At 46.2% G+C, this 1,028,350-nt stretch overlaps 5 protein-coding genes and 1 pseudogene across 9 annotated transcripts in view; 2 read left to right on the top strand and 4 right to left on the bottom strand.

Moving 5' to 3' along the window:
* The first annotated feature begins 103,583 nt into the window (after positions 1-103,583).
* Positions 103,584-483,595, top strand: plpp4 (phospholipid phosphatase 4). Its single transcript, XM_038773401.1, has 7 exons — positions 103,584-104,031; positions 229,417-229,525; positions 299,478-299,568; positions 299,700-299,763; positions 349,322-349,446; positions 452,039-452,209; positions 482,791-483,595. Exons 1-7 carry the CDS (start codon positions 103,940-103,942, stop codon positions 482,988-482,990), a joined length of 852 nt encoding a protein of 283 aa, XP_038629329.1. The 5' UTR covers positions 103,584-103,939; the 3' UTR covers positions 482,991-483,595.
* A 13,073-nt stretch (positions 483,596-496,668) lies between these two features.
* On the bottom strand, positions 496,669-649,779 carry LOC119979296 (SEC23 interacting protein). 3 transcript variants are annotated; one of them, XR_005463696.1, is made up of 20 exons: positions 649,574-649,779; positions 635,733-636,271; positions 633,411-633,612; positions 627,553-627,746; positions 623,228-623,317; positions 618,647-618,767; positions 618,128-618,217; positions 612,990-613,131; positions 610,891-611,099; positions 605,612-605,730; positions 595,601-595,756; positions 594,526-594,621; positions 585,070-585,285; positions 583,699-583,854; positions 561,581-561,683; positions 548,135-548,320; positions 539,981-540,143; positions 513,424-513,543; positions 502,162-502,494; positions 496,669-496,846 (listed from the first exon to the last, which is right to left on the bottom strand). XR_005463696.1 is itself a non-coding variant. In XM_038821347.1 (19 exons), exons 1-18 carry the CDS (start codon positions 649,704-649,706, stop codon positions 513,462-513,464), a joined length of 2,997 nt encoding a protein of 998 aa, XP_038677275.1. In that variant the 5' UTR covers positions 649,707-649,779; the 3' UTR covers positions 496,669-496,846; positions 513,424-513,461. The 3 variants fall into 3 exon arrangements, 2 of the variants coding, with proteins under 2 accessions (XP_038677275.1, XP_038677274.1); XM_038821347.1 differs by lacking the exon at positions 502,162-502,494; XM_038821346.1 differs by lacking the exon at positions 496,669-496,846 and having other exon boundaries at positions 499,061-502,494.
* Positions 649,780-649,932: 153 nt separating this feature from the next.
* LOC119979395 (minichromosome maintenance complex binding protein) lies at positions 649,933-692,310 on the top strand. The gene is made up of 16 exons (XM_038821549.1): positions 649,933-650,086; positions 663,193-663,278; positions 664,906-665,046; positions 669,381-669,422; positions 671,782-671,883; positions 672,000-672,129; positions 672,697-672,845; positions 674,704-674,801; positions 675,414-675,592; positions 676,384-676,507; positions 677,823-677,940; positions 680,353-680,518; positions 683,106-683,239; positions 686,793-686,957; positions 687,051-687,139; positions 689,203-692,310. Exons 1-16 carry the CDS (start codon positions 650,029-650,031, stop codon positions 689,327-689,329), a joined length of 1,908 nt encoding a protein of 635 aa, XP_038677477.1. The 5' UTR covers positions 649,933-650,028; the 3' UTR covers positions 689,330-692,310.
* Positions 692,311-698,724: 6,414 nt separating this feature from the next.
* Positions 698,725-959,662, bottom strand: inpp5f (inositol polyphosphate-5-phosphatase F). 3 transcript variants are annotated; one of them, XM_038821338.1, is made up of 20 exons: positions 959,367-959,463; positions 864,654-864,734; positions 797,428-797,564; positions 774,935-775,063; positions 766,356-766,523; positions 765,207-765,263; positions 760,141-760,336; positions 745,464-745,643; positions 740,357-740,424; positions 735,553-735,677; positions 732,883-732,960; positions 730,218-730,338; positions 721,438-721,566; positions 718,132-718,249; positions 715,561-715,759; positions 713,647-713,718; positions 713,405-713,478; positions 710,536-710,664; positions 708,184-708,271; positions 698,725-701,015 (listed from the first exon to the last, which is right to left on the bottom strand). In XM_038821338.1, the coding sequence occupies exons 1-20, from the start codon at positions 959,461-959,463 to the stop codon at positions 699,845-699,847; spliced, it is 3,417 nt and encodes a 1,138-aa protein (XP_038677266.1). In that variant the 3' UTR covers positions 698,725-699,844. The 3 variants fall into 3 exon arrangements, with proteins under 3 accessions (XP_038677266.1, XP_038677267.1, XP_038677268.1); XM_038821339.1 differs by lacking the exon at positions 732,883-732,960 and having other exon boundaries at positions 959,367-959,662; XM_038821340.1 differs by lacking the exon at positions 797,428-797,564 and having other exon boundaries at positions 699,845-701,015; positions 959,367-959,661.
* Positions 727,986-730,171, bottom strand: LOC119979293 (annotated as a pseudogene).
* Positions 959,663-1,018,561: 58,899 nt separating the features above from the next.
* Positions 1,018,562-1,028,350, bottom strand: part of bag3 (BCL2 associated athanogene 3) — a 16,660-nt gene continuing 6,871 nt past the window's right edge. Inside the window, exons 2-4 of the mRNA XM_038773264.1 lie at positions 1,027,591-1,027,974; positions 1,025,889-1,026,413; positions 1,018,562-1,021,918 (exon numbers count right to left, since the gene is read on the bottom strand). Of these exons, the coding sequence (XP_038629192.1) occupies positions 1,021,229-1,021,918; positions 1,025,889-1,026,413; positions 1,027,591-1,027,974 (1,599 nt within the window). The 3' untranslated portion in view covers positions 1,018,562-1,021,228. The remainder of the gene's footprint in view (positions 1,021,919-1,025,888; positions 1,026,414-1,027,590; positions 1,027,975-1,028,350) is intronic.

Here is a 1,028,350-nt window from a genome sequence, read left to right as displayed (position 1 = left end):
TAACCGCCTCCCCGGTTTGCTGCAGTAAAACAGAGTGAGGATGGGGGGATGGGGGGATGGGGGGGGGGGGACATGATAAAAAGAAAACGACATGATACCGAGACCAAAAGCAAGTTAGTGCGGATGCTGGATTCTGAAACAAGAACAGAAAACACTGCACCATCTCAGCGGCTCCCACAGCCTCTGTGGGGCGAGAAGGGGGCCGACGTCTCCAGTTTGGATGAATCTTTGAAGTCATTAACTATTTGAAGAGTCATCCGAACTCGAAACTTTGGCTTCCCTTCTCTAGAGGCTGCCAGACCTGGGATGGTCCAGCGTTTTCTGTTTGTGGCACGCGAGAGGGCAGACGGCCATAAATATGTGGGTTCCAGAAACATACATAGACAAAGTCAATGGTGCAGGATGATACTTTGAATGCGCATTCAAAGTATCCATTGCATCATTTACTTTGTTGCGGAAGGAGCTGCGCTCCAAAAGCTACTGATTCGAAACAAACCTAATGCCTGCATCTCCACATCATGATAAACATGGTCAATGGGGTCTTGGGACAACAAAGGAGAAAAACAAGGTGAGTTTTCAGGAGACGTTCCAGATCTTGGCATATATGCAGCTGAAAGCTCAATCACTAACAGAGCAATCACAACCAGGGATGGCCAAGAGGCCACAAATGAAGGAACCCATAGCTCAGAAGGTTGTGGGGCTCGAGGAGATCGAGATAGGGAGAAGCCAAACAAGAACATGAATTTGAAAACTAAGGTGCTACCTAACAGGAAGCAATATAGGTCAATGAGCATAGCGGCAATAGGCGAATGGGAGTTGGTATGAGTTAGGAAATGGGCACCAGAGTTTGAAATGACTTTACGTTTAGGGAAGATGGTAAATGGGTGGTGCAGTGACTAGTGTATCATAACAGATATAATATTGTAATGACAGTGACCTATCACTTTATATCTGTTTAAGGTGCACTCCCTGATCTTTACTCTTTGAATTCAAATCAGTAATTAAATAATTGAAGCTAAAAATATAAATTTTTAAAAATTCATTTACTGGATGTGGACATCGCTGGTCAGGTAACACTACTCTTAAGAAATAACATAGCTTTAAGGAATTTATATTTGTATTGTAAACATTAGAAATAAGGGATGGTTTTAAGTGGGTTTAGTTTAATGTTTCTGTGCCTGGAAGGCTAAAACCTATAATTAGTTTCATGCATGTGTGGGGGTTGCTAAATTCATAATTGTGCTTAGAGAGGGCCGCGGCATGAAGGTTAATAGTAGTAGCAAAGGTGTTGCTTAGCAACAGGAGGCCAACTTTGTTCTTAGTTTTAACTGGAAGCCAGAACAGTTGGAGACAGGATCATGGGGATCCAGAAGAAAGACTGGACAGGATGGGAGCTGCAAAGAGGCAGGTTTCCTCAAGTACAAGTTGCAATCCCGATAACCAGAGAATTGGGACAGAAAAAATGTTTAAGACACCTGAAGTTAAGGGAACAACGACCAAGCTATCATTCAAAAAAATTCAAGGAAGAGTAAACAAAGGGGCCTCCCGCCCTAGGGGCCTCACGGTAGCATGGTGGTTAGCATCAATGCTTCACAGCTCCAGGGTCCCAGGTTCGATTCCCGGCTGGGTCACTGTCTGTGTGGAGTCTGCACGTCCTCCCCGTGTGTGCGTGGGTTTCCTCCGGGTGCTCCGGTTTCCTCCCACAGTCCAAAGATGTGCTGGTTAGGTGGATTGGCCATGCTAAATTGCCCGTAGTGTAAGGTTAATGGGGGGATTGTTGGGTTACGGGTTACATGGGTTTAAGTAGGGTGATCATTGCTCGGCACAACATCGAGGGCTGAAGGGCCTGTTCTGTGCTGTACTGTTCTATGTTCTAAGTGTTGTAAGTTAAAGAGACAATTGCAGTAACTAAATTTAAAGTGGGCCAGCAGATTTCAGAAGTAGATGAAATGTTTGATGTTATTTTAACAGTCTGGGAATTGAGAATTAAAGCAGTTGTGAACAGCTACAGCCATCGAGACAAAGAAATCACAACGGGGTTGGTGTCAAATCCTGGACAGGATTCACTATTAAATGTGGAGTGGGAGTTTTGTTTGAAAGTGTAATTTGTAAACCTGGATTGGATTTCAGAATGCAAACCACCAATGGAAAGCATTATTATTAGAGATAAATATACGTGAGTTTTTGGGAGTGGAGTTTTGAAAATCTCATGTGAAAATCATCTGGGAGATTCTGAGGAGAAAACTGTGGACACTAACTGGGGTTCAGAGCGAAATGTGCATTTGCCCACAGTCATCTTTTGTGCTTAAAAGGGATTTTGTGTTAATTAGACCATTGTAGCTTATGATATATTTTATAATCAGTGTTAACCCTAAAACCTGTGTGAAATTGTAATGCTAAGTGGGGGGGGGGGGGGGGGGGGAGGCTAAAGGAGCATTGTATAATAATCCATCTTTCAATATTTAATTTTTTTAAATTCCTTGTTAAAATTAATTAGTGGTCTGGTGACTCTGTTCCTCCATGTTTTTTTTTAAGTTACTGTCGGGGATATTCTCATTCAATTCCATTCTGGGATATTCTCATTCAATTATACCATCAACTGGGACCATAACAATCCTCCATTCCTGGTGTCCTATTATTGTATCAGCTGAGTTTCAGTTGGGTGAACTTTGCCTCTGAGTCAGAAGTTTGTGAATTTGAGCCCCACTCTAGGACTTGAATACAAAAATCAGAAGTGCATGAGATGTTAAACCATATCTGACGGGTGTAAAGGACCTCTTGGTATATTTGTGGAAGAAAAAAGCTGGTGAATTATCCCAGATGTCCTGGCCAATGTTTAGCCCTCAATCAACTTCACACAAGAAAACATGGTCATTATCATATTGCTCTTTGTGGGAACTTGCTGGATGCAAATTAATTGCTGAGTCTCCTACAATAATGATTATAGCTCCAAAGTATTTCATTGGCTGCAAAACACTTTGGGACTTCTGGTGGTTGTGAAAGCACATAAATGGAAGACTTTTATTTTCCTTTTCCTCCCAAAGCTCATTTCTGTGTGTGGGAACTTGCTGTGCAGTATTTGATGGCCATGTTTCCTATGTTACCATAGTGACTACTTTTCAAGAACTTCATTTTGTAAAATGCTTGGCATTGGCAGGGTGTTGGTTACAGAAAATGTCTCTTAAAGAAGTCTGCATACTGTTCAGTAGGTTACGTCTTTATTAACAAGTGGAACTATTTACAAATATACAGTAAAGGGTACAGGCTAGGAGTGTCTCCATGATTTGATTTTACCCATCTCTGCACAACATCACACTGACATCTAGGTCATGGGCCTTCTTACATCACTGTGTGGGCAGTACCATACTCCGTCCTGCATTAATGATGCATATGGCAGACCCTTATGCTACATCTCCCCTCAAGTCTTTATCCAATGTATATGGAGTTACACTAGTTTACGTCATGTCTTACATTGTTATCAGTCTCATGTATTTTCATTGTTGTTGCCACATTATTGCTATCACTGTATTAGCATTATTACTGCATTTCCACTACCCCATCACCCCCTCCCCCTTCAATTCCTTGAACTTACAGCTTCAGATGGTCTGGAGGCCTTATAACCATTCCATATTTTGTTGGCCATTCTGTCAGGAGTGGTAAGCGATGTTGGGTCTAGCTATTACTTTGGTTTGGAGGTTGGACTGGGATTCGGATATGCTTTCATTCTATCCTTCCATCCCACATGTTGAACCGCAGTTGGTAGGCTTGGTAGTTAATCGGAAGTTGCTGGTACTCCAAACCGTTTCTTGCAGGGTCGGCAAACATCGAGATTGTCTCTGTGACACTTTTTCTTTTCTTTTTCCCTTGTCCATGCTGGCTTTATTGCACTCGGTGGCTGAAGAAGTGGATTTCTGTGGAAAGTAGGTTTAGTGGTATGCGCACCTCTAATTTTTGTGGTCGGTAGGGAGGTTACTACCAGGTTCCAGAATCCCTTGTGCTTGTGGTATGCTGGCAGGAAACTGCAGTGTTTGCTGTGTTGACCATCATTGTAGTTGGACGTAGATTCTTCTGGAACTACTGATCACTCTCCTGTACCACTTCTACTGGAGGCCAGTGATGTAAGAAGGTTACCTGTTGCATGATAGGCTGCTCTGACAATGGGGGAGAGGGGAGGGGGAAGTGGCGGGGGGGCGGTTACTGGGACATCCACAAAGAAAGAAGAGAGTTCAAAACTGAAGTCCAAGTCTGAATACTCTTTAGTATTTGAGCACTCGGGACCGTGCAGTTCTGGTTGACTAACAACAGTGGCTGCCTGGACATCCTCTGCCATCTGGAGGAAATACAAGACTCTGAAAGCATCCCTGCTCAGGAGAAAGCCTGGATACCGATGATGCTCATCAGCTCAAAGATCAGTTTGCCATCTATCTCAGTGGTTTCAGGATCACGTCAATGACTGGAAGGTGGATTCTTCCTGTCTCATAAAGTGTTCACAGCCGGGCGTCTTTAAATCATATTTCCGTGTCCAACAGGGTTGTCACACTGGCACCTGAATCCAAATGTAAAAAAATGTATATGTACATTGACAAAGATGTCAGCAGTCCAAAATGAGGAAACACAATCCTTCACCTACCCAGGAAGAATGGCTGTGTGGCCTCTGGGATTTCGGTCTCAAACTCGTGGATTACCTTTTGTGCCTTCTGTGCATTTCTGGGATTTTGACTTGCACAGTTTCCCATAGAGCCCCATCTTGTTACAGTGGAAGCATTGGGCTGTACTCTCAGAATACTGACCTCTCCTGGGAGGGCACTTCACACCACAGCACTGGCGGTTCAGGAATTGCTTTCTAAACTTTGACTGTCCCTGTGTCTTTACGGCTGATAAACTGGATTGAGGGTTGGCTTCTGTGCCATCTTTTATTCTCTCCCTTTGAAATTATCCTGTGCTGCTGCCAGATTTCAGAGAGTATAACTATGGATTGCCTTCTCCAGGGTTGGTCTTAAGCTTGTAGGAAGGCAGAGAGTGCATCGTCTGTTCCACCCACCACTATTGGTGCTGATGAGCTGAGGCTTTAAAACCCCATATTCACACCCCTCTGTCTGTAGAGATTATTTACGAATGAATTGATACGTTTACCGAACAGCTGGACTCTCTAATTGAATTTAGGTCTCCAGTATTTTATTGCTAATTAAAATAAATGTGAAAACATTTTAAAACCTCCTCAAATTTAGTGGATAACTCATTGATATCCTTTCTTACAATGAAGTCATCTGAATTCGGACCTATAGATTAAAGCATTGTGTTCAGCTGCACTTCTTCTGACTTTTTATTGAAATGAGAAGTCATACTAGGCGTCATTTAATGGCTGCATTGCACTTAAGTGAGAGCACAACGATGCCATTGGACTGCAGGAGGTGCCAAAATCGAGAACTGTGCTGGGCGCAACAAAGCAAGAAAAAATGTGTACTGATCCTCGACGCTCCCAAAGCATCCCGCCCTCAGACCCAACAAACATTTCAGAGGAGAAACGTTCTTCAACAACCATCAAATGAACAGACAGAAAAAACAAGTATCTCCTCACACTTCCTCCAAACTTCAGTGTCCTCCTCCTCTCTTAAAAGTTCCATTGCCTTCTCTGGTGTTCCAAAATATTGTTCTCGGCGGTTAAAAGTCACCCAGAGGGCAGCCTTCACCCTATTGAACGCGGCCCTCCTCTTCACCAGGTCAACGCCCATGTCCTGGTACACGCGAAGGTCGTTCCCTGCCCAGGTGCATCTCCTCGTCTGCCTTTCCCATCTTAATATCTTTTCCTTATCCAGGAATCAATGGAGATGCACCATCATCACCCACGGCGGCTCATTCGCCTGCGGCTTCCTCATCAATGACCTGTGCGCTTGGTCAACCTCCAGGGGCCGGTGGAAGGCCCCTTCCCCCATCAACTTCTCCAGCACCTTGGCAACATACGTGTCGGCGTCCGCTCTCGCAATACCTTCAGGCATCTCCACAATTCGTAAATTCTGTCTCCTAGAGCGATTCTCCAGGTCCTCTACCTTCTTTAACTGCATCTGAGTCTCCCGCATCACACTTTATCGGCAGCCAACGAGGCAATCTGCTCCTTGTAGCCCCCCCCCCCCCCCCCCCCCCCCGATCCACTGTCTCCTCTGAATAGACTGGTCCTGAGACTCCAGCCTCTGTTCCACATGGTCAATTCCCACTTTTAATGTTTCCACTGCCTTGGCTACGTCTTCCTGAGCTTCCCTCCTCTGCCGGCTGAACTTCTCATTCAAGAAGTCCACCACTTGCTCCGTTGACTACTGGGCGGGCAGGAATGGCCCTTTACCCTCTGCCATCTTGATCTGTGGTGCAGAAAGATTCTCTTGCTCCAACTGCTTCCTTCTTTTTGCCCCACTTCTGGTCTGTGGATCCATCCATCTACCACACCAGTGGAGTCTCGCTTTCTTCAGTCACTTCTGCACCTTTTTTCAGCAAACAATCCACCCTACAAGGGAAGAAGATCCAAAAAAAACACCTTGAGTGGGAGCTGCCAAATGTGTGACCACTCACTCCATGGCCGCCACGGGAAGTTTTCTCTTACGTTTTATATATCAAAAAACACTTGCAATCTTCTTTTATATTACTAGCAAGCTTACACTTGTATGTCATCTTCTCCCCCCCCCCCCCCCCCCCCCTATCACTTTTTTAGTTGCCCCCTGCTTGCTTTTAAAGGCTTTCCAATCCTCTGGCTTCTCACTAATACTCACCACATAATAATAGTGATCTTTATTATTGTTACAAGTAGGCTTACATTAACACTGCAATGAAGTTACTGTGAAAAAACCCTAGTCGCCACATTCCAGCGCCTGTTCGGGTGCACAGAGGGAGAACTCAGAATATCCAAATTACCTAACAGCACGTCTTTTGACACTTGTGGGAAGGAACTGGAGCACCCAGAGGAAACATGCTTTTAAATGCCTTTGCTTTTATGCTGTCCTTGACTTCCCTTGTCAGCCATGGTTGCCTTGTCCTCCACTTAGCATGTTTCCTCCCCCTTGGAATGAATTTACATATAGATACATACATAGAATATACAGTGCAGAAGGAGGCCATTCGACCCATCGGGTCTGCACCGACCCACTTAAGCCCTGACTTCCACCCTATCCCCATAACCCAATAACCCCTCCTAACCTTTTTGGACACTAAGGGCAATTTAGCATGGCCAATCCACCTAACCAGCACGTTTTTGGACTGGGAGGAAACCAGAGCACCCGGAGGAAACCCACGCAGACACGGGGAGAACGTGCAGACTCCGCACAGACAGTAACCCAGTGGGGAATCGAACCTGGGACCCGGGCGCTGTGAACCACAGTGCTGGCGCTGTGAACCACAGTGCTAGCCACGTGTGCTACCGTGTTGCCCTAAAATTTCTGTTGTGTCTCCGAATAACCCCCATGAGCCCCTGCCATTACTGTTCAACTGCCTTCCCCTTCCAATGAACTCTAGCCAGCTCTTCCCTGTTTGTCTTAGTAGTTACATTTATTCAATTGTAAAATGATTACATCTGATTCCAGTTTCTCCCTCTCAAACTGCAGGGTGAATTCTATCATATTGTGGTCACTTCCCCATAAGGCTCCCTGCACTTTAAGTTCCCTAATGAGTCTGCCTCATTACACGTCTTCATATTCAGAGTCGGCTCTGACACAGCGCTCCAAAAAAAAATCTCAGTTATTCACAAATTTGTTTTCTTAGGATCCGCTACTAACCTGATTTTCCCAGTCCAACTGCATATTGAAGTCTCCCATGATTATTGTAATATTGCCTTTCTTATACGGACGAACAGATTCAAAAACAGCTTCATCCCCGCAGTTACCAGGCTCCTAAACGACCCTCTTAATAATACACTCCTGTATGCTTCACCTGATGCCGGTGTCTAGGTATTTACATTGTATACTAAGTGATCTGTTTGAGCTGCACGCAGAAAAATACTTTTCACTGTACTTTGGTACTCATGACAATAAACAAATCCAATCCAATCCAATCTCCTGATTTATTTTCTGCTCCACATCCTGAATACTGCTAGGGAACCTGTACATAACTCCCATCAGGGTCTTTTTTCCTTTGCAATTCCTCAACTCTACCCACAAAGATTCTATGCCTTCCGACCCCATATTACTTCTTGCTATCGATTTAAGTTAGTTTCTTACGAACTGCAACCTTGCCCCCATGCCCACTTGCTTGTCCTTTTGATACAACACATCTCCTTGGATATTTAAATCCCAGCCCTGAACCCCTTGCAGCCACGTCTGTGATGAAAGATCAGGGCACATCACACTTGCTGAGCTCAGAAGTATAATGTGATGTGGGTTCCATCCTCGAGCAGTGACCAGCATGGAGAAGATTCAACTTGGTGGAAAAGGGGAAGATGGAAGCAGCAGAAGGAGCTGAATGTATATTCTTACCTGAGTGTATATTCTTACCCGAGTGATGAATGAGTGCATGAGTTCCTTGCGCTTGTTGTTGGTGTTAAGCATGAACGGGGCAAGTGAGATGAGTTCAAGGAGTTGAATGATAGGGCAGGAAAAGGCCAGAAGTTATACTTGCACGTCGGGGTAATGCTACAGAAGTGGACGGTTTTGGCAGAGGAATATGGGACCTAAAAATCTTTGATGTGGTCCAGCCACATATGGTGATGGATGACTCAACCAGCCAAAAATGTGCAGGTTAGGTGGATTGGCCATGCTAAATTGCCCTTAGTGTCCAAAATTGCCCTTAGTGTTGGGTGGGGTTACTGGGTTATGGGGATAGGGTGAAGGTGTTGACCTTGGGTAGGATGCTCTTTCCAAGAGCCGGTGCAGACTCGATAGGCCGAATGGCCTCCTTCTGCACTGTAAATCTATGGAAAAATAAAAGGCTCAAATCTACATCTCTTAGACTAGAGGGAATGAAGGTGGGGACCACAGCAGGGGACAACTTAGATTGAAGAGAATTGGCGCGATTCTCCGCAACCACGATAGGTGGGAGAATAGCGGGAGGTCCGCTCCCGCGCCTCCCGCTATTCTCCCACCCATCCCCCAAAATGACGTGTCCGGTTTTATGACACGCCGCTCGGAGAAACGCGGGCCTCTTTTTCGACGGATTAGTGCCAAATTTCAGAGGCATGAAGGGTGCGGGAAAAGAATGCCACGGGTCTGCCTGCTTGATTTAGAGTGGCGGCAAGGGCGACGTCTGAAGTGTCGCTTTCTACTTGTAAGGGCAGTGTCTCATCTACTGCGTGCATCCCGGCCTTGGCTATATCGGCTCTGATACGTGCAAAGGCATGTTGTGCCTTGGCCGCGAGGGGAAATTGAGTGGACTGTATGAGTGGGTGGGCCTTGTCCACATTGTTTGGTACCCACTGGGCGTAGTACGAAAAGAACCCTAGGCAGCGTTTGAGGGCCTTGGGGCAGTGGGGGACGGGGGGCTCCATGAGGGGCGAATGTGGTCGGGATCGGGCCACAGAAGTCCGTTTTAGACTACATAGCCGAGGATGGCTAAGCGGGTCGTGGTGAACACACACTTCTCTTTATTATACGTAAGGTTGAGAAGAGTTGTGGTGCGGAGGAATTTAGCGAGGTTAACATCGTGGTCCTGCTGATCGTGGCCGCAGATGGGGACATTATCTAAGTACGAAACGTGGCCCTCAAACCATACCGGTCGACCATTCGGTCCATCTCCCTTTAGAAGACCGAGACCCCGTTAGTGACACCAAAGGGAACCCTAAGAAAATGATAGAGCCGACCGTCCGCCTCGAAGGCAGTGTATGGACGGTCCGATTTACGAATGGGGAGCAGGTGGTAGGCCGATTTCAGGTCAATTATTGAGAAGACCCGGTACTGCGTAATCTGATTGACCATATCAGATATGCGTGGGAGGGGGTACGCGTCGAGCTGCGTGTACCGGTTGATGGTCTGGCTGTAGTCCACAACCATGCTGTGTTTCTCCCACGTTTTTACTACTACCACTTGGGCTCTCCAGGGGCTATTGCTGGCCTCGATGATACCCTCCCGAAGCAGCCGCTGGACCTTGGACCTGATGAAGGCCTTGTCCTGTGTGCTGTACCGTCTGCTCCTGGTGGCGACGGGTTTGCAATCTGAAGTTAGATTGCCAAAGAGGGGGGGGGGGTCAACCTTGAGGGTCGCGAGGCCGCAAACGGTGAATGGAGGTAGGGGCCCGCTGAATTTGAGGGTGAGGCTCTGGAGATTGCACTGGAAATCCAGGCCCAGCAATAGTGCAGCACAGAGGTTGGCGAGGACTTAGAGACGGAAACTGCTGAATTCTATGCCCTGGACAGTGAGAGTGACCGTACAGAATCCTCGGATCAGGACAGAGTGGGATCCGGAGGCCAGGGAGATCCGTTGATTGGCGGGGTGAACCGCGAGGGAGCAGCGCCTTACCGTGTCTGGGTGTATGAAGCTTTCGGTGCTCCCAGAGTCCAGCAAGCAAGAGGTCACGTGGCCGTTGATTTTCACCGTTGTCGAAGCGGTGGCCAGGTTGTGTGGACGCGACTGGTCCAGCGTCATCGAGGCGAACTGCGGGTGGTAGTCAGAGGTTTCGGATGGAGAGCGTCGGCGACCCAGATCGTGGGATGTAGTTGGCCTTCCAGCCCCGTGGGGAAGACAAGATGGCGGCATCCGGAGGTCCTGTGGAGATCAAAATGGCGGTGCCCATGGGGCGCACATTGCGGGGGCAGGACAAGATGGCGGCGCACATGGGACGCTCGTTGGTGGCTCTGGGCAAGATGGCGGTGCCATGGGCCACACGTGGACTGAGGGGGAGAAGATGGCGGCACCCACTGGCCGCACGTGGCCCCGGGAGGAGAAGATGGCGGTGCCCATTATGCATTTGGCAGGGGGGAGGGGGTAATAGCGGCGACTGCACGGGCCTGGCACACTGCTGCGAAGTGGCCGTTTTTGCCACAGGACTTGCAAGTGGCGGTGAGGGCCGGGCAGCATTGGCAGGGGTGCTTCTGTTGATCGCAGAAGTAGCAGCAGGGACCCCCGGGGTGTGCTGATTGGCGTGCGGCACAGGCGTATTGGCTGGGCAGGGCTCCAGCTGGGGGGGGTCGTTTGCGGGGTCCATGAGGAGTAGGACGGGTGGGCCGCGCAGCGAGGGGGGGTAGGCCTGGACATTACGGGAAGCGACCGTCATGGAGAGTGCTGACGTTTTTGTCTCCACTAGATCGATTGTGGCCCCTTCCAGTAGTCATTGTCGGATGGGGTCCGACGCAATCCCCATTACGAACGCATTGCGCATGAGAAGATTAGAATGTTCGGTGGCCATAACGGCCTGACAGTCACGGTCCCGGACGAGTGGGATTAGAGCCCACCAGAAGTCTTCGATGGACTCACCAGGGAGTTGAGAGCGAGTGGCGAGTACGTGCCTGGGGAAGATCGTGTTCGCTTTCTGCGCATAGTTTTCTTTTAGGAGTGCCATCGCTTCCGTGTAACTCGGGTGGTCCTGGATCAATGGGAACACGCTGGAGCTCAACCTGGAATACAAGACCTGTATCTTCTGAGCCTCCGTCGGCGTGGGGGTCGCTGCATTGATGTAAGCCTCGAGACAAGCTAGCCAGTGATTAAAGTCCATTCTGCCGTCGGGCGAGTGTAGATCCAGCTGCAGGCGATCTGGTTTGATTCTGATATCCATTTAGTTGAAAATCTGACTGCAATAAATTGATGCACGATCAATTGCACAAAGACTCAGATTGGGTACAACTGTGGCTTTATTGCAGTCAGATGTGTGGCCTCCTACTGCAGCTGGTGAAATGGCAGATCAATGGAGTACACGCATATTTATACAGCTCCTAGTGGGCGGAGCCAGCCAGCAGGGGCTACCAGCGAACCTGTAGTACAGGTCCTACCTTACATCCCCTAATACAGGTGTACACAGTGGTTCGTCACAAAAAGGCAGAATGATTTGCCATTGCCTCTCGATTGAAGGCTGCAAAGATTGTTTTCCTGAGACACAAAGAGGAGGGTGAGCCACTGCCTGTTGATACGGCTATATGATTAAACAGACGTAGGTAATCCACCTCGGGTGTAATCTCATCTGTCTGGCATTTCTCCTCTTCTTTATTCTAAGGGCACAAAATTAATGGGAGTGCCATTAGACTGTCCATATGGGCCATTTATAGATAAGGCCACTAAAGCGCTGGTACAAAATGTAACAAATAACATTGAAAACAAAGCGGGGCAAAAAGACTTTGTATCTCAAATCTCCAATTAAAGTTTCAAATTGCAGCATTCAAATTTGCTGAGCAGTTTCCCTGCCAGAGCCAATTAGCCTGAGTGAGGCGAATGAACATTGTATTTCCAGTGAGAATTTCAATAGCAATTAACTACATTTCATTATCAATTATTTTAATAATATAATAGGTTCTAAACTGATTCAAACAGGCGTTTTGACTGCCTAACTTCTAAGTACATGTGCTGCCCATACTGGGGGAAGTGATTGAATTGTCTACTTGACATTCAGATATCTGTTCTATGCCACTCCAGTGCTGTTTAGATGTTAGTACTTCTACCCGTGAATGTTCAATGGGTACCAATGTGATGTCACGCCGGCATCATTTACAACATGTCTACAAAAGCGTGAACCTGCCAGCCTCACCTCCGTGGGGGATATCGGAGGTGAGCGTTGAGGGACCCATTATTCTCTTGGTTCTTCACTGCTCAAGGTGCACCAGAGAGGGCATAGGGGACACAATAAGTTCAACTCAGGGTTGGAGTTTGGGTTCAGTCTCTCAATCTTGGGTGGGGGTTTCTCGCAGGCCTTACTTTCCGTTTGCTTCGGAGCGCCCTTTGCTTTAAGGGGATCTGGAGGTCGGCAGGCAGGCATTAATTCCTGGATCCTCCTTGCTGGGCTTGTGGCCAAATCACTGCTGAAGGAGTGACTGTCCTTGTTGGGAGCTAGAAAGTGAACGGGAGGAGGTGAATACTGAGGATCAGCCCTGGGGGTGACTGTGAGGTTCCTGAGTGGGATCCCATGAGAGGCCAGACTGCAAGGGAAGAGTGCGGTTCTCAGCAAGGGTTGCATCCCTGCCTCATGAGGAATGAAGACCCTCTCACTTGGGGAAGCACAACTGAACAAGCCGAACTCCGCCTGTAGCCTCCGCTGTTCCGTTAAAAGCCCTGCCTCTGGGGTCTCCGCATACCTCCTATCGATCTGTAGTATCTCCTTAACCAGGCGGTCTGTCTCTGCCCTGACCACCTTCTCCCTATGGGCCCGTTTCGAGATCAGCTCCCCTCTGACCACCGCCTTCAGTGCTTACCAGACCATCGCTGCTGAAATTTCCCCCGTGTCGTTGACCTGCAGGTAGTTCTGAATACATTTCCTCAGCTGCTCGCGCACCCCTTCGCCAGCCAAAAGTCCCACATCTAACCTCCAGCACGGGCACTGGTTACTGTCTTTACTAACCTGCAGGTCAACCCAGTGCGGAGCATGGTCTGAGATTGTGATCGCCGAGTACCCCGTGTCCACCACCCCCGTCAGTAAGGCCCTGCTCAAAATGAAGAAATCGATCCGGGAGTACACTTTATGCACGTGTGAGTAGAAGGAGAACTCGTTCACCCTCAGCTGCCCAAATCTCCATGGATCCACCCCCTCCACCTGCTCCATGAACCCTTTTAGTTCCTGTGTCATTGCTGACACCCTGCCCATTTTCGAGCTTGACCGGTCCAAGCCAGGGTCAATAACTGTGTTGAAGTCCCCTCCCATGACCAAGCTGTGCAAGTCTAGGTCTGGTACGTTCCCCAGCATCGTCCAGTTTCCCACTGACCATAATGTACCGACCTCTCACATCCAAGCCTATCTACCTGCCTCAAACACCACCCGCTCATTGATCAAGATCGCGATCCCTCTAGTCTTTGAATCAGGTCCCGAGTGAAAGACCTGACTGACCCAGCCTTTCCTCAATCTAATCTGGTCAGTTACTCTAAGGTGCGTCTCCTGCAACACTACCACGTCCGCCTTCAATCCCCTGAGATGCGCGAACACACATGCCCTCTTGACCGGGCCATTTAACCCTCGAATATTCCAGGTGATCAGCCCAGTTCGGGGGCTCATTGCCCCCCCCCCCCTTCGCCGATCAGCCATCCCCTTTTTTGGGCCTGCCTCCGGCCCCATGCTCCACACCTCCACCGGCCTGCCCCCAGGTGGCCTCTGCCCCCAACCTTCTCTCTGTCCCTTGGCCCAAGTCACTCCCTTTCAGCAGAACATTTTCCACGCCTCCACCCACTAGTAATAACACTCTGTAACCCAACCCCTTTGATAAACCGAGCATATGCACACCCCCCCCCACTGTGCTTCCGTGAGCTAGCCCGCCCAGCTAACTTGGTGGCCTCCATCCCTGGCGCCGGATAGTCTCCCACCTATTGTTCCCTCCCCACCCTCCCCCCGCTCATACAAACATACTCCAACATCAAACAATCCCCACACAACTGCCCAACAGAAAAACACCAAAGTCTAATTAAGCACACCTCCATCCCCCAACAGTGCAAATGAAAACCTTAACTCACTCAGCTCTGCCACTGGTCCCAAATCAATACAGAAGGCATTACAAACAGCTTCCACAAACAAAATATGAGAAACTTTTTTTTCAAAGAACAGAGAAACAAAAAGAAAAAAACCATGAACGTTGAAGCAAAGTTCTCAGTCCACCACCAGTCCTTTCCTTTTCATGAAGTCCAGCACGTCCTCAGGCGACTCAAAATAAAAGTGCTGTTCCTCGTACGTGACCCAGAGACGGGCCGGATACAACAGTCCGAACTTCACCTTTTTCTTAAAAAGGATTGGCCTAATCTGGTTGAAACCTGCTCTTCTCCTGACCACCTCCACACTCAGGTCTTGATAGACCCGCAGGATACTATTTTCCCACTTACAGCTCCGTGTCTGCTTGACCCACTGTAGAATGCGCTCCTTATCCAAGTACCTGTGGAATCTCACCACCATTGACCTTGGGGGAGGGGGATGGTCTCCCGTTCGCGGCTTCCTCGCGAGTGCTCTGGGAGCCCTGTCCACCTCCAAGGGGCGGGAGAATGCCCCATCCCCCAGCAGCTTCTCAAACATGTCTGCGATGTATGCCCCAGCGTCCGCTCCTTCGGACCCCACCGGCAGCCCAACGATTCTCAAGTTCTGCCAGCGGGACCTATTCTCTAGGTCCTCCATCTTCTCCAGGAGCTTCTTCTGCTGGTCCCTCAGCATCCCCACCTCCAACTCCACCGCAGTTTGATGATCCTCCTGCTCAGCCAGCGCCTTCTCCACCTTCTGGATCGCCCGATCTTGGGCATCCAATCTAAGCTCCAGTCGCTCAATTGATTCATTTATTGAGTCCAAGCAGTCCCGTTTCTGCTTAGCAAAGCCTTCCTGAATAACTTGCATCAGCTGCTCCGTTGACGTCTGGGTCGACAAACCAGAAGTCCGGTCCTCTGCCATGCTGACTCCCGCTGCAGCTTCAGCCCAAGCCTTCTCTGTCTTTCTGTTTCTCCCTTTACGAGCACTTCTAGTCCTTCTCTCCATGCACCGATGTGGGAATTCAGTACACAATTGCCACTGTCATCAATTTTTCAATTCAAGTTTATTTGAAAATCGGGGGAAAATGTCCAAAAGTCCGACCTGAGCGGGAGCCACTAAATCTGTGACTTATTCCTTCATAGCCACCACCGGAATTCATTTTTTTAACGGCACTGCTGCCCCATCTTCTTCTGTAGTGAGCTGGCATTGACTGATGCCGTAATATGCTCCCAGGCAGGGTTGGTCACCTTGCTGGTGGGCTGCTTCCCGGAGTGCGGGTACAGGTCATCCCGCCTCTGCTGGACTCCATCCGGAGGGACCCTCGGAAAATCTTGGGGCAGGCTTCCTGCCATCTCAGCTGCAATGGATCTGGAACAAGTGCTGGGGAGGTGATTATATAATAATAATAATCTTCATTGTCACAAGTAGGCTTACATTAACACTGCAATGAAGGTACTGTGAAAAGCTCCGAGTCACCACATTCTGGCGCCTGTTCATGTACACGGAGGGAGAATTCAGAATGTCCAAATTACCTAACAGCATGTCTTTCAGGACTTGTGGGAGGAAACCGGAGCACCCGGAGAAAACCCACACACACAGGGAGAATGTGCAGACTCCGAACCGGCAGTGACCCAGCGGGGAATCGAACCTGGGATCCTGGTGCTGTGAAGCAACAGTGCTAACCATTGTGCTAGCGTGCTGGGCCTCTCCAGTGATTGTAGTGATGAAATTTCCCCGGGGCGAGTGAGTCAGTGGGAGGCCGCCAGGAGTACGGTTTGATTCAGATGGTGAGAAAAACATGGGCTGGATTCTCCAATTCGGAGACTATGTCCTGATGCTGGCGTGGGAACGGTGGCGTTTTGCAACCGCAAAAATGCGCAAAACGGCCACGGCTCCTCCATCTAGTAGGGGGCTAGGAGGCATGCAGGGTAGAGAACACAGCTCTAGTTGCGGATATGGCCGGAGAACTGCCGGGGCCCGTGGCCGAGCACGCAACATGGCGCCGACTGCGCGCGGACCCGGTCTGCCAAATAGTGCCCCACTTTGGCCAGGCTTGGTACCCCTGGACCACCCCCCCACCAGTGCCGCCAGCCCCCGCCAAAGCCTCCCCTGTCTGCGGATCAGCTCCCCCGCCGCCCCCAACTGTGGCGGGGAAGGACTTAGTTCCCAGCCACCACGCCGAGTTTTCAAAAATAAATAGGTCACGCGACAGAACTCGGCCCATCGGGGACGGAGCATTGGGGAGAGAATAAATGAAAATCGCTTATTGTCACAAGTAGGCTTCAAATGAAGTTACTGTGAAACGTTCCTAGTCGCCACATTCCGGCGCCTGTTTGAGGAGGCTGGTACGGGAATTGAATCCGCGCTGCTGGCTGTGTTCTGCATTAAACCAGCCACTGAATAATAATCACTTATTGTCACCAGTAGGCTTCAATTAAGTTACTGTGAAAAGCCCCTAGTCGCCACATTCCGGCGCCTGTTCAGGGAGGCTGGTACGGGAATTGAATCCGCGCTGCTGGCTGTGTTCTGCATTACAAGCCAGTGATTTAGCCCACTATGCTAAACCAGCACCCTCAGGTAACATCCTGAATTCGCCCCGACAGCGTGCGGCTTGGAGGGGGTGGAGTATCGCAAAAGCGGCATCGCGAAAGCGACACTGCCCCCCGCCCCCGATTTCGCTGCCAATGTGAATTCACCGGCTGATCGGCGAACCTGATTTTGACGTCGGAGAGTGGAGAATCCCACCTCCTTTGTTTAAGGGGCCCAAATTCTGAGAGAAATCATCGGCAGGATTCATACCGTTTCTCTCACCGGAATTGACACTATCCATTTTCATAAAATTCTGCCCTACGAGTTTAGGTCCCATTCTAGAACTTGAAAACAAAATACCAGGTTGACACTCCAATGCAATATTAAGAAACTGCAGCACTACCAGAGTGGCAATTTTTCTGATGAAATATTCAGCTTTGCCCTTCAAGATGGATGTAAAAATTCTCATGGCATTATTTTGAAAAAAAGAATAGGGAAATTATCCCCGGGGGCGGGATTCTCACATTCAGCGGCAGAGTGTCCTCGCCATCGGAAACGCCATCGCAGAGCCAGCATGGCGCTGGAGCGGTTCACGCCTCTCCAGCCTCCCACCCCAGCAGGAACTGTGCACCACGGGATCCGCGCATGCGCAGTGGCCTCCCTCAACGCACTGGCCCCGACTCAACATGGCGCAGGAGTTCAAGGGCCGGAGCGAAAGAAAGTAGGCCCGGGGAGCGAGAGGCCGGCCCGCCGATCGGTGGGCCCCGATCGCGGGCCAGGCCCCATCGGAGGACCTCACATCCCCACAGGCCGCCCCCCCCCGACCCTGAGCGCAGAATTCCCGCCAGCTGTGACCAGGTGTGCACGGCGCCGGCGGGATTCTGCCATTTTAGAGCGGCCACTCGGCCCATACGGGCCGGAGAATTGGCGGACTGGCTGCATACAGCGGCCCGCACAGGTGCCAATGGTGCCGATTCTCCGCTCTGCGGAGTGTAGCCACCTAGGGTGGCCACGTCCCGATTACAAAATGGACACTTTGCAAAGAATGCAGGGAAAAATGGACAATGCTGAGAAAGCAAACAGGTGCAAGGTTTGTCTGTTGATTGGAGCTGTAGCTCCCAGACAAGGCCGATACTGCAAAGCCATTACCATACTAATGGGGACAAAAGAGTAACATTTAGGTAAACGATACTAAAGAAGACACCCCAGCGCCAGAGGAGACTAGAACAAAGCAGGCCAATGGCCACCTAGGACACGCCCAGCAATCAGGGCACCCACCCCTTTGGATCAAGATACGGTCCAATTAATTGGGACCAAGTTCAAGGACTGCCCAAAAAACGCGCTAAGCCCCCTTTGGGTATAAGAAGAAGCCCCAAGAGAGAATTGCTCTTTTGGCCTTGGCTCTCAGCGAGGAGAGACCTGCTTAGCAGCTGCACCAGAACAAATAAGTCCAAAGTCAACGCACGCTATGAGACAGACGCTCCTAGCTATTATTCCGTACCAGCTCAACCCCAGCAGCCTCAGAACCGGACAATGGCCATTGTTCCTCTGACTGAGTGGGCGCCCGAAGCTAAGTATAGGCTTTAGTAGTAGTGATAGTTTAGTTGGTAGAGGTTTGTGCATGAGTATAATTGACTGTGTGTGTAAATAAATGAGCATTGATTTCGAACTTACTAGCTGGTGTATCGAGTCTTTGATCAGTATTCGGTTTTGAACCTTGTGGCGGTATCGAAAGATACCTGCCGACTCTTGAGCAAATGTAATTAGAATTAAGGAAGACGACCATATTAACCGCCATAAACAGAGCCAATTAAAGAGAGAACACAACGAGCAACAGGGGAATCGCGTGCCGGCGTCGGGGCGGTGTGGCCCGGTTGCGGGGATTCTCCTGCCCGGCCCCAGGCTGGGAGAATCCCGCCCCTGGTGTCCAGTGAATATTTATCGCTCAATCAACATCATGAAAACAGTGTCTCTGGTCATTAGATAGTTTGTGGAAGCTTGCTAAGCACAAGTAGGCTGTTATGTTTCCTATATTTCAGCAGGTACTTCATTAGCTGTAAAGCACTTTGAAACATCTGGTGATCTTGAAAAGCATTAAGCAAATGCAAAACATTTTTCTTAAAACCCACATTGCGTCCCGAGCCCACCCATTGTTAATAAAGTTACTTAAAACCAGAGCACATTTAATTGTTTTGTACTAAATTCAGAATCATTCCAGCAACTCAGGACAAGAAGTCACTCAAACGGGGGAAATTCGCAAAAGAATATGAAAAGAAAATGTGACAAAAAAAATCCTCTCTGCCTTCTATCTGTTCCCCAAAAGAGTATTGTTCCAGGGTAGACCAGCCACAAGATTCAAGTAAAAGCATATTGCCTGATCTCTTTTGAGTTAGGAATTTGTCCAATTCATTTTGAATGCTTCACTGAATATTGCACTTACTGTATTCAATCATAGTTATTCATTCTCAAATTGTGTTGCACCATTTTCTCAGCGTATCATTATGTCTCCTGGTTCTGTTCTATTAATTCTAAACAAATGCTAGTACATCGACTTTGACAGCTCCTTTCATTGTTTTAAATACTAGAATCATTCCTTCTCATTTTTCTTTCAATGACAGCGGGTTAAATACATTTGTGCCTCTCCTCGCAGTTCAGGTATAACCTGGGATCATGTTTGTTGCCTATTGTTTCCCTACTTCTATCTTGTCATTGCATGGTTTTATTGCGAGCCTTGCTTGACCTACCCTTGATGAAGATTTGGAAAACGGACTTGTACACTCTAACAATCACTGCTTGATCATCTTGTCCACTTTGAATTTTGTGAGGCTGGATGTCAGGGAAGGACTTCATTTAGCACTGTTAAGATCTGGCACAGAACGTGCAAATCTCTTTGTTTCTATTAACTTCCATATATCTTAAGTTTAGTTGATTCATGTGTACATGGACACCCAAATACATTCACTCCTTCACAACTCCTATTCTCAGCTTTAGGAAAATATTTTGCTTTCTTTTTCTCAGTTACAAAATGAATGACCTCACACTTGCACATATGTTGAATTCCACCTGGCATAGGTTTGGCCACTCACATTGTTTATGGTCATTTTATAACTTCCTGCTCCAATCTAGACAACATTTTGTACCTTCTAATTTAGTGTAATCTTCAAACTTGAATATCCAACTCTACTATTTTATCCATGTTATACCGTCAATTCACTGTGAGACCGTGAGAACGAGTGAACATTAGGCTTTATTATCCATGAACTCGCCTGCCAGAGTCGGCTGTACAAATGAGTGCCACCCACAGGTGGCCGATCTATATATGGCCCCGTTGAGGGCGGAGCCAGAGGCAGAACCCACCGGGGTACCAGTACAGTACCTGGAATAAGCCCGTATCATCACTTCCAGGTTATAGGTCACATCATTCTACAGGCAGTACAAACAGCTCATGCATTAGGTGAATACATTCACCACCTGGTAAAAAAAATCAAGTCCAGCGGGGGTGACGTGGGGTCATTAGATATTCAGTCTGTCTGGAGGCCAAATTGTTCTTTTAGACCTCCTCAGTTCTGGCGATGCAGCGGGCACAGTTGTTGCAGATGGTGACTCCGGGATCGTTGTGTCTGGAACTTGAGCCTCAGTCCGGCATGTCGGAGACGGTTGGGGGGGGGGGTAGGCAGGGGGGTGCTGGGTGGCGGCAGTGCAGGCACGGGACAATACAGGAGACCCAGGGGGGCGTAAGGGGTGCTGGGGGAGGTGGTAGGCAGCGGGGAGGGGAGCGCGTTGGCAGGGAACCAGCTGGCGCCAGGTCTTGTCGGGAGACCGTATCTTGCCGTCCGTCCTGGTGCGCGATGTAGGCGTACTGCGGGTTGGCGTGCAGCACCTGGACCCTCTTAACCAGGGGGTTGGTCTTATGGCTCCTCATATGCCTCCGGAAAAGGACAGGTCCCGGAGTTAGTAGCCAAGATGGAAGCGAGACCCGGAGATGGACTTCCTAGGGAAGACAAACAAACGGTTGTGAGGGGTCTCGTTCGTGGCTGTGCAGAGGAGTGATCTAATGGAGTGGAGGGCATCGGGGAGGATCTCCTGCCAGTGGGGGGGATCAGGAGACTTCTGGACCAGAGGGCCAGAAGGACGGCATTCCATACCGTTGCATTCTCCCTCTCCACCTGCCCATTTCCCTGCGGGTTATAGCTCGTAGTCCTGCTTAAGGCGATGCCTTTGCTGAGCAGGTACTGACGTAGTTCATCGCTCATGAACGATGTGTCCCGGTCGCTGTGGACGTAGACAGGGAAACCGAACAGTGTGAAGATGCTGTGCAGTACCTTCATCACAGTGGCCGAGGTCATATCGGGGCAGGGGACAGCAAAGGGGAAGAGGGAGTACTCATGACGATGGTTAGAAAGTATATATTACGGTTGGTGGAGGGGAGGGTCCCTTTGAAATCAATACTTAGGCGCTCAAACGGCCAGGAGGCCTTTACCGGGCGAGCCTTGGCTGGCCGGTAGAAGTGCGGTTTGCACTCCGCGCAGATCTGGCAGTCCCTGGTCATGGCCTTGACATCTTCTTTTAAATAAACAATTTTATTGAGGTAGTTTTTGGCTTTGTAAACAGTTACAGACATCAACAGAAAGAAAGCAAAAAAGGCAAAAATGTGCAAACATCCATGTACTTTCAATACTTCAATCGTAACATACTGCACAAGCCCGCTCCTCTCCCACCGGTACTACCCGCCATATTTTCTCTCCTACTCTACTCTACTCTACTCTCCCCCCCCCCCACCCCCTGCTGACGCTCACTCTCCCGCAAAGAAGTCAATAAATGGTTGCCACCTCCGGGCGAACCCCTGTAGAGATCCCCTCAAGGCGAACTTAATTTTTTCCATACCCAGGAAACTCGACATGTCCGCAAGCCACAACTCAGTCTTCGGGGGCTTTGAGTCCCTCCACGCCAATAGTATTCATCGCCGGGCTATCAGGGAAGCAAAGGCCAAAACATCGGCCTCTTTCTCCCCCTGGACTCCCGGGTCTTCCGAAACCCCAAAAATTGCCACCCCTGGACTCATCACCACCCTTGTTTTTAGCACCTGGGACATAACCCCTGCAAATCCCTCCCAGTACCCCCTCAGCTTAGGGCATGCCCAAAACATGTGAACGTTGTTCGCTGGTCCTCCCGCGCACCTAGCGCATTTGTCTTCTATCCCAAAGAATTTGCTCATCCGAGCCACTGTCATATGGGCCCGGTGAACGACCTTAAATTGAATCAGCCCGAGCCTAGCACATGTCGCGGTCGAATTTACCCTACTCAGGGCCTCCGCCCACAGCCCGTCCTCCATTTCCCCGCCTAGCTCCTCCTCCCATTTAAGTTTCAGTTCCTCTGTCTGGGGCCCTTCCTCCCTCATGAGCACCTTATAAATACCCGAGACTCTACCCTCCCCTTCTTCCCTCCTACAGTCTATTCTGTCTAGGATCCCCATTGGCGGGAGGCGTGGGAAAGATGGGACCTGTCTACGAACAAAGTCCTGCAACTGTAGGTACCTAAAATCATTTCCCCTTACCAACCCAAATTTCTCCTCCAAGCTCCTCAAACTCGCAAAGCTCCCTTCCAGGAACATATCACCCACCCTCCCCCCCCCCCCCCCCCCCCCCCACCCCCCCCGCCGCCATACTCGGAACCCCCCATCCATACTCCCGGGGGCAAACCGATGGTTGTCGCAGATTGGCGCCCAGACTGACGCCCCCATCTCCCCTACATGCCTCCTCCACTGGCCCCATATCCGCAGGGTCGCCACCACTACCGGGCTGGTGGTGTACTTGGCCGGCGGCAGCGGTAGAGGAGCCGTGACCAGGGCTGCCAAGCTGGAGCCCCTGCACAAAGCCGCCTTCACCCGCTCCCAAATAGACCCCGTACCCACCATCCACTTCCTTATCATAGCGATGTTGGCTGCCCAGTAATAATTAATCAGACTCGGCAAAGCCAGCCCTCCCTCGCTGCGGTTCCTCTCCAACATCGCCGCCTTCACCCGCGGGGATTTTCCCGCCCAGACAAAGCTCATGATCATCCTGTTAACTCTTTTGAAGAAGGACTGTGGGATAAAGATCGGGAGGCACTGAAAAATAAACAGAAATCTAGGGAGGATTGTCATCTTTACAGTCTGCACCCTCCCTGCCAGCGACAGCGGGAGTGCATCACATCTCCAAAACTCTCCCTTCATTTGCTCCACCACCCTGGCCAAATTTAACTTGTGCAGCCTGCCCCAGTCTCGTGCCACCTGGATTCCCAAATACCGGAAATTTTCCTCAACCAGCCTAAACGGTAGCCCTCTCAATCTGTTCTCCTGGCCCCTTGCCTGTACTGCAAACATTTCACTCTTGGCCATATTTAATTTGTATCCTGAGAACTGGCCGAACTTCCTCAGCATTCCCAGTATACTTCCCATCCCGGCCACTGGGTCCGACACGTACAGGAGCAGGTCGTCTGCGTAAAGAGAGACCCTATGTTCTACCCCGCACCTCACCATCCCCTTCCATCCCTCTGCGGCTCTCAGTGCAATCGCCAGCGGCTCTATGGCCAGCGCAAACAGCAGCGGGGAGAGCGGGCAGCCCTGTCTGGTCCCTCAGTACAGCCTAAAGTACTCCGACACTTCTCTGTTAGTCCTGACGCTGGCCCTCGGGGCCTGATATAATAATTTGATCCAATCCACCAATCCCTCCCCGAACCCAAACCGTCCGAGCACCTCCCATAGATAGTCCCACTCCACCCGGTCAAAGACCTTCTCAGCATCCATTGCCACCACTACCTCCACCTCCCTACCCGCCGGGGGCATCATTCTCACATTAAGTAATCTTCTCGGGTTGGCCGCCAGCTGTCTACCTTTCACGAACCCAGTTTGGTCCTCCCCAATCACCTCTGGTACGCAGTCCTCCATTCTAACCGCCAGTACCTTTGCCAGGAGCTTGGCGTCAACATTAATCAGGGAGATTGGCCTGTAGGACCCGCACGCCTCCGGGTCTTTACCCCGCTTCAATATCAGTGATATAGTGGCTTGCGACATTGTCGGCGGCAGGGTCCCTCTGTCCCTTGCCCCATTGAAAACCCTCACCAAGACCGGGCCCACCAGCTCAGAAAACTTCCTATAGAACTCTACTGGGTATCCATCCGGCCCCGGGGCTTTCCCCGACTGCATGGCCTTTAGGCCCCCCAATACCTCCTCCACTCTAATCGGGGCCCCCAGCTCATCCACTCGCCCCCCACCTACTGTTGGGAATGTTAACCCGTCCAGAAACCTTTTCATTTCCTCCGGTTCTTCCGGCGGCTCCGAAGTATACAGCTTGCGATAGAAGTCCAGGAATACCTTATTCAATCCTGCCGGGTCCTCCACTTTGCGCCCCCCCCCCCCCCCCATCCCTCACTCTACCTATTTCCCTGGCCGCCTCCCTCCTCCTGAGTTGCTGCGCTAACAGTCTGCTAGCCTTTTCCCCATGTTCGTACACCACTCCCCTCGCCTTCCTAAGCTGTTCCACGGCCCTACTCGTGGATAGTGCCCCCAGTTCCGCCTGTAGTCTCTGCCTCTCCCTGAGTAAAACCTCCCCGGGGATCCGCGTGCTCTTCATCTATCCGACCCATTTCCCTGACCAATCTATCCATCTCTGCCCTGTCTGCCTTGGCTCTGTGGGCCCCAATTGAAATCAGCTCCCCCATGGCCTTGACATCTTCGGTGGAGAAGGGCAGATTGCGAGTCTTAATAAAGTGGGTAAGCCGGGTGACCCCCCGGGTGACAGAGGTCATCGTGGATAGCCCGAAGTTGGTAATCTTGCACGCTGACGCATGTGCCACGGAACAGGACATCTGGGGGCTCATTGAGCATCCCAGGACGATACTTGATATCGTAATTGTAGGTGGAGAGTTCGATCCTCCACCTCAAGATTTTGTCATTTTTTATTTTGCCCAGTTGTGCGTTGTCAAACATGAAGGTGACCGACTGCTGGTCGGTGACGAGGCTGAACCTTCTACCGACTAGGTAGTGCCTCCAGTGCCGCACGGCCTCCACTATGACTTGTGCTTCCTTCTCGACCGAGGAGTGCATGGAGGGTTCTAGAGAAGAATGCTACTGGCCTGCCAGCCTGGTTGTGTGGCGGCCAGTGCGACGTCTGACGCATCGCTCTCTACCTGAAAGGGGACGGTCACGTCCACCGCGTGCATAGCGGCCTTGGTGATGTCGACCTTGATGCGGCTGAAGGCCGAGCGGGCCTCAGCCGTAAGAGCAAAAGTGGTGGTTTGGATAAGTGGGCGGGCGTTGTCAGCATAGTTGGGGACCCACTGGGCGTAGTAGGAGAACAGCCCCAGGCATCGTTTGAGGGCCTTGAGGCTGTGGGAGGGGGGAGTTCCATGAGGGGGCTCATACGGTCGAGGTCGGGCCCTAGGACTCCGTTCTCTACGACATAGTAGAGGATGGCCAGTCAGGTAGTGCGGAAAATGCACTTCTCTTTGTTATACGTGAGGTTGAGGGATTGGGCGGCCTGGAGGAACTTTGAAGGTTGGCGTCATGGTCCTGCTGATCATGGCCGCAGATGGTGACATTGTACAAGTACAGGTATGTAGCCTGCAAAACGTACTGGTCCACCATTGGGTCCATCGTTCTCTGAAAGACCGAGACCCTGTTAGTGACGCCAAAGGGGACCCTGAGGAAGTGGAAGAGTTAGCCGGCTGCTTAAAAGGCAGTGTAGTGGCGTTCTTCCGGGCGGATTGGGAGCTGGTGGGAGGCCGACTTCAGATCGAACGTTGAGAACACACGGTACTGTGCGATTTGGTTGACCATCTCCGCTATGCAGGGGAGGGGGTACGCATCCAGTTGTGTGAACCGGTTAATGGTCTGGATGTAGTCCACAACCATCCAATTCTGTTCCCCGGTCGGGATGACCACCACTTGCGCTCTCTAGGGGCTGTTGCTGGCCTCGATGATCCCTTCACTCTACAGTCGCTGGACCTCCTATTGATAAAAGCCATGTCTTGGGAACTGTACCGCCTACTCCTGGTGGCGATGGAGTGTAGTTTGCAAAGAGCGAAAGTGGGGGAGACCTTGAGGGTCGCGAGGCTGCATACCGTGAGGTTCCGTCGAACTGTAGGGTCAGGCTTTGGTGACTGCATTGGAAGTCTAATCCGAGCAGTAGGGGGGCGCAGAGGTGAGGGAGGACGTACAGTTTAAAACGAGCGCACTCTGCGCCCTGCATCACGAGATTAGCGATACAGTACCCCCATATCTGAACCAAATGGGAACCGGGAGCAAGGGAGATTGTTTGGGATGCGGGGTAGATGTGGAGGGAGCAGCGCCTTACCGTGTCAGGGTGGACGATGCTCTCCATGCTCCCGGAGTGTAAAAGACAGGGGGTCTCGTGCCCGTTGACCCGGACGACCATCATTGAGTTTTTCAGGTGCTTTGGCTGCAACTGGTCGAGGGTGACTGCGCCTAGCTGCGGGTAGCCGGCGTGGTTGGCGGTATCGGGGTCACAAAATGGAGGCCCCCATGAGTCGCACGTGTCGGGCTGGGTCGAAGATGGCAACCAAGATGGTGGCCCATGTGTCTCACGTGTCGGGCCGGGTCGAAGATGGCGACCAAGATGGCCGCCCCCATCTGTCGCACGTGTCGGTTGGTGCCGGAGCCGACGGCCAAGATGGCTACCTCCACGAGTCACACGAGGCTGATGACATGTCTGAAGGGGGCGTTCCAGGCAGGCACACAGCCACATTGCCGGGTCTGCGGGCCTGTGAGTCCATCAGTCGGGCCTGGTGAGTTTTCGAGTTCTGAGCTTTAGGTCAGCCCAGAAATCTGGTGAAGTGTCCCTTTTTCCCACAGGTGCTGCACGTCGCTGTGCGGGATGGGAAATGCTGCCGGGGGTGTTGATCCTGGCCGCATAAGTAGCACTGCGGTTCCCCGGGCTGGACTGGCTGCCGCGCGGCACAGGCCCGCGACGATGGTGTCCGCGAGGGGTTCGCCGGGTCCGCGGGGAACACACTGAGGCTCTGGTAGGCCACCTCTAACGAGGTAGCTAGCTTTACCGTGTCTCGCAGGTCAGAGGTCCCGTTTTCCAGCAAGCGCTGCCTGATGTAGTTCGATCGGACCCCAGCCACGTAGGTGTAGGTGTCCCGGATCTGTAGGTTCATGTGTTCCTCCGCCGTCACATCCCGATAGCTGCAGTTCCTCGCGAGTTACATCAGGGTTTCCAGGTACTCGTCTAGCGATTCCCCGACGCGTTGGTGGCGAGTAGTGAGAAGGTGTCAGGCATACACCTCATTTACGGGCTTCACGAAATGCGCCTTGAGGGTTGTGACCGCCGCCTCATACGTGGCTGCTTACTCAATTATCACGAAGATTCGATGGCTCACCCGAGCGTGGAGGACACGCAGCTTGAGGGTTTCAGTGGGAGGCGTTGTTGAGGAGTCGAGGTAGGCCTCGAAGCAGCGAATGTTGAAATGAAAATGAAATGAAAATCGCTTATTGTCACGAGTAGGCTTCAATGAAGTTACTGTGAAAAGCCCCTAGTCGCCACATTCCAGCACCTGTTCAGGGAGGCTGGTACGGGAATTGAACCGTGCTGCTGGCCTGCCTTGGTCTGCTTTAAAAGCCAGCAATTTAGCCCAGTGTGCTAAACCAGCCCCAGTCGAAGATCTCATTGGCTTCTGACGCACACGCATCGAGTTCGAGCTTATCTGGCTTTAGAGCAGCTTCCATGGTCCTGTTGATGGATAATAAATTGTTATACCGTCAATTCACTGTGAGACCGTGAGAACGAGTGAACATTAAGCTTTATTATCCATGAACTCGCCTGCCAGAGTCGGCTGTACAAATGAGTGCCACCCACAGGTGGCCGGTCTATATATGGCCCCGGTGTGGGCGGAGCCAGAGGCGGAGCCAACCGGGTTACCTGTACAGTACCTGGAAGTAGCCCGTATCACCACGTCCAGATTATAGGTCACTTCATTCTACAGACAGTACAGACAGCTCATGCATTAGGTGAATACATTCACCACAATCCAAGTCATCAATATATACTGTATAATGAAAAATTCAGACTCAAACACCGAGTGAGCATCAATTGTCGCATGTTGTCAGCGAGACTCCTCCCAACTAATCCAGGTCACAAAAAGTTTTCACTTTTGCTAATAATTTCCATGTCGAACCTTATCAAATCCTCTGGAAGTCCATATGGATAACATTCAGACCCTCACAAAGTACCTCAAGTACTTGAAGTAGGCGGGCCAGATATATCCTTTGCTCATCCATAACGACTTTTTGCTCAGCTCAGTCACCCTGTCTCCTGATATTGTACTGTAGTGATCTGGTTTCGCCCACCCTCCCTTCATGAGTAATGGAGTGACATTTGTTATTTTCTAACCGAAAGGCCAGCGGACTGAAAGATTTCTCCCTTCATGTTAAATTTTTGATATGTACATGAGACTCTCACTCTCCTGAATATAAGTAAGAGTTTGGAAATGTTCAGTCACACTGGGTGCCCTTTTGTCACATAGGTCCTCCCATGCATAATGTATTCATGAAAAAGGATGTATTGACATTTTAGCAAACATAAACCTATTTCCTTGTGGCAGCATTGCACTTGCATTGATATCTTTTGTGAATAACATACAAATCATTGGTCATATTGTAATGGCAACAATATGGCTCAACAAACCTACTTACTTGTGCCTCTGTCTGGATCAGCATGATGCCAACACTCTTTTCCTGTGACATGCTTTAGCACATCATAAATAAATGGCAATGATATTAATTTAAGTTTTCTGATGTAGTTACAGTCCCGGTCTGAGTACGGTCCGACAAAAAAAATCACAACACAGAGCATGATATCAATTAGCTGAATGTGTCTGCCCCCTCACCACGCCAACCCTTCTTAATTGACATAATTGGTGCTTTTTCGCTGCAACATTAATTGATTACTATTGTGTTAAACTTATGTTGCTATATTAATACCGTCCAGACGGTGGCACGGTCGCACAGTAGTTAGCACTGCTGCCTCATGGCACCGAGGACCCGATTTGAACCTGGCCCCAGGTCACTGTCCATGTGGAATTTGTACATTCTCCCCGTGTTTGAGTGGGTCCTCACCCCCAGAACCCAAGATGTGCAGAGTAAGTGGATTGTCCAAGCCAAATTGCCCCTTAATTGGAATTTTTAAAAAAAAATCCCAGGAAAATCTCAAAAAGAGTCCTCATCAAAAATACATATAGTATACGTTAATACTGCCGAAAACTATTTTGCAGTTCAATGCCCGGACATTGTATGAAAATTACTGACTTTTGGAATATTGTCCCATGATCACACAACCCAATCCACCCTCTGTATTCTCAGATTATTCACACACATTTACATCTGACTAATCAAACTCATTTGATTTAATGCTTTGACTGCTGATTCATTTTTTTTTTAATCGGAATTATTTCTTGCAGACTGGACTGCCTGGAAAGTTTTTCTACGATGTTCCCTTGTATCCTTCCCAGCTCCTCCATCATGGCTTGACAATCAAACACTGGGGATATCTTTGATATTATTTAATTATCTCTTTCTTTAGCTTATGATACAATATTAAATCTGATCATATTGCGCTGGCTAGTGCTCAAGTTCTCTCGAACCAAGAAAAGAAACTTTGGATTAGCGTGTTCCATTTCTCACATGGTCTCCTTATTTAATCCAAACAAATTTGATTTCAGCCTTTCACTGGTGGTAAACAATTCAAGAAAATTGGATTCCCCCCGTCACTTCGGCTCTTGCATATTTCATATCACTGTAGCTGTCATCTCAACAAGATTAATTTCTTTTAGCTAGCCATCACTTTCACCAGTAATTGTAGTAACTGATTTAGTTTCCTCTATTAGAAACCTGGCGTCGTGAAATGCAAATCCACCCTTAGGTATTATTTCACTCTTTCGTTTTGTGCAACCCTCCCTCTATCATCGGTACCTTTAACCTTTGCATAAGGTTCGCGCTTATTCTTACCAATTGCTCTGCAACCAGCTCTGGGGAGTTTCTATTTACATCTATTAATCTCTATCTACAACCTTCTCTTTGTCTAAAAACCTTCTGTTTAAAACAATCCTGATGATCAGGCTCTATTTGTGATCTTTATACCTTGACTACAAATTATCAAATTTTCTTATCCTTCTGGCTCTTTAGTCATCCCTTTTCTTCATGAGTTCTTCACGGAATGTCAATATAAATCATGCCCAGTCATAGAACAGGAGGTTTGGCAGTGCTAGGCCCCCTGAGCACCGCCCTCTCTGTGGAACGGTTTTGCCAACCCTCGGGTTATTTCCCGGCCACACCAAGGCCGAGATTAGTTTGTCTACCTTAGTGAAGAAGGATTTGTGGATGAAGATTGGGTAATCTAAATATGAAGAGGAACCTTGGCAGGACGTTTATCTTCATTGTCTGCACACTGCCCGCTAGGGAGAGCGGGAGTGAGTCCCACCTCCGCACATCCCCTTTCACCTTCTCCACCAGGCGTGAAAGGTTCCACTTGTGGAGCCGTGTCGAGTTGTGGGGTATCTGGATCCCCAGGGATCTGAACTTGGTTTGGGCCAGTTTGAACAGCAGCGACCCCAGTTCTGCTTCTTGCCCGTGGCGGCTCACCGGGAAGATTTTGCTCTTGCTGAGGTTAAGATTGTATCCCGAGAAGGCTCCAAACTCCCTCAGAAGTTCCATTGTCTTACCACATGCTAGCTAGCCGGTTCGAGATGTAGACAACAGGTCATCTGCATCGCGAGAGACTCTGTGGTCCCTGTCACCTCTCTGAATGCTTCTTCACCCCTCCACTGATCTGAGCATGGTAGCCCGTGGCTCAATTGCCGGAGCGAACAGCAGCAGGGACAATGGGCATCGCGGCCTCACGCCTCTGTACAGTCGGAAATAAGCTGAGCTGGTTGTTTTTGCCGGTACGCTTGACATGGGAGGGCTGTACAGCAGTTTCACCCACGAGGTGAATACTGGCCCAAACTAAAACCGTTCCAGCACCTCAACGAGGTACGCCCACTCCACCTGATCGCAGGCCCTCTCTCCATCCAGGGAGATGATCACTTCAGGTGTCTCTTCGCCAGGTGGGGCCATGACCACACTCTGATGCTCACTATCAATTGTCTGCCCTTGACAAACCCGGTCTGATCTTCCGCGATCATTTCCAGCGAGCAAGTCTCCAGTCATCTCACCAGAACTTTCGCCAGGACTTTAGCATCAGTGTTTAAGGAGTGAGATGGGCCTGTATGACCCACAATCTGCCTGGTCTTTCTTTGGGATCAGTGAGATTGAGGCCTGTGCCAGCATGGGCGGCAGGACCCCCCCCCCCCGGACAGTGAGTGATTGAACATTTCCCGCAGGTGCTGCCGCAAACATTTTGTACAAGTGTAAATTCTTATCTTGATCAAAATTTTATTTTAAAAGGCTATAAATTGTTACTGTGCTCGAAAGGAGCATTTTACATGACTTTGGACAATGACTTTCTGATGCCCACAATCATTCAAACCAGAATCTGAAAAGTACCAGCAATGTACAAAAGCCGAGAGCATAGGTCACCTTCACTGGTGGGAGCAGTACACAATTTATGGTAATATGACATCTGAGTGCACCTTTAATTTCCTGTAAGAGTTCGAAAGTATTTACTGATTCAATTTGAAAGAGGCACTGCATGTCATACCAATCTATCAGATATAATCTGCCTAACCGTCTGACGGATGATTGTCGTTCACACAACATAACTATGATGAAACTATCAATTCATGTTCACCATTGTCGCCTTTCATTTCGGAGAGATACTGCAGTTTTTCAGAAACCCCCTTTAAATGGTTTAAATGTCGTGAAAATATACCAATTTATGCTCCACAATGTCCCTTCATGTAATACACAGCAGTGTTTAATTTACATCAATGTAAAGACCGGCACACTGTGGAAGATAAGTTACAGCAATGCACACAGGAATAGAGAGGTCAAAGAATTGTCAATGAATCATAAATAATTACCTGTAGATCTGTTCTGCATCTTAATTCAACCTGATGATGTGTATGCAACCATTTTCTTAAAAGGTGGAAAACAACAAACAAAGAAAAGTACAGCACAGGGACAGGCCCTTTGGCCCTCCTGTGCTGACCATGCTGCCTGTCTAACCTAAAGCCTTCCACACTTCCAGGGTCCATATCCCTCTATTCCCATCCTATTCATGTATTTGTCAAGACTCCCCTTAAACGTCACTATCGTACCTGCTTCTACCACCTCCTCCGGCAGCTGGTTCCAGGCACCCACTACCCTCTGTTAAAAAGAATTCCCATGCACATCTCCTCTAAACAAGTGGATACAGATTAGAGGTTACTTTAGCCTCCTACTTTAATAATTCTATTGACATTGTGTACATTTTTGCAAGTTGCATTTAAATACTCCTTGACCATAGTAAAACATCTTCACAGGAGCATGATCAAACATAATTTGACACCAAGTCACATTATGAAATATTAGGACATTAAAGCTTCATCGAAGAGGTAGGTTTCAAGAAGCGACCAAAAGTCGGAAAGAGAGATAATGAGGCAAAGAAATTAAGGGAGGATGCTCCAGAGTTTAGGTCTTTGATCAAGGCACAGTCACTACTGGTTGGATGATTTTATATTAGGAATGCTCAAAGGCAGAAGTGGAGCAGTTCAGGTATCTCAGAGGATTGTAGGGCTGGCGGACATTACAGGGGTAGGGAGGGATGTGATCAAGGAAGGATTTGAAAACAAAGATGTGAATTTCAAACATAAAGCATCACTTACTGGGAGGTATATCGCCATTCCTTCACTTGCTGGGATTTGGAGGGAACCTCCAGGTGATGGGTTTATCTGCTGCTCTTGTCCTTCTGGATGGTAGTGGTCTTGGGTTTGGAAGATGTTATCTAAGGAACCTTGGTGAGTTACTGCGGTGCATCTTATGATAGTACAAATGCCTGCCACTGTTCGTTGGTGGTGGAGGCTTTGAATGTTTGTGGAAGTGGGAGCGATCAAGGTGGCTGCTTTGTCCTGGATGGTGTCGAACTTCCTGAGTGTTGTTGGAGCTGCACTCATCCAGGCAAGTGGAGAGTATTCCATTACACTCCTGACTTGTGTCTTGACAGGCTTTGGGGAGTCAGGAGGTGAGTTACTCGCCGTAGAGTTCCTAGTCTTTGACCTGCCCTGGAAGCCACATTAATGTCGCTAGTCCAGTTCAGTTTCTGATCGATGGTAACCCCTAGGATATTGATTGTGGGGGATTCAGCAAAGGAAATGCCATTGAATGTCAAGGGGCAGTGGTTAGACCCTATCTTGTAGGAGATGGTCATTGCCTGGCATTTCTGTGGCAAATGTTTTGTCAGCCCAAGCCTGGATATTCTCCAGATCTTGCTGCATTTGGACAGAGACTGCTTCATTATCTGAGGAGTCACAAATGGTGCTGAACATTATGGAGTCATCTGCAAACATCCCCACATCCTTATGATGGAAGGGAGGTCATTGATGAAGCAGCTGAAGATGGTTGGGCCTAGGATACTACTTAAGGAACTCCTGCAGAATGTCCTGGAGTTGAGATGATTGACCTCCAACCACCACAAACACCTTCCATTGTACCAGGTATGACTCCAACCAGTGGAGAATTTCCCCCTGATTCCCAAGACCCCATAGAATCAAATCATAGAATTTACAGTGCAGAAGGAGGCCATTCGGCCCATCGAGTCTGCACCGGCCCTTACAAAGAGCACCCTACTCAACGTATCTACCAGTTTAGCTAGGGCTCCTTAATGTCATACCATGTCAAATACTGCCTTGATATCAAGGGCAGATACTCTCACCTTACCTCTGGTATTCAGTTCTCTTGTCCATTTTTGAACCATGGTTGTAATGAGATTAGTAGCTGTACCCCAAACTGACAGTCCGTGAGCAGGTTATTGCTGAGTAAGTGCCACTTGATAGCACTGCTGATGAATCCTTCCATCACTTGCTGATGATGGAGAGTAGATTGGTAGGGCAGTAATTGGCTGGGTAGGATTTGCTGCATAAGATAGAGATGCATGGCATTAAGGGTAAAGTACTAGCATGGATAGAGGATTGGTTAATTAATAGAAAGCAAAGAGTGGGGATTAATGGGTGTTTCTCTGGTTGGCAATCAGTAGCTAGTGGTGTCCCTCAGGGATCCGTGTTGGGCCCACAATTGTTCACAATTTACATAGATGATTTGGAGTTGGGGACCAAGGGCAATGTGTCCAAGTTTGCAGACGACACTAAGATGAGTGGTAAAGCGAAAAGTGCAGAGGATACTGGAAGTCTGCAGAGGGATTTGGATAGGTTAAGTGAATGGGCTCGGGTCTGGCAGATGGAATACAATGTTGACAAATGTGAGGTTATCCATTTTGGTAGGAATAACAGCAAACGGGATTATTATTTAAACAATAAAATATTAAAACATGCTGCTGTGCAGAGAGACCTGGGTGAGATAGTGCATGAGTCGCAAAAAGTTGGTTTACAGGTGCAACAGGTGATTAAGAAGGCAAATGGAGTTTTTTTTTATTGCCAGAGGGATGGAGTTTAAGACGAGGGAGGTTATGCTGCAATTGTATAAGGTGTTAGTGAGGCCACACCTGGAGTATTGTGTTCAGTTTTGGTCTCCTTACTTGAGAAAGGACGTACTGGTGCTGGAGGGTGTGCAGAGGAGATTCACTAGGTTAATCCCAGAGCTGAAGGGGTTGGATTACGAGGAGAGGTTGAGTAGACTGGGGCTGTACTTGGAATTTAGAAGGTTAAGGGGGTTCTTATAGAAACATATAAAATTATGAAGGTGAATAGATGGGATAGATGCGGGCAGGTTGTTTCCCCTGGCGGGTGAAAGCAGAACTAGGGGACATTGCCTCAAAATAAGGGGAAGTAGATTTAGGACCGAGTTTAATACGAACTTCTTCACCCAAAGGGTTGTGAATCTATGGAATTCCTTGCCCAGTGAAGCAGTAGAGGCTCCTTCATTACATGTTTTTAAGATAAAGATAGATAGTTTTTTGAAGAATAAAGGGATTAAGGGTTATGGCAGGGGTGGGCAAACTACGGCCCGCGGGCCGCATGCGGCTCGTCAAAGGTTTTTATGCGGCCCGCCAATGAGGTGCCCGGAATCATAACCGGCATTTTTGAAAAGCCGCCGGGGAAAAGCCGCTGAAGTAAATGCGCTTATTGAATAAGCGCATTTACTTCAGCGGCTTTTCCCTGGCGGCTTTTCAAAAATGCCGGTTATGATTCCGGGCACCTCATTGGCGGGCCGCATAAAAACGCGCGTAGTGGGGTGGATGAGTGGGGCTGTCTCATTGGTCGGTTTAGTTGGGTGTGCGACCAATAGGAGTCCAGGTTACAAACAATAAGCCTTATTATTGTTTGTAACCTGGACTCCTATTGGTCGCACACCCAACTAAACCGACCAATAAGGCAGCCCCACTCATCCACCCCACTACGCGCATTTTTATCGTTGACTCGGCTAGGCTGTGCTTCTGTCAGTGTTAAGGATCAGCACAAGCAACTTGACACCTGATTTCAACAAACTGGTAAATGACTGCAGTCAGATGCATCATTCTCATTGACATTGTTCTGTTACTTACTGAGTTACTTTGTTTTTCAAATAAATGTGCTTTTTTTTCTTTAAAGACCTTTTATTTTGGCTATTTAAAATATTAATTATTTTACTTAATATACTATGCGGCCCTTTAAAATTGTGAATTTCTGAATGTGGCCCTTGCACGGAAAAGTTTGCCCACCCCTGGGTTATGGTGTTCAGGCTGGAAAGTGGAGCTGAGTCCACAAAAGATCAGCCATGATCTCATTGAATGGCAGAGCAGGCTCGAGGGGCCAGATGGCCTACTCCTGCTCCTAGTTCTTATGTTCTTATGTGATGCTGGGGATGTCCTGAGGATCATCCACTCGGCACTTCTGGCTGAAAATTGTTGTGAATGCCTGAGCCTTGTCTTTTGCACATACATGCTGGGCTTCTCCATCATTGATATTTGTGATAGGGATATTTGTGAAGCCTCCTTTTCTAGTGAGTTGTTTTGTTGTCCACCATCATTCATGGCTGGATGTGGCAGGTCTATAGAGCTTAGATCTGATGCGTTCATTGTGGAATCGCTTAGCTCTGTCTATTACATGCTGCTTTTGCTGTTTGGCACATAAGTAGTCCTGTGTTGTAGCTTCACCAGATCAACACCTAATTTTTCGGTATGCCTGGTGTTGCTCCTGGCATGCTCTCCTGCACTCTTCATTGACCCTGGGTTGATCCCCTGGCTTGGTGGTAATGGTAGAGTGGAGGATATGCCAGGCCATGAGGATGCAGATTGTGGTAGAAAACAATTCTGCTTCTACTGATGGTCCACAGCACCTCATGGATGCCCAGTCTTGAGTTGATAGATCTGTTCAAAATCTATCCCATTTAGCGCGGTGTTGATGCCACACAACACGATGGAGGGTATCCGCAATTTGATGATGGGACTTTGCCTCCACAAGACTGTGCGATGGTCACTTCTACCAATTCTGTCATGGACTGATTCATCGGTGTCATGATATGCAGACATGCACATAATGAGATACAGACAGGCAGCTAATGAACACAGAGAACAGGATATTAACAATCAGCAGGCAGAATACTTGGGGGCGGTTTCCCACTATAAAAGGCACGAGGCACTCACTCTGTCTCTTTCCACTGGTGAAATCTACAGTGTGAGTCGGGGTGTACACATCATATAACTCCTACAGCACATGGCTAAGAGTTAGTCTGGTTCAATGAGACAGAGTAATCACACTAGGTTAGCAGAGAGTCGAACTCACATAGAATTGTGCTAACTGTGTGATAGGTTCAATGCGGTAGAGAGAGAAAGCACGCGGTAAAGGCAGCAGGGTAGCATGGTGGTTAGCATAAATGCTTCACAGCTCCAGGGTCCCAGGTTCGATTCCCGGCTGGGTCACTGTCTGTGTGGAGTCTGCACGTCCTCCCCCTGTGTGCGTGGGTTTCCTCCGGGTGCTCCGGTTTCCTCCTACAGTCCAAAGATGTGCGGGTTAGGTGGATTGGCCATGCTAAATTGCCCGTAGCGTCCTAAAAAGTAATGTTAAGGGGGGTGGGGTTGTTGGGTTACGGGTATAGGGTGGATATGTGGGTTTGAGTAGGGTGATCATGGCTCGGCACAACATTGAGGGCCGAAGGGCCTGTTCTGTGCTGTACTGTTCTATGTTCTATGTTCTAAATCAAATTGAAATAACTTCAAGGTGTGGAGTATCTTTCAGGTAAAGCTGCATCCAGTTACAGCCCGTGTTATCTTAGTGTGCTTAACATGACATGATACCAGGAGACTGCGATCCCTAGGTGATTTACCTCAATCTGTTCCGGGACGACTATGTATCCTGGCACCATGGAGAAGATCCAGGCTCCTCAACAGTTGCGGACCGCCGGCAATCTCAGTGCCAACTGGTGGACTTTCAAACAAAGGTTTCTGCTGTAGATCGAAGCCTCAGACCACGAGGGTGTGTCTGATACAAGAAAGCTCTTCTCCTCTCAACTGCGGGGGATCAAGCCATCCAACTCTTCAACTCGTTTAACTTCACTGAAGGCCAGGACAAGGCAAAGTTTCAGACCGTCCTGGATAAGTTTGATAGTCATTGTGAAGTGGACACCAATGAAATCTTTGAGCGCTATATATTCAAACAACGCCTAAAAGGTAAAGATGAATCTTTCAACTCCTTCCTAACTAATCGCCGTCTACTAGCGCCGCCCTGCAACTTTGGTGATATTGCTGACTCCATGATCAGAGACCAGATCGTTTTTGGAGTTCACTCTGATCCTCTGAGAGAGCAGCTTTTAAAAATCAAGCACATGACCCTGTCAATCGCGATTGAAACATGTAGTGCAAAAATCCATATTCCCAATACAAATTGGCTGAAAAGGAGAAACCTGCTTCCCACGAGGCAGAGAGTGTGCAGGCCATCGCCCGGATGCAACGCCTCAGCATTAATGAAAGCGGCCATTTCGTGCGCTCTTCCCGGGGCCCCGCACACGCGCGATGCGATGATGCAGCCGATCACCACACTGCGCAGGTGTAAACATCTGCCGACCGCACTGCGCATGTGCGACGATGCACGGAGCGTAACGACGTCATGACGTGCCCGAACTGCGGCACCGCCCACTTAAAGAAACACTGCCCTGCCAGAGACAGGCGATGTTTAAATTGCGGAAAGCCTGGACACTATGCAGCCTTGTGCAGGTCTGCACCGCCAGTCAAGGGCCAACGCTCCCAATTCCAACGCAGATGCATTCGGAGTGTATAGCAAGGTTTATAGGATTCAACACACTGTTTGGCAGGTACTACTACAATCGTATGCCGTTTGGCATTGTCTCGGCCTCGGAGATCTTGCATGGAATCATGCAGCAGATGATGGACGGCATTGAAGGGGTTCGTGTGTATGTGGACGACGTTTTCATATGGTCCACGACCTCTGAAGAGCATATCTCTCGTCTCCAGCAGGTATTCCGCCGTGTCCATGCCAATGGCCTCAAGCTGAACTGGGCCAAGTGTTGCTTTGGCATATCGACACTTAAGTTCTTAGGTGACCAGATATCTCAGTAGGATGTGTGCCCAGACACAGACAAGTTCAAGGTCATCGAAGCCATGAAGACCCCTGAATACAAGAAGGCTGTACTGCGCTTCTTAGGCATGGTAAACTTCTTGGGCAAGTTTATCCCAAATCTGGCCTCACACACCACGGCCCTCAGACACCTGGTGAAAAGGTCTACTGCCTCTGAGTGGCAGGCAGCTCATCAAGCAGAGTGGTTGGAGCTGAAAGCCAAGGTCACCACTGCACCCGTATTGGCATTTTTTGACCCTGACTGGGAAACGAAAATCTCGACAGATGCGAGCCAGGACGGCATTGGCACGGTGTTGCTTCAGCGCGATGACACCTCATCCTGGGCACTGGGTGCCTACGCATCACGGACAATGACAGCCTCCTAGCAGCGGTACCCCCAAATTGAAAAGGAATGCCTGGGCCTTCTTACTGGAATTCTCAAGTTCCACGATTATGTCTACGGCCTGCCGACGTTCACCGTGGAGACGGACCACAGGCCTCTGGTCCACATTATCCACAAGGACCTGAAAGACATGACACCTCCTCAGACTCTGACGGTATGACTTTGAACTTGTGTACACGCCTGGCAAGGAGCTCATTATTGTAGATGCCTTGTCCCGCTCCATAACCTTGCCTGCTGACCCGCCGGTATTCATCCAACAGATTGAATCACAGGTGCAGCTGTGGGCCAGCAACCTCCCGGCATCGGATGAAAAGGTGATTCGCATTCGCGACAAGACAGCCAAAGACCCTCTTCTGCAGCGTGTTGTGCGCCACCTCGCCAATGGCTGGCAAAAAGGGCAGTGCCCTCAATTCTTCAATGCGAAGGACGACCTGACAGTGGTTGATGGCATCCTCCTGAAGCTGGACCGCATAGTCTTTCCACTCAGTCTCCAGAGCTTGGTGCTCTGGCAAATCCACACGGGACATCTGGGTGTCGAGAAGTGCAGGCGCAGAGCCAGGCAAGCTGTCTACTGGCCTGGGATTAGTCAGGACATCTCAAACATGGTCCTCAACTGTCCGACCTGTCAACGCTTCCAGCCAGCACAGAGCAAGGAGACGCTTCAGCAGCACGAAATCATAATCTGCCCATGGTCCAAGGTGGCCGTCGACCTCTTTCATGCCAATGGTCGTTATTATGTGTTAATCATTGATTATTTTTCTAACTACCCAGAAGTTGTGAAGCTCACGGACCTCACATCCAAGACCGTCATCAAGTCCTGTAAGGGACGTTCTCCAGGCATGGTATTCCACTCACTGTCATGAGTGACAGCGGTCCTTGCTTCAGCAGCCAAGAGTGGTCAAGGTTTGCCCAGTTATATCAGTTTCATCACGTCACTTCCAGCCCACATTACCCGCAGTCCACAGGAAGGTTGAGAAAGGGGTGCACATAGTGAAGCAGCTCATCTTCAAGGCCATGGATTCTGGTTCTGATGTCAACCTTGCGCTGCTTCTATTCAGGGAAACCCCTCTGTCTACTGGCACGTCACCGGCTCAACTCCTGATGAACAGGGACCTGCGGACAACTCTTCCACCATACACTTGCCTGACCTGGATCACCTCCCGGTTCTGCAGAAGGTGCAGAAACTCAGGGACGGGAAAAAGCAGGGCTATGATGTTCATGCCACTGATTTGCCTGTGCTATCCCCGGCGGATGCTGTTCGGACCAAGCTACCTGATGGAGGCTGGTCAGCTCCAGCTGTTGTTGTTCGATAGGCTGCTCCTCAATCGTATGTTGTGCGTATGGCTGATGGCTCTGTTGTGCGGCGCAACAGACAGGCACTGCGCCCAGTTGCCCATCCGCAAGCACACTCTTCATTGTTTCCATCTGTTATTGTGCCACCTCCTGATACCTCGAACCACGAGGCCACCAGTCAGGCTTCAATCCTGCCTATCAAGACGCCATCTTCCCCACCTCTCCGGCGGTCGACCAGGATCAGGCGCAAGCCCCAGACTTATGAACATTTGCTTTGTTTGCTATGTTCAGTTTTCGCACATTAGAAACCTGTTTTCACATGTACATATGCTCCCATCTGCTATTGTATGTAAATAAGTTAGTTCTTCGGCCTACACATGTAGGCTACAGAAAAACATTTCAAAAGGGGAGATGTCATGATGTGCAGACATGAACATAATGAGATACTGTCATGTGAGAGTATTTTTAAGAAATGGATGTTTAAGCAATGTACCTTTAAGAAATGGCACAGCTCATATTACTGAAGTGATGTCAGAGGGTGAGGGTAGCTGAGTTGAGCTCACTTCTGCTTTTAGTTTCAGTTTGAGAGAGCAGCTGAAAAGTACCTGGCTGGTTTGCTGAGAGCTGCATGAAGGAAAAGAGCTTGGGTGTGTCTGTGTTTGCAGTGAGTTGGATCTGCTGTGATCTCTGCCAGGAAAGACTATCTCTGAATCATTTGGGTGATTTAAACTCATAATAGTAATGTCTTTAACCTGATGTGTTTCTGTTTAAAGGTGTTACGTCTTTTGGAGGTTTGAAGGAACATTTTGAGGGATTATTTAGTGTTGTATTATTTTCGGGGTTATCTTTGAAGTAAGGAGTGGTAAGTGATCCAATGTTTATTTAAAAAGGTTAAGTTGAATTCATGGAATAAACATTGTTTTGTGTTTAAAAACCCACGTGTCCATAATTGTAATACCACGCCTGGAGACCAAGCCGTGTGCTTCAAAAGCAACAATACATTAAAGGGAGAGGTTGGTTGAACTCCATGATACATTTTGGGGTTCTGAAAACGCAGCTCCCATAACAATTGGGGGCTCATCCGGGATAAAAGTCTATCTATTTGATTGGCTTTTGTGAACTTAAAGACAGTGAAGGATTATTGCTTTTCTGGTGTGGTATTTTAGTTTAAGTGGGGAGAGTGTTGTGAACAATGGCTCTTTCAGAGGCTCAGAAGTTTTTGGGGGTGGAGAATGTCACACGCAGTACCTTACGACAGAGACGAAAAGCAGACTGTTAGATTTGGCAAAAACATTGCAGTTAACATTACCTGAGAAAATGCGAAAAGATGAGGTAGTTATGGCGGTGGTTATGCATTTAAAATTGCCTGAGATAGAGTCTGACTCATTGGAAATGGCAAAAATTCAGTTGCAAATTAAACAAATGGAACATGAGAAAGAATTAAAGCGGCTTGAATACGAAAGAGAGGAAAAAGAAAGAGAGCGAGAAAGAGAGGAAAAAGAAAGAGAGAGAGAGAGAGGAAAAAGAAAAGGAGAGAGAAGAAAGGAGAAAAGAAAGAATAGCCCCTGCAGAACAGAAATAAAAAGAAAGGGAGATACAGATCAGGGAAAAAGATAAAGAGAAGGAGTTTGAACTTCAGAAAATGGCCATGAAACATGAAAGTCAATTAAAATTGGCAGACATAAAGGGAAACGTACAGTTGAATGATAGTGATGAGGATAGTGAGAAAGAGCGTCATAGTTGAAGGCTTGGTGGAAATCTATTTAAATATGTCCAAGCATTCCCAAAGTTTGACGAGAAGGAAGTGGAAGCCTTTTTCATTTCATTTGAGAAGGTAGCTAAACAAATGAAATGGCCACAGGACATGTGGGTGTTACTGATTCAAACAAAGCTGGTAGGTAGAGCTATTGAAGTGTTTGCATCACTATCGGAGGAGCTATCTGAGACGTATGAGGAGGTGAAAAAATCCATCTTAGGTGCATATGAACTAGTGCCTGAAGCTTACAGACAAAGGTTTAGAAATTTAAGGAAAGAATTTGGTCAAATATACATGGAGTTTGAAAGGCTCAAACAGAGTAATTTACATAGGTGGATAAGGGCTTTGAAAATAGATCAAACGTATGAAGCTCTCAGAGAAATTATACTTTTGGAGGAGTTTAAAAATTCAATTCCTGATGTAGTGAGAAGTCATGTGGAAGAATAGAGGGTTAAAACTGCAAGATTAGCAGCAGAAATGGCAGATGATTATGAATTAGTTCATAAATCAAAGATTGGTTTCCGCCATCAGTTTCAGCCGGTGAGGGATAGAAACTGAGGGCATGAGAAATACTCAAGTGGTAAAGGTAAAGATGATCTGATGGGAGACAATAAAGAGAGTGTACCTCAGATTGAAAAAGAAATCCAGGAGGGTGGAAAAGAAATTAAAAGTTTCAAATGTTTTCACTGTAATACACTAAGCCATGTAAAGCCACAGTGTTGGTGGTTGAAGAAAAGCACTGGAAAGGCTGATGTGGTAAAACAGGATAAGACAGTGGGATTTGTTAGAGTGGTAAAGGAAAACCCAAGGGAAACGAAGGAGGTGCAAACGATTGTACAGCCTGTTCAAGAAGTAATTGTTAAGAAGGTGCCAGATGCCGTTAAAGAATTTACTTGTGTGGGTAAAGTTTACTCATGTGTATCAGGAGGAGCAGGTAAAGAAGTCACAATTTTAAGAGATACAGGGGCTAGTCAATCTTTAATGGTAAGAGATGAGGAATTATGTAGTTTCGGAAGAATGTTGCCAGAAAAGGTGGTGATATGAATTCAGGGTGAGAGGAGTAGCGTTCCATTATATAAGGTAAGGTTGGAAAGTCCAGTGAAGAGTGATGAAGTGGTAGTAGGAGTAATAGAGAAACTATCTTGTCCAGGAATACAGTTTATCTTGGGTAATGATATAGCTGGATCACAGGTGGGAGTGATGCCTACTGTGGTTGATGAGCCAGTGGAAAACCCGACAACTGAAGTGTTAAAGGACGAATATCGGGATTTTTCCAGATTGTGTAGTAACCCGGTCACAAAGTCACAGGTTAAGACAAGAGGAGAAATCAAAGAGTGAAGATGAAGTTGAAGTGCAATTATCAGAAACGATTTTTGATCAGATGGTTGAAAAAGAACAAGAACAGGTGGAGGATGAGGCGGATATTTTTAGTTCAGGAAAAGTGGCGGAGTTACAACAGAAAGATGTAGAAATAAAACGGATATATCAGAAAGCATATACAGAAGAGCAATCTGAGAGTATACCAGAGTGTTATTACCGTAAAAGTGATGTCTTGATGAGAAAATGGAGACCTGTACATATGCAAGCGGATGAAAAGTGGGCAGAAGTTCATCAAGCAGTATTGCCGGTAGGGTATAGAAAGGAGGTGTTGTGAGTAGCACATGAGGTACCAGTGGGAGGTCATTTGGGAATCAGGAAAACTCAAGCTAAAATCCATAAACATTTTTATTGGCCTGGACTACATAAAGATGTAATTAAATGTTGTCAATCATGCCACACATGTCAAGTGATCGGGAAACCTCAAGCAGTGATAAAACCAGCGCCCTTAATACCCATTCCAGCATTTGAGGAACCTTTTGCGAGGGTCCTAATTGATTGTGTAGGACCGCTTCCTAAAACAAAAAGTGGGAATCAATATCTTTTGACTATAATGGATGTGTCTACTAGGTTTCCAGAGGCCATTCCAGTACATAATATTACAGCTAAAAGGATTGTGGAGGAGTTACTTAAATTCTTTACTAGATATGGACTACCCACAGAAATTCAATCAGATCAAGGATCAAATTTTACTTCAAAGTTATTCAAAGAAGTTATGGATAGCTTCGGAATAAAACAATTTAAATCACTGTGTATCATCCAGAATCGCAGGGAGCATTAGAAAGGTGGCATCAGGCATTAAAGACAATGTTGAGGGCGTATTGTCAAGATTATCCAGAGGATTGGGATCAAGGAATTCCATTCGTATTGTTTGCAATTAGGGATGCACCTAATGAGTCTACCAAATTTAGTCCTTTTGAACTAATTTTTGGTCATGAGGTAAGAGGACCACTTAAATTGATTAAGGATAAATTGGTGGGTGAGAAATCAGAACTTACACTATTTGATTACATGTCAAATTTTAGGGAATGATTAAATAGAGCAGGTGAATTGGCTGGACAACATTTGACAGTTGCACAAAATGTGATGAAACGGGTAGCGGACAAGAAATCCAAAGTTCGTAGTTTTGTCGGTGGGGATAAAGTTTTAGTGTTGATACCAGTGGTAGGTGAGCCTTTACAAGCTCGGTTTTGTGGACCGTATCAGATTGAAAGGAAATTAAGTGAGGTGAATTATGTGGTAAAAACACCAGATAGAAGGAAGACTCACCGAGGGTGTCATGTGAATATGCTTAAAAGGTACTTTGAAAGGGAAGGAGAGAAAAAGGGTTTTAATGATTCTAACTCAAAGTGACGAACCAAATCCAGATGACTGTGAATTTGACATACCTCAAATTAAATTGGAAAATGAGGATGTTCTTAAAAATTGGGATGAATTGTTAAGTTACCGTCCAGAAGAAAAACAAACTGACCTGAAAGAGTTATTGATATCACATGGGCAAGTTTGTAGAGATTAATTGGGAAGTAATAAAATGGCTATAAATGATGTAGATGTGGGAAATGCTGTTCCTATCAAATAACATCCATGTAGACTTAATCCTTTAAAATTGGCACAGGTTAACAGAGATATTGAGAGTATGCTGAAAAATGGCATAATTGAAGTGGGTTGCAGCCAATGGAGCTCACCCATAGTGATGGTACCACAACCCAACGGTTGTGTGTGGACTATCAAAAGGTGAATGCAGTTACAAGAACGGACTCTTACTCTATCCCACGTTTGAAGGATTGCATTGAGATAGTAGGACAATCTGCTTTTATTTCCAACTTCCAGATGTGGAAAGAGCATTTAAAACATCGTATGGAGTTCTTCGATCGACTTCAGGAGGAGGGTTTGGTGATGAACCTAGCCGAAAGTGAATTTGGAGAAGCCCGAATCACTTTCCTTGAGGAGATTCCGATACCCTCAAGACGGAGGGGAATAATGCTATTTCTTAGCATGAATGGATTAGATCGAACTTTTGTGCAAAGGTTTTGTGGCGTGATTACTCCACTATGGACTTGCTAAAGAAACGTCAAAAATTTCAATGGACAGCGGACTTTCAACAGGCATGTGACTGCCTGAAAGCTGTGATAACCGATGCTCCAATATTGGAGAATTGCAAGGGACTTTGTGATCAGATTGAACTGAAGTATCCAACTTTAAAGAGAATTGCCGGGGCGTAGAGGAATGGATGGATCGTGCATTGACTTTCTTGTTCAAAGAGACTGTCAATCGAGAAGGATTTCGGTTGGAGGAAGAAGAACAGGAAAGATGGACTTTATTATTATGCCTGTTCGCGTGTGTTGTTTTTTTTTGTGAAATGGAAAAGTATTTATGCTGTGTACATTTCTTTTTTTAAAAATTTAGATTACCCAATTATTTTTTCCAATTAAGGGGCAATTTAGTGTGGCCAATCTACCTACTCTGCACATTTTTGGGTTGTGGGGGTGAAACCCACGCACACACGGGGAGAATGTGCAAACTCCACATGGACAGTGACCCTGAGCCAGGATCGACCTGGGACCTCAGTGCCGTGAGGCAGCTGTGCTAACCACTAGGCCACCGTGCTGCCCTTACTGTGTACATTTCTTAGTGGATGGTGCAAGAGTGAAAAATGAAACCATCTTGAAGTTGATGGTTTATTTTGTTTTCTTGGGAGGAGGTGTCATGTTTAATCCATGAAATGGATGTTTAAGCAATGTACCTTTAGGAAATGGCACAGCTCATATTACTGAAATGATGTCAGAGGGTGAGGGTAGCTGAGTTGAGCTCATTTCTGCTTTTAGTTTCAGTTTGAGAGAGCAGCTGAAAAGTGCCTGGCTGGTTTGCTGAGAGCTGCATGAAGAAAAAGAGCTTGGATGTGTCTGTGTTTGCAGTGAGCTGGATCTGCAGTGATCTCTGCCAGGAAAGACTATCTCTGAATCATTTGGGTGATTTAAACTCATAATAGTAATGTCTTTAACCTGATGTGTTTCTGTTTAAAAGTGTTAAGTTTTTTGGAGGTTTGAAGGAACATTTTGAGGGATTATTTAGTGTTGTATTATTTTCGGGGTTATCTTTGACATAAGGGGTGGTAAGTGATCCAATGTTTATTTAAAAAGGTTAAGTTGAATTCATGGAATAAACATTGTTTTGTGTTTAAAAACCCACATGTCCATAATTGTAATACCACACCTGGAGACCAAGCCATGTGCTTCAAAAGCAACAATACATTAAAGGGAGAGGTTGGTTGAACTCCATGATACATTTTGGGGTTCTGAAAATGCCGCTCCCATAACAATACACAGGCAGCTAATGAGCATAGAGAACAAGACATAACCAATCAGCAGGCAGAACACTTGGGGGTGGTTTCCCACTATAAAAGGCACAAGGCACTCACACTCTGTCTCTTTCCACTGGTGACATCTACAGTGTGAGTCAGGGTGTACATGTCATATGACTCCTACAGCACGTGGCTAAGAGCTAGTCTGGTTCAGTCAGACAGAGTAATCACACTCGGTTAGCAGAGAGTCGAACTCACATAGAATTGTGCTAACAGTGTGACAGGTTCAATAAATCAAATTGAAATAACTTCAAGATGTGGAGTATCTCTCAGGTAAAGCTGCATCCAGTTGCAGCCCGTGTTATCTTAGTGTGCTTAACACGACAATCGGCAGCAGGCAGATTGGTGAGGATGGAGTCAAGTATGTTTTTCCCTCTTGTTGGTTCCCTCACCACCTGCTACAGTCCCAGTTTAGCAGTTATGTCCTTTAGGACCCGGCCAGCTCAGTCTGCGGTGGTACTACCGAGCCAAGCCACTCTTGGTGATGGACATTGAAGGTTCCCACCCAGAGCATATTCTGCACCCTTGCCACCCTCAGTGCTTCCTCCAAGTGGTGTACAACATGGAGTACTGGTTCATCAGCTGATGGTGGCTGGTAGGTGGTAATCAGCAGGAGGTTTCCTTGCCCATGTTTAACCTGAAACCATGAGCATTCACCGGATCCAGAATCGATGTAGAGGACGCCAAAGCAACTCCTCCCGACTGTATACCATTGTGCCGCCACCTCTGCTGGGTCTGTGCTGCTAGTGAGACAGGACATACCCAGGAATGGTGATAGTGGTGTCTGGAACGTTATCTGTAAGGTATGATTCTGTGAGTATGACAATGTCAGGCTGCTGCTTAACTAGTCGGTGAGGCAGTCTTCCAACTTTGGCACAAGCCCCCAGATGTTGGTAAGAAGGGCAGATATTCTCGTACCTGCCTCTCCGGACAGGCGCCGGAATGTGGCGACTAGGGGCTTGTCACAGTAACTTCATTGAAGCCCTCTCGTGACAATAAGCGATTTTCATTTTCATTTCATTTTCATATGCCATAAAGTTCCTCTGAAGCGCCTTGGGACTTTTTATTATCTTAAATATAGATTGCTGCTATGTGTTCAGAAGGTCATCTTGGGATCAAATTTGAAGGTTGCTACTGGTTTAGTTCAGCCTCAAACATTTGCCTGGAATGAGAATATAGTTGGTGGCCAGAGAATGGAGTTTCCAGCGTGGGCTAAAAGCAATGGCATTAGTCTTCCCATTACTCAATTGCAGGGAATTTCTGTTCATGTATGTTGGATAAGTAGCCTTATCATTTAGATACACTGGGGGGGAGAGATGCGGAAGGTGGGTGTAAAATGGAGCTGGATGCAATTGGTGTAAAATTGGAACCTGATGTTCTGTTTTTGGATGATGTCGCCCGGGAGGGCTGCGTGAGAAATAGAAGAGAATGAGAGGTAATGGGAAGAGAAGCCATTGAAGATGATTGTTCGGTTATGATTGATTAGATAACAATGGAACCATGTGAGGCCTGTCTCATCTCTCTGGGCAACACAGGAACGATAATGGAGGAAGGTAGTTTGGCCAAGGATTTCAAAGGTTGCAGACTGGTCGAGAAGGATGAGACAAGACAGCATACCATGGTCACAGTCACATAGGATGGCAGTTATGACTTTGATAACAGCCATTTATAATGCATAATGAATACGCTTGCAAAAATATATAATCTTGGAAACAAATAGTTTCCTGATTTTTGTAGAAGACTATAATTCTACTATTGCACATGCCACTAAATATCCAATCAATCGGTATAAGACTGGTGCGTTGGGGGAAATAATATTAATTAGTACAGTTAAAATCCCCATAGAGGACAGGAACTTTAAAAAATATTCAAACTTCCACTTAATAGCTGGAAGGACAACATGATGAGTTCATGTTTTAAGACTTTAACTGTAACAAAATATTAAAATCACTTTTGGTTAAACACTGTGCGCGATTCTACTCCCCTGCGCACCTGTTCGGGCTGGGCACCGAACGATGCATGATGCACCCAGCCTGTGGCACCTAATACAATCTGGTTCATACACTCACTGGGCATGAACCAGATAAGCATATTTGAATGAATCTTTAAACTCAATTAAATATGCTCAGCCCATTCGAAGCCAGAGTCTCCCGGCTCCCGGGAGTCTTTGCCCCCATCGGTGCAGTCCGAAGTCTTTGGTAATTACTACTAGTCTCCATGAATGGAAATCAGATGTGATGAACTTGGAGACCATTGGAGCCCCCAGGTGGTCGGCAACAGGGCACGGCAGGCCAGGTTGGCACTGTCGGGTGACAAGGGGCAGTGTCAAAGAATGGGGCCTGAGAGGGGGCATGGTCATTAAAGGGGGTAATCCATGAAGGGGGGGCATGAATGGAGGCCTTCGGGGAGCCTAAAGTGGGGTGTTGGTTTCTTGGGGTGGAGGGTGGCAGCTGCTGGTACTAGTGATGGGGGAGGGCCTGATGCCTTTGAGTGTGGGTGGGTCTCTGCCCATGAGTCTGTCTGTGTGTGTGGGGGGGGGGGGGGGTGCGTTTGACCGCTGTATGGCTGTCTGGAGACCTTTAAAAATGGCACCACAATCTCAGAGGAGACAGACTTCCCAGTATCTTTAGGTCCCTACTCCGAAGAAAATTCTAAGTGAAATGAAAATGAAATGAAAATTGCTTATTGTCACAAGTAGGCTTCAAATGAAGTTACTGTGAAAAGCCGCTAGTCACCAGATTCCGGCACCTGTTCGGGGACGCTGGTACAGGAATTGAACCATGCTGCTGGTCTGCCTTGGTCTGCTTTAAAAGCCAGCTCTTTAGCCCTGTGCTAAACCAGCCCTAAGTGTGGGAGAATTCAGCGAAAATCTCCCCAAGCTTCAAACAAATGACTAATCAACAGTTCCGAAGCCCAGTACACTTCAAAGGGCTTGAACGCACTTGAGAGCCTTTGAAATACAAATCTTCCATTCAATTTCACACAGCAATATATTGCATTAGCCAGTGATTGACAGTTTTATTACTCCAGAGACAGCTGGTAGATTGTTTATTGATCTTTCTCTTCAGGCTTGAATACATCTCCATTACCCTGCTTTGATGCTAACCACAATGTTTATAAACACTCTTGGCTATGATTGACAGCCCTTACCACATCAAAGCCCCTCAACACATCAAAGCAGCTAAGTGCTTCTTGAAGTGAAAAAGTGGAAGTCTTTTTAGCTGCTTACCTTACAGCAGCAGTGGCAGAGGTGGAGCAGAGCGGCAGACCTGGGCAGAGGACCCAAGATAAAGCGGGGAGGATAAAAAGGCTGTGAAAAGGCAAGGCCTGTCTCACTTACCTTACAGCAGCAGCAGGACCATTGGAGCTACCAACAGCAACTTTTGGAAGTGACGTCACAGTTCAGAAAGTGGGCAGCACGGCAGCACAGTGAGAAGCACAGTGAGTAGCACTGTGGTTTCACAGCGCCAGGGTCCCAGGTTCGATTCCCCGCTGGGTCACTGTCTGTGTGGAGTTTGCACGTTCTCCCCGTGTCTGCGTGGGTTTCCTCCGGGTGCTCCGGTTTCCTCCCACAGTCTAAAGATGTGACGGTTAGGTGGATTGGCCATGATAAATTGCCAATCTAAACTCAATTAGCTATGGTTACTGTATTGGGTTACAGGGATAGGGTGGAAGTGAGGGTTTAAGTGGGTCGGTGAAGACTCGATGGGCCAAATGGCCTCCTTCTGCACTGTATGTTCTATATTATTTGTTCTATGTCCCAATGGAAACAGCCAGTTGGTAAATGTCGAAGAAATTCTAAGTCAGCACCGAGTTTTCGCCAAGGGTCCCTTAATTAAACAGAAAGTTTGTGGGGGGGGGGAGGGGGGAGGAGGTGGAGAGACCACAGTCATTCCAATTGTCCCCCCTTTACAGAGGTAAAGGCAGGCAATTTATATGATACAGTAAGCAATATCTAGGACAGAAGGCATTCTTTAGATTAGCAAAAATCAGAAAACCGAGCAGGCCGGAGTTAGATTTTAATAACAGGCCTTGGGTTCCTTGCCTGAGAAAAATAATAATTGTATGCTGTCAGCAAAACAATGTTCAGCTGTACGCTTGTTTACATTGTATGACCTTCTGACTGTTTCATACAGAACTTCTTGACTGAAATAAGACTAAATATCCATCGTGCTTTGCCAAGTGCCTATTTCCATGAAATATAGTCAAGCAGCTGGTTAAAATGAATACAGGATATTAAGGCAACTAATCCACCAACTAAAGTCCCTTCCACAGACAATGACCCAGCGGGGAATCGAACCTGGGACCCTGGCGCTCTGAAACCACAGTAAGTGAGACCTGCAGATCTTCTTACTGTTTTTAAAGTAAATATTGTTGGTGTAAATTTTCTGCTGAGACAGTGAACTTTGGACTAAGAATGACTCTAACAGATGTATCCTCCAAAGACAATGGGGGAACCAGTGCTCCACGGACTGCAGGAGCTGTTATTATGAGTTGTCATTCTAAACTGTTAAACAGAAGTATTTGAGATGATGGAATGGCCTTAGCTTAATTAAATTCTCTTAAAGGGAGTAAGTAGCTTAATCTGGATAGACGTCATGGCAGGAGACCTCAGATCCATGGTGTGCTCCTCTTGTGCAATGTGAGAAATAAGGGACACCTCCAGTGCTCCTGACGGCCACATGTGCAGGAAATGTGTCCAGCTGCAGGTAGTGGCTAACCCCATTCCAGGAGCTGTGGGTGGACTTATTGCAGAGCATCTACAAGGCTGAGAACATTTTGGATAGCATGTTCAGTAAGGTGGTCACATCACAGGTGAAGATTGCACAGGCACAAAGGGATTGGGTGACCATTAGACAAAGTAAAAGGCTCAGGAAATAAATACAGAAGTCCCCTGTGGTCATCCCCCACTCATCAGATTCCAAAATTCCCTGGAAGTGTTCCAGTGAATTGGAAAATTGTAATTTAATGATTATTCAAAGAGGGAGGGAGGCAGAAAGTAGGAAACTATAGACCAGTTAGTTTAACATCTGTCATTGGGAAATTGTTAGAATCCATTATTAAGGAAGTAATAACCGCACATTTAGAAAGTCAAAACGCAAACCATTAGAGTTAGCATGGTTTTATGAAGTGTAACACTTGTTTGACTAATTTTCTAGAGTTCTTCGAAGATGTAACAAGCCAAGTGGATAATGGGGATCCTGCAGATTTAGTATATCTGGACTTCCAGAAGGCATTTGATAAGGTGCCGCCACACATGGTAAGATCACATGGAGCTGGGGTAATTTATTAGCTTGGATAGAGGACTAGTTAACCAATAGAAGGCAGAGTCGGGATAGCATTTGATAAGGTCCCTCATGGCAGGCTGGTGCAAAAGATTAGATCACATAGGGTCAGGGGTGAACTAGCTGGATGGATCCTGAACTGGCTTGGTCATAGAAGACAGAGGGTAGCAATGGAGAGTGTATTTCCTAATGGAGGTCTGTAACTAGTGGTGTTCCGCAGGGATCAATACTGGGACCTCTGCTCTTTGTAATATATATAAATGACTTGGAAGAAAATGTAGCGGGTCTGATTAGCAAGTTTGCGGATTATACTAAGAATGCAGGAGTTGTGGATAGTGATGAAGATTGTCAGAGAATACAACAGGATATAGATAGGCTGCAAAATTGGGCAGATGGAATTTAACCCGGGGAAATGTGAAGTGATGCATTTTGGGAGATCCAATTCAGGTGGGAGCTACAAAATAAATGGCAAAATCATCAGGAGCATAGAGACACAGAGATCTGGGCGTACAGGTCCACAGATCCTTAAAAGTGGCAGCACAGATAGAAACAGCGGTAAAGAAAGCATATGGCATCGTTGTCTTCATAGGATGGGGTATCGAGTATAAGAGCTCGAAAATTATGTTACAATTATATAGAACATTGTTTCGGCCACATTTAGAATACTGTGTCCAATTCTAGTCACCGCATTATCAGAAGGATGTGGAGGCTTTGGAGAGAGTACAGAAAAGGTTTACCAGGATGTTGCCTGGTATGGAGGGTATTAGCTATGAGGAGAGATTGAATAAACTGGGATTGTTCTCCCCAGAGAGATAGAGGCTGAGAGGCGACCTGATAGAAGTTCATAAAATTATTAGGGGAATAGATAGGGTGAGCAGTTGGAGGCTTTTTCCCAGGGCGGAAATGACAATTACAAGGGGGCACAAGTTCAATCTGACGGGGGAAAGGTTCAGTGGAGATGTGCGGGGGAAGTTTTTTTACACAGAGGGTGGTGGTGGCCTGGAATGCACTGGCAAGTGAGGTGCTTGAGGCAGATACATTAGCGGCCTTTAAGACTTATCTGGATAGGCACATGAACAGATGGGGTAGAAGGATACAGGCGGTTGGTCTAGATAGGACATGTGATCGGCACAGACGTGGAGGGCCGAAGAGCCTGTTCCTGTGCTGTATTGTTCTTTGTTCTTGATAAATGGGTCTTTTTCTGGTTGGCAAGTTGTAACTAGTGGGGTGCCACAGGGTCTTTGGACCCCAACTATTTACAGTCTATGTTAATGATTTAGATGATGGTACTACAGCAAAATTTGTAGATGACAATAAAATAGGAGGGATAGTAAGTAGCAATGGGGAATTAAGAAATTTACTAATGGATATGGATAGGTTACGTGAGTGGACCAAAATTTGGCAGATAGAGTTTAACGTGAATAAGTGTGAGGTTATCCATCTTGGTCAGAAAAATGGAAAGGCAACTTAGTGTCTAAATGGGGAGAAACTTCAGAGTGCTTCGATGCAGAGGGATCTAGGTGTCCTCATGCAGAAAACTAGTATGCAAGTAATAAGGAAGGCAAATGGAATATTGGCCTTTATAGTTAAAGGAATAGAGTATAAAAGTAGGGAGGTGTTGCTGCAACTGTACAAGGCATTGATGAAACTGCACCTGGAGTTTCGATCCCCTTATTTGAGGAGGGATGTAGTTGCTTTAGAGGCAGTTCAGAGGAGGTTCGCTAGATTGATTCCGCTATGAGGAGTTTGCCTTATGAAGAGATATTGAGCAGTTTAGGCCGATACTCTCTCGAGTTTAGAAGAATGAGAGGAGATCTAATTGAGGAATATAAGATGATGCAAGATAGATGTGGAGTGGATGCTTTCTCTTGAGGGGCAATCTAGAAAGAGAGGTCATAATTTTAGGACAAGGCATAGCCGATTTAACACAGAGATGAGGAGGAATTACTTCTCTCAAAGGGTCTTGAATCTGTGGAATTCACTGTCGCAGAGTGCAGAGGATGCCGGGAAATTGAATAAACGTAAGGAGGTATTGGACAGATTTTTAATTAGAAATGGGTTGAAGGGTCTGAGGAAATGACAAGGACGATCAATGAGGGTAGTGCAGTGGATATTGTCTACATGGATATTACTAAGGCATTACAGGATGCCACATGGCAGACTGGTCAAAAACATAAAAGCCCATTGGATACAAGGTAACGTGGCAAATTGGATCCAAAATTGAGTAACAGGAAACAGAGGTCAATGGCTGCCCTTGCAAATGGAAAGTTGTTTCAAGTGGTGTTCCGCAGGGCTCAGTGTTAGGACCCCGTCTGTTTCCTTTATGTATTAACGATTTGGACTTGAACATTGGGGGCATGACTGGGAAATTTGCAGATGGCACAAAAATTGGCCGTGAAGTGGATAGGACAGAGGCTTTCTGCAAGCTCGAAAATTATATAAATGCATTGATGGAGTGGGTAGAAAAGTGGTAGGTGGAGTTCAACTCATATAAATGTGAGGTAATACATTTAGGGAGGTCAGACAGTACAAGGGAATACACAATAAACGGGAATTTACTGAGAAGGGGAGATGAAGTGAGAGATCTTGGTGTGCAAGTGCACAGGTCCCGAAACATAGCAATACAGATAGAGAGGGTGTAAAGAAGGCATGTGCAATGCCGTCCTTCATTGGCAGGGATACAGAATACAAAATTTTGGATATAATGATGGAACTGTAAAAGACAATGGTGAGGTCGCAACTGGAGTATTGTGCGTAGTTCTGGTCACCACATTACAGGGAGGTCATAATTGCTCTGGAGAGAGTGCAGAGAAGACTTATTAGAATGTTGCCATGGCTGGAGAAGTGTAGCTACGACGAGAGATTGGAAACATTGGGGTTGTTTTCCTTGGAACAGAGAAAGTTGAAAGGTGGCATTTTTGAGGCATATGAAATTGTAGAGATAGAGTAGACAGGAGGATCCTGTTTCCCTTTGCAAAGACTTCAAAAACCAGGGGTGGTCGATTCAAGTTAAGTGACAGAAGGATTAGAGGGGACATGAGGGGAAACCTCTTTACACAGAGGGTGGTGGGTGTCTGGAATTCACTGCCTGAGTTGATGGTGTAGGCTAAACTATTTTTAAAAGTACCTGGGCTTGCACCTTAAGTGTTGTAAGATGCAGGGCTATTAACCGTGTGCAGGAAGATGCGATTAGTAGGAGGGCACCAGGGCATCTTTGGGTTGGCCAGGGACAAGATGGGTTAAATGTCCCCCTTCTATGCTGCATATTTTCTATGGTTCTAAGATGATTCTCAGGTTTGGCAGGTTTACTTCTGTTCTTTTCCCTTCTCAGCTGAGACTTTTAATCTCAGAACTTCATTTCAGAGTGAGCTTTTTTTCTCCTCTGGAGATTCTTCCTCTAGTGCAAGCTGGGCAATTCTTCCAGCCGCATCTTAACTTTTCATGAATTCAATCTTTTTAATCTGAGAGAATGCGTGCTTGATGAACCACAGTGCCTTGCTGCCCTTCCACTGTATCCTGGCACACTAACCCCATTGGGTGAGTTTTCAATGATATCTTAAATCCTTTCCCTCTCAAAGTCCATTTCCATGGCAACGTGAATCACATAGGCCTTGAATCAGGTAGAAATACCTATTGGCTGTTCTTGAGAGCCCCCAGCTCTCTTATATCTTGGACGTAAAGGGAGAGTTTAGAGTAGAACTGTTAACAACATGATATTTGCAACACTTTTCTGGGACTTAGGAGACTCACAGTCTATCCAGGTTCGCACACGGGCTACTGCCAGTGTCTCCAAGTGTAAGCACACACACAATTTACAGTGCAGAAGGAGGCCATTCGGCCCATCGAGTCTGCACCGGCTCTTGGAAGGAGCACCCTACCCAAGGTCAACACCTCCACCCTATCCCCATAATCCAGTAACCCCACCCAACACCAAGGGCAATTTTGGACACTAAGGACAATTTATCATGGCCAATCCATCTAACCTGCACATCTTTGGACTGTGGGAGGAAACCGGAGCACCCGGAGGAAACCCACGCACACACGGGGAGGATATGCAGACTCCCCACAGACAGTGACCCAAGCCGGAATCGAACCTGGGACCCTGGAGTTGTGAAGCATTTGTGCTATCCACAATGCTACCGTGCTGCCCATTCACTTCAGACCCAGTAAAACAATCTTGGCCCATGTGAATATCTGACAATCAAACCATCAAGCCTTGCAGTCAGGCACATTGCAAAACAGGCCACATGACCATTTTCATTTACCTTAGTTTAAAGACACATTTCCCAAACATAACAATCTTATAACATAATTATAACAGTACATTGATTAGAAGGCTTTCTTTTTAGTTTTGTAAGAATTTGTAGTGATTGCTTTTCAATAAGACTGCTTTATTGCTTTTCACCTTTGTGCTACCAAACAACTTTCTGCTCTACTGCAATCAGGACCTGAAATTGATAGGTAGTTTGCCAAGCCTGAACTCCCTCCCTTGGATATTATTGGCTTCAGGTCAGCAGTGATTAACTGACATTGGAAATGGAATTAGGAAATAAATGAAAATTGATTGTGTTAGGCTGGTATTCTCCAGGTACTCTGAACGCTTGAAGTAGAATTGAGTTCTGCTAGTTAAATAAATAAGACATTTTTAAATATCGAGAATAAAATAAGAAGCGGTCAATGTTAGTGACGCCACTTATTGCAATACTTGCAGAACAATCTGTGTGCTGTACATTGCTGATAGAGGAAAAGAGCACACATCAAAATGATCCACAGCTATTAATTGAGGTCATAAATAACAGGTTTGAAAACAAATTCACAAAAAAATTAAGTCAGGAAAACAGATTGAGAAAAGATTGTTTCGCAACAACTAAAGACCTGAGGTAAATAAATAATTAGATTGTAACGCTCAGAGGACTAAAGTTGAAAAAGGCTTATCTTGATTCACATGAAAATAGAAGGGGGAAAGGAGGAGCAGTAATTTTAGAATTAGAATGGCTGACCTGATGCAACTGAAGCTGTTTAGATAAAATGCAGATAAGGGCATAGTTTATTGCAGAGGTCTGGTTCTATTTTATTTACTTCAAGCAAACATCATAAGACACATCCACAATTTATATGGCATTTGTGGTTAAAATTAAGAAGTTACACAATGAAATTGAAGCAATGTGGGAATATCAAATTAATTGTCAGTTTTGTGACAATGTACCTTTAACCTCAGGCAGGCAGAATTAATCGAAAAACCAAGAAGAGCCTGCTTCAAATGATGTTGACTGCCAGGAAACTAAAATGTTATTCCGACTAGATAAGGACACAAAAAGCTTTTAGAAGGAGAATAAGTAATGTAAGATGATCTTTAAAAAGTGTAACTTATTAAAATTCACTATGGAATGTGGGTGTCGCTGGCTGGCCAGCATTTATTGCCCATCCCTAGTTGCCCTTCAGGATGTAGTGGTGAGCAGCCTTCTTGATCCGCTGTAGTCCCTGACGTGTAGGCACACCCACAGTGCTGTTAGGGAGGGGATTTTAGGGTTTTGACCCAGCGACAGTGAAGGAACGGCGACATATTTCCAAGTCAGATGGTCAGTGATTTGAAGGGCAATCCCCAGGTGGAGGTGTTCCCCAGGATCTCTTGCTCGTGTCCTTCTAGATGGTAGTGGTTGTGGGTTGGAAGGTGCTGCTGAAGGAACATTGGTGAGTTCCTGCAGTGCAGCTTGGAGATGGTATACACGGCTGCCATGGTTTGTCAGTGGGAGTGAATATTTGTGGAAGGGATAGCCAGCAAGCGGGCTGCTTTGTCCTGGATGGTGTCATGTTTCATGAGTGTTGGAACTGCACTCATCCAGGCAAGGGGAGAGTATTCCATTTCCAGTAACCTGAGGAAGCTAATGGCAAGAGAACTAGGCCGGGATTCTCCATTGGCTGACGGCGAAATGGCAAAACGCGATTGGGCGGAAAATAGGTTTCGACTCCAAAATCACAGCAGGTGCCGATTTGACATCAAATCGCAATTCTCCGTCACCTCGACAGTGGTGTCAATGCGGTCTGGAACACTCATATAGTACACACCGTTTGCATGTCATTAACGGGCCTGACCGAGTATTGTCCGGGGCAATTCTCCACCTCCGATGGGTCGAGTTCCCGACGGTATGGCTCACTTGTGCTTTTAGAAATCGGCATCGTAGCTGCTGAGGGAGCGAGAGGGGGCGGGAAGTGTCCAACTTCGCCATAGTTTGCTGAGAGTTCTGCCGCTGGCCAGGGGGCTTCTACCAGGGCTGGGAGTAGTGGTGTGGGGTGGCCTGCATTTGGGCTGAGGGGTCAGGGGTGGAGGGGCATGGAACAATATTGCCGCAGCTGGAAAGGCAGTTATGCAGCTGTGCACACTGCTAACAGCCCATTGTGAACTTAGTGCCACAGGTTGTATAGGTGTCCCCCTCCCCCAGGCCACCCCCCTGGGTTCCCTCTGGCCCCAGCCAATCCATCAGCTGTATGAGCATGCTCCAGCACAACCAGTGCCACCTTGTTGGCTGGGATGAGAGTGTGTGGGGATTGTAATGTGTATGTGCGGCTGCAGTTGGTCAGCCTCCTGAGTGTCAATCACAGAAGCGTCGAATCCGGCTCCATTTTTCATTGGAATCGATTGTGTTCCAGGTGACACTGGTGCTAGCCCCTCCACAGTCATTGAATCGATCCACGTTCAGCGCCAGTTTTGCTGCTGTGAAAGTTCACGAATTCTGCCCTTGCGTCAATTCAGAAACGGAAAATACTGCCCCAGAGGTTTATTTAACCATATATAATATTCTGCTCAAGGCAGCAACTCGTTCCCGAGTCCTTTCTGAGCGAACGAACTACAACAGGCCCTGCTTTGGGCCGCCTTTTATATTCGTTCGTCACAAGCTCCAGTTGGGTAGCCTCCGCCCCCTAGCTAGGAAGGACATACTCTTGTTTTTATTATTCATTACGGATGTGGGCATCGCTGGTTGGGTCAGCATTTATTTCCCATCTCTCGTTGCCCTTCAGAAGGTGCTGGCGAGCTTACTTCTTGAATCACTGCAGTCCCTGGGGCGTGTGCACACCCAAAGTGCTGTTAGGGAGGGAGTTCCAGGATTTTGACCCAGTGACAGTGAAGGAACAGCGATATATTTCCAAGTCAGTGGTGAGTGAATTGGAGGGAAATGTCCAAGTTGTGGGGTTCCCAGATGACTGCTGCTCTTGTCATTCTAGATGGTAGTGGTCATGAGTTTGGAAGGTGCTGCCTAAGGAACCTTTATGAGGTACTGCAGTGCGTCTTGTAGATGGTACACACGGCTGCCACTGTTTGTCAATGGTAGAGGGTTTGAATGTTTATGGAAGGGGGAGCGATCAAGCAGGCTGCTTTGTCCTGGATTTTGTCGAGATTCTGGAATGTTGTTGGAGTTGCACGCATCCAGGCAAGTGGAAAATTTTCCATCAAACTCTTGACTTGAGCCTTGTAGATGTTGGACAGGTTTTGGGGGGTCGAGAGATGAATTACTGGCCGCAAGATTCCTAGCCTTTGGCCTACTCTTGTAGCCACAGTATTAATATAGCTTGTCCAGTTCAGTTTCTGATCAATGGTAACCCCAGATGCTGATTGACAGCATTCAGCGATAGTTATGCCATTGAATGTCAAGGGGCTATGGTTAAATCCACTCTTGTTGGGGATGATCATTGGCTGGTACTTGTGTGGCACAAATGTTACTTGCCACTTGTCAGCCCAAGCCTGAATATTGTCCAGGTCTTGCTGCATTTGGACATGGGCTGCTTCATTATCTGAGAAGTCGCAAATGGTGCTGAACATTATCCAGTCTTCAGATAACATCCCCACTTCTGACCTTATGATATAAAGGAGATCATTGATGAAGCAGCTGAAGATGGTTGGACTTAGGACACTACCTTGAGGAACTCCTGTAGTGATGCCCTGGAGCTGAGATGATTGACCTCCAATCACCGCAACCATCTTCCTTTGTTCCAGGTACAACTTCAACCAATGGAGGGTTTTCCCCCTGATTCCCATTAACTTCAGTTTTGCTGGGGTTCCTTGATGAAACACTCAGTCAAAGGCTGTCTTGATTTAATCACAGAATCTACAGTGCAGAAGGAGGCCATTCAGCCCATCTAGTCTGCACCAGCACTTGGAAAGAGCACCCTACTTAAGCCCTCACTTCCACCATATCCCCGTAACCCAGTAACCCCACCTGCAGAAGGAGGCCATTCAGCCCATCTAGTCTGCACCAGCACTTGGAAAGAGCACCCTACTTAAGCCCACACTTCCACCATATCCCCGTAACCCAGTAACCCCACCTAACCTTCTTTGGGCACTAGGGCACTAAGGCACTTTAGCATGGGCAATCCGTCTTTAGACTGTGGGAGGAAACCAAAGCTCCCGGAGGAAACCCATGCAGACAGTGACCCAAACTGGGTATCGACCCTGGGACCCTAGAGCTGTGAAGCAACTGTGCTAACCAGTGTACTACCGTTCTACCACGATTAAATGTCAGTTACTCTCACCTCACCTCTGGCATTCAGCTCTTTTGTCCATGTTTGAACCAAGGCTGTAATGAGGTCAGGAGCTGAGTGACTCTGGCAGAACACAAACTGAGCATACAAAGTTAGTATTCGCACTTAAGCAAAAGTGGTTCGCCATTTTGTACACAAGATCCCATAAGAAGGAAGGAGACAAAGACTAACTTCAATCTTTTTTAGTGTACTTCACAACGTTATATTGACCAACGCACTGGAAGAATTGCCTATCCTTTTGGAATGATGCCATGGAAACTTTAAGCAGCCAGCAGAACCACTAGCAAAGACTGAAAAGCTGCAACCTAAGGACAACATCTCTTTTCAGATTGTAGTGAACTTCAATAGCTTACACCTGCTTGTTGTGCTCTGTGTTCTTTGCCTTGCACTGAATCTAAGGAACTGCTGATGACTTAGCCAGAACTAGGATTTATTAATGGATACGTGGTAAAGTAACGATCGGATCCAGACCAAGTTATCATAGCATTACATTAGATTCTCCTGGACCTACCCTTACATGACTATCCTCATGGATGCCTTACAACATTCTGCTGGAAGCCGGAAGTCACCTGAATTATACCGGATGCCATCTGCTGGTGGGAGATCACCCTGCTGAGTACATGGCCACCTGCTGGTGGGAGGTCACACTGCTGAGTACATGGCCACCTGCTGGTGGGAGGTCACACTGCTGAGTACATGGCCACCTGCTGGTGGGAGGTCACACTGCTGAGTACATGGCCACCTGCTGGTGGGAGTAGGCACTGCTGAGTACATGGCCACCTGCTGGTGGGAGGTCACACTGCTGATTACGTGTAATATTATCTGCAGGCATTTCACCACACTGCTTTCTTGCTATTATAGTATCAAAGGGCAGAATACTACAAGGCAAAAATGGGTCTGTACCGCACCAATGCTGATGTAACATTATGCGCGATGACATTGTTTCGCGTTCCCAGTGTCATCATGCCCAAATGTGATAAAAGATATTGGGAGCTGATCCACCTTATTCAAATTCAAATAAGTTGCTTATTTAAGCTTGTTAATGTCCCAATTGACTGGAATAATAAGTGTTGGGAGCAATAAAACACTTAAGAGTCTGAATCACGCCAAGTGGGGATCTCAATTTCTTTTCACAGAAAGATTATAAAGTTGGGTTAAAAGTTACCAGCTGGTGCCACATTTTGACCTCAGCACTTCAGAGTTATGTAAACGCTGCCAGTATTTGATATTGAAAGCAGTGTTTCCAGGCGATACACTTACTACTGTTTGGAGGCATCATTTTTCTTGCAAAAAGGTGAATTTAGACCCCAAAATGAACCTCAGCTTACTTGGTAGTGTCTCATCCTCCAGTGAGGAGGGGAGGATAGGATGAGGAGATTGACAGAGAAATAAAGGAACATGGTGAGGTTCAGGATGTATGAGGCCGGCAGACCTGCAAGAAGCAAGAAGCTGATGCAGGCACAATGCAGCAGCAATGGAGGTGGGGGACAGAAGTATTTAAGCTGCCAATTGAGTGTATAAGAAGAGAATGAGATACATTTGGATGTCAGAGAGAGAGTGCTGGAGGACACTCTGGCTCTTTAGGGCTGCAGAGACTTCTCTCTGAGATGTTGGCAGGGGGGATACCTTCCAAATTTGTGGGTTGTCAGCCAATGCCAATGGTCGGAAAGGTGATTTTTTTTTTGCGCTGAATTTATTTGTGACTGGATTCTTTCAGGCTGCGTGTTAAGACCACAGTGGTATAATGCAGCCTGCTGCACAGCATTACATTAAAGGGCGGGATTTTCTCATTTTTGCCCAGGGGGTGCTGCCTGAGGTGAGCAAACCGACATGCAGCTCGCCGGCTGCACACTGGATTTTCTCACCAGATAATTCAGCTCTCGGCTCAAAATAAACCTGCAGGCGTGGCCCGCACTGTCACGCTGGCTGGGTAGGTCGGAAAAAGTCACCAATACTAGGAATCCTGAATTCTCGAATTAAAGGTCACCCCGACCTCCAATTAAAGAAGAACTATCCCCCTCCCCCCCCCAAGTACACAGAGAATTCCCCCCCCCCCCATGTCACAAGGGCAAACACCCCCAGACATGGGGAAAGGCCCCCCAAGGTAAGGGGACCTCCCCTCCCCTAGTGCAGCTCCTCAGAGTGATTCCCTGCCTCACTTACACCTAGCAATGGGGGCAGTGCCAGGGGGCAGTTTGTGGGAAGTGCCAGGGTACTGCTCGGGCGTGACCCTCTACCCCAGGGGTTATACCCCAGGGGCTGGTTTAGCACACTGGGCTAAATCGCTGGCTTTTAAAGCAGACCAAGCAGGCCTGCAGCACGGCTCGATTCCCGTACCAGCCTCCCCGGACAGGCGCCGGAATGTGGCGACTAGGGGCTTTTCACAGTAACTTCATTGAAGCCTACTTGTGACAATAAGCGATTTTCATTCATTTCATTATACTTACCTGTGCACCCCTGGCGGGTGCCCTTCACTTGCTTCCCATTTTTAAAACCTGTTATTAACCTCGCCGAAGGCATAAGGGAGATCCCAATATGGGGTTCGAAATGGCGGGGAAGTCCTTTAATGATACAATAATTTAAAATGAGGTTCCTGTTCTTTAACCTTGTTACGTCAATGGTGGGGGTGGAGACAATCATGCCATGAGATATTGCTGTCAAGCTTCTCATTTTGGAGGTCTCGCTGAACTTTGCGCCCGCGCTGCCATTTGCGACCATAGTGAACATGGGCACAAAATTCAGGACAAGAAAGCTGAACTCAAGAGGTGAGGGGAGAGTGACTGCCCTTGAAATCAAGGCAGCATTTGACTGCGTATGGCATCAAGGAGCTCCAGCAAAACGAGAGTCAATGGGAATCAGGGGGGGAAAACTCTCCACTGGTTGGACTCATACATGTCAATCATCTCAATTTGAGGACCTCACTGCAGGAGTTTCTCCGTGTAGTGTCCGAGGCCCAACCATCTTTTGCTGCTTCATCAATGACCTCCCTTCCATTATAAGGTCAGAAGTGGGGATGTTCGCTGATGACTACACAATGTTCAGCCCATTTGTGATTCCTCAGATACAGAAGCAGCCCATGTCCAAATATTGTGGCGGCAAGAGTAGGCCAGAGGCTAGGAATCCTGTGGCTAGTAACTCACCTCTTAAGTCCCCAAAACCTGTCCATCTGCAAGGCACAAGTCAAGAGTATGAAAGAAAACTCTCCACTTGCCTGGACGAGTGCATCTCCAACAACACAAAGAAGCTCGACACCATCCAGGACAAAGCAGCCTGCTTAATTCGCACCCCATCCGTGAACATACACTTTCTCCACCACTGATGCACAATGTACTTTAGGAATTCACCGAGGCTCCTTAGGCAGCAGATACCTGGGAGCACCCACCACATGGAAGTTTCCCTCCAAGTCACTCACCATCCTGACTTGGAAATCCATTGCTGTTCTTTCACATTCGCTGGGTCAAAATTCTGAAACTCTTCCCTGACAGCACTGTGGCTGTACCTACACCACATGGACTGCAGTGTTTCAAGAAGGCAGCTCACCACCACCTTCCCGATGTCAATTAAGGATAGACAATAAATGCTGGCATAGCCTGTGATGCCCATATTCCATGAATGAATGAAATTCAGAGAATTTGGACGCAATTGTCAGGGGTGGCAGGGCTATCAGAAGAACATAGAGAAAAGAGTATTCATTGCATTTCAGAGCCTTCATCAGATGTGCAAAGTCCCAACGTTCAACAACGTTACCAGAATGTGGATTAAGCGATATGACACTTTGTAATTATTAAAACAACTGTAGCAAACTCACAACATTTATACCAGGAGGTTTCCCTGCCTTTGAACTCATAAACTGTACATGTACTACTAATATATGCATCAGGCCTTAGTCACCCTCCTTCCAGCCCTCTTCCCCTCTGTTCCAGATCTGGCTTCAGCTGCTTGCAATCTCACCAGCCCCAAGCCTTCCTCCAATCTCGCCTCTGTGAATGGAGCTGGTCCACTATGTGACAGAATCTCCTCATGCAGCAGTGTGAGGATTACTATATCGGGCATGTCACCTTTGTTTCTTTCATGGACATTGTGAGCCTACCTTTCCTGAAATGCGGTGTAACAGTTCAATGATGATTACTCTCAGGTAACTTAATTTCATCACTCCTCAAAGGCATGCCCTGCACAATGGCTGGCAGTCAAGATGTTGTGTACCTTCCTCAACTCTAAGGCCTCGCTCTCCTCTACCACCCCCACCCTGGAACCACAGCTACACCTCCACAGAGGCATCAGGGCTACAATCTGTGATACTGATGCATAATGCTGCCTTGGCTCTCAGAGGTCTTCATATTTTGAGCCTTCCCTGTAGCTTTACTGCACAATAAGACACAAAGTGAGGACTTACCTTTGTTGATCACAAGCAGCCATTCAGCCTCTTCCTGCGTTGTCCCCAGTTTCGAGGAACTCCCCCCCCCCAAACCCGGTCCAACCCCCCCCCCCCCTCCCCACCCAGCCTGACCCCAACCCCGCTGCTAACCTCTAACCTCTGCAGCCACCTTTGTTCAGGCTGGTCAGGTTATAGAGAGAGGTCTCCTCTACATGTCTGCTGTAATAAGGAACTCACGCCTGATGGACATAGCCTGAGGAGGGCATGAAGGGAATCATCATCAAAACATGGGCAGTTTGGCCCTTCTTCCCTGCCGCGCCCCTCACGCCCTTGTCTCGGCTATCTGTGGAGGAACTAGAACTAAACAGCTGCTTAATTTTAGTATCTTATCATGTGCATGATCAGATTTCATGCCATCTGTGTTCATTGGCAACAATCAACTCAACGCCTCTGCAGAATTTAACACTCTATAGAATAATAACATTCACCTCAAACAATGCCTGATAATCTGGAAAATAAAGCACTTCCTTGCAACCTTTACCTTTACACATTTGCAGGGTTACCTGACACTGCCCCCTGTCAGATGGCCCTTTAATGAGGGACCGTGACCTCCTCCCGGGTTATAGTCAACGATTCTGCCATCTCGCCCTCCATCTTGGATTGGGCATGTGAACATGAATCCTCTGGCGTTGTGGGCCTACACCCCTCCCTGAAGCCAGCATTTGGCTAATTGCCATTTTATACAGCGTGCAGTGAAGGTGGCGGCGGGACTCAGGGACCCACCCAACATCTTGGTGTGGGTCCCACCCACCAGAATGCAATGTATTATTCAGCCCAAAGACTCACCCAATTATGAGAACTCAAGTCAATTTTCAAAATAACAAACGGCTGGCTATGTGCCACATCCCACCAATAATCTGCACAGACATCATGTGGGTCCATCAAAAGCATGTTAAAAAAATTGCTCAGAAGCCAAATGATGTGAACAAATTCAATTTGGAAAAGGGTTCATTAAACAGCCCTGGACCAGGAACAGCAGAAATCCCCACGCATACAGGCACTGAGTGGATTGAAACAGCTGCCCACATGGAATCCACTCTCCTCATTCTCACACAGAGAGGGAAGAAGAGCAACTTGCTGTTGCTGGGCTACAAGGCAGACAAGATGTTAGCCCATCCTCCTGAAAGGCACAGGATGGGTTCACTTGACCCCAACCGGCGTGAAAACCAACCGACATGACCAGTCTTGAAAGAAGACTTGTGACGCTTTTGAAAAAGGACGACCACAAAGGCTGATCTGGGTGCAGAGATAAGGAAAAATAAGGTTTACTGCCACTGTTTTGGTTACTTTTGATTGTTAAAGCAAAAGTTATAAAAATGAAATTCTGTCCGCTAATTTGATCATTGATGTTGCTCAGTAACTTCAGTTTTTTGGGTTTGTTGGCCTCTGTGGGATCATAACAGAATTGGGGGCTTGACTGGGATCAATCTGAATTAGGCAGCGAAATGGGTTCACTGGAACTTTCTAGAATTGAAAAAAAAAACAAGACGTCCTATTTACTTTTGCTGTATCCATTGGGGAATCAACATGATTATCTGTGAGGCTCAGGTCTTGTTGGTGAGTTAGGATTTATCTCCAAGTGCTTTGGAGCAATTGACAAAAGATAATTTGAACGCTGAAGCCGAGAAACTGGAGGTCAGCTTAATGTTAGGAGCTGAGAAGGCAGAGATTTTTGGAAAAAGTAGCTCAATGAATCACAAAAGAAAATAACGTTCCTGCTGGTACTCAACTGTAGAACTAGTCAAACGTCAATTCAAAAAAGAAAAGTAAAAATTTGAAATTGAAAAATTAGGAAGGGAGAAATTAGAATTGGAAAGAGATAAAGCTCAAAGTGCATTGGGGGAGGAAGGCAGAGAGTGACCTAGAGCAACCTCCTCATAGATTTGATTGGGTGAAGAATATTAATTTTGTGATGAGGGAGCGCTTTGCATCATTCCAGAACATTTCTATGAATGTGAATTGTCCTAACAAAGCTTCAGGGCAGCACGGTAGCATTGTGGATAGCACAATCGCTTCACAGCTCCAGGGTCCCAGGTTCGATTCCGGCTTGGGTCACTGTCTGTGCGGAGTCTGCACATCCTCCCCGTGTGTGCGTGGGTTTCCTCCGGGTGCTCCGGTTTCCTCCCACAGTCCAAAGATGTGCGGGTTAGGTGGATTGGCCATGCTAAATTGCCCTTAGTGTCCAAAATTGCCCTTAGTGTTGGGTGGGGTTAGAACATAGAACAGTACAGCACAGAACAGGCCCTTCAGTCCTCGATGTTGTGCCGAGCAATGATCACCCTACTCAAACCCACGTATCCACCCTATACCCGTAACCCAACAACCCCCCCTTAACCTTACTTTTTAGGACACTACGGGCACACGGGGAGGACATGCAGACTCCGCACAGACAGTGACCCAGCCGGGAAGGCACGGTGGCTTTGTGGTTAGCACTGCTGCCTACGGCGCTGAGGACCCAGGATCGATCCCGGCCCTGGGTCACTATCTGGGTGGAGTTCGCACATTTACCTCGTGTCTGCGCGGGTTTCACCTCCACAATCCAAAAATGTGCAGGGTAGATGGATTGGCCACACTAAATTGCCCTTTATTGGAAAAAAAATAATTGGGTGCTCTAAATCTATTTTTTTTTAAAAGAATTTTGGACGCCTCATGAATCGTGTCCCGGGGCCCAGACGTGACACCCTCCTTTGCCGATTTTGGAAGGCAGCTACAAAGTGGACAAGCAACAGCAAAGCTAAATGCTAGACCAAGAAGGTCTCAGTATGGACAAAGGAAGAGAAACAAGGAGGATTACTGAAAATATAACTGTAAATCTTGATATCCAGCTGGAGAAATCTGAGGAGGCATTAAAAGAATCTGAAAGGTAATATGAAGAATCCGAAACTGAAGAGCAAGCACAACTTAGAAAGCCCGAATAATTTGAACCTCAACTCAAACAAAAACTAGAACATTTATAGCTTGAGCTGCTGAATTTTAAACATCAAACAGAAACCAAATATGACTTAAAGGAAAACCTACGCCCCGGATATAAGCCATTTGAGGAACAATGCAAACAGCACGCATATAAATTTAATCAGGAAGGTTAGCAACTGGAGAAAAAGCCAGAGAAAATGTGTCGGCAGCTATAGCCCATTGTTCATGAAGACAAAACCAAACTACAACATGTGAAAGAATGAAATGAAAGAACCATGAAGGTTATGCAAAATGAAAAGTGCCAAAACTGAACGAAAAAGCAAATCAACCGGAAATAAAACAAATTCTTCTTTAAAAGAAAATTGTCAATCCAAGGATTTATGCAAATAGAATTCTAAATCCTAATTGTCACATTTGTTTTTTTTATTGATTTACTTCTTGTGATTTTGTACATGTGATTATGTATATTTGTGAAAGATGACAAAGGAAAAGATGCTATCCTAACAGTATGTAATGAGCTATTTGTTAAAGTGTTTGTGGTGCAAGCTCACTGTATTTCTGAAATGCTGTAAAGAAAACCTTACTACGGTAAAGCTTTCTTTTTCCTAAGGGGAACAGTGTGGAGAGAACCATGCTTTGCAGAGTCCACAGGAGACAATGGCAGCCAGACAGGAAGTAGACTGAGTGCAGGACAGACTGGGGGGTAGAACAAGCTAATACCCGCACTTACCAAGTGGAATGCAACAGCAAAATCCAAAGGATCCTCTTTGGGCATGAACCAGACTCTCATGAATGAGTATTTAAAACCTTTGGTGGCCCCACAGCAGGGTACCGGTCATTTGGGGGGTGGGCTGCTGTTACTAGTGATGGAGAGGGGGGGGGGGGGGGAGGGTGGAATTGATGTACCATCAATTGGACGCGAGGCACGATGAAGGTCCAAACTTAGGCTTTAATCAGCTAGTTGTTAGCCCGGTGGTCTTCACTACAGGGAAAGGCCGACCGCCGGGAACTCTGGGTACTTATACCCCGCCTCGGAGGCGGGATCTACTTGCCTCTCGACCAATTGGTGAGAGTCACATGACTAGTCCCAGCCAATCAGACAAGAGGCACATGACCAGCCAGAGCCAATAGGAAACCAATGCTCTGCACCAATGGCAGTGCTCCCATTCATATCACCACAGGAATCTCTATGAATGTGTGGAGGGTTTGTAGGGTTGTCTGGAGATCTGTTTGCCAAGGATCCAGCCTGGCTGGCATCATTAGGTCCTGCACTTCTCTTTCCCAATGCGAATCTCCCCAGACTCCAAAAAAAATGACTGTGTGCGTGGATTGAGATGGGAATCGCTCCTGAACAGATCGCAGGATTCTCACCGTGTTTTCATCTGGAAATGGCACTTAAGTCATTTTGGGGGGGAATTCTACCCAAGATTATTGCCACTGCCTCAGCTAATAAAGACACTGGCTGGGACTCTCTGTTCCCCACCACTAACATCAGTACTACCGATTCGCCGGCGAATCCCACATCGGGGCAGAATTGAGATATGTAGCGGACGGCAAACCAGTTGCAAGTCTCCTTGCCCCCCGCACCCCTGCAGTTAACCACAATTTCTTTCATAAGTATATGTCTTTGTTCTCAAGTGTTTCAGAGCACGTCGAGGTACAACTCCCACAGCTGCTCCATTGGAGAACAAAGAGGCAGACTCATAAAATTCTGATTGGAAAAACATCTGCTTCCTTGACTTAATGGATCCCTGCAGAGCTATAAAAATAAACAGTCTGATTCTACCCTTTGACGTTCCTGCGAGCAGTCAATCACAATGTTTTTAGCAGGCAATAGAATGTGAAATTTAATGCAAACAATCTAGTTCAAACCTTTCAGCTTCCTAGCCAAATACAAAAAAGCAATGAGATAGTCAAATTGACAGTGTGAAGACCACTTCAAAGGTTTCCACCACTTTAAAAGGATTACTTTTACCTTCATCTCACTGTCATGTGAGAGTACCTTTAAGAAATGGGTGTTTACAAATGGGTGTGTATATAAATATCTGTAGTGAGAGTACCTTTATGAAATGGGTGTTTACTATTGCAGTGATGTCAGAGATTGGTGGAGCTGGGCTGTCTGTCAGCTTTTTACTTTCATTTTAGGCTGTTTGGTGCAGGGTGTGTTTTAGTTTCGTTTTCAGTGTTGGAGCTGAAGCTCAGACAGAGCAGGTGTACTGCTGTTCTCTCTGCCATAAAAGACTATCTCTTGATCATTTGGTGAATTCAGAATTATAAATGTTTTCAGTAGTGAATGTAAACCTGATGTGCTTCTGTTAAAATGTGTCTCTTCCGTCTTCTGGATATTGTTTGGGAAGTTATTAAGGATTAATTAGTGTTGTATTCTTTGGGGATTGTATTTGAATTGATGGTTGCAAAGATGTTCACTGTATGTTTGAAAAAGGTTAACTTGAGTTCATAGAATAAACATTGTTTTACTCCCCACACCACAATCTATTAAAAGTTGTGGGTCAGGTGAACTCCATGATACACTTTGGGGTTCTCTAAACCCTGGCCCATAATATCACAGACCTTTAAATTAGCTTACTGACAGACTTTTTAAAAGGGTATATGGGTACACTTTCACTTTATTGTGAGAAAACAAATCTTAAATATTGACTTACTATTTAAAGGGTTCAGGGTGCAGGTAAGAATACTTTCACTTTATTATGAGGGGTGTGTATTGATGAGATAATGAGTGACAGGGTACAGATGAGAACATTTTCATTTTATTATGGCAAAACTTTAATTTTTACATACTGACTGGCTGTTTAATGGTTTTAAAGTTTACAGATAGGGAGAGCAGCCAAAGGAGCGCTATTCAAGGGAAGGCTCCCGATCTGAGCCCTTCCAGCCCAGCCCAAGCCCCCCCTGACTTCCACCTCCGAGGAAGCATCCTGGTGACTATTGTTGGGAGGGCTGAAAGGGGTTCCTGGGGATGAAGAGGGCTGAATGAGGAGCCTGGGGGGGAGGGGGGGGGGGGGGGGTATGGGCGCGGGGGAGGGGGGGGGGTCCGAGGGGGACTTTGCCACAGATTAGAGTGGGGTGACGTCTACGATCTGGGATGGGGGCTGCAGCAGCTAATTGAGATTGGAAAAGGGTGCTCCAAACTCAAAGGTGTGGGACCTGACCCAAAGATTAGGTCCTGCCCCACTCAGTTACAGCGTCGACCCCGGCGTTCCACAGAATAGCACAAAGCAGCCATACAGTGCACTGGACTATTACTGAGGGTTCAGATAAAGGTGATTCTAGGGAATTCCTGCCATCCTGTATGACCAGCGCTGAGGAGGTTCAGTAGACATGTGATATTGTGTTGAATATTGTGCCCAGGGAGCTGCTACTCGATGATTGCTGCTGCTGGATGAGAATTGATGTCTGCAGCCTCAAACAAAAAGGACCTGGCATTCCACCTGAGGAAGCTTAGAGCTTTTATAGCCTTTGCATCTGAAATTAATGCAGTATGTTCTGAGTAGCCTGCACATTAAATCTGTGAGATCGTTATTTTATCTTTTGTTTTACGTGCAATTAATAGTTTATATTGCCCGCAATTTGCCACATACAGTAAATGTTATGGGGAGGTAAATGAATAAGATTTACAGACACATCCAACTGTTCTCACAACAAGGAAAGAGATTGGGGAAAGGGTCATAGAAAGATAAATGAAGATAATACTCACTGCCTGTTTAAATGTAAAATTGAGTCCCCACGCCCGCAAAAGAAAGCGCAAATCACTCTGGACTTACCTTGAGTAGGTCCAGGGTAATTCTGCGATTTCCAAGGGGCTAGCAGGGCCCCAGAGTGCTCTGATACGGGACCCTGCACTTCCAGTCCGGGGTCCGCACATGCGCACGTTTGGCCACCCCTCGTGACATGGCCGACCTACACTGCAGACCGGCACCAACAACATAGGCCCCCCCACCCCCAGATCACGCGCTCCCACTGATCGGTGGCCCCTTGATCTAACCCTGGCCTTCCTGGAGGGCCCCCCGCCCCCAGGCGAAGGATCCCCTCATCCCCCCACCCGGGTGGAACCATGAGAGAACCACGCAGGCGGGAACTCGGTCAATTGACTTTGGAGAATCGCCGTGTGGACCTTTTTCAGTGGCCCCTGACTGGCGCCGCGTCAACCACGCACGCCTGATTCGCGACGATTCTGGCCGAGAATCGTGGGAGCAGTGGCGGACCCGATCGCGGGTTTGATGCCCATTCTCCACCCCCGCGCCAAGCGCGATTCCGGCGCGGAGGATCGGAGAATCCCAATGTCTTTGCCAAGTGATCTGCATTATATAAATGTTACTTGATTTTTCTAGTTGGGGGGAGTCATCCCTTAGATCCTCCTCCAAGGTTGTTCTCTCCCAACGTGTTGGTCAGTAAATGATGGTTCTGTACCTGAGTGTCCTCTGATTATTTATGTGGAAAAGAAAAACACCACAACAATAAACATGAATTATGTTGATTTGTTTCGGTTAATGATGTGAAAGTTATAAAAACCTTGTCCATTGGTTCTCTAGTTGGATGTTGTTAGATTTAAAATTAGATTTATTGTCATGTATACCGAGGTACAGTGAAAAATATTGTTCTGCTACAGTCCAGGCAGATCGCTCCATATATGAAAAACATAGGAGATAAGTTCGATGCCCAATGTAAATACATAGACATTGGGTGAAGATGCGTAGAAAGATCAGTTCAATCCATAAGAGGGTCAGTCAGGAGTCTGGTAACAGCGGGGAAGAAGCTGTTTTGAATATGTTGGTGCGTGTGGTCAAACTTTTGCATCTTCTGTCCGATGGAAGACGTTGAAACAGAGAATAATCCAGGTAGGAAGAGTCTTTGATTATGCTGCCCAAATTCCCACGGCAGCGGGAGGTTTAGACAGAGTCAATGGAGGAGAGGCAGTTTCACGTGATGGACTGGGCTATGTTCACGACTCTCTGTAGTTTCTTATGGCCTTGGGCCGAGCAGTTGCCATACCAGCTGTGAGGCAGCCAAATAGGATGCTTTCTATTGTACATCTATAAGTCATTCTGTACAGGCCAAATTTCCTTAATTTCCTGGGGAAGTAAAGGCGCTGTTGTGCTTTTGTAGTGTCAAAGTGGGTGGACCAGGACAGATTGTTGATGAAGTTTACCTCTAGGAATTTGAAGCTGTCAACCATCTCACCTTGGCACCATGTATACAGACAGGGGCGTGTACTATACTTTGCTTCCTTAACTCGATGACCAGCTCCTTAGTTCTGCTGACACTGAGGGAGAGACTGATGTCATTGCACTAAGTTCGCTATCTCCCTCCTGCACCCTGACTCATTGTTGTTTAAGATCCGACACACTATGGTCATGTCATCAGCAAACTTGTCGATGGAGTTGGAGCCGAATTTTGCCACACAGTCATGTGTTTATAAGGAGTATAGTAGGCGGCTAAGTACGCAGCCTTGTGCAGCCCCGGTATTGAGGACTATTGTGGCGGCGTCATTGTTTATCCTTACGGAATGCGGTCTGTGGGTCAGGCACTCCAGGATGTAGTTGCAGAGAGAGAAGCCGAGTCCTAGGTTTTGGAGTTTGGATATGAGCTTGGCTGGGATTATTGTGTTGAAGGCAGAGCTGTAGTCAATGAATCGGAGTCTGATGTAGGAGTCCTTGTTGTCAAGATGTTTTAGGGTTCAGTGTTGGGCCAGTTGATGTGTCTCATGATTAATCTCTTGAAGCACGTCATACTAATAGCTGTCAGAGCCACCGGTTGGTAGTTGTTGAGGCATGCTTCCTTGTTCTTCTTCAGCACCGGAATGATAGTCGTCTTCTTGAAGCAGGTGGGAACCTTAGAGCAGAGTAGGTAGAGGTTAAAGATGTCTGCGAACCCACTCGCCAGTCCATGCAAGATCTCAGTGCATGACTGGGGTCTCCGTCCAGATCAATTGCTTTCCGTGGGTTTACTTTTGAGAAGGTTATATTTTTAAATGTGTTGCCATGTTTTCAGTTATCTCAGCCTTCTTAGCCACGGTGGATAAGTCTACTTCCAACTTATCTGCCACTTCCATCAATCTAGTTTTAGGCACACAATTCAAACTTGCTTAGGTTTAGCTCAGTGCGCTAGACAGCTGGTTTGTAATGCAGAACAAAACCAGCAGCATGGGTTTGATTCTCACACCAGCTTACCCGAACAGGTGCCTGAATGTGGTGACTAGGGGCTTTTCATAGTAACTTCATACTTGTGATAATAAAAAAAAGATTAAATTAGATTAGGTTATATTGTCTCCTTCCAGAAAAGAGTGAGCTAGCTCAAAAGCCATTTTTGCAGACTGCTTATTTTAAATAATATGTTCTCACTTGGTTCCACTTGTTCCTCAATGTCATTATGTTTAAAAAGTCAGGCATCCCCTACACCCAAGAAATTAAGCTTTTTAAGAATCTCCAATTTTCTGTCATGAACCATGATCATGAACCATGATCTACAAGTCAGATCCAGTTTATAGTTACCACACAATTCAGGGCTGATAATCAAGCCTGGGAAACGTCTTTTCCTGGTCCAGTGTAGTATTTAAACTGCTTTTATGAAGGTTTCTGTATAGCCTTGGCTCTAAGTCTTAGATGTAAAGCTGCACCCCCCCCCCCCGTCCCCCCGTCCCCCCCTCCCCCAGGCTGTTGGATGTAAACCGACCAACCAGGCTGTTAAATGAAAAGTGACCGGTCTGCTTCTAAGGCTGTTAACAATTATGCCATATGTTGCCTTTGATTCTGCATATTTGGCTTTCTGCCTTTCTCAAATTCCTTGACTCTAGAGATTAACATCTGTATAGCTCCACTGATTTCTCAGTTTTCTAGGTAAGCTGTTTCTACCGATAGTGCTATATACACCTGATTCTGTCTGCCTGCTCATCTTGTTACTGGGAAAATCACATCTCATCCTGTCGTTTGAATGCTGGCTCCTGCTGTCGTTAGCCAGAATTCTACCTGTTGCTGGGCAGGTTGCATCCGATCATGCCTTGTTAAATTTGTTTTATTGCTGTTACTGGGCAGATCCATGACAATGTGTTGCTAGAGAACATAAGACAAGAATTTTCCTTTTAACTCTTCAATAGTGTTTGAAACTGTTTATTCACAATGATAAGCATAACCCACTTTTTAAAAATAGCTTCATAGATTTGTTGACAATCACTTTAATCAGGGGTTCATCAGGCAATACTATTCGTTGTTGGTCTCTGGTGACATTTTCCATTTTCCAATCTTGAACAGGCATTCTTTATTTTCGTACATTAATATAATGAGCAGTTCAATTGCATATTAAATTAAGCTTGTTGTGTGTTCCCCACTCTGTCGCTTTGTTCCGTTATATTTTTAGACTGACAGTGTGATTTTGCGTGAGATTTCCGTATCACTTTTTTAAACATATGGGCAATTATTGGCTGAAATATTGGGCTGGTAATCTGAATATGTATATGTTAGCTCAGTTTAAAACACAGCTGAGTCCCAATCTCCTGTTTCTCCCCCTAATTCCTGGTCACCAGCCCACTCTTGCACCTCTCCTTGCTCTCTCACTGGTTACCCATGAAGATTCAGAATACTGAGGAGGAGGGGGTGCTGCTGCAGCACACATTGTGGAAGGCACTGTTCCCTCAGGCTGTTAAAAGCAGTGCCCGGAGAACCATATACTATTCTGAAAGGTTTGCCAACTCTATGTTCAAGACACTGTGTGGAACGGATGATAATAACTGTAGCCGTGCGCTCAGATACCCCTCCTCTCACTGGCTGACCTGGCAACCCATTTTTCTCTGTGTCCTCAACTTTTTTTTTAGTAGTAAAGGATGGACATCAAATAAATAGGTAAAGAAATACTCACGTAACAAAGATCACTGATTAATAGCTTTCACAGCATAAGAGACAAATTCCCAAAAGACCTTGCAATAAAACAGAATTTGACTCAATCAGTCACAATAAATCATTGAGCCATTTGCTTTACTTAGACCTGCTAAAAATATATTAAAATCTTGGGCATGGTGCGCCATTGCTGCTCATAAATGAGGGAGCCCAGGACGGCAGGGTGGTGCAGTGATCAGCACTACCATCTCAGGACCTGGGTCACCGTCCATGTGGAGTTTGCACACTCTCCCCGTGCCTGCTTGGGTCTCAACCCAAAATGTGCAGAGTAGGTGGATTGGCCACACTAAATTGCCCCCAATAAAAAATAAATTAAAAAACAAATGAGGGAACCCTATGACAACGTTTTATATTAGGTTATACCCCAACCTCTCCACTTGCTGGCACATTCTGCTTCTATAGATATAGCACTTGGGGCGTACGGGAATCAAAGGATTTGGGGCGAAGGCGTGATGAGGCTATTGAATTGGATGATCAGCCATGATCACATTGAATGGCGGAGCAGGCTCGAAGTACCGAATGACCCCCTCCTGCTCCTATTTTCTATGTTTCAAGCTCAGCAAAGCTCTTTGTGAAGAAGTATATGGCATCATCACCTTGGATTTTTCAGAAATCTCTTAAAGCAGGACCTGGAATTTAAAAAATTTAACCATGGTCAGAAATCAAGACTTCCCAGTCAATTTCGATTGCTTCAAGCAAGAGAAAATCTAATCCTTGAGATGGTCATCCAGATTTCCAGGCAAACTAAAATCTGCTTGCAGCATAGATCCATTTTAAGGGAAGAAAACAAGTTGTGGTACAAAATAAACCCCACTGTCCAGTTAATGAAACAGCACAGAAACAGGGGCACTCCAGGCTAAGGGAAGTAATACCCTAATCGACCAATAGAGCGACCATGCCAGAGGTGTGGAACGAAGAGCCCCCACAGGCATGATTAAGGCCTGGCAATTTCAGCCCAATGCTTTCTATGTAACTGAATGAGACACTGTGCAAAGCCAAAATGCTAAAACGCATAGAGATCGCAAGAAAATGTATACGATTGAGACAGCACACCAAGAGGACACACATCCTTGCTTCACAGGTGAGGTCAAAGATTCTAGATTTTCATTCTGAATGCAGACATCTTACAAACCTAACGTTGGACACAGGTGCCAGTGTTGCAGTTCTATCGGACAAACAACCGTGGCTGAGATACCTCTGGCTACAAACACCACTTTATGGGCCTGAAGGAATCCAGCCTCCAGTCATAGACATGGGCCGGGATTCTTGCCTACCCGACGGGGCTGGGGGTCCCGGCGGGATGGAGTGGCGTGAACAACTCCGGCGTCGAGTCGCACCTTTAGGGGCCAAGCCCTACCCTTGAGGGGCTAGGCCCGCGCCGGAGTGGTTGGTGCCCCGCCGGCCGGCGGGAAAGGCCTTTGGCGCCACGCCAGCCGGGGCCGAAGGGACTTTGCCGGTCGGCGGAAGTCCGCGCATGCGCCGGAGTGTCAGCGGCTGCTGACGTCACCCCACGCATGCACAGGGGAGGGGGTCTCTTCTGTGTCCGCCATCGTGAAGGCTATGGCCAACGCGGAAGGAAAAGCGTGCCCCCACGGCACAGGCCCGCCGGCCGATCGGTGGGCCCCGATCGCGGGCCAGGCCACCGTAGGGGCACCCCCCGGGACCAGATTGCACCACGCCCCTCCCCCCAGGACCCCAGAGCCAGCCAGCTCCGCCAGTTCCACCGGTAAGGGAGGTGTTTTGATTCCCGCTGAAGGAACCGGCATGACAGCAGCGGGACTGCAGCCTATCGCGGGCAGGAGAATTGCCGGGGGGGGGGGGCCCGGCAACAGGCGCAGCGCGATTCCCGCCCCCGCCAAATCTCTGGTGCCGGAGACTTCGGGGGGCGGCGGGGGCGGGATTCACGCCACCCTCTGGCGATTCTCCGACCCGGCGGGAGGTCAGAGAATCCAGCCCCATGACTCCAGAACCATTAAGATATGGCAGCAAACAAATCTTTGAATTGATGTATATCATCCGTAACTCATCTTTTCCTTTTTTGATCAGAGATGCCTGTGTAGCCCTGAATCTCCTCAAAACAGCAGGAAATGTCAAGGCAACCACTATTATAAATTATAGAGAACTGCAAATCCGCAAGAGCTTCAACAAGAAAGTCCCTCGGCTGGGACTTGACCTTTGAATTGTCTTCTCTTTTTTGCAGAACTTGTTTGTTCACTTTTGTCACAATTGCCACATTGTTCAGACCAGGCAAACAGTCAAATGGTTACCACAACACCTCAAGTAGTTGACAGTAAACGATATCGCGAAATACAAAGTCTTCTCCACTGTGGACCTTAAGTCGGCTTATCACCAGCTCCCCCTCCGCGCGAGTGACCGCAAATGCACCGCGTTCGAGGCTGATGGGCGCCTCTACCACTTCCTTAGGGTTCCATTAGGTGTCACAAATGGGGTCTCGGTCTTCCAACGGGAGATGGACCGAATGGTCGACAAGTACGGATTACGGGCTACCTTCCCCTATCTCGATAATGTCACCATCGCGGCCATGACCAGCAGGACCATGACGCAAACCTCCGGAAATTTCTCCAAACTGCAAAACTCCTTAACCTCACATACAATAAGGATAAGTGCGTGTTTAGCACCGACCGTCTAGCCATCCTCGGCTACGTAGTGCGCAACGGAGTGATAGGCCCCGACCCCGAACGCATGCGCCCCCTGATGGAACTCCCTCTCCCCAATACCCTCAAATCCCTCAAACTTCGCTTACTACGCCCAATGGGTTCCCAATTACGCCGACAAGGCCCGTCCTGTCATTCAAACCACGACCTTCCTGCCGTCGGCAGAGGCCTGCCAGGCCTTTAGCCGCATCAAAGCGGACATCGCAAAGGCCACGATGCGTGCCATCGACGAGTCCCTACCCTTCCAGGTCGAGAGCGACGCATCAGAAGTAGCTCTGGCGGCCACCCTGAACCAAGCGGGCAGACCCGTGGCCTTCTTCTCCAGAACCCTCCAGGCTTCCGAACTCCACCACTCCTCTGTGGAAAAGGAAGCCCAGGCCATAGTCGAAGCTGTGCGACATTGGAGGCACTATTTGGCCGGCAGGCAGTTTACCCTCCGCACAGACCAACGGTCAGTAGCCTTCATGTTCGATAATGCACAGAGGGGCAAGATTAAGAATGACAAGATCTTACGGTGGCGGATCGAGTTGTTCACGTACAACTATGAGATCTTGTATCGTCCTGGGAAGCTCAATGAGCCTCCTGATGCCCTACCCCGCGGTACCTGCGCCAGCGCGCAGGTAGACTGCCTCCGCTCCCTCCACGCGGACCTCTGCCATCCAGGGGTGACCCGTTTCTACCATTTCATAAAGGCCCGCAACCTGCCTTTCTCCATCGAGGAAGTCAGTACTGTCACTAGGGACTGCCACATCTGCGCAGAGTGCAAACCGCACTTCTACCGCCCCGAGCGCGCACATCTGATCAAAGCATCCCGCCCCTTCGAACGTCTCAGCATTGACTTCAAGGGGCCCCTTCCCTCTAGCAACCGCAACATGTACTTCCTGGCGGTAATCGCCGAATACTCCCGCTTCCCCTTCGCCATTCCCTGCCCCGACATGACCACATCGACCGTCATTAAGGCCCTCCTCTCTATCTTCTCCCTGTTCGGCTACCCCGCTACATACATAGCGATCGGAGGTCCTCATTTATGAGCGACGAGCTGCGTCAATTCCTGCTCAACAGGGGCATTGCCTCTAGCAGGACGACAGCTATAACCCTCGGGGTAACGGACAGGTCGAGCGGGAGTATGGTACCATCTGGAAGACAATACTACTGGCCCTCCGGTCCAGAGATCTCCCTATTTCCCGATGGCAAGAGGTTATCCCTGATGCCCTACATTCTATCCGCTCACTCCTCTGTACCGCAACAAATCAGACACCTCATGAACGTCTTCTTGTTTTCCCCAGGAAGTCGTCCTCCGGATCCCCTCTCCCGACGTGGCTGGCCGTCCCCGGACCCATCTTGCTCCGGAAGCATGTGCGGGTGCACAACTCCGACCCTTTGGTGGAACAAGTCCACGCTAACCTGCAGTATGCGTATGTGGAGTACCCCGACGGTCGGCAGGACACAGTCTCCCTCCGGGACCTGGCACCCGCCGGCGTGCGGCCTCCCCCCCTTCACAACAGAACCCCCCCCTGTTTTTTTTCCCCCCAGCGCCCCACCCTGGCCACCCCTTCCCCATCCATGACGTCTCCACCACCAGCCCGGGTGACAGAGACTGTTCAAGGACCATCGCTCCCGGACTCCAGGACATCAGCGGAACCACCACCATCGGCTGAACCAACATCACCAACTCTACTGTGGCGGTCTGCCAGGACATTATGAGCCACGAAAAGACTGATCGAGTCTATTTAATTTTCAACAACTCCATGGACCTTGTATGGACAATATGTACTATTGTTAATTGTCTGGGCCAGTGGGAAGGCAAAAAAAAAATTTCCGTGGAGGTTAAACCGTTTAAGGAAGAAGTTCTCCTCCTTCTCCCAAGTTCTCAAAGTATCGACTTCTTTGTAGTGGGTAAATCGGTGCTTCCAGGGGTAGTAGGTAGTAGGGGTAGTAGGTAGTAGGGGCAGAATACTCCGAATAGTAATCTTGGACCATGCAATACGTGGATGTGGGGTTGGAAATGGAGCAGGCCCAAAGGCTCCCATGAAGTCTGGACACAGTCCTCCTCACTGACAAGGTCTCTATGAAAGAAGCCATTGACTGGTATGTAACCTGCAACCAAAATTGGGAGGTCTCACCCTCCACATTCTGGGACGCACTGAAGGTGGTGATAAGGGGGAAATAATAGGACACAGGGCACAAAGGGACAGGAAGGAAAGGACGGCTAGGCAATGGCTGATTGATTCCACATTGGAAGTTGATCAACAGTACTCCACAGCCCGAACGTGGAGCTGCTGGCGTATAGGAAGAAACTATGAATGGAATTTGTCCTGCTTTCCACCGGGAAAGCAGTGAACCAGTTCCGCCAAACGCAGGGAGCCTTTTATGAACCTGGAGACAAGGCCAGCCGCCTACTGCCACACCAGCTGAGAAGGTAGACAGCCATGAGCAGTGGCGTGCAGAGGTCTGGTGGTGCCCGGGGCAAATCTTGATTGTATGCCCCAAAGACTCAAGTATAAGGCCCAATATACTGAGAAATATTATGAGAAAGGGAAACATTTTGAATATAACTTCCCGTACCAGCCTCCTGAACAGGCGCCGGAATGTGGCGACTAGGGGCTTTTCACAGTAACTTCAGTGAAGCCTACTTGTGACAATAAGTGATTTTCATTTCAGTGTAGATGATGTTCTAAACCGCTGTGTGCAGAGAGCAGTGAATGGTCTCTCCCCAGTGTGAACTCGCTGGTGTCTCAGCAGTTGGGGTGAATGACTGAATCCCTTACCACACAGAGGGCAGGTCAATGGCTTCTCACCTGTATGAACTCACTGATGTCTCAGCAGGATGGATGGCTGAGTGAATCCCCTCCCACACACACTGCAGGTGAACGGCCTCTTCCCGGAGTGAACTCTCTGGTGTGTCAGCAGGTTGGTTAATTGAGAGAATCTCTTCCCACACACAGAGCAGATGAACAGCCTCTCCCCAGGGTGAACTCGCTGGTGTGTCAGCAGTTAGGATGAATGACTGAATCCCTAATCACACTCAGAACTGAGGGAGTGCTGCACTGTCAGAACAGCCTACTTTCAAATAAGTTGTTAAACTGAGGTTCTGTCTGTCCCTATTAGGTGGATGTTGAAGATCCCACAGCCAATATTTTGAAGAAGAGCAGGAGAGTTACCCCCGTGTCCTGGTCAATACTAGGGGCTTTTCACAGTAACTTCATTTGAAGCCTACTTATGAAATGAAAATCGCTTATTGTCACATTCCGCATTCGCCACATTCCAGCGCCTGTTTGGGGAGGCTGTTACAGGAATCGAATCATGCTGCTGGCTTGCCTTGGTCTGCTTTCAAAGCCAGCAATGTAGCCCTGTGCTAAACAGCCCCTGACAATAAGCGATTTTCATTTCATTTCATGTGTCAAACTGAGGGAGCAAAGGATGTCAATATTTTTAAGAGAGAGACCTGGGCCAAGCTTTCCAGAGTCTGAACCCTCCCTGGATTCACTTCCTTTCCCTTCAGTTGCTGCAAGTGACCAATTGATGGTCAGAATGAAAAAAGAAATGGAAAGAGGGAGAAAAGAAAGTGTTTTACTCATAGATGTTGGAGACAGGAGGAAGATTCCGTCGGTGTGAAAGCTCAATTATCACTCACACAAAGCCCGCGCTCTGATTGGCTGGAGAACCACAGTCCCTCCGGTCCTCAATCTTTTTTCATTGGTCAACATCTCAGCACGCAGATCAGGGGGCGGGGCCTTTCTCTGCATGTGAGGAGCTCCCCCTCACTTGGACATGCGCAGTCCCGGGCCGCCCGCCCGTGCGGCGGATAGAGCGGTTTCCCCACCGCGGGAGAGTCTGGGAGCGCAGTCACCTCACCCTGACACAAGGTACATGTCGGTAGTCACTGGATTTGATTGTGACGCCCCCCCCCCCCCCCCCCCCCCTAGCAAAACAATTTGTTAAATTCAGGTGGAAAAATTTAGGCATCTGGGTGACATTGGGGAGAGCAATAGCCTCTGATTGATGCCCCCATCCAATGGATGCCCGGGGCCAACGCACCGTCGGCCCCCCCCTCTGCATGCCACTGGCCATGAGGGAGATAGCGGAGGTGAAAGACAGGAACGGTAAGCTAGTCATAGTCAGATAAGATTAACAAGGCCTTTGCGACCTTCTAACGGGAGCTGTACACCTCCGAACCCTCGGAGGGAGACTCAAAGATTAAACGGTTTCTCAACGGGCTGGACATACCAACTGTGGGGGAGAAAAATAAAAAGGCACTGGGATCACCCCAAAAGACCATCAACTCCATGCATTTGGGGAAGACGGGTGCAGACGGATTCCCGGTGGACCTCTATAAAGGTTTGCGGCAACACTCAATGTTCAATGATTTGCTGTCAAGAGGGGCCCTGCCGCCCACGCTGGTGCAGACCTAGATCTCATTGATCTCAAAAAAAGATAAAGACCCGATGGAGTGAAGTTCATGCGGACCCAGTTCACTCCTGAACACTGTTGCCAAAGTCCTGGCGAAGGCCCTGGTGAGGAGACTGGGAAGATCCAGTCACAGAGAATCAGATTGGGTTTGCCAAGGGCAGATAGCTAACAGCGAACATCATACGCCTGCTGAACATGATAATGACCCCACCCGGGAGAATACACCAGAAGTGATCATCTCCTGAGATGCAGAGAAGGTCTTTGACAGAGTCGAATGGAGGTACCTTATTGGAACAGTGTGGGTTTGGATCAGGGTTCACTTCAAGCGTGAAGCTACTGTCTGGTGAGCGTACAGACAAACACCACCAGCTCCAAATACTTCCGGCTGCACACAGGCACAAGGCAGGGTTGCCCGCTGCTATTTGCCCTGGCAATTGAGCCACTGGCTATCACTGTCAGGTCAGCAAAGGGATGGAGAGGCATCCAGAGGGAAGAGAGGGAGCACACAGTCTCATTCTAATCGGGTGACCTGCTTCTCTATGTCTCAAAGCCCCAAGCCAGCAAGGGAGAAACAATGCAACTCCTCAGGGAGTTCGGAACCTTCTCAGGTTACAAACTCAACCTGAGCAAGAGCAAAATCTTCCCTATGTACCCAAGGAGGGAGAATCAGAGCTGGGGAAGTTGGCCCTAACCAAATTCCTGCACCTTGGGATCCAGATAGCCCACGACTGGACACAGATTCACCAGTGGAACTTATCAAGTCTGGTGGAGGAGGTAAAGAGAGATCTATGGAGATGGCATTCACTCCCGCTCTCCCTAGCGGAAAAAGTGCAGGCAATTAAAATGAACATGGTGCCAAGATTCCTCTTCCTATTCAGATCCCTCCCAATCTTCACCCCCAAGGCCTTCTTCACCAAAGTAGACAAACTAATCATGGTGTTTGTGTGTGTGGTGGGGGGGGGGGGAGGGGGGGGGGGGGGGGGGAGGAGAATGAATCCCAGGATCCACAACCTTTACAGTGCAGAAGGAGACCATTCGGTCCATCGAGTCTACACCGGCCCCTGAAAGAGCACGCTACCGAAGCCCTCGTCACCACCCAACCCCCATAACCTAGAAACCCCACCTAAACTTTTTTTAAACACTACAGGACAATTTAGCATGATCAATCCACCTAACCCGCACATCTTTGGACTGTGGGAGGACCACCGGAGCACCCGGAGGAAACCCACATAGACACAGGGAGAAGGTGCAAACTCTGCACAAACAATGACCCACGCTGGGAATCGAACTCAGGTCCCTGGCGATGTGTAGCAACAGTGTTAACCACTGTGCTACCATGCCGCTGGGATCTGTAAAAGCAGACTACAAAGCAGGAGGAATATGCGGAGCCTGGCCCTTCTATCACTGGGCGGCTAATGCAGAAAGGATACGATGGTGGATCAGGGAGCTGGAGGCAGAATGGGTGAGAACGGAGAAGACCACCTGCATGGATACATCCCTCCGAGCACTGGCCATGATTCCACTCCCATTTCCCAGCCAAATACTGAAGAAGCCCGGTGGTGGTAGCCATGCTAAAGGCTTGGAATCAGCTGAGGCACCATTTCAATCTAGATGCAGTGTCAGCTATGGCCCCCATCTGCAAAAATCATAAACCTCCTAAACACCATGGGCAGCATGGTAGTATAGTGGTTAGTATAGTTGCTCCATAGCTCCAGGGTTCTAGGTTCAATTCGCGACTTGGTTCACTGTCTGTGTGAAGTCTGCAAGCTCTCCCCGTGTCTGCGTGGGTTTCCCCCGGGTGCTCCGGTTTCCTCCCACAGTCCAAAGATGTGCAGGTTAGGTGGATTGGCTCTTCTAAATTGTCCTTAGTGTCCAAAAAAGGTTAGGTGGGGTTGCAAGGATAGGGTGGAGGGGTAAGGATAGGATGGAGGAATGGGCTAGGGCAGGGTGCTCTTTTCAAGGGCCGGTGCAGACTCGATGGGCCGAATGGCCTCCTTCTGCACTGTAAATTCTGTGATAAATTCTATGATTCTATAAATTCACCCTGACAACAATAGATGCCTCATTTAAAAGGAGGAGACAGGTCAAAGGGGTACTAACGGTAGGGAACCTGTATGTATGCAGCAAAGTAGCGACCCTCGGGGATGTAACGGACAGGCTCCAGCTCCTGAAAGGGAACAAGCTCTGATACATGCAACTAAGGAACTTCCTCTGCAGGGAGACCATAATCCTCCAGCTACCTGGACACACCCAACTGGTCGGACTTCTAACATTGACATGGAAGCAATTTACCAGGCTGTTCGAGGACCAGTTTGTGACCAGCAACCAATGATGGAGAGGGGGGGGGGGGGGGGGGGGGGGGGCAGTGCAGGTTGAGCAGGGAGGGGGGCATTGGAGAGGGGGAGGGGGTACTGAAACAGATAAAGGATAGGAAAAGAGGGGGAGGGAGAAGCATAGGGAAAAGAAGGAGGGGGAAAGGAGAAGGGGTGGCAGCATCCAGGGTGCAGGGGAAGTAGGTGTAGAGGAACCAAAAGGTACTGAGGGAAAGAAAACTATGGATGCGCGCAAACAACAGGTTGCACCTTTGTGGCCTCAAACACCACCCCTGGTAGGTTTTAATTCCTTGGGGAAACATCTAAATAGTTAACAGTGCGATTGTGGTAACTGATCACTGGGAACGCAATTGTAATATGCCTCGTATCTGTATATATGTTTCCTATGTGTTCATGCCTTTTATTTTTTCATTTTTGTTCTGTTCATTGTTGTTACAAGCACATACAAAAACCAATAAAAATTATTGAAAAAAAAAAGGTGGTGACACTTTGAAAGGATATTGTCACAATTAAGAGCATTATAAATCCCAGAGGGGTAATGGCTTGACAGTCCATCCACTATGGAAAAAAAAGAGTGCCTGAGGGAATGACACCAGGTTCACTTCTGGATTTATTATGTGGCCACTTGTCCCTGCTAGCATACATCAGCATAATGGTTTCTGTGCATCACCAGAAGTCACTTGTTTTCCGATTTTTCATATCTCAGCAATAGACAGAGCTAAGCGATCCCACAACCAATGAATCAGGTCAAAGGTCCGCAGTCCTGTCATATCCAGTCATCAATGGTAATGAACAATTCAGCAACCAACAGGAGAGCGATGCTCCCACAAACATCCCCATCCTCAATGATGGAGGAGCCCAGCACATCAGTGCAAAAGACAAGGCTAATGCATTTGCAACCATTTTCAAGGTGAAGTACCGAGAGGATGATCTATCTCAGCCTCCTGCTAAGGCTCTCAGCTTTATAGATGCCTGTCTTCAGCTAATTTGTTTCACTCCATGTGATGTCAAGAAACAACTGCTGAAGGCATTGGATACTGCAAAGGCTATGAACCTTGATGATATTCCAGCAGTGGCACGGAAGGCTCATGCTCCAGAACTATCTGTGTCCTTTACCAAGCTGTTCCAGAACACCTACAACACTGCAACATGGGAAGTTGCCCAGATAATGCCTGTCCACAAGAAGAAGGACAAGTCCAACCCAGCCAATTTGCGCCCCATTAGTTTATTCTCAATCATTAGCGAAGTGATGGAAGGTGACGTTGACAGTGCTATCAAGCAGAACTTGCACAGCAATGACCTGCTCACTGATGCACAGCTTGGGTTCCGCCAGGGGCAGTTGGCTCCTGACCTCATTACAGCGTTGATCCAGACATGGACAAAAAAGTTGAACCCAAGAGAGGAGGTGAGATTGACTGCCTTTGACATCAAGGCAGCATTTGACCGAGTGTGGTATCAAGGAACCCTTATGAAATTGGAGTCAATGAGAAACAGGGGCGGGGGGGGGGGGGGGGGGGGGGGGGGGGGGGGACTCTCCACTGGTTGATGTCATACCTGGCACAAAGCAAGATGAAGGGCAGTCCTGGGAATTCACTGCAGGAGTTCCTCAGGGTAGTGTCTCAGAGCCAACCATCCACAGCTGCTACATCAGTTACCTTACTTCCACAACACTGTCAGAATTGGGAATGTTTGCTGATAATTGCACAATGCTCAGCACCATTCATAACTTCTCAGATATTGCCAATATTTCGGGCAACATTTAGGCTTAGGCTGGTAAATGGCAAGTAACATATGTGCTGCACAAGTGCCAGGCAATGAGCATCTTAAACAAGAGATAAATTAGCAGTCTCCTCTCGACATTCAAGGGTATTACTATTGCTGCAACCCCACTATCAACATCCATCGATTTACATCGATTTACCATTGACCACGAACTGAACTGGACCAGCTATATAAATACAGTGGCTACAAGAGCAGGTCGGAGGCTGGGAATTCTGCAGAGAGTAACTCACCCCTGCTCCCCCCCCCCCCCCCCTCCCCCCGCCACCCCCAAAACCCTGTCTAAAAGAAACAAGGCGGGAGCATGAAGGAATACTCTCCACTTTTCTGGATGAGTGCGGCTCTAAGAACACTCAAGCAGCTCAACACCATTCAGAACAAAGCAGCTCCCTTGATCAGCACCCTATCCACCAGATCTTTCCACCAACCACGCACAGTGGCATCAGTGTGTAATATATACCAGATGCACTGCAGCAACTCAATAAGGTTCCTTTGACAGCACATTCCAAACCCACAACCCCTACCAACTAGAAGAATATGGGCAACTGACGCTTGGGAGCACCCATGTCACCTGCAGGTTTCATCCAAGCCACATATCATCCTGACTAGGAACTACTTTGCCTTTCATTCATTGTTGTGGAATCAAAATCCTGGAACCCCCTTTGCAGCAGCACTGTGAGTGCGCCTGCACCACATGGACTGCAGTTGGCCAACAAGGTGGCTTACCACCATCTTCTCAGGGGCAACTAGTGACGGGCAGCAATTGCTGGCATTGTCAGTGATGCACCTATTCCATGAAAGATTAAAAAATAAATTCCTATCTCTTTTAGGCTCTGCCCCTGAGACCTACAATCAATCACTGGCCAAGAGTGAGAATAGATTAGTACTACTGGTGTATGAAGTGTGCAGAAGCAATCTATGATAACTTACTCACTGATTTCCCATTCAAATCTGTGGGGCATCTCTTCTCCACGCTCGACAGCTCGGCAATAAAAGCTTAGCTGAACTAGGAACTGACTGTGTTGAGAAATTGTGAGCATAAATCTTTTCTCTACTTCTCCATTGTGCCCTCATTATGCACAGTTTCAAATATTTATATGGTCATACTCACCGCGATGAATCAACTCATTTAAAATACCAAGCTTGCGACCTAACACTCGTGAGGGAATTTGACACTCGCCTCATGGCTCATCAAGGAAAACCTTTTCCAATGAAACATCTTTGCAGGCTAATGCATAATGAGCTTGCATTATCAACTAGATTGGTTGAGAAAGTCTTTAGGTTACAAGACACTGTAGAGAAATAATTCTGCAACAACAGTCCCAGCGTGGGTGTCATAGAAACCAACCTATTTATATACTTTTTGTAGAATAGATCGCAAAGCAACCAAAACATAAAGACAACTGCACATTTACAGGCCATCCCGTCATTCGTAATGGTGCAGTTAGTATTCTTCATCTGGTTGAAACCTTGTTTATCTTCGATGATTCTTCCCCATTCATCAAAACAATAAGCTAAACATTCCACAAGTTTAAATGAAGTCAATGTGCTGTCAATCTCTAGATCCTATCTTTCTATATCCGCTTGCATCATTTCTTTGGTTGAGCATTGTACTATCCACACATTTCCCACCACAAGATCTTCATTGCCTTTTGCAACCTATTTGAATTCCTTAATTCACTGGCACCTCTTGTGTCATGACCGGCCCGCTCCTGCCACACAAAACTGTTGATAAAGATCAAGAGGCAGTGGTGTAGTGGTATTGTCGCTGGACTAGTAAGCCAGAGACCGAGGCTAATGCTCAGGGGTCCCGGGTCTGAATCCCACCATGGCAGAAGGTGGAATTAGAATTCAATAAAAATCTGGAATTAAACGTCGAATGATAACCATGAAACCAATGTTGACTGTTGTTAAAAAAAAAACTCATCTGGTTCACTTATGTCCTTTTGGGAAGGAAATCTGTCTTCCTTGCCTGGTCTGGCCTACATGTGTCTCCAGACCCCACAGCAATGGGATTGACTCTTCCATGCCCTTCGGGATGGTCAGTAAATGCTGGCCCAGTCAGTGACGGCCACATGAACGAATAAAGAAACAGAAAGATCCACGGTGAGCCCTTGAACACTGTCAGGAGCCTCCTCTCGGTGCGAGCAGGCATCGATGATGAAATCCAGCATCGACTCCAATGGAGTTTTCGGACGCCTCAGGAACAGAGTGTTCGAAGACTGAGACTTCAAATCTAGCACCAAGCTCACGGTCGACAGAGCAGCGTGGTCCCCACCCTCCTGTATGCATCAGAAACATGGACAATGTACAGTAGACACCTCAAATCAATGGAGAGATATTACCATTGTCTAACTTGGCCCAAAAAGGAGTGAGAGAGTAAAGTACTTTCTAAATGGAAAGAAGTTAGGTGCAGCAGCTGTCCAAAGAGACTTGGCGGTTCGGTGCATAGGTCCTTAAAATGCCACAAACAAGTGCAGAAAATAATCAAAAAGGTTTATATCTAGAGGATTGGAATATAAAGACATAGGGGTTATTCTGCAGCAATACAAAAACTTGATTAGACCCCACTTGGAGTGCTGTGAGCAGTTCTGGGCACCACACCTTAGTAAGAATATTTTGGCCTTAGAGGGAGCTCAACATAGGTTTACAAAAATAATACCTGGATTATAGGGGTTGAGTTACGAGGAGATATTACTCAAATTAGACCTGTTTTTGCTATAATTTAGAAGGCTAAGGTGTGATCTGATCGAAGTATTCAAGATATTAACAGGGAAAGACATGGTAGATAAGACATGGGCAGCACAGTAGCATAGTGATCAGCACAAATGCTTCACAGCTCCAGGGTCCCAGGTTTGATTCCCGGCTTGGGTCACTGTCTGTGCAGAATCTGCACCTTCTCCCCGTGTGTGCATAGGTTTCCTCCAGGTGCTCCGGTTTCCTCCCGCAGTCCAAAGATGTGCAGGTTAGGTGGATTGGCCATGCTAAATTGCCCTTAGTGTCCAAAATTGCCCTTAGTGTTGGGTGGGGTTACTGGGTTATGGGGATGGGGTGGAGGTGTGGGCTTGGGTAGGGTGCTGTTTCAAAGAGCCGATGCAGATTCAATGGGCCGAATGGCCTCCTTCTGCACTGTAAATTCTATGATTCTATGATAAAGGTAAACTATTTCCGCTGGTTGGAGAATTCATAGTATAAAAATTGATTAATTACAAAGGGAACTGTTCATGAGGTACATTGTTGAAGTAATGGAACCCTAATCTTTAGAGATGTTAGGAAGAACGTCTTCACACAAAAGCTGTGGTAGAGGTCTGCAACTCTCTCCCACAAACAGCAGATCAAGCTAGATGAGTTGGTGATTTTAAACCTGAGATAGATGGATTTTTGTTAATCAAAAATATTAAGGGATATGGCCAAAGGCGGGTATGTGGAGTTAGATCACAGATCAGCCATGATTGCATTGAATGGCAAGACAGGCTCGAAGGGCTGAATGGCCTGCTCCTTTTCCTATGTTCCTATTTTGCCAATATTGCCCTCACAAAATCCTGCAAATCCACAGGTGACAGGTTAGGCGAACCAATGTGAGAGTCCTGTCCTAGGCCAATATCCCCAGTTTCGAGGCACTGGTCATGCTCAACCAGCTGCAATGGATGGGCCACATTGCCTACATGCCCACAAGACTCCCGAAACAAGTGCTCTACTCCGAGCTGCGCAATGGCGAGCGATCACTAGGAGGGCAGAGGAAACGCTACCAGGACACTCTGAAAGCTTTCCTAAGTAAGTGCAACATCCCCATCGACACATGGGAATCGCTTGCTTTAGAACGCATAAACTGAAGAAGCATCCACGAAGGCGCCAATCACCTTGAGCGTCACAGAGTGGAGCATGTGGGGGACAAACTTAGACAGTGGAAAGAGGGCGCAGAATCCAGAGTGTCCCACCCATCCACTTCTTCATACACAACCTGCCAAACTTGTGTGAGAGTCTGCGGATCCAGGATTGGACTATTCAGCCACTGCAGGACCCACCTCCTGGAGTGGAAGCAAGTCATCCTCGACCCTGAGTGACTGCCCAAGACTCATTCTCTGCATTGAGCATTCGCTCATTTTACATGTCTTTGTGAAACGCTAAGGTCAATACATGGACAAGAATATTTGAAGACACCAGTCAAGTCTTTAATCCCTCACCTCAATTCCTCATCGAGATCACACCAGGGGATTACACCTTGTGTTGTGGCTAGGAGTTAATGATATCCAGATATGGTTTGCCAAACATTCTTACATCCACCTTATAGACTATTTTGAGCCAGAATTTGCTATGAAGCCAGTGACACTCGCTGTTATTTATGCTCAAATATTAATGTAATTTCAGGTATGGCCAGATGTTCGATTAAACACTGATATCCCACAGTTGTTGTCTGGGATGTACCATTCTGCTGTTAGCTTTGCTGGAGGTCATAATGTGGAATCTGAGGGGCTGTGGTGAAGTCATCCTTCTCAGCGACAGAAGGGAGAGGACAACCTCTCCAACCAGCAGGTGTGAATGGAACTGGCTGAGGAAATGCACACTGCAAACAGTGGACCAACAGGATCTAGGATCTCAGGAGGGCATGAGAGGTGAGTGGCATAATATTTTTCGGTTCCCAGTCCCAAACTTTGACTTTCCCATCATCCTCTGGTGTTGCATCCCTCAGAACAACATGCCATCCAGCTCCACTCATTCCTCTCTTCAGGTACCATCTAAAATCCTCATCTGAACAGTCAACACTCACACTCATCCTATTGTCCTCTCACACCCATGGCTTACAATCACTCTCCACAAGTTGTGTCCTTCCCTCCTCTCCACACAATCCATTACCAAGACTCAGAACTCTCTGTGTTTCCCCCTTAAAGAAGAGAGTACATAATCCTGAGGAGACGCAGAGACCAGGGGCTGACAGGGTGGTGGGGAGCGACCTTGCAGTGACAGGCAGTGTGCCCCCACCAGGCTCACAGGGAGGGAAGTCTTTTTACAAGAGGCTGAAGACGTCAGCAGCTACCTGTCATGAAACCTAAGCCTCCTGAGGCAAGGTATTCAGACAGGTCGAGGGCTGATCCCTGTGTTGGGGGCCTTGTCCCCTTGAAGAAGGATCTCTATTCTCTACCTCCTCTGTTCTCTGGGACAGCATATGGCTGAGGGGAAGTATGCTGGTGTTGCTCGTGGCGCTGCTGATGTTGTTACTCCTCTTGTCCGTCGTCAAAGATGCAAGATGGAGTTGTATATGTTGCTCCCAGGTTCCCAAAGCTGACAGCAGGGATGTTGAATTGAAGAGTGAAGCGCGGAAAACAAGTGAACAAGCACCATCTGACAAAGGGTTCTGTGAGTAGCAGCATCTCACCTGGCCATGGCTGTAGCTCTTCATTTTCATTGAACAATCTCTTCTATGTACACACCTCTATGATTCTGGAGATCTTTTAACAGCTTGGAATATGGGTCTGCTGGCTGGTAAAGCCAGAATCCTTGATTAAAACACTACCGAATGCGTTATTAAAACATTTAATTTCTGTTGGGTTTCTATGATTCTCTTTTCTTCTGACTCTTGATTATGCCACTCTTGTGAGATCAATCTCATGCCCCTAACCAGTTCAACGTTCATCTAAACTCACCTCACTACTTTCCTGTCTTTGAAGGCCTTATCACTACTTTCCCTTCTCATTTTTTTTTACTTTGTATTCAGTGTCCATAATAAGAAATTATTTTACGCAAGAAGTGTGAGGAAAATGGAAATATCATAACTGTAACCTAGCGACTGTAGCAGCACCTTCAGTTGTTCAGTGGCAGCAGCGAGAGCAGTAACCAGGTGTCTGTTGGGAAGGTAGGTTTCCCGCTTTAAAACCTTACCTTACAGGAGAAGCGGCCTTTGTTTTTTAACTAACTTTTTTTTCGGAGTTGGTTTTTTTTGTTTCAGAGCAGCAGGAAACCGGAAGTCGGCCGTGGGGATTTCTGGGAAGGTGTGTAATACCTGTATATAAGTTGGGCGGTTGCTAAACCCGAGACACTACACTTGTAGTGTCCCCCACCCTGCCACCTCCTCTAACCTAAGGGGTTGAGTAAATATCAGGTAAGCTCTTCCTCTCTTTTTCTTGTTTTATCTAGAGGGGATGGCAGGGATGGCAGTGCAATATTCCTCCTGCAGAATGTTTGAGGTGAGGGACGCCGTCAGTGTCCCTGCTGATTTCACCTGTGGGAAGTGCACCCATCTCCAGCTCATCAGAAACTGTGTTAGGGAACTGGAGCTGGAGTTGGATGAACTTCGGATCATTCGGGAGGCAGAGGTGGTCATAGATAGAAGCTTCAGGGATGTAGTTACTCCGAAGAATAAAGATAGATGGGTGACGGTGAGAGGGCTGGGAGGAAGCAGTCAGTACAGGGATCCCCTGTGGTCATTCCCCTTAGTAATAAGTATACGGCTTTGGATACTGGTGGGGGGGGGGGGACTTACCAGGGGTGAGCCATGGGGTAAAGGTCTCTGGCACAGAGTATGTCCCTGTTGCTCAGAAGGGAAGGTGGGAGAGGAGTAGAGCATTAGTCATTGGAGACTACATAGTTAGGGGGATAGATAGGAGATTCTGTGGGAATGAGAGAGACTCGCAGTTGGTGTGTTGCCTCCCAGGTGCCAGGGTCCGTGATGTCTCGGATCGTGTTTTTGAGATCCTTAAGGGGGAGGGGGAGCAGCCCCAAGTCGTGGTCCACATAGGCACCAACGACATAGGTAGGAAAAGGGATAGGGATGTAAGGCACGAATTCAGGGAGCTAGGGATGAAACTTAGAGCTAGAACAAACAGTTATTATCTCTGGGTTGTTACCCATGCCACGTGCTAGTGAGACGAGGAATAGGGAGAGAGAGCAGTTGAACACGTGGCTACAGGGATGGTGCAGGAGGGAGGGTTTCAGATACCTGGATAATTGGGGCTAATTCTGGGGTAGGTGGGTCCTCTACAAACGGGATGGTCTACACCTGGACCAGAGGGGTACCAATATCCTGGGGGGGAAATTTGCTAATGCTCTTCGGAAGGGTTTAACCTAATTCAGCAGGGTGTTGGGAACCTGAATTGTAGCTCCACTATACTGGAGGTTGAGAGTAGTGAGGTCATGAGTAAGGTTTCAAGGTTGCAGGAGACTACCGGCAGGCAGGAAGGTGGTTTAAAGTGTGTCTACTTCAACGCCAGGAGCATCCGGAATAAGGTGGGTGAACTTAGCAGCATGGGTTGGTACCTGGGACTTCGACGTTGTGGCCATTTCGTAGGCATGGCTAGAGCAGGGACAGGAATGGTTGTTGCAGGTTCCGGGGTTTAGATATTTCAGTAAGCTCAGGGAAGGTGGTGAAAAGGGGGGGGGGGGGGGGGGGGGGGGTGGCATTGTTAGTCAAGGACAGTATTATGGTGGCAGAAAGGATGTTTGATGAGGACTCGTCTACTGAGGTAGTATGGGCTGAGATTAGAAACAGAAAAGGAGGTCACCCTGTCAGGAGTTTTCTATAGGCCTTCGAAAAGTTCCAGAGATGTAGAGGAAAGGATTGCAAAGATGATTCTGGATAGGAGCGAAAGTAACAGGGTAGTTGTTATGGGGGACTTTAACTTTCCAAATATTGACTGGAAACGCTATAGATTGAGTACTTTAGATGGGTCCATTTTTGTCCAATGTGTGCAGGAGGGTTTCCTGACACAGTATGTACATAGGCCAACAAGAGGCGAGGCCACATTGGATTTGGTGCTGGGTAATGAACCAAAACAGGTGCTAGATTTGGAGGTAGGTGAGCACTTTGGTGATAACCTGCCTGCAACAGTAGTGGGCTCGCCAACATTAAGGGCATTTAAATGGTCATTGGATAAACATATGGATGATAAGGGAATAGTGTAGATGGGCTTTAGAGTGGTTTCACAGGTCAGCGCACCATCGAGGGCCGAAGGGCCTGTATTGCGCTGTAATGTTCTATGTTTTATGTTGGGGAAGATCCCTACTGGTCAGTAATTCAAAACTGGTTCAATGTCCTATAATGTAGTCAAAAAACATCGCCATTTCCTATGGCAAGCCTGCTTTCTATTTCTGTAGCTGTGGAAGGGGTGGATACTGATGTAAAGCCTCTGGAGGGATTATCATCACCCTGTGTATTGTACTGCAGGAGAGGTATCTCACCTGAGGGAACAATTGAAAACTAGAGCATAAACAAATTCATACCACCTTTGCACAAGACCCGAGGGTACATTTTCAACATCGCTGTCCAGGTATGAAACCGACTTTGCAAATCAGTCATCATTATAAAAACTCCCCGTTCAATTTAATTGAAAATCAGCAGGTTCTATAATGGCTGGCTGATTCACAATGTAATTTTATACCCAGGCAGCGAGTCGGAAATCTAAGCCATTTGCATGCAGGAATTGTGTGCAATAAGGAGGCAATATTTTTTAACTATATCATAGATAAGGGTGAAGAATAATGTACTTAAACTGGAATTTAAAATATATTATCCTGCTTAAGTGGGTTGAATATATTATGCCTGCCTATCTTCTCCATCCCCCACTTCAGTTACTGCACACACAATCACTTTGCCTTTCATACGCATTGACAATACCTACAATGCAGAATTCAGTTACTACACTCAGAAATCACAGTTCCAAAAATCAAATACAGCTATCTTACTTTTTCTTAAAAAGAAAAATAAATTGTGTTTACACCGTATAAACTGACAGATGGTAGATTTTGTGCTTATCTAGGTGAATAGTTTAAATCCCTGAGCCACAAACCAGGACTGTACTCTCATGAACCATGTGTTGTTCTAACATATTGTTTTTTACTGCCTTGGCAGGCAATAGATACTGTATCCAGTGACAGCTTTATACTCTTTTTTTTCCAAACAAATCACTGAACAGCTAAAGGAGTTGCACCCAGTGCTTTATTTAGCAGCTGAGCAATGTAAAGTACAATTATTACAGTTTCACAATTTATTCCAAGTATGTAAAACCCTGACGATAAGCACCTGAAAGAGAATCTCTGCTAACAGTAAGAAGTTTGTTTCTCTATTAACTCATGGCGAGTTGTGAACTAATCCCAATAGATAAAGAGGCCTTGTTAACATACTCTGGGTTGGAATAAACCTGGGATTTGGAAAACGTTTTGATCGGAACCAAATTAATCACAAATTGGAATTGCAATGTAACCATGAAACCTTTGTTACACAGAAGCCACAGATGAAGATGGTGTGAATCAGCATACTGCTGTAGCCAGATCAATGATTTATATCTTCTACTGATAACACCTCCCCATCTGCAGTTCTCAGACATTTTCAATGCAGTGGGCAAATCGAGGATCGGTCTATGCTGAATACAATGGTTCCCTTAGCGCAGTGCCTTTCTTTGGTTACCTTAGGAGTCTTCAGAACTGTGAAACTCATGAATTTTGTTGGCAGCATGTTTTTGTGTTGCTCATAGGGGACTTAAGAAGGAAAGCAATTATATTGTCCACTTGCAAAATAAAAAAGCTTGTCTAAAAGCATTGCCAATCTTAAAACATGAAAAAGATCTAATGTCGCCTGTGATATGACCATCACATTTTATTTTATTCATTTTTTTAATGGGATGTGGGCCTCGCTGGCTGGGCCAACATTGGGTGCCCATCCCTAATTGCGCTTGAGTGGTGATGATCTGCCTTCTTGAACTGAAGTCCATGTGGTGTAGATACACCTATTGTATTGTTAGGCATGGAGTTTCAGGATTTTGACCCAATGACAGTGAAGGAGCGACGATATATTTCCAAGTCAGGATGATGAGTGACTTGGAGAGGGACCTCCAGGTGGTGGTATTCCCATGTATCTTCTAGGTGATAGTGGTTCTGGGTTTGGAAGGTGTTTTCAGTTTAACATATTCTAATACTTTTGCTTAATTGGTTTAACTCAATTTATATCAGAACATTCTTGATCTTTAATTTTTTTAATTTTTAAAAAAACATAATTTTTATTGAAATTTTTACAAAATATAAACATCTCAACTATATTAACAAAACAACCGCGGTAACACCCCAAGAACAACACCCACCCATCTTCAAACGCAACTACAAACAAAAGAAAAAACAAAAGAACACCCACCCAACAAAAGGGAAAGAAATAAAACCCGCCACATTCCACAAACCCATGTACACAGTTCTCCCTCCCACCAAACCAGACCCCCCCCCCCCCCTCCCCCCCCCCCCCCCCCCCCCGAGTTGCTGCTGCTGCCGGCCTATTTCCCTACCGTTCTGCCAGGAAGTCCAGGAAAGGCTGTCACCACCTAAAGAACCCTTGTACTGAACCCCTCAGGGCAAATTTCACCTTCTCCAATTTAATGAACCCCGCCATATCATTGATCCAGGCCTCCACACTTGGGGGCCTCGCATCCTTCCACTGGAGCAAGATCCTCCGCCGGGCTACTAGGGACGCAAAGGCCAGAACACCAGCCTCTTTCGCCTCCTGCACTCCCGGCTCCACTGCAACCGCAAAAACTGCGAGTCCCCAGCCTGGCTTGACCCTGGATCCTACCACCCTCGACACCGTCCTTGCTACCCCCTTCCAAAATCCCCCCAGCGCTGGGCATGCCCAGAACATATGGGCATGGTTCGCTGGGCTCCCCGAGCACCTAGCACACCTGTCTTATCCCCCGAAAAACCTACTCATCCTCGTCCCAGTCATGTGGGCCCTGTGCAGCACCTTAAACTGTATGAGGCTGAGCATCGCACAGGAAGAGGAGGATTTCACTCTCTCCAGGGCGTCCGCCCACGTCCCCTCTTCAATCTCCTCACCGAGCTCCTCTTCCCATTTATCCTTCAGTTCCTCCACTGAGGCCTCGTCTACCTCCTGCATCACCCGGTATATGTCCGAAATCCTCCCTCCTCCAACCCACACCCCCGAGAGCAACCTGTCCTGTACCCCACGTGGGGGTAGCAAGGGGAACTCCTCACCTGCTGCCTGGCAAACGCCCTCACCTTTATGTACCTAAACATGTTCCCCGGGGGGAGCCCAAACTTCCCCTCTAACTCCCCCAAGCTCGCGAACCTCCCCTCCACAAACAGGTCCCTCAACCTCCTAACCCCTACCCTGTGCCAGCCCAGAAATCCGCCATCAATGCTCCCTGGGATAAACCGATGGTATTGGGGCCTCCATCGAGCCCCCACTTCTCCCCTATGCCGTCTCCATTGCCCCCAAATTTGAGGGTAGCCGCCACCACCGGGCTCGTGGTATAGCTCGTTGGAGGGAGCGGCAACGGCGCCATTACCAGTGCCTCCAGGCTCGTGCCCACACATGACGCACTTCCATCCTCTTCCATGCTGCCCCTTCCTCGTCCATTACCCACTTATGCACCATCGCTGCGTTGGCAGCCCAATAGTATCCACAGAGGTTGGGCAACGCCAGTTCCCCCCCTATCCCTGCCCCGTTCCAGGAACACTCTTCTCACCCTCGGAGTCCATTGCGGCCACACAAATCCCGTGATACTCCTGTTGACCCTCCTAAAAAAGGCCTTCGGGAGATCTTTCATTTTTTTAATCAACATTATTAGAACACTTTTTTTAAAAATACAAGAAGTGTAGCTATAGACGAACGCACAATCCAGCACTTATTTTCAGCACAAACTTATACGGATGCATACAACCTCATGAATGCTGGTGAATTATTTCAAATGACACATTGAACCTCTATAGTAAAGGTTTTGACCACTTCAGTATCACAAATAGCAATGTAATGATTATTGTTTCGTCAGTTTCAATATGTGATATTTATCTGAAATTGATAAGTAGGTCATTAAAAATTGTACTGCAACCAGCTGCACTACTGTCTGCCAGCATAAAGGGTGGCAAATAATTTCCCTCTGGCTTACTTATGAGAAAGTGGATAATACATTGTAACTTGAGGCATTAAATCACTTCAGGATTTTCCTTGGCTGTAGTTGCCTGCACCTCCTGGCCAGACAAATATGCTGCAAATTCCAATCAATCAGCAGTTAGCTACAATTATGCAAATATACCATCTCGATATAGGTACACCGTAGACAAATTAGAGTAGAGAATAAAACATGGACACACGCACCAAAATGCTCAGATAATTAAATAGATTTGTTTGAAAGACGTCAAAATTCCGTGATTGCTGCAAGATTATCAGGAATTAATTATTGCTCTCAAAGGAATGACAAAGAGGCAAGTAAAATAGAATGAATCTAAAAGAATGCAGAAAAGTCTTGAGTTGCTTTAAAAACGTGTATGATTCCCAAGCACATCCAGTCAACCATGGATATGAAAATCTTTCACCTTTGGCCAGATTTCCATTGTGGCTTCTCTAGAATGGATGACACCTTGCAGGAAGACCTGCAACAGCAGATTAGCAGATATGCCAGAACCAAAAGTGACTAAGAATAATCATACTACAGCCCCATTATCAACCCAGGGTCACTTCAGGTGGGTATTCATAGAATCTCGACAGTGCAGAAGGAGGCCATTCGACCCATTGAGGTGGCACCGACCCTTCAAATGAGCACTCTACCCATGTCCGCTCCCCATCCATCCCGCCCTATCCCCGTAACCCCATAACCTAACCTGCATAATCCTGAACATTAAGGGCAATTTAGCATGGCCAATCCACCTACCGCCCATGTTTGGACTGTGGGATTTGTCTGCTTCATCAGGTCAGTGACAGATTAAGTGCAGGCTCCTAACTTAAATCTATTATGCAAATATACATGTAATAATAACTTTACAATATGCCTTTGATCATGATGCACACATACAATACATTTAAATTAAGAGCATGGAGGTTATGGTGTATAAAACACTCGTTAGTCCACAGGTAGAGTACTGTGTGCAGTTCTGGTCACTGCACTATAGGCAGGAATATATTGCACTAGCAAGGGTGCAGATCAGATTCTCCAAGATGTTGCCTGGGGTGGAGCATTTTAGCTATGAAGAGAGGCTGGGATTGTTTTCCATAGAGCAGAGAAGGCTGAGGGGGGATCTGACTGAGGCGTACAAAATTATGTGGGATATAGGTTAGGTAGATAGGAAGAACGTTTTCCCCTGAGTAGAGCGTTCAGTAACCGGGCATTTGGGGGGGGGGGGGGGGCAAAGATTTAAGAATAGTAGGTGACGACTTAGAGGGATTTGAGGAAATCCTTTTTTTAAATGATCTTTATTGTCACTAGTAGGCTTACATTAACACTGCAATGAAGTTGCAAGGGCTGGTTTAGCACAGTGGGCTAAACAGCTGACTTGTAATGTAGAACAAGGCAGCAACGCGGGTTCAATTCCCGTACCGGCATTCCCGAACAGGCACCGGAATGTGGTGACCAGGGGCTTTTCACAGTAACGTCATTGAATCCTACTTGTACAATGTGCGATTATTATGATTAAGTTACTGTGAAATGCCCCTAGTCGCCCTATTCCGGTGCCTGAGGCGGGAACCCTCAACATTTAAGAAGCATTTAGATGAGCATTTGAAATATGCAAGGCTAAAGACCAATTGCTGGAAAATTGGAGTGGAATCGATAAGTCCTTGATGGCTGAATAATGTTACGACTCTATCTGTAAATTGAGAATAATTTACCAATAATGTAAAGTTGGTTTATTCTATATTTTTTTACAGCAAGCATTTCAGTGGAGAGACAATTCACTCTATTGGCGCACCACTTGCCCTCATCCAACAAAATGGGTGGGGGCCTATTCTCATAAATTAAATGTCTCTAAAGACATTTAAAAAACATTTCAAATGCATTAACACTGGTCTAGTTCTATGCATTAAAGTCTGATTTGCACTTAAAGTGTTTTGTACCCACAAAGTACTATGTAGACGTACAGGATTTGCAATGTGACTTAAATAATTGGGTACAAGCCTAATACTTGATTCTTTTTTAATTGAGCAGTGTACGTGATCTTGCTATTAAACCCATGTGGGCATTAATGAACTTATGAATGTCAAATAAGGCAGCATCGAATCCCCCAGTCCACCCCCCACATGCAGGCAGTGTAGATATTGTTGGGTTCACCCCATGAGAAATGCTGAGTCCAATGTGATACCGAACGTTGGCAATGGTTGGGGCGAATGTTCTACCTGATGGGAAGGCGATTTGTTGACTGCAGCTCGTGTGTCTTCAAATGTTTTTAAACACTGATTAAGTTTCCCCCAGTTTGATCAGGAGTGGGTACTTTCCTGTAAACGTGGCGCCGTCTGTGTTTCTGCCAAGCACTTGTGTACCTTATTCAGAACCATAAACTTTTCGGAAAAAAACGTAAGCTACATCGTCAAAAACGGAAGCTACCAAGGATTATCCTTCCACTCGCACATTCACTCCTAAAGCACCGAGCTGCGCCCGAACTCGGCAACTTGCCAGCGGACACATCAAAAAGAAAAAAAAATCTAAACGCCGATCAGAAAGAGGGGGCGAATGATTTTCTGCACGGATTTCAAACGGAATGTTCCCCTTGTTCTCTCTGGGCATTTTGCCTCGTCGCAAGAGAACCCACTCGCCCTCCGCAGAAGTCATTCACACAAATGACCCTGGATTAAAATAAATAATTTTTAAAAACACACATTCAGAATCGAGTGGGAGGCAGAAGATTTGTAGCCTGTTTGTGGGCAACTGATTGGGTAAAGGCGCCAATCGTTGGTGCTGAAAACGAGAGAAGCTTGGCAGACACAGCGCTGCCCCTTCTTCCCACCCCCACTCCTTCCCTCAACTCTGTTTTTCACTCCTTCCCTACCTCACCTCGTCTCTCAGCCTCCCTCTTTCCTCCCTCGCCGTTCCCTCCCTCACCCCTCCTTCCCTCACTCCACCTTCCCTCCCTCACCCCTCCTTCCCTCCTTCATCCCGTCTCTCACCCCCTCCCCTAACCCCCCTTCCCACCCCTAACCCCCTTCCCTCCCTCTCTCTTTCCCTCCCTCACCTCCTCCTTCCCTACCTCCCCCGTTCCCTCCCTTCCCCCGTTCCCTCCCCTCCCCTTCTTCATCCCCTCCCTCACCCACTCCTTCCCTCACCCACTCCTTCCCTCCTTCATCCCGTCTTTCACCCTCTTCCCTAACAACCCTTCTTCCCTCCATCTCTCTTTCCCTCCTTCCCTCCCCCTCCCTCCCTCCTTCTCTCTCCCCCTCCCTCCCTCCTTCTCTCTCCCCCTCCCTCCCTCCTTCTCTCTCCCCCTCCCTCCCTCCTTCTCTCTCCCCCTCCCTCCCTCCTTCTCTCTCCCTCACCTTCACTCTTCTCTCCCCCTCTCCCTCCCCTCCTCTCTCCCTCACCTTCACTCTTCCCTCCCTCCCTCCCTCCCTCCCCTCCCTCTCTCCCTCCCCCCTCCGTCTCTCCCTCCCCCCTCCGTCTCTCCCTCCCCCTCCCTCTCCCTCCCTCTCTCACTCCCTCCCACTCTCCCTCCCTCCCTCTCCCCTCCCACCCACTCTCCCTCCCTCACCCCCTCCCTCCCTCACCCCCTCCCTCCCTCCCTCCCTCACCCCCTCCCTCCCTCCCTCACCCCCTCCCTCCCTCCCTCACCCCCCTCCTTCCCTCCCTCCCTCCCTCACCCCCCTCCTTCCCTCCCTCCCTCCCTCACCCCCTCCTTCTCCCTCCCTCACCCCCCTCCTTCCCTCCCTCCCTCCCTCACCCCCTCCCTCCCTCCCTCCCTCCCTCCCTCACCCCCTCCCTCCCTCCCTCCCTCACCCCCTCCCTCCCTCCCTCACCCCCCTCCTTCCCTCCCTCCCTCCCTCACCCCCTCCTTCTCCCTCCCTCACCTTCCCTCCCCCCTCCCCTCTATCCCACGCCCAAACGCCCTGCCTTCAGTGAGCGGAGCCGCAGCCTCCTGAGATGTGCTAAGTCTCTCGGAGCTGGGCGCCTCCCCCCCAGCCCACAGTGTGTCCCGGGGAAGGTCAGAGTGAGACCGAGAATGGCATTCACCTGGACCTGCGAGTCTCCCCCCCCCCCCCCCCCACCACCACCCCTCACACACACACACACACAGATCTCCAAACTCCCCTCCCCTCACTCCCCCCACACACACACCCCTCCCCTCACACACACACATCCCTCCCCTTACACACACACCCTTCCCCTCACACAGCCCACACAAACCCCCCTCCCCTCCCCTCACACCCCCCTCACCTCACACACACCCTATCCTCACACACACCCCTCACACACACACCCCTCCCCAAACCCCCCTCCCCACACACACACCCCTCCCCTCACACACTCTCCTCACACACCCCTCCCCAAACCCCTCTCCCCTCACACACACACCCCTCCCCAAACCTCCTCCCATCACACACACACACCCTTGTCTCACACACACACCCTCCCCTCACACACACCCTCCCCAAACCCCCCTCCCCTCACACACCCCTCACACACACACCCCTCCCTAAACCCCCCTCCCATCACACACACACACACCCTAGTCTCACACACACACACACCCCTCTCACACACACCAAGCAAAGTACTTTCGGCCCCTCCTCCGCGGACTCACCTGATCGCTGGCGTACAATAACGTTGCCGGGGATGAGTTCGCCGAGGAGAGTGGGAGCAGGAATTGAGCGCTGGCTGCACGCGGGGTTTTCCGAGCCCGCTGCCTGGGGGCACTCACTCCTTGCCGAGCCCAGTGACATTTGGGGACAGCTTGTCAGCCCAGACAAACTACCACAACTCCTTCTCCACCCGAAACCCCTTCCTTCTTTTTAATTCGGGGAGATTATAGCCCAGTTACTTATATTTAAAAAACATCAGTAATCGTCAATTCAGCCATGCAGTTATCTCCTAAGGAAGGACAGAAAAAGAGCATGTGGAATCTGGCCATAGAGGTCGGCATGAGAGTTTTCCTCTTTGGAGTTTTTATGTAAGTGGATTTGTATTCTAACCAGATTAGTTCCCATTGTCGGCATTCCAATTCCAACCTGTGCTTTCCGTATTCCCTCCAATTGTGGACAATATTTTAGTTTGTCTTTTCTGGTCCATGTATTTATTGTTTCTTTCTATATTTCAGTGGTTGCGGCTGTTTCTACTTTATCTCTCTCTCCACCCCCCCCCCCCCCCCCATCCATCCATCCTCCTTCTATACATCATCTGGGGAGGGGGGGAGGGGTCCATTAACCACACGACCGGCTTTTTAAACACATTCTCAGCCTCGCTCATCTTTTACTTTCGCTGTGTCTTCATTTTAAGATCTTGATCTCCCACTGGAAGTGAGAGTCGGTGTCTACCACTTGGATGCCTCTCAGCCAACCCCCCCCCCCCCCCCCCCCCCCCAACCACCTCCCGTCTCTCCTTCCCGGGTTAAAAACTGGGCTGTTGTGTAGCAACTGCATTGTGCAAAGCGTGCAGAAGGAAGAGAACGCCGTCCTAACCTGCATCTCTTTCAGCTCCTGTAACATTGCAAGAAAGTGTATTTCGCTTTCTAAAAGAAAATAAGGAAAACCCTGTATCTTGCCTAAATTCCGGTGCTCTCTGACAAAGCACTAATTGACTTAATTGGTAACTATGACTGTTAATCTTTGCGCTGGGTTATCCCGACTGTTATTTTAAGCCACCATTTTTTACACAGGTGCTCGAGGAGATTTCCAGCAATATTTACTTGTGGGTTACTCGTAAATAAATACATTGTCGCCGTTTGTCTTGGGCATTGAGTAAGTTGCGGTGTGTAAGAATGTCAACAGCGAGGCTTTCCCCAGTGTGATTAATGTGTTCCATTGACAGGATTGTAACTGTGTGATATAATTTATCCTGCAGCAGCTTCCCAAGTCTGGTGTGTGTTGCAGCACATCTGTTGATCAGCAGCCAGAAATTCAATCAAAGTAAACACTTATTTAATAAAGGCAATTAGTCTCATTATTCATGTAAATTACCTGTAAAGTAAAATTGTGTTTTCGTTCTCATTTTTTGTTGTTGTTCTGCCTAAACCGTGGATTTAAACTAATTCCAAACTCTTCAATGGGGAATTGTTCGTCTAAATTATTTTTGCTCTTGATCCCTTTGCGTTCCAGCAAATTATTCGTCTAATGCGTTTAACGTTTAGCAGTGCTATTCCCTCATCAGGTTTAAAGTAGAATTCAATTAGTGAGGTAGCAGTTTGCAGATGTCGACCGTAGCACCCCACTGGAAAATAAGAGAGTGTACACTGCCCTGATTACAGAAGAAATGCGATCGTGTGTGTGTGTGAAAGATGAGGAAGATGTAATTTAGTGCTGGCGGTGACTCCTATTGGCCGTTTCCCGTTACTGGCAGAGGTTATTCCATGTAGAGAAATATGAAAGCGGATTTATTATCCCATTTGAGTCTTTAAGCATTTCACATTAGGTTTGGCAGCTTCGCCAGAGCATCCTATCAGACCTTCAACACACCACCTCACTCTTTCACCTTGGATGTAACTGTTTCAGCACACCCAGCACAGGCAGATTGCTACATCGCCCTTTCACACTGGCTTTGAGCACCTCACACACTGCACCACCTTCTCACATCAGCCTTGGGTGCTTGAACGTGTCATGCCCCCATCGCACGTTATGGAAGCATACCGTACTTGTTTTTTTTTAACATTGATTTCTTCGACACACATAGCACCTACATATTTTATTCTCTCTCATTTATTAACCATTTTGGTTCCAAATGCCCGCTGCAGCCTCAAAAATACTCCCGATTTCATCAATACTTAAACAGATTGGCAACGGTGAAAAAATTACATCATAATCACAGAGTCTTAATGACTTCGCCCACTCGCTGAAAGTCGAGAATCAATTCCGCTCCTGTGTTTTTTTTTTGGAAAAAAGCTTGAAAACTATTTTTTGGAGCCTCGCAAACAGCACAATTCTAAGAAGTCGAAACAGTTTCGTGCATGTTTTGAAATAACATTTCTACTTAGGAAATCGGCGGTACTTCCAATTAGGTTTGTCAGTTTCACAAGAGAAAATAAGGACGTATTTATATCAGACAGAGCTTTAAACATTTTGGGGAACTGTACTGTGAATGTTACAGATCACAACAAAGTGGTCTCAGCAGTAGAGAGGATTTATAATTCTACCTTACTGACATTATTGTGAGCTGCACAATGGTCTCATTAAGTTTGCTGGTCAATAACAGAAGCTTTAAAATAATTATACTTGTAAAATGACATGCTGTGACTGCATCTGTTTTATCTGCCGACTTTGAGATGAACCATTTCTCATTTGCGAAACTTTTACTCACAAGTGATAATATTATAGTCAATTTAGCTGATATACACACAAACTGTAATCCACCCAGATACATCTGATAAATGGAACTAGAGAAACTGAGAACTGCAAAACCAAAAGGATAAACAAAAAAAAAAGACTGATATTTAGTTTAATACCAAAATACGACTACACTGAGTACCTTAGAGGTTTTAAATGCCACCCCTGGCTCAATAATGTATTCTTACCTCTGAGTCAGAGGTTATCAGTTTAAGTTTAAACTACACTCCACACACTTGAACACATACTCGAGGCTGACACTTCAGTGCAATACAAAGGGAGTGTTACATTGTCAGAGGTGGCGTCTACTGTATGGTCTGTTAAACTGAGTATCCATTTGCAGTCTTGGGTGGATACGAAAGACCCTATGATATAATTTGAAGAAGCATGGAGGTGCTGTCCTGATGTCCTGCCAATAATCATCTCTCAACTATTATTTCTGTATTGCTAAAACAGTACAGGGCCAATTTTAACCCATTTGAAACCAATCTACTGAGTACGGTGGCACAGTGGCTAGCACTGCCATCTCATAGATCCAGGTTTGATTCCAGCCTTGAGTGACTGTCTGTGTGGAGTTTGCCCGTTCTCTCTGTGTCTACGTGGGTTTCCTCTGGGTGCTCCAGTATCCTCCCATAGTCCAAAGATGTGCAGGCTAGGTGGATTGGCTAAGCTAAATTGCCTTTTATTGTCCAAAGATGTGCAGGATTATATGGGGTTACGGTGATAGGGCGGGAGAGTGGGCCGAGGTAGGGTGTTCTTTCGGAGGGCCATTGCAGACTCAATGGGCCAAATGGCCTCCTGTACTGTAGGGATTCTCGGTTTTATGTTTAAAGTTAAAGGTGGGCCGTTTACAGGTAACTGATATTATCATATTGGTGTTTGTGGCACCTTATTGCGTCTAAATTAGCTGCCCATTTTCTTGCATTAAAACAGTTAATGCACATTCAAAATGGTTCATTGGCTATGAAAGGATTTGTGAAAGGCATTTTATAAATGCAAGTTTGGGGACAGAGTGTGTGGAGATTGCTCATGGAAATGGTATGAAAGTTTACCATTTCTTTGATAATTACTAATTTATAGTTATTTTATCGTTCTTGCTACATACGTTCAATTTGCTGTTCCTCTTAATGCATTGCAGTCCATTGAGATCTTAAGTGGAGGTGGAGTGCATTGGTTTCAGAACATTAGCCATCAACCCATGTTCTATCCAGCTGTGATATTACTGTCAAAATATGCTCAAGACTCAAGTTAAAAACAACTGGAAAAATAATTGCTTTTGACAGCTGTTAATATATTTTACTGGCTCTCTCCACCCCCCCCCCCCCCCCCCCCCCCTCTTATTTGGCTATATTGAAGCAGTCAAAGTCACAAAAATAAATCCAGAAAATTAAATGTTTTATGTTAAGATTCACATTTTTAACAGGAGAAAAAGAGTGATTATAACATTCAATGCTTGATTTTTACATTGGTAATCCTGACTTTATAATCAGGTTTCATATTTATGTTTTAATATTTCTGTTCCATTGTGGTAAATATTTTCTTAATTGTTTTGTATGAAATGGAACACAACAGAATAAGATGTTCCAACCTGGCTGATCCTTTCTTCAAGGAATCAGGTTAGGTTCCATATCATCCACACTTTATTTGGCCACAGCCCTTTCTCCGAAACATCAAATAGAGGGCAGAGAATGACAGCTGAGATGAATGAACCATCAAAGATTGAGGGCACGTTTCACACTTAATATTTAAAATAAAATGCAAGGAAGGTGCCACCAAAGTGATAGGTCAAAGATTTGCAAGGAACTTAAAATTCACGGTGATTTGCAAAAGGTGCCGGGATTCTCCGGCTGTTGGGATTCTCTGTTCCCGCCGGCAGTGGAATCCCACCCGCAGGTTTCCCGAAGGTGTGGGATGGCTTCAATGGGAAATCCTATTGACTGAAGTGGCTGAAGTAGAGAATCCCGGCAGCGAATGCGCACTGTTACGAAACACGCAGCTGGGGGACAAGAGCATTCAGCCCATGATGTTGACAATATTCGGTAGTACAGTGGTTAGCACTATTGCTTCACAGTGCCTGCATCCCAGGTTCGATTCCTGGCTTGCATCACTGTCTGTGCGGAGTCTGCACATTCGCCCTGTGTTTGCGTGGGTTTCCTCCGGGTGCTCCGGTTTCCTCCCACAGTCCAAAGATGTGCAGGTTAGGTGGATTGGCCATGCTAAATTGCCCTTACTGTCTAAAAAAGGTTGGGTGCTCTGGTTTCCTTCCACAAGTCCCGAAAGACATGCTTGTTACGTGAATTGGACATTCTAAATTCTTCCTCTGTGTACCCGAACCGCCGCCGGAGTGTGGCGACTAGGGGATTTTCACAGTAATGTCATTGCAGTGTTAATGTAAGCCTACCCACACAGACAGTGGCCCAAGCCGGCCCTTGGCACTGTGAAGCAACAGTGCTAACCATTGTACTACCGTGCCACTTTACCCTTCACCCTTCCATTTCCCCTTCCCCTCCCATCACCCACTGCATCTCTAATTCCTTTCTCCTCCCTCGAACCCACCGCACCATTTCCTAATATCTAACCCCTACCCCATGCCCCCCACCACCTTGTTGGACAGCAAGAAGTGTCTGTCCAAACACAAATCCTCACTCGTGCAATGAGACTAATATCATTCTCTCAAGAATGAGCATTCTGTTCCAGAACCCAAGCTAATTGCAAACTTTTCACTGAAAGAACCTCCCAAATAACCCACATTCAGTTAACTCCCCAGTTCCAGATGCTTGTCCCATTCTGCTTCTACTGAGCCTGGAGTCTACACCTGGCTTCATAACAGACAGCCGGGAAGTCTGGAAACTAAGGAATTGAATTAGAGGAATCAGGAAGGTCATCCTGGTTTTTGATCCAGGAGGGATGTCCTGCTGCTGTTGTAAGAAACAGACACAAGGGCAGTGTCGGTCCATTCGAGGGATTGACCTCCCACACATGAAGTGCTGGAGACTGGATTCTACATCAGTCAGTTGAGGCTTTCCAAAGCTATGGAGTTGTCATCAAAGTACTTCAGAGGGACAGGGCCTTGGCTCCCCCATCAGGCTCAGCATTAACTGCAATGGTGACTGAAGGGGACCAGGAGTTGTCCCTTGTGTCGCCATAGAAATCTAGGTGAGGTATAAGAGGAGAAAATGATCTCTACAAATGTACTCTGTGATTCAGCGTTAACCTGTGTCTGTACACTGGTTGGCTCTGGGAAGGGAATGTTATGATCAACTAAATTTCAACACATTGGGTATTAAGAACAAATGCTGAGATTGACTGTCAACCCAACTAATGGGGGCTGAGCCACTCCATAAACAGCAATGGGAAAGTGGGTCATATGAAAGTGGGAAGAGTTGATCATTTTATCCAGTTCAGGACACAGCACATTAGTGCTTCAATGTCCTAATTATTACAGATTGACACCTAGCTTGCTTTCTTTCTTTCCTTCAGGATCAAATTTCATCTCGTATCTATAATTCACATCTTTCCCACTGTTTCATACTCCTGTGCTAGTTCTCTTTGTGCTGTTTGCTTTCCAATTCCTTTGGGACAGGCCTCATGCATGGTCATCTGGATTGAGTGGAGATCCCCATTTTGTTTAGAATCCAGTTCCTCAAAGCCGTACATTTTCTGATCCTGTCCTTCATCATTTCTCACTTTAAGTGACTATTTGATCCAACAAACTTGTCGTGATCGCCATTGCTGGTGAAATCCGTCACTTCCCTATCTGAACAGCACAGCAAGAGGTTGTGGACAAGATGGATGCTGTGGACAAGATGGATGCTGTGTACATGTCCTACTTCTGTACTGACACTGGCCAGCACTGGGAATGAGCTGGCTGGAAACACACAACCTCTGTTGGGCTGTTTAAAGTTGGGCTGCCGTTATTGCCCAACTGACATTGACAGTCTTGTGCTTTCAGAGAGAATTCAAATGTACTTCAGTCACTGCTTTCTCAAAAGTGAGAAATAGCTTTTCTGAACTTCCACCTATTGGACCATTTTCCCAGAAAAGCTGAATGTTGCTTTGTCCTGGGAGTGTTTCAACCACTGTGTGGTGCCTGTCGCAGATCCAGACATGTCGGGTGAATAATGGGAAAGGCCAAAATCAAGATTTGCACCAGGTGCAAACCGTTTTGCGATTCAGCCGGCTTGTTCCCGATGACGAGTTCCGGATCCGTGGGCAGCACGGCAGCATAGTGGTTAGCACAGTTGCTTCACAGCTCTTGGGTCCCAGGTTTGGTTCCCGGCTTGGGTCACTGTCTGTGCGGAGTCTGCATGTTCTGCCCGTGTCTGCGTGGGTTTCCTCCGGGTGCTCCGATTTCCTCCCACAGTCCAAACATGTGCAGGTTAGGTGGATTGGCCGTGCTAAATTGCCCTTCGTGTCCAAAAAAGGTTGGGTGGGGTTCCGGGGATAGGGTGATGGTGTGGGTTTGGGTAGGGTGCTCTTTCCAAGGGCCGGTGCAGACTCGATTGGCCGAATGGCCTCCTTCTGCACTGTAAATTCTATGATATGATCTCACCCAAAAATAGCGGGAAGAAGTCTGATTTGCATTCATTTCAATCTCATTGGCGAGATTGAAGCAAAATGCAGCGTCCTCACAGGAATTACCTGACTTCCCCGCCCTGCCATCACACCGCCCCCCTCCTGACCACTCTGTTCCTCCCTCCAAGAGTTTGTGTAGCATCAGTCCAGGGTGATGGGCCTGTGCCGGCACTGTCAGTAGGTGACCGTACAAGGCAGAAGTGTTGCTAATTCGCTGTGAGGAAAGCTCTGGTGCTCCGCAGTTTCTACATAATTCTGACTCCTATCTTTCTGCTGACAACGAACACACACACATCCTTTGAATGGGGTCTGCATCGGGGTTTTTTGATCTTGGACCACTGTGCCCAGGGGGTGGGGGCAGCAGAGGGCAATAGGGGCTGGGGGTGCAGGCACGCCGGCTGTGAAGATTAACGTGACAGTGGCTTCACATGAATCAGATGTTACATGTTTTAATAGTAAACAGTTTACTGTGACCGATTTTCATTCCCCTTAGCTACAGATAGTGACCTCACCAGTGCCCATTCAGCTCTCCTCACTCTTCTTGATCTTTCGTGGTCTGGTGCTATGCCTAGGTATGTCCCCAGGATGCACATCAGAGGTGGAAGCAGCCTGCTGCTTTTGATGCCCTCGGTGGACATTCTCTGGAGGGCCTGGAGCTTGGGGAGGGGGTGTCCAACTTACCAGTGTCACTGGCATTGCCATGCCACCCTGTTTTGCTTGCTGCTCTTAAGATGCGGCAGTGTCGGGAGAAGATGATTCAGAAGAATTGGAGACTGCTGTTGACTCTTGGGTTAGCCTCCAGGACTTCCTCCTCGCTGACAGTGCCCCATGGATCCTGGGGTGCTCAACGGGATGGAGGGACAGCATGAGTGCCTTCCAGAAGCCTCTGAGTCACGTGGCGCTGCCAGTCCTTGCAGCTCCCCATTGCCTGCACCATGGCTTCGACGCCCTCAGCCATGGTCCTGTGTCTGGGACATGCTGTTCAGTGCCTCAGCAATGTCCACCTGCGTCTGGGCCATGTCCCTCAGTGACTGGAACGTGATGTCAAGGTCCTCCTGTCATGGTCGTTACAGACTGAGCAATGCCTTGGACACCACCTCTAAAGACGTGAACGTCATGCTCCGGGTTTTCTACTGCGGTCACCACTCCAGCAGTGTTGGCCTCAGTCCACGCATTGTCGGCACCAACTCCTTCGCCTGGAGGCTTTGGGACTGTAGCCATCTGGGATGGCCACTTACAACCAGGAACAGAGAAACTCTCAAAGCCTAGTGGGTAAAATGGACAAAGCAAGATTCAGACAGGCTCAGAGCCTGAAATGTTTATTTGCAAGCAAGGAGTCCAGACGATATCAAAACTCCGACCAATTAGCATTTTTATGGGCCGATTAGCATTTGATGGCCCACCTTCACCAAGACAAAGGACTGGTACTCGAGCGACCGGTACAGTCCCAGACATTTCGGCACTACTCCCTGTTCAAGGGAAGCGTAAACAACGGGGTCAGTGACCGCTTGGGACTCGCCCAGCCATCCAGGCCCCCGCCCATTTATTGGTTAGGAATCGAACAGAGTGATCAGGGATCACACAATTAGTGGGGTCCAAACTGAAGGACTGCCCAAAAGAGTGCGAAAACCCCAAAGTATAAGAAGAGAGTCCACCATATGTTCGTCCTCTGTTCGACCTGGTGCCCTGGCCATGACCATTTCCAAGTGCAGCAACACCAGAAGCAAGACCAAGTTCAACGCCCGCTACCAGGCGAATGAGCCTAGCTGAGCAGCGGTTACTTCTCCAGACTCGATAGATCCAGAATCGAACAACGGCCACTGTTCCTCTGACCTAAGCCGGGTGCCTGAAGTTAAGTACAGGTTGTCTTAGTCGATAGGTGTAGCTAACTAGTCATGTTTATGTTGCATGACTAATTGTGTGTAAATAAAGTACCCCTGACCTTGAACTAACTAACTGGTGTTTGGCTCTTTGATCAATAGCTGGTTGAACCTTGTGGCGGTATCACTTGATACCTGGCAACTCTGAGCATTAGAATATAGATATCAAAGAAAGAAGGGCAAACCCACTGATTGCCATAGTTAGAGCAGAGCCACCCAGGAAAAGAAAGGCAACAGGACTCCTCCAATCGGCCTTGCAGTTGCTGAAGTGTCGCTGATACTCCCTCCTGAATATCACGGCTGTGTCCTGTCATCTGCATCAGCTCTCGTCGAACCTTGTCCAGAGGCTTAGCATCTGGCTGGGACCCAGCTGAGTCCTGGGACCCAGCAGAGCACCGACTGCTGTCTCCCCTGGATGTTCCTGCCTCTACCTGATGTGCATCAGCAAATGTGTGGTGCTCACCAGATTGTGCCTCAGAAAACTGTCCACTAATGTTACCCACTGAGGTGTGTGTCTCTGCGCTGATGGAAGATGCAGGTGATAGCTGTGATGCCTCGATGGTGGCTTCCTCGGAGCTCTCCTCTGAGGTGGTCTCTTGGAACACAGGATGTGGGGAGAATGACACCGGATGGCCCGGCCTCATCAGAAGGAGAATCTGCAAGATGGTCATGTGGTCAGTGAGAGGGATGGATCATTTTGTCTAATATGCAACATAGTGGTTAGCACAGTTGCTTCACAGCTCCAGGGTCCCAGGTTCGATTCCCGGCTTGGGTCACTGTCTGTGTGGAGTCTGCACGTTCTCCCTGTGTGTGTGTGGGTTTCCTCCGGGTGCTCCTGCTTCCTCCCACAGTCCAAAGACGTGCAGGTTAGGTGGATTGGCCATGCTAAATTGCCCTTAGTGTCCAAAGAAAAGGTTAGGTGGGGTTACGGGGATAAAGGGGGATAGGGTGGAGGCGTGGGGCCTAAGTAGGGTGCTCTTTCCAAGGGCAGGTGCAGATTTGATGGGCTGAATGGCCTCCTTCTGCACTGTAAGTTCTATGATTCTATGAGATAAGTCATATGGGTGAAGGACAGTGGATCCTCACCTCTCTGGGCACAGGCCAACCTCATGTCAGTGACTGTTCTCTCCTCAGGCAACGCCACAATTTCCAGGGGACAGCGGACCCTTATCTCTCTGGGCACAGGCCAACCTCATGTCAGTAACTGTTCTCTCCTCAGGCAACGCCACAATTTCCAGGGCCCGTTCCTCACAGGGGGTGAGGATTCAAATCTCTGGGACTCAGCCCTTCGTGCGAGGCCCTTTCCAGTTTTTTGGGCTATCTTCTCCTGCGGGGACATAGAGAGGGCATTGTGAGCTGCACGTTTGATGGGTCAGGGGGGACTATAGCAGTTGGCATGTTTGGGCACCACAGCTGGACCTGAAGGGTCTATGTTAGTGGGTGCCAGGGGATGCTGAGGAACAAGCACGAAGATCGGATGTGAGGAGGGTGAAAGGTGGCGGGTGGAACTGATGCCAGGAGAGAAGTGGGAACTTACCCTTGCAGCTCATTGGAGGTCGTTTGTCTTCTTCCAATATTGGACGGTGGTCCTCCTGGTCGTGGTGCCTGCACTGACAGCCGCTGCCACTGAATCCCAGGCGGCATTGCTGACCCTGCTTCTGGTCCTCCCAACCCCCCTCGGGGGAACAGGATGGTTCACCTCCCAACCACAGCTTCAAGAAGGCTGGCCAGGTCAGCATCCCCAAAGTGAGGAGCAGGTCGTGCTTGACTGGGAACGAGTGGTGAGGGAGAGTTTAAAAGCAGATCCCCTTTGTGAGCAACGGGAAGCTGAGGCATGAGTCGGGCGAAACAGATAGAGAGGCAGCCAGTAATATTGAGAATCTCATGGGGGCTCTTTTTTGGCAGTAAGTGCCGTTCAGTACGGGCCGCGATCTCGCCAATGCAGCCGTTGTGAAACAGATTGGACATTTTTTTGTTGAATTGCGCCCTCTGTTCCCTGAGGCAAAGTAAAATGCCAATGCACCATCAAGGTGCAATGGCAATGTTTTAATGCTAAATGTGATCATACATAGTTGTATATTAAATAAAAATGAAACATTCATGTCAGAAGTTAAAGAAGAATTTCGAATTGAAAATGTGAAATTTCATACTTCTGTATTTCTCAATTTTTCGTACAGTATCTTATTGGTGAAAACCTGTGCAGTCTAATCCTACTAAGTCAAAGTCACAATTTTGCTCAGGAAAATGTAAATGATGAAGTAGTTTAAAGTAATTCTAAATAAACCTGTACATGATGTTTTTTTAAAAACACATTTTCACTTCAATTCAACGAGCAGTTCAAATTAAGCAACTTCAAATTCAGTTGTATTGAAGATAAGGAAAGGCTGTACAAGATGAAGAAACGCTATGAGCTGGATGTCGTGCAGGCAACTGTGCTTAACTGTGTCATCCACAACTTATTGTACTTAATTTTTTTTTTAAATAAACAATTTTATTGAGGTAGTTTTTGGTTTTGTAAACAGTTACAGACATCAACAGAAAGAAAGCAAAAAAGGCAAAAATGTGCAAACATCCATGTACTTTCAATACTTCAATCGTAACATACTGCACAAGCCCGCTCCTCTCCCACCGGTACTACCCACCATTTTATCCCTCCTACTCTACTCTACTCTACCCCTCCCCCCCACCCCCTGCTGACGCTCACTCTCCCGCAAAGAAGTCAATAAATGGTTGCCAACTCCGGGCGAACCCCTGCACAGATCCCCTCAAGGCGAACTTAATTTTTTCCATACCCAGGAAACTCGACATGTCCGCAAGCCACAACTCAGTCTTCGGGGGCTTTGAGTCCCTCCACGCCAATAGTATTCGTCGCCAGGCTATCAGGGAAGCAAAGGCCAAAACATCGGCCTCTTTCTCCCCCTGGACTCCCGGGTCTTCCGAAACCCCAAAAATTGCCACCCCTGGACCCATCGCCACCCTTGATTTTAGCACCCGGGACATGACGCCCGCAAATCCCTCCCAGTACCCCCTCAGCTTAGGGCATGCCCAAAACATGTGAACGTGGTTCGCTGGTCCTCCCGCGCACCTAGCGCATTTGTCTTCTATCCCAAAGAATTTGTTCATCCGAGCCACCGTCATATGGGCCCGGTGAACGACCTTAAATTGAATCAGCCCGAGCCTGGCACATGTCGCGGTCAAATTTACCCTACTCAGGGCCTCTGCCCACAGCCCGTCCTCCATTTCCCCGCCTAGCTCCTCCTCCCATTTAAGTTTCAGTTCCTCTGTCTGGGACCCCTCCTCCCTCATGAGCACCGTATAAATATAAATACCAGAGACTCTACCCTCCCCTTCTTTCCCCCCTAGAGACTATTCTGTCTAGGATCCCCATTGGCGGGAGGCGTGGGAAAGATGGGACCTGTCTACGAACAAAGTCCTGCAACTGTAGATACCTAAAATCATTTCCCCTTACCAGCCCAAATTTCTCCTCCAAGCTCCTCAAACACGCAAAGCTCCCTTCCAGGAACATATCGCCCACCCTTCCCACCCCCGCCCGCCGCCATACTCGAACCCCCCATCCATATTCCCGGGGGCAAACCGATGGTTGTCGCAGATTGGCGCCCAAACCGACGCCCCCGTCTCCCCTACATGCCTCCTCCACTGGCCCCATATCAGCAGGGTCGCCACCACTACTGGGCTGGTGGAGTACTTGGCCGGCGGCAGCGGTAGAGGAGCCGTGACCAGGGCTGCCAAGCTGGAGCCCCTGCACGAAGCCGCCTCCACCCGCTCCCAAATAGACCCCGTACCCACCATCCCTCCCCGAACCAAAACCGTCCGAGCACCTCCCATAGATAGTCCCACTCCACCCGGTCAAAGGCCTTCTCAACGTCCATCGCCACCACTACCTCCACCTCCCTGCCCTCCGGGGGCATCATTATCACATTAAGTAATCTTCTCAGGTTGGCCGCCAGCTGCCTACCTTTCACGAACCCAGTTTGGTCCACCCCAATCACCTCCGGTACGCAGTCCTCCATTCTAACCGCCAGTAGCTTTTCCAGGAGCTTGGCGTCAACATTAATCAGGGAGATTGGCCTGTAGGACCCGCACGCCTCCGGGTCTTTACCCCGCTTCAATATCAGTGATATAGTGGCTTGCGACATTGTCGGCGGCAGGGTCCCTCTGTCCCTTGCCTCATTGAAAACCCTCGCCAAGACCGGGCCCACCAGCTCAGAAAACTTCCTATAGAACTCTACTGGGTATCCATCCGGCCCCGGGGCTTTCCCCGACTGCATGGCCTTTAGGCCCCCCAATACCTCCTCCACTCTAATCGGGGCCCCCAGCTCATCCACTCGCCCCCCACCTACTGTTGGGAAGGTTAACCCGTCCAGAAACCTTTTCATCTCCTCCGGTTCTTCCGGCGGCTCCGAAGTATACAGCTTGCGATAGAAGTCCCGGAATACCTTATTCAATCCTGCCGGGTCCTCCACTTTGCGCCCCTCCCCATCCATCACTCTACCAATTTCCCTGGCCGCCTCCCTCCTCCTGAGTTGCTGCGCTAACAGTCTGCTAGCCTTTTCCCCATGCTCGTACACCACTCCCCTCGCCTTCCTAAGCTGTTCCACGGCCCTACTCGTGGATAGTGCCCCCAGTTCCGCCTGTAGTCTCTGCCTCTCCCCGAGTAAAACCTCCCCCGGGGACTCCGCGTGCTCTTCATCTATCCGACCAATTTCCCTGACCAATCTATCCATCTCTGCCCTGTCTGCCTTGGCTCTGTGGGCCCCAATTGAAATCAGCTCACCCCGCACTACTGCCTTTAGCGCCTCCCACAGGGTCGCCGCTGAGACCTCCCCTGTGTCATTCACCTGCAAGTAATTTTGCATACACCTCCGAAGCCTCTCACAGATCCCCTCCTCCGACAGCAGTCCCACGTCTAGCCTCCATTGCGGGCGTTGGTAGCTCGCTCCCCCGATCTGCAGGTCTACCCAATGCGGGGCATGGTTGTGATGATATGATCTGCATACTCGTCTGCCATTGGGCCAGAACGTCGGCTTACCATTGGCCCTGGTCGGTCATGTGCCTCTCGACCGATTGGCCGAGAGGCTGAGTTAACCACGCCTCTATCAACGAGGTATAAATGCTCAGAAGCCTGACGATCGTTCCTTTCCACTGTAGACGATCGCCAGGCTGTGTTCTAGTTAATTAAAGCCTGACATTGGTAAATCACTCGCCTCGCGTGCAATTGATGGTGCATCAATGGTCTGAGATAGTAATTGCCGAGTATTCCGTGTTCTTTACCTCCCCTATACAATCCCTGCTTAGTACGAAGAAATCTATCCTAGAATATACTTTATGGACGTGCGAGTAAAACGAGTAGCCCCTTCCTGTCGGCTGTCTATCTCTCCAGGGGTCCACTGCCCCCATTTGCTCCATAAACCCTTTCAGCTCCCTTGCCATTGCTGGGAGTCTACCCGTTCTGGGACACGACCGATCCAAAGCCGGGTCAAGGACCATGTTAAAGTCCCCTCCCATTATTAGCCTGCGAGAATCCAGGTCCGGGATCTTCCCCAGCACTCTTTTAATGAAGTCCACGTCATTCCAGTTCGGGGCATATATATTCACCAGCACCACTCTTCTCCCCTCCAGTCTGCCCCGTACCATCAGGTATCTGCCCCCCCTGTCTGCGGATATGCCCTCCGCCTCAAGTTGCACCCGCATGTTGATCATGATTGTCATCCCCCTGGACTTCGAGTCCAAGTCCGAGTGGAAGACCTGGCTAATCCAGCCCTTCCTTAGCCTGGTCTGGTCAGACACTTTCAGATGTGTCTCCTGCAACATAATTACGTCCGCCCTCAGAGCCCGCAAGTGCGCGAACACCCGCACCCTCTTAACCGGCCCATTCAGTCCCCTGACGTTCCAGGTGATCAGCCTGGTCGGGGGGCACAACCCCCCCCCCCCCCCCCCCCCCCCCCGCCCCCAACCACGCTGGTCAGCCATAGCCTTTCTCGGGCCGGCCCCCGTCCCGTGCGTCGCGCCATTCCTGGCCCGCCCGTTGGCTGCCTCCACCCTCGGCCTCCTTTCCAGTACCTATTTCAAGTCCCTCCCACGTCAGCAGAACAACCCCCCCCCCCAACCACATCCCCCGATACCCCCATCCCTGCCATCCACTGGCTGTGATCTCCTCCCCCCCCCCCCCCCCCCCCCACCTGACTCCCTTGACTAGCCAATCTGCTAGCCCAGTGACTCAACACTCCGGCGCCTTCCTGTCTCATTCCCATTGTTTCCCCGTCCTCCTCCCCACTCCCCGGCGCCCCATCCCCCTCTCCAACCCACTGGAGCAAACTCACTGGCACAGGAAGGCATGGACATCAACAAAACAAAAAAAACCAAAAAACCCCCAACCTACATCCTTGGCCCCCATTGCTGACCGGCCCCCCTTCGTTACCGTGCCGGCTCCAGTGTCCTCCGCGAGCTGCACAAAAATACAAATTCGCCCAAAAAGGAAAAAAGAGGAAAAAACAAAAACATAAGACAAAAAAAGAAACCCCAACCAATGTCCATGAACAAAGGAAAGAATCCCAAATGTTCCGCTTGGCACCTTTGGCCCAGCTAACCGTTGAACAGCAGTCCAGGCCCATTCGGCGTACCTTCCCACGGTAGTTCTCGGGCCCTAATTCGCGTCCGTGGGGCCTCTTTTCGGAACCAGCCCCTGATCCCTCGCAAAATCCATCGCTTCTTCAGGCTCGGAGAAGTAGTGGTGTTGACCCTGGTGCGTGACCCATAGGTGAGCCGGGAACAGCAGACCAAACTTCACGTGCTTCTTGAACAGCACCTCCTTGACATTCTTAAAGGCTGCTCGCCGCCGAGCCACCTCCTGGCTTAGGTCCTGGTAAATGCGGAGGACGCTGTTGTTCCACGTGCTGCTCCTGGCGCTCTTTGCCCACCGCAGCACCCGCTCCTTGTCCACGAACTTGTGGAACCTAATCACCATCGGGCAGGGGGGGGGCGCCCGGCCGCCCGGCCGCCCCTGCCTCGCCTGCACTCTGTGTGCCCCCTCCAGCTCCGGCGGTCGCGGAAAGGCTTCGGCCCCCATCAGCTGCTTCAACAGGTCTGCTACAAACGCTGCGGCATCAGCTCCCTCAGCCCCCTCCGGGAGGCCGACCATCCTCAGGTTGTTCCTGCGGGCTCTATTCTCCAGCTCCTCCACTCTGTCCAGCAGTCTTCTCTGCCGCTCCTTCAGCCCGTCAACTTCTAGCGCTGCAACCGTTTGCGCATCTGCCTGCTCCTCCACCGCCTCTCCCAGCTCCTTAACTTTAACATCTTGCGCATCCAGCCTCTTGTTCAGCTGATCCACCGCTTTCTGGATTGGGTCCAAGCTGTCCCGCTTCAGCGCTTCAAAACTGGACTTCATTACCTGGAGCATGTTATCCAGCGCCTGCTGGATTGCTGAGTCCAGGGTCCGTGTATCCGCCATCTTAGGTTCCAGGTAAGTTTCTTCAGGTCCTTGCCTCTGTCCCTTTTTCTCTTTTTTCTTCTGCCTCCTGGACTCCCGCTGTTCCATGTGCCGCAGCCCGCTCATCAGCACTTTCGCTGCCGCCTTCCTTCAGGTCCGTGGTCCCGCTATCGCGGGGAATCAGCCCCTAAACGACTGCCGGCTTGAGAGCCCGCCGAATGTGCGGCTCACTCGGGCATCGCCGCCACCGGAAGTCTTATTGTACTTAATTTAAAAGTCATTTCATGAATATCAAAGCTGCATATACATATTGTGCATATTTCTGATATCCAATCCAGATAACGTTCTCTGTTACTGTTTATTTAGCCACAAAATGCTTGACACTTTAAAGGGATCATTGTAGCATTTATGGGACTGGACAGGCTAGATGTAGGAAGAATGGTCTCGATGTTGGAGACGCCCAGAACTAGGGGTCACAGCCTAAGAATAAGGGATAGGCCATCCAGAACTGAGATGAGGAAGAATTTCTTCTCTCAGACAGTTGTGAACTTGTGGAATTCTCTACCACAAAAAGCTGATCCCCTTATTAGTCTCGCTACTTCACCATCGAAAGTTAAGAATAGAGAAGGAAGCAGTGGACAATGGGATAGAAAATGGGGAAAGTTTGAGTCAAAGTCAATACAGAAATAGAAATAATGACGGGGAAAGAAAGAGTGAGGATTAAGGAAGAGAAGTAAGCGATAGAAAGAAAAAATAGAACAACATTAAAATAAACAAGCAGAATAAGAAAGTAGTGTAACCCAGTTGTGTTGGTACTGGTTCTTGAGAAGTTAATGAGCGAATGGCAGGGTGGGTCCTTGAGAAGTTAATGAGCGAATGGCAGGGTGGGTCCTTGAGAAGTTAATGAGCGAATGGCAGGGTGGGTCCTTGAGAAGTTAATGAGCGAATGGCAGGGTGGGTCCTTGAGAAGTTAATGAGCGAATGGCAGGGTGGGTATGTGGAATGTGAAAACAGTCATGACCCATGAAGGATTGAACCACAGTTTGCCTATCATGGATAGTCGATCTACGTTCATACAGACATAAAGGAATTGCCAGATACACAAGATCCACCACATTCAGCTTCTATCCTTCTGGTAGCCTCATATAATATCACTGAAGCTGTTAATTAATTATAGCAATCAATCTCGCTCAGTCGGTTTACAGCAGATCCATAAATCATGAGGAAAATCTCTTGTGATGGAAAGCTTTGGGAACCATTCATCCAAAGGCACTATTTTCCTCCCATGCCCATTACACTTGGCACTCAAATTACATACATTCAGCATGTCAAAAGATTTAGCATTGCTGAGTGTCGATACAGCTTAGCATTCAAACACTGGTATGCGTGCGAATGGCAACATTGGCACAAAAATAGTGAATGGCAAGATTGGCACAAAAACCCAGTCAAGAAAGTTTTAAAAACTTATAGGAACAGTCCACAACTTGCTCAAATGAAACCAAAGTGCTACATTGTTGGCATTCTTGGTCTCTGAGGTTGAATGCCATGTCAGGACCATGCATCAAGTCATTAACAGAGTCTCCACGACATGTCTCACGACTCCTAAACTGCTGCAGCGAGATTTAATCACACGAACAGCGTTAACCCAACAATTTCAAGGCACATAATTGATTTCGACGGGGAGGAATTTCAATGGAGAGGCTGTCCGAGGTCACTACTTTTGCAGTTTTGTTGGCGGTAGCATTTAATCCTTCAGCAATTGGTGGAGAATTGGAACGCATGGCATATATCTTCATCAGAAATTGCTCAGTAATTAGAAACTAATTATGGTGTGTGATGTTAATTCACCACTTTTTTCCAGCAATTTCTGGCCTGGCATCTTTCAAAATATTCTTCAGTGGGGTGATGACTGCTTTTTGAGAGGTTGTGCTCACATAACGCCTTGCATGCAAATCGGATTTTCTTTGCTGATGTTCAGTGTTTTTGCTGCTGCAGTTACTTACTGCACCAGCTAATTGAATAAACTTTCTGGCATTTTATCAGTTAGGTGGCTGGATGACTGCTTCCAAAATAGAAAAAAGATCCTTATTGCAGGTCCTTCACAATTGGCTACAGTTCTTTGCAAATGCCAACAAAGTCTGACTGTCTTTTAATTAATGCTTCAGGTTGGTGAGAAAAGTAGAGGAGTAATCAAGCATTTTCTCGAAGAATTAAAAATTTATTTTATCCGTGCAGAGTTTTGCCTCGTTAGGAATCTCTGGTTACTCGGCTAATCTATTTTCATGATGTGTTTGTGATGCATGTTAAAGGCTGGTCATAACCACCCCTGCAGGGCAAACGGTTAAAATTGCCTCAGAGTACATGCTGCTAGGAAAGTGTGATAAAAAGAAAAAGCAAGGAATTCAGTAATTGGGAGTGTGTTCTGGTGATTGCATGCTTGAAGAAGAACAAACTATTTTAAAATAGAAATTGGAGTACAGACAGGTTGACTGGGTTGATGGAATTAGTGTTTTGATAAGCTGATTAGCCTCGCGACACTATAAACAAATGCTTACCTACGGCAATTTGGTTACAATGAATAGATTGTCAAAAATTAAAGAGGATAACAGTTCAAAAGAAGATGGGGTGAATTTTATGCTTAGATTCTAAGAGATGGACTCATGTAATAGTGACCTCTAGAGGGTTAGTTCAGATTAGGGAAGATCAAAAGTATATCATAGACAAGTTCATCCTACGCAAGATGGCTGTTTTTTAATACTGCAGTACAGACAGCAGGAGGTTGTGTCCACTCACCCTCTCGGCCTTTTGGCTAAGATCAAGCATAGCATTACGCGTGAGATTATGTGTAATGTCTGCTCTTGTCATCTTGGACCTAGCATGTCTCTTTTGTGAGGACAATGATTTGGATTAAATTTGAATTTGAATGAGCTTTTGGAGCAAGTAAGGAGATGGATTAAAGGCTTGCCCCATCCACTCTGCACGTTGGCTTTGTAACTCTGAGGAAGAAATAACATTTTTAAAATAAATTGTGTCCACTCCTAACAAGCTGTGCCTGGAGACAGTCTGTACGAGAAGCCAGTTGCGTCTGTCCTAAATCAGAAGCAACACCAAAAGATATAGGTGCCTGGTATGGTAACTCTTGCTGGATTTCACTTATAGCTGTAAAATCTATGGGATGTTGTTTGGGTAACTGTAGATGTGAGGTTAGGAAAATAGCAGAGTTTGGACTTGGGTAAATATCAAAATACTGGGCAGGATTCTCCGGATTCATCTGTGAATAGACCCGTTGCAAGAGAGTGCAGAAAATCTGGCGATCCTGCCAAAACTCCGGCACCAGATAATCTCAGCTGCGAAAGAGGATGGTAGATTTTGGCCACTGTGTATAGCCATTAATGTAGTTAAATATATTCCTAGTTGATTTTCTTGTGTGTATTCTATTTAATAAACATCTATTTTGTTTAAAATTGTCACAAAGATGCCTGAGACCTCCTTCACTGGTCTTCACATCTTTCCTCACATTATTCCAAATCACAAAATATAGTTGAGAGCAGGCACTTAATGTTTCTCTTCTGGGATTTGGAAATATCCGAGCATTTAACATCAGCTGTGTTCGTAACAGTGCTGGCTCATTCCTACTGTGTTGTCACCATCCGTTACTTTAACCTCACAGCCTTCTTATTCCAGTAAGGTGTTTATCAGAAAATTCACTAACTCATGCAAATTGTGCTCCGATCAGATTTTGGACACTACCATTCTCTGACTCCAATTTACATGCATTCTTGGAAGACCCCATTTTTCCATGTTGGGTGTCTGAACCAAAACTTGGCTGAACTGATCAGCCAGAGCCCCAGGAGGTGCCAATTAAAGAAGCACTCACTGTAGGTAATGGCACCTCTGGAACCTGTATGCCATTGCAATGCTTGGATTTCCTGTAAAGTTTTTCCAACTTTCAAATCGCTTATTTTGTTTAGAATGTTTTAATTTTATTTTCAGCTTATCATGGGTTCCATGAGAGTCACTTGATGTGGATCTGTCAGACCAAACTGATTTCCTAACTAATTTCTATACAAATAAAATACTATGCAATTATAGAGGCGAAAGTGTAGACACGATACGAAATAATGCATAGGAAGCACTAGAATCAGTCCACAAAAGTTTATACCTTTTTAGGAAAGAAAGAATGTTTATGTAACACCGTCCACAACTTCAGGACATCACATGGCGCTTTAGAACCAATGATCTGCATCTTCTGAGGGCCAGCAATCATCGTCACATTGTCACCCCAGTTGAACTTTTCCCTGACCTGACACTACTCTGGTGGGTCTTCCGAGCCCGGCTTCTCCAGAAAGTGGAGAGGAGCGGCCATCGGAGAACTCTTTCAAAGCACTGTGATGTCAGGGGCTGATGGGGGTGCTGACAGGGGGGGGGGGGGTGCAGTGGGGCAGAGGGAGGCGGGAAAAGCCTCCTTCCTCCAGCAGTGTCTGCAGTGTGGTAAGTTTAAAGATTCAGTGTGAATGTTAGTGAGCAGATGGGTGGATGAATGTTGGTGAGTGGGTAGGGTTAGTTGGTGTGTTGATTACTGTGTGGGTTGGGTGGCAGGTGAGTGGAGAGGTACGTGGCAGGTGGATCAGGGGAGTAGTCCGGTCATGCGGGTAATCAGATTTGGTTGGGGCAGTCGGGTCTGGGCTATAGCGGGAGTTCAGTAAGGAGAGTAGAGGAATGGTGTGGTGCTAGGGGTGTTAGAAGGATAGCGAGGGTGGGGTTGTCAGTTTGAATAATTGGGGGAATGCATTCTGTAACTATCTGGCAGTTAGACTCGGATTTCTCTGTCTATCATTTTCTGGGCAAGTCTCAAGTGTCATGGGAATGTCACTTTAAGAAATGTTTGCCTTCCCAAGTAGCTGCAGTGATGTCAGTTATGGGTGGAGCTGTGTTTTACTTTTGTTTTGAGCTGGAAACTGTTTTTGGCTCTGAGATTTAGTTTCGTTTTCAGTTGAAGAGCTGCATTCAAACCAAGAAGGTGTATTTTGGTCTCTCTCTGCATGCTAAAGAATGTCTCCAGATCACTTGATGATATCAAAGTAATATCTGTTTCTGTAAGGAATGCAAACCTACTGTCTTTGTTGAAAAGGGTCTTTGACTTATGGATGTTAGGCGTTTAGCTGCTGTTGTATAAAGAGTCAAAGGTACTGCTCCTTTCACAAACACCTTTATTTCACTTTAACAGACTCTGCACAGAACCTGACACAAAGGCCACCTGGAGCCTCTTTACATATCCGTGTCAACTATTGGATACTTAACATAAATGAGACAACTAATTGGAATGTCTCTTAACCCATTACTTAACAATGGATGTTGTTAGGAAAGTTACGAAGGGTTACCTATAGAGCATTGTATCTTTGGGGGGTTATCAGTGTTGGCAGTTGATAAGATGTTTACTGTGTGCTTATAAAATGTTAACTGGATTCATAGAATAAACATTGTTTTGTTTAAAAATACTTTAGATCTCTGTTGCATCACATCTGGAAAGTTGTGCTCCCCATAAGCAAAATCTATTAAACGTTGTGGGTTAGGTGAACTCCGTGATATACTTTTGGTGTTCTCTAAATCCTGGCCCATAATACAAGGAACTGTAGCTCTGAGTCTGAAACATTCAAAGAGGGTCCCCTGAAGGAGGGGAATTGTCTATTGGAAGTTTAAACTTCCATGCAGCCAATTTGTGAGCATCAACTGATGCTGAAGAGGAGAAAAGAGAGTGTATGAGGATAGATTAGCAGATAACATTCCTTTTCTTTTGGCATTCTTCTGTCTCACAGCTGACGGACTGTGCCTCGGGTGTGCTTCATTTCTGTATTGAGTATTGCCTGTTGGGGCTGTAGAGGCTGGTGTGTGACTGGCTGTCCCTCCGCAGCTGACACAGATGAATAGCATTGGCCCCAGTTTAGCTACTCTTTTCCACCATCTGGTCTCCTCTTTTGTCCTCAGTTTTGTCCGCACTCTTTCTTCCTGCTTGTCTTCAGGCATTCCAGTCGGCAGCAAGGACTTCCCGTGCATTGACTCTGATACAGTTGAACTTGAAATCTCACTTGGAGACATCCTGTATCGCAGACCTGGACGAACTGTTGGCCTCATGCCGATAGTGCAAAAACTCACCATCGATCATAGCCGGGAATCTCCTTTCCGGAGACTAAGTCCTTTAGCCGGCAGGAAAACCGGCGGCAACGACTCCGGCATCAACAGGCCCCTAAGGTGAGGAATTCTCCACTTACCTCCACTTTCTCTGGGGCTAGGTGGACGCCGGAGGGGTTGGTGCCGCTCCAGCCGGTGCCGAAGGGACTGCGCGAGTTTGCGCATGCGCCAAAGGGCTGGCGTGATCTCGCGCATGCGCGGAACCGCCGGCGTGTTTTGGCACACGCGCAGGGGTTCTCTTCGCTGCACCGGCCATGGCGGAGCCCTACAGGGGACGGCGCGGAAGAAAGGAGTGCCCCCACGGCACAGGTCCGCCCGCAGATCGGTGGGCCCCGATCGCGGGCCAGGCCACTATGGGGCCCCCCCCCCCCGTGCTTGGATCCTCTCCCCCCCCCCCGCCCGAGGAACGCCCCAGCCGACTTATCTGCCAGGTCCCACCGGTACGTGAGCTGCGTGATTCACACCGGTGGGACTGGCCAAAAATAGACGGTCACTCAGCCCATTGGGGCCCGGGGAATTGCTGGGGGGGGCCACTGCCAACGGCCCCCGACTGGCGTGGCGGTAATCCCGCCCCTGCCCAAAAAATGGCGGTAGAGAATATGGCAGCCGGCATTGGGGCGACGGGGCAGGATCGCGCCGCCCCCAGGGGATTCTCCGACCCGGCGGGGGGTTGGAGAATCTCGCTGCATGTCCTTGGAGATCGATTCGACCTACAATACTCAGCCAATACAGTCATTGCTGACTCAAGAGGGCAAACATGCTGGGATCCCTACACGCTGGTATGTTTCCATTTTGTTATAACCTGCCTGCTTACCACTGTCTGGGGACTAATGGCAATCCCACAATCCTTTGGGAGTGTGACCTTCCCCAATGAGATGGGGGCGGAGAAATCATTAGCAGGTTCCCTGCATAAATAAAGCTGGCCAGTTTGGAACCGGCTAGAGGAGAGAGAGCAGCAAGGGAAGTTGCTGCTGTTGTATATATATATGTTTTTGTAAATAAATGTTATTTCTTTCTATCCTTCAACTTGTGCTGGATTCTCCGTGGCCCTCATAAAACATTTTCTACACTCTGTCTTGACAGGAGATGCCTAATACTCATGTGAGGCACCAGAGGTGGAACTGTTCAGTCGCTTTTCTTGACTTGCATAAGTTGTCCGTGCTTTGCTACTCTAAAGGAGGGTGATGAGAACACAAGCCTGGCACGCAGAGCTTTGTATTTTCAGGTAGTTTGTCGTTGGTCCACCCACAGTTTCTCAACTTTGTCACTACAGCTGTGGCCCTGGCAATTCTGGTGCTGATTTTGGCATCAAGGAGCAGATTGCTGATAATGGTTAATCCAAGTTACGTGAAGTTGTCAACGACCTCCAGTGAAGTTGTCAATGTTGATGGAAGGTGGAGTCTCCATATCGTGGTTTGTAACTTTGGTCTCCCTGACGTTGATTTTCAATGCAAACTCCTTACAGGCCTGGGAGAAGCAATCTACAAGGTGTTGCAAGTGAACTTCAGTATGGGATGTCAGCCCCACATCATCAGCAAACAGCAACTCATGAGCTAGGACGTTATGCACTTCAATCTTGGCATGCAGTTTTGCCAAATTGAACAGCTTGTTGTTAGTTCTGGCATGCAGATAGACACCCTCATTTTGAGTTGCCAAAAACCGACAATAGCCACACGGAGAAAAATATGGCAATGCGAGTTGGTGCCAGGATGTAGCCCTGCTTTACCCTGCAGGAGGACCTTGAAATGCTTTAACGATACCCTATTGTATATATTGTATACAACAAAACTGTGCATGTTCTTGCAGCAAGAATGAATGGTGCCCAGGAATCCAGGTGGGTGGTCTATTTTCCACAGCAGTCTACACTAAAGAAGAAGGTGCTGCCTCTGTTGTAGCAAAGGAGCAGATAATTAAAAATTAGATATGGTAAAACTAGATATGATAAAAATAGACACAGTGAAGGTACATAAAATACTAGCAATAAAATACAAGTTGAACCACCTGGTTCATAAAGGGGAGTCTTGGTTGCTGAAGTAAGTAGCGGGGACGGGGGGGGGGGGGGGGGGGGGAATAACAAAGGCTCTAGCGGTCTTCTAATCCTCTTTGGATATGGGAGTGGCCAGAGAACTGGTGAATTACAAACGTTACAGTCCTGTTTAGAAAGGTGGGAGAGGGATTAACCGAGCAACTACGGAGTAGTCAGACTACTGTCAATGATGAGGAAACATTTGAGTCAAAATTAATTGTCACTTGGAAACATTTATGTTCATAAATACAGCATGTATTTGTTACATATAAATCATGTTTGATTAATTTGTTTTAAGTTCTTTGCTCAAGTAAGGGAGAAGATTGATGAAGGTAATGTAATGCGTTGACATGTGTACGGACTTTCAAAAGACACTTGGTAAAGTACCACATAATAAACCTGTCAAAATTGAAGTCCATGGCATTAAGGAGGCAGTGACAACACTGGCTATAGAGACTGTTTTGTTATGCTCTTGACGTAGCATAAGCTGCTTCCTTGATGTGCACTCTTGACAAAGGAAGGTTCAGACTAGGAGATAGCTTTAACACATTTATTATACTGTTAACGATTCTCCTACTTGGATTCGACTCTCCTGTTAATCCTGCTATAGCTACTCAGACTGACGTACCAGTCTGCTACAATCCACGTAGTGGGTATAATGTGTTCAATCAACCCTGTGTACTCACTAAGTGTCTCCACTGGAAAGAGACTGAGCATGTGTGCTGTGTCCTTTTATATGGGTTTGTGCAATGCCCTCCTGTGGCAGTGTCACCTCTGTGTGTGTCATGACTGCCCATTGGTCGTGTCCTATCTTACTGACCTATTGGTCGAATGTCTGTGTCAAGATGTCTCTAGTGCTTCGGCTAGTGTCTATCTAGTCTACGTGTATTTACATTAACCCCTTGTGTATTTACAGTGATGCATATCACCACATCCCCCCCTTTTTTGTGTTACATATTTTCTGCACATTGTTAAAGGAAATTGAACAAAAACAGGTAGATAAGTAATGCTATGTACAAGTTATGATGACTGTGATGACTATACAATAGTATGCAAGACCAAATAATAGCTGCAATGACTTTGAGGATAAGACAATACAAAATAAAAGTTATGAGTCCAATAGTTTATGAATTTATATGGTCTGGTATAGAAGTGTCAATGGTGACGTTGTCATTCCCTTGTGAACGCCGTCAGTGTCCTGGTGTTTGGTCATCAGGAGGTGTTCAAGTGTTCAAATCACTTCATTGACTGATTTGGAGTCTGTTTCTTTTTTTCCCTTTCGATGCTTATGGGAGCAATTCTGGATGGCATCTGTCCTGAAAACCAGATTGCCTGTTGGTAGTGTAGCAAACGTGAATTGGTCAGATGCATCGTCCTGCCATGGTCTGTCATTGTACTGAGCTGAGCAGTAACAGTGTCCCTCATTTGCAGAGTTGTACCATGTCGTAGTTCCATTGATGATGTTTTTGTCGCACTTGTTGTCGATGTTGTTGCCGTTGGTACACTTCTTGTTATTGTCTTTGATGTTGTTGTTATGTTGGTTGGTTTTGTTGTTGTGTTTGCCGCGCTCAAGGACCACACTCTGTGGATAATGCGAGTCCTTCACACAGTTACTCGTGTCAGCGTCCTGTGTGGCATCTGCTGTTTTCTTGAGCGTGCCGTCACTGAGTTCGCGGCACTCCCCGTCTGGAGCCATGTCCGGCTGACTTGAATCAGCTTTGGCTTGTCGGTGCTCCCTGTCAGGAGTCTGGTCTGTTTCACCTGAGCCAGTTTTGGTTTGTCGATGCTCCCCATCTGGAGCCCTTTCTGGTTCAACTGAATCAGCTTTTGGTTTCTTGATGCTCCCCGTCCGGAGTCATTGCAGGTTCACTTGAGTCAGTTGAGGTTTTTTGGTGCTCCCCTTCCGGAGTCAAAACATTCAGGAACTTGTGGAGAGGCTCGAGGGAATGAGGTTTGAAGTAAAGTGGTGTCACCGGAGTCACCAGTAGTCTCACTGTGATTGTCGAGTGCCTCTGTACACACTAGCTGAGGTCTGTCACGTTGCACATCTGGTATGGGAAGTGGGATGCCGTCGTCACTTGTCTCACATACAGTGGGTAGAGTCTCAGTGTCTTCTTCTCGTTCACTTGAGCTGGGTAGACTGTCAGAGTCTTTTCTGGTGGCTCAAACAATCTGGGTGGACTGTCATAGTCACTTTGTTGTTCACTGGAGCGTGGTAGACTGTCATTGTCTTCTTGTGGCTCAAAGAATCTGGGTGGACTGTCATAGTTGCATTGTTGTTCACTGGAGCGTGGTAGACTGTCATAGTCTTCTTGCTGTGCACTTGAGCATGGCAGACTGTCATAGTCTTTCTGTTATTCACTTGAGCATGGCAGACTTGCATCGTCTGCTGCTGGTTGCTCAGAGGAGGTTGCTAGACCCTCATGGTCTTTTTCATGCAAGGACTGCGCTCTCGAGTCTTGTGTTACTTCCATCGTGGAGTCTGTTCACGAGCTCGCTGTTTGAGATTGTGTCACTCCCTCTGTGGAATTTTGTAGCGTTCCCTGTGTGGAATTGTGCATTGGAGACTGTCATCACTTCTTGTTCATGCAAGGACTGCGCTCTGGAGTCTTGCGTTGCTTCTATCATGGAGGCTGTCCACGAGCTCGCTGTGGAGGCTTGTGTCATTGGAGTCACTTTCTGTGTGGAGAAGTGCCGTTGTCTCGCTGTGGAGTCTTTCATCGCTTCCTGTGTGGAGGCTGGGACTCTTCACAGTGCGTGGACCACTCTCTGTGTGGCAGCAGGCCGCTCTCTGTGGGCTTGTGCCGCTCTCTGTCTCTTGGCGTCAGGCCGCAGCATCATCCTGAACTCACGAGTCGGGATGTCATATATGCCGGGCTGAAGATTCCCCAATCCAAAGAACTCGTCGTCGGGGTGTTCAATGTACAACACCTCTAGTTGCGATTTGGATTTGGTACTGGGGTAGCCACCTCCCAAGATGAAATCTTCGTCTGAGTCGTTGTCTTCCAAGACCATATCATCTTCTAGGGCTCTGCTAACTGCTTGTTGCAGGGTTCTGCGGAGGTTACTTTCAGCTACTGGTCGAATTTCAGGCATTGTGCTGACGTTCCAGGTGAACAAATTGTGTTTAACGGCTTAAAAACTTTTTTTTCGTGCTTTGGGACATTTCCCCTTTAAGTCGGCATGGTCCAGGGCCTCTGACATCACAAAATGTGTGACGTAGGTTGTAGGAACCGATTGCGCATGCGCAAATCGCTGTTCCTTTACTTGGGGCCTTTTTCGCAATTGCGCATGCGCGAGAAGCCGCAAACGGAACTTCCCGTTCTGTGCGCTCTTCAACTGCGCATGTGCTGCAAATCAAAACTGTCGTTCGCTGCTCGCCCACCCCGGCCGCGTGTTTAGTATTGGCGTCTCTTTTACCGTTTTCTGTTGGTTTCTTTGTCTTTGCCTCGCATTTTGTTCGAACTTGTCCAGGACTGTCTGGACTTCACTCTTGTCTTGCCCTTTGGAGTATTTGAAGGTCTGGCAGATTTCAGCTGCTCCTGGACCTGTGATGGTAAGTAGATGCTTTATTTTCACTGCATCCGCCACGCCATCTAAGTCGGACGCTACCAGGTAGATCTCGAATCTCTGCCTGAACGCACGCCAGTTTGCACTGAGATTGCCTTGGTACCTGAGCTTCTGTTGGACCGGAATCTCGAACATCATCTTGCCTGGGTGCTGCTGCTGGTAGTCACTGTCTGCTGAGTTGTAACTATATGGATTTAAACAGGTCACACCTGGGTACCATGTTTTGTTATGCTCTTGATGTAGCATAAGCTGCTTCCTTCATGTGCACTCTGACAAAGGTAGGTTCAGACTTGGAGATAGCTTTCACACGTTTATTAAACTGTTAACGATTCTCCTACTTGGATTAGACTCTCCTGTTAATCCTACTATAGCTACTCAGACTGACGAACCCAGTCTGCTACAATCCACATGGTGGGTATGATGTGTTCAATCAACCCTGTGTACTCACTAAGTGTCTCCACTGGAAAGGGACTGAGCATGTGTGCTGTGTCCTTTTATATGGGTTTGTGCAATGCCCTCCTGTGGTAGTGTCACCTGTGTGTGTCGTGACTGCCCATTGGTCGTGTCCTATCTTACTGACCTATTGAATGTCTGTGTTATGATGTCTCTGGTGCTCCCTCTAGTGTCTATCTGGTCTACGTGTAATTACATTAACCCCTTGTGTATTTACAGTGATGCATATCACCACAGAGACGGAAACAGAAATAATGGTGAACAGTTGTTTTGTTTAATATCTCATTTGAGAGGCAGCAATTCAATGCTGCACTGAAGTGCCTGCCTTGATTATATTCTCGAGGTTCCAGGTTGGGGCATGAGACCATAACCTTCTGAGTCAGACACGAGACTGCCAACACTGGGCCAAGGCTGAAACATTTTAAAATTTATTAAAATAAGGCAGTTTTTATGACTAAATTAATCAAGTGCCTCAATATTTGACAAGAATCTGCAATTCTGAAGGGCATAGGCTGAGATTTCGATGTGGGATATATGAACCTTAAGTGCCCGTTGAACATGGTGTATTGCTTTGTACCTAAAGTGCTTTTTGTATGTTCTGTGTACTGAACTGCTAACTTCTAAAAATTGAACTGTCATAAACACCCTTTTGAGGAGAATGTTGTCAACTGTGTTATGACCAGATAAGGATGCTTTTAAAGAAAAACGACTCCCCCGATATACGGGGGAATGATATCAGGGCATGCAGAAAAAAGTCTTTGAAATGCGACAAAAAACATCTAATTCATGGTATTGGAGAGGTGCAATGACTCCTGTCTTTTACCACCCCTTGTTCGGTTGCAGCAGAGGTTTTGAATTTTAAAAGGATGCTGTGCTGCCAATTCAGTATACAGTTGTCAGTCTGCAGTTTGTAAGAAATAAGCCAAATAGGTATTCTCGAGTTAAAACACAGATAAAAATGTACAAGTACATCCCACCTCCCACTAACGTACGCAAGCACACACTCAAACCCCAACCGTCAGAAAAAAATACAACTTTACACAAATATCAGGTGTTAAAGCTTGGCCACGTTAAAGTGCAGATTTTTAAAAAAGGAAGTAAAGAAAGATTCACTGTGTCTGGACGCATTGGTTTCTTCAGCTGAAGCTGTTGGTTTAAAGTTGTGGCTGGCACGTTCCTTTTCTCCCAGATACACTGTTGACAAAATCCAATGGTTTTCCGTGGAGACGTTCTTTTGTAGGCCACAGACGAGACCGAATCGAGTAGATAAAAGAAATCTATGTTTATTGCAAATTTCCAAGGACCCAGCTCCCATCAGTGAGTTCAGCATAACAACCACATAGGCCGCCAGATCCGACCCCTCCAGCCCCTCCATGAGGCCCAGGATCCGCAAATTCTTCCGCCTCGACTGGTTGTCCAGCTCCTCGAAGCACGCCTGCCACCTTTTATGGAGCGCCTCGTGCATCTCCACCTTCCCCGCGACGGCCACGGCCTCATCCTCCCTTTCGGAGGCCTGCTGCTGCAGCTCCCGGATCGCAGCCCCCTGGGCTGTCTGGGTCTCCATCAGCTCTCTGGTGGTAGCCTTCAGCGACTCCAGCAGCTCCACCTTAAGCTCCTGGAAGCAGCGCAGCAGAGTCTCCTGCCGCTCCTGCGCCCACTGCCTCCACTCCTCCGGGCCTCCGCCGGCCGCCATTTTGTTTTTCTTCCCCCGCTTTTCCAGGGGTGCTTCCACCGTTTTTCTTCTTACCTCACTCCTGGTCCGGACCATAGGACTGTAGGGATCGACTCCAGTCCCCTTCCCACGTCGGGATTCGTCGACGAAGTTCTGTTGCGGGCCCTGAAAAGAGCCGTTATTTGCGGGAGCTGCCGAACGTGCGGCTTAGCTCCGCATTGCCGCCACCGGAAGTCGGATGATCATTAACTTACATGGTTATTTTGATGGGGGACACTCTGTGTGCTGCAATGCAGTTCAGCTGCATACACTCTTCCCCTGGCTGGTTCAGGTGGAAAGTGCAAGCCCTTGGTTGGCACCTGGGGCGCCAGGATTATTGGCTGACTTGTTGCTCCACACACCTGGGCTCTCCCTCTACAAACTCCGAGGAGGTATCCGGTCGGGATGTTTCAAACCTTACCAACGGATCTGGCCTCTACGGCAAAGAATCATCCAGACTCAAAATGTTAGCTCCCTTTTCTCTCCACAGATACAGTCAGGCCTGCTGCGATTGTCCAGTGTTTTCTGTTTTTGTTGGTATCTACGGTACTCAGTACAGGGCGAGATTTTGGTCTTGGGGGTGTTCGCCGGGAGGAGTGCATCTGAGGGCATTTACCTCCATCCGCTGAACCTCTTGCACCCCTCTCTCAGCGCTTTCGCGGGAATGTGAAATTTGCACAGCCTGCTGAAGGTCTAGGGACAACTTCCTTTGGTTAGCCGTAGACCATGCGGTCTCTCAGTATTTCAGAAAGAGAATCTCCGTATTCTCAACATTCGGCTAATGTTCGGAGCCTTGTCAGAAACTAGGTTACGGACTCCCCTGTGTTCCTCTCTGCCATGTTAAAATGGTATCTCTGCACTATAACAGGCGGTTTAGAGTTGAAGTCTTTGAGTCCGGGGCTGCGGGATATGTAAGGCTTTGTATCACTTCATAACTATGAGCTCCACAAGGGTGGCACGGTGGCGCAGTGGTTAGCACTGCTGCCTCAAGGCACTGAGGTTCCAGGTTCAATCCCGGCTCTGGGTCACTGTCCGTGTGGAGTTTGCAGATTCTCGCTGTGTTTGTGTGGGTCTCATCCCCACAACCCAAAGATGTGCAGGGTAAGCGGAATTGGTCATGCTAAATTGTCCCTTAATTAGAAATTTAAAAAAAAAAAGTATGAGCTCAATAGGTGGGGGAGGGATAGTTGAAGGGCCAGGGAAGTAGGTGAGGGGGCTGTCAGTTATATAATTTTTTATCTGCCTAATGTTTTCTGGGTAATACCCAGGTGAGTAAGCCTCTGACTCTATGTCGAATTGGAGACATTTACGGAGGTTTCCGAAAATAGGGAAATTGCCTCTGGAAGTTGAAGCTTCTTAGGAAATGCCGACACAAGAGTCTTTATGATAGAAGTTCCAAGGGTCCTGCAGAGTGTCTTCTGGGGTACATCCAGTCTATGACCATCTGGAGACTGGGAGATCTGGGCCAATATCAAGGGAGCACAGTGGTGGGGCGGCTCGGTAGCTCAGTGGTTAGCACTGTTGCTTCCCAGCCAGGGACCCAAGTTCGATTCCCAATCTGGGTCACTGTCTGTGCGGAGTCTGCACATTCTCCCTGTGTCTGCGTGGGTTTCCTCCGGGTGCTCCGACTTCCTCCCACAAGTCCCGAAAGACGTGCTTATTAGGTGAATTGCGCATTCAGAATTCTCCCTCAGTGTACTCGACCAGGCGCCGTAGTGTGGCGACTGGGGGATTGTCACAGTAACGTCGGTGTTAATGTAAGCCTTCTTCTGACAATAATATCGATTATTATTATTATTAAAAGGAAGCTGGTTACCCATGTCTGGGCTGATCTTTAGCCATTGTCACTTTTAACTGAGGTAATTATTTCTTAAGATCCCAGCAATTAACTTGTGAATGGCCCACCCACCAACTCAGTGAGGTAGGAAAGAGCTGCACACACCACCAGGGGTCCTGTTGCCTCTGTTAGAGCGTCTCTAAGGAATGGAACATGACCTCGATTTGAATTAGCTGCTAATTTGGTTATGGTTAACATACCACTGATTTGAAAATAATTACATGACATTAAGCAGATATTGTCTGACATTCAAACATTCTGCAACGATACATAAAGAATGGATCAAATCACCTTTATCTTCATTGATTTCCAATTAAAAGGAATTTCTCCCCTCTTGAGGCCTCACTGTCACCTATCTATTATTTTGCATCTAACAATGGAACCATCTTTCAATTCAAATGCCTCCTATTTGAAACTATATCAAATTAATGACAGAAATGTAAATTTTTGTCACAACAGAGACTACGTAAATGTCAGAAATTGAAGTGAGGAGGACTACTAATTGTGGGCAGTTTGGAAAACTGCAGGATGGGGAGACCTCGGTGATCAGATGGCAGGCACCAATTAAATCTCCTTTACCCCCCTCCATCCTCTTCCAAGTTGTAGACCCTTTACCCTGCACTTTCCCTGTTTTCTCCCAAGTCAAAGAGATTTCTCTCCTAACCTGTAACCTAGACTAATACTGAGGCGCAGTTTTGTACAGTTTCTGCCCAAGATTACCTTTCCCATACATTAAGAAGTCTTACAACACCAGGTTAAAGTCCAACAGGTTTGTTTCAAACACGAGCTTTCGGAGCACGGCTCCTTCTTCAGGTGAATGGAAAGGCTTGTTCCTGGAACAAGCCTTTCCATTCACCTGAAGAAGGAGCCGTGCTCCGAAAGCTCGTGTTTGAAACAAACCTGTTGGACTTTAACCTGGTGTTGTAAGACTTCTTACTGTGCTCACCCCAGTCCAACGCCGGCATCTCCACATCATGGTTCCCATACATGGCCACCCATTCCAGCACCCAGTCTTAGTTTGAACCTTCGACTTACTCTGCAATCATTGTCCAAATTTGCTGTAGGCACATAATGTTCCAACATATCCTGCATCCAAACCCACAACTAATGCTGCCTAGAAGCAACAAAAACAGGAAGGCATTATTATCTGAATGGCTGATGTACCGTCAATTACCACAAGGCGAGAATGGTGAAACAATCGAGGCTTTATTGCACAAGATGTTGTGCCTCCTGTAGCTGGAACCAGAATGGAGCGCAGGAGAGGATACACTTTTATACGCCACCTGCTGGGCGGAGCCAGTAGGCAGGGATTTACCGTCGTACCTGTAATATACGGGCAGTGCCGTAATACATACAATATATCACTAGTAGTGTTTACCACAATGGCCATAAATTAGGAGAGGGGAATGTGCAATGAGACCTGGGTGTCCTCGTACACCAGTCACTGAAAGTAAGCATGCAGGTGCAGAAGGCGATAAACAAGGTATACGTTGGCCTTCCTAGTGAGAGGATTGGAGTACAGGAGCAGGGATGTCTTGCTACAATTATACAGGGCCTTGGTGAGGCCACACCTGGAATACTGTGTACAGTTTTAGTTTCCTTATCTGAGGAAGAATGTTCTTGCTCTAGCGGGAGTGCAGCGAAGGTTTACCAGATTAATTCCTGGGATGGCAGGACGGATGTAAGAGGAGAGATTGAGTCGGTTAGGATTGTATTCGCTGGGGTTCTGAAGAATGAGGGGGGGGTCAGGGTAGGTGCAGGAAGGATGTTCCCGATGGTGGGAGTGACTAGACCCAGGGGTCACAGTCTCAGGATACAGGGTAGACCATTTAGGACAGAGATGAGGAGAAATTTCTTCACCCAGAGAGTTGTAAGCCTGTGGAATTTGTTACCACAGGAAGTACTTGAAGCCAAAACATTTTATGTTTTCAAGAAGCAGTTACCAACAACACGATGAGAGGGAAATGCCAAATAGCAGCCATTCCAGAGGACGTGTGGAAACTAGGAGTGGAAAAAGCCTGGAAAGACAAACAACAGAACCACCTGACGCATGAGGCGGCGAAACTCAGGCTTCGCCAGAGCAAGGGGGACCGGCCACAAGAAGCATCCCCCCCCCCCCCCCCCCACACCCACACCCACACACACACCAGGGGATGGGTGGAGGATGTTTCTCACAAGAGAATTGAGAGAACATCAGGAAGAGACAAAATCGGACATTCAAGCTGCAGTCAAGGGTACGGTCGGCGAACCATGACTCGGACAGTTACGGACCCAGGGGACGGTACGTTCTGGTCAGCGGTGTCCTGGACGGGGCACCACTGGTCCTGGTGAACGTGTGCGCTCCCAACTGGGACGATGCGGAGTTTATAAAGACCATGGCAGAAATCCATGACATAGATGCACACCGACTGATCATGGGGAGGGACTTCTAACTATGTACAGGACCCACAGACAGACAGGTCGAAACCCAAAACAGGGAAGAGCTCTAATATGGTGGAAGAACTCGGTGCACTCATGGAGCAGATGGGGGCAGTGGACCCAACGCAGTTCACCACTCAGGGGAGAAGGAGTTCTCCTTCTCCCAGGTGCACAAGGTATTTTCACAGGTTGGCTTCTTTGTAGTGGTGAAATCGGTACTTCCAGGGCTAGTAAGAGCGGAATACTCCGCGGTCGTAATCTCCAACCACGCTCCACATTATATGGATGTGAAGTTGGATACGGGCTGTGTCCAGTGCCCCACATCGAGGTTGGACATGGCCCTCCTGGCCGATGAGGCTTTCTGCGAGAAAATATCACAGGCTGTGATCAGGGATGAAATTAGTGTTACAAAGCACTGAGAGATAGGGAAGAGAGGGTGGCTAGGCAACAGCTAGTCGACTCCACACTGGAAGTAGACCGGCGATATTCCGAGGCCCCGACTGTAGAGCTCCTGGTGGAGTGGGCAAAAGTTACAAATGGGCGTTGTCCTACTCTCCACGTGGACAGCAGTGCACCAAGTCCAACAGGCACGGGAGGACCCTGTACGAGCACGGAGACAAGGCCAGCTGTCTGCTCTCCAGAAAGCAGGCAGCCATGAGGGAAATAGCCCAGCTTAGGAACAGCAATCACAACCTAGTAGTAGAGCCAGGAAAGGTCTCAAAGATTGTGGGCGAGATTCTCCGCAAATGCGGAGAATCGTAAAGGTTGCCGTGGGACAGGCCGTGACCCACAGCAGCCTTCACGCCCACTTCTGGGGCCGATTCTCCCCCCCGGGCGGGGCTAGGAGCGCGGCCCCATGCATCACGGCGGTGCGGCCTTGACGATGGTCGTCATCGCACGGCCCCCCTTGGCACGGCCATGGTACTGCCGTGCCAATCGGGCCCCCCGATGCCCCAAACGGGCATCTGCCGCCCGTTTCACGACGGCAGCGAGCAGGTGTGTTTGCTGCCATGTTGAAATGGACGTGAAGGCCCGGCCGCTCGGCCCATCGGCCTCGGAGAATCGGCGCTCGCCTTAAAAAACGGCGAGCGGCGATTCATGGCGTGGGTCGGTCGGACGGGGGGGGGGGGGGGGGGGGGGGGAGAATAGCGGGAGGGCGAGAAAAATGTCGGGAGTCCCTCCCGCTATTCTCCCACCCGGCATGGGGGGTGGAGAATCGCGCCCTTGAGATCTTCTACCGGGGCTGTACATCTCTGAACCCCCAACAGGGGACTTGAGGATGAAGCAGTTCCTCGGTGGACTGGACATTCAAATCATGGAGGAGGACAGAAAACGGGGGATGGAAGCACCATTAGAACTGGGAGAAGTAATGGAGAGTATCAACTCCATGTAGGTGGGCAAGGCACCAGGACCAGACGGATTCCTGGTGGACTTCTACAAAATACTTGCAACGGCACTGCACCTGCAGGAGATGTTCACAGACTAGCTGGCAAGGGACACCCTGCGGCCTACGCTAGCACAAGCCTCAATCTCGCTGATACCTAAAAAAAGACAAAGACCCAACAGAATGTGGATCCTACAGACCCATCTCGCTGCTAAACGCAGATGCAAAAAACTGGGTACCAGAAGTTGGTAGCAGAAGACCAGATGGGCTTTGTCAAGAGTAGACAGCTAACATTGAACATCAGGCACCTGCTGAACATGATCATGACCACATCTGAGGAGAGAACACCAGAGGTGATTGTCTCCCTGGACTCAGAAAAGGCCTTCGACAGTCAAATGGAAGTACGTCATAGAGGTACTAGTGCAGTTCAGGCTTGGAACAGGGTTCACTATCTGTGAAACTCCTGTACAGCAATCCCATGGCGAGCATGCGGACAAATAACACCAGCTCCATGTACTTCCAGCTGCACATAGGCACAAAGGATGCTCGTTGTCCCCGCTGCTGTTCACCATAGCGATCGAAACATTGGCAATCGTGCTTAGGGCGGCAAAGAATTGCAAGGTGATCCAGACAGGAGACAGAGGGCAGAGAGTCTTGCTCTATGTAAATGATCTGCTCCTCTACACCTCGGACCCGCAAAGCAGCATGGAAGGAATCATGGAAGCCGCTCCTGAAAGAATTCAGAGCCTTCTCGGGCTACAAACTTTAAAAAAAATTTTTTAGAGTACCCAATTCATTTTTTCCAATTAAGGGGAAATTTAGCGTGGCCAATCCACCAACCCTGCACATCTTTGGGTTGTGGGGGCGGAACGCATGCAAACACGGGGAGAATGTGCAAACTCCATGCAGACAGTGGCCTAGAGCCGGGATCGAACCTGGGACCTCGGCGCCGTGCGGCAGCAGGTTTAACCCATTGCGTCACCGTGCTGCCTTCGGGCTACAAACTTAATCTGAACAAAGCGAGATCCTCCTGATGAGCCTACAAGTGGGTGGGGTAGAGCTGGAGGGAATGCCATTTAAACAGGCCTGACACAAATTCCACTAGCTAGCGATCCAAATCGTCCAGGACTGGATCCACAAGTGGAACATCACCAGCCTGATGGAGGAATTAAGAAAGGACTTGCAGAGATGAAATACAATCCCACTCTTCCTAACGGGGAGAGTGCAGATGCTCCAGATGAATGTACTGCCCAGATTCCTCTTCCTGTTGAGATCCATCGCTATCTACATCCCCAAGGTCTTTTTCAACTCACTGTGTGTGTGTGCGTGTGTGTGCATGTGTGTGGGGAGGGTGAAGAAGGATCCAAAAGAGAGTACTGCAGAGAACGAGAGACATGGGGGGCCTAGCCCTCACAAATCTGCAATATTACCACTGGCGACAACCACATATCTGCAGACGGGCCTCCCTCTAGGCCCTAGACATGGCGGCACTCCCAAACCCACCAAATAATTATTCAACGAGCCCAGTGGTGGTAGCAACACTTCGGTCATGGAACCAACTAGGACAACACTGTGGGCTAACCAAAATGTCTGACAAGGCCTCCATTTGCAACAATCGCAGGTTCCTGGCAGCGACAATGGACACCTTCAAAAATGGAGACACCTGAGGGGGATGGGACGGGATGGGGGGGGGGGGGGGTGGATGGGAAACGTATCCACGACCACCACAACAATCACTGATAGAGGACCTACTGGACGCAAACATCCTAGGGAAAGGGAACTGTGGCGACATGTATAGGTGACTACCAAGGAAGGTTGACACACAACTGGACAAGGTGAAAGAGAAGTAGGAGGAGGCATTGGAGTTTGAAATAGGGTGGGGCTCCAGAGCGAAGCACTGCACAGGGTCACCTCCACATGCACAAGGCTCAGCCTCATGCAGTTAAAAGTGGTACACAGAGCTCACTTAACCAGAACCTGAATGAGCATGTTCTTCCCGGAGGTGGAGGACAAATGTGAACGGTGCTAAGGAGGCCTGGCCAACCACGCCCACATGTTCTGGTCTTGCCCCAGACTTGCTGGGTTTTGGACAGCCTTCTTTGATCCAATGTCCAAGGTGGTGGGGTTGAGGGTGGAGCCATGCCTGAGAGTGGCATTCTTCCGGGTCTCCGAACAGTCAGATCTTTTCATGGGAAGGTGGGCCAAGGCCTTTGCCTCCCTAATCGCTCGCCGGAGAATCTTGCTTGGCGAGCGGTCAGCAGCACCACACAAAGCTGCAGACTGGCTGTCCGACCTGTCGGAATTGCTCCAGATGGAAAAAATTAAATTCTCCATCCGAGGGTCTGAGGAGGACTTCCACAAAACGTGTCGTTCCAAGTCCTGTTGCAACAGCCAATAAGCCAAAGAACAGCAGGGGTAGTCACAATGCAGCAAGGGATGGGGGGGGGCGGGGGGGGGGGGGGGGGGGGCAGGGATCCAACTATGCCCAACAAAAAACACGAGACACTGCATCACGCCAACGTAACTGGAACAAGGTACAAGAACAGACGAGGGAAGAAGGCATGCTAGACAACCGAGGGTGGATCCATGAAGGAAAGTGGGAGGGGGAACAGGGGAACCAGCCAGAATCTCAAAACAACTGTTGAACGAAAAACAGGAAACAGTCACCATTACTGTAAATAACGTAAGGCGACTGATATAAATTATAGAAACAGACCGATGTGTAAATATTTTTCTTCATCTTTTGTCTCCCAATGTATGTCCACATTTATATTGTGGCTGGTTGAGCTCACTCAGCTAAACCACTAATCCAGGGGCTGGTTTAGCTCACTCGGCTAAACCAGGGGCTGGTTTAGCTCACTCAGCTAAATCGCTGGCTTTTAAAGCCGACCAAGCAGGTCAGCAGCACGGTTCGATTCCCGTACCAGCCCCCCCGGACAGGTGCCGGAATGTGGCGACTAGGGGCTTTTCACAGTAACTTCATTGAAGCCTACTCGTGACAATAAGCGATTTTCATTTCATTTCATTTTTTCATCCTTGTTTTGTACACTACAAAAATCTCAATAAAAACATTTAAAAAAAGAATTTGTGATGGCTGTTATCCCCCCATTAAATCCCGTTCCTCTGCGTACCACTCTGACTCCTTTCCAAGTAGGCCTTTCCATTCCTCCCGCAGAGATGCACCACTTGGGCTGATCTGAGTGCTTTGGCTCAGATCTTTCCTCTTTCAATGATACTTGGCTTTGACGTTGCAGCCCCCAGCCCTGCATCCCACTCCCTGGCTGCAAACTAAAGCATCCTGCCAGAAATATTCAATTCCACACTCCACCTGCCAGTACTGCTGGGACAAACCCCGGCTTCTACACTGCCATTGCTCAATCGGGGTCTCTAAATTTGGGACCGTTGCAATGTCACAACACAGTCACTGGATGATTTAAATGTAATTCATTTTTGAATAGACGTACAATCTGTTGGCATGGCCAGCATTCAAATATAATAAATGCAATGACTAATATGTTTAACAAAAAAAAATACTTCATTATGTATTTACATATGGGTGATAATTTGATTTAAACTAATGCCAACACTAATTTAGTGCAATTTAGCTTAATTTAAACAAATGTTAGACCGGAACTGCTCCACTAAATTAATTAGATTGATGTCTGTGAATCATTTCCATTGTTATCCCCAAATTATTGCCAATTTACAAAAGTGCTCTTGTAAACTAGGAGACATATTTGTTTGTAATTTATGCATTGATCAAGAATTTTGGCACAAGCTTCACATGGATTGAATGTTAAAAAGAGTGGCTTTAGAGAAACCGCCTTGTGTATTCTGGATCATTCTTTAATAGTTTTGCAAAGAAATCTTTCGTTGAAAGGCTCGTTTGTAAAAGTGTAAATGAAGCAACTGTCCTAACAATTTTGGGCAAAGGGACTTTCATGGAGTACAGCCACCTTTTGGTATTGGCACGCACATAGTTGGTCTATTTGGCTGGTTGGGAGACGTTTTTATTTAATATCATAAAAACAGAAAATGCTGGACTATCTCGGCAGGTCTGGCACCATCTGTGGAGAGAGAAACAGAGTTAATGTTTTGGATCTAAATGATCCTTCCACAGAACTGAAGAAAGGTAGAAATCTACAGGATTATATAGTTGGAAACGGGGGTGGAGGAGGTGGGGCAGTTTAGATGACCAGGGATAGGTCAGGGCAAAGGAGATATGGACAAATGCATCAAGGGCATAAAACAAAGGGGAGTATTAATAATTCCATGGTGGCAAAAGGTGAGATAGTAGATTGTGGTCATGGGTGCAATTGAAGAGCCCGGTTCAGATGGCCAATTGGGGGAGGGGTGGAGTTGTGTTGGTGCAGGCCAGGGAGCGGAAAAACAACGTACAACAAACTACATTTGTTGGGGTTAAGATGGAAGGGGAAGTGCTCTTTCACCTGAAAAGAATGTTTGGGTCCTTGGACAGTGAGATTGGGGGTGGTGTTGCACCTTATGCGACTTCACGGTGCGTTGCTTGAGGAATGAAGTGCAGGAGAAGGCTGGAGAAGACAAAAGATGTTTGGCTTGAATGTTTAAAGTCACTCGTCTTTCCTGTCCATATCAGACAATTAAAAGTCTTGCAGTACAGCATCCAACAGTAAGATGCTACACTCCTGCTGCTAGCCTCCCCTGCCACTTTCAGCCCCGTGTGCCTATTCCCTGTGTCACCACCTAAATCTTTCTTCCATCCACGGGGTCCATAACCTCCCTGCCCTTACAGCTCATACTAGAATGTCTAGGGATGCATCTGAGGGATATCAATTGCATTTGCACGTTGACCCTCCAGTTGTTGAGTTGTAGACTCCATTCTGGTACTTGTGGATTGCTTCCATTCAAATTCACATTGGGTCCCTTTCTAATAAGTCAGGTCGAAACCGATTACCATCAGCCCCTCCCACTGCAATTGGTTGGGAGAACTGAAATCAGATGCAAATGCCTTGGCTGAGTGTGGCCCCCCTTTTCCACTGTGAGCTGCATATTAATATTCAGTGTGTGTCATGTACTGTGTGTGTATCTTAGACCTATTTCTAGTTGATCTAGTGTGGAAATATGCAGATACAGGCACACACACACTGACAGCAATGATTCAGTTAGGCTCCATTCTGAAAGCTTAAATTTTATCTGTTTATTTCTGCAGCATGCAGCCAAGTAATTTTGCATTAACATGCACTTTACTCGACATAAATTCACAGATACTCAGAAATTTGTACTACTTCTCTAAAGTTTTCAGTAACAAGTGGATTATTTGAGTGCCAGAATACTTGGTTTGTACAGCTGCACTTATATTGCTGTGGAGCTGTTGTTTTATTGAGCTTTCTATAATTCGTTCTCCACTTTATTGAAGCATTAAAGGAAATGCAAGATATAAAACACATTGTTTTGCAATGGAAATGTAGTGGGGTTATAAAATATTCAAGAGGAATTTTACCATTTAGATTTGGTTCATAATACTTCAATTATGCAGATGTTAGAGGATGAGAGCTGGGATAATGAAGTGTTAATGTAAGAATTGCAGGTGTGACAGAAATTGTATTAAAATGACGAAGGCTAATGGGTGGTGACATTATTTAAGTTGAGGTCAGTTTTTATGAAATGAACAATAATGGTTTGCAGAGCTGCTGTTTTCAGGGAAAGTGTTTGGCAAACATTTTGATTTCTAAATACATAACTCAATTACGTCAATCTTTTACAAGCACTCTTCCGGGCAAGTGGAGAGTATTTCATCAACGCTTGTGTGTTGTAAGTGGTGAACAGTGCTCACTTTTTCAGGCAGGAATTCTTCCCCCCCCCCCCCCCCCCCCCCCCCCTCCCCCGGCCCCAATCAACAGATATTTCATCTGCCTCCAGTATTCTCCCTCCCTCCGGCCGCTTACCTGCTCTGATCTTTTCATTATGAACTGTTGGCGTGGTATCGACCATCTCAATTTCTCTGCTCCTCTCACTCACTCTAACCTGTGTCCTTCTGAACTTGCTGTACTCTGCTCTCTCAGGTCCATCCCTGACTTTGTCATCAAACTGCTGACTGGGGTAGGGTTGTTATTATCTGACATACTGACCTCTACCTCAAGGCAGAGCGCCAACTCTCAGACGCTTCCTCCTACCAACCCCTGGACTATGACCCAACTACCGAGCATCAAACCCTTGTTTCCGGGACTGTCACTGTCCACATCGCCTCTGGAAATCTTCCCCCCCACCGACAGCTTCCAACTTCTTGGTCTCCCAACCTCAGACATGTCCCTTCTGCGTCCTCCCCAAAATCCACAATCCATCCCGGTAGACCCATCATGTCAGCCTCACTGAACTCATTTATTTCTATCTTGACTCCATGCTCTCTCCTCTTGTCCAGTCGCTTCCCACCTACATCCGCGATTCCTGATGCCCTAAATCACATCAACAACTTCCAGTTCCCCGGCCCTAACCGCCTCTTTACCATAGATGTCCAATCCCTCGACACCTCATTCCCCACCAGGATGGTCTGAGGGCTCTCAGCTTCTTCCTCGAACAGAGATCTGAACAATCCCCATCCACCACCACTCCTGGCTGAACCTGCCCTCTGACTGAACAATTTCTCCTTTAACTTGTTGCCCTTCCTCCAAACCAAAGGTGTGGCTATGAGTACTCGCATTGATCCCAGTTTTACCTGTCTCCTTATGGGATATGTGGAACATTCCCTGTTCTAGTCCTACTCTGGCCCCATCCCACAACTCTTTTATTGGTACATCAACAACTGTTTTGGTGCCACTTCATGTTTCTGTCTGGACCTCAAGACATTTATCAAGTTTGCTTCCAATTCCCACCCCTCTATCACCTTCACATGGTCCATCTCTGACTCTTCCCTTCCCTTCCTTGACCTATCTATCTCCATTACAAACCTACGAACTCCCGCAGCTACCTCAATTACAGATTTTCACACCGCACATCCTGTAAAGAATCCGTCCCATTCTCCCAGTTCCTTCGCCGCTGTTGCATCTGTTCCAATGATGCTACTTCCCAAAATGCTACTTCTGACTGTATTCCTCCTTCCTTAATCGTGGTTTCCCACCCACTATGGTTGACGGGGCTCTCAACATTGTCTGACCCACCTCTGCTCTCACCCTTCCCCTCCCTCCCAGAACCAGGATAGAGACCCCTTGTCCTCACTATTCATCCCACCAGCATCCACATTCAAAGAATCATCCTCCGCCAGTTCCGCCAACTCCAGCATGGTGCCACCATCAAACATATCTTCCGCTCACTCCCCCTGCCAGCATTCTGCAGGAATATCCTGCCTCCATCACCCCCAACACCTCCCCTCTTTCTATGGCACCTTCCCATACAATAACCTGCCCATACAATCGCAGAAGGTGCAATACCTGCCCTTTTACCTCTTCCCTGATCACTATCCAAGAGCCTAAATACTCTTTTCAGGTGAGGCAGCGCTTCACGTGCACCTCCTTCAATCTGGTCTATTGCATTTGCTGTTCCCATGCGGTCTACTCTACATTGCAGAGACTAAACGCAGATTAGGTGACCACTTTTCAGAACACCTTCAGATCGTCCGCAAGCAGGACTCAGACCTTCCTTCTGCTTGCCATTTTAAATCGCCGTCCTGCTCACACATCCACATGTCCGTCCTTAGTCTGCTGTGATGTTCCAGTGAAGCCCAGTGCGAACTAGAAGAACAGCACCTCATCTTCCAATTAGCCACGTTACAACCTTCCGGATTTCACATTGAGCTCAATAACTTCAGACTGTGAATTATCTGTTTCAACTTCACCCAATTTGTATTTCTATCAATTTTTTTTCATTTCTTCCATCGATCCATTTTTCACTCACCATTGTACCCCCTCTCCCACTCCAACCCACTGGGCCATCTGTTTCCTATTCCAAGTTGTCCTTTGGCCCACTGCTTACTTTTGTTCTTTTCGTTAACAAGTTCTAATCTTGTAATGTGCCACTATCACCACCATTCTTAGCCTTGATCGCCCCCATTTACATTCCCTATGTTTTTATCTCCATGACATCTTTGCCACTTTTGTAATAACCAGTATGGGACATATTGTCTAGAGATGATTGTTTCCCCGTGTTCCTCAGGGAGTACAAGCTCCGCTGCTGGGGGCGGGGTAGCTTATCCATCCGTACCTGTATAAGAGGTTGACCAGTGTAGAATCGATCCCAGAGAGGTGAGTGTTTTGTTATTCTCTTGAAGTAGCATAAGCTGCTTCCTTGATGTGCACTCTGACAAACAGAGGTTCAGACTTGGAGATAGCTTTAACACATTTATTAATCTGTTAACGATTCTCCTACTTGGATTTGACTCTCCTGTTAATCCTGCTATAGCTACTCAGACTGACGAACCAGTCTGCTACAATCCACGTGGTGGGTATGATGTGTTCGATCAACCCTGTGTACACACTGAGTGTCTCCACTGGAAAGAGGAAGATCATGTGTGCTGTGTTCTTTTATATGGGTTGGTGTAATGCCATCCTGTGGTAGTGTCACCTCTGTGTGTGTCGTGAATACCCATTGGTCGTGTCCTATCTTACTGACCTATTGGTTGAATGTCTGTGTGTCATGTCTCTGGTGCTCCCTCTAGTGTCTGTCTAGTCTACGTGTATTTACATTAACCCCTTGTGTATTTACAGTGATGCATATCACCACAGTGAGAGGACCTGATGGAGGTTTAACCGGGCATCATGGACATACTGTTGCTCTAATAAATGTCTTTACTTAAACTCACTGTGGACTCCGCGCACTTTATTAAAAATCTCCACCTATCGCTGGTCCTCTATCCAGCCCACTGCTCCTCACCATCCCACACTTTTGTGTAAGTTTCCCCTGTAATCTTCATGCACAATCTTCCGTCACAAGCTCTTAAAACCGGGGATGCGTATTTTATATGAACATGATAAAATGGTGCCCATTCTGATTGGAATGCCAGTAAGACACATGAAAGAAATCAAACGTGTGCAATGTCTTAATCTCCTCGTCACCGTTGGCAACCAAGGAAATATCACCAGCTGCAATATCTCCCACCGACACAGGGAGGAGCCATTCAACATTAATATCATTAATTGATTCCACCATCACTTGTGCAAATTAAATTATAAAATATAATAATCAGCAACAGATGCAACAATTGACAATGACTTGAATATATCGGCACAGAGCCCTCTTCATGGTGCTTCACGAATTTGGCCAAACGGCTGACTCTCTGACCAATCGGCTTTCCCGATTTCGGGGTTGGCCAACGGAGAATCCGCCAAACTTTAACGATAAGTCTATCCTATTGATCTGAAAGGTATATGGATACTTTAAAATCTTTGCTTATTTACCCATTGCTTTCAAACCTTTTATCTGAAACGCACATTAAAAATTCAAACCCTTTATGAAGATAGCCACAGACATCTTGGGCTGGATTCTCCGATTCTGGGGCTATGTCCCCACGCTGGTGTGGGAACGGTGACGTTTTACGCCAGGAAAAAATGGCGCAAAACTGCCACCGATTTCCTGTTTTTCTGGGGGCTAGAACACCCAATACTAGCTGCCGATGCCCCCAATTGCTGGGACCGTGGCCCCGCATGCACAGGTCAGCAGCCTGCAACGACTGCGCCATGCTACATGGCGGAGACCGCTCGCGGACCCAGCCCGCGAAATAGTGCCCTTCCCCTTTGGTCGGCTCGCACGCCCTGGATCACCCCCCACGCCCTGGATCACCCCCCAACAGTGCTCCCAATAAAGTCCCACCCCCGCCGACGGATCGGCCCACCCCCGACTGTGGCGGTGCTGGACTGAGTCGGTAACCGCCACGGCGAGTTCCCGATGAGTGAGACCATGAGTGACCCACGTCGTCGGGAACTCGGCCGGTCGGGGGCGGACCATCGGCGGGTGGGCCTCAGGCAATGTCCTGAGGCGCCGCTTTGGACGGGGCGGAGCAGCGCGATTTGGTCAGAAACTTGGATTCTCCGGCAGATCGCCAAACGTGATTTTGGAGTCGGCGACCGGAGAATCTAGCCCCTTGTTTCTATCATGACTCAGAATGCATCCACCTATTGTTTACTATTTTCCCATTTCTTTCTCCAACCCCTTTAAGTAAGCATGAACCCATCTTTGAATTGTAATGTCTCTCAGCTTTGGTTGCCAGATTCCCAAGTCCAGTTTTTTTCCTCCCTCCCTTACATTTAGAAATTAAATTCCGAAAGCTAAAAGTTATGCATCCAAAACATATGAATCATAATATTACAAATTCATAACAAGATGACAGCAGCACATAACTTTTCATTGCTGAAGCTATAATGTGAACTGCCGCCTAGTTTTTCACAGGCTGGCACATATTTTAAAAATACTGTGATTTTGGTAGAGCGACATTTCACAGATCTCAATTCATCATAAATGGGAGGCGAACTTCGGCATAATCTACTGTTAATTCAACATTGGGATTTTTAGAACTTAAATTAAAATTAAACCCAGTAACTCAAATTAAGAATCTTTGAGCTTTCAGGAGCAAGTGGCACAATTGAATTTGATTTTTACTTTTTAATATATGGGCACAGTATTTCTCATGTTTGCTGATTGTACAAATGATTAGAAATCTCTACACCATATCCTACATTTTCTCATCAGCCCTGCCCAATTCCACTTAGCATAGTCGGCATAAATCATTTTTCCAACGGCTCTCTCGGTAATATTGACTTACAAATCATGCTGGAATCGTGCTGGGAAATAAATGATTGTATTTCTCTTGGTAACAATTTTGACCAATATATACAGTTTTATTTTGCCGACACATTCGTGTTCACAGATTGAGAGTGGTGTCCGTCAGAAGATTTGAGACTCCTATAGAATAAAACAAGTGCCCTTAGGTGTGATACATTAGGACATAGGAACATAGGAATAAGGAGCAGAAGTAGGCAATTCAGCCCTTCAAGCCTGCTCCGCCATTCAATCAGATCATGGCTGATCTTTTCCTGGTCTCAAAGCCACCTCCCTACCTGTTGTCCATATCCCTTTAACCCCATTGTTTACGGCACGCCACCCCTACCTATCGCATCCTCAAACATTCTCACCATCAACGGCGCCAGCTTGTCCTTGAACGTCTTATAAAATTCAACTGGGAACCCATCGGACCTGTCTGCATACTTCAAATCGTCTCCTTCACCTCCTGCTCCCCCACCGGCCCCTCTAACACTGCTCTATCCTCCTCTTCCAGCCTTGGACTCCAACCCATCCAGGAACTCCCTCATCCCTGCTCCTCCCCTGGTGGCTCTGACCTATACAGGTCTCTATAAAACTTGTCAAATACTTTATTAATCTGCTCCGGGGCCACCACCAGCATCCGGGTCCTATCCCGTACCCGAACTATCTCCCTTGGCGCTGCTTCCCTGCGCTGGAGCTAGTATATGTCTCCCCGTACCCGTAGACAGCCCCCTTCACCCTTCTCAACTGACACACCACTTTCCCTGTGGACAATTGGTTGAACCTCACCTGCAACTCCTTCCTCTTGGCCAGGGTCCCCTGCATATCTCCCATCCACCTCCAAAATACAAAGCACGGTAGCATGGTGGTTAGCATAAATGTTTCACAGCTCCAGGGTCCCAGGTTCAGTTCCCGGCTGGGTCACTGTCTGTGCGGAGTCTGCACGTCCTCCCCGTGTGTGCGTGGGTTTCCTCCGGGTGCTCCGGTTTCCTCCCACAGTCCAAAGATGTGCGGGTTAGGTGGATTGGCCATGCTAAATTGCCCTTAGTGTCATAAAAAGTAAGGTTAAGGGGGGGGGGGGGTTGTTGGGTTACGGGTATAGGGTGGCTACATGGGTTTGAGCAGGGTGATCATTGCTCGGCACAACATCGAGGGCCGAAGGGCCTGTTCTGTGCTGTACTGTTCTATCTATCTATCTATCTACTTGTAGGAGAAACTAGAACCAGAGGGCACCGTCTCAGACTAAAGGGACGATCCTTTAAAACAGAGATGAGGAGGAATTTCTTCAGCCAGAGAGTGGTGAATCTGTGGAACTCTTTGCGACAGAAGGTTGTGGAGGCCAAATCACTGAGTGTCTTTAAGAGAGGGATAGATAGGGTCTTGATTGATAAGGGAATCAGGGGTTATGGGGAGAAGGCAGGAGAATGGAAATGAGAAAATATCAGCCATCATTGAATGGCGGAGCAGACTCGATGGGCCGAGTGGTCTAATTCTGCTTCTATGTCTTATGGTCTTGTGGTCTTATTCTTGTCCACAGACAATGGCGAAATTAGTTCTGTCTTTTTTATACCTCGTATTTTCTTGCAGCGGCATGCATGAACTGTCAGGAATCCTGCTCATGAAATCCAGCAGAGTTGTTTGTGAATTTTATAAATGGTTAAAAATAAGTTTCATCTGTTCACTGTTGGGGCACTAGTTGAGATATACCAAATGGATAAAGTGGCTTTTCATCTATTGTTATTCTGGAAAAGTATACTTCTGAAAGGAAGAACTTGTGTTTATAAAATGCCTTTCATGTACCGAAATGCTTTGCATCTCATGAAGTATATTCAATTAAGAATAAAATTTTCCTTTCTTTCCGTGATCTGATTTCACATGAAGTTAATTTGATTTTGATTCCACAAGTTGAAACAGCAGAAACAAAGTAACCTGAGGATATTTTTGCGGTGCCATCGCTCAGTTTTAATGGATAATTTCCTTCCAGGATTAAGCTTCCTTCCTTTCAAGGCAGAGTGAAAAGCAAAAAGATTGCATCAGCATTGATTTCTATTTAACAAAAATTGAAAAGTGAAATGATCCAAGAAACGCTATCATATATCTCCATTTTCTTCAATCTCTTCACAGAATCAAAATCAAATAGGCATTTCAAATCTCGGTTTATGTGCTTGGGAGTGAGGTGCAGATTAAAATGGCATGTGCTACTTCACCCATCTGTAAATTAAATAGTAAGAAAATAGGTTGATATGTTCAGGGCTCTTGTTAAGTCGTATGCATTTATGGCTAACCAAAGGACAAATCAAACTCCAGGTTTTGAATTTCGGAGACTCGAGTCGAAGTAAACTGTGGTTTTAATCAGCTTACAACTATGCCTGCCTGCCTACTGAAGGCGGTCCCGCAGGTCAGCTGCTCTTATACTTCCTTTAAGGGGCGGAGCCATGGGCGGAGCCCGTACATGTTCCACAATTCCCCCTGTGGGTGAAGCCACACAGTGGCCCATAGATGGGGCCCACAGGGTTAATGGCATGGCATAATGCAACACAGTATACTGGTGAATTACTAGTCCTCATACATTCACCACATTCACCCCCATGTAAAAAAAATTAAGTCCGGCGGGGGTGATGGGTTCACAAATTCAGTTGGTCCGGCGCCCGGATCGTACGTTGTGACCGACGAAGCACTGGTGTCGCAGCCGTTTCGGGTGGCTGTGGAAGTGTGTTCGGTGCGGGCCCGGTGGTGGACTCCGGGCGCGGTTCTTCCTGAGCTTCGTTCCTGCGGACTGGTGTGCCGGGTGGAAGGGAGCGCGGAAACCAAATAGGTGCGGGGGCGCAGGAGACGGGGGGTTAGGCGGGGTATAGTGTGGGGGTTACATTAGTGGTAGTGGTGGAGGAGCCTGCGGGCACCAGGTCTCGGAGGGAGACGGTATCCTGCCAGCCGTCGGGGTGTTCTACGTATGCATAATGTGGGTTCGAGTGCAGGAGCTGGACACTCTCTACCAGGGGGGTCGGTCTCATGGATCCGAACGTGTTTCCGAAGGAGGACAGGGCCTGTTGTCCTCAGCCAGGGTGGAAGCAAGGCCCCTGTGGTAGTTCCCCTGGAGAAGATAAACAAGCGGTCATGAGGAGTCTGGTTTGTGGCCGTGCAAAGGAGGGACCTAATAGAGTGGAGCGCATCGGGGAGGACCTCCTGCCAGTGGGAAACTGGGAGATTCCTGGACTGTAGGGTCAGTAGGACGGTCTTCCAGACCGTCGCGTTCTCCCTCTCCACCTGCCCGTTACCCCTGGGGTTGTAACTGGTAGTCCTGCTCGAGGCGATGCACTTACTGAGCAGGTACTGATGCAGTTCGTCGCTCATGAAGGATGAGCCCCTGTCACTGTGGACATAATTGGGGAAACCAAACAGTGTGAAGATGCTGTGCAGGGCTCTGATTACGGTAGGGGTGGTCATGTCGGGGCATGGGATGGCAAACGGGAAATGGGAGAACTCGACTATAATGTTAAGGAAATAGGTATTGTGATTATTTGAGGGGAGGGGCCCTTTGAAATCAAAACTGAGGCGTTCAAAGGGCCAGGAAGCCTTTACCAGGTGGGCCTTATCTGGTCGATAGAAGTGCGGTTTACACTCCGCACAGATTTGGCAATTCCTGGTTACAGCTTTGACCTCCTCGGTGGAGAAGGGCAGGTTGCGGGCCTTGATGTAATGGGTGAGCCGGGTGACCCCCAGGTGGCAGAGGTCGTCGTCGATAGCCGGTAGTCAGTCGTTTTGCGCGCCGGCACATGTGCCGCGGGATCGGGCATCTGGGTGCTCCACGGGATCGGGCATCTGGGTGCTCGTTGAGCTTCCCGGAACGATATACTATATCGTAATTATAGGTGGAGAGTTTGATCCTCCACCTCAAGATCTTATCATTTTTGATCTTGCCCCGCTGCGAATGATCAAACATAAAGGCAACCAACCGATCTTTGGTCGGTGATGAGGGTAAACCTCCTGCCAGCGAGGCAGTGCCTCCAGTGCCGCACGGCTTCCACGTGCATGCTCGTACGTGCTCCACATCTCCCCCTGTGGGTGAAGCCACACAGTGGCCCATAGATGGAGCCCACAGGGTTAATGGCATGGCATAATGCAACACAGTATACTGGTAAATTACTAGTGCTTATACATTCACCACATACATATCTTGTCTTTGCTAGTCTTATTTAAAAGTAGAGGGGAAGAGTTTTCCATCTCTTCCCCCCTCCCCCCCCCACACCATCACCACCACCACCACCACTGCCAGCAGTGGAAATTATCGTGGGTGGGGGCACATCATTTGGCGGGAGGCAAAAAAAAAAATCAGTTTCCTGACCATGGAATCAATTGTTGGAATTCTGTTCGCCCGGTTTTCATGGCGGGTCGAGATTCCCAAACAGCAATGTCAGGCACCCCGCCGGCATGCATTCATGCTCAACAGAAGGCCACCCCGCTCCGTCATCAAATTAAATTCCCCGCCAGTGACAATTTAGAAGGTTCAGTTTTCAGCTGTGCATACAAATGGAGTGAAGCTGACAAGCTTCACCTTTTCCATGACCTTGAGGTCCGTAGATGTCGCTCTCTTACTTCCCCCACCCAGCCAGGGCAAGATCCAGATTGGGATTTCTCGCGAGACCTCGTTGGATCTCGCGAGGTGTTCCGAGCATCTCGAAGCGCGTGAAATTTAACAGCCTCATCGCATCATCGAGTCGGACGCAACGACACCATTCGACCATGACCAAATATCTGCCTGGTGCCCTTTAATTATGGCACCAAGGGCCTTCAATTGCATGGAGTGACAGCGAGGCGGGTGACCCCCTGCCTGCCCTGCCACACGATTCACTGACCTTTTCGCCGATGCAGAATTAAGGAGCGGGAGAGTGGAAGACCGCGTGTGTTCACCCACCCCGCCGCCCAGTGGGAATCCCGTCGACTTTCCTGCTCACCATCGGATTCTCCAGAATGGAAAATTCCAGCATAGATGTCAGTAAAATGGGGCACGGTTGATTAGAACAGAAAGAGGTCCTGTTCATTTGTGATCAGGCCTGACCTAAAATAGATCGAAACATCAGTGAAAAGTGAACAAGAAAAATCTAAAAATTTAGTGCAGCTGAGTGTGAAGGGGCTCATAACGTGAGGTGTATGATACAACACTGGATATTTATTAACCTGAAAATAAAATCTGGAAGAAAAGAATTCTGTGTACTTATATCATACAATGAAGAAAATAACACACCAGATTGCAGACATAAAGAAACTCATCTTATATTGCTGTAGGAATTTATTCATCCCAGAGGAATGGTGGCATAGTGCTTATATTGCTCGAGTAGAAATTCAGAGCCCTTGACTAATGATCCAGAAACATAAGCTGAAATCTCCACCACAGCATCCAGGAAATTTAAATTCAGCTAATTGAATAAATCCAGAATAAAAAGCTAATAAAAAGCTAAAAAGTAATAGTGGCCATCTAACTGATTTAGTAATGTCCTTGGGAGAAGACAATTTGCTGTCCTTGCCCAATCTGTCTTGTATGTGACTCCAGGCCTTCAGAAAAGTGGTTGACTGTGAACAGTGCTCTGAAATGGCCTGGCAAGCCACTCAAGTTGTTAATGAAGCCACTCACCATTATCTTCTCAATGGCAATTAGGGACAGGCAATGAATGCTGGCCCAGCCAATGATGCTCATATCCTGTGAATGAATACAAAATGATGGGCCAGATGGCAGCGACCATAGTGTAATGGTTACGATACAGTATCAGCAACCTGGAGGCTGTGTTTAAACCCTGCGGTAAGCTGTGAAAATGAAAGAAGTAACCATGAAGGCTGCTGAACTGATGTGAAATACAATTATTTATCGTGCATTGGAAACATGGATGAGACACCCGTGAATTTTGATATGCCATCAAACTCAACCGTTAATAAAGTCGGCGAAAAAAGTATCTTTATCAAAACTACAGGGCATGAAAAGACACATTTTACGGTTGTACTAACGTGTATGGCAGATGGGACGAAACTTCCTCCAATGGTCATCTTTAAACGGAAATTAATGCCCAAGCTAAAATTTCCAAGTGGTATCATTGTCCATGTCCATGAAAAAGGTTGGATGAACGATAATGGCTGCATTATTTGGCTGAAGAGAGTTTGGGAATCAAGAGCATGTGGTTTACTACGCCAAAAAAGTTTACTTGTTTGGGATATGTTTAGGTCACATCGAGTGGATGCCGTTGTGAAAGCTGTTCGCGAAGCGAACACCGATATAGCGATCGTTCCAGCTGGCTTGACTAGCGTCGTTCAGCCACTTGACGTATCCATCAATAAGCCATTTAAAGACAATCTAAGGAAGAAATGGAATGACTGGATGATGGAAGGAGAGAAATCATTTACGAAGGGAGGGAATATGAAGGCTCCGGATTTGGCTCTATTGTGTTTGTGGGTAAAAGAGGCATGGGCTGGGATAGATGGCGATTTGATCGTTAAAGCATTTTAAAAATGTGGAATAGCAAATGCTTTGGATGGAAGTGAAGATGATGCTTTATTCGAAGATGTAGGAGAAGAGGATGAAAATATTGAAGATCTGGAAGATGATCAGTATGACGACTGCCTCGATGAAGAAGAATTCCAAGCTTTATTTGACGATGACGATGACAATGAAAGCGAATTTGAAGGATTTTAGTTTACCTGCATTAGTTTGTTTTAATGATGTTTTTACATTTTAATAAATGTTAAATAACCAATGTTTTCCTGTTTCATATATCATTATGTTCAAAAATAAATACCTGTATAACAGTTTCATTGACTACTGGATGCTATTTGACTTATCTTGGCCAGCACTTCACACCCGCAATTTTTGTATCTCGCGTATCATGCGACCCCCGAAATTTAGGCTTCAAATTAGGTGCTCAAAAGTCGCATGTTACGCAAGTATATATGGTAGTTCGTTAATGTGCAAGAGGAAAGGTTAATTTGCCATCCCCATTTGGCCTGGCCGAAATGTGATCCCAGCTCCATAATGCATGAGTGACTCTTAAATCTCCTCTCTACAAACCATTCATTTGCCGTTAAACAATAACTTGGAACAAGGAGTAGGCATTGAAGTGACTCTTCAAAAAGCAACGTTTTGGGCTCTGCCAATCTTAAGAATAAATTAAATAATATGAATAATATTTGACACCTATGGTTAAAGGTAAATTGGCCCATTCCTCCCTGCGTCCACGGTTTATCAGTTTTTGATTGCTCCGTGTAAAATCTAACTAGAGACACAGGAACGCATGTTAGGGTAAAATGCACACACAACTAATACAAGTAACTCTTGTCGCCCCGAAGGATCACCCTTTAACTACAGTGAGGTTCCCCCTTGTTAGGGGATATCCCCATCCCGTTTTATCGGGGGAGTTCATACTCATGGTAGTTACGGGGAACAGGATGGTGCAAAGTCTGTGGCCTCTGAGGGGGTTGGAGCACCATGTACACTTATGTATTGTGTGCTCCAGTACCGCTGGATTTGGCAGACAAGGTTCAGGGAGAACAACAGTTTCCTGTGATTTCTGCACTTGCCTATCATTGTCTTGAGCCATCCATGGACAGACAGTCAGCGCAGATACAAAAATCTTTATCTACCAGGATCGATGCTAAGTATTCCACTGGCAGATCAGCAAGTGTGAAGATCTGTGCCAGTTACAATAGAATCCATAACTTTCCTGCATGGGAGGGCCATTGAGTGCACTAAAGGTAATCCAAAATCAGTGATGTCAACATAAGCAGTGAGGAAGCAGTTCCAGAAACGTCAGGTTGCTCGGCATTTATCCAAGATACGTTTAACTAAGTGCCCACATCTATCAAAGAAACTGCCTCAAACCATCTTCATCAACCCTGTGAGGCTGAGAAGTAAGAACCCTCTCCTTTAGACATTTTGACAGGAGCACTGTTTCCACTATAGCTGTGACTTTGTTGATTTGCAATTTGAAACAGTGCCACAGACAAGTCTAGAATTTGTCTGGGATCCACTGTGTCTGGATCCAGGCAAATTGTGGAGGAGTGCCGTGGGCCTGATAATGATAGGAGTGCACTGGAATCACCATGCAATTTCAGAGACTTGCTCGTGGCACTTAATTCTCATACTTTGCTTCAGTTGTATGACACCAAGCCAGCCACTCCTATTAAATCGAGATGAACAGGCTGCCGTGGTTCCTCTTCCAGAGAGAGAATTCAGAATATCCAATTCACCTTAAAGGCATGTTTGTTGGGACTTGTGGGAGGAAACCGGAGCATCCGGAGAAAACCCACGCAGACACGGGCAGATCATGCAGACTCCGCACAGACAATGACCCAAGCCGTGAATTGAACCTATGGTGGGGGTAGGGGGGGGGACCGGGGGAAAGAATCCAATGATCGCCAAAAGGGTCCTGAAAGAAGAAAAACAAGTATGGGGGGGGGCTGGCTATCCCAGACCTACAATACTACGACTGGATGGCCACAACAGAGACAGTGAGAGGATGGGTGAAGGAACCCGAAACAGAATGGGTGAGGATGGAGGAGAGTTCCTGCATAGGGATCTCTCTCTCAGCCCTCGCCACAACAGCACTCACATCCCCTCCAGCCAAACTCTCAACAAGACCAGTGATAATAGCCACACTCCGGATGTGGAACGAATTGAGACTATGTTTTGCTCTGACCGAAATGCCCACCATGGCCCCCATCTGTGGCAACCATAGGCTCCCACCAGTCACGATGGATGCCACCTTTAAGACATGGAGACAGGACGGACGGACACTGACAGTGATGAACCATCAATCGAACGTGAGATGAGTTGCTGTACAAAAGTTAGGCTTTAATAAGCTAGAAGTTAGCCCTGCGGTCGACTACAGTAAATGGACGACCGCCGGGCGTTCTGGGTATTTATACCTCGCTCTGAGGCGGGGTTAACAGCCTCTTGACCAATCGGGGAGCCGTCACATGACTGGTCTCAACCAATCGGTCGAGAGGCACATGACCGACCAGGGCCAATGGTAAGCCAGTGTTCTGCACCAATGGCAGACAGCTATGCAAATCATACCATCTCAGACAGTTAGGGATTTCTACACAGACGACAGACTAGCGACGTTAGACGAACTGATAGAATGGTTACAACTGCCCAAAGGGAACACGCTGCGACACTTACAAGTAAAAAACGTCCTCCGCAAGGACATCATACTCATGGACACCGAGGCACTCAATGTTAGAGGAACTATTGGACATGGGCAACCTGGGTGGTGGTGGGGGGGAACTGTGGGGTTTTGTATAGGCGACTGTTAGAAGGGCCACGGTCCCCGCTGGACTTGACATGGGAGAAATTGGAGGAAGAACTATGGCTAGAAATAAGATGGGGACTTTGCAGCGAAGCACTGAACAGGGCCAACTTTCCTCCACATGCACAAGGCTAATCCTGTTGCATCTGAAAGTTCTGCAGAGAGCACAACTAACTAGAACCCGAGTAAGCAGGTTCTTCTCGGAGGTGGAGAACATATGAGAACGGTGCCCGGGAGGCCCGGCCAATCACACCCCACACGTACTGGGCATGCCCCAGTCTTGCTGGCCTCTTGACAGCCTTCTTTGCAGCAATGTCCAAGGTTGTGGGCTGAAGGTGCTATGCGCAAAAGTGCCAGTCTTTGGGGTATGAGACCAGTCAGAACTAATGGGGAGAGGAGGGCTGACGCTCTTTCCTTTTCCTCCCTAATGCCCGCCGAAGAATCCTGCTCGGCTGGCGATCAGGAACGCAACCCAAAGCTGCAGGTGGCTGGCTGACCTGTTGGAATTTCTCCACCTGGAGAAAATCAAATAAGCCATCCAGGGGTCGGAAGAGGGTTTCCACAAGGCGTGGAAGCCATTCACCATCTTGTTCCAGGACCTGTCAGTAGCCAACAACCAATAGAGCAAGGAGGGTGGGAGGGGTCCTCGCAGAAGGGCCACTATAGCGCCAAAGAATAAGGAGAGGGAAGATGGAATGCAGGGTGAAGGGAGGGGGAGGGGGGGGGCGGCAACAGCCCGGGCAGACGGCAGGGGGCCGAGGGCAAGGTCACAGAGAAAGGACCCAACGGCAGGGTCAAAAGGTCCCAGGCCAGAATGGGGGAAAGCACAGGCTGTACTAATCTGTACTGGGAACGAGCTGAACCATTTCACATCCAAAATGAGGGACAGGGACGGAGCCGAGGTGCCCCACATGTCACGCCTCCATCTTCTTTGTTCAGGTCGACACATGTAAATAACTAAAACCTTGAAAATATGTAATATAGAATATGACGCCAATGAAATAACTAAATAGTTGAGAGGGATGAGATGGTGGCGGGGGTGTGTGGTTTAGTTGATATTGGTAAGGGGGTAGCGGGGGAGGGGGCTATTCCAGTTATATGTCAATATATGGTCTTTGTGTAAACTTTGTAAAAAAATCGTTAAAAGCCCAATAAAAATCTTTTGAAAAAGAAATTCTGCTGCAGCAGAACTGTTAGAGACTTTAGCTCAGTTCCAAGAAAATAAAACATACCACTGCTGTCTCTTTTATTTGCCCTATCTTTTCTGCGGTACCTTGTCTCCTCTCTTCATTGTGTTGTTATTAATGATCCTTCTGCAACCAAAATCATCATTCTGATAACACCCTGAGTCTTATAGTAATACCCTCCTACTATCTCATATATTACCTCCAGCAGTACTGCCAATTCTATGGCAGTGACAAAATTTGAAAGCGGTCTATGCATTTGCAAGACAAGTATTAATCAGTACATTAGCACAATATCTGGAGGCACTTTTCTCCCCCAACACTGGGTGATATTTTCTGTAATGACTTTCCTTGATAGCTTTTGATAGTGAAGATAAATCTGAATGCTGCAGTCCCACAGTGGCTGTCAGCCTTGGGTAATAATTTTGGAAGCGATGTAAGTTGGAATAAAAACCTGTCTGGTTTCCACCGTGCTTTTTCCAGTTGTCACTGTCATTGTCTTTGAGTGCCAAAGATATATCTCTGATGATATGGGTGAGATCACAACTAATATGTTTGCGGAATCCGAGAACAAATTATGATCTGAATAACTACATTCAAAGATTATCTCTTTGATATGGGAAGCTACTTTGAAGTGTGGAGCATATGGGATTGTTTAACAGTTTGTAACATAGATATCCTTTTGAGATCAAAATCCATCAAGTTAAAGTATAATAGTTATTAAACTGCTAAAGGAGGCAGACCTACGTGTTAAGTAATGATTACGGGTGCATAGATTGATTGTGTTGCAATCTAGTTTTCATTAATTATAATTTAAAAACTAAATTTTGTGCAACTAAATCACACTGCAATGAGTCCATTTCATGATGGATCAGGCGCGACCTACTGGCCAAGTCCTGCTGGAATTGGGGCAGGCCACAGTCGGTAGATCCTGGGAAAGGCCTCCCCCAGGATTCACAAAGGCAGTAATGCCTTGCGAGATCTAATGAGATCTCGCGAGACGTCACAATCTGGGTGCCGCCCACAATGGGCAGGGCCCAGTCTCACACGGTTAAGTGAGTTAAAAACCCCACTTAGCCATGCTGCTGCCGGATCGAACAGCCACCTGGCATCTATTGGCCTCGCCGAGGAGACCCCAGCCGAGCGGCAATTAGCACCGGTTCCCGCAAGCCGGAACTTGGTGTCTCCCAGGCAAATGGAGGCCCCTGGGTGGTTGACCTCTGGCCAGGCTGGCACACTGGTACTGCTGGTGCCACCTGTGCACCTTGGCACTACCAGGGTGCTCATGTGTCACTACCAGGCTGGCAGGGGCATTTCCAGGATGCCACGCTGGCAGTGCCAAGGTGCCAAGCTGGCATTTTGCCCACACCGGGGATCAGGCCCTGGGGGTGCCTGCCAGTGTGTGGTGGCATGCGGGAGGCTTGAGGACCCTCCAATAGTTGGTTGGGCATTGGGAACGCCCCTGGGGTCGCGTGGTGGGGCACCATTTAAAAATGGCATCCCAATCTCTTCCTACAGTGAGGAGCTCCTTAGTGCATGAAATGATGCTGAGTGTGGCCTCAGAGGGTCCTTCCCCCCTCCCACTCCTCCCCCTACCCCAAGGCCCAAAATAGCAACAGAGTGCTGTCAAATTGCAGGGTCATTCCGGTTCTACAGGTGCTGGGAATGATCCCGCTAATCCCACTCAGAACGGACTCTGATTTTTTTTTTGGGTGACATTGCGGCCATCATCTTTCATTACAATGCACTGGACAATGTCATGCTTATTGTAAAGCAAAATTGTGCAGAGTGCAGCAAACCAAAACCATTCTGGTCACTGGCTCTGGTCAATACCGCAGTATGCCCCACGTCTGTCAAAACACCTGATATGGCTCCTCAGCTCCTCAATCGCTGCCTCCATGAACTCTGGTGAGGGCATGGACTTCATTAAACTTGACCTCTGCCTCAGGTCTGTGCTGTTCAAAATGGTGTCATGACTCAGGGCAGCAGGGGTATGACTTGTCTCCAATTAGCCAGCCAGCAGGCTAATTGGACATGCTGATCCTGCATACATTGTAAGATGTGCGGATGGGTATAATCCACTACCTTAAAAATTAAGTAAGAAGTCTTACAACACCAGGTTAAAGTCCAACAGGTTTGTTTCAAACACGAGCTTTCGGAGCACGGCTCCTTCTTCAGGTGAATGGAAAGGCTTGTTCCAGAAATGTTTATATAGACACAGTCAGAGATGCCCCGGAATGCGAGCACCTGCAGGCAATCAAATCATCAAAGATGCAGAGAGAGAGGTAACTCCAGGTTAAAGAGGTGTGAATTGTCCCAAGCCAGTTCAGTCGGTAGGCCTCTGCAAGTCCAGGCTTGTTGGTGGGGGCCGAATGTAATGCGACATGAATCCCAGATCCCGGTTGAGTCCGCATTCATGCGTGCGGAACTTAGCTATAAGTTTTTGCTCAGCAATTTTGCGTTGTCGCGTCTCCTGAAGGCCTCCTTGTAGAATGCTGACCCGGAGATCAGAGGCTGAATGTCCTTGACTGCTGAAGTGTTCCCCAACTGGAAGGGAACAGTCCTGCCTGTTGATAGTCGCACGATGCCCGTTTATTCGTTGTCGCAGTGTCTGCATGGTCTCGCCAATGTACCACGCTTCGGGACATCCTTTCCTGCAGCGTATGAGGTAGACTACATTGGTCGAGTCGCACGAGTATGCGCCGCGTACCTGGTGGGTGGTGTTTCCACGTGTAATGGTGGTGTCCATGTCGATGATCTGGCATGTCTTGCAGAGATTACCCTGGCAGGGTTTTGTGGTGTTGTGGTTGCTGTTCTGAAGGCTGGGTAATTTGCTGCAAACAATGGTTTGTTTGAGGTTGCGCGGTTGTTTGAAGGCCAGTAGTGGGGGTGTGGGGATGACCTTGGCAAGATGTCCATCCTCGCTGATGATGTGTTGGAGGCTGCGAAGAAGATGTCGTAGTTTCTCCGCCCCAGGAAAGTACTGGACGACTGGTACTGGTCGAAAACAATACAGGGAAATCCATTGTCAACTTGTCAGACTACACCCTTCAACCAGACGAAATCGAAGTCCTCAGCAGAGGGCTCAATTTCTGCACCACCACCAAAATGGACCCCATCAGTCTCGCGGCAGATACGGAGGAATTCATCAGGCGAATGAGGCTCCGGGAATTCTTCCACAGACCCCAAGAGGCCGACAGCGAACCCAGGGACACGACCAATGAACTGGAACAGCAGACCGCGAGATCTGCAGTGCAGCAACCGAAAAGGAAAGAGTCAAATTGGACCCCTCCGGAAGGCCGCTGCCCTAGACTCGACATGTATGCTCAAGCCGTCAGAAGTCGTGTCAATGCCAGATTCATCACTCGCAATCACAAGGCAGCCTCAAACGTCACCCAAGCACAACGCAACGCCATCCGCACTCTCAAGACCAACCGCAACATCGTCATCAAACCAGCAGACAAAGGAGGGGCCACCGTCATACTGAACAGAACAGACTACTGCAAAGAAGTATACCGACAACTCGACAACCAGGAACACTACAGGCAGTTACCCGCAGATCCAACCAAGGAACACATCCGCCAACTCAGCAGACTGATCAAGACCTTAGATCCAGACCTTCAGAACACCCTACGTGCTCTCATCCCACGTAATCCCCGCATTGGAGATCTCTACTGCCTCCCGAAAATACACAAGGCCAACACACCAGGCCGTCCTATCGTTTCAGGCAATGGGACCCTGTGTGAGAACCTCTCTGGCCACATCGAGGGCATCTTGAAACCCATCGTACAAGGTACACCCAGCTTCTGTCGCGACACGACGGACTTCCTACAGAAACTCAGCACCCATGGACCAGTTGAACCAGGAACATTCCTCGTCACAATGGATGTCTCGGCACTCTACACCAGCATCCCCCATGACGACGGCATTGCTGCAACAGCCTCAGTCCTCAACACCGACAACTGCCAATCTCCAGACGCAATTCTGCAACTCATCCGTTTCATTCTAGACCACAACGTCTTCACCTTCGACAACAAATTCTTCATCCAGACGCACGGAACAGCCATGGGGACCAAATTTGCACCTCAATATGCCAACATCTTCATGCACAAGTTTGAACAGGACTTCCTCACCACACAGCACTTTCAACCGATGCTATACACCAGATACATCGATGACATTTTTTTCCTTTGGACCCACGGCGAGACATCACTGAAACGACTACACGATGACATCAATAAGTTCCATCCCACCATCAAACTCACCATGGACTATTCTCCAAATTCAGTTCCATTCTTGGACACACTCGTCTCCATCAAGGACGGTCACCTCAGCACCTCGCTTTACCGCAAGCCCACAGATAATCTCACGATGCTCCACTTCTCCAGCTTTCACCCGAAACACATTAAAGAAGCCATCCCCTATGGACAAGCCCTCCGTATACACAGGATCTGCTCAGACAAGGAGGAGCGCAACAGACACCTACAGATGCTGAAAGATGCCCTCGTACGAACGGGATATGGCGCTCGACTCATTGATCGACAGTTCCACCGCGCCACAGCAAAAAACCGCACCGACCTCCTCAGAAGACAAACACGGGACACCACTGACAGAGTACCCTTCGTCGTCCAGTACTTTCCTGGGGCGGAGAAACTACGACATCTTCTTCGCAGCCTCCAACACATCATCAGCGAGGATGGACATCTTGCCAAGGTCATCCCCACACCCCCACTACTGGCCTTCAAACAACCGCGCAACCTCAAACAAACCATTGTTTGCAGCAAATTACCCAGCCTTCAGAACAGCAACCACAACACCACAAAACCCTGCCAGGGTAATCTCTGCAAGACATGCCAGATCATCGACATGGACACCACCATTACACGTGGAAACACCACCCACCAGGTACGCGGCGCATACTCGTGCGACTCGACCAATGTAGTCTACCTCATACGCTGCAGGAAAGGATGTCCCGAAGCGTGGTACATTGGCGAGACCATGCAGACACTGCGACAACGAATAAACGGGCATCGTGCGACTATCAACAGGCAGGACTGTTCCCTTCCAGTTGGGGAACACTTCAGCAGTCAAGGACATTCAGCCTCTGATCTCCGGGTCAGCATTCTACAAGGAGGCCTTCAGGAGACGCGACAACGCAAAATTGCTGAGCAAAAACTTATAGCTAAGTTCCGCACGCATGAATGCGGACTCAACCGGGATCTGGGATTCATGTCGCATTACATTCGGCCCCCACCAACAAGCCTGGACTTGCAGAGGCCTACCGACTGAACTGGCTTGGGACAATTCACACCTCTTTAACCTGGAGTTACCTCTCTCTCTGCATCTTTGATGATTTGATTGCCTGCAGGTGCTCGCATTCCGGGGCATCTCTGACTGTGTCTATATAAACATTTCTGGAACAAGCCTTTCCATTCACCTGAAGAAGGAGCCGTGCTCCGAAAGCTCGTGTTTGAAACAAACCTGTTGGACTTTAACCTGGTGTTGTAAGACTTCTAACTGTGCTCACCCCAGTCCAACGCCGGCATCTCCACATCATTAAAAATTAAGGGAATGGAATCAAGATGTTCTGTGAATCTTCATAGATAAACACCAGTGCCACATGAGTCCCATCAATTACCCCAGCACCGTGGGGAAGCTGGCGATATGTTTAAAATTGAAGGGGCTTCTGCTGATGCTTTGCTAGTGCCATTTTGTCATGAGTCCAGGAGAACAGTCACCTGCTGGATGGTGGCATAGACAGAACGTGTCATGGAACAAGTTGCATCCACAAAAATCGAAAGTTGTTTTCACCTTAATTTCTAATGTGATGGCCATCCTTGTTACTCGTTAAGCTTAAGATTTTCCTGTGGTCAATCACAGATTGGCAGTATTTGTGGGGTTAGTGAAGCAGAGATGGTGCACAACCAGCAACGGCAATATCTCCTTCTAAATTAGGTTAAGTGTAAATGGTGTGAACGCTCCTCCTGTGTTGTGTCGCACATTGTGCTTTGGGTCTGTGGGCTTCAAGTCTTGGAAACGTCGCCAACCCCACCTCACCCCTCATCCGTTCTCTTCTCCTCCTCCAACATTACAAAGAGGAGTGGAAGAGCCATCAAATTTGACTTTTGTCAACTCGACATCTGAATTTAAACCAAGTGTAACCCAAAATAAATGGCCAAAGCGGAAACTGCAGACAATGATGATGTTCTGATGGATTAATTTAACTATTCTTATAATATAAATGAAGCATAATGTGATTACAATGGCTTAATTTAATTTAAGTACCTGCTGCTGTTGCAGTAATGATTTCTGGTCACAGTGACTATGGTGGCCTGGTGGTGCCCTTGTTCAAGGAGAACATAGTGCAATTCGGTGACCTTTTTGGATGGCTGCAATTCCATTCCAGTTTCCAGTTCAGGGCAAACAAGTTTTGCATGAGTGACCTTTGAACCAGATTGCAGAAAGTGTAAGCGTTGATTTGGGACATACCTCACTTATGTTCGAAATCCCCCTGTCTCATGCAGTGGTTCCACCATTTCCAACCGGATTGCGATGCCCTTGACTCGTGCAGATGAGCAGAAATTCTAAACTTAAATCTTTCTCTTGCTGATTGACACCTCCCCTCTGGGCGATCACAAGCTGGAAAGATCTGAGGTAACTTCTGAAGGAAAAGAAAAGAACAACTTGGCATTTATAGATTTATCTTTTAAGCAAACCCGAGCTTAGAGCAGCAGTCACTGGAGACTATGCAGAACTGTCCAAGTCACTTTCTTATTTGTTGTAGCATATTGATAATGAACTGGGAGGGAGACAGCTGATATTATGGTTACAGTCGAGAAATGCCCTACCTTAAGTTGACACAACGGATACTGAGTGCTAGAATTTAACAAAAATCACGCTGATTTGCTCAAATTTTATATCCGCTAAAAAGTAACCATTCAAAGAACCCAAAACACTTATTTCCCTGTATCGTCAAAAGCTCCCCTCAAAAAAATGGTGAACCAATCACATTTCTCACTTTTTAAACAGGGCAGTAAATATCATTTGAGTTGCCATATTAGATTTCCCACCCATCTAATTTATGTTGCTCCTAAAGGTAGTATTTTTAGTCCAATAAACGCATTCAGCTGGAATTTACATTCAGTGATAAAGCAATGTAGTTGGTTGTTACTTCGAAGGAAGCTGACGGGTAAGTGTCTATTGATCTCTGTGGCATGGATCCCCCTTTCCTAAGGACAGTTTTATTTTGGCGCCAAGTTAAGCGGATCTCCATGTATCCAGCAATAATTATGCCATCAAGTAGGGTAGGTAACCAATCGCATTGAGGTATTCACATAGATACCAAACCAGGAAGCAAAAACCAACTGAATCACTTCAGTTTAAAATTTTTCAAATAGCAAGAAAATTTATTGGGAGAATAACAGTGGATTAAAGTGGAAGCTAAAATATCAAACCAACGAAAAAAAAATTGGAACGGTGTAATTCCTCAACTGGAAATTTTAACTATCCACAAAGCAGCAATTTGATCTTCCACAAATATAATAATGACTTTTTCAAAGCCTATGAGGCTTTTCAACAATAATCGTGATCTCTAGCATCCCAAAAATACCTCATACTATAAGATGTAAATTTTAAAAAGTTTTATGCAGTGAGACTAAGAGCATAAAGGTTGAAGCTCTTATTTTTTTTATCGAATTCATACAGTGCAGAAGGAGGCCATTTGGCCCATAGAGCCTGCACCAACCCTCTGAAAGAGCACCATACCTGACCTATCCCCATAACCCAGCAACCCCACCTAACCGTTGGACACTAAGGGGCAATTTATCATGGCCAATCTACCTAACCTGCGCATCTTTGGACTCTGGGAGGAAACCAGGGCACCCGGAGGAAACTCACGCAGACACAGGGAGAATGTGCATACTCCACACCGAGTTCACCCAAGGCCAGAATCAAACCCGAGTGCTTGGCACGATGAGGCAGCCGTGCTAACTACTGTGCCGTATTTAATACTTTCTAATTGATTTCACCCCGAGCAGTCTTCAATAGTATCCACTCTGACGAAGTGGAGAATTGCTAATAGGATCGGGATTCTCCGGCCGTGCCCGCCCGGCGACCAAGCATTCCCGCCCGAGGTCAACGGACCTTTACATGGTCTGCGTCCTGCCCGTGGCGATCTTGCAGCGGACGCAGCCGAAGGATCCTGTCCTCGAACTTTAGATTTCTTTGTTTCATTGCAGGTGGGCTGACTCCAGATGTTTCCATTCATTTCAGAGTTGCAATGATTGAAAATGCGAACAGTTTCACCATCATCATTACCATAAAAGATGGGTCATTAAAACAGTCAGCGATTATAGAAAGTAAAACCACAGATCATGCCAATAAACTCTTGCATCCCATCCTCTTAAACCTAAGATAACTTTAATTGCATGGATCTCTGCCTCTCGGAGACTTGAGCTTGTATAATGCTATATTTGTGACCTGGGAAATGTTCTTAAATCTGGGACCTCCTACAAAGGTGTACACATGCATAAGACTATATCAACAGCTTTCACTGCTGCTGCATAGCTCTGGATGACTAGTCCCTCGATGTTGCTTTGCTCAGATGTAAATACCATTAGGCCACTTCTTCCTTTACAGCTGAGATGCTTTCAGAATATCCTCCCACAGTTCATTAACTCTCTCTCTGCTTTCCTGGTGGCTTCAGGTTTGTTTCCTGCCAACTGATGTGGATGCTGTCTCTGCCCAGCCACTCTGATTTTGCCATCTGCTCAACAATTTTAGATTGAGGCACTGTGTCGACTCAGATTTCTCAGAAAGGGAGCAGTTCAGACTGTTAGAACTCAACCACCTCCTCCTTGTCAGAAACTATGGGAGCCAAGTGGTTTCCAACTGCGTTATCAAATTGTACATCATTATACTGAAATACATCTGGCAACGTCCACATTTGCATCTGTCATGGATGCAGTCTTGGATTCAGTAGTGTCAGTGACTCCCATAAACTGGTCCCATTTGTAAGATTTGATTTACACTGTCCATTATGTATAATAGTAAGAGCCAGCAGTGTAGCAATAGCATTTCTGTGTCACTTGAATCATATGCACGTCTTTCACATGTATGTTCAATCACTCTGTATTCAGTCTCTGAAGGCAGAATGAGCAAACATTTGGAGAGATGAGCTTTCATACAACAGCAAACGTATCCCGCCATAAGATGAACAAATAGAACGGCAGCTATTATTGGCCACATTTAATTTAGCAGTACAACTTATCTTATACAAAATAAAGTACATTCTGTGCTAACTTTCAGACTGTCTGCTGTCCTGTGTCTCAATTTCTGGCTTCTGTTCATAACCGGATCAGTAAAGGGCTTTGCAACACATTGGGTGTTAAATATATTTTGATTACCGTGACAACATTCTGCATTGCATAGGCTCCAAGGAAAACTCACTTTAAATCTTCTGGTATGAAATAACCCGTTATGAATGGCTTCCCCTTTATGCAGTTATATTCACCTGACAGTAGAGTCATTCAGTAACATGATTTTGGTGAATATTATTGGTTTGCAAATATAATTCTCCAGCTACAAAATCTGTTCAAATTTTCTATGTCTTCCATTTTATGAATTCATATATACTTCCAACCTTGGCACTCTCTGATCATTTTCAATAACAGTTTAAGGAGTTTAAATGGAACAATTTGTAATTCATACAAAATGAATAGTTTGCAAGGTAATTTAGACAAGTTAGGGGGTGCACCCATGTGAAGCAGAAACCATTTGATGTGGAAGGTGCACTTTGTGTTAGGAAACTTCATCCATATTTATATTCTTCAGGCACATAATTAAAGGTATCAGAGTGAGAGACTGAATTAAGAGTAGTAGTTGCTGTTCATTAAAGTATTGTGAGATGGCTATAGAGAAAAATAAAAGGGTTTTTAAGTTGCATTTCTGGATAACTGAATAAAAACAAAGGTTACTATACTTGGCGCATATACTGGGCTGGACTCTCCACTGCCCAGCACTGGTGACAAGTGGCCTGATGTGGTGGAGAATCCAGCTCACTTCCTCCTTTTCTCTGTGGAAGACACTTAACTGTTTTTGATGTGGTCCAAGAGCCAACAATCATAGCTAGATGTTTCTAAGCATGGCAGTTAGTTTCACAGGTGGGTACTTCAGATCCATGCAAGCCTGAACAGAAATTAAATTAAATGGTTGTCTGCAAGCTGTCAATCAAAGCCTAGCAAAACCAATTTCCCATTGATGTGAATTAAAGTCTTGCAGAGCAAAGATCTGCGGGGGTTTAAACCAGCGGATGTGGTTTTTGCTTTCTATGAATTTGCAGGTGCTCCTTTCTCTGCCTTAGCCAGCATGTGTAGGGCACAGGTCAGTTTTAAAGCAGTGATTTTTGTTTTCACTGTCTCTGTCCAGACTGCTCTCTCGCTTCCAGGACAAGGTTCCTGTAATAGGAGGAGGAGGGGGGAGTCTGTAATAGGGGGTATATGATGAGGGATGCGTGTCACCCACGTACTGTGGACTGGAGGGGGATGCTCAAAATGACAGCCTGATAGCGGGATTCATGATGCAATCCCTCATAATTCCCCATGCATACATTTGCATGGCAAGGGATTATGAATCGCCTGTGGTGCTAACAATTGCACACAAAGACTCGAGACATGTACAATCGAGGCTTTATTGCTGTGTGATGCTATTCCTCCAGCGGCAGCTGTAGAATAGGATCTCAGTGACTCACACGCATATTTATACACAAGCTCCCTGTGGACGGAGCTAGCCAGCAGGGACTTACTGGAGGAGCCTGTATTACAGATACAGCCATACATCCCCCTACTGCAAGTACACATATCTACAGTGGTTATATAACCACATTCACCCCCTGTAAAAATGAGTCCGGCGGGGGTGATGTGTAACTATAATACAAAGGATGATCTATTTACAAAAGGGTTCAAACAAAGAAAACCAAGAGTCCATCCGGTTAGCAGGTTACCGGTTGAGCCGAATCAGTGGTCGAACGTTCCACTGTGATCGGCTTAGCTGTGGTGGCGACGTCGGCACATGCGGTGATGGCAACGATGGTGCAGGTGCTGGCGGTGTTGGTGCTGGCTGCTGGCGGGATGACTCCAAGAGCGAGCCAAAATCTTCCGTGTCCTCCAGTGTGGGCAGGGGGACGAGGGATGGACCTGGTGGGGACGAATACGGGGGCGCCGGGGAAAAGGAGGGTGGCGCGGGGGGGAAAAGGGGTGTGGGCATGGGATCGGCACCTGAGGGAGCCAGGTCCCGGAGCGAGACTGTGTCCTGGCGGCCGTCGGGGAACTCCACGTAGGCATACTGAGGGTTGGCGTGTAGGAGGCGTACTTTGTCCACCAGGGGTTCCGCCTTGTGGTGTCGGACATGCCTACGGAGAAGGACTGGGCCCGGAGTCATGAGCCAAGTCGGGAGCGCAACCCCGGATGTAGAATACCTAGGAAGGCAAAAACACGTTCATGGGGTGTACTGTTAGTTGCGGTACACAGTAGTGACCGAATGGAATGGAGCGCGTCAGGGAGGACCTGCTGCCAGTGAGCGGTGGGAGGTTCCTGGACCGTAGGGCCAGCTGGACGGCCCTCCATACCGTCCTGTTCTCCCTCTCTACCTGCCCGTTTCCCCGGGGGTTGTAACTGGTCGTCCTGCTGGAGGCGATACTCCTGCTGAACAGGAACTGACACAGCTCATCACTCATGAACGAGGATCTCCTGTCACTGTGGATGTAGTCGGGGAAACCGAACAGGGCGAAAATGGAATCCAGGGCCTTGATGACGGTGGCAGGCGTTATATCCGGGCATGGGATGGCGAAGGGGAACCTAGAAAATTAATTGACCACACTAAGGATGTAGGTGTTGCGATCGGTGGAGGGGAGGGGCCCTTTGAAATCCACGCTGAGGCGTTCAAAGGGGCAGGACGCTTTCACCAGGCACGCGCGATCTGGCCGGTAGAAGTGCGGCTTGCACTCGGCACAGACCTGGCAGTCTCTGGTGACTGTCCGTACTTCCTCGACGGAGTAGGGCAGATTGTGGGCTTTGATTAGATGGTACAAGCGAGTGACCCCCGGATGGCAAGGCACGGAGCTGGTTCACTTGTGCGCTGGCACATGTACCTTGGGAGAGGGCGTCTGGGGGCTCGTTGAGCTTGCCGGGGCGATACAAGATCTCGTAGTTAAAGGTGGAGAGCTCGATTCTCCACCGCAAGATTTTGTCATTCTTGATCTTGCCCCGCTGCGTGTTGTTGAACATGAAGGCTACCGACCGTTGGTCAGTGAGGAGAGTGAATCTCCTGCCGGCCAGGTAATGCCTCCAATGCCGCAGCGCTTCAACGATTGCCTGGGCCTCCTTTTCAACAGAGGAATGTCGAATTTCGGAGGCGTGGAGGGTGTGTGAAAAGAATGCCACGGGTCTGCCTGCCTGATTTAGCGTGGCGGCAAGGGCGACATCTGAAGTGTCGCTTTCTACTTGAAAAGGCAGTGTCTCATCTACTGCGTGCATTCCGGCCTTGGCTATGTCAGATCGAATGCAGGCGAAGGCCTGTTGTGCCTCGGCCGTGAGGGGAAAATGTGTGGACTGGATAAGTGGGCGGGCCTTGTCCGTGTATTGTGGGATCCACTGGGCGTAATAAGAAAAGAACCCCAGCAGCGTTTGAGGGCCTTGGGGCAGTGGAGGAGTGGAAGCTCCATGAGGGGTCGCATGCGGTCGGGGTCGGGCCCCAGTAGTCCGTTTTGGACTACGTAGCCGAGGATGGCTAAGCGGTCTGTGTGGAGATGCACTTCTCCTTGTTGTACATGAGATTAAGGAGAGATGCGGTGTGGAGGAATTTAGAAAGGTTGGCGTCATGGTCCTGCTGGCCATGGCCGCAGATGGTGACATTGTCGAGGTACGGGAAGGTGGCCTGCAGTCCGTACCGGTCAACCATTCGGTCCATTTCTCATTGAAATACCGAGACTCCATTCGTGACGCCGAAGGGAACCGTAAGAAATTGGTACAGACGACCGTCTGCTTCGAAGGCAGTGTAGGGACGGTCCGATTTACAGATGGGGAGCTGGTGGTAGGCGGATTTCAGGTCAATAGCAGAGAAGACCCGGTACTGTGCAATCTGATTGACCATATCAGATATGCGGGGGAGAGGGTACGCGTCGAGCTGCGTGTACCGGTTGATGGTCTGGCTGTAGTCCACGACCATCCTGTGCTTCTCCCCGGTTTTAACCACTACCACCTGGGCTCTCCAAGGACTGTTGCTGGCCTCGATGATACCCTCCCGAAGCAGCCGCTGGACTTTGGACCTGATGAAGGCCTTGTCCTGGGTGCTGTACCATCTGGTCCTGGTGGCGACGGGCTTGCAATATGCGGTCAGATTGGCAAAGAGGGAGGGAGGCTCGACCTTGAGGGTCGCGAGCCCGCAAACGGTGAGGGAAGGTAGGGGTCCGCCGAATTTGAGCGTGAGGCTCTGGAGATTGCATTGGAAATTCAGGCCTAGTAAGAGCGACGCGCAGAGGTTGTGGAGAATGTACAGACAGAAACGGTCGAATTCCACGCCCTGTACAGTAAGTTTAATCAGGCAGAAACCCCGGATCGGGACAGAGTGGGAACCGGAGGCGAGAGAGGTCTGCCGGTTGGCGGGATTGACCGCAAGGGAATAGCGCCTTACCGTGTCCGGGTGGACGAAGCTCTCAGTGCTCCCGGAGTCGATGAGGCAGGAGGTCACGTGGCCGTTGACCAGCACCGTTGTGGAAGAGGGTGCCAGGTTGCGAGGACGCAACTGGTCGAGCGTAACGGAGGCGAGTAGCGGGCGATCGGCAGTCGAGTCTGATGAGTCCGACGAGTAGCGGTAGCGACCCGTGTCCCCATCCCGGGAAGGACAAAATGGCGGCGTCTGGAGTACCTGTGTGGGAGAAGATGGCGGCGGACAAGATGGCGGCACCCATGGAGTGCACGTTGTGGGGTCGGGACAAGATGGCGGCGCCCATGGAATGCACATGGCGGTGGGGGATTATGATGGCGGCTCCCATGGAGCGCACGTGGCGGGGCGGCGAAAGATGGCGGCGCCCACTGATCGCACGTGGGGTCGGGGGAAGCGGATGGCAGGGCCCATTGTGCAATCGGCTGAGGCGAGGGGGGGGAAACGGGGCACGATAGCAGCAACCATCCGGGACTGACACACCGCTGCCAAGTGGCCTTTCTTGCCACAAGCTTTGCAGTGCGGGCCGGGCAGCGTTGGCAGGGGTGCTTCTGCTGACCGCAGAAGTAACAGCGGGGACCCCCAGGGAGCGCAGTGCGGCGAGCAACGCAGGCGTAGTGCGCTGGGGCGGCTGCTGGGGGGGGGGGGGGGGCGGTTGCGGGGTCCATGAGGGGTAGGGCGGGTGGGCCTGGGGGGCCGTTTGCGGGGTCCACGAGGGGTAGGACGGATGGGCCGAGTGGCTAGCAGAGTAAGATCACGCACTACGGGAGGCGGCCGTCATTGAAAGCACCAGAGTCTTTGTGGCCGCGAGGTCGAGGGCAGCCCCTTCCAGCAGTCGTTGCCGGATGGGGTCCGATGCAATGCCTGTAACAAAGGCATCGCGCATGAGTAAATCAGAGTGTTCTGTGGCTGTGAGAGGCCGGCAGTCGCAGTCTCGTACCAGAGGTATAAGGGCCCTCCAGAAGTCCTCAATCGACTCACCCGGCTGCTGGACGCGAGTAGAGAGTTGATGCCTCGCAAACAGGGTGTTCATCGACTGTGCATAGTTCTCCTTGAGCAGTTCCATAGCTCTGGCATAGTCAGGCGCATCTCAAATTAACGGAAAGACACTGGAGCTAAGTCTTGAGTACAGGAATTGTCTTTTTTGAGCCTCCATCGGGGGAGGGTCCGCTGAAGAGATGTAGGCCTCGAAGACTGAAAGCCAGTGAACAAAGTCTTTCCAGGCGTGAGGTGACTGCGGATCCAGCTGCAGACGGTCAGGCTTGATCCTGATGTTCATGGTGTAAGGGAAATCACACAGCAATAAATTGTGGCGCTAACAATTGCACACAAAGACTCGAGACATGTACAATCGAGGCTTTATTGCTGTGTGATGTTATTCCTCCGGCGGCAGCTGTAGAATAGGATCTCAGTGACTCACACGCATATTTATACACAAGCTCCCTGTGAGCGGAGCTAGCTGTCAGGGGCTTACCGGAGGAGCCTGTATTACAGGTACAGCCATACATCCCCCTACTGCAAGCACACATATCTACAGTGGTTATATCACCACATCGCCTCTGGATTCCTGCTCCCAGCATGAGTACAATTCAGAGGTGATTCATCTCTGATGGGAGAACATAGGGCTGGATTCTCCGATTTTGAGTCTGTGTCCGGAGGAAGTGTCTGGTATTGCAACGAAAAAATCGGCAAGGCCCCAACACCGATCCTCCGACCGGTGGGGGGCTAGTAGCCGCACCACGTAAAACACAAGGCCTTACCTATATAAACACCTGGAGAATTGCAGGGTCCGTGGACGCGCATGCGCACGCCGATGACCTGCAGCAGTCGTGCCGTACATCATGGTGCCGGCCACACACGAACCCGACCTGCCAGATAGTGTCCCCCTGGGCACCCCCTCGCCACTCCCCACCAGTCCCCCCAGCCCTCGCCGATTGTCCCCTCGGTCAGCAGCACGGTTCCCCTGAACCATGGCGTCGCTGGACGCAGTCCGCCATGCTGGGTTCACGAAAATTGAGAGCACACGTGTCCCGTGCCGTCAGGAACTCCGCCCATCGGGGGCGGAGCATCGGACGAGGGTCTTCAGGTAACGTCCTGAGGCCGTCCCAGCGGCATGCTCCTCGATGATGCCATTTTGCCGGGGGCAGAGCATCCGAAAACAGGCGCCATCCCAGATTCAGTCGTAAACAGGGATTACCGCCCGATCGGCGATTACGACACCCATTCCTTTAGTGCATCGGCATTTGAAGGATTGCATCGCTTTGTTCCCTGCAGATAGTGACAATTTGAAAAAGTGAAGAGGATGCTGATGAACATCCCTCACCATGAGCATGTAATTATCGGCTGGACTCATAGAGTCATAGTGGTCTGCAGCACAGGAAAGGCCCTTCGGTCAATCTCGTCTGTGCCGTTCAAAAACAACCACCTAACTGTGCTAATCCCATTTTCCAGCACCTTGGCCTATAACCTTGTACACCTTGACATTGGCACAGTGCACATCTAAATACTACTTAAATGTTATGAGGGTCTCTGCCTCCACCACCCTTTCAGGCAGTGAGTTCCAGACTCCCACCACCTCCTCAGTGAAAATTACCTTACCTCAATACTATGCCCCTTGCTCATTCATCCCTCCACCAAATGGAAGTGTTTCTTCCTGTGTACTCTTATCTATTCCCCTCATAATTTTATACATCTCAGACATGTCCACCCCCTCTGTCTCCTCTGCTCCAAGCAAAATAATCCAAGTCTATCCAATCTCTCTTCATAGCTAAATCTCTTCAGCCCAGGCAACACGCTGGTAAATTTCCATTGTACCCTTTCCAATGCTATCACATCTCTCCTATAATGTGGATTCCAGAATGCACACATTACTCTAGCTGTAGCCTAACCAATGTTTCGTACACTGCCAGCATAACCTCCCTGCTGTTAAACTCTATGCCTCGGCAAATAAAGTTGAGTACAACATATGCCTATCCACCTGCCCTGCTATTTTAAGAGACCTGTGTACATGAACGTCAAGGTCCCTCTGATCCTTGGTGCTTCCCAGGGTCCTGCCATTTATCATGTATTCCCTTGCCTTGTTTATCCTGCCTAAGTTCATCACCTCACACTTATCTGGATTGAATTCCATTTGCCACTGATCAGCCCATCTGACCAGCCGTTAAGATCCTTCAGTAATCTAAGGCTATCTTCTGCAATATTTACCACCCCACCAATTTTCAATTTTCATATCCTCCACAAATTCACTGATCAAATTCATGTCCAAGTTTTTTGTGTGAAAAATATTTTTATTCAAATTTTCAACATTTTTACACAAACTCACCCCCGATGCCAACCCCCCCCCCCCCCATTCTGAATTGCTGTCCCCTTACCCCTCGATGCAACTAGATCCTCAAAATGTAAGTTAAACAAACTCCATCTCTGGTGGAACCCCTCATCTGTCCCTCTCTGAGCAAATTTCGCCTTCTCCTAGTATAGGAACTCCATTGGAACCCCCAGTCGCACCGAGGCACAGGGGGAAGAAGCTGACCTCCGCCCCAACAGGTCACGCCTGCGAGCGATCAACAAGTCGAAAGCTAAAACATCTGCCCCCGCACCTGTCTGCAGCTTCGGCAGGTCAGACACCCCGAAAATGGCCTCCAGAGGACTCGGCTCCAAATTCACATACAGAACCTCAGACATGATGCTGAAAAACGACTCCCAACATTTATCTAACTTCGGGCAGGACAAGACCATATGAACATGATTAGCTGGGCCACTCCCACACCGCTCGCAGACATCCTCCATCCCCTCAAACAGCCTCTTCCTCATCTTCATTAAGTGTGCCCTATTCCCCCTCACTCCCACACCGCTCGCAGCCATCCTCCATCCCCTCAAACAGCCTCTTCCTCATCTTCATTAAGTGTGCCCTACTCCCCCTCACTCCCACACCGCTCGCAGCCATCCTCCATCCCCTCAAAAGGCCTCATCCTCATCTTCATTAAGTGTGGCCTATACCCCCTCACTCCCACACTACTCGCAGCCTCCTCCACCCCCTCAAACAGCCTCTTCCTCATCTTCATTAAGTGTGCCCTACTCCCCCTCAGTCCCACACCGCTCGCAGCCATCCTCCATCCCCTCAAACAGCCTCATCCTCATCTTCATTAAGTGTGCCCTACACCCCCTCAATCCCACACCACTCGCAGCCTCCTCCACCCCCTCAAACAGCCTCATCCTCATCTTCATTGTGTGCCCTACCCCCCTCACTCCCACACCACTCGCAGCCATCCTCCATCCCCTCAAACAGCCTCATCCTCACCTTCATTAAGTGTGCCCTACACCCAGAAACGGCCCTAGGGTTGCTGGCGCCCCGGGCAAGCTGAACTTCGGCGCCCTTATACATACTCTAAAATTCTTCGTATTTTGTAATCATTACATTTGACAATCATTTCACTCATAATGATTATGGTCATTAATCATTATCATAAGCATGAACAAAGTTAGCATTATTTGTGTTGCAGTTAGGCATGTCACGTTTATGTTCTTTTAATCTAATAACTAAATATTCCTAGTTTTGTCTATATTACACGGTTTACACCAGCATTTGGTTTTTCTGAAATATTATTTCTTACTAACATCGACTTAATGGTAGAAGTGTACCTAATAGCTATATTCACATCGAGATCACATCTGTTTGTAAAATCGTCTGTGGTACGTAAAAAATAGCTTCCTAGCCCAGGGGCTGTATTTTTACGTGGGTCCCGCACTTGACTTGACCGGAATTCAAGTAAAAATAGCCAACAGAAAATGATTTACGGTCACGTAAAAATAGACACTGCGTTGTAAAATAAATTTAAAACAGTCAGATAAATACTTCGTAAAAATTATGAAATAATTTGTCACGCACTCCTTGATGGCGCCTCCTAGCACATGGCGCCCCGGGCGACTGCCCGAGTTGCCGGTACCTTGAGCCGGCCCTGCCTACACCCCCTCACTCCCACACCGCTCGCAGCCATCCTCCACCCCCTCAAACAGCCTCATTCTCATCTTCATTAAGTATGCTCTATATACCACTTTTAATTGAATCAATCCCAGCCTTGGGCACGGGTTTGAGGCGTTAACCCTTCACAGCGCTTCGCACCATAATCCTTCCTCCAACACAATCCCCACTTGGCCTCAATCCCTTCCATCGATTCCTTGTCCTCCTCCACAATCCGACTGTAGACCGCAGAAATGACCCCACTCTCCAGCCCCCCACCTACAGCACCTCCTCCAAAAGCGAAGAGGACTACACCACCAGCAGGTCCGGAAAGACCTTTCTTGTGAAATTCCACACCTGCGTGTACCTGAAGCCCTCCTCACGCCCAGACTTGATGCCCAACTCCTCCAAGCTTGCGAACCGCACCCTCCAAAAACAGATCCTTCATCTCTTTTCCCCTTTTCTCAGCCCATTCCTGGAGCCTCGCACCCAACCTCCCTGGCTCAAACTCATAATTCCCTCTTATCGGCATCACCCTCTATTCTGCCCCCAAATCTGAAGTATGGCTGCAACCACAGGACTACCCGAGTACTTCCCCAGCATGAACAGGAGCAATGCCATTGCCAGCGCCCGCAACCCCTGACCCTTTGCAAGAACCTCCGCCCAACAACAGCCACCAGTCCTATGTCTCTCTCTACTCCAGACCTGCACCTTCTCCACATTCGCTGCCCAATAATAGTGTAACATGTTTGGAAGGGCCAAACCCCCTGACTGCCGCCCCCTTTGGAGCACCGCCTTCCTTATCCTGGCCTCCTTCCCTGCCCACAGAAACAACAAGACCAGCCTGTCCACCCCTCAAAAGAATGACTTTGGCAGAAAGACAGGCAGACACTGGAACAAAAACAGGAACCGTGGCAAAATGTTCAATTTTTACTGCCTGTGACAAGGGGAGACTATCCCATCCCACCAAGTCCTCCTTCACCCTCCCCACCAGGCTCGTGAAATTAAGCTTCCGAATTGATGCCCAGTCCACACCACCTGCAGCCCTAAATACCTAAAATGAGTTGTCGTTACCCGGAATGGCAAACCTCCCACTCTCGCCCCTGCACCTGGAGAAGACACTGCAAAGTACACTTCCCTAAATTTACCTTATACCCTGAAAATGCCCCAAAACTTCCTTAGCAACCCCATTATGTGCCTCACCGACGAACCCAGTTTCGAGATGTACAGCAGCAGATCATCCGTGTACAGAGAAGCCCTATGCTCCCCCCCCCTCCCCCCCCACCCCCCCCTCACTGTCCCCTTCCATAAGTCCGAAACCCCTCAGCACAATGGGCAATGGCTCTATCGCCGAGAACAGAAAAGGGGACATGGGGCATCCCTGCCTCGTTCACCAACATAGTGGAAAGTACCCCAAAGTTGTATCATTCATCTGCACACATGCTGTTGATCCTTCTATAGCAGTTTCACCCATGCCACAAACTTAGGTCCAATCCCAAACTTCTCCAGCACCGCAAATACGTAACTCCACTCCACCCTGTCAAACACCTTCCCCGCATCTAATACCACCACCACCTCCAGCTCTCTTCCCACTCCCGGAGAAAGCACCACATTCAGCAGCTGCCGCACATTTGACAACAGCTGCCTGCCCTTGACGAACCCCGCCTGATCCTCCCCACCACCTTCATGAGGCACTCCTCCAACCTCACCACCAACACCGTTGCCAGTATCTTAGCATCCACGTTCAGTAGAGAAATGGGTCTGTGCGACCCACACTCCACTGGATCCTTCTCCTTTTTGGTTAATAATGAGATGGATGCCTGCCTCATCATCTCCGGTATCCCTCCCCTTACCATCGCGTCCTCAATCATTTCTACCATCAGTGGTGCCAGCTAATCCTTGAATTTTTAGAAAATTCCACCAGGAACGCATCTGACCCCGGTGCCTTGCCCAGCTGCATCTTCCCTATAGCTGCCTGCACTAAATTGTTCATATGAAGCACAAACAGCAAGGCCCCCAACACTGATCCCTGTGGGACCCCACAGGACACAGGCATCCAGTCAGAAAAACACCCTGTGACGATCACCCTCTGCTTCCAGCCAGTCAACAAATTCTGATATCCAATTTCCAAATTTCCTTGGATCCCAAATGCTCTTAACTTTGCTATCAGTCTCTCATGTGGGACCTTATCAAAATTCTTGCTGAACTCCGAGTAGACTACGTCAAATGCATTGCGTGTGGAGTAAATAAAATTGGCATGTATGGGAACCTCAGGAGGAGACCAAGATGAATCATCCCCTCAGCACATCGGGCTGCAAATGCTTCACTCTCACCTTTCGAATTGATGTGATGGGCTCCTCCACAATTCAGGATGGGATATTTGCGGAGCCTTCTCCTGTTGGTTGATTAATTGTCCACCAACATTCAGAGATGGTTCAACCATCTTCAGCTGCTTCATCATTTACCTTCCTTCCATCATAAGGTCAGAAGTGGGGATGTTTGCTGATGACGACACAAATGTTCAGCACCATTCACGACTCCCCAGATAATGAAATGAAATGAAAAATGAAAATCGCTTATTGTAACAAGTAGGCTTCAAATGAAGTTACTGTGAAAAGCCCCGAGTCGTCACGTTTGTTTGGGAGGCTGGTACGGGAATTGAACCGTGCTGCTGGCCTGCCTTGGTCTGCTTTAAAAGCCAGCTCTTTAGCCCTGGTGGCGGCCATGGAGTAAGTGGGCTGAAGGCATTAGTTTTGGCACCTTTTACCCATGAGCGGGGTAGGTTCAGCAGAAAAGTGGAGTGGAAGGTGTAGGATATAATAATAATAGCTTATTGTCACAAGGATAAGACGTTCTCCTCAGGATTGGCATGTCTACTGGCTATCAGCAGAAGACAGTTAAGGACCTGGCCAAGGAGTTGGAGGAGACTGTGACACAGCACCAATTTTGAGAATGGCGGAGGGGGAAGGGTCACCGTCATTGGGAATGCCTCAGGTGGAGCAGTTGATGAGCTTCATCAAGGAGGAATTTTGGCAGCAGAGGAAGGAGATGCACAATGATTGGTCACTTGAGGGAGCAGTGGCACCTCTGCGAGGGTCATTGGACCAGGTGGAAAAATGCCTCGAGGTGCAAGGGGCAACGATGCGCGAGGTGGAAAAGGTGGTGTCTGACTACAGTGATTATATTGTATCTTTGGAGGCTGAGGTGGGAATCCTGGGGGATCTGTGCAAGTTGCTGCGGGTGAAGGTGGAGGATCAGGAGAAGAGGTCCAGACGGCCGAACTTGCAGATTGTGGGTCTGTCAGAAGGTGTGGTGGTAACGAGCGCCCAAAGTACATTTCGAAGACGCTGGCTGGGCTGCTTGAGGAGAAGTTGCTGGACAAGGCCCCAGCCAGAGATGGATCGGACCCACGGGTTCTTGAGGCAGGGGAGCCGCAGAAGGGTGGGGATTGTGCAGTTGCACAAGTTTGTGGACAAGGAGAAGATCCGGAGGTGGGCCAGGGTGAAGCGAGTCTGTGAATTGGAGGGTAATTGAGTCAGGATTTACCTGGACATTGGTGCGGGGTTGGCAAAGAGATGTGCGAGATTCAACAAGGCCAAGGCTGTGTTGTACAGATGGAAAATTTATTTTGGGATGTTGCACCCGGCCAGACTTTGGGTAACTTTTGACAGCCAGAAGTACTATTTTGAGACGCCAGAGGAGGTGAGTGACTTTATTCGGGGCCATAAGTTGGGGAGAACTGTGGTGCAGTGCGGGATGGAGGGGTTAAGTCCACAAAAGTTGTCTGTCGTGTGTTGCCGAAGGGGAGGAATTTTTTGGGAGTTGTAAGTTAGTAAGGGGGCGATCACTCTCCCCCTCCTCCCAGCTTTTGTTTTGTTTTTGGGAGGAGATTATTTGTGAATTTGGGCCTCATTTTTACATGTAAGGGATGTGTATGACAGGGCCCTTTGGGTGGTGTTGATGGTTTTGTCGATATTCAGGAGAGTTAAGGGTCGGTTTCATAGGCTGGGGCGGACTGGTGGGAAAGGGGTGCCTTCGGGTGTGAGTTGCCACGCTGGTAAGCGATGCTAATGAACAGAAGTGTGGTGGGGGAGCAGGTCGCGAGGGATGGCCAGGTGGAGGGGGAGGGGTGGTGGGGGTAGGCGGGACTGCACTGTGGCAGCTTTGGAGGTTGAGTGTGGTCATGGGCGGAGAGGGGGGTCACCTTGGATGGGCCCAGTTCAGAGTGGGATTAAGTGATACAGAACTCATGGGGGATGATGGTGAACGATACAGGGGAATGGAGGTGTGATGTGGAATGTTCAGTGGCTGAATGGATGGCTTAAGAAGTCCCGGGTTTTGCGCACCTGAGGGGTTTGGGAGGGGAGGTGATTTTTCTACATGCGACGCATCTCCAGGTGAAGAATCAGGTTAAGCTGAGGACAGGATGGGTGCGGCAAGTATTTCACTTGTGGTTTGATCAGATGTCGAGGGGGCCGACCATTTTGTTGAGCAAGAGAATGGGATTTGTGAGGGCCAGGGAAGTTTGGGACCTGGGGGGGGGGGATGTGATTGTGAGTGGGGTGCTGGAGAGGATGCCAGCGGTGTTAGTCAACGTATATGTGCCTAAAGGGGTTACTGGGAGCGACTCTGGATTTGGAAACGCACTATTGACTATGGGGAGAGATTTTATCTGTTAAATGGAGTTGAAGGTGGACAGGTTGAGCCCCAAGTTGATGGCAAGGTCAAGGATGGCGAAGGAGCGGGGAGGGTTTATGGAGTGTGTGGCGTTGGCGGATCTGTGGCAGCTCAGGAACCCAGGAACCTGTGTATAAAGTGTATTGTAGAACCAAATTCTTTGTGATGAATCGGGCGGTGCTGATGGAAGTGGTGGGAGTGGAGTATGCGGGAATTGTGATTTCAGACAATGCTGGATATTAGGCTCAGTTCGGGCAGGTGCAAAGGCCAAGGTGGAGGTTGGATTCAGGGCTTTTGGTTGGTAAAGCGTTTTATGAAAAGGTGAGACTGCCGATTGGGAATTATGTGGCGCTTATTCAGAACGAGGAGGTGTCGGCGGCCACGTTTTGGAAAACTTTGAAGGGAGGTTTGAGGGGAGGTTATTTTGTTTAAGGCTCACAGGGACAGGAGGGGGAGGGAGGACCACAGGCGGCTGCTGCACGAGATAGTTGAAGTAGATAGGAGATACATGAGGGCCCCCGCTAAGGAGTTGCTGGCTGAGAGGAAGAGGCTGCAGGGGCAGTTTGTCAGGTTGACTATGGATAAAGCGGTAGGGCAGCTGCAGAGGGCGAGGGGGTCGCAATATGAGAATGGAGGAAAGGCGAGCTGTATGTTGGCCCACCAGCTGCGTCTAGGGAAATTTTAATGGTGCGGGCGGAGAATGGGGAGGTGGTGTTGGAACCGGGAAAGATAGATGAGGTGTTCGGGGGGTATTATGAGAAGCTGTATAAGGCCGAGCCAGGCGGAGAAAAGGGGGATGTGGGCCGATTCCTGGTTGGGTTGAAGTTCCCAGAGTTGGAGGAAGTGAAGAGGCAAGCATTGGAGGAGGTGCTGGCACTGAGGGACGTGATAGAGAGTATCAGGGAAATGCAGTCGGGAAAGCCCCGGGGCCGGAGAGCTTTCCAACCGAATTTTGTAAGCTATTTGCGACAGAGTTCCGCCCCCACCTCCTCTCTCTCTCTCTCTCTCTCTCTCTCTCTCTCTCTCTCTTCCCCCCCCCCCCCCCCCCCCCCACCCCCAACACCTGTTGGGGATGTTTAGTGAGGCTGCGGTGAGGGGGGAGTTGCCAGCAACGCTGTCACAGGTGTCAATTATACTGGTCCTGAAGAAGGGGAAGGATCTGCTGGAATGAGGGTCACAGAGGCCCATCCCATTGTTAAATACGGATGTGAAAGCACTGGCGAAGGTGTTGGCAGTTAAGATGGAGGGCAATGTGCCAGAGGTGGTTTTGTGCAGGGTAGGCAGAGCAACATCATGAGGCGGTTGAATGTAGTCATGACTCCGTCAGGGGGAGGTCACCAGTGGGTACACCAGGGAAAAATTGTAGATTTCCTTCCCGAAAGAGTCTATCATGGCTTTGCAAGATAGTTTAGCACCAGTAGAGAAAGAATGTGCATGGCTCTGGGGAAAAACCATGGAAGTGGGACTGGCTGAGTTCTTACTGAGAGCTAACATGGACACAATGGCCCAAATGACCTGCTTCATTGCTGTTAAAATCAAATCAAATAGAATGCTATGTCCAGAGCCTGTCCACATCCTTGTGCAGGCTTTGACAATCCTCACGGTTTGCTGAACTGCTTGTTTGCATCATCAGCAAAGTTCCAGGTTATCTTCCCTATGCTCGGCTCCAAACTATCTTTCAATGCCAATTACAAAGGTGACCCCAGCACTCACCTGGGTATATATCATACCCACTCCTCCCCCAGTTCTGGTCTGTCTATCCACAAAGTTTCTATTCATTCTGCTGCATTTTTTCTTGTATCATACAATATCCTTTTTTTGGAAGAAAGAGTCCTGTGGGACTTATTGGCATTTTCTGAAACTCCATACACAATAGGGTGTAGATTTCTGACTTTCCAATCAGGTTTAAAATTGGCATTGCGAAACACCTGCCAAGTGTAGAAACTGCTCAATTTTCATTGAAATCAAGTTAATAAAAATTGGGCATCGCCCATTTTACGTCCAAGAAACAAATTGAAAATCCAGCCCAACATCTACTCTGTGAGAATCCTCACCAGGATCACGAGGGAATAGCTGATTGATTTCCCCGTGGGCTTCATAGAATACAAGTTCCTGTGGTGAGCGGGCAGAGGCCGGCCCAGCTGGGGCTCGTTAGTGGGATATTTAAATCATAGAATTTACAGTGCAGAAGGGGGCCATTCGGCCCATCGGGTCTGCACCGGCTCCTGGAAAGAGCACCCCACATAAGCCCACACCTCCACTCTATCCTTGTAAACCAGTAACCCCACCTAACCTAAAGAGCAATTTAGCATGGCCAATCCACCTAACCTGCACATCTTTGGCCTGTGGGAGGAACCCGGAGCACCCGGAGGAAATCCACGCAGACACAGGGAGAACGAGCAGACTCCGGACAGAGAGTGACTCAAGCCGGCTCCCAGACCTGGACCGAGAGTTCCCGATAGTCCTGGGACATTTGTTTTGTTGCCGCGGTAACGGCTTAATTTTCAGTTTAAAATAAACTGGCCAAATCCAGTTTGGCCTTTCACTCTGTGCCTCCTGGAAACATTACATCCTCATTCCCTTCAGTTCCGTAAATAGTCAGTTCCTCAAAAGAAAAACTCAAATTTGCCAGATGCAATTTATCTTTAACAAACCAATGGTAGTCCCTGATTAATTCACACATTTCCAATCTTAAATAGCGCGCACTAATTATCCACAGCACATGCTAATCTTCCCTTCAAAATTCAGCTGCTTTGAAACAGATTTGACCAAATAGCTGAATAGTGGTGATTTATTTGTGCACAAGCAAAATTAATTACATTAATTTTGAAATGCAATCAAAACATAAATTCTTTTGTTAATTAACACTGTGCATAATGAGCACTTTGGCCATAATTTCAAACAATAGATTATATGTAGTTTGCTGGATGTGGTATTATATATTTAATTTGCAATTATTCAAGAAATTATCCCTGAACTTGTCGGTTAACACCCACTTGATTTTGTTTTTTGCTGTCTCGATTGAAGTTCCACATGCACACGTGTGAATGTGTGATTTAAGTATGCACTGTGAGTCGCTCTACCCCAGCATATTATAAAGAGCATTTCCCCTCTGTGTTACCATAACAACAGTACTCAGGTCCACACAATGTAATGGGTAATTGCATTGACATATCATTAGACATTCTTCTACCCTCCACTGTCACCGTTCTCTGCAGTACAAGCATAATGCTACAATAGAAATATATTAAAATAATTTGGAAGTACCTTGAAGGAAAAGAAAACCTGCAAACCACAATGAAAACAGAAAACAAGCTGCACTGACCACGTAACATTTAATGAACACTTCATTTCTTGGTGTTGCATTTTGATACACTAAAATCTGCGCTAGTTTCTACATCGATCTTGCCCACCAATACGTACACCAGAATTTCCTGCCAATCATGGTAGTATATGCTGGAATGCAAAAACCACGTAAAAACAAAACTCAGCATTGGGCACAACGCAAGGACAGCAATTATTTCATATTCCTTAAGTCCCTTGTCATCAATGGAAATTAACGTTTTAAAGCAATCAATCGTGCACATTAGGTACAGCAATTCTGAAAGCTTTGCCATTTTTTATTTTAAAGCTTCTCGATGCTGTAAACAAGCATTCCCAATTATAGTATAGGTCTCAGTCTGAACAAAAACTCACTATAAAGCTGCATGGGTTGTGACTTTCATCCTTGTTCTCCTTAAATGTTTAGCTTTAATCTACACCTGCACGACACTGTAAAAAATTAGAGTGAGCTGCTCTTTTGTTGATCCATGCCCATGAACTACCGAGGCGTTACAGAACCAGCACACCAGATTGAAGAATCACAGGCGTGGCTTAAAGACTGGTGCAAGTCACTTACACCCCAATTTCCTTGCTCACAAGCATGAAATCGGCATTATACCATTTTTAGCTTGTTATTTTGGCACAGGTTTTCTGGAAATTCTAGATCTGGCAGTTCAGTCTGGTCCTCTTGATGTGTATGATATGTCCAATGAAAACACAGACATGCTCAATCTGTCACACCACCACAGCTTGATTTGATTGGTACAGTTATAGAACAGTGAAATTTCACATTGTATGAAAATATAATGCAGTGACCACGGGTTGTACACTCACCTCTCTTTAAATGATTAATATGTACAAGTACTCGACAATGAGGGGTATTGGCGAGGATAACTTTATTCCAGAGACAAACCTGCCCGTGATTTACAGTTGGTATAATTTGACAAATGGAAAAGTAGATGCCGTTGTTCATTGATAAGTTTAACTCTTTAGAAAAAGATTGCCTAGTTCTGAATTAATGTTGTTTCTGCCCATTCTGTTGCCATCCCTACAAATTTCAGAATAAAATGGAGATTAGCTAAGCAGGTATATTCATCCTAACGAGCCAAGTTTGCATGCGTTCACCTTGTTCCCACATTGATTTAATGATAGTGTTCCTACCGAAGCTTCTTAAATCCTTTCCACTCAGTACAGACCTAGTTAAACTACCTAAACAGCTTCTTATCTCATCATTTCACTTATCCTAATTAAACCACTTTCCTTTGCCAGAATTTCATTTACAATAAGGCATTTCATTTCTTTGGAAGCTCCAACTTTCTTTATCTTTATTTCCCTAGCGACAGCTATTCAGTAAATTCTGCTCCTCATCTGCATGCATTCACCTCTGTTCTAATGCACCCAGTGTTGTTTAGATGAAAGGTAATTATTTTTATATAGGTGACAGGTACTCTTTATAATGGTACTTGGCCATTTAGAGCTTTCAGCATACAAATATCCTTCATCACAGTTATTATCCTATTACAGTATGCGCTCACTGGAGCCTGAAAACACGCACACTGATAATCCCTGTTGTAGTGTCTGTTTATTACCTTGACTGTAACTGATACCAATCATTAAGTTTTCAACCTGGTTGGGTGAAATTTGCTTTTATGTTAAATAGTAGAAATTAAAATTTAGGATCAAAAGGGGGAAGAAACTGTAATGTTGGAAATTTGAAATAGCCATAAAATGCAAGAAATGAAACACTTCGTACTAAGCATCAGAACTATGAGGGGTTGATTTTCTACTGCATTGGTGCGACTGCTGACAGGATTATGTGCAGATGCCGGCATTGGACTAGGCACTGGGCACAGTAAGAAGCCTTAAAACAACAGGTTAAAGTCCAAGAGGTTTATTTGGAATCACAAGCTTTTGGAGCATAGCTCCTTCATCAGGTGAGTGAAGAGGTAGGTTACACAAACACAGCATATATAGGCAAAGCCAATGATGCAAGATGATGCTTTGAATGCGAGTCTTTGCAGGTAATTAAGTCTTTACAGGTCCAGACTGTGCAACTGGAGAGAGGGATAATCACAGGTTAAAAAGGCGTGAATCTGATCTTCGGGTAAGCGTTCTCCAAGGCAGCCTTCAGGACATAGAACAACACAGAATCGCCGCGCAGAAACGAATATCCAAGTTCCGCATGCATGTGTACAGCCTCAACCGGGATCTTGGATTCATGTCTCACTACATTTAACCCTCCACCATCTGGCCTGGGCTTACGAAATCCTACCAACCGTCCTGGCTTGAAACAATTCACACCTCTTTAACCTGTGATTATCCCTCTCTCCAGTGATACCGTCTGGACCTGTAAAGACTTAATTATCCGCAAAGACTCGCATTCAAAGTATCATCTTGTATCATTGGCTTTGTCTATATATGCTGTGTTTGTGTAACCTACCTCTTCACTCACCTGATGAATGATTTAGATCAGTGGCTCTTTTAAAGATTTCCGAGCTTTACTGGGTAACCAATGGAAGAGGATGGAAGGACAGTTGTCTCAGCAATAAAATACATGTTGGGTAGATGGGGCATAATTTAAACATTTGACATAAACAGTGCCACAATGAAGAGTGGGTCTATTTTTTCTTATGCGGCTAGAAAAATCGTGGAAGATAAATTTCAGATTATGAAAATGATTTTGACAAACAGAAATGCCACCTTCATTAATCAAGTATCATTTTGACCATTGTAACAATGGCCCTTATATTTGGGGAGGCAGTCATAAAAGCCTAGAAGTTCAATCATGCCCAGCAGGATGTGGGCTGTCTATTACAAACGGATATTGGTGATGTCCGAGGAAACACATAGTACTTGTGCTGTGTGTGGTTAGCATTGCCCGTGTAATGATTTTGCTGTCTGTCTATTTGGAGTACCCGATATTGGGCACTTCTGGCACTATATAAAGAGAGTCACCAGCTCTTAAAGTGGATGTTAACTGGATCTGCAGACAACAGGGAGGTGGAGCTGTATACACGGAAGCAGTTACTGCAAGTACTGAGAGATCACCAAGGCTTTCCAATGTTAACATGGAGGCCTTAACACAGGTAGTGGAAAGGAGGAAGGAAATCCCCTCATTTCCCTCCCGCATTTCCCACCTACCAGGGGCAAAAAACCCACCCGGCAGAAACCCAACTGCCAATGTCATAAGATATCAATGTGAGGAGTATAGCTCCCAGGACATGGTTACAATACCAAAGGAAGTTCCATTGTCTCACCAGAGTTCTAGCAGTAACAATAGTTCTCTCTTCCTCTCGGCATATTTTCTCCCGCACCACCTGCCTCTTTACTCACAATACTTGCAATTTTCCCCCTTTCACTTCCCTTCATTCTCATACAATTGTTTCACTCCTTCTCCTCAGACTAACATACTCACCACTATTGCAACCCTCACATCCCCACTCATATCTGAAACACTGCACACCTATTCTATTGATCTCACCCTGCAACACAGCTTGGCAACTGCAAGTAATTTCATTGGCCTCTTCTCTGTCTCCTTCTCTCTGCTCTACACTAACTATTAAGCCTTGGCCCTCTATTTCTTATAAATGCTGAAGACATGGACATACCTCTGCTACTTCAGCCAGAGTAGACCAGCTTGTTTGATAATGAAGGATCAATTTCTGTGGATCCTCCATCGGCGGGAGCCTCCGCTTCTCCGGCAGCGCACCCACATACGCGGGTTTCTCGATGGCGTGGGGATGGCCACAATGGGAAACCTCGGGCTGGATTCTCTGTTTTAGGGACCACGCCCCCACACCGGCGTCAAAACTGTGGACTTTCATGCCAGAAAAACTGGCGTGACACTGCCACATAATTCTAGTCCTGCAGGGGACTAACAGGGACCCGGCATAAAACTAACAGCTTGTGCTGCAGATACGGGCCCCCGCATTTCCGGGTCGGAGGCCGCTCATGCCCATGGTGCCAGCGGCCGCGCCATGCTCCATGGCGGACTCGGAACGCGGAGCTGGACACTAAAAATAGACCACCCCGATCTGCCGCGCGGCCGACCCTGACCGCCCACCCAAACTTTGCCCAGCCGCATGTAAGGCCACCCTCTGCCCTCTGATCGGCCCGCCCCAACCAGGGTGCGGAAAATCCAGCCCCCCCATGGGCCGGCTGCGGGTCAGAGAATCCCGTTGCTGCAAAACACGGCTGCAAGCACCAATTCAGATACTGAAACCATGATACCTTTTTTGTTGGGACAAGATGGGAATCTTATCAGGGACAATTGTGTTGGAGCCAGTGCAGGAAGTTAGAGTGCTCCAGCTTCCATTTCAAACACCCGCTGAGTTATAAACAGCTCAGATGTTGACCTTGAGGTCTCAGTCTATCCGGGAAAGTTGACGGAGATATACCAAGACATGCTAGGTGTGCTGAACAGTCAGCTGGAAAACTTGCACACAATTTTTTAGAGCATGACGTTCAACTCCAATTTGTGTTGAGGCTTCATACAGGGCTTGGACACCAATCTGTCAAAAATAGTTCTATCAACCCAACAGTGGTGGCCTTTGCAATGGAGCCTCCCCTGACAACAGATGCAGCTGCCATGGAAACTCAAGAGGGTATCGCCTTGGCTTTGGGAGGCACTATAGGTGGGGGCTTCCAGCCACTTTGCCGGCTCTTCTTGAGAACAGAGTACAGCACCACTGAGACAAAGTTCTAGGAAAATGGCCTTGGCTCCATGGGAGAGGGACCTAATGCCCAAACAGGAAGTCAAAAGCAAGGTTAAATAGTGCGGGGGCTGTCGATAGTGAAGTGTTTCAAGAATCTGCACTGGGATCTCTTTTTGTTCCAATTATGGTAAATGATTTAAACGTGGGAACTCTCCCACTTTCTTTCAAAATGACCACGTTGGCGGAATGGGGTCAGAGAGAGAGAATGGAATTCACTCAATTGGTTTCCTCTGCTCCTTTGGTGGTTTGATATTGGTCTCACCTTGTGCATATGGATGTAAGAAATTTGTCTGCAGTGTTATAAAATTCTCATGTACAGAAGCTACAGGATAATAATCTGGAAGGATGGGAGAGTCTGTGACAGGGATTTTGTTGTGACCTAAGGAGCACTCCTCCTGCACAGACACTGCCTGATTAGACAAGCCGGTTAAACATTTCCACTTCCATCAACAAGAATTTTACACGTGAAGATTGAGATGCCCTCACTCGGCAAACAAAGGGCGCGATTCTCCCAAAACGGGAGAAATCGTAAAGCTGGCGTCAAACCCGGGCGGGTTAGCGCCGGCTGACGCGGCATATGACGTCAGCCGCGCATGCGCGGATTGGAAGACTCCAACCCGCGCATGCGCGGATGACGTCATCGCGTATTTGCGCGAAATCCGCGCATGCGCGGGCCGGGTTGCCCCTCAGCCGCCCCGCGAATGGATACTGCGGGGCGGCGGAAGGAGAAAGAGTGCGCGGGCAGCGGGCCCGCTGCCCACGATCGGTGCCCACCGATCGCAGGCCCATGGCACCCTTGGCACGGCCGTGGTACTGCCGTGCCAATCGGTGCCATGGTTATGAAAAGCGAGTTTGTGACGCCGTTTTTACGAACGGCCAGACCAGGTGTGTTTGCCGTTCGTAAAAACGGCGTAAAGGGCTGGGACTTCGGCCCATCGAACAGCTGTGAATCGCTGCCGGCCGTAAAAAAACGGCGGCAGCGATTCGGGTCGGGAGTTGGGCGGGGGGTGGGGGAGAATAGCGGGAGGGCGGGAAAAATGTCGGGAAGGCCCTCCCGCTATTCTCCGACCCGTCGTGGGGGTCGGAGAATTTCGCCCATAGTGTTCGGATAAACTGGAAATCTGTGCACTGGGATTGTTTTTATAGATTGAAGATTGCCACTGTACTTGATTTTGTTTGAAGGGGAGCATTGAATCATGTAAAACAGAAGCACCTAGATTTTCAACTTACTATGTGGGTGTTCACTGTCGTTCACTGTGGAATCCACCCGATTTTCATTTCTATTCATCCCAGCGTAAAAGAAACTAAGGTGATGACGAGTTGAACATATAGCTCATTTACACTTCTTTGCCAGTGCTGGCGTATGTCGCATTATGGCTACAACATTTCATCGCTGTTACACGAGTAAGCTAATCTGCTATTCCAGATGAATGATCAATCAAGAGCCTGCAGATAGTCTGGCACCAGGATAGCAGGCACAAAATGTTTCTTGAAACCCTAAAGGCAACTAAGCAGAGCTCAATGATTTCAGTCCAACCTAACAAGCCATAACCCTCAATTTTGCCAATAGCACATTCATGGTCCCTGCAGCACCTGAGCCATTACGTCCTCTTATCCGCTATGGTATTAGCCGTCTGTTCTGTGCAATCGCCTTTCTGTTAAAAGCAGAAACAAAATCTAACCGCTAATGTTAGCCGCCAGTGTAAACAGAGGAGATAAAACAATAAAACAGATAACTTGACTGTTATCTCTCTTTAACAAATGGGAAAAGAGATTGCCATTGTTTAATGTTTATTTGAGCTACTTGGACAACATTTGGTTCAAACTGAAATATTCCTTGCTCTAAAAACGTCTTTCACAAAGCTTATACTCAGCTGCCTTCCATCTTTAATTATTGCACTATTCACTGTTCTTAAACATCATCACAATTCTGACCACTAACTCCTCTGAACAAGCCTGGGTTTGAAAACTGACCTGAAACTGATGATTGATAATTGGATATGTCAGCCTCAAGAGAAGGGGTGATCACCTTGATGGAAGGTGACCTGCGTGAAAAGTCTTTCAACAAACCTTCCTATAATAAGTGAAACCTTGACTCATTCAACCCCACCAGATTCAATGGTTTGAAATTTGCAACGATAATTGAATTTCGCTGGTACTGCCTCACTTTTTTTATGCTTCACAGAGGAAACATAACCTCCTGTGAAAGATCCTTCAGAAGCACAACATGAATTTGCATAAGCGCATTAGTGCTTTGTATTTGCAGTGAATATGTTTATTTATTTGGAATATTTTCCAGGATGTTCCAGTTAAGCTGAAAAGCTAGTTTCCAATGATTTACAAGAGATAATAGTGGCAAAGGGAGATAACCCAGCAGACCAAATAAATCTATCACTGCACAGCATGAAGTAACTATCAAGCTTCCTAATTCCTAAGACCAGTGTCAGTAATAATGAAATGAAATGAAAAATGAAAATCGCTTATTGTCACGAGTAGGCTTCAATGAAGTTACTGTGAAAAGCCCCTAGTCGCCACATTACGGCACTTGTCCGGGGAGGCTGGTACGGGAATCGAACCGTGCTGCTGGCCTGCTTGGTCTGCTTTAAAAGCCAGCAATTTAGCTGAGTAAGCTAAACCAGCCCCTGACTGTGTAATGTGTAGTTTTAGATTTGTCTGATTTCTGTTTAAGCTCTGAGACCTGGAAATGACAAAGGACAGATATGTAATCCTAGTGGCTATGCTTTGCAATACAGTGTTGGTCGCTTTAGCTATTTGACCACCATCTCCATGCTGGTTGGCTATTGTTACGAGGCTATGTTTTTGAAAGTACAATTTTTCAATTTCAGCCGACTGCAAGCTTTGTAATTTGAACTGAGACAGAACAAACTGCTTAAAAATGCGAGGCCACATTACAAGGTGAAGGTGAGGAATCGATAAATCACCCTCAGTGGAGTGTGATGAGAGAGACGTTTCCTATAATCCAGACACCCATCAAAACCCACAGCTGGATATTGAAACAATGGCTGCCACAGACAAACCTGCCCAATATCTCTTAGAAATACACAATGGGTGAAGTATTTCAAGACGAGGCTGCCAGCCACTATAGAGAGATTGCAACTGGCACAGGTGGTCCAGAAAGCCTTCAGCAGAGGAACCAAGCTGAGGGCTGCTCCCTCTCTCCCTCTTTTGGAACACATTTGTCGCCTGGTTCGAGAAGCCAACTCTAAAAGAAACCTACCAGTGAATCTGGATCTCGTGATAATTGTAACATCACCTATATTTGACTGCAAGCAACAAAAACAGCTAACCTAAGTCAGCCGCAATGTATGAAACCTATCCCTTGTGCATGTGTGTGTGTATGTGTGTTTGTGTGATATTGCTCGGATTTAAGTGTGTATACATTGTTATTTCTCTGACTCAAGAAAACCGTGTTGATTGGCTCCTTATTGCTCACAGATTAAGTCGTGAAATGCATTCTGGATTTGGAAAAGGCACGTCCCTCATAAAAATAAACTTAAGCCTTTGTGGTGACCAACTGAGGAGGTTGTTTAGAAGGAGAACCTGACTGATCATAACACTTAGGAAAGTGACATCTCTCATTCACTGAATAATGCACTCTGTTGTTTGCAATCAGATTTGTTCAAAGATGTTCCTTGTTTTGTGATAATATTGATCAGCATTGTACCTGGTTTTTGTATAGAACGAGATTGTTTTAAATTTAAGTTTGAGGTACTTAAAATGAAACATTAGTTGAAGAGTATTGGGCTGGATTTCACAGTCAGTGGCGGTGTTCGTTATACTTACACTTTCCCACAGAATCATTGTGGCCTTTACTGTGGTTATTTCCTGCCAGTCGACCAAAAAGGCACAACATCCTCTAAAGGGGACCTAGGAGCACTGTGGACGGGGAAGCAACTATGCACCTCCTTCCAACTACCATACTGAAGAATTGTTAATGAGCAACAGAGTCTGAAACAGGAAGTGTCATTTAGAATCTTGCATTCAATGTTGAATCAGGTTAGGATTGCCGACCCTACATGATTGACCTGGAATCTCCAGGAATTAAAGATCATGGGCTGGATTACCCTTTGGCAAACTACATCCTCTCACTGGAGCTGAATTGCAGCAGCTTTACAATCCCCTTGTGGTAGTAAAGCGGGATGCAATTGTGTCCCGGGCCATGCATTAATTTGCGAGGAATACGAGGGATTCCCAGGAAAACCCGCTATCAGGCTGCCATCTTGAGCGGACAGCCCAATAGTGAGGTCCCGCGGCTGGCACCACCCCGCCGCACCTCAAATCACCCCCCCACCCCAAATCAGTCCCAACCCACCCTCCCCACCGCAAGGGAGCCCCCCACCCCCAGGCCAGTTTTCAGAGGCTAGAGTCACAGCATAAATAGGAGCTAGTTACAGTGCAGACTTTGTTTGCGGCTGGAGTGCTGAGCTTGTGGCATTTGAGTGCTACAGTGAGAGTTTGGTGACTGAGGGAGTATAAGGGTTCATTTTTATTTAAAGTCTAGTATTTCTTTTATTTAGTTAATTAACTTAAAAGTTGCTGTTTGGTCTATAAGAAGGTGAATTTTGAATCAGCTTTAAACAAGGTTCTACTTGTACTTACTTGCACTTACTTGCAGCTGGAGCTTGTTAATTAGTTAATTGCATTAGGCCAGTTTTCAGAGGCTAGAGTCACAGCATAAATAGGAGCTAGTTACAGTGCAGACTTTGTTTGCACTGGAGTGCTGAGCTTGTGGCATTTGAGTGCTACAATGAGAGTTTGGTGACTGAGGGAGTTGAGTAAGGTGCTCCTTACATTTCATTTCCTATATTTATCAAAGAGCGTGAAGGGAGCCAGGAGTTTAGAGTACAGCTGACTGGAAGCAGAGTCGGAGGGCGGAGGTCCAGTTGGTCCACGGGGCAGCTAACTCTGTAAAGTAAGAGGGGATGGAGGCTAGGGCAGTTGCATGCTCCTCCTGTAGGATGTGGGTGATGAGGGATACCACTGGTGTCCCCGCTGACTATACCTGCGGGAAGTGCACCCAACTCCAGCTCCTCAGAGACCGTGTTAGGGAACTGGAGCTGGAACTGGATGAACTTCAGATCATCCGGGAGGCAGAAGGGGTTATCGAGAAGAGTTACAGGGAGGTAGCCACACCAGAGGTACTGGACAAGAGTAGCTGGGTTACAGTCAGGGGAAAGAAAACTAACAGGCAGACAGTGCAGGGATCCCTCGTGGCCGTTCCCCTTCAAAGCAAGTATACCGTTTTGGATGCTGTTGGGGAGGTTGACCTACCGGGGGAAGGCCCCAGCGGCCAGGTCTCTGGCACTGAGTCTGGCTGAATAGATGGGAGATTCTGTGGTCGCGAGCGAGACTCCCGAAAGGTATGTTGCCTCCCGGGTGCCAGGGCCAGGATGTCTCGGATCGTGTCTTCAGGATCCTGAAGGGGGAGGGTGAGCAGCCAGAAGTCGTGGTGAACATTGATACCAACGATGTAGGTAGGAAAAAGGGTGTGGAGGTAATAAACAAGTTTAGGGAGTTAGGCTGGAAGGTAAAGGCCAGGACAGACAGAGTTGTCATCTCTGGTTTGTTGCCGGTGCCACGTGATAGCGAGGCTAGGAATAGGGAGAGAGTGCAGTTGAACACGTGGCTGCAAGAATGGTGTAGGAGGGAGGGCTTCAGGTATTTGGATAATTGGAGCGCATTCTGGGGAAGGTGGGACCTGTACAAGCAGGACGGGTTGCATCTGAACCAGAGGGGCACCAATATCCTGGGGGGGAGGTTTTCTAGTACTCTTCAGGAGGGTTTAAACTAATTTGGCAGGGGAATGGGAAACAGATCTGTAGTCCAGCAACTAAGGTGGCCGATATTCAGGACGGATGTTGAGGCTAGGGATGGATGTTTAAATACTCTCGGTCAAGTTGTCATACGGAAGGGGGACGTTTTGGGTATTCTAAAAGACATTAAGGTGGACAAGTCCCCAGGACCGGATGGGATCTATCCCAGGTTACTGAGGAAAGCGAGGGTCGAAATAGCTGGGGCCTTAACAGATATCTTTGCAGCATCCTTGAGAACGGGTGATGTCCCGGAGGACTGGAGAATTGCTAATGTTGTCCCTTTGTTTAAGAAGGGTAGCAGGGATAATCCAGGGAATTATAGACCTGTGAGCTTGATGTCAGTGGTAGGCAAACTGTTGGAGAAGATACTGAGGGATAGGATCTATTCACATCTGGAAGAAAATAGACTTATCAGTGATAGGCAGCATGGTTTTGTGCAGGGAAGGTCATGTCTTACAAACTTAATAGAATTCTTTGAGGAAGTGACAAAGTTAATTGATGAGGGAAGGGCTGTAGATGTCATATACATGGACTTCAGTAAGGCGTTTGATAAAGTTTCCCATGGCAGGTTGATGGAAAAAGTGAAGTCGTATGGGGTTCAGGGTGTACTAGCTCGATGGATAAAGAACTGGCTGGGCAACAGGAGACAGAGAGTAGTGGTGGAAGAGAGTGTCTCAAAATGGAAAAGGGTGACTAGTGGTGTTCCACAGGGATCCGTGCTTGGACCACTGTTGTTTGGAATATACATAAATGATCTGGAGGAAGGTATAGGTGGTCTGATTAGCAAGTTTGCAGATGATACTGATTGGTGGAGTTGCAGATAGCGAGGAGGACTGTCCGAGAATACAGCAAAATATAGATAGATTGGAGAGTTGGGCAGAGAAATGGCAGATGGAGTTCAATCCGAGCAAATGTGAGGTGATGCATTTTGGAAGATCAAATTCAAGAGCGGACTATATGGTCAATGGAAGGGTCTTGGCGAAAATTGATGTGCAGAGAGATCTGGGAGTTCAGGTCCATTGTACCCTGAAGGTGGCAACGCAGTTGATAGAGTGGTCAAGAAGGCATACAGCATGCTTGCCTTCATCGGACGGGGTATTGAGTACAAGAGTTGGCAGGTCATGTTACAGTTGTATAGGACTTTGGTTCGGCCACATTTGGAATACTGCGTGCAGTTCTGGTCGCCACATTACCAGAAGGATGTGGATGCCTTGGAGAGGGTGCAGAGGAGGTTCACCAGGATGTTGCCTGGTATGGAGGGTGCTAGCTATGAAGAAAGGTTGAGCAGATTAGGATTGCTTTCGTTGGAAAGACGGAGGTTGAGGGGGGACCTGATTGAGGTCTACAAAATTCTGAGAGGTATAGACAGGGTGGATAGCAACAAGTTTTTCCCAAGAGTGGGGGAGTCAGTTACAAGGGGTCACGATTTCAAAGTGAGAGGGGTAAAGTTTAAGGGAGATGTGTGTGCAAAGTTTTTTACGCAGAGGGTGGTGGGTGCCTGGAATGCTTTACCAGCGGAGGTGGTAGAGGCGGGCACGATAGCATCATTTAAGAAGCATCTAGACAGGTATATGAATGGGCGGGAACAGAGGGAAGTAGACCTTGGAAAATAGGAGACAGGTTTAGATAAAGGATCTGGATCAGCGCAGGCTGGGAGGGCCGAAGGGCCTGTTCCTGTGCTGTAATTTTCTTTGTTCTTTGTATGTAAGGCTGAAGAAACAAGGTTCAGACAGGGCGCTGGAGGGATACAAGATAGCCAGGAGGGAACTGAAGAAAGGGATTAGGAGAGCTAAGAGAGGGCATGAAAAATCTTTGGCAGGGAGGATCAAGAAAAACCCCAAGGCCTTTTACACATATGTGAGAAATATGAGAATGACTAGAGCGAGGGTAGGTCCGATCAAGGACAGTAGCGGGAGATTGTGTATTGAGTCTGAAGAGATAGGAGAGGTCTTGAACAAGTATTTTTCTTCAGTATTTACAAACGAGAGGGGCCATATTGTTGGAGAGGACAGTGTGAAACAGACTGATAAGCTTGAGGAGATACTTGTCAGGAAGGAAGATGTGTTGCGCGTTTTGAAAAACTTGAGGATAGACAAGTCCCCCGGGCCTGACGGGATATATCCAAGGATTCTATGGGAAGCAAGAAATTAAATTGCAGAGCCGTTGGCAATGATCTTTTCGTCCTCGCTGTCAACAGGGGTGGTACCAGAGGATTGGAGAGTGGCGAATGTCGTGCCCCTGTTCAAGAAAGGGAATAGGGATAACCCTGGGAATTACAGGCCAGTTAGTCTTACTTCGGTGGTAGGCAAAGTAATGGAAAGGGTACTGAGGGATAGGATTTCTGAGCATCTGGAAAGGCACTGCTTGATTAGGGATAGTCAGCACGGATTTGTGAGGGGTAGGTCTTGCCTTACAAGTCTTATTGACTTCTTTGAGGAGGTGACCAAGCATGTGGATGAAGGTAAAGCAGTGGATGTAGTGTACATGGATTTTAGTAAGGCATTTGATAAGGTTCCCTATTGTAGGCTTGTGCAGAAAGTAAGGAGGCATGGGATAGCGGGAAATTTGGCCAGTTGGATAACAAACTGGCTAACCGATAGAAGACAGAGTGGTGGTGGATGGCAAATATTCAGCCTGGAGCCCAGTTATCAGTGGCGTACCGCAGGGATCAGTTCTGGGTCCTCTGCTGTTTGTGATTTTCATTAACGACTTGGATGTGGGAGTTGAAGAGTGGGTCAGTAAATTTGCAGATGATACGAAGATTGGTGGAGTTGTGGCTAGTGAGGAGGGCTGTTGTCGGCTTCAGAGACATAGATAGAATGCAGAGCTGGGCTGAGAAGTGGCAGATGGAGTTTAACCCTGACAAGTGTGAGGTTGTCCATTTTGGAAGGACAAATATGAATGCGGAATACAGGGTTAACGGTAGGGTTCTTGGCAATGTGGAGGAGCAGAGAGATCTTGGGGTCTATGTTCATAGATCTTTGAAAGTTGCCACTCAAGTGGATAGAGCTGTGAAGAAGGCCTATGGTGTGCTAGCGTTCATTAGCAGAGGGATTGAATTCAAGAGCCGTGAGGTGATGATGAAGCTGTACAAAACCTTGGTCAGGCCACATTTAGAGTACTGTGTGCAGTTCTGGTCACCTCATTTTAGGAAGGATGTGGAAGCTTTGGAAAAGGTGCAAAGGAGATTTACCAGGATGTTGCCTGGAATGGAGAGTAGGTCATACGAGGAAAGGTTGAGGGTGCTAGGCCTTTTCTCATTAGAAAGGAGAAGGATGAGGGGCGACTTGATAGAGGTTTATAAGATGATTAGGGGAATAGATAGAGTAGACAGTCAGAGACTTTTTCCCCGGGTGGAACATACCATTACAAGGGGACATAAATTTAAGATAAATGGTGGAAGATATAGGGGGGATGTCAGAGGTAGGTTCTTTACCCAGAGAGTAGTGGGGGCATGGAATGCACTGCCTGTGGAAGTAGTTGAGTCGAAAACGTTAGGGACCTTCAAGCGGCTATTGGATAGGTACATGGATTAGGGTAGAATAATGGAGTGCAGGTTAACTTCTTAAGGGCAGCACGGTAGCATTGTGGATAGCAAAATTGCTTCACAGCTCCAGGGTCCCAAGTTCGATTTCGACTTGGGTCACTGTCTGTGTGGAGTCTGCACATCCTCCCCGTGACTGCGTGGGTTTCCTCCGGGTACTCCGGTTTCCTCCCACAGTCCAAAGACGTGCAGGTTGGGTGGATAGGCCATGAAAAATTGTCCAAAATTCTATGATTAACCTAGGACAAAAGTTCGGCGCAACATCGTGGGCCGAAGGGCCTGTTCTGTGCTGTATTTCTCTATCTATCTATCTATTGCCTGGGTGCCCCTCTACCCCAATATGGGTATGACATGACCCCCCCCCCCCCCCATGGGACCCCTGTTATAGCGGGACCCCCAGGATCCCTGTAATGGAGGAACCCCCAAGGCATCCTATGCAATAAGGGATCCCTCCCGGGATGCTTGTAAGAGTGGAAACCTCAAAGGGACCCCAACAATAGGGGAACTACCCACATGGACCTCTGTAATAGGCAGACCCCCCCCCCCCTCCTGGGACCCCTGTAATGGTGGGACCCCCAGTGACCCCTGTAATAGGGGACCCCCAGAGACCTCTTTAATGGGGGACCCCCACAGGGACCCCGTGCCAAAAAGAACCTTCTCCCCAGACACCCCTTCACCCACACAGAGAACTCCCCCCCCCCCCCCCCCCCTAAGAAAAGGGATTTGTGTCTGGAAGCTGGTGAGCAGTCTTGGCAGGGGTATTGGGAAGCATTATACTTAACTTGCAGCTCCATGTGTCCATTACTCGAAGGAGAGTAGCTGTGCCTGGGTCTGGTTCCCTCAAATCCACTATCAGCAAGTCATTCAGAGCTTTCGAGTTGCGGTCTGTAATTGATGACTCGTAAAAATCAGATGCTTAGATCCATTCATATGTTTTCACGCTTCAGTGGCCTAAGTAGTGAAATCCCAATGTTTGTAAACATCAACCACATCAAAGAGATGTAAGTGCACTAAGTTCAATCCAATCACTCAAGCGTATGATTTCATTGTTTCATTTCAGTGGCCGAAGATGAAGTTGTCATGCATGCTCCCTGGAAAATGGGCACACATGTGCAGCGAGCACATTTAGTGGTCACACAGCAGCTGGGCATTGAGGTAGTGGAACCCCTTCCAGTTGATGAAGGAGCTCCCTGGTGGTTGAAATCCTGGATGTGGATCCTTGGTGAAGGCAACTGAGGGACAGCCTTGTGTGGAAGAAGATTCCAAAGTGTGTTCTTCGAGAACGGAGATTGGAACCTCTCATGTGGAAGGCGGAGTTCTAGTGAGAACAGTTAGCTCACAGTGTGACAAGCATCTGGGGGAAGTGATGAGAAATTCAGACTTAGCTCACTATGTAAAATCACCAGTGGGCAGTCAATCTGCAATAATTAATTACCCATTTGTGGGTTAATTGAGGTTGATGCCAGGCAGCCCCCACTGAGGTCCAAACCTGGCAGATGTCTGGAAGTGGCTTCTCAGCATCTGCCTGGAGAGGGCGAGGGGGTGTGGGTGGGAAAGGTCTCCTATATTTACTCCCCACTGCAGCTGCAGCCACAGACACAGGCCCATGACATTGAGAGGAGGGCTCCCCCTCCACCAGGGTTACCTCACTGCTGCAGATGTCAATTATTTTAAACAAATCCAAACCATTTTGGAGGGCACTTCGAGGTTGAGGCTCCCTTGCATTTCCTCTCTGACGTGGCAGTGCCCACCTCTGGCTGTGGAGCTGTGACCCTTCTGACTGGGCCTCCAGCCTCCGGGACCTGCCCAATATTTTAACTGGACGGTGCACCTCGAGACGGTTAGTTGGCTGCCTCCTTGATGATCCTGCAGGCAGGTGTCCAATTATGGGGCAATTTAGCGTGGCCAATCCACCTAGCCTGCACATCTTTGGGTTGTGGGGGTGAAACCCACGCAACACGGGGAAAATGTGCAAACTCCATACTGACAGTGACCCAGAGCCGGATCGAACCTGGGACCTCGGCGCCGTGAGGCTGCAGTGCTACCCACTGCGCCACCGTGCTGCCCTCCAAAACTCTAGGTTAAGCATTGGCTGCATACATAATTGCTGCAAAGCTCCCAACAAAGGCACACATCCCTCAGTGACTCTCAGCTTTAGGCAGTAGCTTCACTTCATCTCCTTAACACAGAGCCGCATGCCTGAGCAGCAGCCACCCCACAATTAGCTGCCACAGTTCAGGCAGGAAGGCACAAGGGTCCCTCAATGAGGACCACCCCCAGCCTCCATTTGAGTCCCTAGGAAACCAAGAAGAAGGGCCACAGAGCCCATCGTAAACACCCTATGACGCGGCCACTGGCTCCTCATTCAAGCAGAGTGGAATGAAGCTTTTCAGAGCTGGGGGCAGCTGCAAGTCACTGATGGGGCCAGGGCTGCAGTGTCAAGTCCAGGTCTTGGAACAGGCCGGGGTTGGGTGCGTGGGTGTGTGGTGGGTAGGTGGGGGGGGGGGGGGGGGGGGCAGGGGGGAGATAGGAATGCAAATCGTTCAGTGGCTGCCCTGCTGATTGGAGTGTAGCTACTAGACAGGAAGAAGGTGCCGTGATGTTCAATCCTGATCATCCATCGGGCATCCTTCCTCCCCTCTGAGAGCACCTGCTCCCTCTCACATTCCTGCTAGTCTTGAGCCTCCCCCCCATCCCATTCAACCGTCCATCATCAATGCAAATGCAGCCATCCCCCAGTTGCAATGTCTGAGCATGGTTCAGGGGGGAGAGACAGTCAGAGGGAGGGCTTGAGCCTCATGGCAATGGGACCACACTGGGTGTCCACTGTCACCAGAACAAGAGGGTTACCATTACCCGAGGAGTGAAGGGAGGGGTCACCCAGGCCGGATGGTTTGGATGAACATTAAGGCACATGGGCTGTGTGACCATGCAAACTACCTGTTGTGGTCAGCAGCTCATTAACTCTGTGCTGGGTTGTGAAATAGTGAGGGTTGCTTCACCGTCATACGCAGGAATGGGGGGGGGGGGGGGGATGATGGAGGGTAAAGGGGTACATAACCTTGCTGACCGTCTCTCTTTCTCACTCTCCCTCCACCCCTCCTCAAAGATTAAAGATAGATTTCAGAATACAGTCAGCTATGCCAGCTGCCTACCTGGACAGTGCTACCGACGCTGATGCACGGTGGCGAGTGCACCATGGCCAGCCCAGGCAAGACCCAGGAGCCTGCCCCCGAACATCAAGGGCCAGCCTGTGAGGCTCAGATGCCAGTCGGCCATCAGGCCGAGGAGGGGGGGCCAAAAGCCACGCTGCAATAGACCTTATATCTATAGGAGGCACTGTCCCTTCAACAAACTGCAGAACATCATGTGCCAATGAAGACTCCGGCTACACCAGCAGTCCGTGAGGCACCTGTGTCAGGTTATGGTTGATCTAGCACCACAAGGAGGAGAACATCCTATCCTGATGGCCATCAAGCTTATGGTTTCCTTAAACCTTTACCCCTCTGGCTCTTTCCAGGTTCTAGTGGAGACCTATGTGGGATTTCCCAAACATCCGCGCACTGGTGCACCACGATATCACAGATGCCCTATACGCCCAGGCATCAAACCACATCAATTTGCACCTGGATCAGGCCCACCAGGATGCTCCGTCTACAGGATTCACGGCCATCGCTGGGATGTCTCAGATCCAGGGGGCAATCAATGGCACATGTCACCCTGTGAGCACCAACCTTCGTTAAGAGGAATGGGTCCCACTCCCTGAACGTACAGTAGGTGTGCTGTCACCAACTGTACATCATGCACATATGTGCACACTATCCAGGCAGCATCCATGCCAAATTCATCCTGGCGCACTCAGACATTCCTGGCGCTTTCAAGGTACTCCCTCGAATGAGGCATCGACTATTGGATGATGAGGTTTACCCACTGAGGTTATGCCTAATAACGCCTGTATGGAGCCCCCAATCTGAAGCAGAGAACCGTTATAATGAAGCCCGCTCAACAACCAGGAGCGACATCGAGTGGTGCAGCGGCCTGCTTAAGATTTAGTTCCACTCTCTGGACCGCCCTGATGGGCTTTGCAGTATAACCCTCAGAGGCTCTCATCGCTTGTGCAGGCCTGCTGCATCCTGCACAACATATCCCAGCAGCAGGACGACATGCTGGAGGAGGATGAACATGAGGCCTTGTCGGATGAGGACCAGGAGAGCTTGACCGCCATAGCCAAGGTGCTAAAGTGCAGTTTGAGCAGGGAAAACCTTATCGAATCCAGAATCGTCGACAAGGATGCCCATAGTCCGGCAGCTCTATTCCCATCACCACACCCGTCCCTTATCCTCAAACCCTACGCATTATTCTTTGCTTGTGGATGGTGCTGGTGAAAGCAGTGCCAAGAAGTCCTCCCCAGAGGTCTGCTCTGGGGTGCTCTACGGGGTTGGACGAGGAGGATTAGCACCAGACAACCCGGCCTCATCTGATGGAGATCCTGGAGGACAAAAGACAATGAGACAGCTTTTGGGAATGACAAGGATGTGGGAGCTGAGAGACTCACAAGATAGGTCATCTGGATAAAGTTGCAGTGGATTCTCACTCTTCCAGCGCTGGCAGACCTCGCAGTCCAGCCACTGCTCGCCCTTCGCCTTCCCCAAGTTCCATGGCCCTCTCCTCAAAGGAGGTGAGGACGTTTATCTCGGGCATGCCCCCATCTATCTTCTCACACTCCATCATGTCATGGCCTGTCTTATCCTAGAGGACACAAAAAGGACATTGTGAGGCATTGGCATGACAGGTTTGGGGAGGTTTCTAGCAGGTGGCATGTGTGGGCACGGTGCCTAGCCACGGAGGGGGGGGGGGGGTGGGGTGAGTTTGTGGTGGCAGTTCCTGGGGGATGGATTCTGAGGGAGATGCTGGTAGGTCGGATGTTGGAGCGCTGCAAGTGTTTAAGGTCTAATGCCAGAGGTTAGGGACGGGAGTGATGCCAGGGGCATACAGGTGGGTACTCATCCTTGCAGCTCGAAGAAGGTAATTCTTGCAGCATTGCAGGCCAACCTTCTCATTAAGCTGCCAGCCCTCATGGCCTCCCCCACCTCACCCTAGACTTGGGATATGACACAGGTTGGGTGTCTTCTGCCCACCCTGGGGAATAGGGTATCCCTCCTCTGTTCCACAGCATCCAGCATCCTCTCTGTGTCGGCATCCAGGGACCTTGGTGGAGGTCTTTGTGCAGCCTTCTTCTTGTCTGGAATGACAGTCAGTGCTAAGTGGAGCGTGTAAATTCTGTTCCGGCTTGTTACGGCAAACAGAAAATTCCCGAATCCAGCGAAACACTCGCCTGGGGAATCAGGAATCCGACGAGATTCATGTGGGCAGAGTGAGTGCCAATTAGCATGGACTGAATCTGGCCTCATTAGCATTCCATGTGCCGGCAGGAATCACTCCGGGTTTCCTGCTCGTGGGAGCATGAGTCTGCAATCGGGAGAATCGTGTCCTTTTCCATTTTGGGGGGAAAATTCCACCCTATGTTTTTCCCATTGATCCAGCTATCTTCAACTAAAGGAGTGGAAATAAACTGGTCCCATTTCCCTTATACATCAGTCTTTGAGACATTAATGGTTATTATCCGTAAAGGTTTTCAATATCTTTTTTGGCAGACCTATCAGTCATTTTTCTTTTCATCTCTTTCTCTCGGTCTCTTTCTCTCTGTCTCTCGCTCAAGTCTGTCATACATTCTTTCTGAGGACTTCATATGTTCAGAACCCACTCAAGTCACTTCATGACAGGAAATACAATATTCGTCTCTTGTGTCATAAACGCACAAAATAATTGCAGTGTAATCTTTCCAGCCACCAAATGTTTTCACTGGCAGATCAGATTAAGCACAGTAATTTGATTTCTATTACACCAGCTAACTCTGACAGTTTGAAACACATTGCACAGGCATTGCCTGACCCAGGTGAATTGCTGGTGTCCAAATTATAATGTTATTCATGTTTGTATCCGACTGTGAAAGTATGGGTCATTTGGTTTATGCAGCACATTGACAGCTACTGGAGGAACAAGAAGCCAAGAACCACGACAATTTGCATTTTTGTATTACATATAATTGGCAAGACAGAAATAGGCTATTTGGCCTAATTGGTCATTGCTGGTATTTATGCTCCATCGGACCCTCCTCCAACTCCATTTCACTTCACATGTTAGAATGTCTGGAATATCCTTTTATTCTACCATGCCTTTCATGTGGCAACACATCCTAAAATACTTTGAAAAACTGCAATCAGACAAAAAATGAACAAAAATCTTATCAGTTTTATTGCTGCAAATCAATAACGTGAGTTTTGAAATTCTGATTGCTTTTTCCTTTTAGTCCTTGATCCTAAAGGTTTGCTCAGTTGGGACTTTTGAACACATTGCAAATGTTCTAGAGCTTCTAATGGTAACTTCAATCTTCCAAGTTGCTTCAGTTTATTAACCTGGCTTTGAAAACTGTTATGGGCCAGGGCTTAGAAATTCCAATGTATATTATGAAGTTCACCTGACCTATAACTTTTATGTTGAATTTGGCTAGGATGAGCACAAGAGCCTTCACTTCAGGTCTGATTCATCAGAATTCCGAGGCGCTTTTATCAAAACATAAAGAATGTAGTTAACATACATAAAATAGTTAGCAAGAATTTGTTATCAATTACAAACATGAAAAAACACAATAGCTGCAATAATCTATGTATATAACTCTTAATGAATCCCCCTTAACTGTTCCAATTCAATACAAAATCCAATAAAACCAAAACCCCTTTCAAGGGTGTGGCACAGGGCACTGTAATCTCACTTGAATGAGACTGGTCCTTTCCCTAGGATTCTGGTCCAGCATCCAACCCAGCAGATTCAAAACTCCTTCCGGAAAGCAATTCTATCTTTAAAGTTACCACAGCAGTTTGCCACACCCAATGTGCTTTCAGTTACTGGAACAGCTTTAAAATAAAAACAGAGAAAACAAGGAAACTTCCTGCAGTCCAAACCAACAAATCGAAAATGAAACCAAAACACTAAACCCCTTCTCACCTGACAGCCACAGCCCAGCTCCACACACAAATTGCATCATTGAAGCCGTGCTACAAGCCATGTGGTAAAAACAAAACCTGCCTTAAAGGGACACTCACATGATAAAACCAACACAGTTTAAGTTATTGTAAGTCATGCCTGTTTTTGGTGGAAATTGCAGAAGCACTAGCCATGATCTTCAAATCCTCCTAGATACAAGAGTAGTGTTGGAGGATTGGAGAATTGCAAATGTTCACTCTCTTCCTCAAGAAAGGGCATAAGGATGGGTCCAGCAACAAGGCCTAATTGATTCAAATTGCCACGGAGACTGGTTTTGGGAAGTCCATAAGAAGCCATTGTAGAATTGGCTTACAGTTTTCTTCAGGTTTCTCGTAACCTCAAAAACAGGCAAATCTGGGAGAGAGTTGGATGATAGAGAAAGCTTGTCTGTATTATGCACAGGTGTAAAGATATGCTGGGATTAAAAAAAAAACAAGCTCATGAGGATTTGAACAAGGATGGAAGATTCACCTACCTTTGGCTATAAGGAAAGATCTCCAGGGTAACCCTCAACGTGTAAGTTCTTTCAGGATTAGTTCTTGAAAAAGGGAAAAGGAAGCCAGCCGTCAGAATTGGCAAATAGCTTTGGACTGGATCCTGGAGAATGAAGTGCGCACTTAAGGAACTGAGTAAAGTAAAACCATAGAGGGGTATTTGTTCATTTTAAAAGTTAAATGGGGAAACCTTTCTGTTGTTTAACGTACAAGTTGTTTAGCGTACAAGTTGGTATCTGAAATAATGGTTAATCAAATTGCTTTTTGTTTGTTACAGTAAATGACTTACAACGTGAAATCTTGTTATCTGATCCTTTCAGTCAGTCACTGGAAGTTCAAATTTCTTCTATTTGAAAGGTATCAGCCTCTATTGGGACCATAACAATAAATTGGAGAAGCTGGGATAGAAGAGGAGGTTTGACAGAGGCATTCAAAATAATGAGGATTCTGGACAGACTCATAGGGAGAAACTCATCCTGGTTGCAGAAGGATCGAGAACTAGAGGACCCTGATTTAAGATGATGGGCCTAAGAAGCAACACGACATGAGGAAAAGGTTTTTTCAGGGTGGTGGTTAGGATTCTGAATGCAAAGCCCGAGAGTGCGGTGGAGCCAGATTCAAATGTGGCTTTCAAATGAGAATTGGAAAAATATCTGACGAGGGAGAATTATCAGGGCTCTGAGGAAAAGGCAGTGGAATGGGACTGGGTGAGTTGTTCTTGCAGAGAGCTAGCACAAACAGGACTGGACAAATGGCCTCCTCCTGTGTTGCACGCATTCTATGATTTTTGTATGATACAAAACCTAGACACACCTCCAAAAGGAAAAAGCTTTTCATGGTTCAGCAACCTTGATTAACAACTGAGCTGAGAAATATTAGCGAGCTAAAAGAACAGGTTTACACAAAAAACAGGAAAAGTAGAAATCCAGTGGACTGGGTGATCAAAAAGAAACAAGGCATAGGAAGAAAGTAATAAAAGTTGTGATAACGTACTATCACAATTAACCCACTTGCGGTATCAAAACAAACGGCAAAAGTTTCTATAAAATATAGGCCACATCACATGACAACCGTTTATCTGTCAGCATGTGATTAACAGTTCAATTAACGAAATTAGTAGTTTCCTTGTTAAATATGTTAAGAAAGAGTCGTGGAGGGGAAAATGTACCCATTAAAGATGGCTAAAGGCGTTTAGAGTAGGTGGGAACAAGGGTTGATGGAGGGATGTGTTACGCACTGAACTATGTGTACATTTGTATTTGTATTGTTTATTGTTATAAAATAATAAATGCCTTCATAAAATGTTTTTTTTAAAAAGATGGATAAAGACGAGGAAATAATGGGCAACATGGAAATTGAAGATATTAAATATTAAATATTGTATCCAATATCACATTGGAGGAAGAGGGAAAACTACTAACAGTACGAAGCAACCTAAAAATATGTTTCTTTTAACAATTGTATCTCTGAAGAATTTTTGGATTTTTATTTCATTAATGCTGATATATAAAGGCAAGTTGTTGTTCTGCTTCTGACAATGAAACTAGAAAGGATTTTAAACAGTGATGTGCAATTTGCATTTTTTTCATTCATTTCCATAAATGGCTGAGTCCTGCAGTGCGTTTTCTCTGCATGTGTCCTTGCCAAAGACAGGGTAAATATTCATGTTCCTTGTTGTGAACATGAGGAACTAGAGAGAAAATTATAAAAATGGGTAGCTAAAATCAGTCTGCATGCTTGCATTCAATCATGAAAGCAAAGAATTTAAATTTCGTTAATTGAACTGTTAATCACATGCTGACAGATAAACGGTTGTCAAACCATCTTTGATAATTACAAGAATGCCAATCATTGCTTTTACTTCAGTCAATTTGGTGTTCTTCCTCCCATTTGAACATTAGCTCTTTCAATGAAAACGTCAATAGCTTTACTGAAACCTGCCTTTATAATATAGGAGGTTAGTGATTTTTCTGTGCTGGATAAACTATTTTGCCAGCAGAGTCCACAGCTCGATAAGCCTTGGTGGCTGTAAAATACTTCCTTTGCAGTAAACTTACAATTGAGTTATTAAATAAGAGTTTGAAAGTTGGTCAGTGGTGTCAATAATCTACCACGACGTCCGGTTGCGGTGATGCGGAGCTAAGCCGCACGTTCGGTAGCTCTCGCTATTTTCGGTCTTCTGGGCTCTTTTAAGGGCCCGCAGCGGTACTGGTTGGACTTTTCCCCGTGTGGGAACACTTTCTCTAAGTTTCTCCGCCAGTGGATGGCATGGACCAGGAGCGGAGCGGTCAAAAAATCGGCTTTGGAGCAGAGAAAGGTGCGAGGCAGGAAAGGCAAGATGGCAGCGGGCGGGGAATCAGCAGCGTGGCAGCAGTGGGCGCGGGAGCAGCAGGAGCTGCTTCATCGCTCCTTCAGGGAGCTGAAGGCAGAGATCCTGGAACCGCTTAAGGCCTCGCTGGACAAGCTCATGGCGACCCAGACAGCTCAGGGTGTGGAGATCCGAGAGCTTCGGCAAAAGGCCTCGGAGAGCGAGGATGAACTCCTGGGCCTGGCAGTGAAGGTGGTCAGCGAGGATGGAGGAGATGGAGGTCCGCGCCCGTCGGAAGAACCTGCAGATTCTAGGCCTCCCAGAGGGGCTGGAAGGTTTGGATTTGGGGGCCCATGTGACTATGATGCTGAACTTGCTTATGGACGCGGGGTCGTTCCAGGGACTCTTGGAGCTGGTGGGGGCCCATTGGGTGCTGCTCAGGAAACCCAAGCCAAACGAGCCGCCTCAGGTGGTGCTGGTCCGTTTTCACCGCTTTGTCGACCATGAGTGTGTGCTGAGATGGGCGAAGAAGGAGAGGAGTAGTAAGTGGGAGAATGCGGAGGTCAGGATCTACCAGGACTGGAGTGCGGAGGTGGCAAAGAGAAGGGCTGGTTTTAATCGGACGAAGGCAGTGCTCCACAAGAAGGGGTCAAGTTTGGCCTGTTACAGCCGGCACGCCTCTGGGTCACTTAGAAAAACCGCCAGCTCTACTTTGACTCTCCAGAGGAGGCCTGGGCTTTCGTCCAGGCAGAGAAGCTGGACTTGAACTGAGGACTGGGGGCTGGGGAACGGTGTACACGGCCCGGAGGCTTTGTCCTCCTTGGTATCTGTGGTGAATGTAATATAGTTGTATATATGTTAATTCACACTGTCTTTGTAAGCGCAGTAGTGCTATCCTACCACTAAGGGGGGGGGGGGGGGGGGGGGGGGGGGGGGGGGTGGTAGCGCTGGGAGCACTCGGGAACTTGTACTGGGCTCCACCCTTGGCTCCACCCATGACTCCTCCCCCTAGTGCAGCTGTATAAATACCCGCGTCCAGAGTCAGCCTGGGTCACTACGAGTTCATCGACAGGTAACAAGCTGGCTCTGAAATAAGTCAATTAAAGCCTAGATTCACATCGGAAACACGTGTCTGGTGAATTGATGGTTCCATCAGTATCCTTTCGCTTTTATCGGTTCTATTTGATGATGTCTTTTTGCTTTTCTGCTTTTTTGCTTTTTTGGACTGTTATCTGTTTACTTGGGCGTTTTGTCACGTCTGTTTTTTTTTTTCACTGGTTGAGAGTTTGGGAGTGGTTCGCGGTCCTGTTGGGTCATGTGCCTGTCTTTTCCCGCGTGTTGGGTCGGGGGGGGGGGCGGGACTCAGGATGGAAGCGCGGGCTTCTCTCCCGTGCTGGAGGAGCAGTGGGCGAGGCTGGCACTGGGGGGGGGTGGTGGTTGTGTTGCACTGGGGAGGGTCATTGGGGTGGCGGGAGCAGCTGGGGTCAGCAGGAGTCAGCTGACTTACGGAAGCACAATGGAAGGGGTTACGCAGCTGGGGGGGGGGTGGGGAGGCTTGGGTGGGGTGGGGGGGTACTGGGTTGCTGCTGGAATGGCCGAGAAGGAGCCGGAGCATGTAGAGGGGGTCGGGATGGGGGTCTGTCGCCGTGGGGAACGGGCTCAGCGGGGGGCGCGGGCAAGTGGCGGACTGAGGAAGGGTAATGGCTAGTTGACGGGGGAGGGGGGCAGGTAGCCCCCTGATCTGGCTGATAACCTGGAATGTGAGGGGACTGAATGGGCCGGTCAAACGGGCCCGCGTGCTTGCGCACCTGAAGGGGCTGAAGGCGGATGTGGCCATGCTTCAGGAGACGCACCTGAAGGTGGTGGATCAGGTTAGATTGATGAAGGGATGGGTAGGCCAAGTGTTTCATTCGGGGCTGGATACAAAAAATCGGGGGATGGCGATCCTGGTGGGGAAGAGGGTGCCGTTTGAGGCGTCGAATGTGGTGGCAGACAGCGGCGGGAGGTATGTGATGGTAAGCGGAAATCTGCAGGGGAACGGGTGGTGCTGGTCAATGTATACGCCCCGAATTGGGACAATGCGGGTTTCATGCGGCGCATGTTGGGCCGGATTCCAGATTTGGAGTCGGGGGGCCTGATAATGGGGGGGGATTTCAACACGGTGCTGGATCCGCCATTGGATCGATCCAGTCCCAGGACGGGTAGGAGGCCAGCGGCGGCTAAGGTGTTGAGGGGGTTTATGGACCAGATGGGAGGGGTGGATCCATGGAGGTTTGTGAGGCCGAGGACCAGGGAATTTTCATACTTCTCCCATGTGCATAAGGCCTATTCCCGGATTGATTTTTTCATTATGAGTAGGGCGCTGATTGCGAGGGTGGAGGATGCTGAGTATTCGGCGATAGCCATTTCTGACCACGCCGCGCACTGGGTGGACCTCGAGCTGGGGGAGGAGAGAGACCAACGCCCGCTTTGGCACTTGGAGGTGGGGCTACTGGCGGACGAAGATGTGAGGGGGCGGGTTCGAGAATGTATCGAGAGGTACCTGGAGGCCAATGACAATGGGGAGGTCCAAGTGGGGACGGTCTGGGAAGCGCTGAAGGCGGTGATTAGGGGGGAGCTGATCTCCATTCGAGCCCACAGGGAGTGGAGAGAGCAGAGAGTGAGGGAGAGACTGGTGGGGGAGATGGTGAGGTTGAACAGGAGATACGCGGAGGCTCCGGAGGAGGGATTGCCGAGGGAATGGCGTAGTCTCCAGGCTGAGTTCGACTTGGTAACCACCAGAAAGGCGGAAGCACAGTGGAGGAAGGCACAGGGAGCGGTGTATGCATATGGGAGAAGGCGAGCAGGATGCTGGCGCACCAGCTCCGTAAGTGGGATGCGGCCAGGGAGATTGGTGGAGTTAAGGATAGGGGAGGAAATGTGGTGCGCAGGGGGGTAGACATTAATAGGGTCTTCAGGGACTTTTATGAGGAACTGTACCGGTCCGAACCCCCAGCGGAGGAGGGGGAGATGGGGTGCTTTTTGGACTGGCTGGGATTCCCGAGGGTGGAGGAGGGACAGGTGGAGGGACTGGGACACCGGTTGAGTTGGAGGAGCTGGTCAAAGGGATAGGGAGCATGCAGTCGGGGAAGGCGCCGGGGCCGGATGGGTTCCCGGTCGAATTCTATAAGATGTATGCAGACCTGTTGGGCCCCCTGTTGGTTAGGACCTTCAACGAGGCAAGAGAAGGGGGACTCTGCCTCCGACAATGTCTCGGGCGCTGATTTCCTTGATCCTTAAGCGGGACAAGGATCCCCTGCAGTGTGGGTCATACAGGCCGATCTCACTCTTAAATGTAGATGCCAAGCTGTTGGCGAAGATTTTAGCCACGAGGATAGAGGACTGTGTACCGCAGGTTATCCACTAGGATCAAAGGGGGTTCGTGAAGGGGAGGCAGCTGAACACTAACATACAGAGGCTCTTGAATGTTATAATGAGGCGGTAGAAGGGGAGGCGGAGATAGTGGTGGCGTTGGACGCGGAGAAGGCCTTTGATAGGGTTGAGTGGGGGTACTTGTGGGAGATGTTGGAAAGGTTTGTGTTTGTGGAGGGATTTGTCAGGTGGGTGAGGTTGTTATATGAGGCCCCGATGGCAAGCGTGGCCACGAATAGGAGGAGGTCGGAGTATTTTCGGTTATACCAAGGGAGGAAGCAGGGGTGTCCCTTGTCCCCCCTGCTTTTTGCGCTGGCAATTGAACCCCTGGCCATGGCGCTGAGGGAGCCGAGGAACTGGAGGGGGCTGGTGCGGGGTGGGGAGGAGCACCGAGTGTCGCTCTATGCGGATGACCTATTGCTGTATGTGGCGGACCCAGTGGGGGGAATGCCGGAGGTGATGAGGATTCTCCGGGAATTTAGGGATTTCTCGGGGTACAAGCTCAACTTGGGGAAGAGCGAGCTGCTCGTTGTACACCCGGGTGACCAGGAGGGGGGATTGGTAGGCTCCCACTAAAAAGGGCGGAGAGGAGTTTCAGGTACTTGGGGGTCCAGGTGGCCAGGAGCTGGGGGGGCCTTGCATAAGCTGAACCTCACAAGGCTGGTAGAGTAGATGGAGGAGGAGTTCAAGAGATGGGACATGTTGCCGCTGTCTCTGGCGGGTAGGGTGCAATCAGTCAAGATGACGGTGTTCCCGAGATTTCTGTTCCTGTTCCAGTGCCTCCCCATCCTTATCCCGAAGGCCTGTTTCAGGCGGGTTAACAGGAGCATTACGGGGTTTGTGTGGCGCACGGGACCCCGAGGGTGAGAAGGGTGTTCTTGGAGCAGGGCAGGGATAGGGGGGGCTGGCGCTGCCCAACCTCTGTGGGTATTATTGGGCTGCCAACGCAGTGATGGTGCGTAAGTGGGTAATGGACGGGGAGGGGGCAGCATGGAAGAGGATGAAGATAGTGTCCTGTGTGGGCACGAGCCTGGAGGCACTGGGAAAGTCCCTCAAACAAGGTATACCACGAGCCTGGTGGTGGCGGCTACCCTCAAAATTTGGGGGCAATGGAGACGGCACGGGGGGAGGTGGGGGCCTCGATGGGGTCCCCGATGAGGGGGAACCACCGGTTTGTCCCGGGGAGAATTGATGGCGGGTTCCTGAGTTGGCACAGGGCAGGTTGAGGGACCTGTTTGTAGACGGGAAGTTTGCGAGCCTGGGTGAGCTGGAAGGGAAGTTCGGGCTCCCCCCGGGGAACACCTTTAGGTACATGCAGGTAAGGCCGTTTGTCAGGCGGCAGGTGGCGGAGTTCCCTCTGTTGCCGCCACGTGGGGTCCAGTACAGGGTGCTCTCGGGGGTGTGGGTTGGAGAGGGGAGGATCTCGGCAATGTACCATGTGATGCAGGAGGTAGACGAGGCCTCGGTGGAGGAGCTGAAGGGTAAATGGGAGGAGGAGCTGGGTGAGGAGATTGAGGAGGGGACGTGGGCGGACGCCCTAGGAAGGGTGAATTCCTCTTGTGTGAGGCTTAGCCTCATACAGTTTAAGGTGCTGCATAGGGCTGACATGATCGGGACAAGGATGAGCCGGTTCTTTGGGAGCGAGGACAGGTGTATTAGGTGCTAAGGGAGCCCAGCAAACCATGCCCATATGTTCTGGGCATGCCCAGTGCTGGGGGAATTTTAGAAGGGCATAGCAAGGACGGTGTCGAGGGTGGTAGGATCCAGGGTCAAACCGGGCTGGGGCTTGCAATATTTGGGGTTGCAAAGGAGCCGGGAGTGCAGGAGGCGAAAGAGGCCGGCATTCTGGCCTTTGCGTCCCTGGTAGCCCGGCGGAGGATTCTTCTTCAGTGGAAGGATGCGAGACCCCCAAGCGTGGAGGCCTGGATCAATGATACGGCGGGGTTTATTAAATTGGAGGGGGTGAAATTTGCCCTAAGGGGGATCAGTGCAGGGGTTCTTCAGGAGGTGGCAACCATTCCTGGATTTCCTGGCAGAATGGTAGAAATAAGGCCAACAGCAGCAGCAACCCGGGGGAGGGGGTCCGTCCCTTTGTTTTGGGCTGAAGGGACGTGTATATTTGTTTTTTTGCTAATGTCGGGTGTTAATTTATTTCTTCTTTTTTGTATACGGGGGGGGGGGGGGTTGTTCTTTCTGTTCTTAGTATTTTCTGTTATTGATATTTTGTGAAAATTTGAATAAAAATTATTTTAAAAAAAAAATCTACCACGACAAGTGAAGAGAAATGAAAGGAAAATCGCTTATTGTCACAAGTAGGCTTCAAATGAAGATACTGTGAAAAGCCCCTCGTTGCCACATTCCGGCGCCTGTTCGGGGAGGCTGGTACGGGAATTGAACCCTGCTGCTGGCCTGCCCTGGTCTGCTTTCAAAGCCAGCGATTTAGCCCTGTGCTAAACAGCCCCTGATGTGCTAAATAACCCCTGATGTTGCTTACACGCGATCAAATGCCAATTGACTTGTACAGTCCACCAGTTTACATCAAACAATTCTAAATGTGAAATTCAATTAAAGTTTTCAATAAAGAATTTTGTAAAAAGGAAAGTATCAGAGATTAACATTTGATGATGTCAGTTACATGTCTCCCAAAACTGTATCTGGATATTACAAGAGGATTCTGAATCAAATACAATAATTTAATATTTTGTTGAGAATTTCTTTGACATGTCCAGTGTTCGCTTATTCATGTACTTTTTCTAACTTGCTTTGAAATTGGGCGGAACGGTGACAGTGGTTCGCACTGTTGCTTTAAGGCGCCTGGGTTCCAGGTTCGATTCCCCGCTGGGTCACTGTCGTATGGATTCTGCTTGTTCTCCCCATGTCTGTGTGGGTTTCCTCCGGGTGCTCCGGTTTCCTCCCACAAGTCCCGAAAGACGTGCTGTTAGGTAATTTGGACATTCTGAATTTTCCCTCGGTGTACCTGAACAAGAGCTGGAATGTGCCGACTAGGGGATTTTCACAGTAACTTCATTGCAGTGTTAATGTAAGCCTACTTGTAACAATAATAAAGATTATTATAGTTTGTCTTGTTGTAACATGGACTACAATTTTAATGTTTGATCCTATATATCAGAATAAAGCAAGACATCAGCCTCACAGTTTTGAACTGGACAAAGAAAAAGCCTGTGCGTTTTCTAACAGTAGAATTAATCATATTGTCTGTTTCTCATCGGGAAGAAACATGTTACTTGAGACTATCCAGAATTAATTGTAGTATAGTCAGATTTAGACATTTTAAGGCGTGTGCAAATTAAATCATTCTTTGTTGGGATTGTAAGAACTTTAGTTCCTTCCCTGTTTTTTTTACATGTGCGAAAGAGGTTAGAATTTTAACATCTTTAGAATCATAAGAAAACACCAGCGGGGTGCAATTCAACATACAAAATGAACAATGCGTGGCACAGTGGTTAGCAGGAATCTGGGTTCGATTGTGTGGAGTTTGCACTCTCTCCCCGTGTCTGCATGGGTTTCCTCCGGGTGCTCCAGTTTCCTCCCACAGCCCAAGGATTTGCAGGTTAGTTGGATGGGCCATGCTAAAATACCCTTTGTGCCCTGGGATGTGAAAGTTAGGTTACAGGGGATAGGATTGGGGGCAGGGACATGGGCCTAGGTAGGGTGCTCTTTTTGGAGGGTCGTGCAGACTCAATGGGCTGAATGGGCTCCTTCAGCACCGCAGGGGTCCTATAATTGCTGCCTATTCTTTACCCGATTCAATTTTCAATTTCATTCTCTTCTTCCATTTTCAAATGTTTGCTGTCAGTATGGTTGTGGCCTTTGCCTTTGTGAAGCTCGTCCTATCTCTAAGCAGAGGTACACAGAGCTGCATACGCGGTAAATTCCTCCCTTTGGAATTTGTTTTATTGACAGATACATATAATATTGCCATCTGATTCATAGTCAGTCACTTCCCTAATTTTATTAAAATCCCTCTCACACATTTGTCCTTAAACAATAGTCCCAGCTGGTCATACGTGCTACTTAGGGTCCTGGATCTTTTTCTCTCCTGATATTCAGTGAATTAGTTACTTCTCCTTCTTGTCCCATGTGGGACATAAGATCACAGCAATGTCTTCCTTCGGGCCCTGTTGTGTGCTGCAGTGCGTGTCTCACCCCATGTAAACTCCATCCCCTCCAGCTCAGTCGGAGGTTTATTGCCAGCGATCACAGAGGATTTAAGAAAGATAAGTTGAACATTTTGAATCCTTAAATTTATAGCTTAGGAATTGGCTGGAAAGGTGTCAAATTCACAAAATTCAGCTGTATTTAAAGGGGACACAAATTGAGACAATTTTCAGCAAGTGTTTTCCATTTGAGACAGGCAGAAAGCCAGAAACCAGCTTTGTCACAGCAAAGTCGCATTAAAGTAGCCATCCTGGTTACACGTGATTAGTATATAAATAAAAACTCAATTCCAAAGACCTCTTCATGGAACAGGTACCTGTAAATAATTTGGTGTGACATTGATACATAATGATTTTACATAATTCTTCATGATCTTCAATGCTAAATACTCATGATTAAAATATGCAGGGCACCTGTTGGGGAAATACAAGCTAATAGCAAATATTAATAAATCATAGAATCAATCATAGCATTCCTACAGTGCAGAAGAAGGCCATTCGGATGAGTGAGTCTGTACCGACCCTCTGAAAGAGCATTCTACTTGGGGCCCACTGCCCCGTCCTATCCCCATAACCCCGTGCATTGATCATGGCCAATCCACCTAATCTGCAGATCCTTGGACTGTCGAGGGAAACCTGAGCACCCAGAGGAAACCCACACAGATACGGGGCAAAGGTGCAAATGTTGGGGTTATGGAATATAAAGTAGAGATGTATTTTACTGCAGCTGTATAGGACCAATGGCACCATATCGAGAGTACTGTGTATCAGTTTGGTCTCCTTATTTGAAAAAAAGGATGTTCAGACACATTTCAGAGAAGGTTCAAATGGCTCATTACTGGAAAGAGGGCTTATATTTTGAAGAAAGGTTAAAGAGATTGGGCCGTTACCCATCGGAGTTTCGAAAAATGAGAGGTAATCTTACTGAAACAAACAATCCTGAAAGGATTTGATAGAGTAGATACCAGGACCATTGTTCCCCTTGTGGGAGAGACCAGAAATATGGGATGTAGTTTAAGAGGAAGAAGTCTACCATTGAACATGGAGATGAGAATTTATTTTCTCTCTCAAAGGGTGATGAATTATGGAATTCGCTTTCCCAGCACGTAATTGATGCGACCATCAATTCACGCGAAACAGAGAGTAGATGTAAACTGTGGCTTTAATCGACTAGAACAGAGTCTGCCTGCGACTGATCTACTAGAGAGAGTCGCCTACAGAGCTGCTGCTCTTTATACCTCCCCTCAAGGGGCGGAGCCAGGACCGGAGCCCACAAGGGCACCAACATGATACATCCTATGTAATATCGTACAGTGGTCCATAGGTGGAGTCCACATGGGCAACAGCGTGATACAGAGTAATACATGGTGAATGGTTAATACAATACGTTCACCACATTCACCCCCTGTTAAAAAATTGAAGTCCGGCGGGGGTGAAGGGTTCACAGGTTCAGCCTGACCGGCAATCTGATCGTGCGCTATGATCGCCAAAGCTCTGGTACCGCAGCTGGCCCGGTGCCGAACTCATCCGTGCGGGCCTGGGTGGTGAAGTCACCGGTGTGGGCACAGACGTGGACTCTCGGTCATCTTGCGCGCTGGCGCACGTGCCACGGCACAGGGAATCTGGGGGCTCGTTGAGATTCCCAGGACAATACACTATATCATAATTATAGGTGGACAGTTCTATCCTCCACCTCAAGATCTTATCGTTCTTGATCTTGCCCTGCTGTGTATTATCAAACATGAATGCTACCGATCGTTAGTCGGTAATGAGGGTAAACATCCTAACAGCGAGGTAGTGCCTCCAGTGCCTCACAGCTTCCACGATGGCTTGGGCTTCTTTTTCGACCGAGGAGTGTCGAATTTCGGAGGCGTTGAGGGTACGTGAAAAAAATGCTACTGGCCTGCCCGGCTGGTTAAGGGTGGCGGCGTGGGCGACCTCTGACGCGTCGCTCTCCACCTGGAAGGGGACGGACGCGTCCACCGCTCGCATCACGGCTTTGGCAATATCTGCCTTGATGCGGCTGAAGGCCTGACGGGCCTTGGCCGCCAGTGGGAAGATGGTGGCCTTGATTCGTGGGCGGGCTTTGTCCCATAGTTGGGGACCCACTGGGCGTAATAGGAAAAGAATCCGAGGCACCTTTTCAAGGCCGCCCGAGACACTGTGATGCCGAAGGGGACCCGGAGGAAGTGGAAGAGGCGGCCGTCTGCCTCAAAGGCCGTCTAGTGGCGGTCCTTCGGGCGGATTGGGAGCTGGTGGCACGCAGACTTCAGATCCACCGTGGAGAACACCTGGTAGTGTGCAATCTGGTTAACCATATCTGCGATCCGTGGAAGGGGGTACGCATCAAGGTGCGTGTACCGGTTTATGGTCTGGCTGCATTCTACAACCATCCGGTTATTTTCCCCGGTCCTGACGACCACCACCTGAGCTCTCCAGGGGCTATTGCTGGCCTCGCTGATCCCCTCCAGCAAGAGTCGCTGGACCTCGGACCAGATGAAAGTCCTGTCCTGGATGCTGTACCGCCTGCTTCTGGTGGCAACTGGCTTACAGTCGGCGGTGAGATTTGTGAAGTGCGGGGCAGGGTCGACCTTCAGGACCACAAGGCTACATACGGTGAGTGGGGGTAGGGGCCCGCCGAACTTCAGGGTTAGGCTCCTGAGGTTGCACTGGAAGTCAAGTCCCAACAGGAGAGGAGCGCAGAGGTCGGGGTGTATATATAACTTAAAATCGGCGTACTCGGCGCCCTGTATTGCAAGGGTTGCGGTAGTGCACCCCTGGATCTGCACCGAGTGTGACCCAGAAGCGAGGGAGATGGTTTGACGTGCAGGGAAGATTGGGAGCGAGCAGCGCCTTTCTATGTCTGGATAAATGAAGCTCTCCGTGCTCCCAGAGTCGAACAGGCAAGGCGTTTTGTGTCCATTCACCCGGACGGTCATTATGGAGCTCTGGAGGTGTTTGGGTCGCGACTGGTCAAGGGTGACCATGCTGAGTTGCGGGTAGCCGGCGTGGTCAGAGGTGCTGGGGTGGTCCCAAGATGGCTGCCCCCATCGGTCGCACGTGCCGGGCAGCGAGGAAGATGGCATCCAAGATGGCGGCCCCCATGAGTCGCACGTGGCGGGCCGCGTGGGTGACGATGGCCAAGATGACGGCACATGTTCTGTGGGCTTGAAGATGGATGTTCCCACGGACAACACGAGGCCGATGACGTGTCCGGGGGAGGGCGGAGCTGGCAGGCATGCAGCCATATTGCGGGGTGTGCGGGCCTGTGAGTCTGAGAGTCGGGCCTGTGATTCTGAGGATTTGGACCTGGCCAGGCAAACTTTAGCGAAATGTTCCTTTTTACCACAATCGCTGCAATTCGTGTTCCGAGCTGGGCAACGCTGCCTGGGGTGCCGATGCTGGCCGTAGAAATAGCAGGGTAGCCCCCCGTGTTGGGCGGGCAGCCGCGCGGCACAGGCCTGGGGTAGTCTCTGGTCGGGGGTCCACGAGGGGATCGCGTGATCAGACGGGAACGCGTTGAGGCTTTGGAACGCTACTTCAAGGGAGGAGGCTAGCTTTACCGTCTCTTCCAGGTCGAGGGCACCTTTCTCGAGTAGGCGCTGTCTCACGTAGTTGGACCTGACTCCAGCCACGTAGGCGTCCCGGACGGCGAGGTCCATATGTTGAGTGGCCGTAACGACCTGGTAGTTTCAACTTTGCGCAAGGACTTTGAGGTCACATAGGTACTCCTCCAGTGATTCCCTGGGGCGTTGGTGGCGAGTATTGAGGAGGTACCGCATGTACAGCACGTTCACTGGCCTTATGTATAGGCGCCTCAGTATCGCGAGGGCATCTGCGTAAGTGGAGGCTTCCTCGAATTGTGCAGAGATTCGACGGGTCACCCAGGCATGGAGGAGGCTCAGATTCTGATCATCGGAGACGGAAGGCGAGGAGGAGGCGGCGAGGTAGGCCTCGAAACAACGGAGCCAGTGCGAAAAAATCCCTTTCGCCTCCGCGGCTTGTGGGTCGAGTTCCAGTCGGTCAGGTTTGAGGGCCGATGCCATTGTGGTGTTGTAGTCGATTGAATTGATGCGACCATCAATTCACGTGAAAGAGAGAGTAGATGTAAACTGTGGCTTTAATCGACTGGAACAGAGCCTGCCTAGGACTGATCTACTAGAGAGAGCCGCCTACAGAGCTGCCGCATATTATACCTCCCCTCAAGGAGCCCACAAGGGCATCAACATGATACATGCTATGTAATATCGTGCAATGGTCCGGAGATGGATTTTGCTGACATGGAGGGACTCGGACCCTGAGAAGCCAGGGATGTGGGTCAGTGACATGGCTGGGTTTCTCAGGCTTGAGAAGATCAAGTTGGCCCTGAGGGGATCGATGTTCGGGTTTGCCTGGAGATGGCAGCTGTTTATCGACTTCTTTAGGAAAAATTAAGCTGTCAGAAGTGGAGGGGGTGGGGGGGGGGGTTGAAAATGGGGAGGCATGGGGAGTTGGGTAAGGTGGGGGAAGGTTGGTGGAGAATTGGGATTGGGGAATTGTTTATGTAAGCCATGTTGGCTGCGTTTTCTTTTCGTTTGGTGTATGGTTGCTTACTCTGTTACAATTTGTAATATAAATGCCTCAATAAAATATTTTTTTTTTAAAAGAATTTATCCAAGGCAGAGTCAGACAATTTTTTGATATCCAAAGGAGTCAAGGGTTATAGAGGAAGGACAGGAAAGTGGAGTTGAGGCATCCTGACAAAATCAGCTATTGAATGGCAGTGTGGGCTCAAAGAGCTGAATGACCCACTCCTACCCCCTCCTCTGTTCCGATGTTAACTTAAAACTGTGCCGATTGGGTTAAGCCTGGCAAAAAATATGTAATTATTTTAGCTGTGGCAGGGAATGTTCACAACTCATCTCTGCACAGAAAGTGGATCCCTGAATATTGACCTGTCTGTATCTTCTGCCCCACCTACTTGGTTGGAGGAGTATTGCAACTCTTACAGGTGAAGAAAATCACATTAAACCATCTATACTGGCAGCCAGATTGGAGGAGGCAGAGTGAGAATCAATCACGTCAGTGCACAAATCATTCCTTCACAGTGATGCTGACCAGGATGACTGTGATTTATGCTCCAGAATCACTGCTACTGATTCTCATCTGCTTTTGTATAACTTACAGACAGAAAAGCTGCAACATTGCAAAACCTTTTTGTTCACTTACTACTACTGAACTGTGACTAAGTTAGGGTTCTAAGAAACACTTATCGATATTGACATTCTCGATTTCACCATCTCTCCAGCCATAAATGCCATTCTAAACTCGGAACTTCCCGTTTATTTTTTTTAAATTTAGAGTACCCAATTCATTTTTTCCAATTAAGGGGCAATTTAGCGTGACCAATCAACCTAGCCTACACATCTTTTCGGTTGTGGGGGCGAAACCCACGCAAAAACGGGGAGAATGTGCAAACTCCCACACGGAGAGTGACCCAGAGCCGGGATCGAACCTGGGACCTCTGCGCCGTGAGGCAACAGTGCTAACCACTGCACCACCATGCTGCCCAGCACTTCACATTTATTTAGTGTGTTAAATACTTTTACAGCTTAATATTTAGAAAGACTTACTTGTAGAGTCCAATTTGCCAAAATCTCAGGAAGGGAAAGCCTTGGGAAAGCGGGCAGCATAATCGTATTCTCTCTTCCAACCTCTTCCATCGAGCAGGAGATATAAAAGTCCGAGAACATGCATGAACAGGTTAAAAAGCAGCTTCTTCCCCGCTGATACCAGACTCCTGAATGCCTCTCTTATGGACTGATCTAATCTCTTCACACATCTTCTCTACTGAGTAGTACTACACTCCAGATGCTTCACCTGATGTCTGTGTCTATGCATTTACATTGTGACATTGTGTATCGTTAGTCCTATGTTTTTTTTAACGTATAGCATGTTCTGTCTGGACTGTACGCAGAACAATATTTTTCACTGTGCCTCGGTACACGTGACAATAAATCAAATGAAATCCAATCCAAAGGAAATGGATTCATTCCATTTTGACTACCTACCTGTCTTTAAGCTACTTCTGCTCTTGAGGCCTGAGTCACAATGATTCTGTTAACCTGCCATTCTATGTGAAGGCACCAATCTACTGACAAAATACCTCCCTGCTAAACTATTAAGTAATCATAGGCAGAGAAAATAGTACAGGACATTTTACCCAGCTCCCAGGGTGAACCAAAATCAAAAAGATAAAGATGACACCCAAAATGGACAAATACAAGGCAATCATTCTGGTATTACGTACTAAAATATATGAGGCAAAACTTTCAACTTTAGGGAAGTGTAAAACAATTGTTACAGGATCCTCTTCCAGAAATATTTATGGAAAGATGCATTATTTATTTTCTGACATAGTACAAGTTGAGTTTAGATGGAAAACTGTATTGTTAGGAAGACAAATGTTGTTTTAAGGGATTTATACTTGCAATGGTAAACATTAGAAATAAGGGTAAAGAGGGTTTAATTTAATGGAAGGGTAAAACCTGTAGTTAAATTCATGCTGGACAAAGCTGTTTGTATGTGTGGGGGTTGATTAAGTTCCTTCTGTGTTTCTTTTGCTCTTAGAGAAGGCTACAGCATGAAGAATTAATAATAAGCATAAGTATGTGGAGGTTGCTTAGCAACTGGAGGCCATTGTAAGGATTGCATTTGGAGGTAGGACCTCAGGAGTGAGCGTATCTCAACTCTGTCAGACGAAAGCCTGGACAAGAGGTGAGCTGTAAAGAGTCAGGCTTTCTAAAGTACAAGTTACAGACCAGATAACCTGGGAATTGGGACAGAAAGAGTGTTTAAGATGACTGGAGTTAATACAACAGAGACTAAGATATTGTTCAGAAGAATTCAAGAAAGAGTAAACAAAGTGTTCTGAGTTAAAGAGACAATTGTAGTAACCAGATTTAAAGTGGCATAACAGCCTTCAAACGTAAAACAAACATCTGATGCAATTTTAATATAGCATGGGAATCGAGATTCTCACTGAAATATCCCACATTTGGAATTTTTTCTGGAGTGAGGAACTAAAGACACCGACAAAACCCTCTCCTCAGAGATCGGAGCACCCTTTTTAAAGTGTGCCCAGATCCCAAAATCAAGTTGAAGGCCCCTCACACTCCTACCCACGGACATTGCAACCACCCACAGATGTAGACAACACCCCCAACAGCTGACCCTGGACGGGCAACCACCACCATCACAAAATGAGCGTGTCGCACCCCCCACCCCCACACCACCCAGGCACGAGGGCGACGGGGCCCTACCCCCAACTATCATCGTCGGCATTGAGGCATCGCCCCCGCCAACCCCCCCCCCCCCCCCCCCCCTCAAGTGAGCATACCCTGCTATGGGGTCGCTGAGGGCCACTCCCCAACCTTTAAGGCTTTTAATACCTGGTAGCAATGCGGTAAGGTGAATGTTGATCTATTCATTGTCACGAAAAGTCTGCCTATGGCAGCAACCTATTTACAGAGTACAGTCCTGTTGGGACAGCCAACAAGCCAGTCCCTGTCAGGGCGGCCTTTATACTGGGTTCTTAAGAGTCCAAGCTCAGCGGGCCTCCGGCCACTAGCGGGGAAGCTCATATTCCACGAGTCCCACGGGCCGATCAATCCGGGAATCTCCATGGGCCTGCCCCTTTCAGCCCCCCACTTTCAGCCCTCCCCTTTCAGCCCCCTTTTCAGGTCCCCCACCATATCACCGCTACAGGTTCCATCCTTCATCCTCCCTTCATCCCCCCTTCATACCCACCCTTTAGAATCTCCACCCTTCGTACCCCTCCCCTTCGCGCCCCAATACTTCATACACCCTTTTAGACCTCCCCGCATTAGGCTCACCATTTATGCACCCCTCCCTGCCTCCTTTACCACTCCCTTTCATGGCCATTACCACCCTCAGGCCCCACCCCTTGGCACTTCCCGGGTGCCTGGTGTGCCCTGCCCCAGACAACCCAGGGACTCCAATCGGCTCTAATCCCCCTGGCGTGGTCATCACGCCTGGTTTCTGCAGGTCCTGATTCATGCGGGTCTCAAGCTGCGCTGTTGGGGCCGGTCAATCCTCGGAGCTGGAAACTCCTGCCTCGAGTGGGCTGCACATATTTAAATGGAATTTACGACTCATTTAAATGTGTGAGTCTGGTTCACGCCCAGCAAGGGAATGATCTAGATTGCGTTGGGTGCCACGGATTGGGAGCATCGTGATCGGTTTGGCGCACGGTGTGAACACCAGCAATAGCAGGGTTAGTGCCGGGCATAACATGGCCAGAGAATCGTGCCCCTAGTCTGGATTTCTGAATGCAAATTGTTAAGGGAAAGTACTATTATGAGAACAGATTTTAAAGTGTGTTTTTGGAGTAGAGTTTTGAAACTCCCATGTGACAATGTGGGGGAGATTCTGAGGAGATAGAGCAAAGTGTGTATTTGCCCACAGCCATCCTGTTTGCTTTAAAGGAACTTTGTATTAACGAGACCGCTGTAGTTTAAAATGTACTTTGTAATCCATGTTAACCTTCAAATCTGTGTGTATTTGTTAAATTACAGGGAAGTAAAGGAGTATTGTATAATAATCCAACTTTTCATGTTGAATAAATACTTTATTCTTGTTCTTTAAACTATTAGCATTCTCATGACTCCTTTCCTCCATGTTTCATTAAAAAAAAAGTAAAAGTTAGGGGGTGGGATTCTCCTGACGGCGAAATCGGGATCGACAGTCGGGTGGCGAATGGCTTCCGACGTCGGGGCAGGCGCAGGTTTGACACCGGTTCGGAATGCTCTGCACCCTCCAAATCGCCATCATTGGGATGCACGTCACGCGCAGTCTTAAGGCCGTTGGCGCATCATCAGTCAGCCCACCCGCGATGCTCCGCCCCCGATGGGCTGAGTTCCCGATGGCGCGGGTCACGTATGGTCCCAACAGTCGTGAACCTGACGTACCGGCTGCGGACAGTGTCCAGCGCGGCCACACTCGTCCGGTATCTGTGCCGCTGGCCGGGGGCTGCTGCTCGGGCTGGGGGAGTGGTGGGTGGCTCGGGGATGGACCGTAGGGTCGGGGTGGGTGGGTTAGGGTTCCCGCACGGCTGCACCATGTTTTCCGGCGTGACCGGTGTAGCTCGTCAGCCCTGCACATGCACGGCCCGGGAACCGCCGATTCTCTGGCTGTTTTCCACGCGATTTGCAGGTGTTCCATGCGGCGGCGGTGCTAGCCCCTCACCGGTACTAGAATCGGTGAGCGGCCTGCGCTGATTTTCCAGTCGGGAATCTGTTGGCGCCGGCACTTAGCCTCAGGAACGGAGAATCCCACCCAGGGTCTTTTGAGCCAGGGTTCCACTCTGGGATCTTCCCATCCAGTTATAACATCAACCAGGATTGGAACAGTATAGTCAGCATTCTACCACGTACAGTATTACTGCAATGGGAATCCCAGGTGATGGGACAGAGAACCAAGAGTCCGAAATGATATCAAATTGGCAACGTAGTTCAGGTCTCCTGGCATTCGTCAATCTAACCAATTATCTTCAAACCAAAATCTGCAGTGTAACTATGGCCTTGGTTCCCATTGTACAAATGGAATCTGCCAGATGCTAATCTACTGAAAAGAGTCAAGGTCAAGACAATAAAGCAGGAAACGGACTATTTATTCCTGGTTGACTGAAAGAACATTACCAAAGCAAAGTACTCTTTTGTGGCACCACATGGTCAATAAGAACAACTTGTTAGAGCTCCTTGTTTGCTTTTTATATTGCTGCAATGCTCCACGTAAGAAAGAAATCAGGGAAAATTCAAAGCAGAACAGAGGTAATTGGGTGCACAGGGACCAGGCAGCTAAGGCAGGAACCTACCCCTGACATTAAACCCATCTTGGTCCTATAAGTATCATCCTAGATAAAGTAAAATATTTTCACGAGTAGACTGGCACTTCAGATTGCCATTCTTACAGGAAGAAATCTTCTTTTTCTATCGCATCCACCCCCCCCCCCCCCCCCCAACCCCCCCTCAAACACAGACAAATAAACCTTTTTTTTCAATTTTCTCCACAGTTTCACAGAATTTCTGGATCCCTTCCAGCGGGTTATTCAGCCTGAAGAAATTTGGCTGTACAAAAATCCTATTGTGCAGTCAGACCACATACCTACCCGCATTATGTTTGTAAGTATAAAGCTTGATTTTTGACAACATAAAAATGTCAAGAGTATCAATTTATAGTGATTTGCGGCTGATAGTTCAGCAAGAAGATGTCACACTAGGTTGTCTGCTGCTAATACCATAATAAGTGCCTTTTTTAATGTGAATGTATTTTCTGTCAAGGTGTGCATTGTTACCAAGCAATACTGTTAGATAGCAGAGGACCTAAAAATGGGCTGCAATAAAAAGTTTTGTGCAGACAACGGAGAGAGCAGGTGTAATGTTCCAAACTGGTGGGGAGTCTCATCCAGTGTCGCAAATTCCACAGGGTTCAAGACACCATTTTCTAATTGTTAATTTAAATGGTTGAAAGATCATATACTGTGCACAAACTTTCAGTCTGCACTCCCTGTGGATAAGGCTCCATACTGGGAGTGCAAAACCAGAACATTATCCATTAGAAGTGGCAAACGAACATTGCAATTAATATTCAATTAACACGAGGAAACTTGATGTTCCTTGGAACTTTCACTGTGCCCGTCCATTATTTCTGTTTGAGCTTTAGACTGAGCTTTGAAGAGTCCATAATATTTTGAAAAAATTATCAATAGATTTTTGAATCACTTTGAATATTTTGTGAATGAAAAGAAAGTAATGTTTTGAACTATCCACTAGTCAGATAATGATTTTTCCGGAGTGCTTTGTCCTTCAGATTTACACAGCTTAGACTTATATACTGTTCTGATCATTTATCTGTTGTGTCTTTGGTATGTAGATTGGGCTGTGAACTACTTGGAATTAGAAGGAAGTCAATTTTATCTAGATCTTCTGCGGCAAAAGATTTCACGTCAACCATAGCCTTAAGCTTTGACACAGCAGAGTCCAAAAACAATTATTCATTTCTAATATCGATACTTGTTTTTTTTTTAAATTGATTTTGCTGTTCCAGTACAGCGACAACAGGGACATCTACCTGGCAACGGGGAAAATTGCCCAGGTATGTCCCATACACAAAAAGCAGGACAAATCTAGCCCGGCGAATTACCGCCCTATCAGTCCACTCTCAATCACCAACAAAGTGATGGAAGGAGTCATCAACAGTGCTATCAAGCAGCACTTACTTAGCAATAACCTCCTCACTCATGCTCAATTTCTGTTCTGTCAGGATCATTCAGCTCCTGACCTCATTACAGCCTTGGTTCAAACATGGACAAAAGAGCTGAACTCCAGAGGTCAGGTGAGAGTGACTGTCTTTGACATCAAAGCAGCATTTGATCGTGTATGGCATTAAGGAGCTCTAGCAAAACTGGAGTGAATGGGAATCAGGGGTAAACTCTCCATTGGTTGGAATCATACCCAGCACAAGAGAAGATGGTTGTGGTTGTTGGAGGCCATGTCACCTCTAGGACATCCCTGTAGGAGTTAGTTAGGGTAGTGTCCTCGGCCCCAACCGTCTTCAGCTTCATCGGATGACCTTCTTCCAACATAAGGTAAGATGTGGGGATGCTTGCTGATGATTGCATAATGTTCAGCACCATTCACTTCCTCAGGCACTGAAGTAGTCCACGTGCAAATGCAGCAAGACCTGGACACATTCAGGCTTGGGCAAGTTCCAAGTAATAGTCGCGCCCCAAAAGTGACAGGAAATGACCATTTCCAATAAGAGAGAATCAAATCATCGCCCCTTGACATTCAATGGCATTACCATCACTGAATCCCCCACTATCAACTATTGACCACAAACTGAACTGGACTAGCTATATAAATACTGTGGTGGCAAGAGCAGGTAAGAGGCTAGGAAACCTGCGGCAAGTAACTTACCACCTGACTCCCCAAAGCAAGGCACAAGTCATTTTGCTGGATGAGTGCAGCTCCTACAACACTCAACACCATCCAGGACAAAGCCGTCTGTTTGATTGGCATCCCTTCCACAAACATTCACTCCCTCCATCACCAATGCACAGTAGCAGCCACGTGTAACATCTGTGACAAATAGAGGATTTTAAGAATATTGGCTTCTAAATATTGGGACAATTTAAGAATTAAAAGCCTTGGGTGGTAGTGTGTTTGACTGCAGTGGTCATATTTTTAAAAAGGATTTTGTTTTGCTTCCTGGAAACAGCAGGTGAAATTGATTAGCGGAATGTAGTTTGACCAGGGCGTCCCTATGGAGTTAATATGCTTTTGCAGCCTGTAGAGATCATTTGTTTTTCAATTTGGAGAGACGCGGTCATTGCTGGGTGCTGCCCAGGAATGCAGAGTTTTGGAGTTAGCAGTTTTGGAGACGCTTTGGGAAAGAGAGAAGCTGAATTCTGATCTACCTGACCGTGCATGCTCAAGTCTCTCACAGCCGGATAATGAGTAATAATCTGTAAAGCAGAGCTGCCTCCTCTGCGGACAAGGGAGAAGCTGAAACATGCCAGGTGAACCATCTTTTGAAGACATTCAGCCAGATTCTAAAGGGGTTCTAATAGGAGCCAAATCTGTTTTGTAAAACAAGTATTACTCTCGGCCATGCTAATTTTAAAATGGATTGAGAGCTGTATGTTTCTTTTCTTGCTGTTTAATGGGAAATTGAGTAGTAGTGTTAAGGAGTAATTATAAGCTGTTCTTTTCAGGTGTGAAATTAAGAAATTTAATATTGTATTCATAATAAAGTTTTGTTTTAGAAATACCAAAGCCCTATTACTTTCATGCAATCACTCCTGGAGCAAATCATTATTTCTGCACAGTCTTGCAAATAAACAAAAATATTGGCTTTTTGGTGCAGTATCCTAGCCACTGTTGGTGTCTTGTCTAGGATCGTAATACATCAACAAGATGCACTGCAGGAACTCACCAAGGCTCCTTAGGCTGCACCTTCCAAACCCACGACCGCTACCATCTAGAAGGACAAGGGCAGCAGATACATGGGAACACCACCACTTTGGAGTTCCCATCCAAGTCACTCATCATCCTGGCTGGGAAATATATCGCCGTTCCTTCACTGTCACTGGGTCCAGATCCTTGGACCCCCTTCCTAATAGCACACAAGATGTACCGACACCACATGGACTGCAGCGGTTCAAGAAGGCAGCTCATCACCACCTTCTCAATGACAGTTAGGGATGGGCAATGAATTCTGGCCTAGCCAGCAAAGCCCACGTCCCGTACAAAATGAATAAAAATTGAAACGTGACATTTGATTCAGCTCTTACGGATCGTTGCAATTCCAAAGAACTTTGCCTGGTAATTAAATGAAAATTAATGGTGATGCCAAAAACAGGTACAAATCCTGCAGAGCAATGGCTGTACACCCAGTGTCAGTGGAGGATTAAGCCAAACTCAGCTGCGAGCAATGGTGAAATGTGGTTGGCAAGCTGCTGTTACCAAATGGAATCCTGCTCCAGATTGCCAGTCACTGACAGCAGGAAAGCAATGGTTTCTACACTGGACAATCTGGCAGGTGAGGCCTGAGGGAGCAAAGTGACACTGGGCCAGAGTTAATGTTTTATGGGCTCAGGAAGAGAATTTGGGTTTCTCCTGGGCTTGTGGAATAAAAATGACAATGTGCGGTGCTCTGTTTTATTACCGAGTGGTCCCTTTGAGAAAAAAATCATTGATTGGATCGCTTGATGCCTGACACAAGTAGACATAACTCTGCATGATTGTCCCTGAATTGTACATTTGAGTTTCTAAGGCCAGATGTCAACCCCCAATTTATACCCCAGTATGACTTTCTTTGTTGCCCATCCTTGTGGTCAGATTAAGCAAGATTTATTGCCACTTCAGCCTGAATGTTATGGTAGTTTTGGGCAATAGGCTCACATTTACTGGGAAATGGATTGGAATTAAACCCACTTCCTATGAAAACCATTACAGATGTCAAAAATAAGAGAATTTAATTAAATCTGCCTGAGTTTGAGTTGAACACAGGTCAAGGGAACATTACCCACTAGTTCTTCCAAGAACAAAGTTTAATAAAAATCTATTTAATTAAATTCTAAGTTCCATTGCAAAGTGTGTAATCACAACCCATCCCCCAGCACAGCTAGACTGAAAGGCGGGCAGCTCCTGGGCCTGATTTGTAACAGCTGGGAAAAGAACCATCCAATGCACAGACGATAAGGTCACAATGCAACCTGAAGGTATGAGCAGAATCAAAAGCAATTAATTATATATAATTGTAAGTCGACATAACCACCCGGGTATTACAACCATCTAAGTTTTGTCCATTATTACATTTTGTGGCTTGAAGTATTACAACATCGAGGGCCGAAGGGCCCGTACTGCGCTGTAATGTTCTATGTTCTATAATTCTCGGCCATTTGTCATAGATCCAGTTACACAATTTTATAACCAAGGTGAGTATTACATTTAGGATAACATTGACCCCTATGGGCAATATGAAGGTGGACAGTATTAGACCACTTTCTCTTCCTCTCTTCCTGTCTGGAATTCTTTACAAGCTAAGAGCAGGAGGGGAGGAATGAAGCAGATCACAAGTATATTTTATTTATTCTTTTTCACACAAACAAACTATTTATTGCCCATACTAGTTGCCCTGAGAAGGTGTAGGCTACTCTTCTCCTTGAACGGCTGCACTCTTTGTGCTCTCACATTGTCATTGTTGTTGACTCTCAGAATCATAGCCAACATCTCATGCCCACCATAGATGGGAGTGTCATGATATGCAAACATGCAACCAATGAACACTCAGAATAGGACACAACCAATGGGCAGTCAGGACACTCAGAGGTGGCATCACCACAAGGGGGCATGACATAAACACTATAAAAGGGATGAGGCACTCACACCCTGCCTCTTTCCACAGACAGACATCTAGAGATCAGCAGCATCACACCCCAGCACGTGGCTTAGAGCAAGCTGGTACAGTTAGACTGAGTTACTACAGTTAGATTAGCAGAAAGTCGAACTCAATTGAGAACTGTGTTAATAGTTCAATAAACAGGTTGAACTCATTTCAGAGTCTAGAGCATCCTTTAGTTAAGACTGCATCAAGTAGCAGGCTGTGTTATCCGAAGCAGCATAACACAACAGGGAGCACAATGGTAGACGGTCAGAACGGCTTGGGTATGGATGACATTGAATCGCAAGCTTTGTATGAAACAAAGGAATGGCAGGAGCATGGACATACAAGCCTTAGAATGAGGTTCAATCTAGTCATGTTATGACACTAGGATACCTGTGAAAGAAGAGTTAAGTAGTCCGGCAACTGGTTTGAATAAAGCCCTCTAGCTCTACTATATAAATAGCACTAAAAAAGCATGGCCACGTGATCACCCTGACTGTGGGAAGCTTGCTCTATGAGGCACGTTTTGATATGGGCATTTGAGAAGAGTTACAATTTGAATTGGCAATTATGCTGCCATTTTGCAGCATAGGCCTGTATGTTAAGCTTAGAAAGAGCCTAGTATGCAGCATGAGTCAAAATGTAACAGGGCGGCCTCAATACTCTGCTTGCCGACAAAGCTGGCTAACCTTGACAGACCGAATTAAGCTGTTAACCTTTTGTCTGTCTGCGCCAGGTATTCTGGATGTTGGAGATGCATCTGTACTAGCGCGTTTCGCCTGACTGGAGGGCACTCACTTGTGCTGGTGAAAACATCTCTTCATTGCCTCCCATTTAAGAGAACCTCTAAACAGGCATCGAAAATATTAAACTGATCCTTGATGGAACCACCAATTCAGCGAACACGTGTAGTTGGGTCTGAACAGAGGCTTTAATACACTTACAACAGAGCCAGCCTATTCGTCGTTGAACTCCAAATGAACTGCCGGCTGGCTCTTAGGCACTGATCTTTGTACATCGGTCCCAGGGGGAGGAGTCCTGGGCGGAGCCAAGGGAGGAGACCAGTACAAACTCTCGCGTACTCCCAGAGCGACTCTCCCTGGTGGTCGGATAGTCCAACTGCACTTACAATGGTGGATAGTGAACATGTATACACGGAGTTATATTGGCAACTATATACAGCATTGATCTTACAACGGGTAGATAACGAACATATCTACATGGAGTGATATTGGCAACTATATATAGTGTGAATCACATTCACCACAATCCTTCCTTCAGCCATTTCATCTCTGCTTAGCAAAAAAAGAAGCCAACCCTTTAAGTAGCAGCTGCAGGCTTCAGGAGCTGCAATTGTGCATTATATCCTTACCATTTCACAAACTCCATGGACAGCCCCACTGGCCCAGGAGCTTGCAAAGAATATGTAGGATATCTATGAGTTAAACCTAATGCAATTTTGGTAGGTATTACACTCACTGCTGCAAAGTCCTGCTGCTTTAGAACTATGGATATTTCTCATTCAGTAAGGGTCCCACATGCATTGAAACTACCAGTGTAAGGGGCCTATCAAATGAGTGAAGGGTTAAGTATATGGTGAGAGTCATACTTACTGTCACAGTTTAGAATTTTCTTTCAATGAATGTAGTCTTTAAAATCAATTACTCCAACTGTCATACCAAACCTTCCTTCAGGCACATAAGGTGGTAAAGGAGGCATATGGAATAATTACCTTTACTGCATGAAGTATATAATACAAAAGAAGGGATGTAATGCAGGAACTGTGTAAAATTCTGGTTAGGGACACAGCTGGAGTTTTGTGTGCTGTTCTGGTCACCGCATTACAGAAAGGATAATTGCTCCGGAGACAGTGCAGAGGAGATTTTACTGAATGTTGCCAGGGGTTGAAAATTGAGCTGTGAGGATCGATTGGGTAGGCCACGGCTATTTTCTGTAGAACAGAGGAGGCTGAGGGATGACTTGATTGATCCGTACAAACTTATGAAGGGCCGAGATAGTGTAGACCGGGATTATTTGTTTCCCGTAGCAGAGAGGTCAATTTCCAGCGGGCACAGATTTAAGGTGGTTGGTCGAAGGATTAAAGAGGATATTGGGAAGAACCTCTTTACCCAGAAGGAAGTAGATGCCTGGCATTTATTGCCCAGATTGGTGGTTGAGACAGAAACCCTCAACTCATTTAAATGGTACCTGAATCCGATTCTGAAGTGCTGTAATCTGCAAGGCTACAGACCGGGGACTGGTAGGTAGCATCAGAACGGGAAGCTAGTTTTTCCTTTCAATCGACACAAACATGATGGGATGGGCTGAATGGCCTCTTTCTGTGCCAGATCTTTTCTATGGTTTCCCTGTTCTGATTTCTGGCTTTCATACGCCCAAGAACTGATGCCTGCCCAGCCACAGCACCTCAAGGAGGAAAAGAGGAGCAACAACACAGCAAAGAAGCGGACCCATCAATTGATCTGACACTCGTAACTATCCGCTTGGAAACTGGTACTGCACATACCCTGGAGACAGGCATTGAATTGGGATCCAGTCACGGTGAGTCATCTAGGCATGAGTGAGCTGCAGCCAATCCGGGGGAGAAATGATTTGTGTGTCAGCTTCCCTGGGGATGACAGGGGATAACTAACAAGATTTCCCGCAGAGGGCTTCGATGAGGGCCTCGATGAGGTGGTTAAAAAAGCATTCTGATGGGCATGAACATCAAGATACTGTGTATATTGGCTGGCCTGCTCGATAGCCCCTGGTCATGCCCAGGAGCATGGAGGAGTCTGACGCCATGCTGGCAGAGTGGAGAGCTAGCTCTCTTGGCAGCCTCAGCTTCATCTTCCTCTCATGCTGAAAACCAGACGCACTGCAACTGCAGCAACCATCCCTGTTGTAGACTTGTGGAAAGGTCACCTTGTCCTCCTTGAGAACGTAGTAACACCCCCTGCCAAATCCAGGAGCTCAACACAAAAGACCTCCAGTAATATTCCAGAGTACTAGAATTTCACTTTGCAATAGAAAAAGTTGCGACAAATTACCTTAATTTCGGTGACTGGATCCCAATTCTATGCCTGTCTCTAGGGTATGTGCAGTACCAGTTTCCAAGTGGATGGTTACGAGTGTTAGATCAATTGATGGGCCCCCTACTCTGCTGTGTTGTTGCTCCTCTTTTCCTCGTTGGGCTGCTGTGGCTGGGCAGGCAGCAATTCCTGGGCGTATGAAAACGGAAACCATCGAAAAGCTCTGGCACAGAAAGAGGCCATAAATTTGACAAAGAATGCTTGGCCTATCTTGCAGCCTCATGTCTGATATTTGAAGATGAACAAATACATACACGTGACCTGTAATATCCAAATTTAGCCTCCTGGAGCCAGGCCCTTAGGTAGCTGTGATAAGGTACCAAAGACCCCTTAATGTGGCACTACACGACAAAATTTCTAGCCCTGGCTTTTTCAGTAGGGACAGCTAAAGGAGGTGGGACGGCACGGTGCACAGTGGTTAGCATTGTTGCTTCACAGGGCCAGGGTCCCTGGTTCGATTCCTGCTTGGGTCCCTGTCTGTGTGGAATCTGCACCTTCTCCCCGTATCTGCATGGGTTTCCTCCGGGTGCTCCGGTTTCCTCCCACAAAAACGAAAGACGTGTCTGTTAGGTGAACTTGATATTCTAAATTCTCCCTCAGAGAGTTTTCTCAGGGAAATTTCACAGTAACTTCATTGCACTGTTAATGTAAGCCTACTTGTGACACTAATAAAGATTTTTATTATTAGACAGTTGCTTTCCCTGTTCACAGACATCACAGATCCCCTGTGGAGTGTGCTGCACTGAAATGCCTTTTGTAATCACCACGGCCGGGATTCTCTTAAACGGCGGCTAAGTGTTGACGCCGATGTAAACACCGAGCATTTCACACCGGTGTCAATGGGCCCCTTGGCCCAGCGATTCACTTAACTGAAGGGACCAGCAGGGCACCGGCGTGCTCCGTGCAGCTCCGGCTGCCGATAGGGGGCCCTGCACTTCCGGCCGTGGGTCCGCGCAATATGGCAGACCCACTCAGTGGGCCGGCCCCACAAAATAGCCCCCTCCCAGATCGCACGTGCCTGCCGATCGGTGGCCCCTGATCGGAACCCTGGCCGTCCTAGACGACCCCCACCCCAGTGATGGATCCCACTGCCCCCCACCAGGGTGGCTGCGGCAGCCGCCACTCCGGGTGCCTGCCGGAGAACCATGCCGGTGGGAACTCGGCCAGCTGCCGGCGGACGATCGCCGCGGCGGCCTCTTTCAATGGCCCCCAACCGGCGCCGCATCAACCGCGCTAGTGCGACTGGCAGCGATCCTCCGGCCCGTGGAGAATCGCGGGAAGGCGTCGGGACGATCCCGGGTCTGACGCCTCATTCTCCGCCCCCGTGACGAGCACGATTTCGGCGCGGTGACTCGGAGAATCCCGGCCCCACATGTTTCAGAGCAGAATTCCACAGAAAGTCTATATAGGTGTAAGTTAATTCACTACTGACCACACAATGCAGATCAATGTGTGTTCCTTAATTCTTTTCCAGGTTCACCACATTACCTGTGTGCTCAGATCTAGGATGAGTATCATTCGAGATAAAGTGTTCAACGTATTGATGACAAAACAGCACATTGTAAATATTGATAGCCAAATTTATATTCAATTGACTCAAAAAAAAATGTTGTGGCTTTCTATAAACACACAGCAGTGATGTGATACTTGTAGAAAATACTATACAAACCAAATCGACCAAATCTAACCCAAAGGATTCTGAACTCATTTCAAATTGAAATTCTGTTCTCTCAGTAGCAGAGCTACAACCTTGGTACGATCACAAATAATTGGGCAGGAATGTATCCATGAGCAATGCATGACACTGAACATAATTTCACAACGGCAGTGCACCCATTATTAATGTCACACAAGAGTATGAGATCTATCGGGTGCTGCTCCTGAACTGCCTGTGGTCATTTTAATTTCAGTGATTGAAATCCTATTTCCATCCCACTAACTGTATTCATTCATTTTGAGACTCGGTCTATCTACCAGTCGCTACGATTCTACTTACTTTGTGTGTTCAGAAGATGAACTGCAAAAATACCTTTTAATCCATTTGAACCTGAAACAACTTGTTCCTTGATGTTAAAACAAACTCCACTTACAGTCGCTTGGTCGTACTCGGTTGAACATTGCTGAAAAAAGAGGCATGTTGCTGAAGCTTTTCCTCTTGCACTCTTCAGGACAAACACAAGAATGGCAAATTTCAAATGGTCACAACGATTTATACCACAGGTGAACAGGGTCCTGATTGTTTGGCAAGCCGATTCTGGCTGAGGTGTTGCCGGGAGAAAGCAGCGTGGAACTATAGGCTCTCCAAATTCTGGATTAATTCAAAAAAGGCACGCGGCTTGAGCATATTCCTTTTATTTATAGAGAACAAGTCTCTGTATATGAATATATTTCACTTCAAACTGGGTCATGTTATGAATTTGATTGTGTGGTATTAGAGAGTGTTTTAAAAGGAGAAAAGAGATGTAGAGAGATGGTATAGGGAGGGTATATCTTGGGTCTAGACAGCAAAAGGCACAGCCGCCAATCGTGGAGGAATTAAAATTGGAGATGCAAAAGAGGCCTAAATTGGAGGAGCGCAGATATCCCGGGGGATGTAAGGCCGGAGGAGATTACAGAGTTGGGAAGCAGCGTGGGGGGACTTATAAACAAGGTTGAGAATTTTAACTTTGAGTGATTGCTTAGCTAAGAGTCAGTGAGCACAAAGGTGATGAGTAAATGGAACTTGGTGCAAAATTAGGATTAAACCAAAGCTTATTGCAAATGTTGGTTTTCAGCTCGGCATGATTCAGCAGTGTTGGGCATGATCATTGCGATACATTCTGAAAAAGAACGGAATAAAGCTGGACTAAAGGAGATGAGTGGTTACACGTCAAAGCAGCCTGACGTGAGCAAAGTGTACCGGCAGTCTCTCAGCATACGCTAGAGATGACTGTGGCTGGTGAGACCAGCACATTTAGCAATAAAAATAGTTATTGTAATGCACAGGAGTAAAAGTCCATGATGATGAGAATCAAACAAATTTATGGAAGAACCATAGCATCCCTTGGCATGTAATGGAACGCCTCCATTCTGAAGTCAAAATTGCCATACAATAACCAAATCTGGCTGATACAATCATTACTGACTGACAGCTTAATGAAATAGAGAAAGCAACGACTTCAGTTACAGTAAACAGCTTGCTCAACTTGTAATTGCTGCATGCTTCTCATTGATTTGGAACGAATATGTACATAAAACCACAGAACCAATATCGGTTTGGTTTGACAGAGTAAAGGGAACCCAGGTGAGATAGAAAACAAGGTTTTGCTGAAATGGATTCGATCAACAGCTACAATGTATATACAGCCTATGAAGGTCAGGACCAGAATGGGGACCATGACCTCTTGGAGCACCAGGGGAAGTTTAATGTGGTAGTTGTCGGGGATTCAATAGTTAAGGGGACATTCTTCTGTAAGCAGGATCAGAAGTACCACATGGTTTACTGCCTACCTGTTACCAGGATGAGGGATGTGTGGAACCAGCTGGGAAGGATATTAACAATGTAGCCTCTATGAACTATTGACGTCACTCACTGCTCCACTCATCACTGCACCCTCCTTTACTCACCTACCAACAGTGTTTATCAAGCACAACTCTTAGTCCTAAATACATAGCCTTACCTCACCCTTACATACTCAGCATTGCTACCAGCCACAAATTGGCATCTCTCCCCTTGCATAAATTGCCAGGCAGTCAACTATGAAAGGCACATGACTCAAAAACATTGCACCACACCCATTCACAAACTTCCCTTCTGATTGAAGGATGGGTTGGGCCATAATAAAGACGGCAATATCTAACTGACAGGCTGGGCCAGCCGCATGTCCTCACCACAGTGGAGGTCACATTGCTGGCAAACATTGGCGTGACCTTGAGTGAGACTGTGGCCAACGGCACAGCACAACCTTGGTTCTAAACTAATCGTCACCTTGGCTAGTTGCCATGTAACTTCTGTGGGACCCTGGATGCGAGCTAGTTGTCCCAACTGTAAACTTGGCAATTCCATCCTTCATTTATATCACGCATGTTGGTCATCTATCCGTGCAGTTTTAAAAGTTGCTCTCGTGTTTCTGAGAGAGTAGATTGGGTAAGAGTGGATAAATTGGTACGCTCTGGTCGGCCAAACCTGAGCTCTGCCGGTGATGGAAGAGTTGCATTTAAAGGTAACGCTGTCAGATGTAGGGGCGGCAATTGACGCAGTGGTTGGCACTGCTGCCAACAGCACCGAGGACCCGGGTTCAATCCCGGCTCCCCAAGTCACTGTTTGTGTGGCGTTTGCTCATTCGCCACAACCCAAAGATGTGCAGGTTAGGTGGATTGGCCATGCTAAATTGCCCCTTAATTGGAAACAAATAATTGGATACTCTCAATTAAAGAAAAAACACTCTCAGATGTAACCTTGGCATGTGTAGATCTTGCTTGCTCTGCCTATATTTGGAAAGTAGGGATTTTACCGCGCAAACCATTTGTTCAGCCAAACTGTTAAATATATGGTAATGAGGAGAAGAAGTGTGATCGATATTCCATTTCTCACACATATCCTGAAATAGCTTGCCAATAAATTTCAGATCATTGTCCATTATGATCTCTTTCAGTACACCAAATAAACTGAAAAAAGCACTTAGATTATACATGACATTTCTGCTTGACATACTGTGCAATTGTCGAAGGATGGGGTGTTTGGTAAAGTAGTCGACAATAACGATGAAGTAAGTGCCATGGACGTGAAAAAGGTCAGGTGCAATTTTGGACCAAGGATAGATAGAAATGTCATGTGGAATTAATGTTTCTTTGTGCTGACTTGGTATTTTCTCTTGACAAGCCTCACACTGCTTGACATCAACTTCAATGTCATTGATCCTCCCTGGTCAACAGGGTGTGTTCCTCTTGCGAGTCTTCTGGTCTGATCAATGGCCATGTGTGATTGATGATGTTGTTGAAGAATAGAATATCAATTCACATAGTTTCCGGGGAATGGCAACAACAACGCTCATGACTGGGAGCAAGTGGTCTGAGTAGAACCCTTGAAGTCAGAGCTTCAAGTCTTCATTACATGCAATGCCACCCATTGTCAGATCTCACTAGCTTTATGCAACTCTGGAAATCACTATGCATTTCTACAAACTCCCTTTAAATAGCACCGCCGAAGGCTTCCTCCTGCTGCTGAATGCATGTTCAGCTATGCAAGGTTAAGAGAGCATGTTAACTGGAGTGGCAAGATCTAAAAATATCCATGCCATTGTTACGCACTGATGGAATTCAGAATCCAGCTAGTGTGTATACTCCTGTTGTGCATTTCTAATGCCTACGCTAATATCCTCGCCAAGATGATATTCCCAATGGCGATGCCAGAAGTGTGTGTATCTCCAGCAAAGACTCTGCTCTGGTACCAAAATAGCCATACCATAGCGCCAAAACATTGGCTATGACTGAGCCCAATTTTGCGGCTGTGGTGAATGTACATCATGTCATTCACACTGTATAGTATTGCGTTCACACTATATAGCATTGTGTCCTTGTGGGCTCTGTATGTGAGCCGTTGCGCGGCTCTGCCCACGGGGGGAGATGAGGAGCTTGTACAGGGCTCACCCTCAGCTCCGCCCATGGCCCCTCCCACTACCGGAAGTATAATGTGCTGCAGCCTTGTGAGTCTGCCCTCTTCTTCTGGTCGCAGGCAGGCTCAGTTGTAAGTCTATTAAAACCACAGTTTACTTCCTCTCGTGTCTCGAGTAAATTGATGGTTACATCAGCGGCCTCTGTTTATTAACAGCTGAAATGGTGGAATATGGTGCCACACATCCAAGATTTTCAATTACACAAAGACAGGCAACATTGTTAGCTGTGCAAACGGAAAATTAGAAATACCCAATTATTAAGTGAATGGACAAACTGGCAAATACGTCTCAATATAGGCAAATGTCATCCACTTCAGATCTAAGCAGGAGAGAATCAAGTACATTCTAATTATCATAAAACTATACATAATTCATTAAAATGTGGTGGGCAAGTACCAAAACGGTTACTGGAATGGTAGGTTTATGTTAATGGGATTAGAATACAAAGGGTTAGAAGTCATGCTCTGATATATTGTTGGGATCCTGTAAAGATCCATAACATTTTAAAAGAGATTTGGTGGCGGGGAGGGGGGGGTCAGGTGATGTGAGCGCAGGAGCGGTGGCGTTTTTTGCAGGCTCTGGTGCGACTCACCTTTTAATCCTTTCAGCCAGATGCACAATCCATAGCAATTTGATCCTGGTGTGTATCTCCTGTGCTATGTTCTTGGAAAATCCTGGTTAGATTCTGATGATGGGGAGCCGAGTTAAGTCACGAAAATCCATATTTGATTGAGGTACTCAGAGATGGGCGGGGTGGGGCCCAGTTAGAACTGGTGATCCCACTGGTGAGCGGGACTATTGGCATTGAAATGTTGGCTGCCATTGTGAGCGAAATTGTGGATAACAGTCTTGGCCCCCTGGCGCAGGTTATTAGTGCTCACATTGATGAACTGTGAGATATCCTAAAGAGAATAGACAAAGCGCTGAAGGAAATCCTGTCGGTTGAAAGGGCAGTTTCCTCAGTGGAGGCTCACCTTAAGTCCTTGGAAATCCTGCTGCATGGTATATCGAATATCTTGGTTGATTTGGGGAGATGGAGTCGGGCACGGAGTGCCCGTGTACCCAGCCTTCCAAAGGGAGTTGGGAACGAATTCCCAACCAAATTGGTTGCCATGTTTTCTCAATCTCGATTTGATGGCTGGACATTTTGAGTTTGATGGAGCACATTGTATTTGGTCTTCGTGGCTTGGGATTGGTCGAGGATTCCACCTACTGGTCTTATGTTGTCTTGTTCTTGATATTTGTTGAGAAGGGCTGGGTGGCCAGGTGCAACGGGTCTTTGACACCAGCTGGGGCCTCAGTTTCTCAACACCGGGGCTTCGGTATGATGACATGGCTGAGGGGCTGTGTTGAAACTCTGGATGGATCCTGGATGCTGCTTGACAACCTTGTCATGGCTTTGGCCATTCCAATTTGGCCATTGAATGGTGACATTATCCTGCAGTTTGTCAATAATCCTGAACTTTGTCCCCTTGTGATTATATTGCTGATTTAGTATTATCGCCTTTTATCCTGACATGGGTGTGCGATATATGAGCACAGATGGGTTTGTAACCTGCTATCCTGTTGTGGCGAACATCATGCTGATTTGGTAATATGGTGTAAAAGTGTAAAGTCGCCGTAGTCCCAGATGACCATTGGCTGCTTTCCCCTTTAAGGGGGAGAGATGGCTGGTGGTGATTTAACCGGAGGATCACCACACCTCAGGCGAGGGGCAAGTTTGAAGAGTCGGGGCCTTCATGAATAACCATCAGTTGGAACATAACCTGAGGGTTGTGCAGTATTTATCTAGTTTTGTTTTTATATATGTGCTGTAATCCTTGTTTCTACAATGAGGGAGTACATGTTTATTCTTAGGTACCCTTCACTTTATTTACAGCGAAGATGAGTAGCACCACAGCACGGTGGTGGGCAGATGGTTTGTTGTAGAGGTGGTTGGAATTGCCTTGTAAGTCCTCATTGTGGGTGATGAAAATCCTCCATTAGAAATATTAGTGTCGTGTTTTTCTTTTGTGCTTCCGTTATTTTGGGATTATAGAACCCTTGCTCGTCTCTGGTGAAGGTGCAGACAGATCATGTATATTGGAGAAGACTGGGTTCCTCATTTTTCCTGTTGTTGGCTCCTCAGGTGTTTTTGGAGTTGGGGGAAAACCATGCATGGACGGTTAATCGTTGGATATCTTGCCTTTTTTGGGTGGGTCGTCTGTATTTACTTGGCTGCGCAGGTAGTGACAGTACTTGACTGTACTATAGGCCCCCAAATAGTCAATGGGAATTCGAAGAACAAATATGCAGGGAGATTGAGGAGACTTTCAGGAGTAACGTGGTTTTCATAGTAGGGGATTTTAATTTTCCGAACATAGACTGTGACTGCCATAGTGTTAAGGGTTTAGATGGGGTGGAATTTGTTAAGTGTGTTCAGGAAAGTGTCCTCAGGCAGTATATGAAAGGTCCTACTCGGGAAATAGCAAAACTTTGCCTACTCTTGGGAAATAAGGCTGGGCAAGTAACTGCGGTGACTGTGGGGGCCCACTTTGGGACAAGTTTCTACATAGGTTTCCTTCAGGGGCTCAGATTTCCTGCCACAGTCCAAAGAATGTGCAGGTTAGGTGGATTGGCCATGCTAAATTGCCCCTTAGTGTCCAAAAGGTTAGGTGGGGTTACTGGGTTATGGTGGAGGTCTGGGCTTGAATATACATATATCTCCTTGCACTCACACTTTCAGGAGATTATTTGAATTTCTATTCATTTATCTGTTTTCTCTAGAACATATATTACCTCACACTTATTCACATTAACGTGCACCTACCTACCACCCATCAGCTCATCTCATAACTTCTCTATGTCATCTTAGTTTTCTTTAACAGCCCTAGCTATTTGCAATTCTCATCTTTGGTATCATCAGTAAATCTCAAGAATATGTTCACTATGTCCAAGTCTAAATTGTCTGCTTATGCCAAATACGAAAGTGGACCAAACACTGATCCCTGGATAACCCCACTTCCAACCTTCTCCAGTATGCCTATTTATCCTCACCCTTGCTTCATATCCATCAATGAACTTTCTATTTCAACCACTATTTCAACCATTCCATTTACCTGAATTTTTCTAGCAAGCTTCTTGTACGATGTTTTATCAAATGCCTTTGCAAAGTCCATTTACAATACATTTTTCTCATTCTGCAGAATCATCAGAAAATGGTGTGTATTTAAAATAAACGGAATCTCGGCCTGGTTATTTTGCGCGTTGTAACAGAAACTCGGGCTCCAAAGCATTAAGTTTCCAGTGATGCCATTGGTCTAATAGCTGCTTTTTCATTCAAACCTGTCCATCAACTAAATTAAGGCATTGTTTATAATAAAATACTATTTTGAAAAGGCGCAAAATTAACAGAAGGAAAATGTTCAATCTTCTGAATTAAACAAACCTGGGTGTGCAAACAGAAAGGGTACCCAACGATGAAAAACAATCATGCCCAGAACAAGAAAAGGAAGAAAGGCAGGCTATGTTATCTGTGTCATCACCAGTACTGGTGGATATTTAATTTCTAGCCACTGAAGTTCAAGCCCCATGAATTCAAGTCATATCCTTTGGTGCAATGACCGGTAACACCAGAGGTCACCACAGCTGAAGAGAAGTTAACAGATACCTGCTTTGTTGAAGTCAAGTCATTACTTAATTACCTCCAAGTTCTTCTACCATTACTGGTAAATGATTTATTGTTAAATAATGTTTGAATTTTGTTAAGCCTGAGGTTCTAGATTGTAACGCAATTAATTTTGTGCGTGATGAAGAGGAATTGGATTTGACTGACGTTGAGACAAATTTGAAGTTGTCATGATAATATATTATGCTACACTGCAATCACAATCTATACTGACTTGCTTTGTGAATGGCCAAACGAGGATGTCTTTAAATGCACAGGGAAGAGAATCCTATTTCTATGCTATTTGAATGGCTTGAGGGATTGATCTTATTAAATTAAGAATGTCGAACATCAGGCAGAAATATGCACTGTTGTATCAGCCACATTTATATTCAATGATATCAAGGTTATGATGACAGCCAAAAACTGATTTGATGTCCCACAAGGGAACACTGCATGATCAGTGTGCTTCAGATTGAATATCAACACCCTTACATCAGAGCGTCAGAAATGGCAAAGGAGAAAGATCCAAATGTGCCACTGTTTTAATAATAAGAAAGGTGCTGAATTTGGGAGTAACCCCCCCCCCCCCATATTTGATGGAATCTGAGTGTTTTATACATTTGCTTTGTAAAGTTAGCAACTGCAACTAAACAGACTCATAAAAATAACGCAGCATCCTCCCCAACAGATTAATCCACATTTTTTTCACTCCATGCATTCTCAAAGCAGCAGGTATTTCGAAGATGTCATCTGACAACATATGTGTGTGTTCGTGTGGTGTGGGGGGGGGGGATTTTGCTCACTTGTCTTATGTTAAAAGAGTAATATCTGAAATAAACTAGCACAAAGATTAAATGCCGCAGATCCTAGAAACCTGAGGTTCAAACAGAAATTGCTGGAAATGTTCGCAGGTCTGATGAAATATTAACCCCAATTCCCTCTCCGTGGGTACTATGAGACATGCTGAGCACTCCATCATTTTCTGCTTTTATTCTAAATAAACTATCGTTCACTATCGTGGCATGGATTTATTGCTGTCTTCTAGGCAGGGTAATAACTGGGAACAGGGAGGAGACATCCCTATTATTAATTTGGTGGAAGATGAGGAAACATTTTTCAGAACTTTTACTGGATATTTTTGAGTAAGTCAAAGATTTCCCATGTGAAAGTGTGCCTGGTACTGGCTCCACAGATGTGCCAAATTGACATTGCTTTAGTGGCTCCCGTTGACATTTCAATCAATCTGGCTGATGGAGTCCACAGCAGGAAGGGAAGCAGAAAATACCCGATGCTGCACAAGACTGGGGCCATTCAGCAGCTTAAAAGGGAGTCCTCAGAAACAGAAGTTTGGCTTCCTTCAGCAATCAGAGCGAGATTATTATTCTCAAGGAGTAATAGTTAGTGATCCTCAGCACCCAGAGTTACTGATTCAATTTTCTCAGTGTGATAACGCACTGTCCTGCTTGCAACAGCCTTTCAGATGTCTTTATCGGCAGCAATTTTGTCACTTCAGTGTTTGGCCTCTTTGGTGGGCAGTTAATAACACAGTTGGTATACTCAGTGTCGGGAGCCTTACCACTACAGATAACATCCACATGTCACTGATGATAATGTAAAATTGTTTACTTAAAGTGCATTCTCTGAGGGATCTATGTGCAGCTTTTGTGGCGAAGTGACAAATATTCATTGATCATAACCTCGTGTTTGTGCCCTCTGATTAACAGCTCGCCAGCTATGGTACATGAAGCAGGCTTCTCATGGAGACCAGGACATTCTATTCTATTACAGACTGTAGAATACAGTTGAGCAGTGGTCCGTGCTTTTGCTTTCTAGCCAGTTTACATTTTGAATAATTGAACTTTCAGACTAAATAAAGGGTACGGAAGTGTAATAATCCTTCCTGTTTATTTCCATTGTTCCCATTTCTTTTATGTTTTTAAGGGGAACATAGTGGTATTCATCCAGAGACCCAGAGTAATACCCTAGGGACCCAAGTTCGAATCCCGTCATGGCAGATGGTGGAAATTGAATCCAATAAATATCTCAAATAACAAGTGTAATGATGACCATAAAACCAATGTCAATCATCGTTAAAAACCCAGCAGGTTCACTAATGCTCTTAAGGGAAGAATATCTGCAGTCCTCACATGGTCTGGCCTACATGTGACTCCAGATCCAAAGAAATGTGGTTGACTCTTAAATACCCTCTGAAATGAGGGCCTAGCAAGCCACTCAATTGTATTCAAATCGCTACAAAGACAATAAAAAGGAAATAAACTGGATGGACCACCTGGCATCGACTCAGACACTGGAAACGACAATGGCAAACCCAGCCCTGGATACAGACCAGACATTACAGACAATGTCCCAGACACCACCATCACCATTCCTGGGTATGTCCTGTCTCACCGGCACAACAGACCCAGCAGAGGTGGTGGCACAGTGTTATATAGTCAGGAGGGAATTGCCCTGGGAGTCCTCAACATTGACTCCAGACCCCATGATACTCTGGGTTCACCAAGAGTGACCAAGATGGCCAAGCCCTCTGGGTCTGTGACAGGTGGTGAGAGAACCAAAAGAGGGCAAAACATACTTGACCTCGTCCTCACCAACCTGCTTGCTGCAGATGCATCTGTCCATGAGAGGATTGGTAGGAGTAACCACCACACAGTCCTTGTGGAGATGAAGTCCCATCTTCACATTGAGGATACTCTCCATTCTCCAGAACAGATTTAGTATTACAATCGCAGATCAAACCCCAACAGCGGCTAGGATAGTGGATCGAACACCCAATGTTTTAGTTTGTTTGAAATATTGTCCACAAAGAATGATTCGCTCCAGGAGTGACTGCATGAAGAAATAGGGCTTCGTTAGTTTGAAACCAAAACTTTATTATAACTACAATATTAACTTTTTAACTTCATACCCAAAAAGAACAGCTTACAGCTTACAACTTAAACACTACTAGTCAATTTCCCATTAAACAACAAGAAAAGAAACACATAGCTCTTAATCAGGCTTAAAATTAGCAGGGCAACGAGTAATGCTTGCTTTATAAAACTGATCTGGCTCCAGTTGGAAGCCCTTCAGACTCTGGCTGAATATCTTCAAATAGCTGCTTCAACTCGGTGTTTCAGCCTTTTCTTTGTCTTCAGACAAGACTGCTCAATTTAAAATATTTGTACTCTTTTTTTAACTATCCTACTTGGAAAGAATTGTGAACTCAGAGTCAGACAGATCAGAACTCAGCTCCTCTCTCTCTCTCAAGGCTTCTCCAAACTCATTGCCTCTCCAACAGTTTTTTTCCAAAACTTTCTCTCTCCACAGCTTTTCAAAATGTCTCTCTGCCTTCCTTGGCTCCATCCTGCAATGAACTCATCTCCCCAAGCTAAAAATATATATATATCTCTGCAGGCTGCAAAGCACATTAACTTCCCAGGGACTTCTCCAGGCAAACCACTATGCATTAGCCCAGACTGATAAACACATTCCTTGTCAACTTAACCTGCTACATCCTAGGAGCAAAACAAAATCCTTTTTTAAAAAAACACATTCTAACCCCAGGCTTTTAACCCTCAAATTGGCCACTACATTTGTAATCCAACTTTCCTGTCATCTGCCCATTGTCACACTAGCAGCTCAAGACTGGTCATCCATGAGGTACTGTGGGCCATCAGCACCAGCAGAATTGTACTCAGCCACAATCTATAACCTCATAGCCCAGGAGCAGCACCTGACATACCAAAAAATGAGGTGTCAACCTGGTGAAGCTACTATACAGGACTACTTGCATGCCAAACAACATAAACAGCAAGTGATGGACAGGGCTAAACGATCCCACAACCAATGGATCAGATGTAAGCGCTGCAGTGCCACATCCAGACATGAATGGCGGTGAATAATTAAACAACGCACTGGATGAGGAGGCTCCACAAAAATCCCCATCCTCAATGATGGAGGAACCCAGCACATATGTGCAAAAGACAAGGCTGAAGCATTCACAGCAATCTTCAGCCAGGTGTGCCGAGTGGATGATTCATCACAGTCTCCTCCAGAGGTCCCCAGCATCACAGATGTCAGTCTTCAACCATTTTGATTCATCCCTCGTGATATGAAGAAACAGCTGAAGGCACTGGATACTGCAAAGACTATGGGCCCTGACAATATTACGGCAATAGTACTGAAGATTTGTGCTCCAGAATGTGCCACGCCCCTCGCCAAGCTGTTCCAGTACAGCGACAACACTGGTATCTACCCGGCAATGTGGAAAATTGCCCAGGTGTGCCCCATTCACAAAAAGCAGGATAAATACAACCCGGCCAATTACTGCCATATCGGTCTACTCTCAACCATCAGTAAATTGATGGAAGGGATCTTCAACAGCATTATCAAGCTGCACTTACTTAGCAATAACCTGCTCACTGACGCTCAGTTTGGGTTCTGCCAGGGTCACTCAACTCCTGACCTCATTACAGCCTTGGTTCAAAAAGAGCTGAATGCCAGAGGTGAGGTGAGAGTGACTGCCCTTGACATCAAGGCAGCATTTGATCGTGTATGGCATCAAGGAGCCCTAGCAAAACTGGAGTCAATGGGAATCGGGGAAAACTCTACCGGGTGGACTCATACCTAGCACAAAGGAAGATGGTTGTGGTGATTGAAGGTCAGTCATCTCAGTCTCAGGACATCACTGCAGATGTTCCTCAGGGTACTGCCCTCGGTCCAATCATTTTCAGCTGCTTCATCAATGACCTTCCTTCCAACATAAGGTCAGATGTGGGGATGTTTGCTGTTGACTACACAAATGTTCAGCACCATTCATGACTCCTCAGATAATGAAACAGTCCTCGTGCAAAAGCAGCAAGACTTGGACAATATCGAGGCTTGGGCTGACAAGTGGTAAGTCACATTTGCACCTCACAAGTGCCAGGCAATGACCATATCCAATAAGAGAAAATCAAACAATCGGCCCTTGACATACAATAGCATTACCATCACTGAATCTCCCACTAGCAATATCCTGGGGATTACTATTGACCCCAAACTGAACTGGACTAGCCATATAAATACTGTGGCTACAAGAGCTGGTCAGATGTTAAGAGTCCTGCCACGAGTAACTCACCTCCTGATTCCCCAAAGCCTGTCTATCGTCTACAAGGCATAAGTGAGGAGTGTGATGGGAGACTCACCACTTGCCTGGATGAATGCAGCTCCAACAGCACTCAAGAAGCTGGACACCATTCAGGACAAAGCAGCCCGCTTGATTAACACCCCTTCCATAAGCATTCAATCCCTCCACCACTGACGCATAGTAGCAGCAGTGTGTACCATCTACAAGATGCACTACAGGACCTGACACTTGCTCCTTAGACAGTACCTTCTAAACCCACGACCACTACCATCTAGAAGGACAAGGGCAGCAGAAACGCGAGATCAGCACTACCTGGAGCTTCTCCAGCAAGTCAGTCACCATCATGATTTGGAAATACATCGCCATTCCTTCACTGTCACTCGGTCAAAATCCTGGAACTCCCTCCATAAAAGCACAGAAGGCGTACCTACACCACATGGACTGCAGGCATTTATGAAGGCAGGTTATCACCACCTACTCAATGGCAATTAGGGATGAGGAACAAATGCTGGATTAACCAGTGAAGCTCACATCTTGTAAAAAATGAATTAAACATTTGTTTCTATTATTTTGGACTGTGACCTATAGTCGGAATGATCCTTTAGGCATGAGATTGAAACAGCCTACTTGCCGGGACATTGTGTTCCCAGTTTTGTATGTTGGAAGGGAGAAGCCAGACGCTTTGGCACCCAGTGGATCTTAGGAACCAGCTTTGGAGGGAGTTGGTTTGACTGGATATCTGGCATCCGGTTGATTGGCCCGGGACAGTGATCTGCCTGACAGCGGTCAATGATTGATTCCTGCGTAATTCTTTCTAGTGAGAACTTAGCAGAAGTGTTTGGACCTTGGAAGTGAAAGAAAACGTTTCTCTCTGTCGCTCTCTCTTTCTATCTCTCCCTCTCCTTGCTTGCTGAAGTGAAAGAATTGTTGTATTGTTCTGAAAGCAATGAGTGCCTGCCCCATCGTTTGCTGTAAACCTGAAATGATGCTGAGTCTGCAGAGAAGGTAGACAACCTTGCCAGAGAAAACCATCTCAAGCCAAAAAGGAAGATGCACCAAAACGAAAACCTGAACTTCAGAAAGATATTGACTGGAAGTCATTCCAGTGCATCAAAGATATTTATCCTTTTATTTCTTTTTATTGATATTTTATTTCCTGTTCAACCACCCTTTCCCCTCTGTATTGTTTGTCTGTGTGTGTGTCTGTGTGAAGGGAGAGGGGTGAGTTAGGAAGGGGTAGCAGATAGTCAGTTACATTTTCTGTCTGTTCTACAGTACATAATAAAAGGTTACTTGTTTTTTAAAGTTACAAACCACTGGCGAAATTCTCCCACCCCGCCCCCCCCCCCCCCCCCCCCCCCCCCGGCAGGGTCGGAGAATCGCCCGGGGCCGCCGAAAATCCCGCCCCTGCCGTGGCAGAAATTCTCCGCCACCCGTGAATTGGCGGAGGCGGGAAACAACACCCGCCGATCGGAGAGCCCCCTGCGCCGATTCTCTGGCCCGCGATGGGCCGAAGTCCCGCCGCTGGGAGGCCTCTCCCGCCGCCGTGGTTTGAACCACCTCTGGTGGTGGCGGGATCACGGCGCGAGCGGGCCCCCGGGGTCCTGGGGGGGCACGGGGCGATCGGACCCCGGGGGGTGCCCCCACGGTGGCCAGGCCCGCGATCGGGGCCCACCAATTGGCGGGCGGGCCAGTGCTGTGGGGGCACTCTTTTTCTTCCGCCGCAGCAGCTGACGCACCGGCACATGCGCGAACCGGTGAAGGCCTTTCGGCCAGCCCTAGCGCCGGGTGGCGGGCGTCAAAGGCTGCTGGAGCCGGTTTGGGCGCCAGTCGGTGGGGGGCCAACTGCTCCAGCACGGGCCTAGCCCCTCAATGTGAGGGCTTGGCCCCTAAAGGTGCGGAATTCTCCGCACCTTTGGGGAGGCCCGACGCCGGAGTGGTTGGCACAACTCGCTACACCGGGACCCCCCGCCACACCGGGTAGGGGAGAATGCCGCCCCTGGTGACTGTAGTTTATTTGGGCTCAGCCAAGGACCTTGGGTATTTTAAATAAAATCTAATTTTACCTGTGTTGTGACTCCAGGTCAAGAGCCCAGGGTGTTGTGACACAAGTGCATAACCTAATCAGCAGCGGGATTCTCTGACCTGGATCCCCGGGGGGCGGCGCGAATCCCGCCCCGCCGTCTCGACGCTGGCTGCCGTATTCTCCGGCACCGGTTTTCGGGCGGGGGCGGGGTTCACGCCATACCAGTTGGGGACCGTTGGCAGCGGCCCCCTGGCAATTCTCAGGTACCCTATTGGGCCGAGCGGCTGTCCATTTCTGGCCAGTCCCACCGCGTGGATTAGATATGGTCCCACACGGGAGGACCTGGCAGGTAGGTCGGCTGGGGTGGTCCTCGGAGGGGCGCAGGGGGATCCGACCCCAGGGGAGCCCCCATGGTGGCCTGGCCCGCGATCGGGGCCCCCAACGATCTGCGGGCGGGTCTGTGCCGTGGAGCCACTCCTTCCTTCCCCGCCGGCATCTGCAGGGCTCCGCCATGGCCAGCGTGGAGAACCCCCTGCGCATGCGCCAGAATATGCCGGCCGGTCTGCGCATGCACGGAACCACGCCTGCAGTTTTGCACATGCGCGAGATCACACCGGCCCTTCGGCGCATGCGCTAACTCACGCAGTCCCTTTGGCGCGGGCTGGTGCGGCGCCAATGACTCCGGCGTCCACCTAGCCCCCCGGAAGTGCGGAGAATTCCACACTTTCGGGGGCTGTTGACGCCGGAGTGGTACGTGCCGGTTTTCCCGCTGACGTGGGGACTTAGACCTCGGAACGGAGAATCCCGCCCCAGATGTCTGGCAGATCTGTGAAAATAAATAGTAAACGGCTGCCGAAAAGAATTCCCTCAAACATGCCTGTTAACAGCTGTTTCAGTAAAGGTACTGTAAATCTACTAGATGTTGCATGACTTGCCATGTTATGCACCTTCTGGCAAGCCTGAGTCACCAGCTGTGTACCATCCTTTACAGATCAGTTAGCGAGTGAGTTTGCACCTCCCCAACTATGGTTTCCTACAGTGTGAACTATACCACAATGAGCTGTGCACTTGTCCTGGATTGAAACTTTGGTTAGATTTATTATTGAGCACACTGGCATAGTTTACATAGAATCGGTTCTCAAGGACTTTTGATTTGGTCGGTAAAATTGTTTGACACACGGAGAAGCCGAGATTTGCCTAGTATTTACCTCCCATTTTTGCATTATATCTTAGTTGTTGGATGCGGGGGAGTTGTTGGAACTTCTGTCCCAGTGCAAGTATACCAGGTTTCTGCAGCAACGCATGATAGAGGCCAGAGGTGGTAAAAATACCAACCTCCAACAGCTCAGTGCTTTATTTTAGTATGCAGTTGAAGGGTGGAGTTTCTGATCTGCAATCAATTTCTTGCAATTCTGATGGCTGCGGTCTTACTGAAAAAATTGGATAGAAAAATACATCCAGCTGAAATGGATGTATTCTCTGGAAAGAACACGTTAATGTGTATGCATGTTTGAGCTGTTTCTTCGTTCTGTTCCTTTTCCTGTTGACACTTGTGTTTCCAAAGCTTTTGGGCCAATTGATGTAAATGATTAATACTCTTTCTTCAGCACCACTAGTGGCACTAATGTCTTTTCCCTTGGGATTCCTACATCCAACATGTCTCAAAGACGGCACAGCACAAGAGAAAGATGTTAGGCTGATTAGGTGTATACAAGATGCTCCGTGCCAGCCTGCAGGTACCCACCCACAAGCGCACCTGCACAAGGGGGAAAGTGCTAGGACAGATCCTCTTTCCTAAAGGTAACGAGGCAGTACAAATTTGCTAAGACAAGAACTGCCTAACTCTCATAAATGTTTGCTGCCTTAGAAGCACCCCAGTCACAGCACATCATGTTGTCCTGGATAAGTAAGTAAAAGGGTATTACATGAAATAACACATGCCAGAGAGGTCAAGAGACAAGCGTCTTCCAATTGTCCATGCCTACCGAACTACTACCGTTTTTTTTCAGATTTGGATACACTTAATGGCATTCTTAGGGTCTGGCTCAGCAAGCAGCTGTGCTAACCCTTGTAAGGGCACCCAAAACTTCCAGACAGCACAGAGGTGGTGCATGGTGTGACAGTTATGGACAGGTAGGGCCCAAAGCTTGATTCCATGTTGCAATGATGATCTTGAGGGATGGTACTATGGATTGGTGGAGAGGCCAGCTATTCTTGCGCCAACAGAATTTTGCACCACCTCCACTTCAGCAGCCACCAAAGAACGGATCAGGTGCTGAGCTCCTTATGGTTGATGGCTTGCAATGTGTCCTGAACCCTGGGTTTCTTTTCCCTTCACTGATGCCTGTCTCTTCTTTTTCCCTTGGGTACAGGTTGATAATTGGCCCAGTGATTTTCCAAGTCCTCCAAAAAGGTTTGAGGACCTTTGTTGTGATGGGTCTTTCCAGTTAAATTTGCACACAAATTTTCACTTGTGCAATAGTCTGCTCTTTAGATCCATCCAAAGTTCCACCTGAAATGATGCTACTGCATTGGTCTCGGAATAGTGGAGAAGCAGGCCATTTCCATTTGATTGCACCGGTAAACATTCTGGTAATAACTATGACAATCAAAGAAAACCTTAAAATCCATCAGCATTCTTAAATCCTCCAAATCAAACTGTGAAGATATCCACACCTACTTAAGCCCAGAAGATATAGGCACAAATTGGCAAGACCCAGGTATTATGGTTTCCAAAGCTGTGTGCAGATTCAGCTACAGCTGAACTGACTAAAACTGTCCTTCTGGGTGTGTTGCTCACTCCTTACCCAATCATTGGATCCCATGCCCTCTCCCTCACCTCTCTAAACTATCTTCCAGCCTGAGAGCTGCCTAAAACTGCACTGGCCCACAGCTGCCAAGCTGCATTGGATGCATGTTTGGCGCATTCATCAATCTGGCAGCATTGCAATGAGATCTGGGGCGGGATTCTCTGACCCCCCGCTGGGTCGGAGAATCGCCGGGGGGGGCGGCGTAAATCCCGCCCCTGCCGGCCGCCGAATTCTCCTGAGCTCCGGGGTCCTGGGGCGATCTGGCCCCGGGGGATGCCCCCACGGTGGCCTGGCCTGCGACCGGGGCCCACCGATCCGCGGGCAGGCCTGTGCCGTGGGGGCACTCTTTCCCCTCCGCGTTGGCCATTAACCTTCACGATGACCGACGCAGAGGTGACCCCCGCTGCGCATGCGTGGGGATGACATCAGCAGCCGCTGACGCTCCCGCGCATGTGAGGACTTCTGCCGGCCGGCGGAGTCCCTTCGGCCCTGGCTAGCGTGGCGCCAAAGGCCTTCCACGCCTGCCGGCGGGGCGCAAACCACTCCGGTGCGGGCCTAGCCCCTAAAGGTGAGGGCTTGGCCCCTAAAAGTGTGGAGGATTCCGCACCTTTGGGGCGGCCCAACACCGGAGTGGTTCACGCCACTCCATCCCGCCGGGACCCCCCGCCCCGTCGGGTAGGGGAGAATCCCGCCCCTGGCTCCTGAAATGAATGGATCTTGAACTGGCTAGAATGTGCAAGTCACCAGTATGCTGGACACCTGACACCTCAAACCATCCCTTTGGGGTAACTCAGAGGTATGAACCTGTTGATTAACAGCTCTCAGTAACTTTTCCCCTTGCATTGAAACATCAGTAATATTTCCGTTATTTGAGAAGGACATGAAGCCTGTTCAGGATTCCTGCCCCATCAGAGGATTTTCTGACTGGTTCCATTTATTTTTGTAAAATGCAACTGGAGAGGTCTGATCTACTGCCATTAAAGCCAACATACATGCGCTGTAATTTTACAGTAAGCTATACAGGGACTTTTGGCGTGCTGCAATAATCTGTTTCACTGACCCTACACTCAATCACTGTAAATAATGGAGAAGGTACAATTCCACTTTGATTTGATGTTTTTAAATAAAAATGTTGCAGCAAAAAAGAAATTGTGGCCTTGTGGCTAAACCTGTTCTTTATCCCCCCCAAAATGCATTGTTTCAAAGATACAGCTCCATACTAATCCATAGAATCACTGCAGTGCAGAAAGAGCCCATCGAGCCTTTCCTAACCCTTCGAAAGAGCACCCTACCTAGGCCCACTCCCCACCTTATCCCCGTAAACCCACAAGCAAAGATCATGGTCAATCCTCCTAACCTGCAACACCTTTGGACTGTTTTGTAATGAACCCAATCTAAATATGCCACAAATTTCGGAGTCAATGTACATGTTGGAATTGAGGACATTCTGGATGTGATTTAATGCCCAAAAAACAGACCCGTTTCAGGCGCATATGGGGGTGTTTTTCGGCTCCTGCAGCGCCGAGTAAGACTGGCGGAATGGAATCCAGAGTTCAGATCGCTATCAAACTGAACTCTTTTATTTTGGTCTTGTTCAGAAACGCCCCACCAAGGCTGCACGTACCTCACTTCCTCAGCTTGTCAGTGTAGGAACCCTAATTCGGGGTGCCATTTTTAAATGCTGTCCTGACCTCTCAATCTCCAACACCCCAACTTACTTTTTAGGGGGTTTTCGAGCCCCCCTTCCACTTCATCTCTTAAGGGCAAGGCATCCCTGGACCTGATGACTGGCACAGACAACAGGGCACCGTGGCACATTGGCACTGCTAGCCTGGCACTCTGCCACTGCCCCTTCCAGCCTGGCAATGCCACTCAGGCACCCTGGCAGGGGGGCACGGCCAGGGATCGCAGGTGGCACTGCCAAGGTATCTGGCTGGCTATGCCAAGGTGCCCAAGTGACAGCAGGAGTGCCAGAGCCCAGAGCTTAACCACCTGTGGCGCGGGGGGGGGGGGGGGGGGGGGGGGGGGGGGGGGCTCTGATGGCCTGGGAGAGCCCCCTAGTGCTGTTATGCCTGGTCCACGTTTGCGTAGACCAGTGCTAAATGGCGCCACAGCGAGGTCTCCCAGGCGCGGGCGTGCAATCCCGAGCCTCAGGAGAATCGGGGGCAGACATATTATCTATGTGAATCTGGATGAGATCCAAATTACAACATTTTGCCAGATCTCATTAGATCTCAAAAGGCATTCCATGCGTCGCAAATCTTTCACAGCCTCATCGCATCACAGAACAGGCGCAACGAGGCCATTCGATCGCGCTTTGCCTGATAATTAACCCTGACACTAACCCCCACAGTACAGAGATGTAAAGAAATTGAGAAGCTCCACAGCCACATCACACACTGACTCAGGATGAGTTTCCCCTCCCCATGCTCCCTGATGGGCTTTTCATAGCATTTCAACAGGAGAAGTGGAATTTTTAAGAAACTTTGATTTTATCTACATACGCACACCTCTGACTGGAGTGGTGCATCTCAGACAAAGGAAGTGATGCCAATTAATCCAGTCAAAACGGTGGTTAGCAAGAACTGTGGTTTTAATCAGCTAGAATGTGCCCACCAGTAGCTCCTCCCGCACTGAGAGGCTGTCCCAGATCGATGGGTTATATACCTTCTCAGAGGGGCGGAGCCACAGGCGGAGCCAACAACAACATCAACACAACAACAGTAATAGTGAGTAAATACAATAATATATACAACAGCCATACGTGGCTCACCACATTCACCCCCTGTTAAAAAAAATCCGGCGGGGGTGAAGTGGACTCGCAGTTTCAGTCTCACAGGAGGGTGTATTGTCCGCTCTGAACGTCGCAGTGTAAGCGCCGACATCGAGACCTTCGACTCCGGGAGCACGTCGTCCTCACAACAGGGTCCTGGACAGGGTGACGGCGCTGGGGCGGTGCTAATGGACCCCGGATGAGTTGATGGGGCAGATGGGGTGGTAGAAGGAAGCGGTGAGGTGATGGTGAGGGAGACTGTGTCCTGCCGCCCGTCGCGGTGTGTCACGTATTCATACTGAGGGTTCGATGGAGGAGGTGAAGCCTCTCGATCAAGGAGTCGGCCTTATGGCTCCTCATGTGCTTCCGGAGGAGTACCGACCCAGGAGCCGTGAGCCAGGTAGGAAGCGAGATCTCGGAGATCGACGTCCTAGGAAAGACAAATAGACGGTCGTGAGGGGTCTCGTTAGTTGCAGTACACAACAGTGACCGGATGGAGTGGAGCGCGTCAGGGAGGACCTGCTGCCAGCGGGCAACAGGGAGACCTCTAGACCGTAGGGCCAGAAGGACAGCCTTCCAGACCATAGCATACTCCCTCTCCACCTGCCCGTTTCCCCTGGGGTTGTAGCTGGTCGTCCTGCTCGAGGCGATGCCCTTACTGAGCAGGTACTGACGCAGCTCATCGCTCATGAATGAGGATCCCCGATCGCTGTGAATATAAGTGGAGAAACCGAACAGGGTGAAGATGCTGCGCAGGGCCTTGATGACTGTGGCAGAAGTCATGTCAGGGCATGGGAAGGTGAAAGGAAAACGTGAGTACTCATCAACAACGTTGAGAAAGTACACATTACAATCAGTGGAGGGGCGTGGCCCTTTGAAATCCATACTGAGCTGTTCAAAAGGGCAGGAAGCTTTCGCCAGGTGGGCCTTGTCTGGCCGATAGAAGTGCGGCTTGCACTCCGCACAGACTTGGCAGTCCCTGGTCATGGCCTTGACCTCCTCTGTGGAGTAGGGCAGGTTGCGGGCCTTGTCAAAGTGGAGAAGCCGGGTGACCCCCGCGTGACAGAGTTCGTTGTGGATAGCGCAGGTGCCACGGGACAGGGCATCTGAGGGCTCATTGAGCTTCCCAGGACGATACAAGATATCGTAGTTATAGGTGGAGAGCTCGATCCACCACCGCAAAATCTTGTCGTTCTTAATTTTTGCCCCGCTGCGTGTTGTTGAACATGAAGGCAACCGACCATTGGTCTGTGAGGAGAGTGAATCTCCTGCCGGCCAGGTAATGTCTCCAGTGCCGCACAGCTTCCACAATGGCTTACGCCTCCTTTTCGACAGAGGAGTGTCGAATTTCGGAGGCATGGAGGGTACGGGAGAAAAAGGCGACAGGCCTCCCTGCCTGGTTAAGAGTGGCTGCCAGGGCAAAGTCAGATGCATCGCTTTCCACTTGGAATGGGATGGATTTGTCCACGGCGTGCATCGTGGTCTTGGCAATTTCGGATCTGATGCGGTTGAAGGCCAGGCGGGCCTCAGCCGTCAGGGGAAAAGTGGTGGACTTAATGAGTGGGTGGGCTTTGTCCGCGTATTTGGGGACCCACTGGGCATAGTAGGAGAAGAACCCCAAGCGCCTTTTCAGGGCCTTGGGGCAGTGGGGAAGGGAGAGTTGCAGGAGGGGGTGCATACGTTTGGAGCCAGGCCCTAGGACTCCGATTTCCACGACATAGCCGAGGATGGCTAGTCGGGTTGTGTGAAAAACGGATTTCTCCTTATTGTACGTCAAATTAAGGAGTCAGGCGGTGCGGAGGAATTTTTGAAGGTTAGCGTCATGGTCCTGCAGGTCATGGCCGCAGATGGTAACATTATCCAAGTAGGGGAATGTGGCCCGCAGCCCGTACTGGTCGACCATTCAGTCCATCGTTCGTTGTAAGACCAAAACCCCGTTGGTGACGCCGAAGGGGACCCTGAGGAAATGGAAGAGACGGCCATCTGCCTCAAAGGCAAGGTATTGGTGGTCCTCCCGCCGGATAGGGAGCTGGTGGTACGCGGACTTCAGGTGTACCGTAGAGAAGACTCAATACTGCGCAATCTGATTGACCATGTCAGATATGCGCGGGAGGGGGTACGCATCGAGCTGCGTGTACCGGGTGATTGTCTGACTGTAGTCGATGACCCGGTGTTTCGCCCCGGTCTTGACGACCACCACTTGTGCTCTCCAGGGGCTACTACTGGCCTCAATGATCCCTTCCCTCAGGAGTCACTGGACCTCTGACCTGACGAAGGCTATGTCATGAGCATTGTAACATCTGCTCTGGGTGGCGACTGTCATAATATCCACTCATGTATATAATGAGATGCAGACAGGCAGTGATTGACACATAGGATGACCAATGAACACACAACACAGAACAACCAATCACCAGACAAGACACCACCACTATAAAGCCCACAGAGCATTAAGACTCCCGCTTTTTTCGGGACCCAGACACTGAGACAGTCAGAGTGCACAAGTCAGTGGACATTATTGCCATGTGGTAGCTAGTAGGTCTGGTTGAGCCAGTAAGAGGTCGTCAGTAGGATTAGTAATATATCTGGTTTAGCACACTGCGCTAAATCACTGACTTTTAAAGCAGACCAAGGCAGGCCAGCAGCACGGTTCAATTCCCGTACCAGCCTTCCCGCACAGGCACCAGAATGTGGCGACTAGGGGCTTTTCACAGTAACCTCATTTGAAGACTACTTGTGACAATAAGCGATTTTCATTTTGGGGCTGGTTTAGCACACGGCTAAATCGCTGACTTTGAGAGCAGACCAGGGCAGGCCAGCAGCACGGTTCGATTCCCGTACCAGCCTCACCAAACAGGCGCACGAATGTGGCGACTAGGGGCTTTCCACAGTAACTTCATTTGAAGCCTACTTGTGACAATAAGCGATTTTCATTTAGAACATAGAACATTACAGCGCAGTACAGGCCCTTCGGCCCTCGATGTTTCGACGTCCTGTGAAACCCCTCTACAGTCCCTCAACACTATTCCCTTATCATCCATATGCCTATCCAATGACCAAATTTCATTTCATTTAGAGTGTCAACCCACAGCTGAACATGTACAGCAGTTCATAGTTAAATAAAACAGTGTTGGGTCATCTCCGGTGTTAGACGTTTGTTTCTAGCTTCCCTGCATCCAGTTGCAGTCAACATCGAACCAACCTGCCTAACACATCAGCGATGGGCTTACAGTCTGGGGTGAGGTTCGCGAAGAGCGAGGGAGGGGCGACCTTTAGGGTCGCGAGGCTACAGACAGTGAGAGGAGGCAGGGGTCCCCCGAACTTCAGGGTTAGACTACGGAGGTTGCACTGAAAGTCTAAACCAAGTAGGAGAGGGGTGCAGAGATGGGGGAGGACGTAGAGTTTGTAATTGGCGTATTCGACACCCTGTATTGCCAGGTTGGAAATGCAGTACCCCCGGATCTGCACGGAGTGTGATCGGGAAGCTAGGGATATGACTTGTGAGATGGGGAGGACCCAGAGGGAACAGCGCCTTACCATGTACGGGTGGTCGAAGCTATCCGTGCTCCCGGAGTCGAAGAGGCAGGACGTCTCCTGCCCGTTGAGGCTGATGGCCATCATCGAGCTTTGAAGATGGCAAGGCCGGGACTGTTCAAGTTGAATGGAGCTAAGTTGATGAGTGTCGTTCTGGTCGGAAAATGGCGGCATCGACAAAGTCGGACAAAATGGCTGCCGCCATGCATTACACACGGCGTTCGACGTCGATGACATCAGACAAGATGGATGCCCCTATGGATTTCACACAGCGAGTGACACGTCAGCAGAGTGTGCTCCGGGTAGACACGATGCCACGCTGCGGGGTCTGTGAGTCTCAGACTGGGGTTTACAGGCTTTTGGTTTTTGATTTAGATTTTTAGGCTTAGCTAGGCATACTTTAGCGTAGTGCCTCTTCTTGCCACACTCATTACACGTGGAGTTGCGAGCCGGGCAACGCTGCCTGGGGTGCTGGCCCTGACCGCAGAAGTAATAGCATGGTCCTCCGGAGCTGGACGGCTGCCGCGCGGCACAGGAATGAGGCACACCTGGGTCAAGTGATGGCTGCGCCGCCGACGTCCCCGAGGATGCCGGGTGGTCGGATGGGAAGGCATCCAGGCTCTGGAAGGCCACTTCCAGCGAGGTAGCCAGCTTCACAGTCTCCTCGAGGTAGAGGGCCCTAGAACATAGAACAGTACAGCACCGAACAGGCCCTTCGGCCCTTGATGTTGTGCCGAGCAATGATCACCCTACTCAAACCCACGTATCCACCCTATACCCATAACCCAACAACCCCACCCCCCCCCCTTAACCTTACTTTTTAGGACACTACGGGCAATTTAGCATGGCCAATCCACCTAACCCGCACATCTTTGGACTGTGGGAGGAAACCGGAGCACCCGGAGGGAACCCACGCACACACGGGGAGGACGTGCAGACTCCGCACAGACAGTGACCCAGCCGGGAACCGAACCTGGGACCCTGGAGCTGTGAAGCATTTATGCTAACCACCATGCTACCGTGCTGCCTCTTTTCTAGAAGCCACTGCTGGATGTAGCTGGACCGGACACCTGCCACATTAGTGTCCCGGGCCATTAGCTCCACGTGCTTGACCATTGTGACAGTCCTGCAGTTACAACTGCGGACGAGTACTCTCAGCTCACGCAGATATTCAGCCAGTGGCTTACCCTGGCGCTGACGCCGCGTGGTCAGGAGGTGTCGAGCGAGTACCTCATTCACCGGCCTCACGAACTGTTGTTTGAGCAGCTCCACTGCCTCTGTGTACGAGGCCGCGTCTCTGATGAGTTTGAAAATCCTGTGGCTCGCAACCTTTCCTCGACTTTCTGGCTCAACGATAGGGTACTGGGATAGTAGCAGCAGCAACCCGGGGGGGGGGAGGGGAGGGGGAGGGGGGGGGGAGGGGAGGGGGAGGGGGAGGGAGGGGGGGGGGGGGAACGGGGGACGATGACTATGTTTGTCTATTTAATTTTAATTTATTTTTAAGTTCTCTTGTTGGGGGGGGGTGGGGGGGGGGATCTGATACATCTGTTGATACGGTCTGGGGGATGTTACGGTTGTTATGGGTTATTTTGTTGCATTTCATTGTTCATTCATTCATTGTTGTTATATTTTATATTTTCTGTAAAAAATTCCAATAAAAATTATTTAAAAAAAAAAGAAAATCCTGTGGCTCACCCGGGCGTTGAGGAGACGCTGTTTAATTTCCGGGGCGACCTCCGCGGCGAAGGAGCTGAGGTAGGCCTCAAAGCAATTGAGCCAATGCTCAAATATTGCCGTAGTCTCCGGCACCTATGGGTCAAGATGGAGACGTTCTGGTTTTAAAACAGCTTCCATGTTAAGAAAAATTCTAGCTGATTAAATTGATACCAATCAATCTAGCGGAAAAGGTAGTTAGCAAGAACTGTGGTTTTAATCAACTAGAATGTGCCCACCAGTAGCTCCTCCCGCACTGAGAGGCTGTCCCGGATCGATGGGTTATATACCTCCTTAGAGGGGCGGAGCCAACAACTCCAACACAACAACAGTAACAGTGAGTAAATACAATACAACAGCCACACGTGGCTCACCACAGGAAGTCTGGCGTTTGAGGGAGAGGAGGTGGGGGGTGTTAAGTTTATTTGATGCATGCAATCTTTAAAATATGTCTGCGTACGCCTGATGCAAATTAATGTACAGGCTCAACCTAATTGTTTGTGGCTTTGTAGCTTGATTAATGCAAAACATGCTCAGTTTTTTTATTTCATTCCCCATTCTCAGAAAAAGCTTCTGCAGAGTTGCCTCGTGGCGTTCCTGCTGCTGAGTCGAGATCCGCAGTCCAGCTGTAGATTTACCATGATTTCCATGGCTGAATGAGAATTCTACTCACCACAGAGCCTCAGTTTATAGAGTCAACTGGCTCTCAGACATTAGTCTCTTGAAATTTGAAACAATGCTAGTACAGAGGCAGCAAATTCCTCATGTTTAATGAGAGTATTAAAGCCGCAGAGGGATCCGGCAGAAATCCATTAGTTAGCAGAACCTGGGAGATTAGCTGATAGAGGAGCCTTTTTGTGAGTCCTGTAGTTTGAGTATCACGGCTCGTTTGCTACTGTTACATATTTACGTACTTAGGAACAGGAGCAGTTGGCAACAGCCACCAACTGACTGAAGGCTGCAGGCATACAGCAGAGAAGGAGGCTGTCACAATATGTGAATATTATAAAGCACATAAACGGTTAATGTAATGTTACTATTCTAGCCACTAGATGGTGCAATAGAGCAACCATATAAATATCACATGCCTCCTTGACTTCTGGGAGATAGATGGAGAGAGTGGAAGAGAGCAAGACAGAGTAGTGATGCAATAGTTAAGTACAGTTAATAGTGTGATGTGCAGTGTAATCTTTACTTCACTAATTCCTTAGTAATATGTTCGAATTTAATTCAGTGTAGTGTAATAAAATTGCTTTGTTTATTACACACAGCTTGCTGTTCTTTGTTAGGACAGCAACCTTCACCATCCTGAAAGAACTAAAACAAAGAACACAACAGAGGCCATTCAGCCCATCAGGCCTCTGTTGGCTCTTTGGCAGAGCAATCCAAATTAGCCGCTACATCTTGCAGTTTTCAAGTGCTTATCCCATCCTGCAGCTGTAGGGGCTGGTTTAGCACAGGGATAAATTGCTGGCTTTGAAAACAGACCAAGGCAGGCCAGCAGCATGGTTCAATTCCCATACCAGCCTCCCCGAACAGGCGCCAGAATGTGGCGACTAGAGGCTTTTCACAGTAACTTCAGTTGAAGCCTACTCGTGACAATAAGCGATTTTCATTTCATTTTCATTTCCTCTTGTGGAAGTCACTGTTGAATCTGCTCCTGCCACTCTTTCAGTGCATCCACGACCGTAACAACTTGCTGAGTAGGAACGAGAAGGGCTCACAGGAGGCAGTCGTACCTGCTGTAGTGAGTGAACTGCCTACGTGAACGAAGCTGGACTTTAGCAAGGGCCTGTTCATGATGGGGATAAACCTTGACAAGGGTGTGACCTTGGACCTGTAGCTGGATGCGGAATCTTGTAAAGGGACCGTTGTGCTTTATTGAGCCAGTGCTCCTGGGAAGTGAGTGACCACTTCACTCAGTTTTGATTTGGTATTTTCAGAGTGTAGGGCGTGCTGCTCAGGCCAGCCAGTGTGTTCGCTGCAAATCCAGCTAACCAATCTCCTTGCTGCCACAAAGCAGCATGCATCAGATTCAGCAGCAACATGGAACAATAGCTGGAGAAGAAGATCTAATTTAACCAGCCATATAGAATTCTCCAAGCACTACTGAGCCATGATTGCACTCACAATGCCACTTATGTACTTCCAGATCGTAACTTCCCATCGAACAGCTGCTCCCTCAATGTTCAGATGCTAGAGCAACCATCAGCAAAAAAAAAAATTCAAGTCAATAAGTTAATTCAGAACTTGGAACTTGCTACAGACAGAATAGTTGAGGCCAGTGGTGTAATTAAGCAGAAGCCAGAGAAACACACAAGGGAGAAAGTATTGGAGGTTATATTTCCTCTTATCGGTGACTCCAGAATCAGGTGACACTGTTTTAAAATTAGGAGTCACCTAGGTTTTAGGACACAGTTTTTTGAAAATATATTTTTGTTGATTTTTACATTGATACATTTTGCCCTCTCCAGGATTCACACATTATACTGCAGAAGAGTCTCAATAAAGTGGGTATACAAGAAGGAAAACCACCAAAAGGAAACACAATTCTAAATGAATAAGTATAAACTCAAATGTAACCTATGTACAGGTGTGGGGGGGGGGGGGGGGGGGTTGAGGGGGGGGGCCCTGATTTTGTGCCTCCGTTGGTCAGTTGCTGTCACAGTAAAATTTTGGTCATGTACCTGGTGCATCCTGGTACTAGAACGTACTCGGGGTAGGCGGGGGCGGGGCATGTTTGGCATCCACATTGGTATTGCTGTTGCAGTCATGGTTATGTGCGGCCTTACTGCTTGTCCCTTCTGGCTCCCGCTTACCTTGTGTTTTCCTTGATGTTGACCTCCCCCCATCATCGGCCCCCTCCCTTCCTCCCCACTTCCTTCCCCAGTTTCCTCCCCCCACTCCCCTCCTGTCTCTTCTCTCTCACCCCCCCCCCCCCCCCCCCACCATGTTAGCACATTTTTTTTAAATTTAGAGAACCCAATTAATTTTTTCCAATTAAGGGGCAAGTTAACATGTGTAATCCACCAACCCTGCACATCTTTGTGCTGTGGGGGCGAAACCCATGCAAACACGGGGAGAATGTGCAAACTCCACATGGACATTGACCCAGAGCCGGGATCGAACCTGGGACCTCGGCGCCGTGAGACTGCAGTGCTAACCACTGAGCCACCGTGCTGCCCCATGTTAGCGCATTTGCTGTCCCCTAGTTTGCCCGCGGACAGAGGTCTGTCCAGTAGGTAGTGTCCAGGCCTCTCTGGGAACATCGTCGTCTCTTTTCGAAGGAGATTTCTGATTTGTCTGTATCTTAGATCGTTCCCTTTTGGGAGTTGGAGATTTTCCGTGAGTTCACCCAGGGTTGCTGCTCTGCCGTCTAGGTCGGTCCCATATCATCAGCGTTCCATCACCCTGCCTCCACCTTTTGAAGGAGGTGCGTATTGTCGTATTGATGAATCTGAGATTTTTGCAGATGGGGACCATAGAATCATAGAATTTACAGTGCAGAAGGAGGTCACAGCCTATCGAGTCTGCACCGGCTCCTGGAATAGCACCCCACCCAAGCCTACACCTCCACCCCATCCCAGCAAACCTATCTAACCTTTTTGGACACTAAGGGCAATTTAGCATGGCCAATCCACCTAACCTGCACATCTTTGGACAATGGGAGGAAACCAGAGCACCCGGAGGAAACCTACGCAGTCATGGAGAGAACGATATTGGACATGATGCTGTAGCTGGTTCCACATCCTCAGCCCATTGTTGATTGTTCATTTGATTTATTGTCACATCTACCAAAGTACAGTCAAAAGTATTTTTCCGCAGCTGCGGGAGCGTACACAATACACACATAATAGACATAAGGTAAGGTTTTTCTATTTCTATTTTTTTAATCATGTGATTGGTAACAGTTTTTATTTTTTTTTCCTTTTTCATTTATCTATTATTTGATATTATAGTTGGACAAAGTTAAGCTTAAGATTAAAAATGGCAGGAGATCTCAGACTCGTGTTATGCTCCTCTTGCTCAATGTGGGAGCTCAGAGACGTGGGTGACGTCCCTGGCTCCTTCATATGTGGGAAGTCTGTCCAGCTGCAGCTCTTGTTAGACCGCATGATGGCTCTGGAGCTGCGGATGGACTCACTTTGGAGCATCTGCGATGCTGAGGAGGTCGTGGATAGCACGTTTAGCGAATTGGTCACACCACAGATTAGGATTGCTGAGGGAGAAAGGAAATCAGTGACCAAAAGGCAGAAAGAAAGCAGGAAGGTGGTCCCTGTGTCCCCTGCTGTCATCTCCCTCCAAAACAGAGACTCCTGAATGGTATGTTGCCTCCCAGGTGCACGGGTCAGGGATCTCTCCGATCGGCTGCAGAACATTTTGAAGGGGGAGGGTGAACAGCCAGTTGTCATGGTGCATATAGGCACCAATGATATAGGTAAAAAACGGGATGAGGTCCTACAAGCAGAATTTAGGGAGTTAGGAGCCAAGTCAAAAAGTTGGACCTCAGAGGTAGTAATATCAGGATTGCTACCAGTGCCACATGGTAGTCAGAGCAGAAATGAAAGAATGGGCAGGATGAATGCGTGGCTTGAGAGATGGTGCAGGAGGGAGGGGGTTCAGATTTTTGGGACATTGGGACCGGTTTTGGGGGAGGTGGGACTACTACAAATTGGACGGTCTACACCTGTGCCGGACTGGAACCAATGTCCTTGGGGTGCTTTTGCTAACGCTGTTGGGGAGGGTTTAAACTAATGTGGAAGGGGGACGGGAACCAAATGAGGAGGTTAGTGGACAGTAAGGAGATAGTAACTAAAGCCTGGAAGGAATTAGATCATGAAGTCAGAGTGACTAAGGGGAAGAGTAGGCAGGGAGCAGATGAAGAATGCAGATGAAGGACTGGTGGTCTGAGGTGCATTTGTTTTAATGCAAGAAGTGTAGTAGGTAAGGCAGATGAACTTAGGGCTTGGACTAGTACCTGGAAGTATGATGTTATTGCTATTACTGAGACTTGGTTGAGGGAACGGCATGATTGGCAACTAAATATCCCAGGATATTGATGCTTCAGGCAGTTTAGAGAGAGAGGTAAAAGGGGTGGAGGAGTTGCATTACTGGTCAGAGAGGATATCACAGCTGTGCTGAAGGAGGGCACTATGGAGGACTCGAGCAGTGATGCAATATGGGCAGAGCTCAGAAATAGGAACGGTGCAGTAACAATGTTGGGGCTGTACTACAGACCTCCCAACAGCGAGCGTGAGATAGAGGTACAAATATGTAAACAGATTATGGAAAGATGTAGGAGCAACAGGGTTGTGGTGATAGGGGATTATAATTTTCCCAATATTGACTGGGATAGACTTAGTGTCCGCCGTCTAGATGGAGCAGAATTTGTAATGAGCTTCCGGGAGGGCTTTCTAGAGCAGTATGTAAGTAGTCCAACTCGGGAAGGGGCCATACTGGACCTGGTGTTGGGGAATGAGCCCGGCCAGGTGGTTGGGGTTGGGGACTACTTTGGGAACAGTGATCACAATTCCTTAAGTTTTAGAATACTCATGGACAAAGACGAGATTGGTCCAAAAGGAAGAGTGCTAAATTGGGGGACGGCCAACTATACCAAAATTCGGCAGGAGCTGGGGAATGTGGATTGGGAGCAGCTGTTTGAAGGTAAATCCACATTTGATATGTGGGAGGCTTTTAAAGAGAGATTGATTAGAGTGTAGGACAGACAGACAGCCTGACATCAGTGGTAGGGAAGCTGCTGGAGAAGATGCTGAGGGATAGGATCTATTCCCATTTGGAAGAAAATGGGCTTATCTGTGATAGGCAACATGGTTTTGTGCAGGGAAGGTCATGTCTTACCACTTAATAGAATTCTTTAAGGAAGTGACAAAGTTGATTGATGAGGGAAGGGCTGCAGATGTCATATACATGGACTTCATGTATACTAGCTAGATGGATAAAGAACTTGCTGGGCAACAGAAGACAGAGAGTAGTAGTGGAAGGGAGTTTCTCCAAATGGAGAACTGTGATCAGTGGCGTTCCTCAGGGACCCGTGCTGGGACCACTGTTGTTTGTGAGATACATAAATGATCTGGAGGAAGGTATAGGTGGTCTGATTAGCAAGTTTGCAGATGACACTAAGATTGCTGGAGTAGCAGATAGTGAAGGGGACTGTCAGAGAATACAGCAGAATATAGATAGATTGGAGAGTTGGGCGGAGAAATGGCAGATGGAGTTCAATCCGGGCAAATGCGAGGTGATGCATTTTGGAAGATCCAATTCAAGAGCGAACTATACGGTAAATGAAAAAGCCCTGGGGGAAATTGATGTAAGAGAGATTTGGGTGTTCAGGTCCATTGTACCCTGAAGGTGGCTGCACAGGTCGATAGAATGGTCAAGGCATACGGCATGCTTTCCTTCATCGGAAGGGGTATTGAGTACAAGAGTTGGCAGGTCATGTTACAGTTGTATAAGACTTTGGTTCGGCCACATTTGGAATAATGCGTACAGTTCTGGTCGCCACATTACCAAAAGGATGTGGATGCTTTGGAGAAGGTGCAGAGGAGGTTCACCAGGATGTTGCCTGGTATGGAGGGTGCTAGCTATGAAGAGAGGTTGAGTAGATTAGGATTATTTTCATTAGAAAGACGGAGGTTGAGGGGGGACCTTATTGAGGTCTACAAAATTATGAGAGGTATAGACAGGGTGGATAGCAAGAAGCTTTTTCCCAGAGTGGAGGACTCAATTACTAGGGGTCACGAGTTCAAGGTGAGAGGGGAAAAGTTTACGGGAGATATGCGTGGAAAGTTCTTTACGCAGAGGGTGGTGGGTGCCTGGAACGCATTGCCGGCGGAGGTGGTAGAGGCGGGCATGATAGCGTCATTTAAGATGTATCTAGACAGATACATGAATGGGCAGGAAGCAGAGGGATACAGATCCATGAAAATAGGCAACAGTTTTATAGAGGATCTGGATCGGCGTAGGCTTGGAGGGCCGAAGGGCCTGTTCCTGTGCTGTAATTTTTCTTTGTTCTTTGTTCTTTAGACAAAAAGAATAATCAACAGAGTACATTGACAAATGGTACATCGACAAACAGTAATTGGTTACAGTGCGGAACAAGGGGCCAAACAAAGCAAATACATGGCCTGGCCATGACTACTGGTCTTTTTGCGTATCTGGCTGGGAGGATGGGACTGCGTCAGTAGCTGAGGGACGCCCACATGAAAAAACTCCCCTCCATCTTGACCCATTCCACCTCTAGTTCCTTGACCCATCCCATCCCATTCTCTTTCTGCAGTGCAGCCCAGTGGTTGAATTGGACGTCTGGAAGGGCCATGCTCCCATGTTTCTCCTTCTTTGTAGTACCTGTCTCCTGATCCTTGTGCTCCCCCCAACTCCCCCACCCCCATTCCAACCCCAACACACACACACCAACGCCATGATTAGTTCATCCGGAATCCATCTAGACGGTGCCTTCCCTGACTGCATGGAGTTGATGCTTTCCATGGTTTTGCCTTGTTCGAGTAGTGCTTCTAGGCCCTGCCTCTTTTTCTCCCCCACAGCTGCTATGTCCAGCCCTTCGAGGAACTGCTTCATCTTTGAGTCCTCCTCTGGGGGCTCGAAGGTGTACAACTCTCGGTAGAAAGTTGCAACGGCCGCATTGACCTGGTCTGGTCCTGCGACTAGTTTGTCATTCCCCCTTGACCTATGCTATTTCCCTGAGGCCGTCTGGTTTCTCAGCTGTGAGCAAGCAGGCAGCTGGCCTTGTCTCCATGTTCATAAAAGGTCCCTGTGGCTGGTGGAGTGGGTGCACTGCTTTCCCCATTGAGAGCAAATCAAAATTCCATTTGTAATCTTTTCCTCTCCGCCAGTAATTCCACGGTCGGGGCCATGAAATATCATTAATCCACATCCAATATGTTGACCAGCTGCTTCCTAGCCGCCCTCTCTTTCCTGTCCTTGAGTGCCCTATATGCAATAATTTACCTCCTTCAGTGCCTCCCAGAATGTAGAGGGTGAGACCTCCCATTTAGGTTACATAACCATCGATGGCTTGTGATATTCTCTCACAGAACATTTTGTTGACGAGGAGGACTGTGTCCAGCCAAGGGGGGACATTGGACCGGCCCGTCTCCAACCTCACATCCACGTAGTGCAGTGCATGGTCCGAGATTACTATTGTGGAATATTCTGCCCTTACTATCCCTGGAAGCACTGATTTATCCACTGCAAAGAAAGTCGATTCTGGTATAGACTGTCTGGACTTGGGTGAAGAAGGAGAACTCCTTCTCCCTCGGGTGTGTGAACCTTAAAGACGCTCAGTTCTCTTGCTGTTGCCGATTACTTCCCTGACTTGGGGCTGGATCTGTCCGTCCGTGGGTCCTGTACACAGTTGAAGTCTCCCCCCATGATGATGGGAGTCTCTGTCAGGGATTTCTGCCATAGTCTTTTGTATGATGTCTGCCTCGTTCCAGTTGAGAGCATACATATTTACAAGAACAACTGGTGCCCCTTTCAGGACACCGTTAACCATGACCGGGTCCATCACTGACTTTGTAAATGTCACCCTCTTATTGAACATTATGGCCACCTCCCCGCCCTCGTCCCGTAACACACTTGGTAGGTGTGTCCTACCCAGCTTTTTATTACCCTCAGTTGGTCCTTCTTGCTCAGGTGTGTCTCTCGGAGGAAGACTATGTCAGGAAGTAGAATAAAAGGAATATATACACTAGCATAGAGCAGACTGACTGGCTTCTGTGATTTACACTTTGGGTGGGACTTGCTCCCAAGAGCTCCCAAATGCAAGCATTTTGAGGAGACCCAGTTCTTCTTCCCACCTGCCTGACCAGGATCTCGCACAACAGGAGCTACAAATGGCATGCAAGTGGGGCCTTTCATCTTTGCAATGTCACTACCATTGTGGTCAGAGTAACTCATACCTTCAAGTTACATCCTAGATGAAGAAGGCAAAAATGGATATAAATGAAGTAATTCAGACCTTTCAGCTTTGTGGTTTCAGAGATGTAACAAATTATTCAGAATCGAATTAACATGACTGCTCCCCCCTATCCCTACCCCCCAATCCTCTCACCCTTTCCTAGAGTGTAGTTAGTTGTTCAGTAAGGTGTGATATAAGAAGTGGCAACATAAAATAAAACATACATATTTTCTCTGCCTACAGAGTTGTGATTATCTGTAATTCTGGCCACGGTCTACTATATTATCACAAACTGGCTTTGGATGCTTATGGCTTTGAATGCCTAGTAGGCACACTGCAATCGATACTTTGAAAAGCCTTCAGGATGATAATCACTGCCTTTTTTGCCACAGTCCACAAAATGTCAACTGCGTGAAGGTGACCTAAAAATTAATTAGCAATTTGCTGGAAGTTCTTCACTCACAAAATGATTGGATCAGGACAAATAATGAAAGGCCATCTAAAACATTCACCACAGGTCATCAATGAATTAAAAAACATGTAAGGATGAGATCCTTTGATTCCAATAATCATGTGAATTGCTGAGCCAAATAGAGCAGAAAAGAACCACGCTCGATCCCCAGACTTTATTGAGCTTGTTAGTCTGTTAGGGTAGAGACACAGTAATGAACTGGCATCCCTGAACTACTGAGAGAAAAATTGGTTAGATTTCACTCCTAATTACCTGTGATCAATTGTGGAATTGCGAGTAAAGGTTTTGTTTAGTTTTGATGTCTTCTCAGGCTAGATTTTCCTGCAGGCTTTGGGATTCCAACATTGGGACCGAATGGGGGTCCTAAAGCTGCATTTGCCGACAGTGAGACTGGAGGTGCAATTTTCTGGGAGGTGGCCTTCAAATTAGTTGCGTCTATACCCATAGGAACAGGAGCAGGCCATTCAGCCCCTCAAACCTGTCCTGCCATTCAATGAGATTATGGCTGATCTGTGGCCTAACACCATATATCTGCCTTTGGCCCATATCCCTGAATATCTTTGCTGAACAAAAATCCATCTATCTCAGATTTAAAATTAACAACTGTTCCAGCTTCAACTGCTGTTTGTGGGAGATAGTTCCAAACCTCTACCACCCTTTGTGTGAAGAAGTTCTTCCTAACATCTCTCCTGAACGGTCTGACCCTAATTTTTAGACATTCACTGTACTTAACCTCTTCCCATTCAGAAAGTACTCTGCTCCATCCTTTTTAGGTTTAAAATGGATAACCTCACACTTGTTTAAATTGAATTCCACCTGTCACAATTTTGCCCATTCACCTAGTCTGTCAAAATTGCCTATCAATTTTATGCTATCGTCTAGACTGTCCATAATGCCACCTAACTTTGTATCGTCAGTACATTTGGATGTATGACTTTCTATGCCATCAGCCAAGTCACTAATGAATAACATGAATAATTGAGGCCCAGCACAGATCCCTGTGGTACACCACTAGTCACATCCTGGCCAATTAGGGTCCCCACTCTCTGTCGCCTGGCCCTCAACCAATTACTAACCATGTCGATAATTTGTTCTCAACTCCACGGGTTTCCACCCTGGTTAACACTTTTTTATGTGAGACTATCATATGCCTCCTGGAAGTCATATGAGTAACGTACATAGACATTACCCTGTCCACTACATTAGTCACATCTTCAAAAAATTGAATAAGATTTGTCAGGTATGACCTTCCCTTCACGAAGCCACGCTGGCTCTCCCTGATCGACTGAAATCTTTCAAGGTGTTCAGTTGCCCCATCCCTGATTATAGACTCCAGCAATCTCCCCACCACAGATGTTAGGCTAACCAGTCTGTAATTCCCTGGTTTTCCTCTTTCACGCTTCTTGAAAAGTGGAGTGACATGCAACTTTCCAATCCAGAGGGACTACTCCTGAATCTCGGGAACTCTGGAAGATTATAGTTAGGAAATCTACAATGTGTTCCACTATTTCCTTTAACACTCTCGAATGGAAACCGTCAGGCCCTGGGGATTTATCATTCTTTAGTTCCTTGTTACTGATGCTGTACTTACATTAATTACATTAAGTCCCTGTCTTTCTGTTATGACTAATAATTTTTGGGGGGACTTGCGGCAAGTTATCCTCCTTTTCTACCGTAAATACTGAGGCAAAGTAATTGTTCAACATGACTACATGACTACCATTTTCCCATTATCACTGACAATATCTCAATTTTCAGCTTTTAATGGGCCTTTATCTTTACCACTCGCTGTATCTCCTGTACAGATTATTGCTTGACAGGTTATTTGTACGGTATCTCTTGACCACCTGATTTCCCTTTATAGAACAATAACATTTATTTTTATAGATTTTGATATCCTTTGCAAGTTTATTTTCATAATCTCTACTAGTGGGTCTTATATGCTGCTTTGTGACCCTCTGCTGGTCTTTGTATCCAACACATTCATCCGGATCTGTGCATTGTTTTGCATTTTTGTAAGTCCTTTCTTATAGGTTTATGCTATTCCTAACCTCTAGTTGTCCATGGCTATTTTCTTTTTGTGAAGTGGAGGTTTTTCCTCTCAGTACACGCTCTGTATCTCGTTAAATGTTTCTTTAAATATTCTCCATTGTTATTCAGTTGTTTGACCCATTAATAGATCTTCCCAGTTTACCAAGGGCTGTCTCTGTTTCATCCCGTTAAAGTCAGCCTTACTCAAGTCTAAAATTCTAGGAGCTGAATCGTGTTTTTCACTTTCAAACGCTACACTGAATTCAAGCATGTTGTAATTACTATTTGATGAATGTTCACACAGTTATGCTATTAATTAAAATGAGCTCAATATTCATAACTAATTCTAATGTTGCCCGAACCCTTGTTACACCGAGGAGAGATTTCTTCAGCCAGAGGGTGGTGAACCTGTGGAACTTCTTTGCCGCAGAAGGCTGTGGAGGCCAAATCACTGAGTGTCTTTAAGACAGAGCTAGATAGGTTCTTGATTAATAAAATGGTTCAGGGATTATGGGGAGAAGGCAGGAGAATGGGGATTAGAAAAATATCAGCCATGATTGAATGGCGGAGCAGACTCGATGGTTCGAACGGCCTAATTCTGCTCCTTTGTCTTATGGTCTTATGGTCTTGGACATATTGAAACTATCCTGGACACATTCCAGAAGTTCACTACCTTTCTGACAGGTGCTTGTTTGCCTCTTCCAATATATTTGTAAGTTAAAGTCCCCCATTAATACTACTCTGCCTTCATTGCACACTTGCTTAATTTCTGCATTTATACCACCTAATACCTAAGAAGTGCTACACACAACACAGTTTTTGATTCTTTTCTGTTCCGCAGTTCCACCCATATTGTCTCCACTGGATACTTTCCCCTCACTCTATCCTCCCCCACTGTCTAATGAAGGGTGGGCCTGATGCTGCAGGCCCAATCAGAGAGCTAAAAGCAAATTACTGCAGATGCTGGAATCTGAAACAGAAACATACATTTCTGGACAATCTCAGCAGATATGACGGCATCTGTGGAGCGAGAAAGGAGCCAACATTTCGAGACTAGGTGACTCTTTATCAAAGCTGGAGAGAATTGGAAATATGGTCAAATTTATACTGTTGTGGGGGGTGTGGAGAGGTGGGGCTGGATAGAGGGCCAGAGACAAATGGAGATTGACAAAAGTGTTGTGGACAGAAAGACAAAAGGAATGTAAATGGGGGTGATTAAGGTAAGAAGGAGGGGGGGGGGGCACAGTGGATAGTACTGTTGCCTCACAGCTCTAGAGTCCTCGTGTGACTGTGCGGAATCTGCACGTTCTCCCTGTGTCTGCGTGAGTTTCCTCTGGGTGCTCCGGTTTCCTCCCACAGTCCAAAGATGTGCGGGTTACGTGGATTGGCCATGCTAAATTATCCCTTAGTGTCAAAAAGGTGAGGTGGGATTACTGGGTTATGGAGATAGAGTGGAGACATGGGTTTGACTTAAATGGGTGCTCTTTCCAATGGCCAGTGCAGACTTGATGGGCCAAATGGTCTCCTTCTGCACTGTAAATTCTATGATTCTATGACAATGGCACATAAAGAGATTAGAATGTGTGAATGGCAGAACAAAGTTGAGCAGTGCATCAAAGGGCAACTAGGAAGAGGGAACCGACAGCCCACGTAGGTTGGGGGGGAAGGCAGATGATGGTGAGAGGAAAACAGATGGATGGAAGAAATGAAAATAAATTGATAGAAATAAAAATGGGGTGAAGGTGGAGCAGAGAGTTCACAGTCTGAAGTTGTTGAACTCGATGTTAACTCCGGAAGGCTGTAACGTGCCTAATTGGACTATGAGCTGCTGTTCCGCCAGTTTATACTGGGCTTCACTGGATCATTGCAGCAGGCCAAGGACGGACGTGTGGATGTTAGACCAGGAGAGCAGGACGGTGAGTTTAAATGGCAAGCGACAGGAAGGTCTGGGTCCTACTTGTGGATCGGCCAAAGGTGTTCTGCAAAGCGGTCACCCAGTCTGCGTTTAGCCTCTCCAATGTGGATTAGACTGCATTGGGAGCGATAGGCCAGATTGAAGGAGGTGCTCGTGCAATCAGAGAGCCTCTGTCCCATCAGGAGAGGTGGCCATTGCTTACGCAGGTCAGAGATCCTGAAGGTGCCTCCATATGGAGGCTCAGGTGGGGTTGTGGCCCCGTCATTCGTGTACAGAACCTTTTGGCTCTTGTAGCCATCCTGGCCTGCCGTCAGCAGTCTCTGCACAGAGAAGGAGCTGCTCATCAGTGGGAAAGTTCAGGTGATGCCACAAAAAAAGAATCACCCCTGATTGTGGCCTCAACCACCTGCCCACCTTCGTGAAGCAAGCCCGGATCCTGTTCCCAGCTCGGCCCTGAGAGAGTTTCCTGGTGATGGAACAGTATCGAGGAGCTATCCCAAGCTAACTCTCCAACTCTGTCTCCAAGAGGCTGGGAAAATCCAGCCTACATTGCTTACCTCTAACACAAGGAAACAAACACTGCAGCAAGATAATTGCACCTCAGTGAGGAGCCAACATGAGAAAAGAGTAGAAGAGATTTTGATGGTTTACCTTTGGCCCACAAAGCAAGTTGAAGACCCCTCCCCAATACTACAGGACTAATGTAAATGTTGTAACAGTGTCTGTTAGATATTGTAAATAAAATATTTGAACCTTTCATAGGGAAACAAAGGATCGATTTGTCAGATTAGAGAAATTGAAAAGAGGTGGGACTGAAAAGTTATAGTGGAGCAAAAGGTTCTCATCAATTTTAAATAAAAACATACCTCAAAACACCCAGTAATCAGTGAAAATCTGATATATGAACCTGGATGGGTGTGGAATATCTGTAGAAAGTGCTTCATCATCAAGAGCTCCAGGTTCTGGAGATCTATGAAAGCTCCTGATTAATAAGTAAGCACCATCAGTTTGAATGAATAATACACTGATAGATAGTTACTGTTACATCCTCTCTTACTATCTTGGGACTACACTACATCCCTTCTGACCTAGCCTGTTCCTCCTGAAATACTTGTACTGTTTGAGTTGGTATCCTGCTCCACCATTTATATCAGATAATGTTTTTTGAAATCCCTGTAAGTTCTAAATTCTATAACGCTGCGTACGACTGCCTTTTTGCCCATTTCTCATATTTTCTTCATTGGCATGAAACCATTTTAAAGGCCTGCACCCATCAGCTGAATTGAGGTTGCTTTTCATTTGTAACTTGCCCCTTGGCTCGAGAGCAGCTGAGTGTTTGATTAACGTTACCTACCCTAGAGAAGGCAGGCATTGCCTATTCCAACCCTCAACCAAATTAGTTTGAAGGCTTGATAACGACTGCAGCAGAATTGCCAGCTGACTCCCAAGGCCGGTATAGCTGCTGTCAATTAAGGGAAGCTAGTTTGAGTTGAAAGATTTGTGTCTCCTTCTGTCTTATGAAACCGTTAAAAGAAACGGCTTTAGAAGTGACTGGAGGGCAGTTGTTTTATGGCTTGGTTGGATTAATTGATTTTGCTTAATATAAATTAATAATCAATCTGGAACAATCATTCTGGACAGAAATAAAACCACAAAATCACTTTATAGCTCAAAGGTTTTTTTGTGAGAAGTATTAAAGTTGCCTGCCTTGTTGTAATTGGATAGATTACCACTGTTAGTCTAAAATCAATAGAGGGATATTTGTTGTTCACCAGGCTGATTTATAATAGGTATATTATGATGCTGTAATTGGATTTGCTTTGTACTGGGACTAACACAAAGTAAGATAGTCGAGGACAAACCTCAATTTCCACCCAAAAAACACACCCATCCAGGATCATATATCAGATTTTCACTGATTACTGGGTGTTTTGAGGTATGTCTTAATTTAAAATTGATGAGAACCTTTTGCTCCACCGTAACCTTTCAGTCCCACCTCTTTTCAATTTCGCTAATCTGACAAATCGATCCTTTGTTTCCCTATGAAAGGTTCAAATATTTTTGATATCCCGCTTTCCAGCTGCACCTCTGCAACATCCAGAATTTAATCTAGCTCTTTGTTAACATTTTAACTTCATTTTAGTCCTTCATTCTGCAGTCACCACCAATCTCATCATGTTTGGGAAACATTATTAAGTTGCAATTTCTGCCCTGCACACTAATACTCAGTAAATACTGATTGCGTCACAGACCAAAGTGTTGTCATTCTGGAATTTGGCATTGGGTCTATTTCCTTCGTTCTGGGGGGTGATTCAGCCACTTGTTTCCTTCCCAGCTTTTAGAACATAGAACAGTACAGCACAGAACAGGCCCTTCGGCCCTCGATGTTGTGCCGAGCAATGATCACCCTACTCAAACCCACATATCCACCCTGTACCCGTAACCCAACAACCCCCCCCCCCCCCCCCCCATAACCTTACTTTTTAGGTCACTACGGGCAATTTAGCGTGGCCAATCCACCTAACCCACACATCTTTGGACTGTGGGAGGAAACCGGAGCACCCGGAGGAAACCCACGCACACACGGGGAGGACGTGCAGACTCCGCACAGACAGTGACCCAGCCGGGAATCGAACCTAGGACCCTGGAGCTGTGAAGCATTTATGCTAACCACCATGCTACCATGCTGCCCCATTTGCCTGCAATAGGAACAGCATTTGGCTCACTTGCAAAAGTCAAGCCTCTTATTTTATGATGAGAAAGATCATCGACCTGAAACACTTTTCTCTCTCCGTAGATGCTGCCAGATCTGCTGAGTATATTTTTTACTTCAGAATTCCAGCAATCATGCTATTTTTGCTAATATATTGGAGTTTAATTCACAGCTACTTCTTTTTCAGGAATTCCCTCCCGCCTTATATGAGTTCCGGTTCGATTTCAGTTTGTTTCTTTTACCTTGTTCATCTCCATTGTTTCCTTTAATTAGGTATCTGTCAAAACGTACTTTCACATCCACAGTTTGCATGAAAGATCATTGACTCTGTTTTTCTTTCCATAGAAGCTGCCAGACCAGCTGAATTTTTCCAGCATTTTCTGTTTTTATTTCAAATTTCCAGCATCTGCAGTATTTCACTTTTGTGGATTTTGTGTCTGGCAATATGAAGGAAACAGTGATGGTTATATTACTAATAATATAGGTTATTCATGAAGGCCCTGTCTTCTCAGCCTTGCCTCCTGCCTGAGGTGTGGTGATCCTCAGGTTAAATCACCACCATTCAGCTCTCCCCCTCAAAGGGGAAAGCAGCCTATGGTCATCCGGGACTATGGCGACTTCAGGAGAATTACAATCAAGTTGCAATCCCCCGAGAGCGTAAATCAGAGGCAATTCTGTATTTGTGCATGGCAAGGAATAAAAGGGATTCCAGAGGGAATCTCACTATCGGGCTACTATTTCGAGCAGGTGGCCCTATAGCGAAGTCATGCAGCTAGCCAAACTCCCATCCCGTACCGCAGCAGCCCACCAACACCCCCCTTCCCCACACCGCACAGCAGCCCTCACCCCCAGATTGCCAATGCTTTCAAACATCACCCACATCAAAGACCGGTAAGTGCATTGCCATCATACGCTTGAGTGATTGGAATGCACTTAACTCTCTTTGATGTGGTTGATGTTTGTAAGTATTGTTGTTTCTCCACTTAGAGTCACTCATCTTTGTAGGGAGATGGATGAATCAAGGCTGCAGCTGGCTTGTGAAAGCTATCAATCATAGCCCACTACTAAAAAGGAATGAATAGATTGGAGCTAATGGATCTGAGGGGTTGAAACAGAGGTCATAACTGATCTCATTGGAGAAATGGATACATGTAGCATTCAGGTAAGTGTAACAGCTGTACTCTTTTTCATTGCCCCGTTTTGGACTGCTCTCTAGCTTCCACACAGAGGTCTCTTCTCTGGGGGGGTGGGGGGCTCTATTGGGGGAGGTCTGTAGGAAGGTCCCTTTATTTATGGAGTCCTGTGGCGCTCCACTCCATTATCTTAAGAGGAAAAGTTGGATAGGGGCAGCACGGTGGCTCAGTGGTTAGCCCTGCTGACTCACGGCGCCGTGGTCCCAGGTTCAATCCCGGCCCTGGGTCACTATCCGTGTGGAGTTTGCATATTCTCCCCGTGTCTGCATGGGTCTCACCCCTAAAGCCCCAAAAGATGTGCAGGGTAGATGAATTGGCCATGCTAGGTTGTCCCTTAATTGGAAAAAAAGAATTGGATACTCTAAATTGATTTTAAAAAAAAGGAAAGGTTTGACAGGCTGTTTAGAAAATTGAGAGATACTTGACAGGATGCATACTGCAAAGATGTTTCCCCATATTGGAGAGACTAGGTTGCTGGATTATCCGATCCTGGGATTATGTCCCTACGCCGGCACCATCTGTCGCAAAACGGCCACCGATTCCCCATTTTTCCGGGGGCTCGCAGGATGGCAGTGAAGAACACCCGGCTCTAGCTGCTGATACGACCCGGAGAATTGCTGGATCCATGGCTGCGCTTACACACGGTGGTGGCCTTCAGCGGCCGCGCCGTGTTTCATGGCGGACCCGGCCTGTGAAATAGTTCCCCCATTTCGGCTGGCTCGCGCGCCCCGGATCGCCCCACCACAGTGCCCCCAGCCCCGAATAACATCTCCCCCTGCCCGCGGATCGGCCCTCCCCCGACTGTGGCGGTGCTGGACTGAGTCCGTAGCCGCCACGCTGAGCTTCCGACGGATGAGTCCACACATGTCCCGCGCCGTCGGGAACGCTGCCGGTTGGAGGCATAACATCGGGGGGGGGGGGGCCTCAGGCAGTGGCCTGCGAGTACGCCACTTTGGAGGGGTCGGAGCATTGCGAAAGCGGCGCCGCCCCCGATTCAGTCGGGGAATGTGATTCTCCGGCCGTTCGCCAAATGCGATTTCGGCGTCGGCGATCGGCGAATCCAGCTTAGAACTTTCCAACAGAGTTTGAAAATAAGTGGTCTCTCCTTAAGATGGTGATGAAGACATTTCTTTTCTCTGAGGGTCGTAATGCTTCGGGACTCTCTTCCCCAGTGAGCAGTGGAGGCAGAGTTCTATATTTATTTAAAAAAACAGCAAGAAAAACAGAACAGGGAATCTGTATCCAATCCACACTCTTATCTAACAGCCCGTAGCTTTCCAAGACAGAGAGACAGCCACCAATCAATAAGAACCAACAACAACTAACCCTGGGAGGAGAAAAGCAGGATATCCATCAAGTACAGAACTCAGCCCATCCATGCACCTGGGAAGCAAACCCAGCCTCTCCGGGCACCCCCCTTCCCCACCCCCCAACAGACACCCTCAAAAGGGGGCACCTCTGATCCTCAGGTCTTAGCCTAGCCTAGCATGGTGCAAAACAGAAAACGCAGGAAATTATGTCCCCAGGATCTTTCACACGATCCCAAAAGCTACGGCCCGCCGAGCCTGTGCCCAACCAATCCCACCCAGGCCAATGCACCACCTCCACTCACACAAGAAGGGAAAGGACAATCATGCCCTCTCAAGTACAAGGATCTCCTTGCGCATCCTTGGTGCTACCCTGGCACTGCCATGGTGCCAAACTGGCATTTTTAGCGCATGCGCGATTGGGCTGGGGTTGCCCGCTGTGGGTGTTAGAGATTGCGGCCGGGGGGGGGGGGGGGGGGGGGGACCCTCCCATGTTACGTTCAGGCTGGGGGAGGTCGGGGATTTTATTTGTGGGCCTTGAAGATCGGGACGCCATTTAAAAACTGGAGCACCCGGTTGTACAAAACGGGGTTGTGTGCTCCCCTGGTCACGCGTTCCCTGTTCTGGCTCCTTACTCAACACGAGTAGCATTAAATAGCCATGTGTTTCTTGGCACTGTGTTGACGCCGGAGCAGGATTCGTGGCCTTTAACGGCAGCAAAACTGGCGCCGAACCTGGACCAATTCAGTGACTTTGGAAGGGCTACCACTGGTGCCACGTGGAACACAAACGGTTCCAATGAAAAACAGCGCAGGAATCGAGGGGTCCGTGATTGACATTCAGAAGGCTGACAAGCTGCAGCCGCATATCCACATTACAATCCCCACACACACTCATCCCAGACAACAAGATGGCGCTGGTTGTGCTGGAGCGTGCCCATACAGCTGATGGGTCAGCTGGGGTCAGAGGACACCACCTAGGGGATGGCCTGGTGGAGGCGCCATACAACCCGTGGCCCAAAGTTCACACTGGGTTGTTAGCAGCGTGTGCAGCTGCACGGCTGCCTTGCTGTCTGCAGCATTGGTGTTCTATGCCCATCCACCCTGACCCCACATCCCACCTCCTGGCCACCCCCCGCTACTCCTCCCAGCCCTGGCAGAAGCCACCCCGGCCAGCGGCACAACAGTCAGCAAACTAGGGCGATATCTGTACCCCTCTCTCCCTCAGCAACCATAATGCCGGTTTCACAATCTTTAAAAGCGCCGTCGGGAATTCGGCCCATCAGAAGCGGAAAATTGCGGAAACCCCGGAGAATACCGGATCAGGCCTGCTAATGGCATGCAAACAGAGTTTGCTGTACATGAGTTCTGGACCCCATTGACTCCGCTGTCGTGATGATGGAGAATTACGATTTGGTGTCAAATCGGTGCCCACCCCGACTTTAGCATCGGAACCTATTCTCCACCCAATCACGTTTCTCGATTTTGGTGTCAGCCAACGGAGAAGCTCGATCAATATCGCTGCTGGCCGCCATAATTTGCGTGCACACAGCAACGCCAAGACGACGGCCCGCTGGACAACAGCTGCACCACTGCAAGCAGGGCCTCGCCCTAGCCCACTCCAGCCACCATGAACAAACAAGGATTTTAACAGTTTTTCTCGGCTCTGTCTCGCAAAGACACCAGCCAAACCCTTCCCAGGGCATAGCACAAGCCATGTAACCCAAGAAAAGATCAATACTAGCACGAGGATGAAAAGACGGATCAAATGATGAACAGAGCTGAAGCTCATGAAAACGCTGCCGCTCCCATGCTCACATCACGTGACCCCAGTCATTTAATATTTTTATGACAGAGATAGATGGCAAGTGAGTCAAAGGTTATCAACATAGACAGAATGTGGAGTTGAGACAACAATCAGATCAACCACAATCTTATTGAATGGCAGAGAAGGCGCAAGGAGCTGAATAGCCTCCTTCTGTTCCTAATTCATCTGCTCAAATTAGGGAGGTGCGTTCATAATGTGAACAAACAGGTTGATTATCAGCCTGTAAATCCATCCAATACACCTGTGGCAGGCAGTAAGAGTGGAAGAGTTTCCTGGGCAGCCATACTGCAGAAGGTAACAGTAAACCAATGCAGTACTTTGCCAAACAGAATCTTGGTTCAATCCAATGGAAGGACATGGTCGTCAATGCTCTCTTAGGGCATGGTACTGAGAGGAGAAGGAACAAGGGGGATTTGAAAAATCATTGGGATATGTTATCAAAGACACAGCACAGCTTAGGATGCAAAGCTTCAAGCACGGGAAACAGTGTCTTATCAACAGGAAAAAATAGAGTCAAAAAGAAGCTCGAACTTTAACAGCCCGATCCACCCCCACCCACCCCCCTTTCTGGCCCTTTGAAAATTGCAAACTACTGCAGCGGGAGGGATCCTGAGGCCACCACGAGGAACACAGGGCTGGATTCCACAGTCGCCGACGCCAAAATCGCGTTCGGCAATCGGCCGGTGAATCAGAGTTCCTAACCAAATAAGGGGGGGGGCGCTGTTTTCACGATGCTCCTCCGCCTTCAAAGCAGCATATTAGCTGAGTACGCTGCGCGGCGTATCGCCGGCCTCAGGACATTGCCGAGGCTCCCCCCTCCCCCCCCCCCCCCGCGATGCTCAGCTCCCGACCGGCCGAGTTCCCGATAGCGGCGGTTGCGTGTGGTCTCTTGCCGTCGGGAACTTGGCGTGGCAGCTGCGGACTCAGTCCAGCACCACCACAGTTGGGGGGGGGGAGGGCCGATCAGCGGGCAGGGAGGGACTTTATTCGGGCCTAGGGGCACTGTGGGAGGGTGGTCCGGGCATGCGAGCTGGCTGAAAGGGGGAGCGCTATTTTGCAGGCCGGGTCCGCGAGCGGGCGCCACCATGTTGTGCGGCAGCTTGTTGCCAGATCCAGCCAAGTTTATCTGGCCTGGTTCATTGGAATATGGATCTGTCATGGGGGGTGGGGGGAGATAGGGCTAAGACTCTTTCCATGCAGATACAATAAATGATGGAGTGGATAGGACTGTACTAGCTGGACATAGAGAAATGCTGCTAAACTGTGTGGTATAATCTAGTTGCATTCCAGCAGAGACCCTCTGTATACACTGACTCCCTAAGCTCTGCCTCCCATCAACAAATCAATAGTCCCCCAAGTGCTATGGACGCAGATGAGTTGAGTACATCTGTAGGGAAATAGAAAGATGAATGAATCTTTTAAGTACAGTGATGGGTTTTCATCGGACATCTGGCTGGCCAAAGTTAGTGTCAACATTTTGGCATCTTTGGTCATTGAATATCTGAACATCATTCCTCACTATTCATGACTGTCCAATATGCCCTGCATACTGAGTGGTGAAATTGAGTTATTTTAAAATTGTGCTGCTAACCTTTACCATTAATGCTCCCAAGATTGCAGCTGGGTACACAATTCTTTTCAGAGTTCATGCCATGAAGATGTTATGACAAGTACTGCCAGTGGTAGCTGCAGCTATAATGGTAATGGAAGTGAAAAATGTGTAGCGCAAGGCCACAGCAATTAAAAATCGGGCCCGCCAAGTTCTTGAGTAATGGCTTTTACAAATGTTACAGTCGTTATATTCACAGCCCGAGGAAAGCTTTTCATGTAAAAAATATCTCACTGACATATAGTATGTGTAGGAATTTGAGGAATTAATTGTATTTGCTGTTATTCATGTCTGATATATGGTAATACACTCTGAGCAGCAGACACTGAAGCATGAAGTATTTTTTTCTCTTACTGCCGTGTTCCTTGTGAGATTGAATTATTCCTTGTCTCAGCTTTCATCCCTCCTCACCATTTGATGTTCTGACTTCAGATGCAATTCAGTGGCAGCCAAAACTGGAATTAAAATATGATTATAAATAGTCATGTATCCCTGCTTGATTTAGAATACTTATGTGAATGATACACTCCAACACCCCAGGGTTTAACTTGCAAAAAAATTATTATTTTTTTCTTTACAAACATCTGGCAGAATTTCTAGTTTTTAACATGTAATCAACCAATTAATTCTCAAATTTTAATTTACAGTCTACTTTCATTATTTTCACCTCAATAGGAACCAAATTCAAGCCTGTAATGTTCAGTAGCTTTTAACACAGGCTAATACTGACACAGGCAAGACCCCGAAATATGCAAAATGTTTATTTACAGCTAGACAAGTTACAAACCTAATCTATATTGATAAAGAAGAGAAAGATTTAGCTGGAGAGCAAGTTTCTAACACGCGTCTCACATTTTGTTTCCTTACTTGTCAAGTAGGGCGACAAAGTGGCACAGTTAGCGCTGCTGCCTCACAGCGCGAAGGATCCAGGTTCGATTCTGGCCTTGGGTGACTGTGTGTGTGTGTGTGGAGCTTGTACTTTCTCCCCATGTCTGCATGGGTTTCCTCCGGGTGCTGTGGTTGTTCTCCCACAGTTCAAAAATGCGCAGGTTAGGTGGATTGGCCAATGTGCTGGGTTTCAGAGAGGGGGGGGAGAGGAGATGGACTTTGGGAAATGGGCCGAGATCGGATGTCCTTCCAGAGAGAAGGTGGAGACTCAATGGGCTGACTAGACTCCTTCTCCACTGTGGTGGTTCTATGGATAAGTTTTTTAATGGTTTCATGGTCATCATTAAACTTTTAATTCCAGGTTTTTATTGAATTCAAATTCCACCAACTGGTGGGATTCGAACCCTGGTTCCCAGAGCATTAGCTTGGGTCTTGGGATTACTAGTCCAATAACAATACTACTACGGCTATGCCTCCCCACATTGTTACACAATGAACCTCCCTCAGCAGGAGAGCTTGACGCAAGACAAAGAGAGTATTAAAGACTAAGGTGTTTAAAGGCATAAAGGTAAGCTAGCAGATGGTGTTAATAGCGGAACATGGTTCTGTGCTCCGGGAAAGCAAAACATAAGAACAAGTTACAGGTGGCCTTTTTGCGGAATCGGGTTGGGCAAAAAAATAGAAAATAAAAAAAGATCGAAATGGAGGAGCGAGTTCATGGTCTGATTGGAAACACGTTTGACATTATCCATAATAACAAAGCAACAGCAGCCCAGGTCCATCAAAGAGTGTAAACCTCAATGCTATGCCTCTTAACAACGGAAATGATGTTTCTAATACTGAGACATCCCCGAGTATGCCATTTTTGAGGGGGCGGAGCATCGCCAAAGCGGCACGCCCCCGATTTCAGCACAAACGGGGATGCTCTGGCTGATTGGCGAACGCGATATTGGCATCAGCGACTGGAGAATCCCGCCCCATATCTCAGCTGCGGCTCAGTTGGTAACACAATCACAAGCTTTTGGATTTAAGTCCCAGTCTGGGATTTGAGCAGAGAAATTGAGGCTGACACTCTGATGCGGTGCCGGGAGATTGTACAATATTGGCAATGATGTATTTCAGATGAAATGTTAAACCGAGGGCCCCATATGCCTCCTCCAGTGGATGTAAAAGATCTAATAGTACTATTTTGAATAAAAGAAGGGAGCTATCCCTGGTACCTTGGCCAATATTTATCCCTCAATCATCTCATCATTACAAAAATAGATTTCTAGATCCTTATCACCTTGCTGTATTTGGGATCATGCTGTGCCAAGATTGGCTGCTGTGTTTCCTGCATTGTAATAGCGGCAACATTGCAAATGTACTTCATTGGCTGTAAAGTACCTTGAGATGTCTGCCGGTCATGAGAAGTAGAATCCCGACAGTGCAGAAGGAGGCCGTTCAGCACATCAAGTCTGCACTGACCCTCTGAAAGAGCACCCCACCTAGGTCCAAGCCCCCACCCTAATCCCGAAAGCCAGTAACCCCACCTAACCCCCTGGACACCAAGGGACAATTTAGCATGGCCAATCCACCTACCTGCACATCTTTAGACTGTGGGAGGAAACCGGAGCACCCGGAGGAAACCCAGGCAGACACGGGAAAAAGTGCAAACTCCACATGGACAGTCACCCAAGGCCAGAATTGAACCCAGTTCCCTGGCACTGTGAGGCAGCCGTGCTAATCACTGTGCCACCGTGAAAAATGCAAAGCTAAATTTTATGGCGTTCCAGCGGCATCATTTGAAAGCATTGGAGCAGGTGAAAAAAAGTGGGTAGCTAGCCCACTACCTTCCCACCCACTCACAATGTGTCCCCCATCCTGTGGTGAGTGCAGGTAAATTGTCAGGGCAGCTCGCCCTACTTAGGCCTATTGAGTTATATGAACCTACCTGCTATGTAAGGGCCTTGTTTCACCTGTGCCATAATTTATGGGTTTGAGGGAGAAGGAGGAAGGTGAACAGCCTGGCAACTTAGACTACATGGGCAGGTAGGGGGTTCCTACTTTGGTGGTACCTCATGCCAATCAGTGGCAACCCCCCAAGATGATACCCCGCTTTATGCTTCCCATCTTGGCTTTTATAACGTGACCTGCAAACCTCCTCCTCCTGCTGGCTGGGGTCTCCCAGCTGTGTCCTCCCAAAATCTCTGGACTTGCATTAGGCCCAGTGACCATGCCTCTTCACACCTTCATGGGGGCTGGCTGTAGTTCCAGCAGTGGCCACTACGCTCTTCTGGCGTTGCTGAGACAACAGAACCCCACAGCTCTCGAGGGTGGGACTTACTCCCTGATGAGGGTTGGAAGCCCCTCTTCTCAACTTATTAAGGCAGCCCCCTACCCCCGCAATGAATTACTGCGGCAGGGCAGCTGGATTTCTGATGTGTGAGATGCCGACCGATGTTTAGGTTGGGGAGTGGGGAAGACATGGAATTAGCAAATGAAGGTGTAATTTTAAGGGAAGATAAAATAAACTTTAATAATTAGCAGGCTACACATTTAAACTAAATCTCTGAGGACCTGGGAGTCCTAATGCATAAATCGCAAAAGGTTAGTGTGCAGGTTCAGCAAGTAATTAGGAAAGCTAATAGAATGTTATTGTTTATTGTGAGGGGAATTCATTACAAAAGTAGGGAGCTGATGCTTCGCTTGCACAGGGCGTTGCTGAGACCACATCTGGAGGACTATGCACTGGTCTCCTTATTTGAGGAAAGATATAGATGTGTTAGAAACAGTGCAGCGAAGATTTATTTGACTAATACCAGGAATGGACAGATTGCCTTACGAGGAAAAGTTGGAAAGGTTAGGTTTTTAGCTGCTAGAGTTCAGAAGAGTAAGAGGCGACTTGACTGAAATCTTTAAGATCCTGAGGGGTATTGACAGGATGGATGCAAGGACGATGTTTCCTCTTGTCAAAGAATCTAGCACTAGCGGTCACTGTTTAAAAATAAGAGGTCGGGCAGCACGGTGGCGCAGTGGGTTAGCCCTGTTGCCTCACGGCGCTGAGGTCCCAGGTTCGATCCCAGCTCTGGGTCACTGTCCGTGTGGAGTTTGCACATTCCCCTCATGTTTGCGTGGGTTTCGCCCCCACAACCTAAAGAGATATGCAAGGTAGGTGGATTCAACACGCTAAATTGCCCTTTAATTGGAAAAAATGTATATTTAAATTTATAAAAAAAAACAAGAGGTCGCCCATTTGAGACAGAGATGAGGAGAAATGTTTTCTCTGAGAGGGTGATGAGTCTCTGGAACTCTCTTCCTCAAAAGGCAGTAGAGGCAGAGCCTTTGATTATTTTTAGGGCAGAGTTGGATAGATTTTTGATTAACAAGGGGGTGAAAGGTTCGCAGGAGTAGGCAAGAATGTGGGGCTGAGGTTACAATCAGATCAGCCGTGATCTCATCGAACGGCGGAGCAGGTTCAAGGGGCCGAGTGGCCCACCCTTGCTCCTAAGTTCACATGTAAAGTCCAGGAGAAATAGGACGGAAACCCTTGACAATACAACTCCACTTACCCCTGCCTGTGCTGATCCACCTCTGCCTGTGCTGATCCACCACCGTTACTTTTACATAATGCCGGGGCAGCATGGTGGCACAGTGGTTAGCATTGCTGCTTATGGCGCTAAGGACCCGGGTTCGAATCCCGGCCCTGGGTCACTGTCCGTGTGGAGTTTGCACATTCTCCCCGTGTCTCCGTGGGTTTTACCTCCACAACCCAAAGATGTGCAGGATAGGTAGATTGGCCACTCTAAATTGCCCCTTAATTGGAAAAAATATTTGGGTACTCTAAATTTATTTAAAAAAATAATTTTTTACGTAATGCATGAAGTACCTGCCCAGAACCAACTGATGGATTGGCTGCCCGTACATCATGTTTTCCATCATTACTCGCACAGTCAGGCTGAATGTAAGGGACGCTGTCAGCAAAAGGCTTTAACTTTGGCCCACGGGGGCAGATGAAAAATTGAAAAGCTCACCCTGGGGAGTGTGATCAATTGCGGGACAATCGATTCACCCTATCAGCACTTCATGCCAGCTCAAGCAGAGGTCAGATGCTTTTGAACAGCAGGGGGGTGACTCCTTTCATCTGCTACAGCTGCAGCAGAGATTTCCTCCAAAATCTCTTAGTTTCCCCAAGGTCTCCCCTCGCTCAGGCAAAAACTCAGTACAAATATCTAAAATAGCTTGTTGCTTGGAAAATAACCTGGGTCAGTGGTGAAACTGGCGGGCATTCTCACCCCATTACACTCAACTAAGCCAGCAAGAGATAAAATCCCAACAAATAATGTGTTTCCCAGAATGACATCGGCATTTTAAAGCAACTGTACAATATGGATGGCTCGTAATTTCCCTGTAATCAACTTCACTCTGATTGTAAACCTGCAGAAATATTATCTTGGGAAACATTGATATATTTCTGTGGCCAGACTGCAGTGCTCCTAACTGCTAGTGTTTCAGAAGATCAAGTGCAGCACTTTGGAAAGGAATTAAATAAGTTGTGGAACAACATAACGGCAGGCACTTTCACACAACCCATAATTTTTTTTTAATTTCTTCTTCAGATGTGGGTGTCACTGGCTAGTCCATCATTTATTGTTCATCTCTACTGCCCTTGAGATGAGCCACCTTCCTGGAGCGCTGCAGTCCATGTGGTGTAGGTACACCCACAGCGCTGTTAGGGAGGGAGTTCCAGGACTTTGACCCAGTGACAGCGAGGATACGCTGATGTAGTTCGGGCTCAGGGTGGTGTGCGCTGTTTGGAGATTGTGGAATTCCCTCAAGTCTGCTGCCCTGTCCTGGGTGGTAGAGATCACAGGGTTGGAAGGTGCTGTCGAAGCAGTTTTGAGTTGTTTTAGTGCTCCTTGTAGATGATACACACCACTGTCACCGTGCATCAGTGTTGGAGGGAGTGAATGTTTCCAGATGGTGTGCCAATCGTGCAGGCTGCTTTGTCCAGAATGATGTCGAGCTTATGGAGTGAAAATGGAGCCTCATTGATCCAGGGAAATGGAGTATTCCATCTGGATGAGTGCAGCTCCAACAACACTCAAGAAGCTCGACACCACCCAGGTCAAAGCAGCCCCTTAGAACATAGAACATAGAACATAGAACGATACAGCGCAGTACAGGCCCTTCGGCCCTCGATGTTGCACCGACATGGAAAAAAAAACTAAAGGCCATCTAACCTACACTATGCCCTTATCATCCATATGCTTATCCAATAAATTTTTAAATGCCCTCAATGTTGGCGAGTTCACTACTGTTGCAGGTAGGGCATTCCACGGCCTCACCACTCTTTGCGTAAAAAACCCACCTCTGACCTCTGTCCTATATCTATTACCCCTCAATTTAAGGCTATGTCCCCTCGTGCTAGCCACCTCCATCCGCGGGAGAAGGCTCTCGCTGTCCACCCTATCTAACCCTCTGATCATTTTGTATGCCTCGATTAAGTCACCTCTTAACCTTCTTCTCTCTAACGAAAACAACCTCAAGTCCATCAGCCTTTCCTCATAAGATTTTCCCTCCATACCAGGCAACATCCTGGTAAATCTCCTCTGCACCCGTTCCAAAGCTTCCACGTCCTTCCTATAATGAGGCGACCAGAACTGTACGCAATACTCCAAATGCGGCCGTACCAGAGTTTGGTACAGCTGCATCATGACCTCATGGCTCCGGAACTCAATCCCTCTACCAATAAAGGCCAACACACCATAGGCCTTCTTCACAACCCTATCAACCTGGGTGGCAACTTTCAGGGATCTATGTACATGGACACCGAGATCCCTCTGCTCATCCACACTACCAAGAATTTTACCATTAGCCAAATATTCCGCATTCCTGTTATTCTTTCCAAAGTGAATCACCTCACACTTCTCCACATTAAACTCCATTTGCCACCTCTCAGCCCAGCTCTGCAGCTTATCTATGTCCCTCTGTAACCTGCAACATCCTTCCGCACTGTCTACAACTCCACCGACTTTAGTGTCGTCTGCAAATTTACTCACCCATCCTTCTGCGCCCTTGATTGCTCCTCCTTCCACAAAAAACATTCAAACCCTCCACGACCAATGAACAGTGGTAGCCATCTGTATCATCTGCAAAATGCACTGCAGTAAGTCACCAAGGTTCCTTAGAAAGCACCGTCCTAACCCATGACCGTACCATCTAAAAGGACAAGAGCCGCAGATACCTGGGAACCCCACTGTCTTGTTACCTGTGATGTAGGTAACATGTGCTGCTCAATCCTTGGTTAATAGTGAGGTCTTCTGAATCTTGATGAAGAAGACTCAAACTCGTCCAGTAACAACAAAGGTTTATTGAGTAACTATAACAACAAGGGCATGAGTTCATTACTTTAACTTTGACACTAGTAATAAGGTCAACAAGATCAAACAACAATAACTATACGTAACTCCACTAGCCATCTGAACTATTCTGATATTGTCCTGGTCACAGTGCACCCGAGAGAGAGAGAGACTGAGGGAGACAAAATGTAGTTGCTTTTTATACCCCTGTTGGTCCGGCCCTCTAGTGATCATGTGGTACTGCTGATTACACATTAACCCCTTGTGTACATGCACATACAGAGATCACTACACCCACAACCTGGAGGTTCCCTCCAAGTCATTCACCACCGTGACTTGGAAATATATCGCTGTTTCTTCACTGTCGCTGGGCAACAGCACTACCTCTCTAACAGCACAGTCAGTGTACCTACACCTGAAGGACGTGAGTGGTTCAAGAAGGCAGCTCACCACCACCTTCTGAAGGGCATCTAGGGATGGGCAATAATGGCCTAACCAGCAATGCCCACATCCCGTAAACTAATTTTTAAAAACTCTTGACTTGTGCCTTGTGAATGCCTTTAGGGAGTCAGGAGGTTAGTTACTTTGCTCAGAATTCCCAGCATCTGGCAGCACGGTGATGCAGTGGTTAGCACAGCTGCCTCACGGCGCTGAGGACCCGGGTTTGATCCCAGCTCTGGGTTACTGTCCGTGTGGAGTTTGCACACTCTCGCCGTGTTTGTGTGGGTTTCGCCCCCACAGCCCAAAGATGTGCAGGGTAGTGGATTGGCCACCTTGATAAATTACCCCTTAAATGGAAAAAATGAATTGGGTTGTCTAAATTTTTTTTTTTAATTCCTAGCATCTGACCTGTTCTTTTAGCCACAGGATTCATATGACTGGTCCAGTTAAGGTTCTGATCAATGGTAACCCCCAGGATATTGGTGATGTGGGATTCAATGATGACAATGTCATTGAATGTCAAGGGGAGATGGTTACATTCTCTCGTGGTGGAGGGAGTCATTGTCTGGTATTTTGTCTGGTCATTGTCTAGGGAGCTAAGACTTTATGGTGGAACAGTTGAGGAACAGTGGAGAACCTTCCAAGCGATTTTTCACAGTGCTCAGCAAAGGTTTATACCAACAAAAAGGAAGGACGGAAGAAAGAGGGAAAATCGACCGTGGATATCTAAGGAAATAAGGGAGAGTATCAAATTGAAGGAAAAAGCATTTAAAGTGGTAAAGATTGCTGGGAGATTAGAGGACTGGGAAATCTTTAGGGGGCAACAGAAAGCTACTAAAAAAGCTATAAAGAAGAGTAAGATAGAGTATGAGAGTAAACTTGCTCAGAATATAAAAACAGACAGTAAAAGTTTTTACAAATATATAAGACAAAAAAAGAGTGGCTAAGGTAAATATTGGTCCTTTAGAGGATGAGAAGGGAGTTTTAATAATGGGAGATGAGGAAATGGCTGAGGAACTGAACAGGTTTTTTGTGTCGGTCTTCACAGTGTAAGACAGAAATAACATGCCAGCGACTGATAGAAATGAGGCTATGACAGGTGAGGACCTTGAGAGGATTGTTATCACTAAGGAGGGAGTGATGGGCAAGCTAATGGGGCTAAAGGTAGACAAGTCTCCTGGCCCTGATGGAATGCATCCCAGAGTGCTAAAAGAGACGGCTAGGGAAATTGCAGATGCACTAGTGATAATTTACTGAAATTCACTAGACTCTGGGGTGGTCCCGGTGGATTGGAAATTAGCAAACATGACGCCACTGTTTAAAAAAGGAGGTAGGCAGAAAGCAGGAAATTATAGGCCAGTGAGCTTAACTTCGGTAGTAGGGAAGATGCTGGAATCTATCATCAAGGAAGAAATTGCGAGGCATCTGGATAGAAATTGTCCCATTGGGCAGACGCAGCATGGGTTCGTAAAAGGCAGGTCATGCCTAACTAATTTAGTGGAATTTTTTGAGGACATTAACAGTGCAGTAGATAACGGGGAGCCGATGGATGTGGTATATCTGGATTTCCAGAAAGCCTTTGACAAGGTGCCACACAAAAGGTTGCTGCACAAGATAAAGATGCATGGCATTAAAGATAAAGTAGTAGCATGGATAGAGGATTGGTTAATTAATAGAAAGCAAAGAGTTGGGATAAATGGGTGTTTCTCTGGTTGGCAATCAGTAGCTAGTGGTGTCCCTCAGGGATCCGTGTTGGGCCCACAATTGTTCACAATTTACATGGATGATTTGGAGTTGGGGACCAAGGGCAATGTGTCCAAGTTTGCAGATGACACTAAGATGAGTGGTAAAGCGAAAAGTGCAGAGGATACTGGAAGTCTGCAGAGGGATTTGGATAGGTTAAGTGAATGGGCTCGGGTCTGGCAGATGGAATACAATGTTGACAAATGTGAGGTTATCCATTTTGGTAGGAATAACAGCAAACGGGATTATTATTTAAACGATAAAATATTAAAGCATGCCGCTGTTCAGAGAGACTTGGGTGTGCTAGTGCATGAGTCACAGAAGGTTGGTTTACAAGTGCAACAGGTGATTAAGAAGGCAAATGGAATTTTGTCCTTCATTGCTAGAGGGATGGAGTTTAATACTAGGGAGGTTATGCTGCAATTGTATAAGGTGTTAGTGAGGCCACACCTGGAGTATTGTGTTCAGTTTTGGTCTCCTTACCTGAGAAAGGACGTACTGGCGCTGGAGGGTCTGCAGAGGAGATTCACTAGGTTAATCCCAGAGCTGAAGGGGTTGGATTACGAGGAGAGGTTGAGTACACTGGGACTGTACTTGTTGGAATTTAGAAGGATGAGGGGGGATCTTATAGAAACATATAAAATTATGAAGTGAATAGATAGGATAGATGCGGGCAGGTTGTTTCCACTGGCGGGTGAAAGCAGAACTAGGGTCATAGCCTCAAAATAAGGGGAAGTAGATTTCGGACTGAGTTTAGGAGGAACTTCTTCAACCAAAGGGTTGTGAATCTATGAAATTTGTTGCCCAGTGAAGCACTTGAGGCTACTTCATTAAATTTTTTAAAGATAAAGATAGATAGTTTTTTGAAGAATTAAGGGTTATGGTGTTCTGGCCGGAAAGTGGAGCTGAGTCCACAAAAGATCAGCCATGATCTCATTGAATGGCGGAGCAGGCTCGAGGGGCCAAATGGCCTACTCCTGGTTCTTATGTAGTTGAGTTACAAGGGGGTTGGTTAACTCAGTTGGCTGGACAGCTTTGTGATGCGGCGTGATGCCAACAGCGCGGGTTCTCTTACCGGCTGAAGGTATTCATGAAGGTTCCACCTTCACAACCTTGCCCCTCGCCTGAGGTGTGGTGACCTTCAGGTTAAATCACCACCAGCCAGCTCTCAAAGGAGAGAGCAACCAATCACATTTATGTTTTACAATTGGATTACAGCTTTGTTATCACTCCCTCCTTTCCTTATTTTCACGGACACCTGCTTCTGCATTTATATCTTTCATATTGACTATTGCCAACTCATGGAATACTTCATTGACAGTTAAAAATGCCCAGTGTACAAAACGATTGTCGACACCCATACAATGAGACTCCAGTTTTTCTTGGTAAATTATATGTAATTAATACTGAGTGAGGACAAGTCATTGTTGGATCATTATGTACTGGTAAATGTACTCACATCCGCGACCTCCATTTATCTTGAGACGGAAGAACGTTTGAAACTGTAAAATCAGTACACATTAGGAGTAGAATGACAGTCAAAGAGCAGACTTTCCACCTGCCATGTGTGGGATATAAAAGAATGACAAATTTATTTAGTCTGCTATTTAATTAACTGTTCCTATCATGCCCTTCATTGCAAATCTAAATTATTTTAGCAACATCACTTAGAACATAGAACATAGAACGATACAGCGCAGTACAGGCCCTTCGGCCCTCGATGTTGCACCGACATGGAAAAAATCTAAAGGCCATCTAACCTACACTATGCCCTTATCATCCATATGCTTATCCATTAAATTTTTAAATGCCCTCAATGTTGGCATGTTCACTACTGTTGCAGGTAGGGCATTCCACGGCCTCACCACTCTTTGCGTAAAAAACCCACCTCTGACCTCTGTCCTATATCTATTACCCCTCAATTTAAGGCTATGTCCCCTCGTGCTAGCCACCTCCATCCGCGGGAGAAGGCTCTCGCTGTCCACCCTATCTAACCCTCTGATCATTTTGTATGCCTCTATTAAGTCACCTCTTAACCTTCTTCTCTCTAACGAAAACAACCTCAAGTCCATCAGCCTTTCCTCATAAGATTTTCCCTCCATACCAGGCAACATCCTGGTAAATCTCCTCTGCACCCGTTCCAAAGCTTCCACGTCCTTCCTATAATGAGGCGACCAGAACTGTACGCAATACTCCAAATGCGGCCGTACTAGAGTTTTGTACAACTGCAACATGACCTCATGGCTCCGGAACTCAATCCCTCTACCAATAAAGGCCAACACACCATAGGCCTTCTTCACAACCCTATCAACCTGGGTGGCAACTTTCAGGGATCTATGTACATGGACACCGAGATCCCTCTGCTCATCCACACTACCAAGAATTTTACCATTAGCCAAATATTCCGCATTTCTGTTATTCTTTCCAAAGTGAATCACCTCACACTTCTCCACATTAAACTCCATTTGCCACCTCTCAGCCCAGCTCTGCAGCTTATCTATGTCCCTCTGTAACCTGCAACATCCTTCCGCACTGTCTACAACTCCACCGACTTTAGTGTCGTCTGCAAATTTACTCACCCATCCTTCTGCGCCCTCCTCTAGGTCATTTATAAAAATGACAAACAGCAACGGCCCCAGAACAGATCCTTGTGGTACGCCACTCGTAACTGAACTCCATTCTGAACATTTCCCATCAACTACCACTCTCTGTCTTCTTTCAACTAGCCAATTTCTGATCCACATCTCTAAATCACCCTCAATCCCCAGCCTCCGTATTTTCTGCAATAGACGACCGTGGGGAACCTTATCAAACGCTTTACTGAAATCCATATACACCACATCAACTGCTCTACCCTCGTCTACCTGTTCAGTCACCTTCTCAAAGAACTCGATAAGGTTTGTGAGGCATGACCTACCCTTCACAAAACCATGCTGACTGTCCCTAATCATATTATTCCTTTCTAGATGATTATAAATCGTATCTTTTATAATCCTCTCCAAGACTTTACCCACCACAGACGTTAGGCTCACCGGCCTATAGTTATCGGGGTTATCTCTACTCCCCTTCTTGAACAAAGGGACCACATTTGCTATCCTCCAGTCCTCTGGCACTATTCCTGTAGCCAATGATGACCTAAAAATCAAAGCCAAAGGCTCAGCAATCTCTTCCCTGGCTTCCCAGAGAATCCTAGGATAAATCCCATCCGTCCTAGGATAAATCCCATCCGTTCTAGGATAAATCCCATCCGGGATGGGAGTGCATTAAATGATGCCAGTTGACACCAATAACAGATGTCAGATATTGTATGTGATTTGCTGCGTTTGGCACTAACCTTGCAGGTGGAATTCTACATCTGGCTATACATATTGTGCATCACTGTTTCCACAGGCCATTTCATTCCTCACACCTCTGGCGGTGATCTTTGTGGTCAAAATAATTCGAAGGACAGACAAAACAGAGATTAAAGAGGCCTGCTTAGGTAAAGTATTCGCCCAGTGTATGTTGCCATTTTTCTTTTTCAAATTTGCTCTTGTATTTTCATATTGTTCTAGCTGCTTCTAGTTTGAATGCACCCTTTCTTAATGCTTGTGTTTCTTTTTTCATATTTAGCTGTTTCTCTGGCCCTTGCTCTGAATGGAATCTTTACCAATACGATTAAATTAATAGTGGGAAGGTAAGCTGTCAGTCTAACATATTCAGATTAGTAGTATGTGAATTCTATTGCATTATGTAACAATGGGTTCAGCAAAGTCAATGGTCCAGGTTAGCTAAATAAACAATGAAGCAGGTTACATTTGAGTCAGAAGGAAATGTTACCACTTTTTCCTCAGTAGATTTAATAGGTGGAGTCCATGGAAAGTTAGATTGTAACGTGTGTGACAGGCGGAGTTAACAAAATGATGGACATGTAGGTTGCTCTTTCAACAATTAAGATTTTAACATCACGCAAGAGGACTTCTTGTCCAGACTATGGGCTGGATTCTCCCCTACCCGGCGTGACGGAGGGTGCCGGCGTAGGGGAGTGGCGCCAACCACTCAGGGGTCGCGCCTCCCCAAAGGTGGGGAATTCTCCCCACCTTTGGGGGCCAGCCCCGCGCCGGAGCAGTTTGCACCAGAAGACTGGCGCAAACACCCGGCGCAGTCGGAAGCGGGGCTGGCCGAAAGGCTTTCGGCGGTCGGCGCATTCGCCGGCAGTGACGTCAGCGGCAGCTGGCCGCTGACGTCACTGCCGGCGCATGCGCGATGCGGGGTTCTCCTCCGCGTCCGCCATGGCGGAGGCCGTGGTGGCGCGGAAGGAGAAAGAGTGCCCCCACGGCACTGCCCCGCGGAGTGAGCGGGGGGCCCCGATCGCGGGCCAGGCCTCCGTTGGGGCACCCCCCCCGGGTCCGATCGCCCCCCGCCCCCCCAGGACCCCGGGGGCCTGCTCGCGCCGCTGAGCCCGCCGTTCCAGTGGTGGTTTAAACCTCGGCGGCGGGAGAAGGCCTCCCAGTGGCGGGACTTCGGCCCATCCGGGCCGGAGATTTGAGGTAAGTTTAAAAAAAATGAAATCCCGCCGGCGCCAGCTGTTTTCACAGGCTGCCGGCGGGATTTGCACAACGCCGGTTTATGACCGGCGGGAGAATTCAAAAACCTGCGGGAGCGGAAATAACGCCGCTTCCCGCCAATTCTCCGACCCTGCGTGGGGTCGGAGAATTTCGCCCTATGTGTGAAAGATCAGAGATAATGGAAAATAAGTAAATTTGAGGCAACCGACTTCAAAGAGATCAAACGTAATAGAACTGGCTATGATTTTGCATGTTAGTGGATATGAACATGCCCCAAAAATTGACAAAGTGCAGACTTCAACAGTTAATGCATGAAGATTGGGAAGGGGTACAGTGGCTATTCTTCATAGATAGGCCGCTGCTGGTGCGCAAAAAGTCACTACAGGACCAGATAGGAATTCCAAATATGGATTATTTCCATGCCGTGTAATTTTCAGCATCAACAACAGAACCCCTTTTAGACAGCCAGTAACAAGATCCATTTCAAATTTAATTGAGATAAAACAAAGCAAGATTTTAACCTTTCAGGTCCTTTCTTACAAAACGACGTGCTCCTGCCTGAAGGCAAAATTGGGATTGTGCTGGGAAATAGATTTGTGTTGAATTTCTGTGTACAGTAGAAATTGGAACTATGTTCCAGATTTCTAGTTAACTGTTTTCTCTCTATTTGTCGCTGGCTAGAGATATCCTGGTATTATGGGTAACCTTGAAATTGACATTGGCTTTTTGCTTTGCTTAGAACTTACGCTGGGTTTGTCACCAGTTGCTGTGTTTTCATGTATCGGTTGAGTCCAGCTCATTGCAAATCTGAACTCTGGTTAAGAGACTGCTGCTGGCTTCATACACCACATCTGCTGTGTGCTTAACTCAACCACTTCCAATGGATGCTGTAGGGTTATAATGCACTCGGAAGTGAAATTTCATAGTAACTCTATCTGCTATAGGGGACAAGGGGCGAGGGACGGAAAAGGGGGAGACTGGCTGGCGGAAAAGTGTAGGGAGGGAGGGGAGCAAGGCTTCCTACACGAGTCAAGATGGTGGAGCAGGGTGGCATGTGGCGCAGTGGTTAGCACTGGGACTGCGGCGCTGAGAACCCGGGTTCGAATCCCGGCCCTGTGTCACTGTCTGTGTGGAGTTTGCACATTCTCCCCAAGTCTGCGTGGGTTTCACTCCCACAACCCAAAGATGTGCAGGTTAGGTGGATTGGCCGTGCTAAATTGTCCCTTAATTGGTAAACATAGAACATATAGTGCAGAAGGAGGCCATTCGGCCCATCAAGTCTGCACCGACCCACTTAAACCCTCACTTCCACCCTATCCCCGTAACCCAATAACCCCTCCTAACCTTTTTTTAATTGCCTAAGGGCAAGTTAGCATGGCCAACCCACCTAACCTGCACGTCTTTGGACTGTGGGAGAAAACCAGAGCACCCGGAGGAAACCCACGCAGACACGGGGAGAATGTGCAGAATCCGCACAGTGACCCAGCGGGGAATTGAACCTGGGACCCTGGCGCTGTGAAGCCACAGTGCTAGCCACTTGTGCTACCATGCTGCCCAAAACAAAATAAATAATTTGGTACTCTAAATTTATTTTTTTTAAAAGATGGTGGAGCAACATTTTCAGCAACAGTGGGACCTGGAATAGCTAGAGTGTTAGACAGTGTTAGAAAGAGTCAACAGTCATCCTGAACCTCTCAGTATTTTAGTCACCAAACCACCTAGGACTGGTCGGTGTGAGTCGATGAGTGTCGGTGAGAGTGAGTGTGTGGCTTACTCTCACCCCCACACTCACCCTCTCACACTCTGACAGTCATCTTTAATAATAACTCATTTTTAAAATTATCAATTTATTGCTTTGACATTGCTTTTCCTTTTTACTCCGCAAGTTGTTTCTTTTCTTCATACTTTAACTTCTTTTGAAATTTATGTCTAATGCTGTGCCAAACCTTATCTACCTGACATTTTCTCATCGGCTACTTGAGTGAGAAAAATGTTCAAATGTGGCCCCTCACGTCAAAAGGTTGGATAAGCCGCCACTAAATAATAATAATCTTCATTGTCACAAGTAGGTTTACATTAACACTGCAATGAAGTGACTGTGAAAAGCCCCTAGTCGCCACATTCCGGCACCTGTCCGGGTACACCGAGGGAGAATTCAGAATGTACAAATTGCCTAATAGCACATCTTTTCACAGTAACTTCATTTGAAGCTTACTTGTGACAATAAACGATTTTCATTTCATTTCATTTATTATGGGAGCAAACCAGAGCTCCCGGAGGAATCCACCCAGACACAGGGAGAACATGCAGACTCCGTACACTCAGTGACCCAAGTTAAGAATCGAACTACCTGGAAGCCGAAACACTAAAGCTGAAGGCAAACTGAGCTCCTTCTCCAGCCAGGAACTTCCTGCACTTGCTTTGCCATCATCACTTGTTCTTTTTCCCCATGCAATGTCAGTTCACTATCAACATCATTTGGATCATGTTGTGCTATGGAATCTGGTGCGAATTACCGAGAACATTGGGAGGTACTGACTTTCTTTGGAACACTGATATTGACTAGCAAACTATATATACCATATACTGCCTAAAGGGGCACTTCAAGGAGGCACTACAAAGAATGGTGTGTGTTACCTTTCAGGTTGAATGTATACCTTTGTTCCAATGAATATATTGGCTGTAAAGAACGGCCAATAGAAATCAGGTGATATTGGCCCTGAGATTAATATGGACCTCTGATTTCAGCCTCTGTGAAGGTGGCAGCTGTAACATAAATGGCACTCACTTGGCCTCTGAGTCCAACGGTTGTGTGTTCAAGACCCACTGTTGAAATTTGAACAGATGATCTAGACTGATATTACAATATCGTACTGAGGGATTGCTGCACATCTTTTGGATCAGGTGTCGAATGAAGGCCCTATTTGTCCTCTCAGATGTACATCAAAGATTGCATGTCATTACTTTAAGGAAAAGTGGGCTGTTCTCCGTGTAGTGGCAAATATTTACCCTTTGTCATGATCCTACTGGATGGCGGGATTCCAGAAAGGAATCCTACCTCAAAAGACCGTAACTTTTATTTTTTTCCTAAACTGTAAGGGAAGAGTCACAAGACTGTTAATTAAGTTTAATAATAATAATCTTTATTGTCACAAGTAGGCTTACATTAACACTGCAATTAAGTTACTGTGAAAAACCCCTTGTTGCCACATTCCAGGGCCTGTTCGGGTACACAGGGGAATAATTGAGAATGTCCAAATTACCTAACAGCACGTCTTTCGGTACTTGTGGGAGCACAAGGCGGTTTCAATAATAATTTTTAAAATTTAATAAACATGAAAAGTTGGATTATTACACAATACTCCTTTACTCCCCCCTTAGTTTAACACATACATACAGATTCAAATTTGTAATATGAATTACAAAGTACATATTATGCCGCAATGGTCTCATTAACACAAAAAGTCCCTTTAAAGCATACAAGATAACTATGGTCAAATACACTCACTCCACTCTGAACCCGAGTTAGTGTCTCCCCAGATTATTGTCTCATGAGAGTTTACAAACTCCACTCCCAAAAACATGCTTTAATTTCTTCTCTCATAATAATGCTTTCCCTTGAGGTTTGCATTCCAAAATCCAGTCCAGATTTTACAAAAAGCACTTTCAAATAAAGCTTATGCTCCACTTTTAATAGTGAATCCAGTCCAGGATTTTGAACCAACCCCTTTAGGATTTATTGGCCTTGACTGCTGTACAAACTGTTCACAATTGCTTTAACTCTCAATTCCCAGACAGTATTAAAATTCCATCAAATATTTCTTCTACCTCTGAAGTCTGTTGTCTCACTTTAAATCTAGTTACTGCAATTGTCTCTTTAACTCAGAACACTTTGTTTACTCTTCCTTGAATTCTTCTGAACAATACTTTGTCTCTGTTCACTTAACTTCAGTCGTCTTAAATATTTTTTCTGCCCCTATTCCCTGACTATCTGAACTGTTAAGCGTATATAAGGAAGCCTGCTTCTTTGCAGCTCCCGTCCTGTCCAGCTCCCGTCTTTCTTCTGGCAGAGTTAAGAGATGTTCACTCTCCGAGATCTCTGTCTCCAACTGCTCTGGCTTCCAGTTAAATCTAAGAACAAAGGAAAGTGTCCTCCTGTTGCTAAGCAATGCCCCTGCTACTACTATTTATTCCTCATGCCCAAGCCCTTTCTAAGCACAATAGAAATAGAGTTAAAACTTAACCAACCCCCACACATACAAGCACCATTGTCCAGCATGAATCTAACTACAAGTCTTGCCCTCCCAGGCACAGAAACATTAAATTAAATCCACTTAAAATCATAAAACTTATTTCTAATATTTACCAATGAAACTGTAAATATCTTAAAATTACCTTTGTTTTCCTAACGCCTTTAACCAACGACACTAAAAGAACCAGATTGTAATCATTCTGACATTGCTGAGAGTGTGTGAGAGCTTGCTTTGTGAAAATCGGATGCTACATTTCCTACATTACAACAGTGACTACACTTCAAAAAGTACTTCATTGGCTGTAAAGTGCCGTGGGATATTATGAAAGGTGCTATATAAATTCAAGTCCACTTTTCTTTTCTTTTGTCTGCATTTCCCCCTCCCTTGGTACCAAGTCTTCAAGTAATGAGGGGTTTAACTAAGAGTCCGGACAAAGTGTTTGCAAGAATTGCTAACACTCGCGGGCAGACATCCAAAACCTGACAATTTGAAAGAATATTGATCTGGTTGAGATACACTTTATTGCGTCTGGGTTAGAGCGGCTTTTGTAAAGTGCTGTAAGCTGAGAAACTAATAATGGCTGTGTATAAAAGGACATACTATTTATTGCCTGGAGAAGCCGAAGATCAAGACGTATAATGTCAGATTTTCAATTCAATGGCATTACATGCAAGTTACACACTATTCCATTTCAATGTGTTTTTCATCACTGTGTTGTATGAAAGTTTTATCAAATACTTTCTCAAGCCTTCAGGTGTCCAATAACTTTACTCACCAAAATATTGGCATAATAATATTCTTTCACCGCTGCAAAGTGAGGGAAAATGCCAACATTTTCATTCAGGTCAGAGAAAAACAAAAATGGAGTGATAGAGAAAGGGAGGTAATTTAACTGGTCCTGGACCACAATTATGTCTTACGTGGATTTATCTATAAGGAGAAATTGCATGATGGCGGAAGGAAATTAATTGGCTTATTCGGTAACAATACTTACCGGAAAGGAGAATTTTTTTTAAAAACCTGTTGGTAAGAGATTTCTAGACATCCTTCTGAAAACAACAGCAATGCATCTTTTATACTTCCCAGTAGGTTTTCCAACTTGCCTGCCACTCTGATTGGCTTTTGGATGGGAAAGCAGCCTAGGAGTAGGCCGCAGCCAAAAAGGATATCATGGGGGTGGCGAGTTGGGGGTGGGGTGACTTGGAAATGGCTGGGAAGCGACGAAGGACGGTGGGAGGTGGGCGATAGGTGATTGCAGGTTCCTTAAAGTCTCAGGCTTCTTGGGCCTGAGGGTGATACTCCTAGCCCACAAGGAGGGCAGTAAATACTTCGAATCAGTCTCTTCTTGCCTCTTTTATCTGCCTTTTACTGACAGACCCGTTTGGAGACGTGTGTGAGATTTTAAAAAGTATTACTTCTCATGTGCCCCAAACCTATCCATCCGAGCAGGTTAGAATAGCCCCCAATATATTCAACAGGGTCACATACAAAACTGAGCTTTAATGGGTGGAATCTTCTGGCTCTGCTGGCAGCTTGGTAATCGACAGTGCTTAATTTGGCGTGAGGCCAAAAATGAGTTTCCAGACATTCGGATGAACTCTAGGAATTCTGTTCTTGTGATTTTCAGTGCAGTTGAAAGATGGGTCATGCTTCCTGACTAACAGTGCCGAGAAACCCCTTTTGCGTGCTTATTAAAAGGCCAGCTCACCAGCATTTAATTTTTTTTCCAAATTAAGTTGCCTACCATCGAGAACTCAGCACGTTCACTTTTACATCTCTATATAAGTAGCGTGCACCGATTGAGCTTGACCCCTTCAAGGGTGCAAGAAGGGTGGACCCAAGAGGCAGGTTGAGGGGGATAAAAGGGATGGGGGTGCGGCGTGGAGAAGGTGGAGGATGGAGCGGAGGCTAGACAGGGAAGGCAGGCAAAAGGGTGGAAGGAAGGAAGGTTGTTGAGGAGAAGGTAGTGGATAGTGGACGGAACAGTCACGGTTAAGGGTTGGGGGGGGGGGGGAGAGGCGGGGAAGGAGGAGTTGGGTGTAGGGTGGCTGGTCCAGTGTGATGGTCAGGTAGCTGATGGTTTCATAGGGGTGGGGGGTCACCAAACCTGAGGAACTAGATAGCTTAAATGATAGGAGGGGTCAGGTGGGTATGGGGATGGTACAGGTATGTGGAGGTGAATGGTGAGAGGTGCAGTGGCAACAGAGAGAGGATCAGTGGTGGCAGAAGCTATTCCTTCACTGTCACATGATCAAAATTCTGGAACTCCATCCTGAACAGCATTGTGGGTGTACCTGCACAGTGAGGGCAGTTAGGAATGGGTAATATATTCCTCCATCCTGAACAGCATTGTGGGTGTACCTGCACAGTGAGGGCAGTTAGGAATGGGTAATATATTCCTCCATCCTGAACAGCATTGTGGGTGTACCTGCATAGTGAGGGCAGTTAGGAATGGGTAATATATTCTGGCCTCGCCAACAACGCTCACATCCCATGAACCAAACAAATGACACCCCGCCTGTGACGTCATCCAAAATAAGTGTTAGTTCCCACATGTATGTTTACAACAGCCAGTTCTACCTCACTACCAAATCTCCTCCCTCATTGGCATTATCTGGAGGCCTATAGACTACCCAGTGGTTTGCTCATCCCCTTTTTATGCTTCTTAACTCTAACCAAATGAACTCTGTCCTTGGCCTCCTCAAGGACGTCCTTTCTTTCTATTGCTACTGCACCTTTCTTGGGTGGGTCAAGGGTGACGAGGGGAAGCTGGTGGGTGACCGGGGAGGGTAGAAAGTTGTGAAGTGAGTCTCCACGGTGCACACACTATTTTCTGATTCTCAACAATGCAATGCAGTCGATTTAAGATTATGATACCTCAAAGTGGGAGAAGTATCTTTTCAGATGGTTGGAGTTCAAGGTCAGCACAGTGGGCTGACTAAAGGGACCCCTAATAATTATGAGTAAAGTAAAGTCGCCGCAGTCCCAGATGACCATAGGCTTCTTTCCACTTTGAGGGGGAGAGCTGACTGGTGATGATTTAATCTGAGGGACACCGGACCTCAGGCGAGAGGCAAGATTGAGAAGGCGGTTCAGGAATTGAACCCGTGCTGTTGGCCTCGCTCTGCATCACGAACCAGCTGTCCAGCCAACTGAACTAGCATGCTGGAGTCACGACAGCAGACGTCACATAGAACATACAGTGCAGAAGGAGGCCATTCGGCCCATCGACTCTGCACCAACCCACTTAAGCCCTCACTTCCACCCTATCCCCGTAACCCAATAACCCATCCTAACCTTCTTGGACGCTAAGGGCAGTTTATCATGGCCAATCCAGCTAACCTGCACGTCTTTGGACTGTGGGAGGAAGCCAGAGCACCCAGCGAAACCCACGCAGACACGGGGAGAATGTGCAGACTCCGCGAAGACTGTGACCCAGCAGGGAATCGAACCTGAGACCCTGGCGCTGTGAAGCCACAGTGCTACCCAATTGTGCTACCCGTGCTGTCCAGGTTCCTGCAGCCTTTGGTCTAGTTTGCCCATGGCCTCTGGAAATCTGCCTGATGTTCCCCTGCATCTCCAATAGTTCTCTTGTGGCAGAGTCCAGAGTCTCATCATCTGCAGAGAGATGAGCAGGAGCCTTGTCTCCAGCAATACCCCGAGGACCAGAGACCTCAGCTGTCATTTCTCTGTCAGCTGTGGACCCACCAGATTGCGAGCCTGAACCTACTCTGGAACGTTAACCCATCAAAGTGACTGTATCGGCTTTGATGGAGGGTACAAGTGAAGATTGTGATAGTGCTAAAGCTTCTGCGGCATCCCCTTTAGAGGTATGGTTGGACATGGAGCTGGGGTTGGTCTCTGTTGTTGGCCTCCCCCTTTTCATGCTGGTGCCTGGAATTGAGAAAAGAAAGATCTGGTGATTGACTAAGCAAGTTCCTTCATGAGAGCAATGCCTCATTCTACGAGTGCAGCTGACAACTGCAGACTGGATGCATCCTCGCTGGCTCCCTGAGGGAGACCTATCTCGCCTTCAGCACAGGCTTGGTCCTCCTCCTCCCTGGAATCTCTGTGGCCAGCCCCTCGAAAAGGCTGAGGACGCAAATGTCCAGAATTGCGCCTCCAACTTGCGAGTCCTCCAGCTTGTTGTGGGTGTTCTTGTCCTGCAGACAGACAGAAGGATTAATTGTCATCCCAACAGTTATATGAGCAGTTTAGGAGCATACATGTCCACAACAGCTGCTGAGCTATCCCTAGTCAGTGATTAAGAAGCAAGATGTGTTGCAATTGATAAAGAGCTACTGCGTGTCCTTGATAAGTATGTACCTGTTAGGCAGGGAGGAAATGGTCGAGTGAGGGAACCATGGGTTACTAAAGCAGTTGAAACATTTGGCAAGAGGAAGAAGGAGGCTTATGTAAAGATGGGACGTAATAGTTCAGTTAGGGCGCTTGAGAGTTACAAGTGAGCTAGGAAGGCTCTAAAGAGAGAGCTAAGAAGAGCCAGGAGGAGACATGAGAAGTCTTTGGCAGGTAGGATCAAGGATAACCCGAAAGCTTTCTATAGATATGTCAGGAATAAAAGAATGACTAAGGTAAGTGTAGGGCCAGTCAAGGACAGTAGTGGGAAGTTGTGCGTGGAGTCCGAGGAGATAGGAGAGGTGCTATATGAGTATTTTTCATACAGATTTTTCATCTGTATTCACATAGGAAAAAGACACGTGATTCTGGAAAGTGTGAAAATAGATAAGCCCCCTGGGCCGGATGGGATTTATCCTAGGATTCTCTGGGAAGCTAGGGAGGAGATTGTTGAGCCTTTGGCTTTGATCTTTAAGTCATCTTTGTCAGGAATAGTGCCAGAAGACTGGAGGATAGCAAATGTTGTCCCCTTGTTCAAGAAGGGGAGTAGAGATAACCCCGGTAACTATAGACCAGTGACCCTTACTTCTGTTGTGGGAAAAGTCTTGGAAAGGTTTATAAGAGATAGGATGTATAATCATCTGGAAAGGAATAATTTGATTAGAGATAGTCAACATGGTTTTGTGAAGGGTAGGTCGTGCCTCACAAACCTCATTGAGTTCTTCGAGAAGGTGACCAAACAGGTGGATGAGGGTAAAGCAGTTGGTGTGGTGTATATGGATTTCAGTAAGGCGTTTGACAAGGTTCCCCATGGTAGGCTATTGCAGAAAATACAGAGGCATGGGATTCAGGGTGATTTAGCAGTTTGGATCAGAAATTGGCTAGCTGATAGAAGACCAAGGGTGGTGGTTGATGGGAAATGTTCTGGCTGGTGTCCAGTTACTAGTGGCGTACCACAAGGACCTGTTTTGGGGCCGCTGCTGTTTGTCATTTTTATAAATGACCTGGAGGAGGGCGTAGAAGGATGAGTGAGTAAATTTGCAGATTACACTAAAGTCGGTGGAGTTGTGGACAGTGCAGAAGGATGTTACATGTTACAGAGGGACATAGATAAGCTGCAGAGCTGAGCTGACAGGTGGCAAATGGAGTTTAATACAGAAAAATGTGAGGTGATTCATTTTGGAAGGAATAACAGGAAGACAGAGTACTGGGCTAATGGTAAGATTCTTGGTAGTGTGGACGAGCAGAGAGATCTCCGTGTCCATGTCCATAGATCCCTAAAAGTTGCCACCCACGTTGAGAGGGTTGTTAAGAAGGCGTATGGTGTATTAGCTTTTATTGGTAGAGGAATTGAGTTTCGGAGCCATGAGGTCATGTTGCAGTTGTACAAAACTCTGGTGCGGCCGCATTTGGAGTATTGCATGCAGTTCTGGTTGCCACATTATCGGAAGGATGTGGAAGCATTGGAAAGGGTACAGAGGAGATTTACAAGGATGTTGCCTGGTACGGAGGGAAGATCTTATGAGGAAAGGCTGAAGGACTTGAGGCTGTTTTCGTTAGAGAGAAGAAGGTTAAGAGGTGACTTAATTGAGGCATACAAGATGATCAGAGGATTAGATAGGGTGGACATTGAGAGCCTTTTTCCTTGGATGGTGATGTCCAGCACAAGGGGACATAGCTTTAAATTGAGGGGAGATAGATATAGGACAGATGTCAGAGGTAGGTTCTTTACTCAGAGAGTAGTAAGGGCGTGGAATTCCCTGCCTGCAACAGTAGTGGACTCGCCAACACTAAACGCATTCAAATGGTCATTGGATAGGCATATGGACGATAAGGGAATAGTGTAGAGGGACTTTAGAGGGGTTTCACAGGACGGGGCAACATTTAAAAAAAAAAAATAATTTTGATTGAAATTTTTACAAAATATAAACATCTCAACTATATTAACAAAACAACCGCGGTAACACCCCAAGAACCACACCCACCCATCTTCAAACGCAACTACAAACAAAAGAAAAATCAAAAGAACACCCACCCAACAAAAGGGAAAGAAATAACACCCGCCACATCCCACAAACCCATGTACACAGTTCTCCCTCCCACCAAACCAGACCCCCCCCCCCCCCCCCCCCCCTCCCCCCAAGTTGCTTCTGCTGCCGGCCTATTTCCCTACCGTTCCGCCAGGAAGTCCAGGAAAGGCTGCCACCGCCTAACGAACCCTTGTACTGAACCCCTCAGGGCAAATTTCACCTTCTCCAATTTAATGAACCCCGCCATATCATTGATCCAGGCCTCCACGCTTGGGGGCCTCACATCCTTCCATTGGAGCAAGATCCTCCGCCGGGCTACTAGGGACGCAAAGGCCAGAACACCGGCCTCTTTCGCCTCCTGCACTCCCGGCTCCACTGCAACCCCAAAAATTGCGAGTCCCCAGCCTGGCTTGACCCTGGATCCCACCACCCTCGACACTGTCCTTGCTACCCCCTTCCAAAACTCCCCCAGCACTGGGCACGCCCAAAACATATGGCCATGGTTCGCTGGGCTCCCCGAGCACCTAGCACACCTGTCTTTGCCCCCGAAAAACCTACTCATCCTCGTCCCAGTCATGTGGGCCCTATGCAGCACCCTGAACTGTATGAGGCTAAGCCTCGCACAGGAAGAGGAGGAATTCACTCTCTCCAGGGCATCCGCCCACGTCCCCTCCTCAATCTCCTCACCCAGCTCCTCTTCCCATTTACCCTTCAGTTCCTCCACCGAGGCCTCGTCTACCTCCTGCATCACCCGGTATATGTCCGAAATCCTTCCTCCTCCAACCCACACCCCCGAGAGCACCCTGTCCCGCACCCCACGTGGGGGCAGCAAGGGGAACCACTCCACCTGCTGCCCGGCAAACGCCTTCACCTGCATGTACCTAAACATGTTCCCCGGGGGGAGTCCAAACTTCCCCTCTAACTCCCCCAAGCTCGCGAACCTCCCCTCCACAAACAGGTCCCTCAACCTCCTAACCCCTACCTTGTGCCAGCCCAGAAATCCGCCATCAATGCTCCCTGGGACAAACCGATGGTTCCCCCGTATCGGGGCCTCCATCGAGCCCCCCACTTCTCCCCTTTGTCGTCTCCATTACCCCCAAAGTTTGAGGGTAGCCGCCACCACCGGGCTCGTGGTATACCTCGTTGGAGGGAGCAGCAACGGCGCCATTACCAGCGCCTCCAGGCTCGTGCCCACACATGACGCCACCTCCATCCTCTTCTGTGCTGCCCCTTCCTCATCCATTACCCACTTACACACCATCACTGCGTTGGCAGCCCAATAGTACCCACAGAGGTTGGGCAACGCCAGCCCCCCCCTATCCCTGCCCCGTTCCAGGAACACTCTTCTCACCCTCGGAGTCCCATGCGCCCACACAAATCCCGTGATACTCCTGTTGACCCTCCTAAAAAAGGCATTCGGGATAAGGATGGGGAGTCACTGGTACAGGAACAAAAACCTCGGGAGCACCGTCATCTTGACGGACTGCACCCTCCCCACCAGTGACAGCGGTAACATACCCCACCTCTTAAACTCCTCCTCCATCTGCTCCACCAACCTTGTGAGGTTGAGTTTGTGCAGGACCCCCAGCTCCCCACCACCTGGACACCCAGGTACCTGAAGCTCTTCCCTGCCTGCTTCAGTGGGAGCCTACCAATCCCCTCCTCCTGATCCCCCGGATGCACCACAAACAACTCACTCTTGCCCAGGTTCAACTTATACCCAGAGAAACCCCCGAATTCACTAAGAATCCTCATCACATCCGGCATCCCCCCCACCAGGTCCGCCACATACAGCAACAGGTCGTCCGCATAAAGTGACACTCGATGCTCCTCCCCACCCCGCACCAGGCCCCTCCAGTTCCCTGACTCCCTCAGCGCCATGGCCAGGGGCTCAATCGCCAACGCGAAGAGCAAGGGGGACAGGGGGCACCCCTGTCTCGTCCCCCGGTACAGCCGAACGTACTCCGACCTCCTCCTATTTGTGGCTACACTCGCCATCGGGGCCTCATAGAGCAGCCTCACCCACCGGATAAACCCCTCCCCAAACCCAAACCTCTCCAACACCTCCCACAGATACTCCCACTCAACCCTATCAAAGGCCTCCGCATCCAATGCCACCACTATCTCCGCCTCCCGGATCTTGGATTCATGTCGCATTACATTCATCCCCCACCATCTGGCCTGGACTTGCAAAATCCTACCAACTGTCCTGGCTTGAGACAATTCACACCTCTTTAACCTGGGAATACCCCTATCTCTGGATCTGTAAAGATTTGATTACCCGCAAATGCTCGCATTCCAAGCATTGTCTGGCATCTTTGACTTTGTCTATCTATATGTTTCTGGAACCTACCTCTCCATTCACCTGAGGAAGGAGCAGTGCTCCGAATGCCCGTGTTAGAAACAAACCTGTTGGACTTTAACTTGGTGTTGTAAGACTTCTTACTGTGCACACATTCAATACGCATGTTCCATCTGTGAGTGCTGTTGAAACATAGAAAATAGGAGCAGGCCATTCGGCCCTTTAAACCTGCTCTGCCATTCTTTATGGCTGATCAGCCAACTCAATAGCCTGCACCTGCCTACTCCCCATATCTTCTGACCCCCTTCACCCCAAGTGTTATATCACAAGCTTCATGAAAAGAAACAATCTCTGGTAGAGATTTCCACAGGCTCACCACTCTCTGAATGAATAAATTCCTCCTCATCTCAGTACTAAACTGTCTACCCGATATCCTCAGACTGTGACCCCTGGTTCTGAACACCCACCATCGGGAATATCCTTCCGCATCTACCCCATCAAGTTCTGTTCGAATTTTATAGGTTTCTATGAGATCCCCCCCCTTCATTCTTCTGAATTCCAGCGAATACAATCCTAACCGACTCAGTCTCTTCTCATACGTCAGTCCCACCATTCCAGTCTGGTAAACCTTCTCTGCACACCCTCTCTAGCAAGAACACCCTTCCTCAAATAAGGAGACCAAAAGTGCACATAACCTTTCAGGTGTGCCTAGGCCCTATATAATTGCAGCTAGACCCCTGCTCCTGTACTCAAATCCTCTCGAAATGAAGGTCAACATACCATTTGCCGCCTTTATTGCCAGTTGCACCTGCATGCAACCCAAACTCCTGACTGATGTCCCAGTGCATACGTACATTTACACAGCCTGATGCATTATGGGTGTCAGTTTGCAGTGAGTAAGTGGCGCACTTACCATGGCAGTAGATCATACATCTCTTCTGACATTGCTGGACCACAAGGACTCTAACCTCCACTGTGACATCCACCCAGGCCATCATGGTCTGGCGGGCAGGCCCCCTGCTGGGTCCCAGGGAAACTGCACCTCTCATCTTTCCTGGCGGAGTGTCTCCAGGTAGACTAGTGAACCACACGTCCATACATTGTTTTCTGCTCTGGGATATCCTAGATGAGTAATGCAGAGCTCCTGGCCGATAGGGAGTGAATGGCTGTTTATTTGCACTTCAGACATGACGGCCGGATCTTCACCAGATGAAGTAACGGTGGGGATAGCGACATCCTGCCCGTCCTCGCCACGAGATTTTCAATTATGACAATACGAGAGTAGAGAGTAATCGAGGCTTTATTAAGCAGAGATGTGTTGCCTCCTGCAGCTGCTGCCGAAATGGCTGTAGCTCGGTGAGCACACACATTTATACTCCGCCTACTGGGCGGAGCCAGCAGGCAGGGATCTACCCCCATACCTGTAGTACAGGAGCCTTACCGTATTACTTCACGTATACGTAATATATACAAACAGTGGTGACTACCACATTCACCCCCTGTTAAAAAAGAGTCCAGTAGTGGAAATATTATGTTTGGGGAAAGTTCACAAATTTAGCCGGTTGGGTGCCATAATCCTCCATTGTGAGCGCCGCAGTCCCGATGGTGATGCAGGCGCCGGATCGGTCGCCGGTGACTCCGTGAGTGTGTAGTCCTCATCTTCATCCCTGGGTGGGACCAATGGGAGGACAGATCGTCCTGGAGCGTGGGCTGTGGTGAGGTGTTCTGGCGGAGGATGGATGGCGCTGGGGCAGTTGAGGGGGGTGTGGGGAACGAGCTGGTGCCAGGTCCCTGTGGAAGATTGTGTCATGGCTGCCGTCGGGGTGGCGTACTATGGGTTTGCATGGAGTAGCTGTAGCCTCTCAACCAATGGGTCCGCCTTATGGAGCCGCACGTGCTTGCGGAAGAGAACGGTTCCTGGAGCTGGCAGCCACGTTGGGAGCGAAACCCCGGAGGTGGACTTCCTAGGGAAGGCAAGGAGACGTTCATGGGGGAATGCATTAGTCACCGTGCAAAGTAACGATCGGATAGAGTGGAGCGCGTCGGGGAGGACCTCCTGCCAGCGGGAGACCGGGAGATTTTTAGACCGTACGGCCAGCAGGACGGCCTTCCAGACTATCCCATTCTCCCACTCCACCTGCACGTTTCCCCGGGGGTTGTAGCTGGTTTTCCTGCTCAAGGCAATGCCTTTGCTGAGTAGGAATTGATGCAGCTCATCACTTATAAAGGAGGATCCCCGGTCGCTGTGGACGTAAGCGGGGAAACCGAACAGAGTGAAGATGCTATTGAGGGCTTTGATGACTGTGGCAGACGTCATATCCGGGGCATGGGATGGCAAAGGGGAATCTGGAGTATTCATCTAAGGAAGTACGTGTTTCGGTCGGAGGAGGGGAGGGGCCCTTTGAAATCCATGCTGAATCTTTCAAAGGGACGGGGGGCCTTCACCAGGTGCACTCGGTCTGGCTGGTAGAAGTGCGGTTTGCACTCCGCGCAGACCTGGCAGTCTTTGGTGACCGACCTGACTTCCACAATGGAGTAAGGCAGTTTGCGGACATTTATGAAGTGAAAGAACATGGTGACCCCTGGGTGACAGAGACTATCGTGTAGGGCCCGGAGTCAGTCCACTTTTGCGCTGGCACATGTACCTGGCACATAGGGCATCGGGGGGCTCGTTGAGCTTACCGGGGTGATACTAAATCTCATAATTGTAGGTGGAGAGCTCGATCCTCCACCTCAAGATTTTATCATTTTTGATCTTGCCCCGCTGTGTGTTATTGAACATGAAGGCTACCGACCGTTGGTCAGTGAGGAGAGTGAATCTCCTGCCGGCCAGGTTATGCCTCCAATGCCGCACAGCTTCTACGATGGCTTGGGCCTCTTTTTCGACGGAGAAGTGCCGAATTTCGGAGGCGTGGAGGGTGCGGGAAAAGAATGCCACGGGTCTGCCTGCCTGGTTGAGGGTGGCGGCCAGAGCGACGTCTGATGCATCGCTCTCAACTTGAAAGGGGAGCGTCTCATCGACCGTGTGCATCGCGGCCTTGGCGATGTCGGCCTTGATACGGTTGAAGGCCTGGTGAGCCTCGGCCGTCAGGGGGAAAACTGTGGAGTGAATGAGTGGGTGGGCCTTGTCCGCATAGTTAGGGACCCACTGGGCATAGTATGAGAACCCCAGGCATCGTTTGAGGGCCTTGGGGCAGTGGGGGAGGGGGTGTTCCATGAGGGGGTGCATGCTGTTGGGGTCGGGCCCTAGAACTCCATTTTGCACCACATTGTGAAGGATGGCTAAGCGGTTGGTGCTGAACACGCACTTCCCCTTGTTATACGTAAGGTTCAGGAGTTTGGCGGTGTGGAGAAATTTGAAAAGGTTAGCGTTGTGGTCCTGCTGGTCGTGGCCGCAGATGGTGATGTTATCCAGGTACGGGAAAGTGACCCGCAGTCTGTACCGGTCAACCATTCAATCCATCTCCCGTTGGAAGACCGAGACCCCATTAGTGACGCCGAAGGGAACCCTAAGGAAGTGGTAAAGGCGGCCGTCTGCTTCAAACGCAGTGTATTAGCAGTCCGCCTTGCGAATGGGGAGCTGGTGGTAGGCAGATTTCAGGTCCATTGTCGGAAAGACCCGGTACTGTGCAATCTGATTGACCATATCTGATATGTGTGGGAGGGGATACGCGTCGAGCTGCGTGTACCGATTGATGGTCTGACTGTAGTCAACGACAATCCTGTGTTTCTCCCCAGTCTTTACAACTACCACTTGGGCTCTCCAGGGACTGTTGCTGGCCTCGATGATGCCTTCCTGCAGCAGCCGCTGGACCTCAGGGGTGTTCTGCGAGGGAGCAGCACCTTACCGTATCGGGGTGGATGAAGCTCTCCGTGCTCCCGGAGTCGAGAAGGCAAGGTGTCTTGTGGCCATCGACTTTCACCGTCGTTGTCACGGTTGCGAGGTTGTGTGGCCGGGACTGGTCGAGTGTGATGGAGGCGAGCTGCGGCTGGTGTTGGTGGGCCTCAGGCTGGTCGACGGTGGTTGCAGGTGATGAGCGGCCCGATGAGGTGCCCAACGAGCAGGGGTTCTGAAGATGGCGGCGCACACAGGGCGCACGAGGTCTGATGGGGGGAAGATGGCGACGCCCACGGGCCGCACATGATCTGATGCGAGGAAGATGGCGGCGCCCACGGGCCGCACGTGTGTTGCGGGGACGAAAATGGCGGCATCCACGGGTCGCATGTGGGGGGTGCAGGAACAATGGGCCTGGTTACAGCAACGATCGACCGGGCCTTGCACACCGCAGCGAAATGTCCCTTCTTCTTGCAGACTGTGCTCCGCGCCGGGCAGCGCTCCGCGCTGGGCAGCGCTGTCAGGGGTGCTTTGTCTCCCCGCAGAAATAGCACTTGGGCCACCCGGGGTTGGCTGGCTGCCGCACGGCGCAGGCTTGGGGTTGGCTGGGGGCGGTTGCTGATGGGGTCCACGATGTCCAGGCGGGTGGCGCCGGGCGGTTGGGGCGTAGGTTTGTACATTACGGGAGGCTACCGTTAGTGAGGTCGCAAGTTTCTTGGTCGCCGAGAGCTCAAGTGTACCCCCTTCTAAGAGGTGCTGGCGGATGTACGCCGACCCTATGCCCATAACAAAAGCATCCCTGATTAGAAGTTTGGAATGTTCAACGTCCAAAACTGCCTGGCAATCGCAGTTCCTCGCCAGGAATCTTCCAATGACTCACCGGGGAGTTGTTGCCGTGTGGACAGTAGGTGCCTGGCGTAGAGTTTGTTGATCAGCCGGGTGTAGTTCTCTTTCAGAAGCACCATGGCCTCAGCATAGTTGGGCGCGTCCCGGATAAGGGGAAAAATATAGGAGCTCAACCGTGTGTACAGGATCTGGAGTTTCTGTGCTTCTGAGGGTTGTTCTGTCGCTGATCCGATGTAGGCTTCAAATCAAGCTAGCCAGTGGTCGAAGGCCGAGGTGGTGTTGTCTGCTTGAGGGTGCAGCTGCAGGCGATCCGGCTTGATTTGTAGGTCCATCACTGTAAAATCTCTGCTTAATAAATTGATGCACTATTAATTACGACGAGACGAGAGTAGAGAGTAATCGAGGCTTTATTAAGCAGAGATGCGTTGCCTCCTGTAGCTGCTGCCGAAATGGCTGCTGTTCGGAGAGCACACACATTTATACTCCGCCTAGTGGGCAGAGCCAGCAGGCAGGGATCTACCCCCATACCTGTAGTACAGGAGCTTTACCGTATTACTTCTCGTATACGTAATATATACAAACAGATGTGACTACGACACTGGGCTGTACACTGAAGCATATGTAATGAGCTGAACAGTGCAAAATCGTGTACAGTCAGCGTCAGGGCCCTCAGTGGGAATCAATCCAATCTTCACTCCCGTCACCGAACTTTGACTACAGAACAGAAGATTTCGCCCAAAGAATTGCAATCTCTTATGTAGAATGTAACAGCTGGTAGCAATGTGATAAAGTTTTTTCGCAGCTGGTATACTGTACTAAGATATGTTCTGGTTGAATGTGTTTAATAAGATATGCCTACAATACACTGAATGTGCACGTCTCCTCTGTTTTCATTTATTAGTCTTGTCAGACTGAATATAGAATGATTTATACAAATTAGTATTATGGCACATGATTGTGTTCATTGTGTGACTTGTTAAGATGGGAATTGTGATTAAATTTAGTAACAAAACTTTTACTGTCTGTTTTAATCATAAATGAAGGCTGCAGCGGCGCTAATAAAATTTCTGCAGTGTATTATTTGTGAAAAAGTATCCTAATTCTTAAAACACTTATGTTTGACTAAGATTCAAGCTGCCAATAACAAAGACTTATGAAATATATATTGAGATTCTTCGAGAATTGTGTAACTAATGGATAATATGGCTGTAAGAATGTTCTGATTTTCTTGCATCCTGTCTACATATCAAACTAGCATTCCATAAATCTCACATGATTACATAAGTGGAGAGAATAGGACAGCGGCAGCTGCAGCAAATGATGAGTGAAAGAAGCAGCTTTCAATGCCTATTTTATTTACCGATATGTCTCAAAGGAAGATTGTCATTCATACTGGAGGTATTGGCTGGAATTTATAAGGTGCCATGGTCTCCATACCACAGCCTGCCACTCCTTCCCCCAACACCCTGGCTAAAACGTTAGGGGGGGTGCTCGACCACAATCTCAGTGACCGCCCCTCAGGGATTTACGGTTAGAATTCCACCCTTTATCCAGTGGTTAACACTGTTGCTACACAGCGCCGGGGTCCCAGGTTCGATTCCCGCCTTGGGTCACTGTCTGTGCAGAGTCCGCACGATTTCCCCGTGTCAGAATGGGTTTCCTCCGGGTGCTCCGGTTTCCTCTCACAAGTCCTGAAAGACGTGCTGTTAGGTAATTTGGACATTCTGAATTCTCCCTCTGTGTACCCGAACAGGCGCCGGAATGTGGCGATGAGGGGATTTTCACAGCAACTTCACTGCAGTGTTAATGTAAGCCAACTTGTGACAATAAAGATTATTATTATTATTATTATTATTAAGTCCCAGCTTGGAGGTTTGCCGCTAGTTGGGGATTGCTATAAGCTCTGTTCTCCCAGCAGTGGCAGTCGAGAATGGTGGCCACTACTGGGACGATAGTCAGTTCCACCATTCTGTGGAGCCCTGTTCAGTCCAGGGTCAGAGGTCTTGATGATGTAAGAAGGGGCCATGTTCAAGAGGCCAGAAGAAAGAAGGTTTAAAGGGTGACCTTGAGGGGGGATGGGGAGTGCCTCTGATGAGCTCTGCGACCTGTAAAAAAGGTTTGCCTCACTTTGCTTGACACCAGCCTGCACAGCTGAACTTGGTGGACTTCCCATATAGCATGAGCCTCTCTGTGCTCGGGGTAAAATACTGGCAGAGTGGGATGGTGTCAGTAGTTGGCTACTGATGCGACCATCAATTCACGCGAAACAGAGAGTAGATGTAAACTGTGGCTTCAATCGACTAGAACAGTGCCTGCCTGTGACTGCTCTGCAAGTGAGACCCGCCGACAGGGCTGCTGCTCTTTATACCTCCTCTCAAGGGGCAGAGCCAGGGGCAGAGTCTACAACGGCACCAACCTGCTACATTCCATGTAGTATCGTACAATGGTCCATAGGTGGAGCCCACATGGGCAACAGCGTGATACAGTAACATACATGGTGAATGGTTAATACAATAAGTTCACCACATTCACCCCCTGTTAAAAAATTGAAGTCCGGCGGGGGTGAAGGGTTCACAGGTTCAGTCTGTCCGGCGCCCATATCGTGCGCTTTGATCGCCGGAGCTCTGGTATCGCAGCTGGCCCCGGGTGCTGAACTCATCTGTGCGGGCCTGGGTGGTGAAGCCACCGGTGCAGGGACAGACGTGGACTCCGGGAGTGTCTCTTCTGGAGCTTCGTTTCTGTGGGTCGGTGAAGGGGGTAGGGGGGCAGGAGAGGATGCGGGTGCCATGTAGGGGCGGGAGCGCTGGTCAGCGTAGGTTGGGTGGGGGAAGTTGGGGTGGCGGTGGTAGTGGAACCTGCGGGTGCCAGGTCCCGGAGGGAAACCGTATCCTGTCGGCCGTTGGGGTGTTCTATTCATCCATACTGGGGGTTGGTGTGGAGGAGTTGGACCCTCTCGACCAGGGGGTCGAACTTATGGCTCCTGACGTGTTTGCGGAGTAGGACGGGCCCCGGTGTCTTCAGCCAGGACGGAAGCGAGACCCCGGAGGTGGATTTCCTGGGGAAAACAAACAGGCGGTCATGAGGGGTCTCGTTTGTGGCCGAGCAAAGGAGGGACCTAATGGAGTGGAGCACATCAGGGAGGACCTCCTGCCAATGGGAAACTGGGAGATTCCTAGACCCTAGGGCCAGGAGGACGGCCTTCCAGACTGTCGCCTTCTCCCTCTCCACCTGCCCATTTCCCCGGGGGTTATAACTGGTAGTCCTGCTCGAGGCGATCCCCTTACCGAGCAGGTACTGACGCACTTCGTCGCTCATGAACGACGAGCCCCGGTCACTGTGGACATACGTGGGGAAGCCGAGCAGGGTGAAGACACTATGCAGGGCTTTAATGATGGTGGCCGTGGTCATGTCGGGGCAATGGATTGCAAACGGGAAGCGGGAGAACTCGTCAACGACGTTGAAGAAAAACGTGTTGCGGTTGGTAGAGGGGAGGGGCCCTTTGAAGTCAATACTGAGGCGCTCAAAGGGCCAGGATGCCTTTCCCAGGTGGGCCTTATCTGGCCGATGGAAGTGCGGTTTACACTCCGCGCAGATTTGGTAGTCCCTGGTCATGGCCCTGACCTCATCGGTGGAGTAGGGCAGGTTGCAGGCCTTGATCTAGTGGAGAAGCCGGGTGACCGAGTGGCAGAGGTCATTGTGGATAGCCCAGAGTCGGTCATATTGTGCGCTGGCGCACGTGTCATGGGACAGGGCATCTGGGGGCTAGTTTAGCTTCCCAGGATGATATACTGTATTGTAATTATAGGTGGAGAGTTCGATCCTCCACCTCAAGATCTTATCATTCTTGACCTTGCCCCGCTGAGTATCAGTAAACATGTAGGATCGTACAATGGTCCATAGGTGGAGGCCACATGGGCAACAGCATGATACAGTAACATACATGGTGAATGGTTAATAGAATACATACACCATAGCTACTTAGTAGTCCTAACACCGGGCGGGTCGCTCGATGCTGTGGCAGATGAGCTGCAGTGGATATGCGAGGATGGGGCAAGACAGGCGAGCGTGACATCCCGTAACAGCAAGTTGCAGTTACTACCTGCAAGTTGAATTTAAAATTTGAATGACAAATTTCCTGATCCTGTATTATTTGATGGGAGCGTGGGTCGGAAAATTGTCACCGTTGTGATGCTAACCAAACTTTAACCTCCACTTGTTATGAATGAGGGCTACAGCTGGCAGTAGAGAATAGTCAAGCCTGTCTTGATACAATTTATTTGAACGTCACTGCTTATCTTTCCTCCCCTTTCTGCCCCATTTATAGTCTAGTGTTGTCTCACTCCCTCAACGCAAGCATCAGACTCCGAGAAGAGGCTTGGGAACCAGCAAAATAAAGGAGGGAGTTTAATTTCCAAGATGCTTCTGGTGCTCTCCAGCAGTGTATATATCAGGCATCCTTCTATCACCCAAAACACCTTTTCATTTGCTAATGTGATGACTGGGAGGCTTTGATGAATTAAATATTAAAAATAGAACTGTAAGTTTTGGAAACATGACAAAATAATGAGAATGATAGAAGTGCACAACAGGCTGGTCATCATTGGGGGAAGACACTAGTTTAATGCTTTGAATAAAGCGCTGGAATGGATGCAAAATCCCTCTCAGAATGTTGGCACGCCTTTCCTTCCCATTCAGATGCTCAGTGGTGAGCTATGCATTTCCCTCATTATGGGCTGGACTCTCCGGTCGCCGACGCTGAAATCGGGTTCAGCGACAGGCCAGAGAATCCAAATTCCAACCGAATCGGGGACGGTGCCGCTTCCGTGATGCTCCGCCCCCTCTAAAGCCCGCCACGTATCCACGGCCTCAAACCATTGCCTGAGGCCCGCCCCCCTGTGTTCTGCTGAGTTCCCGATGACGTGGGACACGTGTGGTCTTACCCGTCGGGAACTCGGTGTGGTGGCTGGGGACTCAGTCCAACGCCACCACAGTCAGGGGAAGGGCCGATCCGTGGACAGGGGTGGAAATATTCGGGACTGGGGGCACTGTGGTGGGGCGGTCCGGGTTGTGCATGCCGGCCGAAGGGGGGGGGACTATTTTGCGGGCCGGGTCTGCGAGCGGCTTGCGCCATGAAGCATGGCCAGGCCGCTGCAGGCCGCCACCGGGCGAATACGCGGCCACGGACCCAGCAATTCTCCAGGCCGTATCGGTAGCTAGAGCCGGGTGCTCTATGCTGCCTGGCTGCTTGCCCCCCTCAGAACAGGGAATCGGTGGCTGTTTCAAACGATTTTTACGTTGTGAGACACCACCAGAGAATCCAGCCCAAATGTTTTTATTTTTGCTACATTCAAGATGAAATGATGATTAACATGTTTTGCAGCCCGTAATGGAGTATTGTGAATGAACAGTGATTAGAATTGTGATTTATAATGCTTCATTTACAATCTAATAAAGCTCAATAATATGGTTTCAGACCTCCAGTCAGTATTTAGTAAGGATGTTCTGGCTGAAAGCCTGGTTAATAACACAATGCCTGTATTACATTCCATTTTCCACTCTCTGTTCGAATTTGTCAGTACTGTCAGTTAGATTGCGTTCCGACATAAACAAAAAGGAAAAATGAATGTTCAAAATGATCATTACGATTGCGTCCAAAACCAAAAAAAACATTAATATTTCAGAACTGAGCCAAGATGAATGAGATAAGACCCATGGTTATTCAAAATTCGCCCATGCTTTAGCGGTGCAACTCAAATAAAAACACACTTTCATTTATATAATCCCTGTCACAACATGAGGTCGTCCCAAAGTGCTTAACGAGCAAGAAAATACTTTTGAAGTTTAATCGGTCTCCCAATATAGGGACGTGCCGATTTTCCCCTGTTGGGTAATCTGTTTCGGTGATCTTGGTTGAAGGATGAAAATTTGCCAGGATTCCAGAGTGAACTCCCCCAGCTTTTTTTTAATAAATAGTGCCAGAGAATCTGTTCTGCCCACCTGGGAGGATGGATGGGCTGAGGGTTCTTGATTTAATGCTTCACATAAAAATCAGCGCCTTCCTTAGTATTGAAATCCTGTCCACTTAGCCTGTAATATGTGCTCAAGTACACCAGCCACTTGGAGTGGGTTTCAACCTCACAACCTTTGGACACAGAGATAGGAGTGTTGTTAACAAGCCAAGGCTGACACGATAAGTCATTCAGAGGGAAGCATCATCTGAATTTCATCTTTATTCCTCAGGGAACTATCTGCCACAAAAGTGTTCATTGTTGTGTTTGGTCCTTAGTTCTTCACAAAGGAACCCACCAAACACTTTGACTTGTCCGAACCAGAATCATTTATTGAGTCTCGTGTGGTGAGATAGCAATCTGGCACAGAGCATGTTATCATGGAGTCTGCGAACTACTCCACTGGCCATTCACATGCATGTCTTATTACTCTCTTAATTCTTCTTCTGAAGATGGTCAGATGTGTCTCCCTTTATGTCGGAGTCACAGGTCACATGACCTTAGTCTGGAGACCATATGGTGTGTCTGTACCACCACCTGTTGGTTGGAGGTCGTACACCTTCCAACTATGACATAGCCCATAGGCATATCACCACATTAATGTTGATGGACTCTGGCTGACTGCACACATTCTTCAAAATCTTTCCACAAAACCTAAGGAGTTGGATGATTGTTACCATTCACTAGCAGAACACAGAGAAGACTGACATAAACACGGCATTGGATTTCATATGCACGCTGCCAACACCCAGCTGTACCTCATCTACACCTCTCTCAACCCCTCCACCATCTCTAATTTGTCAGGCTACTTACCCGAGTCACAATTTCGACAAACAGATGTTCTTTCCAGTTAAATACTTGGAAAACCAAAGCCGTTTTCTTCAGCCTCTATTGTAAATTCCATTCCTGAGCCATTGGCTCCATTCTTCTCCCTGGCAACTGGCTGAAGTAGAACCAGTCTGTTCACAAGCGTGAGCATCTTATAGGCTCGGATTTGAATTTAATCTCCGCCACCAAAATTCCGCCCATCAACGCAAGAGGACTTGGTGAACGAGTTTTTGGTGTGCAGGTGGCAACATTCTGGGTGAGTTCAAGCTTATGGAGGGTGCAAAGGCAGGAGAGTGTTGGAATAGTCAAGTCTAGAGATGACAAAGACATGGATGAGAATTTCAGCAGGGTTGTATTTATTTCCTATTGTTGTTCGATATAACTAAATGCCAAGCAGTCAGCACATTAACTATTTTGGTGATTTATTATGATTGTGTCTAAAAGCATTATTCAGTTTGTTCACTGTGTGTACTTCTGTGGCACATGACTTTCTCTCTGCCTGATTCTAATATTTCTATTTGCTGTTCTAGGTTTTAGGTATATCACCAAATTACAATGATACAATACAGTAGGATGGAGGTATGCAAACTCCTGGGATGAACATGGGCAGGCTGACTCCTTGTCTGAGGTTTCGAGGCAATTTGACCCTACAACGGTGAAGGGGAACTCTTGGGAGTGTTCCTCCCTGATGCTGCCCTGAAGGGAAATAGCCTCTTACTGGTCCCTCTACTGGTAATGGGAGCAAGACTCTGGTTACCAGGGTCAGCAGCTGAATTGTCTTAAAAGAAGCAGAAAAATCCTTTAATTCTTGAAATTTCAGAGAAAGAGTTAACCAAATATTCTATGGTCTCCGAGAGATGCGATCCTGTATACTTTGCAATCCAGTGGACATTGGCCTCTCCAAGTGGACCTGTAAAGCCCACAGGCCTTCATCCAATGCCTTCCCATTGAATTTACTGACCTGCTTAGATCTCCCACAGAATGGAATAGTATGATGCTCCAGGAATTGCTGCTTTCTCCAGGATGATTTAGAATGACATAAAAATGTTTGGATGTTAGTATACAACAAGGCAGAATAGTCTGCTGCTATCCCTGAAAACCGGAGAGGTTGCCCAGCATCTTCAAATCCGCTGTCTGCGAGGAACCCGACGGAGAACCCCAAGATCACCATATGTTTTGGAGCTAGGTTCGGACAGTCTGTAAGGTCAACTATGTCAAGCTCCATTTTACAGCTGCATCCTCTGGTTTTCTGTGCTCTGTGTTGACCCCACATGCCCAATTCTGCGGCATTCGCAACGCACGCCCTCCCCTTCCTCCCACCCAAGCGACTGTTTCGAAGGGCAAGCAGTAAAGAGAATACAATGGTCAGTGAGTGGGCGGCAGTGCAGCCTGAGATGGAGGGGATTGAATTTTCTCCGGTTTCTGTGAAGTAAAATTCAGTCATGTTAACTTGTGTCTGTGCAGCATGCTATTTTATACAGACATCTTAGAGCACTTAAAGGAAGCTGTCAGTTGATGAGTGATTGAAGAATACACAGAAACAGTTCGGAATAGATATATAATCATGAACCAGCTGAGGCACATTGATTCCCACACCTCCATTCTCAAATGCCTGGCCCGATTTAGTTCCAATGATTGACAATGTATCCGCTTCATAATAAATTAATATGCTTCCTCCCCCAGCGGCCTGCTATTCCCTTCTGTTGCATGCTATCTCCTCCTGCAGGAGGAATGTGTTGTGCTAATTAGCAGTAGCAGTCCCCCGATCCTACAGCCAGAATCTGTCAGGATTCATGAAGTGGACGGTAATGATCCCTGACGGCAGGGAATGCAAAATTTGGATGTGAGATTTGAAGGTGCTGCCATGCATCGCAGGGAAAGAGGCAATTGGTGAGACTGATACCAAGCTTCATGAATTCTCACCATAGAAACAAAGCGGATGTGACACTCCAAAGGACAATCCTTGAATCTTAGAGCTAGAAACACCCAATTGTGTCCCTGTGTTTGAGTAAATTTTCCCATTGTTCAGCTGACAACTCATTTCTTATTGCTATTCCTGCGATACCATCATATTTATTTTGACACTGTAATGGGATCCTCAAGGTTATAGAGGTGCTGTCCAGCCATCGATATTTCTTTCAACGTAACCTGTGCTGCTGCATTTGAAGCTTCGTCCATTTATGCCAAAGTTTTCCCTCTTTTTGATTTCTGGCAGCTTAATTTCATCTTCAGCCTCAGAAAAAAATTATATACATTCTTTCCCCTCTTCTGTAGCTACCATTGTATTAAATAGATGAAATCTATTTAAATAGTATGAATGAAAAGTTGTGCCATTGCTCTGCCATCTTCCAAATGCGCCATTACATCCATGTCCTGGCCAGCATTATGTAGAGTAGATAATCTGGGAATTCTAATGTGATCCGAGTCTGTGTGTAAAGTGTGTAAAATCTAAAACCCTCTTTTATGTATCAAAATATCAGAGGTTAGGTTACTATGGTAAGCCACAGTGCACTAAGGTGTTTATCCAAACATCCCCCTTCTCATAAAATGCATGTACTTTGCTCCACTTTGCAAATTACTCCACTTACTCCACTGGTCACACATGAACAAAGAATATTCCTTCTAATTTGTTCCTAATTCAGTTTGCCCCCGCGCACACAAGTCATTGAAAGTATTCAGGTGTTTTTATGGTATTCGTATGGGTTGCTGTTGTTGTCTGTTCAGTTGGTGTCTGCTGCTACCTGAGGTGACATTGCATCTCTGGGGAATGTTGTCGCCGTAGTGATGTTTGTCGCTGTGGAAATTATTGCTGCTAATCCATTGTATTTGTTGGGGGACGGTCGACCTCTGGGGCTGATCACTGTTCAGTTCCCAGCTCAGTTGACGAAAATCAAATCTGCCTCAGCAGCTGTCTGAAGGAACAGCTTCTTCGATTGCAAGTTTATGTCTATCGTTGCAACGATAAACTTGGGGCACGATTTTCTCACCATGTCGCACCCAGCGACAATCCGGGTGTGCCGAGAGCATCACAGAAGAGGCCCAAATCAGGGTGCAAAGCCACACATAAGTCATCTGACCCATAGTGCCTGGTGAGATGTAGATCACCGCTCTCATTGGGCGTGATACAGACAATCATATTTATATAGCCATGGGGATTCTCCGGCACCCGGAGTCACCAGCCACACCGGTGAGGCCCCTCAACCGGACGCTGTTTAGTACAGGGTCTCCACAAGCCGAGACAAGGCCAGATGGCCACTCTGGGGTCTCAGAGGCCATTGGTGCCCCCCCCCCCCCCCCCCCCGTTTTGTTATGCTCTTGACCTAGCATAAGCTGCTTCCTTGATGTGCACTCTGACAAAGGAGGATTCAGACTTGGAGATAGCTTTAACACATTTATTACACTGTTAACAATTCTCCTACTTGGATTCGATTCTCCTGTTAATCCTGCTATAGCTACTCAGGCTGACGAACCAGTCTGCTACAATCCACGTGGTGGGTGTGATGTGTTTCAAATCAACCCTGTGTACTCACTGAGTGTCTCCACTGGAAAAAGGAAGATCATGTGTGCTGTGTTCTTTTATATGGGTTGGTGTAATGCCATCCTGTGGTAGTGTCACCTCTGTGTGTGTCGTGAATGCCCATTGGTTGTGTCCTATCTTACTGGCCTATTGGTTGAATGTCTGTGTGTTATGTCTCTGGTGCTTCTTCTAATGTCTAGCTAGTCTACGTGTATTTACATTAACCCCTTGTGTATTTACAGTGATGCATATCACCACACCCCCGAGTTGTTGTGGATAGGGCAGGGCAGCACACTGGAACTCCCCCGGTATCCCGGCATCCTAGCAATGCCACCCTGTCACTGCCTGGTTTGCATTGCTAGGGTGATGGGGGGAAATGGTCAGGTGCCAGGCTAATACTGCCAGGCTGCTTGGTTTAGGGGTAATGCCCATGTCTACGAGGGGTGACATTAACCATGGGTGGGGTGGCATTGACCATGGGTGGGGTGTGTGGGGGACCCTTAAACTCACTTGGGTACCCTTTCAAAATGGAGTCCCGATCTCTGAGGAGCCGGTCTCGCTGGCGATTGCAGCTCCCTACTGATGAAAATATTCTGAAGTGTGGGCTTGACCGGTAGGAATCTCCCCAAGGGCCAAAACGACTAAGTGTTGGCGAATCCAGATCTGGATCTCACCCAAAAAAGCTGGCAGAAAACACACCACCAAAGCCAAAATAACACTTGGGGCGCGATCTAACGGAAATGAAACAGGGGTGTGTGATTTAATTAAATGGGAACAAAGCCCCATAGTGAGCGTGCCAGGAAACACAAGGCTATAAAACGTGACTCACGTTTGATAAGGGGTCTTAACAGGGAACGTGCGGCCGAGGCCACTCGTGCACTGAGGAGCTCAGCTGGTTGCCTGGTAACCAGACTCTTGCTCCCATTGGCAGTAGAAGTGCCAGCAAGTGAGTCTATTTCCCTTCTGGGTGCTAGGCTGGTAGTGCCAGGGTGCCTGGGTGGCACCAGTGCCAGGGTACCCCTCCGCCCAGTGGGCATGCACCTGCAGGCCTCCAATCCCCTGGGAGACCTCAACAAGTGCTGTTCTGTCTGGTCCCCGTTTGTAGAGACTAGTGCTGTACAGCACTCACCTGAGGTCTCCTAGGCGAGGGAGATTGAGCCCAAGTCTCGGGTAACTCGGGAATCTGCACATTAAAGTGATCCCGTGAGGCGTTGCAAGCCGAGTAGATCCCTAGAGTGGTGCCTTCCAGCTTTTACCGGCCACACTGCGCCGCAGCGAGCTGCTTTGCGGGCGCAGCCTGGTATTAAATCACGCCCAGAGTCCCGTGTCAAGTGTATTTAGCTGAGTGTTTCATGGTGCTCGCAGCACTGAGAAAGACCCCACTATCTAATGGGACTCTGTTTTATTTCCGGGTCTCAGCAGGGAATGCCCCGCCGAGATCTAACTCAGTCTCAGTTCCTGCACTGAGGAACTCGGCTCATCAGTGCACAAAGATCTTTAAAATAGCGCCTTGATCTCAAACCGCACCCCTCATTTGGTCAGGGCACCCCCGGGCCCATTCCCTGACATGGGCATAATGCCACCCGTGCACATTGGCACTGCCAGCCTGGCACCATGGCAATACCCCTGCCATCCTGGCAGTTCCACCTGAGCACCCTGGCAATGCCAGACTAGCACCCAATGGCACTGCCAGAGTGCCCAGGTGGCACTGCCAGGCTGGCAGCATCAAGGAGCCTGTGCAGGACCAGTGCCAGGGTGCCAGCCTGCCTCGAGACCGACCATCCAGAGCCTCCGATCACCTGGGAGACCCCCTCAGGTACCGTTCCGCCTGGTCCCTGTTTGTGGGGACCAATGCTGAAGTCTCTTTGGTGAGGCTGTTAGATGCTGAATGGCTGACTGGTCTGGCATCAGCACGGCTCAGTGAATTCTTAAACTCACTTAGCTATGTGAGACTGGGTCCCAATGTCTTGCGAGTGCTGGTTAGATATCGTGAGACGTAAAGGCCATTGGGACTCCCAGGGGAGGCCTCTCCTGGGACCTACCAACCACGTCCGCCCCAATTCTGGCAGGACGCAGCCGGTCGATTGCTCCCAAAGACTAAAGCTGAACCTTCTAATCATCCATGAGATGTCTGAATTCTTCACTCATGAACCGTGGGCTATTGTCACTCAACACAATGTCAGGAATGCCATAATGACTGAAGTGTTATTCTGTGATCTCATTGGTCATCATTGATATCAGATGGTCTAACTCTCAATACAGGCAGTCTTCAGACTTACAACACAATTGATTCCTGAAAACAGCAATGTAAGTCGAAATGTAAAAAGTCAGAACTGATTTTCCCTTCAGAACAATGGTATAAATAAGGGTTTGGCTCCTGAACCAAGGCTAGAAATGACTCATGGGCACCAGTAGGGTGAATGCCCTCAACTCTTGCCTTGTCAAGTTGTTTACACGATTTTGATGTCTGCACATTTTAGCACAAATTCCTCAGTTAGTGCGGGGGACATAATGAAGACTTCGATCACTGTTAGTTGCCCGTTTATCCTTGCGAGACTGAATACATATTAAATGCCACTTAAGCATATAATAACTGTTGTACCAAAATAATTATAAGAATAAAACTCTAGTTTCCAACCTAATAAAGATGGTTCGACCTGGCGAGTCGGATGGCGCAGAACATTGATAAGCACGTATGCTAGTGTGGCATTATAACATCGAAACCGATGCTGTAAAGTCGAAACAGGGCGTCAATTTATAGACGTCGCAAGTAGCTTTCATCGTAACCCGAAGGTCATAAAGTTGAAGACTGCCTGTGGTGGGAATAGTAGTCCATGGTGGCAAGATATTCAGTTCCAGTGAGAGGGAAGATATCGACTTCGAGCTTCGTCCATGGTCTGTCTGCGATGTCAGAGAAATTTGCATATCTCCGTGCTGGAGTGCTAATTGTCTGACGTTGACGTGCATCTTTTGTCATCACCTGTGGACTCAGGCAAGGATATGTGCTTATACTTTACCACTTCACTGGAATGGTTAATGAAGCCTAAGATGGGTTCATTTCCATGTTTCCCCAGTCCCCTGAGGGTCTTCAAACTGGTGTTATGGCCCAGGGTTCAGAGAACCCCAAAGTGTATCATGGAGTTCCCGTGACCCACAACTTTTAATAGATTGTGGTATGGGGAGCACACGGCCCACTCTACAGGTGTGGTACAGCAGAAATGGAAAAGTATTTTTTAAAGCAAAACATTGTTTATTCTATGAACTCAAGTTAACCTTTTTAAAACATACAATCAACATCTTAGCAACCATCAATTCAAATACAACCCCAAAAGAATACAACACTAAGTAATCCTTACTAAATTCCCAAACAACATTCAACAGATAAAAGACCCTTTTAACACAAAGATCAGGTTTAAATTCACTATAGAGAGCAGTTACCACATTGAAATCAGCAAATGAACATTCATAAGCTTGCAGAGATTCATACACATCCTGCTGTGATTTCAGCTTCTCCAAAACCAAAATGAAAACAAACCCACCCTGCAGCAAAAGGTCTAAAGCCCAGCTTCAGCCACTCTCTGACATTACTGCAGTAATAAACACCCATTTCTTAAAGGTACTCTCACTAAAGAAATTTATATACACACCCATTTCTAAACACCCATTTCTTAAAGGTACTCTCACATGACACTGGACAGACTGCAAGACTTGCCAAACGTCATATGGGCTGAAGAGGATCTGCAATTCATTCCAATCCAGTGGGGGGGGGGGGGGGGGGGGGGGATATATCTTTCTGCAAATGGCTTCTTCCTATTTTTTTTATCAATGATCTTACTGGAGTCTGCAAGGCTGTTGGAAGGCAACCGCATTTGCAATGGATTAGCAATGCATGCACCAGCCACAGGTGGTGTCTAGCCCCATGCAGCTCGGAGATCGAGGATGACAACATTTTTGGGAGGAACCCAGCAGGCCTACCCTTGGTGTAACTGATTCCCCTGGAGATTGGCAGAAGCCCTGCTGATTTTTCCAAGAGCATTATGAACAAACCGCTAGACAATGGCAAAATGTCAAAGTGGAATGTTTCACTTGGCACATCCTTGAAAAAATATGCTGGCAATGGCATAAATAATGAGAACAAACTGTGAACGTTATTTGTAACGGTTTTCATCAGTACAGCATCACTGCAAGGAATTAATGACCCAATACATCTCTTCTCCATAATGCAGTACTTGAGTAGCCTTGTCAGCCAGTTAGTTATTTAAAAGCTATGCATGTGAGAAGATTTCCCGATGGCCACACTATTATAGGATGCTTTAGGTGCCTTGCTACATTTTATGATTTGTTACCTGATTTTCCAAAGCGGCGCTGCTAACCTGGTTTTGCGCATTTGAACACAGCTTGATGCATTCGACAAAATCTTCAATTTATGGTCACTTTTGCATTCCTCGCTCATTGTTGAATGTAAATGGAGTTCTAAAATCAATAGTCAATGATTATATTAATCTGAGTAATCAATCTTGTCACAGGCTTATTGCATTCTCTAAACATCTTTCCACAACATTTAGAAGCCGATTTAAAAAACAAGTCTAGGGTTTCCCATTAGTTTTCGTGTGACTGGGCCCAGATCTGTTACTCGAGACCTTAACACTAAGAGGTACAACAGCAATACCAGATGCTGCCAATGAAAGAGATTCAATTTATTCATTAGATTCAGAGTCACTGGGAGTTTCACCACAGTAATTTTCCACCTTACCCAACTGGCCCACATTATCATTTTACTGTGTCGCATTTAGGATTGTTTGAGAAACGTAGAGGCATTTGCAGCACACAAGGAGGCTATTCATGTCTGTGCCAATATTTTTAGCCCTTCAAAAGTTTCAAGTAGCTACTTAGATCAGGTAGGTTGCATTCATCCATTTGACCTCCTATTATTTTCAGTTTATTCCGATAGAGATAAATGGCGCAATCTAACGGGAGAGGCACGAAGTGCGGTAGCGATCGCGACATGCCGGCGTGCTTCCCAACGGCTGACCTGGCGAGACCTCGATGAGTATCTAATGTCGATTAGGGCCAGAAATGATCCCCACACGGTTTCATGGCGGAAATGGCTGTCCTGCCAGCTGATTCGCCTGGACCATGCCTGGCAGCTCTCTGCTAACAAGGGGGAGCAGCACATAGACCGTTCCCTCCGAACACACTGCAGACTGAGGCAACCATGATAGCCATGGCACCACAGAGACCTGCTCCATGTTTCAGAGATGCCAGCCAGGCCAGACGGCGAAGAGTTGAGATGAGAGACCCTGTTCCTCCGAAGGGGTCGGAGGATCAGCCACAGGGCCACCAGCGCTGCCTGGGAGGCAGTGGCAATGGCACGGCCGTTAGCGCGGGCAGCGTCACGAGGAGGACCGCAGTCCAATGCAGGAACAAGCTCAACGACCTCCACCGGGCTGCACGGATGGGCAGATATCGACCGCCTGGCATTACAGTACTGTGTTGTACTTTGTTTACCTGCTCCTTTCCATTTTTAACACTTTACCGACTGCGTCGCGTGCTTGCTTGAGCGCGACGTGGTCGTCAGATCGCGGGAGAAGCCACAGTCAGGAACCACGCCAAGCATCAATTAGTTTGCGATCTAACCAGCACGCTCTGGTTGGTGAGATGAGGATCCCACTGTGACGCGGCGAGAAACTAGTAATCACCAATTAAAGCCAATTTCCAAAACACCAACGTGAACGATTCTCTCTCTATCTAATGGCCTCACATGAGCTAACAGCCTCCCCAGCAAGTGGTCACGCGGGCGCTGATCAGTGCACCTTTTTAAAAACGTGAAGCTGGTGAGATGGCTGCGGTGGGATCAGAGGAGGTGAGTAGCCTCATCAAACCTGGGCGGCGGGTCCGGGGACACTAGGGTTGCTCCTCCAGGTGGGTGGGAGGAGGAGGAGACCCCGGGTGGATGGGAGGGGGAGACGGCTTTGGTCGGGGGAATGGTGGACTGCCATCAGTCGGGGGAGGGGGGGTGGTCCCAGCGCCAGTGGGTCCTCCATGTCACCCCACGGATCTGAACCCATAGTGGGGGGGGGCAACTCCGGCTACTGTCTATCTGTCCCACCAACCACCCATAACCCCCACTGACTGTGGCAGCCTCCGAGCACACAGCTGAAGGCTATTGCCATTAGGGAATTGGCTATTGTGATAATGTGAACACTTTACAGCTCCCAAGTGGATTCCCGTGGGTACACATACCATGTCACAGGTGAGAGTTACTGCCTCACATCCCAGACAAACCGTGAGGCCTGGACACCGAAGGCTTCATCACCACAGAGGCAGAAGGCAACATCCAAACACCCAAAAGCAGGGTCTCAGCACTGGGGCCAACCCTGCAACCAGAGGGTGGGTGTGCGCATCGGGGAGGGAACTAATGTCTGGTCCAGGTAACGTTACCTGGGGGTGTCTGGGGTACAGTGTTTGGGTGCCGATGCCGGTGGGTACCCGCTGCGTCTGGGGTGAGTGGGCAGGGTGTCTTGGACAGCACACTAAGGGATGGCAGGGGATCTGAAGTGGAGGAGCCATGGGGGACCAAAGGCTACCGGGCTGGAAGCCATCGCTGATTGAATTGCCCTCTGTCTCATCAATCCCTTACAGGTATTAATATACACGATATGGATGATATCTTGGAGCACCAGGAGCTGCCATAATGGTGCGGGTGCCAAGCCAGGCGGCCAGACACCAGAGAAGGTGGCAACAGCAGCATCGACAGAGGCTTGAGGCGATGGCACATGTGCAGGGCCATGCCCCACACCCAGAGGGTTTGGTCCAATCAGGCCAAGGAGGGTCTCAGAGGGTTAGGCTGGCGACAGCCCAAGATGTACTGGCATCGCTGGTCATTCGAACAGACGGCGGACAGCGTGTGCTGCAGGGGGCTCCGCCTCAACAAGGGGACACTGCGGCACCTGTGCCATGTCCTTGCAGACCTGGCACCACGTGGCGGAGGAGGATACCCAATCCCGGTGGTCGTCAAGGTCATCGCAGCTCTTTACACCTTGGGATCATTCCAGGACTCGAGTGTGGAATTGTGCGGCATTTCCCAACCAACAGTCCAGAAGTGCATCCGTGAAGTCATGGTTGCCCTGTTTGCCCAGGCATCAAACTATATAAATCCATATAAACTTTGACCTGGACCAAGCCCAACGTGATGCCCGGGCAGCAGGATGCTCTGCCATCCTCAAGATGCCCCAGGTCCAGGAGGTAATAGATGGCACGCATGTCACCTTGCGCGCACTGGGCCATCAGGGAGTCCCCTATATGAACAGGAATGGTTCCACTCCCTGAATGTCCAGCTCGTATGCGACCACATGAAGATCGTGCATGTGTGTTCTCGCTTCCCAGGGAGTGGGCACGACGGCTACATCCTGGGGCAGTCAGGGATTCCTGGTATCTTCGAGGGCCACCCCAGGGTGACCAGGTAGCTGTTGGTGGAATCAGGGGTACCCGGTTAGGACCTGGCTAATGATGCCAGTACGGAAGCTGGTGACCGATGCGGAGACCTGATACAATGAGGCCCATGTGGCCACCCGGTCTGTCATTGAGCGGTGCATCAGACTGCTCAAAATGTGTTTCCGATGCCTGGACCGCTCCGGTGGTGCCCTGCTGTACACCCCCAGAGGGTCGCCTGCTTTGTGGTGCTCTGCGATGCCTTCCACAATCTGGCACAGCAGCGGGGCAACAGAGGCAGAGGAGGATCATGCGGCCACCTCCGAGAACGCGTCGGACCAGGAGGGGTTGGAGGATGGTCCCGGGAAGGACCCACAGGAATAGCTGGAGGAGGAAGGAGGCGGGTGTGGCGAGGGTCCGGCATGCCTGGAAGACCAGGGAGGCCGTCATCCTTGCCCGCTTCACATAGGATGTGGCCAAGTCCATCATCCCACCCCCTTACTGCCCCCCCATTCCCACCGACCATCCCGCCACACCCGTGCCCCATCCCCAACCGGTCTGCCTCACCTTCCCTCCCCCTCTACACACACCCTCTCCCTCCCGCCCCTAAGTCGGCCTGTTCCACCCTCTCAGGGTCTGTGTTACATCACTCCATCATGATGGGCCTGTGTCAGAAATGTCAGTGGGTCCATATCAAGGTCAGGGTGGTGATGATAACCTGCTGTGAGCCGAGCACCGGTGCTTTCACTATGCCATAGCAGACAGGCAGCAGTCAGACAAAGTCCGCGTCACACCCATCCCCTGCACAGTGGTATCACCTGAGGAGGGGGCAGACCCAGGACCACTGTGCCCGGGCGGCTAGGGCAGAAGGTCGGAGGTCGGCCCGCATTGCTGAATAACCTGCCAGAGGCTTCACCTGTCTCGGGTGCAAAGTGTTTTATTTTTGTACAGTAGTGACCCCAAATGTCCCTCGCCCCCCAATGGTGCTGCTCCCCTTTCCCATTCCCCACTTCCCCATACTCCTCCACTCCAGTGTCTTTTCAGTGATCTGCTTACTCCTCCGTGCTCTGCCACGACGTCAGATGTTTCCCCAGGGAGCATCTCAACGGTGGAGGCTGCCTGCTGTTTGCCATGTGCCGTGGTCATTGATGTCCCCCAGCACCCCCTCCTCCCAGTCAGTAGCCATAGGCCCTGGGATGGAGGGGCAGCTGGATAGAGGTCCGGATTCCCTCATCATCTGGCTCTGCCAGTCCTGGCAGCTCCCCAATGTCTGCACCATGGTGTCAATGCCCTTAGTGATGCCACTGTGAGCGTACCATGCTCAGGAGCACGTCAGCAATACCCACCTGAAACTGGGACATGCTCCGCAGTGCCCTGGCAAGGTCTACCTGAGACCGGAACACGTCCCCCAGAGTCTGGGACACGTCACCCAGTGACCAGGTCATGCTCCGCAGTGCCTCGGCAATGCCCACATGAGATTGGGACATACTCCACTGCACCTTCGAAAGGTCCACCTGCACCAGGGACATATCCCCCAGTGCCTGGGACATGCTGCTGAGGCGCTTAGCCATGGCCATCACTGACTGGACAACACCTTGGACACCATCAGTCATGGTGCTGATGCCGTGCTCCAGGCTTTCCACTTCGCCAGCGTGGCAGTGTTGGCTTCAGTGTCATGCAGGTGTCACGAAGATGACAGGCCTGGTGCTGGGGGCCAATGTCTCGTATTAAGTTGATCTTTTCTCTACAGCATGCTATAACTAACATATTCTGCAGTCTCTTCTTCTTTCCCTAAGTACGATATGCATTGTTTGTACATCATGCAAGAAACAATACTTTTCACTGTATACTAATACATGTGACAATAATAAATCAAATCAAATCAACTCACCTCTGTGGCCCGCTAGAGGTTTTTTAGCTTTCTGCGGCACTGTGTGGCGGACCTCCTGGTCACACTCCCCACGCTTACGGCCCTTGTCACTTCCTTCCAGGCGGCACTGGCTGCCCTGTGGCTGACCTGCCAAGCCCCTCAGGGTAACAGGGTATCCCGGCTCGACTCCACCCCGTCTGACAGTCGGGCCAGATCTGCATCTCCGAACCTTGGAGCTGGTCTCCTTGTTGGCATGGCTGCGAGCTGTGTGGGGTTTGCTCTGCGGGATCGGTTTAAGTGCTGCTCCCCCTCGTTAGCAGGGGCTGGCGAGCGTGACCCCATCGAATCAGCCGGCGTGACAGTCATTTGTGGCGTGAAGCCTCGCTGGGTCGGCTGACAGCCAACACCCAGCGATCGCCAACACACTTAGAACGAATTTGGTTAGATCACACCCTATATCTTATTTCTAATATTTAACAATACAAATATAGATCACTTAAAACTACCTCTGTGACCTGACAGGTTCTCAAAAGTAACAGGGAGGATAATGAGAAGGTGCTGTTTGTGCAATGCAAATGACGGAGCGTTGTAAACCGACCTGAAATTCTAGAGATTTTCAATTCTTCGCATATCTCGTCATCGCCTGAATTTGCACAATAATATTTGCCGGCGTCACTCATGGGTCCTTTTTCCAGAGAGCTCCAACCCATTTTTCTGCGGACTGGAATTCATCCGTTCCTGGGGTTGGATATATTCCTGGAGATGTAATTTGCATGATAACCCAACTCCAACCAACCCACCTCCGCCATTGCTTATCTAACAATCAAGTGAAAGGTAGGGGGCTGGATTCTCCGCCCCGCCGCCCCACATTTCTGTCCCGACCCGCCGTCCCGATTCTCCGTTACGACGGCCGGTCAATGGGATTTCCCATTATGGGCAGCCCCATGCCGTCGGGAAACCCCCGGGCGCCAGCAAAATGGAGAATCTCGCCTCGCCAGCGAAGAATCCCGCCCAGGCTCTTCGCTATCAGATTGGATGATGCATGATTTCTGTCCACCTCCACAATTTATTTATAAAAGTTAAATAGAAGGATTCAAAGAAAGTGGAAATGATTCTCCTCGGTTACATCTTTAATATATGGAAACTCGACTTCCGGTTGCGGCTATGACCAGCTAAGTCGCACATTTGGCAGCTCCTGCGACAAAGGTGTTTAAGGGCCGATTGGAGGGCCCCGACGGTACTGTAAAGACGAATCCCGGTGGGGGAAGGCTCCCTGAGGAGAATGAGACCAACTTTATGGTCGGTACTCGGAGTGGGGCGACAAAAAAAGCGGCAGCAGCTCCCCGAAAAAAGCGGGGGAAGAGGACCAAAATGGCGGCCGGTGGCGCACTAGAAGATTGGAGAAAATGGGCGGAGGAGCAGCAGGCCGCTCTCCTCCGGTGTTTTACGGAGCTGAAAGTGGAACTCTTAGAGTCTATGAACGCGACGACCACAAGGCTGATGGGGGCCCAGGCGACCCAAGAGGCGTCGATAAGAGAGCTGCAGCAGGAGATGACTGCAAGGGAGGAGGAGGCCACGGTCCTCGTGGGAAAGGTGGAGGTGCACGAGGCACTCCACCTGAAATGGCAGAGCCGCTTTGAGGAGCTGGACACTCGAATGAGGCGGAAGAACTTGAGGATCCTGGGCCTAGCAGAAGGCCTGGAGGGGCCTGATCTCCCGAAATATGTAGCGGAGATGCTGAGCTCCCTGATGGGAGAGGGGGCCGGTCCATCGCCCCTGGAGCTGGAAGAAGCATATCGGGTCATGGCTAGGCGGCCTAGGGCGAACGAGCCCCCGAGGGCGGTGCTGGTGCGATTCCAGCGTTTCTGTGATCGGGAGAAAGTGCTGAGGTGGGCCAAGAGGGAGAAAAGCAGCAAATGGGAGAATTCGACGGTGCGGATATATCAGGACTGGAGTGCGGAGGTGGCAAAGCGGCGGGCCCGGTTTAACCGGACGAAGGCGGTGCTGCACGCAAAGAGGATCAAGTTCGGAATGCTGCAGCCAGCGCGTTTGTGGGTCACCTACAAGGACCAGCACCATTACTTTGAGACCCCAGAGGAGGCATGGACTTTTGTTCGGGAGGAAAAGCTGGACCTGAACTAGAACATGGGAACGCCGGCGGTCGAGGCCGCCCGAGTACCCTTGACTGATCAAGTGGCCCATGTCTTTCTTAGGCCAGGTCGGAACTTGGTTAAAGTTGATGGATCGTTTGGTTTCTTTGAAACTTGTGTTATGGGGGGTTTCTTTGTTCCTTTTTGTGTGTCTCTTCCCGTTGCCAACTTCCCTTAATTATTGTTGTTGTAGGGGGGGCTTTTTTACTGTTTTTTGATCTGTTCTTTAAGGGTTATGGTTACTGTTCTGTTCGATGGAGGGTGATGGTTAAATACGTTATTATTGGGTAATTATTTAGTTATGCAGGCATAGTTATGTATTTATGTATTTATTTGAGATTTGTTATTTATATTGTTATATTGTTAAGTTGGGGAGGCGGGACGGGGGGGGTGCAAGTTGGTTATGCGTGTTTTCTTTTTCTCTTTTTCTTCCTCTCGTTTTAAGGGGGCTTTTTTATGGGCTTGGATGGGGACGGGGGTGGAATTGAAGATGGCGGGGTAGGGCGTGGCCGGGCGAAAGCGCGGGCTTTCCCCTGTTTCCCGCGCGCGGGACGGAGGAAGGGGGAGGAGAGAAGAGTGGGGTGGGGCCAGCAATGGCGGCTTTTCCCGCGCTGAAGCGGGGTCAGAGAGGGATGGCAAGGGGGGGGGAGGCCCCTCCCCCCCCACATCGGGAGGAGTCGGAGTGTGGCAGGGGCAGCCGGGTCAGCGAAAACCAGCTGACTCTCGGGAGTACGATGGTGGATACACCGCGGCTAGGAGGGGTCCTAGCCAGGGGGGGGGGGGGGAGGGGGGGGGGGGGGAAGGGGGGTTAGGGGGGGATACCGGGTTGCTGCTGGAAAGGCCGAGGACGGGAAGGGAAGAACGGGAGGAGAGAGGGGGAGGGGCCATCGCCATGGGGAACGGGTCAGAAGGGGAGGGTCGACCCGGGGCGAACAGGGGACAGGACATGGCTAATAGACAGGGGAAAGGGACGGGTCGCTCCGCGACCCGGTTGATTACTTGGAACGTGAGGGGGCTGAATGGGCCGGTCAAGAGATCAAGGGTTTTTTCACACCTAAAGGGACTGCAGGCGGATGTGGCAATGTTGCAGGAGACTCACTTGAGAGTAGTAGACCAGGTACGCCTGAGAAGGGGGTGGGTGGGACAGGTGTTCCACTCAGGCTTGGACGCAAAGAACCGGGGGGGTGGCGATTTTGGTGGGAAAGAGGGTGTCGTTCGTGGCGGCGCAGGTGGTAGCAGATAAGGAGGGTAGGTACGTGATGGTGAAGGGTAGGCTGCAGGGAGAGAATGTGGTGCTGGTGAATGTGTATGCCCCGAATTGGGATGACGCGGGTTTTATGAGGCGCCTGTTGGGCCTCATTCCGGGTCTGGAGGCAGGGGGCCTGATCATGGGGGGGGACTTCAATACAGTGCTCGACCCTGGGCTGGACAGATCGAGTTCCAGGACGAATAGGAGGCCGGCAGCGGCAGAGGTGCTAAGGGGGTTCATGGAGCAGATGGGGGGGGTAGACCCTTGGAGATTTGGCAGGCCAAGGGCGAGGGAGTATTCTTTTTTCTCCCACGTCCACAGGGTGTACTCCAGAATAGACTTTTTGTACTGAGCAGGGGGCTGATTTCGAGAGTGCAGGACACGGAGTACTCGGCCATTGCGATTTCGGACCATGCACCACACTGGGTAGAGGTAGAACTGGGGGAAGCACGGGACCAGCGCCCGTTGTGGCGCCTGGATGTGGGGCTGCTGGCGGACGATGAGGTGTGCGGAAGGGTCCGGAAGGGCATTGAGAGATATCTGGGCACGAACGACACGGGCGAGGTGAAGGTGGGGATAGTCTGGGAGGCCCTGAAAGCAGTGATCAGAGGAGAGCTGATCTCCATAAGGGCACACAGAGAAAGGAAGGAGAGGCAGGAGAGGGAGAGACTGGTGGGGGAACTTATAGAAGTGGACAGGAGATATGCGGAGACACCAGAGGAGGGGCTGTTGAGGGAGCGGCGCAGTTTACAGGCCCAGTTTGACCTACTGACCACTAGGAAGGCGGAGACGCAATGGAGAAGGGCACAGGGCGCGGTCTATGAGTACGGGGAAAAGGCGAGCAGGATGCTGGCACACCAGCTGCGCAAGCGAGATGCAGCCAGAGAGATTGGGGGAGTGAGAGAGAAGGGAGGGAACGTAGTGCAGAAGGGGCAAGAGGTGAATGGGGTCTTCAGGGATTTCTACAGGGAACTGTACCGGTCTGAGCCGCCCAGGAGGAGGGGGGGAATGGAGAACTTCCTCGATAGATTGAGGTTCCCAAAGGTCCAGGAGGAACGGGTGGAGGGGCTGGGGGCGCCGATAGAGCTGCAGGAGCTAGTTAAAGGGATAGGCCAGATGCAGGCGGGGAAGGCGCCGGGGCCGGATGGGTTCCCGGTGGAATTTTATAAGAAGTATGTGGACTTGGTGGGTCCAGTGCTGGTGCGAGCCTTCAATGAGGCGCGAGAGGGGGGGGTTCTGCCCCCGACAATGTCACAGGCCCTGATCTCCTTGATCCTGAAGCGGGACAAAGACCCTGTACAGTGCGGGTCCTACAGGCCTATCTCCCTCTTGAATGTAGATGCCAAACTGCTGGCAAAGGTCCTGGCAACCAGAATAGAGGATTGTGTGCCAGGGGTAATCCATGAGGACCAGACGGGGTTCGTAAAGGGACGACAACTTAACACAAATGTCCGGAGACTGTTGAATGTGATTATGATGCCAGCAGTGGAGGGGGAGGCTGAGATAGTGGTAGCACTGGATGCAGAGAAGGCATTCGATAGGGTGGAGTGGGAATACCTGTGGGAGACGCTGGAACGGTTTGGGTTTGGGGAGGGATTTATCAAGTGGGTGAAGCTGCTGTATTCGGCCCCGATGGCGAGTGTGGTTACAAACGGGAGGAGGTCAGAGTATTTTGGGCTCCATCGAGGTACCAGGCAGGGATGCCCCCTATCCCCCTTACTATTTGCATTAGCGATCGAACCGTTGGCGATGGCACTGAGGGGTTCAGGGGGGTGGAGAGGACTGACAAGGGGAGGGGAGGAACATCGGGTATCACTCTATGCGGATGATTTGTTGTTGTATGTGGCAGACCCGGAAGGGGGAATGCCGGAGGTAATGGAAATACGAGCGGAGTTTGGGGACTTTTCGTGATATAAATTAAATGTGGGTAAAAGTGAGGTCTTTGTGATACACCCGGGAGATCAGGGGGAGGGAATTGGGCGGCTCCCCTTTAAGAGAGCAGTAAAGAGCTTCAGGTACTTAGGGGTGCAGGTGGCAAGGAACTGGGGGACCCTCCACAAGCTGAACTTTTCAAGGCTGGTGGAGCAGATGGAGGAGGAGTTCAAGAGGTGGGACATGGTACCGCTGTCGCTAGCAGGGAGGGTGCAGTCAGTCAAAATGACGGTCCTCCCGAGGTTCTTGTTTCTGTTCCAGTGCTTGCCCATCTTTCTCCCCAGGGCCTTCTTCAAGAAGGTAACTAGCAGCATTATGGGCTATGTGTGGGCACATGGCACCCCTAGAGTGAGAAGGATTTTCTTGGAACGGAGTAGGGACAGTGGAGGATTAGCGCTACCCAATCTTTCCGGATACTACTGGGCGGCGAACGCATCGATGGTGCGCAAGTGGGTGATGGAGGGGGAGGGGGCAGCTTGGAAACGTATGGAGAGGGCGTCCTGCGGCAATACAAGCCTGGGGGCGCTAGTAACGGCACCATGGCCGCTCCCCCCCACAAGGTATACCACGAGTCCGGTAGTGGCGGCCACCCTTAAAATCTGGGGGCAGTGGAGGCGACACAGGGGGGAGGTGGGGGGTCTGATGGCGGCGCCACTGAGAGGGAACCACAGATTTGTCCCGGGGAACACTGGCGGGGGATTCCAGAGCTGGCACAGGGCGGGCATCAGGCAACTGAGGGACATGTTCATAGAGGGGAGGTTTGCGAGCCTGGGAGAGCTGGAGGAGAAATTTGAGCTCCCCCCGGGGAACACGTTTAGATACCTGCAGGTGAAGGCATTTGCCAGACGACAGGTGGAAGGATTTCCCTTGCTTCCCGATAGAGGGGTGAGTGATAGGGTGCTGTCAGGGGTCTGGGTCGGAGAAGGGAAGGTCTCGGACATCTACAAAATAATGCAGGAGGTGGAGGAGGTATCGATAGAGGAGCTGAAAGACAAGTGGGAAGCGGAGCTGGGAGAGCAGATAGAAGATGGGACATGGGCGGATGCCTTAGAGAGGGTCAATTCGTCGTCGTCGTGCGCAAGGTTGGGCCTCATCCAATTTAAGGTGCTGCACAGAGCCCATATGACGGGGACTAGGATGAGTCGGTTCTTCGGGGGTGAGGACAGGTGTGCTAGGTGTTCGGGAAGCCCTGCGAACCATGTACATATGTTCTGGATGTGCCCGGCACTGGAAGAGTTCTGGGAGGGGGTGGCGGGGACGGTATCGAGAGTGGTGGGAACCAGGGTCAAACCAGGGTGGGGGCTAGCGATTTTTGGGGTTGGGGTGGAGCCAGGAGTACAGGAGGCAGGGGAGGCCGGAATATTGGCCTTTGCGTCCTTGGTAGCTCGGAGAAGGATCTTGATTCAGTGGAGGGACACAAGGCCACCAAGTGTTAACACCTGGTTAAACGACATGGCAAGCTTCATCCAATTGGAAAGAATCAAATTCGCCCTGAGAGGGTCGGTACAGGGGTTCTTCCGGCGGTGGCAGCCCTTCCTTGACTTTCTGGATCAGAGATAGGAACTGGAGGCCGAAACAGCAGCAACCCGGGGAGAAAGGGGGGGGGGGGGGAAGGGGGGGGGGGGATAGCAACGAAGGGAGCACGTCAGCGGGGGGTCGCGGGCAATGACTGCCCGAGGCCATCGGCAGAAAGGGAAAAACGGTTTGGTTGCTAGACTGGTAGCGCGGGGGGGGGGGGGGGGGGGGGGGGGAGGGGGGGGGGTGCGCGCGGGGGGAGGGCGTGGGGAGGATATTCCAGGGGGGATTTGTTGTGTTATAATTTAAAATGTAGTAGGGGTAAATGTTTGTATCGAAAAATTTCAATAAAAATTATTTAAAAAAAAAAATATATGGAAACTCCAGAATGACCCAGGAGGTGTGGCAGTCCTGGATGTTTCTTAATTGATTCATTTATTATGCATTCCTTTGGCCTTTCATGTTTAATACCTCATGATGAGACCATCAATTCACACGACACATGGTTAGAAGTGAACAGTGGTTTTAATCGTCTTACAACAGAGCCTGCCTGTGACAAGATGAACTCCAGATAAACTGGCAGGCAGGCTCTCGGCATCGACCTGTACACTTCCGGTTAGGGGGAGGAGCCAAGGGTGGAGCCCAGTAGAAACTCCCGTACACTCCCAGTGCATCACCCCTAGTGGCAGAGCAGCGCAACTGCTCGTGTGCCGAGCTTACAGAGACATAGTACAACATGCGTAATACAGTGTGAATTACGCTACTGTGATTCACCACATTCACCCACTGCAAAACAATCAAGTCCGCCGGGGGTGGTGGCTTACAGCTTGAGTCTGTCCGGTGGCCGTGTTGTCCGCTGTGATCAACGGAGCACCGGGGTTGCAGCCCCTTCTGGTGGCTGGATGAGCACCGTCGGTAGGGGTATGATGGCGGACTCCAGGGGCGATTCCGCCCGAGCTTCATACCCATCTGGTTCGACTGGAGGCACTGGGAGCTAGCTGGCATGGGCGCGCAAAAAAAATGTAGCGAACTGGTAGGTGCGGGGCGTGGGGGGCGAGTTGGGTGGGATGTAGTGTGAGGGGTACCTCAGTGGTAGTAGTGGGGGGGTTGGATCCTGCAGGTACTAAGTCCCGGAGGGATACAGTGTCCTGACGGCCGTCAGGGAACTCTACGAAGGTGTACTGGGGGTTTGAATGCAATAGGAGCACTTTCTCTACGAGTGGGTCAGTTTTGTGTGCCCTGACGTGCTTCCGGAGGAGTACTGGGCCCGGTGTCTTCAACCATGCCGGGAGCGAAACCCCCGTGGTAGTGCCCCTGGAAAAAATAAAGAGCCGCTCGTGAGGGGTCTGGTTGGTAGCGGTACATAAGAGGGACCTAATAGCGTGGAGCGCGTCGGGGAGGACTTCTTGCCAATGGGAGATCGGGAGATTCCTGGACCGGAGGGTCAGTAGGACGGTCTTCCAGACCGTTGCATTCTCCCTCTCCACCTGCCCGTTCCCCCTGGGGTTATAGCTGGTTGTCCTGCTCGAGGCGATGCCCTTGCCGAACAGGTACTGACGCAGCTCGGCGCTCATAAAGGACGAACCCCGGTCGCTATGTACATAGCTGGGGAAACCAAACAGGGTGAAGATACTATGGAGGGCCCTAATGACTGTGTGGGAGGTCATATCGAGGCATGGGATAGCAAAGGGAAAACGGGAGAATTTGTCTATGACGTTCAGGAAGTACACATTCCTGTTAGTTGAGGGAAGTGGCCCTTTGAAATCGATAGCGAGGCGTTCAAAGGGCCTAGAAGCCTTGACCAGGTGGGCCCTGTCTGGTCTGTAGAAAAGCGGTTTGCACTCCGCGCAGATCGGGCAATCCCTGGTGATGGCTTTTACCTCCTCGGTGGAGAAAGGCAGATTTCGGGCTTTAATGTAGTGGGCGAGCCGGGTGACCCCCGGGTGGCAGAGGTCATTGTGGATGGCTTTTAAGCGGTCGCTCTGTGCGCTGGCACACGTCCCGCGGGACAGGGCATCTGGGGGCTCATTGAGCTTCCCCGGTCAATACATAATATAGTAATTGTAGGTGGAGAGTTCGATCCTCCACCTCAGAATTTTGTCATTTTTAATTTTGCCCCTTTGCGAGTTGTCAAACATGAAGGCAACCGATCTTTGGTCGGTGATGAGGGTGAACCTTCTACCTGTGAGGTAGTGCCTCCAGTGACGAATAGCCTCCACAATGGCTTGGGCTTCCTTTTCGACTGAGGAGTGTCGAAGTTCCGAAGCGGAGAGGGTTCGGGAGAAAAATGCAACTGGTCTCCCTGCCTGATTTAGTGTGGCTGCAAGAGCTACCTCTGAGGCATCGCTCTCAACCTGGAAAGGGACAGATTCATCCACCGCCCGCATGGCAGCCTTGGCGATGTCCTCCTTGATGCAGTTGAAGGCCTGGCGCGCCTCAGCTGACAGGGGAAAAAGTGTGGCCTTAAAGAGTGGGCGGGCTTTGTCCGCATATTGAGGGACCCACTGGGCATAATACGAAAAGAATCCCAAGCACCGTTTGAGGGCCTTGGGACAATGAGGGCGAGGGAGTTCTAAGAGGGGGCGCATACGGTCCGGGTCGGGACCCAGGACTCCGTTTTCCATGACATAGCCTAGGATGGCTAGTCTGGTTGTGCGGAAAACGCATTTCTCCTTGTTGTATGTGAGGTTAAGCTTCTGGGCTTTCTGGAGAAATCGGTTGAGGTTGGCATCGTGGTATTGCTGGTCATAGCCGCAGATGGTGACGGTATCCAAGTACGGAAATGTGGCCCGCAGCCTGTACTGGTCCACCATTCAGTCCATTGCTTGTTGGAACACCGAAACCCCATTCGTGACGCCAAAGGGGACCCGGAGGAAGTGGAAGAGGCGGCCATCAGCCTCAAACGCCGTGAAGTGGCGGTCCTCCGGGTGGATTGGGAGTTGGTGGTATGCAGACTTCGGATCCACTGTGGAAAAAATCCAATACTGGGCGATCTGATTCACCATGTCTGCAATCCTGGGGACAGGCAGGCTCTGTTGTAAGATGATTAAATTGATGAGGCCATCAATTCATGCGACACATGGTTAGAAGTGAACAGTGGTTTTAATCGTCTTACAACAGAGCCTGCCTGTGACAAGATGAACTCCAGATGAACTGGCAGGCAGGCTCTCAGCATCAACCTTTATACTTCCGGTTAGGGGGAGGAGCCATGGGTGGAGCCAAGGGTGGAGCCCAGTACAAACTCCCGTACACTCCCAGTGCATCGCCCCCTAGTGGCAGAGCAGCATGTGTAATACAGTGTGAATTACGCTACTGTGATTCACCACACCTCAGAAGTGACGACAACTTTGTAATTAGGTCTGAGGTGGTTTCAATGAGACAGGCTAACACAGTCATATTAACATCGAAACAAAAAGCTTTAGCTACTGTATCTGTCTATAAATGTGTTAAAACTTTATGTTTAGGTGCATTTACTCTCAACTTTTTCTGCGACAAATGTTTTCTGTCCACATTTATAATCAAAACTGCCTATGTAAATTTACTATGATGTGATGACATTTTCCCACCAGTGGAGACACTTCAGTGGGAGGATCTCATGACTGTATTTACATAGGCAGTTTCCATCATAAATGGGGCCAAGGGCATTTATAATGGAACTGTGGAAATAACGATGCAATGTCTGACTTTTAAAGAGGGGGCTGAATTATAGATACACACCCTGGTCCAATCATGCCGCCCTTTAGCTGAGGACCAAACTTAATCATGACTCCAAGGTAAATCAATTATTTTATAAACAGTTTGCATTTACTGAATCTGTATCACATGATCTCAAGCACAAAGTTACAGTTCCTGCCTCAGTACATTGTTCTTTCAATTGTGTAAACAGCCTCAAGCCTTATTTATGAAATTAGAGATTATAAAAGTGCACTTCTGCAATGGGCAATGTTGTGCAACAATTCAAGAGAAATGTCAATGGGGATTTTGCTTCTGCAGTCAATAACCTATGTACGGACTATAGTCCAGACCAATGACCTGTATTGGGTGAAGCATTTTTCTTCTCACGAGTGTGAACTTCTGTATCTTGCTATGTTTATGATTCTTGTTTCTGAAAGCCGTACAAATTAGAATACGTGGTGCTGCTGCACTATTTAGTTCACAACCTTAAACATTGTACGGAAGATAATGGGTTCAGGAGAGGCTTTTATCTCCAGCCGCCATCAAGAACTTTTTGCGTCACGTCAAGTGTTCAATTGAGGCATTGTTGATGATAAAGGAAGTCTTCAGTTACTCTGTACCCTCTGAGATCAATGCTTAGAAGCGAGAGAGCTCAAATAGAATTATTTCCGATTGTATGACTTGAGTGAATGCGCACTCCTTTTCATACATCAAATGGGGAACCTCCAATCCTCTTCTAAGTGAATTATTTTTAGAGCAAATTGTTAAGTATTCTGGGCAGATCTGACATAATTACTCAGCTATCAAAGTACATGCCCCTGGAATTACTTTTTCCTTCACAAAACCATGAAACTGTTGTACTTAAATCCTCACGATGTATTTTCTTTCAGACCACGTCCTGATTTCTTTAACCGCTGCTTTCCGGATGGTGTAATGAATCCTGAGATGCACTGCACAGGTGATCCGGATATAGTGTCAGAGGGCAGAAAGAGTTTCCCTAGCAGTCATTCCTCTTGTAAGTCTGAAATAATTCTTTTTTTTCTCATTGGTTTCCATTCTGCATCATTTTTCAACTCATAGTCATAGGTCATCATGTTCTCAGTGCATTTCTTCAGCTAGGAGACAGAAGAACAGCTAAGGGTCTCTCCTCGATCTATGTATCATTGCTGCTTTGAAATTGCACTTGTTTGTTGCCCTATTGTTCATCTTGGGATTCAAAAGGAGAACTTCACGTTACCTTAGATGAAACTTCTTTGGCTTCAATCTAAATCAAAGCTCAACAGGTCGTTGAGTGGCCTTTCCAAAGAGAAAACTCCAAACTTGTTGGAGTAGGCAATCACCTTCCAAAGAGGGGGGGGTGAGGCAAAGATTGCTCATTGCTTCCAGGGAAAAGTAGCTCAACTTCTGAAGCAGGGGAGGATAGAAAGCTCTGGGGAGAGAAGGGCAATGGGGTTACTTTTAGATTGCTCCAGCAAAGAACTGGCATTGAAAACTCCAAAAATTAAATCTCAAATGTAAATATTAAAAAGTCAAGAACATATGGAAATCAAACGTAATTAACATTGTAAACCTTACAGACTTTAACTCAAATATAGAGTTATAGAGTTATACACCTATCCTTTTTGGACACCATGGGGCAATTTAGCATGGCCAATCCACATAACCTGCACATCTTTAGACTGTGGGAGGAAACCGGAGCACCCAGAGGAAACCAACGCAGACACAGAGAGAAAGTGTAAACTCCGTACAGTCACCTGAGGCTGGAATTGAACCTGGGACCCTGGAGCTGTGAGGCAGCAATGTTAACCACTCTGCCACCTTGCCCCCCTGGTCTGGTATAAAGTTGGGCATCACCTACTCTCCCATTGTAACTTTGGTGAAAGATTGGTGAAAACCCTGGAGAAACAGAGTAGAAGAGCAATTATGCCAGATCTTCATGATTCATGATAATTTTCTTTTATGGTGGGAGATAGCAGTCAGAAATTCCAACTCTATGCATTCACTAGTACAACAAGCCTTTATTGTGCTTAAATCTTTATTTTTCTTTGTTTGTAATTAAAAACTTCCTGCACTGCTTTAGAGGTTAAAAGCATAGAAGGGGACCATTCGGGCCAACATTTCAATGCCAGCTCTTTGAGAGAGTAGTCTAAAACTAACCCCACTGCCATTCCTCTCTGGAACTTTCTATCTTCCCCAGCTCCCAAAGTCATTTTTCCCCAAAGTCATTTTTTTTCCACTTAAGCAATGTCGTTGTCTTTGCCTCTGTAGCGAGGAATTACTTGCTCCAACAACTTTGTACAAAAACATTTTTCCAAACTCTTCTCCTCAATTGATTAGTGACTGTTTCTCAAAATCATGTGTGAAAGGATTTGAAATAAATTCATTATGGCTATTTGATCCTTGAGGAAATAAAAGTCATACTTTCCGTTGTACCTCGGTACACGTGACAATAAATCTAAATCTAAAATCTAAATCTAATCACGGAGCAATATTAACTTGACCAGGTACCTATGTCAGCAAAGGTGAAGAATAGGAGGAATTTATTTGCTGAATCTTTAGAATTCTCTTCTCCCGGGGAGGCTAAGATATTGAACATATCCACAGCTGAGATCGACAGCTTCTTGAACTATGGAGATGCCAACGTTTATGGATGATGTGGAGATGCCGGCGTTGGACTGGGGTGAGCACAGTAAGAAGTCTTACAACACCAGGTTAAAGTCCAACAGGTTTGTTTCAAACATGAGCTTTCGGAGCGCAGCTCCTTCCTCAGGTGAATGGAGAGGTCTCCATTCACCTGAGGAAGGAGCTGCGCTCTGAAAGGTCGTGTTTGAAACAAACCTGTTGGACTTTAACCTGGTGTTACAAGGGTTATGGAGAACAGGAAGGAAAGTGGAGGCCAAGATCAGATCAGCAATGATTTTATTGAACAGTAGAGCAGGTTCGAGGGGTTTTGTGGCTTACTCCTGCTCAAGTTCTTCTTATTCCAATGCAAATTTCCCTGCATAACCAACCTAGCAGATGTGCTGAAAAATATAAAGTACTTAAGAATCTTTGTACGACAAGAGAATAATGCAGGGAGAAGCCTACCAATACATACAAATTACAACATTTCACCATCCCCCATTAGGTACTTCAAACTATTGCAGAAGGTTGGCAATGGTTGTGCTACTGTTTTGTTTACTAAGGTGGGGTGAGGTAGGGTCATATTCAGGGGTAGGAAGCTCTTCAGAATTTGCTTATTTACGAGAGTATTGTTCAATTCCTGAAATTGTTCAGTTTAAGTTTTCCATGTGCATAATGAAGCTCACAAGGAGCGTGCAGAAGATAGGACATTTCCATTTATTTGTATGTTAATGCTTTAAAGCCACAAAATTTCATCTAACAAGATAGTGACTATGTGGTCCTTTCAACGGCTTCCATGTTTTACAATTTCTTGCCTGAGTTAGTGTCAAACCACGCAAAACATTATGGTCTGAGTTGAAACTGCGTTGAATGTGGAGTTGCTAATGGAAAGCAATTACATGATACAGCTTAATTTAAAACCCGATATTGTGTAAATATAATGGTTTGGTGAAATCATATATAAAAAGTGACAGTATCATGAAATAAATTATTTCTGTCCCTCTGCTGACTCAATGCAACATCATCATTTAATGGCATGCCAAAATAAATTACACTGAAAGCACATCTTTTAGTCTGGCATTCAATCATTTCAGCACAGCCGATTGTGGTGAGGTTGATAGATGGGACACTATTGCTAAATTTAATCCTATCAAATTTAGGGCATCATTTTCAACTTGGCATTCGCAGTGGTACGAATTTAGATTTGAATAACCCATTAGCATTTCACACTGGAAGGAGCATACAGACTTTTATCCATGCTGACACTCTTCAGTGCCCATGTCACTGTTCCAACATACTACAACAAAGATGTGCAGAGGTGGAAAATTGGCCTCCTGGTTCTTGGGAGCTTGCCAATTTCCTTCAAACTGTTTATTATTATTTGTCACTTTCCCATTTAAAATTAAAACTGTTAATACTGTCGCACTCTTCTGTACCTGTCTCCTATACATTGAATGCTGTTGCCCCTGTGTCCAGGAGATGCTGGTGCAGTAATGTCAATGAACTAACAACTCAGGGGGGGGTTCTTCATTCAGATACAAGTGCAACTATCACAATCCAAGGTTTCCATCCTCAAGTCTTGGTAAATGGTGCAATGATGCATGATAAGTTGCTAATTACAGCTTATGTAAAAGTTGCTGGATGCAGAAAGGAACATTGAAACAATATTCAGATTCAGTGCCAATATGTTAATTATGCCAGATCAGAATGTAGCGTGAGATCTGATCTATTTCAATCTGCTGTAACCCATTGTAACCCACTTCTGAACACCTTCTACCCCCAAATATCAATATCAAAAATATAAAAAATAAATCTGTGTCACCTTTTGGATGTTCCCTCAGCAGAAAGCAGGCCAAAGTTAGTGTGAGTGACATCCTGGAGGTGAAAATAACATTCATCTTCTCCTACCTGGGGCGAAATTCTCTGACCCCCAGCAGGGTCGGAGAATCGCCTGGGGCCACCGAAAATCCCGCCCCCGCCGTGGCAGAGATTCTCCGCCACCTGGGAATTGGCGGGGGCGGGAATCACGCCACTCCGATCGGCGAGGCCCCTGCGGTGATTCTCCGGCCTGGATGGGCCGAAGTCCCGCCGCTGGGAGGCCTCTCCCGCCGCCGAGGTTTGAACCACCTCTGGTGGCGGCGGGATCGGCGCCGCCATCGGGCCCCCAGGGTCCTGGGGGGGGGGGGGCGCGGGGCGATCGGACCCCGGGGGGTGCCCGCACGGTGGCCAGGCCCGCGATCGGGGCCACCTGCTCAGACTCCGGGCCAGTGCCCTGGGGGCACTCCTTCTCCTCCGCCGCCGCCACAGCCTCCGCCATGGCGTAAGCAGAAGAGAAACCCACATGGCGCCGGTTTTTTGCGCTAGGCTTCTGGTGCCAACTGCTCCGGCGCGGGGCTAGCCCCCAAAGGTGCGGAGAATTCCCCACCTTTGGGGAAGCCCGACCCCGGAGTGGTTGGCGTCACTCCCCTACGCCGGGACCCCCCGTCACGCCGGGTAGGGGAGCATCCTGCCACTGATTATAAACTGAGACACTGAGATACCTCCTGAATTCCTCATGCGGATGTAGTATAACTGGAGGAATTATAAATGTCACAGACCTCACAGAGATAGAAGATGTATTTGCTAACACTTTGGACAATTACTTTTTAAAAGTTTATTAATGTGGGCATCTGAAAATATTTTGTGTACATTTCTATGCGTAAATGTCTGATCAACAATACTGCTAGTGGCAAACAATTTTTAAAGAAATATTTAGCTATATTATTAATTTAATAGTCCAGTTGCCTGTTGTTCTGAGAGGAAACATCAGTTGTAATAGTTAGACTGTAAACGCACTTCAGATTTATCAAAAACTCTATGTTATCTGCAATATTTTACTGCCTCACTTGGCAGCTTTCTCACAATCTTGGGTGATTAACTCATTTTTCACAGCTTCTTGCTGTTAAAATTCCCTTGGGTAATTTGTTCAGCAATTTGCTGTTCATCTACAGCGAGCTGTTTTTCTCCAACGTCCATCACCCGCGGCGCTTCATTGCCATTCTTTTGCTATCCCTCTTCCACTCGAATTGCCAGGAGAAATCATTATGTCATCCTCGTCCTTCATTTGTTTCACCTGGAACATCGCATTCAATTCCTTTTATTCCCAAACTGCTACAGGTCTGCTTTCCTCTTTGGGGCAATAGGGCCCTTTTTTTCCTTCGTACCTTCTTCACAAAGGTACTTTTTGTGGATCGGGTGGTATTCCTTCAGTACGACTGCTGCTAAACCGTGTACCATTAAGGTTCTCTTTCAGGAGACTTAAATACATTCACAGTAAAGTGAACACATGCAGTTGTAAAGTATTTACCCAAACTTCTTGTAAGAAAATTGATTTGCTCTTGTACCAGATCTAATGGAAGTGGATCATTTAAGTCTTATTCATTACATTGCATTTTTGTTAATCTTGGTTCATTAAGCAAGGTGTTATCATGAAAAGTGTACACATTAAATCGTCAAAAAGAATTGCAATTCTACAAAATCAATTACAAAGTTAAATAATTCCAAGATGTGGACTAGGAACATAAGAACAGGAGTAGGCCAATTAGACCCTCAAGCCTATTCCACGATTTATTTAGATTGTGGTTGATGTGTATTTGCATTGCAGTTATCAGGAAGAATGTATTATTGGTTTAAACTGGATAACCATATTTTCACAGTTAGAGTTGTGACCAAAACCTAGAAATAGATATTTGGGGATTATCTATATAGGATATGTTATAGCCTGCTTGGATCCTATAGGCTGAGGACGATTGGTTGTCCCATGTTCTTTGGGGATTATGAACTCCCCCAATGAGGGAGAGAAGGAAAGAGGGGGTAATAGCAGATAATTTCAAAGGGAATCCAGAAGTTCTCTATGGACATATAAGTAAGAAAAGCATGATAAAAGTAGAAGTGGAATCAATTAAGGACCAAAAAGGAATTTACACATGGAGACAAGGGGCATGGCTGAGGTATGAAATGAAAGCAAAGCATCTCCCTTTACCAAGGAAGAAGATGCTGTGCAGATCATGGTGAAAGAGTAAAGAGACTCTTAAAGGGTTTAAAATTGATAAAGAGGGGGTATGGAAAGGCAGTCTGTATTGGAGGTTGATAAGACACCAGGACCAACTACGGTGGAACCAAGGATTCCGAAGAAAGTGAAGGCAGAAACCGGCGCACAGGCCATTATATCTCCAGTCCTCCTTAGACTCAGAGAAAACGTCAGGGGGCTGGAGATTGGAAATGTTACAGCTTTGCTCAAAGAAGGGTGTGAAGATAAACACAGCAACTACAAACCTGTCAGCTTAACCCGAGAGGCAGTAAAAATATAAATATATATATATGACTTTGTTCTTCATGGTATCTAGCAATTCCATATATGTTAAAAGGAAATGGGAGGTGGATCAACAACAGGATATCCTGATGGAAGACTGGAATTAAATCTGTCCTGAGGCCCACCTTAGCACTTGCTCAAATATTTGGAAAGAATATAAATGAAAGCTCATTACTAAGCACTTCAGAACACCACGTCTTACTGTAAAGGTTGGCTCTTCCCACACAAGCAATTGCTGGAGACACTGGAGAACCAAGTTGTGCCCAACAAGGTTAGTATTGGGATAGGATGTTCAAAACATTGCCTGAGATATTCCACATGAACATCCCAGATTCCCATATTGTTCTATTGGAGACAATTCCAGAGGGATGGGAGGGAGAAAGTATAATTATCTTTTGCAAATTTTGCTTATAGCTGCCATTAAAAGCATTACCTCTAATTCACTGAAACCCACATGCCCAACCTATTTAACTTGGTTATGTCAGATGAGAGAGCTATTGGAGATGGAAGGAATCATGTGTGCAGTGCACTTACAAAGTGAAAAATGCTTTCGAAGTTGGACCCCAGTAATGGGACTATTGTTCACATGAACTAAAAATAAAGACGCCATAGTCCCAGATGACCATAGGCTGCTTTCCACTTAGACGGGGAGAGCTGACTGGTGGTGATTTAACCTGAGGGTCACCACACCTCAAGCAAGAGGCACGTTTGAGAAGGCGGGGCCTTCATGAATTACGTCATCCGGTATTTGAACAAATCCACCAGAGAGTACCTACCCCCCCCACCTCATCCCATCCCCACCCCAATCTGATGACACGTGTCCCAGCATGCAACTTGAATCTTTAAACTGAAAGTGCCTTTGTGACATTGCTTCTTTTATATTTATGTCAATAATATTGATGATTAATGGATTGTACAATTATAATCCTTTTGACTATGTTAATCTCTTATATATGTTTGATGTAAGATAAAGTAAAAATAAAAAACAATGGGCTGGATTCTCCAAAAGTGGGGTTATGTCCCGATGCCAGCATCGAAACGCTGGCACTTCACTCAGGACTTTCCTTAAGAAAGTCCTGAGTTAGTCTCCTACCCGCAGGGGGGCTGGCAGGGCCCAGAAGTGTTTCTCGCAGCTCCTGCTCAGGTTACAGGCCCCCGCACTTCCAGTCGGGAGTCCTTGCACGCGCAACGCGGCGGCCTGCAGCAGCCGTGCCGTGTACCATGGCGGACTCGCAACGCGGACCGGCCCCGAAAATATAGGCCCCCCCGCCGAGATCATGCATGCCCGTGGGTCCATGCCGCCCAATCGCTTCCCTGGCTGTCCATGAGGTCCCCCCCACCCCCGATGATCAATCCCCCCCCCCAACCAGGGCGGCAGTAGACTGAGTCCGCAGCCACCACCTGAGGTTCCCGACGGCCGATACATGGTTAAAACTACGCCATTGGGAACCTGGCCAGTTTTGCGTGGAGAATCACGAGGGGGGGGCCTCTGTCAATGGCCCCCTACCCGCGCCGCGTATATCGCGCGCAAGCGATTCTCGAGCGATTCTCCTGGGACCGGGGAATTGCAACAGCGGCACCGGGTCAACAGTTATCTCCAAGAATCCAGCACAATAAGTTTAAAAAATAAGATAATTCAGTACAAAATAATACAGTAATCACTTGGGCAAATGAGGGTTAATTGAGAACAGCCGTCACAAAATTTCTTGAGGGCAAATTATGTGTAACTAACTTTCTGGAGTCTCATTAAGAGGCAACAGAGAAGATTGATGAGGGCAGTGTTATTGATGTGATGTACATGGACTTCCGAAGGCATTTGATAAAGTAATCACAACAGACTGGCGAGCAAAGTTATAGATAATGGGATAAAAGAGACACTGGGCGGGATTCTCCATGTGGGTGATGGTGTGGAGTGGCCCCCGGGGGGATGGAGGGTGATTGACGGCGTTGGTGGTGGGGAGCCTGGAAGGGGGAGCAGCACGGCCGTGTCTGCGGGCGGTGTGGTGGAGGCTGCCGGGGTTGGGGGCAGGAGGTTGGGGGGGGGGGGGGGGGGAGGCGCACATCCGGGGGTGGAGCTGGGGGTGGAGGGGTAGTCCCACACATCTGGGCTGGGGGGGGTGGTCCCACACATCCGGCGGTGGGGGCAGAGGGGTGGTCCCACACATCTGGGTGAGGGTGGGGTGGGGATGCTCCCACACATCCAGGGGTGGGGGGGTGGTCCCACACATCCAGGGGTCGGGGTAGGGGCGGTGGTCCCACACATCTTGGGGTGGGGACGGGAGGCCCACACATCTGGGGGTGGGGATGGTCCCATACATCCAGGGTTGGAGGTGGTCGCACGCATCCAGGGGTGGGGGTGGGGGGCCATACATCCAGGGATGGGGTTGCGGGGGGCACACATCCGGGTGGAAGTGGGGAAGGAGTGGTGGGGGCGACAAAGGCTGCGGGCAGCCGCGGCCCGCCATGGCAGGGCGGATCCACGGACAGACCCCATGATGGTGGACACGCAGCTGTCCACCCAACCTGTTCGCTGTCGCGGCGTAGGCAGCCTCGCCGTCCTGTCTTGTGCCAGACCCCTCCCACCCCACCCACCAAACTGGCAGCACCCACCAACGGGCAGGTCCAGGGCGGCACACAAGGCAGCCCCCTGGTGAGGGCTGTGCCACCAGACAGTGGCCCTGGCAGGGGGGACAGCCGACAGGTTTCCGGGCACCGAGGGGGCAGGGGTGGGGCGCGTGCTGGAAAACGGGCCGGCCATGTAGCCCATGGCACCTGTTTGTGGAGGGGGGTATATCAATGCTGAAACCCTGTCTACTCCCACCCCCTACAGATAGTACAATGTTTAGCCATTTTACAGTGTTGTTGGCCGCCATGGCGGGGACTGTTGCCCTGCATGAGGCCCAGTGGGAGCTGGAGCACGGGCGTGACAGGGAGGTGGTGGAGCCTGTTGTCGAGCAGCGGGCTGCAGTGGGGCACATGCAAGCTGCCAGGCCGCAGAGCCACGCGTCCGAGAGGCGCAGGAGGAGCACCACGCTGTGCGGGAGCCACAGCAGGAGGATGAAGTGGAGGAGGGTGTGCCACCTGCGTACCGGCCCCGCAGGTCTTTCAAGGACCTCCTGGACAGAGCGTGCAGAAGGAGACTCCGGCTGAGCCGGGAGACCACCTGATGGCACACCTGGCACCAAGTGGGACCGGGGGTGGACATGCCCTCCTGGTGGACGTCAAAGTGACAGTCGCCCTCGACTTTTCACAACAGGGTCATTCCAGTCACCGAGTGGGGACCTGTCCGGCATCTCCTAGCCATCGGTGCACAGGTATATGACATTACGGACCGGTACGTACAGTTCCCTGTGGACCACGCTCACCAGCATGTCCGCGCAGCGGGTTTTGCCGCTGTTGCCCGGATACCCATGGTGCAGTGGGCGATCGATGGAGCTCACACCGCCATGCGGCCCAGAGGAAAGGGCCATGTGCCTGAACAGGAAGGGTACATATTCAATGAACGTGCAGGTTGTCTGTGACCACAGGATGACCATCCTGCACATCTGCGGCAGATACCCTGGCAGTGTGCATGACTCCTTTATATTGTCCCAATCGTTCATCCCCACCATGTTTGAGGGACCCCCCCCCCCCCCCCGCCTGCGGGGCTGGTTGCTGGGTGACAGGAGTTATCCGTTGCGGTCGTGGCTGATGACGCCTATCCGGAGGCACAGACTGAAGCTGACCGCTGCTACAATGATGCCCACGCAATGACCAGGAGTGTGGGTGGAGAGGTGCTTTGGACTGCTGAAGATGCGCTTCAAGTGCCTGGACCACTCTGGGGGGCCCTCCAGTACCCATCGGAGAGGGTCGGCCGCATCGTCATGGGCTGCTGCATCCTGCACAACATAGCCCAGCAGAGGGGCGATGTGCTGGGGGAGGAGCAGGAGGATCAGGATGAGGGGAACTCTTCTCCAGATGAGGGGGATGGCGAGGGGGAAGCAGATTCACGGGACATGGGTGATGGACGGCAACAGGAGGCTGCCCAGCGCCGCTGGCTGGGCCAGCAGGCACGCGTGTCGCTGGTAGCTGCATGTTTCAGCGACCATGGTGGGGCTCAGTAGTGATGGGCATGGGCACAGACAGCAGAGTTTGGCACCACCCCCACCACTGACCACTCTCACCTCCCCCACCACCGACCACTCTCACCTCCCCCACCACCGACCACTCTCACCTCCCCCACCACCGACCACCCTCACCTCCCCCACCACCGACCACCCTCACCTCCCCCACCACCGACCACTCTCACCTCCCCCACCACCGACCACCCTCACCTCACCCACCACCGACCACTCTCACCTCCCCCACCACCGACCACCCTCACCTCACCCACCACCGACCACTCTCACCTCCACCACCACCGACCACCCTCACCTCCCCCACCACCGCCGAGCCTCACCTCCCCCACCACCGACCACCCTCACCTCCCCCACCACCGACCACCCTCACCTCCCCCACCACCGACCACCCTCACCTCCCCCACCACCGACCACCCTCACCTCCACCACCACCGACCACCCTCACCTCCCCCACCACCGACCACCCTCACCTCCCCCACCACCGACCACTCTCACCTCCCCCCCCACCGACCACCCTCACCTCACCCACCACCGACCACTCTCATCTCTCCCACCACCGCCGAGCCTCACCTCCCCCACCACCGACCACCCTCACCTCCCCCACCACCGACCACCCTCACCTCCACCACCACTGACCACCCTCACCTCCCCCCACCACCGACCACCCTCACCTCCCCCACCACCGACCACCCTCACCTCCCCCACCACCGACCACCCTCACCTCCCCCACCACCGACCACTCTCACCTCTCACACCACCACCGAACCGAACCTCCCCCACCACCGACCACTCTCACCTCCCCCACCACCGAACACCCTCACCTCCCCCACCACCGAACACCCTCACCTCCCCCACCACCGACCAACCTCACCACCGACCACCCTCACCTCCACCACCACCGACCACCCTCACCTCCCCCACCACCGACCACCCTCACCTCCCCCACCACCGACCACTCTCACCTCCCCCACCACCGACCACCCTCACCTCCCCCACCACTACCGAACCTCACCTCCCCCACCACTGACCACTCTCACCTCCCCCACCACCGACCACCCTCACCTCCCCCCACCACCGACCACCCTCACCTCCACCACCACTGACCACCCTCACCTCCCCCAACCACCGACCACCCTCACCTCCCCCACCACCGACCACTCTCACCTCTCACACCACCACCGAACCTCACCTCCCCCACCACCGACCACTCTCACCTTCCACACCACCGACCACTCTCACCTCCCCCACCACCGAACACCCTCACCTCCCCCACCACCGAACACCCTCACCTCCCCCACCACCGAACACCCTCACCTCCACCACCACCGACCACCCTCACCTCCCCCACCACCGACCACCCTCACCTCCCCCACCACCGACCACTCTCACCTCCCCCACCACCGAACACCCTCACCTCCCCCACCACTGACCACCCTCACCTCCCCCCACCACCGACCAACCTCACCACCGACCACTCTCACCTCCCCCACCACCGAACACCCTCACCTCCCCCACCACCGACGTCTTGTACATGCGCCCTGGCCTATATAACTATTCTGTGCCCTGCACCCGTGCCAAATTATTCATCACTGTCTACCTTTCTGGCCTTACGGGCCCTATGACTACGTCTCGGTGTTCCCCCAGACGGTACAGCAGAACTGGAGTGGGCTCCTGTGATTCCTTCCCTGTGACTAGGGTCCCCGCTGGCGGCCGTTTCCTGGGGCCGCCTGGACTGGATGGGCCAGGCTGCACCTCAGTCAATTGGGATGGCGTGGTGCCACCCTGTTCTGCCCGCTGCCCACCAGATGCACCAGGAATGGTAGGGGGGGGGAGTCTGAGGTGGCGCGGGGTTCTGACACCCCCCCTCCAGGGGAGCCGGAATTGGCCCCAGCACCTCCTCCTCCCTCGGGGTGCCCGGTGGCCCCTGGTGCTCTACATGGGATGGGGGTGCGAGAAGATCCAGCAGCCGGTGCACCACCATCACCTGGCGCTGCCAGTCCTGGAGGCCCGCGCTGGTATTGACCAGGGTCTGGACGTTCACAGCCATGGAGCTCAGGGAGTTTGCCATCCCTGTCTGGCTCTGTACAACGCTGTCCATCACCCGGTCAATGGCGCTAATGCTCTCAGCGATGGCCTGCTGGGACTGGGCCATGGCCTGCTGGGACTGGGCCATGGCCTGCTGGGACTGGGCCATGGACTGCTGGGACTGGGCCATGGGCTGCTGGGACTGGGCCATGGGCTGCCGGGACTGGGCCATGGCCTGCTGGGACTGGGCCATGGACTGCTGGGACTGGGCCATGGACTGCTGGGACTGGGCCATGGCCTGCTGGGACTGGGCCATGGACTGCTGGGACTGGGCCATGGACTGCTGGGACTGGGCCATGGACTGCTGAGACCAGGCTATGGCCTGCTGGGACTGGGCCATGGACTGCTGGGACTGGGCCATGGACTGCTGGGACTGGGCCATGGACTGCTGGGACTGGGCCATGGACTGCTGGGACTGGGCTATGGATTGCTGAGACCGGGCCGGGTTGTTGAGCGCCTCTGTGATGTTCAGCTGGCTCTGGCTCATGGCTGCCTGTGAGATGGCAGCCCTGTCCTGGGCCGCGGCTGCGTGCACAGATAGCCCCAGGCCCTGCAAACTCAGTCCCATGCCTGACACCGTCGCCACCATTGTCTCCACCCCGGACGCCGCACTCATGACCAGCACCATTTCCTGCTCCTGGACGCGGATGCACTCCTGCACTTGCGACTGCAGGTGCTGGAAACTGGCCGTCACACTAGCACGCCCCTGGGTCCCTGACTGCATCAGATCTACAGGTGGGCGGGGGAATTCCAGGAACCCAGGACCCGTCTGAGCGGCAGGTGTTTGCCGGGGCTGGGCTGCCCTCTGACTGTCCGGCCCCTCGGCTGCTCCTACCTCCACCTGCTGTACCGGAGCGGCTGTGTGGTGCGCACCAGTTAGTGTCCCAGAAGCCCCATCACTAAAATGGCCAATCGAGGTGAGAGTATCTGTGGTGGCAAAGGGTACAGGGGAAAGTTGTGACGCAACCTCGGTGTCTTCATCGGACCTGCGGTCAGGGGTACCCTGGGGTGCCATGTCCCGTATGTCGGTCCCCTCCATGGTGGTGTCGTGTTGTGTTCTTTCATGTCTGTCTGTGCCCTGCGTGCTGGTGTCCTGTGTCGTCGTGTCGTCACTGGACTGGGCCGGAGGGCTGTTGTTGGAGCTGCTCTCCCCATCACTGCTAGAGTCCCTGTGGGCTGGCCGCCCAGGCGCTGACTGGGGGAGGTGTCTGCCGGGTGCTCCGTATCAGTCACTGCATGGCCCTGCGACACACAATACACCACCACGGTTAGGCAGGTGGAGGGGGGGTGTGGGTCGCGGTACGGGGTGAGGGGGGAATGCTGAAGGGAGCGTACTGAGGAGAAAGGAATTGGGGTAGTGTGCTGAGGGGAAAGGCTGAGGGGAGAGGGCTGAGGGGAGAGGGCTGAGGGGAGAGGGCTGAGGGCTGAGGAGACAGGGCTGAGGGGAGAGGGCTGAGGGGAGAGGGCTGAGGAGAAAGGAATTGGGGTAGTGTGCTGAGGGGAAAGGCTGAGGGGAAAGGGCTGAGGGGAAAGGGCTGAGGGGAGAGAGCTGAGGGGAGAGGGCTGAGGGGAGAGGGCTGAGGGGAGAGGGCTGAGGGGAGAGGGCTGAGGGGAGAGGGCTGAGGGGAAAGGCTGAGGGGAAAGGCTGAGGGGAAAGGGCTGAGGGGAAAGGGCTGAGGGGAGAGAGCTGAGGGGAGAGGGCTGAGGGGAGAGGGCTGAGGGGAGAGGGCTGAGGGGAGAGGGCTGAGGGGAGGGCTGAGGGGCGAGGGCTGAGGGGAGAGGGCTGAGGGGAGAGGGCTGAGGGGAGAGGGCTGACGGGAGAGGGCTGAGGGGAGAGTGCTGAGGGGAGAGTGCTGAGGGGAGAGTGCTGAGGGGAGAGTGCTGAGGGGAGAGGGCAGAGGGGAGAGGGCAGAGGGGAGAGGGCAGAGGGGAGAGGGCAGAGGGGAGAGTGCTGAGGGGAGAGTGCTGAGGGGAGAGTGCTGAGGGGAGAGGGCAGAGGTGAGAGTGCTGAGGGGCGAGGGCTGAGGGGCGAGGGCTGAGGGGAGAGGGCTGAAGGGAGAGTGCTGAGGGGAAAGGGCTGAGGGGAGAGTGCTGAGGGGCGAGGGTTGAGGGGAGAGGGCTGAGGGCTGAGGGGAGAGGGCTGAGGGGAGAGTGCTGAGGGGAGAGTGCTGAGGGGAGAGTGCTGAGGGGAGAGGGCTGAGGGGCTAGGGCTGAGGGGCGAGGGCTGAGGGGCGAGGGCTGAGGGGAGAGGGCTGAAGGGAGTGTGCTGAGGGGAGAGTGCTGAGGGGAAAGGGCTGAGGGGAGAGTGCTGAGGGGAGAGTGCTGAGGGGAGAGGGCTGAGGGGAGAGGGCTGAGGGGAGAGGGCTGAGGGGAGAGGGCTGAGGGGAGAGGGCTGAGGGGCGAGGGCTGAGGGGCGAGGGCTGAGGGGAGAGGGCTGAAGGGAGAGTGCTGAGGGGAAAGGGCTGAGGGGGAGAGTGCTGAGGGGCGAGGGTTGAGGGGAGAGGGCTGAAGGGAGAGTGCTGAGGGGAGAGGGCCGAGGGGAGTGTGCTGAGGGGAAAGGGCTGAGGGGAAAGGGCTGAGGGGAGAGGGCTGAGGGGAGAGGGCTGAGGGGAGAGGGCTGAGGGGAGAGTGCTGAGGGGAGAGTGCTGAGGGGAGAGGGCTGAGGGCTGAGGGGAGAGTGCTGAGGGGAGAGGGCAGAGGGGAGAGGGCAGAGGGGCGAGGGTTGAGGGGAGAGGGCTGAAGGGAGAGTGCTGAGGGGAGAGGGCCGAGGGGAGTGTGCTGAGGGGAAAGGGCTGAGGGGAAAGGGCTGAGGGGAGAGTGCTGAGGGGAGAGGGCTGAGGGGAGAGGGCTGAGGGGAGAGGGCTGAGGGGAGAGTGCTGAGGGGAAAGGGCTGAGGGGAGAGTGCTGAGGGGCGAGGGTTGAGGGGAGAGGGCTGAAGGGAGAGTGCTGAGGGGAGAGGGCCGAGGGGAGTGTGCTGAGGGGAAAGGGCTGAGGGGATAGGGCTGAGGGGAGAGTGCTGAGGGGAGAGGGCTGAGGGGAGAGGGCTGAGGGGAGAGGGCTGAGGGGAGAGTGCTGAGGGGAGAGTGCTGAGGGGAGAGGGCTGAGGGCTGAGGGGAGAGGGCTGAGGGGAGAGTGCTGAGGGGAGAGGGCAGAGGGGAGAGGGCAGAGGGGAGAGGGCAGAGGGGCGAGGGCTGAGGGGAGAGGGCTGAGGGGAACAATCAATAACCCATGACACATTCATAGACATTGCAACACGCTCTCCCAAGATTACACTCTTTATCAGAAGCCACTCTTAGCTTCAGTGAGTTCATGTCTCATTCTTTTGATGAGTTGTAACATCAGGTGACTGTTGAAAGGCTCTTCCCTCAGTTTTCAGAGAATTGAAAAGTGACCACCAGCAATAATGCCCATTCCAGTGATTTCTCCTCTCAGCTTTACCAGGGCAAATGTTCCTTCAGAGCCAGTGATCATTCTCCCTCCCATATTTTTCCTGGTAGCTTGCCAAGGATGCACAGTCATCTCCACTCTGCTGACTACGCTGGCTGGAGACTTTTATCTCGGTGAGACCTGCCTCTCTTTTTCTCTCTCTCTCTCTCTGTCTGCCTCACTTTCTGTATGAAAAACTTGGAGACTGAAGGTGTGTTTAGTTAGCCCAGCTGCTCCTGCCTTTGTTTTCAGGTGTGAACATTTTGCATTTTTCTCCCAGTAAGCCTCAACCTGGATCCACCTGTCCCCATGGTGATCAAGCTTGTTACTCGGGCTTGTCAGGTGGAATTCAAAACAAATCACATGATCCTCTTCATTCCTCAATTTTACTTTGAATTACAGAGATATTGCAGGACATAATCATCTTGTAAAACCTCATAATACAAGGTGAATCAGATGGCGAACCAGACATTTTTCCACTTTGGATAGCTAATCTAAGAGGGTAGCCAGGGAAAGGGTTGGTCCACTGAAAGACGGGGGAAGGAATCTATGTGTGGAGCCAGAGGAAATGGCGAGGTACTAAATGAATACTTTGCATCAGTATTCACCAAAGAGAAGAAATTGGTGGATGTTGAGTCTGGAGAAGGGTGTGTAGATAGACTGGGTCACATTGAGATCCAAAAAGACAAGGTGTTGGGTGTCTTGAAAAATATTAAGGGAGATAAGTCCCCAGGGTCTGATGGGATCTACCCCAGAATACTGAAGGAGGCAAGAGAGGAAATTGCTGAGGTTTTGACAGAAATCTTTGGATCCTCACTGTCTTCAGATGATGTCCCGGAGGACTGGAGAATTGCCAATGTTGTTCCTTTGTTTAAGAAGGGTAGCAAGGATAATCCAAGGAACTACAGGCCAGTGAGCCTTATGTCAGTGGTAGGGAAATTACTGGAGAGAATTCTTCGAGACAGGATCTTACTCCCATTTGGAAGCAAATGGCCGTATTAGCGAGAGGCAGCTCGGTTTTGTGAAGGGGAGGTTGTGTCTCACTAACAAAGATGATTGATGCAGGTAGGGCAGTGGATGTTGTCTATATGGACTTCAGTAAGGCCTTTGACAAGGTCCCTCATGGCAGACTGGTACAAAAGGTGAAGTCATGCGGCAAGATGGATACAGAACTGGCTAGGTCATAGAAGGCAGAGAGTAGCAATGGAAGGGTGCTTTTCTAATTGGAGGGCTGTGACTAGTGGTGTACCGCAGGGATCAGTGCTGGGACCGTTGCTGTTTGTAGTATATATAAATGATTTGGAGGAAAATGTAACTGGCCTGATTAGTAAGTTTGCAAACGACACAAAGATTGGTGGAATTGCAGATAGCGATGAGGACTGTCAGAGGATACAGCAGGATTTAGATCGTTTGGAGACTTGGGCGGAGAGATGCAGATGGAGTTTAATCCGGACAAATGTGAGGTAATGCATTTTGGAAGGTCTAATGCAGGTAGGGAATATACAGTGAATGGTAGAACCCTCAAGAGTATTGACAGTCAGAGAGATACAGGTCCACAGATCAATGAAAGGGGCAGCACAGGTGGAGAAGGTAGTCAAGAAGGCATACGGCATGCTTGCCTTCATTCGCCGGAGCATTGAGTGTAAAAATTGGCAGGTCATGTTGCAGCTGTATAGAACCTTAGTTAGGCCATACTTGGAGTATAGAGTTCAATTCTGGTCGCCACGCTACTAGAAGGATATGGAGGCTTTATAGAGGGTGCAGAAGAGATTTACCAGGATTTTGTCTGGTATGGAGGGCATTAGCTATGAGGAGAGGTTGAATAAACTCAGTTTGTTCTCACTGGAATGAAGGAGATTGAGGGGCGACCTGATAGAGGTCTGCAAAATTATGAGGGGCATAGACAGAATGGATAGTCAGAGACTTTTTCCCAGGGTAGAGGGGTCAATTGAAATGAAATGAAATGAAAATTGCTTATTGTCACAAGTAGGCTTCAAATGAAGTTACTGTGAAAAGCCCCTAGTCGCCACATTCCGGCGCCTGTTCGGGGAGGCTGGTATGGGAATTGAACCGTGCTGCTGGCCTGCTTTGGTCTGCTTTCAAAGGCAGCGATTTATCCCTGTGCTAAACCAGACCCATGGATTACTAGAGGTCATTGGTTTAAGGTGTGAGGGGCAAGGTTTAGAGGAGATGTACGAGGCAAGTTTTTTTACACAGAGGGTAGTGGGTGCCTGGAACTCGCTGCCGGAGGAGGTGGTGGAAGCAGGGACGATAGTGACGTTTAAGGGAAATCTTGGCAAATACATGAATAGGATGGGAATAGAGGGATATGGATACTGGAAGTGTAGAAGATTTTAATTTTAACAGGCAGCATGGTTGGCGGAGGCTTGGAGGGCCGAAGGGCCTGTTCCTGTGCTGTACCTTTGTTTATTCTTTGTTCTAATGTCGGCACACTTACGATGGATTCAAAATCAGCCTAAAATGAAAATCCACTCTATCTAAGATTGTACCTTGACCTAAATCTCTGTGAATTATTCCATTTAGCTCCCCACTCCCAAAAATATCATAGCCGCTAGAAAAGTGTTATAATCTGCACAGGTCTTACTTGGGGATGATTAACTACCCTTGCGAGCTCCCCCGATAAGGGGGCGGGGGACCCTTAGCAATACTTGGCTTTGTATAGAGTCGGCTAGTAACGCCGATTGGAGAAAAGCCATTAAGGAACTACTGGAGCTGTATATAATAGTAATTGTAAAATTAAGTCAGTTTTTTTTTTCGATCTTCTTGGAGTGAACCCATCATTGCCCTTCCAAAAAGAATTAACAGGAAGTGCTGGAAATAGACAGCACGTCCATAAATATCTGAAAACACAGAAGAAAGGCTCACCTTCCAGAAGCAAAACCTTGGTCAGAGCTGGAAAAGTGGAAAGTATAGAAGCCTCGTGAAAACTATTGAAGAAAATAAGGGGAGTGCTGCTCTTGGTAAAGAGAGGCAGCTTGTTAATGTGTTAAATACCCTGTAATGGGTCAAATACCCGGTTAATGGGTTAAATATCCAATTAACGGGTTACATACCCAGCAAACACAGTTCTTGTAAATCTGGCAAGAGTAGAAAAGGAAAAACATGGGAAAAATACACAAAGAGGCCTTGAAAATGTGAGCAAAGGAGACAGACTGAACGAAAGAGGAAGTTAAGATTTTAAAAATACAAATCGATGGTGATATGAAACATAAAAAGCAGAATATATTCTGGATACACAGAGCAGATCCACCAATGTCCAAAAGACAATTAAAGATGGCCCCATGTCCGATCTCCTGTGAATCGGAATTCTCTTCTCAGCTCCTCTGGTTAGACCATTCTCCAATTGCACTGACTTCTAGCTGTTCCTCACACAGCCCCGCTGATGGAACCATCAATTCACGAGACACATGCTTTAAGATATGAACAGTGGTTTTAATCTACTTACTACAGAGCCAGCCTGTTACCCGTTGAACTCTCGATGAACTGCAGGCTGGCTCTGGACACGGTTATTTATACAGCAGTCAAGGGGAGGAGTCGTGGGCGGTGCCACGGGTGGAGTCCTGTACAAACCCCTGAGCATTCCCAGAGCTACTCCCCCTAGTGGTCGGATAACGCTACTGCGCTTACAATGGTATTGGTAAATACAGTGTGAATTACTACGTTACATTCACCACACCCACCATTGCAGCAGATCCCGCATCTGCTCATTCGCCACCATTTCCACAGACCTTCAGCATAAGACAGCAATCAATCTGCACGCACTGGTCAAATGTCCTTCATCCGTAAATCCGAAAAGTGAACACATCCAAAAGCCGCACCTTATTTGAACCTCATTGACATTTGGTTCAGCGAATCAAGTTGTTTGTCTGCACTGTTTACTCTGCAGGTTTTGCGGTGAGCCCGTCAAGAGGGAGCTTTTTCTCAAGTCCTGTATTTATTATTCAGTGATACGTCTTGCTTTTCTAAACATTTTATTTACTTTAAACTATAGCTAGCCTAGGCTTAGGCTATTACAATGTAAGTTTGTACCCAGTATCCAAAAATCAAAATGATCTGAAATCAGACCAGAGGGTTTTGGATGAAGGAAACTCAACCTGTACTTCCTCTGATTTAATACACTGCTGCCATTGATCTCAGAACAGCAACCACCTCTACAAATCCCTAATTCCCCCTTCGCCTGTCTCAGTTAACGTAGTCCTGTTTTTTCTCCCTATTCTGATGAAGGGTCTTTTCCCTTTTCAGGTGCAAACGTCTACATCAGATTTGCAGCTTTTGCTGTCCTTCTTCTTGTGAAATGATAGCCATTGTTGAAAAGTTCACACCCCGAGCCCTTCTCGTTTCTCAGTTCAAAGGACATGGCATTGAGAGGCCTCGCAGGGTAACAACAGAAGAACTGGGAAATCGAGGCTGGAAATTGTTTTGTTTGATATATACATATGTATATATACACACTTCGTAAATCACCTTGAATCCCAGATTCAAATGACATTGAATGTGAAATCCGTTCAGTTGCCATATTTAATTGTTTCCATCCCACTTGTTGCTAGCAATGGCCCGCATCTCAAGGGAAGAATAATAACTGGATTGGAATGTATCAAGCTGTACCCTATTGCATTTCAATAGATGGAATTTGAAAGAAAGAATTTTCATTTCAGAACAGTTATACATTGAATTGCTGTCCTGGGCTTTTCCTGAAGGTTAGGCGCTTGGGTATAATAAAGAAAACTGTCGTCATGCCTCACAGGTGTTTTTTTTTCTTATTATAGTGAGTAGTGGATGGTTGTTGAGAGGATTCAGATATGAATTAAGCCATCGTGCTTCGTGTTTGAAATCTTACCAAACAAGGAAGCCAGCATAAAACACAGCATCAATCAGGACAGTCTTAGGCTAACCTTAAAATGAAAACAGAAAACACTGGAAGCACTCAGCAAGGCAGGTGGCATCTATGCAAGCTAAATAAAGTTGGTTATGAAATGCAAGGCAAATATCAGCAGGGAGGTGGTTTTATGTCTTGTAAGGAAAACGCTATTGAATTTTTCACGCAATTCTTCATTCACAAATTGGTAGCACAAGTGATTAGCACTGTGGCTTCTGGGTCACTGTCTGTGCGGAGTCTGCACGTTCTCCCCGTGTCTGCTTGGGTTTCCTCCGGGTGCTCCGGTTTCCTCCCACAGTCCAAAGACCTGCAGGTTAGGTGGATTGGCCATGATTTAAAAAGTGCCCTTTGTGACCAAAAAGGTGAGGAGGGGTTATTGGGTTACGGGGATGGGGTGGAAGTGAGGGCTTAAGTGGGTCGGTGCAGACTCGATGGGCCGAATGGCCTCCTTCTGCACTGTATGTTCTATGTACTCTATGTACTATGTTCTCTGGTAATGACTTCCGCACAAAAGACTCGCTGGGAGCAGGGTTGACACTTCCTCAGGCTGAGGAGGGTGTTGCCTAGAACAAGGTGCCAACATTCTCAGGATACAAGGTGGGCAATTTAACACTGAGACGAGGAGAAACTTCCTCACTCAGAGGGTGATGAACCTGTGGAACTCTCCACCACAGAAGCCAGTGGATGCCAAATGACTGAATATATTTAAGAAGAAATAGATAGATTTCTACACTCTAAAGGCGTCAAGGGGTATGCGGAGAGCCCGGGGCGATGGTGCCTACATAGGATCAGCCATGATCATATTGAATAGCAGAGCAGGCTCGAAGGACTGAATGACCTGCTTCTGCTCCTATTTTCTGTGCTTCCATGATGCCTTCTAGGTTGTGAACTCCCCACTTCTATCAATTCATTTAGCAATTCTGTGCCGTGAACATATAATTTTGTGTGACTCTCTTTATCTGCCTGACCATTTCTAATTGGCTTTGTTCATAGAATCATAGAAACTTACAGCACAGAAAGAGGTCACTCGGCCCATCATACCTGTGCTGCAGTCTTTGAAAAAAGCAGTTGTCTTTCGTCCCACACTCCTGTCAATAACTCAAGGTTTCTCATCTTCAAGCACCTAACCCACTCCCTTTTTTTAAAATTAGGGATTCACCTTCCACCTGCTTTTAAGGGAGAGAGAGTCTTCGGAACCCGACAGCTCTCTGTGTGAAAATCAAATTCTCTTAATTTCCCCTTTAGATCGTTTTGGCAAGATTTTAAATTTATGACCTCTAGTTATTGACCCACTTGCTCGGGGGAATAGTTTTTCTTTATCTGCCCCATCAAAACCTTGCATCATCTTGAAAATCTCTGTTCGTAACAGTACATTTAAAAGATGAGATTATAAGCGCTGACAAGATCATCAGTTTTGGTAATGAATGAAAAAGAAGGCAGCACTCAAAATGGGTATGGAATTTTATATGTTCATGGGATTAAAGGTTATGGTGCTGTTGAAGTCATTTGTAATACTAAACTTAAATTGAGATGACTTAAGGTGGCATTAAAATTGAGCTAGAACCTATTCAAAAATATTTTATTCATTACTTTTAGCTTTCATGAACTTCATATAGTCAGTCATTTTCTCATTGGTTTTAGCTGTGGGAGAAACGCCACAGACTCGGAGGGCTGTAGTGGTCTGGTGGGGAGAGCAGGAAAAGAATAGCTCCAGCAACAAGGGTCTCCGTGTCAAGGACAGAAAAATGTCAAGCCAAGAACTAAGATAGAAAAAGAGGACTCAGCTTCTCAGGAACAGTGGAGATGATCACTTTGAGAGTGAGTTTGAAAGGATGAGACAGTCCCAATTGAGGTGCTACCAGAGAAGGTCACTGAAGGTGAGAGAGAGGCTGGTCAGTCTGCTAATGGCAGAGGTTTCTTGAACCACGAAGCTGTAATCATTTCAAAAGCAGCTAAATGAAAGGTATTTTTTTCCAGGGTGTGGTTCAGAAGCTAGTTTCCTCTTAAAGACTTGGAGATAGACAAGGATGGTGATGGCAAATGCATCTTTGCCATTTTACCTGGAGAATTGGGGGGTGGGGAAAAAGTATTTTCACCTTGCATTAGAAATCAGAAATATATTTGTACTATGTGTGGTGAATGTATATTGCTTAATTCACACTGTATAACATTGTGTCCTTGTGGGCTCTGTCTGTGAGCCGTTGCGCGGCTCTGCCCACAGGGGGAGATGAGGAGCTTGTACAGGGCTCCACCCTTGGCTCCGCCCATGGCCCCTCACAGAAGTATAAAGTGCTGCAGCCTTGTGAGTCTGCCCTCAGTTCTTCTGGTCACAGGCAGGCTCAGTTGTAAGTCTATTAAAGCCACAGTTTACTTCCTCTCGTGTCTTGAGTAAATTGATCGTCACATCAATTTAATAGGCTTAAGAAAACCACTATGGAATGAGCCCTCAAACCTGATCGACTAGAACTCGACCCGCAGACTGCAGAAGCGAAGGAAATCTTTCTACACTGGCTTTGGTGCTTCAAGGCCTCCTGGCTGCGTCGACTACCTCCGCTACTACTGACGAGCAGAAACTCAGTCTACTGCACGCATGGGTGAGCCATCGCATCTCTACGCAACTCAACAGTACCGACTCGTACACCCAGGCCCTCGCTATACTCGACCGACTATACGTGCGGCCTGTAAACGAAGTCTACGTGCGGCATATTTTCGCTACCCGCTGCCAGCGCCCCACAGAGTCGCTAAAGGACTACCTGCGCGATCTAAAAGCCCTTGCACGGGAATGTAACTTTCAGGCTGTAACTGCCTCCCAGCATATGGAACTCGCTGTCCGTGATGTGTACGTTGCAGGGGTCCGGTCTAACTATGTGCGCCAGCGCCTCCTCGCAAAAGGGGCCCAGAACTTGGAGGACACGGTAGCGCTAGCAACCTCAATGGAGGTTGTGTTTCAAAGTCTGAACTCATTCCCTGCAAACCACGTGATCCCGTCGTGGACCCCCGACCAGCGACTGCCCCAGGCCTGCGCCGCGCAGCCACCCACCCACTATGGAGCGCCAGCGTGATTTTTGCGGTCAGCCCCAACACCCATGGCAGCACTGCCAGGCCCGTAACGCGACCTGCAGCATCTGCGGTCGAAAAGGACATTATGCTAAGCTATGACTGTCTAAATCGAAACCCTCTAACTCCCCCTCTGTCCAGAGCAATCGCTCCCCCAACTCGCAGGCCCGCAGACCCCGCAATGTTGCAGCGTGTCTGCCGACTCCGCCTCCGCCCGACATGTGAGACTCATGGGGGCCACCATCTTGGCAATCCTCCCCCACACGGCCGGCCATGTGCGAGTCATGGGGGCTGCCATCTTGGGCGCCATCTTCTTCATCGCCCACCACGTGCCATCACCCGATGTTCATCTCGACGACTACGACCTCCGCGGACAGTCATCACGGGGCCACTCCAGAACTGCAGAACTGCTGATCGAACCACCGACTACCCGCAATTCAACGCAGGGCCGGCTCAAGGCACCGGCAACTCGGGCTGTTGCCCGGGGCGCCATGTGCACGGGGGCGCCAGAGACTCGGGTCCCGCGCATGCGCAGTTGGGCCGCTGCCAACCAGCGCATGCGCGGTGGCCGCCCGCCCCCAGGGCGGCCCCCCGGCTCGGTCCGCCCCCCCGCTCGGTCCCCCCCGCCCCGCTCTCGGGTCCGCCTCCCCGCCCCGCCCTCGGGTCCGCCCCCCCCCGCGTGTCCGCCCCCCTCGGGTCCGCCCCTCCTCGGCCCCGCCCCCCCCTCGGCCCCCCGCCCCCCGCCCCCCCCCCCCCCGGCCCCCCCCCCCCACCCCCCCCCCGGCCCCGCCCCCCCCGGCCCCGCCCCCGCGCCCCCCCCCCCCGGCCCCGCCCCCGCCCCCCCCAAGGGCGCCGAAGTTCAGCTTGCCCGGGGCACCAGCAACCCTAGAGCCGGCGCTGATTCAACGCAGTCACTTTGGACCAGTCGCGGCCAAAGCACCTCCTTAGCTCGATGATGTCCATTCAGGTCAACGGATAGCCTGCAGGACAGGGTATTTATTAGAGCCGAAGTCCAGCGGCTCCTACGTGAGGGTGTCATAGAGGCCAGTAATAGCCCCTGGAGAGCTCAGGTGGTCGTCGTCAAGACCGGGGAAAAGTTCCGGATGGTGGTTGATTACAGCCAGGCCATTAACTGGTTCATGCACCTTGATGCGTACCCCCTCCCCCAAATTGCAGACATGATCAACCAGATCGCCCAGTACCGCATCTTCTCCACGGTGGATCTGAAGTCTGCATACCACCAGGTCTCACTCCACCCGGAGGACCGCCACTACATGGCATTCGAGGCAGACGGCCGCCTCTTCCATTTTCTCCGGGTTCCCTTTGACGTCACAAATGGGGTTTCGGTGTTCCAACGAGCGATGGACCGAATGGTGGACCAGTACGGGCTGCGGGCCATGTTTCCGTACTTGGATAATGTCACCATCTGCGGCCATGACCAGCAGGACCACGATGCCATCCTCCACCGATTTCTCCAAACCGCCCAGAAACTCAACCTCACATTAATAAGGAGAAATGCGTTTTCCGCACAACCAGACTAGCCATCCTCGGCTATGTCGTGGAAAACGGAGTCCTGGGCCCCGATCCGGACCGTATGCGCCCCCTCTTACAGCTCCCTCTCCTTCATTGTCCCGGGGCCCTCAAGAGGTGCCTGGGATTCTTCTCCTATTACGCCCAGTGGGTCCCCCAGTATGCGGACATAGCCCGCCCACTATTTAAGACCACACTCTTCCCACTGTCAGCAGAGGCCCACCAGGCCTTCAACTGCATCAAGGAGGACATCGCCAAAGCCGCCGTGCGGGTGGTGGATGAATCCATCCCCTTCCAGGTGGAGAGCGACGTCTCAGAGGTCGCTCTCGCCGCCACTCTGAGTCAGACAGGGAGGCCAGTAGCTTTCTTCTCCCGAACCGTCTCCGCTTCAGAGCTTCGACACTCCTCAGTCGAAAAAGAAGCTCAAGCCATTGTGGAAGCCGCATGGCACTGGAGGCACTACCTTGCAGGTAGGAGGTTTACCCTCGTCACTGACCAGAGACCGGTTGCCTTCATGTTCGACTCGCAAAGGGGCTCTCCACCTATAATTATGACATCATATATCAGCCGGGGAAGCTCAACGAGCCCCCAGATGCCCTGTACCGTGGCACATGCGCCAGCGCGCAAGACGACCGATTACAGGCTATCCACAATGACCTCTGTCACCCGGGGGTCACCCGGCTCGGCCACTACATCAAAGCCCGAAATCTGCCTTTCTCCACCGAGGAGGTAAAAGCTATCACCAGGATTGCCCGATCTGCGCGGAGTGCAAACTGCACTTCTATAGACCAGACAAGGCCCACTTGGTAAAGGCTTCTCGGCCCTTTGAACGCCTGAGCATCGATTTCAAAGGGCCACTCCCCTCGACCAATCGAAATGTGTACTTCCTCAACGTCATAGACGAATTCTGCCTCTTTCCGTTTGCTATCCCATGCCCCGATATGACCTCCCATACAGTCATCAGAGCCCTGCACAGTGTCTTCACCCTGTTCGGCTTCCCCAGCTACGTACAAAGCGACAGGGGTTCGTCCTTCATTAGCAACGAGCTGCGTCAGTACCTGCCTGACAACAGCATCGCCTCGAGCAGGACTACCAGCTATAACCCCAGGGGGAACGGGCAGGTGGAAAGGGAGAGCACGACGGTCTGGAAGACTGTCCTGCTGACCCTATGGTCCAGGAATCTCCCGACCTCCCACTGGAAGGAGGTCCTCCCCGACGCGCTCCATGCAATTAGGTCCCTCCTGTGCACTGCCACTAACCAGACCCGTCACGAGCGATTATTTGTCTTCCCTAGGGGGACTACCATGGGGGCTTCGCTCCCATCTTGGTTGAGGACACCGGGCCCGGTTCTCCTCCGGAAGCACGTCCGAACACATAAAACGGACCCACTAATAGAAAGGGTACTACTGCTACACTCAAACCCACACTACGCCTTTATAGAACACCCCGACGGCCGTCAGGACACCGTTTCCCTCCAGGACCGGGCGCCTGCAGGATCCACCACCACCGCCACCACTACCGCCGAGGTACCCTTCACACTACACCCCTCCGACCCCCCACGCCCTGCGCCCCCCGCCTACAGGGTTCCTGCGCCCCCCTTCGCCCGTCGCACCGGTCAGGAACGAAGCTCTAAACGAACCACCCCCGGAGTCCACCCTCAGATCCACTCCGCCCGTCATCACATAGCCATCCAAATAGGCTGCAACCCCAGTGCTCCGCCGATCCCAACGGACGACTCAGCCACCGGACCGGCTCAACCTGTAGACCCGTCAGCCCCGCCGGACTTTTTTTTTTACAGGGGGTGAATGTGGTGAATGTACATTGCTTAATTCACACTGTATAGCATTGTGTCCTTGTGGGCTCTGTCTGTGAGCCGTTGCGCAGCTCTGCCAACAGGGGGAGATGAGGAGCTTGTACAGGGCTCCACCCTTGGCTCTGCCCATGGCCCCTCCCACTACCGGAAGTATAAAGTGCTGCAGCCTTGTGAGTCTGCCCTCAGTTCTTCTGGTCGCAGGCAGGCTCAGTTGTAAGTCTATTAAAGCCACAGTTTACTTCCCCTCGTGTCTTGAGTAAATTAATGGTCACATCACTATGCAAATGGTGAGATGACAAAAGAGAAACTAATTGAACTAAGCAGAAAATTCAGCAGTTGACAGACACAACAAGATACAAAATCTGTTCTATTCTGCCTTACTGAATGCATCATTGGCTTGGAAGGAATATATTTGAATAAGGAGAATGATATGTTCATTCAATATGTCTACAGCCTGCTTAATTTTTAAAATAAAAGCCAATCTGTAATATTTCCACCTCAGTTCATTTAATCACACACTATGCAGCTGAATTTAATTAAGTTGCATTAAGAAGTGGGTAGCCTGTGAATAACCTGAAAGAAATAAATGGAGAAAAGTTTATCCATGGGTCAGGTTTTACACACAGATTAAGATATAATTTAGTACACTGAAATGTTGTGCTTCAATATGGATAGCTTTCATATGTGTTTATCCCAAGCCAATTGTAGTTTTTAATAATGTCTTATTGGAAATGATCTGTGAAGTAACGGGTGAGATTCGTATCGCAACATCTTGGGCAGCACGGTAGCATAGTGGTTAGCACAATTGCTTCACAGCTCCAGGGTCCCAGCTTTATCTAGAGAATACTATGATATGCCCATTTAATAACCTGACCTCTCGCCAGATTCAACGGCCAAGTTCTGACACCAAGTTGGGCGCAACAAGGCTGCTGAATCGCGCCCGACCGAACAGATATCCCAAAACCAGTTCTATTTTCATCCTGACAGTAGCCCAAATTTCAGAATGATTCGTATCGCAACATCTTGGGCAGCACGGTAGCATAGTGGTTAGCACAATTGCTTCACAGCTCCAGGGTCCCAGCTTTATCTAGAGAATACTATGATATGCCCATTTAATAACCTGACCTCTCGCCAGATTCAACGGCCAAGTTCTGACACCAAGTTGGGCGCAACAAGGCTGCTGAATCGCGCCCGACCGAACAGATATCCCAAAACCAGTTCTATTTTCATCCTGACAGTAGCCCAAATTTCAGAATGATATTTGACATGAACGCACTTTCTAGCCTGCCTATAATTAAAGGAGCATTACCATAACCCAAAATCAAAACTCCAGGGGAGAGATTTACCCAATAAATGACTAAGGATGCGATCAAGCGGCCACACAATGCCTGGGCGGCAGCCCGCCATGGCACAGGGTGGCTGATAAAAGCCGGGAGACCCTGCTCCTGGGACCTGCCCGGCTCAACACACCTCACGAGATCTAACGCAATCTCGTGAGACGTGGCGATGTACATTCTGCCCATAGTAGCCGGGGTCACTTTTTAGCAAATCTGCATACTAAAGCTAGTCTCACTTTAATGTGCAGATTCCTGAGGTTACTGAGGCATTGGTACCAATCCCCTTTGCTTCGGAAACCTTGGGCAAGCGCCGTTCAGTCCCCACAAATGGGGACCAGACAGAACGGCATTTATGGGGGCCCAGGGTATTGGAAGCCTGCGGGTGCATGTCCTTTGGGAAGGATGACACCCTGGCACTGCTGGTGCCAGCCTTGCACCCTAGCAGTGCTACTTGGGTGCCAGCCTGGAGCTGCCAAGGTGTCCAGGCAGCACTTCCAGCTGGAAGGGGCACAGCTGGAGTGCCAGGCTAGCATTTTGTGTGCTTGCGATCGGGCTGGGGTGTCTTTCACAGATATTGGAAGGGGTGCTGGGGGGGCCGGGTTCCCTCCCATAGTGCATCGGGGCATAGTTGGGCCCCCCACCCCCGCCCCATGACTTTCAGCATTTATATAATTTCGACCCAGCACACAGAAGAGAGAGACAGGTTGTGGCCGAAGTCGCACATAGCCCCATTTTCTACACCAAGGAGCTCCACTCGCCAGAACTCTCGTTACACTGAAAAGTTCCGGCGAGTGGAGCTCCTGTGTAGAAAATAGGGCTATGTGCGGCCTCAGCCACACCTTCTCCGCAGAGGCCCCTTACTTAACGTGAGTGCCGTTCTATAGCCATGTGTTTCTTGGGACTGCAAGCGCCGAGAAACACGTGGCTAAATGCGCTCGCTATGGGACTTTCTTCCCATTTCGTTGCATCGCGCTGGAAGTGTCATTTTCAAGGGGGTTTGGCGGGGTGATTCACACTGCCTTTTTGGGGAGATCCAAACCCGTATACATCCACACTTGTGGCGCGATATAACGGCCGCGTTGCGCCTGGCTCGGCCTCTCACGTGATTTACCTGGCTTGCCACGCCTCGCGGGATCTCGCAAGACACCGCGATCTGGATCCCACCCATAATGGGATGGACATAAATTTGCATAATTTCTAGGCACACTTAACTATGTCTCGCTCCGCCAGAGCTAACCAACCTCCGGGATCTAACAGCTTTGCTGCGGACACCCCAGCCGGAAGCCGTTTAGCACTGGTCTCCACAAACGAGGACCAGGCGGAACCGCACTCGTTTTAAATTCAATTTAAATGCATTCAAATTCTCAAAACTGCTAGACATTGGAATAACTTAGTTCAGATAATATGACCCTGACATGGCATAGGGCTTCCACTGGTCTGTTGCCATGACGCCACATGATATTAGGCCATGGTTTGTTGTAAGACGGATAGGGTGCCCCACTCCTGCCCCATGATTTTCAGCATTCACATAATTACGACCCAGCACACAGAAGAGAGAGAAAGGTTGCAAGTATATAAAAGAGCATTGTCCTTGTACAGGGCTATTATTTCTACTTCAATCACTTGACTGTCCAAGACAAAGCATCAGAGTGGTGAAGGGCAAAGTGTTAATTCTGGTTTTGGTATGTTTGAATTTCCTTCAAAATGTAAAAGATGTGTAAGGATATTAATTTGCTGCCTTTTTGGCCTTCATTCATTTCCCTACAATCTAAGAGTGTCAGAGTGCTCAAATCTGCTTCCTACAATCCTGCAGCAAAAAAAGATTAAGAATGCTTTCAAAATCTCATCCCATGTGATTTAACGGAAATGTGCCGTTAAAAAAAAACCCACAATAACAAGATTGGAAATTGAAATGTGCAAGGATCACAGTTTTCTAAATTACTCTGTTTCAATCCAATTATATTGTTTAAGAAAAGGGAAGACTTGTGGAGATTTGTAAATTACAAAGCAAATTGTGGGGCATTGCTTAAGCTGCTGTTGACCCCAATAAAGACTAATTTGAAAATTCTAAGTGTTTTGACCATTGCTAAGATTCACTTTCTTGTACCTTTGCTCGTACGACCTGAATAGAGATGAAGCAACCAGAATTGAAAATTGGTATTCAATTGTGTAATAACTCTTTCAGTTTACACAGTACAAGACCAATGCAACAGTGAACCAAATCCTATCTGAAAGCTTTCCTGAGTAAATACAGAAATGTTGTTATACCTTTTGTGACACAAGAGCGCAGCTCAGTGGAATAAGCATTTTCATATGGATGCCCATTCACCACCAGATCTTTGCTGAGTGTTGATAGTTCATGAATGTTTTAATGTATCATTAAAATGGCTTGTGATTAGTTACGATGTCCACCCCAGACTCACTGCTGCCTGTAGAACACACCTGCTTTAAAAACGTGAATTCCAAGGCGGCGTGGTGGCGCAGCGTGAAGCACGTGGCCTACGGCGCTGAGGACCTGGGTTCGATTCCGGCCCTGGGTTCGATCCTGGGTCACTGTTGTGTGGAGTTTGCACATTCTCCCCCTGGGTTTCACCCCCACAACCCAAAGATGTGCTGGTTAATTGGAAAACAAATAATTTTGTACTCTAAATTTATTTTTTAAAAAGTGGCTTCTGGGAGGCAGCGTTACTGCGGTTACCAAAGGAAAGTGAGCTAGCGTGCCCACTTGTTTAATTTTACACCTCCGTATCTACAAGATTCCCTGAATTACCAATAGAAATAAAATATGCTGTTGCTCATTCCTTTTCCTCTGAGTAAAACGATGGAAGATGGTCATCTTTTACATCTCTCTGGCTGTCCTTTGAGAAGTCCTACCAAACTAGCACATTCCTTCTCATTGTTTCCTGTATCTATGACACAGTGCAAGATTACTGCTGGTTAATCATGATTTACGGCTGGTGTTTTAGCCCAGATGTTTTTTTTAATATGAAAGAGATATTTCATGTGACCCTTACCAGTTGTCAGAAGAGTCCATTATTCCTCCTCTTTATCTCGGCAGCATTTAATAACCCAGCAGAACCAAAGAACAGTACAGTACAGAAGGACGTCATTCCGACCATCGAGTCTGTACTGTTACTTTTGAAGATCAAACCAGTTAGTTCGACAAAACCCTGCTTTTATTTTTTTTCTCCTAGAAGTATTTACGCAATTCCCTTTTGAAGGCTGCTATTGAATTTGGATCCACTATACTGTCAGGCAATGTGTTCCAAATCCTAATTACCCATTGTAAAAAAAAAGAAAATCCTCATGTCACCTTTGGTTCCGTTGCCAATCTACACCAACTGGTTATTGATCCTTCAACCAGTGGAAACCACTTCTCTATTTTTACTCTATCAAACCTTTCATAATAGTTCACATCTCTATCAAAGCTCCTCTTAATCTGATCTCTTCTAAGGCGAACAATCCCAGTTTCTCAAGTCTATCCATTAGTCTCTAACCCCTCATCTCGGGAACCATTCTAGTAAATCTCTTCTTTAACCTCTCAAAAACCTTCACATCCTTCTTAAAGCGGCATGGACATGTCAAGAAGCTGCCCGACATGGAAAATAAACTGAATGTCGGTAACATTTCCAGTTTGCAACCCCCACGGGTGTCTGCCATCCACAAGGCATCACAATCTAACAGGAGGCAGCCAGTTAAGAGGCTGCCTCCATGGTCAACATCCAATTAAGGGGAGTGGATAGGTCCCAAGGAGGGAAGCTGTGATAGCCAACGGTAAGGACTTCACATGACACCGTGGATCATAACTAAGCTTATTTACTGTATTCAGAATACTATAATCACAATACTCCTCACCCTGCAGGGTCACCCTCTCCGACTTGCTCCCAGGTCAGGATTTATATCCTGTAAAGTTCCTCCCAATTACGGGGGAGGCTCTACCCCTTCTGTTGCTCGTTCTGGGTGAGTGTGCTTAACACTCAATTTGGCTCTGTTTCGTTACTTAGCTTTGGAGTCGCCAGGTATCGTTAAGATACCGCCACAAGTTTCAAGGTCAAGTTCAAAGCAATAAAACCATACACCAATTAGTAAGTTCAAACAAGACACGTTTATTATATTACAGTAATCTACTAATCATGCATATAATCTATAAGACTAGGCTAATCCTACCACTAATAGGCCAAATACGTATCTGGATAAGGGGACTGCCGGATCAGGGAACAACGGCTTCTAGCTTTGTCCAGGGTCCGCAGACTTCCAGTGGTTATGGTCTAAAAGGGTCAGGAGTGTCTATTCCCGTAGCGTGCGTTGTGACTTACTTGCTGGCGGTTTCTGTCCAGACCTCTCCTGCACAAGGTTCTTCTGCTGCAACGGTGTTCTGCTGGGAGGGCTAGCTGGTCAAGGAGAGGCTGACAGAGAGAGCGAGCTGGGGTCGGGGGTCTCTGTTTTATATTCCTCTCAGGGTCTTGTGCCCACCTGGGCGGACCCTCTATACTCTTGTAATCGATTGGGTCTCTTCCCAATCGATTGATTTGAATTCCCCAATAGCGGGGCAGTTGCTCGATCACTGGGGTGGTTCTTGGGACTTATTGTTTTGGGCTTCTTTGGCGCCGAAAAGTCTGGCCTTCCATTCAATGTATCGATTAGTGTTCATTTGTTTCTTTTGTGCCTGGGGATCGCCCGGTATCGCCTCATTAATATGCTAACTGTTTCTTTTCATAGCGTTGTCTGGTTTCAGCAACAGCCAAACTGGTTTCTGCAGCAGTCCGAATATACAAGTGCTCTGCAAACTGCTTGCTTTTTACAACCTGTCCAATTTTCCCTGCATTCCTTGCAATCTTCCATTTTGTGTTTGGGCAGTGGTCACCCCAGGTGGCTACACTTTCAATAACCTGGGGAGTTCTTACTCCAAGGTTAGGAGTGGAACCATATAGAATATAGGGTTTGGCCCCTGAGCATTGACCAGCCGGTAGCCCCACAGGAAGTGATTGGGCGGGATTCTCCGACCCCCGCTGGTCGGAGAATCCCCGGGGGAGTGGCGTGAATCCCGCCCCGCCGCTCCGACGCCAGCTGCCGCTTTCTCCGGCGCCGGTTTTCGGGTGGGGGCGGGGTTTATGCCACGCCAGTCGGGGGCCGTTGGTAGTGGCCCCCCGACAATTCTCCGGACCCCGATGGGCCGAGCAGCCGTCAGTTTCTAGCCAGTCCCGCCGGCGTGAAATGGACATGGTTCCACAAGGCGGGACCTGGCTGGTAGGCCGTCTAGTCGGGTCTTTGGTGGGGTGCAGGGGGATCCGGCTCCCGGGGGGGGGGGGGGGCACGGTGGCCTGGCCCGCGATCGGGGCCCACCGATCTGTGGGTGGGCCTGTACCGTAGGGGCACTCCTTCCTTCCACGCCGGCTTCTGTGGGGCTCCGCCATGGCCGGCGTGGAGAAGAACCCCCCTGCACATGTGCAGGAACACGCCGGCTAGTCTGCGCATGCACGGAACCACACCGGCGGTTCTGCGCATGCGCCAACTCGCGCCGACCCTTAGCCCCCGGAAGTGCGGAGGATTCCGCAACTTCCGGTTGACCCGATGCCAGAGTGGTTCACACCGTTCTTGGCACCGGCGTCGGGCCTTCCCGCCATTTGCGGGAGAAACGTGTTTTTTGATCCCCCTCCCTTAATTAGATACAAAAATACAAGCATATTGTACGATTCTGTGCCTGTACTTTATCACAATCACAATACAGTGTAGTTAAGGTGACCAGCATCATCAAAACTTTGAATGTATCGCGCCGTGGGCTTTGCTAAAGGCACCTCAAAAATGAAGGCACTCTGGAGAGTTTGCTTAAATTTTAAAAATAAGGAAAAAAACCTAAGTGTCCTCACCTGCACTGATCTTCCTGTTCTATATATCCATGGTAGTACTAATAGGACAGGTAATCACATTGTCTTTGTGAAGTCCATGTCCTGCCACACTTGAGGATACCATCCACCATGTTGTGTGATACTGTCAACATTCTAAATGGGCTGGAATTAGAACAGATCTAGCAGCTCTAAACTGGGCATCCATGAGGTACTGTGGGCCATCAGCAAGTATTCCATCACAATCCGCAACCTATAGTGGTTTGGGATTACAAACTGATAATGGATCTTGAGTGAATAATTCCAGTATGCTGGTATGCTGTTTATTCCCATTAACAAGTTTAAGTCTGAAAGGGAAATCTAACTCATGCCAGATGTGGGTATATACCTCTGACTCAGTGTCAGTAGTTTTACCCTCAGTCTGTTAACCCCTAAATTGCCCTCTACATCTTCGATGCCATTTCCGGATCCAATTTCCCAACATCTCCCTCTCGTAACACCGGGTAGCTGTACTGGAACAGCTAGGAGTGCAGCAAGCTCTGGACTACAAGTCTTCAGAGCCATTCTAGGAATATTGTCAGGGCCCATAGACTTTGCAGTATCCACTGCCTTCAGCCATTTCTTGATATCACGTGGAGTGAATCGTATTTAGCTGGAAACTGGCATCTGTGATGCTGGGGACCTCTGGAGGAGGCCGAACTGGATCATCCACTTGGCACATCTGGCTGAAGATTATTACGAATGCTCCACTCTTGTCTTTTGCAAGATGTGCAGGGCTCCTCCATCATTGAGAATGGGGATATTTGTGGAGCCTCCGCCTCCAGTGAGTTGTTTAAGTTGGCGAACAAGTTCTGCAGAACATGGATGTAAAAGGATGGCACCAGACAGGAGTATAAGTCTTGCAATTCTGAGGGCGGGATAATCCGCTTCCACGCACCCAGCGACCGGAAAATTCCGCCGTAGGTCAATGGGCTTCTTCGTTGTCTGTGTCTCGCCCGTGGCGATCTTGCGATGGGCGGGGCAGAAGAATCCAGACCCGAGTCTGCTACAACTCAGCAGGGTCATATTAGATCCTGCATTCCGGTACCTAATTGCCCCGCACATTGATGGGTCAGGTTAGTTTGGTTCATCTGCCCTTTTAAATCCTGCCCAATTATACACACCGTTGATTTCAATTAGGACTAAAAGCGGTTAGTGAAGAATGGAAGCCTCTGACCAGAACATGTCCATTTCCTGCCTGGTTAAGATTACCCCAATCTGTTGAGGACGATGAAACAAATTCCATGCATGTCCCTGAGGAGAATAAGTGTTTTATGCTGGCTGGGTGCATTAGTTCCTGTATGAGCAAATCTCTGAAGAAACACAGTATGGTACTGGAATTAGCCATTATTTAATGCTCATGGTTGAAAAATTCTCCAAGAAGCATAACATCTGCAGACGCCAAAATACTGGCCAAAATCCTAGCCAAGAGGCTAGAAGACTGTGTACCTGAGGTGGTCACAGAGGACCAGACGGGCTTTGTCAAAGGTAGACAGCTTACCGCGAACATCAGGCGCCTGCTGAACGTGATAATGACCCCCTCCGGGGAGAGAACACAAGAGGTGATCGTCTCCCTGGACGCAGAAAAGGCCTTCGACAGAGTCGAGTGGAAATACCTCATAGAGGTACTGGAGCGGTTCGGGCTTGGAACAGGGTTCACCGCTTGGGTAAAGCTCCTGTACAACGCACCCATGGCGAGTGTACAGACCAACAATACCAACTCCCAATACTTCCAGCTGCACAGGGGCACCAGACAAGGATGCCCACTGTCCCCGCTGCTGTTCGCACTAGCAATTGAACCGCTAGCAATCGCGCTCAGGGCAGCAAAAAATTGGAGGGGGATCCGAAGGGGAGGTAGAGAGCACAGAGTCTCACTCTATGCGGATGATCTGCTCCTCTATATCTCGGACCCACAAAGCAGCATGGACGGAATCATCGCGCTCCTGAAAGAGTTTGGAGCCTTCTCGGGCTACAAACTCAACATGAGCAAAAGTGAGATCTTCCCAGTACACCCGCAAGGGGGGGGGGGGGGGGGGGGGGGGGCAGCACTAAAGGGGCTGCCGTTCAATCAAGCCCGACATAAATTCCGCTACCTGGGGATCCAAATAGCCCATGACTGGAAAGGGATCCACAAATGGAACCTCACCAGCCTGACGGAGGAAGTTAAAAAGGACCTGCAAAGATGGAACACACTCCCGCTCTCCCTCGCGGGGAGAGTTCAGACGATCAAAATGAACGTACTGCCCAGGTTCCTCTTCCTGTTTAGATCCATTCCGATCTACATCCCCAAGGCCTTTTTCAAAGCGCTGGACAAACTCATCATGGCGTTCGTATGGGGGGGTAAAAATGCTAGGATCCCAAAGAAGGTCTTACAAAAAACAAAAACCAGGGGAGAGCTAGCCCTCCCGAATCTACAATTCTACCACTGGGCAGCAACAGCCGAGCGAGTAAGGGGATGGATCCAGGAGCCAGAGGCTGAGTGGGTGCGTGCGGAGGAGGCCTCCTGCATGGGAACCTCCCTCCGGGCCCTCGCCACGGCAGCACTCCCATCCCCACCCAAAAAACACTCCAGCAGCCCAGTGGTGACAGCCACCCTCCAATCCTGGAACCAACTGCGGCAGCAACTTGGCCTGACCAAAATGTCGAACAGGGCTCCCATCTGCAACAACCATAGGTTCACACCAGCACTGACTGACGCCACCTTCAAAAGGTGGAGGCAGGACGGGGGGACACTGACAGTCAGGGACCTATACACGGACGACAGGATCGCAACACTGGACGAACTGACAGAGAAGTTTCAGCTAGCTGGGGGGAACGAGCTACGGTACCTGCAGCTCAAAAACTTCCTACGAAAGGAGACAAGGACGTACCCACAACCGCCACGACAGACACTACTGGAAGACCTACTGGACGCAAGTATCCTAGAGAAAGGGAACTGTAGTGACATGTATGACCGACTGGTAGATAGGGACGACACCGTACTGGACGCAACAAGAAGGAAATGGGAGGACGACCTGGGGATGGAGATAGGGTGGGGACTCTGGAGCGAAGCACTGCATAGGGTCAACTCCACCTCCACGTGCGCAAGGCTCAGCCTGACGCAACTAAAAGTGGTACATAGAGCCCACTTAACAAGAACCCGTATGAGTAGGTTCTTCCCGGAGGTGGAAGACAGATGTGAACGGTGCCAAAGAGGCCCGGCCAACCACGCCCACATGTTCTGGTCTTGCCCCAGACTCGTGGAGTACTGGACAGCCTTCTTCGAGGTTATGTCCAAAGTGGTGGGAGTGAGGGTGGAGCCATGCCCGATAGTGGCGGTCTTCGGGGTTTCAGAACAGCCAGATCTATTCCTGGGGAGGAGGGCGGACGCCCTTGCCTTTGCCTCCCTGATCGCCCGCCGTAGAATCCTGTTTGGCTGGCGGTCAGCAGCACCGCCCAGAGCTGCGGACTGGCTGTCCGACCTCTCGGAATCTCTCCAAATGGAGAAAATCAAATTTGCCATCCGAGGGTCGGACGACGGCTTCCACAGAACGTGGGAGCCATTCATGCAACTGTTCCGGGACCTATTTGTGGCCAATGTACAAGAGGAAGAATAGTCGGGGGAAGGTAGCGGGAGGGGCTACAGGTTCGGTACGGGGGTTCGATGGCTAGCTAAGGCCCAAAACCAAACTAAATAAACATGTTGGGGGGGGGGGGGGGGGGGCGGGCGCAGTTACTACTACGAAGATGCTTACCTGTAAATATGTATGTTAATTTTTGCGTGCTTGTTTGTTGTTTTTTTTTTGTTCTTTTTCTCTCCTAACAATTTGTAATTTGTTCAATATAAAATATGAAAACTGAATAAAAACATTTATAAAAAAAAAAAGAAGCATAACATCCATAGCTACTGCAGAATCGTTAATGACTTAAGACAGATTCACCCTGTGTGGCATCCAAAGGTTATTTGGACAATCATTGCATGATCATTCCTGTCAAATGATGCCCAAACACTAACTGATTGATTTACCACTCCTACACGATTCCATTTACTATTGGCAACAAGCCACTCAATGAAAATACTTTGATCCAAAAATTGATCTGAACAATTTAACAAGTCAAAAGTTAGCCTCCTGGGCCCTCTTGTTCATTATGCGGTATTATTGGTGTTTGGTGTGTTCTAATGCAAAATGGTGGCCCATGGGGAGCAAACAAAGCAGCAACGCTTCACAGTGGTAACGGAGGAACTTATATCAGAGGAGGGAGGGGGCCAAAGAGGCAGTCTTGCATTCATGTTGCATCAACAAATCCAACCTGCATCAAAAATCATTGCATAACTTTGTAAGAGGAGGTTGCTTTGGTCTCTGAGTAAGGCTGAAAGAAATGTTTCAATGGAGCCAAGAATCCAGTCAAGAGGAAGTGGCATTTAACTGCAAGGCCCATAATAACAGCAGAAATAAATGTCAAAACCACACATGGTGCTGGCGAACAAGCAGTGGTGTCTCTCATTCTTTCAAGTCTTCAGTTTGGCAATTGCGCACTGATCCTGTTAAACGAAAATCCCTTGACCAAAAAAAGAAATTACATTTTTTTCCTAATTTTTGCTTTTCTACTAATTTTCGTTACACCTTTCCTCTCCTGGAGGCTACCAGTCAAACCTCAGTGCAACTTTCAGATCACTTTTATTCATATGCAAGATCTGCTGATAAATGATAGGTTAGTCATCATTGAAGGGAATCATAGCCAATCCCCAGCACATCTACAGAGTTAACCTGCTACCACATCGGGTGGTTGAGGCCAATAACATAGATGGTTAAGAGGATTCTAGCTACATTGGCTGAATGAGAAAGAAATAGCAGAATATGCTGACGGGGGGAAATAAAGTATGTTTGGAGGAGGTTAGTGTGGAGTCAAATAGCCAGTCTCTGTGCTGTAAATTCTGTGTAATTTTATGCTATGGTAATCAGAAACAGATAGTGACCATAACAGAAAACATACCAGGCTGGGTTAGCGGCAGCTGATGGGGAAACCGACACAAAGGAATAACAGACTTAACCTCATCCACAACAGATGTTACAGATCTGTCTGTGCATGTAGAGCTGGCACAAGGTTATTTGCCATCCTAGGTGAACTGTGGTGATTTTCCCTTTAAGGGCAACACGGTAGACCAAGGGTCACCTGGCTTGGGGGACCAATTGGGGCTCAGAGGCCCCAGGGGTGGACTCCTCTGAGGCTGGATACATGTAGGGAGCTAGGTACAGCAATGAGGTGCTGCTATGAGGCCTCTGTTTTCATATTAATAAATCCTTTTTGTGTTCACAAATGAAGTATGTCAAAGTGCATAATTACATCTGGCGACGAGGATAAATTATCATGACACTGCCTCTGGCCCTACACCTGTGAAAATTCTGTTTTGATCAAAGTCTGAAATAGAAAATACTCACCAGAATGCCTCTCCTTGAGCAAATAGACCCATTAGAGATATTGCCTGACCCAGAGTAATGTAGAATCAGAAATGTAGGACAGGTACAAGATGTGTGGGTAATGTGGAGAACATGGAATGACCAGTGTCAGAATCCACTACACGGGTGAGTGAAATACAGAAATCTACATTGTAGACTAGGAAGTGGGCCAGGAGGCTTAGTGTTTTAGTGAGGTTGAAGGACAGAAGTAGAACAAACCTGAATTGGCTGGCAGAGTCAAAAGTTTAGAAAGAAACATAGATACATAGAAAATAGGAGCAGGAGTAGGCTATTCGGCCTTTCGAGCCTGCTCCACCTTTCATTATGATCCTGGTTATAACCTGTTCCTGCTTTCCCCCCCACATCCTTTGATTCTTTTAGCCCCATGAGCTAACTCTTTCTTAAAAACATACAGGATGAGGTTCTCTGTCCCGGAACGCCTGGAATGTGTTCCCCGATGTAATGGAAAATTGGACGTTGGAGGAAAAATCAGGATCAATGGCGAATGCGATGACCCGACCCCCAGTTGGCAGCGTGAACTAGGTTCATGATGCGCGCCAACGGGAGGATATAAATAAATGCAAATGGGTCTTAATGATTCTAAGGTCGGGAGTCACGTGGGCGTGGATCACCTGTGGTTTTTGCTAGCATGGCCCTGATATTGTGGGCCTCGCGGTGGGCCAAAGGTTGGCCCGTGAGGTCCACCATGCCAGGGCCATGCTGGTAGAGACTATCTCAGCCTATCAGGGAGTAGGGGAATTGTATGGTAGGGGAGGGGGTTGTTGCATGGGGGTGGGGGGGGGGGGGGTTCTATTTTTATTCTTTTACATTTAAAAAGGGCGGCCTAATTTCTTCAAAACCTAGGTTGCTGGTAGGATGGGCTGTTTACATTTCTTTTTGTCCATCAGTTTAAAAATATGTTGAGAAAGCCAAACAATGTCCTCTGCTTTTCCCACCCGAGATGATACTTTGCAAAAAGATGGCAAAATTCCAACCTAAATGTTTATTGACAACACAACTATGTACACATATATAGTTTTAGCCCACACTATAAGCTAATTCCGTGCTTGCTTGTACACAGGTCTCAGTCCAGTCCACAGCTGACGCTCATCTCAGGTCAAGTGTCTCTTTTACACCACACTCTGGGCAGCACAGTTTCCCAGTTCCATACTAACCCTTCCAATGCCATTTACCCTTATACAACAGTGGCCATACCTTCAGCTGCCAAAGCTTGAATCTCTGGAATTCCCTCCCTAATCCTCTCCGTCTGTCTACCTCTCTTTTTCGCCACTACCAACCGGAACAGCAGTTCCCCCAACCTCTTCCTGTTCCCGAGCATTAATTGGGAATATCTCACTTTTCCGCATGTTAAGCTTGTACCCCCAACAGTGGCCAAATTCCCCCAAAATTCCCATGATCAGTTGACGCTCCCAACGGGGTCTGAAATGTTCAGTGAGAGAACATCCATTGAAAGAAACCTGGTACTCGACACCCCTCTGCTCAATACCCCTCCACCCCCTCGAGCCCCTAAGTGGTATTTCCAACGGCTCAATCGACAGCGCAAAGAGCAACGGAGAGAGTGGATACCCCTGGTACAACCCAAAGTACTCCGAGCTGACCCTGTTAGTCCTAACACTCATCTTAGGTGCCTTATACAGAGGCTGAACACAGCGCACAAATCCCTGCCCAAACCCAAACTGCCCCAGCACCTCGAATGAGTACTCCCACTCCTTCCGATCGAAAGCTTTCACCGCGCCCATTGCCACAGCCGTGTCAACCCCTTGGCCCTCTGAATGCATCATAAATAAGATTGTTGTATTTACCTTCCTTAGTTAATGAATGTTACTAGGTGTTTGCTTAGTAAATATAAATGTGTGAAGTCTGTACAACATGTGTTGTTTTCCATCAAAATTAGCACGTGGTGAAAATGATATCGCTGTAACCACATCTGTGACTAGTAACTGTTGTACAGTCCTGTTACAGATCAACCTGTGTTTCTGTAGAATAGGAGAATCCATCCTATGCCAAGACGAGGAAAAATAATTCATTTGGATTTACTTCAGTCATCATCTACGCAGTTGTTACTACTAATTTCCGCTGAAGGAAAAAAAATAAGGAATAAAATAGCTATTAAGTTGTTAACTGCTGCTATGTTTGAAGGAGCCTTCATTAGCAATTTCTGAAGCTCTGGACAAAAGTTCCATATGTTTGATTGAAAGCTTCCTGAGCTCCAGCCCTGGAGCCTAGAAAGAGCAAGTAGCGTTAATGGCAACAATGTTCTTCACAGCTACAGGGAAAGGGTTTAATTTCAGAGACTGGTTCCAAATCTATGGTGGAATAACTTTCTAAGAACCTGTCAATGTAATATAAATAAAAACTGACACTCATAAGTTCCAGTGTTTCTTCTTCCAAATCGAAAATGCCTCATCCTTTAAATTATTATTTTTTTCTCTACAATCCCTCCATCATTGCTAGGTGCCTGCTGCCAAAGCAAAGATTCCACCAGCAGTTGTCATTATAACTGTGAGAAGTGATTACAGCATGTTTTGTATGCTAGTGTGGCATGATCATACTTCAATTCACCCTTAATTGCATCTGTTTATACTGCTTGCATTTTCAGTGCAGAATCATTACTGCGGTTTAATTTCGTCCATTACTGATTTAATTGGTAATTTTCTACTTGTGCACTAATGGTTCACGATCCTCAATTAAGTGTTTGAATATGACAGCGCTGATAATGCAGGGCAGATTCAACACCCCAAAAATAATTTCTCACTCAGCACTGATGGGATAGAAACACTGTCACGGGCTGCTTAATTCCACCTTTAAAATCTGGTTGAGCTAAAAATTTTGAATTTGGTGCCAAATATGCCCTCCATAAATGATGAGGCTTCACTTGTAAAGCGTGAAATATTTCTGACACTTTGCCCTTAACAAATCTGTGCTGACTTTACTTAATTATCCCCATTTGCTCTGGTGACTATTAATTTTGACCAAGGTTAAACTGACTGGCCTGTAGTTGCTTATCCTCGCATCCTTTTCAAATAAGGGTGTGTAACACTCGCGATTTTGTACCCTTCTGGCTTCATCCCTGTATCTCAGAAGGATTGGAAAATTATGACCATTCATGTAGATCAGGGTTTTTCCAATTCAGGGTCGTGGGTGGGCAAGTATCGGGAGAGTCGCGGAGCGATCGGTCACAGTGTTCCCGATCACGGGAAAAGCGGCCAACGCCGTGACCAGCTTTTAAAATTGACGGCCCTGACGGGCTTTTGGGTTGACAATGTCGGCCGCCCCGCGCAAGCGGGGATATCTGGCAGTGCGCAGGCCCAGTGCCAAGCATGGCAGACTTCCACCTCCTCACGTCAGCGCGCTGTCCCAGTACCGTCTCCTCGTGACGTTAGCGCGCTATCCCAGGACCAAATTTATTTTTAAAACAGCAGAGTCTTCCTACCAGAAGCGGCGGGAAGGAGCAGGTCACATGATTGGCATGAACACGGTCGTCACGCAGCCCATATGTTGGGTACAAAATCGTGGAGCAGATTCCTCCATTTTGTAGCTGCCAGAAAGCAAGCAACAGGACTGTGTGAAGAACTGAAGGTGGATCAGTTTGTAATAAGGAAGAAAGGGCCAGAGACAGAAGCAGGCCAGGATCTCACAACTGAATTTTCTGATTGGAGAGTCTACAGCAGGACAAAGCAGTGCTGGTGTGAGCTGCTCAGGAGAATCCACAGCAGGACAAAGCAGTGCTGGTGTGTGCTGCTCAGGAGAATCCACAACAGAAGAAAGCAGTGCTGTTATGAGCTCCAGAACCTCTGATTAACAATCCATTAAGAAGGAGCTTCAATAGGGAACAAAGCAGTCCAAAGATGAATTATTGAGGTATGGTTTTATCAATTGTGCCAATGCAAATCAGGATCCAAAGCCCATGTGTGTTTTCTGTAGGGAAGCACTGGCAAATGAAAGTTTAAAACTCTCAAAACTTCAAAGGCATGGCGCGTTAGAGGACAAACCTCTTGATTTTTTTCAGGGGTACAGCAAGAATTTAAATCACCAGCTGAATTCCTTAACAGGGATATAACATAGAATGACAAAGCAAGTGAGATTGTGAGGACCAAGCAGGCTCACGTGTCGCATTAAAGATAAGCAAAAATGGTATGTCGGGAAGTTCGGGCGGCATGGGTCGCAAAGGTCGGCTGGCGTTGGTCGTGAAGATCGGCTGCCGTGGGTCGCGAAGGTCTGCCGGCGTGGGTCCCAAAGTCGGCTGGTTGGTAAAAGCGGGTCCTGGGAAAGTTTGGAAAACACTGATGTAGATCCTACGTCAAGAAAGGATTGGAAAATTATGACCATTACTTCATGTAGATCCTACATCAAGAGTGATTTTTTCACATGAAGAACACAAGTTAAGCCACTTGTCCAGGATATGCACCTGCTTAATTATCTGCCTGCACCCACACCCAAGTGTGGGGAAGTGGGGATATTCCCTCATGATTGCACAATGTTCAGCTCCATTTGAGACTCCTCAGATACTGAAGAAGTCCATTTCTGTCTGCAGCAAAACCTGGACAGCATTCAGGTGGGGCTGATAAGTGGCAATTAACATTTGCACCACACAACTGCCAGGTAATGACAGTCTCTAACAAGAGAATTTCTAACCACCTCTCCTTAACTATCAGTGGGATTACCATTGCTGAAATTTTTCATCAACATCCTGTCGGTCACATTTGACCAGAAACATAGCTGGATTAGCCAAATACACACTGACTGCAAGAGTAGGTCAGGACCGGTTACTTTGTGGCAGGTTCCTAAAGCCTTTCCAATACCAACAAGCCATGAGTTATGAGCATGATGGAATACTCTCCACTTGCTTGGATGCGTGGAGTTTTAACAGAGACATTGACATCATTCAGATCAGAGCAACGTACTTAATTGGCATCTAATTTGTTACCTCAAACATTTACTCTCTCCATCACCAGTTTACAGTGGCAGCAGCAGGTCCAAGTCAGGATGGTGTGTGACCTTGGAAGGGAACTTGCAGGCGGTAGTGTTTCCCATACCTCTGCTGCCCTTGTTCTCCTAGGTGGTAGGCGTTGTGGGTTTGAAAGGTGCTTTCAAAGCAGCCTTGGCAAGTTGCTGCAGTGCATCTTTCAGATGGTATATGTATCACAATTCGTTCATTATCACTGGGCCAAAATCCTCAAACTCTCCACCTAACGGTACTGTGGGTGTATCTACGTCAGATGGGCTGTAATGGTTCAAGAAGGCAGCTAACTCACCCCCACTTTCTCAAGGCCACTTACGCATGGGCAACAAATGCTGACTTTGCCAGTAATGCTCATGAATAAAATGAATGAATAAAAAAATGTGATGACAGACTTGAACTCAGCTTTCCACTGTAAGTGGATAATAATTTCATTAGAAACAGGAATGTCATTATATTTAGCTACATGAACAGATTTCCACTTAATTAAGGTCCCTTATGTGCAGGGATCAACATGTTTATAGTTTGGTCTATGCAATAATGCCGTCAAAATTGATGTTTAATTTATGGATTTGACTCCAGAAATTATGCTATGTGATATTAATGTGATAAGTGTTTACACATATGTACCAAATTCCTCTGTTATTTTAAAAGAGACATTGACCTGTCTGTCTGTAGACTAATATCACATTGCATTATATACAGGTTTTAATTAACTGCCCTCTGAAATGTGAACTCTTCTGCCTCATAATATCACCTTTCCCCTGTAGTACCGGCATCGCATTGTTGTAGATTTAACTTCATTTTAAATGTTATTATGATTCCCCAGATTCAGATCCAAAATCTTTGAATAAAACTGTCATGTGTACCTCTTCTGAAAGCTCAAAGATCTCTACATATGTAGATTTTTTTAAAAAGCCTTTTCTAAATTCACCTCATCGTCTCAATCTTCCGAAGTGACAGATTTAATTTCAAAAGCCATGGAATATTAATAGAATTTTCCAGAGAATAAGGCCATTCATTATGTGAGACAGAAATTGCTGAACAGGGGGCTCAAGTAATTGTGACTTTTACAAAACCTACTAGTTTCTAAAGCCAGGTTGCATATCCTCAATTTAACTTTATATGTTTGGTTCTGTCATGCAAGAATTTGGGCTCTGGAAAAGTTCCTTTAAGTACATTAAATATCTAGCAATACTTTGTCATCAGTGCAGTGGAGATCTTTCATTCTCTCCTTTCCCAAAGGTGATGGCTATTTTTGGGATCCAATTCCACTAACACCTGCAACCCAGAGGTGCCTCAGCTGGGTACAAAGCTATCCACCAAGAGTGTGAGCAGGCTCTAAAATGGGAAGCGGGGAAATGTGGTGATGTGTTGGGTACTCTGGATCCGTGGAGACTGCGTTTACCTCAGCAGTAACACACACAGGCTACCAACACTTGAAATAGTACAACACTATTTTATTAAGCTAGAAACTGTTGAACATACTTTCACTGGGGGTCGACACTATGTCAGATTAAACTAAAGACCTATGCCTATCCTAACCAGTCTATGCACTCAGCACATGGTGAAGATCTGTGCTGCAAGCTGTGAGCTCTGTCCTCCTGAGAGGCTGCATCCCGAATGAGCGGGAAAACTGATGCCCTCTGTCTTTATAGTGAGTGTGCTCTAACTGGTGATTGGCTGCGGTGTTGTGTGTTTTGATTGGTCTTGCTGTGTGTCAATCAGTGTGTGTGTCTGCACCATGATATACTGGTGTGTATATTATGACATGTGGGTGCCGTGCCTAATGTTCCGTTATCTTCTCAGGAGCAGAAACCTAGCCAAATTTGCCCTTCCCGGGTTAATTGCAAAACCCCTGTTGCCATTCCCACTGAGGTTCACAAGAATAATCTCCAGAATCAAGAGCTTGTCATACGAGGAGCAGTTGAGGGCTCAGGGTCTGTACTCATTGGAGAAGGAGGAGTGGGAATCATTTGAAACTTACAGGATACTGAGAGGCCTAGATGGAGTGGACGTTGAGAGGAGTTCCCACGAGTAGGAAAAACTAGCACCCGAGGGCACAGCCTCAGACTGAAGAGACGATTCTTTAAAACTGAGATGAGGAGGAATTTCTTCAGCCAGAGGGGTGATGAATCTGTGGAACTCTTTGCCGCAGAAGGCTGTGGAGGCCAAATTACCGAGTGTCTTTGAGACAGAGATAGATAGGTTGTTGATTAATAAGGGAATCAAGGGTTATGGGGAGAAGGCAGGAGAATGGGGATGAGAAACGTATCAGCCATGATTGAATGGTGAAGCAGACTCAATGGGCCGAACGGCCTAATTCTGCTCTTATGTCTTATGGTCTTATGAGATTAGCGAACCTGAAATCGTTATTGTCAGTGCTGCTCAGGGGGAACATTTACTCACTTTGGCAGCTCATTGGACATGAGAGATTCAGGGAAACATGCTGACAACTCAGGCTGTGGAGAGGATGGCTATAACTGTCTTTATCACACACCGCAGAAGCATCATAATACAGTCTTTGATCTTCTTCATGCTGGACTTGCAGCAAGCATGCTCGAGGAAAGATGGCTCTATTAAAAGCAGAACATTTATTAATTTAAGAAAAATGCCTCCATTGTGAGGCACAAATTCTTTTCCCTTTAATAGCTGAAAATGTGATACATTAGTCTTCACGCACAACTAACTACAACCTGGCTTGTTACACCTGGTTTTAGGCTGAATGTGAGACCTTCACTATTTTGGTATCTAATGATGTTATCTTTTAATACAAATTGATTTTTTGAACCATTGTGGTATGATAAATGTGATTTTGCACACTATCCTTTATCCCTGACCTTCTGTAAATGATAATAACTGGTGTCATGACTACAATTCTAGTTCCAAGTAATCACAGCTGTCTTAACCCTATAATGCCCACATCACAGTGGCTACAATCTCTCATCTTATTGCTATGCCCGGTGAATTTTATTGTTACTGTACTTTTGAAATTAACTAGAGATTGTTGCAATATGTAAGTAAGCATTTCATCACCTTCAAAGAATTAACCCAAACCAATTCTAAATCAATATGAGAATTATTTTTTTTTTCATTATTTCATTGGATACGGATGTCGCTGGCTATCCATAGAATCCCTAGAGTGCAGAACACCCTGGCCAAGGAATCTGAGTTTCTGTGGCATCACCCACTTTAGCAGATGCTGTAGCCTGGAGCTATGGGTAGTAATATTAGCTGCTCCAACCTTTTTCTGTCACAAGGCTGGCCAGGAATCTCTCACACTTTTACCGCCTGCCATTGGAGTGTGTTGGAAGGATTTGCAAGTTGATACTCCACTTTTTTGGCTGCGTTATAAACACACTTTCCTTGGCCATCAAGTCTTGAGAGTGGGATTTTCACTTGGCGCCTCTGGCTCAGAGCAGATACACTACCCATTGTGCCACAAGACCACCCTCTATGGGTGAGATCATCAAGCCGTTGGCGCCGGTGGGATCTTCTGAGCCTGCTGACAGTGCCCCTCTGCCACAGGTTTCCCGACGGGTGTGGGGTGATTTAATGGGAAATCCCATTAACAGCGGCTGGACCAGATGATCCCACCACCAGCCAACAGCGGGACGCCGAGTTACACGGCATGCACAGAGAATTCCACCATATATCTTTCTAACTATATCAATAATTTAGGAATTTCCATTTATCAACAGTTCGTTCCCCAACACTGCTCAAGTGAATCGGAGATCGGATAATGCTCTTTTTTAAGGTACGTGTAGGGATATAGTGAAGATCCCAGGTGCCTGAAACAAGCAGGTGGGTGGGTGGGAGCTCTTCATTGTGTGGGAGGTGACCTGTCAACTTCCCGATGACAGGATGAAAGTTGGGAAGTTTACAGTTGATTAATGGCAGATTGTGCTTCCCCCACGGCAAACAGCATATTCATTGGTTGCCAGATTCATTTGTACCTTAACAATTAAGTCGACAGCAAATGGGAAATATGTGCTAGTGATGTGGAGCAGCTGAGGTGATCTGCGTGGTGGATTTGGAGAGAATAGGAGCTGCTGTTTTTTTTAAAAGGGGGAGCTGTTTTGGATCAGGGTAAGGAGGCTGATTTGTTGCCTTGAGTTCAGGTGACAGCGAGCCATGAAGCTTCGGAAATGGCTGTCCATGGAAGGGAGGATCGCAGCTGTCCACGGAATTCCTGGCGTGGCTGTCAGTGGAAAGGATGGAAGGTCATGACAGTCCTTTTTTAAAAAAAAAATAATTTTTATTAAGGTTTTCACAACAAAACAATATTAACACAACAACCTTAGTAAAAACCCAAGAACAACAACCACCCGACTACAAAAGCAACTACAAAACAAAAAAAAAAGCAAACAACAAAAAGGAAAGAGATAACACCCGCCACATCCAACAAACCCATGTACACAATTCTCCCTCCCACCGAACCAACCCCCCCCCCCCCCCCGGGTTGCTGCTGCTGCCGGCCTATTTCCCTACCGTTCCGCCAGGAAGTCCAGGAAAGGCTGCCACCGCCTAAAGAACCCCTGTACTGATTCCCTCAGGGCAAATTTCACCTTCTCCAATTTGATGAACCCCGCCATATCCGAGATCCAGGCCTCCACGCTTGGGGGCCTCGCATCCTTCCATTGAAGCAAGATCCTCCGCCGGGCTACTAGGGACTCAAAGGCCAGAACACCGGCCTGTCATGACAGTCCTAAGGAGGGTAGTGAGGTCAGAGGGAGGGAACTGGGCAACAGTGGGAAGGCCAATCTCTACCAAAGGCAGCACAAGCATTATTGAGGGGAGATGGCGGGTGATTGCGGGCAGTTCAATGCTGAGGCTGGGCGAATGGAGGGTAAGAGAGGTTGGGTCAAGCGTGGTAAGCTTGACAGACGGGGAAAGGGTGAGTGAGGATGCATGCAGAGTAATGGCTTGCAGTTACAAGTATGGCAGTTCAAGTTCCAATTCGCCCTCTCAGTCAGAGAGAATGATGCTCCTGGATTGCACGGACTGGATGCCTGCACATATGCCATTTAGATATGGCGGCTGGACCTTAGATCATGATAAGGTTATCGTGGTATCAGCAATTTCCTGCCCACCCCCACCGCACATTTGGTGGTGCACTTCAGCTGTGCATAGCTACTATGCGTGATTACGTGTGGCCAGCCATTGTCTTTTATTTTACTAACCCGGGGAATAGTGTGGAGGCAAAGGGGAAAATCGGCCACCAGTGCAGAGACAGTGAGATATCGGCATCACCTCTCTTTAGGAAGACCCAATGCATCTCGTGCCAATCAGGCACTTTATAATAATAATAACCTTTATTGTCACAAGTAGGCATACATTAATACTGCAATGAAGTTACTGCCGCCTGTTTGGGTACACGGAGGGAGAATTCAGAATGTCCAATTCACCTAACAGCATGTTTTTCAGGACTTGTGGAAGGAAACCGGAGCACCCAGAGGAAATCCCCACAGACACGGGGAGAACATGTAGACTCCGCACAGACAGTGACCCAAACCGGAATTCGAACTTGGGACCCTGGTGGTGTGAAGCCACAGTGCTAACCACTGTGCTACCACGCTGCCCAAGAGGCCATTTGTGGGCCCTCCCCTAGGACCAAGGACGCTGGGGACAGAAATCCCAGCTTCCCAGAGCTGCCAGTCGATGTATTGCCAGCAGCCCTTGCACGTTCAGCAATACCACCGGGGAGGCAGTGGCTGCTGCCGGTACGACACCCACTCGACGCCTCGGGTCAAGGAGAGTCCCAAGGCACAGATGAGTGGGACAGAAGGGAGTCGCGGGGGCAAGGTGGGGGAGGAAGTAGGGGATTGGCATCAAGAGCAAAGCGGTGGCTCTCAGTTGTTCTCCTCCACTCTCCTCCTTGTCATGCCCCCTGCCCACTGCTGGGTCGATATCAGTGACAAAGCGAGAAGGGCCTAAAGGGAATGAATTGTCCACTTAAGGGCCTCAGTTATTAGTGAGGCAGGAAGCAATGGACTTAATCAGGATGGAAGCAGGAATATCCACACCCATCACCCTCCCAATTGATTAAATGCCTCCCATCACCAAATCCACCACAGCGAAGAGAACAAAATTCGACCTAATGTCATTTGTAACAATGAATTAAAAATCCAAACTGAGCTTGTAACTTTCTTAAAGAAAGACAACAGATTATGAAAAATATTCAATTTCTTACTGTCTAACTCCTACTACCAAATGTGGTTTCCATTAACCTCAACCTGCAACCCTTTAGGTTTCCTTTTAATTATCAGCACTTGGCCCAATTCCCCAATATTTTTTCTTTCTAGTCACATAGCAATTACAGAATTCACCATTGACCTAGTTGAGATTAGTTAACACAGCATAGGAAGAGGAGAGGGCCGTTTAGCTCCATGAGTCTGTTTTTGCCATTCAATGATATGATGGCTAACCTATTAAGGGGGCAGCACGGTAGCAGGGGGCAGCACGGTAGCATGGTGGTTAGCATAAATGCTTCACAGCTCCAGGGTCCCAGGTTCGGTTCCCGGCTGGGTCACTGTCTGTGTGGAGTCTGCACGTCCTCCCCGTGTGTGCGTGGGTTTCCTCCGGGTGCTCCGGTTTCCTCCCACAGTCCAAAGATGTGCGGGTTAGGTGGATTGGCCTTGCTAAATTGCCCTTAGTGTCCTAAAACGTAAGGTTGGGGGGGGGGGTTGTTGGGTTACGGGTATAGGGTGGATGCGTGGGTTTGAGTAGGGTGATCATTGCTCGGCACAACATCGAGGGCCGAAGGGCCTGTTCTGTGCTGTACTGTTCTATGTTCTATGGCCATTTTTAAAGTTCATTCTCGTGGGAGTCACTGGCAAGGCCAGCATTTATAATTACTCTTGAGAAGGTCTTGGGAGCCATCTTCTGGAACCACTGCAGTTTGTGCAGTGTAGTTACATCCACAGTGATGCTAAGAGTGCGAGTTCCAGGAATTTGACCCAGCGACACTGAAGGAATGGTGATTGTTTTCCAAGTCAATATGGTGTTATTTGAAGGGGAACTTGCAGATAATGATGTGCTCTCGCATCTGCTGCCCTTGTTCTTCGAAGTGATAGAGGTTGTGGGTTTGGATGGTGGTATTTAAGGAACCTTGGTGAGTTGCTGCAGTGCATCTTATAGATAGTACAACGCTGCTGCCTCTGCATTGACAGTGGATTAAGGTGGTGGATGGGGTGCAAATCTAGCGGGCTGCTTTAGACTGAATAGTATAGAGCTTCTTAAGTGTAGTTGGAGGTTTTGTTAGAATATTATGTCACATTCTTCACTTGTGCCTTATAGATGTGCAGAGGCTTTGGGAGCCAGGACGTAAGTTATTCTCCACAGAATTCCAAGCATTTGATCTACTCCTGTAGCCACAGTATTTATATGGCTGGTCAAGTTCAGTTTCTGGTCAGTGGTAACCCCCGGGATGCTGATGGTGGGGGGGGGGGGGGGGGGGGGGGGGGGGGACACTACAATAGTAATTCTGTTCAATGTCAAGTAAAGGTACTTACCTTCTTACTTTGCACAGGTAGTCATTGCCTGGCACTTGTATGGCACAAATACCACTTATCAGCACAAGTCTGAATGTTGTTCAGGTTTTGTCACATATGGAGATGGACTGGTTCAGTGCTTCAGTATTCGACAAGTTAACAGTGGAACTCAACTTGTACAATAGTCAACAAGTACCCCACTTCTAACCTTTTGATAGAGGGAAGGTCATTGATGAAACTGCTGAAGATGGGTGGGTCTAGGATACTCTCCTAAGGAACATCTGCAGTGATGTCCTGGGAAAGAGATGATTGACATCTAACAACTACAACCATCTTCCTTTATTTTCACTTGATTTCATTGACCTCAGTTTTCCCAAGGCTCCTTGATGCCACACTCAGTCAAATACTGCCTTGAGTTTGAGAGCAGTCACTCTCACCCTACCTCTGGTCCTCTTTTGTCCATTTTTGGACCAGGACCAAAAGAGATCTGGATCCAAGTGAAACTCAAACTGAGCATTGACAAGGAGATTATTGGAGAGCAAGTGCTACTTGTTAGCACTGTCGATGACATCGTCCATCATGGTGCTGATGATTAGAGCAGACTGAATGGAGCAGTAATTGGCTGGATTGGATTTGTGCTGCTTTTTGAGGACAGGACGTACCTGGATAATTTTCAACATTGTTGTAGCTGTACTGGTACAGCTTGGCTCGATGCACAGCTAATTATGGAGCATAGGACTTTAGCATTTCAGTCGGGATGTTATCAGAGCCCATAGCCTTTCTGATATCCAATATGCTTCTTGATATCACATGGAATGAATTAAATTTGCTGGGAATATCAGGAGGTGGTTGAGATGACTTACCCATTAATGTGCATTTCTACAAACTGAGAGATCAAAATCAAATTCAGGTTACTTCCATCTAGCCCGCAATCAAAAGTTGTCAATTGAATGGAGAGAGGTGTCCCTTACACACAGCCAGAAAACTTGAGGTACATCTTCAATACTCGTTAACATTTATACTTGGGCTACCCTTAGAAAATTGGATTGGATTGGATTTCTTTTTATTGTCACGTTTACCGAGGTACAGTGAAAATTATTTTTCTGCGAGCAGCTCAACAGATCATTAAGTACATGAAAAGAAAAGGAAATAAAAGAAAATACATAATAGGGCAACACAAGGTACATAATTGGATGAAGCATACAGGTTGCAGTGTTAATGAGGTCAGTCCATAAAAGGGTCATTTAGAAGTCTGGTAACAGTGGGGAAGAAGCTGTTTTTGAGTCTGTTTGTGCGTGTTCTCAGTCTTTTGCATGTCCATAAGACCATAAGACATAGGAGTGGAAGTAAGGCCATTCGGCCCATCGAGTCCACTCCGCCATTCAATCATGGCTGATGGGCATTTCAACTCCACCTACCAGCATTCTCCCTGTAGCCCTTAATTCCTCGTGACATCAAGAATTTATCTATCTCTGTCTTGAAGCCATTTAGCGTCCCGGCCTCCACTGCACTCCACGGCAATGAATTCCACAGGCCCACCACTCTCTGGCTGAAGAAATGTCTCCGTATTTCTGTTCTGAATTTACCCCCTCTAATTCTAAGGTTGTGCCCACGGGTCCTCGTCTCCTCGCCTAACGGAAACAGTTTCTTTGCGTCCACCCTTTCTAAGCCATGTATTATCTTGTAAGTTTCTATTAGATCTCCCCTTAATGTCCTGCCCAATGGAAGAAGTTGGCCGAGTAAGCCAGGTGGGAGGTGTCTTTGATTATGCTGCCCGCTTTCCCCAGGCAATGTGTAGATGGATTCCAGGGATGGGAGGCAAGTTTATGTGATGGACTGGGCTGTGTTCACGACTTTCTGAAGTTTCTTGCAGTCTTGGACCAAGCAGTTGCCATACCAGGCTGAGATGCAGCCAGATAGGATGCTTTTCTATGGTGCATCTGTAAAAGTTGGTAAGAGTTAATGTGGACATGCCGAATTTCCTTTTTTTCCTGAGGCTGTTTTGCTTTCTTGGTGGTAGCGTCGACGTGGGTAGACCAGGACAGATTTTTGGAGATGTGTACCTCTAGGAATTTGAAACCCGTTGATGCAGACAGGGGTGTGTACAGTATTTTGCTTCCTGAAGTCAATGACCAGCTCTTTAGTTTTGCTGACATTGTGGGATAGATTGTTGTCGCTGCACCACTCCACTAGGTTCTCTATCTCCCTCCTGTATTCTGACCAGTCGTTATTCGAGATCCGGCCCACTATGGTCGTATCGTCAGCAAACTTGTAGATGGAGTTGGCACCAAATTTTGCCACGCAGTTGTGTGTGTACAGGGAGTATAGTTGGGGACTAAGAAAGCAGCTTGCGGGGCCCCGGTATTGAGGAAGATTGTGGAGAAGGTGTTGTTGTTTATTCTTACTGATTGTGGTCTGTGGGTCAGAAAGTCGAGGATCCAGTTGCAGAGTGAGGAGCAAAGTCCTAGATGACAACTATATTTGAGAAGGAGAGAATACTGGCTGGTTAAAAGCACTTTTCTCCCTTTTGCTCCTTGACAACTCTGGGAAGATTAACAAGACACTATCTGTATCCTTGGGGAAATCCATGGACTCCATCGTCCAAGTTTTTTCTCATTGAAAAAGATACCTGTAATGCAGAAAGCCACTTGATAGAGGGGGAAAGAATTGGGACTACACTATGTAATGATGGTTGGCAGGCAGTATTCCCAGGAGATATGGATCAGACCATGATATATACCAATGTTAATGACATATTTTTCATAACTTTGACTATTTAATAAAGGATGCTTGGTTTGCTTAACCTACATAAATGATTTATGCTGTAAGTAACTTCTGTAGCTTTAATTATAGTTTCAGCTTACAGCACAAAAACCATTGATTATGTTCAGTGAGTAACTCCAGTGTTATCCATTGAGTAAATTGAAAATATACATAATAAGCGAACTGTGCACACCAATCCTTTAATTAATGTTACAGTGTATATCAATTATTACCTTTGTGCAACATAGACAAAGGACCTGTCTCTTCTTCAAGATAAATGCAGTGATTACCAAAATTGGTACCGCATCTCCCTAAAATAATAGCATAGGAGAGAAAAAGAGCAAATTAATTCCACACAGCACCAAAGAAAAGGTTTTAAGATGTTGGTATGATTGAAGAGTTATTACAACACTCGTTGAAACTTTCACACATTTGTTTCCAGTTGCTGCATTTTAGAATTCAAAATTAAAGATCCTCCTGATCATTTTGCAATTTAAAAATACTTGGATAGGCGCATGAATTGCCATTATCTACATGGCTACAGATCAAAAGCTAGACTGGCACTGGGCTGGATAGCTTTTTCCCAGCCATCGCAGACAGGTTGGGCCGAAAGTTCTCGTGTCATAAATATTCGATGGCAGCACGGTGGCGCAGTGAGTTAGCCCTGCTGCCTCACGGCGCCGAGGTCCCAGGTTCGATCCTGGCTCTGGGTCACTGTCCATGTGGTGTTTGCACATTCTCCCTGTGTTTGCATGGGTTTCGCCCCCCACAACCCAAAGATGTGCAGGCTAGGTGGATTGGCCAAGCTAAATTGCCCCTTCATTGGAAAAAATTTAATTGGGTACTCTAAATTTATAAAATAAATCAATAAATATTCTATGGGCGGAACTGGAAATTCCTGCCCAAGGTCGACCTGCCTTTTGATGGTCCGCCAAATTTTCAGTGACGATTCCCATGGCAGGTGGACTGGACAATTTAGGTGTATGTTTCCATTTTAATTTCTATTTTGCTGCAGATGTTTCGGAGCATTTAAATTGTGGTAACATTGTAGATTTGATTCCCAATACTTAACTCAATACTGTAATTCTAGTAAATAAACTTTTGATTTTTGGATGAACTTAAAACAAGGTTTAAAAAGAAATAAAGGGTCTTGCACCAAACAGAGACTTCTGTTAAATTCACATTTAGGCGGTTGTTTATCAGACACCTGACTGTAGCGCTTACATAAACCATTATGTTAAAATACACGAGAAAACAAAGCATCTAAAATGAATCTCCAATAGATTTGAGGCATTATAAACAGGTTTTTCTCATAATGTAGAGTAAAATATGTGGTAACTTGAATCACACTTCTCCTGAATTCATGTTAAAACTCTGGGCCTCTGCCGGTCACCCACATCTGAGTGTCCGTCCCCCACAGACTTGCCTGAAGACCTTAGACAAAATCCCAGCAAACCAAATCCACTCCCTGTCCGTGACTACCAAGCTGCCTGTTTGCTGAGACTGGCACCTGTAGCCCGGCAGTGATACTCTGGTGAAGCCGGCTGATCAGTTTGTGGTGGTGTGGCCTTATTAGGTGTCTGCTATGTGCACCGCTTGAGGATCCAGTTTCCAGTGGTTTCAGCAGATGCACGGATTTAATTACAAATGGCCTTAGAGAGCAAAGTAGTCACTTGGTTTCGGTCCTAACAGCTTTGGGGAACACTGAGGAACTTTTCCATAACGATAGAATTGAAGGTGATCTGAACTGATGAATTTTGGGCGACCAAAGAAACTCATCAGGCACAATAGAGCATAGAACATAGAAGCGCAGTACAGGCCCTTCGGCCCTCGGTGTTGCGCCGACCTGTAAAACCCCTGTAAAGCCCATCTACACTATTCCCTTATCGTCCATATGCCTATCCAATGACTATTTGAATGCGTTTAGTGTTGGCAAGTCCACTACTGTTGCAGGCAGGGCATTCCATGCCCTCACTACACTCTGAGTAAAGAATCTACCTCTGACATCTGTCCTATATCTATCTCCCCTCAATTTAAAGCTATGTCCCCTCGTGCTGGACATCACCATCCGAGGAAAAAGGCTCTCAATGTCCACCCTATCTAATCCTCTGATCATCTTGTATGCCTCGTGTGGTGAATGTGAATGTCCCGCGGCACATGCACCAGCGCGCAAGACGACCGCCTGAAGGCTATCCACAACGACCTCTGCCACCTGGGGGTCACCCGGCTCTCCCACTACGTCAAAGCCCAAAATCTGCCTTTCTGGAAGACCGTCCTACTGACCCTCCGGTCCAGGAATCTCCCGACCTCCCACTGGCAGGAGGTCCTCCCCGATGCGCTCCATGCAATTAGGTCCCTCCACCGCCACCAACCAGACCCCATACGAACGATTATTTGTTTTCCCGAGAGGCATTACCACAGAGGCTTTGCTCCCACCTTGGTTGAGGACACCGGGCCCGGTTCTCCTCCGGAAGCACGTCCGGGCACACAAAACGGACCTGCTAGTAGAGAGGGTACTACTGCTTCATTCGAACCCACACTGCGCCTTTATTGAATACCCCGACGGCCGTCAGGACACCGTTTCCCTCCGGGACCTGGAGCCTCCACTACCACCACCGCCGCCAAGGTACCCCTCACACTACACCCCACCCAACCCCCCACGCCCTGCGCCCCCGCGCCTATAGGTTCCCTGCCCACGTCCTGCACCCCCGCGCCTATAGGTTTCCTGCGCTCCCCCTTCTCCCGTCGCACCGGTCAGGAACGAAGCTCGGACCGAAAGACCCCCGGAGTCCACCCTCATACCCACACCGACCATCACCACCCAGCCACCCGAAGAGGCTGCAACCCTGGTGCTCCGCCGATCCCAAAGGACGACTCGGCCACCGGACCGGCTCAACATGTAGACCCGTCACCCCTGCCGGTCTTGATTTTTTTACGGGGGTGAATGTGGTGAATGTAATTCACATTGTATTGTATAGTATTATGTCCTTGTGGGCTCTGTCCGTGAGCTGTTGTGCGGCTCTGCCCATAGGGGGAGATGAGCTTGTACAGGGCTCCACCCTTGACTCCGTCCATGGCCCCTCCCACTACCAGAAGTATAAAGTACTGCAGCCGTGTGAGCCTGCCCTCAGTTCTTCAGGTCGCAGGCAGGCTCAGTTGTAAGACTATTAAAACCACAGTTTACTTCCAATCGTGTTCCGAGTGAATTGATGGTCTCATCACCTCAATTAAGTCACCTCTCAACCTTCTTTTCTCTAACGAAAACAGCCTCAAGTCCTTCAGCCTTCCCTCATAAGATCTTCCCTCCATACCAGGCAACATCCTTGTAAATCACCTCTGTACCCTTTCCAATGCTTCCACGTCCTTCCTATAATGCGGCGACCAGAACTGCACGCAATACTCCAAATGCGGCCGCACCAGAGTTTCGTACAGCTGCAACATGACCTCATGGCTCCAAACTCAATTCCTCTACCAATAAAAGCTAACACACCGTACGCCTTCTTAACAACCCTCTCAACCTGGGTGGCAACTTTCAGGGATCTATGGACATGGACACCGAGATCTCTCTGCTCGTCCACACTACCAAGAATCTTACCATTAGCCCAGTACTCTGTCTTCCTGTTATTCCTTCCAAAATGAATCATCTCACACTTTTCTGCATTAAACTCCATTTGCCACCTGTCAGCCCAGCTCTGCAGCTTATCTATGTCCCTCTGTAACTTGTAACATCCTTCTGCACTGTCCACAACTCCACCGACTTTAGTGTCATCTGCAAATTTACTCAGCCATCCTTCTACACCCTCCACCAGGTTATTTATAAAAATTACAAACAGCAGTGGCCCCAAAACAGATCCTTGTGGTACACCACTAGTAACTGGACACCAGTCTGAACATTTCCCATCAACCACCACCCTTTGTCTTCTATCAACTAGCCAATTTCTGATCCAAAATGCTAAATCACCCTGAATCCCATGTCTCTGTATTTTCTGCAATAGCCTACCGTAGGGAACATTATCAATGCTTTACTGAAATCCACATACACCACATCAACTGCTTTACCCTCATCCACCTGTTTGGTCACCATCTCGAAGAACTCAATAAGGTTTGTGAGGCACGACCTACCCTTCACAAAACCATGTTGACTATCTCTAATCAAATTATTCCTTTCCAGATGATTATACATTCTATCTCTTATAAACCTTTCCAAGACTTTTCCCACAACAGAAGTAAGGCTCACTGGTCTATAGTTATCAGGGTTATCTCTACTCGCCTTCTTGAACAAGGGGCAACATTTGCTATCCTCCAGTCTTCTGGCACTATTCCTATAGACAAAGATGACTTAAAGATCAAAGCCAAAGGCTCAGCAATCTCCTCCCTAGCTTCCCAGAGAATCCTAGGATAAATCCCATCTGGCCCTGGGGACTTATCTATTTTCACACTTTCCAGAATCGCTAACACCTCCTCCTTATGAACCTCAAGCCCTTCTAGTCTAGTAGCCTGTATCTCAGTATTCGCCTCGACAACATTGTATTTTTCCTGTGTGAATACAGACGCAAAATACTCATTTAGCACCTCTCCTATCTCCTCGGACTCCACGCACAACATCCCACTACTGTCCTTGACTGGCCCTACTCTTACCCTAGTCATTCTGTTATTCCTGACATATCTATAGAAAGCTTTAGGGTTATCCTTGATCCTACCTGCCAAAGATGTCTCATGTCGACTCCTGGCTCTTCTTAGCTCTCTCTTTAGAGCCTTCCTAGCTAACTTGTAACTCTCAAGCGCCCCAACTGAACCATCACGTCTCATCTTCACATTAGCCGCCTTCTTCCTCTTGACAAGTGTTTCAACTGCTTTAACCCATGGTTCCCTCGCTCGACCACTTCCTCCCTGCCTAACAGGTACATACTTATCAAGGACACGCAGTAGCTGTTCCTTGAACATGCTCCACATTTCCATTGTGTCCATCCCCTGCAGTTTTCTTCTCCAGCCGATGCATCCTAAGTCTTGCCTCATCGCATCATAATTGCCTTTCCTCCAGATATGACTCTTGCCTTGCGGTTTATACCTATCCCTTTCCATCACTAAAGTAAATGTAATTGGATGGTGGTCACTATCACCAAAGTGTTCACCTACCTCCAAATCTGACACCTGTCCTGGTTCATTACACAGTACCAAATCCAATACGGCCTCGCCTCTCGTTGGCCTATCTACATACTGCATCAGGAAACCCTCCTGCACACATTGGACAAAAACGGACCCATCTAAAGTACTCGAACTATAGTGTTTCCAGTCAATATTTGGAAAGTTAAAGTCCCCCATAACAACTACCCTGTTACTTTCGCTCCTATCCAAAATCATCTTTGCTCTACATCTCTGGAACTTTTCGGAGGCCTATAGAAAACCTCTAACAGGGTGACCTCTCCTTTCCTGCTTCTTAACTCAGCCCATACTACCTCAGTATTCGAGTCCTCATCAAATGTCCTCTCAGCCACCGTAGTACTGTCCTTGACTAACAATGCTACCCATCCCCCTCTTTTACCACCTTCCCTGAGCTTACTGAAATATCTAAACCCCGACACCTGCAACAACCATTCCTCACCCTGCTCTATCCATGCCTCCGAAACGGTCACAACATCGAAGTCCCTGGTACCAACCCATGCCGCAAGCTCACCCACCTTATTCCGGATGTTCCTGGCATTGAAGTAGACGCACTTTAAACCACCTTCCTTCCTGCCGGTACACTCCTGCAACTTTGAAACCTTACTCATGACCTCACTACTCTCAACTTCTTGTGCACTGGAGCTACAATTCAGGTTCCCAATCCCCTGCTGAACTAGTTTAAACCCTCCCGAAGAGCATTAGCAAACCTCCCCCGCCAGGATATTAGTACCCCTCTGGTCCAGGTGTAGACCATCCCGTTTGTAGAGGTCCCACCTAGAATGAGTCCCAATTGTCCAGGAATCTGAAACCCTCCCTCCTGCACCATCCCTGCAGCCACGTGTTCAACTGCTCTCTCCCTATTCCTCGATTCGCTAGCACGTGGCACGGGTAACAACTAAGGAGATAATAACTCTGTTTGTCCTGGATCTGAGTTTCCACCCTAGCTCCCTGAATTCCTGCCTTACATCCCTATCCCTTTTCCTACCTATGTCGTTGGTACCTATGTGGACCACGACTTGGGGCTGCTCCCCCTCCCCCTTAAGGATCCCAAAAACACAATCTGAGACATCGCAGACCCTGGCACTTGGGAGGCAACACACCAACCGCGAGTCTCTCACGTTCCCACAGAATCTCCTATCTATCCCCCTAACTATGGAGTCTCCAATGACTAATTTTCTTATCCTCTCCCCCCTTTCCTTCTGAGCAACAGAGACAGACTCTGTGCCAGAGACCTGTAACCCATGGCTGACCCCTGGTAAGTCGTCCCTCCCCAACAGTATCCAAAGCGGTATACCTGTTACTAAGGGGAACGACCACAGGGTATCCCTGTACTGACTGCTTACCCCCAGCACCTCTCACCGTCACACATCTATCTTTATTCTTTGGCGTAACTACCTCCCTGAAGCTTCTATCTACGACCACCTCTGCCTCCCGAATGATCCGAAGTTCATCCAGCTCCAGCTCCAGTTCCCTAACACGGTTTTTGAGGAGCTGGAGTTGGGTGCACTTCCCACAGATGAAATCAGCAGGGACACTGACGGCGTCCCTCACCTCAAACATTCTGCAGGAGGAGCATTGTACTGCCTTCCCTGCCATCCCCTCTAGATAAAAAACAAGAAAAGAGAGGAAGAGCTTACCTGATATTCCCTCAACCCCTTAGGTTAGAGGAGGTGGAAGGGTGGGGGACACTACAAGTGTAGTGTCTCGGGTTTAGCAACCGCCCGACTTATATACAGGTACTCACCTTCCCGACAGGCCCCTGCTCCCGGCAAAAACCCGGAGGCCGCTCCCGCTGAAAGGCAAACAAAGTTGAAGGCCCACACTCACCTTCACGACAGGCCCCTGCTCCCGCCGAAAACCCGGAGGCCGCTCCCGCTGAAAGGCAAGCAAATTTAAAGGCGTACACTCACCTTCCCGACAGGCACCTGCTCCTGCTGAAAACCCGCTGGGATTTCCGGTCTTTTTCATGGTGCGACCCGCTGCGAACAAGAGCGGAAAATCTGGCGTGCCAGCGAAAACTCCATTCACTTTCAACGACGCCTGAAAATCTCAGCCATGAACGAGGGTGGAAAATCTGGGCCTACAATTAATTCTCAATGATAACTTTAATCTTATCGTTACAAAGTGGCAGGGAATGCAAACCTCTTTTTTTAAGTGTTTTGTCAATAATTAACCTTTTTCTACAGTTCCATTTACATGGGCCACTTTACCCTGGTGTACATCTGGACTGGAATCATTCATCAGGCTTTGGTAGGTCTACAAATTCCCATCATGGCGAAAGGCTGGTGGAACGAATTGCATTAATGCACAATTTATTTCCTCAGGAAGCTCGATGACATTTCCAGAACAACTTTCTTGGTCCAGTGGTTTAAAAAAAAAATCTAATTTCCATTACATCCCAGTTCAGCTTTCGATAAGCACTGCCAAACTAATCTGCAGCACTATTTTTATTAATGTAACATTCTTAAATGCCAAATTCATTCTCTGTCTGTCCTTTTTGTCAAATAATTAGCCCCGTTCACCAAATAAGCAGCTTTGCCTTTAAACCTTAGGGGAGAAAAGTGGAAGAAGCAACACAGATTGCAAACCTAATTAAACAGATGGAACTGTTTTTATTTTTCCGAATAAGGTCAATCAAAAGGCCAAATTTGTAAAGCAAGAACCGTGACTGTCACTCCAAGTGAGTGACACATGGTCCAACTGGGTGAATTACTCATAGAAATTTCAGCAGTCAGCACAGACATATCAATATTCAGCACAGTACTAAAGAGAAAATGTGTTCATGGACACAATGGATGATATTTTCTTCTTCATCACAAAAGAGGCTGCAATGGTCTTTTTCCACAATCTGTACAGCTCACAATCAAAATGATGAACGTGTGTCGTTTTGTTGCTGCTCACATTGTGTGATATAATTGTGTTAGTAAGAATAACAGAAAACCAGGCACAACGCACTTGCAATTCTTTTAACAGCCTTCGAGCAATCAAATGATCAAATGTTGAGTGGTCCCACGGTGCAGTGTGCAACTATTTTGTGTAAGGCTCAATGAGCACTGTCATGAATGCAGACAAAATACTCACTGAAATAGATGAAGATAAACATCTTTGGGGTTGATTAACTCAATCTGAAATTAAGTAAATGACTTAGTAAGAGGCTGAATAGACTCAGACTGTTTTTCATTAGAACGATGAAGATTGAGGGGCGACCTGATAGAGGTCTGCAGGATTATGAGGAGCATATAGAATGGATGGGCAGGCAGTCTTTCCCAGGGTGGAGAGGTCAGTCATAGGTTTAAGTTCTATGGGGCAAAGTTTAGAGGAGATGTGCGAGGCAGGTTTTTTTACTCAGAGGGTGGTGAGTGCTTGGAACACGCTGCCAGGGGAGGTTGTGGAAGCAGATACATTAACAGCGTTCAAAATGCATCTCGACAAATACATGGATAGAATGGGTTTACAGGGATATACCTCTCAGAAATGTTGAGGGTATTGGCCAAGGTTAGTATCATGGCCAGTACAGGCTTGAAGGGCCGAAGGCTTGTTCCTGTGCTGTATTGTTCTTTGTTCTTTGACTGTTGTTATGACCTCGTACTAGAGACCAGGAACGTGTTTAATTTTTTAATAAATCCGAAACTCCCAGGGGCACAATCCTCCCGAACCGCGACTAAGTGCTTCCGCCAGTGGGAGGACTGGATGCTCCCCGCTGGCACTAGGAGTGCAGGAGAGGCGGGATTCACTGCATGCAAATGGGCTATCACTCTACCCTAGTGAATCCTGCAAGTGATGATTCGCTGGGGTTAGGAATCACCTGGTTAGTCTGACTAACTCGAGCACCTAGGCCAACACTGAAATGGTGGCGTTCGCAGTGGAAGGCCTGGGCAATAGGTCAGAGCCTGGGGCAAGAGGCCAGAGCCATGTGTGAGGACGTTCAAGTCTTGGAACACACGGTGATGTTCATGGCTGAGGCGCAGGACAGGGGGGACCAGCCACAAACAGACATTCCCAGGCGTTCCTGGACATTCCTCCAGAGCTTGACCCAGTCACAGGGACCGAGTGAATTGGCCGGATGCTGAGGGAAAATAACCAGGTAAAGAGGGACATGTCTGAGGCACTGAGGGACAGGACATAGTCACAGAGGGACTGTCCCAGTCACAGAGCACAGTGACTGAGGGCATCGGCATCATGGTTCAGTCAATAGTGGGCCCCCAGGACTGGCAGTGCCAGATGACATTGAGGCCTCTGGAGCTCACCTGGCTGTCCCTCCTCCACTTGGAATAACCTAGAGGCCAAAGAGCACCCCCAAGGGAGAAGGAAGCAATGGGGGCATCCCAGGCCTCCTCCCAGGGAGGCGCTGGAAGTCTCCAGCCCTTCTGAATACCCGCTCCCTCTGACACTGGCCCATCTCCTGGGCAGTGTGCCAAGCAGGTTGGCACGCCACCATCTGTGCCACAACTGTCAGCTATGCCACCCAGATCCCTAGTGGACACCTGCCAAGAGCCAGTAGGCGCAGAAATCAAACAGCCACCTCCCCTCTTGATGTGCAATCTGGGGGGACATGTAGAGTGCTGAATTTCAAAATTTCATCTCCTTAAATTATATTAAATACATCAGAACTGTACCTCACCACCCAGCATTCAACACACTGGCTGAAGGAGCAGTTCAAACCTTCAATGTGGACCTCACGAAGCAGTCAGGGGTGAACCTAGACATTTGAATCTCACCATTCATTCTGGGCTATAGAACCACTCCGCAGTCTACAATGGCACTGCCGCCAGCAGAGTTGTTAACGGGCCGAGCGATACCCGACGCAAGGTCCCCTGTGCTCATCGGAGGCATAAGCCCCCTTTAACTCTCCCCCTCCCTGGCCTATCAAACCCATAGCACCGACCACCTCACTCTACTCGCCGGGGCCCTCCATTTAGGCCCCACCAATACTTTGGACTTACCAACAGTCCTCCGTTAGCTGCTCTTCTTTGGGAACGGGCTGTAATCCCAGCAGTAGCCACCGCTTCAACCTGGTGCTGTTGGAACTACAGAGCTGCCAGCCACCCGATTGGTCAGCAGCTCTGAAGGCAGGATTTCCCCCCCATGGAAGTGTCATCCTTAAACAATTAACATCCCACCGGCTCTTTGGGTGGCGGAGTCGGAAACCCTGCCATCCAAATCATCCTACCCCATGTTCAATGATCTGGGCACAAGGATTGCTGGGATATTGTTATATCGTGACAAAACCAAGCCTGCCACAAAACAAAGGCAACTTTTTTCATCATTATCAATAACTTTTCCATTTATGTATGTTTTATTATTTTCAACCAAAAGATCAATTTATAGAATAGAACAGCACAGAATGAGGCCACTCGGCCCATCAAATCTACACCGGCTCTTTCAAAAAGCAGTCCAGTTAGTTCCACTCCTTACCTATATCCCAAAAACTTTGTCCTTAAAGAATGTATTCCAGTCCATTTTGAAAGGCTCCTATTGAGTTTATTTTCACCACCCTATCGATTGAGATTACAGTGCAAAATTCACAGCACAAAGCCAATCCAGTACCTTAAATTTAATGGAACAGGATCAGGAATGCCATCATTCTCAGTATGTTTAGTGCTTCCATCGACAATGCTCACAGCTGAACAATCCTCCATCTGTACTGTAACCATCATATGAATCTGCGACTATGCATCTATGAATGGTACATTGGATAAATCTGCCCTTTCCTGAATTCCCTGCTTCTGACTTATCCAGCTGTTACATTTTACCAGTAAACACAATCTTTCATGCAGCACTCTAAAAATAAATATAGGCTATACTTTATACTGATGAATATCCAGCCGTTTGATAAACGCACCATATAGATACAGTATATCTGAAAATAAATCTATTTAATTTTGTTCTGGGCAGGTATTTAGCCAATAGATACTACAGGGTTCTTACCACAGGTAAATAATCTCTAAGGCAATTCTTGAAATGTTTATGATGGTTTAAAAGATTGACCACTCACTAAAGAGTGTGGTCAATCTTGTAAACCAGAGATCACCCATTTTCACAACCTCTGCTTGGAGATGGAAAAGTTGCTGACTGACTTTGTTCACTGAAAGTTTCAAAAAAATTGAATTTTCCACACTTTTATTTTCTGCTTCAACCTCGTATGTTTCTCATACCGTATCTATCTGAGGCCTTGCGAAAGGTTTAAAAGAATACAAAAATGAACACAATGGTACGGGAAGGTACAACAATAATAATCAAAGCTTCTCATTTATGGTTTTCACAGAATAATGTTCAATGTTGTGGAACTCAGAGGGCGCAATTCTCCGCACTCACGACGGTGCGGAGAAGAGTGGGGGTAGTAAATTTTTACGGCCACGCTAGTCTGACGCCCTCCCGCTATTCTCCCCCCCCCCCACGCCCGACTCCCGACACGAATCGCTGCCGCCGTTTTTTTACGGCGAGCAGCGATTCTCAGCTGGCCGATGGGCCGAAGTCCAAGCCCTTTACGACCGTTTTTAGGAACGTCAAACACACCTGGTCTGACCGTTCGGAAAAACGGCCGTAAAGGGGTGTGTGTGTGTGTGTGTGTGTGTGTGTGTGTGTGTGTGTGTGTGTGGAGTTGACCAAGGGCCGGTGCAGACTCGATGGGCTCAATGGCCTCCTTCTGCACCGCAAATTCTATGATTCTGCGACCAACCAAAACAGAAAGGTTTATTGGTTCCGTCCTTGTTCCTGAAATCTCATACACTCGCAAGGCAGACATGAACATTTTTTATCGGAAGTCAAAACGATAAGTGGGTCTTAGCTGGTAGCATCCAGCATGTCACAAGGCTAACCTCTTGTCAAGATGAAAACTGGGGAGCTATTCGAGAAGGGGAATATATTTCAAAGTATATTTCAGTCTTGGAGAAAAATTGTCAAAATAGATTCTTCTTAAAAATGAACCTGACTTTTCAACTAACAATTCCCAAAGGGAAACAGCAAAGAAAAGATCAGGTGGAAAATTTGCTTAAAAAGTTGATCTCTAATGTATGTTGTAAACTCAGCTTTGCTTAGTTCAAGCCTACCCAATAGAGCTGGGATTTTTCAGGGTCAAAGGCAGGCAACAGCTCCAACAAAAAAAAGTAACAAAATGATTGTTGTGCCTCAGTTTAAGACATTCTATTGGTTTTTACAGCACCAGACACTCATTGAAAGGTCTTCATTTTCTATTTATTCCTTCATGCGGTTTAAGACCACAATATCCAGTGGCACATATGTTGCTGTAAAAGTCTGTGGAGATTGTAACATTTAAGTAACTGGATGTTCCACTGGGTGTTACAGTTGTTTCTGCCTGGTAACAAGAGCAGGACTGTTTTGGAATGTTTTGATAGGTCACCAGATCAATTCAAGGGTCAGTGACATTCAGTTTGAGTCAATGAGCAAGTGTCCCAGGTGAGTGACAAAGATGAGGGACAGCAATAGGTCCGAGATAGGTTTAAAGAGAGGAGCAGAGAAACGCGCTCCAAATTAGATACAGGGCAGAGGGGAGCAGGCTTTAAGAAAGAGGGCCATTGAGGTAGAAGTTCTATTGTGGAGCAATGGCATTTTGCTTGGTGCATCCGAAGAGCTGAAATTATGTTTGTGAGCTGATGGTTGAATATACTCAGGAATCCAGGGCACAGAATCCCGGAAGGCAAAATAGGGCATTGTTAAAGTTATCTAAGTTGGAGCGAAATCCAAGGTGAGATCTTTGAAGGTGAAGATTGGAAACAGTCATGAGAGAGACAGAGTTTCAATGAGATTGGTTGACTCCCAGTGTGATTAACATCTGGGCTCGCTGTTGAGAAATCCATGGAGTCTGTTTGGTTGCATTTGTCATTTATTGTGTAGTGCAGTGTGAGTATTAAAGTATAAATAGATATTGTAAATTGCTTTATCTTTCTGAACCTGTATCGTAAAGTTTTGTTTTGTACAAAGCCTATGGAACGTTGTGGCTTTCTTCACTTCGTAAGTATCTCGAATCTCAAACTTTGTCTACTTTAAGAAAAACGTCATTGGTCCCTAACCAAATCTCACCAACAATTTGAGCTTGATCTAGGATCATAACAGGTCTCAGCCAAATGTGCCCCCCCCCCTCCCCCCGGTCACCCTGAGCTCTGTGTCCCAACTGTGTACTGGCCTTGAAGGGACTGAATATTTTAAGGTGGTGGATGGGGTGTCAATCAAGTGGACTGCTTTTTCCTTGATGGTGTAGAGCTCCTTAAAGTTGGAGCTGCACGCATCCAGGCAGGTTGATACTATGCCATCTTGCTCCTGAATTGTGCCCCGTAGCTGGTTGCCAGGCTTTGCAAAGTCAGGAAGTGAACTCACTGAAGAATTCCCAACATCTGAACTGCTCATGTAGTCACAGTGTTTATCCACTTAAACTCCTGATCAATGGTAACCCCCAGGCTGTTGATGGTCAGATTCGATCATGGCCTTTGAATATCCAGGGGAATTGGTGAGATTCTCTCTTGTTGGAAATGTCATTACTGGGTATTTGGATGGTGCACATGTTACTTGTCACTTTTCAGCCCCAGCCTGAATGTTGTCCTGGTCTTGCAGCCTGTGGGACATTACTGCTTCATTATGTGAGGAGTCACAAATGGTTCTGAACATGGTGAAATCTTCAGCAAACATTAAAATCGGATAACATTAACACTGAAATGAAGTTATGTGAAAATCCCCTAATCGCCATGCTCCGATGACTGTTCGGGTTTAATAAAGCAGCTCTGAAGGTGGTTGGGCCTGGGACACCACCCTGGCCTTCAACAACCACAACCTTTGTGCTACGTATACCTCCAAAACAGGGGAGGGTTTTCTCCCATTTCCAATTACGTCAATGTTACTCCGACTTTTTGATGCCATATTAAGTCAAGGACTGCCCTAATGTCCAGGGATAGTCACTCTCAACTTACCTGTGGAATTCAGCTCTTTTGCCATGTATGGGCCAAAGCAGTAATACAGTCTGGAGCTGAGTGGTCCTGGCAGAATACAAACTGAGCATGGATGAGCAGTTCGTATTTTCCTCTTTGTCAGGGCAGCACATTAGCACAGTGGTTAGCACAGTTGCTTCACAGCTCCAGGATCGATTCCTGGCATGGGTCACTGTTTGTGGGAAGTCTGCACTTTCTCCACGTGTTTGCGTGGGTTTCCTCCGGGTGCTCCAGTTTCCTCCTACAGTCCAAAGATGTGCAGTTTAGGTGGATTGGCCATATTAAATTGCCCATAGTGCCAAAAAAGGTTAGGCGGGGTTACTGGGTTGTGGGGATAGGGTGGAGGTGTGGGCTTAGGTGGGTTGGTCTTTCCGGTGCAGACTTGATGGGCCAAATGGCCTCCTTCTGCACTGTAAATTCTATGTCTAGATAGAGGTGCCAGTGTTGTAGCTCTACTGGAACAGCTTGACCAGGGGTGCGGCTCGTTCTAGAACACAAGTCTTGAGTACTACAACCAGGATGGTTTTTGGAACGCGATCAGTTTTATTCTTGATTTTATTTGAAAGGAATCAAATTGGCCGAAGACTGTGTCTCTGATGCTGTGCACCTCATAAAGAAGTCAAGATAGAACATTCACTGAGGACCTTTGAGTGAAGGTGGTTGCAAACATGCCAGCCATGCCTGTTGTGTTAATTTGCTGGGCTCTACCACCAATGGGGACGAGGTGTTCATGGAGCTTCCTCATCCCAGTGATTGTGTAACTGCTGACCACTAGGTGACAGGACTGCAGATCGTTGATCCAATCTGTTGGTTGTGGGATTGCTTCACCCTGACTATGATATGCTGCTTCTGCTGTTTTGCATGAATTTAATCCTGACTTCACGAGTTTGGCATCTCATTTTAGGGTATGCCTGATGCTGCTCCTGGCATGTCCTCCTACTCCTCATTGAACCAGGGTTGGTCCCTTGGCTTGATGGCGGTGGTCAAGTGAGGGATATGCCGGGATCAGTGAAGTTACAGTATGTGTGGAATGCAGTTCTACTGCTAACCCACAGTGCCAGCTAGATACTCCATTTTGAGCAGCCAGATATGCTCTTAATCTATTCCATTTAACATTCTGGTAGTGCCATAAAACACTATGGACGTAGTCCATTGTGTGACACCAGGACTTTGTCTCCACAAGGACTAAGCAGAGGTCACTCCGACCAATATTGTCATGGACACATGTATCTGCACCTGTTAGATTGATGTGGAAGAGATCAAGTAGATTTTTTTCTTATGTTGGTTTCTCAACAACTATGGCAGACACAGATATGTCCTTCAGGATTTGGCCAGCCTGGTCATTACTGGTGCTATCAAACCACTCTTGTTGTTGAACATTGAAGTCCGCCGCCTGGAGTACATTCTGTGTCCTTGCATCTTCCGATGGTGCTCAATATGATTGATCAGCTGAGGGAGGGCGTTCTGGTAATCAGCAGAAGCTTTTCTAGCCCATGTTTGACTTAATTCCATGAGACCTCATGTGATCTAGAGTCAATGTTTAGGAATCACCATGCCGCCACGTTTGGTGGGACAGGACGTACCCAGGGACGGTGATGGGAGTCTGGGAAGCTAGCTGAGAGATATGAATTTATGAGTGTGTCTGTTTTGGGCTCAAGTTCCCGGATGTTAGCGAGGCAGCCTTTGCTGAAGCAACTGGACTGCGGGTCTGCCTTTGATGCCAAGTAAGTCAAATCCAATGCCTAAGTTGATGCAGGGTGGTCCATCTGGTTTTATTATACTTTGCCGCAATGGTTTGGCACAACTGAGTACCTTGTTAGGTCATTTCAGGGAGGAGTTAAGAATCAACCACATTGCTGTTGTTTAAAGTCACAGCAGATTTTCTTCCCGAAAGAGCATTAGTGAAGTAGATGAGCTTTAGCTACCAGTTGGTAGTAATGTGGTCACCATTACGATACAAACTTTTTATTCTAAATTTGTTTAATTAACAGATTTTAAATCCCCAACTGCTATGGTGGGGATTTGAGCTTGTCTTGGTATCATTTGTCCAGGCCTCCTGTATCACTGGAATTGAATTTAGCAGTGTCTGCAGAATTGGCCTTTTCTAAACCGCATGCATTGAAGAGGTGCAAGCCCCAGTGGCAAGGCCAGCATTTATTGCTCGTCCCTGATTAACCTTGAGGAGGCGGTGGTGAGCTACTGTCTTGAATTGTTTGAACCTCTGGTAAAGGTGCTCCTACAGTGCTGCTCGGGAGGAAAGTCCAAGGTTATGACCATGAATAGCCTAAATACGGACCAGTCTAAACATGGCTTTAGTTAGAAATATATAAATCAACTTCAGTGACATTTCTTCAATCCATACCACTGGTAGAAGTCACAAACACTGTTTCAAACATACCAACATCTATTTTTAATCGGCTTTTGAAAAAAACATGAGATGATTGAAGTAAAAAAAAACTCCTTTTCTTTGCTCACAAGCACACAAGCAGTAAGTCTCAATGATCAGAAAATAATTTATTATTAATGATGCTGGAAACCTGGTCAATCATAAAGCAATTAGTTAATTTCATTTGAAAGAAAAATGATAGAGGCTTTTAAGGAAAATAATCAATTGCCAGAATCTCCAATATCCGTGTCTGGCATATTAAACACGGTCTAAATAAGCATCAGCAACTCAGAGAAGGTTTACAGAATCCGGAGATTCTTAGAGGGCACAGTAGGAAAGAGAAGACAGGCCATCCTGCCCAGAAGCTTCAGGGTTTCAAACAGCAGGGCGAGAGGTCAGGTCATCTTTTACTCACTGCAGAATTTTATTCTGTTTCTTATTTTTAGTCGTTGGTTGTGAAAGGCTAACCACAGTTTCATTCAGTTGGTCTTGCATAGGCTCAGGTGCGAGCAGCGCAAACCTCTTTCCTATTTTGCATATCTGCCACTATTCTGAAACATAGCAATTTAATTAAAAGTGAAACCTTTGAATAAACCAGTGTGGTAACTTGGATGGTGCCAATGTGTGGATGTCAGTGTTGCTCAGTGTCTTGGTGAAAAAGCTCTAGGTGTGGTATAGTTCGTATCTTCCTGTACAAATCAATACATATATTATACATCTTATATATTATGGATGCTCCACATGCTTATCTTCCAATGTTATGTGGACATTTCCACTGGCTAAATGCAACAAAAGCAGCTGAGATGGTCAGCAGCGATAATCAATAAATTTATTTGAAGGCAAGAACAGAGGAAGCTGGAAAAGCCCAGCGCATCCAGCAACATCCATAAGGAGAGAAAGCAGAGTCAGTGTTTTGACTCCTTTGGCTCTTCATCAGAACTGAAGAGAGGGAGAATTGTTGAGAACTGTGCATCCGCCGTTTTTGTTTCAGATTCCTGCATTTGCAGCATTTGGCTTATTTTATTTACTCATAGATTTGGGTTGAGTGACCTACGTAACTTCAATGGGCGGGATTCTCGGGTCGCCGGCGCGAAATCACATTCGGCGATTGGCCGGAGAATCCCCGTTTGTGCCGAAATCGTGGGCGATGCCGCTTTTGCGGTGCTCCACCGCCTCAGAAACGAGTACGCCGCACGCCGTTGGGACGTCACTTGAGGCCTCCCCTGATGCACTGCCCCTGATGGGCCAAGACCTGACGGCGTGGAACACATCCATTTTATTCCGTGAACCTGGCGTGGCGGCTGCAGAGTCCAGCGTTGCCACAGTCGGGGCTGGGGGGGTGGGGGGGGGAGAAGCCATTCCGCTGGCAGAGGGCTGGGAGGACTGGTGGCGGGTGGTCCATGGGTGGCGAGGCTGGTTACAGGGGGCAGCTTTTGGCAGGCCGTGTTCACGTGCTGCCGGCGCAGCCACTGCTGGCCTCCGCCATACGCATGCACGGCCACGGACCCGCCAATTCTCTGGCCATATCCGCAAGTAAAGCCAGGGGCTTTACGCTGCGCAGCTGCTAGCCTCCCACCAGATGGAGGATCGGTGCAGCTTTGGCACCGTTTTTTCTGGCGTAAAACGCCACTGTTCCCACACTGGCGTCAGTGCTTAGTCTGCAAGTTGGCGAATCCAGCCCAGTATGTCTATCACATACATTTTTATTTATGTAACGAACATCCGATGGATTTATTTGCAGTAGGTGACGAGCACTGTTTGTTTACTTATCTAATTATAATTTCTTCCAAAACAAAATTGCTGTGAGCAACACCACTGCCGATCCACCAGTGAGCTCAATTTCATTGCAAAGAAAACTGGCCACTTGCTTAACTAAAGCCAATCGGGTTAAAGGGAAAATCTTCTGGTGGCCGCACTCATATCTGATGCAAAGCAAGATGGTTTTATTTGTTGGAGGCCAACCATTACAGTGCCAGGATATCAAGGCAGGAGTTCCTCAGTGAAATATCTAATCTTCACCTGTATCATCAATAATCTTTGGTTATGTGATAAGGCTTGGAATGTGGCCAATCACTGACAATTCCAGTGTTCAGGCCCATTCACAAATCCTTTGATAACAAGGTGACCTAGGTTCCAGTCAGTAGTTAACCCTTGGCTTTGGACTGACACAGTAGGTTACATTCACGCCAGGTAATGGCCATCTCAAGGAAGAGAAAGTGCTGCTATATCCCCTTGATTCTCATTAGCATCACTGTTGCTGAGTACTCCACCATCAACTTTCTTGGGGCCACCGAAGATCAGGAACAGAAGCCACATAAACACCATGGTTACAGTGGCCAGACCCAGGCTGGGTATGCTGCAGTGGGTAGCTGACTTCCTGATCTGTCAAAGCTTCCTCACTATCTACAAGACACACAGCAAGAGTGTGATGGAATACTCACCACTCTCCTTAATGAGTACGACCATATTGAGGAATCACTACACCATCCAGAACATAGCAGTTTCCTTGATTGACACTACAGCCACTAGACAGTAGACACCAGATAGAGACAGGAGAAATTATCTCTGAGAATGAGGAAATGGCAGAGGCATTGAACAAATATTTTGTGTCTGTCTTCACAGTAGAAGGCACATGTAACATATCTAAAATAGATGGTATAACCCAAGGACTAAAAGGATTGAGGACATCAAGGAAATGAAGATCAGCAGAGAAAAAGTATTTGAGAAACTTAATAGGTTAAAGTACGATAAATTCCTGAGAACTGGTGGCCTATACCCAGAGGACTCTGAAAGAGATAGTTGCTGTGATTGTGATTGCACTGGCTGCGATTTTCCAAAATTCCGTGGACGGGATTAATCTTTTTCTGGTGCGGCGCACCCCCGCCAAAGGTGGGATTCTCCATCTTGCCAGCTGGCCAATGGGTTTTCCCATTGTGAGCAGCCCCACACCATCGGGAAATCCCCAGTCGTGGGTGCACTGCCAGCGCAGTGGAGATTCCCGGCAGCAGAGAATCCAGCCCCTTAGATTCAGGATTCATGAGATTAGAAGTTGCCAAATTGTACACCACTTTTCAAGAAAGGAGGAAGAGAGAAAACAGTTAACTACAGGCCAGTTGTTGGGAAAATGTAGGAATCTATTATTAAGGTAGTCTTAACAATGCACTTAGAAAGCATAGTATTGGTAGAACAATTCAACATGGTTTGACCAAAGGGAAATCCTATTTGACAAATGTATTCGATTTTGTGAGGCTAGGGTAGATAAAGGGCAGGTTTTTCCATTCGGGAGATTAAGTGCTCCAGCCGGAATAGAATGGCTCCTAGTCTCCACTGGCACCAGGTGCAGGGCCAAGTAGGTGGTTTCCTCTCCTTTGTAATGCAAATTTACGCATGGTGGGAACTTGCCGGTATCGGGCTGCCAATCTGAGTGGAGATCCGGCGGCAAGCGCACCTCTCCCTCCCCCACAACACAAATCCTGCCCCTCCTGCTGACAAGTAGGGGGTATTCTCCCCCACCACTGTGGAAATAACGGGTCACACCCCCCCCCCTCCACAGCGTACACTCATGAGGGCGACCCAAAGCCTCATAAGACCCCCTCATATCAGAGACCCCATCAGACCATCCCAGCCCCCCATCAAACCCCCAAATAGAAACCCCATCATCAGACCACCCCAACAAAGACCTGCAACAGATACCCCCCTTCGGAGACCACCATCAGAGACCCCCATTTAACCTTCCTAACAGACCCTCCCTCTCCCTGTCAGACCCCCAATCAGACCACCAACAGAGACCCCCATCAGACCCAAAAGAGGTCCCCTATCAAACCCCATCAGACTACCGCATCAGACCCCCAACAGAGAACCCCAACGGAGACCCCCTCATTAGTGACCACTGCCTAAAATGCTGGAGTAGTCCAGGCAGTAGGTAGAAAAATCACTGCATTTTCACTTGCCCTTTTCTAACATCTGTTGCCTCAGACAGAAGTGTTCAAAGCTGCAGATATTATGCACCAGAGGCCTCCTCGGAAGCCCGGTTATCTTCAAAGAGCATGAAATTACTTGACAGCCTTTGAATTGCAAATCTTCCATTCAATTTCATGCAGCAATGCATTGCATTAGCCAGTGATTGGCAGGTTTATTACTCCAGAGACAGCTGCTTGGCAGATTGTTCATTGATCTTTCCCTTCATGCTTGAATGTATCTCCAGTACCTTGCTTTGATGCTAACCACAATGTTTACAAACACTCTTGCTTTGATTGACAGCCCTCACCACATCAAAAGTAGCCAAGTGCTTTGACTTCGTCTTTTTCATAGCAGGAAACATTTAGCTGCCTTTGATGTGACAAAGTCTGGTGGGGTCTCTATTGGGGGTGTCTCTTTTGGGGGACTGATGAGGAACAGGATTTACATTGTGGCGGGAGGACCCTCCGATGGACTAAGATAATGACCTTCCCTCCAACATAAAGGAAGTGGGCTTTTTGCTGATGATTGCACAATGTACTATTTGCACCTCAGCAGATAAAGAAGCAGTCGAACCTGCATGCAGCAAGACCTGGACAACATTCTAGCTTAGGCTGATAAGCTGCAAGCAACATGTGTGCCACTCAAGTGTCAGTCAATGACTGTCTTCAGCAGGAGAGAATCTAGTTATCTACCCTACCCACGGGGGCATTACCATCAATGAATCATAAACCATCAACATCCTGAGGATTACGGTTTAGCAAAAACTTAACTGGACTAGCTATATAAATACTGTGGCTACATATGCAGGTCAAAAACTTGGAATTCACCAGGAGGTAACTCACCTCCTCACTCTCCAAAATCTATCCACCATTTGCAAGGCTCAAGTCAGGAGTGTGAAGGAATATTCTCCACTTGCTTGGATGAGTGAGGCTTCAGCAACACTCAAGTTCAACACCATCCAGAACAAGACAGACCGTTTGATTGGTACCCCATCCTCCACCTTAAATAATCAATCTCCCCCAGTGTAGAGTGGCAGCAATATATACCATCTACAGGGTGCACGACCGTAACTCTCCCAGCCTCCTTTGACAGCACTTTCCAACACCATTTTCTCTACCACCTGGAGGAACAAGGGCAGAGGGTGCAGGGGATGAACAACATTTTTACGTTCCCCCCCCACATCACTCACCATCCTGACTTGGAAATATATCGCTGTTCCTTCATTGTCGCTGGATCAAATCCTGGAACTCACCCCTTAACAGCACTGTGGGTGTACCTACACCACATGGACTTCAGCAGTTCGACAAGGCAGCTCACCACCAATTTCTTAAGGGTAATGAAGGATGGGCAACAAATCACATGACCAAGAAAACCCGTCTAATCTCATTTACTGGTTCAACACCTGTTTTTCTTGCACTTACTGTGAAACTCCATGGGACATTAAGTAAAAAGTGTTATTGTTCAGGTGATGAAAGCTAATCTTGACACCTAGCATTGTTTAGTGCAAGGGCAACGCGGTGGCGCAGTGGTTAGCACTGCTGCCTCATGACGCCGAGAACCCGGGTTTGATCCCGGCCCCGGGCCACTGTCCGTGTAGAGTTTGCACATTTTCTCCATGTCTGCGTGGGTTTGCCCTCACAACCCAAAGATGTGCAGGGTAGGTGAATTGGCCACGTTAAATTGCCCCTTAATTGTTTAAAGCATTGTTTAGTGCTATACTGCGAGCATTAGCACAGGAGGTGGACATTTTATACCTCCTATTTCCAAACAGAAGCATCCGCATTTCCTTTTAATGCTCTCACTGAACTAGCTTCCATATATCATTAGATGTTCTGCCATAAAGAGGAACATGCTGAAGACGCATGTGGTGATTGTTCATAGAGGTTTGGGATTGCAGATGGCAATTTGGAGAGAAGTGATTGCACAATTACGTGAACTGTGATATCAGGACGAGTTGAATCAAATATCAAAACTCCAACAAAGGAAGGAGTGCATTTATTGTGTGCGATAGAGCTGTTAAAGCAGAAGGGTGATCTGAGACCTCAGCAGCGTGGTAACTCCTGCTCTATCTATATCACCCCACACCCAGGTAAGGGCCCAATGCTCTGGGTTATGAGCCAAGGCTAATGACACATCCAGAAAATTTTGGATGCTGATGGTTGAAGTGCTGAAACCTCGAGGGCCAATGACTGCTACAGCCCTTCAGCAAAAGGGCTTCATCCCAGGAATCAGTGGGAGTGGACTTTATCTGAGCTGTTAATGCAATGATATAATTTCTTAGGCAAGGATACCAGAACTGTACATAGTACTCCAGATGTGGACTCATCAGCACTCTGTGCAGCTTCTCTGCTTTTGTAGCATTGCATCCCCTAATTTTATACTCGATTCCCCTTGCAATAAACACCAAGATTCCTAATTGATTGCAGTACTTGCTTACTAACATCTTATGATTGATGTACCAGGTCATCTCCTTGGTATGTAAAGTTTGACAGTCTCTTTCCATTACAGTCCAAAAGATGTGCAGATTAGGTGGATTGGCCCCTTAGTTTCCATATTTTTTGTCTGTGCCGCCGATCCTGTGAGCAGCAAGCGCAAGCTCAAGATTGCACCCGAGGTCTCCTTTTCAAAGTCATTGATATATGTTGTAAAAAGCTGGGAATGCAGCACTGATCCCTGGGCATTCCACTAGTTACAGCTTGCCAACCCAAAAATGACCTAGTTTCCCCAATCACACCTTCCTGTCAGCTAACCAATCCCTTGTCCATGCCAATATGCAATCCCCTACACTATGACCTCTTATTTGATGAAGTAAACTTTGGTGTGCTAATTTATTGAATACCTCTTGGGAAATCCAAGTACACTACATCTGCAGCTTAGCCTTTATTCTATTCTTTTCCCGAGTCACAGTGCTGATTGTTCATTGAAGTTGAAAATGAGAGCATCTTACAAGCAATTGAAAAGGAAAGGATCATGAGGCAGGGAGAAGGGAGAGAAGGCCCAGCTGCCCTTGGACAGATCACTACTACACCTGGAACTCTACAAGGAGGCAGCAAAATAACTTTCACAAGACAATATTTTTCACATATAGGCCTAAGATCTGCAGATATTCGAACATTTTAGAAATATAATAATTCAGTATATTGTTTTTAGTGACTTGAGAACAAGTACTAATTTTCTAGTCCAACTTTCCAATGATGATGCTTCCAATACACAATTTAAAAAACATTTAAAAAAAATAAATTTAGAGTACCCAATTCATTTTTCCAATTAACGGGCAATTTAGCATGGCCAATTCACCTACCCTGCACATCTTTGGGTTGTGGGGGCGAAACCCACGCAAACACAGGAAGAATGTGCAAACTCCACACGGACAGTGGCCCAGAGCCGGGATCGAACCTGGGACCTCGGCGCCGCGAGGCAGCAATGCTAACCACTGCTCCACCGTGCTGCCCCCCAATACACAATTTAACTTGACTAATTAAGCATCAATGTAGTGCACGGCAACATCCTCCAACATGCTTCTGCATGAAGGTGAGGAGAATTTGAACAGTCCCTGAGAGTCAGGACTATTGATGTCTATCCTTTCCTGGAGAGCAGGGACACTAGAGAATCATACTATTATGGTATAATAATCTTGAAGTGGTATTTACTTCACTTATAAATTATGAATATGAAGTGGCCCAGGAGATCGATATTTTGTACTGACAAAGATATACTCTGATTCTGCAATCCACATTCCCACAACACTTCACTGAACACCTTTTCTACGTTCCTCAGAGAATACAAGAAAAAGCTGATCATTTGAGAGATGATGCTTACCTCATCACTAGCCTACAAATTGTCTTTGTCATTTACTTACTGTTTGCCCTTAGATTAGAGTATGGTACACTACATACCCTTTCTTATGTCATATTCTTTAATCGGGATTTTAGTGCTGGAGTATTCCTCGGAGTCCAGTCTACTTGATATTTTATCTCTTATTTCTTACAACCTTATTCATATTCTGCACTATGGACCTTCACTCTGCAAGAGGGTTCCTCATTCAAAAAAATGTTGTTACACAATGTATGCAGAATAGCTACCATGAGTAGCACATAATTGAGGGGCCTATGATGCCTGTTTAGTGGCCACAAAGAATGCCTGCAAAATCATTCAACTTAATTTTGTGCATCCTTGGAGCTCAAGATACAGTTTCCCTAAATTGGATCTCATTGCACTTATTTTATACCCTAAAGCCGGTAAATAGGTTAAATTTGTATCCTATTAAATTTATCTCCAGTATTCATTGGCCCATTAACGTGAATAATTATAGACCTCTAATTTAGTAGCCACAGAGGAATCCTGAAAGGAGAGTTAAAACGAATGGTTTATTACCAAAGTAAATATATAGTAACAGTCCCAGTCCCAGCAGGGACTACTCTGCAGTTCATCTCCCGCCTGGGCTGGCTTTTAATGTCCTGAGTTAACTATCCCCCTGACGGGCCTTAGCGGGGGAGCTCGTACTCCACAAGGCTCATGGGGAGATTAATCGGGTCATCCATGAGTATCTTGTGGGGGTTAAAACATCCCTCCAACCCCAAAGTTCGCAGGTCCCTGCGAAGGAAGAGGATCAGGAGGACACAAGCTCTTCTTTGCCTCCATCTGCATCTCCAGTGGCTGTGGGGCTGGATCAGGGGGCATACAGCATACCGGGAAATGTTGCTTTCTCTTTTTTTATTTAATTTAGAGTCCCCAATTAATTTTTTCCAATTAAAGGGCAATTTAGTATGGTCAATCCACCTAGCCTGCACATTTTTTGGGTTGCGGGGGCAAAACCCACCCAACACGGGGAGAACGTGCAAACTCCACATGGACAGTTACCCAGAGCCAGGACCGAACCTGGGACCTCAGCGCCTTGAGGCAGCAGGGCTAACCCTCTGTGCTACTGTGCTGCCCGAATGTCACTTTCTCAATGGCTACCTGGGGGTACCACCAGTGATGATTGAGCCCTGGCCCGGTTGTCGGCGGAAGTCTCGGATGCCTGGGTTTCCATCTCCGAGTCGACCACCTCTCGCATCTTGTTGTCGGGGCCCCCAAGAGGTGACACCCCAGGCCTCCATGCGTCAGTGTGCTATGGCTTGAAGACGGTTTCTCTGGTGGGGTGTGGCTTAGCGCTGGTCCCCTACTCCTGAAGTGGTCACGATGCTTCCACATCGTTCTTCTCGCGTCTGCACCTTGTACGAAACAGGTCCAGTCTGCCGTCCCATGGATTCACCTGTAATCCATTGTCTTTTGGGACACCCCTCTGTGACCAGCCATTATCCTACTATACAGTCTGATGACTCATTTGCCAGGCAATGGAAGGTAGCTGCATATGAATGGCTTAGCTCTGGTCTTTTTTGTAAACGAGAGTAGACAACCGAGCAGCCCATTTACAATTGATAAGTTCCAATCAGGACATTCCAGAGGAGGACCTTTGTTTGAAGGGCTGCGCGGAGCTTAGGGAGAGAGAGAGAATCAATTTGGAACAGGCAAAGAAAGAGAAGGATGTAAGCAACCATTGAGGAGGTCTTGAAAAATGTCACAGAGATAAAGCTTTGGAGAGGAGTTCTGAACAAATGTCCTGAACAGAAGAGATTGCTTCCTAAATGCTAGTGTTGCCTTTGCCTGTGTGTGTGTGGAATGAGAGCTGTATTTTCATGAAAAGTGTTATTTGATGGCAACTAGTGTTAAGGTTAAGAAACTGCATGTGATCTGTTAGTGTTAGAACTGCAAAGTACAAGTTTAAATATTAAAACAAAAGAAAACAATAAAGTTTGTTTATAAAATAACCAAGTCCTATTTCTTATATTATCACTCCTGAAACGAATCAAGCTTTCTACACCATTTTAAAACTTTTTTTAAAAATTGCATGTCTTCTTCAATCCTTTAATCCAGTGTTGAGGGCTGACCAGGCATCCATAACAGGAACCAGCACCTATGGAATGCCTTGGGTGCTAAAAGAGAGCCAGAGCTTCTCAACCATAGCATTCAACATGTTGGGTGACATCCGAAGGACTTCCAGCTACTTGAAATGGGCGTCAACCATGATTAGAAACATTGACCACTGGAAAGGTCCGTTGAAATTGGCTGGCCTGGCTATTCCCAGGGATGTAGCGGGGTGGCTGGTGGGTGTTTCTGCTGTCCTAGCATGTGGTGCACTCTTGGACCAGTTGTTCGATCGTGCACCCAAGCCTAACCACCACACATAACTACCGGCTAGCATCTTCGTTTAATACACCCCTGAGTGTCCATTGTGCAGACCCCGAAGGATGGTGTCTCTGCCCTGGCATGGGACCATGATGAGATGTTGTCCTCTACTCTGAGCTCCAGCATTTTGGTGTCAAAGGCCCATAATTCTTCGGGTAGTTTCCCTTGCTGGCTCCTATGTAAGACAATGTGGCGTACCTTTGCCAAAACATTGAACTCACTTCAGAGTCTGGAGCATCCTTTAGTTAAAACTGCATCAAGTAGAAGCCTTTGTTATCCGAAGCAGCATAACACAACAGTGCTGACTCGGCAGGGCGTTCCTGTTTAATAGTGGGGTCATTCTCGGCGCTGCCAGCACCAAGAAACAATCGACAAAACACCCCCAACACGGGACTCAGTTTCATTTCCATTAAATCATGCCCATAATAAATTAATAAATGCATGTAAAGAGGCAAATGGGTGGACCTCAGCCTTGAAGCTCCCTTTGCCAAATTTCACGTTGAATCTAGTTGGTTATTTGGATATTTTTGTACTGACTGGCTGATCACATCTGGACAAACTTGAAGTGTACTTCCTCCTCATTTATTACTGCTTTCAGTGTGCCAGAATGCAAGTCTGCAGTCGCTCCAATTAAATTGGCTTCTATTGTATTCCATTTTCACTGGATTGCTTTTTGCTTCAATTTAGCTTAATTGATTTGTGTATAGTCGGAACTGCTCTTTTACAACCAGTAAGAATTTCCTGCATTTTACAGTTTATTTTTTAGAAAGGTCGTTGTAGTAAAGTTGATGGTTTTTAAGCCTATGCTCAAATATAAACCAGAGTTCAAATTTCCACTTCAGTCACAAAATATTGCAAGCGACGACATGAACTGATTTTCAGTAAGTTCTCTATTTCTTTATTACATTCAAAATTAGCCTTTTTGTAAGCCAAGTATGACAAGGAACCCTTTATAATTTAAAAGCTGCACAGATAATTCATTGTTCCCAGGACTGAAATTTGACTGAATGTTACATTTATGGTCTTTGCTAATTAAAGTCCATCGTCTACCTCACATTTTTGCTGCAGATAGATTAATTAATGAACATGTTGCCTGAAAGTTATTGTGCTTTAAAAATTGAATTTACCCCAACATTCTGTTCAGATTTCTTCATCCAGCTGCACAACTCACACATCAGGCACCATGCTAATCCCTGACAAATAGCCTTCGGCTTATATTGAGAATACAACCAAGCTAGCTGTTTGTCTGAATATTCTGGTCCTGCTTTCTAGTTGAAGAACGGAACGCTCCAAAATGACCATTGAATATCCTGCCATGATCAGCTAACAGGAAGTATAACTCACTGTGACAAGTGATGGTATCTGTTCAAGAGCCTCACCTCTATTTGACTTGCTTTTCAATATTAGATCACAGTAGTTTTAAGACCGTAAGGCCAAAAATCCCATCCAGCAGGGAAGCCACTCTTTGTGGGAACAAATATCAAAGACAAAGGCCTGGATTTTGCCATCCCCTACAAGGAGAAAATCCGAGAGGGGGATGAGGGCTGTGGTGCCCAGCCCACAGGTACAGAACTGGAACTCCAAGCAAATGGGGGCTAACCTGCGCACGTCCCTACCCACCCACCCACCTCCATTTCTGCCTCAGGATCCCTTCAGGAAGCGGTGGCCCCAGCTCCTACCCTGCATCCTCACTCCATGATGAAAATGGTCAGGCACTGCTGGGCAGCACGTGAATTGCAAAATCAGGAAATCTCCCGACTCACGATTTCAAGGGGGAATATCCGGCCCCAAGCTACAGCTCCCACTGTTTGGAGCGCTGGTGCAAAGCAGTAGCCCATATTTGATAATTATAGTGGAAAAAGTAGATGTGAGTATAAAGTGAAGAATGCCCCAGGGCATCTTTACCCATCTGTTGCCTGCACCCTAACCCTGACTTACCTGCTGGAGTCAGGGTAATTCAAATACTAGGGGCAGGCTCTGGGTCCATTTAAGGTACTGCTGGGGCACCCAACTCAAGTGAGGCAGAGGAAATCTGACGCGGTAAGAATTGACAAAAGTACATGACAAATATAAAGCCTGATTTTTAACCCTTCCCACATTCTGATGTTCAATGGTTTAATTGACCTCTGTTTTATTGGTTAGCCTAGTTCACTGCTACTTTTACACTTGTTTGATTGCTTAAGCTCGTGGGTGGAGCTAGACGGTTAAGTGCAGTACTGACATCAGACTGGGGATCTTCTAAAAAGGATCTGGGACTCCCTGTAAGGACCAAGTGTGTTGGCAATTCTATAAGCTCTGAGGTATTTTAAAATATTTGCAATAAAGGTTTAGAACTACCAAGGTGGGCTATCTGCTTTGCAGGTAAGTAGCCACAGGAGATTCCTGCACTGCCTGCCTAGTCCTCTTGCTCTGTTTGGTGGTCACCCATTCACTTCCTGCCTGTGGACACTTGGCCTGCGGTGTGACCACCTTTCCACAAGTGCTATCCACAATACTTTGTCTTGTGGATGCTCCACAGTATCCCCAGCCGCCACTCCAGCTCCGAAATCCGGGTTTCCAGGAAATGCAGCTGGAAACACTTCCTGCACAGATGCTGGCCCCAGGCAATGAAAATGTTCCAATTTCCCACATGGAGCAGGAGGATCAAACCATGGCTTTGAACTCTCTAGCCATTACTTCCGCTTTAGATTAAACCTTTGAAGGACTCGTAAAATCAAATAATATCAGGTACTTTAGGGCCCTTCTTCCTTTGGCCTCGTCAATATAGAATACAAACTATAAACCACAAAATAAAGACTTTACAAACTATAAGTGATACTGGTAGTATAAATACTCACCGTCTGTATTCACCAAACGAGCAGATTCCGCTTGCCCCATTTCACTTTTGAGTCTTGATGTCACCTCAGGATTGAGTGAAGCTACGCTGTGCTGCTTCTTTTAAAGTTTTCCCAATGATCTACTCCTCACCAGATTCACTTTCTTTCTCTGACCACTGGTGCTCTGCACTGTAAGAGTTACTTAAAGTCCCTCTTTCCCTTGATGTTACAAATTCCCTCAGACCTTACTTTTATTTTGAAGAGCAGAAGTATTCACCAATCCTACTCACCAATCAGAGAAAAGGGACTGATCATCTCCTCCCTCTTTCACCAAACTCCCTGTTTCACCAAACTCCAGCTGCACTCTGATGCAACAAGGCAGAACTCCAGTGGAAACAAGGCAGCACCGAAGGAGTCCTCCTTTTACGGCTCCTAATCAAAGGCTTCTGAAACAGGATTAAACCAGTTGTCTCATTAACCAGCTTCATCCAAGAGCCTGTTAACTTCTGTTTTAAACCTGCAGTTAAACCTCACCAAGTCAAAGGAGCAATATTTCGTTACTATATTTTCACAGTGCAGAAGGCCAATGAAAGTTCGAGCAGCTCACAGAAGAAACTTTTACGTTTAATATAGTCCACAGAAAAGTGTGATGATCAAATTATATATATTCCATCAGAGATCTCAGGGAAATGATTAATTCATCGAACAATACATGGCAGCCTTGCAGACATTGGCTTCTGCATGTAAATTTGTTACATCAACCAATGAATTACTCTGTAGGGCAGCACGGTGGCACAGTGGGGTAGGCCTGTTTCTTCACCGTGCCAAAGTCCCAGGTTCGATCCCACCTCTGGGTCATGTCCGTGTGGAGTTTGCACATTCTCGAACTGTTTGCGTGGGTTTCGCCCCGACAACCGAAAGATCTGCAAGCTAGGTGGATTGGCCACGCTAAATTGCCCCTGAATTTGAAAAAATTAATTGGGTACTCTAAATCTTTTTAAAAATATGTCACTTCTGCATATTTGGGAACATCTCCTCATGGAGGATGATGACCTAACTTTGGAAAACGTCATGAACTTACCTGTCCAAATCGCAACTGCCATGTTGGATTCCGAATGGTTACACAGGAATGCACCCTCGGACCCAATGTCACATATACGGGGCGGAGTTCTCTCAGCCTAGGGCTGAACGGAGAATCCCCACGACCGGCGAGAATCCCGCCACGCAGCCCCGACACCGGCACCTGATTCTCGGCACCATTGTGCCGGCGTGGTAGGCGCGGCCCCAGTCGCGGGCTGTTCTACGTGGTCGGCCCGCTGATTCTCGGGCCGAGCGGCCGTCGTGGAAATGCCAAGTCCCGCCAGCACCATTCTAACCTGCTCTTAGCCGCCAGGAACTCAGCGTTGAAGGGTCGGGTGGCAGCCTGTGGGTGGGGAGGTAGTCCGATCCGGGGGGGGGGGGCTCCGATGTTGCCTGGCCCGCGATCGGGACCCACCAATCGGCGGGCCGACCTCTCTGTCGCCCAGCCTCCTTTCTTCCGTACCTGTACTCCTGCGCCATATTGGGTCGGGGCTGGCGCGGACAAGGAAGATACCGCGCATGCGCAGGCTCGCGTCGGACCCACTGCGCATGCGCGCATCCATCAGCACCCATTCCACAGCCGGATCAGCAGCTGTGCTGGTCCCCTGTCGGGGTCAGAATTGCTGATCCTGGGCCGTGTTGACGCCGTTGAGAAATGCGACGCCATTTCTGCGGCGTCAACACTTAGCCTCAGGATCAGAAAATCCCGCCCACAGTCTGTTCAACCATCTCAAGGTTTATGGACGGAAATTTCAGAAATTTAATCAACACATGGCCCCATCACAAACAGATATCGGTGAAACAGTGCCCAAATTGTGGGAGCGTTCAGTGAGTCACAACACCATATCGAGCTGGAGGGGAAAAGCGTAACTCTTGCTTAAAGAGGAATTATTTTGCAAAAGTGTGCAGATAGTTGAAGAAGACTTCATCAGTTCAACAAGTAAAACAGTCTCAAACTGATAGTAAGGTACAGCACTTATATATTATCACAAACAGCAATTTTAAGGAGTTGAGATCACGGGCATCTCAGTTTCACTTCTTATTGATGTTGACGCGAGAGTATCTATTTTGAGTGACAAATCGTCCCATTTTGCGAAGATGAAATAACGATCCACTCGGGGTCGGCAATTAGATTGTTGTATAAACTTCATGAGAAACTGGGGGCTTGTGTGCTCAGTGAAAAATCTGTTAAACCGTGTCCAATGCCTCTACAACAAACCTCATGTTCAACAAAACAACGGCTAGAGCTCCAGGTTGATATTTCTGGAGAAGTGCATGCAGCCCCTCGCGATCAACAGTTTTGTTTGTTATTTATAACCTCCATACCAAATGAGTGGGAAACACTACAACAAATTCCATGACCATCACTTCGGTCATTGAGATTCCAGACAATTGTTTTACAAAATGGGGTTTGCCGGAGACTACCACTACGGACAATGGACCGCAGGTTGTTTCCAGTCAAGTTACCGACTTCATCGCCGTCTAACGTTACACTGTAACCCATCACTGAAAGGCAAGGGATTGAACGATTCAGCAGGGTGGTAACAGGCATCCGAGAGCGAGTATGTTAGAGGGGAAAACATTGGAACAATCCATTCACATCATACTTTGCACAGCTTGGTCCATTCCACCCACTCTGATTGGAATGACACCGGCCAAACTTATGAGAGGTCACTGACCATTCTTAAGCTGTCAATACCAATCACTGAGAGTGTCAGAACGATAGTAGATTAAATCGCAAAGCAGCAAGGTAGAGCAAAAACTTATTTTGTCAAATGAACAGGTAAAAGAGAACCGCAATTTGAGGTTGGAGATTGGGTTCAAATCAAACGTGCAAATTGCGACTGCAAACTTGCATCATCTCTATCAGGACCAAAGTAGATCAAGTGGTTGTTGGGTTCCAATCCTTATCTGTTGGATAACAGTACCAAGTGGAATGCGATACGCTTGATGGCGAGCAGACCAGGATTTTTTGAGGACAGTGATTATAAGGATATATTTCCACTTCCTATTGAGTGATGTTCATCATCCACCTCAAAACCACATCACATACTTAATCTAATTGCAGACTGAAGGCACGGTAGCATTGTGGATAGCACAAATGCTTCACAGCTCCAGGGTCCCAGGTTCGATTCCGGCTTGGGTCACTGTCTGTGCGGAGTCTGCACATCCTCCCCGTGTGTGCGTGGGTTTCCTCCGGGTGCTCCGGTTTCCTCCCACAGTCCAAAGATGTGCAGGTTAGGTGGATTGGCCATGATAAATTGCCCTTAGCATCCAAAATTGCCCTTAGTGTTGGGTGGGGTTGCTGGGTTATGGGGATAGGGTGGAGGTGTTGACCTTGGGTAGGGTGCTCTTTACAAGAGCCGGTGCAGACTCGATGGGCCGAATGGCCTCCTTCTGCACTGCAAATTGTATGATATCACCACAATTATTTCTGTACTTTGAGAAACAAGACAAGTCTTAAGGGGAAAGATGTGTGCTGAATTTTTATTCTCATAGCCAGTAGCAGGAGTCATGAAAATCTCCATCTTCCTGTAGAAAAATTCTTCAACACTGGAAGGTGGGGCCAGGCTGCAGTCAGGCGAGCCAACCCCTCTGGAAGCAGAGCAAGGCCCAAATTGGGAGGAAGGCTTTTCTCAGACCTTAAAATGAAGGTCACCCTATACGTCACTCAGTGTGACAAGAAGGAAGTTGCGAAGGAGTTGCAAGGCTGTGTGGGGGGAGACATCATGACATTGCCATGAGTGTGTATTAAATGTTCGCTAACTGGTTATTTTTGCTCCAAGTGATGGCCCATGAAGAGCCTTCTATAGGAAACCTTAAGCACTGAAGTCTGCCTAGTACATATGTGTCCACATAGTTGACATTCACTGTTGGTAAAGATTCGCTACACCCAGCCATGCAGATATCTGCAACTTTGCATGATGCTATACAGCAAGTCAAGTGATCATGGCACCTCAGGGGCTGGTATCAGGATCCTGCCCATTTGCAGCTCCTTCATATCTAGCCACATACCTTTTCTTATGTCACTGTGATAAACACCACTGGTAACACATTACATGTATTACAGTACTGCCCATGTATTACAGGTACCACAGCAAATCCCAGCCTGTTGGCTCCTCCCAGCAGATGACATATAAAAGTGTATGCTCTCCTGCGCTGCTCCCATTCTGGTTGCAGCTGCAGGAGGCACAACATGGGGCTGGTTTAGCACAGGGCTACATCGCTGGCTTTTAAAGCAGACCATGGCAGGCCAGCAGCACGGTTCAATTCCCATACCAGCCTCCCCGACCAGGTGCCAGAATGTGGCAACTCGGGGGCTTTTCACAGTAACTTCATTTGAAGCCTACTTGTGACAATAAGCGATTTTCATTTTAATTTCATGTTGTGCAATAAAGCTTTGATTGTTTCACCATTCTCGTCTCGTAATTGACGGTACATCAATTTATTGCACAAGATTTAAAAAGATGAACATCTTAATCAAGCCTGATCGTCTGGAGCAGAGCCCTCACGCAGCCGAAACCACGTCCACCTTCGAGCACTGGCTAGCCTGCTTTGAAGGCAACCTCAGAGCAGCCACTGAAGAACTCTCGGAGCCACAGAGGCTCCAGGTCCTCTACTCACGGGTGAGCTCTCAGGTTTTTCCCCTCATCTGGGACGCGCCCACCTACACAGAAACGATGATGCTACTAAAGGGACAGTACATCAAGTCTGTGAATCAAGTCTACGCCAGGCACCTCCTGGTCATGAGACGGCAACTCCCGGGGAAGACTCAGGACGATTTCTTGCGAGCTCTACGGATTCTGGGTAGGAACTGTGACTGCCAGGCAGTTTTGGCAGTCCAACACACTGAACTACTAATCAGAGACGCTTATGTCACGGGCATTAAGTCTACTTACATTTGTCAGCGGCTATTGGAGGTGGGTGCGCTCGATCTTGCATAGACTGTGCAGCTTGCTAATTCCCTAGAAGTGGTCTCCCGTAATCTGGAGGCCTACACCTCGGACGTGCGGCACCCACGTGGGCATCGTGGGCCCCACCAGCTGCCGACTCGAGTACACCGCAAGCCTGCGCCACCCAGCAGCCAGCGAACTCCGGAGGGCCCAAATGTTATTTTTGTGGCCAGAGCAAACAACCCAGGCAGCGCTACCCGGCGTGGAGTGCGACATGCAATGGGTGCGGGAAGAACAACCACTTTGTTTCCATTTGCCAGGCCCGATCGGTCGCCACTGTTTCCAGGCCTGGCATTGCTACACCCCCCCACCTGTGATCCAGGGGCGCCGCCATCTTCTCCACCACAAGCCACGTGTGGCCCGTGGGTGCCGCCATCTTTGATGTCGTCCGCCATGGGCGCCGCCATCTTTGACGCCATCTTGGACCGAGCCTCTGGACCCCTGCTCATCTGGCCGTTCGTGGACCGCTGATGCCTCTGCTACCGCTGATCAGCCCGGGACCTCCCAACATCTTCCACAGCTCGCCTCCATCACTCTGGATCAGTCTCGGCCCCACAACCTCACGACCGCTACTAATGAGATCCCTCGCGAACATGTGTTTTCTTTCCCTAGGAAGTCCACCTCCGGGGTCTCGCTCCCAACATGGCTGACAGTTCCTGGACCCATCCCCCTCTGGAAGCATGTGCGGAGCCATAAATTGGACCCCTTGGTTGAGAAAGTCCACCTCCTCCATGCAAACCCACAGTACGCCTACGTGTCGCACCCCGACGGGCGACAGGACACAGTCTCCCTCTGGGACCTGGCACCCGCTGGGTCCCCACCAACAACCCCCAACCCCCGACCTGATACCGTTCCTCCCCCCCCCCCGGTTGCATCGTTCACCCCTGCGCCACCCACCCTCCCATCAGCGAACCTCACCGCAGCCCCCACCCCAGCAGGATCCGTCCCTTACTAGATCCACTAAGGGGTGATGAAGGAGAGGACAACACGCTCCCGGAGTCGCAGATGACCACATCGGCACCCACACCACCCAGGACTGAGGTGATCTCAGTGGAGGGTCAAAGCCCCCGACAGACTCAATCTGTAATGTTTTTCTTCACCCTTGCCGGACTTTTTTTTAAACAGGGGGTGAATGTGGTAAACACTACTGGTAACACATTACATGTATTACGGTACTGCCACTGTATTTACAGGTACCACAGTAAATCCCAGCCTGTTGGCTCCTCCCAGCAGGTGACGTATAAAAGTGTATGCTCTCCTGCGCTGCTCCCATTCTGGTTCCAGCTGCAGGAGGTACAACATCTTGTGCAATAAAGCCTCGATTATTTCACCATTCTCGTCTCGTGGTAATTGACGGTACATCAGTCACATTTTCAACTCAGTGTCCAAACGTGTCTCGCCCATAGCCGTGACAGCAGCATACTGTCCTTGCAGGCATGTGTGACTCCGAGGGAGTATTCCAGCTGGGTCCTATAAGCTCCAGATCACGCCATGACATTCTGAAGTGCCCGTAAAAAAGCACAGTATAACCCACAAACCGAGTCCCCAATGATATACATCTGGGCACTACTGGAATGATTTCAAATGTAACCACCTATCTGCTCTTCACCAAAGCCTCTATCACTTGGTGCCAGGAACACACTGGAATTATTTTGTGTTTCTAATATTGCTAGGCTGCAGATGACAAGAAATACTTTTTGTGAATATATCATCCTATCAATTGTAGCATATTAAAATCTTCCCATTATTTTGTGGATCACTATTACTGTCTAGAATAATGTTAACTTAAATGCTCTGACATCAAGAAATTGATCATTTAATTGGAATAACAATGTATAAATTGTGACTTTATTGTAGATGCACCAGACGCCAAAATCCCAAATGCACATTGGTGACCATTAACAAAATTTACTTTGAGAGATTTCTGTCTTAAAACTGACAGAGAGCTGTAGAGTTATTTTTTTCTGCTGCAGTTCCATTTTTCCTCTGCATCAAAACCTACTCACAATGAGGCAAAGTATAAATAATGCAATGCCGCTGCTCAAGACGTTCATATATCTTCACTAGCAAATCTGTCGCAGAGTTTCTGTGAAACATTAGGGTCTACCTGGAAGATTTGTTTTGGTGCATTGAACTGCAATGTTATGATTAATGACTGTACCACCACTTCCCAATTAGATCCTAGATCTAGGAGACTCTTAATTTGATCATGACTTTACCTTGATACTGGGAAAGAAAATGGATGATTTAAAGTCAGTATGATCATTGAATTCCTAAAGATGGGCACACAGCAATTTGTTTCGGACTCGAGCAATGTGTTAGTCCACAAATTTACACTTAAACCATTTAAAATTCGGTAAAGTACCAACACTTTTGAGGCGGCCCAGCACTATCATGGGTGTGGTACAAATGTAATGTGCGATCAGATGCTGGGACAGAGTTCTTCAAACTCGGGGGCGCGACCCGCGGGTGGGTCGCAGGCGGGTGTCGGGAGGGTCGAGGAGCCGTTGTCCGCGGCGCTCTCGATCGTGCAAATCCCCGCTCAGTAGCCGGCTTTTAATAACACCAGCTGCAAGCAGCCTTTAAAATGGCCGCGAACATGTAAAAAAAATTTGGCCGCCGCATTGCGCGTAAACACACGATCAGCGGCGCACATGCACAGTGTAGCTGCTATTTTTTTTTAGTGGGGCTCTCAGTGTGAGGGATGGGGGGGTCTTGGGATGGGGGTCTTGGGGTGGGGGTCTTGGGGTGGGGGTCTCAGTGTGGGGGTCTCAGTGTGAGGGTCTCTCCCTCCCTCCCCAGAAGCGCGCTGTTGGTGGGGTTTGTTTGAAGCAGTGACGCTGCAGCGGGCTGTGTGAGGCGGCGTTTGGAGTGGGGAAGCTGCCTGGGGAGCGGGGCCAGGGCTCCGACTGCAGTTTGTGGTGAGTGAAGCCTCGATGCTGGATTGTTTCGGGTTTGTCCCAGGCCCGGGGGTGCCTCATCCCGGGGCTGCGCTGCCGAGCGACAAGCTGCCCCGCAGCTCCCCCAACCCCGCCCCAAACACACCGGCCTCTCGTCGGGGCTGCTCCCCCTCTCTGCCCGGATCAGCTGCCCGGCCCGGGTAGAATAAAGGACCCTCCCCCCGCCAGACCCAGTGTGCCTTCCCCCCCACCCCCAGTGTGCCCCCACCCCCAGTGTACCCCCACCCCCAGTGTGCCCTCCCCTCCCACCCCATGTGGCCTCCCCCCCAGTGTGTCCCCTCTCCCCACCCCCAGTGTGCCCCCTTTCCCCACCCCAATGTGCCCTCTCCACCAGTGTCCCCCCCACTCGCCCTCCCCATCCTGCCCACTCCCCCCACCCCATCCTGCCCTCCCCCTCCCACCCCCATCCTTCTCTCTCCCCCCACCCCCAGTGTGCCCCCTCCCCTAGTGTGCCCTGACCCCCCCCCCACCCATCCTGTCCTCTCCACCCATCCCCATCCTGCCCCCCCCCCATCCCCAGTGTGCCCTGTCCCCCACCCAGTGTGTGCCCTCACCCCCGGGTGCCCATTCTGGTGCCCGGCTCCCTCCCTCTCTCTGTGACTCCGGCCCCTCCCGCAGCTTTTTGTTTTAGAGGTTCCGGGGGGGGGGGGTTTATTCATTTACTTTATTCATTTAATTTTTATTTCTTACATTTATTTTACTCATTTTATTTTTTTTTTACAAGTTCCGGGGGGGTTTTTTATTCATTTTATTCATTTATTTTATTCATTTAATTTTTATTTTTTTCGGCCGGGTTGGGTCCCAAAGGTTGGCCGGTTGGTAAAAATAAGTCCCCGGAAAAAAAGTTTGAAGAACAGTGCGGTAGGTCATGCAATATTTTAATACATATGTGCAGGTACCCAAAAAAATATTGGTCAAGTCATCTTGGGTTACATTTGTAATTATCATCACTTCAGTTACAGCGAAATGTTCACAGACCCTCCAAAACACTGTTGCCTGCTCACCTACTCAATGCAGATACTTGGGGTGGGATTCTCTGATCCTGAGGCTAAGTGTTGACGCCGTCATAAATGCCGTTGCGTTTTACGACAGCGTCAACAGGCCCCCAGGTGCAGTAATCCTGAGCCCTACAGAGGGCCAGCACAGCACTGGAGCGATTCATGCAGCTCCAGCTGCTGATACCGGTGTCAAATGGGTGCGGCGGGTCTGCGCATGCGTGCTGCGACCGCCGTGAACCAGTGCTTTCGCGCTGCGACCTGCATGAATATGCACATGCGCGCTAGTTTCCTTCTCCGCGCTGGCCCCGACGCAACAGGGGCCCAGCGCGGCATAAAAGAGGCTCCAACCAGGAGTAGGCCCCGATCAGGGGCCAGGCCACGGTGGAGGCCCCCCCCCAACCAGGCCCCCCCCCCCCCCCGTAGGTTGGATGCCGAAGTCCCGCCGGGTAGGACCACATGTGAACGTCGCCGGCGGGAGTCGGCCTATCTCGGCGGCCACTCGGCCCATCTCGCGCAGAGAATTGCCGAGGGGGGGGGGGACGCTCCGGCGCCGTGTCGGTGCCAATGGTGCCGATTATCCCGTCACTGCAGAATCGGCAGACCGGCATCGGGGCGGCGTCACGTGAATCACACCCGGCCCTGCGATTCTCCGACCCGGCCTGGGGTTAGAGAATCCCGCCCAGGGTATGTCAAAGGGAACTTTGAAGATACTTTGCCCCAACAGAAACACAAATACTCTAAAGCAATACGAAACAAACATTCGATAAAATATTGATGTAAAACAATCTAGAGACAAGGATACTGTGAACATTAATGTTTCTTTGTCTCTGTTTTTTCACCTTTCCACTGCAGTATCTGTTATATATCAAAAAGCTGTGTGTTATTTGGTTGATGTTTTATTTGTTTCAGACTCACAAGGTATGGGAAGATGTGCTATGAAATGTACGTTTCCAATATGTCCAAATCTCGTTTTATTACTTTCAGGAGAATAGGCAGAACCATTATGCAATAGCATAATAGATTAAGGTTTCTTAATGTGTCACACAGTTTCAGAGTACAGTGATGCAGATTATCCATAATGAGTTGTGGTATGGGAAGAGGGGTTACTTAAGATAAAAACATTTGATTTAGTGAAATGCAGGGACTATTCTTGCACAGAATAGAATATAGCTAGTGTATATCTCACTCAAATCAATATTTATTTTATTTATCCTTCAAAAACAATTTATAACAAGAGAGTGATGGCATTTTTGTAATTCTGTAAACATTATAAATTTATACTACCATGTCCTCATAGCAGGTTAATCCACTGCTGTGTACCACAGTGAGTTAGGGGTCTCCACATTCAGTTCCTGATCACAGTTGGAGCTTTGATGAGAAAGATGTCATGATATGCAAGCATGCAGCTAATGAACACAAAATAGGACACGACCAGTGAGCAGTCAGGACACTCATAGAACAGTACAGCACAGAACAGGCCCTTCGACCCTCGATGTTGTGCCAAGCAATGATCACCCTACTCAAACCCACGTATCCACCCTATACCCGTAACCCAACAACCCCCCCCCCCCCCCCTTAACCTTACTTTTTAGGACACTACAGGCAATTTAGCATGGCCAATCCACCTAACCCGCACATCTTTGGACTGTGGGAGGAAACCGGAGCACCCGGAGGAAACCCACGCACACACGGGGAGGACGTGCAGACTACGCACAGACAGTGACCCAGCCGGGAATCGAACCTGGGACCCTGGAGCTTTGAAGCATTTATGCTAACCACCATGCTACCGTGCTGCCCACACTCAGGGGTGCTATCTCACTATAAAAAAGATGAGGCACTCACACGCCGCCTCTTTCCACAGACCAACATCTACAGAGTGAGACAGGGTGTATCCTCAGCATTCACACCCCAGCACGCGGCTTAGAGCAAGGCTGGTTCAGTTACTACGTTTAGATTAGCGGAGAGTCGAACTCATTGAGAACTGCGCTAATAGTTCAATAAAACACATTGAACTCACTTCAAAGTCTGGAGCATCTTTTACTTAAAACTGCATCAAGTGGCAGCTTGTGTTATTCTAAATTACATAACGCAACATGATACCAGGAGTCCTGAGTCACCAGCTCAGGACATCCGGCAATCTCAGTGCCAACTGGCGGACATTCAAGCAGAAATTTCAGCTTTACGTCGAAGCATCAGACCTCAATGGTGCGTCTGATGCACGGAAGATAGCTCTTTCCCTCACCACAGCGGGAGATCACGCCTTGGAAATATTCAACTCCTTTCACTTCACCGAAGACCAGGACAAAACAAAGTTTCAGACCATCCTGGACAAGTTTGACAGCCACTGCGAGGTGGACACCAACAAAATCTTCGAGCGCTACATATTCAAGCAGCGACTGCAAGTTAAGACGAATCCTTCACCTCATATTTAACTAACCTTAGACTGCTAGCACAATCCTGCAACTTCGGTGCTATCACTGATTCCGTGATCAGAGACTAAATTGTTTTTGGAGTTCACTCTGAGCCTCTGAGAGAGCAGTTACTGAAGATCAAGCATATGACCGTGCCAGTCGCGATTGAAACATGCATAGTGCATGAGCACGCTAAAAATCGCTATTCCCAGTACAAAACGGCAGAAAATGATAAACTAGCCTCCAACGAGGCGGAGAGTGTGCTGGCTATCTAGTGGATGCAGCGCCTCAACATTGACAAAAGTGGCCATTTTGCACGCTCTTCCTGGGGCCCGACGCATGTGCGATGCGAACGGGATAATGAAGCGGCCGAAACCCGCACTGCGCAGGTGCAAATGTCTGAGAACCACACCGTGCATGTGCAGCGTCAGGTCGCCAACGTCATGATGTGTTCAAACTGTGGCACCGCCCAATTTAAAGAAACACTGTCTTGCAAAAGACAGACTGTGGGAAGCCAGGCCACTGTGCAGCCCTGCACCACCAGTCAGGAGCCAGCGCTCCCAATTCCGACGACGGCGCATCCGGAGTGTGCAACAATGCCTACGGGATTCTGATCCCGGCAGTGCAACGGATCCAGATGATGAATTTGTGGAAAACGCCTACTGTGTGGGCGTTATTACAACGTGTGAATATGCCACACCAGACACATCGCAAGTCCAATCCATCCTAGTTGTGGATTCTGAGGACGAATTAAATGAAATGAAAATTGCTTATTGTCACGAGTAGGCTTCAATGAAGTTACTGTGAAAAGCCCCTAGTCGCCACATTCCGGCGCCTGTGCGGGGAGGCTGTTACGGGAATCGAACCGTGCTGCTGGCCTGCTTGGTTTGCTTTCACAGCCAGCTATTTAGCCCAGTGAGCTAAACCAGTCCCTATGGCGAGCAGTGATGAAGGTCAACCACTGCACCATCCAGTTCAAGCTGGACACAGGTGCCTCTGCCAACCTCCTCTCACAGGCAGACTTCAGACGCATTAAGAAGCCCCCCACAGTCCTTCCAGCTGCGTGCAAGCTCCTGGATTACAACGGGAATGCCATCATGGCACTGGGATCCTGCCATCTGCACATATCCAACCAACACACACAAGCATGGTTACACTTTGAAATTGTTAAGCCGGACAGGGCATCCCTACTAGGTGTGCACGCCTGCAAGCAGCTGAACCTCATTCAAAGGGTTTACATCATGACGTCCTCCCATGTGGATCTTCAGGCCGGCATCGATGGCATACTCGACCAGTATCCAGATGTGTTCAACGGGATGCGCACGCTGCCGTATCGATACAAGACTCTGCTACGACCTGATGCCAAGCCAGTGTTCCACGCACCACGACGAGTCCCTGCTCCACTGAGAGAGCGCCTGAATCCACAGCTCAAGGATCTTCAGCAAAAAGGCATCATATCCAAGGTCACCGAGCCGACTGACTGGGTCAGCTCGATGATGTGCGTAAAGAAGCCTTTGGGAGACCTGTGCATCTGCATTGATCCCAAGGATCTCAATAAGAATATAATGCGGCAACATTACCCCATCCCGAAGTGAGAGGAACTCACGAGTGAGATGGCACACGCGCGCTTCTTCACCAAATTGGATGCATCACAGGGATTTTGGCAAATCCAGCTGAAAGAGTCCAGTAGAAGGCTCTGCACCTTCAATATGCCTTTTGGCAGATAATCGCATGCCATTTGGCATCATCTCGGCATCGGAGATATTCCATTGCATCATGGAGCAGGTGATGGAAGGCATTGAAGGGGTTTGTGTGTGCGTGGACGACATCATCATATGGTCCACAACCCCTGAAGAACATGTGTCCCATCTTCAGAAGGTATTCCGCTGTGTACATGCCAACGGCCTAAAGTTAAACAGGTCCAAATGTTGTTTTGGCTCATCGACACTCAAGTTCCGAGGCGAACAGATCTCACAGCATGGTGTGCGCCCGGGCACAGACAAAATCAAGGCCATCCAGGCAATGAAGGTCCCTGAGGACAAAAAGGCGGTGCTGCACTTCTTGGGTATGGTCAATTTTCTGGGCAAGTTCATTCCAAACATGGCCACACACACCACGGCCCTACGCAATCAAGGGCGATAACGCCCACTGAAACCAGATAAGCACAGATTGAGAAGGAGTGCTTGGGTCTTCTCACTGGCATCCTCAAATTTCATGATGAAGTCTACGGCCTGCCGACATTCACTGTCGAGACGAATCATAGGCCTCTAGTCCACATCATCCACAAGGACCTGAACGACATGACGCCTCGGTTGCAGAGAATCCTGCTCAAACTTAGGAGGTATGACTTCAACTTGGTGTACACACCTGGCAACGAGCTCATCATCACTGATGCATTGTCCCGCTCCGTCACCTCGCCCAGTGAGCTGCTGGAGATCATCCAGCACATCGAATCACAGGTGCAGGTGTGTCCTAGCACTCCCCTGGCGACAGATGAGAAGGTAGTTCTCATCCGTGGTGAGACAGCCAATGACCCCCTTTTGCAGCATGTTATCCAGAACCTTACCAATGGCTGGCATTGCCCACAATTTTGCAATGTGAAGGATGACCTGACAGTGATTGATGGTATCCTCCTCAAGCTGGACAGGATTGTCATTCCGCTCAGTCTCCAGAGCTTGGTGCTGCGGCAGATTCATGAAGGGCACCTGAGCATCGAGAAGTGTAGACGCAGAGCCAGGCAGGCTGTCTACTGGCCCAGCATCAGCCAGGACATCACAAACATGATCCCGAACTGTGCTACCTGTCAGCAGTTCCAGCCAGCACAGAGCAAGGAGACGCTCCAACAACATGACATAGTGACCACTCCATGGTCCAAGGTTGACATCGACCTCTTTTATGCGAATGGTCGCGACTACGTATTGATCATCGACTATTCTTGAATTACCCTGAGGTGCTGAAGCTCACGGACCTCACCTCTCAGACCATCATCAAAGCCTGTAAGGAGACGTTCTCAAGTCATGGCATCCCAATCACCATCATGAGCGACAATAGCCCGTGCTTTAACAGTCGAGAATGGTCTACGTTTGCCAGATCAGACAATTTCCAGCATGTCACCTCCAGTCCGCACTATCCGCAGTCCAATGAAAAAGTCGAGAAAGGGGTGCACATTGTGAAACAGCACATCTGCAAGGCCACGGACTCTGCTTCCAACATATACCTTGCACTGCTCGCGTACAGGGTGACTCCATTGTCCACTGGCATGTTGCCGGCTCAACTCCTGATGAACAGGGACCTGCGAACGATGCTTCCAGCCATACACCTGTCAACCTGGATCACCTCCCGGTGCTGCAGAAGATGCGGCAGCTCAGAGACCGTCAAAAGCAGGGCTATAATGCCCATGCCACCGATCTGGCCATGGTATCCCCGGCAGACACTGTCAGGATCAAGATACCGAATAGTGGGTGGTCTGCCCCAGCTGTCGTTGTTCGACAGGCCGCGCCCTGCTCTTATGTTGTATGTATGGCTGATGGCTCCATCATGCAAAGGAATTGACCGGCACTGCGCAAAGTTGCCTGCCCGCAACCACTTTCTCCTCCATTTCCATATGTTGAATTGCCACCTCCTGATACCTCGCACCACGAGGCCACCACTCAGGCTTCCATCCCGCCTGTCAAGGCGCCATCGTCCCCTCCGCCACCTCCCCGGCGGTCGACCAGGATCAGAAGCAAGTCTCAGAGACTGGACTTGTGAACGTTTGTTTTGTTTGCTCTGTTATGTTGTCCTCGGTCAGTCATGCTAGACAGACTCATTCAACTATAAATATATTCACATACACCAACAAAACATAAAAAATAGGGGAGATGTCATGATATGCAAACATGCAGCAAATGAACACATAGAATAGGACACAACCAATGAGCAGTCAGGACACTCAGGAGTGGTATCTCACTATAAAAGGGATGAGGCACTCACACCCCGCCTCTTTCCAAAGACCAACATCTACAGAGTGAGACAGGGCGTATCCTCAGCATCACACCCCAGCACGTGGCTTAGAGCAAGGCTGGTTCAGTTAGACTGAGTTACTACATGTAGATTAGCAGAGAGCCGAACTCATTGAGAACTGTGCTAATAGTTCAATAAAACGCATTGAACTCACTTCAAAGTCTGGAGCATCTTTTACTCAAAACTGCATCAAGTGGCAGCTTGTGTTATTCCAAATTACTTAACACAACAAAAGAGAGATGCATTCCTGAAGTATGAATGGAAAATGAAATGGAGATCAAAGTGACTCGACATGAGCTTCCAGTTTTGAATGCATTATTATACAGTGCGGACAGCATAAGAGAGATAAACAATATTTATAGTTAAAGGTGTTTGTAAACCGTCTTTCTTTGGACTGCCAAGGGCATTTAGAAGCTCTATTTTTCTCTGCAGCAGATTCGTATGGTGTGCTCATGTGATACAGCACCTAGAGCTAGAGGATGGTTCGTACTTGGAGTTAACTCAGTGCTGAATTCCTGATTTGTCAGGTCACGAGAAAAAAGCAATAAGGCAGATCAAGTGGTTTCTCAAAGTGAGGAAAGACATTCCAAGGGCAGAAGCCAACCTGAGCTGCCTCACAGTTTCCCTTCCTGCTCCCACACTATTACCTCTGGCATTCCCCAGGATCTATTCTTAGCCCCTTCCTATTTCCTATCTACGCGTTGCCCCTCGGTGACATCATCCAAAAGCACTCGAACGCTGACAACACCCAGCTCTAGCACACCACCACCTGTCTCAACTCCTCCCTCATTGGCTCTTTATCCAACATCTAGTGCTCTGGATGAGCAGGTATTTCCTGCAATTAAAAATTAAGAAAATTGAAGCCATTGTTTTCAGTCCTTGGTTCAAACTCTGTTTCCTAGTTACCAACTCTATCCCTCTCTCTGGCAGCAGTCTGAGATGAAGCCAGTCTCATTTGTGTCATATTTGACCCTGAAATGTTCTTCAACCTCATTTTCATCCATCACAAAGACCGCCCTATTTATACATCGGTAACCTGGCCGACCTCGTTCCTGTCTCAGCTTATCTATATAGAACAGTACAGCACAGAACAGGCCCTTCGGCCCTCGATGTTGTGCCGAGCAATGATCACCCTACTTAAACCCACGTAACCCGTATACCCGTAACCCAACAATCCCCCCATTAACCTTACACTACGGGCAATTTAGCATGGCCAATCCACCTAACCCGCACATCTTTGGACTGTGGGAGGAAACCGGAGCACCCGGAGGAAACCCACGCACACACGGGGAGAACGTGCAGACTCCACACAGACAGTGACCCAGCCGGGAATCGAACCTGGGACCCTGGAGCTGTGAAGCATTGATGCTAACCACCATGCTACCGTGAGGCCCAGCTCTAGCACACCACCACCTGTCTCAACTCCTCCCTCATTGGCTCTTTATCCAACATCTAGTGCTCTGGATGAGCAGGTATTTCCTGCAATTAAAAATACTGCATGAATCCTCATTCTAGAGTTGGTGATTCCAATGAATCTCTGTCCAGTCTCCTACATCTTACTCTTCACTTTCTAGAGGCCGTCCAGAACACTGCTGTCTATGTCTTAACTTGTACTCCGATCACCCCTATGTTCACAGAACTACATCGCATCCAGATGAAGCCACGTCATGATTGTAAAATTCTTATCCTATTTTTTAAATCCATGATTTCGAGTCATACTTTGCTTTATAATGCTCCTATGAAGCGCCTTGAGAAGTTCTATTATGCTAAAGACACAATATAAATGTAAATTGTTGTTGTTCATTGTGCTCAGCCAGTGTCCAGCGTAGGCTGGTACCTGGTACGAATCTGAACAAGGTCTGTCTCACCAAAAATGCATCTGAATCCCAAAGTACAACAGCTGTGCGAGCCTTCGCAGCACGGCTATATTGAGGCATGTAGAAGCGTTTGTGTATTCCACTCTGAAATTGCTGCAATATGGGTTCCAGTTAGGAAAGTTGTCAGATCTTGACCTTTGCAGATATAAGGGGCTAAATTCTCCGTTTTTGAGGCTATTTGCGGAGGATCCATGATTTTTTTATGTTGGAAAAATTGGCGCCGCCCAGCACCGAACTTCCGATCGGTGACGGGCTAGCAGCCATGCCGCGTAAAATGCCTGGCCTCCACAAAATAAACGGTTGTAGATTTGCTGGGTCTGTGGCCGCACAGCGGTCGCGCCGTACAACATGGCGCCGGCTGTGCGCGGACCCGACCTGCCAGATAGTAGTGCCCCACTGGACACCCCCTCATCACCCCCAGGCCACCCCCCACCAGCCTTCACCAAAGCCCCCCTGGCCAGCAGCATGGCTTCCGCTCGACTGTGGCGGTCCTGGACACAGTCCGCGGTTGCCGCACCGGGTTCCTCCACTGATAGGACCCCATGTCCCCCACGCCGTCGTGAACTCAGCCCATCAGGGGCGGAGCCACAGGGAAGGCCCTCAGGTGACGTCCTGAGGCCGTCCCAATGGTGTGCGCCGCACACCGCGATGATGCTGTTTTGGGCACCCCCCCCGATTCAGTCGTACAAATGGATTGTCTGCCCATCGGGAAACAGAGAATCTAGCCAAAGGTACTGAAACGTAGAAAGATAAATAGGCAGCCAGCTGCTTCCTCCAGTCACACTTCCTCCAGGCTGAGTATTGATGGTGAAATTCATTGCTAAGGTTTGCAGCAACCCGCCCCCCCCCCCCCCCCCCCCCCCCCCCAACAGCCGTGTCTGAAAAGGAGGGAACAAGTACCAGACATGTAGATGGACTTTCATTATAAAGGGATTTTCATTATAGTTGCTCTATGTGCCTAACCTGCATGATCCAAACGCAGCTGATGAATTATATAAAATTGGCAATCATTTGGAGAGAAAAAAACCTTCCTTGTTCTAGTTGCTTTTTCAGGTCTGGGTTTTACCACCTTCTACTTAGCTGGGAAGTTGCACTGCTTCACGGATATCGGTCAAGGAAAAAGCTGGAGATTATGTGCCGCTATCCTCCCCCTGTATTGTGCTGTGATGATCGCCTTGTCGAGGACGTGTGATTACAAACATCACTGGCAAGGTGAGCTGTGCTGGCTATCAAACAGCCCTGTCAAAATGTTGCTTTTGGTTGTGCTTGTCTGAGTGAAGAGAGCAATTTCTGAGTGTTAGCTTTACTCTGTTACTCTTCTGTGTGACTTGTAAGCCTTCTGTGTCGAGGCTTATTGATCTAATTATTCAATGTTTGCGATGCTTCCATGTAACGTCATCTTTTGCTTATTCCACAAAAGAAGAAAAGGAAACTTGCTTTGGCAGGGCAGCTGGTGTAAAAATATTCTTCAGTCGATAGAATTTGTTCCTCCTTGGTCACATGAAAAATTGTACTCAGTTTAAAACACACTCATCCTGACCTTTCCAGAGGAAAGCTGATTGGTCAGCTCATGTTGAGCAGTAAGGCATATCTCAACAATGTCCTTCCTGAAGGAAGGAAAGCAGTTCGTTCAGGGCTGCACTGGAAGGTGTTTGCAACACCGAACAGTAGGCAGAATTTTCCGCACCGGCGGCGTGTTTTATAGCGGCGGAGGCAATCCTCCGTTAGCCTGCTGCGGGATCTTTCGGTCTCACCAGTCAACGGGTTTTCATGTTGCTGATACCCTTCACCTCCGGGGAACCCGTGGGGGAGGGGGGGGGGGGGGGGGGGTAGCCATTAGTGGGACGGTAGTTCCTGCTGGCGAGAAACAGCTGGAAAATATCAGCCAACGAGGAGTCTCTGAATTCTCAACAGGTCACTTAATTCCTAAAATCATCAGAAGATTGGAGGCACAAGGAAAAAAAAGGTAAGGAGTTCCTCTACACTCTCAAACTAACACTCTCACACCCACCATGTACAGTACAGATTAACCGGCCATTCGTTGCTCTGGTGTTTGTGACACCTTACTTTGCACAATATGCATATCAGCCACAACCGAAGAGTTCCAGAGCTGCATAGTATTAGAAGGCAATTGCCAGTCATGCCAATCATGGATGAATGTTCACAGTGAGAGATAATTTAAACCTCAAGGGAAAATTCAATAAGTGCCTATTTCAAGTCGGATCACCTTAGATAAGATCACCTTAGGTTAGGTTGATCACAACAAATTTTCAAAGAGAAGGAATGGTGGAGTGGGAAATACAGTTCTTGCTTCAATTGGATAAGACACCGTCAGGATTTAGTGTCGTGCAGGGTCTGAGACATCGGACAGGCAATAATGATTGAACAAAATTGAGCAATAAGAGGCTGCCAAAGCAGAAAATGCTGGAAATTCTCAGCAGGTCAGCCAGCGTGTGTGGAGAGATAAATACATTCCAGATCGATGACCTTTTGTCAGAACTGGAAACAGTTATAGAGATGTAACAGGCATTAAGAAAATGCAGAGGCAGAGAAAAGAGGGAGGAAAAGAACAAAAGGGAATATCTGTGGCAGGGTGGGGCAGGCAGGAACAATTAAATCACAGAAGTGATGGTCACAGGATAAGTGAAGGGAAAAAAAGGAAGTCTAATTGGGAATCACAAAATCGCCAACAACTACCATCCAAAATGTTTTTTAAAAGTTGGTTATTGTCTGAAATTGTTGAACTCAGTCCAGAAGTCTAGAAAGTGCCGGATCGAAAGTTGAGGTGGCGTTCCTCAATGCTTAGTTTTACAGGAACTGTGTAGATAAGAAGCAAGGAAAGAGTGGGGTCAATAATAAAAAGACAAGTAGCCAGAAGCACAGGATTATGCTTGCAAACTGAACAGAGGTGTTTTGCAAAGCATTTCCCCAATTTGTGTTTGGTATCCCGAATGGAGGATCGATTGAACCTGCTGAATATTTCCACCATGTTCTTTGCTTTTATTTCAGATTTACAGCATCTGTGTATTTTGCTTTTGTAATTTCATAGACATAGGCCGGGATTCTCCGAGCTCCCACGCTGCAATCGGCCCGGCAGGGGGACAGAGAATGGGGCGTCAGACCCACGACGCCTTAGACCGGAGAATCACTGCCCATGCGCAGTCGACACGCCACCGGTCGGGGGCTGTTGAAAGAGCCCCCCGCGGCGATGCTCTGTGGTCGACCGGCCGAGTTTCCGCCGCCGTGGTTCACGTATGGTTCCACCCTGCAGGAGCTCTGCCTCGCAGCTGTGGTGGTGTCCTGGTGGGGGGGGGGATCAGTTTGCTGGGTGGGGGGGGGGCTACACAACTGCCAGGCCCCCGATCGGGGTCCACTGTGTGGGTTGGCCTGCGGCCGGAAGTGCAGGGCCCCTTATCGGCAGCAGGAGCTGCACGGCACACTCCACGGCCCTGCAAGCCCCCTTAATAACGGAGAATCACCCCAGACTTTTTAGAAAAAAGTCCACAGTGATTCGTGCCCGTTTTCTGGCGGGCGTGGGGACATAGCCCCATTATTGGAGAATCCCGGTCACAGAATTTACAGTGCAGAAGTAGGCCATTTTGCCCATCATGTCCGCACCCGAAAGACCAACCCACTTAAGCCCACACCTCCACCCTATCCCCACAACGCAATAACCCCACCTAACATTTTTGAACACTATCGGCAATTTAGCATGGCCAATCCACCTAACCTGCACATCTTTGGACTGTGGGAGGAAATGGGAGCACCCGGAGGAAACCCACGCAGACACGGGGAAGAACGTGCAGACTCTGCACAGACAGTGACCCAGCCGGGAATCGAACCTGGGACCCTGGAGCTGTGAAGCAACTGTGCTAACCACTGTGCTATGAAGTATTTTTCTAAGATCAATGAGTTCAGAACTGGAAGAGACATCTCAGAACAATATTGTGACATTTCTCTTTAGGTAAACTAATAACTGCAGTGAAACTGGAACTAAATGCTCATAATCTAAAACTGATGCTTAGAAGAGCCTCTTCAATAAGAGGCAGCACGGTAGCATGGTGGTTAGCATAAATGCTTCACAGCTCCAGGGTCCCAGGTTCGATTCCCGGCTGGGTCACTGTCTGTGCGGAGTCTGCACGTCCTCCCCGTGTGTGCGTGGGTTTCCTCCGGGTGCTCCGGTTTCCTCCCACAGTCCAAAGATGTGCCATCTTAGGTGGATTGGCCATGCTAAATTGCCCGTAGTGTCCTAAAAAAAGTAAGGTTAAGGGGGGGTTGTTGGGTTACGGGTATAGGGCGGATACGTGGGTTTGAGTAGGGTGATCATTGCTCGGCACAACATTGAGGGCCGAAGGGCCTGTTCTGTGCTGTACTGTCTTAAATAAAACCTAAAAATGTGCTCAAAGGTATCAAATAGCTTTGACAGAATTATTAATCCTTTTTTAAATACCACCATCAAGATAGCAGACAGAGTATTGGCTCTGATTTTGCAATCAGTGCCTAAATGACGTCATTCAATGCTAATCTCAAAGAAAGCTATCCACAATGACCTAGTATTCTCTGTGGGATGGATCTCCTCTTTCCAGCATTTATTTGAATCTGGCACCAATTCAATGGGATCACCACCAGTCATCCAGTAATGGTGATGCCATCAAAGAGGGTAAGTAGCCAATCACTTTAAAGAATTTTCACAGACAGCAAACCGGGTATCAAAGTCCGCTGTTTACTGGATTGGATTTGTTTACTGTCATGTGTACCGAGGTACAGTGAAAAGTATTTTTCTGCAAGCAACTCAACAGCTTATTAAGTACATGATAAGAAAACAAAAGAAAATACATAATAGGGCAACAGAAGGTACACAATGTAACTACATAGGAAACAGCATCGGATGAAGCATACATGGGTATAGTGTTACTGAGGTCTGGCCATAAGAGGGTCGTTTGGGAGTCTGGTAACAGCAGAGAAGAAGCTGTTTTTGATTCTGTTTGTGCGTGTTCTCAGACTTCTGCATCTCCTGCCCGAGGGAAGAAGTTGGAAGAGTGAGTAAGCCGGGTGGGAGGGATCTTTGCGTATGCTGCCCGCTTTTTTCAGGCACCGGGAGTTGTAGATGGAGTCAATGGATGGGAGGCAGGTATGTGTGATGGACTGGGCTGTGTTCATGACTCTCTGAAGTTTCTTGCGATTATCCTTCACTTCTTAACACAATTACAGAGAGCAAAAGAAAGATTGAGACATTTACATGGAATTAGGGCAGAAGCTGAAATATCATAAACACACTTAAGAAAAATAATTATATTCATTTATCATAATAGAAAAAAATGATATTACACAAACATAACATTAGTTTTCCAGGGCCGGAGAGGTTTTTCACCAGTAGTTCTGATTTAGTTAGTCAATAAACCGGTTGAACCTCATGAACGGTGGGCAGCACGGTAGCATTGTGGATAGCACAATTGCTTCACAGCTCCAGGGTCCCAGGTTCGATTTCCCGCTGGGTCACTGTCTGTGCAGAGTCTGCACATCCTCCCCGTGTGTGCGTAGGTTTCCTCCGGGTGCTCCGGTTTCCTCCCACAGTCCAAAGATGTGCACTTTAGGTGGATTGGCCATGCTAAATTGCCCTTAGTGTCCAAAATTGCCCTTAGTGTTGGGTGGAGTTACTGGGTAATGGGGATAGGGTGGAGGTGTTGACCTTGGGTAGGGTGCTCTTTCCAAGAGCCAGGGCAGACATGATGGGCCGAATGGCCTCCTTCTGCACTGTAAATTCTATGATAACAAGGGGCAGAATTTGGTGCCCTTCCCCATGAGGGCTTTGGTGGTGGTGGCGGGGAGCCGGAATTTAATTGGGAAGAAGGATGACAGATGGGAATCCTGTTGCCTTGCCACCTCTGGCCTGATTATATCTGTGGTGGGAAGACAGCTTTCTGCCCTGCCGCCAATGAAAGTCCGTAATTGGGTAATTAATGCCATCCTTAAATTCTGCCAAAGCTGCAACTTTGTCGGGGTAGTGGTTAACAGTGATATTACAGTGTAAAAGTGTACGCTCACATCAGTTCAGTGATTTCTAAAGATAGCTGTCTGCAGCAACGGCCAGAGTACTCCTGTGGAGGAGTAGGTGACTTTTCCCATTTAACTGTGCACCTACGGACATCAGACGGTGCAGTCAGTTTAACAGAATAATGGCAATGAACACTAACAGTTTTGCCACCATTATAACAGCAAAATCTGGGCCAATAGTGTAGCATGGAGTTATGGATGTTTACAGTGCAGGAGGAAATCATCAGGTCTGTGATAGAATTTTCCAAGAGCATCTCAAAGCCAATTCTGTTTATAGTCCTCTCTCTATGACCTGGTTACTCCCACTGTGGGTCCACCTTAAAAGGAGTATTTGCTTCAGCTACTCCCTGTGGCAAAGAATTCTAAAATATCACAGTGCAATATTCAATGGTGGGTGATGGAACCATCAATTCACCAGACACGTGTTTCCGATACGAATATAGGCTTTAATCGACTTACTACAGAGCCAGCCTGTTACCCGTTGATGAACTCTCAGTGAACTGCAGGCTGACTCTGGACAAGGGTATTTATACAGCAGCACTAGGGGGAGGAGTCATGGGCGGAGCCAAGGGTGGAGCCCTGTACAAGCCCCTGAGCATTCCCAGAGCTACTCCCCCTAGTGGTCGGATAACGCTACTGCGCTTACAAAGACATAGTGTGAATTATCATATTACATTCACCACAGTGGGTCAACTCTGAGAAAGGCAAGAATGCAATAAAATAGTTCATTGTGCAGACAGTGCGAGAGACACCATCACTATCACAGGTACATTGGTGAAAAGTGGTCACTTGGGTTTCAGTGTGTGCAGCAAATAATCACAGAGGTTTGGATTTTTGCACTGGGATCAGAACTGTGATGTCAGGATCACATCCAAGGTCTCAACCTCGAAGAATGTCGGCTTGTCATGCCCAATGCAATTTTTAAACAGATGACCAATTAGTGGTGGTGGTGGGGGGGGGGGGGGGGGGGGGGCGTCCTCATTGCACGATTAAGTACAGTGAACTGTCTCCCAAGACTGGAGGGCCAACAGCAGACCTCAAGCATTGAGTGGCCGAGAGACCTTAATACACCCTTTGATAACCTCCACTGGCTATCAGCTAATTGCAGGCCTGATCCAGCATGTTCAAAATGGCCTAGAGAATAGAACATTCTGGTAAACCCACACACTGGTTGGTGTTGGGAAATTGGGTAGCTGCCCACTTGTGGTCCTACCTCCTCCAAAGATCCAAAAATTCTGCCATAAATGTTCAGCGATGGTTTACAAAGTACTTTCTTCCTCGGGATTGTTAAGATTTACTTCAAGGAAAGGGACATCATAACGCTAGGAATATAAATGCCAAACTGTATGCATGGGCAGTGCAAGTACTGAGCATTTTTAGCAGGTACATCAATCACTGTTGGGAAACTTGAAATGAGCTCTTGCATCTGTCATTTGCACAACTTAAATAACGTTTTCAGAAGCTAGCATGTGAATTCTACAGCATTAAAGTGATTTCAGCATCTTGACCCCATCAAAATTTACAGCGTGTGTTCTAATGTTAGAATCTGGTCTTACTCACCGCTGTTGTGTGCTGGTGTATTGGCATTAGGTTCAATCGGAAACCATGACCCAACCTGGGTTTTCTCAGGGGCGGAATTCTCCGACCCCCTGCAGGGTCGGAGAATCGCCCGGGGCTGGCGTAAATCTCGCCCCCGCCATGGCCGTAATTCTCCGGGAATCGGCGGGGGCGGGAATCACGCGGCACTGGTCGATGGGCCCCCTGCGCCAGTTGGCGGGCCCCCCGTGGCGAATCTCCAGCCCGCGATGGGCCAAAGTCCCTCCGCTGGGAGGCCTCTCCCGCCGCCATGGTTTGAACCACCTCTGATGGCAGCGGGATCGGCGGCGCGAGCGGGCCTCGGGGGGAGGGGGGGGGGGGCGTGGGGCGATCGGACCCCGGTGGGTGCCCCCACGGTGGCCAGGCCCGCGATCGGGGCCCACCGATCGGCGGGCGGGCCAGTGCCGTCGAGGCCCTCTTTTTCTTCCGCCTCCGCCACGGCCTCCACCATGGCGGAAGCGGAAGAGAATCCCCCAGCGCGCATGCGCCGGTGGTGATGTCAGCGGCCGCTGACGCACCGGCACAGGCGCGAACCGGCAAAGGCCTTTCGGTCAGCCCCAGCGCCGGGCGGCGGGCGTCAAAGGCCGTTGTGCCGGTTTTGGCGCCAGTCGGCGTGGTGCCAACCGCTCCGGCGCGGGCCTAGCCCCTCAATGTGAGGGCACAATGTGAGGAATTCTCCGCACCTTTGGGGAGGCCCAACGCCGGAGTGGTTGGCGCCACTCCGCTACGCCGGGACCCCCCGCCCCGCTGGGTGTGGAGTATCCCGTGTTTCTATACCAGATGATGGAGTGAAGATTTAGTCAATTCAGAGATTATGGAGTTTTCTGACATTAGCCAGCATATCAGTGGCAAACCACATGTCGTCTGTGTGGCTGATCACTTCAAATATAAGATCACTTCAAATATAGCATATCATTCCAGATCCAAATTTTTTGGTGCTCAGGTATCCCAGGGTGAAACTCTACTGAACTCTCCATAAGTGGCTGTTGAGCAGGGTTTGGAAGTTCCTATTTGCCTCATTGACAGCAGATCCTCCGGCTGTCCCTTAGAAGGCAAATGGCAGCAGGGGGAGTGTCCGCAGTGGTGATTCCCTCCGCCAGGAGTTGTCCTCTTTCAGTCTCTGGAGTCCAGTGCACTGAGAAGTGAGATGCCCTGGGAGAGCACTGTAGATCTCACGGCTGAGTTATGGACCAAGAGACGAGTCACTTTATGAAGTCATTTTTTTTTCTCCCATTACCCACTGGGTTCAGAAGGGAAGAGCCAGGGTGATGGCCATGTTGGTGGCTGGGTGGTAGTGGGGTGGTGGTGGTTGAGGGTAAAGGTAAGTGATGTTTGTGCTCATCTGTGCCCTGGAGAGGGAATGTCCAATCACTGATCCCACAAAATCTGGTTGGGTTCCTCTTGATTTTTGACTCCTTTGTTTTCATTAGACACCCTTCATTACAAAAAGAATCTGAAAGATAAGCCTCCCTCACTAAGATTGCGATCATCCCTCTTACTCCCTGCTTCTTTGACTCAGTATCTCCTTTTCATTACAACTCCGTGAAGTACTTTCGGGCATTTTAAATGTTTTATATAGGGGTTGTTTATTTTGTTTTGTATCCATAGAAGAATCTATAGAATCCTTCTAGTGTCGAACGAGGCCATTCGGCCCATCGACTCTGCACTAGCTACTGATTGCCAACCAGAGAAACATCCATTAATCCCCACTCTTTACTTTCTATTAATTAACCAATCCTCTATCCATGCTACTACTTTACCCTTAATGCCATGGATCTTTATCTTATGCAGTGACTTTTCATTAGATGGATGGTAGGTGCTCTCATGGCCTGACATTCTTTTAAAACACAGGCTTGTAAGCAAGCACAGAACTGATAAATAGTATCTACTGACTTAGCACGATTGTCAATGTTTAACAAGTTATTAAGGATTTGTGAGGAATTAATTCAGCAAGTATTTGGATAAAACTGAATGCTCAGATTCTGCCTCACTCCGCTGTGAATTGAATGCAATACTGACACATATATGGCCCACATTAGAGCTAGGAAGGAAAGATGAGTTAGACTTTACAAAATACTCTTTGCATGTGTTGGCATGAGACAACTAAAATTAATAAAGAAAATGTATAATCAGTTGATGAAGCAATTACTCCTATGATTTACCTCTTGTTTCAAACCAGGCACAGAAATGGACAGAAAGGAGAGACAGAAAGTTTGCTTAACATTAACCTTCACTCCCTCCGCCTCCCACAGCCCTCAGCCGCAAGACATAACGGAAGAGCGAGTGAACACCCTTTTTGGATTCTAGACCGCAGACAAAAGGGGCTGCAGCGCACAAACACATGACCTCCAGACTTTAAACATTAAACAGCATGCAATATAACGAGTTACCAGCATCTGAGCCAACTCACCCTCTCTCCCCTTCCCACAGCTCCCTGCCGCAAAGCATAGTGGAAGAACAAGCGAACAACCCTTTTCAGATTCAAGACTGCCGACAAAGGACACTGTAGCTAACAAGCATACGACCTCAAGGCATCAAACAGCAAACAACCGACATTAAAATCCCCTCCCTCCCCCGCAGTCAGAGAACGAGGCACAAAAATGAGAGAACCCCTTGCCAAGCATTGGCAGTTGGTCATCTTACTCCCTTTCCTTGCTTCTGGCCTCACAAGCAAAAGGGGCTCCAGCAAAGAAGCCCCGGGCATTAAACAAGAATCAGAAACAGTACAGTAACAAGCATACGACTCCCAAAAATTAAAAAACAACACGCAACAGTACAAAAAGGCACCAGCAATTTGCAGGGCCTCCAAGCTTGAAACAGAAAACAGTCACCAGCACACTAAAGCCACCAAAATCCTTCAAAGGATCATCTTCACAACTTCCCAGGTGTCCAATTGGTGAGCAGCCATCCCCCTCCTCCTCCTGCAGTACCAGCATCCAATCACCTGCTCCACCCAGTCCTTGGTCCAGACCACAGAAGCAGAAGAGTCTGGAACAACACAGTACTTCCAGACATAAAGCATTGAATGGTCATCGGTTCAAATAAAAGCACCAGCAAACGGCAAAGAAGCCCTTCATTCCTCCAGTAAGCTGCGCAGTTAAAGCGGGCCGCCACACTTCCTTCCAAAGCGCTGGCAGCAGGTCACCTGACTTCCTCCCTCTCCTTACCCCAGGCCATAGAGAAAGAGGTAGTAACAGCCACAAATGGCTTCCAGACATGAAACACTGAATAGGCAGCAATACAGATAAAAGCACCAGCAAGCTGCAAAGAAGAGTGCATAACTTCAGCAAGTCGCTCAGGTAAAACAGCCATCACCCTTCCCTTCCTCCCTCACTCCAGGCAGCAGAAGCAAAGAAGTGTCAACGGGCAGACTTACAGCATCCAAGTGGCAGCAACAGTAGTCAGGCATCCCCCTCTCTCCACCCCTCCTCCAAGCAAACAGGCAGGGAGGGAGGAGGGCAGCACAGTAGCACAAGTGGATAGCACTGTGGCTTCACAGCGCCAGGGTTCCAGGTTCGATTCCCAGCTTGGGCCACTGGGTGTCTGCGTGGGTTTCCTCCGGGTGCTCCAGTTTCCTCCCACAGTCCAAAGATGTGCAGGTTAGGTGGATTGGCCATGCTAAATTGCCCTTAGTGATCAAAAAGGTCAGGAGGGGTTATTGGGTTATGGGGATAGGGTGGAAGTGAGGGCTTAAATTGGTCGGTGCAGACTTGATGGGCCCAATAGCCTCCTTCTGCACTGTATGTTCTATGTTCTATATAAGCAGCAGAGAACAGGAAAGGCAGCATTTCTCCCCCTCCCTCTTCCTCTCCCTCTCTCTTCAAGCAGGCAGGTAAAAGGACAGGCAGCATTTCTCCTTCCCCCTCTTCCAGGCAGCAAGGCCCTACCTTCCTTCCTTCCTTCCTCCCTCTCTCCTCCAGGCAGTTAGGCAGCAGCCAAGGAACAGGAGCAAGCCCTCAGCCAATCTTACAGCAAGAAAGCAGATCATACTCCCTATGTAGCCACTTGGGCGCTATGAATTGCTCACATTACTAGAATTACCAATTCCCCATGGCCAGTGGCCACCACGGTGAACCAGGGGGTGACCCACCCCCAACGATAACAGCTTCCCCCTGACCAAATCCAGCCCCTTCCCCAAGGGCTCCCTCAACACGCCCCCCCCCCTCTTCCTCCCCCTCCCTTCCCCCTTCCCCCTCCTCCCCTCCCCCTTCCCCCTCCTCCCCTCCCCCTCCACCTTCCGTCCCCTCCCCCTCCCCTCCCCCCCTCTAGGGGATATTCGATAGGAGGTCTTTCCCTTTAATGGATTGGACATTGGCCTTAATTGGTGATCATTGGTTTTTCGCCACGCAGCGGCAGGATCTGTATCTTGCAAATGGGAGTGGGCAGGTGAGATTGGAAACCAATCGTCGGTTGGCGTGGTTCCCGCTATCTAACCGGCTCGCTCATTGATGCACCGAGCACAACACGGCAGGTAGATCGCACACTATACCCTTGTTCTGAGATTTCCAGTCATGGCTGCTCACAATCCAGGTGCACAAATTTTTAAACCAGGTTTAGGTTGCTTAACCTGATCTTTTATGCAAAGGCTGGAGGTGGCATTCATGTTTCACCTTAGCTGTGCACACAGATCCGAAGGACGTGGTGAGAAACAGAGTTGCTGTCCTCCATCACAACACAGAAAACAAATCTACATATTCCGAGGAAACCAGTCTGTCAGAGAGTTAATCAAGCGTACAGGTACAATTGCCAGATTTTATAAATGAATGTCAGTGGGACAGCAAACTGTTGAGAACCAGCAATGGCAGAATGCAGATATGGCTGCAAAATCTTTTTATTTGATTTGTCAGTGAGTTTTGTGGGCAAGTCCGTGCACTTCACTGTTTTGTGCTTATTATACAGAATTCGAAATTCAAGCATGAAACCATTCTGAAGTACAGTTTATGCATTTAAAAATAATTAGTGAGATATCTGAATATTTTCTGTTAAATTGCAAACGTTATCACCAAAAGTGTGAAGGACACCAAAGAGGTCTTCGGGTGGGGCAGTTTTTGTACAGTGTGTGCAGGAGGGTTTCCTGACACAATATGTGGATCGGCCGACAAGAGGTGGGGCCACATTGGATTTGGTACTGGGTAATGAACCGGGCTAAGTGTTAGATTTGTTTGTGGGAGAGCACTTTGGAGATAGCGACCACAATTCGGTGTCTTTCACTATTGCAATGGAGAGGGATAGGGCTATACGGCAGGGCAAGGTTTATAATTGGGGCAGGGGTAATTATGATGCGATTAGGCAAGAATTAGGGAGCATAAGATGGGAACAGAAACTGTCAGGGAAAGGCACAAAAGAAAAGTGGAGCTTGTTCAAGGAAGAAATACTGCGTGCCCTTGATAGGTATGTCCCCGTCAGGCAGGGAGGAAATAGCCGTGTGAGGGAACCATCGTTCACAAAAGAGGTTGAATGTCTTGTCAAGAGGGAAAAGGAAGCGTATGTAAGGATGAGAAAACAAGGTTCAGTTGGGTCGCTTGAGGGTTACAAGGTAGCAAGGAATGAGTGAAATAAAGGTCTGAGGAGAGCTAGGAGCGGGCATGAGAAGTCCTTGGTGGGTCGGATCAAGGAAAACCCCACGGCTTTTTACTCTAATGTGAGAAATAAAAGAATGACCAGGGTGAGGTTAGGGCCGGTCAAGGACAGTAGTGGGAACTTGTGCATGGAGTAAGAAGAGATAGGAGAGGTGTTGAATTAATACTTTTCTTCAGTGTTCACCAAGGAGCGGGGCCATGTTTTTGAGAATGAGAGTGATACAGGCGGGTAGGCTGGAGGAGGTAGATGTTCTGAGGGAGGATGTATTAGCAATTTTGAAAAACCTTAGGGTCGACAAGTGTCCTGGGCCAGATGGGATATATCCTAGGATTCTTTGGGAGGCAAGGGATGAGATTGCAGAGCCTTCGGCTTTGATCTTTGGGTCCTCACTGTCCACGAGGATAGTGCCAGAGGACTGGAGAGTGGTGAATGTTGTTCCTCTGTTCAAGAAAGAGACTAGAAATGACCCTGGTAATTATAGACCGGTTAGTCTTACTTCGGTGGTCGGTAAGTTAATGGAAAAGGTCCTGAAGGATAGGATTTATGATCATTTGGAAAGATGCAGCTTAATCCGGGATAGTCAACACGGATTTGTGAAGGGTAAATCTTGCCTCACGAATTTGAAATGAAAATCGCTTATTGTCATGAGTAGACTTCAATGAAGTTACTGTGAAAAGCCCCTAATTTGATTGAATTCTTTGAGGAGGTAACTAAATGTGTCGATGAAGGTAGAGCAGTTGATGTCGTATACATGGATTTTAGTAAGGCGTTCGATAAGGTTTCCCATGGTCGGCTCATGAAAAAAGTAAGGAGGTGTGGGATAGAGGGAAATTTGGCCAATTGGATAAGTAACTGGCTATCACATAGAAGACAGAGGGTGGTGGTGGATGGAAAATTTTCAGACTGGAGACCAGTTACCAGCGGTGCACCACAGGGATCAGTGCTGGGTCCTCTGCTATTTGTGATTTTTATGAATCACTTGGAGGAGGGGGCTGAAGGGTGGGTCAGTAAATTTGCTGATGACACCAAGATTGGTGGAGTAGTGGATGAGGTGGAGGGCTGTTGTAGGCTGCAAAGAGACATTGACAGGATGCAGAGCTGGGCTGAAAAATGGCAGATGGAGTTTAACCCTGATAAGTGCAAGGTGATTCATTTTGGTAGGAAAAATTTGAATGCGGATTACAGGGTCAATGGCAGGGTTCTGAGGAGTGTGGAGGAACAGAGAGATCTTGGGGTTCATGTCCACAGATCTCTGAAGGTTGCCACTCAAGTGGATAGAGCCGTGAAGAAGGCCTATAGTGTGTTAGCGTTTATTAACAGGGGGCTTGAGTTTAAGAACCGTGGGGCTATGCTGCAACTGTACATGACCCTGGTGAGACTACACTTGGAATATTGTGTGCAGTTCTGGTCAGCTCACTATAGGAAGGATGTGGAAGCATTGGAAAGGATGCAAAGGAGATTTACCAGGATGCTGCCTGGTTTGGAGGGTAGGTCTTATGAGGAAAGATTGAGGGAGCTAGGGCTTTTCTCTTTGGAGCGGAGGAGGATGAGAGGCGACTTAATAGAGGTTTATAAGATGATGAGGGGGATAGATAGAGTGGACGTTCAGAGACTATTTCCTCGAGTGGATGTAGCTGTTACAAGGGGGCATAACTATAAGGTTCAGGGTGGGAGATATAGGAAGGATGTCCGAGGTAGGTTCTTTACTCAGAGAGTGGTTAGGGTGTGGAATGGACTGCCTGCTGTGATAGTAGAGTCGGACACTTTAGGAACTTTCAAGCGGTTATTGGATAGGCACATGGAGCACACCACAATGACAGGGAGTGGGATAGCTTGACCTTGTTTCGGACAAAACTTGGCACAACATCTAGGGCTGAACGGCCTGTTCTGTGCTGTACTGTTCTATGTTCTATCAGGCCTACCAACTCTTGGTCCTTGACCAATATTTTGACCATTGACCAACTCTTTGAGCTATCACAGGGAGTATTGCTGTGGTTCAGTAGATAGCACATTTCACCTCTTGGTGTGAAAAGGTTAGGGTTCAGGACACACTCCAGAGACTTGAGCACAACGATCTAGACTGACACTCCAACGCAATACTGAGAAGTGCTGCAATGTTGGAGGTGCGGCATTTTGAACACTAAACCAACAACCATCTGCTCCTTGAGGAGGACATAAATCCCATTGGACTATGTTGATGGAGAGCAGAGGGATTATTCCTGGTACACTTGCCAATATTTAGCTCTCAATCATCATCACTAAAATAGATTATCTGGCTGTTATCATATCACTGTTTATGAGGGATTGTTATGCGCAAATTGACTGCTGCATTTCCCTCAGTATCCCAGTGACCCCACTTCCAAAGTACTTCATTGGTGGTAAAGTGCTTTGGGATCTCCTGAGATTGTGAAAGCATGGTATGAATGCATGTTTTTTTTCCATTCAAGGGTTGGACTGCTTGCATGCCAAATAGCAAAAGCAGCATGCGATAGCAGAGCAAAGCAATCCCATAACCAGTGGATCAGATCTAAACTCTGCCACATCCATTCGTGAATGATGGTGAACAATTAAACAACTAACAGGAGAAGGAACTTCCATCAATATCTCTTTCCTCACTGATGGGGGAGTCCAGCTCATCAGTACAAAGGGAAAGGCTGAAGCATTTGCACTGTCTTCAGCCAGTAATGCTGAGTGAACGATCCATCTCATCCTCCTCCTGACAAATAAAGAGGAAATAAGGGAATTGTCAAGAAGGACCTATATCATAACAATGGAACTTGCCGACTATCATAAAAACCCATCTGATACATTGATGTCCTTTAGGGAAGGAAATCTGCCATCCCTGCCAGCTCTGGCCTACATGTGACTCCGGACCAAAAGCAGTGTGGTTGACTCGTAACTGCCCTCTGAAATGGCCGAGCACCCAAAGTAAGAGCAATTAGGATTGGTAACAAATGCTGCTCCTGCCATTGGCACCCACATCCCATGAAACAATAAATAAAACATAAAGCTTGGAAATCTCTCGCCGTTCCTTCAACGTTACAGGCCCAAATCATGAACTTCCCTGCCCAACAGCACTGTGGGTATACCACATGGCTTGCAGCAGTTCAAGAAGGCAGCTCATCACCACCTTCTGAAGTGCAATTAGGGATGGGCAACAAACACTGGCCTAGTCAGCGATGCCCACATCGTGAATAAATAAGAAACCATGCGGTCTTGCATTTTTCTTCAGTTGTTCATACGAACCTCCCATTTTCAATTTCAACTGTTCTAACATCATCATTCTCTTTCTCCCTCTTGGTTTAAACCCCTCTAATCTTCCTTCAATAATCTCCCTTTGATTGTGGCCAGTTCACCTTGTTGTCTTTTCGTAATGATATTCACGAACAATGTTTCCTCCTCCTCCACGTTTCCACTATGAACAAGACACTCCAAATTATTGTCTTGATCATTATTTTCTTCAGATTTCTACTTTCATGGCATTGTGGCAAGTTGGATAATTAAGACGGTCTTCAATTGGTAGCATTAGTGACAATTGTAATGCTTGTAATTATATTGATCCAGAATTCACAGTGGCCTGAACTTGCCCATTTATGGAAGATGAGCATTTATTGCTCATCCCTAACTGCCCTGGAACTGAGAGGCTCTGTATCTGTGATGCAAGTGTCGGAAATTCTTGCTGGCCAGCAAACCTGAATGGAGAGCCAGGGTGGGAAATGCCATTTTCAAGCTGATTGTGGAGGAGTGGTATTTCACAGACAACTTCTACATTTTCACATTTAAACAAATGTCTACTTTTGTCTAACGTAGATAGATAGAACATAGAACAGTACAGCACAGAACAGGCCCTTCGGCCCTCGATGTTGTGCCGAGCTTTGGCCGAAACCAAGATCAAAACAGATGTCTAGTTTGTGCATAGATACCTGTTAGCCTTATAATTATTTTTTTTACAATAAATTCCAGCCTCTCATGCCTTTTAAAGCAAATTGCCTCCAAGCGCTTGATGAAATGAAATTGCTTCTTGAAGTGCATTGACTATCATTATGTAACAAAGCACTAGCTCTTTCTGTTCTGGCAACATTCTCCGAGCAACTGTAAGATGACTGGTCAGTTCATCTGGTTCAATTGGAAATATTACACATTTGCCAGCTCCAGCCACGATTCCTGGACGCTTAATTGCACACACAAAAACTAAAAAAGTGAAGCTGAACGATTCAATCGTTAAACTGGATGCATAAAGAGGTGATAAAATTGGGACAAAAATTAAAAGAAAAATGATGCCTTAGGAATGTGAGTTATGAGAATATTCATTCAAAATGCTTAAAGAGGGCAGCACGGGGAATTCCGGTTGCGGCTATGACCAGCTAAGTCGCACGTTTGGCTGCTCCTGCGAGGAAGGTGTTTTCGGGCCGATTGGAGGGCCCCTAACGGCGCTGATACGACGATTCCTGGTGGGGGAAGGTTCCCAGAGGAGAACCCTGTAAAATTTATGGTCGTCACCCGAAGTGGGGCAGAAAAAAAAGCGGCAGCAGCTCCCCGAAAAAAGCGGGGGAAGAAATCCAAAATGGCGGGCGGCGGCGCACCCGAGGACTGGAGGAAATGGGCGGAAGAGCAGCAGGCCGTTCTCCTGCGCTTCTTCACGGAGCTGAAAGTGGAGCTGCTGGAGTCGATGAACGCGACGACCACCAGGCTGATGGGAGCCCAGGCGACCCAAGAGGCGTCAATTCGGGAGCTGCAGCAGGAGATGGCTGTGAGGGAGGAAGAGGCCACGGTCCTCGTGGGAAAGGTGGAGGTGCACGAGGCACTCCACCTGAAATGGCAAAACCAACTGGAGGCGATGGATACCCGCATGAGGCGGAAAAACCTGAGGATCCTGGGCCTGGCAGAAGGGCTGGAGGGGTCGGACCTCCCGAGGTACGTGGCAGAAATGCTGGGCTCACTGATGGGGGCAGGGACCGTCCCTTCGCCCCTGGAACTGGAGGAGGCCTACAGAGTAATGGCCAGGAAGCCAAGAGCAAATGAACCCCCGAGGGCGGTGCTGGTTCGGTTCCAGCGACTCAGTGACCGGGAGAGGGTGCTGAGGTGTGCCAAGAGAGAGAGGAGCAGCAAATGGGAGAACTCGACGGTGAGGATCTACCAGGACTGGAGTGCGGAGGTGGCAAAGCGGCGGGCCCGGTTCAACCGGACGAAGGCGGTGCTGCATGCCAAGAGAATCAGATTCGGGATGCTGCAGCCAGCGCGCTTGTGGGTGACCTATAAGGACCGGCACCACTATTTCGAGTCCCCGGAGGAGGCGTGGGCCTTTGTCCAGAAAGAAAAGCTGGACTCGAACTAGAACCAGGGGATACTTGGCGGTCGTTGCCGCTCTGGTACTTTAAGCTGGACACGTGGCTTTCTTTTGGTTGGATTTTTACTTGGCGGTATTTTTGGACCCCTTTTTTTCTCTTTACCAGGTTTTTTCTTCTTTTTTCTGTTATTTATAATGTTATGTTGGGGGGGGGGGGGGGGGGGGGGGGGGGGTGGGGGGGGGGTGGGGGGGGGGGGGGGGGAGTACCGGGGGTATGTGTTTTTTGTGGGGGTTCTTTTTATCGGTGTGGGATCGGGGACGGGGGTGGAACTGAAGATGGAGGGGTGGGGAGTGGCAGGGCGAAAGCGCGGGCTTTCCTCTGGTTTCCCGCGCGCGGGGCAGAGGAGGGAGGAGGGTGGGAGGAAGGGGCGTGGTCAGCAATGGCTCCCTTTCCCGCGCTGGAGCGGGGTCAGGGAGGGGTGGTAAGGGGGGGGATGTCCCACATGCCGGGAGGAGTCGGATTGTGGCAGGGGCAGCCAGGTCAGTGTAAACCAGCTGACTTACGGAAGTACTATGGAGGGTGCATCGCGGCTAGGAGGGGTCCTAGCCTGGGGGGGGAGGGGGAGGGGGGAAGGGGGGGGCTACCGGGTTGCTGCTGAAAAGGCCAGGGAGGAGAAGTTGAGGACCGGAGGGGTGGGGGGAGGGCGCCATCGCCATGGGGAGCGGGTCAGAAGGGGAGGGCTGACTCGGGGCGAGCAGGTGACAGGATATGGCTAGTCGGCGGGGGAGAGGGGCGGGCGGCCCTTCGACCCGGCTGATCACTTGGAATGTGAGGGGGCTGAATGGGCCGGTCAAGAGAACGAGAGTAATCTCGCATTTGAAGGGACTGAAGGCGGATGTAGCAATGCTACAAGAGACCCATTTGAAGGTGGCGGACCAGGTCCGCCTGAGAAGGGGGTGGGTGGGACAGGTGTTCCACTCAGGACTGGACGCAAAGAACCGGGGGGGTGGCGATCCTGGTAGGGAAGAGGGTGTCGTTCGTGGCGGCGGAGGTGGTGGCGGATAAAGAGGGTAGATATGTCATGGTGAAGGGTAGGCTACAGGGGGAGAAAGTGGTGATGGTTAATGTGTATGCCCCGAATTGGGACGACGCTGGCTTCATGAGGCGCCTACTGGGCCTCATTCCGGACCTGGAGGCAGGGGGCCTGATCATGGGGGGGGGGACTTCAACACAGTGCTGGACCCCGTGCTGGACAGATCGAGTTCAAGGACGAGTAGGAGGCCGGCAGCGGCAGAAGTGTTAAAGGGGTTTATGGAGCAGATGGGAGGGGTAGATCCCTGGAGGTTTGGGAGGCCGAGGGCGAGGGAGTATTCCTTTTTCTCCCATGTCCACAGAGTCTATTCTAGAATTGACTTCTTTGTATTGAGCAGGGGACTGATCCCGAAAGTACGGGAAGTGGAGTACTCGGCCATAGCGGTCTCAGACCATGCGCCGCACTGGGTAGATTTGGAAATGGGGGAGGCGCGTGACCAGCGTCCGCTGTGGCGCCTGGATGTGGGGTTGCTGGCGGATGAGGAGGTGTGTAAGAGGGTCCGGAAGAGCATTGAAAGATATCTGGACATTAATGACACGGGGGAGGTGCAGGTGGGGATGGTCTGGGAGGCCCTGAAGGCGGTGATCCGGGGGGAGCTGATTTCCATACGGGCACATAGGGAAAGGAGGGAGAGACAGGAGAGGGAGAGGCTGGTGGGGGAGCTTTTGGACGTGGATAGGAGATATGCGGAGGCACCAGAGGAGGGGCTGTTGGGGGAACGGCGCAGTTTGCAGGCTAAGTTCGACCTGTTGACCACCAGAAAGGCAGAGACACAGTGGAGAAGGGCGCAGGGCGCGATTTATGAATATGGGGAGAAGGCGAGTAGGATGTTGGCGCATCAGCTCCGCAAGCGGGATGCGGCTAGAGAAATTGGGGGAGTGAGGGAGAGGGGTGGGAACGTAGTGCAGAAGGGGCCAGAAGTAAATGGGGTCTTCAGAGACTTCTATAAGGAGCTGTATAGGTCAGTGCCGCCGACGAGGGGAGGGGGGATGGAGGGCTTTTTGAACAAATTGAGGTTCCCCAAGGTCCAAGAGGAGCTGGTAGAGGGGCTGGGGGCGCCGATAGGGTTAGAGGAGCTAGTCAAGGGGATTGGGCATATGCAGATGGGGAAGGCGCCGGGGCCAGACGGGTTCCCGGTGGAATTTTACAAAAAATATGCGGATTTGGTGGGCCCTGTGCTGGTACGAGCCTTCAACGAGGCATGGGAGGGGGGGGGCTCTGCCCCCGACAATGTCGCAGGCACTGATCTCTCTGATCTTGAAGCGGGACAAGGACCCCGTGCAGTGTGGGTCATATAGGCCTATCTCGCTCCTGAATGTGGACGCCAAGTTGCTGGCAAAGATCCTGGCTACCAGGATAGAGGATTGTGTGCCAGGGGTGATACACGAGGACCAGACGGGTTTTGTGAAAGGGCGGCAGCTTAATACGAACGTGCGGAGACTGCTAAACGTCATCATGATGCCGGCAGTGGAGGGTGAGGCGGAGATAGTGGTGGCATTGGACGCGGAGAAAGCATTTGATAGGGTGGAGTGGAAGTACCTGTGGGAGACGCTGGAACGGTTTGGATTTGGGGAGGGATTTATTAAATGGGTGAAGCTGCTTTATTCGGCCCCGACGGCAAGTGTAGTGATGAATGGTAGGAGATCGGAGTATTTTGGGCTCCACCGGGGGACCAGACAGGGGTGCCCCTTGTCCCCCCTGCTCTTCGCACTGGCAATTGAACCGTTGGCGATGGCACTGAGGGGCTCAGGGGGGTGGAGAGGGTTGACAAGGGGCGGGGAGGAGCACCGGGTATCGCTGTACGCGGACGACCTGCTGCTATACGTAGCAGACCCAGAAGGGGGAATGCCGGAGGTGATGGAACTGCTAGCAGAATTTGGGGACTTTTCGGGGTACAAGCTAAACTTGGGCAAGAGGGAGGTATTTGTGATACACCCAGGGGACCAGGAAGAGGGAATCGGGAGACTCCCGTTTAAGAGAGCAGGAAAGAGTTTTAGATATTTAGGGGTGCAGGTGGCAAGGAACTGGGGGACTCTCCACAAGCTGAACTTCTCCAGGCTGGTGGAACAGATGGAGGAGGAATTTAAAAGGTGGGACATGGTGCCGATGTCGCTGGCGGGCAGAGTGCAGTCCGTTAAAATGACGGTCCTCCCGAGGTTTTTGTTTTTATTTCAGTGCTTGCCCATCTTCCTCCCTAGGGCCTTTTTCAAGAAGGTGACGAGTAGCATTATGAGCTACGTGTGGGCGCATGGCACCCCAAGGGTGAGGAGGGTCTTCTTGGAGCGGAGTAGGGATAGTGGAGAGCTGGCATTACCCAATCTTTCGGGGTATTACTGGGCGGCAAATGTATCGATGGTACGCAAGTGGATGATGGAAGGGGAGGGGGCAGCTTGGAAACGAATGGAGAGGGCGTCCTGTGGCAACATAAGCCTGGGGGCCCTAGTAACGGCGCCATGGCCGCTCCCTCCCACGAGGTACACCACGAGCCCGGTGGTGGCGGCCACCCTCAAGATCTGGGGGCAGTGGAGGCGACACAGGGGGGAAGTGGGAGGTCTGATGGAGGCACCGTTAAGAGGGAACCATAGATTCATCCCGGGGAACATGGACGGGGGATTTCAGAGCTGGCACAGGGTGGGCATCAGGCAGCTGAAGGATCTGTTTGTAGATGGGAGGTTTGCGAGCCTGAGAGAGCTGGAGGAGAAATTCGGGCTCCCCCCGGGAAACATGTTTAGACATTTGCAGGTGAAGACATTTGCTAGACGCCAGGTGGAAGGGTTTCCCTTGCTCCCCAGTAGGGGGGCGAGTGATAGGGTGCTCTCGGGGGTCTGGGTCGGAGGGGGGAGGATATCGGACATCTACAAAGTAATGCAGGAGGCGGAGGAGGCATCAGTAGAGGAGCTGAAAGCCAAGTGGGAGGGGGAGCTGGGAGAACAGATAGAGGATGGGACATGGGCTGATGCCCTGGAGAGGGTTAATTCTTCCTCCTCGTGTGCGAGGCTTAGCCTCATTCAATTTAAGGTGCTACATAGAGCCCATATGACGGGGACAAGGATGAGTCGGTTCTTTGGGGGTGAGGACAGATGTGTCAGGTGTTCGGGAAGTCCAGCGAACCATGTCCATATGTTTTGGGCAGGTCCGGCACTGGAGGAGTTCTGGAAGGGGGTGGCAAGGACGGTGTCGAGGGTGGTGGGATCCAGGGTCAAACCAGGATGGGGACTTGCGATCTTTGGGGTTGGGGTGGAGCCGGGGGTACAGGAGGCGAGAGAGGCCGGAGTACTGGCCTTTGCATCCCTAGTTGCTCGAAGAAGGATACTAATACAGTGGAAGGACGCGAGACCTCCAAGCGTGGAAAATTGGATTAATGACATGGCAAGCTTTATTCAGTTGGAAAGGGTCAAATTCGCCCTGAGAGGGTCGGTACAAGGGTTCTTCAGGCGGTGGCAGCCTTTCCTCGACTTTTTGGCTCAGAGATAGGGTACAGAGGTCGCAGCAGCAGCAACCCGGGGGGGGGGGGGGGGGGGGGGGGTGGCAACAACGGTTGTGGTGGGTTATTTACGGTTGAAATGCGGGAAAATTTGCTCGCAGTTCATGTTTGATGTTGATTGTTGATTTGTTTGTTTTTGGGGGAGGGGGGAGGGACAACGCGCGCGCGAGTTCGGGCGGAGGGGGATATTTGTTAAGAGGGAATATTTTGTAATATTTCATAGTTAGTTGGGGTAAATATCTTCATGTAAAAAAATTCTTTCAATAAAAATTATTTAAAAAAAAAAAGAGGGCAGCACGGTGGCGCAGTGGGTTAGCATTGCTGCCTCACGGCGCCGAGGTCCCAGGTTTGATCCCGGCTCCGGGTCACTGTCCATGTGGAGTTTGCACATTCGCACGTGTTTGCGTGGGTTTCGTCCCCACAACCCAAAGAGGTGCAGGGTAGGTGGATTGGCCACGCTAAATTGCTCCTTAATTGGAAAAAATGAATTGGGTACTCTAAAAAATATTTTTAAAATGCTTAAAGAGTGAGCATTACCTTTTTGTATAAAATCCATTACGTCCATGCAAATCAATCGGCTCTAATTATAAAATCTCAACATTATTAAAAATTTACATTTTTCCAGTTACTGAAATACACTTTTGAGGTCTTAGTTCACCCTGATGCCTGTTCACAGCTGAGCTGGTAGACAGTTTACCCAGCATGATGAAAGATTAAGGGAGTAGGTGAAGACCTTTAATTAAAAATGGAACCGATCTACACGAAAGAGTCACATTGATGTTTGTAGAAGAATTCAGGGTCTATTAATCTTCTTTGGATATTATTCAGATCAATACAACCCATTATACCAAGACTGCATCTCACAGATGTCAAATGCAGATTTACTTAAAAATGGATGACGCTACTATTTTTCTAAATATCCAAGTGATGCTGATTTTAAATAGATTCATTTATACAACAGTTTCCCCAAATTGCATTCACATTCACCATTTGATGCATGGTTTCACACAGAAAAGAGACTGTTTCATTTCTGAAATCTGGCAGGTTTAAACTGCTAACTTTTGTATTTTACATTACCCTTCGAAAAGATTTTCCCCCTGCTGTTAAAAATACAACAAATCCACATCCTGTGGGCTACAATTTTCAGAAAATAGACTGTCATTTTGAAAAAGGTCATTCCATTTTTTTTTTTCTGATTAAGAATTGATTGCAGGGAAATTGGAGAAAGATTTTGCCTGCATTTCAATTTCTTCTGTGCCTGTGGTGCGACTTGGGGTGAGGTAAAAGATGCGCAGCCACACTTCAGAGGTGTTCAACTGAGAAACTGGTTAACTAAAAATAAGCAGCATCTATTAAAAGGCATTTATTAGTGGAGCACTTTTTTTGAAATATTTAGTAGAAAAGAAAATGATAATTTTGGTAAAATGGCTGTGAAGTTGGGACTGGCCTCGAAAGCAGGCACATGGAACTCAGTGTGGGAACACCCCCATGCCCAATGACTCCATCGCAAGCTTTTTCTTGTCTGTCAATTGAAAGTATTATAGCGTGCAGCCACTGCCCTGCATGTTAAAGAGTGGCTGCATGCTTGAGTGAAGGCTCAAAATTGCGGAGACTAACTTGTTAAAGATTGCCTGTGCTGATTTAAAAGGGGGAGGTGCATTCTGACAGGTGCTGGATGTTGCTCTCAAAGTGACTTTGACATGAGGAACACTCAATAATGTTGGAAAATAGTAGAGGAGCTCCAAGATTTTCGGATACAGCACTGGAGGTGCAGGATCGATCCACAGGAGGTCAGGATTCTGGATACTGAACTGGATGTTACATTTTATATGGTCCCACCGCAGCTAGGTGTTGAGGGAGCAGAACACTCGTCGGCTGTAGTAGATCTCAGAGTTGACACGAGCTACCTGCAAAGCGATGTGCTTGCAGTGAATAGCACTCTATAGCATAAGGAATCATCAGAAAACTACTCTGGCCGCTTCTATCCGACAAGAGAGAATCCCTTGGAACTTAGAGTTTAAGTGGCTTTCCTTAAGCAACACTAGATGGCAAACTGGGCAGCAGGGTGGCACAGTGGTTAGCACTGCTGCCTCACAGCGCCAGGGACCTGGTTTCAATTCCTGCCTTGGGCGATTTGTCTGTGTGGAGTCTGCACTTTCTCCCCTGTCTGAGTTGGTTTCCTCCGGGTGCTCCGGTTTCCTCCCACAGTCCAAAGATGTGGTTAGGTGGATTGGCCATGATAAAGGTGCCCCTTAGTGTCCAGGGATGTGTGGGGTTATGCGGGATAGGCGGGAGCCTGGTTGGGGTGCTCTTTCAGTGGGTCAGCGCAGACTCAATTTCTAATGGCCACCTTCTGCACTGTAGGTGTTATATGATTTTGCAAATATTGCCTGCTCCTGTTAGAAAGAGGCAGCTGCTTAAATGTTTGTGGCCATATTGCCATTCACAGCCACTGGCAATGTCATTCTAACCCTGCTCTGAGATTGTGGTTGTGACTGTAGTAGGTGACAGATTTGAGAAACGGTAATCTTAGTCAAATGGAGATGTCTGACACACTGGACATTTAGTTGTCCCGTTAACCACCGGTGCAAATCCCATAATGGCTGCAAAATATCACGCGAGGCCAAAAACGGGATTTGTACCAGCGCGATTTCAGAACATGATCTCCCCAAGCCATCTCCAGTGATAGAATCATAGAATTCCTACAGTGCGGAAGGAGGCCATACAGCCCATCTAGTCTGCACCAACTCTCTGAAAGATCACTCTACCCAGCCCATCGCCATAACCTCACCTAACCTTTGGACATTAAGGAGAAATTTAGCAGGGCCTGCACATCTTTGGACTGTGGGAGGATTCCGGAGCACCTGGAGGAAACCCATGCAAACAAATGGGGGAATGTGCAAACTTCACAGTCACCCAAAGACAGTAACTAACCCGAGTTCCTGGCGCTGTGAGGCACATCTTTGCACATAGTCTGAGAAGCCCACCTCAGCTCGACCGGGGGAGCAAGACAACCAGTATCCTTGCAGCTCCGGTGCAAACCACTTTCATGCTTTGTTAGCACAACAAAATTTGCACCCCCCTCCCCCAACGGTTCTGTGGTGCTCTGCCATGTTATGACTTACTGTCTCCTGACATGGAACAATAGAAAGCCTCTTTAGTGCTCTGTCATTCTCTAAACCTAACCTCGCCATCCACAGAAGATCATTGAAGCTTATGCGGCACTGAAGCCTGTTGTTCGGCACACCCCATCCTGCCAACTGATCTCAGCAGTGACCAATGGCCTGGCATTCTTGGCAATGACCTGGCACTGACTTCCTCCGCCAGGACTCCCAGGCACTTATTGGAGAAACGGAGCGCAGAATGAGAATGTATCACCTGCCTTCTATGACCACCAAATGCCGATCTCATTGCCGGACAACAGGAAAATGATTTAAATGTTTGCAGACAGCTTCCTCAACCTCCCCCCACAACTCCTGTCAACCTTCAGGGAGCTGCCTCCTCTGTTTTTTAACCCCCCCCTCCCCCTCCCCCACCCCCCGCCGGGTCCCCATTGGGTTCCCAGCACACTGTGGTGCTGCAACCAGCAGACACGTTTCATGCTGGGAAGGCCTTAATTGGTCGCTCAGTGTAATATCACATTAACAATGCATGCTTGGACAGGAGCGGGTTTTAGATCCGTTTCCAGCCGCACCAATTTTGCACCCTGAATGTAAAATTAAGGCCATGGCCTCCTGCTGAGAGCTATTCCACCCCTCCTCCTCTTCCCCTCCCTTCCAGCAGCTTGTCCTTCTCTGTTTGACCTCTCCTCATTCTCTTGGTTATATTGTATTGTATTCCAATGCCAACTAATGCACCAGCCTATATCTGGAAGCAAGTGGTTTGCGCAGAATCTTTGTCAAAGTCCTTCACCACAAGCCTTGGCACTCACTCCAAGCAGAGCTCTGTAACTTTAACCATACTCAAAACCATCAAACGCTTCTACAATCACACCAAGAGCCATTCAAAATCAATGAGCAAGTAACCTCAAAACAGTTGATTGCTTTAAAGAGCACAGAGGGAGGGGTGCCCTCCATTCTGCCGGGGGCATGTTCAGCTGTGTAAGGTTAAGAGAGGATGTTAGCTGGAGCATTGAGCTCCAAAATAGTGATGCTGGCATCAAGAGTGTTACATTTTGCTGGGCATCAAGGTCTGCCAACTCTGCACCCTGCGTGCAGTGGATGCTTCCTGCGTGCGTGTGCATACCCTCACCAAATGTAGCACTCAATCTGGCTCACATCAGAAGTGTGTACATGTGCTGCATATGCCATTTTAGAGAAGAGATAGGGATCATAGCACCAAAAACACAGAAGCTAAGGAACCAAATTTCAACCTTTTTTTCTTTACATAAGAGCACCGATCTCCATTCTTCCCCAAATGTTTTTCAAGTATCAGCTCTTTTACTACATATTTACAGATCCTGAGTGCACAGAACTGCGTTTTTTTTTAAAACAAATGTGTATTTTCATTTATCCCAATTTTTAGATCATTGGTCTCTTTTGATTCTCACCCAGCCATTCACTGCAGATCAACTGGAAATGTGGGAGTAACAAGCTCATATAGTTAATGAGGGATAAGGAGCAGGAGAGTGCAGCTTTCTGCTGTTGTGAAGTGATCACTTTAAGAAGCCCAACCAGGTGCATTGAAATTAACCTCTTTAGGGAATAGAGTTTAGCTAAATCTAACTGGAGCACTCTACCATTAGAGTTACCAGGTTACCATGTTAAAAAAATGTTGATAAGTATATTTATTTTATAGCTGTCAGTACTTAACAGTTAGTCCAAGGAGCCGTGGTTGAAAGGCTTTTAACCAACAGGAATATTCAAATCAATAACAAAAAAACCCATCCGATTAGAGCACAGCCATTGTTCATCCAGTCATTTGATGTACATTCAAACAGGAATGCACCGCAATGAATGTCTTATATAGTACAAAGGTATCTTTGAGACAGAACTTTATCTGTCTGGCTCAAAAGATTGTGCTTACTGATGCAGAGATTTAGTGCACATCTCAGTTGCCTTGGAAGGATATAACAGCATCCATAAGCGTCTTTCACCCAAACAAATCCCCAGGTATTACAACCATTGTCACCACCAGTTATCATCCTTTGTCTGTCCACGACACCTTTGTCGATCTCTGGCCCTCAATCCAGCCCCACTGTTCCTCCACTACTCCTGATAGCTTTACACAACATTGAAATGCTGCCAGCCCCAGCAGCAATGGATACACAGTACGTGTCCTGGAAACGGCTTAGTCTTTTTAAAAACTTGCATGCGATTTAGATCGAGGTCGAACAGCATCCTGATTTCACACAAGTGTGAGAATGCACGTCGCTTGTCAAAGTAATTGTCAGTATTTCCATGTGCTTCTGTAATAAAATCTACAATTAAAATGAATGGAATCAACAGAAGAATACATTAGGAGAATCCTGGCTGAAAGCTAGAAATAATTAGGACATTATTTGGTAGCAGAATGTAGACATCAGCAATGAAAAATTCATTTTACAAGCATAATAGATGAGAGCGCAGGGTTTTAAACTGCCGCTGTTGGTTCATATTAGCTTTCTACTGATCATTTCCTAATGGACATGAGAAATATTCTGTCATGTTATGTTGACACATATGGCCTAAGTATAAAGTGCAGCAGAGAACATTGCCCCATTTTCTATCTAGAAATTGCACACTGGTGTATTTAACGCAATCATAATAATATGTACATTTAATTAAATTTAAGCTTCTGATCAACTAAACAGCATTCATTTATTCAACTGAAAATTTTCATGATACAGAAATCAATTAAAACTAATCCAATATTTTAAACTGTCAAACAGGAAGCAAGAATAGTTACTTCAAATAAATATCAAAGTGTTTGAACCATTATTACTAGCAAAGGGGAGATAGTGGTGTTGTGGTAATGTCCCTGGACTAGAAATCCAGGGCCTAGCCGAATGCCGTAGGCCCGAGACTTGGATTCAAATTCCATCACGGCAGCTGGTGGAATTTAAATTCACTGAATAAAATCTGGAGTTTAAAGCTACTCATCAATTGTCACTAATGTTCCTTTATGGAAAGAATCTGCCATCCTTCGCTGGTCTGACCTACATGTGACTCCAGCTCTAAACTGCCCTCTGAAATGGCCTAGGCGATTGCTCAGTGCAAGTTCAACTAGGGCTGGGCAACAAATGCTGGCCTTGGCAGCGACACCCACATCGCATGAAAGAACACGTTTATTAAAAAGTCAGTTTTATGCTGTAATAGGGTATCCGTTAATGTGCTCAACTCCTGCCTCATGCTTCAACCCTTTTCCATGAAAAAACGTTGTAAATTATTCAGGCCAAATTTTATTTAGCACCGATGCGCCGATAAGTTATTCAGTGAATGACAAAATATAGTACAGCTTTCGTAACTACAGCAATTTCTTCTGGAGTGACTAGCCTTTCAAAAACCATTATCTCGATTGAAGCAAAATGTTTTATACCTTAAGGGGGAAGGATTTTCCGTCCCTGTTTTCGGCGGGTGGAAACAGCAGCGGGGCAGAGAAACAAGGAGAGTCCCAAAGAGGCATTTACACCAGTAGGATTCCCTGCTCATTTGTCCCCGTCAGTGATGTAGCTGGGTTCCTGCCATGCAAAAATGAGAATACTATTTGAATACATTTAAGTAGCATTTATGGGCGGGGGGGGGGGGGGGGTGACATGGTGGAGCAGGGGTTAGCACTGCTGCTCATGGCACCGAGGACCTGGGTTCGATCTCGGCCCCGAGTCACTGCCCGTGTGGAGTTTGCACATTCTCCCCCTGTCCGCGTGGGTCTCACTCCCATAACCCAAAGATGTGCAAGGTCAGTGGATTTTAAAAAGCACCATTTGTGGGCCACCCCGTGCTTCACAGCTCCAGAGTCCCTGGTTCGATTCCCGGCTTGGGTCACTGTCTGTGCAGAGTCTGCACGTTCGCCCCGTGTCTGCGTGGGTTTCCTCCGGGTGCCGGTTTCCTCCCACAGTCCAAAGATGTGTAGGTTAGGTGGATTGGCCATGCTAAATTGCCCTTGTGTCCAAAAAGGTTGGGTGCGGTTACTGGGTTTCGGGGATAGGATGGTGGTGTGGGCTTGGGTAGGGTGCTCTTTCCAGGGACCAGTGCCGACTCAATGGGGTGAATGGCCTCCTTCTGCACTGTAAATTCTATGACATCCCCCCACATAAGAATGTTCCCTGTCATATTGGCAGGAATTACGTGCTTTTAAAAATGGGGAACAGACAAAAAGAAATTGCCGGGGGTGTACAAATACGTTTAGCCCTGAGGGGGGGGGGGGGGGGGGGAGAGAGGGTCTTGCCTGGGCAGTGCCAGGGCGTGGGCTTCTGTTGGGAAGGTTTGGCTTGTTGGGGGGAGGGTTTACTATGTCCGTGGGGGGAGGGTGGTTCCATGTCCGTGGAGGGTGAGGTGGGGGTTCTGGCAGGTGGGGGTTGCGGGTTCCATGTCTGTCGGGTCATTCCTTATATTATTTTTTGCATCAGGCGTCCTTTTTCTCAAAGTTTTCAAAATTCCGGCAGGGAAAGCGGGCAGTACAGCTGGCGGGCTACGCGCTGCTTTTACTGCCCAATGAAAGGAAAATGAGAACATTCCACCATATATTTTGTCATTTTAACCACTTATCAACAAATGTATATTTCATTAAAAGTCAGTGAACATTCAGGTAAGGCCCCATCTAGAATACTGTGCCCTGTCTGGTCACATTCTAAGCCAGAAAGAAGCCTGGGAAAGCGTTTGGAGGTGTGGCACTCAATGAATACATTGTTTAAACGATTTAGCTGTCAGTGTAGGCTCAGTGAGCTGAATTCCTAAACTCCGAAAAAACGTAGATTTGGAGAAACCTACCTGAACTTACTGAAAATGATGAAGTATCTGGACTGTTTATATAAGGGGCAGCACGGTAGCATGGTGGTTAGCATAACTGCTTCACAGCTCCAGGGTCCCAGGTTCAGTTCTCGGCTGGGTCACTGTCTGTGCGGAGTCTGCACGTCCTCCCCGTGTGTGCGTGGGTTTCCTCCGGGTGCTCCGGTTTCCTCCCACAGTCCAAAGATGTGTGGGTTAGGTGGATTGGCCATGCTAAATTGCCCGTAGTGTCCTAAAAGTAAGGTTAAGGGGGGGTTTGTTGGGTTACGGGTATAGGGTGGATACGTGGGTTTGAGTAGTGTGATCATTGCTCGGCACAACATCGAGGGCCGAAGGGCCTGTTCTGTGCTGTACTGTTCTATGTTCTAAGTGAACACATTAATTATTTGAATTAGCCAAGTTGGGGAGAACGAGGGAGCATGTATACAAGTTACATAACCATAGCGTGCCTTTTTACACAGTGGGTCACTGGTCTTTGAAACAGGTTGCCTACCAATGCAGTTTCATAACCATCATTTGAAAGCGAGTTGGACAACCTCCTAGCTGGAAAAGCTTACAAAAGGTAGGTGCTGTGTTGGTGATGAATCCCATGGCCTCCGAGGACTGATTTTTTTTGGTCATCTGCAGATGTTCCCTTCAAATTAGCCTGGGGTTTGAAAACAAAATCCCAATTCTGAAGAGGACAGATCTGATGGACTTGCAGATGTTTATCTGTCTCTGTCTGTGGTAAGTTCCCACTCTCACTCAGGATTGTGTTTATTTTTGCATTGCAGATGCATTGGTTGGCGCCTTTATTGGCATTATTTTTGCCTACCTTGCCTACAGGCAGCACTACCCATCACTGAATCATACAGAATGCCACAAACCACATGTTTGTCTCATGGTTCAGGTGTCAGCTGAACAGGACGAAGTCTCTACTCCAGACAAAGCTACCAGCCTGGCTTTACAGGGATTAAATGAAGGCCCTGTATGACTGCACATGGACAAGGACAATTATTCCTTCTAACATTCCGCATAAATCAAAACAAAATCTATTTAAAGAAACAAATTTTAAAATAATCCATCCTATGTCACTATCATGTACTTTTGTCCTTCACATCTTCATTCGAAAGCAAACTTTGAAAGTAAAATCGGTTGTTACAAAAGTGACACGCATGTATGTCATCTGAGATAAGAAATTCATTTTCAAAAGGTTATCAGATATTAAACAATGGCAAAGAGCATTAAATGCATAGCAAATCAGAAAAATGGCTTTGAATGGAAAGTAATTACAGTGTAAGATTGAAGTAGCAGAATGGATTTTGCACAATATTGGGAAGAAAATGCTTTAATTAAATATAATTACAATGTGGACAGTATGAAGAGATCATGTATAAAGTCTTGATTAAAATGTAATTAAAATCTTTGATGGATGCAGTGAAATTAATATTGTGAAATGATTATAGAAGGTTGCATTGGGAATGTAATTACAAATGGCAGGAAGTGAGATACAAGGACTAATCTGAATAAATGTATTGAAATTTCATTTTTTAGGGCTGATTTTATGTGATATTATTCATTAAACTTGAAATTGTTCAATACTGTGTTTTGCCGATTTTTTCATCAGTTATTTTATCAAGCTATAATAATAGTCAGCCTTTAATTCGAAAATATGGTTTAATATTTTGCGACTTTATATATCATCTAACTGCCCTGTATTTTTACCTTTGTGAAATATTGTGGACTACTTTTTAATTATTTCGATTTCAGTTCTGAGATCAATTTTCGACTTCTAGACAAGATAATGGAGCTAAATTTGATAGTCCCCAAAAGGTATTGTGATAAACAATTGACCCACATCATTTTGATTGTAATACAGCCAGCACACCAACACTGCCTATTCAATTTGAAAAATACGTGTCCAACCAGCACTATATGAGTTGGACATATCAGAAGGAGACAGATATTAAAGCTAGCTGCTAACCTCTTAAAGGGCTGTGAGGTTGGGGGGGGGGGGGGGTTGTACTGTACCTGGAACAGATTCTTGGAGCCATGGTTGAAGAGAATCTAATCTGTGAAAGAGTGAGGAATGGCACAATGGATTTTCAGACTTTGCACTGAAGGTCTTGGGTTAAGGATCTAGAAAGCAGATCCTGCATCTGCAGAAGAGAACATGGCCCTCCAGATACACACTCAAAAGGCAGTGGAAATAAATCGTTGCAAGAAGTCAATGCCAGGAGCCAAGCCCCAAAACCTGGAGACAGTGTTGCAAGAAGGTCAATGACCTCAAGCAAGTGGTTACGATCAGTGAATGCATTTTCAAATGTCATATTCTACCAACTGCACCACTAGCCTCAAACACAGCTCAATGCACCACACTGCCCATCACTCAACAATTAGTCCAGCAAACAGACTTCATGCCTAACATCCATAGCTTCACCGCACTCTCATATACTTAGCCCTTCTGCAAACCTCATTTCCACAATTCATAGTTGGCACTGGCTGTCAGCTATTCAACCATGCCAGCCACATGAACTAGATTGCATGTCACTCACTGACATACTTCCCTCTAACTTGCAGGACAGGGTCAAAGGCCACAGGAGTTAATTGGAGGGGAAGCAGAGCACCTGCACGACCTGCCCCCCGAGAGGGAATGTTGTTGGCTATTATTAGGATGACCTTGGTGAGGCTGTGTCCAGCAGGAGGGAACTGAAAACACCAAGAAGATATTCTCTCAAAACCTAATTCTCCTTTTTATAACTCACCTCCTTTATGTCCCACACTCTCTTCTGATTTACAAGCTACAGGCAGTGTAAGCATGCAACTCTTTACTCTCCCTTCCAGCCTCACCACAACCTTGTGTCTTTCTCCTTTCAGATACCCAAAAAGTACAGTCTGGGCAGGCAGGGTGGAATATGGAGATGACAATGATGATCAAGACTCAGCATTGTCACTTAGGTCTCACACTGGCAGCCACAAGTTCACTCACACTGCATGTATCTTAGAGGTTAGGCTAGAGGCAGGATCCACATAGAGTGATACATTGAGCATGAGTGGCCTCCAGCCAGGGCAGGCAATAAGGATAGATTAGATGCCGGCACCAGACGGCAAGGCTACACACAGTTCTGATGGGCCGGACTCAGATCAGGACGTCAATGGGGAAGCCTCCAGGCTGATGGGCATGTTCAATGAAACACTTTGTGCTCTGCCAGGCCTGCCAGGAGCATGGGGACGCCTGCCACCAAGTGGGCACAGGGTCATGCAAACTCAGGCTGTTTTGCTGTCATGGCTGAGGGATAGAGTGTTCAAAAGGCCTTGCAGAGTCTCACAGGAGTCACAGAACAGTCACAGCACAGAAGGAGGCTTTTCGAGCCATTGTGTCTGTGCTGGTGCCCACTGCTACTCGCCCACCATCTCCACGTAGCTCTGCACGTTCTTCCTTTTCAGAAAACAATCCAATTCCCTCTTGAATGTTCGCTAGTTCCCCATTTTTAAAATGGACTCTGCCTCCACCTCACACTCTGGCAATGCATTCCAGATCCGAACCACACCCTGACTGAAAAAACTCTTTCTCATGTCACCATTGCTTCTTTTACCAATTACCTTAAATCTGTGCCCTCTGGTTCTTTAATCTTTCACCAGTAGGAACAGTTTTTCCCTCTCTACTCTGACCAGACCCTTCATGATTTTGAACACCTCTATCAAACCTCCTCTCAGCCTCTTCAAGGAGGACAGTCCTGACTTCTCCAATCAATCTACATAGCTGAGGTTCATCATCCTCGGAACCATTTTCATCAACCTTTCCTGCCTTCATATCCTTCCTAAAGTGTGGTGCCCAGAACTACATGCAATACTTCAGTTGAGATGAAACCAGTGTTTTATACAGATTTAACATAACTTCATTGCTTACATACTCTATGCCCCTATTATTAAAACTTAGGGTGCTATATACTTTATTAACCTCTTTCTCAACTAGTGCCTTCAATCCATCAATCATTTATGCACATATATACCCAACTCCCTTTGCTTCTGTACCCTCTTTAGCATTGTATTTTATATTGCCTTTCCATGTTCTTTCTACCAAAACGAATCATTCCACATTTCTCTACATTAAATTTAATCTGCCGCTTGTCCGCCAATTTCACCAAGCTGAAGTTCTACACGAGCCTCCTCATGGTTCACAATACTTTCAAGTTTGGTATTATCCTCATATTTTGAAAATGCATCCTGCACCGAGGTCCAGGTCATTAATATGTGTCAAGAAGAGTAGAGGTCCTAATACTGATTCCATTATAAACCTTCCTCCAGTTTGAAACACAACCATTCACCGCCGACTCTGTTTCCTGTCACTCAGCCAATTTCATACCATGTTACCGCTATCCCCTTTATCCCCTGAGCTCTTATGTTGCTTATTTCTGGCGGTTGTTCTGTGTAGCATAGACAAGCTGCCCTCTCTCAAGATGGCAGTACCTGTCCTCCCACACATATCATTCCACCAGTGCCCTAGACATTGCCTATCAGCCAGCCCAGCCCACCGCCGCACATGCCTAGATAGTGCAGCCATTGCTGGACTTTCGGGAGCTGCATGATATCATCCTGCATGGCCATCTGCAATTTGCGCCATGAAAAATCAGCACCCTGCCACTAGCCCTACTGCAGTGACTGGGGTAGCAGTGTATAGGAGCACCAGGACAGACAAATGCACATGGAAGGTAGTACTAAGAGAATGCATGGTGGTGATTAGTTAACTTCTGTATGCACTAGCTTGTTGTGCAGTGAAGTCATCAGCCATGTCACCAGCAGGTTGCCATTGCTGTCCAGTCAGTACTTGTTTGGCATAGGAGTAAAATGTAACAGGCACAACAGATTCATACACAATGAAGGAATCATGACGATTGCCAGGGTACTGGGCATTGACTTGTATGACTCTCTTCCTATGCTAATACATGTTGAGGAAGTGGAATGCCTTTTTGCTCTCTGATAGGGCAGAATTGACATCCGATGTGCCTGCACTCAATGACACCATGAACCATGGAGAAGTCTGCAATCATTACAGTCACATGCTCACTCTGACACTTACCTTTGGCAAGAGACGATAAAATATATTTAGCTCTCAGTGAACAGAAACCCTGAGAAATTAGTGGATAGTCAACCGGGAAATTTTGCAAAAGACCTCCAATATGGAAGAACCAGAAAAAATGGAAGTTCATCACCGTAGTCCCCCTCACAGCTCCTGCAAATGCTGCTCCTTCTCTCTTCTGATATTAAAGTTGTGGCCGTAGCAGGTGGCAGATTTTAGTGAGGACATCCTGCCTGAAGCATTGGCTTCTCACAAGTTGTTCCGGGCTGAGAGTCAAGCTTGAGGTTAAGAAGGTTGTTATATTGGTGCAGGTGTTAGAGTGGCCACCGTGAACAGGCAGGCCATGGTATCAATCAGCATTGATACTAGATGCTGAAGGAGGTTTTTTTTTACCAACTTCAAGGCTTCTGCACAAATCAGTTGCTCGAAGACATGAGTACAGATCTATGCACAGTTATAGGCATTACTTGCAGCTCTAATGATGCTTGTAGCACCCGGCAAACCTGTATTAATGAGCTAATTTTCTCAGCCTACATTTTTAATTTGCATCTTTTCCATTATATTCTGGAGGATTTTCATTTTGCCCACTGACCTCTAATTAATCTTCTTTACTTCATTGGTCACCATTTTACAGTCAGCTTTCCTAAATCTAGTATATCCATTATCTCTTGCACTATCCAACAATCAATTTGAACAATACTGTAATCATTGCTCTCTGCACACCCAAAAAAAAATCACTTCTAAGTTTTTCCACAATATCTATTTCTTCCCACAATACAGGGCCACAGCTAAAACCCGGAGGAAATTAAAATTAGGATTTGTACAGTGCAGAAAAAGCCATTCGGCCCATCGATTCTGTACTGATCCTCTAAAAGAGTATCCTCCTGGGTCCACTCCCCTGCCCTATCCCACAGATCGTTGGACAATAAGGGGCAATTTATCATGGCCAATCCATCAAACCTGTACATCTTTGGACTGTGGAAGAAAACCGGAGCATCCAGAGGAACCCCACACAGACGGGGAGAATGTGCAGACTCCACACAGACAAGTCCGGAATTGAACCCGGGTCCCTGGCTTATGAGGCAGCAGCACGAACCCCTGTGCGACCATGCCGCTCCAAGTCTTACTTTTTTTTTGCACATTACAATAATTGTGTTCTTTTCTATTCATATGACTATATTCATATTTCAAAGTTTCTTAGAACTTATTTAATGTTTTCGCAAGTCTCAATATTTTCCCGTGGCTTTTTCATCAATTTCATTGTTGCAGCTATCTTGTTATTTATGTGAAGGTGGCATCTCAACAACAGTAATACCAACTTGTAATTATATGCCGCCTTTAATGTAGTCAGTTGCCGCAAGATGCTTAACAGGAACATTATCAGACAAAATCTGAGCCACATTAGGAGATATTAGGACAGCTCACCAAAAACATGGCAAACAGGTAGATGTGAAGGAGTGTTTTAAAGCAAGAGGAAGTGGTGAAGAGATAGATCTTTAGGGCTTTTACACTATAGAAGGGTTCTGAGACTCAAGAGAATGTAAACTATGAGAAAAATATGAATGTACAGATGAGATATTAGAGTAAGATTTCATAGAATGAATTTTTCCTTGGGCAGCCGTGTCAGCCAATGGCAGCAAAGTTAACTCACTACCTAAAAGGGTGATTGAGTCAGAAACTCCCATAACATTTGGGAAGCATTTCACTTCCACTGCCGTAACCTCCAGAGTTATGGGCCAAGAGCTGGAAATGGGATTAGTGCAGTCAGATCTTTGTTAACCAGAGTGTGCACGATGGGCCAAATGGCCTCCTTCTGTACTTCAATGTCTATGAATCTATAAAATCGGGCAGAGTGTGAACCAAGTGGAGAGTAAACCAGGCAAATTGTAAACCAGGCGGAGTGAAAACCGGGTGAGAGTAAACCAAGCGGAAAGTAAATCAGGTAAATGGTAAACCAGCATAATGTAAACTGGGAAGAGAGTAAAAACCAGGTGGAGAGTAAACTGGGTGGTGTGTATACTGGGCAGAGAATCAATCGGGTAGAGTGTAAACTGGGTCGGGTGGAATGCAAACTAAGTTCTCCCAGCTGAGCACAGACCTGGGTTCAAAGCTGGGAACTCCTTAGGCTGCACATCCAGTGTCAAATCATGTCCTAATTTAGCCATCAAACCATCAAGTACTCGTTGCCTGTTGCCTTTTTATTAATAAATTTAGAGTACCCAATTCATTTTTTTCCAATTAAGGGGCAATTTAGAGTGGCCAATCCACCAAGCCTGCACATCTTTGGGTTGTGGGGGCGGAACCCACACAAACACAGGGAGAATGTGCAAACTCCACACGGACAGTGACCCAGAGCCAGGATCAAACCTGGGACCTCGGTCCCGTAAGGCAGCAACGCTAGCCACTGCGCCACCGTGCTACCCTCGCCTGTTGCCTTTTTAACAACAAACTATTTCCTCCCAACTAAACAGTCATGCATCTGCACAACCAAATTCATGTCATACAGGTCAGATACAGCGTTGGCACTCTCCCTAAAGGAATGGAACAATCAAAATCTTAAAGTGACAATGGTAGCCATTAAACAGCATTCTTGCTGTCATTACGTTCAAGATTTTGTATCCCAGTAAACTAAGCAGTAAAGTTTAAGCTGGCTGAATTGCTGGGGATATCTGATTAATGGTTTCAACCCTAAACTATCCAATCAAACACTGAAATATATAACTGCATCTTTTATTAAATTTCTCCAGTCATCTAAAAGGCGAATCAAAAGATGTAAGAGAATAGAGAAAAACAAAAAATGTTACAGAAATTATATGAGTCACTGGTAGCAATTAATTTTGAATATTATGTTCAGATTTGATGACCCCACACTAGATAGATCAGATTTGGAGAAAGCACAATGATAATTGTGATGAATTTAGAAATTGTTACATATTATATTTATTAAATTGCTGGGTTAAGTATATATTTGTCGCAGTTATATTATTAAACAACCTAGGTTAAAGTATCCAAACTGTGTGTCTGTCAAATCTATAATGAAGAAGTTGTTAAAAAGTGAGGTAACCATGTATTCTAACCACCTCCTTGTTTACATATAAAGGGCTTATGGGATATTGTTATGGTTGCTGGAGGTTCCCCAGCAAGTAGATTATTGATGAGGGGTTGTATTTAGTCCTAGTTAAGCAGGTCATGTGACATCTTAGTGTGATAGTGATAATTTAATTAATGTGAGGGACCAGGGTCTGTCTATCTTTGCAATTTTCCATAGGATGTTATTCTAACAAGACAGAAGGATTTTCAGTTGAACAGCAGTTTTGCCAAATGCTGTTAGGTTGAGGAGAAACGTACTGAATCTGCTGTTGAAAGGAATTTTCTCTAAAGTTCTACGCAAAAAATTTGCTTGTTAACTTTATTTATAAGTGGCATTTGAACTGTATTAATTTGCTTAATCGGAGTTAGTAGCAGGTATAGATAGTAAGTTTAAGTTTTGCTTTATACTTAAGATCTGTTTAACTGATAACTGTAAAGCTATTTTCTTTGATGTTAATATTGTTAATTCTATAATTAAATTAAAGTTTGTTTTAACATAAAAGACACTTATTGGTCAGAGTCATCACTCCTTTTACAAATTTAAAAAGTTTTGTCTGGTACCGGAACAAATGTGAGGGCCTGGTCCGGTATCCTAACAAAATGCAGAGGATGATAAAGCTGAGCTTTGATTAGACACTGGGTAAAACTAGGTTATATTCTCTACAAAAGAAGCTGCTACTTGAAGTATGGAGGGAAATGATGTGGTAGATGGAGGTCTAGTTTTTCCAGGATGGGTATAATTCAAATCAAGATGATGTTTGTATTTGAATGGAGCTTGGTAAAAGTTAATCCAGGAAAACCTGCTCACACCACACAAAGTTATGAGAACATAGTACAGGTTGATTCAAATAGCCATTGAGATAAAATTGTTTACCATAGAATTACTACAGTGCAGAAGGAGGCCATACAACCCATTGAGTCTGCACCAACCTTCTGAAAGATCATCCTACCTAGACCGACAACCCCGCTTGACCTGCTATTCACCATGGATAAGCAATCCCTCTAAACCTCCATCCCACACCAGGATGGCCTGAGAGCCCTTCGCTTCTTTCTCGAAAAGAGACCCGGACAATTCCCATCCACCAACACTCTCCTCCGCCTGGCTGAACTCGTTCTATCTATCAACAACTTCTTTAACTCATCTCACTTTCTCGAAATCAAAGGTGTAGCAATGGGTACCCGCATGGGTCCGAGCTACGCTTGCCTTTTTATGGGGTATGTGGAACATTCCTTGTTCCAGGCCTACCCGAGCCCTATCCCACAACTCTTTTACCGATACATTGATGACTATTTTGGTGCCGCGTCATGCTCTTGCTGGGACCTGGAAAAATTCATCAACTTTGCTTCCAGTTTCACCCTCCATCATTTTCACCTGGTGCATCTCAGACACTTCCATTCCCTTCCTTGATTGTTCTGTCTCCATTTCCGGCAATAGACTATCCACTAATATCCACTACAAGCCCATTGATTCCCACAGCTATCTGGACTACAGCTCTTCACACCCTACACCCTGTAAGGACTCCATCCCTTTCTCTCAACTCCTTCGCCTCCGTCGCATTTGTTCCGATGATGCCACTTTCCAAAATGGTGCTTCGAAAATGTGTTCCTTCTTCCTCAACTGTGATTTACCACCTACAGCTGTGGACAGGGCCCTCAACAGTGTGAAGTCCATTTTCCATGCCACTACCCTCACCCCCTCCGATCCCTGCCAGAACAAGGATAGACTCCCCCTCGTTTCATCCCACCAGCCTCCGTATGCAAAGCATAATCCTCCGACATTTTCGCCAACTCCAGCGTGATGCCACCACCAAACACATCTTCCCTTCACTCCCTCTGTCAGCATTCTGCAGAGACCGTTCCCTCCGAGACAATCTAGTCCACTCCTCCACCATACCCAGTACCTCTCCCATCACCCATGGCACCTTCCCATGCAATCGCAGAAGGTGTAACACCTGCCCCTTTACCTCTTCCATGCTTAACATCCCAGGCCCAAAATACTCATTCCAGGTTAAGCAGCGTTTCACTTGCATCTCTTCCAATTTGGTCAACTGCATTCGCTGCTCCCAATGTGGTCTCCTCTATATGGGAGAGACCAAACACAGACTGGGCGATCGCTTTGCTGAGCATCTTCGGTCTGTGTGCATTCAGGACCCTGACCTTCCTGTTGCTTGTCATTTTAACAAAACACCCTGCTCCCATGCCCACATGTCTGTTCTTGGCCTGCTGCAATGTTCCAGTGAAGCGCAACGCAAACTGGAGGAACAACATCCCATCTTCCGGTTAGGCACGCCATAGCCTTCCGGTCTGAACATCGAATTCACCAACTTCAGATAATCAGCTCTACCCCACCTCGACCCATTGTTTTCATCCCATTTCATTTTAACTGTCTTACCATTGATGTGACCATCAATTCACTCGAGACACGAGAGGAAGTAAACTTTGGCTTTAATAGACTTACAACTGAGCCTGCCTGCGACCAGAAGAACTGAGGGCAGACTCACAAGGCTGCAGCACTTTATACTTCTGGTAGTGGGAGGGGCCATGGGTGGAGCCCTGTACAAGCTCCTCATCTCCCCCTATGGGCAGAGCCGCGCAACAGCTCACAGACAGTGCCCACAAGGACACAATGCTATACAGTGTGTATTAAGCAATATACATTCACCACAACCATTTCTTTCTTTCTTAATATATATTTAATCCCCCTCCCCCCAATCTTATCCACCTTTCCTTAACCTTTCTCCTCTTTGCTTCCCCCCACATCGACAGTTCATCCTCTGATGTCAGTTTCTCTGCTGTTTGACCTATCACATCTTTTGTTCTCTCTGGGGACTGCCATTAACACTCTTTCCCCTTGGTTTCTGTGGCCATTAGCACCCGGTTTCCCTGGGTTTCTGTGGCTATGACTCATCTTTCATTCTCACTCCACAGTATAAATATTTCCCACTTTCTCTGTTTGTTAGCTTTGACAAAGAGTCATTGGACTTGAAACGTAGCGCTTTTCTCTCCCTACAGATGCTGCTAGACCTGCTGAGGTTTTGCAGCATTTTCTCTTTCATTTCAGATTCCAGCATCCGCAGTAATTTGCCTTTATTCTGAAAGATCATCCTACCTAGACTGACAACCCCACTTGACCTGCACATCTTTGGACACAAAGGGGCAATCTGAACACAGCCAATCCACCTAACCTGCATATTTTTTGGATTTAAGATGTTTGAAAAGAAGAGTAGGAAAGGAAAGGAGGGAGAAAGGACAATGAGTTGGGATTAGAAAGAGAAAGCTGTCCTCATTGGGCCCCGAGGAGGCTAAGAAGTGCATTGGTTTAATGCAGTCGGTAAAGCCCTGGGCCCAGGTGGATTTTCCATTGAGTTCATTAACTGATATTGGACATGTTTAATGATTCCTTGATCCAGATTATGGCGTCATGCCCTGTGCCAGTTCCTGCAGGGGTGCTGATGCCCCCGATCTCTCACAACCGGCTCACCCCACTGGCAGCTGCTGACCAGCTCTCTGAGCCTCCTAGCAAGCAGCCAGACATATGACGGTCGCCGTTTTGTTACTCTGATTCACTGCCGCAGATACGTCTGCTGCAACCAATTCACTGTGTCGGCTGAGGGATAGGGTGCAAGGGGCGGGGAGGGGTGTTGTTCACAGTTTGCATCAGAACAATTGCTGGGTGCAAGGCAGCTCGGAGTATGTCCCTCTGACTGAGAGGCAAATAGGGTCTGAATAAACAGGCAATAACATTTCTGAGTGCACTATGCATGTATGACCTATGTCAGCACCAGTTTACATCTTACATCGTCACACTGCCAAGAATGCCATCAGATCACTGTTCTACATGAGCTTTAATGTACTAATCGTTGTACATAGTAATTTATTTGTTTGAACTATTTTAAAATCTCCCGGGTCACATCAAGCAAGGCCGAACAGAAGTCTCTCTCGCTCTTATCGTCTGATATTGGTGTGCTGGAAGGATCTTGTAGGCTGATACTCAACCTGTTGCCAACGTTACGAATGCACCTTCCTTGACCAACAAACCCAGGCTGGGACTTGAACCCAGATCTTCTGGCTCAGCATAGGCAGGACGCTACCCACTGTGCTACAATCAATAGAACAGTAACGTAACTACTGTGCTACCAATCACATCTAATTGATTGTCACTACTTCCTCTGAATGTGATTTGTGTTTGGAATAGGGTTTGTAAAGTGCCAATTTATCACAATTCCTTCAGATAAAAAGCAATTAAAATATTCAACCTTTAAGTTTGTAAACAAATTTATCAGAATAATGTGTGATAATGCTTTTGCAACACAACAAAGAAACAGAACCATGCAGCAAGTTGAATAGGCTTTGGAATATTCTCTGTCTAAATATATTTGTGACTGTGTGTATCCTTACATGATGTTATCTTACGTTGGATTAATGAGATTAGCTCTTAAAATAAATTGTTTAGGATTCTAAGTGTTCCTGCTTTAAAACCTGACACATGCGATTATTATTATGATTATGTAAAGATTATGCATTTCAAATAACTGGAGGGAAGAAGGTTCTGTGGGGCAGCAGTGCACCTTCCTACTAAATCATCAGTTATTGTTTTTGGGGAAAGATTTATTTAACATTTTCACGACACACTGATTAATTTCAAATTCTTGCAAGGTCATTGCTCATTTTCAACACATTGATATATTGGATACTTGGAAAAAAGCAAGCTTGCAAGTCCAGTTCACAATTCATTCACTGAGTACAATGAGTATTCCTACTCCTATTTCAGCTGAACAAAATAGGTGACAGCCATTCACTGATTCATTCCCCAGAGCAATATTTTGACCAATCAGGGTCAAGATGACTGGTTTAAATTTTAAACAATGCTTGGCAATTATCTGTCAGTCACCATCAACTGGTGCATTCTCCATGGCAATATCTCTATCAGAGTCCACTTGCCAATCAATCAGCATTCTCAATCAGTATAAATAGCTGATTTCCCCTTATATGGGTGTTCTGATGAGTGCAAGAGGAAACGTTTCACATTGTCTCTTTTGTCAGCAATACTCAAGTTCTGTACTACCAAATGATTATTAGTATTCCTATTGTTAAGCAAACATTTAAAACCACAAAACTGTTAAGTTGAAGCATTGCACTTATAGACATCCCTGGTATACAATGCAACACAACATAATTCAGAGTTATTCTGATTGATTGAACAAGTTGTTGACATGTCTATATATTGTTTTTGACCAGTACGCTAATTCAGCTGACCTGTGAGACTAGAATTGTACTTACAATCCCATAAATGCATAATATAGAGCCTTGGACACCATTAGACAAACCACACAAATCCCCCACTGACTCCTGGAAAGAACTGGTCGAGTAGAGGTTGATGGCCACTGTAATCTTCCAAAGCCACTGACGTGAGGTGTCCACCCAGGCAGTTGGAGGCGATATCTTGCTCAATTATCTGGCATATTGCTGTCCCGGTTTTCCTAGAGAGGTGGAGCCTCCTTCAGCACTGATATTTGGAGCGCTGCCTGTTGACACTAACCACAGAGTAATGACTTCTTCTGTGCACCTTGCTGCCTCGACCTCCCTGCACCAACTGTGCCCTCAATCTGCATATAACTTTAGTTGCTGACATATCTGGATGTTCTGACTGAGTCAGTGAAAGGTTGAGCAGGTTGGGCCTATGTTCATTGGGAGATGATATTATTGAAACATAAGATTCTGAGGGGGCTTGACAGGGTATTTGCTGAATGCTTTCTTTGTTACAAACGCTGTGACACATTTTAAGATGTTTTAAACTGTCTCAATTCAAGGTAAAATTTAATTGTTTGGAGGGGCTGCAATCTTCTATGAAGTCTGCTTGGAGATAAGTCCATATGACACCATACTAAATCTTCCCAGAGACAAGCCTTTGGCCCTGCTTTTAATGGAGACAGAAACTTATTGCAAGCAATTGTTAACACTTAATAATAATAATCTTTATTAGTGTCACAACTAGGCTTACATTAACAATACAGTGAAGTTACTGTGAAAATCCCCGGGTCGCCACACTCCAGCGCCTGTACAGGTACACGGAGGGAGAATTCAGAATGTCCAATTTTACCTTGAATTGTCATTGTCACTGGATTGCTATAGCAATTTTTGAATCTTGCTCATGATTTTTCTCAATTTATAATATAGGGTCTGTGGCAGAATGGAGGAAGCAGCTGGCCTTGCCGTGCACAGACTCAGATATTCAGTGCAGAATTTAACATCCTTTCCCATGGCAAATTTGATGGAGGGGCATTTAACTGGGCAGGAGGGTGGCTGATGGGGATCCTGTCACGTTCCTGCCTCGGCCCCAATTAAGTGTGTAGTATGAAGTCTCATGGCCGACATCCCCACCCCACCACTAATGGTCCACTTAAGGGCCTCACTCAGCGGTGACTCACCATACGAATATATATATATATATATATACACACACACATATACACACCGTTAAAGAAAGACTCAATCCCCAAGATAAACTTTCAATATTGATTTAATCGTTGTTCTTCAAATGCACGTTTTGATCAATCTCTCCGACAGTTGCTCAACCTCCGGTTCTCTTCTGTGAAGGACTTTGGAACATTTTCTGCATTACATTACATAATGGCATGTTGCTTGTATTATTAATTGACAGCTACAATCCTCACAGTATTCTGTTAAGAGGGCAAGAGAAAAGTTTGAGATAAAACATTCAAATTATCAGTTACAATTCCCGTAGGCTTCTGCAATAACCCTAATTAATTTTACCATTTACAAGAAGTAATATAGATCTAGCATTTAACTGGCACGAGGAGTTTCAGAAGCATGTAGTGTAACCAATTAAAAATTTAGCCCAACAAAATCATATTGAAATTAAACTTCTAATTTATTTTTCTTGCCATCGAGATATCTTAACCACTTTCCTCAATCAGCCTTGCTATCGAATGTCTTCTCAACCGGTGATTTCCACTTCCACTAATCATGCTATCTCTCCCGAGTTCATCGTACTCATATTCTCCCTTAAGCTTTCTCTCCCTCTCAAACTCCCCATGAACCTGCCTGACACTACCTCAATCGCTCCCCCCCCCCCCCCCCCCCCCCGCCTTTCACGTTTCATATGGCATCTCTATTCCTATTGTCAATTACAAATAAGGCTATTTCTAATTCCTCCTTTTATAGCTCTCCACCAATATTCTCCTCCCAACCTCACTTCCTCCTGGTTCACTGTTAGGAAAATGCTTTCTCCCAAGTCACTTAAAATTGCGTTTTCAAATTCACAATGGTTTATCTTTGACTCTCCATTTAGGACAATATTTCTGCAGCCACTGATTTGCTCAGTCACACGTCCCCACCCACTGTGGTTGACAGGGATCTTAACTGTGTCTGACCCACCTCCCTGCACCTCTACGCTCACCCCTTCCCCTCCCCGCCTCAGAATAGAATCCCCTTGTCCTCACTTTTCATCCCACCAGCCTCAACATTCAAAGGAGCATCCTCTGCCACCTCCGCCAACTCCAGCATCATGCCACCACCAAGCACACCTTCCTCACAGCATTTTGCAGGGGCAGTTCCCTCTGGGATACCCTGGTCCACTCCTTCATCACCCCCCCCCACCCTGTTCCCACGGCATCCTCACCTACAATCTCAGAAGGTGCAACACCTGCCCCTTCACTACTCGCCATCTGAGGGCCTAAACATTCTTTTCAGGTGAAGCAGCGCTTCATGTGTACCTCCTTCAATTTGGTCTATTGCATTTGCTACACCAAAAGCAGTCTACTCTACAGTGAGAAACTAAACGGAGACTGGGTGACTTTTTTATAGAACACCTTCGGCCCATCCGCAAGCAGCATCCAGACCTCCCTGTCAATTGCCATTTCAACACACCATCTTGCTCCAATGTCCACATGTCTGTTCTTGGCCTGCTGCGATATTCCAGTGAAACTCAACACAAACTGGAGGAACAGCATCTCATCTTCCGATTAGGCACGTTACAGCCTTTCGGACTTAAAATTGAGTTCAACAACTCCAGACTGCGAACTCTCTCCTTCACCCTATTTTTATTCCCTTCTCCCCCCCCCACCCCCCCCCCCCCCTCCAAATTGTCCTTTGACACCCTGCTTACTCTGTTCTGCCATAAACACATTCTGATCTCTTAATGTGACACTATCAGCACCTTTCTTAGTCATTATCACCACTAGTTCCATTTCCATTGCCTTTTAGTCCCAATATCTTTGTCAATCTCACCCCAGGCTCCATCCATCACTAGCCCTCTATCCAGCCCTGCTGCTCCACTAACCCCCTCACTCTACAACAGCATAAATCTCAATTCATAGAATTTACAGTGCAAGTGGCTATTCAGCCCATCGAGTCTGCACCGGCCCTTACAAAGGGCACCCTGCACAAGCCCACGCATCTACCCTATCTCCACTTAACCTTTTTGGACACGAAGGGCAATTTAGCATGGCCAATCCACCACCTAACCAGCACATCTTTGGACTGTGGGAGGAAACGGAGCACCCGGAAGAAACCCATGCAGACACTGGGAGAACGTGCAGACCCCGCACAATGACCCAGCCAAGAATCGAACCTGGGACCCTGGAGCTGTGAAGCTACCGTGCTGCCCTATTCTATTTCCACTCCTTTCTAGCTTTGACAAAGAGTAATCCAGACTCGAAACTTTGGTCCGTTCTCTCTCCACAGCTGCTGTCAGATCTGCTGAGGTTGTCCATTTTCTGAAAAGAAAATGTTGCTGAGCAAACAAACTTGAGGCTACCAATTAATCCAGGAGTATTATGTGTCCCAACTAACTTTCCATGTTCCAAGTGATTTCAGGTGTGTTTATAAAAACATTTTGCATGATACCAGGAAACAATTTTCGAAGCACAAAAGGAGGCAAAGAATCCATTTTTATTTTACAATTACAATAAATTACATCAGAAGACTGGTTAACAGAAGTTACTGCAGCAGTTTCACTGATGTTGTTTAGGCAGTATTTGCACTTTTAATCCTTAACATATATCAAGATGGACAGACACCTCCTTCCCATTATTCATTTTTATGTCAATCCCTATGTGCCGGATTTTCAAAAGTTGACCACCCCGTTCTCATTTTTGGAAGGGGAAGGCAGGGTTAGGGAGTGCAGACAAGTTCTCCTAATATGTAAAAGTCATGGCATGTAAATCCACTTCTACTTCATTAGTTATTTTGTACTTTACATAATGCTGACAAGAACATTGCATCTATGAAGATGCTTAAAGTCAGGTTAACTTTCATTTCTAAAATAACATTTAAAAGGTTATTTGAAGTGATGGGGATGAAGTTGGCGACTTCTTAAAAATAAAATCTGAATGAAATTGATCAATTGCCACTTAATCGAAGTCTTTGAGAGTTAAAAGGAGACCAAGGCAAATGTGAGGAATGAGCTTGAAGATTTGCATTCCTTTAAAAAATCTAACACGGGAACCTATAAGAGGTTGCCCCTCTGTATCAAGCAATTAAGTTACAGTAGGTTGAACAGTTAAATACAATCTCTTTTGGGAGGGGTGAATAGAACTTGCGTGGTGAAGAGTTATTTCTGTAAAACTATGGTTATGGATTTGATTATTCAGTGCTGGTTTAGTAGAAGGAAGACAAGCACAGACGAACCGAGATGGTGAATTTTACATTCAGATAGTAACTTTACAAAGCAGGAGAATAGCTCATCTGTAGCGCATGATGAAAATATATCTGCACCGCACAATGAAAAAATATAATTGGTTTCAGACTGAGAGAATTCCTTTTTTTGGGCCAATTTATTTCCCAGAGCTCCCAGCAAAGAACTGACTACAGCCTTAATGTGGAATTTACTTGCAGAAGCAAAGTAAAACACTTCAACTTCCTCTACTTCCAGGGCTGACAATCCTAATAGCTCGAAAAGCAAAACGCATGACCCGAATACCAAACAGGCAAAAGAAATTCACATAGAAGTACAACAAAGCCTTGATATGTCAAACTCTAAATCAAGGATTGTTCTTTCATTACGATTCCAGTCAAAAAATTATCCAAGCTCTACAAATGGTGATAGCTGTCATTTCTACTTGCAGCTGTCGTTTATTCTTGCAGGTTGAAGAGTGTAACTGGATTCTTGGCATTGAATTAGGAATTCTAAATCGGTTCAATGGTAAATACTAGGAAAATAATTAGTTTCTACAATGCCTACAGATGGTATACATTTACTTAATCTAATGCTGATCTAAAACAAGAAAAGCTTTGATCGGATTTATTCCCAATTTGGCCAAAACCAGAAATGTTCTTCCTGTTGTAAGAGAACCTCATTACTTAATCGAATTGCCAGATTTTCAGCGAGGCTGTCTTCATTCTTCAAGTGAGATTTTGTTATTTATAATGAATACACCAGGGGCACCACAAGGAAATGTTTTAAAAAATGTTTCAGTGGAAATCATGCAGTTCTTATTTTTCCCATTACTTGGCACAACCACTTCTTTTAACTACAGGTGGCAAAGCAGCATAAAATAATTTGACACATACAAGGGTCCAATATCCTGAATACAAGGTTTTTACAGCTTTACTGACTTCCCCCTTTCTTCTTAAAAAGGATGTGATATTGACAAAAAGAAAACTAACAACTGTACCAATTGTATGTCATAGATTTAACTGTGAACTTTAACTTGCAAGTTGTGATAAATGCAACATGATTGTCTGTACATTCATGAAACACAAATACCATGTCCAGATAGCTGCCTCAGGTTTATGTGCAGGAGAGAAAACGGAGTGAAATATGCAGGAAAATACAGATATGCTGCCAAAGTAGGACCGTTCTTTCGATATTGGTATGGAGCCGTAATTCGTTTTCAAGGACCTTACAAAACACGTCCCAAAAAAGTGAAGCTTTATCCAACAGAACACATTGTAAGCACCATGCAACAAACTGCTCCATTGAAAATTTCAGAAACATCTGGATGTAACATTGCCAGGGCTTGGTTGCACAGGCAGAAAGCTACTGACATGGGACAGTGAAAGGTGGGCATTTAGGATGACCCAACTGTACCATAGCTGGAACAAGGGAATAAAGAGGTAAAATAAAGGTTTCCCCACAGAAGTGGTATTTAATTGATTATCCAGTTAATTGGTTATATTACCCAAGCTGCAAGGAAAACAACTGTGGGCTACCTTAATGACATAACTAATGAAGTAGCACATTCTATCTGCTCAGGTCTAATAACAAAATTCCATTCCAAAATAACAATAATCAGGAGTGATTTCGATAGCATTGATCACAATGTACGTTCTTTATTTCATTACAATTCTGTGCATTTGGCATTGGCCTGACAGATCACCACCAAAGTTTATAAAACCCAAAAACCATATATGTGGCAGCATCAGAAACGTGGTTTGTGGCAGTTATTTATTTTGGTTTTATGGAAGGCGAAAATTGAGCAACGTCCACCGGAAAGCTTTCTGTGGGGGATGAAACTACACATTTCAGTCTGACAATCACCGCAATTTTATAACAACGTATGGTATATTGTGTCTCAGAGAAAACCTCTGTCACCATCTGGTGTGTATTCAAAAAGAGGGAACTGGTCTTTTATTGGCATGGTGAGGGGACCCAATGTACATAATAGTTTGACAAGTTTATTTCGTAGCATGAAACTTCATTTTTTGCAGTTGAGGAGTGCAGGACACTACAAGGCATGCCTCTTGAATTCACAGTGTGCAATCAATTTAAACATTAGAATATTTACTATTTATATAAGCCAGAAAACAATTAATAAAAATTAAAATATTTTGCTAGTTAACAAATGAAATATATATTTAAAAATGCATTACATTTGGCAGGAGCATAGGTGGCCTAATTCAAGATGCACCCTTGTAAACGTTAATCATTCACTTATCTGAAGCAAGCCACTGCAGATTGTGAATGAACTCTACAGTGGATGGAATGAATTAACAGGGACAAGAGAGAATAATGTACATTAATGTAATCTACCTGGCAAGCAAGTATCCTGAAAACAATGCATCGGTGATCTTAGGAGACTAATGAATAGTTTAGTTAGCAGATAAATCAGAACAGGAGCTTTCTCAAAAGGATCAGTTGCACTGCTTCATTAATTTAACTCAAGACTCCTCTGAACTGGTGACAATCAAGTAAAGTTATAGTTTTCGAAAGTAAGGAATTTTTCTTCAGAGTCAGTTGTATTGTTGAATAACTCCAGACTGTATAAATACTGTTGTCCCAGTAGGAAGATAAAAGACAACTACTGATCTCGGGGGGGTCTAAAATCACATTATGTTCAGCAGAACTGATGGTGCATCAGATGACCTGCCAAAAAAACACAGCAGTTTTAAAGAAAATTCAACTTGCAATGCAAAATATTGCTCCAGTTTTAATGTTTAAGCTACGCAGAGATGGACTAGAAACCATCAACAGAATGGAACAAAAGTATTCCTACTTTAGACAGTAGTATAGTCATGTACTGCAATTGCTGGTAGATCACTTTAAAATTAAACCATTTATGCCATAAGATTATCATTTTTGTAACAAATTAGTCAATTACAAAATATCAATGAAAAAGCAGATTCAAAGGAACTGTTTATGTTAAAGTCAATTGGGGAGATGGTGACATAGTGATAATATCACTAGAGACCCGTGCACTGTTCTGTGGATCTGGGTTCAAATCCCATCACAGAAGATGATGAAATTTGAATTCAATAACAAGTCTGGAATTAAAAGTCTAACCATGAATGAACTCATTGTAGTAGAATCCCCATCTGGTTTGTCGTACCTGGTCATGTGACTCCAAACCCACAGCAATATGGTTGGGTGACTCTTAAATGCCCAGTGGACAATGGCATTTAGGGATGGGAAGCAAATGCAGGCCTAGCCAGCAACACTCGCATCCCAAAAATAACTTAGTTAAAAAGGAAGCAAGCATTATGGAGTCGATAATTTTAATCATACATAGGCATAGATAGAATTTACAGTGCAAAAGGAGGCCATTCAGCCCATCGAGTCTACACCAGCCCTTGAAAGAACACCCTACAAAAGCCCAGTAACCCCACCTAATCTTTGGACACTAAGGGGCAATTTAGCGCAGCCAATCCACTTAAACTGCACATCTTTGGACTGTGGAATGAAATCGGAGCACCCGGAGAAAACCCACGCAGACACGGAAAGTGCAAACTCCACCCGAGGTAGTAACTGAACCCAGGTCCCTGGAGCTGTCAGGCAGCAGTGCTAACCACCGTGCCGCCCCAAATTATTTTAAAATTGTAAATGATCATCAATATCACTTTAAGCTGTCCACATATCTGAAGGCAAATATGTTTAAATGATCAAAGCTACACTAGGCAAATCCTTTGTAGCTTCACAATGGTGGATGATTTCTAGTTGCAATAATGTTTCTGAAGACATCTGGAAACAGCACCAATTAAATTGTGGCCACCTAAAATGTGTCCAGCAAGGATGCTGAGTAAAGTCATCAGGGGTATGGATAAGCAGGCAGCAGAGCAGATCAAACAAAGTTGCAGCCCACGCTTTGCAGACTCAAAAGACTTTGCAGGTTGTTGCAAACAACATAGGCAAAAGGCCATCTCCAGGCCTTCCCAGATGGGACAATAGAACTGTCATAGTATCATAGAATTTACAGTGCAGAAGGAGACCATTCGGCCCATCGTCTCTGCACTGGCCCTTAGAAAGAGCATGCCATTTAAGCCCACACCTCCAACCTATCCCCGTAACCCCACCTAACCTTTTTGGACACTAAGGGCAATTTAGCATGGCCAATCCACCTAACTTGTACATCTTTGGACTGTGGGAGGAAACTGGAGCACATGGAGGAAACCCACATAGACACAGGTAGAACGTGCAGACTCCGCACAGACAGTGACCCAAGCCGGGAATTGAACCTGGGACCCTGGAGCTGTGAAGCAACTGTGCTAACCACTGTGCCACCGTGCTGCCCAACCGTGCTGTCCTGTCAATCACACTTGTTTACCAGACACAGCAGCACCTAAACTCCTTATTTGGAAGGGCCTGCCTGCCCCCAACACTTCCAGGCATGGCCACTGAATGCCCATTCCAAATCTGATGTGGCAGCCCCTGATTGGACTTGATTGATCAGGCTGACCGAGCTCTGATCACTTGATTGACAAATAACCCACCCACCAAAGGGCACGAAATCCAAGCACGATAAAAGTTCCTGCACAGCCCTCATTCTTTCTCTTGAGCAGCAGCCATCACAAGTGGTGACTTCCACTGGCCGATGAAGGAGCCTATCCACGCTATCACCAGAAGAAAGACCAGAGCCAGAAGAGAACCAGATTGATAACCAACTAACAGAGGCTACAAGACTGCAACCACAGATAACAGGCTTGTATCTGCCTAGCACTTGTCGGTCACTGTAAGTTAAGTCAAGATCTTGGAACTATTGGTGTATAGTGTAACCTATGATTGGGAGTGTGCGATTGAATAACCATAACCATTGTGTGCGTGTGAATAAATATTGCTCTATTCGATAAACTGAGTCTCATAGTCATTTATCCACCGTATATGGGTTAAGACACACTGTGGTTTAGCCAGGTACAACAAAATCTTTAAATTGAAGGATGCAAGTAAACAGTATAACATTGCAAATTCCATCATTAAATGAACCTGTGAGCAGGTTGCTTCCAAGGATAAATTTATTGCAGCCAGCCTATTTTCTTTGTCACTTGCTCCTACCAGTGCTTTTAGATGAGGTGGTGTGGGCAAACAAGAACAGCACTCTCAGAAAATAGCAGAGTTGAAGGGAGAGAGCCCACAAGGCCAATATTATATTAGGAAATTGAAGAAAGCGACCTGGTTCAAACATACCAGACTCGGTGTTACAGCAAAGTAGTTGGGCAGATTGCGACCAGTGATTACAGTGTACCTGCCTAAGCTAAATCCCCAGGACCTGGAATCATCATGTCTAAATTACAGGTGTCAGATCACAATGTAAATATGTTGTTGAGGTTTTAGTTCCAAACTGACAAGGAGAGTGAGGCTAATCCTGATGTTTTGTAATAAGGCAGGTAAAAATTTACATTTGAACTTAATGATTGGTTGATCATTGAGGATTTTTGTTTTAATTGTTTGAAATTACATCAATAATCTCATACATGTCCTGTGACATTAGACACACCTCATGATCCAATAGTTACAACTAAACTAAGACAGGCTGGTGGGATTGTTCATCAGCTCTCCAAACTCAAAAGCAGAATTGCAAATCATTCTCTCTCGGTTGGCCTAATATAGTTAAATGCAACAAAAGAACATTGAAGCAATTCAAGGAGGTAATTAATGAACTGTGTCCAAATGGTGAGTTATAACATTGGTACAGGTTTAGCTTAAAAATCACGGTGCTGAGAAAGAATGGGTCTATAATTCTGTCATTTGAACAAGGGAGTGGGTTCTAACAGTATAAATCTCGAGATTGCAATCCAATCCAAACAAGCTCCAGTGAGAAAGCACTTACATGCAGTCCATGTTCAAATGCAGCAAAATCTGGACAGTATTCAGGCTTAGCTGACACAGGGCAAATAGCATTTACGCCATATAAGTACCAGGCAATGACCATCTCCAACAAAAGAGGATTTAATCATCACCCTTTACGCTCAATGGCATTACCATTGCTGAATTCCCCACTATAAGCATCCTGGGCGTTACAACTGAACTGGACCAGCCACATAAATACTGTGGCTACCAGGGCAGGTCAAGCCTGGGAGTCCTATGGTGAGTAACTCACCTCCTGCCTGTTCACCATCTACAAGGCACTAGTCAGGAATGTGATGGAATACTCCCCACTTGCCTGGATGAGTCAGCCCAACAACACTCAAAAAGCTTGACATCATCCAGGACAAAGAAGCCCGCGTGATTATTACCACTCCCACAAACATTCAAACCCTCCACATCAACAAACAGTGGCAATCATGTGTACCATCTGCACAATGCACTGCAGGAACTCTCCAAGGTTCTTTCGCCAGCACCTTTCAAACCATGACCACTATAATCTAGAAGGACAAGAGCAGCAGATACATAGGAACACCACCACATGAAGTTCTTCTCTAAGCCACTCACCATCATCCCGACACTTCCTTCTTAATAGCAGTGGGTGCACCTACAGTTCAGGGACTGCAGCAGTTCAAGGAGGCAGTTCACCACCACCTTCTCAAGGACAACAAGGGATGGGTAATAAATGCTGGTCCAGCCATCGATGCCCACATCCCGTAAATTAATTTTAAGAAATGCTAACAAAGAATTTCAAGTATACTCCAAAAGAAGTTATGCTGTCAGCAGTTTTGAGGATGAGAATTATTCTTAATTTTTTTTGCCACTGTCTCATTTTGGTCATTCTCTATGAGGGAGAAGGAGGAAATTCTTCTTTATTTGGTCTTTATATGACTGATTATAACTTTGATACAAATAGCATACACAAATTTTCCCTTTCATCCACCCTGCAGGTGACTTTAAAGGCATTAAGCCGCAGCATTATGTCCAGCATAATCCCCCAAAAATTTTATTTTGAAAATGGTCCAGCTTGTACCAACACAAGCAGATTTTCAATTGCACTGAAGGCTCCCTTCCATCCATCCAATTGTCTCCATAAAACTGCTTTAGATTATCATTGGGCGTCAAATAGATTGAAAAGTGTGGCTGATTGTATCCCTCATATGCAAAGGGACATTGAAGTCAACTCTAGTTTCCAACATGCATTGTGGCAGAGTTCAACTGAGCAAAATGAGTTTTAGAATCAAACCTGGTTCTTTCCTGACCTTCCTGGCTCAGCAAACCAACTGTGAGATTTAGATGATAAGCTAGTATGCTGTATCCTCATTAATGTTAAATAATTCCACAGGTATTCCAAAATCGGAGATTCCCTGCAGCATGCCTGAAGTCCTTATTAATTAATGTATAATTCCTGTACTACAGTTTCTGACAAATTGTGTTGAACTTTATTACAATCTCTGCAGAGACCGATAGCAATTTAAACAGAAATTTGAATCATGGAATACCGTCTGTGGAAAGAGCTTGTGCATGGGGTCTTTTGACTCTGGAGTCTTTGCACTGTAGCTACCCACAGTTCTGGCTGACCAGGAATCTCTCCTGATCTTAGTTGCCATATGCGTATTGGAAATATATACAGGTTGATAATCAACCTGTTTGGCCATATTACGACCACACCTTCTTTGGTCATCAAGTTCTGGGGTGGGACTCAAACCTGGAGCTTCTCGCTCAGAGCTAAGTCTGCTATCCACTGTGTCATGTGAGAGTACCCTTTAAGAAATGGGTGTTTAAGAAATGTACCTTTAAGAAATGGAGCTGCTCATCTTCTTGGAGTGATGTCAGAGTGTGGGTGGAGCTGAGTTCTACTTCCAGTGAGCTGCACTGCTGTTGATCTCTGCCATCCAAAGACTATCTATGGATCATTTGGTGAACTCAGAATTGTAAAAAGGTCTCAGTATTAAATGTAAACCTAATGGGCTCCTGTTTGAAGGTTTGTCAAGTCTTTTGGGTATAAAAGGACAGCATACAGATTTCTTAGTGTTGTATTCTTTGGGGGGGTGTATTTGATTTACTGAAAAAATGAAAAAAAAATGAAAATCGCTTATTGTCACGAGTAGGCTTCAATGAAGTTACTGTGAAAAGCCCCTAGTCGCCACATTCCAGCGCCTGTTCGGGGAGGCTGTTACGGGAATCGAACCGTGCTGCTGGCTTGCCTTGGTCTGCTTTCAAAGCCAGCGATTAGCCCTGTGAGCTAAACAGCCCCTGGATGCTAAGATATTCACTGCTTGTTTTAAAAAGGTTAACTTGAGTTCATAGAATAAACATGTTTTGGTTTAAAAACCACTGGTCCATTTTCTGCTATACTATACCTGTAGAGCGAGCCGTGTGCTCCCCATACCACAATCTATTAAAAGTTGTGGGTCAGGTGAACTCCATGATACACTTTGGGATTCTCTAAACCCTAGCCCATAACTACTGTGCCACAGGACCTCCTAAGAGTGCTTTTACTGCATCAATGATTAAAGACAAAACACTATTAATTCAACACTATATTCTTTTCATAGGAAATGTACACTTAAACAGTAGAACAAGGTTTGCCGTCTTTCCTTTTACTGACAACTGAACACCCCCATTTTATATGTTAGTTGGTCCCTTAAGCAGACATTCACTTCTCCTGGAACCACTCCAAAGTGTTTCACAGGTCCGAATAGTTTACTTTAGCTCTTTTCCTGTCCCAACACTGTCTTCCACCATGAGCGTTTTCCCTGGGGATTCTCCCTTCACTTTCAGCTGGGTGAATCCTCCAGCTGTGTTTTAACTCTCCACAAATTAAGTTTTCAAACTGGACATGAGCTCCCACCCGTGTTCTGTTTGTTGAACAATAGTCAGCATTTTCGCTGCTTTCGGTCCAGGCCTAACCTTCATCTATCTTCTTACTTTCCTTTTCTCAGTCGGCTGTAGACAACTGAAGACTAAAACCACAACTGCCCTTCCGTGATATCTCTGGGATTATACCAAAGACTTGAATTGAACCTCAAAATAACATCCTCTACCTTCTCCACGGCAATGGGAAACACACTAAGGCCCTGCATCCAAGTAGAAAAAAATAAGCTAACTCTAATAACCATTGCTTTTCATCTTAGAAACTAAAGGAGCAGGTCCCTTCACAGCTATTTATGACTTAATACTGATAACACCTTTCTGGGCTTCTGGAGAATTAAGATCTTTACATTGTGGACTTTGAGACAGCCGTTGCTGTCCCCAGGTGCCCTGTCCCTCCCGTTCAGTGACCAAAGTGACTCTCATTTTGATCGAACAACAGACAGGTTTACTGTCAGACACCAGCATATGTCATATGACTCCTTTCGTTTAACCTATATTTAAAGACAGTTCCAAGATGGGCAGCACGGTAGCATTGTGGATAGCACAATCGTTTCACAGCTCCAGGGTCCCAGGTTCGATTCCGGCTTGGGTCACTGTCTGTGTGGAGTCTGCACATCCTCCCCGTGTGTGCCTGGGTTTCCTCCGGGTGCTCCGGTTTCCTCCCACAATCCAACGATGTGCAGGTTAGGTGGATTGGCCATGATAAATTGCCCTTAGTGTTGGGTGAGGTTACTGGGTTATGGGGAGAGGGTGGAGGTGTTGACCTTGGGTAGGGTGCTCTTTACAAGAGCCGGTGCAGACTCGATGGGCCGAATGGCCTCCTTCTGCACTGTAAATTCTATGAAATTCTAAAGAAAAACTGTGATAATGTTATAAACCAAAAAATATAGTGCTAAAGCATAATAATTCAAAGCTCATACTGGAGAGGTTGCTGAAGTATAACATTATAGTTATTAAAAAGATTATGTAGTTTAAAAACAAAAATGCTGCAGGTTTGGCAGCATCTGGGGGGAGAGAAACAGAGTTAATATTTTGAGTCCTCTTCTTGAGAAGATGTAGTGCCCTACACAACCCTAAGAAGTCCCAAACTGCTTTACAGACAATGAAGTACTTTTGGAAGTGTGATCACTGTAGGATCATAAACCTACAGATAATATCTATAGAAACTGTCAACGTTTTTCAACTTTTTAAAGATCTGTGACTATTTGTTTAATTATTAAATCTATACAATACATCAGTATTTCAAACACAGGACCCAGTTAATTAGAATTTTGGAACACTGACTGATTGATTTATTCTGGTTAACCGGAGTTTCATTTATTCTTTCTGCAATGGTCTGTCAGAGAAGGTAAGATCATCAATTAAAATGAATGAACTGAACGTTTCTCTTGCCAAAGGTCAATACCGGTTTAGGTGTCAGCATTGGCTCAGTGACAGTATTCGTGCCTCGCAATCAGAAGGTTTAAGCTCCACTCCTGAAACTTGAACACATTTCAATGCAATACTGAGGTAGTGCTATATTTCACATGATATGTTCGACCCAGGTCTTGTCTGCCCTTAAACTGATGCTTGGTATATTTGAAAAGCAGAGGATTTCTCCTATTATAACATCATAGAATCTACAGTGCAGGAGGCCATTCGGCCCAACAAGTCTGCACCGGCTCTTGGAAAGAGCACTCCACCCAAGCCCCACCTCCACCCTGTCCCCGGAACCCAGCAACGCCACCCAACCTCCCCCTGGTGAAACACAGAATTTACAGAAGGAGGCCATTCGGCCCATCGAGTCCACACTGACCCCTGGACAGAGGACCCCACTGAAACCCACGCCTCCGCCCTATCCCCACAACCAGTAACCCCACCTAATTTTTTTGGACACTTGAGGGCAATTTATCATGGCCAATCCAACTAACCTGCACATCTTGGACCACGGGAGGAAACTGCAGCACCCGGAGGAAGAACACGCAGACACGGAGAGAACGTGCAGTCTCCGCACACACAGAGACCCAAGCCAGGAATCGAACCTGGGACTCTGGAGTTGTGAAGCAACTATGCTAACCACTATGCTCCCATTAACATTTATCCATTAACTAGCCCTACCAAATTATCTAGTCATTCATCCCATTGCTGTTGCAGGAACTTTGCAAAATTGTCTGTTGCATTTCTTTGCCAGTGATTATACTTTAAAGTATCTCATTAGCTGGGCTGCTTTGGACATCTTGAAAATGTGAAAAGCACTGTATGAATGCAAATACTTTTTCCTTTTTACCTTCAATACAAAATTTACATTAAAAATAGTTCCATCAAAACATCTTCGAGCAAAGCAAAATAACTAAGTCATTGTGATTTCATCAATCTTCAATACAACATTTGTTTTAGGATACTTCAAACCTTTCATTATTTCTTACTGTTATATATATTTTATAAAATATAATACTGCACATCCCGTGAAGCAATTTCAAAGAAAGGCACCAGATATGGCCAATCAGCCCAACTAGCTCAATCTCCCTTACGGAATGACAGAACTGTTACAGTACAGAGCCATTTGGCCCATCATATCTGCACTGCCTCTCCAAATGACAATAAGTGAATTGCTCATTCTCCCATCTTCTACCCACAACCCTGCACATTCTTCATTTTTAAACGCTTCGATTGAACCTGCCTCCATCAGACAGTGCATTCCGAACCGCAATCTGCTCACTGCATGAACATTAAAAAATTTTTTTTTTTTACAAGGTTTCTTTTGGCAGTTACTTTAAACTGTGCCCTTGTGTTCTTGATCCATTCACAAGTGGGGAGCTTCACACTATCTACTCTGTCCAGACCGTCATGATTTGAATACCTCTATCAAGTCTTCTCTCAGCCTTTCTTTCTCTATGGAAAACACTCAACTTCTCCAATTATTCTTCATAACAGAACTTCCTCATCCCTGGAACCATTCCCAGGAATCTCTTCTGCACTGTCTCCAAATTTTCCACATCCCTTTTAAAGAGTGGCACCCAGAACTAGACACAATTCTCCAGTTGAAACTGAACAAGTGTCTTCTACAAGTTCAATGTAACCTCCTTGCTCTTGTGCTCTATGCCCCTATTAATAAATCCCAGGATACTAAATGCTTGAGTAATAGGTCTCGCAACCTGCCCTGCCATGTTCAATGATTTGTGTACCCAGATCTCTCTGCTACTGTACCCCCTTTCGAGTTGCACCCTTTGAAAAGTACTATTGTTCCAAGGCATGGCACAAAATTGCATCTTGAATGGCACAATGGTTTTTGCTTCCATTGCCCTCCCTGGCTGATGATAATTCCAAGTATTAATCGCTCTGTGTAAAGAAATGCTTTCTGACATCAGTTCTGAAGTTGCATGTATTAATCCCCTCTATCCAGCAATTGTACTTGAACTTGGTCTCTTGATTAAACTTTACTGTTCTAATTAGCATCTGACAAAACATTATAAGTTTTCCTGTCTTTCTTTACATGGTTTTCAAGACTTGGATGTTACCCATGTACTTTTGTCACCAAAACTGAAGATAGTATTTTAAGGTCCAAGCAAACCAGATCACCATCAGCATGGCTCAACTTCAAACTCTGCAGATCTGGCAGGATAATTCAGCACTTTGTTTACTTTATTCAATCATCGATCTGCAATGACTGAAGTTGGCATTATTCAACAGCACTTATGGAGAATATTACATTGCTCTGTTCATTGGAAAGTTTTGGCCATCTTACCAAGAAAAGATATACTTTCTTGAGAGGGCACCCAACCAAGATTCGCTAGACTGATTGCTTGATTGTTCAATGAAGGGAGATTGAGTTGACTCAGCCTGTTTTCCCTGGACTTTAAAAGAATGTAAGGCGATCTCATTGAAATATATATATTTTCGATGGGTTTGACAGGGTCACAATCTCAGACTAAGGGATTGGCTATTTAGATTTGAAATTAGCTGTTATTTCTTTACTTAGAAAACTGTGAATCTTTGGAATTCTCTATCCCAGAAGGTTGTGGATACTCAGTTGCTGAGTATATTGAAGGCAAAGATCAGCCAACAGATTTTGAACACTAAGTTGAATCAAAGGATATGAGAATCAGGTGGGAAAGTGGAGTTGAAACCGAAGATCAGTCATGATCTTACTACATTGAAAAGTAGGCTCATGGGGGTGATTGACCTACTCTGCTTCTACCAATTGTTTAAAAACATTTATTCTTTCATGGGATGTGGGCAGTTGTTACCCATCCCATGGATTGCCCTTTGCGGTAAGTTAAGAGCAAACCATATTACTGCAAGTCTGGTGTTACAAGTAGGCCAGACCAGACGAGGACAGTAGATTTCTTCCTCTAAAGAACATTAGTGAATCAGATAGGATTTCAGTACAACTGATGACAGTTTCATGGTCACTATTACGGAGACTAATTTTCATTCCTTTTTTTAATTAATATATTGACCGTTATCAAACTCTTTTCAAATTTGATATGTTTCTTCATGTTTATCTTGGCATCTAATGTGTTCAGTGGAAGAACATTGATATTTCATGTGCTTGAATAACTCTCTTAGCAATCAGCCTCCAAATCCAATTGGCACTGAAATGATCCTCTCTTTACAAACACCAAGTCCCATTTTTGGGAAAAGGCCTCCAAACAGACTTGACTGTTTCTATGAATAGTAAAAAACTACATTTTATCATCCATTTTACATGGGCTTAATTTGCAAAATGGTGTACATGTACGCTGATTAAACAAATTCAAGTTATTGGCACCCAGGAATTATCGGGCTCAATTTCAAATACCGACGTGGACCATCAAAAGAAAACATTCAAAAAGAACATCAAATAATGAGCCAAAAGCGTACCAATATTGCGGAGGTAAAGACAGCACAGCCTGTGGTTATCAATGCTGCGGCTGTTCAGGGATAATGTCCATTGATTTGTAAATCTCTTTAAGAAACAGCAAAGCAGTGTCTTCTGATTCCCTATAGAAGTTAAAGATACAATATTAGCAGCAAGTAAGAGTATTTGACAAAGATAATAGCTAGAATTATCGGATCATTGAGATTCACTTTTCCCAGTGGTAGCGCACCCCCGCACACGGGTTTTCTGGCGGTGTGGGGTGGTTACAATGGAAAATCCCATTGACAAGTGGTAGGAAGATAGAATTCTGCCACCAGCGAATAGCGCATGGCTTAGAAACACGCAGGTGGAGGACCGGAGAATCCAGTCCAATACATAAAGGGCGAAGAGTGCATTTCAGCATAAGCCAGTGATACGTATTTCCATGGCCATTCCATTTTCGTGATCACTCTGTATCCATTTTTAAATGATGAAAAAAATTGATTAAAAAATTAAGAACATGCTCTAACAAGGCACAAACAATCTTTAAATGAGAGAAAGATTATTCACGGACATTGACGCAAAAAAGGATTTATCCAGGCTTATATGTTCTGAAGTTTAATTGTTAAACATCAGTAATGTCCCTCAGCTCCGCTTAAACACCTGCGAGCTGACATGCACACAAACTCAGGCAATGTGATATCAACTCTGAAGAAGCTTGGAAAATGTATGGTCCTCACAAGAAGTCACGAATAAACATGTTGCAAAAGATGCAACACGTTTTGACCTCCCACAAAGCTCATGGGCATTCCTAACTGCAGCCATAAAAACTTGAGCAAATATGGATATGTCATGCACAAATGAAAAATTTTAAAATTTTGGGTGCAACTGTGGTCACCTACAACAGGCCATGGATCACATAACAACTCAATGCCTGACTCTTAAATACAGAGGTATTATGGCGATGTACACTGCCACTCCTAATATAACATCCTGGCCTGACCACCTTGATGTAAAATTTAGTTGTTGCTTTATATCCAGCTTTACGAAAGAAGAAGAAAAGTTAGGAGGATTGGAAGAGACATATTCACCTTACTTTGAAGGTACTTTATATTGGAGAAACTAAAAGTTAGGTATATGAGCAGACTGTATATTTTCCTGAAATCAACATTGTTCCAATTTCTACTTTGGTTGTGCTTTCTGGCTATGCTGTCTGCTAATTTAACCTACACTGTATATAATGCAATTGTACCAGGGCGGCACGTGGCACAGTGGTTAGCACTGGAACTACGGCATTGAGGAAGCAGGTTCGAATCCCGGCCCTGGGTCACTGTCCGTGTGGAGTTTGCACATTCTCCCCGTGTCTGCGTGGGTTTCACCCCCACAACCCAAAGATGTGCAGGTCAGGTGGATTGGCCACGCTAAATTGCCCCTTAATTGGAACAAGAAAATAATTAAGTGCTCTAAATTTATTAAAAAATAAATAATGCAATTATACCAAAGAAAACGGTTGATGTTTAGCTGGTGAATCTCCTTCAAGGATTCAGTTGGTAAAGGTACCAGGACAGTAACATTGACCTATTTCTTAAATTACAACAGTGACTACACACCACAAAAGTACTTACTTGTTTGCAAACAATGTTAGGACATTCCAAGACTGAAAGATGCTATATAAAGTCAAGATTTCCACATCTATGTACAGATCAGGAAGATCACGGATAACCTTGAAAAATCCCCACTCTTGGTTAAATTAGCAGTTTTAGTTTGGGAACTTGGCATCTCAGACAATGAATGCAATCCTAGGATTGCCATTCCATGATCTAAAGAGCCTTGTTGGAAAATGAATACAATAGCATTGCTAGGATATGATCAGGACATTTGTGACCTGAAGCCTTAAAGTAGCTTGCTAAAACTCATCAGGAGGAGTGCCCAAAAGTAAAATACTTTTATCTTGAGGATGCAAGTACAATGAAGAGCTGCTGTACGAAAGCACAAATAAAAAAAACAAGATTAAGAAAAATACATTGTAAGGACCTTTCCTGTTGGTTCATTTATTTCCCATTTTTAAAAACCTTTGTGGTTATCATTTTTAATCCCTGGATATTTATCGGACATTTACCTTTAAATTGAGCAGAGGAAGTGAGGAGCTTAAAAGTTGCAAACTGTTACACTGTGCTATGGACGTTTAGCCTCTGAACAGAAAAACTCAGATTTCTGGCACCCAACAAATGGTAGGGAATTGGTTAGATTGGCTGGATGGTGGCCAATGAATGGGCAAAAGGCCATATTTTGTATGGCGACAGGCAGTGATTCGGTCCAAAACGTGGAATGGTTTTCAGAGGACACAGCAAGTGTCAGTCGGACCCTGGACGCTGAGAGAAGCGGCTGAGAGCGTATATTTCTCCCCCTCTCCCTAGAAATACTGCCTGTCTGCCTTTTTCTGAACCTGCAGAGAAGTCTTGAAACGGGAATGAATCTACAGTGAAAATCATTACAGACTGAAAACAAAAACCTCCAACTGAAGGCCTAGATTTAAGTTAAAATGACAGATCACCAGAAGATCGGGGTCAATTGCAAGCTGAAAGGAGATGTTCCACAAAGCAGTCACTCTATCTTCATTTAGTCTCCCCAATGTAGAGGAGACCTCATTGTTAGCAGTCATTATAGTAAACTAAACTGAGGGAAGTACATGTAAATTTGTTGCTTCACCTTAAGGTGGTGTTTGAGATTTTCAATGACGAGGAGGTAGGAGGTAATGGACATTTGTTACATCTCCTGTGCTTTTGAGGGAAATGGATAGTATGTTTGGGGTGATAGAGATGTGGGCCAGTATGTCATGGTCTGTACAGTCCCTTCAGAATGCTGAATGGCATCATGCTGGAAAGGTTGGAGCTAATGACCAACCTTCGTATTAAATGGATTAACTTCTGCCAGTGCCTTAATTAAAAATAGGTAAACAAAAAGAATTCTATTATGGAAGTTAGCATTTACACCAGGTCAATTTAGTTTCGAGTTTTAGCCAGTTATTTATGCCAAGCACTCCTTCGTTCGTGCAATCTAATGTTGCAACAAGGAGACTTGATTATTAACACAATACAGGCTACACTACCCAACTCAAATGGGTGGATAGGTTTATATTTTGTTTCTCCTCCTAATGGAAGTATTGCCATTTAAACAGATATGTTGCAAAGCTGGGCTTAAACAGCACAAAACAGCAGCATAATTAATTCATGTCTCACTGGTAAGCAGTCAATGTCTTTTACCCCCACAAACAGAAACTCTATGTTTGGTAAACACAAATATCTGCAAACTCCAAATTGCAATATTAATATTAAAATAAAAGATACAACGGAAGCAAGGAACATCTATCCATACACAGTAATGATTCTTAGAAATTGAAATTTGCCAAGTTTTGCTTTTATATTGGTATAGTAATACCATTGCAGATCAAATCAAATATTTAATATATTAGTAAGAACACACCAGAATTGGCTAAAATATTACACTCTGTCGATAGGACTTCACTTCCTCCAGTACATAATGATGGCTTCCTGACAGACATCAAATAGTTTCACCCAGGACTGCTCCTCTATGATAGGTGAGAATGATGGCAAAATACACACGCACAAAATCCCCTAATAACCTATTGATACTGCAGCATCTTTTAAAGACAAGATGGCAGTCAGAGAGCTTCTCAACAGTGCCTTTTGGCTAGATACTATTTACCCAAAAGGAGGTGAAAAAAACACTGCAACTAGACCAGAAAGAAAATCATAAACCTGAAGGGAAATATTCCAAAATTAAAAAGAAAATTAGTTAGGAGGAAAAAAAAAATTAGAAAAGAATAAATATGCAGGTAGAGATTCTAAGATGTGACCATCTCAGTTTACTTACATAAAACTCCATTAAATTGTACAATTCAAAATATTGTTTTGATATTCTTATAGTATTATCAACAGCTTTTTAAAATTCTGAAGTCTTTGAAATGGGACATTTGGATAGTTATGTTTGGGTGCCCATCTTTCTTGTGGATAGGAGCTGTTATTTCAACTCTGCTCAAAAAGACTTGCCTTGGCTAAGAAAAGCATCCTCGATATACCAGGTTTAATTCATTGTAGTAAAATACATATTGGATTCTTAGTTTAGCTGAAGTATTCCTTGTTGGAATGTAAGCTTCCTCAGATATTTCCTGCATACTAAACACAATCAAGCTCTCAGGGACAAATCCAAGCTTCCTATGAATAGAACAGAGACATTCTCACTAAACCAGAGGTCTCTTCCAACTTGATGTAGCTTCAAGCTGTTCCTGTATTTATATGAATGTTGCAACAAACTAGTTAAATAACCTTTTCAATGTTGCCTCCACAATGTGGTCCAGAATGAGGTATTTTACGAAGCAGACTGAACAAAAGAATGCACGTTTCCAAAGGGACAGTTACCTGAGATTACTTTGCTTAGATTTTTATTAGATGGAAGAGGGTGGGGGAGGAAGGCACAAACCATAAATAATTATTGAAAAATATTCACTTGAAACAAATCGTCTCTCTCCCCTCTATATTTTTCTTTTCTGTCATGAGATGATGATTTGTATGCAGAGATTAAATGAATAACTGCACTGATTATTTAAGTGTAAAAAATCATCATAGACCATGTTAAGACTGTCAGATATTTTCACACAACAGTAATCCATTGTTGCCCTGGATTTATTCTCCATGTAAGAACTGAAAATGCCAGTTTAAGAGTAAATTAACTCACCACTTTTAACAACTTCAGAAGAATACTACATACTATTTGAGCCTTTCTGTATAATCTATAACTATGTTGCACAGCCAGGAAAATAACTCAAGTTGTCTGATGTAAAAACAATCAGAAAATTCAAGTTTTCAGAAATCATGCTTCATTCATTCTTCCCCATCACTGTAAAATCTAACCGCCTCTAATGATCGAATGTTATATCTTTAAAAAACAATGGAAGAAACAAAACATCATTACTTCTACTCTTTCATCTTGCTCACTACTAATAAATGTGCCAGTTGGAGCTGTGCTACAATTAGGAGGTAATGATTATCTAATCCTTTTTATACAGTAAGTCAGTTAACGTGAAGAAGTGCAATACATTGATTAACCTTCAGGGGAATAAACAAGTAACTGCCTTGTCTCATCATTTATTTATATTTAAGAGGCCATAATTTATTGCAATGTTTTGCAAGATGGGAATACAGTACAGCCTGGGACATTGTTAATGAAAGTGTTCTGAATTATTCATTTTTAAATTAGGCCATGAAATATAAATTGAACAGAAGTACTGGTGGCTGCTCTGCAATGTGGAGGTATTCTGGAATAGTGCAACAAAGTAATGAAATTATTTTCTGCTTATTTCCAACTTTAAAACTTTAGCGACAATATCCAATGAGTTAATTCCAAAGAACTTGAGGCAAATCAAACTAATTCTATAGCGGAAGTAAGCATGAATATCTCAAGTGGTTGCATCATATTTCATTGCTACTTATCCTGGGGGGGAGGTTTTCTAGTACTCTTCGGGAGGGTTTAAACTAATTTGGCAGGGGAATGGGAACCGGATCTGTAGTCCAGCAACTAAGGTAGACGATAGTCAGGACGCCAAAGCACGTAGTGATGCAGTGGGGAAGGTAACAATGACAAAGGAGAGTACTTGCAGGCAAGGAGATGGGTTGAAGTGTGTATACTTTAATGCAAGAAGCATCAGGAATAAGGTGGGTGAACTTAATGCATGGATCGGTACTTGGGACTACGATGTGGTGGCCATCACGGAAACTTGGATAGAAGAGGGGCAGAAATGGTTGTTGGATGTTTCAACAAGATTAGGGAGGATGGTAAAAGAGGTGGGGGGGTGGCATTGTTAATTAGAGATAGTATAACAGCTGCAGAAAGGCAGTTCGAGGGGGATCTGCCTACTGAGGTAATATGGGTTGAAGTTAGAAATAGGAAAGGAGCAGTCACCTTGTTGGGAGTGTTCTATAGGCCCCCCAATAGCAGCAGAGATGTGGAGGAACAGATTGGGAAACAGATTCTGGAAAGGTGCAGAAGTCACAGGGTAGTAGTCATGGGCGACTTCAACTTCCCAAACATTGAGTGGAAACTCTTTAGATCAAATAGTTTGGATGGGGTAGTGTTTGTGCAGTGTGTCCAGGAAGCTTTTCTAACACAGTATGTAGATTGTCCGACCAGAGGGGAGGCCATATTGGATTTAGTACTTGGTAATGAACCAGGGCAGGTGATAGATTTGTTAGTGGGGGAGCATTTTGGAGGTAGTGACCACAATTCTGTGACTTTCACTTTAGTAATGGAGAGGGATAGGTGCGAGCAACAGGGCAAGGTTTATAATTGGGGGAAGGGTAAATACAATGCTGTCAGACAAGAATTGAAGTGCAGAAGTTGGGAACATAGGCTGTCAGGGAAGGACACAAGTGAAATGTGGAACTTGTTCAAGGATCAGGTACTGCGTGTCTTTGATATGTATGTCCCTGTCAGGCAGGGAAGAGATGGTCGAGTGAGGGAACCATGGTTGACAAGAGAGGTTGAATGTCTTGTTAAGAGGAAGAAGGAGACTTATGTAAGGCTGAAGAAACAAGGTTCAGACAGGGCGCTGGAGGGATACAAGATAGCCAGGAGGAACTGAAGAAAGGGATTAGGAGAGCTAAGAGAGGGCATGAAAAATCTTTGGCGGGTAGGATCAAGGAAAACCCCAAGGCCTTTTACACATACGTGAGAAATATGAGAATGACTAGAGTGAGAGTAGGTCCGATTAAGGACAGTAGCGGGAGATTGTGTATTGAGTCTGAAGAGATAGGAGAGGTCTTGAACAAGTATTTTTCTTCAGTATTTACAAATGAGAGGGGCCATATTGTTGGAGAGGACAGCGTGAAGCAGACTGATAAGCTTGAGGAGATACTTGTCAGGAAGGAAGATGTGTTGCGCGTTTTGAAAAACTTCAGGATAGACAAGTCCCCCGGGCCTGACGGGATATATCCAAGGATTCTATGGGAAGCAAGAAATGAAATTGCAGAGCCGTTGGCAATGATCTTTTCGTCCTCGCTGTCAACAGGGGTGGTACCAGAGGATTGGAGAGTGGCGAATGTCGTGCCCCTGTTCAAAAAAGGGAATAGGGATAACCCTGGGAATTACAGGCCAGTTAGTCTTACTTCGGTGGTAGGCAAAGTAATGGAAAGGGTACTGAGGGATAGGATTTCTGAGCATCTGGAAAGGCATTGCTTGATTAGGGATAGTCAGCACGGATTTGTGAGGGGTAGGTCTTGCCTTACAAGTCTTATTGAATTCTTTGAGGAGGTGACCAAGCATGTGGATGAAGGTAAAGCAGTGGATGTAGTGTACATGGATTTTAGTAAGGCATTTGATAAGGTTCCCCATGGTAGGCTTATGCAGAAAGTAAGGAGGCATGGGATAGTGGGAAATTTGGCCAGTTGGATAACAAACTGGCTAACCGATAGAAGACAGAGAGTTGTGGTGGATGGCAAATATTCAGCCTGGAGCCCAGTTATCAGTGGCGTACCGCAGGGATCAGTTCTGGGTCCTCTGCTGTTTGTGATTTTCATTAACGACTTGGATGAGGGAGTTGAAGGGTGGGTCAGTAAATTTGCAGATGATACGAAGATTGGTGGAGTTGTGGATAGTGAGGAGGGCTGTTGTCGGCTTCAAAGAGACATAGATAGAATGCAGAGCTGGGCTGAGAAGTGGCAGATGGAGTTTAACCCTGACAAGTGTGAGGTTGTCCATTTTGGAAGGACAAATCTGAATGCGGAATACAGGGTTAATGGTAGGGTTCTTGGCAATGTGGAGGAGCAGAGAGATCTTGGGGTCTATGTTCATTGTTCTTTGAAAGTTGCCACTCAAGTGGATAGAGCTGTGAAGAAGGCCTATGGTGTGCTAGCGTTCATTAGCAGAGGGATTGAATTTAAGAGCCGTGAGGTGATGATGCAGCTGTACAAAACCTTGGTCAGGCCACATTTGGAGTACTGTGTGCAGTTCTGGTCACCTCATTTTAGGAAGGATGTGGAAGCTTTGGAAAAGGTGCAGAGGAGATTTACCAGGATGTTGCCTGGAATGGAGAGTAGGTCATACGAGGAAAGATTGAGGGTGCTGGGACTTTTCTCATTGGAACGGAGAAGGATGAGGGGCGACTTGATAGAGGTTTATAAGATGATCAGGGGAATAGATAGAGTAGATAGTCAGAGACTTTTTCCCCGGGTGGAACACACCATTACAAGGGGACATAAATTTAAGATAAATGGTGGAAGATATAGAGGGGATGTCAGAGGTAGGTTCTTTACCCAGAGAGTAGTGGGGGCATGGAATGCACTGCCTGTGGTAGTAGTTGAGTCGGAAAATTTATGGACCTTCAAACGGCTATTGGATAGGTACTTGGATTAGGGTAGAATAAGGGAGTGTAGGTTAACTTCTTAAGGGCAGCACGGTAGCATTGTGGATAGCACAATTGCTTCACAGCTCCAGGGTCCCAAGTTCGATTTCGACTTGGGTCACTGTCTGTGTGGAGTCTGCACATCCTCCCCGTGACTGCGTGGGTTTCCTCCGGGTACTCCGGTTTCCTCCCACAGTCCAAAGATGTGCAGGTTGGGTGGATTGGCCATGACAAATTGTCCAAAATTCTATGATTAACCTAGGACAAAAGTTCGGCGCAACATCGTGGGCCGAAGGGCCTGTTCTGTGCTGTATTTCTCTATCTATCTATCTATCTATTACTCCTTGGACATTTGGCTAATCGCAGAAAAAACACGTCTAAAATGTGTACAATTTTTTCAAAACTGTGTGGAAAATTAAACTACTTAATCACTATGGCGAAAGAAGGATAGAATGTATCTGAATAGCATTCTTCTGCTTAACAAAGATTGGCTAAGCTTCTTCTCATACAAACCAGTATCTAGTGCCAGTGTAAAAACTGATGGCCTTTAACTACAGAATCAATATCTATGTAAAGTTTTTTTTTTAAACTAAGAATTGCTGATGTTACTTTGTTAAATGACAAAGACAAATTATTTTGATGCTGCAATGTATTTGTCAGTTACGTATGTGCACTTGAAGTTCGCGAACTAATCATCTCTGAAGTCTGCCCTTGAGCACAATGTTGGACCATCAGTAAATACATTGCTGAAATATAATGTATTCTATTCATGTGGAAAGGCTATTTTAATATTTTTTATACATTAAGAGCAATAATTTCAAAAGGAAATGCATTTTTACTTTCTTCCAGAATATACCAGCAAGACTGTTTCTAACTATTCCCCTGGAAATGAATTTTAATATTAATAGCTTTTAACAACGCTTCGAATATCACTGCCTTACCAAAGCCTTTAATGTGGGGAACAAATACAGTTCCAAGATGGCGTCCTCTGCCTCAGGAAGCAAATATTCCGCAACAGCAATGCATCTGAAGTCAAGGTTACCACCCAAAGCCTATAAAGTTGTGAAAAGATGCAAATCTTTTTCCACATGCTTGCCAAGTTCTTTACAGGAGAGAACGATGGAAAATCTTTGGAACACTCGCTGTGCTATTTCTACTGATCAACTGAAATAGCATTTATTCTGCTGTACGGGTCACTAGCCCATCTTTTTAGTTGCAGTCGCTGCAAGACCCTTCAAAGTCTGAGGGTAAAATACTGATGAAATTCATTCACTTCTAAAAATTCTAATCATCAGGTATCAGACCAAATAGATCAAACACATTTTTAAAATATCTAGCGTGGCAGGCAGATAATGAGACGGATTTGAGGCCAATTTGCAAACATCAAGCCATGTAAAAGCTGTTGTGCATGCTTGGAATATACTTGAATTTCCCAAAAGATCTACTAGCAGAATTAATATACTGTATACTTGAATAGGTACATAAACCGGAGCCAATTCAAAGCATTCAGGCATTTAAGAAAGCAGCTCAACCATTCATTACAATTTCACAATCAGAATGGTCAAATATTTCAGAAATTCCCTAAGTAATAAGTAGAATATTTTTGATACCACATGGAGAGCATTGCTTCACCAGTTTAAGTTTCAATGGGAGCCGATGGCTGAGCCACTTCCCCATGATCAAGTTTGTTATTTAAAATACCTCATGCTTCATTCAAACTTCAGTATCCTACCTTCAGGCTGGATCTTTTTAAAGTTTATATAAAATTATTTGAAGGCAGCATTTGGAATCATTCACAGTTATTACAGTAACTGCTGTAGGATAGCTCCCCAGTCTTGGCTAAAACAAAATGCTATTCTTGGCAGCCAAAGTAGTGCCATATTCAGTGCAGTTTTAATATATGGGACCTTAGATTAACTGGACAACACAAATTATCTCAAGACATCTCACCTAGAAGATACTTGATTTCACCATGTCCAAATCATAATCCAGAACCATATACATCAGCATTGTGGATTAACAATAACAGGGGAAACTGAAGACAGTTGAGGTCATGTGATGGCATTGTAAGTAGTGAAAATATCACATTCTGCTTTGTGAATGCCCAAGTTTGCTGGTCAAAAAAACTGCCCAAATTGGATCTTGTAGATGGCACACACTCCTGCACTGTGCGCCAGTGCTGGAGGGAATGAAGGTTTAAGATGTTTAATGGGGTGTTGTTCAAGTGGACTGCTTTGTCTAGGATGGTGTTGAGTTATTGAGCATTATTGGATCTATACTTATCTGGGGCAGTATTCCATTAAACTCCTGATCTGTATCTTGTATATGGTGGAAAGGCTTTGGAGAGTCAGGAGGTGAATTACTTTCCAGATAATTCACAGCCTCCAACTTGCTCTTGTAGCTACAGTATTCACATGGCTAGTTTAGATAAGTTTCTGGTCAGTGGTAACCCCCAACTTGTTGATCACGGGGGCATCAACAATGGTAACACCATTGACTGTCATGGGGAAATGTTTAGATTCGCTCACGTTGAACATGGTTATTGCTTGGACTACGTGTATGCTAAACAGTTGAAGGAGCATTTTATAGATAGAGCTAAGGGGTACCACGGTAGCACAGTAGTTAGCACTGTTGCTTCACAGTGGGACCCGGGAAGAGTGGTACAGTGGAACAGTGGTTAGCACTGCTGCCTCATGGCATCAAAGATCCCGGTTAGATCCCGGCCTGGGTCCACACTGTGTGGGGTTTGCACATTCTCCCCATGTCTGCGTGGGTGTCACCCCCACAACCCAAAGATGTGCAGGATAGGTGGATTGGCCATGCTAAATTGCCCCTTAATTGGGAACAAAAAGGAACTGGGTACTCTAAATATATTTGTAAAAAAGGATCTGGGTTCGATTCCCGACTTGGGTCACTGCCTGTGCGGAGTCTGCACGCTCTCCCCGTGCCTGCGTGGGTTTCCTCCTGATACTCCGGTTTGCTCCTACAAGTCCCGAAACACGTGCTTGTTAGGTGAATTGGACATTCTGAATTCTCCCTCAGTGTACCCGGAGTGTGGCGAGTAGGGGCTTTTCATGGTAACTTCATTGCAGTGTTAATGTGAGCCTACTTGTGACACTAATAAAGATTGTTATTATTGTGATCAGAGGACCAACAAATCAGATCAAAGCTTTGGAGTCCTGCCACACAAGTCATGAATGTGGGTGGACAATGAAACAACTGACCAGAAGAAGAAGATTAAAAAACATTCTCACCCTCAATGATGGGGGCACCAGCACATTAGTGCAAAAGACAAGGCTGAAACCATCAGCCAGAATGTTAGTCCATCTCGACTTCCTCCTAAAGAACCCACCATTCCAGATGACAAGAACAAGGGCAGCAGATGCAAAGGAACATCACCACTTGCAAGACCCCTAAGTTACACGCCATTCTGACTTTAAACTATATCACCATTCCTTCACTGGTTCTGGGTCCAAAACCTTGAGCTCCCTCCCCAACAGCACCATGGATGCAACTACATGGAGTGCAGAGGGTCAAGGCAACTCACTTCCACCCCCTCGAAGCAATTTTGGATGGACAACAAATTGTGGCTTTGTGAGCAACATTCACAACGCACAAAAGACGTAGAAAAATAAATCTTGTTTGGGTGATGGGAAAAGAATGAGGATGGCCAATCTGCTCCTTAAAATTCTTTGAATTGGCTGTGATATGTCGAAAGGATTCAAAGGATTTGTTTGCATGATTGCAGTAATGGCCTAGATTCATGTATCACATGTATTATACCTAGCTCACCGCCTAGAAATTTATAAATGTATTACTTCACAGTTGTGGTCACATGTAGAGGGTCAAACGAATGATTTCTTAATCCCAGAGAATTCAAATTTTGTTCAACTGCACTGCGTAGGATTATGATCTGTATCTGTCCCTCTATCTTCAAATGCATGACTCACAGATCAAAGTTAAAGGCACGCTGAATCAGAAAAGTCTACTTTTGTAAATTGTGTTAGCTTGTTAGCATATCTGTAATGTAATCTACATTTTGCAGTAAATTAAATTCTATGTCTATTGAATGTGCTGGTATGTAGTTAAACTTAAATATATTGCATTAAGACCAATTTGTATCAGATCTGTGCCAATTTATTTTAAATAAAAGACTGAAAAAAGCAAGGAAGGAGTTCCATTGATCTCGTGTGGTGGGATTTTAATAATTCAACAGTTTGCACCACTTTAAGTTCAATATCAAATCTCTGAGTTGTCCAACCTGTGTGCAACCTTTGCTTCCAGCTAAGCTGTCCTAAGCAACCTAATTTTAACTACAATCCAAAATTCTGCACTGCTGGAAATTTTGCTTTCCCTTTCATCTCAGCCTCGTATATCCCCACAGTAGCGTGGCACAGGTTAAAAACACAGCTGCTTGGGGAACAAAAGTGCAATTTATTCTCCCACAGACTTGTGTGCATGTGTTAAGCTGCCAAAGTGCTTCACAATTTTTTTTCAAATCAAGTGCCTAAAAATTATACATTTAATGCAAAGTGCCCACGATTGTGCTCCTGCAGGGAGAAATGAAGGACAAAGTGACTTGTTTCGTCTCAGCTTTTAAGGACATGCATCACAACTTTGTTGAACTGATGCAGTACATCGGCCTGCAAAATTAGAGATGTTCAATCCTCACCTAACGCTGGAGAAATACAAAGTAATCTGTGGCAAGACCAAATATTATTGTTGATGGATTCAAGACAATTAATTATTTGCAGCTATTCATCACCTATTTCTAGGACATCAGCAAATGTTCTATTTATCAATGTCAAATGTAACAATTTTTTCCTATTACCCCTGACTGGGGAGATTTGAACACAAAAATATTTTATTGCCATAAAATTCAGAAGACGGGATACCATATTGAAAGCAGATACGGACATTTTAAATCAATCTGCGAACATGGGGGAAATCACCTGTTCTCATTAGTGAACTTAACTCTAGTGCAACATTAGTGATAAAGTCTGGCGATGGATAAAATATTTTGTCACCATGACTTTATAGCATATGCAAATTAGATTTGGTAAGAGAGGAACTTCATTTTGGGACTCAATTAGGAAACACACATTTAAAATCCCAGACTCAGCAGTCACGCTGTCATCCTGCCCACAAACTAGCATCAGTCAGGCTATTCACAGTGAATGGGGTGGTGAAGGGTGAAGCAGAAATTGTGGTCGGGTCTTTCCTGTAATGTTAAAGTCACAAGTGCATCTACATTAATGATTTGGATGAAGAGATCGACTGCATTCCAGCCAACTCTGTTGATGGTACAAAGATAGGTAGAAGAACAAGTTGTGAGGAGGGTACAAAAAGTCTGTAAAAGGGCTATAGATAGGTTAAGTGAGTGACAAAAAGAAGCAGTTAGCATGCAGGAACAGGAAGTAACCATGGAGAAAAATGGAAAGTTACCTCTATTGCAAGGAGGATGAAGTATAAAAGTACAGAAGTCTTGCTACAACTGTACAAGGCTGTGTTAGTGTTGGTCTCCTTACTTGAGGGATACATTTGCATTGGATGTAGATCAGAGAAGGTTCACTGTGCTGATTTCTGGAGTGAAGGGTTATCATATGAGAAAAGTTTAAGCAGGTTGGGTCTATACTCATCGGGATTTAGAAGATTGCGAGATTATTTTTATCAGTGTATTGAAACACAAGACTCTGAGGGTATTTGGCAGGCTAGATACGGAGAGTGTTTCCCCTCATGAGGTAATTGTTACAAATACCAATCTCGTGGAACATAATATTTTGCAGGTCATTTTTAGTTCTATTATTAATAAGTTATTATATTATTAATCTTTAGTAAGATTGAACTGCAGAAAATGGAATAAATGCAACCAAAGCAGCATAGTATACTTAAAAGGTTGGGGCCATGTTGACTTAAGGGGTTAACAGCTAGAAAGACAAGATCATAAGATAGCAGGTGAGTATACTTAGCTGGAGAATTAGAGACAAGGGGCATGATTCAACCCAAAACATTTTAAGTGTCATTTCGGCCGAGTTGGGTGGGGTGTTTCCCGTTGGCTTTTTGAACAAGTTCCACCCCAGTATTCACCCATACCGAGTCATTTTGGGGGGCATTCAGGATTTTCTACCTGGTCTAACCCACATTTAGACATTTTTTTGAACAATGGGGAGTTGAACTCGCCGGTGAGACCAGCACCTCAGAGATTGAAACATCATTTTGAAAGGGTGCCCCAATCTCTATGGAAGCAGAAGGGTCCTTTCGGCAATGCCACCTCCCCCCCCGCTTCAGGATACTAACCCTTTATGGGGGCACTTCATTTTTAAAGCAAAGTGGTTTTACTGGTTTTGCATTCATAATAACATTCCAAGGAGCATCACACAGTAATAAAGAGATATCTACAGAGAGGGTATATGAGGGAAAAAAACAAGGAAAAATTAGGAATATAGACAGGTATGTGTACAAAGGTAACATGTGTACAGATGTACCGGTTAAGACAATCGTGCCATATTAACTTTACAGATGTTGCCTCCTGGCATGAAAACTTACCAGGTACCTGTTTGGTGCTACCTGGGCGTACCTTGGTGCCGTTGTTGTGATCGCACCCCTGTGCTTCCCTGCCCGCTGTCCTCGCTGGCTCCTCTTCCTTGCTTGCCCATCCTCCCTCCCCTTCTCCTGCCCCAGGGTGGCAGTGCCAAGGTGCCAGGCTGGCAGTGTCAAGGTGTCCAGGCACCACAGGGACAGCCAGGATTCAATCCTGCCCTGACCACCCAAGGGTCTCCAATGACCTGGGATACCCCCAAGGTGCTGTTATGCCTGGTCCAGGTTTGTGTGGACCAGTACTAAACGTTGGCCAGTTGAGGCCTCCCTGTGGAGGCCGTTAGTTACCCAGGCGCTGGGAGAATCTGGTGAATGTCATTTAAAAATGCTGATCTGGATCTCGTCCAGCACAGGTAAGATCCAAATCGCGACATCTAGTGGGGTTCTGGTGAATCTCACGAGATGGAACAACTTCGTTGTGACACCTAGTCGGGCACGACGATACTGTTAAATCACATCCAAGGTTTTCAGCCTGAAGAGCGGTTTTGGAAATTAAAGCTACAATTAATTTTAAACCAGTGAGCTCTGGAAGGCTACATCATTATGGAAATGGGTGAAGCTTAAGAAAATTCCAGATTTTCAATTTATCTGTGTTGACTGGGGGAGTGAATGTTCTGCAGCAGGGGAAAGGCCATTCCAAAAGGATGCTACTGTTAGCAGGTTTCAGGAAGCAAAAACATTTGTTAGCTGGCTCCGTGTTAGTTGAGGCTCAGGAGAAGTCTCAGGATTTGTTTGAATTGTGCAGTTTGGACGCAGGTGAAGTCCTGAGGAGCGAAGGAAATATCAGAAGGTCACTGGCTCCGTGCTGGAAAAAGTTAGGAACATAGGAATTAGGAGAAGTAGGCAATTCAGCCCTTTGAGCCTGCTCCGCCATTCAATCAGATCATAGCTGATCTCAAATCAACCTCCCCACCTGTTCTACATATCCCTTTCATCCGTTTTTTTAATAACAGAAATATATCTATCTCCTCCTTTCTTGAAATCATTTAATGACTCAGATTCCACCGCACCATGGGGCAGAGAGTTCCATAAATTCACCAGAAGTAATTCCTCCTCAACTCGGTTCTAAATCTACCGCCTCTCGACCCATATCTGTGAGGGCTCAGAAGAAGCCCTGGGAACTATCTATAACGTGCTGTAGCTGGGGAGATTGGAGCTTGGTGAAATCAAAGTGCAGTGCCAGCCCAGCAAAGCTAGCCGGCTGTCAAAGAGCTGAAATTGCACGAAGAGAGACTTGGAAATCCAGGGGGATAGAGTCTCGGGAGAGGAGATCGAAACCCTGGGACATGTGCAGTTGGTGAGGCAACCAGAGTTGGAGCCACTTTGGAGGGAATTCAGAGGCTCGATCTTTGAAAGTAAAATGTTTGCCGCCCCTCTTGAGCGATATTATAGTTTCAATGATACAGGTTGACTCTTGGTGTTTACTGATGTACGAGTGGATTTTAAGAATTCCATGATCACATTTGCTATTTTTATTCCACAATGTGGTGTACTCAGCCAGTTTGCCTGCTAATTCACATGTACCTCATATTGATCCTAAATGCTGATGTAAATTTTAAATGGTTTTATCTTTCTGACATTGCACAGTAAAGGTTAGTTTTATTTGTTCAAATTCCATAGAATCTTATGGCTTTATTTTCTTAGCACATGCCTTGAATCTCAAACTTGGTCTACTTTAAACAAAATGATATTGATCCCGAAGCAGATCTTATCAAAAATATGGGGGTCTGGTCTACAGAATGTAGAACTAGCGAACATAGTTTAAAAATAAGGGTCTGCCATTCAAGACGGAGAGATGGTGGAACTTCTTAGAGAATCATTCATCTTTGGAATTCAACAGCAGTGGAGGCTGACTCAAGACAGATTTTTGATTGACAAGCAAGTCAAGGGTGAGAAGAAACAGGCAGCTAATTGGAGTTAAGGTCACAATCTGATCGGCCATGATCTTATTGAATGATGGGGCAGGCTCAATGAGAAAAATAGTCAACTACTGCTTCTATTTCTTATGATCTTACAGATTAGTATTCACAAATATTAGATGGAAGATGTCTCTGATGAAGGAGGGAAAGATCAGGAAGAGGAAGAAAAGGAATGGGAATATATACACAGACACACACAGGGTAGCATGTTCCAAATGTATATGTAGAGAAGTGAAGACATATTCAAAGTAAATTGCATGAGCCATTGAGTCTCATTAATTGTTTTGCTCTTTTGTGGGATATGAGGCCAGCTTATGTTGCCCATCCCTAATTTCCCTTGGGAAGGAGTTGGTGAGCCACCTTCGTGAACCACTGCAGTCTATCTGGTGCAGGTATAGCCACAAAGCTATTAGAAAGGGATTCCAGGTTTTGCCACTGCACATCAGTGGTGGAAAGGGTAACTATTCAAGGTGGTGGATGGGGTCCTGATCAAGTAGGAAGCTTCGTTCTGTACGGTATTCAGTTTCTTGAGTTTTGTTGGACTGCTTAAAGACATGAAAGTAGAAATATTTCATCACACTCATGCGCAAGAACAGGGATGGCCTACAGTCTTTCAGCAGTGTTTTTTGTGTGAAAACTGGACGGGTGCAATACGTGGTAAGTACATAGATTACAGTGATACTGCTAAATTGAATTGAACATTCTGAATTGAATAGAACAGCCTATTGTAAAAAAAGTTAAAATCAGCAGAGATTTATTGAAAACAGACTGGTAATCATAGTGGGACAGGAAGAAGTCCTCTTATATGGCTAAGCCAATGGACGACAACTTAGGAAACCAATAATGCCCCCAACTAACCAATTTGCATCCAGAAGAGGATTGTGCATGAGCTCTTTCAAAATCTATTCTGCATGAAAATCCGAGAATGTCCCACACAGGGAGCGCTCAAGAAAGATAGAAGTTGTGTATTGATGGGGAGCACTTGAATAAAGAAGACAGAAGCTACATCTCGACGGGAAGATGGGAAGACTACCGTGAACACAGCAGGAAACCCTCTGTCAAAGGTCACTCAATTTCAATAAAGGTGTTGGATTTAGTGTGAGATGTGTCACTATAATTTTCAGTCTCTGGACTTGAACAGGTAAAATCACCTACACCTGACCTGTTGATCAGAACCTTTGGTTAGACAGCCACTTAACAGTTTTTTATTATTGAACATGAGACATAAAATCGAATCCAACATTTATTACTTGCTTGGGTCACTGTCTGTGTGGAGTCTCCACGTTCTCCCCATGTGTGCGTGGGTTTCCTCCAGGTGCTCCGGTTTCCTCCCACAGTCCAAAGATGTGCAGGTTAGGTGGATTGGCCATGCTAAATTGCCCTTAGTGCCCAAATTGCCCTTAGTGTTAGGTGGGGTTACTGGGTTATGGAGATAGGGTAGAGGTATGGGCTTAGGTAGGGTGCTCTTTCCAAGTGCCGGTGCAGACTCGATGGGCTGAGTGGCCTCCTTCTGCACTGTAAATTCTATGAAATTACTGAACTAATTTTTTTGCATACTACAAATAGCTGTAAAAACATATAAAATAGACGATTTCACCAACGCAACATTGTTCACTGCAACAATGACATTACAATTTGAAAATATCTAATTTACATCATTATAGACTTCACTCACTGATTTACAAACGTCATTGTAGAATTTTGCAACAACTACAACCTGGCGAAATTTTTAAAAATAATTTTAATTATTGAAACAATTTGCATTTCTATGAATTATGGAGTCATTTCTATGAAATATAGGTCGCATCAAATCAAAAACATCGAAGGTAAGGAATGAGGAAGTGAAATCACCCCCGAATCACAGGGGCTGGTTTAACTCACTCGGCTAAATCGCTGGCTTTTAAAGCAGACCAAGCAGGCCAGCAGCACGGTTCGATTCCCGTACCAGCCTCCCCGGACAGGCGCCGGAATGTGGCGACTAGGGGCTTTTCATAGTAACTTCATTGAAGCCTACTCGTGACAATAAGCGATTTTCATTTCATTTTCATTTCTTACTAGCCGTTATTCTGGAACAATGTAAAGCATTTAACTATTTTTAACAATTTTAGACAGAACCTATATCTTTATTCAGCAAGAAGGTAAATCAATTGTAAAATAACATTTTAATATAAAAACGAGATGATCAAAATATAAAATTTATTTTGAGATGGTGATGAAAGATACTCAGCAGCTCTTCTATTTGAATATTGCCAATCAAATCGAACAGTTCCACTTTTCACAAATACTTATTCTGACGAACAGGATTTGTTCATCAGAAACTACATAAAGAAACTAGTTTCTGATTAAGGTGCTGCTGCTCTATATATCTGAAGCTTTGTTGTGAATAAAAAATTTTCAATTAATATTCTGATTTCTGAATTCAGATTAAATTTGTAGAGCTAGGGTGGAATCTTACCAGATATTGGTAAAGTGTCAGGCTCAGACTGAAAACTGGCATGTAACGCTCCAGTTGCAAAGGCCAATTTTCTCTCCAATTTTGATCCTCTTTAAAGAACAAAATGTGTGGGCAGGGTTTACGCCGGCGGCGCATGGCCTAATACAGTCGCTGACTGGCTCCTTTAAAGGGCGCCTCGATCCGCACTGCAACCTAATGGCCCCCAGCCCCCACCAAGGAGGTTTCAGGTATTCTCCCGCCACCACAAGGCGCTTTCCCCTGCCCCCTTTCCCACCGATAACCATCATTGACATTCCTTCCTCCCACCTCCTGACAATCATCACCACCACTCGCCCCCCCACCCCGGACGTATCACTGGCAACCCCCCCCCCCCCCCCCCCCCCCCCCAACCCCGTGTCCAATCTCTTTCCTACCCCATCCCATGGGGCTCACACTAGGTCTGTGTTGGGCATATTAGTTTGTAAAATAAATATACCAGACTGAAAGGGAAGCAACCATTGGCAGGAGAGAAAGAAGCAACTGACAGTGTTTCAAATTTTTAAATCACCATTCACTTATCCAATTTAATATCTCACTTTCATTAATAATTGATTTATTGAAATCACTCCTAAGTGGCCTCTCGCCCCTCCATCTTTCAAAAGCTTCAATTAATCCAAGGTGAATTTTTCCATGCGAGTCTAGTACCTGTCAGATTCCACTGGTTTTCTGCTTCCAGGTATACTGATTTCAAAGTTCTTCTTATTTACAAAAACTTCCTAGTCCAACCTCACTCCCAACCATATGTCCCAGCATGCACCCTCTGCTACTATGAGGAGTTTGTTAATTACTCCATCAACTGCAGTCTGTGGTCAATTCTTCAGCCACCATTTCCCTCCTTTCCTTTGAATTAGCTCCAAAACAGATGCTAATAAACATCCCTTGTAATCTATGTCACCAAAGTAATCATGAAAGAGATGCAGCTTCTACATTTTGGATTTAATTTGGTTTAATTTTGCAGAATTAAGGGTATATTGAACAATATGGCTAAAATCATTTTTTGGCAGAGGTAGTGGGTGTAATTTCAACGCAAAATATTTTTCCAGCCCCTCCTTCCCATTACTGCTCCATTTGCAATGTAAAGCATTGGGCAATTACTATTACAGTACTTCCACAGGCCGCTAGCAGTTAACATTTTCACTCTTCTTCTGATTTTAGTTAGCTTAGCTCCAATTTCTGTCTCTGCATGAAGCTGAGTTCCATTCATGTTCTGAAAGCTGTGGAAAACAGCTCACTATTTGATAATGTATCAGCATTTTATTATTCAGTTAAACTCACTGAGATTTGCTTCTTCCATCATAGCCACACTACATATCTACAGATTTTAGGTCACTGCTTCTTGCAAGAAATATCTGTATTCTGGTCAAATACAGTTTCATGCTATAACATCCTTTCTGTAATGAATGTTCTACACTAACTGTAACATCGGTGGACATTAATATTGTAACGTGAAATGCTGAAAAATGAATGGTGGTAAAGTTGCACTTTTTGGGCGATACAGGTGTTAAGTTATAAATAAGCAATACTTGTGCATATTGAAACCTGCTTTAGTTGTCCATACTCTCCTTAAATGTAATGAATATATTCATCATAATTATATGCTCAGGAGACCACAGGATTTTTTAATTGCTTTAAATTACTCTAATGTAAGTGTTAACATTAGTATGAAAATAACTGGCTCTTCAATAAAATAAATCCCTCCAGGCTCCTGTGAATAGTACTTTCAACCTAGATTTAGATCATTTTTCATCAGATCTTCAGTCATACAAGAGAACCTTTTTATAAATCAGCGTATTGGCCCTGCATTTTAAATGTGTTTGGAATGTAGCACTTTAATTGTGCCCTTCCAGTAATCCTAAAAGTGTGACAATTCCCTCAAAGAGATGACGTTCAAGAAATAGATTAAAGAAAATATAAGTAACTGATGTATTATAACGCAACAATTTAAATCAGTGGGGTCAAAGAAGGTTACAAATCATTAACAAGATCAAAGATTTTGCATGTTAAATGAACTCAGGTACACAAAAGGCTCTAAATCAGTCCCAGTTATTTCAAATCAACGAAAAGAAATGGGGTCCAAGTTGTAGCAGGCAATTTAGGGGTTAAACAGACTGAAGGAAAAGACTGCTAGCAGCAGAGTCAGAGGGATACGCCCACAGCCTTGTCCCATTTGGACTTAACCTTGTTAGTGGGAATATACAAGATGCCTTGGTTCAGCCAGGATGATCCACTCAAGTTTCACTGTCATTCGGGACAACCTTGCTTGACCAGTCATCAGCCCACCACAGAGTCTGATGACATATTTGCACATCAATGGAAGGTTAGTTGCATATGAATGGCATAGATCTGTTCTTTTGTATAAATGGGAGTGGGCAATTAGCCAAGATAACAATAATGGATTGAGGTCTGGCCACCTGATGGGAGAACCTTTGGTTGAGGAGCTGGGCGGAACATGGAGACAGACAGAAAATGCTGTTCTGAACAGTTACAAGCAGAAGGCTGTGGAAACTGAGCACAGAAGTCATGAACTTTGCCACTGAGACAGGCTTTGAAAAAAAGATTCTGAACAAATGTCCCTAACAGAAGAAATTTGCTTCATAAATGGAAATATTGCGATAGTGTAACAAGAACAAAGAAATAACTGATGCATGTAGAAATGGTACAGCAGTTATCATGGGGGATTTTAATCTACATGGCGAGTGGATTAACCAGGTCGGTCAAGGCAACCTTGAGGAGGAGTTTATAGAATGTATCCACGATAGTTTCTTAAAACTGTATGTAATGGAACCTACGAGGGAACAAGCGGTCCTAGATCTTGTCCTGTGTAATGAGACAGGATTGATTCATGATCTCATAGTTAGGGATCCTCTCGGAAGGAGCGATTACAATATGGTGGAATTTAAAATACAGATGGAGGGTGAGAAGGTAAAATCAAATACTAGTGTTTTGTGTTTAAACAAAGGAGATTACAATGGGATAAGAGAAGAACTAGCTACGGTAGACTGGGAGCAAAGACTTTATGGTGGAACAGTTGAGGAACAGTGGAGAACCTTCCAAGCGATTTTTCACAGTGCTCAGCAAAGGTTTATACCAACAAAAAGGAAGGACGGTAGAAAGAGGGAAAATCGACCATGGTTATCTAAGGAAATAAGAGAGAGTATCAAATTGAAGGAAAAAGCATACAGTGGCAAAGATTGGTGGGAGACTAGAGGACTGGGAAATCTTTAGGGGGCAACAGAAAGCTACTAAAAAAGCTATAAAGAAGAGAAAGATAGAGTATGAGAGTAAACTTGCTCAGAATATAAAAACAGACAGTAAAAGTTTTTCCAAATATATAAAACAAAAAAGAGTGGCTAAGGTAAATATTGGTCCTTTAGAGGATGAGAAGGGAGTTTTAATAATGGGAGATGAGGAAATGGCTGAGGAACTGAACAGGTTTTTTGGGTCGGTCTTCACAGTGGAAGACACAAATAACATGCCAGTGACTGATAGAAATGAGGCTATGAGGTGAGGACCTTGAGAGGATTGTTATCACTAAGGTGGTAGTGATAGGCAAGGTAATGGGGCTAAAGGTAGACAAGTCTCCTGGCCCTGATGGAATGCACCCCAGAGTGCTAAAAGAGATGGCTAGGGAAATTGCAGATGCACTAGTGATAATTTACCAAAATTCACTAGACTCTGGGGTGGTCCCGGTGGATTGGAAATTAGCAAACGTGACACCACTGTTTAAAAAAAGAGGTAGGCAGAGAGCGGGTAATTAAAGGCCAGTGAGCTTAACTTCGGTAGTAGGGAAGATGCTGGAATCTATCATCAAGGAAGAAATAGCAAGGCAGACGCAGCATGGGTTCATAAAGGGCAGGTCGTGCCTAACTAATTTAGTGGAATTTTTTGAGGACATTACCAGTGCAGTAGATAATGGGGAGCCAATGGATGTGATATATCTGGATTTCCAGAAAGCCTTTGACAAGGTGCCACACAAAAGGTTGCTGCATAAGATAAAGATGCATGGCATTAAGGGTCAAGTAGTAGCATGGGTAGAGGATTGGTTAATTAATAGAAAGCAAAGAGTGGGGATTAATGGGTGTTTCTCTGGTTGGCAATCAGTAGCTAGTGGTATCCCTCAGGGATCCGTGTTGGGCCCACAATTGTTCACAATTTGCATAGATGATTTGGAGTTGGGGACCAAGGGCAATGTGTCCAAGAGAAGAGGATACTGGAAGTCTGCAGAGGGATTTGGATAGGTTAAGTGAATGGGCTAGGGTCTGGCAGATGGAATACAATGTTGACAAATGTGAGGTTATCCATTTTGGTAGGAATAACAGCAAACAGGATTATTATTTAAACGATAAAATATTAAAGCATGCTGCTGTGCAGAGAGACCTGGGTGTGCTACTGCATGAGTCACAGAAAGTTGGTTTACAGGCGCAACAGGTGATTAAGAAGGCAAATGGAATTTTGTCCTTCATTGCTAGAGGGATGGAGTTTAAGACTAGGGAGGTTATGCTGAAATTGTATAAGGTGTTAGTGAGGCCACACCTGGAATATTGTGTTCAGTTTTGGTTTTGGATTTACATTTGTCACATTACTGTTGGACTCTTGGAAGCTCCCCATTCACTGAGTGAATTGTTTATAATTCCTCACAAGGATTTAGTAAAATACTGGACTGAACTGGGAAAGTACTTTCAAACAATATTATAAACCTATTGTAAAATCCAGCATTGCGCTTAAGCATATGATGAATTCTGTTGGGAATATTCCCGTGCTGATTATTAAGGGTATTAAATAGAGTGGGATCATTGGCTTTAATTTGTGACTGAAGAAACTGTGTAGAGGCAGATTAACGATGTACTAGGAAAATTGAGAATTTAACATGGGTAGCCTACACTTCAAAAAAAACTGTAAGGTTTGTCCTGGTGTGTGTTAAGAAATGGTACAGTATTTAAGAGATATGGAGAGGCATTTTAATCTAATCTGCCTGGGGATAAACAGATAAATGAATCAGATAATGTGGAAACCTAAACTTGACCATCTGAAGCATCATGGGATACATGACAAAGTCTTAAAGAGTCTCATCTTAAGGGGCTGTTTAGCACAGGGCTAAATCGCTGGCTTTGAAAGCAGACCAAGGCAGGCCAGCAGCACGGTTCAATTCCCGTAACAGCCTCCCCGAACAGGCGCCGGAATGTGGCGACTAGGGGCTTTTCACAGTAACTTAATTTGAAGCCTACTTGCGACAATAAGCGATTTTCATTTCATTTCATTTCAAATTGCTTTCTGTATCTCATTAATTCAGTTAGCAGACAGATGGCCCCCTGTAACGTGATTACATTGTCTTGAGTTTAATCGATTTCCTGACGAGATCAATTCAGTTTGTACGGTGACACACACACACACCATTGTTTAAACAGTACCATTGGAGCCAGTGACGTCAATCGATTATTATCGAGTATTGCTAATGTATATTCATCTCTGTAGAATTACTGCAGTAGATATTGACGTCATCTGATCACCCCCCCCCCCCCTTTGTATCGGAATAGTACCTTTGTCTCTGTGTAAGCCAAATTAAAGGCTCAGCAATTATTAATGTATCACCTGTGGGGGAGGGTGGTGTTCTTTTGTGCATAAAGATCTCTACATCCCTCATGTTCCTCAGAGTGTGCCTGCTGCAACCCTTGATTCCAGCAGCCTCTCTCCTTGTTGCAAGTAAAATCATTTAACCTTTAACTGTGTTGTTATCTGTTACACTTCTATCAGTCTAAAAATCTTACGCGGATGTTAAAGATTTTGACAATGTCCTCTTGCATCTTGCCCAATATTATTTTCCATTGACTTAAAGGGTTAAATTATCTCAGGGTGTTTCTATTACGCAATATAGTACTCAAAATTTCCAACATGGACTGTTAGGAAAACAAAGGTTGTGTCAAGTGATTTACATTTGTATTGGTAAACATTAGAAATAGTAAGGTATAGTTTTAACTGGGTTTAATTTAATGTTTCTGTGCCTGGAAGGATTAAATTTAGAATTAGATTCATGCTGTTTTTGTGTTTGTATGTGTGGGGGTTGGTTAAGTTCCAGCTATGATTCCATTGTGCTTAGAGGGTTGCAGTGTGAATAGTAGATAAAAGCATAGAGCAAAATGAGTTGTTGCTTAGCAACAGGGGGCCACTTTCCAGAGAGAAGAGATTTCCCTCTTGCTCTTAGTTTTAGCTGAATTGTTGGCAGTTGAAGATAGGGCACCAGAGAGTGAACGTCTCTCTGCCAGAAGCTGGACAGGACAATGGAGCTGCAAAGAGACAGACATTCTAAAGAACCCGATACAGCCCAGTCAACCAGGGAATTGGAACATTAAAAATGTCATTAAACGACTGACGTTAATTGAATAAAGACCAAGGTATTGTTCAGAAGAATTCAAGAAAGAGTAAACAAAATGTTCTACATTAAAGAGACAATTGCAGTAACCAGATTTAAAATGGGAAAGCAGACTTCAAAGGTAAATCAAAAGTTTTATGCCATTTTAATAGTCTATGATTCGAGAGTAAAAAGCAATTGTACAACAGTCAAGACAAAGAAATCTTAAAGGGGATGGTGTAAAACCTAGATACTGGATTCACTCTTAAAAGTGGAATGGAAGCTTTGTTTAAGAGACATTTGGAAAACCTGGACTGGATTTTGGAATGCAAACCCCTAATGGAAAACCTTACTGAGAGAAAAGATTTCAAAATGTTATTGGGAGTACAGTTTGGAACTCTCATGTAACAATCCTCTGGGGATTTCGGAGGGGGAAATCCACTTACACTAATTTGGGGTCAGAGCAGAGTGCGTGTATTTGATCACAGCCAATCTGTGTGCTTAAAGTGTGTCAAATGAAACCATTGTATCATAACATTTAATTTGTAATCCATTTAAATCTTAAAATCTGTGTGCATTTGTCAAGATCGGGGGGGGGGGGGGAAAGAGTGCAGTAGTATCCTTTTTTTCCATACTGAATAAATGTTTTTTACTTGTTGTTTCAACTAATCAGCGGTCCTGTGACTCCGCTCCTCTCATCCACTTATAACATCATCTGGGATTGTAACAGGACTCTCAATAAAAGCTGCAAATTAATGCAGGCTAAACTGTTAATATCTGCTTTCTTAAGAGTAGCTGGTGTCCTTACCAGTAACATAAGTGGCTCTGAAGAGCAAACAAATATTCATTGAAGCTCTCAATTGGTTTTTCTTGTAGAACATAATCAATACGATGTCCTTCATTCAGCATTCCAATCTTCACAGTTGAATCCTCATCCTTGGGTGATTCTGGACTTTCCACTAACTTTTGTTCTAGGATTTAATTGATTACAATTTAACTCAGACAGTTTCATAATATATGACAAGGAAATAAAATAATTGCCTGATTTCTTTTGTAAAAGAATCAACTTTCCCGACATTTGTTTTTATTCATAAATTATATATTATCCCCAATAACCCTGAACAACATGCTCGGCCCAATAGTGATGCTCCAGATTAAAACCTAGAAAAATCACTGCTGTGCAAAGTAACAACATTTTTCTAATTTTAATTTTATACACTGGTTTTTACAAAACAAATTTAGAGTACCCAATTTTTTTTCCCAATAAAGGGGAAAGTTTTCCAATCCATCTATCCTGCACATCTTTGTGTTGTGAGGGTGAGCTCACGCAAACACAGGGAGAATGTGCAAACTCTACACGGACAGTGACCCGGGATCAAACCCGGGTCCTTAGCGGCATGAGGCAGCAGTGAAAACCAATGTGCCACCATGCCGCCCTAATTTTATATTCTGGTTGGTGAACTCAATAACTAAGAACCTGGCATAATGAGGGGCTTAGTAGTCTTTTTAAGAAATAGAATGGACAAATATGACAAAAGAAAATAAATAAGTGGTCAAATACATGTCAGATAACAAAACAGACAAAGTCAAACTCTGCAGTTTTAAAACCCATAACTAGAAAAGATACTCAGTATGGCATTCCATCATTTGACTGTTTCATTAGCCATGAAATCCGACAGATTACTCAGATGATAAATTAAAAATTTATGGTGTTTAGTACAGCCTTTGGGCTGTGAGGTGCTGTGGCAGCATTAGCCAAGTGTCACTACTCAAAGATTGTACATGCAGAAACCACCGTTTGTGAACCGTAACAGTCAAACGGTTGACAAAGAGGAGCTTTCATTCCTCAACTGAACTTCTTCGGCACTTCCATGGAAATAGCAAAATAATTCAATGAGAATTCTGACAACTGTCTCATACTGCGTTTTCTGGTTTTCTCTGCTTTTCCTACTCTGTACAACATCTCCATATCACAATACACTTAAGCTGGGGAGGGGGTGGTGCGGGCTGCAGAACAAGTGTGACTGGGGAGTCAGTTCTGGAGTTACCCAGGAGTTAGACTAGGATTTCCTGGGTAACTATTATGCAGGTTAGGACTTTCCGAAGTCTTCAACTCTCACTGAGAATTGGAGATATTTGCGGAGGGACTCTGTGGAGTTTGCACTTTCTCCCAGAGTCTGTGTGGGTGTCCTATGGGTGCTCAGGTTTCTTCCCACAGCCCAAAGATGTTCAGGTTAGGTAGATCGGCCACGCACAATTGCCTCTTAGTGTCCAAAAGGTTAGGTCGGGTTACTGGGTTACAGGGATAGGGTGGAAGCCTGGGCTTAAGTAGGGTGCTCTTTCCAAGGGCCTGTGCAGAATCAATGGCCTCCTTCTGCACTGTAAATTTTACGAAAAAGCCCAGTGGAAGTTGAAACTTTGAGTAATTCGCACGGAGATCAGCATGCCAGAACTTCCACAGGAACCCGATGTGCATCTCTGGTTGCATGCCCCATCGCCGATGATACCAAGACCAAAAGACCTGGATCTTATTCTCAACCAAAGTAGACAAATTGCACTATGTTAGCTGAAGATATTCACAGTCGTTATCTATCCTTTTTATCTTTTCACTTTCTTCTCAATCCAATTATAAACACACATTTGAACAACCGGAACAACAAGGTGAAAAATTATAATCAATTTTTAAGGAAGAAACATGGTTCTTGATAATTACATTCTAACATTATTTCAAATTAATTCCAATCTTTATTTTTCTATGAATATTAAAGTGCCGGAAACATGGACAAATAAGAGTGATTAAGACAGACTTGGAGCGGAGGTGCAAACCAGATTTTAATTAAATCTGCATGTAGCTGAAAGCCAAAAAGCTTTAATTCTTTTAAGCTCAGTAAATATTGTCATATATTCACTAACATGCGCTTGGCAAATATGTCTGGTTAAAAATTTTACTGCATTTTAAAAAATTTGTTTGTTGGCAACGGCTGGATTTTCTCTTTCTCAAGATGGCTATTACGGAGTGCGAAAATAATACCTGCTGCTCACCAAACCCAGTGTGAAGATGCCGGCGTTGGACTGGGGTGAGCACAGTGAGAAGTCTTGGACTTTAACCTGGTGTTGTAAGACTTCTTACTGTGCAAACCAAGTGTGAACAATGCCCAAGTCCAATTGTAGGCAAGCACGAGCTTCTTAATTATCAAACAGTTTGTGAATGTGATCTGTCGGATCAGCGAATAACCATACATCTGACCGTATAGTGGTGGGAAGGTTATATGGTTGACCTCTCAGTGATGTCTTGGAACTAAATCAACAACCACAACCGTCTTCTTTGTAACAGTTTTTTTATCCTTTGAATCATTTGGTGGTTATCAGTATCTACAAACTATTTCCATCACTTTATTGCAAATTAGGAATAGGCTGTTATATTGTGAAGACTCAATTCAAAGAGTTGCCTATTTTGTTCTTCCTTCCCCACCCTCAAGGAATGTCAAAATGTTCAGTGTCCCAGGGAATTCACATCTTTCCGAATCCTGGGCACCCTAAGATTCCACTCAATTTAGGTCTTCATATATATCACCATGAAATGTGAAAAGGAATGGAAAGGGTATAATTGTGTAATGGCTATCATATTGGATTGTAAACCTGCTAATTCCACCACTAGTGAAACTGATTTTAGTAAATGTAGTAGTTTATGGGATACTACATTAATGTTCTTCTGGAAAGGAAGTCTACCATTCATGCCCTCTTACACATGAATCACCAGGAAGACAGACCCAACTGGTTTATCTTATTAAAAAATTAACTTGGTCCAACTGTTAATGACATTGGCTCACAATTCTTTTCATTTTACTGAAACTATGATACTCAAAACCTTTACCCTAGATCTACCCAACTTGCCATGGTACCTCTGCAACTGTTAATTTCTTTAACCATACTTTCACAAATACCTTTGATGCCCATGTTCTGAACAAAACTACCAGAATTCTACCCCTCACTTCAAATACCAGGTACAAAAAGCTCAAATATTTATTAATCAACAAAATCTGAGATTGTTCATTTTGTTTTTCATTTATTTACGGGATGTGGACATCGCTGGCTAAGCCAGCATTTATTGCCCACTCGTTGCCCTTCAGAAGGTGGCAGGAAGCTTCCTTCTTGAATCACTGCAGTCCAGAGGTGTAGGTACACCCACTGTGCTGTTAGGCAGGGAAGTCTAGGATCTTGACCCAGCGACAGTGAGGGAATGGCCAAATATTTCAAAGTCAAAATGATGAGTGATTTGGAGGGGAACTTCCAGGAGGTGGTTCCCAGCCATCTACTGCTCTTGTCCTTCTAGATCGTAATAGTTGTGGGTTTGGGAGATGCTTCCAAAGGAACCTTGATGAATTCCTACAGCATATCTTGGAGACGATATACATGACTGACACTGTTCATGTCGGTGATGGAGGGACAAAATTTTTGTTGAATGGGTAGCAATCAAATGGGCTGCTTTGTTCTGGATGGTGTTGAGCTTCATGAGTGTTGCTAGCTACACTTAATCCAGGCAAGTTGTAATTGAAAATATGGAAAGATATGTCATTTGAAACATGGAAGTATGGCAATACCTGATCTAAGAAACATGAGAGAATGTAGGGAAAAATCCCACAAAAGGTTAATAGCAGCTGCAGGAGAGGTTTGTAAAATGCAGATAGCCTTAGTCAACCAGGCTTAGCAAACAAAACAAGCAGGTCTTTCAAGTCACAATTGAGTGAATTTTAGTATACAGCTAAAAGCAATGTTTCGCACCTCCTTGAAGTTAGCTATCTAAGCAAGCAGCTGGAAAAGAATGGATGAAGTTTTCAGTTGAATTACGTGACAAATGTATAGGTGTGAAGTTCTGCTGACATCAGGTAAATTAAAGAAAGCTGGAGACAACGTGTTTACGGGAACACACGTTAGACTCAAATCAAAGTCAAAATTATGAGCTCGGGACACAATTTGATAATAATAAAAGTATAGAAATGACAGCAATCACTTCGAAATCAAAGCATTTTTGAACATCACAAAGAATACAATGTAATCAGAGATCTAGGAGCTGAGGTCATGCTCAAAATGAATACTTAGTCGTGTTAGAAAATTTTAGATTATAGGTACCTTTTACAATCTAAGTGAAATAAAAGTTACTTTACAATAAAGTCATAAAAACTTAATGACTGCTAGAAGGGGGATATAAATGCTAAGAAAGGGGACGGTAGGCAGAGAAACAACCAGAGAGGCCAAGAGAAGCTCACAGGCAAGCAGAGGCCAGCAGAGGGCACAGTCAGCTCGGTCATGGGAAAGGGACAGAGCATAGCAGCCGAGCTAAAACAGCTAATACATCTAAGGAAGACCAGAATTTAAAGAAGAGAGAGAGCCAGCTCTCACAACTTGGTACATGGGAAAGATGGAGCATAGCAACCGAGCAGAACAGCGAATACATCTGAGGAAGACCAAAAGCTAAAGAAGAGTGATTGTCAAGGTGGACCTGAAGGTCTCTTCAACCAACCAGGAGAATCCAGAAGCAAGATCTTTTTACTTTTCTGTAAAGACAGTGATTGCATCGTTTAAAAGAAAAAAATATTATAATAAAATAACTTAAATGTTTTAACCTGAAACAGTGGTTATTACAAAGTCTACTTTATTTACTTAGCAATGCGGGACCCAGGATCGATGCTACGACGTGTTAAGTAGATAAAATTCTTCTGTGAAGGTATGGGTTATATCTGGGGATAACTTGAAAATATAGTTTGACCTGAATAGCACCCACCTAAGCCTGCATAGGAGTCAGGGAGTGAGAATCCCTGTTCACCATTTAGAATGTTGACCCTTTTTGGTATAGGGGGGATTCTAAGAATAGTGCTGAGTCTTTAAACTTCAAAGTGGAGAGTAGTACATTACACTCCTGACTTGTGCCTTTGTGGACAGGCTTTGGGGAGTTAGGAGATGAGTTACATGCCACAGGATTTCCTAGGTTTTGACTTGACACAGTGGCCACAGTACGTATATGGCTAGCCCAGTTCAGTTTCTTTTCTTTAAATTCATTTTTTACAGGATGTGCGCTTTGCTGGCTCATCCAGCATTTAATGCCCATCCCTAATTGCCCTCGAGATGGTGGTGGCGAGCTTCCTTCTTGAACCGCTGCAGTCCATTGTGATCTAGGTTCACCCACTTCGCAATTAGGGACGAAGATCCAGGATTTTGACTCAGCGACAGTGAAGGAACGGCAATATATTTTCAAGTCAGGATGGTGAGTTACTTGGAAAGGATCTTCCAGGTGGCATGTACCCATGTATCTGCTGCCTTTGTCTTTCCAGATGGTAATGGGTGTTGCTTTGGAAGGTGCTGCCTAAGGAGCCTTAGTGAGTTCCTGCAGCGCATCGTGTAGATGGTACACACTGATGCTACTGTGCATGGTGGTGAAAGGAGTAAATGTTTGTAGAGGGGTGCCATACACGCGGGCTGTTTTGTCCTGGGTGGTGTCGAACCTAGAGTGTTGTTGGAGCTGCACTCATCCAGTCAAGTGGCGATTACTGAAATGAAATGATAATCACTTATTGTCACAAGTAGGCTTCAATGAAGTTACTGTGAATAGCCCCTAGTCGCCACATTCCGGCTATTCCATTACACTCCTGACTTGTGCCTTGCAGGTGATGGACAGGACTTGGGGAGTCAGGAGGCAAATTACTCGCTACAGGATTCTTGAGGACTAGTCAAGTTCAGTTTGTAGTCAATGGTAACGCTCAGGATGTTGATAGTGTGGTTTCAGTGATGGTAATGCCATTAAATGTCAAGGGCAATGGTTTAATTCTGTCTCGTCATTGCCTGGCACTTGTGTGGCACAAATGTTACTTGCCACTTGTCAGCCCAAGCTGGATATTGTCCAGGTCTTGCTGCATTTGCACGTTGACTGCTTCAGTGTCGAAGGTGTCACGAATGGGTTGAACATTGTGCAATTATCAGCATCATTCTGGTTAGTGGTAACCCCCTGGATGGTGATAGTGAGGGATTCAACGATGGTAATACTATCGAATGCCAAGGGGTGACAGTTAGATCCTCTCTTGTTGGAGATGGTCAGTGCCTGCACTTGTGTGGCACGAATGTTACAGGCCACTTGTCAGTCTAAGCCTGGATAGTGGCCAGGTCTTGCTGCATTTGGACATGAACGGCTTCGGTATCGGAGGAGCCGTGAATTGTGCAGTCATCTACGAACATTCCCACTTTTGACTTTATGATGGATAGAATATCATTGATGAAGCAGTTCAAGATGGTTTGGTCTAAGACTCCCTGAGGAATTCCTGCAGTGATGTTCTAGAGCTGAGATGACTGACCTCTAACCAGCATAATTATCTTCGTTTGTGCCAGGTATGATTCCAACCACCAGAGTTTTCCCCCTGATCTCCATTGACTTCTGTTCTGCTCGGGCTCCTTGATGCCATACTCGGTCAAATGCTGCCTTGATGCCAAGGGCAATCACTCTCACATCACCTCAGGCATTCAGCTTTTTTATTCATGTTTGAACCAAGGCTGTAACGACGTCAGGTGAGTGACCCTGACGAATCCCATACTGAGCATCTGTGAGCAAGTTATTGCTGAGTAAGTGCTGCTTGACAGCATTGTTGATGATCCCTTCCATCACTTTGCTAACGATTGAGAGCAGATCAATGGAATGGTAATTGGCTGGGTTGCATTTGTCCTGTTTCTTATGTACAATACATACTTGGAAAACTTTCCTCATTGCCGGATAGATGCCAGTGTTGTAGCTGTACAAAACAGCTTGACTAGGTTCTGGAGCACATCTTCAGGACTACTGCTGGAATATTGTCAGGATCCATAGCCGTTGCCACATCCAGTGCTTTCAGATGCTTCTTGATATCATGTGGAGTGAATCACATTGGCTGAAGACTGGCATCTGTGGTGCTGGGGACCTCCAGAGGCGGAGATAGATCATCCACTCCGCTTTTCTGGCTTAAGGTTGTTGCAAATGCTTCAGCCTTGTCCTTCGTACTAATGTGCTGGGCTTCTCCATCATTTAAGGGTGGAGATATTGGTGGAGCTGTTTAATTGTCAACCATCATTCATGGCTGGTGTGGCAGGACTGCAGAGCTTAGATCTGATCCGTTGGTTGCGGGATTGCCTGTCTCGGTCTATTATTGCTGTTTAGGCTGTTTGGCATGCAAGTAGTCCTGTATTAGTTGACACCTCATTTTTAGGTCTGCCTGATGCTGCTCCTGGCATACCCTCCTGCAACTCTTCATTAAACCAAAGTTGTTCCCCAGGCTCGGTGGCAATGGTAGTGTGAGTGGTTTGTCAGGCCATGAGATGTGGTTGAGTAAAATTCTACTGCTGCTAATGGCCCACAGCGCTCCTGAACATCCAGTCTGGAGTTGCTCGATCTGTTCGGAGTCTATCCCATTTAGCACTGTAGTAGCGCCACACATCTCTAGTTTGTTTCCTGAGCATGTTGTTAACTCGAGCTTCACACCTATCACTTCCATAATTCCAAGTTCCAATCCCTCCAGTTCAGCTATTCAGAGTATGAAATAGCCTTTATGCAAGTCACGAATGCCATCCTCTGTAATTGTGACTTTGATACATTACACTTCCTTTCCCTCCTCAAGCTTCTCACAGTAAAATTGACCATACCATCTTCCTTTTTGACAATGTCAGCCGTAAATCATCCTGCTCTGAGAGGCGACATTCCCACTTATTCAAAACAACAGAGCACCATCAGCAATGACTTCTTTATCATCCCATCCAAACCCCAAGAGCTTTTCCTCTTCCTAAAACTAAAAATAAATCATGCTGTTGGATAATATAAACATGTTCAGATACACTTAACCATGCTAATTGAGCAAAATTTTGGACGAATCTGTGAATTGTGTAAATAATTCCACCCCTCCTTTTTTAACATTTTAGTAGTTAAGCAACAATGCTGTACGAAGCTTACCTTCCTCCACATGTTTTTCTTCTTCCTCTTTAATTTGGTTAGCGACCTTCTCCAGCTCAGCTTGCAACTGGGTTGAAGAAGTGTGGGCACGTGCAAATTCATTCAGCGTCTGCCAGGCATTCTTCAGAGAACTAATGAAGCCTTGTTTTAAATCTGAGCCCATTCGCGACAAACTTTCTTTCAACTCTGGAAAAGAAAACAAGAAAATTATCTCTTTCCCATATAATATTTTGACCGAGGAAGTAAAGTCAATTGCACCTGCCTCTTCTTTTCACTAACCTCAAGGGACAGCCTACTTCTGTTCCTTATTCGTAGGTCTGTAAATAAAATTCTGTGAAACCCAGCTCAACTATTGAGAAGAACAATGAAACTCTGAAGGATGACAGTAAACACAACATCCTTGAGACTGGAGACTGATGCAATCTCCTCATTCCCTCCACTTAGGAGTTTAGAAGGATAAGAGGTGATTCGATTGAAACATGTAAAATTATGAGGAGGCCTCACAGATAAATACTGAGAGGTTGTTTACCCAGGCGAGAGATTGTAGAACTATGGAACCTAGTCTCAGTGGGCTGATCATTTAAAGCAAATGATGAGAAATGTCACCACTTGTGAATCATTGAAATTCTCTACTCCACAGGGCTGTCAATCGCCAGATCATGGATTATATTTAAGGTTGTTTCAGAGAAATCAAGGGGTTTGGTGATTGGAAGTGGGGCTGGGGGGTGGAATGCAAGCATAATCTTATCGAATGGTGAAAAAGGCTCGAGGGTCCAGAAGATCGACTCTTGTTCCCATTTCTTATATTATGTCAGTACCAAAAAGGAAAACTGATTGAATTTATATAAAGGTAAAACCTGAAGCATTAACCTTCCTCTTTCATATGGAGATGGATCTGCCATGCATTTCCAACACTTTTGTTTTTATTTTTGGATCTAGAATGGACGCTGACAATATAGTTTCAACATTTGGAAATACTGTCACTATATGTCCAACTCAAAAAATATTCCAACTTTCTACATGTTATTCCATGTCTGGGAAGCTTAAAGCAGAATAAGTGTTTTTTTTTAATTGCTAGTCATAAATGAAGACAATGTGCAAATAGATTTTTCAATCTACCTCTAGCAATTTTATTTCAACAGAAAGGGAAACAACAATATTGACACTAGTAGCTCCCCCCCCCCCCCCCCGCCTCCTCCTCCTCCTCCTCCTCCCCCCTTCCCCCCCAAGACAAAAATGTGAAAATAGTTGTCTTGGTTAATTATATTGTGGTAAGCGGATTGAATGCTTGGCATTTCACTATATGATGGAAGCAGGAAAGGAATTTAAAATTCAATGGCCTGAAACACAATTGCTGCGCACAATTATAACACCATAATGTGGGAAAATCTATTCAAAAGAGATAGGAATGTGTGAATACATTAAGGAACTGTATTGTGATAAATATTTTATAGCTCATTACTTCTACAATAGTATTCTGATCTTCGGCTAAGAGACAAAAATGTATTTTCTGCCCTCAATCTAATGCATATAGCAGAATACTTTAAGCACAGGAACACAATTACTTGTGACAGGTCATTATTCATTTCACTTCTGGTTGAAGAATTTGTTTCTAAAGCGCCGATAAGAAGTAATGTAGTTTTATGGCTCTTTTTAACATTTGTTCTAAAATGACTATGCATGCCATTTTATGGATCAAGAATAAACATATTTTATACAAGTGAGATATAATATCTCAAATTAAAGTCAGGTTCTAATGTAGCGTGCTTATAATGGAAGGGGTGAAATGAGAATGTGAGGAGTCACAAGAAGGTCAAGGTCATGCTTGAGAATGTATGGTTCTGTTCAGCAAAGCATTAGGTTATTCATTTTTATTTTCCCATTTATGAAGAATATTACACTGCAAGTAGGAAATATAGAATAGCAGAACAAATGTCCTCTGAAATAGATTAGTCATTTAAACTCTTGGTCAGCAATATAAGAAAAAGCAAATGGACATCCACTGTACTGGATGAGAATGATTTTTGGGGTGAAGCAGCCATCAGAGTGAACCGAGGTATTAGGGATAACTAGAAAGCAGCAATGGAGGTCAGCAGGTAGAGCTGATATTGGGATTTGTTCTGGGATCACACTGTAGATATCAGAAATTATTGATTTTTTTTTACAACAAATTGCCCAATTCTCCTTTTTTCCAATTAAGGGGCACTTTAGCGTGGCCAATCCACCTATCCTGTACATCTTTGGGTTATAGGGGTGAAACCCACACAGTCACAGGGAGAATGTGCAAACTCCACATGGACAGTGAACTGGGACCGAGATTGAACCTGGGACCGAGATTGAACCCGGGTCCTCGGCGCCACGAAGCAGCAGTGCTTACCACTACGCCACCCGGCCGCTAAGCAATAATTGATCATTACGATTACCGTATCTGATCAGTAAATCTGAAAGCACATGCTTAGGTTCATTGTACTTCAAGAAATAGGAATTTCCCGGAGACAAAACAGTTTTTTTTTTAGTTGGGGGGGACGGGGGACGGACGACAATGCCTGAAAGTAGCCAATTTAATTATTGCATACTTTTTATATGAAGTTCCAGAGAAACCCACTTAGGCACAAATTCAATACATGAGCAACTATCAACAGCATCTCCAGCACCAATCTCACACAGCAGTATCAGGCATAGCAAAGGTGGCAGAATGAGTTAAAAATAGAATGGAAGACTGAAGCAATGGGAATTTGAAATTCCAATTGTTACTAGTAAATACAACTTTATTCACATTATGTTGCATTACTGCACGTCAGAAACTGTGGCCAAGCTGAGCAGAGGCTTCCCAAGTACGCTGGCGTAAGTACTAGAGCTGAAAAAAACCCATCTTTTATTTTCCACAGATAGGTCACACTTGCTGGATCAGTCAGAAAATAGCCATACACCAAGGAAAGCTAAAAGAAATTCTCTCCATCCAGCTTTCCAATAATGGTTAGAGTTAACATTGACTTAGGAAAGGCTTATTGGATTTTTTTTTTTGAGTAGAAGTTACGGCTACAGCAAGTAATGAAGATACTTTTGGCATTTATCATTTGGAAGGGCATTTGCTAAATTCTTTTTTAAAAAAAAGTCTTCAAGAGGACAAGATAATGGTAGAGGGGGGCAAGGAGCCATGAGAAATATTGGAATATTTATTGAATAGGACAGACTTGAAAGAAGTTCCCAAAAATAAAGATTCTTTCAGATTAGAAAGCCAAAGGTCCATTTTCATCTTCATCAGTAGTTTGCAAGGGCAGAAGAGTCAAAGGAGAGATTCTTGAGGAGGGAGTGCAAACCATGGTTTTGAAAGGAAGACAGACACTGCTTCAAAAGTGATCCATTTACAAAATATTATCCAGCAAGAAAGGAAGTTGGTGGTCAGCTGTTTTATGGGAATGAGGTCAAGATTTCAGGTGTTTGAATGGATAGTTTGAAAAGGACATGAGGAATATGACGTGGGAGAATTCCGAAAGAATGATATGGGTTTTGCCTTAGGGTGGAAAGTGTCATAAGGAGATAGCAGTAAAGCAGCCAAGGCTGGTTAACAGATGGCTTCCACCTTAATGACAATGAAGTTATGAAGTACTGGAAATTATTGGAGGCAAGGTTGAAGGTGGGGAGAGGGGAGGGGGGGGGGGGGGGGGGGGGGAGAAAGAGAGGGGTTCAAGGAGACGGCTGGTGGCACAGAAAAGGTTATCTTTGTCGTTCAGAATGAATGGCAGAGGTGGGTATGGTCCAATATCCTTTGGTATTTCCCAACCAAACTGATGGTTAAGCTTGATACGCTCAAATATGTTGAGCAACATATGTGCCCCTTGAACTTGCTTTCAAGAAGGTGCAGCTGAGAAGGACCAATGCGATGGGAGGCAAAGATAAATACAGAGGTGAGGGAATGATTGAGAACATCTACCAGGCAGAAACACCTATGGAGGCCAAAATTAGATAGTTGGAGGTTTTGTCTTGGGAGAATTTCTTTCCAGAGAAGTCAAAGAAGGAAGCGTATTTGGAATCTCACAGTCACACTGCTTCTCAGTCAGTTTTAAAAATATCTAAATTATTTAAAAACTTAGGGCAGTCAGAATGCAAAATTTTAAATTATGCTTTTAGTTGTTGGCACTTTAATAAATGAAAATTCAAACAAGAAATATTAAACTTTGATTAATAACTTCATCTCCAAATTAATCATGAAAGTACCATATATATTGACATTCTTAGGAAGCCTGGCCATCTTACATTCTTTGATCATGGAATTATTTTTTCAGCATACAACATATCAATGCATTTTCAATCGCATGTCTTAAATTGCATTTGTGAAAATAACTGCATAACTTAACTCAAAAGGGTTTTGGAGAAAGATACTGATGAGGATAATGTAAGTAAATACCACTCATTTATTTATCGGATGCAGAAATTAGTGGCTAATATTTTTCAGACGAATGTATGCAGTCTCCACTATTCTAATATTTCAATAGATGTTCTCTCAAAATAAATTCAACATTTTTAATTTTTGAAAAGACTTATATTTATATACCTCCTTCCACATCCTCAAAGTGATTTACAGTTTTCATTAAAGTATTTTCTGAAATAGTTATTGCTGTAATCTACAGAGCAAGCTTCCATAAAAGCAATGCGCCAATGGCGGCATTTTAAAAAAATTTTGTTTGCTGAGCAATGAATATTGAACAATATTGAGTATCAAAGACTAACAAGGAACAGACACCAGATGGTCTGACCTAGAGAACTGCTTGTGCAATTCTCACAATGAAAACTTGGTGACACTATGAGTACACCTCGTTATTGGAACTTTTATGGCCTAAATGAGACTCTTTGTTCACCAGTCAGATAAGCTCCAAATAATTCAAAGACTGCACGGCTGGGTAATATTAGATGGGTTGAGTATTAGAGTAATTGAGTATTAGATTGACTTAATAGAGACATATAAGATAGTCAGAGGGTTAGATAGGGTGGACAGTGAGAGTCTTTTTCCTCGGATGGTGATGACCAACACGAGGGGACATAGCTTTAAATTGAGGGGTGATAGATATAGGACAGATGTCAGAGGCAGTTTCTTTACTCAGAGAGTAGTAGGGGTGTGGAACGCCCTGCCTGCAATAGTAGTAGACTCGCCAACTTTAAGGGCATTTAAGTGGTCACTGGATAGACATATGGATGAAAATGGAATAGTGTAGGTCAGATAGGCTTCAGATGGTTTCACAGGTCGGCGCAACATCGAGGGCCGAAGGGCCCGTACTGCGCTGTAGTGTTCTATGTTCTATGGGTGTAGTCAAGACTTAACCTGATTTCTGAAATCCCCAAAGCCAATGTGCACTGCATTGGAAAATATACCCGATAATGAAAGGAAAGGCATCTGGCCTAGAATACATAATGTAAGATTTAAGATTAATTGAGTATTCAATAGGTTTGCCTTTGGGAGAACAAGGATAAACTGTGAAACTATCCTCATGTCAGAGCAAGCTATACATTAAAGTAATGGATTTGATGGGCAGAATCCTCTTTATACTTTTTCCTAGTCCTATGTTTTTCTAAGGTGGGTTTTAAATTATAAAATGAGTGTAATAGGTCACAATTTTCAACTTGTTGTGGGTTCTTGTTAAAGAGGAATACATGTCAAAAACAAACCTATTTAGAATGGACAAATAAAAATGGGAAAAAGGCTTTTGTTTAAACATAAGGTAGTACTTTCAATAAAAATAGATGAATCTGGAGATGAATTTTGCTTTTGACATAGAAGCAAATCATTTTCATATTCTTGTGGGCTGTCCCTTGTTTAAACTTCTTTCTGAGGGGCTAACATAAAAATGGCTTTTTTGTACAAAATTAACCTTCATCAGAGAAATAATAAATACTGGATGGATCATATTCGGAGTGTGGGAAGATCTGGGAGTTCAAATGGGGAGAGGCTGATGTCTTGCCCTCTGCCATCCTGATAGCCTGGAGATGGATTCTGTCGAATTGGCGGGACTTGGAGCCGCCAAAGGCGAGGGTATGGGTGAGTTAATTTGAGGCATTGGGGGGTGGGGTGGTTGTTAGTTTTGTTACCTGTTGCTGAGGTTTGACTTTTGTATATATGAAAAATGCCTTCAAGAAAAATATTTCTAAAAAAATACTGGATGGACCAATCAGAGCTTTAAAAATATTTTGTTTATTTAAAAAAAAATCATATATTTGATATTCCACCTGCAACCACACAGAGTACCTAGACCCAGAGAGTGGAACAGCGTAGTTGAAATTAATGTTCTTGACGCTTTCTTGTTTGGTTCTGCAGAGGGTAAACCTGAACAATGTTGTAGAAAGGCGACTCCTCCAGGAAGGACTGATGGAAACAGACCTCCTTCGGGCAGTCAGAGTGGATGTTAATTGAAACCGAGGTTTGAACATGGCTGCTACAATTGGGTGGGTAATCCCTCAATCCTGCAGCAAGAAGTCACTCTAAAGTGACAGGTTTAATACTGGATGGCAGCAACTGCACAAATACAAAGTGAAAATCAGAGAATGGAAGACAAATTTGTTCTGGGATTTATGCAGTTCTACAGTTGCACATAAGCAAGGACAATTTCAATTAGTGTTTCACCCTCTTCATCAATTCTTTTGACTTTGGTGATTATTTTAAACTGGTTACTTCAAGATACAGGTTGGTGCTGGGTTTCCAAAAAAGACTGGTGTGGGAACAAATCGGCTACATTTATATCATACTAAAGAAAATTTAAGGAACATCGAAGTAAAGAAATAATTTAAGCCAGGTGGCAGAGAGCAGGGCTTGTTGTCTCAAGTGGATGCAGATGGCAACTAGATTCACACAAAAACTAAAGACCAGGAATAAGCAGACACTGGGGATTGTCAAGTGAGGCATACCGACTAGATGCAATTTGTAGGAATAATCAGGAGAGGCAATATGAACTAAATGGTAAAAATATTGAAGGAAATAGAGGGACAGAGACATCAGGGGATTCAAAAAGACAAATCTTTTAAAGTGGCAGGGCAAGATGATAAAATTGTTGAGGCATATGGGAGTATTCATTTTATAAATAGCAGCTGAGGGAATAAAAGCAAAGAAGTTATGATAAACTTTAATCACTCTTTTTGCCTCAGATGGAGCAGTGTCCCCAATTCTGGGCAGCACACTTTAGGAAGGATGTTGAGGTCTCAGAGAGAGTATAAAGGAGAACTACCAGAAGGATACCGGACTTGAAGGATTTATGCGACATGACGAGAGGGACTGAGATAACTTTCTTAGTTCTAGAGAAAACCGAGTTAAGATTTAACAGGTGCTCAAACTCACGAGATGACGTAATAGTGTAAAAAGAATAAATTGTACCAGAAGGGTCTGGAGGCTTTGGAGAGGGTACAGAAGAGGTTTACCAGCATGTTGCCTGATATGGAGTATGTTAGCTATGAGGAGAGGTTGGATAAACCGGTTTGTTCTCACGGGAACGAGGGAGATTGAGGGCTACCTGATAGAAGTCTACAAAATTATGAGGGGCACGGACAGAGTGGATAGTCAGAAGCTGGTGGAAGAGTCACTTACTAGGGGACATAGGTTTAAGGTTTAAGGTGCAAGGAGCAAGGTTTAGAGGAGATGTGCGAGGGAAGTTTTCCCCCCCCCCCACTCAGAGGGTAGTTGGTGCCTGGAACTCGCTGCCGGAAGCACGTACAATAGTGTCGTTTAAGAGACGTCTTGACAAATACATGAATAGGATGGGAATAGAGGGATACCGACCCCGGAAGCTTCCTTGAAGGAAGCTTATTCCTTCAAGCTTTAGGTTAGACTGGCAGCATGGTCGGCGCAGGCTTGGGAGGGCCGAAGGGCCTGTGCCTGTGCTGTACTTTTCTTTGTTCTTTGTTTCCACTGGCAGTAGGCTCTAAACCAGAGGACACAGATTTAAGATAACTGACAGAAGAATTAGAGGGAAAAGGGAGAGCATTTCGAGAGCACTGCCTAAAAGGATGGTGAAACCAGGTTCAACAGAAGCTTGAAAAATCATCTCAGACAGGTCTAGTTTAGCAGAAACTGATTATATAATGCTTTAAAATATTTGCTAATACTCATTGCAACTGCTGTGATTAAGTTTAATTTTAAAAAATGAAATTTTATTACATCAACTCAACATCAAGGGCTAGCTTTATTTGATTTTATTTGTCGAACCTCTAATAAACAGCTCAGATGTTGCTGAAAGTGACAAAGTAAGCTGTTGCTCTGAAAGGGCAATAATTGTAAATCTGTGTATGTCAATATTCCAAGTATCATCGAGCCAACAGCAGGAATAGCACTATCATTCAACTACCTCATAACTATTATATTGATGTTTTTACCAAATCTTCCCCATAGTTGTGAAAACACATTTGTGATTGCAGTTTCCTTGCACATCACATTTTATCTATGAACTATGATTAATTTTCGAGATGGCACGATGGTACAGTGGCTAGCACTGGGTTCAGAGAGGGACTCGGGTTCAATTCCGGCCACGGGTGACTGTGTGGAGTTAGCACTTTCTCTTCGTGTCTGCGTGGGTTTCCTCCGGGTACTCCGGTTTCCTCCGGGTAGGTGAGGAAACTGGGTTACGGGGATAGAGTGGAAGCGTGGGCTTGAGTAGAGTGCTCTTTCCAAGGGCATGTGTAGACTCGATGGGCCATTGGCCTCCTGCGCTGTAGGGATTCTGAGATTCTATAATTTTAGACATAGCTAGTTCAAATTGTAAGTGACATACTTACCATTCACCTATTTGTATTACAACACTGCATTTAGCTTCAATTTCCTCCGTTCTCCTCATATTCCTTCAATTTTATTGGTGATGGAGTGGGATTCCAAGGTTAAACCCAATCCTGCCTTCATGTCACGTCTACAAACATTCACTTCAAGCACAGCTAGTGACTGACACCAGGAACTCAAACTGATTAGTGTCACCCTCCCACAATGGGTCAAAAACAGACATATCCTGTGCAACCATGTCTATTATGAAAGTCTGGAATACGAAACTAGTACTGTCTCTGGCTTGCATACTCAGCGTCATATCAGGTCGAGTACTGAACCAGTGAGGATCTCTCCATCTACCCCCAATATTGTTTTTGCTAGTCAACTTTTCAGGCTCCATCCTTGTCACATAAAAGTAAAAGAAACTGACCGACAGCTGAACTCTGCCAATGCACACGTGTATAACGTTGACTGGGAAATTGGCTTTTAATTTCCTCTTGCCTCTTCCCCAACTACCACCCCATGAAAAAAAACTCTACTTCTCCACGAATGCATGTTCCGACCCAACATTAGGACCATGCATTGAGATTTGGGGTACAAAGCAGCAATTTATGGCAGTAAGATAATCTCTTTGACAAACATTTGCACCATGTAATAAAGCATGGTCAAACACTTGGGGCTGGATTCTCCGTTTTTGGGACTATGACTCCACACCGTCGTGAAAACTGTGGTCTTTTACACCAGGAAAATTGTCGACAAAAGGCCACAGATTTACCGGCTAGCAGGCAGCTGTCGTGGAGCTCACAGCTTCAGCTGCCAATACGGCCCCCCGCACTTCCCCCTCTAACTTAATTATCTCACTGATCATGCCAGCACCACTGAATTAAGCGCCTGTCTTATTGCTTCCAGTACACTTTTTTTTGTAAGTTTCTCCCTCTTCCATGTCACCAGTTCCCTTCCTGATTTACAGTCTAACCTTTTTAAAATAAAGAAACGAGTGTTCAAATATAAAAGAGGGACCAGATACTAGCTTGGAGGTTGGGACGGGGAAGGGTGATCAGATAGACGCTGCAACAGAGCAGTTCAGCGGGAAAATGGGATTAAGGGTCAAACCAGAAGGCATAAGGGAGCTGGACAGGGGGAGAGGCCAAACAGTATTGAGAATGGACAAAAGCAAAATACTGCAGCTGCTGGAAATCTGAAATAAAAACAAAATTCTGGAACTACTCAGCAGGTCGGGCAACATTTAGGAAGGGTGCAGACAATGGCGCAAGGAGCTGGGCTGATATATGGAACCATGAGATATGGAACCAAGAGGCGTCAGAGTGGCACAGTCGTTAGCACTGCTGCCTCACAGCGCCAGGGACCCAGGTAAAATTCCAGCCTTGGGTCAGTGTGTGGAGTTTGTACATTCTCCCGGTGTGTTTCCTCCAGCTGCTTCGATTTCCTCCCATAGTCTAAAGCACGTCAGGTGGACTGGCCATGCTAAATTGCCCCTTGGTGTCCAAAAGATTAAGAGGGTTACTGGGGTAACCTAGGGCTTGGACCTAAGAAGGGTGCTCTTTCAGAGGGTCAGTGCAGACCCTAAGGGCCAAATGGCCTCTTTCTGCACTGTAGAGATTCTATGAACGCTGAGTTCTATGAACAATGGGGTAGAAGCATTGAGGTGGCATGGGGTATGATGTGCTGAGCCTGACAGAGCTAAGCTGGACAAAAATCTTCATAAACTCAAAGCTGGCATAATTTGAGGGGAGAATGAATTTAGTGGGAAAGTGGAGAGACATTAGTGAGAAGGAATCTGGGATTATTGTGGCCCTTTAGTGATGCTGGAGTGACAATTCATGTGAAAATGCTCATGATCATGTAACTATAATCGTATTATTAAATCTCTCACCATTGTTCAAAGTTGCAGAATATGTATTGTGATGCATCATCCTCAAACCAGAGTAAACCCATGGGAACAAAATATGATATGACAGACAAATTTAATAACGCCGTTCTGAAAGATGTAAGACAGTGCCTCAAAACCAGCAGATTCAAGACTGAGCCCATGCCATGTTTCAGTTCTGTCGGTATTCAGGTTAGGCAGTTCCAGCCACTCGAGTGCGGGAAAAGACAGGCCAATAACTAGTTGGCATTTCACCACACCAATGCAGCACCTAGTCCAATAAGCTGCTAAATTATTTTACTCATCTTATAATAATGAAAATTAATGCATGGCAGCTTTAAAAAGACTGCTTATGGGTCATCGCTGATTTTTGGAAGCACGATTTGGACACTTTCCCCTGTCCTTGACAGTCAATTGTATTATCATTGCTGAATTTCCCACTATCAACATCCTGGGTTACCATTGACCAGAAATCGAACTGGGTATATAAATTCTGTGGCTACAAGAGTAAGTTAGAGGATAGGTACTCTGCAGAGAATAACTCGCCTCCCGACTCCCCAAAACCTGCCCACCATCTTCAAAGTCAGGAGTGAGATAGAACACTGATCCACTTGCCTGGATCAGTGCAGCTCCACAAACACTCAAGATGTTTGACATCATCCAGGGTAAAGCAGTCTGTTTGGTTGACATCCCATCCACAAACATTCACATTATGCCTGGACCGCAATGACATCAGTGTAAACCATCTACAGAGATGAACGGCAGAACTCACTGAGGATCCTTAGACAGCTCCTCCCAAACCCATGACCGCTGCCACCTAAAAGAACATGGCCAGCAGATGCATGGGAACACCACCACCTGCAAGCTCCCCTTCAAGCCACACACCATCCTGACTTGGAAATATATCACTGTTCCTTCAATGTTGCTGAGTCGAAATCCTAGAACTCCTTCCCCAACAGCACCGAGTGTAGCTACACCACATGGACTGCAGCGGTTCAAGAAGGCCGCTCCTACCACTTTCTCAAGTACAATTAAGGATGGGCAATAAATGCAGGGAAGCCCACATCTCATGAATAAATATTTTCTTGAATTCTATGTTATTTTCAACAAGCCACAGGCGAAATGGTGTCTGATTTTTCAAAATTATTTCAGTTATACAATCTGGATGGAAAGAATATCATAACTTACTGCAGCGAATTGGGAAGAAGATATCGGAGTTAAAATGCGACTTTTGAATATTTGCCAACGAGCCATCCTGGACTGGAGCTATGTGCTGAATATTTTAACTTGTAAGACTAGGCTTGGAATTATATGTCCCATATGTGTTGAAGGGTGCATAGGTCCAATGGTTAAAAAATTTAAAAATCAAAGCTTTGAAGTTAAGTTTTTTTGGTTCTAAAGGTAAATAGTTTCCTCTTGACCCCATCGCTTTTCAAAGCCCATTCTCAAAGAAAATACACCATTCACCCCCAGTCCTTGTAAATTACCACTATCACCTTGAGTCCTGTGATTCTTGCAAACTACCACTCCACCTCTAATTATCCATTCCTCTCCAATAAGCTCCTAAATCTTCACCCATCTTTCCCACGACTTTTATGTTTGAATCTCTGCAATTGGGTCTCTGCCTCTTCCACAAAACATAAAACAGCACCAATCGAAGTGAAGATGAGATCCTCCGTTTCTATGATGCACATTGCTGGGCTGGATCAATCTGCAGAATTTGACATGATCAACTAAACAATCATCTTCAAACCTGTATCCTCCATTGCTCTTCTCTTCCTTGAACTTTGCTCTTACCTATCCAACCACAATCAGAATGCCTGAAGCAATAAGATTATCTTCACTACTGCAGCACTTCCTCGGGAGACCCCGCCAATCTATTTTTGCGACCCTCTTATTTCTCATCCACATGCTGTCCTTTTGAAATTAATTTAATGGTAATTAGGAGCAGGCATGGCACAAGATTTTCAATAAAAATATTGTGACATAAAGAACACATAATAATCATCTTTATTGTAACAAGTAGGCTTACACTAACTGTGGAAAAAACCCTAGTCGCCACATTCTGGCGCCTGTTCGAGTACACAGAGGGAGAATTCAGAATGTCCAAATTACCTAACAGCACGTCTTTCGGGCCGTGTGGGAAGAAACCTGAGCACCTGGAAAAAACCCATGCAGTCACGGGGAGAATCTGCAGATTCTGCACAGACACTGACCCAAGCCGGGAATCGAATCTGGGACCCTGGAGCTGTGAAGCAACAATGCTTCCCACTGTGCTACCGTGCTGCCCTGTGTGTGTACGTAAATATATTTTAGAAGAATCCAAGGATTTGCTCCAAATTTAATCCAAGACAATGAGTGTAGTTCAGAAAATTATTAGTGAGGCAGTCAGCGGGATCCTCCGCCCCACCGGCAGGGTATCGACTTCCGCGTGTTTCCAGTTTCCCCAGCCGACCAATGTGGTTTCCCACTGTGGACCACCCCACGCTGTCTGGGGAAACGGGAAATCCTGCTGGTAGCTGGGGCACGCTGCGCCAGAAAAGGGGGCTGGCGGGTCAGAAAATCCCACCCAGTATATTTCCTCACATTCAAGGAAATTGTGGCGAATATGTAATCAGGAAAAATCCAATAGCTGTTATAAACAAAAAAGTTAACTTGTTTGGTGATATATAAAATATAAAGCATTTAAACATGCAACCTCACTTTCTGGAATGTACATTTTACTACGGCAATTGTGTACACGGATTATAGTTCAAATTTAATGCTATGTATATTTAGTCAATTTTAAGCACGTGGGATTAAATTTGCAGGATGTGGTGCTTACCAAGATGGAGTCTCTTTCTACCTTTGTGATGTGGGACGAGAACTGGCTTTATACACAAATCAGGGAGAATCATAGGTTCCATTCTATATGCCACAGGATCCAACTGCAAAGGAATCAACAAATATTTTGTTTAAAGTAGCAAATAGATCAATTTAAAAAGTACAATATGAATCTCCCAAAGGCTAAATTCTGAATAAACACAAATTCAATGGATTCAACATAATTTCCCAGCTGCAATGTGGAAGAAAATGACGGCAGCTTTGTTGGAAGTCATGGAAAAACGGCCCTAAATTTAAAAAAAACCTCCAATCAATGATCCATTGACCTGAATGTCAAAGCTGAAATTGGAAACCATAAATGTGAAACTGAACAGAAGCAATTTACAGTTATGACATACCGCTAGCCATCAGTTATGCATTGTGTACAGCATGCCAGATAGTTCCGATTGTGAAAAAAATGACTTCTTGAACTTCGATGTCAGAATAAGCACTAGACTGAAGGCATAGTTTAACTATTGAACTGAAGCAGTTAGCATCCAAACTAATTTGCTTCTGTACAGGAACACACAACCTTAATAAAACTGGCTGATAAAATGTAGTGTTTTAAAAAAAAAGGATGCACTGAAGAAATTGGATTCCTGTACCTCTGAAGCTCAGTAAATGATACCCTTCTGAGCAGAGAGATCTTTGGAGGAGCACAAAAATGTGTTACCAAGATGCAGGTGAATTACCCATAGGAGTACAAGAAAACAAAAGATCAATACGTAGTGCATTTCATGACCTCCATAAGGCTTCAAAACCATGGCCTGTACCTCCCTTGCAGTACAGGAACTGTGAACAGCAAACTCTCCCAAACAGCAATAAGAAAAGCATGTACAGTCTGCAAAACAAACTGATCAATTTCCAGGCAAAACTCCCTTTGTTAACAAAATATATGTATGATGCAAATTCCTCATCTGGCAATGGAACTCAACATAAGCCCCTCAGACTTTTGGCAAATTGTCAAGGCTTTACCAACTTATACCCACTAAATCCTCTACACATGTGCTAGAATTTTTTTTTTAAAGTGAATACAAAATAGAAAAAAAATGAGACCAGAAGACAATCACAGCCTGCAACCTGCACAACATGGTATTATGGTACAAGCTTTGCTTTCACCATTGTAACTTTAAATAAAATTGGATGTTACAGCATAGTCAGAAACAAGTATTCTAATATTTCAAAGTCCAAATATGTAAATGTAAATTTTTGTTCAAGTCTTAAAATTAAAAAAAAATTCTAGCTCTCTCTAACATAGTCACTTGATTGTATATAACTGGAGTATTGATGAAAAAAGATAGATGCTGTCAAAGCTTTTAATCCTGCACTCTTCAGGACAGTTGAATGAAATGAAATGAAAATGAAATGAATGAATGAAATGAAAATCACTTATTGTCACAAGTAGGCTTCAAATAAAGTTACTGTGAAAAGCCCCTAGTCGCCACATTCCGGCGCCTGTTCGGGGAGGCTGGTACGGGAGGCTGTTGCAGGACTACTTACTGTAAAAGGAACAACAATTTATACTGCACAAGAAGAGTGTGCTGATTCGTTGGCAAGTGGACTCTGACTGGTTGGCAACTGACTTGGTAGAAGCGCTGCCATGGAGAATGCACAATGTTTTTTTGAGGAATTGCACTGACAACCAACTTGAGATCACCAGTCAGACCCGCGGTGTGGTTCACTTACGCATGCTGGAAGCTATGGATGGAATTCGCCCAACCTGTCTGCGGTTGGTTTGGTGCCAGGCAGAGCCCAGAATCTAACATGAGCCAAAAGGCTAGTAACCTGCCAGTGTAAAATCATGTTGCAATTCTCCCAATGGTGGTCAGTCTTCCAATGACCGATGTTGTGAATCGCATTTGCATCTCATGAACACTTATCAAAACAGATGCCAGTATTCCATCAGGCCTTTCAATCTTGTGTCACACCAGTGTAAAATTACATCGGTCTTGGGTGGGTTCACCTGTGACCTGGACTTGGGAAATTACATTCAGTGAGAGGGAGGGATGGTTTTTTTTTGCTTGCGGTTGTTTTTTTAAAAATATTTTTATTCTCCTTTTTCACATTTTCTTCAAAATTTACACCCACCAACAAACAATAACCAGTAACGAATACAATGTCAATTCTCTTAGCAACAACAACAATCTGATCCTCCCACCAACCCCCAAACAACAGCCCACATGTCGACACAAACATCAAATAAAAAAAGGAATCAGGAATCGCCCAATGTCACCATTAACATACACAGTACCCCCTCCCAACCTAATGTTCGATGTCATCCAATTCTTGAAACTGTATAATGAATAACGCCCTTGAATTGTTCGCTTGCGGTTGTTATGTATGTTTTTGTTAGTATTACCTACTCTGTCGTTAATAATGTTGAAAATAAATTTTGTACCATTTTCCTCTCACATTTGGGGGTTTTGGTGATAGGAATATTAAAATGTGAGAGATTGGTGGGTAGCGCGGAGTGGGCGGCGAAAGTGTTTGGTACGATGTGGTGACAAGTGGAGGTCTAAACAGGCTACACTACAAAGGAAACATGTCCTTCGCCTCTGGGTGGGGCAGTTGCGCCGGGTTAGAGAGCATTTTACAAGCATGGGGAGAAGGGCAGTTGGCTGCTTGCGAACAGTTGAGGCAGAACGTGGTGGCGAGAGAGATTAGACAGATAAGGGACTCGGAGTGCAGGGTGGTCACTGACCCGGGCCATTGTCGATTGCACTTTGGGCTTCAATGGGGTGGAGAGGCATAGAGAGAGGGTGGATGGAACATTGATTCACCCCATATGCAGATGACTTACTGCTGGATCACAGACCCGGTAGATCGTATGGATACGATTATAGGGGTATTGGCAGAGTTTGAGTCGCTTTCAGGGTATAAGCTTGTGAGAAAGAAGGTGTTCCTGGTCATTGCTTGGATGCTGGAGTGAGGTTTGGAGAAGTTGCAATTTCGGCTGGTCAAGTCGAGTTTTCGATACCTGGAAATAAGGGTGGCACATAGTTGGGCTCAGTTACATAAATTGAATTTGACTAATATGGTAGAGGGGGTGAAGGAGAACTTCAAGAGGTAGAATGCTCTTCTGCTTTCATTGGCGGGTGGGTCCAGACAGTGAAGATGACGGTTCGACTAAAATTTCTGTTAGTCTTTCAGAATCTCCTGATTTTTGAGCCTATGTCTTTTTTTTGGGAGGTTAAATAGGTTGATTTTGGATTTTATATGAGCAGATATGGTACACCGGGTTAGGAGGGTATTTCTGGAGGGGACTGGCAGAAGGGTGGGTTGGCTTTGCCGAATTATTCCTGGATGGCGAACATGAAGACGGTTCGGATGTGAGTCGTGGAGTAAAGGTCGGTGTGGGGGCGGATGGAGGAGGCTTCATATATGGGGACAGGTTTGAGGACACTCTTCCGGTCTTGCTGGCTAAATAGTCCATGAGTCCGGCCGTGGTTGCATCACTCAGAGTCTGGAATCAGTGCAGGTAACATTTTAAGATTGAGGCCATGTCGCTGTAGGTGCCGGATTTTTGATAATCATAGATTAACTCCAGCTGGGTTGGACTCAACGTTCAGGGCATGGGAGGAGGAGGGATAGAGAGGTTCAGAGATTAGTTTGTGGAGGCAGGTCCAGTTAGGAGAGTTGATGGAGAAGTTTGATTTGCCGAGGGGTAATGGGTTTCGGTATTTGCAAATCAGAGACTTTGTGAGGAAGGAACTGGCCACGGTTCCGAGGTTGCCACCCCTGCCGTCGCTTGAAAAGATTGTCTGAGGATGATCTAGGGGAGGGGAAGGTCTCCGATATCTATGGGGAGTTAATAGAGGAAAAGGGCCTCAGGAGCCAGGTGGGTATTCGAAGCGGGGTTGGAGCGAGGTCCTGCGGAGGATAAATTTAACCTCCTCTTGTGCAAGACTAAGCCTAATTCAATTCAAAGTGGTGCATAGAGCGCACGTGACAGTATCATGGATGAGTTGTTTTTTCCGGAGGTGGAGGATAAAGTGAGTGGTATTCAGGGGGGCCGGCAAACCACACTGATATGTTCTGGTCTTGCCCGAAGTTGGTGGACTTTTGGGAGGCTTTTTCGGGGATTGTGCCGGAGATTTTTGGGGGTGTAGATGGCCCCAAGTGGGTGGCAATATTCGTGATATCGGAGGAACTGGGAGTGTAGATGGGGAGAGGGGCTGACATGGCGGCCTTTGCCTCCCTGATAGCCCGGAGACAAATCTTGTTTTGGTGGCGGGCTTCGGAGTCGCCCAAGGCGGCAGGGTGGATGAGTGACTTGACGGAATTACTACCTCTGGAAAAGATAACATGAAAATGAAAATCGCTTATTGTCACAAGTAGGCTTCAATGAAGTTACTGTGAAAGTCCCTAGTCGCCACATTCCGGCACCTGTTCCGGGAGGCTGGTACGGGAATTGAACCGTGCTGCTGGCCTGCCTTGGTCTGCTTTCACAGCCAGCGATTTAGCCCAGTTGCCATTAGGGGGTCAGAAGAGGGGGTTCTTCTCGAGGTGGAGGTTGTTCATCGCCTTCTTTAATGCTTTCTAGACATCAGTGGTGGTGGGGGAAAAGAGGGAGAGGGAGTGTTTTGTTATGGGTCATCTTTGTTTCACATTATAATTATAAAGTTAGCCATGTGGGGTGTTCAAAGGAATGGAGGGTTTTTATATTGTGGCAAGTTTATGAAGATGAATGTTTCCTGTGTTTTGTATATAAATTGGAAACACCCTGAATAAAAATATTTTTAAAAAGAGTGGTGTGGCACAAGGCAGTCCTCGGTTCACAATAAACTTCAAGGTGAGTGCAACAATTTTCTGCCATAGTGCTGTGCAGCTCCGGATGTGCTGTTCACTACTCTAATGGGGCAGTTCGGTTCCTGCCCTTGAATGCCATGTCAAGCTGGCCTTCATGGACGGAACTGAGCTGCTAGATCCATGGACCCTCCTATGTCCCCGCCTTGAAACAGGACAGCACCTAGGGTTGGAAGCACGGGGGTTCCCTTTCCTGCCCTTCTCTCCCTCCGCAGTGCCACACACCAGTGTCGATTTGAACAGGCCTGTGCTGCGGGACTCTTGCAGCCACAATGACAAAGGTCTGAAACTTGACTGGGGTGGAGTGAAAAGTTGAGGCTATATGAGCGCCTGATCAAGACAAGATATGAGGAAATGTGGAAGGATGGCTGTGCAAGGAGGTGGGTGAGGAAGGGAGGGTGAGGGCGCACAATGGCAGGCAGTGGGGCAAGGAGGTGGTTGCAGAAGACAAACAATGGAAGGCAGGGGGAAGACAGAGGGGAGGGAAGCTGGACCTCGCAAGGCTGCATGAAAAGCTAACAATCAAGCGGGTTAAATGGGTACCACATCGATTACACAAGAATTAGAAGCAGGAGCAGGCGTAGGTCACCAGGCCCATCAAGCCTGCTCTGCCATTCAATATGATCATGCGTGATCTATGCCAGCATCAACTCTATTTCAGTGCCATTTCCCCATAGCCCTCTATTCCTCGATCTATCAAATATTTATCCACCTCCACTTTAAATACGTTTAATGATCCAGTCTGCACGACTTTCTGAGGCAGAGAGTCCAGAGATTCACCGTCAGCGAGAAGAAATTTCGGCACACCTCAGTTTTAAATGACCAGCCCGTTATCATGTAGCTATGTTCCCTTGTTCGATACTCTCCCACTGCTGGAAACATCTCACTATCCATCCTGTCAGGCCCCCTTATGTTTGAATAAGGTCACCCCTCATTCTTCTAAAGTCCAAGGAAGGAATACAGACCTAAACTGTATTCTCTTGATAGGACAAACTTCTCATCCCAGGAATTAGCCCAGTCAATATCCTTTGGACTTATTCAAATGTTACTGCATCCTTTTAAGCGGACCAAAACTGTACATAGTGTTCCAGGTGAGGCCTCACCAACAACCTGTACAATCGCAATTTATGGTAAAGGGGCTTGGGTAGGTGAAGGAGAAAGGGTGGTTGAATCGAGGAACAGGCTTCTGTTGGAGGCTGTTAACCTTTTTCCTCTGGGTTGCTGACATCTGCACAGTTTGGTGAAGACACGTGGGCTGGAAAGTGATGTGTGCATGCTGGACTGGTATTTAAATATGGCTCCAAGACTTTCGAACCCACCAGTTGATGGCAGGCAGACTAATCAGTTGTCGGCCTGCTAGGTGACTCGGAGGGGAACTCACCTGTGCATAATTATTCAAGTTCCAAGCACAGAATGTGGAATGGGATCTCACCATTCTGGTCAACAGGAAAGGCACCAGCCACCACACAGCCTCAAAATGGGAGAATTCCACCCTCATATACGCACACAGGACTCTGTTGATATCAGTTAAATCAGCTCAAATAACGGATTAAATCAATGATATCCCAAGTCTTGCTATTCATAAGCTCACTGTATAGACTTGGGAGTAATCAGGGCTGCATTCAATGCAATTTTCTAAATATTGTTATTGTGCTAGCACAGATTTAAAAAAAAAGAGATTCTCTGCAAAGCTTTGCAAGCAGCAATTGTTTCATCAATACAAGAGAGAATTTCCCCAGGGAAAATCATGCATCAATTAAACCCCTGCAGAAGCAGTGCAAGAATGTCATTTAACATTCTTATATTTGCTAGTCAATTACTATTGACTAGTCAATTCGGAATTCAAACTAACTAGATGCCTTTTTGATCAGAACATATGAATGCATCCCAAAATATAAAATCATTAGCTAATATATTTATAACCATTCATCAATAGCTCTGCTGTTAATGAAGTTATTAACAATTTCAAAGCAGTATAACTAAATTTAATAGAAACTGACCCAACTATGGAAAGATTTCAGAATACCACAAGATATGATTTTTTTCAAAAGCATGCCAATACACTTGTTAAAATAAAAACAAAATGTTGCAAATGCTGAAAAATTAAATAAAAACAGAAAAAGCTAGTCAGTAAATCACATCTGTAGAGAAAAGGATGTCAATCAGCTGATATTTCAGATCTAAGACTCCTCAGGAAGATTGGTTCAGTGGTAGCAAGCTTACCTCGGAGTCAGAAGGTCATGGGTTCAAGTCACACTCTAGCCATGAACACAATCGAGGCTGATGCTTTAGCCTACTGCTGAGGGAGTGCAGCTCTGTGGAAGCATCTTTTTGCAAGGATTTTAAAACAATATCAGTAACTCTTTGCTTGATGTAAAACATCTTATTTGGAGAAGGAGAGTTCTCGTGGCTGTCTTGGGCAACATTTATCCCTTGGCTAACATCGCTCTACACATTAGATCATTTATCACCTTGTCATTTGTGCTATGCGCAAATATGATTCCGCATTTGCCTGTATTACAAGTCTGATTGGTAGAGATGTTGGTAGAAATGTTGCCATGGAGAATGCACAATAGTGCTAAGAATTAAATTGACAACTAAACATTCGGCCTCGCACCGTGGCACATTTGAGTGCCCGAAGTACTTGTATTCACACAGGGCTCTGCTTAATGTCAGTTAAAGCAGTTCATAGATAGGATCCTGTGATGCCCAAGTTCATTGGCTGAGAAGTGCTTTGGGAAGTCTGGAGATTATGATAAATGCTACCAAATGCATTTCTTCTGGTGCTTGAAGTCTTCTGGTGCTAGACGTCTCTATAGTTAATGTTCAATTATATAAATTTGCACTTATAAAAATTAAGCACGTTTAACTGATACTCAAAAATATTTTTGCCTTAAATGAAGATGGTCAACTTCCTGATACCTACAGAATTTTGTGACCTCTTGAAGGGTTGCCAGCACTCCTGGAATGGCTGGGAGACCCTCAGTCTCCCGTTAGCTATTAAAAGCAGTCAAGCAGATTTTTAAACCAATAGGATTCACATTCTCTGACAGCCCAGAGTCCATATAACTTAAAGGCAGCACTTTCTTGAAGGCACAGCCAGCATAATGATATTTACATTGGGGCCATGCAAGCTTTCTGCCTCATGGATGTTGCTGTTTGCTGTCCCTGCATGTTTTTTCCTTGCAGCGATGACACAGAGCGAGAAAGCCTCAAACTGAGCCCTTGAGTGGTCAACCTGAGACTTCTAGAAGAACAAACAAAAAGCCTGAGAGAGAGTCAAGGCCAGGACTCACTCAAGGTAAGAAAGAGCGATTCTGTTTTCACCTTTTGCTTTGCTGCTGAGCTAGAAAAGTCACATTGATTAAATGCCAACAAATTTGAAATGGAGTGTGTTAGTCAATTCCAGTGGTTAGGGAAGACCCTGTAAATGCTAATATTCTTAGGTGAAAAGGCACTGGTTGTGTACATGTTTTAAAGTTCCTTTGTAAAAAAACAAAGTAATTGACCAAGAACTTGAGTAGCATATACAATTAAAGTAGTAAATTGTTCAGTATAGATTTTTGGTAGTTTTAAATCAGATGGAAGACTGGACACCCTTATGAAAAATTCTTTTGTGAAAAACCTATTTTCAGCTAAAAAGAACTGCACCAGGTTACCACTCAAGCAGATCAAAGAAGAATTCTCAGTGAAAGAAAAAAAATTAAACCATTATATTCAATTCTGCTAACTGGTTACACTGCTTCTTGCAAAATCTTTGGTTTCTATTATTCCAATGACTTTCTAATAGAAACATGAATTTTAAACCAAAAGAAGGGAAATTCCAAGTGCATCTCGGGTACCGTTTGCTGCTTGTATCAAAACTCAATTCCTTTGTATTCCAGAGGGAGGTGTAGCGAACATGCAAGACTTATTTTAATGATACCATGTATAGTTATTGATCTTCAATGTTCAGAAATATGTTGAGCAACAAATTCCACTCTCTAGCTCTCGAGGTTTTCAAGTCTGTTGCCTTGGAACTTGGTGGATCTAGTTTAACTTCAAACTTTTTTCTGCATTTACACAAATTGGAAGGAGGGAGAAATCAGCAACATAGAAAGATCCAGTAAAGAGGAAATGTGAAAGAGAAGAGGCAGGTCAAAGAACATGAGAGAGGGAGACAGGTGAAAATAGGGAGAAAATTATTCAGAGGGACAAGAAAAAAAATTGGCACTCAGAAAAACAATGCAATGGAGAGGGAGGGAAAGAGGCGATGAGAAGCATAAGATTTCAAGCAGATAAAAACAAAGCATGTCAAAAAACACATTGATAGACCAGCCGTCAAAATTTCTTGAGTCTTTGTAGTTAAACAAGGATACCAGTCAACACATCAGTAACACTTTATTTAATATTTATAGCTCTTTAGCGTTATATCATTGTCACACTGCCTCATCTAATTTGAAAGGTTAGCACCTCAGTTAGTGTTATGGGACTGCCGTCCAGACTTGGAACCATGGCTTATTCCTCTCTCTCAATAGATTCTGGTTAAAATCTGTTCATTGAGTACAACAATAACATACATACCTGTACCACATTTAACATTATAAAACACCTCAATGAGAGAGATATCAATAGGAAAAAAATGACTTCCTTGACACTGAGCCAGAGAAAGAAAATCAGGAAAGATGACCAAAACCTTGATCAAGGAAGTAGGTTTTTAGCAGCATCATAAAGAGGAGAGAGGTAGAGGGAAATATGAGATGCTGGTCAGGAGAGCATTGGAATAATTTATAATAATCTTTATTGTCTTTAGTAGGCTTACATTAACACTAAAAGTCAAGGCTAGAGACGATAAAGGTATATGAGATGATGGTCTCAGCAGCAGATGAGTTGAGGGAAGACCACAGTCAAGCAATGTTACACAAAAGGTGGAAGTAGGCAGCCTTGATGACAATGCATATTTTTGATAAGAAACTCCGCTTTGGCTCAAGCACAACACCAAGGTTGCAAATGGTATATTCAACTTAAGACAATAACCGAGTATGTGGAAAGCATGGACAGGAAATGTAATTTGTAGTATGGAGCAATGGCAATAAAAAAAAAATTCCTTAGCATACCTCTGCAACTTGATGCGCTTTTGGCCAATATCAGGTATGTAGATGAAAAATACAATGAAATCAAGAACAGATCCCTGAGAAACTCAAATTAATAAAGCGAGAGCAGCAGAGAAGCCATGGCAGGTTATTTCCTGGATACGATTAGGAAGATTTGAATGCAAAACAACCCATGGCAACTTCACCCACCTGATTGGAGGGGAGGAATTGGATGGGGATGGTGCAATTAACTGAGTCGCAAGTTGCCGACAGGTCAAGAGTGATGAAATGGGATAGTTTATATCGCAGTCACAGTCAGTAATAATCTCATTTGTTACTTTAACAAGGGCCTTTCAGTAGTGCGATCAGGCTGGAAACATTACTGGAGGGATTAAAGGATGGAAGTGCAGGAAGAATGGGCACTGATTTGAAATGAGACAATGTATTCAAGGGTTTAAGAGGAAAGGAGGTTGTAAATGGGTAGCAGTTGATCAGCATAAAGGGGTTAAGGGTATGTTTCGAAAGAGAGAATGATAATAGCAGATTTGAAGGGAGGGGGACAATGCCTGAGGAAACAGTTAACAACATCAGCCACCATGGGGACCAATAAGGGAAGTGAGTATCTAGCCATTTGTTTAGATTAGAATGAGGGAGCAGGAGGTGGGCTTCATGGCAAGCTAAGAGCATTGCAGAAAGGGAAATTGAATCTGGAGAAAGACAAAAGTACAGTGCTTGATCAATGGGAATTTTGGGGAATGTTTATTGGAAATTTGGGAAAAGGAGGGAAGCAGCACCAAAAGAATAGTCTCAATTTTGTGAGACAAAATATTCCACGAGATCCTCACACTTTTCTTATTCATTCATGGGATGTGAACATTGGTAGAAGGCCAGCATTTTCTGCACATCTTTAACTGCCTTTGCAAAGGTGGTAGTGAGTCACCTTCTTGAACTGCTGCAGGTTGTGTTGGTACACCCACTGTGCTGCTAGAAATTAAGTTACAGCATTTTTATCCAGACACAGTAAAGGAATGGCAATCCAGTTCCAAATCAGGTTGGTGGGTGCGACTTGGGAGCAGAACTTGCAGGTGATGGTGTTTCCATGAATCTGCTTCCCTTGTTCCTCTAGGTGGTAGAGGTTGAGAGTTTGGACAGTACTGTTAAAGAAGCCTTGGTTAGTTGCTGCAGGGCATTTTGTTAGCAGTACACACTGCTGCCACCATGTGTTGGTTATGGAGTACATTAATATTTAAGATGGTCAATGGGGTGCTGATCAAGTGAGTTCCTTTCTCTTGGATGGTGTCAAGCTCCAAGTGTTGTTGAAGCCACACTCATCCATGCAAGTGGAGAGAATTCCATCACAATCCTGACTTGTATTGTGTAAATAGTGGACAGGCTTTGGAGAATCAGGAGGTGAGGACGGAGAAGGGAGATGATAGTACTTTTAGAATACAGTCTGTCAGAAAAAGCAGGAAAAAAACTCTGCAATGGATAGAGTAAACGTGGAGAGGATGTTTCCACTTGTAGGAAAAACTAGAACCAGAGGATACCATCTCAGGCTAAAGGGACGACCCTTTAAAACGAGATGAGGAGGAATTTCTTTAGCCAGGGGTAGTGAATCTTTGGAACATTGCCGCAGAAGGCTGTGGAGGCCAAATCAGAGTGCCTTTAAGACATAGATAGGCTCTTGATTAATAAGCGTATCAGGGATTATGGGGAGAAGGCAGGAGAATGATGAGAAAAATATCAGCAATGTTTGAATGGCGGAGCAGACTCGATGGGCCAAGAGGCCTAATTCTGCTCCTATCTCATATTGTCTTATGTTGTCTTATAAACTTCTTAATCTGTGGCTCTCAGTGTATGCTGTATTTACCAATAAAGCTATTTATGGCCATTTAATCATTTTCAGGTTAATAGTGTGGGGTTGGGAATTAAGAGTAATAACATTTTGCAATCACATTGGAGTAGACGTGGGAGTATTTTGCTTGAAGTACTAAAATTAGTAATGCAAATCAATCTAGAAATGGAATCACACACACAATTTGATCAACAGAATTTCACTGCACTTTTCTCATGTACCCCAAACCAGTTCCTGTCAGTCTATCAGTAAAACACATTTAGAACAAATGGCTTTTAGAATTTAAAAACATCAATACTCAGGGAAATTTAAAAAATCAGACAACATAATAAATGATTTTCAAATGAAAAAGGTCATCCACGTGTATTCATATAACTATGTATTCACTTAAAGTGCTCCTGCAGCATTGCAACACCCTCCGCATAAGCAGCAGCGTTGATTACTTTTGAGGAATTACAATATTAAATGGACTAAAATGCGGTTTTAAAAATCTGATGAAAACGTGGATTAAAATTTCACAGCGGAATGTATGCAAATAAGCTGATGTTATCAGTGAGAAAGGAACAGTCATGTATCATTGTAATCAATATAATGTTTTCTCTATTTGCTGAAATGTTAAATTAAATGAACACTTGTTATGCAACAGATTTAAGCAAGATTATCAATAATTAGGCTTATTGTTCAGCACTTTTGTTAACAATTTAAATTGATTCTCCCTAGAAATGGACAGGGTTGTTTTTACTGCTACATAGAAATGACATAAGCACTTTCATAAAGCACAGAAGAAATGTAGGCCATTCGGCCCCTCAAGTCTGCTTCCTCAATCAACAAGATCATGGCTGATCCGATCACAACCTCAACACCATTTTCCTGTCGCCCCACCATTACCTTGGTCTCCATTGTGGAATAAATGGCTAATTTCTGTGCTACAAAATACTTCTCATTCCTCAGGAATATTACATCGGATGAATATTCAACATTCATGCAAGATGGCATTTTCAGAATAAACCGACTAGAGCCATGTATTACGCCAAACCATCCAAATGCATTAAAACACATTTTCTGTGCACATGGACTAACTGAAACACTGAGGAAAAGAGGGAATGTTGTTAAATTCTAATTCGATTTACCAGGGACCATCTGAATGCACATCTTGAGAAAATTATTTTTGGAACAAAGCCCCAATGAACGTAGTGACAATGATTTGCAAAGTGCAGGATCAATTTTTTGTACTGTAAAGATCAAGGGATTCAGTCAGGAAAACATAAAATATACTTATATTTACAGTGACTTCAATAAAGAAAGTAATTCAAGGACACTGCACAGACATGTGATCAAAGGAAATATTAGCGGGGCAGCACGGTGGCGCAGTGGGTTAGCCCTGTTATATCACGGCGCCGAGGTCCCAGGTTCGATCCTTGCTCTGGGTCACTGTCCGTGTGGAGTTTGCACATTCTCCCCGTGTTTGTGTGGGTTTCGCCCCCACAACCCAAAGATGTGCGGGTTAGGTGGATTAGCCACTCTAAATTGCCCCTTAATTGGAAAAAATGAATTGGGCACTCTAAATTTTTTTTTAAAAGGAAATATTAGCGGAGTTGACCAAAAACCTGATCAAAGCAGTGCATGATAGGGCAGGTCTTAAAGGGAGATAGGGAGAAAGGTGGAGGAATTTAGGGAGGGAAACACAGACGAAGGAGAAGAAAAAGCTGGAGGTCATTGTTCTTAACAGAGGCTGGGAGAGGAAATTAGGCAAAATGCCTCGGTGAGAAATCTGGGGTGGGAACGATAGAAAGGTGGTGAGAGAGATGGAAATGAGGGAGGTCTTTGAGGATCAGCTAGAATAAAAAACACTTGTCCAGGAATTGGCAGCACACTCAATCTGAGAGTTGTGAGGATAGTTCTGTAACGCTAGATTGCACTTAAAGTTGTCACTTAAAGTTTTGTTGAGTTTTATCAGTTAAGATAAATAGGGAAGATGTTAAAAATGTTTCATTTAAGGCAGAAGTAATTGTTCTGCTTGGATATTTGAAATAACACTACATTAAGGTCAATCCATTGTTCAATAGATAGGCACAATGGATTCTAAGTGACAGTAGTTCTGTCACACACTGTTGGTGATTTATGAATCTCCATCCAACCCTCTTGCTTAAGGTCTAAAATCTAATTTTTTGTCATTGAGTACAGAATGAGAGGTTTGTAAAGTAACAAGCTTCAAGGTTAGATGATCAAGGCGAGAAGAAACTTCTTTCCATTCCAAGAGTAGTGGGATATGTGCAATAGATTTCACTAAAAGCAACCGATGCATCAATTAACTCCTTCAAAAGGGAATCAATACTCCATGTGAGCCATGAAGATAAGGAAGCACAAGATAGAAGATACAAGAATTTAATTTCCTGAGAGTTAAACATAAATTTACTGTGATCCCCAAACTCATGAAATAAAAAAAAGGGAGGAAAGAGCTTCAAATTTACACAAATCTTTCACATCTTCAGGGTCAAATAAGGACTTCTTTTTTGAACTGGTAGCATTGCTGTAGGTAAAAAACTTCAGTATATGGATCCACCTTCACATTTCCACGATGAACTTTGGCCTGCAGCCTTGGATGTGCAGCAGCCCTTTTCCCCACATGGGTGTATTTATACCGGTTTATCTTTACTATACTTATAATCTTCAATCTTACTCCCAACTAAATATTTATCTAGCTTTATTTTTAAATCCAAGTATGTTGCACACCACTGGACAGCCTTTGCTGGTTAAATTCACAAAGGTGGTCAGCAACTCAATCTATTGATTCAAAAATCAACGATAACAATTATTTATGTTATTAATATTTATTATGATTGTACTTCACGATTGTTGCAACAACCTCATGGCTCGGATGTGTACAGCATCTTTAACTTAAGAATGCATAATAATCTTAGTTTGGTAAAACATAACTTGAATACTGTTCAAAAAGAGGAACATGCTATTGAAGTTTTTTGTCTTGCAATCGTCAGGACAGCTGTGCAAGATAAACCATTAGCAAAGGGAACAACAAATTATACTACATGAGAAGAGAGTGCTGATTGGCTGGCAAGTGAACTCCAATTGGTAGAAACATTTCCATGGAGAATGCAGCAGAGAACAGCTTGTTCCAAATTCAAACAAGGCCAGTCAACTCTGACTGATCCAGGCACTGCCATGGGGAGTGAGCCAGGAAATGGCTGTCCCCCAAGCTTTTGTTTAGTTGGAAAAGGCATAATGTGTGGACATGCTTCTTTTGCCTACAAAGGATTAGGCAATGAAACTTTGAAAATGCATTAAAATACATTCCATTGATCAGACCGCAGATATCGGACGTGTCACAAATATGACTATTTTTTTCAGGCTAGAGGGGTTGTTCGCCAGTAGTTATGAATTTAGCGCACCATTAACAGCCCAGTAACACCTCAAAGTGGAAGTTTTCCTCAAAAGACAGACATGCAAGCTGCCAGTACAATTACGATGCTGGAACACAATGTTTCTCTCTTGTTTACTAAATTGTGATTAATTTCTTGCAGCTTTACCAGGCAGCAAATGGCACACCATGCATTGATAACACGTTGATGGAACTAACGTGGCCATAATTTGAAGCCAGATAAATAAAATATAATTTTAAGATAGCTACTTTACCGCCTTCTGAACTCAACATTGAGTTCCACAATTTTGGACTGAACTGTCCCCTCCATCTTGAATGCTTTTTGTTTCCTTGGTTTGTCCCCCACAGAACCATCCGCCCACCCACACAAGGCCATCGATCACCGGTTTTTCAGTTTGGCTTCACTGAGCACTGGCCTTTGTTCTCCTGTTAACACATTCTGTTATTTTGCTTTCATGCCACTATCAGCACTTCTTTTAGTCCTTAATGCTCCAATTAACACTCCCGTTGCTTTATGTCCACTATACCATTGTCAATCTCTCCTTCGCTCTGACCTATCCCTCGTCATCTATTCTGCCCACCTCCTTCATCCCCCTCTCCAACAATATAATTAATTACATTTCTATTCCTATTCAGGTCTGAAGAGTGATAGGGTCTCAAAACATGCACCCTTTCTCTCTCCATAGATGCTGCCAGATCTGCTGAGTTTATCAGCATTTTCTGTTTTGTATCTTAAAAGTCCTGATATGCATCAAAAACTTGATTTTACATATGTTATACCAGTTAGCCTTGCTGAAGTTCAAACATGAACTCAAATTGAAAGGTTTTAATTTACAAAGCAAGAGATCATGCTGATTTCTTCCAATTTAGAGTCAGCCGTTTAAAATACAAATCCAATTACAGTTCACCTAAATTTAACTCGGGGAATTGTAGCAGTTAGACTCCGCATCCTTAAAGTCTGAGACTATATCAAATGCTGCTCCAGTGTAGCGGTATAATACATTTTATTTTATACATTGTCTGTTCAATGTTGCTATATAACAAACAATGTTGTATGTATTGTTGTTCAAACAATGTTGGTCTTGTAGCAAACAACCCAGATGAAGCTGATCCCACTTCATACCATCCCTGCACATTTCAGGGTCACACTTTGAAAAGGAAACATTTAAGAAAGAAAGAAAAAATGACTCCACCCATTGATTTCTTCTGACTTAAGAGGAGAATTAAGGGATTTGCAAGCAGTTGCCAATCTATACAAACATCTACCAATTGGTCTCAAAATTGTTCTCAGAAAGTTCCTATTTGCAGCAATGAGATCATATGGGGCAAATCTTGTGAGGAGCAGCAATATCCATCAGATTGCCACTTGTTTTCTTTTGACATTTCTGGCCCAGACCAAATGAACCTGTTCTGGGAGTGACTTCATAGGGCAGAATTGTCGAGGGAAGTCAAGCCACACCTCCTTTGGAACAGTTCTAGCTGCCATATTTTGGTAAATCTTCATTCATTAACACAGTGAAAAGCTGTAGGACATTTAAATAGCTTTTCATTGTGCTAGTAAATTAATGTCAGAAAGGTGAGTGGGTCAGATAGCAGGTGGCGTGGCTGGGGATAGCAGGGTCCAAGGGCAAGGGACAGAGTCAGAGGATCAGTTGCACAGCTATCTAGGAGATGGAAATGTTTTTTTCCTGTCTAACATTTCCTGGATAGCTATCCAAATAATTCAGTCGGAACCCTCTGAAGTATCCAACTCTACCTCCAAATTAGAGACTTTTTCCAGAGGGTCCTGGGAGCAGGGGAATTGCCCACAAGTAGTTGAAACTTCCTGCAGTGTCCTTGCATAGGAACCTCTGAGCGTGTCTTCTAGGTCTAGAGACAAGATCTAGGCTCCAGTGGCCCTCATTGAAGACTCTATGGTATACACGTCTGCACCTTTTCAGAATAATGTATAAAAGATACATTTATATATATATATATAATATAAATGTATGTAATAATATCCGATCTGGTTTAGAACCAGTAATTCTTTGCTTAAATTTGTCAACGTTTAAACCCAATAACCCACGAGGAAAATCAAGCAATCAGATTACATGGTTAACAAACAAAATGAATTTTATTACACAATTAAAACAATTTTCAATATCTATCGTATTCAGAATTAACACGATGCAAATATTGTGTGTCAAGCAAACTATAGTCAAACACACCGTACTGCACATTTAATGGCAGGTGCAGTTTCCATAGATTCCTTAGCAACCTAGCCAGATGTCACAAAAACTTGCCAACTTTGTTTCCCCCATGAGGAATTTCAACTCCGCACATTTAAAGATCTAAGCTTTAAAATCCCTCAAAAGCTGCTTGGACTGAAGAGTGCCTCAACAAATTATCACCTGTTGATGGTTCAACCTCTTCTCCGGAGGCTGCATTCCATGGAATTCACAAAGTTTTGCTCGAATAACCGGCACAATTCCAACTCTTGCAGACGGCGAACGTCACTAAGCGAGCACTCCCTCTGGGTTTCTCTGAACTCCTGTCTCCCGGCTGCACCAAGCTATAAATGACTCCCAGAGATTTTTGAAGCTCCAATTGCCTGGCAGGAGCCAGTGACCTTCCACCACCTTCTCAGCACCCTAGTACATTTGAGCCCGAACTGCTGGAGCCTGCTAACAACTTCCAGGGCTTCTCTGCGAGCTGAAAACCACACAAGATCCCAACTGCAACAAATCCTCACCCCCAACAAACACACAGATAAAATTGAAATCAAAGAACCTGCTTAAGCTCCACCCATCTCCATGACAACACAGCCTTTCAGGGCTCGCAATGTTTTTAAACTAAATTAGCTCCAACTCCCAAACAAAACATCCCTCTGGACCGCAGCTCTTGCAAGTAGTTTCAACATCACGTCTCCAGCTAAGTAAGTCCACTTGCTGTTTCAGGATCTTACCTTTCTAGCTGTTAACTCCTTAACTCAACATGGACCCAACCTTAAATACAATTGACTCCAATCTGCTTTTGTTCCATTTATCTACTTTTCTACAGTTAAACTTTATTCTTCACCAGAATTAAAAATTACCTCCAAACTATAAACATCAATACAAATAACAATTTCCACATATTACAACATAAAAAGAAACATTTGAATTTATATAGTTCCTTTCACAAACTCAAGACATATCACAAGAGATCCACAGCCGATGAAGTACTTCTAATGCAGTCACTGTTGTCATATTAACATAGAAAATGAAAGGAAAAGACTGGCTAGTCCATTGAGCTTGTCCCATTTCCCCCCCTGTTTTTATTCTTTTACAGGTTGGCAAGGCCAGCGTTTGTTGCCCATTCTCACTTATCCATGAGAAAGGTTTGATGAGCTGCCTTCTTGAATACATTTGAGTGGCTTGCACTCAGATTTCAGAGACCACTTGAGAGACCATTTCAGAGAACAAATGAGAGTCAACCATTATTCTGCGAGGGTCTGGAATTACATAGACTACACTAGGTGAGGACAGGAGGTTTCCTTCAAGAAACAGTTGGGTTATTATGACAATCTGACAGTTTCTTTCTTTGTACTAGGTATGACTCCAACCAGTGGCGAGCTTTCCCCAATTCCCATTTTCGCACGGGCTCTTTAATGCCATTCTCGATCAAATGCTGTCTTGATGTCAAGGGCAATCACTCTCAGCTCTGGAGTTCAGCTCCAGGCTGTAATGAGGTCAGGGGCTGAGCGACCTTGGTGGTATCCAAACTGAGTATCAGAGAGCAGGTTATTGCTAAATAAGTGTCACTTGATAGCACTGTTGATGACCCCTTCCATCATTTTACTGATGATCGAGAGAAGACTGATAGGGCGGTAATTGGCCGGGTTGGAATTGTCTAGATTTTTGTGTACAATGTGCGGCAATTTTACAGATTGCTGGGTAGATACCTGTGTAGTAATTGTACTGGAACAGCTTGGCTCAGGGCGCAGCAAACTTTGGAGCACAAGTCTTCAGGACTATTGCCGGAATATTGTCAGTATCCAGTTCCTTTAGCCATTTTTGATAGCACAAGGGTGATTCAAATTGGCTGAAGACTGGCTGCATTTGTGATGCTGGGGATATCTGGAGGAGACAGAGATGGATCATCCACTTGGCACCTTTGCTGAAGATTACTGAGAATGCTTCAGCATAGTCTTTTGCACTGTTGTGCTGTGCTCCTCCATTATTGAGATGGGAATATTTGTGGAGCCTCCTCCTCCAGTGAGTTGTTTAATTGTCCACCACCATTCACACTGGATGTGGCTAGACTGCAGAGCTTAGATTTGATCCATTGGTTGAGCAATTGCTTAGCTCTGTCTATCACTTACTGCTTATGTTGTTTAGCATGCAAGTAATCATGTGTTGTAGCTTCACCAGGTTGACAGCTCATTTTTCAGTATGCCTGGTGTTGCTCCTGGCATGTTCTCCTGCACTCTTCAATGAACTAGGGTTGATCCCCTGACTTGGTGGTAATGGTAGAGTAGGGAATATGCTGGGCTATTACCAATTGTGGCTGAGTACAATACTGCACTTACAATACTGCTCAGCCCACAGTGCCTCATGGATGCTGAGTCTTGATTTGCTCAACCTGTTCTGAATCTATTTCATTTAGCACAATGGTAGTGCCACAACAATACAATGGGATGCATCCTCAATGCGAGGACGGAATTTCGTCTCCACAAGAACAGAGCGGTAGTCACTTATACTGATACCGTAATGGCAGCCAGGTTGGTGAGGATGAAGTCATGTGTGTTTTTCCCTCTTGTTAGGGCATTTAAGAGTCGATCACATTGCCAATCAGGTGAGGACTGCAGATTTCCTTCCCTAAAGGACATTAGTGAACCAGCTGGGTTTTATTTTTACAAAAATTGACAATTAGACTTGCAATTCCAGTTATTTATTGGATCTGCCATGGCGGGATTTGAACCCGGTTTCCCAGAGTATTACCCTGGGTCTCTGGATCACCAGTCCAGTGACAGCATCACTACCTCCCCTGTGCAAACTGCGCACAATTGCTTTAATTCTCGATTCCCAGGCTGAATTAAAATTAAAATGACATCAAACGTTTCATCTACCTCTGAAGTCTGCTGTCCCACTTTAAATCTAATTACTGGAATTGTCTCTTTAACTCAGAACACTTTGTTCATTCTTCCTTGAATTCTTTTGAATACCTTGGTCTCTGTTCTCTCAACTTCAGTTGTCTTAAAAGGTCTATCCCAATTCCTTGGTTATCTGGATAGTAACTTCAACTTGCAGCTCTTGCCCTGTCCAGTCTTTCTTCTGGGAGAGTTGTAAGATGTTCACTCCCATAGATCCTGTCTTCAACTGCAACAACATTAGCCAAACTAAAACTTACAAGTCCCCTGTTGCTTTGTAACACTGCATACATCTGCTGGCCTATTTATTTACTCTTAATGCCATAGCCCTCTCTAAGCACAGTAGAAACAGTTGGAACTTAACCGATCCCCATACATACAACACCTTTTTCCAGCATGAATTTAACTATAGGTTTTGCATTGACAGGTACAGAAACATTAAATTAAACTCACACCTTTTTTCTAATGTTTATCAATATAAATTGAATTCCTCTAAAACTATCTGTGTTTTCCAAACAGCAGCAAGTTGATCTTATGCAGTGCAGCATCGTACACTGATCAATCTAAATTCCTGCACAGGAACTTTTCAAGGTATCAATCTAAATTCCTGCACAGGAACGTTTCAAGGTGGCTAAATCTTTCTGAACAGATGCTGTCGCCACACATGACTGCCAGGCAAATTAAAATGCACACCCAACTTATAACAGTTGCTAATAAAACAATTCCACCTTCTGTTAAGATGTTGGGATGCTCAATTTATGGATTTCTCTTCAGCTGTCGGTTTCTCCATAGCTGAGAATATTGCACAGATTAGCCCAAGAATTAATTAAATTATTTCCCAGAGAAGCTTGAATATCAGTCTAAACTGAGGTTGCAACTGCAGAATTTTGGATTTGGGAATGTAATCCTCTTTTAAAGCGTCTCTGAGAAACTTCTCTTCACAAGATATCAGAAAGACAACATAAAAAATGACGAGCAAGAATCACACACTGCAACTCTAATCTAATCTGTGCAACCAATTGACTACTTTTTCCCTTCTGATTTGTCTTCCTGTCAATTAAGAGCTGGATCATCAATATCTTATCAAGCTAACTAGGTATTCATTCCATGGCCATTTGTCACAAATGAAATGTTGGGCTCATAAAATTAACATTCATTAGAAAGTCAATGATAAATTCCAAGCTATTTGTGAAAACTAATTTTATAAATTTTCATTGCATAATATATGCATAATATAGGTTTCATGGAGTTATTTTTCTGAAACAAAAATATGATTTTGCAAATGAATGACTTGAGAGATTAAAACATTTTTAAAATTTCCAGGATATTAGTTCCACCCATCTGACAGGTTATACTGTACAAAATATATGGAGAAAAAGAAAAGCAAATGTATGTGGATTTCGAAAATAAAATATCTTTACCTATTTGCAGTTGCATCCCGTGGTCTAGATTTCTGTTCTAGTACTTTTCAGACATCAATACCAAGTCTTTTGCAATCAAATATTAAACAAGAAAGATTTATTTGCCTGTCCCGTCTGCACAATACTGAAGATTCATCAAAATGCTGGCCTTAAGAATAACCTAAATTATACCAATAGCACAAGAAAGCGGAGACTAGGTGAGTTTAAGAAAGAAATAATGTTCGACTGAACACTGCAATAAACATTAGGGCTCGCGCAAATACAGCTAATCTATCACTATTGTAAAAATCTAAATGATGTAGTATATTAATAATGCAATCAAATAACAGATCTTAAGTTTACAATCTGTCTTCTAAAATCAAATAAATGCAAGTCACAAACTGGCACTTAAAACCCATCTCTGAATAAGTTAGACTTACCGGATGATAAACATTGAAAAATCTCTTGCAGGTTGGTAGCCGGTAGTTTTCATCAATCTTCTCCAACCCACGCACTGTGAGAAACATACCAATAGGGGAACCCAAGGCAAAGAAGTTATCTGGCTCAAAGTCTAGTGTTTGATAAGCCACAGACACCTGAGGGAAAAATGTAGAGTACAAAAATAAATGAAATTAGAACAAAATGAATGATTTTATTCCCACAACAGGAAACATACTTCATGATGTCTTACCTTTAATTATTTGTCCTATGCTACACAAGATTTAAGAATTATTTATAGTATGACCGCATGACATCTGAATTGCAATATCATCAGTAATGCCAGTTTTGGCTTTATTATCACAGTTGGTGAAAACAGTTGCAACATTTAAAAGGTAGGATCTGACAGCATTGCTTTCTACCTCCGATATCATTGAATTTACTGCCCAACTGGTCTGTACCTTCCATGAGGCTACTTCGCCCGGACTTCACTGAAACCCATCGATATCACTATTCCTTTCCCCCTCATGTCCATACCAAACTTCCCCTTAAATGTATCTATGCTATTTATCTCAACTGCTCCTTGTAGACTGAGTTCCACATTCTCTGGGAAAGACATAGTTTCTTAGAATCATAAAAGCACAGGAGGTGATCAGCTCGTCAGGCCTTGCCGGCTTTCTCCAAGAGCTATTCAGCAAGTCCCTCTCTTGTTTTTCCCCATAATCCAAAAGGTTTTTCTCTTCAGATAATTATCTAGGTCCCTCAATAATAACAACATAATAATTTACAAACACTGGAGAAGGCACAAACACAAGGATAACAGCAGAAATCAGTGGTTATAACTCTCGGAACAGGCTGAACAGGGTGAGGCTCTTTTCTTAGATAAAGAGGTGAAGGAGTAACCGAATAGAGATCTTTAAAATAAAAAAGGTTTAGGGGCGGCATGGTGGTGCAGTGGTTAGCATTGCTGCCTCACAGCGCTGAGACCAGTTTTGACCCCAGCCCTGGACCACTGTCCGTGGAGTTTTCACATTCTCAGTGTTTCACCCCCACAACCCAAAGATGTGCAGGGTAGGTGGAGTGGCCACGTTAAATTGTCCCCTAATTGGAAAAAAAGAACTGGTTACTTTAAACACATTTTATAAGATTTAAAAAATGTTTTGATAGATTGACAGAGAGGTGTTCCCAATTATGGGAGGAGCCCAAAACTAGGGGTCATAAATCTATGATAATTAGTATGATAGTGATGGCTACCAACAGAACTCAAAACAGTGCCTACTCACAGACTATTATATAATCTTTCCATTTGAGGCATTTATTCAGCGTGCATAACAAAATCCACTAACAAATTCAAGCTTCAAAGTGAGCTTTACCTGGCCAGCTCCTGCTTCAAAATGGTCATATTGCACGGAGACAGGTGAAACACTAGTGCCAGCGTAAGACAGGATCTTCTTCGCTCCTCCCTGTTTTTCTGCAGCTGAAGAGTCCTTTTGAACTGCTTCATCCTTGGCTTTTTGGATTTCATCTTGCTGAGCTTTCTTCTGAGCTTCCAATGCTGCTTTTTTCTCTGTTGCAGCTTTCTTCTTTACCTGTAATAGGGAAGAAAATAATTACATTGTTATTTATTACAAACTATCAAATTGTTTATTTAGAAAGTGGCTTTTATTAATCTTAACTACCAGATCACAAATGTTCACAGCAAACTGAAAAAAACTCAAACAGATTTGCTAATAATATTGTGAACTTAAAAAAAGTCTTAACCCACAAGACTGGTGAGAATACTTTATACTGTCTAACAAATCTTTGCTGCTCAGTATCTTTATTCTTTCACACGATGTACACATCACTGGCTTGGCCAGCATTTATTGCCCTTGAAAAGGTGGTGGGTGAGCTGCCTTCTTGAACAGCTGCAGTCCACGGGCTGTAGGAACACCCACAGTGCTCTTTGGGAGGGAGTTTCAGTATTTTGACCCAGCAACAGTTCAGAAATGATATGTTCCAAATCAGAAGGTGTGTGGCTTGGAGGAGGACTTGCAGGTGATGAGTGTTCCCATGCATCTGCTGCCTTTGTTCTTCTAGGTAGTAAAGATTGGAAGTTGCCATTGAAAAAGCCATGGCGAGTTGCTGCAGGGCATCTTGTAAATTAAACACATGCCTGCCACTATGCATTGGTGATGGATGGGACAAATGTTTACGGTGGTGGATGACGTGCCAATCAAACGGGCTGCTTTGTCATGAATGGTGTCAAGCCTATTCAAGCTACGCTCAACCAGGCAAGTGGAGAATATTCCACCACATTCCTGATTTGTGCCTTGTAGATAGATGGTGTACAGACTTAAGTGAGTAAGGGAGTGAGTTACTTGCCACACAATTTCAAGCCTCTGATCTGCCATTGTAGACAGAGTATTTATAGGGCTGGTCCAGTTCAGTTTCTAGTCAATGGTAATCCTCAGGATGGTAATCGTAGGGGATTCAGTGATGGTAATGTCATTGAATGATTGAATGTCGTGGGGAGATGGTTAGATTCTCTCTCATCGCTCTTACCATTTGGCATTGTGTGGCACGAAGATTCCTAGTCACTTATTAGCGAAGTCTGAATGCCGTCAGGCTACATGTGGACAAGGACTGATTCAGTATCTGAGTCACAAATTTTATTTTTTTATTCATTCAAGGGGTGTGGGCTTCAATGACTAGGCCAACATTGATTGTCCATACCTAATTGACTTTGAGGCGGTGTTGGTGAGCTGCATTCTTGCAGTCCATATTGTACAGATACATCCATAGTGCTGTCAGGGAGGGAGTTCCAGGATTTTGACTCAACGACAGTGAAGGAACAGTGATCCATTTCCAAGTCAGAATGGTGAGTGACATGGACGGCAACTTGCAGGTGCTGGTGTTCCCATTTATCTGGTCTTGTCCTTCTAGATGGTAGTGTTCATGAGTTCGAAAGGTGCTGCCTAAGGAGCCTCGGTGAGCCCCTGCAATGCATCTTGCAGATAGTACATACATCTGCCACTGTTCATGAGTGATGGAAGGGGTGCCAATCAAGCTGGCTGCTTTGTTCTGGATGGTGTTAACTTTCTTGAGTGTTGCTGGAGCTGCACTCAGCCAGGTAAGGCGGGAGCCATTACACTCTTGACTTGTGCCTTGTAGATTGTGAACAGGTTTTGTGGAGTCAGGAAATGAGTTACATGCCGCAGGATTCCGAGCCTCTGACCTGCTCTTGCCGCGAATATTTGCATGGCTAGCCCAGTTGAATTTCTGGTGAATGGTAACCTCCAGGATGTTACACACCATTTGTCAGCCCAAGCTTGGGTATTGTCCAGGTCTTCTTGCATTTGGACATGGACTGCTTCATTGTCCAAGTCATGAATGGTGAACATTCTGCAATCATCAGCAAACATCCCCACTTCTGACCTTATGATGGAAAGGAGGGAATTAACGAAGGAGCTGAAGATGGTTGGGCGTAGGACACTACCCCGTGTAACTCCTGCAGAGATTTCCAGGGACTGAAATGATTAACCTCCAACAACCACATTTTTGTGCTAAGTATGACTCCAACCAGTAGAGTGTCTCTCCTCTGCTCCCTCCCCAACCATCTCTCCCGACTCCCATTGGCTTCAGTTCAGTTTTGGTAAGGCACCTTGAAGCCACACTCCAGTCAAATGCTGCCTCTGTGTTGAGGGCAGTCAATCTCACCTCACCTCTACTGTCCATGTTTGGACAAGGTTGTAATAAGTTCAGGAGGTGAGTGGCCTTAGTGGAACTCAAACTGAGTGTCTGTGAGCACGTTATTGACAAGTAAGTGCTGCTTGCTAGCACTCTATGGCCCCTTCTATTACTTTATTGACGAGTGAGAGTAGATTTATGGGGCAGGATGGGGGTTGGATTTATCCCACCTTTTGTGGACAGGACATACCTAGGCAATTTTCCACATGGCTGGTTAGATGCCAGTGTTCTAGCTGTACTGAAACAGCTTGGTTAGGGGGCACAGCTAGTTATGGAGAATGTGCCTTCAGTACTTATTGGGCTGGCTTGTTGTAAGGGCACATAGCTTTTGCAGTGTCTCGAACCTTGAGCCTTTTATTGATATCATGTGAGTAAAGCAAATTGGCTGAAGACTATCTTCTGTGATGCTGGTGAACTCAGGAGGAGGCTGAGATTGATCATCCAATCTGCACTTCTGTCTGATAATAGTTGCAAATGCTTCAGCTTGTCTTTTGCCCTAATGTGCTGGGACTGTCCCTCATTCAGGATGCTGATAATTGTGCAGCCTCCTCCTCCTGCAAGTTAGTTTAATTGTCCACCACATCCACCATGACAGAACTGCAGAACTTGGATCTGATCCATTATGGGGTCACTGAGCTCTGACTATGTTTTCTTCTGTTTGGCATGCAAGTAATCCTATCCTGTCTTGTAACTTCAGTAGGTTGACATTTCATTTTAGTTTCCTTGGTGCTTTGTCTGGCATGCCTTCCTGCACTCTCCATTGAACCAAAGCTGATCCCATGACTTAATGATAATGTTATAGTGGAGGATATGCCAGGTTACAGACTGCAGTATAATAAAATTCTGTTGCTGCTGATGGCCCACAGTGCTACATGGATGCTCATTTTCCAGTTGCTAGATCTGTTCCATTTAGTGCGATGACATGGTGTTGGGTAACTTCATTCCCATAAGGACTGTGCAGTGGTCACTCCTATGAATACTGTCACAGATTAATTTGCTACAGGTCGATTCGTGAGGGCAAGTGCGTTTTCCTTCGTCTTCCCCGACCAGCCTCCCTGAACAGGCGCCGGAATGTGGCGACTCGGGGCTTTTCACAATAACTTCATTTGAAGCCTACTTGTGACAATAAGCAATTTTCATTTCATTTCATTTTCACATGCTGCATACCCAGTCTAGCAGCTGCACCCTTTAGCTCTCCAGCTCAGTCTGCAGTGATGCTACCAAGTCACTCTCGGTGATGGAACTTTGAACTCTCCAACCTTGGTACATTTCGCCCTCGCCACTCTCAGTGCTACTCCATTTGGTGTTATGACACCCTCGTGCAGTCAATTCCAGCCCAAAGACCCCCGAGTCCCAACAAGAGCATTAACCAATAATTTGTATCACGTTTCTGAGACCTTGGGCCCTTGACTGTTCCAATGACTTACAGGCATCAGATTGGTAAGTGAAACACAATAACTGTTTATTTGTAACAAAAATAGAGATAAGACATGCACTAATTATAATAGAACAACGGTCAGCTAATCTATTACTTTTACCTCCCATCCTCTATCCAAATATACACAAAACAGGCACACACAGAGGGAGGGGAAAGGGGTGAAATAGTAAGGATTAATATGGAATGTAAGATTAGTGCCCTTGCTTCAGTTGTTGACGTTGTTGTAGCAGCAGGTTGTCCTCCCAGGACGTGGAGTGATTGGATCCACCGGCTGAATTGCTAATGAGAATCGTCTGGCGGAAGTATTCAGTCAGAAACCCCAGGCTGTAGGGTTTCCCCTGGAGTCACTTTATCTTTTATTATCCTGGGTCTTCACTCAAAACAACAGCCTCAGGTCTGTGTAGTACTTATTTGTTTCCAGCTCCATCAGCATGACCAACAGCTGCTCTAAGAGAACAACAGAGTCCCCCAGAAGGGTTGAAAAGGGTTTGAAGCCACTAACCCTGCTTTCACTGGCAGCTTGTCTGGATGACCTTAATATTTTCTTGGTCTTCCCTCAAACTACTGAAAGCTGTCTCGGCCTGTGTCATACTTGTTTTCCAGTCTCACTAGAATGTCATCCAGCTGTGTTGAGGAGAAAACAGAGTCTCCAACCGAGTGTTTGAGAGAGGTTTACCCTTTCAGGGAGAGACAGAAACTCAAAGACCCTCCTTTAGCCAAGTTCAAAACAAAAAATAAAAGCTGGAAACAGTCTCTGAGAGGAAAGAACATTCCAGAATAGTCAGCACCAATCAGCATATCTTGCTGGAGGTTCATTTAAAAAAAAGGTGAAGTTCATCTTAAAGACATAGATCTCAATAGCCGCCCAGGTACAAACATTGGTAGCAGAATAACAGAAATTAAAAGGAAAAACAGGGTACAGATTGGGATTAACAGGAGGATCCTTACACTGGTGATCAACATGGAGGAGTGTGGGGTGGGAGGAGACATTTAAAAGTCAACCATATTGCTGAGTGTCTGGAGTCACATTAAGAAAGACTGCCTTCCCTAAAGGGCATTAGTGAACAATGACAATCAATACTGGTTTCATAGTCACTATTACAGAGACATTTAATTCTGGATTTTCATCAACTGAATTTAAATTCTACCAGCTGCTTTGCTGAGATTTCAACCAATGTCCCCGGTCTACTAGCCTGGGCCTTCTGGATTACGAGCCCAGTGACATTACCAATATGCTGTCGATTCCTATTTCATTATTCATTAGTTATATCATCACATCATCCTCAACCACGTGATATACCACCAGTTTAGTGCCATATTTACAACAGGTAGAGCAATCAAGGTGATGGTAAGCAGCAACTTCAGTGACAGGAAAGTGCAAAAGCTACTTGGGATTTTGCCCATTTCCAACAGACAATGACTTTGAAATAGTACAATTAAATTAAATTTGGATTCATTCAAACCAAAGCACAGAAAATTGCCAGCAGATTTTACCTGCTAATTGAACAATGAAACAGATAACATGCAAGCCAACAATTTGTGCAGATAAAGCAGCAATTTTAACTGGTTGCTAAACATCAAGGACATTTGAAATGAATGTATTAACAGAATTAAATTTGTTTAAAAATATATTTTAAACTAACAATGCAAGTCAGATATAGAATAACTTACTGTTGCTAAGGCACCCAGGGGCACGGTTCTTTTGTAAGATAGGGCTCATGGGGATGGGAGTAATATATTCCTTTGGACAGTTTTCTAAGCATGATCTGTGAGCTGGTCCAAAATGCAAAACACTGATGTGCAATGCCTTAGCCAAGACCAGGAGGTCAGGCCAGAACCCTCCCCATCTTCAGTTAAAAGTGCCGAATGGTTGATCCATCTCTGCCTCCGGCTGAGGTCCCACAGATGCCTGTCGTGAGCTAATTCGATTTATTCCATTTCATATCAAGAAATGGTTGAAGGCACTGGATACTGCAAAAGCTCTCGGGATCCTGATAATATTCTGGCAGTAGTATTGCTAATTTGTGCTCCAAAGCTAGCCGTGCTCATGGCCAAGCTGTCACAGTCCTGCTACAACACTGGCATCTGGCTGGCAATGTAGAAAATAAATTGAACTTGGCCAATTACTGCCCCATCAGTCTACTCTCAGTCATCAGCAAAGTGATGGGAGATGTTACTGTCAGTGCTATCAGGTAGCATATACACAGCAACAACCTTCTCACTGATGCTCAGTCTTGGTTCTGCCAGCGTCACTAAGCTGCTGATCTTTTTACAGCCTTGGTCCAAACACAGACGAAAGAGCTAGACTCAAGTGGTGAGGTGAGAGTGACATCAAGGCAAACTTTGATCGAGTGTGACATCAAGGGGCCCAGCAAAATTGAAGTCATTTCAAATTGCGGGAAACTCTCCACTATTTGGAGGAGTTGCCATACTGAGCACAGAAGATGGTTGCAGTTTTGGAGGTCAATCATCTCATTCTCAAGATATCACTGCAGGAATTCCTCAGGGTAGTATCCTAGGCCCAGTCATCTTCAGCTGTTTCATGAATGAACGCTCACCTACATCATTAGGTTAGAAGTGGGGATATTCTCTGAAGATTGCACAATATTCAATGGAAACTGAGGTAGCTTCCAGAACAGATAGTTGAAATACAATGTCATGCCCAGGTGGCAAGTTGAAACTCTACTCTAGTATGCACACAATAAACAAAAAAAAATCCATTTTATAATTAAAAATGCATTTTACAAACTGAAACATTGCAGCATTACCCACTCGCTCTATTTTAGTGTACAGCAGCATTCAATGTGTCAATTTGTTGTTCAATCAACTGTCGTGAGAAAAATAATCAGCGAACAGGTTAGACTTGTCACAATAATTTCTTTTCAACTATGACTTTTAATGCAAAATTGACATATCTGGCATCAACAAATTTTGAATCGATGCCTCAAAGGATAGCAGAAACAGTTTCATAATTGTGTGCCTTGATCCACTCCAGTTCGCCTACTGCTGCAAAAGGTCCACAGCAGACGCCATCTCCATGGCCCTGCACTCTACCCTGGAACACCTAGATAACAGAGACACCTATGTCAGACTCCTATTTATCGACTATGCTGGCTGCCTTTCTGAGGCAGCGGGAATTATAGATAGAGTCAACGGATGGGAGGCTGGTTTGTGTGATTGACTGGGCTACATTCACAATCTTTTGTAGTTTCCTGCAGTCTTGGGCAGACCACGCTCCATACCAAGCTGTGATGCAACCAGAAAGAATGCTTTCTATGCTGCATCTGTAGAAGTTGGTGAGGGTCGTAGCTGACATGCCAAATTTCCTTAGTCTTCTGAGAAAGTAGTCGTTGGTGGGCGTTCTTAACTATAGTGTCGGCATGGGGCGACCAGGACAGGCTGTTGGTGATCTGTACACCTAAAAGCTTGAAGCTCTCGACCCTTTCTACTTCGTTCCCATTGATATAGACAGGGCATGTTCTCCACTACGCCTCCTGAAGTCGATGACCATCTCCTTCGTTTTGTTGACATTGAGGGAGAGATTATTTTCGTCGCACCAGTTTCTCTATCACATTCCTGTACTTTGTCTCGTCACTGTTGGAAATCCGACCTGCTACGGTGGTGTCATCAGCAAATTTGAAAATCGAGTTGATGGGGAATTTGGCCACACAGGCATGAGTGTATAAGGAGTATAGTAGGGGGCTGAGGACACAGCCTTGTGGGGCACCGGTGTTGAGGATGATTGTGGAGGATCGTGCAGCATGACCCATCATGCTTATTGAGCTCTTTGATTCTGTATGATTCAATTTAATCATGAAACTGTCCCAAGAGTCATCTGACACGAGATGACTTTCAAAACTCAGACCAACACATTAGAATAATTTCAGTAAGACTTACTGGTGTGACAAAAATAAGTTTGTACTTTCAGCAAAATTACAAATTTCATTGTGAAGAAAGATTTACGTCTCCAGGAATATATTTAACATTAGGCCTTCAAACGACTTTATCTTGGAATGTCATCATATACAGAATTCCGTCGTATAAATATTTTACAATATCAAGAAATGTAAATTTCAAGACATCTAAACTATTTGTAAAAATGCATTTTTTAAATATAATCTTTATTGCCACAAGTAGGCTTACATTAACACTGCAATGAAGTTACTGTGAAAAGTCCCTAGTCGCCACATTCCAGCGTTTCTTTAAGATGAAATATATTCATGACAGAGGAATGCAATACTAAAACAAGTTTCAGCTGACCTAAAAAGAATATAGTAAATCAGCATTATATGGAAACTGCATGTTCCAAAGACAATGGGCACGGTTCTCCAGACCCGCAACTAAGTGCTCTCACCAGCGGGAAAAACCAGAGTGATTCCTGCTGGCGCTAGGAGCGACTGCCCACGTGCAATGTCATCCACTTGGAATTTTCTTTTTCGGTGAATCGGCTTTTCCATGCCACTGGGGTCAGCACTGCAACTGAGGGGCCAGGACCATATCTCTCGGTCAGGTCCCGTACCTATTTTAAAGAGCGCTCCGATCTAAAAAGATGCCGCAGCCCCCCCCCCCCCCCCAAACAAGGCACTCCCTTCCCACCCTAATCATTGGCACCACCTCAGAACCACCCTTCAGCCTCCCGCTCCTCAGTAGCCCCCCCACTTCCCCCTGTTCAGCTCTCCCCTTGCACTCATCCCCTCCCTTCTGCAACCCCTCCCCCATGCCCCCTCAGGCCCCACCCCTTTGCCAATGCCAACCTGGCACCTGCAGTCCAAGGGGTAGCCAGGTGGTAAGTACCCTCCCAACTGCCAAAGGGAGTCCTTCATGGGAGATGCAGGGTCAGAGGGGGTAGTCTTGGGCTGGAGGGGCTCAGGTCGGGGGCCCTTGCTGAGATAGGGCTCATTTGGTTGCTCTCCCGATCTGCAGCCTTTAAATCTTTTAGACAGTCACTATGTAAAAATGTAAGGTTTCTCATAATCAAGTGAAAGTGATCCCATCTGTAGCCCTAAACACTTTAAAAAGTCTGCAGTATGTCTAGTTTAAAGGTCTGTGAGATGAAGGTAAAAGTAATCCCTTTAAAGTGTTGGAAACTTTTGAAGTGGTTTTCACGCTTTCAATATCATTGCCCTTTAAAGTCTGTGTGAATGCCTAGAAGGCTGAAAACTTTGACCTACATTGTTTACATTCTATTTCATGTCCCGTTAAAAGCTTTTTGATTGGCAGGTCAACCTTGTTTCAAAGGGGAAATTCCAGATTGTTTATTTTTATAGCTCTGTAGGGATCCATGAACTCAGGGTAGCAGGTGTTTTCCTAAATTAATGAGTCTGCCTCTTTGTTCTCAAGTGCTTCCAAGAAAGTTTGCGATGGCCTGCAGAATCTCGCATCTAGTGGGAGGCTCAGGAGAATCCCGGCAAATATTTATTCACAATTCTTTGCAAAACCCCAAATATCTGCTAACCCAGGTGGCCTAATTAAGTCATCACTGTAGGCGAATCACAAATAATTTGAGTAAAGAAGGCAGTGAGAAATGCATTAAAAAAGTTATTACTGGGTGCTGACTCCCCCTTACAGAGCTAATCATTACTGTGTTCATAAGAATTACAGTTTAATTTGATATCTGATAGATACAGCAACCAGTATGTGAGGTACCCTTCAGGAATAATACCTGTGCAATTACTTTCTCCTTCACAAAATTGGCAATTTTCTTTCTTGGTCCAAGAGGGATTTCCATTTCCTTCAAGTCATCTACGGTACACATGAGCTAAAAATGAGCAAAAAAAAAAAAGTACATCAAGTCCAGTGCTGATGAAGAGTGACATTCAAACATTAACCTTTCTTTCTTTTCGAGAAGTTGGTTCATCTGTCGCATAGTACTGATATAGGTCAGAGACTTAGTTTTCCTAATGAGAGGAGATAAGGTACGGCTTTGAAAAAAAACAATGGCTTGGATCTTCCACGCCCCCTTCTTAATGGTCTTTAAAAAATGGTTTTTAAAAGACTTAAAAGTCACCGTGTGGCATGTTTAAAAGTCCAGTGTGAAAGTTATTAAAAGGCAGGCAGGATGGTGGATGGGCCAGTGAGTCGATGGGTCTGGAGGGCTAGTCAGGTCAGTTAATATGGTGGGAAGGGGGCTGTTAGTCGTGTCATCATCCAGGAACGGAACAAGGTTTCAATCTGTCTAACGTTTTCTGGGTAACTGAACGGTCTGAGGTCTCCGACTCCAGTTCAGAGTCAGAGAGTCGCGGGGAGCTGGGGAATTGACAATTGGAAGTTCAATTTCCCAAGCAATTCCCATGGAGGTCAGCAAGTTGGGACTTCCATGGTTGTACACCATGTCTGCGGTGATCTACAGACAGGGAGATCTGGCCAGTATTATATACAATTTATTCATTGAAATCACAAATGAGCTCTTTGAAGAAAATAGTCCGAACACTTCAGGTATTAGTCCACATTGCCACAAAGGTCAAGTTGCCAAAAATATAATATAAACATCATATAACCATCTCCCCTCCAAAAAACAGAGTCTTTGAAGAAGATTCTAATCATATGGACTGAATGCCTAAATTCTGTTTCTCTAACCACAGATGATGTCAGACCTGAGTTTTTCCTGTTTTAATTTCAGATTTCCAACATCTGCAGTATTTTTCTTTTATTCTAAAAGTAGCTAATTAGAAAGTGCACTATAATACTGCTGAATATACCCTTTTGAGTGCACTGAATTGAGGCTGAAAAATCCTTACCAGTGACTCCATGTCGATTTCTTCCTTTTCCAGAGTGCCAAGATACTCACAGAGACCAAGTGACTCTAATGCTTGCAGCAATGTCAGGAATTCATCTTCTTGTTCATCCTTCAAGTCCTCAAAATCATCAGGGTCTTGGCAATTCTGATTCACTGTCTGAATTGCAAACAGGCACAAGTTCACACTTAATACTCTGTTGATTTTAGCTAAAACGAATTGAAGCCAATGCACCTAGGAAAAACTTTGCCTATCCAAATTCAACATATAAAATTAAAACACCAAGGGAGAAATGTTTTCTTTTTCAGTTAAGTGTGTTACACAGTGCACTTAATCATCAAGAGATCTTTGGAATTTTGAGAACTGCTTTGTGTGTTTATTTTTCGGATTCTAATAACAGAGGTCCTGTCTTCATATTGATTTCTGAAAAAGAAAAATATTTCCAATCCGAGATTGCGGCATCATGTATTTGACAGAAACGTCAGTCGATTTAGGTAGATTGTAAAATAAAAGCCTTGCTCCCTTTACCCATATATCTAAGTAAAAAAAGTATAAAGACTATTTAGAAAGGCACTAAAATTACATTAGTTAGGATTTGATAAGATCAGGGCTGTAGTCCAATGGTTCCACAGTGTGTTGACGTAGTAGATCAAACAATATTATTGTACTTTGGACAAAGTTAATTTCTCAAACTCCTGCCACCCTACCATCAGTTTCTGCATGCACACCTATGCCATAAAATCCTCCAGGTCCTGCAAATATCATCCTCACATCCCGCATATCATGGACTCTGTTGTCTAACCCCTGACCTGCACCATAACTCATGCTGCTCACGTTTGCTGTTAGCAGGAGCAAACAAAAAAATCCTGAAAGGCACAGCAATTCCAATTTCCATCAAGGGGCATCACAGACTGTGTTAGTTCTCTCACTACACAATGTGGCAGAGCGAGACTAAATCTCTCAAAACTAGGTGACCCCCACCCCACGAGACTCCAAACCAATGCCCCCCAGTCACCACAACCTTGGGACATTTAAAAAAAAAGAAACTTGGGTGCAGAGAGAATTATTTATTCAAATAAGATTGGTTAAGGGAAGGACGGCACGGTGGCGCAGTGGTTAGCGCTGCTGCCTCATGGCGGCGAGGACTCGGGTTCAATCCCTGCCCCGGGTCAGTATCCGTGTGGAGTTTGCACATTCTCTCCGTGTCTGCGTGGGTCTCACCCCCACAACGCAAAGATGCACAGGGTAGACTGGCCACGCTAAATTGCCCCTTAATTTAAAAAAAAGATTGTTTAAGAGAATAGCAGCCATATGTGGTATTTTGTTAAAGTAATTTTTGATCAGGAGGACATCATTTTCCGCTGTTACTCATATTGCTGAGATATAAATGTAAAGCAGGGAATACATGTACTAAATATCTTCAAGTTGGTACTTTGAACGATAGCGATTAGAAAGATTAGACTCAGGGGTGTAACAGTAATTCATTAAGTTTGACCTGAATAAGAGCAGTGTCACAAATACTGCAAGACAACAGTTCCCTCAGCTCATAAGGATGAGAAGTTTCGAACCAAATCAACTCAATATAAAAATAGATTTTGTGATCTAGCATCAAACGAGGCATTGATGGTTCAGCATGGAAAAGAAGACCTGCCAATAAAAGGTCTGGAATTCTTCCCAACAGGCTCCAAATAAATTCAAGAAAATGCCTGAACAGTAGACTGCTACTAACTCAGCAAGCAGGTAGCTTACCTGTACTCCACTGGGAAACTGTGAAATTTTGTCTTGTTAATTTGCAGTTGACTCTGTTAACCTGTGCCTAAACATTTATATATAACCGTACTCTAGTAAAACATCAAGATGCTTAAAGAGGCAAAGTGGAAAAAAAACTACGGGGTTATGTGATGTGAGCGCGAGCTTTGGCACAACTCATCTTCTTATCCTTTTTTTAAAATCTCGATGCACAACTCATAATTATTTGTTCCTGGTGTCTATGCCCTGTGCTATGTCCCTGGAGGATCCTGGCTAGATTTTGGCGATGGGGAGCAGAGTTGTCAAAAATCTTTGTTTTGATTGAGGCGGTCTGAGGCAGCTAGGGTGGGGCCCAGCTTGCCTGAGCTTTGGCGGCCATTGTTAACGATGTTGTGGACGATGGACCACGGTGCAGGTTGTTGGTGCTCACATTGATGAATTGCGAGATATCCTTGAGAGAATAGTTGAAGTGGAGGCGAGAATCCTGTCACTTGACAGCGCAGTCTCCTTTGTGGGTGCCCGGCTTCAGTCCATGGAAATCCTCTTGCACGGTATGTAAAATATCCTGTTCGATTCGGGGAGATGGGTCGGACAGAGGGTGTTTGTTTATACAGTCTTCTGAGGAGAGCTGGAGATGAATTCCTGGTTGAATTTGAGAGTTGGCTGCCATGCACTGACAATCTAGATTTGAAGATAGGGTATTTTGAGTTTGACGGTGCACACTGTAGCTGGTCTTCGAGGTAAGGGGCCAGTCGGAGTCCCCGAACACTGGCCTTATGCTGTCCTGTCTTCTATGTTCGTCAAGAAGGGTTGGAGGCAGCTGGATATGTTGGGCTGGCGCCTCCCGCTGAGGGCTGGGCTTCGGTATGACCACATGGCAGAGGCACAAGGGCTTCGATGGAACTCTGGAGGGACACTGAACGCTGCTGCCATGTCGTCATCCCGAAGCCCAGGTAGTGAGAAACCGAAGCCCCAGCGGGAAGAGCCGAACTAACAGAGGAACGCTGCTCGCCGATCCTGTCATGAATTTGGCCGTTTCAACCTCTGTGGAAGGTGATACTATCTTGCAGTACGTAAAGAATCCTGAACTTTATCCCATTGTGATTATTCCCCTGTTATTATGTTATTGTCTTTTTTCCTGACAAGGATGTACAATATGAACACAGACAGTTGTCGCCTGTTATGCTGGCAAAAACATACTAAGTTAATAATGTGACATGAGGTTTGTGCAGTATTTACCTAGTTTTGCTATTTTTAAAATATGTGCTGCAATCCTTGCATTTACAAAGAGGGAGTACATTTTAGGTACCTCACATTTTGTTTATTGAGGTGCGCCACGGCATAGTGGCGGGTGGATGGTTTGGAGTAGAGGGGGTCGGTTTGGCCATTGAAGTCCTCATTATGGGTGAGGAATTCCCCCAGTTACAACTGCCTGTGTCGCCTTTTCTTTTGTATTTTTTTTATTTTGGGCTTATGTAATATGTGCTTATCTCCTATGCAGGTCCGGACGGATCACGTATCCGAGAGAGGATTGGGTTCCTCATGATTTTTCTTTGTGGTTGTCATATCTGAAGTTGTTGGAGTCGGGGCAAGTGCGTATTGGCGCCTGGGTCTGGTTAATCCTGGATTGGCTGGTCTTTTTCAATATTTGCTTGGCTGCGTGTATAGTGGCAGTGGTCGCCTGATCAGGTAGGTTAAGGCAGGTGTAACTGTGGTCGGAAGGAGGGTATGTTGGGTGGTGGAGTAGGTTATCCTTCCCGGAGTTGACCCTTTTTGAGGGCACCTGGTCTGCCCTCCTTCTCGAGATCGGGTTCCACTGGCGAGGGTTGTAGGCTGCGGGATTTGAATGGGAGTGAATGCTGTGGATCAGTTTTGTTGGAGTCTTTCTTCGGTTCGAAGGTAGGCTGGATGAGGGAAGTTAGGCATCCTCATCTAAAGCAATCTTATATAGAGACTTCCAGATTGCCCTCGGTCTTGAGGCCTGGGCTCCCCTGAGGAGGCAGTGTCCTGTTTTCAATGAGGCTATGCTGTCCTGTCCTCGTATCCTCTTTGCAAAAGACTGTCTAGACTTTGTCTGACATTCTTTGGCTAATCCTAGTTTTCCCTATTTGTCATCGAATTTAGAGTGCAGAAAAGGCCATTTGGCCCATCGAGTCTTCACTGGTCCTTGGAAAGTGGCCATTACTTTAGCCCACGCCTCTACCCTATCCCCGTAACCCCACCTAACCTTTGGACCCAAAGTGTCAATTTAGCATGGCCAACCCATCTAATCTGCACATCTTTGGACTGTGGGAGGAAACCGGAACACCCGGAGGAAACCCAGGGTGCTCCATGCCAACACAGGGAGAAAGTGCAAACTCCACACAGTTACCCAAGGCTGGTATTGAACCTAGGTCTCTGGAGTTGTCAGGCAACTGCCGTTTCCTTTCATGATTTGGGTAGGTAGAACCCTGATACAGGCCCCAATTTGTTATTTTGTGGGGGCTTTGTTGGGGATTCCCTTTACCGGTTTAAGGGGCGGGGAGGGGAGGGGAGGATCGTACCCCTCATTAGATACCCAGTTGGTGGGTGCCTTGCAATTCTTCTTCCCCTCGTTGGTGGGTTTTCCCTGGAGGCGGATGGTGTAAAGCATAGTGGTTAGCACTGTTGCTTCACAGCACAAGGGACCCAGCTTCGATTCCTGGCTTAGGTCGCTGTCTGAGCCAAGTCTGCATGCTCTCCCATGTTTCCACCCATAAGTCCTGAAAGATGTCCTGTTAGGTGAATTGGACATTCTGAATTCTCCCTCAGTGTATCCGAACAGGCGCCGGAGTGTGGCTAGGAGATTTTCACAGTAACACCATTGCAGTGTTAATGTAAGCCTACTGTTGACGGGCTGGAGCAGTTCCTCAGATGTGGCTAGAGAGGAGCGAAGTCAGTTGTGCAGCGAGTCCTGGCATGTTGTGGGTATCTTTGGTTTGTTGGCTCCTGTATATGAACGCACACATGCCAACCCATGTTTTGAGGAGCTTGCACCATGGGACCATGTGCTCATGGCTATATCCTGTTATCTGGGGATCCTTTGTTCTTGGAAGTATCTTTTTATCCTGTCATTGTTAGTGTGTTGGGAGCCACTGACCATAATTATTAGAATCTGACCCAACTGTTTGAATATTTGTTGGTCTTCTTTGTAGAAATGTGTGGAATGATGATCGTTTTGTATTATGCTGGAATTTGGGGATTTGTTCCAACTTGTGGCTATCAGTAAAATATCCTCTTCGAACACATCCTCAGGGGCAGCACGGTGGTGCAGTGAGTAGCTCTGCTGCCTCACGGCGCCAAGGTCCCAGGTTCGATCCCGGATCTGGGTCACTGTCCGTATGGAGTTTGCATATTCTCCCCATGTTTGCGTGGGTTTCGCCCCCACAACCCAAAGATGTGCAGGCTAGGTGGATTGGCCATGCTAAATTGCCCCTTAATTGGAAAAAAATGAATTGGGTACTCTAAATTTAAAAATAAAGAACACACATCCTCGCAAATATTTTCTGCAGGTCTTTCTTTGTTACTTTGGGGTTAAATAATCGTTGACTGGTTCCTGCAAAGGTACAGGCAGGTCTTGTATCCGAGTAAAGGATGTCACAGTGATATTGATGCCTCTAGTATTATTAAAGTTGGGGGTAGATATGCTTTGGTGCACACCTGAACGCGACGTGGAGATCTTATCGTTTATGCTTGTGGCTGTGCAAGCACTCACTACATGGAAAGGTGTGTCCGATTTTACTACATTGTCATAGCCGTCTCATCTTCTCTCTTTCTCTAGTTATCTGTTGGTGTTATATTACTGGGTTCAGTAAGATGTATTGTTACTAGTTGCTATATATCCAGAAGGTCTGATGGTGTGATCCTGAGGAAACCACGAGTCTTCAACTTAAAGCAAACTAATTTATTAAGAAAGGATTAATTATAATTGAGTTCGACACTCTACAGAACTATCACTAGTAATCAAGTAATTAAATATTAATGCATTAACTGATGCAAAGCTACACGTGCTAACTATGCTGTGACCTATCTATCATACATTACTGCTGTCTAGTCACTTCTGGATTAAAAGAGACCAAGATCCTCTGGGAGCTGATACTTACAGTGGGATCTAGTGGTGCCCTCTAGTAGTCGTGTTACAGCTAGATGTTATAATTAACTCTTTAGTTATCTACATGTATACATATCATTACAGTTGGTACATACAGAGGCACCAAGTTTAATGATTAAGCTTAACCAACTGCATTGTTGTTCTCATGTATTTTTCTATATTCATGAATGGGGAGACACTTATGCGGCGCTGTACCAATTCTGAGGATTTATTGTGTTGTTTGTAAAAATGGAAAAAACTTTAATAGAAAAAAGTACAAAAAAAAACATCATAAGAGAAGTGAGAAGAGAAACGGGGCGTCCAAATGTTGGTGAAATATTTGGGTTTTAAGAAGGGTCATAAAGGAGGAGAATGTGGAGGGAGCAGAGAGGTATTCAAGAGGGAATTCTAGAATATAGGGTTTTGTTAGGGGTTGTGGGGCTGCAGGACGTTACAGCGATACCAGCAATGATGTGGAGATGCCGGCGTTGGACTGGGGTGAGCACAGTAAGAAGTCTCACAAACCAGGTTAAAGTCCAACAGGTTTATTTCAAACACTAGCTTTCGGAGCACTGCTTCCTCAGGTGAATGAAGAGGTATGCTCCAGAAACATATATATATATATAGACAAATTCAAAGATGCCAGACAATGCTTAGAATGCGAGCATTTGCAGGTAATTGAGTCTTTACAGATCCAGAGGTAGGGGTAACCCCAGGTTAAAGACGTGTGAATTGTCTCAAGCCAGGACAGTTGGTAGGATTTCACAAACCCAGGCCAGATGGTGGGGGATGAATACTAGTAAGAGGATGAGGTTCTTAAATTTGATGTATCGGAGACGTGTCAGAATTGATCATTCTGGCGGAAATGTGTTTCGGGATGGAGAGGTGGGTGACATAAATGAAATGAGCTCAGAGAGAGCTCGAGAGGAGTTAAGAAAGAAAGAGAAAGATGTGGATGCAGGCTAGGGAGGGGTGGGCAATGAGAAATTTGACGATTGAGTAGAGGTGGACAAAATGCAAGTGGAAGGAGCAGGAAGGATGATGGATGTTATTTTAAAAAATATATATTTGGGAATATGGTGCTGTTCTGTAAAAAAGGCTGTATGAGTCCATGATTAATTAAAATGACCAAAATTTAATAGAGACAACTTGTCTGTGAGAGGTGGAAGATACAAGGATAAAGGTGTAAGATTCATGCAATTATCATGACAAGTTATAATGAGGTCGATTTACAATTAACGAGGTTCAGTTTAAAATTTGCAATATGAGATAAGTAAGGACATAACTTTTCAATTTTAAAAGAAATTCCAAGTGGCAAGGCATTTTTGCAGCTTCCAAAGGTACATTAAATTTTATTGATTCAAAAGAGATGACAAAACCTAAAAGATTTTAAATCGCTGGCTTTGAAAGCAGACCAAGGCAGGCCAGCAGCATGGTTCAATTCCCGTACCAGCCTCACGGAACAGGCGCCGGAATGTGGCGACTAGGGGTTTTCACAGTAACTTCATTTGACGTCTACTTGTGACACAAGCGATTTTCATTTCATTTCATATTTGGGAAAGTTGAGTTCAAAGATATGTTTGAGGAAAATGGAATCTGAAATGAAAGGGAGAAAAGATATGTAAGGGAAGAGGTCTAGCAGAATTGTGTGGCTGTGCTTGGGAGATGTTTTGAAATCAGATCCGTCTTGAGAGAAGGTGTGAAAGTTGTGAATTTGAATCAACTATTCAGTCAGCCAGAAAAATATTTCTTTTCATAAAGTCAACTGTTTCTGAACCTTCCTTTTGGATTTCCAGAACAGAGTGGAAGGGCTTAAGGGATCATGTGGTATACTCTTATTGAAGTGTTAGCAGTTGTTTACCTTGGATAATATTACTGGATTTGTATAGTTAAAAATCTATAAAGGGAGTTGTCGTGAAAAAGATAGTTTACTTGTGTGTTCTGACCAAGTATTGTTTGAGGGGAAGGTTGTTCTGTAACAGTTTCAACTATGTAACATGAATTTTGTGTGCTTAAGTTTTTTTTCTTGTTAGTAAATCTTTTAATTTTTAAAATCCTAAAGGTCTGACTGGAGTTCTATGTTTTTGTGAACAGTAGCTTTTCCTCATCATTTTCAAAATACAAAAAAAGTGTTATGATCAGTAGGACAGGGGCGGCACGGTGGTGCAGTGGTTAGCACTGCTGCCGACGGCACTGAGGACCCGGGTCCGATCCCAGCCCCGCGTCACTGTCCGTGTGGAGTTTGCACATTCTCCCCGTGTTTGCGTGGGTTTCACCCCCACAACCCAAAGAGGTTCAGGGTAGGTGTTTTGGCCATGCTAAATTGCCCCTTAATTGGAAAAGAAAATAATTGGGTACTCTAAATTTATTTATTTCTGGTATCTGGCTTGCTCAACAAAAAACATTTGCTATGGTCACAAAACATGGAGATCTCTTTAATGAGATGGTTGAGGGGTAAAGCCAAGGAATAGCTTGTGGAGAGGTTAACCACTCGGACTTTTAAGCGGCACAAGAGATATAACAAAGTGAGGTACTCGAAGAAGGAGAGGGTATCAATGGAGTAGAGGGGATATAGTTTGAATAACGTGTGACATGGCCACTGTGGGTTGATTTGAATTTCGCAGGTGATTAAATGAGTAGACTTGGTAGGGGCAAGATATCATGACCCCCATGAGTTAAGGTTCAATTGAAGCCAGAAAGTCAAAGCAATTAAGTGGCCAGCAAAACAGAAAATGCTGGAAATGCTCACCTGGTCTGGCAGCATATGTGGAGGGAGTAACAGAGTTAATATTTCAACCTGATGACCTTTCATCTAAACTAATGAAAGGTCACTGACCTGAAACGCTGACTCTTTCTTTCTCTACAGATGTTCCCAGACCAATTGGGTATTTCCAGAATTATCGGTTTGTACTTCAGAATTCCAGCAACTTCATTGTTTTGGTTTTATATTCATGGATGCCAAACCCTTGTTAGTGAGTGAACAGTCATTCTCCGGGAAAATACAGAAAAGCACAATGATTGCTGATCCACTGGGAGAATCCATGTGGCGATGGCACTGTGACAAAAAGCAGGCTTTAATTGTGACTGTTACTAAATTTGGAAGAGTATTTGTTGAAGAGATATATTACATATATAATTTAAATAACTAGCGAAATGATAAACATTTAAACAACACTAATGTAGACAATATGATGTATAAATACCAAGCAAGTCTCTACAGACTCACAAGTGGGGGGTTAGCTTGTGGACTCCACATTGAGCAAAGAGAAAGCTTGCTGATTGTTCAGTAGCTTCTTGGAAGATGATAAGCATGGCGGCTCCATGTTAACCAGTGGATAAAAAGAAACCCATTAGTCTACTGAGATTTACAAAGCAAAAAATTTTAAAGATATATTCTGAAAATAAAGTGCTTCATAAATAGCCATTTATTTGTTTAAAAAGGAAGGATAAATGTGACAGCGTCTCTTCTCATGGTTTTTAAAACCCAGTATTTTCACCATAAATTGAGTGTAAATTTTGATTCAATGATTTGGAATCGAAATATCTACCTCTCCTCCACTTACTCACCAATAATAGTTGCTCCATGACAAAGCATATGAACAACCAAACTATATACTACAATTCACAAAGCATGATACATAAAGGCAAAATATGTAAACAGCAAAGCTTATGTTTTTCTTCTTGAAACGTTTACTGTAGTTACATTTCAATTTCAACGTAAAAAAATTGGATTCAACAAATACTTTGCTTTCTAAGTATTATAGCTTTAACAGTTATTGTCCAAAAATTTGAAAGACAGCTAGTTTTGGAGATTTTCATTATTTTGATACCAATCCTGGTGTGCTATTTTTCCTTCCTCCTGGGAATGCTCTTTTTCCTCCTAACATGGACTAAAAGGCCTTTCCTTGGGCGTTGTAGAAAAAAAGGCACTCCAAAGCTGTTAAGACTGGTATCAAAATAATGAAAATCTCCAAAGCTAGCTGTCTTTCAAATAAACCCTTGCAGTCTCATTTTATTTCTTTTTAAAGCATGCCAAGAATTAGATATCACACAGTGTTCAAAAATGCTAATTTGGGATTTTGTCCCCAGAAAAACCGTGTTCACAGATTTTACACATCTGCTCAATAATTGGTCAATTGTTTTGCATATTACTGTACCTGAGTCTCTTCTGGGATTACAGGATCTTTCACAGTCCCATTAGATGCTAATGGAGTGGGATCGCCAGGGGAAGAGCAGCCCGTCTGACTGGCCAACAAATCAAAAAGGATCAGAGAACCTATGGACAAATTAAAAGTGATGTACATTTCTTTAACAAAATTTTCCTGGAGACACTTTATTTTATTGAAGAGTGAGGAATCGTCCCAAGTATATTTACAAGTATAAATCAATTAATAATGGCTGATTTTAAGAATAGCTGCATCTATTATTTTGTGCTATGTGAGGAACAGTGGATTCCTTATAGTCAGAGGTGCAGCTCCACATTAATGTGGGAATTTTAACCTAATACTGAATTTCATGGTTCAAATGACTAACCCATCAGCTTTAATGTCACTCTTGGAATTTGTATCCTCTGAACAATTCAACTGGATTATTCTTTCCATACATATTTTGCTCTTTGTTTTGAGATCTACTAGATTGCGAGTGGAAAACTAAATCCTCTGTTGATTAATATAAATGAGCACCATTAAAACAAACACAGTGTAAACCAATTCTGTTTTTCCAGATTTACACAACAGGTGTTTGCCTCCTTGGAACTCAGTATGTCAGATAAATAAAAGTTTCCTCAGAAAGATTGCAGCATAATCTTTGTATCCACACAACTGTAAAAGTGTAGCCAGCCTTAAAAAGGATCTCATTAGTTTTTAAAGCCATTTAAATAAATAACTTAAGTGGTACAAAAATGAAGCATAAAATGTTGTAGCGCAGTAACTTCAAAAAGCTAACTAAACCAGGAACACTAAATTAACCTGATTGTCTTTTACACCAACAATCAACAGCTAAGGATTGCATTTTCCCTAGTGTTCCCAAATCAGTTTCCATTACTCTGCCTCGAAAAGTTCTCTAATAACCTATAATTCATATGAATTATGCAGCAAAAACATATAGCACCAAGATTCATTGAACAGCTCGACTCCCAATATAAAGTAGACACATTGGTTGCAGGCAATTTTTTTTAAAGGAAGTATTTACAAAGTGTTGGTCACTATCTGCGAATGAACAAAGCTGCCTGATGATGCAATGAATCAAGCCAGAAAGTGAGATGAACTTCAAAATTAGGTTTAAATGAAAGCATATTTCAAAAGCGTATTCTCAATGATCTAATATGTACTTAACACACAACAAAATAAATTACTCTGACAACATGGCAATAACAAATTACCAGCCTAGTCTTTAAACCATTCCTTCATTAAAACATTTCTTCTATGTAGCGTTTGTGCCCTTTTTGGAGCACAATATTCGCTGTTTTTTGTAAAACTGTCACCAATTCAATAAAATGTAAGCAGTAAAGCCTATGTTTTCAAGAGCCAAGGAGTAGAGATGTAATCTGCCCCTGGGATTTATTAGATATTAGCAGTGAGGACTGCTGTGGCAATGCCGAGGAACAATTTGATTTGCCTTAAATTCAGATTAATCCATAAATGTTGCAGTACTTGACATTCAACCCTCTGAACAGAAGTTTCAAAAAAATAGCACAAAGAATTCAGCCACAAGAAAGAGATACATAAAAACGCCACGTGATCAGTGCTAAACAACAAAGGGATCAAGTATCTAGACAGGTAAAGTACTCAACTACTTTATTGAAGCATTATCCAAAATATCAATTCTCTTCCTGTTTTGATATTATTCATTGTCCACTGCTCATTCTAAAGCTCTCACTGTATCCACCTCAACCAGTTCCTCTAATCATTTCTAAATTGCACGTTCTGGTACCACAGGCATGGTTTGACATTAGGAGCAAGCATCAGCAAAGGTTATCATTTTTACAGTAACTAACAATGCACTGGGAACTTTGCAGCAGTTTTCATTCAAAAGGTGCTGAGGCAAAACACACTGCCGACGTCAAAAAGAGTACAAACAATAAATGCCAAAATGCCTGATCCACTCTCATACAAAGTGGGACAATTTGATTAGAATGAAAAAAGATGATGGCATTTCAGCACTTTGTGGAATATGTTTCAGCAACAAAAATATCACAGAACGGTATCTGGAATTGTACATGGGGAGGACCACGTGCCCACAGGAGCGAGAGAGAGGGAGACAGTGGCGCGTGCCCACAGGAGAGAGAGAGAGGTGCATACCCACAGTGAGAGAGAGAGAGAGAGAGAGAGAGCGAGAGAGAGAGCGAGAGAGAGAGCGAGAGAGAGAGCGAGAGAGAGAGCGAGAGAGAGAGCGAGAGAGAGAGCGAGAGAGAGAGCGAGAGAGAGAGCGAGAGAGAGAGCGAGAGAGAGAGCGAGAGAGAGAGCGAGAGAGAGCGAGAGAGAGCGAAAGAGAGCGAGAGAGAGAGTGAGACAGAGGCAGACTCAGATGCGTGCCAACAGTGAGAGCGTGACACAGAGGCACGCGTCCACAGTGAGAGACAGAGAGAGACAGACAGAGGTGCATGCCCACAGGGAGAGAGGGAGAGAGAGCGCGGCGCGTGCGCCCACAGGGAGAGACAGAGAGAGACAGACAGAGGTGCATGCCCACAGGGAGAGAGGGAGAGAGAGTGCGGCGCGTGCGCCCACAGGGAGAGACAGAGGCGCGCGCCCACAGGGAGAGACAGAAGCACGTGCCCAGAGAGAGAGAGACAGACAGAGGCCCGCGCCCATAGGGAGAGAGAGACAGACAGAGGTGCATGCCCACAGGGAGAGAGAGAGACAGAGGTGCGCACCCACAGAGAAAGACAAAGGTGCCCGCCCATAGGGGGAGAGAGAGACAGAGGCTCGCACCCGCAAGAGTGCGAGAGAAAGGGGCGCATGCCCCCAGTGCAAGAAACAGAGCCATGCGCCCTAGTGAGAGAAACAAAGCCGTGCGCCCCCAGTGTGACAAACAGAGCCGTGCGCCCCCAGTGTGACAAACAGAGCCGTGCGCCCCCAGTGTGACAGAGCCGTGCGCCCCCAGTGTGAGAAACAGAGCGGTGCGCCCGCAGTGTGAGAGACAGAGGCAGATGCACAGAGAGACGGAGGCAGACGCACGGAGAGACGGAGGCAGACGCACAGCGAGAAGGAGGCAGACGCACAGCGAGACGGAGGCAGACGCACAGCGAGACGGAGGCAGACGCACAGCGAGACGGAGGCAGACGCACAGCGAGACGGAGGCAGACGCACAGCGAGACGGAGGCAGACGCACAGCGAGGCGGAGGCAGACGCACAGCGAGGCGGAGGCAGACGCACAGCGAGGCGGAGGCAGACGCACAGCGAGGCGGAGGCAGACGCACAGCGAGGCGGAGGCAGACGCACAGCGAGGCGGAGGCAGACGCACAGCGAGGCGGAGGCAGACGCACAGAGAGACGGAGGCAGATGCACAGAGAGACGGAGGCAGACGCACAGAGAGAGACGGAGGCAGACGCACAGAGAGACAGGGGCATGCACAGAGACACAGAGGCATGCACAGAGAGACAAGGGCATGCACAGAGAGACAGAGGCATGCACAGAGAGACAGAGGCATGCACAGAGAGACAGAGGCATGCACAGAGAGACAGCGCATGCAGAGAGACAGAGGCATGCACAGAGAGACAGAGGCATGCACTGAGAGACAGAGGCATGCACTGAGAGACAGCGCATGCACAGAGAGACAGAGGCATGCACAGAGAGACAGGGGCATGCACAGAGAGACAGAGGCATGCACAGAGAGACAGAGGCATGCATAGAGAGACAGAGGCATGCACAGAGAGACAGAGGCATGCACAGAGAGACAGAGGCATGCACAGAGAGACAGAGGCATGCACAGAGAGACAGAGGCATGCACTGAGAGACAGGGGCATGCACAGAGAGACAGAGGCATGCACAGAGAGACAGAGGCATGCACAGAGAGACAGAGGCATGCACAGAGAGACAGAGGCATGCACAGAGAGACAGGGGTATGCACAGACAGACAGCGCATGCAGAGAGACAGAGGCATGCACAGAGAGACAGAGGCATGCACTGAGAGACAGGGGCATGCACAGAGAGACAGAGGCATGCACAGAGAGACAGAGGCATGCACAGAGAGACAGGGGTATGCACAGACAGACAGCGCATGCAGAGAGACAGAGGCATGCACAGAGAGACAGAGGCATGCACTGAGAGACAGGGGCATGCACAGAGAGACAGAGGCATGCACAGAGAGACAGAGGCATGCACAGAGAGACAGAGGCATGCACAGAGAGACAGAGGCATGCACAGAGAGACAGAGGCATGCACAGAGAGACAGAGTGTTTCTGAAATAAAGTGCTTGCTTGCAAATTCTTTTGGGTTTTTTTGATGAAATTATACCTTTCGTAATTTTCTCATTGAAATAAAAGGTCTCTCAATCACAAAGTGCACTTTAGCTCAGTCGCAGGATCTTTTCTTTAATAAACCAGAAGCTGTATCCTATGACGCAGCTACTTGCTCATCACCTTGGCAGCAATAGCAGATTCTTAATTGATAGCGCTGAGGATAGTGATCACTGTTACCTCGGCCTGCACAAAGAGACAGAGGCATGCACAGAGATTCACCGAGCATTCACCTGATGAAGGAGCTGCGCTCCAAAAGCTGGTGATTCAAAACAAACCTGCCGGACTTCAACCTGGTGTTGTAAGACTTCTTAGAGAGAGGGACAGAGAGAAAATGACAGGGAGAGCCCAAGGGAAGAAGCAAACGTGGGCTGAGACGGCTGATGCAAATCCCAGAGTAGGGTGCCCTGAGCAATAAAGAGAGGGAGAGACAAGGGGAGGAATCTAAGTTAGCCAGAAGGGGCTGGTGGGTGCCAGAGTGTGTGGGGCCTGAGAGAGGTTTGACCAGACGGAGAGGGCAGAGGAGAGAATCAGTATATACACTAGAAAGGACATACATGCATCAGAAAGCATGAAAGGAGAAATAACAAAAGTATGAGAGCATAGCAGACTTGGATGCCACAAAACAACTTTTTCCAAGAGCTCCCGAAAACCCCTTGAAAAGCTCATGTATTTCAGGCACTTGCAGGATTTTTTAAGCTACAACACTGGTGGCCTTTCCCAAAATGTAATCATGTAAATAAAAATACCCAGAAGCAGTGGCAGTGTTTCAAAACATCCTCAGCCTCTCAAACACCCCCCAAAGTCTCCCCCAGGGTTTTCCAGCTCTCTCACGCACCTCAAAAAATGAGCCCCCGAGAGACAGCATAATTTTTCTGATGAGAAACATAGTAGTGACATGACCTTCTATTTTGTGCTCCAAAGTAGCTGAGAGAATTATCATAATAATTGACTAGTCATTCAAATATTAGCACTTATTACCAAGACTGTGTCCTGTCAGGGAAACGCCTCCTTTAAAATTAGGGTTTCGACTCAAGAAGAGAGCATATAGTCGATTGATTTCTGCAACCACTTTATCCACAATCATCTGACAGTATGCAGGGCTGTTGTAGAAGAAGATGTCCAATAGTGTCTCATTGGTAAAGTGACGCAAGCGGCCTATACTTGGTAATGTGATTCTCTTCATACGTCTGATATAACAACAGGAAAACAAGTCAATTAAAGTCTCATGGGGAAAGGGTAACATTCCACAATATATCTCTGAATCAATGAAAATACAACGTCAAAACCGAAACCAGAACAAAGTTTTACAGTAGATATATTCAAATTATGATCTAAATTATTTTACATAGAATTATATTGACTTTTCAGGACAGAAGTTAACCATTTGACAAATATTTATGAGAGGAGATTTGAACACAGTCATTGATCCGGAATTAGACCGGTCAAAATCCAGGACAGGGAGGAGGCCTGCTGCGGCAAAGGAATTGAATGGGGGGGGGGGGGGGGGGGGGGGGGGTAGACCCATGGAGGGTTGCATGGCCAAGGGCGAAGGAGTTTTCTTTTTTCTCCCGTGTCCACAAGGTATACTCTCGCATTGACTTTTTTGTTTTGTGCAGGGCGCTAATACCCGGGGTGGTGGATACGGAGTACTCGGCAATCTCAGTGTCGGATGATGCCCCACATTGGGTGGATCTCCGGGCTAGAGTGGATAGAGGGCAACGTCTGCTGTGGAGACTGGATGTGGGATTGATAGTGGACGAAGCGATCTGTGGGCGGGTGAACACGTCCATCCAGAACTACCTGGAATCAAATGATACGCGGGGGTTGGGGGAGAGGTCTCTAGCGACGGTTTGGGAAGCTTTGAAGGCAGTGGTCAGATGGAATTAATCTCAATACGGGCCCACAGAGAAAAGGTGGAACGGGCTGAGAGGGCTAGGTTAGCGGAGGAGATACTCCAGGTAGACAGAGGATACTCGGAGGCCCCGGGCGAGGGGCTACGGAGGAAGTGGTGGAGGTTACAGGCAGAGTTTGGACTGCTGACTACAGGGAAAGCGGTGGAACAGTTGAGGAAGGCGAGGGGGGCGGTTTATGAGTACGGGGAAAAAGGCAAGCAGAATGTTAGCGCACCAGCTCAGAAAAAGGGAGGCGGCCAGGGAGATAAGGAGAGTAAAGAGTAGAGGTGGGAATACTGTCCTGGACACAGTGAGGGTGAATGAGGTGTTTAAGGACTTTTACAGTAAATTATATGAGTCGGAACTCCCGGCTGGGGTGGAGGGAATGAGGCAGTTTTTGGATCAGTTGAGGTTTCCGAGGGTAGGTGAGGACCTGGTGGAAGGGATGGGAGCCCCAATTGAGATCGAGGAAATAATCGATGGACTGGAGGGCATGCAGTCGAGCAAAGCCCCGGGGCCTGACAGCTACTCGGTGGAATTCTATAAGAAATTTTCAGAGATATTGAGCCCACTGCTGGTGAGGACATTTAATGAAGCAAGGAGAAGGAAGTCCTCCCCCTATCAATGTCGCAGGCCTCGATTTTATTGATCCTGAAATTTTCTCTAATCCCCATCTTATATTTAAATATTTCATTGGATTGGTCTTTGATCTAAAAATTCTAAAGCTATAAACAGATAGGGCAGCAAGTAGCACAGTGATTCGCACTGTTGCTTCACAGCGCAGGGTCCCAGGTTCGGTTCCTCACTTGGGTCACGACGGAGTCGGCACGTTTTCCCCATGTCTGCTTGGGTTTCCTCCGGGTGCTTCGGTTTCCCCCCACAGCCCAAAGATGTGCAGGTTAGGCGGATTGGACATTCTGAATTCTCCCTGGGTGTAACTGAACAGGTGCCGGAGTGTGGCGACTGGGGGCTTTTCAGAGATTTTGTTGCAGTGTTAATCTAAGCCTACCTGTGACACTAATAAAGATTATTTTTCGATAAACTTTTCTTTAAATACCGAACATGCTACATTATAATAAAGATGCTCTTTTACAGATTTTGCATGGTGTAGCTCAGTTTGCGTAAACAGCTTTAAAATTCAATTTAGACACAAACATTTTTTCCTAACAGAAAGGAAAAACATACCTGTCTACTCCAGTAGCATCTCCATGAAGAGCACTGTGCCAATGCACAGGAAGGAATTCAACCCTTGTGATTTTTTTCTCATCCACTGCTTTTTTAAAGTGCGTGTGCAGTAATTTCAGTGAAACATTTCTGAAGTCATCAACTGCAAAGCAGAGTTCAAAATTGTCTATTAATATTTGCATCAACATTCTACAATTAGCCTCAAGAAAGAACCATTCTAATGAAAAATCTTTTAAGGACAAGGTAATTATATTTTACCCAAAAAAATTAGATTGGGCATGGGGAGAAAAAAAGATGTGATTCACGGTTACAATGAGATTACATCTAACATCGAAGTATTTACTCAATTTTGTACAGGAATGCAAAATTATTTGATAGAAATAATTCTCCTCAGAACCCCGTATTACAACATGGCACAGGCCATTCTGACCATTGTATCCATGTTGGTCTCTGGAGAGCCCAGCAACTTTAATTTCCCTCAAATGCCCATCCAAATTCTTTTTGAACTCATTGATCATTTTTGCTTCCATCACCTTCGTCAGCAGTGAGGTCCATCAAAATCATTTACCACTCGCTGCATAAAAAGGTTCTTTCTCACAATGTCAACCCCCCCCCCCGCTACCGAATTCCTAGCCTAAAACCAGAAATCCCTGTCACTTAGTCCTTGTAGCATCAGCTAATGGAAACAAGTTTTGTGTATCTTCTAAAAACAAATTACTGCGGATGCTAGAATCTGAAACAAAGTCGAAAATACTGGACAATCTCAGCAGGTCTGACAGCATCTGTGGAGAGAAAAGGGAGCTAACGTTTCAAGTCTGGATTACTCTTTGTCAAAGCTTTGATAAAGAGCCATCCAGACTTGAAACTTTAACTCCCTTTTCTCTCCACAGATGCTGTCAGAATTGCTGAGACTGTCCAGTATTTTCTGTTTTTATTTGTGCACTGTATTTTTAAAAAATATAAATTTAGAGTACCCAATTAGTTTTTTCCAAATTAAGCGGCAATTTAGCGCGGCCAACCCACCTACCCTGCACATCTTTGGGTTGTGGGGGCGAAACCCACGCAAACACAAGGAGAATGTGCAAACTCCACATGGACAGTAACCCAGAGCCGGGATCGAACCTAGGAGCTCGGCGCCATGAGGCGGCAGTGCTAACCATTGCGCCATGGTGCTGCCCTGTGCACCTTATTTAAGCTTGTTCAAAAAAGGTTATACGGATAGCTCCCGCAATTACAGTCAAGTCAGTTTAACATTAGTAATGGGCAAGCTTCTAGAAACAATTAGTAGTCATATGGAAAAATATGGGTTGATAAGGAAGAGCCAGCACAGGCTTTTAAAGGGATGTCATGTTTAACTAACTTGGGAGCGTTTTTGAGGAGGTAACAGAAAGTGTCAGTGCAGGTAATGTTGTTGCTCTGGGAGACTTGGACTTTTAGAAGGCGTCTGATTCAGTGCCACACAGCAGACATGTGAGAGAAGTTATAGAGTCATAGAGATCTACAGCACAGAAAAGTCCCTTCAGCCTATCATGTCTGCGCTGTTCAAAAACGACCTAAGTATTCTCATCCCATTTTCCAGCACTTGGCCCATAGCCTTGTATGCCTTGATATCACAAATGCACATCTAAATACTTCTTAAATATTAAGCTTTCTGCCGTCATCACCCTTTCAGGCAGTGAGTTCCAGACTCCTACCACATCCCCTCTGAACCATCCTGCCCCTTATCTTAAACCTATGCTCCCTGGTGACTGATCTCCCCCACCAAGGGGAAAGGTTTCACCCTGTCTATTCTATCTATGCCCCTCATAGTTCATGGAATAAAAGAGAAAGTAGCAACGTGGCTGACTAATGGGAAGCAGAGAGTAATGCTCATTGGATACTTTTCAGGCTGGAGGTGCGCAGTGATGTTCCCCACGGGTTGGTATTGGGACCCTTGATTTTCCTGATATATATTAATGACCTAAGCCTTGGTGTGCAGGGCAAGTTTCAACGGTTGTGGATGATACAAAACTATTTGAAGTATTGTGAACTGTGAAGAAGACAGTGTAGCCCTCAGCTGGAATATTGTGTACACTCCTGGGTGCCACACTATAGGTAGGACGTAAATGCATTGGAGAGAGTACTGAAAAGGTTTACAAGTATGGTTCCAAGGAAGGGAAAATAATAGATTGGAGAAGTTGGATCTGTTCGCCTTGGAGAGAAGGCGGAGAGAAGATTCGATAGGGATGTGAAAATTATGATGAGGCTCGACACAGTAAATCGGGAGAAACTGGTCTACCTTGCAAAAGGATCAAGAACAAGAGGGCACAGATTTAAGGTGATTTGCAAAAGAAGCAAATGTGAGGTGAGAATAAACTTGTTCACACGAGTGGTTCGGGTCTGGAATACACTGCCTGGGAGTGTGGTGGAGGCAGGTTCAATTAAGGCATTATAAGGGCATTAGATGATAACTAGAATAGAAAAAAATATCCTTGAGTATGGGGAAAAGGCTGGGGAGTGGCACTAAGATGCTCGTTTGGAGAGCTGGTGCAGACACAATGGACAAAATGGCCTCCTCTGTGCTGTAATAATTGTGATAATCTTGTACATCACTAACAAATCACTCCTCAATCTCTTTTGCACCAAGAAGAACTCTAAATTCTCCAACCTACTCCTGGTAGCAAAACTGGCATATGCACTCAAATGCTTACAAGTGGCCGTGTGGTTTACTGGAAAGTAGAATACATTCATATAATTCAACAAATTTTCTTTTCAATAAAGCATTCAGCTACAATAGAGAGCGAGAGAGAGAGAGAGATAGTTAGATTGGTTCGGGACAATGTAAAAGTAAATTCCAAAACTAAGTAATTTCATTATGAACTAAAACAAATTTAAAATTATGATTTGGGCTGATAAAGCACTTTATTCACCCCAAAGTACTTTATAGTCAACAGATCAATTTATTAAGCTCGGTCAGACCAGGTACATCACAATCCCATGAGCAGCAAATCAATGAATGACAGTCAAATAATCTCTTTTTGCTGTGGATGGTAGAGGAAGAACGTTGACCAGGACACTCTTTTGCTTCAAAAATAGTGGAATGGGATATGTTAAATCCATCTAAGCTGATAGGTGGGATCTCCGCTTAATATCTCACCCAAAAGATTAAACTCGTTTCAATGCAGCATTCTCTTGATACTGCAATCAGATGCAATCTCAGGTTATGTACAACGGTGTTTATACCCATGAGCCTTTGACTCAGAGGCAAGAGTATGAGCAACAGAGCCTACTTGACACTTTATCACCGAAAATATTATTTTTGACACTCAACAAATTGCCCAGCTTTAACAAAACTTTCTTAAATAAAATTAATTACATCTTCTCTCAAAGTTTTCATCTGTTGTTCTGCCAATGGGAATTTACAATTATTTTTGTGATTAAATGTTCATATAATGCTATCTTCTATGTCACACTGCCACCAAATGGCTAAATATAATATTGCTGTGATGTTTAGGTTGATGTTGGGAGGGTTTTGTACATGGAAAAATTAAATGGTGAGAAAATAATTTGGGAAGTTGAAACTCTAACATAACAAGTGCAACTTCAGAAAAGAAAAAGATAAGACTGATGTTAATTGTGATAAACAGAAACATTCTGTATGTTTGATGTACATAAGTAAAGCTGTACAATGTCCGGTAAATGGAGTCTGTGGTGCAACATTGTGAAGTAGAGAATAAAATAAAGGTTTAATAGTCTGCTGACCAAAATCAAATAGGGAGACTCTTTGGGGAAGAAGCTTAGGATGCAATTTCAGAATCACCCCAGTGGGAGAAGAGGGCTGCCCTTCATTATTAAGATGAGAATAATTGCCATGATCATTGCAATATTAATTACCATATAAATCTCCACAGTGATAGAGCAATGTTAAAAGCTTAATTTAGCGATATATATTGTACAACTTCAAATATCAAAAACTGCTGTAAGCACTGTTACGAACTAATAAATTGTCATATTTTATATTTCTTTGCGGTAATGTTATTAAAACCTGGATTAAGATGTATACAGGCAATATGACTGCAAGAGCAGTGATTAAGATTTGTTAAAGTGAGGTAATCATTGATTTTTAGGTGAAATGTTCTGCTGATAGATCTTGAGAACCATTTACTTTGTTTGAAGGACCCTTGTGGTGTAGATAATTTATGATTGGTTCTGGCGAAACAAGTCAAGGGACATTTTGAAAGAAGAAAGAGAAGAATGCCTTATGCTTTCGGTATATGTGATATGAAGAGATAGTAGGTCTGAGAACTCTAGTCTGAACAGAGCTGTTTCAGTTTGGTCCTGAAAGTTTCTCTCTCCAAAGATTCTGCAGAGAGAAAAGTAAAACCATGGTTGTTAACTTCATTCATAAGTGATATTTTCTATATATATTGGTTTGCTTAATTGGAATATAGTGGCAGGCTTTGGAGGCAAGTTAAAGTTTCTTCTTTTACTTGAGAACTGTTGCAATTGTTAAATGTAAAGCTATTTTTTGTTGCTAACGTTGTTAATTCTGTGATTAAATTAAATTTGTTTTACCATAAAAGATACCTTATGGCCAGTGTTATCACTTCTGTGGTGCAATAACATTTGCTTACAGTCTACAAATTAAAAATTGTTGGGCTCTTGTCCGAGATCCTAACAGTATAAATCTGATTAACCTAAAAGTAAAACTTAGTTACGAAAAGTACGATGCCTGACAAACGTTTTTTTTAAAAAAGGGCAGAATAGGTTTCAATTAATAAATCTGAAATCTAAGTATTGGAATCATGGCCCTATACATAGATGAGGAATGAAGATTGGAGAAAAGATTTTCAATTAACTTTCTTGTGTCCTCCCTCCATTAGTTTCAGAGACACATGGATACTGGGCTCTATGTATTCACAAAACATTCTCCCCATCCCTGAACTATTTTTCCACTTATCTGTTGAAATATCCTTTCAATTGGTTAAATCTCACAAAACACCAAAATATTTCTGCAACTAGAAGGTTAAAATGGCAATGGACCGCGAGTTCCATGACTAGACTCTCTATATTGTCTGCAGACTTTCTGTAAATATTGTAAAACATCAATCACAAATTTGCAAAATATCAGAAAGAAAAACTTAATCAAACAGACCTACCACATTCAACAATGCTTCTGAAACGTAGGTCACATACAGGTCCAATTCCATGTACCATGAACACCAGATGATTAACCGGTGGCAGCTCACCTAGGTTAATAAAAATAAATTGCTGACCAATTAGAAATTTTAACCTTCCTCAACATTGTGAGAAATTTCTCAAAACTTTCATATAAAAAGTATGACTCAAAAAGGTAGTGATAGCTGGTGTATAGCAAGATCCCAAGTATTTATTCAATACAGAGAAAGTTTAACTGGTTAAAAAGTCAATTTTATAGGGAATCAGCAATAACGAAAGATCTCTGAGCAATGAGATGGCTGCAGGCAGGTCATCATTGTATTTGTTTAGTATGAAGAAAACACTGAGGAAGTCAGTCATTAGCTTTACGATGTACCAAAAAACACTTAGCAAAGCTTTTCTTTGGCACTGGAAGTTCAAATTTATTTATTCATACCAATTTTTTTAAAACTGATGCCATTCACTCATATAGAGATATGGATTTGTGATCAGGCTCATACCTTCAGGAATCTCGTCATGGTCATCATCAATCCCACGTTTGACCACTCTGGGCCTAGTCTGTCCATCCGGTGTTGTTCCCCATTCATCTGGTTGTGAGGAAGCCTGAAACTGAACTATGACCTAGAAGCAAGAGTACCATCTTGAATTATACCTTTTTTAAAAATATATTATTATTGGGAAAGCTGGTAACCATAAAAACAAGGTTTAAAATAGAATCCGTATAAACAAGTGGAAGTAAAAACAATTAAGAAACACAAACACTTTTCATAATAGCACAGCTCAATATTTCTTTGCTCCTGAAAATTTCATAGAATTTACAGTACAGAAGGAGGCCATTAGGCCCATTGAATCTGCACCGGCTCTTGGAAAGAGCACCCTACTTCAGCCAGGATTCCACCCTATCCCCATAACCCAGTAACCCCACTCAACACTAAGGGCAATTTTGGACATTAAGGGCAATTTAGCATGGCCAATCCACCTAAATAGTGCCTTAAATGTTGTTGTAGGTTAATAGCTGGGGTCTTGGACCAGTTAAAATCCCACCATGGCAAGTTGTGACATTTAACTCATTCCAGATCAATTTCATGTAAATATTTTTGTATTTGCATGTACTCATTATACATTGGTGTTCACGACTTCGGTGGCAGCCCCGAACTGATGGGTCACACACAAGGTGGCTCCTGCTTGGAGGCTTCGATTTTGGTCCTTTCTACCCGGTTAACGGGCACTTTGTGAAAAGTGCAAAATAAGTGGAGGGAGTTGGTTTTGCTTCAGTGGAATGTCAGCAGGTTGCAACACCTGGCAAAGTCGAGTAAAGTCTTGGCACAGGAGGTGGAGAATCCACGTGGTACAGTAACTGAGAGCATGGCAGAGTTGGGGGTGTTGTCATCACCTACCCCACTGTTTGTGGAGCAGTTAATGAAATTCATCAAGGGGGTTAAGCCACCATCAGCAAGAAATGCAAGAGGACTGGTCCAAGGTGATTGACAGAGCAGTAGCCCCTCTGCATGGGACTTTGAAACAGATGGAGAAGCGTTTAGATTTGCAAAGTGCGACGATCTGAGAGGTGGAAAGGACGGTATCTGATCACAGCGACCAGATTGTTTCATTGGAGGCTGAAGTGGCAATGTTGGAAGAGGCCTGTAAGGTGTTGACGGCAAAGGTGGACAATTAGAAGAATCAGCCCAGGCGGCAGAACCTAAGAATCATAGGACTGCTGGAGGGGTTGGAGGGAAAGAGTGCCATGGACTACGTGGAGGATGTTCGCGAAGCTGGGCGAGGAGGGTGTCTGAGAGAAGGACCCGGTGATTGATTGGGCCCATCAGCTGCTGCGACAGATGCCGAGAGCTGGGGAGCTGCATTAAGCAGTGATCATTCGAATGCACAAGTTTCAGGAAAAGGAGAGGATTCTGAGGTGGGCAAAGTCGGCGCAAGACTGTAGCTGGGAGGAGAATTGGATCTGGATCATTGGGGATGAACTCGCCAAACGGCAGGTGGGGTTTTAATAAGTCCACAGCAACGCTCTTTCGGAGCAAGGGCTGGTTTGGGGTTTTATACTCAGCCAAACTCTAGGTGACTTTCAAGGGCAATAATTGGGAGAGGGTTAATGGTAGGAGCATTTTTGTCTTTATATGCATATGTTGTTTTTTGCACTTGTTGGTCTTGTTTTTGGTTGACGAGTTTTCGGGTTTTGGGTTTCGTTCTCCTGTTGGATCGGGGAGAGAGAGTGAGAGAATAAGAGAGAGAGAGAGAAGTAGGTGGCAGGTGCTAATTTGGGAGCCTTGCCATTTAAGCTGGCCAAAATAAGTTTTCAGTATCTGGGAATTCAAGTAGTCCATGACAGGGCCACGATGCACAAGTGGAACTTGGCTAATTTGGTAGAGGGGGTGGAAGGCGATTTGAAGACGTAAGATGCCCTGCCACTGCCCTGCGAAGGGCAGGGAGGATGCAGACCATAAAGATGAACAATCTTCCGAGGTTTCTATTTGTTTTTCAGTCCCTTCCAAAATGGATCTGGAGGTTTTTTCTGCACAGACAATGGCGGTGGGGAGAGGCTGGTGCTCTCAACCCTGCATTACTATTGGGCGGCAAATGTGGAGAAGGTGCGGCGGTGGTGGGGGGCCAGGGTCAGAGTGGGTGGAGGTGGAGGAAGTCTCCTGTGTGTGGTGTGCTTAAGGGCGCTGTCAATGGCACCATCTCCCCGAGTAGGTATACCAGTAACCAGGTTGCGGTGTCGTCCCTCAAGATATGGAATCAGCTGGAGTATGGGGTATGTCGGCATTGGCCCCAATATGTGGAAATGATAGCTTCAAACCTGTGGGGATAGACGTGACGTACAGGAGCTAGCACAGGGAAGTGGTTGAGCGGGTAAGAGATCTGTTCATAGAATGGAGGTTCGTGAGGCTGGAGAAATTGCAGGGGAAGTTCCAGCAGCCGAGGGGGAGTGAATTTAGGACATGCAGGTGAAGGATTTTGTATGTAAGGAGTTCCCCTCGTTTCCTCAGCTGCCAAAGTATACTCTACTGGTTAAGTTGCTAACTCAGAATGAACTGGAGGTTTTGGTCTGGCCCGAAGTTGGGGGGATTCTGGGCATCGATTTCCAAGACAATTGGTGATTGCGGAGGTGAGGATGGTGCCGTGCCCATTGGTGGTGATTTTCGGTGTTTCAGAGCTGCCAGAGCTACTGGTGGGTAAGGAGGCCAATGTTGTGGCCTTCACCACTCAAGATTGCCCGGCGGCGAATCCTACTGGGATGGAGTTCGGCAGCACTGCCGAAGGTGTCGGCATTTGGGGAATTGGCAACGTTCTTACAATAGGAGAAGATTAAGTTCGCTCTTAGAGGGTCGAAAGAAGGACTCTCTGTAAGATGGAGGCTCTTTCGGTCTCTATTCAAAGATCTGTTTGTTGCCAGCAGGTAGGGGTGTGGGGTTAGTTTTGGGGGGGGGGGGGGGGGGGGGGTGTCAGTTAAAGGGAGAAAAAGGGGAGAATGACAAACTGTTTGTAACTTGGTTGTATTTTTTGTTGATTGTTTGATTTATTGCTCGTGTTTGGAATAAAATTTGATTAAAAAAAATAAATGTGTTCATATTTATGATGGAAGTGGTCTATAGAAATCTACAACTACTGTGTACTTAACTGCCATTCTAACAGTGGACATAGAAATATTTGATGGGAACTTAGACAGAATGAATCTGCAACAACAAAGGTGATCAACTACTAAACCTGGCCATTTGTGGGTTAGTATCAGGTGAAAATAAGCAAGCACACAGTTCAACTAGCACAAAAATCAATCTGAGATCCTTAAGGGAATGGACACTATTTAGAGTTGACTACAGTTCCATACAACACAGATGGGTCTTAAAGTTCTGTTAAATGGCCAAAACAAGCCATCTAGTGGTTATAATAATCTTATGAGGAGGCCCGTCAACCTATCAGGGGAACTAAATGGGCAATTAAGTCAGCATTGGTAATAATAATAATCTTTATTGTCACAAGTAAGCTTAATTAACACCGCAATGAAGTTACTGTAAAAATTCCCTAGCCACACTCCGGTGCCTGTTCGGGTACACAGAGGGAGAATTCAGAATGCCCAATTCACCCAACAAGTACATCTTTTTGGGACTTGTGAGGGGAAATCGGAGTACACGGAGGAAACCCACACAGACACAGGGAGAACGTGCAGACTCCACACAGACAGTGACCCAAGCAGGAATCAAATCCAGGACCCTGGCGCTGTGAAGCAAAGGCGCTAACCACCATGCAACCATGCCACCCAAGATCACCTATATCCCAGGAACAGTGCTCCTAAACATCGGTACCCCACCCAGAGACTATTTTTTATTTGTGCCTTGATTTTTATGCTTTGACACCCTCGGCGAATGCGTCAATTCCAGCCCCCCTCGACCCAAAGTCGCAACTGGAACATAGAACATACAGTGCAGGAGGAGGCTATTCAGCTCATCGAGTCTGCACCGACCCACTTAAGCCCTCATTTCCACCCTATCTCCGTAACCTAATCACCCCTCCCAACCTTTTTTGGGCACTAAAGGCAATTTAGCATGGCCAATCCACCTAACTGGCACATCTTTGGACTGCGAGAGGAAACCGGAGCACCCGGAGGAAACCCACGCAGAGAACATGCAGACTCCGCAGTGTCCAAATGGGGAATCGAACCTGGGACCCTGGCGCTGTGAAGCCACAGTGCTAGCCACTTGTGCTACCGTGCTGCCCCTAACTGTAAGTGAATCACCACCCGACGTTTCAGGAAGGCAGACAGCATTCTCTGAGACCCCTCGCACCCAGGTTTGCCCTCTTCCAGACCCTTCCATCAGGCAGAATATACCGAAGGCTGAAGACCCGTACATCCAGTTTCTTCCCCACAATTACCAGACTCCTCAACAACTCCCGCTCGGATCTGTTCCCTATAAGACACTATTGACAATGCTGCTCTTGATTATGTTGTATTTGGTTTGTTATTTTGCCCTTGTTCCATACTGTAACCAATTACCCATTTGTCAATGTACTGTGTACTTTTCCGCATTCACTGTAAATACACGTGGTTGTTTTTATGTAGAGTGTACCTTTGGATTATGCATAACAATGGTTTCCCCACTAGAGAACTCGAGTCTTTTATGCCACTGGTTAGTAGTTACAGTCTTTTTATATTCTCCCTGAAAAAGAGAAATAAATTAAGCCAGGCTGCCAACATATCCAATCTGCTTTCCTTAACAAATCAAAATTATTTTAAAATTAAACTGAAAATTTATAATTCGCTTTAGGCTTTATCTACCAGGGTTTGCCAAGTGCATTTATTCCAATGACTAATGCAACAACTGTAAATTACAGATTTGCAAATTAGTTTTGAATGTCATTTATGTTATTGACACTTTGTAGATTGATACTTCCCAGCAAGGAAAATAAAATTAGACAGGAAGGAATTCATTGAATAACACAATTAATGTGAGCAACTGACATTTGCTTAAAAGGGTGATCATTGAATGACGGCGCAGGCTCAAGGGGCTGACTGGCCTACTCCTGCTTCTAATTCATAGGTTTGTATGTCCTCGAGTGAAATAGCCTTAAACAAAATAAAATTTTTATCAGTGACACAATAATTTGATAAAGGAGTACATATTAGTGCAGATACAGAAAGGATTTCTGAAATAGTGAGGCAACATAAACTGTATACGAATGATGAATGAGGATCATAGAAACTACAGTGCAGAAGGAGGCCATTCGGCCGATCGAGTCTGCACCGGCTCTTGCCAAGAGCACCCAAGCCCACGCCTCCACCCTATCCCTGTAACCCAGTAACCCCAGCTCACCATTTTGGACACTAAGGGCCATCAATCCACCTAACCTGTACATCTTTGGACTGTGGGAGGAAACCGGAGCACCTGGAGGAAACCCACACGGGGAGAAGGTGCAGACTCCGCACAGGCGGTGACCCAAGCTGGAAATCGAACCTGGGACCCTGGAGATGTGAAGCAACTGTGCTAACCACTGTGCTACCGTGCTGTACCTGCCAAATTCCACTATTGTAGGAAATCTTTTCACTGCTTCAGAATCCAATCAGTCAGAACAATGGAATAGTGCAACATTAGTGGAATGCACTCAAGGATCCACAACTTCTGCCAACAGAACAATTTTGGAAAGAAATACAATACTCAATGCAAAAATAAGCAAGACTGTTCATAAAATTCTATCACTAAAATAATTAATATGCATCTTTGGCACTGTACATGATGTGGGTAATTGAAGGTGTCCTCTGGGTGAATACTGCTCACTTTCTGGGCCAAGTAAGGAAAATGACTGCATGCATCGCATCATAACTACAATATGAAAATTGGTAACTCCAGGGTTTAGCCCCAATTTTAAGATTAGCAGGCAGGAGGTAATTATTGGAATTAATTTTAAAATCAGTATATTCACTCTTGGATTCGATAAAATACCTTAGTTATTTTATCACGAATTCACAGCTTGATTCGCTCTGGCAGATTTATAACATAAATGCTATCAAAGTATGTCATCAGTAACTATGTCACTTAAGTGCAAAATATATTTTTCGCACTGGCGATTGAACCGTTGGCGATGGCACTGAGGGGTTCAGGGGGGTGGAGAGGACTGACTAGGGGAGGGGAGGAACATCGAGTATCGCTGTATGCGGATGATCTACTGCTGTACGTGGCAGACCCAGAAGGGGGAATGCCGGAGATAATGGAACTATTAGCAGAGTTTGGGGACTTTTCGGGGTACAAACTAAATTTGGGCAAAAGCGAGGTTTTTGTGATACACCCGGGGGACCAGGGAGAGGGTATTGGGAGACTCCCCTTCAAGCGAGCAGGAAAGAGCTTTAGGTACTTAGGGGTGCAGGTGGCAAGGAACTGGGGGACCCTCCACAAGTTGAACTTTTCCAGGCTGGTGGAACAGATGGAGGAGGAATTTAAGAGGTGGGACATGGTACCGTTGTCGCTGGCGGGGAGGGTGCAGTCAATCAAAATGACGGTCCTCCCAAGGTTCTTGTTTTTATTTCAGTGCTTGCCCATCTTCCTCCCTAGGGCCTTCTTCAAAAAGGTGACGAGTAGCATCATGAGCTACGTGTGGGCTCATGGCACCCCAAGGGTGAGGAGGGTCTTTTTGGAGCGGAGTAGGGACAGTGGAGGGCTGGCACTACCCAATCTTTCGGGGTACTACTGGGCGGCAAATGTGTCAATGGTGCGCAAGGGGATGATGGAAGGGGAGGGGGCAGCTTGGAAACGAATGGAGAGGGCGTCCTGTGGCAACACAAGCCTGGGGGCCCTAGTAACGGCACCATGGCCGCTCCCCCCAACGAGGTACACCACGAGCCCGGTGGTGGCGGCCACCCTCAAGATATGGGGGCAGTGGAGGCGACATAGGGGGGAAATGGGAGGTCTGTTGGCGGCGCCAATAAGAGGGAACCATAGATTCATCCCGGGGAACATCGACGGGGGATTTCAGAGCTGGTACAGGGTGGGCATACGGCAGCTGAAGGACCTGTTTATAGAGGGGAGGTTTGCGAGCCTGGGAGGGCTGGAGGAGAAGTTTGAGCTCCCCCCGGGAAACATGTTCAGATATTTACAAGTGAAGGCATTTGCTAGACGGCAGGTGGAGGGGTTCCCCCTGCTCCCCAGTAAGGGGGCGAGTGATAGGGTGCTCTCGGGGGTCTGGGTCGGAGGGGGGAAGATATCAGACATCTACAAGATAATGCAGGAGGCGGAAGAAGCATCAGGGAGGAGCTGAAAGCCAAGTGGGAAGGGGAGCTGGGAGAGCAGATAGAAGACGGGACGTGGGCGGATGCACTGGAGAAGGTCAATTCTTCCTCCTCGTGTGCGAGGCTGAGCCTCATTCAATTTAAGGTGCTGCATAGAGCTCACATGACGGGGACAAGGATGAGCCGGTTCTTTGGGGGTGAGGACAGGTGTGTCAGATGTCTGGGAAGCCCAGCGAACCATGTGCATATGTTCTGGGCATGTCCGGTGCTGGAAGGGTTCTGGAAGGGGGTGGCAAGGACGGTGTCGAAGGTGGTGGGGTCCAGGGTCAAACCAGGATGGGGGCTTGCGATCTTTGGGGTCGGGGTAGAACCGGGGGTACAGGAGGCTAGGGAGGCCGGAATACTGGCCTTTGCGTCCCTAGTGGCTCGACGAAGGATATTAATTCAATGGAAGGACGCGAGGCCTCCAAGCGTTGAAACTTGGATTAACGATATGGCTAGCTATATTCAGCTAGAAAGGATCAAATTTGCCCTGAGAGGGTCGGTACAGGGATTCTCCAGGCGGTGGCAACCTTTCCTTGACTTTTTAGATCAGAGATAGACGTTCGGGGTCGTGGCAGCAGCAACCCGGGGGGGGGGGGGGGGGGGGGGGAGGGAGGGGGGGGGGGGGGGAGGGGAGGGGGGGGGGAGGGGGAGGGGGGGGGAGGGGGAGGGGGAGGGGAGGGGGGGGGAGGGGGAGGGGGAGGGGAGGGGGGGCAGCAAGGGTCGTGGGGGGACATGCACGACTGTAACGCGGGCAAGTCTGCTCGCTGCTCATGTCTGAAACTGTAGGCTGCCTTGTTTGTTAAGGTTGCCTGGGGGGGGGGGGGGGGAGGACTGGTGCGCGCGAGAGGGCGGGCGAGGGAGGGACATTTGCCTAGAGGGATTGTGTTGTAAATAATTTAAAAATTAGTAGGGGTAAATGTTTGTATGGAAAAACTCTTTCAATAAAAATTATTTAAAAAAAAAAAAAGTGCAAAATATATTTTCATCAAGCTTCATCATGCATGGACAAGATAAAGACTTGATTTTTAAAAATCAAGTGGCAGATTTCTCATGACAACAGCATATTGGAAAGGAAACTGTAAAGGTTCATATGACCGTCCCCGTCAAGCACTGTTTGGTTTTTTTAATGCAGGATTACCATGTGCAAACCGGCATCAGATTTGCTACTGTCATTGCCACTTTTGTTATTTCACAGGAAGGCCAGCCTTTAGCAGTAGGAGCAATCCATGCAAACTTCCTGCATGATCCTGTGTAGGTCATCCAAGTGTTCCCACAGGATTTCAGGCTGTCCTAAAATACATAGATTGAATCACTGGGAAAGTACAGTGGAATCATTTGGATACCCTCGAGATTGGGTGATCTACATTTCCTTTCATTGGGACAGCTGGAGATTGCCCTGTAGTAAACTCCTAGGATAAAATGGGAGTTACAGCTTAAGGCATGAATGTTACAACCCATGTCAACATAACCAGAGCAAATACAAAGTCCTGTTGATTTTTTTTGTTTTACTCTTTGGTCCAAGATACTTGTAGTGCTTTGTGAATTATTGGCTCAGAACTGCTGGCAGGTGCTAAACTTTTTCACTTCATTTTAAACAGCAGCAGAGTATAGTTCTCTGGGATACTGTACCTCCAACTTCTCGCAGAATTCCTCAGAGTAAGGAATAAACCTGCTGTCCATGTCCCCCTTGTAAAACCACGTGCAGCGTCTCACTTCAGATGGTTCCTCTTCCCAGTACACAGCGTGCCGTGTACGATCATACAACTGAATGTCATAGCGGCCTCCATCAGTGGACACAATCACGTTTTCTGGATCTGGTTGTACTGAAAGTTTTAAATCACAAATAGTTACCTTAGAATTTGTACGAAAAATAGTCAATGAATGCAAAAGAAGTACTATTAATAGTACTTACACAATTGTGAAAAAGAATCTTTTGTATGAAAAAAAGGCTGGTGACAAAGCTGGTTAGATGGCATTTACCCTGTGCCTGCAAACATTTCAAGGTTGTAAAAATAATCTGGGTAACGATCAAAACAAAACCGAAAATTAGAATTCCACTTTGTCATTATTTTAAAAATTCTTGGGCCTGTCATCTTGGTCATGTTTATTGGTTGAATGTCTTTTCTTTTTCCTTCTCAATGGTTAGCTTTTAATTTATTTCCTCCCTTCTAACTAGTGAATAATAATGAAAGAAAACAAACTACAAAAACCTTTATGTGCAAATACCTCAAAAATGTCGCATTTTCAACCTTAGAAAGTATCAGAAAGGTGCTTAAAGAAGGTAAGTAGCGTGAAAAAGATAAATCCAGAAAGTTACTTCAAGCTAAATTGAATGATTACGGAAACGTGACATTGTTTAAAAGGAGTAAAACTGAAATTTAGAAACAATATTTTATCCACATGGAATGGACTTTTAGATAAGAGTAATAATGGACCCTGGATTGAGAACCAACTAGATATTGCAAGCAGATTTAAGATAGTTGGTTCCCATGATTTCCCAGATAACTCAACTTAAGTGGGCCAAAAAACTTGGCTTTTCCTCAATTATCTTGTAATGAGAAGCTGAAAAAGTAGAGACTTCCTTTAATCTCCCAGCATGAACATTTAGGTATGCGACACTTGCCTGGTTAAGATAATGTTACACATTGGTGCAAAATGGGTTCCCTCGCTGCCTTATAAGAACATAACAACATAAGAACTAGGAACAGGAGTAGGCCATCTGGCCCCTTGAGCCAGTTCCACCATTCAATGAGATCATGGCTGATCTTTTGTGGATTCAGCTCCACTTTCTGGCCCGAACACCATAACCCTTAATTCTTCAAAAAACTATCTATCTTTACCATAAAAACATTCAATGAAGGAGCCTCAACTGCTTCACTGGGCATGGATTTCCATAGATTCACAACCCTTTGGGTGAAGAAGTTCCTCCTAAACTCAGTCCTAAATCTACTTCCCCTTATTTTGAGGCTATGCCCCCTAGTTCTGCTTTCACCTGCCAGTGAAAACAACCTGCCCGCATCTATCCTATCTATTCCCTTCTTAATTTTATATGTTTCTATAAGATCCCCACTCATCCTTCTAAATTCCAACGAGTACAGCCCCAGTCTACTCAACCTCTCCTCGTAATCCAACCCCTTCAGCTCTGGGATTAACCTAGTGAATCTCCTCTGCACACCCTCCAGTGCCAGTACGTCCTTTCTCAAGTAAGGAGACCAAAACTGACCACAATACGCCAGGTGTGGCCTCAGTAAGCCCTTATACAATTGCAGCATAACCTCCCTAGTCTTAAACTCCATCCCTCTAGCAATGAAGGACAAAATTCCATTTGCCTTCTTAATCACCTGTTGCACCTGTAAACCAACTTTCTGTGACTCATGCACCAGCACACCCAGGTCTCTCTGCACAGCAGGATGCTTTAATATTTTATTATTTAAATAATAATCCCGTTTGCTGTTATTCCTACCTAAATGGATAACCTCACATTTGTCAACATTGTATTCCATCTGCCAGACCCTAGCCCATTCACTTAACCTATCCAAATCTCTCTGCAGACTTCCGGTATCCTCTGCACATTTTGCTTTACCACTCATCTTAGTGTTATCTTCAAACTTGAACACATTGCCCTTGGTCCCCAACTCCAAATCATCTATGTAAATTGTGAACAATTGTGGGCCCAACACGGATCCCTGAGGGACACCACTAGCTACTGATTGCCAACCAGAGAAAAACCCATTAATCCCCACTCTTTGCTTTCTATTAATTAACCAATCCTCTATCCATGCTACTACTTTACCCTTAATGCCATGCATCTTTATCTTATGCAGCAACCTTTTGTGTGGCACCTTGTCAAAGGCTTTCTGGAAATCCAGACATACCACATCCATTGGCTCCCCGTTATCTACTGCACTGGTAATGTCCTCAAAAAAATTCCACTAAATTAGTTAGGCATGACCTGCCCTTTATGAACCCATGCTGTGTCTGCCCAATGGGACAATTTCTATCCAGATGCCTCGCTATTTCTTCCTTGATGATAGATTCCAGCATCTTCCCTACTACCGAAGTTAAGCTCATTCGCCTATAATTACCCGCTCTCTGCCTACCTCCTTTTTTAAACAGTGGTGTCACGCTTGTTAATTTCCAATCCACCGGGACCACCCCAGAGTCTAGTGAATTTTGGTAAATTATCACTAGTTCATTTGCAATTTCCCTAGCCATCTCTTTCAGCACTCTGGGATGCATTCCATCAGGGCCAGGAGACTTGTCTACCTTTAGCCCCATTAGCTTGCCCATCACTACCTCCTTAGTGATAACAATTCTCTCAAGGTCCTCACCTGTCATAGCCTCATTTCTATCAGTCACTGGCATGTTATTTGTGCCTTGACCGACCTGGTTAAACCAATCGACATGAAGATTAAAATCCCCCATGATAGCTGCTGTACCATGTCTACATGCATCAGTTATTTCTTTGTTTATTGCCTGCCCCACCATAACGTTATTATTTGGTGGCCAATAGACTACTCCTATCAGTGACTTTTTCGCTTTACTATTCCTGATTTCCACCCAAATGGATTCAACCTTATCCTCCATAGCACCGATGTCATCACTTACTATTGCCCGGATGTCATCCTTAAATAAAAGAGCTACACCACCTCCCTTACCATCCACTCTGTCCTTCCGAATAATTTGATACCCTCGGATATTTAACTCCCAGTCGTGACCATCCGTTAACCATGTTTCAGTAATGGCCACTAAATCATAGTCATTCACGATGATTTGCGCCATCAACGCATTTACTTTATTCCAAATACTACGAGCATTCAGGTAAAGTACACTTATGTTGGTTTTTTTACCTCTATTTTGAATCTTAACATCTCCAGTTTTATTCCTTTTAGTATTACTGGGCCTATACACTAAGCTCCCCTCAGTCACTGTACCTTGTACTGTCGCCCTTTTTGATTTTTGACTATGGCTTCTCTGCCTTACACTTTCCCCCTTACTTCCTTTTGCTTCTGTCCCTGTTTTACTACCCTCCGACATCCAGCATAAGTTCCTATCCCCCTGCCACATTAGTTTAAACCCTCCCCAACAGCACTTGGAAACACCCCCCCTAGGACATCGGTTCCAGTCCTGCCAAGGTGCAGACCGTCCGGTTTGTACTGGTCCCACCTCCCCCAGAACCGGTCCCAATGCCCCAGGAATTTGAATCCCTCCCTCTTGCACCCATCTCTCGTGCCACGCATTCATCCTATCTATCTTGACATTCCTACTCTGACTAGCTCGTGGCACTGGTAGCAATCCTGAGATTACTACCTTTGAGGTCCTACTTTTTAGTTTAACTCCTAACTCCCTGAATTCAGCTTGTCGGACCTCATCCCGGTTTTTACCTATAGCGTTGGTGCCTATGTGCACCACGACAGCTGGCTGTCCCCCCCCCCCCCCCCCCCCCCCCAGAATGTCCTGCAGCCGCTCAGAGACATCCTTCACCCTTGCACCAGGGAGGCAACATACTATCCTGGAGTCTCGATTGCGTCCACAGAACCGCCTGTCTATTCCCCTTACGATTGAGTCCCCTATCACTATACCCCTTCCATTTTTCTTCCTGCCCTGCTGCGCAGCAGAGCCAGCCATGGTCCCATGAACCTTGCTGCTGCTGCCTTCCCCTGGTGAGCCATCTCTCTCAACAGTATCCAAAGCGGTATATCTGTTTTGCAGGGAGATGACCGCAGGGGACACCTGCACTGCCTTCCTCCTCTTGCTCTGTCTTTTGGTCACCCATTTTCTATCTCCCTCAGTAACTTTCACCTGCGGTGTGACCAACTCAAATCTTTCCTTTACACAGTAACACAAGGCAGCTCAACATTTGAAAACCACAAGCAGCTCAATGACGAATAGGTGAGATTGGAATTCAAAATTTAGATTTTCCATTTGGTAGTTCAGCATTTAGCTTTTTAAAAATTCTCTCCCGTACGCATTTTATTCTATTTATCAGTCGTGCTTATATCATGGGGAAACTCGTCAGATCCCTCTGACTTCCCCATTGTTAACTTTAAATGAACTGTAATGAATACAATAAAAAACTACAAAGACAATATGCTGTGACAGCAGTCAACATAGATTATGACAAGTTTGTGCTGACTGACATTGTTAGCAAGCAGCAAAACATGACTTTGTTCTAGTCCACATGGGTCGCAAATCAAAGGCACTGTGTATATATACATTCAGTAAAAGACAAACACTGGCTATGATGGTCAAAAAAAGCATTTTTGTACTCAACAAGTTAATGCTGCAGCTCGAGGGGAGTAAAACAGGAGTCTATTTTTGGTATTTTTCAGCAACTACCACCATCTAAACAGAAGCCTGGAGACTTTGCTTCACAATTCTTAAAGTTTTATCACCCTGGAACTGGATGTGTCCAAAACGCATTGTTTTGAAGAATTAGACTTTTAGCTAGTTCAATATCAATCCATTCGCACACTAAATGCTTCAAACATTAGACTGGTAGCATATTCAAAGCATCATTGAAAAATATTACTAACGATTTTACAAGCTATTTGAGAATACTAGATTGAATTGTATCATAAATACACATTGTTTCTACACTTTTCAGTTTTTAAACATGTATTTTTTCTTCCCTATTTAATAATTCTCAAGAATGATCTTTAAATTCTATTATTATGTAAAATCCTGACAGCTTGGTGGAAAAATGTGCCTGATAACGTATTAAACCATCAAAAAAGTCCCAGATCTGATAATCTAGTCTGTGCTTTTTATCTCATTTAATTAAAATTAGCTAGTCTGGCAATAGGGATGGAAAAGTTAAATGCAGCTTTCCATTTCCAAATTAGGGTTAGGTTCATCTCCATCAGTAGCTATTGAACACAGCATAGCTGGACTTTACTGTTATGGCTACCACAGTTATATACACTACTAATACCAACCAGTTACTATCACACGTACATGGCTACCTACATTGAAACACGAAGCAAACATGGACGCCACCATGATCAGCTAACTTCATGAGGAGAGAGCCAAGAAATGTTAAAATGGCCAAAATACTGAAGATATTTAATTTGTGGTATGGTTACAAATGACTCATTTGTTGTACATCTACAGTTTGTCAAGGAAAAAAACCAAAAGATTCTAAAACCATTCCACGTGATTTATTTGAATAGAAATTCAGGGTGAAACTCTTGCAGCAGATACAAAACGTTAGGACGACTGCACATCGTTTTTAATGCAAATAAATAATTTTCTGCAGTAAAGAAAATTTAAATCAACACACAAAAGCAATTCAATTATGCTGGATCTGATTGAGACCGCTCAACCTCATTCAGAACTGAATGCAACTTGATACTGGGCAATAATGGAAATGTGCAAGAGTCACAAAGGACATAAGCTACTGGACTGAAGTTACCTTTAACCAGAGAAAAACATATTGGGTATACAACAACTTTATAATCAGACAAATAGGTTTTTTTTCTACTCACTGGAGTTGTAAGTATCCTCCAGCTTTGCTGTATCCAGAAAACTGAATGGCATCCAGATTGGTTTACCTTCCACCAGCTTACAGTAGAACCAATGGGGTCGCACAGATTCGTAGAAGTTATACGGCAAATTCAGTAAAGGCTGTATTGCTGTGGATATAGGTTGAGAAGGAGGGGGTGGTAACATAGTCTGCCCTACAGTTGCCTGAAATGAGAGGGTATAATCGATCAATACTTTTGAGAGGACTTTGTACAAGCACAATTAAAATATTATTCTCGTCAGAAAATAATAACTAACCTGGGAGATGAGGGGGGAATAAATTATATCGGAATTAATTTGGAACTATAGTTATCCATTTAGCACTGAAGGGGTTAAACACTTCTATATCACACAAGCTTTTAGCTGAAGTTGCAAGCCGTAAGGAAAATACTCCAAGGACACATCCTGCTGGTGATTGGGGCCCAGGAAATAGAATCACAGATGGTCATTATCAAGGATGGCAATAAACAATGTGGGATCTTTTCACCATTTGTACTGGTGTTAGGAAAGAAGACAAAATCATACAGAATCATTATTACAGTCGGCATTTTCACCTTGGGAAATGGATTATACGTCAGACAAGCAGATGATTGATACCCACATTCTTGATAATGGAGAGCTGGTGATATTAGGGGACCGCATGTATGTGTCTTCGCACTGATTGGATATCATAATTAAGTATTCACTTGTTGCAATCTGTTATTTGTTCTCCTATACTTTACATGATGTAAACCTAATCGAGACATGAGTTAACAAGCAACAAATGAGCAGTATATGCTAATTTCTTGTTACCAAATCTCAAAAGATATGTCTGTACAATTCTTGAGTCAAGGCTTTTTGGCATACCAGTTTGGAACGTTGTTAACTCAGTTACAGCCAGTACAAGTCTCAAATCCCCCCGTAGAGGGGAACATGGTGTAATAAATGTTAAAAATTTAGCGCTAAAGAGATTAAGTTCACATGACAGTAGGGCTATCTTGTGCGTATTAAATTTCAGACAAGGCACTTAAACCAACACCCTGTAAACAAATAAAAATTATTTGGCATTTGTGATCGTTTACACCTACTGTTACTGTATAATATATACCCAGAATCACAGAATGTACAGTACAGGAAGCCATTGTGCACATCAAGTCCGCATCAGCCCTTGGAAAGAGCACCCTACCTAAGCCCACGCTTCCACCCTATCCCCATAATCCCACCTAACCTTTTTGGACACTAAGGGCAATTTAGCATGGCAAATCCACCTAACCTACACATCTTTGGACTGTGGGGGGAAACCGGAGCACCCGGTGGAAACCCACGCAGACATGGGGAGAACATGCAGACTCTACACAGACAATGACCTAAGCCAGGAATCAAACCGGAGACCCTGGAGCTGTGATGCAACAGTGCCAAGTTATGCCAAGTTAAGCTGGTGGATTCCACACTGGGATTGGGACAGGCAGTTAAAGGAGTCAAGCTTTGATGAAACATTAAGACTGGAGTCAGACTTTTTCAAATAAAATATTATCTATGAAGAAAAAGTCAGATAATCGAGTGTTTCAAGAAGACAGAAGGCTACAGAGAGAAGAATTTCTGATCAGCGATGTTCAAAATTCTTAAGTGGAGTATCATAGTTACATGAAATTAATAATTACTAATTTGGCTAAGTGCATCTGATCATAACTGTTGTTCTGCACGTATACCCTACAGCAGAATAAAACAAAGTGCATTTCAACACAGTTAAGTATTAACTCAAGTCATTAACTCAAGTCTATTTTTGGAGAAAATGAAAGACACAAAGATCCAGATCAGGTTGCAAAGCAGTTCAATGTTTACATCCTTGGTCCCTTACCATACAGATAGCTATATGGCAGTGTGAGCCAACTCCCTGAGAAAAATATCATTTAGACCTTTTACAGGGGTGAATGGTACCACTGAACCCAAGATAGTATCTGTGGTAGGCCCAAATTATTCAAAAAATTATTTGCATTCTTTTTAATCAACAGAGGGAAATGATGCACCTAGGGTGCATCGATACTGTATTGGAAAAGTCACACTTTCATAATGTCTGTCAAACCTGTGAATCAAATAACCATTATTAAGCTAGCCGATATTGATGGACTTCAATTTGGACAGTAAAAAAAAGCTACAAGAGTTACAATACAAGTATTCCACTGCTGGGAACGATGCTGGATCTGGAGAATAATTTTCCAGACAGTCTGTGAATAAACAGAGCATTATGTGGTTAATATAACAAACAGTAACAAGCATTTTGGCAGTAAAGCATCAATTCAACTTACCTGTGGTGGAGTCGTTGGTGGTGTCTGGTAAAGGTGATTAGCGGGGGTAGTACACTGCAAAGGAGGCATCTGCTGGAGACCTTGGCTTTGCTGCAGCTGAGGTGACGTAAAGTAGGGACTGGCCCGGCTGCTCTGTAAATTCTGGCGATAAGGATTATAATTATGCTGTGTCTGAGGAGGCGAGACAGATGTGAAAGCAGTTGATGAGGAAATTCCATGCTGAGTATTCTGATGTGTTGTGTTAACATACTGAGAGTTTGGGGGGATCATGTAGCCAGACTGAGACTGGGGACTCTGAAATGAAAATGGATCCTGAACAGATTGAGTTGCAGATGCAAGGGGCACTTCAGCTGGAGGCTTTGGAACTGAAGTTGTCCCTGCTGATGGTGATGCTGTTGTGAAAGGATTTTGTCCAATATTCGCAAAAGGATCACTGTTGGTTGCAGTCTGAGTGAAATAGCTGAGTGTTGATGGCTGGTTTGTGGAAGCAGAAGTCTGTCCCACAAAACTATCCTCCTCACCAACATCTGTCGATTCATCTGTTAGAGAACACAATAGCAGAACAGAGATCAGTCTTTTTTTTTAAAAAATACTTAAACTATTGTATTTTACTAACTTCTTCTGGCTATAAATGTAATTCAGGGTATTTAAAGTTATAATTAATTACTTTATTGATCTAACAAGCAACTCGTTTAGGAAAACATGTTGGTAGCACTCATGAACAAATCTATACTTATTAATCGCTACTGCCATTTGAGTATCTTTAACATAGCAGAATATCAAAGGCTACTAGAGAAAGGGGTGGAAGGAAAATCGGACACAAAAGTAGCTGCTGGGATAATGAGGGAGGCACGGTCAAAGAATCAGGGAGACACGGTCAAAGAATAAAATTGTGGCAGCTTTTGAAATAGGAGGATAAGGGTTTACAAACAGAATTCTTATGTGTGGTTTTGTGGTGACTGAAGTTTGATGTGAACGGGGTAATTCAGCTCACTAATGCCGTGAGTTCAATAACTCCAACAAGGCAACTTTCCAGAATTCAAAAGAATCATGAATTTAGCATTACAAGTGAAAACAACATTTTATTTTGGTTTCAACAGAATTTTATTGACTATTTTAATTTTTCTTTTAAAAACGGACATTGATTCTGAGGCTCATTAAAGAGCTTCAAGGCATTTTTATCGAATTTTTTAGCCAGGCGGAGGCTCATTAAAGAGCTTCACATCATTTTCATCAAAAAGTTATTTTTAGCCAGGCAAGTCAAAAAACCTTGTTTCTGAAAAATGAATTCCTCTTTATTAAGACTTTGGAAACACAATTTAGGATTCTTTGAAATCAACATATAAATACATCTGGCTAAAACACTAACTTCTGAACTTATGAAATTAAATCATTTCTGGTAGTATTTTCAAAAGAAAATATGTAAGTTGGCAACAGTCTAACGAAAACAAAGAAATTTTCCCTCCATCAGTATTTTGTTCAGCTTAAACTTGCAATCAGCCTCTCCTTGCATCTAAATTATTGAGCACTGTCACGTGAATCCAGAACTACAGCATGTTTGTATACAACATCCAGTTTTGAAGCTGTTAAAATAACAAAGACGTTGATCCTGAAGCAACTGATGACCATAGAAAAAGAAATTCACTGAAATCAGCACAAGCATAATCATCCTGAATCCAAACTCAATAGATAAAATCAACTAGAAAAGAAAAATTTAAATTGATGCCTATAGCGCAACTATAGTGATAAGTCGAAGAAAATGCAGGATGTAATCTTAAGAAGAAAAATCATAGCGCCATTGTTATTTGACTGCAAATTTGAGGCTGCGCCCAATGCTATTAAAAAGCAAGCCAGCCAGCAACTTCAAGTTGCAACTGCACATGCACAGTTAAAACAGAAAACCAAGCGGTTGCTTTCAACTCACCCTGCTCCTCACAAGTTTCACTTTAACGGTATCTCATGGAAAGACTCGGCATTGAAATATATGGAACGCCATGATGTTGGAGTCCTTTGCAAAATATACCCACTAAAGACACCAACAAAAGTCAGTGTAAATCAATTAATGTTGAAGAGTCTTAAGTTCTGGAAACACCTGTCTGGCCCTGAAAATTACTTCTTCATTACAAGTATGGAGTTTCATTCTTTCACATCAAGAATTTTTTTTCCCTATGAATTTAAAATGCCCATTTCTTTTTTTTTCTCCAATTAAGAGACAATTTTTTCTCCAATTAAGAGGCAATTTAGCATGGCCAATCCACCTACCCTGAACATCTTTGGATTGCAGAAAAGTGAGACTCACGCAGACACGGGGAGAATGTGCAAACTCCACACAGACAGTAACCCGAGACCGGGATTAAACCTGGGTCCTCAGCGCCATGAGGCAATATTGCTAACCACTACATTTATCCTTCTCTCTCTTATTTCTACTCCCTTAATCCCATTTGTGCCATCTTCACTACATGATTTGGCATTGAATTAACGATTCTTTTATCTACTTCTTGGTTAAAACTCTGAATGCCTCAGCAACGATTAGTCAATCTGGTTGGTTACCCTCTTAACATACATCCCAAATCTCCTGCGGTTTTCAACTTTTAATTACCAGGACTTCATGTGTAGAATTAATAACTCTGGTTGCAATGAAATATTCTGGTCTAAGAATATAACCAGAAGTAGGGGCAGTATGGTGGCGCGGTGTTTGGCTCGGCTGCATCGCAACGCTGTGGACCCGGGTTCGGTCCTGCCCCCATGTCGCTGTCCGTGTGGTGTTTGCACATTCTCCCCATGCCTGCATGGGATCTCACCCCCATAACCCAAAAAGATGTGCAGGATAGGTGGATTTGCCATGCTAAATTGCCGCTTAACTGGTGGCGCAGTGGTTAGGGCTGATGTTGCACGGAGCCGAGGTCCCAGGTTCGATCCCGGCTCTGGGTCAATGTCCATGTGGAGTTTGCACATTCTCTCCGTGTTTGCATGGGTTTCGCCCCCACAGCCCAAAAATGTGCATGGTAGGTGGATTGGCCATGCTAAATTGCCACTTAATTGGAAAAAATTAATTGGGTACTCTAAATTTATTTTTAAAAAGGAATTAATTCCTCCTCATTTCCATTGTAAATGGAAGACCGCTTATTTTTGATCATAGAATCCCGACAGCGCAGAAAGCCATTTTGTCCAGCTTAAACTTGCAATCAGCCTCTCCTTGCATCTAAATTACTGAGCACGGTCACGTGAATCGACAAACTACAGTACGTTTGTATGCAGCATCCAGTTTTGAAGCTGTTAAAATAACAAAGATGATGATCCTGAAGCAACTGATGACCATATAAAAAGAAATTCACGGAAATCAGCACAAGCATAATCATCCTGAATCCAAAGTCAATAGATAAACTCAACGTGAAAAGGAAAATTAAACTTGATGCCTATATTCTGGCAATAGCACAACTATAGGTGATAAGTCAAAGAAAATGCAGGGTGTAATCTTAAGAAGGAAAATCACAGCATCGTTGTTATTTGACTGCAAATTTGAAACGGGACATTGAGTGCACACCGGCTCCTGAAAAGCCTTACTTTAGCCCACTCCTTCACTCTATCTCTGTAACCCCACCTAACCTTTTGGACACTAAGGGGCAATCTATCATGGCCAATCAACCGAACCTGCAGTTCTTTGGACTGTGGGAGGAAACCGGAGCACCCAGAGGAAACCCACGTAGACATGGGGAGAAAAGTGCAAACTCCAGACAGTCACCAGAGGCCGATATTGAACCCGGGTCCCTGGAGCTGTCAGGCAGCAGTGCAAACCACTGTACCCCCTAGTTGTAGCTTCCCCAACAAAAGGAAACATTTTCTCAACATATTCCCCTTCAAGTCACCTCAGAACCTTATACGTTTCAATAAAATCATCTCTTATTCTTCTAAACTCCAATGAGTAGACACAAACTTTGTTCAACCTTCCCTCACGGGTGGGAGCGGTCTTTGATTATGTTCCTCCTCCTGATACACACGAGTAAACTTTACCCACACCAGTAAATTCTTAAAAGAGATCTGGCACCTTCTTATCAATCACCTCTTGATCAGGCTGTACAATCTTCTGCACCTCCTTCACTTCACTTGGGCTTTCCTTTACCACTTTAACAAACCCCACTGTCTTATCCTGTTTTACCACATCAGCCTTTCCAGTGCTATTCTTCAACCACCAACACTGTGACTTTACATGGCCTAGTTTATTACAGTTGAAAACATTTGATACTTTTCATGTCTCTTCCACCCTCCTAGATTTTGTGTTTTAGTCTGAGGTACACTCTCCTTATTATCTCCCATCAGATCACCTTTACCACTTGAGTATTTCTCATGTCCCTAGTTTCTATCCCTCACAGGCTGAAGCTGATATCGGAAACCAAGCTTTGATTTATGAACTAATTCATAATCATCTGCCATTTCTGCTGCTAATCTCACAGTTTTAACCATCTGCTCTTCCACGAGTTCTCACTACATTAGGAATTGAATTTTTAAACTCCTCCAAAAGTATAATTTCTCTGAGAGCTTCATACGTTTGGTCTATTTTCAAAGCCCTTATCCACCTATCAAAATCACCTTGTTTCAGCCTTTCAAACTCCATGTATGTTTGACCAAATTCTTTCCTTAAATTTCGAAACCTTTGTCTGTAGGCTTCAGGCACTAGTTCATATGCACCTAACATGGATTTTTTTCACCTCCTCATACGACCCAGATACCTCGTCCGGTAGTGATGCAAACACTTCACTCGCCCTACCTACCAGCTTTGTTTGAATCAGTAATACCCACATGTCCTGTGGCCATTTCATTTGTTTAACCACCTTCTCAAATGAAATGAAAAAGGCTTCTACCTCCTTCACGTCAAACCGCGGCAATGCTTGGACATATTTAAATAGATCCCCACCAAGCCTTCAACAATGACGCTCTTTCTCACTATCCTCATCACTATCCTCCCAACTGTACGTTTCCCATTATGTCTGCCAATTTTAAGTGACCGTTATGTTTTATAGCCATTTTCTGAAGTTCAAATTCTCACTTTTTCCCTTTCCTCTCTATCTCTTTCTTTTCTCACTCTCCTTTTCTTTTTCCCTGATCTGTATCTCCCTTTCTCTTTCTTTTTCTCTCATTGCATATTCAAGCTGCTTTAATTCTTTTTCACTTTCAAGTTGCTTAATCTGCAACTGGATCGTTGCCATTCCTAATGAGTCAGACTGTATCTCAGGCAACTTTAAATGCTTAGCCACCACCATAATTACCTCATCTTTTTGCATTTTGTCAGGTCATGTTAACTGCAAAGTTTTTGCCAAATCTAAAAGTCTGCTTTTAGTCTCTATCCGTAAGGTACTGCATGTGACCGTCTCCACCCCAATTACTTCAGAGCCTCTGAAAGAGCCATTTTCCACTGCACACTCCCTACTTAAATGAAATACCACACATGAAAAGCAATCACAATATGCTCACCCCTCACTGCCTTTAAGTTCACTAAGCCAATCCAATAGATAGACTTTTATCCTGGACGAGCCCCCAATTTGTTATGGGCCAGGGCTTAGAGAACCCCAAAGTGTATCATGGAGTTCACCTGACCCACAACTTTTAATAGATTGTGGTATGGGGAGCACACGGCCCACTCTACAGGTGTGGTACTGCAGAAATGGAAAAGTTTTTTTTTTTTTTTTAAATAATTTTTATTGAGAAATTTTGATTTTATACAACATTAACCCACCTTAGTAAAATACCGAAAGTAACAATACTATTAACAATCATATACATTCGCCCCATCCCCATGAACAACCCAGCATTTTAACAACAACGCATATTAACACACTATAAAGTTACAGAATAAACACTACAATAATGCACCCCCCCCCCCCCCCCCCCGGGTTGCTGCTGCTATTGACCCAGTTACCTATCTCTGAGCCAGGAAGTCCAAAAAAGGCTGCCATCGTTTATAGAACCCTTGTATTGATCCTCTCAGGGCAAATTTGACCTTTTCCAATTTTATAAATCCCGCCATGTCACTGATCCAGGTCTCCACACTTGGGGGCCTTGCATCCTTCCATTGTAACAGAATCCTTCGACGGGCTACTAGGGACGCAAAGGCCAGGACACCGGCCTCTTTCGCCTCCTGCACTCCCGGCTCTACCGCAACTCCAAAAATCGCGAGTCCCCACCCTGGTTTGACCCTGGATCCAACCACCCTCGACACCGTCCCTGCCACTCCCTTCCAGAATTCTTCCAGTGCTGGGCGTGGTTCGCAGGACTCCCCGAACATCTGGTGCACCTGTCCTCACCCCCGAAGAACCTACTCATCCTAGTCCCGGACATGTGGGCCCGGTGCAGCACCTTAAATTGGATGAGACTAAGCCTCGCACATGAGGAGGAAGAGTCGACTCTCTCCAAGGCATCCGCCCAAGTCCCGTCCTCTATCTGCTCCCCGAGTTCCTCCTCCCATTTAGCCTTCAGCTCCTCCACTGACGACTCCTCCACCTCCTGCATTACCTTATAGATGTCAGACACCTTCCCCTCTCCTACCCACACCCCCCGAAAGCACTCTGTCCATCGCCCCCTGCGAGGGCAGCAAAGGGAATCCCTCTACCTGTCGCCTAGCAAACGCCTTTACCTGCAGGTATCTGAACATGTTCCCCTGGGGAAGGCCAAATTTATCTTCCAGTTCTCCCAGGCCCGCAAACCTCCCGCCAATAAACAGGTCCCTCAATTTGCTGATGCCCGCCCTTTGCCACCCCCTGAATCCCCCATCCGTGTTCCCCGGGATGAACCGATGGTTGCCACCCAGTGGAGCCTCCAACGAGCCCCCTGTTTCCCCCCGATGCCGTCTCCATTGTTCCCAGATTCTTAGGGTCGCCGCCACCACCGGGCTCGTGGTAAACCTCTTAGGGGAGAGCGGCAACGGTGCCGTTACTATGGCACCCAGGCTCGTACCTCTACATGACGCCATCTCCATTCTTTTCCACGCCGCCCCTCCCCCCTTCATCACCCATTTACGCACCATTGACACATTGGCTGCCCAATAGTACCCCAGAAGGTTGGGCAGTGCCAGCCCACCTCCATCCCTTCCTCGCTCCAGGAACACCCTCCTCACTCTCGGAGTCCCATGTGCCCACACAAAACTCAGAATACTGCTAGTCACTCTCCTAAAGAAGGCCCTGGGGATAAATATGGGCAGGCACTGAAAAAGGAACAAGAACCTCGGAAGCACTGTCATTTTGACGGACTGCACCCTCCCCGCCAACGACAATGGCAGCATGTCCCACCTCCTGAACTCCTCCTCCATCTGATCTACCAGCCTGGTAAAGTTATGCTTGTGGAGAGTCCCCCAGTCCCTGGCCACTTGCACCCCCAGGTACCTAAAGCTCTCCCCTACCCGCCTAAGCGGGAGCCTACCAATTCCTTCCTCCTGGTCTCCAGGGTGCACCACAAACACCTCGCTCTTGCCTAAGTTTAATTTATAACCTGAGAAGGTCCCAAACTCGGCTAGTAACTCCATCACTCCCGGCATCCCTCCCACCGGGTCCGCCACATACAGTAACAGGTCGTCGGCATACAACGACACCCTATGTTCCTCTCCACCTCGCACCAAGCCTCTCCACCTCTCTGAATCTCTCAATGCCATCGCCAGCGGCTCGATTGCCAGTGCAAACAACAAGGGGGACAAGGGGCAACCCTGCCTGGTCCCTCGGTAAAGCCGGAAGTACTCCGACCTCCTCCTATTCGTAGCCACGCACGCCATCGGGGCCTCATATAGCAGCCTTACCCATCTAATGAACCCTTCACCAAATCCAAACTTCCCCAACACCTCCCATAGGTACCTCCACTCCACTCTATCGGCCTTCTCCGCATCCAGTGCCACCACTATCTCTGCCTCCCCCTCAATCGCCGGCATCATAATGACATTCAGCAATCTCCGCACATTCGTGTTCAGCTGCCTTCCCTTCACAAAACCTGTCTGGTCCTCGTGCACAACCCCTGGCACACAGTCCTCTATCCTGGTGGCCAGGATTTTTGCCAGCACCTTAGCGTCCACGTTGAGGAGAGATATGGGCCTATATGAACCACACTGCTGGGGGTCCTTGTCCTTCTTTAAAATTAACGAGATCAGCGCCCGTGACATCGTCGGGGGCAAAGTCCCCCCCTCCCACGCTTCATTGAGTGTTCGCACCAGCAAGGGGCCCACTAGATCCACAAACTTTTTATAAAATTCCACCGGGAACCCATCCGGCCCCGGTGCCTTCCCTGACTGCATCTGCCCGATCCCCTTAACTAGCTCCTCCAGCTCAATCGGCGCACCCAACCCCTCCACCTTCTCCTCCTGCACCTTCTGGAAAGAAAGCCCGTCAAGGAACCTCTCTATTCCCCTCCTCTCCCCCGTTGGCTCCGACCGGTACAGTTCCCCGTAAAAATCCTTGAAGACCTCATTCACCTCTACCCCCTTCCGCACCACATTCCCACTCTTGTCTCTCACTCCAGCAATCTCCTTAGCCGCATCCCGCTTGCGGAGCTGATGAGCCAGCATCCTACTCGCCTTTTCACCATGTTCATACACTGCCCCTTGTGCCTTCCTCCACTGTGCCTCCGCCTTTCTCGTGGTCAGCAAATCAAATTTAGCCTGCAGGCTGCGCCTCTCCCCCAACAGTCCCTCCTCTGGTGCCTCTGCATACCTCCTGTCCACCTCCAGCATCTTTCCCACCAGTCTATCCCTCTCACTCCTTTCGCTCCTCTCCCTGTGTGCCCGGATGGATATCAGCTCCCCACGAATTACTGCCTTCAGGGCTTCCCAGACCATCCCCACCTGAACCTCCCCCATATCATTCACCTCAAGGTACCCCTCAATACTTGCCCGGACCCTCCTACACACCTCCTCCTCCGCCAACAACCCCACATCCAACCGCCACAACGGACGTTGGTCTCGCACCTCTCCCATCTCCAACTCTATCCAATGCGGGGCGTGGTCGGAGATTGCAATGGCCGAATACTCGGCCTCCTCCACTCTCGGAATCAGTCCCCTACTCACCACGAAGAAATCTATCCGAGAGTAGACCCTATGTACGTGGGAGAAGAGAGTACTCGCGTGCCCTCGGCCGTACAAACCTCCATGGATCCACCCCATCCATCTGGTCCATAAACCCTCTCAGTACCTTGGCCGCCGCCGGCCTCCTACCCGTCCTAGAGCTGGACCGATCCAGTGAAGGATCCAACACCGTATTAAAGTCCCCCCTATGATCAGACCTCCCGCCTCCAGATCCGGGATCCGTCCCAACATACGCCTCATAAAGCCCACATCGTCCCAATTTGGGGCATACACACTAGCCAGTACCACCTTCTCTCCTTGTAGCCTGCCCCTAACCATCACATACCTACCTCCCTTATCCGCCACCACCTCCGATGCCTCAAACAACACATTTTCCCCCACCAGAATCGCCACTCCCCGGTTCCTCACATCCAACCCCGAGTGGAAAACCTGCCCCACCCATCCCTTCCTCAGGCGGACCTGGTCCGCCACCCTCAGGTGGGTCTCCTGAAGCATTGCCACATCCGCCTTTAGCCCCTTCAGGTGAGCCAGTACCCTCGACCGCTTCACCGGCCCATTCAACCCTCTCACATTCCAGGTGACCAACCGGATCAGAGGGCGCCCCGCCCCCCTCCCCCGTCGGCTAGCCATAGCCCGTTGACTGCCCGCCCCAGGCCAGCACCCCCTGCTCGACCCCGTCCCCATAGCGACAACCCCTCACCTCTGTCCCCCCAGCACCCACCAGCTCCTTCTTGACCCTACCAGCAGCAACCCGGTATTCCCCTTTCCCCCCCTCCCTTCCCCCCCAGGCTAGGAACCCTCCCAGCCGCGAACCGTCCTCCATTGTACTTCCGTGGGTCAGCTAACTTCTGCTGACCCCGGAAACTCCCGCCAATAGCCCGACCCCTCCCGAAGTGGGATCATCCCCCAATCTATCCCTCCTCCTGGCACCGCTCCAGCGCGGGGAAGAACCAGTTAAGGCCCCGCCTCCCCGTCACCATCTCCACCCCCCAGCCCCGCAGCACGGGAAACCAGAGGAAAGCCCGCGCTTTTGCACTGCCCCACCCTTCTGACGCAGCTCCCAAATATCAGCCCCACTCCATACCCCCACTCCGGCATAGAATACAACATACCCCCCCGACCCTCCCCTCAAGATACACAGCCCAGACAATGTCCCACAGCACAAAAACAAAAACATAGCAGAACAACCCCTCCGTAAATAACCATAACAAAATTGCAAAAGTACTAAAACAAGAAGAAAACAAGAAGACAGCAACAGCAGAATCCAGCACTAATATCTTACAGCCGACCTCGCAACCCCCAACCCCTAGTTCAAGTCCAGTTTCTCCGTCCGCACGAAGGCCCACGCCTCCTCCGGGGAATCGAAATAATGGCGCCGGTCCAAATAAGTTACCCACAGGCGCGAGGGCGGCAACATTCCGAACTTTATCTTTTTTCTATAAAGCACCTCTCTCGTCCGATTAAATCCGGACCGCCGCTTAGCCACCTCCGCACTCCAGTCCTGGGAGATCCGCACTACCCTATTCTCCCAATTGCTGCTCTTCACCTTCTTGGCCCAGCGCAGCACGCACTCCCGATCACTGAACCGGTGGAACCTCACCAGCACCGCACGCGGGGGTTCATCTTCCTTGGGCCTCCTGGCCAGCACCCTGTGCGCTCCCTCCAGCTCCAAGGGCAGATGGAGAGATCCGGCCCCCACTAGCGAATTCAGCATTACAGCCACATAGGCTGTCAGGTCCGATCCCTCCAGCCCCTCTGCAAGGCCCAAGATCCGCAGGTTTTTCCGCCTCATGCGGTGATCCAGCTCCTCAAAGCGTTCCTGCCACTTCTTGTGGAGTGCTTCGTGCCCCTCCACCTTACTCACGAGGACCACGGCCTCTTCCTCTCGTTCAATGGCCTGCGTCTGCAACTTCTTGATGGCAGCACCCTGGGTGGACTGAATCTCTGACTGCCTTCTGTTCGTTTCCTGCAGAGAGCTCAGTACTTCATCCTTGAATTCTTTAAAGCAGCGCAGGAGATCAGTTTGTTGTTCCTGGGCCCAGAGTCTCCATTCCTCTGGAGCTCTGTCGGTGGCCATCTTGGATCCCTTCCCCCGTTTTTTCCTGAGGAGCTGCTGCTGTTTTTTCCCCCTTTCCACTCCGAGTTCGAGTCATGGACTGCAGGGAAAGTCGTTCAGCACACCTTCCCCCACCGGAAGACGTCGAAAAATTTCCGTTTTGGGCTCTCAAAAGAGCCGAAAAATCTCTTTAAAACGGGAGCTCCCAAATGTGTGGCTTACTGATCCATCACAGCCACCGGAAGTCGGAAAAGTATTTTTTAAAGCAAAACAATGTTTATTCTATGAACTCAAGTTAACCTTTTTAAAACATAGTGAACATCTTAGCAACCATTAATTCAAATACAACCCCCAAAGACTACAATACTAAGTAAACCTTTAAGCTTTCCTTTTAACATCCATACGACTTAAAACACCTTTTACCAGAAGCACATCAGGTTAAAGTCACTAATGTTATTAGTTTTAAATGACCAGGATCGATTTACAGTCTTTAGATTAGAGAGAGAGATTGATACACCTTTTGGATGGGACTGCAGCTATCCAGCTCTGAAAACTAAAGTAAAAACACACCCTGCAGCAAACAACTTAAAACAAAAGTAAAAAGCTTACAGACAGTCCGGCTCCACCCACTCTGACATCACTGCAGTAGTAAATACCCATTTCTTAAAGGTACTCTCACTAGATATTTATATACACACCCATTTCTTAAAGGTACTCTCACATGACAGGTAACAGTGGGGAATAAGCTGTTTTTGAGTCTGTTCTCAGACTTCTGTATCTTCTGCCTGATGGAAAAAGTTGGAAGAGTGAGTAAGCTGTGTGGGAGGGGTCTTTGATTATGCGCCCGCTTTCCCCAGGCAGCGGGAGGTGTAGATGGAGTCAATAGATGGGAGGCAGGTTTGTGTGATGGACTGGGCTGTGTTCACGACTCTCTGTACACAGAGTTGTGTACAGTACTTTGCTTCCTGAAGCCAATGACCAGCTCTTTAGTTTTGCTGGCATTGAGGGAGAGACTGTTGTCACTGCACCACTCCACTAGGTTCTCTATCTCCCTCCTGTATTCTGACTCGTCGTTATTCGAGATCCGAACCAAATTTTGCCACGCAGTTGTGCGTGTACAGGGAGTACAGTAGGGAGCTAAGTACGCAGCCTTGCGGGGCCCCGGTATCGAGGACTATCGTGGAGGATGTGTTGTTTATTCTTACTGATTGTGGTCTGTGGATCAGAAAGTCGAGGATCCAGTTGGAGAGTGAGGAGCCAAGTCCTAGGTTTCGGAGCTTTGATATGCCCTCGGCTGGGATTATGGTGTTGAAGGCGGAGCTATAGTTAATAAATAGGAATCTGATGGAGGAGTCCTTGTTGTCGAGATGCTATGGGGATGAGTGTAGGGCCAGGGAAATGGCATATGCTGTGGACTGGTTGCGGCGGTATGCGAATTGCTGTGGATTAAGGTGTTCTGGGAGTAAGGAGGTGATGTGCTTCATGACCAACCTCTTGAAGCACTTCATTACGACTGAAGTCAGGGCCACCGGACGGTAGTCATTGAGGCACATTGCGTGGCTCTTCTTTGGCACCAGTATGATGGTGGTCTTCTTGAAGCAGGTGGGGACCTCGGAGTGGAGTAGGGACAGGTTAAAGATGTCTGGGATTCTATGTAGGGATTCACTGTAGTGATTCTATGAACTATAGCTTCATTTGTTTTCAGAAGATGGCCCTTAAAAGTAAAAGTGTTCAACTCAAGTTTCAACTGTTCCCTATATGCATATCCAGCCCATCTGTATGGTGTATTCAGTAAGACAGTGTTTATGTAGCACTTTTCATAATCTTAGGGCACCCTAAAGCAATTATGTATTTTAGAAATTCAATCACTGTTATATTATAGAAACATAGCAGCAAATATGCACATAGTCAAGACCCACACATAGCGCTCTGACAATCAATCTGTTGTTCTTTTAAATGCATTGGTTGCTGCACAAATACCGACAGAGGTAATTTAGCTGGTCGTCTTCGAAATAGTATCATGGAATTTTTATATCCACGAAATAAATAGATAGAACCTTGGCTTACCTTTTCCTGCGAAAGGCAGTATCTGCCGACAGTGCAGAATGCCCTCAGCACTGCACAGGAGTGCCAAACTAAATGTTGTACGCAAGCCTCTTTAATGGGATTTAAAATAATCTTGATTCAGGAGGCGAGAATGCTACCATTGAGTCACAGCTGGCAGCACAGCCTCTCCAGCATCCGGGAGTATACAGAAAGACTTACAAAAGTGTTGATTTCCGACAAAATAAATCAAAGATATGCCACACACGTTATACAACTCGGCAAAATGTAGTAGGGACAACATATCCAACAGGTTTGCAGGTGAAATAACCCACAAGTGCATCTGAGCTGCGTCAACTCACTGGCCCGAGTGATCAAAGTAACATCACTCATGTTTTTGTTTAAGGACTGACTTTCTATGCATCACCTCTCGGGAATAAACCACTCCAACATCTTTTAGACGGAATGTACACGTCAGGCTCAGTCAGATGCTCAATGAAACAAGCACCTGAACCACCCCACCCGGTACAAGGCGATACAGAGCTCCAATCACTCAATGGGCGATGGAATACATTCCTTGATAGTTTAAAAACACGGACACCGGGCCGTGGATGCAGATGTCGCCCCTCAAGTTACCGGTACTCGCGCGGAGCAGAAGCCGGGCCAGCCCAGCCTGCAGTCACTCACCGGCTGAGAGGAGACTGGGATCCACGGCGGGTGCCGGAGGCTGAGCCTGGCTGACCGGGATGAAGGGCAGAGGGAAGTTGAATTCCGTGTCGGACGAGAAGAGTAGGTTAGTGCCGCCTTTCCTCTCGGCCATCTTGCCGCTAGCCGCGTACCGACACGTAATCAGTGGCTCCGCGGAGCCAGCCGGTCGCGCGGAAGGCAAGGGGGGCGGGGAGAGGGGCGAGAGCGGCCTGTGGGTGACGTCGACGCCGCGCAGCCCCGCCCCCAGGCAGACGACGCGACGGTGTGGCGTACGTGGGGCGGGGCGGGCAGGGTCGGAGGTCGGTGGCTACGTCAATGACGCGCGCGTTTCCCGCCATTGCTATCCGGCCGCTGTTGTGGAAAAGTTGCATCGGCCGCGCCGCTCTCTTCCCTCCCCCACCCCACCCCGCCCCTTCCCGCAGCAACTTCTCAACATGCCGTGTGTGGATGATTGGGTGAACGACCCTCTGAGCGCCGTGCAGGGCATTTTCGGTGAGCCTTTTGCTTTCGTCTGAAAACCTTATTAATTTTTGTTTGGAACTACCCTTTCCTGGTGTGCGGTTGCGGAGTTTGAAGAGGAGGCCTCCTTCCCTCCTCCCACAGCCCTGCCCTCAGCAGCTTCTCAGCTCTTCCTCCCTGCAGAGGGATTTGAACACCCCAATTTTAACAAAACCACGGTCGTGAAGTTACAGCCTGGACGTTTATTTAAATACCCAATGAAAAGACAGGGCTTTTACCAAAATATATTTTTTTTAATCAATCGTTTCTTGTAAGCTGATTGCTGAAAGTGTGAACTACTTTTAATAGCAACGGCTTGATAACGTATCTTGTTCTGTTGGAGACCATGTGTTTTGGATCCCAAAATAACGAAACTGGTTTAGTTTATTGGAATGGGGGTTGGGGGGGGGGGGGGCGTGATGATGGTGATATATTCTTCAACAGTTCAAAAGATTTTAAATACCCTGGCTCTGAAGTTGGCTGTGAAATTTTAGAAGACTGGACATGCTTTGTGATAGGTGTGGTATTGACATTTTCCCGAAATAAATGGAGTTTGCTGATGAAGATATGCTTCACCAGTTCCAAATAGATTTTTTTATGTACTTGCCGGGGTTTCCTTGAGTAGCTAGAAACATGTTAATGTAGGCAAATGTATTCCGCAGAACTTTTTTTAATACCTGTTTTTCTAAACCCCTGGAAGGGTGTCTGTGATGCATATAATCTAGTACTGGACTCTCAGGTCAAAAGGTTTTCTTCACGGTAAATAACTGTTTTGGTCACTGTTTAACCTTCACATTGTGATTTAATATGTGCATTTGCGAAACAGTACAATTCGCAGAGTGAATTGTTAATTTAAATGTCTTTTTTCTGTAAAAGACTAGGTTGAATATATTTCTGATCATGGGGTTACATGATTAGTGCAGAACATTTAATACTTCCAGTGCTATGGTTCTTCGTCATCGCAAGCCATGATTCGTAAGATGTATCTGTATAATCTGTGCAAAATTCTTCAGCCTGTTGGAGCTGTGAAGCTGATATAAGTGGACATGGTTAAGTGTTTAACAAGCTGTAAAAGCAGCTTGGGTGCCGTTTTGCTCTGAGGTCTCTGACTACCTTGGCATCCAGGACTGGATGAGTAGAAATTTTCTGCAATGAAATAATGTGATGAGTGGAGTGCCACAGGGATCAGTGCTAGGGCCTCAACTATTGACAATTTGTATCAATAACTTGGATGAAGAGACCAAATGTATGATTGCAAGATTTGCTATTGACACAAGGATATGTGGGAAAGTTTTTTTTAAAGAGGATGTAAGGAATCTTCAAAGGGATAGGTTAAATGAATGGACAAAAAAATTGGCAGATGGAGAATAATGTGGGGAAATGTAAACTTGTCCACTTAGTAGGAAGAATAGACCAGCAGCATATTATTTGAATGGTCAGAGATTGCAGAACTCTGAGGTAATGGGGATCTGGGTGACCTGGGACATGAATCACAAAACGTTATTATGTGGGTACAGCAAATGATGAGGCAAATGGAATGTTGTCTATTGCAGGGGGAATGGAATATAAAAGTAAGGATGTTTTGCTACTGTTGTGCAGGACATTGGTGAGACCACACCTGGAGTACTCTGTACAGTTTTGGTCTCCTTATTTAAAAAAATATATAAATGCAGCTCAAGAAGATTCACTTGACTGATACCTGGAATTAGGGGTTAAGAGAATGTTCACGTAACTGATACCTGGGTTTGGGGATTAATTTATGAGGAAAGGTCAAATGGGTTGGGCTGTATCCACTAGAGTTTAGAAAAATAGAGGTCACCTTATTAAATCATACAAGTTCCTGAGGGGAATTGACAGGGTGGACGCTGAAAAGATTTTTCCCTTTTTGGGAGAGACGAGAACAGAGGGACCCAGTTTCAAAATAAGGGACCTCTTATTTAAGACAGGTGAGAATTTTTTAATTCTCTGCGGTTTGTAAGACTTTGGAAGTCTCTTGCCCAGAGAGTGGTCGAGACAGGCTCACTGAATATTTTTAAGGCAGAGGTAGATAAATTCTTGACGAACGTTATTGTGGGAATGTGGAGTTGAGACAGCCGTGATTTTCTTGATTGACTTGAGCAGGCTCGAGAGGCTGAATGGTCTGCTGCTACCTCTAATTTGTATGACCAAAGCTAGCACCTTTGGTCTCCACCAAAAACTCTGTTCCCAGGCACCAGCTTTCTCTGCAACTGTCTAAGGATGAACTTGTCGGTACACAATCTTGGTGTCATATTTAAGCCCAAAATGAGCTTCAGACCACATATCCAAGCTATTGGTACGACTGTTGTGAAGAAGAGTCATATTTGACCCGAAACATTAACTAGGTTTCTCTCTCCACAGATGTTTTCTAAAAATATTTTTATTAAGATATTTGCAAAATTCTTATGACAATAACAAAAACAATAACGTTAACATACATTTCCCCACCCGACTCAATCTTCACACAGCTCAACCATCTAACACCTGTCCGCCCGCCGCACCCCTTCAAAGTGCTGCTTCTGGTGACATTTTAATTTCCCCCGAGAAAGTCGACGAATGGCTGCCACCTCCGAGAGTACCCCAATATCGACCCTCTTAAGGCTCACTTTATTTTCTCAAGACTGAGAAACCCAGCCATGTCACTAACCCAGGTCTCTACACTCGGGGGGGGCTTTCGAGTCCCTCCACATCAAAAGGATCCATCTCCGGGCTACTGGGGAGGCAAAGGCCAGGGCATCGGCCTCTTTCATTCCTGGATCTTCTGACACTCCAAAGATTGCTACCTCTGGACTCTGCACCACCTAGCACTGTGGACATTGACTTCACAAAGCCCTGCCAAAACCCTCTGAGCTTAGGGCATACCCAGAACATGTGGACATGGTTTGCTGGGGTTCCCGTGCACCTCACACATCTATCTTCTACCCCAAAAAACTTGCTCATCCTCGCCGCCGTCATGTGTGCTCGGTGGACCACCTTAAATTGCATCAGGCTATGCCTGGCACATGAAGAGGAATTGACCCTGCTTACGGCGGCCGCCCCTAGACCTGCCTCTAACTCTCCACCTAACTCGTCCTCCCACTTGCCCTTAAGCTCCTCTACCGTGGTTTCCTCCGACTACAACAGCTCCTGGTAGATATCTGACACTTTCCCCTCCCCCACCCAGGTACCGGTCACTACTCTATCCTGTATCCCCTGTGGTGGCAGCAGCGGAAAGGCCGGTACCTGCTTTCTCAGGAAGTATCGCACTTGCAAATATCTAAAACCATTCCCTGCCGGCAGTTTAAACATATCCTCCAGCGCCATCAAGCTGGGAAAGCTCCCGTCTAAAAATAGATCCCCAATCTTTCTAATTCCTGCCCTCTGCAAGCTCTGGAACCCGCCATCCAACCTGCCCGGTGCAAACCTGTGATTGTTACAAATCGGAGTCCAGACCAACCTTCTTATACCTCCTCCATTGCCTCCAGATCCTCAGTGCCGCCACTACCACTGGATTTGTGGAGTATCGGGCCGGCGAGAATGGCAGGGCTTCCAGACTGGTGCCTTTACATGACGGCGCCTCCAACTGCTCCCATGCCGACCCCTCCCCCATTACCCACTTCCTAATCATGGCAATGTTAGCTGCCCAGTTTCAGAAGTTCGGCAGCGCCAACCCCATTTTCTTCACTTGCGGGGTTTTATTCGCCCATACAAAGCCCAAGATGATCTTGTTCACCCCCTTGAGAAAGGCCTTGGGGATGAAGATGGGGAGGCACTGAAAGACAAACAGAAATCTGGGGAGGACCCTGCCAGTGACAACGGGAGCATGTCCCATCTCTTAAAGTCCCCTTCCATTTCCACTACCAACCGGGATAGATTAAGCTTGTGCAGTGCCTCCCATATCCAAGCCACCTGGATTCCCAGATAGCGAAAGCTCTTCCCTACCATTCTAAGCGGCAGATCTCCCAGTCTCTCTTCCTGCCCTCTAGCCTGAATCTCGAACAATTCACTTGTCCCAATGTTCAATTTGTACCCCGAAAAACTGCCAAATTCCCCCAAGATCCGCATAACCTCCCCCATCCCCTCCAATGGGTCTGAAATGTACAAAAGCAAATCGTCCGCATAGAGCGAGACCCGGTGCTCCACCCCCGCTCCCCCCAAACCAGCCCCTGCCAGTTCCTCGAAGCTCTTAGCGCCATGGCCAGTGGCTCTATAGCTAGAGCAAACAATAACAGGGAGGTGCACACTTGCCTCTTCCCTCGATGAATTTAAGATACCCCATCCCCAGCCGGTTCATACGCACACTCGCTACAGGCGCCTGGTAGAGCAACAGCACCCAGCCAATAAAGCCCTCACCGAACCAAAATCTTCCCAGCGCCTCCCACAGGTACTCCCACTCCACCTGATCAAAAACGTTCACTGCATCCATTGCTACCACCACCTCCGCCTCTCGTCTTTCTGAGAGCATCATAATAACATTTAAAAGCCCCCGAACGTTGGCCTGAGTTGCCTACCCTTAACGAATCCCGTCTGGTCTTCCCCTATCATCCCCGGAATGCAGTCTTCTATCCTTGTGGCCAATATCTTAGCCAACAACTTGGCATCCACATTCAAAAGCGAGATCGGCCTATATGACCCACACTGCTCAGGATCCATCTCCCATTTAAGAATAAGTGAAATTGAGGCCTGCGACATTGTCGGGGAAGGATTCCCTTCTCTCTAGCCTCGTTAAATGTCCTCACCAGCAGTGGGCTCAATATCTCTGAGAACTTCTTATAAAATTCCACCGGGTAGCCGTCAGGCCCCGGGGCTTTGCCCGACTGCATGCCCTCCAGCCCCTTGATAATTTCCTCAATCTCAATTGGGGCTCCCAGCCCCTCCACCAGGTCCTCCTCCACCCTCGGAAACCTCAACTGTTCCAGAAATTGCCTCATCCCCTCCACTCAAGCCGGGGATTCCGACTGATATAATTTACTGTAGAATTCTTTTAAAAATTTGTTCACCCCCCACCGGGTCCAAGACCATGTTACCATCCCTATTCTTCACTCTACCAATCTCCCTTGCTGCGTCTCTCTTCCTAAGCTGTTGCGCCAACATCCTACTCGCCTTTTCCCCGTACTCCTAAACCACCCCCTTTACCTTCCTCAACTGTTCCACTGCTTTCCCTATGGTCAACAACTCCCAACACTGCCTGCAACTTCTGCCGCTCCCTCAGGAGCCCCGCGTCTGGGGCCTCTGTGTATCTCCTGTCCACCCGGACTATCTCCTCCACTAATCTCTCCCTCTCCGCCCGTTCCCCCTTTTCCCTGTGGGACTGAATCGAAATTAGCTCCCCTCTAACAACTGCCTTCAGAACTTCCCAAACCGTAGCTGCAGATACCTCTCCCGTGTCATTTGTTTCCAAGTAGTTCTCATGGACTTATTCACCCACCCACAGACCGCTTCATCCGCTAGCAACCCCACATCCAGTCTCCATAACGGACGTTGCCCTCTCTCCTTGCTAACCTGCAAATCCACCGAATGCGGGGCATGATCCGACACTGCAGTTGCCAAGTATACCGTCCCCACCAGCTTCTGTATTAGCGCCCTGCTCAGAACAAATAATTCAATACGAGGATAAACCTTATCGACGTGAGTAAAAAACGAAAACTCCTTCCCCTCAGCTGTGTAAATCTCCATGGGTCTATACTCCCCATCTGTACCATAAAGCCCTTCAACTCCTTTGCCACAGCCAGCTTCCTTCCTGACCTGGATATTGACTGGTCCAATTTCGGATCAAAGACCGTGTTAAAGTGTCCCTCCCCCCATGATCAGGTTTTGTGACTTTAAAACCTAGCACCCGCCTCATAAATTCCACGTCATCCCAGTTTGGAGCATACATGTTCACGGGCACCACTCGTACACCCTCCAACGTTCCACTCACCATTATGTACCTACTCCCCTTAGCTGACATGATTCTCCCAGCCTCAAATGCCACTCGCTTACTAATCAAAATTGCTCCCCCTCCCGTCTTTGAGTCCATCCCTGAGTGGAACACCTGGCTAACCATCCCTTCCTCAATTTCGACTGGTCTAGGACCTTAAGATGTGTCTCTTTTAGCATTGCCACGTCTGCCTTCAGTTCCCTTAGATGCGTGAACACTCGATCAGCCAGGATGCCCCCCCCCCCCCCCCCTGTGCTGACTAGCCATCACCCTTTTTAGGCCAACCCCGGGCCCGCGGCCCCCGCTTCCCCGAGCACCCCCATGAGCAGCAGCCATTCCCGACCTCTCACTTGTCATCCAACACCTCCACCTTGTTCTCCAGCACGGTTATATAGTCACCCTGGTCGGGTAACCTTTGTTCGATCTCCTGTATCACTTTCCCCTGGGTCTCCTGATTCAAGACTACTTGATCAATCGAAGCCTTGATCGGATCCAGCGTATCCTTTTTCAGCTTGGCAAAGCAATCCTCAAAAAAACTTCACCAGCTGCTCCGTCGACCACTGTGCCGTCTCTCCTCAGCCCTTGCCCTCCGCCATGCTGTCCTGCAGTACCAGCTCCGCTTGCTTCTCACTACCAGGTTTGAGTTGTTTTACACGGCCACTTCTGGTACAATTCACCATACACCAGAGAGGGCATCCTCCTTACTCTAGCACAGTTCACTGATTTATCCCATAAAATGTGAGAAAAGTCGGGGGAAAAAGATCTGAAAGTCTGTTACAGGCGGAAGCTATCGAATGTGCAACCTACTCCTCCATGGTCGCCACCGGAAGTCCTCTCCACAGATGTTGCCAGACATGCTTAGTATTTCCATCACTAAGGTTGTCTATTTCCACCTTTGTAACATTGCCTGACCTTCTCTGCTTCGGCTCATCTTTTGCTGAAACCCTCTTCCATGCCTTTGTAACTTCTAGACTTGACCATCTGTAAACTTGAGGTCATCCAAAGACACTACCCATATCATTACTAACACCAAATTCCATTTATTCACCAGCCCTCTGTGCTCACTGATCTACGATGGCTCCTGATTAAGCAATGCTCATCCTACCTAGATTTCAATTTTCTCCCCCTCTATCGCTTAATCCCCAGTCCAACAACCGTCTTTTATCTGCACTCTTCCAATTCTGGCATCTTAAATATTCCCTATTTTTAATTGCTCCACCGTTGGCAGCTGTGCCAAAACCCACCTCTTTAAACTTTTGGTCACCTGTCTTCATATGTCCAAATGTGGCTCGGTGTCATATTTTGCTTTTTACCTGTTATGGAATATTTGAGAATATTTTACTACATTCACAATGCTATATAAGTACTGTTCTTCATCTCATTGATTGGGAAGCAGGTGCTTCCGTTTATATGGGAAGAAAAATAAAAAAGGAAAATGCTAGATAAAATCAGCAGGTCCGGCAGCATCTGTGGAGGGAGAAACCGAGATAACGTTTCAAATCCATATGACTTCTTCAGAGCTGAAGAGAGATAGAAATGTGATTGATTATATAGTGGGAGAGGACAGAAAGTATGGGATATGTTGGAACTAAGGAGAGATTGACAAAGATGTCATGGGCACAAGACAAAGGAAATGTTTAAAGGTACCATTAAGGACTAAAGAAAGTGTTGATAGTGGCATAAAGTTAAGATAGCAGAGAATGTGTTAACAGGAGAACAAAGGCCAGTGGTCAGTGAAAGCAAAACTGAAAACAAGAGACCGGTGGCCCTGTCTGTGTTGGGGGGGCGATGAGGGGCAACACACACTGGAAGAACAACACCTCGTCTTCCGATTAGCCTTCTGGATTCAACATTTCACTTCATGACTTGGTCGCCTCAATGCTATCCTGGCTGCACCTTCCTCCATGCTAGCAAAACCTAAGCTCATCCAAAAGTCTATTGCGTATATCCTATACCACACTTGGATGCAGCTTATCATCCCCAACACGTTTTTTGCTGCTTCATTGCCACCCAGTCCTGCATTATCTCCTCTTCAGCATTTCTTTTTTATTAAATAAACAATTTTATTGAGGTAGTTTTTGGCTTTGTAAACAGTTACAGACATCAACAGAAAGAAAGCAAAAAAGGCAAAAATGTGCAAACATCCATGTACTTTCAATACTTCAATCGTAACATACTGCACAAGCCCGCTCCTCTCCCACCGGTACTACCCGCCATATTTTCCCTCCTACTCTACTCTACTCTACTCTATCCCCCCCACCCCCTCTCACTCTCCCGCAAAGAAGTCAATAAATGTTTGCCACCTCCGGGCGAACCCCTGTACAGATCCCCTCAAGGCGAACTTAATTTTTTCCATACCCAGGAAACTCGACATGTCCGCAAGCCACAACTCAGTCTTCGGGGGCTTTGAGTCCCTCTACGCCAATAGTATTCGTCGCCGGGCTATCAGGGAAGCAAAGGCCAAAACATCGGCCTCTTTCTCCCCCTGGACTCCCGGGTCTTCTGAAACCCCAAAAATTGCCACCCCTGGGCTCATCACCACCCTTGTTTTTAGCACCTGGGACATAACCCCCGCAAATCCCTCCCAGTACCCCCTCAGCTCAGGGCATGCCCAAAACATGTGAACGTGGTTCGCTGGTCCTCCCGCGCACCTAGCACATTTGTCCTCTATCCCAAAGAATTTGTTCATCCGAGCCACCGTCATATGGGCCCGGTGAACGACCTTAAATTGAATCAGCCCGAGCCTAGCACATGTCGCGGTCGAATTTACCCTACTCAGGGCCTCTGCCCACAGCCTGTCCTCCATTTCCCCGCCTAGCTCCTCCTCCCATTTAAGTTTCAGTTCCTCTGTCTGGGATGGTTGTCGCAGATTGGCGCCCAGACTGACGCCCCCATCTCCCCTACATGCCTCCTCCACTGGCCCCATATCCGCAGGGTCGCCACCACTACCGGGCTGGTGGTGTACTTGGCCGGCGGCAGCGGTAGAGGAGCCGTGACCAGGGCTGCCAAGCTGGAGCCCCTGCACAAAGCCGCCTTCACCCGCTCCCAAATAGACCCCGTACCCACCATCCACTTCCTTATCATAGCGATGTTGGCCGCCCAGTAATAATTAATCAGACTCGGCAAAGCCAGCCCTCCCTCGCTGCGGTTCCTCTCCAACATCGCCGCCTTCACCCGCGGGGATTTTCCCGCCCAGACAAAGCTCATGATCATCCTGTTAACTCTTTTGAAGAAGGACTGTGGGATAAAGATCGGGAGGCACTGAAAAATAAACAGAAATCTAGGGAGGATTGTCATCTTTACAGTCTGCACCCTCCCTGACAGCGGGAGTGCATCCCATCTCCAAAACTCTCCCTTCATTTGCTCCACCACCCTGGCCAAATTTAACTTATGCAGCCTGCCCCAGTCTCGTGCCACCTGGATTCCCAAATACCGGAAATTTTCCTCAACCAGCCTAAACGGTAGCCCTCTCAATCTGTTCTCCTGGCCCCTTGCCTGTACCACAAACATTTCACTCTTGGCCGTATTTAATTTGTATCCTGAGAACTGGCCGAACTTCCTCAGCATTCCCAGTATACTTCCCATCCCGGCCACTGGGTCCAACACGTACAGGAGCAGGTCGTCTGTGTAAAGAGAGACCCTATGTTCTACCCCGCCCCTCACCATCCCCTTCCATCCCTCTGCGGCTCTCAGTGCAATCGCCAGCGGCTCTATGGCCAGCGCAAACAGCAGCGGGGAGAGCGGGCAGCCCTGTCTGGTCCCTCGGTACAACCTAAAGTACTCCGACACTTCTCTGTTAGTCCTGACGCTGGCCCTCGGGCCTGATATAATAATTTGATCCAATCCCTCCCCGAACCCAAACCGTCCGAGCACCTCCCATAGATAGTCCCACTCCACCCGGTTAAAGGCCTTCTCGGCGTCCATTGCCACCACTACCTCCACCTCCCTACCTGCCGGGGGCATCATTATCACATTACCTAAGCTGTTCCACGGCCCTACTCGTGGATAGTGCCCCAGTTCCGCCTGTAGTCTCTGCCTCTTCCCGAGTAAAACCTCCCCCGGGGACTTCGCATGCTCTTCATCTATCCGACCCATTTCCCTGACCAATCTATCCATCTCTGCCCTGTCTGCCTTGGCTCTGTGGGCCCCAATTGAAATCAGCTCCCTCCGCACTACTGCCTTTAGCGCCTCCCACAGGGTCGCCGCTGAGACCTCCCCCGTGTCATTCACCTGCAAGTAATTTTGCATACACCTCCGAAGCCTCCTCCGACAGCAGTCCCACGTCTAGCCTCCATTGCGGGCGTTGGTAGCTCGCTCCCCCGATCTGCAGGTCTACCCAATGCGGGGCATGGTCTGAGATAGTAATTGCCGAGTATTCCGTGTTCTTTACCTCCCCTATACAATCCCTGCTTAGTACGAAGAAATCTATCCTAGAATATACTTTATGGACGTGCGAGTAAAACGAGTAGCCCCTTCCTGTCGGCTGTCTATCTCTCCAGGGATCCACTGCCCCCATTTGCTCCATAAACCCTTTCAGCTCCCTTGCCATTGCTGGGAGTCTACCCGTTCTTGGACACGACCGATCCAAAGCCGGGTCAAGGACCATGTTAAGGCCCCTCCCCCATTATTAGCCTGCGAGAATCCAGGTCAGAGATCTTCCCCAGCACTCTTTTAATGAAGTCCACGTCATCCCAGTTCGGGGCATATATATTCACCAGCACCACTCTTCTCCCCTCCAATCTGCCCTGTACCATCAGGTATCCGCCCCCCCTGTCTGCGGATGTGCCCTCCGCCTCAAGTTGCACGAGCTTGTTGATCATGATTGCCACCCCCCTGGACTTCGAGTCCAAGTCCGAGTGGAAGACCTGGCTAATCCAGCTCTTCCTTAGCCTGGTCTGGTCAGCCACTTTCAGATGTGTCTCCTGCAACATAATTACGTCTGCCCTCAGAGCCCGCAAGTGCGCGAACACCCACGCCCTCTTAACCAGCCCATTCAGTCCCTTGACGTTCCAGATGATCAGCCTGGTCGGGGGGCACAACCCACCCCCCCCACCACGCCGGTCAGCCATAGCCTTTCTCGGGCTGGCCCCCGGCCCGTGTCATTCCTGGCCCGCCCTTTGGCTGCCTCCACCCTCGACCTCCTTTCCAGTGCCTATTTCAAGTCCCTCCCACGTCAGCAGAACACCCCCCCCCCCCCCTCCCCCTCCACCACATCCCCCGATACCCCCACCCCTGCCATCCACTGGCTGTGATCTCTCTCTCTCTCTCTCCCCCCCCCCCCCCCCCCCCCCCCCCAACCTCCCACCTGACTCCCTTGACTAGCCAATCTGCTAGCCCGGTGACTCAACACTCCGGCACCTTCCTGTCTCATTCCCATTGTTTCCCCGTCCTCCTCCCCACTCCACGGCGCCCCAACCCACTGGAGCAAGCCGGCTCCAGTGTCCTCCGCAAGCTGCACAAAAAGTACAAATCTGCCCAAAAAGGAAAAAACAGAAAAAAGAGGGGGGAAAAAAACATGTGAAAAAAGAGGAAAAAAAAGTAAACCCCCCAAACCAGTGTCCATGAACAAAGGAAAGAGTCACAAATGTTCCGCTTGGCACCTTTGGCCCAGCAAACCGTTGAACAGCAGTCCAGGCCCATTCGGCGTACCTTCCCACGGTAATCCTCGGGCCCTAATTCGCATCCGTGGGGCCTCTTTTCGGGACCAGCCCCTGATCCCTCGCAAAGTCCATCGCTTCTTCGGGCTCGGAGAAGTAGTGGTGTTGACCCTGGTGTGTGATCCATAGGCGAGCCGGGAACAGCAGACCAAACTTCACGTGCTTCTTGAACAGCACCTCCTTGACATTCTTAAAGGCTGCTCGCCGCCGAGCCACCTCCTGGCTTAGGTCCTGGTAAATGCGGAGAACACTGTTGTTCCACATGCTGCTCCTGGCGCTGTTTGCCCACCGCAGCACCCGCTCCTTGTCCACGAACCTGTGGAACCTAATCACCATCGGGCTGGGGGGGGTCCGCCCGGCCGCCCCTGCCTCGCCTGCACCCTGTGTGCCCCCTCCAGCTCCGGCGGTCGCGGAAAGGCTTCGGCCCCCATCAGCTGCTTCAACAGGTCTGCTACAAACGCTGCGGCATCAGCTCCCTCAGCCCCCTCCAGGAGGCCGACCATCCTCAGGTTGTTCCTGCGGACTCTATTCTCCAGCTCCTCCACTCTATCCAGCAGTTTTCTCTGCCGCTCTTTCAGCCCGTCAACTTCTAGCGCCGCAACCGTCTGCGCATCCGCCTGCTCCTCCACCGCCTCTCCCAGCTCCTTAACTTTAACATCTTGCGCATCCAGCCTCTGGTTCAGCTGATCCACCGCTTTCTGGATTGGGTCCAAGCTGTCCTGCTTCAGCGCTTCAAAACTGGATTTCATTACCTGGAGCATGTTATCCAGCGCCTGCTGGATTGCTGAGTCCGGGGTCCGTGTGTCCGCCATCTTCGGTCCCAGGTAATTTTCTTCAGGTCCTTGCCTCTGTCCCTTTTTCTCCTTTTTCTTCTGCCTTCTGGACTCCCGCTGTTCCATGTGCCGCAGCCCGCTCCTCAGCACTTTTGCTGCCGCCTTCCTTCTCCCAGCTCCTTAACTTTTACCTCTTGAGCATCTGAAGTGGGTCCAAGTTGTCCTGCATCAGCGACTCCAAAACTGTTTTTCTTCTCCTGGAGCAAGAAAGGTCCGTGTGTCCGCCATCTTAAGTTTCAGGTCAGTTTCCTCTGCTCCTTGCCTCTGTCTCTTTCTCTCTCTCTTCCTCTACCTCCTGGCCTCCCACTGTTCCATCGATTGCAGCCCGCTCTCCAGCACTTTCGTGGCCGTCTTTTTGCCGCTCCGTGGTCCCGCTATCGCGGGGAATCAGCCCTAAAGCCCCGCCGGAGTGAGAGCCCGCCGAATGTGCGGCTCACTCAAGCATCGCCGCCACCGGAAGTCCCTCTTCAACATTTCTATCCTCATGTTTTAATTCCTTTATGGTCTTCCCTTCTCATCTCTCATCCTGTATCCTCCCCTCCCCCCAACCCCTGCTCACCAGTGTGCTCTTTAACTGCATGTTGTAGCGTCTCTGACATACCTCACCATGTACGTGAAACCCAATAAAATCGAGCCGCAGGTTAGCAATTGTTTTTAAAACCAGAGATTTAACATTAACTTTTGCTTTTGCAGTTCAAAATGGTGCCAGTGGTGAATGGGAGAAAAAAGTGATTGAATATTTCAGAGAGAAGCTAAAGGAGACGACTGCATCAAGTTGGGTAGGTGGTTATATTGTGTATATGGTTCAAATGCAATGGTAGTGGAAACTAAAGAGTTCTCTTGTCAGAAATGCATGGAATTGAACCATTTTGAAATATTGGAAGTTACAGTTTCTGAAGTCTGTGTGAAATTTGCATTCTCCAGGTGTCTGCGTGGATTTCCTCCTAGAGTCTCCGGTTTTCTCCCACAGTCCAAAGATGTTATGGGGGGTGGTGGTTAGTGAGCCTAGGTAGAGTGCTCTTTTGGAGGGAAGGTGCAGACTCGATGGGCCACACTGTAGGGATTCCAAGGAAGCTTTTATAAATGAAGGGACAGTTTAGTGTGGCCAATCCAGCTACCCTGCACATCTTTGGGTTGTGGGTGTGAGACCCACGCAGGCTTGTGGAGACGTGTACACTCCACATAGACAGTGACCCGGGGCTGGGATCGAGCCCGGGTCCTTGGCGCTGGAAGGCAGCAGCAATGCTTTATTTTTAATGGTCCAACATTTTTATTTCCTACAAAATTCTTGGATTCACTTACGTTTACATGGGCTTCAGAGGGGGTCCACGCGGGATGTTATCGCCTGGCCTGAAACACCCTTTATTTGTTTTAACAAATTTCTGGTGAATGTCATATTGAAATATTGGGTTCAAGAGCATTATAGCAATTGTGACAGAAAAATGATGCAGTATGTTGGTGGTTAATTGATTATGTTGTTAAAGATGCATGGGATCTGTAATGCTATATGATGAATAAACCTAACAAAGAAACGATCAATGTGTTTCACCATCAGGCTTAGATTCATTTAACGTTGTGGATAGCACATTGTGAGACCATTGACTGATCTGCAACCAAGCCCCTTATACCCATCTGCCCCAAATCCTCTTAGAACATTGGTTAAGAAGCATTTATCATTCTCGGGTTTAAATGTAACAATTGATCTAGCTTGCCAAACCTCCTTGAACTCACCTTCCAGACCCATGACTGTTATCATCTAGAAGGACAAAAGCAGCAGACATAAGGGAATGCTGCTACCTGCAAGTTCCTTCCCAAGGCCCACACCATGCTGACTTGCAACTATATCACTGTTCCTTTATTGCCACTGGATCAAGATCCTGGAAAGCCCTAGCAGCAGTGTGGGTGCACCTGCATCAGAGGGACTGTAGCAGTTTAAGAAGGTCCCTTGCCACTACCTTCTCCAGGGCAGTTAAGATTATGCACTAAATGCTGGCCTTGCCAGGGATGCTAACATTCTGCAAAATAATTTTAAAAGTCTACCCCTCTGTGCGTATAATTGTTTCCTAATTTTGCTCATGAACGTTCTGGCTCAAATTTTGCCATGCCTGCTCGTCATTGACTCCCAACCTCTGGAAATTGTTTCCCTTTGCCTACATGACCTGTTTCCCCCTCCCCTTTCAAGGGAGCAGCAGAGCTGGAATGCAGAGAGAGAATTGTATTCCTTCTAGCCACATTTGTGTAACTGCTGTCTGCTTTCCATTGGCGAGAGCCTTCAAAACTGTTTCATTATTAAAGTTAAATGGTATGGATGAAAGTTGGTGGAATGAGAGAGGTCATTCTCTCAGTGGCTAACATGGGATTCCCTGTAAATAATTTGGTTGAAATATAGTTTTTGCCTCCTCTTAGGTGCCTTCCTTGAATGATGTTCCACTGCATTATTTAAAGCCAAATAGTTTGGTGAAATTCCGTTGTATGGTCCAGGATATGTTTGATCCAGAGTTTTATATGGGAATTTATGAAACTGTGGAGACAGCGGCGAAGTCTAAAGTAAGTATTTTGGGGGTAGAAATTAAAGAAACTTTTAAAAGGAAAATATTCATCTAGTCGTGGGTCTTGAAGATGACGGCAGCTAAGACCAGTCATGTCTCTGTTGTGCTTGTCAACTGGATTGCCAGCTGACCCAGTTTTATTGGGAACTCACAAGAACTATTACTATTTTGTACATTATTTGTGCAGTCTTCCAACTTGGAAATGAAAGAACTGTGATGAATGTAGGAATTTCAGAAATATTGTATTATAGGTATTTGATGCAGTAAGGGTTAAAAGTCGGCGCGTGTGTATGACTGCTGCAGTAGTGTTTTTAAAAATCCTGGTTTGCAAGACAGCTCGGCGCTTTGGAGCTATATGGTGCAATTAAAGCATCGTAAAAGTTTGTGCTGATGGACTTTTATTTATATTAAAAGGGATCCCTACAGAATAGTTAATTAGAGACGCGTGCAGCTTAGCTAGATAATGTAGTTTGTGGGAGGAGCCAAGGATTGAAGGAGGTTTTAAAGGTTAGTTTTTGGCTGGAAGGTGAGCTGAGGAGGTTTTCTGAAGAAATACAGCCAGAGATTCTGCATTATTCTGACAGAAAATCAGGTGTCCTTATTTCAAGCAGTCTCAAAAGATCATCTCAAAGTGGAGTATTCAAAATATTTCTATACAGCAAGTGTCCCTGAGTGCTAGCTGTATTTAAAAGTGGATTGAGATCAGAAATGGCTTTATTGTTTGATTGGGAATAATGAAATTAAAATGAAAATCGCTTATTGTCACGAGTAGGCTTCAATGAAGTTACTGTGAAAAGCCCCTAGTCACCACATTCCGGCGCCTGTCCGGGGAGGCTGGTACGGGAATCGAACCGTGCTGCTGGCCTGCTTGGTCTGCTTTAAAAGCCAGCGATTTAGCCTGGTGAGCTAAACCAGCCCCTGGGAGCAGTTAACGGTTATCGTGACATTATTGATTAGCACTGTTTAAGGGGTAAGTAAGCTGTTTTCTTGATCGATGTTAAAGATATTTTAATGCTGTGTTAGTAATAAAGTTTGTTTTGATATACCATATTCCTATTTTGTGTGAAATCACTCCTGGAGCGAGGTATCCTTTCCTCACAGTCTTACAAAATTCAAATAAAATATTGGGGTTTCAGTCCAGTATTTGCTGTGTTCTAGTCCGGGATTGTAATGTGTGGCATCTTTCTTCGGATGTGGCCTGTCATTCAAACAACAAACAAATTGAAAAATGTTAAAATTAAACCAACATACTGCGAGTGCTGAAAATCTGAAATAAGAACAGAAAAAGCTGGAAAAGCTCAAACAGGTCTTGGCAGCATCTGTGGAGAGAGAAACAGAGTTAACATTTCATGTCCAATATGACTCATTGTGTTATATTATGTTGACAATTGATTTTCTTCTTGGCTTCAAGACCTGAGCCTTAAAATATTTGCCTGCTTTTGCCCACCCTGTAACTTTCTTTGCCCTTTTAACTTCTGTGTCCATCAAACATTTTCACACAAGTGTACCTTTTATACCTTTTTTGGTTACGTTTTAAAGAGGAGGTTGGCCTGCTCTGTTAATTTGAGTCTCAAAAGGCTTTTGGAGACACATTTCCTAACTGTGCCTTGTGGCCACCTTGTGCTCTGAGGTTCATGAGGAGAGAGCCTAGGACCAGAGGGCATAATCTCAGTAAGGGGTCACCCGTTTCGGACAGAGATGAGCATACATTTTCTTCTGTTTGAGGGTAGTGAACCTGAGGAATTCTTTGCTGCTGCGAGCTGGATTGTCCAGTATGTTCAAGGCTGAAACAACCAGATTTTTAATCAAGAAAGGAATCGAGGGCTATGGGGGCAAGGGAGGAGAGTGGAGTTGATTATCAGATTAGGCAGGATCTCATTGAATGACAGAGCACACCCGATGGACCGAATGACTGGCTTCTGCTCTATAGCTTAAGATGTGGCTTTGAGGAGGTGCCCAAGAATCGCCTAAAGAGACTGGTTTCTTAGAACAGAGGAGTAGAGTACTTGGTAATCTCTGGTATCACTGGCCACCGGTTTCTTTCTTATTTCTAAGTTTCCCACCTACGAGTCTGCAGAGCTCCTCCGACTGACACCCTTTTCCCTGGGGCCATAAATAGGAAGTTCTTTGAGTAAAAATGAATATAGCTACTGTCCCACACAAAAAAGAATCAGCTTTTTGTCAGGTGTGGGTGGGACTCTTGTTTTTAAGAAATAGAAAGCAAACACTTCTGTTCTCTGGGACTGCGCTAGAGTGCACAGAACAGCTGTGCTCTGTTCAACTCCAAGCTGAGCTCCAATCCAAATATCCTATTTAATAACAAACTCAAAATATATTTTGGGTTCTGCGTTTGTGGCCCGTGCCTCCCTGTGTATACAGCAGCCAGAAACATTACAATGCAACTGCTTTCACCTGAGCAGCAAATCTACTGTCACATCCAGTTCTCCGTCCCTGCAAATCATGGTCCAGCATTCGATACTTTTGGTTTTAATCTGGCAAGTACCAGTTTTAATGTTTTGAACAGTTCCTTGCCAGTAGTTCCCATTGAGCCATAACAGCAAAATAAACAAGTCCTTTTTGATCTTGGGCAAGTTGATATTGCGAGCGAAAACCACGATGTGTGTTGCATCGGCACAGCCAGTAATTTGTAGGATTGTGTCAGATTTGCCACTCCTTGCTTGCAGCAGCATAGAACACATCTGTCATTTTCTCTGAAATAGGGTTTCGTTATGGGGGGAAGAAAATCGTGCCGTTTTTGTGTGGTGCAGATGTTTGATCTCGGTGCCAATTTATGCTTTCCCGATGCTATCCCTAATGCCACATTGGGTCGGGGATTTTTGTCAGAACCACTAAATGTGATTTCCAAGTTCAGGAACGAGGTTTGCTATTTATATTTTGATGAGCTTTATGTGTTCTTTCCTTGGGATCAATATGGTTTAAGGTTTTTTAAAAAATAAGCTCCGAATCCTTCGCAATTAAAGAAGTGTCAGTTTAATAGTCCACAAGGGGTTTCTGGGTTGCTTGGAACACGTCAATTTAAAATGACAGATCTGTGCAGACAATTCAGGCCGGGATCATCTGGACTGGTAATAAACCGTAACGCAGTTGAAACACACTGCTCACCTAGTGGTTATCTATAGCTGCCATCAATGCAAACTCACCCCAACTTTCAGGTTTTCTGCGATAGATTGATAATCAGAAGTCTGAATTACTTAAATTTGATGGTTTATTTTAGTGCATTTTAAAGGAACTCCCACTTTCGGTGCAGCTGGCAATGTGAGTTTGCATCAGTGGCTCCCCTCCCTAAATATTTTCTTTGCAGCATGTTTCCCCACCCACTCCCTCCCAGATGATCAATAGAGAGCGTAATCTCCCTGTAAAAATTGTTTAATTAGATCAGAATATGTCGTACTTGGCATCGTTCCTCATCACTGTTATTTCTTTAATTATTAGGCATATGGGGTGGTGCAGTGGTTAGCATTGCTGTCTCACGGCACCGAGGACCAGGGTTCGAACCTGGCCTCAGGTCACTGTCCGTGTGGAGTTTGCACATTCTCTCCATGTCTGCGTGGGCCTCAACCCCACAACACAAAGATGTGCAGGGTAGGTGGATTGTCCATGCTAAATTGCCCTGTAATGGGTGGGGGGTGGAATTTGGTACTCTGAATTTACTTTAAAAGATTTTTTCAAAACACATTTGGCATATATAGCTGTCTTTTAGAAGTGATGGATTTCTAAAGAACTGAACCACTTTGTAGTGGAATTATCCTTCAGCCCATGACTCTTTTAAAATGAAATCTTGTACAGAAATTTAATGGAATGTCGATTAGAGTAGACCTGAAACACTGCTCTTTGATGTTCTAGGATGGCAGGGAAAGGCTTTAGGATAGTGAAGAGCTTATTTAACACGGACATCAGAAAGCATTCTTTATGGAGACGGTGATGTCCACCTGGAGTGGATTGCTGGGTGGGTAGTTAAATAAACCACTGGCTGCTGTGATAGAAACCCCGTCGAGATGATATTCTGGAAGGATGATATCAGATGAGCCGAAGAGTCATCTTTAAATAAACCTCTGTATTAATGTGAAATGGATTTCCCAAGGTGCATCATGTCTGGACTGCTACTGCATTACCTTCAATGGATTCAGCTTTCACAAACCAGCACTCTTAGCAAATAATATGCTACATAATACTGGCAGCTCCCTTGTTTGATTTTATTTGAACTTGAGCTAGAAGCATGATTTTTGCTTTGTGATTGAATTTTTTCAATTTAAGCTTTTTCAACTTTTTTAATATTTCTCTTGTGTAAAGGTTACAAATTGCTTTTGATAGGTTCTACGCTTTGGAAAATACAAAGATGTTGCTGAATGTGGGGTAAGTAGATGTCCCCTATATAGTTGTCCACAATTCACTTTGCCTAATTATTAAGGCAAGTACCAAATTCCACAGATTTTTAGTGTTTCAAATGTAGTTAATGAGTGGGTTACACCATCCAGAAACAAGGTGTTGCCATCCTGACGAAAGAATGGTAAAACTGGGTTGTGTAGAGGGTTCAGTTTGGGGGTGCTGGTGGCGGCATCTCGCCAGGGAAGGGGCTGGAGAGAGAATTATTTAATTTTGGAGGAGTGGTTGGTTTGTCAGCTGGATGAGTTGAAGGAAAAAGTCAAGCTCTGATGTGTTTAGGTTCCTTTAGTTTTGTTTGACGAACGTTCCCGGCACTCCCAGTGATGCTGCCATCAACCTTACTGGAGAGGATTTTAATCCCGTGCGAGGTCGGAAGAGGGTAGTGCTTCTTGAGGTATATGGATGGATTTTGGGGAAGGATCTGGTCTCGATAGAAGTACAAATGGGGGGAGGAGCTGGGGCCTATATTGGCAGGGGAGGTGTGGAGCGAGCCTCCCCCCTGCAGAGTGAGCGCTATGTCTTCCTGTGCGACGCTGAGTCTGATCCAGTTCGAGGTAATGTTCATGGCGCACCTTGCTATGGCCAAACTGAGTCATTTCTTTGCAGGCTTGAGGGTAGGTGCGAGTACTGTTCGAAAGGGCCTGTGAATCATACGCACAGGTTCTGGTCCTGCCCAAGCTAGTGAGTTTTTGGATTTCTTGTTTCAGCACCGTATCGTCGATTCTGAACATTGAGTTGAAACCCTGTTCTTTAGTGGCTTTATTTTGGGTGTCGGATATGCAGAGCCGTGGACAGAGATGGGGGCAGATGACCTGGCCTTTGCCTCTCAGATATCTCGGAGGCGAATCTTGATGGGCTGGAGGCTGGCAACGCCACCTAGTGCTTTGTCGTGGCTGGGTGACTTGATGGAATTTTTACATCTGGCAAAGTCAATTGCACTGTGAGAGGGTCAATTGAAGGAGATGGAACTGTTTATATTGTATTTTAAGGATTTGGTCACTGTTAGCAGTAGCTGTCGGGGGGTGGGGTGGAGGTAACAATGGTTTATTATTTTTGTTCTTTTAGTTTATTGATGATGTTTGGATATGGTGTATTGTTTGGTATAAAATGACAAACATCGAATAAAAATATATATTTTTTGAAAGAAAGAATGTTACGGCTAATGTAAGCCACATTTACAAGGTTCTAGTTCAATGACATCTGATGTGATGATTAGGTGCAATTTTACTTTACAACAGTAGATGGAGCTAGCACTAAAGGTAAAGTTGGCTGAATGCTGAAGAGAAAGAAAATATTCAAAATACGTTTATTTAACAAAGGCACAAGTCCCTTTTTATCAACAATGGTCACAGACTCATCTTATAAAATATCATTGCTCATTGGTTGTTCTTTATCTTTCATTCTGTAAAAATGCTGCTTCAACTTCCTTTCATCTTTCATTTGTACATGTCTGTGTTTACATGTCCTTACTGCCAACATTTTGGCGCAATTGGTGACACACCCACTTGTGCAAAAGAAGGTTGTGCTCTCGCCCAAGAGCTTTTTTTTTTAATTCGTTCATGGGATGTGGGCGCCACAGGTTGTGCCAGCATTTATTGCCCATCACCATTTACCCTTGAGGGGGCATTGCTGTGGGTCTGAAGTCACATATAGGCCAGACCAGGTAAGGATGACAGATTTCCTTCCCTGAAGGACATTAGTGACCCAGATGGATTTTTACAACAATCAACATTGGTTGCACGGTCATCATCAGATTTCTATTGAATTCAAATTTCACCATCTGCAGTGGCGGGATTTGAACCTGGGTCCCCAGAGCATTACTCTGGGTTTCTAGTTTACTAGTCAAGTGATAATACCACTATGTCACCGCCTCCCCCTTATTTAGAACCATTGTCATTGAATTTCCAAAGATATTTTGCTGAGATTCGACTCTGTAAGCGCCAGTGTAATTCTAGCACTCCATCCAAGTGACCTGTTCCTTCCATTGTGAGCATTGCTGGTGAGTTTTAAGCTGGTTGTTGAATTATTGAAGACTTTATAGTTCAGTTTGATCCTCCTATCAGTCAGTGCCCAAGTATGCATTTTCCAGCAGGTTATTGATTCCAGGACTGTTGAGACCAATTACAACACCCCATCCAGTCATCTTGACTGGAATTAGTTGCTGGCATTGGTATCACTAACATAGACCATTTATGGGAATACAGCTCCGTTTTAAGTTTTAAAATGCTGCTGTTTGTAATCTTTCATCGTGTACATTGGAGGGAAGTGCTGGATTAGTGTATGATGATTTGATTTTGTTGGCATCTTACAGAATTTATTTTCTCCCCAGCTCCAACAAGACGTTGCCTTAAACTCTGCCAAATGTGTCACCCAGGAGAGGCAGACATTTTACTGCATTCCAGTGCCTGGAGAGTCAGAGTGGGTCAAAGAAATATCCTTTTGGTGACATGGGTTCCTTCAGCTTCAGTGTGAGAGGCTTTTCATCTGAATGAATAAATTAAAGTAATCTAATGGAGGAGTTGTGTTTTCCTTAAATTGTCTTCATACGCCTATGCCAGTGCCAGCCAGGCACGTGGCAACCCTTCTACATCCTATACTCCTAGTCGTCACAAGAGGAGTTATGAGGAGGATGAAGACATGGAAATGCATCCACCGAAACTAAAGGAGCAGTGTGCAGGTAGGGACATATATTCAGCAATTCTATACTCCTTCATTGAGTTCACTAATGAGGGATGCAGAAATGGCTGGATACTGTAGGATAATGCCCTTTACTCCACAATGTAAGTTTTTCATGTTAGCCCTCGAGGCAATATTGCAGTACTCTTGCTGGTTTCTCTCATACCCTGTTAATGAATGGGATAGATCTCTTGCCACCAGTCACATTGAGACTTTCCCAAACTACTCATTCATCACAAAGCAGCAATCTAAAAGGGGTAAGTTTTTTTTTTCTTGTGATGAATGAGATGTGCTAACCAGAGTAACAAACTACATTTAATTTAATTAAGAATAATTAAAGGGATACAGTTCTAACTCTGCTTGTGTTAAAAAGCACTCTGTAGTATTCACATGACCCGAGGAGAATCTGGTCTCTTGTGAATATGAATGTCATGCATGACATGTGACGTGTTCTTCTTGTTCACTATTGGTTGTTAGGTTGATCAATTTGAAACTTCACTTGTTTCTAATTATGGTTAGAAGCCAGCCAAAGAGACTGTGTTAATACTGCTTTTAACTTGTGTACCAGCTGGCTGCAGTGCATCACAAGCATGTGGAGATGCTAAACGCCTTGAGAAGGAAGCACCAGGTGGACACCAGAGTTTTCCTAACCGCACAACGTCAATTGATCTCAACTTCCCATTACCAGGAGAGAAAGGGCCTGCATGTCTTGTGAAGGTAGTAATGTGTTTGTGAGGAATGGAATGCATAATGCAGGCCTTCTTATTTGTGATAGATATCTATTAAGTAATTTCCTTTCCAATATTAGATATACATATTTAAGTATCAGTTTCATTTCAGTTTTTAACGGTCAGTAGATCTGATTAGAAAACAAAAATGGCACACTGGAGTAGGTTGGGCATTTTCATTAAAATTTGTCATGTTGATTGCATTGCATTAAATTTTAATACATTTCATGTTGTATATATTGTAAATTCCAAAGCCTCGTTATATCTTTACTGACTAAAAGATAAACCTCTTTGTGTTCTTAAAGATCTTTTGTGTTCGTCAATACATTACTGTTCAAAGCTTTTAGATATTTTGGGGGAGGAGAACACAATTTGATGTGTTCCTTTTCGATACTACGGGTATGCTTTGTTAGTAAATATGGAAGCAGGTCATGCTCTCTGCGTCTCACAAGATCCCACTGATAGGTTTGGCTATAATTTTTGGAACCCCCCTCCCCAACCATCCATTTCGCCAGCCAGCGAGCTGTTCCAGAAATCTTTAGCTCCAAATGTCCTGCCAAATGCTTTTGCAGAACCTGAATGCAGAGATTTTGATACGGAAGCTTACTCTGAGGGGTGTAGGGGGCGAGTGCTTCATTGGGATGGTGTGGGAAGACTGGGTCGAGTGGTGTAATGTCTATTTAATTGTTATTGTATATTCTCTTTTTACACTATGTTAATATTCACTCTAGTTAGTTTTGTTATTGTTATTACTGTTCTTTTATGAAAAATTCTGCAAAACCTGAATAAAATACTTGTAAAAAACAATAAAAATAATGGAGCAACACAAAAGGCCATTCCACCTTTTTGTGCCGGTGTCAGCTCTTTGAAAGGGCTATCCAATTTGTTTTACTTCGCCGATGTTTCGGCCTTTTCCCGTTTCAAGTATTTACCCAGTTCCTTTTTGTTATGTCTGATGGCACGGTAGCACAGCAGTTAGCACTGTTGCTTCACAGCGCCAGGATTCTGGGTTTGATTCCCGGCTTGGGTCACTGTCTGTGCGGAGTCTGCACGTGCTCCCCCGTGTCTGCATGGGTTTCCTCTGGATGCTCCGGTTTTCTCCCACAAGTCCCGAAAGACATGCTTGTTGGGCGAATTGGACATTCTGAATTCACCCTCGGTGTACCCGAACAGGCACGGGAACGTGGCGACTAGGGGATTTTTCAGTTAGTTCATTGTAGTGTTAATGTAAGCCTACTTGTGACACTAATAAAGATTATTATTATTTAATGTGCTCCTGCCATCCTTTCACGCAGTGTGTTTCGGATTGTAATTGTTTGCCACTTTAAAAGAAAATTGTTCTCTCATCACCTCTGAATCTTTTGGCAATTATCTTCATTCTCTTTTCTGGCGACTGACCTTTCTACTGTAATCATGTTCTCCCTCTGTGAACCATCAAACAACGTTATAATTTTGAACCCCTGTGTTATATCTCCCTTTAACCTCTGCTCAATGGCGAACAACCCTAGCTTATCTAGTCTTTCCAGGTAGCTGAAATCCTGATTCCCTGGTCTCGTCCTTGGAAATCTTCCTCTGCACCCTCTCCACAGACTTGACATCCTTAAAAAAGTGTAGACAGAAAATTGCATACTGTACTCCAACTCAAAATGTATTTTATTAAATACCCAAAATAATCAAGCTTGTGCAGCTATTTTTTCCATGTTCCCCCCATCCCTTGGGTGTTAGGCCACTGTGTAATGTAGTACATTTTAATTAAAAGCCCATGTTGATACTGGATCCATGACACCGTCATGCATTATTCGGTTCAGAATGCTTGTGCATTAATGTTTTATTCTCCTACTTGGCAGATCTATGAGGACAGTGATGGTTTCAAAGTGAATGATATGCTGGAGGTTTATGGGATTTTATCAGTGGATCCAGCACTAGGTGTAATAAACGATGAGAGGTAAGGCATTAGGTGACTAATACAAATGCTGTACTCATCAGCCCTAATGCAAGGATTGTTCAGTGAGCTTTTGTGCCTCTTCAATTTTCACATGCTCCTCTTATGGAGAATTTAGTCTTGCAACAGAAATTAAAAGTGTATATCATTCACTTGTTTTAAGGAGCTTGAGGATCAGTCTATTATACACCCTGAAATATAATATATTGTCAATATGTGAGCAATTAGTATAATTTTGTCAAGTACAATGTAGAATGACTGAATTAATTACATTTTTAAAGTTCTATGTTTAACCTTGCATAAAATGAATGTTGCCCAGCCTGTTGAATATTTCCAGCATTTTCTGTTTTTAATGCACATTGTGCTGTGAAGTGACAGTTCCCGTTCTTTGGTTCCTGTTTGAGTTAAAAATTGGCATTCTTAATTGAGATTTTCTCGTGGAGTAATTCAGGGCAGTGAAATAGAGGAAATGGAACAGCTTTTTTTCAAACAACATGGATCTAAATGTCGTCTTGCATTTGTAGAGACAAGAAAGATGAATCTGAAGTTTGCAGCTTTGTTAACACTGAAATGATAAGTTACTGTGAGTTTGTCTTCCTTTCCCTATGGGTACAGCACAAAGGATGGTTCGTCAATACTGGACCCAATTGAATGTATGGACACCATGGAAGAGCAGCGTGTTCACAGTCCTCCGCCTTCGCTGGTTCCAAGACTTCATGCCATCGTAACTCGCAAACTGCAGCACGTTAATCCGTTCCTTCCCACCACCCTGAAAGATAAAGAAAACAAGGACTGTAAGTCCCATCTTCCACACAGCTGACGTTAGTTTTATGCCTTTGCGGTGTCTGCATATGTGGGATGTTTACCTGTGGTTAGTGTGATGTGCAGAATTTTATCTTGGAAAGAATGTAGAAATGTTTATTGCACAATCTTGAGACCCAGGTTCAGACCCGCTATAGACCGTAGATACAAACAATAGTGCAAAGAATTTTGTCATCGTGATTCTGGGCCGTCCCACACCAATTTTGGGAACTGTACAAAGCACAGCTGCCCATAAATATACAGTAATTAACAGTTTGTCAATTGAGTCCTGTGGATAGCTATCTTCGGTGGAAAATGGCAAAATTCAAGGGTTTGTGGCTGCAAAATTAAGGAGCCGAGTGGGAGGGACTTTATTGGGTTTTACAGGGCCTGAACCTGGGGTATTTGATGACTTCATTCCATGCCAGGATCCCTACAGTGGAGAAGGAAGCCATTTGGCCCATTGAGTCTGCACCAACCTTCTGAAGGAGCACCCTACCTAGGTCCACTCCTCCACCCTATCCCCGTAATACAACCATTGCATCCCTGGACACTAAGGGGAACATTAGCATAGCCAATCCACGTAATAGTGCTAGGGAATGGAATATTTTCCTGCTATTTCTCAACTTAATGAACACAGAATCTGACCAAATAAGCATATAGATGTCGCCGGGGAGGGGGGTGCACAAGAGCCCTTTTTGTGGTGGATTGTTGTATTTGAGTTGCCATATAAATATTTCTTAACTTAAAATTAATGTTCTATTTTTCCGCTGATTTATTACAGATATCACAAACATCATGCCTGAATTGTCAACAGTCAGAACAGAGTTGCTTGGATTCCTGACACATATGTTATTGGGAGACAGTCTGGCAGCTGAATATCTCCTCCTACACTTCATATCCACAGTGTAATTATATGATTTTTGTTTTCCACCATTTTTGGACACACACAATCTATACTTCAATTACAAACATGTATTTTCTATAGTCTACTTTACAATGTTAAATAGGACCCTACGACTGTTGCTTGATCTAAATAAATAAGGGATTCAGTTTTAAATTCTGGTGAAATTGTAACCACTTTTATTTTAATGGATCTAACTGTTATTTTGAGCAATGGAAATGCTGTTTTACAATCGAGTTAAGTGTCTTCCTGGGGCGGTTAGCACTGGGACTGCGGCACTGAGGATCCGTGTTTGAATCCTGGCCCTCGGTCACTGTCTGTGTGGAGTTTGCACATTCTCCCCATGTCTGCTTGGGATTCACCCCCACAACCCAAAGATGTGCAGGTTAGGTGGATTGGCCATGCTAAATTGCCCCTTAATTGGGAAACAAATAAATAATTGGGTGCCCTAGATTTTTTTTAAAAGTGCCTTCCTGAATTAAAATGTTCCTCAACGGAATTAATACAACTTCCAAAATTCATAAAAGGTATGATTGAATTGTGGGTGCAAGTGGCACCAGTGGCGTTTCTCACTGTCCGATGAAAAGCAAATCAGTTTGGATACATCACAAACACTCCCAAGTGTTCAGAATCACAATCTGCTGTGTTATGAAGCAATCTTTTCCTTACCAGATAATATATTTTCATCACAGCATATTCCTAATTGAAGTACATTTCATTGGTGTGGGGGCGGTGGGGTAGCAGGAGCTGCAACAATCTGAAAGTGCAATGCTTTGTATTTCCTGCTTTGGCTCGAATGGACAGAACTCTGAAAATGGTGATTACATTGAAAGCTAAACAACACTTTATTTGTTGTCTTGGCAGTAACTGCCAAAGAGAAACACAACTCAGAAATGTAGAGGATGTTAGGTTGTGAATCTGAACAAACTCAAACCTTTTTTTCTGGTGAAGCCTGCAGTGGGGCGGAGAATGGGTCAGTGGGACATGTAACTTTTATTTTCCACAACAGGGCGGTGGGGGAAGCTTGATGGCTGAAATAACTTAATTTATTTTTCAAAATTACACAGAACATAGCAATTCTAGGCCAAGGAGCCACCTGAGTGATTTGTTTCTCAAACTACCCAGCTGCCAAATTGGAGCATGACTTGCATAGGAGAATTCATATATTAAATAGACACAAGAAATTATAGCTTGAGGATATATACCGAGAGTTATAGTTCCGTGTAGAATGGTAAATTTAACTTCTGAGTTTTTCATCTGATGTACAAAATGAGACAGCTGGAACGATGCTTATTAACCCGTTTTGATCAATGTTGCAGATACTCCCGACGTGACATTCTTCCACTGGGTAAGTTCACAGTAAATTTGAGTGGCTGCCCAAGGGATAACACTTACACAAAGTACCTCCATAGGACCATTCAACAGCTGGTTCCATCGGTAAGTAGTTAAATCATAAGTGTTCACCGATATGATCATTCAACTCTGGTAATTGCTGCACTTTTTTAATATAGTTCTGTTTACTATGGTTGAGTTTCAACATAGTCAAAAGATACATTTTCCTGCTGCGAGCACTGATAACTTGAAGGTTCTGGACATTTTGAACAGATCTTGCGGCAGGAAAATTGATCTGAGAGTATATCAGTGCCTTTGTGGCATCCCAGATGACTTCCAAAAGTGTTCGGAATAGGAGCAAGGTCAGCAAGTATGTAAGAATATGTTACTCTGGCTATGTTATTGCAGCAATTGTTCTAACTAAGGGCCATTAGCTTTATTTACAATAATGCAATATACATCCCTGGTGATGCTATGTTGAGAATATATACCACCTGTGTATATAGCATGGACCCCAGTGTACTACTATTCTCCCATGTTGGGGGAAAATTGACCATTTAAATATATAGTGTGAAAGAGTACTACTGGACCAGCAATTATGACATATTTTTGGTATTCCTGTTCCAGCCTGTAACCTGTTTGTTTAGTTTCCTTGAAAGATGAGAAAAATAATGTGATTCTTCATCAGAGTCGTAGAAACTTCTAGCACAGAAGGAGGCCAGTCACCCCTAAATAGCTCTTTATGAGCGTCTTGTACACTTGTCCGTAGTTCCTCATTCTAAAATATCTGCCCCAGTACTTTTTTTAAAATTACTTATGGAATCAACTTCTAGGACCTTTTCAGCTGGAGTGATTCAAATTTCAGCAATATTCAAGTGGTAAAAACATTTTCAGTTTTCTTCATGATGATCTTGCCAATGATTTTAAATCTGAGAGTTCTGGTCATTGTCTGAATGCCAGAGGGGAATGGGTTTTCGCCATTTACCTTAACAGCTGCAGTATAGTTATTGGAACGTCTGAAAATTCTGCCTTCGCTTTTGATTATAGAACAGTAAAGCACAGAACAGGCCCTTCGGCCCTCAATGTTGTGCCGAGCCATGATCACCCTACTCAAACCCACGTATCCACCCTATACCCGTAACCCAACAACCCCCCCCCCATTAACCTTACTTTTTTTAGGACACTACGGACACTTTAGCACGGCCAATCCATCTAACCCGCACATCTTTGGACTGTGGGAGGAAACCGGAGCACCCGGAGGAAACCCACGCACACGGGGAGGACGTGCAGACTCCATACAGACAGTGACCCAGCCGGGAATCGAACCTGGGACCCTGGAGCTGTGAAGCATTTATGCTAACCACCATGCTACCCTGCTGCCCCATTATTACCCATTATTATGTTTTAAATGAGAAAGTAACTTTAGGGATCAAATCGGTGCTTAACCTATCTCAGGAAAAACTAGTTGCAACTAAACTGTTCAAAATTATGGAGAGAGCTGATGGGCCGGATTTGTGAATGATGGCAGAGCTGTTTAGAGTCTTTATGCCTCTCTAACTAACCACAACTCTCGATATGCTTGTTAAACTTTCTGTGTGGAGTTTGGAAGATGTGGAGTTAAACAGTCATCCAGAACTTGCTGTCGGAGGTTGTACACTTTTCCATTGGAGGTGCTGCTGAAGTACCCCCAGACTGCAGTGAATCAAAATCAACTACCTGGCCATTGGTCTCTCAGTAAAAATCTAAGCAAACGTTGAATCAAGTATAATGGGGGGTTTTAACAGGCTGCTAAGTTCATAATTATCACAGAGAAACTAATTCTATGCTTGTGGAATGTCGCATTTTTAAAGAATTATTTTTTTCTTTTTGAAATTCATTTAACATTTCAGCTTCTATCTTAGTCTCAGGTGTATGTCCCAGATGTTCATTTTGTGTCGTGTAAAATTTAAAGTCAATGATAATTGGTGCGTTTTAGTTCCTGGATTGCAGTCAGTGAGAATACTTCAGTGTGATTGGCTGCTTCCTCTGTTTGATGACATCACTGTTGATGGAACTTCCCCCTGGTTTGTCATCAGATTCAAACTGACGTCAGGAAAGAGAAAATACATGCCCCAGAGTTTGCTCCATCTTTGTGGGCAGCTTCTTCAAGGTCAAGTGGGGAGCATTTCCTTCACCGCTGACTGTGAAATTCAGGTCATTGGCCCTGTGAATAACTCATTAACTAGTGGTGTTGACTCTAAAACTTTGACATAACCACAAAATTGGTTGTCTTACATGTTTGGAGGTCACAGCCAGGAGTGGGTGCATAACGGAGAATAGTAGTGTGTATGTTATTTTCTGAAATTCTCACACACGTAATTTAAACTAAAGCAATTTGTACAATTTAAAACATTTTATAGGTATCTAGCAAGGTGGTTTGTTTTCCTTAATAGTAATTGTTTGCTGTTAAATCTGCTCAACGTTGTTATTGTTGAATATTGTATCACTCTTAATTAATTTGATTTTTGTGTTTAATAGTCCTATTGTCTACCCATGACCCTTAACAACATGAACACTCTACGTTTCATCCCACACAAAGACTATACTGCAAATCGCCTTGTTACCGGAGTACTGCAGCTGGCCAGTAACACTTCACTCATGTTAGACGAAACGCTATTGGAACAAGGGCAGCTGGATACCACAGGTCAGAACTGAACTTTGCAGACGAGAGCAGGTTGTGCTGTCAACTTCAGTCGCTGAGATGTTTCAAATGCTGGCATTATTAACCCTGATGAACAAATTAATAATTTGCTTGCCCACTAATCTGGGAACGAGTATAGGAAGCACTAAGCAGAAGAGGAGGATGAGAAAATTCTATGGAATGACAGAACAAGCCAAAATTGAAGATTATGGGATAAACACCCATCTTCCAAAAGTGGCCAAACTAGACAAAGCAGTTTCCACAATATTTTGCTGGAAGCCACCCATTTTTGCAGAACTGCCCATATCCCCAGCCTGAATTAAGTGCCATAGCAGGTTTCTGCTATATGGAGCTTTTCGAGGCCTTTTGAAGGCGTTATTGAAATTGTTTGGATGCAAGAACCCTCACAAGCACCATTTACAAAATGTTAAATTTTGAATATTAGATTCGCTAATAATATAAATAACCACTAGTCAAAATTAGTAACTGATTATGTATAGTTTTTTTTAAAGTCGGTACAGATGGTAGACTAGGCACTAGATATGTTTGTTTTAGTGGTAAACATATTTTTAGTTGTATTGGTAAAACTGCATCAAGCTTCCACTCTTGAATATATTGGAGTAGCTTTATTGCCGGGGGGGGGGGTGTAATATTCTAAAATGCTCCTTGATTGCACTGGTTTGTGGGAGATTTTAAGTTTGTGACTAGTACATGAGGTTGAACAGAAACGTGAACTATAAACTTCACTTTAGAAAAGTAGTGCGCTTCTAAGTGCAATTTTCACCCGGATTTCTGATTGCGCGCAGGGGAAACTATCCACATAAGAACATAAGAACTAGGAGCAGGAGTAGGCCATCTGGCCCCTCGAGCCTGCTCCGCCATTCAATTAGATCATGGCTGATCTTTTGTGGACTCAGCTCCACTTTCCGGCCCGAACACCATAACCCTTAATCCCTTTATTCTTCCAAAAACTATCTATCTTTACCTTAAAAACATGTAATGAAGGAGCCTCAACTGCTTCACTGGGCAAGGAATTCCATAGATTCACAACCCTTTGGGTGAAGAAGTTCCTCCTAAACTCAGTCCTAAATCTACTTCCCCTTATTTTGAGGCTATGCCCCCTAGTTCAACCCCCCCTTAACCTTACTTTTATTAGGACACTACGGGCAATTTAGCATGGCCAATCCACCTAACCCGCACATCTTTGGACTGTGGGAGGAAACCGGAGCACCCGGAGGAAACCCACGCACACAGGGGGAGGACGTGCAGACTCCACACAGACAGTGACCCAGCCGGGAATCGAACCTGGGACCCTGGAGCTGTGAAGCATTTATGCTAACCACCATGCTACCCTGCTGCCCCTAAACACATTGAAGCAGGACATCGGAAATGTTGGAAACGGAGGTTGGGCAGTATCAGCGGAAAGTGAAACATCTGTATTTTACTTTTGTGTTTTGAAGCAAATGATTTGATGTCTGTAAAGAATTGGTCACCGTGATGTGGAGATGAATCTCCTGTGGTTTCTCACTTTTTGAGAGGTCCAGCCAGACAAAAGAGGAAACTGGACACAGCTTAATGTATGTTACAGGCAAATATATATCTTCAAGGAATGTTGAAGATTGCAGTGGTTAGCGCTGCTGCCTCACGGCGCTGAGGATCCGGAACGATCCCAGCCCCGGGTCACTGTCCGTGTGGAGTTTGCACATTCTCCCATTTCTGCGTGGGTCTCACTCCCACAACCCAAAGATGTGCAGGGTAGGTGAATTGGCCACGCTAAATTTCCCCTTAATTGGGGAAAAAAAGAATTGGGCACTTTAAATTATTTAGAAAAGAGAATGTTGAAGATCGTAATATAAGCAGGACATTACTTTTATTTTTAAATGAGAGAAGATGCAGAAGTTTGTTCGGGGCAGGATAATTGGCTCCTGAGACACTGGGGGGAATTTGAAGAAGAGCTTTTTCATGTAGAAAGTGGTAATGATCTGGAACATGCTGGCCCTGAGGATGGCAGTCAATCCGTGATTTCAACGGGAAATTGGATGGCATGGGTAGGGTTTCAGAGATCGGGGGGGGGGGGGAAGAACTAGGATGCTCCTCTGGGAGCCGACATGCAATCCATGGACCAAGTGGCCTCCTTGCGTGCCCTAAATGCCTCGGACTCTATGCAGTAATATGATTATTGCACTGACGTTGCGTATGAGAAATAACTGCTGGAAAAATTGCCACCCATTGGGGTTGCAAACCGTAACTTGGGAACTTCCTGTTCTTTTTATGATTATTTGCATCGTTACAGCATTCTGTGTACTTTTCTGTGCACTAGGTTCTTGGATGTTTTTATTACATTCAAATACAGGCAGGTACTGGCTTAACACAGTGCACGTTTGAAATATTTTTTCCTTGTTCAAACAAATCGGGATTTTTAACTTGGAAGGCCCATTAAATGAGAGGTTTGCTGCAATTATTTGAATTAACTTTTCTTCTGTACCTTCAAAATGTTTATTTTATTTTGTCGTCTTCGATTTCTGAATCCGAAGCTGTAGTAATTGAGCTGCCATGAAAACTAGTGTCGTTGTTGCTCAATTTTTCACAGGTGTCCGAAATGTGACAGCACTTGGTAATTTGATAACCTGGCAGAAGGTGGACTATGACTTCAACTTCCACCAGATGGAATTCCCTTGCAATATTAATGTACTGATCACTTCTGAAGGAAGATCTCTCTTACCGGTACGTGAATTATGTGGATTTGTCTAGTTGTTCAGCTCCCATGTATGTCATGCTCCCAAGTCTTGTCTATTTTTGTTCTGACTTAAGTTGTTTGCTGCAGCAGCTGTAATGCAGTGGAGTGATTTTTCATTCCAGTGAAAACCGTAGCGACAGCACAATATGATTTTTGTTCAATAATATTTTGAATTATGAAATGTCTTTTGAACTGATTTTTTTGGCATCAACATTTAGTGTTAATATCTTATGGTAGGCTTATGCAGAAAGTAAGGAGGCATGGGATAGTGGGAAATTTGGCCAGTTGGATCACGAACTGGCTAACCGATAGAAGACAGAGAATGGTGGTGGATGGCAAATATTCAGCCTGGAGCCCAGTTACCAGTGGCGTACCACAGGGATCAGTTCTGCGTCCTCTGCTGTTTGTGATTTTCATTAACGACTTGGATGAGGGAGTTGAAGGGTGGGTCAGTAAATTTGAAGATGATACGAAGATTGGTGGAGTTGTGGATAGTGAGGAGGGCTGTTGTTGGCTTCAAAGAGACATAGATAGGATGCAGAGCTGGGCTGAGAAGTGACAGATGGAGTTTAACCCTGACAAGTGTGAGGTTGTCCATTTTGGAAGGACAAATATGAATGCGGAATACAGGGTTAACGGTAGGGTTCTTGGCAATGTAGAGGAGCAGAGAGATCTTGGGGGTCTATGTTCATAGATCTTTGAAAGTTGCCACTCAAGTGGATAGAGCTGTGAAGAAGGCCTATGGTGTGCTAGCGTTCATTAGCAGAGGGATTGAATTCAAGAGCCGTGAGGTGATGATGCAGCTGTACAAAACCTTGGTCAGGCCACATTTGGAGTACTGTGTGCAGTTCTGGTCGCCTCATTTTAGGAAGGATGTGGAAGCTTTGGAAAAGGTGCAAAGGAGATTTACCAGGATGTTGCCTGGAATGGAGAGTAGGTCTTACGAGGAAAGGTTGAGGGTGCTAGGCCTTTTCTCATTAGAACGGAGAAGGATGAGGGACGACTTGATGGAGGTTTATAAGATGATTAGGGGAATAGATACAGTAGACAGTCAGAGACCTTTTCCCTGGGTGGAACAAACCATTACAAGGGGACATACATTTAAGGTAAATCGGAAATGTTAGGGACCTTCAAGCGGCTATTGGATAGGTACATGGATTAGGGTAGAATAATGGAGTAGATTAATATCATCTTAAGAGCAGCACGGTAGCATTGTGGATAGCACAATTGCTTCACAGCTCCAGGGTCCCAAGTTCGATTTCGACTTGGGTCACTGTCTGTGTGGAGTCTGCACATCCTCCCCGTGTGTGCGTGGGTTTCCTCCGGGTACTCCGGTTTCCTCCCACAGTCCAAAGATGTGCAGGTTGGGTGGATTGATTATGATAAATTGCCCTTAGTGTCCAAAATTCTATGATTAACCTGGGACAAAAGTTTGGCACAACATCGTGGGCCGAAGGGCCTGTTCTGTGCTGTATTTCTCTATCTATCTATCTTGTGTGGAGGATTTTTTTCAAAAATGCTGGGGATAACATTTTTAAATGCAAGCGGATTCTCTTGTCACAAATATGTGTCGTCTTTGATGATTTGCATCTTGAAAAGACACACAAACACCCTTCCTGATATTAGTCTGGATGAGCAGGAGGCATTACAGAGTCGGGTTCCCTTTAAGAACTTCCCTTTAAGTTTGTGGTCCTGCTCCATTCTTGAGATCCAAAATCTCCAGACTAATTGAGATACCAAAATTATTTTTTAAAAAGGGATTAATTTCCCATCGTTACATTTTTAGATCTGTCCATCTCAGTTCTTACTGCATCGTCTTTTGAAATGTTTTTCTTAGGTTTTTGCTGTACAGAACAAAATCTAAATTCACACAGAACATTAAGAATTTTACAAGGTGGCGTTATTTATGTTGCCGTCAGTTTTTGCTATTTACATGGGTTTATTTCATCGTGTCTTCTTTTCGCTCTTTTATTTTGTTTGCTGTGGCAAAAAACCCTCTTTTTTTGAATCTTGGCTACTTTCTCTTTATTCTTGGCTACCCAGTTGCTGGCCACAAATCGGTCCTGGAACAGCCGAGTGATTGGCACCCATGTTCTGTGGAAGCCTTCTTCCGACCCGCGGATGACGAATTTGATTTTCTCCATTTGGAGAAATTCCAATAGGTCGGACAGCCAGTCTGCAGCTTTAGGTGGCGCTGTTGACAACCAGCCGAGCAGGATTCTACGACAGGCGATCAGGGAGGCAAAGGCAAGGGCGTCTGCCCACGTCCCATGAACAGATCTGGCTGATCTGATACCCCGAAGACTGCCACTTTCAGGCATGGCTCCACCCTCATCCTCACCACTTTGGACATTGCCCCGAAGAAGGCTATCCAGTACCCGGCAAGTCTCGGGTAAGACCAGAACATGTGGGCGTGGTTGACTGGGCCTCTTTGGCACTGTTCACATCTATCCTCCACCTCCAGAACGAACCTACTCATTCGGGTTTTGGTCAAGTGGGCTCTATGTACCACTTTTAGTTGCGTTATGTTAAGCCTTGCCCATGTGGCGCTGGAGTTGACACTGTACAGCACTTCACTCCAGAGTCCCCACCCTATTTCTAACCCCAAGTTCTCCTCCCACTTCACACTTGTCTTGTCCATTTTGGCGTCGGCCCTTTCTATCAGTCGTCTGTACATTCCGCTAGTTTCCTCTGCCTAAAATGTCTGTGTCCAATAATTCTTCCAGTCGTGGGTATGTCCTTGTTTCTTTCCATAGGAAGTTTTCGAGCTGCAGGTATCTGAATTTATTGCCTCCTGTTAGTTGAAATCTTTCCTTCAGTTCGTCCAGTGTTGCGACCCTACCGTCTATGTACCGATCCCTAACTGTCAGTGTCCCCCCCATCTGCCTCCACCTTTTAAAAGAGGCGTCCAGTGTCCTAAACGACCCCTTTATGGACTGACCTGATTAATACTACACTCCCTGTATGCTTCACCCAATGCCTGTGTCTATGTATTTACATTGCGTTCCTTGTGTTTCCCTATGTATTAAATCCAGTCCAATCTGTGAGTCGGCTTTTACCGCGTCTTCAGTTACATTTGCTGCTACTGTTGCTTTCGTGTTTGCTCCACTAGTGTCATTGTTAACATGGATTCTAGACAAACTCCAACTGAACTGTTCATTGTGCAGATTACTTGCGTATATTGGAACTTAGTTTGACAGTCAATTCAATGATTTATCCATTGAGCCGTCAGAATGATTTTTAATAATGTGCTTCACTTCATAATGCTGTAATTTATGATGATTTGGCGCTATAAATCATTATTAGAATAATAAAGTATAGTATGAATCATTGTGACCTCCTAACAAATGGACCTGACAGCAGAAGATATGGGGTGAAGTTGCAAGTTCAGTCAACATGTAATGTAGATCTTTGTAATCTACATTTACAATGCAGATTACTACAAGGTGGGTCTTGAGAAATATTTTAAATTGCTCTTTTTATTGGTATCCCTTCCAATGCTGTTGTGTGACTGAAGCAAACTTTTTTTTTGATTTATAGTCTGACTGCCAAGTCCATCTACAGCCTCAGATGATTCCTGCCAATGTAGAAGAGTACATGGCTAATTTACAAACAGCTGTAGTGCCTTCCATGCTCAAGAAATTTCGCATATATGTGAGCTTACTAAGACTAATAGACTACAGCATATCCGATGAAGTGACCAAGGTATTAAAGTCATTTTTTTTGTTTTGTTAAAGGCTACATTTCCATGTTCTGTACTAGGTAACATGATTTAATTTTTAATTGTTTATTTTTCAGGCAGTGGAAGAAGATTTTGTGGAAATGAGAAAGAGTGACCCTCGGAGCATAACTGCAGAAGATCTTCATCAGTTGCTTGTTGTAGCAAGGTAAGTTGTGTTGATGAGACATGAAATAGCTGTTTGCGTCTGGATTGTTAACTCCTCAATAAATGCATTAATTAAAGTTAATAATGTTTTCTCATTTTGTAATGTTTCAATTAACAAGCATGCATCAAGCAGGTAGGTAAAATGGCATGTTTGTCTTCATGGCATGAGGACTTGAGTACAGGTGTAAGATGTCTTACTGCAGCTATACAGGGCCTTGGGTGAAATATTGTGTGCAATTTAAGAAAGGATACACTTGCCTTGGAGGAAGTGCGATATAAGTTCACCCGGCTGATTCCCGTGATGGCAGGATTGTCGTATGAGGAGAGATTGAGCCGACTGGGATTTGGAAGCGTGAGAGGGGATCCAATTGAAATGTAAAAGTTCTGTCAGATCTGGACATAGTGGATGCAGGGATGTTGTTTCCTCTGGCTTGGGGGGGAGGGGGGGGGGGGGGGGGGGGGGGATGGATGCATGATCATCTAGAACAAGGGGCTCACCGTCTCTGGGTATGGGATAGGCTGTTTCATACTAGGATGAGAAGAAACTTCTCCGCTGGTGAACCTGTGGATCGCTCTACCACAGCCAATTGTAGAGGCCGTCACTGAATATATTTAAGAAGGAAATAGATTTCTAGACTCTGGTGTCAAGGGGTATGGGGGAGAGCATGGTAGTGAGGTAAAGGCTCAACCATGATCAGAGTGAATGGTGGAGCAGGCTTACAGGACCAAATGGTCTACTCCTATTTTCTATGATTACCAAATGTTGAATGAACAGTTAGAGCTGTTGACCCGACTGTTCTTTCCTCGCTCCTTCCTTCAGTCCCATCTTCTCAACCTAGTTTTTGATAATTGATTCAGAAATGGGAGGCCAACAAGGAGAGCGTTGGAATAGAGTGCGTGATTGACACTGCTATATAAATTTGCAGAGATTTACACTACAGGAGAAAGTCAATAGTTTTTGTTGGGCTGTTGGGCAGAGTAATCCAAATCACTACCATACTTCATCATCCTTCTCTGCAAACACCACACGGATAATGACCTGGGGCCAGGATCGAACCCAGGTCCTCAGCGGCATGAGGTAGCACTGTGCCACCCTGAACTCTTGTGCATTTAAGTATGCATGTAGAGATCTCTTCACTTGAGTGCATGTGAATGTATTGCTGGCAAATAAATGGCTGCAGGGTCTCGCCTTAGAAATCATAGAAGTTACAGTGCAGAAGGAGGCCATTCAGCCCATCGAGTCTGCACCGGCTCTTGGACAGAGCACCCTACCCAAGGTCAACAACACCCTATCCCCATAACCCTGTAACCCCACCCAACACTAAGGGCAATTTTTGGACACTAAGGGCAATTTATCATGGCCAATCCACCTAACCTGCACATCTTTGGACTGTGGGAGGAAACCGGAGCACCTAGAGGAAACCCACGCACACACGGGGAGGATGTGCAGACTCCGCACAGACAGTGACCCAAGCCGGAATTGAACCTGGAACCCTGGAGCTGTGAAGCGATTGTGCTATCCACAATGCTACCGTGCTGCCCTTATAAGCAGATATTCATAAACGGGCATTATAGTATAACAGCACCATCAGGCAAAGTTTTTACAAATTTGTGGGAAATCAGAATAGTTGTAACTTAAGTGTTCCATTATTTTCTGCTTTTACGTCTGACAAAAGTATTTTTTCTGATCCGAGCTTTAATGGTGACTAGATTATATTATGACTTTTGGTAAAATTTGTAGAATGCAAACATGAGTTCTTTGAGCTCAGATTTATGATTTAGATGTCTGACCAGGACATGGTATTGTATTAGTCACAACTGCAGTTTGGTTCTGTATTTTAATTTTGCACTTTTGTTTATCCTGGCTAAATGACTGTTCGCACCAGAAACCTGAGTGTTTCATTCTAATAAGATGGCTAAATTGAAAAGTTAATTTGACAACCTGGTTAGGGAGGGAAGAATTTGAATTTTGTGAATGGGTGAAAATAAACTGTGTTGTACATAAAAAGATTTTTGCAAGATGTAAAAAAAGGTTTTTATACTGTTCAATTTTCCTTTTAAAAGATTGGTATCTCTGAGTGCTGGCCACACAACCTTATCACGAGAGAGGTGGCAGCGAGCAAAGCAATTGGAAGTTCTTCGCAAAAGCAGGATACAGCAACAAACCCACGTAAATGGCAATGAACCTTAACGATGGACCGTCTTTAAAACTCAAGAATTTATTGAACTTGTGTGACAGTGGGCTTTATGTAAATTTGAAGAGCTAACATTCCTTCTCAGCCCACCTGCCAAATCTGTCATCAAGTTAAGGAAAAACAATTTTTTTTTCCTCCTTTGTAGATCATTTGTATCACCCTTTTCTTACAGAAGTTTCTTATAAATCTAAATTCTGACTACTTTGTCTCTAATGTCTGAGTTGCATTTTAGTTGAATACATCCCATTTGTGAAAATACTTATACATTCCTCTTACCACAATTTCTCAAATACAAGCTATTTTTGTAATTTTGTAAACTGCATTTGCGTAACATTGTACTTGTTTAAAAATGGCCTTTTTTAAAAGAAAAAAGTGAAATATGAAGAATTCAACGGCTGTTATATTCTTTGTTTCTTTTTTAAACTATTCGCCTCAGTGTGTGGGACAGGGATGAACTTCCAGTGGTGTCGGCACATCTAGATCTAATGTTGAGTACCAACACTGGAACCAGCAGTGAATCTGTATGTTTACATGTCATAGTTTTTTAAGTGTGGACAACTTTCTGCTTCATCCAAGGTGGGTTAACCTCTAACTTTGAAAGAAAAGCAAAATACTGTGGATGCTGAAATAAATGCAAAGCGCTGGGAAAACTGAGCAGGTCTGGCAGCATCTGTGCAGAGAGACACAGTTAGCGTCTGTCTGACTTCAGAGCTGAAGAGGAGTCATCTGGACTAGTGGTTAATTCTGTTCTCTCCATTGATGCTACCAGATCTGCTGAGTTTTCCCAGCGCTCTGTTTTTATTTCTAACATTGAGGCGGTCTCTTATTTATCACTTTGGATATTGCCGCTCAGACTTGCTGGGTATTTAAATTATGTACAAGCTGCCTTCAAAGCATAACTACGTTTTTGCATCTATTTTAAAATTCTTTTTTTTAATTCAGCAAAGTTATCTGCCAGTAATTATACTGAATGTGAGTCAAATGTACAATTTGGTACATCTGATGAAGTGGGACAGAATTCCTGATGGGGCAGATGGGCTGTGGAAAGAGTGGATTTGATGGGTTGAAATGGCCTTTCCTTTGTCCATGCTTTTACCTTTTTCAATTATGTAGAATGTGTGCATCTGGTAACATGAGTAGTTTGTGGACTTGCAAAGGAATAAGCAGAGTTGTATAATTTGTGCAAATGAGGTCTCTTGGAGCAAAGCTTTGGAGCAGCTGTAAACATCTTGACTTAGTCTTATAAACCCACATGATTTTCACTTTCAGGTGGATTATGGGACTACGGCCGTGCTTTATCAGACAAAGATCAGTTAATCAATTCTGTGGTATCAATTTCCATGCCCATGGTTTACTGGCTTGTGTGCTATATCAGGCCCATTTGTGCCTGAGCAAAACACTGAGGAGCCTTGAGCATTCTGTTACTGATCAGATGGCCAATTAAAATGTTTTTTAAAAAACTGCAGAATGTCGGTTGTCAGGAATTTGGGTTAAGGAGGTTATTACAGGACTCTGGAGCCTGTCTCCATTTTGTCCATCCAGTGGCAGCACTGAGCACACCCAGGTTTGATTCTACAATTTCCCTGTACTTTGTCCTAACATTGTGGCCTATTAGTCCAGTCTCAAAAGGAGCTCCGATTCACCAACATCAGATTGTAAATTTGGAGCAATCTTCAGTAGTGTGATCCTCTTAAAAGGAACTGCAGCAAGACTGCCCAAACTTGTGTAATATCTGGACTTCACAGCTCACGGGGAAGAAGAGCTAATCGGTCAATGCTAGTTTTGCACACAGGCCCAAATGGTACTTCAAACTGAAGTACTTAATCGCTTAGAACTGACAGCTGCTAAATTTAAATATGGGGATTTTGCAGCTAGTGACATGGATTTTTAAATATGATCTGTCAATCTTGTATCCCTACAGCTGAAGGATGTTGGTTTTGGGGCATGGAAGCCTTTTTTGAGAACGGGTTTTGGCATTTAGTACATCTGCTAAAGAGGTAGAGCTCAGCCACCTCTACCACCGCTTAAGCCTAAAACGTCTTTCTACATTTTGGCCGGGGGGGGGGTCCAAAGATGTGCAGGTTAGGTGGCTTGGCTAGGCTAAATTGCCCCTTTGCGTCCAAAGGTGGGGTTATGGGGGACTAGGTAGGGTGTTCTATCGGAAGGTCGGTGCAGACTCCAGGCCAAAAAGTTGTGTAATGATTTGCCTCAAGCTAATGAATGCACTTGATTTGCTGCAGTTGACTTTTACAGCACAGTGGTTAGCACCATTGCTTCACAGTTCCAGGTTTGATTCCTGGCTTGGGTCACTGTGCAGTCTGCACGGTCTCCCCGTGCCTGCGTGGAGTCCTTCCAGATGCTCTGGTTTTCTTCCACAAGTCCCAAAAGATGTGCTGTTGGGGAATTCTCCCTCAGTGAACCCAAACCGGCGCCGGAATGTGGTGACTATGGGATTTTCACTAACTTCATTGCAGTGTTAATGTAAGACTACTTGTGACAATAAAGATTATTATTATACTTAGGATTTCATTACTGCTTCACTTAAATTAATATGGGTGAATGAAATTAGTCTTAATTTCCTGTTCAAACCTACTAACTTTCAGATTTGGTTGGTTTAAATGATCTATCTTATAGTAATTGATAGCAATGGCCTTTCATATTGATTTTTTTTAAAAATAGGACTAGTCTAATTCAAAAACAGGCTGGCTAGGCTGTCTTTGTTGCATAATTTTCTTTTAAGGAGAACACACATACTGCACAACTGGTTAACTTTTAAACGTTACTGGTACTCTTACATAAAATTCTCTGCCGCATTGTTTCTCTAAAGTGTGGTTGAATCTAAATTGTTAGAAAAGAATTGAGAAGTGATCTTTCCATGTGATCTTTGAAGATTTCTGTACAATGATCATATCAGGGATATTTGCTGTAAATTGGTTTGTTTTTCTTCAAATTAAAAGCTACTTTTTTTAAAGTTTGATTTCTTTTTCGGGGTGGTTATTATTAAGAGTTGATAAGAACCAGAACTCCTGACCTGCCCAATAACAGGAGGCAAGAGCCTGGCTTTAAGGTAGCTGATGCTGCACTTGGTATTTAGTACACTGAATGTCAGATTGAAAGTACTCAAACATGATTCCTATTTTGGGTAAATAAAATAAACAGTTTAACTTATCCCTCAGTTTATCTGATTTAGTTTAAGGGACAGCTCCTTAAACAGAAGCTGCCCGAAACAAAAAGCAATCACATGAAACTGGAGGTTGATATGCAGAGAAGGCACTGACCGTACCACTAGACATCACATGCTCCCTCTCTTGGGACAGGTGGCTGTGAATGTAGCTATTGCATTGTATGACCCCCATCCTCAGTTGCCTGTGGTCTGGAACTATTTATGGTCAATCTGGGCAGGCCTTAGAGCAGTTTCAGGAGTCCCTTATCTGTGCTGGGTACACATAGATCAGGAGCCTGGGGTGGCACAATGGTTAGTACTATTGCTTCACAGCTCCAGGGTCCCAGGTTAGATTCCCGGCTTGGGTCTGTGTCTGGGTTTCCTCCCAGTCCAAAGATGTGCAGGTTAGGTGGATTGGCCGAGTTAAATTGCCTAGTGTCCAAAAACAAAAAGGTTTGGGTGCTCGTTACAAGGGCCAGTGCAGACACGATGAGCCAAGTGGCCTTGATTCCTGCACTTGCTCATTATCCATCCTCACAATCTGTTCTCCAAAGCAGGGAAGAAGCAAGGACCCAGAACAGCTAAACTCAGGGAAATTTAAGAAACTGGGTATAAGATCAGTCACTTTTAGTTCATTCCTGCCGTTAACTAGGATTGGGCAAAAAGTTATTTTTTTTTAGTTCAAGGAGAATATACCTGGTCCATAGAGGGTGTGTATAGTAGCAGAACAGTAATTGCCTTCTACTTGTCCTAGATAATGTTGAGCTTCATGAGCATTTCTTAATCTGAACCTGGGGCATTTAGGAGCAGAGATAAAAACTGCAAATCACTCAGTTCCATCGCTAAAAAGTCTCAGGAACTAAATCAAATGGACCACTCACTATCACCAGAGGTACCAGAAACTACAACGGCCAACTCAGCCGTCTCAACCTTGCAAAGCCCTTTGTAATCTGGGGGCTTGTGCCAACATTGGGTGAACGGTCTCAGATTTGTCAAGCAAGAGCCTGCCAGTCACAGAATCAGACCTCACAATGTGGCAGGCATCACCTGCCCTGTCTCACCAGCCAGACAGATGCAGAGTGGTGGCACGGTGGTATATAGGCAGTAGGGAGTTGTCTTGGGGGTTCTCAAGAGCCCACAAAGTCTCAAAACATGGGCAAGGAAACCTCCAACATTGCTGTCTGCCATAGATGCATCTGTCCATGACCATCTGAATAGGAGTAACAACTGCACAGTTGTCGAGAAAAAAATCCTGTCTTATTGAGGATATCCTTGTGTTATGTGGCATTCCACCATGTTAAATGGGATAGATTTGGAACTGATCTAGCAAATTAAGACTGGAAAATATGAAGCACTGCAGGCCATCAATAGAGAATTGTACTCAACCACAATCTGTAACCTCATGACACTGAATATCACCCATTCCCATTATAGAATTTACAATACAGAAGGTGGTCATTCGGCCCATCAAGTCTGCACTTGGAAAGAGCACCCCATCCCTGTAACCCCACCTAACCTTTTTTGGACACTAAGGGCAATTGAGCATAGCCAATCCACCTAACCTGCACATCTTTGGACAGTGGGAGGAAACGGGAGCAGCTGGCCAAAACCCACGCGGACACGGAGAATGTGAAGACTCCGCACAGTCAGTAGTCCAAGCCGGGAATCGAACCTAGGACCCTAGAGCCGTGAAGAAACTGCTAACCACTGTGCTGAAAGAATCATAGAAGCCCTACAGTCCAGAAGGCCATTTGACCAATTGAGTCTGCACCGACCCAAAGGTGCACTCTCCTCGTGTCCACTCCTGCTCCCACCCAGCCCTATCCCAGTATTCCCAGGATATTAAGGGGCAATTTATAATGCCCAATCCACCTAATCTGTGCATCTTTGGACTGTGGGAGGAAACCCACCCAGAGACAGTGAGAACGTGCAAACTCCAGTGACCAGAATTTAACCCCGACGCTGTATGGCAGCAGTACAAACTACTGTGCCACCTTACCCAAGGCCAGGGGATCAACCGTGGTTCAAAGAGGAGTTGCAAGATGGCATGCCAGGAACAACACCAAACATAGAAATAAAAATGAGGCATCAACCTGATGAAGCAACAACACAGGACTAGTTGCGTGCCCAACAGCACAAGCAGTAAATGATAAGTTCAGCCATTCCACAAGCAACAAATCAGATCCAAACTCTGCAGTCTTGCTATGAATGGTGGTGAACAATTTAACAACTGACTGGAGGAGGATCCCCAGATATCCCCCATCCTCAATAATGAGGAGCCCAGCATATCAGTCTGGATGAAGATTAAAGGAAGCCTCAAGTGTTGAGTGGATAATCCATCTCTGCCTCTTCTGGAGGTTCCCAGCATCACAGATCCTGACAATGTGGAAAATTCCTCAGGTATGTCCTGTACACAAAACGAACAAATCAAATCCAGCCAATTGCCACCAAATGTCTACACTCCATCAGCAGTGCTGTCAAGCAGCACTTGCACATCAATACCGTGCTCACTGATGTTCTATTTGGGTTCCACCATAACCTGTCAGCACCTGATCTCATTACTTGGTTCAAAAATGGACCAAAAAGAGCTGAATTCCACAGGAGATAGACTGCCCTTGACATCAAGGCCACATTTGACAGTGTGGCATCAAGGAGCCCTAGCAAAACTGGAGTCAATGGGAATCAGAGAAACACTCCATGGGTTGGAGTCATACCTAGCACAAAGGGAAATGTTTGCGATTGTTTGAGGATAATCATCCCAAGAGAAATATCCTCAGTCCAATCATCTTCAGCTGTTTCAATGACCATCATAAGGTCAGGTGGGGAGGACGTTTGGCGATGACTGCAGTGGTCAGTATCATTCACGATTCCTTAAGATACTTAAACAATCCATGTCCAAATACAAGACGACCTGGACAATATCTAGGCTACGTAACCTTTGTGCCATCCAATTGCCAGGTAATGATCATCTCCAACAAGAGAGAATCAAACCATCACTCATGACATTCAATGGCACTACAATGGCTGAATCCCCCACTTTCAACCCGGGAGTTACCATTGACAAGATATTGAACTGGACCAGCCAAAGAAATAGTGCGGCTACAAGAGCAGGTAAGAGGCTAGGAATTCTGCAGTGGGTAACTCGCCTCACAACTCGCCAAAGCCAGCCCAAAATCTACAAGGCACAACTCCAGAGTGTGATGGAATACTCCCCATTTGCTGAGATGAGTGCAGCTCAAACAACTTTGAAGAAGCTTGACACCATCCAGGACAAAACGGGCGTCGCTTGATTGGCGTCCCATCCACAAACTTTCACTCCTTCCACCATCAACGCACAGTGACAGCATAATACACCATCTACAAGATGTACTGCAGGAACTCATCAAGACTTATAATAATCTTTATTAGTGTCACAAGGGGCTGGTTTAGCACAGGGCTGGCTTTTAAAGCAGACCAAGGCAGGCCAGCAGCACGGTTCAATTCCTGTACCAGCCTCCCCGAACAGGCGCCGGAATGTGGCAACTAGGGGCTTTTCACAGTAACTTCATTTAAAGCCTACTTGTGACAATAAGCGATTTTCATTTCATTTCAAGTAGGCCTCTGGAAATTATTACAAGCTTCTTACATAAGAAGCTTGAGAATATATGAGCCATAAAAACAGCAACAAAGGAATTAATTCAACGGCATTGGAGAGTTAGAACATAGAACATAGAACAGTACAGCACAGAACAGGCCCTTCGGCCCTCAATGTTGTGCCGAGCCATGATCACCCTACAGTTATAACAATAATAATCTATATCGTCACAACTAGGCTTACATTGACACTGCAATGAAGTTACTGTGAAAATCCCCAGTCGCCACACTACGGCGCCTGTTCGGGTCCACAGGAGAATTCAGAATGTCAATTTCACCAAGCAAACACATCTTTCGGAACTTGTGGGAGGAAGCCAGGGCACCCGGAGGAAACCCACGCACAGGGAGTGTGTGCAGACTCCGCACAGACAGTGACCCAAGCTGGAATTGAACCCGGGTCCCTGGTGCAGTGAAGCAACAGTGCTAACCATTGTGCTCCATGCCACACTTTCATTAGATAGCACTTTCCAAACCCATGACCACAAACATCTAGAAGGACAAACCACCACCTGGAACTTCCCCTCTATGTCACCCACCACCTTGACTTGGAAATATATCGCAGTCCTTCACTGTCACTTGGTCAAAATCCTGGAACTCCCTCCATAACAACACTGCGGATGTACCTTTGTCACATGGAATGCAGCGATTCAAGAATGCAGCTCACTATCACCATCTTTTCAAGAGCAATTGGGATGGACAACAAATCCTGGCCTAGCCAGCGATATTCACATCCCTTGGATGGATCAAGTATCTCTTGCAGGCCCAGTGTGGCAGATATGTCTTTCAGGACCCAGCTAAATCAGTCAGTCGTGCAACCAATCAATTCTTGGAGATGAACATTTAAATTCCCACCAAGCGTACATTCGGTGCCTTTGCTATGCTTAATGCTTCTTCTAAGTCATATTCCATATTGAGGAGTACTGATTCACCATCTAATGGAGGTGGCGGCTGATAATCAGCAGGTTTTCATGCATATGCTTAACCTGGTGAGAACTGCCAGGCCACTTCCTGCTGTCAATTGTGCCACCAATTCTGATGTCCGTAAACATGATTTGGTGACTATGACCGTCACTATAAATATTTACATCGACTTGTGTCCCACCCCCCACCCCCACCTGTGGTTGTGGACCTTTATGGTGGCAGCTGATTAAGGCAATGATTCTGCTTTGCCACTCACATCTCCCATCTTTTTCTTCACTTGGGCCATTATCCCCCTCTTTTGCCTTGTACCATCTTGTTTTTTGCCATTCCAACTAGTGTCTTTCGCGGACTTGTCTTTTGTCTTCTCTCTTTGAAACAATTCTGGTGAAAAGATAATCATCAACCTGAAATGCTAGCAACTCCTTCTCACTGCGCATGTGGAATATTTTCAACATTTTCTACTTTTATTTTTAAATATTCTACTCTTTCAAATGGGAAAGAGCCAAGAAACTGCAAGACCCTCCATCCAAAGCTCCATCAACTATCCCATAATTGTTTTCTTTGTTGCTATTACTCAGCACCAAGATGTATTAAATGAATTGTGTTGGTCGCAGAGCTGTGTAGCCACCTAAGATGGACACTGGGTTACCAAAATGGAGAACTGCTAAGGCTGCAGAGAGAAAACAGTCTTAGCCAGGACAAGCAGTTTGCAGAAGGCTAATTAGCATTCTGCACGTACAAAACCAGTTTATGGCCAGGTGCAAGATCTCAACCAAAGGTGTAAATGGCAACAACGCTTTGCATAGTAATGAGGTGATCCAGATCTGGGCCCACACAATAGAAACATTTGAGTTTGAATGGATACTTTGAGTGGACGCCCAGACGAAACGGCACCAGAAGTATCCATCACAAAAGACCCTAGAGACCGCCCCACCCATCGAGAAGAGACCCTCAGATTGGGGGATTTGTAAGATATCGATTGGGAAATGGCCCAATCGATACACGGCAGGTAAAGGCCCGCCCCGAAGAGGCACGGACATTGGGGGACCTATAAAGGTAGACCCCGCACATGGTTCTGTCTGTTTTTGCTCCGGCTCCGCTTCTGACTCCGACTCCAGCCTCCAGAACCTGTCTTTCATCACCGGCCGTTGAGCACCAGCCATCGTTCAGTAAGTGCCAAAACGACGCTCGCTACGTGACCCGGCATTGCTTATACTCTAGTCGACTATTAGTGAACAGAAGGTGCAGCCCAGAAAGGAACAAAGGCCTTGTCCCCGGACATTGCTGGTTCCGACTTAGATAAGTATTTAGTCGTTTAATAGTAGAAATAAGTATTAGTCTTTAGCGTATGCATGTGTATTTATTATATTGGTTATAATAAATATTAATCGTTTGAACTTACTAATCGGTGTACAGTTTTATTACTTTGAACCTGACCTTGATATACTTGTGAGGTGTCTAAATACGGCACCTGGCGACTCCGAGCTGAAATTACATACACAGAGCTGTAGTAGTGTTAAGCACACGGCCTTTAAACGGAGGCGTGTTAATACACTCCAATAAACGCGTAAACACCCAAGTAAAACGTGCAACAGCTGTCAAATTGCTGTGCAAAACGTGGATATGAAGGTTAGCTTCAACACTTGCACTCAAAAAAATCACAAAAATAGCATGTTTTGCTTTAACTTTTTTTTAATTAAAATAATGTACATCCCTCATGTCAAAATACACTGAAGTATATCTACCTTTGAAGCATATGTGGATTTTTTTTTAAACACTCCAAAGAAACCACACTACTGTGACAAAACAACATAAATAAATAAGCACATTAAAACATTTAAAAGTTATAATACCAGGAGTTTATTACAAGAATGGACAGTTTCATTTCCTTTGAAATTCTCTGCATTAGAGACTTACCAGACCACAATTAAGACATTCGGGAGCCTGCTTTAGGTGTCACACTTACAGTCTAGCTACAGTACATTTATGAAAAAAACAAAACAGGCACCAGTTATAGGATCCTACTAATGCTACGTCAGATTTAAGCCAAGGTTGCTCTCAGGCCCCTTAGCTGCAGGTAACTTTCATTGGGATCTTGTCTCTTTGGTAGTGAGACATGATGGGGGGGAAATAATACTCCTTATCTTGGTAGTTTACACATTGATGCAATACTTTAGTAGTGAAAATATCACAAGGTATTCAAGTCCCTTCAACTAACCTCGAGCTACAAAGGCATGATGTTATGTAAAAACTGAGATGCAATGAAAATAAATTTTTAAAAATTATTTTAAATGGAGTGCTTTGTTCAGTTTGAACCACAACTTCCCTTGGTGGCAGAGAAGACAAACTAGACCAAAATACAACTCATTATCCCACTAATACAATTCCGTGCAACACAAACTAAGTGAGAGTGCTTAAGTTGTGTGGCATGACGTGTTTTAAGTTACATGTAGCATACAACTCCCCTCAAGTGATACAGTAGATAAAGCCATCCGGAACAGGGCAGGGGTTGAGCCCATTACAATTAACAGGGATTACAATAGCCCTAGCCTAATATGTACTACCACAATTAATATTGCACATTGGCCTGTTCAGTAGTTAGTGCTGCAGTAGTTTACAGAAATAATCTAGGATTACCCAAATTTGTGTATAACAATGACCATCAGAAAACCTCAAATGCCATGTTAAAGATTGTATACAAAACTGCAGACACCATTTTAAAGGACATCTGGTTGTGGGCCATAACTTTGCAAAGTATTAAATTTAGTCAAGGTTGGAAAAGACTCACCACTGGCTAAATTTGGATGATCCTAGTCCGGCACTGTGTAAACATATCTTTCAGCTGGGGATGCGGCCCTTCATTTACACTATCAGGGGTCCGCTGAACCTTTCCCACTGCAAAGTTTACCCCCTGAATCAGCCCTGCCTGGGTCATGCTCGCTACCTGGACCATGGAGCTTCGGATCTTAGCAAATGGTGAAACAGCCCTGCTCCCTGCTTCATCTGCTGGGGAAGGAGTAGCTTGTAAACCAGCCTCCATGTCAGGTGGAATGGATAAACAGACTGAACTGCTATCAGAAGATACAGCAGAATATGGTGGTTCAACTGAAAGAAAAGGTGGATTTGAGGTAGCGGAGGGTACATCCAGCTTAGAGGGTCTTGATAAAAGTGGTCCCATCACCTCTGGTTCAGATTTGGACTTGGTGCCCAAGATAATATTGCTTTGTTCACACTGCTGCTGATGTAATGCAAGGTCCACAAGAGGAATTTCTGGAGTTTTGTGCTGTGCATCTTCTACAAACTGGTGACAATAAGCCTCAGTGGGAGTGTTGAAATCAATCAATATACCCTCATCGGTATTTGGTGCTTTACCCGAAAGTTGGACATCGATCGTGTCTTTACTCACTTGCTCAGAATCACACTGAGCTATGTGTATTTCTGAAGGATTACTCGGAATACTAAAATCTGAACTGCTAATAGATTGCGACCGACTTCCTAACCGTGGTAGAGGACCTGTCGCAACGATACCGCAACTGGGAAGAACATAGTCACACTGCCTGACATCTTCAGAGTCTGAGAGCTGGCAGTCATCATCTGATTTGGAATTAGAGAGGAAACCATCAGATTCAAAAGAGTCCGAGTCAGAAGAGATCTCCAAGTCTGAATCAGTATCATCTTTGGAGATCACGGCTGGTGAATCAGAGCTCGCCAAGCTGCTGTCCGACTTCCACAGGTTCACCCGCAGGTTTGGTCTCAAGAAATTGACCTTCATCTCTGGCTTTGGGAAGTTGCCAAGCTTGCGAAGGCTTCCAATGCTCACACTGGATTTGGTTTGTTTGACTTTCTGATTAAGGGAGGAAAACTTGTTGATGATAAAATTCTTGCCTTGGGTTAGGCTTGTACTGCTTGAAGACTGACTCTTGGAGCGGATACCAAGGATGTCTTCATGTGGTTTACTGTGTTTCCTGCAAAAACAAATGTAGAATTCAGTCATTTCTTTTTACACTTTGTAATTTTGTATTCAGAAAAGCTGCAGCATACTGGTCACCAACCCAGAAAATAAATTTTAAAACTGGCTACATGCTTCGACAGCACAAGTGTCCTTTTGCAGCAGTGGGTTAGATAAGCCCCCCGCCCCAAACAACGTGACGAGACTGGACTGCATCTAACTCAACGGCTTTCAAGTTAGGTATTTAAACACCATGTCTAACATGTAATCCAGTTGGTTTCTTGCCGCCCTTTATCAACAAAGCTTCAGCAGAGCAAGATTGTTTTAAAAAATAAGATTTTCTGAGGCATTAGTCAATGTGGAAACATTTCTTCTGGACAATTCCATGATTAGCAACAGGCGAACTGTTCAAAAGTGGACATTGATGGATGGAGAACATGAAATGTCGCCACTGCCGTTAACGCGACCTGCACTGAAACGCAGGCGAGGAGGAGAAAGTGCAAACTCCACACAGTCACCCAAGGCTGTAATGGAACCCAGGTCCCTGGTGCTGTGAAGCAGCAGTGCTAACCACTGTGATACTGTGCCACCCATGGGTCCAACTGGATAGAAAAGCAGCTCCATTGGAAACAGGAAGCAGGTATTAACACTCGCACTGGGAAAGGCAGCAACTTCTGTCTCCTCCTGGTTTAACGGCTAGATGACTTGTTCTATCCTATCCTCCAATCCATCGGTGAACACCTCCCTTCAATAGCTCTCTCACCTCACTCGTGTGGGCCGCTGCTCGAGTAAGACAGATCAGGTCAAACATGTAAAAATGTCTTCTTTTTTTTTTAAATTGAGTTGAACATACGTGATAATGGCTGATGAGCTAGAGACGCCAGCATTAAAGGATACTAAAACTGGGATAACATTGAACTTACAAAATTGTACTATGATTATGAATTATAATGGGAGGTTGAATGGAGATTAACAAAGTGTCTCAGGAACATTAAAAAGGCAGCCCTTTAGGAACGGTACTTTTGTCAAGCGTGATTTTGCACATCTAACTTCAAAATACGACATGTTGGAGTTTTTGGATTTCAAAGCTCCACAGCTTTGCCACATCCAGTTATGAATGTTGGTAGACAATTAACTAATTAACCAGAGAAGGAGGTTAGTCCAGGAACATCCCCAAACACAATGATGGTGAAGTCCTGTGCGAATGCAAAAGATAATGGGGTAGTGTTTGCAAACATCTTTAGTCAGAAGTAGCAAGTGGATGCAACACATCAACAACCTCCAGAGTTCCCCAGCATCACAGAAAACATTCAGCCAACTGAATTGACTGCACGTGATGAAGATACTGCGAAAGGCACTGACACAAAACCACTACTGGCACTGTCAACATCGCAGCTCAACACCTGTGCTCCAGGACTAGCAGCAGCTCTAACCCAAGCTGTTTCAGTATAGATACAACACTGGAACCTAGTCAATCCATTTGCCCAGGTAAGGGAGTTCCACAAAAAGCAGGACAAAGCCGATTTGGCCAATTACCACCCCATCAGTCTATTTTTAAGCAACAAAGTGATGGAGGGTGCCGGTAACAGTGCTATAAAAGTGGCATTCTCAGCAATACCTTGCACCCCGATGCTCAGCTCGGGTTTGCCAGGGCCACCAGGTTCCTGACCTCATTACAATTTTGGTTCATACATGAATAAAAGAGCTGAATTCCAGAGGCGAGGCTTGATGACTGCCCTTGACGTCAAGACAACATTTGAACCAAGTGTAGCATCAAGGAGCCAGAGCAAAAAGTAGAAGTAAATGAGAATCGCAGGGAACGCTCTCAGCTGCTTGGAGTCACACCTGACATAAAAGAAAGAAAGATGGTTGTTGTCGTTGGAGGCCAATCATCTCAGCAACAGGACAACACTGCAGGGATGCCTCAGGGCAGTGTCGCTGACCCAAACATTTTCAGTCATTATATCTTCTCTCCAAAGCACCCCATTTCATCATCCATAACCTCAAACCAACGGCACACCTTGCCTGTGTACCATCCAGAAAACGCCCACAGCAAGTTGTCAAAGCTCCTTCGAGAGCCCCTTCTAAACCCACAACCTCTTTCCATAGGAGGCCCTTGGGAACACCAAGCTCCCCTCAGAGTCGCATGCCATCCAAACCCTAATCATTCAGAACTCCCTAACCATCTATCCTTACAGCAGTCAAAGGCGGCAACTCACCACCTCAAAAGAAATCAAGGATGGACAATAAATGCTCGTGTCCACATCCAGCGAATGAATTTTTGAGAATGGGCAACAAGTAGGATTTAGAACTCAATGACATAATTAAGAGGATCGTCAGTTATGAGTGAGGCTTCCATCATTAAAGAAAAGCATACAGAGGGTTCGTTCAAGCATTTCAGACAGATTAAAGTAACGTATTTATATTAGCAATTACCTGTAATTGAAGAACTAGAAAATTAGACCTACAAAAAAGTATGAATACACAGTACAAAAAGAACCCTGTTCCGCTCCTCAAATAGCAGCTTAATTGCTACTAAAAGTATTTAATGCTGTGAAAGAGATTAAAAGAACACACGTACAATGGCAAATAATTGCTACTTTTCTTTTGGGATTAAACTATTCAGGTTTGAGTAACAATTACATTAGATTGTGATACAATAGTTTCAGCTCCTTTATCTTGGTGGGCAGCAAAATGGTTCGTTTCAACAGCATTGAGACCACTAACTGCATAGTCTGCCAGAGGCATTAAGCTTAGTAGCCTTAATGGCAAATCCTTATTCATTATTCCAAAAACAACTTCTGAAATTTCAATTTTGAAACTCTAAATTACCATGAGTAATCACCAGAGACAATATTGCCAGTACTGCCAGATGTGCACTTATTTCACAACTAAAAATCTACTTCAATAAACCTGAAAAGCATCTGCCACGCACTCGTGCCGCCAGTATGGGTAAGAACACTACTGCCTCACCCTCGAAACACTTCACAGATTTTGCTCGACAGATGTGGAATTTCAACAGCTGCCATTATCCCACCCTCGGGAGGCGAGAAAGTGATGAGAAATACTGGGTAAAAACACTTGGTTGCGAGATTCAAAACCAAGCTCCAAAATGCAGAGAAAAGAATCGGAATCAAAAAGATAAATGTCCCGGATTAAGGAGATTGCATTGGTGAAACTGGCAGCCTCAGCCATCATTACAACTGTGAAATGGACTTCTGATGCACTGTTAAACATGGAGATCCTGGGCGGCACGGTGGCCTAGTGGTTAGCACAGCTGCCTCACGGCGCTGAGATCCCAGGTTCGATCCCAGCTCTGGGTCACTGTCCGTGTGGAGTTTGCACATTCTCCCCGGGTGGGTTTTGCCCCCACAACCCAAAAATGTGCAGGATAGGTGGATTGGCCATGCTAAATTGCCCCTTAATTGGAAAAAATAATTGGGTACTCCAAACTTAAAAAAAAACATGGAGATCCTGAAGCTACCAGCATAAATTCTCAACTCCTCCACAGGGTGCACTGAACACCTTGAAAGATGGAAGCCTTTAACAACTTGGAACTGATGCGATCTCCCACTTTTCACACTCAGTTAAAAACCCAGGAAAAGAGTATGCCGTTGTTGAACGAGGCACACTGGAAATTCTACCGGGTGTACAAAATCATAATTGCTGTTTAATCTCCTTGGTGTTGCAAAACACGGTTCATAATTTGTGGAATGTCAATTTTCTCCATTACGCTAAAAGGGTTGTGGATTTTAAATAAACTATTTTTTCTTCAATGGCTTAAGAAATTTTAGTTTGGACCTTAACCTCAATCTTTAAAAAAAAAAAAATTTAGAGTACCCAATTATTTTTTTCCCCAATTAAGGGGTAATTTAACATGGCCAATCCACCTAACCTGCACACCTTTGGGCTGTGGGGGTGAAACCCATGCAGACACAGGGAGAATGTGCAAACTCCACATAGATAGTGACCCAGGGCCGGGATCAAATCCGGGTCCTCAGTGCTGTAGACAGCAGTGCTAACCGCTGTGCCACTCTTTAATCACAATCTTTACTCAGTTCTGTAAAACAATTGAACAAAGTGAAGGATATTGAGTGCATTTTACTTCCTGGTATGTGGCCTGTGAGAATTTTTCATGGTGACTGGCTGAGGATCTTACTGTTTTTTTCACTCTTTTGGGGGGGGGGGGGGGGGGGTGTGTTTGAATGTAATGCAACATGAATCCAAGGTCGTTGAGGCCGTACTTATGTGTGCGGAACTTGGCTATAAGTTTCTGCTCGCCGATTCTGCGTTGTCGCGTGTCCTGAAGGCCACCTTGGAGAACGCTTACCCAAAGATCAGAGGCTGAATGCCCTTGACTGCTGAAGTGTTCCCCGACTGGAAGGGAACATTCCTGCCTGGTGATTGTTGCGCGATGTCCGTTCATCCGTTGTCGCAGAGTCTGCATGGTCACGCCAATGTACCACGCTTCGGGACATCATCTTCACAGCCTTCAACACATCATCATGAAGACGAACATCTTGCCAAGGTCATCCCCACAGCCCAATATTTCCCTTCAAACAACCGCGCAACTTCAAACAAAGGTTGTTTGCAGCAAACTACCCAACCTCCAGAACAGCAAGCATGACACCACACAACCCTGCCATGGCAATCTCTGCAAGACGTGCCAGATCATCGACATGGGTACCACCATTACACACGGGAACGCCACCCACCAGGTACGTGGTACATACTCGTGCGACTCAGCCAACGTTGTCTACCTCATACGCTGCAGGAAAGGATGTCCCGAAGCGTGGTACGTTGGTGAGACCATGTAGACGCTGCGACAACGGATGAACGGAGATCGCATGACAGTCGCCAGGCAGGAATGTTCCCTTCCAGTCGGCATCTCTACATCATGGCAATTTATCAAGTACAGTTTTTCTTTTAAAATGTTTTGCCGATTGAGGCTAAATATTACAGGGAATCGTTTTGCCTTCAAGACAAACTTTAGGCACTTTTAAATATGTTGCCGGTTTCCTCACTTCTGCACTGAAGCACTAGCCAAGCTCATGTGCCCAAACCATTAAGTGATGGTTCGAAGCCCATGGCCTGAGAGACTGGAGTGCTACCTTGGAGCCCCTCATTGCTGATTCTCACTGCCATTGAAAATAAAGATCTAAGCCACGATTTTGCAAGGCCCTTGTTGAGGTCACAAAATCTCACAAGCAGAAAGCACAGGTTGAACAATCAAATCCAGCATGCAGTCTCGCTCCACATTCGCACAGCACTTCATTCTCTGACAGATAACCAAGTGCAAATGCACAGACTGTGCTGCTGACCTATACAGCCTTATATCAATATTATATCCAAATGCATAGAATGAGGCTCTGTCCACAGCCTGCGCCTCTCACTGCAATAGGAATAAAGAACTACCCCGAGACCTTGCTTGCTGAAGGAGCTTCCTTCAGAAGGCAAAGAATCATTTTTTTTTTTGCTTTCCTATCTGTTGTACCATTTGTTTTGCTGGACAAGCGATGTTTACACTGAGGGAGGAAGGCATTCCCCCATCAATCGCAACCCATGGCTGTTGCTGAATTTGGTGTCAAGATGGTAAAGGTGGTGCAGTGCGTCTTTGGATTTCCAAAGTCATTGTATAATTGGTGCTTTGACCACACAAGTCACCATTCTGTAACTGGGGTGTACAATCTCTCCACATACCAGTCAGAGCAGGGGACACCCATCTGCCATCTCTGCTTTACAAGGAAAGTGCCAGTCCTGTGCCATCCACTGCCCCCCACCCCCGCAAATCAGATGTATTGGGAATATTCGCTATATGGAAATGAAAATTACCATAACATGGCGCTTGCTGTATTTTTTTTAATAAAAATGTTTTTTCGCATAGAAAAGAAATGAAAATTAAGGTATATGACATTAAAGAGAATGCAATCATATGAATACATTAATAGCAGGATGACAAAAGTAGGGATAAATGGATGTTTCTCAGATGTGGGTGACAGTGTGCCACTACAAGGAAGCCACTTTTGTTTTCAATGTATCTAAATAATTTGGTTAAGAGGAGTAATACTACGGCAACACGGTGACGCAGTGTTTAGTACTGCGCTGAAGATCCAGGTTTGATCCTGGCCCCGGGTCACTGTCAGTGTGGAGTTTGCACATTCTCCCCGTGTCTGCGTGGGTCTCATCCCCACAACCCAAAGATGCGCAGGGTAGGTGGACTGGCCATGCTAAATTGGCCCATAGTTGGAAAGATTTGAAAAAAGAAGAGGTATAACACTCATATTCGCTGGCAATGCCAGACAGAGGACAGAAAACAGGTCAGCAGAACAGGGTGAACGGAGTTCAGTCGAACAAACTGCAAAGTAAGTTTGGGGAAAGGGGGGGAAGAGAACATGGCAAGAGTGGTGCAGCAGTCACATCTGAAGGTGCAAATACATAGATCTTTCATTGGTGACGAAGGTTAAACAGAAATTATGAATGGGTTTCAGAATTTTAAACATTAAGTGATGCATGCCACCTGTGCAGTTTTGAATGTAGTTCAGAGCATCATCCCAATGTCAAAAGTATATTAGGCCACACAGAAGTAACAACAATTATTCATTATAATAGTATCAGGAATGGGAAATGCCAATGACCCTTCCATTGGAAGAGAACACTGATGTGTTCAAAAAAGGCTCCATAATTTTGAAACATTCTGAGTGGGTAGATAGCAAGCTTGCTTCCAGCAATTGAAAAAATTGTGACAAGACTACTCAGGATGGTCACAATAACATTTTCCTCACTACAGAGAGTTAATGGAATATACTATTTTAACTACCGAGATAATGGCAGTAGCATTGTTCAAAAGAGAATTGGTTTCAGTATTTGAAGAGGAAGAACATAAAAGAATACAGGCAAAGGATTGCAAAAGTAATTGAAAAGCTGTCATTGGCACAATGAGCCAAACGTGCACAATTTTTCAAATAGATTTACGGAACTGAAACAATTCTTTCATTTTACAAGTTCATAAACTTCCTTTTTTTTGCTAGTTTGAAAGCAGAATTGAAAATCAATCCAGCCTTTGTTCTACAGGGCTGATAACAAGGAGATGTTTCAAATGACTGCATTTTTCCTGCTTTATATCTACTTCCATATGCACGCTAAGTACTAATGAGGTAATAAAATCGGCCTCAAATCCAACTCACCTCTCCAATTTCTTCTCCACAATTGAGACGTCTAGTCCCAGGCTTTGTTTCGTAAGCTGAAACATCTCAGCAATGCATTGAAGGGTGTCTGCAAACCAATTGAAACAACAGTATAAGGGCCCTTCCTGTTGGTTCTCCAATTTCCCCTTCATTTTCCTATTATCATTTTGATCCATGGATGCTTAATGGACATGTCGAGCAGGGGAGGGGAGGAATTTGAAAGTTACAAAAGAGAACACCTCTTGAGCAGAATTGAGACTTCGGCACCCAAGATATCAACGGGACTATGTTCGATTGGTTGGCTGGTGGACAATGAATTGGCCAAAAGGCTGCGTTGTGCCCAGTAACAGGCGATCATTGGGTCCTGCCTGAGTGGGGTGATTTTCAGAGATCCAAGGGAAGATGCTGGAGTCCTGGAAGCTCAGAGGCTCTCTCTCTTCAGAAAATCAGCTCTATTTCTGAAACTGCAGAGATCTGAATGAATCTACAGATTAGGAAGTAGAAAACCTCAAAATAAAAGCCTAGATTGAAGAAAGGGCAGCACGGTAGCATGGTGGTTAGCATAAATGTTTCACAGCTCCAGGGTCCCAGGTTCGATTACCGGCTGGGTCACTGTCTGTGCGGAGTCTGCACGTCCTCCCAGTGTGAGCGTGGGTTTCCTCCGGGTGCTCCGGTTTCCTCCCACAGTCCAAAGATGTGCAGGTTAGGTGGATTGGCCATGCTAAATTGCCCATAGTGTCCTAAAAAAAAAGTAAGGTTAGGGGGGGGGTTGTTGGGTTACGGGTATAGGGTGGATACGTGGGTTTGAGTAGGGTGATCATTGCTCGGCACAACATCGAGAGCCGAAGGGCCTGTTCTGTGCTGTTCTATGTTCTAAAGGTGCTAGAAATAACCATCTAAAACAAAGACTATCTTTTTTACTTTTATTATTTTTACACCCCTCTTCTCCCCTCTGTCTGGCGCGTGTGTCTGTCTGCAGAAGATGGAGCGAGTTTAAGTGGGGAGGATGGAGAATTAGATAATAGTTAACCAGTTGTATCTGTGCACATTTAATCTCAGTTCTTGTTATTAATAAAGTTAATTGTATTTAAATTTTACAAGCCTGGTGACTGCAGTTACTGTGCAGCTAATGACAAAAGATGTAGGGTGTTTTCTGATAATTATTTATTAATATCAATTCTGTTGCGACTCTGTGGCAATTAGGGCTGGAATTGACTGCACACTAGCCCAGGAAGTTGTAATGACAGTCAGCATTGCTTGCAAGAATATTTTGAAAGATAGGATATAGGAGTAGAATTAGGCCATTCGGTCCATGAAGACTGCTCTGCCATAAGAGCATGGCTGATCTGATCCTGGTTTCCACTCAGCCGTCCTGCCCACTCTCCATAGCCCTTCAACTCATTACCAATTAAACATCTGTATAACTCCTTAAATTTGCTCACTGTCGCTGCATCCACTGCACTCTGGGGTAGCGAATCCCACAGATTCATAACCCTTTGGAGAAGTAGTTTCTCCTCATCTGTGTTTTAATTTTTCTACCTCTTATCCAAAGACTATGACCTCTTGTTCTAGAATGCCCCAGAAGAGGAAGCATCTGCTCCACATCTACTTTATCCATCCCTTTTATCATCTTGTATACCTCAATTTGATTTCCTCTCATTCTTCCAAACTTTATCGAGAGTATTGGCCTGAATTGTTCAATCTCTCCTCATATGACAAACTCAGCTCAGGAATCAACCGAGTGAGCCTCCTCTGAGCTGGGATGCCTCTTCAATGTTTCATGAAAGCATTGATTCCTTGCTCAGTGAGTGGTTCCACAGCACACGAGTGTCTTGCCCAAGTGTCGTTGTTTTGGGGGGGGGGGGGACCATCGAGAGACTTCTTCAAACCTTTTACCCCCTATGAGGTTTGTAAACAATTGTAGGTGCCAGTGATGACTGTGCAGCCTCACCTGGATGGTATCAGCAGCTTTATGATGCAATGTGCAATGTCACCCTGTCCCAGAGTTCACAAGTGGATACTTTTCAAAGGTAAATAGGAGTAGGAATTGTGGTTAATATTCCTCCCTCTATACACAGGAACACCGGGGCCAATTTCTTTCTCTCTTCACCTCACCCCAATCCTCAGTGTTGGCCTGGGTGAAATTAGGGAACTATATTTATACTGGTTCATCAGACTAAGTGTAAACAATAATTGCAGGTCGGGGTCTTTCACAAGATGGTGCACAGTTAGGGATCATGAGCAAAACATTTTTAACTGGTTTGCAATCAGAGAACGCCTCCCATTAAACAGCACTCCCGCTGCAAGTTGATTGCATCAGACATTGAGAGGTGGGAGAATCAGATTTATTACCTTTTCCATCCTCCTCAGGGTTGCGGGTCACAGCTCGGAGTGTATGAAAGTATCCACTAGTTCCATTGTGCTTGTAATGTAGTCTCATGCAAGTAAACTTGGGTTTCCCAAAGAAGGTTGGTTCTGGACCTTTAAAAACAAAGAAAGTCATTACAATACTTGCTTTCATCACTCTTGATTATGGAGACGTACTCACAAGGATTCAATAAATCCTTTACTGAATACGCTCCAGTGTCTTTGCAGCTGTTTTTCAGACCAAACAGCATGCAAATGAAAAATTTGAGTGTAAACTAGTAAATCAATTAGAGTGTGGCACACTGTAAATCACAGAACATGGTCTCTCTTGCTAGTTGTCTTCATATTAACTGTTCCACTGCTTCGCTTTTCCAAAGAATCCCAACAATGCAGGAGACGGCTCTTTGGCCCATTGAGTCTGCACTGACCATCCGAAGGAGCACCATCTAGGCCCACGACCCCGCTCTGTTCCCGTAACCCCACGCATTAATCATGGCCAATCCACCTAACCTGCACATCTTTGGACTGTGGGAAGAAACAGAGCACCCGGAGGAAACCCACGCAGACACGGGGAGATTCCACACAGTCACCCAATGTCGGAATCGAACTTGGGTCCCTGGCATTGTGAGGCACAAGTGCTAACCACTGCGCCACTGTAACAACCAATTGTCTGTCTAACCGTTTTCTTCTAACTTATTCCCTTCCTTTTATTGATCTGCCCATTATGCTTTTTGTTCTTCTTCTCTTCTGCCTCTGTCTTTTTCTTCCTTTCAGTTGGGGTTTACCTTATAGCAGAGAAAGGAGCCTTGCAGGCTGCACCTGGGTGAATGGATCTGCTTCCCGTTCTAGAACTCAATTTTCCCCACATTCCTTTGCTCCCATCTTGCCCCCTAAACTATGACCAACAGCATCTTAACTGCCCTGGCTACTCAAACTAAAACCTTCCTCTTTGAATTATCTGTTCAACCCACAGCATTCCTTTGCCTTCAATGCATCAAATCCTCCATTTACCCTATTCCATTGCTCGAGGCTGGGTAATACCAAACCTCTTGACGCAGTTTCCTATCTGTCATTTGTGACATCTCCCAAGTAGGATACAATTCTGGGTAAATTCTTTGAAAACATAGGTAGGTAGTAAAGTAAGTCATGAAGAGTACACAAGACAGTTATAAAAGGATGGAGGTAGGTTAGGTGAGTGGACAAACAAATGGCCCTGGAGTGCAATGTGGAAAAATGTGCAATGATCCATTTTGGCAGGACGAATGGTCAGGGACCGCAGAGGCCCGGGAACGCCGAGGCCCGGGAGCGCAGAGGGATCTAGGCAACGTAGTGCATGAATTGCAAAAGGTTAAACAAGTAATTAGGAAAGCTAATAGTGTGTTGTCATTTATTGTTAGAGGAATTGAATACATAAGTGGGGAGGTTATGCTTTAGTTACACAGGACACTTGTGAGACCAAATCTGGAGCACTGTGTACAGTAGTGGTCTCCTTATTTAAAAGGAAGATATACATGTTGGAAGCAGTTCAGAGAGGTTGACTAGATTAATACCTGGAATAGGTGGATTGTCTTGTGATGAAAGGCTGGACAGGCTAGATTTGTATCTGCTGAGGTTTAGAAGAGTAAGAGACGACTTGATTGAAACACAGAAGATCCTGAAGGATCTTGACAGGGTCAGTGTGAAGAGGATGTTTCTTCTTGTGGAAGAATTTAGAACTAGGAGTCAAGGTTTAAAAATAAGGAGTCGCCCATTTAAGACAGTGATGAGGATTGTTTTTCTCTCAGAGGGGCGTGACATGCAATTCTCTTCCTCGAACAAGATGGTGGATGCAGAGTTTTTGATTATTTGTAAGGCAGAAGTAGGTAGATTCTTGAAAAGCATGGGGGTGAAAAGTCATCAGGGGTAGAAGACTGCAGAATAGCAGAATTAGAGAATTGGGAAGCGGGGGGTGGGGGAAGAGAGATAGCGCCCGGGGGGTTACCAGAGGGAAAAGGCAGGCTAAAGCTGGAAGGCCAAGAGCATGCAGTGAGCCACCTATCAGAAATGAGGGGGTCTGCTCACAGAGACATATCTCACGACAATCAGACTCATCCTGGCATGGCCTGGGGAAATACCACCAGAGTGCACCTTCCAACTTGTATTCGGTTCGGGACTTCTCTAGAACACAAGAGAAACGTCTTATGATGTTCATTTGGCATTACAATTGAGAAATACAGGGGGAATTGAACCAACTGGAAGCACAGTGTCATATTGGGCTGGTTCCTTTAATAACTCCAGTTCTGCAGGTAGCAGCCAGAATGTAGTGTGGGGTCTTCAGTCGTGGGGGAGGGGGTTCTTTCCTGCAGATCAGAGTACCAGTTGTCTACTAAATAATGTTTGTGGATGTTGATTTTTGATCATTTCTCACAGTAAAAGTCTTAAAACGTAATTGAGTTGCTCAAGTTGATCACTGGGAATTCAAATATCTTGTTGTAAATTATCAGGGATCACAGAATGATATGAAACAAAATTGCACCTTTGTTAGATGAAATAGTGCCAGACAACTTTATGGGCAATGTTACTGAAAACTGCAACATTAAATATATATACTTTTTAAAAATCACAGAACTCCGGCACTTTCACTCACTGCTTATGATACATATATATTTATTTTAAATACACATGTAGGAGCATGGACAGAATCATACTGCAACAAAGAATGAAGGGATCAATCTGAGTCCCAGCAAGAATCAGCAGGCAGACTAGTGCCAGAGTGCAGTCACCGAAAGTCGAACAGGAATGCAAGGGCAAATGGCAAATCCCGTACACTCCTGACAATAACGAGAATCAGACACCAGCATCAAAATAAACCCACCGATTTCAATCTTCTCCAGGTCTTCCAAGTTCATTCGCTCATACTGATTCACTTTGTCAACTTCATCGTCATAGCTGCCAAGAGAAAGAGTCAGATTTTAAACCCGCTGCACCCACAAGTCAACAATCGCGTACTCGTTCACTGATTGCTTAGCAAGTCAGTTGTGGATTTTGATCAGTCGACTTGGGAAACGATCATCGCGAACTTCAAAGGGGTTTCAAACAAGCCGGCCATTTACTTACTAGGCCACATAGTAGGCACAGTTGGAGAGGAGGAGGAGCACATCAACATCTCTGTGGGTGGCATCAATAAGGCTGCAAAGGAATCACAGTTCCAGGCAATATAAATTTACAATGGGAACACGCAACAGTCTTTTACAAAAGAATGAACTCTTGACTAATTTTTAAATTTATACATTCTAATATTGAAAATACCCCTCAGAATTCGCAGAGCAAAGATATCAAACCATGAAACCCTGTCCATCTCGCCCAGAGTGCTTCAGCTTTTCTTTCCAACTTGAGGCATCAGCTAAGAATGTAAAACCCCTGCTTCAAGTCTCAGTCGAGGGCAGGAGGTAAACACGGGTCTCAAAGTTGGAGGCGATCTGCTTCGGGGCTATAGCAACACTTACCCACTAAAATCAACATTTAAAGCCCAAAACAAAGCTGCTCCTTGCCTTGGCACAAATTCTTAATAAAACCATCGCACAATGCGGGAAACAATGTAATAAGTTCTATACACAGCTTGAGCATGATTTTCATCGATTACTTTCAATTTGAGCAAGAACCATTTTGGCCGATTTCCCAGTCGGTCCAGCAGCCTCAGTAAAAGGACCTGGAACCAAAACACAGCCTCTTTGGATCGTCAAACACAGCTATTGTCTGGGAGATGCAGTTAGCTGGACTTGCATAAATATCCTGATTGAATTAGTACAATGCATCCAAGGAGGTGCCCATAATTCAAACCGTGCCAACCTATGGCAGGAGGGTAACCACAAACAGAAGCTCAAAGTGAGAAGATCACAGACATCTGAAATTTACAACATCTACTCTGTCACTCAAGCTGAAAGTGAGCATTTCCTTCCAACAAGTTACTTAACCGTGACTCGAAACTTCCAGTTACATGGATGTATAAGAAAGATCACTTGGGAAACTCTAATTGGTAAAATCCAATTCAATGTCTTTAAAGCGCCTCATCTTTATTTATTTGGAAGAATACTCAGTTTGTGCGATTTGTAAAACCATGAACAGCCTCAATAGTAAAACAATAGAAATAAATGTTTAATTGTGTAACACATTATCGTCAGTTGTTGGGACGAGGATTTGATCTGACATTCTCCCCCTCCTGCTGCTGTTGTACTTAACCTTTTCCCATCTTCTTACACACTGAGACAATGTGGTTGCAAACCCTCAACTGGAAATCCAGTAAAAACAGATCTGCCATCAAGGAAGAAACAAGATACCAGCCGTGTCTGTTCAATGCAGCTTAATGGCAGTCCCATGTACGATTACATGCTGAATACAATGTTAGAGCTACTGTTACCATAAATCTGCGACTTTAACCCTCAAACATATATTTGAAAAAATTATCTTTTTAACAACATGCAACATCTAAAGATGATTATAAAATAGCACGAGTAACTCAAGAGAAGATCCTTTGGTCAAAACCCAGGGTAACAAAACAGGAGATTATTAAACATCACAATCAGTCCCAACATTTCTTCTCCAGACGATGTGGGCCTGTCATGTCTGGCTTCTTTTCAGTTAAACATGCGGAGGTTTTTTCAATCAAGGTATTTTATTCAAAACTGAACTCTTCACTTCAACAAATTTGTAATGCATTTTACCCCAAGCATTCAAACATGTTTTTCACGGTTAGACCTTTTGTAGCAACATGCCCACTCAGTCTTGCTGGCATTTCAAGCATATAGTTGAATAAACTGAGTTAAAGGGCATTTCAAAACTTCATTAAAAATTCAGCCTTCAAATAACAGACTCAACCAATTTTCCTGTGCCATGTAGACTATAAACAATGTTATGTTGTGGTGCAGCCATTTTTCACATTTAATCAAGAATGACAGGTTGAGATTCATCAATATTTAATTTCGGAGTGAAACAAAAAATTGCTCCTGATGGATGCATTTGGTAATTACAGACCTTGGATCACAATCTATCACAGCCCAGCCGCCGTGGAATTTCTCATCGTCTGGTAATAACAGTTTCATGTAATTCTGCAAGAGGAGACTGAACTGCTCCTGTTGGTTTCTCTGGTTCTGTTTATGCAAGGCTTCATGCTCTTTTTCCTTGTTGAAGATCGAGTAGAGATCTTCAGTCACTGGGATTCCGTGCATTGGATCTAATTGAAGAAGATTATTACATGACAGCAAGTACATTTAAACACAAATGCAGACACATTGAAAATAGTTATCACTTAAAAAAAAGATAAAAGCACAAGGATCATACCACCACAATAGACAAGCGGAATATGTTTGGCGACAATCAGCAATAAGAAGGATGTTAAATAAATACGTACATTCTCCAAGAGTTAACGGACAACAAAACCCCTGAATAAAGCTGGAGACTCAGACCGAGAGCAAAGTTATACATTCAATAACCCTGAAATTATTTTGAGGGGGTGAAGGTAATCCTGTTATATTATTCATTTAGTTGAATCCCTCCGTATTTGTCAACAGGGCAGCACTGTAGCATAGTGGTTAGCACAGTTGCTTAACAGCTCCAAGGTCCCTGGCTTCCCGGCTTGATTCCCGATTTGAGTCACTGCCTGTGCGGAGTCTGTACGTTTTCCCAATGTCTGTGTGGGTTTCTTCCAGGTGCTTCAGATTCCTCCCACAGTCCAAAGTGGTGCGGGTTAGGTAAATTGGCCATGTTAAATTGCCTCCAAAAAGGTTAGGTTGGGTCACTGGGTTAAGGGGATAGGATGGAGGTCTGGGCTTAGGAAGGGTGCTCTTTTCAAGGCCGGTGCAGACTCGGTGGGCCGAATGGCCTCCTTCTGCACTGGAAATTCTGTGATCTATGAACATTCCCAGAATAAATTCCGGTGTCCAGGTTTATGACGGAAACGACTTGTGGAAACCAGTCAGGCTGGAGTTTCACCCTGGCCCCCAGAAGTTATGCAGCACCACCACCATCTTTTATTTTTAATTCATTCATGAAATGTGGGTGTCGCTGGCTGGGCCAACATTTATTGCTCATCCCAGAGGGCAATTAAGAGTCAACCACATTGCTGGGGGTCTGGAGTCACATGTAGGCCAGGCAAGGACAGATTTACTTCCCTAAAGGACAGTAGTAAACCAGATGGATTTTTACAGCAATTGACAATGGTTTCATGGTCATCATTAGACTTCTAATTCCAGATTTTTTTCAAATCAAATTCCTCCATCTGCCCTGGGTCTCTAGATTACTGGTCAAGCAACAATACCACTACGCCACTGCCTCCCCTCTGGAGGGTGCCATTGCAGTGCAAAAGGTTTACATAGATGGTTTCCATTAGGAATGTGAACAAGAGGTGTACAATGAAACACAAAAGAACAGTGTATCTAACTTCAAAATGCAGGCCGAGTTGCATTTGCTCACCCTAATCCAAATATCCCCGCGCCTTTGCTTTATAATTGTACTTGATCCTGGCATCCAGTGAACACTGCAGTGGCAGACTGAGCAATCAGATATTGTAAATACTCAACTTAATAAATTTCAATCGGTATTCGCCCATCCCCATCTGTAGGCATTTTAGTGCATACGTTAACATTGATGACTAGTGACTCGCGTATGGAAATCAGATAGAGTTTTCCAGCAAATTGTACTGGAGCAACCTCATAAAAGAAAGGGACAACAGAAAGGATCACTCGTAGCAATCGCCAGCTTCCAGCCAATGCTGCAGGAGCTGGAAAGGAGGTTGTCAGACTATCTTGTTGATCAGGGAGTCAATAGAAATAGTTCAAGCAGGCTGCAGGAAAGCGAGAAGAGAGACTAGAAAAATATAACAGGCCGAGGTGTGTAAATCTGACCATTGCAACTCGCCAAACGTCTTCACAGTACTTTAATCGGAAACTGTCACGTAGCTAATGGATATTCTAGTAGAATGGGATCGGTGATATAATGAAGTGACATGACATACTGATACTCCAATGCACAATGCCAGAATATTGCAACTGGTTAACTAAAAATTGAGATGCACAACATCAAAATGGGATACATTTTACTTCTGTTAATTTGACAGAAGTCTGTTCAAATGAATAATTTCCTAGCAGCGCGATTCTTTATATGAACTGGAAGAAAAAATGTGAATCATAGAATTTACAATGCAGGAGGCTGCCATTAGGCCCATCGAGTCTGCACTGGCCCTTGGAAAGAGCGCCCTACTTAAGCCAACTCCTCCCTATCCCCATAGCCCAGCAACCCCACCTAACCTTTTGTTTACTAAGGGGCAATTTAGCATGGCCAATCCACCTAGCCTGCACATTTTGGACTGAGGGGGGAAACCGGAGCACCCGGCGGAAATCCACGCAGACACAGGAGAAAGTGTATACTCCTTACAGACCGTCACCTGAGGCTGTAACTTAATTCAAGAGCTGTGAGACAGCAGTGCTGACCACTGTGCAACCGTGCTGCCCAAAATTAAACCTGTTGTAAACGTGGGCACAGAACATTCTTGCTTCTTTTTCATTATTCTATATTGGTCAAAGCTTCTTATCGCTCCTGAATTCTTACCAATGACAGCTTGTCGATATGCATCCCGGAAGCGATTGAGATAATACCGATTGGCAGAGTTATAACCATCCTTCATCATTCCTGCAAGCTTTCGTTCTCCAGTTCTTGTGAAGTCACCCTAACATTCAAAAGTTATGCGAGATTAATACAACCATTTGGTTTTGATGTTCAAAGTGTTTCAGATTTCAGGTCAAGACTTCAGATTTGAATTTATTGCTCTTGAAGAGAATAAAAATAGTCGGTATCACCTGGGATAAAAGACACTCCAACGGATGCGCTAGAATTGTTCAGCATCTAGTTTTTTACTAATTACTTCCTCTTCCATGCAGCAAAATAAGTGGGTGGAAAATTGTGATGATAACGTGAGGACATTAAAAATCAGATTTGGAAAACTATTGATGGCGACCAACTTATTCCAGATATTTCTTATGCCTCTATTACACTTGCTTGGCTTTTTCCTTGCAAACAGTGTAGCTTCAATGGAGCTGACCACTTCACTCCCCACCCCCCTTCCTCCCCAACAGCAGCATCTCTGATCATGCGTGAACTTAGATCAACATGCCTTCTCCAACAGAAGCATCAACTGCAGCCCCCAAATGTCCTGAATTCCAGCTTTCAATGGCTGAAGGTCAACTTACCCGAGACACTCTGGGTGCAATGGGAAACATTATGCCTACTACTCAATCAATCAGTGGCTACCCTGAACCTACACCGAGTACAAGGTGATCCAGGAACTTCCAGAAGTGATGAAGCTCGCGAGTGCTCCATCCTAGGACTGAAACAAGTGAAATCCTAGTCCCAAGTGGCTCGCATATCAAGCTAACCACTCTCAACATTGGTTTTCCAACTGGCACCTCAAGGATTGACATAAGGAAAACGCCCCCAAGGGGAATATCAAAGTGCAATCACTTATCGCAAATATCATATACTTGAAAACAAGGAATTTACAGGTCTATGGGGAATAAGACCAGTTGGATAACTTTTTCAAAAAGTTGGCACAGATATGATGGGCTAACTGGTCGTCTCCCATACAATAATCCCTTTTCTAATGCTCGATGAGAACATGGTATTGCAAGATCAGCTGGGGACAAATGACAGATGTGTTTGGGGGGCCAGAAAGTCAGGTGGTTAAGTAGCAAAATGATTGGAATTGGCTGGAATGCTCGAGAATGTACTACTAATAATCTCCTAACGAGTTTCCCTGGCAACTTTGACGGAGGAGTCTTTAGAATACAGATTCTAAAGACTGGTTTTGATGTCGCTCAATCTTCTCCGTAGCAAACACCATGTCTTCCTATGATTCTGTGTATTACAATCCCAGACCACACCCCAACAGTGAATAGTATACTGGACCGAAACCCCAATATTTTAGTTTATTTTAAGACTGTGTGGAAAGAATGATTCGCTCCAGGAGTGATTACATGGCGCCCGGGGGGGGAGATGGACGGGCTTTGGTATTTCTGAAACAAAACTTTATTACAGATATAATATTAAATTTTTAACTTCATGTGTGAAAAGAATGGCTTACAATCATCCTTGAACACAACTATACAACTTCCCATTAAACAACAAGAAAAGAAACCATACAGCTCTTAATCCATCTTAAAATCTGCATTTGAATAATACTTGTTATAAAACGGATTTGGCTCCGGTTGGAACCCCTTCAGGCTCTGACTGAATATATTCAAATAGCTGCTTCAGCTATTTGTTTCAGCCTCTTCCTCGCCTTCAAGCAAGAATGATGTGCTTTAAAATATCAGTCTTTTTTTAAAAATATCCTACTTGGAAAGAATTGTGGACTCAGAATCAAGCAGATCAGAACTCAGCTCGTCTCATCTCAAAGCTTCTCCAACCTCAATGCCTCTCTGCCCTGCTGAGCTCCACCCAGCAATGACCTCATTTCCCCAAACTGATAAACACATTACGGCTGCAAGCGGCAAAAGCACATTAACTCCTCAGGGACCACCCCAGGTCAATTTCACCTGCTATTTACCAAAAGCAAAACAAAACCCTTTTTAAAAACATGACCATTGCAGGCAAACACACTATACCCCCAGATTTTTAGCTCTCAACTCGTCCCAATATTTAGAAACCAAACTTCTCCAATCGTCACACCCAGACAGTACCTTTGAACAGCCAGAAGAAGAAAAACATGGAAAGAAACGGTGATACCCGGTACCTGAAGTCTGCACAGGAGGATACAGCAACGCTCCTTCAGACCGTAGAATTTTGCCTCCAAAGCCCAACAAGTTGCCAGAGTAATTGCAGTAGTCAATGAAGAGGCATTGCTGCAGTAATGCTCCATCGATGTGTTGGCAATTGAAAGTAGCGCCATGTGTCATAGGAGCAACGGCTACACTAAGAGACGGTCAATGCTGAAGGGCTGTTTCCTAGAACTACCAGCATTGGTCTCAGGATTAAGGGTCAGCCATTTAGTACAGAGATGAAGAGAAGTTTTTAACTCGAGGGTTGTGAACCTTCAGAATTTTACCTCAGAGATCTATGAACATTCAGTCACGGAGCATATTCAAGACAGAGATTTCTGGATTTGTGGACACTAAGGGGCATGGGGGTCAGGCAGGAAAGTGGAACTGAGCTAGATGATCACCCATGTTCTTATTGGACGTGGAGCAGGCTCGAAAGGCCATAGAGCCTATTCCTGCACCAAGTTATTTCTTGCACCAAAAGCTACCTTAATACTCCTCGGAACAGCAATAGGAGGCAGAGTTTCACATGATGAAAAAGATTACAATGCCCCTGAAAATCAGGCATCAATCTGCAGGATTCATCATAGCTATTCATCCTGTTTGAATGTAGATGGAGCAGAATAGTCAATGCTCAGGAAATTCTGGATGTCATATACTTTTTTTTAAAAAAACATTTAATTAAGGGGCAACTTAGCGTGGCCAATCCACCTACCCGGTTGAGGAGAGAAAGAGGAATCCCTGGGAATATCGTTCTGGGTTTTTAAAAATAGTTTTGCAGAGGTTACAAGAGGTTTTAACTAATGTTTTTGGACTAATGATTAGCGTAACCCTGGAGGAACCATCAACGTCAGCAATTTAGAATCACTTTTTGGGTAGTTCCCAGCACAGCACAATTGCCCAGAAGTTCGCACATCTGGGTAGTTGATGTGCAAACCCTTACCTGGGAACATCCGAAGGGGATGCCCTTTGGGGTTTCCCCCGCCCCACAAATCTGATCTTGGGGAGGCTGGATGTTACAGCCCATTGTATTAAAACCAGCACGACAGCTGCTTCCTGATAGAGAGGAGGAATGACTAAAATGGTGTGTTTTTTTTTAAACCTTTAATGCAGCCGTTCCAGCGTACTGCCTGCTGATGGCATCTCCATTGTTGGCCCACATGATCTGGTAAATCCGATAGCATTTTTGAGGCAGGGGTTGTTCAGGAGGCATGACCCCCAGTTTCTTCAGCTGAAAGAGAACAGTTGAGAAAAACATCAGAATCTGCTAATTATTTGCATCTTTGCATGGTACTAACATATGTCATAAGTCAACAGTGTGCAACATTTTAAACTCTACTGCAGTACAATCAAAGATCTGCTATCAAGGGTAACGTCAGGGGGTGGTAGCTGCAATAAAATGGCAAAGCGCTATTTACTATGAAACATGCAAATATTCTCAATCGAATAGGCAGAATGAAAGAAATAAAATGCACCCATACAACTTGTCTTCAATATGTCCTGAAGGTGTCTGGGCAGCATGGTGGTGCAATGGTTAGCACTGCTGTCTCACGGCGCCGAGGTCCCAGGTTCAATCCCGGCTCTGGGTCACTGTCCGTGTGGAGTTTGCACATTCTCCCCATGTTTACGTGGGTTTCGTCTCCACAACCCAAAGATGGGCAGGGTAGGTGGATTGGCCGTGCTTAGACAGAACTTTGTGCCCTTCTTCAAACAGCTTGAGAGATTTTTGTAACTCAAATAGGCAAATGGTCTTAATTTAACAACTGTTTTGGAGGATAGTATGGTGACAGTACAGTCCTCCAATTTCACCATCCAAGTGTGTCCTTAAATCGTGTCAAGTCCTGGAGTTCAGCCTGAAGCCACAACCTTCTAATTCAGGTGAGGGGGCCATGAATTAAGCCAAATTGACAAGACTAAGAATGGACCAGCCTTCTCCACTGATCATGTAGTCGCAGAACCCCACCTCACAGCCCTGTGAAGCCCCCCTTCAATTGCCCATCAAGGGCCCTCAATAAGAAGGGCCCTCAATAAGAAGGGCCCTCAATAAGAAGGGCCCTCAATAAGAAGGGCCCTCAATAAGAAGGGCCCTCAATAAGAAGGGCCCTCAATAAGAAGGGCCCTCAATAAGAAGGGCCCTCAATAAGAAGGGCCCTCAATAAGAAGGGCCCTCAATAAGAAGGGCCCTCAATAAGAAGGGCCCTCAATAAGAAGGGCCCTCAATAAGAAGGGCCCTCAATAAGAAGGGCCCTCTTTCACACCAAAGTGAGCCTATCCATCTCTCTATTTTCTCCATTTGAAGAGTCAATGCAGTCAGTCATTCACAGTGAGTCCATAGTTCATGCCAATCTAGGCTTATATTGGGCAATTTAGTGGTCGGCCCACACCCACCCTGAAAGAAGCTGTAAGTGGCTATTTTGTCCCCAGTCAATCCGCTGAAGGATAGCCGGAAGCTAGGAATGTCAATCCATGAGCCAGAAACGGATCCCAATGTATCATTCATGTGGCCACAACTTTTAATTAGGAAAACTGAATTTATTCGGTGTAGTGAAAAGGAAAAAAATGTCGAAGTAACATAAAACCATGCAATTTTACAAAACAAAAAGTTGTCAAATTCTATTCAACAAATGTGCAATTTATTTTTGACTGCTAAATTAACAGACTGTGCTGCAAAGCCAATTGCTAGTGCTGGTGACACAGTCTTTAACTTAATCAAATGTGAATAAAACCTACAATTAAAAAATAATTTACAGTGTCAATAATTACCCTGTGTCAATTTCTCTAGTAACAATACTCATTTGTAATTAAGACTTTAAAGCTCCCTGCCTCTCACAGCTGAGATATGGCATCTCCTTCTGCGATTGCATTTTTCCCACCTGATCCTCCCCATTTCCCTTCCACACACCCCCACCTCCATCCTCATTGCACACCACGAGGCCACGGTTTTACAGAGAATGCATACAGTGCAGGATGTGGCCATTCGGCCCATCAGGTCTGCACCGACCCTATGAAAGAGCACCCCACCGAGGCCCAAACCCCCTCCCTATTCCCCGTCACCCCACTTCTTGGTCCTTTTCCTATATTTTAATTAGGATCTGCTGGTTAAAACAATTGTGAATTCAATTGTGAATGCTGTGTCCCAATCTACAGTAGGAGACACTCACTTATCAGACACTAATTTATGATACTGCACAGGTTAGAGATAGGAAATGATTTGCTCCGTCCAAGATTAACTTTCAAACTACAATTACTTTCCCAACCAACCTTTGGTAATCCACAATGCCCAATTCTAATCGTGCTTCAAGATGAATGACATGCCTGGGAGAAAAGAAATGGTCAATCTACATGTCACAGATGTGATATTACCTGTGAACTTACTGTATCTTCAAGGACATTTTAAATCCCAAAGCCACATCTTAAATGTGATCAAAATATGAAGTGCATCTCCTTTGAATCTTAACCAGATTTATTAGGATATTAAATATGGGATTTTGGTGTCGCTGACGAGGCCAGCATTTATTTCCCACCCCTAATTGCCCTCGAGAAGGTGGTGGTGAGCTGCCTTTTTGAAACCACTTAAATTCCTATGGCATAGGAACATCCAGTGCTGTTCAAGAGGTGAGGTTAAGAATGTGTAACTAGGATTGAACCCATAGCCATCTAATCAAACCATCTATGTTGATAGGAACATTGACAGGTACATTCAAAGTTTCTATTAACTTGAACTTAACATTGGATCATTCAACATCTGCCTTCTGCATTTTTCAGAATATCCCCCACGCATTTTAATCACACAATTCTGCTGAAGATCAGAAGTGCCTTCTACAAAGCCCCAATATTAGTGATTGGCAGGTGAGGTGTTATTTGGTTGGTTTTACTCCATTGTGGCACCTCTGTAGCACAATGTGTTCTCAGGCCTTAAAATTAGCAACTGTGGTGAAATCAATGAAAACTTGACTGGATACCAGTGCAATGAATGCAACTGCATTTTCAGAACTTGTATACTTCTCCTTTAAAACTTGACTTGGGCACTAAATACCACTTTCCATCTTGCGGGTTGATTCAGTTTTGAAACAGACAACACACAAGAAATCGAAAGCAACTTTTGGGCACAACTTAAGAGTCAAATGACTGCAATGGGACCGTAACGCAGTTCTGGGAAGTCAGTGATGGTCGATATCTCGAGTTTCATAGAATACATAGAACAGTACAGCACAGAACAGGCCCTTCGGCCCTCAATGTTGTGCCGAGCCATGATCACCCTACTCAAACCCACGTATCCACCCTATACCCGTAACCCAACAACCCCCCCCCCCCCCCCCCCCCTCCCCCACCTTACTTTTTAGGACTCTACGGGCAATTTATCATGGCCAATCCACCTAACCCGCACATCTTTGGACTGTGGGAGGAAACCGGAGCACCCGGAGGAAACCCACGCACACACGGGGACGACATGCAGACACCGCACAGACAGTGACCCAGCCGGGAATCGAACCTGGGACCCTGGAGCTGTGAAGCATTTATGCTAACCACCATGCTACCGTGCTGCCCACCATTCCCACCATGGAATTCACGTTCCACTCACACGACAAGCAATCTCATGCGATTTTCCTCACAATCTAAGCACAACCCTTTTTCATCTGGTACTTTGAGCACTACAGAAAAGTATAATAAATGTTAAAATTGGTCCAGATAAACTACCCTGCAACCACAGTCCTTCAATAACCTCACTCACTTATTCTCCAAGGTTGTTGGTAGCCATATGCACTCAAATTTGAGACAACCTAACGTTAAATAGTCAAGCTATTAAAGACTAACATACTGTAGTCAGTCTGACTTCACATCATTGACACATTTGTATAATTAATAAACTAAGTTAGTAAATTGTACTGAACATAAATTGAGCCATAGAAAATCTTAATTTTCGTATGTATTCGTGGGATGATGCGTGAAGTTTGGAGCAAGTTGTTGAGATTTGAAGCTGGCATCTCCAAGTGCCCAATACTGTGATGTAGCTTTCAGAGCGAACACACGCAGTGACCTCGAGTTACAGCTGGGACAGATACGCACATTTAGGCTTCAGCGAGTCTAGCTTGGCAGTAAACTGAAGCCAAAGCTACAAAATTAAAGCAAATTACTGCGGATGCTAGAATCGGAAATTAAAGAGAAAATGCTGGAAAATCTGAGACGGTCTGGCAGCATCTGCAGGGAGAGAAAATAGTTCATGTTTTGATTCCAGATGACCCTTTGCCAAAGCTACAATGCTAATTGGCCAGGAATTGGCCAAGGACGAGATGTTCCAAGGATCGCCGGTTAAGGGATATATGCCAAGGCTAGATTGTTTATAGGTGTACTAGGAGTGCTTTTGCATTAGTTTAAGAGTTGCAAATATTGTTTGTTGTGTTGACACAGACGCACATTCTCGGGTTCAATGTTGCAAGGTCACCTGCAACAGAATGGTATAAAAATAGGGGTTCCTTACTAAATACTTTGCACATGCCAAGGGTCAGCATTTGTTACAGGACACTTATTCGGGGACCATTGTTGGGGAGAGTAAGGAGTGGACACCCACTAGGAAGTTATTATTTACATAGGACATAGCCAGGTAATAGGAAATGATCAAAGTTGGGGGCTGCTATAGTGGAGAAAGTAACTGTCACAGAATTGAGGATTGTCATTGGAATCCAGTATTAGAGATCAGTGATTCACTGTTAAAAGTCTAGCTTGGGAGAATCAGTGGTAAAATCCATCATTTTGGGAAAGCTAATCTTCATGAGGAAGCAGATTTCACGCAAGAGAGCAAACATTCAGTAGCAGGCAGCTGTGAAGTGTGTAGCTTCAGCAGTTAAGGTGGACTGGAAGCTTCAGCATGTTAAGGCAGACTGGGAAGTTGCAGGTTGAAAAAGGATCTTCTAGGTTTGAAGTCTTAAAGCTGTGATGCAATTTGTATGTGGATGGTGGATGGCACAGTCAGTTGCCTGGAGTGCTGCCATATGGATTCAAAAACTTAACTCTTTCTGTCTCCACAGATGCTGCCAAACTTGCTAAGTCTTTGCAGCACTTTCAGTTTTTAGTTCGGATTTCCAGCACCCGCTATGTTTTGCTTTTACCAAAATAAATTGGCTGGTCATTTATGTTATTGCTGTTTGTGGGATTCTTTAATGGCCAAATTGGCCGTCACGTTTCTCTACATTACGCCAAGGCATCACGTCTTACACCAGGACTATATGTTGAAAGTACTTATTTGGCTATATGGACCAGTGAGATCATCTGGGTTATGAAAGGCACCAGCTAAACGTTTCCTTCTCATCCTTTTCACACAGCTCCAGCCAAGCGATCAATACTGTGAACCGATAATCCAAATAAGAACTGGGATTGCAGGTTTTGCACTTCAATCTTATTGAAATACACTTTCGAACACAACAAATTCCCTGGAAAATGCCACTTGCATCCCTTTTAATTAGCAATACAAGGGACAATTTGAGGAAGACGGTCAAAAGCTCCATATTATTAATAAACATGATGCAAGCAGCTATTGAAATCCAGGCTCGATTCAAGCACGGAATTAGACATGCAACTAGGCAGCTGAAAAATAAATTAAGAGTTCTCAAAAATCCTCCATGGTAATCTGATTATCGGGTAGCTGATTTTGTAACTTCTTGCTGGCACTTAATATGCAAGTAATTAAATATTTATTGTGTTGATATCAGACTTTGAAGCAATTCACTAGACTGGGGACTTTGTTTTCTGTTCCTCCCCTTCCAATGTCTGATACAATTGAACACAACGGCAAATTCTTAATCTTCTTGATGGGCAACATCTGGGAATGTGATGATGCCAGTGTAGATTTGTTGCATAAACAAGGAATCAGAGTAGAGTGGAGGTGGAATTACGCTGACATCCACAACGTAATCAAAATCCCTTGCAGGCCCAGAACAGAGCACAACCATCATATAACTACAAGACTACGTTGTTTAAAAGATGTTAATATGTTAAACTGTGAAAATTACAAATGCTTCAATAAAACATTTTTTAAAACAACAACTACAAGACTATAAGGAGAGGATCGGGTATCACAAGCCCAAGGAAATGTCAGGCTTCAGACCTCAAACCCATGGTCTCCACAGAAAATTAAGAAAAGAGCAAAGAGTAAGGAGAAAAGACCAGAGCTACCAAATCCCATCCGCTGATTCCCAGGTCCAAGGGCCTCTCGGACCATTAAGCAACGGCACATCTCCTCGGGGAAAACAAAAAAAAAACCATGAGTCCAGAGGCTGAAAAGGATATCAAATGCCAGCCAAAGGGGGAATCCCGTCCCAAAGAGTAGTGGGCCATCAGGGCACCCTCAAAAGGATGCATGCCCCAAGAGGGAGGGCCAGCCCACCACCTCCCCGACAACCATGAACACGCAGGCAAAAGGAGTAGGGTGACCATAAAATCATTCATCAAACAGACCCACGCATTATGGATCAAAGGGCCTTTTCTGTGCTGTACGCCTCTATGACTATCAAAATGTAGCTGGAAGAGGTTGCAACAAAACTGCAGCAATTTTAAGAACAAGAGATAGATGACGAGCGGGGTGGGGGTATTGTAGGGTAGGGTTGAAGCTGACAGAGATCTGGGATGTGGCCTTTGATGAATTTTATAAACAGATTTGGGCTTTAAGATTAAGGCATTTCTGAGGCAGTAGCTAATGTAGGTTAGCGCGCATAGAGGTGATCAGATGACTGGAACTTGCCATGAGTTACGACATAGGCAGCAGAATTCTGGATAGCCTCAGGTGTAGAAAGGTAAAAAATGGGAAGCCAGTGAGGACTCCAATGTAATTGCTAAGGTTAGAAGTTACAAAGGCACAAGTTAGAGATTCAGCAGATGGCCAGAGGCAGTGACAGAGTCGGGCAATATTACACAGGTGGAAATGGGAAGTCCTGGTGACTTCACAGAAAAAAGTGGCCAGAAACTCATCTCGTTGTCAAATGAAACCAAAGCTTCTGTTCAAAGGGCACAGATACGAAATGTCAATTTGGTTCCTCTCAGCATAAACCCTGCCAGACATTTTCTTGTTTTCTTATCCAAGATTAGAGGACAGTTGCGGCTCAGCCTCAAGAGTTGCCATGGATAAGGATGTTGAGTCATTGGCTAGAAAGTGCTGTTTATGGAAGGGACAGAAGGCAAAGGCTCCAGTCCTCCCAATATTTAGTTGGAGGAAATTTCTTCTCATTCAGTTCTGCATGTCGGTCAAGCAGTTGCTTGACAGGGTAGATGGGGTAGGTGATGAGAGAATGTTTTCCTTGTCCGTGGAATTTACAATGCAGGGTCACAGCAAGAGATTGACCATTCAGAGCTGTGATCAGGAGAATTCTTCTCACTCGATGGGATGTGAATCTTTGGAATTCTCCACTTGAGAAAGCTGTGGATGCTTCATCCCTTTAACATATTCAAAACCGAGGTTCAATGCCAACCACAATTTTGTTACAAAGTGCAAGATGAAATGACCATGTGGAAGTTGCTCTCAGATTATAGATCAGTTAATTTTTTTTTTTTAAACAGAAAATGAAAGCATCTTGCACCATAACCACTTGTGCGAAACTCCCCACCAGGAGAAAAATCTACTGTTAGAACCAAAATACTACAAATGCATTTTCACCTGCTTTCCTCTTCAAAACTCATTAAATCAAAGATTCAGCTACTCAATAGCCTCAACACAACATTAGTGTTCATTTTACATTGTTGGTTTCAGTTAAACACGAGCACTTTCTCCACAGCTACAGGTTCATTTGATGTTAGGATTGTGGACGACAAATTCAGCGAGCTTATTTTCATTATCGTCCATCTCGGTCCCCAAAAGTGTCAATTGTGCCTTCTTTTCAATGCATTTCCCAACACCAGCCTGGATTACATCTTGATCTGATTCGCTTTCCTCCTTTGTGTAAGACAGACCTTTGCATCCTCTACTTCAAACTCAGATCTTGAATCCAATATATTCAGGCTTTTCCCGAAGCTGCTGTTATTTTATTAACAGGTAGAAGAATCAAAGTTAAGAGCTGCTCTAGTGGGGATCAGCCGTTTCCTGGCACCGAAAGCTCTAATAAAGGCTCTCAATATGGAGGCAAACATATTGTAGAGAGCGGGGGAGGGAGTGAAGGAGGATCGGACGAAGGAAATGGAGGGGGAAAAGAGCGACATTCATCAGTTGCAATGGATACACTAGTTATACAAATTGCCATGAAGCTAATCAAACACTTAACAAACAGAACATAAAGAGTTCATAACATAAAGAGTAGGCCATTTGGCCCCTCAAGCCTGCTCCACCTATCAATACAATAATAGCTGATTTGATGGTGGCCTTAAATCCACTTCCCATGCCTGTCTGCCTGAAAAAAATCCTTCTCCTGGTGGCAACCTGTATTTTGACAGGTCGGATGCTGAATTTAGCTGCAATGTAATGACATCTCTGAAGAATTGCCAACTAATGTGTAATTATTGCAAGTTTGTCAAGTGATGACTTACAACGTAGGCGAACAGTGAATATGGAAAGCGGATAGTTTGAATTTTAATGACAAAATGTGTTTTTCTAAAAACAGATCAGGATAAATTAACACTTCATTTGCCGGACCATATTTTGTTTCTGCAAAAGACAAAGTCACCTGAAACTTTGCACCTTACGATCTGATGGTTAGATCCAAGTATTTCCTTCTAAAATCACGATGCATACTTTAGTCTGACAAATATGGTACTTTTCATTGCAACATTAGACAATAATTGCCACATTTTGTGAGGGAGGAGTGGAGAGAAGAGAAATATTGAAGGTAATGTTAAACATCAAGTCGGTGAGACACACAAAAATATCGTGTCCTAGTCTCAAGTCTCTGAACCACAGATTACCTGATGTTCCATGACCACACGAGCAATTGCAGCTTGAACCACATTCGTCCGATCCAAGCAATCCATGCAGTTCACCCTGAAGATCCCTTCCTGTTTGCAAATCTCCCCTGCCTGGTCAACCCTGCATTCAATCAAAACAAAAAAAAAGTTTGCTTTTCCTGCGAGCACGCCTGCAGCGGGTTATGTTAATACCACATCCGGACAAATGGGAAAACAATGCCTACTTTAAAAGTGAACCTGCCAGCATTTGTAGGGAATCGATCCTCTGCCAAGCATTCTGCGCCAGACGATTGTGTGGTAACATTCTTTTCACCGGTCGGGAATGCCAACATTTCCTGTTTCCACGGTGCAGAATGAGGGAAGCAAGCTGCTGGCTCAGAAACTGCCAGCTTACAAAAAAAAGAACTGCTTTACTTCACAGTGGAAATTGTGTGTGGGAGTGCTGCTTCAGAGTTGAAAGGCACAAGCGGCCTACAGGGATTCTATTGTCCCCTTAAAATGTAGAAGGAGAAGCTTTTTAATGGCGGATAAAAGGTTGCACGTTTTTTCGCAAGCGGTCTGAGTTAATGATGAACTGTAAAATTGGACACCTCGGCAGATCTCTGTTCAGCCCTACAGACCCAAAATCTGAAGCGAGGACAAGTCAGCTCAGTGATGCAGTCGTCCCTCAGTGGTGTCATTTCAATCCTCTAATTGCCAGACTGGCCCATCCTCATTTATTTGGATCTCTGTGCAAAATGTGCACAAAGTACAGAATAGTCCAACATTGGCGAGGCCTAGTCATTTTTTTAGCTAAGTCTGACAATGGGCAGCTATACCAATAAGTGTGCAGATGTAACCTTGTATATTTAGACTTTTTCTTCAAAATAATTATTGTCATTTTAATAGTTAATTAGAACATTTGCATCGCCAACTCCACTTTCTTTAAAATATAAAAAGTGAGCTCGATACACACTAATGTCATTCATGCCGCATTCCGGGCAGCATGGTGGCGCAGTGGGTTAGCCCTGCTGCCTCACGGCGCCAAGGTCCCAGGTTCGATCCCGGCTCTGGGTCACTGTGTGTGGAGTTTGCACATTCTCCCCGTGTTTGCGTGGGTTTCGCCCCCACAACCCAAAAATGTGCAGGGTAGGTCAATTGGCCACGCTAAATTGCCCCTTAATTGGAGAAAATGAATTGGGTATTCAAAATTTAAAAAAAAAAAAATTCATGCCGCATTCCTGCAGTTGTGTCTTTTTTTAAATTTTAGAGTATCCAATTATTTTTTTCCAATTGAGGGGCAATTTAGCGTGGCCAATCCACCTATCCTGCACATCATTGTGCTGTGGGGGGCAAAACCCACGCAAACACGGCTAGAATGTGCAAACACTACACGGATAGTGACCCAGAGCCAGGATCGAACCTGGGACCTCGGCGCCGTGAGGCAACCGTGCTAACCACTTGCACCACTGTGCTGCCCCCTAGTTTGGGTTCATATTCATCGCGCAAGAGTCAAAAAATTTACCACTTGCACTGGGCACCCAATGGCAGCTCTCAGCACTCCGAGGCCAGGTGCAACATGAGATAAATAAAAGTGCAACATTACTAAAATAAATACTTCCATCCTAGTCTCAAAAAGACCGCTCATAGCTACAAGGTAAATTTTTCAGATTACCACTCCAGCCTCACCTGAAGCATTTAGACTTTTGTTTGGGAATTATATGTCAAACATCCACAAAACAGGTTTGAAACGGCCCAAACTCATTGTATGTAGAACATTTATAGATGGAAAAAGGCAACTTCCATCCCATCAAATGGGCTGGATTTGAACCCAGGTTTTTTTAAAAAAAAACACAATTGTGTAACACTGTATAAAATTAGATGCTTCTTCCTGAATGTTTCATCATTACTTTTCCTGTTCAGCCCCTTGCAGGGCTCACCACTTCCAGAAAAAGAGGATTGGCAACAGATATGGTCATGTAGGTAAAGATAAAGCCGCCATAGTCCCAGATTACCATAGGCTGCTTTCCCCTTTGAGGGGAGGATTGCCACGCCTCAGGCGAGGGGAAAGGTTGAGAAGGCGGGGCCTTCATGAATTACCTCAGTCAGTACAGGAATTGAACCAATGCTACTGGCCTCGCTCTGCATCAAGAACCAGCTGTCTAGCCAACTGAGCAAGACTCACTTCCTGTCCGGGCCTGCAAAGCGCTTAACTTCCCAATAACATGCAGATTTGGGGGGGGGGGGAATAAACGGCAAGCATCGCAGTGCTGATTCCTATCTTTGCCCTGTCACTCCTACATACAGATACAATGAAAAATTGAAAAAAAAAAATCATAGTGCAAAGTATAAAACAAATGGATATTAATGAACTATGGCAACAAAGTCAATAGCTCATGCAGGAAATTCTAGAAGAGCAGGGCAGCTTCGATGACAAATTTAGGCCATTACAGGCATCCAATAACGTGCTGAGAATTGCTGTCCCTCAACACATCCCATAAATGATAATTAGTTACATCTGACAAGCCTTAACAGCTTTGTCTAATCAGTGCAAACGAGGAAGAGAATACGTTCATCACATTGCAGAACTTTGACAGTCGGTCAGTCTTTGGTTTTGTGAACTTTTCATTACAAGGACACTTACTATTCCACAAAATCATCAAAGGTAGTAAATGGAGATACTAACCAGCCCCACTTCATGTCCAAGATGATATCAGAGATAGCATCCGTCAGAGTCCGCACATTTTCGAACTTCATTCCCCGACTAGAAAGTAAGCAAGCAGCCACTTCAGTTCTTCTGATATTTTAACTCAAATAACTTTAAAATATCAACATCATGACCCAACTGATGGAATTATTTTCTTAGCTTACTCACTTTTTAAAAAAAAAAAGTGATCTTTCCAGGGAACGGCAGTCACACAAGACTAATGCAAGGTACCCTTATTGCAGTCATGATATATAAAAGGTATTTGCAGGGTATTTCAAAGATGGTGGTGATAGAATGAGTCCGGAGTAGTTTGATAACTCTACAGAAATGCAAATCTGAGAGAATGCCAAAGCATACAGCCAGCCCACATACACTGTATATAATTCTAATGGATCCAAGGTGTCTCAACTACTGCAAGTTAGAATGAAAATGATGGAAGGGCAGGAGAATACAAAGATAGCTTGTTGATGTTTTCAGCAAGTTAAAATGGATTCAAACATCCAGCATTGCAGGAAGTTCCTTCCTTGGTCCTCACAATTTTCCACTGCACAGGAAACACACATTTAAGCAGCAACCCACATTTTGAATTGTGCAGTAATTCTGCTTTTCCAGCCAAATAAAAGAAAAGCTGGCAGCACGACAAATATCTGAAACATGAAAATGAATTTGTTACTGAACAATGGTCCAGTTCGGACCGCTGGGAACTGAATTCCATGTGGATCTGCACGCCGAAACGCAACAGCTATGCCTCCAATAAACTCATGATGTGGAGATGCCGGCGTTGGACTGGGGTGAGCACAGTAAGAAGTCTTACAACACCAGGTTAAAGTCCAACAGGTTTGTTTCAAACACGAGCTTTCGGAGCACGGCTCCTTCTTCAGGTTCACCTGAAGAAGGAGCCGTGCTCCGAAAGCTCGTGTTTGAAACAAACCTGTTGGACTTTAACCTGGTGTTGTAAGACTTCTTACTGTCCAATAAACTCAACCAGCTTAAGCTGCCTGACAGGCTCCAATGCAAGCTGGCCCAGGGACAGGCCACTGCTAGCCCCAGTGTTGACGCCAATAAACCTATAAAATCTGAGGTGGGACAATCAAAGAAAAAGAGCACTTCAGTTACAAGGAGACAACAGGCAACTCAATGGATGCTGCGGGGTAGCTAATAAACTGTTACATTAAATTTTTTACCATTAGCAGTAAAATGAATTGGATTAGTGCGGGCTGCAGAATGGGGTCAGCCTGATAAATCGCACATCTTTTCTGGTCCTGCATTCCTACTGAGGGAATTGGTATTGGATAGAATCAAACATGCCTTTTGTCCTTGTGTACTTGCCTCAATGCAGCTAAACGAAAAGCAAAATCAGTGCTACAGAAATGTAAGCATAGGGTTAATTTTAAAAGCAGAGTCGTGTACAACTCTCACTGGCACTGAGCATTCACTCCATTGTTGCATGTCGCGCCACTGATAATCACAGTCCAACTCTAGGCAGTTTCTTATACTTAGTTTTGGTAAGTCACTTATCTCAGTGGTACTCATATTAAATTCTTAAACACAAGTAGCCCCAGAAATGCCTCATGTTAGATCATTGTTCAGTAACTGCAACTCACCCCACCCACCCCAAGCGGTTGCCACTTACAAAAATATTTATGTTACATCCTGGTGACTGCTAATCCAAAATGACAATTTCCATTATTTGTTTAAAAATTAAGACAAACATTTGAAAAAAAACCCTGGTGTCATCCAAAACAATTATTATTGTGCGACATTCATTTACTCTAGTGTTGGGACTGAAAATTATTTCTCATGTTTGAGGATGACATTCGCAGACAAAACAAATTGCTTTTCCACTACTGACAAAGAGCAAAATGGAAAACACCGTTTTCCACCTCACCCATTCCCAAAATAGATTCTGAGTCTATTCAGCAAATTGAAACCACATTGACTGATTAGGCAGCTGCCTAAGCAACAACTGTCTAAATACCAGCTCTGCTGATTTTCAACTGGAGACATGAACAGATACTGAATTCTAACAGTTCACAAGGCATTCTGCTGATGTGTGATCTTTGGTTTCAATCTTGCCTTCACTTTCCCCTGAATCCGAGTCTGTGCCACAAAAGCATTTCCATAACACCAGAAATCACGTACATTGTGCAATGTTGGCAACAACAACAAAAAAAAAAAAAAAAAAAAATCACACGGTTTTGACTCTTCTGCTCATGAATTTTATTTTGGAAAAATAATTTTGAAGCAAAATGATGTTTTCACATTATACATCAAGAACCAATCCTCCTCAAATAATTAAAAATGATTAAACTAGAGGAAGTCACAGTATCTTAAGAGCTGAAGAAAAGCCAGATAGTCCAACGGGGAAAGGAGGACACCTGGGGCCTAATCAACCACACAGGCGGAGGAGCGGAGAACAAAAGTATAATGTCAGATTTATTTGCATAAGATGGGGGGGGGGGGGGGGGGGGGGGGGGGGGGGAGAGAACACCATGCCTGATAGTGAATTGCACATCACACATCAGCCTGATCATTAGCTGCATTTACATTGCATTTAAATGTATGTGTTCCCAAAGCCTATTTTAAGCTGGTGAACATACATGTAAAGACCTTCAGTCACAATCTACAGGCAGAGACTTTGGTTCTTACCAGTGCTCATGGAAGTCAAAGGTCACGTAGGTAAGGCTTGGGTTGTTGTAGAGCAGAACTTGTCGAAGAAAGGCATCTCCAATTATTTTCTCCCTTCCAGTCTGATCTACTAGGCTGACAATAACCTATCAAGATTGAACAAACATGAATTGAATGCAAAAAAAAATCTTCAAATCACCTATAGAAGACTGAAATCCCATTTAGTACCAAGAAACCAGTCCACAAAACGATTAGCAGGTTATTGAGTCTGTTGGTGGACATAGCTGCCTAGGCCTGAAGGTCTGGAATACCATCCCCAAATTTCTCTATCCCTCCACCCGGTCTTTACTTTTTGAAAAATTTCTCTCCCTGTGATCAAGTCTTGGATCTCCTGCCCTATCATCTTGTGAGTCAATGTCCAATTTTGTGTGATAATCGATCCCATGAAGTGCACTGGGATATTTTAAAAGGCATTAAAAGAAAGGCAAATTGTTGCTGCTTCACAGCACACAAATGCCAGAGCAACACATTTACAAGGCTAATTCAGCCATACTAACGATTCCAAAGATCTCTGGATGAACACAGTTGCCAGATCACAACTTGCAATCAGAATTTCAGTTCTGTTACACTGGCATGTCTGTTGAGGATTATACTTCCGGATTTTTTGGGGTGGGGGGGGGGGCATTATGAAGCTTAACAAATTTAAAACAAGTCAACATTAGATGCAGGTGCAACAGAAGCAATGAAATACTCAATTAATCAACCAAAGCAAAATAAGGCGATAAACTAATATGTTGAAAACTGTAAACATGCAAGATCACAATAGGCTAAAATAATGTGGATCATTGGACCATTAGAAGGTGACAGATATGGATTGTTGATTAAATAGTCTGCATACACCCACATACAATGTAGGATAGAGGGCACAACTTCCAAACAGATCAAGTCCTATTTCACGGGAGGCGCAGTGGTGAGCACTGCTACCTCACGGCTCCGAAGACCCAGGTTCGATCCCAACCCCGGGTCACTGTCCATGTGGGGTCTGCACATTCTCCATGTCCGCCTGGGTCTCACCCCCCACACAACCCAAAAGATGTACAGGGTAGGTAGATTGGCCATGCTAAAGTGCCCCTTAATTGGAAAAAAAAGAATTGGGTACTCTAATAAATCTATTTTTTTTTTTAAGTCCTATTTCACATTTTAGTGAAAGAAACAAACATTCAAAGAACTAATTTCAATCAACCGATGATCATTGGTATTCTTACACTGAACAAGCCAACATCTGTGATGTGTACAATCCACATTGTTTATGAAGTATTAAGTACAGGATCGCACATCAATACTTCAACAGGTTTTGTCAAAAACGAGTGCAAAAAGAGTTGCTCCATGTGGAAAATTCTTGATCTAAAGCTCATCAATAACATGTCACTCCCTAAACACCTCAGTGGCCACTTGAAGAGCAGGGCTGGCAGCCAGTACACTGGCCAACTTTTTGATGAAATGGCACCCAATTTAGAATGCGAAAGAGATTATTTGCATGACTCCAAAGACACTTAGGCCCATAACTTCCTTATGGCGAGTGTGTTTGCGAGGTGTGTGCATGCATGCAGGGTATCCCATGCAAGGCTCAATCTGGGTGTTGAAACAGGTACTCTGGAATTAAAATTAATTTTTTCCTCCAGCTCTTGCAGAGTAACCATTCGGGTAAAACTGACAGAACCATCCAAGTGATTTAAATGATTTCTGTTGGATCTTCTCAGGCCAATGCAACTGCCATGGGGAAGTTAGCACGTCTGAACAACTGCCGGGTAAACTCCTAATTGGGAACTTCCGAGGGGGATTCCCCAGATCATTGGAATATCTCCTAAATGTGACCTTGAGGAACCAGGACGTTATACACCATGATTATAGTCACATTGAGGAAACCTGCAGCTGTACTGGAATAATTGTTAGAGTTCAACAAAGAGCAGCCTTTGTTAATACTGCTTACTTGTGCTATTTTTAAAAAGTGTTGAGGAATAAAAGGTCTTCATAAGGATTTAAAAAAAAATTATTTTACAGGATGTGGGTGTCGCTGGCAAGGCCAGCATTTATTATCCATCCCTAGTTGCCCTTCATAAAATGGTGGTGAGCTGCCTTCTTCAATCACTGTGGTGCCTTTCGTGTAGGTACATCCATAGTGCTATTGGGGGGGGAAGAAGAGTCCAGGATTTTGGTTCAGCTACAGTGAAGGAACAGGGATATATTTCCAAGCCGTATGAAGAGAGATGGAACAGTTTAGGCCTATACTCTCTAGCGTTGGAGGTCCACATGATAAAATCTGTGGATAAAGTTGACGTGGAGCTTCCTCTTGTGGAGCATTCTAGAATGGAGGTCATTGTCATAGGATAAGAGGTAGCAAATTTAAAACAGTTGAGTAGAAACTACTTCTCCCAAAGTGCAGTAGATGCTGGGACAGCAAGTAAATTTATGGAGGAGTTACAGATTGTTAATTGGTATGGGCTGAAGCATTATGGAAAACAAGCAGGACATGCGTATATGTAAAAAATATGGCTGGTTCAGTTTCTGGTCAATGGAAGCCCCCAGTATGTTGATAGTGGAAGATTCAGCGATGGTAATGCCGTTGAATGTCAACAGGCAATGACTAAATCCTCTTGTTGGATTTGATCAGTGCCTGGCACTTGTGACAGTGTCACATGCCAATTGTCAGCCCAAGACTCGACATTGTCCAGGTCTTGCTGCATTTGGACATGGACTTCATTATTGGAGTTGAGAATGGTGTTGAACATTGTGCAATCATCTACAAACATCCCCACTTCTGACCTTATGATGGAAGGAAGGTCATTGAAGTAGTACCTGAAGATGGTTGGACCTCGGACACTACACTGAGGAAATCCTGCAGTGATGTCCTAGAGATGAGATGATTGACCTCTAACCACTACAACCATCTTCCTTTGTGCCAGGTATCACTCCAACCAGTTTTAGGTGTGCCTGGTGGTGCTCCTGGCATTCCTTCCTGTACTCTTTGTTGCATAAATAGTGGAAGAGTGGCAAGAGGAATAAGGCTAATTAGGAACCAAAAATGGGATTTACACATGTTGGCAAGGGGCATGGCTGATGCATTAAATGAATATTTTGCATTGGTCTTTATTAAGGTGACAGAGCAGTCAGTCCCAACACGTGAAGCATTTAAGTTGAGGTTGTATTGGATTGTCTGTCTGTACTTTAAAAAACACAAGAAACAAAGACCAGATAAGGTACCAGAGGTGCATCCAAGGATACAGAGGGAAGTGAGAGCAGACATTAGAGGCACATGCCGTAATTTCCCAATCTCCTTTAGATTTGGGTGGTGCCCGAGGATTGGAGAACAGCAAATGTTAAAAAAAGTGTCCCAAGGTAAGCATAGAAACTACAGTTTGTCATGTTAATCTAATGGTGGGGAAGGTTTCAGAATCAATAATTCAACACAAAATTAAGAGTCACTCGGGTAAACACAGATTTATGAAGAAAAGCCAGCACATATTTTTCAGGGCCAAATCATGTTGAACTAGCTTGGAGATTTTTGATCAGGTAATGGAGAGCGTTGATGAGGACAATGCTGTTGATGTGATTCACAGGAACTTCCAAAAGGCATTTGATGCAGTGCTGCACAACAGACATGTGAACAAAGTTCGAGCACATGGAATAAAAGGGATACGGGTAACATGGAAATGAAATTGACAGAGTGACAGGAAACAGTAGCTATGAAAGCAGTTTGTCAGACTAGAGGAACGTTTAGTGTAGTCCCCCTTGGGTCGATCTTGGGACTCCTGCTCTTGCTGATATATATGAAAGTCCTGGACCTTAGGTGCACAGGGCACAATTTCCAAATTGGGGATATTACAAAACTTGGAAGTATTGTGAACCACGAGGAGAATCATGCAGAAGTTCAAACGATCAGATAGGTTGGTGGAATGGGCAGACAAGTGGCAGATGAAATTTAATGCAAAGAAGTGTGAAGTGATTAATTGTGCTTTATAGAACACGGAGAGACGATATAAAATAAAAAGGTACAATTCTAAAGGGTGCAGGGGCAGAGGGCCTTGGTGTACATAAGCATAAATTATTCATCATGACAGGAGAGCAGTTAATTAAGCATGCATCATCCTGGGCTCAAGCAAGGACGTGATGTTAAACCTCTATAAAACACTGGTGCAACCTCAACTAAGTATTTCATCCCATTCTGGGGCCACACTCTGATGTGAAGGCATCAGAGAGGGTGCAGAAAAGATTCACAAGAATGGTTCCAGGGATTAGGAACTTCAGTCATTTGGAGACATTGGAGGAGTTGGGACCGTTTTCCTTGGAGACGGTGGAGAGGTGACATTAACGTCATTATGGTCTGGAATGCACTGCCTGACAGTGTGGTGGAGGCAGGGTTAATTGAGTCTTTCAAAACGCAATAGGATCACTACAATCTGCAAAGGAGAGAAATGCAGGGCTCGGAGAAAAGGCTGTGGGAAAAGGGAGTGGTTCAAGCCGAATTGCTCTTTCCGAGGGCTATGGCAGACCTGATGTGCCAAATGGTCTCCTTCTGTGCTGTACCCATTCTAGAGTTCTATTCTACAATATATGGATTGCATCAAGCTCAGTGGATATAATAAAACATTGCAGATACCAAAACACAGAAGCTAACCCAAAAACTACAGCCAGCCTAAAAATGGAAGCGTTAGAATTAGATGAATCTTGTGACTGCTCAGTATACAAAGAACAATACAGCACACGGACCTGAAATCCAATGAGTTCTAATAATATCGATCGTGGGGGCAAAACATGAGAAACTCACCTGTTTCTTATAAATTTTCAGCTGTTCCTCAAAGTGTTCTGCAAACTTGCTGGTTGTCTCCTCCTCAGCTGCACAAATCAAACCATTTTAATTACAAAAAGCAGCAGACACTGGAACAGCCTGTAGACAACATTATCCATCCACAGCATAGGGCAATAAAGTCAGTAATTATTTAAGTAATCGAAAATCAACTTTTGCAGAAACATTCCCAACTATTTCTTTACCTCAGTTGGAAACATTTCAATTTGGCAGCATAGCCCGAAGCTTCCATAGCACAGCCAGGATTTTCTTTCCTGCCAACAGGATCTCTGGCCTCGCATCTCACGTGGGTAGGTTCCCTGACACGGCAGCCGGCAAGGAACTCAAACAGCCATTGACTTGGACCGGGGGGGGGTCCAATATTCTTGGAGCAGCAGACCACCTGACTCCAAAAAGGTTTGGAGATTGAAACTCAAGGCAAGGTAATTAAAGGATTGTTGAGTTATGGACAGGGTTACTTTTTCTAAAGAAAAGGTAGTAAAAGGGGAGCACGGTGGCCTAGTGGTTAGCACAGCTGCCTCACGGCGCTGAGGCCCCAGGTTCAAATCCCGACTCTGGGTCACTGTCCGTGTGGAGTTTGCACATTTTCCCTGGGTCTGCGTGGGTCTCGCCCCCACAAGCCAAAAATGTGCAGAGTAGGTGGATTAGCCACACTAAATTGCCCCTTAATTGGAAAAAATAATTGGGTAATCTAAATTTTTTTTTAAAAAAGGTAGTAAAATGGTTCAGTTGTGCATTGAAGCCCGCAGGATAGATTTACAACAACAACAACAAAAATCCCACATCAAGTAGCTTTAGGATAGCACAGTAATTGGCGTTCCAGTGCCAAGCACTGTGACAACAAATTGTCCGCGGCGAAACAACAATTGCAAAGTAGGCAAGAGTGACATTTTCTCAGCTGAAGTCCCTTCTCCCTCCAAGCTTTGTGTCCAACGTCTGTAGGCAAATGAGATTTTAATATCCGCCTGCCAGTGCTCAGTTAGGAGCTGCTCAATGGGGCATTTCACCAACTGACAGCTCCGTCTGTCCTGATTCTGTACATCTCCAGCCAACTGCTCCCTCAAAATGAGGCAAGCAAAGTGAGCGGTGTCTGTGCTCAGTACCTCTTAGATATAGCAGCAGCTACAAAGAGAAGACTAGCCTTTTCTTACTGCTCCCCCATGCAGTGTAGCACCATTTGTTCAGAACATAAAGCGGATTAATACTTTCGTTCAAGCAGTTCAAATCAGTAAACTGCAAAAAGATTTTCCGTTTTATTGTCTCTCCCAAGTCAGCCTTCAAAATAATATTTGCTCATACGTTATCAGCACTTGTTGAGACATTGCCTTTCACTAGAGAACTATCGCAACAATCAAAACTGCAGGACCTCACAATATATGAACAGCTGCTGTGGTTTGACTGTTTTAGAATTTAACGGCAAACAGTGGCTCATCTCATTTACACACGCTGAGCTTTTCATTCAGCGTCAATATTGGACTCCGGAGTCTCTCAATTCTGACAAGCTTTCCATGAGAAAAGAGTAGAAGCAGCATCCACACTGCTTGTGGATGTTGAACCAGCTGCTGTGGAATTGCCAAGTTGCCAGGAGAATACTTGCTCCAGGGTATTTGGCCAGCCAGCCAGGCACAGCAAACCAAACCACGGTGTACATGGTTTGGCAAAAGCAAAATACCATCAAAACAAGTGAAAGTACTGCAAGAATATTCACAAACACCGCACTCATGCAAGAGTGCGATCAGGACATGTCAGGTAGGGCACAGGAGAGATGCTTCGTACTTTTTAAACGATTATTCAAGGGTGAGCACGGTGGTGCAGTGGGTTAGCCCTGCTGCCTCACGGCGCTGAGGTCCCAGGTTCGATCCCGGCTCTGGGTCACTGTCCGTGTGGAGTTTGCACATTCTCCCCATGTTTGCGTGGGTTTCGCCCCCACAAACCAAAGATGTGCAGGATAGGTGGAATCACCACGCTAAATTGCCCCTTAATTGGAAAAAATGAATTGGGTACTCAAAATTTATTAAAAAACGAAAATGTTTTAAAGATTATTCAGCTCACTCCGAGAGGTGTTAACGGACATGGTAACGGCTTCTGGGGGGGTCGGGGAGCGAGAAACAACACACAAAGTGCATTGGTCTTGGGCAAATTCGATTAATATTGATTATAAAATAAACGAGCAGGTCGATTTAACAACAGTTTTTCCAAAAGAGATCAGGTGTGAGTAATGGCGTCAGAGGACCAAAGGAAGGTACAAAGAGATTACTATTAACATGGGCAAAAGGGGCGGCACGGTGGCTAGCATTGCTGCCTACGGCGCTGAGGACCCGGGTTCGAATCCCAGCCCAGGGTCACTGTTTGTGTGGAGTTTGCACATTCTCCCCGTGTCTGCGTGGGTTTCACCCCCACAACCCAAAGATATGCAGGTTAGGTGGATTGGCCACGTTAAATTGCCCCTTAATTGGAAAAAATGAATTGGATATTCTAAATTTATTTTTTAAAAATGGGCAAATAAGCAGATGGTATCGGTAATTATAATGTGGTGGGTTTTGGCTAGCTAAACAAAAATAAACACTTACAGCGCAAGTGGCTCAGAACGGTAGAAAAGCAGAGGGGCCTGCAGGTTAAAAGTCAGGAAAGCTGCCGAGAAAATCCTATTTTTTTAAAATCATGAGATAAAGAACGCAAAAATTAAAACGTAATCGATTAAGAAATGCAACATTGTCAACCACACTATAGAAAGGATCTTGGGGCTTTAGGGAAGGTACTGGGTTGCTTTCTAGAATGGATTGGATATTGTTTATGTCACACGTACCAAGGTACAGTGAAAAGTATTTTTCTGTGAGCGGCTCAACAGATCATTAAGTACATGAAAAGAAAAGGAAATAAAAGAAAATACATAATAGGGCAACACAAGGTACACAATGTGACGACGTAACACCAGCATCGGGTGAAGCATACAGGGCTGTAGTGTTAATGAGGTCAGTCCATGTGAAGAAATACAAGAGCAACGGTGGACTTGGAAAATTGTTTTTTATTCATTTGAACAGAGGTGGGAGATAATAGGATGGGACATAGATAAGGTAGACAGGAAGGATCTTTTCCCTTTAGTAGAGGGGTCAATAACCATAAGGCATAGATTTGAGATAAGGGGCAGGAGGTTTAGAGGGAATTTGAGGATGATGGGAATCTGGAACTCAATATCCAAAAGGATGGTAGAGGCAGGAACCCGTACAACATTTCAGAAGCACTTGAATGATCACTTGAAACGCCATAGTGTACAAGGCTACAATCAAGTGCTGGAAAATGGGATCAGAATAGATTAGGTGCTGGATGGCTGGTGCAGACATAAGTTCAAAAGTTCATAAGATATAGGAGCAGAATAACGTCTGCTCCACCATTCGATCATGGCTGATCTCATCCTGGCCTTAACGTCACCATTGTAGCCACCTGGGGTGGCCACTGCCCAACACAAAATGGAAGATTGCAAGGAATGCAGGGAAAATGGACATGTTGTAAAGCAAACAGCTTGCAAAACGATTGTATTTTGGGACGACTGCAGAAACCAGTTTTGACTGTTGCAGAAACCAGACAGCACTGTGAAAAGAAACCAGTTAACATACTAATGAGGCGATACCGGGCGATCCCCAGATACAATGGAAGCAAGTTAAACACAAATCGATACATTCTATGGAAGGCCAGACCCTTTGGAGCCAGAGAAGCCCAAAACAATAAGTCCCAAGAACCGCCCCAGCGACCGAGGAACTGCCCCATGATTGGGAGGTTCAAACATAATCGATTGGGAAGAGACCCAATCGATTCCAAGCAGGTAAGGGAGTCCGCCCAAAGGGGCGCGGACCCCCTGGGACCTATAAAAGAAAGGTCCCACACATGGTTCAATCTCCTGTCTCCTACTCCAGCCTTCGGACGGCAGCCACCAACAAGTAAGTGCCTCCCAACGACCGCTACCAGAGATTGGCACTCCTGAACCCCTTTTTAATTGATACCAACCTGAAGTCTGCAGACCAGAGCAGAGCAAGAGGCCTTGTTCCCTGACCCAGCAGTTCCTTCGAGAGAAGTATTAGTTGTTTAGCGGTAGGAGTAAATTTAATCCTTTTAGCGTGTGCATGGGTAGTTATTATAATTGTATTATAATAAATTCTAGTTGTTTGGACTTACTAATTGGTGTACGGTTTTATTGCTTTGAACTTCACCTTGAAGCTTGCGGCGGTGTCTTAACGGCACCTGGCAACTCCAGAGCTTAGAACAAGAAACAGAGCCAAATTGAGTGTTAAGCACACTCACCCAGAACGAGCCACACCATCCTGCCTGTTCTCCATAACCCTTCAACTCTTTGCCAATTAAAAATCTGTCTAACTCCTTAAATTTACTCACTGGCTGTAAAATGCTCAACGCATCCTGTGGTTGTGAACAGCGCCATTTCAATACAAGTCATACATTCCCAAATGGATATGGAAAGGAAGAAAGTGGTTGACAGAACATGGGAATGGGTTGGGGAAAGGTGATTAGAGCTACTTGCTTGTATGAAGGGTATATATGGTGGCACAGATTGGTGAAGTCAAATGGTCGGGGTGCCATGTTGCACACCAGTTCCTCATACTGTAGTGATAGTCAATTGGAAGGTGCAATTTGAGAGGCTGTATCATTCTATTCCACAGTGTCTAGTATTCATTACAAGGCATTAAAATGGTGATGAATACTCAAACTAGGGTAAATTTAATTAACATTGGTCTGATTCCCATCTAAAGATGCACTAATAGTGGATGCACAAGCTAACAAACCCAATTGTACAAAGGTCACGGAAATAAATGCAAATGAAACTTGATGCCAATAAAATGATCGAAACATTTTGTTGTCCCACATTTTGTTCAACCAATGGAATCCATCCATTGCAATCATTCTTATACATAAAGGGAAAGATATACGTTATGGTAATCATTTGATGATCCAATTTACCAAATAAATTGGTTCCTTCAGTGATGGTAGCATTGCTCTGTTGAACAGTTCCAATTTGCCATCACTTGTAAGTGTAGAGATCCACTTTTCCCCCACTTACCTTTGTCCAACCGTGGCCGAGGATTATACCGATACCCAATCTGACTCCAAAACACCGGTACGGATCCACGTGCGAGGACAAACGAGAGCGTGTGGTTATGGACATGGATTAACTGCTCTGTCTCCACGTAATTCGCCACATTCCCATTTTCATCCACACCTCGCCGCTTGTAACGCATACCTGCAAAAATTCAAAGAAGACGTGACACGAGTTGGCTATGCTTTATTCACATGCAACAAGTACAGGAAATCCAGTTGGTTCTATGCTGACCTCAACAATGCCTTAACCCCAGGCGCCCAGAAAAAAAATAACAATGAGAATTAAAACACGGTATCAAAGTCTGCAATTATTACGATGTCACTTTTCTCAGTGTGGATATTTTTTTTAAACTTGAAATTTACATCTATCCTGATCGGTCAGAAACTAAACTCCTATCCCCCTGATGTGCATGGCACTGACATATACAGTGCCTTGAGTAATGTCAATGAGTAATTAATACTATGACATCTGATCCCCTTGATGAGATTAGTCCTTTACAAAAATAGTTGTCCTGTATCCAGTGTTCTGCAAACAATATAAACCAAAATGCTAATTTCAGAATCACACCCCGAAACTAGGGGCTGGTTCAGAACAGTGGGCTAAATAGCTGGCTTGTAATGCAGAACAATGCCAGCAGCGTGGGTTCAATTCCTGCACCAGCCTCCCCAAACAGGCACCAGAATGTGGCGACTAGGGGCTTTTCACAGTAACTTCATTGAAGCCTACTTGTGACAATAAGTGATCATTATTATTATTATCTTTTAGCCGATGTTACTATTTCTTTGTAATTGAAGATTTTTCTTTAATAACAATGTTCAGTGGCAGTAACTGAGAGAAGAATTGGCAACTAAAAAAAACCCAAAAACTTTTGCAAGAACTCTGTGAAATGAGCTCTGGAAGTTGAGAGATCCATACATTCGAAGTGTTTGGGGTTTCATGCACTTTTGAACTTACTTTAATGATTTGAAAGTGGTCAGATGCACAAATGTTCACAAACATTAGGCTGGTTATGGGCAGAAACCTCAGTAGTGGGAATGAATCCATGACGTTCTACACAACCTTTTGTCCCACCATACCTTCTGCGCCTCAGGAAACAGAACTGACATGATGATCCCGTCCCCATGCAATATTGTGTCACAACCCAACATCTCTTCTTCCCCCCCTCCCCCCCCCCCCTCCCCACCCCAGAGGCTATCTTCAAATACTTGCCCGAGAGGAAGTACAGTCAAGGTTCACCGGACTAGTTTCCGGGACAGCGGGGTTGCCGTAATAAGTAAAGATTGGGTCATCTAGAACATAGACAATACAGGGCAGAAGGAGGCCATTCGGCCCATTGAGTCTGTACCAACCCACTTTAGCCCTCACTACCACCCTATTCCCGTAACCCAATAACCCCGCCTCACCTTTTTGGTCACTAAGGGCAATTTATCAAGGCCAATTCACCTAATCTGCACATCTTTGGATTGTGGGAGGAAACCGGAGCACCCGGAGGAAACCCACACAGACATGGGGAGAACATGCAGATTTCGCACGGACAGTGACCCAGCGGGGAATCGAACCTGGGAACCTGGTGCTGTGAGGCCGCAGTGCGAGCCACTTGTGCTACCGTGCTGCCCCTAGGCCTGAAATCACTAGAGTTTAAAAGAATGAGAGGATATCTCATTGAAACATTTAAAATTCTCACAGGGTTGGACAGACTGGATGCAAGGATGCTTCTGGCTTGGGGCTTGGGGGGGGGGGGGGGGGGTGGTGGATGGATAGGGGACAAGGGTCCACAGTCTCAGGACACACGGTAGGCCGTTAAGGACTAAGATTGGGGGGGGGGGGGGGGGACTTCCTTCACTCAGAGGTAAATCTGTAGAAATTTCTGCCACTGAAGGCTGTAGCAGCAAAGCCACTGAATATATTTAAGCAAACAGACTGATTTATAGACACTAAAGGCGTCAAGGGGAATGGGGAGAGAGCAGGGGTATGGTATTGAGATAGAGGATCAGCCATGATCATATTGAATGGCGGAGCAGGAGCGGGCTCGAAGGGCCAACTGACCCATCCTGCTCCTATTTTCTATATTTCTAACTCAGCTGCAAGGAGCCTACTGAACCAGAATAATATTTCAAAAGAGAAGTGGATAAGTACAATATTTTTTTAAAATCATGATAATCTTTGCTGCTGAATTGGGTTCCAGTAACAATTTGTAACAACACTAAGGCACAGAGTTCCAGGAAGACTGGACTTGATGGCCAGAGTGCCTGATCCACAAGTGCCATCATCCGAGTCCCAAAATAAGAAACAGCTGCACAGCCAGATGCTTAAACCCAGAGGTGACTGCTAAACATGCCGTTAGATAAAATGTAATGTGCCCGCACAAACAGCAGATTCAGTTTACATTCCTCCTTTCCAAGTGTAGCCATCTGGGGATAGCCACTTTCAATATATAAAATGGACACTCGCAGAGCCTATAGGGAAAATGGACAATGCAAAGCAAACGAGCAGGCACAGAGCCTGAATGTATATTTAGAAGGCAGTCAGCAGATGGAACCAAAACTCTGGGTCGATTTACATATTGATGGCCCATCTCCAGGAAACAAAGAACGAGTGCTTAGGTCACCGATACTGTTCCGGACAGTCCGGCGCCACTACCCCAACAAGACGACACAAACAAAGCAAGGCCAATGGCCACTTAGTACACGCCCATCAAGGCACCCGCCCCTTTATTGGCTTAGATCGATGGCAGTGATCAAGAAGCTGCCCAATTAATTGGGACCAAGTTTAAGGCCCGCCTAAAAGCGCGCAAAGCCCCTCCAAGTATAAGAAGGAACCCCTGCGAAAGGTTCTCTCTCTTGGATTTGGCTCTCAAGCGGAGAGGCCCTTTCACTAGCACCATCAGAAGCAAGTAAGTTCAAGTTCAATGCTCGCAACCAGACAGACGACCTTAGCTGTACCCAACAGCCTCAGATCCGAACAACGGCCATTGTTCCTCTGACCCAAGTGAGCACCCGAAGTTAAGTATAGGTGTTAGTGACAGATATAGTTTAGCCTGAAGTGTTATTGTGCATGAGTAGATCACACGGAGTGTAAATAAAGTAGTATTGACTTTGAACTAACTAACTGGTGTATTGGCTCTTTGATCGGTATTCGGGTTGAACCTTGTGGCGGTATCGAGAGATACCTGGCGACTCTGAAAGTATACTCATAATTAGGATTAAGAAAGGAGACCTTATTACCCACCATATTTATAGCAAGTAAACAGAGCAACACAAGGGATCAGTTTCAAATGTCAAAGTTTAGTTGCAATTTCGCACCTTCCAATACACCCTAATCTCAGCACAATCACCCAGCTCATTAACACTCTCCATCAGTACCGCATCCGGATCATTTGTTTCAAACAGAATGCATGAGACCGTGATGTTGTTAACGTTTTGGTTGAGGGGACGGTGAGAATAGAGGGGTTTGGGTGGGGTGGGGGGTGGGGCTGGAACTGATATCAAACCTCAGGCTGTCAGACAATTTGCCAATAACTCAAGCCTTCGTCACAAGGCTGGAGCTTCCTTTGCCACAAACAACGTTCAAGGACTCTAAATTCTAGGTTGAATGAACAGGACAAACCTGCCGCTGTAACTGTTCAGCAAAAGCTTCAAATGAAATGCCCTCAGATTAATCAACTGGAATTTATTCTATGCTTCGACTTAATTTCCAGATCTCAAGTTAAAACATCAAAGAATAACCCTGTTACACATTCATCCCGCATCCTTAGCATTTACTGAAGAGAAAGTGGACGCTATTGTTAAGGTTATTAAAATCAATTAATGCCAAGCAGCTATAAAGTGCCCAATAGCAACAGAAGGAGCCAGTCCTCAAGCTTCCGTTCAGCTTCATTATAACTGTAGGTAGCCGAAGATGCTGCCAACTATCGGGCAGCTGGTGTGTGAAGGGCTGGCAGATGGGCTGTTTGGATTGGTCATGCTAGATTGCCCCTTAGTGCCCAGGGATGGACAGGTTAGGTTACGGGAACAGGGTGGGGGAGTGGACCGAGGTAGAATACTCTTTCGGAGGGTCGGTGGAGAGGCTATGGGCCAAATGGCCTCCTTCTGCACTTATGGGATCCTATACCAATTGTGTCAGACCAGGAACCAAAATGGACTGCATGCATAAACCTTTTTGTTTCCAAATTCAGTTGCTATGAAAAGTGTTTTGAGGATATGTCACTGTGTAAATAAAGGTCTAATATTCCCACAGCACTATCCAGGGTATATTAACAGGAGTGAATTGTCTGTTTACAAAAGAAAGCCGAATTAAACTAGTCGCGAGAAGATATAAAATTGCAAAAGCAAAATGCTTTGGATGCTGGAAATCTGGAATAAAAACAAACACTGGAGAACACTCTGCAGCTCTGGCAGTATCTGTGGCAGGAGAAACAGAATTAAAATGTTGATAACCCAGAACGCTGACAAAACTGTCATGAATCTGAAGCGTTAACTCATGTTTCTCTTTCACAGATGCTGCCTGACTTATGATCTACAAGACTGAAGCAAAAACGATGTGGAAATTTACAGTTAAGCAGGAGGCCTGTTGACCGATCATATCTGTCCTGCCTATCTAGTAGAATAATCGAGGACTAACTCTACTGTGCTGCTCCCTTGCCTTAGCGCTAGATTAATCTTCAGCTTCTATCGCTGTGGATTTTACTTCCTTTGGGATTTTACAACCCCAGCATCAATGCAGAGACATTGGAGATAAGGTTTCCCTTGCAATCCAAATAATGATAGGACTGCTAACAGATCAAGTGGCTGAAGCTCCTCCTCCAGTTGTGATATAATTGCCGATAGACAGTTCTCAGAAAAAAACTGCACAGTTGCACAGGATAGATGTACTTCATGTCTCTCACAGCTACACACGAGTCAGTGACAGTGAGCACTACAGTCCCCATCTACAGTCACGGCTCTGTGGACCTATCAAAATGCAAATCTAGAAATCTGCCATAAGCCGCCAATCTCTGGAAAATCAGAGCTGCCCTCTTAAATCTGTGCAACTATTATGAACATGGCCATTATCCAACGAAGCCCAACCTTGAATAAAATTCCTTTGCTAAATTAAACAACATTGATCCATTCAGAGAAAGTGCTTACTGAAAATTATTTCGGATTTCAAGCACTGGTTGTCTTCAGTTGTGGACTCTGATTGAGCGGGTTTCATGGAACTGTTGGCTTTAAGGTAGCTTCCCGGATTTAAAAAAACAAAGGACACATTTTATAATATTGGGACATTCTCACCATCTTCAGAGTGTCTGGTAGAAGTTTGTTCCATCAGAAAGAGCGGTGCTTTTGGGGACAGACAGCATGGTGCAGTATCGTAGCACACAGATGTGCGGAGATTCATTGTGCAGCCACATCATATTACCTGCACTGGGCATGTCAGTATAATGTCACAGAATGACATTTCAATAAATACTTTTAAAAATTGGACATGAACAAGTTGTTACGGTGACTGTCCCATCTTGTGACTTTTAGCAAATAGACTATAGACAGTATGAAGTCTCTGGCAATCTAAACAACATAGTGGTGGGTACCTTCCAGTCATTTGTGGAATTCACACTTGATTTATGGATGGGCAAACATAAAGACTATGGAGACTGTCTCCATATTTCATACTGAAGAAAATGGAAGATCCAAACACAACAGTTGCCTTGCACCGCAATGGTCCCTCCCATCCAATCTAGACTAGGTGGGCCTCAGAAATGTTACCTCAGCAGGGGAGGCAGCGGCACTGTCACTCAACTAGTCATCCAAAGACCCAGAGTTATGCTCTGGGGACCTGGGTTCAAATCCCACCATGGCAGAGGGTGAAATTTGAATTCAATTAAACAAAAATCTGGAATTATAAATCTTAAAACAAAAAAAAGGTGAACATGAAACCATTGTCAATTGTCAATAAAAAAATCCATCATAGGGAAGGAAATCTGTCATCTTTACCTGGTCTGATCTACATGTGACTCGAGACCCGTAATGAAATGAAATGAAAATCGCTTATTGTCACGAGTCGGCACATTCCGGCGCCTGTCCGGGGAGGCTGGTACAGGAATCGAACCGTGCAGCTGGCCTGCTGGACTCTTAAATGCCCTCAGGGATAGGCATGGCCCAGCAAGTGACGCCCACAAAGATTTTTTAAAAAGATTGAAACTGGCTTCAAGGACTGCACCTTATTACTCTATGGGCCCAGCAGATGCTGCAGAATCATAAATCATCTGCCAGTCCGAGAACCAGACTCTAACTTGCTGCATGTCATCAAGCAGCCAAAGAACCTGTCCTGCTACAGTTTCACAGTTCACCCGACAACCAACCTGCTAGTTACTTGACAACAAGAAATCTCAAAACCCTTCACTTTACAAGACACTTGATTCAAATTTAAATCATTGAACCCACGTTCAAGAAACCACAAGCCAGCCACTTGGAAGACCAGAAATCATACACTGAATGACTTGCAATATCCACAAATGTGCACTCTAACTATACCCAATTTGTATATGTGAAAGAGATCTAGAGCATGACACTGCACTGATTCGGGGCATGTGTGTGAGAATAATTAACGTTGACTCATGAAAACTTGCTGTTGAATTAATTAATTTGATCTCATACTTCGAAAGTTAAGATACCCTTCTTTCCATACAAAACATACCAATTATGGACAGGGAGAAAAAAAAACATTATCTAACACTAACTGACTACATGCTCACTGGCCAAGATGTTATGGCCTGCATGTGCAGAATCGCACGGCCAAAGTAGAGATTTAGATGAAGGTTACCTTCATCAGAAGAAAATGCAGCACAACAGTGCAATCAGCTCCCAAACTGTAATATATTTTTTAATGCTGCAGATTTCCCATCTAGTATCTAATCCGAAATGCAATTTTATTATCCTCCCAGACGTAAACCTGTTTAACTGACAGCTGATAGAAGCACAACCTGCAACCTGGGCAGCACGGTGGCACAGTGGTAGCAATGCTGCCTCACAGCTCCAGGGTCCCATGTTCAATTCCTTCCTTGGGTGACAGTCTGTATGAAGTTTGGACATGACACCCACAAACCCATGCCAGAATCCCCAATTGGATTAGTAGAGTATCAACCCACAGCTGAACATGTAGCAGTCCATAGTTAAATAAAACAGTGTTGGATCATCTCCTGTGTCAGACGTTTGTTTCTAGCTTCCTTGCATCCAGTTGCAGTCAACGTCGAACCAACCTGCCGAACACATCAGAGCCCTCCATCCAGCCTCCCTGGGGCAAACTGGTGATTATTGCAGGTTGGAGACCAAACCAATGCTCTCTCTGCTCCCACATGCCTCCTCCATTGCCCCCAGACTCTCAGGGCCGCCACCACCATGGGGCTGGTGGAGTACCGTGCTGGCGGGAACGGCAGAGGCGCCGTTACCAATGCTCCCAAACTAGTGTCCTTGCATGATGCCGCCTCCGCTCGCTCACACACCATAATCCCCCCCCCCCCCCCCCCCCCTCCCCCAAGGGGAGGACTATCATTTTCACTGTCTGTACCCTCCCAGCCAGTGACAACGGGAGCAGGTCCCACCTTCGGAAATCCTCCTTCATTTGGTCCACTAGTCGGGCCAGATTTACCTTGTGTAGCCATTCCCATTCCTGAGCCACCTGGATGCCAATGTACCGAAAGCTACACCCCCCCCCTCCCCACCCACTCTAAACAGCAGCTCCCCCAAACGCCTCTCCTGCCCCCTTGCCTGGATTGCGAACATCTCACTTTTCCCCCATGTTCAATTTATAGCCCAAAAACCAGCCAAATTCCCCCAGTATCCTCATCATTTCTTCCATCTCTTCTAGTGGATCCAAAGCATATAGGAGCAGGTCGTCTGCGTCTCGCAAGACTCTGTGTTCCACCCGCCCCCTCCCCACCGGACCAGACCCTTCCAGCCCTTTGAGGCTCTCAATGCAATTGCCAGCGTTTCTATGGCCAACGCAAACAGCAGTGGGGAGAGGGGACATCCCTGCCTCGCATCCCGGTGCAGCCTGAAATGTCAACCTGTTCGTCCGTACACTCGCCACGAGAGCCTGATACAGCAGTCTAACCCAGTCGATGATGCCCCATCCAAATCGTCCCAGTACCTCCCACAGATAAGCCCATTCCATCCGATCAAATGCCTTCTCTGTGTCCATTGCAGCCACTACCCATACGCCCCTACCCTCTGGGGGCATCATAATCACATTCAGCAACTTTCTTACGTTGACCACCAACTACCTACCCTTTATGAATCCCATCTGGTCCTCCCAAATCACATCCGGAACGCAGTCTTCAATCCTAGAGGACAAGATTTTGACCAACAGTTTGGCGTCTACATTTAGCAAGGAGATCGGTCTGTAGGACCCGCATAGCTCCGGGTCCTTATCCCACTTCAGGACCAATGAGATCGCGGCCTGTGACATCGTCGGGAGAAGCGCCCCTCTCTTCCTTGCCTCATTAAATGTCCTCATCAGCAGTGACCCCAATATCCCAGAGAACTTTTTGTGAAACTCCACTGGGGACCCGTCCGGCCCCGGGGCTTTAACCGACTGCGTGGCCTTTAGCCCATCTGCTATTTCCTCCATCCCAAAGCCACCATGCCCTCCTCAGTTGCTCCACTGCCTTCCATGTAGTTAACAAGCCAAACTCCGCCTGTAGCCTCCGTCGTTCCCTTAAAAGCCCTGCCTCTGGGGTCTCCGCATACCTCCTGTCGACCTGTAGTATTTCCCTTATCAGTCGGTCCAGCTCTGCTCTGTCTTCCTTCTCCCTGTGGGCCTGTAGAGATCAGGTCCCCTCTAACCACCGCCTTCTGCGCCTCCCAGACCATTGCAGCCGAAACTTCCCCTGTGTCATTAACTTCCAGATAGTTCTGGATACATTCCCTCACCTGCCCACACACCACCTCATCCGCTAAAAGTCCGACATCCAATCTCCAGTGCGGGCGTTGGCCACCCTCCTTGCTCACCTGTAGGTCAACCCAGTGTGGGGCATGATCTGAGATTGTGATCGCCGAATATCCAGTGTCCATTACCCCTGTCAGTAACCCCCCCCCACCGATGAGCCATCACCTTTCTTGTTCCAGCCTCAAGTTCGCGTCCCTCGCATCCGCAGGCCCACCTCCGGCAGACCCCGTCCGCCCTTTTGTTCCCCCCCCCCCACCCCACCCAGTAACAGCACTATACACACAGCCCCCTTCAACAAGTAGAACATCTGCTCACCCCCCACTGCGCTCTGTGAGTTAGCCCGCCCAGCTAGCTTGGTGGCCCCCACCCATGGCGCCAGACATTTTCCCACCTATTGTTCTCCCCCATCCACCCCTCGGACACACATATGCAAAAGCATGCAGTCCCAACGCAATTGCCCGAAAGAGAAACAAAGAAAATCAAAAAGACCCAATATCTAAGATTCACACCTCAGTGCAAATGCAAACTTTAACACTCAAAGCTCTGCAGCAGGCCCCAAATCGATACAGAAGGCATTACAAATAACATCCAAAAACAAAAACTTTAACGTGAATGCTGCAGCGAAGTTCAAACACCTCAATCCGCTACCAGCCCTTTCCTTCTTGCAAAGTCCATTGCTTCCTCAAGCGACTCAAAGTAGAAATGTTGCTCCTCAGAAGTGACCCAAAGACGGTGCAGACTTGATGGGCCAAATGACCTCCTTCTGCACTGTAAATTCTATGAAAGAGGGTGAGGGATCTTTTTCATTCATCTTTCATTCCCTCACCCCACACAGTATAAACATCTCCCACTTTCTATGTCTTTTAGCTTTGACAAAAGGTCATCTGGACTCGAATCGTTAGCTCTTTGCTCTCCTTACAGATGCTGCCAGACCGGCTGAGATTTTCCAGCACTTTCTCTTTTGGCTTCAGATCCCAGCATCCGCAGTCATTTGCTTTTATCCAGTTAGAAATGGGGGGGGGGTTCATTCCTGGGAAAAGGCTCGTTACGCTGTTTTCACCAAAATGACCTAGAGTATTGTACTGAATCAATTAGAGAAGAGTAATATAGCAACAGTAATGTATTTATGCTACAAATAATTAAATAATAGGTGGATGCAGTTATTATTATTGGGGATAGGTTATTTTTGTCTTTCTTTGCGTGGGAATTTGGTTGGGTGCTTTTTTCTTTTATGCGCATTCACTAAGTTACAGTAGCATATATATAGATCAGGAAATTCGAAATTGGTTTACATCACCTGGTTAAATTTGGCTCCAGCCCATCAAATTGGTGATTGGAGGCCTGGCTAATCTCTAATCGATTCAGCCACTATGATAATGGTGGCTCCCTGCATTTTGGTGTCACAATTGTTTTGTTTATAGGTCAAAAGCATTGGGCACGCATTGGTAGAGGTGCAGCTCCAAGCAAACAAAATGACCCCGAACACCTATCAGTTTACGCAGCTCACTATTGGCGAGCTTTAAAATGTGCTTCAAAACAAACTAGTCATCACCCAAAGGCCCAGCTGGAGAAAAATACGAAGCAGCTAAACCATCGGCATTTTCACCTTTAAAAAAATATATTTTTATTGAAATTTTTTCCCAGAAAACGACTATCAAATAGTACAATTTCATACAGCCAAATGTATAAATCCCACCCAAAGAAAGTGAAAAATAACCTACCCCCAATAATAATAACTACCACCCCCCTATTAACAGCTGATGATGACTAACTCTTTAAAGTGGAAATGAATTGTTGTCACTTCAGGTGGGGCATTTCCACCTTTCTGGCAGGACGTTTACACCCATCATATTACGATCCTGAAGTTGATGACATTGCAAAACATTAATAATCTGACTCCAGCAAATTAACATGGGTGCGGTGATCTTGGATGACTATTTTCTCTGGCCCAAGCAAACTCCATGCATCAGTATGCTTGTATTATAGTGTGGAACATGATGCAGGTCCAATCACAGCTTATTTGGAGCAATTTGCAGGCCTATGACACACGGTGAGAGAAAATGCTGCAGGGCACAATGTTTAGTACCATTCAAGATCCCTTAGATACTGAATTGGTCTAGGTCTGGATTCAGCAAGACCTGGATAACATTCAGGTTTGGGTTGATAAGTGGCAAATAACATTTGTGCCACACAAGTGCTGGGCAACGACCATCGCCAAAACCACAAATTGGACCAGCTCCACTTGACATGCAATGGCATTACCTTCGCTGAAACCCCACTATCAACATCCAGGGGGTCACTATTAACCAGAAACTGAATGGTACCAGCCATATTAATCAAGAACCGGTTAGAGGCTCGGAATTCAGCAGCAAGACCAGACTCCACCAGCTGGTGCACAGTGGCAGCAGTGTGTACCATTTACACCATGCACTGCAGCCACTCACCAAGGGTATTTCAACAACACCTTCCAAACCTGTGACCTCGACTACCCAGAAGGACAAGGACAGCAGAGGCATGGGAACGTCAGTACCTGCAAGTTCCCCTCCCAAGTCACACATCATCCTGACTTGGAACTACACCGTTCAAATATTATTGCTGAATCCAAATCCTGCAATCCCCTCCCTGACAGGGTGCACCAACATCACATTGACTTCAGCAGTTCAGGAAACAGTTCACCATCACCTTCTCAAGAGCAATAATTGCTGTCCTGGTTAACGATGTACATACTGTTGTACTCATAAGAACATAAGAACTAGGAGCAGGAGTAGGCCATCTGGCCCCTCAAGCCTGCTCCACCATTCAATGAGACCATGGCTGATCTTTTGTGGACTCAGCTCCACTTTCCGGCCTGAACACCCACCCTCCCTGAACACCCACCCACCCACCCACCCACCCATCCCTTTATTCTTCAAAAAACTATCTATCTTTACCTTAAAAACATGTAATGAAGGAGCCTCAACTGCTTCACCGGGAAAGGAATTCCATAGATTCACAAACCTTTGGGTGAAGAAGTTCCTCCTAAACTCAGTCCTAAATCTACTTCCCCTTATTTTGAGGCTATTCCCCCTAGTTCTGCTTTCACCCGCCAGTGGAAACAACCTGCCCGCATCTATCCTATCTATTCCCTTCTTAATTTTATATGTTTCTACAAGATCCTCCCTCATCCTTCTAAATTCCAATGAGTACAGTCCCAGTCTACTCAACCTCTCCTCATAATTCAACCCCTTCAGCTCTGGGATTAACCTAGTGAATCTCCTCTGCACACCCTCCAGTGCCAGTACGTCCTTTCTCAAGTAAGGAGACCAAAACTGAACACAATACTCCAGGTGTAGCCTCACTAACACCTTATACAATTGCAGCATAACCTCCCTAGTCTTAAACTCCATCCCTCTAGCAGCCTTCCCGTACCAGCCTCCCCGGACAGGCGCCGGAATGTGGCGACTAGGGGCTTTTCACAGTAACTTCATTGAAGCCTACTCGTGACAATAAAGTGATTTTTTATTTTATTTTTTTATGAAGGACAAAATTCCATTTGCCTTCTTAATCACCTGTTGCACCTGTAAACCAACTTTGCGACTCATGCACTAGCACACCCAGGTCTCTCTGCACAGCAGCATGCTTTAATATTTTATCATTTAAATAATAATCCTGTTTGCTGTTACTCCTACCAAAATGGATAACCTCGCATTTGTCAACATTGTATTCCATCTGCCAGACCCTAGCCCATTCACTTAACCTATCCAAATCCCTCTGCAGACTTCCAGTATCCTCTGCACTTTTCGCTTTACCACTTATCTTAGTGTTATCTGCAAACTTGGACACATTGCCCTTGGTCCCCAACTCCAAATCATCTATGTAAATTGTGAACAATTGTGGGCCCAACACAGATCCCCGAGGGACACCACTAGCTACTGATTGCCAGCCAGAGTAACACCCATTAATCCCCACTCTTTGCTTTCTATTAATTAACCAATCCTCTATCCATGCTACTACTTTACCCTTAATAGATAGAACAGTACAGCACAGAACAGGCCCTTCGGCCCTCAATGTTGTGCCGAGCCATGATCACCCTACTCAAGCCCACGTATCCACCCTATACCCGTAACCCAACAACCCCCCCTTAACCTTACTTTTATTAGGACACTACGGGCAATTTAGCATGGCCAATCCACCTAACCCGCACATCTTTGGACTGTGGGAGGAAACCGGAGCACCCGGAGGAAACCCACGCACACAGGGGGAGGACGTGCAGACTCCACACAGACAGTGACCCAGCCGGGAATCGAACCTGGGACCCTGGAGCTGTGAAGCATTTATGCTAACCACCATGCTACCCTGCTGCCATGCATCTTTATCTTATGCAGCAACCTTTTGTGTGGCACCTTGTCAAAGGCTTTCTGGAAATCCAGATATACCACAGGCTCCCCGTTATCTACTGCACTGGTAATGTCCTCAAAAAATTCCACTAAATTAGTTAGGCACGACCTGCCCTTTATGAACCCATGCTGAGTCTGCCTCGCTATTTCTTCCTTGATGATAGATTTCAGTATCTTCCCTACTACCGAAGTTAAGCTCACAGGCCTATAATTACCTGCTCTCTGCCTACCTCTTTTTTTAAAACAGTGGTGTCACGTTTGCTAATTTCAAAATCCGCCGGGACCACCCCAGAGTCTAATGAATTTTGGTAAATCATCACTAATGCATCTGCAATTTCCCTAGCCATCTCTTTTAGCACTGTGGGGTGCATTCCATCAGGGCCAGGAGACTTGTCTACCTTTAGCCCCATTACCTTGCCTATCACTACCTCCTTAGTGATAACAATCCTCTCAAGGTCCTCACCGGTCATAGCCTCATTTCTATCAGTCACTGGCATGTTATTTGTGTCTTCCACTGTGAAGACCGACCCAAAAACCTGTTCAGTTCCTCAGCCATTTCCTCATCTCCTATTATTAAAACTCCCTTCCCATCCTCTAAAGGACCAATATTTACCTTAGCCACTCTTTTTTGTTTTATATATTTGTAGAAACATCGAATAAAACTGTAGAATAAAAAGCAATTATGCACAGAAGAGGAATCCAAACAAATTAACTGCATTTATGCACACCTTTGACACACAATGGTATGGCATGGCACTCCACAATGGAATAAAACACTGAGCCACATAAGAGATAATAAGACAGGTGGCCCTATTCAAATAGCTAGGTTTTAAAGGAGCGCCCTTTAGGAAAACAGGTCTGTTACTCCAAAACAAATTCAGAGTACGGAGACAAATAGCATTCCAAATAATTTTTTCAAAACTGCACAGCCCGATTGTTCTGGCATCACTCAGTGGCCAGAAAATAAAAGTCACAAGGAGGAAGAACTGAACTTCGCATTTCACTACAAATTCCGCTCACATTTCGGTAATCCCAAATTAAAAAGTTAGTTACAAATGAATGGATGAATTGCTCTGGGTACCAAATGACAGAAAAATGTGCATCAAGCACCGAGGTGCCTCATTAGCTTTGCTGAAGCCGATCTGAATGCAAACACTAACGCGTTAAAGCTTTTGATTAAATCTCACTCAGATACAAGAACAGATAGAACAGTAACGAGTCTCTGAAGAATTCCGCCAAAACAAATCGTAGGGACCATTAGGTGGTTATAAATCAAGCACTTGAACAGCTTTCTGCTCCTTGCTGTGGTGATATGTGATTTTACAGTTGAGTTTCTGTACCTGCTCTATGCCGACTCCGCCTCGAAATAATTGCCACCAAGAATCTTGGGTGGACATCATCCACACACTGTTCCTGTGACGGGGTTTCTGGACTGCTCTTCTCATCGTCTGAGGATTCGTTATAATTGACAACCAGTTCTTCAATCTGGACGAACCCTTGGATTACTGGAACAATCCAGAAATGCGCATCAGGGACCTGCGGGACAAGAATATTTCACACTTTATCTGAAGATGTCTGCAGAACTATTTCCAATTACCTGTGAATAATTTATGTCCGTCTCCTTTCGGCAGACGTGCAGTATACGCTTCAGCTGCCATCACTGCTGCTTCACAGCTTTTTACTTTCCGAACCAGTCTGCCACGTGGGCTTGGTCAAAGGTTCGTCTCGAATCCATACAGCCAAAACATGTGACCATCATCAACACATCACAATTTCAAATTATGTCAATCAGGCCTGGTCTTCTCTTAAATCCATCCCGACTACCCTTGATTAATCAGTGTCTGGTTTGACGACAATTCATATCACTCCTCAAGTCCAATCCAATAATTTGCCATCACCAAGGCTGACTGGCCTCTTAATTGCTCGGTCCACTCCTTGCTGCCTTGTTTTTTTTTTTAATGGTCAAATATTCAGAGTCCTCCAGCACCATCAGGAGATGTCTGAAAAATGAGAATCAGAGCCTCTGGTATTCTCTCCCTTGCTTCTCTGTGCAGCCTGGGATACATCTATCCCAGCATAGCAATTTATTTCCTCCCAAACCACATAATAGTCCTTCTGGCGCTACATTTACCCCATCTAATATTTCATTAGATATGCAATGAAATATTCCACATTGTTCCTCCACAACTACAATATCTGTATCATCCCTCTCTTTTGTTAAGACAAAGATCTTCCAGTGTTGGATTCCATTAAGAGGGCTGTGGAGGCACATGTGAACACTGTAAAATTGTTGATGAGTAGAGGAATGTAGAAAAACAGGGATAGGGAGGAGAATTGATACTTTTCTGGGATCAAAAAATTAGGGAACAAACATTCACCTGCTGAAAATTGTCTGCAACCATCATGCAACATTGACTTGACATCAGTCTGTAGTTGAAGACACAGTATTCAAACCCAGAGGCCTAAACGCTGAATAAGCTGCGGCCTATTTCAGCTCAATTGGTTAATATGTTCTGAAGCTTTGAAAAGGCTTTGCATATCCCCGCTGCAGAAATGATTTATGTCCTCTAACACTGAATGAAGTCTTGTGCAACAAATCAACTCGATGTCCCATGGAGCTAAAATTGCAATCCACTTTATGCTGAATAATTAAGAGCCCAGGCACAGTAAATACAATTTTTTTCAGAACCGGGTCGACCTCCGCCGAGCGCCTACTCTTCCCTGTGATGCTTCTTGCTATAATTTATAGTACACCACAAACAGACTGTCAAAATAACCAGCCAAGTGGATGGTGCATTGTGGGGGAGGAGGAAAAACACAGACTTATTGAAACTACTAACTCTGGAGGTCAGAATATGTAAATTGGGCTATTTTTAGATAAGTTTTCATACGGTACACAGCACATTTTACACGTGTATGCTGCAATGCCATTGTGGCTAGATGAGGAGGAAACCAGAGACAGAACCGGGAACAAATCATGTTATCCACTGACCTGTTTATAAAAGCACCGGCAAAACTTCAGAAATGGGGGTCACAAAAAGAAATCCTATGGTAGGGATGGGAGAGAAGATTATTCACTGCAGTCAATTAGTTTTGGCTTTAAATAAGAGACGAGAGTCCCTTGGTAGGTTTGTCTGGAAGAAAAAGTGATTAATGCAATGCACGCAAGGGATTAATCCAGGGATCAGTAATTTGATGGGAGCAGAATTTACAGGAGTGATGGGCAACCTGGGCTAGTGAGTGGGCCGCATGAGTGGCCCTCCTTCATCTCAGTGAGCCGCAAAATTGAAATGGGGCTTGTTCACTACACATGGCCCTTGAATAAGATCGAATGGGCAGCACGGTAGCACAGTACTTAGCACAGCTGCTTCACAGCTGCAGGTTCCCAGGTTCAATTCCCAGCTTGGTTCACTGTCTGTGCGGAGTCTGCACGTTCTCCCCGTGTGCGCGTGGGCTTCCTTCGGGTGCTCCGGTTTCCTCCCACAGTCCAAAGTTGTGCAGATTAGGTGGATTGGCCATGCTAAATTGCCCTTAGTGACCAAAAAGGTAGGGCGGAAGCGTGGGGGCGGGGCCAAGGCGTGGGGACGGGGCGCAGACTCAATTGGCCGAATGGCCTCCTTCTGCACTGTAAATTCTATGATTCTATGAATACATTTAATGCATGTAGAACATGTCACAAGATACAGAAAATGCTTAATCATTCATATATATCAGCTACAAGTGGTAAAATCAAAATAGACCTTTACACTGTGGATGCAGAGGAAGCACACGATTCTCACAGTCAATGTTGTGTGCAGTCAGCATGTAGCTCACTTTACTTGCCCTCACGTAATGCACTTTGTCATTCAGGTCAGGAAAAAGCCAAGTGGATGGAAACCAGCAGAACGTGGCAACACTGCACGTGGGCAGACAACAAAATGTCTCCTGGGCTGCACTCAGAACCCAGATGGGCCGCAGGGCCATAGGTTGCCCACCACCGATTTACAGGGTTCCTTGCCCATCCTCTCTTTGCTCAAAGGAACATTTAAATTTTTCTGACATCAGTCCTCTACATCAGGTTAGGAGACATCTCTTTCTCCTCATCCTTTGCAATGTCAGATGTCTCTCAGTTGGTAGTATTTGTGTCTCCTGGTCAGACCCCACTCCAAGAAGCTGGAGTGCAAAAATCTAAGCTGAAACCCTACGGCAGTACGGAGGGAATGCTGCAGTGTCAGCGGTCCCATCTTTCCGATGAGATGTTAGACCATCGGTTCTCTCAGGTGGGTGCAAAAGATCCCATTGCACAGATTCGACGTGGAATGGGAAGTGATTCCCCAGTGTCGTAGCCAGCCTTTGTTTCTCAATTAGCTACACTATCACAGATTATCTACTCATTATAACATGGCCTTAGTGTGGAAATTGGTTGCTGTGTTTCCCACATTACAACAATGACTACATTTGAAAATTGGTTTGCAAAGCATTGATGACCTCAGGTCATGAAAGGAGCTACAGAATTTCTCTTTCTGGCATTTGCTAAATTTACTTCATTGTGACGGACGAGCGAAGAGAGCTGAAAGATAGTAGGGAATGTGCTGCATCAAATTTCTATTGGAAATATTCCTAATAAAAATCTATCTTGCAACGCTCAACTGCAAGGGGTTATAATGATACAAAGCTAAAATGCCACTGAGCTATTTTTGAGCATTATTGAGTGTTGCTGCACAGAACTCTGGTTAATGAAAGCAGCCCTGAAACCTCTTGCAGATTTGTGACAAAACAAACTTAAGGCGGGACAGTTGCACAAAACCTTGAATTTAGCCGAAAGGTTTCCAGCTGCAAGAACAGACGGATATAGTCAAACGGATTCTAATCGAATTCCACCCCGGTGTGATACAGATCCAACCAAGCTGGTCTTTAAATTAACCAGTGATGTCTTCGATAATCGTCTGCAAGAAAATCAAATCAAATGTTCCCGCCCAGATTAATCAAATGAGGGGAATCGATTCGGAAATGGTTGAGCATTAAGGGATGAAGGAACAAAAGACTTTCATCTCATTGAGATCAGATAATGTAATTTATGAAATAATTCTCTTCGTCAAAAGAAAAACCAAAAATTTGAAGCAATGACAAATATTTAATTGCAAACGGTTACAGGCTGATTTGATGAAAATCTTCAAGATATTAAGGTGGGGGGGATTGAATGAGGGGTCACGGCCACAGTTGTTATTATGAAGATGTTCGCTTGCAAGTATAAGTGTTGTTTTTTACATATTTTTTCTGATAATGTATAACTTATAATTTGTTGCGATATAAAATATGCAAACTCAATAATAAACATTTCCACAACAAAAAAAAGAGGTATTAAAGTAGGTGGGGAGAAGATATTTCTGTGGGTTGTGGAATTCAGAACTGGGAATCATATTGAAGCTAGACGTTTGTGCCAGCTGTGTCTTAGTTGGTAGCATTTCAGCCTCCCGGTAAGATCCACTCCAAGGGACTGGAGACCAAAAATTTCATTTGAAACTCGACAGCAGTACGGAGGGAGTACTCCATTTGGATAAGGTGTTAAGCCATTTGTTCTGAGATGGATGCAAAGACCCCAGAGCACACCTTGAAACTTCAGGTCTGAAATTAGCAAGCGTGTCAACAAACGAAAGTTTGGTAGAGGTCTGGAACCCTCTTCCGCAAGTGATTAATTTTCAATCAGTGTTTGCTAGATTTTTTGTTCACCTCAGGTTTTAAAGGGATATAGAGTAAAATGTGGACAGCACAGGGCACAGTGGTTAGCACTGGGTTCAATTCCAGCCGTGGGTTACTGTCTGTGTGGAGTTTGCAAGTTCTCCCAGTCTCAGCGCGGGTTTCCTCCAATCGTCCAAAGATGTGCAGGTTAGGTGGATTGACCATGATCAATATGTGGGGTTACAGGGATAGAGCGGGGGAGTAAGCCGAGTTAGGGTGCTCCTTCAGAGGGCCGGTGCAGATCCAATGGGCCGAATGGCCTCCTTCTGAATGCACTGTAGGCATTCTATGGAAACCATTAGTCAGAATATACATCTAGAGGGTGCAGTCAGGTCCTGGCAACTTGGTAGTTTGTTTCTGTATTCCAGTGACGGTGATTAAACATCATATGGTTTGTGAGAGCGAAACTGATCCATCAGCATTGATTTCCCCGAACTTCAATTCGAATGTAGCAAATTTGAATAATAAGGCTCTACGTGCTGGGCTAATTATCACAGACAGATGATGATGTTCTCTTCTACCATTCGGACACCAGAATGTCATTGATGTTTACCCCGAATTACACGCAAGGCCTAGCTCAGGCTCCTTTAAAACCTCACCCTAGAGAATGATGAGGTGACCTGGGGTGGTGTTGGATATGGAGTACATACACACTCATATAAACTAATGATGTTTTTCAGCTACTTACATTTAAGTTAATCAGGTCATCAATCATGTGCTTATTCCAAAAAAACCTATCATCGACCTAGCAAAAGAGGAAAGACATGATCAATTAGCAGCCTATTACTGTACGTGTCTGTTAATGTTTAGTATCCCTCATTTTGATAACAGATCCTCTCTTTTTCCGGTGTTCTATCCGAACTAGCAACTTGAATCCAAGCTCCCCAACATAGTAATTATTGTGAAACATGTTCCAGTAAATCCAAGTGACTGGTTCAAATAGAACAATAACCTGGACTGCAACTTCATAAAATACCCAATGGCACTGCAGAGGTGCCGTGGAAATAGATACCAAGCTTGGGAGGTGCAGTCTAAGAGGTGGGTTCTTTAACGGATAGGCAGGAGGGGGTCTCGGGAAGGGAATGGCAGCAAGCGGAATGGTGGCACGGTGGTTAACACTGCTGCCTCACAGCGTCCCGGACCCGGGTTCAATCACGGCCCCGGGTCACTGGCCGTGTGGAGTCTGCACATTCTCATGTCTGCGTGGGTCTCACCTCCACAACCCAAGGGTGTGCAGGGTAGGTGAATTGGCCACGTTACATTGCCCCTTAATTGAGGGGGAAAAAAAGAGAATTGGGCGCATTAAATTTAAAAAAGGAAGGGAATGCCAGTGCATGCGATCAAAAAGAGGGTTATAACTGGAGAGTGGAGCCAGAAAGATGATGGAGTTGGCATGACAGCCGACAAGAAATCAAAACAAACCAACACTTGGGAGAGTTATTTCCAAATACTTGCTTTTTATCCTCCTACGCCCACTTCAGCCTAAAAGGAGGTTGCAGTTGGGGACTGTTGCAAGTACTGTGGGAGGTGCTCACACATTACAAATGGCAAGCAGTCAGTTTTTCCCTGGTTAGGTTGCCTTCTTTGCAAGACCTAACTGGCAGGAAGATGGGGATGGAGTGACGAGCAGCCCTGTGGCTCGTTAAAACAGAAGATACATCCTCTTCTGTGAGTTAAGAGGTGACCCTTCCTTGTCGAATTAAATTTTTAAAGAAATGTTAGGAATTGTATAGGCTAGCTGAGAGAACAAAGATTGCAGTCACATATGTTTGCTACGTTTGATAATGGCCCTCTCCAGCTAACAATGGGGAGCAGTTACTATTGCAGAAAATCTTACCCTCTGCCATATTGATTCCCCTCTCTTTTCAGAGGCACTTAGTCTCTGCACAGAATTCGTAAGGTCATAGGTCAGGCTATAATAAAATGAATCCGAGTCCATGAACATCTTGATTAATTCCTCCAACAACCTCCGTTCCAAACGCTCCTTTTCCTTGTGTTCCTTGGCCTGCAAACACAAACCCGTTAAAGTGGATAACAAGGACAGAAATGATCAGAGGCGTGTCCATGTGAGAATGCGCCGTTTCAGGTACATTTCGCACTTTTGAAACAAGTGTGCACAATGGTCCGGCCTCCACTGCTACTGAGCCAATGAACATTCAACAATGGTGTACTTAAACCCACAAGCTGTAAATCTGGCTGAAACTAGCACTCAAATTATGGTCAAGTTTCCAGGTTTAAACAATGCAATGTTCATGCCCAAATCGAAGGACCACTCACTCTCCTTCCCCGCAAACCGAAACTTAAATCAAAACAAGCTCCAATCCTGGAGTTAACCGTTGAACACAAAGACCTGGTGCAGAATTCTCAGGGTGTTCGCTGGTGGTGGCACTCTCAGGTCCAGCTGGCACCGCACCCCCGCCCACATGTTTCCCAGCAGTGTGGCGTGTCTTCAATGGGAAATCCAATTGACAATGAAGAGAACAGAGAACCGTGCCACCAGCGAATGGGGCGCTAACAAACACATGGCTGGGGGATGGGAGAATCAGCCCATGATCGTGTATTTGCCCGAGAGAAATAGATTGTTCTGTGATCTCCTCTTCTGCATGATGGAAAAATAAGGTTGCAGATATGCAATAGTAAATTAACTGGAGTAGTCTGCGTTATTTTTTGAAATCAAACAATTAAATCGCACCTACTTTGGCATTTTACAAATGCTGCTAATAAAAATGAAACCTGCGCAGCCATCGATATGGTTACATCTTGCATGTGGAAATGGAGCATCGAGTTCAACAACACCATCATACACAAGCTATAGTACAGCGAACAAGCGTGACCAGCCCAGCCTGCACGTGAAAGGCTCCAATGAAACCCCCTCTCTCTCTCTCTTCCCCCCCCCCCCCCCCCCCCCCCCCCACAAAAGCCGGGCGGCCCAGTGGGATCAAGATAACCCATTTATTTAACTTTAGGTTTTTCATCCGCTCCCATTAACAAGTGAATCAAGGATACAGATCCTTCAGAAATTGTAACGGGTGGCATACAGAATTTAGCGTATGGCCTAGATGAAACCTGGTACTCAAATGGCTGGCTCCTTCCCAAGGTTCGATTAATCTGTCAGACGTCAGTCTCCATTGAATAATTAGCATCCTTTCAAAACAGTACACGAGCGGTGTTGTGCAACCTAATTAGTGCATCCGTTCTCAACAGATTTTCCCTCAAAATATATTTGCATAAAATCACTCTGGCTTGGCACCACTGCCGATGATTCACATCCACTACTTAGCTTGTGATCTTCAGGTGGGAAAGCAGTCCAATTCCAGCAAGGTGCTGTTGGCTGCAGGGGAAGGGGCACTGTAGCTGACCACTTGATGTTGAGATTACTGTTGCCTGCTCTTTCTGATGACGCAACTGGTCTGTGACAATCTGGAGCCACAGTTCTTCAAATTTCTATGCTCCGCGTGGAGACTTTGGCACTAAGTACCTCAGTCATGTGCCAACAGCACCCCGCTATCGGAATCAACCTGGCATGCAGTGCGTCACACTTGCTATGAATCCACGCAGCATAGTTTTTGTGTGTCTACCGGCACGGTCAAGCTCCCCACACAGTTGATCTCTTGGTTGGCGACTATTATCCATTCTAACAACATGGCCTACCTATCATAGTCAATGTCATTTGAGCATTGCCATGACATACTTGAGAGTTTGAAAACCACAGCGCTTGTACACTGGGGACTCATCTGGTGAGGATAAGGTTATTTCCAGGTGAAGCAGGGGAGCTCTTCAGGGCTGAGATGTCTTCGAGATGACTTTGACATCCAAGCTTTTGGTCATCTGATCCAATGTCTCCTCATGTGGCTGTGTGTTATACTTTGTTTCATACTGCTGCTGGGAAGTCCCCTGGGATGTTCTACACAAAAGATGCTTTATAAATATAGATTGTAGTATCAGTCACACAATTAAGCTTATAATATTTCAAGCATACATTCCTGACTAGCTTTGCTTTAGAACTTGGATAAAGTGGTATCCAAGAGGGAAGTTTATTTAGTGGTTAGCCAAAGCACTGGAAGACTCACTTCCCTACCAGACCATCAGAAGTCCGCCATTTTAATTTCTCCAGAATCACTGCTGCATACGTCAATAGAAAATGATTTTTTTTTTGCATTACAGGTCAAAATAAGAAATCTATGCTCAGAATACCTTTATACACAGCGTCAATAACAACAGCGAAATTAAATATAAAAATCCTTCTGCTCGGTCTCTTAACTAGCCTTGAACCCATATCATAAGATGATACAGACTATGGGAATGAAATTCCTCACTTGCACTTCAGTCATTATTTTTGCTGCAGTCAGACTGCTAGTTTACATCAAATTATGGTAGTTCTGTGCTGTACTCCCTATTAATCAGTTCTGCACTTCCCAAAACTTATTCCATTTATCTATGAGCCAAGCAATAACATTGCTGGATGGGTTTCACTTGACTTCCAGATAAAAATGTTAAATGACTGCCCAACGTGACTTTTCTGAACTGTTTTTGCCTCTGAAGAGACCGACTTCAACTCTTGATGCTTCAAATTACTCCTGTTTCTTCAATTCCTCGTCAAGTGGGGCAAGCTTTTGAAACAGCACACTATTATCACAGATCCCATTTTACCCTCACCAGGTCACCACTTCCTCTGCCAGGAGTTTCCAATTGATTATTGATGACCTCAGTTGGAATCGAGGCCAATTTTAACTTCCCTAATCCACCCTGGTAAAAGCCAGCACAGACCCTGCAGCTGAACCTGGGACTTTCCTGATCTGCAACGTTCAACTATTTTGTAACTGGGAGGGTGTTTTTATCTTCAGGCAGAGAAAGGAGTGCAAAGCCCCTCTCTACAGGATTAAATGGCAAAGAAACGAGTGCTAGATGGAAGAAGCACTAATGGTGACAAGGTACAATGCCCCATCACAAATGATTTGGTAGTACCACGTCACCAAGTTCAGAATGATCCATTTACAAGACTGGGCATGCACAAGGTGGTGAATAAACTAACAAGAAGCAAAAACCAATGGGGCAGCACGGTAGCACAGTGGGTAGCACTGTTGCTTCACAGCCCCAGCATCCCAGGTTCAATTCCCGGCTTGGGTCACTGTCTGTGCAGAGTCTGCATGTTCTCCCAGTGTCCTGTATTCCTCCAACAAAAGACGTGCTTGTTAGGTGAATTGGACATTCTGAATTCTCCCCATGTACCCGAACAGACGCTAGAGTGTGGCGACTAGGGGCTTTTCACAATAACCTCATTGCAGTGTTAATGTAAGCCTACTTGTGACAATAAAGATTATTACTTGACCGTGGCCTGTTGCAAATGCATCAGTCCATTGAAATATTGGTAGGAAGGACCACTGCACAATCAACTGCTCAGATCAACGCCCTGCCATCCTGCCACAGTTGTGAACGGCAGTGGGCATTTAAACAAACAAAAGGAAGAAACTACACAAGGACTCCAACATCAGCTTACTATTTATTAACTACAGCTCCGCCTTCAACACCATAATCCCAGCCAAGCTCATATCAAAGCTCCAAAACCTAGGCCTTGGCTCCCCACTCTGCAACTGGATCCTCGATTTTCTGACCAACAAACCACAATCAATAAGAATGAACAACAACAACACAATAGTCCTCAATACCAGGGGCTTGTAAGGCTGCGTACTTAGCCCCCTACTCTACTCCCTGTACACACACGACTGCGTGACAAAATTTGGTTCGAACTCCATCTACAAGTTTGCTGACGATACGACCAGAGTGGGCCGGATCTCGAATAACGACGAGTCAGAATACAGGAGGGAGATAGAGAACCTAGTGGAGTGGTGCAGTGACAACAATCTCTCCCTCAATGCCAGCAAAATTAAAGAGTTGGTCATTGACTTCAGGAAGCAAAGTACTGTACACACCCCTGTCAGCATCAATGGGGCCAAGGTGGAGATGGTTTGCAGTTTTAAATTCCTAGGGGTCCACATCTCCAAAAATCTGTCCCGGTCCACCCACATTGACGCTACCACCAAGAAAGCACAACAGTGCCATACTTTCTCAGGAAACTAAGGAAATTCGGCATGTCCACATTAACCCTTACCAACTTTTACAGATGTACCATAGAAAGCATCCTATCGGGCTGCATCACAGCCTGGTATGGCAACTGCTCGGCCCAGGACCGCAAGAAATTTCAGAGAGTCGTGAACACCGCCCAGTCCATCACACAAACCTGCCTCCCATCCATTGATTCCATCTACACCTCCCGCTGCCTGGGGAAAGCGGGCAGCATAATCAAAGACCCCTCCCACCTGGCTTACTCACTCTTCCAACTTCTTCCATCGGGCAGGAAATACAGAAGTCTGAGAACACGCATAAACAGACTCAAAAACAGCTTCTTCCCCGCTGTTACCAGACTTCTAAATGACCCTCTTATGGACTGACCTCATTAACACTACACCCTGTATGCTTCATCCGATGCCGGTGCTTATGTAGTTACATTGTGTATACCTTGTGTTGCCCTATTATGTATTCTGTTTTATTTCCTTTTCTTCCCATGTACTTAATGATCTGTTGAGCTGCTCGCAGAAAAATACTTTTCACTGTACCTCGGTACATGTGACAATAAACAAATCCAATCCAACCCAATCCAGTGTGTACCACATACCACACAGTGGCAGCAGTGTACACCATACACAAGATACATTCAGAACCTGCTAAACTTGCGACCTCTATCACGTCAATGAACAAAGGTAGCAGGCACAGGGAAATAAGACCACCCGAGAGTTCACCTCCCAGGGTCACACATCCCGACAACGGAAATTCGCCACCGTGATTTCAGTCACTGGGTCAAAATCCTGAAATTCTTTCTTCAACAGCACTGTGGATTGCAGCAATTCATCACCTTCTCCAGGGCAATTAGGGATGGACAATAAATGACATTATCCTCCCAATAATCCTCACCAGTGATGCCCACATCCCACAAAAAAATTATGGTAATAGCCAAGAAGAATGGAAACAAAGCAATGTTATTATTGGATTAAGCAGCAGGTTAAGGATCAGTTTATGCAATGCAACAGGCAGAAAGCACCATCGTGGTGTGTCCATTTGTGCATTACTACCCAGGTTATAAATCTGTGACTATAAATTGCTAACATCACCGAAATAAATGAGAATACATTTCTTAGAAAGAGAGTCGATTAGGACAAAGTAAACTTTAAAATATCTGAAAACAGCACAGCATTCATAACGAAGCATTTAAGACTCTATGTCAAATACACTTGCAGAATTTAGAGTACAGTTATTCAGTAAACGAGGGACCACAACTTGTATTTACAAGTGCTTATTATCAGGTGCTAAAATGGTGCCACGTCCAAGGCTTTTATACCAGGCTAAATGTTACACACACCTGGAGCCTCTCTCCCATTGCAATCTCCACTCCCACCCCAATATTGCTACATCCAGATCTACCCCAATGTTTGTTATTGGCATACACAGACTCACACAGGTGAATAGTCAGATTTAGCAGTTCAAGTAGTAGGAATCAGCTCCAAGTTTCAAATTAACCTTTCATCCTTCATCAATACCCGTGCGTACCACATTGACAGCCTCGACCACTTACACCTTCCGTCAACCAGTGTGGGTCACGGGAGAGCAATGCAAAGTGTGCCAATAAATTGCACTGCCCGTTTATGATTGATAGGAAAAGAGAAACAAAGTGACGGTGGCGGTCTGCTCAGCCTGTCCGCAAGAATGCTGGTGTCACCACATTGCACCGTGACATTAGACAGAGGGAAGAGTTGAAACGTTGTGTGGCCAGACCACGAGACACCAGCACGACCTTCAAATTTGCCAACGGATGCAAAGACCAAACCGAGTGATGTGGCAGAAGCCAACAAAAACGCTGACTGCCAGCCTGAAAATTACATTGATGTAGTCCCTGACCACAGGGGTTCAAGAGCTGTGTGCCTCAGGAGCTAACAGTGTCTATCACCTTGGAGGTCAAATCACAATTTCAAACTGAAGCTGTAGGTTCAATGGGAAATATTTTCATTGCTCCCATTGGGGAGCAGTCAAGCGATTCGGAGCAGTTCATTCATCGCCAGAATCCATCTCCATAAATTTGCATCACAAAACTCTGCTGCCTGCCCAAGGCTCCTTTGCTGATACTAAGAATAGAATGCCACAGCTCTATTTTAAATCCTTAGCCAGCACATGTAATGATTCAGTCATTGTAGTTTACCCATGTCTGTGTAACTGTGCACTTCGGTGATTAAGAAAAAGAAAGACTTGCATTACTGAGAAACACCGGACATCTCAAAGCACTTTACAGCCACGTACAGAAGATTAGTCACTGATCTGCGTAGAAAAAAAAACAGCAGCCAATTCGAGCACAGCAAGCTCCCACAAAACAGGAATGTGATTATGATCAGATACCCACTTTTGCGGTATGGACTGAAGGATACTTATTGGTAAGGACACCAGGGGAAACTCCCCTGCTCTTCAAGATAGCTTCATGGAAACTTGTACACCCACCCAGACTGGCAGATGGGAGTCTCGGGTTTAACATTTCATCCAACAGTCCGTGTGGAGTTTGCACATTCTCCCAGTGTTTGCTTGGGTCCTCACCCCCACAACCCAAAAAGATGTATTGGGCAGGTGGATGGGCCACACTAAATTGCCCCTTAATTGGAATACAAGAATTGGGTACTTTAAATTTATTTTAAAAAACATTTCACCCAACTGCACTCCTTCACTACCTGTCAGCCTCGATTTTTGTGCTCCCAAGCCCTCGAGTGGAACTTAAACCAGAACTAAGCCGCAGTTGATAAACTTGTAACATACATGGAATTTCTCCCCGCCAACACCCCCCCCCCCCCCCCCATCAAGCGTCGTTTTCAATGAGCTCCTGTTTCCTCAAAACATGAATGCACTTTTCAGGCTTCATTTAAATATTTTACACAACATCGCACTCATATCCTTTTGTTTTAAAATAAGGTCCCATCCTTAAAGCAATCTTTCACAATGGTTGATTACTTGATTCAGGTGAAGGGAGGTTAAAACATTGCAGGGATTCTGTTAATTAATGCTCATCAACTAGCTTTACAGAAGGGTCTTTGCCATTTTTATAATCATGAACACCATGTGCTTCAGCAGAATGTAGTGTTCCCTGCAATAGTGAGAAATACTTGGCCAATTTACGGAGGTCAGTGGCCAGGAAGATAATTCACTCGCGCAGTCTCATTATTTAAAAGAGGCGCTGTCAAGGACTCAGGTGTGGATCCTTCTCCAGTTTTTGCCCTGCCCCTGCAGGGAGCCATCAATCTCTGCTCAGCTTTCCCCTCCGACAGCAGAGCCAAAATCAGCAATTCACATGACAAGTGGAAGCGCCAGTTACAGTCTAAAATAGAACTGCCAAGATTGATCCCAAATGCACTCCCGTGCTTGCAGCCTCAAATTAATTCCTGCAATAGTAGCTCCTGGCTCCACCGCTGCGTGGAATCAATCCTGCAATATTAATAAAAGGTTGAGCATTCCTCATCTGAAATGCTTGGGGCCAAGTGTCTATCAGACTTTGGAATTTTTCAGATTCTGGAATATAATGTGATGATGTGCATGTGCGGTGAGTTGGCAACTGCGCATTGCCCTGGAACTTTCCCAGAGCCTCATGGGATTTCCCACTCCACGACGCCACATCGGCGCTCAAAAGATAAGTGCGGATTTCGGAACTATCGACTTTCGGAATTTCAGATAAGGGATGCTCAACCTGTACAATGATTCACAAAATCTATTAAACACAAATTAAAACACTACCTTATTTCAAAACAGATACAATTTGAATCCAAATAAACTAGAGTCATAGATGTTTACAGCATGGAAACAGGCCCTTTGGCCCAGCTTGTCCATGCGGCACAACTAATTTCCTACTTTAAAAAAGTTTAAACTCAGCCATTAAATCAAAGTTGGGGACACAAACTGCAAAACAAAGATGTTCTGCCAGGAAGAAATGGCTGTCAACTTGTACCGTTTAATCATCTTTTTGCTTCATGAAAATGCCTGACTGACAAAGCAGGTTAATGCCAAGGATAAGTGACAGCCATTCCCGCCAAAATGTAACATTCTTCCCCAATGTAAACATTTAGAAAATTGGAGACACCAGTTTGAAAATTAGCTCTAAAACATATCGCTGTGCGGTTACCAGTTACTGCACATAAAGGCATTTTCTAACCATTGATTAATATTCAAACAAGGCCACAGTGATCCAATACATAATGCACGGTTTCCTAACCGAGATATCCTATCATTCATTGTGCGAGGGGCCCCAATAATTAATTTGAAAAAACAGCGCTGCGATGTGGCAGGTTGCCAGGCCAATTAATCGAAAGGCATCAATGAAACACAAACACTCACCTTCTTCTTGACTGGAGCAGCCACATTGCATTTCATCTGACTCAATGTCTTGAGCAAAAACTTGGAGTCATCTGGAGACTGGGTAATCTTCTCAGTCTTGTTGATACCAAAATGATGCTTCTTGCACAGCTAAAGAAAATTAAGAGTAAAAATCATCACCTTTGTCCGTTCTGACACTTTCCAAGGCTCTTGTGAATCAGTTTAATCTGAATGTCTTGTCAGAACACTACCACTTCTATCTGTCATGCTGAAGTGATTCAGTGCAGCCCTGTAAACGAATAACTGGCAAAGAGCATCCCCGTTTCTTCCATTCTGCTTCTAATACATCTAAAAGTGACAAGTTAATGCCAAAACCCAACAATCTAATCCAAAGCCGACCTCGAATGTTCAACCTCAAATCTCATAACAATTTATTCATCCTCAGCCAATTGAATCGCTCCGCAAATCTGCCTTTCACCATAAGGTCAGAAGTGGAAAATTTTGCGGATGACTGCACAATGTTCAGCACCATTTGCGACTCCTCAGATACTGAAACAGTCCATTTCCAAATGCAGCGAGACCTGGACAATATCTGGGCTAGAGCTGACTTGTGGTAAGTTACATTCGCACCACACAAGTGCCAGGCAATGACCTCTGCCTACAAGAAAGGATCTAACCATTGCCCCTTGACATTCAATAGCATTACCATCGCTGAATGCCCCATAATTGACATCCTGATGGTTACCATAGATCAGAAACTGAACTGGACTAGCTACATTAATACTGAGGCTACCTGGGCTACCAAAGGCTCGGAATCTTATGGCGAGTAATTCACCTTCTGACCCCCCAGAGCCTGTCCACCATCAACAAGGCACAAGTCAGGACTGTAAGGGAATACTCTCCCCTTGCCTAGATGATCACAGCTCCAACAACACTCAAGCTCAACATCATCCAGGACAAAGCAGCCCGCTTGACTGCTTCTCCTTCCACAAACATTCAAACCCTCCACCACCGACGAACAGTGGCAGCCTTGTGCACTATCTACAAGATGCACTGTAGTAACTCACCAATGTTCCTTCGACAACCCTTTCCAAACCCACAACGATTACTATCTAGAAGGACAAGAGCAGCAGATACCTGGGAACACCACCACTTGAAGGTTCCCCTCCAAGTCACTAACCATACTGACTTGGAAATATAATCGCCGTTCCTTCGCTGTCGTTGGGACAAAATCCTGGAATTCCCTCCCTAACAGCAGTGGGTGTACCTACACCTGAAGGACCCGAGCAGTCCTAGAAGGCAACTTACCACCACCTGCTGAAGGGCAACTAGGGATGGACAATAAATGCTGGCCTAACCAGCATTGCCCATAAATTAATAAAATATATATATCATAATGTGAACATGCATCCAATGGAAACCTTCATATGAATTATTCCCTCCCAAGCTATGAAAATGCTGAGGAATATTTGCAAATTCACTGCAATTCAGTTTGAATGAATAAATGAGAAGCAAATTGAATCTTCAGTTTCGACCACCCCCTCCCAGACTGTGCACAGGCCTAATTGCAATATCCAACGGGCAGCATTGGTACTTTTCATTTTGTTTATGAACAATTTCGGCAAGAAGCCTAAAATGATGAGAAATTCCAACTCCAGTCCAGGAGAGAGAAGTTGCAAGCTTTAAGCAAATGAAGTCGAACTGTTTATAGGTGGATGTAATAGTACAGAATCAGAAAGAGGTTAAATTGTATGACTGGAATATAGTCTAGGACTTTGGTTTTCAATCTTGCAGTCTTATTTGTGCAGGAGCTCACAAAATACATCATGGTAATGAACCAGAGGACTGGATGCTATAGCTGTGTCATGATACCTGGTAAGCACTGACCAACTACCTGGTCTGTAACCAATATACAAGCACAGGACTGTGGCTCCCATTCAGGATTTGGCGGGGGGGGGGGAAGCTCACAAAGCCTGCCATACCAAAATTCTCAAAACTATTCACGGTTGTTCAATCCTGTCAAATATCCATGCTTTTGTTTAGACCCCCCACAATGAACATATATGGAGTTGTGGAGGCAGCAAAGTGATTAAATATCTATTCAATCAGATTATTGATGGGATGTGAAACTACTTCACCGAACAGACTTTTAAAAATATTTTTTATTCTCCTCCTTTTTCACATTTTCTCCCGCATTTACACCCACCAACAACAAACAATAATCAACAACAAATATGTCAAACCCCATAATAACAACGATCCCATCCTCCCACCAAACATCAGCCCGCATGTTCACATAAACAAATGACAAAAAGAAATCGGGGATTACCCATAGTCATCCTTAATATAGCCATGATGTGGAGATGCCGGCGTTGGACTGGGGTGGGCACAGTAAGAAGTCTTACAACACCAGGTTAAAGTCCAACAGGTTTGTTTCAAACACGAGCTTTCGGAGCGCGGCTCCTTCCTCAGGAGCTCCTTCCTCCCTCCTGAGGAAGGAGCTGCGCTCCGAAAGCTCGTGTCTGAAACAAACCTGTTGGACTTTAACCTGGTGTTGTAAGACTTCTTACTATCCTTAATATACACAGCCCCCCTACCATAACCCTCCCACCCATCTTCCCCCACCCAACTAATGTTCGATGTTATCCAGTTCTTGAAAGTGCATAAAAATAGTGCCCATGACTTGTGGAACGAACCCCTCCAAGCTTCCCCTCAGTTCGAACTTAACCTTCTCAAGGGTCAAGTATCCCAACAGGTCCCCCCGCCACACCAGGGCACAGGGTGGAGAGGCTGCTCTCCATCCCAGCAGGATCCGCCTTCGGGCGATCAACGAGGCGAAGGCTATGATATCTGCCTCCGCACCAGTTTCAAACCCTGGCTGGTCCGACACCCCGAACATGGCCTCCTGGGGGACCCATAGTGCAAAGATAGCCAGAGCTTTAATTGTGCAATTAAGGCTATTAACAACAGCAGCACAGGACCCGTGATAAACATCTGCTGTGGTAGAAATGGAAAACATGTGCTGGTCCTATTTGGGTCACTGAAATGAATTCCACCTCCGCCGACCCCCATCTGCCCACCCAAGTGAAATGTCAAACCATTCTCATCAAGTAAACTGCGACGGTCCCTCATTCACCCAAATATCTCCATCAGAATAATTCTCCCCATTTCTAAAACATCTTTAAGATTGCCTTCGTCAAATAGCACGGTAGCACAGTGGTTAGCACGACTGCCTACCGGCACCGAGGAACCGGATTCGATCCTGGCCCCAGGTCACCGTCCATGTGGAGTTTGCACATTGTCCCCATGTCTGCGTGGGTTTCGTCCTCACAACCCAAAGGTGTGCAGGCTAGGTGGATTGGCCACGCCAAATTGCCCCTCAATTGGAAAAATTCAAAAAATAAATTTAAAAGATTTGAGGAGAAAAAGAAAACTTTTGCAAAAAAAAAACACTGAATTCGTCTGTAGTGCAGTTTTTGTTAGCCATGATTTGTATTTTAAAAATCACCCTTGGAATCTGGGGGCCATTGGCCAGGCCACCACTTGACTGGCCATTGCTAATTTTCCTGGCAATGGAATGGTTTGCAAGGTCACTGTAGAGAGCAATTAAGAGTCAGCTATGCTGTTATGGGACACAAACCACAGACAAGATGGAGTAAAGACGGCATATTGTTCCCCCAAGGACTTGGGAAGCAGTTATGTTTTTTCCGACAATTTGACAGCTTCACTGTCACTTTTATTACTTTAAATTTCAGATTTTCCTTTGAGTTGAATTCAAATTAACATGGCTGGATTTAAAATCTCCCCTGGGTATCAATCACAATTCTACCGTATCCTCTGGGAACTTGTGATAGGGCAGAGGGTGGAAAATGCATAGTCAATCCCTTCCATTCAGCTATTAAAAAAGTCCTCACATTGAAACCGAAATTAACCTCTACCAAAAGTGTTTCTCATTATAAAATTGATCAGTTGGCTTCTGGCCATTTCAAATTTTAAAAAATTGGTACCACCCCACCCTCAATACAAACAGCTCTAAAATGACTCCACTGTTAATAACATTGAACCTTGGTTCCTAACCTTATATTCATGTCGAAATGAGGTAATTGAACTAGTACATTTGTTAAGATACATAACACTCCCATGATGACTCATTAAGCAGACAACATGTTATATTTTATCGTGACTGTCAAGAGAAGTTGTCACTTGCCCGAGGAAGTGTTAAATAAAACAATGGGTGAAATGAGTTAAAATTATGTGGAAAATGGTTGTAGAATCTTTCTGAAGTCTTACATGTACAAGGCTATTTTTAGAGCATGTTTTGTGGCATTAAAAGGAAGCAATGTTCAATTATTTTTAAACACCTTAGACAGGGTGAGCAATTAGACGATCCTGAGTGGACTCGACAGTTGGCAGAGAATCATTTGGGTTTTGTTCCAATCGCTCATATCTCAACAGTTAAAGTTCCCAACACTCTTATTCATTAACCTAAGATTTATTCCCCAGTTTTCTTTACAAAGAATGCAAATAGACTGTGTGTTGGACTTCTGACCATATTTGACTAACAGACTATGGCATTGTTGGGGAACTTGCAGCTTCACAGTACTATACATTATAAAAGACGAATTAGATACATGGTGGTTTGCATATATTTTTTTAAACTCAAAAGCGTACAGGTGCCATTGTGAGGTCCCCTGTGAATTAATTTAGTCCAACATGTGTGAGCAAGCTTTTCAAGGTCATATTAGGCTACATTTCAGGATGTGTGGCAAAATCAAGCAAACTCAGTGAATTGGCAAAATTGTGGCAGATGGAATTCAAAGCAAGTGTAAGGTTATCCATTTTGGACCAAAAATAGGATATAGAGCAGAGTACTTTCTTAATGGGAATAAGTGATGTACAGTGGATGTACAAAGAGACTTTGAGGTTCAGGTGCATCGAACCTGAAAAAGCCAGAAACAAGTGCAGAAAATAATCAAAAAGGCCAAATGGAATGCTGGCTTTTATGTCTAGAGGATTGAAATATAAAGACACTGGGGATCTGCTGCAACTACACACAACCCTGGTTAGACCCCACTTGGAACACTGCCCAGAAATGCTCACACCCACACCTCAGGAAGGCTTATGTTGGGCTTGGAGGAAGTGCAACATAGGTTTACATGCATAATAGCTGGATTACAGGGGTTAAGTCATGAGGAGAGATTACTCAAATTAGAACAGTTTTCACCAGAATTTAGAGGAATTATGGGGTGATCTGATCAAAGCATTCAAGATATCAACAGGGAAAGACAGGGTAGATAAAAAGAAACTATTTCTACTGGTTGGAGATTCTAAAACTCGGGGGAAACAGTAAAACCTAGGGCCAGACCGTTCTGGAGAGATGTTAGGAAGAACTTCTTCACACAAAGGGTGGTAGAGGTTTGGAACTCTCTCCCGCAAACAGCAGTTGAAGCTAGATCAGTTGTTAATTTTAAATCTGGGGGGCAGCACAGTGGTAGCACTGCAGTCTCACGGCGCCGAGGTCCCAGGTTCTGGGTCACTGTCCGTGTGCAGTTTGCACATTCTCCCCGTGGGTTCGCAACCACAACCCAAAGATGTGCAAGGTAGGTGGATTGAACACGCTAAATTGCCCCATTGGATATGCAAAATTTTTTTAAAATTCAATCCGAGATAGATAGGATTTTGTTAATCAAAAATATTAAAGGGATATGGGCCGAAGGCAGGTATATGGAGTTAGGTGACAGATCAGACATGGTATCACTTAATGGCAGGGCAGGCGCGAGGGGCTGAATGGCCACCTCCTGTTCCTAGGTGAACCAGTTTCAGTTTGTTGAAGGAGTCATGTTTGCCAAATTTAGAGTTTTTCTTCAAATGAACAATTATAAGGGGACACAATGTGGTGTGTATGAATTTTCAGAAGATGTTGAAAGAAAGTGTCCCATTAGAGGCTTGCTGCACAAAAAAGTCAGGTACATGGTGCACAAGAGTTGTGCAACCTGGATGGAAAGCTTGCAGACAAAGGGTTAGGGTTAGTGTGTGCCTGCTTGGATTGGAGGGAAACTTGAAAGAGGTGTATGTAGTCCAGCAGTCAGTGCTGGTCCACTGAGAAGTAACTTTTAAAAAATTCCTTTCATGATGTGGAAGCATCAATGGCAAGACCAGCATTTGTTGCCCATCCCTAAATGCTGTTGAGATGTTGGTGAGTCAGCTTCTTCAATTGCTACAGTCTATCTGGTGCAGGTACATCCACAGCGCTATTAGGGAGAAAGTTGCAAGATTCTGACCCAGCGACACTGAAGGAAGGCAATATAGTTCCAAATAAAATGGTGTGTGGTTTAAGGAGAACTTGCAGGTAATTGCATTCCCACATGTCTGCTGACCTTATCTTTCAAGATGATAAGTGTCATGAGTTTGAAAAGGTGCTGAGCAAGTCGTTGCAGTGCACCACTACCAATGTGCGTCGGTGATGGAGAAAGTTAGGTAGTGGAAGAGGCCCTGATCAAACATACTGTTGCAGCCTGGATGGCCTTGAATTTCTTTAACGTTTTTAGAGCTGCACACACCCATGGACAGTATCCATCATACTCCTGGGCTGTACCTTGTAGATGGTGACCAGGATGGTGATGGTGGCCAATCAGATGGTGAGTTACCTGCCACAGAATTCCCAGCGTTTGACCTCTTGTAGCCACAGACCTTATATAGTCGTTCCAGTCACCAAAGATACATGTGGTTGGGGATCGAGTGATAGTAATGCCATTTCAATGTGATGGGGAATTGATTGGCTGGAGATGGTCATTGTCTACCACTTGTGTCCACTTGTGTGGCATGAGTATTACTTGCCACTTATCAGCCCAAACCTGAATTTGGTCCAGTTCTTGGTTCATGTCGACATGAACTGATTCAGTAATTATTCTGAAATTATTCACAACAAGTCACAAATTATTCTGAACGCTGTGCAATCATCAGCAAACGGTTGGAACTTGGAGAGACTGTTATTGATGAAGCAGCAGAAAACGTTTGGGCCTCAGAAACTCCTCCAGTGATGTTCCGGAGCCAAAACGATTGACGCCTGACACCCACAACCATCTTCTGTTGCATTAGTTAAGAGTCTCAACAAGTGGACTGATGGGATGGTAATTGGCCAGATACGCTTTGCCCTGCTTTCGTGAACAGGATAAACCTGGGGAATTTTCCACATCATCAGGTTAATGCTCGTGTTGCAGCTGGACTGAAACAGCTTGGTAAGCAAAGAGCACAGTGCTGGAATTTGCTACTGACCTCAAAAATAGGTGGTTTGACAAGCAGCAGAAATAAAAGACCGTTAGTGCAAACAACCTCATGGAACTGGAGGAGACAGAAGATCTTGCCGGGGAAAAGAATGAGGTAACACAATCCACAAGGGGAAAAACTAGAAATGAGCATCTAATCTCAATGTTAATGTATAACAGATCAACGGCACGGTACCGCAGTGGTTAGCATTGCTGTCTTACGAGGCGTGGACCCGGGTTCGATTCCGGTCCTGGGTCACTGTCCGTGTGGAGTTTGCACATTCTCCCGTGTCTACGTGGGTTTCACCCCACAATCCAAAGGTGTACAGGGTAGGTGGATTGGCCATGCTAAATTGCCCCTTAATTTGGAAAAAAGAAATTGTATACTTTAAATTTTTTTTAACGTATACAGACCTTGGGTGCAAAATTCTTTGAAGGTGCAATTTTTAAAAGCATGAAGAGAGTTTAGATTTAGTAAATTGTGTACAGGAGCAGAGATAGGAAATGGGTAGGCCACAAAGCAATCTTGTTTTGGGGCTTCATTATAGAAAGGACTTTAAATCCATCAAGGATGTCCAATATAGATGCAGAATATCAATGCAGGAAACAAATTTAGCCAGAGGGGGAGATGGAGAAAGGAATAAAATCAAATGGTCTGGTAATATACAGACTCAAGTAAATATGGATGGTACCTCAAGACAAAAACCATGAGAAAGGAAGGTTAAAATGCACCAATCGTGACATGCAGATTGAGTGTTAAACCAGAGAAACCAGATGAATCTTGTGCAGAAAGGCAAGTTGCAAGACCTCACAACAAAACTCTGGGTGGAAATGACACAAAAAAATGTATTGGGGTACATTTAGTGGGGTACAGAAAGGATAAGCGGCAAAGTGTCAATACTGGTCTGAAAATAAAGGGACCAGGGGGTGGCACGGTGGTTAGCACTGCTGCCTCACAACACCAAGGACCCGAGTTCGATCTCGGTCCCCTGTCCTTGTGGAGTTTGCACATTCTCCCCGTGTCTGCATGGGTTTCACCCCCACAACCGAAAAATGTGCAGGGTAGGTGAATTGGCCACACTAAATTGTCCCTTAATTGGAAAAAAGAATTGGGTACTCAATTTATTAAAAGAAATAAAAGGACCATATGCTGTCAGGATGATTATTGTGGACAACAACGTGGCGGGGATCGCGCCTATATCAAATTGAAGATTGGTGAGCTGGAACTCAAGATAAAGGCTCAGTACATTGCCATAATAAGGAAGGAAATAGACCAAATTAGGTCTGGAAATATTGAACGTCGAATAAGACAGGTGAGGTTTTTTTTAAAAATGGAATGACAGACTGGGATAAAAGCCAGCTGAAACACTGCCCGTGTGAGAACCGATGTTGGGGTGCCAGCAAATGGTGACACCAAAGAGAAAGCCAGAAGCAGCACCCCTGCAAAAGCTTTTGGCAGGTATATCGACAGTTCTCTCTCTGAAGTAAGCCAAGTTAGCAAAGACCACAGTTGAAACCACAAGAGAGGCTTCTTCGCCAAGCTGCAGAACACCAGAAATCTGAACTGACTACTCGCCCAATGAAGTCAGTGCTACCGGAATCTTGAATCGCAACAGCTGTGGAACCCAATCATCTACTCCTCATGAGTCAAGGACTACCGCGTGCCCCTTTTTAAAAACTTACTTAGGACTCAAATCTCAGTTCTAATATGTACGAACGCATGAGAGTTATCATGTTTTGCCTTTAGTAGCCAATAAACGGACTATCATTAACACAAGAAAGCCTGGTTAAATTGGCTCCTTTATTTTTTTTCAAAATTTAAACGACCCAATTTTTTTTTTTAACCAATTAAGGGGCAATTTTAGTATGGCCAATCTACCTACCCTTGCAAATTTTTGGGTTGTGGGGGTGAGACCCACACAGACTCAGGGAGAATTGCAACCTCCACACGGACAGTGACTGACCCGGGGCCGGGATCGAACCCGGGCCCTTGGCTCCGTGAAATTGGTTCCTTTTAAAACAAATATTGGGACTGGGAAACAAAATCTGCGAAGGGAGGGATCCTTTTTAGATTAATCTTGTTGTGACCAACAAAGGTGGTTGAATAAAGAAAAGCAGCCCGTTGATCCCCCCTCACCCAGGCGTGACAATTTTGGAGTTACCTCAACTGGGCAGTAAATTGAGGGATTCCGCCAGGTTAACAAATTTAGGAAAACCTCACCCAGTGAGATTTAAATTATTAATTTACTGCGTTTGTACAAGAGATGTAAAGGGAGCGTAATTTTCGCAGTGTATACAAGACTCCTTCCTGAAGCAGTATGTTAAGAGGCCTATGCAAGGACTGAGGTGTGCGGCTACCTGCTTTGCATCAGCCTTCAAATCAAGGTGGGTATCAGAGCGCAGCACAGTGGCACACTGGGTTAGCCCTGTTGCCTCAGGGCGCCAAGGTCCAGGTTCGATCCTGGCTCTGGGTCACTGTCCGTGTGGAGTTTGCACATTCTCCCCGTGTTTGCGTGGGTTTCACCCCCACAACCCAAAAGATGCGCAGGCTAGGTGGATTGGCCACGCTAAATTGCCCCTTAATTGGAAATAAAAATGAATTGGGCACTCTAAAATCTTTAAAAAGAAAAAAAAAGATGGGTATCAAGGGGGCAGCAGCAAACCGTGAAGTGGGCAAAAGTGCAATGTGTGATACAGCTCAAGTTATCTTAAAGGATGATAAAGCTCCAGAGCCCGAGGGGAATCTCTCCTCCGAAGTTGCAGTGTCCCCAGAAAAGGCTCAATTCACTTCCCAATTAAAGTTGAAATTCCCACACCTATCAAAAAAGAGAAAAATAGCCATCACAAATTTAGAAAGAGATGACTGGATTTGGCAAACATTTGAAGGAGATGGAGGAAATGCAGTGGATGTGGTTTTGAGAAAAGCCTTCGACAGGGGCCACAGAAGATTACTAGAGAACATCAAGGGATGTGGAATTAGGGGAATCTTAGGAAACTAGATTAAAAATTGATTAGAAGGAAGGAGAGCAAGAGTCAAGGCCAAAAATTCCAGAGTGTTTTTCGTATTCTTTTAAGGGATGAAAGCATCACTGGCAAAGTCAACATGCGTTGTTAATGCCTATTTGGCCTTAAGAGGGCAGTGGTGAGCTACCTTCTTGAATTGTTGCAGGTATACCTACAGTGCAAGGAAGAATGGGGTCCACAGTGTTTTGACCCCGTGACAGTGAAGTGGTGCCCATATGGTCACTGTTCTGGATCTGTTTCTATTTACTCTGTGCAACAACGATTTAGATACACAAGTCAAAAGGGTTGCCATCAAAGTTTACAGATATAAAAAATAAGGGTACAAGTAATTCTTTAAAAGACCTAAGGAAACTGCAAAGGAATGGGAATTGGTGGACAAATGGCAGGTTGAATTACATAATCAAGGGACTGGTTTAGCACAGTGGGCTAAACAGCTGCCTTGTTTTGACGAACGAGGGGGCAGCACGGTAGCATAAATGCTTCACAGCTCCAGGGTCCCGGGTTCGATTCCCGGCTGGGTCACTGTCCGTGAGGAGTCTGCACGTCCTCCCCGTGTGTGCGTGGGTTTCCTCCGGGTGCTCCGGTTTCCTCCCACAGTCCAAAGATGTGCGGGTTAGGTGGATTGGCCATGCTAAATTGCCCATAGTGTCCTAAAAAGTAAGGTTAAGGGGGGGGGGGGTTGTTGGGTTATGGGTATAGGGTGGATACGTGGGTTTGAGTAGGGTGATCATTGCTCGGCACAACATCGAGGGCCGAAGGGCCTGTTCTGTGCTGTACTGTTCTATGTTCTATGTTTTAAGGCCAGCAGCGGGGTTTCAATTCCCGTACTGGCCTCCTCGAACAGGCGAGGGAATGTGGCGACTAGGGGCTTTTCACAGGAACTCCCTCGAAGCCTACTTGTGCCAATAAACGATTCTTATTATTAAATCATCATCAACACAAGGTGATCCATTTTGGTTAAAAACAGCAGGAATTATGCTGTAAGCAGAACTCAACTCGATACTATGCAAGAGCGAACAGGGGGACTTGTGGGCACTGGATTAAAGGCTCTTTGATCTAGTTTAAAAGATGCAAATAGAATTGTAAGTTTTACCACAATAATTAATCAGCCCTCAGTCAGAGTACAGGGTGCAGTCCTGGGCTCTACATTATGGAAGTGATATCTATACCTAAGGGCACACCCCAGATTCAATATGATACTGCCCATGAGGAACTGCAAGTACAAAATGTGAATAATTGAGTTTTTTCTTTAATCCTCCTGAAGAATTACAGGCCAATGTTTTGTTAAATTGTGGAAAGATGGGACAGAATAGATTGAAGCAACATTGATGCCCATTGACACAATATTGAACAGATTTCAACTGAGGACAAGAGAAACGTCCTTAGGTAGAGTTACATGGATGTAGAATTCACTTTGAGGGTCAGTGACTCATGCAGAATCCATGCTAAGATTCAAGATTTGATTGGTTAGATAGATGAAGGAAGAGGAATATTGGAAGAGGAAGGGTAAACACAATTGCTCGTCTAGAGAATAACGATTGCCAGAGGTTGGGCCAAATGGTCTGTTCTATGCCTATGCATTCCTTTGAAACTAGGGTTAATGATGCATCAGATAATGAGGCTACATTCACTGGAGCATAGTGGAATTCATTTTTTTTTAATTGGGAAAGGCTTCACGAAGATAAATGGGAAAAAACAGCCTCCAGCTAAAAAGTGCCCAAGAATCCAGTTAAGATTTGCAAAGAGAGGAGATAAGTGGCTAGAGGATAAATGCACGCACACAGCATTACCGAAACCTCCGAATGCTTTTCCACAAAAGGCATCGAGGCAGCTAGTGCACCTTTGCAGGAAAAAGTAGACCGACACTCGAGGCAATGAAACGACAACATGAAGAGAGTACGGCGAGATTAATTTGGCAGCTCCAAGCTTGATGTGCTCATTGATGTTCCTCTGTTAACTTCTGTGGCACCCCAGCAGCTTTCCTTGGCCCTTACACTTTAAACCTGCAAGAGGCAAATGTATCATTTACTTCCCCACGTGTACTCAGGAGTCAATGTGCTATTGAGATACCGAGGCGACATTCTCTTCTTTCAGCTGTGCCATTCTACATCCAGTGTATGAAGAAACATCACAATTCTCCCCATTCAGGGCAAGTGAAATCTGTGTACACAGGCTGGGGAACGATTAGTTCCAAGAGGACATGATTAGTTGTTGTATGATTAATGGTGAACAATTTTAGCATCTGGTATTTTGTAGGGGATTGCCCACAATGATATTTGCCATCCTACAATGGATCGGCGAGGGTGCTTCTGACAGACCAGAGGCTGACACTGAACTGGGCTTTTCCGCCACAATTTGTAGACGAGAATTGAAGTTGTGACAAAGGTTACGTTCCTACCCAAAGGGGTAAACAGGAACCATTTGTGTCCTGTAGTATTTTGCCAGCACTTTTTGTCTCCCACACGAGGGCTTGCAACTGTACATTGAAGGAAAAGTGCAAATTGCTAATCAATAGTGTCACAATAACCCTAATTACTATCTCCATTTCCAGTCCACCAACAAAACAAAACCACCTCAGCTCTCAATCCACTTTCAAGTACAGTTAGCACTCAGAAATGCTTGCTGTACAGAGATATCTGGACACTACTTTGAGAGTGAGCAATCTTTTGACTGCTTTAAAAACAAAACTGACCTCACTCCTGGCAGAACCATGCAGAAACTCTGGCCGTATTTCTTCAGAAGCTACTTCTCATCTTGTTTCAGCTCACCTTGCAATCACAATTTTGAACTGCTTGGAAAGAAACTACTAATCTGTCTACAGACACATCTTTTTAACTGAACTGCAGTGAGAGCAGACGCTTGACTTGTGCTTACATCTCAATCTAAAATCCAACTAACACTGTTTTTCTGCAAAATGTTGGCACCTTCTCCCCTCCAATTACATCTTACAAACTGAAATTTTTTTTTTATAAATGTTTTTTATTCAGTTTTCATGTTTTATATTGAACAAATCACAAATTGTTAGAGAGAGAGAAGAGAAAAAAAAAATAAACAAATTTTTTAAAAATAAAAAAAAAGAACACGCAAAAATTACAATATATATTTACAGGTAAGCATCTTCGTAATACTAACTGTGGCCTCCCCCCTTTAGCCGGCATACATATTTTACATTCTCTCCCCCCCCCCCCCCCCCCCCCCCCCCGGATTCCCATCCATTTTCCCCTGATTCTTGGCCACCCGACTATTCTTCCTCTTGTACGTTGGCCCCAAATAGGTCCCGGAACAGTTGAATGAATGGCTCCCACGTTCTGTGGAAGCCGTCGTCCGACCCTCGGATGGCGAATTTGATTTTCTCCATTTGGAGAGATTCCGAGAGGTCGGACAGCCAGTCTGCTGCTCTGGGCGGTGCTGCTGACCGCCAGCCAAACAGGATTCTACGGCGGGCGATCAGGGAGGCAAAGGCAAGGGCGTCCGCCCTCCTCCCCAGGAATAGATCTGGCTGGTCTGAAACCCCGAAGACCGCCACTATCGGGCATGGCTCCACCCTCACCCCCACCACTTTGGACATAGCCTCGAAGAAGGCTGTCCAGTACTCCACCAGTCTGGGGCAAGACCAGAACATGTGGGCGTGGTTGGCCGGGCCTCTTTGGCACCGTTCGCATCTGTCCTCCACCTCCGGGAAGAACCTGCTCATACGGTTTCTTGTTAAGTGGGCTCTATGTACCACTTTTAGTTGCGTCAGGCTGAGCCTTGCGCACGTGGAGGTGGAGTTGACCCTATGTAGTGCTTCGCTCCAGAGTCCCCACCCTATCTCCATCCCCAGGTCGTCCTCCCATTTCCTTCTTGTTGCGTCCAGTACGGTGTCGTCCCTTTCTACCAGTCGGTCATACAAGTCGCTACAGTTCCCTTTCTCTAGGGTACTTGCGTCCATTAGGTCTTCCAGTAGTGTCTGTCGTGGCGGTTGTGGGTACGTCCTTGTCTCCTTTCGTAGGAAGTTTTTGAGCTGGAGGTACCGCAGCTCGTTCCCCCCAGCTAGCCGAAATTTCTCTGTCAGTTCGTCCAGTGTTGCGATCCTGTCGTCCGTGTATAGGTCCCTGATTGTCAGTGTCCCCCCGTCCTGTCTCCACCTTTTGAAGATGGCGTCAGTCAGTGCTGGTGTGAACCTATGGTTGTTGCAGATGGGAGCCTTGTCCGACATTTTGGTCAGGCCAAATTGCTGCCGCAGTTGGTTCCAGGATTGGAGGGTGGCTGTCACCACTGGGCTGCTGGAGTGTTTTTTGGGTGGGGATGGGAGTGCTGCCGTGGCGAGGGCCCGGAGGGAGGTCCCCATGCAGGAGGCCTCCTCCGTATGCACCCACTCGGCCTCTGGCTCCTGGATCCATCCCCTTACTCGCTCGGCTGTTGCCGCCCAGCGGTAGAATTGTAGATTCGGGAGGGCTAGCCCCCCCCCGGATTTTGTTTTTTGTACGACCTTCTTTGGGATCCTAGCATTTCCCCCCCCCCCCCCATACAAACACCATGATAAGTTTGTCCAGCACTTTGAAGGCGGCCTTGGGGATGTAGATCGGAATGGATCTAAACAGGAAGAGGAACCTGGGCAGTACGTTCATTTTGATCGTCTGGACTCTCCCCGCGAGGGAGAGCGGGAGTGTGTTCCATCTTTGCAGGTCCTTTTTAACTTCCTCCGTCAGGCTGGTGAGGTTCCATTTGTGGATCCCTTTCCAGTCATGGGCTATTTGGATCCCCAGGTAGCGGAATTTATGTCGGGCTTGTTTGAACGGCAGCCCCTCTAGAGGAGCAGATCATCTGCATAGAGTGAGACTCTGTGCGCTCTGCCTCCCCTTCGGATCCCCCTCCAATTTTTTGCTGCCCCGAGCGCGATTGCTAGCGGTTCGATTGCTAGTGCGAACAGCAGCAGGGACAGTGGGCATCCTTGTCTGGTGCCCCTGTGCAGCTGGAAGTATTGGGAGTTGGTATTGTTGGTCCGTACGCTCGCCATGGGAGCGTTGTATAGGAGCTTTACCCAAGCGGTGAACCCTGTTCCAAGCCCGAACCGCTCCAGTACCTCTACGAGGTATTTCACAAACTGAAATTTAATGAACTTCACAGGGATTCCCCTTAATCCAAACACAATTTCATTAGCCCAAGCTTTTTACCGTGCCTTAATTGCACCTCTGGCTCCCAAAACCTTTCAAACCAGGATTCTTTTAAAAACACTACTGCAGCAGTCATACACATTAACCCCAGGCTTTTAACCCTTATGGCACCAAATACCTATAATACAATATTTCTGAAATTCTGACATTCATCACAATATATAAATGATTTGTATTAGGGAATTTAATGCGCTATCTCCAAATTTGAAGATGACAAAAAGCTGGGTGGGAGGGCAAGCTGCAGAGATGCTGCAGTGTGATTTAGACAGGTTCAGTGAGTGGGTAAGCAAATAGCAGATGCAGTATAATTTGGACAAATGCGAGGTTCTCCACTTTGGTAGCAAATAAATAGGAAGGCAATTATCACGGGTTTCACGGGTTGGCGCAACATCGAGGGCCGAAGGGCCCGTACTGCGCTGTAATGTTCTATGTTCTATCATCTGAACGGCCAGAAATTAGGAGAGGTGAATGTGCAGCGAGACCTGGGTGTCCTCGTACTTCAGTCACTGAAGGTAAGCATGCAAGTGCAGCAGGTGGTTAATGGCATGTTGCTTTCATAGCGAAAGGATTCGCGTACAGAAGCAGGTATGTCTTGCTGCAATTATACAGGGCCTTAGTGCGCCACACCTGGAATAGAGTATGCAGTTTTGGTCTCCTAATCTGAGGAAGGATGCTCTTGCTAGAGTAAAGAGAAAGTTTACCAGACTGATTCCTGGGATGGCAGGACTGACGTACACAAGGGGAGATTGAACTGACTAAGATTGTATACACTCAAGTGCAGAAGAATTAGGGCGGGATGTCATAGTCACCTATAAAATTCTAACAGGATTAGACATGGATGATGCAAGAAAGATGTACCTGGTGATTTGGGGGTGGGGGGAGGGGGAAAGAGGAGAAGGCAAGATCAGACTATTAAGCTGGATGATTATCCATGATCATCGTGAATGGCGGGTCAGGCTCAAGGGGCCGAATGGCCTCATCCTGCTCCTATTCTCTATGTTTCTATGTAACAGAAGGCTGCAACCTTGATCATTGCATGCTTGTGGCAAATAGCACTTTCCCTAATTTACTCTCACAAGCTAGCATCAATGCAGCCATTTATATTTTTCTGAAAGGCACTTGCTTTAAATGTACCTATCACCGTTATAATGAATCTTTATTAAAGAGGTGATTAAATGGTGTTTAATAAGCTTATACACATTCGCTGTAAGAAGGTCACAGAAAATTTAAAATGACTAAAAACCCAAATTGATGTCTGGCAAGGAATACATTTTTCTAATGTTACAGCAAACAAACAAAAATTGTTCCACTTTTCATCTAATCTATGATTCAATGATTCATGAACTGGGGACTGGATGGTGAGGAAGAGAGGGTTCTATCTGCTGTCCAAGTGCAGGAGATTTATTAATAGCACAAGTTTCCTTCAGTACACCTCCATCAAGTGAAGCCAAATTTATATTCAGAGCCTATAACATTTCAGTATCACTGACTCCAAGACCCAGGACAGCAAGCTTTGCTGGCAGTGCAACATTGCCAAAGTCATGTAAAACTAAAAGGGGCACAGCTTGCAAATAAACCTCTTACCGGCATCAGTTATGTACTTGAGCTTAATTAGACGAAAGATGCTCTAGATTTATGAATCAAAGACAGACTGATCTGGTATCAACATTACCACCTGTATTGTAACTAAAAATTAAGATGGTCAACTTAGGTTGCAATTTCCGACTGGACTATTTCCTCAAGGTTCGATCACGTGACGTTTTATCATCTGCAAGTGTCACCACATTTTGTGAAGAAAAAAAATGAAATGAAATGAAAATCACTTATTGTCACAAGTAGGCAATTGTCAATGAAGTTACTGTGAAAAGCCCCGAGTCGCCACTTTCCGGCGCCTGTTCGGGGAGGCAGGTACGGGAATTGAACTTTGCTGCTGGCCTGCCTTGGTCTACTTTAAAAGCCAGCTATTTAGCCCTGTGCTAAACCAGCCACTTTCGTGGAGTTGAGCGACCCCAGTACTGCACAATTCCTGAGAAGTTAATTCTGCAGAATTCCTGAGTTAATTCTGCAGAACTCCCAAGTTAATTCTGAAGTGCACAAGAATTTCCTTTTAGAAATTAGCACAGGTTGGACAGAAATATTTTGGAATCATATGGAACACCAGTATGAACAGCTGCTGAGTGCGTAGGGCAATTAAGGTAGAAAATCAGGACGCGATAAATTAGCAGAGTGGCTGTATGATGATACAGATGAGAACATGGGAAATACAAGTGTAAGAGTCCTTCCTGTTTATTTCCTTTGGTCCTATTTAATTTATTAGTTCTGGTCAGTGGACCCATAATCGGGATGCACCTTTCAGAAGAAGAGTGCGTGCCAGGACATGGTGTTCCCGGGGTCTTGTTTTGAACAAGAGAAGTCAGACTCGTCGGCACCGAGTGAATCGGAGAAACCCGCTTTAGAAGAAGTTGGTTCAATTGCCTAACTGGAAACTGGCAGGTTCTGCCTGACAACAGTCAGCGATTGGTTCCTGCCAGAAGCCCCTGGACCCTAGAAGGAAGATGAGCTTTGTTACCTCTCTCTCTGCTGCAAGTGCCTGCTGTCTCTGTGAGTCTGCAGCGAAAATCAAGTACCCAACTGAAGCCCTAACCTTCAGAAAGAAACTAACTAGAAGACATCCATCTGTCGATGGCACTGAGGCCCCAGGTTCGATCCCGGCTCTGGGTCACTTCCCATGTGGAGTTTGCACATTCTCCTCGTATCTGCATGGGTCTCATTCCCACAACACAAAGATACGCAGAGTAGGTGGATTGGCCACGCTAATTTGCCATTAATTGGAAACAATGAATTGAGTATGTGGTAGACCGTATTATATGTATTACGGTACCTGTGTTGGAGGTACTACTGTATTAGAGATACGGGGGTAAATCCCTGTCTGCTGGCTCCGCCCAGTGGATGGTATAAAGAGGTGTTCATCCCCGGCTGCAGCCATTTTCTGTTACGAGCTGCTGGAGAATAAAGCCTTCGATTATTCTCTAATCTCCCTTTCACAATAATTGATCGTGCATCAGGGTACTCCAAATTTATGTTTTAAAAAGTCATCCATCTGAATCAATGATCCTTAATCTTTTATTTTATTATTGATCTTCCCTTTCCACCACCCTTCCCTTTGTGATGTGTGTATATATAGATATAGATATAGATATAGAGAGAGAGAGAGAGGGCGAGGTGAGTTGGGCGGGGGGGGGGGGGGGGGGGGGGTCAGATAGTTGATACCCAGTTGTATTTTTCTCCTATTATAGAAGACTTAATAATAAAAGGTTACTTGTGTTTATATTTACTGGTTTCTAGTCAATTTAACTCAACCAGAGCTATGAGAATGAATACAAAATCTAATTTCACCAGTGATGTGACTCAAGTGGGGCTGGGCTAACCCCGGATGCTGTGACATATTCCACTAGTTACAGATTGCCGTCCTGAAAATGCTTCTCTTATCTCAACTTCAGTTCGCCAATACCCTATCTGTACTCGATGACTGAGCCTCCACTGCTCTCCGGGGACAGAGAATTCCAAACGTTCACAAGCCTTGGAAGAAATTTCTCATCTCAGTTTTAAATGGCTGATGCCATGTTCCGAGCCATTTCTATCCGGCACATTCTCAACTCCACACCAACAGCTAGTTTTCGCAGGCATTGGCAAGTCTGCCATGTAAATCACAGAAAACTTCGAAAAGAGAAACTGTGAAAGGAAATATTAATTTACACCAAAAGAAAAGCACCCCACCAACAGGCTATGCTTAATTCACACAGGTGTTGGCGGCAAGCAAAAAACGTCACAAATGGGAAACATCATTACACCTCAACAGAAAGTTTGCAAGTTGCAGAGAATAAAAGGCACCTCAACGGAAATAATTTCTTAAAGTTTGGATCATGTATTTTGTGTGCGAATGACCCAAATGTGTCCACTACACAACAGGTTTTAGATGGAGCCGTGCAAAAGATTTGTGCATTGGGATTGCGGTATTTACAATTTATTGTTGATGTGCAGGGGTACGAGGAAAAAGCAAGGGAATGGCATCAAACCATGATGCTGGTTTGGAGAGCGGCTGCAGACACAATGGGCCAAATGGCCTTCTTCTGCCTTTTTATAATTCTGTGAATTAGTAGCTTTAAATGCTGATCCCAAATCTAACATGCATTGACAAAGATATCCTGAGCTGACAGCAAAAGCCTGAAGCCGGAGAAAAGAACATTTGAGTTTCCAAATGTTTCTTCGATTGGTTGCTTCCTTTCAATCATTCTTTACCATGCCAACTGTATGCATGGAATGCCTTCACAAAACTGCTTTTATCTTGAGAATGTGAGGAACATTGTTCAAGATGAGGCAGACAATGTTGAGTTAGAAGGAAACTAAAGCTTGATTTGATCGAGGTTACAGAATCAAACAGTGTGCACTTACAAACGAACGGTGAACTGGATGGGTCAACATTTTCATTTTTAGCAAATTACCACTCCAACTAAAGCTTTGGAAGGATATTCAAGTAAACTTATCAATGACATAAAGGAACTCGAACCCCTCCGCTAACAAGGAACTCATGCTGTTCGACAGGATGGTATTTTCTGTTCAAAGCACCCTAGCATAGCAACTGCACTTCATCACTGGAGCCCAGAAATACCATCATGACAGCTTTAATGAGGGAAAATGGTGCTAAGGAAATGAACCAGTCTTAACAGATGATGGGAACAAATGTACTGTCTCAATAGCAGTGTTAGTTCTGTTACTCTGCTTGGTCAAGGAAACTTTCCTATCCAAAATTACCTTTCAACATTTAGAAGCAAAAATATTTCATTGGGTGCTCAGCTAGATTGCTGAACCAGATGAGAGCTGTCGGAACGCATTTCCCCTCTCAGCCATAACACTGTGCAGTTTCAAGGCTCTCACGAGGAAAGAACATCTTTGATCTGAAACATATTCAAACCTCTATTTGGCTCCCACCTTGGCAAAGCCCTTCAAAGTCCTATTGTCTCAAGGTCAGGACCATCTTATTTTCATTGTCACTTTTGTCATCTTCTGGTCAAAATCTCTTCATTCACATTTCTATAAAGATGCATACGGGGAGACTGGGCACCAAAGGATGTGTACTGACTATATTTTTGATTTTGATTTTTGATTTGATTGTCACATGTACCGAAGTACAGTGGAAAGTATTTTCCTGCGGCCAAGGGAACGTACACAGCACGTACATAGTAGACAAAAAGAATAATCAACAGAGTACATTGACAAATGGTACATCAACAAATAGTGATTGGTTACAGTGCGGAACAAGGTGCCAAACAAAGCAAATACATGAGCAAGAGCAGCATAGAGCATTGTGAATAGTGTTCTTACAGGGAACAGATCAGTCAGAGGGGGAGTCGTCGAGGAGTCTTGTAGCTGTGGGGAAGCAGCTGTTCCTATGTCTGGATGTCTGGGTCTCTGACAATGCTGTCTGCCTTCCTGAGGCAGCGGGAGGTATGTACAGAATCAATGTGTGGGCGGCAAGCTTGTGTGATGCGTTGGACTGAGTTCACCACACTCTGTAGTTTCTCGCAATCTTGGGCCGAGCAGTTGCCATACCAAGCTGTGACACTCTCACTGGTTGTTTTGATCATGAATCTTGGCTTCTCTTCCACTAATCCACATCTTACCAGGCAGCATGAAGCTAAATACAGTGGATGTCCAAAGAGATCTAGGGGTTCAGGTGCCTAGATCTTTAAAATGATCTTGAAAAAGGTACAATGGCAGGTTTATGGCGTTAGGCACAGGTCAACCATTGAATGGTGGGGCAGGCTCGAGGGGTTAATAGCCTATTCTTGTTCCAATGTACTGCAAATTACTCAAGTGAATCTCACCTAGTCTGACTCTTCCAGAAAGCTTCAAACCACCTTCTACAAACTGCGAGTTACAATTTACACAAAGTCACAGTCCATTGCATTTTAATTTTTAGCAAGTTACCACTTACTAAAGCTTTGGAAGGATATTCAAGTCAATTTATCAATAATATGAAGGAACTTGAATCTCTCTGCTCACAAGGAGCTAGTATTGTTCATCAGAAAGGAGTTTTCTGTTCACAGCACCTTACAATAGCAAGTACACTAAATTGTCCCAAACCCTCAAGGCAGAGAAAACAGTCAGTGCATTGCCATACACCTTGTATTACCCGATCCACTTGCTCCAAATTTAGAAATATCAATAAAGTGAAGGGACTGGCTCCCTTTATTGATATGACTCAGAGGGTCATTCGTCTATGGAATTCTTTTCCCCAGAAAGCAGTGGAGGTCAAGTTGGATAAATTTTTGATCGACAAGGGAGAAAAGCAAGGGGTCTGGAGAGGGACCGACAGGAAAAGTGGATTTCAGACCACAATCAAACCAACCATGATCTTATCAAATGGCAGGGCAGACTCGAAGGGCTGAATGGTCTCCTCCTGCACCCAAGTCCTATGTTCCTCTACTTAAAATCTCAATACTTGAGCAGAAATTAGTTTGCAGCAAAATTCCATTCGTAGCCACAGTTGGGAACATGGCCATCTAGCAATCTCCAACTTTAAAATAATTTTAGAGTGCCATGTTATTTTTTTTTCCAATTCACGGGCAATTTTGTGTGGACAATTCACCGACCGTACACATCTTTGAGACCCAAGCTGACATAGGGAGAATGTGCAAACTCCACACAGACAGTGACCTGGATCGAACCCGGCTCCTCAAGACAGCAGTGCTAACCACTGTGCCACCGTGCCATCTTCGCACTCTCCAAATTTCAATGATTTAGCACTAAATTGGAGATCTCAGAGTGCCTCTAATTAACCATTCCAAACATCTACTAGCCCATGCCACACATGAAATCCATCTGTTATGTTCTCTATTTTGCTTTACCTGGATGGCGCTGATGCGTCATGTTGAATAAAGAACACAGTTTGGTTAACAAACAAAACTATAAATTTATTACACTACTAAGATTCGACCACATTCCTAAAGCAGAAGGTAGAAGAAATATGGGAAAATGTTGGAGAAGTTCGAGAAATGTGTTTTTTTACCTCCAGTTCCAGATCTTGAGGCTCTGCTTCAGAGAGTGGGATCACCGCTATCTTGGTTATTTTATACACTTCATGTTGGCCTGGAAGTTTTCCAACAACTGTTTTCTGGCGGATTAGGAGGAGCTGCCATGCAAAATCTGAAAAGGAAGTCAAGACCGTCGATAATAAGATACTCATTTACACCTATTACCCAGATGGACAGGCATATGAACAAAGTGACTACACCACCAATAATGATGAATGGAAAATACTTAAATGCAGCTGTCAAGTCAAGTTGGACCAGGTGAGGCAATAGAAAACTGATAACATGGTATTTTCTGATCAAATGTAAAGAGGTAGCCACTCCTGTAAACAGAGCTTTAAAAACAGGTCTCAATCGCGAAACACAAACCAAGGTTTTTCTTCATTAATCTGTTTCCAAACTAGGTGATCACACATCCACATGGGGAAAGTATTGCATGGAAGGTCATGGGTAGTGGAGAAGGCTTGAAGGGTAAGAAACAAGAGTAAGCCATTCAATCCTCAAGCCTGTTCCACCATTCAATTATTATGCATCTGATCTGCATCTACCAATCCCAACTTTGAATGTTTCAATTCTCTTTCCCCCCCTCCCAACCGGATGTTTTAGAACATTGAACATAGGAGCAGGAGTAGGCCCATTGAGCACTCGGAGGAAACCCTCACAGACACACTGGGAACGTGCCAACTCCACAGTCACCCAAGGGCAGAATTGAACCCGGGTCCCTGACGCTGTGATGCAGCAATGCTAGCCACCATGCCACCCCCATGCTTAATGATTGTGTTTCCACCTGTGTGATAAAGAATTCCAAAGATTCACCACCCTCTGAATGAAGATTCCTCTTCATCTCAGCCTTAAATGTGCTCTTGGCTCTCGACTCACCAGCCCAGAAAAGTTACTTGCTAACAAGTTATTTTTATTCTGCCCAACATTCTGAAAGCGAATTCTTCAGAGTTTTTATTTGGCCAGGGCAGTAAAACTAGGCAATGAGTCAGATTGCTGTAATCACACACTGCAGTTGATAAACATAACACATCAGGATTTATTCTTGACAAATGACATGGAAGATGTCTACGTAGTTACAGTACTCTGGCTGACTTTCGGTAAGATTATTTTACGTTAATGGCACATGGACCACCTCGATAAAATACTGTCCAACGTGGTCATGTGGAAGACAGGTTTTAAACTATGATGCTAATGTAAAAGATGGCAACTATGGAAAATAATGTCAGTCATTGACATGGAAGAACATGGAAGAAAAAGAATATCTCATAAAAGCAAGCGTTTGCTGCAGGTTCGCGGGGAATCCAGCACTTGGAGCAAACCAATGAGCTTTCTAAAATCTGCTTCAAGGCAAAGTTGCAGCTGCTACAACCTCATTGTGGGCATTTCCATATTTCTATGCATCAGTAAAGTGTTGATTACATGGCGAGAAGATGTGTGTGGTATAAAAATATATATAAAAAATATATATAAATAAATATATTTATTTATTTATTTATTATGGTGCGGTATTATGGGCCAGCGTTTAGAGAACACCAAAGTACATCATGGAGTTCACCTGACCCACAACTTGGAATTGATTTTGGTTATGGGGAGCACAAGGGCCCACTTTACAGGTGATGCAACAGAGATCTAAAGTATCTTTAAACAAAACAATTTTTATTCTATGAATCCAGTTAACATTTTATAAACCACAGTAAACATCTTACCAACTACCAACACTGATAACCCCACCCCCAAAAAGATACAATACTCTATAGGTAACCCTTAAGTAACTTTCCAAACAACATCCATAAGCCAAAACACTTTTTAACAAATACAGTAGGTTTGAATTCTCTACAGAAACAGGTATTGCTTTGAAATCACCAAGTGATCTGGAGACATTCTTTAGAGAGAGAGAGTAAAAAGTTAAAAGCAGAATCACATTCCAGCTCCACCGACACAATGACATCACTGCAGCCATTTGATAAAACACTTTTCTTAAAGGTACTCTCACATGACAGCAGTCAGAAAATGTGATTGTGGATAAAAATTTTAGACAATCCAATAACAACTAGATTTCCAAATGTGTCAAGGCTATTCCAGTTATTCCAATTGTATTTTCACAGGTTATTGAAACCTCTAATTGCATGATTATAGTTACAGCTGGTTATGCAAATGGCACAGATTTACCAATTATAATATCTTGTCACGCTTTCGTGATGCTTCAAAAATGGGCTGCCATTAACATGGATTATGGCTTGTTGAAAGTTAGTGAAGGGATAAACATGTTGACATTACTGCAACTAGTTAGGTGACCGTTCTTCACCTCAAAACTGCAAAACAATTTGCCCCTACCAGTTTCCTAAATGCTGGTATAATCCACAATTTATTGAGAGAGAGAGAGAGAGAGAGAGAGAGAGAGCCGCATGGATTGTCTAATGAAGTCACTCAGTACACAGAAATCGGAATCTTCACCAGGTTTCCTGCTGTGACGTGCAAGGATCATCCCAAAACCCAAGAATCTGGGTTAAATGCAAGGGGTTATGAAAGGGTTAAAAACCAAGAGGCCCACACAGGCTGCTGCTGGCTAGCTGGTAAATCTTTAGAGACAGAAAACTAATGATGAGAAACCATTGTTTCAGCTCCCGAGTCGACAGATGTATACACAGATATATTAATGAGGCAGGAGTCACACAGTTCACAAATAAAAATCCAATTGATCATTATGCAGCTGCAGCTTGTGCGCCTTACAAAAACTCTGGACAATGGAGGGAGGACAGTATCTATGTCTTGTCATAGTACCTCTTCTGCTTCTTTTGAGATTGCAGCTGATCTCTTATCTTCTCATTTATTTGCTGTTTGGTATGGCATGGCAGAGTTGTTGGTAGCTTTCAACTCATCAAGAGTTCTGATAGTGACAAACCACAACTTAAAGATTGCTGGATAGCTGAGCAATGCGCGATATGGATCTTGACTGTCCATAGCCTTTTTCAGTAATTGTTTGACGACCTGCACACCTTTTTCTGCTTTGCCATTTGATTGAGGGTACAATGGACTTGGTGTTGCATGTCTGAAGTCATAATGCTGCGCAAATGCCTTCCATTCTTTACAGTTGAAACATGGTCCATTATCACTCATAACTACCCGAGGTATGCCATGTCGTGCAAACATTGTTTTCGGGTGCATAATAACACAATTTGCCGATGAGCTTGACAACTGGGCTAATTCTGGATAGTTTGTATAGTAGTTCACCACTAACCAATATTCTTTACCTTCAAGTAAAATAAGTCTATCCCAACCTTTTGCCAAGGAACTGGCACAAGTCCGTCCATTTTCATTGGTTCCTTTACTTGTCGATATAATTGACAAGTTTCCACCATTCTCTATATGCCTTTATTTATTCCTGGCCAATATACAGCATCTCGTGCTCTTCTCTCGCATTTTTCGATTCCAAGGTGCCCATCATGAATCTTTTGTAGTATTTATTTGCATAGAGACAGTGGAATAACAATTCTCTCTTGTCTTAGTAACAAACCGTTTGCTACATTTAGCTCTGATTGTATGTGATGATACTTAGAACATGAACCTTTCGGCCATCTATTGTTGAGATTGTGCATCACCATTTGTAGTACTTCATCTTCCTTGGTTTCTTCAATAGTCAATTGTTTTTAATGAATTTAGAGTACCCAATTTTTTTTTTCCAATTAAGGGGCAATTTAGCGCGACCAATCCACCTAACCAGCACGTGCTGCCCCTTTCAGCAATCAGTTTTGACTTTGCATCGGGCACTGGTATTGTTTCTATGATCATATCTACATGACCTTTGACAGCACGGTGGTGCAGTGGGTTAGCCCTGCTGTCTCACAGCGCCGAGGTCCCAGGTTCAAATCCCAGCTCTGGGTCACTGTCCGTGTGGTGTTAGCACATTCTCCCGTGTTTGCTTGGGTTTCGCCACCACAACCTAAAGATGTGCAGTGTAGGTGGATTGGCCACGCTAAATTGCCCTTTAATTGGAAAAAATGAATTGGGTACTCTAAATATATATATTTTTTTAAATATCTACATGAACTTGCACATCCTCTCCCATGGAATTGTCATTTGGTGCTGTTGTAGCTCTGGATAGCGCATCAGCTACTACAACGTGCTTGCCCGATGTACAGATCAATTCCAAGTCATATCTCAGAAGTTTCATCATCCATTGAATGAGAGGTGACATCTCACTGATTTTTTTCTTAAACTATGGCAACTAACAAGTCTATGATCTGTCTCAACAATGAAAGTAGGTGAGACAATACACGTAACTGGAATTTCTCTAATCCGTTCACTAGCCCTAAACATTATTTTATTTGAGCATAACGACATTCAAATTCTGTCATTGACCTATTGCATATGCTACTAGTTTCTAATCACTCCCATTTTCCTATTGCAGCAAAACTGCACCTAGACCATCCTTCGATGCATCTGTTGACATTTTCGTATTTTTTGTTGGATCTAAAAATTTTTAAACAGTTGTCGTCATTAAAGCTTTCTTTAATGTGATCTACACGTGTTCATGCTTGTTGGTCCAAGTGAAGTTATTCACCTTCTTTAGGATTTCTCTAACACATGCTGTCTTCACCGAAAAGTTTGGTATAAATCAGGCCTAGAACTCTTAGTACTCCCTTTTTGTCTGTTGGTTGAGGCATATTCATAATGGTTTGTATCTTCATGTCTTCAGGCTTTATTCCTTGAGCAGACAACCTGTCTCCTGGTAACGGTATTTCCTTCACACCAAACTGACATTTGGACTTGTTGAGACGTAGCCCATTTCTTCCGAAATTTTCCAATACTCTTATCAGCCTGTCATTGTGTTCCTCTTGGATGGAACCCCAAATGATACTTGAACACCCTGAATGTCTTCAACAATGTGTTCCATCGCTCTGCAGAAAATTTCTGACGCCGAGATTATGCCAAAGGGCATATGAAGGAAACAATTACTACCAGAGAATTGAACGCCCAATACTTGGTACTTTCTTCATCTAACTTGAGCTGCCAGAATCCTTGCGAAGCATCAAGTTTGCTGATACCGACACCAGACATCTCACGTGTGATCTCCTCTCACTTGGGAATCGGGTAGTGTTCCCTTTTTATACTTGCATTTAGATCTTCAGGATCTATGCATATTCCAAGATCATTACTCTGTTTTTTTTTCTTCTCACACAACCATCGAATGGACCAAATCCATTGGTTCTTCGATCTTTTTGGTAACGTGACGCTGTGTCATTTTGTCCAATTCAGCTATTGGATAGTCTCGTAATGGTGCTGGATCACTTCTCAGAGCATTTATCACTGGTTGAGCATCATTTTTGAGTTGAATTTTGTAGGTGTAGGGCAAAACACCAAAAACCTGGAAATTTCTGGAAAAGGCTGCACAATGGACTCCACCGATCCACTGGGTGTGATGAGTGGACAGTCAGTACTATACACTCTTTTTACCAGTTCCAGTGTTTCACCCGCTTCAACACCTAGCAGCGACTCACGATCTTTAGCTACGATGGAGAATTTGACTTTGTGAACTTCATCTTTTACTTGGACATCAAGTTCACACATCCCCAATATGGCAATTTTCTCCTGCATCAGGGATCATGGCTCATTTTGAAGACCTGAGCCTCAAACGACAACCTAGCAAACATCAGCTGAAGAAGTCATGGTTTTACTCCTAAGGGCCAACCACCAAATGGACAAGAGGTGCAGACACCTGGCAATCTGTCTCACATCAGCGCTGAGAGAACAGTTAAATTAGCTGACCCGTCATATGGAGAAGAAGCTAGCTTTCAATCCTGCCAGCCTAGTCAAAGCCCAATGCACATCAGTAATCAAACAGTCAGCAAACCGCTAAACTAAAGCAAATTGGCCTTGGGAGATTACTCTGCCCAGTTCAAAATGCAATCGTGCAGTATCTTTCTTGGGCCAATTACTGCTTCTAGATGTTTGCTGCTCAGGTGCAAATACGATCAAAAGTCTGTGTAAGAGTTTCCGTTCACATGATTATTTTATGAAGCCATTGTACTCTTTGAATGCACTATGTTTGCATGGATACTATTTCTTAGCCTGGACAGGCATGTTTGAGGGCAATGTAGGTTCTTGTACAGAATTTCTGCTGTTACTCTGGTGATTCTAGTACAATTTACCCCAAACCAGTCAAACCAGTGCAAAGGATTGAAGAATTTCAAGGACAAGTTACTGCCGGCATAAATATGTGGTTTCCACAACCTTTTGCATTGGTTTCTCTAACACACATGCTTTAGATAGAAGCTGGCCCAGCCCACAAAACTGACCCCACCCACAGATCGAATCAATCACCATGGTGATGCCTGTAATAATATTGTCCACTATCTGTTCCTGCTTGCGTGCCTCAAGGGTTGTTTGGCGCTAAGGCATTTATCGGCATCAAATGTTTTGAACACCAAAAAGAGTATTTAATTTACCAGGAAGCTGACTTCCACGCAGTGGAACTAGTGCAATGTTACTGTTTGGTTGCCAAAATAAAATTTGTTTCAATTCTTTAAAATTTTACACTCTGACACAGGAATAGATGCTATTTTCAACTTTTTGGCCAAGATCAAGCATCAGGTGAAGCCCAAGACGAGATGTAACGTCATTTCTTATCAGCCTAGATTTTATGTCTCTCTTGTGGAGACCATGAATTGGCTTCAATTTGGATTGGGTTTTGGGAACAAGCAATGAGATGGATTACGGGTTTGCCTTGTCCACTGTACATTGGCTTTGTACCTTTAAGGATGGGAAAAAAAATTTAGAACGGATGTATTTTGTGATGAAGCCATTTTTAGCTGTAATAAAACTGTACCAGTATTAAATAAATCAAGGACTGTGCTGGTTCAAGGAAGCTTTTAACAGTTGTGATTATACAAATGAGCAAATTTTATGGTTCACGTTTGTGCTAATTTTGAAAAATTTATGTTCTTGACCCAAGGATTTCTGGTTGACAGAAGCCTCTCTTTACAAGACTCGGTGGCTCTGCCGGTTACTATTGTGAGCCAGTACCCACAATTGATGGGCGCGATTTAATGGAAACAGTTGTGTCATTTTGGGTATGATTGGCAGGGCGTTTCTCGACGGCCACCTTGGCGAGATTTCGGCCCGTATTTAATGGCACTAAGTGGCGGAAATGAGCCCCCACGAGCTTCTCGCCATTACCGGCTGTCTCGCCATCTGATTCGGCGGACTTGTGCCTCAGCGAGCATTTCATCGATAAAAGGGGAGCTACTTTTCAAAGCTCCCTCAGTATTCACTCCCAGGTACGGTGGCATAGTGGTTAGCACTGCTGCCTCAGAGCTCCAGATTCAATGCCAACCTCAGGTGACCTTTGTGGAGTTTGCACTTGCTCCCCTTGTCTGCGTGGGTTTCCTCCGGATACTCCGGTTTCTTCCCACAGTCCGAAGATGTGCAAGGTTAGGCGGGTTGCCATGCTAAATTGCCCTTCGTGTCAAAAAAAGGATAGGTGTGGTTACGGGGATAGGTTGGAGGTGGGGGCTTGGGTGCGCTTTCCAAAGGCCGGTGCAGACTCGATGGGCCAAACAGCCTCCTTCTGCACTGCAAATTCTACACAAGCATGGCAGCATGCAGACTTCATCCTTAAATTTTACAATGTTGGCCTGGCCAGACCTCTCAACGCCGATGAGAGATGGGACATCCTATTCCCCTAATGGGGTCGGAGGAGCACAGCAGGACCACCTGGGAGGCAGTGAAAGCCAATGTGCAGCAAGCACCAAACACAACCTGCAGCTGTAAAGTACTCTCAACGAAGGCGGCCAATTCCTCATTTGTAATACGCCTTCCGCTATGAAGGTCAAGGCTGTTCACGGCCAAAGGGAGTTAAGGTGAGCTTCCACATAGATCAAGGGCAGGGCTCTGTCCTGGAAGTTTTTGGTAGGACAAACAGGCAGCAGCTGTTGTTCCCCATTATGAGTCTCCACATTATTAAAAGAAAGCTAGATGGTCGAGCAGGTGAAAAGCCCCTCATCTCACCCTCACTGCCCCCATCCCACCCAGCTCAGGGTTGATCCCCAAACCCTCAGTGTGCCCCCCCCCCCCTCTTCCCCACACTGGGGCAGAAGCTCCAGTGCCCTGGAACTGCATGCCCCAAAATAGATATGGCTACTCACCTCCTCAGTTCCCCTCAGTAGCCATTGCACCAGCTTCACCGTTTTAAAAAGTACGAAATAATGCCCAAGTGATTTCTCGCTGGGGAGTCGGTTAATTTTTCGGAGGCTGTTACGTTAGGCTTCAATCTCGCCAATGAGAGGGAAACGAATGAAAATGAAAGTTAATAATATGCTCGCCATATTTGGGCGCGATCCAGAACTCTCCATCAGCAGCCGGCCGGTTAGAGAGCAAATGGATTTGTGCCCGGCGTAAACCTCTACTTTGCCCTCTCACACTATTGAACCAGCCGCCCAGAGCCACGCTGGGTGCAACGCGGTGGTTATATTGCACCTGGTGAATTGAGATTTGCAGAAATAGAGAAGGGAAACATTCACAGGCAGCAGCATCAGGATAGCAAAAGGATCAACTCGTAAGTCATGGAAACCACAAGTACCATGGGGATACAACTCAGCCACAGCATTAAGCTTTAGTGTCTCATTAATCTCTCTTCCATTTGACAGTTTATTAAAATTCTGCTCACTGCTGCCAAGTGATTTCTGCTCAATCAAAGATTGAGATTTTCCATTTCCATGAATTGCCACGAGAGTGACCCATACATTCAGTTACCGTGAGAGCAGACTGGTAAACTGCAAATTGCAAAGCAGAGGTTCCATCAAATATAACGGCATTCATTTGTTGCTTTTTTTTAAAATCAAAAGACATTTTTAAGCAGCCAGGCTGACATATGGGAAAGTCTCTTTCTTTTCATAGCAACCCTATCAAGACCCCATAGGATCTTATGTTTCAATCAAATTGCCGCTTACCTTTCTAAACTTCAGCAGATACAAGCCATAACTGTTCAACAATTCCTCATAAAACAGTTATGAGTTTAGTAAATCTTCTCTGAAAGGTTTCCAACATATTTACATATTTCCTTAAATAAATGCAGACCAAGACGATACACAATACTCCAGATGTTGTCTCACTAATGTTCTGTAAAACTGGGACATTGTTTTCAATTCCCCTCACAATAAATGATGATATTCTATTGGTTTTCATAATTACCTTCTCCAGCTGCATACTAACCTTTGGTGATTAATGCCCCAGAACACTCAGATCCACCTGTATCTCAGGAGTTCTACAATCCCTCACCTTTAATTAGTATGCTTTATTGTTCCTGCCGAAGTGTACAATGTCACTTTTTCTCACATTATTTTCCATTTGTCAGTTCTTGACCCACTCCCTTAACCTAGCTATAATCCCTTCCTAGCCTCCTTATGTCCTCTTCACACCTTACTTTCTTACCTCTCTGTCATTGTCAAAGTGCGCAACCCTTCTTCCAAGTCATTTACAAAAATTGTGAAGAGGTTGAGGCCCCAGCCTTGTGGTACACCACTTGCTATATCTTGCCAGCCGGAAATCGATCCATTTACACCTATTCTCTTTCCATAAAGTAGACATGGAGAGATGATTTTGACTTGTGCGGAAGAACATATCTGGAGACCAAGGAAGATGGCCACCATGAACTGGGAATTTGGAAGAAACTTTAACCAGCATTAAATACTACCAGAGTAGCTGAGGTGAATAGCACAGGTGCATTTAAGGGGAGGCTCAAAACACAAATGAAAGAGTGGAGAATAAAGGGTTATTCTGAGAGTTAGAGAAGGGGTGGCAAGTACAGTATAAACAACAGCATGGTGCGGCCGAGCCAAATGGCCTGTTTGTGCTGTATGTTGTTATGATCCCAGTTGATGTTATAACTGAACAGGAAGATCCCAGAATGGAAGCCAGACATTTTTTTTCTTAAAATTTAGAATACCCAATTCATTTTTTCCAATTAAGGGGCGATTTAGTGTGGCCAATCCACCTCGCCTGCACATCTTTGGGCTGTGGGGGTGAAACGCACGCAGTCGCGGGGAGAATGTGCAAACTCCACAGAGACAGTGAACCACGGCCGGGATCGAACCCGGGTCCCCAGCGCCACAAGGCAGTAGTGCTAACCAATGTGCCGCCATGCTACCCGCGCGTTTAGGTTTAAATTCAAATTATGTTTATATTGTGCTCAGAAGTTATGGTGTAATGAGTAAATAAAAGCTAACAGAAGCTTGAAGTCATTGCTTCGCAATATTCTATGTCATTCCATGTGAACTACAATGGCTTTGGTGAAGTGAGTTCATACACCGAGTGGCCAAAAGTACACCGGGCCGTCTAAAAATTTAAAGACTGAATGGAAATGCAAATATGGACCAAAAAAACCTCAAATTTGTTCACCATAACAGTAGAAGTGATACTGAGGAATAGGAAAACTAGCATGATGGGAAATAAACTGTTTGGTTGACATGCAGCACAGTAGCACATGGGTTAGCACAGGTTCAATTCCCGGCTCAGGTCACCGTCTGTACGGAGTCAGCACGTTCTCCTAGTGTCTGCGTGGGTTTCCTCCGGTTTCCTCCCCCAAGTCCCAAAACATGTGCTTGTTAGGTAAATTGGACATTCTGAATTCTCCCTCTGTGTACCCAAACAGGCGCCGGAGTGTGGAAACTAGGGGATTTTCACAGCGACTTCATTGCAGTGTAAATGTAAGCCTACTTGACACTATTAGAGATTATTACTTTTAGCTGCACCCAGGTATTCTCATGCACATGATTGCAACCACAAAAATCTGTCCCATGATGCAGATTTGATGCCTCTTGCTGTTAAATTGCTGGTTTCAGCTTTCCTGATGCCAACAGAAATCAGATACCTATGAGGACGAAGAAATGCTTAAAGCAGAATTTTGGTTCCTGCTGTGGACATCAATGTTAATGCAAAAAAAATGGAGGGGCTAGGACTGAGATGTAGGGTGGCTAATCGCCCAGTGCGCAAAAACTAAGAGTATTGATCCAAGACAGTGTCAGCTAATTTTAGCCAACAAGAGCAAATCAAATTGGAGCATGGATTAAAAACTGATCATAGATCCAAAGTTAGCCATCACTTTTGGCAATCCCATACACAATAACAATGACCATCATGCAGCAACATAAAATGCAGTTACAGTCAATGTGTTCAACCTTGAAAAGTTTCAGGGGGGATTAATGAGAATGGGGATGAAAAAAATATCAGCCATGATTGAATGGCAGAACTAACTCGATGGGCCGAGTGGCCTAATCCTGTTCCTATGTCTTATGCCATTCCAGATTTTCCAACCACACACAGCTGCTAGGATGCAACTGAATAATGAACTGCTGCACAATGCAAAGAACTGGCAGCGGGTTCAGTTAATTAAATGGGATAAAGGCAGAACTGGAGGATCACCACATCTTTATCTTTCACAAGCTCAGAGGACAGAACATGTACATCACTGACGGAGTTACCCCTGGCAACAGCTACACGCTCCAGTATGCAATGTGTGTTACCACAGAATCTTATATGAATTCAGTGCACATTGTGACCGAGAAACATTACTGAATACCGATGGTATCCAAAAATCACATTTTGCTGATGACATTCCCACATCTATGCAAAGGATGCTCTTGGATTTCAATTAAAAACCACTACAACTGGGGCACACAGTTTAAAGAATAAGTCTACCGTTTAAGACAAAGCGGAGGAGAAATTTCTTCTCAGAGGGTCATTACTATGAGGGACTCTGCCCCAGACAGCAGTGGAGGTGAAGTCACTGAATTGAGTCAAAGCAGGGTCATACATAGGGAGTGGAGGGTTGTGCAAGGCAGACATAGAACAGGAGTCGAGACATGATCTGATATTTAATTTCTGCAGAGTCCACCTTTGGCTCCAGGATAGGTGCTTGATTATCAGATGAAAAATTAACATTTCATTTCAACCATAAAATGGCACATGGGCTGCATTTTGCTTCCCAGGTTAAGAGGCCACGTTATCTAAAATGGAATAACTTGCAGTTATGTAGCATGAAGCAAAATTTGAAATCATCCGAAGTAAACTACAGAATGGAAGTCTGTTTAATCATGTCCCAATTTAACCACGTGTCTTTGGAAAGCAGCACGGTGGCCCAGTGGGATAGCACTGCTGCCTCACGGCACCAAGGTCCCAGGTTCAATCCCAGCTCTGGGTCACTGCCCGTGTGGAGTTTGCACATTCTCCCAGTGTCTGCGTGGGTTTCGCCCCCATAATCCAAAAGGTGTGCAGGGTATGCGGATTGGCCATGCAAAATTGCCCCTCAATTGGAAAAAAAAAATGAATTGGGAATGCTAAATTTATTCAAAGAAACATGTTTCTTTGGTATTTATTCATCTATCCCTTGAATGGTACTTCTCAGATTCTAAATTATTATTGAGTTTTTCGGCATAACAGGAAGCCACCTGGCAGAAATGTAGTTTCTCAGGGGTGGCACGATGGCACAGTGGTTAGCATTGCTGCCGCATGGTGCCAAGGACCAGAGTTCGATGCCAGCCCCAGGTCACTGTCCGTGTGGAGTTTGCACATGCACCCCGTCTGCGTGGGTCTCAGCCCCAGAACCCAAAGATGCACAGGGTAGGTGGACTGGCCACACTAAATTGCCCCTTAATTGGAAAAAAAAAGAATTGGGTACTTTAAAATGATAAACAGGAAAGTAGATCCTCGTCTCCCTCCAGAAAACCACAAACAATCCCGAGAAATGGCGAGCGTGTCTGGCTGGAGTTAACAAATGGCAGCCAGCATTCGATGAGCTAAAAGGTGACGTCAGGATGTGATGGACAAGGGGGAAGTGAAACTCCAACACCTGTTGGAACCTGTCCAACAAAATGGCGAGAACTAGTCGAACCAGTGATCGATGTTCGGTAACCAACCTAGAAAAACTATATTAATGGGTGCTCAGAGGCAGGGGTAGTCCTCATCAGGTAGAAGACAGAGCAGGCGAAAGGCTTCCTAACACTGACGACTGAGCAGAAGGCTGCCACCACATGCTACAGATCAACACACTCACTGCACCATCTTATCTGCTGGGATCAATAAACTACTCTCACCTGGCATGGGCCACACACTTCTCTTATCTATTTAACTTCTGCATCATATCTAAACAGTTGCTTCTCAAGAAACTAGCTTTGTCGACTGTCTACTTTAGGCAATCTGTGAGTCCCCAAGCTTAAACCTTCCAATGGTATTTATGGCTCTGCTTTCCCTCTGGCTATGAAGCTAGAGCATGAAATTCTCATTTAAAAAGCTACAGTTACTTAATTAAACCAGCACCAGAAATAATAGGCCACTTATTGGGCTTTCTCTAAATAATGAATAGCTTGTCAAAATCAGTGCCACATCACACAAATGACACAAAGCAAACAATATGCAGAAGTTTAATCCAACCTACAAGTCTCATGACAAAAAACAAATATCGTTGCAGGTATTTCCCCCACAAAGTATTTCCCAAAGTTAACAAGACCGAGAGATATAATCCATGTCAGAACTGTAATGAGAATAAAGGTTTTCCACATCAAGAGCTCTCCATTAGATTCATAATGCAGCCAAAACAGAGGGGAGATTCCCAGAGGCTTTGATTAGAGCAGATCAGGAGAAATTGGGCTAGTTTAGCACAGTGGGCTAAATAGCTGGCTTGTAAAGCAGAAGAACAAGGCCAGCAGCGCGGGTTCAATTCCCGTACCAGCCTCCTCGAACAGGCGCCGGAATGTGGCGACTAGGGCCTTTTCACAGTAACTTCATTTGAAGCCTACTTGTGACAATAAGCGATTGTCATTTCATTTTTCAAATGGTTTCCACTGGCTGGAGGGTTAGTAACGGCACCGTGGCACAGTGGCTAGCGCTGTTGCTTCACAGCACCAGGGTCCCGGGTTTGATTCCCAACTTGGGTCAATGTCCCTGCGGAGTTTGCATGTTCTCCCCGTGTCTGTGTTTTCCCTCCTGGTGCTCTGGTTTCCTCCCACAAGTCCCAAAAGACTTGCTTGTTAGGTTTACTGGAAATTCTGAATTCTCCCTCCGTGCACCCGAACAGGCTGCGCAGTGTGGCGACTGGAGGATTTTCACAGTAAGTTCATTGCAGTGTTAATGTAAGCCCACTTGTGACACAAATAAAGATGATTATTAACCAGAGAACAGATTTAAGACAATTGGTGGAAGAATGAAGAGGGGAGGAGGAGAATTTGTCTTCATTCATTCACAGAGTCATGGCCAAGTCCAGAGTTTATTGCCCATCCTGATTGCCGTGGAGAAGGTGGTGGACCACCTTCTTGAATACAATTAATTGCCTTGCTCAGCCTTCTGAAAGGTGAAGAATCAACCAGATTGCTACAAGTCTGGAGTCACACACTGGTCAGGTGGGTGAAGGAAGCCAATTCCTTTCCCTAAAAAGGACATTAGTGAAGCACATGGAGTTTAATGAATACCGGTGGCTTAGTCACTGGGGGTTTATATTGCCCTTGGACCTGCTCGTCTGTGAGTCAGCACATGGAGCTGAAACAGCTTTCCCTTTGGTTTAGCAGGGATGCATTGTGAAGCAGGCCTAGTTGAAGAAAATCTATCTAACCATATCTCATGGGTCTGAAACACATTGATTAGGTCACTATAATAATGTGATTGAAGAGCATAAGTAGACTACCCAGCCATGGTATCAGAATCATTGGGAGATATTGAAATGAACATTAGTGTGTCTTTTTAGCCCCATGGATATCTGAAGTCTGCAACGTATGGTTTTTGATGCATCATGGTTTAGTATTTGAATGCATGGCCTGTAGAAATCAAATCGTAGATTTTTGTCAAAAATGTTTTAGGTAACCCGCTTTATGGTCAGGCTGGAATTGTGAAACACGGTACCCGAATTCACAGTGAACTAGGAAGCCAATAATGAAGTAACATTATGTAAAGAGAACCGTATTCTAAGATCTGACTGAGTGCTCACATTGGATTGTGTAATACAAGCTCATTAGAGACCAAGATCTGATTCTGTGGCTGCGCATCTGATCTCCATTTGCTCTTGTATATAAACCAATTAGCCAAAATGTCATCCAACAGTTCGCCATTCTTTTCAGGTGTTTTTTTTAAATGCCAGATTTATTTTATTTTTTTAAATAAATTTAGAGCACCCAATTATTAATTTTTTTTTCCAATTAAGGGGCAATTTATCGTGGCCAATCCACCCACCCTGCACATCTTTTGGGACGTGGGGGTGAAACCCACGCAGACACTGGGAGAATGTGCAAACTCCACACAGACAGTGGCCCAGGCCAGGATTCGAACCGGGGTCCTCAGCGCCGTAGTCAGAGTGCTAACCACTGTGCCACCATGCTGCCCAATACCAGATTTATTTAAAAGGAACCGGTAGAATTTGAACTCATCTTTGGATTTGTACTTCAGCTTTCTGAATCATGAATCGGGTTACATAACCATATACGACCATACATACAGTGAAGAGGCAGAAGCTTGAAATGGGTGGTGGAAGCAGATTCAGTAATAACTTTCAAAAGGGAACTGGATATATAATTGGGAAAGGAAAAATTTGCAGGGCTGGGGCCAAAGAGGTGAGTGGGACTAATTGGATAGCTCTTTCCAAGAGCCAGAGGCACAATGGACAATATGGTTACAATTCTATGAAAGCAAATAGCATCTACAAGTGACGATTCAGAGTCGGCTACGCTTGTTATATGACACCTGTGAACATAAATCAATTTGCACCTTCCAGTGATTAAAGAGTCTGCTCAAAACTCTCCTTTCATTTTTCAATCTATTCCATTCAGTCACAAGAGTATAGGTTCATCTTCCCCCCTCAGAATCGGAGCACATAGTCTATATTGACACCTCAGTGTGGCACTGCAGGATTGCTTCATTTGCAAAGCTGCCATCCCAGGGTCAGCACCGGCTGCTTTGGGTGATTCGGATACAGGGTGAGATTTCCCGTAGCGCTAATCAACACAGGACAGAATTTTTCCCACAGCTGAAATTCAATTATTTGCACCTCGCCGATACTGCAATACCGTACTGAAACATACCGCCCTCCACCGCTCCGACACTGCAATACCTTACCCAAAAATACCTCCCTCCACCTCTCCGTCACTGCAATACCGTACTGAAACATACCTCCCTCCACCTCTCCGATACTGCAATACCGTACTGAAACATACCTCCCTCCACCTCTCCGATACTGCAATACCGTACTGAAACATACCTCCCTCCAACTCTCCGATACTGCAATACCGTACTGAAACATACCTCCCTCCACCTCTCCGACACTGCAATACCGTACTGAAACATACCTCCCTCCAACTCTCCGATACTGCAATATCGTACTGAAACATACCTCCCTCCACCTCCGATACTGCAATACCGTACTGAAACATACCTCCCTCCACCCCTCCGATACTGCAATACCGTACTGAAACATACCTCCCTCCACCCCTCCGATACTGCAATACCGTACTGAAACATACCTCCCTCCAACTGATACTGCAATACCGTACTGAAACATACCTCCCCTCCACCTCTCCGATACTGCAATACCGTACTGAAACATACCTCCCTCCACCTCTCCGATACTGCAATACCGTACTGAAACATACCTCCCTCCACCTCTCCGATACTGCAATACCGTACTGAAACATACCTCCCTGCACCTCTCCGATACTGCAATACCGTACTGAAACATACCTCCCTCCACCTCTCCAATACTGCAATACCGTACTGAAACATACCTCCCTCCACCTCTCCGATACTGCAATACCGTACTGAAACATACCTCCCTCCACCTCTCCGATACTGCAATACCGTACTGAAACATACCTCCCTCCACCTCTCCGATACTGCAATACCGTACTGAAACATACCTCCCTCCACCTCTCCGACACTGCAATACCGTACTGAAACATACCTCCCTCCACCTCTCCGATACTGCAATACCGTACTGAAACATACCTCCCTCCACCTCTCCGATACTGCAATACCGTACTGAAACATACCTCCCTCCACCTCTCCAATACTGCAATACCGTACTGAAACATACCTCCCTCCACCTCTCCGATACTGCAATACCGTACTGAAACATACCTCCCTCCACCTCTCCGACACTGCAATACCGTACTGAAACATACCTCCCTCCACCTCTCCGATACTGCAATACCGTACTGAAACATACCTCCCTCCACCTCTCCGATACTGCAATACCGTACTGAAACATACCTCCCTCCACCTCTCCAATACTACAATACCGTACTGAAACATACCTCCCTCCACCTCTGATACTGCAATACCATACTGAAACATACCTCCCTTCACCTCTCCGATACTGCAATACCGTACTGAAACATACCTCCCTCCACCTCTGATACTGCAATACCGTACTGAAACATACCTCCCTCCACCTCTCCGATACTGCAATATCGTACTGAAACATACCTCCCTGCACCTCTCCGATACTGCAATACCGTACTGAAACATACCTCCCTCCACCTCTCCGATACTGCAATACCGTACTGAAACATACCTCCCTCCACCTCTCCGATACTGCAATACTGTACTGAAACATACCTCCCTCCACCTCTCCGATACTGCAATACCGTACTGAAACATACCTCCCTCCACCTCTCCGATACTGCAATACCGTACTGAAACATACCTCCCTCCACCTCTCCGATACTGCAATACCGTACTGAAACATACCTCCCTCCACCTCTCCGATACTGCAATACCGTACTGAAACATACCTCCCTGCACCTCTCCGATACTGCAATACCGTACTGAAACATACCTCCCTGCACCTCTCCGATACTGCAATACTGTACTGAAACATACCTCCCTGCACCTCTCCGATACTGCAATACCGTACTGAAACATACCTCCCTGCACCTCTCCGATACTGCAATACCGTACTGAAACATACATCCCTCCACCTCTCCGATACTACAATACCGTACTGAAACATACCTCCCTCCACCTCTGATACTGCAATACCATACTGAAACATACCTCCCCTCACCTCTACGATACTGCAATACCGTACTGAAACATACCTCCCTCCACCTCTGATACTGCAATACCGTACTGAAACATACCTCCCTCCACCTCTCCGATACTGCAATACCGTACTGAAACATACCTCCCTGCACCTCTCCGATACTGCAATACCGTACTGAAACATACCTCCCTCCACCTCTCCGATACTGCAATACCGTACTGAAACATACCTCCCTCCACCTCTCCGATACTGTAATACCGTACTGAAACATACCTCCCTCCACCTCTCTGATACTGCAATACCGTACTGAAACATACCTCCCTCCACCTCTCCGATACTGCAATACCGTACTGAAACATACCTCCCTGCACCTCTCCGATACTGCAATACCGTACTGAAACATACCTCCCTGCACCTCTCCGATACTGCAATACCGTACTGAAACATACCTCCCTCCACCTCTCCGATACTGCAATACCGTACTGAAACATACATCCCTCCACCTCTCCGATACTACAATACCGTACTGAAACATACCTCCCTCCACCTCTGATACTGCAATACCATACTGAAACATACCTCCCTTCACCTCTCCGATACTGCAATACCGTACTGAAACATACCTCCCTCCACCTCTGATACTGCAATACCGTACTGAAACATACCTCCCTCCACCTCTCCGATACTGCAATACCGTACTGAAACATACCTCCCTGCACCTCTCCGATACTGCAATACCGTACTGAAACATACCTCCCTCCACCTCTCCGATACTGCAATACCGTACTGAAACATACCTCCCTCCACCTCTCCGATACTGTAATACCGTACTGAAACATACCTCCCTCCACCTCTCTGATACTGCAATACCGTACTGAAACATACCTCCCTCCACCTCTGATACTGCAATACCGTACTGAAACATACCTCCCTGCACCTCTCCGATACTGCAATACCGTACTGAAACATACCTCCCTCCACCTCTCCGATACAGTAATACCGTACTGAAACATACCTCCCTCCACCTCTCCGATACTGCAATACCGTACTGAAACATACCTCCCTCCACCTCTCCGATACTGCAATACCGTACTGAAACATACCTCCCTCCACCTCTCCGATACTGCAATACCGTACTGAAACATACCTCCCTCCACCTCTCCGATACTGCAATACCGTACTGAAACATACCTCCCTCCACCTCTCCGACACTGCAATACCGTACTGAAACATACCTCCCTCCACCTCTCCGATACTGCAATACCGTACTGAAACATACCTCCCTCCACCTCTGATACTGCAATACCGTACTGAAACATACCTCCCTCCACCTCTCCGATACTGCAATACCGTACTGAAACATACCTCCCTCCACCTCCGATACTGCAATATCGTACTGAAACATACCTCCCTCCACCTCTCCGATACTGCAATACCGTACTGAAACATACCTCCCTCCACCTCTCCGATACTGCAATACCGTACTGAAACATACCTCCCTCCACCTCTCCGATACTGCAATACCGTACTGAAACATACCTCCCTCCACCTCTCCGATACTGCAATACCGTACTGAAACATACCTCCCTCCACCTCTCCGATACTGCAATACCGTACTGAAACATACCTCCCTCCACCTCTCCGATACTGCAATACCGTACTGAAACATACCTCCCTCCACCTCTCCGATACTGCAATACCGTACTGAATCATACCTCCCTCCACCTCTCCGATACTGCAATACCGTACTGAAACATACCTCCCTCCACCTCTCCGTCACTGCAATACCGTACTGAATCATACCTCCCTCCACCTCTCCGATACTGCAATACCGTACTGAAACATACCTCCCTCCACCTCTCCGATACTGCAATACCGTCCTGAAACATACCTCCCTCCACCTCTCCGATACTGCAATACCGTACTGAAACATACCTCCCTCCACCTCTCCGATACTGCAATACCGTACTGAAACATACCTCCCTGCACCTCTCCGATACTGCAATACCGTACTGAAACATACCTCCCTCCACCTCTCCGATACTGCAATACCGTACTGAAACATACCTCCCTCCACCTCTCCGATACTGCAATACCGTCCTGAAACATACCTCCCTGCACCTCTCCGATACTGCAATACCGTACTGAAACATACCTCCCTCCACCTCTCCGATACTGCAATACCGTCCTGAAACATACCTCCCTGCACCTCTCCGATACTGCAATACCGTACTGAAACATACCTCCCTCCACCTCTCCGATACTGCAATACCGTACTGAAACATACCTCCCTCCACCTCTCCGATACTGCAATACCGTACTGAAACATACCTCCCTCCACCTCCGATACTGCAATACCGTACTGAAACATACCTCCCTCCACCTCTCCGATACTGCAATACCGTACTGAAACATACCTCCCTGCACCTCTCCGATACTGCAATACCGTACTGAAACATACCTCCCTCCACCTCTCCGATACTGCAATACTGTACTGAAACATACCTCCCTGCACCTCTCCGATACTGCAATACCGTACTGAAACATACCTCCCTCCACCTCTCCGATACTGCAATACCGTACTGAAACATACCTCCCTCCACCTCTCCGATACTGCAATACCGTACTGAAACATACCTCCCTCCACCTCTCCGATACTGCAATACCGTACTGAAACATACCTCCCTCCACCTCTCCGATACTGCAATACCGTACTGAAACATACCAGACCCAGAGAGACCTATAGGGTGGATGCTGGGTGAATGCTTCACTTTTTGGGGAGACGAGAACTTGGAGGAACGAGTTTAAACGAGTGGTTAGCCTGCAGAATTCTCTCCTCCAGAAAGCAGTGGAGGTTGAGTCATTGAATTTATTGAAGGAGGAGTTAGGGGAGTCAAGGGTCATGAGGGGCTATCAGGGAAATGGCTGACTTAATTGCAGTCTCAACTCCATGATCTTATTGAATGGCGGAACAGATTCAAAGGAAAAATGGCCAACACTTGTTCCTCAGTCCTATGCTCCTATTCACCTGCAATGTTATTTTTCTTTGTTTAAAAAAATAGTCTGAATGATAATTTGATGCTGAATTCATCACTTGACATGACCAGCTTGAGAGAACATCTCTTCAAGGCTTCGAGGGAGGAGCTGCTGCACACTCGGGCATAAACAAAATGCACCACACCACAGCAAACCAAGAGCAACTTAAAGAAATAGGATTCACAAGTATCCAGGAATAATGAAGTGACCCACGAGGCTGCATGGGAATCTGCTGCGCTGCCCACATGATTTATGATGGAGCTGGCTCCAACAAGCCTGGCCCTTTCCTGCCTGCCAATACTTCAAAAAGCTCCTCTTCCATTACAGGAATGCCACTGAAAATTGCACGCACACACCTCACCGACATCGATTTGAACAGATGAAAGATGGCACGATCAGTAAACTCATCAATTCAACCGCATGAGAAATAAATGAATTGAACTGATTTTCTGTCCAGATAAAACAACTCTCGTGCTCGGGACTCTTAGCATTTGAAGGCAACAATCAGTTTGATTACACACCCAAGTAACTGACTTGAAGAGAATTGATTGCAATTATTTCATATACTGTGCCACAGTGTAAACGTACAAATAGGTAGGCTATGAAAAGACTTTCTACTCAACTCATTTTTTAATTTTCCATCCTGCCTTGTTTGAATATCACAATGGTTCCTGTTAGGTCAGGATCTCATCAGTTTTGAGAACTTCAGCCAAAACCCTCAGCCTAAAATGATGGAAGGTGACCTTTATGCATGAAGTAGATACCACGCAAGTGACAGCTGAGGAATTCTCCACTGACGATCATTTACTCCTTTCCACAAGCCTTCTTGCTATCCACTGATGATAGTTGTGTTATTTTCAACCAAAACGTAGCGGCGAGACACACGTCTTCAAATAAAAATATGCCAAAAATCTCAAACGGCAAATATTAGTTAGCATTGTTTTCTTGCACAGAAACCACCTCGTCCATCTCTAGTCATGTTTTTGTTGCTGCAGCAATTTCACATTTTGCCCACCTCACATTTCACGAGCCTTACTTAAAGCCTTGGACACTGGGCGCTGTGGTTACTGCTTCATGGCACCGAGGACCCGGGTTAAGGTGCCGAGGACCCGGGTTGTCAGTGTGGAGTTTGCACATTCTCCCCGTGGGTCTCAACCCAACAATCAAAAAAACTGACGTGCAGGGTAGGTGAATTGGCCACACTAAATTGCCTCTCAATTGGAAAAAAAAGGTTTGAGTTCTCTAATTTGTTTATTTTTTTTTTTTAAAAAGCCTTGGACGAACAGGTCCAGCCATTGTCATGGGGCAATAATGACATACTGGGAGCCTTTTACCAGCGAGCCAACTCTCAACTGCAGACTCATAAATCCAGATTCTTGCAGGTTGTTGCACGTTTTACTTGAGTGTAATTCGCGTTTATTGGAGTGTATTAACACGCCTCCGTTTAAAGGCCGTGTGCTTAACACTGCTAGGCTCTATATGTGTATTTTCAGCTCGGGAGTCGCCAGGTGCCGTATCTAGACACCTCACAAATATTCCAAGGTCAGGTTCAAAGTAATAAAACGATACACCGATTAGTAAGTTCCAAACGATTAGTATTTATTATTACAAATATAATAAATACGCATGCACACGCTAAGGGACTAAGCTACAACTAAACTAAGCGATCAGAATACTTAACTAAACAGGAACAGGCAAGGTCAGGGAGCGAGGCCTTCGTTTCGATCTTGGTCTGTAACCTTCAGAGAGTGTGCTGGTCGCTGGGGGTCGAGTGGGGCTGGTTCGCGTAGCGAGCGTCGTATTGTCACTTACGGTTCGGCGGCTGGTGCTCAACGGCTGGAGTCAGGATACAAGTCGAAGTTCTTGGTCGAAGTCAAAGCCGGAGCACGAAAACAACAGACAGGACCATGTGTGGGGGTCTATCTTTATAGGGCCCCAATGTCCGTGCCTCTTTTGGGGCGGGCTTTCACCTTCAGGTATCGATTGGATCAGATCCTAATCGATATCTTTTGAATCCCCCCAATGTGAGGGTCTCTCCTCGATGGAGGGGGCGGTCTCTATGGTGGATACTTCTGGTGCCGCTCTGTCTGGACATCCACTTAAAGTATCTATTCAAACCCAAATGTTGCCATTGTGTGTGCCCAGATCTGAATTGCCTCATTAATATGCAAAGCGTTTTGCTATTAACACCTTTGGTTTGAGATCTTCCACCTGGCCAGAAACTAGTTTTGCTGCTTGCAAAATGCTAATCAGTCTTTGCAGACTACTTGTCTTGGCTAAACTGCTTTTTCCCTGCAGTCTTAGCAATTCTCCATCTTGTTAGCCCAGTGTCCATCTTAGGTGGCTACAAGGTCCATCACTCTGGGGGCAGGCAGTCACATATTTTACACATTCTTCAGTGTTCAGTCATTCAACACATTCAAATCACCATTTTGTTGCACACCTCAGTTAATAGTATCTTCAACCAGTCTTAGCACAGGGATTGGTGATAAATGTTGGCCTAGCCAGCCAGCCCGCATCTCGGAATTTAAAAGAATTTGAAGAGCCCAATTCTGTTTTTCCCAATTAAGGGGCAATTTAGCGTGGCCAAACCCCTTCCCTGCGCATCTTTGGGTTGTTGGAAGGGGGGGGGGGGGGGGGGGGGGGGGGGGGGGGATGAAATGTGCAAACTCCACACTGGCAGGTGACCCAGGGCCTGGATTGAGCCCATGTCCTCGGCGCCGTGATGCAGCAGTATTAACCATTCTGAGCGTGTGGCTCGAACACCAACATTACAGGGTTTAATTCAATCTCCTTTCTGGCTGCATTAGTTTTGGGCCTTTTCGTCCTGCCCCACAGCAAAAATCCCAGTACAGTCATGATTCAGCAACCCTTGAACATTCGTGGATTCGATTTGGAGAAGTATCAGAGTTTTATGATAAAAATATCCACAAATTCCTTGCTGATTAATAAATAATAGCTCGCGTCTTCCCACAAATCATATCCACCATCTTGCCCTCATTCAATAATCCTCTTAAAAATTGAAATTTCAAGCGTTTTACAGGTTTGAAGCCATTGCTTTTATTTGCTGGGTTCTTTCAAATTGCTTCCAAAGATTTCAGAATTTTCTCCACCTCAGGTGTCTCCAATCCACAGGCAGGCATCAGAACTCTACAACTCATTAATATCCTCGTCAGCAAACTTAGCCTCTCAACAGGTGATGCGAACCTCAGTAAATCTCAGCTCATGGTGTCGCGGGTATCATATTGGCATGGATAGCAGATTGGCTCGCTGAAAGACGTAGTGGGTGTAACTGGGTAATTTTCTGGTTGGTGAGATGCAGTGAGTGGTGTGCCACACGGCCAAGTGCTGGGGCCTCAGCTACTTACAAATTTATATGAATGATTGGATGAAGGGACTGAAGCGATGTAAAAGGGTTGGGAGAAATTTGAACAGGAAGCAGGAGGAGTGGGCAGGATTAACCACAGATAGTCACGTGCTACAATGTCCAATCACTACCAAGGCACATATATAATGCAGTATTAGCAGCGATTGGTTAATACAATCACGTACTCACTTGGGACGTAATGAAATATTCGAGTCGTGTAGGTGTAATTGGGCTGTGATAACAGAGCACTATTGTGTAACCTGTTGATTGGTGTAATCACTCTAGAAGAAAACTAATGGTTTTGTCGTTTTTCAGGGAACTCGTGCTCCGCCTTAAATGGGTACAAGCTCCCTTACATAGGCCAGCATAACTAAACCTGTTTAAACAAAAACTCAGTCTAGTTTGGTCCTTACAGAATCGGAGTACATCTTTTTCCCCATCACCATGGCTGCTAAATTTGCTGATAACGCAAATGTAGACAGGAGAGCAAGATGTGAGGAGGGTACAGGCAGGTTACAAAGGAACCAGGTTACAAAGGCAGCACGATAGCATTGTGGATAGCACAATCGCTTCACAGCTCCAGGGTCCCAGGTTCGATTCCCGGCTGGGTCACTGTCTGTGCGGAGTCTGCACATCCTCCCCGTGTGCGCGTGGGTTTCCTCCGGGTGCTCCGGTTTCCTCCCACAGTCAAAAGATGTGCAGGTTAGGTGGATTGGCCATGATAAATTGCCCTTAGTGTCCAAATTTGCACTTAGTGTTGGGTGGGGTTAGTGGGTTATGGGGATAGGGTGGAGGTGTGGGCTTGGGTAGGGAGCTCTTTCCAAGAGCCGGTGCAGACTCGATGGGCTGAATGGCCTCCTTCTGCACTGTAAATTCTATGATTCTAGGAATATAGCTAGGTTCAGTGGGCAACGGTCTGGAAAATGAAGTATAATGTGGAAGTGTTTGAAATTGTCCATTTTTTTTTCTTTTAGAAATTTAGAGTACCCAATTAGTTTTTCCAATTAAGGGGCAATTTAGCATGGCCAATCCACCTAACCTGCACATCTGTGTTGTGGGGGCAAAACCCACGCAGACACTGGGAGAACATACAAACTCCACACGAACAGTGACCCAGGGCCGGATTTCGAACCTGGGTCACCAGCACCGTAGGCAGCCGCTGTGCTACAGTGCTGCCCCTCGAAATTGTCCATTTTGGCAGGGGAAAAAAAAGTATATTGTCAAATTGGTCAGAGATCGCAGAGCTGAGATGCAGAGGGTTCTGGATGACCAAGTGCTGAATCACAAAAGCCAAATACGCAAATACAGCCAGTAATTAGCAAAGCTAATGTTATATATTCAATTTTCCTCTCAATACTTGGTAAGTAGGTTTAATGCCTAAGGTGTATGGAACATTGGTGAGTCTACATCTGGAGTACACTACACGGAATTGACCAAGTTATTAAGTAAGGATGTAAATGTGTTGGGAAGCAGTTTGGAGAAGGTCTACTAAACCAGGCGTGGACGAGTGACCTATATTGAGAGGAAAGGTTGGACAGCCTTGAAATTTAGAAGCCTGAGAGGCGACTTGACTAAAACATGCATACCCTGAGATTTCTTGACAGGATCAATGTGGAGAGGATGTTTCCTCGGTGGGAAAATCTAGAACGGGGGGGGGGGGGGGGTCACAGTTTTAAAAATAAGGGGTCACCCATTTAGGACAGAGCTGAGGAGAAACCTTTTCCTCAGTTGTGTCATCCTCAAAAGGCAGAAGAAGCAATATTTTAAAGGCAGAGGTTGATAGATACTTGATAATCACCAAAAGGTCATCAGGAACTGGAGTTGAGATTAAAATCAGATCAGCCATGATTTTATTGAATAGTGGAGTGGGCTTGGCGGGCCGGTCAACCAATTCCTAATTTGTAAGTTCACATGAGTACTTAAGCAGTGTTGACATGGAATATTATCTCAGACTAACTGATAAAACTCCCTTCAGCACATCACTGCCACCAGAAGCACAGTTTCTAGTTACAGTAAAGGAACATGTACATGGAACAATGAGTGAGAAGTGGCAGAAACAAAACTGGGGAGTAAGGTAAAAAACACAGAGCCAATACCCAACTATTCCAATGCACTCCTAGCCAGCCTCCCATCATCTGCCCTCTAAACTGGACGGCAATCAATATTCTGCAGCCTGGATCCTAACACACACTAATCACCTGCTTCACCGATCGACCTACACTGCTTGCCAGTTATAAATGTCTTAACATAAAAAAACTTTGATCCTCCATTTCAAATTGTTCTATGGCCTCAACCCTCCCTGTCTCTGTAATTTCCTCCAGCCCCAGAACCTTCAGACAAATTTTCTCATGTAATTCTGGCCTCTTGAACATCCCCAATTTTAATCACTCCCATCATTGCTGGCTGTGCATTTGCTAAATTTCAGAAAGCCCTCCCATACTCTCTGCCTCGCCATCTTGTTTTCTTCCTTGAAACCTACCTCACGAGCCAAGCTCTTGGTCATCTGCCCATAATTTCCACATTTGATTTTATGATGCTCCTGTGGAGCCCCTTAGAACAATTTACTATGTTAAGGTCAAAGCAATAACTTGTATTTTTATACGACGCACATTTTTGGAAGACTTGCTGAATAAAGATAGAAGAAAAAACACAGGGGAAAAAATGCAGAGAATGGAAATGAAAACAGAGATTCCAGGACTGAAGGAAATGGTAAAACCTGACAGTCTAAACTATGGCAGAAATATTTAAAGCAATAGTTTAGTAATTGTGAATTAGAGAGCCCTTCAAATGATTCTGAGCAATCAACTGATCAAGCAGAATAAGTGCCTTGCACAGTCGTGTATCATTTAACTCATCATTGGTGATTTAGGCTCAATTATATTACATGTTCAATGAAAAAGGTGCAGTTCACTGATAAAGGTACAGTGCAGTTGTGGCTCTCTCATTAGATCACCAACTCATTTTCAAGAACAGCTGCAAACAATTTGCATTGCAAATGTAAACACAGTAAAATGAGAGGAGCCGGCCTGTGTGCAAACAAAAGCCTTTTATGATGCCGTTCACCCACAATAGAACAAAGCAGCGCAGTACAGGCCCTTCGGCCCACGATGTTGCACTGTCCTGTGAAACCCTTCTAACGTCCCTCTACACTATTCCCTTATCGTCCATATGCCTATCCAATGACCATTTGAATGCGTTTAGTGTTGGCGAGTCCACTACTGTTGCAGGCAGGGCATTCCACGCCCTTACTACTTGCTGAGTAAAGAACCTACCTCTGACATCTGTCCTATATCTATCTCCCCCTCAATTTAAAGCTATGTCCCCTCGTGCTGGACACCACCATCCGAGGGTCACCTTTTGGGTGACAGGTCCAGTTACAAGTTGCTCTCCGAAGTTGTTTTCTGAAGAATGGCTGATTGATCCCTAATGCTTCGAAACGACAGGCACGTGTCAAACTGAGCAATGAGACTGCACTATCACAACTGACCTCAGTCCTCAGCAAAAGGTCATGGCTTCATCCCTTTTCGCACCCACTTCAATAAATTGAGAGCTCAAACATAATGCTACGCGTTTCCTCCATCACCTCCATGCTTACACCTTCTCCCGCTCCACCCTGCACCCCCCCCTCCCATACAGCAGACCCTTTCCCAGTCTTCAACATTCTCCGATCTCGCGATAGTTTCATTTAAAACTGCTGACATGCCACTGCGTCTCAATTTCTCCGTTGCCTTCATTCGCATCAACCAACACCATGAACTCCCAGCATTCCATTTTCTCCAACAACCAGAAACCGGATCTGACCTCCACGAAGCACCAATATTTGACACATGACCTTCCCATCTGTCCCGACCACAGCCCCACCACCAAACATCAATTCATTGTTTTGAGCACTGTAACAGACAGACCTCGTGTCCTCTGGAAATCTTCCCCTCCACAACCTTCAACCATACTCCACTTTACCTCCTTCCCAAGATCCACAAGCCGGACACCCCATGGATCTTTTCCTAATGGCAATTCCTTTCTTCGTATCTAGCTCCTAAACCCCTCCCCCCCACCACCCCACTCTCCTACATTCACCCCCAACACCTGACATTTTAACAGTTTCCAGGATCTAACAGTTTTGCAATCTCCATTCCCACCAGGCTATCCTGAGGGCTTCCCCTTTATTCCAACCAGGATCAATCCCCAACCACCATCGGCTGTCTTGGTCTGGTTCAACTAGTTCTTATTTGACCAGCTTCTTCTTTAACTCCACTCACTTCCTCTAGAATAAAAGGGTGTTTGCTGCTCGAGGTACTATGTTTGCCTTTTAGTGGAATGTGTCAAACATTCTCTATTCAGGTCTTACACGGATTCCTCTTTTACAGGCATATAAATGACTATCGGATGATGTTTTGCACCCTTGCCCAGAACTAGAAATTGTTTAACTTAGTTTCCAACTTGCATGATCTCTCACTTTTACATGGTTCACCTTCAGCCTTTCTGGACCCCTCAGCCTCCATGACTGGGGACAGACTTTCAATTGGTATTCACCATAAATCCAGTGACTCACTCAACTATACTCCTTTCCACCCATCATTTTGTAAGGATTATTCTATTCAGTTAGTTACTCCATCCCCTCGATAGCATTGTTCCCAATGTCCTCCTTTTTCTTCAGCCAAAGACTTCTTCACCCACCCCCCCTCCGAAGCCCAACCCACTCACCCCAATGTTTGACAGGGCCCAGAACCATGTTCCTGCCACTTCACACATTTGTTGATGCTCTCGTCCTTTGCCCACACCCACCATCGTGCCCTGCACAGTCACAACACACTCCGCACCCAGCGCCCTACATCACCCCCCAATGCTGTCGACCACAGCCATACCTCTTCACCCCAGCCCCTGCCCACCAGTCATGCCTCCCTCCACCCTCCCCACAGCCATACCTCTCCCCACCTGCCACCCCCACAACCTCGCCTCACACACACCCCCCCCCCCACCCCCCCCCCACAAACCTGGATATTTAGCGCTGCTCTCAGCTTCCACACCGCCAGCCTTCATATTCAGATCATCCTCCAGCTCTAAACACAGCTTTCCGTTCCTTCCCCAATCTTAAGGGTCCGTCCTCGATCAACCCACCCTCCCTCATAACTCCACCCACACACTTTCACCTACAAGAGCGGAAGATTTGCATACGTGCAGTGCGGTCAGCGTAAGTTGAAGGTGGTTTGTGAAGGGGCTGTTCTCGAGTGACAGCTTTACCCGAAACACTACTTACGTAGTGTCTCCCACCCATCCTCCTCCTCTAACCAAAAAAAAAGTTCTGTCCGTTGGATTGCTAAACTAACAAGTTTTTTATTTTTATTTTTCAGTAGTTGGGAAGTTAGTTCAGTGGCAATGGAGGCTAGGGCAGTTGAATGTTCCTCCTACAGAATGTGGGAGGAAAGGGTCACCTCTAGTGTCCCTTCTGACTACATCTGCGGGAAGTGCACCAAACTCCAGCTCCTCGAGAGCCGCGTTAGGGACCTGGAGCTGGATGAACTTCGGATCATTCGGGAGGCGGAGGAGGTTATTGAGAGGAGTTATAGGGAGGTAGTCACACCTCAGGTAAAAGAAGAAGGTAGATGGGTTACCGTCAGGGGAGGGAGAGGGAACCGGCAGGCAGTGCAGGGATCCCCTGTGGTCGTTCCCCTCTATAACAAGTATACCGTTTTGGATACTGTTGCGGGGGACGACTTACCAGGGGTAAGCAATAGGGCACAGGTCTCTGGCACAGAGTCTGTCCCTGTTGCTCAGAAGGGAAGGGAGAAGAGGAACAGAGCACTTGTCATTGGGGACTCCATAGTTCGAGGAACAGACAGGAGGTTCTGTGGGAACGAAAGAGACTCACGGTTGGTGTGTTGCCTCCCAGGTGCCAGGGTTCATGATGTCTCTGATCGTGCGTTTGTGATCCTTAAGGGGGAGGGGGAGCAGCCCCAAGTCGTGGTCCACATAGGTACCAACGACATAGGTAGGAAGAGAGATGGGGATTTGAGACAGAAATTCAGGGAGCTAGGGTGGAAGCTGAGAGCTAGAACAAACAGAGTTGTTATCTCTGGGTTGTTACCCGTGCCACGTGCTAACAAAGTGAGAAATAAGGAGAGAGAGGAGTTGAACACGTGGCTACAGGGATGGTGGAGGAGGGAGGGTTTTGGTTTCCTGGACAATTGGGGCTCATTCTGGGGTAGGTGGGACCGCTACGAACAGGATGGTCTTCACCTGAACCAGAGGGGTACCAATATCCTGGGGGGGGGGGAGATTTGCTAGTGCTCTTCGGGGGGGTTTAAACTAATTCAGCAGGGGGATGGGAACCTAAATTGTAGTCCCAGTGTACAGGATGTTGAGAGTAGTGAGGTCAGGGATAGGGTTAAAAGTTCGAAAGAGGGCACCGGCAAGCAAGACGCTGGTTTGAAGTGTGTCTACTTCAACGCCAGGAGCATCCGGAATAAGGTGGGTGAGCTTGCAGCATGGGTTGGTACCTGGGATCTCGATGTTGTGGCGATTTCGGAGACATGGGTAGAGCAGGGACAGGAATGGTTGTTGCAGGTTACAGGATTTAGATGTTTCAGTAAGAACAGAGAAGATGGTAAAAGAGGGGGGGGGGGGGTGTGGCATTGTTAATCAAGGAAAGTATTACGGCGGTAGAAAGGACGCTTGAGGACTCGTCTACTGAGGCAGTATGGGCCGAGGTTAGGAACAGTAGAGGAGAGGTCACCCTGTTGGGAGTTGTCTATAGACCTCCGAATAGTTCTAGAGATGTAGAGGAAAGGATTGCAAAGATGATTCTTGACAGGAGCGAGTGTAACAGGGTAGTTGTTATGGGGGACTTTAACTTTCCAAATATTGACTGGAAATACTATAGTTCGAGTACTATAGATGGGTCAGTTTTTGTGCAGTGTGTGCAGGAGGGTTTTCTGACACAGTATGTAGACAGGCCAACAAGGGGCGAGGCCACATTGGATTTGGTACTGGGTAATGAACCCGGCCAGGTGTTAGATTTAGATGTAGGTGAGCACTTTGGTGATAGTGATCACAACTCGGTTATGTTTACTTTAGCAATGGGCAGGGATAGGTATATACCGCAAGGCAAGAATTATAGCTGGGGGAAAGGCAATTATGATGCTATTCGGCAAGATTTAGGATGTATAGGATGGGGAAGGAAACTGCAGGGGATGGGTACAATCGAAATGTGGAGCTTTTTCAAGGAACAGCTACTGCGTGTCCTTGATAAGTATGTACCTGTCAGGCAGGGAGGAAGTTGTCGAGCAAGGGAACCGTGGTTTACTAAGGAAGTTGAAGCACTTGTCAAGAGGAAGAAGAAGGCTTACGTTAGGATGAGACATGAAGGCTCAGTTAGGGCACTTGAGAGTTACAAGTTAGCCAGGAAGGACCTAAAGGGAGAGTTAAGAAGAGCGAGGAGAGGACACGAAAAGTCGTTGGCGGATAGGATCAAGGAAAACCCTAAGGCTTTCTATAGGTATATCAGGAACAAAAGAATGACTAGAGTAAGATTAGGGCCAATCAAGGATAGTAGTGGAAAGTTGTGTGTGGAATCAGAGGAGATAGGGGAAGCATTAAATGGATATTTTTCGTCAGTGTTTACACTGGAGAAAGACAATGTTGTCGAGGAGAACACTCAGGTTCAGTCGGCCAGGCTAGATGGAATTGAGGTTCAAAAGGAGGAGGTGTTAGCAATTTTAGAAAATGTCAAAATAGATAAGTCCCCTGGACCAGATGGGATTTATCCTAGGATTCTCTGGGAAGCCAGGGAGGAGATTGCAGAGCCTTTGTCCTTGATCTTTATGTCGTCTTTGTCGACAGGAATAGTGCCGGAAAGCTGGAGGATAGCAAATGCTGTCCCCTTGTTCAAGAAGGGGAGTAGAGACAACCCTGGTAATTATAGACCTGTGAGCCTTACTTCGGTTGTGGGTAAAATGTTGGAAAAGGTTATAAGAGATAGGGTTTATAATCATCTTGAAAAGAACAAGTTGATTAGCGATACTCAACACGGTTTTGTGAAGGGTAGGTCATGCCTCACAAACCTTATTGAATTTTTTGAGAAGGTGACCAAACAGGTGGATCAGGGTAAAGCTGTTGATGTGGTGTATATGGATTTCAGTAAGGCGTTTGATAAGGTTCCCCACGGTAGGCTATTGCAGAAAATATGGAAGTATGGAATTGAAGGTGATTTAGCGGTTTGGATCAGTAATTGGCTAGCTGAAAGAAGACAGAGGGTGGTGGTTGATGGCAAATGTTCATCCTGGAGTTCAGTTACTAGTGGTGTACCGCAAGGATCTGTTTTGGGGCCACTGCTGTTTGTCATTTTTATAAATGACCTGGAAGAGGGTGTAGAAGGATGGGTTAGTAAATTTGCAGATGACACGAAGGTCGGTGGAGTTGTGGATAGTGCTGAAGGATGTTATAGGATACAGAGGGACATAGATAAGCTGCAGAGCTGGGCTGAGAAGTGGTAGATGGAGTTTAATGCGGAAAAGTGTGAGATGGTTCACTTTGGAAGGAGTAACAGGAATGCAGAGTACTGGGCTAATGGCAAGATTCTTGGTAGTGTAGATGAACAGAGAGATCTCAGCATCCAGGTACATAAATCCCTGAAAGTTGCCACCCAGGTTAATAGGGCTGTTAAGAAGGCATATGGTGTGCTAGCCTTTATAAGCAGGGGGATTGAGTTTCGGAACCACAAGGTCATGCTGCAGCTGTACATAACTCTGGTGCGGCCGCACCTGGAGTACTGCGTGCAGTTCTGGTCACCACATTATAGGCAGGATGTGGAAGCTTTGGAAAGTGTTCAGAGGAGATTTACTAGGATGTTGCCTGGTATGGAGGGACGGTCTTATGAGGAAAGGCTCAGGGAATTGAGGTTGTTTTCGTTAGAGAGGAGAAGGCTGAGAGGTGACTTAATAGAGACATATAAGATAGTCAGAGGGTTAGATAGGGTGGACAGTGAGAGTCTTTTTCCTCGGATGGTGATGACCAACACGAGGGGACATAGCTTTAAATTGAGGGGTGATAGATTTAGGACAGATGTCAGAGGCAGTTTCTTTACTCCGAGAGTAGTAGGGGTGTGGAACACCCTGCCTGCAACAGTAGTAGACTCGCCAACTTTAAGGGCATTTAAGTGGTCACTGGATAGACATATGGATGAAAATGGAATAGTGTAGGTCAGATAGGCTTCAGATGGTTTCACAGGTCGGCGCAACATCGAGGGCCGAAGGGCCCGTACTGCGCTGTAGTGTTCTATGTTCTATGTTCTACAAGATGCAACATCTTTCTTTGTTCCTTTTCCCTTCTTATCATCCAAGGCCCCAAATATCCCATCCAGGTGAAGCAGCATTCAGTCAACACTTCTTACAATTAAATTGACACTATTCGCAGCTCACAGTGCAACCACCTGGACTTTGAAACCAAACACTGACTGGGTGACTGCTTTGCAGAAACCTCCATTTAATTTGTAAGCGTGACCATGAGTGGCTGGTTAATTCTCCGCACCACTTCCACCAAGACCGTGTCCGCTTGCTAAAGTTCGATGTGCGCTTCACGACCCTCATCCTTCGGTTAGGTCTTCTCAAACCAACTACTAATTACAACGAATTCAGATCCTAACCTCGGCTCCCACTTTTCCAATGGTAATTACACAACTCCTATTTACAGTTCTGGACCCATCTTTTCTTTCTTTACCTGCTCCATTAAACATCAGAAGGGATGATGGTGTAAGGCCTAAGCCGATGGGAACATCTCTTACCTCCCAGCCTATCAAAGATGCTTATCCCCCTCCAGTCTTCCTCACATGACTCAAAATTGTACCATCCACCTTTTTCCTCCGTTCTGATGGCAAGTCACAACATTAACTCTGGGTTTCTATCGCCACAACTGCTACACACTTAGTATTTCAATTATTTCCAATATTCTGTTCCGGTGAACAATCTGATAGCTGCCCAAATCTCCCTCGGTGACACATAGGCCTCTGAACGGTCATTTCCTGATGATATGCTGAAATTGCTACCATTACTCAACTTAATTTGGGCCGACTTTCTACCAACGGCTGGTCAAAACTTACTGTACCCCTGGAGTTAACCCTTTAACGGAATTGAACATTGTATCACTGAACACCAAATCCCAGATGTAAAATAACTCCTATTTTGACATTTTAGCCTAAATTCCAACAAATGGCTTACTATGCAGGCATTATGCCCAGTAGGAAATGGATGGCAGAAAAGTGGACTCCCTCGGGAGTCGGACCGAGTGGCCAATGCAGCTCTATTTAATTGTCTTTTTAATTTGAATTGTTTGAAACTACACTCCGACGCTGCGTTTTTTTGTAAAATGGGGTGGGCAAATAAAACCATGAGGCAGATACCATAAATCTACATTTTCTTTCCAATTAAGGGACAATTTAGCATGGCCAGTCCAACTACCCTGCACATCTTTGGGTTGTGGGGTGAGACCCACGCAGATACGGGGAGAATGGGCAAACTCCACAAGGACCGTGACTCGAGGCCGGGATCGAACCCAGGTTCGATCTGCATTGTGAGGCAGCAGTGCTAACCACTGCACCGTTGTGCCACGAACATAAATTTATAAAGCATCTTTAAAAGTAGTAAAGTGTCCCAAAGCTCTTCATGAGGACATGAAAAATCAACATCCAGCCACGCAAGATATTAGGTCCAATGAAAAGTCAGGTTTGAGGAGAGTCTTAAAGTTGCGTTGGGAGGTTTAGAGATGTGGATGGGTGCAGAAGGGGAATTCCAGACAATACAGCCACGGCAGCTGAAGGCACAGTCACCAATAGTGGACTGATTAAAAACTAGAGATGTTTAAGAATTTTTAAAAAATATAAATTTAGAGTACCCAATTCATTTTTTCCAATTAAGGGGCAATTTAGTGTGGCCAATCCACCTATCCTGCACATCTTTGGGTTGTGGGGGCAAAACCCACGCAGACACGGGGAGAATGTGCAAATTTCACACGGACAGTGACCCAGAGCCGGGATCGAACCTGGGTCCTCGGCGCCGTGAGGCAGCAGGGCTAACCCACTGCGCCACCGTGCGGCCCCAGGGATGTTTAAGAATTTAAAACCATTGGTTGAAGGATTAAGATTACAGAGATGGAGGGGGATAAGGTCATAGGTCGATTTTAAAATTGGGGGGGGGGGGGGGGGGAAAGAGAGATTTCTAAAATCAAAACATTGCTTAAGTGGGAGTCAATGCAAGTCAGTGGGCACAGAAGCAATGGGTAAACAGGACTTGGTACGCGTTTGGGCAAAGGCAGCAGAGTTTTGGATTATCTCCCGTTTACGGAGGATGCAAAATGGGAGGCCAGCCAGGAACAAGTTATAATGGTTGGGATCTCAACCGAGGGCCAATTCTGAAGTTGTCCACGGACTGCCTCAAACTCAGGCAAGCACTCTTTTTTTGAGCGACGGACAGGTTTTCCAGCCAGACCCAAAGATAATGACTTCACTCTTTCCAGTATTTGGTTGCCAGAAATTTCTACTTTTCCAACACAATGTTGGACCGACAGTCTGGCAGATTGGACGCAGTGCAGGGGTAAAGAACGGTCATGGTGACATAGAGCTAGGTGCTCTCAGTGGGCATGTGGAAATTAACACTGTGCCTGCAGGCGATTTCAGCGAGGGCCAACATTTGATCATAAATAGAGGTCGGTCAAGCAGAAATAGCTGAGGGACATGAGAGGAATGGTGCCAGAACAGGAAGAGAAGCCACTGCAGTCAATTTATGGTATGATTAGATAGGTTAGAATTGAATCAGAAATGTGGTCACATCCAGCCAGATATAGAGGGCTGGAGGAGGATAGTGTGGCCAGATATGTCCAAGGCTGCAGACAGGTTAAGAAGGGAGAGCTCACCTTCGTCACGATCACACGGGGTGTCGTTTGCGACCACTATAAGAGCCATTACATACAGTCCCATTCTCTGAACCATATGTCTGTAGATAACACTTACAAATCTACACTAAGGGATTTGATTATGCTGGAGGGGAGGGTGCGGAGAAGAGAGATGCATGTTACTCTCTTCTCTCTTTCCCCCCCCCCCCCCCCAAACTCTCTCAGCTGTTCTTTGATCCTGGAGGCAAGGAGGATCAAAAACATCCAGTTATTTGCAGGCTGCAGTGGATCACTGGTGCAGGATGTCCATCTGCTTTCTCCCTTTGCCAGAATTTCCACTGTTACCGTTGTACCAGAGCCACTGAAAGTGGCAGTATACAGCCAGATGATGTTAGGTGCTTTGCTGGATGTGCCAAGTTTACAAACTTGGATGTTCATTGTGCCTCTTGATAACCATTATCACAATATTCAAATATCGAACTTCATGTTCCAGAAAAAAGCAATTGAGGGATTGGGGGTAATGCTTCCTTGAAGCAATTGAGGGTTTGGGGGTAATGCTTCCTTGAAGCAATTGAGGGATTGGGGGTAATGCTTCCTTGAAGCAATTGAGGGATTGGGGGTAATGCTTCCTTGAAGCAATTGAGGGATTGGGGTAATGCTTCCTTGAAGTGCCTTGGGATCTTCTGTAATAGTTAAGATTCTGCATTAAGGGAGGAGTTGGTGCGGGTCGGGGTGAGGTTCTATCGCCCTGGGAAACGGGCCGAATGGGTGATGGCCAGGGGCGAGCAGTCGATGGGCTATGGCTAGTCGATTGGGGGCGGGGTGCCCCCTGATCCGGCTGATTACATGGAACGTGAGGGGGTTGAATGGGCCGGTTAAGCGGGCCCGGGTGTTTTCGCATCTGAAGGGGCTGAAGGCGGACGTGGCCATGCTCCAGGAGACCCACCTGAAGGTGGCGGACCAGGTCCGTCTGAGGAAGGGGTGGGTGGGGCAGGTTTTCCACTCAGGGCTCGAATCGAAGAACCGGGGTATGGCGATCCTGGTGGGGAAGGGGGTGGCGTCTGAGGTTGTGGCTGATAGTGGCGGCAGATATGTGATGGTGAGCGGTAAGCTGCAGGGGGAGAGGGTGGTGTCGGTTAATGTGTACGCCCCAAATTGGGATGATGCTGGTTTCATGAGGCATATGTTGGGCCGCATTCCTGGCCTGGAGGTCGGCGGCTTGACCATTGGGGGGGGGGGGGGGGGGGGGACGACTTCAATACGGTGCTGGATCCCTTACTGGATCGTTCTAGTTCAAGGACAGGCAGGAGACCGGCGGCGCCCAAGGGGCTGAGGGGGTTTATGGACCAGATGGGAGGAGTGGATCCCTGGAGGTTCAGGAGACCGAGGGCTCGGGAGTACTCTTTTTTTCTCCCATGTGCACAGGGTTTATTCCCGCATTGATTTCTTTGTTTTGAGCAGGGGACTGGTCCCGAGGGTGGAGGAGGGCGAGTATTCGGTTATTGCGATTTCGGACCATGCTCCGCATTGGGTGGAAATGGGGGAGGTGCGGGACCAGCACCCGCTTTGGCGTCTGGACGTGGGGTTGTTGGCTGATGAGGAGGTGTGCAGGAGGGTTCGGGGATGGATCGAGAGGTACCTCGAGGTTAATGATACTGGGGAGGTCCAGGTGGGGATGGTGTGGGAGGCTCTGAAGGCAGTGATTAGGGGGGAGCTGATCTCCACCTGAGCCCATAGGGAGAGGGGGAGACTGGTGGAGGAGCTGTTGAGTGTAGATAGGAGGTACGCGGAGGCCCCAGAGGAGGGATTGCTGGGGGAGCGGCGTAGCTTGCAGGCAAAGTTTGACTTATTGACCACCAGAAAGGCGGAGACACAGTGGAGGAAGTCACGGAGCGGTCTATGAGTATGGAGAGAAGGCGAGCAGGATGCTGGCGCACCAGCTTTGTAAGCGGCTAAGGAGATTGGTGGAGTGAAGGATAGAGGTGGGAATGTGGTGCGGCAGAGGGCAGAGGTCAATGAGGTCTTTAGGGACTTCTTTCAGGAACTGTACCGGTCGGAGCCACCGGCAGTGGGAGGGGGAATGGAGAGCTTTTTCTGGAATGGAGACCGGATGGGTTCCCCGTTGAATATTATAAGAAATATGCGGACCTGCTGGGCCCCCTTTTGGTTAGGACCTTCAACGAGGCACAGGAGGTGGGTGTTCTGCCCTCGACGATGTCTCGGGCGCTAATCTCCCTGATCCTGAAGCGTGATAAGGACCCCTTGCAGTGCGGATCATCCAGGCCGATTTCACTGCTGAATGTAGACGCCAAGTTGCTGGCGAAGATCTTGGCCACTAGAATAGAGGACTGGGTGCCGGGGGTGGTACATGAATATCAGACGGGTTTTATGAAGGGGAGGCAGCTGAACGCTAACATGCGAAGGCTGCTAAATGTGATAATGATGCCAGCAGCAGAAGGAGAGGCGGAGATTGTGGTGGCATTGGATGCGGAGAAGGCCTTTGACAGGGTTGAGTGGGGGTACTTGTTGGAGAGGTTCGGGTTTGGGGTGGGGTTTATTAAATGGGTGAGGGTGCTGTACGAGGCCCCGATGGCGAGTGTAGCGACAAATGGGAGGAGGTTAGAGTACTTCAAGCTCCACCGTGGGATGAGGCAGGGGTGCCCCCTGTCCCCCTTGCTTTTTGCGCTGGCAATTGAGCCTCTTGCCATGGCTCTCGGAGTCGAGGAGGTGGAGGAGCACCGAGTGTCACTGTTGCGGACGGCTTGCTGTTGTATGTAGCAGACCCGGTGGGGGGGAATGCCGGAGGTGATGGAGATTCTTGCTGAGTTCGGGAGTTTCTCGGGATATAAATTGAACCTGGGCAAGAGTGAGCTGTTTGTCGTACACCCGGGAGATCAGGAGGAGGGGATTGGTAGGCTCCCGCTAAAGAGGGCAGTGAGGAGTTTTAGGTACCTGGGGGTTCAGGTGGCTAGGAGTTGGGGGACTCTGCACAAGCTCAATTTTACTAGGTTGGTGGAGCAGATGGAGGAGGAATTTAAAAGGTGGGACATGCTGCCGTTGTCGTTGGCGGGTAGAGTACAGTCCTTTAAAATGACGGTGCTCCCGAGGTTTTTGTTTCAGTGCCTCCCCATTTTCGTTCCGAGGGCCTTTTTTAGGAGGGTGAACAGCAGCATTCTGGGATTTGTTTGGGCGCACGGGACTCCGAGGGTAAAGAGGGTCTTTTTGGAGCGGGGCAGGGATAGAGGGGGGCTGGCGCTGCCCAACCTCTCTGGGTACTATTGGGCGGCTAACGTCTCAATGGTACGTAAGTGGGTAATGGATGGGGAGGGGGCAGCATGGAAACGGATGGAGATGGCGTCCCGTGGAGGCACGAGCCTGAAGGCACTGGTAACAGCGCCGCTGCCGCTCCCTCCAACGAGGTACACTACGAGCCCGGTGGTGGCGGCTACCCTCAAAATTTGGGGGTAGTGGAGGCGACACAGGGGGGAAGTGGGGGGCTCGGTGGAGGCCCTGCTGTGGGGGAACCACCGGTTTGTCCTAGGGAACATGAATGGCGGGTTCCTGGGGTGGCACAGGGCAGGCATTAGGAAGTTGGGAGACCTGTTTATTGACGGGAGGTTCGCAAGCCTTGGTGAACTGGAGGAGAAGCTTGAGCTCACCCCGGGGAATATGTTCAGGTACCTTCAGGTCAAGGCATTTGCTCGGCGACAGATGGGAGGGGTTCCCTTTGCTGCCCCCGCGGGGGGTAAGGGATAGGGTGCTTTCGGGGGTGTGGGCCGGGGATGGGAAGGTGTCTGACATCTACCAAGTAATGCAGGAGGTGGGGGAGGCGTCGGTAGAGGAGCTGAAGGCTAAGTGGGAGGTGGAGCTGGGGGAGCAGATTGAGGAGGGGACATGGGCAGACGCCCTGGAGAGGGTTAATTCTTCCTCCTCGTGTGCGAGGCTTAGTCCCATCCAGTTCAAGGTGCTGCACCGGGCCCACATGTCCGGATCTAGGATGAGTAGGTTCTTTGGGGGCGAAGACAGGTGCGTCAGGTGTTCGGGGAGTCCAGCGAACCATGCCCATATGTTCTGGGCATGCCCGGCACTGGAGGAGTTCTGGAAGGGGGTGGCGGGGACGGTGTTGAGGGTGGTGGGATCCAGGGTCAAGCCAGGCTGGGGACTTGCGATATTTGGGGTTGGGGTGGAGCCGGGAGTGCAGGAGGCGAAAGAGGCCGATGTCTTGGCCTTTGCGTCCCTAGTAGCCCGGCGGAGGATCTTGCTGCAGTGAAAAGATGCGAGACCTCAGAGTGTGGACCGGGGGGGTGGGGGGGGGGGGGGGGGGGGGGGGGGGGGATAGTGTTTAAGTTAATTTGCTTATTTATTTTGTTGTTTATTGGGGTTGGGGGGTTTGTTATATGCGTTGTTACAGATGCCGGGGGTGTTTATTGTTATTGTTATTATTGTTTTGTTGATATACATTTTTCAGAAATTCCAATAAAAATTATTTTAAAAAAAAAAAGATTCTGCATTAAATGTTCCCGCAGGGAGAGCGCTTCTGATTTTTCGGCAGGATATATTGTGGTAACACATGGAACATCACTGCCTTAGTCAGATAAATGCACAGACCAGAGACAAAATGAAATTAGAATCAGTTAAGAGTCTGATGCTTTTTTTAAAAATATTTTTGTTCAGATTTTCAACAGTAACATTTTTACAACAAATAAACCCAACCCCAACGGCACCCCACCCTAACCCTCGACAGCAACCAGATCCCCAAAATGTAAGACAAATAAACCCCATCTCTGGTGGAACCCCTCATCTGTGCATCAGAGCAAACATCACCTTCTCCAAATATAGGAACTCCATTAGATCCCCCAGCCATACGGAAGCACAGGAGGGAGAAGCTGACCACCCCAACAGGACCCACCTGCACGTCTGCAACTTTTCCTGGTCTTTCATCTCTTCCACCCCTTTCTCCACCCAGCCCCAGAACCTCACATCTATCCTCCCTGGCTCATACCCATGATTCCCCTCTTATTGACATCACCCCCGGGTGGGTCTGTAACGTGAAGTGCTGTCGGAACTGCCCCCGAATCTTCAGCATGGCTACCACCACAGGACTACCTGGGTACTTCCCCGGGGCAAAAGGGAACCGCGCCATTGCCAGCGCCCGCAAACCCAACCCTTGACAAGAACCTGCCTCCCTCTCTCCACTCCAGCCCCGCACCTTCTCCGCATTCACTGCCCAGTAATAGTGTAACAAGTTCGGAAGGGCCAAACCTCCCTACTGCTGCCCCCTTTGGAGCACTGCCTTCTTTATCCTCACTACCTTCCCTGCCCACACAAATGACGAATCCACCTGTCCACCCCTCAAAAGGAGGAGTTGGGCAAAAAGACTGGCAGACGCTGGAATGTTCATTTTTACTGCCTGCACCCACCCTGCCAGCGACAAGGGGATATCCGGTCGCGAGTCTGATGCTTCTTAACACTACAAGTGCAATTGATGTTCAGATGCCTGTTACTGGCACAGGCAGCGAGTAATTTACACAGCAGGGAATTCAGATCAACGAGTGCATTTGAAAATTCAACCATGTTAAAAATTATTCAGTGGTACAGCCACCTTCTGCCAAAACAAACACTGAAAAATGTTTGTCATCAAAGGAAGTAATACCAGCACTTTGGTTTCATGAACACTGTTATTTAGCCTGTGCTATTACCCATGGTGAACAGAATTGCTTTTGCACCTTTCAAGCTCTGCCCCTTTTCCCCTAATCTAAACACACATTGGCCTTGTATCTTTTGATTTTTCAACATCAGTGAAAGACAGATCTGCGTTTATATAGCACCCTTCAGTGCATCAGGCTATTTCAGAATGCTTCACAGTCACTCAAGTGTAGTTATCATTGTTGCAATGCAGGAAACGTCACAGGTAATTTGAGAACTTCAACCTCCAACACACAGCAACATTGCACAACCAGATAATGTATATTTTCATTGAGGGATCAATGTTGACCAGGACACAACAATAACGCTGCATTTTTTTCTTTTTTTTTTAAAATATAGATTTAAAAGTACATAATTCTATTTTTCCAATTAAGGGGCAATTGAGCATGGCCAATTCACCTACCCTGCACATCTTTATTGGGTTGTGGGGGCGAAACCTACACGGGGGGGGGGGGGTTCCGATAGGTGGCACCTCCAACACTCCCAAAGTACTGGAGTGCCAAAGTTTTTTGTGCTCAAGTCTTCGACTGGAACTTGAACCCAGCACCATCTGACTAGGTGGGTAAGAGGGCTATCAACTGAGCCACCGGTGAGAGTAAATGAATTTCCTGGTTCTATCACTGGGCCACACAGACCAAGACAGCCCCTGGTTGGATTTCTGGGTGTGTTAGAATCAGGTTGTATTGTTACTGTTTGCATGCCTGGTTGAAACTAAATACACAAGTAAATGCAAAATTGAAGGATACCGCTCTTTCGGACTTCTGCCATCTGCCTGTCCACATCCAACAGTACTTTCAACAGAGAGGGTGTGACATAAATGAGGTTTTTGTTCCATTATTCACTGGCTTGCCAGTTCCATTGCAGCAAACAAGATTAAGCTCAGTATTTCCTTGTTGTTCGGGGGCTGGTACAGAATATCCATGATATTCGGTTTAATCTTCACACTACAGGAGAAAGTACAGTGTGTAATACGTGATTTCTTTCTGCTCATTATGCCTGGATGGGAACCAGTCAAAGTACTGACATAAATCAATGAATCATTCCATTCAAGTAGGTCAGTTTGACACTTTGATCATATACCGAGACAGATAGAATGTCTTAATTTGCCACCAAATGACAAGTGCACCTTGCTAACAGCTGTCAACCCAATATAATTGAGACACAATTGTTTAACTGCTGAATATGAAAGGACACCTTCAAAACACGGTCACTAAAGTAGCCATGTCAGACATACGTTCATCAGAAGTTAGCTGAAAGCCAGCAGGGACTTGGCTCAGTCTCTTAGCAAATGCACGTCCACATGCACGCCAACAACCATGTTTCAAGCAATGTTTCCATCGCCAGTGGTCATGCAAGAGAAGCAGCAGCATTTTGAAGGCGATACATTTGCAGGGCCATGCAGAAATTGGATAGCTCTTTGAGGGAGCCAGCACAGGCACTTTGAGAGAGCCAGCACAGGCACTTTGAGAGAGCCAGCACAGGCACTTTGAGAGAGCCAGCACAGGCACTTTGAGAGAGCCAGCACAGGCACTTTGAGAGAGCCAGCACAGGCACTTTGAGAGAGCCAGCACAGGCACTTTGAGAGAGCCAGCACAGGCACTTTGAGAGAGCCAGCACAGGCACTTTGAGAGAGCCAGCACAGGCACTTTGAGAGAGCCAGCACAGGCACTTTGAGAGAGCCAGCACAGGCACTTTGAGAGAGCCAGCACAGGCACTTTGAGAGAGCCAGCACAGGCACTTTGAGAGAGCCAGCACAGGCACTTTGAGAGAGCCAGCACAGGCACTTTGAGAGAGCCAGCACAGGCACTTTGAGAGAGCCAGCACAGGCACTTTGAGAGAGCCAGCACAGGCACTTTGGGGCTCAATAGTCTCCTTTGGTTAAGATTCGGAGGAGCTGAGGCACAGGTCAGCGCTGTTGATGATTCCATCCAGAGCTGAGTCGGAACAAACATCTACATACGGGTCCCCAACCTAAGATCACAGAATCCGAGAAATACACAGGGAAGAGTTCCTTCGGCCCCTCGGGTCTGCACCAACACAAGCCAAACACCTGATCTGCCGACCTAATCCCATTTGCCAGCACTTGGTCCATAGCCTTGCTAAAAGCCTCTCTTTTCCTTCTCATCGCATCCTGAATATCTCTCGTCATCCATGGCTGTCTGGGCTTGTTACTCCTTCCTATCACCCCAGATGGAACCTGTTTGGCCTGTTCCCTCCCCCATCTGCTTTTTGAATTTCCTCCCCCCACTGCTCTTCAGCCCACAAGTAGCTCTTCCCAGTCTACCTTGGCCAGATCCTGCCTTATTTGATTAGAATCTGCTCTTCTACCAATCCAAATTTATTTTTGTTTTGTTTTTTTGTAACTTGTCTATTTCTTTGTCCGTAAGCTTTAAAATGTGCCATGTTGCGGTCGATATCACCAAAACGCTCGCTTGCCGCCACCTCAACCACTTGTCCAGCTTCATTCTCCAGAATTAGGTCACCGGGTATTCCTGCTCTTGGACACTATCCAGTGAATCTTGCTGGCTTGCCGCATTCCAAATGGCTACTTGGCATATCTGACAAAAGACAATGAAGGAAATACCACTCCATCTCACTAACTGCCATTTGTTGCATATTCCTTCTTAGGGCATCAAATAAGTTATTAAATAGGCTATTAAAATGGTACAAATGTCTGCTCTGACTTGGCTTCAACAGATACACATCAAGACTTCAAAAAAAAAGTATATTTCCTGTGATAAGAATTGTGATATTGTTTTGGAATTTAGCAAGTGGATGAGACAAGTTTATTTTGCCAGTTCTCTCATAAGAGCGAGTGCAGCTCGTGGGCAGTCCAGTAACATTCCACTTCAGACAATCAGGTTCTCAGGTTTCGATCAGACAGGCTGTGTCAACACTTCAGCTGGCTTTTCCCAGGGCACTCACCACAGGAGGAAAACCAAGCAAAGCAGCCAAGATGAAAACAGAAAACAGCACCTCCACTGCCATTTCGTCAAATCAGATTCTCCAATCTGAAATAAGAGGGTGACTATTCAAAGTCCTCCATTTAACCCACATTGGTTTAGGGATTAAGCCTCACCTTTCAGATGCCAGCAGCCCTTATTTCTGTCAAATTTTCAGCATTTTTAAAAAAATAAACGTTATTAAAGTTGTTCAATTTTACAAAATCTTACCAAGCATTCAGATTTTTTATATAACCCCTGAAAAATCCAAGAAAAAATACGAATGGAAACACAATCCCACACCACCCAACCCCTCCCAATTTAACGGGAGGCGGTGGCATTGTGGTCTTGTCACTGGACTATAAACCAGAAACCCAGGATAATGTTCTGGGGACCCGGGTTCAAATCCCTGTGGGAAATTTGAATTCAATAAAAATCTGGAATAAAATTTTGAGCATGAAACCATTTATGATGGTCGTAAATGCCCTTTGGGGTTCTTTAGGGAAGAAAATTGGCCGTTCTTACCCGCCATGGCCTCCATGTGACTCCAGATCCACAGCAGTGTGGTTGACTCTTAACTGTCCCACTCAATTAAAGATGGGCAATAAATGCTGGCCCAGCCAGCGAAGTCCACATCCCATGAATGAATAAAAGAAAATCCCCCCTAAGCAACTGACAGTGATGGTTCCTTCAAGTAATAAAAAGGCAGCCACTCAAAGTAGAACCCCTCAATCAATTTAGCATGAATGTAACCTTCTCAAGGTACACAAACTCTTACTGGATCCCCGAACCATGCCAGGGCACTTTGGTTGGGTTGGAGACCTCCCACCCTGGCAAGACTCCCCTTCCGGGGAATCAACAAGGCGAAGGAACATCTGGCTCTACAAGTCTGCAGCTCCAGCGAGTCCAGCACCCCAAATATGGCAACCAAAGGGCAGGGCTCCAGTCCAATATTGAGAATTGCCAACATGGTGCGAAAGAAGGAGCCCCAAAACCTCTGTAGCTTAGGGCAGGACTAGAATATGCGCCCGAGGTTGGCCGGGCCCCTGGAACACTGCTCGCACCCATCGTCCACCACCATGTAAAAGTTTTGTATCCTCTTCTTGGTTAGGTGTGCCCTAAACACGACCTTCAGCTGGATCAAGCCCAGCCTCGTACACGAGGATGTGGTGTTCACCCTGCAAAGGGCCTCAATCCACATAATCTACTTGGGCCCAGCTCCCCCTCCCACTTGGTTTACATTCCACCCACTGAGCTTACTTATGCCGATTCCGCAAGTAAGTGGATCCTTCCCATTGGAGATGTATGTTGCACCTCTGGGAAAGTTACCTGTAACTAACGCCGAACCTGGAGAAACCTAAACGAGTTCAATTCCAAAAGCCCATACTTCACCATTAGTTCCTCTAAGCTGACAAATCACTCCCTTCAAAAACCAGTCTCCTATTCTCTCTAACCCTTCCCTACACCCAAAACATGGCATCCAACCTTGTGGCTCAATCAGGTGATTGGAACAAATAGGGGCCAACTTCGACAAAGATGCCAACCTAAAATGCTGTCAGAACTGCCTCCAAACCTTGAAAGTGGACATGACCACTGGAATTGCAGAATGCTTCATCAGTGAAGACGAGAGCGAAGCTGCCACCAGCGTGCCCAACCCAGATGCCTAATACAAACAAAATAATAACAAAAGCCAACACCCCTGCCATGTTCAAATTTCCACCAGGGACAAATTATGTCCATTGTGATTACCTTAGCTATTAACCCTCTACCCCCACACTGGTCCCCCAAACTCCTCCCCCCCCCCTCCCCACACCCCACCAACACGTGCAAACCCCCAGCAACACGCGCAAACCCCCTAGGGGAGGCACAGTGGTAAGAAATACTACCTCATGGCACCGAGGACCCAGGTTCAATCCCAGCCCCAGTTCACTGTCTAATTGGAGTTTGCAAGAACCCAAAGGGTAGGTGGATTGGCCACGTTAAATTGCCCCTTAATTGGAAAATAATAAATTGGGTACTCCAAATTTATTTTTTATTTTTTAAGAAACATACACATACCCAGAGTAACAAATATATACAGTATTCATAAAATTCCAACCAAATCCAAGCCATCAACAACCATAACCGTTCCCCCAGAACCATTTTAACGGAGTCTGAGACGGTGTTCTTTAGCCTCCGCCGTCTCTGTGTTGAAACAATGGTCTTTCGACATGGCCCAAAGCTCACTCCACTCAGGTACAACACTACTTCCGCCTTGTTAAAGGCTGTTGGCCTCGTCACCAGCTCCACTCCGGTGTCCTGATAAATCCAAATAGTGCTCCCCTCCCATTTAGTGTCCCAATTTTCTTTGGCCCACTTCAGCACCCTCTCCTTCTGTCTGAAACTGCGTAATCTTTCCACGACTGCCCCACAGTGGCTCATTCACCAAAGGCTTCCATCGGCAAATTCGGTTGGGCCTATCCACATTTGAGTAAAATACTCGGTCGGATTAGAGCCCTCCAACCCGTCCAGCACCACACGTGTCTGAGGTTTTGTCTTCTTGATCTGTTCGAGGTTGTAGCCATCTGGGATGGCCACTTCCAGAATACAAAATGGATGATTGCAATGACTGTCGGGAAATATGGACAATGTTAGGAAAGCACGCAGGCACAGAGCCTGTATGCGTATTGAGAAGGCAACTCCCAGACGAGACTGAAACTGTAGGTCAATTAACATATTGATGGCCCATCTCCGGGAACAAAGGAAAGACACTCAAGCAACCGATCTAGCTCCAGACACCCCGGCGCCAGTTCCCCAAACCGAAAGCGTTAACGAAGCAAGGCCAACTGCCACCTAGGACATGCCCAGCCATCAGGGCACCCATCCTTTTATTGATCAAGATCAATACCAGTGATCAAGATGCGGGCCAATTAAGCGGGGCCATGTTCAAGGCCCACCCAAAAGTGCACGAAGCCCCTTCGGGTATAAGAAGCCCCCCCGCAAGAGAATCGCTCTCTTGGACTCGGCTCTCGAAGCGGAGAGACCCGTCCACCAGCTGCACCAGAAGCAAGTCCAAGGTCAACGCTCGCCATCAGACAGACGACCTTAGCTGTTCTCCTGTTACACCTCCACACCCAACAACCTCAGATCCGAACAACGGCCATTGTTCCTCTGACTGAGTGGGCACCCAAAGTTAAGTATAGGCGTTAGCGTTAGAGATAGTTTAGTTGGTTATTATTGTGTGCAAATAAATAGTATTTGACTTTGAACTAACTAACTAGTGTATTGGTTCTTTGATCAGTGTTCGGTTTGAACCTTGTGGCGGTATCGAAAGATACCTGCCGACTCTAGAGCAAACATATTTAGGATTAAGGAAGGCGACCATATTTATAACCAGATAAATATAGCAACAAGGTCATCCACTTTCACCTTCAGGATCTGGTTTCTCTCCCACACCCAAGATTTCAGCCTCCAGTGAGGCAATTTGATCTGTGCCTCGACAATATCCCTCCACGTCCTTCACCGCCTCTCCTTTTTCCAGCCTCAGATTTTCTCCACCTTATCCCGAATCGGACCAAGTGCCTCCTTAAGTGACGTTTTGAGGATTTCCATCATCACCTTCCCCTGTTTTTCAAAGTGTTTCCCAAACAGCTTCGCAAACTCAGAAGAGAGTACCTCCGCCAGCATATCCACTGTGATAGGACTGGCTAATCTGCTGGAGATTACTCTGCCATCCACCCTACTGGCGAGCCAGGCAGGTTCTCCAAATCCGAAGCGTTTTCTCTTACAACTTTCTTTGAAATTTGGTATTAGTTTGTCAACGTGTTCATTGTATCTTTAGCTCGGCCAAAGCTTGTTTACCCAAAATCCCCAGGAGCTGGGCAAAATAGAACAAAAAAGTACCCTAGTGGGAGCAACCTAGTCTGTGACATGCACGAAGACATGCCACCACCGGAAGTCCCAAATTTCCAATGTTTGCCATCTTTACGTTTAAGAATTAGAACAAGAATGTTAGTGACGATTGATGGGATATTTAAAATCTTCCTTTTTCTACAAAGCAACATTATTAACAGAGGGCAAACTGATAACGCCAATAGATATTCAATATCCTGATCCTTCCCCACATCTTTAGGGTGCCTCGTAATTTTAATAAAAATGCTCCGCTGGACTCCCAGCAGAGTAAATGGATGAAATAGGGAAATTGCACAGCCCGTGTCTATGTATTTACATTTGTGCATCTTATGTTTTCCCTATTATGTATTTTCTTTTCATGTATGGAATGATCTGTCTGAGCTGCACGCAGAACAATACTTTTCACTGTACCTCGGTTTTAAAAAAGATTTTTAAAAAGCAGTGACAGTCAGCAGCTGAAATTCAAGACATTGCAATTCAATGCTAATTAACTCCATCGCAAAGAAGGCTGTGTGCACGTCTGTTCGTGCAAACCCCAATTATTTTACCTCGCGCAGATCAGTATTCGGGGGTTGAAAGAAAAATATGTAGTCATGGGTCCAGATTCTGATTTCATGTCTAAACCGCGGAGAGGTGCAGTACCTACAAATAATTCACCCCAAAAAAGCTGTACTTGTTTAAAGCAACTGCACATACTATTCACAAAAGGGATCAAGTGGCTTTCAAAGCATTTCACGTCAAAAAGAAAATGTAGCACCTCCCCTAGCTTATTGCACGAAAGATTTTGATGCTGGAAGTTGAATTTGCTGGATTTTTCACACTTCCCACAGCAGTAGGGAAGTCAACAAAACAGGTGATGTTGAACACTGTTGCATTGTTTTGGGGGCATTGCCAGTATGAGGGTGATGTGCTGACATACTACAGAAACACTACCCACCCACAATGCAGAAGCAAAGACAAACTGAAAAGTAACCAGGGAGATAAACTGCTCTAAATAAACTCAGCAACCGAGGTGGAGATGGTTAGCAGTTTCAAATTCCTAGGGGTACACAGCTCCAAATATCTGTCCTGGTCCACCCACGTCGACGCTACCATCAAGAAAGCACAACAGCGCCATACTTCCTCAGGAAACTAAGGAAATTCGGCATGTCCACATTAACCCTTACCAACTTTTACAGATGCACCATAGAAAGCATCCTATCGGGCTGCATCACAGCCTGGTATCGCAACTGCTCGGCCCCGGACCGCAAGAAACTTCAGAGAGTCGTGAATACCGCCTAGTCCATCACACAAACCTGCCTCCCATCCATTGACTCCATCTGCACCTCTCGCTGTCTGGGGAAAGCAGGCACCATAATCAAAGACCCCTCCCACCCGGCTTACTCACTCTTCCAACTTCTTCCATCGGGCAGGAGATATAGAAGTCTGAGAACACGCACAAACAGACTCAAAAACAGCTTCTTCCCGCTGTTACTAGACTCCTAAACGACCTTCTTATGTACTGATTTCATTCCAACTACACCCCTGTATGCTTCATCTGATGTCGGTGTTATGTAGTTACATTGTGTACCTTGTGTTGCCCTATTATGTATTTTCTTATGTTTCCCTTTTCTTTTCATGTATTTAATGATCTGCTCGCAGAAAAATACTTTTCACTGTACCATGATACACGTGCCAGTAAACAAAATCCAATCCAACCACTTTTTTTAAAGTATGCAAATTACCGATTGGACAAACTGCAAGAACGTAAACTCCACCACAATTCCAAAACCTGAAGCATTCGTCTTGGAAGTACACAAGAAATTTAATTTTTAAAAATCACAATCTGCTTACTAACTGGAATTCAGGTCCTTATTTATAATGGTATTCCCCATGGATGGAAAGGAAATTAGCATTTATTCATATTATAGTCATTTTAATACTCAGCAAAACATTCAGAAGAGGCACTGGACGGGCAGCACGGTGGCACAGTGGTTAGCATTGCTGCCTACGGCGCTGAGGACCCGGGTTCGAATCCCGGCCCTGGGTCACTGTCCGTGTGGAGTTTGCACATTCTCCCCGTGTCTGCGTGGGTTTCACCCCCACAACCCAAAGATGTGCAGGTTAGGTGGATTGGCCATGCTAAATTGCCCCTTAATTGGGAAAAAATAATTGGGTACGCTAAATTTATTTTTAAAAAAAGAGGCACTGGACCAAGGCACAAACCATTTGTCTGCATTTAAGCACATGGCGATAAAATGAATGGAAAGATTCCACATGTTTGCTGCTTCCATTAACTTGACAGTTTAAAAAAGAATTCATGAAATTTAAGCACAAATTGGGGGAAAAAACAAAATTCCATTGCAAGCAGGAAATGAAAAGTTGCAACAGAAGTTACTTTGGAGTTGGAAGTGAAGGTACATTATTGAAGTGGTCATAGTCTGGTGTTTATATACACAACCACATCTTTGGGGCCAAGAACAATTTTCCTTTCATCAAAAGATTGTTAATTACAATTCCCTTCCATTTCATATTTTTGTAAATCACTGGATTAGCTGCAGCATAACAATTAACAGAATACAAGTCATCGACCTTTTTATCCCTTTATCAAAAACAATGGATAGCAAGAGAGATTAATGCCTCAGGGAAGGTTCCAGCGATGTCCTGAAGAACATACGCTGCAACTGAGTTCCTGCACTCGTCTACAGTATTATAGGCCCAGAGGACCCAATCATGGAAGAAGTTGTTTCTCCAATCATTTCAGAACTGGTGAGTGTTTCCATAGAAACAACAGCAACAAATTTCCCATTCAGCCATGTGCCAGAAGTAGAGGTCCGGGCTTAATGACGCTGCCACAAAATATCTATTTACCTTTGTAAGGACACTTGGCTGCCTGCAATTACAACATTCACCATATTTTCCAATCTACACTCAAGATAATCAGCAGTGAGTACATGGCCGTGCCAATGTTTTGCAGTGGTTAGCGCTGCTGCCTCACAGCGCCAGAGTCCCGGGTTCAATTGGGGCCTTGCGTGACTGGTTTGTGCGGAGTTTGCACATTACTCCCCATCTGCGTGGATCTCCTTCACGTGCTCCAGTTTCCTCCCACAATCCAAAAATGTGCAGGCTAGGTGCAGTTATGAGGATGGGCGGGAGTGTAGGCCGAGATAGTGTGTTCTTTCGGAGGGTCGATGCATGACTCGATGGACCAAATGGACTCCTTCTGCACTGTCGGCATTCTATGATTTTTTTTTCCAATGCATTCTACAGACGTGCCACAGAGAGCAGCTGATCCAGCCGCATCACAGCTTGGCCCAAGATCGCAAGTAACTGCAGAGTGTGGTGAACTCAGTCCAAACAATCACACAAGCTTGCCATCCTCCCACTGATTCTGTCTACACCTCCCGCTGCCTCTGGAAGGCAAACAGCATTGTAAGAGACCCATCCCTCCCAGGCTTTGCCCTCTTCCAGATCCTTCCACCAGGCAGAAGGTACAGAAGTCTGAAGAACCGCACATCCAAATATAGGAACAGCTTCTTCCCCACCAGCTACTAGACTCCTCAACGAGTCTCCCTCAGACTGATCTGCTCCCTGTCAGAACACAATTCACCGCGCCTGATGCTGATCTTGCTCATGTATTTGTTTTGTTTGGCTCCTCGATCCGTACTGTAACCAATTACTTATTTGTCAATGTACTTTGTCGATTATTTTTTGTCTGCTGTGTACGTCCCCTTGGCCACAGAATAATACTTTTCACTGTACTTCAGAAAATGTGACAATAAATCAATGAATCATAGAATTTACAGTGCAGAAGGCAGCCATTCGGCCCATCGGGTCTGCACCGGCTCTTGGAAAGAGCACCCTACCCAAGGTCAACACCTCCACCCTATCCCCATAACCCAGTAACCCCACCCAACACTAAGGGCAATTTTGGACACTATGGGCAATATATCATGGCCAATCCACCCAACCCGCACATCTTTGGACTGTGGGAGGAAACCGGAGCACCCGGAGGAAACCCACGCGCACACGGGGAGGATGTGCAGACTCCGCACAGACAGTGACCCAAGCCCGAATCAAACCTGGGACCCTGGAGCTGTGAAGCAATTGTGCTATCCACAATGCTACCGTGCTGCCCACACGCGGAATCAATGATCAAGTGGTTTAAGTGGCCTATGGAACAAAGTCCTATTGTTTTTCTACTAAAATCCTGATCCAATAGAAATTTAAAAAACACCTCATTATGAAATAAGCAGCAGCATTTAGACAAGCACTTGAAAGCCCACAGCATAAAGGCTATGGACCAAGAGCTGGAAAATAGCATTGGAGAAGCTAAGTGCTTGATGGCCAGCACAGGCACGATAGATTGAAGGTCCGTTTTCTCCACTCTTAAAAACTCTACGACTGGCACTACTGTACCAAAATAGTAAAATCTGGAAATCAGTTCTTGTGGATATAGCGTGTTTTCCCATTCCTCTATTTTTCATTTTAGGAGCAATATTTCAAAGTGGACATTTCAGTGCCGAAGAAATGTAATATCTCCAACCTTGCACCATTAAACAACATGCAGGTCAATGTTCAGTGTTAAATTCCAAATGCCCTGCAGCAAAGCTTTAACTTCAGGAAAATCTCCCCAGATACCATGGACTGACATTTCCAACAGCAGGTAACCTTTTGCTTTCGATCACAGTGCCAGCTTAAACCAAATGGTCTGCTGTGGAGACACTACGCAGACATGTTTCACTTTGTTTCTCCCTCGTTTCGCCCTTGAACAGATGTCACATGTCCCCTCACTGTTGAAAACATCTCGAAAAGTCTGCAACCGATTGAAGCATGATTCAACGAATCAAAGAAATTCACAGCACCGGAGGCTGCATTCCAGCTCGCCTGCATCTGTGCTGGCTGATGAGATGCCATCCAGCCTAATCCCACTTTACAATTCTTGGCCTTGTAGGTAGGAGGCACATATCAGAGTATTCCTCAAAAAAACATTTTGGATTTCTGCCCCTCCCAGCCTTTCCAGCGCCGCGTACCAGGTCTCCACTAGACAGGAACAAATCCCTCTAACGGTCTTCCTTTTATCCCAAATCTGACCTCCATGGTTATGGAACCCTCAACCTAGGAAATAGGGCACTCCTGCCAACTCGATCTAACCCTTCAATTTCCCACACTTCAACCACCTCAGCTTGAAATCTTTCCTCAATTAAAATTCTGAAAAGAGATACATGCTGTTCAAGCGTTACATCTTGTACTCCGTCAGGACAGATTCGGAAGATAAGCTGGAACGATTTATACTGCAAGAGAGATTGTTTGGCAAGTGGACTAAATGCCTTTCTCATTGAAAATAAGGAGAAAATGCTGGAAAACTCATGTCTGTGGGAAGAGAAACAATTAATGCTAAGTCTGGGTGGCTTCTTCACAGCTGAAGAGGGGGAGAAATGTGATGCATTACGTACTGTGAGAGGTGGTGGAACAAAGTAGGTCAGTGATATGCAGGAGCAAGAAGAGATTATAACAAAGATGCGTGGGATACAAGTAGATCAGTGTTCATAGCAGTGTGAAAGGATTGGATTTGGATATTTGTTTATTGTCACGTGTACCAAGGTATAGTGAAAAGTATTTTTCTGCGAGCAGCTCAACAGATCATTAAGTACATGAAAAGGAAATAAAAGAAAATACATAATAGGGCAACACAAGGTACACAATGTAACTACATAACACCGGCATTGGGTGAAGCATACAGGGGTGGAGTGTTAATGAAATCAGTACATGAGAGTGTTATTTAGGAGTCTGATAACAGCGGGAAGAAGCTCTTTTTGTGTCAGTTCGTGCGCGCTCTCCGACATTTGTATCTCCTGCCCGAAGGAAGAAGTTGGAAGAGTGAGTAAGCCGGGTGGGAGGGGTCTTTGATTATGCTGCCCGCTTTCCCCAGGCAGCGGGAGGTGTGAATGGAGTCACTGGATGAGAGGCAGGTTTGTGTGATGGACTGGGCTGTGTTCACCACTCCCTGAAGTTTCTTGCCGTCTTGGGCCAAGCAGTTGCCATACCAGGCTGTGATGCAGCCAGATAGGATGCTTTTGAAGGTGAATCTGCAAAAGTTGGTAAGAGTTATTGTGGACATGCCGAATTTCCTTAGTTCCCCGAGGAAGTATGGGCGCTGTTGTGCTTTCTTCGTGGTAGCGTTGACGTGGGTGGACCAGGACAGATTTTTGGAGATGTGCACCCCGAGGAATTTGAAACTGCTAACCATCTCCACCTCGACCCCGTTGATGCTGACAGGGGGGTGTACAGTACTTTGCTTTCTGAAGTCAATGACCAGCTCTTTAGTTTTTCTGGCATTGAGGGATAGATTGCTGCCGCTGCACCACTCCACTAGGTTCTCTGTCTCCCTCCTATATTCTGACCGTCGTTACTCAAGATCCGGCCCACTATGGTTGTGTTGTAAGCAAACTTGTAAATGGTGTTGGAACCAAATTTTGCCACGCAGTCGTACGAGTACAGAGAGTACAGTAGGGAGCAAAGTACGCAGCCTTGCGGGGCTCCGGTATTGAGGACTATTGTAGAGGTGGTGGACTATGGAAGGTGCCAATAGTGGAATAAAGGAAAGATAGCAGACTGCATTAATAGGATAATAAAAAGGTCAGTGCCCAGTGGAAGTCAAACTCCAGAACAAATGATGTGGCGATGCCGGCGTTGGACCGGGGTGAGCACAGTAAGAAGTCTTACAACACCAGTTTAAAGCCCAATAGGTTTGTTTCAAAGACTAGCTTTCGGAGCACTGCTCCTTCCTCAGGAGAATGAAGAGGTATGTTCCAGAAACATATACATAGACAAAGTCAAAGATGCCAGACAATGCTTAAAACGCAAGCATTTGCAGGTAATTCAGTCTTTACAGATCCAGAGATAGGGGTAACCCCAGGTTAAAGAAGTGTGAATTGTCCCAAGCCAGGACAGTTGGTAGGATTTTGCAAGCCCAGGCCAGATGGTGGGGGATGAATGTAAGGCAACATGAATCCAAGATCCCGGTTGAGGCCGTACTCATGTGCGGAACTTGGCTAAAAGTTTCTGTTCGGCGATTTTGCGTTGTCGCGCTTCCTGAAGGCCGCCTTGGAGAACGCTTACCCGGAGATCAGAGGCTGAATGCCCTTGACTGCTGAAGTGTTCCCCGACTGGAAGGGAACATTCCTGCCTGGCGATTGTCACGCGATGTCCATTCATCCGTTGTCGCAGCGTCTGCATGGTCTCGCCAATGTACCATCCTTCAGGACATCCTTTCCTGCAGCATACGAGGTAGACAACGTTGGCCGAGTCGCACGAGTATGTACCGCATATTTGGTGGGTGGTGTTCTCACGTGTAATGGTGGTATCCATGTCGATGATCTGGCACGTCTTGCAGAGATTGCCATGGCAAGGTTGTGTGGTGTCGTGGTCGCTGTTCTGAAGGCTGGATAGTTTGCTGCAAACAATGGTTTGTTTGAGGTTCCGCAATTGTTTGAAGCTATCCTGGCTTGAGACAATTCACACCTCTTTAACCTGGGGTCACCCCTATCTCTGGATCTGTAAAGACTTAATTATCTGCAGATGCTCACATTCAAAGCATTGTCTTGCATCTTTGAATTTGTCTATATATGCGTTTCTGGAACATACCTCTTCCTTCACCCAAGGAAGGAGCAATGCTCTGAAAGGTAGCGTTTGAAACAAACCTGTTGGACTTTAACCGGGTGTTGTAAGACCTCTTACTGTCCAGACAAATGACAGTAAGGTAGTGGATTAAGTTTGCATGGACTAAAATTCGAAAATTTGCATTAAAAAGGGATCGAGGTGGAGAAGGGTCACAGCTTAAACTTTTGAACTCAAGGTTGAGGCTGTAACATGCCTAAATTGAACATGGGATGCTGCTCCCCCTATTGGGTTTCATTTTAACATTGCAGCAGGCCACGGACATGAGAGCAAGACGTCGCTTTGAAACGGCAAGGAACGAGATGATTAAGCTCATCCTTTCAGGGTGAGTGAAGGTGTTCCGCTAAGTCTCCCCGACGTAGAGGAGACTGCTTTGGGGGCAGTGAATACAGCAGACCAAATTCTAGCTGGGGATGATTGTTTCCCCCGTGCTTATCAGGACTTGAGTTAATCCAGCACCAATAAAAAAGGCAATATAAAAGGTTGACCTCTGGAGAGCTGATCAGAAAGGAGTGAGAACTCGGTGATGTGTAACCAGGCCCTAAGTGCTGCTGTGAAGCTGATTAGACTCTTAGAAACTCTGTAAACCCGTCAGACTCCCCTCGTCGTTATTACAGTGGCATCATCCGAACAGATGCAACGGAAGCAGAGAAACTGGGAGGATTGGATGGATCTTTACAGGAGGCTGGCGGTGAGGAGCTGTACTGCTTTTACAATTTTTTTTCATTATTACAACCACTTCAGCAGGACCTACTCAGCAAGACTTGGATATAGCTGATGCAATTCAACTGCAGGCTAATTGAAGATCACTGTAGTGCAAATTCCGCCTGATGCATGCATTAGTTGCCAATGGCACACAGTGCAATTTGGCAATGTGGGTCAGGCATGCACTGTGTCTAATGGACAAGGGTAGAACATATTGCATGCCCCATTCATTCACTGCCAATGCAATGAATCTCAGAAGTTCTAAACACTTAAAAATATTAACAAGGTACAAACAGCATGGATTGAGAAAGACACAAATAAAACGTTGAATCCAGTTTGGTGGACATGATTTTTCTCGCCTGCAGTGCCAAACCCAACAGTGGCCCCCTGATGCAGCAAGAACATTTTTTTGACAGCTCCAAGGGAGTTCTTTATAATGAAGAAGTTCAAATGCATTTTCAACAATGTGCTTTGGAGTAATCACTAGTGGGCACATTACTTATTGTCCACCGAGTATTTGATTCTAGTGTTTGTATTCATTGACTGGATAAATCCTGAACATAAGTAGGCAATGTTACAAACGTACTCGTTTATGGAAATAACAATACAAGTATAAAATGCGAGCATTAAACAATTGTCCAGACAAACTGGTTGCATATTTATCTGGCTTTTGCTCGAGGTTAACAAGTTTCTTCCTCCTTGGACAACACCAATGAACAAAGCACGAGGTCCTCAAATCACTCATGGTCAACCATTCTGGCCACACAAAAGCATTTCCTATGTTGTTAACCATCCTATTCACTTGGCAAACCAATTTCCATTCGAGACAGTGTTGTGACGCTTGCTCTGCAAACTGCTTCTACAGATCGGATTGTCCAGTGGGACATGCATCCAGGAATTCTAATTGTCTTTTCAATATCACATTACATGACAACTTCACCAGCAAATGTCTCATAAGAGCTGCATAACAACCACACAACCCAACACTTGCAGTAGCTGTTGAGCATGTTGCAGTAGCATGCAAGCCTCCAACAGGAAGGGGAAATGCATGTCTACTTAATCAAGTTTTGATTTTCCGATCTTGCAGACGTTAGGGTTTCCTGCAAGGTTTTCTGGTGAGTCTTCCCTACACTACTGTTTCACTGAGAGCAATTTTAAAGAGTTAAAATGTATTTAGACTGTCTCGTAAATCTGGTCGAATTTCTCATTTACGTCTAACATTCAATCTTTTCTCTGCCCTCCAATTTTACATTTATTGCACAAATTAAATTGGTCACGCTGTTTCAGTGTTACATCCACGATACCCTTTTTACAGATTATATACACAGGCATTCCTAGTTTACCAGCCTCGAAAATATTTTCACAGCTTATATTTGCCTCAAGACAAGCGGTGGTAGAATTATTACCATACAAGGCCTTTGATGTAACAATAACATCCTTATGGTGCTTCAAAGAAGCATGAAACAAAAATTGACGTCAAAAGCTTGAACTGCTACCCCCTCAACCCCCACCCCATCACAGTGTTTACTTAGGCCACCAACCTGCCCTGCTACCCAAGCAGCCAGCAGCAGAACATAATGACCTTATAGTAGGCTGGGTCAGGTGAGAGTATCCTGCTCTTGGCCTCAATACTGGCAGAATTTTGCACGCTAAGACTCGGTCGCCGGCTTTGACCTTGATAGAACAAAGAACAAAGAAAATTACAGCACAGGAACAGGCCCTTCAGCCTTCGCCGATCCAGATCCTTTATCTAAACCTGTCTCCTATTTTCCAAGGTCTACTTCCCTCTGTTCCCCTCCCGTTCATATACCTGCCTAGATGCATCTTAAATGATGCTATCATGCCCGCCTCTACCACCTCCGCTGGTAAAGCGTTCCAGGCACCCACCACCCTCTGCGTAAAAAACTTTCCACGCACATCTCCCTTAAACTTTCCCCCTCTCACCTTGAAATCGTGATCCCTTGTAACTGACACCCCCACTCTTGGGAAAAGCTTGTTGCTATCCACCCTGTCCATACCTCTCAATTTTGTAGACCTCAATCAGGTCCCCCCTCAACTTCCGTCTTTCCAACGAAAACAATCCTAATGTACTCAACCTTTCTTCATAGCTAGCATCCTCCATACCAGGCAACATCCTGGTGAACCTCCTCTGCACCCTCTCCAAAGCATCCACATCCTTCTGGTAATGTGGCGACCAGAACTGCACGAAGTATCCAAATGCGGCCCAACCAAAGTCTGATACAACTGTAACATGACCTGCCGACTCTTGTACTCAATACCCCGTCCGATGAAGGCAAGCATGCTGTGTGCCTTCTTGACCACTCTATTTGACCTGCGTTGCCACCTTCAGGGTACAATGGACCTGAACTCCCAGATCTCTCTGCACATCAATTTTCCCCAAGACCCTTCCATTGACCATATAGTCAGCTCTTGAATTTGATCTTCCAAAATGCATCACCTCGCATTTGCCTGGATTGAACTCCATCTGCCATTTCTCTGCCCAACTCTCCAATCTATCTATATTTTGTTGTATTCTCTGACAGTCCTCCTCGCTACCTGCAACTCCACCAATCTTAGTATCATCTGCAAACTTGCTAATCAGACCACCTATACCTTCCTCCAGGTCATTTATGTAGATCACAAACAACAGTGGTCCGAGCACGGATCCCTGTGGAACACCACTAGTCACCCTTCTCCATTTTGAGACACTCCCTTCCACCACTACTCTGTTTCCTGTTACCCTGCGAATTCTTTATCCATCTAGCTAGTACACCCTGAACCCCATACGACTTCACTTTTTCCATCAACCTGCCATGGGAAACCTTATCAAACGCCTTACTAAAGTCCATATACATGACATCTACAGCCCTTCCCTCATCAATTAACTTTGTCACTTCCTCAAAGAATTGATAGAAGCAGCGGTCGGGAATAAAGGGCATAATTCCATTTTTCGAAGTCCTGCTTCCAGGAGGGGGAAGCCTAATCTGCAAATTCCCCTCAGAATCCTGGGCGATTACAACCAATGCATCCACTATCGTTTCAGCCATCTGGTTCTGGACCACAGGGTTTATATTTATTCATTTATGGGATGAGGGCGTCATTGGGGAGGTCAGCATTTATTGTCCATCCCTAACGGCCCTTGCAAATGAGGTGGCGAGTCACCTCAAGTTGCTGCAGTCCATGTTGCTACTGCCCCCTTCATTCCACAGGCCAAACCTTGGTTCAAGTCTGCAATGCGGCTCTGTATAAATGCCACCCAAGGTCCACGTGCGCCACATCAACAGCTTTGCCTGCATCAACCCTATGTTACCTCATCAAAAAAAACTCCAATTCCATATTAATTATCTGGACCTTGATGTGCAGCAAGTAATTTCCAAACAACAACAAACCTGAAAGTATTGTCAACTGTCAAAAGGACATAAGTGGCAGATTAAGTTCAATGCTGAGAAATGTGAGGTGATCCATTTTGGTAGAAGGAACATGGAGAGATAGGTATGTCACGGCACCCTGCGCTGGTGCACGGTCAATTCCAGCCCCACTTGACCTGCAGTCGCAGTACAGAGAATTTAGATTTTATTTAAAAGACCAAAGGTCCTTCATTGAGCCCAATATACTACAGTCACCAGGTTTGTAACTTTACAATGCAAGTAACCTTTTATTATGTACCGTATATATAAACCGATAGAAAATGTAACCACCATCTAATACCCCCTTTTCCAATCCCCCCCCTTTCTAGCGACCCCCCCCCCCCCCCCCCCCCCCATTCTCTACACACAGATAAACAACAGAAGCGAAAGGGTGGTTGAGACGGAAAGAGAATAAAATAAAAGGATAAGGATCTTTGATGCACTGGGATTACTTCCAGTTCATGTCTTTCTCAAGTTCAGGCTTTCGTTTTGGTACTTCTTCCTTCTCAGTTTGAGATGGTTTTCCCTGGCAAGGGTTGCCTGCAGTTTCAATCATTTCATGTTTACAGCAAAAAGGTGCCAAGCAGTCACTGGTTTCAGGTCAATAAAACAGTTCTTTCTCTTCTCAGTTCTCTCAGAAAGCATCACGCAGGAACCAATCATTAATTGGCATCAGGGGTATCCCTGGCCAGACCACCAGTTGCCAATGAGCCAATCGAACAGACTTCTTCCAGAATCGGTTCGCCCAGTGCAGAGGAGTCAGGCTTCTTTCCAAAGAAAGACATGGGAGTACAATATCTTGGCAAGCACTCTTTTCAAGGCACGTGCCGATTATGGATCCATGGACCAAAAAAATAATAAACAGGCAACAAAGAAACAAGAAGGACTCTTACAACTGTAACATAAATTGTAACGGGGGTGCAGGAGCACTCATGGGACTGGGGGTGTTAGGAGGCTGAAGATGGGCTCCACGCCACAAAAGTGCTGCTGCTGGAAGGCTCCAGGTAGTCAGTGCTCGATAGAAGCCGAGGAGAGCTGAAAAGACAGTGGAAGGTCATTGACTCAATGCTGTGGGCCATAAGGACAAAGGTAACCCTCTGTAGCAGCGTTCAGTCTGGCATGGCTGACGAGCTGGATTTGTGTTTGCGAGTCCTATTCGAATGCAGCCTCAGGAAGTCAGTGGAACACAGACTCGTGCAAAGAAACGGGACCATCAGGGGATTTTGTTATTGAGGCAGTCCACATTACAGCAGCTTCAACAGCCCGTAACAGCCTCCCCGAACAGGCGCCGGAATGTGGCGACTAGGGGCTTTTCACAGTAACTTCATTTGAAGCCTACTCGTGACAATAAGCGATTTTCATTTCATTTTTCATTTTGGGGGGAATTCAGAGACTAGATTTTTGAACGTGGAGACTTGCAATTCCTCGTGAGGGGGCAGCTTTGATTAGATCAGTGTTTCTCAAACTTTTTTTCCGGGGACCCATTTTTATCAACCGGCCGACCTTCACGACCCACCATTTTCTCTTACCTTATTTGTTGCTGACAAAAATTAAGGAAATGGTGTTGGGTCCCTTTGGCCCCAATGGGCTATTTGTCTTCCCCAAACTTGGAAAAGAAAAGGCTGCGACCATATAAAAAAAATTGCGGCCACACTGCGCATGCATACCCAATCATCGATGCGTATGCGCATAGTTTTGCGCATGCGCACACGATGATCGGGCATGCATGCCCAGTACAGCCAAATTTTTTTTCATCTGTTCCTGGCCATTTTGAAGGCCGCTTACATTATTAAAAGATGGCTGCGCAACCTTCCCAACAGCCGTCCACAACCCACCGGCGGGTCGCACCCCCGAGTTTGACAATGCCTGCATTAGACTGTAGCTCACCGCAGACCAGGACATCTGGGTGCTGAGAAATCCACAAATCTTTCAGTCTCACCTGCCATTTATTGTGCAGTTGGCTGTGTTCGATCAGTTTTCCGGTTAATTTATGTCCATCTGGGGTGGCACGGCGGCGCAGCGGCTAGCACTGCTGCCTCACATCACCGTGGACCTGGGTTTGATCCCGGCACCAGGACACTGTCCGTGTGGAGTTTGCACACCGTGCCTGTGGGGGTCCCACCCTCACAACCCAAGCATGTGCAGGGCAGGTGGGTTGGCCACGCTAAATTGCCCCTTAATTGGTAAAAGAATTGGATGCTTGAATTCTTTTTCAAAAAACTATATCCATCTCATGTCAATTCTAAATGTTGAAGAGCGCAAGATAAATATTGTAAATGGCTTTACCTTTTTGCTTTGCTTACTATTGTGGGATTTTGTGGCTGCCTGGGATTTCAGACGTCAACATCCAATACAAAATTATTGTCCCCAGCAGGATCATAACACAAACTAAAACACAACACAAGTTCCAGCAAACAAATGGGTTTTCTCCTCTTTTCCAATGCCTCCTCTTGAGGTACGGACACATTCTAGGGATGATGCCACACTGGGGGGTGCATTTAATCTCACACACACAACTCATTTCATGCCACAAATTAATCTACCCAAAATGGAAAGAGTGAAAATTTGTAGAACACTCAAGAGAAGAGGGGTTAAGGCAGCAAGGTGGCGCAGTGATTAATAACAAAGAAGAAAAGTACAGCACAGGAACAGGCCCTTCGACCCTCGAAGCTTGTGCCAACCATGCTGCCCGTCTAAACTAAAATCTTCCACACTTCCAGGGTCCGTATCCCTCTATTCCCATCCTATTCATGTATTCATCCAGATGCCCCTTAAATGTCACTATCATCCCTGCTTCCACCACCTCCTCAGGCAGCGAGCTCCAGGCACCCACTACCCTCTGTGTAAAACACTTGCCTCGTACATCTCCTCTAAACCTTGCCCCTCGCACCTTAAACCTATGCCCCCTAGTAATTGACCCCCCTACCCTGGGAAAAAGCCTCTGACTATCCACTCTGTCTATGCCCCTCATAATCTTGTACACCTCTATCAGGTCACCTCTCAACCTCCGTCGTTCCAGTGAGAACAAACCAAGTTTATTCAACCTCTCCTCATAGCTAATGCCCTGCAGACCAAGCAACATCCTGGTAAATCCCTTCTGCACCCTCTCTAAAGCCTCCACATCCTTCTGGTAGTGTGGTGACCAGAATTGAACACTATACTCCAAGTTTGACCTAACTAAGGTTCTATACAGCTGCAACACAACTTGCCAATTCTTATACTCGATGCCCCGGCCAATGAAGGCAAGCATGCCGTATGCCTTAGTGATTATCTTCTCCACCTGTGTTGCCCTTTTCAGTGACCTGCAGACCTGGACACCAAGATCTCTCAGACTGTCAATACGCTTGAGAGTTCTACCATGCACTGTATATTCCCTACCTGTATTTGACCTTCCAAAACCTCATTTGTCCAGATCTAAACTCCATCTGCCATCGCGCTGCCCAAGTCTCCAATCTAAATCCTGCTGTATCCTGACATTCCTCATCGCTATCCGCAATTCCACCAACCTTTGTGTCGTCCGCAAACTTACTAATCAGACCAGTTACATTTTCCTCCAAATCATTGAAATATACTACGAACAGCAAAGGACCCAGCACTGATCCCTGTGGAACACTAGTCACATGCCTCCAATTAGAAAAGCACCCTTCCATTGCTACTCTCTGCCTTCTATGACCTAGCCAGTTATGTATCCATCTAGCCAGCTCACCTCTGAACCCGTGTGACTTCACACCTTTTGCACTAGTCTGCCATGAGACACCTTGTCAAAGGCCTTATTGAAGTCCATATAGACAAATCCACTGCCCTACCTGCATCGATCATCTTTGTGACCTCCTTGAAAATCTCTATCAAGTTAGTGAGATACGACCTCCCCGTCACAAAACCATGCTGCCTCTCACTAATACGACACCTTGCTTCCAAATGGGAGTAGATCCTGTCTCGAAGAATTTGCTCCAGTAATTTCCCTACCACTGACGTAAGGCTCACCGGCCTGTAGTTCCCTGGATTATCCTAGTTACCCTTCTTAAACAAAGGAACAACATTGGCTATTCTCCAGTCCTCCGGGACATCACCTGAAGACAGTGAGAATCCAAAGATTTCTGTCAAGGCCTCAGCAATTTCCTCTCTTGCCTCCTTCAGTATTCTGGAGTAGATCCCATCAGGCCCTGGGGACTTATCCACCTTAATAATTTTCAAGGAGCCCAACACCTCGTCTTTTTGGATCTCAATGTGACCCAGGCTATCTACACACCCTTATCCCGACTCAACATCCACCAATTCCCTCTCTTTGGTGAATACTTATGCAAAGAAAGCATTGCTGCGTCAGGGCACCAAGGTCCCAGGTTCGATCCCAGCTCTGGGTCACTGTCCGAGTTTGCACATTCTCCCAGTGTCCACGTGGGTTTCGCAGGATAGGTGGATTCGGCACGCTAAATTGCTCCTTAATTGGAAAAATGATGAATTGGGTACTCGAAAATTAAAAAAAAGAGTAGAGTGTTAAATCAGAACATTAATCAGTTGTCGGGCAGGATTCTCTGTTCCCGCCGCAGGGAAGAATGGAGTTTTGGCTCAGCACCAATTTCTCCGTTCTTGCTGGCAGTGGTAGGTAGCGAGGTGACCTTGCAATGGAGAATCTCAGCCATCATTCCTACTTTGAATCAACGTTGACAACCATAGGCGGCATGTGGTGCAGTGGACAGCACTGGGACTGCGGCGCTGAAGACCAGAGTTCGAATCCCGGTCCTGGGTCACTGACCGCGTGGAGTTTGCACATTCTCCCCATGTCTGCATGGGTTTCACCCCCACAAACCAAACATGTGCAGGCAGCGCCGGCCCTAGGGTTGCTGGCGCCCCGGGCAAGCTGAGCTTCGGCGCCCTTGGGGGGGGGGGGCGTGGCCGGGGGGGGCGTGGCCGGCGGGGGCGTGGCCGGCGGGGGCGTGGCCGGCGGGGGGCGGGGCCGAGAGGGCCTCCGACCTTTTCCGCATTCTCAACGTCGAACCCGCTTTCAGTTGTCCAGGACTTGAAGCTCCGGAATGCTCTCCTCAAATCTCCTTTACGACACTCCGTTAGTCTACTTTTTTGATGAATGACCAAGATTCCTGTCACCTGATCCAACCGCGCCTCATGTGACTTGATGTCAAATTTTGTTTGATAACCATTCTGTGCAGCACCCTCGACTTTAAAGATGCAGTGAAATGAAAGCGGTTGTTGACAACATCATGACTGTTGGTGACTTCCTGTCTATGACATAAAAACATCTGCCAGTTTACAATAATAACCCTTCACTTACTTTCCCATTTAGTAAAAATAGGAAAAGAAAAACCCGACGTCCAAAAATAGTATTTTCCCAGCACCGCGGCGGAGTCTGTTTATTTACTTTTGTTAATAAATCCAGATGAAGAGCACTTATACAAACAAGTAATGGCTTACTTCTATCTTTATTCTCGCACACATGGCGGGGGGGGGGGGGGGGGGGTGGTGCGGGTGTGTGGGGAACTGGTGAGCGAATGTCTTCAGTAAATGTGGCAAGACTTTACATCAGGGCGTCAGACGTTTGTGTCTCGGGCTTCTGACGATATTGTTAAACCCATAAGCTTTGCCCAAGGCCTTAACGAACTACCACTGCTCAATGGGCACTCCACTGCTTCATAAAATGGCTGTATTCCAACACAGATCTTAAGGTCTCAGAACAGCAGCCACGCAGTGAGCTCTGTAGCATCTGCCCGCATCACATACTAAACAGGGAAGAGAAAAAATATTACAGTTTAAAATCTGTACCCGGTGGGGGAGCGGACCCGAGGGGGGGGCGGGGCGGGGGGGCGGACCCGAGGGGGGGCGGGGCGGGGGGGCGGACCCGAGGGGGGGGCGGGGGGGCGGACCCGAGGGGGGGGACGGGGGGGGGCGGACCCGAGGGGGGGGCGGGGCGGGCGGACCCGAGGGGGGGGCGGGGCGGGCGGACCCGAGGCGGGGGGGGGGGGGAGCGGACCGAGCGGGCGAGCGGACCGAGGGGACGGACCGCGGGGAATGCGGCCACCGCGCATGCGCTGGTTGGCGCCGGCCCAACTGCGCATGCGCGGGACCCGAGTCTGGCGCCCCCGAGCACATGGCGCCCCGGGCAACAGCCCGAGTTGCCGGTGCCTTGAGCCGGCCCTGTGTGCAGGCGAGGTGGATTGGCCACACTAAATTGCCCCTTAATTGGAAAAAAAATAATTGGGTACTCAATTTATTTTAAAAAAAATATTGACAACCATGTTACAAAATGGAGGAAAATGTCCAAGCGATTATTGCTTAGTGCAAAGTTGAAGTCTTCCATCAACATTAAGATGCAGCTAAAACGTCCCAACAGTTAGTTGGTCATATAAAATAATGAGTACATTTCATTACAAATGCTAAATCCTATGAAAATCCATCTTATCCCTCACTGTGGAACAAATTTTGCATAATATTTTCACCCATGGCCTGACTGTGAAAATTGAGAATCACCACCTTCAATGTTGTTGGAAAAGGCTTTTGCCTCATATTACTGATGGTTCTGCTAGGATTGTCTAGTCACATTGCCACTAAAACTGTTTAGCTTCAGCGAGTAAAACCTTACCTGTATGAAGCTGAATCTTTCCAATGACTCCCTCCACCAGACCGAGGCAAATAGGGTTCCAGGCAAGAAGCAAGTCAGTAGCTGTTGAAAACAACAGAAATCAGTATTATTTTTCCTCGATCCACGTGGAGATATAACTAACATTCAGAGAAAAGGCGCATGTCGAGAGGGTTGAATTAATGGTAATTTCATCACAACAAGTGCTGTGGTGGTCAAGGAAACCAGTTCGGAATTACAGGGTTATTGTGCTTCCAGCCAAAATAATTGGAAGGTGATATATTATGGTACAACAGAACATCTTCCCTGTGGAAAGCGGAGAGCAGTCAATTTTCATGAGGCTTGCGGGTAATAGCTACAAAACAATCAATAATAAAATGGATTACTACTATTTATGTGGAATAAATCAAAGTCAGCACAGTAATAGGCTTAAAGAGGAATGGCCCAAGCAGCAGTGAAAACTTACACAGTCCTTCATCTCACGAATATTCTTTTTTTTTTTAAAACAATTTTTATTGAAAAATGTTGAATTTATACAACGAACCATAATAAAATACCAAAAATAACAATAATTTTAGCAATCATAAACATTCGTCCCACCTCCATGAACAACAGCATTTTAACAACGCAAATTAACACAATATTAAGTTACACAATAGAAACTACAATAAGTAACCCCCCCCCCCCCCCCCCCCCCGGGTTGCTGCTGCTATTGACCAAGATACCTATCTTTGAGCCAGGAAGTCCAGAAAAGGATGCCATCGTTTATAGAATCCTTGTATTGATCCTCTCACGGCAAATTTGACCCTTTCCAATTTTCTAAATCCCGCCATGTCACTGATCCAGGTCTCCACACTTGGGGGCCAGGCATCGTTCCACTGCAGCAAGATCCTTCGTCGGGCTACTAGGGACGCAAAGGCCAGGACACCGGCCTCTTTCGCCTCCTGCACTCCCGGCTCTACCGCAATTCCAAAAATCGCGAGTCCCCACCCTGGTTTGACCCTGGATCCAACCACCCTCGACACAGTCCCCGCCACCCCCTTCCAGAATTCTTCCCGTGCTGGGCATGCCCAGAACATATGGGCGTGGTTCGCTAGACTCCCCGAACATCTGGTGCACCTGTCTTCACCCCCAAAAAACCTACTCATCCTAGTCCCGGACATGTGGGCCCGGTGCAGCACCTTAAATTGGATGAGACTAAGCCTCGCACACGAGGAGGAAGAGTTGACTCTCTCCAAGGCATCCGCCCAAGTCCCGTCCTCTATCTGCTCCCCAAGTTCCTCCTCCCATTTAGCCTTCAGCTCTTCCACTGACGACTCTTCCACCTCCTGCATTACCTTATAGATGTCAGACACCTTCCCCTCTCCGACCCACACCCCCGAAAGCACCCTGTCCATCGTCCCCCGTGAGGGCAGCAAAGGGAATCCCTCTACCTGTCGCCTAGCAAACGCCTTTACCTGCAAGTATCTGAACATGTTCCCTTGGGGAAGCCCAAATTTATCTTCCAGTTCCCCCAGGCCCGCAAACCTCCCGTCAATAAGCAGGTCCCTCAATTTACCGATGCCCACCCGTTGCCACCCCCTAAATCCCCCATTCCTGTTCCCTGGGATGAACCGATGATTGCCACCCAATGGAGCCTCCATTGAGCCCCGTTTCCCCCCTATGCCGGCTCCACTGTCCCCATATTCTTAGGGTCACCGCCACCACCGGGCTCTTGGTAAACCTCTTAGGGGAGAGCGGCAACGTGCCATGGCACCCAGGCTCGTACCTCTACAAGACGCCATCTCCATTCTTTTCCACGCCGCCCCTCCCCCCTCCATCACCCATTTACACACCAGTGACACACTGGCCGCCCAATAGTACCCCAAGAGGTTGGGCAGCGCCAGCCCGCCTCTATCCCTCCCTCACTCCAGGAACACCGTCTTCACTCTCCGAGTCCCATGTGCCCACACAAAGCTCAAGATACTGCTAGTCACTCTCCTAAAGAAGGCCCTGGGGATAAAGATGGGCAGGCACTGAAAGAGGAACAAGAACCTCGGAAGCACCGTCATTTTGACGGACTGTACTCTCCCCGCCAACGACAATGGCAACATGTCCCACCTCTTGAACTCCTCCTCCATCTGATCTACAAGCCTGGTGAAATTATGTTTGTGGAGAGTCCCCCAGTCCCTGGCCACCTGCACCCCCAGGTACCTAAAGCTCTCCCCTGCCCACCTAAGCGGGAGCCTACCAATTCCTTCCTCCTGGTCTCCAGGGTGCACCTCACTCTTGCCCAAATTTAGTTTATAACCTGAAAAGGTCCCAAACTCAGCTAGCAGCTCCATCAACCCCGCCATCCCTCCCACCGGGTCCGCCACATACAGTAACAGGTCATCGGCATACAACGACACCCTATGTTCCTCCCCACCTCGCACCAAACCTCTCCACCTCTCTGAATCCCTCAACGCCATCGCCAGCGGCTCGATTGCCAGTGCAAACAACAAGGGGGACAGGGGGCAACCCTGCTTGGTCCCTCGGTAAAGCCAGAAGTACTCCGACCTCCTCCCATTCGTGGCCACGCACGCCACCGGGGCCTCATATAGCAGCCTTACCCATCTAATAAACCCTTCACCAAATCCAAACCTCCCCAACACCTCCCTAAAGTACCCCCACTCCACTCTGTCGAAGGCCTTCTCCGCATCCAGCGCCACCACTATCTCTGCCTCCCCCTCAATCGCCGGCATCATGATGACAATCAACAATCTCCGCGCATTCATGTTCAGCTGCCTTCCCTTCACAAAACCTGTCTGGTCCTAGTGTACAACCCCTGGCACACAGCCCTCTATCCTGGTGGCCAGGATTTTTGCCAGCACCTTGGCATCTACGTTGAGGAGAGATATGGGCCTGTATGAACCACACTGCCGGGGGTCCTTGTCCCTCTTTAAAATTGACGAGATCAGCGCCCACGACATTGTCAGGGGCAAAGTCAAGTCCCCCCTTCCCACGCTTCATTAAGTGTCCGCACCAGCAAGGGGCCCACTTGGTCCACAAGCTTTTTATAAAATTCCACCGGGAACCCATCCAGCCCCGGTGCCTTCCCTGACTGCATCTGCCCGATCCCCTTAACTAGCTCCTCCAGCTCAATCGGCGCACCCAACCCCTCCACCTGCTCCTCCTGCACCTTCGGGATAGAAAGCCCGTCGAGGAACCTCTCTATTCCCCTCCTCTCCCCCGTTGGCTCCGACCGGTACAGTTCCCCGTAAAAGTCCTTGAAGACCTCACTCACCTCTACCCCCTTCCGCACCACATTCCCACTCTTGTCTCTCACTCCAGTAATTTCCTTAGCCGCATTCCGCTTGCGGAGCTGATGAGCCAGCATCCTACTCGCCTTTTCACCATGTTCGTACACTGCCCCTTGTGCCTTCCTCCAATGTGCTTCCGCCTTTCTAGTGGTCAGCAAATCAAATTTAGCCTGCCGGCTGCGCCTCTCCCCAACAGTCCCTCCTCTGGTGCCTCTGCGTACCTCCTGTCTACCTCCAGCATCTTTCCCACCAGTCTATCCCTCTCACTCCTCTCCGTGTGCCCGGATGGATATCAGCTCCCCGCGAATCACTGCCTTCAGGGCTTCCCAGACCATCCCCACCTGGACCTCTTCCGTATCATTCACTTCGAGGTGCCCCTCAATACTTGCCCGGACCCTCCTACACACCTCCTCCTCCGCCAACAACCCCACATCCAACCGCCACAACGGGCGCTGGTCCCTCACCTCCCCCATCTCCAACTCTATCCAATGCGGAGCGTGATCGGAGATTGCAATGGCTGAATACTCGGCCTCCTCCACTCTCGGAATCAGTCCCCTACTCACCACGAAGAAGTCTATCCGAGAGTCGACCCTATGTACGTGGGAGAAGAAAGAGTACTCCCGTGCCTTCGGTCTCACAAACCTCCATGGATCCACCCCACCCATCTGGTCCATAAACCCTCTCAGTACCTTGGCGGCCGCCGCCGGCCTCCTACCCATCCTAGAGCTGGACCGATCCAGTGAAGGATCCAACACCGTATTGAAGTCTCTCTCTCTCTTCCCCCCCCCCCCCCCCCCCCTCCCTCCCCCCCACATGATCAGACCTCCCGCCTCTAGATCTGGGATCCGTCCCAATATATGCCTCAAAGCCCGCATCATCCCAATTTGGGGCATACACACTAGCAAGTACCACCTTCTCTCCTTGTAGCCTGCCCCTAACCATAACATACCTACCCCCCTTATCCGCCACCACCTCCGATGCCTCAAACGACACATTTTTCCCCACTAGAATTGCCACTCCCCGGTTCTTCACATCCAACCCAGAGTGGAAAACCTGCCCCACCCAGCCCTTCCTCAGACGGACCTGGTCCGCCATCTTCAGGTGGGTCTCCTGAAGCATTGCCACATCTGCCTTTAGCCCCTTCAGATGAGCAAGTACCCTCGACCGCTTCACCGGCCCATTCAATCCTCCCGCATTCCAGGTGACCAACCGAATCAGAGGGCGTCCCGCCCCCCTCCCCCGTCGACTAGCCATAGCCCGTCGACTGCCCGCCCCAGGCCAGCACCCCCTGCCCGACCCAGTGCCCACAGCGACAACACCTCACCTCTGTCCCCCCAGCCCCCACCAGCTACTTCCTGACCCTACCAGCAGCAACCCGGTATTCCCCTGTTTCCCTCTCCCCGCCCCCCCCCCCCCTTCCCCCCAGGCTAGGAACCCTCCTAGCCGCGAACCGTCCTCCATTGCACTTCCATGGGTCAGCTAACTTCTGCTGATCCCGGAAACTCCCGCCAATAACCCGACCCCTCCCAAAGTGGGATCATCCCCCAATCTATCCCTCCTCCAGGCACCGCTCCAGCGCAGGGAAGAACCAGTTACGCCCCCCCCCCCCCCCCCCCCGTCATAGTCTCCACCCCGCAGCGCGGGAAACCAGAGGAAAGCCCGCGCTTTCGCACTGCCCCACCACACCCTTCTGACGCAGCTCCCAAATACCAGCCCCACTCCATATCCCCAACCCGACATAGAATACAGCAAACCCCTCCCAACCCTCCCCGCAAGATACAAAACTCAAACAATGCCCCACAGCAAAACAAAACATAACAGAACAACACCCCCATAAATAACCATATCAAAATTGCAAAAGTACAAAAAAAAGAACACAGCAACAGCAGAATCCAGCAATAAAGTATTACAACCGACCCCGCAACCCCCAACCCCTAGTTCAAGTCCAGTTTCTCCGTCTGCACGAAGGCCCACGCCTCCTCCGTGGAATCGAAATAATAATGCCGGTCCGAATAAGTTGCCCACAGGCGCGCAGGCTGCAACATTCCGAACTTTATCTTCTTCTTGTAAAGCACCTCTTTCGTCCGATTAAACCCGGACCGCCGCTTAGCCACCTCCGCACTCCAATCCTGGTAGATCCGTACTACCCCATTCTCCCAGTTTCTGCTCTTCACCTTCTTGGCCCAGCGCAGCACACACTCCTGATCACTGAACCGGTGGAACCTCACCAGCACCGCACGCGGGGGTTCATTCTCCTTGGGCCTCCTGGCCAGTACCCTGTGGGCTCCCTCCAGCTCCAGTGACAGATGGAAAGACCCGGCCCCCACTAGCAAGTTCAGCATCGTAGACACGTAGGTTGTCAGTTCCGACCCCTCCAGCCCCTCCGCAAGGCCCAAGATCCGCAGATTTTTCTGCCTCATGCGGTGATCAAGCTCCTCGAAGCGTTCCTGCCACTTCTTGTGGAGTGCCTCGTGTCCCTCCACCTTACTCACGAGGATCCCGGCCTCCTCCTCTCGTTCAGTGGCCTGCGTCTGCAACTCCTTGGATGGCAGCACCCTGGGCCGTCTGAATCTTCGACAGCCTTCTGTTTGTTTCCTGCAGAGAGCTCAGTACCTCAGCCTTGAAATCTGCAAAACAGCGCAGGAGAGCAGCTAGTTGCTCCAGGGCCCACTGCTTCCACTCCTCTGGAGCTCCGCCGGCCGCCATCTTGGATTCTTTCCCCCGTTTTTCCTGGGGAGCTGCTGCTGTATTTTTCCCCCTTTCCACTCCGAGTTCGAGTCATGAACTGCGGAGAAAGTTGATCAGCACACCTTCTTCCACCGGGAGACGTCGAAAAATTCCCGTTTTGGGCTCTAAAAAGAGCCGAAAAGTCCGTTTAAAACGGCAGCTCCCAAATATGTGGCTTCCTACGTCATCGCCGCCACCGGAAGTCCATCTCACGAATATTCAAAAGACAAGTACTTCATTTATAAAATTATGGCCATTAGAAGAGATAATTTGCTGTAAACGTGCGAGTGAATCCATTCCCCCAGTGATGGCTCATCGATCACAGAATTTACAGCGCAGAAGGACCGCCATTTGGCGCATCAAGTCTGCACCGGCCCTTGGAAAGAGCATCCTACTTTTAAAAAAAAAAATTTACAGTATCCAATTCATTTTTTCCAATTAAGGGGCAATTTAGCATGGCCAATCTACCTACCCTGCGCATCTTTTGGGCTTTGGGGGAGAAACCCATGCAAACACGGGGAGAACGTGCAAACTCCACACGGACAGTGACTCGAGCCGGGATTGAACCTGGGACCTCGGCTCCGTGAGGCAACCGTGCTATCCACTTGCACCACCGTGCTGCCCTCGAGCACCTGCCCAAGCCCACACCCTCCACACTACCCCGTAACCCCACCAAACCTTTTTTGGGCACAGAGGGCAATTTAGCATGGCCAATCCACATCTTTAGACTGTGGGAGGAAACCGGAGCACCCGGAGGAAACCCACGCACACACAGAACGTGCAGACTCCGCCCAGACAATGCCCAAGCCGGGAATCGAACCTGGGACCCTGGAGCTGTGAAGCAATTGTGCTAACCACTGTAAACTTGAAGAAAATAAACAGATGCTTGTCTTTTTATTAAGTTTCTCTTTGGGAGGCCACTATGTTTTGGGGCTCCAATAATAAAGTGCATGCCTGATGGGGTGTCTGGGGCCGAGTCAGGGGAGGAAATAAAGACAAGATGTGAAACCAACCCATCGTGTACTTGGATTGGAAACACTCACCTAGAGAAGTGTAGAAACCCTCCAACGTGTATTAATTTAAAACACCATTTATATATTGGTGGAGCAAATAATATTTTCAAAATTATAATTCCTTTTTGAAGACAAATTTACATGATCTTAAAAAATTATTTGTTAGCACTACACAAGCACAGTCGGCAAACAGGATTCAAATATATTGGTGGGCCTGCAATGCTTTCACAGAAAAGTCCCTTCAGTCAAGCTCGCTTCAAGATTTCAGAGAAAATCCTAGATCCACGTTATCCCGTCAAGACAAGCAATCTGTCAACACGCAAATGTACAAAGTGCCCTTCCAGAGCTCCAAGGACATTTCCACATGACAAAGAGATGAACTGGCCAACAGTAGCAATCTCACTTCAGGCAATAACAATAGCTCCATCTCTGCTACTTCAAAAGGAAGAGTCATTATGAAGCAGACAACACAGAAACACTGTTCTTTTGAACCATCTGAACTGCAAGTGTTAGGGGATGCCAGGTAACTGGTAATATTAAACCATGGTGAATAACTCAGTTAAATATTCATCAACATTTTTCCTACTGGGAGAGATAAGTGGGCAGGGGGAAGAGTTCAAGGAAGGCTGTCAAATCTTTGCTCATTTCAAACTGTCAATAATATTTCTAACCTTGGAACAGAGTTGTTTTGGCATTCAATCGTGATTACACTTTAGAAATTCTTCATTGGCAGCAATATGCTTTGAAGCATCTTGAGCTTATCAGAGAAACTATACTTTTCCGAAAAGTTTTATGAAAATGAGTGATAAAACAGCGACAAGCTTGGTCAACGGTGGCAATAAGTGTGTGTGTGTGTGGGGTTGGGGGGGGGCGCATAACAGTAAAGGATCTGGAGTGGCAGAGGGTGTTGACGAAATTGCAGAAAATGGAGCCTCGGTGGCTGAAGGCATGATCTGCAATAATGGAATCAGAACAAAAATATAAGAGAGAGGGATGGTGCCCATGGCTGGATTGTCCTGCATGATAAGCTCCTCCAAAAGATAATGAAGGGCAACTCCAGTCATTGGAGTGGCCTTGGGCCAACACATGTTGTAAATGAGGAGCTGAATGAAGAGTGGGACATGCAGCAAAAGGTGGAGGAATTGAAGTATACATCAGGAGAATAGGTAGAGCATTGGAACAGTCGTGGCAGAAGGTAAACGAGGCTCGGATTTGACATCAGATGGGCTGAGGGAACAATGGGAAGCTATTCTGCAACCGTGACAGTTGACAGTCGTCATGGAGAACATGGAATGGGATTAAGTGTAGTGACGTTGCAACAATCTGGTTTAACTTGAAGAGACACTTCAGGAGCACCAGGATTCCAAGTTGTCACTGATAAAAGGTGCTGCAGCTACTATAAAATGAGTATGCAAGTCTCACCTAGCTGAGAAAGGAAAAAAGAAATATTATTGTGATCCCAGAGGACAATAGGCTGCTCATCCGTTTGAGCGAGAGGTGACCGGTGGTGATTTAACCCGAGGATCATCACACCCCAGACGACGGGCAAGGTTGAGAAAGTAGGCCCTTCATAAATAACTGTGGGTACAGGAATTAAAGCCATTCTGTTGGCGTCGCTCCAGATGAACCAGCCAAATGAACTAACCAACCCACTCTGTAAAATGGATGAGAAGCATTGAGAGAGGGGTTAAAGAGGGAAAACCTAACAGCAGATATGTGGCCTTGGGCTGGGAACGCGGCCGCAATATGGGAGAGGTGGCAGAGGGATGGGAAGCATAGGTTTGGAGAAATTCAAACAGTTGCAAAAGAGAAGGGCATGGATTTGCAGTGGGACAAATTACGGCAAGAATTTGGGTTGGGAAAAAAAGATTGGAGAGGGGCTGATCCTTCAAGGATTGAGGGACAGGGCAAGAGGCAGGCTTCATGGTTGAGGTGAATGATAGGCTTTACTCCAGCTGGGGTGGAGGGGGTAAAGCCGCAGGGGCAGCTGACTGGATAATCTCCAACTAGCTGATTGAAAAATGATGAATATCCCATGCCGTTGTCGGCAAAGAAATGAAGAGGAGAAAAGGAGAAATATTTGAAGGGATAGTTAGAAGTGGAGAGCTGAGCCCAAGAGTTATTTATTATAAAAGGTGGTTTTAGGCAAGTACTGGAGAGATCTGGCATAGTTTGATGAAAGGTCGAACCTATCATCCATTGAGAAACTCACTGATGGGAGCTCTTCAGCTTGGCAGTAGAGGGGGTTTTGGTGTCTCAACCACTGAGGGTCAGATCATTTGTACTCACGGGTTACTTCCCAATGGAATTCCTGGCTGTGAAAATGATCCAGCAAAGCATTAAGGCAAGAGCGTTCCAGAGGTAGATATTGATCAGTGATTTTAGATCTCAAGTTTCCTCATTCTGTCTATACAAGATTTCTAAAGGACGAGATGCAGCAACTCTGATCACAAATGTCAAACCAAACTCTCCATTGCTCAATTACCCTGGGCAACTACAGTTGAGGTGCAGAAGCCCTTTTGTAACTTGATGAATCTGCGTGAATTCTAGGACCATTAATCAAATTAAAATTCAATATTTGGGAATTCATGACAGCTACAGCTGCCAGTCTTGCCAGATTGATCATGAAATACTTCAGCTGATTCATCATGATGGGAGGAGGAAAGAAAACCCTGAAGGTTAAAATCGAGACAACTGCTTCAACGCAAATATATTTAACTGTCATGTTAATGAATCTCGCGCAATGGTAATGGGTCATTTGAATAATTTCTGCTTATATTAAAATGGATTTACAATTTGCTTGATCGCATTCAAAAATAATTGCTTTGTAAAACAGTGCAAGAGAAGACAGGCAAATATTAGATTAGGTAAGTAACATTTATCTAATGCCTTTCATTTCCTTCGGTGTCATGGTATTATCATAAATTAAGGCAATGCAGGGGTTAATCAAATGTATATAGACAGCCACTGGAGGGAGCTAGTCCCTTAAGTATATAAGGGATGGGGCTAAGCCGTGTGGGTCAGATGATGAAGAGAAGATAGACAAACAGAAGAGACAGACAGAAGGTAGTGAGGCGAGAGATCAGTTTGTGTACTTCTGCAGTCAGATAGAGTTTAATACAGAAACCTTCTGTGAATGAATCTATCTAGCGTAATAAATTTATAGTTTTGTTTGTACAAAGCTTTGTGTTCTTTCTTCAACACTACACATCCAAGTGAAGCAAAATAGAGAACAGCAGTGTCCAGTAGCACTTCACATTCAATGACATATTTCAAGTGTAACCATTATCATAATGTAGGCGGCAAGGTGGTACAGTGGTTAGCACTGCTGCCTCACGGCACCAGGAACCCCAGTTCAATTCTGGCCTCGGGTGACTGTGTGGAGTTTGGGCTTTATCCCCGTGTCTGCGTGGGTTTCCTCCGGGTGCTCAGGTTTCCTCAGTCCAAAGATGAGCAGGTTAGGGGGATTGGCCATGCTAAATTGCCCTAGTGTACAAAAGATGAGTTGGGGTTACTGGGTTACAGGGATAGGGTGGAGGGATGGGCTTAAGTAGGGTGCTCTTTCCAAGGGCTGATGCAGACACAATGGGCCGAATGGCCTCCTTCAGCACTGTAAATTCTAAATTTTATGATCCCACAAACAGTGAAGAGATGGGGACAGACAAGAATGAGCCAAGCAATAAAGATTCATAGGAATACTAAGGGAGACATAATCCAGCAGGCACAGATAGCTCACAGAGTATGGGTGCTTATTGCCAACGTTTTGGTATCAAGAGCAACACTCTAGCAAAGGAACCAAATTTTAGCCAGTCTAAGGAATGACACTCCAGCACATGTCACTTAAGAGGTCAGATGAGTAAACAGTAAAGGAAACAATTCAGAGGGGTGAATATGAAAAACTGAATGGATCTGCCAGCCAGCCAGTCCTCTACATTAACCAGATTAACAAAAAAAGCACCAACTACATGCAAAGGTTGGCAGCTCAAAGAGCATTTCCATTACTTGTGCATTCGGAAAACTAAATGGTTTGCATTAGCTTTCAATAAATAGTGTCCTTTGGTACACTGCAGTCACCCTATAGCAGTCTACGTTTTCCCCACAGGAAGGAGCTCAACATGGTTTCAAACATGCCACACAAATCAGCTAGTCATCAAATCAGCTGTTAGTCCAGTGCTTCACACTGTCTGAACGGAAAGGCCAAAGCACGCCAATCATCGCGGCCCTGCACCGTCGTTTTAGGCCAGCACAGTGGTTAGCAATGTTGCTTCACAGCTCCAGGGTCTCGGATTTGATTCCCAGACTGGGTCACCGTCTGTGCGGAGTCGGCAAATTCTCCCAGTGTCTGCGTGGGTTTCCTCCGGGTGTTCCAGTTTCCTCCCACAGTCTAAAGGTGTGCAGGTTAGGTGGATTGGTCATGATAAATTGCCCTTAAGTGATCAAAAAGGTTAGGTGGGGTTACTGGGTTACGGGGATAGGTTGGAGGTGTGGACTGAACTGGGGTGCTCTTTCCAAGGGCCTACGCAGACTCGATGGGCCGAATGGCCTCCTTCTGCAATGTAAATTCTATCAAACTATGAATTCATTTTAGATACTTGAACTGATTCGAACAGCAGTTTGCAAATGCACGGCTGGTATTGGTCTCTCAAAAGGTCACAATTAAAGCAGATTCAACATCTCCCTGTAACACATGAAAAATTCAAAGTGAGAGCACAATTTCTTAGATTCCAGAGACCCAGCTGGCTCTGCTGGTGACAGTGAGAACAGGCCTATTAATAATGTTACAATTTAATAACAATGTCACAGTGACCTTACTGTATCATGCTTAGCACAAAAAAATCCCTCAAACCATTAGCCATTAAGGATGCTCCGACTGCAATAGATATTTCCCATAAATAGTCCATGTCAGCCACACAACAAAAATGATTTAACTCTGGAAATTTAACACTGAAAAGAAAGTGAACTTTGGCAGAAGCCATGACAATGAAATGGTGCTTTTTCAGGACATGTTGTAATACCCATCACTACAGCACATGGGCTGGCTTACCGTGTGCACACAAGGAAAATGTTTACTGCTCGACTGGCTTACTTGAGGCAGCATCTTGCTCTGCCTCCCGTGCTTGAAGACAGATTGTTCTATTTATACTTCTATTTCTGGGAGTTTGGCGGGGTAAGCCTCCCGTTGCAAATAGTGGTTACACATAGCAAAAGGTACCTTACAGCAACAACAAAAAAAAAATCCCAAGCTCCAATTCTCAGCCTAGGCAACATCTGGATTGTTAGAATTGAGATAATTCTAACAATCCCCCCGGGGGGGGAGAAACGAAGAGATAAGAGAGAGCCAGAGTACAGAACTGAAGGCAGAGTGTGCTTATTGCCAATAATCGAGGTTTATGGCGAATGTAGGAATGGACAGCACGATAGCACAGTGGTTGCTTCACAGCTCCAGGGTCCCAGGTTCCATTGCTGGCTTGGGTCACTGTGGAGTCTGCAGGTTCTCCCTGTGTCTGTGTGGGTTTCCTCCGGGTGCTCCGGTTTCTTCCCACAAGTCCCGAAAGACATACTTTTATATTGTATATTTGTTGCAGTGATGCCATTAAAAACCCTGGTTCAAAATACATAGACAGCATGACTGCTAAAGCAATGATTAAGGAGTCGTAAAAGTGAGGTGATCATTCGTTTTAACCATTTATCTGTTTTCAGACGATGCTAATAGAAAATATTTTTGATTTTGGAGGACCCGAAGATTTCAGATAATTTGAGGGATGGTACTCAGTCCTGGGTAAACAGGGTAAACATTTCTGGAACAAGCCTTTCCATTCACCTGAAGAAGGAGCCGTGCTCCGAAAGCTCGTGTTTGAAACAAACCTGTTGGACTTTAACCTGGTGTTGTAAGACTTCTTACTGGGTAAACAGGCCCTGGGATGCTTAGTGGCAGGGGACCCAAGAATTGCTTATGATGTAATTAAAGGGTGGGAGTTAGATCTGTCTGCAGTTTGTCATAGGATGTTAGTCTGGCAAGACATGCCTTCTTCTGGCTTCTGGAAGATCCTCGCCAAGGTCTTTACCTTGGAAAGCAAGTAAACTGGATTATTAACTTAAAATTGTCTTCAAACTCTATTTGTTTGCTTAATTGGAATATATATATATAGTTGCACTTTATTCCCTTTATTTAAGAAATGTAAAGCTGTTGCTAATGTGATTGATTCTGGTTTAACCAGAATCAAAGTTCATTTGAACATAAAAGATACCAATTGGTCAACGTTATCACTCCTGTGGCGAAGTATCCTTTTCTCAGTTTTCCGAATTGTTGGGTTTCACCTCCAGGATCCCAACACCTTTAACAAATTTCAATTAAGTAAAGCACATGATTTCTAATCTCAGTAAACCTTTGAACTGAATCAAAGTCACTAGTTCCTTAATTAAAACTTGTATTGAATATGTAACCTCAATGGTTATGAGTAGGAATATTAAACGGGACGAAGAAAATAGTCTTGACTGGAGTCCAATTCTCAGTGTCAACATCTGAGAATTGAGGGTCTAGAATTGGTACATTTAATTTCCTTGGCTACTGAACTACCAAAGGCTAACGTTGACAGAAAAACACAAGAACCTGCCAAATAATGTCCTGCCTCAGGTCACAAGATCTAACTTCAAAAGGACCAGCTGCAATGAAATAAGCATGTTCATCTGCCAGATACGCTGCAACACCATGCTCTTGTGGGAGGCACGGTAGCAGTGGTTAGCACTGCTGCTTCACAGCACCAAGGACCTGGGTTCAACTCCTGACTTGGGTCACTGTGCAGAGTCTGCACATTCTCCCCGTTTCTGCGTGGGTTTCCTCTGGGTGACCTGGTTTCCTCCCACCGGTCTCAAAAAATGTGCTCGTTAGGTGAATTGGACATCGGAATTCTCCCCAGTGTACCCGAATAGGTGCCGTAGTGTGGCGACTAGGGAATTTTCAAAGTCAGCCTACTTGTGACATTAATAATAATAATAATAACAATAATAAATCTTTGTCACAGTACCATTAATAAACATTACTACAAAACATTCTCATCCCAAACTTCCTGTATGAAGCTGCATAAAAAAATACTTGGGAGTTTATTCAGAGCTCTCTACATCAATTCCCAGGATTTTTTTTAAAGAGCTGAAATTCATATTGCAAATTTGCATTTTTTAAATTCCAGGCTATAAGCTTGGAGGGTTATTGCGCTAACTAGTCTGAAACCCTGGGAATTCAAACTGGTACAACATGTTTGGCAAGGTGGCAACAGACAGTAATGCGAAACAGTAATTGAGGTTTGTCTTATTGACAGCACGGCTGGATAAGGAGAGGACAACTGGAATCATTTTCCACCGAAAAACAAAATGCTGGAAAATCTCAGCAGGTCTGGCAACATCTGGAGGGAGAGAAAAGAGCTAACGTTTCGAGTCCAGGTGACCCTTTGTCAAAGCTAAAAGGCCTAGAAAATGGGAGGGATTTATACTGTGGGGTGTGGAAATTAAAGATTAGTCATACTCACAGAAACCAAGGGAAATGAGAGCTAACAGCAGTCCCCAGAGAGAAAAACAGTCCCCAGAGAGAATAAAAGGTGTGAAAGGCCAAACAGCAGAGAATCTAAAATCAGAGGATAAACTGTGACAGATAGGGATGTGCCGGAGGTCTCTCTCCCACATGGGTGGGAGTGATTTAACATGAGAAAGGGGGAACAAAGAACAAAGAAAATTACAGCACAGGAACAAGCCCTTCGGCCCTCCCAGCCAGCACTGATCCAGATCCTTTATGGAAACCTGTCGCCTATTTTCCAAGGATCTACTTCCCTCTGTTTCCCGCCCGTTCATACATCTGTATAGATGCATCTTAAATGATGCTTCGTGCCCGCCTCTACCACCTCCGCTGGCAAAGCATTCCAGGCACCCACCTCCCTCTGCATAAAAAACTTCCCACGCACATCTCCCTTAAACTTTCCCCCTCTCACCTTGAAATAGTGACCCCTTGTAATTGACACCCCCACTCTTGGAAAAAGCTTGTTGCTATCCACCCCGTCCATATCTCAATTTTGTAGACCTCAATCAGGTCCCCCCTCAACCTCCGTCTTTCCAACGAAAATAATCCTAATGTACTCAACCTTTCTTCATAGCTAGCACCTTCCATACCAGGCAACATCCTGGTGAACCTCCTTTGCACCCTCTCTAAAGCATCCACATCTTTCTGGTAATGTGGCGACCAGAACTGCACGCAGTTATTCAAATGTGGCCGAACCAATGTCCTATACAACTGTAACATGGCCGGTCGACTGTTGTACTCAATACCCCGTCCGATGAAGGCAAGCATGCTGTATGCCTTCTTGACCACTCTATTTGACCTGCGTTGCCACCTTCAGGGTACAATGGACCTGAACTCCCAGATCTCTCTGTACATCAATTTTCCCCAGGACTCTTACATTGACCATATAGTCCCCTCTTGAATTAGATCTCCCAAAATGAATCACCTTGCATTTGCCTGGATTGAACTCCATCTGCCATTTCTCTGCCCAACTCTCCAATCTATCTATATTTTGCTGTATTCTCGGACAGTCGCCCCTCGCTATCTGCAACTCCACCAATCTTAGCATAATCTGCAAACTTGCTAATCAGACCGCCTATACTTCGTCCAGATCATTTATGTATATCACAAACAACAGTGGTCCGAGCACGGATCCCTGTGGAACATCACTAGTCACCTTTCTCCATTTTGAGACACTCCCTTCCACCATTACTGTCTCCTGTTGCCCAGCCAGTTCTTTATCCATCTAGCTAGTACACCCTGAACCCCATGCAACTTCACGTTTTCCCATCAACCTGCCATGGGAAACATTATTAAACGCCTTACTGAAGTCCATATGTATGACATCTACAGCCCTTCCCTCATCAATTAACTTTGTCACTTCCTCAAAGAATTCTATTAGGTTTGTAAGACATGACCTTCCCTGCACAAAACCATGCTGCCTGTCACTGATAAGTCTATTTTCTTCCAAATGTGAATAGATCCTATCCTTCAGTATCTTCTCCAACAGTTTGCCTACCACTGACGTCAAGCTCACAGGTCTATAATTCCCTGGTTTATCCCTGCTACCCTTCTTAAACAAAGGGACAACATTAGCAATTCTCCAGGACCTCACCCGTGCTCAAGGATGCTGTAAAGATATCTGTTAAGGCCCCAGCTATTTCGTCCCCCGCTTCCCTCAGTAACCTGGGATAGATCCCATCCGGACCTGGTGACATGTCCACCTTAATGCCTTTTAGAATACCCAAAACTTCCCCCTTCCTTATGCCAACTTGACCTAGAATATTTAAACATCCATCCCTAACCTCAACATCCGTCATGTCCCTCTCCTTGGTGAATGCCGATGCAAAGTACTCGTTAAGAATCTCACCCATTTTCTCCGACTCCAGGCATAACTTTCCTCCTTTGTCCTTGAGTGGGCCAATCCTCTCTCTAGTTACCCCCTTGCTCCTTATATACGAATAAAAGGCTTTGGGATTTTCCTTAACCCTGTTAGCCAAAGATATTTCATGATCCCTTTTAGCCCTCTTTATTGCGCTTTTGAGATTTGTCCTACTTTCCTGATATTCCTCCAAAGCTTCATCAGTTTTTTAAGTTGCCTAGATCTTATGTATGCTTCCTTTTTCATCTTAGCTAGTCTCAATTCCACCCGTCATCCACAATTCCCTAATCTTGCCATTTCTATCCCTCATTTTCACAGGGACATCTCTGTCCTGCACTCTAATCAATCTTTCCTTAAAAGACCCGCACATTTCAAATGTCGATTTATCCTGAAACAGCTGCTCCCAATCCACATTCCCTCGCTCCTGCTGAATTTTGTTATACTTGGCCTTTCCCCAATTTAGCACTCTTCCTTTAGGACCACTCTCGTCTTTGTCCATGAGTATTCTAAAAAACTTACAGAATTGTGATTGCTATTCCCAAAGTAATCACTGACTGAAACTTCAACCGCCTGGCTGGGATCATCCCCCAATACCAGGTCCACTATGGCCCCTTCCCGAGTTGGACTATTTACATACTGCTCTAAAAAACTTTCCTGGATGCTCTTTACAAATCCTGCTACATCTACACCTCCAACACTACACAAGTCCCATTCAATGTTGGGGAAGTTAAAATCTCCAATCACAACCACCCTATTGCTCCTACATTTTTCTATAATCTGTCTACATATTTGCACCTCTACTTCACGCTCGCTTTTGGGAGGCCTGTAGTAAAGTCCCAACTGCACCCTTCCTATTTCTTAGCTCTACCCATATTGCCTCAGTGCTCAAATCCTCCATAGTGCCCTCCTTAATCACAGCTGTGATATCATCTCTGACCAGCAATGTAACTCCTCCACCCCTTTTACCTCCCTCTCTATACCTCCTGAAGCATATATATCCTGGGATATTTAGTTGCCAATCTTGCCCTTCCCTCAACAGAGTCTCAGTAATATCAATATCATATTCCCAGGTACTAATCCAGAGTTCAGAGTTCATCTGCCTTACCTGCTACACTTCTCGCATCAAAACAAATGCACCTCAGAACACCTGTCCCTTTGCGTTCATCATCTCTTCCCCTTAGTCACAATGAGTTTATCATCTAGTACCTTACTGGCTTTAGTTTGCTGCCTCTTTACTGACCTCTAACTTCCTAATCTGGTTCCCATCCCCCTGCCACTTAGTTTAAAACCTCCCCAACAGTGTTAGCAAAAGCACCCCCTAGGACATTGGTTCCAATCCTGCCCAGGTGTAGACCATCCGATTTGTAATGGTCCCACTGCCCCAGAACCGGTTCCAATGTCCCAAAAATCTGAACCCCCTCCCTCATGCACCATCTCTCAAGCCACGTATTCATTCTGACTATTCTTGAATTTATACTCTGATTGTCCCGTGGCACTGGTAGCAATCCAGAGATTACTACCTTTGAGGTCCTACTTTTTAAATTTATCTCCTAACTCCCTAAGCTCTGATTGTAGGACCTCATCCCATTTTTTACCTATATCGTTGGTGCCTATATGCACCACGACAACTGGCTGTTCACCCTCCCCCTTCAATATGTCCTGCAGCCTATCGGAGACATCCCTGACCCGTGCACCCGGGAGGCAACATACTATTCGGGAGTCTCTTTTTCTACCACAGAAACGCCCGTCTACGCCCCTTATGATGGAATCCCCTATGACTATAGCCCAGCCAGTCTTTTTCCCACCCTTCTGTGCAGCAGAGCCAGCCACGGTGCCATGGGGAAGCAAAGGGGGACAAGGTAAGGAAAGGGGGATAAGATAGGGGGACAGAGTGGGGGGGGGGGGGGGGGGGGGAAGAGAATATATAAAGAAATACAAGAAATTAAAGGTAAAAGACAGTTAAAATGAAATGGAATGAAAACAGAGGGGTCGAGGTTGGGTAGAGCTAATCATCTGAAGTTGTTGAATTCAGTATTAAGACCGGAAGGCTGACTTGTCTAACCAGAGGACGAGATGCTGTTCCCCCAGTTTGTCTAGAGCTGTTCATACTGTTCACACACCCCATTCATCCAGCTGACATTGACCAGAATTTAGCTCCATTGCGCTCAGGGAACTCTTGGGCTCGCTGGTAATCTCTGCAGCTGCATGAATGAAAATTGCTTGTCACAAGTAGGCTTCAAATGAAGTTACTGTGAAAAGCCCCTAGTCGCCACATTCCGGCAGCTTTTCAGGGAGGCTGGTACAGGAATTGAACCACGCTGCTGGCCTGCCTTGGTCTGCTTTCAAAGCCAGCGATTTAGCCCTGTGCCAAATCAGCCTCCTATGGGCAAGAGAAAGGGTGAAGTAAACACAAGGTGACACAGGTCCAGAAAAAAAAATAGATTATTCACTGCAGGATATGAACTAAGTGACTTTTAAAAAACAGACTTGGGATACAACTTCAATTAAGGAATAAATACGTGACAGTAGCAATGTCAATATCAGGAATACTAGAGCACGATGCAAGGGGAGAGGGGAAGTCATCAACAGATCAGAGACAAAATATTTACCAACTCATTATGGACAATGCCACAGGAGATCAAATGATCAGGAAACATGGAGCTTGTGCATTTTAGATGGTTTGGGAATTTTACCACATTTCCAGAGAAAACTTGGATAAGTCGCCAAGATCTGCAACTTGAGGAGAAATGCAGACACAGGAACAGGGATTGGAAGTTGATAAGACATATTTGTCAAGAGTCGAGCTTTCAATTCAAAAGGTTCTCACAAAACACCATATTTTAAGATTAATTCTTCAAAACTCTACTTCAAAATTAGATGCGTTTACCCTCCCTGGCTCAGGATTACAGTGCCTCAGTTTGTGCAACCCTGGGAACAAATCTTAGTTTTAGGCAGCAAACACTAGTCTAAACCGATGGTCTATTCCAGGGGTGGGCAAACTACGGCCCGCGGGCCGCATGCGGCCCGCCAAAGGTATTTCTGTGGCCCACCAAGTCATTAAAAAAAAAAAATTTTTTTTAAATTGTTTTTAATTAAAAAAAAATTTTTTTTTTTTTAAAGGTTAATGGTGGGGGGGTGGCTGTTGGGTTACTTACTGGTATAGGGTGGATACGTTGACTTGAGTAGGGTGATCATTGCTCGGCACAACGTCAAGGGCCGAAGGGCCTGTTCTGTGCTGTACTGTTCTATGTTCTATATGAGGCGCCCAGAATCATAACCGGGTGAAGTAATTATTTTACTTAATATACTATGCGGCCCTTTGTGAATTGTGAATTTCTGAATGTGGCCCTTGCACGGAAAAGTTTGCCCACCCCTGGTCTATTCCATGGATTTAATGAAGCAGAACATGAACAATCTTCAATGTGCTATGTACCATTATTCCCATGAATGTTGTTTCAGATGAGCCAAGATGTTGGATCTGCTTATGGAAGATTTATTTTCTCTTTTCATAATGAAAAGATTCTGAAAAATCTCAGTGTGTAGTCACACCCTCAGTTAATTGGCCAGTTAGCGCACTGGATCATAATCAGGACAAGTATTTTGTACATGCTTTCATGCTGAAGAAGCTGAAACGCTCCCATGTCTAACAGTAACATGTAAGATAGGTAAAAGAAGAATGATGCTTTGTATTTTAGAAATGCAATCTGACTCAGGTATACTACCTGGCTTGCCATAGTCACGTGACTATGCCATGAGGCAAGCTGACTGGATCAGTTGGAATCAGCCATTTCTGATCAGTTCAATAAAGTCTCTCACTGAGAACACACCAACGTTGGACAACTGTCCTTGTACATGGAACATGGTGTCAGGAAGTTTAAAAAAAAGACTTTTGAACCTTGTAAATGGTGCGAGAAGCTAGCTCAGAAGGAATACATTCAAATCTTAAAATGCTGCTAAAAAGAGTTCAGAAGAAGCACTCGAGCAGCAGAAAAATAAAAGGCAAAACATAGCAAAAATGCAAACTTAGAAAACAAATGTAAACAATGGCTGCAAGTAAATTACTGGGTGAGTAAAACAGCTATACCAAATTTTCCACTCGCTTCTAAATGAAAAATGATGTGCAGCAAAACTGGCAGTGTTTTCACTTCGAACAGCAAAACAATTTCATAGGAACAAGGGAGCTCAGGGTGAAAACAAGACTATTGAACAATTTGAGCTTGCAGAATGATGTGAATTCGGACAGCTAAAAGGTGACCTGTCTGAAGTGTGCGAGGTCCCTCGGTGTGGTGAGAGCAAGTCCGCTGAAATGAGAAACTGGTGCTCAAGAAAGCAAATGGGAGTGCGTTGAAATGAGGACGTTGTGAGAACAGCTGGAGTATACATATGGCGGAGAAGACCAGGAGATACAGGCCAGGTCTAAAGAGCGGAGCACTCGCAGACATAGGCAGGCAGCAAACACTCCGCAGACAAACGTCTGAAGCATGGGGAAGGCAGTGTTTCAACTGCAAGAAGCAGAATCATTTCACAAACAAATGTTTGGCAAGGAAAAAACAACGCAAGCCTACCAGACGGTCGGTGGAGTGATCTCAGCACAAGAGTGTGATGAAGAATGATATATGATGCAACAAGTTGGATAAGTCCAGGAGGTGACAAACGTTTTGTAACTATTAGTGAGGGGAGGATTCCAGAAGCAGAGTATCAAGCGAACAACTAGTGTCAGGCAGACACTAGGGCCCCATGCAACATAATGACCTTCACAGATCTGAATGAAGTAGCTCAACATGGAGATGTGGAAATGAAACCCTCGAAAGAACGATCGGAGGTTATCTGATAGCACAATATCTACATGGAGAGGATTGACTAGCTGCCAGCTGAATGCAAGGCTGGTTTGGCTCACAAGGCTAAATCGCCGGGTTTTAAAGCAGACCAAGCAGGCCAGCAGCACGGTTCGATTCCCGTACCAGCCTCCCCGGACAGGCGCCGGAATGTGGTGACTAGGGGCTTTTCACAGTAACTTCATTGAAGCCTACTCGTGACAATAAGCGATTTTCATTTCATTTTTATTGGGGCTGGTTTAGCTCACCAGGCTAAATCGCTGGCTTTTAAGCAGGCCAGCAGCACGGTTCGATTCCCGTACCAGCCTCCCCGGACAGGCGCCGGAATGTGGCGACTAGGGGCTTTTCACAGTAACTTCATTGAAGCCTACTCGTGACAATAAGCGATTTTCATTTCATTTCAATCGCAAGACTACAGATCACAGATGCTCCATCTTAGCTGGAGCAAGTCCAAAGCTCGGGCTGGTAACCCTGAATGTGCCAGAGGAAGGACAGCAGAAGACCCCAGAGGGAGGGCTGCAAAGACTCCAGACTGACCGAGACAATATTCAGGTAAACACAAAATGGTTGCCAACCATTTCAGTGCAATGAAATTCACGAGCCATAGGAAAATGAAGCAATTCAGGGAAAGGGATCTCATTGGCTGCGCGGAGTATAGAAGTACCATCGATCCCAGACAAACCACAACTCCAACAACTGCAATGTAAAATCAAGTCCATGGGGACAACAGTCTCTAGACAAGAAACAGCACCCAGACAAATAGCCAATGTCTATTCAAGTATTTCATTACGAGGCCTGAGCAGTTCAAAGACTGCGTGCAGAGACTGACCAGTAGCGCACACAGTTGTAAATGCACGAGAGTAGTGCACAGTGGATAACTCAAGTCACACAGGATCTTGCATGCAAATGTCTGTAGTTCACTGGGGAAAAAGGGTATCTTTGTGATATGGTCCCAGTTAATGTTATAACTGGACGGGCAGATCTCAGATTGGAACTGGCTCAGAAGACCACTTTTTAAAAAAGAAACATGGCAGAACAGAGTCACAGGACTGCTAATTAGATTAACAAGAAAAAAAAAGATTAAACATGAAAGATTGGATTCTGATCAACACTCCTTCACTCGTTATTTTAATAAACACACACAGATTTTAAGATTAACAGACTACAAAGCATATCTTAAATTTCAATTGCCTCAGTAACACGAAGTCCCTTTATACATAGACTGCGGGTGTCAAAACACACACTCGGCTCTGAACCCAAGTTAGTGTCTGGAGATTTGTCCTCCGAATCTCCCCAAGTGATTAATTGCCTAACTTTACTCCCAAAAATATTTCAAAATAATGCTTTCCACTCTGTGTGCAGTCTGAAATCCAGTCCAGGTTTTCCAAATGACAATGAACTAAGCCCCTGCTCCACTTTTAACAGCACATCCATGTCTTATACCGCATAGGTTTGCTGCACAATTTGACCCAGGCACCAGTAACAACAGCAAACTCAGCGCCACCAACCCTGCAAAGTCCTCCTTAATAACTTGTCCGGCTTGTGCCAAAGCTAGGAGAGCTATCTCTCAGACTAATAATAATAATCTTTATTAGTGTCACAAGTAGGCTTACATTAAAATTCCCCTCGTCGCCATAGTTCAGCGCCTGTACAGGTACACCGAGGGAGAATTCAGATGTCCAATTCACTGAACAGCACATCTTTCAGGACTCGTGGGTGGAAACTGGAGCACCTGGAGGAAACCCACACAGACATGAGAATGTGCAGACTCCGCTGTGACTTAAGCCGGGAATCAAACCTGGGGCCCTGAAGCAATAGTGCTAATCACTGTGCCACCCGGTTGTCAAGCAACAGCCTTGTAGTCATGCACCCAGAATTATACCTTCCAGACAGGCAATGTCCCAGACATCACTATCACCATTCTTGGGTACATCCTATCTCACCGGCATGACGGTCCGAACAGAGATGGTGGCAGTGATATACAAGGCAGTTGCCTTGGGTGTCCTCATCATCATCTCTGACTCCATAAATTCTCGTGGCTTCAGGTTAAACATCCAGCAAGGAATTACCACGGACTGTCCGCCATCAGCTGATGAATCAGTGCTCCTCCATGTTGAACACCACTTTGAGGAAGCACAGACGCTAGGTAAAGGACTTCAACGTCCATCACCAAGAGTGGCTTGCTGGTACCACCACAGACCAGGCTGGCTCCAAGTCACTCACCACCCCAACTTGGAAATATATCGTTGTTCTTCCACTGCCACTGGGTCAAAATTATGCACTCCCTCACTAACAGCACAGTGCTGTACCTACACCTCAGGGATTGCAGCAGTTCAAGGCAGCAATTGACCACCACCTACTGAAGGGCAACTAGGGATATGCAATAAATTCTGGCCTAACCTAACCAGCGATGCCCACATTCCGTAAATGAATTTTTAAAAATATTTTCATTGCTTTAACTCTCGATTCCCTCACGGCACCGATGACCCGGGTTCAATCTCGGTCCCGGGTCACTGTCTGTGTGTGGAGTCTGCACATTTTTCCATGTGTCTGCATGGGTCTTACCCCCACAACCAAACGATGTGCAGGATAGGTGGATTTGTCATGCTAAATTGAATATAAATAATTGGGTACTCTAAACTTAAAACAAAAAAAAATTGATTTTTTTTTAAATCCCTATTCCCAAACTGTATTAAAATGGCAAATAATTCATTTACCTCAAGTCTGCTGCCCCTTTTTTTATAAATCTTGCCACTGCATTTGTCAGAACATTTTTACTCCTCCTTGAATTCTTCTGAACAATACCTTTGTCTTTGTTCTCTTAGCTTTAGTCATCTTCAGACCTTCTTTGTGTCTTTGGTTCCTAGAGAAGCCGGCCTCGAGGCTCTCAACCTGTAGTCTTTTTTCTTGTCGAGTTGAGATGTTCACTCACTGGTTGTCCTTCAACTTCGATCAAATTTAGCCAGGCTGAGAACAAAAAAAGCATTTTTTTGTCCTTCCAAGGCCCCCAGTAGCGAAGCAACCACTGCTAGTTTATTTACTCTTCACACCGGAGCCCTCACTGAGCACAACAGAAACATATTTGGAACTGAACCCAACCCCACAGAAGCAAATACCTTTGTCCAGCATGAATCTAACTATAGGTTTTGCACTGCTGCCTCACAGCACCGGATTAGATTCTGGCCTTGCATGACTGTGTGGAGTTTGCACGTTCTCCTAGTGTCTCTGTGGGTTTCCTCTGGGTGTTCCAGTTTCCTCCAACAGTCCACTAACAGTGCCACCATGCTTAGACACAAGACAGACTCTGCAATATGAAAGTGAACCCAAAAACTTGACCGAAGATAATCGAGAGATAGGTTGAAGAAACATGTTTAAGAAATCCAAAAGCAGGAGCAGCACGGTGGCACAGTGGTTATCACTGCCGCCTCATTGCGCCAAGGTTCAAGGTCCGATCCCGGCTCTGAGTCACTGCCCGTGTCGAGTTTGCACATTCTCCCAGTGTTGGCATGAGTTTCATCCCAACAACCCAAAGATGTCCAGGATAGGTGGATTGGCCATACTAAATTGCCCCTTAATTGGAAAAAATGAATTGGGTATTCTAAATTTTTTTTTAAAAACTAATCCAAAAGCAAATTATAGTAACAAAATCATTTGGGGGGGGGGGGGATAAATACTATTATACATTGATCTAAGACACCAAAATCAAATAATAATTTGAATGAATAAAGCCATATGTTAAAAAAAAATTTAATAATAAATTTGCTAAATTTGAAGCCTCCATAACTCATCCATGTGGGTATGACTTTACACGAGGCATGGGAGAACCCTGTTTGCACTGCACTAAGTAACTGCCAAACTATTACAAATGGTTTCCATAAAAACTTATATCGAATACTAAAACTTTAGTGTTTCCTTTCCAGCACACTGATCTTTCAGGATTGAGAGAAATTCAATACTCCACATCAGGGTTACTGCCAGTATAAGGTTCTCTTCCACTGAACTGCAAGCTCTGGGTATTCTGCCAACCAGCAGGTTCATAGCAGGATCCAGGACTCATCCCCACATTGGCCAGTCAGGAATTTTGCTGCTCAACCAACGCCCAAAGACTAACACAAAGAAATTCCTCTGATGGGAGAAAGTGTAACCAGTGGTTAACTTGCGGCGGCAAAATCTCAGGAGAACATCGATGGCCAGAGTTTGAATTCACACAATCTTAGCCTGATAACGGACAGGCTGGGAAGAACTGACAGGATGGGACGATAAAGGGAAACAGGTTTTTGTACATTTGGCATCAAAAATTACATGGCATCAAAAATTCCATGCTATGGAGTCAAAATACTTTCTATTTGACCGGAGGGTTATTTAAAACAAGCTGGTGCATCAAAGAGGTTGGGGAAGATTAAGAGGAAATGCACATTGCTCCAGGTTTATAGTTGCTTGCTCCTGATGCTATGAGCTGAAACCAGAGAGCAACTCTGTTCACTCAGTCCAAGGAAATACACTCGAACAACAATTGTTCCTCACTAGTGCAGCAATAGCAGACACACTGATTAAAACATTTGGGTTATTAATCAATAAAAAAGTACATTTAGCTCAATGCTTTTGACATGGAATCGATCCTGCATTACCTTCTGCTTTGGTTATGTCAGATTACAGACCAATACCCAGAGCACTAGCTAAAACAGACAGAACCTGCTGAGATGGTAGTTCTGGTAATCAAAGACATCAATTTTTAAAGAAATAAATTTAGAGTACCCAGTTCTTCTCCTCCTCCTCTCTCTCCGCCCCCCCCCCCCCCCCCCCCGCCCAAATTAGCGTGGTCAATCCACCTTCCCTGCACATCTTTGGGTTTGTGGAGACGAGACCCTCACAGATATGGGGAGAATGCGCAAACTCCACACGGACAGTGACCCGGGGCTGGGATCGATCCTGGGTCCTTGGCGCCGTGAGGCAGCCGTGCTCAACACTGCGACCAAGCGTATAAATAAATTTATAAAATAGTCTATGATGGCCCTTGAAGATTAAGTGTGACTATTTCATTTGACAGCTTAATCAGTTGTAGAAATATCCTTGGAGATTTTTATTGTACACGATCTTGGAAACAAATAACCTTTGTGGTTTGGGTTGATGCTACCTTGTGTTTTGTTGTTGCCAGGGGCATCAGGTTTCTGTCAATTCCCACCAGTCCGTTCCATATTTTACAGAACAAGGTCAGTCTATTTTTCGCCCTCCTTTGCTGCAGTGATCCCCATTCTAAATCTTTGATCAACATTTGACACCGATGTATTTCCCCACACAGGCTCGTGCAGCAAGTCTTCCCAGCGCTTCAATCTTATTCATCTCTCTTACCACTTACAGATCCCACACAACCTGCATACTCCAGGATTGAATTAGTTGAATGAATGTTTGGCAAGATAGAAGTGATATTTTTGCTGCAATACAAAAAATATTGCTCCTCAGGAATCCAAAAACCCGGCTTGCTTTGGATGTTACTTGCTGAATGTGGATTCCCCACTGAAGATTGTTTTTAACGGTGAACCCATCCAGGTGCGGTTATGTATGTACCCACTGGACAAATTGATTAGAGAGCTTGAAAGCCCCCTGTTGGCGTTTCCTTTTTATTGGTAATTCACGTGATGTAGCATGTTTTGGCATCAAATGTCACCTCCCATTGCTCCTACCGCTTTAGCAATTCCAGATGATCAGCTTGCAGTGAACCAATGATATATTTAGTTTCCCCACTTTGGGTAATTATATGCAAGAACTAGTTCCAATTAGGCACAAGGTGAAGAGGAGATTGGTACCATTACTGAAACCAGGAGAAAGGACACCAACAGTAGGATGACAGGGTCACATCTGAACAAAACGGTAGAATCTTAGAAACATGATCTACCTGCATGGATACAGGATAAACAACAGTGCAACTGGGTCAAAGTATCAGTTCTGATGTTTAATTTGAACCTACAGAATTTCTGGGCAAAGGAGGTTGTGGACATTGATATATTTATTACTTCAAGTAATTTCCAAATTCAAAAAGTAAAACTACATTAAGTACTGAGGCTGTTTGATTTACAATTTCCCAATCGATTTTATGATCCCGTTAAAAACAATAAGCATTGACGATTTTACACACTGTTGAATCAAAGAAATCGATAAAGAGCAGAATAATTTGCTATGCAGTAATCAAATTTAAAATATCTTGGCAGAACCAAAACAGACAAGGGCAGACAGACAAGGCATTTGAATCCCAAAATTGAACATTACTACCTGGCAAGTGGATGCAGATTGCCCTGATTATTTAAAAATCTATAAACTTGCAAATTCACAACGAGTGTATCTCATCAGTTCTTTTGACAGTTTATGTACAATTCATTCAAACGCAAGCTCCCAGTGCCCTCCTAGATATTGGAGGCCGGAAATCGATAGGAGCAATTGTGCCCTTTTGCAGAGCCACAATTGTCACTATAGCAATGTTATACCGAATGTAAATTGGTCAAAAAAATACCTGGCATCAAACCAACTCGGCAGTTCTTTTGAAGCCACTGAACTATGGGCAAGAAGGAGAGTTTTATTATGTAGATTTCTATTGGTTTGGAGGTGGGGGAAGGGAGACTGCGAATGGTGGGCAAGAACATGTGGCTGCGCCACAATGCAATGTATTATCTGGGTACAGATCAGTAAAACTTGACTGCAAGAATCCAAAAGCCCTGCTATACACTCAAGAACGAAGACACAAGTTTGACTGCTCAAAGCAAAGGTATTTTGCGATGAAGTCAAAGAACATGAATACTAACAACTACACTTTGCGAACAACGAGAAGGTGCGCGAGGGGGGGTAGAGGGGGGGAGCTCAGCGGCAATGTGGGTGAAGGTGGAGGCAGGCTTTAGTAGGGGTTGTGGTCGCTGGAAACAGCACCACTCCCGTTTGTCCCAAGGAAACACGGATGGTCCGGTAGTGGTGGCCACACTGTAGAGCGGCAAGTTGAGGGCAGGGTCAAAGTTGGTCTGTCCAATAGAACCATGTGTTTGAGCCAGCGAGGCTGGCTGCAAGGTTTCAGGGGTGGGGGGGGGGGGGGGGGGGTGATGGAAACTCAGAGCATATTTCTAGAAGGGCAGTTCGCAAGCTTGGAGGAGTGATGGAGAAGATTGGCATTCTGCAGGAAGAGGCCATCAGGTATATGCAGGTACAGGACTTGCAAAAAAGTTCCCCCCGATGTTTGTGGTGACACAACTCATTGGAGGGGGTGTTGTTGGGGTTTGGGGCGGGGGGGGGGGGGGGGGGGGGGGGGGGGGGGGGGGGGTCAACTTGCCAATTTCTGGGAAGATTTTAGGCAAGGATATGGCATCGCTGGAGGGGTCAAGGCCAAGTGAGAGGAGGAGCTGGGTGCGGCACTGGTGCGAGGTGTTGCGGAGAGTGAATGCCTCAACTTCATGTGCGAGGCTGGGGTTAATACAGTTAAACTTTGTGCACATGACACACCTGGCAAGGTAGAGGATGTTGGCTGTTTGAGGGGGTGTAGGACACTTGAGCGGAGTGGGAGGGGCCCAGCCAATCTTGTACGTACATTTTGGTCCTGCCCAAATGGATTTGGAGCCCAGTTACCTGGGGACATCGAACTTTCCAGAGCTGCAGACGGGAGGGGGGCAGACAATTTAGCCTCTGCCTCATTGATTGCTCGCAAGTGGGTCCTGTTGGGGCGGAGGTCAGCTTCTCCACCCTGTGCCTCAGTGTGGCTTAGGAACTTGATGGGAGTTGGTGTATTTGGAGACGGTGAAGTTTGCTTTGGGGGGGGGGGGGGGGGGGGGGGGGGGGGGGGGGGGGGGGGGGGGCAAAGTAGGGTCTACACAAACAATGGGGTCTGTTTATTCTACACTGTTTATTCTACAGCTGGTGTTGTCAGCTGCTAAGGGGAGCGGGGTGGTTTCTTTGAGTTCTTAGGGTATTGCTTGGTGGAGTTGTTCCTGATGTTTTGCATCGATTTTTTTTATATTTACAATGTTAAAACGTTGCAAACCGAATAAAAATATTTTCAAAAAGAAAAATTAATACACACTCCATGGATCACGACTTATGTGGAGAAACTTGTACCCTTGGCAGAAAGGTATGGGGAAGGTGACAAAGTGCCATTCAGAAAGTCCTCAGCAGCAGGACAGATGAGCAACACTGTTTCGTAACAGCTGCCAAGGCAGGAGGCGGCTGCACTTGCAAAGTGGCCACGGCCATTGTGGCTCAAGGTGACACCAAAATCTGACCACCAACCTGTCAAGATTATGTGGGTATGATAGCAGCCAAAGGTCCCCACATCAAACAAAGTAATGAGCAGGTATCTACCATGGTACATTTGCCGCACCCTGTGGTAATGAGGATTGGCTACAGGAGCAGCTGTGAACTTGGAAGTCGAGAGTGTAGAACATGCGTGCGCGCACACAAACACACCAGATGCAGGAAGATTTTGATGTCCAGACCAATGTGTTCAAGCATCACCAGGACTGGCTGGACGAAAACAGTGCTGAACTCTGTGACCTCCTGGAATAAAAACAAGCAGCATTCTAAGCCTGACAGGACAACCCAAGGCTACACGTCGAGATGGAAGTTTTCCAACAGCTCACGGTTAATATATAAAGACAAATTTAAAAGATAGCGGTCAAGTGATGAGAAAGCCAGAGAGATCCAACAATGTGCTGATCATGACAAGTAACAAATCCCGTGTCAGCTGATACCCTCCAGCCCATCCCCCAGTACCGATGGTAGAATCCATGAGTGGGCCACCATCGACAGGAGAGCTGCAACATGAAAACAATGGCCTGCGACCCTGGTGATATTCCAGCTGAGGCCTTCAAAGCTGGTATGCGTTTGCACACATCAAGACTCCAGGTACTCAACATAGCAATCTCCTACTTCCTTCCTCCACCCACCTACGCATCCTGACAACCTTTCCCTACTGCAAAGAGACCCGAACTGTGCTACTGCGATAAGCGAGCGTTCCAGAGAAATTCCATCAGCAATGCCATCGCAGCATCCTTAGGATTCAACGGGAGGACCAAACAAACACTATGTTCTTAAGCCAGCCCCACAAGCAGCAAGGAAAAACAACTTTAAAAATCAATGGCTGTTGCCTCTCAGTTCAAAATGTCGCTAGTGTCTGAAACTTAGTTACCCAGAGTTAGAATGCTGCTTTTCTCGAACTTTGGAGTTTCGCATCCAGGAACACGATCTCCTTTGCTTGGCTATCCCCCAAGTTCAACTCACTCTTCGTAAAGTCCTTCAGTTAGCAAGGTTTTTAAACCTTTTCACCTAACCATTTCAACTGGACTATGCGGGGAATAGATTTGCTCTACACCCTCCTTGTTCAAAACCGGTAGCAAAGTAAAACCGGCAGCACGGTAGCAGGGGCAGCACGGTAGCAGGGGCAGCACGGTGGTTAGCATAAATGCTTCACAGCTCCAGGGTCCCAGGTTCAGTTCCCGTCTGGGTCACTGTCTGTGCGGAGTCTGCACGTCCTCCCAGTGTGCGCGTGGGTTTCCTCCGGGTGCTCCGGTTTCCTCCCACTGTCCAAAGATGTGCGGGTTAGGTGGATTGGCCATGCTAAATTGCCCTTAGTGTCCTAAAAAGTAAGGTTAAGGGGTTGTTGGGTTACGGGTATAGGGTGGATACGTGGGTTTGAGTAGGGTGATCATTGCTCGGCACAACATCGAGGGCCGAAGGGCCTGTTCTGTGCTGTACTGTTCTATGTTCTATGTTCTAATTTATCTCCCTTGCAATTAACTTCTTGTTGGTCCTTTTCAATTATTCATCTCTCAGGAAGCTTCATCACCTGATCAGTCACTGAAAGAAAGTTGCCTTTGACAATAAATCTTCCAGGGTCTTCTCGTTCGTAAAGGGTCCATCACCCCAACATAAAACATAGTTTCCCCCCCAAAACGTAGATGGGCCATCCCAAAATGAAGCAGTCGATCTAGAGTTTCACCTCACATCAACGATAAGCATTTGTCAAATGCATCTCGGATTCAAAATTTACTCCTTCACTGCAAAGGCCCATGTTGAAGTGCCTCAGCTGCAAAAGATTTCATTTTAAGTCAACTCTCATCACCCACAGCTGAGAAAGCAGGCAGCCAGCAGAGAAATTGCGCAAATCAGAGGTACCAGGGGCACGTGGGAAACTGAACCAGAGAGGATTAACGAAACCTTCAAGGCCTTCTACCAAGAGCTGTACACCTCAGAGCCCCCAACGGGGAAGGCTGGGATGAACCGGTTTCTTGATGGACTGGACATACCAGTCGTGGGAGAGGGCAGAAAACGTGATCTGGAAGCACCACTAGCACTGGGAGAGATCATGGAGAGCATTAGCTCCATGCAGACGGGGAAGGCGCCGGGACCGGATGGATTCCCGGCGGACTTCTACAAAAAATTTGCGACAGCGCTGGCCCCGCACCTGCGGGAGATGTTCACAGACTCGCTAGCTAGGGGCACACTGCCACCCACGTTAGCACAGGCCTCAATCTCGCTGATACCCAAGAAAGACAAAGACCCAACGGAATGTGGGTCATACAGACCCATATCTCTGCTGAACGCAGACGCCAAAATACTGGCCAAAATCCTAGCCAAAAGGCTAGAAGACTGTGTACCTGAGGTGGTCACAGAGGACCAGACGGGCTTCGTCAAAGGTAGACAGCTTACCGCGAACATCAGGTGCCTGCTGAACGTGATAATGACCCCCTCCGGGGAGAGAACACAAGAGGTGATCGTCTCCCTGGACGCAGAAGAGGCCTTCGACAGAGTACCGCTCAGAGGTACTGGAGCGGTTCGGGCTTGGAACAGGGTTCACCGCTTGGGTAAAGCTCCTATACAACGCTCCCATGGCGAGTGTACGGACCAACAATACCAACTCCCAATACTTCCAGCTGCACAGGGGCACCAGACAAGGATGCCCACTGTCCCCGCTGCTGTTCGCACTAGCAATCGAACCGCTAGCAATCGCGCTCAGGGCAGCAAAGAATTGGAGGGGGATCCGAAGGGGAGGTAGAGAGCACAGAGTCTCACTCTATGCGGATGATCTGCTCCTCTATATCTCGGACCCACAAAGCAGCATGGACGGAATCATCACGCTCCTGAAAGAGTTTGGAGCCTTCTCGGGCTACAAACTCAACATGAGCAAAAGTGAGATCTTCCCAGTACACCCGCAAGGGGGGGGGGGGGGGGGGGGCAGCACTAAAGGGGCTGCCGTTCAAACAAGCCCAACATAAATTCCACTACCTGGGGATCCAAATAGCCCATGACTGGAAAGGGATCCACAAATGGAACCTCACCAGCCTGACGGAGGAAGTTAAAAAGGACCTGCAAAGATGGAACACACTCCCGCTCTCCCTCGCGGGGAGAGTCCAGACGATCAAAATGAACGTACTGCCCAGGTTCCTCTTCCTGTTTAGATCCATTCTGATCTACATCCCCAAGGCCTTTTTCAAAGCGCTGGACAAACTTATCATGGCGTTCGTATGGGGGGGGGGGGGGGGGGGGGGGGGGGGGGGGGGGGGGGGGGGGGTAAAAATGCTAGGATCCCAAAGAAGGTCCTACAAAAAACAAAATCCAGGGGGGGCTAGCCCTCCCGAATCTACAATTCTACCACTGGGCGGCAACAGCCGAGCGAGTAAGGGGATGGATCCAGGAGCCAGAAGCCGAGTGGGTGCGTGCGGAGGAGGCCTCCTGCATGGGAACCTCCCTCCGGGCCCTCGCCACGGCAGCACTCCCATCCCCACCCAAAAAACACTCCAGCAGCCCAGTGGTGACAGCCACCCTCCAATCCTGGAACCAACTGCGGCAGCAATTTGGCCTGTACAAAATGTCAGACAAGGCTCCCATCTGCAACAACCATAGGTTCAAACCAGCACTGACTGACGCCACCTTCAAAAGGTGGAGGCAGGACGGGGGGGACACTGACAGTCAGGGACCTATACACGGACGACAGGATCGCAACACTGGACGAACTGACAGAGAAATTTCAGCTAGCCAGGGGGAACGAGCTACGGTACCTGCAGCTCAAAAAACTTCCTACGAAAGGAGACAAGGACGTACCCACAACCGCCACGACAGACACTACTGGAAGACCTACTGGACGCAAGTATCCTAGAGAAAGGGAACTGTAGTGACATGTACGACCGACTGGTAGATAGGGACGACACCGTACTGGACGCAACAAGGAGGACGACCTGCAGATGGAGATAGGGTGGGGACTCTGGAGCGAAGCACTGCATAGGGTCAACTCCACCTCCACGTGCGCAAGGCTCAGCCTGACGCAACTAAAAGTGGTACATAGAGCCCACTTAACGAGAAACCGTATGAGTAGGTTCTTCCCGGAGGTGGAGGACAGATGTGAGCGGTGCCAAAGAGGCCCGGCCAACCACGCCCACATGTTCCGGTCTTGCCCCAGACTTGTGGAGTACTGGACAGCCTTCTTCGAGGTTATGTCCAAAGTGGTGGGGGTGAGGGTGGAGCCATGCCCGATAGTGGCGGTCTTCGGGGTTTCAGACCAGCCAGATCTATTCCTGGGGAGGAGGGCAGACGCCCTTGCCTTTGCCTCCCTGATCGCCCGCCGTAGAATCCTGTTTGGCTGGCGGTCAGCAGCACCGCCCAGAGCTGCAGACTGGCTGTCCGACCTCTCGGAATCTCTCCAAATGGAGAAAATCAAATTCGCCATCCGAGGGTCAGACGACGGCTTCCACAGAACGTGGGGGCCATTCATGCAATTGTTCCGGGACCTGTTTGTGGCCAACGTACAAGAGGAAGAATAGTCGGGTGGCCAAGAACCAGGGGAAAATGGACGGGAATCGGGGGAAGGTGGGGGGGGGGGGGGGGGGGGGGGGGGGGGGTGTTACGGGCTCGTTATGGGAGTTCGATGGCAAGCTAAGGCCCAAAACCAAACTATAAATAAATGCCTATAAACATGTGCCTCGGCCATATTGGGGAATGTAAAATATGTATGCTGGCTAAAGGGGGCGGCCACAATTGTTGTTATGAAGATGCTTACCTGTAAATATTCATGTTAAATTTTTGTGTTTTCTTTTTTTCTCTCTAATAATTTGTAATTTGTCATATATAAAATATGAAAACTCAATTAAAAAAAAACTCATCACCCAGGGGTTTCCATTCGCACGCAACCACGAAGGGTGAAATCGCAGATCGTAAACTTGCTCATGCAGAGAGGCAGTGAATGCACAGTGCACGCTGAGGGAAAGGAGAGAGTCTAATTCGGGCTGCAAACCATGGTTTGGTGCACATACATATTCACGCATGTAAACCAATTCGCAATGAGAGGGGGTCATGAATGACGAGAATTGACTGTGATCTGCTCTCAAATTAAATCACAGCTTGAAATGAAGATTTTGAACGGCAAACCAGTGTTTTTAAAAATCAGCATTTCTATGCACCCCCCCCCGCCCCCCCCCCCCCCCCCCCCCCCCCCCCCCCCCCCCCCCCGCAAGCTTTCTGGAAGGCCAAGACCATTTAAAAGTGAAGTTAAAGAATCTGATTGTAATGACAGTCAACAGAAAAATAATTCACTCTAAGAATCTAAAGAGTTGTCTTTCAAACAAACATGGTAATATTTCTAATACAGAATCAAGACCGACCAAGAGTTAGGCATAAAGAGAGCTCTCTGTATTCCCCAGACTGACAGTGATAACATTAGAGAAGAATGAATTTCAGGACCCAGAGCATTTTACTGCAACAATTGGCACATATAGATTAAATAAGCCAGTTTACAATATTGAACTAAAAAAATGGTAATTGGGGCGAAAACACAGGCTTTTAGAAGGGAGGTAGGGAGGCTTGGCAGTAGGGAGGAAACTGCAGCAATATTGCTGTGGAGCTTACCAAGGCTTTGTAGAACAAACCTATAGCTCAGGATAGGGAGCCAACTATGACATGGAAAGATAGGAGGCTCATCCTAATCCGTCCAATCATTTCAAACAACAGGGGCAACATGAAACGCAAGTGCAATGTTTTACACCATCAAAACTTTTACCACACTCAAGCAAGGAGCATGAACCATCTTGGAGAAGCCGTTTTTAAAATAAATCGAAACGATACATGTTTCACGTACATTTGATATGTATTGCTCTGTTTGAGTGTTTTAAGTAAATGTTTTTGGGGCAGCACGGTAGCATGGTGGTTAGCATAAATGCTTCACAGTTCCAGGGTCCCAGGTTCGATTCCCGGCTGGGTCACTGTCTGTGCGGAGTCTGCACGTCCTCCCTGTGTGCGTGGGTTTCCTCTGGGTGCTCCGGTTTCCTCCCACAGTCCAAAGATGTGCGGGTTAGGTGGATTGGCCATGCCACATTGTCCGTAGTGTCCTAAAATGTAAGGTTAAGGGGGGGGTTGTTGGGTTACGGGTATAGGGTTCGAGTAGGGTGATCATTGCTCGGCACAACATCGAGGGCTGAAGGGCCTGTTCTGTGCTGTACTGTTCTATCTATCTATGTTTTAACAGTAATGTTAATTATTGGATGGATTGTTTCTCCCTTTCAAAGATTTTAAAAGGATACGGAATTGTCCTCCAACATTGGGTGTACTTTCTTTTTTAAGGTACAGCAATATAAAGTTACAGGAGATCTCACCAACTGAAAGATTAAGTTGGACGAACCACAGATTATTTTCTTCCATAGTTTTAGTTTTAAAGTTGATGTTCACATTTAGCCAACCCAATCTTGGACCCAGAGTTCAAACTCTCCCCAACCAGATACCAAACAAATCCACCGCCCAACTATGAAGCTCAATCTGTTAATCACATTTTATTCTCACACTTTATCCTGCCACCCCTTATGAAAGGGAAGCATAACAAAAACCATTCAAGTCATATCGAGTCACTGAAGGCAAATTCACAGGCATTTTAAAAATCTCAGTCAACAGGAAGAATGTATTAAGGGAAATGTTCTATGCACTGCAGTAACTAGACAAGGTTCCTCAGGCAGCACCTACGGCCAGCACAGCAGCATAGTGGTTAGCATAAATGCTTCACAGCTCCAGGGTCCCAGGTTCGAATCCCGGCTTGGCTCACTGTCTGTGTGGAGTCTGCACGTTCTCCATGTGTGTGCGTGGGTTTCCTCCGGGTGCTCCGGTTTCCTCCCACAGTCGAAAAATGTGCAGGTTAGGTGGATTGGCCATGCTAAATTGCCCTTCGGGTCCAAATTGCCCTTAGTGTTAGGTGGGGTTACTGGGTTACAGAGATAGGGTGGAGGTGTGGGCTTAAATAGGGTGCTCTTTCCAAGAGCCAGTGCAGACTCGATGGGCCGAATGGCCTCCTTCTGCACTGTGAAATCTATGAAAACCCACGACCACTGCCATCTAGAAGGACAAGAGCAGCAGATACTCCACAACCTGGCGGTTCCCATCCAAGGTACTCACCAACCTGACTTGAAAATATATTGCCGTTCCTTCACTGTTGCTGAGGCAGCATTCTGGAAATCCCTCCCCAACCGTACTGTAGGTGTACCTTCACGTCAGGGACTACAGCAGTTCAAGAAAGAAGCTCACCACCACCTTTTGTAGGGCGACTAGGGATGGACAATAAATGCTGGCCTAACTAGTGACACCCATATTCCGTTAAAGAGGGGGTGAGGGGGCAGCACGGTGGCCTAGTGGTTAGCTCAACTGCCTCATGGCGCTGAGGTCCCAGGTTCGATTCTGGGTCACTGTCCGTGTGGAGTTTGCACGTTCTCCCTGTGTCTGCGTGGGTTTCGCCCCACAACCCAAAAATGTGCAGGGTAGGTGGATTGGCCATGCTAAATTGCCCCTTAATTGGAAAAAATAATTGGGTAATCTAAATTTAAAAAAAAAAGAGGGGTTGAGGGGCGACACAGTAAGAGGCACGAGTGAGCCCCACACCCCGCTACAGAGCGCCTCATGTGCACCCTGCACTCCCTGACACTGGGCAGCTGACAGCCTTCAGACAGTCGCCCTCTGGGCCCAAATCCTCCACCATATTGGGTGCGGCAGGCGACACAGGCCCACCAACCAACCCAGGGGCTTCCTTAATCCTGCCACCGGGTTCATCGACAGGCGGGATCTCCTTAGGCTCCTCCCGGGGCCCTGTGCCAGCAGGTGGTGGTGGTGCAGTTGCACTTGTTTTTTCTATCAATGATAACAGTTTTTAATGACATCAGCAATTTTGTGCATAATGAAATAAGATGCAACTCCCAAGGGCTGTTTTTGTCTGACCAAATGGCAGTTTCCATTTCCTATAAGTTTCAAAAAAAATAAATTTAAAAGTACCCAATTCATTCCTTTTCCAATTAAGGGGCAAGTTAGCACAGCCAATCCACCGATCCTTCACATCTTTGAGTTTTGGGGGCGAGACCCACGCAGACACGGGGAGAATGTGCAAACTCCACATGGACAATGACCCGGAGCCGGGATTGGACCCGGGTCCTTGGCACAATGAGTCAGCAGTGCTAAACACTGGGCCACAGTGGCACCTACACTTTCTATAAACTGCCACAAGCTCAATGTTTTACAAATGCATTTGAAAAACAAATCAAAACTCTACCACTGGGCGACGACAGCCAAGCGTGTAAGGGGATGGATCAAGGAGCCAGAAGCCGAATGGGTGCACACGGAGAAGGCCTGCTGCAGGGGGACCTCCCTCCGGGCCTTTGGACACGGTGGCACTCCCATCCCCACCCAAAAAACACTCCAGCAGCCCGGTGGTGACAGCCACCCTCCAGTCCTGGAACCAACTACGGCAGCAATTCAGCCATACCAAAATGTAGGGTAAAGCTCCCATCTGCAACAACCATAGGTTCACACCAGCACTGACTGACGCAACCTTCAAAAGGTGGGGACAGGACAGAGGGACACTGACAGTCAGGGACCTATACACAGATGGCAGGATCGCAACACTAGGCGAACGGAGAGAGAAATTCCAGCTAGCCAGGAGGAACGAGCTAAGGTAACTGCAACTAAAAAACTTCCTACAAAGGAGACAAGGACATGCCCACAACCACCACGACAGACACTACTGGAAGAGTTATCGGATGCAAGCATACTAGATAAAGGAAACTAGTGACATGTATGACCGACTGGTAGAAGGGGCCGACACCATACTGGACGCAACAAGAATGAAGTGGGAGGACGACCTGGGGATCAAAATAGGGTGGGGACTCTGGAGCGAAGCACTGCATAGGGTCAACTCCACCTCTACATGCACAAGGCTCAGCTTGACGCTACTAAAAGTGGTACATAGAGCCCACTTAACGAGAACCCGTATGAGTAGGTTCTTCCCAGAGGTGGAGGACAGATGTGAATGGTGCCAAGGAGGCCCAGCCAACCACACCCACATGTTCTGGTCTTGCCCCAGACTTGGGGAGTACTGGACAGCCTTCTTCCTGGGGAGGAGGGCGGACGACCTTGCCTTTACCTCCCTGATCGCCCGCCGTTTGGCTGGCGGTCAGCAGCACCACCCAAAGCTGCAGACTGGCTGTCCGACCTCCCGGAATCTCTCCAAATGGAGAAAATTAAATTCGCCATCCGAGGGTCAGACGACGGCTTCCACAGAACGTGGGAGCCATTCCCGCAAATTGTTCCGGGACTTGTTTGTGGCCAACAAACAAGCAGAACAGCAGCCAGGTAGCCAAGACACAAGGGAAAAGTCGCCAAATCATGAGCGGGAGAGATGGGGGGGGGGGGGGGGGGGCAGCTAAATCTAAGAGAAAGGAAAGACGAACCACGGGGGCGGCGCGGTAGAGGAAAGAGACAGGGAACAATGGAGGAGGGAGAGGCAGGGAGAGGCAGGGAAACGTTAACAAACTTGGCATCCACAGGAACAGAGAAAATGGGGAAGACCAAAGAACCCGAGTCCAATCCCGCAGAAGCGGAAGTGTGCACAAGACGACAACGAACTCCGTCTGGGAGAAGCAAGGGACAACACCACGAACAGATGCCTACTTGTGTGCAAATAATTTTGCCAAGTGTACAGAGCTGCTGCTGTTGAGCGGGGGGGGGGGCATACTACCATCCGTTGACTTCTCGGGACAAATTAAAACGTCAGCAGCAGCAGCAATCCATTGGCGGGGAGGGGGGGTCCACTGGGAGGGTGTGGGAAGACTGAGGCCCGTGGGGTAACGTCTAATTAATTGCTATTGTCTATTCTCTTTCTGCACTATGTTAATGTTCACTCTATTTTGTTGTTAGGATTATTACTATTTATTATGAAAAAAATTTGCAAAACATTATTAAAATATTTTTTTTTAAAAAAGAAATCAAGAGTTGCCACGAAATGTTCAAAGCTGTGGGAATTATAGATACATACATCACGGAGTCCATTCAGCCCATCACTCACGTGGCAGCTCTTTCGCTCACACACACTTCACCCAAAAGCTGTGCAAATCTTCCCTTTGAACTAGATATTCAGCTCCCTTTTAAAAGTTTCCATTTAATCTGCTTTCAGCATTCTTTCAGGGAATGCATTCCAGATCATAATTTGGCTGTGTAAAAATAAAATCATCTCTTCTTCCATTGGTTCTTGTGCCAATTATCCTAAGCTTGCGCTGTCTGGTAACCAACCCATCAACCAGAACAGTATCTCCTTATTTACGCCATCACAACACCTTAATTTGGAACACTCATTAAATCTCCCTTTAACCACTGTGACAAGGAGAGACCTGGCCTTCTCCAGTCTCTGCCTATTACGCAATTCCCTCATCACTGGCATCAAGCCAGTCAATCTCCTCCGCATCCTCTCCAAGGCATCCAAATCCTTCCGGAAGTGTTGGATTGGATCCAACAATCCAGCTGAGCCCGAGCTGCGATTTATCAAAGGCTAGTACAATGCCAGCCTTTATGTACATTGCGCCCAAGTCATTTCAGTTTATCCTGTCACCTGAATGCCCTCCACAGCTCCTCCTGTCCCAGCATCCCCTTCAATGTTGCACCATGTAGTTTGTATTGCCTCTCCTCATTCTTCCTACCAAAATGCATCCCTCATCTCCTGACAAACATTAACTGCAGAGGTTCTCAGACACCCCAAGAGATTGCGGGTTCTGCTGACAAATGAGGCAACATAGCCACCCAAAGGCCAGATTTAGAATATCCAAGGGAATCCTTCACATTGCAGCAGATGCTCTGCACCGCTGATCACACACTTGCCAAAAGGCAGGGTAAGGGACAACCAAAATTTATAAGTACTGCTTTCTGGCATTTGATTTTGAAGGACAGGTCTGAGGGACTCAAATTTTCCTTCACCACAATGGCATTTTAAACTTTCCACCCCTCCTTTGACCAGCAAATGGGCACAAGAACCCACCAATGTACAAGCTTAAAAGTATCACGCATCCATCTGATATTTAGCCAGGTGAAGATTATCCAGACCCTTTTTCCCCCCCAGATCTCCTATTGTGTAACCCTAACAAAATCTCTAATACGCTGCAGTGATTTTATAAACAGGGGTTATGTCAAATCGATGCACTGAACAGATCTTCAGTTTGGGCTGCAACCAGAGACTGAATCAATTTCCTACAACATCCAGTATAATGCATTCTTGGATTAATTTCGCATTAGTGCAGGGCAACAGCAAGTACTTAAGCTGCAAAACCGACTGCACCAGCAGAACGTCAATATTGGTTAATCTCCTTTAGCTTTGCTACATTGGAGACACTACATAAATGCTGCATCTTCCATTCCAGTCATTTTTTTCAATCTTGCTGTGTGGGAAATGAGCTGCCCGGTTGCCTATATTGGTGACAATTCAAAATACTTCTTCAAATTGAAAGCACTGACTAGCATTAATCACAGTCGGACATACTTCATAACTGTACAGCTATCCCAACTGTACAAAATATACCAAGATTTCAGTTTTCTCCCACCCAACAGGTCAACACCCAAGCGAGATTCAAAATTGATGACTGGTATGTACCCAGAGGCAGAATTCCAAAAACTTCCCATTTTCAGTCCACAAACTCGTTTCCCTGGACTACAAGACATTGCTGAAAACATTGGTGCACATCCAGATACGTCACCTGGGTGTATACAGTTTCAAAAACGTTACTTCAACCCAAAGACTTCCAAGAATTGGTGCTGCTCAGGCATTCAGTATCTCATTACCATTCTTACTGGGAGATAGGGGAACAGGACAGCTCATTTTTAGGCACCTTACCTGGCCCCCTCCCTATTTGGGGGCGAGTGGAGGGCATTCGGAGTACGACTGCTCAGACAAGGATGCTGTTGCCCAAATACCTGTTCCAATACAGGTGTCCTTCAACCTTCATCCATCTGTCAATTGTTGTGCAGATTCTCAACTGTCGTCATGCCCGGTACAGACGAGATGTAAAATTTAAAACCTTTTTGTTTAAATGGCCACAAGGTGGCTGACCGCACATGCTGCTACAATATTATGGATTCCAGACAGAACGGTAACTCGCAAAATACTTCCATTAAAATATGAACAACCCCAGCCACTTGTGAAACTTGAGTCCTTTGGCGAAGGATGAACTGCAAACTGAACAAGGCGCTCTCAAATGAGCTAACTTGCCATCCTTGACCATCAAAACGCACTGTCCTAGAAGTCAGCAAAAATCCCAAGAGTAAGTTTGTTTTACTCATTCATGGGGATGTGGGCAACACCAGCATTTAGCTATCACCCTCACCCCCTCGTGAGTGCGTGACTTGCTAACTAGACCATTTCAAATAAGTAATAAGAAGTCTTACAACACCAGGTTAAAGTCCAACAGGTTTGTTTCCATCACTAGCTTTCGGAGCACTGCTCCTTCCTTGGGCAAATGAAGAGGTAAGTTCCAGAAACATATATATAGACAAATTCAAAGATGTCAGACAATGCTTAGAATGCAAGCATTTGCAGGTAATTCAGTCTTTACAGATCCAGAGGTAGGGGTAACCCCAGGTTAAAGAGGTGTGAATTGTCTCAAGCCAGGACAGTTGGTAGGATTTCGCAAGCCCAGGCTAGATGATGGGGATGAACGTAATTTCTTTTAGAACAGTACAGCACCAAACAGGCCCTTCGGCCCTCGATGTTGTGCCGAGCAATGATCACCCTACTCAAACCCACGTATCCACCCTATACCAGTAACCCAACAACCCCCCCCCCTTAACCTTACTTTTTTTAAGACACTACGGGCAATTTATCATGGCCAATCCACCTAACCCGCACATCTTTGGACTGTGGGAGGAAACCGGAGCACCCGGAGGAAACCCACGCACACACGGGGAGGACATGCAGACTCCGCACAGACAGTGACCCAGCCGGGAATCGAACCTGGGACCCTGGAGCTGTGAAGCATTTATGCTAACCACCATGCTACCGTGCTGCCCCTTCATGTAATGTGACATGAATCCAAGGTCCCGGTTGAGGTCGCACTTGTGTGCGGAACATGGCTATACGTTTCTGCGCGGCAATTCTGCGTTGTCGCGCTTCCTGAAGGCCGCCTTGGAGAACGCTTACCCGGAGATCAGAGGCTGAATGCCCTTGACTGCTGAAGTGTTCCCCGACTGGAAGGGAACATTCCTGCCTGGCGATTGTCGCGCGATGTCCGTTCATCCATTGTCGCAGTGTCTGCATGGTCTCGCCAATGTACCACGCTTCGAGACATCCTTTCCTGCAGCATATGAGGTAGACAACTTTGGCCAAGTCGCACGAGTATGTACCGCGTACCTGGTGGATGGTGTTCTCACATGTAATGGTGGTATCCATGTCGATGATCTGGCACGTCTTGTAGAAATTGCCATGGCAAGGTTGTGTGGTGTCGTGGTCTCTGTTCTGAAGGCTGGGTAGTTTGCTGCAAACAATGGTTTGTTTGAGATTGCGCGGTTGTTTGAAGGCAAGTAGTGGGGGTGACCTTGGCAAGATGTTCATCTTCATCAATGACGTGTTGAAGGCTGCGAAGATGATGTCGTAGTTTCTCCGCTCCGGGAAAGTACTGGACGACCAAGGGTATTCTGTCGGTTGTGTTACGTGTTTGTCTTCTGAGGAGGTCGGTGCGGTTATTTTGCCGTGACGCGTTGGAACTGTCGATCGATGAGTTGAACGCCATATCCTGTTCGTACGAGGGCATCTTTCAGCGTCTGTAGATGTCTGGTACGCTCCTCCTCGTCTGAGCAGATCCTGTGTATACGGAGGGCTTGTCCATAGGCAATGACTTCTTTAATGTGTTTCGGGTGGAAGCTGGAGAAGTGGAGCATCGTGAGGTTATCTGTGGGCTTGCGGTAAAGCGAAGTGCTGAGGTGACCGTCCTTGATGGAGATGAGTGTTCCCAAGAATGCAACTGATTTTGGAAAGTAGCGCATGGTGAGTCTGACGGTGGGATGGAAGTTATTGATGTCATCGTGTAGTCGTTTCAGTGATTCTTCGCCGTGGGTCCAAAAGGAAAAAAATGTCATCGATGTATCTGGTGTATAACGTCGGTTGAAGGTCCTGTGCGATAAGGAGGTCTTGCACAACCCTAGAATCTGAGTCCCACTCCCAAACCTGACCCCACACATTTGGGGTCCAATGCAATAAGAATGATGCAAGCAGGCATAAGGCAATGAGTAGGAGTCGATCCTCACTGGGAGTTAACATCCGTCCCAATACTTGCCTGGTTTCGGACAGTTCTGCTCTGCTAAAATCCAACTCGATGGAAGGTAGACCGGCAGAAGGGACAATAACTGCTGGCAATAAAAGAAAAAAGGACAGAAACAAAAGGAAGGCCTTCTTGATTTTTTGGAATTCTCTTCAAGGTTAACCTTCCACTTTGTTGCTCGTTGTGCACTCTTTAATTGGCTTGGTTTATGGCAGTTAATATGGTCGCCTCCTTTAATTCTAATTCCGTTTGCTCAAGAGTCGGCAGGTATCTTTCGATATCGCCACAAGGTTCAAAACCGAATACTGATCAAAGACTCGATACACCAGTTAGTAAGTTTGAAATCAATGCTCATTTATTTACACACACAGTCAAATATACTCATGCACAAAACTCTACCAAACAAACTATCACTACTACGAAAGCCTATACTTGGCTTCGGGCGCCCACTCAGTCAGAGGAACAATGGCCGTTGTCCGGTTCGGAGGCTGCTGGGGTTGAGCTGGTACGGAATAATAGCTAGGAGCGTCTGTCTCGTAGCGTGCGTTGACCTTGGACTTACTTGTTCTGGTGCAGCTGCTAGGCAGGTCTCTCCTCGCCGAGAGCCAAGGCCAAGAGAGCAATTCTCTCTTGGGGGCTTTGTTTTATACCTGAAGGGGGCTTCGCGCGCTTTTGGGCGGGCCTTGAACTTGGCTCCAATTAATTGGACTGCATCTTGATCATCCCTATCGATTTCCTCCAATAAAGGGGTGGATGCCCTGATTGTTGGGTCTGTCCTAGGTGGCCGTTTGCCTGCTTTGTTCTAGTCTCCTCTGGCGCCGGGGTGTCTGCCTGAGTATCAGTTACTTAAATGTTACTCTTGTCCCCGGAGATGGCTCATTAGTATGGTAATGGCTTTGCAGTATCTGTCTTGTCTGGGAGCTACGGCTCCAATCAACAGACAAACCTTACACCTGCTGGCTTTCTCAGTATTGTCCATTTTCCCTGCATTTTCTGCAAAGCGTTCATTTTGTAATCGGGATGTGGCCATCCCAGGTGGCTTCAACTTCAAGTGCACACGTACAAATACATGCAGCTGCACAGGCGAGACGCAAGAGTAGGAGTACTCAACAGGTAAAAATACACAAGAGGGAAGTAAAGATCCCTAAAAGGAATGGCATTTCTGGTTGCATTAGAACTTTTATAGTTTACGTTCTTATCAAAAAGGACAGAGCACTTTTGATACCTACTAACAGCAGCTTCATTGGAAGCTCTCTAGTAATGTAAATATTTCCCAATGTACCACTGAAACAATGGGCAGCACCGCTTTTGCTGGTTTTGGTGAACTAACGATCCTTCTATCTGGTGCCTTCAAAGCCTTTCTTCCGAACACCACTTACCCAACCCCAACACATCCAGTTCCTTTTTACTGATCCTAGAACAGTGCTCATTTTTAATTCTTTGGTGTGCTCAACTTTCTATCCTTGTGTGTGGTTTCATGGTTTAAGAAATGTCCAAAATTAATAGTCAGATATGCACGGTTCCGCCACGGATAATACAAACCGATTATTCAGTACACCTTGGCCAATTATTGTCTTTGGTGCCTTGAATTCCTGCTTGACCAAACAGTTCCTGATCTGAGGAATGAGGGAGGGGGAAGCACAAAAATAAAAGTGAATATTGCTGAGTAACTATTGAGGATTGCTCCTCAATCCATTTATTACCATTAGGGGAAGAACCATTGAAGATTTCTGTGCATCATATATCACAGCCAATGATTTAGGAGATGGTTAATTTACAGCACCATTTAGTGGCTTTCTCCAGCAGCAGTACCAGAACACTCAAGTTACAGCTGCATCTTCTTGCTATTCTTGGCTGCCAAATGAGGTTTCCATTGAATCAAATGATTATCACGAAGAACTAAAGGCAATTTTAATTTTTTTTTTTTAAATTCAGATTCCAAGCGTAACAAAAACGAATTGCACAGCCCAAACTAAAGAACTGCGAACTGTCTGGTGAACCCCAAGTGATAGTTTGGCCTTATCGCAATTAACATTCTCCTGTGTTTAGAGAAGAATCCGTTTACTAAAACAACCCTAATACTTCAAACTAAACCAGAGATGATGGAGTTTCTTCCCATCCCACCAGCTCATAAAACACAAGTACACGCCCAGGAGATATAATATCCCATATATTGGTGAAAAGGTCAACTATTTCATATTTCCAGTTGTGTCGCTAATATTGAGCCAAAGGAAGGAAGTAGAGCTTGTCCGATAGTTTAGCGGCTAACACTTGTGTCCACATTTGTATCACATTTACATAACCTGAAAACTTTGAAAAGAAAAACCTGAATTTTTCTTTCCCATCTGATACACCCAAAACCTGTTGCCAAGGTCTTGCAACAGACAAGATTTTTTTGACAGCTGAGTGAACAACTTCGATAGCCTCCCGTGGAGTGTGCAAGAGGAAGCTATTTAAAAAATGGTCGGAGCTCAACAAGGTGGTTAGTTTTCTGAAACGTTACTTTTTTAAATTTACAAGAAATGTTATTTCACAAAAGGATTGCACTGATTTGGTGTTATTTAATGAAAGCATTTATTCAACAGATTTGGATGCATTAATGGATGCATCCAAGGTTTATTTTGACTAGTCTCCAGAACAACAGTGCTGACCCAAATGTCAGATTGCTTCACCCAGCAAGCCAATGTTTCACTCCGTGAGCTGGTTCCTTCAAACACAATTGCATTTCTCATCCGTAATTAAATGGTACGGATATTACTTTGGGGTTGGGTACAGCCATCAATGTCAGGACACTGCTCTGTTGCTCCATCAGTCATACGAGGGGTAGTCAACAGCTTTTTGAAGAAATTAGGTGATGCGCAATCAATAACTACTGAAACGAGGATGTAGTCCGAATTGAAGGCTTTAATCAACAAGATGTTTCCCCAGCAGCTCGAGTACAGAAAGAGGCTGGCTGCTGGGAAACACGGGCTCTTATACACCGCCTCACTGGGCGGAGCTACCTTACACTCCGACCAATGAAATACAAACCATTGGGCCAATGAGCAGCGAGCCTTCTCCATCAATGGTGGCACAGCACTCCCAGGTACCCTAGTACCTCTAGTCATACTACCATTTGAGGCATAGTACATAAAACACGTTTTACCAATTCTATCTTCAATAATATCCCACAACACGGTTGAAGCTCAGACACTGTCTGTAGCTATCAATTGTGTCTAATGTGAGGCACAACTTCAGAAATGCCTCACCACACCTTGAACAGGACAACTGGGCACCAGGTCTGATTTCACAGTTTGACCCAATTTCTCATTAGGGTAGCAGAGATGAAAATTTCTGTCTGCGGCCTCAATGAAAGAGCAATCTGGAGAGAAAGAGAAAGATTCTGCAGCTATGAAGCGGGCTGTGTGTAGACTAAGCAGCAAGTCAGCATGCTCGCACAAACCACTACAACGAACAGAATCCGTAATCAAAGGCAAATTGCAGGCACGAGTTACGCCCATATTATAAGCCATTCAAATATCCAAGCTACGAAGCTGTGTTCACACAAATGCAAAGCTGCGCCCAAAAAGAAAAATCAGATTCTTTTGTAATCAGTCAATTATACAGTATTCCGCACAAGATAGATTTGAAATGCAAAAGATTGAGTATAGTCTTATGTTCAAGGACCTATTCAGCCTGCAGTTGGCAATGCAATTAATTCACCGACCATCATGTCCGTCACAATTAAATCTGTTACATCATGGTCACCTACAGTGGTACCTGCCTAAAAAGAATCTTACTAGGCAATTCAACACTACTCAAACCCTTGAACTAAAATTCCATTACCAGTCACATACTGTATTCCTTCAGGTTATTCCAGTTCTTAACTGGAAAATATCCTCAAAGCAGAACTTCTGCCCCCACACCCCAGATCCCACTATGTGATGATATGCACGACCTCAGACCACTAGGTGGATGGTAAACCCATCACGTGATCCTGATTGGGAAGTTGGGAGTAGGTCGTGCTGTTTGCAGTAGTTCCAGAATACTTATTTAGTGTTCGCCGTTCGTTATTTAATTTATCCTAGTTATCTTATGCTAGTTATCTTAGGGGCAGCATGGTAGCATGGTGGTTAGCATAAATACTTCACAGCTCCAGGGTCCCAGGTTCGATTCCTGGCTGGGTCACTCTCTGTGTGGAGTCTGCACATCCTCCCAGTGTGTGCGTGGGTTTCCTCCCACAGTCCAAAGATGTGCGGGTTAGGTGGATTGGCCATGCTAAATTGCCCATAGTGTCCTAAAAAGTAAGGGGGGGGGGGGGGGGGGGGGTTGTTGGGTTACGGGTATAGGGTGGATACGTGGGGTGATCATTGCTCGGCACAACATCGAGGGCCGAAGGGCCTGTTCTGTGCTGTACTGTTCTATTATGCAGTTGTTCTACAATAAATAATTTCAAACCACGTGTTCTGTCATTCATCATTCACTTTGGCCAGTCCACAGAACACGTCACATTTAGTTCAGTTACTGGCACCAAAGTGCAGCTGATAGCATATGGGGAGGGGGGGGCGGGGGCACGATTCGCAGGTCGTGTTGCGCGTGGTGCAAACCCGGCCATGTTTGAGGAATTGCAGGAGGAAGGACCCTGATGTGGGGCGGGGGTCCAGATCAGAAGTCTCCAGAAGCCAGCCTCCTTTCATGTTAAACACCCCATAACAGAGCAAAGCACAGCTGCAGCCTGTCTGTCCTAAAATCCTCTCTCAGAACAGAGCCATTCTACAGCTTGTTTCTTGGAGAAGCATTTCACTCCCCTTTAAGTTTCAATAGGCTCATGTGGTTTCAATGCTGCAGGATGCCTTCTTTTACCCCTTCCTACTTGCTTGTTTAACTTTGAGTTTCACACCTCATTGACTTTTACAAGCCTTTTGATTGGCAGCTGAAAGCTCTCTCAAAAGGACAATTAGCTTTGTTTGCTTTTATAGCACTTATGGTCCACCAACAGGGCTTCCTCCTTTGGCTAGCTGGCCTGTCTGAAGTGTTCTGTCCTGGATTTTTTCTTCTTTGAAGTGCTGAAAGACCAGGTGCGCTCTCTGACAGCAGTTTGTTTTAGACTGGATCTTCTTCAATCTCTGAAGCCTCAACAGCATGCCCGCACTGGAGGCACTTTTCCACCAGAGGGGCATTAAAGCACAAGGGTTCTTTAAGACCTTCTCGCACTCACTTGAATTCTCCGATAGACGTGATGACCATGCTCAGGGGCCCGGAGACCTTGGTCAACCCTGAGGTGGTGAGGGGCATGGCTGGACAATGCTCCGACAGCGGCAACTTAGCATACCAGGGCAGTGCCAGGGGTCTGAAAGGGGAAGGGGGTGGTGGGGGGGGGGGGGGGGGGGGGGTGTAAGAGACCACATTTAAAATTCTTTTGGACAAATTGCACCCTATATTTTAATTATTGAAGTGCAGCATTGGAAAGTTGTGTAACGCATTGATTTGTGCAAGTAAATACTTGTCACATACACAACTGCTCCAAATATGTTCCCGTTCATGCTCAGAACACCAGTGAGAGAGAGAGAGAGAAAATAGAGGAAGGGACACCAGCCATATCTATGACCACGAGTGCATGGCGGACACGGGGGAAAAGAGTGGAGGAAGTGAGGAGACAAAAAGGAGAGTCAGAACCTTGTTTTATAGCAAATATATATTTAAAATAACAAGATAACAAAAAAACAGTGGATGTTGGAGGGAGCCCAAGGTTCATCACAGCTTTATCTTAATCCAACTGTAAATACAATGCCGTTATGTAGAACCTAAACTCTCAAAGCTTAAAAAAAATTTACTCCACAATGGCTGTTGAGAAGCATGACAACAAGAAACAAATACATCTTAGAGCTTCCATGAAGCATTTGTCAGTTTCATCTGAACCAATTGGCTCATTTCGGCTGTAGTTTATCAAAGCTGGCTGAGCCACCGGGATTCAATTGTTAATACTTCAGCGGAAATCCCACATTTCCAAAAAAAACTCTCTTCTGTAATCACTGTTTATACAACTGTCGATGCCCTTTTGCTGTGGCTGCACAAAATCACGAGAGGGCAGTGACTTGAAGAATAAAACCACCACTCAAAACACAAACTTTTGGCCCAGGACAACGTCACAGCCGAGAGAAATATTCTGTTTCTCAGAACAAGGGATTAAATTTGGAAAAAATGTGTGTCAGTACAAAGTTGCATTTCCCAAGAGCGTACACGCAATTACGTGGGCATCTAACTCAACTTTTTAAATAAAGGATGCAAACTTCAGAACTTCGAAAAATCAAATCCGCAAGTTTCCCTCAATCAAAATCGCAAGGACAATGGCCGGGCGCTCTGCTAACACTCATCTTCCTTTTCCTCCAAGTTAATGCAGGAGTTGCACCATGAACAAGGTCCATGTTGGCTAGAACAAGAATGTATTTGTGAAATCTAAGGCAAGTTGGCAGGGTGAACAGAAATCAATTATATGTCTGTATATTCTTTTAAACAAGGTGGGCGTCAGCCTTGGCTCAGCGGTGGCTATTGAGGGCTCAGAGTGAAAATATTACTCCAGAAACTTGGGGTGACACGTGGTATTGAGGAAGTGGAGATGTTTAAAAAAAAATCTGAGTGAAACATCAAAACTACCCTCATCAGGTGATGGAAAAAAGATCCCGAGACAGTGCTGCAGATCAGGATTTTCACCTCCCCCATGGAGTCCTGGCCAAACCCAATCCCTCATCTGGCCACTCAATGTTGCTTGTGGGTGCTTGCTGTGCACCAATTGGCTCGTATTTCTTCCATTACACCTCAACAGCATTTCAATGGCTATAAAGCCCTTTTGGACATCGCGGTGCTCGATAAACACAACTATTTCTTTCTTTCTTTTTTGAAACTGGTCGAGAGAAAAAAAAAAAAGAGGGAAGAATGGAAGAACATGAAGGCTTTCTGCCTAGAAGGCGGAGGCAGAATTGTATCCAAACATCCAGGTGGTGTCCCGGCTTTGAATCTATCAGTGCGTCCTTACGTATACATGCAGGTGATGATGGGCAGGGAGAGAAGAAAGCTGGTACTGAACCGGCCCAGAGTTTAGTTTAGTTTGCTCCATCTAATGCAGCATCATTAAAGACGAGTGACTGGCAGAGTGGACAACTTAATCACAAACTGCCCATCTCCAGATGGACAGCATCAACAAATTAATTAGGAGCTGGAAAGTAGCATTGTCCCAGGATACATTGCTATTTGCTCATTCAGAGGATCAGTTAGAATGACTGCCAACATACTGATGATATTTATTCGATTCTCTATGTACAACGTGCCCAAAGGCCATTCTCTCCGTGTCTGCGTGGGTTTCAACCCAAAGATGTGCAAGTTAGGTGGATTGGTCATGCTAAATTGTCCCTTAATTGGGGAAAAAAATAATTGGGTACTCTAAATTTATAGAAAAAAAAAGATCGAATATTTCTGCTTGGTAAGTGATGACTAGTTTTTCTCTTTATCTCCTCCTCTCCCCACATCCCTGCAATGGAGGGGCGGGAGAAGTCTCTCTCTCTCGGAGGGAAAGCATGTTGAAAGTTTTAGACAACTTAGCAATAAAACTAAAGACCACATCACGGTCATAGAATAGGTGCCTCTGGGAGCTACCCATGATCGGTTTGGTATACACAAGGCGACCAAATTATCTAAAGCACATGGATCATCAGATGAATTTCAAAGTCAAATCTATTCATTGTGGTGGGACAGCTTGGCAGATATGAGAACAGGAAGGGTTTGAGCCCCAGTCAGTTACATTACATAGCCTTTGTTCACCGTCTTCCATGGGCAACTGGCTCATTAAATAAAATTGATACCAAGAAAGCGACCCTTTCAAAAAGTGTTCATAAATTAAATAAATTCACAAATGCAGCTCGTTAGGAGGAAACACGAATCTGCCTTGCAGCTTCTGGAACTTTCTATAAATGGACAGAAAGGTAGCTGTCGTCAGATTTAGTTCACAGCAGCCTGCTTTGCCTATTCACCAAACCTGAAACTTCCCAACAGAATCTCCGAAACAGTGGACACGATCACTTCTCTCCGGTTGGACTGGAGCTCAAACGCATAAAATTAAAAGCAAGAAAGCCAAGGCAAGGAGGGAGCTGCCAGTGCAATGACCCCCCCCCCCCCCCCCCCCCCCCCACACACACACAAACCAATATTTGAGGCCAGTCCAATATGTCAAATGCATCTTATATCAGATTACTACTGAGGGGCGGTGGTAGCATAGAATCCCGACAGTGCCATTCGGCCCATCCAGTCTGCACCGACTATGAAACAGCACCCTACCGAGGCCTACTCCCCTGCCCTAACCCTGCAACCCCACCGAAACTGCACATGTGGGAGGGAGCCAACCTGGATGAAACGCACGCAGACACGGGGAGCTGCGAAGCAGCAGTGCCAACCACTGTGCTGTCCTAGCCTTTGAATGTTTTTACCATTACTAGATTTTTTTCAGCTTTTTGAGAATGACAGTTGTGTTCTATGTCGTGGTCGTCAAATCCCAGGCCACGGAGATAATCACGTCAGGAGGCAAATCTATTTTTCTCCGCATGCCACTTTTCTTCCACCAGATTCCTCCAGTGCCTGGTCTCTGGATGAGCTTTGACAATTTGTAGCAGCTCGTGAAAAAGCTCGAGGGTGGAAAAAAGGGAGGGAACAGAGACAAGTGCTCATCAAATTCCACTGCTGTAGAGTATAAAATCCCCTTTATTGCAGCAGGAGACGAGTATTCAATATGACCCCATTGTTTTGTTCAGTGCTAATGTTCCAGGCAAAGTGCCAGCTGCTTGCGGCAGTTTTGTATTTCAACAAGCAAAGTCAATTTTCTGGGACCAGTGATGAGAGCCACCATGATGCTACTGACTGAAACCGACAACAGGAAATAGAAGGAGGCGGCCACTCAGCCCTGCAAGCCTGCCCCACTATTCAGTATCATTGATCATCTATCTCAGCACCACATTCCTGCGGTCTCTCCATGCCCCTTGACAGTCTAGAAATCCATTTCCTTCTGAAATATATTGAATGGTTTGGCCTCCTGTGATAGAGAATTCTCATTCCACAGCTTTACCACTCTGAGTGAAGAAGCAATTTCTCCTTATCTCAGTCCTAAATGGCCTACCCCATATCCTGAGACCCTTACGCCTCGTTCTAAACCTTCCTCCCCGCCCCCCCAAAAAAAAACCCAGCCAGAGGAAACATCATTCCCGCAACCAGACTAGTCACAATTTTATACATTTTAATCAGACCACCTTTCATTCTTCAAAATCCAAATACAGGCCTAGTCAACCCAGTCCCTTGCACAACAAACCTGCCATCGCAATGGCAAAAAATTCTAACATTTTCCCTACTACTGATGTTAGGCTAACCCATCTGTAATTCCTGGTTTCCTCCCTCCTTTTCAAAATAAAAAATTTGTGTGTTCCGGACAGGTGCCGGAATGTGGCAACTAGGGGCTTTTCACAGTAACTTCATTGAAGCCTACTCGTGACAATAAGCAATTTTAATTTCATTTCATGCAAACATGCAACCAATGAACATTCAGAATAGGACACAACAACTGGACAGTCAAGACACTCAGGTGGCATCACCACAAGAGGGCATGACATAAACACTACAAAAGGGATGAGGCACTCACACCCTGCCTCTTTCCACAGACAGACATCTAGAGAGTTAGACAGGGTTGATCAGCAGCATCACACCCCAGCACGTAGCTTCGAGCAAGCTGGTACAGTTAGACGGAGTTACTACAGTTAGTTTAGCAGAGAGTCGAACTCATTTGAAAACTGTGTTAATAGTTCAATAAACACGTTGAACTCACTTCAGAGTCTGGAGCATTCTTTAGTTAAGACTGCATCAGGTAGCAGCCGGTGTTATCCGAAGCAGCATAACGGTTACATTTTCCACCCTCCAATCTGCCGTAACTATTCCAGAATGTACAGCATTTGGGAAAGGAAACCATGTCCACTAGTTCTATGGCCACCTCCTTTAGCACCCTGGGATATAGATTGTCTGGCCATGGGAATTATATATTTTCTTTTTTTTTAAATTTCGATTTAAGGGGCAGTTTAGCATGACCAATCCACCTAACCTGCACACCTTGGGTTGTGGGGGTGAAACCCACGCAGACACAGGGAGAATGTGCAAACTCCACACGGACAGTGACCCAGGATCCGGATTTGAACCCGGGTCCTCAACGGCGTAGTCCCAGTGCTAATCACTGCACCACCCCTGACCCTGGGAATTTAATCATTTTCAGTCCCTTTAATTTCACCAGCACTACTTTTCTAGTAATACTAATTTCCTTCAATTTGTCCTCTCGGTAGGTCCTTGTTCTCTCTCATTTCTGGGAAGTTATTGATGTCTTCCTCTGTGAAAGCAGAATCAGTGGTTATTGAATTGCTCTGCCACTTCCTTGCTCGATTATAAAATCTCCAAAGGAACCTATAGTGGCCTTCAGTAATCTTGTTCTTCATACATACTTGGAAGCTTTTTTTAAATTGTAATTTAGAGTATAATTTTTTTTTCCAATAAAAAGGGGCAATTCAGTGTCGCCAATCCACCTACCCTGCAAATCTTTGGGTTGTACTGCTGCCCCACGGCGCCGAGGTCACAGGTTCGATCCCGGCTCTGGGTCATTGTGGAGTTTGCACATTCTCCGTGTTTGCGTGGGTTTCGCTCCACAACCCAAAACTGTGCAGGGTAGGTGGATTGACCACGATAAATTGTACCTTAATTAGAAAAAATGAATTGGGTACTCTAAAATTTATGGGAAAAAATAACCTCTCTCATCACACAATACCAAAATGTAGGATAACCAGTTCTCCAGTTGGTTCCTCAAGATGATCTAAAAAAAAAACACAACACAACATGGTGGCACAGTGGTTAGCACTGCTGCCTCACAGCACCGAGGACCCGGTTAAAACCCAGCCCGGGTCATGGTCCGTGTGCAGTTTGCACAATTCCTCGTGTTAGCGTGGGTCTCACCCCACAACCCAAAAAAAGATGTGTCAGGTAGGTGGATTGGCCATGCTAAAAATTGCCCCAAAATTATTATTTTTTAAATAAATGATCCAGAAAACATCTGATGCACACTCCTGGAATTTATCTGCCACAGTATTATTGCCTAGATTAAAGCCACTCATAAATAGAATCCATTATTGTTCTCTCACTTTCTCCATCTCTGTGCAGCTGAGCCACTGCTGGTTTAACAGACTTGGTTCTTGCTGCATTCCCCTGAGAAACCATCTCCTCCAGCAGTATCCAAAACGGAAAACCTTTTGGAGGGAGCTGAACCTCAGAGGCTGCTACGCTACCCACCTAACGCTTTTACTCTTGCGGTCACCCACTCCCTTTCTGACTGGTCACTCTTTACCTGCGACGTGGCCACCTTACTGTACATGCTTTCCACAAGGACCTCATGCATGCGGATGCTCCAACGAGCACAGGCACAGCTCCGGATCCAAAACATGGATTCAGTAGCTGCAGCTGGAGACACTTCCTGCACACATGGTTGCTTTGGACACTGGACATGTCCCTGACTTCGCACATTGTACAAGAGGAGCATTCCACATGACCAAGTTATCCTGCTGTGACTTGCCTTTAAATTTCTCCCTTAACTTTTGCTTCCTCTAGTTTAGAGATCATCAACGCCAGTCTAACCCCTCATTAGCAAAACTCCAATTACTTAATTAGTTTATCATATGTGCACATCGCTGGCCAGCATTTATTGCCCATCCCCAACTGCCCTCATTTCAACCCCATTGTTGCGGACCTGAAGTCACATGTCAGCCAGACCAGGAAAGAATGGCAGATTTCCTTCCCTAAAAGAAAATTAAGCTGGGTTTTTACAATAATTAATAATTAGTCATTAGAGACTTCCAGGTTTTTTTAAAATTAAATTTAAATTTTACCATCTACTGTGGTGAGGTTTGAACCCAGGGTCTGTGTAATAGGAGTCCAGTGACAATACCACTACCTCACTCTCCTTCTACTAGCTCCTCATCCCGCTCAGTTTTAGAGTCTAGTGCCCCTCCCTCCTTCAGGCTCCACCAGCATCCAATCCTATACTTACCAACCAACAGAACTCCTGTGACAGCACTTGTAGATTTTATCTGCAAACTCCCACTACTCTATGAGCTTCCCCTGTAGCAACGGTAGAGCCATCTACTGGGAGGCTGGAAAAAAAAGGTTGAGTGCAATCTTCACTCACCAAATTGCAACTTAAGCACTTTACTGCAGCCCAAAGCAGCAGCCCGGAGTGCAGACAAGAAAGGATGAGAGAGATGGATAAGGAGGACAAGAAGTTGAAAGATTATGAGTGCAGACTGGGTAATGTGCTTCGAAAAAGCACAAACAGCAAACTGTGCTGCTCACGCCCAGAGACTGTGGGTAAAGACATGCGGGATTCACAGTGTATTGAAACAAGCTTGTTCCATCAACCCAAAAGCTGTTTATGCATACCATGTATATTCGAAGCTATGGTTAGTCACCAAAATCAAGCTACAGAAAAATGTTTGTGTCACTAGACTACCGACTTGGTCATCTGGCTTTGCAATGCGAGGGAGTTGGGTCAACCATCAACTCCATTACGGCAGCGCCAACTGCAGGTGTTGCGTTATAGAATTTGGCAGCACAGAAGGAGGCCATTCAGCCCATCATGTCTGCACCGGTTCCCAAAAGAGCCACCCAGCTAGTCTCATTCCCCAGCCCTCATCTCCGTTGCCCTCAAAATTCATCACTTTCAAATATATATCCAGCACTCGTGACTTCACTTTTTTTTTTGTACATTCCTCTGCTTGCATTCGGACGAAAATAATTTTTGAAATGAAAAGGACAGAAGGCATAGAAAGTGAAGTTGGCACAGGTGCATTCAGCAATATAACCCTACACACAAGAGGCACGGAAATTAAAATTAGTCCTGCAATCTCAATGATAAAACAGCGCTGACTTTCTTGCTCAAAGCAGAACTGAAAATTATTTTGTTTCTAATGCAACTTAAAGCTCCAAAGTAGAACATTTGAAGTCACAACTAAACCACCAACCTGCAGGACACACAATCGCTGCTTTTTATAATAATCTGATCAATTTTTGTACAGGATGCAGCTTCGCACCTTTGGTCAACTCTCATTAATCACCTGGCTAATCCAAGCAGCGAAACCACACCATGACACTTCACCGATTTTCTGAAAGAGGTTTCCAGAAAATTTTCAGTCAACTCTTTCATGGGAGTCGGAGTTGCTGGCTTGGACAACATTTATTACCCATCCCCAATTGCCCAACAAATGTTAGTAGCGAGCCACCGCCTTGAACCACTGAAGTCCACGTGGTGTAGGTATGCTCTTCAACTACAGAAAGTAGCACACTCCTTACATGTGCACGACTTCAGTTCTGGATATTCTAGAGTGCAATCACTCCACCACTGTCAGGTGCCTTTAGCTACCAAGGAGTTCTGGAATTTCCCTTTACGTTTTTAAGATGCTTTTTAAACATGGCCTCTTTGGTCAAGTTTCTGGTCATCTTACCCAACAAGACATGCAGTTCCATAGCAAATTGTCTTTGATGCACTCCTGTGAAGCATTCTGGGACATCACGTTCACCGGGCTACATAAATGCAAGTTAGTTACTTGCGCGGAAACAGTTTGGTTAGCAGTCAATGAGAGTTATGAAAGAAATGAAAATACTTGCCTTTAGAAACAATAAGATGTATTAAAACACGTCACAGCTGCATTGTCATTGTTAGTGTTTTTTTTTATTTTAAGAGTCTACAATTCAGTAGGGAAGTAGGCCGACAGCAGCAGCAACCCGGGGGGGGGGGACTGTACACATGGGTTTGTGGAGGGTGCTATCTCTCTCCCTTGTTTTTTTTTCTCTTTTCTCTGTTTTTTGGTTTCTGTTTTGTTTTTTTTTCCTTTTGTTTGAAGTTGCTCTTGCAGCTGGGGGGGGCATTGTTTACGGGGTGTTACCACGGATGTACGTTAATAGAATTATGATGTTTGTATTTTGTAAAAACTTCAATAAAAATTATTTATTAAAAAAAAAAGTACCCAATTAATTTTTTCAAATTAAGGGGCAATTTAGCGTGGCCAATCCACCTAGCCCTCACATCTTTGGGCTGTGGTGGCGAAACCCACGCAGACACGGGGAGAATGTGCAAACTCCACTACGGACAGTGACCCAGAGCCGGGATCGAACCTGGGACCTCGGTGCCGTGAGGCTGCAGTGCTAACCCACTGCGCCGCCCTGTCATGGTTATTGTTAATAGGAAAAACAGCAACCAATTTGCACACAGCAAAGTCCCACTCAATCTGCATTGTGATAATTACCAGATGTTCAGTTTTATTTACGTTAATTGCAATACTGCACCTCTGCTCTTAAAATAATGCTATGGGATCTTTCCTCCCAGTATAGAATAGGAACCCCAGTTTAACATTGAATAGCAATGCCTCAAACATTGCAGCACGCCCTCAGTATTGCACTGCAATGTCAGCCCATATACATGTGTGGAAGTCTCTGGAGTGGGACCCTGGTTCAGTAGGCCAGAGTGATACCCACTAAAGCCACACAATCTGACAATGCGGCAGCCAGACCAATTGCAAACGCATTTAATGAAGTCTTATCCCATCCACAGAACATTATAGAAACTAGTTATTAATTTATAATAATAATAATAATATTGTCACAAGTCATCTTACATTAACACTACAACGAAGTTGCTGTGAAAAGCCCCTCGTCGGCACATTTCGGCATCTGTTCGGGTACACAGAGGGAGAATTCAGAATGTCCAATTCACCTAACAGCACGTCTTTCGAGACTTGTAGGAGGAAACTGGAGCACCCGGGCGAAACCCACGCAGACATGGGAGAACGTGCAGACTCCACACAAACAGTGACTGGGAATCGAACCAGGGACCCTGGAGCTGTGAAGCAACAGTGCTACCCACTGCTACCGTGCTGCCCATTTAGCAGGCCTCACTACTGACAAAAACCTGAGAAGGGATAATCCCAGGAGGCGCAAACAATGTAAGCTTCAATCATAAGAAACATATTAAAAATAAATGCTCAACCATAGTTTATAAAATTTGTCCCCACTCATTCGTCCAGCAAGGGCGGCATGGTGGCAGTGGTTAGTACTGCTGCTTCACAGCTCCAGGGACCTGGGTTCAAATCCAGCTTCGGGTGACGGTCTGTGTGGAGTTCGCACGTTCTCCCAGTGTCTGCATGGGTTTCCTCAGAATGCTCCGGTTTCCTCCCACAGTCCAAAAACATGCATGGCCATGCTAAATTGCCCCTTAGTATCCAAAAGGTTGGTGGAGTTACTGGGTTACAGGGTTAGGGTGGAGGCGTGGCCTTAAGTAGGGTGCTCTTTTGGAGGGCCAGTGCAGGCTCGATGGGCTGAATTTCTGCATTGTAAATTATATGATTCTACACTTGTAAAACACTGCTTCCAGCCTCCAGATCCTTCTGCAGCCTGGTCTTTTCCAGCTATGATGGGTCAGCTTGCAGCCTCAAGCCTGGCAGATTGTGCCCTGTTCATTCCGTTTCATCACTGGTGACTGAAGGTTCCAGTTTGTTTTCCAGCCAACAGCCGCTGCAGCCATAGATCATTCGGTGACTGAGACCAATTATGGTTTCTCTCGCCCAAGCTTGTCTGCGCCAGAAAATCAACCAGCGCCGTGCCCTTCCGTTACCGTTACCCCATGAACAAGGACAGAGAGTCGGCCATTTACCCCTTCAAGTCCAACCTGCCCTCAGAGATTATGACTGATCTGCAACCCAGCTCCCATTTGGCATCGTGTCCCCAAATAATGCTGGAGGGTGGCCGGGTGGCGCACTGGATAGCACGGTTGCCTCACAGCGCCAAGAACACAGGTTTGATCCCAGCCCCCGGTCACTGTCTGTGTGGACTTGGCACATTCTCCCAGTGTCTGTGCAGGCTTCACCCCAAAACCCAAAAGATGAGCAGCGTTATATGGATTGGTGATGCTAAATTGCCCCCTAATTGGAAAAAAATTAAAAATAAATAAAACTGAATAGCAGAAAGCTGTCAATTGGTTCCAAACCTCTATCACATTGTGTCAAATATTTTCTAATTTCTCTCCCAAAAGGTCTAGCTCTAATTGGTAGACTATGCCCCCTCCCTATATTCCCCAACCAGCTGAATTGCCACAGCCCTATTTCTTTCCACTTTCAAAAACCTCATCTTTCTTTTCAATCACTTCCCTTTCCCCAAAACTAGCACAGGTTCTGATCAGGATATTGTTTTTAAAGTTTAGAACTAATGCTGAAGTCAAATGTAGAAACAGTGGAGATGGCAGTAGGTATCTTACGAAATGATTAAAAATTCCCTAGCTTCCCACAGGATTTTCCTTGCCGGCCCTACTCCACTGGGTATCAACGCCATTTCTGGAAACAAGGGCAGTTCGACAAGCTGTCTGGGTGGAGGCGTGGTTCGGTGTGGGGAGGAAGAACTGTGTTACCGGTGTTACGTACGCCTGGTCACCTCTCAGTGGCCAAGAGACTGAACCAGAGCCGTAACTTTTTTTTAAAGTTTTAAGACTATGCGGAAAGATTAATTCAATTCAAGAGTGCTAATAAGTAGGGCTTGGTTATTCTACAAGACTTTATTAAAACAAAAGAAAACTATATTCAAACTTTTAAACTTCAACAATAACACTAACTGATTACATGAAGTTTCTTACCACACTAGTTCCCATTAAACACCACTTTTGAATAAACCTGTAGCTTGAAACATGCAGCTCACATTCCACTTAGACAGGCTACGGCAATGCTTTTCGCAACCAATTTTTCAGGAGCTGCAGTGGCGCAGTGGTTAGCACTGCCATGTCATGGCGGCGAGGATCCGGGTCACTATCTGTGTGGAGTTTTCATATTCTCCCATCGTCTACGTGGGTCTCACCCCCACAAGCCAAAAACGTGCTGAGTAGGTGGATTGGCCATGCTAAATAGCCAGTTAATTGGAAAAAGAACGGGCAGCACGGTGGCGCAGTGGGTTAGCCCTGTTGCCTCACGGCGCCGAGGTCCCAGGTTCGATCCCGGCTCTGGGTCATTGTCCGTGTGGAGTTTGCACATTCTCCCCGTGTTTGCGTGGGTTTCGCCCCCACAACCCAAAGATGTGCTGGTTAGGTGGATTGGGCACTCTAAATTGCCCCTTAATTGGAAAAAAAAAATAATTGGGTACACTAAATTTAAAAAAAAAAAAAAAAAAAATTGGAAAAAGAGAACTATGCACTTTAAATTTATTTCAAAAAGAAAGCAATTTTTCTTCTGTTAGGGACATGTCAGTGGCAACACTTCCTTCTGTCGATTTCCAAACCTTTTCTCCTGTTCTCTTTTTATGTGCCATTCAGCCCCTCAAACAAATGGTCTCTTGGGTTTACGGACTTGAACCCATCATTGTTGTGAGTGGGCTGCTGGATTGCCCACTCCCTTTTAGACAAAAGCAGAGCTATGCTGTTGATATTGCTGTCACACCCTGGGTGCACATGCGGTGAATTCCAGCCAACTTCAAGCCGGAGTCACAACACAACTGAATTAACAAATTAATCTTATAAACTTTTCTGAGATTGTGGCCCTTGACTGCTCGAATGAATTACAGGCACCAGATTTAGAAGTAAAAATTTTAAAACGTTTTATTTATAACAATAAAAAGATAAATATATAATGATACAAATACGGGTTTCAATATTCGTTCAAAAATTTAGAAGTGCAGCCCACCCAAAAGGTATAAATCTCAGCAACTGCCCATCCCCAAAAGCTATAATAGCAAAGGACAAAGATAAATTGAATACATGAGGAAAACCAGGTTTAAATAGGCAGATCCTTAAAATATGCAACTAACCTCCCATTGACGGACAAAGAGGCCATGAGACTCTGTAATAGGCTAATGGCTGGTCAGACATGAGTGGTCTGAAGAACAATGGATGTGGGGCATCCTGTGTAATCCCACTCAGTTACAGTCTGACTGGGACAATGTAACTCGGCCAGGTGTTGGTGTATCCCTTGGATTCTGTGGGAGCAGGGTTTTTACTCCCCCCCCCAGTCTGTTTATCCCCTAAAGCCTCCTACAATGGGGTCTCGTTTCTGAACGCAATTTCCTAATATCTCCCTGGCGTGACACTGGGCTGTCTCAAAATCTATCATCCACCTTTTCCAATCGGCTGAGCTGCATCATAAATATTTGCTCATTGAATGAAACAGCAACTCCGTCACACAGGTTGTAAAGCCTTAAATCAATCAGTAAACGTGTTTTCAGCAATGTAATCTGGTAATTGGATCCGGTGACCTTTACGATGGTCATGGCACTGTGATTGCAGGCAGACAGTCGAATTGTTGACAAGTATCAATTGGTATTAAATCTGGAGGTTATTAGGTCCAAGAAATGCAATTGCTGCAGATGCAATATATCCAAGCTTCAGAATATAATTCATGTTTTTGCATTTTCCCCAAGATAGTTTGAACACTTCATTTGATTTCCCCCATCAGAATCTTCTGTACCTTGACTATTCATTGATGGGCACAGATGTGGTGACACTGGAGACGCAATTAACATTCAGATAGGGAAGAACCATTACACTGAATGCACAAATTAGATTTTACCCACCAAGCAGCTAACACTCAGCTAATTTAATGTTCCCTTTATTAAAAGTTAAATATCAGTGTACGTATGCAGAACCGTAACAGGGTCACCACCACCTTGTACCTCAATAGCACCTTTAGCATCAGACAACATCCCAAGAATCTACACAGAAGCATTACACAAGCCACGCAAGGAGATAAAGTCGATGACAAAAAAATCTTATCAAAGAGGTAGCTTTCAAAAGTATGCCTTAAAGGGAGAAGAGTTTAGAGAGGAAATTCCAGAGCTTAAGATCCAGGCTACTAACAATCGAAAGATGTTCAAGAGGCCAGATTTAGCAGCTCCGCTGGCTGCCTCACAGCACCGAGGTCCCAGGTTCGATCCCGACCCCGGGTCACTGTCCATGCGGAGGGTGCACATTCTCCCCATATCTGCGCTGGTCTCACCCCTACAACCCAAAAAGAGTGCAGAGTAAGTGAATTGGACACTCTAAATTGCTCTTTATTTGGGGAAACAAAGAATTGGGTGCTCTAAATTTGTTTTTTGTTTTGTTTTTTAAAAAAGAAACCAGTTACAGCGTGGACATCATGGAGAGCTGTCGGCTGGAGACGATTATAGCATATAGGGAGAAATTATGTTATGAAATGAATGAAAACAACGATGAACATTCTCAGAGGTATTTGAGACAACCTAGGTCAGTGAACATTGCAGTTGTTGGTAAACCGGACTTGGTCCGAAATAACCTGAAGTTTATGGAAAGTAAAATGTGGTAGAGTGTTGAAGGGTGATTGAAATAGTGAAGTCTTGGTGGAACAAAGACGTGATTGATTGCTTCAGTAGTTGACTGGAAACAGGGGCAGTGAGGCATTGTTCGAGGCGGAGGTCTGAGAGATGGCATAAATATGTGATCGCAAATAGGTCACCAAGGTTTCAAATTGTCAGATTCAGCCTCAGAACAGCAACCAGGGAGAGGGACAGAGAGTCAGTAGCTGGGAAATAGCTTATATCGGGGGGCAAAGGCGACGACATCCGTCTTGCCAATGTTTAACTGGAAGAAATCTCTGCAAATCCAGCATTTTATGTTAAATAAGTAGTACAACAGTTTAGATAGTGGAGAGATCGAGACAGGAGGTGGTGAGGTAGAGGTGAGTGGTCTTCAGCGTACAAGCAGAATCTGACCCTGGTTTTCATTCTATGTTGTTAAAGGGTAGCACACAGGTCAGAAACGAGAGAGGGACAAAGATAGATCCCCGAAGGAAGGAGCGGGAAGAAAACCCACTGCCAGGTGCAGAACAGCAGACTGATCACAACTGGAGAATATTGAAACTGGAGCAGGTCATAATGCGAGAAAAGTTATTTTTAAAAGCAAGAGAATGATGCCGCAAGAGGGAAGCGTGACCCCACCACTGGCCAAGTGCGAAGAAAGACACCGCACTGACTAACTTGGCTTCATACTTAACCCTCCCAGGGAGAGGGGAACCCAAACTGGACCATGACTTGTGCTGTACCCCCTCCCTCCTGTCCCACCCCATCCCAAGATACACCAGTGCAAGTCTAATTTGTTCTTCTATGGTAACCAGACGCACATCCATTGGGACACAAATTTTGCCAACTCCATTCTGAAGTGGGTGTAACTTTCTTTGGAAAGTTTATTACGAACAACTTGAGCAGGTACATTAAATTGAAAGCACTTGATGTTCATTCAAAGTAAACCTGACCCCACACAAATAGGGCAAGAAAGAAATGTTAAAATATTTAATTGGAATTATCAACAGCAACTACATGCATGTTCTCGAGAATTACTGACTAATCCAAGCAATGTGTTTATTTATACCTGTGTGCTATTTGCAGTGTTTAGACTGCAGTCCATCACTGAAACATCAAGTGCTTCACCTGCTAGTTACTTTAACCAAAATAAGCAACACCAGAGCTATTTTGCAGGGTGTACATGCTCCCCCCACATAATAAATACAATGACAGATCAAACCACGGATTGTGGTAGCATGTCTGGAAGCAAATCTGGACAGGATATCACCAAACATTTGCAAACTTTTGCAAATGATTCCAAAACATCTTTTGCAGTCACATGAACCACTACAATCTAACTACAGTAGGAGGAATAATGCAACATTTCCTCCAGGATTTAGCTCGAATTTAGACTTTTGAGCATTTAATCCATCCAGAGTGTATTTACAAAAGGGCTAAAATAGTGCAGAGCACTTGAAAATCATTGAATTGCAGGGTAAATACATGCCTACTTTAGCGGAACGAGACATTACTCAATTACAGGTAGGCAAGATGGCCAGTGAGCCACTCGAACACATTAAATTTAAAGCCAAATTGCTGCACCAAAACATTACAAGCTTAAAGAAAGAAACTTGGCCCTCTGCCCCTTCTTGAAGATCAAAACATGCATCCTGCCAGCTGGCCCAATTAGCTTTAGATGCTCTTTGTGGAAGTCATTTCCTGTATGCTTTTCTCAAACTATAAAAGAGAAAAGTGAGCGTGTACGGGTGGGGGAGGAGGGAGAGTCAAATTCACATTTTATGCATTTCGGCATTAGATTAATTTTTGAAGTCTCAAATACATCTATTGAAGAATAGAAATCTTTACTATTTGCATTTACTTAATCTTCACCTTCCCCTTTCCCAAACATAAAAGTCAGAGGTTGATGTTCACAAACTGATTCTTGCACAACAACTCGTTTCTGTCTCCATTCTCCTCCCCGCCACACCTCCCAAAAGCTGACTGCAAAACAGATTAAAATGCTTCCAAATTGCTGCACTTATCCAGCTGCAATATTACAGAACTAAGAAAGTGCAACGGCAGAATTAGAAACACTTTCATACTATAATAATTTCAAATAGAGCTCAAAATGTGAAACTGAATGCAAAATATATTTAACAACCCCCGCCCCCCCTGCCGCCAAGGAGGTATTTCGCTGCATGAGAACTTGTTCACAGGACTACTGCTGCTCGTGAATAAAAACTCTGTAATTGAAGTTTGAATCCTTTTAAGCTCCATAGACAGGAGGCCCAGCCCCAAATAACTTGGCTCAACTTGCACCTCGGATACAGCAGCACATTATTCAGATTAACCTCAGGCTCCTTGCCCCAGTGTTCCAGTTGAAGCACACCCAGTGTCTCACTCCAACCCTCGTGTACATAGATCCTTCTCTAGCCCTGCAGCACCACACTCAAACATTTCAACCAATATGGAAGTCACTAAGCCACTGAGGAAACATTGATGGGAATTAATGTTTAATTCCCCTGTCCAGTGAATACTGTTAAAGACCACCAGGGATTGGTGGTACCAATAGAGACCAGCCTATAGAGCCCAGCAACCCAATAAAAAAACCCATTAATTTCCCAGCAACTGACTCAAAGAAACGCAAGACAACATTTCATGTTACATCTTCCACTGTAATGAACAAAATAAGAAATCAACAGACTAAACATTTGCTTGGTGTATTAGCTGCCCGTTAAGGAAGGGACCTTCCCCACGGTGGCAGTGGTTAGTACTGCTGCCTCTCAGCACCAGGGACTTGGGTTCAACTCAGGCCGCGGTTAACTGTCTGTGTGGAGTTTGCACGTTTTCCCCGTGTCTGCGTGGGTTTCCTCCGGGTCCTACGGTTTCCTCCCACAGTCCAAAGCTGTGCAGGTTAGGTGGACTGGCTATACTAAATTGCCCCCAAGTGCCCAAAGGTTAGGTGAGGTTACAGGGATAGGGCGGGGCTTGGGCCTGTGTAGGCTGGTCTTTGAACGGTCAATGCAGACCCCATGGGCCGAATGGCCTCTTTCTGCCTTGCAAGGATTCATTGTATGACAAATAACGAATTAACTCAACCAAAAATAATTCACAACCCAGTTTACAGTTTTTCACAAAATATTTGGTCGACATGTAGCATTGTGGATTAAGACATGCACTCCTCCTGGCTTTTCGGCAGGCTCTTTCCCCCTGCCACACCAGGGGGAGTCTCCAGTGTTTATCGAAATTTCCTTCACAGTCTTCAGAGTATCCTCAAACTGACTTCCAGCAACAAGGCTCACTCCGGCGACTTCTTGGTTCTTCAACCTCCAAAGTCCCATCTGTTCAGTCTTTTTAATCAGGAAATCAACTCAAGCATCCTGCTGTCGCCACAACATCTTATCAGCTTCTTCCCTCCACAGCATCTTTCTTTTGCTCCAGGCATCCAGTCATAGAATTTACAGTGCAGAAGGAGGCCATTCGGCCCATCAAGCCTGCACCAGCCCTTGGAAAGAGCACCCTACTTAGGCCCACACCTCCACCGTATCCCATAACCCAACCTATCCTTTCGGACACTTGGGGGCAATTTAGCCTGGCCAATCCACCTAACCTGCACATCTTTGGACTGTGGGAGGAAACCAGAGCACCTGGAGGAAACCAACACAGACATTGGGATAAAGGGCAGAATCCATACAGTCACCCGAGGCCAGAATTGAACCCAGGACACCGGAGCTATGAGGCAGCAGTGCTAACCACTGTGCCGCCCCAGTCCAAAGAGTCTCGTGTCCGGTTTTGAAAAGGTACTTTATTTTCTGTTGGTTTCAGCCTGGGCCTCTATTGCCATGACAACCAAATCATGTGGGCCTATCTCAGGGCAGAGTTTATGATGATTTCATCACCCTGCCATTCCATGACATTTTGTTTTACTTTAAGGAGACAAGTTTAAAATGCAAGTCTCATGTTGTTAAGAGGACAGCAATGACATCAGGTAAAAAAAAAAACAGCAGAAAATTAGCAATCAAGGAGCACATGAGGTGAGTTGCAAGGAGCCGGGGGGGGGGGGAAGAGAGAGAAGAGAGAGAGAGAGAGAGAAAGAGCAGGATCCCTAAACTGGGAGAGTTCAGGTGGGAGAGAAGACAAACGAAAAGAAAAATTAGTCTGTGGGGTACATGTTACCCACAAAACCACTGGATCACTCAAAACTATAATGGAGACATATGCTGCACAATTTTAACAATTCAGTAATGAGGCAACACTGACTGAACTAGTTAGGTAGTCAGAAGAAGAAAAAATGTTAAAATATATACTACAACTCCTTGTACAGTGAACCATGAAGGAGGTTGCAAATTACATGTATGCCACACTCTTAAATGTAGGAGGAAAATGTACCTGATGTTTGAGAGCAGCATCAACAAAAATGGACCCCGAACCAATGGAGATGTTTTAAGGTCTATTTCAAGGAGTGTCATAAAAGGAGGACATGAGTGCAAATATATTTGGGGAGGGAACTCCGGACTCAAGGCATACGAGGCTGCCAATGGGGCAGCACAAGACACCCAAATTGGAAGAACCTAGAGTTTTGAGTTTCAGGCTGAAGCCATACAGCGCGATTTAAAATTTTCATCATGTTCACAACATGAAAACATTTAATATGGCTGACCCAATGGGCCATTAGATGCAAATGATGCCTCGAAATACTGACCACACTCCACACAGAAACAGGCTCCTCCAGCTCAACAAGCCCGTGATAGCTTTCACACTCCAGAAGAGGCCTGTCCCAGCCTTCACTTAACCCCATCGATATATCCTCCTATTCCGCCCCCCCCCCCCCCCCCCCCCCCCCACCACCCCCGGATATAATGGGGTGGGAAAGGCAACAAATATCATTTGGTAACACACCAAGGCACTGCAATATTTGAACATTTAAATTGTAAAAATATCCTTTCACAGCACTGTCCATCGCTCTGATAACAGTAATCAAGTTTCAGATGAATTTGATGGTGCACAATGTGCTAGAATGCACAACCAAAGCTCTGGATACAGTTCCAACCCTGCTATTCACTCCCAAGTGTCCATTATTCCATATACATTACATTAAGGGCACTTCAACAGTGTTCAGTTCCAGTGAAATGGAAGCACCGTTAAATTATTCATGCAGCCTGCATCACCAGCAGCTTGCTGCGAGACAGTTATCACGTTTCAGGAACAATGAGTGGTCAAGTGGTACATCTCCTGCCATTCCACTCCCCCCAGTAGACATCTCCTGCCATTCCACTCCCCCCAGTAGACATCTCCTGCCATGCCACTCCCCCGGTACACATCTCCTGCCATGCCACTCCCCTGGTACACATCTCCTGCCATGCCACTCCCCCGGAAGGACAACAACCTGACTCGTGCCTTCATAAACATTTAAGGAATGAGTCAGAATCATCACTGAAATATTCGAAACAAATTGAGAGAAAAAAATAAATACGGGAAGTCACTTTTTTTTTTGCAAAATTCAATTCTCAATTGTTGGGTTACATCAAAGTCTTGGTGCAGTGCTGCATAAATACACCTTGAATACAGCAAATCATCTTAAATGACTTCACAATTGGGGTCAGATCAAATCGGAGTAGGTGTGGCGGACAGGTGAAAGCAGTTATCAGAAAGGTAGATGCCATAGTGTCCTTTTGAAGATGGAAGAGATGTAGCAAGACAGAGATTGAAAGTAGAGTTGGCAGAACAAGACTCTGCCACCGCCGGTAGAATGTGAAGGAAGCAGGAACATAATTGATTGGAATTTCAAGTACTAAGAGCACAAATAGACGTGCAGAGTGAGGCAGCTGGAATGAGAGAGAGGCAGACCCCGAGACCAGAACAATTCGAATGTGAATATTTTGAACTAGGTTTTGGGAGGTGGAGAGTCAGTGGACATGACACGGATTGGAGTGATAGGCAGGCAGTTTTTAGCACGAGACAAAATGCAGGCAGCCGGAATCAGAATGGTCTGGAATTTGGAGGGAGAAGAGCATTAAAAACACCCATTTCTGAAGATGACCAAGACATTGAGGACTGTCTCAACTTCATGGGGCATGGAGAGAGACAATGATTGACAGGTCAAAGCAGCTATGGTTGGTATTAGAGGGAGCTGCCCCCCCCCCATACCAACTCAACAAGAGCACTCCAGGTAATGTAACCTCAATTGGTCCACCATGGAGGGGAGGGGAGGGGGGGGGGGGGGGGGGGGGGGGGGGGGGGGGGGGGGGGGAGAGAACTTTTATGGACTTCAGCAATAAAAATGCTTCAGAGCCAATGTCACGTATTTAGGATTCCAAAAGTGGCCACTGGCTGTCCCTTAGTTAGAGGATGACATTGGCTGAGGCCTCGGCCTTTCAGTTGATTGAACAGGCCACTTCTTGATCGCAGGTCTTTGGGCACACCACAAAAACCACTCTTCACAGAATTGTTACGGTGCAAGAGGCCATTTGGCCCATTGTGTCTGCACCGGCTCTCTAAACGAGCATCATGGCTTTGCGCCATTCCCCTGTAACCCTGCACATTAGATGATTATTTGAACATAAACAATGCCCTCTTGAATATCTCAATTGAACATGCCACCATCACATTGCCAGGCAGTGCATCCCAGACCCAAACCACATTATAGAATGCAAAAGATTTTTCTCACATCACATTGGCTTCATTTTTCTTTAAAATGTATTTTATTCCAAACATGTAAAAAAAACAGCAACATGCACAAAAACACTCCACAAACTCAGTCCACAGTCTGTACAATATTCACTTTTACCCCCTCCCCTCCACACCCCGCAACGAACAGTTCCTCAAACATTGTCATGAACATCCCTCACCGTGTCCCGAAACCCTCCCTGAACTCAAATGTAATCTTTTCCAACCGGAGAAATTCGTACAAGTCCCCCAAGCCCACATTTGTTTATTCTCATCCTTTGACAAGCAGAAACAGTTTTACCCCCATCTGTTCTGCCCAACCCCCTCACAATGTTGGGCATCTCCTAACAAATCTCCTCTCAGCCACCTCCTCCTCCAAAGGAAACAGTCCCAACCTCTCCAATCTACCCTCATGAAGTGTCTCATCCGTGGAACCATTCTTCTAAATCTCATTGGCCATCTCTCCAATGTGTTCACATCCTTCCTACAGTATGAATCCCAGAACTGTACACACTATTGCAGCTGAGGTCTAACTAGTGTCTTGCACAAGATCAGAATAATATCCTTGCTCTTTTACTGTGCCCCTATTAATAAAACCCAAAATACAATGTTTTTTTACCTGCTCTTTCCATCGGTCCTGCGCCACCTTCATTGATCTAAGCACATATGGACACAGGTCCCTCTGCACCCCTTAACAATTTTACCCCTCGTTCTATATTGTCTCTCCATGTTCTTCCTACCAAAATGCGTAGCCCCACACATGGAACCCAACTATCTGCCCACTCCACCTTCTCTGTCGTTTTTAGGTTCGACTGTCCTCCTCACAACTTACAGTATTGTATCATCTGCAAACTGTGAAACTGTCCCCTGCACACAAGAGCTAGACAATTAATATAAATCAGGAAAAGCAAAGTCCCAATATTGGCCCATGGGGAACACTACAAATATTCCTCCAGCCCCCAAAACATTCATTGAGCAGCTGACGCCGGAGTGAAACCCGGAGTATTTCACTCCGGAGTCGGAGGCTGCTCCTCGCGCCCTATTCTTCTCCCCCTCCCCCCCGCCCGCGGGCTAGGAGCGGCGTTGCGATAAACTTGGCCGTTGGGCCTCGACGCTTGCGTCAAAGCAGCGTGCCGAGAATGACCCTGCCGGCGGCGCCTAAGTGATGTCAGTCGCGCATGCACAGGTTGGCCGGCGCCAACCTGCGCATGCGCGGTTGCCGTCTTCCCCTCCGCTGCCCCACCAGACATGGCAGCTTGATCTTGCGGGGCGGCGGAGGAAAGAGTGTGTGTCTCTTAGAGATGCCGGCCCGACGATCAGTGGGCACCGATCGCGGGCCAGACATCTGACGCGCACGTCCGTGGTGCTTGATCTTCTCTCTGCCGATTCTGCCGGAGCGCCGATTCTCCGAGCGGCATGTCGCAAAACGCGACATGCCATTTTGGTGGTGGTGGGTGGAGGAGGGATCACGGGGGGGGGTGCCAGAGTGGCCCTCCCACGATTCTCCCACCCGGCATGGGGAGCGGAGAATCGCGTCCACGGTGTATGACCGAAAGTTGATCCAAAATCTTTGCCCAAATCACTGTGGAGTTAGCTGCCGACAATGAAAGATAGCGGCGTTTGTTTGATATCCTCTGGGATTCTATGGGAGGACCAAAGCAGATACATTGCTGATCGAATTTCTCCAGCGCACCATTGTTACACAATCATGATCTCACTGCAGGAGTGCAAGGTCAGTAACCATGATGCACTAGGACTTCAGGTTGATTTGCAGAGGTCCTTGTTGTCAAACACTTGCTGCCACAGTTCGTCAAGGATGATCTGGTTTCTATTTCCTGACCAATGGTGGCCTTGGAAAGGTGTCTGCTAAGGTATGGAACATGCTCAACAGAGTCCAGAGCTATAATAATAATAGAATCTCACTCCATGTGCTTAAAACAACTTGTGGTCACCATTATCATTCTTGGTTAGTTTCAAAAGAATTAGATAATTATCTCAAGTTCAACACTTTGCAGGGTTACAGTGGATGTGTAGGACCAGCTAATTTGCTCTTGCAAGGAGACAAGGCAGAAATGCAGGCTGAATGGTCTCTTCCTGTTCAGTGATTACTCTATGCTTCCTCGATGAACAATCTTGGCAGTTTTGGAAAATGACGAAGAGAAGAGGGAAAAAATGACCTCAAAGCAAAAGGTGATCAGTTAGGAGCGATTAGAGTATCTTGAGCACTATAGTTGAGAGTCAGGGTCAGAGAAAGAGAAGAAAGGAAGTATAGCAGAACTACGTGCAGTGCTCAATTTGCAGTTGCCAATTCAACGATGCAGAGTACAATACTTTTGCGACTGACGGTAACTTTGCAAAGCTGCCCATTGTTAATTCACTGATTACTATTGCATATCCGATAACAATGCCAACATTACCAATGGGAGTAGATTAGCTCAGTGGAGGTTAAAATAAAAAGTAATTTAAGTTACAGGCTATTCCACATAAGCAGCCATGAGCTGCCATTTCTTCCTCCAACCAGAACGTCAGCACGGTGACCAGAAAATGATTTGAAACCATTACAAAGACAATGAGGGGAACAGCTGGTAACTACCCATTTGCCACCCGAGTTCTTGTATATTCTGTCAGACACTACATATAGGGCAGCACAGTGGCACAGTGGTTAGTGCTGCTGCCTCACGGCGTCGAGGGCCCAGGTTCGATCCCGGCTCTGGGTCTTCTTGGCAAAAGCTGGTCGAGTTGCTGGTCCACGGAGGAGTGCTGGTCAAAGAGAGAGGAGGGCTGGACGAGAAGGCTGAACCATGTGTGGGACTTGTCTTTTATAGGTCCCAGGGATCCGCGCCCCTTTGGGCGGACTCCCTTACCTGCTTGGAATCGATTGGGTCTCTTCCCAATCGATATATTTGAATCCCCCCAATACTGAGGCTGTTCCTTAGCTACTGGGCGGGCCTTCAGGCTCTTTGTTTTCGAACCTTGCTGGTGCCCGAGTGTCTGGTATCCTTTACAATGTTGCAGTTGCTTCCCCAATTGTGTCCATTGTCTCTGGAATCGTCCCATTAACATGCTAATTATCCCGGTGATTGCCTCATTAGTATGCGGAACGTTCGTTTTGGTGCTGTCTGCTTTCTTAGCAGACAGAATCCACACCTGCTGGGTGCAGCCTACTGGCGCTGCAAACATTGTCCATTTTATCCTATATGCTTTGCGTTCCTCCATTTTGTATTCAGGGAAATGGCCAACTTCGGTGGCTACAAAACAGAATTGTCCACAGAAAGAAGCACGGCTGCCTCATGCCGCCGAGGACACGGGTTCGATCCTGGCCCACTGTTCATGTGGAGTTTGCACATTCTCCCCGTGTCCATGTGGGTCTCGCCCCCACAACCCCAAGACGTGCAGGATAGGTGGATTGGCCATGCTAAATTGCCCCTTAATTGGAAAAAATGAATTGGGTACTCTAAATTTTTCCAAAACAAAAAGAAAATGAATATTTTGTATTGACAAGTGCTGGTTTTACAAATGGGGACATGGAGCAGGAAATACATAGGCAGATTATTTGTACCAGTCCCTCATTTTACTGATTATTTTATGTTTTAGATAAATGCATATTCATATTTCAAATAGAAAGGGAAAATAGGGTGCAACTGGAAGTCAATGAAACCCAAATTTATAAACGCTGTCAGCAATAATTTCTTCATTAATAGTGAAAAAAAAGTCTGTAATAAATAACAGGCAAGACAATAAAGGCACCTGGCTTCTTCAGAATATGAAAATCGTGCTAGTTAGGTGAATTGGACATTCTGAATTCTCCCTCAGTGCACCTGAACAGGTGGAGTGTGACGACTAGGGGATTTTCACAATAACTTCATTGCAGTGTTAATGTAAGCCTACTTGTGACGCTAAAAAAAATCATAAATAAAAGCGTCATAATGGTATGAAATGGATGTGGCAAATGTCATTTCCCAGTCCAGATTTCCCCAAAGTTACACATATTGTCTCCATTGAGACACTAAGCGATGGCAGTATCAGTAATCTTCCAACACCAGAATCTGATAAACCAAGTTATTTGCCAAAAAAGCTTATGGCAACTGGAGACATGCAAAGCCACCAGCTGATAAACAAATGCAATGTCATCTGCCCAGATTTAAGGTTGTACCTGCCAAGGAAAAGGCTGTGTCAACAATCTCACTCTCCAGCTATGAAAAGCACAAAATTAAAACTGACATTGCTTCAGTAGATATTTCAGACCTGCAGTGCTGGGACAGCCACTTTTATAATTCATGAAAATAAAAATCTAGATGGAGTGTGGACATTTGAGCAAGTTTGAAAAGCCTATCGACTTGCTGAATGTCACCAGAGAACATGTGTTGACCATGCCATTTACAAGCTACTGGCATGGCAGAGAACAGCAAAGTATGAAGAAAGGCCCAACTTACAGAACGGTGGTGAATTGGAGGAATGTTTGTACGTGGGAAATAAAAGAGCAATCACGGGCTGAACTTCATATGCTCCACTGTAATATGAAGTGCCTAGCCAAAAAGGGACACAATGCTGTCAGTCCTTTGCTACAATGTTTGGAATCATATTCCCTTATGGAGTATTTATAAGTTTGTTCATTGAAGAACAAGACTTAGAAATCTGAAGCATGTGATGCGAACACAAGCTGGCACCAAACAGGAGTGTCGTTTTTTTTAAATGAATAAAGTCCTTTTTGAAACGTGGTGCCCCTTGTTCATTTTAAGTATTTGCTCACATCACCTTCCCACATAGGTGTGGCTATGAGATTTAAAACCTGCTTCTAAAATGAAGTCGTTTTGCTTTACCAAACAACCCTATAAGAATTAACACAAATGGCAAACGGTCATTGGCTCAATAACTCAAGTTTTTGAAAGCAGATAGATCAGAAAGAGTATCAAGAGATACCCTTGTCCCACTGGCAGAGACGAGTATTCTGCTACATGAAGCCGCGTACCTTTCAGACTAGAACTGGAGTCTAACCTGTGCAGAGTGGCACAAGCTTTCATTTAGAGGCGCAGGCACAAAAAGGAGCAGAACGGCCTCATTCTTGGATTGCAACCTTGGACTTCAGACATCCAAACCCAGCAATGACTGTTTCAGTCCGTTCCTATTTCTGGAAACGAGCGACTCTTCCGCTGGTTTTGATTGCAAGTCAGAGTTACAAATGGCATGTCAATGTGGAATTCAAAATACTTTGCAAATGTTTCTATTCCCAAAATTGCCCAGGGCACCAACTAAACGCAATGCCTCATTCAGCAGTGCAGAGAAATCTATACACAATCCAGGATTCCTTCCATCATAGTCAAGTAAACAACGGACATAGCTGCAGCTTGCAGTCAGACTATGAGCAAATGTATTCAAGGATATGCAGTAATATTAAACATTCTCCCAGTATCTGCGTGGGTTTCACCCCCACAACCCGAAGATGTGCAGGGTAGGTGAAGTGGCCATGCTAAATTGCCCGGGTTTCACCCCCACAACCCGAAGATGTGCAGGGTAGGTGAAGTGGCCATGCTAAATTGCCCGGGTTTCACCCCCACAACCCGAAGATGTGCAGGGTAGGTGAAGTGGCCATGCTAAATTGCCCCTTACTTGGAGAAATAAGGATTGGGTATTTTAAATTTTAAAATTAAAAAAAAAAGAGAAGTGAGTTTTGACATAATAGACACCAATTGGTCAGAGTCATCACTCCTGCGGTGAAGTATCTTTCCCCTCTGTTTCACACATTAGTTTGGAGGTCTTCTCTGGTATCCAAACAAAATAGCCACATAAATATTTGTGCAAGTGATCTCAAATTTTGTGAAAGGAGCACGGTTATAATGAGTGACTTCAAAGAGGAAAGAAATTAAGAAAGGTTTGGGGGAGGGGGGGGTTTTGGGGAGATTTCCAGAGGTTAAAGCCTAGGCAGCTGAAGGCATGGTCGCCAATGGTGAAGAATGCCCAGGAAGCCAGAATTAGAGGAGCGCAGATAGCACAGAGGGTTGTGGAAGTGGAGGAGATTACAGCGAGAGAGAAGTGGAACCATTTAAGGGCTTGAAAACCAAGGTGAGAATTTTAAAATCAAGACACTGCTTGGCCAGGAGCCAATCAAAGTCAGTAAGCACAGGAGGAGTGATGAATGGCTTTGATGGATGGCATTGTAGCACAATGGTTATCACTATTGCTTCACAGCACCAGGGACCCAGCTTGGGTCACTGTCTGTGCTGAATCTGCAACTTCTCCCCGTGTCTGCACGGGTTTCCTCCGGGAGGTCCAGTTTCCTCCCAAAGTCCCAAAAGTGCTCCTTAAGCTAATTGGACATTCTAATTCTCCCTCAGTGTGCTGGAGTGTGGCAACTAGGGGATTTTCACAGTAACTTTGTTGCAGTGCTAATGCAAGCCTACTTGTGACACTAATAAAGATTATTATTACACACTAGGTTTAGCACATGGGTAAGTAAGCTTTGGATGATCGCAGGTTTACCAACAGGTAGGATGTCATGAGTTAACCAAAGAGGGGGTTAGAATGGCCAAGTTTAGGGATAACAAGGAGATAAATGAGGGTTTCAGAAGATGAATAGAAGCAGGAACAAAGTCAACCAATGTTAGAGGTAGAAATAGGCCGCCTTAGCGATGGGACAGATGTGGTCCGACAGCCATTTTGCAGTCACATATGGGCACAAAAGTTTGTGGATGATCTAGTTTAGCCTGTGCCAGATTACAGGGAGAATGAAGATGTCAGTACTGGGAAACAGTTTGTGGCGAGGAATCAAATACATGGATTTCCCAATATTGAATTGGAGATGTCGTCTCACGCAGTATTGGACGTCAGACAGAGGGGCTGGTTTAGCTCACTTGGCTAAATCGCTGGCTTTTAAAGCAGGCCAGCAGGTTCGATTCCCGTACCAGCCTCCCCGGACAAATGCCGGAATGTGGCGACTAGGGGCTTTTCACAGTAACAGTAACTTCATTGAAGCCTACTCGTGACAATAAGCGATTTTCATTTTTCATTTCATTTGCAATTTAGAGACAAGAAGAGTCAATCATAGAATTTACAGTGGAGGCCATTCAGCCCATCAAGTCTACACCGGCCCTTTTTGGAAACAGCACCCGACCAAAGCCCACACCTCCGCCCCATCCCCACAACCCCGTCCAACCTATTTGTTTGGACATTAAGGACAATTTATCATGGCCAATCCACCTGTCAAGATCCTGTTGCAATCTTATATAACCTTCTTCACTATCCAATATGACACCAAGATTGCTGTCATCAGCAAATTTACTAACCATGCCTCCTCCATTCTCATCCAAATCATTAATATACATATTTTGTTTTTAAATTTTGAGTACCCAATTATTATTTTTTTTCCCCAATTAAGGGACAATTTAGCGTGGCCAATCCACCTAACCTGCACATCTTTGGGTTTGTGGGGTGAAACTCACACAGACATGGGGAGAATGTGCAAACTCCACACGGAAAGTGACCCAGGGCCAGGATTTAAACCCGGTCCTCAGCGCTGCAGTCCCAGTGCTAACCACTACGCCACATAGATTAAAGCTGTTCTATCCGCCTTCCAACCAATGACAGTCAATTCCTGAAGGGCATCTGAATTATTCCATCGCAGCTAAGACTTTAGGTATGCTTGGCTGTCCGGCCTTAATTTCCTCATCTGCATTGAAACAACTGCATCACTTGCTGCAAGACTCACCATCTCAGAGTAGTGAATGGGAAACACTCGGAATTCAAATTTTTAAGACCATCTGCATTGGGCGGGGCGGGGGGGGCGACTGTTTCTTTCTCAGAGAGGAGCAACCTTCCTCTCCCACTTCTAAACCGATCACCGCCTTCCCACACAGAGCCCGACCTTTCCCCTTAGGGTGGCATGTCAGTTCAAGAACTCCGCTGTTGTGAGGTTGGGTTTAGGATTGGGAATGCAAATGAACTCCCAACTTCAGTTGCACAAATCATGCTGAGGTCTCTTCAACCATCTGGCTTTCTTCGACATCCTGTTCAGCGTAGCAAGTTAGACAGAAATAAGAACAGAAATTGCTGGAAACACACATCTGTGGCGAGAGAAATAGTGTTAACATTTCAAGTCTGTGACCTTTCATCAGACTTAAATGAAACCTGGACCCAACTGGCTTAGTGCCCAAGTGAAGTCAATACCTTGTAGCGAAATAGAATTTTAAATGGTTAGTGCGGGGTGCAATTTAACATGGAATATCAAATCAGAATGGCTCAAGCCCAGAGATAATGAATTGGAAGCCTCTGCTATCTCAAGACGCACAGCCTCACTGATGCTCGAGGAGCTCCAAGGCCCCAACCAAGTTCCACATGGCCACGATTAAAATGCAATCCAAAAACTGACCAGAACACCTATTGCACGAGATGGTGCTGCTGCCCCAGTCAAGGTGCTCCTTTTGTGAGCAAGAGCAAGAAGTATGCATCTACTGTAGTTTATCCTCCCACATAACCCACACAGTTTCAGACCTGGCAGGCTGAGTGAGCATCCATTCCCCGTAACAATAGGGTATCATCCAGTAGAGAGTGAGCTGAAGGGCCAATTTAAGGGGCAAGTTAGTTCTGAACTGCATTCCAGGTTATATCAAGATGCTGGTCAAGAATGCCAATGGGAGGGGATACCAAGCTTCATGGTTTTGCATGCAACACGTTTTACCTACACTGTTACACACTTGAATCATTCAAGTTTCAAGCATCTTTGATAAACATGATATCTTAGAGTAACATTTTATACAGATCATAGAAATATGGCCTCATCTTTATTACAACAGAGTTCCTCCACATTTATCCTCTTCTACCAAAACAGAAGCTGCACAAATCAAATTCGACTCAAGGTCATTGTGACCTCGGTGCAGCTTTCAGATACAATTCGTGCAATTTTATCTCCATTAAGTCAATTCAGGACAATGGCAACTGTAATCCAGTTTGGTCCAAGGCAGATTTATTAGCTGACCTTCTGACGCACAAAGGGGAGAAGCAAATTTTCTCAGTCAGTTTAAAATTCTATGGATTGGTACATTTGAGGTGATAGATCGATAGATGCGCTGAAGCCCATGGTAGCTGTGAAGAATTGCAGGATTAACAATGGGCAATGTACACATGAGAATGGGGACAGCTAGTAATAGCTCCATGAAAAGTAGTCAAAACGTCAGGGCAGAAAGGAACAAGGTAAAAATGAAATTGTGGTGGGGTGGAGACTGGAATGTTTCACAACTGCTTTCCAACCAAATTTTGCACCAAAGCCACTTCAAACTGAATCACCATCTATAAACAATTTGGTAAGAATACCGTCATTTTTGATTGAAACAAAAGATTATATAAAACATTAATCTAAAATATTAAATTTGTACAACTGAATTGACTTAAGAATGAGTGTGCATGCTGTCCCTACCCCATCCAAAGTCATCTGTCATTCTTGGCCAGTGTCTCAGTGGAACAAGTAGAGATTTGGGTAAAATTACTTACCACAGGAGCTACAGGAACGTACATGTTGAACCAAACCATCGCTTGTACACTTAATCCTGAATTTTTAAGAGCTGACCATGTGTGCGGACCAATTTGCAAATAATTGGCTCATTCCCAGGTGTTCTGATTCCCAAAACAGCATGAGAGTGTTTTATTTGTAAAAGATGCATTTGTGTACAACTGCCTCCTCATGGATATCCTCACGAAGTCTATTTCCTCACCGTCCCTTCCCTTGCAGGGTAATTTCCTGCCCTTCATGAAAGTCAGCGATTGTTCATTCAAATTGGGAGATCTTGCTACATGCAATATTAGCCACTGCATTGACTTAACAGAGAGCACACTTCAAAAGCTTAATGAGAGGGTGGCACGGTGACACAGTGGTTAGCACTGCTGTCTCACGGCACCAAAGGCCAGTGTTTGATCCCAGCCACGGGTCACTGCCAGTATGGAGTTTGTAGTGTCTGCGTGGGTCTTAGACCACAACAATGGTTCAACAACGTCTCTACTTCCTATGGAAGCTAAAGAAATTCGGCATGTCTGCATTGACTCTCACAAGATGTGCCATAGAGAGCATCCTATCTGGCAGCATCACAGCCTGGTATGGCAACTGCTCGGCCCAAGATCGCAAGAAACTGCAGACTGTGGTGAACTCAGCCCAACGCATCACACAAGCTTGCCACCCCCACATTGATTCTGTATACACCTCCCGCTGCCTCAGAAAGGTTGACAGCAATGTCAGAGACCCCTCCTGCCCAGGCTTTGCCCTCTTCCAGACCCTTCCATCAGGGAGAAGATACAGAAGTCTGAAGACCCGCACATCCAAATATAGGAACAGCTTCTTCCCCACAGCTACAAAGACTCCTCAACGACTCTCCCTCAGACTGATCTGTTTCCTGCACGAACATTATTCACAACGCCCTATGCTGCTCTTGCTCTTTGTTTGGCCCCTTGTTCCGCACTGTAACCAATCACTGTTTGTCGATGTACTATTTGTCAAGGTTCTTTTGTCGATTATTTTTGTGTCTACTATGTACGTACTGTGTACGTTCCCTGGGCCTCAGAAAAATACTTTTCACTGTACTGCGGTACATGTGACAATAAATATCAAACCATCAAAATCAAAGCCGCACAAACCCAAAGATGTGCAGGGTAGGTAGACTGGCCACGCTAAATTGCCCCTTTACTGGAGAAAGAAGAATTGGGTACTCTAAACATATATTTTTTTTAAGGAAAAAAAGCTTAATGAGATGACACAGGTTGGTGAAGTGCGAGCTGATACTGTCACATGAGAGAGAAATTGGGCATCCAGGCCCAGAGTGAAGATGTGGAGATGCCGGCGTTGGACTGGGGTGAGCACAGTAAGAAGTCTTACAACACCAGGCTAAAGTCCAACAGGTTTGTTTCAAACACGAGCTTTCGGAGCGCAGCTCCTTTCTCAGGTGATACCTCTCCATTCACCTGAGGAAGGAGCAGAGTAAAGAGGGCAAGCAATTGTTTCCCTCAACCAGACTGTACTGTTTATTTCTCAATCCTTCAATGACTGAGAAGAAGTCAGGTTCAATGCAAAATCAGTGAAGAGATCATTCAGTGATCACAATTTAAGATGGAGTTTCTGCAGTGATCATAGGATCATAGAATTTAGTGCCCATTCGGCCCATCGAGTCTGCATTGGCCTTTGGAGCATCCTACTTAAGCCCACGCCTCTACCCTATCCCAGTAACCCCACCTAACCTTTTGGACAATCAAGAGGCAATTTTTTTTTAAATTATAAATTTAGAGTACTCAACCATTTTTTTTCCAATTAATTGTGCAGACTCCACACACCTGAAGCCGGAATTGAATCGGGATCTCTGGAGCTATGAAGCAGCAGTGCTAACCGCTGTGCCACGTGCCGTGGAACAACATGTCAATCATCATGTCAAGTTTGCAGTTGTTAGATCACATCAACAAACCAGCTCCCAAAAATAATTCACTTCTACAGCCAGGGACCAAACAAACTGCTGCTCCCATCTTTGTTGCCAGGCTGATTGCGAGAATCCCAAGTAGACCGACCGGTGTGGATGGAGGTAGCTAGTCAAAAAAAAAATTAGCCTTTTAAGAAGAGCAGCAGATGGCGACAAATTTTCTTTCACTTTTGATTTTTTGTTGCATCATCCCTCGAGTTCAGGAGGCAGGTCCTGGTTTTGTTTTTCTTTCATTACATCAACTGTTAAGTAAGTCACCATAGTCCCCAATGACTGACTATAGGCTACTTTCCCCTTTGAGGGGGAGAGCAGACTGGTGGTGGTTTAAGCTAAGGATCACCACACCTCACACGAGGGACAAGGTTGAGGAGACGGTCTTCATGAATAACGTCAGCCAGTACAGGAATTGAACCCAGGCTGAGAGCAGCTTTCTAGCCCACCGAGCTGAACTGGTCCACAATTCAGTATCACTTACATGGCTGAAAAACTCATGCCACTTGTCAAAGTTTAGGTCAGACAAGATTCGGCTTCCAAGTCCTCCAATAAACCCCTCTCTTGGGCAGCACTGCTGTCTCGCTGAGGACCCGGGTTCGATCCCGGCCCCAGTCACTGTGTGTGGAGTTTGCACATTCTCCCTGTGACTGTATGGGTTTGACCCCCATAACCCAAAGATGTGCAGGGTAGGTGGATTAGTCACACTAAATTACCCCTTAATTTGAAAAAATAATTGGGTACTTTTTTTTTAAAAATCCTCTCTTAATGACAATGCTGTTTGCTCAGGATCCACGTCTTTAATTCAGACATTCTTCACTCGAACAAGAATCATAGAGAACAAAGGACAAGGACCGGTTAACCCATCATACCCAGGTTGACACATTGGAAGAGATGTTATTTATCCTGCACTTAGCCCATGGTCCTACAATGCACCAATGCTACATAAATAAAACCTCCCCCTTATTTCTTCCTCCCTCGAGAGAAGGAACTAGCATTTGTCACCATTGCTGCTGCCTTTGGTTACCTCACACAGCTGCCTGCTCTCCACAGGCACGTTTGGATAGAAAGCATCGATGGGCTATTCAACTACTGAAATATCACAGCTAAGTATATCCCATAGTCACCCGTGGCCTGCTAACAATGCTCAGAAGTCAAAGAAAGCTGATCAAGAGCGAGAATAAACATTGATCCAAATAGCAGTGCACACAGACATTTGCTGCTATGGAGGGCCACAGTGACACCATGAGCTCCGCTATACTGAAACCAAGTGCCTGGACTTCATTAAAAATGGCTCTGAGACAGCGCAAGTTGGGACCTGTCAGCGCATAAACCTGGATTGTTTACTCAATGCCTATCCAGCAATATCCTAATGTATTTTGGACAGCTCCCTGCAGCCAAATCAGTAGAAATAGAACAATCCCACACCCCTGGTCTTCCTTGCCACCCCTTCACTTTCCCTGCTCAGCCCATTCCCCAGCTCGGCTCAAAACAGCCCCCGTCTTTCAGCAAGGTTTTTATATCACCACCTTCACATTCCCAACCTACTCTTCAAGCAGGCAGCATTCCTCTCAAATTTCAGCATCTAAGAGCAAAGGAGAAAATAGGGCAATCATCTCTCCCCACTGCATTTACCGGCTGCAAGTGTTAGTTCGATGGGCACCAGTGGTCCTGGATACATCACTCATTTTTGCCCTTGCTCACATGACACCCGAATAGGCTTCACTGGCCGATGTGCCCGTAAAGGCAGCATGGCACGCCCTCAGTCAGCAAGAACTGCTATTAAATATTTTAAAAACACTCGAGGCAATTGTACTGCCCATCACTGCACAGACCCATTTCAGCCACATCAACGCAAGCCAAAAGAAAATTGGTGACCTTCCTGCCCATATGGCTTAGCTACTTGCATTGCAACTTGCCGTTCTATCAAAGACCTGCACTGATCGCAACAGCCTGGTGCCTTCAGGTTTTTTTTTTAAATTACTTGTTCATAAAATCAGATTTGCAGGTCATTTGGACAAGTATTTAAAAAACATTTAAATTTGCATCTTGACAAATATATGGATAGGATGGGTATAGGGGGATACAGCACTCGGAAGTGCTGAGGGTTTTGGCCAAGGGTGGTATCATGACCAGTACAGGCTTGGAGGGCCGAAGGGCCTGTCCCTGTGCTGTATTGTTCTTTGTTCTTTTTTTAAAAAGCTGTTGTACCTGTAAAACCTCAGGTACTTTCAACCAGTTTAATTATTCCCAGGTTTTGCCTCGAGGTCTTTATTTAAGAGGAAATAAACCACAGACAAGTTCAAAATTCAACAATATTTATTAACACAATTAACCCTTATATTACCCACAAAACACTAGAGGTACCCAAGATCAGTGTATACTACCGTGAAGATGGCTTGGTAGGTTATGGATCTCATTGCTGGAATTCCTCTGGCCCATCTTCACCAAGGTGGTTCTTGCTGGCAGTCTCTTGCTTCCTCCGATCTGGTCAAGGTCACCTCGAGTCTTTGCTTCTGGGGGGTCCGAAGTGCCTGTTTTTATCCCCCTCCCTCAACACCCTTATGCCATTTCCTCTGACTTTCAGGGGCCACCTCAGCCCACCCCAGGTGTCACATCTCTGGTGGTGTGGGCTGCACATAACCTGTTCCCATACAAGGCAAGAGTAGAAACTCTGAGTGACAGAAAGTCCGACTTTATCTGGGCTACTGGCAATAGGCCAGTGCATATCAAGAGGGTGCAATGATCTTCTTGATGGTGATTGACAGGGCAGGTCCAGACATATTCTGGCAGTTTGTGTGCGTCTTTGACTTTGGTCAAGTCTGAATTCCAACAGCCTGCCTGAGGTTTGACTGCAGATTTTAAAATGCTCAATTCTTTAATTTAGGACATCCAATTTAATCGGGAAAATTCTTTCATTTAAAATACCCAATTTTAATCGAGGCCTTGCCACGTTACCACAAAGCATTTACCATTCTGGTCAAAAAGACTCTCACCTAATTCTTGCCAAACATCACTGAACTTGACTTCCCATTGGGAAAAAAAAAATCAAGGTCTAAAGTGCAGCACATAATTGACACTCCAATCACAATGTTCCTGTAGCAAGTGGCACAGTTACGAGCAGAATGAACAGAGAACAAACTGACGTGTTCCACGTGTGGTGATATGCCTGCAGATAATATTACATGTACTGAACAGTGTGACCTCCCACCAGCAGGTGGTGTCTGATACAAGTCAGGCGACATCCGGCAACCAGGAGAAGGATGCAAGGCATACGTAAGGTTGGTCATGCATAAGGGTAGTTCCAGGAAAATCTAATGTAACTTTTATGATAACTTGGTCTGTGATCGTTACCTTACCATGTGTGCATTAATAAATCCTAGTCCTGTCTAAGTCACCAACAGTTCTGTAGATTAATTGCAAGACAAGATCACAGAGCACAACATCACACATTTCAAAAATCTGTTCTCAAACCTCAACATCACCTAAAGTTGGGGGGGGGATGACAATTTTGAACAAAAGCACATCAAAATTAATTAATTCCCACTTCACTAAATGGCACACTTGCACTACAGAAAACATCAATATCCCAGAGTTCACCCCATTGCTGATTGTCTCCCCTGTTTGGGATATCTCATGTCTTACCGAATAGGTTTTTTTTTTTTTTTAAATTTAGAGTACCCAATTATTTTTTCCAATTAAGGGGCAATTTAGCATGACCAATCCACCTAACCTGCACATCTTTGGGTTGTGGGGGTGAAACCCACGCAGACACGGGGAGAATGTGCAAACTCCACACGGACAGTGACCCAGGGCCGGGATTCGAACCTGGGTCCTCAGCGCCATAGGCAGCAATGCTAACCACTGTGCCTTACCGAATAGGTATACGTTGTTTTGGAGAAGTGTCTTCCAGAAGTCATTTCATCCATCACTTGGAACATGATTTCAGCAGTGTGCAACTGGAATAGAGTGGATTTTGATAGCTGGGAGTGAGCCTCTGTGGAGACAACAGTCTGTAACTTTGTACAGGAAACAGGCTGCTGCGTGAATCAGCAAGGCTTTGAATGTTCCAGTTTCGGCTCCAATGGAAAAGAGGAAGGGAGGGATTTGGAGAATATGTTGGAAATTCAATGGTAGAACTACGAAATTGCCGAAGTTAAGACATCTGAACTGAAAGTAGCAGCAATTCTGTGCTGGGGCGGGGAGACTATAAGTTGTGATGCACTGTAGACCTCAGGCAGAAACTAATCTGGTCAAATTTGAGGCCATAAAGACCAACTTTGATCCCTCTATTAATGTTAATTATGAATGCTGTGTTCCTAACCAGAGCTCAGGAAGAGGAGGAGAATATTGATCAGTATGTAACTACACAGAGACATCTTGTGAATCTTGAGAGCTTGAGCATCTGAAAGATGATCTGCTCAGGAAAGTTATAGGCTCAGAAAGAGATCCCACCATCAGAGCACGTCTGCTGACAGAGAAACTTACTCAAGAAATGTATTCATGAAAGTAATCAGGGAATGAGTCTAGTCCAAGGAAGGTAAGAGAATCATAGCATCCCGACAGTGCAGGAGGCCATTCAACCCATCTAGTCTGCACTGACACTCTAAAAGAGCATCCGACTCAGCCCCACACCCCTGCCCCATTCCCTATACCCCACCTAACCTTTGGGCACGAAAGGACAATTTTTAGCACGGCCAAACCACCTAACCTGCACATTTTGAACTGTGGGAGTAAAACGGAGCACCCGGAGGAAAGCCACACAGCCAAAGGAAGAACCTACAAACACCACGTAGACAGCCACTCAAGGCTGGAATTGAATCTGGGTCCCTGGCTCTGACGCAGCAGTGCTACCCATTGTGCCACCATGCCACCCTGGAATGACCAAACATGAGCAAAGAGATCAAGGAAAACATCAGCCCTGTGCAGAAAATTGCCAAAGGCATGAACAAAAACATGTAAAATCACGTACAGATATGTAGACGGCAATCCTGGAATGGAGAGGCACAACCAATAAAAGGCATGGAAAATAGTCTAGTTCAGCAACTAATGTCACGCCGCACCCAAACAACTTTTCTAATAGCTCAAACACGACTGAAGCCAGGAGGGTGACAAAATCAAAATGAAACAAACCAGAACATTGCTAGAGCTATGTGTCTGAAAACTGAAAGCATACAATGCTCTCAAAGGTCAGTCCAATGTGGGACCAGAATAGAAAATTGGTCACCTCAAATCGTACATGGTGGAAATAAAATGGTCAGAGACATGACCATATCCACACACCTATGTGGAACTGAATATGTTGCTCATTCACAGCAAACACGTACCTTGAAAAGCAACATCAGCCGAGGAACATGTGGGCACCAGAGAAACAGTCAATAACAATCCACACATGCACCACCAGAAGACCTGAATGCTTTAAAGATTGTTTGCACTGTGTGCACGCATGGACAGAAAAGTGGGTCAGGCTATAACGGGCGGGATTTTCAACCCCCTCAGTGTTTGGCAGTGGGGTGGAGGCAGCTTCCAATCCGACCTCAGTCAACAGGGTTTCCCATTGTTCGCACCCTCCTGCCGCCGGGGAACCCTCAGCACTGGAATCGCCATCGGCAGGGCCAAAAGGTCCCGCTGGAGGAACAGCCAGAAAATCCTGCCCATGGATCAGTTTTCCATAGATGCATGAGGATATTCATTGTAGACCGTGTGTGACTGACATCTGCAAATGGTGGTGCATGCAGGTTGCTTTTTCTCTTTTATGAAAAGGAGATCTTTGGAGAAGTGTTTTTTTGCATTGTGGCTTGCCATAGCCATATGACCTCAGTCATCCTTTGTGTACAAGACTGGAGAGCAGAAGCCACAAGACATAGGAGCAGAATTAGGCCCCTCGAGTCTGCTCTGCCATTCAATCGTGGCTGATACTTTTCTCATCACCATTCTCCTGCCTTCTCCCCATAACCCCTGATCACTTATCAAGATCCTATCTGTCTCTGTATTAAAGACACTCAGTGATTTGGCCTTCACAGCCTTCTGCGGTAACGAGTTCCATAGATTCACCACCCTGACTGAAGAAAGTCCTCACTTGTGTTAAAGGATCATCCCTTCAGTCTGAGGCTGTGCCCTCTGGTTCTACTTTTCCCAACTAGTGGAAACATCTTCTCCACATCCACTCTATCCAGGCCTCTCAGTATCTTCTAAGTTTCAATAAGATCCCGCCCCTCATCCTTCTAAACTCCAACAGGTACAGACCCAGAGTCCTGAACCGCTCCCCATATGGAAAGCTCTTCACCCCTGGGATCATTCTGGTGAACCTCCTCTGAACACTGAACAAAGCCAGCACATCCTTCCATAGATACAGGGCCCAAAACTGCTCACAATCTCAGAATATCCTTAAAATTAAAAATAATTTAGATAGGATAAATACCTAGAGGCTCAACTTTACTTCACTCGGGCCTCTGGGATCACTAAAATATCAGGATTATTATTTTTTAAGCTACATCTACTTCAATGGAACGTTCTTAATACTTTCAAGATCATACAGAATCTTTCTTCAAGTCATGCATTCTACCACGCTATCAATTACTGGATTGTTTTGTTTTTCCCCAGCCTCCAAATTATTTTTGGTAAAATATAGAATTACTTCATAGGTTCAGCAAATGTAATCTGAACTATCGCCCATCTCAGCAGTGAGATGCACAGTCACATTTTTGCTGGGCACCCCACAGCAATACCAGCAAGCTAGCATCATACACATGGCCCAGCTCTCGAATAGCAGCAACCTCAATTGTACAATAAAATATTTAACACCAGGACAAGTCGCTGAAATATACGAGTGCTTGACCATAAATTGGGAAAGCACGTTTTATTTTCATTAATTTGAATTAGTAATTGCAATTTACTTTTGCTACTATTGCACAGATAAAGATGCTAATTAGCTGCATTTTGTGCCCAAAATATGGCTGGGTTCGCACTGCCCACTGTCAGAAATTCAGAGACAATACAGCCTTGGGGAGAGAGGTCATTGACTCGAAACATTAACTCTGCTTCTCACTCCACAGATGCTGCCTGCCCTGATTTCTATTCCCAGCATTTTGCGTTTTAAAAAAAATAATTCATCGTGCTGTGAGGCAGCAGTGCTAACCACTGTGCCTTCAGAAGCGTTGACCTTGGACAAACCTGTCAGCAGCGTCATCAACTACCAAATTCCCCAGCATCTCACTGGTTGGTTGAGGAGAGCACATCTGAACAGGTGATCAATCTAAAGACTAAAAGGAAATATATATTCTGAGGGGGGGGGGGGAATTATTTTTTTTTGTTTTATAAATTTAGAATATCCAAATTTTTTTCCAAATTAAGGGGGAATTTAGCATGGCCTATTCACCTACGCTGCACATCTTTTTACGTTGCGGGAGTGAGACCTGATGAGGGCCAAGCTCACAATGCTGCCCTATTCTGTCTGGGGAACACAGCAGCAGGATCGCTCATCCACTGGAGTACATTTCCTCATCAGTTTTCAGAAAGCTGAGTTTCACATACAAGAGACTGCTTAAGAAACTGATAAAGAAAGGGAGAATAGAATATGAATGCAACCCAACATAAAACCAGACTGTAAAAGCTTCTCTAGGCATGCAAGGCAGCATGGTAGCACAGGGATTAGCACTGCTGCTTCACAGAGCCAGGGACTGGGTTCGATTCCCGGCTTCGATCACTGTCTGTGCGGAATCTACACGTTCTCCCCGTGTCTGCATGGGTTTCCTCCAGGTGCTCTGGTTTCCTCCCACAAGTCCCAAAAGACGCGCTTTGCTCGGTGAATTGGACATTCTGAATTCTTCCTCAGTGTACCCGAACAGATTCAATGAAAACGAGTGTGGCGACGAGGGGATTTTCACAGTAACTTCATTGCAGTGGGACTGTGGCGCTGAGGACTGTGGAGTTTGCATATTTTGCCCATGTCTGTGTGGGTTTCACCCCCACAACCCAAAGATGAGCAGGTTAGGTGGATTGGCCACCCTAAATTGCCCCATAATTGGAAAAAAAAATAATTGGTCGCTCTAAATTTATAAAAATAAATAAATAAAAGATTATAAAAAGGAAGCACTTGGTTAAGACAAACGTAGATCCATGACAGGCAGGGTCAGGAGAATTCATAATGGGGAATAGAGAAATAGCAGAGAATCAAAATGATTATTTTGTTTCCCTTTTCACGAAGGAAGGTGCAGGAGATAGAGATCCAAGGGCCAGTGGAGAATGCAAAATCGAAGGAAATTAGTATAAGACACTGCTTTGGAGAAATTAATGGGATTGAAACTCCAGTACATGATATTATGCATCCCAGTATGTTAAAAGAGGTTGCTATAGAAATAGAAGACGCAAAATCTTCCAAAATTTTATCGATTCTGGAATGGTTCCTGAAGATTGCAAAGTGGCAAATGTCACCCCACTATTTCAGGAAGGGTGTGTGAAAATAGGGAACTACAGATTCACTAGCCTGACATTAGTATTAGGGAAAATGCTTGAATCTATTAGAAAGAATGTGATAAATAGACACTTGGATAATAATCTGATTGTGGAAGGTCAGTATGGATTCATAAATGGGAAACCATGTTTGACAAACTAGCAGTTTTTGAGGTTGTTACCAACAAAATTGATAAAGGAGTTGATGGATGGAATATACTTGGATTTTCAGAAGGTTTTTAATAAAATCCCCCACAAGAGTTTGATTAGCAGAATTAAAGCACATGGAATCGGAGACAATATGCTGGCATGGATTAAGGATTGGGCAAAAGACAGAAAACAGAGCAAGAATAAACAGGTCATTCGCACGTTGGCAGGCTGTGGCTCATGGGGTACTGCAAGGACCAATACATGGTCTGCAAGTGTTCACAATATATGTATATACACCAATGATTTGCATGTGAAGACCAATTGTATTATTTTCAAGTTTGCCAATGGTACAAAGCTGGGTGGGAACGTGTATTTTGAGGAAGATGAAAAGCGGCTGCAGGAGGATTTGAACTTAGTGAGTGGGCAAGAGAATGGGAGAAGGAATATAATGTGGAAAACAGGAGATAATTTGGTAAAAGGAACACATATGCAGAGTATTTTCTAAAATTATAAGAAATGAGAAAGTGTAGGTGTACAAAGGGACCTGGGTGTCACTGAAAGCTAACACTTTAGAGTATCCAATTCTTTTTTCCAATTAAGGGGCAATTCAGCGTGGCCAATCCACCTACTCTGCACATTTGTGTGTTTGTGGGGGGCGATACCCACGCAGACACGGGGAGAATGTGCAAACTCCACACAGACAGTGACCTGGGGCCGGATCAAACCTGTGTCCTCAGCGCCAGGAGGCAGCAGTGCTAACGACTGTGACCATGCCGCATATGACGCTGAAGGCTAACACAAAGTTATCAGGAATGCGAATGGAACGTTAGCCTTTATTGCAAGAAGATTTGAGCAAAGGAGCAGTGAGGTGTTGCTTCAATTGTATTGTAGCTTGATTAGACTGCATCTGGAGTAACGTGCACTGTTTCAGGTTCTCTTATCTCAAAAGGGATATATTGCCAGAGGGAGTGTAACAAAGGTCCACCAGACTTGTTGCAGGGATGGTGGGATTTACACAAACAGAGCCTGCATTCTCTAAAGTTTCCAAAAATGGCGGTGATCTCGCTGAACCTTATTTTTTAAATTAGTTTGTGGGCACTGGCTGGGCCAGCATTTATTGCCCATCCCTAATAACCCTCCAACCCAGAGTGCATTTAAGAGTCAAGCACAACGTTGTGGGTCTGGAGCACCAGATCAGGTAACGATTTCCTTCCCTAAAGGACAGGAGTGAACCAGACGGGTTTCTACTAAAATAGACAATGGTTTCATCACTCGACTTCAATTCCAATTTCACCATCTGTCTTGGTGGGATTCGAATCTGGGTCCCTTGAGAATTACAGAAAATACTGGACAATCTCAGGAGGTCTGACAGCATCTGTGGAGAGAGAAGGGAACTAATGTTTCAAGTCTGGAGACCAGTGGTCAGCAATACTGCCTCACCTGGTTCAAATCCAGCCTTGGGTATCTGTCTGTGTGGAGTTTGCATTTGTCCCAGTGTCTGCGTGGGTTTCCTCCGGGTGCACTGGTTTCTTCCCACAGTGCAAAGATGTGCAGGTTGGGTGGGTTGGCCATGCTAAATTGTCCCTTTGCAGGAGGGTTTGGGGGGCAAGGCCTGGGCAGGATGCTCTTTCTGAAGGTCAAGTCAGTGCAGACTCAATGGGCCAAATGGTCTCCTGATGCATTGTACGGATTTTATCAAAAGACATGGTAGATGCAGGCAAGATGATTCCCTTGGTTGTGGAGCCCAGATCAAAGGGCACAATTTCAAAGGGGGCAGCAACATGAGGTATGGGGATATTTCTTTACACAGAGGGCTGTAAGTCTTTGCAGGTCTCGACCCCATTGGGCCACAGAAGCGGAGCTGTTGAGCATGTTTAAAGTGGAAATGGATAGATTTCGGATTAAAAATAACAAACGATTGAGCAGGATAGTGTGGTTAAAAGGCAGCGAAGTGCCTGATAAGCCTTGTTAGTTTTGAATGGCAGTGGACCAGGCTTGAAGAGCTGAATGACCTACTCCTATTACCAAATCATCCCAACTCTGTTGGTACAATACCAGCAGCGCAGAAACCAACATTTGAAAACAAAGCAACTTGTTTCACATTGAACAGAAACAACAATTTGCAATGTGGGACACAAGGCAGACAGCACAACAATAAAAACCTTCACATCAAGTCAACAAAAACTTTCAGATTTTCCTTTTACAACAAGCAAAATGGCATTTGATCGCTTTGTCACTCTTTATTTGCTTATAAAACTGCCTCAAACAAAGAGAAAGACATCTGAAATTATGAGATGCTACATCAGCCAAAACGTACTATTTATTAACATGGAAACCAAAACAGCAGGACCTCATAAGATCCTCACCTTGATGTCATAAGAAGCCAGCGAGTGGATTTCAATACAATTTGTGTAAAAAAAAAGTTCTTGGCATTAATCTCTCTGAAGAATTTAAAACATGAACAATGGTATTGTCATTTTTTTTTAAATTTAGAGTACCCAATTCATTTTTCCCAATTAAGGGGCAATTTAGCATGGCCAATCTACCTATCCCCTGCACATCTTTGGGTTGTGGGGGGTGAGACCCAGGCAGGCACAGGGAAAATGTGCAAAGTCCACACGGAAAATGACTCAGAGCTGGGATCGAGCCTGGGACCTCAGCTCCGTGAGGCAGCAGAGCACTAATCACTGTGCCACCGTGCTGCCCGACGTTGACGTATTTGACAATATTCTCAACACAAAAAAAAAGTATTAGAATTGTTTTGACCATTTCACCTTCAATCAAAATGCTTCCTGGACATTCCACTTCCACAAGATGAAATTCAACATGTAACACTTCTTTTTCCCACAAGTTTGGGTGAGGCCCAGAGGAGAAATTCAGATCATTTTCCTTTTGTGAAAACTATGTGCAAAGATATACATCACTGCATGAGCTTGGTCTCTGAGCACTGAACTTTAAACAATTAACAGCCATATTAAAGCATTCCATTGCTCGGAAAAAGTTGCACAGCAGCTGGCTGAGGCTTGCTCACCATTGAAGGAGAGACAAGGGCACACCCCTGCTGGTAGGAAAAAATCATTGCAGTGTCCAACAAAAACAGAACACATTGGAAAGGCAGCAGCTCAGGACCCACCTTTTTAAATTTAAGACTTCCAACACTTGGAAGTTCGCTCATCATGACAAGGTTTCCTCTTCAACCCAGACAACCAAAATACTGAACGTTTTCACAAACATTGATATCCTCACAGATATCCTTTACAAACTGACAAGATCTTGATTGCCGGCTTGAAACCCACACTAAGTCGAACATCCCAAGTACCACAAACTTCTGGCTAGGGAAGAGTTGAGGAGAAGGCAGGCAGAAACAACAGCACAGTTCCCCATAACCTCACTGCCGATTTCTGACAGAGACCCAGTTAGAATATTGCATTCTTTCCCAGGAGAGGCAACGTTTAAGCCACCTCACTAGCATTTCAAACATTACCTGCACACAAAGCAAAAGGGTTGGCAGATATTTTCTAACGTTCAGTCAGCTGACTTAATCCAACAGCAGGTTCAAAAGGAAATTCAACTTGAGCTGAAGAAAGCATTTAACGCATGAAAATATACTGAATGTTGAACTGAAATTATTTCCAAGGGCAATGTCAAGAAACAAGCCTTCCTTTGCCCAAAATCTCAGCAAGTTTAAATAGCATTTACTGGTTCCTTCGAAGATCTTCCCCCTCCGAGGCCTCCTGCTTTACATGACTGCCATATTTCAATAAGAATTCTAACAGTAGCTCATTCCAATAAACTTCAAAACCCCACCTCTCCAAGTCCATTACACTGATACCAAAATCTGAACAGATTTGGAGTACTCATTTTATTTGAAAAAACTTCACCTAAGCACCTAAATTTATGCTATTACTTTTGGCTTATATTTACAGCCGCATGTTTGAGAATTTGCTCAGGTAGGCCAACGATGTTACCTTCAAGAAATCGGAATAGCACACAAAGGTGAGAAATGCCAGCGGTTTGTTGGCCATCAACACAAACAGATTGGTTACTAAAGTTACAGCCAAAATCATGGCACTTTTAACATAGAACAGACACACATTTTTGCTTTACACAATAAATAACTAGTTAAATTTAGAAACAACTGTACAAAATCAGTTCAAACTATGACAGCAGGTTTACAGATATTAAACAGCCACTAAAATTACACTATTCAGTTCTGGTCACTAGCACCCTGCAGTTACACAAATCAATTAAAATACTGAATCAAGATAGCCAGTACAATGATTTCAGGGGGGAAATCCCCTCCCATCACTCCTGGTTCACTCTGAAAGCAACCCTACTGTACCTGCAAGTGTACGAATTCCACTTGTTCAAACAAATCCAAAAAAATACACTCCCTCCCTGCTTTACTAACAGTGTGGGCAGCACACAAGTTCAAACTCTCACCAGCACCTGGCCTTCAGAAGTATCATCCTAAAGACCACACAGCTATCAGTATTCCCACTGCTCCTGGATCAATCAGCTACCTCCCCCCCCACTTGAAGAGTATCTGAGTGCAGTTGTGAGCTACAAATTTTAAAGTACCTGACTCAGGCTGAGAAATAGCACTGAAACCGACTTCACATGGGCGTTTCAGGGACCCTAAAGCTCAAGAGTACCCAGAGGGAGAACAAGGCAGCACGGACTGAAGATAGAGGGGAGAGAGAGAGAGAGAGAGTGTGAAAGGGAGAGGCAGAGTGAGAGAAGGGGAAGAAAGGGAGAAAAAAAAGAGAGGGAGGGAGAGAGAGAGAGGAATAGAGGGAGTAATCTCACCGGGTCTGACTTGCAAGGAGCCATCCTTTCGGCTACACCACAGCGCCTTGTCCCCACTCTGCACGATGTAATGGTCCTTGGCTTGGAAAAGCTCCATGGTATCGGGGTCAGCGGCTGCACATGGTGAAGGAGAGAGGGAGGGAGCGCGGAGCGGACTAGAAGCGACTGCCTACGCCCAGAGGGCTGAGGAGTGCGGAGCCCGGCTCCCGGAGCGCTGCCGCTGCACTGCTCCGCCGGCACTGCGCCGCTACCCCACTCCGCTCCGCCGGCACTGCGCCCCGCGCTCTCCTGATTGTTAATTTCCTGCAGCCACTCGGCACACGTGACCCGCCAGCCCCAGCCGGCCCGCCCCTTAAAGGAGCCACTCCCCGGGGAAAAATTTCTGACGGCCAAACGATAGTAAAAGGGACCTGCTCTCACCAGCTTGGCAAACCTTGAGTGGAAGTTTTCTTTTTGAAATGTCTTGCTTTTCTTTAAAGAAAACTCTCCTGACCTTCAGCTTCCAGATTTACAACCCCCACCCCCAATAAAATCTACACTCCTCCAACTCTCTTCTGCATCCCTGGTTCTAATTACTTCACCTTTGGTAGCTGTTGTTCCCCTCGGCCAGGGTTCTTCAAAAATTTTTGTGGGGGACACATTTTTACCAACCGGCCAACCTTCGGTAGCCAAACCAGCCGACCTGCGCGACCCACCATTTTCTCTTACCTTGTTTGCTGCTGACAAAAATGGAGGAAATGGTTTTGGGTCCCTTTGGCCATCGTACACGCTCCTGCAATGGAACCTGTTGGATGAAGGTGAAGCCTTATGGTGTCGGAAAATATGGAGTCTCCATCTGTCCAAACTTCTGCATTTATTTCCTGTCGAAGTTTATCAAATAAACCCCCCCCCCCCCCCCCCAAACCTGTAAAAAAGAAGAATAAAATAAATGAATAAAACCGGCAGAACTTGTAAAACAAAAAGCTGCGGCTGTTTTTTTTAAAAAGCGGCCGCACTGCGCATGTTGTTCGTGGACATTTTGAAGACCGCTTGCAGCCGGCGTTATTAACAGCCGGATGCTGCGGCTGTTGCGCGCAGATTTGTGCGATCAGGAGCGCCGCGACAGACGGCTCCCCGACCATCCCAACATTTGCTGGGTCACGCCCCCGAGTTTGACAATGCCTGCCCTAGGCCCCAAACCTGTAGAATTCTCTCCCTGAACCCCTCTGTCTCCACCTTGCTTTCCACCTTTATGTTGTAGTGATCTCTGTATGTAGTAATACACGTTAACCAAGTACAGGCAATTGGATACTAGATGGCCACACTATCAGGACTTATATAAATGTTTTCCCGCTCTTTCCTACAGGAGTGTGTATAAGGATTGCAGAGAGTATTGTATCATATAATTTAATAAGTTTATTCTACAGTTGTTTGTTTGTTTTACTAGTTCAGTATTAAGTAAAAAGAACTCACAAGATTATTTTATATTACTCAATAAATTACTTTATCATCACTGGAAGACTCCAGCTATATTTCAACAACTCGGCTAGATAAAAAGAGTAATATATATATATTACACATCGTAATATAACATACGTCATGCCCTAAAATCCCTCTTTGACCAAGCCCTTCGCAAATTCAGTGTCGGTGTCAAACTTTGTCGTAAAAGTTTCTTGTGAAGAGCTCTGAGATGGTTTATTACTTTCGGGATGGTGGTATTGTGTTATTGTGGGTCAGTTTACCATCACTTGGCTGGACAGCTGGTTCGTGATGCAGAGCGAGGCCAGCAGCGTGGTTCAATTCCAGTACCGACTGATGTTATTCATGAAGGCCCCATCTTCTCAACTTTGTCCCTCACTTGAGGTGTGGTGATGAACCACCAGTCAGCTCTCCCCCTCAAAGGGAAAAGCAGCCTACTATCATCTGGACTATGGCAACTTCACCTTATTGTGCTCATGAACTAGCAATCCAGGGGCCTAAAACCCCTGAATTATGAGTTCAGTCCCATTTCAGCTGCTGGAGGAATTTAAATTCAATTAATTGATAAATCTGGAATGTAATTATAAAAGCTTGGAAGGCCCGAGAAGTTAAGTTAAACAGTATTTCATAAACCAACAGAAAGTAAAGGCCACAACGTGGCTCACAGTCCAAAGGTTCCAACTAGGACTACAGATCACGCTGGTCACAATCAATTTACAGGCCCCAGATGGGCATGCCTCCCTGTATTCCACAAGTCCCACTGGCAGATCAATTGAGGAGTCCCTGTGGGTCTCATGAGAGTTATTACAGGGATGATAGTTTATTAATAATGATCAGGAAACTAACAGGTGTTTGAAACTCCATTTGGTTCATTCATATCCTTCAGGGAAAAAGATCTAGCACGAGGGAGATGACTGGTACTGGTCCTAACTGGAGTTCCAGTTTAAGGTATACACAACCAGTTCGGACCAGTCATTTCCCAAGCTTCACTGTTTTGTCCTTCTGACATGTGACAATGTGACCCCATACCAATATGGTTGACTCTCCCTCTGAAGTGGCTGAGCAAGCCACTCAGTTGTACATGGCTCACCAGCACTCTCTCAAAGGAAACTAGTCATGAGCAATAAATGCCGGCCTTGCCTGTGACAATTCATATCCCTGAAATGAATTTTAAAATATATAAACACAAGGTGGTGGTGTTGATGAAATCTGGTAAGTTAAGATGAAGTAAAACGAGAGGCGGCTTGAGTGAAATATAGACTCTGGGATAGATAAATTGTGGAAAAATTGCTTGTTTCTGTGCTGAAAATTCTGCATAATTCAGTGAATGTAGGAATGCATCAGGAGAGCGTTGGCAGACTACAAGAGAACATAGTACAGCTGAAGAGGGAACACAAGAAATTAAGGGAAGAGCATGTTAAAATTGCATTCCATGGATCCAGGGCAAAGACAGTTTCTAATGCCAGGACGTGGCTTTGTTTTTTATGAATGCACTGTGGTGGTATGATTTGCATAGCTGTCTGCCATTGGTGCAGAACACCGGCTTACCATTGGCCCTGGTCGGTCATGTGCCTCTCGACCGATTGGTTGAGACCAGTCATGTGACGGCTCTCCGATGGTCGAGAGGCTGAGTTAATCACACCTCCATACCGAGGTATAAATAGTCAGAACGCCCGGCGGTCGTCCATTTTATTGTAGTTGACCGCAGGGCTAAGTTCTAGCTTATTAAAGCCTAACTTTTGTACAGCAACTCGTCTCTCGTGCAATTGATGGCTCATCAATTTAATAAGCTAGGTTTTTGAAGATGGAGTTCCGGATCAAGCCCGAATGCCTCTGCATCAGCCCGCAAACTCCGAACTCTGCAGAACTTTTTCAACATTGGCTGGCATGTCTCGAAGGATACCCGGAGTCTGCAACCAGCCCTCCCACCATGGCACAGAAGCTTCACATCCTCCACTCCAGCATGGGTATAGCAGCCTACGCGATAATCAAGGAGGAGAAAGATTACGATGCCGCCATGCTAAAGCTGAATGGACAATTCCTTAAACCAGTCAACAGAGTATTCGCCCGACATCTGCTGGCCACCAGACAACAGCTCCCCGGGGAGTCATTAGACCAATTTTACCAGGCCCTCGCCATCCTGGGGAGGAATTGCTCCTGCCTCGCAGTTTCAGCTACGGAGCACATGGAACTGCCGATCAGAGACGCTTATGTGGCTGGGATGCAGTCCCCCGCTATCTGCCAGCGGATGCTCGAGAAAGACGACCTCAGCTTAACTGAGGCACAGACTCTCTCCACCTCCCTGGAGGTCGCCGATCTAAACGCCCGCGCCTATGTCCCCAGCCGCGCTGCACCATCCTGGGCCTCCTGGCGCGCTTCCCCACCGCCATCCGCCGCTCCCGACCTCCCTCAGGCCTGCGCTGCGGGACGCCCCGACAAGTCCACGGGGCCCCGCTGCTACTTTTGCGGGTTCGCGAAACACCCTCGCCCGCGCTGCCCAGCCCGCTCCGCCCTCTGTAAGAGCTGCGGGAAGAAGGGCCACTTCTCCACTGTCTGCCAGACCAAAACGGTCGCTGCGGTTCCGCACAGCGACCAGGGATCCCCACCTCCGGGCCCTTGCTGGCCCCTCCTGGACGCCGCGCAACTCTCTCTCACCCACCCCCGGGCCCCTGCGCCCGGTTTGCGCGCCTCTCTTTCCTCCTCCGGGCCCTCCCGGTCCCCTCCTGGACGCTGCACAACTCTCTCTCCCCTGCGCCCGGCCTGCGCGCCTCTCTCTCTCCTCCGGGCCCTCCCGGTCCCCTCCTGGATGCTGCGCAACTCTCTCCCCCCCCACCCCCGGGCCCCTGCGCCCGGTCTGCGTGCCTCTCTCTCTCCTCCAGGCCCTCCCGGGCCCCTCCTGGACGCCGCGTAACTCTCTCTCCCCCCGCCCCCGGGCCCCTGCGCCCGGTCTGCGCGCCTCTCTCTCTCCTCCGGGCCTTTCCGGGGCCCTCCAGCGCACCGCGCTACTCTCCACTCGCCGCCCCCGGGCTCCCGCGCCTGGCCTGCGCACCTCTCTGACCCCGCTCCCAGCCGCTCCAATCGGCCTGCCGGCACCGCTAACCCTGCCCCCAGCAACCACGAGGGCCCCACGGGTGCCGCCATCTTGGGGCACCAACTCCACGTGCGGGCCCTGGGCGCCGCCATCTTGGGGTGCCGACCCCACGTGCGGGTCCTGGGCGCCGCCATCTTGGGGCCCCGACTCCACGTGCGGGTCCTGGGCGCCGCCATCTTGGGGCCCCGACTCCACGTGCGGGTCCTGGGCGCCGCCATCTTGGGATCTCGACTCCACGTGCGGATCCTGGGCACCACCTTCCGGGACTGGCACGCAAGGTTCTTCCAGCATCTACTCGGACGACAACAACGAATACGGATTTTCTCCACGGCTCGCGGCCATTCAGCTCGACCAGTCACGTCCACGCACGCTCGCCAAAACGACAACGCTGATCTACCTCAACGGCGCGAGACGGGCTGCCTGCTGGACTGCGGGAGCACGGAAAGCTTCGTTCACCCTGCTACGGTAAGACCCTGCGCGCTCCCTGTCCATCCTGTAAAACACAAGATCGGGTTAGCACTCCGTCCGCATCACCGGGTGCTGCATCGCGGACCTCACGGTCCAAGGGAAGGTTTTTAACAATTATAAACTCCTTGTCCTCCCTGACCTTTGCGCACCGGCACTCCTAGGACTGGACTTCCAGTGCAACCTGCAGAGCTTGACTTTTCAATTCGGCGGCCCTATACCCCCCCTCACTGTCTGCAGCCTCGCGTCCCTCAAAGTGGACCCCCCCCTCCTTGTTTGCTAATCTCACCCCCGATTGCAAACCCATCGCGACACGGAGCAGACGGTACAGCGCCCAGGACCGGTCCTTCATCAGGTCCGAGGTCCAGAGGTTGCTGACGGAAGGGGTCATCAAGGACAGCAACAGTCCCTGGTGAGCCCAAGTGCTGGTGGTCCGGACTGGGGAGAAAAACCAGATGGTCATCGACTATAGCCAGACCATCAACCGGTTTACGCAACTGGACGCATATCCTCTCCCCCGTATTTCCGCCATGGTAAACGATATCGCGAAATACAAGGTCTTCTCCACTGTGGACCTTAAGTCCGCTTACCACCAGCTCCCCCTCCGCGCGAGTGACCGCAAATACACCACGTTTGAGGCAAATGAACGCCTCTACCACTTCCTTAGGGTTCCATTTGGTGTCACAAATGGGGTCTCAGTCTTCCAACGGGAGATGGACTGAATGGTCGACAAGTACGGATTACGGGCTACCTTCCCGTACCTTGATAATGTCACCATCTGCGGCCGCGATCAGCAGGACCATGACGCCAACCTCCAGAAATTCCTCCAAACCACAAAACTCTTAACCTCACATACAATAAGGATAAGTGCATGTTTAGCACCGACCGTCTAGCCATCCTCGGCTACGTAGTGCGTAACGGAGTGATAGGCCCCGACCTCGATCGCATGCGACCCCTGATGGAACTCCCTCTCCCCAATACCCTCAAATCCCTCAAACGCTGCCTGGGTTTCTTCGCTTACTACGCCCAATGGGTTCCCAACTACGCTGACAAGGCCCGTCCCCTCATTCAAACCACGACCTTCCCGCCATCGACAGAGGCCTGCCAGGCCTTTAGCCGCATCAAAGCGGACATCGCAAAGGCCACGATGCGCGCCATCGACGAGTCCCTCACCTTCCAGGTCGAGAGCGACGCATCAGAAGTAGCTCTGGCGGCCACCCTGAACCAAGCGGGCAGACCCGTGGCCTTCTTCTCCAGAACCCTCCAGGCTTCCGAACTCCGCCATCCCTCTGTGGAAAAGGAAGCCAAGGCCATAGTCGAAGCAGTGCGACATTGGAGGCACTATTTGGCCGGCAGGAGGTTTACCCTCCTCACAGACCAACGGTCAGTAGCCTTAATGTTTGATAATGCACAAAGGAGCAAGATTAAGAATGACAAGATCTTACAGTGGTGGATCGAGTTGTCCACGTACAACTATGAGATCTTGTATCGTCCTGGGAAGCTCAATGCCCTGTCCCGCGGTACCTGCGCCAGCGCGCAGATAGACCGCCTCCGCTCCCTCCACGCGGACCTCTGCCATCCAGGGGTGACCCGTCTCTACCATTTCATTAAGGCCCGCAACCTGCCTTTCTCCATCGCAGAAGTCAGGACAGTAACCCGTGACTGCCACATCTGCGCTGAGTGCAAACCGCACTTCTACCGCCCCGAGCGCGCACATCTGATCAAAGCATCCCGCCCCTTCGAACGTCTCAGCATTGACTTCAAGGGGCCCCTTCCCTCTAACAACCGCAACATTTACTTCCTCGCGGTAATTGACGAATTCTCCCGCTTCCCCTTCGCCATTCCATGCCCCGACATGACCACATCGACCGTCATTAAGGCCCTCCTCTCCACCTTCTCCCTGTTCGGCTACCGCGCGTACATACACAGCGATCGGGGGTCCTCCTTTATGAGCAACGAGCTGCTTCAATTCCTGCTCAACAGGGGCATTGCCTCTAGCAGGGCGACCAGCTATAACCCTCGGGGTAACGGACAGGTCGAGCGGGAGAATGGTACCATCTGGAAGACCATACTACTGGCCCTCCGGTCCAGAGATCTCCCTATTTCCCGATGGCAAGAGGTTATCCCCGATGCCCTACATTCTATCAGCTCACTCCTCTGTACCGCAACAAATCAGACACCTCATGAACGTCTTCTTGTCTTCCCCAGGAAGTCGTCCTCCGGATCCCCTCTCCCGACGTGGCTGGCCGCCCCCGGGCCCATCTTGCTCCGGAAGCATGTGCGGGTGCACAAGTCCGACCCGTTGATGGAACAAGTCCAGTTACTCCACGCTAACCCGCAGTATGCGTATGTGGAGTACCCCGACGGTCGGCAGGACACGGCCTCCCTCCGGGACCTGGCACCCGCCGGCGTGCGGCCTTCTCCCCCTTCACCACAGATCCCCCCTGTTTTTTTCCCCCCCAGCGCCCCACCCAGGTCACCCCTTCCCCATCCATGGCGTCTCCACAGCCAGCTCGGGTGATGGAGACTATTCAAGGACCATCGCTCCCGGATTCCAGGACGTCAGCGGAACCACCACCATCGGCTGAAACGACGTCACCTACTCCACTGCGGCGGTCTGCCAGAACGTCACGGGCCACGAAAAGGCTGATCGAATCGATTGAAATTACAACAGCTCCATGGACTTTGTTGGGACTTTGTGTAATATTGCTAATTGTCTGGGCCAGTGGGAAGCCAAAAATGTAATAAAAGAAAAGGAGAGAAAATTTTTGTTCTCCCGGCTGCTACTCATACCACCAGTTCTCTTCCCCCCCGCCCCCAGCTCTCGTTGATACCCCCCCCCCCCCCCCCCGGCTTCTTTCTTTCTCCGCAAGGGGTGAATGTGGTGGTATGATTTGCATAGCTGTCTGCCATTGGTGCAGAACACCGGCTTACCATTGGCCCTGGTCGGTCATGTGCCTCTCGACCGATTGGTTGAGACCAGTCATGTGACGGCTCTCCGATTGGTCGAGAGGCTGAGTTAACCACGCCTCCATACCGAGGTATAAATTATCAGAACGCTCGGCGGTCGTCTATTTTATTGTAGTCGACCGCAGGGCTAAGTTCTAGCTTATTAAAGCTTAACTTTTGTATAGCAACTCGTCTCACGTGCAATTGATGGCTCATCATGCACCAAGACTGATCGTCCTTGTCACTTTCTGTTGGCAATGCCCACCAATCCTGTCAGGTTCTGTTTTAGATTTGGAATGTACACTGTTTCATTATAAAAGGACTGTCATGTATGCAGCAGACAGCAAATTAATGACAAGGACACTGATTTGCCATGACTTGAATCAGTCATGTTGTATTTTCATTACATGCTAGGATTTTTAAATCAGTGTTTCTTTTCATGATTCAACCAATAAGGTTCCGTTACTTTACTAGCCATGTGACAGCAAACATATGTGCCCCCTTTTTAAAGGGGTATAACAAAGACTGGAACTTTTAATTCAGTATTCGTGGTTCAATTGAATGATTCCACTTTTAATCATGAACTAGAGATCAATGGTCTTAACTGTTATACATTCCTGAAACTATATGCTCAGTTTTTAATCACTTACCTTTTTAATGCCCAAGATACAAAGCATGATGACAGGCAAGATACAATAGAAGGGTGCACAAGGCGTAATGCAGTTTAGCAGCACTAGAAGGATATGTCCTGAGCTTTAATAACATTGGGGCAGTCCTGCAGTGGCAATTCTTCACTGGGGATCCTTCAGATTCTTTCAGCATTGGGCCCGGCTCAGGCAGTGGCGTGCAGAGGGGGGGGCCGACGGTGCATTGGCCCCGGGCATCCATTGGATGGGGGCATCCAATCAGAGAAGGAAAAAAAAAAAATTTTTTTTTTTTTTTTTTTTTTTAATTTTTTTTTAAAAATTTAGATTACCCAATTATTTTTTTCAATTAAGGGGCAATTTAGCGTGGCCAATCCACCTACTCTGCATATTTTTTGGGTTGTGGGGGCGAAACCAACGCAGACACGGGGAGAATGTGCAAACTCCACACGGACATTGACCCAGAGTCGGGATCGAACCTGGGACCTCAGTTCCGTGAGGCGGTTGTGCTAACCACTAGGCCACCGTGCTGCCCCAGAGAAGGAAATAAGATAGTAATTTTAAAATTTCAGCGGTGATAAATCAATTTTTGGAGGCTCACCACACTGCAGAGGCAGTTGTTAGCCCTTTATTCCTTTAACATGGTGTACTCTTTCTGTCTAGAGAAAATGGTCCTTCTCCCCATCCCCCCCACACGCATGCGCATGATGTACGTGGTGCAACCATCAAAAGCAACAAGCAGACGTGGCTGTTCGTTCCTGCGTTTCCTCGAGTCATAACTCGTCTTTTCTTCAGCTTTTTGTGCATCTAGATTAGTTCTTTTACCTACTCAGGTCAGTGAATAGCTCTAGAACAGGTGCAACTATGGTTTTTATAGGTTTTTTGGCGATATTTAATGAAATATTTACGTGGGATGTAGTAAGAGTGAAGCCTGGATGATCAGAGGACTGCTATGGCATTTAATCTCGGAATAGGAGACATTTATTCCTTAACATGCTAATATTCGAATACAGATACCACTAATTTGCAAGTCTATGATATAAATTGCACAAAATTATCAGTGGAGAATCAGTGTGAAATAATTTGATACAAAGGAACAAAGAAATGAAATATGGTTTATCCGTCTGCAACTGACCGATTGTTTACCATTTTCTTCCCATTTTCTCATGCGTCTTACGGTTTTTGAGATAGAAAATGAAATGTTACGAGTATTTCGTGTACAACCGAGTGGAGCACAGAACAGGAAAAAAAAAGAGGGCCAGAGTCGAAGAAGAGTCCCATCAAAGAGGGGCATTAGATGCATGGATAAAAAGAAGTAAAGAAGAAGTAGGAGAACCTGGAGAAGTAAAAGATGATGTGGGTGCAGAGAAGGATTTTTCTGATACGGATTCAGCTCGGTCAGAACATAATACTCTCTCTCCTCAGTCTCGTTGTCAGGATGATGATCCATGTGAAGAAAATAAAGAAGATATTTGCATATTTTTGCAAAGAAGCGATATTGGCTGTTTGAAGAAACCGATTCCAGATCATTTGAAGATGACAATATTACAACATGGCCCTGAAAGATATCAGAATAAAAGTAGTCCATTTGCTGAGAAGGATGGGAGATCATTTTCCAAACAGTGGTTTGATAAAGTTTCCACAAACGGAGAAATTGTGGAGAGAAAATGGTTGTTATACTCTCCATATCGGAAAGCATGCTACTGTTTTGCTTGCTTTTTGTTTTCAAAGGAGCATTTGTTGTCTGTGTCAAACTTTGGAAAGGAAGACGGTTTCTCCACTTGGAGAAAATTAAATCCAACAATACCTGACCATGAGAAAAGCCCTTCTCATAGAGCTCACATGAGGGAATACCTGAACCTTGTAGTTCGACTCCATCATTCAACTACGATAGATGCTGAACTTCAACAGCAAATGTCTGCTGAAAAGAAAAGATGGAAAGCTATAACTGAACGGATTGTCGAGGTTATATCCTTTCTGGCAAAACAGAATCTGGCCTATCGTGGACATCGAGGAGAAGGAATATCTGGGTTATCAGAGCCAGGGGAGACAGTCAGTGAAAATACAGGAAACTTTCTAGCAACAATCAGACTTTTGGCCAAATATGATGACATCTTAGCAAAACACTTGCAGAGAGGGAAAGAGAAACCAAAAAGTGTCACCTACTTGTCCAACAGAATTCAAAATGAAATAATCAATCTTCTTGGTGAAACTGTCAAGAAAAATATAATTTCCGAAATTAAGGATGCAAAATATTTTAGCATAATGCTGGATTCAACTCCAGATATTGCCCATGAAGATCAGGTTTCTGAAATTCTGCGTTAAGTTCATATTGATGAAAACAGAAAAGTAGAAATAAAGGAGACATTTCTGGGATTTTTTCAAGTCAACAAGAAAGATGCAGTCAGCCTGGTAAATAAAATTCAGGAAAAATTGGAAGAAGACAAAATTTCCATGAATGACTGTCGTGGTCAAGCATATGATAACGCAGCAGTTATGGCTGGAGTGAGAGGAGGTGTTCAACAAAAAATTCTTGAAGTTAACCCAAAAGCTGTGTTTGTGAACTGCGAGAACCACAGCCTCAATTTGTCCTGTGTCCATGCAAGTGAGGTGCAACCTGTTGTTGTTACATTTTTTGGCATTCTAGAAAAACTCTACTTTTTTTTCTTCATCTACTTCTCGTTGGGAAGTGTTAAAATCATTTGTCACTCAGACTGTGAAAAGACAGTGTGACACAAGATGGAGTTCCAGCCATGATGCTGTGCAAGTAATCCACGAAGAGTGTGACAACGTTATTGCAAGCCTTCAACACCTGCTGGAAGGAGAATTTTCAAGGGAAACTAAATCTGATGCAGGATCGCTACTGAACTCTATTCAACAGTCCCCGTTTATAGCTTTATTAAATTTTTGGTACTCAGTTTTATCATCAGTGGATAAAGTCTCAAAACGTTTGCAGGATCCGAAAATGGGGTTCCATGAAGCTTCTTGTGATCTGAGAGGACTTATTCATATCTTGAATTTGAAGAATGATGAAATTATCCACAATGCAATAGATTTAGCCAATGAATATTGTCAAAATTGGGGAATACCAATTGCACGAACAAGGAGAAGAAGAATAATGCCTGGAGAGTCAGCAAGAGATAGTGGACTGACGGCACAAGAAGAAATGAATAGAGTAATGGTAGAGATTGTGAACAGATTAAAAACTGAAATTGAAGACCGCAGTGTCCGTCTTCAAAGACTCAGTGACCGATTTTCTTTTCTTCTGAACTTGAATTCAGGAGTGATTGAAGATGAACAAGAAAGAGAGAAATTAAAAAAGGAATGTTCAGACTTTGCAAATTATTATGACAATGATGTGGTTGCAATTCAGTTATATGACAACATTATTGATTTTGTGATACTCCTTCGAGCTGGAGGGAATAGAGTTCCCCCTGATCCTAAAGATGCTCTGGAGTCTTTACTGCAGTATGGGAGGGATGTCTTTCCGATGCTGTGTGTTTCATACAGATTACTGCTTACAATCGCATTTTCAGTCGCAAGCTGTGAAAGGTCATTTTCAAAACTGAAATTAATAAAAACATATCTGAGGTCTTCTATGTCACAGGAGCGACTGACCAACCTGGCTTTAATAAGCATTGAAAAATAATTTCTCACAGCTGATGTAAAAAGTGAAGTAGTTCAGGTGTTTTGTGACAGGAGGTATCATTTGGGGAAAAGAACTTAATAAATTTGATTGATTTATATTAAAATCGAATAAAGCGTTTATTTCATGTTTCATCTGTGTTTATATATTCAAAATGTTTTCCTTTCTCATAATATTTCTCAGTATATTAGGCCTTATACTTGAGTCTTTGGGGCATACAATCAAGATTTGCCCCGGGCATCACCAGACCTCTGCACGCCACTGGGCTCAGGGTATAGCAGTAGAGACAGGAGAGTCATGGCCTTCAGTGAAATGCGGAGGGGAGGATCCAGGGTTTCAGTGCCATTGAAGGTATTTCTGTGCTCTGACAAAACTGGGTTAGAGTTGGAGATTTCGGCAGTGCTGCATTGTCGGGTGGGAGGCGGGGTTCTGAAGATTTGGCAGCATCGCTGTGGCAGTTCTTGATTCTTTTGCAGCAGATGGAGGGAGAGGCAGAATTAAGTTGACATTCTTCAGACTGGCAGCATTTACATTGGAAGTTGTAGAACCTGAGGGGCCTGTAATGTGTTGAGGCAGTAAAAAAAACTGCTTCCAAGATAAGGGAACCCTCAGAGGGATTCTTTTTTTAAAAAGCATCTTTATTGTCACAAGTAGGCTCACATTAACACTGCAACGTACACTGCACTACGGGGCAGCACAGTAGCATAGTGGTTAGCACAGTTGCTTCACAGCTCCAGGGTCCCAGGTTCGATTCCCGGCTGGGTCACTGTCTGTGCGGAGCCTGCACTTTCTCCTCATGCCTGCGTGTGTTTCTTCCGGGTGCTCCGGTTTCCTCCCACAATCCATAGATGTGTGGGTTAGGTGGATCGGCCATGCTAAATTGCTCTTAGTGTCCAAAACACGTTAAGTGGGTGTTACTGGGATACGGGGAAAGGGTAGATATGTGGGCTTCAGTATGGTGCTCTTTGTAAGGGCCAGTGCCGACTCGATGGGCCGAATGGCCTCCTTCTGCACTGTAAATTCTATGATTCTATGAAGTTACTGTGACAAGCCCCTCGTCGCCACACTCCAGCACCTGCTCAGGTACACAGAGGGAGAATTCAGAATGTCCAATTCACCAAACAGCACGTCTTTTGGGACTTGTGGGAGGAAACCAAAACACCCGGAGGAAACCCACGCAGACACAGGGAGAACGTGCAGACTCCACACAGACAGTGACCAAAGCCGGGATTCGAACCTGAGACCCTGGTGAGGTGAAGCAACAGTGTTAACCACTGTGTGACCGTGCTGCCTGTTATTGCAAATTATTATGGCAAGTTCTGAGTTCTTGGGAATAGGTTCACAGGATCAGGAAACAGTAATGAATATTCCTGGGCATCTCACAGTGTGGAAGCAGGGGGAGAAATTCAGAGTTTCGGGATCATTGGTGTGATCCCAGAGTCAAGAATAACTGGGGAGAGAGTTGTTGAAGCATTGAGTGGGGTGCAGTATGGTAATGTTGAGAGGAAGCCAGGCAATGATTGTACTGAGGGCAAAGGTGACAAACAGAAAGTGACCTGACTTCCAACAACTCCTTTAATACTTTTAGCCATCCTCCCGTGGATTGGAGGTAAATATAACAGATACACTTCAGGGTGACAAACACATTGATACAAGTAACAGGATGGAAAAAGTGTGACTAAAAGAGCACAACAAGAAAATGTCACTGGAACTAAGCATGGTCTTTCAGGAGGTGCATATCGTAAGTAGGACATTTTAATCCTTGACACTTCAATAGATCGACAGAGAACCTCCACTGTCACCTCCAGCAACATCAGCCACTTTGCCAAAAACATTGTGACCAAACATTTAATTGCCTCTGTCATTTTCCCTACTTGCCAATCCAAATCTCCATCCTCCCTGAGCCCTAATCTTTGTCTCACTCATTTCTCCCACATCTTTTCTGGTTGGACAATCCAGTTTCCCTTTCTGGTATGCTTGTTTTTTTTTTTAAATTTGTTTTTATTCAAAATTTTTCAATACTTTTTACAAACCACTACAAAAAGAAAAACAACGAAAAGAAAACATAGCAATAAAACAGAAAACAACTTAACCATTTAACAATTTAACAAAACAAGGTGGGGTATCTGCCCCTTACAAATGAAATCCATCCACCGCCCAAACCCCCCCCCCCCCCCCCCCCCCCCCCCCCCCCCCCCCCCCCCCCCCCCCCATGGGTTGCTGCTGCTGCTGACCTCCACCTAATGTTCCGCGAGAAAGTCAAGGAACGGTTGCCTCCGCTTGGAGAACCTCTGCAAGGACCCTCGCAAGGCAAACTTTATCCTCTCCAACCTGAGAAATCCCGCCATGTCACTGACCCAAGCCTGTACGTTTGAGGGTTTCGCGTCCCTCCACATTAACAAGAGCCTTCTCCGGGCTACCAAGGAGGCAAAGGCCAGAACTCCGGCCGGCCTCTTTCGATTCCTGCACTCCCGGATCGTCTGATAACCCAAATATCGCTATCCCCCAGCTCGGTTTTACCCGAGTGTCCAAGACCTTGGACATAGCCTTTGCGAAGCCTTTCCAAAATCCTGTAAGTGCCGGACATGCCCAAAACATATGGACATGATTTGCTGGGCTCCCTGAGCACCTCACAGACCTGTCCTTCACCCCAAAGAACTTACTCATCTCGCCACTGTCATATGCGCCTGGTGCACCACCTTAAACTGAATCAGGCTAAGCCTGGCACAAGATGAGGAGGAATTGACCCTGCCCAGGGCGTCAGCCCACAGGCCCTCATCCAGCTCCTCACCCAGTCTGGTGCCCTTGTGAGCTAGCATTGTACATGGTTACCTCAAATAAGATGCTGAACTTCTTCCTTTCAAAACTATCAATAAGCACCCCCTTCTCAAGAAAACCCACCATTGACCGCTCTGCCCTTGCAAACGGCAACATCATTTCCAAACCGCCCCCCATTTGTTGCCCGGTAGCACAGTGGTTAGCACTGTTGCTTCATAGTACCAGGGTCCCAGGTTCGATTCCCGGCTTGGGTCACTGTGCGGAGTCTGCATGTTCTCCCCACATCTGCATGGGTTTCCTCCGGGTGCTCCGGTTTCCTCCCACAAGTCCTGAAAGATGTGCTGTTAGGTGAATTAGACATTATGAATACTCCCTCAGTGTACCCGAACAGGTGCCGGAGTGTGGTGACTAGGGGATTTTCACAGTATCTTCATTGCAGTGTTAATGAAAGCCTACTTGTGACACTAATAAAGATTATTATTATATCTCTCCAATGCTGTTGAATGAATTCCTTTGTTGCTGTTTTTATGGCTCATATATTCTCGAGCTTCTTTCCTTATGTAAGAAGCTTGTAATAATTTCCAGAAACAGGAAACTCCCACAAATTAACGAAGAGGCAAAATTAAATCATTTGGGATAAGATGCGATACATTGGGTGCCCATGGAGGCTACTGCATCCTTCTCAGCACTAAAGACTAGAAACCAGAGAAGATCATTAAATCAGGGATACTCTTTTAAAATAATAGATAAGCAAACAAAATACTCAGAGTTTTTATACCTTGGCTTGAACAGAGTGACCACAACCAGAAATTCTGGGAATTAGAAGTCCATTGGTCTAACATCTTAACTATCTGGGGTTAGGGAATAGTCACTGATGTGACCATCAATTCACTAGACACACAATTGGAAGTAAACTGTGGTTTTAATAGTCTTACAACTGAGCCAGCCTGTGACCAGAGGAACTGAGAGCAGGCTTAAGGCTGCAGCACTTTATACTTCCGGTTAGTGGGAGGAGCCATGGGCAGAGCCATGGGCGGAGCCAAGGGTGAAGCCCAGTACAAGCTCCTGATCTCCCACTTTGGGCAGAGCCGCGCAACGGCTCACATACAGAGCCCACAAGGACATAATACAACGCAATGCAATACAGTGTGAATTACAATGCAGTATAATTCACCACAGGCACTTCATTAGAATATCAGTGGTGACCCTTCACATCACGATCGGTGCATCTCTGATGATTGCAGCAGTGAATCAAAAAATCAGCATTGTGATTACAGCCTGAGCCAGTCTTTCCATGATTAGTTTTGAAGTACATTGTCAAAGTAAATGTTTCCAAATCTACAGAACCTTTAGTTTCTCTCTTTCCATGTATCCTTTCCCAAAGAGAGGTTGATATCCTCTATGAACATATGAAAAATGACAAACAGGAGAATATTTTTACTCATCATCCAGTCTGTCCTGTACCTGTACCATTTACATTGCCTGATGTATCACAGCTCAGAGACTACACATCCCAAAGGGAGCCATCTAATCTCCTGGGGGAGGCAAAACAAAAGTTGATGCCAATTAGGAGAAAAAATGTCTGAAAAGTTGCTCTCCACTCTGTTAGATAATGGAAACTAGTCGACGACACTAGCTTGGCCCTGAATACGTTACAAGATGCCGACCTATATAATTTCAGTATTAAAATTGTCTCAAGCATTTATCCACATTCCCTTAATTGATACTTAGAGCTTGTTTGAAATTAACAATGAGTTGTTTTGATTCAGATACCATCAGAAAAATCATTTTTCTACGTATTTCCAATTAAGGGGCAATTTAGCGTGTCCAACCCACCTATCCTGCACATCTTTGAGTGGTGGGGGTGAGACCCACACAGACAGGGGGAGAATGTGTAAACTCCACGTGGACAGTGACTCAGGTCCGGGATCGAACCTGGATACTCTGCGCCACGAGGCAGCAGTGCTAACCCATCAGAGAATTCTTAACCAGTGAAAACTGCAGGCAATGAAGGGACAAGCATAAGCTTGGCTGTAGCAGCGATCATTAAGCTCTGAAGAAATATCTATTCTCGTCAAGCTAAAGCCATTTGCATCATGACAATGGTGAAGACACCTTGCAATCCATTGTGATCAGTTCACTTTGTTCAAAATTATCCAGCTAATTTTGATTTTGTGCAGTGTACAAAAAAACAACCCTCCTGAGACAATCTCAGTTTTTCCTCTGCTTACAGGCATTTGGTTGAATAAAATGCACTCGACAAGAAAGATTAAATGTATGCTTTGGAAACAAGTAGCTTGATGATTCTTCCTGACCCCAATAGGATACATAAAGTCCCAATGGATTTTATTGGAATAACCTCTGCCCTTCCCATCCCAGTCTATTTCCAGTAACAGTATCTCGTGAGACTCTACCAAATCTTCCATCAGACTAAAATATTTGCTCGGCACAATTTGAGAAATTCTGACCAATGTTTTCAGAAAGAAGAACTTTACATATTATGATTTGAGAGCATTGTGTAGTAACAAAAGACCTGAGATCTAGGTAGATATGATCCTATTATGCTAGTTATGATGTTTATTCTTTCATAGGCTTCATCACAGAACATCACAGTGCAGAATGAGGCCATTGAGTCGGCACTGACCCTTCAAATATCCACGTTCACTCCCCCATCCACCCCGCCCTATCCCCATAACCCCATAACCTAACCTGCACATTCACTAAGGGGCAATTTATCACGGCCAATCCTCCTATGCTGCACATCTCTGGATTGTGGGAGGAAACCTGAGCACCCGGAGGAAACCCATCCAGACATGGGGAGAACGTGCAGACTCCACAAAGTCAGCCAAGGCCGCAATTGAACCCAGGTCCCTGGCACTGTGAGGCAGCAGTGCTAACCACTGTGCCACTGTGCCACCCCACAATAAACATAACAGACAATTCAGTAGCTTGTCTTCGTGATTGCTAAATAACTCACACTCAGGTTTCTGATCCCTCTTTGACTGTAAATTGTGAGGAATAACGCAGAGTTATAGCCACCTAAAATGAACCAACTTTTGCAACAGTGAAGGTGGGAATGTGCCATAAAAGGCATTCTCAAAAAGTCAGAAATGAGAGAATTTTAGTCTATGCTAAGCAAGATTAACCACTGAAGTGTAACATGTTCTATGCTTCTTATTTTTATGTTATTACATGATGGAAAGTTGTATTGAAAGAACTAGCATTTATTTTGTACCTTTCATGGTATTCAGGATGCCCCGAAGTGTTTTGCAACCAATTGTTACTTTTGAAGTGTAGTCAGTAATGTGGGAAACATGGCAGGGAATGAGCGCAAAGTGAGGTCTTAAAAATAGCAATAAATAAATGGGTGGATCACCTGTTTCAGATGCTGACTGAAGGTTGACCCAGGGTTACTTTTTTGGACATACCCATGACTGATATAACAAGTGGGTGGATAGGTAGAAAATAACAAAATGGCTGCATAAATGACATGGAGTCAGATAGCTGAAGTTGTCAGTAAAATGGATTTATTATAGTATGGGTCTCAGCACAGTCCCGAATGGACAGAAGCTATGGGATGGATGTGGGTGGAACTGCTGCTTTATCATTAGTTCTGTCTCTACTACGCCAGAGGATGGAACTTGATGTGTTGGGCAGGCTGTGTCTATGTGGACTGCACTTGATGCAGTGTAGTGAGAGACAGACTTCCAACACTTGATGAGATGCAACACAATTTTATTTAACATCTCACTATTTTACATGTTTAACTGTGGGTTGACACTATGCTGACTTGACTGGAGACCTGAGGCTAGCCTGACCAGACTTACTGACGACCACATGGTGTTTGCACTGGCTATGCTCACGAGCTCTGACCGTCTCAGAGGCTGGGTCCTGAGAGAGCGGGAAAACTGGTGCCCTCTGGCATTATAGTGGTTGTGCCCTGTCTGGTGATTGGCTGCTCTGTTCTGTGTACTTACTGGTCATCCTGTGTGTCAATCACTGCCTGTCTGCACTCCATTATATACATAGATGTATATTATGACAGAACTGACGATTTCCCATGTTATCCCAGTGACACAAATCACTTTGGCACTCAAATCAAATCTTAATATTAAAATACCACGAAGGCCCTCATCTGAAATGGAGAGTCCGCCAATCTGCGAGCAGACCCTGTAACAGATATTGTGGTAAGCATTTATTTGCTCTCTCAATATGAAAACTGGAGACGTAAACATTGTGACAGAAGTGGGGCTCCCTCTGTGGGTGTGTGAATAAAATACACCTGCACCGGCAAACTTTGTTAATTATTCTTTCCGCCTTCCAGTGTCACTACTGCGTTGCATTTGGTTGTTTATTCATTTCCTTTTGAAGTTAAAAGAAATTATATGTGGTAGACGTTGAAACATCGAGTAAATTCTCACAGTGCTGTTGTTAGTCATATTATCAGAACAAATGGACTGTGTTGCTGGAAATGACAGTTGTTAGTCATTTAGAAAAATCAATGGATTCTGAAAGAAATGATTGAATATATTCTGATGGAACCTTTAACATTACACCGTGCTTGTAGAATAGCAGTTCAGTGGATGCAGCAAAATCTGTGCAGTGTTTCCTATTTGAGAAACATTGCGAATAGCCAATGCTGCAGGCATATTTTAGCAATACCAACATTTTTATTCATAAATCAAATTGAAATTTATGCCCTGTGGTTCCAAAATGTTTATTGAACTGGAGCAGAAACCAAAATAGACATATAGATTTATGTTTATATGGAAACTTACAAAAGAAGGAAGAATTGGGGTTGTGCAGTGACTCAGAAACTGGCCTTTCACCCAAATCCAGTCCAGACTAATGGTGTTTGAAGTTTCCTTTGGCTCTTACTAGAAGAGTCCTTTGTGAAATGGGTCTGGGAGTTTCAATACAATTTCTAGTGGGCCACAGCACACAAAACTACCCGCCAAGAGGGCCATGAAGAATCCAGCGCAAGTTGAAGGATAGAAAGAAACAACATCTATTTACAATAACATACATATAAAAGCAGCAGTAACTCCCTTGCTGCTCACTCCTCTCTAGCTGGTTCCAAACTGGCCAGCTCTATTTATGCAGGGAATCTGCTAATGATTTCTCCGCCCCCCTCATTGGGGAATCTCATACTCCCTAAGGATTGTGGGATTGTCATTAGTCCCCAGCCAGTGGTAAGCAGGCAGGTTATAATATCCCTCCCCCCCCAAAGTTCAAGGAATCCACTGAAGGCTCTGGCGAAGGAGGGCGTCGGACTCGTTTTACCGCAGGTTGGCGTAACGGTTGTACATCCACAACCCATGGGCCCGAGGACTCTCCCTCTGAGGCATTCTGTGTCTCCATCTCGGAGTCGGAATTCGCTACCTCCGTCACCTTGGCATCTCTATCTCCACGCGGTTCTGCAACGAGCTGCGCAGGCTTTGAGTGCGGCACCAGAGGAAGATTGTGAGGAATACTCTCCACTGTGTCTCTGTGGCTGTAGAAATGAGCTCCAGGGGCGGGAAATCTTTGGAAGAAATGGTCTTCCGGACCGAACTTGGTCTACATGCTTGCGCTGGAGACGACCCTGGGCTTGCACCTGGTAAGAGATAGGGCCCGTTCTGCGAAAGGTTACAGCAGGGACCCACTGGGCACCACCAGCAAAATTCCGAACAAACAGTGGGTCACCGGACGTAAACTGCCGAATCGGCCGATGCCGAGAAAAGCCATGTCCCTGCCGTTCTTCAGTGCAAAGTCTTACAACACCAGGTTAAAGTCCAAGAGGTTTGTTTCAAACACGAGCTTTCGGAGCACTGCTCCTTCCTCAGGTCCTCAGGTCCCTCATTCACCTGAGGAAGGAGCAGTGCTCCGAAAGCTCGTGTTTGAAACAAACCCGTTAGACTTTAAGCTGGTGTTGTAAGACCTCTTACTGTGCTCACCCCAGTCCAACGCCGGCATCTCCACATCATGTCCTTCAGTGCAGCGTACCTTTGCGTCAATGTCCGGGAAAACCATGCTAAGGCGGGTGCGAAGTCTCCGGCCCATTAGGAGTTCCGCGGGAGCTACCCCAGTCACCGCATGTGGAGTGGTCCTGTATGAGAACAAAAAGCGAGCCAATCACGTGTCCATTGACCCGCAAGACTGCTTCTTTAGGCCTTGTTTGAATGTCTGCACTGCGAGCTCCGCCAACCCATTGGAAGCCAGGTGGTGTGGAGCGGTGCGGATACGGCGTATGCCGTTCATCTTCATGAACCTTGCAAACTCCTCACTTGTGAATGGAGAGCGGTTGTCCGTGACCAGCACCTCAGGGAGGCCATGCGTACTGAAAGACAAACGCATCTTCTCGATTGTTGCGCAGGACGTTGTGCCTACCATCTTATGCACCTCTAGCCATTTAGAGTGGGCATCGATTAATAGAAGGAACATGGATCCTTGAAAAGGGTCGCCCTGGCATTCCCAGTGATGTAGGGGCGCGGCCAGTGGAATCTTCTGATGCTCCTGGCAAATGGAGCAGTTTTGGGCCACCTTCTCAATGCTGGTGTCGAGGCCTGGCCACCAGACATAACTCTAAGCCCACATTTTCATTTTGGTCACACCCGGATGCCCATTGTGCAAGTCCCTTTGTATCAGCTCCTGTCCTTTTTCCGGGACAATCACACGCGTCCCCCACAAGAGTATACCGTCTTCCACGCTAAACTCTGACAGCTTGGAGGAAAATGCCCGCAACTTGCCTGGGAGCTGTCTATGCTGCCCACCATACAGGACTATGTGCTGAACCTTTGACAGGACTGGCTCCATCTGGGTCCACTCACGGATCTGTGATGCCGTGACAAGCAAGGAGTCCATAAAATTTAGGGTTGCAACCACCTCACCGGTCGTGGGGGTTGAACATGGGGCCAGTCAATAAAGGCAATCGGCTCAGTGCGTCGGCATTCGCTATCTGGGTTCCTGGTTTGTGCACCAGAGAATACTCATAGGCAGCGAGCAACAAAGCCCAGCGCTGGATCCGTGCGGAAGCAATGGGCGGTATTGGCTTATCCTCTCAGAAAGGTACCAGCAGAGGTTTATGATCAGTCACGATAGCGAAGTGGCAGCCATACACATACTGGTGGAAGCGTTTCACCACACAGACCACCGCCCGGCCCTCTTTCTTGATCTGCGCGTATTTCTTTTCCGCTGCAGCCAATGTGCGGGAGGCGAAAGCTATCGGCCGCTCGGCCCCGTTCTCCACCTTGTGGGACAGGACGGCCCCAATACCATAAGGGGATGCATCACATGTGATGAGCAAAAGCTTTCCAGGATCATAGTGGGTTAGTAACCCAGATGACAACAATTGTTGTTTTACCCGCCGGAAAGCCATTTCTTGCGGCTGACCCCAAACCCAGGTGTGATTCTTCTTTGGCAGAAGGTGCAACGGGGCCAGCGCAGTTGACAGATTGGGGAGGAACCTCCTGTAATAGTTTTTGAGGCCGAGAAAAAAACGAAGATGCGAAGTGTCAGTTGGGGCAGGGGCCTGTTGAATTGCGTGCACCTTCTCTGCGACGGGGTGCAAATCTTCGCGGTCCACCCGATAACCCGACTACTTCCTCCACCTGAAAGACGCACTTCGTACGACGGAAACGGACTCCAGCCTCTGAAAAGTGTCTGAGGACAGCCTCCAAATTTTCCAAATGTTCAGGTTCCGACGTCTCTGTAATCAAAACGTCGTCTAAGTAAACAGCGACACGCGGTAAACCTCTCAAGATGCCCTCCATGACGCGTTGAAAAATAGCGCAGGCAGAGGATACCTCAAAGGCCAACCGTATCTATTCATACAGGCCCCAGTATGTATTAATAGTTAAATATGGCCGGGAGGCAGGGTCCAGTTCCAACTGTAGATAGGCATGACTCATACCTAATTTCGTGAACGAGAGACTGCCTGCAAGCTTCGCGTAGAGACCCTCTATGCGAGGCATTGGATATCGGTTGATCCGGGAAGTATACACTGTAAGTTTATAGTCGCTGCCACAAGCGAACTGTGGCATCTGGCTTCATTACAGGTACAAATGGTGCTGCCCAGTCAGCGAAACGGACGGGCCTGATAATACCCAAGAACTCCAAACAAATGAGTTCCCCTTCTACCTTCTCGAGCAAGGCATAAGGCACCGGGTGCGCCCGGAAATAGCGCGGCATGGCTCCTGGTTCAACTTGGATATGGGCTTTTATTTCCCCCAAACCGAGCAGGAATATATCTGGGTATCGTCCTAGTACCTCCGTCAACCCTCCAGAACCTGTTTGGAGGATGTGCTGCTACTGCAGCCGCAAATGGCGCAACCAGTACTGACCCAACAGGCTGGGCCCATGGCTGCGCACCACGATAAGTGGGAAATGCCCCTCCTGGCGCCCATAAACAACAGGGTCATCGTAGTTCCTGCAATGTCCAATGGTTCCCCTGTGTAGGTGGCCAACCTGGCCTGTGTGTCGGTTAATGTAAGGGTCGGTATACCCTGCTTAATGCGGTCGAATGTCGTCTGGGCGATCACGGAGACTGCTGCGCCAGTGTCCAACTCCATCTCAAGCGGGTGACCATTGACCCGTACTGTCACCTTAATGGGGGCCACATGGGGAGCTGCCACACAATGCAGCTGCAGGCAGTCGACCTCCATCTCCACATCCTCGGGAGTAATCGCAGCAGGTTCATCCAAATGAAAGGTACGGCCCCTGGGCTGGCCCCAGTTTCCGTCGGAGCGATGGCATCACTGGCGTCCCCAGGACCGGCGGCCGCAATGAGGTCGGCGCCCACAAGTCCGACATTGACTTGGCTCTTCATCCATTGGCTCTGGAGAAGGCTCCCTTTGGGGAGGAATGTCCGACGGCCACTGGCGTCGATCTGGATGCCGTCCTGCCCAAGGTACCGCAGGGGTGCGGGGGGACGCTTTCAGACAGAAGGGGTTGCGCCCCAAGGCATGCACCTCCATTCCCTGTAGCTCCTGCACTCCCCTTTCTGCGCTTTCTCGGGACAATACTATTTGAATGGCCTGTTGAAAAGTCAATGTTGGCTCGGATAACAACTTTCTCTGGGTGGCTGCATTGTTAATTCCGCAAACCAAACGGTCTCGTAACATTTCTGACAAGGTCTCACCATAGTCACAGTACTCCGCAATCCTGCGTAGCCTGGATAGAAAGTCGGCAAGGGATTCTCCTGGGGTCCTCTCAGTGGTATTAAACCAGTAACGCTGGACTATCATGAACGGAGTTGGGTTAAAATGTTGCCCCACTAAGTTCACAAGTTCATCAAACATCTTGGTGTCCGGCGCAGCTGGGTAAGTAAGGCTTCTAATCACCCTAAACGTATGCGGGCCGCAGGCGGTGAGCAATATGACCACCTGGCGCTCGTTTTCAGTGATGTTGTTTGCCCGGAAATAGTAACGCATCCGTTGTGCGTACTGGTTCCAACTTTCCAGCGCAGCGTCAAAAACATCCAAACGCCCGGCGGGTTGCCTGTTCGACCCATTAAAGAACCAATAGAAGAGAGCTGCTACTGTTGAGATTTTATGGCCCCTCACAGAGGTTGTAACCTGTACTTTAACTTGAGCTGGCCTCCTGCTGGCAGCCTTGGATTGGGAGGGGAGTATGATGTCTCCTCTCCTTCACCCCATGTTCACCCTCCACAATGACGGCCAACATCTGCAACCATACACTGCCTTTAATTTTACCCGGTTCCATTTTGAGGATCCCTCTCCTGCATACCTCAGGAGAACCCACCTCACACAGTGGGGCTAGCTGTTCATTGTTGCAGACCCACCCCTCACTTCACTGGTCTCTCTCTGTCTCTCTGTCTCACTCTGTCCTTAATTTGATAGGATTTCCAGAGGTAGCACTAATTTAGCCACTCTGGGGGATATTGCAAGCATTGTCCCACCTCAGCCATTTTCAGGTTGTAAATCAAGAATTGAAGCCACTTAGGAAGTGGGCAGTGCTAAGGGGTCGGTGTGGGAGCGAATGGGGGCGTCGTCATAGATCATAGAATCATAGAATTTACCGTGCAGAAGGAGGCCATTCGGCCCATCGAGTCTGCACCAGCCCTTACAAAGAGCACTCTACTGAAGTCCATGTATCTATCCTATCCCCTTAACCCAGTAACCCCCACTTAACATTTTTCGGACACTAAGGGCAATTGAGCATGGCCAATCCACCTATCCCGCACATCTTTGGACTGTGGGAGGAAACTGGAGCACCCGGAGGAAACCCATGCAGACACGGGTGTCATAATATACACCAGTATATCATGGTGCAGACACACACACTGATGGACATACAGTAGGACCAATCAACATGCATAACATTGCAGCCAATCACCAGTTAGAGCACACTCACTATAAAGACAGAGGGCATCAGTTTTCCCGCTCATTCAGGATGCAGCGTTTCAGAAGTACAAGAGCTTACAGCTTACAGCACAGATCCTCACCATGTGCTGAGTGATTAGACTGGTTAGGATAGGCACAGGTCTTTAGTTTAATCTAACATTGTGTTAACCCACAGTCAGAGTATGTTCAACAGTTTATAGTTTAATAAAATAGTGTTGTGCTATTTTAAGTGTTGGTGGCCTGTATGTGTTCCACGGATCCAGAGCACCCAACACATCATGGTACCAGTAGTTGAGGATGTTAGAACTTCTTAGACCCACCTGCAAGTGATCTGCCTTCCACCAGCATACAGCCATCCTGCAACATGGACAGCGTCCGCCCGCCGTCGCCGCTCCTCATCACCGGCAACCTAGGGTCCAACTGGAAGATCTTCTTTTTTTTAAAATTTAAAGTGTCCAATTATTTTTTTCCAATTAAGGGGCAATTTAGCGTGGCCAATTCACCTACCCTGCACATCTTTGGGTTGTGGGGGTGAAACCCACGCAGACATGGGGAGAATGTGCAAACTCCACACGGACAGTGACCCAGAGCCGGGATCGAACCTGGGACCTCAGCGCCGTGAGGCAGTAGTGCTAATCACTGCGCCACCGTGCTGTCCCGAACTGGAGGATATTCAAACAACGCTTCCAGCTCTACCTTGAAGCCACAGACCTGGAAGCTGCTTCAGACACCAGGAAGATTGCTCTCTTCCTCTCCACAGGCGGGGACCATGCCATCCACATCTTCAATTCTCTCACCTTTGCCGATGGTGAAGATAAATCTAAATTCAAGACGGTCCTCCTCAAGTTTGACAGTCACTGCGACATCGAGGTGAATGAAAGTTTCGAGCGCTATGTCTTCCAATAGCGTTTTCAGGGTAAGGATGAACCTTTCCAGTCCTTTCTCACCCACCTCCGCATCCTTGCGCAGTCCTGTAACTACGGGTCCACCTCCGACTCCATGATACGCGACCAGATCGTTTTCGGTAGTCAGTCGGATCCCCTTCGCCAGCAGCTCCTCAAGGTAAAGCAGCTCACCCTAGTGATTGCCATCGAGACCTGCGTGCTCCATGAACACGCCACTAGTCGGTATTCCCACATCCAAGCGGCTGAAACGGCGCGGCAAGCTCCCCACGAGGCAGAACGGGTTCAAGCAATCAAACAACTCCAGGGCCTCAGCCTGGATAAGGACGGCCGTTTCGCACGCTTTTCGCGGACTCCTGCGCTTGGGCGCACCGAATGAGGGGACGGCGACGTCGACGAACGTACTGCGCAGGCGCGCGCCACGCATGATCGCACCGCGCATGCGCAGTGGTGCAACGAACGCAGTGACGCGACAGCGTGCAGCAACTGTGGCTCCTCCCATTTAAAGCGGCAGTGTCCTGCCAAATCCCGACGATGCCTGCAATGTGGCAAACTTGGCCACTATGCTGCCTTATGCAGATCAACTCAACCTGCTAGCTTTTGTCGCTCCAGCCAGCCTCGCAGGGATGTCCGGGCCATTCAACCCACAGTCACCGAGCCTGATTCAGACCTGTCACCTGATTTTGACACCGAGGACCCGAAGGCGCCTTTTCAAGTCGGCATCAGAACAAAAAACAGGGTGTCCCCGAAGCACAGAATCCAGCCTCTGCCGATACACAGCATCAATCCGGGTGATGAGTGGTGTGCCACCCTTACGGTCAACCGGTCCCAAATACGATTCCACCTGGACACCGGTGCATCCGCCAATCTCATTGCGCCGTCTGACCTCCAAAGCCTTTGTGTCAAACCAGCAATCCTGCCATCAGCCTGCCAACTATTAGATTACAATGGCAATGCCATTGCTGCCAGCGGCTCATGCCAACTTGAAGTGACGCACCGGTCACGCAAAGCCATCCTGCCATTTGAAATCGTAGGCTCCTCGAAAGCTTCCTTGCTTGGCGCGCAGGCATGCAAGCTGTTGAACCTAGTTCAGAGGGTTCACTCTCTCTCTCCTGCTGACACATCTGCCTTTCTGGACACTGACTTCAGGGCGCAACTCGACGCCATTATCAACCAGTACCATGATGTCTTCGAGGGCATGGGCACGCTCCCGTGCACCTACAAGATTTTATTAAAGCCGAATGCCACGCCTGGGTACCTGGGTACCATGTTTATGTCGCTGTTATTGTTATTATTCTAAAAACTTGCCAATACCCTAATAAAAATATTTTTTGAAAAAGAATTGAAGCCACATCGGAATTGCAACCCAACCAATTATAAACAGCTCTGTATGTGAGATAAACAGATTTACGCTTTGTCGTAATGATTTTCACAAAGCATAGTTGAATTGCAGACAAGACACACTCCAATTTACCTTTGGCTAGAGCAAAGAACTGCAAGTGCCGGAGACCTGGCACGTCTCTCCCCATAAATGGTGCCATGCTTGATCTACATTTCCAGTATTTTCTTTTTTTTAAATAAATTTAGATTACCCATGTGATGAACGGTATTCATAACTGCCGTAAACGGTACCTGACCTTTAATACCTTGCCCCTTTAAGAGGCTTGGAACCCTGGGGGACTCCGCCTCTGGCTACGCCCCCAGGAAACGGTATATAGGATAAGGCTCCATGTGGCGAGCACACTTCTCTCGAATGCTGTCCTGTTCTCTGTATACTAAAGCCTTTTGATTACCGACCTCGCTCTCGCGTCGTAATTGAGGGTGCCTCAACCCAATTCATTTTTTCCAGTTACGGGGCAATTTAGCATGGTCAATCCACCTACCCTGCACATCTTTTGTGTTGTGGGGGCGAAACACAAGCAAACACGGGGAGATTGTCCAAACTCCACATGGACAGTGACCCAGAGCCGGGATCGAACCTGGGACCTCTGCATTGTGAGGCAGGAGTGCTAACCACTGTTCACCGTTTCCAGCATTTTCTGTTTTTCTTCCAGCTTTGTCATTCTCTGACAGAGAATATCACTGGATGGAAAGTGCAAAATCTCAGGCAGGCGAACATTCGGAAGCAGTGACTGTAGAAAAGTTTTGATTAATTCTTGTTACTATTTACACCCCCACCTCCACCTCTCCGAAACATCTCCCATGTCCGGCCCACACCCGGGCCGGGGTATGTATGTCCCAGCAGTCCAAGGAAAAGGGGTTTAGCCCCTCCCCCTCATCTGGGTAAATCAAACTCAGGTGAGGCAACAGGGACTCTGAGGTTGCAGATCCCTGGCCTTCCTGTCGTGTTATAACAATCCCCCAAGGCCAATAGACTGAGGTTGCAGATCCCTGGGTGTCCTGTAAGGTTATAACACCCCCACAAGGCCAATAGACTGAGGTTGCAGATCCATGGGCCTCCTGTAAGGTTACAATACCGTGCCCCCTCCCCCGACAAGTCCAATGCGTTGTCCATTTCAACATGAAGGGAGAAATCCTTTTCCCTCTTCACCTGGGGTTGTCTGTCCAGCGTCCGCCATTCCAGGCCCGGACGGGTATAACGGACTGGGGAGCGTCGCTTCCTGGCCGGACGTCTGGGAGGATCCTCTGCCTTTTGCTCGGCGGTCACTCCGGGACCTGCGTCGACTTTGTGGGCAAAATCTCCATATCCGACTCCTGGTCAGATTGGTCGACCTTACGCGTTTCGGAATCACAAAGTTCAGCCACCTTGCTGGGCATAACCAGAGGCTGTTCCAGAGGTCGGTCCTTGGGTGCTGGTTCCACCCGGTTTCGGGTCGGTTGGAGTCTTGTCCCCCATCGTATACGAGACTGGCCCGGAATTGTACCATTATTCCTGAAATTCATAATGCCCCATCTCCAAAATTCTGAACAACCGGCATTGCCTGCAACAAATTCCCTAATGGACCTGGCTCGCTTCGCTTCAAATGTTCCTGCTGGTCGCGGATCTTATCCCCGAAGTCCGGCGAAACAAGGCTCAATCGTGTGTGCAAGCGATGTCCTATCAAAAGTCCCACGGACGTCACCCTGGTGGTGGCGTGCAGTGTGGTTCTATCATAGAGCAGGAAACGGGCGAGGTGTGTTTCTGGGGAACCATCCCACATCCCAAGTTTCAATGTCTGTACAGCACGTTCCGCCAACACATTTGAGGATGGACGGTAAGGTGCGGTACAGACATGACGGACCCCATTTTGTGTCAAAAGATCCGCCAACTCCGAACTTGCAAAAGCAATCCCATTGTCTGATACAAGCACCTCCTGGAGTCCGTGAACCCAAGAATTTTTCCTGAGCCGCTCGGTGGTGGCACGTGATGTAGTCGTCGTCATCCGGTGCACATCCATCCATTTGGAATGTGCATCTACAATAATTAGGTACATCGAGGCAGGACCATGACCAGCCTGACTGGGTGAAGTGGAGTTACCGGGGGCAGCTTCTGGGGCTCCTGGCATCGTGAACACTATTTTGCCAACCTCTCGATATCCTCGTCTATGCCGGGCCACCACACATAGCATGGGGCCAACATTTTTATGTTAGAGACACTCAGGTGTCAGCTATGGAGGTTTGCAAAATTGCTCCCTGGCCGCGTTCAGGAATGACCCCTCGGAAACCCCACAGCAAGATTCCTTCCACCAGGCTGGGTTCCGCCACTTTTATGGTAAAAGTCCTTAAATCCTCTGTAGGACATGGTGCTGGGCCCCATACAGCACTAAATGGCAGACCTTGGCCATCAGCGAGTCCGTCTGTATCCATGCCTTTACTTGGGCCGCCGTCACCGGTAAAGAGTCCATAAAATGTTAGGTTGCAATTACTTTGTCAGAGTTACAGAGCGTCCGCATGGGGGAATTTTCGTACCTGGGCAATGTTCCAAAGCATACTCATACACTGCCAAGAAGAGAGCAAAACGCTGAATACGGGGGGGGGGGGGGGGGGGGGGGGGGGACGCCACTGGGGGATTTGCCTTATCTTCTTTGAATAAGGGTTTATGGTCTGCATATGCTGTGAACACATGTCCATAGACATGCTGATGGAAAAGTTTTAAGCTGAACACCAGCGCCAAACCGTATTTGTCTATCTGAGCGCAATTCCACTCTGCTGCCGCTAAAGTGCAGGAAGCAAACGCAATGGGTCACTCGGTACCATCGTCCATCTTGTGTGCCAGGACGGCCCTGATTCCATAGGGCGAAGTGTCACATGTGAGGAACAAAGGTCTCGATGGATCCAAGTGAGTCAGCAGATGTGAGGATGACTGTCGCCGTTTCACTTCATCGAAAGCTATGTGCTGCTGCGAATCGCAAACCTTCCGCTGGCCCTTCTTTCAGAACCCGTGCAGTGGGACCAACATTGTCACCAGGGTTTGGGATGAGCTTCCCATAATAGTTTATAAGGCCCAAGAATGAGCGGAGTTCTGTAGGATCCTGAGATATGGCCGCCTGCCGGATGGCCTATACCTTATCGTTTACTGGGTGCAGGCCATGCCTGTCCACCATGTAGCCTAAATAGACCACCTCCTTCACGTAGAAAACACACATTTTGTACCACAGGCGGTCCCCTGGCTGCCTAGAATTGATTTTGCAGGTGTTCCCGGTTGGAGGAACCGGTAATCTGCACATCATCCAAGTAGACTGCCGTCTGCGGCAATCCTTGGAGGATATTTTCTTTTTTTATATAAATTTACACCCCCCCTGTCAGCATCAATGGGGCCGAGGTGGAGATGGTTAGCAGTTTCAAATTCCTAGGGGTGCACATCTCCAAAAATCTGTCCTGGTCCACCCACGTTGACGCTACTACCAACAAAGCACAACAGCGCCTATACTTCCTCAGGAAACTAAGGAAATTCGGCATGTCCACATTAACTCTTACCAACTTTTACAGATGCACTATAGAAAGTATCCTATCGAGCTGCATCACAGCCTGGTATAGCAACTGCTCGGCCCAAGACCACAAGAAACTTCAGAGAATCGTGAACACAGCCCAGTCCATCACACGAACCTGCCTCCCATCCATTGACTCCATCTACACTCCCGCTGCCTGGGGAAAGCGGGCAGCATAATCAAAGACTCCTCCCACCCGGCCTACTCACTCTTCCAATTTCTCCCATCGGGCAGGAGAAACAAAAGCCTGAAACACGCACGAATAGACTCAAAAAACAGCTTCTTCCCTACTGTTACCAGACTCCTAACCGACCCTCTAATGGACTGACCTGATTAACACTACATCCCTGTATGCTTCACCCGTTACCGGTGTTATCTAGTTACATTGTGTACCTTGTGTTGCCCTATTATGTATTTTCTTTTATTTCCTTTACTTTTCATGTACTGAATAATCTATTGAGCTGCTTGCAGAAAAATACTTTTCACTGTACCTTGGTACACATGACAATAAACAAATCCAATTCAATTTAGAGTACGCAATTATTATTTTTTTCCCAATTAAGGAGCAATTTAGTGTGGCCAATCCATCAAACCTTCACATCTTTAGGTTGTGGGGGTGAAACCCACGCAGACATGGGGAGAATGTGCAAACTCCACATGGACAGTGTCCCAGGGCCGGGATTCAAACCCGGATCCTCAGCACCACAGTCCCAGTGCTAACCACTGCACCATATGCTGCCCATCTTGGAGGATATTTTCCATCACCCTTTGGAATATGGCACATGCTGGAGACTCCAAATGGCAGCCTGCTGTACTCATACAGTCCTTTTTGTGTGTTCATGGTCACATATTTGCGTGAGGACAGGTCCAAGACCAATTGAAGATAAGCGTGGCTCAGGTCGAGTTTGGTGAAAGTCCTTCCTCCCTTGAGTCTTGCGGATAGGTCCTCAACCTTTGGCACTGGGTAACAATCCAGATGGGACGCTCGGTTGATGGTCATTTTATTATCTCCACAGAGGCGGATGGAACCGGCAGGCTTCATAACAGGCACAACCGCCGCAACCCTATCCGCAACTTGCACCGGGGGAATGATTCTCCAAACGATTCAGTTCTGCATTGACCTTTGATTTCAAAGTGTAGGGAATGCGGCGGGCCCAAAAATAGCGTGGTTGAGTCTCTGGGCCCACTAATATCTTGGCATAAGACCCCCAGATGATACCGAGGCCGTCCTGGAATACCCCCGGAAAACATAACAACACTGCAACTGGCCCGTCGGAGTACATCCGGCATATTTGCTGCCGGTCCACCCGGAGACGTTTCAGTCAGTCACACCCCAGCAAATGCGGCCCCGAGTCTTTTACCACTACCAGTGGTAAGTTGGCCAACTGAGCCAACCATCCGTATTCGACAGACGTGAATCCCTGAGCAGATACGTGCGGTGGCTGATTACAGAACCCGCGGCTCTGGTATCAAGCGCCACCTGTATTGGGAAACCGTTGATCCCGACCGTCACTTGGATAGGCGCCCACCCGTGGTGCCGGAATGCAGTAAAGGCAGTGGGCCTCCTCTGATTCATTGTTGATGAAATGCATCCACCCTCTGGGATGGTCGTTTGGTAGCGGTAGCGGGTGGGTGCAATTTCCCGCTGGCGTCTGCCCCGCCGATTACCTGTGGTGTTGTGCGTTCATCCCGTGTGTCAGGGGTCTTTGGTGCGCAGGAAACACAGCACCCCTTGGCAGGAAAATGTTACCATTGGTCCTGGTCACCCGGAGTGCGCCCCCAACGTGGGAGTCCAGAACTGCAGCACGGGAGAGGGGCGCTCTGTGCCCTGTTGGGCGACCAAGGTTCAGGACGGCCATACCTCAGAGCTCCTGGAAACTGCCTTCTACCCCCTTCCGGGACAAAGCTATTTCGGTCACTTTCTTCAGATCCAGATTAGTTGCACACAACAAACTTGGGTCGCCCCATCTCTGATCCGGCAAACCAAATGGCCTCTGAGTGCCTCAGATAATGTGGAGCCAAACTCACAGAACTCGGCGAGATTTCGCAAACGGCCCAGAAATTCCGTTACAGGTTCTCCCAGGTGTTGGGAAGCCGTGTGGAAACGAAAATAGCGAACGGTTAGCGGAGGTTTCGGGACAAAATGGTTGCCGACCAACGTAACGAGTGTCAGGTGAGTCGGGAAAAGTAAAACTTTTGATCATGCTGTAAGTCTCCGCAGTGCAGACCATGAGGAAGGTCACCGTCTGTCTGTCATCCCCAACTATGCTATTTAGGTGAAAAAAGTAGCGCATTCGCTCAATGTACAGAATCCAATTCCCCGTCTTGGCATTGAACGTCTCGAGCTTACCGATGAGCAACATATCTATTGCCTGAATGGAGGCCTGGTGAGGCCTAATCAAAGGGGACCTGGTCTGGAGCAAAGGGCACCTCTTGCAGCTCCACTTAATCCTTGTCGCCAGTGTAAGGTCTCAGGCAAGCAACCACTCGGAAGAGATGTCTGCAGAAGAGTTTTGATTTATTCTCCTTACTATTTACACCACCTGCTCCCCGAAGGATCTCCTGCTCCCGGCCCACACCCGGGCCGTGGTATTTATGTCCCAGCAATCCTATGAAAAGGGGGGGTAGCCCCGCTCCCATCATCTGGGTAAATCATACTCGGGTGAGGCCACAGGGACTCTGAGGTTGCAGATCCCTGGGCATCCTGTAGGGTTATAACAGGTAGCATATTCGACATATTAACATATTCAACAATTGACATTTCATTTTATGACGGAGAACTGCTGCTTAATTGGTAGTGACTGCAGTGATAAATGTTAATAATGGGCATTAGTGCTGCATATGTCAGCCAACAGTTAAACCAACTAAATGTTGCTACACTATAATTACTTGAGGAAAAGCCAAGCTTCAGGCAATATCACTGAGCTCTGCTGCTCAAAACCTGTACCTAGTGAATTCTATCGTGACAAATAAATTCACAGCCTTGCTCGTCTAAATCCAATCAATAGAGCGAGAGAGGCATCTCCAATTGTGCTCAAAACCATGGTTCATTGGAAGAAATGTCACAGAAGGGGAAATTTTCTGCTAACTGATCAGTGGCACAGCAGCAGAATGATGTTCTGTGGCAGAAGAATCAGTTACAGATCCATATATCTAGATCTGTATTATATTTGTGCTGACTGCAGTCTTCTAACTGGCCCTGAAGTGCTCTCAGTAAAAATGCACTCGAGCTTCATTAAAGAGGCTAATAGATTGAATAAAAGCACTGCATAGCTTTCTCTCCATGTGTACTTCATTTGACCATCTCAAGCAGACTGCAGGGAAGCTTCATATTCCATGGAGCTCAAAGACTTTACAGACATGTTTTTTGCATGATCAATCTCTAGGTACATTTTGGCTCTCATTGTATTTTAAAATATATTTTTTATGTGTTTTCCACACTTAAGTATTCTCTCCAGAAATGTTTCTGTGGATCCTGGAGAGGGTGAATTCTTTATTTATGGTAATTCACTGCAAAACTGACTTAAGCAGCCCAGAAGAAGAGGACACGAAGAAGCAACTCTTGTGTTAGAAATCTTTAAGGACAATTAAAATGCAACACCTCTAAGCACAAGCACCAATTGCAGAATTGCACAGTGCTCAGCAAGACAAGTTAACATTAGTGATGGAGTTTAGTTCTGAAGTTAACCATTACAGTATTTCGTGGTTTCAGTGATAGAAGGTACAAGGAGGCATGCCATGAAGATCAGCCATACCTAGAGCCAGATTGGCCACATTGACTTTATTCCACCAGTTGCATCTGCAGGACTTAAGCCCCCTGCCTGGCAATGACACAAAACTGGAACCTGGGTCAGTGGAATTGCACCACCCACGTTAATGCCACCTGGAGACACAGAATGTATGAAATACCTGGGGCCTTGAGCTCCCGACTGGCTGACTCGGTTTCACATGACGGTTATAATTCCAACGGCATTTCAAAGAAGTGGCGGACAACAAAAGTCACCATACCAAAACCTAGAAAAGACCCCACACTTCCAGCTAGCTACATCCTCTCTCTCTCCTGTTGATCCCATATAAAATCCTTGAACGCCTTACCCTTCAGCGCATATAAGACCATAAGACCATAAGACATAGGAGTGGAAGTAAGGCCATTCGGCCCATCGAGTCCACTCCGCCATTCAATCATGGCTGATGGGCATTTCAACTCCACCTACCAGCATTCACCCCGTAGCCCTTAATTCCTCGCGACATCAAGAATTTATCTATCTCTGCCTTGAAGCCATTTAGCGTCCCGGCCTCCACTGCACTCCGCGGCAATGAATTCCACAGGCCCACCACTCTCTGGCTGAAGAAATGTCTCCGCATTTCTGTTCTGAATTTACCCCCTCTAATTCTAAGGCTGTGCCCACGGGTCCTCGTCTCCTCGCCTAACGGAAACAGTTTCTTTGCGTTAAATATCCCAATCGTAAAAAAAAGTCCTGAGCATCGACTCAGCTGGTTTCTGCAAGAACCGCAGAACAGGGGAGCCCACACTTGCCCTTACCACCTACATTGACAACAGCTTTCAGAAAAACTTCAAAACAGGTGCTTTCGGCCTCCACCTCGCAGCTGCCTCCAGCACCTTTTCCTGAATGACCTGAAGATGCATTACGAAGACTACCCCCTCGGACAGAACAATGGAAGGACTGGGTGAGAGTTTTGCAAGATTTGGTGACCCTGAACAACTTGTTAGCCACAGTTCACTTCACAAGAATTCACAAATTATCTCAAGGAGAGCAGAATCAAACACTTCCGGTGCGCCCCTTATCATCCGACCACAAATGGGCTGGCTGAAGGTATGTTCAGACAATGAAGTATTCATTGAAGGTAACTCGTGAGCAAGGATCATTGTCGAAATGACTAAGCCAATTCCTGATGACAACTGTGGAAGACAGTACCCCAATGAGGACACCTCAAAACCGAGTCAACCTCTGAACATGATGTCGACTCCGGTTGAGACTACGGATGACGTCCCAACTAAACCAAAAATTCCAGCGATGCAATCAACACAACAAAAACCGATACCTCAGGTCCACTGACAACCACACAAAAGTCCTCCTAAACTTTAACTTATTGACTGCTGTGTATATAAATTGCTCATACTGTAAATGTTGCTTGTTAACGCTAATGTAAAGGGGGAGGAAAGCGTTGTGTATTCATGTTTGTTTCTAGTTGGTACAAGGTCACTAAGAGTCCGATCACATGGCATATTGATGACATCATCGGCTGTTTGCACAGGCAAATGAGCAGTCAAGCCTAACACCTTGTAGAGTGAACACCTTTCCAATAAATATCTTGCTTGTTTGTACCTTTGTGGTCTGCATGCCTATCCTTTTAAAAATACCACACTAAGATGGACAGATTTTTAATCAGTAAGGGTGATGGGATTAAGGCGAGGAAGTAAAGTTGAGGTTTATCATATCAGATCTGTCATGATCTCACTGAATGGCGGAGCAGACTTGATGGGCCGAATGGCCTACTTCTGCTCCTCCGTCTTTTAATTTGTGGTCTAATCTGAGCATCTGGGGCGGGATTCTCCAAGCCTCTCCACCACAATCGCGATCGGCGCGGTGGCGGAGAATGGGCATTGACGCCTAAATCCGGCGCAATGCCTCTCCCCAGAGAATCACCGTGAATCGTGCGTGCGCGGTCTACGCGGCGCAGGTAGGGGGCCATTGTCAGAGGCACCCGCCGGTGATTCTCCAAGTGTAACTGGCCGAGGACCCGACGGCATGGGTTTCTCATGGTCCCACCTATCGGGAACTTGTCATGGCAGCTATGGACCCAGTCCACGGCTGCCCCGGTGGGGGGGCGGGGGGGGATCCTTCACCGGGGGCAACTCACAGACAACCAGCCTATCGATCGGAGGCCACTGATCCACAGACATGCGTGATCTCAGGGCGGGCCTATCTCTTTGGTGCCGGTCTGTGGTGGGGTCTGCCACGTCGTGCAGGGCGGCCGACACAGGCAGCTGCTGTGTGCATGCGCGGATTCCCGACCGGAAGTGCAAGGCCGCGTATCGGCAGCCAGAGCTGAGAGGAGTATCCCCGAGGCCCTGCTAGCCCCATTCAGGTAGGAGAATCACTCTTACCTTTCTTCAGGAAAGTCCAGAGTGATTCGCCCGCGTTCTGACGCTGGAATGGGGACATAGCCCATTATTGGAGAATCCCACCCCAGGTTCCTGTTGCTTCTCTATCATCACCGTTTTCTTTTCTTCACCTGTGCACTGTGACTACCTGGTGTCATCTGCTCAAGCTTAATATACTGCAGAAAACATGTAACTGTGCCAGTGTTCACAAACACTGGTGAGAGGGGCACAGAGTATTGTTTAGCTCTGGGCCATGGGCAGTGCTGGCAGGATGTTCTTCTCAGCCTACAGTAATATGTAAAAAAAATAAGTAGTTAGGAAGCTGGCTCAGACATCGTTAAGCAGAACTAACAAGACAGGGAGTGTGATGTTTGTGTGGCTGTGGTGCTACTTATATACACTTGTGTAAGAAATGGAACCAAAGAACGGGGCAGCATGGTACTCGGCTTGAGCAAGGGCAGCATGGCACTCAGCTTGAGCAAGGGCAGCATGGTACTCGGCTTGAGCAAGAGCAGCATGGTACTCAGCTTGAGTAAGGGCAGCATGGTACTCAGCTTGAGCTAGAGCAGCATGGTACTCAGCTTGAGCAAGGGCACCATGGTACTCGGCTTGAGCAAGAGCAGCATGGTACTCAGCTTGAGCAAGGGCAGCATGGTACTCAGCTTGAGCAAGGGCAGCATGGTACTCAGCTTGAGCAAGGGCAGCATGGTACTCGGCTTGAGCTAGAGCAGCATGGTACTCAGCTTGAGCAAGGGCAGCATGGTACTCAGCTTGAGCAAGGGCAGCATAGCACTCGGCTTGAGCAAGAGCAGCATGGCACTCGGCTTGAACAAGGGCAGCATGGTACTCAGCTTGAGCAAGGGCAGCATGGCACTCGGCTTGAGCAAGGGCAGCATGGTACTCAGCTTCAGCAAGGGCAGCATGGTACTCGGCTTGAGCAAGGGCAGCATGGTACTCAGCTTGAGCAAGGGCAGCATGGTACTCGGCTTGAGCAAGGGCAGCACGGTACTCAGCTTGGGCAAGGGCAGCATGGTACTCGGCTTGAGCAAGAGCAGCATGGTACTCAGCTTCAGCAAGGGCAGCATGGCACTCAGCTTGAGCAAGGGCAATATGGCACTCAGCTTGAGCAAGGGCAGCATGGCACTCAGCTTGAGCAAGGCCAGCATGGCACTCAGCTTGAGCAAGGGCAGCATGGTACTCGGCTTGAGCAAGGGCAGCATGGTACTCAGCTTCAGCAAGGGAAGCATGGTACTCAGCTTGAGCAAGAGCAGCATGGTACTCAGCTTCAGCAAGGGAAGCATGGTACTCAGCTTCAGCAAGGGCAGCATGGTACTCGGCTTGAGCAAGGGCAGCATGGCACTCGGCTTTAGCAAGGGCAGCATGGTACTCGGCTTGAGCAAGGGCAATATGGCACTCAGTTTGAGCAAGAGCAACATGGTACTTAGCTTGAGCAAGGGCAGCATGGCACTCGGCTTGAGCAAGGGCAGCATGGTATTCAGCTTGAGCAAGGGCAGCATGGCACTCAGCTTGAGCAAGGGCAGCATGGTATTCAGCTTGAGCAAGGGCAGCATGGTACTCAGCTTGAGCAAGGGCAGCATGGCACTCGGCTTGAGCAAGGGCAATATGGTACTCAGCTTGAGCAAGAGCAGCATGGTACACGGCTTGAGCAAGGGCAGCATGGTACTCGGCTTGAGCAAGGGCAGCATGGTACTCGGCTTGAGCAAGGGAAGCATGGTACTCAGCTTGAGCAAGGGAAGCATGGTATTCAGCTTGAGCAAGGGCAGCATGGTACGCGGCTTGAGCAAGGGCAGCATGGTACTCAGCTTGAGCAAGGGCAGCATGGTACTCAGCTTGAGCAAGGGCAGCATGGTACTCAGCTTGCGCAAGGGCAGCATGGTACTCGGCTTGAGCAAGGGCAGCATGGCACTCAGCTTGAGCAAGGGCAGCATGGTACTCGGCTTGAGCAAGGGCAGCATTGTACTCACCTTGAGCAAGGGCAGCATGGTACTCAGCTTGAGCAACAGCAGCATGGCACTCAGCTTGAGCAAGGGCAGCATGGCACTCAGCTTGAGCAAGGGCAGCATGGCACTCAGCTTGAGCAAGAGCAGCATGGTACTCGGCTTGAGCAAGGGCAGCATGGTACTCGGCTTGAGCTAGAGCAGCATGGCACTTGGCTTGAGCAAGGGCAGCATGGCACTCAGCTTGAGCAAGGGCAGCATGGCACTCAGCTTGAGCAAGGGCAGCATGGCACTCAGCTTGAGCAAGAGCAGCATGGTACTCGGCTTGAGCAAGGGCAGCATGGTACTCGGCTTGAGCTAGAGCAGCATGGCACTTGGCTTGAGCAAGGACAGCATGGCACTCAGCTTGAGCAACAGCAGCATGGCACTCAGCTTGAGCAAGGGCAGCATGGCACTCAGCTTGAGCAAGAGCAGCATGGTACTCAGCTTCAGCAAGGGAAGCATGGTACTCAGCTTGAGCAAGGGCAGCATGGCACTTGGCTTTAGCAAGGGCAGCATGGTACTCGGCTTGAGCAAGGGCAATATGGCACTCAGCTTGAGCAAGGGCAGCTTGGTACTCAGCTTCAGCAAGGGAAGCATGGTACTCAGCTTGAGCAAGTGCAGCATGGCACTCGGCTTGAGCAAGAGCAGCATGGCACTCGGCTTGAGCAAGGGCAGCATGGTACTCACCTTGAGCAAGGGCAGCATGGTACTCAGCTTGAGCAAGAGCAGCATGGCACTCAGCTTGAGCAAGAGCAGCATGGTACTCGGCTTGAGCTAGAGCAGCATGGCACTTGGCTTGAGCAAGGGCAGCATGGCACTCAGCTTGAGCAACAGCAGCTTGGCACTCAGCTTGAGCAAGGGCAGCATGGCACTCAGCTTGAGCAAGAGCAGCATGGTACTCAGCTTGAGCAAGGGCAGCATGGTACTCAGCTTCAGCAAGGGAAGCATGGTACTCAGCTTGAGCAAGGGCAGCATGGCACTTGGCTTTAGCAAGGGCAGCATGGTACTCGGCTTGAGCAAGGGCAATATGGCACTCAGCTTGAGCAAGAGCAGCATGGCACTCGGCTTGAGCAAGGGCAGCATGGTACTCACCTTGAGCAAGGGCAGCATGGTACTCGGCTTGAGCAAGGGCAGCATGGTACTCGGCTTGAGCAAGGACAGCATGGTACTCGGCTTGAGCAAGGGCAGCATGGCACTCGGCTTGAGCAAGAGCAGCATGGTACTCAGCTTGAGCAAGGGCAACATGGTACTCAGCTTCAGCAAGGGAAGCATGGTACTCAGCTTGAGCAAGGGCAGCATGGCACTTGGCTTTAGCAAGGGCAGCATGGTACTCGGCTTGAGCAAGGGCAATATGGCACTCAGCTTGAGCAAGGGCAGCATGGTACTCGGCTTGAGCAAGGGCAGCATGGTACTCGGCTTGAGCAAGGGCAGCATGGTACTCGGCTTGAGCAAGGGCAGCATGGCACTCGGCTTGAGCAAGAGCAGCATGGTACTCAGCTTGAGCAAGGGCAGCATGGCACTCGGCTTGAGCAAGGGCAGCATGGTATTCAGCTTGAGCAAGGGCAGCATGGCACTCGGCTTGAGCAAGGGCAGCATGGCACTCGGCTTGAGCAAGAGCAGCATGGTACTCAGCTTGAGCAAGGGCAGCATGGCACTCGGCTTGAGCAAGGGCAGCATGGCACTCGGCTTGAGCAAGGGAAGCATGGTACTCAGCTTGAGCAAGGGCAGCATGGCACTCGGCTTTAGCAAGGGCAGCATGGTACTCGGCTTGAGCAAGGGCAATATGGCACTCAGCTTGAGCAAGAGCAGCATGGTACTCACCTTGAGCAAGGGTAGCATGGTACTCAGCTTGAGCAAGGGCAGCATGGCACTCGGCTTGAGCAAGGGCAGCATGGTACTCGGCTTGAGCAAGGGCAGCATGGTACTCGGCTTGAGCAAGGGCAGCATGGTACTCGGCTTGAGCAAGGGCAGCATGGTACTCGGCTTGAGCAAGGGCAGCATGGTACTCGGCTTGAGCAAGGGCAGCATGGTACTCGGCTTGAGCAAGGGCAGCATGGTATTCAGCTTGAGCAAGGGCAGCATGGCACTCGGCTTGAGCAAGGGCAGCATGATACTCGGCTTGAGCAAGAGCAGCATGGTACTCAGCTTGAGCAAGGGCAGCATGGCACTCGGCTTGAGCAAGGGCAGCATGGTACTCAGCTTGAGCAAGGGCAGCATGGCCCTCGGCTTGAGCAAGGGCAGCTTGGCACTCAGCTTGAGCAAGAGCAGCATGGTACTCAGCTTGAGCAAGAGCAGCATGGTTCTAGGCTTGAGCAAGAGCAGCATGGCACTCGGCTTGAGCAAGGGCAGCATGGTACTCGGCTTGAGCAAGGGCAGCATGGTACTCGGCTTGAACAAGGGCAGCATGGTACTCGGCTTGAGCAAGGGCAGCATGGTACCCGGCTTGAGCAAGGGCAGCATGGTACTAGGCTTGAGCAAGGGCAGCATGGTACCCGGCTTGAGCAAGGGCAGCATGGTACCCGGCTTGAGCTTGGGGAAGGTTCTTGCATCATCCTCCCCTCCTCATTATGACCTTAGGGATCACGAATCTGATGCAGATGTCATGTGAGAGTACCTTTAAGATATGGGTGTTTAAGAAATGTACCTTTAAGAAATGGAGCTGCACATGTTACTGGAGTGATGTCAGAGTGTGGGTGGAGCTGAGCACTACTTCTGCTTTTTAGTTTCTGTTTGAGAAAAGCTTGGGTGTGTCTGTGTTTTTCAGTGAGCTGCATCTGAAGTAGAACTGTATTGTTGATTTCTGCCATCCAAAGGCTATCTATGGATCATTTGGTGAACTCCAAATTGTAAAAGGTCTCAGTATTGAATGTAACCTAATGTGCTCCTGATTGAAGGTTTGTTAAGTCTTTTAGATGTTAAAAGTACAGCTTACAGGGTTACTTAGTGGTGTAGTCTTTGGGGTTGTATTTGAATTAATGGTTGCTTAGATGTTCACTGTTTGTTTTAAAAAGGTTAACTTGAGTTCATAGAATAAACATTGTTTTGCTTTAAAAAATACTTTTCCATTTCTGCTGAACCACACCTGTAGAGTGGGCCATGTGCTCCCCATACCACGATCTATTAAAAGCTGTGGGTCAGGTGAACTCCATTATACACTTTGGGGTTCTCTAAACCCTGGCCCATAACAAACTGAGGGCTCGAGGGGGATAAAAGCCTATCTACTGGATTGGCTTAGTGAACTTAAAGACAGTGAGGGGTGAGCATATTGTGGTTACTTTTCAGGTGTGGTATTTTAGTTTAAGTGGGAGTGTGTTGTGGACAATGGCTCTTTCAGAGGCTCTGAAGTTTTTGGGGGTGGAGACGGCCACACACAGAACCTTACGGACAGAGACTAAAAACAGACTTTTAGATTTGGCAAGAACATTGCAGTTAACATTACCTGACAAAATGCGAAAAGCTGAGATAATTATGGCGGTGGCTAAGCATTTAACGTTGCCTGAGATACAGCCTGACTCATTAGAAATGGCAAAGATCCAGTTGCAGATTAAGCAACTTGAATATGCAACGAGAGAAAAAGAAAGAGACAGGGAGATACAGATCTGGAAAAAAGAAAAGGAGAGAGAAGGAAGAAACAACGAAAGAATAGCCCTAGCAGAACAAAAAGAAAGAGATAGAGAGGAAAGGGAGAAAGAGAGTTTGAACTTCAGAAAATGGCTATGAAACACAACAGTCAGTTAAAATTGGTAGGCGTAAAGGGAAACGTACAGTTGGCATGAAAAACACCCCAGCCACATTTTAACGGTTAACTAACACAGTCGTTTCAGGATTACCCAATTGTGTGGTACAGTATACATCGACGATCTGGTAATTTTCAGCCCAACCTAGAAAGAACATTTAAAACATCTGATTGAGTTATTCGATCGACTTCAGGAGGCGGGTTTGGTGATAAACCTAGCCAAAAGTGAATTTGGATAAGCCCAAGTCACTTTCCTTGGCCATACAATTGGACAGGTTCGAATGGTCCCACGGGATGTGAAAACAAAAGTTATTGGGGAGTTTCCGATACCCTCAACACGACAGGAAATAATGTGATTTCTTGGTATGAGTGGATTGTACTGGAAATTTGTATCAGATTTTAGCAGTGTGGTCGCTCCACTGATGGACTTGCTCAAGAAGCGTAACAAATTCCAGTGAACAGCGGCGTGTCAACAGGCATTTGGCGGCCTAAAGGCTGTGTTATCCACTGCTCCTGTGTTAGCCATCCCAAATTATATGAAACCATTCAAAGTGGCTGTTGATGCGAGTGATGTGGGTGTAGGTGCGGTGCTTTTACAAGACGATGATGAAGGGCTGGAGCGGCCTCTTGGTTATTTTTCAAAGAAATTGAATTGTCACCAGAAAAAGTATTCGACGATTGAGAAGGAGACTTTGAATTTGGTGCTGGCTTGGCAACATTTTCACATTTATGTGACCAGCAATCCGTCTGACACCATTATATATACTGATCATAATCCGTTGTCATTTTTGGAGTGATTCCGGAATAACAATGCAAGGCTGTTTCACTGGAGTTTATTGTTACAGCCATTTCATTTAAAAATAGTACATGTGGCAGGACAGAAAAACGTGATAACCGATGCTTTGTCACGAATATGATAAACAGAAGGATTTCAGTTGGAGGAAGAAGAACGGGAAAAATTGACTATATTATTATATCTGTTTGCGTGTGTTGTTTTTTGAAACGAACAAGTATATTTACCGTGTGCATTTCTTAAAGGATAGTGCAAAGGTGAAAAATGAAACCATCCTGAAGTTGATGGGTTTTTTTTTTCTTGGGGGTGGTGTCATGTGAGAGTACCTTTAAGATATGGGTGTTTAAGAAATGTACCTTTAAGAAATGGAGCTGCTTATGTTATTGGAGTGATGTCAAAGTGTGGGTGGAGCTGAGCTCTACTTCTGCGTTTTAGTTTCAGTTTGAGAATAGCTTGGGTATGTCTGTGTTTTGCAGTGAGCTGCATCAGAGGTAGAGCTGTACTGTTGATCTATGCCATCCAAAGACCTATCTATGGATCATTTGGTGAACTCCGAATTGTAAAAGGTCTCAGTATTGAATGTAAACCTAATGGGCTCCTGTTTGAAGGTTTGTTAAGTCTTTTGGATGTTTAAAGGACAGCTTACAGGGTTACTTAGTGTTGTAGTCTTTGGGGTTGTATTTGAATTAATGGTTGCTTAGATGTTCACTGTTTGTTTTTAAAATGTTAACTTGAGTTCATAGAATAAACATTGTTTTGCTTCAAAAAATACTTGTCCATTTTCTGCTGCACCACACATGTAGAGTGGGCCATGTACTCCCCATACCACAATCTATTAAAAATTGTGGGTCAGGTGAACTCCATGATACACTTTGGGGTTCGCTAAACCCTGGCCCATAATACAGAGCTTTAACTTATGGAACTCTCTTCTCTTGTAACACTGCTTCTGCCTCTTACATGTCATTTTATCCTCATAGTCTTGAGATGCTGGAAATTTCAACACCTAAGACACTCACAGCAAAGTGTTCTCTCTGCTTCCTGAGTTGTGCGTCATTCAATTAGTAGGTATCGTGGAACAAATTGAATTAAAAGTTTCCATTGTGGGCACGGTAATTGCATTTTTCATTTTGCCCTGTAATAAACTGGTCATACTTGGGGGAAAGGATGACCATGTTGGCAAATGTTATGGGGTTGGTGGGAAACCTTTTCTGTCATATGTACCTCGCCCAATTGCCAATTTGCGGGAAAATCATAGAATTGCTACAGTGCTGAAGGACGTTATTTAGGCCATTGAGTCTACACTGACCCTCCAAAAGAGCATCTTACCTATGCCCAAGCCCCTGCCCTATCCCTGTAACCCCATCTAATCTTTAGACATTAAGGGACAATTTAGAATGGCCACTCCACCTAACCTGCACATCTTTGGACTGTGGGAGGAAACTGGAGCACCCGGAGCTAACCCACGCAGACACGGGGAGAAAGTCACCCAAGGCCAGAATTGAACCAGGGCTCATGGCACTGTGAGGCAGCAGTGCTAACCACTGTGCCACAGTGCTTGGGGAAGGTAGGGGAAGGATGCTGAGTTGTTTTATATTGTAAATCTTCCTGAAGACATTTTCCTCAGCTGCTGAGCACATGGGAGGCTCCTTTCATGCAATGGCGACTGCTCCACTGTGAAGCGTCTTACACTTTGGCCCAAAGAGAACAACCCGCCAATATGCTGCCACTGCTGCTACCCTTTCTTTTCTTTCTTTTAAAAAAATTTTTAGAGTTCCCAATTCTTTTTGTCCAATTAAGGGGCAATTTAGCGTGGCCAATCCACCTACCTTGCACATCTTTGGGTTGTGGGGGTGAGACGCACCTTTCTTTTCTTTCTTCCAGTCACCTCAATCAAACTAAAAGGATTCCAGCATGATATTCATGGACGCCCTGAAGCCAAGCAACCTCCCTTCCCAAAAAAAAAAGCAGCTGACCTTTAGCAGTTGCTGCCTGAATTCCTCTTCGTGAGCCCCCAAGGTCAAGCTCAGTGCTTCAAAAAAGGAGATATTTAAATGAACACAGAACATTGAATTGGTAAACAGGGGTTTGACAGCGATGTATATTCACAATGAAAACATACGTCGAGCATTGCGCAACTGTAGCACATTGATTGATGGAAGTCACCTGAAACCCAAGATTGTGTTACAGTACTGCATTTAGCTCTCTTATCCCTTTTGTTGTATAAACAGACTGGACTTCTATTTGCTGAAGTTTTAAATTACCTGTGACTTAGAAGTCATTTTGGATCTGTGTGCTGTTCAATATCCAGCAAAAACCCAGAAGGTGTTACTTTTGAACAAAAGAAATGTATGTTGTGATGACAAATTTAATCTTAACTCATCAACTTGTAAGAATTATGAATACTTATCATTAAACACGAACCTAAGATATTAATACACAGTCATGGTCAAATTCTCAATTTATGGAGGATACAGCTTTCATGCCCTCCCAAAGAATGGCATGAGATTATGCTTATCGTTTTTCAGATAAAAACTGTGAGGAAAATATATCTTCAATGCCAATTCTTATTAATAATCAACCAAAAACAGGAAGGGGACACATTATCTAATCAATGAGTGATGTTTGATTTCACTCCACAAATTGATATTGAGGATAAGCACGGTATCTATGCCATTAGGTGCAAGATATTAATTGTCATTTGACTAATGTTGAGAAACACAAGCTTTTCTCATTGACGAAAAGAGATACCGTGGGAAAAATCAGGAATGAAAATGATTAAAATCTGTTTTACACAGGAATGCGTTTCAGAATCCCATTAAGTATTCTGTGAATGGGGTGGCATGGTGGCACAGTGGTTAGCGCTGCAGCCTCATGGTGCCAAGTAACTGGGCTCGATCCTGGCCCCAGGTCACTGAGCGTATGGAGTTTGCACATTCTCCCCGTGTCTATTTGGGTTTCACCCCCACAACCCAAAGATGTGCAGAGTAGGTGGGTTGGCCACGCTAAATTTTCCTTAATTGGAAATTCCTTTTAAAAACGTATTCAGTGAAGGGAAGGATTTGTAGCATTGCCATTGTGGGAATGGAACCAGCTTACTCTCAAGGAGCGCTAGAAATCCTGTACTTCATTTTATATTCGGCTTATGATGTACATCAATGGGAACCTTAAATCTTTGGCAAAATTGGTTCACATGAGTACGTCCATTAAATTTCCTTGCTTTGATTTTGTTCATTAATTTTTCTCTGCCTTTGTGTTCCATGCTGCATCAGTTATCCAAGGTAAATTTTACCACAGGCCTCTTATGATGAAAGTAAGAAGGTTCTGTATTTTTAAGGCTTCCTTCATGACCTCAGAATGTTCCAAAGAGTTTTGCAGCGAATGAAGCACATTTGAGGTGCAGCCACTGCTGTAATGCAGGAAAAGTGGCAGCCAATTTGAGCATAGCAAGGTCTCACAAGAAGCAATGTCGTTATGAACAGGTCGTCTGTTTTTCAGTGATGTTAACTGGGGTATAAATAATGGCAGTGACACCAAGAAGAACTGCCAGAGAATCTTTTACATCCACCTGAGAGGCAAACCTGAGCCTTGGTTTAATGTCTCAACTGAAAGGCAACACCTTCGACATTGCAGCACTCCCTCAGTACTCGATTCTATGCTCAGGTTTTCTGGAGTAGGACCATATCCCACAACCTTCTGAGACAGATGAGAGTGCTAACGCTGAGCCAAGGCTTTTTTGGGAGAAAATTGGGGAAAGGCCCAGGATCAGTTACTCAAATTAACCAAACCAATTGATGAGAAATCACTGGGATGGGATCAGTTTTAAACTGCGCTCCACCACGTGTCTCCACCCTACCCTCCCTCGTTGTTATTGAACTGTATTCCTGGCATTCAGCCATGGGTACGGCACAATTCCTTCCAGTTAACTGTTCGGAGGACTGAAACCATCATCTTTAGCCCTGCTACAAACACTGCATCCTTGCCCCTAATCCCATCCTCTTCATGGTCACCATCTCAGATTGAACCAGACTGTCTATAATTTTGGCATCCTATTGGCATCCTATTCATCTGTGAGCTGAGCTTATAACACTGGTCAGTTTGGCTAAATTTGGCTCAATTCTACTAAGCTGCTTTGGTTGCATCTAACACGATAAATTGGCAGCCTAATATGAAGACTCGCCACTTAAAATGGACAAGACCAATTTTTCAAATGTTACGCCATTCTGCGACTTTACACTGTTTCCCAGCTTAGAGGGCTATAGGCCATTTCTTGACGGGCCTTTCCCATCGCGGCACTTCACCCAGAGTGGGAGAAGACCAAGGGAGACAGAGAGAGCCCAGAAAGCGGTGGGAGTTCAGAGACAGAGAGAGCCCATAAAGCAGCGGGAGTTCAGAGACAGAGAGCCCAGAAAGCGGCGGGAGTTCAGAGACAGAGAGAGCCCATAAAGCAGCGGGAGTTCAGAGACAGAGAGCCCAGAAAGCGGCGGGAGTTCAGAGACAGAGAGAGCCCAGGAAGCGGCGGGAGTTCAGAGACAGAGAGAGAGCCCAGAAAGCGGCGGGAGTTCAGAGACAGAGGGAGAGCCCATAAAGCAGCGGGAGCTCAGAGACAGAGGGAGAGCCCATAAAGCAGCGGGAGTTCAGAGACAGAGAGCCCATAAAGCAGTGGGAGTTCAGAGAGAGAGAGCCCATAAAGCAGCGGGAGTTCAGAGACAGAGAGCCCATAAAGCAGCGGGAGTTTAGAGACAGAGGGAGAGCCCATAAAGCAGCGGGAGTTCAGAGACAGAGAGCCCATAAAGCAGCGGGAGTTCAGAGAGAGAGAGCCCAGAAAGCGGCGGGAGTTCAGAGAGAGAGAGAGAGAGCCCAGAAAGCGGCGGGAGTTCAGAGACAGAGAGAGCCCATAAAGCAGCGGGAGTTCAAAGACAGAGAGCCCAGAAAGCGGCGGGAGTTCAGAGACAGAGAGAGAGCCCAGAAAGCGGCGGGAGTTCAGAGACAGAGAGCCCAGAAAGCGGTGGGAGTTCAGAGACAGAGGGAGCCCATAAAGCAGCGGGAGTTCAAAGACAGAGGGAGAGCCCATAAAGCAGCGGGAGTTCAGAGACAGAGAGCCCATAAAGCAGCGGGAGTTCAGAGGGACACAGGATAAAAGAGCGTGAGGAGAGCGGCAGTCAGTCAGTGAAAGAGCGCAAGGGGACACATTGAGAGCGGCGGGGTGCCAGTGGGAGCAAAGATAAAATAAGGCGGGAACCGGAAGTACGACCCGCGGACGTCTGGGAAGGATTTTCTCCTAGCCAATAAATTCTGGTGGAGAGGATACCCGAGACACTACACGTATAGTGTCTCCCACCCGCCCTCCTCCTCTAACCTAATAATAAGACCCATTGGTGTGAGCAGGTAAGTGCTATATTATATTATTATTTTTTATTTGTTTTATATTTGTTTACCAGAACTTGGTTGAAATTAAGTGGGATGGCAGGGAAGGTAGTGCAATGTTCCTCCTGCAGGATGTTTGAGGTGAGGGATGCCGTTAGTGTCCCTGCTGATTTTACCTGCAGGAAGTGCAGCCAGCTCCAGCTCCTACAAGACCGAGTTATAGTACTGGAGCTGGAGTTGGATGAACTTCAGATCATTCGGGAGGCAGAGGTGGTCATAGATAGGAGCTTCAGGGAAGTAGTTACACCAAAGACTGGAGATAGATGGGTAACTGTAAGAGGGACTGGGAAGAAGCAGTCAGTGCAGGGACCCCCTGCGGTCGTTCCCCTGAGTAACAAGTATACCGTTTTGGATACTTGTGGGGGGGGGGGGGGGACTTACCAGGGGTAAGCCATGGGGTACGGGACTCTAGCACGGAGTCTGTCCCTGTTGCTCAGAAGGGAAGGGGGAGAGGAGCAGAGCATTAGTAATTGGGGACTCAATAGTCAGTGGCACAGATAGGAGATTTTGTGGGAGCGAGAGAGACTCACGTTTGGTATGTTGCCTCCCAGGTGCAAGGGTAAGTGATGTCTCGGATCGTGTTTTTCGGGTCCTTAAGGGGGAAGGGGAGCAGCCCCAAGTTGTAGTCCACATTGGCACTAACGACATAGGTAGGAAAGGGGACAAGGATGTCAGGCAGGCCTTTAGGGAGCTAGGATGGAAGCTCAGAGTGAGAACAAACAGAGTTGTTATCTCTGGGTTGTTGCCCGTGCCACGTGATAGTGAGACGAGGAATAGGGAGAGAGAACAATTAAACACGTGGCTACAGGGATGGTGCAGGCGGGAGGGATTCAGATTTCTGGATAACTGGGGCTCTTTCTGGGGAAGGTGGGACCTCTATAGACGGGATGGTCTACATCTGAACCTAAGGGGCACCAATATCCTGGGGGGAAGATTTGTTAGTCCTCTTTGGGGGGGGTTTAAACTAATTCAGCAGGGGCATGGGAACCTGGATTGTAGTTTTGGGGTACGGGAGATTGAGAGTAGAGAGGTCAGGAGCACAGATTTGACTTCGCAGGAGGGCGCCAGTGTTCAGGTCGGTGGTTTGAAGTGTGTTGATTTCAATGCGAGGAGTATACGAAATAAGGTAGGGGAACTGGCAGCATGGGTTGGTACCTGGGACTTCGATGTTGTGGCCATTTCAGAGACATGGATAGAGCAAGGACAGGAATGGTTGTTGCAGGTTCCGGGGTTTAGGTGTTTTAGTAAGGTCAGAGAAGGGGCAAAAGAGGGGGAGGTGTGGCGCTGCTAGTCAAGGACAGTATTACGGTGGCAGAAAGGATGCAAGATGGGGTCTCTTCTTCCGAGGTAGTATGGGCTGAGGTTAGAAACAGGAAAGGAGAGGTCACACTGCTGGGAGTTTTCTATAGGCCACCTAATAGTTCTAGAGATGTAGAGGAAAGGATGGCGAAGATGATTCTGGAAAAGAGCGAAAGTAACAGGGTAGTTGTTATGGGAGACTTTAACTTTCCTAATATTGACTGGAAAATATATAGTTCGAGTACATTGGATGGGTCGTTCTTTGTACAATGTGTGCAGGAGGGTTTTCTGACACAATATGTTGACAGGCCAACAAGAGGTGAGGCCACTTTGGATTTGGTTTTGGGTAATGAACCAGGCCAGGTGTTAGATCTGGAGGTAGGTGAACACTTTGGAGACAGTGACCACAATTCGGTGACCTTTACATTAGTGATGGAAAGGGATAAGTATACCCCGCAGGGCAAGAGTTATAGCTGGGGGAAGGGCAATTATGATGCCATTAGACATGACTGAGGATGTGTAGGTTGGAGAAGTAGGCTGCAAGGGTTGGGCACACTGGATATGTGGAGCTTGTTCAAGGAACAGCTATTGCGTGTTCTTGATCAGTACGTACCAGTCAGACAGGGAGGAAAGGGTAGAGCGAGGGAACCGTGGTTTACCAAAGAAGTGGAATCTCTTGTTAAGAGGAAAAAGGAGGCCTATGTGAAGATGAGGCGTGAAGTATCAGTTGGGGCGCTTGATAGTTACAGGGAAGCGAGGAAGGATCTAAAGAGAGAGCGAAGACGAGCAAGGAGGGGACATAAGAAGTCTTTGGCAGGTAGGATCAAGGAAAACACAAAAGTTTTCTATAGGTATGTCAGGAATAAAAGAATGACTAGGGTAAGAGTAGGGCCAGTCAAGGACAGTGGTGGGAAGTTGTGTGTGGAGGCTGACTAGATAAGTGAGATACTAAATGAATACTTTTCGGCAGTATTCACTCAGGAAAAAGATAATATTGTGGAGGAGAATGCTGAGACCCAGGCTATTAGAATAGATGGCATTGAGGTGCGTAGGGAAGAAGTGTTGGCAATTCTGGACAAGGTGAAAATAGATAAGTCCCCGGGGCCTGATGGGATTTATCCTAGGATTCTCTGGGAAGCAAGGGAAGAGATTGCTGAGCCTTTGGCTTTGATTTTTAGGTCATCATTGGCTACAGGAATAGTGCCAGAGGACTGGAGGATAGCAAATGTGGTCCCTTTGTTCAAGAAGGGGAGTAGAGATAACCCTGGTAACTATAGGCCGGTGAGCCTAACGTCTGTGGTGGGTAAAGTCTTGGAGAGGATTATAAAAGATACGATTTATAATCATCTAGACAGGAATAATATGATTAGGGATAGTCAGCATGGTTTTGTGAAGGGTAGGTCATGCCTCACAAACCTTATCGAGTTCTTTGAGAAGGTGACTGAACAGGTGGACGAGGGTAGAGCAGTTGATGTGGTGTATATGGATTTCAGTAAAGCGTTTGATAAGGTTCCCCACGGTCGGCTATTGCAGAAAATACGGAGGCTGGGGATTGAGGGTGATTTAGAGATGTGGATCAGAAATTGGCTAGTTGAAAGAAGACAGAGAGTGGTGGTTGATGGGAAATGTTCAGAATGGAGTTCAGTTACGAGTGGCGTACCACAAGGATCTGTTCTGGGGCCGTTGCTGTTTGTCATTTTTATAAATGACCTAGAGGAGGGCGCAGAAGGATGGGTGAGTAAATTTGCAGACGACACTAAAGTCGGTGGAGTTGTAGACAGTGCGGAAGGATGTTGCAGGTTACAGAGGGACATAGATAGATAAGCTGCAGAGCTGGGCTGAGAGGTGGCAAATGGAGTTTAATGTGGAGAAGTGTGAGGTGATTCACTTTGGAAAGAATAACAGGAATGAGGAATACTTGGCTAATGGTAAAATTCTTGGTAGGGTGGATGAGCAGAGGTATCTCGGTGTCCATGTACATAGATCCCTGAAAGTTGCCACCCAGGTTGATAGGGTTGTGAAGAAGGCCTATGGTGTGATGGCCTTTATTGGTAGAGGGATTGAGTTCCGGAGCCATGAGGTCATGTTGCAGTTGTACAAAACTCTAGTACGGCCGCATTTGGAGTATTGCGTACAGTTCTGGTCGCCTCATTATAGGAAGGACGTGGAAGCTTTGGAACGGGTGCAGAGGAGATTTACCAGGATGTTGCCTGGTATGGAGGGAAAATCTGATGAGGAAAGGCTGATGGACTTGAGGTTGTTTTCATTAGAGAGAAGAAGGTTAAGAGGTGACCTAATAGAGGCATACAAAATGATCAGAGGGTTAGATAGGGTGGACAGCGAGAGCCTTCTCCCGCGGATGGAGGTGGCTAGCACGAGGGGACATAGCCTTAAATTGAGGGGTAATAGATATAGGACAGAGGTCAGAGGTAGGTTTTTTACGCAAAGAGTGGTGAGGCCGTGGAATGCCCTACCTGCAACAGTAGTGAACTCACCAACATTGAGGGCATTTAAAAGTTTATTGGATAAGCATATGGATGATAAGGGCATAGTGTAGGTTAGATGGCCTTTAGTTTTTTCCATGTCGGTGCAACATCGAGGGCCGAAGGGCCTGTACTGCGTTGTATCGTTCTATGTTCTATGTTCTAAATGTATTTTTCCCACTGTGGCGACAGTGAAAACCTTTTCTGGGCATGAATTAATTTCTAACTTGTAGGTGGACAGAAACTACCCAAAATATTTTTATTTATAAAGCATTGCAAATTGTTATGGAACATCTACATCTTTATAAAATTGTCAACGTCATTTTCTGGGAATCACATTACCCGTTGAAAACCCTATGACATTTTGTGTAACAAGCCAAACTTAAGCAAAGGTTGCAGTCACAGTCTGTAGCAAAGTGCTGCATTTGAAATGTAATTAGAATATAAAATGATGTGTTAGATTGAGTTTACATGTACTGTATAAAAAAAGCTACCTAAATGTTGCAGCAAATTGAAGTTTAAAATATGCTAGATTGAATTTGCCACTAATTATTTTTGTTCTGATTTAGAAAACATTTCCACTTCATGAAGTACTGATTTGCTCAGAAAGGGAGGGTAAGGCATTTGTTACAGAGACTCCATGAATGTTCCAGTACTTTCCATTAGACCTGTGTGTCCAAAAATAACTCACCCCCTGCATTCCACTCAACATAGCTTTATTACATTTATACGTCATACCAGTTACTTTATGTGACATAGCAGCATTACATACAGAATCCACAACAGAAGTTAATGCTAATTTTTGGTGTTATTTAAGTGCAGATACATACAAAGTGCATTTATTACTACTTTGGTATACATGATATATACACTCATTGAGATCTGAAAGAAACCGGTTCCTATAAAATGAGTCATTCAGTGATAATAAAGTTTGCTTCAAGGTGCGAAATAACACAATACCTATGAATTTCACTTCTAGCTGTTTATTACTGTAAACAATGTTTAAGAAAATAAATTTAGCATAAATTGAGGATAACCCCATTTCTAAATGTGTCCACATGGTTCAGTTGAGTCTTTCAAAATGCGGTGCAATTGTATCAAAAGCTCTCCGTTGTCATAAGACCATAAGACATAGGAGCAGAATTAGGCCACTTGGCCCATTGAATCTGCTCCGCCATTCAAACATGGCTGATATTTTCTCATCCCCATTCTCCTACCTTCTCCCCATAATCCCTGATCCCCTCATGACTATAAACATTTCCTCGGACAGATAAATTCCCCTTTATTTTATTACTTAACAGCAAAAACCAAATGTATAATTCTTTACTGTATGAATCTTCCTATTAAAAAACATTTGGTACATTTTAAAATTTGCCTACAATTTGTGAATGCACAGGAAATTGAAATCAACAGGAATAGTGTACATTTCTACTCGGGTAACTTGAAACTCATTCCAAAAGAACAGGTCACTGATTTATCTATGTGTTATCGATTTTTTTTTTGGAAGAGATAGCATGCTGCACAAAAATAAAAATACATGCTGGTCTTTGCATACAGTCAGCAGAATAAGGATTGTCATGTGCAAGTAAAACTATTTGACAAGCATATTATAAAATAGATTTTTGAGTTCTCGGTTATTTTTAACATTATGGCAAGAGAAGCTGCAGAGATCTGTAATCCTATTACTGCAACATTTTTTAGTAATTCAAATATTCAGAACTAAACTTGACCTGGAGCTTGCTAATGTAGTCTTAAAACAATTTAAAAGAATTATAAATACTGGAAGGTCGGGTAAACATCAGGAAGAATTTCAAATCAATCTGGCATTAATACTTTATAAATAACAGCCTTGTCAAATCTATCAGCGTCGTACTGAGTGACTACTATACATCCAAAGTTGGCCTCTTTCTAGATGAGTTATTAACCCAAGGCCACATCACTGCTCATTCAAGTGGGCATAAAAGAGATCAAAGCAGTATTCAGATAAGAGTAAATGAGAAAAATGAAAAATGAAATCGCTTATTGTCACGAGTAGGCTTCAATAAAATTACTGTGAAAAGCCCCTAGTCGCCACATTCTGGCGCCTGTTCGGGGAGGCTGGTACGGGAATTGAACCGTGCTGCTGGCCTGCCTTGGTCTGCTTTAAAAGCCAGTGATTTAGCCCAGTGAGCTAAACTAGCTAAACCAGAGTAAGGCAGATCGCCCAGTGTCTGGCCAAGGTTTATCTGTTCACCACAAAAATTTGCTCATTTATCTGTGTGCTGTTTGTGGGACCTTGCTATGCACAAACTCTTGTTATAACTGCTCTCCAAATGTATTTAATTGGCCTTGCGTTACCTGTAGGAGATGAAAAGTTGTATTGAAATGCAGCTTGTTCTTTTGTTCTTAAAATTATATTCAACAAAGTACTAATATTATTTGGGTTATACCAATATTTAATTTTGAAGGTCCAAATATTTTACACATATTAACACAATGCCTTTATTTTTCTAGAAATGTGCAGGTCAGTCATTATATGCATAAGATCAACCATCATCTAAATTCAATGTTTCAGGTGTAACAGTTCATCAAAAGACTTCACCTGAAATGTTAACCCATCTTTCTGACAATTCTGGAATGAAATGAAAATCGCTTCTTGTCACAAGTAGGCTTTGAATGAAGTTATTGTGAAATGCCCCTAGTCGCCACATTCCGGCACCTGTTTGGGGAGGCTGGTACGGGAATTGAACCGTGCTGCTGGCCTGCCTTGGTCTGCTTTAAAAGCCAGCTCTTTAGCTCTGTGCTAAACCAGCCCGTTCTTTTTTTATTTCCAGTGTTTGCAATTCAGTTTTCATCTCTGCCTTCATTTCCTATTCTGTATGTAAGGAAATCAAAATTATTTGTGTACTCATGTTGAATTATCCCATCAGGGTCAAAAGAAAGTATTGCAAAATTGAATACTGTGGATGTGGTTGGTCCTTCTTTCTCCTCTTTTTATTAAATTTAGAGCAGCCAATTAATTGTTTCCAATTAAGGTGCAATTTAGCGTAGCCAATCCGCCTAGCCTGCACATCTTTGGGTTGTGGGGGCGAAACACATGCAAACACGGTGAGAATGTGCAAACTCCACAGGGACAGTGACCCAGAGCCGGGATTGAACCGGGGACCTCGGCGCCGTGAGGCAGCAATGCTAACCGCTGCGCCACCTTGCTTTGCTTCTTTCTCTTAATAGCTTTCATGTAAATGTTGCCACAGTGCCAGAGGACCATAGGCTGCTCTCCCCTTTGAGGGAAAGCTGACTGGTGGTGATTTAACCTGAGAGTCACCACACCGCAGGCATGGGGCAACGTTGAGAAGGCAGGGCCACCTTCATGAGTAACCTCAGCCAGTACGGGAATTGAACCTGCACTGTTGGCATTGTTCCACATCACAATCTGCCGTCCGGCCAACTAATCAACCTCCCCAGCTTTTATATATGGGCGCGATCTAATGGCCTCGTCGTGCCCGACTCTGGACATGAAATCCCACGAGAGGCCTTTTGTGGGACTTATAACGCTCTTTTCACCTTGCGAGATCCAACAAGATCTTGTGAAGCATCATGACCTGGATCTCACCCTCAATGGGAGTGATCCAAATTTGCATATTCAGGTATGCAGATAGGATCACTTGATTATGTCTGTGCCAGTGTTACCCAAGACGCTGGATCAAACAGCTTCACCTTGGAGACCCCCAGCGGGTGCCGTTTAGCATTGTTTCCACAAATGTGGACCAGGCAAACCAGCACTTGGCTGGGGGAGGGGGGGGGGGGGGGGGGGGCGCTGGTGGGGAAGCATCTCCCAGGTGATCGTAGGTCCCCGGGTGGTCGGACTTTGGGAAAGGTGGTACCCTGCCACACCGATGCCACCTGGGCACCTTGGCACTGCCAACCTGGGGAGCCTGGCAATGCCACCTGGGTGCCACCAGGCATTTGTCCCATGCCTGGGATCGGGCCTGGGAGGGTCCTGCCCTTATGAGATGGGATGCGGGGTCTCAAGGACTCCTAATTGGTAAGGTGGTGCATTGAGAGGTCCGGAGACACCCCAAACGCTTCATGCATTGGCAAGCTGCGTTCGTTAGTGCAGAAAATGAGCCCAAGAACAGCCTCCGCGGCGTATTCCTCGCCGAGGCCCAGAAATGATGGAGAGTCCTGTTTAATAACGGGGTCATTCCCAGCACTGCAAGCGCTGAGAAACACCGCGCTAAATGTGCCCAAAATGGGACTCGGTTTAATTTCCGTTAAATCGAGCCATTAGCACATGTCCATTAGCACATTTACTAAACATCTCAAAGCACTTCAGATGATTAAAAAAAAAAAATTTAGAGCACCCAATTCATTTTTCCAATCAAGGGGCAATTTAACGTGGCCAATCCACCTACCCTGCACATCTTTGGGTTGTGGGGAACGAAACCGCGGGTAGAATGTGTAAACTCCACATGGACAGTGACCCACAGTCGGGGTGGAACCTGGGACCTCGGCGCCGTGAGGCAGCAATGCTAACCACTGCACCACCGTGCTGCCTGAAAGCACTTCAGGTTATAATGAAAAACTAACCTCTCTATCCTTAGCCTGCTACATTGTTTCAATGAAACTCAACTGAAGCTCGAGGAATGGCACCTCATTTTGTAATTTTTTACAACCTTATGGCTTTTTTACAACCTTCAATATTGAGTTCAATAATTTCAGATCATAATCACAGTCCTCAACTTTTCAGACAGTAGTTGTTGATAATGATTCTGCTGATCATATTTACACCTCCTCCAGACCCATCTTTTGTTTCATGGCTTGTCCGATAACGATCCCCTTTTGCCTTGCATCATATCTTTTGTAATTTATTGTTTCCTGCCTGCTTCCATCCTGTCAGAGACATACTCTATTGTTCTAACCCCTCCCCCACCCCCATATTACCTTTTCCAATTTTGATGAAAGGTTTTCGACTTGAAACACAAACTCTGTTTCTCTCTCCACACATGCTGCCTAACCCGTTGCATATTTCCAGCAATTACTGCTTTTGTTTCAGATTATTATTTTTTTATTATAAATTTAGAATACCCAATTATTTTGTTCCAATTAAAGGGCAATTTAGCATGGCCAATCCAACTAACCTGCACATCTTTTGAGTTGTGGAGGCGAGACCCTAGCAGGCATGGGGAGAATGTCAAACTCCAGTCGGACAGTGACCCGGGATCGAACCCTGATCCTCAGTGCCGTAGGCAGCAGTGCTAACCACTGTGCCACCCTTTGTTTCAGATTACAATGAATTATTTTAAATGAAATGGTGGGACTTGTGTTAATTGGGCAAGAGGAAATCATATTATTTTGTTCTAAATAAATTTAGAGTACCCAATAAATCTTTTCCAATTAAGGGGTAATTTAGTGTGACCAATCCTCCTATCCCACACATTTTTGGGTTGTGGGGGTGAAACTCACGCAGACACGGGGAGAATGTGCAAACTCCACATGGACAGTGACCCAGGGCCGGGATTCGAACCCAGGTCCTCAGCCGCCCAAGGAAATCATATTAAACACAATCATCCGTGTAACTGCACTGCTTAAGATTGTTTTACTACTCAGACTCTACATTTAAAGCATTAAACCAGATTGCACAGAAAAAATTGTGACAAGGAGTAAATTAGAAATAGCTCTTGTTCTTTAACTGCATATTTGCTACGTATGTGAATATGGAAGATGTAGGCTTTTGCAATGTTGTAAAAACGGTTGTGTGAATGTCCATGTGGTGTTAAACCCCTTACAGCAGGGCGGCATGGTGGCACAGTGGTTAGCATTGCTGCCTACGGCGCTGGGGACCTGGGTTCGAATCCCGGCCCGGGGTCACTATCTTTGAGGAGTTTGCACATTCTCCCTGTGTCTGCGTGGGTTACACCCCCACAACCCAAAGATATGCAGGTTAGGTGGATTGGCCATGTTAAATTGCCCCTTAATTGGAAAAAATGAATTGGATATTCTAAATTTTTTTTAAAACCCTTACAGCCAGTTGGTTAAGTCAGAGACTTGAACCCAGCCTTTAAGTAATTTTAAATTTATTCAGAGAGTGAAATAATAGAAGTATATAGCTCCTGTCTCGACTCCGCTACCAGTGTCAACAAGTGTATCTTTATGCGCTCAAGTAATCATCAAATCAATGCCCTCCACCCGCATATACTTGACCTTAATTTAATACAATTAACATATGGTTCTATTTTTCAGCGCCATCCCAGCCTCAACATGAAAAATAAATGGAAAAAATACTGTGCTGCATATTGCAAAGACAGAGTTGGTTTCTTAAAAAAAAGGCACTGTCTCCATTTAGAGATTTTTGGCGAGAGCTTTCTGTCTGGGATGGGAGAGGAGTCATGTGCCAAATCCATTATAATTGTAGCACCTGCAAATAGCATGATTATGCATTCTGATGTGATTCGTGATACTGCATCATGTGTTGGAGAATAAAAATGTGCGTAAAACAATTCCTGTCAAGATATTTTAATTCAATAATATGTATTACTTTTTAAATGATTGCGAAGTTATAAACCATGCATCTCTCCATAACAGCTGGAAATATTTTGTTCTCGTCTTCGAAGAGTGGTCAAATTAAAAGGAATTACGTAACCTGAAAGTAGTGCCTCTCCATCCCTCCTGAATTGGAAAGCAGTAAAGTGAACAGCCAGCTAGTCTGGCAGTGCAGCAGGCAGCCTCGGCTGATCAGGGCCTTGGTTTTTGCTCGTTAACGTCCTGATCTAAAATGGCCCACAATTTGGTGAGGAACAACTGCCTGACTGTTAAATTTATGCAGGTCAAAGGCAACCACCAGAGATGACATAGGCAGGTGGGCGTGAGCAGGGGAGGCCCAAAGTACCTTCCAGACCCGAGGGGTCCTTCAAGTAAGCTTTCCTCTTCCTCAAGGCACTGAGATTTCTGAAGTTGTTTCTCTATTTTTATCAGGCCATCCTCCTGGCTCACATGGAAACAAGAAGAAAATAAATTACTGGGCCTCTTCTGGCCTTGGCTAATCTAGTCGTACTGTTCCCCCACCCATGGCTCAGTTAAATTTGCTAATTGGGCTCAAAGCCTGATTTGCATATTTACAGAGTATCTTGCCAGCTTTGGAAGCAAAATCCTTGTTACCTGCAATTTAAAATTGTGATCAGCCAAATTGAGGTGGGAAAAAAATAGGTAAGTCCCCAGTTCCATTTTAACCAATTGTCTGCCCGATCACACTTAAAAATGAAGGCTCAAGTGTTCCAGTTGCACTTTCGTTTGCCCATGATTTATTACCCATTTTATCACTTGTTTTTTGGGAGGCCTCGTGGCTCAGGGGTAGCATTCTTACCACTGGGCCAGAGCTCCTGTTTCAAGTCCAGCGTCAGGAGTTGTTGGCACAGAGGCAGCGTTCATGGCGCAGTTCAACAGGCTGATAATCAGCTCGGGAATCCTTACACCACCTCTCCACTATTTCCCAAAAAAATTGAGAAAAAAAGCGTGCTACGAATATGGTTAAAAGAATCTAAATTTCTGTCTTTGGTTATATTAGTTTAGGCAATAATTGCTCACCAAGGTAATTCAAAATGTGTTGAATACTCTTTCATCTTTTTACCAATTTCCTTAAAATGCAGGTGCATAAAGGTACTGGGGATAGTGTATAAAGTTATGTTAGTTCTCACTCTGGAGTTAGCATGTAGAAAAATAAATTAGTGTCATACTCTTGGTCTTTCACATTTGCCTAAAATTGTGTAATTGCTAGAGAAAACATTGTGATCATACGCTTGTACCAGTGGCATTTTTTACAGTAAAGTACAACTGCAATGTAACCGATTCTAGCTTCAAATGCAGCTATTCAACGATCCTCATTACTAAAGGCCATTCTTAAAAACACATCTCTGAAAGTTTATTGGTTACATCAAACGCCGGGCAACATTTAACTTGAACAAATGTCACTAATCTGCACTCTGCATCGTTGCTGCCATTGCTACAGACAGGATTCAGATCCAGAGCGTATTCAATGCCATTTATAAACAAACTGGATCATCAAATAGATTGAACTTCGGCCCAAAAGCATCAGCAAAGGACTGCAGTTTAAAAGGAAAGATTAGAACACAACATATTTTAAAGTCTTTAAGAAATAAACCAAGATACCCTGCATTTTAAAATCCAGTACTTTTTGTAAGCAAATTATCCTTTGGAAGCAACATATGTACGTTTAAATTCTTGCTGCTTACTAAACAAAGATTGCACAAAATGCAAATGCAATCTGAATTTATTGCTTCCTCTGTAGAATAGAGAAACTTTATCGATATTATTTTACTCATATTCCATCAGTGTCTTACACATTTTAACATAGTTGTTCATAAAGTGCCCAACAGTGACTAAATTGACACTTATACTTCACAGGCAAGACTTAATGTTTATAACTAAAATGGTTACTCTGGTAATTTATAAGGCTTTCTAACCCACCATCATGTGGCTCAAGATGGTATTTTGGCAATGTTCATCTTAAGGGAGATACCAAGTAACACAATGCAAAACACAGAGGTGTGCTCAACATCTGTTCAACACTTCTTCACCAAGATTAATGTATTTTTTTCAAAGTTGACTACAAGTAATCATCGACTTGCACAGCTCAACCAATAAGCTTCTTTTGTTCACAATTTTCTCTCCAAGACGGCGGATAAATAATACTGGGGCACGAAACTACAAAATAAAAAGCCTCCTGATGGCATGCATTCATTAAACATCACAAATGCAATTTATAAAATGACTGGTGGATGCACTAGTGATATTAAAGGATTAATGTTCATTTTTATCAGAAATGTCTTTAATGTTGCAAGCATCACCAGGCTTTCTTGGGTTCACTTCGCTTTGGTCAGTTTCCATTTTTGATTCTGTTGCATCGGCTTTTGTGCACTTTTTGTCACCTTCCGTATAATCTATTTGAGCTGATTTTTCAGTTATTCCTGGCTGAGGTTCAGGCAAGCTTTTGGCATCTCGGCCCATGCTGGCTCTCTGTTCCAACTGTTCTAGAAGGTTCTGAACCTTCTTAACACCGTCTCTTCTGGCTTGTCGCACATCATCCCGACCCTCGGGGTCCACTGAATCAAGGGCCAGCAGCTCTTTGGTAAGCAACTCTTCAGTCAGCAGGTAGTATTTATCAGTCCCCCTTCCTTCATACAAGTTTACATCTTCCTCAAGCCTGTAGACCTTTTGGAGAATTTTCTCTACTTTTACCAGTCCGGGGTGTGCCTGCGCTTCCTCATTGGCTGTAGGCTTTTTTTCAGGGACGACACCCTCTTCTTGCTGGTTGTTGCTCTTTGCAGGGGATGGAGTTTTCCTCTCAATTTTAGTCTGAGGTTTATGTGGCTGTTGCCTTGTGACTTGAACAGGGATGTAGGCTGCAGGACGCTCGGACCCAAGAGAATTAGCTTTGCTCTCCTGTTGCATTCTGGGTGCCTCTTGATGCTGTGTTCCTTGTTGAGCAACCTGTAATAGTCGGGGAAGGGGAATTTGGGTAATTTGCAGTATTTTTAGCCTCTTATGCTTTAGTTACTACATTTATATTTCAGATGGCAACCAGACTAATTTTGGGGAATCTGGGCAGACAAATTACTTCAACCTATAAATTATTTGTGACTTTTGCATTTTTATTTTTGGATTTCTGTGCTCTGTAACTACACTCGGTCAGAATACACTGTTTGCCAATGAATGCTTACTCCTTTAAAATACATTGTACAAAATATCTCCACAATTTCCAAAGTTTTCTGTGCAATAGTCCCAAATTACTATGATAAAAGGTGATTGAACACAACAAGCCCATTCAGACCTACCCATCTTCTCACCACCATTCTCCTCAATCCATTCCTGGAATCAGTCACATTAGTATCAATGGCCTTTCCTCAAGTGCCTTTCATTTCAGATAAAACCATTTTGGTGGCAGCATTTCATTGCTTACTTCTCATTATCTAAAAAAGCCAGGGTTAGTGTGTGTATGTGACTGCTGCAGCGATATATTTTTTAAAATCTGAGTTTAAAAGACAGGTAGACACTCTGGCTACTTAAGGGATAATTAAAGCACCCTAAAAGAAAGATCGTAATTCATTTTTATAGTTTACTGAAATAAGGCTAATGGAATTTTGCTCGTGGAAATAACATTTCTTAGGGAGTAGATAATTAGAGACGTTGGGCATGATTTACCGACCAACCGGCTGCATGTTTTTAGGTGGCGGAGGCGGCCCCCCTAACGGAATTTTCTGGTCCCGCCGTTGCCAACAGGATTTTCCGTTAACTACACCCCTCATCGCCAGGAAACCCATGTGCCATCGGGGGGACCAGAATATCCTGCAGGCTTGAAAGGCCGGTAAATTCCACCCCTTGTGTTTAGCCTTAGTAAGGTGGTCATAACCCAGTTAGCGGGATAGAGATTATGTAGTTAATGGGAGGTGCCAAGGGATGAAGCAGGGGGTCAGGTGTTGTGTTTTCAGTAAAGAACTTGCTGTGAACAGGGGCATTTTGGCAAGTGCTAGGAAGTTAAACAGTAGTTTGACACAGGCAAGAATTTGCAGGTAGGTTCCTGAAGGATCTCTCTCTCTCTCTCTCTCTCAAAGCAGTTTATCCATGACAGCATCATACAGATGCTGTTTAGCACAGGGCTAAATCGATGGTTTTGAAAGCAGACCAAGGGAGGCCAGCAGCACGGTTCAATTCCCGTAACAGTCTCCCCAAACAGGTGCCGGAATGTGGTGACTAGGGGCTTTTCACAGTAACTTCATTTGAGGGCAGCACGGTAGCATAGTGGTTAGCATAAATGCTTCACAGCTCCAGGGTCCCAGGTTCGATTCCCGGCTGGGTCACTGTCTGTGCGGAGTCTGCACGTCCTCCCCGTGTGTGCGTGGGTTTCCTCCGGGTGCTCCGGTTTCCTCCCACAGTCCAAAGATGTGCGGGTTAGGTGGATTGGCCATGTTAAATTGCCCGTAGTGTCCTAAAAAAAGTAAGGTTAAGGGGGGGGGGTTGTTGGGTTATGGGTATAGGGTGGATACGTGGGTTTGAGTAGGGTGATCATGGCTCGGCACAACATCGAGGGCCGAAGGGCCTGTTCTGTTCTGTACTGTTCTATGGCAATGTCTATTCTATATCTCTGCAGCAAGTATTCCTGTGTTTGCTAACTCGATTTATAGTCGGTTGTGACCTGAGATGGGTTTACTTAATTGGAGATAAAAAGATAATAGTTAATAATAATCTTTATTGTCACAAGTAGGCTTACATTAACACTGCAATGAAGTTACTGTGAAAAGCCCCTAGTCGCCACATTCCGGCACCTACGAGTACACAGAGAGAGAATTCAGAATGTCCAAATTACCTAACAGCACGTCTTTTGGGACTTGTGGGCGGAAACCGGAGCACCCAGAAGAAACCCACTAAGACACAGGGAGAACGTGCAGACTCCACACAGACAGTGACCCAAGTTAGGAATCGAACCTGTGACCCTGGAGCTATGAAGCAAAAGTGTTACCCACTGTGCTACTATGCTGCCCCTTAAGTTAGGAGTTAAAATGTTTCATTTTATAATTATGCGTTGATATTCTGGCAATAGAAAGCTATTTCTTATATGATGTTAATTCCAGTTTAGTTTATTCCTGTGTTAGTAATAATGTTTGTTTTAATATAACATATCCCTATTTGTGCATGGAGTGAAGAATTCTTTCCTTACAGTCTGACAAATTAAACAAAATATTGGGGTTTCTGTCTAGTATCCTAGCAACTGTTAGGATTTGGGCTGGGATCGTAGTAGTTTTTTTCAAACCTTTCCTTCCTAAAACTGTTATTTTGTTGCTTCATAGAACATTGAACATAGAACAGTACAGCACAGAACAGGCCCTTCGGCCCTCAATGTTGTGCCGAGCCATGATCACCCTACTCAAACCCACGTATCCACCCTATACCCGTAACCCAACAACCCCCCCCCTTAACCTTACTTTTATTAGGACACTACGGGCAATTTAGCATGGCCAATCCACCTAACCCGCACATCTTTGGACTGTGGGAGGAAACCGGAGCACCCGGAGGAAACCCACGCACACAGGGGGAGGACGTGCAGACTCCACACAGACAGTGACCCAGCCGGGAATCGAACCTGGGACCCTGGAGCTGTGAAGCATTTATGCTAACCACCATGCTACCCTGCTGCCCCTTGCTACCCTGCTGCCCCTGAATTCTCTGAACTTCATCTCTGAACTTTTATTCTTGGTGCAATAATATCCTTCCTTTGATTGGGTGATCATTATTCAGCACAGTGAGATGTACCTGACTTATATCTTGTATAGCTTATGCAGCAACACGATAACTGTTGACCTGCAGAGCTCCTACTGCTGTTCAGCTGATACAGTTACAGGCCAGGAGTTAAACCTGTGTCTCCATGAATCAGAGATTGTGATTTTACTTTTGCAACATCAGAGGAGGAAAGTGACATTATCTGATGCATTTAGTCACAGAGGTATGCTCAAATGCCTGTAGAATTGTGTTGCTTAACTGACTGTATGAAACTTACAAACTTCCATGAAACACATTGACACACACACTGGCTCTCATTTAACTATATCCCGTATTTAAAAAAAAATTAGAGTACCCAATTTTCTTTTCCAATGAGGAGGCAATTTAGCGTGGCCAATCAGCCTAACCTGCGCACCTTTGGGTTTTGGGGTGAAATCCACGCAGACACAGAGAGAATGTGCAAACTCCACACCGATGGTGACCCGGGGCTGGGTTCAAACCTGGGTCCTCATAGGCAGCAGTGCTAACCACTGTGCCACCGTGCCGCCCACCCTGTTTTTTTCCATCTACAGCTATTCCCTGTTTCTTGCTCTGAGCCTCCAAGCAGTGTGGACAGCTGAGAGAATCTCAAGTGCCATTTTCTTTATGGAATAAGTCATTGTGCTTTAAAAATACCCTGTGGTGGAAAATGTTTCGCAAAACTTTCAATGTGATGTGACACTCCGTTAGTGCAGGAATATATTTTCCTTCTTTGCTGCCAATAATTACAATCTATTATGAAATGCTATCTGTTGCAACTGGAACACAAAGTTGTAGTTTTACTTATGTGTCAGTGCGTTATGTCAGAAACCGAGATAAAACAATCTCTGCTGGTGATCGGGAGCTGAATGCAAGAACAATGAAATCCAATCGATGCAGTGATCCTAAATTTAAAGCATTCATTCCACCACGGTGTCTTTTTTATTTTGGTGAAATTGTAGCAGCCTAAATGGGCTGACCTCATGGCACAGACAACTGCCAATCTACCAATTTGTTAAACAGCCTATGCATGTACCAGTGACCTGTTTAACTTCTCCTGTTAGTTGTTAGAGTGTTTTAAAGTAAGGGTGTTTTAAATATGTTGAAGTGCATTATTATTGCCATGTGATCAAACAATTTCCTGCTTATCAAAGACATACCAACTTACCTGTGGCCTGTCCACACTGGTCCTGATGGGTGACTGCGGCCGAGCATGTGAGGTCACCCGGGCTGGTGAGCTCTCACGACTTGATGCTCCCTTCTGAGCCATTCTTACTGGTGACTGCACCCTAGCTCTGTTTGTTCCCCAGTCTTCAGGAGACATCTTGTAGGCAATGGGCTGCTGCTGGACTGTGCACTCCGTTGGATGGGAAGGGTAGTGTACATGTGAGCCAGGTTGGTACGCTTGTTGGGTAGGGTACTGAGCTTGTTGAATTGGATACTCTGCCTGTTGCACTGGGCGGTGTATTTGTTGAGTTGGATACTGTGCCTGTTGGACAGAGGGCTGTGTTTGCTGGTTTGGCTGTTGTGTCGGGTGAGCAGGGTGACACACCTGTTGAGTTGGCTTTACTCCTTTTCCTTCATGGATCACAGGTATAGAGATATAACCTGAAGGTAACTGGGAACTTCCCAAGCTTGACCGACCTTGTTGCTGAGACAAAAATGTTTGGGGACTGGTTTGGAACTGCAAATTCTGAAATAAAGGAAGAGTATCGCGGTTATTAAAGATTCCAGTCTTTTCGGTTTGTTTTGGAAATATAGTCATTTCAATCACCCAAAAAAAGAATAATTTCAATCACACTGATGGAAACATAGGTTTGTATGTTGATCTGAAAAAAACAACACGTTTCCTTATGTTTATGAAGAGCTTGCCATACGAGGGGCGGTTGAGGACTCTGGGTCTGTACTCATTGGAGTTTCGAAGGATATGGGGGGCTCTTATTGAAACTTACAAGATACCGAGAGGCCTAGATACAGCGGACGTGGAGAGGATGTTTCCAAGCATAGGAAAAACTAGAACCCGAGGGCACAACTACAGACTGAAGGGACGATCCTTTAAAACAGAGATGAGGAGGAATTTCTTCAGCCACAGGGTAGTGAGCCCCCACAGATGCGGGGAGAATATGCAAACTCCACACAGACAGTGACCCGGGGCCGGGATCAAACCAAAGTCCTCTCCGGCATGCTAACCACTGCGCCACCGTGCCGTCCATCATTGGGTCCATCTTTAAGACAGAAATAGATAGGTTCTTGAATAATAATGGGGAGAAGGCAGGAGAATGGGGATGAGAAAAATATCAGCCATGATTGAATGGCGGAGCAGACCCGATGGGCCAGGTAGCCTAATTTTGCTCCTATGTCTTATGTCGATCCGAAAAAAAAACATTTCCTTCACTTTTTTGTTGTTTTCTTAAATGCCTTTACAGGAGTTCTACTGTTTAAGTTTAAAACACGGCCACTAAAATGCAAAAGAAGAATGTAAAACCCCTGCTGGAACATGGTGTGACCTGGAACAAACAGAAGTAAGACAAGAGTATCACATCATGGGTTGGCTATTTTTAGTCTCCAAAACATGACCGTCTAAAAATAAATCCACAATTAGCCTTTTGGAAGAAAAACATGTATTTTCTTTGATATTTCCCACCTGACACAAGAAATATTACATCAAAAATAACATTTCTTTTCACTTCAAGACAAATAAAGCAAACCTCGTGTGAATTATGTGAAGATTTAATACGAGTGGTTTTAGATTCTTGGCTACCTGATTTATCACTTACTTCCATTTCTGACAGGATTCTGACTATTCAGTCTTGTACATGACAGTAACTTCATAATCAGAAAAAGCAGCTTGAGGAAAATAGACAAATTACCTCTGACCCTTGTAAGTCAGGAGCCTGGCTGGCAGCAGCTGTTGATGTTTGTCCACTTTGTTTATCTGCCTGCGTGGCTTCGAATGGAGACCTAGCTGGTGACTCAGCTCGAGCTGGGAGCCTGGATGGAGACTGTGATCGGACTGGGGAGTGTGCCCGGACTTCAGTTTTAAGTCTCCGCAAGTCAGGCTGCTGAGGAGAATAGTGTAATTTTTGCTGATAATGGTCAGGAGCTCCTTCGTGGATTATTGGAATGGGAATGTAGCCTGGACGAAGCTGAGGGCCTGTGGAGCCAAATTCCTTTCCATGTCGTTGCTTTGAGATATCTTGTGATGATTGATGATATCCTGATGGTTGCGGACCATTGGAAAAAGATTGCCTTTCCTAGAAATAGAAAATAAAGAATCCGAACTTTTATTCTTTGCTGTGACCGGATATGAATGCAATATCAATACAAAAGTACCAGCAAATAACCACCCTACCACAAAGAAAATTGAATGCTGTGAACAATTAGACTGTGGTAAAGATAAGAAAAAATGGCTGAGAATTAATTTGCAAATCCATCTCATTTTCCATGATTTTAATGAATACTTTAATGAGTGACTGATGGAAATGAGGCGATGACAGGTGAGGACTTTGAGATGATTGTTATCACTAAGGAGGTAGTGATGGGCAAGCTAATTGGGCTAAAGGTAGACAAGTCTCCTGGCCCTGATGGAATGCATCCCAGAATACTAAAAGAGATGGCTAGGGAAATTGC

This window comes from Scyliorhinus canicula, chromosome 16 (assembly GCF_902713615.1).
Source record: "Scyliorhinus canicula chromosome 16, sScyCan1.1, whole genome shotgun sequence".
Lineage (NCBI taxonomy): Eukaryota > Metazoa > Chordata > Chondrichthyes > Carcharhiniformes > Scyliorhinidae > Scyliorhinus > Scyliorhinus canicula.
Note: the sequence above shows the minus strand (reverse complement) of the source record. Positions and strands in the feature narration are given on the sequence as shown.

Bases quoted from the DNA above. Each gene is read 5' to 3' on its own strand.
- LOC119979296 (XM_038821347.1), bottom strand. From the start codon at position 649,706: ATGGCCGAGAGGAAAGGCGGCACTAACCTACTCTTCTCGTCCGACACG. The intron at 585,286-594,525 runs GTATTATTCCTG...TCCCTATTACAG, and splicing joins AGGAGAAAGTAATTGCACAG to GTAAAGAAGAAAGCTGCAAC. The intron at 548,321-561,580 runs GTAAGCACCACA...TTTCTTTTCCAG, and splicing joins TAGAAAGAGACTCCATCTTG to AGTTGAAAGAAAGTTTGTCG.
- LOC119979395 (XM_038821549.1), top strand. From the start codon at position 650,029: ATGCCGTGTGTGGATGATTGGGTGAACGACCCTCTGAGCGCCGTGCAG. The intron at 669,423-671,781 runs GTAAGTAGATGT...TTTTCTCCCCAG, and splicing joins AAGATGTTGCTGAATGTGGG to CTCCAACAAGACGTTGCCTT. The intron at 686,958-687,050 runs GTATTAAAGTCA...TTTATTTTTCAG, and splicing joins TATCCGATGAAGTGACCAAG to GCAGTGGAAGAAGATTTTGT.
- plpp4 (XM_038773401.1), top strand. From the start codon at position 103,940: ATGCAGTTATCTCCTAAGGAAGGACAGAAAAAGAGCATGTGGAATCTG. The intron at 349,447-452,038 runs GTAAGTCTGAAA...TCCTTGTTCTAG, and splicing joins CCCTAGCAGTCATTCCTCTT to TTGCTTTTTCAGGTCTGGGT. The intron at 452,210-482,790 runs GTGAGCTGTGCT...TTTGCATTGCAG, and splicing joins TTACAAACATCACTGGCAAG to ATGCATTGGTTGGCGCCTTT.
- inpp5f (XM_038821338.1), bottom strand. From the start codon at position 959,463: ATGGAGCTTTTCCAAGCCAAGGACCATTACATCGTGCAGAGTGGGGAC. The intron at 797,565-864,653 runs GTAAGGTTTTAC...CTTCCTTTTCAG, and splicing joins AAAGATTCAGCTTCATACAG to ATTTTGCATGGCAGCTCCTC. The intron at 745,644-760,140 runs GTACAGAAACTC...GAATTTTTGCAG, and splicing joins GCGGAGTCGGCATAGAGCAG to GTATGCGTTACAAGCGGCGA.